Source organism: Pleurodeles waltl, chromosome 1_1, assembly GCF_031143425.1.
Source record: "Pleurodeles waltl isolate 20211129_DDA chromosome 1_1, aPleWal1.hap1.20221129, whole genome shotgun sequence".
In the NCBI taxonomy this organism is placed as follows: Eukaryota; Metazoa; Chordata; class Amphibia; order Caudata; family Salamandridae; genus Pleurodeles; species Pleurodeles waltl.
In genome coordinates, this window is record NC_090436.1 from 145,544,875 (window position 1) to 146,642,383 (window position 1,097,509).

A 1,097,509-nucleotide genomic window follows, 5' to 3' on the forward strand; every position below is an offset into this window, starting at 1 on the left:
TATTATTTTCTAGTTATCAGCATAATTTGGATTTCTCCTTGGTAACATGCAGCAATCACTCCCCCTAAAACCTGATCAATTTGCCATATCTGTCCAGTGAACTTTCCTCTCCCCAACTGATCTTTGACTGTTTGTGGGACAGATTGCTGTTGTGCGTGCTGACAAATGAGACATTGCAAAACACAGTTTTTATCAAATCTAGGGGAATGTGCATCCCTCTAATCTCTGCCCACCTGTAAGTGGCTTTTTCTCCCAGATGTCTACATTTCTGGTGCACCCACTTAGCTATCCCCACTAAGTCAGAATTCTGGGTAGACACTTCAGACTCTGAATTTTTCTCTTTAACATCTGCAAAGGAATTGAACCAGTTATGTACAAGCCATGTGGATAACCAAACGGCTAAACCATTGGCAGTGAACCAAGAATCAGTGTAAAAATGACCCATCTCAAGCAGCTCTTGCTTTAAAGTCTGACACACATTGTACAACTCTGTTCCTTCTCCTGTGGTAGACAACAACTTTTCAGTCAATGAATCATTAGTCAAACAAACATGCTTTTTATCCTCAGGGACACGAATACAAATGGTGCACTCAATTTTACTGGTGACTCTTTTACCTGTGGTACTCCCTGCACCCTTTCCTCATCCTGAAAAGGGGCTTGTGACACCTGTTCATGTAGGGCTGCAGTGACTCTAGCCCTGTCTTGCATGTACCAGATCCTGTGTATGATACTAGCCTCCTGTGCCTGTCCTATACTGTGAGCTTTAGGTGAACTCATCACCCACTGCATGCTTGATATTTCAGGTTTCAGAATTACATTATCATTTAATGTCATTTGCTCAGTATTCACTAGAGCCCAATAATAAGTCAAAAGCTTAATACAAAGTTCCAGGGGCACTTTAGTCTTCCCCTGATTCTGATTTACATGTAAATCAGTGTTTCCCTCTTGCATTGCGCAGAAACCTAAAGTCTGAATTATTTCATTTGCCAAATCAAAAGCGCGCAGCTGCTCATGTTTTTTCCTAGTTACTTTGTACCAAAGTGTTAGGATTTCACTCAGATGAGGGCTATACTGTTTCCAAAAATCAAACAAGCTCATAAAACTCGGTGTCTCTTGCTTAGTGCAAATAGTAAGTAACTTTAAAATCTTTTGTTTTACTTGTGACAACATCTGTCTATTTTCTGGGTTCCACTGAATTACCAGTAACTGGACATTTTGCGACAGTAGTGCTGCCTTGTCTGAATTAATTTTAAACATCATAGTTTTCAAAATGCGGTCTGAAAATAACATTCTCAACTCTGTTCAAAGTGTAATCTGTTAAGGAATGCACTTCACCTGCCAAAAACTGTGGGCTGTTCTGCACATCTACGCTCTTCTCAAGAGGCTCAGCCTTCTCATTACTGGAATGGGAAAAGCCAGATTCTACTACAATAGTTTTATAGATTTCAGCATTATCTTGCAATAATGTGTTCTGGCTAATTTGCTCACGTAAATTCTTATTTACATGTTCTAACTGCCTACACCTCTCCTTCATTTTTTCTGTAAGCAGACAAAAGTATCCAAACCCTTCTGTCAAGAACAAAAGGAACATCATTTCTTTCAAGAGGCACATTTTCTAAATATGCTTTATCAAAGCACTCATCTCAAGACTCACAAAGTCCTGATAAACAAGAAAACATTTTTCTCACAGCACCATAAGACAGTTTAACTTCATATGAAATTTTCAAACATGGTCTGCCGTGCTTCTTTAATTCTCTAAACAACAAAAAACAATTACGCTTTTTAATTGTGCACTTGCAATCTCCAACTCTGACCCCAGACTGCCGACTACGCCAAAATGTTTTGCTTTCCTTCTCTTATCTTATGACGAGCTTACAAAACTTCTCTGGAATGCACTTCTTAGTTTAAAGAAGACATTTATTGTTATTATTACTTCACCACGAGGTTCCTGAAAGACTAAATTAGTAGGTTGGAAGCACACGTTTAAAAGTAGTCGCAGCAATAAAAGCAAAATATATCAAAGTACTTCTCAGTTGCAATGTACACAGCAAATACATGTGATTATATTATAGCATAACTTCAAAGCAAAGCATAAAAGTCAAAATTGCATCACCGTAGGGCCTATCACGCCACTTCATCTTTCTGAGGTCTGCAAGTTGATGACTCTGGTTCATCTGCGAGAAAGAGATTTGCTACCCAAATGGGAGACAGGCAACTGACTTCCGTTCCTGTCTGAAGTCAAGATCTTTCTCCCTCTGGCTGTTGCCCAGGGCAATCGTTAAAAGCAAACTCAGTGTGAGAACCGAATAAACTTGGAGAGTGGCCAATTCTCCAAACTTCACTCGTTCCCAGACTGGATTGAGAGGTACACAAAAAATCTACGCTCTCTTATCAGCTAGGGTTTGGTGTGAAAAACACAGCTTGGAAAAACACAGCTCATCTGCAATGTCTCAACTGCAATGTCTAACTCCACGTTAAAGCCAATAGGCAGCTAACCTAAATATCAAATATAATGTCTAATGCCATGTTAAAGCCAATAGGCAGCTAAACTGAATACAACATGTAATGTGCTACTGGTGAACATTGAGCAACTAATATGCGCAGTGGTGAAACACAAAGTCATTGGTCAAACACAATTAATAGCATAACATATGGCAATGCAATACCTCTCAGCTTTCTGTGGTCAGATTGTGCAGTTCACTTCCAATCTAGACACCCCATGTGCAGTTGAATAACAAAGGCCCCGCAGCCCCTGCAGTGTGGGGGGGGGCCCTAAGCTCCAGGAGGCCTCCTCAGCACAGTACACAGTGCACGGGTAGCAGGACCGTGACTGGGTCTAGAGGGGACAGGGCCCCTATAGGTGGCAGAGGGGCCCCCTTAAGTTTTGTTACGCTTCTGCCCAGGTCATCTGCTAGAACAGCTAGGATAGGTTTTCATGGGGGAGAATCCCCCAGCATGGCCAATTTCCTCCCCCACATTTGGTGCCACAATAAGACTTTCACCTTCCCTGGGGGTTGCTAAGACGTTTACCTACAACCTGCCCACTCAATGGTGGCTGAAATCACCTCTAGACAACAGGAAAGTGGCATAAATAGGCACACTTGTATTGCAGTAGTGGACCGGTCCATTCTTACATCATTGTATTCCCCAGCTTCTTTGTGAGGCAAGCTCTTTTAGGTCACTGGCAGCACACTGGGTGGTTTGCACCTAATGATAACTCCCCAGGGGGACTGAAAGCACCACTTGGCACCAGGGAATGCAAAATAATTAATCAAACATTGAATGGAGTAGTTGTCCAGTAAGTACTTGGATTTAGCTGCTGACCCCTGGGTAAAAAAATTGGTTTCAGCACCACTGGGACTGACTGGGCAGTTTTTACCCAATCTGGCTACCATAGAAAGGTCTAGTAGGCCACCAGAGTGGGTTTTCACATGGGAGCTCCTCCCTCTCTCCACTCTTCCTCCAGTGCAGGCAATCACTCCATAACTAGGAACAATAGAAAGCTTTCCACCCTCCCTTGAGGGATGGCTGGAAACACCACTAAATACCAGGGAAAGCATAAGAATTTACTGAAAAATGTAATGATGTAGGAGAATAGCTGTTACTCAGACCAGGTCACACCCTCCATTTCTCTCCCTGGGGAGCTGAAAGGCCCATCTGACACCAGGCAATTTTATTCTGAATGGCACAAAAATATTTTGCAGCTGTTTGTGAAGCAGCAGACATCTAGGCTCTCAGTGACATGCTATAATTGCAGTTGGTACTTAGTGAATCACACTGTGTAAATGTGCTGGTAAATTTCTTTGTTGGCTGGGTTTGGTTGGTAGGAAAGGAAAGAGAAGCAAGTATGTGGCTGCGTGTATGTGCACACCAAGGAGTTGGGGGAAGTTGTGAGTTTGTATTTTGTTGCTTTCACCAACTGTCCCTCCCTCTCACTGAGGAAGCTGCCCTGGGATAAGGTGTTCCTCATTTGGCTGCAGTGGTATTTTGATCCTCTACATTTTGTTACCACTGGCGTATAGCGCCTCTACCGTGTTGGGCATCCTTGTGTAAGGTTGGCATCTCTGACATTTGTTAGCTGCCACTTGCATATTGTCAAGTTTGCACTAAGATTTTCTTGTGAAACCCAACTGCTGCAATGCTCTTTTCTGTCTTTCGTCACACCCATCTCGGCAAATGAGGGCCAGTGATAGAAAGGTATATTGACCAAATATAATGTGTCTGAAATATACTATCAAAAATATTGTGATATCAAAAATATCATGGAACAGAATATAGAAGGTAAGCAAATCTTCTTTTTTAGTTGTGTTATTTAATATTGTTTATGTAATACGGTTGTACATGACACTGTTTTATTTCATAGCTGTATAAAATATTATTTTTTAATTTAGTTCCATAAATATTAGTTATTTTAATATGTTACCAGTATCATAACATTTGTGTTTTAGTGCAGTTTGTAAGTTTTTATAGGAAATGTAATTTGTTTGTAAGTTAATTCGAAATTGTTAATTTGTTAATTTTAATTTAGTAGCACATTGTTGGATTTGTAGGGGATTAGAGTGAAAAGTTTTAAAAAAGGTAAATTATTGTTTTCAATTTATATTCAATTTGTTATGTTATTACATTTTTAATTAATAGTTATGTACCTTAGTTGTTATTTTAATTAGTTGTTTTTAATTAATTGTTTGATCAGTTAATTTAATTAATAAATTATGTCAATTATTTTTATATGCACACATTGTTATCATTTTAATTGTTTTATTTATTAATGAATCTAATAATAGTTTCTTTTTCATAATATTTTATATTTATTTTTTAATAATTTTACGTGTTTATGGCTGCTTAGTTTTAAGGCAGTAGGAAGAAAATTATTTAGATTTAAAATATTTTTAATGTTTTCTGCTTTTTTATCTGCAATATATAAATTGTATTGTTTCATTTTAATTTTATTTCCTTTACATTTAATAAATAACTTTATTATTTTAAATATAATAAAATATTTTGGGTCTAAATTTAAATGTTTGTTTGAAAAAAATTAGGAGCGGGAATACCAAATCCGATCCCTCCAAAGTTCAACACTTTCATACTGTTGCTCTGATTGTATTGGTAATAGTACATTTTTACCCTCTCCAAACTCTCCAACACTTTCCCCACTGTTGTTCAGATTAGAGTAGGAATAGTAAATCTGACCACTTCAAAGTCCAATACTTTCCTGATTTCTGCTAACATTGGAGTAGGAATAGTAATTCTGACTACTCCAAAGTTTAACACTTTCCTTACTTTTGCTTACATTGTAGTTAGAATAGTAAATGTGACCATTTCCAAGTCCAACACTTTCTTTTCTGTTGCTTATGTTGGAGTGGGACTTCCAAGTCCAACACATCACCTAGTGGGATTAGTAAATCCAACCCCTCCAAAGTCTAACATGTTCCCTACTTTTGCTTACATTGGAGAGGGAATAGTAAATCTGACCCCTCCAAAGTCCAATACTTTACTTCATGGCTTGCACCCTGTGCCGTCCTGACCATCCTGTACCAACCCTGTAGCTAGTCAGGATGTGACAACCCAAAATTAAAAGTTTCCATATTTGTTGTTTGTCATGATCCCCTAGGCCTCCTGATCTCCTCGATGTGCCTTCCTTAATGGTCTCCAAGTGAGGCCGCCGCTCCGACCTTATATCTCCCTAGTTTTCAAGGTGTCCATGCTCAGTAGAAAAACCTGACACACCCGATCTGTCGCAAGAACTCATGAGCAGGCTGGTATTGGGTGTGGTCCACGGCCAGGGTTTGGTGTGATCCTTGGGCCTGGGTTGGATGTGGTCCTTGGGCCCGAGGTTGGATGTGGTCCTTGGGCCTGGGTTGGATGTGGTCCTTGGGCTTGGTTTGGGTGTGGTCCTTATGCTAGGCCTTAAATACTGCATCCCAGCTATCAAAGCTGCTTGGCTTCAAGAATTTCTCCAAGTCAGAGCTCATGGCAGAAGCTCCCAGTCAGTCTTACGTGTTCAAGATCTCCTTGCAACATGGCTCTGTTTGAAACTGTCAACCGCCTCTCAGAACAAAACTCCATGGCGCTTCATCCTGCAAGAAAAGAAGACAATATTTAAGAAAGCGGCTAACCTGAGGATAAGGTCAGTGCACTGAACCGATACTAAAAGTATTCTCGTAATTATGTACAGGCTTGGGAGGCTGAACAAGCCTAATACCTCATAGGAGCTTGCAAACTAAGGGGTGTTCTCCCACCAGTCTACCTGGTAATGTTCTGCCAAAATAGCAAAGCGGAAATTATTGACTGAATGATATGTTAATCCTTGCTCAGCCAACTGGGACAAGAAATCAGTGATCAGATGCAAGTCGGCCCCCAGGGGATTCACAACCCATTTGTCGCACCAACCAACCTATTGTTGTTGTGCTCAAATATATTCTCTTTTGAATGCTGGGTGCCCAAAATTGGTTGAGATAGAAAGAAGCCTGTTCTGAAAGGCAAGGCACTTGCCATTGTCTCCCAAAAACCTCCAGGCCATGAGTAACAGTTGAATTGACAGCTGTGGAAGGCCCATCACATCTGACGAGGTCCTGGAAGATCTGAATCCGAATCAGCGTTTCAAAGGCATTTTGAGCAACAAAGGGAACAAGGACTGAGCTCGCCAAAAGGGTGTCATCAGAACAAAATGCTGCACGTTGTTGGTGCATCTGACAGATAACTCTCTGTATCATCACAAAAGGGGAAAGTTGTAGTGAAGGTCCTTCTCTACCTCAATTGTGTAGGAAGGTGTCGTAACTCACCGTTAGGGGGTCTGTCCTCAAACTGAATATGTTTGGTAATTGTATGTTCAGGCACAAAGCAAACAAGTCTGAAATACACTGACCCCACAGTTGGTTGATGATTCTGGAGACTCTAGGTATAATCTCCAATTACGGGTGTCTTGCAGAAAGTGAGAACTTCAATCTGCAATGATATTCGTCCATCCCGGAATGTAATCGGCAATCACAGAAATCCAGTGTTGGAGACAATATGCCAAAATCCTTGGCAATCTGCGCTTGGAGTTGAGATTGATTTCGTCCCTGTTTGTTGGTGTGTTTACTGCAAATATGTTGTCCTTCCACAGGTTACAGCATTGCGACTTGTGGGGAGTAGTGTATTGTTCACAAATGACCTAGCCAGAAGCTCCAGACAATTGATGTGGAGCTGCAACCCCATTGGAGACCTTCTGCCCTTTATCAAATTAGGGCTGCATCTCGCATCTCGCCCCCAGCCCCATCTGCTGGCATCCGATTCCATAACAGCTTCTGAAACTTTATCATAAATAGTTTTGCCGTTGCAGACTGTTCGAACCACCAAGACTGTCTTTCTCTGATAGCGAGATCTGTTCGCAGTATAATAAACCCCTCCGAAGGTGTAGGATCTTCAGTCGTTGTAGGGCTCGATAATGCAGTCAATTCTTTCTTGATGGAGGTTATCTTCTGAATAGGCAACTTCAGTTTGGCTGCACCGAGTTGACTTGGAATCCCAGAAACTCCAAGCACTGAGATAGAATCAGAATCGATTTCGAAACATTGACAATGAACCCTAAGTCCTGCATTATTTGAATTGTCCAGAAAAGTGAATATGATCCTGTCTTGATTTTGTGCCATTGTGATAAGATTGCCCAAGTGGATGATCAGCCTCACACCCTTTTCTCTGAGCATTTCAACGACAGGTCTTTGCAGTTTGGCGAAACAGCATGGAAGCTGACCGAAGGGGAGAACTGCAAACTCTAACCAGTTTGGGCTGCATTGAAACTGCAGAAACCTCTGGTGAGGAGGGAAAATTAGCATGGTAAGGTAGGCATCCTTCAGGTCTAACATGACCAAAAAGTCTTTTTTTGGGAGGGAATCTCTCAGAAGGTGGATGCCTTACTTTTTGAAGTATGAGTACATCTCACACGCATTAAGCTTTTTAAGATTCAGCACCAACCTGTAACCACCGCCATCCTTTTGCACTATGAAGACAGTGCTGAAAAAACCCCTGGGATGAGGTTGAGAGGGAACAATGGCTTCTTTGCGTAAGAGTTTCTGAATCTCTGCGTCTATGAGCTGTCTTTCTTGTTGAAAAAATGGAGTGTGAGGGCTGGGATTCATATTTGGGAGAGCCGTAAAACTCCTGCTTGTATTCCTGCACCATCTCTAAAATGCATGAATTGTGCATGATTTTCCACCAGTTGTGAAGGAAATGTTGCACCCTGCCCCCGAGTTACATCGGACACTAGAATGCTGTTTACCTGAATAGGAGGTGTCAGTGGTTCCTGTAGCTCGCAGTAGTTGTTCTTAAGGAAGCTGCCTCATACACCTCTAGCTCTGGAGGGGAAGAAGGTATTACTTCCTGCGTGGGTAACCCAACCTCCTCCTCTGGGGTTAAAGCCTCTGGGAGGGGCCTGGAAGTAGCTGCGACCTGGCACCCGACCTCAAAAACGCCTCGCTCTGGCAAAAAGACCAGTGTGCAAAAATGTTTAAGTGATGTTTGAGTCTTATTGAGAGTGGAGAACGCAGAAACAAATCTCCTGAGGTCCTTTACAAAGTTGTTGCTGAAAAGAAGGCCATTGGCAAATCGATCTGACTCAGAGGAGGCCAGCTCCACTAGTTTTGGGTCAACGCAGCACAGGATGGAGCAGCACCTTTCTGAAAAATAGTGCAATTAGTATTTCCCAATAAGCATATAGCACTTCGGGCCCACCCTATGAGAATAACTGGATCCAAGGGTGAGCCTGTGTGGCCTGGACTGCCATTTCTAGAATTTTGGTCATGAAACCCGATGAGTCAAGGAGCTTGTCTTGACACCCGCACCAGGTGTGGTTGGTCCCTTTTTTCGGGTCCCTAGAAAATGTTCACATGAAGAATGCCATATTCAGATCAATCTCTGGAGTGTTTGTGACGTCCCCCATCAGACAGGGGTGGAGGGATTTAGCTTGCAATTCAGCCCGAACCTCTTTTCCAAAGATCTTACGCAATAATGTCTGGACATAACAAGGCACTTCCAGGCAAGAGAACCATTCCACCAACCACAGGTGAGCAATCTCTTCAGGGTCAAAGTCCAAAAATCTGCCTTGGGCACCAGAAGCAGGCTAAACGCTGACATGGTGAGTTCTGTGCTTAAAGTTTAGCAACAAGGGTTGGAGCTCCACTTGGCAGAGGTCAGATCTGGAGGATTCTGAAGAACAGTCTTCATGTGCAGGATCCCCTTTCATGGCCATCCCAAAGGTTCTGGAATAATATATGCCCCATGTAGGAGGCTGGCTTTGTATATACTATACCAAAGTAAGGTATGATGTGCACAGAGTCCAGTGGATCCTCAGAGGTTTTACACAGGGCAAAGTACATAATACTGATGCTCTCTCTTGTGGTAGTGTGGTCGATCAGTTAGGCTTATCAGAGGAAGTGGCCTGCAGGCCCTAGGGCAGTGCCCTCTCCAAATATTATTACAACCCTTTTAAGGGTGTACGTTGTAGGGAGAGAGAATGAGCCACAGGTCAAGTCAGCACTGGATAGGCTCCCTCGACTGCCACCGTTCTAATGTAGGCAGGCACCTTGCACATGCACAATTGGGCCCCTGCAATAGAAAGAGGACTACACTTCACTCAGCAAGGTGCGGCCACATGTCCCTCAATCTCCTCAGGTCCCACCCAAAACTGAGATGTGAGTGAGGGATCCAACTGAGTTTGCGAACTGGATCGCTCACAGAATATTCAAAGCAGTACATGAACAATGGTAGAGAAACAAAGCGAGAGGTACTTAGCTGTGGGTGCTGGTGCAACAAAAAAAGAGGAAGAACTGAGATCAGCAGGTCTTATAGGGTCAGGGGGGCTCTGATAGGTGGTTGTGGTACTGTTAATAGGACAATGGTTCATGTGAAATGAAATTTAATGTGTTTATTGTAATTTGATTAGCTGCTGTGTTTTGAGCAGCAGAGGTAGAGAAACATAATCCGAGCCGTTGGTCCTGACAGAATCTGGTCACCTTATATGAGGGTTGCAACCTGGCTGGTTTTCTACTACAAAAAGGATATATATTAATGTCCCACCTGATTCAAAGACAAGCAAAATCACCTAAAGCTGGAATTTTTAGATTTTATCTGTAAATAACTGAACCAACAAACATAAACAGAAAACACTTTTAAATGTGTCCCAGACCTGCGTTAACGATCCATGACTAATAAGTTAAACAACGACAGTAAGGTTATCTTACAAATGAATACATGCCCATTTGTTTAAATCCTATTTAGTCTTACATCTAGGCCTTTGCAGACTCTTAAAACAACAACAAATATCAAGTTTTTCATCTTGGAAAGACCCTAGTACAGCGCCGCAGTTGGTCTCGAGATGACCACTACACCCAACAGCATCAGGGTAATAAATAGGACGTCTTCCGTCTGTAGTCCGTCTTCCATGTGATTGCGGAAGTTTCCAACCTCTTTCTGCAGCGCTCTTAGTCCTTTTTCGCTTTCTTCGCAGGGAAGTTCCCCCCCTCAGTCCCCCCCCCCCCCTTTTTCCGAGGCGGGAAGTCCAGCGTTAATGTCCTCTTCTTTCTCTGTTCGTCTCTACTCTCTTCATTCTTTTCTAACCCGAGCTGGTCGGAGAGGTTCTGGGTTTTCTTTGTCCGCCTCGGTGATGGCTCGGCTCGGCTCAGGAATGAGGCTCTGATCGATGCTTCGGCATTGCGCATGATGTCGCTTTTCCAGAAGGCTTCTGCCGCCCTGATGATCGCTGTCATTTTCCTTATATGACCCAGTTCCCACACGGCAACTGGAAATGATTACGCACATTGCAGTGACGGGGCGAGGCAGCGCCTTCACTACCTCCTTCTTGCATTTTTATTCTTAACTGTTTCTTTTCTTTCTCCTTCTTTTGTGTATGTTGTACGATTTATTAATTGTGCTTTTTCTTGTGTATCTCGATAACACTTCCTAATTTCCCTAGCAAAACGAATTATATCGAAAAGTAAATGAAACTTTGTTGGGCATTCTAGTGTATGCTGTTGGCGTTTCCATTTGTCACTAAGCCTTTCATCCAATTGTAAAGGGGATCAACACGGCTTTTTGTAGTTTGTTTTTCTTCTTTTTTACAAGTCATGTGTGGAAACGTGACTTTGATTTTGTAACAGGCTCCAAATAACAATTATGTGTTTAGCAATTTAAAACTGTTTTTAAGCATTGTTCACACGTTTTTTTGTCAGTGAAAATAGTTTAATTATTGGTCTATGATGACACCTTTGGTGCAGTCTGAGTTTTTAGTACTGAGATGACGTGTACAATGAAAAAATGTCTGAGACCTCCACAAGTCTTATCTTTGCTTCATTTCGTTTTTATATTGTGTTTACATACGTATCACTGTCTGTCTTTAGCAGAGCATAATGAACATTTTCATCAATAAGTAGTGCCGCATACTTCCACCTGCATTTAACACAAGGACACCGGCAGCGTTTGACGTACAATTCTGCCAGACACCATTTACTGTTTGTACTGTGCAATGATCATGCTACGGGACTTGTTTCCAGTGCTCCAGATCTTGTGCCGTAAGTCAGTCCACTGGCCGCCGTCAACATTTGGAATAGGTGCAGCACCAAGACTGGAATTGACCAGCGTCTGGTGCTCAAACATTTAAACCCTTTTCAAAGACTTTAGAACCTGTGTATATGTATGTATTGAGTTTGGTTACTTAGGCCAAATAATAGTGACCTAGTAAGCAACAGCCACTTCATGGATCACCAAAGAATCGGCATAAAGAGCAGGTCTTCTAGTGACAGCAGCAGGACGTTCAGAAGGCTCACTTGGAATATCAAGGGAGAATGAAACTTGTGTATTCACTCAATCTTCCATCTATACATTCCTCTCATTGAGTGAAGCACCAGCTCCAGAGATGTCAGTAACCTCCATGTCACTCATGCCTGAACTGTACATGTTCTGTGATAAATGAAAATGTGTAATAGTGTGCCCTGCTTGATTTGGTCTGTGGGAAATGAAAGATTTAATCTATTGCCATCTGTTTGAAAGGGAAGCTTGGTATGCTACAGCCATGCTGTCCCTGTTTTATGAGAAAGTAAAGCTTGCACTGCTGTCCTGTGATGGGGAAATCATGTGCTGATGCTACCCTATCTGTACCTTTACTGTGAAGGAGGGAAGCTTGTACTGGTTCTGCCCAAGGTGTACTTGTTCTATGAAGAGGAGCGTTTCCACTACTCTTGCTCCGGCTTATAAACAAGCATTGGCAAGGCCAATAGGTCTTGCCTTTTCGATTTGTCAGTGCAGACCCATTGGCTTTTCTAATACAGATCAGAAAGAGAAAAGGCTAATGCTGATAAGCATCGGCAAAAAAACACGATTATGTATATCCGCACATGTGCAATGATGCACCATGGATCTACAGCAGAACTGCAGCATGATATAGGTGCAAGCATGGTGATGCATGTACACATCATTATACTGAGCTGCTCTAGCGTCATAATGCAAAAGTGTGCATGCCGTATTTGGCCCAGCATGGATCTCAAGCAGCCTTTGCACTAGGGATCCCTTCAAAGACCCTGGTTGGGTGCTGTCCATTAGGGGCACCGGGATACTGTCTTGAGCAATCCTGTGAATTCCTCTTTGAAAAAAACACATACGCTCTCTGTATTAAGCAGGGGTATCTATTTGAGCAACAGAAAGATACAAGTTCATGTCAAGTAAACAGATGTCTTATTCTTCAGCAGGCTTAGCACCTCAGGCCATTAATGCCTAGAGGCAATTACTTATAGATGTGCTCTCGTTAAGAATTAAGTAACATAGCACAGAACAACCTCAAGACAAGTACAAGTACAAAATATATTCAAGTTACCATAGATGTTACATTAATTTAGTAGTGATTCAGGCTTTGGCTTTTCACTTTCAAACTCATTTGGGCCTTCTGGCACTCCCGCCCCTGTTGCAATTATTTATATTGTTATGTATTTTTACAAGGAAAGTGAAACGTGATGTGAGAAATTGGGTTACTGGTTGACTGGGGTGTGAGCCCCGGTCAAGCAGCAACCCTAGTCCTTGTCAGAGTAAACCCCAAATTAACCTGTGCTCAGCTCCCTGGTAACTTGGCACAGAGCAGTCAGGCTTAACTTAAAGGCAATATGAAAAGCATTTGTGCTACACTTTAGATAGTACAACAATGAACACAAAAAAAAGATCCCACATTAAATGAGAACAATAGAGCAAAATGTAATCAATAAAACAAGACCAAAATGGCAAAAATCCAATCATTACAACCGGAGTTATTAATTTTTAAAGAATAACCTGTAAAATAATTCCTAAAAGCATAAGGTTGCACCAGACCAGTCAAAGTCAAAAGTTCAGGCCTACAGTGATGGAGTGCGGGTCGGATACAGTCCCAGATTTGTCCTGCTGAAGTTTCACCTTCTCAAGTTTTGTTCTAAGATTCTTGTTTGTGTTGGAGAGGGTCTTGGGGAACAAGGAGAGCGTTGTGGGCAGAGGTATGCGTGGTGCGAAAAGAAGGCTAGGCATAGCTGTGGGGATGGTTCTTCGCGTTGCTGGTCCTCTGCTGACGATGATCCTTGCTGTGCGAAGAGAGTCGCTCTGAATTTCGGTGGGAACGGCGTGGTTTGGGTGCAAAAAGACCTGCTTGCGGTCATGAAGAGCCCAAAATCTTGATTTAAGAGTACACTGAGCCACACCAAGAATCCAGGACCTGAGGGGCACCACTTGGGGTTCAGGAACTCATTGCTGCTCGGTCTAGGACCTGGTTGCAGATCCTTTAATGTCCTTGAGGCTCAGATCAGGAGGTCAGCAGACTAGCCCTTGGAGTCACTCTTGGGTCCTTGGTTTAAGATGAAGTTGCAGGTCCAGTTCATCTTCCCCAGTCAAGAGGATAGCAGGTCACCACAGCAGGGTAGCAGTCTCTTTAGAGCAGCAGTCCAGCAGAGTGGCAGTCCTTGTAGCAGCACAGCAGTCCTTCCTGGCAGCATATCCACAGTTCCAGAAGTGCACTGAAGTGTTGGAGCCTGAGGTCTTTCATTTATACACAGTTGTGCCTTTGAATTGGGGAGAAGCATCTGTTGGCATGTCTTTGAAGTGCACAGATGTCCTGCCTTCCTGGACATGGTTCCAGGCTAACTACAGGAGGTATGAAGCTCTTTGTTTAAAGCAGTGCTTAATTTGCCCTTGCTGTTTCCGGTGCTGAGCACCAGCACTTATTTTTGAGGGCGGGGCTTATTTTTCTGCCTCAAGCATTTGTGGCGAGCAAAAGACCCAAATGGGAAAGACGTAAGAAGAGAAAAACGAAAAAGCGTCACAGAGGGAGAAAGTAGAAAGCTGCAAGAGTGAGCTGAAGGGGCAGGGAGTGGCTTTATATGGATTAAGGGTGCCAGAGATGGCTTCATGATTACGCTGCCTCAGAATTCCGTGTTCCCACATTTAATTGCAGCAGCCGCATGTTTAAGAGGAGGGTTTTGAGCACCGGCACGTTTATATTTACAAATTAAGCACAGGTTTGAAGGCAGGATACAATCTATTTAAATATAAGTGGGGCTTTGCCCAGCTCCTCCCTCCCTCCCATCCTGCCAGTGATGGTCCATCCAGTCACAAATAAGCTCTGATTGTGTGTGGCTATCTAGGAGGAATACACAAAGCCCAGCTGTCACCCACACTCAGTCATGTGACCCAAAAATAGGATGCAGACACCAAATGGCTAAGGCAAGAAAATGCCTACTTTCTAAAAGTAAGCAATTAAACAGTGGTCCTACAGGGGGAAGTAAAACCCTTGTCTTCCTGGTAAATAATTTTTAACACTATTCAAACGTGCACATTATATCAACAATTAACATTTTATTATATCATTACTAAAAACACAGTAATTCTTGATTTTGAATTCAATCCTTATGGTGCTCCTATAGTGATGGCGAAGTGAAAGTGAATGTAGGCAGGATGCAATACAGATGAGGCCGAGGAGTATTCTGGGACCTGACAATCGGTGATTTGCCACCACTGCTCACCCACATACAACTTTAGTATAGGTCTGACACTTTAACAAAGGGAGAGCATAAATGTTGACATAAGTGACATAACCTCACTCATACTTTGGAACCTATAACTTGGAGACTGTACAATTAGTCTCCTAGTTATGAGTTCCTTACTCATACTATGGAACCCAGGTCTAGGAGATTGCACAGTAAGTAAGGAATAGTAATCCCGGAAGCCTCCTAATGCTTGCTCTGAAACCCACTGATGAAGCATCCCATACTAGGTAGGTGAGGGTTCATCATCCCACATAAGTACATTAATGCAATTTAGTTCTATAGGAGATTTGACTGTTTCTTCCTGGAGTTTTGTAATGTTTATGCCTGTTTACCAAGATTGTAAAACAATCCTTTAATTCCTCTCATTTCCTCATTAATGTCCTAACTACCTGTGTTATGCCTGTTCCGCATGTGTAAAAGAATCATGTGATGTTCCTTCTGGAACTGCCAGTTGTCCTTAACTTATTTGTTTTAGGGAAGTTTGTGCTGTTTCAATGTTGTACCTTTATTGTAGTGTGAACCTTGGTATAAAACTTTCAATGCACCTAAGAAATAAAGTTCCACATTGCCAGTGCTTGTTTCAATGCATGATGTGAGGGAAAGAGTGAACACAAAATATGTGAGCAGAATTTACTTTTGATTTTATGCATGGAACAAGCAGTTTTACATGGAGTAAGCAACTTTGTAAAATTTTAAAACACAAATGACAAGGGACACCATGTCATGCATAATGCCTCCGGCAAGTTATGCCATTTTAGCCAGCAGCACTTTGCATGAGGGGGTTTTGACCTCATAATGAAAATGTTAAATTCCAGTATTGATGCAGTCTACCAAAGTGGTACATTTGGTGGTCCAGATCATTTGGTGGTTGTGTCTCTGGGCAGATTTGAATGTGCTTCTGTCTGCATTGTTGTGGCCCATTCTTCATTTGTGCTCCATTTGTTCGCAGTGGTGTTTCATCAATCTGAGTTCCTCTGCATACCAACCGGCCTGGGATCTTGTTGTACTGTGGTATTTGAGGGCGGCAAGTGAGTGGTGCAGCAGGTGATCCAGTTGTTGAAATTCATGATGGCTTGGTGGAGGCTGTTGCTGTGTTTGGGTCAGTGGGTGCTGAGAGTGGTGTTCCAGTCCTTGTCAGTGATGCTGTCCCAGTTTGAGTGAACTGGTCTGGCGGTGGTGCGTATGTATTGTTTTGGGACGGGAATGCTGAAATTGATGAGTGCGTGGTCTATCCAGAGAATGGTGTGGGCATGTAGACCCTGATGTTGCAGAAGTTGTTGAAAATAGGATCCAGGAGGTGTTTTGCAATATGGATAGGACCTTTCACTTGTTGGCGAGACCTAGACTTTCAAGATCTTCAATGAGTGCTCTTGAGTTGGGGTCAGCGTGGTCTTCCAGGTGGAAGTTGAGGTCTCCAAGTAGAATGTAATTACTAGCATCAAGGGTGAATGGTGTGATGAAATCCGTGGTGCTGTCAGGGAAGTTGGTGCACTGTCCCAGTGGTTTGTAGAAGGGAATGCCATGTGAAATTGGCTGTTTTGTGGATCTTGAATGGCAGGTGTTCCATGTTTGAGGACGATGTGCCCTTGGATGTGGTGCAGCTGATGATGTTCTTAAGGATGATGGTGATTGTGCCGCCATGATTGTGAAGTCTGAATTGCCTGGCAGTCTTGTAACTGGGGGAATGGCTGTGGTGATGTCAAGTGCCTATGCCACGTTCAGCCAAGTTTCCATACGGAAAAGTAGGTAAGAGGCATAGTTGTTCAGATGGTCTCAGATCTCAGTGATATGTTTTGTGAGTGAGAATGTGTTCATGAGACTGCATACAAGTGTGGAGGGTTAGATGGGTGGTTGCAGGACTGTGTGAGTGTCAAAGACTGGGATGTTGGTTGATGTCAGTGCCTGGAATGTTGAGTGTGGGTAAGTGCATGAAAAATTGCAGGAAGTGCAGGAGAATGCTCCCTCTGTGTTGCGTGGTGTGGTGAGGCTGGAACAGCAGCCAGGGTTGAGGGCGCAGAGGTGGTACAGCATGGTTGTGGCAGGAGGAACAGGGTTCCTGGTGCTGGGCACGGTCCAGGTGCAGGTGGGCTTACCTTTTGCACACCAACGGCAGGTCCGCTGCACATACATACTGTGCCAGCCATTTAGTAGGTCCTGGAAAGGGAAAGGAGTTATGTCATTTTCTGTACAGATGGATGATATGACATCCAGTGATGCCACTTACTCTGCAGATGAATGATAGGAAATCCAGTGTTAGAAATGGGGTCTCTAGTCGGCAGTGCACTGCACCCTGTTCAAGTAGGGGCCCTCACTCTAGTCAGGGAAAGGGAGTCACGCAGCTGAGATGACCCCTGCTCACCCCTTGGTAGCTTGGTTCAAGCAGTCATTCTTATCTCAGAGGCAATGTGTAAAGTATTTGTACACACACAGTAAAACAGTGAAAATACCACAAAAGTACTCCACACTAGTTTAGAAAAATAACCAATATTTATCTGAGTAAAACAAGACCAAAAATACAAACATCCAACCTATACAAGTAAACATGAATTTTCAAAGATTAAATCTTAGTATAGCGCTTAGAAACACAATAGCTCCAACTGGGGCTCTCACGACATCTTGACAGAATTGTCTTCAGCAGTCTGACACCACTCGTGAGGAAGTGCGGGCCAGTCATGGAGTCGCATAGACCCCGGTTACAATACCTTGGGAAATGATGAGCAAACAAAGATGCTGCATGGAGTCGGGGGTGAGGCGTCTCTGGAGCCGCTGTAGTGTTGGTTCCTTCCTACCACCGGGGAGGTGAGGCATTGGTTCCTTACTGCTAGGAAGGGAAGGTGAGGCATCGGTTCCTTATGGTTGCCGGGGAGGTGATGCAGCATTGGTGGCGAGGTGGCAGTTCCTTACAACAAGGCAGGATCGATGGATCCAGCAGGTCAAAGTATGAGGCGTTGACTACGTGGTGCAGCGATCACACCAGGGGGCCACAGATGCTGCAACGGAGTCGGGTGCCATGGACGTCGGTGACATGGCGCTCTGGACTTGCGCTGTGGTAAGACTTTGGAGGTGCTGCGGCGTCAGTTGCGGTTATTTAATTCAGCGGGGACCACGGCTCCGGTGCAGGCAGCAGGACGGTGTGAAAGAGTGGTGCCGGTTCCAAAGTCGTTCTGGAGGTCGATGAATTTGTTTCTTCCTTGCTACGCCAGAACTCACTCCCAAGAGCCCAGGAACTGGGTTTGGCACCACTTGGCAAGTCAGGACTCTCAGCAAGAGAGCCCAAGTGCTGGCAGGTGACGCCTTTGATGTCCCTGAGACTTCTTAACAGGAGGCAAGCTCAGTCCAAACCCTTGGAGAACCTTTGGAAGCAGGATGTAGAAAACAAAGTCCAGTCCTTTCACTCCCAGGACAGAAGTAGCTAGCAGCAGTCCAGCACAGCAAAGCAAAAGGCAGAGTGGCAATCCCTCCTACAGCTCGAGCTCAGGAAGACCCATCCGACTGGTGATGGGCCATCATGATTTGCAGGGCACACCTCAGCTACCTGTGTGTTACTGTCTAGACTGAATGAACAAACAGCCTGTCATCCTGACCCCAAATTGTATTCAGCAGACAGGTAGACGCACAGAATGGTTAATCAAGAAAATGCCTACTTTCTAAAAGTGGCATTTTCAAACTTATAATTCAAAAACCAACTTCACCAAAATATGTATTTTTAGCTTATAAGTTTAGAGATTCCAAACTCCTAATTTCTAACTGCTCCCAATGGGAAATTACACTTAAAAGATATTTCAATGCAACCCCCATGTTACCCTATGGGAGAGATAGCCCTTGCAATAGTAAAACCCAAATTTAGCAATATTTAACTATTAGGAAATGTAAAACACACTAGTACACGTCCTACCTTTTACATAAACTGCACCTTTCCCATGGGGATGCCAGAGGCCTACATTAGGGGTGACTTACATGTAATAAAAGGGAAGGTTTGGGTTTGGCAAGTGCGTGCACTTGCCAGGTCGAAATAAAAACTGCACAGACACTGCAGTGGCAGGTCTGAGCCATGTTACAGGGCTACTTGTGGGTGGCACAATCGGTGCAGCTTGCCCACTAGTAGCATTTAATATATAGGCCCTGGACACGCATAGTACTCTTTACTAGGGACTTACTAGTAAATCAGATATGCCAATCATGGCTAAACTAATTATCAGTACAATTTAGACTGGGAGCACTTGTACTTTAGCACTGGTCAGCAGTGGGAAAGTGACCAGAGTCCTAAAGCCAGCAAAAAAGAAATTCAGCATAAGATCAAAAACCGGAGGTCAGAAGGAAAAAGACAGGGGAAGCCATGCCAAGTCAATTTAAATCAAAATTGTAAAAGTGAATACATGAACTAATAAGTTGAAGCATGGGGTTACCAACATTCTGTTGCTAAATTCTACATACTGAGGTTAACAAAAGGTGGTAACACATCCTTGGTAACCCATATCCCCTAAAACAGGGCATTTTGTAAGAGAGTGTAGGACCCTCCAGAGAGTATACACAAAATGAAGTGTATTTATAACTGCACTCCTGATTGCCATGCACATATGTGTTTTAAATGAGAACTACAATTATGCTTGTAAACCACTTAGCCTTATACACTCCTTATAGGGCTTTCTAGTTTGCTTTCTGTACTCTTGTATGTCATGCTTATATAAACATGTAACTCTTATGTTACTAATTGAAGCTATCTATCTATCTATCTATCTATCTATCTATCTATCTATCTATCTATCTATCTATCTATCTATCTATCTATATCTATCTATCTATCTATGTATCTGTCTAGCTATCTATCTCTTTTTAAATATGTCTTTATTGCATTTTCATATAGCACCATACTTTGAGAACAATCAACACAAGCTTGTGTACCCTGTGTGGGGTGAGGTACGGCTGGTGCAAATAATTAAATTGCGTGAATTTCAAGCAGGCGTTATGGGAGACCCACTTAACATATTCCAGTGCCATGCCCCACTGCTTGGCGGTGAGGTCAATACCCAGACAGTCCTCCCACTTGGACTTATCGTGCTAAGATTGCATTGTATCATTGTCTACTAGCGCAATATATAACGTCCTGATCACTTGCCTCCCCGTTTTGTGTGTGAGGATACATAAGAGGCCTTCGTGCTATCAGCGCCTCCTGTCATGCACTGCATTTACATACATGCCATGCACTAGGAATAGGCCCGTCCCAAAGTCGTTGGAAGCCTGCAGGTCCGGAAAGGGACGCAGGACCCCCACAGCATAGAGACCACCCACCAGATTGATCCTTTCTTCTTGCCATGGGGCCAGGTCATGCACAGCCAGCAGAGCTCTTATCTCCGTCAGGCTCCAAAGTGGCAGATGCAGTGCATAGGACATCCCATGGTCCAGGGTTTGGATGTAACTGTTCCAACTAAGTTTGGCTGCCCGTGCCACTTGGCTAAACCACCTCAGGAGTCTGCTCCTGTCCAAAAGCCAATTTAGTACCGCTAGGCCCTTAAGTTTATTCTGGATCACCACACTTTCCGGCATCCTATCATCGGCTAGCCATCGCATGAGCCATTGAAGTTGTGCCGCAGCATAATAAAACCTCAGATCTGGTACTCCCATGCTCCCTGCTGCTAAAAGCCTCTGGAGCATGGCAGTTCACACAGTCTGACAGCCCCCACCACCCACCAGGTCTGGCATCAGGCACCTCAGCTCCCTAAAGAAGGAGTGAGTGGGCACCACAGGCAAGGCCACAAACAGGTACAAAAAGCGTAATAAGACTACCATCTTAGCTATGGACGTGTGGCCCATGGGTGAAAGGCCAGGGATTGCTACGATGCCGTCAGTACCTTATCAATATTCCAATGAAGGAAGACCCTGTCTGAATGGTATATATTGACCCCCAAGTAGCGAAAGGTTTCTATACACCAAGGTACTCGCTCAGTCCCTAATCCCTCCCTGTCTACCTGGTCCATTCCCTGCAGGCGAAACAGATAGGCTTCCCTCCAGTTGATCTTGAGGCATTTTATTTCCCCGAAGTGATCCAAGAGCTAGAGTAGCCTCAGGAACACCCGTTGATAGTCTCAGATATTGATGAGGGCATCATCGGTGTAAAGAGATATCACATGCCAGTCCGTCCTCACAGCCACACTCCATTCCGGGCCCTGTGCCCTCAGCAGAGAGGCCAGAGGTTCCATTGCCAGGGCAAACATTATGGGTGAGAGGGAGCAACCCTGTCAGGTGCCCCAGCCCATTGGAAACTTCTGCGATATCTGCTAGCCCATTTTCACCCTAGGCTGTGGGGCTGTGAAAAACCTTTTGACACAGTCCAGGAACTCAGGTCCCAGCCTTAGACCCTCCAGAAAAAGCAAAAGGTAGGATCAACCAAGGGTGTCAAATGCCTTTTCGATGTCAAATGACACTGCTATCAGAAGGTCATCAGCCTCCTCGAGAGCCCCCATAATGTGGCACAGTCTGCAGGTGTTGTAAAAGGTCGCTCTCTGGGGAATTAAGCCATTTTGGTCAGGATGTACCAGCGCTGGGGACACAGGTGGCAGCCTATTTGCAAGGACTTTACTCAAAATCTTATAATTAATGTTCAACATTGACAGTGGGTGGTACAAACTCACCTTAAGGGGATCCCTACCAGGTTTAGGCAACACGGTGATCAGGACCTCACGGAGAGAATCCAGTAATATTCCCTCACCAGTGGTGGATGGCAGCTTTAGGAGGGAGAGGGGCAGGCGGGACACACACACACACACACTCATTCTTTCACACACACACGCACGCACGCACGCACGCACATCCATCCATTGACAACACTCATAACACTCAAACATGCACGCGCGCACCAAACATTCAATTTAAAACATCACACACTTACCTTCAGCCTCCAGGTCCCAGGAGGGTTGGGACTGCTGCCTAAGGTCAGCCAATGAGGGAAGGCAGCAGTCCCAGCCTCGTCACAGAGTGGGATGGGGTCAGTGAGACTGCTGACCCCACCCCACTCTGTGACGAAGTGTCACTGATTGACACTCCCCCTGGGCACTTCAGGGCTTAAACCTGAAGCGCCCAGGGAGAGTGTCAATTGGTGACGCTTTCCTCGTCACCCAGGGGAGGGCCTCGAGGCACCTTTGCTGAGCCGAGGAGGTCACGCCCATAGGAGCTGTGACCTCCTCAGCCCAGCAAAGTTCAGCTCCGGCATCCAGGAGTGTGCGCAATTTGCGCATGTCTGCTCCTGGCTGCCTGAGCTGAACATGGAGAGTGTCTGTCAGGCTCACCTTTGTTCAGCCTGACAGACACTCTTCATGAGGGGAAAAGGTGGGGGGCGTGGCCCTTCCGCCTTAAAGGATGGGGCCGTCACTGTCCCTCACGGTGTGCCTCATGGTAAACCTTGAGCAACTTGGGAGCCAGAGTCTCACTACATGCGGTGTAATATTCCACAAGGAACCCATCTGTACCTGGCACTTTATTACGGGCCATGTGTCGAATAGCCATCCTAATCTCATCTAGTTGTAGGCGCACCTTTTGCCTCTGTAGTAGATTCAACTGCGGTAGGGCAACCGGCTGCATATATGCCTGAACCTGGTCCCTGTCCAGCCTTGGGGAGGGGTTGGAGCATACAGCAACTCATAGTAGCCTGCAAAGACCAGGTTAGTTTCAGCTTGCGTATTAACAGTGAGACCGCTAGGATTACAAATTGCCCAATCAGTTTTCAGCAATTTGGACTTCAACAGCCACGCCAGGATATGCCCCGGTTTGTCTCGCTGTGTGTGTTGCCTAGCGAGATGCGATTTGTAGTCAATGTTACTAAGCCAATGTAACTTGTCCCTATATTGTTTCAGCAAAGTTCTGAGATGAGCCAGGGCTCCCAGGTCCGCTACCTCCTCTCTCTCAGCCATTCGCATCTGCTCCTCAAGCGTCTCCAGACCACAGACTCACATAGCGCTCATTACAACCGTGGCGGTCGGTGATAAAGCGGGGGTAATACCGCCAACAGGCTGGCGGTAACTACTGCCAAATTATGACCATGGCAGAAACAGCTCAGACAGACAGCCACTTTAACACACCGACCACCAGAGCAGAATCGACAGGCACCATGGCGGTAGTCGCCTACAGCCAGGCGGAAGTCAATGTTCCGCCCACTTTATTATGAGACAGGAAACCGCCACCTTTTCCGGGGCGGTACCAACGACATCAAAAGCCTGGCAGAAACACTGCACAGAAGGGAAACGACTCACCTGTGAAGACTCTGGGAAGAACCACGCCGCCACGGAGCCCAAACTGCATATCTTCCCAATGCTCTTCTACGTCCTGCTCCATCACGAACATCAACACCAGCGAAGATGACCATGGTGAGTACTGCCGCCTAGCACACAGGGGAGGGAGGGAAGAAAAAGAGAGTGACACACAACACACACACACCCACCCCCAACACCATACACACAAGCAGATGCAGTAACATAACATATTGACCCCGTACCCCTCAGGAATAATGTAAGGACAACAGCAATAGATCAAAGTGAGTGTAATAAGATAAATATAGTAGAAATACGTGCATCCAAATCCAAAACTATATACATATTTACAAATGAAGGGACACTGCCCAGTCCTCAATGTTCGTGGGCCACAGGGCCACATTACAAAGTCCAAGGCCCTACTTGTCTCCTGCAACATTACGGAGAGAACAATGCAGGGGCATCAGTTTGAAAATAGGAAGGCACCTCAGGGGGATGGGGAACAGAGGGCACATCAGCCGGAAGATGGAACAAATCCACTGGTCCTGGAGGGGGAAACGTGCCCTATGCTTGGTCCTGGGGAGTGCAAAGCCACAGTCTCTTAAGTGGGTGACTTGCCCACATGCTCTGGAGGGGGCATCGTGCTCTGTGATCTTCATCCTTGGAGGATGGGGTGAGTGGATGGCTTCTCCACTGCTTCTGGAGGGGCCATTGTGCCCTGTGATCTTCATCCTGGGGAGGATGGGGTGAGTGGATGGCTTCTCCACTAGTTCTGGAGGGGGCATCGTGCCATTTGATCTTCATCGTGGGGATGATGGGATGAGTGGATGGCATCTTCATTGGTTTTGGAGGGGGCATCGTGCCCTGTGATGTAGGTCTTGGGGAGTGCAAGGTCACAGTCTCTCAGCTGGGTGTCATACCCACAGGATTTGCAGGGGCAGCCCGCACAACAGCCTGTGGATACTGGACTACACACTGTCTGCCGGCGGTGACAGCTGCTCAGTGGTGGCAGTGGTGGTGCCGCTGGTAGTGGTGGGGGAAGGCTACAGCCCATCCCCTGCAGCCTCGGACGGCTGCCCACTGGTGCTGCTGCTGGTGGTGGTGCTGGTGGCGGTGCTGCTGGATAAGCTAGTGGTGGGGTGAGGCTCCAGCTCATCCCCTGCAGCCTCGGATGGCTGCACCACCATGGTTGGTGGTGGTATGGGCTCCGACTGAGTCCCAGCACCAGGCCCCTTCTCCTTTCTGCCTGCTGGTACAGGCCCCTTGCCCTTCCTGGCAGCAGCTGGGGATTCATCCTTCTCCTTCCTGGCAGCAGCTGGGGGATTCCTCCCTGTCCTTCCTTACAGCAGCTGGGGGTGGCACCTTTCCCTTCCTTTCAGCAGCTGGGGGTGGCTCCTTGCCCTTCCTGGCAGCACTTGGGGCAGTAACCCTTTCTGTGTAGCTGCCTGGTGCCTGGGATCCTTTCCCACCAGGAGTTGCTGTGAACACTACGGGGCCTGTGGACTGGGTGGCTGAGGTGCTTGCCTTGGTTTTACACACCCTGGCCAGACGTGAAGGACGGGGGGAGGCGGGGTAGGGAAGAGATCAACGGTGGAGAGGAAAAGCTTCTTAGGGACATTGGGGTGGGAAGAGGGAGATGGTTTGGGAGTAGAGGAAGAGGGAGTGGTTGTGGGAGGTGTCTGTCTGCTGTGTTTGGGTGCAGGTGCATGGGTTGGATGCTGTTGTGAGGTGGATGGCTGTTGGGTGTCTGAGTGCTTGCGTTTGTGTACCCTGGGAGGGGGGCACAGACACAGTGGGAGAGGACACAGGCGACCTGTGCATGGATGTTGGGGTGGTGTCTGCAGGTTAGGTGTGTGTTCTGCTAGGTGTGGTGGTGAGGGTGGTAGTGGATGAGGATGTAGTGCATGCAGGTGTGAGTGTAGACTCACTGAGAGGGAGGTGGAGGAGGAGGGGGACACAGTGGAGGCAGTGGATGTTTGTATGTCTGCATCTGGATGGTGTTTGTGTGGTGCTTGTGTTTGCCTGTGCCACTCTTGTGGGTTGTCCTGTGTGCATGCTCGTCTGCCTGTGTGCTTGGGGTAGATTGGGGTTGAGGGGAATGGGACTGGGTAGAGGAAGTTGGAGGGGGGAGAGTGGAAACAGGGACAATGGCTGCCATCAGAGAGGAGGCCAGAGCCTGGATTGATCTCTGTTGGGCCACCAAGCCAGTATGAATGCCCTCCAGAAATGCATTGGTCTGTTGCATTTGGGCTGCCAGCCCCTAGATGGCATTCACAATGGTTGACTGCCTTACAAAGATGGATTGCAGGAGGTCAATAACCTCCTCACTCAGGGCAGCAGGGTTAACTGGGGCAGGGCCTGAAGTGCCTGGGGCGAAGGAGATGCCCACCCTCCTGGGTGAGCGGGCACGGGCAATTCGCTGAGGGGCTGCAGGGAGGGTGGTGCTGGTATGGGGGTGGTGGCTGTACCTGTAGCTGGGGTGGGCACAGAGGTGTCCGCCACCACCAGGGAGCTTCCATCGAAGGAGGTATCTGTGTCCGAACTGTCCCCTCTAGTCTCTGCCGTGGTGCTCCCCTCGCCCTCCGTCCCACTGGTGCCCTCACTGTCGGTGGACTCTGCCTCCTGGGTCCTTTGGGATGCAGCTCCCTCCGTCGCAGGTGCCACTGCTCCTCCGCCAGATGATGCTAATGCATATAAGGACAGGGTGACAAAACAAAAAGGGGGGGAGAGAGACAAAGGATACACCTGGTCAGTTGCTGCACCAGCACCACCGTTGGCTTACACAACACACTCACACACAGGGAACAGCCCTACGCACTAGGCAATGCACTACCAGTATCAATGCTAGTCACCAGGGCATAGGGAGGGACACATACCTCCAACTGCAGCATACCTGGGACCCACATAGCTCTGCTCAGTATTGGATGCCTACTAACTAGGTTGGAGGAAATCCACATCAGAACCCTGCCCAACATGGAACCTACTCTGCAATGTCAGGCCTGGCCTAGGGGCACCCACAGGCACACATCCCCCACCCGGATACCACCCAGCCAGGCATAAGTAGTGATGATGGGCACTGTACTCACCCCCTTGTGGCTGCTGTGATGCCTCCAAGCGCCTATCCAGTTCCAGATAGGCCACCGCCAGTATGCAGGCCATCAGAGGGGCCAGGGTTCGACGGGTACCCCTTCCTCATTGGGAGGCCATCCCCAGCTGGGCCTCTGCCGTCTTCCGTGCCCAGCATCTCAGGTCCTCCCACTGTTTCCGACAGTGGGTGCGCCGCCTGCCGTAGGCCCCCAGGGTCCGCACGTCCTTGGCGATGGCACACCATATACCCTTCTTTTGATGGCCGCTGACCTGCAGAGGAAATATACACAGGACAAGGTATTAGTTAGACCGTCCTGCCTGTTACACTCATGGCCCACCTTATCCCTTCCCATTCCCCTTACGCACAGACATGGCCCAGCATAAATGCTGCACGCTGCCCAGGGCCCATCCACCAACCCCCCTGTGACTGGGTACGTCAGTGAAGACACGAAAACAGCGGGCTATGAGTGCAGGTGAGTTTTATTATTTCTTTTATTTTCTTGTGGTTTGGCACACAATTTACATAGGCTGTATTGTTCACTCTTCTTCTGGTATTAGCTGGTCTTCAGGTCTCTTTTCTGCTTCCTCCATTTTCAGGGCTCCCAGGAGGCGCATGTGGGGAGAGACAAGATAAAGTATTGGTAAGTTTCTTTCCTATGTCTCTTGCTCTTCCCTGTTCTCTGTCTTACTCCTTTTTCCTCTTTTCTATCTCGGCTTTCTGGTGAATTTCCGTTATTTTCTTTCCCTCTGTATCCTGTTCCTCGTATCTATTTTTCGTTGCCTGCTCCTGGATTTACCTCCTATATCTCATTCGTTTCAGATTTTCCTGTTCTTTTGGGTGCTTTGCTTTCCCTTTAGTCTCTGTGTGTCAACACCAGGGCAGTGCGCGCTCTATTGGCAACTAGAATGCACAAACCCAGCACTCTCATAACAACGTAATTTATTCATTGTGCTGATATGTTGTTGTTTAACCTTTTGCATTGCAGAGTTCAATCCTGAAGACATAATTTTAATGTGCTTACATTTGCAATGTATTGCTGCAGGCTTCCAGAGTGTGTTAGGAAGTGGTCCCTTTTCAGGGCCTTCTAGAGACTTTCCCTGCAACATGCCTGGGTCTGGTTGTGGGCTGGGCCAAGACTCTATAAAAAGGAGCCAGCCCAGCTCCAAGTGCTCACTATTCAGAGGTCCCGGTGCAGAGCAGCAGCTACTTCCTGAGCTCCTGTCCCGGTGGCCTATTTGATCTTCCAGACATCTGACTTTCATTCTTCATTTGGAGATCCTTGTTCTGGGCGGTAAGACGGTGATTGAGCTGGCCTCCCGACGCCGTTATCGAGAACTCTCATGTTCTTGGGCCTAATTCTTTTATGATTTGACAGAGTACTTTGCGCATGTGAAATATGCGCTTGAGTGTTTGTGACATTTGCAGGGTGACTTAAGAATCGGCAAGATGCGCGATTCGTTTTATGGTGTTTTAACTTTGTTGTTCATTGCGCTACGATTTCTTGACATTTACATGGTGGCTTAAGAATTGGCAAGACGCGCAATTCGTTTTATGGTGTTTTAACTTTGTTGTTCATTGTGTGCTACCATTTCTTGACATTTACATGGTGGCTTAAGAATCGGCAAGACGCACGTTTCGCTTCATTGTACTTTGATCTTGTTATTCATTGTGAGCTGTTATTTCTTGGCAAGACGCACAATTCTCTCCTCGAGTTTAATTCATGTTGTTTATTGTATGCCACTATTCTAAGATATTTATCATGTAATATTCGAGTTGACAAGTTATGTGATTTGTTTTTCCTGAATCTATATTGTGTAATTCATGGTGCACAATCCTTTTATGGTGTTTACTATATATATATATATATATATATATATATATATATATATATTTATATATATATGTATATATATATATATATATATATATATATTGTATATAAATCTACAATATGCGCAATTTGTGTTGAAACATTTTAAGAGTACACAGAAGATCAGAGTGTCTAGATGCAATATTGTAAGGTCCTAGAATGCATTCTCAAAAAAGGATTTATATGACTGGTTTAAAATTTAGTCAGAACGTTTTTCTGATTCTCATGTAAAGGAAAGTACTTGAATAAGAAAGTTTTCATTTAATCCATCTTGATTCCCTTACAGGTATCCGCCATCTTGAAACTTAGTAATTTTAAACTTAATTCTTAGATTGTTCATGTTTTCAGAATGACTATGCTTAGAATCATAGTCTAGTATTGATTTCAGGAGATATAATTTTCATATTGTGTGTTCTAACCTTTTTCTTACGACAGGTCTCCTTCCCAGCTGTTTCCCTTCCTAATCCCCTCTTCCCCTCTTGAACTCTCTTAGCCTCTGTGATTTATCTATCAGAGTCTTGGAGCTGTTCAGTGGTGGACGTGTTGGGAACGTGAGCAGACCCCGAGGATCTAGTGACTCTGACACTGTCTATCGCCTTCTTCTATGTCTTTACTGGTCCCCCTTTTCTTTCTCTTTCCTTTTCTCTCTCTCTCTCAGACCTCTTATTAATATTTTCAGTCTCTCATATGTTCTTCCTATTCTTTATTTGCTTCGTGTTTATTCTCTTATTTGCCCTTTCTGGGTCTAGTCTTCTATTATCCCCCCCCCTTGGTTCCACCCGTTATATTTTACCCGGTGTCCCCCTTCCCCTACTTTATTTTCCCTTAGCTGAAATATGGACGCACCTGGTTTGGCCATGCTTCTCCAGAAGCGTAGCTGGAAACTTCGCAGGGCGCCTCCTGCACCGCTGTCTGAGCTGCCGATCCTTCCGGGTTGCTGTCTGTCAGTTTCTCGAGGCCGCCTGATTCCGGGATCGTCTCTGGTCTCTGGAACAGTCGTTCGTCTTCTTTTCCTCTCACACCGTCTCTTTCCGCTCTTCTCCCTCCTACCGGCAGGTTCTCCATTTGTCCATTCTCTGGCGCGCAAATCAGTTGTCTCTGCCCTCTTGGCCCCGGAAGTCCCAAGGGATTCGAGTCCACGCTTTCTACTTCCGGGTTATAGGTGGCAGCGTCAGCACATGCCGCCTCCCCGGACGGGCCTGATAACAACGATCCATCACATCCCCCAACACGAGGCCTTCACACACAGCACTCCATGCATTCATGCCCCATGCATTGTGCTCACAGTGTAGTCACCTATTGGTCTGGAGGCCCATACAGCAGTCGGTACTGGGGTAGGACCCCATCCACCAGTCTCTCCAACTCCACTGAGGGGAAGGCGGGGGCCCTTTCCCCAGTTACACAAGCCATGGTAGGTTCCAGACACAGGTCACAGCAGCACAAGCAGTGTAGGCCCTCTCCTTTTAAAGGTCAGGTAGCGAGTGAGTGTACAGATAGACAATGGTGGTGACGTCCGTGGCGGTGCATACCGTCACCGCCTGCGTACATCACCATTGGCCACTGTATCCCATAGGGCCCAATGATAACCAATGAGGAGATGCACTGCAGTTCCCGACTGCTTCCAGCAACGGCGCACAATGTCAGAGGAATTACCTTACTTCCACCTGTCCCTCCATACAGGACAGGCGGACGCCATTTCGGGGGGGCAGGGGGCAGGCCATGGATCCTTACTGCGTCACAGTTCACAATTGTACGTTTAGGACATATGCCACTAATAAATTATAAAAATCACATCATGCATTGAACTGTAGTGGTTACAATGTACAGATAATGACCAGCTCCTCACTCTTTTGCCCCATAGATTGCAACCGCTGCAGATGAATAGGAGATGGAGACATCCCCCCCATGTACAGACCCCTGGTGGACTTGACAACAAAGGAGGGCAGGCACATCAACCTCACCTACAGACTTGACAGGGCCATAATCACAGAGCTGTGTGCCCAATTGGAGCCTGACCTGATATCTGATATACGTCACCCCACTGGGATCAAGTGTGTGCAAGTGCTTTCTGTGCTCCATTTCTTGGCAACTGGTTCTTTCCAAGTGACAGTGGGCTTGGCAGCAGGAATGTCACAGACAATGTTTTCAATCGTGCTGACAAGAGTGTTGTCACCCCTGATTAAACACATTTACAGCTACATCGTTTTCCCCCATGTGGAGGATTTGGCCACAGTGAAGGCTGACTTCTATGCAATGGGACATATCCCCAACATTATTAGGGCTATTGATGGAACACATATAACATTTGTCCCCTCCCACCGAAATGATCAGGTCTTCAGAAATTGAAAAGGTTTTCACTCGATGAATGTGCAGATGGTGTGTGGTGGACCAGTACATCTCCCATGTCAATGCTAAGTATCCTGGGTGGGTGCATGATGCTTTTATCCTGAGGAATAGCAGCATCTCAAGTGTGATGGCCCAACTCCAGAGGCACAGGGTGTGGCTAATAGGTGAGCCCTGGTTCCCACCCAGTGGATGTTGGTGTATGGGTATGGTGTGGGCCATAAGGGTTAGTGTGTGGCTAACAGTTGTCCCTCGATAGTTGGTGGTGACTCTGGTTACCCCAACCTCTCATGGCTACTGACCCCTGTGAGTAATCCCAGGACAAGGGCAGAGGAACATTACAATGAGGCACATGGGCGAACAAGAAGGATAATTGAATGTACATTTGGCCTCCTGAAGGCGAGGTTTCGGTGTTTCCATCTAACAGGTAGAGCCTGTGCTACTCACCCAAGAAGGTCTGCCAGGTCATCGTGGCATGCTGTATGTTGCACAACCTTGCCTTGAGATGCCATGTGCCTTTTCTGCAGGAGGAGGAGGCTGGAGATGGCCATGTGGAAGCAGTGGACCCTGTGGACAGTGAAGATGAGGAGGCAGAGGATGAGGACAACAGAACTGCAGTGATACGTCAATACTTCCAATGACACACAGGTAGGAGAGTGTAACTTCACATTTCATTGACAGTTTAGTGTTTGACATTGTCACTGGCAGGCTGTAACTTCTTACTTCTATGGCCACTCGCTATACCCTTTGGCATCTCTATTTGAAGATATTGGTGCCCCACTATCGCTCCTGGTGTGTTAATTGCAGCCAACTACAGGTCTTTACTATGTATGCATTACTGTACAGTTGAATTGCAATGTTTAAACCTTGTTAAACGAATACATACTTAAATCATTTGACATACTCCATACTTGTATTTCTTCAAAGTGTGTTTATTGCAGTGCTCTGAAGAAAAGTGGGAAGGGCAATGGGCTAGGTTGATGATGGAGGAAAATCCAGGGTAGAGTCCAGTCTATTTGTATCACAGGTGCATTGTCCAAGGGGACATAGGAGGGGGAGCAATGGCAGTTCAAGGTGGACAGGGTGACAGAGTGGGACACAAGTGACAATCAGGAGAGTCTTATTTCCTGGCGGGGGTCTTGGCAATAGTCTCTGGCTTCGGCCTGGATCGCAGGGAACATTTGTGGGGTGGTTCACCTTCTGCAGGGGTGGGGTGCTGGTGGCCTGTTGGTCCTGTGGCAGGACCTCCTGTCCACTAGCGGCAGCGGAGGTGGAGGGCTGTTCAGTAGTCTGGCTAGCGGCAGGGGCCCGCTGGTGTGACACTGCCTCTCTCATAATGTTGACCATGTCTCCCAGCACCCCTGCAATGCAGACCAGGGTGGGGTTAATGGACTTCAAGTCCTCCCTGATCCCCAGGTACTGTCTCTCCTGCAGTCTGCAGCATGTTCTCCTGCACCTTGTCCATGATCTGGCCCAGCGTATCCTAGGAATGTTGGTATGCTCCCAGGATTGCGGTGGGTGCCTCCTGGAGAGTCGGTTCCCTGGGCCTGTCCTACCCCTGGCGCACAGCACTCCTCCCAGTTTCCCTGTTGTCCTGTGCCTCTGTCCCCTGAACCGAGTGTTCACTGCCACTGACCCCAGGTCCCTGAATGTCCTGTTTTTTTTTGGTGCCCTGGGATCCCTGTAGAGATGGACACACTGCTGATTGACGTGTCCTGAGGACAGAGGTATGGGCCCACTGGATGGGTTCTGTGGTGGTGTGACCTGAAGGGGGGAGGCTCTGTGGTGGTGTGTGACTGTGCCTGGGTAACCGACTGTCCAGAAGTCCCTGATGGGCCATGTTGGTCATCCAGATCCAGGCAAGCAGAGCTGCTGTCATCACTATGGGCCTCTTCTCTGGGGGGACTGGATGTTGCTGGCACCTCTTCTCCAGTGACATTGACTGGGATACCTGTGGGGATGTAAATGCAGTGTTATTGTTTCTGTGTGTGACATATTGTGCATGGGTGGGTTGCCCTCTATGGTTGTTATTGCCCTGGCAGCTTTGCCTGGTGTGAGTTGTTATTTGGTGTGCATGCTTTAGTGATAGGTGTCCATGCAGGTCAGTGAGTGGTGTCCATGCATTGGTGGTGCATGCAGTGCTTGGGATTGGGATTGGGATGGGTGAGGTGTGATGGTGGGGTGTGTGGGAGGTGGTGGAGTGATGGGAGTGAGGGGGGGGTATGTGATGGCATGCAGGTAGGGGGGTGATAGAAATAGTTGAGAGATGACTTACCAGAGTCCAGTCCTCCTCCTACCCCTGCCAGGCCCGCAGGATGCATGATTGCCAAGCCTTGCTCCTTCCATGTTGTTAGTTGTGGGGCAGGAGGTGTAGGTCCACCGCCAGTCCTCTGTACAGCTAGTTTGTGTCTTGCTGCCACAGAACGGACCTTCCCCCGTAGGTCATTCCACCTCTTCCTGATGTCATACCTTGTTCTGGGGTACTGTCCCATGGCATTGACCCTGTCCACGATTCTCTGCCATAGCTCCATCTTCCTAGCAATGGATATCTGCTGCACCTGTGCTCCAAATAGCTGTGGCTCTACCCGGATGATTTCCTCCACCATGACCCTTAGCTCCTCCTCAGAAAATCTGCGTTGTTGTTGTGGTGCCATGGGTGTAGTGTAAGTGGTGTGGGTGAGGATGTGTGTTGTGAGGTGCATGGGTGGTGTATATGTGATGGTGGTATGTGGCTCTGGGTGTGTGGGTGCTCTTGCTGTCTCTCTCTATTGGCAATGGTTTGTATTTGTAAAGGGTTGTGGGTAATGTGGGTGTGTGTTTTATAGTGGTGTGGGTGTGTGGGTGTGGTGTGTGTATGTGTGTCAGGTGTGTGTAGTTTGAATTGTCCAATGTGGTGTTGTTTTAGTTGAGTGTGTGTATTCAGAGCGCAGCAGTATGTACCGCCAATGGTTTACCGCGGTTAAATGTCCGCCATGGTGATTCGTGAGTCATAATGTGATGGGCATTGTCCTGTTGGTTTAAAGGTGTGGGTTTGGATACCGCCAGTTTATCACTGACCTTTGGTGTGGCGGGAGTAGTGTCTGTGGCTGTATAGTGACGGATTGGAATGTGTGTGTCATAATATGGTATGCGGATATCCCCCGCGGCAGCAGTATGTTGCGCGGCAGTCAGCATGGCAATAAGTGGGACTTACCGTCAATGTTATAATGAGGGCCATAGTTCTGAATCCCCATGTGGTTTTGATGCAATGCCCCCTCATGACTATCTCAATGCATCCAATTATGTCCCCTTTCTCTCCACCAAGCCTTCATTGTCCTTGAAATAAAGTTACATGTGTGAGTCGATGGTCTCTCAGAAAGCCGCATGTACAAGGGCTTTCCGGTGCAGTTTCCATGTGGGGATCAGAGTACGTACACTTTCCCAGAGGAACCAGACACGCAGGGGGCTGTGATCTGACAATGTTCACCACAGGTATTCTGATCTAGCTACATTGGGCCTGAACTCAGAGTTCTGAAAGACGTTGTCCAGCCTAGTGTGCACCTGGTGGCCTGGGGCATACTCAGACAATTCCAAGTCCTCCGGATTCCTGGGCTGTTGCTGTTCACTGCTGAAAGTGCTTTGTCACTTGTAAGCCCTGCATCCTTGGAAGGAGAGGTAATGAGCGATCCATCTCCATGCAATATATGCAATTGAAGTCCCCTCCCCAGATCCCCGGAGCCAGGGGGTCTCCAAGCAGTGCTGGGGACACAGTATCAAAGATCTCACAATGGAGCACATTTGGGACATAACAGCTGCAGTCGATATAGGTCTACCATTTAGTTCACCCTCCAGCGTCACATACCTTCCCTCCGTGTCGATCACCACCCTGCTGTGTACAAAGAGTACCCCAGACGCTACCCAAATTAGGACCCCATGTGCATACGCAGAGTACCCAGTCCCATATACCTGACCACTCCACAGCCTGCCCACCTTTGCTTTTGCTAGGTGGGATCCTTGTATGCAGGCTGTATGTATGTGCTGTTGCCTGAGATAGGCACATACTCTGTGACGCCTCACCAGTGTTGCTATACACCAGATATTCCAGACTAATACATTGTAAGTTACAGCCATTGTCATGTACAGAGGTCAAGAGATGACACACCCGTGTATGCAATTGTGTCCCTCCTTCTATCTCTCACACCACCCTCTGATGTTGCCCTCCCACAATGGAAAATAATTTTATACAGAATATGAATGGAAACTAAACTCCCATTCCCCTGGTTTGAACGCAAATGTGCATTGTGCCACAACTTCCTACACAGTATAGTCAATAGTAATGCTGCGACCCAATGCGATAACAGTGTCCTTACGGTAAGTCTATTTTGGAAGCAGTCAAACTACCATCAAACCTGTTCTAGGTTGTATGCAGGCATATGAGCTCCGGTGTGTGGTCTCTCTGGAGCAGTCAGGGGCCCTTTAGGGACCCCCCCTCCATGACAGCAGGACAACAAGCTCACATGGGACTCCCCACTCTGCACAACTTACTGTCCCAGCATCTGCCGCCACCGCGAACCCTCGGTGTGCCATCAGCGTCCTGATCTGAAGCTTTTACACCAGGATTCCCTGCTACGGATTCCAAATCAGTCTTGAGGGCCAGAACCTCATATCTGTTGGAGCCATGTAAGGAGATCTCTGCCAGCACTTGGGCTCATTCCCTGGCCGTCTGCTCCTCTGACAGGTGGGTTTGTGGTCGGCGGGGACGGCGGTGACAGGACCTACCACTGCTTCAGCTACCCAATTCAGGTGTGTCCTTTGCCCCTTTTGCTCTCAGCCACATCCCGCCCTCTTCCAGTGTGTTAAAGAAATGGGAGATGTCCGAGTCTCGCCAGGAACAGTAGCGCATAGTTTACACCCAGAGTCTGGAGCTGCACATTGACTGCCCCAAAGGTGTTGCGTTGTCTCTGGCCTCCCGCGTGTAATCTGGATATGTCTTGCTGGTGTTCCCATTGTATTTCCATGGCCCCTTAGCCCAGAACATCTGCAACAGCAGCTCCTGGTTTCTGAAGTTCAGCAACCGCACTATCACTGGATACGGAGGAGCCCCCCGAGGGCATTTGACACGGGATCCTGTGCGCTCTTTCAAAGGAAAAGAACTTTGGAATCTGACCTGCCTGTCCGAGAAAGTCAGCAAGTCTTCTCAGAATAACTCCATGTTGAGGCCCTCTGACTTTTTGGGGAAGCCTAGGAAGAAGACATTATTAAGCCGGGATCTCTCTTCCGCATATTCCGCCCTCCCCTTGAGCTCCTGTACCTTTGTCTGCAAGGTCTTTAGTTGATCCTGCATGGTCGCCATGGTGGTGTGCATTGAGGTCAGAGTAGACTTTGCATCATCCATTCTGTCCACCAAGTTTGCATGGTCAGCCTTCAGTAGCCCCATTTTCATTTGAATTGTTCCTTATTGGGCCTCCATGGCTGCTTTTGAATCCTGAATGGTTTGAAGGATTTTATTGAACATTCCTGTATGTTTTTCCGTTGTTGCTTTCACTTGATGGATCGGGTACACCTGCGTGGGGTATCTGTCAGCATGTCCATAGTAGTTTTCAAGGCAGGTTGAACTGTGGTCCTTGGACCGAACCATGATCAGTCTCCAGCCCCACCATTCAGCGTAGTGAAGAAGAAAGAGAACAATAACAGGAGAGAGAAATCACAAACAAAAACGGGAGAGAGAAATCAAAAACTGTTCACATCCAGATTGCCCCAGTGAGGTATGGCCACTAAATGTCCCTCTGGGTCGGCGAGGGCAGCTTGTATTCACCAGCTCCATATTCCACTACCTGTGCTGGGGGCCCTTGCACCAGTCCGTCACTGGCTTCCAACCATTTCCCCTTCAGTTCATCTCCATGTAAGCCTTGCACTTGTGCTATAGCAGGGTCCCTGCCAATCCTCAGATGACTGCTTGCATGTGTGCCCCCTCTACTCAAGTACTGTCTTTGTGGGACCCCAGACCAGCTGACAGAGGTTCCACTCTCATCCCTCTCGTTTTCATAAGTTTACCAGGCAAGTTTCGCAGTTTTCTACGCCCTTCAGGTTCCCAATACCACCTCCAGCTTCAGGGCGCACTGCCCCTTGGACATGGCCCAAGGTTTTCCCCAGGGCATCACTCAGGGCCCATTCTGGGCTCGTACTCCCTGGCACCCAGTAGTAGGGGGTGGAGGGGCAGCTCAATCAGTTGCCACGGAGGCCCACTGACACCAATGGAGCCCTCCTCTGGGTCGCCTGCTCCCCATTATCACTCAGCCGCACCAGCCACCATTAACACCCCATGGAGGAGGTAGAGCGCCGTTTTTTTAAGGCCTCACTTCATCTTCACATGGCTGGACAGTTCCCTTAATCGAGGTGCCCATCCTCTTGAGTCTGCATGTGCAGTGCGGGCACCGGCCCGCTTCTCCACTGACTAAAGGGGCTCGTCGACCACCATCCAGCGCCGGCCCCTGTACCATCTCCACAATGCCACCCCTGCTCCTCCCGGGCCTCGCCGCGTCACCGCTGCGGCCTCGGCATCAGAAGACTGCACAGGTTGCAGTGCACCTCCGATGCAGGCCAGGGGACAACGCTGCTCACCTCGTTTCAGGGCTGCGAACAGCCGGTAGTGGGGGTCCCAGCAGGCTATGCTGCAATGGATGGCTTTAGGATCTGTATGAGCCAGGCATGAGCCACGCAGGAGCCTCATGCCAGCGCGTTTACACCCTGCGCCATCTTGGCCACACTCATTTTATATCTATCTTTGCAAACCTTTCTATTTATCAGTCATTGCAACCCTCTCTATCTATTCAACCCTCTCTATTAATCTTTTCAATCCTATTTACCTATCTTTTCAACCCTTTCTATTTTTAATAGAGATTTACAAACACTATACAAAAACCATAAAAAGATGCATTAGCAAAGGCAGCAGTCTAACTTTACTAAATTATGTATACAAAATGTGGGGTTTCAGACACACTTCATCCATTAGTCTGATGTGTGTCATTCACTCTCAAGCATGCATTGTGGGGCAGTGGGTCAGCCCAATCCAGCCACTGGCATGCTATTTCACAAGGATCACATCCACACCAAAGTGGTTCCTTTTAGTGCTAGGTACTACTATGGTAATGTGTTTTTTGCCTTTAGTCAATGTTACTTTTTAGATTGCTGAGGGCCTGAGAGCTTCCCCAACAATAAAGTTTTACAAAACCCATGAGAGAACAAAACAAAATTGCCAAAGCCAAAAGCCAAAGCCACAAGGATGGCAGCTCATGCCGGACTGATTAGCTTTGCCAATGTTTGTTTACAAAGTTCGTAATGCCAAAGTTATACTGTTTACAAGTATTGCAAACACAGTGATAACACAATTTGGGCAAGTGTGAAAAGGAAGTAGAATAAGGTGGCAGAGGTTCTGCATACTACAAGCCTGTAAAGATCCACAGATGAAAAGAATTTGGTGGACTACCTGAAATAATGTGCACATGGCCTGCATGGAGTCCTTAAAGTGGACAGTAGTGCTTATTGCACAGATTGGTACAGAACACGTCATACGCATCAGTTCCAGAAAACATTTGGATGTGTAACATCCCATTTCCTTTCCCTTTTAAAAGTCCTTGCGACAACTTAGTTTTAGATGTGGAGCATTCAAGTGCCTGTCATTCTGGTGGAGAATGATAGGTCTCTTGCCTTGCACAAACTAGGGGATCATTTACTCTCTGTTCATGCGATGCGACACAGCAAAGTTTCTGCACTGTGTTATGTGAAAGACAGAGAGCAAAACAGCGCCATACCTACTGAAAGGGGACCAACCCTTCTAGTAAAAAACACTATAATACTTTGCAAACTTTGGCCCCTATTTATGAAATGTTTGCGCCACCTTAGTGTCATTTTTTCCCGCTAACTTAACTCAATATTTATATTTTCATGCTAGACCCGCCTAGCGTCAAAATTTAGGAGTTAGCGCCATTTTTAGGGAGCACCAATCCACCTTGCGTCACATTGCGACAATGAGTTGCAAGGTAGGCGTTCCCATCCTAAAAATGACGCTAGCCCTCTAGCTCCATTTTACCTACCAATGCAAAAACAACGCAAACCAAGGAAGTGGACCTAAAAAATGGCGCTAAGTCAGATCAGCATCAAACTTTAACACCTGATCAGACCAGGTGTTAAAAAGAGGCCCACACACCACCACTCAAGGAAAACACACAGGAGCATTTGAAACCTTCTGGAGAACATGGAAGTGGTAGTGCTCCAGCTTGGCACATGCTGCAGACATCAGTGAAGAGAGCAGGTCCCTCCAACACAGCCGCAGCCACCCCAAACACCACCACAGCAGCCACAAAGGCAGCGCAGAAGGTTGGAGAGGATCTTCAGACAGCGCACAACCATCCTTGGCCTCAGCGAACAAGATGTTATCAGGATTTACCGACTGAACTGGGTGTCCACTGTACGCCTGCTGCACCACATTGCTCCACACATCACAGCAAGGGTGCAAACACCCACTACGATTCCACCCATGACCAAACTCCTCGCTTTCCTCCATATACTGGCTCCTAGATCTTTTCAGATAACGGATGCACAAGTGGCTGGTATGTCCCAGCCATCCTTATCGGTCCTCCTACCTAAGGTCCTGGACGCCATCATATGCCTCACAACCCACCACATCTGCTTCCCAAACATCCAGAATCTGCAGCAGGAGACCAAGCAAGGTTTCTACCAAATTGCTGGCTTCACAAATGTGCTGGGTGCAATGGACTGCACCCATGTGCAACTGGTGCCACCTGCAGCAACTGAACACTTATATAGGAACTGCAAGCACACACATTCAATCAATGTGCAGGCCATTGTGGATCACTGTGGGCTCTTCACCAACATCTTATCAAAATATCCTGGCAGCGTCCATGATGCATACATATTCTGCCATTGCACTATCAATGAGCGGTTCCAGGATGGACAATATGGCAATGGTCTACACAAAGGTAAGCCACCATACCAATCATAACACACACAACACACCAACCATCTAGGAGAGACAAGACAAACATCACACCAAATACACATGGGCAGGGGTACATAGATATACAGGCAATAACACTTGCAAAATGCCACACTACACCGCATTCATTGTACTTCACAAACACATACACCCACATCTTCATAACACAGCCACACCCTGACTGGCATACCACGCGTGGACAGGTGGAGCCAAGTCCCCTTTGCATATAGAAGTTGCTCACAAAGCACTACAAGTGTCCACAGGTTGAGAACTGAATACAGACCACACACACATCACACCAAACAAAGAATGGCCCAGCCATGTCAATGGCATAGGCCATGGCCATTTAAAGAAAGTCACTCATAGGCACAGTCCCTCATACATCAAGGTGTGCAATCCTCTGGCAGACCTAAATCAAATGCCACCCAAGTGGTGCCATAACCAACTACATATCATCTACACATACCTGACATACCTGTAGTGTGCACATACATCTGCCTGCTGCATTGTGTCACACACATACAAATACAAAATTAACTGCCATTAAAGACCATTGGTCAGAATCATGAGAAAAGGGGCAGCACCGACTCCAGTGCCACCTCACATGTGCCCCTAGTGCCCCCTAACACCACCTTGTCTGTTCCGTATACCAGAAACGGTCCACCATGATGTAGAGTTTGTGAAAAAACTGTAAAAATCATGGATGCCATAGTAGGACTCAGTAGGAGTATAGAGAACATACCTGACCTTACATGTACCGTACTAAGGGACCCATGTGAAAAATAGCTGTGCGCCCTCCCAAAGCCTGCACTGTGCATGTGTAGAAAGTGTCTGTGACAAATCATGTATTGGAAGCTAGGGGATACTACAGCACCAAATTACATCATCCTACTAATGTGTGATACACACCCTCATACACTTGATGGCTGGCACAACCATCATCTGCCACAAAGGGTCACTAAGTGTCGCACTGTATGCGTAATGCCACATGGTAACATGGATGGCACAGTCTGGCTTTGTAGGGCAACTATGGTGTCTCAACATCTGACACCATTGTGGTGCAAGGAGGTGGCAGGTTCCATCTAACAATAGAACACTGCTTAAAATATGGACTAGACAACATATTTTTCTGAATTATAACCATCCTTTTGGAATCAATATGAAAATTCCCAGGTCCTTGAGCCACTACCCAAGATTGTGATGTCTATCAACACAGTCTAATTAAACCATTTCACAGGAATAGGAACATATACTATACCACAAGCAAGTCGAGTCACCACTCCAACTAAAACTAACAACTGGCATGGTATGTTCCAAACCACTATCAAATTTTACCAACACATCTTCTCTCTTTCCTTTTCAGCTGATCAAGGGTACGGCATACAGCCATGGGTTATGACTCCATTTGCCAATCCCACAACGGTGGAAGAGCGTGCCTACAATGAAGGGCACAGAAGAACAGGTAGTATGGTGGAGAGGACATTTGGGCTCCTGAAATCAAGGTTCAGGTGCCTGGCCCTGACAGGAGGAAGCCTCTTGTATGCTCACCACTCATATGCTAAATCATACTGGCATGTGCAATCCTCACAACATCTGTGTCAGAAACAAATGAGCCCTGGGATGACCAGGTTGATGTCCCCAATGAGGAGGATGATGATGATGGAGCAACAGAACACTGCTGCAGGAGTTCGCAGGAGACTTCACATTGTAGAGAACTTCTATACATAGTCACTGGACTAACAACATAGCACAAATAAAATAATTTGCACCTGATTCTCCTTGGTGTACTCATTCTCTACTACATGTACCTTTGGAATGTGACTCAAACCCCAGGGAGCAGGTAAGAAACACAAAAATTACACATATGGTAGCAACATCGTTTGTGATGTAAGAGGGTCTACTGCCTCAATCTGACATATCAGTGACGCGCAATTAACGAGCATTTGACTCCTGAAGGCATAGATCCATGCACCAGTACATATATTGTGCAGTCAAGTGGCCATGGTGCTAATTCCTAGCCCATTCCCCACAACAACACCTTGTTTAACAGGATGTATGCAAGGGGGACACACATAAGGTAGGGGCTGTCAACAAATGGATTTTAAGTAATGTTGGAATTGACACTGTCACAACTCAGTGTGATTGCTGCTTTGCCTGCACGGTACATGTGTGACAAGGGTGGGACATCATGGGTAACTATGGACCTTCAGTAATTGCCCAGGGATTGTAACCAATGTCAGATGCTGAGCCTGCACAGTGTATCCATCGGATTATGTCCTGGCACTGCCATTGGGCACAACCCTGACACAAGGTGGACTGTACCTCACATATGACACACACACACATTAGCTGTGGAGTGCACAATGGGTTGCCAGTCAAATTAAGCAGCTAAGGGTGCAGAATCACTATCCAAACACATGACCCATTGTCAGGATCTAAGAATTTAATGAGACAATGCACCACCAAATAAAAGTCACTAACACAGTTGTTATGATGAGTAGGCTGGTATCTATGCCATATTGCAACACTGCTACACAGTGGTATACCATTGTACGTGACAGTCATTACAAACATGATGTGGACAAATGTGAGTGCCTAGTTGGAGGCATGCACACATACACCACATATCTCAGCACACATGTACCACTATAATGGCCCAGGCATGGTATTATGTATGGATTCTGAACAAAAGGCAATCTAGTACAAAAGTAAGGGCATAGGTATCACAATATCAGTGACTGAAAGAAATGACCTTCACATGTATTCCGACATACACGGAAACAAAGGTGGCAATGATGTGACTATACACACGTTTGTCAAATGCCAACATGTGTCCATGCAGGAAGATAGCAATGTGAGGTTTCACATCCCATAAACACATCACTGTGGTCATATGTTACAGAAATGACATTACACATGTCTTTACACACACACAGCTTATACGAACCTTCAGTAACATATGTGTACCTAACATCTCTTGCAACTAAGATGCATGGGAAACCAAATGCCACACAGGTAGCAGAGCATCATGAAGTAAAATCCAACAACACACCACAGAGCGGACACACATGCACATGCAAATTGCCAGGGGTAATGTGATGTCAATGCAGTCCTAGTCTACTGCATACTCTGAGTACAAATTGTCATTGTTGTCACATGCCTTACCATGTGTTGGACATAGGCCATCATATATATTGTGATGTTGGTATGTGTACATTTGTATCTCGGACATAACAATGTAGTCCACCCACAAATTAGTATTCAACACACATATGTACACACATAGCACACGTGCCAAAATGTATGTGGACACAGTGTAGCTACACATGCATATATGCACAAGGTATGAGTAATTGCATGCAGCAGACTCATAGACAAACCTCTGGATTCAACATACCAATGTCACCATTATGATATTACTGGATAGTTACACACATGTAGCCATACCACATATACAACACTGAAGCACAGCCCATGTGACATGGTAAGTGAATCAAGGTACAGTCAAGGCCTACAATGCAGATTTCCAGGCAATTCTGTCATGCATAAAAAAAAAAATGATGCGAACGCATTAAATCCACACTCTGCAATATCAGTAAAATGACGCCTTGGCCCTGAGCGTCAATCACATGTTCACACGCATTTTAACGCACAATGGTGAAAAATCGACACATGACTGTCATGCTTCAAAAATGTCATGCATACACATATACCATGCAATTCCCCTAAGCTAAAAGAAGCCTAGCCCCTGAATTTCTATCATACGTCTACAGGCAGTTTCATGCAAAATGCTGCAAAAAATCGACACATGACCGTTCTGCATAAAAAAAAAACAATGCATGACTGGAAACATGACGCACAGGCCCAGGAAGTGACGAAAGAGGACATCCTGACTGCAAGCATGGTACAGTGAGTCCACTTTCACTTTAATTTCACAGTCTTATTGTTTGTGACTGTGTGAGGGTGTGTGGAGCTGGTGCAGTAGGAGTTTTGGAGTGTTTGGAGTGTTTTGAGTGTCTATTGTGCTGTGTCCTGTAGGTGTTGTGTTTTATTTGTTTTAAAACCTGTCTGTCTTTTGCATTGTAAGTGTACTGTTTGTCTGTGTATTGTGGGGTGTTTGTCTGGGGTAATATAGTTTTTGGGGTAGTTGGGGTAGTTGTTGGGACTTTCTTTTTTTTGAGGGGGGGTGAACTGCATTTGCAGTATAGGGGGGAAAGGGAGGATGGCAACGATGTTGGCCAATGCGTTGGGGGGTTTTATATGGCTGGTACAGCACTACCTCCCCATGATGCTGGAACTCGGTAGCCGTGTCAGTCTAGGCTTCCCCACAGAGGCAAGGAAGCTGCGGTGGGGCAAGGTGCTCTACCACCTAACAAGAGTCTTTGGGACAGGAAGGAAAGACCACCAACTGAAGCACCGCTGGGCAGACCTCATTACAAGGGAGCGAGATCTGCTGGATCATCTGTGAATTGAGATTGGTGGAGCAGTTGGTAAGTCTCCAATATCTATACAAAGTCCATTTTTTGCATGTGCATGACAGTTGCAGACACGGATGAGTGCTGCATGTGGATCTGGACATGTCGTATGCTACCTGTATGAAGAGCCTCAACCCCACCTTAGGCCTGAAATTCAAATGTACAGTAATGAAGCCGATGCAAGGCAGAGATACCGTTTTCCCTGCATAACCATTACAATGTGTTGTGATGCATGCATAGGGTAACTTGGTATTGAGCAGCACAAAATGAGGCCTGCGCCATGCATCATGTATGGAATGGGGTGCCAAAATCTGTTTGGAAGGCAAATGTATAAGCCACTGGGAAAAGTGAGAAATACCCAAATTCCATATTTCATGCACTCTGAACGGCTGCTGAGAGCAGCTGTGATATGGGGGGCATATACATGTATGTGATGGGCCCCCATGTACTCAGGAGAAGTCGTCATGATCTGTTGTGTTGCAACCCCTGCTGAGTACATCATTTACCTATACATAAATGGATGCAGTTACACCCTACCAACATCGTGCTGTGCCTTAATTCTCATTAGTCGCACATATGGCGGGGGTATTGGGTGTACTCAGGGCCACAAGGACTGTATTGATGCAGTTGGTGCTGCCCACTGTGGTTCTATCGGCCCCTTTGTGTCATTGGCCAAGGCCCTGTGTTAGACCTGACAGGCTTAGGGTGGTCACCCCTAACTGTTTGCCTGCCTCCCTCCACTTTTTAGATACAGTTTCTGCTGGTTTTAAGACTCTGCACACTTTACCACTGCTAACCAGTGCTAAAGTGCATATGCTCTCTCCCTTTAAACATGGTAACATTGGATCATACCCAATTGGACTATTTAATTTACTTATAAGTCCCTAGTAAAGTACACTATATGTGCCCAGGGCCTGTGGTTTGAATGCTACTAGTGGGCCTGCAGCACTGATTGTGCCACCCACTTCAGTAGCCCCTTAACCTTGTCTCAGGCCTGCCATTGCAAGGCCTGTGTGTGCAGTTCCACTGCCAATTCGACTTGGCATTTAAAAGTACTTGTCAAGCCTAAAACTCCCCTTTTTCTACATATAAGACATCACTAAGGTATGCCCTGAGTAACCCATAGGGCAGGGTGCGGTGTATGCAAAAGGCAGGACATGTACCTGTGTAGTTTACATGTCCTGGTAGTGTAAAACTCCTAAATTCGTTTTTACACTGCTGTGAGGCCTGCTCCCTTCATTGGCTAACATTGGGACTGCCCTCATACATTGTTTGAGTGGTAGCTGCTGATCTGAAAGGAGTAGGAAGGTCATATTTAGTATGGCCAGAATAGTGATACAAAATCCTGCTGACTGGTGAAGTTGGATTTAATATTACTATTTTAGAAATGCCACTTTTAGAAAGTGAGCATTTCCCTGCACTCAAATCTTTCTGTGCCTTACAATCCATGTCTGGCTGGGGTTAGTTGACAGCTCCTTGTGCATTCACTCAGACACACCCCAAAAACAGGGTGCTCAGCCTCACTTGCATACATCTGCATTTTGAATGGGTCTTCCTGGGTTGGGAGGGTGGTGGGCCTGCCTTCACACAAAGGACTGCTACACCCCCTACTAGGACCCTGGCAGACAGGATTGAACTGAAAGGGGACCTGGTGCACTTCTAAGCCACTCTTTGAAGTCTCCCCCACTTCAAAGGCACATTTGGGTATATAAACAGGGCCTCTGCCTCTACCAACTCAGGCATTTCCTGGAGAAAAAACTTGAACCAGAACCTGCATCCTCCCCAGAAGAACTGCCTGGCTGCCCAAAGGACTCACCTGTCTGCTTTCTGTGAAGGACTGCTGCCTTGCTGCTCTCTTGTGCATTGAAATTCGACACACAGCCTACCAGAAATGACCCACAGCCTGCATTGCGGTGAAAATTTCACTGCACGCCGAATTGGAATGACGCAGCCCGACTTCCCAATGAGAAGATTGACGCAGCACCAACGTAGCGACTGGCAATTCGATGCACGGCCCACTGGATGGACTCACAGTCGAGCCGGAACGACGCAGCCCGACTTCAGAGAGGAATCGACACAGCGCCTGCCGTGCGGTAGAAAATTTGATGCAACGCCCACCGGATCGACGCAGCTCCTGTGATTTCGTCCTGCCAGCGTAGGAAATCCACGCATCATCCCCGGGGCGTCTAAAAACCCCGCAACCCGAAGAGGATCCACGATCAATCGCCGGAAATCAACGCCGTCCCTGCGTGAAATCTAAACAACGCATCGCCGTGTGCGGCCTGAGAAATCGACGCACACCCCTTGGTTTCCATGCATCTCCTCCTCTGCGGTTCTTTGCGGAGATGTTTCACACGAACCAGGTACTTTGTGCTTGAAAGATACTTTGTTTGCTTTTAAAAGACTTAAGACACTTTGGCCCTCATTCTGACGTCAGGTTACCGTTCCGCGGTCGAAAGACCGCGGCGGTAATTCTGACATTCCCGCTGGGCTGGCGGGCGGCCGCCTTCAGGCCGCCCACCAGCCCAGCGGGAAAGAGGCTTCCACGATGAAGCCGGCTCGGAATCGAGCCGGCGGAGTGGAAGCTGTGCAACGGGTGCAGTTGCACCCGTCGCGTATTTCACTGTCTGCGCAGCAGACAGTGAAATACATTTAGGGGCCCTCTTACGGGGGCCCCTGCAGTGCCCATGCCAGTGGCATGGGCACTGCAGGGGCCCCCAGGGGCCCCGCGACCCCCCCTACCGCCATCCGGTTCCCGGCGGGCGGACCGCCGGGAACTGGATGGCGGTAGGGGGGGTCGGAATCCCCTCGGCGGCGCAGCTAGCTGCGCCGCCTTGGAGGATTCCAATGGGCGGCGGTACACTGGCGGGAGACCGCCAGTGTTGCCGGTCCGACCGCGGCTTTACCGCCGCGGTCGGAATGCCCATTGGAGCACCGCCGGCCTGTCGGCGGTGCTCCCGCGGTCCTCCAACCCGGCGGTCATGGACCGCCAGGGTTGGAATGACCACCTTTATATCACTTTTCAGTGATATCTCAACATTTACTTATTGCATCTTTAATCGTTTTGACCTGCATCTTAGCAGATAAATATTATATATTTTTCTAAACACTGTGGTGTATTTTTGTGGTGCTATATTGTGTTATTGTATGATTTATTGCACAAATAATTTACACATTGCCTTCTAAGTTAAGCCTGACTGCTCAGTGCCAAGCTACCAGAGGGTGGGCACAGGATAATTTGGATTGTGTGTGACTTAACCTGACTAGAGTGAGGGTCCTTGCTTGGACAGGGGGTTACCTGACTGCCAACCAAAGACCCCATTTGTAGCACCATGTAAGGGAGCTTGACCATGCACTGGGTCCAGACTACTAGCACTTTCCTCTTCCTGTTCATTGTTTATCACATACACCCTATACTACGTCTATTACCACACACACATGTGCAGAATCAGTTCCACAGGCCTGCCACTTCTTACTAACAGTATAGGGCTGCCCTGCATCTGCTCCATCACTGGCACATTACTCAGTAATCTGCACCAACAAATGCATCCTTAGACCACAGAGCAAGTGTTCTGTGTTGAGGCATATGTCTATGCCCATGTTCTTATCCCTCCCTGGACAAATAATGGTATAACATGCCAACAATGGCTGGCCAAACACTATTGGCAAAACATCAATGATTTCAATCAGTCAATGTGCAAGTAGGTACAACTATTTTCACATGAGTAAACTCCTATAGCATTATTAGTTGGCACACACATATTACTTACTTCACACAAGGATGTATCACGGCATTCCTCAACACTTTGGAATACACACACAATCCCTGGGCAGTAGTTTGTCAGTTTGCTGTGGCAATGAGGTAGATGTCTACAACATCTGGGGCAGGCTCAAATGCTATGGGTGTCACAATGGGACAACCATTGCAACAACCATTGCATGCCTCTCAGATGCAGTATAGTGTCAAGCAGCTCCATATGGTCATGGAGGTGTAGAGCTCACCGACACCTGCATGACAATGCCATGTATAGATGGTGCAGTGAGAAACACCACAGGAGTGTCAGGGACAGTGATGGTTTGTAGGTGCTTGGGCCTACATTATCTGACACTATGCGTGATTGTGCTCTGATCTACCACTAGGATGACTTGCTCACTCAGCCTAACAAGTTGACAGTAAACAATGTCAACCATTAACTAATATGTACAAATTACACGAAGCAATGTTTTCCATTCATGTCTCGCAGGTTGACCCCTGCCCTACACCATAGGTGAGGTGGCCCGATTTGAAAACCCCGATGCAGCCAGTAAGTGTCATTTTGTGCGTCATGTGTGCTAATCCAGGGTTTGGTGTGAGTCAGTCTGAAGTGTGGAATGCTATGAAATATGATTTTGCCTGACCAATGATATGATATCATTGGAGAATGGATGGTGACATCATGTCTGTTAGAATGTTGTGCAATGAGAATGGCATTGCTTGTAGCTCAAGGGGCAACGTGTGCTGGCATGGAATTGTGTTTAGTAGGAATTGTAATGGCTGGCCACTTATACATTGATGTCTACTACGATAGGTGTCAGGGCAGCGGTTTATGTACATAGCATGCCTGTTGGCGACCACTTTGTCACAGCACCATTGTCAGCACTGTGTGCCACACATAGCTTATACTTACTGACAAAACAGTGCTAATGTGGGTTGTATCTGCAGAGGTCCCTAGGGGGCTTATGTTGGAGACACATGCACCACAGGTGCCTCAGTACCCTTCAGATATAATGAGGCTGTAGTACTGCAAGGAGCCATATTGTGCTGCACAACAGTCAGTAGTGTACACAATTAGTAGACAAGTTGGTTGTGGGAAAAGTCAATGATTCTTCCCCTGCCAGATCTCAGCAGTTTTGACAACATGGTCCTGCCACCATGATATTTGTGAGTGATGTAGGTTACATACATCACATATGCATATGATGTGAATGCTGTGGGGGTACCTGGTACTTTGATGATGTCTGACATGCATATGCAAATGATGTACAATGTATCAGGATACTGTTGCAGCACATAGAGCAGTGCCAAACTCACTGTGGGCCCAAGGGCACCCATACAGCCACCGTGGGCCTCAAAACGACCCTGGCGGCCGGCCGTAAGCCAACAGTCTGGCGGTATTATTAGCATTAGCCACGGCCTTACCGCCGGCCCCTCCAACATACCGCCAGGCTTCCGCCTGCCGATCATAATCCCCAGGGCAGCGGTGCAAGCACTGCTGCCCTGGGGATTATGAGTCCCCAACCGCCAGCCTGTCCATGGTGGTAAACACCACCATGGAGAGGCTGGTGGTAAGGGGGACTTGGGGTGCCCCTGCACTGCCCATGCACTTGGCATGGGCAGTGCAGGGGCCCCCAGGCACAGCCCCATCGTGCATTTCACTGCCTGAATTTCGGGCAGTGAAATGCACGAAGGGTGCTGCTGCACCCGCTGCACATCAACATTGCCGCCGGCTCTATTATGAGCCAGCTGCAATCTTGATGTGAATTTTCCGCTGGCCCAGCGGAAATGTCATAATAGGGAGCCACCAATACCTCCAGCACTGGCGGTATAGTGGCGTCCGCAGCTTTGGCGGTCTTTTTAAAAGACCGCCAAAGTTGTAATGAGGGCCCGTGTGTGTACCCTTTAATACATGTAGCACAACTTTGCACATGGTAGGGGGATTCAGTTCAGTTATGTGTAGACAACTTTGATGTGCAGGTCAGGCTTTGGCCCAAAATTCTGGGGATATTGCATCAGTTGTACATGTGGGCACATCATGGGCAATGGTGTGCCCCCTTTAAACGTACGCTCAGGCCAGGTCTTACACCAGGACACATGAATGATGATGTACCAAACCTTAGAATAGCCGGTGGGAAGTTACATATGGCCCCCACCTTGCATTATCATATGGCCCCCACCTTGCATCCATGATGACCGGGCAAGCCTTGATGTTTCACCAGGGGTATCGAGGTGATGGATTGCATGCACAGCCCCCCTTACGCACAGGGACACAGGAAATCCAGACATGTTGGGGCATGTGATCCTCACAAGTTTGATGACACAAATGTTGATCATGGACAATTTTGTCCAATCAGCTCTGGGCCCTGTTGGTTAACAATGGATAGCCGTCATCCCAGTGACATGTACATGATACTGTTGATGGCTAGTAGGAAATAGTCATAGATGAGGAGTAAGTCATTGATGAGGAATGTGTGGTGGACTGTATGTGTTATGTGCAGTCGCAGTGTACATAACATGTTTGTTCAGTCTCCACCCAATGCTGAAGCTTCTCATATTTCAACTGCCAATATGACACAAGACGAGAGGTACACTTTTCAAAAGAGGGCCGAATGCTACCGGCACATTTCGGAGTTTGAAGCAGGATACCGCCGAATGGGAAGGAGGTTCCGCAGTGAGAGGGCATCTGGGGAATGGCATGCATTTGCACATGGTGGACCTCCACATCAGCCACAGCCACACAAGGACACTGGAGCAAAAACATCAGGTGTGCAGGGAGCCACAGCCTGTCCAAGGCCCTTCACGTCAGCTGCACTAGTCATGACCCAGGCACCAGTTCAGCCACCTGCTGCAGTTGTTGCTAGCCAGTGTGAACTAGACATGCAATGGGACATGGCCAAGATTTTAGCCAGACTTAAAAAAAATTGGAGGAGGGGAGTGCTGAGAACCAGAGGATGTTGCGATACGTAAAAAAGAACTCAAGAAAACAAAGAAATGAACGTATAGTGTTGTGCAACTTCCCAGTTCCTTCCCCTCCCTTTTACTGTTCTACATAGTTTTAGATTGAATTTTAGATGGGTAGTATTAGGTTAGTGTTGGGTAGGCATAGGTTAGGTTAAGTATGGTGGGGGTGGGTTTTTATACAATTTTTATGTTATGGGGTTGGTTGGGAGGTCATGTTGGGGTATTGGTGTATAAAAAAATAAAATAAAAAAGAAATACCAAAAAATATATTTTGTGTTTCGGCCATATGTTAGGTTAGTACTTGTGTAGTCATAGTTTATGTTGTCCGAATTGTATCTTGTCTCTTAAGGGGTGGTGGGGGGCCAATGTTTAGAGTATGGTGTTACATGTATAAGATATGTTTAGAATAGGTTAGATAGGTGTAGTTGTTATTTAAGTTTAGTTAGTACAGGTTAGGTTAGCATAGGGTAGGTTTTAGGTAATGTTTGGTATATGGTTTTACAATAAATCCTGTTTTTCTTAGCCTAATATTTTTGTAAGTTGATTGAGTGTCTAGGGCTTCTCATGAGTGCACTGGCCAAGCTGAGGGAATGGCCTAGGGTATACTTACTGTCTTGATTTCCCAGGTTTACCATGTGCATCCCCTATGACCGAGGAGCTGTCAGAATGGCTGCTACATACCGTCTACTAGTGCACAAATTTGCCATCCAGTGTTCCAGCCATTCACAATGTGTATGTATACTTTATCTTGGACAAGTAAACATGGTACTCCACCTGTCATTGATGGGGTCCTGCAATTTCATTTTTCGCAAGTGTGGCACATCTGACAACAGGGAAATTTGGAACTATATCCTACAACACTGACAGGTGTCCATCACTGATAAGGTTAGCTTCACCTATACCACACAAATAACTTGTACTGGTACTCCCATTTGGGTAAATTACCATTGAATTGGTTCAGAGCCATACATGCCGTATGTCTACTTCAACGGATCACTGTTCCAATTTTATATAGTACACTCTGTAAGTTGGTTGTAGCTGACAACACCATCATTCACCTTTCTCATGTTAGGATCCTAGTGTGTGGCTTTGTGTCCGACAATCATGCACTCATGTACTGAGGTTCTGTGCTCATTGACATGGATTGACACAATGCTATCTTTTAGCTGAGTAGATGGATCACAGTAAACGTAGAAATGCTACATGTGTACAAGGTGCTTTATTTACAGGTGTGATTGTATTTGCGAAATCTATACAATGTCCATTTCACAGACTCCATGAGTGAACGTTAGCCATATGTAGCATAATCAGAGTCCGGGGTTGAGGGACATGTCATGAGCCACGGTTAGGATAAGTATGCATTAGTGAGGAGTTAAAAAATTGCCAATTGGTATGAAAGAGACAATGACAGCACATAGCAAACAAATCAACAGTGGTTAAGTGAAGAGGGCATGTTTCCTATTGTCACAACACTGGCATGATCTTAAGCCCAGAACTAAGGAGAAACTGTCCATGTGGCACAGATGGGTGCTACCGGCTGCGTTTCCTTGTGAATGTTATTCCTTCCACATCTTCATCCTTTGGTGCCTCCTGTGCCATGGTTGATGCTGTTGTAGACGTAGAGGGGGCCACACAAACTTCAGGGAATAGAGATGTGGAGTCAAAGGTCCCGGCAGCGGCCATTTGTGGTGAACACATAAGGCATCATTGCAGCAATGAGGAACTGCTGATTTGTCAACACTGGGGCAACATCACGGTGGTAGGCAGCCATGTTTTCCCTGAGGGAGGCCACTTCCCACTGTATGGACTCCAGGGTATTCTGCATAGCCCCCATCCTGTTTTCTGTTGTGCTGCTGCCAGTTTAGGAGGCCATTTGTTGTAGCCTATGCTTCATGACAGCAGCTATGTCAGCCAGAGACTGCCAGAGTCCACATAGCGGGGAGTGGGTGCCTCTGATGGCAGCTGAGTTGTCCTTCATTGGACTGAGGCACGTCCGCACTCCCTCTAGGCTGCCTGTCATGATCTCCATTCCCACCTGCACCTGCTTGGCCAGCTCCTGCTGGACTCCTACCACTGTCCACTGAAAGCTGATCTCTGGGTTCTCAGAGTCCAGGGCTGTGTGAGTACTGGCTGGTGGCATGTGATGGTAGCTGGGTAGTTCATGTGGAGACCCCACAATGCTGTGTGTCCTCCCTGCGACTGGAGGTGGTGTATGGAGTGATCCTAGGACATTTTAGAGTGTCTGTTCATTGATGGCTGGTAGCAGGTCATCCATGTCATCTACAAAATCCAGGACAGGCAGGTTGGCAGGAGGTAAGCTATCATCCTCTGCAATGAGATAGTGTAAAACCAATATTCACTTGTATTGGCTGTTGACATGGGACATCATGTATTTGCCACTGGAAGTTCAGTGACATGTTACTGACCCAAGGTTGTGGTTGTACTTATGTGTTGCATTGTGCATCACACATGAGTCAAGCTCATTAGGTATTTTGGGGCATATGTAGGTGCCCCAACTGCCACCTGAGTGTCACTTTTGGTGAGGCTCAGGTGGCGCAATGCCCTGCCCCGTATGTACAAGGTGGCATGAAGCCACTTTTTGTGCCTTGACACCCCCTTGTATATATGGCCCCTTCACACCCAGCATTTTGCGTGGAAGGTGTGTGCAATGGGTATTGCTGTGGGCATACCACTACAACACCCATTGCATTTTGACACGCCCTCCGATTTTGGACTATTTGTATACTGAACACTAGGCCAATATCTGACACCAGCTCAGGGGTGGGTTTAGTATGGCAAAATCTAGGAGTAATGTTACATTTCTACTGGATTATTTGCTTTGTCTATGAGTGCTGCATTCTGCTGCACACAGAGTATGAGCAAATCACACTTTAAGTTTGTTGTTGTGCAGGAAGGTGTTCCTTCCTGCACAAAAACATTCTCCCATTCAACAGAGCTATCCTTGCACTATGGTGCAAGGGTGGCTGAATTGCCGCACAACATCTAATTTATTCTTGTGCAGGGGGCACACAGGGGTGCGCTGTATTCTTATGTGTATGACGCATCCCTGTGTTTTGAAAATGGCAGTGCGTGATGCTGCCTAATTTGGCACAGCAGCATGCACCATCATTTTCTGTTTGATCCAGCCCTCTATTTTGTCAGATGAAGAGATTGCAGCCACTTGTACAGCTGCACACATGATATTCACATACATGCACAATGTGTTGTATATATTTTATTTTGTGGCCATTCCCATATGGCGCATATGGTTGTGTGTGTGTTGTTGTGCTTTCACCCTGTATGGGTTGTGATCCACAGGTTACAAGCTTTAGGGCAGATTTTTGGCATGGCTCAGGGCAGCTGCAAGATGTGTTGCAGTACACTGCAGCAGTTTAGATATGCACTGATGTGCCATATTTACTTGAATACAGTACAACCCTGCAATTCCCCTTGCGCCTGCACAAATTTTTTCTCACTGCACCAACATAGGCATTGTTGCAGCATGATGGTGGCGTCCCTACCTCGAAGGGATGATTTGTTCATGGTTAGGGAGGTGTCCCTTTCTGCACATGTGGAAGCTATTTTTGCTGAGATGGCATTTCAATGTGTGCTGCAAGTTGAGTTGAGTAAAGGCAATGCGACAATGAGGAAGGGAAGCATTTTGGCCAGAGACACCACCCCTAGGGTGGTATTGACTTCAGTCCTAGTCTCTGATGTCTACGTTGTGCTGGTACGGGGCTTTGACTATATGCAATGGGTGTTGTAATGGCACAGCCAGACTATTTGCACGTGCCTAAAAGTCAATGTGTGTCAACATCAGGACAGTGCGCGCTCTACGGGCGACGTAATGCAAAAAGCCAATCCTTTTGTAATGTAATAATTAATGCATTATGTGTTAATGAGGTATGTTAACCTTTTGCATTGCAGAGATTCATCTTGAAACGTCATTAATGCTGTTTGCAATGTATTGCTCATTTTCAAGACTTTGCTGCAGGATTACAGAGTGTGGTTAGGGTGTGGTCCCTATTCTGAGCCCCTCTAGAATCCTCTCCTGCAGTCTGACTGGGTGTGGCACGTGGGCGGGGTCTGGGTCTATTTAAGAGACCCAGCCCAGCTCCACGTGCTCACTATTCAGAGGTCCCGGTACAGAGCAGCAGATTTTCCTGAACTCCTGTTCCGGAGGCCTACCTAGGATTTCCAGGCCCTGTCTTCATTTTCTTGGTGATCCTCAAGCAGGGCGGTAAGACGGAGGTCGGGTTGGGCCCCCGACACCGTTTTCAGGAGCATTCGAGTTTTGGGCCCTTTTGTTAATCGCGTGTGCGATTCATTCTTGGCATTTAACTCTTGCAGTTCAGATCGGCAGAGTGCGCGATCATTTCATGACATTTGAATCTTGATGTACGAATCGGCAACAGTGTGCGCGATTCATTCTTGGTAATTAACCCTTGTAGCTGAGATCGGCAGAGTGCGCGATCATACCTTGGCATTCAAGCCTTGATGGTTGAATCGGCAGCAGTGTGCGAGATACATTCTTGGTAATTAAGCCATGCAGCTCAGATCGGCAGAGTGCGCGATCATACCTTGGCATTTAAACCTTGATGGTGGAACCGGAAGCAGTGTGCGCGATCCATTCTTGGCAATTAAATCTTGCAGCTCAGATCGGCAGAGTGCGCAATCGTACCTTGACATTTAAACCTTGATGGTTGAATCGGCAGCAGTGTGCGCGGTTCATTCTTGGCAATTAACCCTTGCAATTCAGATTGGCAGAGTGTGCGATCGTTTCTAGACATTTAGATCCTGATGGGTGAATAAGCAACAGAGCGCGTGATTCATTCTTGGCACTTAACCCTTGTGTTTCAGATCGGCAGAGTGCGCGGACATTTCTAGGCATTGAAATCTTGATGCACAGTTTGAGATTAAAGTGTAGAATAATTTCTAAGAAATTGAATCTTGAAAGTCAAGACAGAGTATGACCTTGCATTATCATTCATGAGTCTATCGCAGTTTCTTCCTGAAAACAAATGTGTTCATTGATTACTGTTATAATGTAGTTGCTATTCCAAGGAATAACTTGAGACAGTTCAAGGTCTAGAGCATAAGATTTTATTCTAAATAAATGCTCATTGAAAGTTTGCATAATCCTTCTTTATTTTCCAGGTACCCAGAGCTAATAAGGTCATGATATAGGAAAGCTCTTGATCTTTCATGTTATCAGTATATAAATATTAGAAACAAAATTCATGAAAGTCAATGTGAATAATCTTGTTATTGTGTTCTTAACTTTTGCTTCCACAGGTCTACTTCCCCGCTGTTCCCAACCTAAAACCCCATCCCCCATTTGGCCATTCTTTAACTCTGTGCTATAATAGCTAGTGGAGTTGGAGCTGCCAAGAGGTGGACATATTGGGAACAGGCGCAAACCCCGAGGATCCGTACTCCCTGACAGAATAGTGAGCCCACGAATGTTTAATCCTCCTAGTTTGCGCTGGGTTGTCAATATGGCCACATTGGATGAGTTAGTTAAAGTAATTACGCAGCTCCAATCGAATGTAGTAGCAGAGAGAGTGAGTCAGTTACAAGACAGAGTAGAAAAGTAGGAACAAGGTCCTCTGGGTGCGGGTTGGTTTGATCCTCCTTTTCAAGGTTCAGTAAAAAATCCTTCCACTAACATTTCCCTCAGCCATTCCTTTGGCTCCTCCAGAATGGTTTTCAGGTGATCCTCAGAAAGCACAATCCTTTTTGACTCAAGTAGAATTGCATTTCACCTGTAGACCAAACACCTTCCCTGATGCCCAATCCAGGGTGGTCTTCCTGCTATCCTATTTGACTGGAGACGGGCCACTTGGGCAATCCCTCTTGTGGGTAAAGACAGTCCCCTGCTTTATAATTGGAGAAACTTTGGCCGAGAATTTGAAAGTTTGTTTGATCGAAGAACAGTCACGTTATCCGCAGATCGAGAACTGCTAGAATTGCGACAAGGCAATAAAGACTTTGTTTCGTACTTGGCTAGCTTTAATCGGCTGATAGCAGAAACATCTTGGCCTGAAGAAAAGCAAGCAGCCCTGTTCTACCAAGGACTCAAAGATGAGTTAAAAGACATTCTTGCTTAGATCGATCCTCAACCCACGGATTGTCAAGATTTGATAAATCTTGTTTTAAGATTAGATCATCGTCTTTCTGAACGACAAGGAACACGCAAAAAGACTTGAGAAACATTTCTGGCGTGTTTATGAACGCAGAGAATCACGAGTTCAGAAAGAGCATAATCATGAACCAATGGAAATTGGAACCATCAGACGGCCCATAACGAAAGAAGAAAAAGATCTACGTAGAAAGAACGGACACTGCCTGTACTGTGGTAGAAAGGGCCACTTCGCCAAAGAATGTACAGTAAAACCGAAAGGCAAACTCATCTCCACCAAGAAAGTGGTAGCAAATGTACAAATGGAGCCAGAAAACTAGAATACCCAAGATGTAAAGAAGGGTTGCTCTTGGGTGTAACCATGGACCCTTCACAGTCAAGGCATCTTAAATTAGACCTGGAAGTGCTAATAAAAAAGAAGAATTATCTAAAGAAAGCCTTAGTAGACTCCGGGGCTACTGGCAACTTTATCGATGCACAATTGGTTCAAACATGGGGGATCACATGTAAGAAGAAGAAAACACCTGAAATAGTAGAAGCCGTAGATGGAAAGCTCCTAGCTGGAGGTCCAGTGACTCTACAGACCCTCCCTTTGTCTGTGATCTGCATAGGGGGAATCAAGATACAAAACACGTAGAAAAATGAATCTTTGATGTCATCCATGCTCCTCAGTATGGGATCATCCTTGGAATGCCCTGGTTAAGTTACATTAACCCTGTAATAGACTGGCAAGAAAGAAAAATCATGTTTTCTTCACCCATGTGTAAAGAAAAATGTCTCCAGACAACGAGAGTCACAGTTCCTTACAAAACTCACATAGCCACAGCCGCTGAAAAAAATGTAACGCTACCCAGGCAGCATTCATCCTTCCTAGACGTATTTGATGAAAAAGAAGCAGAAACCTTGCCACCTCATAGAACATATGGCTGTCAAATTGATCTGACTCCTGGTGCCATACTCCCTAGTTGTCGTGTGTACGCCCTGTCAGAACACGAAAACCAACACCTAAGACAATACTTAGACCAATTTCTAGCTAATGGATTTATTCCACCCTCCAAGTCTCCTGCAGCATCTCCTCTTTTTTTTGTCCCAAAGGCTAATGGGGATCTTCGAACCTGTATAGACTACAGAGGATTGAATAAAATCACAGTAAAAATCAAATATCTATTACCCTTGATTCCTGTCTTGTTGGATCAAGTTAAAAAGGCCAAAATCTACACCAAGTTAGACCTAAGAGGTGCTTACCACTTAGTCAGAATGAGAGAAGGTGACGAATGGAAAACTGCCTTTAAAATTCAATATGGTCTATTTGAATACACAGTCATGCCCTTTGGACTTTATAATGCACCAGCAGCGTTTCAGTTCTTTTTGAATGATGTCCTCAGAGAATTTCTAGATATATTTGCAATAGTCTATATCGATGATATTCTAATCTATTCTGATAACGAAGTTGAACATGTACAACATGTCAAGAAGATTCTCACAGCTCTTCGAAAACATCATCTATATTGCAAATTAATTAAATGAGAATTTCACGTTAACACTGTTGAATTTTTAGGGGTCATCCTTACCCCTAAAGGCATGGTCATGGCAGAGAGAAAAGTACAAGCAGTATCTGATTGGCCAATTTCAAAGACTGTTCGAGATGTTCAATGCTTCCTAGGCTTTGCAAACTTCTATTGCAGGTTCATAGATAATTTCTCACAGACAGTGGCACAAATCACCAAGCTATTACGAAAGAAAGAACCATTTGTATGGTCTTCAGAAGCAGACAAGGCTTTTTCAACTTTAAAGGAAGCTTTCTCCACTGCCCCAGTCTTGACTCACCCAGATACTGAACGTCCGTTCGTAGTGGAAGCAGATGCTTCAGATGTGGCAATTGGTGCAGTGTTATCACAACGCAGTAAAGATACTGGTCAGCTACACCCTGTAGCCTACATGTCTCAAAAATTAAACAAAGCTGAACAAAACTATGTCATCACTGAGAAAGAGCTTCTAGCAATCGTGATGCCTTCAAAGAGTGGAGACACTATTTGCTAGGTGCCAAGTACACTGTCACAGTATACACAGATCATCGCAATCTCCAGTTCATGAGTTCAGGTAGACTTTTGCCTCCTCGACAATTGCAATGGATGATGTTTTTTGCTGAGTTTGATTTTGTGGTAACCTTCCGTCCCGGTAAAGACAATCGCAAAGCGGATGCCTTGTCCAGGCAAGATTCTACCATGTTACCTACAATCCAACCCCCACGGGCTATCATTGCTCCAGAAAAAATCCTTTGTATCATCAAAACAGAAGACTTTTTTGAAGAGATTCGTAATTCTTTTACCATTGAAAAATGGCAGAAATGGGCTCTAGCAGATCCCAAAAGATCAATCAAACAAGGCCTACCTTTTCATGATGCATGTTCATTTATTCCAACTACCACGTTGCGCAAATTAGTGTTTCATTGGTTACATGTTATACCTACGGCAGGTCATCCAGGTATTCCTAAGACTCTTGAACTAATACAACAATACTTTTGGTGGCCTACTTTGACCAAAGACGTCAAGCAAATGGTAGATAACTGCGAAGTTTGTGCTTGCATCAAGTCATTCAAAACCAAAACTGCTGTTACATCCTCTTCCAACTCCACTCCGACCTTGGGAACGCATATCATTAGACTTTATTACAGGACTGCCAGTTGTTCAATTTCACTCAGTAATCCTTGTGGTGGTAGATAGTCTCACTAAATATGCAAATTTCATCGCTTGCAGGAAATTGCCTACCTCCAGTGAATTGGCAACAATACTTTTAAATCGAGTGGTCAGTTATCACGGATTACAAAAAGTGATTCTCTCCGATCGAGAATCACAATTTGCCTCTAGCTTCTGGAAGACGTGGTGCAAAACGCTACAAGTTACATCTACACTATCTACCAGTCATCATACTCAAACAGATGGCCAAACTGAGAGACTCAATCAGACATTGAAACAATATCTGCATGCTTACGCTGAGAAAGCACTTCATTCTTGGAAATCAATGCTTTGGTTAGCTGAACTGGCCTACAATAACTCGTATCATACTTCCACTGGCGCAACACCCTTTTTTGGTCTATTTGGCTACCATCCTGCTACTTTGCCTATCACAATTCCACAAGAATGTTCACTTACACCAGCAGTGTCAGAAACAATCCGACAACTCCATCAAACCCAGAAACAAATCCAACAACATCTAGATAAAGCAAAACAAACGTATAAAAAACATTATGACAAAAAACATTGTGAAGGACCACAATATAAGCCAGGAGACAGAGTGTGGCTTTTCACACGTCATACTGATTTCAAGAAAAAACATATGTTTAATCCCAAATATATAGGTCCTTCAGCAGATCAATCCAGTAACCAAAATCACTACGTATTCATCCAGTGTTTCATACTTCTCTCCTGAAAAGAGCAGTGCAAAAAAAACACTCTCAACCAGCTCTAGTTCTAGTTCAGGGAGAATTGGAATACGAAGTAAAACAGGCTCTGGATTAAAAATATAGAGGTCGTAATCTCTGGTATCTAATATCTTGGAAAGGTTACGGTCCAGAGGACTACTCATGGGTCTCCGCATCTGACCTTCATGCTCGACTAGTGCGCCGTTTTCATCGCCTAAACCCAGACAAACCAGGCCCTAGAGCGCGTTCGGGAGGAGGGAGTACTGTCAACATCAGGACAGTGCGCGCTCTACAGGCTACGTAATGCAAAAAGCCAATCCTTATGTAATGTAATAATTCATGCATTATGTGTTAATGCAGTATGTTAACCTTTTGCATTGCAGAGATTCATCTTGAAACGTCATTAATGCTGTTTGCAATGTATTGCTTATTTTCAACACTTTGCTGCAGGTTTACAGAGTGTGGTTAGGGTGTGGTCCCTATTCTGAGCCCCTCTAGAATCCTCTCCTGCAGTCTGGCTGGGTGTGGCACGTGGGCGGGGTCTGGGTCTATTTAAGGGACCCAGCCCAGCTCCACGTGCTCACTATTCAGAGGTCCCGGTACAGAGCAGCAGCATTTTCCTGAACTCCTGTTCCAGAGGCCAACCTAGGATTTCCAGGCCCTGTCTTCATTTCCTTGGTGATCCTCAAGCAGGGCGGTAAAGTGGAGGTCGGGTTGGGCCCTCAACTCCGTTTTCAGGAGCATTCGAGTTTTGGGCCCTTTTGTTAATCGCGTGTGCGATTCATTCTTGGCATTTAACTCTTGCAGTTCAGATCGGCAGAGTGCGCAATCATTTCATGACATTTGAATCTTGATGTACGAATCGGCAACAGTGTGCGCGATTCATTCTTGGCATTTAACTCTTGCATTTCAGATCGGCAGAGTGCGCGATCATTTCATGGCATCGAATCTTGATGTACGAATCGGCAACAGTGTGCGCGATTCATTCTTGGCATTTAACTCTTGCATTTCAGATCGGCAGAGTGCGCAATCATTTCATGGCATTAGAATCTTGATGTGCGAATCGGCAACAGTGTGCGAGATTCATTCTTGGTAATTAACCCTTGTAGCTCAGATCAGCAGAGTGCGCAATCATACCTTGGCATTCAAACCTTGATGGTTGAATCGGCAGCAGTGTGCGAGATACATTCTTGGTAATTAAGCCATGCAGCTCAGATCGGCAGAGTGCGCAATCATACCTTGGCAGTTAAACCTTGATGGTGGAACCGGAAGCAGTGTGCGCAATCCATTCTTGGCAATTAAATCTTGCAGCTCAGATCGGCAGAGTGCGCAATCGTATCTTGACATTTAAACCTTGATGGTTGAATCGGCAGCAGTGTGCGCGGTTCATTCTTGGCAATTAACCCTTGCAATTCAGATTGGCAGAGTGTGCGATCGTTTCTAGACATTTAGATCCTGATGGTTGAATAAGCAACAGAGCGCGTGATTCATTCTTGGCACTTAACCCTTGTGTTTCAGATCGGCAGAGTTCGCAATCATTTCTAGGCATTGAAATCTTGATGCACAGTTTGAGATTAAAGTGTAGAATAATTTCTAAGCTATTGAATCTTGAAAGTCAAGACAGAGTATGACCTTGCATTATCATTCATGAGTCTATCGCAGTTTCTTCCTGAAAACAAATGTGTTCATTGATTACTGTTATAATGTAGTTGCTATTCCAAGGAATAACTTGAGACAGTTCAAGGTCTAGAGCATAAGATTTTATTCTAAAAAAACGCTCATATGAAAGTTTGCATAATCCTTTATTTTCCAGGTACCCAGAGCTAATAAGGTCATGATATAGGAAAGCTCTTGATCTTTCATGTTATCAGTATATAAATATTAGAAACAAAATTCATGAAAGTCAATGTGAATAATCTTGCTATTGTGTTCTTAACTTTTGCTTCCACAGGTCTCCTTCCCCGCTGTTCCCAACCTAAAACCCCATCCCCCATTTGGCCATTCTTTAACTCTGTGCTATAATAGCTAGTGGAGTTGGAGCTGCCAAGAGGTGCACATATTGGGAACAGGTGCAAACCCCGAAGATCCGTACTCCCTGACAGAATAGTGAGCCCACGAATGTTTAATCCTCCTAGTTTGCGCTGGGTTGTCAATATGGCCACATTGGATGAGTTAGTTAAAGTAATTACGCAGCTCCAATCGAATGCAGTAGCAGAGAGAGTGAGTCAGTTACAAGACAGAGTAGAAAAGTAGGAACAAGGTCCTCTGGGTGCGGGTTGGTTTGATCCTCCTTTTCAAGGTTCAGTAGAAAATCCTCCCACTAACATTTCCCTCAGCCATTCCTTTGGCTCCTCCAGAATGGTTTTCAGGTGATCCTCAGAAAGCACAATCCTTTTTGACTCAAGTAGAATTGCATTTCACCTGTCGACCAAACACCTTCCCTGATGCCCAATCCAGGGTGGTCTTCCTGCTATCCTATTTGACTGGAGACGGGCCACTTGGGCAATCCCTCTTGTGCGTAAAGACAGTCCCCTGCTTTATAATTGTAGAAACTTTGGCCGAGAATTTGAAAGTTTGTTTGATCGAAGAACAGTCACGTTATCCGCAGATCGAGAACTGCTAGAATTGCGACAAGGCAATAAAGACTTCGTTTCGTACTTGGCTAGCTTTAATCGGCTGATAGCAGAAACATCTTGCCCTGAAGAAAAGCAAGCAGCCCTGTTCTACCAAGGACTCAAAGATGAGTTAAAAGACATTCTTGCTCAGATAGATCCTCAACCCACGGATTGTCAAGATTTGATAAATCTTGTTTTAAGATTAGATCATCGTCTTTCTGAACGACAAGGAACACGCAAAAAGACTGAGAAACATTTCTGGCGTGTTCATGAACGCAGAGAATCACGAGTTCAGAAAGAGCATAATCATGAACCAATGGAAATTGGAACCATCAGACGGCCCATAACGAAAGAAGAAAAAGATCTACGTAGAAAGAACGGACACTGCCTGTACTGTGGTAGAAAGGGCCACTTCGCCAAAGAATGTTCAGTAAAACCAAAAAGCAAACACATCTCCACCAAGAAAGTGGTAGCAAATGTACAAATGGAGCCAGAAAACTAGAATACCCAAGATGTAAAGAAGGGTTGCTCTTGGGTGTAACCATGGACCCTTCACAGTCAAGGCATCTTAAATTAGACCTGGAAGTGCTAATAAAAAAGAAGAATTATCTAAAGAAAGCCTTAGTAGACTCCGGGGCTACTGGCAACTTTATTGATGCACAATTGGTTCAAACAGGGGGGATCCCATGTAAGAAGAAGAAAACACCTGAAATAGTAGAAGCCGTAGATGGAAAGCTCCTAGCTGGAGGTCCAGTGACTCTACAGACCATCCCTTTGTCTGTGATCTGCAAAGGGGGGAATCAAGATACAAAACACGTAGAAAAATTAATCTTTCATGTCATCCATGCTCCTCAGTATGGGATCATCCTTGGAATGCCCTGGTTAAGTTACATTAACCCTGTAATAGACTGGCAAAAAAGAAAAATCATGTTTTCTTCACCCATGTGTAAAGAAAAATGTCTCCAGATGAGAGTCACAGTTCCTTACAAAACTCACATAGCCACAGCCGCTGAAAAAAATGTAACGCTACCCAGGCAGCATTCATCCTTCCTAGACGTAGTTGATGAAAAAGAAGCAGAAACCTTGCCACCTCACAGAACATATGGCTGTCAAATTGATCTGACTCCTGGTGCCATCCTCCCTAGTTGTCGTGTGTACGCCCTGTCAGAACACGAAAACCAAAACCTAAGACAATACTTAGACCAATTTCTAGCTAATGGATTTATTCCACCCTCCAAGTCTCCTGCAGCATCTCCTCTTTTTTTTTGTCCCAAAGGCTAATGGGGATCTTCAAACCTGTATAGACTACAGAGGATTGAATAAAATCACAGTAAAAAACAAATATCTATTACCCTTGATTCCTGTCTTGTTGGATCAAGTTAAAAAGGCCAAAATCTACACCAAGTTAGACCTAAGAGGTGCTTACCACTTAGTCAGAATGAGAGAAGGTGACGAATGGAAAACTGCCTTTAAAATTCGATATGGTCTATTTGAATACACAGTCATGCCCTTTGGACTTTATAATGCACCAGCAGCGTTTCAGTTCTTTTTGAATGATGTCCTCAGATAATTTCTAGATATATTTGCAATAGTCTATATCGATGATATTCTAATCTATTCTGATAACGAAGTTGAACATGTACAACATGTCAAGAAGATTCTCACAGCTCTTCGAAAACATAATCTATATTGCAAATTAATTAAATATGAATTTCACGTTAACACTGTTGAATTTTTAGGGGTCATCCTTACCCCTAAAGGCATGGTCATGGCAGAGAGAAAAGTACAAGCAGTATCTGATTTGCCAATTTCAAAGACTGTTTGAGATGTTCAATGCTTGATCATTCATGTTATCAGTATATAAATATTAGAAACAAAGTTTATGAAAGTCAATGTGAATAATCGTGCTATTGTGTTCTTAACTTTTGCTTCCACAGGTCTCCTTCCCCGCTGTTCCCAACCTAAAACCCCATCCCCCACTTGGCCATTCTTTAACTCTGTGCTATAATAGCTAGTGGAGTTTGGAGCTGCCAAGAGGTGGACATATTGGGAATAGGCGCAAACCCCGAGGATCCGGACTCCCTGACAATGCGCTACAAACTTACACAGTGGAGTATAGCCAGTGAGTGGCCTATGTTGACTTTGTGTATATGTTGGAGCGCATAGCACAACTAAAGCGTCAGTATATGTGTGGCTTGGTTGGGGATGGTGCGTCTTGATTCAGGGCCTATGTGTCCCGATGCAATCCTTTAACATGCATTGAGTTTGTCCTGTGTGCCTCCCCCTTCTGCCATTTGTGGAGATCCAGAAATCCCCCCCTACAACTTACCCTGCATTTGTGGTGGTTCCTGGTAGTCTGCGCTGTCCTGCAATTCCAGTGACCAGCTACTCCGGGATGACGCTTGCAATCATGCCAGCGCTTCTTGACCTCTGTGACAGTCCTCTTCACATATGCAACGCTGTTGATTTTGTCCACTATTGCTTGCCATATTGCGTCTCTCTTACCAACTGGCAATTTGGGGGTGACAAAGAGCTGGTGTTGGTGTTTCATCATCTCTTTGACCAGGATGTCATGCTCCTCACTAAAGTGACACTTGCGCTTTCTCTTCCCTTTTTCCTGGGACTTTTCTGGAACCTCCTGGCTAGTACTTGGGTGATTGGGGTCTACCTGGGGTCTCTCCTGGCCTGATGATTCCATCTTCTCTTGCAATTGCACTCTTTCCTGCTTGGGCGTTTTGTTTTGACACTAATGTGGTAAAAAAATGACACTAACCCTTTTGACACGTTTACGTGTTGCAAAACACTCTAGCGCCACTTTTGCAGCATTAGCGTAATTTTTCCTTATGGCATGTCGCAGATGATAGCGTAATTTTTTTCATGCTAACCATTCCTTAGCGCCATCATGTGTCATTCCATAAATATGGCGCATGGATGGCGCTAAAAAATTACGCTAGCTCATTTAAAAAAAAATGACACACAACTGCACTAGCGCAGTTGCGCATCATTTTTCATAGATATGCCCCTTTGTGTGCTGTACAGTGCGACACACATGCAAAGTTAGAAAAATTTGGAGAGTTTTAAAATTTGCTCCACTGTTATGCCTGCCTTGAGAAGAAGTATTTTTTTGTGCAAATCATTTTCTTCCGTGATGCAAAGTAGAGAGTAACATTACTTTAGGCAACTTTCCAATGCAAATCATGATTTGCTCTGGTAAGAAAATCCCACTTCAACACTTTGTGCTGGGTTGGGGCAGTGTTAGTAAATCTTGATCCTAATTTATTAAATTAAGAATGCCTGTGATTTTGACAGACTAAGTGAAGAAACCCTAGATCACAGCTGAGGTGTTAGCTGAGGTTATCTCCTCATTCAGACTAAAATTCAATATGTATACTAATGATACACAAATTCTAATTGATGAAGACAGTTTTGGCATTGGTCTACGTTTATTTGAAGGAAAAGCTAGGATCGACAAAATAAATCCTTTACCTTACCATGAACAAATTGAAATCCTAAATTTTGGGACAAAAGCCCCCGTTATCTCTTCCAACTGGGCAGTGACATCGAAATCTTGCCTGCTCCTATCAAAACATTTTGTACTCTGGGAGTTATTTTTGACTTTGATCTCTTTATTACCCCACATTCCCAAGCAATAACTAAATACACATCGTCTCCTATACAGCATCTCCAAAATCTTCTTTTTACTCACTGTACGTCAAGATATCCTCCTTAGTGAAGTCATGCCCTGTCGAAAGTACTCAGTTGCACAGCACTTTTCCTCAACCCCCATCCTCTAACAAAACTGCAATTGGTTCACAATATAGCTATCTGAATCATCTTTGGCTCAAAAAATATTCTCACTTCTCCTATCATTCTAAATTAAACTGGCTACCAATCAAACAAAAATTGTATTCAATACCTTCTCCATCATCTGGAAGACACCATACCATAATACTCCAAAACAGCCCTTAAGACCTATTTACGAAGTCTAAACCTAGAAGGAAACTTCACTCCAACAAAGGCACTAAGCTATGCAGTACCAAATGGAAAAGAAAAAAAGTAGAAGGGAACCATTTCACTACAGCAAGAACTTAATTATAGAACGCGTAGCATCCCCAATGCAAAAAAGCCCCTACTCTATGGACTTTCAAAGTCCACTTGAAAAAAGCTCTTGATGAACGAACTGTCTCAGGATAGATACTGAAGTGCTTATCAGTTTGTATCTGTTCCTCTGGCATTCTGTGCTCTACATCTTGTGAAATGTACTCCCACTCTCTTCCTTCTGGTCTACCAGGCCCCTATTCCTTGAAACTAGATTGCTCTGGTATTTTTTATGCATGATAAATACAAATAGATAAATACAATCGCCTTAATCTTTTATTTACCTTACTGAACTTGATTTTAATAATCTAGGTTTCAAGCAAGCATTGTGTCCCCATACTCCTATTTTCAGAAATAGTAAGTAGGCTATGCATTATACTTGATTTATCTGGGCCCAGGTTAGCTATCACAGCATTCCCCCTCGTCCAGAGATTTCAGCATCCCAGTCTTAAGGACTTAACTAGGGAATTATTACTAAAGAAATACATTTTACCAAAGTGCAAGCACTTATTTAACAATAAAACAGTGTGAAGTGTAGCACCTCACCAGGATTTTCAACTAATGCATTGGCAGCGCCACTAGTACAACGTTTGACAAGGTATTTTGATTTTAAAAGTACCTATATGCATAGCAGTCCTGCTCTTCACACAATCTTGAACATATGCTATTTTTACAAAGCTGCACGGCTGCATGTGTAATTGATTTCATGAAAATATTCTGATATGATGGTCTTCCTGAACTTTAGATGGTCTTTAATAGTATATATTTGCACAGGAGAGGCATTCCAAAACTTGGTATGAGCATTAAAAATGTACAGCCTCCTGTCATCATCCTCTTTGTGTAAGTGATAAACAGTGGATATTCTAAATATGCCATCTTGGAATATATTGTGTAGTTCTGATGATGCAAAGTGGTCTGTGCTTGTAGTACACAAGATGGCGTCCTAGCTGCAGGTCTTGTGGATAGCCTATCCCTGGCAACCAATCCAATGACATTATTGCTAATGGAAAAACCCATTATGTGATGGGTGCATTCACACCCCAGGCAAATCTGAGACACTGCTGTGTCTTGTGCTCAGAAAATATACTTTTGAAACAACACATGCATTCAATGGCCATGATCCTGTGAATTTGTATTAATGGTTCTGTTGGATAACATGTTGTAGTTTTAAGTTCTTTAAATGTAAGAACAAATGCAAATTTTATAATCCAACATGACTACAGTGGAAAACACATTTAGCCATTATACATAGTGCTCTCCTGAAAAGACCAGCTGTAGGATGTGTGAAATAATGACAGCTTAATCAGTTGTTTATTCAAAAGTACATCATTTATTTATCTGACAAATTATTATCCACATCTCGATATTACAGTTTTTCTTGGATGTAAATTTCCTATAAACAAAGGTAGTTTAAATATTTGTTCAAAATGAAAAAAGAATACCCATCAGTCATATTTCATTTTTAATTATTGTATCTCACAAGAAAATACATCATCAATATTTTAATGTCATCTTTTCCAAAATCTATGAACATTTACACACTTACCAGAGACTTCAGTGATCCCCTGCAAACACCTGTTCAATCTGACCTAAAATGTGCTTATTTTGTTGCAAACAGATTGCTATAGATGCTACTTATTTTCAATTTTGTTGCTGTATTGTGGGAGGAAAACAAGTCTTTGTAAACTTAACAATTTACTAGTGTAAAACATACCAGGAAAAGTGATATGGTTAAATGTGTGGCCACAGGCACCGCCCTCTATTGAGACAGGTTACTATATTTGTGTACATAGGTCTAGTGTTGGTGAGTTCATATTTAACAAGCATAAAAATCTAGGTTAGTCCCAGAACCGACCAAATACTAAGGTACAATTTTGTATTTTTGGCAACAGTTTTGGTCTGCATAAATGAAAAATATGTAGGTGACAATGTCTATACACACATTATACATTGCATAAGTGGTCTAGATGGAAATCAAAATGGAAATATTCTGCATTATTTAATTGGCCAGGTGGAAGAGTACGCGAGCCATACCACAAAAAAGTATTTGGGTCATGCTGAATAGTCATTACTCTACATAAATATATAAAACAGAAATGTTTTATGTACAATATTTCTTATTTGAAGACACGTAGAAAGCACAACAATCTCTGAAATAAACTGTGAATGTTATATACCTTAAAAAAAATCCCCTCTTCGTTGGCTGTTCTTTGTGTCCTTTGTTGGACAAATGTGAATTGCATGTATTTCATACTTTCATAGCCTTTCAACCTTCAGACAAAATTAAGGGGCTAGAAGGGAAATGGTAAGAAAGTGTAGTATTGAGACTTTCTAGGCATTTGGTATTGGCACACAGTTGAAATCCATGTATCTACTGCACCATCCCAGCTAAATCTTTGAGGCTTAGCTTATTCTTAGGCTACACAAAACAGTGATTCTTTTCATTTGCAGTCAGAAATAGGCATTCAAATATCTGTAATCTATTCTTACAGAATACCACAAAACTATTTGGAGTGTGTCTTGCATGAATTATGAAGCATGGAGTAAGTGCATTGCAGTAGTGTAGAGTGTATGCGTAAGGTTGTGTACCCACATCTAGATGCCAAAAGTGGTAGCCATTTCTTATATCCCTTCCAGTTATAGATATGCACTTGTGGAAGAAAATTAACTACACCAGTGCCTCAAATGGCTCATTCTCTGCTTTTCACCAGCAATCTGGGCTCCAGTTCAGAAAATTCAGCTCTGAAGCAAATTAAGAAATGCCTTTACAAGCTTAGATTTACATGAGCTGTCTCATTTCGTTTTCACGAAGACTCAGTGCTCAGTGACACCTCAATATGCAGTTGCGTAAATCTTCATTAAATATATTTTGACATAAACATCTCTAAGATACTCCATCCATCCCAGCGTTTGCTCAGGTGCAAATTCATGTGAATTCAGTAAAAAACACAGCTGTTGTAAATAAAAGCAGTTCTGCTCCAGTTTGAATGCCGGTTAATCGAGCCCTTCCTGTAAACAGTCACAGAGCTTAACAATGATATAAAAAAAATCTCTGAGTACATAAAACGTGAGTTACATACAAGAACACTGTTCTCCCGCAAAGTAAATTTAGAGGAAAACAGACTAGGTGTTCTGTTTGTAAGTTTTCCTGATATAGGGGTAAATTGGTACATTTAACAGTGTACAATAGTTTTGCACTTTCACAACATTAACATCTTAATTGAATTGTTTTCCCCCACCTAGTGTGGTTACTTTGTCCTCTTCCATGATTGTTCTTATTGTTATGGCAATTGTATGTTAGTATTTGCAAGGGTGCCAAGGCTCCTTGACAGCAGTCGGACTGCTTGAGTTCTACATGAGGGATGGAGCAAGACCACATGACACATGCACACTATTAAAAAAATATTGTCTTATAGAGTACGCACATACAAACTCAAGGACAAATGATTGAAGTCGAAAAACAAGAGGTAATACTAAATCAAACGTATAAATATTATGTAATGTGTTTGATTTTAAATTACATTTTCTGTTTATTTGTTGATGAGAAGGCTCTTTGATAGAAGTCTTCACTTAAGAGTACGCACATACAAACTCAAGGACAAATGATTGAAGTCGAAAAACAAGAGGTAATACTAAATCAAACGTATAAATATTATGTAATGTGTTTGATTTTAAATTACATTTTCTGTTTATTTGTTGATGAGAAGGCTCTTTGATAGAAGTCTTCACTTAAACTAAAAAGGCACATTGCTGGACTGGCCTGTTGGGCATACAGGTAGATTGGCACTGCCAGATGGGCTAGCTTCAAAGGGCCAGTGGGACCAAAAAAAAGAAAAAAAACAGCCCACACGTTGGCCTTTTAAAGCTGGCCCATCTAGGAGTGCCAGACTAACCAATATGCCATTCAAAACGTAAAGGACAAGGTATGTCTGTACTTTTTAACTTCACAGAGGACTCGAGAACTAGAAATTTTAAACACCTTCGTACTAAAACATAAAGTTGAGGCCATGTTAACTATGCTCAATTTTACAAACCAAACTAGGATGGGCCCCATATTAAATCTAAATCCATTTATATGCCTGTTTAATTTAGGACACTATTCTAAATATCTGGTTGCCAAGTAATATCCTGGTAGTTACTGTCATGTCTTATAGCCTTGTCATTGTTGTTGTAGATCGCACTACTTGAACACAGGACCCTCTGAGACTGTTCTATAAGAGTCATAGCATAAAAGATGCCAAAACACTTCACTGAGGAATTTCCAAGTCTTCCTGTGGCAAACATGTTTTAATCCACTATGAAATTCTATAAGAATCACCGTGAAAAAATTGCACTTGGCATTAATTAATAGTATAAATAATGTTAGTCTCAATTTATTGGGCACTCAAACACAAAAATATCATCCAGGCACTAACAAGACTGAATAAAATGCAGTTGGAAAACAAAGGGCAGTGATGTATCTGCTTCAGAGAGAGCAGAAGCCGAGGATGACAAAAGGCCTTGTCACAACTGTGAACATCTTGATAACTAGTTAGCTTTTGCATTTGAAGCTGCAGACTCTCATATTATCTGGCTGCAAAGTACAGGAGCGACCTGCTTAGATATGCTTGATGTTTGTTGCAGAGATTAACAAACTATTACAAGAGTGCAGATTGAATGGATTTTTGTAATTGGCATATACATTTACATTTATTTTTCAGTTACATCATTAGGGTCAAACTTCACCTTCCTGCTCTTTGCTTTTTGAAAGTTTGATACTAAGAACAACATCCCATAGTAGGGGCAGCTGCATTTTCAAGAGTAAGTTTTGTGAGACAAACCCCGTACCTTATTGGTCTACTATGATTAAAAAAAGAACATCCCAAAGGAGTGAAACCAGTTTTAATACAAACGTTAAGCTTGAAGCTCAAGTATATTCCAAATGCACCTACAAGATGAGAAATAATGGTTTGTCAGAAACAGAGGCTTATTTACAACCCCCTTCGCACCGCCAGTGCGTCACTTATTTCCATCTAAAAAGTGAGGCACCGGAGGAGCTTGTAAATAAGCCCCATCGTGTTAATTAAATCAGGCCTCCATGCAGTCACACCTAGTTTAGTCCATTATTGAGAGAGAAGTATGATTGGGATTTTTAGGTCCAGATTTACTAACACTTTGCATCAGGTTTGCATCATAAAGTGGCACAAACCGGTACAGAGTGTTGAATTGGGATTTACTTTAGGGCTACTGGGAAGGAGCTACACTACAGTACACTTTTTCATAAAGCACAGATAGAAAGGGGTCTGCAACAAAACACCTGGGACTAACTTTAGACCAATATGTAATTTAGCTATATATGGGCCTCCTAATTCAGTCACAGCGTCTTTAATTGCAGTAATGCTTGCATCAGGAGTCCTTAGAGCTGGCTGTCTAGTTTGAAGTATACGCTTTTGTGATATGGTACGTGCAAAAAACCCACGTGCAGGGTTTGCATATTCAAAGCACTAGAGAAAACTAAACAAATCTTGATGATACCACCAGAAATAAGGATGCCACTGCCTTGCAGCATGTTTAGTATATTAAATAAATATAATATGAATAAAACTTATATTTAAGGACTTTTGGCACTAAATCTGCTGAAGCTAAAACTATAACAACCTCTCCCCCAAACACATAGTATTCCTGTTTTTATGCCTTCAATGCGCCCAAAGGCAGCTTCCACCATCACTACTGAAGTAATAAATTTCCACCCTACGCCCAAATGTATCTGAGTACTAATATCCACTTTTTCCGAATAGAAAATAGGCTAAACACTTCAAATTCAAATGAATAAATTTTTCTGAATCCACATACAATATCAACACAGAGTTTGACCAAAACACAGGACTGAATGGAATGCAAATCGAGTTCTAATAATATGGAGTCAAAAGGAATACTTTATATTGGATCAGTGCTACATTGACCAACAACTGAGCAGTAGGCCACCTAAATAAAAAATGTTTATATTTATGCTCAGAAGACGGGTGGAGGTGAGGGAGAGTCTATCAAACAAGATTTATTTTGCTCTTAATAATTATCGAGTGCTGCACCTTAAGCTTCCAGAGCTCATCCTGAACATTAGTTGACTCCTGGATGCTACCTATAAAAACACCCAGGGTAAGAAATGGAAAATACAATAATATGCATATGCTAAGTGATTTAAAGAGACCTTAAAACAATGACAAAAACAGTTTACAGTCATTTGTTTTAATGATAAAAGTGATCAGGAAATATTTCACAATGCTGCCAGAGATATATCAAAAACATATTAATTATATCTCAGGTTGTACCTCTTTGTAAAGCTTTGTACTGTGAAAGGATTCCTTCTGCCTGAAAAAAACAAAATCAGAGTCTAGAATAATGTAGCTCATAATACACATTAATATAAGCTAACTGAGTGGGTTACCCACCTACCTCCGACATCAGTATGCAATCTATAGTAGCATTTTAGAATTCTGGTGGGTCAGCTAAAGGCCACATTGTTAGTTACCTGAATACAGGTGCAGATATCCTGTAGGGCCAGGATCTCAGATTCTACCTAGTATTGCTGCACCTATATCCGAGGATTACTTCCACTGCGTTCAAATCTTTATGTTTTTGCTCCTCTGTGGGAAAAAAACAGCTGCAAATATGCACACATTTAACACCTGCTTGGAGGGGTGATTTCATTTTTGTAGTGGAGGTGCTATCGAGCAGGAGAGTGGGGTGTAACAGAGCAGGGGGGGGGGAGCATGTTTGCTACTTTACAGAGAGTATGTCATCCAAGAACAGCAGCTGGCCACAGCTCATGATACTCTGTACACAGTGTTTCCGGGCCTCAAATTGTCAGGTCCGGAGTTTACAGACATGAAAATCCTGGACCCGAAGACACCAAAAATTAAGAATGGCATGCAGCTGTATCTCCCCTGATAATGTGGGCTAAGTCATTTATCCATCCAAGGCCGATATAAAGTATACCCTACTGTAGGGATAATATTAATCCCTTTTATTTATTGCATTCTAAACCCTCAATTCTATGTTAATAAGCAGTCAATAAATAATATATTATTACATATAGAAATACTACTATGATTACAGGGCATGCTTGTGAAGACTATAAGGTGAAACACTCGAGGTCGGTAGAAGTTTGTGCTTCATTTGCTGACTTTCTTACTTATTTTAATGGCATTTGAAGTAACTCTTTGGCTCACTGATCCTCTTTAATAAAGTTAGTAAAACAGAAATGTGATTTTTGTGTTAGAATAATCTTTGATAATGCACTCATACAGTTCAGAGGCAGCTGTTTTTAAGCGCTAAACTGAGTATACAAATCCACCAAAATCTTCAAGGAAAGGACTGTAAGTAAATTGGCAAAACACCCAATATGATTAACAGTACAAACAGCTGTTTGTGGAACTGGAGCTTGATTTATGTTTCTGATTACTATCTCCCAAGAACAAATTAGGATATATATTTTTTTAGCCATAGACATGTTCACTTGTAAGGCATCTTCAGAAGGTGGAACAGGACTAAGTCATATAGGAAACTAGGTTCTTGAAGGGAATTTATTTGCCAAAGCTTTTCTTTTGTAGAACCTCTAGTGGCCAGTCACACATTATTTGTACTGGATCCATCTGCTGCTGTTTCATGGGGGAACAACATCTTTGAACTGTTGATTGGTATTATACGATTTTATTACAAATGGCCTGCAAAATTACAAACACTGTGGAAGGTTATTTGCACAGTGTTCAGAATTGTAAGTTATGCAGACATTATCACACACAGTAATTATTTGGTGTGATCAAATCTGAGCCCTGGAGTTAAGTTTTGGCAAACCTTCAACAGGTAAAGCTGGAATTTAACACTGGAAAAATGCCCTGTAATTACTAGAGCATGGATAATTTGGCATAGTAAATGCCAAAATCTGCATGTTATTCCCTAAAACATGTAATAGGTGACATTTATCACATCAAATGAATTCCAATCCTCAAGGGGTTGCTGCCTCATATGACACAATTGGATCTGATCAAAGATATTTAGAATTTGAGAACTGTAGCTTCCACCAGTTTCATAAGAATACATTATGCAATGAAGTAAATGCTGATGCAATTTAGCATTTTGTGACACAGCGTCTGATACTTGCTATAACTCCTAAATATGTTTTTTCTTTTACTCTTTTTTAGCTAGAATCCCCTTTTTTTAGTATTCCTTATTAACATGTTCTAAGATATTATACACAGGTTTTAGACTTAATTATTTATTTTCATAGCTGACTGATGGAAAATATAATAATTTAAAATTACAGAATGATTCTGCTGTCTGGTTCCACCAATTTGGGCCTTGGACATAGAACCCACAAATCTAGAATGTCCAGTTACGATTGTTTTGTGATTAACTTTGCATCTAATAGTCAGGATCACTGTAATAGTGCTACCATGCCAACCAGTCTTTGCATGAAAGGCTAGTCAACCTCATTTTTGTTTTTTCACATTGTTTATTTCAATATTGTATAAAAATAATTAGCATTTATTTAAAAACAGCAGATATGGAAATGCAGTGCAGAGTGTGTTGGATGTTTCTCAAACTTTTCTTACATTTTTCACTTCTGTTACTACTAATTTATTAAAGTATTTAAGTGATCCTACGTAGCAAATTGCCTGACATCAGAGGGGGTGAGTGATTAATAGCAGTGCAAAGTACATTTGTGTCTATTATTTACAACATGGTTAGAAACTGACGAACACTCTGGTATTAGTTTGCATGAACCACCCACCGCAGTCAGAATGTTTGAGTATCATGTAATGAGTTATTTGAGTAATAGAAGATTGCTACTTTTCCCATTGCAGGCGCTTCCAAAAACTGATGCTGAAAATGCTCCTTCACCCCAACTCGTTCACTCTGAGCTAGGCGAAAAAGAGTATTTGGAGAGAACTCTAAAATTATGAGGACAAGGAACTAAAAAACAATTATACATGGGTAAAAGATATTAGGGTATGCAGCAGTATCAACTGGGTACCCAGCCAGTGAACACAATATGCTAACAGGCCTCTGGTAAATATTACCAACTTCAAAGTCCACAAGTCCAAGTTTTCCAAAAGACGTACTAGCCTCATTGAATGCCATGTTCAGCGGATCCAACTCTGCCGCCCTTCTGGTATACATCTGAAGTGAATCACACCTGAAATCCAGATTCAAACCTATGTGCAATAGCAACAGTGTAAAGGCTCATTTGAACACTACTCCTGGGTGTTAATATAGATCATTAGAACATGGCTATAGTTACTTAGTACAACCTACTAAATATAGCTGATGTTCCAAATCTCTAATATATTCAGATTTTGTACAGGAAGTCCATCATAGGAAAATAGTCATCCTTCAACTGCAGAGCAAGTTCTGTAATAATAGTTAACATACAATATCATAGAGTTTATTAGGTAAAATATATCAAGTGGGTGTTTCCTATTTTCAGCTGTATGATACAAAATTAGTTATAAGTTCAGTCCCTTGCTCAGCTGCACAATACAGTTTAGTACTGACTGATAACTCTCTACTGCTTCTTGAACAATCAATTTTGGTCCACATGCAGATGGATATTGAAGCCCCAGGTTATCCTAGATTTTATCTGATAACTGATGCACCTTCATACTTTATTCAAAAAGTCCAGGCTGAGAGAAGCTGGGATGTGAATAGAGTCCATTGTGATTGATGAGGGGTTGAATGGAAATAGAACAGGGAACATGTACTTAAAGTCTAACAGTAGATTCGGCGGGTCATTTCGATCTTGCAAATGTGCCTAGAAAGGAAAGATAAAATATTTGTGAGCAATGATAAATATTTGCATGTTTTACGCATTGGTTGTTCAATATTAAACATCAAGGAAATCTTGTCTTCCTAAAAAATGTGGCCAGATTCTCAAAGCTTTCTCAACAGCGAAGTCAAATATATTCTATGCATGCAAAGTTGGTTCTCAAAGCCAGTTTTGCAATCAGAGGTTTCATTTATGAAGGGTGAGGGTGGGCGGGGGATAATTTCACTAGATCAATTGTTTTTCTCTCCTTTATTCCATTTTCCCTTTTTTCGAAAATAATCAATATTTCATCGTTATTTTAGAAAATGTACCACTTAAACATAAAATAATATGGTGCACATATAGGGGTGGTGTTGTGGGCAGATTTACAAATTATTTATGCAGTGCAGCAAACAAATTTGCTGCACTGCATTGTTCAAGGAGGAAAACACAGTGCAGAGCCATGTCTATTAGGCCTGGCCTGCTACTGCTGTCATTATATGCGATGGCACTCTAAAACACTGCACTGTGTGATGCACAGCCTTGCAGAGGTCAGTGTGTGCTGTCTAGCATTAGTTTTGTACTGCAAGCATACCCTTCCAGTACAAATTCATATGTCTAGACAAATGAATGAAATGAAAAATATGTTTTTTTTTAATTGTTTTGCGAAATTAAGCACCTGCTTCAAGGAGGCAGTATTTGTTTGATGCAAAGCCTGGTCAAGCTATCACCAAAACCTAAGGATTTGTGCTGATAAATGCAAGCATTACCCCAGTAACGCCCTCTTGATGCAAAGAGCCACAAAGCAATGTGAAATACATTTTGCTCTGAGGAAAGGGCACATTCCCAGCTCACAATGTCCTTTGCCATGGAAAGTAAATACTGTGTACCACTTTTGGGCACTTTGTGCTGGTGAATGGCCTTAGAAAAACTGGTCCCAAGTGTCTTCCAAAACAATGTCCAAAACAGTGCCCAAATGCAAATACTAACTTCCACAAGGCAGTGATTTTGTACCATCTATAGGAAGGGGGGGGGGGGGGGGGGCGGAGGATCAAAATAACTCCCCAACACACCATGCCATAAAATGCTTCTGGTGCATCACCTGCGTCTGCCTTTCAATTGTCAGTGTGAGGTATATTGTCCTTCCCGTATGAAGCTGAGCCCTCTTAGAAGCCAGAGGTAATCTCATAGATCACTCATTTCTGTTAGTTGGTGAACTAAGGGCCATCCAAATCAAGTGCCTTCCTTGCTGATGGAGATCATAAGTTATCTTTGCCAGCACAAGAGTTTGACAGAAGCTGTGTCAAATTTGTTAGGAACAGTGTTTCAGTTTTCTTTTTTACTGGGCACTGCAATGAGCCGTTTAGCCCCCCATCACGCGATACATAAATATTCTCTGAAACTTTGCACACAGTCCTGGTAAAGTAAACCAAGGATTTGTCACTACAGGGCCATCTAAACTTTGCTGCTCTCCTATTTGCCTTTCCCTATTTCCCTTCCAAGTTCTCTTTCCTATGTCTCCTGCTCTCCTGATAGTAACAGAGTTGGTTGACCCTTCTCTCACCTAAAATGGAATGCTGCCTGAGCCTTCAAATGATCCCATATACTCTTCTAATGGGCTAAGAGATTGAGTTTCAGCTCTTTTGTTAAGTGGGTTTTAAGATGCAGTACCAAACCTACAGGTTTGGTACAGCACTGACGTTAAATTCTCTTGTACACTTTTCATATGTTTCATTACATCTCTCTGCAAACATATCTCGCAGAACCCCGTCTCGCTACACCACAAATCAATCTCCCATCATCGCTGGGAATAAACTTGGGTTGACATTGTGTAGTATATATGGTGGTGGGAAAGTGGCAAGCCCTTTCTTCATGTTAACGGCCCCATGCTTTTAGTGCGGTCTTGATAACCTCTGATAGGTAAAGGTTATGAGGACATATGTCCCTTGTAAGCCATGGAACATCCCAAAGAATTTTTCTCAACAGAGCTTCCAAGAAATAACACATGCCTGTCATTTGATAGCTATGCAGTGATTTTAGCTGCAAGCGAGGCCAATTTGCATTATGCCATTTCCCACATTTATGGTAAGCCTGATGCCTGGATACTTAATATGGTACTGTGCCCACTGGAAAGGTGCCAAAACAATACCCCTTCAAGCTCTGCACATATTTCCTTAACGGTTGGGGAATAGGTTTTGCTTTGAGAAGGAGAACAACAAATCATCTGCAAAAAGCCTGATTTTATGTTCCTTAGTAATAAATCGTATCGGCCACACATCAGGAGCAGAGCGCATTTTAATAGCTACAGGTTTGATGGTGAAAGCATATATGAGGACATCCTTGCATAGTTCTAGACTGGAGAGCTCCCTCTCGATGGTAAGGCATTAACCCTGACCCTTTCTTTTGAAGGACAATATCTCAATCCAGTAAGTTCGCTATTACCGTATGAAACGCTTTCTCTACATTCAGGGCATTGAGGAGAACTGGGACTTTTTTCTGTTGTCACATTTCTACTAGGTGAGTACCTATACTTATATTTTGCTATGCCCCGGCCTCCTCCAAACGAATCCTACTTGGTCCAGTTCTTTATCCTTTTTGACAGCACTTTGGAGAAAATCTTACATTGGGCAATGTGGCAAGTCAGTAGGACCTGCAGTCTTCACTGTCCTTTCCTGGGTTTGGGATTAAAGAGAATTTGGCTTCATGCTTCAATGGGGGTCATGGCGTCAGTTTGCACAACGAAGTTAAACAATAAAGTCAATGCCCCCGGCAAAGGTTTTTAAAAACCAAGGAAGTAAACCCTTCTGGGCTTGTGGACTTGTTTGGTTAAATATCTCGAAAATCTGTCAGTATCTCCCGAGTATTAAAGGTTTGTCTAATTCTGCCTGCCACTCTGGAGGCAGGACCGTCATCAGCAAAGAGTCCAAAAACAAAAATTTCTGACTTATTGCTCCACATTCCTAGTGTAAAGCTGGTAGAAGGGAGAAAACACTCCTTTTAATTATTTCTTGAGACTCCTGTGGGCATATTTATCAAGGTTTTGCACCTGTGGGAAGTCACAAAAAGTGGCACAAACAGGCTCAAAGTCTTGATAAAATATTTTATTTTCAGCACAAAACTTTCCTGTGTGCTGAAAAGTTGTCTAAAAGTAACGCAAATAGCACTTTGCACTATTTTCCGTTACCTTGAATAGAGGAGGCTTTACAAGCGTGGAACTTGGGTGTTCTCATGCTACCACCCATGGTTTTTGATGCAAAGCCCTATCTACTAACATTTGCAAACAGGGCTTTGAGCCAAACAAATTACACCTTTTTGAGGTAGATGCAAAGCAGAAGAAAAATTATGTTTCTTCAAAATTTTCATGTATTTTGCATTGTTCAGCACACATACAAAGTGGGAATATTTTTCAAGGATGTCTAAGTCATAGTATTTGGTCCTGGAAGGGTACCATTCCAGTACTAACCCTAAGGTACACATCACACTTTCAGTTCTGCACTATGACACCAAGGTATGTGTGTGGCAGTACGCAACCTAATAGTGCCCCATGACTTGGGAAGAGAGCAGCAGTGCCATGTCTTAGCAGTAATTTTGGTTGTTGTGCTGCATTCCGTGAAATATTAGGAAATTTGCCCCCAGATTTCTATCAGAAGTTCTTAGGCTGGCTGCAAACATCCCTCATAATCTCATAGACTCAATGTTAAAAACCCATCTGCCTTTTTGCCCCTCTCATTGAATGCCTGTTTCAATTCAAAAGCCAATTACTTTTTGTTAGTCCTAAGTACATTGAGTTAGCACTTTATGTAGGCTACATTCTTGTGTACTAATGTAGATCGTGTCCCCTTTTTCTCCTTATTAGCTTTCCCAAGCTCTATGGTGAGCTGAACCTCCAGGATTGTTTCCCTTTGTGTGCCCTCTCCACATCACTCACCTACTCATTTTTGCCTTGAATGCACCCGAATGTACTTTTGTGGACGTACCCTGACTTCTATTTTTCCTGATGTAATGTTGAATTCCCAGGTGCAATTCAGCCCTATCGATAGGGTGCCTAAATAACGCATTGTATAGTTTCCATAGACCTCTTGGCGTCATAACCATTCCAACACTATGTGGACTTTGTCTGAAATTGAGAATTCTGACATTTCAGCTCGATGAAGCTCCGGTAACTATGACCTAAACAGAAACACATAATCGACTCTACTATAAGACCTACATACCTGTGAAAAAAACTGAAATATTGATTCTCTTTGTGTATGTCTCTAGAAATTCCTAGAATCCCTTTTATGTCCTGGACGCAATAGCGTGCACCCAGCAGATGAACAGAAAAAACAAATCATTAACAAGAACCCACTAACTAGATTGCAAGCGTATGTGGCCCTAATCTCATGCCTCTGTAGGGCATTAGTTATGGTCCATGTTGCTGAAGGAGTACTTACAGTCACTGGTTCACGTATTTTACAGTTTACACATTCTTAGCAGTTTCCCTCCTTGAGAAATTTCCAGGCTGTCCCTTGGCTTAGAGCGACTTGCCATCAATGACTTCTACATCTCTACTATCAGTAAGCAGCATTTACCATCCAAGGCCACCTACTTCTCTTCACTCCTAACCAGCTACTGCAAGGCAGACTGTCTCTATAACCTTTCCGTTGAATGTTTGTCTTGTTCTCAGAGTAAGGTCACATATACCATTGTACATCAAAGTGTGGAGTTGTGCTAATCTCTTTAGCTGGGAGTCAAGCTAAATGTTTCTCCTAAAGGTCTCCCTCCATAGCTTAGTGACCTGCTGTTTTCCTCCTCTCCATTACAGCTCCTTTCACAGCTAACCATATTTTCACTTTCTGTACATTCCTGCAAGTTATAAATTGAAGTGTTATTGCATTATAACCTGTTTTCAAAGATCGTCATATTTGACAAGCAGCTCCTTGGTTCTAGATGAAAGATATTTGTTGCAGCAAACCGATCCACTTCCACTAAGGTATGCATCAGACTCTCTGCGAACTCCAGCCTCAGGGATACACCATGGGTATCTGCTTTCATCTCAGCAAAATTGCATTCAATTTTAGACCTAAAATTTATGAGCCTATCCATCTGTGATTTCTAAAACTCCAATTTCAATTCTGTTAAGGAAGGGTTTCAAGTCATCCTTAGAATCCAGTGTCTTTAGTGTCTCCTTGTTACAAGTAGGATTATTACCTTGCCAAAGTTGCCCCGCTGGACTGAGGAAAGTGTGTATGCCTCCTTGAGTGGATTTTCAGAAAGACTGACAAATAAGTGAAAGCAGTTTTCAACCTCAAAAGTCAGCTTCCTCATCAGGTGGATTGACGTAGGCCCTCTGTTGATTCTTATGAGGCCCTCCTGTGGTGCCTTAGCCCATCACAGAAGCTTTAAGGACACCCAGCTCAGAGCAGCAGCCATGAGGGTCCTTCTTGTTAGGCACCACTACCACTCAGTTCCCTCCTTGTCCAACCACTCGACTAAAAATAACAGACCAGATGAGCCAAAATCCAGATCTTCCATGTCAGTCCATACTTTGGCACTATTCAGTCTGGGTGTGGGGCTGGCACAAGGGAAGAGCACTGCGATTTACAGTATACGGCACCTATCTCTGGACTAATGGATCAGATCTTCACAAAGCCACTCCTATGTCTCTTAGCTGAAAGTTATAGCCTCTTTTTCTTTCTGCTTTAACCATTTGTATTGTGGTAAAGGCAATTACCAAAATAATTAATAAAGACTAAGATTGGATGAGCCTCACTCTTATACTAAAGATTTACGATTTATCTATCAGTCCCTTTTTCCTTTTTGCCAGTACGCTTAAACATGTTGTGCATTCCAGTAGCTGTACGCTATGTTGCTCAGCAGATTGCAATATTCCAACTCTTTTATATGTCTGATTTATCTTGCTCATTTGACCTGCTACAATCTAGAACCAAGGAAAATAAAAACTATCGGCTTCGGACAGTCCACCCAACTCAATCCTCATAACCAGAGTTCTCTACTCCCCCAACTATTAAAAACCGTCCAGCAACTGCCGCTCCCTGCCATTAAATGGTATCTCTCTTACTGTGCGCACACAGCTTGATTGACAGCACTTTCTGTGCTCCCAAATTCACCAGGTATATATAAAATGCTAGCTTCGGGCACAAATGGCAGATTGTAAGTCAAAAAATCAGATGCCCACAGATTAAATTTATTGTTGTGGCAATTCCACACTAATTGTGGATATTAGCTAGTTCTAAGTTTAAGGTGACGAGTGGGAGCTCAGTTTTGAGAAACCTTTCCAGCTGAGGGGTCACACTCATACTAAACTTCAGTGCTAAAGAAAACTGCATCATGTCTTCAAATTAGATGTTAAAAATGTCTTTACTCTTTCCTATTCACATGGTTATTGAATAAGAGATTTCTATGCTTGGATTTGTTTTCCATGTCAAGAAAAATGGCGACTTAATCCTAACACTGAACTATTGTAAAGCCTGCCTGCAGGGAATTTGCCAGTTAGCCTATGTACTTGTTTTATTTTGCACCAGGATGTCACCTTATGGCGAGCTCAGATCCCTTGGGAACACAATTGCAAAAGGTTGAGAATAAAGATCTTTCATTTCATGTTAGGTGTGAGAATTTGAGACATTAGGATAATGTTCAGCCATCCAAAGAATCAATTGTTGATTAATAGTGCATGGTCCCCATACACAGGAATAGCAAAGTTAGTAGTATGGGAGAAGATTGGGGTTAGAGACGCAAGAACTGGGAATCTCATAGTTAATCCCCAGCTTGGTCCGGTCATATAAGCTTGCATGAAAAAAAAAATCATCTATATATGCAATTGTCGAAACAGTTTAAATTAGTTTAGGGATGAGCGTAAGTGTTGGGCCAACAGAAAAAAATCTATGATTGCGATACATTTCAGTGTACACGTTATTTGACTTTTGGAAATCACAACATTTAGCAAATTTACAGAAGTTATAGGTGTAAGCCTACATCTTTTAAAGGGACATTTTCTATCTGTAACTGGTAAATACTAAATTGTTGGAAGTGATAACAGTTAGTGTAAAACAAATTGACTATGTTGAGGCTCTGATACCCTGACAGGTAGAAATAAAAAAGTACATACTGTTATCTTGTATTACCTTCAGGAACATTAAACAAGTCAATCAATAGTAGTTATACAGAGAAGAACTGCTAAGCTGCTTGGTAAATCCTAATTATACAGAATTACATAAGAACCAGCAGCATGGTTAAACAGGAGATACATGGTAAAATTAGATAAGAAATATAAAGGTCAAGCACATAATATTTTAAACTAGGCCTAAAATAAAGTTTACAGTTTCTTTATCTAAACATATCCATCTTTTCTCCTTATTTAATCTATACGAAACTCACCTGAATATTTCTGATGAAGGCGACTGTTACTCGTTCTTCAAACTCGTTTAGCGGCGTGTAAAGATTAAGTATCTTTACAATCTGTGGGAGATAATGACAACAACATGAATCTGGCAACTTTGAACGTCTACACAAAGGACTTGATTCACAAAGCCAAGCGGTGAAAGCAGAAATCTACTTCTGTAGGGTTACTCTTACATTTGGAGTATGTTCACAAAAAGGATACCTGAAAATTTTACCTGAAAATCTATGACTTTGGGAGAAATCCAACTGTACTCTAATGCACAAGATCTACTCTTCTGGAAATTCTCTTCATTTTATTTCCTCTATATGGAAAAACGCTGTCCCAGTAGAGAACTCCTTCCTCTGCACCTTGACATAAAATGAGGTGCTTCTTCTCTTTCACATCATGAAAAACACTTACTCCTGCCTTTCACATGAGTGTGTTTGCATGCATGGGAAACAATAATCTGCCCTGGAATATCCACATTCCCACTTTACAAGAATAAAAACCAATGAATCCTTTTCAGTGAATCAGGAAGCAGACTTTAGTCTCACAAGTTGCTTTTTTTGTATATCTATGTGTAACATAGGACAACTATTGGCCTTATGAACTCATATTCCAAATAAGAAATTGTAAATTGCAAATAATAACAATTCACAATTTGGATTTATAATTTGGAATGCACTAAAGTATATTAAAAAAAAGTGGTCACAATTTGCACACTGACTTCTATCAAACGCATTGGTATTTGCGAATTAACATATGCATTAATAGGTTGGTACACAAAATGCAGAATTGAAGTGGGTCGGATATGACTGACCTCATTAATATGCATGCAGTAGGTTGCAAATTGCAGCTCACTACTATTGGTTTGGTGGACTGCTGGGGTCAGCAGACCACAATGACTGTGATGGCTTTTAAACAAAATAATATTTTTTTAAACGCAGCCTGTTTAAGAAAAAGGAAAACATGACGGGTTTTAAAAAAACGAAACATTTTACAACCAATTTTTTTAAGAATAGGCAGTGGTCCCAGGGACCACTTCTGCTCCTAAAAAATGTTTTTGTCCACATTGGGGACCCATTCCCGTTTGCGAATGGTTACCAACTCCTTTTGACTTGGTGGGAAAATATTAATGTTTTCCAACCAGATTTCAAATGCAAAAGCTTAATATATGACTTACGGAATCAGTATTTGGTGCACTACAGCATTTACACCCGCTCTATTATGAGATGGCGCCAATGTTGTAGGCCGTTCCATGCTAGTCCAGCAGGTAAAAACACAGTTTCCGTCCACTGATCCAGCGGGGAACTCTTACTGGGGCCCGCGGGAAGGCGGCCGCACTGGCGGCAATCTGACCAGTGGGACTTTGGTGGAAGGTGTAAACCGTCCGCCGAAGTCATAATGATCCCGTAAATCCTGTGGAAGGGATTGAACAGATAGCGAACTGGAAGATGCTTTCATTTATGGAAAACACTACCATACTATAATGCCTAAAGCAAAAGCAAACAAATTTGTGATGCGAAGAAAATCTAAAACTTTACAAAAAGCCTGTAGGTTACAGGGTAACTTTTAAAACGTTGAATGAAATGGATGAAAAGAGGAAATACAAACGTGGCTCCTAATCAAAGAAATTAAGGACACTTGCTCTAAATTTACATAAATAAATAAATTTAATTTATATAAATCTATACTGAGAAGCAGTGGAATGAACAAGTTACTGACCTGCAGACACGCTGCTTCTGGTGGAAACTTTAACCACAAATTGCCCACCTTACAGATATTCCTAGGAGCCAGACAGGATCTGCAAATCCTTGCAGTAAATACTGTGCATCAGCTTCAGCCTCCATCAAGACCCTGTCTTATCTTGTGATACGATGACAAGGAGCAGCAGACAGGTGTCACCTCTGCAAGCTGATTTCAATGTATTCATTGGTCCCTTGAATGCCCTCAGACATGAAGCATGGCTGACAGATGAAGAATCTAACTTGACAGTGTGTGAGTCTACCTTGGACTGGAAAGATGGGCAGTGAGGAATCTCAGGTCAGCTAGAGTATTGGATATGGTGCAGTGAGGACTCGGAGGGAAGACAGAATATCCACTAGAACAGTGATACTCTTAGTACGGCCCGGGGGCCGCATGCGGCCTTCCTGACCTTTACATGCGGCCCAACTGCACTGGGCTGCTCTTAACTAGACTCAGCACTAACATTTAAAAAATGTAAATAAACAGGCAAGCATTTATTTAAGGTGAGTTGAAGGTAAAGAAAATAGATAACAGAGGGTGTTCTGTACAATGTAACATCAGAAACACCTTCAGTTTTTAAAGACATATTCGAAGCAGAAATTTAAAAGCATGATCATGTCTGCTCAAAATTCAGTAAGTGTATTTCATTAACACGCAGAAACTTCACCTTACTACACCAGTTGAATAAATATATGTTTTCAAAGTGATAATTTTCTAACCAGAATTTAGAAACATTCACTCCCCCATCCCCCACCTCGACAACAATGCCTTTGGTGAGCTAAGAGGCACGTCAGCTATGTGCACTCTTTGGGTGGCCTAGGTTTCAATTATACAAGAATATTATAGTTTATTAAATAAACACAAGAAGGTTTTGGGCAGCACACATCCTGAAGTCATGAGAGGTCCTCATGTGATAATGAACAAAAGGCAGGGAAAGTGAAATAAAACATTTGCTTAGGATCACACAGTTTGGTTAAGTGGAGAAGCCGTGATTATTCCCAAGTTTATGGTTTCACGTTGTGCTATTCAAACACTAGAAGTATGCTTTGCTTCCCCTACACCCACCTTACTGCCAAACCCCCGCCTGCCATCAGTGCGGCCCTTGGTCACATCAAAGACCAAACTCTGAGGCCCCCGGGAAAATGTTTGCGAGTACCCATGCACTAGAAAAATATTGTCAAAGGTAAGTAACTTATTCTTCTCAACTTGCGAATGGATACCAAAGCAATGCCCACTCCAACAGGGTGTGGACTTGAGAGTCAATACAGTAGTGCCTGGTGAAAGCATGGACGAATGTCCATGTATCTACCTTGCAAATGTCCAAACAGGGATACCCTGAGCCCAGGCTGTACTCACAGCCTTTGCCTTGGTGGAATAGGCCGAGGGGCCCTCATGTGGGTCCTTTTTTGACGAAGGCATAACACAATTTTATGCAAGGCAAAATCCATCACTATGAGGTAAGTTTCTAGACTGCCCTTCCTTTCTTTGCAATGATGAATAAAATGACAAATAGATCACCACCTGGTTGCCTTTAGTCCTATCACTGTAGAAGATAAGGACACACAGTAGTTCTTCAACCAGTGCAGCCTCTTGGCCTCCTTAAAGGGATTTAGGCAGAGTTGTGGCGATGCGCAGTCCAGGGCCCGCCCCAGACACTCCTGTAAGTCTTGTGGGAAGGTTCATGAAGCTGCTATTCCTGCAGGAAGGTGGTTACCTTTTTCATATAAATCTCTTTAGGGGTTTGAGGGACTTTGTGCACATATTATTCTGCTCAGAGCAAGCCGTATTCTGCCTGGTAAGAATATTGAGAGTGTTAGCGCTTATCCTTGAAATATACAATATATATTCTGAATCATTTGACATAGCAAGTCTCGGGGTTCAGTTTCAGATATCCCAGCGATTACTCCAAGTTGAAGTTACATATTGAACTCTCAGCAAAGCTTCCACTTATATTTTCTTTGATGGTTGTGAGTTTTCTAGTATTAGAGAAACCTGCGAATTTACATTCCAGAAAGCTTTGAAAACATGACGAGCATGATTAAATAAAGAGTGTGATTACATAGAAAGTGTGAGTGTAAAAAGATCGTGATTACATAGTGAGTGATTCAGTTGATTGAGAGCATAATCAGTTCAACAAAAGTTTAGCTGGCTATCAACTGGGTCAGTTAATAGCCATTTTTTAAAGAGCTGAGAAGGGCACAACATTGAATAATAGAAACCCAATTCAGTGGCATGCAAGGAACATATAATGAGGCTGTAGTTCAAGCCTGAGTAAAAGTTTGTTTGTGTTGTTTGTTAACTTTTGCTTTTCAGATATCCTTCCCCGCTGTTCCCTTCTCACAGCCTTCCCATCAACTGGCCACTCCAGTACTCAATCCCTATGACAGCCTTCTGAGTTGGAGGTGCCTGGAGGTGGGCCCTGCAGAGCATCGTACACATCCTGAGGAAGCAGCTATCCTAACAATAGTAGAAAACAGGGACTGTGATGGACTTCCCCACATAAAAGGCCTAATTACCAGCTTGTCAGGGAAGAAGATACAGTACTGAGGCTGAATTGACAATGACTGCAGGCCATTGAATTAATGTAAAGAGTGCCTGCAAATAAGAACACAGTTTTCAGAGCTAGAACTAAGGGTACAGCTGTGAATAGGCTTGATATGAGCACCATCATGAGGGGAGTAGGGGCAAATGCATGAAAAAAGTGAGCTGATCAGGGAACCAAAGAATGGCCAAAAGGACTGACAAGTAACCTTTAACAGTGCCTACAGAAAATCCTTGCCAGGCTACAGACAGTATGAACAAAAGGACATCAGACAACTTACCTTCAGAAGGTCTCCTCACACTAGGGCCTGATCCACAAAGGTAAACTTACACTTTTGTGTACATTTACAGTTGTTCGCTATTCATAAAGGTATGTTTTTGTAAGCAATATGCAACACATTAGTGCCAATGGGCCTTGGTAAGCGGCCAGAATCAAACAATGACAATGACATGTACAATTTTGTGCATCAATGGTTCTTCCACCATCTAGGTGGATGATCCTGGGAATCAGTATAAACAACCACTTAATTAACTGTGTCCTCCCAAAAAACGAGGCATAACACAACCCCCCGTCCGTTCTCTCCTCGTCACCCAGCATAAACATAGCTTATGTAGCATACAGCATAGGTTCGATCATTCTCCCATGTGGTCAACAGGGCGTCAATCGGACTGGGCTATCATTTCCTTCAACTTAGTCAAGTAATCATCCCACTGCTCCATTAAGTTACACCTCCATCCCTGGCTCATGGGTCAGCCCGTACTGAAAGCTCTGCCGAGACACATCATATCACATCCGTTCGCCATGCTGTGAATGAGGGGGCAGATGCCGCCTTCCAGGTCATGGTGGTGCGACACACGCAAGAATAAGTGCTAAACCCTGAAAGCTCACCACTTGCATTGTCTTTTTCATTCCCCCCCATTTGTAGGATGCAACGAGCAGGCTCACAGGGTAGAATAGAATTCTTTATGGCAGAAATACAAGAGGTCACGAATTGCCAGTAATCTGTGATCACTGGACATACCCATACAATGTGAAGAAAGTCAGCCCCCTCATGATGGCATCTGGGACACTGGGTTCTCGCTCCTGGGTACATTTTGCCTATTCTGTCTGGGGAGAGGTATGTGTGGTGTAAATAGTTGAATTGTGTAAAGCGAACCTGCCGTTCCATGTTATCGATTTGTTGGATCCAAGGCTTCTTCGCCGGGCATTGTTTGACGATTTCGTTGATAATTTAACCTGCCATCTCTTCCTAAGGGGCTGGAAGTTGGGATCCGAATGATTCAGATTCAGAGTTCTGTAAATAACTGATATTGACCGTTTCAAGCTTTTAATAGTCACCATTAATTCTAGTGGGCCCGCTATTCATGAAAGATCTCTCTCAGAGTCCCACATTCTACCAGCCACCTGGCAGAGGGACGAATATAACAGAAACTGTCCTCAGGACAAGCCTCCCCCTTTATTAAGTCATCAAATATGTGCAATTTTCAGTCTACTACTATGTCACCTCACGTTGTGTATCCTGCTTCCATCTAAGCGTCTACTGTGTGCATTGCTTTCAAGGGTCTGCAAGGTGACGGTTCCCATAGAGGTAAACTGGGAGCAGTGGCCTTGCGTCCATTAAACACATACTTCCTCCAATCCCATATTACTACTTTTACTAAAGCATTTCTGCACGATAGGCAGGACAATGCAAAAACCACCCTAATAGGGAGCACTCCCCCTGTTCAAGACCCAGAGCATCTCTTTCAGGGCAAGGCCCATAGTGTAGCCATCGCAATGGCCATTGAAGTTGGGCAGCAGCGTAGTATAGCTCATAACTGGGAGCACTTAAGCCTCCTACCTCCAGTACTGGGGTTAACGTTGTAAACTCTACCCTGTGCCTCTTTGTGCCCCAGATCAAGGAGGTGAGTAATCATCGGAGTTCCGAGCAGAAAGGTTTTCTCAGAATCGCCGGGAGTGTTGGAAAAAACATAAAGAAGTTGGGGAAGAGTTAACATCTTTGCTATTGAAACTCTGCCCATTGGGGACAGCGGTAGCTGTGCCCAAAAGGATAATGGTTGCCTGATTGAGGTGAGCGCTCTACAGATGATACCATGTATAAGATCCTGTTCATGATGGTAAACATGAACTCCCAGATATTTGAAGGTATAAGATGCTCACGGTAAGGGGGAGCTTGTATCTTGAGGGTACTGTGTCTCGGGAAAGTGCAGTAGTGGGAAACTTTCCCTAGACTAAAATCGTTCAGGGCTGTTATGATCAAAGGTAGAATCGCTGGCTCTGCCCTTAGATAAATTATGGTATCATCTGTATACACTGACACTATTTGTGGATGAGTTGCGACCCCAAATGCCCTTGTAAGAGCACATGTCCGCAGCAGGCAAGCCAGGGATTCAATGGCAAGGGCAAACAATAAGGGGAAGGGGGCAGTCCTGCCTGGCCCTGAGTTCAATAGGAAAGCTGTCTGAAATAATGTCTCCCGTAAGCACCTGTGCCACTGGGCAATTGTAAAGAATCTGGATCCATCTACAAAACTCCATACCAAATCCCAGTTTCTAGTTCCATCGAGGGTATCAAACGCCTTCCCTCTGTCCAACGAGGCCACCCAGCCCTGAGTGTCTGTTCTGCGATCCCAGTCCATGGTGCCAAACAGACTTCGCATATTCAAATATGGGTTCCTGTCTGGAATGAACCTGTTCTAATCTGGATGAAACACCGTGTGTACCATCAGAGCCAATCTATTCGCTAAAACCTTCCCAAGTATCTTATAGTTTAGGTTAAGTGATGAGAGTGGATGGTATGAAGCCACCTTGAGTGGGTCCCTTCCAGGTTTTTGGAGTACAGTGATCAATGCCACTCGCATGCTGTCCAGAAAGCGTCAATACCCCTTGGCTTGTTTATAGAAAGCCAGCAATCGTGGAGTTAGACTGGAATGATACAAGGCATAGAACTTGATAGGCAGGCCATCAGTGCCAGGTGTCTTACCCCTGGCTGTATTCTTAAAGGCTAAAGAGACCTCTTTGAGTGTCAGTGGGGCATCTAATATTTGTACCACTAAGGAATTGAGAAGGGGTGTCTCAAGAGGTCTCAGGTATGATTACATTGCCTCTGGAGTCACATCCATTGGAGCTTGGTATAATTCTTTATAATAGCTTTCAAATTCCTCATTGATGTTTGACTGGGAGTTCACAATGGGGACCGCATGTGACCAAACGGGTCTGATGGTAGTGCATGAGTGATCTGGTTTCAGCAACCATGCCAGTAAACTACTGGGCTTTGTCTCCCAAATCACACTGGCGTTTGGTGTATTCCTTGAAATCAAAGGAGGCTAATCTCCCGGATAAAGCCCTATAATCAGACTTGAGACTCTCCAAGACTGCATATGTGGTCGGATTGAACGCCCACTCCCCCTCCGATGATCTCAGTCTATCCTCCATGTCGAACATCCCTGTTTGAAGAGCCCGTCGTATACCATGTCTTGTTGTCATACAGACAGCCTGCAACACCAATTTAAATGTGTCCCATTCAATTATTTCATCCAAATCAGAACCTTAATTTTCTGCAAAGTATTTGTCTATGTGTTCCCCTACAGTCATCTAGAACGTCTGTCAATGCTTGCGGCTGTAGGAACCAGGTTAGGATAGCTGGGTGCAATCATCCCCAGATAAAAGTCACAATCAAGGGACAGTGATCACACAATGTTTGCCCCAAATATTCCACCTGTCTACATTTGTTTGCTAATGAGCCTGTGCTGTACACTAGGTCAATCTTGTATGTAAGGCAGAGTAGTGGGAGTATTCCACTGGATACGCCACATATCAATCAACTGTGCATTGTGAGTCCACCTTTGCAAGTGTTTGCAAGTGTTTAGTGGGACAATGTGATTGGGCACCTGAAGTGGGAGGGGTGGATCTATCCAATTCTACATCTGGAACACAATTAAAATCTCCACACTGGAATGTGGGAGAGTTTGCCACTCAGAAGAGAGCAGGTGTTAGTGAGGACAAAAAGAGGGGTTGGCCCACATTGGTAGCATAAAGGACTACCAGAGTGATAGGTTCTCTATCTAGTGTGCCCTATGCAATGATGTATCTGCCCTGTGGGTCAATTAAAGCGTGTCCTGGGTTAAATGTAATCCCCGGAGCTACCTAAAGTAGGACACCTCTGGCATAAGCTGAGTAAGCGGTGCCCTATATGAGGTCTTGCCAGCGCTTGTGGCACCTCGGGACCTCTTCCACCGTTAAGAGTGTCTCTTGAAAGCAGGTGAAGTGAATACTGCGTTGTTTCAAATATGAATGAATTTTATATCATTTGCCATAGTTATCCATGCCCCTCACATACCATGTGATTATGTGGTATTCATTTGTAGTCATAAGTGTTGTGTGTGTCATAAAATGCCCAGCTGTGGTTTGTGTACTGAGGAGGAGGTGTAGCGGCAAGGTGACCAGATAAAGAACGAAAAAATACCAATCAATAACAAAGAATAATAAACTACCATAACAATCCCCAACAAATTCCTGTCCCCAGCGTAGGCTCTCAGTCGGCCCCGGCCATACCCTGCCAACCCAAGTCGATTCGAAACTGAGGGGGGTTCAAGACAGTCATCATATAATGTCTCAATCTGATCCCCCTGAAACAGTACAGGAGAAAGAATACTCTTTCCTCCCATCACAGAGATAGCAGATGCCTATTGCTCAATCTCTTCCCACCCTCTTAAGAGGCCCCTTAAAGGAAAGGGACAGCATCAAAAGGATACATGGCCCATCATCAGGTATTCTGCAGTAAATCAACAGTCACTGGAGTGGCAAAGGGGCAACTGCGCAGTTCCTCTTGTAGGACGATGTTGCGCCTTATATTCTGTGAATCTCTAGTTTCTTTGTCTGAAGCGCCACCGTCCAGGTGTGACAAGGACGTTTGTTCTGCTGCAGCCAGTGCCTCTGCTCTGCCCAGCACCATCTGCATTTTGGAGGGCTTGCTTCAAATATTTCTGGTAGAACGTCTTCTTTGTTGTTGGGAGGTCCAGAGTCCGTCCAGGGCCATCTGAGAGGAGTGCTGATAGTCACCCTGGGACTCCAGTCAGGTCCATACTTCCTGAGATGTCTGTAAGAACAATGTCTTTGAGCCATATACAACCCTCAGCTTCGTGGGAAATAACAGTGCATATTTAATATCCAGGGTGTGTAGGCACTGATTCACCTCTCAGTTCAAATCTTGCATTTTTTTAACCTCCACCATATATTCCGGAAAGATCGGTACTGTGTTGTTCGCTACAGTCCAAAGTCCCTTAGTTCTAGCAATCTGTAGAATATTGTCTCTATCTCTGAAGTTAAATAATATTGCTACTACAGATTGAGGGGGGCTCCAGGGAGAGGGCGATGTCCTGGCACTCTGTGTTCGCTCCACAGAAAAAAACCTGGATACTTTCCCTCCTAGTACCTGTCCTGCCAGCCATGTCTTCAGAAATAGGTCCATACTTGGGCATTCTGTACCCTTGGGCAAACCCACTAGTCTGATATTGTTTCAGCGAGAGCACTGTTCGGCATCTTCAGCTCTAGCTTGCGTTTGTGCCACTGCCTTCTGCAGCGTTTGGATCTGCTGTTGGTGTTCTGTCACGAATGGCTTAACCGTTGCTAATTCTGTGGAACCCTACATTAATCATTAAAGCATCCGGCTTGGGTTCCAGAGAGGACTTAAGACTATTGACAACTATTAGCAGTTCCGCAAACTTCTCTGTGTTATCTTGTAGTTGCCTCTCTACAGTTGATTGGTGTGCCGGAGGGCTAGGATCCATAATGGTACATGCATAGATAGTGTCCTTCACCCCCCTTTACCGCTTTCCCCTTGGACATGTTGGTTTACTTCAAATAAATGTGCACCCGGTGAATATGGGGCAATGGGGGAGTATATCAGAAGTCAAGCGTGGTTTCTCTGTGCAGCGCACCCCCTGGTGATATATCACTCCCCGAGAATAACTCAAAGGTCACTGTCCCCAACTAGACAAGGTGTCATACAGTTTAGTCTTCTTCTGAGAGCCCCTCTCAGTCAACACGAAGGCCCACAATTCCAAAGACACCTTTTGCAGAGTACACTTTGTGAGGAAAGAACAAATAGGATCAAGCAGTGATCATTGTAGGCTGCGTAATCTGTGATCTATTCTCACCTGCTCTAGTTAGCCAGGTTCTTACCACTAAGGATCATGCACATGAAAACATAGGAGTAGTCTCATCTGCAGAATGTAGTTTGGAGATCAGACACCCATGCTGAGAGGGTTGTTATTAGAAGACAGGTCACTATAAATGATGACCCCTCATATGTAGTGTTATTAGTCACCATGCTGTGTTGGTAGTGGCGGTCGGGCCCACTCAGCCCACAGTTCTCATATTACGGGGGCAGTCTCATCCATCCTTCAAACTAATTTATAGCAGGTCTCCCATTAATTAAAAAGGCCCCCAGGGAGAGGGAGACGGTAGTTCAATAATCGGTGCAGGTTAGAGACTCCAATAAAAAGTGAGTCCCCAAGGTCTAAACATTAGTTACAGTCTCCGTGTAAAAGCAGCTGGGAGTATCAGTATCTGCAAATATGCCCTGGGTGGGAAGCCTCTAACTCCCCGGTCCCGCAGGATGCAGGGCCAATAGATCATTCATGCTTCCATACACGTCTCACTGCCCAAAGGCCACCGGTCTTACCCCGAGCATCAGTGCTGTCGTTGGAAGTGTAGGTCAAGGTCTGAGTGGGGGGGGGTGAGGGGTGGTGGGGGGGGGGGTAGATGAAAGCAGTATCTTTGGGGGTGCCTGGAGAGAGAGTAGCCTCAGTCAGTGCGAGCGGCTCACTGGTGCCTGCTTAGCTGCACCAAGCGCGGCACGCAGGAATTCAGTTTTGAGTTTTCATAAACAGCTAAGCACACATTTCCAGGGGGCCGTCAATGCAACGTGATGTCTGTTAGGGAGAGCATGGCAGAAATAAAGCCCAAGCACCACCAATCAGATCTCCCGCACCTTCTTGGTCAGGGCGTGAGTATCGTGCAGGGCCTCAGATCCTCCCCCTTGCAAACAATCGGCTGCCGTCTCCTGTTGCGCCATCCATGCCTCAGTGGTGCAACAGCGTGGGCGATTCCTGCTTGTAAAAGCCTATCACGGCTCCGATCCTTGGTTAATAGGGGCCATGCTTGCCTGTCATGGTTCTGAATGGCAGAATCCGACTTGAGGCATTAAATCTGGAGGGGATTTAGGCAGATAAATATGGCGACGGGCCAGAGCTCACATTTATGTGACCGTCCCATCTGCCATCTTTGACATGCTTCCACATAAATCTATTTTACGAGTAATATATATTTATAACTGCGGAGTCTCTGCACATAAAGGATAGGACTGCCTATATTTTTATGTGCTCCACAGTCATAAAGATACTAGCAGTCAAATGCCTTTGTGAACAGCAAACAATGGTAAACTTACACAAAAGTGTAAGTTTACTTTTGTAAAGCAGGCATTAGTTGTTTAAAATCTGACCACCAGCTCAAGTCATTAGGTTTTTTGGAAAGGAGATAAGCAGCCAAAATGATATTCATCACCTTGGAGAGCAGAACTAAACCTCCTACCTGGTTCCATTGATTCTCCTTGCATGAATGTGTAGATTGTGAAGGTTTAGATGTAACATCCTGCCCTGTTGTTAGGACAACAGATCCTCCCAAAGAGGAAGAGGCAAACAGATGCTGAGGGACAGCTGTTCTAAACACTAAACCGTCTTAGATCAATCCAGTTTTGTTCACGCCGTTGGCAGGTAACCCCATCACCTTTAGTGTTAAAGTAGAGGAGTTGGAGTGGCAGGATGCAGAGAAAGGGGAGGGCGTAAGTCTGCTGAGTAAATCGAAGGACCACTGATCTGAAGTGATAGAGTGCCAGAAGGGTATGTAATGTTGGATTTGATCCTCTACTGGTCCCAAATGCCTGATGAAGTGGAAACTAAACAGGCTCAGCAGCAGTGGCAGCACCAGGCAAGAAGGATGACTGCTCCTGCTGTCTGTTGGGACCTTTTCTGTCACAGCCTTTGCCCCTGGAGCCACAAAATCTGTCTTTGATTCTCTGTCCGGTGGAGCAGTGGGAAATATATTTGGACTCGCTTTGCTCATGGAGTACGCAACTATAAGGTTTTCTGGAGCAGGGTGCTACATCAGGAAAGCTGGATGAGCTTTAGCAGATCTGAACCAACTAGCAATCGGGAGGGGTCAAGCTAGACTGGGACCTGGTTGCCTTAAGGGTCTCAAGTCAAGGCTTCATGAAATAGCAGGACTTTTAGAAGGTTGGTGCTAGTCTTCACCACAAGTAGCTGCATAGTTGGATGTCTGAGGTTGTGTGTAGCCCCACTACAAAAGAGGAATCCCCTTCCACAGATGCCCCTCAAGGATATTTCAGTACTATCTCAGGTGAAGTGTCCAAGGCACTGGTGGTTTGTATGGCTAGGCTTTAACCAACATCAATGTAATGAAGGGGGAGCAAATGATCTGCTTCCTCATGATCATCTTCATTATGGAGAACACGCTCAAGACCCAGAAGAGCACTGCAGTGAAAGCCAAAGTGGGCCTGCATGCTCCTGGAATACTGCCTGTGAGGCAAAATGACAGGAAGAGAGTCTTTCTCATATTAAGGTTGATCTTTATGTTATAGTGCAACATGGAGCACAACCCAACCAAAGTTGGTTCCAGACTCTCAATCGGTACTTGAAACTGAATCTGGTTTAAGCACCTCTAGAGGTGGGGGCAGTGTTGGCAAAGAAAAATCTGTCAGTGCCTGCAGCAAAGAGGTTTTTGGCATTGTCTGACACCAGCCATGGAGGGGTCCCAGATGATACAGGATCAGAGACCCTGGTAGACTGTGGCACCCAAAGGCACTCCAATGAGATCTGCAAACATCTGGAAGAGCTGCAGCATGGACTCAGATTTGCGGCAGAGTGGATGATGTTCTTTGGGCCAAGGGCAGATTGGCTGAAGGACCGGAATCAGATCAGAGTCAGACATTGAAACTGGAGTCAGGCCTTTAGAGTGCGGACTATTGGACCTCTCCCTGGAGCCATAGTGTCAAGTAGGCGAAGAACCCTGTTTGTGCTTTCTCTTTGACTTGTTTCTCAACATCGTATCTGACCTACCAAAAGACAATGAATAGGTGCAGGATTTGGCACAGACCCATGACTTGAAGAGAGACTGACCATATGTGTTATGCTTAGCAATGTAGAATTTAACTTTGCACACCTTCTGGTGCATCAGGGAGTATTGGCTGCTGAACAGACATAGTGGGGGTCATTAGACATTAGCTTGCGGCACACATGGCATAGTTTGATGCAGGCAGATTTGGAGGGCAATATCCCTGCACATTTTAAACAAGTTTTGGTTAAAATATTTTAAAGAGCTAAAAAACTGAAGGAGCTAAGCTCTTGATTTGTACCAAAAGAAAGGGCGTACGGGGGGGGGGTGGCACCTATATGTGGCTCCCTGTCATCATGTTTGGAGGCAATTTAGCACCTGCTAGCACACATGAACATTTGGAAGAGTTTTCCGATCTAGTCAGGCAACTGGGAAGGTTTGCAAGGCAAGGAATCTCCTGTTAAAAGTATCTATCTGAAACCGGGATACAAAAATGAACTACACCAACTGTAAAACTGAAGAGACCCTACAACAACACACTAAGTCGATTAAGTTGTGAAGTACAACAAAGGCTTAACAAAAAGAGCAAAGACAGAAAAATAGTCTCATTGTGAAACACAAGGCAGTCATATTGTTTTAGGCGGCCATTCAATGGTGGATACATAAAAACATAATAACAATGCAGTAATGCACTGTCTGTGTGTCCATGTTAGGCAATCATTATTCAAGTCTGTTTACCTGTTGGGTGGTTAACACAGTACACAATGAACAAATAGCCTCCGCATCCTCAGTCGTTTTCTTCTTCAGCTGAAGGAGCTGTGCAGCTTGGATTAGGGGTTCTAAGGTCTGCACAGCTCCACTCTGGTGCAAGTTCTTTCCACGCAACCACTCCTCCAGCTGGCTTATGTTAAACCTACATTAGGGGAAATAAATGATACTTTCAAAGAATACTCCTGAAATGGTCACTTAAATACTATGTGATTAGAACCTACTGCACTTTTTAACCAAATATTGTTTGTAGTACTATGGAGTTACACTGCCCTGTTTGCTGATATACACAAATTTTTCCAAGAGGGAGAGGACGAAATTGTGCATGAGGAAGGGTTTAATGAGAATGTGCATTTGGGAGTTTAGCGGATAAACATAACACGCACTGGCAAAATCAACAGGTTTGATGTTTATATGACAGGGATCAGGTGTGCACGTACCACACAGATGTGAAATCAATTCTACCTAAGCATAAAAAGATTGTTTTATTTTATGTAGCATCCATTTTTCAAATACTTTTATCAGTGTGTGCCCCCACCCCCTGTGCTCCAGTTACTTTATTTTATTTAGCATCCATTTTTCAGATGCCTTTATCTGCAGCTGGGTCGGCTCGCTAGTGCTCGCTGGTAATCATCTTGGAACAATAAAACAATAAGAGATTATGTGGAATACATTATACAAGTAGGGGTACTTAGTCAGTGGCCACAAATCCTGTCTCAGATTTTTATTCCAAAGTGTTGGCCATGACGCAATGCTAAAGGAAAATCCAGAAGAGACTTAGGGCCATATGTACGAACACATTTTCCCATAGACACAGAATGGGTGAAACCCTTTGCTAGATCCGGCCCTTGGTTCTGAGAAGATGGATTGCTGGATCCAGCCATGGCTCTTTACAGTTCCGAGTCCATGCTATGGTTGCACCCAAAGACCGGTCGCAACTCGGCATCGGCAAGATCTGGCATGGCAAGAAGGCTGGCAGAGTGACAAACGCCTCGCTGCCTCCGAATCATCTTGTAGCTCTCATGCTTTAGGAGGTGGGGTGAACAAAACTGGTTTATTTTAAATGTGTTTGATGATATTTCTATATTAATTGTTTACTTAATGGTAGAGGTTTTACATTTTAAATGATTAAGTGCATTTTAAAATGTTTATAAATGGCAGTAAAAGAAGTGAGTTGTTAAAGAAGGGGCAACTATATCCATTAGATACAGCACCTGAGCTGCATGCCAGTGCTCCAGGAGCAGACGTCCTTCCTCAGCAAGAGATTGTTGAGCGCCACCGCATTGATCATGTAGAAGAGCTGCTTGAAGACCTGCTGGATGATCTCGGGGTCCAAGCCGTGATCGCACATGATGCTGTTGAAGAGGTTCAGCTGCCTGACGACTGCTTCAAGGCTGTAAGAGTGGTCCCCATCTATCATGCTGGATGACCGCTTCCTGTAGCCTGTGGGTCTCACACCTGATAGACCTTGAATGCTCTCATTTTCCAACATGGCCGATACTGCAAAAACAAACAGCTATAAGGCTAGAGCGTGGGTTATTTTCCTTCACTGCACATCACAGTGCCATTTGATTGAAAAAGAATGCAGTTGAAATGGTAAAACGTCTATAAAGACACAACTCAAAGGACAACCTAATGTTATTCACATTTTGCAGTGGGAAACACTTTAAGCTCTCATTCACAAAAGTACTGTGTATTTGCGAAGCAGGCACAGCCAGTTTGGCCAATGCAAAGTACCAATGTGCAGCACACAAGTACAAGTCACAATTTGCAAGGGAAGAGGAGGACGAAAGTGGTGCTGCCCCTTTCCCGTGACTCGCAAGGTCACGCACAATGCTTTGCACTGCTAGTTGTCCTGTGCAAGGCATAGAATGTTTACAAACTGCTGAGAGCAGTTGATAGCTGGTAGTGAAGTGTAAGCTGTAAATTTCTGCAGCTTACATTCTGTGTGGCAATCGGAGGAGCAGACAGCAGTGCTGCCGACCTCTCCCCCAATGTTCTTTTAGGATTAAATCTGTTTATTAAATCCACCGTGGGTTAAGCTCGTACGCAGCCTACAACCCCACAGGCTGGCAGCGTCAAGTGCAAACAAAATGCTAGTATAGCACAGCTGTTCGCCCTTAACCGGGATGCTAGCAGCGATGTCAGTGGAAGTGGTTTAACTGATTATTAACAGTGACTAATACTCAAACATAAAGGGCTACATGTATCAATCTTTTTTTTTGCGACTCACAATTTGCGAGTCGCAAAACCGTATGTAGGATAGTGTCCTTGACACTATTTGCGACTCACAAGGGGGTCGCAAATGCCCACCTCATGATTATTCTTGAGGTAGGTCGCAATTTGCGACCCCCTTGGGAATGGCGGCCCTCACAGGGATGGTGGTCTGCTGCAGACAGCAGACCACCATGTCTCTGACTGCTTTTAAATAAAGCCTTTTTTTTAGTAATGCAGTCCGTTTTCCTTGAAGGAAAACGAGATGCATTACAAAAACAAAAAATGAAATGTTTTTGTTTTATTTTTTCAGAGCAGGCAGTCGTCTGTAGGACAACTGCCTGCTCTGAAAAAATGTTTTCAGTGACATTCAAAAAGGGGAAGGGGTCCTACTGGTGCTAACTGCGATTATTTTGCGACCGCATTCGCAGACACAAAACAATCAAACATGGAACTGCGAGTCGCAATTAGGAAGGGGACACTCCTTCCTAATTGCGAGTCGCAATCCTGTTTTACCGATTCGCAAAACTGGTTTTGTACATGGGGAAGTGCTTTTTGCACGTCGCAAACAGACAGATTCGCTGTTTGCGACGTGCAAAAAGCTTTGTACATGTGGCCCAAAGTTACTGTGACAGATCGAACAATATACAAACGACGACGAGGTATGCGTTTAGTTTTATGGTGGGATTTATTCTAAGATTAAGGTGGAATAAAGGAAAAACATGAAGTTTATAACCAAGCGGGCGGGGTTTCCTTAGGGTTGCGGTGTTGTTGTTCAGTTTCCTGTATTGTTGATTTAGTCTCAAAGTCTCTTGTTTCTTTTCCAGGGTGACTTCTGGCGGGTCCCCTCAGGTGGATTCCAGGATACCGGAAAACAAAGGAAAACAACACCCGGGTAAGTATGGGGTTTAACCAAGGTTATCTCACTCTTTCTCTGGAGTCTTGTCTTGGGTATGGGCAGGAACGATAAGGAGGGATGGGTGCCTGTGCGGAGTTGGGGAACAAGTGCTCTCAATCTCTAGTTATAGATTTGTGGGGTGCTCATACGTGCTCGTTATCGTGCCCCTTTCTTTTCCCTCCCTTTCCTCCTTTATATTCCCTCCCCAGTCCCTAGTATGATATGGCCTTTGTTTTGGCCCACACAGACCGTACCTTGGTGAGCCACGACCCTCCTGGCGTTGTGGCGTTCCTCGGCTGCGGTTTCTTCTCCTGTGGACTTTTCTGAGGTCTCCCTCTCCTGGGCTCTCCTCTCCTGCTCCTCCGGTCTCCACTCCTGGGCTCTCCTCTCCTGCTCCTTCTCCTGGGCTCTCCTCTCCTGCTCCTCCGGTCTCCACTCCTGGGCTCTCCTCTCCTGCTCCTTCTCCTGGGCTCTCCTCGCCTGCTCCTCCGGTCTCCTCTCCTGCCCCTCCGTACTCCTCTCCTCGGCTCTCCTCTCCTTTTCCTCCGTTCTCCTCTCCTGCTCCTCCGTCCTTGTTCCGGGGCCGTCCTCTCTTTTGGCTACGCCGCGCCGGGAAACCCATCCGGTTTCCCAGGCAACGGCCCTCCCACTGCCTCGCTCGTATCGCGTCGCCCCGGCAACGGGGAGACGCGGACATGACGTATCGGCCTGGTCCGATACGTCATGTCGAGCCGCGGTTGCCGGGGACACCCGGTCACACACCCCTTCCCAAGAACGGTCCCGATCGAGGACCGAGGTAGAGTCTGGGTATCTGGAGAGATAATCCTGCTGGGGACCAGGGATGTGACGGACCTGAAATGAAAATGGTTGGAGTTCAAGGAACCACCTTAAGATCCGTGAATTCGTATCTTTATGAGCCGACAACCAAGTGAGGGGAGCATGATCTGTATAGAGAATAAAAGGGCGACCCAAAAGGTAATATTGCAGGGTGTCTACAGCCCATTTGATGGCCAAACATTCCTTTTCGATCGTGGGATAGTGGCACTCCCGAGGAAACAGTTTCCTGCTAATATATACTATCGGGTGATCCCTACCGTCCCCATCGGGCTGGGTTAGTACCCCTCCTAGCCCGACATCAGAGGCATCTGTATAGAGGTGGAACGGTTTCGAGAAATCTGGGCATCGTAGGATGGGCTCCCTAGTCAGAAAGGATTTTAGCTGTTCAAAACTAGTCTTCTGTTGATCCGAAAAAGGGGCTAATTGATTAGGACGAGATTTAGCCAGAAGATCCGTAAGGGGGGCGGCTAGGGTGGAATAATTGGGAATGAATCTTCGATAGTAGCCGACCAACCCTAGGAAGGAACGCAAATCTTTCTTTGTTGCAGGGCTAGGTGCATTGAGAATAGCTTCTACCTTTTTAGATTGTGGTTGGAGGTTCCCTTGACTGATTTTGTATCCTAAATATGATATGTCAGGTTGTCCGATAACGCATTTTTTTGGATTGGCAGTTAACCCTGCCTGTCTCAGAGTATGGAATATCTGTTGCAAATGTAGTAGATGATCATTCCATGTTTCACTGAAAATAACTACGTCATCTAAGTAAGCAGCTGTAAAATGTCGAAAGGGGTTTAGGAGGCTGTCCATTAACCGTTGAAATGTCGCTGGGGCTCCATGCAGTCCGAACGGCAACACTGTGAAGTGGTACAGACCGGACTGCGTGGCAAAGGCCGTTTTCTCTTTATCTTCTGCGGCTAGTGGAATCTGCCAATATCCTTTAGTTAAATCAAGGGTGGACATGTATTTTGCTTTTCCTAGTTTTTCTAATACATCATCCACCCTGGGTATCGGATACGTATCGAACATGGAATGTTCGTTGAGTTTCCTGAAGTCGATGCAGAACCTAATAGTACCATCAGGTTTTGGTACCAGGACAACTGGGGAGCACCAGGGACTAGTAGAAGGCTCTATTACTCCTAATTCTAGCATCTTTTGGATCTTGTCCTCCATAATCTGTTTCCTGGCTTCTGGGATACGATATGGTCGTAACCGGACAATTGTACCTGGTGCAGTCTGTATTTTATGGGCAATCAAAGAGGTTTTGCCTGGCACTGCGGAAAAAAATGATCTGAAATGTTCCAGTAAACTGAATACCTGTTCCCTCTCTAATTTTGTTAAGGAGGCGTTCACTGTGGGCAGACTCTCCTCAATAGTGGTCTCGGTCGGGCAAAATTCAATTTGAACCCTCCCATTGGGACATAGGAACCGGCCCAAGGCTTCGGTCGAGTTAGAGCTCTCGGGTTCTTCCCATTTCTTTAAGAGATTTATGTGATAAATCTGGGTTTTCTGCGGCGTGGTCGAGATTTCAATTAGGTAAGTGACCGGGGAAACGGCTCGTAGTACTTTATGTGGACCCTGCCATTTTGCAACCAATTTATGTTCAGACGTGGGGCGCATTATAAGTACCTGATCCCCTGGTAGTAGAACCCTTAATTTACTCCCTCGATCGTAATACTGTTTTTGGTTCTGTTGGGCATGTTCCATATTTACTCGGACTGTGTCCCATAACCCTTGTAACTGAGACCGTAAGTCGTGGGCATATTCTAACAAAGGTTTCCCCCCTTCCTCCGCCTCCTCTTCCCACGCTTCTATGGCCATGTCCAGCAGGGATCGGGGCTGTCTTCCGAACACGAGTTCAAAAGGACTGTGTCCGGTGGATGCTTGTTCATGTGTACGTATAGCATACAGTACCAGGGGCAACTTTTGATCCCAGTCTCTACCTGACTCTTCTACTACTTTCCTTAGCAGGGTTTTTATGGTACGGTTGTACCGTTCCACCAGTCCATCGGTCTGGGGATGGTACACCGAGGTGCGAATTTGGGAAATACCTAACGCTTTACACACCTGCTTCATGAGTGTAGACATGAAAGGAGTTCCCTGGTCAGTGAGTATTTCATGTGGAAATCCTACTCGAGAAAATACATTAATCATTGCTTGGGCTACTGTTTTGATTGTTATGCTTTTTAAAGGAATGGCCTCTGGGTATCGGGTGGCATAATCTACCAGGACTAGGATATATGTGTGTCCTTTCGTGGAGGGTACTATGGGACCTATCAAGTCCATTCCCATCCTACTAAATGGAACGTCTATGATGGGTAATGGCATGAGAGGCGCTTTTCTAGGTCTACCGGGTTCGGTAAGTTGGCACCTGGAACATTGGGAGCAAAATTTTCGTATGTGGGCGAAAACCCCCGGCCAATAAAACCGCCGGAGGAGATACTCCTCTGTTTTTTCCCTTCCGAAATGACCTCCTCCGGGTTGACAGTGGGCTAAGGTTAGAACAAGTTCTCTATAGTGGTCGGGCACCAACAACTGTTGCTTACGGTCCCCGGAGCGATTAGTGGTTATGCGATATAAGAGGTTTTTTCTAATTAAGAAGTAGGGACCCACCTCTTCGGTTTCTTCGGATTTGGCCGACTTCCAAGCTTGGGCGAGAGGAACGAGTTACTTACCTTCGGTAACGACTTTTCTGGTGGATACATTAGCTACCTGTGGATTCCTCACCTCATGAATACTCCCATGGCGCCAGCATTCGACGGAAATCTTCTTACTAGTCTCTGCACGTCGACGAGGACGTCACTCTAGCCCACGCGACGCCGTCTGACGTCATACAGGCAATAAGAAGTCCTCGCCGACGTGCCGATGACAGTACCAACATTTTTTACGTGCATGAGAATAATAATAATAACCCAATGCAATGAAAGAGCAAAGCAACATCTCTTAATATTGTAAATCACACAACATTGCAATAAAATAGCTGTAGATTTAATATAACCTTTTTTTTTTTTTTTTTTTTTTTTTTTTAAACAAATAAATATTTTTATACATACGAATCATGTATATACCCAATATATATATAGATTTATATATACATATACACATATATACAAATATCATACATGCAAAATGTATTGCAACTTTGAAGACCAAAAGGAGCACACTCAAGGATTGCTTGGAGAGACCAAAAAGGCAACGGGGAGGCGGGTGGGACCGTGAGGAATCCACAGGTAGCTAATGTATCCACCAGAAAAGTCGTTACCGAAGGTAAGTAACTCGTTCTTCTGATGGATACAACTACCTGTGGATTCCTCACCTCATGAATAGAGTCCCAAAGCAGTACCACGCCCGGCGGTGGGTGCCTAAATGGTCAAACCAAGAAATCCTGCAGCACTGACCGTGCAAAATGACCGTCCCTTCTGACCTCAGAGTCCAAACAGTAATGTTTCACAAAAGTGTGAAGGGACGACCAAGTTGCGGCCTTGCAGATGTCAACCACAGGAACACCCCTGGCCAAGGCCGAAGAGGCCGACTTAGCTCGGGTGGAGTGAGCTCTAATGCCCTCAGGCGGATCCTTCTTTGCCAAAGAGTAACAGATTTTAATGCAAAGAACAACCCACCTGGAGAGTGTTCTCTTGTGGACTGCCTTTCCTCTCCTCTTGCCCACGTATCCGACAAACAGCTGATCCTCCAGCCTGATATCCTTCATTCTGTCGATATAGAAGCTCAACGCCCTTTTTGGGTCCAGGCGATGTAGTCTTTCTTCCTCCTTTGAAGGATGAGGCGGAGGATAAAACGTGGACAAAGTGATTGTCTGAGCCAAATGGAAGGGTGAAACAACCTTCGGAAGGAAAGCAGCCTTGGTCCTCAACACCACCTTATCCCCATAAAACGTTATATAAGGGGGTTTAACCGATAAGGCCTGCAACTCACTCACTCTCCTTGCAGATGTTATAGCTACCAGGAATACTGTTTTAATAACCAAATACCTTAAGGGGCAAGAATGCATAGGCTCAAAAGGGGACCCCATAAGGAAAGTCAGGACCAAGGACAAATCCCATTGAGGCATAACGAATGGTTTTGGAGGATATTGATTCAGAAGACCTTTCAAGAATCTGAGAACAATAGGGGATTTAAATAACGATGGTTGGTCTGGAAGACAAATGAAGGCTGACAAGGCCGACAAATAACCCTTAATGGTAGCTACTGCACAACCTTTCTGCGCTAGAGACAGTGCAAAAGACAAAACATGTGACAGATGAGCATGTAAGGGATCAATCTGTCTCTCTCCACACCACATAACAAATTTAGACCACCTATTAGCGTAGATAGATTTAGTGGAGTGTCGCCTGGCCGCTAAGATAACATCCACTACATCAGGCGGGAGAGAGAAGGAACTCAGGTTGCCCCGTTCAATCTCCAAGCATGTAGGTGCAGACTCTGGAGGTTGGGGTGTAAAACCTGCCCCTGCGACTGCGAGAGGAGGTCTGCCCTGAGAGGGAGACGGAGCGGAGGGCACAGTGAGAGTTGGAGAAGGTCGGAGTACCATACCCTCCTTGGCCAATCCGGAGCTATTAAGATGACTTGGGCCCGGTCTTGGCGAATTTTCCTCAACACTCGAGGAATCAAGGGTATGGGGGGAAACGCGTAAAGCAACTGGTCGCACCAGGTTATCTGAAACGCGTCCCCCAACGCTCCCTGCATCGGATACTGGAGGCTGCAGAATAACGGGCAATGCGCGTTCTCCCGAGTGGCAAACAGATCTATCCGAGGAAACCCCCACATCTGGAAGATTAAACAGACTTGATCTGGATGGAGACGCCACTCGTGGTCTGCCGAGAATTGGCGACTGAGACTGTCCGCACGTACATTCAAGACCCCGGCCAGATGATTTGCCACCAAGCAAATCTGATGGTCCTTTGCCCAGGACCATAGCCGAAGAGCTTCTCTGCAGAGAAGGTACGACCCTACTCCTCCCTGTTTGTTTATGTACCACATCGTGGTAGTATTGTCCGTCAGGACCTGTACCGACTGACCACGAAGGGATGGGAGGAAGGCCTTGAGAGCCAAACGTACAGCCCGTAACTCCAACAGATTGATATGAAACACCTGTTCCTCTGGAGACCAAAGCCCTTTGATCTCCAGATCCCCCAGATGAGCTCCCCATCCTAGGGTGGAGGCATCCGTTATTACCGTGGCCACTGGTGGCGACTGCGCGAACGGCTTCCCCTGTGAAAGATTGTTGCCCGCAATCCACCACTTCAATTCCACAGCAGCATCTCTGGAGATCTTGACAGTACCTTCTAAATCTCCCTTGTGTTGAGACCACTGCCTTCGGAGGCACCACTGAAGAGCCCTCATGTGCCAGCGAGCATGCGTGACCAACAGAATGCAGGAGGCGAACAGACCGAGCAGACGAAGGACCTTGAGGACTGGAACTACCGCTCCATTTCGAAACATTGGAACCAATTCCTGAATATCTTGAATCCGCTGAGGCGGAGGAAAGGCTCGACTCAATGTTGTATCCAGTACTGCCCCTATGAACAGGAGGCGCTGAGAGGGCTCCAGGTGAGATTTGGGCACGTTCACCGAAAAGCCCAGGTCGAACAACAACTGGGTTGTTGACTGCAGATGATGCGACACAAGCTCCGGGGACTTGGCTTTGATCAACCAGTCGTCCAAGTAAGGGAATACTGCTATCCCCTTCCTTCTGAGCTCCGCCGCAACCACTGACATCACCTTTGTGAAGACTCGAGGTGCTGAAGTAAGACCAAACGGGAGGACCGCAAACTGATAGTGCTGCGACCCTACCACAAACCGGAGATACTTCCTGTGCGACTTGAGTATCGGGATATGACTTGAACCTCCTGTTCTAGCAACAGGAGGTGTTCTTCTGAACAATAAGATGGGCGGGGCGGGATGAGGGGCGGGAACTCCCGAAAGGGAAGGGCGTAGCCTTTTCCCACAATGCCGAGAACCCAAGTGTCCGTTGTGATAGACCTCCACTTGTGGAGAAAACGCTGTAATCTTCCCCCTACAGGAGAGGAGTGAGTGGGAAACGGTGGAAGCCTAAGGCTGCTTCCCCTGCTGCACCCCTCCAGAGGACGAGGAAGAGGCAGAGTGCTGTTGAGAGGCTCCTCTGGTACGGACCCCACCCCTCACCCTCCCTCTAAATGACCTATAGGGGAGGGAAGAGGCGGGTTGCTGGAACCTCCCCCGAAAGGAAGAGGAATAAGAGCCACGCCCAAATCCCCGAAACCTCCTGAAAATTCTAGAAGAGGCAGAGGAAGAAGGAGCTTGCAGTCCTAACGATTTGGCTGTGGCTCTGCTCTCCTTAAATCGTTCCAAGGCCGAATCTGCCTTGGCTCCAAACAGTCTGTCCCCATCAAACGGGAGGTCCAGCAGGGTCGACTGCACATCCGCAGAGAACCCTGAGTTTCGGAGCCAGGCCTGTCTTCTTGCCACCACAGCCGTGCCCATCGCCCTGGCCACCGAGTCGGTCGTGTCCAGCCCAGACTGGATAATCTGGGTCGCGGCAGCCTGGGCGTCCGAGACCACATCCAAAAGACCCTGGGGAAGCTCCGTGAATGAAGACGAAATATCATCCATCAGCGCATGGATGTACCTCCCCAGAATGCACGTGGCGTTGGTGGCCTTCAACGCCAAACTGCATGACGAAAATATTTTCTTGGACTGCGCATCCAGTTTCTTGGAGTCTCTGTCTCCAGGCACCGTCGGGAAGGAACCAGGCGCTGACTTTGAGGAACAGGAGGCTTGCACCACCAAGCTCTCCGGCGTAGGGTGTCTAGAGAGAAAGCCAGGGTCAGATGGTGCAGCTCGATACCTCCTGGCCACAGCCCTATGAACGGCCGAGGAAGACACCGGCTTCTTCCACACCTCCAACACCGGATCCAGCAAAGCCTCATTAAATGGCAAGAGAGGCTCAGCTGCAGCAGAGGCCGGATGCAATACCTCTGTCAGCAAATTCTGCTTTGCCTCTGCCACCGGCAAAGGCAGGTCCAAAAAGCTCGCTGCCTTCCTCACCACAGCATGAAAGGAAGCAGCCTCCTCCGTATATTCCCCTGGAGATGAAAGGTCCCACTCAGGGGAAGTGTCCAGCCCACTGGCTGTATCCAGACCATGCAGTCCGTCTCCAGAGTCCTCAATCTCTCCCTCCTCTAGGACTCGCTGGTACTCTTGCTCTTCTAAAAGACGGAGAGCACGCCTCCTCGAATGAAGTCTCTCCTCGATACGCGGAGTCGACATGGCCTCCGCCGACGTCGAAGAACGGCGCCGATCTCCAGAAGCATCTGACGCCGCGTCCGGCGCCACAGGCAGCTTCGGCGCCGAGGCAGGAGCCGGAGGACGAGGTCTTGGAGCCGATGGACCAACCGGAGTCACAGGGCAAAATCCTGACTTCGACGGAGGGGCAACCTCCGGGGCCGAAACATCCGAAGCCACCGGAGCGGCCACCGACGCCGGCACCGGCGCCGAGCCCACATTCCCAAAAGGGAGAAAGGGCATAAAGGGTGCCGGCCGAAGAGGCGCAGGATCACCCAACGAAAAGGCCAAGGGCCCCGAAGGACCAGCCGGAGCAGCTCCTGGAGCCATCTGCTGAAAGATGGTATACATCGCATTAAGAAACGCGGTACTATCGGCTCCAGGAGTGGGAAAAGCCGGATACTGGGGTGCCTGGATCGAAGGCGACCCCGACGCCGGCCTCGACGTCTGCGACGCCGGAGAAAACACAAGAGGCTGCACCACCTCAATCACTGACGCCTGACCAGGTGAAGTCGGTGACGCCGGAGAGGGCAACGGCGTCGATGGATGCGGCGTGACCGTGGGGCTGACCTCCCAAGTCCTCCGACGCCGAGCCGAAGGTGACCTCGAATGAGACTCCTTGCTGGAGTGACGTCGTGAGTCTCTACGGCGCCGGGAGTCTCGATGACGCCGGTGAGACCTTGGCGAAGAAGACTTCTTATGATGTTTCTCCTTCTTCTTTGACTTTGCCATGAATAACTTGGCCTCGCGCTCTTTGAGGGCCTTCGGATTCATGTGTTGACATGAATCGCAAGTCGAGACGTCGTGGTCGGAGCTCAAACACCATAGACAGTCGGAGTGAGGATCTGTAACTGACATCTTGCCCCCACACTCTCGACAGGGCTTGAAACCCGACTTCCTCTGAGACATTGTTACCGCAGAGAAGACTACGCAGCAGACAATACACTGTAACCACGAAGGTAACAGTAACTCCCTCGAAGATAACCGTTTCGAATGCACGGAAAAAAGGGAACTGTCATCGGCACGTCGGCGAGGACTTCTTATTGCCTGTATGACGTCAGACGGCGTCGCGTGGGCTAGAGTGACGTCCTCGTCGACGTGCAGAGACTAGTAAGAAGATTTCCGTCGAATGCTGGCGCCATGGGAGTATTCATGAGGTGAGGAATCCACAGGTAGTTGTATCCATCAGAAAAGGATCTTCTCTCTGTCTTTGGGGAAACCCGACAGGCACCTCATGAGTCTCGGCAATCAGACCTGAGGGTGTGCCATGTGCCTCTTTCTCCCGGTGGTTTGCTTTTTCTACACGCTTCTCCCTACGTGACAGTTTCCTACGGGTAGAGGGGGGCTCTAGGTCGCTGTCAGAAAAAGGGGCACCCCTCCACCACTCCTGGGTCAGGGTTGGTTGTCGAACGTGGTCCAGGATCTCCTGAAAATGTTCGTAATCCGTCCCAATAATACATTCCTCTCATCAGATCTGACATTATACCCATAGGAAGGATGTCCCTGTAATTCCTCCACTCTACTGTCAGGGCCTGTAAGGGGTATCTCTCCTTATCCCCGTGAACGCAGCAAATAGTCACCCAATGTTCGACTTCCTGGTCTGCTAGGGCTAGGAGATCCTTCCTTATCACGGATTGACTGCACTCGGAATCTATAAGGGCCCAAACCACTCGACCATTGACGTTTAAGGACTGTTTAAATTTGGGGTTGCCCCGGCCTGTACACAGCACCCGCCGTCGGGTAACTCCAACCTCCATGGGTTCACTAGTGTCTTGTTTTCTTGGACACATACGGGCAATGTGCCCCCATTCCCCACAGTTATAACACTGAGGACCCGGTACTGGTGGATGCTCGTAGGTTCTGCGAGGTATGGGTTCTTCGGGAAGGACTCTGGGAGTGCTTTTCGGGTTGGGGAGCCCCGGTTTTATGCTGGGGCGGGTTGGCATATTACGTACATCCACCGAACGATGATAGGCACATGCTAAGTCTATTGCCATCTCCGTGTTCACCTTGGGATGTTGACGGATCCAGTGTTTTGTAGCCGTAGGCAAGGCATCTAAATATTGTTTGAGGACAATTGTTTGGATTACGTCTTCCCGGCTATTCCCTGACGGACCCAACCATTTTAAAGCCAAATCGTTTACCCGATAGTAGAAGGTTCGGGGGTCCTCGTTCGGTCCCCATTTGATTTTCCTGAATTTGATTCTATAATATTCCGTGTCGTGCCCCACCCTCTCTAATATACTGCTCTTTATTTCGAAATATGGGGTTGTTCCCCCGGGGTTCGCTGCTTGATATGCGGCTTGTAGGATTCCTGTAAGTAGGGGGGCGACATACTGGCCCCATCTATCTTCCGGCCATTGTGCGGTTGAGGCCACCCTTTCAAAATTAGTAAAAAAAGATTCGGGATCTTCCCCTTCTTGATATTTTTGCAAGACGGAACTTGGGACATTGGGGTGTACCTTAGTGGTAGCAATAGTCTCCGTCAGTTTCTTCATGGCCGTCTCGTGGACCAGTTGATTATTGGCCAGTATGGTTGCCTGACTTTTCAAAGCCGACTGTAAGGCTTCACGGTCCTCCTTAGCCTCCCTCTGGTGGGCCTCCCACACCAGTTGTAGGTGTCGTTGGCCTTCGGCCACCTGTTTTATCATGTCCTCCAGCGAGGGGGCGTCACTCATTGTGTATACTGTTCGATTGTCGAGGAGGATCTAGAATCACATCCCACTTCTGACACCACTGTGACAGATCGAACAATATACAAACGACGACGAGGTATGCGTTTAGTTTCATGGTGGGATTTATTCTAAGATTAAGGTGGAATAAAGGAAAAACATGAAGTTTATAACCAAGCGGGTGGGGTTTCCTTAGGGTTGCGGTGTTGTTGTTCAGTTTCCTGTATTGTTGATTTAGTCTCAAAGTCTCTTGTTTCTTTTCCAGGGTGACTTCTGGCGGGTCCCCTCAGGTGGATTCCAGGATACCGGAAAACAAAGGAAAACAACACCCGGGTAAGTATGGGGTTTAACCAAGGTTATCTCACTCTTTCTCTGGAGTCTTGTCTTGGGTATGGGCAGGAACGATAAGGAGGGGTGGGTGCCTGTGCGGAGTTGGGGAACAAGTGCTCTCAATCTCTAGTTATAGATTTGTGGGGTGCTCATACGTGCTCGTTATCGTGCCCCTTTCTTTTCCCTCCCTTTCCTCCTTTATATTCCCTCCCCAGTCCCTAGTATGATATGGCCTTTGTTTTGGCCCACACGGACCGTACCTTGGTGAGCCACGACCCTCCTGGGTCGTGGCTGGCGTTGTGGCGTTCCTCGGCTGCGGTTTCTTCTCCTGTGGACTTTTCTGAGGTCTCCCTCTCCTGGGCTCTCCTCTCCTGCTCCTCCGGTCTCCACTCCTGGGCTCTCCTCTCCTGCTCCTTCTCCTGGGCTCTCCTCTCCTGCTCCTCCGGTCTCCACTCCTGGGCTCTCCTCTCCTGCTCCTTCTCCTGGGCTCACCTCGCCTGCTCCTCCGGTCTCCTCTCCTGCCCCTCCGTACTCCTCTCCTCGGCTCTCCTCTCCTGTTCCTCCGTTCTCCTCTTCTGCTCCTCCGTCCTTGTTCCGGGGCCGTCCTCTCTTTTGGCTAAGCCGCGCCGGGAAACCCATCCGGTTTCCCAGGCAACGGCCCTCCCACTGCCTCGCTCGTATCGCGTCGCCCCGGCAACGGGGAGACGCGGACATGACGTATCGGCCTGGTCCGATACGTTATGTCGAGCCGCGGTTGCCGGGGACACCCGGTCACAGTTACCAATGGTTCCCCTCCCCCCTTCCTCTGTGAAGCATACATGTGTTGGGGAATTTGATAAACTCGCTAGATTCTGGTTCCACTGAAGGGGTGGGTGGGCTGCCATTGCGTGTGAGTGAGGGTTGCTACCGTGGTGAAGGAATCAAGTGTAGTAATTTGAGACATGAATGATATACTCTAAACGCAGTAAATAAGATGCGTATGAAGGGGGCCCAATCTGAGGCATAATTATCTAGTCTAGTCTTATCTGGTCTAGGACCATCGACAGCTGTTCCATACCAATAATCAGCCACAGTTTATGCAGCCATATGTCGTGTTGGGGTTTCTTTCAGAGCCCCATACGGTCAATATCATTTGGTGTGCAGCTCCTAACACTAGAACCATTTGTTTGCCCCTTCGAGAGCGGAGTGGGAATGTCAGAGGGTTGGATAGCCCCAGGACAGTGTAGGCCGGGAACCATGGGATGGAGGTGTCAAAGGCGGTGTCAATGTCATCCAGCAGGTGAGTCCAAAAGCGCGTGAGTTTACGGCAGTGACAAAGCAGAATCAGGGGTGCGAAATGGGGCTCTGGCATTGATTAAGAAGGTGTGCAGCTCCAAAATGAGGCGCCTGACTGATGTCTTCTGGATTATCCATTTCTGGAAGGGTGTTAGTGTTCTCTCTGCGAATGGACACATGGACGGATGGAGCACCAAGTGGCGAACCTGGAAGTACTGAATTCTCTCAGCCTCTCCCAAGCAGTAGTCCTCCTTGAGTTGCTCAAAGGGAATTATCCCCAGGGGGTCGAAAAGGCAGCCAATTCATTTTCAACCTCCCTCTCGCCACCTTGCAAAACAGTCCATCTTGAGTCCTGGAGTAAAGTCTGGGTTACAGAGGATCGGAATCATTGGGGAGGGGAAGGCCGTTAGGCCCGCCCTCACTGTCACTGAGCCCCATACCTGGAATATGGCACTGGTGACTGGGGAGGAATAGAGCCCATATGCTCTGTGCTTCTTGGGGAGCCAAGGCTCCTTCCAAATTAGGGAACCAGCCACCACCTAGTCCATAAAGCACCAGTGTTTCTGTGTGAAGGGCCTATTCCATTGGACCAAGAACCAGAGTTCAGAGGCCTGATAATATTGCTATAGGGAAGGCACGCCAGACCTACGTCTCACATTAAACGGTACGTTACAGACTGTTGAAAGAGTGGTTTCCAAACCCCCCAAATGAATCGATTAATGTCTGCTTGCATGGTTTGAGAGGGCCCCTTAAGTGGGGACAGCGGTAAGGCTTAAAAGAGATAGAGAACACGTGGCAGGATGGTCATCTTAATAGCTGTGATCCAACTGAACCAGGAGAGCGCAAGATGCTCCCAAGAGCTAAAGTCTGCATTTGACTTGCTGGGCCAAGGCACTGTAGTTGAAAGTGATTGTGGAAGGGAGAGAGCTGGCTAATTGAATCCCCAGGTAGGGTATGTGTGATGCGGCCCATCCAAATAGGAAGAGAGATCTTATATTGGTCTCAGTCTGGGCAGACACAGAAAGGTTCAGGATAGGTGATTTTTGCATACTGATGTTGAAGATAGAATAAGTGCTGAATATTTGGAGCTCGGAAACCAGGGCGGGAAGCGAGGTTAGTGGGTTGGTAAGAGCTAAAATGACATTGTCGTCATAGAGGCTAATTGCATGTTGCTCTCCTCCAAATGGGATACCGGTGATGTCAGGGTGCGATCAGATGCATTGGGACAGAAGCTCCATGTAGAGAACGAAAAGAAGGAGGAACAGTGGGCAGCCTTGAAGCGTGCATCTGCCAATGGGGAAGGGCAAAGAAGAGAGCCAGTTCACCCTCACAGAGGCTCTGGGGGAGCTATAGATGCTACGTATCCAGACACGAAACCGGGGCCAAAACCAAAGAATTCAAGGGTCTGGTGCAGATAGGGCCATTGGACCCTATCAAAGACCTTCTCTGCGTCTATGGAAAGGAGAAGAGCTTCCTTTGGGGCTTGTGATATCTTGTCTATCAGGTGGAAAACATGTCTGGTGTTGTCGCAACATTGTCTTGTGGGTATGAAGCCAGCCTGATCGGGTGATATCAAACCTGGAAGGAGCAGATTCAGCCGCAGGGTCAAGATGCCGGTTAAGATTTTGGCATCCACTTTGAGTAGAGATATGGCTCTATAGGATCCACAAAGCGTGGGATCCTTACTGGGCTTAGGGATGATCGAGATTGAAGCCTCTAGCATGGAGTCTGTGAGGGTTCCGGAGGTTGGGAAGAAATTGAATAGGCGAGTGAGGACCAGGGCTAGTTCGTGGCAGAACGTCTTATAGAATGCAGGGGAGAAACCATCAGGGCCTGGGGACTTCAGGGACTTATGACAGGCAATTGCAAAGATTACCTCTTCCATGCGGATAGGGGAGTTAAGGGGGTCTGCACAATGTGTGGGAAGAGGGACAATTTCGCATGAAGATAAGTCATCCGATGTGTCAGTCGGTGTATCAGGAGTTTCGGAGTCGACAGCACTATAAAAGTTGTGAAAGGCTTTGGAGATCTGTGGGTCCGAGTTAACCTCTGTTTGGGGAGTGGGTCGTATGGCGCGAATGGCCTGCGACTGGATTTTAGTCCGCAGGCGACGGGCTAACAGTTTACTGCTGCAGTTACCACCCAAATAGTACTTGTGCTTAAGGCGGACGAGAATGTATTCTGCCCTATCTAGGTCTAGGCGCTTAAGGATGGCCTGGGTGCATTTGAGCTCTCTCCATATGCATGGGCCCCAGTGCGTTTCTGAATCGCCTCAAGCTTTGCGACTTTGTGTTCAAGTTCAGATTGTTTCTCCTTCCGCAGTTGGTTCTCGTGGGGTGAGAGTGCGATGAACTCTCCTCTGACTGCCATTTTCATAGCCTCCCATAGGGATATCAACGATACCTTCCCAGAGGAATTTCCAGGAAGTCAGTAATGGTTTACTGGATGGCAGTCACCTCAGCGGGATGCTGAAGCAATGAGTCCCTGAGGTGCCAGGTGTGAGGGGATTTTAACTGTAGGGTAAGACTAAGGGGGTGTGGTCTGAGAGTGATCTAGGCTCAATTGTAGATACTGTAACAAGTTGGCAAAGGGCAGACATTGCAAGGAAATAGTCAATGCAGGTGTATGTTTTGTGGGCTGCCGAGAAGTGTGTCAAATCCCTTGTTTTAGGGTCGTGTATGCGCCACAAATCCCCGTGTATTAGGATGGCCGCATCTGGTGTCTGGAGGAGTGGCGCCAGCGCATTAAGAATAAATGGCTCTTGCTTTTCATTTGGAGCGTAGATACAAGTCAGTGTGAAGTGTAGAGACCCTAGTTGAAGGTGATAAGCTTGATCGCTGCATGTTTAGAGATTATGGCCCTCATTACAACTTTGCCGCCCAACAAGTTGTATCCGCCGTGCGGCCGCCAATGCTGCCGCACTTCCGCGGTGGCCATTAAGACATCCCTGCCGGCCCAGCGGGGATGTCGGCCGCAATACGGGAGCAGGCTCCAAATGGAGCCGGCAGTGTTGCGACGGGTGCAGTTGAACCCGTCGCGCTTTTCACTGTCTGCTATGCAGACAGTGAAAAGCTCCATGGGGCCGTGGCAAGGGGCCCCTGACTCCCCTTTCCACCAGCCTTTTCATGGCGGTTCCTACCACCATGAAAAGGCTGGTGGGAGGGGGACTCATAATCCCCTGGGCAGCGCTGCAAGCAGTGCTGCCCTGGGGGATTACAACCGCCAGGACCAATGTGGCGGGAAACCGCTGGTCCAGGCGGTGCAACCGCGGCGCTTCCGCCGCAGTCGTAATCCCCTAGTTTGCACCGCCAGCCTTTTGGCGGTACAAACTCCAGAACAGCCCTGTCGGTCTTTGACCGCCAGGGTTGTAATGAGGCCCTATGTCTCCTCGAAAGCGAGAGGAGAGTAGTATGGTAACCCCACCTTTCTTGGACCACATCTGTTTGGGAAACCAGGGAGAATGCATGAGGGAAATGTCCCTGGTCAGTAGTGTGTCTCTTAAAGCAGTCCTGTCAGGGCCGTGGTGGGCGCCCAGGCATTCCACAGGCAGCAGCAGATTTCCCGGGCACTGAGCAATCTCTGACAAGCTGGGGTACTAGACCAATGGGGTGCTGAGTATTTCCTTGGGTGCGGCGAGGATGGAGCGGCCGAGAGGCACGTTCTACTGAGCAGCTATCTTAGCCACCAATGTTCTTTTAAAACAGGAATCTCTGTGCCAGCGTTTGCGAATATGGATGCTGATACGGAGATCAGCTGTCCACAATAGGCTCTTGTCCCACCATTCACAATTGTGTGCATGAGGCTTTACTATTAAGGAGGTGGAAGGTTAGGGTGCGCATTGCACTCCACTGCTGTAACTAGCAAAGGATTAGTACGTTTTATGCTGCATAAGGGATGAGCTTCTTGCAGTACAAGGTAAATCATTGTGAGCAGCCTCTTCCTGAATGAGGGCCTTAATGAACTGTTCTTGTATTTTATTTGCCTCCCAATAAATGGGGATTGAAGTAAATACTATTTTAAAGTGATTGAAAATCTGGCTGTTTAATTCCTTATTTGGAAAACAGCAGAAACTGTACGCGATCATGGTGTTTGTGTTCTTGCTGAACAAAATATAGAATAAAAGACCGGGGGGCCATATTTATACTTTTTTAGCGCTGCATTTGCGCCTCTTTTTGATGCAAAAATGGCGTAAACTTACAAAATACAATAGTATTTTGCAAGTTTGCGCCGCTTTTGCGTAAAAAAATTACGCAAATGCAGCGCTAAAAAAGTATAAATATGGGCCCCAGTGTTTTTGCAGAAATAATTGAAAGAAAGAGCTAACTTGCCAAAGATTAGGACAAAAATTAACCAACTTTGAAAAATTCCTAGCCTGGCAGAACCCTCTTTGGTACAATACTGTAGTTTCCTCATTGCCCTTACGAAAGATGATAGGAATTAGGGGCCAGATGTATGAAAAGGTTTTGCACTCGCAAACGGTGCGAATCAGTAAATTTGCGAGTGCAAAACAGTGGTCTGCAATGCATGAAAGCCATTCGCAGACCACAAATAAGAAATCGCTAAAATTGCGATTTCTTGCGCTGCGACCTGGAAATTGCGAGTCACAATTTGCGATTCGCAAATCCCAGGTCACAAGGCAATGCTGCAAAAAATCGCAAATTGCGATTTTTCACAGAATGGCATTTTGCACATGCAAAATACCATGGACTGCAACCAGGTGGTAACCTGGTGCAAAATTAAAAAATGCATTTAAAATGCATTTTTAAATTGAACATGTAAAGCGCACATCCCCTTATGGCGTGTGTGTACTTTACATGTCCCCCAAAACATTTTTGGGGTGCAGCAGAGGGGGCCATAGGCCCCCAGCACCCTGGGGATTTGCATTTCCAAAATTGCGATTTCTGGTTCAGAAATCGCAATTTTGGAAATGCAAAAAATGTGCAGCTATGGGCCAACAGGCCCATAGCTGCGAATAGGGCCGGTATAGCAATTTGCGATTCGGTAATAGCATTTGCGATTTTTAAGAAATCACTATTACCAAATCGCAAATGTGATGCATGGCACTTTGCGAGTCTTAAAAATCGATATTACCGAATTGCAAAGGGCCGTGATGATACATCTGCCCCTAACTTACTTACTATCGGATAGGGCTCATGAAAGGCATGTCAATGCCTAGGAAATATACGTTGGTATCTGTGCATGTAAATCAGCAACCTAACTAAGGAGAAATGGAGCTCTGCACCAGAAAGAGAGAGAGAGTGCATGCATGTGTGTTTGTGTGCAAGGGTAGCCCTCTGCAGTATATGTTCCATCAATTGGCTAAAAGTTTTTTGTTCCAAAGTGTCACTCATTAGAGGCAATCCTGTTGTGCAAGACTGTCCCTCCACTGGGGTGTTAGGGTCTTCCCTTCCAAAAATGTGCAACCCTTGGCGGCAAAGTAGTGCATTTTTTGCATAATTTACTTTAAAGTTTGCTAAAAAGTAATAGGTATTACAGGTAGTTAAAAAATCTGGGTGTGCAATTTCACATGGCCTCTTCTGTTTGAAAGTGTACATAGAATAATTTTTCCCTTGTATATTCGACATTTTGTCAAATGTTATACATAACTAAGAATATACTTAGAGAGGGAAGATGGAAATCTTGAAACTTACACTGATCCCAGTCCTTGGCCATACATATAGCAGAGGTTGACCTATTTTCAAGGCTCATTTATAGTGCTTTTGCATACTTACAGGAAGTCATGCTGGTTCAAACAGCAGAGAAGTAACGCCGATCTTACATGCTCAGGTCTCATACTTCATACAACGGTAACGACAATGTCATAAAAACATTATCAGTGTGAATGGCTGGAGCAGCGCAAATTTGGGTATACCCCTACTCACCACAAAACAATGTAATCAATATCATATATACACAGTGTGCCTTAACCTTAATAATGTAAAGTGAAGCATCAAACTATACTACGGAAGGTGCAGTCACCGTAGAAACTAGTGTTTTCATTTTTATGTGAGTGCCAATGTTCAGCCTTAACATGAAAACTGTTGTTCTTAGACATAGTTACACTTGTATTTCGAGATATTGCATTTTTTTACAGCACATTGTCCATGTGTTTATGGTTTCATTGTTTGTGTTTTGCATTTATTCTATTATGCTCGCAGTTATAACAGAGCTTTTAGAAGTGTATATGAGTCGTGGCTTGCTAAGTTAGCAAGAGTAGGTCTTCATTTTAACACGTGTAATGTATTTTCTGTGCTCTGCTTGTTTCCCCCCGCAGGTATGCATTCAGTGTTCATTAGCATGAGAAAGGTGTATTATGTATGAGTGATAGCGAGACCTGAGAAGGAACTTCTTGGCATGGACTGGACAGTTTATGGGACAGGAGAAACCATTTTTTCTTTCCCTATCTGGTGTGAAGATGCCCAAGTTTAACCTGGTTGTTAGTCTTCTGTGGGTTGGGAGAGTCGCCCCACGTTGCGAATGCGATCCATGAAAAGGAGAAATAATTGGGTTTCTGATGATGTGTTCTGAAGATACAGAAGCTCCTGGAAATTTCAACATTAATTTAGTCTTCACATTGCTAGAGTAACAGTAGACTCATTTTTGACTCCGAGAGGCAGTGGCGTAATGAAACTAGAGGGGACCCCCCTGCAAAGAACATGGAAGGGGCTCCTCCTAAGGACTCACTAGGTCAGGTGCTGTGCTGAGGGCCCCCCTCGCTACTGCCATACATGCCCATGTAGCACTGTCGATTCACAGGAATGAACCCAGAAATCCCCTCATTGGTGCAGGGACTGCCACAGTTACCTCAAGATAGCATCAATATCCCAGGACCAATTTTATCCTAGGAATGCACTCCATAATTTCAAGTATAACCACAGTTTGCCAGTGATGACTAGCTTTTGTACAATGGTTGTGCACCACCATGCCAAGGCTGCACAATATATGGCAGAAATACACATCAATATGCCATGGCCAGAATTATGCCACAAACTGGATCCATAAAGTGAAGGATGCCAGGCATTGGTATTATCATGCAAGGATGCCTTGAATGACCACGAGTATTCCAACACCATTATTATACCTGGAATAAGCCCCATAATACCAATCATGTCCCCATTATGTTAACAATGGCTAACATTGTGCCACGTATGATCAACATCATATCAAATGACCACACACAAAACAATCAATGTATGTTGTGCACTTCCGACATATAGACTCTACATGCCACAAACAGAATATAGCGCTTAAGCTTTTGAACACCTGCAACATCAAATGGGCTTTCGGCGTAGTATGATGACCTAGTTCTCTTCTATATAGACTCATTAATTCAAATTGTACAGGATAGGAACAGCTGAGTAAATCACCTCCCCTACGCTCTATGGCGTACCAGGGTTTGATACTGGTTTCCATGTTTTTGAATCTGTATGTGGAGCTATGACTAAGAGCTGTAGGTCAAGTATGCCATTTTACCTTCGGATGTTGTCTATAAACTATTATCAGCTCTTCAATGGCCAACTTCATAGGCTTATACCGCTAGTGACAGATAATTATTTTGAAACGTATTGCTTCTAATACCAAGTGTCTGCTTATCTCCAGTCCCAAATACATTTTATCTCCTGAAAGCATGGCTTAGGTTTGTTCCTTATTTGGCCATTCTGATGTCACAGGGTTTCTGTTTCACTTTTAAGCTCACAGAACAATTCCACAAAGAAGATCTGGCCAAGGTGGCAATTTTTCAGTTTCTATTTTCCTTCTGGTGCCATTTTACCACTGTTGTTTTGCTTTGTTGACCAAGCATTAGTGGCCTCACAAACTGATTCCGAAATACACTGCTTGTTGCCTACGGCTGTACCACTAGCACTCAGAAATATACACTCTCCTGAATTTTAAGTCTAATTCTAAATAAAAGGTTTAAGAGGCCTTCATTTTTGGAAGAAACAGGGACTAAGTACAGCTCAACGTCTTCCAGAGAGCCATTCTGCATGCTGATTGGAACATGTGTCTTATTCCATTGAAAACTGCAACCCATTTCCTTTGTTTTTGCAGGTCACTAATTATCAATATTGTGTTCAATTACCGATGTGAATGCGTTTTCCTACCTTTGTTGCAACTTTGTTTTTGTTGTAAACATTTTACATTAATTTAATGTCTATAATACTTTTACCTTATACACATTCTGTTGCACCTTGCCTGCCCCTGCTAAAAGACTAAAGAGATAGACTGTGCCAAGGGACATTGATGGTACCTATCATTGGTTGCAGCATCCCTTCCCCGATCTTAATGAGCTGTTGGTAGATCTGGATGGAGAGGTCACTCAGCACTTGGCGGTACTCCGTGAGGTCAAAGTTTGCAAGGCAGTGCTCGTTCTGCTTGGGCGAATTTTGGGTCATGAATCCCTAGAAAAGAAAAGAATCAATGTATCATTTTACACTGCGTAGCAGAATACAACGGAAACCTGTGCCTAATGAGTGCAAATTCTCACGCATGAAGTGTTGACATTACAGCTTTTTTTCATATGCTGTGTTGCTGTTCAACAAACAATGTCAACAGTCATTAAGAGTGCATTCTGGCAAACTATGGGGCTGGTTTAGATGTGACAGATATCCCACCCCCTGTGTCACAAGTGCATTATATTAAATGGCTCTTGTAATATGGCAGACAAGATAAGTAGCATGTTTGTAATGGAGTAACCTATCCACTGAAGTCTACATCAGGACCTATGTCATTAGTTAAGCAGTGCATTGTGCTGGCAGCAACTTTTTAAATAAACCATACACTTCGTCTTATTACTGTGCAGATCTTGTCAGCTCACATCGATTTAAAAGCAATGGATAAGTTCTGACTCAATTCCCTACAGATCTGTATTAGTGTGAAGATGGGTGCAGGAGGATGCAATAGGGGCATTGCTGGCAGAAAACCAGGCAAACCAGGTGTTTGGAGGCGTGGGTTGAAGCTGTCAGTGTATCTCCTTCAGACTTAAGAGCGGTGCAAAAAGTTGCTGAGACCATGGGGTCCCGAATAAATGAGATTAGATCTGTTGTCTGGCTTTATGTGTGTATGTGAGTGTTTGAGTGACACTTTCATGATATTCTGAGTTGGAACCAAACGCTGATCCCAGGGTGATGCAGAGGCAGCCTGCCTGTGCAGCATACCAGCAGGTGCTCTGCCCAGACAAGTCCAGCTTGAGTGGTAGGGAACTGACAGTATATCTTAATGAAGTGACACTGCCAAGCCAGGACTGTCAGCTTGACTGGGAGGCTGGACCTGAGAGGTCTCAAAGGCTGGACAGCTAGGAAAAGGTCACATTGAGCAATAAGCAGACACATTTTTGGAGTTGAGCAGTCTGCCAATGTCAGGGAAAAGCAGAGACAGAGGTTGGAAAGGAGTTGCAGGACCCATACCAGCAGTAAGAGGGATGATGCATAAGCCACCACTAATGGCTACCATAACTTGTGGCCAAGTTAATGGGCACATGGAGGTCAGATTCCTGTACGGAATCCATCAGCACATATATTGGGCCACAGTCACTATAGCACAACCTATATTTTCTATTTAGGGATCTCTACCACAGCAGGCTACATAGGTGGACCCGAAGAAGGTTTTAAAATTAAATGTACCAACCCCTGCTTGCAAAATTAGCTGTTACTGTATTGCTTACTGTTCCATTATCCAGAGTAGATATAGTGCATGTCTAGGAAGTTATACCACCGGGGAGAAGGTGCCCCTGCCTAGGATGGGGTGGAAGGAGACATGTAACATCACTATTCCAAGTGAGCCATTATGACCAAGAAAATAAATGCATGCAGTACACAGCTTTTGGAAATTTGTAGTTGCCTTTCTTACATTTTGTCCTGCTGTTTATGGGACATTGCAAGCAAACCTCTTGAAGTTGGCACCTATTCCTTGATATGCCCTTGTGAGTGTGATTCGTCTTGGGAAGCCACATAATGGTGGTTTTCTCCACTCATAAACCAAAATGTAAGCACTAGGCTAATTTGTATAAAACAAGATGTGTTCCCTATGGTATACATAACACCTGACAAACAGAATAGGAAGGTTGTTAATCAGACCCAATGTAGTAGTGTCACCCAATAGGGAGGAGATACCTTGCACAAGTGTCTGTAATTTCAATAGATTTCGAATTTATGCAGATTCACAAAAATCCACACAGGTTTTAGAAGAGGATCTCTTTGCGAGTTTGTTCTGTGGACTGTGTGCTGTTTCAGTGCACAAAACAAGCATACTGGAGTATTGCATAGTGCATACAGATATTCAGTCTGGGTACATCTCTACTGCTACAACCCCAGGTAATGTGGGAGTGTATCCGCAGCCTTCCTACTCTTACTACAAACCTTTTTGGCACTACGTGTCTGTGTGTTTCTAAGATGGGAATGCCAGCAAGGTTATGACTGTGTACGGGTCCCTTGCATTTTTATGGCCTCCATTCCTAGAGCTCTATCTTTCCAATCCCTAACATGAATCTCGGTACTGTAGTAAATTCATCATAACCATAGATATCCCATTAAACTAGGCACCATCTGTGGGATAAAAATGTCCACTGATCTAGAATCAGGATGTGTGACTACTGATGTCTTCTGTACAGCCAGGTTGAACACAGGTGTACAGGTATGTTTGCGAATGGACTCCAAATTCATTTTTCATGACCAGTATCTTATTTTTCACCACCATCATCTCTCACCTTCTTAAATAGTGAATTATGCAGAGTACCAAGTGCTGCCGAGCATTAAGCACAAACATCGGTTCTGTTGCGCTGATACTTTCTGGTTTGTATATATGGGCTAAAAGTTTATAGCTTATGTACAAAGGTTTTAATTCAATGGAGATGCTGCTTACCTCATCCCCACTGTATTGTTTCAGGCAATGCAAGAGGCGACTGGCATTGGCTAACCAGAAGGATGTCATCTGAAAGTCATCGCTGTGTTTCTGTAATGATCAAGATGAACAAGGGATCATGTGGTTAGCAGGCATAAGGAAACACAACTAAGACGATCACAAACAATGCAGGATATTTCTCTGGAGGGGCCTGTTTCCCCAAAGCATATCTTCAATGCTTGCCAGAAACCAGCTTGTTAAGGAAGTAATTTAAAACTTCTTACTAATGCTCTGAATCAGGCAGATTATTTGGTAATGGGGTTATTGGACACTTTTGCAGCTGGTGCATTACCAACATTTCTGATAAATATCAGGAGCTGTGGTGCTGATGCTGGGAATTTTCCGAGTATCTGCTTTACTGTGTAAATGTTCTTGTATAACAGCCTTGGCCTCTGGCCTTATGCACTGCTTTGTTACCTTGGTTGAGATCACGTTTAATATATACACAAATACATACGTACTTTTGCTCACACCTCCTAGTAGTAAATGTATAGAACCTTCATGTCGCTGCCACAGAAAACGTATGGTAATGAACATTGGAAACTGGGTTACTGCTTTAGGCGGGGACTGAACCCCTACTCAAGTAGCAACCACAGTCTCTGTCAGGGTGAAACACAAGAAAACCCAAAATTAACATGTGCTTAACCCTCTGGTAGCTTGGCACAAAAGCAGTCAGGCTTAACTTAGAGGAAAAGTGTAAAGTATTTATGCAGGACTTCAAACACTTATAAAGTGAATACTCAGCATAAGAACATTCACACAACAATTTACAAAAATCATGTAAAATGTAATACATTGACACAAAAAAAAAAAAATACAATCAGTAGAACCAATAGGTACGCAATTTTAAAGATTTCAGGTAAGTATAGTGCCAAAAAGCACAAAGCCCCACTCGCATTTATCTGGTTGTGCGAAACAGGTGAAAGTCACAAATTCAGGGCAACCGTGATGGAGTGCGGGCCGGATAATAGGTTAGTCCCCCTAAAAGAGTTACCTTCAAAGTTCAATGTAATGAGTTCTGTTCTGCAGTAGAAGTGACCATAAGGAGCAGGGAGAGCATCATGAATGGTCATAGATGTAGAGCGAAGAGCAGGTTGGGCACCACAGACAGTTATCACTGTAGCAAGAAGAACCTATGGGATGTCACAGACGCTTGTTGCTGGAGATTCGTGTTGACGGTCACGGCGAGCTGTTAATGCTGTAGTGTGAAGTGCAGATCTTGTGCTACTGGGTGTTAGTGGCGGTCACTGTGGTGCAAACAGTTTGGTTTGCATGAACTTAGTGTTGGTGAGCGGCAGAGATAGCAAGATCTTGGTGCAAACAGGCCCGTTCGTGTTCATGAAGAGCCCAAGATGTCAGGATTTCTCCTTTTCTTTGGAGAGGAACTCAACTAAGGCTACACCAAGAGTCCAGGACAAGGGGGCACCTCTTGGGGTCAGGAACTCACTGCAGCAGGGCTCAGACAGGTCGAGTTGCAGGTCCAGGCAGCAGGTCCATGCAGCACGATAACTGGGCAGTTGCGAGGAGCCTTTGGAGCTTGTTATGTCCCTGTAGCTCAAAACAGGAGGGCAGTCTGCTGACCTTTGGATTCACTTCGCCCTGGGATGAAGGATGCAGGGCCAGTCTTCTTTCTCAGCAAACAGGGCAGCAAGCCACATAAGAGCAGAGTAGCAGGGCAGCATAGCAGTGCTTTTTTTGTTGCATTCACAGGCCCAGGAGTGCACTGAAGAGATGGGGCTGAGGCTCCAATCTTTATATGTAGTGCCCACTTCGAAGTAAGAGACATTTTTTAGAGAATTCCCTTTGAAGTCCTTGAAGCTTCCTGCTGCCCCTGCCCTGGCTCCAAGCTGGTTGGATGAACAATGCAGTGGTGACAATTCCTTTGTGTGAAGGCAGGGCACAGCCTATTCAGTTGCCAGTGGGGCTGTGCCCATCTCTACCCCCCTATCCTGCCAGTTGATGACTTAGGCAGGAACACCTAGTATCTCTTTTGTGTGGCTGTCTGACAGGAACAAACAAATTCCAACTGCCAGCTACACCCAGCCATGCGACCCAGAACCTACTGCAGGCACCAAATGGTTAGGATACGAAAATGCCAACATTATAAAAGTGGAATTTTCATAATTGTAAACTAAAATCTGACTTTATCATGAAAGAGAGCTTTATATTACAATTCTTTAGACACCAAACTCGATATTCCGATCTTCTCCCAATTGATGGTTCTTCCTTATTAAATGTAATATGTTAACCCAATGTTATCCTATTGGAAATGTAGGCCTTCCAGTAGAGAAAAAATAATTATAGGGGTTTTTAACTAACAGGACATGTAAAAGTTAAAAAGACATGTCCAACTTTTTAAACACATTACACCTGGCCCTCTGGGCTATTTCGGGCCTAACCCCAGGGATCACATATCTATTAAGAAGTAAGGTTTGGGCCTGGAAAAAGGTTATTTTGCCAGGTCGAAATGGCAGTTTAAACTGCACACACAGGCTGCAATGGCAAGCCTGAAACATGTTTAAAGGGCTACTTAATTAGGTGGCACAATCAGTGCTGCATGCCCAGTAGTAGCATTTAATTTACAGGCCATGGGTACATGTAGTTCCAATTTACCAGAGACTTCCAAGTAAATTAAATGTGTGAACTGGGTGCAGGACAATCTTACTATGTTTAAAGAAGAGACCACAAGCACTTTAGTCCTAAAAGTGAACAGAAATGTGTTCAGAAAAAAAGGGGGGATGGAGACAAAAAGTCTGGGGATGATCCTGAAGAAAGGGCAAAATTCAACAGTTAGAAACAAATTTCCAGACATGGTACAAATACAGCAGAAATGGTTGCCAGTAGCACTGGCCCAGGCTTCTATACAATATTTTTTTAACATGTGAGCCTTAAAACAAACAGGAAATCATTATTTTTGCTGCAACTATTAACTATGGATTTTAATTAGGGGAAGGCAGTGTCTTTACTGCAATTGGTATCATGGGTCATGAAGGAAGCATCAAGAACAGAACGTAAAGTAAACTCTATTATCCCTCTACTTTCTGTAATTTGTAGTTCATGCTCATATCACAGTTATTCTACACAAACTGGAAGCTGCTGATGGGCTAAAGGTAGGACCTTGATGTCATTGTGGGGGTCAATGGGCACCTGAAGTCACTTCCGCCACTCATGAATGTTTCTTTGTGACTTGACATCCATACTTCTAACGGTCTGTGCATTACATCATTTTTCCCTATACGTGAACTGCATACTGTAGGTATTCGTACAGAGGGCATATGACGATGTAGGTAAATTGTTTAGAGGTATAATCACTATACATGTGCTACAATACTTGAACTGGAAAAGTAAGTCTCACATTACCCTGATTAGGTTTACGAAAAACTAAGCAATTTTTCCATTTTTATAAGATGATGTCATAGTTCTGTATGCATTTTTGAAAAAAAATGACTTTGAAAAGTCAGGCGAAAAACTGAATATTTTTTTTTACCGAAGGGCGGATACCCTGGGGATGCAGTTAATTTACCACTGATGGAAAGATTATTGCTGCTTAATCTGGACACTTTCATATTGTTGATGGTAGTTCCACTGTCTGATATAGTTTCAATGGTAGATTTATAGCATCTAAGCAACAGCAGACTCCACATTTCAACGAATATCTGCACTTATTCTAATGTTGGCCATGACCATTGGTCAACTGAAGCCAGAACAGTAGGTTTAATTTAGGGAATAGACAAAATCATCGTTAATGAAATCTTTTTGAGGCCTATCTTATGTCTCTTGCATTCCGTGAGATGGTTTGAAAAGGTAGTTGGGTAGCCAATGAAATCCTCACATGGTCTGGTAAACGGGAGGTTCCAGTGCTCACACTCCACCTGCTCAGGTTGCAAAACTCATGAGCTGGAGTGCATGGGAAGGTAAAACATATTAAACAATTAATTAAAATATTGGGTAACATGCCTATTGACAAATAGGGTTAAAAGCCTACATTAAAATACCACCCAGTGGTTTGAGTACATCACATTAACAAAGCATTGTGACTTTTCATCTGCTGGAAATTTGTACAACTGCCATTAGGCTCACTGAGTAGACTGGTATCATTTGAGCCAATGTACAACATGATCTTACAGTTTAATTTAGCCAAGACTGGACTACTGTAACTCCCTATATCCAAATATAAATCAGTCATCCCTAAACAAGCTACAGCTCATTCAAAATTGAGCAGACTAACTGGTGCTCGGGTTATCCAAGTTTACATCCACCAAGGAGGGCATGAGGGAACTGCACTGACTACCCATCAGGAAGTGTATCATTTTTAAGGCACTATGCTTGATCCATAAAGCCCTCCATTCTCAGGGTTCTGGATATTTGCAAGCAGTTATCAATTGGTACACTTCCAGTCGCCCATTAAGATCATCAGATCTCAGGTTGGCACGGACTCTGAGGCGTAAAAGAGTAAAATAGGGAGACATGGCCTTCTCAGGGGCAGCTGTTAAGTTATGGAACTCGCTACCAGTTATATTCAGGGGTATTTCAGCCTTTCTTCCATTCCAAAAGCAACTTAAGACTTGGTTGTTTTCACTGTAGTTCTTTGAATCACATCAGCCTCTCTTACCCGTCTAGCGCTTCTATACCTCTGGTCTGAATGCTCTCTATAAGTAACAAATACAAACACAAATTTTATAGCATACTGGGAGGGGCCCAGAGCTAAATGGTGCAAGGGTTACTTTACCTTCACAAATATTCTCAGATTGTGTTTATGGTAGCAAATCAAGGAAAACCATGGGATTTTCTAGTACCCCTTTTATACAGAAAACTGCTATAGCACACAGAATGCAGGATGCACTGTAGTTTATGGCTCAGTATTTTAAAACCCTAAAAAGTGATTGCCGAAGGCGGAGCCCACAGATGTGGAAGAAATACATCAAATATTCAAATCAAGTTTTCTTCAGCAGCAAGGCCTTGGCATCTTGTCACAGTGGAGGGGAAATACTTTTAAATATCTACCTTTGAGTAAATATGGAATTAAGGGAATATGTGTTGTACAGCACGGGGAACTATACAAAAAGTGATGAAAGTAATGCAAGCAAGCTAGGACTAGTTTCACAATGATTAGGGCTCATTAGCCAGGTATAGATTGGTTCTAGTCACACAGTGTGTACGGGACCCACACCTGGGCACACCCAACCCAAATAGGGCGACACACAGAAGTATTCAAAAAGTGATAGATGGAATGTCTGAATGCTTAAATTAATCTCAGCCACTGATAATTACTTGGGGCCTCATAAAACGCCTTTCGGAGGGCCACAGGTCATGCAGGGGTTACTAGGCTCAACAGTGGTGCTTGAGGCCTTTTAGTCCTTATGTCCCAGGGCCGAGCCTGACCTACCACAGATCCTCAGCAACTAGGCCAATACCACTTCTGCACTGGACTCTCAGAGTTAGCTGTAGACAAGCAGTTAAAGGCTCCCTTGGGGGCAGAAGTGAAGATACAGATGAGTGAACACGAGTCATAACTCAAAGTTCACACAGTACTATCAGTAAATCAATGTCTTTCAAATACTTGTTTTTATAAGACAATTACGTATTTTATTTTTAACTCTACACATTCATAGGAATAACAACATTCATAAGCAGTAAAACAATTTCCTTGAGGTTGAGGCTCTAGAGTCTATTAGGCAACTCCCTGACCCACCCTTTTCCTTGTAACATTGTTGGGATCATTAGTGGGCCATGCCCAAGAGTCCCTCTCCTTAGAAATTAGTCAAAAGTGACTATAGTGTGGAAGCACTGTCAGCTGTGAGTCCCCTTGGGGTGGATTTGATCCTAAAGCTCCCGACCGGAGCCCAGAGAGGGTGCAACGTCTTCCATGGCGTCCTTCATGATCCTCGAGTGAGGGTTTAGTCAGGGGCAGGTCTCGGTGAGCGGGCTCGACCCGATGGTCACAGCTGCAGTCTTCTTCTGGGCAACCACCTGAACTTTGTGCAATGTTAGTACCAGCAGCCCCTTCTGGCATAATAGGTTGTCGTGGTACTTTCTGGCACAGTAGCAGTAGCCCACACCACAGTGGCCCCTCCTGGCATATGTGGTCGCCACTAAGGTGGACACGAGTCTTGACACGCTGGCAACAATAACTTCAACAGTGGCCCCACGCTGGCATTTGGGGTCACCACAGTGAGGTGGTACGAGTTTGGCTCTTCTGCACAGCTTTCAGTATACGGCTCAGTCAAAGGCAGCTCTCTCCTAGCTTATGGGGGTTGCCGGATCACTACTGCACATGGCAGACATCCGATCGGTGCACACCTCGCTCAGGGAGTCCTCTCTAGGCCTCCCTAAAGGACCTTGCTGTCTCCAATGCTCTCCTCTTCTTCACAGGGCACACTGGTCTTGGCAAGCAGGCAGGCACTGGTGATTCAGGGCAGATGGCCTTGGCTTCCCTGAGTGATGTCCACTCAGTTTGGACCCAGCCATATCCAAATTAATCTTGACCGTGCTCCAGTAGGAACAGTCCAGCCTGAACTGTCCTCTATGAACCAGAATACAAGCAACCTAGAACTGGTTTTGCCCTGATAAGGGCTCATCAGACAGGTATAGCTTGGTTCCAGTGATAGTGTGCAGGGGACCCACATCTGGCCATATCCATCCTACTTAGGACAACACACTGAAGTGTACAAAAAGTGATTGATGAAATGCATAGATTAATCTCAGCCATTGGTAATTACTCTGCCCACATCCCAGTCCATTGTTATTTTGCACACCATGCCATCTCAGTTTGGACCCAGCCAAATGCAAATCAGTCTTGTTTCTACCCTAATGGGAACAGTCCACCCTGAACTGCCAGGTTGGGACCTCCCTGAACTAGAACGAAATCAACCCTTGATCATGGCTCATCAACCATGTACAGCTTGGTTCCATTGACACAGTGTGCACAAGACCCACGTCTGGGAATACCCGTCATACTTAGGGTGACACACTCAGCCACTATTAATTACTTGTGGCTGCATCCCAGTCCATCGTTATTTTGCCCACCATGCCACCTCAGTTTAGACCCAGCCATATACAATATGCAAATCAGTCTTGACCCTGCTCTAATGATAAACGTCCAGCTCAAACTGGTAGGGCGACATATTTATTTTTAAGCTCACCGTAGTCTAATGAGAGATGCAGCTTTTTACTTAATTGCCCATATTTTATAAAAATGTGTTCTACCTGCAGAAAGGTATGTCATTGACTTTGAGATATGACATAGGGAATCTAGGGCCAGAAGTACGTAGATGCAATTGTGCATTTCCTAAATAGCGACTCCATAGAAATTGCTATTTAGGAAATACAAAATTATACGTATCAAAATACTGATTTCCTAGTAGCGATTGCTACAAAGTAGGAATTGCTATTAAGAAATTGCAATTAGGACATCCTAGGCCATATGTGACAATGGACCTGTTTTGCATTTTCAAAAAAGCTATTTCCTGTTAAGAAATCACTATTTTCCAAATGTCAAACCAAGGATGGCTAGTGGCAAAAGGCGTCCCGTAATGCAATCCAAAAGTAGTGATGCACATGTAGATCACACATGTGCCCTATGGCAGTGGGTCCCAATCTGTGGTCCGGGGACCCTTGCGGGTCTGCAAAGCCTCATCAGGGGGTCCGCATCTGCTTAGAAAATTAAAAAATATTAATAGACTAGGTCCCCAGCTTTCAGTAATGACTCAGTGGGGAGGGTCCTCGGATTCCAGGAATGATAAGGTCGGGGTCCTTGGAAGTCAAAAGGTTGGGAACCACTGACCTAGGGGCATGTGTGTGCTCTATTGTACTTTAAAAAAAGCATATTTAGGTGCTTTTTTAAATTGCACATGGTTACCATTGACTTGAAGTCGATGGTAATTGCATTTCCTAAATGCCCAATTAGCATTTAGGAAATGCTTTGTAAATCTTATTAGGAATTGCAAATAGGTAATCCCTATTTGCGATTTCCTCTTAAGAGGATCACAAATAGCGATTTGTACTGGGTAGAAATCGCAATTTCTGATTCCCTAAAGGGCTTTGTACACCTGAAAAGCCCATTTATCATTTTTTAATAGCTTGTAATAGTGAATCAGAGTGTTAAGAAATGCTAAATGGCTTTGGACATCTGGCCCCTAGTGTGTACGGATTCTGCAATTCCGGGCAGTAAGTGGCCCTCAAGAGGGTTCTTTGGGGTCCAGCCTTTACAGTATAAGTCAACACTTTGCAGCACCTTGCATTCCCAAATCCATATCACGACCAGCCCACACACCCACACCACTTCCCCCATGCAACATTGTGCTTGTAGTTCTTGCTGTCACTAAAGCCAGCATAAATCATGTCCTGCTGTTGGAGCTTTGTTCTATAACTTGGTTCCTGGATCCTATGGTTATTCTGACCCTTATAATTTCAGTTCTGAATCAAGCTTTACAGCTTCTTTTCTTGAGCCTGGTGTTCCTGGTCTTTCCCTTTCTAAGTGTCAGTGCAGGCTTCCCTTCATTGGTGGTTCCTTGATTCCTAGCACTTGGGTAATTACTCACACTTGTCTTATTTGGCTCTGCTTTTCCCTGTGCCCTGTTCTGTAAGTTTGTTTCTCTACTCTCTTAGTCCTTTCTTGTGTCTGTGTAGAAACCTTGATCATTGTTACCAATGGTGCCAGTGAGAGTCTGGCACAGAGGCTTATCCTGTTCTCTTCTTTCATAAGAGGTGCTGGGTGTCTACCAAGTCTCTATAGGGGGTTAGCTGCTTCTTGCCTTATTTTAAAAACTTCTTACCTTACAGAGACATCACTTTCCAAAGAGCATACAAGCTATTTTTAACGATAGGTTTTTATTGTTGTTTTCCTGCTTGCTTCTGTTGTTGGTAGTTTTTATTTGTGCTGTTTTCCTAGCTTCTCTTTTATTGGCGTTCTAAGTTCATGTACATTTCCCAAATCACAGTGCATTCCAATCTGCTACAGTCTTCCGTTTCTGTCCTGTTGTTCTTTCCAGCTTTGTGGTACTCTACTGTGTATGCTAAACTCATCCTTCTGATTTCCCTTGCCTCTCCTTTTTAGTAAGCCTTTTCCACAAGCTCATTAGAGTCTCTGACGCCAGATGCAGTATTCGCAAACCAGGAAAGTGCAATTTGCACATCAACTAGTTTGAGAATGGAAATGTAATCTGCTATGAGGTCTGTGCACTATAGGTCAGTGGTTCCCAACCTGTGGGCCGGGGACCCCTGGGGGTCCGCGAAGCCTCCTCAGGGGGTCCGCGGCTTCTTTAAAAAATGTATAATATTAGGTCCCAGCTATCAGTAATGACTCCTTGGGGGTCCCCGTGTTCCAATAATGGTTCAGTGGGGGTCCCCGAGCTCCAGTATTGATAAAATGGGGGTCCACAGAAGTCAAAAGGTTGGGAACCACTGCTATAGGTTGTTTTCAAATAATCCATCCATTCATATGGGTTTCAAACAACCTGTCTAATGAATAATAATTAGGCTGTCCGCAATTTACGACCCCTCTGATTGGCTTAGAATGAAGTGACGGCGGCCTGCAAGGGATAACAAATGAAGTCCCTCCATTAGCCTTCCCAAATGGAAAACACTTTTTTTTTTAGGTTTTCTAATTATTTTTCCTGTTTGTGAAGACACTGGGGGAAGCAGGCAGTGATTCCCTAGACCACTACCTGATCCTTCTGCAGCTGTCAACACAATTCCCACAGGAAAGCTGTCCCATAGGAATAGCGCCCCCATCCCAGCTCATGGGTTGGTAACTGATCAAGGGTTTGTGGCTGCACTTCCGGTCCAAGCTATTGAGAATACACTTTCTGAAATGAAAATAGGCGGTGAATTCCTCTTGCATATCCCTTCTATTTGCTATGCGAAAAGGTGGTAAAAGTCTTTTTAAAAGTTGAAATGTAGAATGTAAAAAGCTCTTTTGCAGCCACAAACCAGTTATTTTGTGAGCTGCAGGGTTTGCAACTGCAAAAGGGCTATGTACATCTAGCCAACAGAGTTTTACAATTACATAATTTGGTACCTTTTAAGAAAGGCTTTGGGTTTCAGTATTCTCTGTCTCCTTTGCATCTACGGCGAGGTTCCTTCAACTTAGAGCAAGACAAGGCTTACATAGTACTTAGCTATTATTGTTATCAAACTTGATTGACATTCATTGCTTAGGTGGTAATCCAAACTGGCTGATTTACCTAAATATCACATGTTAAATCTGCAAATGACTAAAAAATATCATAGTTTCTGCATTACAGTGTGGACGACAGGTATTTTCATGAGGCATTGCTCGTAAAGTATAACTTTCAAATGCCCGAAGTAGAAAAATCAAAGGATTGGCTTGCAAGATTATGCATATTCCAGAGTGAAATCAATATTTGCTAAATAAAACTGGTCCTAGGTCAAACGAACATTGACTTTTCAAGCAAATTATTAGATTACAGAAAACAACGGAGGCAATTCAGAAACAGCTGGGAAAGAGTCACAACTCAACGACGCCCAGCTCAGTCATGACTACATGAAAACTCTAAGAGCTATAGACTGGAATGAGAGTGTCCTTTTTACATGGACTGAAAAGGAGACTTCTGTCATCAGTTCATTACTCCATACTGCTCTCAATTTGAAGAAGGCACTGGTCATACCTTGAGCACCTTCTTAATGCCGTTGATGGTGGAGGTGAGAAGCGAATGCACCTTCTGATCGTCATTGATGTAATCCGCATGTCGGATGCACATGAAGAGGATGTAGGCGGGAAGGCATGGCACAGTGGCAGACACTTGCTGAGGCTTAAGATCTGCAAAAGTAAAAGACACATTTAAACATCTAACAAATGTGTGGTTCGCATTCCCGCAGACCAAGGGCTTCAGACTGCAAATGGTGCTATGCTCACCATTCTTCAGTTTTGAATCATATGCAATTTAAAAAGGGGGCAATGCAAGCCTTGTTTTCCTACTTAAAGTTTGCAGGGAGTGACAGGCTCTCAATTGTTTTGAGTTGGCTCCCAGTTTTGAGTGGGCTTGTGGCAATGGCGTAACGAACCTCGAGGACCCCCTGCAAAATACCTGGGGGGGGGGCCTTGCTCTGGATAAGTCAGGAGCTCTTAGTTTAGGGTCCTGCCACCTGTGCAAAGAGCGGGAGGGGGCCCCCAAGAGCCCAGGGACTCCCCGCACTGCGGGGGCAGCAGGGCTATTGTTACGCCACTGGCTTGCGGAAGTCCCAAGACTTATTATAAATAAGATTTCCCACATTGGAGTTTGCTTTGAGGCTCTAATGATATAACTAAATGGGAGTCCATTTCCTCTCATTTTGTTTAACTCATGGGCAGACACTGCTCCTAAGTCCCAGAACCGCATTTAAGATCATCCATATTGCCCATTTCAAAAGGGCATTTTAGACATGTAAATATGTTTTGAATTCCGCGTCTGCCGATTAGTTTATAATCCCAAGCATTCATTTGTTTTATTTGACAAATTTTCTTTTCTTCTGTTGCCATCATATTTTAATTTCCACTTATTTGTAACTTTCGTTTGAACAGTAGTGAAGACTTCTTACTTAATGTTAATAGTGTTCAAGAAGTAAAGTTGTCATTTTGCATGAGCATGTTATAGGAACAGACAATGCAAATGTATTTAGCAATCACAGAGTTGAAACACTGTGGGTATTCAGAAACATTTGCAATTATCTGCCCACAGTTAATGCACTTCTAAATTTACACCTAAATAAAGTATGTGTAAGCTATGCAGGAAGGGGGAAGTGACCCTACTATCCACATTGTAAGGAGTGTCATGGTAAGTAATTCCTTCATATGCATTTTATTATATGAAGAAATAAAAGAATATTTCCCACAACTAAGCCCTGTAGATTTACCAACCTGTGTGGATAATCTGCATAAGTAGTTTTAGTAGAAATATTAGTAGCTCTATAAATATTTATGCATAGGGAAAAAGTCAACATGTCAATGCACAAGTTTACAGCAAGCACTGTAACCTATGTCAATCTAGCTCTTTAGCTCTTTATTTTTGTTTTGAATGTTGTGACATAATAAACCACAAGAAACTATGGAAGGGCAATTTCTGCCCTTCTCTTCTATCACTTCCATTTCCAATATTGTAGGCAAATCATAACAGGGGACAGCATTATAAAGAAAAGGCATAAAGTAACTAACAAAATAGTTAAGAACAGATTTTGACCAATGGCAATTAAAAACAGACCCAAAGCGGCAGGAGCTTTAGCAGGTGCTAAATCAGTTTTCAAAATATTTGTAACAGTGTTAGTATCTATTACAAGTTTGTTTGTCTTTGACAGCAATGATTTACAGATGTGTAATACTCTCAGAAATGAGAAGTTAAGTATTTATTTATTAAGTAAGAATATGACCTTCATTTGTAATTATCCAATCCAAATCTTTCAGAAATATGATCATTTTCTTAGCCCTTCAATTCACATGCCCATCTTCTGAACAGATTAAGGTTCTAACAGTATTATCACCAGCGACAGATGGCAAATAAGCAATTCAAAATCAGGAGAATGGAAAAGGTTAGGTAAGACCCACTTTTGAAGCTCAGAGTGTATTCAGAAGGAGCTGTTGTGAAAGACCATTTCCAGGTAAAACAGCAAGAATGCTTATATCATAGAGACAGCTGATTATCTGAACTGTGCAAAGTAATATGTAAAATCTAACCTGAAATGAGGTTTCTAATAAGGATTGCTTCATCTTCTCTGTAGTACTCCAGCATTCCCTGAAATTCCTTTTCCTTCCTCTGGACCGTAACCTGTCTGGTGAATTCATGACGTTTCTTTTCCGCCTGACCTTGTGTCACCTGTGTCGCTGTAGATGAACAAACAATGTCACACTCCCGAACAGTTGTGTACAAAAGTCTTCCAGTCAGTATGAACTAGACTGTGTTTAGGTTATTCTATAATACTGTGTATGTTTGTACAAAGTGCTTTCAGAACAAAACTAATAATGAATACACGGCTTGTTGAATATTCAGGACACTACTTTTTTAACTCATTTTTTTATATTCGAAAATTGTTTTGAAATATCAAAGATTTCCAAAAATGTAGTGGAGTGTGTGGAATTATTATGTTTCTGACAAACCTGGCAAAGTACATAATGTTTGCAGTAAACACATTTCCATCTTTTGTGCAGTTCATCGGGCCACTGAGATTTCCACCCACCTTCAAAAAACTTAGAAACTTCAGAAACACTTGAAAAAAGTCTTCCTATATTTGGAGTACGTAAACATGCACATACTGGCACCCTTCTAAACTTTAGTAAAGCTATACTGAATCAGTGGAAGTTATTGAACTGCATCTGTTATCATGTGTCGAAGCTAAATAAATCACTAAGGGCCAGATGTACCAACAGTTTTACGCGTCTCAAACAGAGAAAATCAATGTTTGCGATGCGCAAAACCCACATCGCGATGCCCTATTCCCATTTTGCGAGTCGGTTACCTGGTTACTGACTTGCAAAACGGGACTGCGAGTTGCAAATAGGAAGGGGTGCAGCGCGATGCAGGATTGCTTTGTGACCGTGTCACACTGGTGGTAACCCATTCGCAAAAGAGAAGGGGTCTCCATGGGACCCCTTCCCCTTTGTGAATAGCATTGAAAACATTTTTTCATTTTGTAATGCATCCCGTTTTCCTTTAAGGAAAATGGGCTGCATTACAACAAAAAAACAACTGCTTTATTTAAAAGCAGCCACAGACATGGCGGTCTGCTGTCTCCAGCAGGCCACCATCCCTGTGAGTGCCGCGAGTCGCAAGGGGGTCGCAAATTGTGACCCACCTCATTAATATTAATGAGGTGGGCCTTTGGGACCCCCTTGCGACTCGCAGATGGTGTCAGGGACACCATCCTGCATTGCGACTCGCAAATTGCGAGTCGCTCAGACTTGCAATTTGCGAGTTGCAATGCAGGATTTTCCTACATCTGGCCCAAAATGTAATGCTTAGTAATAAATAATCAGATTATGCATGTTTGATGCGAAAGTTTCAGTAAGGCTACCCCTCAGAGCTATAATCATTCACACCTCTCCTATTACCCTACTAAGCGTACTATCACACTGCTTAAAAGGTAAAGAGAACAATGGTGAAGAATACTGAATCAATCTTTTAAGCAAGGGATTGTCTTAAAAGTCAGACGTACGTGGGATGGCAGTAACATTTGTAGGTAATCCAAAAGTAAAAAAAAAAAATCATGACAATGCTTCTAATGATCCCTCCTGTGAGAAATGTCATGTATATTGAGGCCTAAACTGGCAAAATTACCTTCAAATTCCTGTACTTTCTTCATGTATATCTTCAGTTGTTTCTTTAGCTTCCTTTCATTCTTTTCTAGTTTTTCAGCTAACTCCTTAAGATCCTGAAATTTGTAAAACAATTAGTTGGATTAAGAGTTTTGGTTCAGAAATGATGCACCATTGTTTACTATCTGGGGATGAATTATAGCTAGGTACGTAAATAATACTGTTTATGTACAGTAAACAAATTAAAAAATTGTATTGCTATGGAGCAAGTAATTGGAAACACAAATCTTATACAAGATGGAGGTGGTCGATTGCCTATAAGTACAACACAGGAAAAATTTATGATGTGATAAGCAAAGCAGGGCATGCCTGCCCGCATGGTGAGAGTGGGGGAGGGCAGTGTGCACATCTAGTGGAAGAGGGTGTTTGATACGCACCTCATGGGAGAAAGAGTAAGGAGAACACAAATATTTATGTAAAGAAGCTGGAAAAAGAAGGGAGCCAGAAGCAGCAGACAAAGGTTATTTGGACTTAACAAGATGGTGGCGGGTTTGATGTCTTATTTTGTATCCAGTAGGTGTAGAATCACCTTTACTTTCCAGAGCTCAATGGTACCTGGAAATGTTTCATAACCAATCTGACCAATAGACTCAAAATAGGATGTGCTGTACCTCACTCAAGGTGCTGGTGGTTCCTTCCGTGGTGGCCACACCGTCAGGAACACTGAGCAAAACCCTTCTTATTTCTATGTACTATCAATCGCCCTTCTCAGTCCTTTAATTCTAGGATGCAGGGAGAGTCACCGGGAACTAGTCGTGTAAAGTCAGAATCACACGCCTGAAAGCCATTATTTCTTACCAGATTTTCATTTGTGAGACGGGTGATTTCATGCTGGATGCCAAACTCCACCTGAGCTTCAGGTGACAACTGGAGAGCCTGCAGCAGGACATGCTGCTGCTTCTCCATGTCTTCTTTCAGAGTCTCGATGCGCCCTGTGAGGAGCTCAACCTCCTCCTCGTGCTGTCGGCTTTGAGCCTGGAGCTGCGCCTCCAGGAGTCTGCCATGGAAGAAAAACAACATGATTAACCGCCATAAGAATGCAAGGGACACACGGCCCCCAGTGAAGGTATCATTGCCTACAACTGGCACAAATACTCGAGGCCAAGAGTAGAGCGGTATTTAAAAAGGATGCTTATATCACATTTCTGAGTTGAACTTACGACATGTTGTAGTGAGTGTAATTTCCCCATTATTATGTCTGACTGAAATTAACATTTTTTAAGGAGGGGTAATACGTGCCTCTGAAGCAGATTAATGTGAATGTGGTGAACATCCATTCTTAAAAATGACAAGCTTCCTGCTTATAAAATCTCATCTTACCACTACCAAATAATTTAACCATCATATTGTCTGAAGAAATGATAAGTGAATGAACTGAGGATATTATTCATCCTTTTGCCTTGCCTCACTTAAAGGTAGACCAGTCCTCTGACACACAGGAAGTGGTGGCTAGCAGCATACATGCCAACAATTTGGAAGAGAGAAGTGAGAGATTTTGAAAAATTTATCGGGAGAATGTATTTCTCCCATTAACTTCTAATGAAAGACAGGCAATTTCAGAGGGTAGACAGCCAAAATAAAGCCATTTTTGGTTTCAACAGTCCTGAATCTCCCGCCTGAATCGGGACTAATGGCAGACTATTGGCATGTATGTAGCATTGGTAATAGGATATCAATATGAGGAAGAATGATTGATATTACAATGGTGCCTCAAAGTTAGCAGTAATAACCAATGCACATTCAATCAAGCACTGGCATCATGCAACAATTTTTGTCTTTGACAATGTTTGTTTTTTCCACAGATGGCCGCCATGCATGCACATGGATGCGTGGCCGTCACCTGGAAATGGATTTTCTTTTAGCTTAAGAAAAATAATTTAACAATGTCTTTCTAGTATGCATGTGCATGGCAGCCAGCTAGTAATGATTTTTCTTTAATTGAAAGAACAACCTTTACAAGAAGACTGCCATCAATACATGTGCATTTGCAATGGTCACCTTTTAATGTTTTTTCTTAAACTAGAATAAAAACGAGTAAAAACTGCCTCATTTGTGTATGCATGCAAAACAGCCATCTTAGAATCGTCTTGCTTTTAGTTTAAGAAAAATCATTCTAAACTTTTTTAACAAACAGCATGGACATCAAAGAAGCAGAGGACAAAAAAAAGAGGGCGAGAAAACAATCGCTGATGTTTACAATGCAATTCATCCAATCAATAGACAATGAGACAGAAATAGTCCTTGTACGGGACAAACGCACTAATAGGAAGGATAGCCTTCAACTTGGGATCATGTTAGTGATGAAGATAACAAAGCTATGATGCATGATCCAGGGTTATACACATATCATCCTAAGTATTTTTTTGGGATAGAATTGGTCTGATTGCGAACAAATAGCTCACGACATCTGTAAATGTGAATTAGAAAATGCAGGATATTCTGTGAATTACAGAAGGTGTACGGCATGAAGAAAAGGTAATTATGCCATAGCTTTGTGGAAGAGACTAGCTTGAACAAAAATATGAAATATATTCCAAAACATTGGTGAATTGCTTTATCATCGTCAAAGTAAGGATCATGTCAGTGTAGCAGATGCTGATCCCACTTTATCATGCTTCAAACGTGCATACCCATATGTTATGTTATGCAGATTTGTAGAGAGCACTATCACCTGGGAGGGTATCCTGGCACTGAGAATATGCAAATGCGTATATCCCTTTTCCCGTTCCAGTAACTGGAAGCATGTCTTTGCTTGAAAAAGCATCATCTTACTCATTCCCCCAAATGATCCAACTCCATCTAAAACTATTCCTAAGACTCGCTAGTTTTCATACACTAAAACGTCATAGAAAATATCTGTGCCATATCAAGGTTCCTAACATATGTGCTCTTCAGCAGCATGTGCTCACTTGTGCCCATGGAAAAAACAAATGTGACCACAAGCCCCATGTTCAAGCATGAAAACAACCTTTTTCATCCGCCTGCTCTGTGGTTAAATAGTGTTGAAGCTTAACCAAAGAAACTTTCTTGCAATTATTGGTGCATTTGAAAAGCTGCAAAATATTTTAAAACAAGTGATTTGTCTTTATTTGTTGTATATAAAAACATAAGCAACATGTTATGTCCTAAAAATAACTTTATCAAGGGAAAAAATACTTTGATAGCAGAGTTCTCCACATTAATTGAATTGGGCTCAACTTCTTAATAGTATTTGTCAGGAATTTGACCATGGTGTTTTTAAATGATACTATTCCCAAACTTCTATTGTGATCATATAAAGATCATGTGATGCATTACAGAAACGTTCTGCTGCTGCCAGAAAACATGGCAAAACCATTTTCACTGTTTTGCTTTCTGGGAACTACAGAATGAGATCAATAGAAACGTTTTGTTACCAGCACAAAAATGGACAAAATAGATATCGGAATCATTGCTATACATACACATGTTTATAAATAATGTGCACACAGGTGTTCTAGTGTTCTAGAGATTTTAACAAAAACATCTTTCTCCACAGCCTTTTTTAAAGAAATGGAGAAAACTATGTGTGAACATTTCTTGATAATTAAGTTATAAAACGTAAACGGACTAATTTTGCATTGAATGAAGTTCCTTCTTTTACATTTGAAAAGTGGAGAACATCCGTTTTCTCACTTTTTCGCCAAGTAAAAACAGTAGGAATTTCACGAAATCTGTTGGGCTCTTGTGTGCCTTTATGCACATGTTGTTTGCTCCATATTAGTACCACAGTTGGTGCAAATGCACTTGTCATGTTTGTTGCATCAGTGCAAACAGTCTGCTACTTGACACTATTGTATCAGGTATTAGTAATGAGCGTCTTTGAAAAGAGAAACAAATCTCAAATTGCTTGCTCGATAGCCAAAAGGTGTTTTTTGTTTACCCCGAATATATGGGTTTGTCTCCACTACATACTATGTACGTGATGTGTGCGTGTTCTTGTTTTTTTTTCATTTGGAAGTTAACAAATGTTTCCATTTTTTGCTGCACTGTCCATAAAATACTTGAACTCGGCTCCTATTTTAAGGTCTACCTTTTGTCTTATGTGGACCCCCGAAGAATTATTACTGGAACCTGGGGGCCCCAACTGAGTCATTATTGGAGGCTGAGGACCCCTGTTCTAAGGAATTTCTATGATTCAAACCTCAAAAATACAAAAACAAGTATACACGAAATGAACGCTCAAATGTTGAAATATTTTGTTTAGTTCTCAATCAAATATAGAAAAAAGTTTTCAAATGTTACACTTGCCTGTATGTGTGTATGCTCTTTTATTGAAACAGATGACAGTTTAGAGACTTCCCTACTTAGCAGGGGCACACATTAAATATTTACCTTCAATAGAATATCAAGAACAGCTATAAAACAAAAACAGACAATACAAAAAAAGAACCAGGACTAGCAATATGTTTACGGGAATATTATTAGTAAAAAAACACGAGGTGGAACTCACTTACTTCAATCTCTTGCACACCACACAAATCCACAGTAGTAGAGAACAGGACCGTACATGAATGTGCGCTTAGGAATGAATCACCACAAGGTAATGAACTGCACTGTGCTGGAGGTTTCAGATGAGTGGTTCTAAAGCTTTTTTGATTCTTCATCCACATATCAAAGAGGATTCGCTTAGGAACCACAAGACATGCAGCAATATGAAACATTTTTGCAAATTCGTTTGCATTTATTTTAGTAATATTCTATTTCAATAATTTCATTTTGTAATGACATACTGTTTAGGATTAGAGTAAATATATTTTTTATTGTTTTATCCTTAACTTTCTCAAATCCACTGGCCTTTGCTTTCTCTTTCTAGTGACATGTCCCACATCTGGGTATGGCCACAATGATTGAAACCTGTTTTTAGACATTCATAATGTTTAGTGTTCACTCCTTAAAACTCACAATAGTCCCCATGAAACTTGACAAGCATGGCGAGACAGAGGGAAAGGAACAGATGGGTAGGGTACTGCTGGTGGGTGCTAGGGAAATCAAGGTATAGAAGACAGAGAAACAAATAGTCATCAAAGATGTTTAACCTGGCAACTTCCTTCAGACCCTTGTAGGCCAAGCCCAGCTCTCCATCTTCGTTCAGATATCCCCAATCCTCAGTCTTACTAGAAATAAAGAGAAGAGAAAAGGAAAACAAGGACAGGAAAGAAAGGCAAAAAGTTCATCGGCAACAAACCGGAGAATAAAGAGCAAGCAACAAGCTACAATTTTATTCTAACAGCACAGAAAGTTTGTAGATCTCAAGTAGGAACTAAAAAAAGAGTGGCTATAGATAAGAGTTGATTGAAGGAATGCAAGAGAGCAAGGATATTCTTAGAGAGCAGGTAAGCAGAAATACACCCCCACCTACTCCAAGTTGCTAATATTGAGAGTCGTCAGTGAGAACAAGGTTTCATTGTCTATGCCCCATAAATTTCAGCTACATATATGCATTCACTAATGTTGATTGTACATCATCCTTCCGGTAGCTCAGCTGTTCACTATTACAGGTTTTTTAGAAGATTTTGCGGGGTCTGAGTCAAGAAACTTGGCCCACTGGATGATCTTTCTGTTTTTTGCCAGGGGACATAAGCACCTGATTCTATGTTTAAAAGGCATGTTCCTTCCAGGAGAAGACAAAACAAGCAATCTGGTGCCACTTAGTGGTATGGCTATGTAAGTTGCACCGTTGTTTTGTTTTGAATTCCATAAATACATTTCTCTTCAGGAGTATGCTGGTAGTAATGTTTCATCCACCCTCCTCCCTAACCCCGAAGGCTGGCCATTGTGTCATTGCTCCTAAGATGGAGAATGTACAGCCGTCTACTCTGAGGAGTAAAAGCAAGAGAACAAGCTCCTGCGTCACACTAAAACTAGTTGCCCCATCTGCAACACAAAAGTGTGGTGAACAAGGAGCTCTTTGATGTGGCAATGACTGTCAGTGAAACCTTCATACACCCTTCTAGAAGTATAGATAGAACCGTGTCTGGGTCAAAACGTCTGGATTTCCTATCTGGTAATAGGACACAAGGGTTTGGTCCAGAAAGCCAGTGGGTTTTTTTTTTGTCACTACAAGCTTTGCATCCAAAACGTAAGATCTGAAGCACGAAGGCTGGCACACTGGACTGAAGTGGCACACGCGCTCATGCACACACACATACAAACATAAATACAAATATACACACATACACACATGCACACCACTTGCCACAGATTTTCCCACAAATAAGCTGCCAAGCTATTTCAAAAACGATGTGTCACAAATAGTTTGAATTTTAATTTATTTATGTAAGCTAATTTGTATTGTGATGCCCTATCTTGTTTATTGGCCCACTTCAACCACTTGATTAACACCAAACCATCCTGAGAGGTTGAGAGTTGTAGCAGAGAAAGAACTGATAAGTCCAGGTGTTGGACAGTGGCCTCATCTCTGGCTCATCCAGAGCCATAAAAAGAATCCTTCACATAGCAGTAGGCTCCAGGGCCCTCCTGCCTCTGTAACGTAAGGTAAAGCTCTATGTGTAGCCTTGATACAGACAACAATTATGGTTATACTTGTATGTACCTAAAATATGCATTAGTCCTACAGAGTTAATAACAGATCCTACAACTTTCATGAGCAGCAAAAAGAAAGGATGATTTATCTGAAATGACTGGTCTTACGAGAGAGGAGGGAAAGTGCTACTCTGCATGAAGCCCAAGTGCTTTTGGGACATACAACTTCAGTTGTTTTCTTAAGTTAGTTTTTGTTATCAAGCTAAATAAATCTAGCTCATATTTTTTTACTGCTCCAGCACTAGCAATTCCAATCTCTCATGGTTCATAGGGCGGTCTTTGTATGAAGATGAGGAAAGTGAGTACGTTTAGTGGGTGGAATAACACTGTCAGTCAAGGTTACCAAACATCTGTTTTGAAGATACAATGGGTCCTCTTTCAGGCTGTCTTTGATCTCTGTATCTCAGTCAACTCTTCGGTGCAGTTGGCCCTCTCTTTCACTCTTCTAAATTGCAGAATTTCACAGTCAATCCCATCCATACCAGAAGTAATTATGTTTGTCTTATAAGTGCAATGTATTAATTTTTTGGATAATAATTCCAGGTCTTAAATTATTCCTCTGAGAATCTCTTCTAATTTAAGGAAGTTAATCTTTATCAGGTTTCATCTTTATTTGCAATTCGGAGTAGCTGAAGTTCTAGTATATCATACAAATACCATGGAAACAGTGGTTGCCACAGACTTGATTCATGTCAGCAGTCTTGTATTTGTCAAGTCTCCTGCTTATTACCTTGTGGGTAGGATGATTACTGATCACCTCAATCTATGACATTATGGACACTTCCTCCAGTCCTAAACTTTTCTTTTACAAATAAATGTAATCAGATGTGTTACTCTAATTAGTTCAACGGATGCAAAAGAGGACTACAAGCCTTAGAATACATTACAGTGTCACACTAAAGCTTAAGAATGGAAACAGCCTGCATAATGGCAAGGAGCAAAATGGTCACACTAGTTGTGGCATTGGTAGTTTTTGCTGCACCTGTGTCTGAACTTTGTTTTGGTAGTGGTGGGGTAAAGACCCTTCACCAGATAGTGCAAAGCCAAATTCTACATGAGGCGGTATTTTGTAACTGCATCCATTCTCAGGTACGGCTGTCAAGGATGATGTTTGTGCATTCAGAAGATTGGCAGCAGAATCCACGTGGTCACCTTTACAGGGGACAGCCAGCACGTTTTAGAAGTGATTACTGCTATGATGAGCAGCACGGAATCTGTGCCACTGCACATTGGTAACACCTATCTGTCCACTCTGTAGTATGACCTCTACGCAGCAGCTCACCTCATCATAGTCTGAGAGATCGCCATTGGTTCTCAATAACCGTTCACATCACCTTCAAGAAAGTCCATGAAGTCACCCATTGTTCCTGCCATCCTTTACCAAGACAGCAGGTTGTCTGCACACGACCCTCAGGCGTAGCAGCATTGGATTACACAATTCCAGATTCCATGCCTTCTCCTACTTCCCCCAAGGAATTAAAAAGCATCCCAGTCGAAGTCCGTTGGGCAATATCCATCCTCTGCTTCAGAAAATATCTCAATACTCTGCTCTTCAAACAAAATCTCATCAACTCATGGAATCATGATCACTCTATCTCCTCCCAACTCTCCTCTACCCTAGATCCCAGGTCCCCTTGCATCTGCAGCCTCCCCTCGTTGGTGTCCTTTACCCCCAGCCCTACCCTCTTTCCCTGTGTGCCGTCTATGTGCGCAATGCTCCTTTACACGCTGTACATCCACAGGGATACATATGTGCTGCTGATTTAATGAACTTCGTCAAATGTGCAAAAAGGGGCTGGTCACTAATTTAACAAGCCGCCGAACCAAGTAAAAAACCATCCGTTTTTGAGCAGCTCCAGTAAGTAGCCCAAGGCTAGGCTGGTAATATCACAAAATGTCTTTCATTTACTTTGATGGCCCATTTTTACTCAAATGCGCTGTTTCGCATATTTTTTCAATTAGAAATGTACAGATTTAATGTACAATTTAAGGGGTTCGTAAAACTTTCATTAGCTACTCCATCCACTCCATAAATTTACTATCGCATTTTTTACGAGTCACTTGGAGCAAGAGTCTCATTAAAATACTTAGTGATCCCCTACAAGACCCCTTCATAGACACCACCATCTCCCTTAGGTCTCGGCTGCGTGAGATGCAGCACCCCTGCTGTCTAGTTTATAATGTCTGAAATGCATTTCTGTGTGTTTGTGATGGGAAACCCCGTTCTGGGTTGTTTTGGTGATATAGCAATGTTCATGTCATCTGGCCTTGTCAAAGGTTTAAGGGGCTTCTTTGCTGGTGAGGACCAGAGCATCTGAGAGATGTTTAAATTATTTTTATTTTACAGTGTGATGCACATGTATATAAGACGATGTGCCCATGATCACAGGATTTTGTATGCAATGTTTTTGTGAAGCAACTTTACACTATAAGTCTCTTTTGTGGTCAAATGGTAAAGCCAGCATTAGAACCCATGAATCTGGGGCCAAGGTCTGTAATTTAGCCACTAGAGAACATCCCCTCCAATGAGATGAGCACATTTATATGACCCTGTTTAGCAGTGTATGTATGCTCTTTGAAATTATTTTGAGGGTAATAATGCTTCAGAATATGTTATATGATGTGAGGCACAATAAATCATTAAAATACTCTTTCTAGGAATGTCAAGGTTCGTCGAAGCTGAAACACGACCCCCAAAACTACCGCTGATGGCCCCTGAAGCTCCCGTTCCTGACCATGAAGTTCACGCACTATTGGTTGTTCAAGCCAATGGAGAACAGCAGATCTCTCCAGCTCCCTTAGGCCTCACCATGGTCTCACTGGGCGAGGGGTATCTTTCCACTGCTTACTTAAGTGGACTCTTTTTTCTAAGTTCTTCAGTCGACTGCAGCGGACTGCATGTTTGCTTGCTGTCAACCTTGTTTTTCCTGTCTCTTCTCCGTGCTATCTTCATTTCCCCTCTCATCCCACTTCCTCTTCCGCATATTCTTTTTTATTTTACAATGGCCTCGCAGCTATAAAATGTTGCTGGGCACTGAAATCCTATTTTCACATTTCATGTGCCCTTATTTTTATATATTTTTAAATTTTAATTCTGACATGTTAGATGGTAACTTAAAAGTGGCCACCTGTGTCATAGCATTTATAAGTAACCGTGGTTTGTCTATGAACAAAAGGACAGTGTGGTTACTGTATATTCTGATATTAAATATTGTTATCCTATTCAAAACTTTTGTGTCTGCCATTGGCTTAAGTATGTTAAAAAAGCCATCTATGAGTATAATTCCAAGAAACCTATTAATAGAATCTGTGGATTTTCCAAAACACTGTGTTGAGGGATGTGGAGGGAACATGGAGGTGGCTTTCTGGAAAAGTAAGGAAGAAGTGATAATTTAAGTCCAGATTTGCTAAGCAATTTCATCGCCCTCGCGGCATGCAAGTTGACCCAGTGCAACGTCAATGCTTAAGTGGCATTTACAAAGTTACCTGCATCGGTGAGGTGTTTCATGAGGATTGGTGTTCCCATGAGTACACCCGTGTGGCGTGATGCAAACCCAGATTTACTACAAAGTCAGTAAGCCTGGATCTGGGTGAAAGTGGTGCGCCACGTGACTTTGCAGGAGTGTAGCTTGGTGAGAATGACTGGGGGTGTGAGCTTCAGATTTCCCAACACATCGCACTGGACATCTTGTTAAAACACATTATAAGAGAAGCAGGGTGTGATGGGGGTTAGGGAGCAGTGGACAGATAGATGAGAGTGGATGAGCTCCAGGCTCTACTTAAAACGCAATATTTTTCAAACTAATCAACATTTTGCAAGGCCTTCAAGGCAGAGAGTGGGTGTGAGTTTTTGTCAATTTGGGCATGTACAATTTCCAGGTGAAATCCGACAGACACTTCACATTTCCCCGACTGAAAGCACTGGCACCCAACTAATTACTACATAACACATTTTTAGGGGGGTGTAACAACCCCAAACACCTCCCCAACACCCCCCAGAGCTGCATCTTTGTAAATATGGCGCAGTTCACCTTTCTTCCCGTCACTTACGCCGCACCTCGCCTTGCTGCGTTGCATTGTGTGAAAGGTTGGTAAATTCGGGCCTTCCTGCACATTTGAATACCTTCCCCATGCTTTTTACACTCCACCCGCACAAATCTACTCCAACAAACAGGGTGGACTTAGTGTAAAAACTGTATGCAAAAGCTCACCAACTACCCTCATGTCATCCAGTGTAGAAAAATAAGTTTCTCCACTAGAAACAGCATTTTACTGGGGAAAGATGGAGTATGTTTAGAGGAGAAGTTGTACTCGTGGAATTTTCAATGAATATTTCTGGGTAGGTTATAAAGCCCCAATAAATTATAGGTGCAGGGTTTCAAGGAGTGAAGATGTCTGAGACTTCCAGCAAGAGACTGCAAATTCTTTATTGATAATATTTTTGCACTTCATGTTTTTGTGGACAAACTACCCTCACATAACTGTGCCTCTCTTGGATGTATTTATGGCCGTGGACCAGCACAGGACCACCCCAGGATGTTATTGCTTTTCAAAAGTAATATTAAAAATTGGGTTTTGGAATCCGAAGCGCACTTTCCACGTTTCAGTGAAGTTCTGCTCGCTCAGATCTTTATCGCCCAATGGTTAATCTACTGCACGCCAGCAATCTGTTTAATGACCCAGCACCGCAGTATTTCATTTTTGGCTGAGATGGAGCAAAACAAACCCGCAAGAGGCTGCAGAGCTGTTGCACGCGCCTCAGGCTACGAAAAGCAATTACCATGAACAGAGTTAAAATAAAAAGTATCATGCTCATTTTCTAAATATCGCAAGCAACAGAAAAATGGTCTCAGAAAAGTGTCCTGAGGTCTGAGACTTCGTAGGCGTGTTGTACGCGGAGCTAGAGCTTGCAAATAACAAAATGAAGAAAATCGATTAAATTGCACAGCCCATCCAATGCAGGAGTGTAGCTATCAGTGGTGCAGCGGCTGCAGTTGCACCGGGCCTAGGGCCGTGAGGAACTCTCTGCACCCTAATTAGGGATGTTTATAGTACCCAAGAGCGGGTGAGTGGGCCCATGTCCCATGACTGCTTTGGGGCCCTTGACAACCTTACTATAGCAGTGATCCAAAATTCACTAAATGCAATAAAAGGATGTTCAGTCTTGTAATAGGGGCAAGAAAGGAAATTAAATTGACCACCATATGCACTGTGGGGAGAGCCAGATCCCACTCAAAGGCCATCCACAAGACGCCAGTAACCAATGGCACTGACAGCAGAGTACATCTTCGCTCAGGCCATATCAGCCAGATTTATCACAATGGCCCTGAAAGGAACTTGTCCGTTGGCACCTCCTTATTGTTATGTTTAGTCATGGGTCCGCCCATGACACGCATTACTGCAGGGAGATGACGCTAATCTCCCCTGCTGTAATGTCAGCTAATGGTTTAGGCCGGTGACGTAACCGGATTGAATAAAAAAGGACCCGGGAAGGTTCCCGCGTGTCCGGAGTATTACAGACTGGTGTCCGGGTTTATATGCGCTGCAGTGTTGCCAGATTGGGCGGTTTCCCGCACAAATGGGCGATATTTTTCCCATTTGTGCGGGAAAAAAACCCAATTGCGGGACCCCGATTGTTGGGCTATTTTTAGCCCTGTGTGCGCTAAAATCGCGGCGGGGCGGCGCCGCCAGAGATACTGGTGCGAGACGCGTCACGCGTCACGCAAAAAGAATGAAGAAAGACTTGCGTGCGCAACAACACTGCTGCGCGCAGGAGGGACTGCAGCCGGCGGGGGCAGGAACTTGGAAGCAGCCAGCGTGTGTGCGGTGCGCCGCGCCCGTGCAGTGTCTCAGCAGGGGCTGTCAATTGGTAGCGCTTTCGCGCGCTACTAGATTGACGGCCCTCTGCCCCACTGAGAGCTCAAGCTCAAGCTCTCAGTGGGGCAGAGGGCCGTCAATCTAGTAGCGCACGAAAGCGCTACCAATTGACAGCCCCCCCGTGCGACACTGACTGTCTGACTCCTGTCCTGGTCTGAATGGGTTCTGTCACTAGAGCGTGCCTGTTCCAAATCTCTGTGGCGGGATGTGGGAAGCTCGGCACCGGGCAGCGGGGGAGTTGCATCCTTTCCTTTGCAGGTAAGTCATCCTTATGTATTGAATACCGACGATGACAGTCTGCTATAGCTCTCTCATGACTTGTCGGTTGCCAGTTCCCTGAATTTCTTTAGGCGTTTTCTAGGTGTAAGGGTGGGTGGGGTTGCTTTGGGTTACGCATTAGTAAAGGAGTTTTTGTTGTTAGATAATTGGATTAATGACATTTTGCGATGATCTAATGGTGGTGTAAACTTGTTTAATAAGCGCCTCTTTTAGGATTCCATGAACCTCTGGCGCTTGGGATGAAGGACGTGCCTAGCTGCTCCTATACGGAAGTAGCTATCTTTCCTTACAAACTAGGTTCTATACCTCAGTTTTCCCGGCGACTTGTACTCACTAAATGGTGACACGTTAATTTTGTTAAATGTATTTTTAAACAATCTAGGTAAAGAAGACCAATAGAACGAAAGGTGCTGTTTTTAAAGTAACTATTAAAATACGTGACAAAATAAAGGAAATTCATATTTGAAATAAATTTGATCTAACTACTGCAGTTTCTGTGTGCTTGGAATGCCTCTAGTCTAATATGGCCACCTGATGTCAGGGCAGTGCAGGGCGTGAACGGAGTCCTCCATGCCTCCGGGGTTGGGCTGGAACCAGCTCGAATTTTGGCGGGTTGTGGGGTCAGGGACTGGCTCAGTGTGTACCGCACTCGGAGTTCCCACAAGTGTGGCATTTGCTGACTGACGGTAGCTCACGCCTCAGAGTCCCATATAGAGCCAGCACGGGTCCCCGTTATCGAGCACAAGAGGGACCCCGGATAAGGCACTGTGTTCCTTTTTATAGGAAGCTTCTGTTATTCTGGAAAAGTCTACACGTGTTGTAGATTAAAGGTAAGCACTCAATCGCGCTGCCTTGTGTATGGGTCTATTCCCGAAAGAGATGTGTTCTACGAAAACATTTAGAATATATTTTTACTTGAGATTGCTCAGGTAAGCTTCATAACTTTGCTCAGATGGCAAATACAGGGAGTGCAGAATTATTAGGCAAATGAGTATTTTGACCACATCATCCTCTTTATGCATGTTGTCTTACTCCAAGCTGTATAGGCTCGAAAGCCTACTACCAATTAAGCATATTAGGTGATGTGCATCTCTGTAATGAGAAGGGGTGTGGTCTAATGACATCAACACCCTATATCAGGTGTGCATAATTATTAGGCAACTTCCTTTCCTTTGGCAAAATGGGTCAAAAGAAGGACTTGACAGGCTCAGAAAAGTAAAAAATAGTGAGATATCTTGCAGAGGGATGCAGCACTCTTAAAATTGCAAAGCTTCTGAAGCGTGATCATCGAACAATCAAGCGTTTCATTCAAAATAGTCAACAGGGTCGCAAGAAGCGTGTGGAAAAACCAAGGTGCAAAATAACTGCCCATGAACTGAGAAAAGTCAAGCGTGCAGCTGCCACGATGCCACTTGCCACCAGTTTGGCCATATTTCAGAGCTGCAACATCACTGGAGTGCCCAAAAGCACAAGGTGTGCAATACTCAGAGACATGGCCAAGGTAAGAAAGGCTGAAAGACGACCACCACTGAACAAGACACACAAGCTGAAACGTCAAGACTGGGCCAAGAAATATCTTAAGACTGATTTTTCTAAGGTTTTATGGACTGATGAAATGAGAGTGAGTCTTGATGGGCCAGATGGATGGGCCCGTGGCTGGATTGGCAAAGGGCAGAGAGCTCCAGTCCGACTCAGACGCCAGCAAGGTGGAGGTGGAGTACTGGTTTGGGCTGGTATCATCAAAGATGAGCTTGTGGGGCCTTTTCGGGTTGAGGATGGAGTCAAGCTCAACTCCCAGTCCTACTGCCAGTTCCTGGAAGACACCTTCTTCAAGCAGTGGTACAGGAAGAAGTCTGCATCCTTCAAGAAAAACATGATTTTCATGCAGGACAATGCTCCATCACACGCGTCCAAGTACTCCACAGCGTGGCTGGCAAGAAAGGGTATAAAAGAAGGAAATCTAATGACATGGCCTCCTTGTTCACCTGATCTGAACCCCATTGAGAACCTGTGGTCCATCATCAAATGTGAGATTTACAAGGAGGGAAAACAGTACACCTCTCTGAACAGTGTCTGGGAGGCTGTGGTTGCTGCTGCACGCAATGTTGATGGTGAACAGATCAAAACACTGACAGAATCCATGGATGGCAGGCTTTTGAGTGTCCTTGCAAAGAAAGGTGGCTATATTGGTCACTGATTTGTTTTTGTTTTGTTTTTGAATGTCAGAAATGTATATTTGTGAATGTTGAGATGTTATATTGGTTTCACTGGTAATAATAAATAATTGAAATGGGTATATATTTTTTTTTGTTAAGTTGCCTAATAATTATGCACAGTAATAGTCACCTGCACACACAGATATCCCCCTAACATAGCTAAAACTAAAAACAAACTAAAAACTACTTCCAAAAATATTCAGCTTTGATATTAATGAGTTTTTTGGGTTCATTGAGAACATGGTTGTTGTTCAATAATAAAATTAATCCTCAAAAATACAACTTGCCTAATAATTCTGCACTCCCTGTAGTGCCTCAACACCTTGTTATGTTTATTTAGGTTAGAGCATGTATAGCAAAAGTTTTTTTAGAAATACCGTTTGTCATATGTCCTCTCCGGTGTGATAGAAATATGTCAACTAAAAATGTGAGTGTTATTTATACTTTTTGCTAAAACATTTCCCCAACTGATGGGATTAGATTCATCTTTGAGACGGGACCTGCGAATGTAACAGTGTTTAGTAGAGCGGTTGGGGTCTGGTATTGAAGTTTGCCTCTTGAGCACCTGCACTAATGATGCTTAAAACAAGCACTTCACCGCAACTGCATACTCGTCGACTGGTCCCCATATCAATAAGGCGATTTACAGTCAGTCCTGATTTTTCACCTAAGGACGCTGAACATTCTGACGTTTTGATGTTAATTCACATAATGAAATGAAAACAGAACTACATGTTCCTGCATGCTTTGTTTGTTGGACAAACAAGCATTAGCAGCACCATTAAGTCTAGCTTTAGCTGCCAGCCCTTAGATATTAGTTTTGTTTTGTCATGGGTTTTGCAAAACTTTGGGGAAACTGCAGGGTCCTCGTCAATCTAAAAAAATATTTTGCTAAAAGCAAACAAATTTTTGATCTCGTAAATCACATATTGCCATAGTAATGCCTGCGACTGAGGAGAACTACATTGTATATGGATGTGCTCCTTGTGGATGGTAGAATGCCCTCACTAACATTAACGTTAGCCAGTTCCTGAAGTGGTCTGAACCGTTGCCCCATGCTGTATGCTGCAAAAGACAGAAGAAAAATGCAAATGACTCAATAACAGTTCCGTTAGTTCAAGGGGTTGGCTGAACACCCTTATAAGTAAGTCAGAAGGTCTTGGCTAACTCCGGACATAATAAGGATATTTTGAAAGTTACCTACTTGACTTTAGACTGGTTGACAGGAACACATGGGCATTTGATGTGCACCAGCAGGCTTGTCAGTGTAATTACAGTGCAGAGATTTGGGGTAGTCTCTTCCCAGATGTAACTAGTAATGCAAGTTTAACCTAATGACTTACATTTGCACAATACACAATTCTCCATTGCAGCAGTGAAGATTTAATTCTGGCTTTTTGGTTACACACAGACCTTTCAGTGCATTAACTAATAAAGGTTTCATAATATACAGTGATTAACTTGACTTTTTTTATTTTAAGGCATGAGTTATGTATGTGGCTGCCTGAAACAGAATATATATATATATATATTTTGCCACACGTTTAACCCTGCCCCATTGCCTGCAGCATCACTGTTCCCATACTTTTTTTAATGCACTTTGAGCTGTGTGCTCAGCTGATTTATTCATTTATTTCACTCCAGTTGCAGGCAGTGCAAGCACAAATGCGGTCTCATTGGCTGAGCTAAGCGAAATGAGGGTACATGGTCAGTGCACAGCCTCACTGCATGGTTCTGTTCATGATCTTAGTGCCTAAATTATTGACTTCACTTGTAGTCATGCTCTGCTCAGCGTAGCCATTGCTTGCATTTGACACAAAACACTAGCCTTTACCAATAATTTAAGTTCAAGTTCACAGAGTGTGGGTCACTGTGTTCTGGCCTCTGGTAGCAATTTGCAGAAGGGTGTTTATCGCCTCACACAAACAGCCTTTTTCACCTCACACAAGGATGTATGTTTCTGCAGGGCCCTGTTGACCTCCACTGTCCAGGGTAGAGGTAGCCCGCTAGGGGTAGTGCCTGAGTACGTCTGAAGGAGGCAGGAAATGAGTGAAATGTTGGTCTTCTGCCCATTTAATGTAAAGTCCAGAAAGTAGAACAGTAGTAGAACAGACTGCAGATACACACTGGGAATGCTAGATGGCATTTGAATTATGCTTTAAAATGTTTCCTCCAGCCTACGATTGCATTAGTTCAGTGTTAAAAGTTTGGGCTACTTTTTGGGCTGGGACCGGTTCATTTGGGCTTACTTTGGGCTGGTCGTTCAACAGCTTTGGGCTATAGAAGGCTTTTAAAATCTGGCAACACTGATGCGCTGCTGCGCCGCATACATTCGCTGCGTTGCTGAACACCCTAGCGCACAACGCAACACTTATGACTGATGTCAACAATATGGCCCAAGAACTGAGTCCCAGGATTTCATAGTTCATAAGTGTGTAAAACGCCAAACTAAAGCCATAACGAACGGGATTGAAGTGTTGTTGAGTTACTGATGGGCCAAGAACAAAAAAACATGATTTCATAGTTGATAAGTTTGTAAAATGCTTAGTCTCAAACCAAAGCCATTGAAAATGTGATAAAAGTGTTGTGGAGTTACTGCACCAGGCATTCCCTGGAGTGGGAATCAGCAAAATGCCCGGGAGTTGGGGTTCACGTGGTCACTGATGCAGAAATATAGTTTTTTGCATGGTATCACTCCTTGTACAAAGGACTACAGATAATCAATTTGAGATTTAAATTAATAGTACCGGGTGCTGTATTACCTCCCTTTGGCACTGGTCCACTCGTAGTTAGGGCCTGAGTATTTAAAAACAATCAACAAATTCAATGTGTATCCAGTGGACCTCCTTGCATTGGTACAATGATCCCATAAGGCATTGAAATGTGTCTAAATGCTTGATGACTGCTATGCTCCCAGGCACCTACCCATGACCGCAGGTTGTTGCAGTCTACCCAACCACCATTTCCACTACTTTCTGCTATTGGGTGTCCTGATGGCCGCTTTTGTTGTGTAAAATATATATACCAAGCTATGTAGATGAGTTCTGGTAGCATGTGAAAACACAGATAACAAAAAGCTACTTTTGACATGTCATAGACCAGTGGTTCCCAACCTGTGGTCCGGGGACCCCTGGGGGTCCGCAAAGCCTTCTCAGGGGGACCGCGAATGCTTAGAAAATTAAAAAATATTAACAAATAATGACAAATTAGGTCTCATGCTTCCAGTAATGACTCAGTGGGGGTCCCCGTATTCCAATGATGATTCAGTGGGGGTCCCTGAGTTCCATTCATGATAAAGTGGGGGTCCACAGAAGTCAAAAGGTTGGGAACCACTGTCATAGACTACCGATCTCCCCTTCTAAAATTATGTTAGGACAGGAACTGAATAGCAGAGTATTACAGTCCCAAAACACCTGGTCTGCCAGCCAGATTTAGTATTTAAACAGAGGCCGAAATGTTTGATGGCAACTATTTATGTGAGATCGAGGTTTTGATTTTGGACACTATAATTTTGTTCAAGATATTTCTGCAGTGTAGGTTTCCGTACAGTGCTAGAGTGCTCACTTGATTTTTTCTATTGCCAAAAAAAATACATCTGACCTCAAAACAAAGCCAATAAATGTCTAATTGATAACTGCAGGGGCCTTGATTGTTAATTCTAATACCTTTAAATACTCCCAGTCTGTGCCTCAAGAGGTCCATGCTTCCAGGCCCCAGAGAAACCCAGACATGTATCTCTGCACAATGCAGACCATGCAGAATACTGCAGGTTATATCTGATGTTTAACAGGAAACTTTAGTACCAGACGGCAGTGCTTAATTTGTAAATAAAAACGTGCCGGTGCCCAAAGCCCTCCTCTTAAACACGCGGCTGCTGAAATTAAATGATTAAATGTGCGAACACGGAATACTGAGGCAGCGTAATCCTGAAGCCATCTTGGGCCTCTTTAATTCATTTAAAGCCACTCCCTACCCCTTCAGCTCACTCTTCCAGCTTTCTGCTTTCTCCCATTGTGACGCTTTTTCGTTTTTCTCTTTCTCCGTCTTTCCCATATGTGTCTTTTCCTCGCAATAAATGCTTGAGGCAGAAAAAAATGCGCAGGCCCTCAAAAACAAGTGCTGGGGCTCTGCACCGGAATCAGCAAGCACAAATTAAGCACTGCCTGAGGGTCTTACTGTCACCGAAGTACAGCAAATATTTAGCAGAACAAAGAAGTGAGAACAGGGAGACTTTGGACAAGCAATGGCAGTGTGTGGTCTCCAGGAAAGAAATGGGAAACCAGGTGTAACAAGCTCATTCTGATCACCCCTTCTTCACAATTTCTTCAAAACGATTTGCATTGAGTGGGATGAAAGATCCTAACCTACCCAACAACTGAGTTTCATGTCATACATTTTTACTGGAGTTTTATTTTTAATTATGATCTTATTTTCTGTCATTTTCTTTACTTTTTTGGGGGAGAGTGCTACTCCTGATCCTCACTCTTTTTCGATTCCTCCCCAAAGTATTTGCATTTCTCTCTGCAATAGCCATACCCAAATGTATTTGTTTTACTTCTCCACTTGTCAACCTACCTCCCTATTTACTCCTTATGATGTCAGTTGCACCTTAGTTTTTTAAACAAATGTTGCGCCCTTTTGCCTCCTTTTAATTCCCTCTTCCCTTTACATTTGTTTGTATCTTTTTCTTCACTTATTTTCACCTCTGCAGAATTCCATTTGCCTTATTCCTCTGATATTCTCCTACAACCATAATCTCTCTTTGTTATTTCCTTAACCTTTATCCCAACTTTTACATTTTTTATACATTTTTCGTTTTCCATGTGCTTTTTATTCATCGGTTTCCCCAGTGCTCAGATGTTGTTTTCATCAGCACTGAATTTGTTCTTTTTGATATTCTAAACATGTTTTCGAGTTCCCATGCTGAATTAAAAAACTATGGATGTTTCCAAAACAGTCCCCATCAGAAATATTCATATCCTTTTAAGTGAACAGTTCTTTCACTGGATAATCTCTTTTTTTAGTGCAAAGTCGTAACATCTATCATAACAAGTGGGTTTATCTATTTTCCATCCTCTGAGAACCTTGGCTGTTAAGTTAAATCATTTCCTTTCATTGGATCTTGTGAAGCAAACTGCAATATTTGTATATGTATAGACTCAATTAATCCGTCACCTCCCATGTTGGTCCCTTTTTCTCATCCCATTCCCCCCTTCTACTACTGTTCTCCCTCTCTCCCTCCTTGTATATACAGTGTGCCAATGCCTTACATGGCCTGGCTTTGTCAACAAGTCTTATTAGCTTTATGTATACTGTCTGCACCTTTATCCACCAGTGTAGGAAATCATAATCAAAGTTAAACCCATCCTGTTATAAGGATAACACATGAACTATAGAGACCTTTAAACTACTCTCTCACCTGGGCTTGTTTGTGTTATCATTTAAGATACTTTTCTTTTTTTAATATAAATGATCAGCTTTTTCAAAGCCACTTCATGGTGCTGCCATCTTCCTCATGTATGCTTGCTGTATAGATAAAATCCATTCTTTGTACAGGAGTTTAATAAATGTTTTCACATATATGTATGTATGTTTTCACATGCCTGCTGTACAAAGTTGTACAAAGCTGTATAAAAGCTACACACAGCATAAAAATAAAAAAACAAACTGTCAAAGATTACTGTTTCCCAAGCAAGTCAGGAGCCTTTATCATAGGAGTTGTGCCCTGCCTGCTGTGTTTGCATGGGAGTATAGATGCCTCATAAAGCTATCATGCTGTGTTGGTTCTAACTCTTTCTCTCATCGTAATAAACATGCATATGTAAACCACACATTAGAGCAGAGGCTCTTCAAGCTGGGGGTCCTCAAATGATGACGGGGGAGGGGCGGGGCACCAGGCCCAGGCTCTGGCCAAGAGAAGCATTATGCTGATAAAGGTTCTTTGTTTCAACCTGAAAAAAATGATCAGCACCAAACCGCTCTGTAAAGGGTCATCACTAAAATGTTTTGTCATTTATATCCAAGCTGGGAGCATGCGTCAATTGGGAAGGGACTTCAAATACTCTTTAAAACCTCCACCCCAAATAATCACACTGTGGATACATTTACACGTTAGTAAAGTCTGCTTGACCAGAATAGCATTAAAAAGTTTGAAGACCACTGCATTAGAGGAATACATGTGATGGTCTCACTTTCAGAGCAATCAATATTGATTATGTTATATTAAACACTTAACAAGTTGTAGCTCTCTCCACCACTATGTGCCTTTCAGCAACTCGATAGTGAGACTGGAAGATACTTGCAAAGTTGATAAATTTAGTCTAATACAAACCAGGAGGAAGTTGTGCAAACATTACAGTGGGTCTTTTGAAATGTTTGCCTAAGTCATGAAGGGACATGCCTAGCCTGTTGCTGCAAATTTCGCCATGTGAACAAAGTTAACTTCACACAACTTTTCATGCATCTCATTTGTCTCAGGGTATGGCAACCTCAAAACTGATTTGACCAAATGTCATACACTGATAAAGGGCCCATGATGAAGATTAATTTGCTGAAAATGACCTGAGCAGTAGATGGGCTCCTTCTATTTATGATTCTCTGGGTCATCATCCTCACTGAAGGCTAGTAGATCTGGAATCTCATTCCTAAAGTTCCTGCTAATTCTGGTGCTGTCTAAAAGAGCTTTTGTGATGTTTGACTTGGATAAAGTAGTACTCAAGATATAGGGGGCCCCTGCAATGAGGACTGCCTTCGGGGTTCGTGGTTATGACCAAGCTCCACCATAGCACATGGCTTGTTTGTGCAAATGTCCCTTGTTTTTGGGCCAATCTAGGCACAAGCTTTAAAGAGATAAACCAAGAGCCTCAAGGAGCTACTCTGCACCTTTCTATGAGAACTGGCGCTTCATGCTTTTAGGCACTCGAGGCTTTAAAAGCAGGCTAGCAAATCTTTAAAAGCAGAAAGGTAGAGTAGGTCACTAAACACAGAGATAAAATACACATCTGGCTGTAACTGCCATACATGCAAGTTCAATTTAAGGAAGCCACTCGTGCAAGTAGGAACAACTGGTCAGCTTCGTGTCCAGATCTTCTCTAAATAATTGTGTGGATCTTCTCTAAAAACCATTAGAATGGCTAAGCTGAGTATTTTTTTTAATAGGAAAACGCCCTAGTTGTATTTATAAGGAAATAAGGCACCAATTATAGACTTGCTAAAGGTGACCACATTTTTTTAATGACATGTTGTGAATCCCTAGGAGAATTTCAAGACATCATTGTCAACAGATTAAGCTTCAAACATCTTGATCTACCCACCTGGCAACTGTAGACATCTGTTTAAATAACCCACATATCCCTTTTAGGGTTCTTCATGTAAATAGTTGTTTTGCATAACTATTGTGGTTAGTTTACAACCTGTTCCCCCAGATGATGTTTTTTAGAGGCCTAAAGTATACTTTAAAAATCATAGAAAACTATAAGGAGCCCTAAGGGGCACCGTACAGGCCACTTTTATCATAGGGTAGACCACAAAGACATATCCAGCTTGTAGGACTGAGTGTGATACTTCTTATTTGGAAGATACTCTTAATACACCAACACAACAGTGAGACAAGTTACCTTTGCCAATGTTCCCTACACTGTCCTGGGATTTTCAGTCACATGATAAGTGTGGAACCAAAACTAGCTAGTGGGGATTAAACCAGATGACTAAGGGCAGGGTATTTGTATGATGACAATAACTTTCTCCAAAACTTTCTCCTCAAAAGAGAGGTTGATTTTCAAACAGTTATTTTGCAACTGGTCAACAACCAATCTAGATCGACTTGGACATGAAGTTTCTAAAAACATCAGGCCCTAAATAGTGAGGCATTCATTAATTTTATATCAACCTTCATGAAATAATGAAAACGTTGCTAAGGAGCCACAGGATGAATTATTCTGATAGCAGATTTTAGAATTCTACTGACAAGTAAATCATTATCAACTTAGAAGACGGGAAGTTGTTGAGCTCTAATTCCTCTTAGGTTTCCACACCTTACTTTTGAAATTTGAACTCACTCTGATCAGCTGCCCAGGAGGAGGCTCAGCACCCCCCTAGAACAACTGAGGTGTCTGCCCTACAAAGGGTTGCTACCGGCACTGATACACTGTTTTGTGTTCTGTTCAGCACACCTGTAAGCCAAAAGGCCTGCACTATTTTTAAAATTTTATTTCCCCAACCTTATCTTTCCTTGTACTTGTTGAGGGGTCGTGGCCCTCCAGTCCTGCTTCTTTGTGTTAATTTAGATGCTCGATTGAGTGCTTTGTTGCTTTAGTTTGAATGGTTATTGTTGCTCAAACCAGTTTTCAAATTAGTCCACAGAATTTGTTTTCTCTTTCCTTGTTACTTAGATTTTAACTTACTTCATTCAGCTGCCTGTGATGTGGGCCCTTCTCTCCTGAGAACAGCTGATGTATTAGTCCTACAAAGGGCTGCTCATGGCCCTCAAAGGTTTGACTAAGACAAGCTCAGGTTTGCCCCTCTGTGACGGGTTGCGCCCAGCGCCAGCCATCATGTTAGTCCTGCTTTGATCCTTCAGTAAGTAGGCTTCCTTATCATGGGAGCCACCGCTTCCCTTAAATTAACTTCAGTGTGAGACTTTAGACTCTTACTGTCCCAACAATAATTCTTCATCCCTTACAGGATCAAGGTTCACCATGATTGGACACCTTCTGATGCTTCCAGATTAATTTTGATATCCAGCTATGTTACACTTAATGCTAGGTCCTTGGGCAAACACAAAATTTAACCTTGAGATTGTATTCCAGATAATAACCTGGATTTTCCCTTTTTATTACAGAATTATTAATGCATGATGCGTTCAATCCAGATGCTGTGACCACCTCCCCATCTGGGTAAATGGCTATACACTGCCAATGTCCCTGTGGCAAGACAGCCGTTTAGCTATCCTGTTCAAGAAACACTTTTGAGTCTCATGGTAGTAAGTAATTTGTCTTCTATCAAACTGCTTGGCTTTACAATTAACTAATCTTTGTCCTGCACACTCACTCGGATCCATGTCTACTGCCCCCTCACAGTAGCTGCTATCTCTTTTCTGTATAACCTTCTTGACTTTCACACACCATTTAAAGGCAGTGCATCTAATTTTGTCATTATTGTCAAATTTAATATTTGGGAAGTTGGCTGTGATCAACCTGAATCTTCTGAATTCAGTGAGGATGTAGTCACATTAGGATGTACACAGTTAGTTTCCCTACCCATTCACAAGACTGGTCACACTTCTGATTTAATATTTGCCTCCTGGTCTGACATTAATTGTTCTAATCCTGTGCCATCAATATGATGACCACTCTGCATTTCTCTTGGCTTTGGATGTTGAAACTCAGTCTCTGTACTTTGTGTTTTTATCACCCAAAACGTTCTCAGACTGTGCTCAGCTCCCATTCTTTTTCCTCCACCTTGGGCTCTGCCCCGACTGTGTCTCATGACCTCTTTCGACATTCCTTGTAACTTGTTATACCCAGGTATCAAATCACCACACCTATTGAATGCAAAATACAGGTGCCCACCTTTTCTTACATGTACCAAGCCATTCTCACATATATTTCCATCTAGACAACCTGCACTGGCTCCCTCTGTCCAAAAGTATCATCTTTAAGAGCATGCGTCTTATTCACCTTTGGTATGGACCACCTTCTTTACACTTTGTCTTCACGCCATACATTGCCAAGCATTGAAATAGCCTCCCTGCGGAAATCTGTTTCATTGACAAACATCTGACCATCTGCAGGGCGCTCAAATTCTAGCCTTTGCCTCAAAGTTTCCTCTGCTAATATGTGGGTAGCCCGCTGGATTGTACCAGTACTCTCACTACCACTAAACAGGTTTGGGTGACAGTCATGCTTTACAACTCTATTTAACAAAACATAACATAACCAGCTGGAACCCCTCAAGATCACGAGTGATTAAGACTGGTCTATATTCCTCTGCTGCACGCTGCATCTGTACAATTCAATGATTTGGTTGTATTTTCTATCACTGCATACTCAAATTAAATGCCAGACTTTGATAAACAGTAGACCACAATATTCACTTCTCTTGGTGCCTATGCAGAAGAAGGTGCAAGTTTCATGAAAAATCAATAGGAGGCTTACCTGTTAGTCTCGCAGACACCATGGTAGGCCTCAATTGCATCTTCTGGGTCAACATGTTTGTCGCTGTTTGGCCAGCTTGCATTTGAGTTAATGCCCGATTCCTAGGTACGGAAATGCAGAAGATTAATGCATAAAATTGTTTTTACACAGTAGCTTTCTTCATAACAGCTGATATAGAGAGTGTGGAGATTTTCACAAGACACAGTAACATTTACACACTGAAATTGTATTCAAGAAAATTATTGAAATGTATATTGCTGAGTTCATATTCTGATCAATTATGTGAGGATGAAGTGTGTATTTTCTGGCAAGATTTCTGTATCTTTTTGAGAATGCCACAGTTACAGTCTACCCTTCACCATTGACATTTTCTAGGTGAGAGTGTACTGTGTCGGACAAATGGCTGCTCTGAAGTTCTGTGTTATGGAAATATGTCTCTCAGTGATGGCTGCAGATGCATAACAGCTGGCAAGGGAGGTATTGATAGCAAAGGAGCAGAGAAGCCATCAAGAAAGGAGGCTTCATTGATGAGTTGTATCTACAGAAATAGGAGACAGTCAAATCAACAACAGATTTCTCTTTCCCCTGCCTACCGAGGCCATTCTCTCCTTAGATCCAAAGAGATAGGTAGAATGTTGGTATGTAAACTAAACTTTGGAGGTCTTCTGTTGTACAACTTCAGAAGTTCTACTTTTACCAAACATATATAGCTCCCAGGTAAGAAGGAAGTGATATTGATTTTCGAACTGATGCTGAAGTCTGACAGTAGTTACCAAAATTTAGTCCTAATTATTATCTTAATAATATTGTAAAAATATTGTGAAAACTGTTTCTGGCTCTAATGCAAAAACGTCTGTAAAAATTTACCGAAATATTCATATGTGCAAGACAATAACCGACAGACTTCATATTTTTCCTCAGATGTGGTGGATGCATTACTTGTTTCAAATACTCGGAAGCAGGCATCCAATGCACTTTCAGTTGCAGGAGTTCTTTGTGCTCTGGGAGAAAACTAGTTATCTAGGTTCAAATGAAGGAGGGCAGCCTGTGAGCTTGATGGAAGACTTTTCCTGCCTGCTTTAAGATCCAACAATAGGCTGTTATATTTGACATCCTTCCAGATTGATGTATAAGACACTCTTAAACTACTGGTGTAATGTTGCATTAGTAGTTGGACTATTCCTTTAAGGGCTATGAGGTGTTGATAATTATGGTCAGGTATTACTTATTACCAAGTGATAACATTTTGGAGAGGGACCAGAAAAGTGCATTCAAGTAGAAATAAGAGCACAGGACACCAGGAGAAATTCTGGCTGTTAAAAATTCAACCCCCTCCCTTGCCTCTCGTAGACATATTTCATAGAGTGCAATAATTCAGCTGCTATGCTTTGTGCCATCAATAACTAGGGCATTCTTACCATACTCCCTCCTTGCTCCTTATGGTGGGCTGCATTCACAATCTGAGTCCTCAAAATGAGCACCTCTTCCTTCCGCACCTCCAGCTCCTCATTGGCCGATTTCAGTTGATTCAATAAAATGTTATACCCATCCTGGCTATGATTGGATGAGTTGCTCTGGTTGGCACGGTCTGCGATGGCCTTCCTCACTTCATTGAGCTCATTTTTCAGTTTCTTATTTTCTGATTCCAGTTCTTGCCTCTGGAAAATAGCAAGACTTCTTCATTGGACAATACAATAGCAAGACAAGTTTATTTGTACTAATGCTTTCATGTTAGAAATCAAGTGCCCATGTAACAAGTTGTACATTCAAAGCCAATTTATTAATCAGGGAGAAAACCACACACAAATTTAACCTCCTCCCACTTAGACATACAGGAATGGGCACTAACTAACACAGACACAGATAAGGGGCAGGAGGTACTGACACTCTCTCATGTCATTCTCTTGGCCAGTTATTATCCAAGTCTACTTACCTGGCTTCCCTCATACACCTTCCCATTCAGCCTGCTCACAAGAATTTTACTGGAGTTGCAAAATAGTCCTTATGGAACTCTGGGCAGAAACATCCATAACTCTGCTGTAACATATTGTCTTGGTCAGCAATTCCAAGGACACAATTACATATTTACTTTGAATGTGCTGCCTTCTCTGCCTTTTGCCAGCCTCTCCTCTGCCTACATATTTACTTAGTGGTCCTACATCTGCCCTGCACAAGGCCTCTACAAAAGTCTTCATCTCTACCAGAATGAAAATTGAGTAATCACCCTGTGTGGTTTGTGAGATTGGCTCAGCCAGGAGAGTCTAACAGTCCCGGCAATAACTACTTCTGTTAGTCTATCTTCATGACCCAGTGAAAGTCTGAAGTATGGACATGAAGTATGCGGGAGAAGTTGTCTTTTGTAATCTACCCAGAGGGAATGAATTTCCAGTTACGAAGCATCAGTGCAACCAATCCTGTAGCCAACATGCAGTAGGCGGTAAATAGCTGTTAATTACCCTTCTCCTACAGATCAAGACAATAACTGATTTATAGCATTGAGCACCCTTAGCAGACAGCAACAAGGGTTAAGTATTAGTAGATCTGCCACCACGTCTCTAAGCTCCTGAAATGAGTTCCAGCTGGTTTTATTGCTTTGCATGCAGTACAAGCTTCTCACACCAGTAAGAGTTTTTCTTTTGTGTGTTCTTTTTTTCAAATGCTTGCTATGTGGGCCTTCCAGCATGCTCCCTCCTTATGTTGCAGGTGGTTTACAATACGGCTGTAAGACAGGTGTGCAACCAATGAAGATAAGAACTACTGCCAGAGGTATGACAGGAATTGCACTGGTGCCATGTCACCCAGAGGATCCAGTTTAAGATCTGGTTATACTATTTGAATATTTATGTGCTTGGATGCGCTTGTATCCAGCCTACGTTGCAATGGTATGCTCTATACTTTCAAGTCTTGGATGACTGTTCTCAGCACACTTGCTTTTTTCGGTTCTGGCTTCTCGGTCATGGAATAAGCTGCCATAGAAAATTAGGCAAATTTCTGATCATAATATTTGCTCACTGTCTTGGAGACGTTTCTATGTTGGTAATGCATTTTCGTTTGTTCCTAATTAGTTTTCAGTCTGTATGTATGTATGTATGTATGCATGTATGTAGGTAGCAGTTAGTAATTCTAGAGTGCAAACTTAACTTGAAAGGCATGGAGCACTAAACAGGAGGCATGGCCCCTGGAAGATACAATTGTTACGGAAAAGTCAAAGATATACTGTCAGGTCAGATGTAGTGCTCCTTGAAGAGATGGATCTTCAGCCTTTTTTATGAATTGCAGGAGAGTCACTGGTCAGCTGCTGTCGATAGGGAGGCTACCAAACTTGAACGGAGAAAATTTGTCTTCTGGTGTTTAACTTCTTGCAGTGTTTTGTCTCCAGTTTGGTAATATCCAGGCTCTAGGTCTGATGTAATGTAAGATGTAAGCTGGGTCTTACTGAGAAGAGGCTTCATATGTGATACAGCTGGTCCTGAAGATCTGGGCTGGGAGGGGGGTGCAATGTTGGTACGCTTACTCTACACAGGACAAATATCACAGAAGGATAATCTATGAATCAGCCAACACCGGAGTAGAATCAGATGTAAGACACCCAATGTACCTGTGGTTGAGCAATTTACAAGAAAAGACTGTTAGACCTGTCAGTTCTAGCGCCAGTCTTTTTGACTTCTGACTTCCTGTTATGATCCTGTGCTGAACTTCATTTTTGCTAGACTTTAGGACTCTGGGCACTTTACCACTGCTGACCAGTGCTAAAGTGCAAGTGCTCCCTGTCTAAATTAGGTTGGTGAGTGGTTTTCTCCATGGTTGCCATATATGATTTACTAGTAAGTCCCTAGTAAAGTGCACTAGCGATGTCCAGGGCCTGTTAAACAAATATTACTAGTGGACCTGCAGCACTGATTGTGCTATCCACGAGTAGCCCTGTACACATGTCACAGACCTGCCACTGCAGTGTGTGTGTGTGTGCAGGTGCAGTTTTAAACTGCCAGTTCGACCTGGCGAGTGCACTCACTTGCCAGGACCAAGCCTTCTCTTTTACTACATGTAAGTCACCCCTAAAGTAGGCCCAAGGCAGCCCCATGGGCATGGTGCAGTGTATTTAAAAGGTAGGACATGTACTGGTGTGTTTTACATATCCTTATAGTGAAATTCTGCTAAATTTGGGCTTTCACTATTGCAAGGCCTATCTCTCCCATAAATTAACATAGGGATTGCCTTGAAATATCTTTAAAGTGCAGTTTCCCTTTGGGAGCAGATAGACATTCGGAGTTTGGGGTCTCTAAACCCACAATTTAAAAATATATCTTTTTGTGAAGTTGGTTTTTAGACTGTAACTTTGAAAATACCACTTTTAGAAAGTGGTGGGTATTTTCTTTCTTAACCATTCTATGCCTCTGCCTGGCTGTGGCATACACATCTGGGTCAGACTGACACTTGGGCTGTTTGTGAATTCACTCTAGACCAGTGGTTACCAACATTTTGACTTCTGTAGACCCCCACTTTTTCATCATCGGAACCCGGGGACCCCCAATGATTAATTATTGGAATCCGGGACCCCTCCTGAGTCAATACTGAAAGCTGGGGACCTAATTAATATTATATAATTTTCTGAGCCCTTGCCGACCCTCCGAGGAAGCTTCACAAACCCCCAGGGGTCCCCGGACCATGGGTTGGGAACCACTGCTCTAGACAGTCACACAAAGGGAGCTGGGGTGTGTCCTGCATATCCTGATGGGTCTTCCTGGGCTAGAGTGGAGGGAGAAGCTGACACTTGCACCTGAATAGGGCTTTGCCTGTCCTTACACAAATCATTCGCCAATCCCCTTGAGTGTGTCTGGGACCAGGACAGGGAGAGGCAGGGTCTTGTGCACTACAAAGACTTTCCTTTGAAGCTTGCCTACTTCAAAGGCAGAAATGAATGCAAGTCTCAGACTGCTGACCTTACAACTTCAGAACACTTCTGAACACTTCTGGACTGAGGACGTTCTGCCAGGGAGAATGGCTGGATGCTTGAGGAGGACCTGCCACTCTGGTGTGCTGGCCTGCTGCTGCTATTTCTGCCCTGGGAGTGAAAGGACTGGACTTTGCTTTCTCCATCCTGCTTTTAAAGGTTCTCCAAGGGCTTGAACTGAGTTTGCCTCCTGTAGTGAAGTCCTGTAGTGAAGTCTCAGGGACATCACAGACTTCATCTGCCAGCACCTGGGCGTTCTTGCTGAGAGTCCCAACTTGCCAAGTGGTGCCAAATCCAGTCCTTGGGCCCTTGGAAGTGAGTTCTGGTGAAATCAAGAAGAAACCAAATACATAGACTCCAGAGTGACTTCGGAACCAGTGCCGCTGTCTGAGTCCGCGCCGCCGCCTGCACTAGAGCCGTGGTCCCTGCTGAGTGCAACGACCACGACCAACACTGCAGGCCCAGTGCCGCTGCAGTGCCCCCGAAGTCCCGCCACAGAGTGAGTCCTGGATGCTGTGTTCCCGATGTCCGGAATATCCAACCCTGACTCTGCCGTAGCACCTGTAGCCCCGTGGTGTGATTGTGACACCGCAAAGTCGACGTCTCGTGTCAAACCTGCTTGATTCATCGAACCCGCCGGATTGTAAAGAACCAACGTCTCGCCACAAACACCACATCACCTCCCCTGCAACTGTAAGGAACTGACGCCTCACCTTCCCGGTAACAGAATGGAACCGACGCAGTGCTGGCTCCAGCGACGCCTCACCTCCCTGAATCCTTTGTCTTTGTTTCATTGTTTTGAAAGGTACAGTACCTGGGGGTCCGTCTGGCTCCGTGACTGGCCCTCACTTCCTTGCAAGTGGTGTCAGACTGGTGGAAACTACTCCCCCAATGATGTTGTGATAGCCCCAGTTGGAGATATTGTGTTTTTAAGCGCTGAAGTTTAATCCTTGAAAATTCATATTTTTGCTTGTGTATGTTGGGTTTTTGGTGTTTTGGTCTTGTTTTACTCAGATAAATATTGGCTATTATTCTAAACTGGTGTGGAGTACTTTTCTGTGTTACTGTGTGTGTGTTTGCCTTTGAGACAAGCCTGACTGCTCGTGCCAAGCTACCAAGGGGGTGAGCAGGGGTTATCTTAGGTGTGTAACTCACTTACCCTGACTAGAGTGAGGGTCCCTACTTGGACAGGGTGCAAACCACTGCCAACAAGAGACCCCATTTCTAACAAAGACAATACTAAAAATAATGTCAACTAGCAGGGCATTGAAAGCCATAAGGAAACCACCAAGAGGTGGAGACATGGAAGATATGTTATGGCACAAAAAAGCAAGGGCTACAGTTCTTCAATTCTATCACCATTGTGGCACAGAAATATATATATGCACCACTATTTTACCACAAAGAATCTTTTGTTTTCAACAATCAGGAGAAGCCTCTTCGACCTGGATCTTCCATGGAGAGCAATGGAGAGTAACTGTATATCCTCTGGTAAAATAAGGCTTTTTTGGTGCTAATACTGAAGGAAGTTTTTCAGACTTTTGTTTGTTTTAAGGAGTCTCCATATTATTTGCCGTCTTAATGATAACACTTCACTGATTAATCTGTTATTAGGGTCGAAACGTCAACAGAACACATAAGTGTGGACTGGTTTTTAGGTTTGTTAATGTGGATGTGAATATCCAAAGGACAGATATCCTATCATAACACATCATTTGCTCCAGTCACATGTATATGTGTATATACCACCAGTGCACTTTTTTCACCTTGCAGTCTGCACTGCGCCATCCCTGTACAGAAGCACCTTTGGTATCATTATATTATGACATTCTTGTTTTAATGTTAATAAAATTAAATATAATCGCCAAAGAATTTCCGTCCAAGAGGGGTTGTTGAACAATAAAAAGAGTGGTCGCGGAAGTCAAGGGCGACACTTCCGCCTTGTGTCTGATACTATCACGCTGAGTTAGGCACTTTAATGACACCACTCCGTGTAGTGAGTCTCCTTACTGTTGCTTCCCCCCTTTTCATTTGATTACTAATGCACATCATACTGATTCATTTCTCTTTTGCTCACAGCCATTGCAGTGCTCTTATATTACTCTTGGCTTGAACATCAACTTCATTGATAGGTTGAAACACCATTGACACGTGCAAGCAATTTGCTATTGGCTCCTGTATTCCATACATTGGATGCAATTGGCCATTTGTTCACCCACCGCTTCCTGTAGCCTGTGTTAATTGCCTGCTTGTGTTGGATATAGGCACTTGACACTTTCTTTTATGCACGTCGCTGGGTGTTCACTCTTCAAGCACAGCACAATTGCTGTTTTTGTGAATTTTGTCAATAAATGTTTTTTTTAAATATAAGACCTGCGGTATTTGTGGTAAGTACCATTCACAATTACCTTAGATAAATACGTTCCTAGTGAACCTCTATTTGTTGCCACAGTTATTCTTGCCGAAATGTTCCTGTAGCTGGGTGGCAACTGCTTTATCAATATTTTTTCTCGGAGTAAAAGTGATAGGGGAATTGTGGTTGGTACAATTCACAATTACCTTAAATAAATAAGTTCCTAGTGAACCACTAATTCCTGCCACAATTATTCTTGTTGAAAGGCTCCTGTAGCTGGGAGACAACTGCTTTCTAAATAATTTGTCTTATGAATAAAAATAATAGGGTGGAAGTTGGTGGGGTTGGCCAAGACAAGGGAGATTTCCTTAGGAGGTGATAGGTTTTCTTAAAGCTATTAAATATAACACATACCAGATAGTATTTTTTCAGTGTTTTTGGCAAACGTACAATTGGGAAAACTGTAGTATTTCAATTAGGGGAGGGTGAAATATTCTGTTCAACCTGGGGAGTTGGTGGAATTTTGGAGACCCTGTCTTCCTCTTCTAACCTGAAGCTCCAGCCAAATTACGCCAATCGCTACGTGGCATTTTTTTTTCTTGTGCGTGGCTCCAGAACAATAAGTTAGCAAACGCAAGCAAGATTTGGCATCCCTTGCGCAATTTCTGGTCCCTAGGAGGACATCTGGTGAGGTTTTTCTAACGCAAGCAGTCACGACTGTTCGTGGTCAGATGGCTGCCACTCGAGTAGAAAATCTACTTGAGAGGAAGCAAAATCAAGCTGAGTAGCTGTGCCCTCTGGTGTGCCGTGGGCTGATTGTTCAGTGGGGAACTCACTCCTGGCACTAAGTTACAGCGAGAGCAGTGCAGCATGCCTATTTCTGCCCGTTGGTATCCCAGGTAGACTTGAGTCTCATTTTCACAGGTCTCAATGGCTGGATCATCAATTTACAATTTCAAGGGGTAGCACTGGCATAACGCGTACTCAAGTCATCTAACCGGAATGCACCTATTTCTGAAACAGAAATCATTGTGTTAGAAATATAATTAAAATGGACAATTTTTCCCTCTAAGGCTAATCCAACCTTGGACTACTCCTATCTATTTTTTTTCTAAAGAGACTGATGGGTACCAACTAAACAAAATTATGATGCAACTCTATTCTCACAAGGCACATTTCCTCTTAGTGTTGTTGCAGAGTGCATTACTGCTTTCACAACATTCCATGAGTTATTTCCTTATCAGACATTCATGGGTTCTACTTCTTGGTAAATCCTGCGCCCAGTTCTGTGGTTGCTGCTCCTAGAAGGGCTGTACACATTATATGCAATGAAACAGAGCTTTGAATAGTCACAGCAGGACCTATTAACTGCTCTCATTTGAAGGTCTGAGTGTGTAGTTTGCTGGTACAGATGTTTCTTCTGCCAAGTTCTCATTAGTCAACAGCAGTTGCTTGGAACCTTCAGTACGCAGGAGACAGCTGTGTGGGGATTTGTAGTTCACAATCTTGGCTAGAATGTTTCCATTAGATGATAAGGAATGTATTCCTTGTTTTTAATGAAACTGCTGTCTACAAATGTAGAACTGTGCAAGAAGTCATAGAAGACAAATTAGTAACAGAGGCAATAATGCCAACTCAAGAAATCTTTTCCAGCAGTAATCCAGACTGTTAGCAGACTGAAAACCGCATATTTATTATGCTTGGTGACCCGAATGTATAAACTTTCTGTTACATTCATTTTTTTTTTCTGTGCCATGAGGTGGACCTTTGCTGCTTCATAGAGATGCCCAAAATATATCGCCATTAGATTAGAAGTATAGTGATTTTAGTGCTAATTCAAATTTCATTCCTCAAAAATGACATTTAGGAAAACTGACTTAACACCCGATGGTTAGATCTCAAAAGTGCCTAGATAGAGTTTTTCAGCATGCATCATGCAAATTGCATTGAAATTAGTGCTCATTTTAGTCAGTTGCTTACAGACAGGTATGGCCAACTCTCTGATAGTAGACCCATCACACTCCTCCAGGGACACATAAAAAGACAGCATTTCAAAAGCAGTAAATCCATGACCACTCCAGTTTAGCTTCTACAGCAGTGACAGAAGCACAACCATAGCACAAAACTAAGTGACATGTCGGGCTCTGATGCACCAAGTTAATCCTCAATCAATGACAAAAAAACACAGTTTGTGCTTCTCTGCCTGTATTCCTTGATCTTCATAGTTGCCCAATGGCTGACAGAAGGTTAGAACCACCAGCATTAGCAAGCCTGAGATCTGCTCTGCTTACCGATAAACCGCAGATCCTGTGAGTGTCTGATTCTGTCTTTACCCTTCCATTCTGAATACCAGTTTTCTGGTCGTGCACACTGATACTTACATCCCTTTAGGCTATGTACTTGCTCTAGTTCACTCTCTGCCATCAACCTATATGCATTACATCTTTGTACTTATGTTTTGGACCAATTTACTTCATTGTTTATCTCTCAATTATTTACATTGCTCATCTACATAATGTGAATGACCTTTTGGTATGTAATGACCGTGGCAAATTACGAAGAGACTACATCCAGTATTTGTAGATCCAGCCTAGTGTTGTGTATTCCATTATATTTTAAAGTCCGTCTGCACAACATTCTATTTATGAACTGAGTACCAAGGGGTCTTGAGAATACTGTTTGTTGTGTCTAAGGCTAGCCCAGACATTTAGTGGTTCCATCACAGAGTAGTAGTAGGCACACTAAAGGGTTTTGCAAAAGATACTAACCACAAAAAACATCCCAAGATACGAAGTACAACAATTAAGGGGCAAAATTAATCTTAATTCACACTCTGCTGTTGGCAAACATTATTTCACACATACAATACAAGGTTGCATTATGTACAATATTAGTAATGATATCACTAATATTTACACAATTATGCATGTACATAGGCTATTCAATAATGTAGAATGATATATCATCAACACCTAGAGGCCACATTTTCAGATGCTTTGAGTAAATACCAGTACCTGCACACAACAAGAAAATGTGTGCAGGTACATATTCAATTCATGTCTCACTGCATCAACTTTGTAACTGAGTCATTCAAACTCTCACACACTCAGTGACAGACTCATAGGGGGTCATTCCTACCCCGGCGGGCGGCGGGTGCTGCCCGCCAGGCGGTGACCGCCAAAAGACCGTACCGCGGTCAAATGACCGCGGCAGTCATTTTGACCTTCCCGCTGGGCTGGCGGGCGACCGCCAAAAGGCCGCCCGCCCGCCCAGCGGGAAAGCCCCAGCAACGATGAAGCCAGCTCCGAATGGAGCCGGCGGAGTTGCTGGTGTGCGACGGGTGCAGTTGCAGACACTGAAAATCTTAATGGGGCCCTGTTAGGGGGCCCCTGCAGTGCCCATGTGTAACAGGATGGCGGGAAGGGGGTCGGAATCCCCATGGCGGCGCTGCTTGCAGCGCCGCCGTGGAGGATTCCCTGGGGCAGGGGAAAACCGGTGGGAAACCGCTGGTTTCCCTTTTCTGACCGCGGCTTTACCGCCACGGTCAGAATGGCCCCTGAAGCACCGCCAGCCTGTTGGCGGTGCTTCCTCCGTCCCCTGCCCTGACGGTCCATGACCGCCAGGGTAGGAATGACCCCCATAGTGTCTCTTAGTCACATATGATTCCCTTCTTCCACTCTTTATGGTGGGAGTTGGAGTTAATATTAAGGTGGTATCTCATTTCACATATTGCCAGAATCCTTATTTGGTGCTTTGTAAATTTCAGGGACAATGGAAAATGGGCATACAGAATACAACCCAAGAAGTTGTTATGTTTGAAAATTTCTGAAGCCCAACAAATATGTGTAGGGGTTTCCTTGTGCCAATGGAGCATCACACACTGCCAACAAGAGCGAAGTCCTGGTTCCTGAAAAGCCAAGTCTTCAAGGTTTTCCTAAAATGTAATAAAAGAGGACTCTTACGAAGAGTGCGAGGGAGTTCATTCGAGAGTTTTATAGCCCAAACGGAGAATGCTTTCCCAACTGAGCGAGTCCGCTTGGTTCTTGGTAAGACCAACAGCAGTCAGTGCATCAAAGGATTGTAAACAACATAGTTCATAAATTTCTGCAATAAACAGTCTGGGCCAATATGGTGGGCTGCTATGTAAACATGGCACAGTGACTTAAAGACAACCTTTTTTGTGCCAGAAGCCAGTGGAATGCCTTTAAGGCTACAGAGGCAGAAGGAAATTAGCTGCATTCTGACCTCTCTGCAAATTCCTTATTAGGCCTGTGTCTATACCTAAAAATTGAATTGTTTCCAGGCAGATCAGCATAGTAGCCTGAATCACCACAGGAGGTACATTTCTGGAAGAAAGGACAACATTTTTGAGCACCTTCAAAAGAAAGAAGCAAGTCAACACTACATGCTTGACCTCCCATGATGATGAAGGTTCTGGCACTAGACATACCCTCAGATTTTTAACTGTCTTAGCCAGGGTTGGCATGACGAACCAGGAGCATGGCCAGAAGTCCTGAGAGAAAGGGCTATGGAGGTAAAAATGGCTTATCCAGAGGACCCCCATCATGTCAGAATTAAACTTAAACAAGTTTTGTTGCAACCAAGCTGACACTGCAGGCATACACTGATGGCAGAGTTTAAGAGGGTCCACGCCCGACCTATTCCAATATATGGTAGGTTGGGAATCTTCAGCATAGCTCATACACCAAAGGACAAAGGATTTTATCAACTTCACCAACGGACATATGTAAATGTTGAAAAGCCTCTGGCTTATTGCTGACCCCTGGGGGACGCGTTTATTCAATGTTTCATATTCTCATATATATAGAGAGGTAAATAAACAGAGCTAAATAAATCTATGTTCCCCCCAACACCAATTTCCTGCAGCTGGGTAAGTGGAGTAATATGTAATACTGTATCAAAAGCTGTGGAAAGGTCTAATAGCATAGGAGCCGAGGGCTCTCCTTTGTCAGCATTCGTAGGTCACTGACCATGACTAACAGGGCAGTCTCCGTTCTATGTAATGGTCAAAACTGCGACTGGGCTATGACTAAAATTTGGCCTTTATCCAGTAACCTAGACAGGAGTTGATTAACATGTTTCACCAAGATCTTAACAGCATATGGTAAAAGAGATATTAGTCGAAAATTAGAAAGGATGGCATGGTTGTCCCTAGATTATTTTCTTAGCTGAGGGACAATCAGGACATTTTTCCATGCTGCTGGTACATAGCAACTACTCAAGGAGCTATTGTAAACCTCAAGTAGAGGAAGTCTAAGGACCAAGAACCTCAACTGCTGTGTTTGACTGGGCAGGATGCAGAGGATCTAGAGGTGATCCAGACATTAATAACCTAGCAGCCAAAATTAACTTTTCCAAGGAAAGAGGCTCCAGTGGTCCAGATTTGTGCCCTGGTCTATGTTCTTCATTGCTGAAGGCAAAAACGTGTCCTCCGACAATACAAGGCTAATTAAAACTACTGCATTGACTGCCAAGGAAGATGAGGACTCACTAGGGAGTCAAAGAGTTGAGGATAGTGGAGATCTTATCTTCAGAAATATTGGACATCTTATGCGCCAACTCCTGAGTATTCTCAATTGTATTTGCTGCACATTTAGGAGAAAAGAAGACATACACAATTTGGAACATCTTCTTGCCCCCCCCCCCCAATTTTACTGGTATAGAATTCAGATTTTGCAGAACAAACCAGTTGTTTAGTCCCTCAAGGCCTTCAGTGCCACCCAACTGATCCAGAGTAGTCAAGGCGCCAGAGTCTTTAAAACTTTTTGCAGCCCAGCTTTGCCTTCCTCAAAGCTGGAGAATACCGGTTTACAGTTTATAAAGCTTAATTTCGAGCACCAGGGTCATGAAAGAATCATTTTAAAAAGACATAGGTACAACAAAATAATAAAAACATATAAATACATTAAATAGCACATTCATTCCCCTTTACATTTAGTACAGAGGTCAGTGTTCCACCACTTTAAAGCTAAGGTAAAAGCAAAGTACCAAATCACTTTGTAGGTTTCTAGCGGAATTATTCAATAAATCCAGCAACATCTCTGACATAGATCAAAATATCCTTAAGTGAAATGCGCAAACATAGCCTATATCATGCTATGTAAGCATCAAATAGATACGAGAAAGAGCACAATTTAAAATAGGGACTTAACTCACATATATCTGTTAAAAAGATATTAAATCAAAGCCAAACAAATAAAAATAGATAATATAAAGAATTTTCTATTTGCATTAAGTGGATCATTTCCAGGTTTTTTCTATCAGAATGAAAGAGGGACAAAACCTCAACCCCTATGATAAAATGCATTGTCTAGCCATTAGCTTGGATACACTTGGTGCACATTTAGTAGTGGAGAAGACCATCACTGTTAGTATCGTACTAAGAATTCTAAAAGCCTCCAAATCCCTCCTAACTCCCAGATTCCTGCAAAGAGGAGCTATCCATTTGACCATTTGTGAAGCATACGAGGGACAAAAAAAATAATAATAAATGAATAAGCGACTCGGGTGCTCCCACACAGACTGGCCTTAAGTCGTCCTTTACTGCTGCGTCTGACCATTTACTACAAAACACTTTTGTCAGTACTGATTTGTACCTGAACTGCATGTACAATTTGCGTGCAAGGGATGGAACTAAGTTGTCAATTGTGGACTTGTACCAGGGGGTTGTTGTACAATCCAAGAACTCCCTAGTTAATGTACTCTTGCATCTAGTTACCCCTTGGACTACCAGATGCTCTGCAAGCCAGATTTTGAGACTGAGCTTAGATTGTCTGGCCATAACCAAAATCTCTCCTGTTCTAGTCTACTCAACAGATTTTTCATGCATTTCAACCATGGAATTTTTAAAGCCCTCCCTGGCAACATAAGATATCTTAGTCCCACCCGGTATGGTTCAAGAGCTGGGAAAGACTATAGCCTATTCCAGCAAATCAGAATTCTGCATTCGACCTTCTCTCTTACTCTCCTTTGGGCCAAGTCCAGAAAAACTGAGACCAAAGGAGTACTCACAGAAGTCCCAGTAATGATCTTAGGAACTTATTTTCAGCTGTTACCAGTATCCGAATGTTCTCACATCCAGAGATTTCTGAACCATACATAGCAGCTCCCAATGCCTTCACATTGTGCATCTCTAAGACTGGTGCAACCCTTTTTGAAGTGTACTTTTTGGGTTGCACTATACTTGCAGTTCGGTAGGTTAATAATAAGTGTGTTTTTTCAAGTTGTGAATCCCAGTTGTAATTAGGCATTAATCTTATACCCAAGTAGTTGAAACTAGACACCTGTTCGATTATACTATTTTCTACAATCATTCCCCATTTCTTTTGGGTTGTTGGGCTGAAAACAATAAACTTTGTCTTTAAGCTGTTTAACTCAAGCCCCTGCTCCCCACAAAAGGTGTTAAAATCATTTAACAGGTGCTGTAACCGCTAGGGGGATTTTGATAGCAAACGTGTGTCGTCTGCAAACAGTAGGGCAGGCACCCAACGACCACCCACGTTTGGTGAGTTGCATCTGTCTCCGCCCAGAAAATCAACTACTTCGTTAATATACAGGGAGAACAGAGCTTGTACAAAGACACAGCCCTGCCTAACTTCTCAGTCAATCCTGAAGGGATCTGTCAGCTGGCCTTGCTCCCCCATCTAACTCTGGCACAATTTTCCGAATGCAGCAATATTAAAATATCCAACAGGTTCGCAGTACCACTCTCCCCAACTTGCCCCTTGGTACTAAATCGAAGGCTGTACTCAAATTGACAAAGGCAACATAAAGTTTACCTCTGTCGATTACTGACAGGGTCCAGTAAATGCAATTAAATCGAAACACCTGATCAATTGGCTGATGTTATTCCAAAAACCAGCCTGGACAGCCGATAAAATTTTATTGGTTTGCATCCAGGCTTGCAAATGGGCCAGCACCTGTTTACAAATAATTTTTTGCAATATATCAATCAGACTAATTGGTCTGTAGTTAGCTGGTTCGATGTGCTGCCCCTTTTTATCATATATTGGGATCATCTCTGACAACTTCCAAGAAGGAGGAATCTTGAATCCCTGTAAGATAGCACTAGATATTAAATTTATGTATCGACCCCATGCGTCTTGGTGGGCCATATAAAGGTCATTTGGTATTGTGTCTGGACCTTGGGCTTTAGATGCATGGCAGGATTTCATGGCCACCGCAGTTTCACTGAGAACAAATTTCAATGACCTTGAATCGCTGAGTTCAAAAGCATTGGGGGGATCCTCACCTTCCCTTCCTGGCTCTTCAATACAAGCATATATATTACCAAAGTGGGCGACCCATTCCTGTGGTTGGATGAAAAACCCCAGGTCTCTTTTGGATCCTGTAGCACAATCTGAAGCAACTTTCCAAAATTATCTATTCTCCTGAGTTAACATTGCAGAGTACGGGTTTTCCCACATTATGCTTTCCCAGTCTCTCTTTGCTTTAGCTGGTTCACACTTATATACAACTCTGTACCTTGACCAGTCTGGCCTACATTTCAATTTAACTGCCCTTAATAAATCTACTTTAGCATCCCTGCAAGATTTATTGTACCAGGACAACTCCCTAGCATTGGAGGTACCAACATTTTTCCTTGGGTTAAGAAATCTTTGATCTGTCTGTAAAAACGTTTGTGGTTCTCCTGCAATTCTAATAAGTTCTGCTCCGGGGGAGGGCATTAAGCTTTTCAACTTCCAGCTTATACATTGCGAGAGCTTTCCTAAAACTTCAGAGTGTTTAGTCACCCACTCCCAGCGGATTGTGTTTCCATTATTTGACTGTGAGACATCCCCAACACACCTGCTACCCTGGGTCAGTTGCTTCTCAACTGTACTGCCCTCTAAGGTCCAGGTCAATGCGTTATGATCACTGTCCTTCTACCCAAGACAACCAGGTCCATCAGAAATGGCCTAAGACTTAACCCATTATAAAGTAGTCAATGCGGCTGGTGGGGCCCAGTCTATTAAAAGTAATTATGTCCTCCTTGTCAGAGATTGTCCTTCCATTCGCTGCTCTTAGATAATAATTAAAAGTTAGTGCTAATAGTTGTGCCACTCTAGGGGACCATCTAACACGAAAGATCTAGCTGTAGAATCCTCCACTGATTGTCTTGGTCTAGGGTCAGATCCTTGAGAGCATCACCTACCTCTTTTGGCACCAAGGACTCAGCATTTCAATCTCCCAGAAGATTATAATCATTAATTATTGTCAGACTCGTTCTTGAGGGCCAAGCTAAATTGATCACCAGTATAGCTTGTAATTCGATACTGATGAGGCTAATTTTGCATGGTAAAGCTGTCTTAACCCAGATCGCCTGCACTCCTGAGTGTCCTCCTAAGTAGAGCTGGACCGCATTATAACAGTAGGAGGTAAACCCATTCCTATGGATAGGGGCAAGGCACTACGTTTCTTGGAATAGGCAGATGTCATGGTCATCAACAAAATGTCCCCAATCTGATTTGGGCAACATCTTGCTGATCCCTGCCACATTCCAAGAAATAATTTTTAAACAATTGAGTGAATCCTCAGTTGGATTACTTGCCTCCACTATATTAGGCACCTCCCTCGCATTATTACTGCCAAGAGTTCCCTTCAATTTTTCTGCCTGTTCAACAAGAGAGGCTAAGAGCTCCAACAATGGCACTTGGTAAATGATCCAGGCCCCCACTTTTGGGGATCAAGGGTGAAGATGACAGCCCATCCTCCGATTCCAAGTACTTCTCCCCAGAGGAGTCCCTAACACAGTTTATTCCAAAACTACTGGGTGTTCCCAGTTAATCAACGGCACTAGTCTCCAGTAAGCTGGGGATCCCTTGCTCGCCTTGGACATCACCAATTACTGGATTGCCATCTAGATCCGTGCAGACTGAGTTTGTACTTAATCTGACTTTGGATATTTGCTTTAGATATTGTACGTGCATCAATCGCCATCAGACCCTCCACCAGATCTTTATGTTAAAAGACTACCCTTACTAAATCCCAGTGGTGCCCTAGGGCAGAGAATCTCTCAACATCAAATATATCACTACCTTTGATTGAGAAACACTCCTGAACCCCCTGGAACCAGTATGTAACCTTATATAGTAGGGAAGCCTTTTCTTCTTTTGCCCCCTCTGCCAACTTGGGGACCTGGCTTAGAAACACTGTAGCTTCATCCATACTAGCTGAGACTCGGTGTTAAGGATTGAGGATAATGGGTTGGGGGAGGCTCAGCAGCATACTGCCTTAAACCATGATCCCTATTCCACATCGCCTTCCTTCTATAGTCATCAGTTCTTGGGTATTCCCAAACTGAATTTCTACCAGGAACGTCCCCTCTTCTATGAGTGACATTTGATTTCTCTAGGGGTTTGGGGAATGGGGCAGGGTTGGGGATTGGTGCTTGCTTTGTGTTCAGGTCTAGGAATTAGGGCAACAGAGGTAGCTGTCATGGTTTCCAAACGGTTAATACACCAATAGCCTTTTCACTCCCAGCCTCACTTGTTTTAGCAATTGAATTTTGGCCTACCACCTCCCCAACCTTTTTCTCCAGGCCTGTGATAACTTCCTTGAGGGCACCAACTTCTTCCCTCAATGATGTCCATTAAGCTTTCCAGAAGCTTCTGAACTCCCTGTTGCTCACCCGATTTACTCTGAATAATGTTTGCACCCTCCCCTTCCTCAATTGCTTCATCAATATACAAGACAGAAAACCATTTATTACACCCAATGGCTGGGCCTTCCTGATGTAGCAACTGAGCCCCAGATTCACACAATTGGATGGGGGTTATCTGGAAACGGTCGCTTTAGGTTTCGCACCTTGCAGGGATCTTAGCTTTCACTTTCTCAAACATTGGGGGTACACGCTTATGATCTTTAATCGTCTGAGGGCTGGCGTACAAAGGCAGGCCATTCGAAGGCAGGGGTGTGGACAGTTAAGAATGTCCACAGATTCCACAAGAAGATTGTCAGTGTTATTCATCACACAATTATTGATATTGAGTTTTTAAAGTTTTATTTCTTGGGCTTTGTGGTACCTGTTGTTCTCCCAGAGAATTCCATGGAGCAGTAGGGATAGGCTGCGTGCAATTATAGCACTTATAAGGCAAAACTACATCCAATGTTATCTGTACCCAATGGTTGAGTCCAGATTAATACTGGTGTTAGAGTTCCTAAGACTGTGAACAAGGTCTGACATGGATAGTTTTTTGCCCATGGACATTTCTTCTATTATTTAGGTAATGGCCTCTTTTTATCCATCACTCTAGGGTTAGACTTTAAACTAAATGGCACCAAATAGTGATCTGTCCACACCAATGGACACTATCCATACAGTGGTCAGGCAATTGGATGGAGTCTGGTGGACATCCACCACTGGAACTGTACCTCCTCGAGGGTATTAAATAAAACACAGCTGGCACTATAAAGCCAAGTCCGTCTATGCCTTCCAGGAGCGCAGTTTTCTGCTGAACTATGATCCAGAGTTTTCACCATCAACAGTGACACGCACTCTTTTGAATGTGCTTTATATTGATGACCAGTGTGTACTGCCCCTTCCTGGTAAGTAATCCTTGAACCCTCTGTAGCACACTTTTCACATACTAAATAGCTAAAAAAACAGAAAGCTCCGAAGGCACAATGGGCATTTTAATTCTGATTTTTCTGCCCTCTGGGCACATACAACCAACCAACCACTAGATCCATTTCACAGCAGTCTACATCAGGTCACGGGACAGCATTTGTGCGGCCTTAACAGATGAGCTTTATCAAGTAGGCGGTGCCCAGTACTGATTGATATCATATTTCCTGATTGATCACTATCAATAGTCTATTTTTGTGTCCTGAAAATCCCCTGAAATGTGGTCCTTAAGAAGGTACATTTTGGAACACCCTGGTTATCCTGAAAAAGCCTCGGCTGCTGGACAACTTTGTCTTGAAAATAACAGTGAAAATGTTCTGACCCAACAAGGTGCCAGCGCCACCAAGCATGCGGCTCGCGGTGATACCAATCAAAAATAGCACTTTGCACCTTTATGTACTAATGATGAAGGTTATCAACTAACACAGTTTTGTAATTTAATATACACTCATGCCAAACAGAGTTGGAAATTGTCATGAGACACTTTCACAGCTCATGCTGTCAAACTAACTGAACATCAAGCCATTTTGTACATCCCCTTAACATTTCACTGGTCGTAGGAGATATGTTGCAGGTCATAGAGCGAATTTTAAAGGGTGTGAGAGCAATTTCTATAACACTGGGGCAGTTGTAGCAGGCATATAATCATTTTGCAGCTTGCTAGGCAACGTTACAGTTCATGAGCAATTTCACAGCTCTTGTTGTAATTCCACACCAACTGAGTTAAATTTACCGGTGCCTGGTGCACTATCACACCTCATGGTCACAACTGTACAGTTAAAGGAGAATGTTTGGTGTTTGTGGAAACACAATTACAGCTAATGGCAGCAATTTTACATCTCAGTGCAATTTTAACGCTTATAAATGTCATTAAAGTGCAATGCGGGCAATACAAAGGGTCAGGGGCTATTTCAATGGGTATTGGGAACTAAATAGCTCTCTGGTATAATTCCATAGTTGATTTTGGCATAAAAATTTCAGAGGGGTTCTGTTATCAACCAATCTGGCTTATGCAAACTGAAGAAACTGTTATATATTTCCATTTGGATTTTTAGTCCAATGTGGTGAATTTTGTGGGTTTTGTCATTACTTTTAGAAATGTCTCCATGAACGAACACCACAACTGTGCTATCTGGTTTGTATTCAATATTTCCTCACCTTCAGATTGTTGTACGCAAGATCAGTATCACGGTCCGGATTATTGTCTTCCGTTGTTTCTATCACCTGAGCAAAGGACAAAATAAATCCAGAATGTCATAAATTGCTAAAGCATTGACTTAAAACAATGTCTATGCAGGTCACAAACGTGACTCCAACACTAGCTTAAGGTCGTGAATAGAGGGTGGCGATAAAAATACTGGCATTTAGCCTCGAAGAGTGAAAGATGTAAACATTATAGATCGGTTATATTGTTCCTACACTTTTGGCATTATCCTACTTCATAAATACACAAAAGAAAAAATATTGTTTTTCTGCATAAGAAGCTATCTCCTTTCACCCCTCCCTGCAACTCCATTTTCAGGGTTCATTATAAATTGTTTTGCTTTAAATGTTTAAAGATGTGTTGATCTAACCCTGAAACGTCTATGGCCAGTTCTGAGCACTTTAAATTCAGGAGCAAGCAAGATGGGGAGGATTGAGAAAAATTTGTTTAATAAATTCGGAGTTTTAAAGTATGTTTTGTGGAGCCTGGTGACTTATCTATGTCTTTCATCTATTGTACTTAGTAAATAAAATACAATGTATAATAATAGGGTCTTAACATCCACTTGGTTAATGCTGGCTGGTCAACCCTTGAAAAGTATGAAGCCTGTGATCACGGTCATGAGAGTTCAACTCTGCCAGGGCCGGTCCCAAGCCCAGCTGTGAAAGTGGGATGGTTATGTGTGTGCTAGCTACCCCACCATGTAAAAAATTCTAGCTACAGAATCATCAACCAAAAGACATCCTGGCCTTGGGGAGAGAGGAATCTCCATCATGGAGAGCTATGATGCCTTGTGGTGAAAGCCAGAGATCTCTGGAAGCTACACAGCAGATTCACCTGCTTTCGACCAAGACCATCACCATTGGGGCATGGAACATGCACAAGATAGGCAAGACAGCCCAAGTGGCAGTGGAGATGAAAAAATACAACCTTGCCGGAATTGGCATCAGCAACACCAGATGGACACAGTCCAGAAAGAAAAGACTGGATCCAGGAGGAAGGCTGCTGTATTCTGGACATGAGGAACACCTCAGATGCTGAGGGAGCACCAGTGATGCTAAAGCTAGCAGGCAACAGAGCTTTGACTGGATGAGAAGTCCACAGTCCCAGAATCATCACAGCGACCTTCCACACAAAGGAAAAGAGGATCAACGTGAATGCTATCAAGTGCAATTGCACATACAAATGACAGTAAAGAAGAGGAAAAAGATCAATTTTATAACAGACCCCAGTCCATCCTAGAGAAATGCCTTGGGAGAGACATCACCATACTGATGTGGGACCTCATTGCCAAGACTGGAAGCAACAGCACTGGGTACGAAGTAGTCATGGGCAACCATGGCCTTGGCAACATGAATGGGAATGGTGAAAATACTCACAGATCTCTTTGTTTTGAACAGTCTGGTGATAGTTGGGAGTGTATTGTCACACAAAAGAATACACAAGGCAGTGTGGGTGTCACCAGACTATTCAAAAGGGAATCATATCCGCCATTGCCAAGAAGTTCCGGAGGTCCCTGAAGGATGTGAGTGTGATGAGAGGAGCGGACTTGGTGTCGGACCATCACCTTGTAGTGACCAGGCTGAAGCTGAAGAAAGCATGGATGGAACCAACAAACCAACACCAGCAATAAAATACCATCATCAACAAAAATGCACAGAAATGAAGTGAATACTCAGTCACCTTCAGTAACAAGTTTCAAGTCCTGCAAGAACTAGAGGATGGCAAAGACAAAGTAGAACGTCAGTAGGAGAAGATCAATGGAACAGTGACATCAAGCTGCCAGGAGGTACTGGGTCCCAAGAAACACCAGCATAAAGAATGGATCTCCACTTAGACTGTACAGAAGAGAGACAGGAAAAGAAATCTGCAGTCTACACCAGCCAAACAAGAGTAGAAAAAGAAAAAGCTCAAGGCAAATACACCAACGCCAACAAGGAAGCAAAGAGAAGCTAAGAGCAGCAAAGGGAAGATTAATCTATGGTCTTGCCACAGAAACCCAGGGAGCAGCAAGCCATGGAAACTTGACACAACAAAGAAACACTCCGGCAGATACAGCAACCCAGAAAGACCTGTTAAAGAGAAAGGTGGGAAGAGAATTATGGGTAAGGAAGGCCAACAATGAAGATGAATGGGGCACTTTGAAGAACTGATGAACCAGCCCATGCCACAGTCTTTATCAGACATACAGCCAGCTAACAAGGACTTGCCAATCGACTGCAGCAGGCCAACCAAGGAAGAAATATGGCAAGCCATCAAACATCTGAGAAACTGGAAGGCAGCAGTACTTGACAACATGCCTGCAGAGACACTAAAGGCAGATATTGAAACATCGTAGGCATGGCCAAGCCCAGGAGTGGAATAATCTGGGAAGAGGAAAAGGTGCCTTCAGACTGAGAAGAGAGATATGTCATCAAGATCCCCAAGAAAGATTACATGAGTAACTGTGCAAACTGCAGAGCGATAACTCTTCTATCGACCCCAGACAAAGTGTTCAACAGAGTCATCCTGAACAGAATGAAGTAACAAGTTGATGCTCAGTTAAGAGATCAGCAAGCTGGTTTCCATAAAGATAGATCTTATACAGATCAGATTGCAACACTGCGCCTCATCATTGAACAGTCGATGAAATGAAACTTCCCCCCTCTATGTCAACTTCATTGACTATGAGAAGCGATTCAACAGTGCAAACTGAGAGACCTTTTGGAAACTCCTCCACCACTACGGAGTGTCATATAAACCCGTACAAATCATCAGAAACTGTAACTAGAGAATGACCTGCAAGATAGTCCATGGAAGGAAACTCATGAAAGCCTTCTAACTGAGGACCGGAGTCCGCCAATGCTGTTTTCTCTTGCAATTTCTCTTCCTGCTGGCAGTAGACAGGATCATGTAGACATCCACAGCAAGGAGAAAAAATGGGATCCAGTGGACACCTTGGACACAGCTTGACAACCTGTTCTTTGCAGATGATCTAGACCTACTCTCCCATACCAATCTTCAGATGCAAGAGAAGACCAACAAGGTGGCAGCCACATCAGCACAACCTGGCCCCAACATTCACAGAGGAAAAACCAAGATTCTGAACGCTAACACTGCCAGCACAACTGCAGTCACTCTTGCGCAAGAAGAGATGCAGGCCTTCACCTACCTGGCAGTGTCATAGACAAATAGGGCAGCACAGACACCAATGTCAAGGCAATGCAAGGCTGCCTTCATTCAGCTAAAGAAGATCTGGAACTCCAAGGACCTAATATAGCAAACAAGATCAGGCTTCTTAACACCAATGTAAAACTGGCCCTTCTGTATGGAGCAGAGGAAAACCGTGACCACAGCCATCAAAGTCCACACTTTCATCAATACCTGCCTGAGGAAATGATGGGTGCATGAATGAATATCAAAGGTAGCCTTTAAAAAAGACACATGGGGTCCTGGCTGTATTAGTTAGTGCCATATTCTTGGCTAAGGATAAAATGTACACCAGAGAAAAGTGAAAAACTCTGAAGTTCAGCAGATGACACACTGATTTTATATAGTCTTTGGGGAGCTTTGGTAAAAACTCAGTATAAAAATGAAAGGTTGATAAGATTGATACTCTTGTATTGAGACATGGAACTGGCTGAGTGGTTAGGATGCAGATAGAAAGTGCTACAAAGAACCTTGGAAAGTGCACAACAAACCAACCGGTTGACACTAAGTACTGAACTTGGAGGTGGTTGATGTCTTACCTGAGATTTCTTGTTTTCTAGTTCTTCTTTCTTGTCCAGGTGTGCTTGCAGCTTCTTCCTCTCCAGCTCCAGCTCTCGCACCCTCTTCTGTAGCTTTAGGAACAGGGTCATGTCCATGGCAGCGTTCTCCAACCCGGCCTCCTGCAGAAACCCACAAGCAGAGACAAGTTTTAAGGCTGAAGTCACATCAACAGATATTTACGAGCACTCTTTCTGATTTTCTAGCTTTAATATTCACCGTCAAAATCTACTATAGGATCCAGTTCACAGAGGATTTTGTGTAAACTTCCAAGCAAATAAATAAGTTACATCAGGAAATCCTAAGGTTAAGAATATTACAGCTGCTTCAGTATTAATAACTAAATAAATACAGTATTATTAACATAGAGTGGAAATACAGTATTATTAACATACAGTGGAACAGGATTAACTCTAAAACTCAATTTGTAGACAGCAGCAGAAATATATATTCACATTAATGATGCATTCCAAATATGATGATATTCAACAACTGCAGTTCATTTGGCAATGACTGGTTTTGGATAGAAAATTGTAATCCATAGAGAAAAGTGACAACTCTGAGTAAATCAAGTGCACACACATAATGTACACAAACAAGTAAAATCATGGAACAAAAGAAAAGCAATGATTCAATTCTATAAAGTGGATCCTAGGAGGACAACACAATTAGAGAAATTAATAAATTGGTTTTATTGGTTCTGGAAATGTTCCATTTGTAATGTTAAAATTCAAGCACTTGAGTGTATGACCATATCTTGTGGATAAATTCCCCCATATCCTCTCAGCCGCAAATCTGATTTTATTTTTTTCATTTTCCTTATGGCCATCCATACATAATACGCTTTGGTGTAATATCTTTATCTGAAGTAGTTTGAAGCCAGCAACTATGGCCACCTCTCTTGGATACTACAATGCGTCTTCCTAATTGGAGTCTTCCACGTCTCCCAGATCCACCTCCCATTTGGCCATCTTTTTTCTGAGATCCCCTGGAGCGTTCTGTGGGTCATGAGACTTGCCTTTCATGCCGGATGTTCCGATAGAAGCCTGTGTTCCAGTGGAGCACCATCCGGTATCTCGGCATCACCTTTTATGTGGGCCTCCAATGCATGTAGTAATCACGAGTTTCTAAATGCCTCTGTAATCTCCAGGTTTTACTCCTCTCTGTGAGTCCTGCATATGACTTCAGTCAACCTACACCATACACATTTCTCAGTGAGGTGACACCTATTATATCCCATCCCCGATTAGAGGGAGGTGTATCTAATCCACATCCCTTCCCATTCCATTTTTCTCTGGAGGCCATGGTGCATATTGTTATTGCTGTGACCATGTGGTGTGGTCAAAATCAATGTCCCTTGCTGTTATATAGTGTCTTAACGTACCCTCGCTTGCCACAGCATGCTTATCTATTTTACGTGCTTGCTCCTGCTGAGGAGCAAAAGTCGAACCATTTATCACTACCAAGTGAGCAGTAATATGTTTGTCTAGCAATGTTTTTCCACAATTATTGACCCAGTATGTCAATACATTCAGAACAATATGTATCAAGTCTTTGGAAGAAAGCATTTGGAACCCAATACAGCGTGTTTTGCAATGGGTGTAATAATTTGGGTAGCACTTTCATCTTTTGCTGTGCAGCCTACCCTAGCAGCGAGATTGACAGTGACCGCCCTTGTTGAACATCCCTTTGAAAGCCTGTCAGCAGCCTATATAAGTTACACCCACATTACTTATGACATAGATGCCTAGGTATGTATACCCATCATTTGTATATGAAGGGTGGTACAAGACACCCAGCTTGGTCCCTAGCAGCTAGAGGATATAAAGCAGACTTGCTTCAGGTAATACTGAATCTAGAATACCTCCCAAACAGCCTAAAGATTCATGGGATTCTATCTATAGCAGTGGTTCCCAACCTGTGGTCCGGGGACCCCCGGGGGTCCGCAAAGCCTCCCCAGGGGGTCCGTAACTGCTTAGAAGATTAAATAATATTAATAGATTAGGTCAGTAATGAGCCATTGGGGGGTCCTCGGATTCCTATAAGGATCCAGTGGGGGTCCCCGGGTTCCATAATGAAAAAGTGGTGGTCCACAGAAGTCAAAAGGTTGGGAACCACTGATCTATAGTGTTCCTTGGGTTCACTATGTAAAGCAGGTTGTCATCTGTGTATGAAGATGTCCTATCATCCCAGTCTGTACTCCATCAGCACCTACTAATCAGTGCATACCACTGATCCAACTCACCAATGGCTCTATCGCCAACAGGTAAGAGTTGGCAAGAAAGAACACGCTTGCCACGTTCCACTTTTCATGACAGGAACCAACTGACTAGTTATTACCTTTGCTAGCAACAGTATACAGGAGTTGAATCCAGGACTGGAATCCTGGGCCAAAAACAATCTGTTTTAGAATTGCAATCATATGTGGCCATTCAACAGAGTCAGATGCTTGGGATGCATCAAATGATATAATTTCCAAATGGCTCCACCACATATTTCACGCACCCATAGTACCCCTAAAGGGCATAACGTCTGACTGATCGGGGTATTTAGTCTAGTCACAACTGCGGTGGTCCACTAGGACCTTGGCTAGGAGTTTGGTTTCTAAGTTCAGCAGATGCATGGGCCTTTACAACTCATAAATGGTCCTTGGCTTCACTGGTTTGTGAATTACAACAATTATGGCTGTCCATGGGTGTTGTGGAAGGCAGCCCCCTTCCCTGGCTGCCTCATACATCCTGACGATTTCTGTCCCCAAACTACTGAATATACATTTAAACAAAACTAAGGGTAGACTGTTTGGATCTCATCTGGCTCTGTTATCTCCAGCTTGATCAGCTGGTTTCCAAATAATTCACCTGCATTTTAGATATTTCCTGGGTTGTTTGATCCTTCACAAACTCAAGGAGGTTTTCAGTCCGCCCCCCCCAACCCCTAATCTAGCAGTGTATAATATCTTTGGATTCCTTACAGACTCTTGCTCTATTTTGTCTCCCTGTGGCTAAAGAAGTCCCTTTCTATTCAGTAGTGCCCCCACCCATATCTGGCCTTCTTCTCACCTACTAAACCATGTTAGCAACTTTCTGCTTTTATTCCCTCTTGCATACAATCTCCTTTGTCCACCATATATTGGTTTTGGTACTTACTAGTGGACACCAGGGCTTATTCCTTCGTCTTGTGTTTTACTCTTTCTCCTACATTCTAGTCTCAGCCTCCCAAGTGCTTCTTTTCTAAGTTTGGTTGTTCTATCTGTCTCTCACTTCATTATTATCCCATTATGCTTGATATGGCCAGTCACCCCACAACCACCTTTTACACCTCCCATTTTGTATAATCAGATTGTACTGTCCCTGTGTTCTCTTTGAAGTTAGGTTATCTGAACGAGCTAGAAGTTTGACATCTCTGTATCTGTGGAAGGAAGGTTATTCTTAAAAAGGTGTTGCATGCCCTGGAATAGTGAGAGAACTGCTCCCCACTGGATTTCGTTCCCACTACATATCTGCCATGGTCAGGGTGGTAGCAAAATTCTCTAAGTGTGTAAGCCTATTGAGGTCTATTGTTCCCACCTTTTACCAGTTCATCTCGGCTGACATTATCACGTTCATGCCGCCCATTTTCTCCACTCCTGTGAAAAATGTCAGTATTTGAGATCGTGTGTGTGTGTCTAGAATTTCCCCCATCCCCTTTTCAGTTTGCCTGTCACTCTATCTTATTATGCAACATAACAAAACCTGAAAATCCTTGCTTTGTTTGAGTATTAATTAGAGCGGTGGGACAATAGGCCCGTCTTCCACCAATTCATGCTTGGTTCCTTTACACACAGTACCGACTGTGGACAACTTTATTAATAGCTTCCCTTCTCCGTCTTCTAGTCTAACATCATCACTAATGTCTAATCCCCTTCCCTTCTAGAAGGTCCCTCTGACTTATCTATATATATTTCTAATATCTCTTCCCACTTCGTGGACCAATTCTACTCTGTGACAGGAAGGGGCCAAACATCCCTCTGCTCTACTCACACTCTCTCCATCGATTACAGGATGTTGTTGTGACATCCTTCTGTGACTTTTTCTTACATTTTTGGGGGCCTCTCAGCTTCTTCATCTACTCCACTACTATGCTGGATTCAGTATTTTTTTTTCAAAGTCCGTTATGTCTCTATGCACTTTCCAGCCAGTCCCGTTTCTCATCTAGTGTCACAAAATGCCAGGATATCGATTCGACCAACACTCGTTGCAGGAAATAACATAATGTATTTAATACTTCTTTGTCGTAGTTCCTTTTTACCATGTCAAATGTTGTTTGCTGGTTTTGAACTTCCCAGCTGAATCCAGAAAGAAAAGGACACTGTGGTTTCCTCATACCACACCATGTCCTTCGCTATTGTAGGTTATAAAATTACATCTTTGTCTCCAAAATTGAGGATGTGCAAAATTATGTCCCTGGGTCAGCTTCCAGGTGGGTGGGGCTGTGAGAAGGGACTGGCAAGCTATATGTCCCCTTCACTGAGAACAGTTTGGAGAGTCCATTCAGCTGCAATATAGCCATTATGACTGATTCCACAGACAGGTTGGCCACTGGACCTTCAGCACACTCAAGACACCCCCACTATTCAAAGGTTATTCCAATGGGAACACCCCTCCGCCTCCTTGCCTGCACTGCCATACATTTTGTATCAGAGTGGTCCAGGATAGTCATGTCAATGGCACCCACTTTTCAGAAATGTTCTGCATGCCTGCAATGAAGGGGCTATGGTCCAAAAAATCACAGTGTCAATTATCTTTTCTGTGGTGATTTTGGAGTCTCTCATCAGCACTTCTTTCAGAGTGCCTCTCCTTGGAATTTGTATTGAGTGATCTGTCTCATTTCCCTACCTGTAACCCCATTAAGAAGGTGTATTTTCCCAATTTGTTATCTTCTGGCTGCTGTGACATAGCTCATGTTGGTCATATATCCAGTAGTTATTTCCTCCTTGTTAGAAATTGGGATGTTGATTGACTGAGGTGTAAACCTTTATCAACCAGCAACCACAATCCTAGTAAGGGTAAGTGTCAGGCAAATCCTAAATTAAACTGTGCTCACCCTCTGGTTGCTTGGCACAAAGCAGTCAGGCTTATCTTAGAGGCAGTGTGTAAAGTATTTGCGCAACACTTCAAACAGTAAAACAGTTAAAACACCACACACAAAAAGATACCACACCTGGTTTGAAATATAGAACTTAATTTAATAAATAAAACAAGCAAAACTGCAAAAATCCAATAAGTAGAACTTGACTAATTAATTTTTAAATAATAAACTGTAAAATAGAGCTTAAAAGCAAGAAGCACCTACTTTGGATATCTGCTTCCACCAGACAAGGACAAAGTCAATGTTCAGGCCAACCAAGAAGGAGCACGGGCCAGATACAGGGACCCAGTGAGGCCCACTAAACAAATGTACTTTGATCCTGGTTGCGTCGTTGATGAAGATGCAGGGTGCAGCTTAAAAGGGATGCGTCAGTGTCGATCCCCGCAGCAGAGGTGCCTGTTCTGATCATGCAACAGGGGTGATGCGCCGGATCTGATCCAGGCAGCCATGGCAATGCTTCAGGTTGCTGGAGGATGCGACGGTTCGGCTGCAGCAAAGCCACTTATGCCAACTTCCAAGGGTCCAGGACTAGGGTGGCACCACTTGACAGGGCATACTCACAAATGTCAGAGTCCAAATGCAGAGGTAGGTTGGTGGGAAGTCTTATGTCCCTGAGACTTCAGATCAGGAAGCCATTCAGCTGGCCCTTGGAGTCACTCTGAGTTTTCGGTTTGGAGAGATGCAGGTCCAGTATTTCTCACTCGCAGGCAAGATAGCAGCAGGCAGCAGGTCAGCACAGCAAAGCAGAGATCCAGCAGAGTAGCAGTCCAGCAGTGGCAGTCCTTGTAGCAGCACAGCAGCCCTTTGTCCTGGCAGGGTATCCAAAGGTCCAGACGTGTATTGAGTTGGTGGTGTCAGAGGTCCAGTACCTCTACCCAGTTGGGTCTTTGAAGTGGGGGAGACTTCAAAGACAGGCCCTTGAAGTGTACAGAGGTCCTGCTCCTACTGCCCTGACTCAAGACTCCCTACAGGGGGTTTCCAGCCCTTTCCGTGGCGACAGGACACAGCCTAGGCTGGTGTAAGTGAGGATGTGGCAAGCTCCTTCCTCCCATCATGCCAGGATGGCCCATCAAGGCCCATCCTATCACACCTAAGCTCACACTTTGTGGGTCTGCCTAGCTATCACGCACCCTAGACAAGTGATCAGACAGGCAGCAGGCACCAAATGGCTAAAGTAAGAAAATGCCAACTTTATTTAAGTAAACAAACACAAATTATGGACTGAATGCGGAACAAATTAAACATTCACCCCTAGTCACAGATCTGGGTTTAATCCATCAATTATTTTGCTCACCATGCCACCCCAGTTGTGACCCAGCAATATGCAAATCAGTCTTGACCCTGTTCCCCATGGGAACAGTCCACCCCAGACTTCCAGGCCAGGTCTTCCCTGGACCGTAAAAAAGCATCATGGGACCGGTTTCAGGGTATCACCCTTCATCAGCCAGGCTAACTTGAATCCAGTGGCACAGTGAGCCCGGGACCCACGTCTGGGCATACCCGGCGCACTTATGGCGACAAAAGCAAACAAACACAAATGATGGATGGAATGTGGAACCAATCAAACATTCACCCTCAGTCACAGATCTGGATTTAATCCATCAATTCTTTTGCTCACCATGCCACCCCAGTTTGGAGCCAGCCAGATGCAAATCAGTCTTGACCCTGTTCCCCATGAGAACAGTCCAGTCCGAACTGCCAGGCCAGGTCTTCCCTGGACCGGAAACAAGCATCCTGGGATTTAGGTGGGCATGGATAATATTTTGTGTATACGTTTGGTAGTAAGTGTGATGTAATGACAAGTGTTGTTTGGTTTGGGTAGCTGGAGATCTTTACCGCTGCACGTGGAAACTTCTTTTCCTATCTCCAAGGGCACAATATGTAACCCATGCAGAAACCATTCCCGCTCCATAAATTGTGGAGGTGTTCCCTCCCTAATCAGATACAGGCATGCAAGAGGGAAGGTCATATCTAAAAACCTATCCTGACCTTTCAAAGAATGATAGTGACAAACTCTGAATTTTACAATTTAACAGTTCAACAAAGGAGAAGAATGCTCTAGTAGATGAATGTACCTATGCAGAGATCTATATGACATCTGCTGCTCCTTGGGTCTAGTTCTAGTCAAAGGGGACACTAGGTTAATATTGCTAATCCAGAGAAAAGTACATAACGTACAGGTGACATGACCTGATTCTACTGAGAACGCAGTTACAATCCACTTACTGAAAGGTGTAAAAGGGAAGTCTTATAAAAATATAATCTAAAACTTCAGTGTTGTGATACCCCGGACCATCAAAACTCTGCTGACCCCAAAACCTGCCCCTATTATCTGCCCTCCTCAAGGATTGCTTATTGGCTCATTTGCCCTACATCTGCCAAGAAGATCACTAGCAACAACCAGGAAGTGCCAGGGAAGGAAGTAGTTGTCCACATAGTCTGGGGAGATCAATGTAAGGAGCACTTTGCTTACCTCCACTAGCTGCATGGTGTCTTCTGTGTCCCCGATCTCGGAAGTCGAAATGGAGGGGTAATTGGAGTCCGACTCTAAGCTGCTCTGGTTGGACGGATTCCTCCTGTGGCCTGGAGTTTGCTGTAGATCACAAAGAAATACATTTTAAATGTCTGAGAGGCCCTTTGATATACCTTATGGAATAAAGTTTAATACTGGAACATGTACATTTATAAATGTGTTGGCAAATAAATTAATAATCTGATTTCATATTTACCTACAGTGAAAGTGTGCGTGTGTGTGTCTACCAATCCTTTACCACAGGTGTGATATAAAGAGGTCAGTTTGTTTTCTACTCCACAACAGGTAAAAAACTCCATAACAGGTAACAAAGTCCACAATCGGTAAGAAACTCCATTATTACTGACCTCACATATAGGAACACACTTAGTACAGACTGCTTCATACATTCAGAATGTACAGGGTACATGAAATTAACTGATGTTTTCCCCAGGGCAGAAAGGGGTAGGCATTGATTTCAACACATTATCATTTTTGTCCTAGGTAGTTTTATAAGTAAAACTGTAAGCCTGTGCAAATTTAGTGACCATTAGGTGAAAAACGTGCTGTCTATGAATGATAGTGTACTACAGCACAATGCTTCAGTTACATTAAAAAATCGCCTGCTTCATGTCCATTAAAGCTAAAGGGATCACAAAATGCTGTTGTTCTAAAAATTTGGTTGTGGGTCTAAAATGTTTGACAAGTACTGGTCTAGAACATTGTTGTTCTCCTCATCAACACAAAGTTGAAGAGCCACGTGCTGCTCCAATACTTTGGCTACTCCTGGTAGCAGGTCTGTACATACTACGAATTGTAGGGTTAGTCAGGATTTCTTTGGAAGTGGCCTTACCAGGCCTCCTTTGAGTCTATCAGGGACCATATCATGTGACAGGGAGGAATTCATTAGATAAGAAAGAGGTTCCATTAAGATCAGGGATAACCGATGGAAAAACTTTACTGGAAGAAGGTTGAGAGGGGACCCGGACTGCATTTCTAAAGGAAAACGGGATGAATTTCAAACAAAAAAAATGAAAAGTCTTCTTTTCATTTTTTCAGAGCAGGCAGTGGTCCCTAGGACCACTGCCTGCTCTGAAAAAATATTTTAGCTTCCATTCAGTCAGTATGGACCCCTTCTCGTTTGCGAATGGGTTAACACCAATGTGAAACTGGTGCTAACTGCAATTGTTTTGTGACCGCATTCATGGTCACAAAACAATCATACACTCCGCTGCGAGTTGCAATTAGGAAGGGACGCCCTTGGGGCGCCCATTCCTAACTGCGAGTTGCATTCTCTATTTTGCAAGTCGGTAATTGCGTACCGACTCTCAAAATAGGGATGGTACATCCTACCTGCTCATTTTGCGGTTGCAAATGGCGATTTTCGAAGCTTGCAACCGCAAAAAGGCATCGTACATTGGGCCCTTGGACTTGGCTTGTATGTGGTAAGGTCTCTCAAAAAATGTGGTAAGAATGGAGCAAAGGTTTTCTCAAAGGTTACAACACTGATGGGGCCGATTTACAAAAGCATTTATGAGTACAGGAAGTAAGACTACAGAAGTCCTCTGTTAGGTACTCTTACAGGCCTTTGTGTATCGCCCTTGAAACATCCAACTCCCTAATAGTAAAAGTGCAAAGAAGAAACAGTCCTTTCTATTTGTACTAACTGCATACGAATATTTCCTAAATATTGCAATTTTCTCTCCTTTTTTAAATGTTTTGGGGCCAATACACCAAGACATGTGAAAGTACGTTAAAGAGTACAACTGGAGTACGAATTTATGTACTCCAAAATGCTGCTTTCCTTTTACATGGACATATAGTAACATTGTTTAAGTATGCCACTGTAAGAGATCGATATAGTGTGCTCCTGCTACTTTACACTGCACCTAGCGTGGCTGCTTCCTTTAAGGGTGCATCACGTCAGTGTCCTTTAGAGCAGAGGTCTTCAAACTGTGGATCACGACCTCCAAGGAGGCTGTAGAGTCATCGGAAGGGAGGCGCGCATTCCTCAGCTGCTTCTGCCTCGAATCCAAAACGTCTTCGTTTTGGAAAACGACAACCGTCCCGGTTAATTTAGATAGTTTAGAAAGCTCCAGCTGAATTGTCATTCAGTGAGTCTCCGGTTAAGTGACTCCGAGAGAGGGGCAGACATCTAAAGAAGCGTTCTTTCCAGGGTGCCAGCTTGCCTGAAACAAATGCAAATATGCGCTACCAGTTAATCTGCAAATGTAAACTGTAATCTGCAAATGTAAAGGATGCTTGAGAGTTGATACTGATCGAATCACTGGAAGCTTTGAGGTGACAAAGATGTATTCTTTTTGAGTGGTAGTAAAAAGAGTTAACAACTGAACTGTGTAGTGTGTGCTTTTAATTGTAATTGTATTTACATAGAGTTTAGTACCCCTAAGGAGGTGTTGAAGGGACAGTTATGGCTTTGCATGGCCTCATAGATATAGAGTAAGGCAAAGCAGCACAAGCCGCTGCGTTGCCTTACTTTGCGTCAAGGAGGCGTTCCATGGGCGTTGCGGTGGCTGTTCCCACGCAACACCCATTGATTTTGGAGCTGCCCCAGATTTTCAAAATCACATAAACTGGAGCAGTTTCAAAACCTTACGCCTCCCCAGAGCAGACGTAATGAGGAGAAATGTTTTCATTCCTCCTTGTTTTTTCCTCTTTCTATGTGTTTTGTATTCTGCAGCACGCATAGAAAGTGGAAAATGCCTCTCTGGATTGTTTTTGTGCAGGAAGGGGACCTTTCCTGCACAAATCAATCCTACCCACATTGGTGCTAGGCAGCAATTTGTGCACCAGCACAGGGGGAAAGGACAGGAATGCACTGCATTTCATAAATACAGTCCATTCCTGCCCTTTTAAATTGGCGCAGGGCAGTGTAGCAAGAAGACTTGTGGCACAGCCCTACGCCAATTCCTCATAAATTAGGACCTTTGTTTTTAGCCACAGCTTTGACCACTCCACCACAGTCACTGACCTTTGGTTTGCTAAGCACTATTTAATTTTATTTCTTCGTTGTAAAAATGATTTGCGGAGGGAATTGAGGACATTTATGACTGTCGATGGTGAGGAGTACAAGGTTCTAGAAGTTTTTTTCAGGATGGGGTCCTTATGCCTAAAAATTTTTGAGAGGGGGTCCCAGCATCAAAAAGTTTGAAGACCTCTGTTTTAGAGTATCTATACTGTGCCAATATGCAGCTTTTCCGAGGTCGCCATTAAACAGCGTACCGATAAAAGCTATTGACAATACAACATTGCCCTCTTGTGGCTAATAAAATTGTTGGCTGACACTGGAGGGTTTTGCCTGGCACTCATTTAAAGTTCTAATAACATAGTTTATTAACTGAACACGGGTGCAGTACCACGTTCACAAGACTGCATGTCAAACGTATTTGATGCAACAGACCTTATTTTCGAAAATGGATTTAAACTTAAAAAAGAAATGTATAGCATGTCGAAAACAAATATTTATTGCACCTGGTAGCTGCCACTCAAGATGTTCTACACACAACAGGTTTCATTAAAGAACCTAACATAACTTGAAGGCCTGATGGAATTCTTGAATTATGATATAGTGCATATCTCCTATATTACGAGCAGAGGCTTACCCTTCTGTACCAGGTAACAGCAGGCACATTTTCAGAAGTATAGTGGACAGAAGGACACACTAAGGCCCTCATTACAACCTCAGCGGTCTTCCCAGAAGACCGCCGAGGCTGCGGGTGGTATGTCTGGCTCCCTATTTCGACTTTTCCGCTGGGCCAGGGGACGGTAACAGTGTTACTGTCCGCTGGCTCGGCGGAAAAGTCATATCAGCATTGCTGCCGGCTCGTAATAGAGCCGACGGCAATGCTGATGTGCAGCAGGTGCAGTAGCACCCGTCACACATTTCACTGCCTGAAATTCGGGCAGTGAAATGCACGATGGGGTTATGCCTGGGGGCCCCTGCACTCCGAGTCCCCTTACCGCCAGCCTGTCCATGACAGGCTGGCGGTAAGGGGGTTGAAATCCCCAGGGCAGTGCTGCTTGCACCGCTGCCCTGGCGGATTACAACCGCCGGGACCGCCATGGCGGTATACCACCGGTCCCGGCAGTGTTACTGCGTGGTACTGCCACGGTCAAAATGTGGTGTCCAGTGCCGCCAGCCTGTTGGCGGTACAAACGCCACTATAGCCCTGGCGGTCACCTACCGCCAGGGTTATAATGAGGGCCTAAGCTCCTAAAAGCGCTGCAGTCAGACATATTAGAAGCTACATATTTGACACACGTTTTTGACATGGGTGGTTCCCAGTTCATCAGGGCACAGATGTCTTCTTTAACATGAAGCACATACAGCGAACACACTACACCTGTACTTTGCTGCACGAGAAAGGCTAGGAGAGAATCAGAGGTAAAGTAAAGAGAGAGGTGGGTTTGAGAGATGCGGAGCCAGTGGGAAGAAACCTACAGACCAGGGAAAGGGAGACAGTGCAGTGAGACACAGTGAAATAAGTAAAGTGGAGCAAGAACAGAGGCAGAGAGATGCTGTAGCATGGAAGAGATATAGAGATAGGCACAAAGAGGTAGGGAGAGGTGAGGTCGTGAGGGTTAAGAAGGAGTGAGAGAAAAAGGGTCTAGGCAAATAGAGATGTAGAGAGAGAGGGAGAGGTAAACAGAGATGTCAGACCCATATGGTGAGAACTAAGGAAAGAAGGATGGGAACATTTATGTCACATAATTGCCACCAAAAGGCAGGCCAGCAAACCCTGCCACCAAATTAATCAAATTAAAAAAGAACCTGTTTTTTATTCACAAGTTATCACTTTAGCAGGGGGAACCTTGGGAGGAGGGGCCCTAAGCAACTGTGTACATTGCCCACACCTGGGAATGATTATTGCCTTAGAGCATGTTTATAAGTTATTTAAACACAAATGTTCCAGCATCATTTGTAGAAGCATTAATGCAACAATGCAACAAACAAGTCACTGAGCTACCTAAAGGCAACCGCTTTCACACACCTGCACTGCCTACAAGATGGGTGCAAGAGGTCGCCCCTAGTCCATGTCCACTCATTACCTTTATAAGTGTCACCTCCTCCCTCAAGTTGTCGTATCTCTGCTCCAGCCTCGAGTACTCCTTCACGAGGTTCTGGTACCGCGATCGCTCCTCTTCCATTTCCTTCTTCATCTCAAGGTTTTCCTTTACTGTGGTCTGAGTAAATTCATCTGAATCCAAACACAGATATCAAGCTGTGGTCAGTGAGTGCAGATAGGCAAAGGCTGAGACACGAGGAAGAGGGAAAAGAGAGAATCTGGAATATCCTAGCATTCAAAAAAGAGACAAACCTGTGCCAGTCTCTAAGCAATGACATATCTTTTCTAAGAATGCCTTTGACTGATCTGACCAAATTGTTTCTTCAGTGGAGCGGGAGGTCCATTGCAACAATTGAGAAGGAGAGGCTGGTGTGGCATCAGGAACATATCGTGTGCAGATTTTATGGATATCACACTCTGGAAGTTCCATTCCACATATTCTATCCACTTTTCTCTACTTCTACCATCATTATCATCCTTTTGTATTGTGTTAACTACCCACACACCTCCTAGCATTTTAAACGTGTGTTGGGTGAGGCCACCACGTCTTTAATGTGGTCAAATACAGCGCTAAGGGTTTTAAATTGGGCCTGGAGAGAAATGACAAGATTCCAAGCATTATCAAAAACTAACAATTCAGTTTTGGTTCCATCTGAGGTAAATGAAGAATTATTCATCCAGGCATCTATGCCAAGATAGGTAGATTTAACAAAGGTGAGATCATAAGCTTAACAGTAGCCTGTGTATTAACAGCATTATTGTGACCTGGTACATCTAAGTCATGCACAATCTAATAAAGCACCTGGACATGTACTCAAAGAAGAGACGTGAACATGCAGCTCCTTGAGGTCACCAGTGATTGATCAGACACCAATTTATCCACACAGTAGGGTTCAAGAAGAAAGAGAGCCAATCCTGAGCACAGACTGACACGCCCACCACCTCCTGCGTTCTAGACTACAGTTGTGGGTGGTGAAAGCTGCCAGTCTATTGTCCGACTGGCAAGGCTCCAAAAACTGTCAAACCCATGCTCTGAGAAGTTCTTAAACATACAAGACGAGACGTCAGAGAAATCACACTTCTCCCTGTTTTGAGGGAAAGCACAGACAAGATACCAATTCAGCCTTGTGTTATGACTACTCGCAATGAATGTTTGATCTTATTTGTCAATGTCACTTGGAAAGAAAGAGTCTTTCATGACCTCAAGCCACTTTGCTTGAGCAAGATGGTGCCTATGCACTGGCGGCATTTTCAATGGAAAATGTACTTACTTGCGGTTTACAAACTTTTCCATGGTACTTAGCCACGATGGACTTCCAGGAGTGATTTGGTGACTATTGTTAACCATAATTTAACAAGTATTTTTTTTCCCTATTTTGTTTGTTCTTGTAAACCTTAAATCTGTTGCTTGGGAGCGAGGACAATGCTCAACACTGCATGGAAATTGAATGAGGAATGGGGTGATAATTCTGCATGATTTTTTGAAAATCTTAGAATGATCTTAGCTGCAAATCCTACAATGATCTTAGCTGCAGTTTTACCCTTTTCTGAAGTTTTACCATTGGGTCAAGAGCCACCAGATAGGAATATGCGACAACTAGATGGGTCTATGTTATTTACCCTTTTAATTGTAGCATTTTATGTGCAGACATTGCATTGTAACCCGGTGTTTAGGGCCCAGATCCATTGGTGGATTTGTCTTGATATGATCTTTTAGCAATTCAGTTCTACATTGCGGAGCAAAATGTAGAAGGAGTCTTATGTTCTGGAAAGCTGCTCAGATTCATCTATGATAATTGGGAGAGAGGCACTTTTGTCTTTTTTTGTGGGGGGGAATTCAGAATCTGGATTTGAAGATCAATAGCAGATCACTCGTGTTGAACTTCTATTTTCCCTGAAAAACATCTCTTATAATCCATATCAAACCTGTGCACAATAGTAGTAGTCTTTAATTAGCTCGTATAGTCTTTAATCACCTTAATTGTGCACCCATACCTGAATCTCTTCCAGTCTTGCCGTTTATCTCCGCTTACCAGGCTGATGGCTTGGACATAGTTCAGAAATGTGGTGTAGGGAGCACTTTCCTCTAGCCATGGCCAATCATGTGCAAGGGTTACATGGATGAAGATTCTGCATTTGCATCTGAACGATTTAGGGGACAAGAGAGCCCCGTAACCATTTCTACACTTCCTCTCTGCACTCTTTTTTGGACAACAGCTGAGGAATGAGGCTAGTATATTATTGTTCAGACATCATGTATTTCACATCAATGGCATATCTCCATATAGAACAGCCTTCTGTTGTCATGGGTGGGGTCCTATCTGTAAGGAGCCTTGCATGTGATGTTTGTAATTTTAGTTTGAACATGCACATGAGGCAGTGTCTTGCACGAGACAGCCAATTTTATTCACAAGTGAATCCTCTGGAAGCTATTACCTTAGTCTGCCAAGAAGACTTGTGGCAAAAGCCTTTGGAAGGAGCTGTGAAGTTCAAGGGCAATGGCACTTGTAATTGTTTTTGGTATTCAAACAAAAAAGTAGCAATCACATGTGCAGCTGATCCGCGGATGCACCATAGGTTTAACCTAAATCTTACTGGTCGACAGATGTTCAAATACCGTACTTTCGAGACTTCTGACTCAGGTAGAGGACATTGATCATGAAAAGTATCTAGACAAAGAAGTAGTTTTGAGACAAAAATGTAAATTTCAAGTTTGAGAAATTACTAGCCAACAGATAACATTTTAGTCCAATACATGAATGCTAATTTGGCACATTTTAGCACGTAAGTGTATTAAGAGCTAAGGACAAACTGTACTTGCTCATGGAAGTAAAAACATGTCAACTATCTGATGGTAGAAACTCCAATAGGAATTGTCTGTCATTGCAGTCAGTAACAGTAAACTGTCTTCCATCCTACCTATTTCAAATATATTCTCAGACAAACCATATGTCTGGGAAACTGCTTTAAAGGGGCAGGTCGGAAAAAAATCTGAAGGCCCCTTACAGGGTCCCCCGGGGGGTCTAGACTTTCATGTACCTTCTTCATTGCCAACATCATCTTCAATATCTGAATTATCAGACTGGCTTTGATGTATACCACCTGCTCCTGTTCCAGGTATATGCTGATGTCAGAAGTGAACCTGGAGAAAGATTTAGGCCGCCACTCAGCAGTGATCACCAAGTGATCGCGAGAATGAGACACCTTTAGCGCACTGGATGAACCCATCTGTTTTATTTTGACTAAGAATAAATAAAAAGTGCTAATAGTATCCATTGGTGGAAACATGGATTAAGCGTCTTCATCTAGAGTTTGTGAAAGTGTTTCTAAGTTTGATGAAGAAAACTGACACATCACAAAATAATCTTTTCAGATCTTTTTTCTATAAATGTGTGGGCCGTATTCTCCAAAGCCTAGGGTGGTCCTCTATTTGAATCGGTTTAAGACGCTGAATGAGGTTTTGCTAAACAATTCATCTTAATTGAACTTCTAAAGGTACCTTAATTTGTTCTGGTGTCTTTCCAGACCACATCTCTTCCACGATTTAGGATGTCCCCCAAGGAGCACCTCCTCATATAACCCATCTTTTATAGAGTCTCAGTTCTTTGTCAAGGTCACGAAGTTTTAAAATCAGCACAAAACTTAATTAGGGACCAAAAATTGTTGTGAGTGATTTTATTTAGTAATAGTAAGACCTTTCTGAGATTTTTTTCTGCCAGACACAATTGAAAGGAATTATTTTTTCACAACTTACATTTTGTAGTCTCTGCAAAGGTTTTCAACGCATACAACGTGTTGAAAAAAAATACACAGTTTGCAGGCGCAAAGCTTTGCACAGCCGTGCACCTACCTCACACATCCTTTCTGTCAATCCGCACTATCCAGTCGAACTGTTATCACCAGGTACCTCATGAATCAAAAATGTTGCAGACTTAGGCTCAGAGAAATCACGTATTTTCTATTTTAGTATCGCAACCAAACATCTTAGCAAACATTCAGGCGTACAGGCTTTCCAGCTTCTTATAGCGAAATGAAATGTTTCGCCAGCGCGGCATTTACGCATTTACCGTGACACCTAATCCGCTCCTTTTGGCCCTCAGGCACGGCAATGCAGTATTAAATCCTTGACAGCACATTCCGCATTGTAATGACACAGAGAGGCAATAACAGGTGGTTTGTTCCACTCCCAGCAAATCTCCGCCCGCCCGAGCCCTGCGGCACAGCCAGAAAAGCTTCTAAACAAAAAGCCAACAGGATAAGCCGAAAGCTGCCAGTTTAATGCAATATTCACAGCCATAAATCTCCCTCTCACCTTCAGATCGACAGAGAATTTTGTTGTTGAGCTCCTCCTTTTCATCCTTTAAGAGGGCGTTCTCCTCTTCCAGATCTGATACTCTCTAAACGAAAAAAGGAAACGTATTAGCTCCCGTGCCTTCCTCCTAAAGTAGGCCATGGCAAGGTCACCTCTCTTACCAGGATTGCGTTTCACCCGGCTGCGCTTTAACTGAAGCGTTTTGTTTGTGATTGTAGCTGCTGGCGCGTTTTACCTGAAGCGAGGAATATAAAATAGCAGAGAGACCCTTTAACTCTACCTCTCCGCCCAGGGTCTACTGTGGTAAAGATCGATCAGTGCAGGGACCCAGGGTGGCCGTAAGTTCAAGTGAAGAAATTTCGTCCATTTTTTAAAGACTGCTGAGTGGAATTTGATTGAGTCTGCTCCGTAGCCAGGAAACAAAAAAACAACAGGCATTGGCAAAGCCAACAGGTCTCGCCTTTGCAAAAGCTGCTGGCTTTGCCGCTGTGTGTGTTTTTGGCCATGTTCTACACCAGCAGGGCTAAATGTTAGTGGTGTAGAGGAGAGTGGTGTGGAGTGGAGTGTTGTAAAGTGAAGTGGCGAAGAGTGGATTACAGTGGAGTCGAGTGTCACGCAGTGAAATGTCATGGAGTACAGTGCTGTAGAGTGCAGTGCAGTGACGTGGCATAGCGTGGAAGGCGTAAAGTAGAGGAGAGACTAAAATAGAGTGTATAGAGTGGATTTATGTAGAGTGGAGTAGCAGAGTGGAGTAGTGTGTCGTAGAATAGAGTCAATAATGTAGAGTGGCATAGAGTGGAGTAAGGTGTCGTAGAGGGACCTGTGTAGAGTGGAGTTGAGTGCCTAGATTGGAGGGGAGTACAGTGGAGTAGAGTGAAGTGAGGTATAGTGAAGTGTGGTATAGTGGAGTGACAGCGTAGAGTGGGGGAGGCAGGAGTGGGATAGAGTGTTATAGAGTGGAGTAAAGTGTTGTATACTGGCAGGGGGTAGACTGGAGGGGCACGTAGTAGAGTGTTATAGAGTGGAGTGGCTCAGAGTGTTGTGGAGTAGCACAGAGTGGCATACACAGCAGTGCTGTATAGTGGAGTAGAGTGTTGTGTCGGAGAGTGGAGTATCATAGACTGGAGTGGAGTGTCACAGACTGGAGTGGAGTAGAGTGGAGCAGTGTGGTGTAGATTGCAATGATGCGGCAGAGTGGAGGAGCATTGAGTGGGGGAGCGTAGAGTATAGTGTATAGAATGGAGTGGCTTAGGGTGGAGTGGCGCAGACTTACATACAGTAGAGTGGCATAGAGTCGGGTGGTGTGTTGTTGAACAGAGTGGAGTAGAGTGGCGTGGCGTAGAGTGGAGTAAGGTGGTGTAGAGGGACCCATGTAGCATGGAGTAGTGTCTAGAGTAGAATGGCTTAGAGTGGAGTAGAGTGTCATAAAGTGGAGTGGCATAGAGTGAAGTGTGGTACAGTGGCATGATTTAGCGTAGAGTTGAGTAAAGTATCACTGTATAGTGGAGAGGCGTAGACTGGAGCGGCACAGAGTGGAGTAGAGTGGAGTGGAATAGAGTGGTGTACAGTGGAGTGGTGTATAGTGGAATAGTGGAACAGAGTGGAGTCACATAGTGGTGTACAGTGTTGTAGAGTGCAGTTGAATGTCATGGAGTAGCATAGACTGGAGTGGCGCAGAGTAGAGTGGTGTGAAGTGGTGTAGAGGGGACTGCGCAGAGTCAATCAGAGTGTTGTAGATTGGAGTTGCGTAGAGTGGAGTAGAGTGTCATAGAGTAGAGTAGAGCATCGGAGAGTGCAGTGGCAAAAGACTGGCGTACCAGGGAGAGGTGTAGATTGGAGTAGACTGTCATAGAGCGTTGTACGTTGGAGTGAAGTATCGTAAGTGGAGTGTCTTAGAGTGAAGTGTCCCAGAGTGGAGGGGCGTAGAATGGAAGTGGGTTGAGTGTCGTGGAGTAGAGTTTCGTAGAATGGAGTGTTATAGAGTGGAGGGTTGTAGAGTGAGGGGCGTAGAGTGAAGGGCGGTAGACTGGAGGGGCATAGAGCAAAGGGGCATAGATTGAGTGGTGTAGAGTGGAATTGCGAAGAGTGGAGTGGCATAGAGTGGAGTAAAATCTCATTGAGTGGAGTGGCGTAGAGTGGAGTACAGTGACAGAGTGGAGTAAAGTGGAGTGTTTTAGAGTTTTGCAGAGTGGAGTGTTGTGGAGTGGCATAGAGCTTGGTAGAGTCGTAGAGTGGAGTGGGTTGAGTGGAGTAGAATGAAGTGTCATGGGGCCAGATGTACGACCGTATGTTTTGCAAGTCCCAATCTGCGACTCATTTGCAAGTCGCAAAGCTAAATGCCTGCTCTGAAAAAATATGTTTGCTTCCAATCACAAAGGGGAAGGGGTCCACTGGGGAACCCTTCCTGTTTGTGAATGGGTTAAGACCCATTTGAAATGGGTGTTAACTGCAATTATTTTGCGACTGCATTCACAGTCACAAAACTATCCTACATCTCCCTGTGAGTCGCAATTAGGTAGGGAAGCCCTCAGGACGCCCCTTCCTAATTGTGAGTCCCAGTCCCTATTTTGCAAGTTGGTAATTGCGTACCAACTTGCAAAATAGGGATGGTACATCGTGCCTGCCTATTTTGCGGTCGCAAATGGCAATTTTCACCATTGGCGACCGCAAAAAGGTGCTGTCATTGGGCCCATAAAGTGTTGTAGAGTGGAGTGGCACATGGAGGAGTAGATTGGAGTTGAGTTGTAGAGTGACGTAGAGTGCCATAGAGTGGAGTGACTGAGTGCAGGGGCACAGAGTGGACTGTCGTAGAGTGGCTTAGTGCAGGATGGAGGAAAGTGTCATAGAGGAGTGGCACAGGGTGGAGTGCCATGGAGTAGAGTGGAGTGTCGTGGCACAGAGTGGAGTAAAGTGTCACAGAGTCCAGTGGTGTAGAGTGGAGTAAAATAGCCTTGAGTGGCCTAGATTGTCAAGTGGAGTGTCGTAGAGTGTAGTGTAGCAGAGTGGACTGTTGTACCGTGAAAAGGGGTAGAGTGGTGTGTCACAGAATGGAATAGTGTAGAGTGTCATTGAGTGTCATAGAGAGCAGTGGTGTATAGTGGAGTAGAGTGACCTAGAGTGAAGTGGTATAGAGTGGCGTAGAGTGGCATAGAGTGACTGTTGTGGAGTGGACTGTCGTACTGTGGAGTGTTATAAAATGGAGCGGAATGGAGTGCCTCAAAGTGGAGTTTCGTAGATTCGAGTGTTGTAGAGTGGAGTGTCTTAGAGTGGCATAGAGTGGAGTGGCATACAGTGGAGTATAATCGAACGGACTGTCATAGAGTGAAATGACAGAGTGAAGTGTCGTAGGGTGGAATGGTGTAGAGTGTCATACAGTGGAGTGTCGTAGATTGCAGTGGCTTAAAGTGGAGTAAAGTGGCCCAGAGCAAAGTGGTATCAAGTGGAATAGAGTGGAGTGGCATAGAGTGGAGTGTCATAGAGTAGAGTGGAGTATTGTACAATGGACTGTCGTAGAATGGAATGGTGTAAAGTGAAGTGTTGTAGAGTGGAGTGGTGTAAAAGGTCATGGAGTGTCATAGAGTGGAGTTCAGTGGCCTAGGCCCTAGGGTGAAGTGGTACAGAGTAGCATAGAGTGGAGTAGAGTGGACTGTTGTAGAGTGGAGTATTGTAGGATAGAGTTGGACAGAGTGGATTACTTGAGAGCAGAGTGTCATAGATTGGAGTGTTGTAGAGTGGCATAGAATTGAGTGGCATAGAGTGTAGTATGCATGGTGTGGTACAGCACTGCTATTACAGACAAGACATTTTCAATTGAAATGACTATTACATTTGCACATACAGTTTTACTGATAAAAATATACAGAGCACAAATGATAATGTATGGAAATTCCATCACCTAATCTATTGACTTGTTTTGATTGTATTAGAATATTTGTTTCCACCACGTTTCAGAATTACAAAAAATGCATTTCATTTGTGTTTTCCTCATTCTGATGTATTCTGAAATATTGGCACAAATCATTTACAGACATTTACATTTTGTTGTGTGCTAGAAATAACTTGTTTTCCCAACCCCAGTATCCATCAAGATAGTCACATAAATGATCTAACTTTGAAGTCTGTTAAAGAAAAGTCAACACCAAACACTCTCAGAAGACAGAGCCTGACTGACACCTGACATCTGACTTTGAATACACAGCAAATGTGACAAGATAAGAACACAATGTAAAGGCTTGTTTACAGAAAGCTAGCACTACTGGAAGAATACAAGAACTAATGAAAAACAGACTATGCTCCACGGAAGGGACAAAGGCATTGTGGACAACCTAAAACAAATGTAGCCAAAAAATAGAAAGTACAATAAATGTATCTTAATGCTAAGAGCATGAAGGTGAATTAATCGCCTGCTCCCTCGTAGTACACTTCCATGCAACTTCTCCATCAGGAACATCTGTGTGGAGAACCTGCCTGCAGGGACCAGCTTGCAGGCAGGCACCACACTTCACTGCAGGGGAAGATCCTATAAAGAGCACTGTCGGGGGCTGGCCATTGTAATTAACTTAATGTAAATGCCATTGAGTTAATTACAACGGCTTGCTCCTGATAGTGCCAGGCAGCACAAGGATTCCTTGCATTCCTCAATTTCTGGAAAGAGGAATTCTTGTTTTGCAGAACATTTCCTCTGCACCCCTTACTTTTTCCAATCCAGTGGAAGCAGATGAAGAAATGACAAAATTACCTGCAGTTTAACATCCACTTACCGGGGCTGAGAGAAAGGCCGATGTTGCCCACCCTTACTGCCAAATGCCAGAGTTCCCTTATATAAGGGCTGCATAGCCTTGGTGCCAACTAGTGCTTCTTCCTTCCACTACTTGCCCTTCCTGTTTCTTTATCTTACTCCTCCAGGTTCCTTTATTTCCTATTTTCTCATATTGACACTGTTACCCTATCTTTTTCTCCCTCTTTCGTTCTCTCTGTTTTCCCTTTTCCTTTCTTGCTTGGAGTTAAAGTCTGCTGATGAAAAAGCTCCACTCTCCAAAAATGTGCCAGTGCCTATTACCTACAAGCACGGCACAAGCCAGGCTCTCATTTCATTTTCAAACACCTGCAGAGACATGCTGAGAACTAGTGAAAATCTACCCAGGTAGGTACAACGTTGGCTGCAACTAATTAGCTTCACTGGACTGAGCTAGAAGACATTTCTAATAATTTAGCAAAAAAGAAGTGATACGTGAATAAATACATCCTTCTATAAAATGAGATACAGGGCAAAGAATATGCTTTGATAGCACGGCTGGTTGAGTGACTTGATAATGGAGGCAAAGCATTTTCCTGGGAGCAAACTTTGTATTTGTAGATAGAATCACTTGAACATGCAACATTAATTGATGACCTAATATAGTTGAGATTCAATAGATTTTATCCCCACTATCAAAATGCAAAGGGGTATAAGCATACTTGGACCTAAAACAAATGAGAAAAGACAATCCAAGAGAGACATGCATGCAACCGAACAATACATGGATGAGATAAAATATGAGTAAGGGTAACCAAAATTAAACTTAATTACATGAAAAACATTTATTACATTAATTAACTACTTTCAGGGTTTATCCAAGAATTAAATACAAACATTTCAATGTTACATATTTAAATGTTGACTAAGAATAAAGCAAATTAAAGAATTAGGATTAGGTTGATACATACCATTATTACTAAATGAATAAAATATATTTCAAAAGCTTGAGTAGGGTAGGGTTAGAAATGATAATAACTTCAGGTATTAAAAAAAAAATCAAGTTTAATTAAATTCAGTGGTTAGGGTTAGGTTTAAAAAGAAATCAAATCAAAACAAAATAATCAGATAACAAAATAGTACACTTACAAAAAAAGTGGTTCTCAGGGGTGGAGGTAGACCCATCAAGATATATAATTCACATATTTAAAATATAAAGTAAAGTTACTAAGTTAAAATAAACATTTAAATCCAGTTTAATACCAAGATTAGGTTATTACATTCATTAAATTATTTAGAAATAAATTATATATATTAAAAGGCTAGGGTTGAGTTATTAAAAGAAACATATAGATGAATATAAATGAATTATATTTAATGGTTAGGGTTAGAGTACTAACATTACTGAATGATAAATTAATTGAATATGTTTAAAGGATAAAGTTGTGTTATGTAATCAAAATGAATAATACATAAAGGATATTGTTAATGTATAAAATTAAATTTATTACAAAATAAGTATATGCATTAAAAGGTTAAGGTAAGGGTTTTAAACATGTTAAGTATACATCAATTTAATGTGTAGTATGTGTAGTATGTAATGTGTTTAGGCCATTAAATACATTATTTATAAAATAATTCAAATATTTTTAAAGGTTAGGGTTAGGTAAGCAAATAAATTATAAACTATTTAAATAATTTAACAATCAAGTGGTGAAATTAAATTACTATAAAATAGCTGAAGAAAAGCATAATTAAATACATTTGATGTCAATATAAGGTAGCAGTAGGGTCACTGTACTGGTGGTTTACAGTGTTAAAATTAATGAAAAAAATGGCTTTAACAATGTAGTGGTAGTGTATGTAATGACTGAGAGGCATATGATGTAGTGGAGTTTAATTTATTAACTAGCAATCGAAAACACATGCTGAGACAATTAAAGTAATGACACAATGCAGCAATAACTGTCTGCGCATTGTGTACTTGGGATGTCTGGATGATTCATACAAACTTTATTCTTTATACAGTTTTGGTTAGCCTTGACAATATTGCCTCTGCTTATAGCGAGGGGAGCTCCAGCAGGTGAGCGTGCTCATGCTGAACCCCTTTGGTTGGCAATATTCTCAAATAAAAAATCTGAGCTATTGTTAGGGTCGGGGAGGTAGTGTTAGGATCTCCATCTCTGGAAGTATGTGTTGAGGTGGTCCAGCTCTGAGACCTTTTCCTACCAGCTCTAGGACCTTGAAACTGGTGTTAGGGTCATCAAGGCTTGAAAGGTATTTTGCATTCTCTAAGACTAGCAGATTGTGTCAGGGTCATCAAGACAGTGACACTGTTTTACATTATGGAGGTCTGGGATCTCATGTTAGGATCTTCAGGTCTCAGCTACTGGATCTGGGACCTTTTGTTACTGTTTCAAGGTTCAGAAACCTGTGCTAAGGCTTTAAGTTCTGCGAGTGGTGTTGGACCTCTGCGGGACCTGTTCTATCATCTTCAGATCTGGGTTTGGAAGTCTGTTTTAATGTCTTCAGACCTTGAAAAATACACTATCTCTCTTTTTTATTTTATTTGATGTGTATTTGGTATACAATGCTCACAGGAATATAATTAGCAGAAATGCAAATGTTACTCACAGATGTGAATCTGCACAGCAAACCTGTGTAAATCAGTGGGGGTTTTCGTCACTCTACCTAAATTCTTGTATGTTATAAGCATTTGTTAATGGTGTTTCAATAGTGGTGTTTACCCTGTTTATGCTTGTGCCCAGTTTGTATTTGTTAGGAGATGGTCAGCTGAATGTAGATAACAGTCACATTTCTTCATGAAGTTGCAGTGTGCTGAACTGTTCCTCACACAACGTAAGGCGTCAGCCACGACTGGTGACACTAAAGTGGGAAAAGTTGGAGTCATAGTTCAAGTTAACCACTTTCCTCAGTGGCCTGGGTTCCAGTTCACTAGTGCTACACTGGGCACGGTGTTCCGTTGAGTTTACTATGAGACCGTCTAACACAACATAGATGCAACCAGGAGCTGCATGAGCATAGCTATAAGCAGCACAGTGCTGGGTGTTATACAGAAGGGCAATGTGGGGGATCTTTGTTGCAAAGTGCGTGGACTGCAAGGCTGCGAGGAAGCAAGGTGGCATTGTGAATATCTGGGGCTCTTCATCTCCTGCTGTCCTCCTTCTGTAATCAACAGCAGCTGCTGTGCATCACTGTGCATTAATCCTGTACTCATATCGGTGTTCCTGTATCTCCCCGGTTGCTCCACTGATGGAAAGGTCACTAAGAGCCTCATGGCGCTGCCACCTCCATATGCGCAGTTGGAGGCTGAGGCACCATGTACACACAGGGTTGAAAATAGGTCACTTCTATAGATGGTACCTGATTTCCCCAGCTGGAGAAGGAGAGACATGCGGCTGACACGGACCACATTTTACATGTGTACAAATGGAGAGCCCAGGAGGGGCAGGTCCCAGTCAAAATTTTAGGATGACCACTGACCATGCAAAGGAGTACATTTAAATTAACTGTATATATATTTATAATATTTTGGTTATCTTAAACATCTGGCATTAATGTGGTACGCTTTCAGGCAAACATTGTAAATTAAAGTCAAAGCCAGAGCATATAAAAAAGCACATGTGGGTGCTGCACACCAAGCCATCACAAAAGAGAGCTTGAAATAACTGGGATAAGGGTAAGGGATTCAGAAACTTGAAGGGCTAAGGTGAGAATGTTTTTTCACCTGACTCGTTACTTGAACCAGTTTGCCACCCATGGATGTATATTTAATTTGGGTAAATAACGAGCCAGCTGTATGCTGACTGTCCCAAGGACCTTTTTGGGATGTAAGGGCACAGCTTTCATCACCAGTGAAGAGGTCTACCTTCATCAAGCATGTTAAATGTCATCAATAGTGTCCGAAAGTTGATCAAGTTGGCAACAGATAGCCAACAGTGGTGTAACGCATGGCTCTGCAGCCCCTGCAAAAAGTGTACAAAACAGTGATTGATAGAATGCTTGAATTATTCTCAGCCACTGGTAATCACTCGGGCCACATCCCAAATTATTTATTTTGTACACCCAGCCACCTCAGTCTGAACCCAGCTATATGCAAATCAGTCTTGATACTGCTCCAATAGGACAAGTCCAGCCCGAAGTGCCAAGCCAGGTCCTCTCGGGGTTAAAAACTGATGGATTGGGATGTGTCCCTCAGTGCTTGCCAGTTGCTGAGATTAAGTCAAATGTTTGATCAATCACCTTGTTGTTTTTGCTTATGACCCCCTAAGTGCGCCGGGTATGCCCAGAAGTGGGTCCTGGGTTCACTGTGCCACTGGAAACAAGCTATACTTGGCTGAAAAGCCCTAACTAGGGTGAGACTGATCCTAAGTTCCTTGTGTTCCAGTTCAGGGAGGACCTGGCCTGGCAGTTTGGAGTGGACTGTTCCCATGAGGAACAAGGCCAAGGTTGATTTCCATTAGGGGTGGGCGGAAGTCGGGGAGTTTACTCCACGGAATTCCGTGGAGTATCACAAAAACTCTGCAAGATTCAATAGAGTTCCGCAAGCAGACAAAAATTGGTACGTCATGCTAATTCTCTGGAAACTTGTCCCTTGCTAAGAAAGCAGCACAAACTGCACCACATGCCACACCAGAGGGCGCTGCTGCTTAAGTTGGTTTTGCTACAGCTTGAGTAGATTTTCTACTCGAGTGGCAGCTTTCCAAACACAGACATCACGACCTCCCACAACCGTACGCGTTGGGAAAATGTCCCCGGGTGCCCTTCTAGCATCCAATTCTCAACCATGGTCACCAACTTACCACTGGTAAACTGTACGCAAGAAAAAAGTCCATCACGCTGGCCAGAATTTCACGTTACATGCATAACTTGCAGTGGCCAAAACTCTGTGAACTCAGCCGGAGGAGCAGAATTTATCGTCCACCCCTAATTTGCATATGGCTGGGTTCAAACTGAGGTGGCATGGTGGACAAAAAATGTTGGACTGGGGTGCAGCCCTGAGCGATTGCCTGTGGCTGAAATTAATTCTAGTATTTCATCCATCACCTTGTTTTTGTATTTGCAGCCCCTGTGGCACGGACCCCTAGGCGGATCCTCATTCCACCCATGGCCAATAGGTATTTGTGAGATATGGGAGTCTCAGGGGATCATCATCACAGTCTGTGAAGGGAGGTGCATCATTATGCGTTACGCTATTGATAGCCAATGCATTCTCCTTGGGGCTGGCTACAGTGATCACAGAGATACAGCCTAGTAGCAACTCTCACTGCAAAATTTTGAATGCTTTGTAGACACTTTATATCATTTTCTTATAGCCCCCCCACAAAATCTTGCTACAACAATCTACCAGTGAACAATTAATAGCCGTAGGGGTTGTTGCTTTGTCACCTGGGTCTGTAAACGTGAATGATGGCAAAAAGAGTGACCACAAGATTTTGTGAATTGATGAGGGTAGACTTCCATATTTACAGATAAACATCAAACCTGACCCCTGTGTTTATTACTGTTGATACAGACAGTAATCACCCAGAGGCATTAACTACAAGCATCTCTTTGTTTCCTAGAGAGCGCTGGCCGGTCCCACCTGTTGACAACAACTCATGTTGAGGGTGAACCAACTCTCACTCATACACCACTGGATCTCTTTCCTCCAAGGTACGCAGGGTCTTGAGATCAGAGGCAGGATGGTGTGGTACAGCAGCACAGGTAGAAAAAATGTTGGTCCACTTGAGTAGCACTTCTGATAGCCACTGGTCAGGGAAGTACAATCACTATATGTAGCACGTGAAACAACCTCAATGCACCCAATGGTGATTCAGTTTGCTGATTGCGCAGCATGATGAAACAAAAGTAACTTCACCCTGGACGTGTTTACTCTAAATAAAAGCTGCTTTTGAGTTGTCAAAAAGAAATATCAGATTTAATTTTGCATCTATGGAGATTAACAGCATTCTAATTCTGATAAAAAAAATTGAAAGCTCTAATAATGATATTGATATCTTCTGAGATGTTCTAGTGACCAGAATTCATTAGGTCATGTGGAAGAATTTGAAGCTCCCCTAGTCATAAGTATACCGATGTATAGGTGAAATTATTGCATTTAGCGCTAGCACAGTAGATTGCTTTGCAGTTAGAAGAGAGCAGGCAGACACTGTATGAAGGGACGTTTTTCTACACAAAGGAAAGAAAATGCAATATCTTGGGAAATCTGTGCCAAGATGGGGTCACTGTCTACCAGTGGCGGCCACTACAAATCTCAAGGGGGGTAGGGAGATGGGGGTAGTTGGAACAATAAAATAAATAAATAAAAATAAAAGTACCTCTCCTCTGCCGCTGGACACCTTGCTCCTTTCCCGATGGGGTTGGTGTCCCAGCAGTCCCTGGGACACCAGAACAGGCTCCCCAAGCAATTCTGGCACTGCTCTCATGCTATGGATTGGTCTGAGCAGCTTGGTCTGCCACTCAGACACTGCATTGGAGTATCTGCTATTTCTCCAACCTAGCTGTGCAAGACAGCCGGGAATAAGAAACCTAAGTGCGCCTGTCAGTTTGGCCAGCCTAAAACATCTGGCCAAATGCGGATGCACACATAGGTGTACTCACTCCACTCCTCCTCCTCCCTCCAATGGCACAGCCCTGCTTCTTCCTGCACATGCTGGCTCACAGCCAGCAGCTGAAAAATAAAACGATAATCAAATATTGTTTTAATTTTCAGCTGCTGGCTGAGGCAGTGGGGCGACGCTCCTTCGCCATTGCAGAGGGGCTGTCCCTGCTGTCCACACCGAGGTTCAAGGCAGCCACAGAATTCTGTTCATTCCTAGGAATAACTGTGTCTTACAAGGATAGTTTCTTAGGACTGATACCAGGAGTGTTAATTAAAACATGCCAATTGCAATTACATTAAAACTAAGAAACTAGTAAACAACACAAGGGCTGCCATATGCCTGACAGATGGGCACAGAGGGATCAGGCTGAAGCAGTGGAGTGAAAAATGTGTCAGAAAACAATGTAAGCAGGCAACTAAAGCCTGCATAGAATTACAGAACAGGTAACCCACATTCTTAGCTTTGTAAAAATGTGCAGCACTGTGATCTCGCAGCATATGTGCTCTTTTGAGAGCAAACCATGGTAGGTGCTTGGGAATGTGCTACAGTGGTTTCAGGTACAGTATTCAGTTTCCTAGGCATTCGGGGTCAGTGCTGTGGTACCTGCACGTGGTGATGCCAGGCATGGTTTGGTGTTTGCAAGAGGTCGAGAGGACAGGAAAGCACGTGCTATTGCGAGCCGAGGGGTACGTGTGTAGGGAACAGGAGTAGGCCACAAGCAGTAACAAGTGCGACATTGATGATAGTGACAAATTGACAGGTTGCTGGCTCTTAACATTTTGAGGTTCATGTAAGGAATGCACATTAAGAGTGGGAAAGGAAATTCAGGATTCAGAACTGGGAATAAGCTGTAAGTGCGCATAAGGGGTGGTGGCACCCAGAATGAGGGGCAATGTCAGAGTTCATTTGAATTGAGGAGGAAGTAAAGGTAGGAATTGAAAAGTAGGGAGACACAGCGAAAATAATTGATGAATATACAAGTGTTCTCAATCCCTGGAAGAGATGTGGTGTTGGAAAGACACACATTTTTAGGTCGAGCACACAAGCGATTTCACCTGTTGTAAGTCTTGGGGGCTTTTAATCATGCCCACCACACGCCCATCACTTTCACTCGTTTGTGGGCTTGGCTTTCAAAAATCATTTTTTATCATTGGTAAATGCTTTACGTTTGTCCCTCTTTGGGGCGGTATTGTTACCGTCTTGGACACTGACCCTGTTACATGGATAATTGCACTTTTGCTGATGCGTTTGACTGCGAGCGAACTTCCTTTTCCTTCTGTGTCTCTCCTTCGCGCTCATGCGCTTTGAATCAGCTCGCTTATGTCAACTGTTTTACTTTTCATTTTCAATTTATGTGGCAAGAAAAGTCCAGTTAGGAAATTGTAATGCCAATAGCTGTACCTCGAGCATATGCAAGACCCACTGAATTGCAAATGCTTGTTTTAAATGGAACAGTTTGCCTGGGGAAGCAGTAAATGACTTTGTACCTGCACCACAAACACTGAGAGTCACTTGAATGTATCGCAATTTGAAGAATGAATTAATCAGGGACTAACTAATTGAAAAGACTAACAGTAACAGAATTAAAGAGAAGTCATTATTAGCTAAGGATTCCCAGTTAGAAGCTGCTTCAAGCATAGTGAGAGGGAGTCAACACTCTGAGATATACATCTGAGTGAAAGAGATAAAAAGCATATACAAGGGGGTTGAAAACGGAAATGCAAAGCTAAGCAACCTCTAATAGGCAGGGTGGGGTGAAGGTACAGGAAAGAGGGGTTTGCACGAGAGCTATGAAAGTGTGCACTTCCGTTGTTGAAAGAACACATTTCTGGAATGCCAAACCCTGTCCAGCTTGCGGGCAGGTGTGTTGCAAGTGTAAAGAGAAAGGGCACTTTCCTTCAATATTTAAGGCAATCAGCGGTATTTAGAAAGGTGTGCAAAACATTAGGAAAATGCTGTTTGGAGGAAGAAGGTAATTATGTTTAGATAATTTCTACAGAAAAGGGTACTGATTTTAGTGTAGTAGATGTAGCAAAGTGGAAGTAAATTAAAAGAAACCACCATAATACAGTGTGCTCATAAATGGTCAGGATGTTAGAGTCTTAGCAGAGTTAGGATCGCCATTTACCTTGATAGATGATATGGAATTATGAAGCTTCAATCAAGTCAATCTAGAATAGTCTGGGATTAATATATTTGTATATGGGGAAAATATTTGAGATGATTGGGACATTTGAGACCAAGCTGAAGTTTGAGGATACTTTAGCTACTGGTACAGTTTATGTGTGATGGAAGGATCAAGTGAGGACTAATATATTTGAGATTTGGGTGGGAAGAAAGGAGACAGGGACAAGTTGGTAGGAAGGTATTCTGAAGTTTTCACTGCAGGAAAACTCAAGGATTTGTAACACAAAATCCAACAGTTGTGAAAAAGGGGAAAAAGGCGCAATTTAACTTGAGGAAGGACTTGAAAAGGGAGCTAGAGAACCTATTTGCAAAGGGGATTGTTAAAAAGGTCAAAAGTTCAGAATGGCTAGGCTAGTGGGTTTGGCATGCAAGTCTTGAAAGGCATTAAGGTTGTGTTAAACTTGTACGGCCTCAATCCCAATATATAAGTAGACCGTGAACCCCTCCTCAACATTAATAAAATGTTGTGCATGTTAAATGTTGCACAGGTGTCCATATTCTGAGAACTGTTGTTGGCTTTAACTAGAGCTGTAAGAAGAATCCAAATGTCTTGCATCGTTTGCAGTTCCAAAGGGAGTGGATTGGTATAAACACACAGATTTCGATTAGGCTATGTGTCCTCTATGTCCTACAGAGGGATGAGTATGTTGTTCAGAGGCGTAGAAGGAGTAGTGTACTTCCAGGATGATATCCTGAAACATGGGTTGGATGACATCTAACATGACAAGACGTTGGGAGAAGTGTTGGAGGGTGTAAAAAAGCAAGTTGACACTCTGGAAGGATAAGTGCAGGACGGATTGGGCTACTTGGGCCACTTTGTATCGAACATGGGTATCAAACTGAAACTTAAAGTATATAGTGTAATTGAAGAAGCTCTTTTCCCAAGTGATACAGATCAGCTAAGCTTGTGTTTGGAGGCTTGTTAAATACTATGCCAAACTCATGCCACACTGTCAGTAACATGGCAGTGTTACCTAAATTGATTAAATGGAACAAAAAGTATGCGTGAAGTGTAAACTGTGAACCTACGTTTAGTCAGGTTAATGATATAGTTATGGCTCAAGCACTTAAGCCTTTTGTTACTAAGGATGTAAGCATCATTATGATGGACACAAGCAACCATGGGTTGAGGGTGATTTATTTGCAGAAAAGAATGGAGAAATATGAACCTTTCCACTAACAACCTAACGGGAAGCCAAACAGAAGTATTCCACAATAGAAAAAGGAGGCTTTTGAATTGTGGAGAGGTTAACATTTTAAGAATTTGTGTGGGTTTCTGCACTAATTTTACATACTGGACCCTTGATTGACTGGTTCAGCCTCCAGGGTAGAGGCAGGACTGTACTGTGTATTGCTTAGTAGCAGTATCACTTCTAGGAATTATAATACAAGTTGGAGCATGCCTCAAAGATAAAACAATGTTGCTGCACATTTCTTATCTAGACTACCTGTGGTTGATTATTTGGATGGACAAGAGTGTGATGATGAAGTAGATATGGTACATGTGGTGATCCTGGTTGGGTCAGTGTTGAATAGGGTGTTGCTTGAGGATTAGAAAAACATTTTGGAGGGGTATGAGGAGTTGGAACAAATCAAAGAGCATAACCTTAAGGGGTGCCCCCCTATGAAGCAGTTGCAAGGGAAGTTAATTCCCTTTGGACCTGTTGCAGAAAACGAAAGTGTAATGATGAACTTGAGAGACATGGGGGCTTGTTAGTTGTACCAGAGAAGTTGCAAGACAGGCGGCCTCATTTCAACCTTGGCGGTCCTAGAACCGCCAGGGCCGCGGTGGCGCCGCGGTCCGACCACCACATCACGACCATGTCGGAGCCGCCACGGTTGGACCACCAACACCGCCAGGTTGCCCCCAGCCGATGGCCTGGCGTGCCGGTGGTCTCAATTCACCGGGGCAGTGCTGGAGGCAGCGCTGCCCTGAGGATTACGAGTCCCCTTGCCGCCAACCTTTGCATGGCGGTCTCACCGCCATGCAAAGGCTATCGGAAAAGGGGCATCAGGGGCCCCCATGGACAGCCCGGTCGCACTTTTCAGCAGGAGACATGTAATGGGATTGGTGGGCGGAAAACCGGAGTGGAGGTATCCGCCACCGGCCTGAACATATATTGAGGCCCAGGGTGTTGAAATGTGTCCATGAAGGTTAGGGGCCATATCATTATCCCGTTCTTTCAGCTGCACCAGTGCAGAAGTGGTCTGCACATTTTTCGATCTTTAGTGCATACATTAACTCTAAAAATCTTTGTTAGTGGATAGGCTTCAGAAAGCAGAGCTTGGAAATACAGGACTTCGCGCTTCGAGTTTTGCTGTCAGTGGCACATGCAATAACTCACAGATTTTTCGAGCTAATGTTTGTGCTACAGAGGAAAAAATGAAAAACACAGATCCCTTGTTCGTTAGCGCAGCAAAAAGAATGAGCTCATGATGTGGCCCCCATACTGCCAGGTGTGGACAAAGCAAATAAGGCAATGCATTTGTTTTGAGTGACAAGATGTGTGTAACAACCTCACTGCCTGTTGTACTAGTGGTTCCGAAGATACTGCTTTGGAGTAAAGTAGCCTTGGACATACTGGGTCCATTGCGTACAGAATGCAAACACCAAAACAGTTATGCAGTTTATGCCGTAGATCACTGTCAGAGAAGGTCATCCTGGTGAAATAGTTATCGACAATGGAAGCTAATTGGCTTTGACAGATATGAAGGGTTTCCTTGTGTCTGCCGGTATTTGTATCACCCAGTGGTTTAATTGAGAGAGTTAATCATGTGAATAAGGATCAGTTGCAGTAGCAGGATTGGCAGCGAATGTCTCCATTCACGTAGTTAAAAGGGAGGGTGGACATGAGAGGTTCAGTACAAAGGAGAGTGAGGCTCAGTAAGAGAAGGTCAAGGAAAGAAGGTGATTGTGGGAGAATGGGTGAGAATCAAGAAACCTGTTCCTGTCCCAAATGGTCTTTCACGTTTTTTTGCACCCACGTGAGTGATAGAGGTGAATGATAATGTAGTGTGTTTTCTGATGGAAAGGACAAGCCCAGGTTTATTTCTGATCCAGGGCTTTAAGTGGAGTGTGTTTAAGCAGATCTCAGACCTCGCAGTAATTAAAAAGCAAATTTGGAGTGGTTCCATTCCGTGCTCTATTTTGACGTGTTTAACATTCCTAGCAAAAACAGTGATCGATTTCTTAACTACGACTTAAAAAAAACCTTAAGATATTCTGTGTCAGCAATGCAATCCATGTTTACATTTAACATATTTTACTTCTTCCTGCACTCCTCAAAAATATTTGCTTTTTTGAAGTTGTTGTGTTGCTATGGTGTTTTTTACATAAGTCATACTTTTAACTGATTACCTGCTGGCGTCCAAGTGAGTTCAGGTTGCCAGTGGGTGTTGAGCATGGGGCACGACTGAGAGCTGAAGGCAGTGAGAGTTGTTCACACTGCCTGTCAGAGGGTCCGAAGGTGTGCAGACTACGCACTCGTCCAGATCCAGATTTACCGCTGCCTTGTGCCAAAATCTTACGCCTTCTTGAGGCAGGTGTTCAAGGAGAAATATTTTAATTTCTCCTTGTTTGCCCTACTTTGCATGTACGCTTCATTCTTCAGTACGCAAGAAAAGTATTAAAGGATGGGTTTGTACTGGAAGGGTCTCCTTCCAGTCCAAAAACGATTCCTTACAGAACGCACCGATTCCTGCACTATGGCACAAGGATGGGTGCGTTGGCGCATGGCAGCCTAAACTGCACCAGCGCAGAAAGAGCGAAAAACAACAACACATCTTAGTAGATATGGAACTGTTCTACTCTCTACCTTCCATGTAATGCAGCACAGCAAGTTCAGTTTCTACGTTGCATGACTTTTCATAAATATGAGCCTCAGTTTTTGGCCTTTTTCCAGAGCGCACAGAGCAATGGTTGCATGTGTGCCAGTTGTAATTGTATGTGAGTGTAAGATATGCAGATGAAAGATTTCAGAAAGAAGAGATCAGAAGAAGGAGGTAGGTTTCTAACACAGAGACTGCAGGAAAAAAGTTGTATAAAGGAGAGAACGGGAATGTCTGATACACTCCGAAGGCCACTACCCCTTTCAGAGAACGTAGTAATGCTTAATTAAGAGTCTCATATTTTCAAAATTACATTGTTTGAATGCTAATTATTTACTACAAAATCATTTTTGTTATTAACTTATCTGACACAGATAACAAGCCTTGGCACATCCAATAGCTCTGGCTGGTTCTAGGTATGTGTTGGTTACAGTGTGACACGTATGGATGCATTCACATACAACTCACAGGAAGACATGCAAATGCTAGTCAGGAAGGATGCTGTGAGAAGCATAGGATTATTTTACATATTTATTGCAATGCCCTTAATTACATAGGACACACCGCTTGGACAGGATTTCTAGTTACACTTCTTTAGCCATGTCCCTGTTAGAGAACCCCCTCCCCATTTTCCATTCCACTTTAAGCATTACTGCGATCAAATGTGGATGGGAGCTGGAGTCACCGAAGAAGGAGAAGGCCCTGCTGAAGAAGAAGGAATAGACCTGTGTCTTATCAAGGTCTAGACTCGCCCCTGTTGATTTCGAGGACTTTGGGCCTGATTTAGATTTCGGCAAAGGGGTTCCTCCATCACAACCATAATGAACATCCAGTCCGCTGAAACCTAAATCCCATAGGAAACAATGGGATTTAGATTTCGGCAGAGGGGTTACTCCATCACAACCATAACGAACATCCAGTCCGCTGAAACCGAAATCCCATAGGAAACAATGGGATTGAGATTTCGGCGGAGGGGTTACTCCATCACAACCATAAAGAACATCCAGTCCGCTGAAACCGAAATCCCATAGGAAACAATGGGATTTAGATTTCGGCGGATGGGATATCTGTCACTGCTGTGACGGAGTAACCCCTCAGCCAAAATCTAAATCAGGCCCAATGTTGACAGCTATTCATTTTTTCCACTTCAAAGACTATGCTGTCATTTATTTACCTATTCTATCTTAGCTGTCCTTGGACCTATGATTCAGTAGTATACAGTAATTGTTGTATTTTTGAGAATGTTTTCTTTTTAAGGAAGGGCTGTATCTGGGGTCTCAGTGATGCGTTACAGCTCTGTAGGCTGTGCGTTATGTTCTGTATTCCAATCTTGGGTGATTTTTCACAGTGAACACTCTGGAACCGGTGCTGTAGCTGGAGAGCTTAATAAACTGCTGCTGGATGTCCGCGGGGAGGGGGTGGGGTGCTTGTTCCCCCCTCTAGATTTAGGTACAGCCTGGTGTGCAGGCTCACAGTGCAGCATAACACTACGGCCGCTGAAATCTTACGCTGCTTGCATTAGTATGGCTGATGATGTTAAAATGATGCCCACCCCGAAAAACTTTCTGCGGACGCCCATGTGTGGTGCTACAACTTTTGTCCTAGCAAGTGGAGTTTCTGGTAGCATGTTAGTCCCCATTCTGAGCTGCGCAAATCTGGGATGAACAATGTTTTCCTGCATGATGTGCAACAGGTTATAGCCAGTGAAAATGGAGAGGGCAAAAAACCCCAACGTGTGCAGTTTGCGCTTGGTTTATAATCCTGATTTTTAGGCGCAAATGGAAGCCTAACCGTATCCTTTAGTATAAGATCATTGGAAGGCGTTGGAAAGCAAAAAACCTTACTTTAGGGACAAGAGTCCTTGAACGTTACTTCACATGACAAGAAAATCATAGAATCGACTATATTTCTAAATCTGTGGAAGAGAATCAAACACTTATTGCTTAGGGTACAAACTTTGTGATATAGGATTCCTGATCTCCTTTTATTTCAGATCCACACCTGGCATCACGCCTCAAACAACGCGCGGGAGATTGTTCCACAGAAGGCCCGGTGAGGACCTAAATCAAAACTAACGAAGGACTAGGAATTTGTTTCTTCAGCTTCGCCCACACAATACGCATAAATTGCTGAAGCTGCCCAGTGCAGCAACCAAATTAAATGTCTCCTGGGCGGACAGGTGATAATTAACGTTGTTATTGCAAGGTTTGCTTATTTATGGCTCTTTCACTCGCTCAAACACACCCAGTGAACGCCAGAACCAAAATGAAACATTGCTTACTTTGAGGCACTGGGGATGAGGTGTTTTGTTAGATTCCAAAATAGCTTTGATATTGTGGTTCAGAAATTAAGCAACTAAAAGTGCCTGTTTTATCATCACACTGTAGTACGGACTTATTTTTGAATTCTGCTTCTTTAAAAGATAGGAACATAGATAAATGAATTTTCCACTTCAAACTGCGGTTGTGGTCCTCGAGTAGATACTGTACAGGTCCTATGAGAAAGATTGGTTTTTACATTAAAAAATTCTATATAATGTCCAGATCATAGCTAGCAAGTTTTTATATGTGACATTTCCATGTTTCAGGCCATGTGTGACATTTCAATGTCTTACGTGTGCAGTTTGAGTGATACTTTCTACTGAGTAAAATAAAGCAGGCATGTTCATGTAATGACATAAGTACCAGCAACTAGTCGTTTTGTGGGGTGAAATGGTCCAGAAACTGCCCTAAACAGCTTCAGCATACAAAAAAGTGTGAATGATTCTCAACCACTGGTAATTAGGCAGGGCTGCATCCCAGTCCATCCTGATTTTGCACACAGTGCTACCTCAGATTGGACCCAGCCATATGCAAATCAGCCTTGACCCTGCTCCTGTGGGAACAGTTCAGGCCAGGTCCCTGCTGAACCAGAACACCAGCAACCCAAGACAGGTTTCACCCCATTGGGGCTCATCAGTAGGGTTCTGCTTGGCTCCAGAGGCACAGTGTGTAATGTAAAGATTCTGGAGAATGTTAAAGACTTTGAAAACAATACCTGTTGCATCGACATAAGATTATAATGGCTGAATCAAAGCTGCCACGCTTTATAGGTGACATTTCCATGTTTCAGGGAACTTATGTGTGACATTTCAATATCTTATCTGTGACAGTTTGAGTGACACTTTATACTTAGTAAAATAAAGCAGGCATGTTCATATAATGAGCTAAGTATTGGAAATTACTCGTTTTGTGGACTGTAATGGCCTAGAAACTGCCTTAAAACAGCTGCACTGCTCCAGAACTGCTTGTGCTGGGTCACTAACCTATCCCTTTTCTAATATGAGACAGGCCACCTGACAGCTGTAGCACCTAACTCTGTTTTCCTCTGCACCCTCTGCTGGTGAATGGTTTCAGATCATGACAGACAGTGGGTAAACATTCCAACCTCTCCCAGATAAACACACACTGCAGACGTCAGTGACTGCCTGCTGAAATGGACCCCAACATTTGCAGATGCTGAGCATTCCCATACAATTTGCCTTAAGCGCTTTGCAGTTCCAAACGTGATGGGGAAGTGAAGGGGCCTTTGTCATTGTTGGGAAGCCCAAGGGCCTGATTTAGAGTTTGATGGTAAATGAAAATTCTCCTGTTCCTGGAGTGCCAATACAGAAAGATAATCTACTGGTGGTATTTGCTTCACCAAACTGACTCTGTGGTGAAGCAAATTCCACTGCTGCATTCTCCTCCAAGTTTAGTACTTCCAACTCTGAATCAAGCCGCTAGACTGCTGGACTGACACTGAACTACTATAGTGCAAATGGAGCAGCATCCATCCTTCCCTTTAGATACATATCTGGAAGTGTGTCATCCCTCTTCTGCATTGCTGAATTCCTATTCTTTATTTTCACTCCCTTGCCCCCTTCAATTCACTCTTTCTTTCCCAGTCTCTTGTTCACTGCCTCCTCTGCACCCACACTCACATTCCCCATGTAAGCACCTGCTTCTGTAGTCCTCCTTTCAGAAGCTAACTTGTGACCTGTTTGTAGAGCTCTCTGTGATGCTAATACTGACTGTGGTTGTGCTATTAATGGCCTGGCAGGAGAGCAAATGACAATAATGACGTAAAGGGAAGGGGTCAATCAGCTGCCCGAGATAATGGGCACTCAGCACCAGCTATGCTCTTCACATTACAAGACCTTTTCAAAATCCTGGGTGGGTGCACCACACTGAGTTCCACAGTGCAAGTGGGTCTTCGCCTTTGCTCTGAGCCAACCAATCAATACCAACAAAGAGCCTCCATATAACATAGCAAGCGTTGCCCTAACCATGACATTGATCACCTTGGTAACAAAAGGCCCCAAGCCACGGCAGTACTCACTATTAGTCCTATAAACTGGGAGATATTTATAAACAACAGTCAATGTGTCCATTGAGACTGAACATGAGTTCTAACGATCTTGTGTGCTTGTGGTCATGAGAGAAAAATTCCTACTGGTGCTATTCCATCCTGCGTACAGCATATCCAAAAGCAGATTCTCACCGAATTATTGAAAAATGGAGAATTCCCCTAACTGCTTAATATATAGGATACCAGCGTGCCTCTAGAAGTGAATTTCAAGGGGGTACACACACTGGGCCAGATTTAAAAGTACCAGGGCCATTTAGGTAATATCTTTCTAATCTATCTATCTATCTATCTATCTATCTATCTATCTATCTATCTATCTATCTATCTATCTATCTATCTATTGATTTCCATGTGTGTTGTGTGTGATAAAATGTTGTGTTGTATGTGTGCTAAAATGTTTAACTCTGATTCTGTATATGTTTATATGTCTATAACTTTATATGTATGTATACAATGTATATCAATCTGCTGTATCCATACTAAGATGATACTGGAGATGATGTACTGTCTGAATAAAAACATTTTTCTCTTCAATGGAACACAGTATATGCAAATTCTGGGAAACACCATGGGCAATTACTTAGCCCCCTGCTATGCTAAAATGTTGATGGGCTGGTGGCAGGAGCACATGTCCATGGTACCTGTTTTTCCCAGGACATGGAAAAGATAGTGATGTGGGCAAGACTTACTGATTACTTATTTATCATATGGCACAGCCAAAAACTAGATTTAATACCATTGATTTGACAGGCTTTTATACATGTTGTAATTGTAAAGTCTGTAAGCACTCTAAGAATACCAGTAGTTATGATCTTTTGAATAGAAAGGCACCAAAGGAAATATCTCAATTTACATGCTTTACTAACTATGTGATCTATGTACTATGCTGCCCTTGTGATTTAAGATGTGTGGGCAGCACATTCACCCAGTATGTAAGAGGCTACTAGAACGTATGAGAACAATTGTTAACCGTGACAAACACTATTCAGTGGCAAGACACATTGACAGTGATTGTAATTTGCTGGAATACTGTGGTATGGAAAAAACTGAGGTGGATCCCAGAGGGAGAGACAGACTATTGAAACTGAGGAGGAGAGAGCCTTGGCACATAATTGATCTGAATACAAAATCACCATTTGGACTGAACTTGGATGAAGAGTCATCAGTACATCTGGGTTGTCCTATCAATATCATGATTGGTGGTAGCATTATTTTACTATATATATATATATATATATATATATATATATATATGTATATAAGTTTGGGATTTTCTGTATTGTGATCTGCTACTTTTAGTGGACTTGTTGCCCTTTAGGCTTAAGTGAATTTTAACAGAATAGTTTTTTTTCCCCACTAATTCTGATTATTGTTTTTTTCCCCATTCACAGGGAGGAGAGGAAAGGACTTTATACACCTGGCTCAGCTGTGGTGGATGAGAGATGCTCCCGGTAGAGGCCCCGCCACCTACCTTACTCTTCCGTATGAGATATTCTTTTGAACATTTTGGTGGGTGACTATTTTTTTATAACAATCGATATGCATGTTTTGTAGCTCTATGTTCTTTATGGGAGGACCACATAAATCTGCAGGTTTTAGGAAGCTGCGATATACTGCAGGTACAAATCCTTTGGCCTGCCTAGGCTTCATTGTATGTTTGTCTGGTGCAATTCACTATTAAGATGCCCACTTGGGCTAAGTCTTGGGTTATTCATATCTTGTGCACACTTACATGTCTTTAATTGATTGACTGATGGCTTTGTATCCACTTTTATGCGTTAGACACATATTATGGTGTAATGCCAGTGAGGGTGATCAACGTTGTTGTGCTGAAACGTGTCACTTAGCTGCCACTGATGGAATAAGCTCATATGTGAATTTGACAGTCCTGAGTGTGCTTTTGGTTATTCTGGAGACTTTGATGCCAAGAAGTATGTATATCATGAATACTGGAGCCCGTATTGCTTGTTATTTCCAACTTCCCCTCAGTTTCTCTCCTGGAGATTTTGCCTGCTTTGTGCAGGTGAAATCTCTGTGAGGATAACAGTGAGTTTGAGGAAAATCAGCAAACCTTGTAACAGGAATTTTCACCCCATTTGAACTAAGGGCCTACTCCAAATTCAAGCCAAAGTGGCAATTGATCCCTTTACGTGCTCCGGTAACCCCGAATCCCTGACACCAAAAACCTATCTAAGACTACTAACCTGCAGTTTTCCCAATGCCTATCATTAGCTAACTCCAGCACCAGCTCCCTACATAGGAGCACCACAGCTTAACACAGTTACTAGTGGCAGTTCCCTAACAGCCTAATCCAATTCCCTGTGCGACTGATCGTATTATTCTATTAGAATATGAAACCCTACATCCCTGGCCATCTGCACACAACTCCTAGAGCCCAACCACTGACAGATGCCAGGCAGATAAACCCACACTCTTACTACCATTATCACACAATTCTTGCCTCCAGATTCACTAGCCTCCTTGATTCCCACTCACAATTCATGTTCTTCACTGCAAACTACAGACCCCTAAACCTTTACCCTTATTTTAATAACTATACAGTTTGTGCAGTTCGAAATCTGTCATTCAGTGTTAATGGCACTCAGTGTCTTTGTACTAAGGCTTAAAGCTTTTAAGCTATTTCAGGCCTGGCTTTAAAATTTGGGCGTACCTTTTGTAGAAGCCCTTTCTCTGTCGTGTACGTGTCTTCTAAGATCTTGCGCTCGCTCCGCGCTTTCGCTAGGTCACCGCGGAGCTGCTCAATTTCCTCCTGCAGGCTTGCCAGTTGGTTCTCGCCCTCTTGGGTTTGCCGTTGCCGCTGCAGCTCCTTCTGCATTTTCTCCAGCTCCTGGCTGTAGGAGCTAGTGACAGAGGATAACTGCTCGCTCAGGTTCTTATATTCCTTGTTCTGCAAAAATGGCGCCAAAATACAAAGGTTCAGGCAGATAGCAGAATCACAGATGCAACAGTAAGAAAGATATAGGATAAAACATAAACATCACAAATGATATGTACATGAATGGGTAAGAAGCAAGAGAGTGCTTTACACTGATGCAATATGCTTGGCGTAAATGAGAAGGGAAAAATGCACAGTGTCACATATTACCAATAAACAAAATTAATATATAATACATTTAAAGGTAGCAAAAAGGAGAGCTCTACTACTATTGTGACAGCGAAGGGAACGAGGTAAGAAGGGCCAATTTTTCCGGGCCGATGGATGGACCTCTCACTAAGATAGAAATATATTGAGGCTGCAAGTTTGGAAACTTTCACAATGTAAGATGGTCAATAGTTTGTACTAAGCATGATAGTTAGGTCTTTATCTCTCCATGAGTCCTGAAGAGGCCTGTATGTAAAAGGGCCGAAACGCATCGACATTTAGACAAGGAGGTTGCAATAAAAAATAGTTTACGTCTGTACTTGGATTAGAGCTCACATCTTTCCCTTAATAAGTACTTAAGGAAAGCAGAAATATTTGATGTGACAGCTTTGGCAACCATCTCTTTCATGTGGATGACAGTCTCAATACATTGACAACCACATTTTCAAAATAATTGTGGAGACCGATGAAGACAGTGTCTGTATATGCGTGTATATTTGTATATATGTTTCTGTAAATAATTGTGATGTAATTCTATTTGGACATTATACATATGACGTTTGTTTTTCGCTTTGGTATTATGTCCAAAAATGAAGAGAATAACTTTGTTGTAATTAAAGTACATTGCCAATGATCAATTTAGAAATTCATTGTGAGTAATTCAATATTTGGATCTGTCCCTACTATTGTACCACTCTTGTTTCTGGAGTACATTTATTCTACCCAGGTATAGTAGGGTTATAAGGGTAGACTCCTTGTTTTTCTTCATATGTTTGGTCTGAATGGGGTTCGTTTACATAGTCAGTGGTTATGTGGAAAATCTTTCATGGATCTGGACGTCACATAGCAGGGTTGACCCCTAATATAGAATACATAGCGTGAAAGGCCACATGGTACCCTGCCGACTTTACACATTTCACAGAACACATTAGACATGCTAGGTTTCCTACCAGGCAAAACTGAATACATGGAATAAATGTTTGTTTCAATATTAGGCAAAAGAGCAAAGAATTTGTACTGGAAGGAATGGCAAACAGCCTGCATTTGTGCAGAGTATTAGTTGCTGCAGTATCCTCAGAGTCAAGATGCAGACCTGCTATGTAGAGGTCGTTATCTTATCCCAAGCATGTCTTCTCTATACTATGGTTCTCCAGATCTGGGGGAGCTTGTTTTCTACACTGCTGCTCCTCCACTGCTCTGTCCAGAGGCCCCTTTTCATCTGTGTTACTCTCTGCCTCAAGACCGGGAGAGGGTAGCATCGAGCTGGAGCACTGAGTGACTTTTCCTTTTTGCACATTAGTTTAAAATTTATGAGTATCAAGTTTACTTCAGTTGGTCACCGTCAGTCAAGTTGCCTTTGAAGACAGGTTATTTACACAGTGCTGCACATTTTGTTGCATACTCATAATGATTTATTGCATGCCACCTCAAGTGACAAATCCTGCCCACCAGGGTCTAGTTTTACCCTTCGTTGTTTCGTCTAACTGCTGGTGATGGACTAGTGATTACTACCATAGAAACTTCCCACACAGCTATGGGCTGAGGACGGAGCAATGATCGGTCCACTATGAGGGTCCCACACATCCATGCGCTGATGATAAAGCCACAATTGGTACATTTAAGAAGTCACACGCCATTTATGTGGTGATGATGGAGCCACAAATGGTATCTTAGAGGAGTCACAAGCCATTTATGTGCTGATGATCGAGCTTGTCATGGGTACCCTAGAATAGTTCCACAAATCTATGTGCAATAAATGAGCAGTCATGATTACCTTAAAAAGGCTCCCACACATGCACACACACACACACACACACCCATGTTCCAATGATGAGGCCTCCATGGGTTCCTTGGCACATAAATGCGTGGGACCCTTGTAGTGTACCTATGACAGGCTCCTTCATCAGTACATAGATGTGTGGAACCCTTCTAGAGTGCAAGGAATTGGAGGACGTTTGGAGGAGGACTGGAGCACCGAGTGGAGCGAGGATTTACGCAGGTCTGGAGTGAGGATCAGAACAGGACTGGAGCAAGTACTGGAGCAAAGCTGGAGCATCCAAGGAGAACTGGACACCAGAGAGCGAAGCACACAATGAAGATTATCCGTAGTGTTGTGGCACGAGGATGTAGCAGAAATCTCCTCCTGAGTTAGGGGAGGAACAGGAAGTTATCCCAGACTTCCCCTCACCACCATCTTGGATTGAGAAGAAAACACTTTCCCTCTATCCAACGTCTTCCATCTTTCTTTTGAAAGAAGAAACTTCCAGTTACTCTCAGCGCCTGCGGGAAGCAAGAAAACACAATGCCTGCATCCCTGGAAGAGACGCTGGTTCCGTCGTCTCTAGGGGAAGGAGAGCCTGCACGACAGCCCGCACCAGTGGCGAGTGCCTGCTAGTAGTGGCCACTGCTAGGATTGGCACTGTCCTGCTCACTCGTTTGTTGCCCAGCCATGTTAGAAGAGTTAATCTGTGATGGCCGGGCAGAGGGGCATAACAGTTTAGGTGATGCAGTGCTTAATTTGTAAATAAATAAGTGCCAGGGCCCTCGTCAGGAGGCCACTGCACCTTGCACCACCCATTGCCCCCTACTAACCATCACACTTTCTACAAGTGGGACAATTCAGACTATTACAGGCCCCCAAAGCTAAATGAATGGCTTGGGAAGTAAAATAATGAACAACTGCTGTTCTGCTCATCTCTAATTTACACTAATAAGGCCCACCATGTGGCAAATGGGCATAAGATCCGCTTTTGACAATTAAGTGCCAGTACAGAGCACCAAAACCCACTGGCTCTTATTAAGCACTAATGTGATGTCACTACCTGTAATACCACTAAAGATTATGAAGTTTGTGTGGTGTTACCAGAGTTTGAGATTTGTGTGATGTAATATCTGCCATGTCATTAGAGGTTAAACCTCATGTGATGTCATTATGTGTAATGTCACTGGAGCGTAAAGGTTGTGTAACATCACTATCTATGATGTCACTGGAGCACATGATTTACTGAGCGTCTATTCAGAGGGCTTATCCTTTGCACCCCCCCACCCCCCGAACCCAGGTGTCTTAGAAAAGGGGAGACACACGCACACAGGATGGTCTGCATGGGCATCAAAGCACCCTTTCATTCTTGGGGCAATGCCAAGTTTGGCCACAGGATGAGAGGGTGGGAGGGGGGTGATTGTGGATTGACAGGTGTAAAAACAAGACATAACAGGGTGTAGAGGTGAGTGGGAGAGAAAAATGTGTGGGTACTGGAGTGTGAGAGGGAGCACATGAGTGTTGACTCTCGGGTATCTCTAGTTAGTTAGAAATACAAGTCTGTACCTCTATGGCACTCAACAGGGGTGTCCCTTATTTCGGTGAGCCTCCTTTTTCTTCATTATCACAAAAGACAGCACCTTCAAGTAAGTGAGTTCAGGATGTGCACTGTACAAAATCCCCTCATGTGTGATTTAATAGCCTACAATGTTGCTCCATCTATAGCAAGACCCTAGGCCACAGAGATTGTACACATGACAACAGACTTGCCTCTTAGTTCACTAACAGCATTGTCGGTTCATGTTTAAAAACTCTTACTTTTAATGAGTACATCTCAATGTAGGGCTATAATTTGATTGCTAAGGTGATTCTACACACAATTTTTTAAAATTTTTAAGCACATTATTATATGTTTACATGATGTTTGTTGCATCATTTACATGGCGTCGGCTCGGCTATCCCTCTAAAGTTGCTGGCTCATCCATCACTACTACTCATGTATGAATATAGTAAGTAAACAATTGAATAAATGCTTTTTTTCCACCAGTTGTATTTCGATCTCTCCAATTACCCATGGAAGGCCATTTTAGATGTCCAGACCACATGTAATATGTTCCTTTTAAGGAGCTACATCTGAATCTTAGGCTCAAGACCAGATGTGTCTTGAATAAAGTGCAGAGATGTAACATCAGTTTTCTTTTCAAAAGTGGATGGTTTAGTGTCCAAGTCAGTTACATGCACATGCAAAGAAAAGTCCAGAGAGGTGTGTGGGGGATTATTTATTGACCTGGAATAAGAGGACAGATAACTGCATTGAAAAGGAACATGTGGAGTTTACAATGCTGTCTACTCTAAATTAGGCCTTGAGTCATTTTCCCAGAAGAGTTTTGTTTAAGTGCTGAAGCCTCTATTATAACCCAGGTCTCCAGGTTCTAGAGTCACTAAGTCATACTACCTCACTACAGGCAATGGAATGGGAGAAAGCCTAGTCAAATGAAACATTGGCAGTGGCAAATGATGCATTCATAGTATTGTGTTGACCTCTGACAGTGCTACCAGCTGCCTGGTAACTCACCTGATCATCGATCTTCCTCTGCAGTTGGACCACCTTGTTCTCCATGCCGATATTCAGCTTCTTCAGGTGCTGCGCTGAGCGTGCCTCGATCTTCAGCTGCTTCAGCGCCTGCCGCGCCTTCATCCGCCTGAAGTAGCACTGTATGACGATGGCAGCGCTCCGGAACAGAACAAACCTCCTGCGAGCCATCCAGCGTCGCGCGTGCTTTTGAATGATGCTCGCCTTGTGCTGCAACAAGAGCTACGACACAAGATGGAGGAGAAGTCATGAGCGCTGGAATGACGACGGGTTGGCCCAGTTCTCTATTGCAGAGATTAGTCCGAGACAAAAGTGGCTCTAAAGACGTCATGATAATAGTATACAGATAGAATAATCATTGAACGTGCACCTGCATTGAGTGGCGATAGTTGTGGAATGATAATACCTTATCCAAGGGGTTACCACCTCTTCTTGGTTTATAACAAATGTGTGTCTTATACATGGGATTTTCCCATTACTACTTCTACCACTATTGGCGACATCTACATTGCAAATACTACTCCACACCCCCTCTGGGCGCTGGCACTGAATTGTTACAAAGTATAACCCTACTGGGAATTTCTTGCCTATGTGTTTCACAACCCTGTGTGGCATCAGGTGTATTAAAGATGTTTTTTAGGGGAGTATTAAATTTAGAGTAGAAGACGTGTCCACCCTTGCTCAAGTATACTTGCAATTTTGATATCAACTATTTCCTAAATTGGCAATTTTTTATTTTTTTTAACTTTTGCATTTGTTTGGTGAGTTAATGACATCTTCACAAGAAATGCTATACAGATACTTAGCTGCCAATGGTACACAAAATTCCCGTGAAATGCTGGCATAATAAAACCTGTTATTGACTTGTGTGCTCTCAGAGTCTGCTCTGCTGTGAGTGATGGGATGAATGTGTGCTGTGCAGATGGAAAACAAAAGCTGCTGAGAGAGGATGCCAGCTTCATTGCAGGTAGTGGTGTGCAGTCTTGTTAATTATCTTGTGATTGGAATAAATTAGACATCTTTCGTACCAATATCTCAAAGGTCACTGTAACACGCGAGGCTGTAGCCGGGAGTGTGATGGAGACAGTCATATAGAGGTTGTTGAGTCAGTCAATGAATTAGGCAACTGGGGTGTAAATGGAGAGTAGGTGACTAGGTACAGATGGTCGAGACATTGTAGTGCTTCCATGACCAGGCATTGGATCTTATATAGAGCTATTTTCTGAATCACAGCCAGGCAAGTTGCAGCAGAAGATGATCTACTAACAGCTAGAAGGATGAAGAAGACTGTCTACAAAGTTCAGGACTGTCGTGCTAGAAAGGCCGCTCATTTTCACACCGGGCCAATGGACCACTCTATCCCTAGACCTTAGTCTTACTGACAATCACCTTAGATTTAGAAAAAAAATAAAAACCAAGTTTTTTTAGAGCTTAATGTAAATATCTCAGCTATCCTAAATCTATCTCAGTACCACAGTTAGAAGGATAGGGGGCATCTTAGCTCTGTGATATCCCCCTGGGGATGAATGCTGCGTACTACAAACCCAGTAAATAAAGAAGGGATGTAACATTCCAAGTTGGTACCCAAATTCCAGGTACCAAGCCAGCCACTGGTAACTATAGACTTGTCCTTCTTTACATTACAAAGGTGCAGAGAGGGCAGCACCCCAGGGCCAGCAGGTCTGTTTTGCTCTGCTTTTCCTGATCTGAGTACACTGAGGTCTCACCCATTCCATCTTCCAATGGTAGGGATGCTGCTGCATAGCTGGATGACATGTCGCACATATGCACACACGTAGAGGTGATGAGCCACTCCAAACCTGCCTCCTTTACAGCCACCCATAAACACCTGCAAGGTTGAAGATACTAAAGGAAATCAAAGCCACCACAAGGGATGATTGTGAAAGACCAAGAAGGAAACAGCTGCACAGGACATGCTATAAGGGACTGGGCAGTGAGTTTTGAGAAGGATGGTCAGATCTTGCAAAGGCTGAGCAGAGTGATGTGAGCAGAGCTGGTGAATGAGAGACACATCAGCTATCAAATTGAACCCCAGCTTTATGGCCGAGGTTTAGGGTGTTCAGCAGGAAGAATAAAGAGAAATGGGTATATGAAAGGGCCTCGGCTGATGAGAACTATATTCAAGTGTAGGTTGAGCGGAGCATCATACATATGAGATGGCCAGAGAGGACAAGGGTGCGTGGAGAACCCGAAAATAACACATGGATGAATGGGCGGAAGAGGAGAGGGGCCGGGCAGAGCCTTGGGGTCCCCCCATGGATAGAGGATGTGGTAACTGTGGGTGCGGTGGGAGGGCACAGGGCAGGAGCTATGGTTTCCTGCGGACTTTTCCCAAGAGACAGCGCCTTTTCAGAAGAACTTTACATCCGATCAATAAATACATGAACACTCGCTTGTAAAAAGAGACCACAAAGGTGTGAAAAACATCAATAGAAGCATTAAGTCGTAACAGACTGCTTGATGCACCTAACACGGTGTCGACGTATGCACAACTCATCTCTTCTTTGACAAAACGGTACCTCGTGGTAGACTCTCCTGACAAACATGCCCCGGGTGAAAGCCTGGATGGTGATGGCGGCCTTGCGGATTCTCTGGTAGGCACGGTACACCCCCAGCATTCGGTACTGCTTCTGGAAAACGATAGCAGCTCGTGTCTTCCGGAGGAAATCTGCCAATCTGAGGCACGAAGAGAAAGCAATAACTTGGTAAGAAGACTGAGGTACGTCAACGATGAGACTAACACAACAAAAATACTCACACTGCAGGCCAATTAAATGAGTCTTGTCTTTTATAATAAAGTTTGGCTTAGTAGACACTGAATTGTCATGAAGTATTGTTACTGTTCCCTACTCAATGGTCCTCTTTACCAAACTTCAGTGGTTCCCCCACCCATCAGGGACCCCCGAATCAGCCAATGGCCAATGAAGGTCTGTACTATATAGGAGATTCGAGGGGCCCTCATGACGTTCTGCAGGGGTGGCCTCGTCATTTTGCGTTATGCTCCTGCCCAAGCTTTATTAGCAGTAGCGCTTAGAAGAAGAGCGGCCTTTGAATTTGAATATGGTTAGCCACGCTTTAAAATCCTGATTGATTGATTGAAAGAGTGCCAAAAAGAAACGAGTAGTAGTGGAGAATGGCTGATACACCAGGGATGAGATAAACCTTGTGATTCCACAAACCATAGTCGGATGGTACACTAATCTTCGGATTTCCCTTAATTAAGGATGACAGGTGCAGAGACCCTTTGACTGCAGTCTTTTTAAGTTACTTATTCTGTGAGTGACAAGCATTCACGCTGCGAGTGGAGAAACTGCATCACATTTCCACAAAGGGCTTCATTTGACTGTGGATCGTCTTACCTATGTAGCAGTAGATTCATGTCGTCTAGGCGCTGAACATTCCACATACTCTGTCCCATTACAGGGTTAATATTACACCACCTGCCCCATCACCACCCGCATTGTCACACATCTCACAGATCTTAACTTACCACTGTAGGACGGTCGCCAGAGTAGGGAGGATCTCCTACTCATAAGATTCACTTCCATGTGCACGTGCTGCTGTCGCGCTGACCCAGGTGCACGTGGTACCATGGTGATGGTTGCGCGAGAACCCATCTTGCCACTAGTTCTGGCTTCTGTACAGCGAGGTTAGGCGTGTGGGTTTTTGACTTTTAAAATGGTTCTACATCTCTTTATGGCTGCAATAGCCAGGTAGTTAGGTATTTCTGGCAGGAGGCAGACACTATAGTTTTCAAGGCAGGGAAATTTCTGTTTTCCCCAGTAGACACCATCCTTAGGTAGATTCTCTCCGGTAGTCTCTGCAAAAGTATTGTATACCAAGTATTTTCTTAGAGGTTTAAGGTTGACCAATAGGGACACCCACATTTGTTGCTTTGCATTATTGTTTCCTAGAAACCAATCTGTACATCCCAATTCACTATTGTTAGTGTGGCTTCTGGGGGATAGGGTGGTTGTTCTCTTCTCTTCAACTCACAGATGAAGACACCTACAATATACAACGTACAAAATGATATTGAGAGGACCAAGAGTGTCTTTATCATTGAACCAGAAGATGAAGAAAGTCCAGCATCTCAAATCTTCACTCTTGGCTAAGCGGTGGAAACTCCGAGATGCTGATCCATTGCCTGCAGATTGCACACATTTCCAAGACCCTGCAATGCTGAGATAATGATCAGCTTCATGTGTTCAAATAACGTATATCTGCATATTCTCACGATTTACCACACCGTACAGTCGGGAAAGCAGCAACTATCCGACTGATGTGTTGGGGCTACCCAAGATACCTCTTCACTGGCAATGATAACACCGGATGTGGTCCCTGAAGCATACTGGTGCATGAAGTGATCTAAATAGAACAGATGGACCAGCAGCTAAACAGGGAATCAGTCCATCACCCTGTTGGTTCCTTTGCAAGCGCTGAAGTGAGAAGTGCCCTGTTGTGTATTTCCTTGTCATCATTTCCATGCGATGCCACGCTTATTAAGAACGATAGGACACTACACGTCTCAAGCTGGATATCACCCATCCTCTGATGACCTCCATAACAGGTACATCATCCCTTTTGAGGCTTTGAAATTAAGTTCTCATAGACCATGAGCCAAGGATTCTGCTAAGACTCTCCATCTTGTGGCATTCCCTGCCAGACTCCAGACAGGGAGTTCTTTACTCATAGTTCTTTTATACGCAACTATGGTTAATCATCATTTCTTCAGTCTATTATTCAGTACAAATTAAGTTTGTGCTATTTACTTACATCATGAAAGTGTTTTATCTTTTATTCTTTCCTAGCTAGCCTCCTAACGCTAGGTTGATAGTAGCTACTTGCTTATTTAGATTTTCTTATTTTTACGTTTACAGTGATGTAGTTTCCATAATTTTATTTTTAACAATAGCAAATTATCCGTCCTTGTAAGGCCTTCGCCTCTTCTGAAGAGAAGCCTTGTGCGTATCCCACCTACCAGAAAAGCACAAAGCTATGCTACTTCTATGACATTTTTTTTTTTCAAGTCACTCCAATGAGATGCTTGGTATCCCAGATAGGATTTATTTTAGGCTTACTACCAATGATCTTCACACCTACATACATGTGGTATTTTGAGCATAGGATTTATGTTGTGTGCATGGGATATCTCACTATGTATTGCACACCACTGTGCTAATTTATTCTACATGCAAGTGTGAATTCTGTCAGCTCTGTATACTAGGGAATTATTTGATTTCGAATATAAGTTATAAAAGTGTGTTATTAAATATACATTATGAAAACTTACTAATGGTTGTAAATTCAGTATTTATGACAAGGCCAAATTTGCTCTAGCACCTACAAGCAAGTGTTAAGCTAAATATTCATTCTTTCGGGTCCATAAGAATCTATAGGGGAACTGTATAGACTGGCTCGCAGCTCTTCTTGACAGCTTGAAAGCTCACCATGGCTTCAGATGTTTTACTGTACTTCAGTGCCGTCATTCTCAGCCGATAAGGGAATCAGTAATAATCCGCTGCTCAGGTCTGACCTCCTCAGCAGTATACCTAGGGGCAGATCTAGGTGCTCAGTCTAAGCTAAAGCTTTCGCCCAAAACTCAATAATAAGCTATAGTCATGCTAGGCCAGAAAGTGGCCAGCCCTCATTTGAAGGTAGCTAAAAGTCTCTCTGATGCACCTGAGTCTCCCGGCTCCTGCTAAAATTGAGCAGGAGTCTTAGTCATGGGGTAGAGGGACCAGGATGGGCCTCACTGGTCCACGGGGTAGAGGTGACAGCTTTGAACCTTGTGCTCGGCATCCAGGAGTATCTGGTACAGACATTGCTTATTGTCAGGGTCCAAGGCACCCGTAGGACCAAAGGCACCCATTTGTGCTGGGTGACCTACCCCCCTGGCATGCAGGAACACAGTTTACACTCAGGGTGTCAAGAGATACTTCAGAGGTGGGTGCTAAGCCACCCTACGTTACAGAGGGATGGTTTAGTTGTTCTGCAGATCAGTTCCACCAGGACTCTGCATGGGATAGCACATTCAGGAGACATGGGGATCTTGGTTTTCACCTTAAGTCAGAAGATAGTCATTATAAATTTCCCTAGAAGTTAGTTGATTTACCTTTTTACCAGGGAGACATGGTAGAGTCATGTGAGGAACACTGTGTCCTATAATCACTTCAGTGCACCCTTGATCAGAAGACCAGTATCCTCCACTGGCCTCACAGAGGGCAGAGTGATGATGGCCTGTCAGTCAGTAGCAGCAAAGGGCAAGCATGCAGTCACAAGTCCTTGCCAAGCTCACTTGGGCTCTTTGGTTGCAGCTTCTGGTCAGCAGGGCTACAGGCTCTCATGAATTCCTGGAGTACATTTTCCATGCCTTGGTCCTCAATGCAGGATGCAGTCTCAGTTCGGTCTTGGCTCTTATCCTTTAAGCAGGAGGAGCTCCAGTTGCAGCAGATAATCTCCTCTTCTTCTAGCTAGACAAAGCAGCTTCACGGTAACAAAGGTCTTTGTGGGAAGCATTAACAGACTCATTCTTTCAACTACAATTCTCCCAGCTTTGCAGTATAATCTGTAGCTTTACCCAAAATGGGTACAAAACACCACTGGACTATGAGTATGCATGAGGCAAATTTACTTATAATGATTATTTTCATTTTTGTTGCTGAACTTAAAAGCCTACCTAGATTTTTCTTCTCAGTGGGTCTATGCACTTGCCATAATATTGATCCAAACCTTGGAAAACGAATTGAAAATGAGCCCCCAACCACTCCTCTTGACATTTAGAAACACCATAGCATGAGGTGCAGAGGAAGACTACAGATGTATGGTGGAATGTGTATTGCTCGTTCCAGCACAGATATCTGCGAACAAGCAGGGACCTTCTTCTGCGCTGCTAATGGCTAATGTGGGTTCAGATGGATGCATATTCCAGACCAACCCTCGCACGCTGAAGACAGGTAATGAGGTCAGGGAGATGCAAAACCCAGAGGCAACTGTAAGGATGGGGAAGCCACTTTACTGTGTGCGTTTCATTTATTGTGCACAGGGCCACATCACTGTACCCTGCACAACTCACACATATAACTCACAATCCGCAACATAAAATGCGAGTGAAAGATTTTAGTTATGGGGGAATTAATAGAGGTTTCCAGAGAGACGGTTACTTCTCTTCAAGGAAAGTATTTTTTTTACCCAAACTATCAATTACTGCCACCAACCATATGTCTCCGCAAAGGCTTGCCTGTGAGTGGATGTATGCTTTGGGTGTACTCCGAGTCGAGCCCAGTCTAGGTCTCTGGTCAGCAACAGAAAAATATGAAGCACAGGACTCAGCAGGGTTAGGATGTAAAGCCTCTGAGAAAAACACACAGAATCAACCAGGAGTTAAAAGAGTTGCACCTTAAAGCTGATGACATGGTGTGGGGACATCCTGAAGACTCAAAGATGGGACTTTCCTACCTCAAACACATGTGGCAATTCAACAAGTTCTGGATTGCTATTAGCATTAGTATTGTTCACATTCTGCCCATCGTCTGACCTTGTAGCGTAGACAGCTCTTTGAAGACCAGAGATTGAGTCGACGCTGATGCTATGTTCTGTGTATTGTGTTATGGTCCGTCTCTGGCTTGGTGGCAGTGCCATTTTTTGGGTGTCAGGGATTTTGCTTGAAAGCTTTAACCAAATTTTTTGCACGCCTGTTAGGACGTAAACGTGTGCTGCTCCCAGTGACTACAGGTAGCCTCAGCCTGGTGCTCCTGATTGTGTGACATCTTGAAGGTCTGTTGGTGTACACAAGATGTCCAGTCTATAAACTATCCTGAATCTTCATTCATTATGTATTTTGGCGGCCGCTGCTGTTAGGAGCAATGCAGGGGTAACTATTTGGCATACTTGTGATGTGTTGGGCCTACATGGGTTTTTTGTTTAGTGTTGGATGTTATCACATAATCGCCAACGGATGGATGAGGTGAACACTGTAGCACTTGAAATATCACTCTAACTAATCAGTGTCCCTGCGGATAGAAACGTGCACACACATTTGAAACCTACTCAAGGCATTCATTCACTGTCACTTGCCATAGTACACACATTGTATGCATCCACGCACTACAAATGTCATGTTTTTTAGGTCGAGCATAAGAGTACAACCTCTTGTATACTTCTAAGTATTCATCTTATGTGGGCTTCCAGCTATTTCATTTGTTAGCTTAAGTGTCATTTAAAAATCATTGCTTGCTAGTGGTCAGTCATGCCTCTTTGTCTCTCCTTCTTATGTGCAGGAGCAGGGACCAAGTACTGTATAATTACGCTTTGTCCTGTTTCTCTGGTCTGTAAGGGACCTTTTTTTTTACTTTCTTTCCTGCTCGTGTCCAGGGAAGCTTCCCTTTTCATTTGCAGAGCATTCTTGCTCTGATGTTAGCTTAGCTGTAAACATGGCTATAAATCAGGCTGTTATTTTGGTCACATTTGGTCTTTGTGGACTCTCTGAGCCCTCTCTCAGCTGCCTGGCTCCTGCCGTTCCCTAGCTTGGTTTTCTTTACTGAGTGTGCCTGCCTGCGATCACAGTGCTGACAGCAAGGGCAGAGGATGTCTTTTTCACTTAATTACTTGTCTAGTTAATTACTTCTTATAAATGGCATATCCATCGAGACCTTATTGGCTCGCTGTCTCAGTCTCACAGTTGGGCTTTTACTTCAATGATCAAATCTGGGGGGCCCATCACGTGCCTGTAAAAACACAACTTTTCCACCAGAGTCGCAGAGCTCTTGCAAGCGGACGGGCTCAGCACTGAGGTGAGGAGATCTCATGGGTGCATGTTTGGGGCTGGCCGCAGTGTCTGCACTCTGTGGGGGTGGCTGTGTGTACCACATGATGTGTGTGCGCACTGACACTTGGGTAGAGGACAGCAAACTTTCCACCCGATTGTCACCAGTGCGTAAGTGGAGAGTTGTGAAGGAATCCTGCGAAGCAGTGCTATAGATAACTCTTGCCGCTCTCTGTGCCCTCTTAGGATTAAATCTGTGAGAGCCCGTACCCGTGTCAGGCAGCACCCAGACACTGCAGTTGTTGCAAACTTCAGGTTTGTTTTAAATAACTTTTCTGGTCCCGTGTTTGTAGTACTGTGGATGGTGTTTTTTGATGAGTGCCCTCAAGAGATATGACTTCATAATTTGTAATAGGGCTGTAAGATATTTTAAGGGTAAATACTATATGCACTTGATGCACTCCTCTCCTAACCGCTTTGAGGCACTGTTTATATTTTTCTTGTCTATGTGTTTTGTGGTAAATAACTGTATATACTGTCTAAAAAGTGTTGTTTGTCCTCGGCAGGCTTGGGCGTCGGAGATTCCCACCCCCCGTTCTCCTGCCCCACCTACACCCATACACTCAAATGCACACAAACATGCCTTTATTTACATCTCTGAGTTGTGCATGTTTGTACGCAGGACTTCAAAGAGCTCCAAAATTCTGAATGTTACCCTTTGCCGATGGATAGCATGCATGGCAATGTGGCAGGTAGCAGTAACATTTATTAGCACAGCAGCGCCTTGATACCCAGGTGTTCCATGTAAGACGCCTTATTGCTGTTCTTTGCCCATCCGAGCTCTCACTGACTGTGAATCTCACAGATGAGATGCATTCAGCTCGCCCCCTTCTTCCCTGGAGGTGCTGTTCTGCTTTTATGGGGAGTTCTTGTGATTAAAGTGGGCCACAGCCAAACTGCACACTGCTCCCCCTCACCCATCCATCATCCTGACACGGCACATGTGGCAGGCTGCACCCGGCCTCGCCGCTTCCACTGCACAGCTCAACTTTTAATGGCCAGGCAGAGGCGACGGGCCTAGTTATACCCCCTCGACGCTGCATAACAGATTCATTCACAGGTTTACAGTCTGGGGTTTGTTTGTGAGCAACAGTGCCAAATATGTCCACACATGGCGGGAGGTAGTAAGCTTGCATGAGGGAGCACATGACCACCAGAGATTCATGATTCACTAGAAAGTGATTTCTTGCCTCAAATAAATATCCCTTCATATAGCTGGTGGGTTGCGTTTTTACTGCGGAGTTATCTCTCTATTTTTGTGGTGGGTATGCTAGCAGGGAAACGCATGCTCGTTGGGTTCCGCCTCTCATCTTTCTCATGCCTGTCCCATAGATCAGTAGGTTAATGGACAGGCGGCAGAGCTAAGTATGAACACTGAATCGCAGATGCTGGAACACTATGTGGGCTGCTTGAATCTTAATTTCGTCTGAATCTGGTAACATATATCAGTGGGATAATGCACATGCGGCAGAGCTCAACTTGAAACCTGGGAGGAAGGGTCCGACTGAGCCTTTCATCCTTCCCTCTTGCCACTCTAAGCTGAGCTAACCATTGCTCCTTATAATCATCACCTGCCTCTCTGCACTAGTAACTTAAGAAATGTTATTGCTCAGTTATGTATCTATTTGGGATATTTGTTTAGCGCAGTTTTCACTCTTGTGGAGTGCCTTGGTGCTGTGTAGGTTCTTACTGGCTCATTTTAGAAACGCTATGTTGAACTGTTTGGGCACAAATCTGAGACAGCGGTGTGCCCATTCTGTTAGCATGACATATGCTAAGTTGTGCCAGCACTCATATCTACAGGGAGATTTTAAATGGAGTCACACGCAAGGTAATGACTAGTAGGTAATCACTGTAATATCACTGCAATAGACCTGCTAGCCTTTAAAATGTGTAGTGCACTATGTCCTCTAGGGGCTAAATATATGGTTACACTGCATTACTTTCACCTGTTTTTTTCAGGGGGTTAAGCCCTTTGAGGGTTAACAATATATTTATTACAAATGATATTTCTGTTATGGTGTTTTGAGCATTACAGTCTAATGCCAAAAGTTTATTTCTGATGAAGGTTTATATGCTAATTGTACATGTAAAAATCTCTCCTTATTACAATTATGACTTAATTCAGGCCAATTTATCATTCTTATTACACTATGACTGTTTGAACACTCTTGATATGTTTGGGTGACCCTTCTAGTTTATTTCTCCTCTGTGGCCGTCTTCTGTCTTTTTGGGGGGAATTGTGTTAGCCAGTCAGCAACTCTGAAGGTGGGGTGGTGACAGTGGTATTCTACTGGAATTAGCAAGGCAGATTTAAATTAGGATGCTAAATGACAACATTTTAATTTTTGGCTGCAGACAGAGGAAGAAGGTAAAAAGAAGTGCTTCAGTTATATGCAGGGCCACTGGAATTATGTGGCAGGAAAAGACGAAATTATGAGGCAGGGTTGACCAATTTATGTAGCAAGAAAAGTCCAGTTATGAATTTACAATGCCTATAGCTCTAACTCAAGAAAATGAGAGACCTACTGCATTGCAAATGCTTGTTGTTCTCAAGCATGTGTGTCTCTTTACCCAGTCCTAGAAGCCATGAAAAGTACGTCTACCTTAACTCTCTTGTTTTGTTTGGAAGCTGCACCATCCGCTGGGACGCGGCACACTCCGCTTGGACAGGAAACATTAAGAAGTGACAACATGGATTTGGCTGATGAGACAACTCGTCCAGCTCGAGGGGGGCGGGGGCTCGTGTTTCGGGCCTGTCTAGACACACAACTCTGGGCTTTAATAAATGCATGAGGACATTTGCTGGCGCGCAGCAGACGGCTAAACCTCAGAGGACACGAAGAGGTTAAAGTGGAAGACACTGGTGTATTGGATGCCATGAGTTATGTTTGTGTGGCACGAACTGCCATAGCTACGAGGTAAACAAAAACATAATGCTCTCCAGGCAACACCAGGATCTTATTCGATAACATGATGGTGCTTCAAAAGAGCCTACAATGGTTGCAATCAAAGTGCCTATAAAGTGTACCAAGCCCACTTGTACCATCACTCACCCATTCTCGAGAATGGCATACGCAAAAGTTATTGTGCTGCAAGGAACTCGTCTGTCATGGGACGTTGTGAGTCCACTGATGACTTACTGGCGTCTTTGCTCCTCTGCATGTAGGAGTCAGACAGACTGGTTGGTTGTTCAGCCCGTGGGAACCATTTCATTCCATTAAGGCCACTGCAAGCAGCTGCCTTGAGCACTAACAGAAAAGCCATCAAGATGGCGCCAAATGGTAACCTAGTTCCTGTTAGAGGGAACCACATGAATCGCAAAATATCATTCTGCTTTCGACTTCAAACATCCAAAGATGGATGGAGCTCAGTCAGTTTTGGGGATGGCAAAGGGTCAGTGCTGGGCTCTAGAGATTTTGTGCCCCCGCCCTGAGTTCATTATAACAGACCATGCTGGTTTTTGACTCCTGGTTCAGCCCACACAACAATCATGCATATTTGCTGAAGTCTTCCTGTATCACGGATTGTGACCCAGAGTGGAGTTGTGTGGTCTGGTGACAGATTATAATGGCACAATAGCCATTTTCTATTTAGTGTCTAATGCTGGCTGGCTTCTCTTGTGTTTTTTAAATTGGTCTGCCAATCCCCTGCAACTGAGCCCTTTCTTCCATCCATATGGTACATGGATAACGCATATATATGTCCTACATCTGGGTCTAGAGGACGTGTGAGGGGCGTAGTTGTTTTAATCACTCAAAATAGTACCTGGAGACGTCTGAGTTTTGGGTTCAAAAGTGAAGCTAAGTCCCAAGAAACTAGTGGTGAAACGCTCTGATTGTAACAACCTGAGACCCCAAATTCCAAATTGCGCTGGGGCTCCGGAAGAAGTTCCCACGTCAACTCATTATGCAAAAATGACCATATGTTTGGGGACTTAAATGTTTTAGGAGTATATTTACCGGTTTTGTTTTGAGTCATACCCTGATAGATTACATAACCACAATCGTGATATGCGTTATTCCCGCGAAGTTAGCACTTTCCACACTTAAGATGGGAATAGCTGGTGCTGGTCAGATTCACTGCAGGTTGGCTGCATATCTGTGCAGAGGCGGTAACACCACATTTTGGCTTGTGTTAACGTGTGTTTGTCTGTGCATAGTGTGGTATTACCGCATTATGCTAAGTAACTGAATTACCGGGCATTTAAAACATTTTGGGGCACTTGAAAACTGAATATTTGCAAAGTTGTTCACTCAGTCCCTAGATTTGACCTTCTAACATTGGTCGGTATACCCCAACGCAGAGAAAGAGATACCTACCTGCGCGCCAGGTGTCCTCGCGTATACCTCTGGATGGTTACAGCAGCCACCTTCATCCTCCTGTACTTCACCCTCTGCAGCCAGCCCCGAACCGTCTTCTGAATCATGATGGTGGCTGCACGGAACTTGTCGGCGCGGAGCTTCTCCAGGTAGGCCACCTGGCCTGCGCGGAAGAATATCTTGGTCCGACCAAACTGGAATTTATCAGGATCCTTTGGAAAAAGAAGGACAACGTAAGAGAGCTGAGCCACTGAGGTCAATTGCAGAGGAGAGCAGCAAAGAGGCAGGCCCTAGACCAGGATGCATTTGTTTCAGAGAAGTCACATTACACCGCATACAGATCGTGTCAATTGCACCAATGATGGGACATTTGCAGGGGCATTTGCACTGACGTCCAAAAGTGTGATCTTAAGGATATTGGAAGCCCTGGGCAATAAATATTTTGGGGGCCACTGCTTAGGACAGCTTTGATTTTTATTACCCATTTTCTGCCTATTTACATCCAATGTTGCCTAACAATAGTGAATTATACTTTGAAGGTTGAAATACAGAAATACACAGAAGTGAGGCAGACAGACAATTTACTTTCTCTTTGGTTCACTTGGAATGTGGGGGTCCTGGGCCTTTGCCCGTGCCTTAAAATGTCTCTAACGTCCCATGCAGAAAATATATTTGAAATGTAATAATCATTGAGAAAACAACATTTTGTAGCAGTTGGTCGGCAGGAATGTCAGTTCAAGACTGGTGCAAATTATCTCGATGAGGTGCAAAAATGACCAGCACTGGTGCAATATTCACGATGTAGCTCTTGGCCTCTTACAGAAAGTTAAGATCAGCTTAACAGTCTTTAAAACTAACAGACCTCGCCACTTAATAAGATGTAACAAGCTTTCAAAACCGAAAGAAAGCAGAGCTCTTGAGAGTAGGGTAAGGCTTGTGTGATGCTTGGAAAAGTGCCTAAACTCTGAAGCCTACTTTACTGAAATCAGAGGGTCCTAATCTCTGCCTCGCGCATCCACCAGAAGCTGGGAGGACTTTCTCTACCTGAATTATACCCGATCACCTGTTGTCCTCCCAACTTCTGCCCTCCACAAGGTCTGGCAGTAGAGTAAACATCCAGGGGCAGTGCAAGAATTTCTGGTGCTGCGGGCAAAGTAGCATTTTGACAGTGGACCTCTCTGTGCTAGCTAGCACAATGGTAACTGATTTAGCAACTTCACGTAACTTGGCGCCACCTAGTGGTAGCATTACTTACTGCTGCTTTAAACTGCCTTACTAATCGCTTTTTTCATAACATTACTCATTTTGCGTTAACGAGAGTGTGACTGGTAGAATGCAACCGGCATTAAATACAGTTGGAGTGTGTCAGACAGGTCTTAAGAAAACCTGCAAATCTGGCTAATTTTCCACTGCTCTAGTAGCAAACATCTGCAGACCATCTGATATTTCTGTGCATGGATGACAATATTGTTCACCTACAGTGACTCACCAGCACAAAGGTCTGAGTGAAGCCAAGCAGCTGACACTCCAGAAAATCCTCGGTATAGATTTGTAGGCAGGGCTCTTTTCACTTCATAGACATACACTAATCTACTAGTCTAACACTAATAATAATAATTGTAACAATAATATATCAATATAACCTGCTGTTGAGGGCTATAGCCATAGTTAAACGCCCTGAACCCGACTAATATGCCTAAATCGTAGGCGAAGGCACACAACAAGGAAGAGGGCATTTAACAGCTGGAACAGCCTGAGGCAGAGGGGCTATTCAGCTATTGGACCATTTCACCAATGAATGATAAAATGTTCTAAATTAAAAAGGGAGAAACAGAAAGCATTGACATGTTGGAGCATAAGGTCAGTACCAGCCATTAAAGGCTCAGAGCCAGTCCATTGTCTTCAAAGGAGCCCTCAACATTCCAATGTTTAAGAATAACAGCAATTACTCAAGAGAGCAATGCTCGTTTTACAAACCTGTGAAAGATGAAAGGCTGAACTGGCCATGCAGTAACTAGAACTTGTTATGTGCCTGTCACACATGCTAGAAGTGAAGCTTAAGCTATTGAGTGGCCTTGTTAGAGTATAGTTAGATGCCACTAAGTGCTGAATCAATAGAGAGATTGATTCCTTTGTAATAACCAAGCTCCATCCATTGGCGGCTTGACGGTTTTAAGTGCGGAAGGCCTGATGTGTCTCACACCTAGCAGTAATAAAAAACGACTTTGAAACGGGACCCTATCATGCTCTAAATTCATGTCCTTTACTTTAATGACAAAACCACTGTTTATTTTTTTTCAACAATGAATGCAAACACCTTTAAGGTGCATCCATGTTATATTCCATATTGCATTTCCCTAAAGCATTTATATTTTTCAAGATGTGTTTCTATACCCTTTTCATGTAAAATATGATCTTGTATATTCATACTTTGAACTGAGTTGTCTCTAGGTGTCTGAGTGGCTTCCGGTTGTGGGTGGGTGTTAATGACAGTGCGGAACTGAGAGCTCAGATTCGGAGTCTGAAGGTAGTGCAAGCTTCTCACAGAGCCTGTCTGTGGGTCATAAAGGTGTGCAGACTACATGCACATCCTATCCATGACCTACCTGCAGAGTGCACAGAGCACTGGTTGCACATGTGCCACATTTAATTGTATGAGAGTGTGAGATATGCAGGTGGAGGATTTCAAACAGATGTCAAGAGAAGGGACGTGAGTGGGTAATAGAGAGAGACTGCAGAAGAAAGTGGTGTGAAAGGGTTAGTGATGACGCAGAAATGAAGGTTTTACATTTATTAGCGCATAAACGTAGTGTTGCAATAATCAAGTGTGACTTTAACCGAACTAATAAAGATTGTACGGGGACAAATGTGCCCTCAGAGTAGTTCGCCAACATTTATAAGCGTGCTTTATATAACGTGATGTATTAGAATTGTACTAATCTGACATAACCGTAAACGTGTGCTATGATTTGCTTGTTTGAAATGTTTTAGCTTAGCATAACTTTAGTGGAGGCTTCGGCCTAGTTGCCTTGTCTCATGGTTTAGATGCTCGTGTTTTTCTAATGTGCTAATAAACGTGTATTCCTGCTTGAAGCTGTACTTTTCCAGTGAGATCGGTTCACACGCTTATCTTTAAGGTTTCGTGCCAGCCTGGCATCTTCTTCTTTGCTCCAAGGTCAATCTGCAGGTGCGGACAATGGAAGCTCTGAAAGTGAGTTAATTGGTAAAATATGTTGCAACTTACGTTCCCGACTCCAAGGATAATGTATGCCTAGGTAGAAGCTTGTGAATTGTTGTTTTTGATTGGACAATTTGAAGCCAACCTATGAACCCTCCAATGGAAGACCCTACTGGATTTGAACTGTTGATTATTTAAACCTGGTGCACAAGAAGAAAGCAGCCATTAGACATTAGACATTGCAGCCATTACCCGCCATTAGCCATTATGGCCCATCTTGCCGACCTCGTCATTTTGCCATCTTCTACGATGCCAATTGATGTTCGACGCCATTTTGAATGAGACTTTGATGCTTTCTCTAATCGAGAGAAAGAGACTTTAAGAAATTCTCGCCCTAGAGACTTTAACTTTGATCTGTCCCTTTGCATAAAGTAATAGTTTTGTCCTTTTACCTTGCCGCTGTGAGGCAATCGCCCCGTCCACCCTGCCCCTTTGCCCCGTCCCATGCTGATCGAAAACGATACCTGTGAGACGAAGACTTCCTTGAATGCTGATTGAATTTGGTAAATATGAAAGGAAATTGTACAATTGCATTGTGTTTCTTTTTAGGTAACCAACTGCTGATTTTTTATAAGAGCCCTAGTTAGGAGTTTTTTCCAAATCTATGTTGCTAAATTGTTTTTGCATGAAGTCCCACATGCAGATGCTAATTTGAGGTTAGATGAGGATTCATTTGTTGCACGATGCAATTTGAGACCTTGTTATGCTGACTAATGTATGCAATTAGCTCATTACAGATTATAGTTTTAGTGGTTTGCGTTGCTATTATCGAATGCATTGTTATTCAAATGCTGCATAGATTGCATCTTTTCCGCCGTTATGGACAGCTATTAATGTTCATTTACATATATCATTTGGTGTTGAGACACATTTATATTGTGCTAGCTTTGTTAATATAGGGAAATAAATTCATTAACTTTGAATAAACTGGTGTGGTTATTCATGGCCGAAAGGTCATGGTTCGCCGAAATGTTTTCTGGATTAATTGTGAAGTGTTATGTTGATCAGGGTATTGCTTATGTTCGTTATTGATTATTGATTAGATTAAATTGATTGATCTCGGGTGAAGAGAGCCCCACTTGGTCAAAAGATTCATCGACCCAAGAGCGTCCAAATACAGGTAATTTATTAGGAAGGAACGCTCTATCATTAGTGAGAGTGTCTGAGGCCCCCCGAAGCCCAATGCCCCTTCCACATACCTTAGCAATGTTTATTTCACAGTCTCATATTTTAGGAGATGAAACATTTTCAATTTAAATTATTCACAAACAAACTTTGTTGTTATTCATTTATCTGACACAACTAGCAAGCATTGGCAAAGCTAACAGGACTGTTTGTTTTATTCATATATGTTGGTTGTTCCAACATGTTTGGATGCAATAACAGAACATTCACAGAGAGGCACCCAAATACTGGTCATGTGGATTTTAACTTAATTGTTTTAAACCATGCCCATAGTTACAAAAGCCATGTCTCATGGAAAGGACTGCTAGTGCTTTGGCCATGTGTCTTTTAAAGAGCCCCCAACTTTTTCATCCCACTAAAAGCACAGGGAGGAATTGCTCTAGACAAGCCATTTCAGCCTGTCTGCTTTTCATAAAGTTTATTAACCAGACATAGGAAATAGCACGAATAAAGCTAAAGACTGCAAATAAAAGAAACCACCATAAGCAAAACAATTGGTTCCATTTGGATGAGTACTTTGTCCTGAATAAGGATTAACGATATGTGTTGTTCTTAAACCAAGGACATACAAACTACCTGCTAGCTAGAAGACGATGAAGTTGGAGAAAAGTTACCAAGCTTGAATGATGATTTTTTTAACACTCACAGGAATAGATTTGATGATATAAATCACAACCTCAATGGAAACCACAATGAAAATAGATAAAAAGGCATCACTTTAGACCCACTCCATTTTGAAGCTGTTTCACAAATGGGCCTTTACGTTAAAAAAGCGCAAGCTTAACTTGGAACTGTTCCAAGAGATGGGCTCAAGCCATTTCCCCCAATACCAAACTGACCACAATTCTCAATCACGAGATAAGTATGCCTTCACCCTTACTGCCTGGTGGACACCACAGAAATATCATTTCATTGGGCAAGAGGAGCTAATTCCATTCCACTGCTAGACAACACTCCAGCCATTGACTCCCTATTGCCCAGTAACAGGGCCCGGACTGTGAACCCAAAGCAGCCCTGGCAAATTCTGTCAGACCCCAAATAGTGGGTAACAAACAAGCCTGACCAGTACAAGATGGGTTTGGCGGGGGCTCTCCCCCCAAGAAAATGTGTTAAAAATGGCAAATATTGTACATTCTGCTACTCACTTTTCACTATATATCAACTGTATTGGTTTTTAAAGCATATTAAATGATGACCTTATAGTGCACCAGGATACAACAATCGTTGTTGTGGCTCTTCAGTTATTCCCTCGCTGTCACCCTCCAACAGCGCCTCTCATCTCTCCATAGCCCCTCTCTCACATGTATTTCATTTGTTACATATCTGCTCTCATACCAGTGTAGAGTATTGGGGCACTTTACATCACACACACATACAGAGAGAGTGAATCATATGTGTGTAAATCAGTGTATATAAAATAGTAAATAAGACAAGGGGGACTACAAGGTGTAGGAGTAACATGTCATCCTTACTAGGAGACATTTTTAAAGAGTGCTTGGTCCGTGTAAAGAGTGAACGGAGAGCCACGCGGGCTCTCCGTGTTTGTGTAGCGTGCTCAACGTGTCCGGGAGGGGCACTGAGCACTAAGGTATAAATAAAGGACGGAACTGTGGTGACGCAGTTCCGAGTGTGGCAGCTAAGATACTGGTCTCTGCGTGGTCCTTAAATAGCACTGCGCCGAAACTACAATGGCGACGAGCGGGATGCGAGTCATCGCGAAATAAGTGCCGAACATATAAGGTTGAAAGAAAAAAAAGCAAAACGACGTACCGGACGAATGGTGCAGACAGCTGCTGCAGCAATTAACCACGCGGTGCGGTGTCAACCTCGGGGAGGAGCGTAGCGAAGCCCGTGGCCTCCTGGTGTGCCTCGCATTAGCGGAGGCTGGTGACATCTGATTTCCCGATCGGGGAAATCCTGAAAGGTGAGCCCTGCCCCGCTCCGCCCCCAGAAGAGGATCGTGTATGGGAGCGAATCGCTCCGAAGAGCGCCCTGCCCTAGGGCGTGCCCTTGCTGCCGGGAGAGCAGCTGAAATTGACGAGGCTCGTCAATTTCAGCTGTGCGCTCGCTTTATGAGCGTCTCAAGACGGAGGAAAAGCGGCGAGTAAAGAGCGTTTTTCCCCGAGGCTGGGGGGAAGTTCTAAAGTCGACGGAGCGTTTTCCCCGAGGCTGGGGAAATAGTTGAAAATCGACGTGTTTCAAAAAAAAAAAAAAAAAAAGCTAGGGAAGTGTTAAATAAAGGACAGCAGTAAAAAAAAAAAAAAAAAATGGACACATGTGCTCTCCGAGACTGAGGAGGTATATAAAAAAAAAAAAGAATAAAGGATAACAGAAGGTAGAAGACCTGCCAAAAGGAAAAAAAAACCAGAAAAGGGCAGGAGATATCTTAACTTGTGCAAAGCACTAGAGTGAGACAGTGCAAATATGAGTGCCCCACCACAAGACAACGCGAATAATGCCAATCCTCCTCAACCACCAGGCAATCTTCAACTTCCAGCGCAACTAAATAATAGTATTCACTCCTCGCTCACTTCTTTACCACCGTTTAGCCAGCTGATTGACCCAGCCACAGCTGCGCCAAGGTGGCGTCTGTGGATAAATCGCCTAGAAAATTATTTTTGTGCCACCCGAGAGACGGATGGAGCAGTGCGCAGGTCTGTGATGCTTTTGATGGGTGGAGATGAGTTACAGGAGCTTTTTGATTCTCTCCCTGATACAGGGGATAGATCTGATTTTGACGCAGCGGTGACTGCTTTGAATAGACATTTTGATCCTCAGCTTAACTCCGATTATGAACGTTTTAAGCTCAGACAGGCGCAACAGACCGAGGTCGAATCGATGGATATGTTTTATGCCAGGTTGAGAAAACTGGTAAGCTCGTGCACGGGTCTTAACCAACAAGAAGAGATCCGAGCACAGATCATTCAAGGATGTCGATCGAATGCGTTGAGGAAACTTATCCTTCGGCAGCAGGGAATGTCCCTTGATGACATTCTGATTCTGGCGAGGTCGCGTGAATTATCGGCGGTACAGGCAGATGCCATGGCGGCAGTGAGAGGTCAGTCAATGGCTGCAGCGTCATCGACTCGAATGGTTCAAGTCAAGGAGGAACAAGTAGATGCCGTCCAGACACGTCCGACAACACCTCGTAAGCTGAACCCCGCTAAACCTAGCGAGAGAGGCTGCGGAAGTTGTGGCTATGAACATCGATCGAATGCTGGGTGTCCCGCAAAAGGGCAATCATGTAACCGCTGTGGTAAGCCGAACCATTTTGCTAAAATGTGCAGGTCCAGGAGAAACAAGCCAGGTGAACAGAAAGGAAGAGAAACTAATGTCAGAGCTGTATCCAAATGTGCGGAGGAAGCGAGGGATCAGGCGACAGCGTGTGGTCCAGTGTTTGAGGAAGATGAAGATGAGGACATTTTTGTTATATCTTTCACAGGAGGAAAACCAGGGAGAAAGAGGCCGCCGCCTATGAGTGATGTCTACGTCAATGGCACGCGGGTTTCTGTACTTATTGACACTGGAGCGTCTGTCAATGTCATGGATGAAACCCTTTACAAAAAGTTAGTACCTGCCCCGCCACTTATGTCAACAGCTACTAAAATATATAATTATGGGGGAAGAGAGCCACTTCCCCTCAAAGGAATCGTGGAAGTAGCCGTAAGCAGTGGAGATAGGTCAGCAGATGCCAAGTTCTATGTCGTAGCCGGGGATCGCGGCACATTGCTAGGGTGTCACACGGCTGAAGAGTTAGAGCTGGTATTCTTTGCGCGTCAAATCTATGACAATCAAGTGGAACGCCTCCTCCAGGAATTCTCACAGTTGTTTGTGGGGCTGGGACGTTTGAAAGGAAAACGTATCAAGTTGCACATAGACCACACCGTGATTCCTGTGGCTCTACGACATCGGAGGGTGCCTTTTCATTTACGGCCAGTTGTGGAGGAAGAGTTGCGGTTGTTGGAAGAACAAGGAGTCATTGAAAAGGTGGATGGGCCTACGCCGTGGGTGTCCCCGTTGGTGATCGCACCGAAACCGAAACAGCCGGGAGCGATTTGTCTATGTGTTGACATGCGCCTGCCAAACAAGGCCATTAAGAGAGAGAGGCACATAACCCCCACCATGGATGACATTATTGCGGATCTGAATGGGGCCCAATGGTTCTCCAAGTTAGATCTTAATGCAGGGTATCATCAGTTGGAGTTGGACCCTGAAAGCAGGAACATTACTACTTTCTCGACACATGTGGGGCTAAGAAGGTACAAGAGACTGAGTTTTGGAGTGTCGTCAGCCGCTGAAGTATTTCAGAATGCGATTCGAGAAACATTGTCTGGACTGCCCGGGGTCATTAACTTAAGTGATGATATCTTGATATACTCCAAAACGAGGGAAGAGCATCATCGTCATTTAAGGTCAACGTTGAAACGATTGATGGAAGCAGGGCTAACACTTCATAAGAAAAAGTGTGCTTTCTATCAAAACTCTGTAGAATTTTTCGGATATGTGTTTTCAAAAGATGGTTTGCAAGTGGACCCACGGAAAGCTGAAGCGATCCGTCAAGCCGCTGTTCCGCAAAATCCAACGGAAGTTCGTAGTTTTCTAGGGATGGCCACGTATTGCGGAAGGTTTATACCACAACTTGCCACCATGTCTGAACCTCTTCGACGACTCACAAAAGGGCAGCACAGGTGGGACTGGACCCCGGATGGGCAACAAGCCTTTGTGGACATTAAAAACGCGTTGCTGGATAAAGCGACTATGGCTTATTTCAACCCTGGGAGGAAAACTGAAGTAGTGGTGGATGCGAGCCCCGTTGGGCTTGGAGCTGTGCTCTTACAAGAACAAAGGCATCAAGAGTGGGTCCCTGTTGCCTACGCTAGTAGGGCGCTGTCGACAGTGGAATCCCGGTATGCGCAAATAGAGCGGGAAGCTCTAGCCATTCGCTGGGCGTGCCGCCATTTCCACCTATATTTGTATGGGCATGAGTTTCAAGTAGTGACTGACCACAAGCCGTTGGTTCCTTTGTTTGCGGGTAGTCCACGTTTGGCACCTCCAAGGATTGAACGATGGGCTGTTCTACTTCAGCCGTATAGGTTCACAGTTGTATATCGGCCTGGTGTGAACAATCCTGCAGATTATCTGTCGCGACACCCGCCTCCGAAGGTGTTTGATGATCATCAAGAACAAGATGAAGAAAACACTGAGCTTTTTGTTAGCATGGTTGTGCAGTCGGCATGCCCAAATGCACTTCTTGTAACTGACATTGTGAACGCTACCCAGGAAGATGTCACGTTGAGTCACGTCAAGGAGGCATTGAATCAGAAAAGGTGGAAATATTTCCTAGAGAAGACCAACATGTCCAGCCCTGATCAAAGAGTCGCTATGCAGAGTATTTGGAAGGTGCGGGATGAGTTATCAACTGACAATGATGGGTTGGTTCTGAGAGGAAGGCGAATCGTGCTTCCTCAATGTCTCTGGTCGAAGGTGATTGAGCTGGCTCATCAAGGGCACCAAGGAGCGGCTAAAACCAAAACAAGACTACGGGCGAAAGTTTGGTTCCCAGGTATGGATGCGCAGGTTGATGAAATGGTAGCGAAATGTCATTCCTGCATTATCACGTCAACAGAACCTTCGAGCTGCCCAGTAATAACTGAACCGGCCACCCTGAAACCATGGGCAAAAGTGAGCATGGACTTTGGGAGCTTCCCAGATGGCCGGCTGACTGCTGTTTTGATTGATTCATATACCAAGTTCCCAGTGGTAGAAGTTATAGCGTCAACAGCGTTTGAAAATGTACGACCCGTTCTACAAAAGACGTTTGCTTTGTTTGGTTTGCCGGACGAAATCCGAACTGATAATGGTCCTCCTTTCCAAGGTCAAGAGTTCAGATCCTACCTTGACTGTCTGGCAATTCGTCATCGTAAGATAATGCCTTACTGGCCCCAGGCAAACGGGGATGTGGAAAGGTTCATGCGAACTTTGAACAGAGCTCTAAGGATTGGAGTAGAACAGAATGAAAATAGTGAACAATGTCTGCATCAATTCCTGAGTGCATATCGTCAAACGCCTCATAGTACCACTGGCTGTGCTCCCTCCTCTTTGATGTTCAAAGTGTCTCCACGTGATTGTATTCCTTCCGGTTCTAAATGGAAACCTCCTGCATTAGACGTGAAAGCCACTCAGAACCGGCGAGAAGCCACCAACCAACGAGCGAGTGTCCGACGGCGAGCGAAGTATCGAGGGTTCCAAGAAGGGGATCGAGTGGTCGTGAAACATCGACGAGGAGGAGGAAAGTTCCGAACGCCGTTTGAGCCCGACGTGTGGGAAGTAATTGGCATAAAAGGGTCCATGATAACTGCAGCAAAAGGGAGACAAAGGGTAACACGAAATGTATCGCATTTTAAGAGGGCTGGTCGGAAAGAGTCAGCCAGTGATGAAGGAGAGATAGAGGACTTTTCCGATGATTTACCACTGCCGGCTGAGGAAAGGAAGGATGCTACAGAGCCAACAAGGATTGAGCAAACCAGATCTCGTGGTGCTTTTGAACACGGGACTGGTAGCACCAGAAGCGCGAGGTATAACTTACGCCCTAATCCTGTGCCGAATAGTCAGCTGAGAGACTTTGCTTGTTGAACAAGGTGCAATGACTGCCCGCCATCTAATTTGGACCTTGTGAGTGGCATGAAGGGTTAGGGTGCTAAGAAACAAGTTTGTAGTGTTCTCAGTTATTAATTCAGTGCGTTTATTCATTTAATTTTATATTGAGGGTGTTACAAATGGACATGTTTTCGTTATTTGTTTAAGTTCATTTTGTTTGTCCCCTTCCATGTGGAGCAAAACATGGGAGGGATGTAAAGAGTGAACGGAGAGCCACGCGGGCTCTCCGTGTTTGTGTAGCGTGCTCAACGTGTCCGGGAGGGGCACTGAGCACTAAGGTATAAATAAAGGACGGAACTGTGGTGACGCAGTTCCGAGTGTGGCAGCTAAGATACTGGTCTGTGCGTGGTCCTTAAATAGCACTGCGCCGAAACTACAGTCCGGAGAAGCACAAACTCAGGATTCAGAACCTAACACATGGTTGCGGTTGGCTTTACTAATAAGAATGTATTTCTACCCAAAGAAACTCTTTTTAGCATCATTAGGCTAATGAAAGACTGGGAAAAACATAACATTGTAACCTGTATTATGCAGTGTGCATGCAGCTCTTTGATGGCAGTTCATAGCTCACTGTGCTAGATTACGAAATGTAACTTATGAACTGCACAGTAACAAAAGGATCTCTGTGAGCAGTGAAGCTGTAACCCACTAAGCTATCCACTAAAAATACAGTTTTACTATCTGCATCAAACACATTCTTTACAGCAGGCATATTAATCCTCTGCCCTACCTCAGATGAGTCAAAGCTGCCACTAGACAAAACCCCAACCTCTCTCCAGCAGGTACATTTATCACCAGAGTTAGCGTGACACTTTTATTATTGCCTGAAAGCTGCTGGATATATGAGGAACTCTGCAGTGGATGCTTTTAAAACTGCTGCAAAACTGGTGCCCAGTAACAAAACCTTCCAGACTCCCGCAGAAACACCCGATGCCTGGTGCGGCCAATCACACCTTGCCCAGTAAATTTAATGTCTCTGCCCGGCATTTACTATCACCTGTTAGAGATATGATGCAGTATGTCCATCCCGCGCCCCATCCTACTTTCAGTGCACCCAAATGTTGTGTCTTCGAGAACCAGTATTCGCTTACGGCTACCCCAGTGCACGTACAAGCCCCGTCCTGGAGCTCTGGAGACCAGAGTCTGCGCCGCCTGCAGGACTCACCCTCACGAGGCTCTCCAGCAGGGTCTTGCATATAAGCTTCTTATCGGTTTGATGGATGTCCCTCTTCTTCATCAGGACCCGGTACCTGTTGAAGAAGTCATGGTAGGTCCACCTGAAACCAAGAAGACACCAGCCAGTCAGACTGTGGAAATACTTAACATGGGTGAAGCAAAATGGAAGGAATATTTCCTTGGATCACAAAAAATAGCTTTAAAAAATGAAAATATACCCTGCAAATTACAAGCTGCCTTTCAATGAATCATTATCAGCTGTGAACCAAGTCCCTTATCAAATCTGTAGCAGGCAATGCATTTATTTCAGGCCCTTGCCGGTTGTGTTGTGAAAAGTTTTCCAATACATAAGAAAATGATGATACAGTTTGAATTTTATAGTAGAAGGAATCAACCAGAGCAAACACAAAGACCAAAGTTAATAATACATTTGTGAGGCAGTAAGTATTTTTCTCATGTCAAGTTCTGGTAATAAAAGGGAATCTGATCTTTGCATTATGATAATAAAACTCTCAATGTGTGTTTATTATCGCAGTTTCTCTATACAGCGTGTTATTGGGCCCCATTTATTTTCACTGCCACGACAGGTACATTTGTATTCATTTTTGTTTTTCAAAATTGCAAAATGATATCCGAAATAAACACGTGTACACTCTGGTGGCTTGGCATGCACAGTGAAGATAGATTTGTTACAGCATGTCCGATACAGTTTCCTAATAAAAACTCTGGCCCTCTAGACAGATTTATCAGCCAAACAATTCAACAAAACTCCACTTTTTCACTAGGGTTTCTCCCTTCTATTGCCTGATGAATTCAAAGGCTTGAGTGTGTTTGTGGTGTTTGTGGTGGTTGTGGTGGTGGTGGTGGTTGTGGTTGGGAGGTTGGGTAGGTGCAGGTGGAGTCCGACTGGTTTATTCATTACTTTAAGGACGTCAAAGGAATACATATTTCATAATATGATACCCCAGATCGTGATAGCATCATATAAATAAGTAAGTATCCAAATAAATATTTAAACACTGAAGTGCTACGTATACTGGCATAATGCTTCACCACTGTCAATCCAAGAGAGAAAGCACTGAAGTTTTTACATATCCATTTACCACAAGTTATACTGGCTACCATTAACTTCAGTTTTAGATACTGGTGCTCACAAATCCACCAATTACATTTCCTCTGAAAATTTAAAACCACCATAAGAAGTTTATTTATCTGCATTTGTTCTCAGTATTGATTTCCTTTATTTCACTTTCTTACATTGAAAATGTATATTCTATATTGTGTGATATTATTAAGACTTGGCCTTCAAATTTGATATCTTTCCTTTTCCCCTTCCCTCCCTTGTATACCCCCACAAATTCTGAAAATATTAAACAGCTTCTATTCTTACTGACAATTTTTAAAGCTTATTGTATTCTTGATACGTATGTCTGGTTATTGTTACTCTATTTTGCCATTGTCTGAATAAAGCTGATTTACCATAAGACTTACAATGTCTGAAAATGTTGTATGTTTACCATCTGGCTCTGTGAAGTGGCATCTCTTCGCTCAGAGCAGACCAAAGAGTGTCAGCTCCAATACTGCTTTCAGGGGAGGCCATTTCCAAAACAATCTTGTGATGACTCTGGTGTTCATGGAAACTTTCTTCAGCTTTCTTTCACAGAGCCCAAGATGGGCACATTCCATCAACTGTAAAACTCATTAGCTTTAAGGGATTTGTATTTAAGATACAGAGTTTTACTAGTTGTTGAAATGAAGGAGTGTCCAACAAAAAGTGCCTGATCATATGTTATACTTGTTCATATTGTGACATTTTAACTGGAATTAACTATAAAATAATAAAGGTGTTCAGTTTTAGAACCCCTTTTCATTACTGGCTCAACATGTAGCAAAATATAATGGGAATGACAGCCCGTAGAGTAGAAGTGCTGGTGGGTTTATAGAGGATGAGTACTGTACTCGTAAAAAAGCATGTACAGACTTGAACTGCAGCAAAACGGAGTGATCAAGGAATTTTCCTATTGGTGTCTCAAAAGGTAAGTGCTCCTTACAATTTCAGACAAGTATTTACACCCCACCACTTTCAAATTCCACCAGCCGCCACTGATGCAGATTACTTGTAACATGCAATTCTGAGTACTGCATATTGGACCGTCACTGGGTGTACACAACAGGGTTGCTTTGGCCTTCCCCCTATTTACAGACTAGAGGGTGTATTAGCTAGAGGGTGTGCTGCCTCGGTCTGAGTACGGAGCACCATTAATTGAGGGCATCTGGTGCAGCCCTGCACAATGAACACGATTATGAAAAATAATTTTCTCTCCCGAGTGCAGGTAAGGACACTGAGAGTTTGCATCTGGACTGGGAAGAGGGTACCAGTGTAAGATGGAGCAGTGCTTAATTTGTAAGTAAAAACGTGCCGGTGCCCAAAGCCGTCCTCTTAAACACGCAGCTGCTGCAACTAAACGTGGAGCACGGAATACTGAGGCAGCGTAATCCTGAGGCCATCTCAGTCCTCTTCAATCCATTTACAGCCACTCCCTGTCCCTCCAGCTCACTCTTGCAGCTTTCTGCTTTCTCTCTTCGTGACGCTTTTCCGTCTTTCTTTTCCTCCGCATTTCCCATACGTGTCTTTTGCTCACAGTAAATGCTTGAGGCAGCAGAATAAGTGCTGGCCCTCAAAAATAAGTTCCGGTGCTCAGCACCGGAAACAGCAAGCACAAATTAAGCACTGAGACGGAGTCTTGGTTTACATCTGCAGACTTGTCTGTCACTACCACCAAACGAGGAGTCATTTTAAAGAGGGGGCAGAAATATGGTGCTGCGTGTCACTGAATGCACCAGGCTGAGATGTCTGGGGGTGGGGGATGCCCTCGGGCTACAAATGTCCTCTTCTCAACGGTCTCACTCAAGGCGCACACTCTGTGCACCATTTCATATGTGGTGTTTATTTCATTTACCTACTGACAGTCTCTTTGCCCCTGTACTTCTAATATGGCGCTGTTACAGGGACTTACTGTCCTTACTTACTTACACAGGGCCACTTTCCCACAGAAATGAGGGACCACCCCTTGTGATCATGCAGGTGCAAAATATGCCCTTACTCGATCTGTTATTACAGAAGGGGCTGCACAATGGTTTGTGGCCCCTTCTTTAATTCCAGAGTGCACAAGAGGTGCAAAGAAGCAGGCAGGAATACACATTGTGATTCAAGGCGCCTGTATTAGGGCTCCAGGACTTCCTTGTTGAGACCTGGATAGATTACATCATTAGGGGTGCCCATGGAGAGGAGTCCTTAGAAGGTGTGGGTGGCAGAAACTGAAGCACAGGAATGCTCTTAGATTATTTATTCATCTCATAAGAGCGATGAGGCTTGATGCAGCACTTGCAGCTTGATCCAGTTCAGGCTTGGAGTTGTATCTAGCTAGCCCTTGTTGAATTCTTTGCATTGCGGCACGTGTGATTTTACATTTTCAGGTATTCAGGACACGGGTGCAAAGAAAAAAGGATAAACTGCTCACGCCTATAGAAGTACGGTTAAGTGGCAGCAGAGTGACTGCAGACTTTGGGCATGCTGTCGGCAATGCCTGTTTCCAAAGCATGTACTAATTGGCATCCAGGACTTCTATACTGGCATCTTTGAGGGTTGCACTTTGACCTCCTGAGCACATTTACTGAATCACTCACTGTTTTCGTGATACTGATGTCACGAGTGTTTGTGAACACTTCCAGTAAACTGCACATCGTCGAAACAACAGCTCTTGCCCCCTCTCGAAGATGATATGAATATGTCACTGCATCACAGTGACACAAAATGGCGGCACAGCAGCGACCATGTTCTAGGAGGCTGACCTTGCCATCTCTTCATTCTTTTGGACTGGGAATATAAAACTTGACATGGTGGCCCTGGCTTCCTACCAGAGCCGGAGTGCTGAGTCATAAGTGGAGGCAGTAAATTAAATGTTTTATACCTCTCGAAAGTCCTCTATCTGATTTAGGGAACACAACTGTAGTTTCTGAAATGAGTTCACCATAAATTTTCTGGTCAGACTTTACAGCTGCCCTAAATCTGTTGTGTGCTGCAAGCAATCTTTAAATCAATGTTTGATTGTCCAGCAGGCCAGAGCAGGCAGGGATTGGAGGGAGTGAGCAGGCTGCACCCTGCACATCAAGCTCACTGGGTGAAGCTTACAATCTTGCAACACTGGTTGCATCCCTGGTAAAAAGCGTAAACTACAATATTTATTTACCAGGAGCAGTGCCGGATTAAAACCTAAGGCAGTTGAAATTTACCCCCCCCCCCCCAACCAAATTATCTCCTAATGCTTTTTTGAATTTTAACAATCAACAATTTTAATATACCAATTTTATTCCACAAAACTAAACATTTCACCCACGTAGTTTTTGTACCGACCGATTTTTTTTTTACAAACTGACAGCTGACAGAAGATGAGCTTTTGAGAGACAAACTGTTATGTGAATCTGATGTCTATGGTTTCTGTACTTTAGGTTGTTAATGGGTACATTACATTAATACAGTATTTTCTCTATAGAGTCTTTAATGGAATGTTTCTATTTCTTTCATTTGATTCGTTTCGTCCTATCTTTTGGAAACAATTTCAGAAAGCTTGATTGTCATTTTCTTCCAAGATCAAATCAATATTATATTGATCCGTTGTTGCGATTACCCTAAAAGGAGTGCGGTCTATAGGGCAATGCCTACTTTGCCTATTTGGTAATCCGGCACTGACCAGGAGCACAATGTGGGTTCATTTTGAGTTTTGGACCTCGGAATGGAGGATAAAATCTGGACACGCGTTTTTCCATCTTCGGATGCGTGCAGACTCAAAATCTACACACATGTAATTTTCAGATCGAATCAGGACCCATTGTTATAGTGCCTACATCTACATGCTATGCTAACTGTTTATTCCGACCGTAGAGTAAAAAGTACAAAAAAAAAAAAAAAAAAAAAAAAGTAAGGATAACTTGAAATGACGTGTTGAAAACATATATTAAAAAAAAAGCAGAAAAGGCAGAAATTATATTGCAAATAATGTAACATCATCGACAGAATTCAAGCGTTTCAGTTTAAAACATATGTGGCTTGTTTGTTTGGGAGGCCCCAGACTCCTCTAAGACATGAGGCATTACCAAAGAAACGAATAATTCGGTATTGGATTCCCCGGTAATTCCTCCCTCTATCCTGGTATTTCTCCTGCTCAGGGCAGGTAAAATCTTCAGGAAGAAAACACCAGGTTGATGGTAAATTGGTAAACTTGTAAGTAACTGCGAGGACGGTGGGTAACGGGAGTCACGTTCCCCATAATATAGGGGCACTCTTAAAAAAGGACGGGGAGTTCTGCCACTAAAACCATTTATTTCTAACGCAATGAAACTATCAAAAATCAGATTCCTTTAGTACGAAACAATTAAAAATAACTTTTACGTCCCCGCCAATTAATTAGCAATATAACTATCCTTTTTTCGCGCCTGGCCATGAGACAGCTTTAGCTGTCTTACCGGCCTCGTATATGTGGAGACATGAAAATAACAAGCACTAGCAAATCCAATAGGTCTTGGCATTTTAGAAGTCAAAGTCCTTTTCATTGACTGGCACCTTTGTGTGGTTGTATAGTGGGCGAATGTGAAGATGAATCAGTGGGAGGGGTGAGTGCACCGATGTATGAACGAATGAGTGACAGAGCGAAGGCTGGGAGAGTTCACACATAAATTGTAAGTAGAAGGACATAAAAGCAGGGAGAGTGAGAATCTGAAAGGGACACAGATCACAGCAGGTCTTACAGGCTGACGCTTCACACAGCATTAGCGCAACGAAGCTGGAAGGTCTCCCCCCCCCCCAAAGAATATGGAGGGTCCACCTCCGGGCTCACCCAGGAGCTCTCAGGCCAGGGTGCTGTGTTGTGGGGGGGCCTAATGGAGCTCCCCACCCCGACACTCGTGGGGGTTCAGAGGCCTTGGTTACGCTTACGCCACTGGCACCCATGTAACACCAACTCAAGCATTACACAAAGGTTTCGCACATCAAAGCAGGGGATCCCCAGATAAAACACTTGCTACAAAAGTACAAAAATGTGCGACTGAGTTAGTGTAAGTGAGAAGCCATCACAAACTGTAAAGAGTCAACTTGGCAACTCCCTCCCCAGTGGCGGCCTGCAACTCTCCAAGGGAGTCCAGCTGGTTTCCAACCCGTCGGGTCACTTTCCTTTAAATCACAGCAGTAAAAGCACAGCATCAGGGGCGCAGCTACCAGGGGTGCGGCTGGTGCGGTGCACCGGGGCCCAGGTGTGAAAGGGTGCCCAGTCTGCCCTGCACCAGCTGATGTTATTTCAGAGGCTGCCTGGTCTGATTGTTTTACAGCACAGTGCATGCCAGGGGCGTGGCTGAGTTCACTATTCGGGAGGTGGGGTCCAGAGGGAGTAGAGGACAAGGGGACAATAAAGAAGAGAGAGAAAAGGGATGAAAGAAAAGGCAGGGATGAAAGAAAAGGTGAGGATGAAAGAACAAGGACAGAAAAAGGTGACAGAACTGGAAAAGGAAATAAGATTGAGAGAAAAGAAGAAAGGAGGTGAGGATGAGCAAAGGAAGAGAAAAGAACTAGAAATAAGGAGAGGGAGGAGATGCCGATGAGTGAGACAGAAAAGTGAGGGCATAAGATATTGGATGGAGAAGAGAGTATTAAAAGGTTGAAGGGAATGAGAGGAGATCAAAGGTGGAGATAGAGAGATGAGAATGAAAGACGGGTAGAATGAGGAACTTGCAGACCTATAACTTACATTAGTGTAGCAGGTGCAGTAACACCGGGGTCCGGCTGGATTGCTGCTTGCAGCAGGACCCATGACCCCCAAACTATGCCACTGCAAAGCATTTAGGGCCTGATTACAACTTTGGCGAAGGGAGTTAATCTGTCCCAAATGTGACGGATATCCCGTCCGCCGTCTTATGAGTCCATTATATCCTATGGAACTCGTAATACGGTGGGTGGGATATCTGTCACATTTGGGACGGATTAACCCCCTCCACCAAAGTTGTAATCAGGCCCAAAGTCATTTAGCAGATAATAATAAATGTGAGCTCTTAAGTGCATTTGGCACCAGCTGTAAAGAAGAGGCAACACAAGCCTTTCAACCATATACACATACACAAAGCTGGAGTTGTGTGTGTGAGAAAAGTTTGCTGTGCTGCTGTCCAGGCTGTGTCTGGCTTGTGTGTGATGGAAGTCTGTGGTGCTGCTGACCAGGCTTTGCTTGGGAGGGAAGCCCGTGTTCTACCCATTCTGTGCGATGAACACTTACGGCCAATGCTAAGTGCACAAAAGTGCTGTTCTTGTGCTGGATCACTCGGCAGCGAATAACAGCTGCCAGTCCTGTAGAAAAAATATAAATGCCCACAAAGGAGGAGCGGTGATGAGATGCAAAGGGGAGGAAGGAGATTAAATCAAAGATGGGCGGTGGGTTGAGGAGATAAAGTAACAAATGATAGAGAGAGCAACATGGAGTGGGGAGAAGCACATGAGAGACTGCCTGAGAAAAAGGGCAACACAGAGTGCATGGGGGTACAGCTGGTGTTCAGGGGAAGGAAGCCGCATGCAAGGGAGAGGGATACACATGCAATTTCAAGGAGTAATGAAAAAGAAAAAAAGTAGTTTTCTAAAAACTAGCAGTAGGATCCAAGTCAGTCAATCAAAAGGATGGTATTAAGGCTATGCTCTAGGAGAGAGAGAGAAAGAGAAGATGGACAAGGCAAACCATCGAAGAAGAAGTAAGTATATGAGAGTGGCAATGAAGTCAACCAATGGCATGCAAAGGCGGGCTCTAAGCCCACTGTAAGCCTTTGGTATTGTAAGGCAATAGGTTTCTCTCAGCAGACAGCCTGTCTGGTAGGTGAGACATAAAAGCGGTGGTGAGGATTACGTGCCCATTCAGTAAAGTAGGCTTGGAAGGACAGTGCTGGATTGAAAACTGAATCTGGCCTGAATGATTGATTCTGTGAGTGTTCATTGATAACAATCAAATTTGGAACGTGGGTATTGGACACCACTGTAACAATACAATCAATTAATATTTACTGTGGGCCCAAAAGGATGTGTAATCTAGGCAGGCTAGGTATGCCAGGGGGCTGCAATGTCCACTCCAGCAACAGCCAGACATGGCACAAAGAACACAGATGCAGAAAGACCTTCACATAAATGCCAATATATGGACGCAAAGAACAGGAAAACGAAGGGAAAAAATACTTGGTTACCAAAGATGAAACTCAAACCTGTGCACTGAAAGAAGGGGACCTTGTCGCTCTGTAAACAGATATATAAGTAACTCTAGCAATGTCTGGCTTCCGCATGCACTGTCTCAGCAACTGGTTTAAGAACTATCAATTTCTGAATGAGTAGCACATAAGTATATTTACAGGATAATTATCACAACCACAATGTTCGAAGGGAAACTGTAAAGAATCAAACAGTAGGAAAATAACTCACAGGTGACACTGAGGATTGAACTGGAGCCCTAATACATGCAAAGCAAGTGCTATATATGCGAGTTATTGTTCTTAGCTGAAAGCTCTTGCAGCAGAAGCTAAGTCACAGACATCCACAGCATGCCCTGACTCACTTACACGAATGGCTTCCAACGTCAGTCGGATCGTGGCGGCTCATTGGCTCTGCCACAGAGAACAGCATTGAATAGTGGGACAGCCCACTTCAGCCATTGGCAGCATTTTGCTTTACACAATGGCACCTCCCCCCAGAAAGTATACTGCTCCACTTCCAGGGTTGATGTCAATTCTTGGTTACGTTTTTTTGCAAACATATGCGTGGCACCTTTAGTTCATAGGAGGTTTCTTTCTAATTCTTTTACACTCTTACTGTCTATTGCATGCGTTTGTACAAAGATAATAAAAAAAACAGCACCACCCTAGACTTACTGGGTTTGCCAATGCTTGTTTTCAATTGAGGGCTAAAAGTGTCTTCCATAATTTAAAGTTTGACACCAGTGACAAAGGCGCCACGTGCAAATTTAAAGCACAGAACCTGGAAATGAAATTAGAGATAGAAGAATAGTATTTAATTTGTGTCACTGGTTGCAGGCGGTTGGAAGCGACTCTCACTTTTGGGCACTGAGTCTTATTTTTCATCATAAGTATTCAGCTGAGAGCAAGGGAGAGAAAGCCATTAAAGGAAGAAAGTGAGAGGAAGAGAACAAGAGCAAAATAATGACAAAGGGAAAGAGGGAAGAAGCAAAAGGCTAGGAACCCTGCGATAAAGGAACCAGCATTCAGCACCGTCAAGGGCCTATGAAAATATGCAGGACTGTGAATGCAAACGATGAACTGGGCGCCTGGGCGTGTCCACCGCAGCTTCCTTCACTAACATGTCGGTGAGCCTATCACCTCGGGATCCACTGGGCACCCTTTGTAGTAGGCCGAAGCTGAAGCCTGCTGGGATAACGCGGGAACCAGCTGACTTCCGGTTCCGGCAGCTGTTCCGGGTCAGGAACTACGCTACTGACCCCAGTGAATCCTCCCAGTGCTGGGTGCAGGCACCGGGACGCGTTCTGCGGGTTCACACATTTTCAGGGGTTCAGTCCTGTAGTATATGGGACATTGTTCCTCTTCCTGGACTAGCAATGGGTTCTTCTGCCCGAGATGTGTGTCCAACTGCAGCGGTTGGGGGTCACTGGGGCAGAACAGTTGCAAACCTGCCTCTGGATTCAGCAGCAGTGGCCGGCTAGCAGACACTTCTCAGGTGTCCAAGATATAAAGTCAGGCGTGGTTATGACTCCATCACTCTGTGTTGGCGAGAATGCGTGTTTAGTACAATTGTCAGGTTGGTCTGTGTGTGTAACTACACAAACAATCATTTATAAAGGCCACAATTTGTAGGGGATGTTTTCAACACTTAATCACTATTCACAGGATCCATTTTAACAAACTTACATAATGGAAGTTTGAGTTCAAACCTTGTTGGATTAAACATTATGCTGGATGCATTACATGCAGAGGTCTGCAACTGGTACTTAACTCACTGAGGCATTTTACATGAATGAGAATTGTGATCTGTAGATTAAGGCCCTCATTATGAATATGGCAGTCTGGGCCGCCATGCCGGTGGTGGTGGTAATTACCGCCACTGGCATGGCGGCCAAGACTGCCATATAATATACGTGGCAGAACCGCCACTATTGTAACTCTGCCACCGCCAGGCTTCCGCAGCCAGGCAGCCTGGCGATGGCGGAGTTACATATCCGACAGGGCAGCGCTGCAAGCAGCGCTGCCCGCTGGATAATGTTCCAGTTTCCACCAGCCTTACCCTGGCCCCGCCATGGAAAAGCTGGAGGAATGGGTGCCTCGGGGCTCACCTGGGGGCCCCTGCACTGCCCATTCACTTGGCATGGGCAGTGCAGGGGGCCCCTGTGCACAGACCCATCACGCATTTCACTGCCCGATTTACGAGCAGTGAAATGTGCGACGGGTGCTGCTGCACCCGCCACACTGCAACATTGACGCCGGCTCCATGTGCAGACGGCGTCAATGTTCAGGCCCTGCATTCAGATGGGCCGGCTGGCGGAAACACTGTTTTTGCCCGCCGGCCCAGCTGAATGTACATTATGTGGCTGACGGGGGCTTCTGCGGCCCGGGCAGTCTTTTGTTGACCGCCAGCGCCAAACTCTGCAGGTTTTTCTGCCGAGTTTATAATGACCCCCTAAATCTGGACATCTGCAACAAAAAACAGTTACCCACTTAGCCATCTTACATAAAATAGACAACTGTAACCAACACGTTACATGTCATTCTCGGTAGCACGAACATCTATCCTGTGAGCTATTTAATTATTCATACACCTGACCAGATCTCTTCAGCAAGTGGTTAACTCTCTGAGTTATATTAACAGTGTTGTACCCTTCAAGACCTCTGCAGCCCACTGAAGGGTGCACCCTTGTGCACAGGAGAAACCAATATGTGTCCAGCCACAGACCCTAAACATGACCCTATCCGTCTGCCTGAGGGTCGCCATGAATCTCTTTGATACCATACTGCACGATGCTGATGAAGCTGAAATGAAGGTTTTACATTTATTGACGCATAAACGTAGAGAGAAATAATCATGTGTGACTTTAACCGAACTAATAAAGATTGTACGGGGACAAAATGTGCCCTCAGAGTAGTTTGTCAACATTTATAAGCGTGCTTTATATAACGTGGTGTATTAGAATTGCACTAATCCGACATAATCGTAAACGTATACTACGATTTGCTTGTTTGAAATGCTTTAGCTTAGCATTATTTTAGTGGAGGCTTCGGCCTAGTTGCCTGGTCTCACGATATAGATGCTCGTATTTTTCCAATGTGCTAATAAACGTGTATTTTTGCTTGAAGCTGTACTTTTCCACTGAGATCGTTCACATGCTTATCTTAAGGTTTCGTGCCAGCCTGGCATACTTCTCTCTTTACTCCAAGGTCAATCTGCAGGTGCGGACAATGGAAGCTCTGAAAGTGAGTTAATTGGTATAAAATGTTGCAACTTGCGTACCCGTCTCCAAGGATAATGTATGCTTAAGTAAAAGCTTGAGAACTGTTGTTTTTGATTGGACAATTTGAAGCCAACCTATGAACCCTCCAATGGAAGACCCTACTGGATTTGAACTGTTGTCTATTTAAACCAGGTGCACGAGAAGAAAGTAGCCATTATTGGACATCCCGCCATTTTGTAGACTTCGTAGCTATTATGGCCCAACTTGCTGCGACGCCATTTTGAAAGAGACTCTGATGCTTTCTCTAATCGAGAGAAAGAGACTTTAAGAAATTCTCGCCCTAGAGACTTTAACTTTGATCCCTTTGCATGAAGTAGTAGTTTATCTTGCCGCCGTGAGGCAACTGCCCCGTCCACCCCTGCCCCTTTGCCCCGTCCCATGCTGATCGAGAAACGGTACCTGTGAGACGAAGACTTCCTTGAATGCTGATTGAAATTGGTAAATATGAAAGGAAATTGTACAATTGCATTGTGTTTCTTTTAGGTAACCAACTGCTGATTTTTTTTATAAGAGCCCTAGTTAGGAGTTTTCTAAATTAATGTTGCTAAATTGTTTTGCATGAAGTCCCACATGCCGATGCTAATTTGAGGATAGATGAGGATTCCTTTTGTCGCACGATGCAATTTGAGACCTTGTTATGCTGACTAAATGTATGTAATTAGTTCATTACAGATTATAATATTAGTGATTTGCATTGCTATTATCGAATGCCTTGTTATTCAAATGCTGCATAGATTGCACCTGTTTCGCCGTTATGGACAGCTATTAATGTTCATTTATGTTTATCATTTGGTGTTGAGACACATCTATATTGTGCTAGCTTTGTTAATATAGGGAAATAAATTCACTAACTTTGAATAAACTGGTGTGGTTATTCCTGACTGAAAGGTCAGGGTTCGCCGAAATGTATTCTGGATTAATTGTTAAGTGTTATGTTGATCAGGGTATTGCTTATGTTCGTTATTGATTATTGATTTAATGAAATTGACTGATTAAGAGTAAGGAGAGTCCCACTTAGCCAAAAGATTCATCGGCCTAAAGAGCGTCCAAATACAGGTAAATTATTAGTACGGAACGCTCTATCAGTAGATGGTATCAGAGGACGGTTTCGCCTTTTGAGACCCCGTACTCTTAAAGTACATGGTGTTGAATTGACGGTTACGCCCTTTGAGACCCCATTCGAGAAGTTGAATTAGATTTTTCTTGGGTAAAATAGATTGACAGAATGATGATGGGCTAGGTCCACCGCGACTTTCCCGGGATCTCGGAGCTTGCGAATGGAGAGAACGGAGGTGTGGAATCGGCGTTGGCGGTACTAGTGATGGTATGAGTGAAATTAGGGTTTTGCGCTTGCACAGCTTATTGCCGCAGATTGGGTGAAAAGGTTGCGAGGAATTTTTTTCTTTTTTTAGAGGATAGCGGAGGTGCGACTCCGAGTGTAGAAGTAGGGAAGTCGTCGAACTTCATAGAAATAGCGGAGGTGCGACTCCGAGTGTGAGAGTAGGGAAGTCATCGAACTTCATGTGCGTGTGGCGCTTTGTGCATAAAAAGGTCCACGTGGTTGTTGTTGTTGAGACGGGCCCTGCGAGGTCAAGAGACTCCGGAGTATGTTGTTTTATGTTGTGGTCTGGGCGGTTTAGTAGGTTAATCGGGCGTGGTCAACGAGTCGGTACGTGTGTTAAGGGAGTGAAAGAAACTTCGACTTCGGGCTTTGACAAAATTCTAAGTGCACTAGAATAGATCACTGACAAGTTGAGAGCAGTCTGCGGGTCAGATTTGCTTGCGAAAGTGGGGACCGAGAAAGATGGAATAACTGCCGAGGCTAGTGAAAAATCCCTAAGGTCCTGAAGCGGTTGTGTTACCCTTCCTGTAGTAAACCGACAGATCTGTTTTATATTTTTGGTAGCTCGCGATACATGCAAGAAGTTGTTACGAAAAGAGCTGAGTGAAGGAGGACTAGCCGCAAGGCTTTGTCAGCCGCAGTGTGTGTGAGTGTGACGTCACTAGGAGCCGCGCTGGGATAGGTTGGTTGCAGAGAAGGGTCGCGCACGGATTGGACACAGTCCGTGGGGCTCGATTGGAAGGGGAAAGGCAAGCGAAGAGTATTCCGGGAATTAAAGTCACCTATTGATTACAAATTTTGTGAAATAAAAGACGAGAAAATGAAATTTTTTAAAGCATTAAGGAGTGCGATGAAGGGGGAGTCTTACATTAAAGCGAGCGTAGGAGAGGAGACGCCGCCCGAAGGCACACCAGCTTACATTGTAATGGAGGAAAAGGGAGTAGCTCCGTGCCTTTGGCTAAAGCAATGGCACAAGCTGACAGAGAAACATGGGAGCGTAGCATTCCCGATCCATGGGACATTCAATATAAGGATTCTAGAGAATTTGAGATTCGCGATGTACGACATGAAGGTGCCTCCAAGGCCAGCCCAGTTTGAGGCTCTAGCAATTTGGGAACTGATGGCTAGACAGCAACAGCAAAATAAGTTCGAGACCAGGATAAGAAAGGTAGAAAAGACACTAGCGGACGCTAGGTGGGATAATGCACAGAAGGTGTGGAGGTCAGATGTATTGCAGGGGATAAAATTGTTTCCCGCAATTACTAAGGAAGAAGAGGAGACAGGTAAGAAAGCTACCTGTAAGACAAACAGGAGGTGTTCCAAGGATAGAGAGGACGAGGAAAAGTTGAGAAGAGAAGAGGAGTTAGAGGATGAGGAGTTAATAATGCAATTGCTGAACGACCGTCCACCACCTTACGCGGAGAGTGGACAAGGTCCAAGTACCAGTTCTGCCCTCCGGCACCGGTACAGAACAGTGAAACTCAGAGTTCAGGAGCATCATCGGGGTCTAAGGACCCGAGTTTACTGTTTACCCCGCAGATACCGCAGGTTAGGAGAATATATCCAGATGTGCCCATGTTGAAACCAGCAGAAAATTATCAGCCGCAGATGCCAGGGTACTACAGCAGTGACAACGGTGCAGGAATGATTCTAGATCCAACCGTAAGGGGAGTACAGAATGGTCACAACCCGACATTGGCACAAGCCGAATCAACCCAGTTTTTGATGCCTCAAAAGCAGATGCAGGGGGAGACAGCACATGCTCAGATGACGGGGAGTCAGATGGGCATGCCGGCAATGATGACCCATAGTGTGGGAATGAAGATGTCTCAGAACATGGGAAATGGACAAAACCCAGATGCGATATCGCTACCCATTACTGTAGGTCCACCGGTACCTCTGTACAGTCAGCCTAACTTAGGTATGAGCGGTCAGGGATCAATGCTGCAGAATGGGACCGAAAGGAGGTGCATAGAAAACACTCCAGGGATAACCCCTATAGCGGCTCAGCCAAATGGATCTGGGTCCTTGATGGAGTTTAGTCCCATATGTGCTCAGTCAACACTGGTGAGGTCAAGTCCCCCACTGGTGATACCGCTGTCATCGAATACTGAAAAGTTGCCGCAACCATCAATGGCAGTCGATGTGAATGCTACACTGATGGGGTTGAATGCGCAACAGCTGACACAGTGGTTCAACAGTCTGAATTCCACACAAAGCTCAGCCAGTGGGAAGGGAGAAGACTATCTGAATAGGGTCAGGTTGAACATGGAAGCACAAGAATTGGTGGAAGGGACTATGGGTGTGAATAGGTTAGAGTCCTACTCGGAAGAAGAGCTGAGGTATCTATGTCTCAGGATTACGAAAGAAGTGAATAAGGTACATAAAAGCTTGCAGGAAATAGCTGACAAAAACGGGGTGGATATAGACAAGACAAAACACTTGAGCAGGAGCTACAGATTGGATTTTGGGACCACAGATTTTGAACACATGAGGTCAGCAGGCATGAAGGCCCACCTTAGAGAATTGTTGCAGAGTGCACAAGTGTGGAGGTGCTTAGACAAATGGGAAAGCAGATGGGTAAAGAGAAAGGAAAAGAGGAAAGACAGTGTCTCAGAGCTCAACGAGAAAAGACCACAGAGTAGTGATGCAGTAACCATGTTACCAATGAGGGAGACAGCAGGGGGAAAATTAATACATGTACCATGGCACAGAAGCGACATTCAGTCTTTTACGGATGATTTTCCCAAACTAAGAGAGAAACCGATTGAATGGTATCAACAGACTGACAGGTTTGTGAAGCTTGCAAAATGTCTCTGGGAAGACCTGAACACCCTCTTTGAGATTGTGGTTCCGGCAGATTTGTGGGAGGATTGCAAAAGAGCTGTAGGTTGGCCGACAAGTGAACCAGAGAGAGACAGGAACACGGGTGCACCATCACCTATGGTAATGAGCTTGTACTATAAGGTGATTGAGCATTTGAAGACGAAGGTTGCCGCGAAAAATGTGGATTGGCAGAAGATCGATCGAACTGCCCAAGAGGCTAAAGAGTCGATTCATAGTTACTATGAGAGGTTGTTGAAGGCGTTTAAGAACTACAGCGGCACGGAAACAATAGAGGCGAAGGACATGCTTCATTTTGTGTTTAGATTTGTGGAAGGGCTGAGACCAGAGATAAGCCAGATGATAAAGTCGCATTTGATTTGTTGGCAGTCGAAACATATTGATGAGGTGTTGAATTATGCGAAATACTGTAGCGACGAAATTGAAGTGAAACAGAAAAAGTTGAAAGAGAAGGTGATGATGATGCAACTTAAAGCAGCTCAGACAGGTCTGCAAGGTTTGCAAGGGTTGCAAGGGTTCCAACAGCAGGTACCGCAACCGCAGCAGCAGTTGCAGGGAAATATGATGTTTCAGCCACAGGCGAGAGGCAGAGGCAGAGGAGGTTTTGTGAATAATGGTCCGGATTTGAACACTGTTGTGACTCCGAATGGTGTGCAGGCATTGAAAAAGGTGATGCCATGTCACGTGTGCGGAATTGTCGGTCATTGGAAACGCGAGTGCCCGATGGTGGTGCAGGAAGGTACAGGTGTTGGTCAGCAAAACAATGATGTCAATGCATTTCAGACAATGAGGGGACCGAAAATGAGAGGTCCAAACCCAAATTTTCAGACCGTAAATCAGTTGCAGGGATTACAACCTATGCAGCCGCAGCAGATGCAGATGCCTCGTATGCAGGTGACGCAAATGCAGCCAATGCAACAGCAGTTTCCCATGGTACCTAATCAGCAAATGCAAATACCTTTGGCACCAATGAGTCAGCAGCAAGTGATGGTTCCTCCACAGGTCTCGGGTCAGGTAATGAGTACAAATGGCACCGTACAACAGTTCCCATTACACAGTGAGAATGGAATAAACAATGTGTGGGAGAGTGAAAGTTCAGGAGAAGAAGGAGATTGTGTGCTTGCAGCATCCTTGGAAGTTGATCAAAAGGGTCCCTACGTGGAGGGAAGAGTAATGGGTCATCGTGTCTCATTCCTGGTTGACACAGGAGCAACACGTTCAACTGTTAAGAGCATTGAAGTACCAAATTTGCCACTCTCAGGGAGGACAGTTCAAGTGGTGGGAGTAGCAAACAGGCACCTGACGAACCCAATAACAGATCCGGTACCAGTCAGCATCGGTAACTATCAAGGGGTACATCAGTTTGTGGTATGTGACTCAAGCCCGATAGCACTGTTAGGGAGAGACTTGTTGTGCAAATTGGGTTGTTCGATAATGTGTTCGAACGAGGAAATACAAATTCAGACGAGCAGTGATGGGGAAGAAGAGGACAGTGTAGAGGGGGATGAGATGGAAACTGTCGATGAAGAGTATCCTCTGATTTGCCTTTTCCCGATGATAACTGAAGAAGATATTCCAGCCGAATTACGGGAAACAGTCGGAAAGGAAGTGTGGGATATGACAGGGAAAGAGGTGGGATTGATGAAGGGAGTGGAACCAGTGAAAGTGACTGTAAAGCCCAATGCAATCTTTCCCCAGACCCCACAATACCACATGGCACAAGACACCCTCATGAAAGTTGCCCAACTTATTGACGAATTTGTAAAACAGGGAGTACTGAAAGAAGTGTTAAGCAGTCCATGTAATTCACCAATCATGGGACTAATAAAGCCAAGTGGAAAGGTCCGAATTGTGCAGGACTTGAGGAAAATAAATGACATCATAGTCAAGTGTTGCCCTGTCGTACCAAATCCAGCTGTGATAATGTTTCAAGTCCCTTGCGATGCCGAGTGGTTCTCAGTCATCGACTTGTCACAAGCATTCTTCTCGGTGCCTCTTCATGAGGACAGCCAATTCCTCTTTTGCTTCAAGTTCTTAGACAGAGTGTACAGTTGGTGTCGAATTCCTCAAGGGTTTTCTGAGTCACCGTCGATATTCAATCAGATTCTAAAGAAAGATTTGGAAGCATTAGAATTGCCATTCGAGTCAACCCTAGTACAGTACATTGATGACTTACTGATTGCATCAAAGACAGGAAGTGGCTGCACAGCCGATACCATTGCTCTGTTGAACCATTTGGGAAGGAATGGACACAAGGTGTCTCCTTCCAAATTGCAGTTCTGTCAGAAGAAAGTGAAATACTTGGGTCACCAGATAGAGAAAGGGTCACGGAGAATAATGAAGGAAAGAATAACGAGTGTACTTCAGATGAGTCCACCAAAGACAAGGAGGGAGGTGAGAACGTTTTTGGGAATGGTGGGCTACTGTCGTCAGTGGATCCCCAACTTCTCAACTCTAGCAAAGCCTTTACTGAAGCTGACCCAGAAGGATGCCTTGGATCAAATTGAGTTGAAAGGAGATGAGATGGATGCTTTTATCGAATTGAAAGAATGCATGTGCAGGGCTCCAGCTTTAGGTATGCCTGATTACACAAAGCCTTTCACATTGTTTTGTCATGAACGTGATGCATGTTCTCTGTCTGTCTTGACCCAAGCCCATGGTGGCGTAAACAGACCAGTAGCATATTTTTCAGCTACCTTGGATCCGGTCGCAGCAGCACTTCCAGGGTGTTTGCGCGCCGTAGCAGCAGTTGGTATCAGCCTCACTCAGAGTGAAGGAATAGTGATGGGACACCCAGTAACAGTCATGGTCCCTCACTCAGTTGAGATACTTTTGACCCGCTCCCGAACGCAACACATGACCGGAGCAAGACTCACAAGGTATGAAACGATAATTCTGGGCTCACCGAATGTGCAGCTGAAAAGGTGCACTACGTTGAATCCAGCAACCTTGCTTCCTGGTGAAAATGCTGAAATTGAGAACGCTGAAGACGTCGAGCATGACTGCCTTCAGGTGACTGAATTTTGCACAAAACCTCGACCTGACATTAAGGATACTAAGCTTGATGAAAATGACCAAATTGTTTTCGTTGATGGTTCATGTCTAAGAGATGGGATGGGAATTTTGAAAGCAGGATATGCTGTATGTACTGTAACAGGTGTCTTGGAAGCGTCCTGGCTTCAAGGAGTCTATTCTGCACAAGTAGCAGAACTTGTAGCCCTTACAAGAGCATGTCAACTGTCTGCATTGATGAAAGTCACCATTTACACTGATAGTCAGTACGGGTTTGGGATTGTGCACGACTTTGGACAACTATGGTCACAGAGAGGTTTCCTGACTTCTTCAGGATCCCCAGTGAAAAATGGGGAAAGAATAAGGGAATTGTTACACGCCATTCAAATGCCAGCCGAAGTTGCAGTGGTAAAGTGTAGTGCTCATACGAAAGGACAGGACTATGTTTCTCTGGGAAATGCATATGCGGATCAAGTCGCAAGATTTTGTGCCTTGAACTGTATATTACTCAGAGATGAATGGAATTCGATAAGTGAGCCAGAACTCGAACCAGCTGAAGCATTTGCCTTGAAAGTTGTAGATACAATAGATGAATTAAAAGCACTACAGAATAACGTCAGGGAGGATGAAAGAGATTCCTGGATTAAATCACGATGTATAAAGAGACCAGACGAGTTATGGGTTTCAAATGAGGGAAAATTTGTTTTGCCAAATAGTCTCTTATCACAGCTTGCGCGGTTCTATCATGGGCAAGCTCACCTAGGGAGAGATGCCATGATAAGATTGTTCAAAACTGATTGGTTTAACCCCAGATTTCGTCAAGCTGCAGAAGCAGTTTGCCATCGATGTGTCACTTGCCAGCAGATGAACCCAGGAAAGGGAACAGTTGTGAACGCGAGCCACATTGGCAGGGCCAGTGGCCCGTTTAGTCGAATGCAGATGGACTTCATTGAGATGCCTGTGCATGGAGGTCTGAAGTATGTGTTGGTGATTGTGTGCAATTTTAGTCACTGGATCGAGGCATACCCCACACGTAGAAATGACAGCCTTACAGTTGCAAAGCTATTGTTGAGAGAGTTGATACCACGTTTCGGATTCCCGATCTCTTTAGAATCAGATAGGGGAAGCCACTTCAATAACGAGGTGATAAAGTTACTTTGCGAAGCGCTGAACATTGAGCAAAAACTGCATTGTAGCTATCGCCCTGAAGCATCAGGACTGGTGGAGCAGATGAATGGTACACTGAAATCAAGAATGGCGAAAATATGTGCATCGACAAATTTGAAATGGCCTGACGCATTGCCCTTGGTGCTAATGTCAATGAGAAACACCTCTGATAGAAAGACTGGATTGTCTCCGCATGAAGTTCTCATGGGCAGGGCTATGAGACTTCCTGCAGTTCCCGCAAACGCGCTTTTGAATATTACAGATGATATGGTGTTAGACTACTGCAAGGGTCTGGCTGACGTGGTTCGCTCTTTCTCTCACCAGGTGGAAGCAACCACCTTACCACCGATCCAAGGTCCAGGACACGCACTGAAAGCAGGTGACTGGGTCGTGGTAAAGAAGCACGTGAGGAAGTCGTGTCTGGAACCCCGTTGGAAAGGCCCTTTCCAAGTGATCCTGACGACAACTACCGCTGTGAAGTGTGCGGGGGTTCCCAACTGGATTCACGCCAGTCACACAAAGAAAGTGTTGTGTCCCACAGATGAGGAAGTTGAAGCGCTGAAACTGCCAGTGCCTGATAAAACAGTGCTGAGTGCTGAGACAGAGCAAAACCGAACTGAAAGTGAACAGGCAGGAACGGAAGAGAGAGAGATATTCTCTGAGGACGAAGAGACCAACTCACTTGGGGAAGACCAAGGAGAAAGTTCAGACAGCGACGAAGCAGCTGAAGGTGACAAAGAACCTGAAGCAGCTGAGGGTAGCAAAGAGCCTGAAGCAGCTGAAGGTGACAAGGAACCTGAAGCAGCTGAAAGTGATAAAGAGCCTGACGAAAGTAACGGTGACGAAGGGCTCGAAAAAGGTGAAAAAGCAGGAGAGCCTGATCAGAGGAGGGCTTTCCCAGAAGCAGACGATACAGAAAAAGGGAAAGAGAACGTGATTGATTCCCCAGAAGGAGGGGACAAGGCAGAACAGAACGAAAAGGTTCAAGCTTCCTCAGAAAAGATCGCAGGTCCATCAAATGGACATGGTGCAAAGAGGAGACTAAGTATATCACCAATAAAACAAAGGACTGAAGAAAGTTTGAATGACGGAGAAAGGCCAAAAGTGAAAGAGAAAAGAAAGGAAGTGTCTGTCGTGGTACCATCCTCAAGTGAAGGAAAAGACTTGGCCAAAGAGGAAAGTACCAGCGAAGCAGAATCGAAAAGAGAAGCAAAATTGAAAAGGAAAAGGATACCGAACAGAAGATATTCCGGTCCTGAATGGGCATATGTAGTTCATGATGATTGGACTGACGAGTTTGTATCTCTTAGCCTCGAGAACGAAGAAGAAGAGATACCAATAGAAAAGAAAAGTTTTATGGACTTTGTCGATTGAAAGGGTAATAAATGATATTGCTTGCTACAATCCAACGTGATACAAACAACCAGCTGAGACATTGCTAAACCGGATGAGACTTTTGCTGAACTGACTGAGTTATTGCCGAATTGAGACAAATGCTGCTAACCGATAAGTGACTGGCCTCTTGAAGAAGACTGTGTGAACATTGCGCTCGTTCAGCTTTGTAACTGAATTGCTAAATAGTTTCTTTATAGGTGCTTCTAGCTCTCTGATTCTATACAGATCATGACGCAAAACAGTAGAAAGAAATATTGTAAATATGCGTGTATAGGCTTGATAATTGCATGTGTACTAATAATAATGGCAATAGTGCTTGCAATGCATGGAAAGGGTGAGAATGAGAAAATTGATGCTTCTACTCTTGCTCCTGTTACTGTCACTGAACTAACCGCACTGAAAAGACTAGAATTAGATGAGAGACACTTGCATGATAAGAAAGAGCTTTCGTATAACGTTTTCTATCGCTTATTAACAGAATATGTTGAGACTATGGATGCGAAAGATTGTTATGTGTGTACACAGATACCGACATCAGTAAAGGAAGGGGTGACTTATCACCACATGCCTCTTACATACGGGATTACATGTAGTATAGTAATGTCTAGATTTTATGGTCAAACTAACATACAGTATTTTTACTCAAATTATGATGTTACCTTTGCATATGTTCCTATAATAGCGCAGCTAAGCCAGATTGCTAAAGATTGGGATGCTAAAATAATGAGGGAATTTTTCTAGCCAATGCAACCTTTTGAAACGGCTCACGCTCATAGGGAAAACCTTACCTGCTCGCTCTCTGCAGTAGAAATAAGCTTTTTAGATTGTACAGATGATAGAAGGGCACAAATGAATGCGAAATTAGAAAAAGAGCTACATAAGAGGGCTTCAGTAGATAATTATGATTTTGCTGCAATAAAAACACAAGGGAGAATAGCTTTAGATGCTTGGCATGTAGGGAAATTTTGTATACATCGAGGTGAATCTTATTATGACAACATTTTTGTAGGAGCGAGTGAGTGTAAACATACGTTTATCTTTAAGGCCAAATGGACATTCATGATGAACGGACTTGACCCTGTCATTCCAGGTGTATATTACATTTGTGGGTATAATGCCTATTATCGTCTTCCGAAAGGATGGTGGGGGAGATGTTATTTGGGTATAGTGTTCCCAAAGGTTTATCAACTGGATGACCTATCGATGATTCCAAAGACATCTGGATCCCATCGTATCCAGAAAAGAGAGACCGCAGCTGCTGTGGTAGGAGATATATTTGGAGCCATGATTCCTTCATTGGGAGTTGTGTTGAATTCCATCAAAATAAGAAAGTTGTCTAATATAGTGGATAACATGTTGACAAAGTTTTCAGGTGCTATAATCCTGATAGATGCTGAACTTGCAGCGGAAAGAGCTATGACTCTTCAAAACAGGCTTGCTTTAGACATTCTTTTAGCAAAGGATGGCGGCGTTTGCAAAATGCTTGGTGCACGACACTGTTGTACGTATATTCCAGACAACAGTGTGAAAATTAAAACTATGCTTGCTAATCTAACAAAAGAGAGTGCAGATTTGAAGGAACTGAAAGAACCAGGAGTGTGGGAGAAGGTTGGAAAAGGACTCGCTTCAGTGGGAAATTGGATTGGGGGCATTTGGAATGGAATATTACTAAAAATAATACAGGGAATATTAATTGTACTGATTTGCATATTTGGAATTTGGGGAATAAAAAGGGGAATAATAATGATTATGGAAAGAATTAAAAGAAGGAAGGAAGAGAAAATGATGAAAAGAATGGCAGAAGAATACAAAGCAAAAACTAGGGGAATTAAAAGGAAAAGAGAACTGACAGAATTTTAATGGAATAAAATTTGTGGGAATAGTTTGTGTGATGACAAGTAGTCATCAGAGGAGGGATTGATGAAGCTGAAATGAAGGTTTTACATTTATTGACGCATAAACGTAGAGAGAAATAATCATGTGTGACTTTAACCGAACTAATAAAGATTGTACGGGGACAAAATGTGCCCTCAGAGTAGTTTGCCAACATTTATAAGCGTGCTTTATATAACGTGGTGTATTAGAATTGCACTAATCCGACATAATCGTAAACGTATACTACGATTTGCTTGTTTGAAATGCTTTAGCTTAGCATTACTTTAGTGGAGGCTTCGGCCTAGTTGCCTGGTCTCACGATATAGATGCTCGTATTTTTCCAATGTGCTAATAAACGTGTATTTTTGCTTGAAGCTGTACTTTTCCACTGAGATCGTTCACATGCTTATCTTAAGGTTTCGTGCCAGCCTGGCATACTTCTCTCTTTACTCCAAGGTTAATCTGCAGGTGCGGACAATGGAAGCTCTGAAAGTGAGTTAATTGGTATAAAATGTTGCAACTTGCGTACCCGTCTCCAAGGATAATGTATGCTTAAGTAAAAGCTTGAGAACTGTTGTTTTTGATTGGACAATTTGAAGCCAACCTATGAACCCTCCAATGGAAGACCCTACTGGATTTGAACTGTTGTCTATTTAAACCAGGTGCACGAGAAGAAAGTAGCCATTATTGGACATCCCGCCATTTTGTAGACTTCGTAGCTATTATGGCCCAACTTGCTGCGACGCCATTTTGAAAGAGACTCTGATGCTTTCTCTAATCGAGAGAAAGAGACTTTAAGAAATTCTCGCCCTAGAGACTTTAACTTTGATCCCTTTGCATGAAGTAGTAGTTTACCTTGCCGCCGTGAGGCAACTGCCCCGTCCACCCCTGCCCCTTTGCCCCGTCCCATGCTGATCGAGAAACGGTACCTGTGAGACGAAGACTTCCTTGAATGCTGATTGAAATTGGTAAATATGAAAGGAAATTGTACAATTGCATTGTGTTTCTTTTAGGTAACCAACTGCTTATTTTTTTTATAAGAGCCCTAGTTAGGAGTTTTCTAAATTAATGTTGCTAAATTGTTTTGCATGAAGTCCCACATGCCGATGCTAATTTGAGGATAGATGAGGATTCCTTTTGTCGCACGATGCAATTTGAGACCTTGTTATGCTGACTAAATGTATGTAATTAGTTCATTACAGATTATAATATTAGTGATTTGCATTGCTATTATCGAATGCCTTGTTATTCAAATGCTGCATAGATTGCACCTGTTTCGCCGTTATGGACAGCTATTAATGTTCATTTATGTTTATCATTTGGTGTTGAGACACATCTATATTGTGCTAGCTTTGTTAATATAGGGAAATAAATTCACTAACTTTGAATAAACTGGTGTGGTTATTCCTGACTGAAAGGTCAGGGTTCGCCGAAATGTATTCTGGATTAATTGTTAAGTGTTATGTTGATCAGGGTATTGCTTATGTTCGTTATTGATTATTGATTTAATGAAATTGACTGATTAAGAGTAAGGAGAGTCCCACTTAGCCAAAAGATTCATCGGCCTAAAGAGCGTCCAAATACAGGTAAATTATTAGTACGGAACGCTCTATCAATGCACATTCAGAACTGATATTATTGTGTGGCTGAGGCTTGTAATAAACACGGAAGGGCATCTCCATCCACAGAAGTGAGAGTCAGCACTTTTCAAGGGGCTGTGAATCTGGGATGCTGCAGGGACGCTTTGCAGAGGAGCAGAGCTGAACATGCTGATAAGGGCTTGGATCTGTGTCAAGTGCTGAGGCATCCGGAACAGCTCTGTAAGATTGTGAGGCTCTGATAGAGGCCTCTGATCCTGTGGGTTAACTCCTGGTAGGTACAGGAGAACAAAAAAAAGGAAATTACTACTCAAAAGTGTTTAATTCAATATTTTTCTGCCTGTAAATTTGGTTGTGAACATAATTTTATAAGCTGCTTTACATTTTGTATGACCTCTAGGAATTCACAAAGGGATTCCTGGCAAGTGTCAATGGTTTTACAAGTGCAGAAAATCTCTGGGTGCAGAGGAATCCTTACTCGTAAATACCTCTGTAGCGGCAGAAAATGAGCGATCCAAGGCATGGTTTGTCTTGGAGCTTGGGTACGCCCATAAACATGCACCTTTCTTGGCATTCCCAAGCTCCAATATGACTCCTTCCCACCTGTCAGAAATTTACTCCAGCCAAGGGCTGGAATAATGCCCCATCCAAGATGGGAAGGGGAACATATCACCGTCAGATTTAGTGGGGGCGGGGTGATAGGAGAAGGGCTTTATCCATCAGAAAAACAATTCGTTCCAGAGAAAAAAAAATGTTAATTTGCACATGTGGTCCCATTCCACACGTGCAAAATCCTAAACAATGTAGAAATCCATCTGGGGAAATAAGGCCCTGTGGGAGCTGCAGCATCACAATCCAGGTGGTATGCCTAGAAACCTCTGTCTGCGGCAGCTTTCCAGGCATACTACTGGGAATGCTGATGAGTTGCAAAAAGTACTAAACTGACACCCATATGTAGGCGTAGTACTACCTGTGCAGATTTATTACTTAGTACGTGAATATGGCCTCATCTTTTTGGTAGTTGGTTCCCTACTCCTCAGGAGAAAGAATCCTAGTAAGGTACCAGTGATCACTTTCTATTGCACTTCATTGGTACTTAGGTCCACGTTGGCTTTCCCTTACTTATGAAAATCTGGCTCGATAGAAGATGACTTGAATTTCTCCAATTGCTTCATCATTGTCCACAGCACAAACTGATGCAGACATGAACAATCCTGTTGAAGAAGGTAGTAGTTTTGCCACTTAGACGTCTTTCCAGCTGGTCTCGGATTCTTTGTGGACACCTTTGTGGATGCCTTGATATGGCCCCTGCTCTCTCTAACTGAGGTCCAATCCAGCAAAAGCGGATACCATTTTCTTCACCTCTTAGCTCCATTTAAGTCTATTCACTTCTTTCCATTGGCCACAGACTCCTTCACCCCAGCCCTCAGTTGTTTCCCCCACCACCCCACACCGTTCACTTTTTTTCAGCCGCCTCCCACCTTCCTCCTGCTTGGTGTTGTTTGTCATCCATCCCCCACCCTTCTCACCCTCAATTATTTCACCCAAACCCCCCATTCTCATTCTCTGTGTGCCACACCAGCAGTGTTTTTTTACATGTTGCACAGCAGTGTGGGCTGCTGTGCAACATGGCTTTAAGGGCAGAAAAAGTGGGATGATGCGGTCAGTGGTGCCCACATTACAGTGCTTTTTCTTTTTGATTTGACGTCATGTCGCACAGCGAAAATAGCATTGATAAAGCCAACAGATTTCACATAGGCAAAACCTATTGGCTTTGCCAATGATTGTTATGTATCTATTCTGTGCCTGAGAGCCTCGGTTGCAATCACTCCCCGCAGTACACAACCTCTATATTATGCACCATCTGAGCACAGAAAAGAAAAACGCCTCCAGCAGCAATTTAAATTTTACAGCATAATTCTGCTTGTCAAATGCAGCTGTGGGGCTAATGCGCAAAGCAGGTTAATGCCTTGCAATGTTCACACTGAAGGTTTCGGTGACTATTCAACCATTTCACACTGCTCAATACATGCAGACTCCTCACTCAACCAAAACGCCTGGCTATCAGCATTAAAAAGTTATCAAAGGGGCAACATGTAAGGACACTGTTTTGCAGAGTCTGAGCAGCAGGAAAATGAAAGGAGTATAAAATGTTCAATGACTAAAAGGAGAATAGCTATGTATAAAAACAAATATAATGCTATCCTTGGGCAGAAGAGAAATGAGACGTTTGTAAAGGCCTCAGATAGACTCAGAACAAGCAGAGGAACAATCCTCCAATGAGGATCTGTCTGTGGGACTTCATCTCTCTGAAGCCCTCTCAAGATTCTTCACATTTTCTAGACAGAGGTTGCTGGCATTTTTTAAACCTCTGAGCATTGTCTGAATGCCACTGAGTTTTCCAATGTGTGTTATCTGACCATTACGATGGCTACAGCAAACCTAACTAGCTTTTTTAACTTTTAAATTATCCCACAGTAACTCAATGCATGAAATGCACCTGTGGCACACATGGTAAATATCCTAAGTGGACTGTAGTGTACTTTTACACCAATCCCCTGTGTAACTGTAAAATACTGGCATCCAGGGGTCAGGCTCTCTGTTAGCCACAGGAGCACAAATGGTTCAAAAAAGGTTTTATCCTGTGTGGAAAAATCATGTGCCCAGATAGGAGCTGACCGCAGGGGCCAGTGCGGGATCACTGGCTGGAGAGCAACCTGCCCACTGAGAGCCTAGGGTGGAGAGGTCAGCTGTAGGAGAGACCAGGAGTAGGTGTTCCAGCACTAAAAGCAAGTGGTTAATGAGTTGGACACTTGGAGAATCAGGACAAGGTACCAAGGCTCCCTAAGAAAAACAAAACTTTGGCAGCTACAAATTGACGGCCTTTACTGCTCGCAAATTTGGTACGTAAAGTTTGAAGCTATTGTGGGACCCCACAAAAAGAAGTACACAACCTCATGACACCCTTACCAGTTACAGCATCATGCCTTGGCCCACTGGAGGAGTATGAACCGAGGTAAAACTTGAGGCTGGTGTGGCCTGCTAGGCTTCCCCATCTCATCTCCTTCACGGTTGGCCTGAGATCCTGCTTACGCTCTGGTCAGCTGCAACCGTTGACTTTAACTGGGGCTTTCTTGGTGCTTTTTGCCTTAAAACGTTGTAAATTAATTTCAGTGGTTCCTTTACTTCTATGTTAGCATTTTTCTTCCTACCTTGCTTATTACGTTAGGTTTGGGTGCTTATTTTTTGGATTTCTGACGTCACTCTTGATTTGATGGTACCCAACACACCCTTCTCAGTGAAAAGGCCTACTGCATTTGGCTGTGGCTACCAGGAGATATAACCACGTTTTCTCACTGAAATTGTGCTTGGCTCAGCAAGGCATTGGATTATTAGCTTCTTGGGGTAGCCCTTTCCAACTCAAAATCCGAAACTGATTGCTATGTATTAACATAAGTAGTTTATAGCCAAGCATCAACTTTGCAGAAAGAGTTGGAGGTTTGGCTGTTCCCAGCTCCCATCGCTGACCTAAACTTTGGGGCTCCTGCTTCCCAGTCCTCTGGTGGGGACTTACAAACTGAATGTTCATTCACAGCCCTGTTCATTTCATGATGCTGCAGTTTCCCCCTGCTGAGCCGGAGAGCCAGGGATGCTTGCTTCTGAGAGGTAAGCTGGTGATGCTTGGCAATGATTGGTTGGTGGTAGTAGGAAGGGCGTCGTCCATCGAACATCAGTAAACCTGGTGTGTTTGTCTCCTTCAAGGCCCATGGCTGTACATCTCGGCGTACAAGAACCCCCTCACTAACATTTGCTTGAGGAATAGTAGGAGAATGCATAATATGCTTTTCTCAATCAAGTAACGCACTAACGCGGCGTTAGTTGACTGGGCTGTGATTGGATGGATGGATGAATGGATGGATGCTTCAATGGGAATTCATGACACAGCTTTATTATTTTTAGTACTTCTGTTCACAGTCAACCCGCCCCTTAAATGCGATGCTTAAAATGAGAGGGATGTTCTTATTTACGACTGCAGTGTGCCTGAGATGGGATAGGCACACATTAATAAATTAATTGTCTCTATCATATCATATTGCACCGTATCGTACCATACCATACCTTCCGATACCATACTATACAATGCCATACCATGCCATCGCTAATCATACATACCATATGGTGCCATGCCGTACCATAAGTACCATATCACACATACATACCATGAGATGCCATACCATATGATACATACCATATCATGCCATACGTACCATACATATACCATACCATGCATACTATTTATACCATATCATGCCATACCATATGGTGCCATGCCGTACCATAAGTACCATTTTACTCCATAACATACATACCATGAGATGCCATACCATATGATGCATACCATATCATGCCATACGTACCATACATATACCATACCATGCATACTATTCATTCCATATCATGCCATACCATACATACCATAAGATGCCATACCAGGTAATACATACCTTACCGTAACAATAATAGCTGTATAGCTATATGAACTGCGTGCACACATGTGTATGAAGGAGTCTTAAGTTTAGCTTTGGACGGTGCCAGATTGTCTATTAGCCTCGTGTCGGTGGGTGGTTGCTACTGCAGTTCAGAGCCAAAACAGTCTATTGTTTTTTCCCAAACACATGTGTTCAGACTAGCAAATGATGATCAGGTTAGTTCCTGTGGACCACAGATGTTTAGAACGAGGGCGCTAAAGACCTCTGCGTAACCAAGGAGACAGACTATTTCCTGAGGGATGTGCACATCACCAACAGAACATGGAATGAGGACCTAATGTACGGGTCTGAACATAGTCCACAACGGCACATTTAGGAGTTCCATGAACTCTCCTGGCAGAATAGGTTTGGATTTTAGATAATCAATTTATTAATTTGCCTGTTCCACCCAGAAATACTGCCCCACTATAATCAATCGGCGAGGTGGTACTTGCCCGGGCGACCCGTTGCTCCTGCTGTTTTATTCTAGAATGGCTTCATTTTGTTTAAGATCAGTAATGAACATTTACAGGAATGGTCGCATTAACCTGGTCTTCTATAGAGTGCTGTGGGTCAAAAGTGAATCCTTGTGAATAAACTTTTGTTTCTGTTTGCAATTCCGTCCCTGGACATTAAAAGTTCACACTAATCATTCATCTTTTGTCTCGTTGCTTTAAAGTGAACACTGTTATTAATTATCGAAAAGGATAAAACGTATTAACATTTGTCAGAACAAAATGCTGACCCGGCTCCGGCTGGATTCAGATCTGTTACACACAGCACTCTGTCTGGCCGTCAGGAGGACAGCGGAGGGCAGAATGGGCGCCCTCCCCAGGCCTCTTGCTGTTTTCAATGCCTCACGCCTGTTCTGGAAAATATCTCTTTATAGCTTTTGAACAAGTCTTACATTTTCATTATTTGTGATGAGACAGCCAACTGCTAATACCACTAGGGGACGCCAGAGCCGCTGTCATTTATTTTTACTTGAGGACATATTTTACTTTTGCTTAGAAATGGGTGCTCGTGACGTTTAGGGCCCACAAAGGTTTCGAACTGAACCCACAAGTACCTCTGACAGGCCTGGAGTTATTTAGACACTTTTCTGGAGATGAAGGGGTAAGTGAGGCGATCAGATATAGTTTTTGATGGGATGCTCGCTGCGAACATGTGGAGCGGCTCCGGAGTGTCTCTGCCGATCAGAAGCTAGAGACCCAGGGCTTAAAAGCAGTTACAAGAGTGCTGTCTCCTGAAGGCAGGTGATCGTGAGCTCGCAGGCTCTTGCAGAAGGATGCTGGCATTTGGAACAGGGTCAAGACTGATTTGCATATGGCTGGGTCCAAACTGGAATGGAATGGCATGTCAAGCAAAAAAAAGGATGGATTAAACCCAGATCGGTGACTGGGGTGAATGTTTGATTTGTTCCGCATTCTGTCCATCATCTGTTGTTTTTGGCATTTGGAGTTTAGGCGGGTGCAGACTAACACAGGACAGTCATCTGGAATGATACAAGGGCGAGTACCTTGAAGTAGCCCACATTAGTGGATTGATGTTCTGATAGCTAGTTGGGTAGCATAATAACGTGACTTTCCCAAAAAAAGTTGATGCCACGACTTGACCTTAGCATGCATGATTGGAGGAAGGGCTTTGTTTCAGGGAGAAATCATTGGTTCTTTTGACCGTGAGGGCTTCCAGGGCCTGGCACTCAGGTGCGGCCCCTCCGCCATGGCGGAGGAGCGCCGCCCCGCTGCAGAAAGCAGAAAAATAAAGTGATAATAAAGGTATTTTATTATCACTTTAGTTTTCCGTGGGGTGGGGCCAGCATCCTCCATGTCAGCAGGTAGAGGATGCTGGCCCCACCTGCCAGTGGGGCAGTGCCTGTAAGTGCGCATGTCAGTTTGGCCGCCCATCTGAGGCCATCATGCGGACTTAGAACTCTCCACCTGGCTGTATTGCACAGCCGGGTGCAGACCAAGCGTAGTCTCTCACGCCCTCCCTGAGCGGCATTTCAGACAGCTGGGTACCAGCACAAGAGAAACGTCGGGATTGGGTGGGGAGGGGAGTAAGAAGATGATAAGAACTGAGGCGGCAGGTACGTTTTTTTAAAAATATTATTATTGCCCCTCCCCCACCTTCCTGGCAGCAGCCACTACTACTGCCACTATAGTTGGTGATATGTTGTCAGTTTATCTAAGACATCAATACTATTCTATAGTAATGTGCAAATGCAACTTTTATATTAATCATATTTGCAAACTCTTATTCCATAGCTTTCCTTCTTTTTCTTGTCTTTGTCCTTCCCTGGGAGCATAGCTTCTTTCCTACCCTTTTGACTGAATAACTTGCATCCTTTGGTTCCTCACATCATGAAACTACATATTCTTTTTGTTTTAGGATTTCCTGACAGTGCATGAATTTTATTGCTTTCTCCCCTTGTGCTATTCCCCATCACATCCCTACCCCTGAAGCTCCCACAGGGGCTCCCTATGTCTTCCAAATTGCCCCAAAAGGCACAACAATAACCATTTGCCTTTTGTTACCAGGGTTTGACTAAAGAGTAGATTTTATTGAGTTGATCCTATTTTATCTCCTGCATCACATATGTTGCATTAAAGTCCAGGCCCTGGCACTCAAAGGCTGCATTTATTGTGCTGCTGCGAGGATGCGTTTCTGCACCTACTTAGCTGGCATTTGGGGCAGAAGCATGAGTGAAAATATGTATTTTCTTCTGGAGGCCCGCACCACTGCTCGCCTGGCTGCTGTTGAGCATCAAGTGGCTGTACCCCTAAATGTATAAATGCAATACTTGTCTGCTAGTCAAACCACTTGTAATCTAATGCTCTGAAATATTCAGGTGTTGTTGTTACAGTGGTGTGTAAAAATCTGCAATTACACACATACATTGTTAAGATCTTCCTATGTGGAATTATAAATGCTTTAAATATAATCTCAAGTAATATTTCGGTTTTTCTCCAACAGCATGCTCTTTGTCCAGTAAAGGCAAGCTTCCCTTGGTTGTCTCTAGAGGTCATTGCCCCTGACTCACACTTATATGCATGTGAGTAGAAATTAACCAAATTCTTAGATCAGGACACATTACCCAAGTTATTTTACTTCGTTTTACACTTTTCTAAATTGCTTGTACACCTGTGTGAATCAAGATGGATAGAAAGACCAAACATGTCAATCGTTTCTGTTATTTTGTATTGATTTCCACATGGATTACAGGAGAAACTTGAAGTTAACTAGTTTTTTGCAAAGGCAGAGCTAGGGCCCTTCCACTCTTAGGGAGTCTGACTGTCCATTCCAGGCTGTTGTCGCCAAGCTAGACAAAAGACCAAGTAATCGAGATTCTAGCCTTAGGATACAGCTCATCCTAGGACTTTCAGCTCCAAAAAGGCAACTTTATTTTCTCTGAAAAACATGGTGTAGATTCTAAGACGGACCTAGCTCTGAAGGTTAGAAAGGCAATCTTAACTTGAGTCTGACCTCCAGTGGGAGCCAATGGAGGTTCTGAAGTACTGGAGTAATGCGGCTGTATGCACCATCCTTGGCAACCAGTCTGACTGCAGCATGGTGCTTTCTGAGCTCGGGACGTCAGAGGAGGCTTTGGGCTGACCAAATTGTACTGTGTTTTATTATTCCAAATCACACATAAATATAGCCTGGATGTGAGTGGCAGATCTTTTGGATGTTGATGATTATAATGAAATTAATTTTATAGAGCACTTAAATACCCACAAAGGTTTCTTAGCATTAAAAGTTATTCTCATGAAACAGGCTGTGGGAGCCATGCAGCATTACTTAAATGTAAACTTTCAGCGCTCTCCTCTATGGGACAATTTTCTTGCGTTCAATAGGGAAATATTTTCTATATAAGGAAGTAGAAGGGCAGAAGATGGGCAGTGGCATATCGTACCACCTGAAGGCAGACCGCTGGCATGCACGCAACATTTTGAAACTACAAAGAGGGAGATTTAAAAAAAGATATTAGGGGACCTCATTTGCCCCATTGACGTGCACTGAAACAAAGGCAATTTCAGGCGGAAGACCGCTAAAAGTAAGCTATCTGTGGCTTAACAACCCATGAGTCTCCTTTCTGAATCATGTCTGGGGCACGTATGCGTTAGACTTTTGAGGAGAGCACATTTCCATTGTCTAGCCTTGAAGAGTTTGTGGCATTATGCCACTCTTTAGTGTGGTTTCTGGGAGCACAGTACATTTCTTCCTGACCATGGGTAGAGTGGCGAAGCAAGCGCCTCTAGTTCTGTTGACTAGGCCTACTAGAGTAGGGTTGTAATCAGGTTGACACCATAAATTTCAAACTAATGGAAAAGGCTGAGAGATTGCATTTGTGTTTGCAAGCAAGAAAGTTGAGTTCTGCAGATGTGCGGCTCCATCCTCTGTGTGGATCTGGGGATGCATCTGTGTTGGGATTAAGGAAATTGTTTGCCTTTCACATTCCAACATCTATCAAACAATATCTAAGCGGACGGGCACGCTTCTGTCCATGCTTCATAATTTCACCACGATTTGGGTATCATCGGCCTACATATGCAAAGAAAAGCTGTCAGACCTGAAGACACTGGCTACACGCATTACATATATGTTAAATAGGACCGGGCTTATGGTTGAGGCATAAGGAACTCGAAAGTACTCCTTTTTTGAAGATGACAGAAAATGGGTGCCAGGGAACTGCCTGGTGCCTATAGGTAAAAAAGAAGGCTTATTGTCTCTGTGCAATTTCTTTGTTGCCTCCAGGCTTTTCATTACTGTAGAAGACATATATAAGAAGGCTGGATTCAGGTGGAATTAAAACTGGAAGGTCTTTTTATTAGAGGAATAGCAAATTAGCCTTGATGGGGCAAATTTAGAATCAAAGTAGTAACTTTGTTATTCGTAGATTTATGCTGAAATTTTTTGAAAAGTTTTAACTCTTTGGAAATGCACAGAAATCCCCAAGTGTATACACTTATATCTACAAAAATCTTAGTGTTCCGTGCCTACGACCAGTGCTTTATATTGTAATAAAGAAGTGCAGGTTCTCACTCTTTAGAGTACCTGTTTATTCCTGAGAAGTGCTGGTACTCTTCCCATTAAATGTTTTGCAGCAGTGCTGAGAAGTGCAGGTACTCTCCCTTTAAATAAAGAAGTGCAGGTGGTCAGTACCGGACAGTACCTGCCCATTTAAAGCACTGCCTATGCCTACCCATAGATAAACTTGCAGATTTTCCACTAGCAGGAAGTTTGCCTCAAATGGTCTCCCAGTGAAAAGCTGATATCACATGGTGTGCACATAAAGTGAGCTGGAAACCTCTCCAGGGAGCGGGTTTTTTGCTGTGTGTGGAGGCTCTGGGCCTCCGACTTCCATCAGGGTTTTTTACAACCTCAACAGGATGCTACTGACAGGCTCGGAATTCTTTAATATTTGTTTTTCTTTTTTGGAGGGGTACCTGTTCCAGTGGTCATCGGGGCGGGATCTGAGGGGTATGACGTGCTCATCATTTTTTAATTTAGAAAAACAGTTACTTTACTTCTTGTGAAAAGACAACTGTCACAGGGCGGTTAATTCTGAGAGTTAAAATGCTTCAGCTGAAATGCAAGGCAGGGAGTCTCCTGTAATCTGAAAACGAGAGAGGATCAGACTGCTAAATAGGCCTTCTTGCTAGGGTGCCTCCCTGCCTGAAGGAAATGTAAATGTGCACAACTGGTTAATATGCAAATGTAAAGGGTGCTTGGAAGCTGGCATTGGCTTTAATTTTGGAATATCGTGAAGCTTCCTGGTGACAGATTTATTCTTTATGAGTGGCATTGCAAGGGAGTTACCAGCAGAGCTGGGAAGTGTGTGCTTTTAATGGACAGTTATAAAACAAACTGCACTACATACTGTTTGGGCATTACTTAAATCTATATTTTGGAAGCACCTTTTTATCTTAAACATTTCAGCACATTTTGTAGCAGACAACGTTTTCCTGTGTGGAATACAACTTTAAAATAATGACTTACATACAGTGTTTTCTGTCACTGACTGGGACCTCGTAACACTAAACATAATCAAGTCACTATGCCCCACTGTACAAACCAGGATTCAGTTCTGTGGCTCTCTGGTTGCACAGGCCTCTGCAGTGCATTTACTAACAGATGTTTCATAATATGCAATAGTGCATTTCCCACTGATTATCTTAGCTTGCATTTATTTTTAATTTAAGTTGTACACTATTTTATATGTAGTTACTTGACGGCGAAAGACCAAAAAAGTTACAGAATATTTAGTTTTTTTAGCCACCTCTTTGACCCTGTCCTCACACTCACTCACCCCACCCCCACTGTGCGCAGTACTACAGTTCCCATACCTCAGGCAATGCACTTTGCCGCTGATGTGGGGCACTGACCTCTTGACCGTCCCCGATGCATCATAGCAATACAGTGGGATGACCTGGGGCTGTGTTACCTGAACTGTGCGTGTCAGATTGGCGGATGTTTTCATTGTGGACAGCCTGACATGCGCAGTTCAGGCTTCTGCAATATTCAGCTGAAAGGCAGCTGAGAAGCAGAGGAGCAACCCCATAGGTGTCCGATGGAGCTCTGTGACTGCTCCAGCCAATCCTAGCACTGCTCTTTTGCAATTTAGCATTTTAAGCTACAAGAGAGCAGTGCTTGGATTGGCTCGGATGCCACAGCACAAGCAGCGCGAAGGAGGAGGAACTTTGAGTGTTCCTCTACTGCAGAAGATTGTCCTGAGAAGGTAAGTTTATTTTTATATTTAATTTAATTTTTTATGTGCCTAACCACTTTGAAAACATAGCATCAGCCACTGACCGCTGGTCTGTTTAGGCCAGAAGTCTTCAAGCTGGGTGGCGGGCCCCTTAGGGAGGGCTCAAGTAATCCCAGGGGGGGCGCCAGACTCTGGCCAAAAGCAGCATTATACTAATAGCAGGCCTTTGTTTTAAGCAGAAGCATGTTATTGCATTTTTAAAAAGGTAACATTACTTAACTGCAATGTTTAAATAGGTCTAGACATATTTAAACATTGCCGTCTTTATAAAGTAATTGGGAAAAATTCTGAGTAGGTACCCAATGATTTTTATTTTTCAACTGGGGGGCACAACATTAAAAAGTTTGGAGACCACTGGTATAGGCAGTGCCAGACTCTATGTCACACGCCTATCTTTGACCCCACCCTCTCCATGGTGATGTGGGCAAAGCTCCTCACCTTTAAGGCACCGTAAACATATTTTCAAAGTTGGCAGGTCTACCGATAGCTGGAGCATTTGCCTGCACTTTATATGCTGGGTAAACACTGGCGGAGAAGAGAAAACAAAATCGTGCTACGCTCCCACAGGACTTTTATTATTCTCAGATATCAAAAGACATAATTGTTTCACAAAGTGTAATAGCTCTTCATGCTCTACAACGCCTTGGACAAAGATCGACCAGGGCCCCGGCAGGTTGATAAAAGGATGACAAATTGTTGTACAGTTGCAAGAAATCTTTGATACTTCAGGAACCCAGCTGTGTGACAGATCTCCCATCACCCTCTCCAGGAAGCATCGTTCATCACTGTTCTTTATGCTCATAATAATGAACATGCTTCTTAAAGACTCCCCGACGCTGGATCTGATTCTGCGCAGGACTGCGCACCGCGTGCAGGAGTGAGGCGCGCAAGCAATATTTCAAAGGACATAAACAATAGACTCGCAGATGCAATACAGCCTTGGTCTACTGAGGAGATTGCAAGGAATCGATTGGCTGCCTCCGCTCTACAGTAAAGTCTGAACAGCAACATCAATTCTGGAGTGAGATGTTTAAAGAAAAGGCTATTGACTTTCAAAAACTCTTTCAATTTGATATATAAAGGAGTACAGAACATCAGATATCTGTAGCAGTTCTTTGAGCTAATCAGCCACACACCGTGATAAACTACCTAAGCGGGTCAACAGACTTTTTTAATTGTAAGTTAATGAATCCAAATTAAACAATAGCAATTACTGCATTTGTAAGCGTTAGATAATACAATTAAGGCAAGCAGAAAAACAGAGGTTCAAAAAAACACAAAAAGAATAAGCAGAAAAAATGAATAGTTGATTGATGGTGACTTCAAATTGCATGAGCAGTTATGGCAAGGATTTATGATGAAAGAAACAGCGCAGTTAGGATGGCAAGAATCCATGAGAATGTGCTTTGAGATAGTCAAGCCTGCCCCTTTGAGAAAGAACCATCTGTATGTGTTACACAGAGCTTATATTACCCCAGCAAAATTAACTAAAATTAAAAAAGGGGAAATGGTGCATTGTGTTAAATGCGGAGTCGCAAACGTCACCGACGTACACATGTTTATGGAATGTCCAGGAGTCGCTGCTTTTTGGACTGAAGTGGTAGTGATGAAGCAGAAATGAAGGTTTTACATTTATTAGCGCTTAAACGTAGTACTGCAATAATCATGTGTGGCTTTAACCGAACTAATAAAGATTGTACGGGGACAAAATGTGCCCTTAGAGTAGTTCGCCAACATTTATAAGCGTGCTTTATATAACGTGATGTATTAGAATTGCACTAATCCGACATAATCATAAACGTGTGCTATGATTTGCTCGTTTGAAATGTTTTAGCTTAGCATAACTTTAGTGGAGGCTTTGGCCTAGTTGCCTGGTCTCACGGTTTAGATGCTCGTATTTTTCCAATGTGCTAATAAACGTGTATTTTTGCTTGAAGCTGTACTTTTCCACTGAGATCGTTCACATGCTTATCTTAAGGTTTCGTGCCAGCCTGGCATTTTTCTCTTTGCTCCAAGGTCAATCTGCAGGTGCGGACAATGGAAGCTCTGAAAGTGAGTTAATTGGTATAAAATGTTGCAACTTGCGTACCCGTCTCCAAGGATAATGTATGCTTAAGTAAAAGCTTGAGAACTGTTGTTTTTGATTGGATAATTTGGAGCCAACCTATGAACCCTCCAATGGAAGACCCTACTGGATTTGAACTGTTGTCTATTTAAACCAGGTGCACGAGAAGAAAGCAGCCATTTTGCAGCTATTATGGCCCACCTTGCTGCGACGCCATTTTGAAAGAGACTCTGATGCTTTCTCTAATCAGGAGAAAGAGACTTTATATGATTCTTGCCCTAGAGACTTTAACTTTGATCCCTTTGCATGAAGTAGTAGTTTTATCTTGCCGCCGTGAGGCAACTGCCCCGTCCACCCCTACCCCTTTGCCCCGTCCCATGCTGATCGAGAAACGGTACCTGTTGGACGAAGACTTCCTTGAATGCTGATTGTAATTGGTAAATATGAAAGGAAATTGTACAATTGCATTGTGTTTCTTTTAGGTAACCAACTGCTGATTTTTGATAAGAGTCCTAGCTAGGAATTTTCCAAATTAATGTTGCTAAATTGTTTTTGCATGAAGTCCCATATGCCGATGCTAATTTGAGGTTAGATGAGGATTCCTTTTGTTGCACGATGCAATTTGAGACCTTGTTATGCTGACTAATGTATGCAATTAGCTCATTACAGATTATAGTTTTAGTGATTTGCATTGCTATTATCGAATAGCCTTGTTATTCAAATGCTGCATAGATTGCATCTGTTTCGTCGTTATGGACAGCTATTAATGTTCATTTACGTTTATCATTTGGTGTTGAGACACATCTATATTGTGCTAGCTTTGTTAATATAGGGAAATAAATTCATTAACTTTGAATAAACTGGTGTGGTCATTCCTGACCGAAAGGTCAGGGTTCGCCGAAATGTATTCTGGGTTAATTGTTAAGTGTTATGTTGATCAGGGTATTGCTTATGTTCGTTATTGATTATTGGTCTGATTAAATTGACTGATCTCGGGTGAAGAGAGTCCCACTTAGCCAAAAGATTCATCGGCCTAAAGAGCGGCCAAATATAGGTAAATTATTGGTACGGAACGCTCTATCAGTAGATGGTAGCAGAGGACGGTTTCGACTTTTTGGGACCCCATTCGAGACATACATGGTGTTGAATTAACGGTTTCGACTTTTGAGATCCCACTCGAGAAGTTGAATTAGATTTTCTTGGGTAAAACAGATTGACAGAATGATGATGGGCTAGGTCCACCGCGACTTTCCCGGGATCTCGGAGCTTGCGAATGGAGAGAATGGAGGTGTGAGATCAGCGCTGGCGGTACTGGTGACGGTATGAGTGAAGTTAGGGTTTTGCGCTTGCACAGCTTATTGCCGCAGATTGTTTGAAAAGGTTGCGAGGATTTTAGAGGATAGCGGAGGTGCGACTCCGAGTGTAGAAGTAGGGAAGTCGTCGAACTTCATAGAAATAGCGGAGGTGCGACTCCGAGTGTGAGAGTAGGGAAGTCGTCGAACTTCATGTGCATGTGGCGCTTTGTGCAGAAAAAGGTCCACGTGGTTGTTGTTGTTGAGACGGGCCCTGCGAGGTCAAGAGACTCCGGAGTATGTTGAAAAGTGTATGAGACACTTGTTTTATGTTGTGGTCTGGTCGGTTTAGTAGGTTGATCGGGCGTGGTCAACGAGTCGGTACGTGTGTTAAGGGAGTGAAAGAAAACTTCGACTTCGGGCTTTGACAAAATTCTAAGTGCACTAGAATAGATCACTGACAAGTTGAGAGCAGTCTGCGGGTCAGACTTGCTTGCGAACGTGGGGACCGAGAAAGATGGAATAACTGCCGAGGCTAGTGAAAAATCCCTAAGGTCCTGAAGCGATTGTGTTACCTTTCCTGTAGTAAACCGCCAGATCTGTTTTATTATAATTTTTGGTAGCTCGCGATACATGCCAGAAGTTGTTACGAGAGTAGCTGAGTGAAGGAGGACAAACCGCGAGGCTTTGTCAGCCGCAGTGTGTGTGAGTGTGACGTCACTAGGAGCCGCGTTGGGATAGGTTGGTTGCAGAGAAGGGTCGCGCACGGATTGGACGCAGTCCGTGGGGCTCGATTGGAAGGGGAAAGGCAAGCGAAGAGTATTCCGGGAATTAAAGTCACCTATTGATTACAAACTTTGTGAAATAAAAGACGAGAAAATGAAATTTTTTAAAGCATTAAAGAGTGCGATGAAGGGGGAGTCTTACATTAAAGCGAGCGTAGGAGAGGAGACGCCGCCCGAAGGTACACCAGCTTACATTGTAATGGAGGAAAAAGGGGTAGCTCCGTGCCTTTGGCTAAAGCAATGGCACAAACTGACAGAGAAACATGGGAGCGTAGCGTTCCCGATCCATGGGACATTCAATATAAGGATCCTAGAGAATTTGAGATTCGCGATGTACGACATGAAGGTACCCCCAAGGCCAGCACAGTTTGAGGCTCTAGCGATTTGGGAACTAATGGCTAGACAGCAACAGCAAAATAAGTTCGAGACCAGGATAAGGAAGGTAGAAAAGACACTAGCGGACGCTAGGTGGGATAATGCACAGAAGGTGTGGAGGTCAGATGTATTGCAGGGGATAAAATTGTTCCCCGCAATTACTAAGGAAGAAGAGGCGACAGGCAAGAAAGCTACCTGTAAGACAAATGGGAGGTGTTCCAAAGATAGAGAGGACGAGGAAAAGTTGAGAAGAGAAGAGGAGTTAGAGGATGAGGAGTTAATCATGCAATTGCTGAACGACCGTCCACCACCTTATGCAGAGAGTGGACAAGGTCCAAGTACCAGTTCTGCCCCTCCGGCACCGGTACAGAATAATGAAACTCCGGGTTCAGAAGCGTCATCGGGATCTAAGGACCCGAGTTTACTGTTCACCCCGCAGATACCGCAGGTTAGGAGAATATATCCAGATGTGCCCATATTGAAACCAGCAGAAAATTATCAGCCGCAGGTCCCAAGGTACTACAGCAGTGACAACAGTACGGGAATGGTTCTAGACCCGACTGTAATGGGAGTACAGAATGGTCACAACCCAACATTGGCACAAGCTGAATCAACCCAGTTTCTGATGCCTCAAAAGCAGATGCAGGGGGGAAACGCACATGCTTAGATGACGGGGAGTCAGATGGGCATGCCGGCAATGATGACCCATAGTGTGGGAATGAACATGTCTCAGAACATGGGGAATGGACAGAACGCAGATGCGATATCCCTACCCATTACTGTAGGTCCACCGGTACCTTTGTATATTCAGCCTAATTCAGGTATGAGCAGTCAAGGATCAATGGTGCAGGGCGGGATGGAAAGGAGGTGCATTCAAAACACTCCAGAGACAACTCCGATAGCGGCTCTGCCAACTGGATCTGGGTCCTTGATGGAGTTTAGTCCCATATGTGCTCAGTCAACACTGGTGAGGTCGAGTCCCCCACTGATGATACCGCTATCATCGAACACTGAAAAGTTGCCGCAACCATCTATGGCAGTCGATGTGAATGCTACACTGATGGGGTTGAATGCGCAACAGCTGACACAGTGGTTCAACAGTCTGAATTCCACACAAAGCTCAGCCAGTGGGAAGGGAGAAGACTATCTGAATAGGGTCAGGTTGAACATGGAAGCACAAGAATTGGTGGAAGGGACTATGGGTGTGAATAGATTAGAGTCCTATTCGGAAGAAGAGCTGAGGTATCTATGTCCCAGGATTACGAGAGAAGTGAACAAGGTACATAGAAGGTTGCAAGAAATAGCAGACAAAAATGGGGTTGAGATAGACAAGACAAAACACTTGAGCAGGAGCTATAGATTGGATTTCGGGACCACAGACTTTGAACACATGAGGTCAGCAGGCATGAAGGCGCACCTTAGAGAATTGCTGCAGAGTGCACAAGTGTGGAGGTGCTTAGACAAATGGGAAAGCAGATGGGTAAAGAGAAAGGAAAAGAGGAAAGACAGTGTCCCAGAGCTCAACGAGAAAAGACCACAGAGTAGTGATGCAGTAACCATGTTACCAATGAGGGAGACAGCAGGGGGAAAATTAATACATGTACCATGGCACAGAAGTGACATTCAGTCTTTTACGGATGATTTTCCCAAACTGAGAGAGAAACCGATTGAATGGTATCAACAGACCGATAGGTTTGTGAAGCTTGCAAAATGTCTCTGGGAAGACCTGAACACTCTCTTTGAGATTGTGGTTCCGGCAGATTTGTGGGAGGATTGCAAAAGAGCTGTAGGTTGGCCGACAAGTGAACCAGAGAGAGACAGGGACACGGGTGCACCATCACCTATGGTAATGAGCTTGTACTATAAGGTGATTGAGCATTTGAAGACGAAGGTTGCCGCGAAAAATGTGGATTGGCAGAAGATCGATCGAACTGCCCAAGAGGCTAAAGAGTCGATTCATAGTTACTATGAGAGGTTGTTGAAGGCGTTCAAGAACTATAGTGGCACAGAAACAATAGAGGCGAAGGACATGCTTCATTTTGTGTTTAGATTTGTGGAAGGGCTGAGACCAGAGATAAGTCAGATGATAAAGTCGCATTTGATTTGTTGGCAGTCGAAACCTATTGATGAGGTGTTGAATTATGCGAAATACTGTAGCGACGAAATTGAAGTGAAACAGAAAAAGTTGAAAGAGAAAGTGATGATGATGCAACTTAAAGCAGCTCAGACAGGTCTCCAAGGTTTGCAGGGGTTGCAAGGGTTCCAACAGCAGGTAGCGCAACCGCAGCCGCAATTGCAGGGAAATATGATGTTTCAGCCACAGGCGAGAGGCAGAGGCAGAGGAGGTTTTGGGAATAATGGTCCGGATTTGAGCACTGTTGTGACTCCGAATGGTGTGCAGGCATTGAAAAAGGTGATGCAGTGTCACGTGTGCGGAATTGTCAGACATTGGAAACGCGAGTGCCTGATGGTGGTGCAGGAAGGTGCAGGTGTTGGTCAGCAAAACAATGATGTCAATGCATTTCAGACAATGAGGGGACCGAAAATGAGAGGTCCAAACCCAAATTTTCAGACCATAAATCAGTCGCAGGGATTACAACCTATGCAGCCGCAGCAGATGCAGATGCCCCGTATGCAGATGACGCAAATGCAGCCAATGCAACAGCAGTTTCCCATGGTACCTAATCAGCAAATGCAAATACCTTTGGCACCAATGAGTCAGCAGCAAGTGATGGTTCCTCCACAGGTCTCGGGTCAGGTAATGAGTACAAATGGCACAGTACAACAGTTTCCATTACACAGTGAGAGTGGAATAAACAATGTATGGGAGAGTGAAAGTTCAGGAGAGGAAGGAGATTGTGTGCTTGCAACATCCTTGGAAGTTGATCAAAAGGGTCCGTATGTGGAGGGAAGAGTAATGGGTCATCGTGTCTCATTCTTGGTTGACACAGGAGCCACACGTTCAACTGTTAAGAGCATTGAAGTACCGAATTTGCCACTCTCAGGGAGAACAGTTCAAGTAGTGGGAGTAGCAAACAGGCACCTGACAAACCCAATTACAGATCCGGTACCAGTCAGCATCGGTAACTATCAAGGGTTACACAAATTTGTGGTATGTGACTCAAGCCCGATAGCACTGTTGGGGAGAGACCTATTGTGCAAGTTGGGATGTTCGATTATGTGTTCGAACGAGGGAATTAAAATTCAGACGAGCAGTTATGGGGAAGAAGAGGACAGTGTAGAAGGGGACGAGATGGAAACTGTCGATGAGGAGTATCCTCTGATTTGCCTTTTCCCGATGATAACTGAAGAAGATATTCCAGCTGAATTACGAGAAACAGTCGGAAAGGAAGTGTGGGATATGACAGGGAAAGAGGTGGGATTGATGAAAGGAGTGGAACCAGTGAAAGTGACTGTAAAACCGAATGCAATCTTTCCCCAGACCCCACAATACCACATGGCACAAGACATCCTCATGAAAGTTGCCCAACTCATTGACGAATTTGTAAAACAGGGAGTACTGAAAGAAGTGTTAAGCAGTCCATGTAATTCACCAATCATGGGACTAATAAAGCCGAGTGGAAAGGTCCGAATTGTACAGGACTTGAGGAAAATAAATGACATCATAATAAAATGCTGCCCTGTCGTACCAAATCCAGCTGTGATAATGTTTCAAGTCCCTTGCGATGCTGAGTGGTTCTCAGTCATCGACTTGTCACAAGCATTCTTCTCGGTGCCTCTTCATGAGGACAGCCAATTTCTCTTTTGTTTCAAATTCTTAGACAGAGTTTACAGTTGGTGTCGAATTCCTCAAGGGTTTTCTGAGTCACCGTCAATTTTCAATCAGATTCTAAAGAAAGACTTGGAAGCGTTAGAATTGCCATTCGAGTCAACCCTAGTACAGTACATTGATGACTTACTGATTGCATCTAAGACAGAAAGTGGCTGTACAGCCGACACCATTGCCCTACTGAACCATTTGGGAAGGAATGGACACAAGGTGTCTCCTTCCAAGTTGCAGTTCTGTCAGAAGAAAGTGAAATACTTGGGTCACCAAATAGAGAAAGGGTCACGGAGAATAATGAAGGAAAGAATAACAAGTGTACTTCAAATGAGTCCACCAAAGACAAGGAGGGAGGTGAGGAAGTTTTTGGGAATGGTGAGCTACTGTCGCCAGTGGATTCCCAACTTCTCAACTCTAGCCAAGCCTTTACTGAAACTGACCCAGAAGGATGCCTTGGATCAAATTGAGCTGAAAGGAGATGAGATAGATGCTTTTATTGAATTGAAAGAATGTATGTGCAGGGCTCCAGCTTTAGGTATGCCTGATTACACGAAGCCTTTCACACTGTTTTGTCATGAACGTGATGCGTGTTCTTTGTCTGTCTTGACCCAAGCCCATGGTGGCATAAACAGACCAGTAGCGTATTTTTCAGCTACTTTGGATCCGGTCGCAGCAGCACTTCCAGGGTGTTTGCGCGCCGTAGCAGCAGTTGGTATCAGCCTCACTCAGAGTGAAGGAATAGTGATGGGACACCCAGTAACAGTCATGGTCCCTCACTCAGTTGAGATACTTTTGACCCACTCCCGAACGCAACACATGACTGGAGCAAGACTCACAAGGTATGAAACAATAATTCTGGGCTCACCGAATGTGCAGCTGAAAAGGTGCACTACGTTGAATCCAGCAACCTTGCTTCCTGGTGAAAATGCTGAAATTGAGAACGCTGAAGGCGTCGAGCATGACTGCCTTCAGGTGACTGAATTTTGCACAAAACCTCGACCTGACATTAAGGATACTAAGCTTGATGAAAATGACCAAATTGTTTTTGTTGATGGTTCATGTCTAAGAGATGGGATGGGAATTTTGAAAGCAGGGTATGCTGTATGTACTGTAACAGGTGTCTTGGAAGCATCCTGGCTCCAAGGAGTCTATTCTGCACAAGTAGCAGAACTTGTAGCCCTTACAAGAGCATGTCAACTGTCTGCATTGATGAAAGTCACCATTTACACTGATAGTCAGTACGGGTTTGGAATTGTGCACGACTTTGGCCAACTATGGTCACAGAGAGGTTTCCTGACTTCTTCAGGATCCCCAGTGAAAAACGGGGAGAGAATAAGGGAATTGTTACACGCCATTCAAATGCCAGCCGAAGTTGCAGTGGTAAAGTGTAGTGCTCATACAAAAGGACAGGACTATGTCTCTCTGGGAAATGCATATGCGGATCAAGTCGCAAGATTTTGTGCCTTGAACTGTATATTACTCAGAGATGAATGGAATTCAATAAGTGAACCAGAACTCGAACCAGCTGAAGCATTTGCCTTGAAGGTCGTAGATACAATGGATGAATTAAAAGCATTACAGAATAACGTCAGGGAGGATGAAAGAGATTCCTGGATTAAATCACAATGTATAAAGAGACCAGATGAGTTATGGGTTTCAAATGAGGGAAAATTTGTTTTGCCAAATAGTCTCTTATCGCAGCTTGCGCGGTTCTATCATGGGCAGGCTCACCTAGGGAGAGATGCCATGATAAGATTGTTCAAAACTGATTGGTTTAACCCCAGATTTCGTCAAGCTGCAGAAGCAGTTTGCCATCGATGTGTCTCTTGCCAGCAGATGAACCCAGGGAAGGGAACGGTTGTGAACGCGAGCCACATTGGCAGGGCAAGTGGCCCGTTTAGTAGAATGCAGATGGACTTCATTGAGATGCCTGTGCATGGAGGTTTGAAGTATGTGTTGGTGATTGTGTGCATTTTTAGTCACTGGATTGAAGCATACCCCACACGTAGAAATGACAGCCTTACAGTTGCAAAGCTATTGCTGAGGGAGTTAATACCACGTTTCGGATTCCCGATCTCTTTAGAATCAGATAGAGGAAGTCACTTCAATAACGAGGTGATAAAGTTACTTTGCGAAGCGCTGAACATTGAGCAAAAACTGCATTGTAGCTATCGCCCTGAAGCATCAGGACTGGTGGAGCAGATGAATGGTACATTGAAATCAAGAATGGCGAAAATATGTGCATCGACAAATTTGAAATGGCCTGACGCATTGCCTTTGGTGTTAATGTGAATGAGAAACACCCCTGACAGAAAGACTGGATTGTCTCCGCACGAAATTCTCATGGGCAGGGCTATGAGGCTTCCTGCAGTTCCCGCAAACGCACTTTTGAATATTACAGATGATATGGTGTTAGACTACTGCAAAGGTCTGGCTGACGTGGTTCGCTCTTTCTCTCACCAGGTGGAAGCAACCACCTTGCCACCGATTCAAGGTCCAGGACACACACTGAAAGCAGGTGACTGGGTCGTGGTAAAGAAGCACGTGAGGAAGTCGTGTCTGGAACCCGGTTGGAAAGGCCCTTTCCAAGTGATCCTGACGACAACTACCGCTGTGAAGTGTGCAGGAGTTCCCAACTGGATTCACGCCAGTCACACAAAGAAAGTGTTGTGTCCCACAGATGAGGAAGTTGAAGCGCTGAAACTGCCAGTGCCTGATAAAACAGTGCTGAGCGCTGAGACAGAGCAAAACCGAACTGAAAGCGAACAGGCAGAAACAGGAGAGAGAGAAATATTCTCTGAGGACGAAGCAACAGACTCACTTGGGGAAGACCAAGGAGAAACCTCAGACAGCGACGAAGCAGCTGAAGGTGACAAAGAGCCTGAAGCAGCTGAGGGTAGCAAAGAGCCTGAAGCAACTGAGGGTGACAAAGAGCCTGAAGCAGCTGAAAGTGATAAAGAGCCTGACGAAAGTAAAGGTGACGAAAGGCTCGAGAGAGGTGAAGAAGCAGGAGAGCCTGATCAGAGGAGGGCTTTCCCAGAAGCAGACGATACAGAAAAAGAAAAAGAGAACGTGATTGATTCCCCAGAAGGAGGGGATAAGGCAGAACAGAACGAAACTGTTCAAGCTTCCACAGAAAAGATTGCAGGTCCATCAAATGGACACGGTGCAAAGAGGAGACTAAGTATATCACCAGTAAAACAAAGAACTAGAGAAAATTTGAACGACGGAGAAAGGCCAAAAGTGAAAGAGAAAAGAAAGGAAGTGTCTGTCGTGGTACCAACCTCAAGTGAAGGAAAAGACTTGGCCAAAGAGGAAAGTACCAGTGAGGCAGAATCAAAAAGGGAAGCAAAATTGAAAAGGAAAAGGATACCAAACAGGAGATATTCCGGTCCAGAATGGGCATATGTAGTTAATGACGATTGGACTGACAAATTTGTATCTCTAAGCCTCGAGAACGAAGAAGAAGAGATACCAATAGAAAAGAAAAGTTTTATGGACGCTGTTGATTGAAAGGGTGATAAATGACATTGCTTGCTACAACTTAACGTGATACAAACAACCAGCTGAGACATTGCTAAACCGGATGAGACATTTGCTGAACCGATAAAAGACTGAGTTATTGATTGAACTTTGAGAAAAAAAAAAAAAAAAAAAAAGGACTGAGTTATTGCCGAATTGAGACAAATGCTGCTAACCGATAAGTGACTGGCCTCTTGAAGAAGACTGTGTGAACATTGCGCTCGTTCAGCTTTGTAAGTGAATTGCTAAATAGTTTCTTTATAGGTGCTTCTAGCTCTCTGATTCTATACAGATCATGGCTACACAAAACAGTAGAGTGAAATATTGTAAATATGCGTGTATAGGCTTGATAATTGCATGCGTACTAATAATAATGGCAATAGTGCTTGCAATGCATGGAAAGGGTGAGAATGAGAAAATTGATGCTTCTACTTTTGCTCCTGTTACTGTCACTGAACTAACTGCATTGAAAAGACTAGAATTAGATGAGAGACACTTGCATGATAAGAAGGCACTTTCGTATAATGTTTTCTATTGCTTGCTAACAGAATATGTTGAGACTATGGATGCGAAAGATTGTTATGTGTGTACACAGATACCGACATCAGTAAAGGAAGGGGTGACTTATCACCACATGCCTCTTACATACGGGATTACATGTAGTATAGTAACTTCTAGATTTTATGGTCAGACAAACATACAGTATTTTTACTCAAATTATGATGTTACCTTTGCATATGTTCCTATAATAGCTTAGCTAAGCCAGATTGCTAAAGATTGGGATGCTAAAATAATGAGGGAATTTTTCGAGCCAATGCAACCTTTTGAAACGGCTCACGCTCATAGGGAAAACCTTACCTGCTCGCTCTCTGCAGTAGAAATAAGCTTTTTAGATCGCACAGATGATAGAAGGGCACAAATGAATGCGAAATTAGAGAAAGAGCTAAGTAAGAGGACTTCAGTAGATCATTATGATTTTGCCGCAATAAAAACACAAGGGAGAATAGCTTTAGATGCTTGGCATGTAGGGAAATTTTGTATATATCGAGGTGAATCTTATTATGACAACATTTTCGTAGGAGCGAGTGAGTGTAAACATACGTTTATCTTTAAGGCCAAATGGACATTCATGATGAACGGACTTGACCCTGTCATACCAGGTGTATATTACATTTGTGGGTATAATGCCTATTATCGTCTTCCGAAAGGATGGTGGGGAAGATGTTATTTGGGTATAGTGTTCCCAAAAGTTTATCAACTGGATGACCTATCGATGATTTCAAAGACATCTGGATCCCATCGTATCCAGAAAAGAGAGACCGCAGCTGCTGTGGTAGGAGATATATTTGGAGCCATGATTCCTTCATTGGGAGTTGTGTTGAATTCCATCAAAATAAGAAAGTTGTCTACTATAGTGGATAACATGTTGACAAAGTTTTCAGGTGCTATAATCCTGATAGATGCTGAACTTGCAGCGGAAAGAGCTATGACTCTTCAAAATAGGCTTGCCTTAGACATTCTTTTAGCAAAGGATGGCGGCGTTTGCAAAATGCTTGGTGCGCGCCACTGTTGCACGTATATTCCAGACAACAGTGTGAAAATTAAAACTATGCTTGCTAATCTAACAAAGGAGAGTGCAGACTTGAAGGAATTGAAAGAACCAGGAGTGTGGGAGAAGGTTGGAAAAGGGCTTGCTTCAGTGGGAAATTGGATTGGTGGCATTTGGAATGGAATATTACTAAAAATAATACAGGGAATATTAATAGTACTGATTTGCATATTTGGAATTTGGGGAATAAAAAGGGGAATAATAATGATCATGGCAAGAATTAAAAGAAGGAAGGAAGAGAAAATGATGAAAAGAATGGCAGAAGAATACAAAGCGAAAACTAGGGGAATTAAAAGGAAAAGAGAACTGACAGAATTTTAATGGAATAAAATTTGTGGGAATAGTTTGTGTGATGACAAGTAGTCATCAGAGGAGGGATTGATGAAGCAGAAATGAAGGTTTTACATTTATTAGCGCTTAAACGTAGTACTGCAATAATCATGTGTGGCTTTAACCGAACTAATAAAGATTGTACGGGGACAAAATGTGCCCTTAGAGTAGTTCGCCAACATTTATAAGCGTGCTTTATATAACGTGATGTATTAGAATTGCACTAATCCGACATAATCATAAACGTGTGCTATGATTTGCTCGTTTGAAATGTTTTAGCTTAGCATAACTTTAGTGGAGGCTTTGGCCTAGTTACCTGGTCTCACGGTTTAGATGCTCGTATTTTTCCAATGTGCTAATAAACGTGTATTTTTGCATGAAGCTGTACTTTTCCACTGAGATCGTTCACATGGTTATCTTAAGGTTTCGTGCCAGCCTGGCATTTTTCTCTTTGCTCCAAGGTCAATCTGCAGGTGCGGACAATGGAAGCTCTGAAAGTGAGTTAATTGGTATAAAATGTTGCAACTTGCGTACCCGTCTCCAAGGATAATGTATGCTTAAGTAAAAGCTTGAGAACTGTTGTTTTTGATTGGATAATTTGGAGACAACCTATGAACCCTCCAATGGAAGACCCTACTGGATTTGAACTGTTGTCTATTTAAACCAGGTGCACGAGAAGAAAGCAGCCATTTTGCAGCTATTATGGCCCACCTTGCTGCGACGCCATTTTGAAAGAGACTCTGATGCTTTCTCTAATCGGGAGAAAGAGACTTTATATGATTCTTGCCCTAGAGACTTTAACTTTGATCCCTTTGCATGAAGTAGTAGTTTTATCTTGCCGCCGTGAGGCAACTGCCCCGTCCACCCCTACCCCTTTGCCCCGTCCCATGCTGATCGAGAAACGGTACCTGTTGGACGAAGACTTCCTTGAATGCTGATTGTAATTGGTAAATATGAAAGGAAATTGTACAATTGCATTGTGTTTCTTTTAGGTAACCAACTGCTGATTTTTGATAAGAGTCCTAGCTAGGAGTTTTCCAAATTAATGTTGCTAAATTGTTTTTGCATGAAGTCCCACATGCCGATGCTAATTTGAGGTTAGATGAGGATTCCTTTTGTTGCACGATGCAATTTGAGACCTTGTTATGCTGACTAATGTATGCAATTAGCTCATTACAGATTATAGTTTTAGTGATTTGCATTGCTATTATCGAATGCCTTGTTATTCAAATGCTGCATAGATTGCATCTGTTTCGTCGTTATGGCCAGCTATTAATGTTCATTTACGTTTATCATTTGGTGTTGAGACACATCTATATTGTGCTAGCTTTGTTAATATAGGGAAATAAATTCATTAACTTTGAATAAACTGGTGTGGTCATTCCTGACCGAAAGGTCAGGGTTCGCCGAAATGTATTCTGGGTTAATTGTTAAGTGTTATGTTGATCAGGGTATTGCTTATGTTCGTTATTGATTATTGGTCTGATTAAATTGACTGATCTCGGGTGAAGAGAGTCCCACTTAGCCAAAAGATTCATCGGCCTAAAGAGCGTCCAAATATAGGTAAATTATTGGTACGGAACGCTCTATCAGTAGCAGCAATGTCGCAGATTATAGGGAAGGAAGTTATTGTAAATCTAACTCTCATTATTTTCGGTAAACCTAATGATTCGCTTGGGTTGTTGAGAAACTGTAGGGGTCTGCTGTTTTTTCACTATTCTACTGGCCAGAAGGGATATCTGTTTGAAATGGATGATGGCAACCCCCCCTGAATCTAGGAGTTGGCTTAAGACGCTTGTGAAAACTGCAATATTAGACTTGAAGGTGGGTGGTCCTGAGCAGAGGTTGAAGAAAAGGAAGCTATGGGCTCCCCTCTTGCAATGGTCCGCCCCACTTTCTAGGGGTGTAGAGTCCGATCATTTAAAATCCATTTTGTTTCATCTGTGTCAGCTACCTGGGGTAACGCCCCAGGAAGGCTGAACTGATTACATGGTAGCCTCCTTGGGCGGTATGTCCACTTTTGCTTCGGGCAGAATTAAGATGTGACAAACCCATGAGGTGTATGAGGACAAAAATAAATAAATAAATAATTATTATTTTTTCGCATTTTTCAGTACACACACGCGGACCGTCCTCCCCCCCCCCCATGCTTGCTCTCTCTCTGCAGGCCACTGCCTGTGTCTTAATCTACTATTCTACGTCCAAGTGTGCTTGGATCACATAAAAGGTGTACAATTAAAGGCAGTGCTTCGAAAGCGACCGTACTGTCAGGCACTGAGCGGCAGCATCTTTTTAATTTGAAAGGGATGGTGTTTATACTTCTCACAAGGGATGCAATATTCTTACTTTGAAAGAACCTGAACTTCTCAGTGGCAAACAGGTACTCTGGGAGTTCCAATTCAAGCACTGAGTCCGAGTAAAGTAAATAATTCTGCATTGACTATGAAAGAGAAGGGTTTTTATGTAGGGGCTGCTCACGGCAGAGCACTGGAGTCCCCACCAAACTAGTCTTTTGCTACATCCCCAGCCTAATGAGGTCCCTGTGGTAATGCTAGCATGCCCACAACAGACACACACACACACAACACATGCCATACTTGATGAAACGTGCAAGTTACCAGGCTGGGAGGTACACTGCCCTAAGAGTGGTGAAAAATGATAATAATTCAGTGTTGAATTCTTCTGTGTTTATCCGAAGATGGCATGCTGCTGAGCCCACTTCTGCTGCCCAACCCAGCTCTTCCTCATTCTGAGATTTATAAAAATAATCACTGTTTTGTTGAACAACGAGACTACAACATTACCACACTTGGATAGCCTGTTGGGAATATGCATGCTATAAAAACACGTTTTTATTAAAGTCAAGCTTCTGATGAGTTATCAATTCGGATGACACTGGTTATTTGTTACACAACTGAAGGTTATTTGTTACACAACTAGAGGTTGTGGGTATGAGTTCCTTTATTTGGAAGTCAATATAAAACATGGCAAATTACTTTAAAGGTCTCAACTGAATATTGTACCTGGGGCATCAGAGAAAGCTTGCCTTTGATGGTGTTTTACAGAATAGCCAAGCACTTTACAGAAAACAGACAATCAGGCAATGTTGAAGCGTGTAAGCTGACTTGTCTGCCCTCTTCCTCTTCCATGTGACTTAGGAGCTGGTGGAATAACATTGTTGCCCAAGCCTTGCTGAAGGTTGCATATGCCTTGATCAAGCTTGTTATGGCTAACCCACAGTAAATGATGCTTACTCATGGGCGTTTCTGGTTTTCAGTGGATTATAATAGTTATTCATGGCTTATTCCTGGTTATCTATGACTGTGATGGTTGTGAATCCTTGTACATGCTTATTCTCAACTTATCTTTAGCAATGGATGGCCTACCCATAGTTTTCAATGGCTATCCATATCATATCCATTGTTATCTATGGCTTCTGCATGGTTATCTATGGTAATCAATGGTTTGTACATGGCTAAACATGACTTATTTGTAGTTAAGAATTGTTAGAATGGTTATCAGGGCCTTATCCAGAATTATTCATGTAGTATCCATAATTTATAAATGCTTACCCATGTTTATCAATTGCTAATACATGGCTTACGCGTAGTTATTTTTGGCTTTTCATAGTAATCCATGATTATTAATGGTATGCCCGTGCTTTTCCATGGCATATTGTTTATCCAAAATTTGGGCATGTTTTTTCATAGTTCATCAATAGCCATAGTTACCAGAGGTTTCTCCACGGGAATTCAAGCCTTATCTTTATTCAACCACATTCAATCATAGTTCTTGTTAGAAACTTAGAAACAGAGTTTAGTGGAGAATTCTGTTGATTTAAGCAGGACCTAATGCACATGACACGAACTGTATCTTCTAGAAGCTAAATGAGAATAAGAGATGGGGTGTGGCTCCTCACATAGCCAAATAAGAATACAGAAGCTCACTCACTATTTCTGATAGTGAGGAGAGTAGGAGAATCCTAACTCTGAGAAGCAACTGGTTCCACACTTTGGGGCCTTGGCAGTGAGACATCCATCACGAGACTCCCACATCAGGAGACCGAGTTGGTGTCAGGAACATCAACATGGTAAAGCATTACTTGTGGTCAGAGTAGGAAAGGGTTAGTCACACCAGCCAGTCAAGGTAACTAGACGTAGGCATTAGGCACATTTATGATTCCTTACTTTTAGTCATTCAGAAGATTTATATATTAACTATTGATATCACACATTTAATATTATATGCAGATTTGAGTAACACTCTATACTTCTAAAATCCAAGCCAAAACGGTGAGTGTCTGGTGTATCTTTCCCAAGCCAAGATGAAATCCATATTTCGAACAAGAACAAACAAACTGGAATGTGGTGGACATCTTTGTACTCTATTATATCAAGGTGCCTCCCCTGGAGAACCTTGTTTCCAAATGGCAGTTTTTTTGTCTGCTCACATCTTGATCAGTTTGAATACTGATTTATGCCACAATCATCTCTGGAAAATCCTCTTCATTTTATCAGCTGAATTACTTGAATGGAACAGACTGTTTATAAGTGCCACCATCTGGGTTCGAATGCACAAGGACATTTCTTGAAAGGCAGTATTGTTTCATGACTTATTCAATTAAACTAAAGTTACATTTTCATCTGCAGATTGGCAGTCTCCCATTCCTTATAAAGGCTTTGAACCGTGTACTTAATTTGGTTTTCTCAAGGTATTCTCAATTGCAATAAATATTATTCAAGGTATTCGAAGGATTAGGTTCTGATTGCATAACATGCATACCATTTCATATTATATGTTGCAGGTGAACCATTTGAATTTCACAAGGACATGCGGCTGCAGAATATTACCCAACTCAAAACAGTATGTCATACCCAGTATCTTACATAATGGGAGATTACAACACTTTATAGTAAATGTTAATTGTTTATTCTCTTCCGGACTCGAATGAATGAGACCAGTCCATAGCAGGTCCAAGAAGGGGTGCTACACAGGGACATGTGTCTTTCCCAATTCCTCTTTCCCTCTGTGTTCAGCGGGAATGGATTTTTATCCTCAGGGTAGAAGGTAGGCAAGACGGGGCAGCATCAAAGTCCAGACAACCCAACAGTGGAAATGAAAATCTGACAGATGGTCACAAAAAATGTGTTTAGCAGAGCAGAATCTTCAGCTGTGCAAGTATCAATCACATTTCAAAAGCTTGCGCAGACCTGGAACATGCTGACACTCCACCTCAGGCAGTCCCCCTTCCTTACTCAGTTCAAGAAGGACCTCAGGACCTGGCTCTTCGACTGATCAGTGTCCCCTCACCAGCGCCTTCAAACCTCACGGGTGAGAAGCTGGGCTATACAAATGACTGATTGATTGATAATGCACAGGAGTTTGATTCTAGCTTTACCCAAAAACCGTAGGAGACTTTGTAGGCATTAGGAATTAAAATCTATTTTCGTAAATGCACTAGGACATCTGCTGGTTGCATTTCGGAGCCTCTGTTGAGCACCCTTATGGTGTGCGGCAGACCAGCTTCAAGGTGCGTCCCACAGTTAGATTTGGTTTTGATGAGGATGCAAATGACATGGGAACTCAAGAAAATATAGGAGATTAATCTATGTGGTGGATGTATTTGGAACAAAGCTCATTATTTACAGTCTTTATATTGGACAGCATCCTGGGTCAAAAAACAAATTGCCAAACTGAGGAAATGTGGAGATCCATGACTGTTTGAAAGAATTTGGCTTATTTGCCACAATCAAGGCAGCATGGAGGAGGGATGCATCTATGGGTTCTAGCGGATAAAATGGTTATTCATTTTATATTTCTGGATGAACTCAGATGCGACAGTTACGTTTTGTTAGCATACATATAGTGAAGAACCCTAGAAAGAAAAAACCAAACCATTCATTGACAGTGGCTCTTTAAGAATAATTAGAGATGACTGCACACAACACAGGATTATGTTTCATTACCTCCTTTAATTTAATTCAGTATACAGGATGTCCTTTTATGATCCTTATCAGCTTCTCCAATTATTTGTTTTAATCGTGAGTTTTTAGTTCTAAATATTTAGCTGCTAAATCTATAGTCAATTTTCTACTTTCCTGTTCCTTGATATTCTTAGAAATATCTCAGAAGTGCAGATGTAATATTTCCACTCCTACTTCAAAATTATTTGCTTGAGCCATAGTGGCAGGATCAGCATCTCAGACTGCATTTAAAATAACAATATAAACGTAGTCAGTACACTTTAGCTCTGTAGGAGGCTGGCATTCTTCCTTCATAGCAGTTTTACTGAATCGAAGGCACAAGAAATGCAGCAATGGTTGGTTGGGAGTCTCCTTCTTGGCATGTGGAATCTATTTTATATGAAACAATATTCACTCTACAAGAGATCTGTCAAATTCACCTGAGCACTCGAATCCTGCAGCCACAACACAGTTGCTATTACTGGATCTAAGTGCCCATGGCCACTTGCTCTCATGTGAACAGAAGCCGCCACTCTGCATCCTGTGCTCTGCTCTGGCAAGAAGCTTGAAGGCCAGCAACAGTCTCTGACTGGCTGTAAGAATCTCAGAAGAAACACATGTTCCCCGCTAGTCTTATAGGATACCTTCCATCAATAAGGAGTCAGCAACACCGTAATGAATTTGGGATGTTGCATAGCATTGGAAAGTAATGTGCAGTAGAAGAATGGACCTGACTTTGGCTCTCACTCTATGATTGGCTGGTTGGTTTTACAACACTTGGCACCAATTCTGCGTACCATCTGGCTCTGTAAATCGAAGAAACAGTTCAACTTTTAACTTTGATGTATAAAGGAATCAGGGACAAGGCTCTGTGGCTGTCCTGTATAGGAAAGTGCCCCTTTTTGACATGGCCACCCTACTTTTTGCCTGATATCTGAAGCAATTTTGATTGAATGTGCACTGGGTTCCTGCTGTCCAGGTCCCCGGTGCCAGTGCATGGGTTCCAAAGAGGGTCTCCAAGGGCTGCAACATGTTTTGTGCCACCCTCAGGGACACCTCACGTAGCACATGCAGACTGTCACTGCAGGCTGCATGTCATGGTGCAGCTAACAGTGAAAACACAACATGGCACCCAGCCTATGTGCCATGACCCCTAACACTGCATGCAATATAAGTCACCCCTACAGCAGATCTTATAGCCCTACGGCAGGATGCATTATATTACAAGCGAGGACCTATCTGCAAGAGCAGATATGCCCCACTATGTCTTTGTCGATTCTCAGACATAGTGAGTGGATAGGGAAGCCATTTCAAGTACATATGTGGGACACTGTTCAATACGAGTTCCACATCTACATGATGGCTTCACTGAAAATAGGGATGTTTGGTATCAAACATCTCGTATTAATAAATCCTCACTGATGCCAGTATAGATTTATTAATACATGCAGTCAGAGGGTACCTTAGAGGTGCCCCCTGAAAACCTTCCAGTTACCCGTGTGCTAGTTGACCAGTTATAATTGGCCTGCCACCACCAGACACATTTCTGAACCCCAGGGGTGAGAGTCTTTGCTCTCGGGCAGACAGAAACAAAGCCTGCTCTGGCAGGGGTGTTAGCACACCCTTCCCAACAGGATGACCTGTGAATCTGCATTCAATGACCGAGAGCTTCAAAGAAGCCCAGCACCCTTGATGTGTAGATCTGGCTTCCCTCAAAGGAGAGGATGCCGACCTCCCTGCCCCAGGGCCGATTTGGCACCTGGACAGGTGGGAAAATTAGTAGTCAGGGAGGTACATCGACCCTTCAGGTCAGTCTCACTCCTAAGGTGAGCTGCCTGATGTGGACACAACATTTAGAAATTTGCCATCTTAGTGTTAGGAGATTTAGGAACTCTTGGACAGGGTTATGCCCACCTCCCACAGGAAGTGATCAACTAGGGGGGGGAAGTTACCCCAGGGGTAAGTAGCCTATTGGCTACTACCCTACACTGTCCGAAACACCCCTAAATTCAATATTTAGGGGAGGCCCTGGCACCAGGAAATCAGATCCTGCTAACTTGAAGAAGGACACGCCGGAGAAGCAAAAGTGAGAACTGAAGACCAGTGACAAACTCCACTCCAAAGCCTGCAAGCCTACCTACCAACTTTGACAGTCGTGCCAAAGCCACCCTGTCCTCCAGTTCCTGAAACTTTCAAAATCCTGGAAAGACTGCCAGCCTTCACCCCAGCACAAGGGAACTCCAGTGGAGTAGCGGAGCGGCTCCCCTGCATCCTTACAGGCACCCAAGAACTACTGAAGAGGACTCTGGACCACTACACCCAAGCCCCTCAGTCTGAAATTAAGTGGGCCAACAGTGCCAGCGTGGTCCCCCATCTCTCCAGAGAGAGAAAGTCCATTGTGGGTTTCCCCACTGTGACCTTCACACCGACGCCTGCAGCCTCTTTGTGCTCAATCGCGTCCGCCCCTGGTGATGGCAAATCAACGGTCCACTGCACCTCTTTACCCGGATCTCCCAGACCAAGGAGAAAAGGACTACTGGTGTCTCTGCATCCCCCAGGCTCATAAAACGTGAACCAACCTGTTGGTTCATCCGGACTGGTCCCCCAGTCTGAGCCTGCAGCCTGTTTCTATGGGCCCCCTCCACTGCAACTGCCACCGATGACAGACACCTGATGGTCCGAGAACCCTCTGTACCTGGGCGCCCCGGACTGAGGAGAAGAGGACCACTTGTGTCCCTCCATTCCCGAGCATAGCAAGAATCTAGCCCACTTGGTGCTCACCATGATTGGACCCCCAGTCCTAACCTCCATCCTCTTTTCATCCGGACCGATCCTCATTAACTAACATTGGGCACCCAATGTCACCCTACACCTCTGCACCCGGCCGCCCCAGAGCCGGCTGGTTTTACCTGTTGGTATGGCCTTGATCCTTGCCCAATACTCACTTTAAGTCCAGAAGATTGGTCCGTAAGTCGCTGTACTATACCTGTTTGCTGTATTTGTTCTTCCTTCATAGGATAACATTGCAGCCTCCAAGAATTGCACTAAGTGTCGTCTTTCCTAAACTGTAACAATTTTTCTTGAAAAATGTACTTACCTAATCGTAATGATTCTGGTGCCAAAACATATCTAAAGATACCTGTTATTTTTGTGAACTGGTGTGGATCTCCTTATTGAGTTGTGTGTCTAATTTACTGACTGTGTGTGTATTCACAGATGTCTAACACTCCTCTCTGATAAGCTTAAGGCTGCTCAACCACACTGCCCCCTATGAAGTGCACTCTAAGATTGCTAGAGTAAGCCCTTTCCCCAAGTAAGGTAACCCCTGGACCCGTTGCACGGTATACTTCGTTTTGGCCTACCATATTAAGAGCAAGCATCCTACATCCTCCTTTAAGAGTCAGAATCTAGTAGTTGAGACAGACCTCCTGCTGTTGCTTGGACCTGATGATAAGGAGGTATGCAGAATTAGGTTCTAAAATTTGGTCCTAACTCACTTCAAAGACCTGCTAATGCTCAGTTGCTGTAAGTGCAGCTGGGAGGAAAAACAGCTTTAGAACAATGTACCAACTGCTATTTTTGTCCAGTCTCATCCTAAATGCACCACACAAAAGAGGAGCCTTTCACCCTCTGCCTCAAGAATTCAGGGAGCTCCTAAGCCACTGGCATTAGTGAATTGCCCAAGGTGCTCTAAAGTTTGTTCTGTTTGCACTTTCATGGCTGTGGAGTCTGTGGTTAGTCCATTCTGCCTTGATTGCGGGTTGCAGCAAAATCTCACGGGTTTGGATATGCGACTGCACTCCTTTCTGTATCACTGCCTCAACTGGTGTGGCGTCCCACTTCTGAATTGGCAACAGAGTGCTCCCTAACAGCTGACAGTTCCTCCTGGACCTCTCGGCTGCCTTCAACACCATCTGCCACCACACCCTACGCACACGCCTCAACAACGCAGGGATACGCGACAGAGCCCTGGACTGGATCCCCTCCTTCCTCACCGGCAGAACTCAGAGAGTCCACCTCCCTCCATTCTGCTCTGCAGCATACCCCAGGGGTCCTCTCTCAGCCCAACCCTCTTTAAGGTTTGCATGGCTATACTCACAAACATCGTCTGATCAAACAACCTCAATATCGTCTCATACGCCGATGACACAGCTGATCCTCTCCCTCACCAAGGACCCCGCCACTGCCAAAACCAACCTCCACGAAGGAATGAAGGCCATCGTGGAAGGGATGAAGAACAGCTGCCTGAAATTGAACTCAGACAAGACTGAGGTCCTTATCCTCTGCTCCACCCCCTCCGCCTTGGACGACTCCTGGTATCTGCCACACTGGTAACCGCACCAACAACCACCAACCATGCATGCAACCTGGGGTTCATCCTGGACTCATCGCTATCAATGACCCAGCAAGTCAACACCATCTCTTCCTCCTGCTTCAACACCCTCTGCATGCTTCGGAAGATCTACAAATGGATCCCCACCAGAACCAGAAGGACGGTCACCCAAGCCCTTGTAAGCAGCAGACTAGACTATGGCAATGCCCTCTATGCAGGAACCACGGGCAAGCTCCAGGAAAGAATGCAACGCATCTAGAACGCCTCCGCACGCCTCATCCTGTACATCCCCCACCACAGCCACATCACAGCCCACAGGAGAGACCTGCACTGGCTCCCCATCAACAAGAGAATCAAGTTCAAGCTCCTCACCCACGCTCCCAAAGCACTGCACAACACCGGACCAGAATACCTCAGCAGAACACTCTCCTTCTACACCCCGACCCGCCAGCTTTGCTCCGCTGACCTTGCCCTCGCCACCGTTCCACACATCCACAGAACGACTGCCGGTGGCAGATCGTTCTCCCACCTCGTCACCAAGACATGGAAGACTCTTCCGATCCACCTGCGACAGACACAGGACCTGCTAACTTTCAGGAGGCACCTCAATATCTGGCTGTTCGAGCAGTAGCAGCACCCCCGGCCCCCACACCTCCTCGCTTTGAGATCCTAACGGGTGAGTAGTGTGCTTTACAAATGCTGTGATTTACTGATTGATTGATTGACAGTTCATTCTGGAGTCATTATAGCAACTCTGGACACACTAACAAGGTCAAGCAGCTCAATTTGTTTATGCTGCAGACGCATGACAATGGCACACTGTTCTGTCGCTGCTAAGAGGGTGGAATACAAAAGTGCTGACACACGGCTCCATAGAAACCAAATACGACTAAGCTGGTATGTGCAAAAGCACACAGCACCAAGGCCATGCACCACTTCACTGTGTCCCACCTACCCAGACATGTGGCTTGAGATTAAGCCACAATTAATGAAAACAGTCAGAATATCTCTTCTGATTGGACAGAAGCCAATTTCCAAAAAAGCTACCTCATGTGACCACACTATTGACCCTGGATGTCTGCAAATCCCATTCATTTTATAGCGATATCACACAAGGAAAACACAATCATTTCATATAATTTACATGTTACTGGTTTCTGAGTTTCCACACATCACCCACCAAGGGTATGCCCAGATACTCTGCCCTCGCTACCACCTGAAAGCTAAAACCTGAATTGTAAGTACTCCCCTGTTCACTAAGCCTGAAAAAGAATTTACTCCCTGTGTTCCCACGGCCAGCAGAGTATAATTGTTACCAGGATTACCCAGTTTCCTCAGAGTTCCATGGCGCCCATCATAGTCTGAAGTTTTTTATGCTGAACACATTTGACATGAGGTAGTAAGTAATTACTTGTATATTATTGGTCCACTGATTCTTCTGCCTTTGCTAGTTCAGTCTGTACAGAAGAGCAAATGTGCCACTCTGAGTCAAGGTTACCTACTGCCCATGGTTCTTGCAATAAAAAAAAATGATCATTTTACCATAATCAAAGTGCCACCACTAGTAGCGATCTGACACCCTGTTTAATGACAATGATACCAAAGGAAGTAACATCACACAAGTTATTATCTCGATGTTTAGTGACTATTAACATCAAGCAATCAGTTATTTGTAGAGCATATGGCTGTCACCCCTGGGGGTATCTGGGTGCGGGGGTGCGATGTCTCTGTCAAAGAGCCAGATGTTGAGTCTCTTTCTGAAGTCTGCCAGTGAGGGCGCAGTTCAGAAGGGGAGGGGTAGGTGGTTCCAGGCCTTGGCAACAATGTAGGAAAAAGAGCAGCCACCACTGCGGCTGTGCCAGATTCTGGGTAAGTGTGTGAGGGCCAGAGTGGAAGAGCGTAGGTGTCTGGTGGGTTAACGGAAGTGTAGACAGTGGTTGATGCAGTCCGGTACTTGGTCATGTACAGCTTTGTAGGCATGTATGATTAGCTTGAAATGACATGTCTTCTGGACGGGAGCCAGAGGAGTTATCTGAGGTGGAGGGTGATGTGGGTGTGCCTGGGAAGGTCCAGGATGAGTCTGGCGGCGGTGTTCTGTATTGTCTGGGGTCTCTTTAGGAGCTAGGAGGACCAGCTGTGTAGAGGGTGTTACCATAGTCGAGGTAGCTGGTGACGAGTGCCTAGGTGACAGTTTTCCTGGTATTGACTGGAATCCATCAGAAGATTCTGCGGAGCATGAGGAAGGTGTGGGAGCAGGAGAAAGTGACTGTGTTTATCTGCCACTTCATGGCCAGCTCACTGTCGAGGATGATGCCAAGAGTGTGAGCGTGGTCTGTAGGCATGGGTCCCAGTTCAGCTGCCCAACAGCTATTGTTCCACATGGATATGTTTTTCCCAAAGATCAGGACTTCCGTCTTGTCGGAGTTGAGCTTTAGGCAGTTCGTTTTCATCCGGTCAGCTACGGTGGTCATGGCGTTGCAGAAGTTGGTTCTGGTGGAGGAGGGGTCTTCAGTAAGTGAGGGGATCAGTTGAGTATTGTCTGCGTAGGAGATGATGTTGAATCTGTGGGATCTAACAATGATGGCTGAGGGGGGTCATGTAGGTATTGAAAAAAGTAGGGCTGAGGAATGAACCTAGGGATACACCCAAATGATGCAGTTGGGGGCAGAGGTGAAAGGGGGTAGTTGGAAGCTATTAGTGCATCCTGTCAGAAAGGAGGCGATCTATTTCAGGGCGTTGTTTTGTATTCCAATGCTGTGGAGTCTGTTTTGGTGGGACACGGCGTCAAACACAGTTAATAGGTCAAGGAGGATCAGGGCGGTGCTTTCACCGCCGGTCGAAGAGGGCTCTGATTTAATAAGTGGCAGCAATGAGTGTGGTCTTGGTGCTGTAGCTGGAACGAAAACCTGACTGGGAGGTGTCCGGTAGGTTGTTTTCTTCCAGGTAGCTGGTGAGCTGCTGATAGATGGCCTTCTCGAGTAGTCTGGCCGGGTTGGAAGGCGGGAGATGGGTCGGTATTTCTTGAGTATTTTTAAGTCAGTGGAGGGCTTTTTCAGGAGGGGTTTGATTTCCGCATGTTTTCATTTGTTTGGAAAAAGTGTTGAAGTGATGGAGGTCTTGAGGATGCTGGTGAGTTCTGTGCTGATGAGGTTGGTTCCAATGGTTGAACAGGTGGTGGGGATGCTGAGTTGATGCAGGTCATGGTGGCTGCTCTCTTGGCCTCCTGGAGTTGTTGGTGGTAGTTGCTGCGGGTCGATTTGTGGGCTGTTCTGTCAGACGGGTTCCTGGTGGATCTTGTTTTTTGAGTTTGTAGAGGCTGGGCTTGGTGGCTCTGATCTCCGGAGTGTACCAGCTGGCATGTGTAGAGGTTTTGTTGGTTCTGGCTGGTTTCAGCGGGGCACAACTGAGTTGGTGCATTTGGTGATCCAGAAGGAGAAGTACAGGATGGCCTGATAGAGGTGGGATGAGGCCTTGGGTTTGGTTGAGATGAAGTCCTGCGTCCACTGTGATTCAGTTAACTCTGTTCCAGTTCATCCGGCTCTGTGGTTCTTGGTGGTGGTGTGTTGGGCGTCAGCGATGGTATAGTGGACGATGCTGTGGTTAGACCAGGAGAGTTCTGTGACATGGCTGGATCTGACTCTGTTGCTGGGGGTGAAGAAGGGGTTGAGAGTGTTTCCGGCCTTGTGTGTGGGTAAATTGACCAGTTGGATGAGGCCTATGGTACTCAAGTTCTCGAGGAGGGTGGTGGAATTGGCGTTGCTGGGGTAATTAGTGTTGAAATTGAGGTTGCCAAGTAGAATGTAGTGGTTGGAATTGATGGCTAATGGTGCCATGATGTTGGGGATGGCATCGCGGAAGGCCGGTCAGGGTGTCATGGGGGGTATGTATATGAGGGTGCCTCTTAAGTGAGTTTTGACATCTGTTTGTATTTGGAAATTGAGGTGTTCCATGAGGGGTGAGGTGTTGTCGTTGGTGGCGAAGCATCGAATGGTGTTCTTGAATATGATGGTGATGCCCCAGCCGTGTTTATTGGTGTGGTCTCAGTGTATGATCTTGTAGCTGTTGAGTGTTGCGGTGGGAATGTTGGGATTCGAGGAGGGGTTTAGTCAGGTTTTGGTGATGAAGGCTACGTCTGGTGAGAGGGAGGTGATGGTGTTCCAGATTTCGGTGGCATGTTTGCAGAGGTATTTGTCATTTCAGGATACATCAGAGAGGTTCTGGGCTGACCGTGGCCTTCCAGGTGGGTGTGGTGTAGGGTCCTGTGTTTGCTGGAAGCTTGGTACTGCAGGAGAAACAGCAGTTTCAGTAGGTTGAGGGTCCTTTGGTAGCACAGAGGGGATGTGGTGCAGCAGTCATTGTGGCGCCCAAGATTCATGGCTCTGAGCTCCTTGGTAGTGTAGCGTGGGTGGATGGAGGGCCAGGATTCCTGGAGCTGGGAGCAGATGGGCTTGCCTTTGGCACGCCCGCTGTGCGGTCATCCTACGATTTTCATTAAGTAGGCGCCAGGTGGCAGAAGGCAGGAAATGACAGGAGGAGGGAAATGGGGAAGAGAGGAGAAGAAGCACAAAAGGCAAGCAGGGAAAAACGAGCAGAAAAGAGTGAAGACGGAGCAGAAAAAAAAGCAGAAAAGATGGGAAAAGGAGCAGAAAACGAGCAGAAAAGAGGGTGAATAGGAGCAGAAAAGGAGTAAAAAACAAGCAGAAATCAGGCAGCAGAGGGTGGCAGTGGGCAAGCTGGCAAGAGGACCTGCTCAACTGGGTTGCGCTGCGGCCTCCATTAAGAAGGCCCTGGGGGAGGGCAGGATGCTGGGTGACGGAAGGCAGGAGATGGGGAAGATAAGAGAAGGAGCAGAACAGGTAAGCTGGGGAAAAATTAGCAGAAAAGAGTAAAAGTTGAGTAGAAAAATGAGCAGCAAATTGGGGAAAGGGAGAAGAAAACAAGCAGAAAAGAGGGGAGAAAGGAGCAGAAAAGAGGGGAAAAAGTGCAGAAAACGAGCAGAAAAGAGGGGGAAAAGGTGCAGAAAACAAGCTGAAAAAAGTGAAAAATAGAGCACAAAGTGACCAGAACAGAAGGGAAAAATTAGCAAACAAACGAGCAGAAACCAGGCAACAGAGTGTGGCAATGGGTAAGCTGAACAGGAGATTGTCACAGGGGGAGCTGGCACAGTTATGTGTAAGAAGAATAAGATCAAGGGGACACATTTTTATGCAGACTTATATTAAGGGTTTGAGAAGAAAGACAAGATGGTGGCCACTGGGGAATGGAGCACACCGAAACTCCTGTAGCTCTGATAGTAGTCACAAATATCCCTAATGATCTTTAAACATCTAATTTGCACAGTAGCAAATGCTTTTTGGGATGTACAAGGCCCAAACTGCGTTTCGGTAACTTGTTACCGAATTGCAATTTGGGTTTTGCGATTCGGTATTAGGAAGTGGCGTGTTCAGGGCGTCCCTTCCTAATACTGAATCTAAATAGTATGTATGATTGTTTTGTGACTGTGAATCTGGTCGTAAAACAATCACAGTTATCACCAATTTCAAATTGGTACTAGCCCATTTGCAAAGTGAATGCATGTGAAAACGTTTTTGAAGAGCAGGCAGTGGTCCCACGGACCACTGCCTACTCTTCAAAAATGAAACTGAAACGTTTCATTTTCTTTCTTTTTAAACAACGCCTGTTTTCCTTTAAGGAAAACGGGCTGCGTTAAAAAAAATAAGATTGCTTTATTTAAAAGCAATCACAGACATGGTAGTCTGCTGACACCAGCAGGCCACCATCTCTGTAATTTTTGCGATTCCCGGTGGGTCGCAAATTACGATATACCTCATTAATATTAATAAGGCAGGCCTATTTGCGACCCACCGGGAATCACAAAAGATACTCAATGGAGTTTCTTGCATTTGGAATTGCGATTCCCTATTAAGGAATCGCAATTCCAAATATAGGTACATGTGGCCCCAAAATGAGCAGAATTAAATGCAAATGCAAATTTCGTGTGAAAAATACCCTAGCGCCCTTATTTTTCATGAGTGTACACTATAAGTGGTTAAACTTTTTCCTCCTAGAAAATAGTTATAGAAAAGAAAAAAAAAGTCAGACTTGCTCATTAATATGTCTGCAATAGTTGCAAGCCTGGACAGTCTGCAATACTGATAACATGCACGAGTGAGTACCCTGCAGGCGAGTACTCATGGTAATGCAACATTTGCATTCCTTTCTATTTATACATAAGGAGATTTTTGTGAATTCCCTTACGATGCACAAATTTCATACTTTATTCAGGCCTCGTGTATCTTTGGAATTATCTTTATTGAAAACATAAATAAGCAGTTTGTGAATAAAAAATAGCAGCTAAAAACAAACCAAGCAAGAACATTCTTACATTAAAAACAGCAGTAGTTAGATTGGTTGAAACACGGGAAATGCAAACAATTGGACAGGGACTAAATAGGACTATTAACTGCTTGGTTTTACCACCATAAATAAAGCAGCAACCCCCGTTCAGACAGCCACGCCCCTCGCCCCCTGGAAGACTAGGGTTTAATGGATTTCTCTGATCTGTTGCAAATCACCTGCTGGTCATGGTAGGGACTGCATACAGTAGATCAATAGAAGCCAAATGCACTTTGATTCTCTTGAGACAAAGTACAAATTAAGCTATTCCTCTTTACTAAGGGAGAAGATATATTTTGAATAAACAGCTGTATGTCAGAGTCTAGAGAAGGAAGACTCAAAATGATTGGATGCTATGTAGGGTCACTACAGTCTGACTGGAGAAGATATGCCTTGTCCTTTCTCTCAGTTGCGACCCCATCGCTGCAGAGAAGGGCCTTATTTAGGGCAAATAGAAAGGATTTAGAGTGCTCGGGGCATCAGCTTACTTGTAAGACAGTAATTGACACAACCACTACGTTAGCACGTTTTGGGGGATGCCCAATATCTGTCTAACTCTAAATAAGGCCCTTAGCTTTAAGCAAGGTTGGAAAGTTATGTGTTTGACCCGAATGTAGTTCAATAGTTTGAATTCAGAGCGTTCCATATCCTAGTGCTCGAGGTTACCAATGATCAGCCTCCATATTTATGTCGGCGGAAGGATGATTGGTTGATGTCGTGGGCAGTCATGCTGAATAGTGTGGACCAAAGATTATAAATACGTTGGGTCTTTTACCTACCAAAGTTTGAGGACAGTACAAATAACACAATACTTGTGTCTGAAGAATGCCAATGGAGCACTTTCAGTACTTGTTTGATGTGGTCATGTTTGCAAAGGTTCAGGCACATTCTGGTGGCCTTATTTTAGAGGTCCTGGGTCATGTCAATAAGTTCTTTGGGAGACCAGAGCAGATGACAATGCAGAATGCTAGAGGTCCCATGACCAGCACTCTCATGACATCTGTGCAGTAGTTGGTCAGTAGTAGAATTTTTACAGAGACATGAGAGTTTCCTATTAACCCCTCGGATCACCGCTTTGACTTGAGGTTGAAAGCAGAGCTCAGCATCAAACATAATTCCTAGGTTTCCTTAGTTTTTAAGTTTCAAGACAATTTCACCTTCATACAAAATCCATGATCATGATATATTTATACTGTTGTGCCATCAATATAATAGTGACGGACATAGAGCTTGCTTGGGTCTCTGTTTGAACATGACATTTTCTTGACATTCCTCCTTTGGAAGTAAATCTGGCACCTTTGGTTTTAAAATTGCAAACCAAATGTTAATAATCAATTATGTATGAATCACATAAAAAGCCAATAAGGGTCAGGTAGTGTACAGTCTTGCCTTTCACAGTTTCTATTCCTTTTTCAATTAGATTAGTGCTATGGAAAAACTACTTATCGACTGACACTGCACTGTACATTGACTGTCTATGGGCAACCTTTCCTGGTCCCCTGGCATAACATACTCTATTCTTATGCAAATGTAGCAATATCTTTGTCAGCTAAATCAGTATTCAGTACAAACTGTGTGGCTTCTTGCCTCACTTCTGTGCTTTCCAGAGCTTATCTAAAAATCCTACTTTTAACCTTGTCTTTGATGTCTAAAAGAAACAGTAACAAATGTATCTGTATCTGACTGTGAATAACTCAGACCTGGTTGAGAAGTAGGTCAAACATATGCTGCTTATAATGGTATCACAGCTCAGTTACATATGATCATTCTAAGTATCACCAGGTTACGAGGAGCCTGGGGAGATTCAAAAGGTGAGGAATCAGCAATTAGAGGTATTCAGCAGAAATCCAGGTTTTAGAGGCAGTATAATTAAAAGTGTTGCGGATGGTCAGCACCTCTACCACTTACCCAAGACCGCTAAAGTGGAGACACCAACAAACTTTCTTTGGGAGAATTTAAGGGGGCAGTCTGGGAGAATAAATCCTTTTGCACTAGGAGTTACGGTAAATAGGTTAAATGGAATCTGCAACTTTGCCACAAACAGGCAATGGACCAAGTGCAGATGTACAATGCGATTTTGTTATCGCAAAAAGCGAAAATAGTAGTTTGCAACCGCAAAATGGTCTTGTACAATATACCATCCATATTTTGCGAATCAGTATGCAGTTTCCGACTTGCAAAATAGGGATTGCGACTCGCAATCAGGAAGGGGTGTCTCAAGGGCATCCCTTACTAATTGCGAGTCACAGGGGGATGTATGATTGTTTTCTTAACACCAATCACAGTTAACACCAAGTTCAAATTGGTGATAACCCATTTGCAAACGGGAAGGGGTCCCCACAGGACCCCTTCCCTTTGAGAATGGTAGCAAAAATGTTTTTTCAGAGCAGGCAGTGGTCCCACAGACCACTGTGTACTGTCAAAAAATGAAAAGATTTTCTTTTAAGGAAAACAGGCTGCATTTAAAAAAAACTGCTGTATTTAAAAAGCAGTAACAGACATGGTGGACTGCTGACCCCGGCAAGCCTTTAGCAACACAAAAGGATGATGGACGGAATGCTGAACAATGCAAACACTCACCCCCAGTCACAGATCTGGGTTTAATCCACCATTCTTTTGCTCACCATGCCACCCCAGTTTGGACCCAGCCATATGCAAATCAGTCTTGACCCTGTTCCTCATGGTAACAGTCCAGCCCGAACTTCCAAACCAGGTCCTCCCTGGACCAGAAACAAGCATCCTGGGACCGATTTCAGGGTATCACCCTTTATCAGCCAGGCTAGCTTGAATCCAGTGCCACAGTGAGCACAGAACCCATGTCTGGGCATACCCTTCCCACTTAGGGCAACTTTAGTAACACAAAAGGATGATGGACAGAGTGCTGAACAATGCAAACACTCAACCCCAGTCACAGATCTGGCTTTTATCCATCATTCTTTTGCTATCCATGCCACCCCAGTTTGGACCCAGCCATATGCAAATCAGTCTTGACCCTGTTCCTCATAGGAACAGTCCAGTCCGAACTGCCAAGCCAGGTCCTCCCTGGACCGAAAACAAGCATCCTAGGACCGGTTTCAGGGTATCACCCTTCATCAGCTAGGCTAGCTTGAATCCAGTGGCACAGTGAGCACGGGAACCACGTCTGGGCATACCCTTCCCACTTAGTGCAACGTGGCAAGCAAAATAATGATGGATTAAACCCAGACCTGTGACTGGGGTGAGTGGTTGAAAAGTTTCAACACTCTGTCCATCATTTTATTTTGTGATATTGTATGCCCTAAGTGGCTAAGGAATGCCGAGACGTGGATCCCTTGCTTGCTGCGCCACTGGATTCAAGGGAGCCTGGCTGATGAAGGGTGATACCCTGAAACCGGTCCCAGGATGCCTGAATCCTGTCCAAGGAGCACCTGGCTTGGCAGATCGGGCTGGACTGCTCCCATTGGGGCATATTTAAGAGCCCCTAGTGCCATTCTAATGCCACATTAGTGTAATTTTTTTTAAGCTAATGTGGTGTTAGAAGGCCAAAAAACGCTGCACCATATTTACATAGTGGTGCAATGCATGCATTGCGCCACTTTGTAACCCTTTGGCCTACATTATGCCTGTTCCAGGCATAATGTTTGCAAAGGGAGCTGCCCCCGTTGTGTGTGTGTGTGTGAGTGGGGAAGTAGGGGGGGGGGGAATGGTGCAAAGAAATCTGACAGTTCTTTTTCCAGCACTTTTAACGCCTGCTCAGAGAAGGCATTAAAAGGAAGCTTCCATTGGTTACAATGGGCCTCTGGGTGCTTCTTTGCAGGATTAGCATCAACATTTTTTATGCTAATCCTGCAAAGCGCCAGACTAGCATTTAACATTCTGAAGCTAGTCCTCTAACTACCGCCATGGTGCGCCGTATTTTAAGTATGACACACACATGATGGCATTAGGGGGGTCGCTGAGGGGTGCAAGAAAAGTGTGAAGCACTGTGTGCAGCACCACTTTTTTCAAATCTGTCCCATAGGGCAATGCTCAATTTGGAAATAAAAATCTGCTGGTGCCCAAAGCCCTCCTTTTAAACACGTGGCTGCTGCAATTAAATGTGTGAACACGTAATACAGAGACAGCGTAATCCTGAAGCCATCGTGGGCCTCTTCAATCCATTTACAGGCACTCCCTGCGCCTCTAGCTCCCTCTTTGGGATTTCTGCTTTTCACCCATTGTGATGCTTTTTCGTTTTTCTCTTCCTCCGCCTTTCCTATACCTGCCTTTTTCTCGCAGTAAACGCTTGAGGCAGAAAAATAAGCACAGGCCCTCAAAAATAAGTGCCAGTGCTCTGCATCGGAAACAACAAGCACAAATTAAGCACTGCCATAGGGGCATATTTAAAAGTCCCTAGTGCCATTCTAACACCACATTATTTTCATTTTTTTACATTAATGTGTCATTAGAAGGCCAAAAACGCTGCGCCATATTTACAAAGAGGCGCAATGCATGCATTGCGCCACTTTGTAACCCTTTATAGTACACTATGCCTGCGTCAGGCATAATGTATGCAAAGGGGGCATCCCCCCATTAGGAGGGCCAAAAAAATGAAACAAAGAAATCTGTCAGATTTCTTCACGTCATTTTTTACTGGCACTTTTAACGGCTGCTCAGAGCAGGCATTAAAAGGAGGCTTCTATTGGTTACAATGGACCTCTGGGTGCTTTGAAAGATTAGCGTCAAAATTAATCCTGCAAAGCGCTGGTCTAGCATAAATAATTCTGACGCTAGTCCCCTAACTACCGCCATGGTGCGCCGTATTTTAAATATGACGCACACAAGGTGGCGTTAGTGGGGGTGCTAAGGGGTGCAAGAAAAGTGGCACTGCACTGTTTGCAGCGCCACTTTTCTTAAATATGCCCCATAGTTCTGTTTTTTTGTAGCAGGCATATTAACCCTCTATGCTACTTTCTGTTGAGTCAAGCTGCCACTTGGCAAAACTCCCATCTCTCTCTCTCTAGCAGGAACATTAATCACAAGAGGTATCTTGACATTTTAATTTTTTCTTGAAGGCTAAATGCACAAGGAACTTTTCAGCAGGTGCTTTTTAATCACAAGGTTCATAAGTAATTGCTAAACTCAGCGCCCCCTTGAGGTCAACGCCCGGTGCGGTCGCTCCGCTTTGCACCACCCAAAAGCCGGCCCTGTGAGCTCCCTAAACTGTGGTTTAATGGCTTAGTAACTAACAGACTCCGAAGTACTGACATATTCCATGGGTTCCTCAGTTCCACTTTAGAACTGCATGTAGGAACTATGATATTTACACCAACGTACCTGGAAAAGTGAGATTTAAAATGAAATGTCTGTCCCCAGTTGAAAGGACTCTGTTTGCATTGAGTTTCCATTCTCTTCCGGAGAAGGGGTCTTACTTGCTCACTTGGTGCATTACGGTGCTCTTATTAAAACAATTTCGAGCACTGATTTTAGCTTTTAGCTTTTTGTTCAGCCATGCATACGTACAGAACTGAAGGTCAAGGCAAGACATTATGTATGCCAAAGGATGGAGGAAGATATCAGAAGGAATAGTCAAAGATTGCTGTAATAAATTTAGCTTTGTGTTGTGTATCTCCACCACATATCCAAGGCAAATTGCCCTGTGTAAAGCAAGACACACTTGGTCTCTTTGTGTAGCAGGCACATACTCAGACAAGTTGAACTCTCCACAGCATGGGACGGGAGTAGATCAAAGCTGACAGGAGGAGATTTTCATTGATCATTGGTAATCAAAACTAAGCTGGAGTTTGCAGGAGTTTGGAGAGAGGGAAACGGACTGAAGTAAATCAGGCTTCGGACAGCAATGCTGTAGTGCAAAGGTCTCTGGGATAGCTGGTGCAGTGGAGCATATTTTTGAGCTGAGCCACTGTTAAAAATTGGGTCTCTAGTTGGTAGGGGTATACACCCTGTCCAAGTAGGGACCACAATCCTAGTCAGGGCAAGTCAAATACACAGTCCTAAATTAACCTGTGCCTAGCTTGGCACAGAGCAGGCAGGCTTAACTTAGAGGGCAATGTGTAAAGTATGTGTGCAACACACTTAAAGTAATCACCAGAACACACCACAAAAAGGACTCCTCATGGGTGTATTAAAAATAGAGTTTATTTTTCTGAATAGATCAGGACCAAAACAACAATAATCCAATGAGATTTCCTTTTCAAAGATATCACATTGAGCACACAGTATATGAGGCTCATGTTAGAGTCTTTATGGTATTGAGTGAGAATACGGGTGTGCTTCTGCAAGGAGTGCAGATTAGGTTGATCGGGGCCATTTAGGAGCGGCCTCGGCGGAAGAGTACATGGTATTTTGTTTAAATAGCTGAAAGGTCTCTTGGCCCTGTGGGTCCAGGAAGGCACTGCCGCTGCCATGGGATGAGGCAAAGTGATCTGAGTTGGGCCAGTGCAAGGGCAAGAAGGAGGGTTGCTCCCAAGTGGTTGAGGAAGGCCAGCGTGTACCACGCATCTCTTTCTCTCTGCAACATGGGTGGCAGCCTGCAATGAAGCTGCTCCGAAGTCCTGGTGAGAAAAGTGGCAGGTTGCCGCGAGGCAGCTCCAAAGTCCTAATGGGACAAGCGGCAGGCCACAACAAAGCTGCACTGAAATCTTGTCTACATGAGCAGAACGAAGCCCTGCTGAAATCTTGAGCAAAGGGATCGGCAGGCTGCAACAAAGCCGCACTGAAATCTTGGTTAGATGAGCGGCGGGCTGCAACAAAGCTGCGCTGAAACATTGATTAAATGAGCATCAAGCTGCAACAAAGCCATGTTTGAGGTCTTTGATGTCCCAGAGACCTGGCGTACAGCCACGGGCAAGTCAGCAAGCCCTTGGAGTCACTCTGGGGATTATGGTTGATTTTGAGTTGCAGGGCAAAGATCAGCAGGCAGTAGGGCAGCTCAGCAAGGCAGAGCAGCAGTTTCTTGAAACTGTCAGGCACAGCAAAGTGGAGATCCTCTAGCACAGCAGTATTTACTCCAGCAGAGTTTCCTTGCGTCCAGAACTGTACTGATTGTATTGGGTCGGAGGCCCAGTACTTATACTAAAAAGTGCCATTGATCTGTGGGATGACTTAAAAAGGTATCTGTGAAGTGCACAGGTCCCCCTTTCAGCTCAGCCCTGGCCCCAGACTATCAGTGGAGGTAATCAGACCCTCTGTGAGGATTCTGGCCACTCCCCTTTGAGATGTAAGTGGGAGCCCTTCCTAACCTCCTCCCCAGGAAGACCTATCAGTATGCAGATGCAGCTGAGTATCCTGTATTGTGGTTGTCTGAAGGGAATACACAAGTGTAGCTGTCACCTAACCAGGCCAGACATATATTGGAGATAGGCTGTAGACATACAGGGAAGCAAGAGCAGAGAAATGCCCACTTTCTAAAACTAGTATTTCAAAAATAGTAATGATAATTCTGACTTTACGTGTGAAGAGGATTTATCATGACCATTCCACTGATACTAAACATGATGTAGCTACCCCTCTCAGATCAGGAATTACAACTCAAATGTATTTTAAGGAACTCCCAATGCTGGCCTGTGAGAGGGGTAGGCCTCACAATTATGAATAATGACTTAAAAGTACATGTCCTGCCTTTTGCTTGCATGACACCCTGCCCTATGGGCTACCTAATACCGTCCTTGGGGGTGACATATGGAGGAAAGGGGGAGTTCAAGGCTTGGCAAGGGGTTTTAAATGCCAAGTCGAGTTGCTGGACATTTTGGTGTTGCCAGGAACTGGAGCTGTGATGGGCCTAGCTGCAACCCAAACACATGGGTCTGGTATCCAGGAACCCTTAGACCTAGCCAGCTGTATTTTAGCATTTATCCTTCTCTGAACATTATGATCATGAAAAAGAAATATCTGATCTTCTGGAGATCTGCTTGGCTACAGCTTCGAGCCTTATCCCACTGAAGTCCGAAGGTAGAAAGTTTAACAGCGAAGAATCACCAGCTCCCACACCTCTATGCTCAACTGTCAGTCACTCATTAAGGCTACTTAGATTACATCGCTCTATAACATTTGGCTGAGGTGAACTATTAACTTGTATCCACCCATGCCTTACTGCCGGTCGGCCAGGGAAAGTCAATAGGTGATAGTCTACTGCACCGCATAGAATAACAATAATTTTTGATTTCATATTGGTTTTTTTTAATAACCCTGATTCCTACCTCAGGTTTTCTTTATTTTAGTGGCATTTACTCTTTTAACTTTTTTCATTGTGACATAACCAGTTTATTTCTTAACTCTAATGCTGCTTTGGTGTTGTTGAACATGTATCAATAGCACTTTCCTCTGCGGAAGGCTTTGCTGCTTGTGTCAGCTACCAATAAAGTACGAGTTAAGCATTTTACCTAGTAAGAATTTGATTATTTTGGCTTGATGGAAATTAAGCAGCAGTTCACATCAAGACTAAGGGCCTCATTACAACATTGACGGTATTGACCGCCTATCGCCACGGCGATGGCCGCCAACATACCGCCACCATGGCTACCAGCCGTCTACGCGTATTATGACCGCCGACAGTATTCCGCAAGAATGAGCAATGATACGGCCTGGCAGTGCTTTGATGGCGGACGCCGCTGCTGAGAGCAGCGCTGCGGACCGTCTCCAGCCGGAGGTCCCCCTGCAAGAAGGTAAGTCGGGTTCTCTGACCGGAGAGGGCCGGTGTTGTGTGTATGGAGGGGTATGTTTTGGTATGCGTGCATGCAGGTGTGAGTCGAGTTGGATGCATGCGTGAATGAGTGATTGTGAGTGTTGTGTGTTGTGAATGCATGTGTGTGACAAGCTATTTTGGTATGTGTTGCGGTGTGGGTATGTATGTGTGCATGCGTGGGTGGTGGTGGGTATGCGTGTGTGCATGTGTGTATATTGGTGCGCATGTGTATGTGTGCAGGAGCTGGAGGGTGAGGGTGAGGGTGGGGGATGACTCTGGGAGGCGGGGCGGGGGAGACCCCTATCAGTGCCAGGGAAGAGATTCCCTGGCACTGATAGTGCCTACCGCCATGGTTTTCGTGGCAGTAAATTTGGCACGAAAACCATGCCGGTAGGCCAGGTCGTAATCCAAACCCTGGCGGTCGCTGTGTTAAAGTGGCGGTCTTGGATGGTGGTAACCGACAGGGTCCAAATCCCGTTTTTTTTACCACCGGCCTGTTGGCGGTATTACCGCCGCTTTAACACCGACCGCCAGGGTTGTAATGAGGGCCTAAATCTCTTTCCCCCTTCAAGCAGGTTGTTGGGAAAGATCACAAGAGGATAAAAGTGAGAGTGAAATTAACTGAGTAAAAGATGTTTGTGACCTAAAAAGGATGCAAGCCATTCTAGGATAACCTGTGAATTCAACCACACCTAAAGTTTGAAGGAAGTTATCATGGTTGATGGTGCTGAATTGTATGACTGGATCACAAATATTCAGGGTTATAACATCATCGCCACCAGCCAATATATACCGTGAGTGACATATGGAAAAACTTAGTACCTCTCCTTGCCAAAATCCACCCTTGAAAAGATAACCGGCTGAATCCTCAAGGCCACCAGGAGCCTCTCAAAGCTTGGGTGGATGGTGATCCATACATGGTGAAAGTTAGCAGTAAAGGACCAGGAGTCCTCTTGAAACAAGTGCAGTTTCAAATGGTATCTTAATGCCACATAGCATGTGATGAGAGTAATGGTGAACAGCTCCTTCGCAAATAGCCCAAGTGTTCCTTAGGAATGCTGAACAGTGGCTGTGAAGCAAGCACTATAACAGTTCTTCTTGCATCAGGATGAAAAACTGGACATGTGACAGAATGGAAGAACGGGTACCAGGAATGAATATTTCATCAAGGCAACAAAGTATTCATTTTAATTTCTGGACTTACACTGGGAATAGCTCTGCTCAGTATCCCTGGATGAACAATGAGACACTTTAGAGTGTACTTGAGGTTGCTCCTGGATGTTTACGATCCCAGCACATGATATTGACTTGGAGTTTGGCATTTATGTCCGAGTGCTACCCAAACTGGAGTTGCTAGTGTTCCCTTCTGGAAGAGACCATGAGGTGGGATGATTAAATGCGGAGCCGGGTCACGAACGATTGACATAAGGAAGGCCTCTTTCTACAGTAACACGGTGGGCAAAAGACAATAGATTGGAATACCACCCAGAGCGAGTGCCAGTAGTTTAGACTATGTGCAAGCATCCCCCATCACCTTTTGTGTGTTTGTTGCTTACCAAACCAGAACTTCATTAAAGTAGCTAACGAATCCCAAATACCAGATGTGGTATGAGGACAGTTCTGAACTCAAGGGATCCAACCCCTTCCTTCTGCAAGGACAGTCACCCAGATCCAAAGTAAACCTATAGGCTTCCGGCGTACAGGCCTTACGTTTCATTGCGCACTGAGCCTATGAGACTCTTTCTAGCGCTCAAACGGTTTGCCCATGTAACCAACCTCAGGTAAGTATGTCAATTCCTGTGAAAACATTTACAGCATGCAACAGGTAGTGAGGCATTCTAACATAAATCACACTCATTTAAGAGCTGGCATTGACAATAAATTGTGATGCACAAAAACCGATGTTTTTCCATAAGTTCACCTTCAATGCAGTTGATTAATCCAGAGTCATAAAGACACTGTCTGTCCTCTTTATTCACTGAATACTTTCTCTTTTTGGATTAATAACAGAGTGTAATTTATGAGCAGAGCCACATTGCTTTCACTGACACGGTTGGAGAAGGCTGCTTGGCCGAGCAGGTGTGATCCCAGGAAACGAAGTGGCCTTGTGTCACACCGCATGGCGCTGAGCAACTCCAGACACCTTCAATTATTAAAGCCTGCAGGACAGGCGTTCTCTGAACTTTACTCAGTCTCCGAGGGCCAGCAAATTGCCACATTAATTATGGAAGAGCCCTGGAGCGCAGGACTTGCTATCTCTGAGGATGTGTGGCTGTCACTTCATGTCACACCCCCTCCCTTCAGAGCTGGAGTAGGGGAACTGGGTCATCGACGCAGGACTAATGCACTGCGGTCCATCCATCAGCATCAACAAAAGCAGGAGTCTGCCATCAAAACAGGCAAGTAGCACATGTGTACTAATAGATCCCCTTCAGAAAGTAGCCCACCGTGGACTATAATGTGAAAACACCGCAACTGGCCCCTGGTAGAGCAAGCGAGGCAGGGTGAGTACAGGTCCTGCAGCTAAGCTGATGACTGTCTAAAGAGGAAGTCGGAACCCTAATCCCAGCATCCATCTAAACAAAATGTGTGATCCTGGGAAAAACAGTGGGACCGATTCACAAAGGTACTTACGTTTAGTAAAGTTACGAGTGCAGAGTCTCCGCATTCATGGTGGAGTCTCCACACTCGAATCTCTGTACTTGGGGTGGAATCTCCACACGGCCTGCTTTCTGTCTGCAGTGTGCCACTCCACCGCAAGTACAAAGACTCCATCACAGGAGCGCAGATTCCACCGTGAGTGCGGAGCACTGGCGTAACAATAGCCCCCGCAGCTTTCCAGGTGCAGGGGGCCCCAGAGCTCCATGGGGTCTCCTTAGCACAGTACACTGTGGATAGGCATCAGGCCCCTGGCCTGAAACCCCTTGACTCCGTGGGAGAGGGGGCCCCTCCATACTTTGCAAGGGCCCCCTTAAATTTTGTTACGTCACTGGTGCGGAGACTCGACACTCATAACTTTACTACACATAAGTACCTTCGTGCATCGGGCCCTGTATCTCGGTGTTTTGTATTAGAAAACACTGAGCATCTGAACAGTGCAAATCAGTTATTCACTGATGCTGCACCATGTATCCTTCCAATTCAAGTTCCGGCAGGAATTTTTCATAAATACAAGTAGACCAAGATATTCATAGGATAACAGGTCACTTTGTTATCCATTTTTCTTCCCTCAGGTTTAGAGCCTACCTGCCAAATAGCCTGGAACTTTTCCATATGGTCACAGCTCACCTCTTCAATATACCTAATTTCCACAGGATTACATTTCACTCCCCTCAATCCCTTTGCGTTACACAGGATCACAGCCCGCCCCCCTTAATCGGGTGATTTCACAGCTCACTCATTCTCAACCATTGTCTTTTGTGGATTTCATAGTAATGTTTAGGTCTATATCAATTATTCATTGATCCTATTTCAGCAGCCGTGGGAGCAGCAGGCACCTTTCAGAAGCAGCATCTGAACAGGATGAAAGGATGTTGTGTTGGCCATAGAACCATAAGCGTGTGAATTTTATTTGAGACCCGATTACAGGACCCGAGTTCTTATAACTGGTAAATCACCTTTAGCATAACATGAGTATTTGTAAAGAGCATGTTCACCCTTGGGCTCCCTGGTGATGAAATAACAGATTTTTATTGTTATCCAGCTTGGTGGTAATCATTTTATCTACGTTGGAAGGATGAAAGGTAGAGTGGCCCCAGCCAGGGGTTGAGCCTGTGACCATGAGGAAAAACATGAATCACCGGAACAGAAGCATCAGACCTGACATATTCTGTACTACAAAGGAACTGGGCATTATACTGACATAGGTCCTAACCTCTTGGGGAAAAGCAGCGGGCCCCCTTTTTTTATGTAAAACTAATTTACAGCCCAACGCTTATGTAAAAGTGAAACCAGTAACATCTACGGAAAATTACAGAGTCGCTCACGACTAAATACCACAGGTGGTCATGTAGCAGCCCATGAGAACAGACATTTGTGAATAAAATATTATAAAGGTTCTGTGTCAATAAATTGGGACCGAACAGGAAATTGTTGCTTTGAAAATATCCTCTGGAATCAGTATTTCGCAGGTGTTGGTTTTGTTGTGGGAAGAGGATCACTGGAAAAAATGGGTGCAGTGGCGTCAGGAAACTTGAGGGGGGCCCCTGTGAAGTACGCGAAGGGGGCTCACCTGCCAGTTTTGCTGAGGGGGTCCACTGGAGCTCCCCACCCCGACCCGCCGGGGCTGCGGGGGCTCATGTTGCGCCGCTGGGTGGGTGTACACAAGGTCTCGTGGGCTTGCTGTTACCGCCTTTGCGTTCACATCCCAGCGCGTCTTTTACGACGGTGTACCCAGCGCTTCTAACTGCCTCAGCTGCAAAGTGACCAGAACAACCAGCTCGTTCTGCGACCTCGTCAAAGGCAGGCAAAGATAGCGCGCGCGGTGCTGCGTAAAAGACTGAGGTAAACGCACACCGTAAGAAATACATGACGGCGTATTTAGTACCTGGACGGGTAGCCAGCTGCGCTGATACGGATCGTCTCCAACACACCACAGGCCCTCAGCTGCTGGACAGCTCTCTTCGGATCGAAACTGAAAAGACATTTTAAAAAGAGATGACATATCATTCAACCAAGTGGACACACTTTCAGGTTGGCCTAGTGTAAAGAATACTTAACAGGAACTCCTACGGGCCACCGGATTCCAATTGGAAGCAATTTTGAGGAAAAATGCGCTTACACCACCCACTGTCAAGAACAAGGTGAGTAACTCGACCAAAAGCCGACAGCTAGTAGACACAGAAGACAGACGATATGTTATGATATATGGATTTGTATAGGGCGACTTAAACCCAAAGGGTAGCCAGGAGCTGGAGCAGGTTTGAAGGTTGTCTCCTGGGGGTAGTTTTGTTAATTGAAGAGCCGGGTCTTCAGCCTCTGGAGGAAAACATGAAACAAGAAGGAGGCCCGGGTGTGTGGAGGCAGGTCGTTCCATGACTTGGTGCGATGTAGGAGAAGGCTAGGCCACCCATTCTGCCTTTGCAAATACAGGGGCATGTGAAAGGGAGAGAGGGGGCGCGTAGGAGTCTGGTGGGTTGGTGGAAGTGAAGGCAGAAGTTAAGATATGCTGGGCCTATGTTGTGCAGATCCTTGTATGCATGCGTAAGGAGTCTGAACTGGCAGCATTTGTGTATGCATGCGTAAGGAGTCTGAATTGGTAACGTTTATGTATCGACAGCCAGTGGAGCTCTCAGGTGTGGTGTATGTGTGTGTGACATGGGAGACCCAAGACAAGTCTTGTTGCGGTGTTCCGGATGGTCTGAAGTCGGTGGAGGAGGTGGCTGGAGATTCCAGCTTATAGAGCGTTGTTGTAGTGTAGCCTGTTTGTGCGCAACTAAGGCTTGAGTTAAGCGATGCCTGGTATTTGTGGGGATCACTTTGAAGATTTTCCTGAGGATGCGAGGTATGTGAAAACAGGAGGAGCTGCATTCACCTCTGAGGCCATGTTGAGTGTGTTTTCTAGGATGATTCACAGGTTTCTTGGGTGGTTAGAGGGCATAGGTGTTGGACCAAACAATGTGATAATTTACTCCTGTGTTCACACAGACTGAGAAAAGGTTGTAGTAATTATAGTCTTAAATGAAAGCTGGGCACACTGAATTATCTGAGGATGCGTCATGCAGATTTTACTTTAATTTTCCAAAAGGCACCTGTAAGAAGGCATAAAGAACAAAGGACAGGCTCATAAAGCTATCTGCACACTAAAAAGGCATTAAGCAGTGTAATAAACAGCAAAAATTGCACTACTATTGTGTTGGGAAATTAGCTTTTTAAGAGGCGTTCAATGAGAGGACCCCTGCGAAAGGTGAAAATCCACAAAAACTGCCCGCTTATGAGTATTTACACACTGTTTGGAGGTAGTTTAAAGGATTGAAAATACTCTGAAATTTACTCCATTCCAGGACAGAAGTAAAAGAAATGGGCGGAAAAAGAATGGAATAACCCCAAAATTGATAGGGATGTAGAAGAAGGGGTTTCTTCATGGGATCTCATTTTCCCTTTCGAGCAACAAAAAACTTCAGGAAGTGTAAATTAACTTATACATAACCAATTTGAATATATACATATTATTGCTGAATATGTAAATGTTTCCACATGCAAACATCAAACTCCCCACGACTACCACTGGAATTCTTTGTAAACTCCAACAAAGTTGCAACTGTAGAGGTAACTTCAGGAGAAAATTCCATGCTTTGTTTGTGAGTTGGGAGCACAGTGGAACTTGATCCAGTGAGATGTGAAGTTTTTCTCTTCCCTGCAAGAAGGGGTGTCCTGCCTCTTGATCTCTTACCTGAAGGAAAGCTTCTCATCATTTGGCTTGATGCAGCGGACATAATGTGGGGTAGTGGCATTGAGTGTCTCCATAAGAAGATGCAAGGAGTTTCGGAACTGGAAAAAAAACACAAAGAAAAAATTAGGGCATATTATGGAACCAATAAATTTCAATGATAAAACTGATGTCCATGAACAAAGACTACCAATAAAAGCATAAAAATAGCTGTTTTACTTAAGTGACTGGGAGATACAGAAAATATCATATTGATTTAATGAATTAAAGATAAAACGCAATTGCACAGCCAGATGAGCTGGTTCTGTGACCCCTGCACTCTTAGCTCCTGATTTGCCCATGTATTTATGTTCACATTTGTCAGAGACTTGCGCCCTAATAAATGGACTTGCCCTGCTGTGCTGCCAGAATGCAAGTGGGCACCCTTCTGCTGCAACCAGCATAGAAAGGGACCAGATGGAAATCTGCAACGTCAATTGGTGCCACCATCCGACACAATATTCACCTGTGTGTATATATCTCTCTCTCTTACACTGACTGCGTCCATCACACCTGTTGCCTGTGTATGGTATTTATAAAATATGAATGTAGCCAAAAGGCAGTGGTGCACAGTACAAGATCACTGAATAGTGTCACAAGTTACAATTCTTATTCCTAAACTTGGTTTAAATGGATGGAAAGGAAAGCGCCCCAAAGGTTCATGGTTAGTCCTTCGCCAGTATAACACATTTCGATAGCCAGTAGCGTTTACTGCACAGCCTTCTTGTAACCCACAATTGAAGTTACACTGGATTAGTGATGAAGGGTTTGACTCTTAGCTGATCACTCTTTTAAAGAGATTCACCAAGGCCTAATCTCTTTGTGATCCCTTATGTGCCATTAGATAGAGGTACAGAGGCCTTACAGCAGTGAGTGTAGAAAACATGTAATCACCTGTGTGCACAAGTGTCACACCTCTGGAGCTATGGTTAGAAAAAGGACCAAAATCATGCAGCGGCTTTTTATACCAGTAACCTCACCGGCCACTGTACTACACACTCTATCCTTCTACCGTGCACATCTATAAGGGAGTAGACTGTAAACATGAAGTGAAAGCAGGGGCAGGGGCAGTCACTTACCACAGTACACAGGTGATAATAATCTTGGATGTGACTCTGACTGGGTTACAAAGATTACTGGGTGCAATTGACATATTTAATAAATTGGATCATATTGTAGCAAGTGTGGTTGAGAAAAAAGTTATATCATATGGTAGGGCCAATACTACACATATAAAGTTCTTTTTGAGAAATCCGACACCCACTATAGCCTTGAGGCATCCTTGCTATAGGCAATTTTGTTAACATGGATTGTTGTGGCAAAAAGAACTGGTACTTTATCTATACATGAAAAGGAATGTAATGAGTCCACAGTAAAATATTCGAAGTTCAATTTGTAAACATGATGCTCTCTACTCTTGAGAGATAGTCCCACAATTTGTCATGTCTTTTAAGAATGATTTTTTATTACCGTTTGGGGATTAGAAAAGAAATGAAGAACAGGGTACCTGGCAAATATTTATTATGACTTGTAAAATGTGCAACTATCAGTTCCGTTGTCCTGGTGCCGGCAGAAAGGGATCTGCTGCGGACAAATGATTATTGGTGGAGCAGCCCTTAGTTTTCTGATGATCAGGAAGATCAGATGGTCTAAGGTGCACAAAAGCACTTCGAGAATGGCATTCCAAGACCTTGTTAATGCAAAAGAGAAGGCGTAGCCATCTGTGTGGATCTACAAATTTTCGGTACTATAAGAAGGTAGGCAGTAGAGTAAGAGCTGGTCCAAGAGAAAAAAATCTTGATGAATTCAGATTCTTACCATGAAGATCTTTATGACAAACATATAGGTGTTTAAAGATAGAATGTTCAGCCACTGGAAGCGGACGAAGCACAGTAAGACGTTTAGACACTTGAATGAATGAAATGAGATTTGTATAGTGCACAGCTACTCCAAGGAGTGCCCAGCGCTCCGCTATTGGGCAGCTTTATAGGATTTGCCAAGATCACTTATTCTTGTGTGAAAAGCCATGTTTCCAGCCTTTTTGTAACAGAAAAATAGAGTCCACAGAGCGTAACTCCAGAGGGAGCTTATTCCATGCACAGGGCCCTAAATAACAGAAGGCCCATCCCCAGCGCTGGCATGGTGAATCTCGGGGATCCTGGCAGGGGTGTAGCTTCAGGGGATGTGTGTGGTGTGGTACCCACCCCACCCCCCAATAAATTAATTTTCTAATAAATAGTTGGGTACAGATGCTTTCAGTCGGGTGGGGGGAGATGTATGTCGGATTTCACCAGGAATTTTTACATTCATTCAGACACAAACGCACACAAACTCTCTCCCTCTCAGTTTTTAAAGTCATCAAAAATATTGGTAATTTTACAAAATATTGTGCTTTTCCTCTCTTAGTACCCTTATTAATCTGCATTCCTCTCCCTTTCTACTGCCCTTTAGGCTCTTCCAATGCACCCTGCTTGTGTATAATTTATTTTTACATTATATGCCAGTCTGATCGTTGGAAAATCTGAAGCTCACCACCCCCCCCCAATCTTACTGACCAAGCTTCGCCCCTGGATCCTGGGCTGGAGGCTGTGACTGATCGCAAGTTGCTAGTGTGTTTGTAAAAGCTGATTCATGTGCTAAAGTAGCCTACACCCATGTGATGGAGACTAGGGCCAGCACTTTAAACAGGATCCTCTTTATCAGAAGCCAGAGGAGGGACTGAAGGTGAGGGGACACGTTTTCTCGGAGGAGGGCTAAGGAGAATGTGCGCCTCAGTGTTCTGGACCACCTGCAAACTATTGGTCAAGTAGTCCTAGATACAGGGAGTTCCTGTAAGCCAACCTCGAAGTTATGAGCGCTTGGACAACTGACTTCCTAGCAGGAAATGAGAGGAAATGCAAAAACATCTTTAGAGTGCACAGCAAACCGAAGCACGTGCCTACCACAGAGTTGATTTGTGGTTGGAGAGATAGACGGCTGTCTAAAGAAAGGGGGGAACAGCAGAAGGGAAGCATTGGCATTCTGAGTCAGTTGGAGATGCTGAAACTGGAAGTGTGAAGGACCCAGTAAAGTTTGATTAGATAATATAATTAGGAGCCTGTGATTCCCCGAATAAAAAGAACATGGTGATCTGGTGGAAGAGTTCCCAAAGAGCCTGTAAACAGAAGAAGCAGGTTGAGATGATAATTTTATAGTTTTGCCAACTGAGGCTCTCGGGGATAATGTGAGTGTTGTTTACATAAGCCATAACCTCAAGGGTAAGATACATGATATGCCCAGGCAGGGGTGTCATGCAAACTGAATAAGGTAGTACTCAACGTTGATTGTTGTGGAACACCATATGTGATAAGGCTGAAAGGAGGACTGATAAGGAAGAAGGGTAACTGATTGAGAGCAGTTACTGAAACAGAAGGCTTTATAAAGTTTTGTTCCCAATAGCAACCAACAAAAAATGGCCAGTAGTTGGTAACTTCTCAACCAATCTGGTGGAATAAAAGGAATAAAAGGAATTGAAAGTGAGGCTTGTATGACATACTAAGTAGAAATGCTGTGTGGGATAGATGTGCATCTGTGATGCCAGTTGAACACATCTTCATCGTTTGCAATGACGTTTCATGTACCAGAAAATGGTGACAGTACAGGAGAGAGATGGATAAGGAATGTTCATTGGAGTACCATAAGAAGAAAACAACTGCGAAAACAGTGCTTGAAGAACAGTAGTCCATAATAAAAAGTGTTTGTTGACACTTTAAGAATGATATAGCCTTCAGACTTGAAAATTGAATTTAGGAGCAGTGAAATCCGACACACCAACATTTTTATGACCATTTTCTGAAATATCATATCCATGTACATTGACTACATACAAGTGTATAAGATTTACAAGGAAACGTATGAGTTTAATAAAATTCTATGTGGGCATCTTTGCCTTCTACTAAAGGTGTAGTTGCATATTTCTTGGGAGAGATTTGTGATAATATCTGGATCACAAAAAAGTGAAATATGCCCACACAATAAAGTACCTTCCAGCGTCCCTTTGCATATCATTCATGTTCTTCGCTTGCATTGACGATGTCAGATTATTGACCAACTTTTGGGCACTTGAAGTACAAGCACAATAGTGCACAATGGTTCTGTGGCCAAATACTGCCGGGGTTTCCAACATTGGCCCAGCATGATTTGATTCATGCCATACTTTTAGGATAGCCATAATAAATAAATTTGCATACAGTTCATCTGGATTGACCTCACTTACATATTTGGTGACTATTCTTAAAATCTGATATGAATCTGGTCCTCCTTCGCCTATGTTGGCCACTTATGGTGTACAGTGTTGTGAGAGTAGACAAGTCCATTTATACTTGAAAGAAGAATACATGCTTGAGAACCTGGCATTACCTGATGTCCTACGGTTTTCTTGTGGTCTTTATTTGCTGCTTTCAGAGCTGGTTTGGCGGCCCGAATGTTGATTTTTCCCTTAGGAACAGGAGGAGCAGGATCCTTCTCATCATGGAAGAGGTCAGCTACCAGCTGATACTACAGATATAGAAACGAGAACATCTGATCATGTGCCCAATCAATTTACACACGCAACACACCTAGGTCCTCTCTAAAATCTCTCAGTTTAAAATCTTTGACCAAATTAAACTATGGAACTTTAAAACCTATCTTGTAATGTAGGATCAGTGATTGGTGAATGTAATCATCAAAGTGCGATAGCCGCAGCGTGCAGGCCAATTACTAGATGTGCTCATTTATTATCATCAGACATTCTTGTGAGTGGTGGTACGGACAAACAATTGCACATACTCTATTAATGTTTATAAGCCAGGGTCTACCCCTTTTAGTGTCAATTGATGTACACAATCCAGTTGCCACAATTATGGCGCTAGATTGATGCTCAGCCTACCAAAATGTCTAGTTGGGATATGTAAAGAATGTTTGATGCAAAAATGTGTTTGATGTGCAGTAAATGTTTTTTCACACATTTAGCATGAGTTTGGTACAATACAATTCACAGCATGACAAAGCCATGCCTGTTAGCTCCAGATATTGCTAACTTCTCTCCTGCACACTTATTCCAGGGTACTTCCTCAATTACGGCTACGTTTGCAGTCATATCATGATTATCACTTATGGTTCTTTATTGCAAAAAAATCTTGGTCCTCAAGGGGGAAGTGTAGCCCTTAACTCCCATGTCAATATTTGTATCACTCTTTCAACACAATTAGATTGTTGCATAACTTGCACATTTCATTTAATTTATAGTTCAGTGGTTCAAAATCAGAATGCATTAAATTCCTTCCATTGAGGTGCTCCTAAAATAACTGCGCAGTGAAAGTGACTAAAGTGAAAAATCAGAGTGCACAATGACACTGTACAAACTACGCAATCTTGTCGTGTTGAAAGAATGATAGAAACATTGCCCTAAGAGTTAAGGGCTATATTTCCTCCTTGAGGACCTTGAATTTTTTGCAATATAGTGATACACCCGGGTCCGAGGGTCACTGGGTTTGCTCTTTTTGTTCTATTGTATCAGCTGTGGTACAGCGGTTCTAGAATTGTGACATTACCATAGGAGCACTAACCTACTCTAAATGAGGGCCTTACTGCTTCACAAGGCTTCTCCAAGAAAGGTAGTTCTGCAGCTTTCCAGGGTGATATGTCATTGTTCTTAAAACCATTTCTGGAGTATAGATCGAAACAATGAATCAACGGGAATTGTATTTAGATGTATGACTCCACGTTGCACCTCTGTCTTTAAATAAATACACTGCCCCCTGACCATCAATGTACTCGCATCTTCACTGGCTTCAATCAAAAACAGATTAGGCAGAGGCAATTTTGCTGTTCTAATTATAGTCTCTATCTAGGTCAATTTCAATTTCAAGCTGTTTTCTAATATGGACCTTGTCTAATAGCACATCAGATAAAGCACACCTACAGAGCCTTGAGATGAAACAGCTGAAGGAATGAGAGACTCCTGCAAGCTGATGAAAAGAACCCTACAAAAACAGATGAAAAAACAAGGAAATGCACATTCCCCAAACTCTGGGCCTGATTTAGAGTTTAGTGGACAGGGTACTCTGTCAAAAACATGGTGGTGGTGGTGGGTGTCTCATCTGCCAAACCTCACTGTTGGATACTTGGCCACTGGTCAAGTGCCTCTGATGTCCACTGCATTTAGAGTAGACTTCTGACTTTTTACCTTTTCAGTGCGGGCAGGTAAGCCCTGTTGGTACCGAACAAGACACCAAAGAAATGCACCCCCATTTCGTGCTTGTACGAAACTCCCAGTGTGCCAGGGACATTTCCTTTTTGTGTTTTTACTAGCAAAACCCAGCTTCAGGAGTTTGATTTTGAAAAATAAAAACATTTATTAAGTGGGTGCTTTAATCATGCCACCCGCTCAGCAAAGTTTTAGGGTATTCAGCGGAGCTGCTCTGACGAAGGCGCCGCTGAAGGGAAAGAGATCTCTGGCTGCCTCGCGAGAATCACTGAATGCAGCGGTCCGTCTTCTGCTGGGCTACCCGACTACACCCCGCTGCTGTCCTGGCAGCGAGGCAGAATGACTGCTTCATTGTAAATCAGGCCCCATGTTATGCCACAGGAAGAGGTTACCTTTGCACAGAGCATCGATCCTTATTTCCTCTTTTTTATCTTTAAATGTCTATCCTTTATCTTGCTTCCATATTTAGGTTTTGCCAATCAAAGCTTTGGCCTTTTTGATGTCAAATAAATTTCGTCAACAAATGTATTACTGTTAGATGATAATGTTACTTGGTATGCCGTATGCCAGCCATATCTTTATAATACGTAAATACCTGGTATGTGGTTGGTTGCCCCTCCTAAAATTAAAAAGTTATTAATAATCCATACAAAGCAACTACATGGATTTATGCTCTCTTCACTAAAGTACTAAATCTCTCCTTTCGTATGTCTACATTTGTGCATAGTTGAGATGTATGAGAATGCAATAGAGATTTAAGTTCTGGCATGTCCCCTTTTTCATTTACCCTTATGTGTGCAAAGAATCTTCAGAGATGGAAAAATAATTTGCAGGAAAGTAAGGGATTCATTACACTTAGTGAGAACACAGTTTTCTTTTTAGTTCTTGTTCGACAGCGCAGCTGTCTGCAGGAGTTTATGTAATGCAAGCATTTGGTTGGCCAACATTTGTTAACCTCCTCTAATTAAAAAGTTTCATGGAAGTACTTGCACTTTCAAATGTCCATAAACTGCAAAGGAGTTGTATTGTTATAACAGACACTGATTTACTGTTAAAATGTGGTTTCCATAAAAACTAAGAATGGAACTGCTTTCGGTGTTTTTAAATCAGCATTTCATGTTGTGCGAGTAAGCAGGAGTATAATTGGAAGGAACTGGCATGATTTGCTAGAGATTCACTTCATCAAAGTTGTCCGCCATCAATCTTACAACATAATGATAGTGCACGTTTTCTAGTTTTGGTGATAATTTCAAACTTCAACAAACACACATTGAAACACATGCTCCTCTATGACCACATCAAGTATATTTAGACACAAAACACACAGACATACGCACACACACGTGCGCAAGACCTATTTAGACAGCAGCCTAAAGTGGCGCAGTTAGGATGGGATTAGCTCTACAACACGTAAAGAAAATGGGACGCCCTATCCCCAGCTGGGCGATAAACTACAGCCACAACTGGGGTGCAGAGTGCCCCTCACACCAGTGGGCCTAGGTGCACCTGCTGCACTTTTGATATCACCTGGCAACCTAACAATCTTTAAACTCTTATCAACCTGCTGAATTTCCAGGGCTCTCTTCTGCAACACAGGATGAAACTTAGCCACCTAACACCTACTCTCCACTCTACTCATTGACTCTCCTTTGTCAGTCATTGAAGATCTTTAACCCTGGCCACAACTGTGAAATCCACTGATTTCATTCTTAGTGTTACAGCAGCACACCCCTGGGCTACCTGGGTGGTTCTCCCTCATTGCGAATGATTTCCTGATCATCTGCACCTCCTCTTCCCACTGACCTCTGTAGGACACACCCCTGGAACTGGTGACGTGTTCCTGCATCAACATGAATGTGGCTATGACAGTAGCAGACCAGGGAGTCATTGAATATGTTCAAGCCATGTTTTTTTGCTCCTAATTCCAACCTATTCCACTGCTTCCTGACAACAGCTGGTTTTCCACGTCCATCCTACTTATACTTCCAGTAAACCAAGTCATGAACACCTCCTACAAGACCATCAACAAAAACATGTTCAACAGTCAAACCTTGTGCAACCAAATGGAAACGCTAAATCATCTTTGGGAAAAATAGGTCTGACTTTTCTTGTAAGAGACAAAGTAGGGACACAATTGCACTTTTAGTCCATGCATGTAAAATTGTAAAGTAGAAAATTACCCACTGTACCCACTTCACATACTACATACTACATAATGCTGTACATAGCACAGTGGAAACATCCACAGTGTGCCGTGGCTCAGGGGTATGGATCTCATTAGGGCTGGCAAAAGACGGCAAAAGTCATCTGCAGTCAGATGCTAAATAAACAAAAGCCACAAGCATGGTTATGCACAATAATGAAAGCGATGAACAACGTCTGCTTGGTGATATGCACAGTGGCAGCTGCCACTGAACGGGGGTCATGGGGCGGAACAGGGCGCAACGGGACAGGGGGGGTGTTTAAAAAAAAAAAAAAAACTTACAAAAAAAAAAAACTTACCTTTGAGGGGAGACATGTTCATCTCCCCTCCGTCCTCTTCCTCTTCCCGGCTGCACAGGCTCCCAACCAATCACGATGCTGCTGTCACCAGCATGACAGCAGTGTCCTGATTGGTCTGAAAGGCCTGCTTCGCCGCTCGGACTGGGAATGGGAGCCTGGGCATGTTCTCCACTCGGCTGTGCAATACAGCCAGGTAGAGGACATGCAAAGTGTGCATGTCTGTTTGGTCGGCCAAGCAGACATGCTGACTTATTGTGGTGCATAGCCCTCCTCCGGCCCCCTCCCTCCAGTCGAGCCCTGCCCCTCACTACAAGGAACTACATGGAAAATCCAGCAGGGCGATGCTCCTCCGCCATAGCGGAGGAGCCGCCCCTGGATAACTGATGCAGAGTAGTTGAGCACTCTGATTTGTTTAACCTGAGTACGAATCAGTTACCCTAGCACGCTAGCTAGCTGGTGGCTATTCACTGAAATAAATGAATTAGGATTGTTAAAATACACAAACATGTTCAAATTAATATCTGGTCTGAAAAAGATTCGGATACATCACTTGTTCATCTTTATCCATCTTCTTCAAACACTTCAGTTTTGTTAATAATTAATAACCAGCATCCTACTCTTGTGTGTTTCCCTTTTTCCAAAACTATAGAATGACTATGTTGAATAACTAAAAGAAATTACTAGGAACAACAGGGTCCCTTGAGGCAGATCCACCCTGTCAGGCAGTCACTGGGTTAGCTGAAACATCTGAGGTTTGAAGCCCTTTCCCTAGCATCTCAAAACCAGTAGGAGGATATTGTGGATTTAAGAGTGGAAAAAGGGGTCAACCATGTGACGTCATTGCAATACAAGGGGTCATGATTCACTTCTGCTACACCCAACATGTTGGTCAACAATCTCCTTGGGAAATAAATGTCTGCCTTGGTCATAATCTTTAGGATATTTTGTTTGTGCAGCCGGAGATAAGAATCTAAGCGGTTATGACCAACAATCTGGCCCTCATTGCACATAACAGATAAATACGGAAACCTGGACAATTGTTTGATAAACATATTAGCAAGTGCCAGGATATAGATGGATTTTTGTGGTGACTTTTTGGAAGGTTTTATCTATGACACCTTTTCCCTTTATATGGACCGCAAATGCAAAAAGTGGTTTTGCTAGTTGCACCACAACGTATGGCTCATGTACACTGCTCATCGCTGTTGCTCGTACCTTGCTGGCCTTCAGTATGTTGATTTGTTCTTCATATACAGTGTCTCGGTTTTTCTCCAGGAATCCATCAGACTGATATTCGACCTGCAAGGAAAGAAATGTCAAAGTAACTTTAAACGGCAGGAGCATCCCAATCAATGAGAAGTAGGGTCCTAGGTAACACCATTAACTCTAAAAGTAAAGACCTTTAATGGAGAAGCATAAAATGTTGATCTGAAGGGAAGAATGCAGTCTAAGGATGGATGTTTCTCATATCTAAGGAGGAGAGTACTGACATGGATAACAAAGGGGAGCATTAAGCTAAGCCGGACTCAAGGCAAGTTGGGAACATTTTGGATCTCAAATGGCTCACGGAAGGTGTGGTCTAGGAAGACGGCAGTGACAAAATTACTGTTTACAGGGAAAAAAATCAATATTTCTTTGAAAAGTGTGTTTTTCCACAATAGCGAACTGGGTTTTGAAAAAAAAAAACAGAATCATTAAAATATCCCTCTAATTTGTAATAAACAAGAAATTACTATAGCTAAGGAAAGTCAATCTCATACTCTAATTGAAAAGTAAATGCCTTGCTTTCAGTTTCGATTCACGCAACATCTCTGTGTGATCAGTCAAATGCACAGGTGGTTTTCGGTGGGAAAACAATATTTCTATGGTGCTACAACAGTACACAGGAGTATATTCTTTTGTTCTGAAAACCGAGGCAGAGGTAGTTCAAGGACACTGCCTAAGATGTAGACTCTCAGACACTACTCCCCAGTAGCCTAAAATCATCACCTCATTAAATGTAGAAAGCGCACTGCTTAATTTGGAAATAAATAAGTGCCAGGGCCCCTATGAAGAGGCCACTGCACCTTGCATCATCCATTGCCCCTGGCAGTGCTACCAGCGACAGTACCTGCACATCTACTAACCATCACACTTCTACAAGTGGGACAATTCAGACTATTACAGGCCCCCAAAGCTAAATGAATGGCTTGGGCGGCAAGTATTAGATGTTTTTTTATTGTATATTGAAATATATTGAACTAATAAACAACTGTTGTTCTGCTCATCTCTAAATTACACAAATAGCACCACCAGGTGGCAGACGGTCATAAGATCCGGTGTTGACCATTAAGTGCTGGTGCCGAGCACCTGAAACCACTGGCTCAAATTAAGCACTGAGAAAGCCCATCCAAGGTGGGGAGACCAGGGCAAACTGAGCACTCCTATACCAATTTAATGAGGAGTGCACCAGGAATGTGTCACTGCACCATCATTATTCTCTCGCTATACAAATTATGTTATAGGCCACCTCAGTACTTGCGTTAATGATTTCACTAATAGTAGCTGGTCGTAGACGAACTGTGTTGTTACTACCTGAAGATATGCTACACAACTCTAAAACCCCGAGGGGTGTGCAATTGTTCTTGGACAAGTTTGTGGAGTTTTGCATGCGGTCTAGAGATTACCCTTATTACAACTAAATGTATGTACTTTAACCCGCATAAAACTTTTCGAGGGGAATGTCTTTTGGGAAACTCTAGACTCAAAATAGTAACAGACTTTGATTACTTTGGAGTTAAAATTACACCTAAATTGGACTGAACTAAGCAAATCAACAAGAGTGAGCTCGAATTACAGTAAAGCACTGCGGGAACACTCAGGTCTTTTTTTAAATCCGCTACTTCCAGGGTTCTTTCACTGGCCCTACTTATTTATAAAATCCAGCCTCTAGGTGGGGCTCTTGATGCTTCAGAGGTTTGGGGAAATAAGAAAATAAATCAGTTGTTATCAGTAGAAAATAAATCAGTTGTTATTGGTGGAAAATAAATGTATGAGAGCCTTAGCGATCATGCCCCAGAGCACCCCCATTAATACCCGTACATATGGATAAGGGCACAAAACCAACTGCCCTGAAGGCTGACCTGAGGATGCTGGTAGACAGGAGGAAACTCTGGAGTAGAGGTTATAGCCCTGGACACTTTTCATAAGGCCGCGTGGCTTAAAAATAACTTAAAGCTATCGTCCTAGGGGTGAGTGAGCTATGGGACAACCAGGGGGAGGTGCAAACTGTTTCGAAAAAAATGTCACCAGATAAGTATTGTAGCTATGGAAGAGGACTGGGTCATACGGTCAAAACATCTTCCTAAATTGCTTTTCAAGCCTGCCCTGCGTACCCACGAAATAAAGGCACTTCCTATGGGATAGATGCTGAAGTATGCCAGAACATTGTGAGGCTTTTCTATCCAAATCTTCGTCTTTTGTTCCCATAGGATAGGATAACTTTGAAAAATATATTTTTTGAATGAGTTTTAAATGCATTTACATTACGAAAGAAAGAACAAAAAAACAGGACAGCAAAGCATTATACCATGTCAAGTCACAGCATGCATGCGGGTTTCCTTTCATGGCGGTGCAAGCACTCCCTCCCTACATACAATGTGGGTACATCATCAGGCAGACCCATTGGTCTATAGATCACCTAGGATTTGCAACAGTTAGCATTGGAAGGGGGCCCATAAGTCTTGGGACCAGAGGCTTCTGGGAGGAGTTTGGAGTAGAATTCAAGTTGTTCATTGCAATATCCCATCTGTAACAGCCACTATTTAATTGTCAGCGCTCCTCCTCTGTCCCAGTGCTGCACCACCAGCCTCCTGGCCAGCATGAGGGCAAGTGACATGAATCTGCTCGTGGGATGGGAGACCCTCAGCACCCACCCCAGGAGGCTCATCAAGAGGAGGGGGCAAGGAGGGCCCTGTACTAACTTATAGCCTATCAAAGAGCACACACCACAACTGGTGGACCCGTATGTAGGTCCAGACTAAGTGGAAAATATTGGCGCTCTCTGCACCGCCACTGGCACATCTGGCGACTAGTCCACCCGACTAAGGTAGCAGTAATGCATTGGTCACAAGCTACTTCTAAGTAGCAGTTCTCAAGCTTTTGCACAGCAGTGCTCCCATACGTCATCAGCCAGTGGGCCTATGTCCACTTCCCACCCTGCCCTAGAAGTGTTGTCACTTACAGGCATATCCGACTGCACCTCTTGGTAGAGCGGAACGATACGGTTAACCCCAGCTGTGCCAGCAGCTATTTCCAGGGGTATTAGTCATTTGGGTTCGCTTGGAAAGTTGAGCGTCCGTTTTTGCTCGTCGCTTTTAGTCTGAAGTAAAGGAGTGTGTCAAGGGGGGGGGGGGGGGGGTGACGGTAAAGTGTTGCCAAAGGTCCTCAAGAATGATGACTGTACCTTGCGGACACCGATCGCTCCATGCACTACAGTGAAGTTGAGATTGTTTAGCTAGGAGGGAGATCAGTGCGTGGAAGAAACCACTTTTCAGTCAGACAGGGATGTTCAAAAACTTCAGAAGTGCCACCATTTTTATGAAGCTGATTCTTCTAGCCATTGTCAGTGGAAGTTTTCGCCAGCATCCTACATGCTCTTCCTGAGAGTCGAGAGCCCTGTCATAATTTAGGGTCAGGATTTCCTCCGTGTTAAGACTGATCTATATCCCCAAGGATTTCATCAGGGTATCACATCAATTCAAAGGATATGCGGATGTACACCTATCTGTTCGTCCCGTGGGTATAATGCAGACTTGAACTAGTTTATAGTCAGTCCGCCAAATCTAACAAACCGGAGTCGAGGTTCGTATAAGGGTCCCTGACATCCAGGGTAATGTCTGAATACACTGATATTAAAATGGGTCTTTTGTGGAACCCCAACGTGGAGCTTGCGTACTGCTGCTAGATTTTCATGGGCAGAGACTCCAGTACAAGCTTGAATAGCGCAGGTGACAGCGGGCAACCCTGCCGGGTCCCTTGTCCAATGTCAAATGGCAGAGAGCATCCCATGTTCATATATATTCTAGCCATCGGGAGGTTGTAGGGCAGTTTTATCAATGCCAAGAACTGCGGCGGCAGGCCCATACGACCCAAGACCCTCATAAGATAACGCTATTCTAAAGAATCAAGGGCCAGATGTAGCAAAGGTTTTTACCCATTCTGTGTCTATGGGAAAAAGTGTTCGTACATATGGCCCCAAACTCCTTTGTGGCATCAAGCAGTACTGCGGCTGTCTGGATGTTGGCATCAATTTGATGTAGCACAGCGAACAGTATTCTCAAATTCTGCATGATAAACCACCCCGGGACAAACTCGTCTGATCTGGTAGAACCATTGTGGGAGGAGCAGCGGTCCTTTGGCAATGACTTTAGCAAGTATTTTCACATCACAGTTTATTAATGATAGGGACCCACTGGACTCACATTGGTCAGCAGGTTTCGGGCATCTAAGGAGTGTTAGAGTTATAGTTTACGCACTGTTGGCAAGAGGACGCCCGTGCCAGTACCTCATTATGTACCTCTTGCTACGGCGGAGTATAGGGTGACTTATTCCAGGGAGGATCAAGAGTAAACAAGCAGTCATGCCTTTTGTGTGGACTCGAACCAAATAAGTATTGCCAGGTTGCCTCAGAAATGTAAAAATTAATATACGAAAGTGCCACATGGCTCAATCACAGGTGCCTTTTCGATTTCAAAATGGGATATCACTTTGAACCCTTTTCAGAGTACATCACCCCTTTTGCTGCAAGGCAACTGTATATCAAATTTAGATACTGGATACGCCCCTCAAATAGCTGTTGTTCAAAATGGCATAATTCGGGTGCAATAGTTCATGTATGTCCAACCTGCAAAAGCTGAGAAGGACCCTTTGACTCACTTACTGTTTTTTTGTAAAATTTATGAGCCCTCCAGTGCAAAAATGGATACTCCCAGTTTGCAGGTTACCTGGGGTGAAACAATATCTGAATGCGCTGAGAATTCTTAGACCTGATACTAGCAAAGTGATTGACCTTAATTTAGCAAAATGTTTATATTCTGTATGGATTGTGAGAAAGACATTTCTGAGTTAAGAAAGATTAGCTGGGGAACGTGTCTATCGTCCTATTGGATATGTAAGATATTAGATTTTAAATGTATTTTGTGCTTTGTCATAACAATCATTCAATGGTTTGATATACTTGATTCATTTTATTATTTCCTATGTATGTATTAAGGGGTAAACCCCGAATAAACTGCATTTTGATGATGATGAAATGTAGAAAACCAATCATTACTGACAGTGCTTAATTTGTAAATAAAAAGGTGCCGGTGCCCAAAGCCCTCCTCTTAAACTCGCGGATGCCGCAATTAAATATGTGAACATGGAATACTGAGGCAGCGTAATCCTGAAGCCACCTCGGGCCTCTTCAATCCATTTAAAGCCACTCCCTGCTCCTTCATCTCACTCTTGCAACTTTCTACTTTCTCTCTTTGTGACTCTTTTTCGGTTTTCTCTTCTCCCGTTTTTTTCAAATGTGTCTTTTGCTCGCAGCAAATGCTTGAGGCAGAAGACTGAGTTCCGGCCCTCAAAAATAAGTGCTGGTGCTCAGCACCAGAAACAACAAGCACAAATTAAGCATTGATTACTGAGTGTGCTTTAACGTTTGCTCATATACATAACCCGTTTCACCTCAAATCCCTGAATGAATTCCTAAAGCTTATTCCAAAAAGAGGCATTTTAACACGAAAGTCCTAGGCCAAAAATTGTATTGAAAGAAGAAAGCAACTTTTTAGGCTTGCCACTCTCTAACTGGTACTAACTTGCCACTCTCTAACTGGTACTAACTTACCACTCTCTAACTGGTACCAACTTGCCACTCTCTAACTGGTACCAACTTGCCACTCTCTAACTGGTATCATCTGTGTAGATAAAATGGGCTAATTGCTTCAGGAAGCTATAAGAGATTTTTTATGCTTTCACAAAGATTAGTTTCAACCCAATAGAACAGACCAGTTTGACTTCCAGGAGAAATGTAAGCTCCTAATTATCATTGCAAACCTCACCGAGAAACATTTAAAATTGGAAGATAAGGAGACGATTCACAACAACATGTATGAGTGCGGGAGTCAGTAGTGCAGGAGTATACCTATATGGACTCTTGCATCCCTTTGTAAATTGGCTCCAAGATGTTTTATTGTATCATAAGCACTGTGAAATCAGAAAATAAAATACCCAATGACATTTTAGGTGATGTCATTGTAGACACCATGCACAAGGCCATGTGATGTTCTGTGTCAGGATATTAACAATGCATTAACGTAATTACAGCGTTCTAACTCTCACCTTTGATGAAAAATCCTTTCCCTTTAACTTCGTTTATTTTTAGATTTGATGTGTAAGGTGCTTGTGCCATTCATGGCAAGTTGTATTCAATGCTTACTTTAAGTGGTTTGACTCAGCCTTCTTTGGCTTCAGCACCTTCAGTCATTGGCTTGAAATATTGTCAATTATATCTTGGCTACACTCACATTATTATTTCAGTCTCACCATTTTTATGGCATTAGGTGCCCTGCCAGACTATTATTTTTAAGAACAAAATATATACTGTGAATACATTTAGGGTTTTTTCAGCCCTCTTCACCCACTGGTCTGTTCCATTATCATTTACTCTTTCCTTCCATCACACAGTATACAGCATGAGGCAATGGGCCAGCCCAATTGAGCCACAGACACCCTTACCTTTGAGTGATGGCACTTTGTTTGTACACATCCACCGAATAAATAGTTCCCTTCTCCATTTTCTCAGACCCTCTCTAATTTATTTACTTCTGCATTTGATTATTTTTTTTCTATTTTTTTCTAACCTCACTTGACTGCCCTGACAACTTTTCCTGGCTCAAAGCAGTCCCACCAGATTTTCTGGTGGGCCCTTCTGCTCTTGGTGGGTCATGACTGTCCCAACAGCTTCTCTGACAGGTTCTTCACTTCTCTGTGACTCCTAGCAGTTCCTGCTGCCTTTCAACACTAGCCTCCGGTTAAGCATGTCTCACAGCAGTCTCACCTGCTTCTCTGTCTTGCCCTTTTTGTTGGTGAAAACAATTAATGCAATAAAGATAATTTTAAAAGCTACCACTTGAGTGTGCTTGCCTAAAAACAGGCAGTGCAGTGCAGGGGCCCCCATGGACAGCCCGTCGCGCTTTTCATTGACTGAATTACAAACAGTGAAAAGCGCAGTGGGTGCTTTTGCACTCAACGCACCGCTACATTGCCGCCGGCTTGATTACGAGCTTTCGTCAATGTTGTGGCATGTTTCCCGCTGGCCCAGCGGGAAACTCGTAATAGGGCCAGCAGACGGAAAACCGGAGTGACGATTTTCCGTCCGAAAGAGTTTGGCAGGCAACCTCCACCACCCGCCAAACTCAAAATGAGGCCCTATATACAGGGAGTGCAGAATTATTAGGCAAATGAGTATTTTGACCACATCATCCTCTTTATGCATGTTGTCTTACTCCAAGCTGTATAGGCTCGAAAGCCTACTACCAATTAAGCATATTAGGTGATGTGCATCTCTGTAATGAGAAGGGGTGTGGTCTAATGACATCAACACCCTATATCAGGTGTGCATAATTATTAGGCAACTTCCTTTCCTTTGGCAAAATGGGTCAAAAGAAGGACTTGACAGGCTCAGAAAAGTCAAAAATAGTGAGATATCTTGCAGAGGGATGCAGCACTCTTAAAATTGCAAAGCTTCTGAAGCGTGATCATCGAACAATCAAGCGTTTCATTCAAAATAGTCAACAGGGTCGCAAGAAGCGTGTGGAAAAACCAAGGCGCAAAATAACTGCCCATGAACTGATTAAAGTCAAGCGTGCAGCTGCCACGATGCCACTTGCCACCAGTTTGGCCATATTTCAGAGCTGCAACATCACTGGAGTGCCCAAAAGCACAAGGTGTGCAATACTCAGAGACATGGCCAAGGTAAGAAAGGCTGAAAGACGACCACCACTGAACAAGACACACAAGCTGAAACGTCAAGACTGGGCCAAGAAATATCTCAAGACTGATTTTTCTAAGGTTTTATGGACTGATGAAATGAGAGTGAGTCTTGATGGGCCAGATGGATGGGCCCGTGGCTGGATTGGTAAAGGGCAGAGAGCTCCAGTCCGACTCAGACGCCAGCAAGGTGGAGGTGGAGTACTGGTTTGGGCTGGTATCATCAAAGATGAGCTTGTGGGGCCTTTTCGGGTTGAGGATGGAGTCAAGCTCAACTCCCAGTCCTACTGCCAGTTCCTGGAAGACACCTTCTTCAAGCAGTGGTACAGGAAGAAGTCTGCATCCTTCAAGAAAAACATGATTTTCATGCAGGACAATGCTCCATCACACGCGTCCAAGTACTCCACAGCGTGGCTGGCAAGAAAGGGTATAAAAGAAGGAAATCTAATGACATGGCCTCCTTGTTCACCTGATCTGAACCCCATTGAGAACCTGTGGTCCATCATCAAATGTGAGATTTACAAGGAGGGAAAACAGTACACCTCTCTGAACAGTGTCTGGGAGGCTGTGGTTGCTGCTGCACGCAATGTTGATGGTGAACAGATCAAAACACTGACAGAATCCATGGATGGCAGGCTTTTGAGTGTCCTTGCAAAGAAAGGTGGCTATATTGGTCACTGATTTGTTTTTGTTTTGTTTTTGAATGTCAGAAATGTATATTTGTGAATGTTGAGATGTTATATTGGTTTCACTGGTAATAATAAATAATTGAAATGGGTATATATTTTTTTTTGTTAAGTTGCCTAATAATTATGCACAGTAATAGTCACCTGCACACACAGATATCCCCCTAACATAGCTAAAACTAAAAACAAACTAAAAAATACTTCCAAAAATATTTAGCTTTGATATTAATGAGTTTTTTGGGTTCATTGAGAACATGGTTGTTGTTCAATAATAAAATTAATCCTCAAAAATACAACTTGCCTAATAATTCTGCACTCCTTGTATATGCAAATATCCCTTATTAGGCTTTACTTTAAAAAGTAGAATTAGCTACAGCAGGTACACATTTTTAGGTATTTCTTGGGAACATCAGAACATTTGAGAATACTTATGGCAGCCACCTAGGTGCCACTGTCCAGTGGCTGCAGGGGGCAACCAAGAGGAGGATGAGCTCTTGGATAAATGTCTGAACGTCAACATTTGCTTACCATGTCTGCGAAATGAATGACAATGAAGGAAACATTTGACATCCGGGGTTTCTTGAAATGGTTGCTGCTCGTATGTCTGTCGTACAGCTTCTGTGCCCAGTTTTGGTCAGTTCCTTTGGGTACCTAGAATAAAAGGTCAGTAATAACTGTTACAGTAATATAAGTAGATTAAAGTGACACACACTTTTTTGAAGTTAACATTGGTAAAACACTCTTTCAAAATCCAATATCCTTAATAACTGTTCTCAACTCAAACAATTTGCACACACTTTTCCGAAAAGTCACTTCAAGATTCAGGCTTTATTCATTTCAAATGTGGAGCAGGTTATTCAAAAGTTATAAAAGTGGGGGCAAAATATGTGGGTTTAATATGGGAAAGTCATAGGAAACTGTAAAAAAGAAAATACCTAAATGGAAGCGCACAGTATGTGGTAGGAATGTAATATCCGGCTCCATTCTGGTGCCTTTCATTGGTTTGGCATATTTTCTTTCAGCCATTGTTCAAGCAGAAGCAGATTATGAAGTGCCCATCTCGCATATGCTGGTTATGTATATTTTAATTAATGTTTGCAGACATTTGCAAAAATCTAACACAAACAAAGAAGCATTCGCATTGTCTGAAATGTATCAAATTCCAGGTACAGCACACAAAGTGATTGGCTGGAATCCCTCTGAAAATGTTTCGGAGGTGTTCCAACAAGACAAATATTCTGACTGGTCACAATGCTACATCATTCGTGAATAGACAGGCAATGGGCCAACCCACTTAGGGAGATGTCTTCCCCGCCTACATATTAGACTGGTAGAAAAAAAAGGAAAGCGTTTTAGTACATTCTCGCCATATCACGCAACTGCGAAGATAAACATAATTATTTCTAGCCTTAATGAACAACTGGATAGGACTGGATTGGCCCAGCTCCATTTCCATGTACTCCAAGACTTTACCGAAGGAGGGCTATGGTTCTCTATTTTCTCAGCTTGCCTAAGGGTGGAGGAGGGTTATGCCCCCCCCCCCCCCCACCCAGACAAAGAGCAGTGAGGAGAGAAGTATGTGTTTTTTTCACTGGGCCGGTGAGAGGAGAAGGAACTTGTAGGCCTTGTCTTACTTAAGAGTGTGGCTGGGGGAAGGAGTCCTGAAATAAAAAAAATAAAAAAGTTAGAGGGACTCAAAACTTCCTGATGCCTACAGGGATCTTGTAATTATCTGGTTTGCAGCTACGAAAATGTTTTAGGGGCAGCTGCCACGCACCTCCTTGGCCTGAACCATTTTATAGGTCCCCAAAGAGCTTTAGCATATTAGAAAAATAAGTATTTTTGTTTTTACCTATCTTCACAAAAAAACAAGATTAGAAATGTGCATTACACAATAACAGTAGCTGCACTACAATACTTTTGTAAGAGTGTCAGAGATTTGCACTTTTTTGTAACCTCTTTTTTAGAAAATAAATAAAGAAGGAAATACATTCAGTATGTTAAAGTTTTGAGTGCTCTGTGTGTGTATGAGGTGGGGGAGGAGGGAAGGGGGGGGGGGGGGGGGGAGAAAGCCCAACAGAGCATTTCAATCTTCCATTTGGGCTGAAACTTTTTAATATGTATGGGGATATCTCAAACCCCATTGTCCAATATGCCTAAGCCCTCCAGCCCTTTCTTATGAGGCCAGGTGGATCATTGTTCCCACGCGTCCCTTGCCCTGTCAAAGTCAACATGTCTTGCCTTTTGGAACTACTTAGTTTGCAAATGGTTCTACGCACGCTACACAACATACGCGCAACTGACAGCAAACAATATGTCTTGCAAGTGGCAGTGCGTGCTCTGTCTTTGGCAACACATAATGATGTAACAGGGTCAGGTGGTGTCAGTACTCTGGTCCACCTTGGCCTACAAAAGGTATGCGGCCCAAAGATGCTCGGGCAGCTGACATCTGCTACCCCTGTATTTTCAGTACTGCAAGTGGCCAAAATGTATGTGTTGTAATGGCTGGTCACTTTCTTAGTCATTACTCCAGGGCAGTTGGGCGTCTAATAGCATTAATGCTTACCGAGGGTCATTAATGCCAAAGGACATTAATTATCATTATTCACTGTGGACATTGTATGGGGCCACTGATTTTTATTTCTCCAAGTAGCCATTAATAATCTTTAAGATCTTGTCCCATTTAGTTTTTTTATTGTATTGGGTCAGTTGAAATCCCTATTGGTTGGACTCATTCATCTATAATATTGACACAATAAAATCACAGTCTTTACTGAAATAGTCCATTCTGAGTCAGGTGTCATTATTAGTGATGGGGTCATTCATGTTTATTAAGTGATGTGGGAATTAAGGCAATTTACTAAAGTGAAGCGTTTATCCTTATGAAAGCCAGGGTTCACTGAATGTACGGCACTAGGTGTGGAACCACAAAACAACACAGAAACTCAGCAGAAGATGCTTTAGTTAGGGCAGATGGGAGTGAAATAGTTTCAAGAACACAAAATTCAAAAGAGAGGAAATGCCTGTAGGAGGAAGGCTATTATATATGGGCTGTTATCGAACTTGAGCATTCTGGGCAGATGTTTTTGATGGATTACAGACAGCGCTGGGTCAACCTTGTAAATTCCTTTTGCTGCCACTCTAGTTCGATAACATGTATTTCAGGATATATTCCAAAGTCTCTCTAGTTTCTCAATGCCATTTGGGATTTTGGCTGGGAAGATCCTTGAGCGATAGAAAATATTTGTGTGAATTGCGTAAAATGTGTGAATACACGTTACTGAACTGGAGCTTTGTTGAATGGACATCACAACATATACTAATCTAAATGTAAAAATAAAAAAAAGCTAAGGAGATATCCCAGAATGCAAACACAACCAGCTAGCAACCCAGATTTGTGCGAGAACAGCAGCTAATCTCAATTTGATGCCCACTTGATATTGCAAGCCTCTGGTCCAGTTAAGAAGAATCTTTCTAATATCTGCTGGTCCTGAGGAAGGTACCACCAAAGTAATTACCACCCCCCAAAACATGTGTAGACCGGTTCTGTCTAGTGGTCCATTGGCTATGACCCAGTTATGTAGAAGATATGTCATATGCACTCTCATGATTGGGAATGTAAGCATGTTTGCATCTTTTTGGATTTTTAATGAGTGTGTTTGAGGTTTTTCTGTTTGGTACGGTTGTTGGGCATTAGGGTTTGAGGTCAGTGAAATGTAATTTTTTGAAAATGTAAAGAAAATATGTATTATTCTTCATAAATGTTGTAATTAAATTATACCAGTATTCCTTGTATGATAAATAAGCATATGTTATGTTGATAATTTTGGTGGTATGTGCAATAAGTCACTGTCGAACAATTCTCTACATAGAAGAAATACATGTTGAGTTGGAGGTCATGTGATATATCCATGGTCCTCTTGACCCCATGATTATAACAGCTTTAGGTCACAAGATATCCAGTTTTGGAGGTGCTGTTCGGCACCATCTCTGAATTGGGAGGCAGAGCTGATTTCGAGACAAAGATTTGTTTCGCACGGGCCCTCAAACACTTGTTTTCACTGTGCTAGAATCTTGTTTTCCTGCCCCACAGCTTGCATCTTTTACTTTGTGTACGTGAATTCATTTTCCTAGGGATCGCAATCAGTTAAGAATCGTAAACCTTTTAGCAAGAAGTATTGCTTTAACGTGAGGATCAATCTCCCGCGTGGTCTGAAATTATCATCAAGGTCGAGACGATAGGCTCGTTATACAGATCCAAACATATCAGTGCTTAATTTGTGCTTGTTGTTTCTAGTGCTGAGCACCGGCACTTATTTTTGAGGGCCGGCGCTTATTCTTCTGCCCTAAGCATTTACTGCGAGCAAAAGACAAATATGGGAAAGACGGAGGAAGAGAAAAACGTCACAAAGGGAGAAAGCTGCAAGCTGCAAGAGTGAACTGGAGGGGCAGGGAGTGGCTGTAAATGGATTAGAGGCCCGAGATGGCTTCATGATGACGCTGCCTCAGTATTCCGTGCTCGCACATTTAATTGCAGCAGCCGCGTGTTTAAAAGGAGGGCTTTGGGTACCGGCACATTTTTATTTACAAATTAAGCACTGAAACATATACTGCAAAAGTAGCTCTTAAGGCATTCAGTAAATGATAACACAGCAGGTCTCAGAATAAAAGTAGACTGTCAACTAGGTGGAGGTTTGGAATCCTTATTGTTTGTGATTGTTGGTGGTGCAAGATCGCTCAATTCCGAATTAGATGCATTTTCTTCTTATTGGTTCGGCCCTAGGGGGTTCTGCACCAGTCCTCTGCAGCACTAAGGCGATACCCAAATATTTTCTATTTTCACTTCTGGATAGAGATTAAGCTTACTTTTGGAAAAATGAGTGTTTACTAGACTTGAAACACCTTGGTGAAATTGTCTTAGGAGCGGCTTTGTGGTGCTCTGTGGTCAGAGGTGACGTGGAGCCTTTCTTTTTTTGTGAGCTGTCTTTATGTTGAGTTATGAACTAAAATGTTTTAAGTCTTTAATTGAATTCAGAGTGCTCCTGCTCTAGCCTAATAGACTGCGCCCACCGGCTCTACCGCAGTGTCAGCGTGGATACAGCATCCGCTTTTCATGGGAAGAATGAAGCAGCTATGCAGGAAAATGTGGATGAAGCTTCATATCCAAAAACAGGCGACTCGTGACATGAAGGATTATTCAAATGGCAACCAGTTCAGGAAGTATATAGAAGTCTAACCTAGGGGTGTCCACTTAGGTCCAGGGTGGCTAGATCCGTGCCATTTTTTTCAGATTTCCAGCGTCAGATAAATTTACATGTAATAATTCTATATGGAATTCGTTTAGTAAGAAAAGTGATGTCTGAAAAATCTGGCATCTATCTGGTCCTCCTGGATCTGGCTTGGATACCTGTACACTAGCGTAATATGGCAATAGGCAGGGCCACTGGAATTATGCGATGGTGCAGCCACAGCGATTTTCACATAATTGTAGAATTGCCACATTTGCCACATAATCCATCATCTGCTGCATAAAATCTCCAGATTTTATCAAAAAATTGTTTCTAGGTCAACCGGTTCAAAAGTTTCTAAAAACGCAGCACAACATGTTGCCATGCAGTGTCAAAGGTTTACTGACCACTTTTCTGTAGCTTATTGCTGTGTTTGGGTATGAAACTGGTACTAATGAGCTGCAACAAATGCTCAGACCTTATTAACAAGTTTAAAATGACAAAATAATGAACCAATACTGTCACAAAATGTGCTACATAATGCTGCATAACTTGCCTTTTCTTGCTGTATAATTTACTCAACCCTGCCGCATTACTTGGCCCTCCCCGCTTCATAATTCCAGTGGCCCTGGCAATAGGGTTTACTTAAAACCCTGACTGCAAAGTTCTGATCAGTTTTCTTTAGTGTGGACTTGGGCAGGTCCAAAAACAATAAGTGATAAGTGACCCCTCTGGTTTTCCAAATCTGAGAAGACAGTTCGATTGGAAGTTAACCTACGTGACCTGACGAGGATTAAGGTGTGGTGTTGTCTGGTGTGTCTCAAGAGTAGTTTAAGGTGTGAGAGATACGCGCAAATAAGCAGTAAAAAGGTCACACACTTACATGTGCATCAAGGCTCATACATGAGATGAAATCAAGCAGAACGCACCAAGGTCACCTCCGTTGCCACTTCACGACATAGAGGGCTGGATGAAAGGATGTCGATAAATTGCCCACACGGCTCTCGGGAACATTTGTTAAGAGCAGTACTCTGAAGAAATCATGTTTTATGATTGGGAACATTCTTTTGTTCGCAAAGCACTCAGTGAAGCATAAACTACTGAACACCTAACTGCATGCAACCCACACAGACCTGTGGGCTGTGCAGAAATCGCTGAATGGGGCATGTGGGGTGAACGAGGGCGTGTTAGGAATGCCAAAAGCATAAGTGGATTGTGCATTTATGTGTATTAGTTAAGAGACGCAATTAAAATATAAAATAAACAAACATAAGAAGGAATACAGGGCCAGATGGATAGATGCCATGATTGCAGCAAAATAAATAGTCTCGCACGCTCCATGCTGTGGCCCACTGGTACCTAATATTCTATAATAACTTATTTTCGAACTTCATTAGTTACAGTTTGAATCCAATTTTAGTCTCACACTACTTGGCCCCAGGGAGATGCGGGGCACTGGCCGCCAGGTCCACGCTTGGACATCCCGTACGCCTGGAACAACGAAGCCTGTAGGGGTGCCAGTGCTCTGAGTGGCAGCTCACTAGGGCTGCCAGGGCTGTTCCTGGGTCATGTTACCGAATCCTGGCACCGCACGCGCCAGATGGGTGTTGCATCAGTGTGCATCATATGTCTTGGTTCCAGGTTGTGCTTTGCGTGTCAAAAAGGTTGACGTCACGTGGTTGGCCAAGTTACATTGAGCAGGCTTTCCTGAAGGAGGCCTTTTTCAAGCACTTCCTGAAGGAGTGGAGGCCAGGAAAGGTTCCCCAGTGTTTGCCCTTGCCCTCGCGGTGTGTCTTCACACTTCACGTGACTCAGTCAGTCTTAACAGCTATCTTTTCATTACAGCATCTCAGTTTCCACACAAGGGGTACTGTTAGTGAACAATTTTGTAAGTATTTGAGACAGCGACCCTGATACGCTCTGTCAGTGGCGCATATGTCTTTAAATTTGCTCTATTGCTTGAGAGCCAATGTGGCCGCTCGTCCTACCGGCTGTGGATGTCCAGACTCTGTTTCGCCAACACTAGCATCCTATCTGGATCACATGTTCTGCTCCTGACATCTGCATCTCTATGCATGGGTCCACTGCTGTCATGTGGAATCTGCTCTCAGCATCCACAGACGGATCGGTCACTCGGCCTCCACACTGGTCTTGTCCACCTGCATGAGCCGTCAGCCGGCTGTGGAGTCCCCGCTCCCAACAACAAATGTGGACATTGTTCTTACTTCTAATCCTAGCCTTGCGCACTGGACAGCTACTGTTAAACTCTAAATAAATTGAGTGACTTCTAGTTACTCTCCGCTGGAGTGGCCCGCGTTGGTGTATGTTTTGATTCTGCGGATCTACACAACATATGTAGCAGTCAGAACAGCCCCAGTCCCTTGCAGTTCAGGACGGAGCGGAGACCCTCCTACTCTGAGAAGATGATATTGATACATTGCTGGGATCACCACCCGTGAACATTTTGCTCTGTTCTAAAAGTAACCAGTCCTGAACTGATTCTTAGAGATCCCTCCTTGTTCATCATTCGTCGCCCTATAGCTAGGTTCAACCTCTGCTAGTAACCACAAACACTTACACATGTGTGGCACACTTACATACATGTGGCAGTCTTAAGTCTGATCGATGTCGCACATACGTGTCGATCCCAGGTTACCCTTGGGTTACCCTGAAGCTGTTTCCTAAACTCAGCACTCGGTGGTGTTGCCTTTTCACATTTTCTGCTTGTACTCAATCCTGTCGGTGCCTGATCATACATTGGTACTTTATGTTATGCTGTAAGAGTGGACACACAGATGTTGTCTTTCACTTTGGTTCTATTGGGTGCTAACTTGGGTGGCGGCGGCTCACTGCCTCTGTAATCATCACCCCTTCCATTTCTTTATTAAAGTGCCCAATGTCGCATCCCTGAATCTTTGTAAAATTGAAATTGACATGTTTTGTGAGGTGCAGATCTGAATCCATCCCATGATCATCTCGATTCACGCTCCCCTTCCCTGTACTTCGTCTGCAGATGTTCGTGTTTATTCCCAGCTGTGCCAGGGCGAGTTCATGCCAGGACTGACCAAGGGGCTCGCTGCCCAGTGATGCTACGGCTGGGTTGTGGTGAGGGCACCTCGGCGTGCAGTGGGCACACGGCAGATGCACAGAACTTTACCAGCAGCTTCCTTGTGCCAGGGGTCCGGCTGCTGATATACTGAGATCAAGGGCACGACCGAATGACCTTCGAAAACCAGCTCTAGTGCTTGGTGACTGAGCGTCTAAGCGCAGGGGCGCTACCTACTCTCATATCCCTCACGTTTGAATGTCATGCCCAAGCGCTGCTCATGAGAATGAGTTCACGCGTTTGAAAGGGCGAATTTTGCAATAAATCTCTCCTGCCAACCACCCTCCTTACCTTGCCTAATGCAATGTATGTGTCTGTCACGTGAGCCGTGAGCAGACGGCGTCGTTTTTGAAATGTCGCTGCTTTTTGGACTCGTTAAATATCTCAGGTAATTGGGAGAATGACACGTTGTAACAATGTGCCCGGGTCTTTGCAGCGGGTTTTTCGCACAACATCTTGTGGTGGATGTGTGGATAAAACTGGCGATGATGGTGGTGTTTATGTGTGGGCAGATAGGAATGCCACTTCGCCATGATCTGTGGAATGGGGCACGGGGAGGAAAAACAAGCACTGGGAAATGCAATAGATCTCTTCTACGGAAGATCTATTGGCTTAGGTAATTTTGTAGTTATGTTGTATGGTATGTTATGGTACGGTATTACCTGTCATGGCACGGTATGGCAAGGTTTGGCCTGTCATTGTATATGGTATGGTATGTATGGTATGGACTGTCATTGTATGTTATGGTATGGTATAGTATGGTATGGCTTGTCATTGTATTGTATGGTATGGCCTATAATTTTATGGTATGGCCTTTCATTTATCGTACGGTATAGCCTGTCATTGTACAATATGGTCTGGTTTAGCTTGTCACTGTATAGTGTTGTATGGTATAGTGTGGCCTGTCATTGTATGTTATGGTATATTATGGTATGATATGGTATGATCTAACTTTGCATAGTATGGTATGGTATGGTATAGCTTGTCACTGTATTGTATTGTATGGCCTATCGTTGTATAGCATGGCTTTTCATTTATGGTATGGTATGGCCTGTCATTGTATTGTATGGTATGGCCTATCGTTGTATGGTATGGCCTTTAATTTATGGTAAGGTATGGCCTGTCATTGTACAATATGGTATGGTATACCTTGTCACGGTATTGTATTGTATGGCCTATTGTTTTATGGTAGGGCTTGTCATTGTATAACATGGTATGGCCTGGCATTATCTGGTATGGTATGGCCTGTCATTGTACAGTATGGCACGGTATGTAATAATGTGTCGTATAGTATGGTGGGCTATGTCCTTTTATTGTATGGTAATGCAGGGCATGGCCATAGCCTATCACACAGATGGATACATCTCCCCCTTCAGTTAACTCTCTTTTGTGGCGAAGTGCATTCTCCAGCCTGGTGTGGACATGGTAACTCAACCCTGTCCTCACTCCACCAGTGTGTGGCTGCCCGAGTCTTTCACGTGGACAGTCAGCTGCGGCTTACTTTTTGTTTATGAGACAATAAAGGGGACACACACAGGAGACTTTACTTAGAGTGCAACCTAGAAGTTCTGAGCATATGACTGCAAAAGACGTTCATTAGCTATCAGCCAATAACACTTGCTACATAGTGACTTGCATTCTGACACGTGGGAAGACGAAACTATGCATCCCAGAATATAAGGTGCTGATTGCTTAAAAAGTTAAACTGACTGAATGCCAGGCGATGTGGCCATGAGAGCGACTTTGGAACTGCACTACTGCACAGCACATTTAGTAAGATGGTGGTGATAAGTGATTCTGTGTGTTCATTCTATGACGCTCATTTTACCGACCTCAGAAGGATTAAAGACTGAGTGGCGCCGCTCGAGCTTGAGTAAAATGACCACATGTTCAGCGAGGGAAACAGAAGCCCAGAAGGCCAATGTGAACACAAAGGCGTCGTGAAGGCGTAGTGAGCAGAAGCAGCCAGTCGAACCAATCCATTCATTAAACTTCACAGAAACAGGAAGGAGTGAATGCTTGTTGTTGATGAGATCAAACTCACCCTTTTAATAGTGTTTAAAATGTTTTCTTCTAGTTATCATTGGCAAGTGCGATTATTCGTTAACATAGCCTCCCTAACATCGATTTGTCTGTGAACACGGAAGGATGACACAACACCCCAGGGGCTTGGAAAGGCCTGCGAAGCTGAGGCACGGCCAGTTCAATAGGCAGGTCCCAGCTTCCAATCTCAGTAAGATAGCTCAGCGGGTTCACGCATCTTCGGATAAGGTAAATGTCACATGAACACATGCTATTGTTTGCAACTTTGTATTCTTTAAAGTTAGCATACAGTGACCCTCCTTTTTAGATTTTTTTTTGCATCAAATCTATCTTAATAACATTAGTGGTTATTTGACTGCAGAACTGTGAAGTGTGCAAGGAGGGAAGGGCTTGTGCACCTCTGTGTGATCGGATACAGGGCGGTGTGTGAAGTACACAGAGGACTGGGCACGTGCAAGCATGTAAAGACATTAGTGTGAAGGGAAACCTAATGTGGGGTTTGTGAGTGATGAGCGCAGGCGGGAGCTGGACGGCTGGATTGGTGCATTTCGAGCGGTGCACGCGGTTTGGAGTGAACTTGTGCGGTTTTATGAGAGACCCCTTCCCCTGCCTCTGGCACTGTAAGCGGCAGGTGCCTTCCTCCGGTGCTTAATTTGTGTAAAACATGAAACACAGTAGTGCCAGGACCTTATTCAGGAGGGCACTACAGCTTGCACCACTCATTGCCCCGGCTGCCAACGCTAGTACCAACACAACTACTAACCATCACAGTCCTACAAGTGTGACAACTCAGACTATTCTGGGTCCGCAAAGCTATACGAATGGCTTGGGCGGCAGCTATTAGTCATTTCTAATGCAAATTGAATTAATAAACAGCTGTTGCTGTGCTCATTTCTAAATTAGAAAACTGAGCCCCAATGTGGCAGGCTGTCATACATGCCGGTGTTGACAATCGAGTGCTCGTGCCGAGCACCGGAAACTGCCGGCTCGGATTAGGTACAGGCTTCTTCTCTTTCTTGTCACATTGAAAACTAATGGCGGATGGGGGCACAAGGCTGGTAGGTTCGAGTGTCGGCGTTGCCTCAACATACTGTGATTCTGGGCAAATAATTGCTTAAAAGGACAGGAATGAGACCTGGTGTAACTTAATGGTTCTGTTGTAAAGTGATCCAATACCTTCGGGTTGACTTTGCACTACATAAAAATGAAAACAAAAACAAGCAACAATGGAGCAAGCTACAACGACGACAGGAGAAGCATCGATGATGGAGTTAGAAAAAAAAAAGAAGCATGCAACAGCAATGACAGGGGAAGCATCGACAAAAGGCTTAGAGAGAAAAAAGTCCCTCAAATCCCAGCACGAGTAGCGGAAGGACACCAATAATAACATTAGTCAGTACTTGGTCCATGCTCCATTGAAGCAATAAACACACGTAAAAGAAGTGAACTCAGCAGGCGGTGAGCAACGGGAAGCAAGGAAATGAGAGCGACGATGAAGCCACCCGTAAGTTACGGGTGGGCTAAAAGCCCTGATTTTTTTAATAAACAACAGAAATTAGGGCAGTGCCTGTGGATGACAAAAGGCTGACTCTCCTCAAAACGTTTCTGGAGGTGAGAGGAGGACATGGAATGCTGATAGACTCCACAGTTCTTCTGTTTCTTTTGAACTACCTGCTCACCCTGAACCCCAACTATGGCAAACGGTAACTGAAATATGGAATCCCACTGACTCACCTGTCTCTTGTCTGATTTCTTTGGAGGGCACGTAAATGTGGACACTCACCCACATTTCCTGCACATTTATTTTATGTGGGACAATGGAAAGTTCAGTTTTATTTATTTTTCTGTGTAGTCCTATCTCAGAAGGCAACAGACCCACTGGACGTAGGAGAGTAGTTTATGTTCACGACAATGACGTCATGTACGTAAGAGAGATTGTTGTCCCTAGATCAGAATGGGTAGACGTTGGATGATGAGTGTTGTATGTGGGGGGCATGACTGGGAGTATGAGTGCTGGTTGGGGAGGGGCAGGTGATGTTTCATAGGGTAGTCTTTAGTTTGAGGTCAGTTCTGGATATGGGGGGTCTTCCAGAGTCTGGGGAATGCCAGCCTCCTAGTCCTTACCTCGTGTACCTTGTGGAGCCCACGCATGGCCATGAAAGCGCCCTGTGTGCTGTGAGTCAGCCTGAAGTGGATAGTTTCTCTGCTAGGTAACCTGACCTCATGTTCATAGCCGTTCACTCTTTGCGGAGGGTTTTGTGTTGGCTGCAGGTGGTGTTCTTCTAGGGTGAGGACAATACTGCCTGACTGGGGCCCACTGACCCGGGACGCAGGTCTGGGGCTTTAAAAACGCAGATCACCTATCACCCTGCATACCAGAACAGAAGAATCACTAATGACTGCTCCGCAAAGCTACAGCACCCCCTGTCTCCTGGCTGGACAGCCAGCTTACATATCTGAAAGCCTACAGCATCAGCACAGGGAAACATCTTCCATTTCACTATAGCCCCACCAGCCTATGTGAACATGCAAGAGCGCTGACGCCCCCTAGCGGATACTTAGCGTTAAAGGACTATGTTTCTACTAAATGGTCCTAGGCATTCCATTTAAAATTACTTAGTAGGTGGTACTGAGTTGTATCCCTAAGAAACTATTTATTTTTGTTCTTGTTTATTTCCGTTATGTAAAACCTATTCATAGCCTGCAGCTATATGTTTATAAACGTGGTTAAAAATGGTTTGCACATGTGTGTGCCTCGAGTAATTTGAGCAATTTTGAGCTACTGACACAGCAAAAAGCCATTAATTTGTTTCAGCAACAAATGCCATCCTTAAGGCTCTCCTGCTTGTCACCTCAGTAAAACATGCATTTTCAACCTAAAGCTGCTAAAGAAATACCTTCACCCCTGGGTGATTCCCAAGTTTTTAAATGTATAATTGCCTTGGCCTATCGAGGCTGGATTCAGGCAAAAACATAACTATGGGTCCACGAGGGAAAGGTTGCAGGGACGCAAGAATGCTGCAGCAAGAGTGGACAAGGTGAATCCCTAGCCAGCCCCAGACCACTCCGGCGCTGCACTGGCTTCCAGCGGAGAAACACGGGAATGGGCAACTCCATGCACAGTATTCCATGCAGTGCACAACCTGGGAACACCAGCGCCATGCACAGTATTCCATGCAGTGCACACCCTGGGAACACCAGCTCCATGCATAGTATTCCATGCAGTGCACAACCTGGGAACACCAGCTCCATGCGCAGTATTCCATGCAGTGAACACCCTGGGAACACTAGCGCTATGCGCAGTATTCCATGCAGTGAACACCCTGGGAACACCAGCTCCATGCGCAGTATTCCATGCAGTGCATACCCTGGGAACACCAGCTCCATGCGCAGTATTCCATGCAGTGCATAACCTGGGAACAACAGCTCCATGTGCACTATTCCATGCAGTGCACATCCTGGGGACACCAGCTCCATGTGCAGTATTCCATGCAGTGCACACCCTGGGGGCACCAGCTCCATGCACAGTATTCCATGCAGTGCATACCCTGGAACACCAGCTCCATGCACAGTATTCCATGCAGTGCATACCCTGGAACACCAGCTCCATGCAGATAGATACAGCTTTACATGCACGGCCAGTGTCTTCACACAACATTACAATATCTCATCACTGTCCAACAATTCTGTCGAATGATGGGTGGCAAATCTCTCCCAGTATGTGCCACACAACTGTGAACGCTCTTTGGATGGATGTAACATCTAAAACTGATTTGCTATTTTTACAACTTTTTCCAAAGCAGCGTGAAGCACGAGTGCTCAATATTATCAGCACTGATTTGAGTTCAGCACCAAGAACCTTCTAGGTGATGACGTTTTCAAGAAGCTCCATCACCTGGGATTGATTCACAGAGTCATCTGAGAATCTAAGATGAAACTAGGTGTGCAAATGGCTTCATTTAAAAGGGTAAATTCATTTTTGGAATACATGAAATGGGAATTTACTCTTGCTACACCAGCATAGTGTCATTTCACGTAGGAGCAGATCTCACAGGGGTGAGCCTTGGGGAATAATTACATAGTCACAAGCTTGTTTGTGATCACAATTTTTTATAGGCACTTTCCGACCCTGGATACGGTGATGTATTTACTCCTTTCAAGGGTAGGAGTAAATGTGTATCCAGGTTGCAAATGTGGAGTGTATACCTCAAAAATCGGTGTGGTTGTAGACAAAAGGCTGGTTCTCCATGTATTTTTTCAATTTTCCATCTATACACCAAGGATTTAGAACAACATCCTCGAATCCATAAGTCCCACCCCAACGCTGCTGAAAGAGTTGAAGACGCACCTCTTTAAAGAGCACTACATCATAATGCAGTAACGAGCCAATAACCACTACATTCCCCATCACTCATCAGTCTGCACCTCCTACGTTTATGTTCACACGTGTGAATTTTATCGGCATATACCCTGCTGCAGAGGACTATACCAGTTGTTAAAGGCCCTAAACCTGAGTTATAGGTCCGAGCTGCAGTCGAGGACCTATAACAAGCGTGTGGTCCTTTAACAACAGGTAGAACTGAGGCAGAAGGGCTTTAAGCCAATTAGAACATTCCACCCACCAAGAGTGACAAGTTCTATACTAAGAAGGGAGAAACAGAAAGACACACATCGGAATGTTTGCGCATAAGGCTTAGACCAGCCATGAGCCCAGAGCCCCTCTGTCTTCTATGGAGCTCTCAGCCTTCCAGGGTCCTATACTGGAAACCTTTCTGCTTCGAGAATTCTAAAAACAAATTGTCTATTTCAAGCACGGGGGGAAACTAAAAACTTGCACTTATTACTAAAACCATTCTCTTGTTATCAGAGCCCACACATCTGTAACTGAGTTTTTATCCTATTGTGGCTTCCCTGCCCCTCCCGACTAAAATCTTCATCATTCGCACGGGTGGCCGTGTGGTGCATTGAGATTACTTGCGAGAGATGTGTGATGTCTCGTTGCCCCTCTAGGACCCCCGACCAGGTTGTGATGAGAGCCTGACCTTACTCACAACCACCTCTGCTCATTCTATCCCCACGCACTACCGGGTGGGTAGTGCAGGTCGTGTGAGACTCGATTCTGGGATTGTACTCTCTGAGGCCTGGTAAGTACAGAGAAAATTAAACAGGCGAAAGATTGAATAATTCATTAATCTCGGCCATGGTCTGGGGTAGCTTGTGGTCTCTTTTAGAGATCATGTGTAGCTTGTGGTCTCTTTTAGAGATCATGTGTAGCTTGTGGTCTCTTTTAGAGATCATGTGGCTTCACCTTCTGCGGTGGAGCCAAGACTAATGTGTATAAGGATGTCCCTTTCTGTAGAAGCACAGTGAGCAAAAAATGATGGAATGGAATGGGATCCAGCGTAAATAGCAGAGGCTGAGCTGCACTTAAGTGTGGCTTTTAGGTCTTTTCTGCCGAGACATGCGTCCAGTGTCTCGCTCTGCCTTAGGACGTGAGCTGCACCTCGCAGATCAAGTCCATCACAGTCCACGCCGGCTTGCGCTGTTTCTGTGCCCAGAGATGGATTGTGACTCGGACAGGCCTGTTTCTTTAAAGGTATGGCCAGGCCCGCTGTGGACATCGTTGTTTCCTGTCTGTGGTAGCACTCTCTTGTAGCATATTGGTAATCTATTTTATTTGTCTTTGTTATTCACTTTTTTCTTTCTGTTTTTGATGGTCCTCATTTGTCCCCATGTCCGTCGTGTGTTTCCCCACACTGTTGTCCCTGTGCCTGGTCCTCTATGTCTCCCTCCGCCAACCCTGCGCCCTTGTTACCTGGGCCTACAATGTCCATGCGATGTTGTGTTTGGGCGTCAGTCATTAGGGGTCGCACTAGAGATTCTACGCTATTCCTGGGTCTGGACCACTTAATGTAACCATTTGGCAGGGAGAAGCGAAAAAACAAACAATGGAATCGAATGTGGCCCTGGGTAATCGGCTGAGGCTGAGATTAGTACAAGCATTTCAACATACTACACGTCGTATCTTTGGAGATGGGCCATAATCTTAAAATGCCACTCGATTGACACCTTAAACAGCAGGTGCAACTTAACGGGTGATACATAATGCACGTAGACCAGCATGCTGAGCAAAAGTAACTACTGTGTGGGGAGTTTGGTTGTGCTCTGGTTGGTGGGCGAAGTGTTCACCGGGAGCCCACTGGCATGATTTCTGTTCGGCAACAGGTCACAAATTCAATGACCAAATAACTGCACAATGTTGGCGACACAGCAAACTTGATTCCATAATTGGAACCGACGGAGCTTTACTTGGAGGCGATCGTGCGCTGGCATCATGATGATTCAGCCCAAGCAGCGGAATCTTTTCCTGTTACAACCAGGCATCCAGAGAAAGGCATGACAGTGAATATATTGCTCTCGTTTTTAATCTAACTTTGAGCATCTGTCTCCTTTTATAACTTTAAGTGTCGGATAATTAGTTGGATGGAATTGAGCATTTTAAAAATGAAAATATAGAGTAATATTTCAAGACCAGTACGCCCAGGAGCCCCAAGAGATAGAAACGTGGCGGCCATTTTGTTCTCTGTCGATCTCCCGCCGGATCAGAATTAGGTCATCGGGTTTCAGCAAGAAGTGTTTCCCCCGCTTGCCGTATAGTTCGCTCACTCGTGCCATGGGGGTGGGGTCAACCACCTTTACCAACTGTGCAATCCTCTCTCCCCCCACAAAGGCAACAGACTCAACTTCTTGGCATAGGACGTAGAAAATGTACTTCACATGAAACAAGGTGGTATAGCAACCACCGCCATCAATAACATTACACAATAGAAAGTATAGCACAATACACAGCAAACATGGACACGGAATTACACGTATCCTATTTACATCCCCATTTGGGGGAGGCATAGTGCAGAAAGACCTTTGAGATAAAGTGACACATCAAACATTTCTGACAGCTCCAGAGACCGCGTAGCGCATTGGTCCCTGCCGGGGCATCCTGTGACTCTTGGTCACATCCCACATAACATAATATAATCTTCTGGGTACCCGAGGTAGGGCCAGAAGTGTAGGGCCCCCAGCCGGTCAGCCCCCCTTCCAACCAGTGTCACCCCTGCAAGGCTTCTCCCGAAGGAGGCAGCCAATTGGGCAACATAGTGCCCTCAAGAATCAGTGCCGTTATTCGGCTACAATGGGCCACCGGGCGGAGAGGTCACTGGCGAATCCGCCCCCCCCCACCAAGAACTCTCTTTTTTCCTGCGATTGCCCCAAAGCTTGGTTGTAGGAAAGCCTCAAGCCCAGCCCCTGACAGGTGAATGCCTTCTTCGTCAAAGAATTCAAAATTAGCCATGAGTAGTAGCCCATGCCTGATTGTGCCTATGGATGCCATCCTTAGAATAGCCTTCACTGAATGGTTTAGCTTTTGCACTCACCTGGTAATACTCGCTGGATTAGCATCACCAGGCCATCGTCCCCGAGGGATGACCTCTGACCACAATAATATGGTGCCCGAGAGCAAACGGCGCACTTTACCAAACATCGATATGAGCCCCCCACGGACCCCGCCTCCCCATTGGGATTATGTCATTCCCCCGACGTGAACAAGGAGAATGTCCGGCTTGGGAAGCCATCCAACCTCAAGAGCTTCACTCAGCAGGACTGGCAAGTGTGTTAACTGAAGGCCGGCCACACCCAACCAATGGTGCTCTGTTTCTGGACTCATCTCCCAGCAGGTGTTGTGGGATCTCTCTGCTGCACTGCTGACTACTGAATCACCAATCCAACACACCTTGATGTTTTTTCCTGTAACGAAACAAAGGGAGGCTGCAGCTCACTGTCCTTCAAAGTAGTGGTGAGGGAACAAGGGGTATTAGGAGGGGGGAGAGCTCTAGCCACTTCCCCTATGCCAAATAAGGTCGGACGTAGCGTTCAAAGCAATTGGACTTCCATCTTCCAATAGCCTTAATTCCCTCTGGAGACATTCCCATTCCTGCCCCAGTTGTAGCTGCACCAATCCTAAAAGAGTGTGAAGTAAAACCTGCTGTGGGCACTCCCAACACTCCTAGGGCCTTCTGGCAGATCTGTGTGAACTGTGCCCTAGCCATGGGGGCCCCATTTGCATGTACCAGGAAATTGGGGTGTCCCTCCTGTGGTCTGAGTAAGCCACCTCTGTGTTGCAGCACATCAGGGGACAATGAGGGCGCCATCCGGTGCTCGCCCACATTTAAGGGGGGATAATACTTTACCCCCTCCCCTCCGTCGCATACCCCATGACCACTTCCAGTCACAACCCATTTCAGGTTCCCCCCCCACAGTGGAGCGACCAATGACGCCCACCAGCAAAATGCGATGGGCTCTTAGCCATTCATGTCATTGTTACGATTGGACTTTGATTATGTTGCATTTTTTTTATTTAACCAGTGGCGTAACAAAACTTCACCCCCTCACCCCACCATTCCCCTGCGGGAGGGGGCCCAGGCCCACCCCCCTCTCCGAACTCACTGGAGGTCTCACGCCAGTGGACTGTGCTGAGGGTCCCCCCTGGAAATCGGGCTCCCCTTACACCGCGGGGGCTGCGGGGGCCTGTGCTACGCCACTGTATTCACAATAGTACACATGTTTCAATCCCAGGTCTCCCAGCTCCCCACATAAATCTCTTCAGGTAATACTGTTAGGGATTTGCTGAGGGGGAACCCTCAGTCTGTTCACACTCTAAATGTGAAATCAAATACAAACACGGAATGCGCCTAAAAGAAACAACATGTTAAAAACTGAGATATGATTCTGGCTCTAACATGTAAAACCACTCAAATTCGCCAGCTGTGGTTAGGAGGACGCACACCAAATGCCACAGACATGATGCCTTCCTGTTAAAATGTTTTTGTGTCATTGGCAAATAAGTGTTTTGTGCAGGGTAGGTGGAGGCCACGAGTTATGGCGTGTGTTGTGTGAGTTCGTAACCATAACTGGCGAACTTCAGTGGTTGTAAATGTTTGAGCTTGAAGCATAACTCAGTTTTTAACTGTGTTTTTTTCCAGGGATTTTATTTTTTACAATGATCTTCATTTTCAACCCCCGATCCTAGTTCCTAACCGAAAATTATCTTCCTTTGATTGAAGAAAGAATAAACTGTCTATGGGCGGAGTCACAAACATAAGAAGAACTTTCTCTGCGCAAAGGAATTGACTGAGAGCAGTAAATATTGCGGCAACCCAGGGAGCAGTGAGACCAGACTCCGCTTTCTTCTGCCTACTGTGCCCCCTACAAAACCATTTCGTATCCAACGGGGTGCCAATCTGAGCTGTTGTGCTGTGGGGCGAGGGCAGACACGCCCATCTCGCGGACCATGCGGTCTCAGCATTGCTGAAGGGAGGCGCATCCATTACAGGATGCAGGCCAACAACCAGGATCAACTTTGAGAGTTTGCTCACGTCATGAAGGTCACGCCCTCTAGTCGCAGACAGGTCCTGACGTAAGTGCTGGCTGCTCAACAGCATGACACAGCAACAAAACAACACAATGGCATCTATTCACAAACACATTTTCGAGCATATCCTTTACCACTCATTTCCACACCTTTTTGGATTGGCCCTGAAACATCTTGATAGTAATAAAATGGGAATACCTGGAGATTATTCATACACAATTAATAAAAACAGAAAGGACTGTGCCCTCTTTGCACTTGTATTAGGGGGAGTTGGAGATTTTGGGCAGATTCACAAAGGCATGTAAAAGTACATGAAAGAGTATTCCCCTAGTACTACCTACCGTACTCATAAATACTTTGATGAATCAGCCTCCATAACTCTTGCAGTCAGTATTGCCAGAAACACGCAGGAAGGAAGCACAGATTCTAAATGTGCCGTAGGAACATAGAAAGAGTAGAAAATTATCATGAAGGCATAAAACCAATCAGCTGAGTAGCACAACTGATGTAAAAGCAGCATTAATTATCATTACTTGTGGGAAAGGCAGAACTCCACAGGTGTGCACAGTACAAAAGTACATGTGGACACTACTGCAGAACTACGTTTCTTGGAGTAAACTGGAAACAGATATGGTACGGATTTTCAGAGCTCAAGCAAAATTATATTTTCCCAATAGGGTGTTCCTTACACCCCAGCAACAAAACCTTTCGGAGACCATTTGTTGCAATCCGCTGCCCCCTTTGTGGCCACTTGTATTGGTGCCATTAGGCGCTTGCCTACCAAGGTGGTCAATGTACCTCCAGCCATGAAAGAAAGAGGATGGGTGACCTGCTGGCCAACCACTGAAAACTGGGCCGAGTGGCAAGCAGGTTGCTTATTGTAGCCTTACCTTACACTCCTCGTCCAAGAGATCCAGAATGCCGAGCTTTGCTTCAATCAGGTCTATGCAGGGCTGGTTGTCGTAAAAATCTATCAGCGTCCACGGGATTTGTTCCTTCATGTACTCCTCCTGCTCCAACTTGAAGACATGCTGTGAGCACAAAACACAATCAGAATGTTATCGACATGCTACATTTACTATTAATTAAACTCTCCCGAGCCCACGGTCACGCGCACTAGCTGAATACTGATTCTCAGCCAGTTTCTAATCCCACTGAAAACTATTGCCTGGTGTGCACTTCAGCTCACACAATAGCGGGGGACATTCTGTTCATGAGCATGAGGAAATTCTGAGTTTTCTGCAAAAACAATCATTGGCAAATCCAAATGTTCGTGCTGTAATATGCCAACAAATGTAAACACATAAATTCACAACTGCTGTTTACATCCATGCACAAATGCTCTTTATCACGTTTAAGCCTGCCCTTTTGACTTTGCCAGTGCTGAGAAAAAAAGGAAATCAGGATTCCTTTCTCTGTAGAATGCATATAGGAGATAAAGAATTAAATGTAACAAACGGCATGATGATTGAGTGTACTTTTCAGATATAAATAGTCCCACATGCATTTAAAATGGAAACACTCTGAAAGGTGGAATGATACACCAAATAGCCAATAACATGAGGTGAGAGATCTTTATTCCTCCCGGCCAAGCCTAACGAGACCCTATATACGTACTAGAGAAATGATAACACAGCAGCAGGCAGCTAACATGACTTTTACAGACACAGACCTCCAAACCTTTTTATCCCACTGAAAGCATTGAGGAAGAGATCACTGACAGAAGTTGGGAGGAACAGTGGAGGGGATAGGCACGTCGGTGAGTACTGTTACTAGGAGACATGAGACAGAGTTTTGTCTTAAATGCTGCACAAGCAACACAATGGACGTTTCTTGTAAAACAAGAAAGTGCTTGCTCTGGATAGGAGTGCAACATGCTCATTACAGACCTTAATTGGGGCGTGGCCTACTGCATCCATCCTTGGACATGGACACAATTAGTACTCCAGAGGCAGTTTTGTGTATGTGTGTGCGCGCACATGTGCGAACCACACGACACACGACCATCCCACCACCTCTATATTGGTTTGTTTTTCGTAAGATTGCTTAGTGGGGGTAAATGGATCTGTAGCAAAGATCTTTGTATGCAAGTACAGGTCACAGGTTCGACGCTATGCAGTCTTCTTAGATAAAACATTAATACCACCCAAGTGGATAATATTAATTTTAAAAAAACGTTGTGCCAGCCTTTATATATCTTTAAACGTCAGTACAGACACAGCAGAACTCTACGTGCATCATTATCTTCTGTTTCTGTTATAGTTTCACACCAAGACTGCTTCCAAAATAAAGTCTGAGAGAAGGTTTATGGTATTCCCCTGGTGCAAGGTGTACAGGCAGAAACGACCTATATCGGTGGGCTCTGGGTCAGCGGAGACAGGCTAACCCATGGCCTTCTAGAGGCCTGAACCCCTCTAGACACATACTAACGTGCTAGCATACAATACAGTGTGCCCAAAAATGTCTTAATAATGAAGGGGTGCCCAATGTAGCTCCAGGAGTGCTGGGCACGTGCTAGATTACAGGACATCTACCTGAGACCAATGTGATACAATGAGTGTCAATCTAAGTCATTCACAGGGATAGTGATTATTCAGGAAATGTGGCATAGATCAGATCCTCCTGGACGTACTTTGGACACCCCTGGGTTAAAGGATCAAGGCTGCTCTTACCGAATTGAACTGCTGCTGGAGCTTTTCATTTGCATAGTTGATGCAGAACTGTTCGAAGCTGTTCACTTCGAAGGTCTCAAACCTGCGAAGCAAAGAAAAAACATTGTTTACTCTGATGCGACATATAGTTAGAGCCACTGGAATTGTGCAATTCTGCTATTGTGACGCTTTACGCATACATTCAGATTTACTGCCCTTGCCACTTAATCCACCATCTGCTGTATAATTTGCTAATTTTACCAAAAACGTGTTTGAAACTCAAATGGATCACAAGCTACCAGGAAAGTGCCACACGTCATGGCACACTATACCAGACCCGTTTCAAAGGGTGACAGCTTTCCTCTTAGCTGGTGAATGCTGCAGATTGCTTCATTCATGTGCGAAACTGCTGCTCATGAGGTGAAACATTTGAACACACAGCATCAATGTGTATTAAAATGACAAAGAAGCGAAATATTACTACCACATAATGTGCTGCATTATGCCACATAATATGTCTTTTCTTGCAACATAATTTAGCCAATATTGCTGCATAATTTGACCACCGGTTTGAAGATAATTCCAGTGCCCCTGTCTTTTGTGTTGTCTGCATGCCTGGGATCCACGGGTATTAGAAATATGTCAATATGATTTCAAGGTATACGCTCACTGGCGTAAGGAAACTTGCGGGGGCCCACCTGCAAAGTATCTTGAAGGGGTCCCCCACCCCCTGGGCCCAGTCAGGGGCCTGCTGCCCGTGCAGAGTGTACTGTGCAGAGGGACCACCCCCCGGAGCTCGGGGCCCCCGGCACCACGGAGGCTGCGGGGGCCTTTGTTACGCCACTGTATACAATACAACATATTGAAAGATTTGCAGGTCTATTAACAGTTCGACTGTGGCGCAACAAAACTTGAGGGCCTCCCTTGCAAAGTACATGGAGGGCCCCCTACTGGACTCTTGTCAGGAGCTCTCAGGCCAGGGAACTTAGCTGAGGGGCCCCATGGAGTAGTGGAAGCTAATGTTACGCCCCTGACTATAAGCCATGACAGTCAAAAATATTAAAGAAAAGGAATTCCTAACGCACTGAAAACATATAGCCCGAACATAGGATTGATGGTCTGTATCTGTTCAAAAAACCCTGCTTAAAAATCATAAATGGTTTGTCAAGCTTTACTTAGTATTCTGGCAAATTACTCTTTCTAGAAGGCACAGATATTGTGTTACAAATATGATGTCGAAATATCATGAAACAGAATATGGAAGGTATGAATGTTGTTTTTAAGTCTTTTATAGCCTTCTTTAAAATTCAGTTGCACATAATATTGTTTTTTCTTTATTTAGTTGAGTTTTATTAGTATCTGCAATATAATTTATTATTTTTATGTTAAGTTTGTCAATTATTTTTAATTTGTTTGTATTTATTTGGCAATATATATTAAGGCTTTTTTAATTCTATGTTAATTTGTTTTGTTGGTTGTTGTATTTATAAGGGAATAGTAAAGGAAGTTTTTTAAATGTTTATCTTGTAATTGATTACAAATGTTTGATACGTTTTAAACTGATGATTAGGTAAGTAGTTATGTACATAATATATTTCAGTTATTTAATGGTTAAGGGTATAGTAATATTTTTAATTCGATATTTAGATAAATGTTAGTATTAGTAATTGTTTTACTTGTTTTAATAATTAGAATAATATTTAAGTTTACATTTCTAATAATTAATTTTAGAGTAGTATTATTTTTCAAACATAATGTGTATTATGATTTCTGATATTAACTTCATTTGTTTTTGTGGTTATTGGCATTGTAGGGTTTTTGGGTGAGAAGCATTTTACATCTATTTTTTAAATTATTGATATACATTTTAATATACTATTATGTATAATTTTATATATATTTTTTAAACCTTTATTTTTACAGTTTCTCAAATAAAAACAACCACAACACACAGTGCATGGCAACAATTGTAGGTACCAGTTCACATTCCTCAGCTAATTTTCAGCCAGGAATGTTCCAGACGAAAGACATCATATGCACCAAGACTGTAATCGGAACATGACTACATATAACCCAGAGTTTCACCTGGTTGGAACATTTTTTGCAAACAATAATGCTCTACATATTATCCTGTCCCCAGGTCATCCAGATCCGGTTCCAAGTCTGAGTCTCAGTGTTCATCAAAGGCTATCCCCACATTGTCCTCCAGGCTGCAAAGTCCTCTGCAGCTCTGTCATCAGTGCGAGAGAGCTTTATATGCTGTTCCTCTGCCACTTCCCACTCCAGAACATCCTTAATCAATAAAGCCCCACTAGGGGCTGTAGACCCCATCCATCCAATAGCCACTCTGGGCTTGACAAGAAGCCACATCAGTTGCAGGAGTCTGTACGAGATTCTGCATCCCCTGGGTCTCGGCACAATACCCAGTAAGCATTCCCTGGGCCTCACGGGGACTACGATCCCCGTAGCACCCTCAATGCGGGGTACAGCCTCCTCCCAGATTTCGTATACTTGTGTTCATTGCCGTGGCATCAACCTCCCCACACCGTGCACACTGCGCTGCCATAGCGGGGTCAATCTTGTTCAGCCAGGACTGTATTATGTAACAGCGGTGTAAGTAATTAAAGTGTAACAGATTAAATCTGTTGTTGCAGTATACCGGATACCTTTTTCATCAGGCTGCATGCATGTCTCCAGTCCGAATCCTCAATAGGTTCTTCCAGATCTAGCTCCGACGCTGCTCTTGCCTTCTATGCGCTTTTAGTCATGTCTCCCTGCAATCCTAGAACAAAGCGATGAGGTGCCGACCCTCTCTCCAATTCAGTAGCCCCCCACCCCCAATGTTGTTGGAGAAGGTGCTGGGGCCGCTGGAAGGAAATTACATATTTTCTTTGTGGTATTTTCCAATTTGGCTTACTGCAGGAAATGTACCTGCCCTACAGCGAATGTATCTTGTGCTTCTGGAAACATGATAAAGACCTCACCAGGGCACAAATCACCGGCTACTAGGCAGCCACCCTCCCTCCACCTCGCCATGGACATATCATGTTCTATTAGAGAAAGGGTTTGAGATCCCATATTGGTAATTCCCTATCAAAAGGGGCTCTTCTTAACACCTTCTTCACCACCTTTTCCCAGATCTGGACAGTGTGTCTCACCAAATAAGGTTTTGGGTTGTCTGCTGACCTCCCCTCATCAGTAATCGCCAGAGAGTGTCGACCCTATCATGCCCTACATGAGCCTTTTTTTCCCAGTTATCAGTGCCTGTCAGCCACTGGGCTGCATGCTTGCCATGATCAACAAGGGTAATGAATTCCAGAGGTCCTCTGACGCGGCTACACCACGCAACACCCTTTCAACATTAAAAGAAAGATGGTCAGGAGCAATGTTCCCTCTAATTTTTTTCCACTGTGTGCGGCAGTGTGCGGTCTCTGTGCGCTGCAGCCAAGGATACGGGCGCCAAGAATTTGATCATTCACGCGCGCGCAGCGCATAACTAGCCAAGATCTTTGGCATTAGCCTCTACATACCACTAAAGCAAAAAAGAGATATCATTGCTCCAAGCAATAGGGCATCAAGGCAGTTTTGTGAACTGGTTGCACACCCCAAGGACATGACCTGTTAAGTGCCACCTACACCCCAGTTAGAGAAAACAGAGGAACATTGCCCGCGGCCTTTAAACGCTGTTTTCATTGACTTCAATCCAGATTCAAATATGAGCATTTTCTGCAATAGGAGAGCATGACTATCGCTCTAAAAGGCTTATTTGAGCTGAGAAAGTGATAATGCTTATAAACAACTATGAAGTATGACAATGATGGAAAAGTTGATAACAGCACATTTCCTATTGTTCTGAAGCATTTCCTAGCTCATTAACCATTAATTTTCAACATAAATATCACTTGCTCGCTTGTATGCTAAAATACGCCAAATGATGTTTAAAACACTCCCCGCGGCCTTTAAACGCTGTTTTCATTGACTTCAATCCAGATTCAAATATGAGCGTTTTCTGCAATAGGAGAGCACGACTATCGCTCTAAAAGGTTTATTTGAGCTGAGAAAGTGATAATGCATATAAACAACTATGAAGTATGACAATGATGGAAAAGTTGATAACAGCACATTTCCTACTGTTCTGAAGCATTTCCTAGCTCATTAACCATTAATTTTCAACATAAATATCACTTGCTCGCTTGTATGCTAAAGTACGCCAAATGATGTTTAAAACACTCCCCGCTGCATTTAAACGCTGTTTTCATTCACTTTAATCCAGATTCAAATATGAACATTATCTGCCTTAGGGGAGCACGTATATCGCTCTAAAAGGCTTATTTATTAACGTGCGCGCTTGCCGAAGGGCCTGCGCGATGGGGGAAGGAAAGGAGCGCGCTCTCTCGCGCGCGCCCCTTACAGGGAACATTGGTCAGGAGCTGCCCTCTTGACCATGATGCCAAGGTACCGAAAACTCTCACATTCCCACTTGACACCCAAATCAGGCAACTGAGCTCCTGGAACAAAGTCAATCTCCCCAGTGGGAAAAGCAGGAATTTCCTTATTTTAACACGCAGGCCAGACACCCTACCTAACTCTTCCAAATGGCGCACCAATAAAGGCACCGCCTCTGCCAGGGAATGGAGGTATATCAGGGCATCGTCAGCATATAATGAGATGATGTAGGTTAACTCTCCCACCTGTATGCCCATGGCTCCAGCTCCATGTGCAGAAAAATTGCCATGGGCTCAAGTGCCAGGGCAAAGAGGAGCGGCAAGAGGGGGCAACCCTTTCCACCGTCTAAGCTTCTGAGATCTCTCCTCCCACCCTGATGCAGACCACCATATTTGTGTATAGCAGTCATACCCATTCCCAAAAGGCGGGACCAAAGCCCATCTGCCACAGCGCTTTTAAAACATAGCTCGATTGGATTGTGTCAAATGCCTTCTCTAGGTCAATTGACACGAGCACCAGAACTTGGTTCACCCCAGCGGGTTCATGGAGGACATGTGTCAATCTCCTCAAGTTAAGAGCTGTGCTGCGCGAAGGCATAAACCCATACTGATTCTCATGAACCAGATCCAGAATCACCCCCTGTAGGCATTCTGCTAGCATTTTACAAAGGACTTTCACATCAGAGTTGATCATAGTGATCGGGTGGTATGAGGAGGGGTCTTCAGGGTCTTCCCACGGCTTCAACATGAAGCATATAATGCCCTTGCGCATGGTGGAGGACAAGGCTCCAAGTCTTTGCACTTCCAAGAAGACTTCCAACTGTTTTCCCCCGAGTACATTGGAGTAAGCTTGATACAATTTGGCAGGAAAGCCATCACTCCCAGGGGGTTTTGCCCTCTTCAACTCACGAAGGGCAGCTCTAAGTTCCTCCTATGTCAGGTTCTCATCTAAATCTTGTGTCTTGTCGGGGAGAGTCGAGGCAGGGCCAGTCGTTCAAGGAACTCCTCCGTCACAGCTGGGTGGGTCTCAGCGGGAGCTCTATATACATTTCGGAAATGCGCCACTAGAGCTGCAGTATATCATGCTGGTTCGTTGCCACCTGCCCTCCAGGGGTTCAGATCCGCAATATGGGAGGGGTCTCTTGCTCGCGCTTTAGTATACAGGCCAATAATCTGCTCGATTGCTCCCCTTCCCTGTGTAAGCGCTGGCGATAACAGGTAAGAGTAAGAGTATGTTTATCAAGGGTGTCCAACAGGTCCTGTAACTCTCGCTGTGTTTGCATAACCTCCCCGTGTGGATGCCGAGTGTGCCTCATTTCCACGGAGATTCACCAACCGCTGCTCTCCGTCTTTAATGTCTGCAGCGAGCTGTCATCGAACCCCACATGTGGTTCTGTTACAGACACCCTGTAGGACCCCCTTAAGGGCCTCCCATTCCGTAGCCCTGGACACAGTGGAGCCCCAGTTACCATCAAGAGCAATACAGCGCATGATCAGAAAGATATCTACCTAGATGAACAGCTGTCTGCAGCACCCTGGGGTCTACCTCTGCAACAAGAAGTCAGTCCAGGCGGCTGTATGTGTCATGTGTTAAGGAATGACAAGTGTATTCAAATGAGTTTGGATGGAGAGTGCACTAAAAGTTGAGAAACCCCAAGTTATGCATGACTGGAGATAGGGACTCCATCATGTGTGGTTTGGCAGCCAACCGCTGTGGGTGTCGCCCCTATTTCCATCCAGGACACAACTGAAGTCTCCTGCCCACACTATAGAGGTACGCACACTGTCCACAGGTAACTGAATCGTAGTTTAAAACCACCCATCATCAACAATGGGGGCATATGTATTTAGGATCGTGATGTCCCTACCTCTGCAGGCATATATATCGTTCCTCCACATCTGCGTCTCTAAATACATGTTGGAAGGACACCCCAAGCGCTATCCATATTGCACCCCCCTCGCATAGGAAGAGTATGGAGAATAACTGACTTCTCCATTTTTTCGCTAGCTTCTGAGATTCACTGCCCACCAGGTGTGACTCCTGCAAACAGGCTATCTGGACCCGCTGATGCAGGAGGTACGAGTGGACCCGATATCTTTTAGTGTAGTCTCTCAGCTCCCTTACATTCCATGTGACAATGTGTACATTAGTAGCCATAAGTGTATGCGACCCCCCACTCATATCTGGTCTATCCCTCCTCTTGGGGGCGGGGACTGGTGCACCAGTCCCACTGAGGTGGCACCAGCCCTCGCACATGGACCACTGCAACAAACACAGTCCCTACAACCGGCAGGGAAGCAAACCATCAAGAACAAAATTACACTTCCCACCCTGGATAAAATACCCCACAACACATTTGTGTGTTCCCCATATCAAGATGTGCGCTCAGGACTTACAGCATAAAAAAGTAGGATTTGCCCTCCGAGATCACCCGTAGGCGAGCGGGATATAGCAGCATGTAGCGAGCCCCACTGCCTTCGGTTTCTGTTCAGCCTCAAGAAAGGATTTGCAATGAGTTTGAACTTTCTGTTTATGCTGTGGGAATATAGAGACAGTATGATTTTCATAGTGGCTATTATTTGATTCTCAGGATGCACAAAGGATGCAGTCTCTGTAATTGAGGATTCTGGTAACAATAGCATGCAGCAAGGCCCCTGGAGAGGTGGGGGGGGGGGGGTGATGAACCAATTCCCGATGCACCCTCTCAACTGCAAGAAGACGGGAAAGACCAATGGGCTGCAAGCAATCCTGGATCAAGGTCTCAAGAAACCGATCCACTGCCCTCCTCTCTGCCATCACGGGGAACCCTAGGAGGTGAATATTATTACAGCACGATCTGCCCTCCGCACCCTCAGAGTGTGCCTCCAGGGCCCCCATTTTCGAGGTGAGGGCAGTCAGCTGTTTTTTCAGGGCGGTCACCTCCAATTGGAGTTCACTGATAGTCCCCTCAGCAACACAGACCTTGTCAGAGACCTTCTGTAGGTCTGTACGCAGGAAATTCACCTCTAGTGAGACAGCTTCTGCTTTCTCCTTCAGTGCTACATGGCTGACCCTGTATGGCTGCTAGGAGATCCGCTCTAGTGGGTTCCTCCCGGGCTATCTCCTGAGTCATCCCCCACCAAGGACCTTGCTGTCTCGTCTGTGAGAGGTGGGGGTTAGTGTGGCATAGTGTTCAATAGCATTGCCCTGTGTGGGGCAGGGTGGTCTCCCCTTGCCCACGGGGGTGCTCCAGCAGGCAGTCCTCTAAAGCACAATGGGGTATACTCCAGATAAATACGAGTCAACCACTTGGACCGAGGCAGGCCCACACCCCGCTCCCCTGCACAGACCAGTTTTCAACTTAGCTCCACAATCCCAGGGTACCCAGGTCCTGCATCGATAAATGTCCAGGGGCCCTGAATAGGCAGTCAGTGAGCCAGGCTGAGTCCACCAGCTTCCTCACCAGGCCTGCACTCCAAGCCGGATGGGCCCCCTCAAATGTCAGTGCTCATACAGCAGGGCCCAGTCAGGCTACCGATGGTATGGGGGTGGGGCACCCTCAAATGTGTGCACAGCAAACCGTCTGGCCCCGAAGGGCCCTGGAAGGATTCTGTAATTATAACACTACCAGTGTTAGGATGTCTGGTTGGGGACTCCCTCAGGCCTACACGGCTGCCTCGACCCAACACGCCGCCGTCATCATAGCACTGGCGTTGTAGCGCATTCGGGGAACGGTGCCCCTGGCATCCCCAGGGCCCTCCACACAAATGTCTCCCGGCCCCTCACGCTCACCATATTAGCCGGGCAGTTCACCTGTGCTGCAACCAGGATGCAGGGTCATCATAGTGCCCAAGCCAGACTTCTTTCAGCTCGAGCCGCATTGTCTCCTGGCAACTCCGGCGCATGCCTCACCAGGAGGAGCTGTCTCCGGCTGCCAGGACAACCGCTCCAGTGCCCGCACTATCCTCCTGGGCAGCCGCGGTCCCCGCAGTGAGCAACACGGCAGCCACAGAGATCGGGCACACCACCAGCCAGCGTCGTCCACCTTCACATCAGCGCCAGGCCTACATTCGACAACAGGCCACGCGGCCACATCTGCACTCCCCTCCACAGTCTCCTCTGCAACGGGGCTCAATGAACCCCTCAAAAATCAGTCCCTGGGTCACAACAACATGGCATGGTGCAAGTCAGTCAGAAATGGCAGGATGCTCTAGGATGATTAGGGGTTGAGGTTGATCCTCAAGAATGTGTTATGCCAGCCATCTTGATTAGCCACTCCCCCTCTAATTTTATATTTTAATTTTGTGTTTTTAGTTTTCAATACTTTATATAAATTATATAAAGTTGAAAATTTGTTTTTACATTTGTGTAGTTTATTTTATAGTAATTTAGGATAGGAAAAATGTAAATCTGACCTTTCTTGAGTGTAACATTTTCCCTACTGTTGCTTATGCTGGAACGGGCATAACTGTTCTGACCCCTCCAAAATCTAACACTTTCCTTACTGTTGCTTAGGTTGGAATTGAATTTGCTACAATTATTGGCTTTTTTCCAGATGTTATGTATCTGTAGTATTTTCCAGGCAAAATATGACTCTTGAATTGTGTGTGCAGGTAACTGAGTCACATCTAATAAGTTGGACGATTTGGGGGTGTGGATGGGTGTTCATTACAGGCCATGATTGTCAACTCTGAAGTTGAGGATGAAGACAGTGTGAGTTTCTCATAGTGCTTGTCACTAAGGGCCAGATGTATCATCCATTTTTGCATTTGCAAACAGTGCGAATGCCCGTTTGCGAATGCAAAAATGCCTTTCAGTATTTATGAAAGGCATTCGCAACGCAAATGTAAGGAATCGCTAAAATAGTGATTCCTTAAATTTGCGAGCCATTTTAGAAAATCGCAAATTGCGATTCTCTAAATAAGAAATCGCAAATAAGAATCCTTATTTGCGATTTCTAAACCACATGTAACAAGCAATTCCTTAATGCGAATTTGGCGTTAAGGAATCACTATTACCACCAAGTTGAACTTGGTGGTAACCATGTGCAAATTTAAAAAATGCATTAAAAATGCATTTTTAAAATTGACATGTAACACACACATGCACGTTTGGCATGTGTGCGCCTTACATGTCCCAAAAAAATTCTTGGGGTGCAGCAGAGGGGGCCTTAGGCCCCCAGCACCCTGGGGTTTGCATTTCCCAAATTTCAGTTAGGAATTTGCAAATTGGGAAATGCAAAAAAATCGCAAATATGGGCCTACAGGCCCATAGGTGCGAATGGGGCCGGTATCGCAATTTGCGATTCGGTAATAGCATTTGTGATTTTTAAGAAATCGCTATTACTGAATCGCAAATATGATACATAGCATTTTGCGAATCAGAAATAGCGATTTCTTAAAAATCGCTATTACTGAATCGCAAAAGGCTTTTTTGTAACATCTGGCCCTAGGTTCTAAAGTTGTTCAGAGTACACACTTATCCAATCTGTGATATCTCTGCATTTCGCACAGAGTGATGGTCACATCTGTCTCAATTTGTAATTACCAGTATATGTGAGAGTGCGTGCAGGAGCTATACAGAGCAGTTGGAATACTTGACAGTGGCAAAAGAAAACAAAATGCTGTGTTTACAAGTGAGGAGAGACACCGCATGGGCATGTAGATGTTTTCTTCATCAAACATTGCCCCAGCGCAAGAGACATGTAGAAAAAGGGGGAAAAGAGAAAGACAGAAAACAGTGTGAAGGGAGAAATCAGGAATGATGAAGAACCTGGAAGAGTGAGATAAAGAGACAGCAGTGCAGGATGGTGGAAGAAAGAATGAGCGAAATAAAAGCTATTCAAGTCTTGATGTTGGCAACCACTTCACCAGACTCTGCTGTTTCCTATGACAAACAAGGGACCTCTGCACGCATTTATTTATGTATTGGTATACATTAAATACTGCTTGCAGAGAGGTAGTTGTATGGTCAGGAGAGACGATGTCTAATTCCGATTTGAAATGCATTGGGCAGAAAGGACTTTCAAGAGAGACAAGGAGAAAAATAATATATATGCAAATTTTGAAAACATGTCCCAAAGTTAGTGAATTCATCAAAGGCAAAGCCTGGGGAACGTTCCATCCGAAGTTGCAGGTCTGATGAAACTGTTTTACATCATGCCAGCTGCAGGACGCACGTGATAGATGATCCGACAATCGGAAATAGGGAATAATGAAAGTGCCTGCCTATTCACCCAGATTTTTAAGAAAATGTGAAGAATTGGACAAATTGTGAGAAATGAAAGGTGCAGTAATGTGTTAGCTCCGGATAAGTGTTTTACCAGTACACGTCCCTGGTTGTTTTTTTTTCTATACCTGCCTGACTTTCATCCATAGAGGTCTGCCACCTCATCAAAGAAAGGAGGCTGCTTTCTCGTAGTGTATGAAAGGTAGGAACAGAGTGGGGAAACTGTGTTTCCCCACCACACAAATCATGTGAGCATGGGCGAAAGAACCAATTATAAAGCTTGGAAAGTGTAAAGTTCATATAATACGCCCAGTTGTAGTTTTTCTCCTGAACGCTATTTCTGTCTTATCAATAAATAACCGAATACCCGAAACAGACAAATTATATTTCTTTTCATGCTGTCCCGTGTTCAGGTCCTCCATGGCCAGGCTCTTGGGCACTAGGAGGTAATGGCGGTGCAACGCGAATATCAGCTGCCATTTTGTACTCAGTGCCTATGCTGTGCGGCTCTTCCTCGTGGGAATGCGCGGGAAAGGTCCGCCAGATTACACTCAGGTAAAAAACACTGAAAATAGAGAGCATGCGATAGTAAAAGCATCACGTGTGCTTGATTTTTATACAACATCCTAACCGTGTAGAAGTGTGTGGCCTTTACACGAGGGGCACAAGAAAATAACTTTGCGCCTTCACACACCCTACAGCTCTTATACCGACGAACCGATGCGTCCATTACGTTGTTACTGAACACAAGAGTTAGTGGTAAAGCACCTGGGAGGGGGGGGGGTGTTACGCTTTAGCAGAAGGAAACACGTCATACGTCATCATGCTCACATGTATGTCGGTTCACGCGCCGCAGGCAGCGAAACACGGAAACAGGCAATGGTGTTAACTGATGCACGTATGTTTAGGACCGTCACAAGGGGAGGGCAGATGGGTCATTTTTGCTCAGGGCCCTGTCTATACAGAAGGCCTGGTCCGTTCTCTCTTAATGCAACCATGGTGGTATGAACACCACTTGGTGACGCATGGCAAGCTTCGCTTTGATACATGGCCTCGCTGCACAAATTAGCCTTCCTCGCCACCTCAGAGAAGAAAGTGCGGGAAAACGGAGAAGGAGGACAGAAACACAGGGCCGCGTGCTGCTGCAGGATGGCATTGGTAAAACATGTACTGGACCGCTGTTGGCTTCAGGACTTATAAGCTTCTAAGTGGGTGCAAGTGGGAGGCCCCCCCTCCAGGGTCTTTGCTTTGGGGAGTTGGGGGGAGGGGGGGGGGAGCTCAAATTGCGTTAAGCCACCAGGGAGATTTGAACGGCAGCAATAGGTAGTCAGACACATAATAATTGACAAACAATAGAGGCAAAGCAGCGGGCAAATTGGCAGGGGACTGACCCACAGGGAACTGGAAAGGAAACAGGGAACTAAAGGGTTGTGATGCAAGGTCGCGTGGACCAAATGGCTGCTGAAAGGCACTACAACTACAAGATGCTGCCAGCCACAGAGCCTTGCTTGCAGTGGAGTTACAAATACACGGCTATTGATGATGTAACCCTCATACTAGAAATTTGCCACCCAAGATGACCACCCTGGGGTGGCAAGTTCCTATTGTGTGAGTTACATCATCATGGCATACCTCTTCTTAAGTGCCACTCTCTTGTCTTTTATAGCCTCCACTCCCAGTATTGTCCGCGCCAGGTAGTTCTGTAATTCCCCCAGGGAATAGTGATGTGGAGACTAGTCCCACCATCTCGCTTCTTACGCGATGCTCCACATAACCCCTTTCCTGCTCACTTCTGTGCTGAAATCAGGACAATGCCAAATACCCTGTTTATTCTTTGTCCCACAAGTACCTTTTCTTATTTCTGGGTCACTCCTTCGATCAGACACCAAAGAGGATCGTGCAAAAGATTTGCCCCCACAGCCACACAAATGGTTCTCACGTGCATAAGTCTGTCCAGGCAGTATCACCTATGCCCAGAGTGGAAACAAGCCAACCAGACTCTGCAACGTTTCAACCGTACACTACAATCCAGCCAGAAAGCCGGCTAGCATATGCTGAACTCCCCTCCCTCCGATCCTTATACCTCTTCCTTCCCCCAAGATCCTCGAAACCAAGGAACTTGTTCCCTCTCTGCCTCACTCCTCCAGCCATACTCCCCACAAATACTCTGAATATTCACCCCTTCCCTTGTCTGCCACCCCATCCCACCCTTCCATCCTCATCTATGTAAAAGGGAACCCCACACTTCTAACATCTGTGAATGTAATTGAGCCACTATATTATCTTCTCAAACCGCATGTGCTGAGAAATCATGCAAAAGAACTACTTGCGCCTGAAACCTCAGGGGCTCCCCTAGGTCCATCTCGAGAGTGACTTGAATTTGCTGCCAGTATTCTGACATCTTCGCTTAGTCCCACAATATATGTATTATGTCTCCCTCCTCTTCCCCACACCTCCAGCACCAGGAATGCACACTCAGCTGAGCATTTTGGGGTCAGACCGTGTTCAGTGCCACCTGTGGATGATCTTAAAGTGACATTATTTCATCTGTGCTTCCTGCAAGCCCCGACTTGATTCATCAATGTCTCCCAGTTCTCATCATCAAACCTAATATCGAGTCTGTGTTCCCACCATCACCACAGTCCCTGTGCTGATCCTGGTGATTACACACCGTCAGTGAGGAGGGTATAAAGTCCAGAGACGATGCCCCAAAGTTATTCCATGTGTGTACGTATTTCCATATCTGGGAACTCATGGTTATGTAAGGGGAGCTCCTGAGGGGCACCTGCAGGGTGCTCTTCAATTGTGTGCATCTCCATAGCTGTGCATCTAGCAGACCGTATAAACTTTGCAGATCTGCAAAAGATATAACCCCATCCTCCTTAACCACGTCTGACAGACATCTGATGTTACAATTTTGCCATACAGGCATATTGACTTCGGCCCTCACCCTAATGGCCATGATGTGCCATAAAGGAGCCTTCTCGTACAAGGCTTACAGGCATCCCAATAGTGCATGTGCCCTTTTCCATGCTAATTTAGGAGACTGTATGACCAAGTTCCCTATTTTCAGTCTTGTAGGGAATCACTTGTAATTAATCATTAGTTCCCTGGAAGTACTCAGCAAATGTTGCTCCAAGGCGATCCACAAAGTAGTTTCCCTGAGCGTGTGGAGCATGTACACTGAATGGGTCAGTTGATGCATGAGCCAATAACATTCCATGTTAGACAACCTCAACTAACCGCCCGGAGAGGTGGCAGAATTTTTTGAACTATGTATTCACGGTTTCTCCCGACACACAAACAACTGTATATGTTTGTCTATTTGACGCAAAAGGGGCCCTCGGACTTGCAAGGACAATATAGTGAAGATATAGTTAAATCTTGGAGCTACTGTCATTTTCACTGCCTGCACTTTCCTCCACATGGACTGGTCCAACGCTTCCCATTTTTAAAAATCATCATCTATTTTATCCAACAGTAGATTGAGATAATCCTTAACCATATCGTCCAGACCTCTATTGACCAACACCCCCTAGTATTTAAGCCTTCTCTGCTTCCGTGAAAGGACAGGTCCCCCAGAGCAGAAGCCATCGTAGTGCTTATAAGAGGAAGGGCATTGCATTTGGTCCAATTAATACGATACCCCGAAAATGAGGGAAACTGATCTATAAGTGCAACTGCCTGCTTCATAGGTTGTTGTGCGTTGGACATTGTCAGGAGGACATCATGAGTGTAGAGGAATTCCTTGTGCTTCCCAGCCATTGTCAAAATACCCCCAATTCCCTTGCCCTAGCATATGGCCAAAGTAAATAACACCGGTGACAACCGGCATTCCTATTGTGTCTCGTTCTCCATCTGGAGATTCTGCAATGTAAAGCCCCCTGAAGTCACTACCACCTCCAGGTTTCTACACATGCTCCTCACACATGTCAAAAACGTCCGGCCGAATCCCATGCTTTCCATGGTGTGGAGAAGGTATCCCCATTCCACTCTGTCAAATGCTTTTTCCACATCTAAGGAAAGGGGCACCTTCTCTTTGCCATCATCTTGTACCAGCCATAAAATAAGGGTCAAGAGACTCCGGAATCTTACTGTCAGCCGGCAGCCAGGCCACTGGGGCATTTCGTCATCCACATAGGTCTGGCATTCTGGGAAGTGGTCAATCAGCAATATCCAAGAAACATTTATAAATTCAAAACTACATTTATTAAGTCGAGTATGGAAATAAAATTCAGTGCAAAGACCATCAGTGCAAATATTGTTACTGCACAGTAAGTGGACGTAAAGTTTTACCACCAGTAATGAATAATGTTTGGTAACGATGTTTGCGACTGCTTTCACCGCATTATATTCTACGTTCTGCACTGTTTTGGTCAGTCACCATCTTTTACCTGGAAGATATTACCTGACAAAAAACTGGGTCTAAGTGCAATTAGTACAGGACTCCTAACTCAGAATTGAGCAAAGTGTTTGTGTCCAATTTACTGCAGCAGTCACAATGAGGCAGCAAATGTTTAATTTCTGAATATGAATATGTACCGCTATAATATAATTTCACTGCAAGAATAGTTTAGAAAAAGTGTGAACAGGAAAAAGAAGTACACTGTCACATGAAGATATAGTTATCTGCTGGAGGCAAAATGAAGCTGACGCATTGCTTTCTAGTTCAATTAATCAATAGAGGACTCTGGAAGAGCCGGGGTTCGGTGTAGACTGCAGCTCATAGTGCAAAGACATGGATTTGATTAATTGCACAATCCACCACCATCTTTTGTGAGAACAGAGCGAATAAATGGCATCCATTCGAGCAAAATACACATTTATTTGTCTTTCTTCAGCGCGCTGAAGAGGCTGAGAGCACCAACAGGTTTACGGGCGATACTCAACAGCGTGCGCGGTGGTTCTGAAAGTGGTTCTGCCGGGTCACACCACCTGTCTGCTCCCTTGTGGTCTCTCAAACCACAAAGTCACCAATCACAGTCAGTGTCTAAAGTGGAAAAACAGCAGTCAAAGGGACATCCTTCCTGGTCACTCAATTCTCTCTCTTGATCTGCCTTTTGTGCCTGTACAGAAAACTTCAAAACATGCCAGAAAGTCATACTACTGAACCAGAGGCAAAGACACCAATAGGCAACAGAAGGTGAGGTGTCTGGTGCTCCGAAGGTAAAATAGAGTAATGATGCAAGTGAAGAAGTATGTGGCCAACCACAAAAAAAAAGGTTTTAGGTGGGAGCTGGGATAACGGTACCAAGAGAAGAATATAAATAGAGGAGAGAGAAACTAGGCATTTCCTGAGCACAAATGATCGCCGACCAGGAAATCTCAGACCTGCAAGTTTGGATAGGTTTGAACGATTTGGGAAGCATAATGATTACCGCAGTTGAGTAGACCATCTACCAAAGCAAAAGAGTCTGTAATTGTGGGCTTTGGTGCAGGATAACTGATCAGTACATTTGTAAGATGCCACCAGCAAAGTTAGAGTGTTTCCCAGATAATCTGGGCAGGGATACCAAAAGGTCCAAAGGGTACGTGGAAGTAAGATCTCTACTTTCTCATTAACATTCGGCTAACCAGGGCAACATTTTCGAATTAAAAAGTGAGCTTCAAGGTGTGTAAAACAAGCCTCCATTTCGTGTTAAATCGACATGGCTGGACTGGACATATTAGACACATGCAAAATCTCTGGTAGGCAGACGACCAGGGAGTTGCTTTTAGAGATGGTTTGGTAGAGGGATCTCAGTTGTAGAGATTAACATAAAGCCCTGAGGATAAACACATTTTTTAGACCTGTGTATAATTTGACACTCCTTCACCAAAACCTCCTGCAGGTGGTCGGACTCAATCGGTACACTAGTAAGCGGGTCTGGACACACTTTCTAGGGCTGCTTTTAGCTTCCAGTCTACCACTGTTCAATAGGCTTTAACTGGGAATGAGATCTCTAGGCACCTTTGTTGATGTGGTTCCCTGGCATCGTGGACAAAACTGTCTCCTGGTACCAAGAACCTTGTGCTCTCCTGGCAGAGATACGCAATGAACAAGTCACCATGCCTCACCATGTGTGAATCGCTGTGCAGGCTTCTGGAATTAATGTAACCTTAATAATGTGGCATGAAGGGGCATGGAGTGCCAAGTCCTGCTCTGCACCCAGGGTTTTTCTGTTTTCATATAACATTGTGCTCCTGGAGACTATGGAAGAACCAGCACTACTGGAATGTATTGTTAGCCCCACTTCAGAAGCCCTTGTAACTACTATGGCTTTTTAGCCAACACAGTTGAAACATTGTGCGGTAAAATGCTATTTTGGCTAGTGCTTTCAAATATTGTTTGGTGAAGAGAATATCTCCTAAGCTCTCCTTGAGGCCTGCTTGTTTGCCTTGTACAGTGTGTGGCCCAGTGAGTGCCTAATTTGTACTGGGGCTTGCAGGTGGCTGGCACAGGTACTCATTTTTGAGGACCAGGCCTTATTTTTTATCATTAGTCTTTAAGCCAGGGCAAGAGGTAGAAAGGCACAAAACAGAGATAAAAAGGAAGATAAAGATATGGAAACAGTGCAAAAGGGAGACGACAGCGATAGAAAAGAACCTGAAAGTGTGATATAAAGGGACAGAGACTTTAGGGGGTGAAAGAAAGAGGCAAGAGGTGAAATCATAAGCTTTATGCCTGGGTGTTCAGCAACCCCTGCATTTTGCAGGCCCATGCCCTTAACTATCTTACAAGTTAAGCACTGGCCCTAGTCCTCCCCTGTGCAATATCCAGGCTTCAGTGGCAAGGTGGTCTTCTGATATCAATGGCCGTACACGCTTGCAATGGGATTCTGGGCCGCCCTGCAAACCATTCTGATCTCCCCTCGCAAGTAACTTCTAAATTGGCGATGAGAAGATTTAATACAATGAAACTGAATGTCATTGCAGGGAATAAGTTGTGCTTAATCAGTTTTCATTCAGTGAAGAAATGCTGAGTTTCTCCATGTAAACAAATGATCTAGGCAGCGGCCCGCGACTGATACGTTCCCTTGAGCAATCTTCCCGCGAGACCCAAAAACGCATCACTAACACACATTAATCTTCAGCCCACCTCAGGTCAGCGATGACCTCTTGTAAGTGGTTGGGCAATTGTTACCAGATAAACTGAATGACTGAAATTGAGAAATAATATACTCATTCCATGTTGGATCCGATGAAGACAATTAGGAAGTCTATGGCACGGAAACCCACCACAAAAGCAGGCGCCGGCCGCAAACGACTGCTCGTTCCACAGGAGTAGGAATAATAAAAATAAGCCAAGAGATAAAAAAAAAAAAATCAGTTTAGTATCAAGGTGTTAAATAAAACACATAAATATACATTTTCTCCACAAAGTAAACACAATAAGAGCAAGCGCTCTATGGAATGATTAAACGTCGTATTCTCCAAAGTTGAAGGAGAAATGTTGGTTTCAGCATTTTTGCTTGAAAGATTGTATTTTTTTAGCAAAATATCGACTTCCTGCTGTATAGTAAGAGTATTTTTCTACAGACAGTGGCCTTAATTCACATTTAATATGTTACATACCATTCAAGTGAATAGCAACTATTTTACTAAAAATTACAACATTTTTCACTCCCACAACTTTTACAATTTAAAAAATGAGCTGTGAGCGGTGGATGAAACCCCTGAAATCTGCTTTTCTACCAAGGGCCCTCCCTTTACTATGACTCTATGTAATTCCGTGGCCGAATATAATGACTGATGCAGTTTGTGCATTGTGCAATTAGTATGCAGCTTGCTAAAAACCTATGATCTATGCAATCACCATTGTTAGGATGGTCGATCTGTGTGCACTGTACAGGCCTCTGATACCCTCATGTCATGTACACGCTTAATACAACTCTCAAATAAATAAATGGAATTTTTACATAATTAAATCGCAAAAAACTTTTCTTCTAAATGTATTTTGTAGCAAATTTTTTAAGGCACCTCGATGTGAGTCAGAAATTCATGTCAATGAGGCAGCAGCAAACATTTTGCAGCTGGTGACCGGTGCCTATTTTTCTGACCCTATATGTGGGTGCGAGAGCCATTTCTACAAAACGCATGCTTCGCGGTTGCACAATTGTGCTCACATTTAGACAGTGTTTGTCCTTCACTGTCATGTGTTCTGTACATGACACACTAGTCACTCCCTTCCAGCCACAACTGGGCAGATTGCAGCACTTTTCTACTCTTTTTGCACTGTGTGCACATGTTTTTTTTGTCTGAGTCCCACAGTTAAACAATATGGTACTACTGTGCTGTCTCCTTCTCTGTACTATACTCTCAGATAATAATCATAAAAATAAGTTCAAAACTTAGACATAGGTTGAATAATGCCCTACCCTGATGGTGGCCACTGAAATAATGTGATCAGTATGTCCAGTTGACACTCTGATGGAAAGATTGTGCTCAGCCCCAGCCCTGAGAGCAGCCGGGTGTGCAAGGACTTCATACTGTTGACTGATGCTTCAGAGCAAGCTTTACAGGCACTTCTGTAAGACCGGAAAGAGGGGGGTCTAGACGTACCCGTCACATCTATCAGAAGAGCTTTGCTACCCAAGGAACAGGGATGGCCACTGTGGAAAGGGAAGCCTCAACAGGGAAAGGGAAAACATGACATTCAAGCAGTGCTTAATTTGTGCTCGTTGTTTCCGGTGCAGAGCTCTGGCACCTATTTTTGAGGGCCAGCACTAAATTTCCTGCCTCGAGCATTTACTGGGAGCAAAAGATACATATGGGAAAGGTGGAGGAAGAGAACAACGAAAAAGCGTCACAATGGGGGGAAGCAGAAAGCTGCAAGAGTGAGCTGACGGGGCAGGGAGTGGCTTTAAATGGATTGAAGAGGCCAGAGATGGCTTCAGGATTACGCTGCCTAAGTATTCCGTGTTCGCACATTTAATTGCAGCAGCCGCGTGTTTAAGAGAAGGGCTTTGGGCACCGGCACGTTTTTATTTACAGATTAAGCACTGCATTCAAGGTTGGTTGAACTGTGCAACCCAGCAGCTATCTCACCTAAAGTCGACTTCTGATGACTGCTTAGGAGGAATGCTTGATAGTAATGTAAATTTACATTTGCATGTTGCAAACATGTGCAAAACGACAATATACCAATCACACATAGTCCCCCCTTATGACTAGCCCATGGAATCAGCTGATATTTACATGCACCGGAGTTACTGCTACCAGGGCACTGTTAACTCCAGCACGTATCCCACGTCTCATTATTCAGTGTACAAATTCCTGCACACATACAAGATCCTTCCCTGGGGATTTGAAAGTACAGATGAGGGTCCACCGAGAAGAGCTGGTAGCCATCAGCGAGCCATCCAGCCTGCCTCAATAGAGTCCCCTTCATGCTGTTCTATCTTATACGCAAAATTCTGTGACCAGGTCCCTCTTGCCAACAATGTTGCTCAATAAAAGTTGAAAAAGGTGACTGGAAGCTCCGCCCCCTGCAAGGCTAGAAATGTTCCCATTGGCAGGCCTTCTCACGCTCATAACTATGGCCCTACCCTCTTCAAAACTGAGCTCCGCCCTTTTCTGCTGATCCGGGCTTGGCGTGGCAGAAGCCTGTTCTACTGCATCAGCATTCTTCTGTCTCAACTGGGAGCCCGGCACTGGCACGAACTGGCTCCTTGTCCATCCTAACCCTGCCACTGCACCAGCCTTGGCATTGATGTCTGAGCGTTTGACCAAATGACGCCAATTCTAATTAAGCTACACTGGCTTCACCTGCAAACGAGAATAGCATTCAAGACTCTGTCCAGTCATTATAAAGCAAGCAACTAACAGTAACAGATTACGCAGGCAACACACTCCCCATTGCAGGAGCCAATCACCTGCTGCGAAATAAGACATGTCTCAATCTGGAAATCCACAGTACAGTGAAACTAAAAAGAAAACCAAGCATTTGCTTGTCTGGCTCCAAAAAATGTGAAATGCTCTTCAAGAAAATTTAGCACTATCCCTCTCTCTGCTTGCATTCAGAAAGTCACTGAAATTCTATTATTTCTTATTTGTTTAAAGAGTGCTTACTGGACGACCTGAGTGTTAGTCCAAGACTCCTCTGTGAATCTACATTAACAACAGACCCATCTCTATCCCCAATTATTTGAATGGAACTTGATACATTAATCAAATATTGTCACTTGGATAGCACCACATTCTCACTTGCATAGGCCACTCTATAGAACTACCTAAATAGCAGCTAAAAATAAACAAATGCATAAATAAATAAACAAACAAATAAATAAATAATTTAAAATGTTTGCAGTGTGTGAGCACTGAAGAAACCATGCCAGTATGGGACCTTTTTCCCTTCAAACAGACCACTAGTTATTTAAGATCTTAATGCAAATGAGGGAAAAGAATAGCAAACTGTTAGATGGTCCATTTCCCAACATGGAGATGATGGTGGGACCACAATCTGGTGTAAACCATTTCAATGCAGATGGCACCATGTTCAACCACTACATCAACTGTTTTTGATTTATCTGCAATAATAGCATATCCAGAGCTATTCCTATTTCTGCATCTGCATACCTCGATGATACATTAGAATAATGAATCTACACTTCCCTTTACAGCCTTACACTGAAGCTAGGCTGGCAGTCGATATTCTAGACATATTATTGTTGCTGGTCAAAAACAGTACTCTATATTTTTACCTACACCTGACAGCACAAGACATATGATCTAAGGTGGAAGACATTGTTTTTCATATTGCCGTAACCTTGATTCTCTATGGCGTATGTGCAAGACCCCTCACAACTGCACTGAGTACTGTCATTGGAGGTTGTGGTAAAGGACATATTTGCCTCACTTGTATCTGAAACATAACTAGAGATTGTGGGTTCTGCATTTTATTAGCGGTACCAGGACATATATTTCCTGCTATTATAAATATAATTTCTTATAAAATGAGTGCCACTAATTTGGTAAACTTTGTTTAGAAAGTATTAGTAACACCAAATTTGCAGCATATAAGCAAAGTGTGCAGAAGGGGCAGGGATAAAGTTAAATTACTGCCCTTAATCCAAACAGCATTTATGACATATGAAATATATTCTTCCTGTGCTCAGCTTAAATGAATTCCTACAGCACACTCACATCTGGTTAAAACTGCACACACTTCACACAGTTTGATGACCCGGAATTTGCTAAAGGTTCTGACTTAGTGAAAGCATTTGATTGTCTATTAGAGTTTCATCTCTACTACAACTAATATTAATAATACTAAAGGCAGTGCTTAAATTGAGCTGGTGGTTTCCGGTGTTCAGCACCCCAATTAACTGTCAACACCAGTATTTAGGATAGTCTGCCACCTGGTGCCGTTGTTTGGCTAATTTAGAGATGAGCTCAATAGTTATTTGTTAATTCAATATACCTTAAAGTGATTACTACCTTCCTCCCAAGACATCCTTATAGCTGTGGGGGGATTGAAATATACTGAATTGTCACACCTGGAGGAGAGTGATTCTTAGTAATTGTGCTGGTACTGTGACTGGCTGGGGCAATGGGCAGAGTTGGATTGTGATCAAAATCAGGCCTGGGCAACAAACGAAAAAGTGATCCACTCTTGTGGACAATGACTTTTCATAAAATGTTGCTTAGTTAGTATCAGGGAAGTTATTTTACTCTCTCTGTTTCCTTTCCTCTTCCTCTCTTTTTGTGATTCTTCTCCATTCTGCACATCTAATTTTTCCTTTTATCTCCACAATCAGCCCTTCACTCATTCCATTCTGTTACTTCCCCACCATGTCTATTGTCCTTTATCCCTTTGTCATGTTGTCCCAAGATGAATGTTTTTTAAGTAATATGTCAAAAAACAATTGTGTGAGTTATCATTTTTTTTATTTTTGTGCAATTTGGTTGTTAGCCTTATGTTTTTTTATTTTTTCTCAAAGGAAATTGGAACCCCCAGTTTTGAAGATGCCAAGGTGGCAGCGGACACCTGAGGCTCATCCGTCTGCCGCTGGAGAGAAACGTAGAGCCTCACAAACGGCCACCATTTGTAATCCGGCTCCTTGCACAACCCCCTTTAAATCCACCCTCACATAACATTAGTGCTAACTGTGATGCTCAAAAACAGCATTGCCACTCCTCGAGGCCTCATTATCATGCTCAGCGCCTCAAGATGGGGGGAGACCCACCATATGCTGTGCCTGCTCAGTTTGGCCCATTGTCCTACTGCATATGACAATGAGCCATCCAAGGTCTGTAGGTGGTCATACTGAGGTATGGCCTCTAAGCCTGTAGCAGACTTTCGGATTGTGTGCCGGCGGCTCAGGCAAATGTTGGGAGTTTATTTGCAGCTGAAAAAAACACAGCCTACTAGCTGGCCTTTGCCACAGGCCCCTTAAGCAGTGGCCGATTGCTCGCCCTGCCGGTCTGACCCTGGCAATGGGGGGTGCAAGCTGCAGTGGCTTCCTGACAAGGGCCTCTGCACTTATTTTTTCACAAATTCAGCACTGACTAAGGGCACTTAAATACCTTACTACACTAATACCCCAGAGGGGCACTTGAAAGTGGTCAAATTTTCTCTAGCTGCTAGCCAGAGGCTCTCTCGACAGTGGACCAGAATTCCATTTGGAACTTGATATTTTTGTGGGCCTGTAAGCTAAGCTCTTAAAAACCACCTGCAAGGACAGAAACAACAGGAGTCTTGGAAGGGAGTCCAGATTGTTTGATGACTGTTCTTCACAATTCTACTCCTCCTAAAACTTAAGGAAAAGCTTTTGACTGTGTTAAAAACTCACTTCCACTGGAAGCAAACTGCCAACCCACCGCAAAAAGATGCAACTTCAGTAGCTTCAACATGGATGCTTTTCCTGCGCAGAGCTTTTTTGCATGAATTTTGAGGCTACTGTGGAACCGCTCAATCAACATCCAACTTTCTGGAGTTTCCGCCAGCGACAACCTTCCACTATACCCTTTTGAAGATTTCCTTCCTCCAGAATGGTTTACATGTCCGAAGGTAAGAACTTCAGAGGAGACCAACCATTTTTTATACAACTGCATTAACAGGCAGGTCATCTAAACAGGATGATTTAAGTGCCGCTTTTTGTATTTTATTTGCTGCGTTGGCCAGGCTATCTAGGATTATTCAGGAATTCCAGACAGAAACTAGTTTACCCAAGTCAATCAGAAGGGGCCCCCACTGTACAGTATATGGAAGGGGCCCTCTCCGGACTCACGCAGGGTCTCTCAGGGTACTGTGCTGAGGGGCTCCCTGGAGCTCGTTCCCCGCACCGTGGGGCGGCGGGGGTCTTTGTTATGCCACTAGTCCGGAACTTGGGGTGAATAGACAAAGCTGACATCAAGCCTGTGGCCTTTGTATCTCCCGTGGTTCAACACTTTACACAGCCATATAAGACACGGAGTAGGCCCATGGGAGCAACCTAAATGTACCAGCAGCTTCAGCAAGGCCATGGACTGCGCTCACTTTACTACTACAGAGGGTGCTGCAATCCCATAGACTTCAGATTATATTTTTGTGCTAAGAAATCACACAGTCTAAAGCAGGGGTCTTCAAACTGGGGGGCCTCAATTGATCCCAGCGGGGGCGCCAGGCTCTGACCAAAAGAAGCATTATAGAGATAACAGGGTTTTGTTTTGAGCAGAAACATGTTATTGCATTTTTAAAAAGGTAACAGTACTTAACGGCAATGTTTAAATAAGTCTAGACATATTTAAACATTGTCAGCTTTAAAAAAATAATTGTGAAAAATTCTGAGGGGGGGGGGCAATGGTTTTTATTTGTCAATTGGGGCGGGTGGCATTAAAGAGTTTGGGGACCACTGGTCTAAAGGATAAGAGATGATAATGCAGAATCATAGGGTTCGGTGTTTTGGTACTTCTCACCTTGCCCTGGTAGCATCCTCCTTAACACAGGATAGCACTATCTTGGTTCGCTTGAGGTTCTTACTGCAGCTAGGAGGGGGCTGCACGTGCATGAGGAAAAGTCTCCATTAATTTAAAGGCTCATGGGTCATAGGATCGCTTGAAATCAGATAGGCCGGAGCTATGGACTGGCAATGAGTCCGGCCATAATCCCATTGTTGGGGAGCAGTGTCTCACTTCCTACAAGTACTCTGTTCATCATTTCGCTCTTGGGGGGCTGGAGAGGGTGGGGAGAATGGTCTTCGCTGTAATTAATGCAAGAGCTGGCATTCTGAATTGTCTTGTTAACCAGTGAGTGCTCCTGACAGTCTAATACAGTGATTAATCATCGCCAAAGCAAAAGTTCCTTGTCTCTTGGTTTAGTGACGAAAGCTAAGCATCTTCAGAGCAGCGGCCAATGGAAGGGCGGACCTCGAGGAGCAGGATGCTGTTGCTTTCAGTCGAAGAGCAGACGACACGACAGCATGATTCCTGATGCTACAAACTGTTGCAGAGCTCCACTTTGAACATAAGTTAGAGATGGCAACAGCTAACAGACTGAGACAAAAATATACAGTGAATCATCCCACAATCTGCTCTCTGTCCAGACCAGTCTCATCAGTGCTCCATCAGACGGCGACACTTCAACCCTACGGGGATCCCCGCAGCCCTGGTCCAGATGCTGCAAGGCTTTCACACTTACAGCACAAAAAGTATGTTGTCGCGGTTCATCATCTCAGATCCAAGAGCTACGGTAATGCTCTCAGCATGCAGAGGACGGCGACTCTGGAGTTAAGTTGTGACATGTGAATGTACACATCTGTCTACAAGAAGGATTGACAAAAAAGTGGCCTCTGTACATGGACGTAAATTCACCAAAATGCAAGGGGTAGCAGAAAGTGACATCATGCACCCTTTGACCTTTCACTCATACACACACACACCTTATGCATACACTCACATTCACACACTCTCCCATGAACACATTCTCACCGACAAGCAGGCACACAGTATACATTTGAAAGCATTTTTTTTACTTACCCCACCTACCAGGAAAGGTCAGACTTCAGCTAATGATACTTATTTTTTTTTAATTAAACTAAAAGAGAATAGTGTAATATTATTCACTATTAGTGCAATAAAAAAAGTCAGAAAACAAGTCGAGTGGAGCCCCAGCCGAGCTGCCCCTGTGTTCCTGGCACTGATTTTGCCACCTCTGAGGCCAGGGGCGGAAAGGTAGTGCCAGGGTATGGCGACCCATACATGACGTCCATGCCTCTCTAGTAACCAAAGTGTGCTGTCTAAAATGGATGTTATTTACATTCGCTTCGATGAGTGCCGCAGATAATAGAGTCCTGTATTGTGGACGACAGGAGGTATTTGAACACGGAGCAGAGGAGGATACAAACGCTGGTATAGTTTCAGCAAAATCCCAGCGGCAGCAGAAGCTTCATTACACACCCTTTGTCCCCGCCCATCTATTGACATCACAGGAAGTGACGTCGCATGTAACGTTTTTTCTAATTGTTCTTTAGAAGGCTTATTACTCAATAAAAGTATATGTACAGAAGAAAACGTATATTACCCACCCCACATCACCACCAGTAAGAGTCGCAGCCCGTCAATTTTCCATCTATAGCAAACATGGACAGACAGTCATGTGACCACAATGACTAGGTTAAAAAATAGCTGAAATAAGAATTGGACGACACTGTTTGTATAGTCTAGCTGTGATGCTAAATATACCTAAAAACACCCAACACTGCTGCACAGGCGAACTAACGTGGAATATCAAATATGCCTGAACTTCCGAACCAGACAACCCTCCTGCGTTCAGTAATTTCTCAGTGGTTCGCAGCGCCCTAGGGAACTTTTTTGGACCCTTGTTAGTGGATGCCAATCCGTCAATCACCGGGGAGCATCTGTGTTCCGCACGCAAAAAAAACACATCCACCAGCCCTACACCAGTCCCTCATTTGATCAGCAAAAACATAATCCTCGCTAATGTATTTTGAATATTCCTTAAATGGTCTCACCCTGAGCATGCCTTCTTTCTGTTGAGTAACCACCATCTTGCTATCTGACCACCCTTTCCCATCAGGCTGCAGCACCACCCAGTATGTTATACCTGCTCTCACCACCACACCCTGACCGTCACCTCACTGGTAGCAAATTCATTCTGCTAATAACTTTCTTACCCACAAACACTGTACCTTACATTCGACACCAAACAATAGTTAACCACAAACAACACTGGCTGTCTTTTACCAGTCTAAGAACCACCACGGTATAAACCAAAAAATTTGCACACACAGTTCCAAAAAGAGGAAAATTGTATCTACCGGTTCTGCATATCAGGAAAACCAAAAGGTTGTAAGCACGAGCCCTCACTCACCTTTCGGTGACATGCTTCATCATAGGGCTGTGCTCCTCGTCAGGCCGGCGCTGCAATGCCTGACGGGCCCCACACGGGGGCTCTTTGCCGGAGATCTTTTGAGCGAAATGCGCACCGGTCAAAAATGGGAATCGAGGATTGGAGTAGAAAAGTTTAAAAATGTCTAGAGGTACAAACCGTTGATATCTTTAATTAAATGTTAGTGCCTCTGACAAGATTAAAAACAAAGAATAGGGATATGGTAAAATAATGTCTACACTCCCCATCAAGTATAACAAAATGATGTTAACTATAGCCACCAACCCTCATACTAAAGAGTGGTGAAAAAGACAGAAAGAAGAAAACACAGGATCCCCTGTGCTACTCTACATTACAGGTCAACATGTTTCTCGCTATGCGATTCGTCAGGACCTCAAAGACGTACCTACCGGGGAACCATAATGAGCATAGGTCTACAGTCGACTTCGCAACTTTAGTAAAACCACAGAGGATTTTACACATCTCTATGTTTGTCCCCCGATGAGGCCCTACATTTATTATTTGAAGGGTTCTGCTTCCCCTAATATGGGCAGCCCAAATATTTGAAGGATTAGGTACGTCTTTGAGGTCCTGACGAATCGCATAGCGAGAAACATGTTGACCTGTAATGTAGAGTAGCACAGGGGATCCTGTGTTTTCTTCTTTCTGTCTTTTTCACCACTCTTTAGTATGAGGGTTGGTGGCTATAGTTAACATCATTTTGTTATACTTGATGGGGAGTGTAGACATTATTTTACCATATCCCTATTCTTTGTTTTTAATCTTGTCAGAGGCACTAACATTTAATTAAAGATATCAACGGTTTGTACCTCTAGACATTTTTAAACTTTTCTACTCCAATCCTCGATTCCCATTTTTGACCGGTGCGCATTTCGCTCAAAAGATCTCCGGCAAAGAGCCCCCATGTGGGGCCCGTCAGGCATTGCAGCGCCGGCCTGACGAGGAGCACATCCCTATGATGAAGCATGTCACCGAAAGGTGAGTGAGGGCTCGTGCTTACAACCTTTTGGTTTTCCTGATATGCAGAACCGGTGGATACAATTTTCCTCTTTTTGGAACTGTGTGTGCAAATTTTTTGGTTTATACAGTATTGGGAACTTCACACACTGGACCAGGAGTCTATCCTCCGAATATCCCACTCCCTGCCCCCCTTGCTGTTGTTTTTTTATAAGAACCACCACGCCCTGTGACATTTATTCAAAACAATGGCCCAGTTTTATGTGGGCCCAGCGCCATTCTAACGCCATATTAGCATCATTTTTTTACGTTAATGTGACGTTAGAAGGCCAAAAACTTGTGTTCCGGCGCTAGGGGGGGTCAAAAAAATGGCGCAAAGAAATCTATGATATTTCTTTGCATCTTTTTCATCAGCATTTTTAAGACCTGCTAACAGCAGGCGTTAGAAAGAGGCTCCCATTGTGTTCAGTGGGCCTCTGGGTGATTTGCAGGATTAGCTTCGGAATTTTTTACGCTAATCCTGCAAAGCACTGGACTAGCGTAAAAAATTATGATGCTAGTCCCCCTGACTACCGCCATGGTGCGCCATATTTTAAATATGCTGCACACATGGTGGCGTTAGGGGGGGCGCTAAGGGGCGTAAGGAAAATGTTGCTGCACTAGGTGCAGCGCCGCATTTCATAAATCTCCCTAATGTGCCTGCCACTTAACACATTCATAACCTCCATGCCGAAACCTTTACAGTGGAGCCATTCTATTAAAATTACAGGGATAGTGGAAGTAAGGTCACCTGCAATCTGAAGCCCGGTGACCTCGAAGCAACGGATATTGGGAGTATGGCATTAGGACAAGTGGACAGCTGATGACAAGGTTCCATCTCTCACCATGAAAAGCCAATACGAAGAACAATTCGGATAAGACATTGCTTCATATTATTGAGGTCCTTGGGTTATTTTCGAAGTAATAAAGGAAAGGTCTGGGATAAGGCTGAGTCTAATGTTAGTGTACAAGGTAAGGCAAAAATTAGCACTTATTAAAGTGTTATGGTAAATAGTCAAGTTTAGGTCCTACAAAAGGCCTACGAAAGAGGCTTAGGTTAGGCGAAGGTCAGGTACAGGGTTAGAGTTCATTTAAGTAAAGGCAAAGAAAAAACACAATTTTTGTTGTGGAGCATCATTGTGGAGATTGAGAAAAGGTTAAATTAAAATAATCTCATGAGATTTATCTCGAGACAATCCAAGAGGTTCCCTGGTTGACCCAGTTCCATCCTCCTTTATGAACTATCTCTTTCAACATCTTCAAGCTTATCTTTCAATGATATTCAATACATCATTTACCACTGGCGTCGTTCCTGACTTCTGTAAATCTCAATTCTACTCTTCTCCAAAAGCCTTTACATCATCTCCCTACCTTCCTAATTTCAGTCCTATTTCTCTTCTTTCCTATTTTGCCAAAAATAATGACTGTAATGGCTTTTTCCAGTCAACCTCTTCTCTCCCCTGTTCAACTGGGCTTTCTACTGATGCTGCTCTGTTATGTCTTCCTAACCTTCTTCGACAGGCACAACACAATAAGCTCTCTTCTAGTTATAGCTTGTTGGATTTTCTTGTACTTTTTGACATGGTGGAGCATCCTACTCTTCTTAGTTCTCTGTACTTGAAATCACTGACCTTCCTTGGCAGTGGTTTCACTCATATCTCTGTCCACGTCTTTAGAGTCTTGGAGAGATGCTTTGAATGCTTGCATCCCTGCGTGTACGCTATGAAGTTCCTCATCGGTCCGTCCTGGGTTTCCTACTATTCACTCAGCCTCACTGTTTCTTGTCTATCTCTAAGATTCCCTGTGCTTCAAACCACTTTCAACCATTGGCCCATCTTAACTCTATGTTGGGAAACCAGCTGTCGCTTCACATCAGTAGCACGTTGACCCTAGAGTGGTTCAAGAGACCATCCCTTTGAGTACCACAATTGGAAGCTGTTCTCTATGGTTCTTACATGTTTGCCTTGTGCTGTCTTATTTTATTTTCCGTGAGCAGCGCTATCCGTAAAAGTGATATAAGTACAATAAATAGAAAATCAATATAAGGGACTTGCACTCATGGCAATTGGTTTGCTTGAGATTTTTGGCATGACAAAGATCAACTGATATCGCACAATCTCGTGACCAGAAGACATATATTTCAACACTTTATCGAGTGTTTGAGGCAGCAGCCTGTTTATGATTTGTCCCCCATAACAAGAACAGGCAACCAGCTAAAAAAATTAGCAAAATTTGCAAAGTTTGAAAAGATCAATTGTCTGATTGGTAACATTTACACGAGTACAATTTTAGTCTATACGATTAGTCGGCGGTAACATAAAGGTAAGAAGTTCTACCACTATTTAGAAACACATACTTGCTCTTGATCACTGCGTGACATATTTACTCACTTAAATAAGTGTTTATTTAGGGTGTAAATATGATCACAAGTGTGATTCCACTGTAGAATCCGGTTTTTCACAGACCCCACTAACCCCCTTCTTCTGTTTGCACAAATTCAAGTGTTGATGATGAAGAGTTGTGAAGGGTTGGAGGCCTTGATCTTGTTTCTCAGAAGAAAAGCTCTTGCAGTTGACTCACTCACCCATGCGTTTCTAAACTTTACATTTTCTTGGTTTGACTGTTCATGATGGTGGCCCAAGACTTGAGTAGAATAGCATTTTATTGTCCAATGGCAGGGTTTTAATGCAGGGCTTTTCGTTCAAATATTGTTTTTTTTACATCTGGTGCATAGCACAAAAAAAACAAATCAGGGATAAAGAAACATTTAAATCCGTCACCTGCTCATGACTGTGGCATTCACTGCAATCCCTCTCTTAGACCCACCCCCATACTTTCTCCATTGCCCAGACCTGCCATGACATACCTACAACAAAGCAAAATATGCTGCTTCATATGCTGCGATTTGGCCTCTCTCATTGGCGAGGGCATATATTCCAGGCCTTCTCTCGTTCTCCTCCCCCAATTTATTAATAACTGTTTTTATTCTGTTCTGGCTCCCATAAACCCCCACACAAAGCCCTGCTGTCAGTCCTCAAGAGAGCAATTGCTTGTTGTGCTCTTTAAACCCATTCAAGGTCATGACTTGAGGGAGACAATTCTTTTTAGGGTCGAGCCTGTGATGGCATGTGCTAGCGCATATGTCTCACTTGTGAGACACTCTTGTAAACTGAAAAGGGCTTGGAGCACACCTGTTGCTTACCTTTTGTTGGTTTGCGTGGCAAACTTCTTTACAGCCTCGTAATTGTTCACTGCAGGAATATCATAATATCCGTTCCTGTCCATGGAGCAGGGACCAAGCACTGATTGATTTAACTTAATTAGTGCCCCCCTGCTGCTCCCGACATGATTGAGGTACCAATTTGTTCTTTTTAACTTCTAGTGTCCTGCAAACAGCAGGCGTGGGACTGGCAAAAATGTGCCCAGCAGGAGCAACAAAATTGTTAACTTTTATTTTCTATAGTTAACTCTTTTCTTTTAGTTTGCCAAGTCTTCTCTTCTCACTTTGCACTCATGTTTTCTTTTGTATTTGCTTGTGGGCGCTGGTCTCAAAAGAAGACAATTATCTTGTTCTAAATATTGCAAAGTGACATTGTTTCTTTCTTTTGTTTAATTTCCAAAATTATGCTCTAACACATAACCATGCAGACCACCCACTCCAATCCAATCTGCCCCACTCCAATCCACTGCATCTCACCTACACCAATCCACCCACTCAATCCAATTCACCCCACACCAATCCAATCCACCACACTCAAATACAAACTACTCCATTCCAAACCAAACCACTCAATCCAATCTAATCCATCACACTCCAATCGTCCCAACCTACCCCACTCCAATCTGCCCCACTACAATCCTCACCAATCTGCCCCATTCCATAACAATCAGCCCCACTCCAGTCTGCCCCACTCCAATCCAAATCACCCACTTCAATCCACCCCACTCCAGTCCAATCCACCCCACTCCAATTCAATCTACTTCACACAATCCAATTCACCCACTCCAATCCACCCCATTCCACTCCAATCCGCCCACTCCAATCCAATCCGCCCCACTCCAGTCCAATCCACCCCACCCAAACCACTCGGCCCCACGCACAACCAATCCACACCACCACAATCCAATCCACCCCACTCTATCCAACCCACTCCATCTACCCAATCCAATCCACCCCACTCCAGTCCACCTCACCCCACCCCATTTTAATCCACCCCATCCCACTCCAATCCACCCCACTCCTCTCTAATCCAATCTACTCTGATCCACCCAACTCTACCCCAATCCAATCCACATCAGTTCAGCCCAGCCCTCTCTAATCCAGCCCACCCCATTCAAATACAACCCACCCCACTCCCATACAATCCACCTCTCTCCAATCCAATCCACCCTACCCCTACCCAGTCCACCCAATCCACACCACTCTACCCTAATCCAATCCACTCTGCTCTACTTCAATCCACCACCTTAATCCACTCCAATGCAATCCACTCCACCCTACTCCACACCACAAAACTGCACTCTACAACACACTCTGCCACTGAACTGCTGAACTCTGCTTCACTCTACTCAGCTCTCCAACACTCTGCTTCCCGTACTCCACTCTAGAACACACTACTCCAACAAATCCACTCTTCACTACTCTACTCCCCCGCTCCCCACCACTTACTTTTAGCCATGCTGAACAGCAGCCCCACTGGTGTACAACATGGCAAAAACACATTGCTAAAGTCAATAGCTCTTGTATAGGCGAGACCTATTGGCTTTGCCAATGCTTCTGAGGTAAGTGAAGGCGAAACTTCAGGCAATTCTGCTAGTTTCTGCTCGTTTCACGTCCACCTACCCAAAATTGAAAAAAAGATTAAATGAAGGCAGAATTCCCTGCAGCAGAGTAACCTCTTGTTTTGTGCAGAGAGGAATGCACGAAACAAGGATTTGTTGTGCTGTCGGGAGCCAGACTATGTAATAATTACCTTCAAAATAATTGCATTAAGTTGATTACACTTCCCGGCCACGGACAGTGCATCAAAGCAAGTTTCCCAGCAGTGAAATGTGAACATGGTGCCTGCGCAGACAGGTGCTGCGCACAAGCCTTCCTGCTGGAGAAGTAACTTTCAATGGAAGTGTCAGGGATCCGGGCCAAGTATTTATCTAAAGTAATTATCATTAAGGTAAATGTACTGAACGACCCAACGCAGCCCTATTAAAAGCAGCAGTGGTGGGCTTTAGTGTTTTTTTTTTCTGCTGTGGATTAACAGAGCAATACTCATTCCATTTTGTAGGTGAAAAAAGACAGGCTAATTTCGCATGTTTCTAATATTTCAAACTCGTGACCTTAAGAGAGTTCACCAATGACATACGGCTACAGAAAATGTCAACATAAGCCCAGAGTAGCTCGTGGTAGCACAAGTGTTTTTGGTGGTGACCAGGTGTCACTTGGAACGATTAAACAACGCCTGCAGAGTTTAAGAGAGTGACTGAGTACATTAACTGCTTCGTTTTATTTGCACACTTAGAGAAGGTTAGATTTGCTAATCATTACGCGTTTAAAAGAAAGGGTGAGTAGTATTTGTGACTTGTAAAGGCTCCGTGGGACGCAGTAGACACCTCTGATGAGAGACAAGCGCTGAAAACAAGCAACTCTGTCAATCAAAATATCACAGACACCCGCACAGAGCAGCAGTGGGAGGACGACGTGTACTGCAACTAGGCAAGATGCTCTCCTGTCAAGCAACTTTTTAACTTTTGTACTTATTGTAAGAACCCCGCCATTACCACTTGGCAATCCCATGGCTGCTGCCGGCCCTCACCCTAGGCCTCACCCCAGTTCTCTTCCCGCCCTTCAGGCAGTATCCCTGATCCCACTGCCCTCTGCCATGTCTTTGGCACTGCCCATGACGTAGAGCGCTCAGTCTCTTGGTACCCAGGTATCCGCTACACAAGTCAGGTACCTACACATGCAATGCTATCAAGCATGGGAGAGGATGCTCTCGCCAACCCCGCATCCCTCACTGGGTTGGAGCTGCATGCTTGTGGGGCAGTTTTTTCAAAATGATGCTACTGAGGGAGATACATGATCAAGTGGTTTATTTTATTTTAAGTTGAGCTGCCAAGGAGCTGAGGCGACCCACCTACCCGCTGTATCAGCATGGCCAGAGCACTTTTAGTGAAAATGTGATGCCGCTGGGCCGCCCCATTGTGTTTTTTTTTTTTGGGAACCAGGACTATCATTTGTTAAGTGGCAGACCCTCGCAGGATACCAGCTCTGAAATGGTTGTCCTAAATCATGTGCCTTACTATGCATTGAAGCTAGAGGCCCTGTGGCTTACGCGTCCATTGCAGGTCACTTTCAATATAGTTGGTAATAAGGCTCTGCTAGAACCTCAGAGATTCCTCCACCTGCAAATGAGCCAGGGGCGCTGGGACATCCAGCAAACCTGTAAAGGACCCACTGATGCTATAGAAATCAGGGCAAAGGCAAGTAACATTTCAAACGCTCCTATCCAGCTCGTGAGGTCATTCAAAGGATTTTGCCAATTTGCCATTCTCCAGATGTACTGAACTACCCTTTTCTTCACGAATCTGTCCCTAAAGCAACAATCTGTACATAAAGCTATTAAGGGATGGGGGGATCCTACGAGAGAAAGATAGGTCTCACTATCCACCTGCATGTGACTGACACTTAACTACACTTTAAGGGTCAACCATTAAGGGCACTCACCTCCTTAAATCCTGCATAGAAAAAAATCTGTAGTCCCTGAATTCTTACACACTCAACCTCAACAAAACAGAGTACTTGCTTCGACTTTCTATGCTTCAGTTAAGTATCCTCTCCCCAAACATTTTAGTACAAGCCAAATGCCTATCATAAACACGTTGATGCTCTCCTTTAGCAAACCACAAACTCTGTCAAAAATCAGCTCTTCTCCACGAAGAAAATCAAACATGTACTTCCCTGTTCTACTGCCCACCTTCCTACTGTAATGCAAGCACCAGTTATGGAGATATATTCCTAGCCAGTTCACCAAAGTCAGTCAGGCTCTCAGCCGTTTGCGTCACAACTAGAAACATAATCTTCTACCATGTTAGCTAGTTCCTCAATGAAGCTTATTGACTCCTGTTTTAAGCTAAAATCAACTTAGGATTGGCTGCTTCAAATACAGCACTGGATGCTAACACACCATCAATAACATACAGCCGCACTCCCTATTTTAAGTGTCTCCAGAATACTATACTTAGAAGCTTATTTTCACAATGTCTGGGTAACTCCCAATTCACTACAAAGCAGCCTACACATAAACCGTGTACAGGAACTGGAGCAATGATTTGGTTCACCTTTATTGACCCAGCACATTGGGACCCTGTTTTTATTAAGCATTGAGCACTGGAGATGGGTTAGGAGCTGAGAACACTCTTTTGTATCTTGAGTGTATGAATATATTTAGTCTGTGCAGATTATGTCCCTGCATTGCAGCAATAATGTGGGCCAGGCCTTAGTCTAAGGGTTACAGGTAGGAAGAACACTTCTTTCTCAAGAGTTGGGCAACCACAGGAGCTCCTGTCCAGGCTTGGGGAAGGGTGCATTCAAGAGAAGGACTGTAGGTGGTACAAGGTGGTACAAGGGGCTTAAAAAAGCCATACAACACCACCCACCTCCTTTTGTCTTTTTTTCCACACACCATCTGTCTTCACAAACAGCAGGAATTGCTTACCCATTCCCTTTATTTTCTAGTTGAAGAGAACATAGTGGAGACAGAGTGAAAAACACATATGCCAGAAAACCTGTGGCACCTTCTGTGGATTTTAAAGTATTGTAAAAATGGTTTGTGATGTGGTTTCGGCACTGGATTGAGGTGAAGGTTGGCCTGCAGAAGACTTTTACTTTCTATCCGTAACCTGGGGTTGCTCACATCTGGTGTCTACCTTTGGTGAGAGGGTTGTGCCCAGGCTTGATCACGCATTGCTCTTTCTGTTATTAGCATCAATGGATAATTTAATAGTTATTTCAAAGTATAAAGAATTGTCGCTGTAGTGCCAGTGGGGTTTATTATTTCTATACAGCCAAGACAGATGTCCTCAAGTTAAAGGATGGGATGGTAGGCAGACTCTTCCTGTTGGTGGGATGGAATGTCCTTTCATCACCTTTGGTGTGGCCTTTGGCGTGACCCTTCCACAAAGTGGACTGAAATGTTTGTATTCTATGATAAAAACTGCAGAAGGTCAGTTGAAGTACCGCTGAAACCTCTTCCTGATTGTGCCTGAAGGATACACTGGTGCAGCGGGTAGACCTGGCAGCTTTGTGAAGTTCAGGATAGTCTGTAGGAGGTTCCTCAACCTGACTGAGAACTTGGCATTGTGGTGAGGATTATGGTGGTTGTAACTAGGAATCCATCTATTGTAAGTGGGGGTGGAGTTTATCAACAGAAACACAGACCTGGTCATCCCATCCGAAAGGTGGTCAATGATATATTAATGTTCATCTGCATAATCACATATGGTGTAGACTATGCATGATGCGCAGCGCTGATCCAGAAAGCTATGCTTCTGGGCACAACAGGACGGCCCAGTGACAGAATTTCCCAGATGATTTGAGCGTCTGCTTGCATTCATTTGCCATTCCCAAGAGAAGATCTGTGACCTCAGGGATTTATACCCACATCTGCTGCTATAACCCATCGCCATGGCAGGCACAGTGTTTTATTAGCGGTTTCCCCGCTTATTGAATGTGCTTCCTCTCAATAAGATCGATTAGTGCCCGTTTGACTGGATCTGTTTTTCAGACAGAGCCTGGTAATACCAGGTGTATTGAAGGAGACAAATGGGGCTATATATTGACAATGATACTTAATTCACTATCAACAAGAACACTGAATCTCCCTGAACAAAGGCTTAGATACTCATGTACTGCGGTCAGGTTGCAATCCAGTCGGCATTTTTTTGCAAAATGAGTGCTTTGCAACCTCACCTTTATTCTGCACTGTGGACTAATCAATCACAGGGAAAAATCTCCATACACAGTGATTGGTCAAAACTCCTGCTTTATTAATATTAATGAGGCAGAAGTTGCTTTGAGACTCGGCGAATAGTTGGGAAAGCAAGGACGAAAGCCTATAAGAACTGACCTCCGTCCTTGCATTCACGTTTACTGAGTGCAAACATTATTTTTACAAGAGCCCTTCTACCTTCTTGGGAAGGCCTACTTTCAAAAGCAGACGTACCCCAGCCCTCTGTAAGCGTTCCCCAATGCTGACAGCCATGATTTACAAGATGGAGCCCCAACATATTGGACCTTGGATACAGATCAGTGGTCTATGGCTGCACACCGCTGACATGCATACTGACCATTAAAATAGATGTTGACTCCCTTTAGGCACCGTCTAGCGTTATGCTGGTGCACGGGTCGCAAAATATACTTTATAATAAACTGAGGCAAAAAGACTTTTCCGTCTCACCAAGTGTAATTTGCACAATGAAATGCACTATTTCGTGGTCACAAAGTTAGTTCTTTTTTAACTGCAGAATTTAACACAACAAAATAGTTTTGTACATCTGGCCCTTAGATCCTATACTGTGAAGCTATACACATCACCATGTTTAACCATCAAATAGTATGCGTTCATAGAACAAAGCCCTCTTTACATGTGATAAAATGACCCAAGAGCTCTCAGTATCTCTTGATTCTCACATGTCCTAAAACCAGGCTTCCACAAAAGACCACACAAGGGCCGCCAGCTGTAATGCTCACCACCTGGAGCCAGCACTTTTCACAGTGCACCCTTTGCATGAGATTGGTGCACAGTCTGGTGAGGTCAGATTTCTTCGGACACCAGCACAGCTCGAGAGCTAGGTGTCACTCCTGTGCAGAATGCAGATATCAGACCTGTCTCTCTGTGAGTCCTCCTACAGTGTGGCAATCTGACTGCCCAATTCTGTCCTCAACGAGGGAACCGCTTGAACTATTCGAAAGACATAAAAGCGAAATACATAGGAAGTAAGATTTTCCACAATATCTGATGAAAGGTTGGATTATTATTAATTTAATTCGAGCCCTGGGACAGCTGCAGAACAGGGTCTGCTCTGAGTTTCATGCAGATCTGACATATGCTGCACTCACGCATGCGCACAACACAGGGAAAGGCAGCAATGGGCGAGTCGCAAAGAAGACATTGAATGTGCATTCTCATATTATCAATAACGAGACTGAAAGGGTCAAGAGTATGTTGACAGTGTAGTGGGATCTCATATATCATAAAGTAACGATGACGTCTATGGCCTTCGAATTCTCATCCCGCTTTCTGATCCTGTTTTTTTGAATGGCGCAACCTCCTGTCACTCTCAGGGACTATTATATGAAGCAGCACTCCTTCTATGAGACGCAGATGCACTTGTCGATCACGTACTGATCTCCTGTTCAAACTACATCTTCCATAGGACCACTGCACCTGCTGCACTAATGTTAGCTACTTTCCTGTGTGCTAAGTAAGTAGGCTTGCCATCCCCCTGAGTCAAACATACCCCTCCTCTGTTCAAGTTTTGAGAGCTTGGAAGGGCCTAGGGCCTACAGGTGGTACCTGAACATAAAGTTGTGCAAACCTGTCTAGTATTTTTTAATATGGCAATTTTGCCTCTGTTGCACTTAATAAATCATCAAAGACAGGAAGGGTACATCTGAAACAACAAGTAATGGAAAAAGTAGAAGTTAAGATGATTGTAGCTATGAAAGATTGAGCTAATAGTCGGAAGTACTTTATGTGTTGTGATGGCTACCCAGCCCCTTGTTGTCAACTATGAACTCCATATTAAATGTCGTATCCAGCTGCAATTGCTAAATCGGAGCCAACTTCGTCTCAGATCCAATCCAGCGTACAAAATAAGATTCTACCTTCTTCATCCATGATAATGTCCCAAATATGGGTTTTATTTTTAGAATGCAACAATACCATAAGTGACAACTGAAAGGGACAGTAGCCAGTTGGCTGAAAGACTTGGACTGGTTTTAATGGACAAGTTACTTACCTTTGGTAATGCCTTATCCAGTAGACAATATTTACTTGCAGATTCCTTGCCTTAGGATTTCCCCATGTGCCAGACTGGATCCAGAGATTTTTTTTCATGCAGTACCCCTGCATGCTATTAGGTGGCATCAATCGGCTTCGCAAACCTCATTGGCATGGTCCGCGTTGGATAGGATGTTGCATGTCCTATATAGGTTCCAAACCGGCGCACTGTCGTCAGTTTCCTTTCTTGACTTTCCACGCCAGAAGAGCAGAGCAATGAAGAACACTGACCACTGGTGCATCAAAACTAGGGCCCTGAAAGGGAACTACTTGTCCCTAGAAATCAGTTCACAAAATGGGGAGGATGGGAAGGTCGATAAGTAATCTGCAACTAGATATTGTCCCTACAACATAAGGTGTTACTAAGGTAAGTAACGTGTCCATCTGAGAGAGACATCTAGTTGCAGGTTCCTTACCGCAGAATAGATACCCAAGCAATACCATACCCAGAGGTGGGTCTGCAAACTAAGATCACACCAGAAAGTCCTACAGGACGGAATGGGAGAAGTGACCTGACTGTCCAGGCAGTAGTATGTGGTAAACGTGTGCAGAGACGTGTGCCCACTTTACTGCCTGACAGATATCCAGGACTGGAATTTCGCATGCTAATGCAGTGGTTGCAGCTTTAGCTCTGGTAGAATGAGCACACAAACCCTCAGGGGGTTGCTTCTTAGCCAGTGTGTAGAACATTTTTTTAATGCAGAGTACAAACCATCTGGAGATGGTTTTCTTCTGCACTACCTGACCTTTCTTTGCTCACACATAACCAACAAAGAGTTGATCATCCACCCGGAACTCTTTGATACGGTCAAGGTAGAACGCCAACACTCTTTTTGGGTCAGAAGGTGGAGTCTCTCCTCTTCCTTAGAAGGATGTGGGGGTGCGAAAAAAGTAGGTAAGGTGATGGATTGGTCTACATGGAAGGGCGTAACCACTTTGGCAGAAAGGAGGCCCAAGTGCGAAGCACCACTTTGTCAGGATAGATAGAAAGGTAGTGCGGCATAGATGACAGTGCCTGCAGCTCACTCACCCTGCGGGCAGATGTGATGGCCACAAGGAAGGCTGTTTTCAAAGTGAGAAGCCTGAGAGGACAATTTTGGAGAGGCTCAAAGGAGTGCATATCAGAAATGTCAAAACCAGATTCTAGTCCCATTGGGACTTAAAGAACGGGGACAGAGGAAACATATGACTAGGACCTTTAAGGGACCTATTCACAATAGGAGACTTAAAGGAGGTTGATCAGGCAACTGTAAAAAAGCAGAGATTGCAGACAAATAACCTGTGCCCATAGCAGAGCCCGCCCTGAGCCAAAGAAACAACAGAGAGAGGGGCAGAGAGGGCGACAACAGACTTGTCTGTGCCCCATGCCACAAATTTCTTCCAACGACAGACGTGTATCGTTTTGGTGGAGGGACGCCTGGCTGCCAAGATTACAGTACAGATTTCGGGTGAAAGGTCAAAAGCTGTCAACTGCCGGCGCTCAGTGTCCACGCAAGAAGGCAGAGACTGGACAGGTTCGGGTGGCGAAGCCTCCCCTGCCGCTGCAATAGAAGATCCTCCTAAAGGGGCAGTCTGATCGGAGGATCAATGGCCATGCTCAGCAGCTCCAGATACCAGATTCTTCATGCCCAGTCCGCAGCCACAAGGATTAATTGTGAACGCTTCTTCTTGATCTCCTTGAGAACTCTGAGCAGAAGTAGTACGGGCGGAAAGGCATACAGGAGGCCTGATTTCTACTTGAGACAAAAAGCGTTGCAAAGCTATTGCTGCCTTGTAAACGCCAACGTGCAAAGAGGAGGTTAGGCCTGATTGTCACAAAGGCAGCTCAAGGCCCAAGACTCCCTCCTCTGTAGCCACAGTAGGGAGAGAGAGCATGCCAGTATCCAGTCCACTAACTTCACCCAGGTCAGTACACCAGTCCATGGGGTCTTGGAGCTGATATTATAAAGGGTCCAGCAACCCCTCCCCTTCCTCACTGTAACCCAGCCCATAGAAAAAAAGTCTAAGGGTCTGACATGGAGTGCAAGGCCTCCGTCCGTGCCGGATTCAGCGGTGTATGATGCCCTTGAAGCTTCCTGTCGGAGTCAGCAATGAGGATGGGGGCCGCAGCACTCAGGGACACGGGCTGCACCAGGAGCATCGACATCGAGGCCGATGCTGGGGGAGGTTAAGGTAGTACAACCTGCGCTGGGCTGGACTCATTAAGGGATCAATGGGTGCCCCTTGGAGCCGAGACCGAAGACGCCGGGGCAGAACCTGCAGGGGCCCCTTCCAACTCTGCAGGGCCCGAAGGCGCACCAGCAGAGTTGGACTGCAAAAAAATAAGGTGCACGGCCTCATAAAACTCCTTGAGTTGGGCAGAGGCCGTTCTGTCTCCCAGAAACTTGGGGAGGTGCGGAGTTGGCCCAGATGTAGTCTCAGAAGAGAGAGGCCTAGATCGATGACGTGCCCTCTCCCTCACCTCACCGGCCGACTGACACAGTGAAGTTGAATAACTCTTCACTTTCTTTGACTTCTTCTTATGTCGCGACTTACCCGATCGTCCTGAGAACTTGGAGTAGGACGGTGAAGGGGAGGCACCACGACCGATCCCAAGACCTTCCTCTCAACCGAGATCAGGACTTATGCCGAGTCGAGCGCCAGACTGACATGAGCTTTAGGGACCACTCCCTCAAAGCTTTCGGATTCATGGCCCGGCACTTGGATCATGGCTTTGGGTCATGGTCACGCTCCAAACACCAAAGGCAAATGAGGTATGGATCTGTCACAGACATCGCCCAATGATAGGATCCGCAGGGTTTGAAACCGGTCTTCCGGTTTGAAACTGGTCTTCTGAGAAGACATCCTTTGATGCACCAGGAGTGAAATATTCAAAAAGGTTTTGACAAAATTAAAAAAAGGCCAATCAAAAAACGATTGAGGGAGAGTTCTTTTTTCAGATCAGCGCTGGCTGGTGCAGAAAGAAATTGCGGATGACGCAGAGCTGATCAACGCCATCTAATGGCGTGTAGAGGTACTCCTCAAGAAAAATGGACAAATTCTAATGGGAGGAATCTGCAACTAGATGTCTCTATCAGAGCATGCCAATCATGGCCAGTAAGCACGGTATGAAATAGAACTGGGTAAATTAGGAGGTAAAATCTTACTGACCATCTTATCATAGAGGTGGGGAAGCATTTTGATGGAGTATGTTATCCAGGGATTATCCACAGATTAATTGTTCAAAGGACCAGGGATGTACACTCTGCACACCCCAGACTACAGATGGGCACATATGGGCATAGATGGGCTTGCTGCAGCTGTGGCACACATGCACCAGCAGTGAGATTTAGGATCATAAGAGAGCAACTACCTATCAATATCAATATCAGAGGTGTCTAGAGTGCCTTGGTCCATGTTGCATTTGGTTTTTAGCTGTAGGGATTTGAATGACTTTGCTTTGCTCAGTCTAAGGAAGTTTCATTTGTCAGTCGAGTAGATGATTTGATTCTTTGTGGGTTTATTGCTGAAATTGTGAGATAATGAACATCTTGCCCTCTGTGAACACTTTTCATTACCTTGCATATGCCTTGCAGCAATTAACACTGTGTTTAGACAAATTTGTTTCAGCATAGAAGGTATTCATTAGCATGCAGTTTCATATTTACTAAAGTTAGGCACTTACGCATGTTAAGGTACAAGGCGCACATTTTTTGAATACTTATATGCAGACACAAGTCCTGGTGTGGATACTGCTAGCCATTCATCTGCATTAAGCAGCCCATCCTTCCCTCTGTAATGTACACTCACTCATCTGGCTTAAATTCTCTATCATTAAATCAACCCTCCTCTGCTCTTAAGTGTGCATGGAAGAAACAAATTCATAACTAGGTTGATTTTACAAAGAGTTGCACCTACCCATAGATGTCAAGGACACCGATGAAGGAATGCTGCTTGCTAGTCGTGTACAGAGCTTTATTGACATGCTGTACAATCCAGTTGAACAACTGAGCGTAGATGTGCTTGGCTAGAGCATTCCTGGCGTTCATTGCCTGCTGCACAGACATGGTCTTTACATAGGTCTCCGACGTTGTCACCAGCTTGCGATGGCATAGCCAGTTCTCCATCTGGTCATGCTCCAGCCCAAGCAAGTCACAGAAAATATTCAGATGCTCATCTTGATTCTGCAACACATACAAGGAGCATGGTCAACAAAACAATCCATGACAATACTACAGTTTCACGGGGCAAAAAATCTGAATGTTGTGTCTGTGCCTAGACACTCTTACAGGATACCTTGGGTTCAACCTATAGGGTCACTCATACTAACACTTCCAAACTGTTATCAATCTTAGGAATTCCTCTAGTTTTAATGTTGACAAACTCTAGCATCATGGATTAACTTTGATCTGTTTTACATCAGTGAGGAACAATTTCGATCTATCAACATCTCAAGTAAATTAATTAGTATAATTGCCTTATCAGTACATGTCTGTGGACCATCACTCCTGGTCTTCAATTTCACACATCAGTGCAGTTAGTACAGAAAGCTTAGCTTGCTGTTGCCACAACTGGTTTCAAGGATCATAAAGTCGGCAGTCGAAATTAAAACTGCACAGAGTGCCAAGAGCCAAGCTTACTTTATGTAGTTTGCACTCCTCGCCCTACCTATAACTTCTTTGCAGAATATAGAGGGCTGCTGAGGGGATAGGACTGGGACAAGCTTGTGATTCCATAATGGAGTGAAAGGGTATGTGAGCTCACATCCACTAACCGATGTACATTGGTAACTTGAGTGGTGGAGTCTGGGAGTCTAAGATCCCTGTCTGTTATGGGTAAAGTTGGGAGGACCCTCCTGGGATGGACCAATCAGAAAGGGGCATGGAGCTTTCTGATGTCTATCAATGGTCACTATGTAAACACCTGCTATGAAATGCCAATTCTGCTAACTGACATTCTTAGTCTACAGAACCTCGTCTAATCTGCCCTATTGGTTTAATTGAAGGGAATCAAGAATGGACTAAGGAACCTGAAAAAATGTTAGGTAAGAGGAATGCCCAGGATGGGGAACAGACTCACTGACATGGAGAAGGCAGGAAATACATAACAGTGTTAAATTAGCTCTTACATGTAGCATTTTATTCACAGGATCATATTTAAAGGGAACAACTCGGAAGTTAAAAAGATAATAAATATGCGTGATTAAAATCAGTGAGATTTTTTTGTATCCCTGCTTCCTCCGATGAAGGCAGACCTTGGCAAAAACTGTGAATACATAACATAACATAGTGTGTTTCTGTCTCCTCTGCATCTTGACATATGTACAGGGCAGCTCAGCGTCACCCCTCCACCGCCAGCAGCAGCAGCTGCAAACCTTTAACCAAAAAACAATAATAAACTATGTTTGTTATTGTTTTTATGGTAAAAGGGGCGGAGCCACATGCTGTCACGAGCACTGAGGGGGAGTGCACTTGCCCCCTCACTGCGCATGTATGATTGGCCAACCATCTCGGACCAGCCAAACACACATGCGCAGTAGGCTCTCACAGTGCCGGGCTGGAGAGAGCAGACACAGGCTCCCAGTCTGCCTGGGAGTGTCCTGGCTGGGTGCTCCCAGCCAATCCTAATGCTACTCTGAGCAGCGTCAGGATTGGCCGCAGGGCATGCTGGGGGCCTGTGCCTGCAGCCTATCTGCAGGAGAGGACCAGTGCAGTGGTGACTGCGGCAACGATACAGGTACTTTTTTTAAATTATTAATTCACCCCTCACCCACCCCTCCAGCAGCGCACGCGACGTTCCACCCCTATAGAGCACCGCTCCTGCATATGTACATGGCTTTACCTACGTAAAGGCACAGAGGAGCACACCAGTCATGCGTTACGCAAGAGTGTCTGTCTCGCAACATGAATATTTCGTTTTCCACACATTACTGTAAGTACAATATCCTATTTTACTAATTTTGCATGGGCTTCGCTACCCTAGCCAATAGCTATTTCCTGGCAATAAGCCGTTCTGAAGCACTGCAACAGAGCAAGGACTATCGATTTCTTTAAATAAAGTGGCGTATTAAAGTGATGCAAAGTTTTGACAGGTTTTACTAGACAGTAGTTTAGAGAATGCGTAAATTGCTGAAAGGCAAGAGCCGTGGACACCAGTTCATGACTGGCTCAGGCCCAAGGTATTCAATTAACTAAGAAACGCAGCTTTGTCAGCAAAGCCCAGATTAAGTTATTAAACCACACCATGCTCCGGCAAATGTCAAAGCCTTTATTAATCATAAAAGAACTTGCTATCTAGGAAGGGCATCTAGGAAGGGTGTTCAGCGAAGGCCAAAGCTTGAAAAAAACTGGGAGAGCAAAGAAAATTCCGTATCCTGCGGGAAACCAGGCAAAACCAGATCATATGATGTATGTTGAGTATATGCTATTAAACCCAGTTTTGTTTAAATTGAGATTCGAAATCAAACCAGTTTACATTTCTGAGTAAAGTGCCGACTTCAGAGATACTTAACAAGCAGCACTATTTCAGGGTGGATTTTTTGAGTGAGTCAGTGTAATCGTGGGGATTTTTGGGGCTGTGGGCACGATATATTTTGGCGATGAAAATATGTCAGAACAGGTTTGAATTTTGGTACCTATTTTCTAATAATGCAACCCTGCATGATGCCAAACGATACTGAATTATACTTAAACTGTCCAGAAAAGCAGCTGAAACATGCCTGGCCTGGAGCCTAATCATCCTTGAGATGACAGAGGATGGACAGAGAGACAAAGTCCGAGGCAGGAAGACAGCGAAAGAGATTCAGTAATCAATAAAAGAGAGTGAAACTAATGTGGACCACACTGCCAGGGGCCCAGAGAAGGTGGTGGCCCTGAGCAATTGCCTATTTTGCCCATGCTTAAAACATGAATGAGTGAGCACTGTAGACTGAAGGCCATTGTGCATAATACAAGAACAGAGTGCACTAGCTGCAGCTGCACTTTAAGGTGGCGCATTTACATCGGGTCTCCTAATGTGAATATATCACTCGGTGTAAAGGGGCTGCAGACTCAGCCATGCCAGTGCTTAATTTGTGCATGTTGTTTCCGGTGCGGAGCACGGGTACTTATTCTTGAGGGCCGGCGCTTAATTTTTTGCCTCAAGCATTTATTGTGAGCAAAAGACACATTTGAGAAAGACGGAGGAAGGGAAAAACGAAAAAGCGTCACAAAGGAGAGAGCAGAAAGCTGCAAGAGTGAGCTGAAGGGGCAGGGAGCGGCTGTAAATGGATTGAAGAGGCCGAAGATGGCTTCAGGCTTCCTCAGTATTCCGTGTTTGCACATTTAATTGTAGCAGCCACGTATTAAGAGGAGGGTTTGGGCACTGGCACTTTTTTATTTACGAATTAAGCACTGAGCCATGCATGACTGCTGGTGTTGCAATGGCACACCTGCTGCTGACAGCGGGCCTAAAACCGGGTAGTGGTGCGCATGTGCACATAAGGACAAACCTATGTGGTTAGTGTCCAATGCAAGTGAGCTCGTCTTCCCCTCAAAGACAGGCGTCAACACCTGACCATGCTGTGTATGCATACCTGTGTGCAGCCCTAGAGGAAGGCTCTGCCTCACATCACTTCACCTCACCTCTCATAGCCCACAACCGCTTCCTGGTTCCGTCAATAGTCCTTTCTTTTCTTCTGTGGGGTGCCTCATAGTGTATTGACAGTCCTCCGTCCAATTATGTCTTTTTGGGTTGGGAGAGAAAAGGAGACACCGACAAATCTGTGAGGTTATGGACCCTTGTACTGAGCAATCACTGAGAAGTTGTGATTGTATTTCCTCTTAAAAGTTATTACTTTGTTTCACAAAGGCTCATTGGATGCTATGGACATCTATAATGAGGATATATAAATTACAAGAATTGGCAAAGCCAGCAGCTCTGAATTATGAAAGTGTGTGTGTTGTATTGTGGACGGGCTAGTGGGTAAAGGCAACGAAGAGACAACAGGGTGATGAATGGGCACAAGAGTGCAAGAATTAATGATCCATTGCATGCTTATGAGTCAATAAGTGTTCATGGATGAATAATTTAATTAAACGATTGGGCAATTTCATGCATAAGCCCGGCCTACTGGCTTATTTTATTTCTCACAACTGCAGCATATGCCATACTTCGAGGACCCTTGTTCCTTCCCCTGGGGATTGTCGTTTGCTGCCAAGCATGCTACAAAAGGCAAAATCATAGATATAGCACCATGCGGAAAGATGATTGGTCAGCTGAGAAAAAACAGTCATCTACGTTCATCGAAGCGAGTGTCAGCATAAGAGACACCATCGCGATGACTTCCTGATCCAGGGTACTAGCGAGGAACCTCATTTAGTATTGAACCACAACCCGTACTCTTAATTAAATGCCACTAAAAACTCACTTAAGGATCCTTCATTCCAAAGCAGATGGTTTTTATGCCTTCGTGTTGCCAAGTTTACAGAATTGATATTGCCCAAGTAATTGCACACAGCAATAACTTGAGCGCCACCTTGCCAGCACTGACGTGCATGTTTCGCTTGTGCAAATGAAAATATGTGACATCAAGTGTGAGGACTACGAGGCACCAACAGGACATCTCGTCCTGGCTGATATCAACGGCTGTAGCCGGGGTACATTGCTTGTTGGGCTACTGAGCTGCATGGGGATGCTCGCTTCACCTCACCCTCGCATGCAGGATCATTGAACTGCGAATCGTACATCGCTTAGCGGCTCCCGAACCATGCTCTGATGATGTGCTACGCCCCAGGACCTCTACAATTAAACTTCATTGATCAGAAAGTGAAGCTCAAACAACTGACTGCATAAGAATCATAGAAGATGAGAATTTGCAGATGGTGGGTGAGTTCAAGATAGACAAGTGGCTGATTAGGCGGTTAGGTCTATTAGTTATGCTGGCTGGTTAGAAGAACAGGGTGCTGGAAATGACTGATGAGGATCCTATTAGTTTAAGAGCCACGAAAAGGAGAGTGCAACCGGATTCCTGCTGGCCATCTCTTGATAGATCAGTGAAGCATAAGGTGAGATTGTGTACTACATGTGGAATAAGTAACAAGTCACTGGTTACCTTTCCCAAATTTGTTAGTCCGATAGAAGTACAAACCGAACCCCGATTTAATTTGGCCTTTGATATACTGTTTGGATTTCTGAGTATGTCTTTTGTTAAGCTTGATGACTGTTGAAACTCGGCAGAAGTACATCTTCTTCAGGCCATAACATCGAGAGCATTATTGGATTTTTAGAGATTTTTTTATTGGATTTTTAGAGATGTTTTAACAGAGTGGGGTATAAGGAAGAATTGATCACAGATGATTGTAAGCAACTTGTTGGCCAGGTGATGGAGGTTTTCTTGAATACAGTGGCAATACCTGCACTAAGACCTCAGTGTGATGACCCCCGCAGCAATGGGCTGGTAGAATGTTTTAACAGAGTAACAAAAGATCAATTGCAATTGGTACCAGCAAATGTGGTGGGAATAAACTCTCAGGAACCTCTGTTGGGCTTTGAGCACTCCCATGCGTGTTAGTAAAGTTGTGTAAACGTTTGTACCCTTAAAAGGAAGGGTCAGTCATACTCTGCTTGGCAATGACTAAATGGGGAATTGTTGATCATTGAGAGGCGTGTGTGATGTGAGACAGGCTGTGCCAGAAAAATAGAAAGAAGAGAAGACACGAATGTTGAAGTTGAAATTGAGTGACAGTGTGGGGACAAAGAAAGGTTATGGTTATCCCTCAAGAAATATTTCCGGCAGTAATTATTAGTTCAGTGTTGATGTCATACAAGGAAATGACATAAAAGTGGAGGGATCTCATTGTTCTCGCAGAGTCATGCAAACCTGCCTACTGTAACATAGTATAACTATGTAAAAATTGTTATTGGAGCACACGTCTTCTATAATACTTTTCTCATGCTTCCTTCTTGTAATTATGATTTTGGTGGAAGGAAGGAGGATGTGTTATGTCAATGTTATAATGTAGGTTGGTGTTCCATCTGAGATCCATACAGATGATTGCTCATTTGCATCCAATAATCCACTGGTTGCAGTTGATGCCTAGTGGGGAACCCCAATGTCCTTGTTATCTTCTGCTGGTATTAAAGAAATAGTAACTGCCTGCTACTGTCCCCATCTTTTCACCCCATTAGACATTGGTTCCACAACTCCATAACTGCTTATCACCTGGGTAAGGCTATCCTAGGCACTGGTGCAGCTCTGCAACCAGGGGAGGGCGCACAGAAGCGCAAGAGCGCTTGACTGAGACTTACATAATGCTGTGTGTCAAGGTGTTTCACCACCTAAAAGAGCAATGGGTAAGAATCTAAACTAATTAGGGGGACGCTCAATCTTATTAGCGATAAATACCATGAAACGTGGATCTAAAAGTCTGGCTAATTCATTGTCAAAGTGACTTCACTGACATTCACTAATTTTAAAAGATGGCCTTTAGTAACCAGAATGCACCAGGCTCACACGTGATCTGTTTTTGATAGATGAATGATAAGGAACTCTCTTGCACGAAAGAGAGTGCTGCCACCATCCCTAGTAATCAGCAGAGTGGCACCAATTCACAGACTATATGGAGCACATGGATACTTTCTTGAATATATACGGAATGTAGATCTTACATTAGTATGGTGCATCTTCCACAGTTGTCGCTGTAAGCGGATATGATAAATGTAGGTTTCCCAATGGGAATGTTGCCCTAAATGGCGAAATATAGTAAATGGGCCTTCCAAGATGGGTGGTCATTGGAAGATAACACAAACCCAAAATCACATCCAAACAGGAGTGCTGACAAGAGGAGGCAACACACAAACCAAATGAAGTCGACAGAAAGTCCACCAGAATCCTCATAGGCAGCTATTTTCTAAGTACCACCCAGACTGCTAAGAGCCCAGGTCAGGGAATGGCAGAGTGCAACACAAACAGGTTGATACCCAACACCGTCTGCAAGGGGGCTGTGATATCTTATAGAAATGTTAAACTTTGTATTGCAACAAACTGATAACTAAAAAGGAACACGCTTACCAAGAAAACAAGTATAATGAAGTTATAAAAGTAAATATGGATATGAGAATAAACACACTTGCAGGACAGCAAATCCACCCATTGACTTCAGCTGATGTACATTGTGCCTCACACCAATTTAGCAAGGGGAAGGTACATGCATGGATTTTATATGCATCATGTAGAGAAGTATATGCACATCATGTCATTGATATGGTTTTTAGATCCAAGCAAGGAGAGAGAAAGGTTATTCAGCCACAAAGAACACTGTTCTGTATGCCAGATGAGGAGGAGGTGTATCACTTCCCACCACAAGTTCTGTCGTAGGCCTCCCGTTGTTAGATTGAGACTGCTGGATTAAGGGGTGGAAGCACTACCGTTTTTGGGTGACTGAGTCATTCCCACACCATCTCGGCAGCTGCCGGCCCTATTCTTTTGGCTAGCTAGCAGCACCTCACCAAAACCTGGAAGAAAAGGTGATTTGTGGCAGCCTGAAACATGACACTCTATGGCTTCTCAGGGGAAGTTGTGGTTGACAAGTCCCTTTCTCTTGTTAGTAAAAAGTCTCACACACACACATAGGCCAAAGAAAGAGATGCAGGATGGTTTTCAATACATTTATTGAAAAGACTGCAATCTACGATTAACTATATGAGCTGCGACTATTAGGACAATGAGGCATGACAGTATTAGACTAGAGGTGACCAGCGAGAAGGAAATAAACAGTCCCAATATATTGTGATAACATACATAGGTGAATTCTACCAAACCCCTAACTCCTAAGCGAGAGCATAGCGGTGATAGCCCAATCTGTCCATACTTAGTCCATGAAAGGAGCACCCACCCCCATTTCCTTAAGGATAGGGGTCTGCCCGCCGTCTCAGGGGGTTGGCTGTAGAGACCCGGAAGAGGTCAGCAATGAAATGGCGTGCAGGTTGAACGGAATCCTGCCTGAAATTACCTCCCTTTTGTCCCTTGGCCTACACAGTGTTTTTATAAGAAACATATTTTTGTTCCACTAAAAGGACTGACGTGAGCAAATGACTAAATGTCGGACTATTTACAAACTCTTGTGGTGATTATTGCTAGCTGGATTATCATGTACTCGGCTCGTTGACCTTGGACAGAGGTACATGGTGAAATGTTGTGCGCAAAATAATATTAACAATGCTTCTGAATATTACTCCTTCAGCTCAGTATTGCTGGAGACACCCGTTGACAAATGTTGCACGAACATTATCCGTCACTCATTACAATCATGCATTTTAATGGTCATGAACCAAGCAAACAAAACAGATGGACTGGGTTGCATCCCAGAGAAAGGTCAATGGTTAAGATGAATCCGCTTTTCTCTGGGGTAGCAGTCTCAATACTCACACATCCTTGTACTTTAGCCCAGATTCATGTCTTTCTGTTCAAGCTCAGATACCGGTCGGAGACACTTTGACCAATTTCTCTAACCTTTCTTCAATATATAATTCACAAGAACTCCTCTCTCTGTATCGAAGAATAATGTCCTTCAAGGCCTCCTTGCACTGCCGGTGTCAGTTTCCACACCATAGAGTGTGGCTGCTGGAAGCGATGAAGCACCAGGTATCTGTGTTATGACGTCACATCCTCTTACCTCAAGGCTTTTCCATGGCATTTTAACACAGGGTTCTACCTGATTTAGTAAAATAGAAGTAGATGTGCATTTACCAAAGATGTGTCATACTGCAGTTAGCGCAGTCAGTAGCAGTGACTGATTTTTGTACTCAATATAGATTGTCTAGATTTGTGCTAAAGTCATGATTTTTTTTTTGTGTCTTGGAGATGACTAGAGTTTTAATATTTTATTATGTCATGTAAACAAAAGTCAAATGTATTTTCCAATAGCCTGTAATAAATATTCGTTATGTATAGATCTAAGAACAATGCTGAACACTAGTAACTGAAAAAGCATGAAAGAGAGGAATGCTGGAGTGAAGCAGGTGTTGGTGACAGAAGTGAGGGACGTTAAATGGGTTACAATATCGCCTGCGAAGCAGCAGAGCGAAGCTGTTGAAACACAACCACAGATAATAGAAGAACCAAATTCCCACAAAAAGTTCTCTTTGCACTGGCACAGCCCATATTTTGACAGGATAATCGTGTGTGGAAATAATTTATCTTTGCTGAGCAAAAGTCAGGTCCAACACAACTTAACATCTGAAGCTATCATATAAGCATCGTGGGACCATATTACACACCGTGCCCTGGTAGATCAATAGGTGTCTGTGCCCACTTTTTGTGCCCCTGGGGCACTATGGTATTACAGAAGGGGCCCACAGATGCTTGTCTGGCCCCTTCTGAATGCTGATAACACTGCTGCACATGTGGCGCCAGCGCTATCCAGTGACGGGGTTCCCTCGTATGCACGGGGGTGTGGCCACATGCAAATGAGAGAATCCCTTTGACTCTGCTCCTGCGCCCTATCACCAACGTAGGCAAATTACCAATGTAGGCACAGAGGCAAACCTGCTCTTAGGAGTCGCACTGACAGTTCACCACAAAAAGGTGAAGTCAATCACTGCACCCACCTGCAGGAAGATCTATAACCCCTCTTTCAAGTGCAGGTGGACTGGAGCCTGCAAAGAGAACCATGGGGCGGCCTTGAGGCAGCCGCTCTGTATTTCACTGAATGCTCCTCCCCCAGGGCAGCCCGAGTTTGCGGCTGCCTGGGAACAGCGCTTTCACAGTCACAGGGCGGGCTGTCCCTCTGCGCGCTTGGTGCACATGCTTAATGATGTGCTGTGGAGCAAACAAGAACAGTATGCCCTATATATAATATGAGCCTTGGATGTTAAACAAACCTCTTAGATTCACATGTTATGAAAATCTCCATCACCTTCTCCCCGGAGTAAACCAAAGGAGGTTTTCTGCACAAACTTACTGGTATGCTACTCGACTCTCCATCTCGCTCCGAGCGAATTTCTACATTTCCGAGGTGCAGGATGGATGCGATGATCTTGAAGATACTCATCTGATGAGACTCCTTTACGCCTGCAGAACAGAAACGAATAATGTGTTATTTCCTGAAGAGAGCACAGACCTGTTCCAGTTTTTTCTCGAAGTCTAAGGGACTTCACAGCACTTTTTTTTCTTGACAAATGACAAATGAAAAGTGTTTAGACTTCTCTGACTGGATAAAAGCTGAATACTAAAGTCCTGATTAACAAAGGTTAGGTAAAAAAGTGTAAACTACATTTAATACTATGTGCAAATTATGGCAGGTCCATTTGGTTGTAATTTGGTACTCACAGAAGTGTAGGGAACACATTTCAAAATCTATGTCAATCTCCACAAAGTGCACTCCTCAATGAGTGCAGACTTCCATTCCTGGACCCTACTCTGACCTGCCCTCATGGTGATGATGACTGGTATTTATAGAGTGCGACTGTCACCCACAAGGGTATCCTGGCACAAAGGGATTGAAAAGTAAGCATCGTAGCTCCCATATTAATAAGGATGAGTAAAAAGAACATTTTCAAAGACTTCCTGGAAAGATATCTTTATCAATCGAGCATTTAGAGCGTAGGAGTGAGTTCCAGTGCTTTCCTGCAAGATATGAAAAGGAAGGCACGCCCAGGTGAGACTAAGATTTTCAGCAGGGTTAAAAGCTGAAGCAAGGGGGACCTCAATATTTGTGAGGGACAGCATACCTAGGGTTTATCTTGAAGGAATTGCAGACCGGTTTTGTGGAATATAGAGTGAGTCATGCAGAACAATTGAAGCACAACTCATGATGGGACAGGTTGCCAGTGAAAAAGAGGTAACCAGGAGTGATAAGAGAATGTTCTATTAGGTTGAAAATCAATCGAGCAGCAATGCAGAACAAATGATTAAAGTTGAAGATTGGTAGTTCCAGGTATAGAGTCTTACAGTAATCTAGGCAAGCCAGGATTTTGATTAGACCTCAGGCTGATGCGCAGTGAGAAGCAAACAGGGTATGATTTTGTGCAGCAGGCATAAGTGAAAAAATTAAGAGGACGACATTTTATTAATTTATGAAGACAATGAGAGAGATTGAGCAAATCAGAAACCGAGACTACATAATTTTTGGTTTGGGAGGACGACGTAGGTGTGGTGATCACCAGGTCAAAACATCTGCCGAGGTTGATTTGCCAACCTTGAAATCTCTGTTTTATCTGTGCTGACCTTCAGTAGGTTTTGTGATACGCACCTAACAAGTGTTAATCAGGAAAACTGGGTGCAGAATTCTCATCCAGTCGAAACAGAATCTGTGCATCACCTGCATAAGCCATGAGTCTGAATCCGAATGATTGGATCAGTCGGGCTAATGGGGCACGTAGATGTTGGACAGATTGGGGCTTAAGGAAGACCACTGTGGCACTCCTGAAGACACTTCAAAGAAGGAGGAGGTGAACGGTGAATGGTTTTAGAGTGATTATTTAGATGGTCTGTAATCCATCTGAGGATGTTGTCCCTAATATCAGTTTGATTCATGCAATCCACCAGCCAAAGCCGAAACCGGAACCGGCTTTGGAGTGGTGTAGAATATCTTGTGATCATGGACGTCAATTCACCAAAATGCCAGGGGAAGCAGAAGTGACATCACGCGCCATTTCATCTTTACGCTCACTCTTACACACGTTTACATAAACACACATTAATTCATGCACACACTCTCTTTTACATAGGCACACTCTCACCTGCAAGCATGCACACAACATACATTTAAAAGCATTATTCCTTACCTCAGCTACCAAGGAGTGTCATATTCTAGCTAACTGTACTCCATTTTTATTACACTAATAGTGAAAAATATATTATTCACTATTAGTGTAATTAAAAAACTGATTGAAAACAAGGCAGTTAAAGCCCCAAGCAACGTCCATAAGGACGAGATGCCCCTGTGTTCCTGGCTCTTTATTTTGCCACCTCCGAGGTCAAAGGTCACAGAGGCGATCCCCAAATGACATCCATGCTTGTGATTCCAAAAAAGGTGAAAGTTGGCTTTTACCCTCTCTCTGGAGAATTGTGATTGGTAATGGAACCTGAGAAATGGGCTTTTGTCAAAACCGGCACAATCATAGCAAGTTTCAAGCCTGAGGGAACATAGGGGTTATTACAACTTTGGAGGAGGTGTTAATCCGTCCCAAAAGTGATGGTAAAGTGACGGATATACCACCAGCCGTATTACGAGTCCATTATATCCTATGGAACTCGTAATACGGCTGGTGGTATATTCGTCACTTTTGGGACAGATTAACACCTCCTCCAAAGTTGTAATAACCCCCATAGTCCAGAGTAGGAGAGAGATTGCATAGATTGTTTAGTACTGATCCAAGAATCATATGTGCTGGACTTTGGTCTGGAGGAGACAGGAGTAAATGCATGGTCCTTGCGCCTGCAAGTAGAGAGAACTGTGATAACTATGTTGAAGCAGGCGAGTGGGCATGCAAAGGAGTGATTGCTTCAGAGAGTGAAAAAGATGAAGCTGCACTTTTGCGGATTCTTCCAGAGAAGAATGCAAAGTCAGTGAAAAGTGACTGGGGATGTGGTATGGACATTGCACAGCATTTAGGACTTGATAGAGAGTTCACAATTTTGAAAATTTCTTTAGTTAAATTAGAAGGGTTGACAATTCTATCCACATAGAACGAAGCATAGGAGAGTGGATTGATACTGGGCCCGGAAGAGGTGGGAGTAAATGTATCGCCATGTCCTTTCTGATTTTTTGCAGATCCATTTTCATGTTTTTAGCTCTGGGTATTCCAGGGGACAGAAAAGCGAAGACAAGTGTTCTTGGAGGTGGGCAGTGGAATCAGGGTATCAAAGCTGGATGAGATCCAAGAGTGTACTTGGAGGTTCGCTCTACGAACATGGGTAGGTCAACTTGGGAATGGAATGAGCAAGATATTTAAAGAAAAGTGATGGTGAAAGTTTCACCCATGAGCGTCTAGAGTTAAGTAGGAGGGAAGGTTGGTTGACAGAAACTGGTCAGACATGAAAAAGCTGAGAAAAAGGAATAGCAAATTTACTGGACCAAAGCAACAGGACTGAGCATGTGAATGAGATGGAAATATGGTTGGTAAACATCAAGTCAAGGCTGTGGTAATCATAGTGGGTCATGCCCGCCACTAGTTGTGGTAACCAAAGATATTCACAGGAGTCTAGAAGTGAGGCTGATTCGGGGTGGGGTTAGGTAAGTCAGCACAGATATTGAAATCACCTAGCAGGATAAAAAAAGAGGTTGATTGGACTCAAACTAAACCAAAGTAAGCCAAACATAGAGGTGAGTACTGGCAGTCAGTAATCTAGAACACAAGTGAGCGATTTGTGGGGGCCAAAGTAGGCCACAAAGCTCAGCGTGGGGGGGTTGAGACTGAGTTGAGAGAACTTATTTTATTTTTTATTTTTAATAAAAAGGCACCAGCCTCTTTTTTCAGTGCGGCAGAGATGCATTTATTAATAGGCCCAGCGTAGCTATTGCCAGGTCGGGAGCTCAAAATTCATGCGACCAAGATTCGGAATCATGTTGCAATAAGGAATAAAACGTCTCCATATAGTGCTTGTACAGTAAACAGATGTTGGCAAGGAGGCACCTTAGATTGCTGGTCTGAGGTTTTATCCAAGGAGTGCACAGACGCTGTGTCCTGGAGATGGGACTTGGGCTGGAGAAGGTTGAGGAGTGATAAGGGCACAGGTAGCGTTCACACTAAGAGAAGTCCCACTGGAAGATATAAAAGTATTAGGGGCTGATGTACCTAACTGAAGGGTTAGAGATAAAAAATGAGTTGATATGATAAGAGGGTTGGGTTTATCTTTTGATTTATGGAAAAAGGAGCCGCGTGGCTGGCGCTGAGTGCGGCTAGAGCGTGGATGGCCTTAGACATGCACACAACAAGCATGTGCCGAGTGTCCACAGCAGCAGTCACGTCACATTGGCCCTACACGTGGGAGGGTAGCAGCAGGTGGGCAGGGCCAATCCAGTGCTGAATTTGTAAAAAAGAACGTACTAGTGCCCAAAGCCCTCCTCTTAAACACGCGGCTGCGTCAATTAAATCTGCGAGCACAGAATACTAAGGAAGCGTAATCCTGGAGCCATATATGGCCTCTCCAGTCCATTTAAAGCCACGCCTGTCCCTTCACCTCACTCTTGCAGCTTTATGAGTTCTCACATTCTGAGGCTTTTTTGTTTTTCTCTTCCTCAGTCTTTCCCATGTGTCTTTTGCTCCCAGTAAATGCATGAGGCAGAAAAATAAATGCCGGTTCCCCGCACCGGAAACAATAAGCACACATTAAGCACTGGGCCAATCCCATCTAGGTAAAGAAACTAAATTAAAAACTGCCAAATAATGAAGCAAACTGGAGCCAAGCCACTGGGAGATTTAGCACTACCTCCCAACTGCTGGGAAAGCAAAACTAATTAGAATAAAAGTGAAGAAGTGAAAGTAAAGTAAAAATGAAGGCAATTTCCGAGCATATGCTGTTAAACTAAAAAAATAAGCTAACACAATATATTGGGAGCTGTAGGGCCTGGCAACCCCAAACTGTACAAGGGACCAAAAAGTGGAGAAATTAAAATCGGTAAAAGTAGGGAACCCTACCCTACATGAGACATATGCTGGTTTTACCCGGGAACCCAAATTCCTATTGACTATGCACGTAGGAGTGGGCAAGGTCAAAGGGCATGTAGGGCCAGCGTGTGTCTCTAAAGAGCAGACAGACGATGGCACTGGGGCATACTCAGAAGAGAGCCCGTGCCCCCTCCCCCTGTCTGTGCGCCTCCGTGCAGCTGGAGCGTTATCTGATGGTGTATTCTCCCAGAGGCCTTCACCTCTCCTTCCTGCTGCTACAGGACCCCTGCGACTGTACGTGTCCCCTGGCCCATCCCATGGCAGTCTGAACTCACAGGCAAAGGCTGAAAGCAACAAACACTTAAAAAAAGCAGAATGCTAAATAAACCTTGAAGGAATGCTGGAGTAGGAGCGTGCATCCCAGGTGTAGGAAGTGCACTCTCCCAGCAGCCAATATGACGCAGTCAGCCTCCCTCCCTCCGTGGGGGGCACTGGTGTGACGGATGGGAAGACAAACAACACATTCTAAGGAATAATGGCACATTGTTAGAGCCCATTAATGGTTTCGTGTCTGAACCTCTGCCAGTTCAGCAGAAACCGGGTCAATATTTTCTTTATGCTGCAGAACCAAACTGGCTGTGACCACAACTAAGGGACACGGTGTCCATGAAAGAATTTCATGTTATTTTCACTCCCCGCAGCTTATTTTTTTTCATTTCAGATAGAGTTGCGGCCTACTGAACAAACCTCTGTTACAGGAGCTCTGTTTAATAGCACACAGCTCTTAATTTTCTTCTGTCATTCCCGATACTTAGGGTAAATAAACTATGTATGTCTGCACAACTCTTGTCGAGCCGAGATAAGGGGACGCAAGAGTTAAGGAAATATTGCATCTTAAAATATTAAGTGTTGTAGAAAGCACGTTTCCTTCAGCCAGTCTACAAAGCCTAAATATTCCTTTAATAGGAATATGTTTCCACAATGCATTTCACACCCGACAGCAAGGACTGTATAACAATATAAAATTATAATTGGAAAAAAAATCTGATTTTGATTACCTACATTGCGTTTTTCATGTATTAATGTTGAAATATTATCTTAGTGAAGGCAGGGCTGCAGTATTCAGCAGAGGCCATGTGCATTCCTGGCTATCTATTGTCCCTCACAGCTTGTCCCTGTGGCTGACAGAGACCGCAGTTTCAAGTCACAGCTGCCTGTGAACAGCGCTTGCAACAATCGTTTCTCTAAAGTTCAGGGGCCCGACCCTCAGACCCAGAAGCTGCAAGGGTCTGATCTCAGCCACGTCAGTATCTAAGACTTGCAAGAAGTGCAGGAAGAGGACTACAGCAAGGAGCTGTGGCTGGAGGTTAGAACAGCGTCAGGACAGAAGAAGCAGAAGAGATTAACGGACCTGCAGAGGCTGGGGCACAAGTTAGCGGGGGCGCTCGGGAGACGCTGGTCAAGGAGGCGGCAGCATAGGAAAGGTTCCGGGGCTATAAGGAGGAATTAACCAAGAACTACTTGCCTAGGAACTTTCATATGTTGTAATGCTTTTACTTGTCATACAAGTCTGCACTTATTTTTGCTGCCTCAAGTTTCCTTTGTGTTCCTTTCAGTTCCCTCCTATTAGTTGTTTGAATCTTGTGCTACCCCCTCTCTTCGCCTTTTGGGGTAGATCCTTGGAAACAGGTGTCCATTTACCATTTCGGGCTGTGTCTGGGGAGCCATCTGTGTGATGAAAGGGCTCGTGGGAAGATCTTGAAGGAAATCCCCTAGAAAAGCAACTGCGTCACAGATGCATCACTTTCGTGAGGGAACCCTGAGATTTTGCATGGTTTGATCAAATATCCTCAGCTATCACTTAATGGTTTATTCCTGTAAAATTCTCTGCCCTCGGTCAGCAGAGTCCTGACTGGCACAGAAGGCGAAAGAGGACTTCCCAGCTTGTTGGACTGAAGAATTCCTGACTTTCCTCACAGAGGACTGGGGGAGACCGGTCTCCAGCTTTTTCTTGCTTCTCTAAGACTGGGAAGCTGCTCAAAGGTACTAATTGTTCTAGCTGTTGTTCTTCTAACACCCATGGTGAACAATTAAGCTGAAGAACTAGGGCATCGAGTTTTCCAAAATTACAACTAAAAAATGCAGTCTCTTATGTGAAGAGAAGACCAGGAGTAAGGCATGGTTACCTGTCTCCATGGTGAAGACCAGAGGTGGTGCAGCTTCTCTGTGTAAACAGGAGAAGTTATTAATTACTTGATGGGGAGATAATGCAGTATGCATGTGTAGTTTAGTCTAGCGCCCCGTGTGTCAATCGGTAGGAGAACACAAGATTCTCACAACATATGTGCCACCAACTAACTTATACAATCCAGAAACTTCCTCTAGCCCATACTACTCTCCAACGTCATATCAAGAGTTCCAGTCAATATTGGAAGTATATAAATCTATGTGCAGATAAGAACTACTGTAATACTGAAAAGTTGAGGTCATCTGCAGGGCATTAGTGCCTTATATACTCCCTGGAAAAGCTTAGATATTTCAAACATACGAAGCATACATTGGATCAGCCATACTGAGACACTAGTGGCCTCTCACTAATACTCCTGGACAGTGGGATCAAGGACTGGCCTCTTTAGTACCACACTAGGCCTGCAGGCCACCTATCCTCTAGTCTCAGGGGCTTCACTGGCAAATTGGCCACTGACCTAAGGAGAAACATATGATTAGTGACATATGTAAACACTCTAGGGACCTGTGCATTAAAGCAAGGATATCGTATCCCACTTCATCTCTGCCACTTGTGAAACACTGCTGAATAGGTGGATGGTATTCCCATGCATCGGACACTCCTTGGGCTAAATCACTGTGCAGAGTTCTAATGTGACTTTATGCACTCTGGGTGAATGGAGGAGACTACGTGGTTGCCAGGATTCACCCTCATGGTTGGAAATCTTATTTGGTGATCCTCATACATCCATTCACTGTTCATATCAAGCATGCTCTGCACTGTGTCACCCGCAAGATACATGACACAGTGCATCAGAGTGATATGGGACCAGGTGGGTGGATCATCTTCAAGCACCTCAGAATGACCTACTGTCCACTTGTCTAACTCTTGGATTACTTCTGGATCTTGTTACAGCCCTGGAAGAAAACCATCTTAATGCAGCAGGGAGATACAGGCAAACCCCACTTGAAGTGCTAGAAAAATCACTATTCATTGACCTCCTGAAGGAGTGACTCTTACACCAGAACATCACTTCACTGTGGTACATCCCTTCTCCGAAGGGCCAATCACACACTCACCTAATACATAATGTGAAATTGGGCTGCCCAGCCACTCTCTTGGCCACTCATATGCTTGTAGTAGATAACATTTGCTATCCCATTGCCTTTTAAGTCATGTTTGACACTGAATCCTAACAAGGCCTGGGGTGGAGGGCATGCACAGGAGGCTGACTCATCATTAGGAGATTATTCATTCTATAACGAGGGAACTTTAAATCAATCACAGCTGGTACATGGTTATGCTTGATAAGATTGTAGTTCAATTGGAGACACAGATTTTTCACCGGAGATACACAAAATGGGTACCTATCATTAATGATTGATTCGCACCGGCACACATTCTCTTGTCCTCATCTCAGGGACACCACTGATGAACAATCCTTGGCCACTAGCTTGCCAACAATGAACTTCAATTAATTCATTATCCTCTAGGAATAGGCAGATAGTCACAGCCACGAGAGTCGTGTCAGGGTTGTGGTTGATATCTCATCAACATCCTTCAATGTTTCTGACTAGTGCCTCACTGCAGGAGAATTTTAGGGCACTAATAATAAATCACCATGCAGCTTTTAAACAAGCACTGGCAAAGTCAATATGGGTGGCCTTTTACGAGTGTAAGCAGTTGGTAAACGAGTGAATAAATGGATCTGTAGCTTTGGGCGACTTGATGATGGTAAGAAACATATTATCACACAACTGGTATTGCAGGGGTCTTTCCCTGTTCTTTTTTTAGGGCAAAGGGAAAACATTACGCAACAGGATAGTGGCCCCAACAAAGCATAAAGGTATTGGTAAGGCTTCACCCGCTCTTTTGTGGCATGCTCCATTGTCAGCCAGTCCGACCCACCATGTTAAGATGATACTAACATGGCAGTCTCAAACTCACTGAGGAGGGAGATCTGAAAATTAATGTTCTGGTCAAACATGGGGTCCAGCTTATCATAAAACAACCCAAGTGTACACCTAAGAATTTCCACAACACCCAACTAATATAGGGTAAAGGCAGTGGACTGACACATAAGACTTTTTCTTACCAGCATACACTTGGAAGGAGCATGAGTGACTGACTGCAGGGGTACCTGGACTGCCCTGACGAAGGCCATTGACCTTCCTATGAGTGATCCAATTTGAGGCCGAAACATGTTGGCGATTACATTCTAACGTGATGTTCAAGACAAACTCCTAGTAGCATCAATTTGTTTTAATCCAATCAAGTGTAGCAGCCAATAAAGAAAATCCTTGGGTTTACACTGCAATGCAAGCAGTTAATAAGAGGCACAATGCTGCACCAAACAGTCGTAATTATGAAGTGAGAGAGAACTATCTTAAAGTTCGGAGTCAATAGTCACTTGTGTGTATTTTAAAGAACTGGTAACAATGAGTGTTGCAGACAGCTGAGCCAGCACGCCAGAGCAATACTACAGCACATGCCAAAAGTGTCTCTATAAAAGGTTTCCTTATTATAAGCATTAGTGTAGCATGTATATATATGCTGGCAAACAAGTATTGTGTACATATAATGGCGCCTTGTACATATCCACTGTTGTGTCTGCTTTCCTCAGGGGAATAGCTAGGTCATGTCCCTGGCCAGGAAACTTCCCCAGTAGACGGCACACAATTGCAAAGGTGGGCCTTGTTCAGTAACCCAAACTTCTGAAAATATCAAATGACCCACATGCACAAGACAAGATAATTACCAAACCTCAGAGGTTGTTGGAAGTTGAGACGGGGGTAAGGAGGCAGGAATATTTCCCCACCCAGACAAATCGGGGTTGCTATACAAATGCAGTAGATGACAGACGGCCGCTTCAGTTCCTCATGTAAACACAACAGGAGCATGATGGATGTGCATACATGACAGGAGGAACAATGGGTTAGTCTGCAGTGGGTAGGATTTACTGTGTGTGGTGGATATACTAGTGCTGATTCAAAAGATGCTGAGGATGAACAAAGAGCTCCCTTAACAGGTAGAAAAACAGAGATGTGCAAACACACACAAATACACAGAACTATGTATAAAAGGGCATTCCATAGGTAGGCAAGCAGAGGCAGACGGAAACACACATACAAAGACAGAAAAAAATATATACAAAGTAAGGCATACATACACAGTTTGACAGATAGACACAGAAAAAGCCAGATATAAACATTAATACAGACATACGTGTATACATAGATGCATTCAAACACAGGGAGACAAGTACATACACACAGAGAGACTGATATGTTTACTGAGAGGCAGACAGATAAAACAAAAATACAAATATAAATTAACATGCATACACAGACATAATAAAAATATATACAAACATACACAGATTTATACATACCTAAGATCTCTATATGTATAGACAAAGGCAGATTAATTTATAGAAACAAAACAGACAGATACAAGGTAGATGAAGAGATGGGAGGGCAGATGGAAGAATTGGTATATATTTCATACATGTATTTATATATTTAATGGTGCTTGCAGTGCTTTGTTTGCATAGGTTGTAGACATGCATGAATGTAATGTACATACATTTGTAGGTGTAGTTTGTGTTGATGTGGTGGGTGTGTACTGTATGTGCCCGGCACTCATCCAGAGTTTCACATTCGGTCAGGAGAGCACCAGTCTCAGGGCTCATTGAAAGGAGCCATCTGTCTCTGGCCTCTTCCTTTTCTCTCTAGCCTCCTTCCCCACTCAGTGAAATCACAAACCCTCATTAACTACACCTCATTCTCATCCTGCTCCAAAACATGAAGCTCTATAAAAACTGTCTTGGTGTACGGGCAGGAATACCACACACATTTGCTTCAACAGCAAATTCAACATCTGTTGTCTCTGGCAGCCTCCTATTCCAAACAGGACTATGCCCGGTTTGCATGTGAGGAGCATGGCTGTGACTTGCTTGCCACTCACCTCGACTATCTGAAATGTGGGCACTGAGGTATTGTTCTAGCTCTACTGTCACTGGGTGAGACTGCCCGAGTCCTTATGTCGAACCATGTGAATACCACCTAGCATCATGCTTGACAACCTGCCATCAATTATTTTAAATTAATGTCTCTTTTTGCTTACAAAAGGTGCTTATCCATACTAACAATTACAAAAGTATTCATATAGTTTAATAAGAAGTTTGGACTCAACGTTTCGTCCAGTTCTAACAAAATATTCAATAAGGTACAAAAATTGAGTTTTAAGAATATTTTTGCCTATGTATAAAACTGTCCGCATCTCTACAATACCCAAGCTAGTCATCCAAAGACAAACCATCCATTCTTCCATCCATCCATTAATGTACGCATCCATCCAGCCAAGTACCCACCTAGACATCCATCCATGAACTCATCTAGGTATCCATCAATGCACTCATCCAAACATTCACCCAAACGTCCATCATTCTACCAACCCATCCAACCGTCCACCCAATGATTCTCCCACTTAGGCATCCATCCTAAACTACACCATTTCTTCTTAAACACTCACATAAACCGAATGGGAGGAATCCAGTATTTTGCTGTCATTAGGACAAGCATTGCTTGCAGCAAAAACACATGCATGCAGTCTCCCACCTCTTGCAAAATACCCATACAGGGTGTCGTTACAAGTTCAAAATTGGCCTGATTTGCAAATGTGGGCCGCTTTTTTAACTATCTGTTTTGCTAATGGAGGCCACTTTTAATCTAGTGCCTGGGACTATTTTTGTTGTCCCCGTCCAACCCTGACCCAGAGTAAACTGCATTTTCTATGCTGTGCCTGATGTGATTATCAGATGTCATGTGATTCTTCAATGGGTAGAAAGGGCCTGTATACAATCGGTTGCTTTATGTTCAAACTCTGGCTGCAAGTTGCTGTCATCTCCAGATAGCTTATATTTCCAGAATGCCACTTATGCTCTATCCAGTTTACATAACAAGCGACACAGCACCTCGGCAGGGCGATCCTGAGAGTTATAAGGGCAAAATTATTACCTACAATAAACTATGGCCATCTGGATGTTCCCGGCAGGCTCAATGAGCCACTTGAGTGTTGCAACATAGCCTCATATCCCTAAGCACACTCAAAGCCCATTGATTCGCCTTGAGTTCAACTTGGTGAATATGGACATAGAATGCAAAAAAGATATAATCAAATTCCATCCCTGGGTGATGAGGGCTGATCCAGTCTTTGCAGGGGCACTTAAAGTGATATTTCAGGATAAAAACAATAATTGGTCAAAGTATCTGGGCAGTGCCCAGGCTTCACTAAACATGCAGTGACGTATTCAACGGATCCACGCATCACAATGAACCAATTAAAGAAAACCTTAGAGGAGCAAAGCCAGATGGTCTCAAGAGAATCTGACATTTAATCAATCAGGAAAATGTGAGCAGCAGAGGGTCTTGCGACTTTACACGAAGCCACTCTTTGACAACCGTATTTAAAAGCAAGCATTGGTAGACACATGATTAGGAACATATTGCTGAGTAGACTTTTAACAATGTCCATATGGGAATATAGGTCTCATTGGAGGACCCTGGCCTATGGTCAGAGACAATGCAGGCTGGGTCAATATTGTGAGGAATCAGCTGCCCATATCGTACGCTGTTGTCCTGGCCTGTCAAACCAGAGGCAAATGCACTTAAGGAACATATTTGTCCAACATGGTGTAAGAACTAGGACCAAACTTTAGGTTTACTGTACTTAGACTGACCATCATAGAATCCAATTTCCTGTTGGTAGGATCATAGAATTTAGTTTTAGTGTAGCGCCCCTGTACTCCCTGGGGCACTCTGATCATTATTTTAGTACTGTTCGTCTACATTTAAACTTACGGTCATTGCACACTTTCAAGGTTAAGATAAATACAGAATGCATTTGCAGCTGCACATGACACTTTATATTTTAGCGCAATTTTGCACCTTAAATGTGCCCCGTCTCTGGAAGCGGGCCTGCCTGTTGCTCAGTTGTGTAGTCTATTTACTGAATTTCATTGCGTTTTTTCTCTGTCATCTTGTAATGCTTATTTCTTCTGAACTTTTCATTTATTGAGTGGCCCTGTGGCCACCATTTTACATTGTTAGTTTATCGTGATGTAATTTTCTTATCCTGCTTGTAAAGATTGTAAGTAATCATGCATTAAACCCTATGGAGTGCTGAGACTGAAGTGCTGAGACATTTCCAGAAGAAACAGATCGGACTGACGTCAGTGCAGTTTTCAGTCAGTGGACTGATTCGGTGGTGCAAACGGCCATTTTCTTTAAATGCTCAGTTCGTGCATGTGATGCTTTCCCGCTTGTTAGTTGTTGCAAATGTTGACGTAAAGCTGCAGGCACAAATCAACCGTTCTGGCAGCTAATGGCCTTTATTTATAGCCCTGGGTTCTTTTCTGAAACTGTCCTTGACAACATAAATGACATTTGCTTTGTTTAGCGCTTTTTATCACAACATGGTTGCTTCGCAGCACTGCACATTTCTTGTGTTATTACTGAACTCAATGGTTTATCTAGGTACATAATTTATAAGAAGAAAGGAAGACCAGACCCTTCCCAAGTGGTCAGAAGCCAGAACTTATAAACGCACTGGTGCACACCATCCTCTTGCATGGGGCGTGCTGCTCTTGTGATCCATTCTCACTATTACTTTCACGGGCTCTGACACAGCAACTACAGCCCTATAAGTCAACTGTAGCCTCATACGTAAGAACTTCAAGCGCACGTTTTGGTACTGTTGATTCAAAACATGAATTTTACAGCACCACTTCCAACAACACATCCCCTACCCTCTACTCAGATTCCAGGTTGTTGATTTGTGCATGTGCCGCGCCTCACTTTTGTCGTGTGAACAGCCTAATCAATGCGCATGGACCTCAGCGATCACGAGACAAAGGACCAGCTCATATTAGACTTTCTGGATCACTGCGGGGGCCTCAAATGACAGCGAGGAGTCACACAAACGAGTAGATAGGAGTGTTAGCAGACACTGTCAGACTGGCAATCTCCCCTCCCCCACGAACTCCCACTGAACCCTGATCCCACCCTGCTGTCCTCAGTCACCTTGCCATGTTAGGATTCACACTGGATCCAAGTGCTGGTCTCTGCAGAGCTGCAGACTAGACGTCTAGGATTTAAAAAAAATGTTTGCAATTTTATATAACGCAAAATCGACCCAAAGGTACTGAAGTATATCGGCAGTCATGCAATAATCCATGTAACAGGGGCATTCTACAAGGCGGTAACAAAACCGCCCCAAGGCGGGACAAACATAAAGCATTTACCAATGACATCAAGGGATTTTTGAAAGGCAATCCCACGAACTAGTGAAAGTGATGGGCGTGAGACGGGCGTGGTTAAAGGGCCACAGATGGATAACAACAGGTCAGAAAGCGCTTGCAGACTCGACCTAAAAATAAACAAACTCAAATAGACGAAAACCAGTCCACTCCAATGCCACTGCATCACTAGGTTTTGATGCAACTTCCATATTAGGAGTAAGAAATGCACTATGCTACTTCATGCCGTCTTGTACCAACCCTCTTATTGCTGGCACATGCAGCATGACGTGATAATGTGTTTTTTTCTGTGTTGGCTCTCTGGTTATTAAAGCTTGTGGTGCCAGGGTAGAGGGATGGTGTGGGCGCAGGTCAATGAGGGATAATAATGCTCCTCTAACACATTTCAGGAAAACTGCTGTGTCCATAAACTGCAATGTGACTATTTCTTAGCCAGACCACTACAAATATTTTCCAATCAAATGCTACACTTCTGGCAGCCAAAAAGTGGGCGGAGCCAAAGCCACTCTGTAATTCTCCTGAAAGCTCTTTTTTGGGTTCATAACATAATGTCTGGTGACAACTACGCTGACAAGCCAGACCTAAAGATAATTTTATTTCTTTAATATAAGCTTCTACTTAAAAGGTGTTGTTTGGACTTATAAATGATTTAAAGATGTAAAACAAAGAGAAGTAAGTTTCATTGATTTGTTTATATCAGCCATTTTTACACAGTAAGTCAGATGTTGCAAATGATTGTTTAAGGGAAAAAGCTTTGGTGCCCAGGCTCTGACAACTGCCTGATGATTTTCATTTGCATCAACAAAATCTCTTTGTTGCCCCCTGCAGTTTTTTAACCACCTTGTTCAACACCTTCATGGCCTTGGTCTGCCCCTTGTGATCCTAACACGAACACTGCTGGTATTTGGTCACCATGGGCCATTGCAACTTGATCCCTACGGTCATAAGTACCAATAAGGAAGGGGCCAGAAAGTGCAGGTGGGGAGGATCTAAGCATATTAGTAACACTCATTTGTCTCTTATATTCCCTTTACGGAATGTGCAGCTCAGGCACACTTCCAAGCTCAGGCTGATGGTCCTTGACGCAGAGACAGGTAATTCATATAGGACCACGCAGCCAGGATCTGTACCAGGTTACAGTGCACAAGCCCTATGAGTGATGGCCTCAGATTTATCCCTCAAGGCAGTGCTTAATTTGCGCCTGTGTTTGCCGGGACTTACCACCATCACTTATTTCTAACCACTGACACTTATTTATGACAATCCACCACCTGGTGGTGTGGTCTGTCTATTTCTGAGCTGAATTCAGGAACCAGGTGTTCAAGATTCATAAAAAAATAATAAAACCAGTGCATCCAAGTGACCTTTACGGGTTGAGTGAAATGTCACACTGTAGCATTGTGTGATGGAGAACATTTGGCACTGCTGGCAAAGACACTCAGTAGTACCAAACACAGTGGCCTCCTAAGAAACACCTCAGGCCCTCTCACTTATATTTTTAGGTCGATTCTAGGAAGAGCCCAAGCGCTGTCTCTCGACATGCTATGATCTATTCAGAGGGCTTTTGCCACACCCATCTCAAGCCCATCACTTTCATTTGTTCCTTAGCCTGTCTTTCAAAATTCCTTTGGTTTGTTAGGTAAGTGGTTTAGTGCTTTAGGTTTGTCCCGCCTTGAGGCTGTTTTGTTACCGCCTTGGAGACTGACCCTGTTACATGGATTATTGCACAATTAGTCATATACCTTGGTGTCGGTGCACTACTTTTTTCCTATGCCTCTCTGCTTCGCACTGGTGGCGGTATGTTGTTTCTTCCTCTGACATCTCGCTGGTTCTTTGCATGTCTGCACCTGACAAAGGCAGTAAGCTGGAGGGGGATTCTTATTACTAATTTATATAATGCAAACTCAAGTGGAAGACTGGAGCGCTTTACATGAGCACCGGTTAAATTTGTAGCCCATTCCTAAATTCTTCCCAAGTTTAGAGGTTGAAAAATATACAAACTGGTGCCTTTTAAATAGAAAAAACACAAGGGAAACCCTGAACTGCTTCTTCACTGCACTTGGGAAACTCGCCCCATAACGCTTTGCAGGGCATTCCTTTTACAACACATTTTTGCCCATAACTCTGCCTGTGGTGGTCGTAGGACAATGGGACCACCACTAAAATGTCCAACATGACATGCTCTTTCTGTCCAGCTCATCTTCTGGTCCCACTAGGTTAGGAGGGCCAAAATCATAAGATCTCCCACCATTCAATGTATTTTTAAGCTCTCATGGCTGGAGGTTTTACTTTACAGCTGGGAGTAGTTTGTGTTTCAAGGGCCTTGTCTGTAATAATATTCTAGCAGGCCTGCTAGGTCTGAAAATGTATAATGCACTATTCCCTGTAGGGGCTGAATGTATGATTACTCTGCAATGCTCTCTGCTCTTCCCGTTAATGTGGTTATGCCCTCTAGGGGCTGACTATATGGTTACATGACCATGTTTCTTCCAAATGCTGTTTTTATTGCGGAGCCCTCTTGGGGATGTTCTGACCATTACAGTCTAATGCCAAGCGTATGAAGGAATGCACAGTTTATTTCTGATAGAGATTTAATGTGCTCCATGGCTAAATAATTATAAGGTCCCAAACACAGTGTATTTCAGTTAAAGATTTAATGTTCTGCATGGGTAAATACTTATAAGGTCCCAAAGGGGAAACCTATTGTCTAAGCCCATGCTTCTTATAAATTAAGCACTGCCACAGGGGTGAGTGGAGGCAGGAGTCATACCCTTCCTCATGGGTAATCAGAGACCGTTCCTGAAAGTGGGGGCCTGGAGGCCACTCACCTGGCATGGCACGCCAGGCACAGAAATGCACTGGTACACATTCCTAAAAATGCCTGCTTCTACAGCTGCCCTGGGAGCTCTACAATACAGGCTGTTCTGCACCATGTGTTCATGTTATCCACGTGGAAAAACTTTTTTTGCTTCAAGAAAAAAAAATGATGAGGTATCTTTATGAAAATCATAAACGTACAATTTGTAAAACATCTATCGTTCTGTGTATTTGGCCCTCCACGTAATTATATCAACTCATAAATGAATTGTGTTATTAACAGTGTAATGTTGCACTACTGCATCTTGAGGTATCAATTGTTGTACCAGAGCGCAAATACATTTTTGCATTACTGAACAACAGAACGAGAAAGAACAGAACAAAACAGGAAGTCACTAATTACAGCAGAACTTCAGAGCCTAATGCAGGGAGATCCGAAAAAGGTGAGCTGGAAACAGCGGCCTGAATTCTTAGAGCAGCCGACAGGCGCTCCCTCTAGCAGGCCGCGTCTGTCAAAATTCCCGTTACACAAAATGCATCAAATTCCTCGAAATTTTGTCTTTACATCATTTTGTGTAACTTTTGTTTTTTTACTCGCCCTTGCACCTCTCACAAGGGCATAAGGTGAGCTCTCGGGTAAGAAAAGTGACTCAAATCCCATGTCACTACTAAACCGTCATGTCATGAAATTTTCATGGCATTTTGTGAGACAAAGTTATGCAATTTCGCGCACCCCTGTCTATGCATGAACTCGTTTAGGAGGGCTCACTCTCAACACTTTGTGAAAGGACTCGAAATCTTTTTTTGCTCAAAGCTTTGTTTTTCATGCAAGCCCAATATAGCGAGATCTCTAAACTGGACATAGGTAAAGCTGAAAACAGTAGCGAACCCGATGAGGCCTGATGGGCACGTAGGAAGTGTGGCTGTTAGTAAGAAGCCACTTGTCAATAACCTGCACAGTTAAAAGAGATCTTCCCAGATTTAGTTCAACTTACATCCTCATGTGCATCATCGAATTAGGCCGAAGCCAAGTGCAGCAGGAGAGACCCCCAGCTGCCAAAGTATGTCCATGGTGGGACACCGTCAGCCACCTTTGGATTGTCACCGAGCATCCCTTTGCACGTTTAGTTTTCCTTTGTTAGAGGATGTGCCTTGATGCCTTAACAAGTAAGGTGCTGCTCTTGTCTAAAACGTGAGGCATGAGGCATGAGGCATGGCTGAAGGTGACCCCCCAAAAACACGGTAGACACTGCGCAGGATGCATAGACGTTGGAAGTGGAGGTGTAGGGGTCCTGCAGCACCCACCAAAAACAACCAGCTGAAATTCAGAAGGGCGAATCTGCAATAAATTTGCCTTTATATTTCGTCAAGTGCTTTGAATACAAAGACAGAGGTCAAATGTCAGACTCTGTCTTCTGACAAAATTCTACTGTTTTGGAAACTGGTGTTTACTTTTATTTCTCTCACTGCAAAGTGGGAGGATTTTGTTAGAGTGACCTCGGTGATAATCTTGCATGGGGTACAGAAAGTGAAAGGAAAGGCTGCAGGCTATTTTTGTAACAGGCAACAACATAAATACCTTTAGATGAACTATACACATAGTTCAAAATATGTCAGCAGTTGGAAAAGAACAAATGATTTTTTTTTTGCAATTCTGAAGTGTGATGGAATCAAACATTTTAATAGGATCAAAACAAATCAAGACACTTGGTGATGCGTAAATTACAAGTATTCTCTGAAAATTGATTTGCACAGCTTATTGTTTGTGCTCTATATAGTTATGCCAGTACTCAGCATATTTATGTAAATTTAGTTACTATTTTAATGAAAAATGCGCTGTTGGTAAATGACAGAGAGCTACCACACCAGTGTCCCAAAATGTACCACCAGCTACGTACCAAACCCTTACCACTCTTCTGATGAATGGGCGTGGCACATTTGCTATACTTGTTTTTTGTGTGATGCTCGGATTTTTCACAATCCCAATGACTTGAGTGGCATAACACTGATGGCGGCAACCCCACCTAGAGAATTGTTCTAGCACTAAGGGCAGGGTGTATATTTTTTTAAGTGAGGGAACATTCTTGCCCCACTGCAAACAATATTAAATACAGAACTCTCTTTCCGAAGCTTGTCTCTGGCAGTGTAGGCCAGATACGTCCAGCCTGGGTCTAGGACAGCTTGACCCATTCCAGATCTCCAAGATAACAGCTGACTGTGTAAATCCACTGAATTCATTCTTCACAAATGTGTCTTTCATGGATATCCTAAAAAAATGACAACGATTCGGCTCTCTTAGACTTACACTGGACACCCCTGCTCCAGATAAATCAAAAACCTTGGGACAAAACGTCTTACCAAGCAAAGTGAAGGCCTGACGGGTTTTCTCAAAGTCATCAGCATCATCCACTCCTTCAATGACTGTGTCGCCTCCCAGAGTTGTGTAGAAATAGTCTTCTGCGCAGGCTGGGAATGGAATAACATGTTTATGAGCTGGGAAACAGAAGCATATTCAATAGCTCTTCGAAATTTGTAAATAATATGCTGTATAAAATTTTTGATGTGCGCTACAATACAGAAAAATCTACCGGGTTCATAGAAAGACTGCCAAACATCAATAGATTCCATGAAGAAATTGTGACCAACTGGAATTTTCACCATAGGAAATCAGGAGATGTGCAAAAACCCATGTACCTGCGACTGAGGCACATAGAAATCATATGTAACTTAGTAACACGTTTTTTAGTTAATGATCGTATCTTGAAAAATGGTTACAAAGGGGCCCGACCAGGAAGGAGCCACAAACATCTACTCAAAATTGCGCCTCTACTAAAATTGTGATAGATAAAGTGTAGAAATGAATGGACCTGTATTTTGTGCCTGATTACGATTTTGGACCCTCGAAATGAGGCCTAAAGGACTTCTACTTGTTATTCCCCATTGTGCACTGTGCAAACTGACCACGTTGGGCTCTTTGCACCCATGATTTGCAGCAAGTATCACCAGAAAGTATCTCTTGGGAAACATGAAATTCATCCACAGGATAATAAGTAAGCATTAATCAGATGAACTTAACTTTGGTTGAATTTTAAATTTCTCAAAAAGCACTTTATCACTGAAATTGTTTTGAAAGTCACTTAAATATTGTTACTTCTGAAAGTTAACGTTATAATATAAAATGTATGTGAGAGAGACTATGATTAACAGAGACTGCCTAGATCCTAAATGCTGTGCCTCGAAGGTCAGTAAGGACTGTCTTGTTGAATTTGTTGCTCCTCACTCTGCACTGCAAAGAGGAACTCACAGTCGTACTGATGCATAGAAATGTGCATTTCATGAATAGAACATCGTGCTTCTTAGCAGATGATGCACGGGCTCCATCCTGCCCCAGAGAAGACCTTCGTGAAAGCGCCTCTTAACTTCTATTGTTCGAAAAACCTATGGAGGTAAAAGAAATTGCAGCAAATTGACGAGGGCTGGGAGCAATTGCTCGGCCTCGACAGATGAGCCGGACTTTCTTGTTATCCACTTGTCAGTCTCATGTCAGCCAATATGCACATTAACTTGGCACTCGCAAAGCGCCTTCCTGGCAGCAACAGCAAATTCTCATGAACCATGAACTAAAATGGGCTGCAGTTTTAGAACCAAAGGCAACATCTATGGTATGAAGACGTTCAACACTGCGATAACCAGTGGTATTTACAGCAGATGAAATACACATATAATAGCGCCCTTTGAAATGCGGTGTTTTAATTTAAGATATAACATACAATTAGCATGGAATTATTTATTTTGGTTGTGTTTTCCACTTAATTATGATTGGCTGCATATCTCATACTATGCAGCATCCCTGAATTAATTTCGATTAAAAAAAACGTCTTTTTAGCTGAAGCTGAATTATTTTTTCCTAAGAATGATGCATATGGTATTCAATGTAACTACTGACACTTTTTAGGTCAAAACTGAAATCTTGAGGACATTCAAAAAACTGACCATTGGCTTTGCTTACCATTGGCTTTGTGGTTTGCAACTCACATTTTCTGGCTTTCTATTGGGTTTACTTTCTTGAGGCAATCCAGCCGGACTTCATCCTTCCCATTGCCTAAACCTTGTTTACTGCATTCTTTGACAATCTCACTTTCTGTAAACAAGCCTTTACATCTTCTTCTTATCTTGTCACATTTGCTGTGCATTCAGAGACACAGATCACATGTCAGGGTCTCTCTTCCAGGGAGCTTGGTGTTAAATTTTCTTTCTCTGACTTCAAAGTGAGAGGATTTATGTGACAATCCTGCTGATTACCAATGTAAGAGCAGAGGGTGTAGAATTTTTATTGTAGCAAAAAAATGAGCTGTAGTGATGTTTCGGAATGTATCAGAATTAGTACAAATAAAGCACATTTTTATAATTCTGAAGTGTGGTGGAAACAAATATTTGAATACAATCAATACATAGGCAAGATCGGCTGCTCCTTGGGGGCGCCAGGATGTCGACCCACTGCTTCCCTCAACACCACTGCTTGGCATATTACAGCTTTTATATGAAATCAAACAATCTCATGGATCATTTGTTTGCATGTAAATTCTGTAATATCACCTTGACAGCACAATAGGGCTCTGCTAAATGTACTGTGCATGTGTCAGGCGGGAGCTGTTACAGCCCAGCCCTCAAACATACACAATAAATATCTGACATGGTGCACTAGTATCACACAGTGCAGCATGTCAGACGATGGAGCTTCAGGGCTTGTCAATTACATGCCCTCTTACCCAACCAGAAACTGGAATAAAGAAAAAAGGTCTACCTCTGCACCTTCAACAGTATCCCAGCTTCTGATTGGGTGGAAGCTTGTGGGTCTGCCTCTGGCTGCTGCAGACAGATGTTAGTTGGAAATCTCAAGCTAGCCCCGGTAAGTTGTGAGTGTGAGTGTATGTGTGCTTGGGGGTGCGTGTGTATGCATGTGTGAATGTCTTTGTGTGCATGCCTCTAACTGTGTGTGTATGTATGCATATGCATGTCTGCTTGTGTGCAATGTGAAAGTCTGACCTGTGGGGGGGGAGGGAATTTGTTGGCAAGCTAGGCCCAAGGGCTGGAAAGAGTTTCAGCAACCCCACTCTCCCAAACTACCCCACTTCACTCCAATCTATCCCAGTTCACTCCACTCCATTATGCCCTACTCTACCCCCACTCTATGCCAATCTACCCCACTCTAAACCAAAGTAGTCCATTCCACTCTACCCAAGTCTACTCCACTCTAATCTACCCCACCCCACCCCAGGCCTTTAACTTTTAGCCATGCTGAAAAGCAGCCACCATGGCTAAAACACATTCCCAAAGCCAAAAGGTCTTGCATAGGCGAGACCTATTGGCTTTGCCAATGCTTATTAAAATAGTAAACTTGTCTCTTTTCACTTGCTGACTGCTGTCTTCAGGCCCTAAAAACCGAGAAGTTTCCTACATTGGATTGTAAGCCCTAATGAGTGAACAGGAGATGTGCTTTTGTCTACTGCAAGAAAAATAACCTATACTTTCAACAGGATAAAGAGAATGATTCATTCTCTATCAAGTTTTTTTTTTTTCAAAGTTCATGACAAACTGTCAAAGTGACCCGTTTCAAAATGAGTAACAATTGATTAAAGACCCAACAGATTTCATTAAAAAAGGAAAAGAACAAAAATAGCTGAAAATCACCATGCCTGCAGTGAATGTATGTGGTTCTAGTCACATAGTGAGGGAAAGAATTTGTTGAAACCGTAAGAAATAGATGTTCCAAAGCAGCTGCTATATGAAATTTAAAAAACAATCCTGTATGACAACTTTAATTGCAACAGTTATTTACATACAATCGGTATAGCCATGCCCCCCTCACTGCAGCTTAATACCAGTGGCCATTTCTAGGCCTATAGCAGTGGTTCCCAACCTGTGGTCCAGTGACCCCTGGGGGTCCGTGAAGCCTCCTTAAGGGGTCCGTGACTACTTAGAAAATTAAATAATATTAACAGTCCGTGACACATTCCCAGGGGGTCCGCAGGCCTGGGATGACAGAAAGATACTTCTCGGCTGAGGCCTGACAGAAACACCTTTGTGTTTTTATTTGTGCAGCAGTTGTTAAAGCACTTCAAAATTCCTTGTACAACAAGCAACTTTCAGGTGAAAATAAAAGCGTCAAGATAGCTTTGGTGATTAATGTACCTGCTTGAGAGAGATGGGAGTTTTGTCTAGTGACAGTTTCTAAGGCAGATGGTTAATGTGCCTGATGCAGAGAATGTATATCATGCAAAGAAAATTATTTTATGTGCATAGCACAGTGTGTTACTGCTTCTGTCACAGAGATTATTTTGTTACTGTGCAGTTCATAAATTACAATCGTATTCTAGCACAGTCAGCTATGAATTGCCATCAAAGAGTTGTATGCAAACTTCATGGCACAAATTAGAAAGTTTCGTTTTTTCTCTGCCTTTCATTATCCTTATGCTGCTAAAAATAAAAGGTTTGCTTTCGTAGAAATACATTCTTAATAAAGAGAACGCTAACCACTGTGTTATGTTCTGAATCTTCAGTTTGTGCTTCTCCAGACCAACACTCTTAGAAAAGGCCTACCATTGAGAATGACATGTGAATTCTACACCTTGTAGTCACTGGAAACGTGCTCCAAAACCCTACACTGGTATGCGAGGTGCTATAAAACAAATGAATTACATGTGACAGATAGGCTATGGAAACCTGAGAGGTCCTTATGGTTTTACTTCCTTTCCCCACCACATATTTATGTGAAAAAGCTTTCTCAGATATTATATACCTAAAAATTAAAAACAGAAAACGCTTAGGAAATGTAGAATCTGACCTGAGCAGTCACCTTTCCTAAATAAAACCAAATAATGAAAAGTTATTCACCAAGATGCAGCAGCAAACTTCTCATTAAATTGTTTTGATTTCTGCATAAGTTTTCAATATAAAATAATTATATCATTAGTAATTCGAGTATTTGGTGTGTACTTGATTGTGTATTTTTTGTGAATTACTGTTTTAATGTTTGAAATTTAAATTGTACAAATTGTTTGGGGGTCCCCGCCTTCCAGTAGTGATTCAATGGGGGTCCTCAGGAGTCAAAAAGTTGGGAACCACTGGCCTATAGAATATTAATGATAAGCTATCCATAAACAAACCGACTACCACTTTTGCTGCAAAGTGACTACAGCAAAATCTAGTGTGACTTGTCTTGAGGCCACTAAACACTTTAGCAGATCTGATCAACCTTTTACGGGCGGTGTGGCGGGGTTTGAGTATTAAGTGGTCAGAGTCTACTTGAGACTCTCACCTGCGTTTCTTTTTTATTATTGTAGATGGGCGTTTTGTTTTCTTTCAGCTACTTTGTGTAGCTCAGGCTTTGGTTTGATGACCTTCATTTTTGTAGTGCATGGTTCTCTGTGTTGGCTTATATTGCATGTTTGGTGGATTCTGGTGCAGAGGCTGTCAGTGAGGTCTTGACTGAGGGCTTTTACAGAGAAGTACTTCAGCAAGCATGAGCATATGTTGTTAGGCGGGCGCAATGAGTCGTTGTGGTGGATGGAGAATGGTATGGCTACATGATTTGCCCAATTCACAGGCAGACGTGTGTCATATTCAAGGGAGAATAGAGCAGTGAAGATCAGGCCCATAGTAGTGACTGTTTTTGTGAATGCGATCAGAGGTGTGCTGGTGGAGGACCGGTGAGCTCAGGAAGACTTCCTTCATCTTCTTGGCGATGGGCTTCTCTTGGTGGTGCAACTCTCTGAGGTAGATGGTGTTTGCATGCCTGAGTGGCATAAGTGTGAAGTCATCAATGAAAGAGTTGTTGCTTGTAGTGTTCTGTCCTGTGGTTGAGGTGAAAAGTGACTGTCTAAGAGGATGATAGAAGGAAGAGGCAAATGATATGTTCAAAGAAACTCCTAAAAAGTTGGAAAGTGCTTTGCAGAGGATCCAGTGCCATATTCCCATGTAAGTATTTCATAGATTGATCCAATCACCAATACTCATCCATTCCACATCAGACTGGTCTTTAGGAATCCTTAATTTCGCGTGTGCCAAATACCTCATTGTGCCCTAAATGTCCCGAATGGCAATGTCATGGATAAATACACGGACAGTAGTTCACATCATATGTTACACTTGGCACATATCATGGCACAGAGAATCCAGCGCCTCAGTTACTAAAGTGTACAAAAGATGCTCTCGATTTCACATACATAGCTTCTTTTTTTTTTACAATAATAAAACACAGAAGCATTTATGATGTGTGCGGATCATTTCAAATTCCTATACGAATCCATGTTTATACAGGGATCGGAATTCTGAGTACTCAAGTAATAACTGCACCCCCTCGATTTCCCCTGGTGAATTTCAGAAGAGTCGACTTGCCAAATAGTGTAAAAATGCAATACGATCCAATATATACAGAGTTGGGAGTGGAAAAGTCTGCATGCAATTCATCAATTTCCAGAGAAAAGAATGAATATTTGTAATACACACATCAAATAGCACATTTCACTGGCTCAGAATTTTACCGCGTCTGATAAATACCCCTCCCTTCCCTGAATGCTCATAGTCTCGGATCTGCAGTAATTCCAATTACCTTCCTTAAATGGACATCTCTGCTCTCCAAAACATTGTTTATCGTCCTCTAAAACTCAAAGGGCCAGATGTAGCAAAGGTTTTTACCCATTCTGTGTCTTTGGGAAAAAGTGTCCGTACATATGGCCCTTAGTGTCAAAAATGTAATGTTTTTGCCATTTACTACCAGTATAACTCCGATGTAAATTGATTGCTTCCAGACATATTCCACATCTCCCCTCATAGCCTAGGTAATCTAGGTGAACAAATCCTCCTCCTTCACACAACACAACAAGATGACCCTTCACACGCAGTTTGGAACCATCTGCTTGGTCCTCTCTCGTTTTCATTACACCAATGGACTATATCTGCGGGCGCCCATCTTTCTGCTCCACATCTCCAGGGCATCCAGAGGAAGGCAACCAGAGAACAACCACTCCTCAGCATCTGTGATTCTTCTCCAGCTCATCATCACTCGCTTCCAAGATATCACCTTCAAGGCACTGTGCATTGCACACTCAGCAATCCACAGCACTTGGGCAATCATCTTACAACACAAACTCTGAACCTACCACCCAAGAAGAACCTACAGATTTAGACCTGTCCTATTTCTGACAATCCTTGGGTTCAGAATGTCCTGAATCGGTGGCACCTCCTTGCAGTACATGCAGCCAAGCTCTGGAACTCTTTCCCTCCAAGAACAAGATGCTTTCAAAACCACCAATATAGACCTAGCAGTGTCCAAACACCTGATCCCCCTCTCCTGCCAAGACCTCCCCTCTACATAGGCTCCTTCACCACATAATCCATCAATGAACATTGAAAATAATGGCAAGTACGGTCGAGCATGTCTCCATTTACATTGCATCCTTCTGCATCGCTGACATGCAAGCAGTCTGCATTAACAGCATTTGAGGATCCACCACAGACGTGGGGGTGCCAACAATACACTATAGCAGAAGACCCTCTAATATTATCGTTGCATGTCCTTCAAACACTCTTGGTATAGTTTCTAACTGGAACTTATGGAGATAGTCTGAGCACAATCTTAATACCAAGGTCTCTTTTGGGGTGGCCCTCATGAGATGCGAATACTCTACATATTTTTCAGGTTGTTAGTTGGGGTCACAGACTAGAGAACCGAGCTAAGTCTCCGGCCACCCAAGTGACAAACCTTCAAACTTTCAACAACAGAACAACACAAACAGGCTTTGACAACACTTGAAAGCTAGCACTCAAGTGACTTGTACTTTACAGGGTCTATGCCTCACATTACACTTATTGTCTCTCAGCTCACTAATCTGCAAAAACTTCACCCTGTAGAAAATTGTTATTTGCTTCCAATAAATGGTGCAAGAATAGCTTGTGGAGCACCCCCTATGGCGGTGCAAGGATGCCATGGGCCCTGGTGCAAGCAAGGAAAGTGTCTCGTAAGGTTAAAGATAATCTGTCACAAATAAAGAGATATTCTCCCAGGATGATCGGAAAAACAAAGATGAGTGTCCAATTTGATTACAGTGCTTTAGAAGATCTGGTATTGGTAATGATGAGCACTGGTAGAACACTGGATGCAACCTTCTGACACATACACAGAGCAGACACAATGCGCAGGTATGAAAGCTGTCTTCGGAGACAGCAAAGACACAGCTGACATCAGCAGTGCACTCTTCCATCAAACGCAGAACAAGCACAGGCAAGATCCAGCTCTGTAAGCTCTTGTGACAACACAAAACAGGCACAGACAACACAACCTTCCCTCACAGAACAAGCACAACGCAGCAACAGCGCAGAACACTCAGGGATGAATGTAAATGTGTGAATCTGGCCAAAGCAATTACGCACCACGTCCTTACAATATGGAATACTCCACCACGACTCATTAGACTTTTTTGGGCGTGACCCCCCTTTCTTATCATTGGTCCCTGCAAAATTAGGACTTCATAAACTTGCTCTGAAGCTCACTGGTTCTACAGGTATTTGTAGAGCATACACTACATTTGTGTCAATTTTTTGCTGACAAATACTGGTCGACCTCCCCAGCATCAAGAAAAGGTCCATAGCTGGAGCAGTGGATTGGATCACACCTTGTGGGGTTTTCATTTCGCTTGCTGGAGAAAGGACCAAATCACTTCTTCCCCCGCTGATGGATTTCCCCCTTGTCAAGCACCTTTCCTTCTGCCTTATGTCATTTCCGCTTAACTGTACACCTTTCCTGGTAGAAAGCACAGCTTTTCGTGTGCTATGCACATTCAATGTAAGGCCTTGGTGAGGAATGAGGATTTTAAGTTTGGGCTGTCCACAGCATGCCCTCTTACCCTCTGGTTTTCACTTCGCGCACACACAATGTGGCAATTTCTCACCCACGCATCCATAAATTTTGTGATTTTGAGGGTATAGTCGGGAATGATTGAAAACCAAAGATGACAGAAACACTTATGGTACCTTCTGTTGGTTTTTAATTGGTCTTAAAATGACTTTAGTGTGGGTTGGGAGCTGATTTAAGGTGAAATTAGGGTTGCCCGTGACCTTCCCCTTCTAGCCTTACCCCACGGTTTCTCACATCATGGTGTCTTCATTTGCAGAGAGAGATATCATCTGGCACAGTAATGGATGGCTCTCCATATTATTCTCAATGTAATCCAAAAGAGCCACCTTCCACCTCTCAGAGCATTTCTACATGCTACTGCAAGGCTGGTGAGAGCGACTAGAAAATGTTATCACATATGCCCAGTTTTTGTCATTTTATATGGCTCCTCATCGAAGCAAGATTGTAGGAAGTTGGCTCTGTATGTGCTATTTCAAAGTAAGGAATAGCATGCACAGAGTCCAAGGGTTCCCCTTAGAGGTAAAATAGTGGTAAAAATAGATAATACTAATGCTCTATTTTGTGGTAGTGTGGTCGAGCAGTAGGCTTATCCAAGGAGTAGTGTTAAGCATTTGTTGTACATACACCTAGACAATAAATGAGGTACACACACTCAGAGACAAATCCAGCCAATAGGTTTTTATATAGAAAAATATCTTTTCTTAGTTTATTTTAAGAACCACAGGTTCAAATTCTACATGTAATATCTCATTCGAAAGGTATTGCAGGTAAGTACTTTAGGAACTTCAAATCATCAAAATTGCATGTATACTTTTCAAGTTATTCACAAATAGCTGTTTTAAAAGTGGACACTTAGTGCAATTTTCACAGTTCCTAGGGGAGGTAAGTATTTGTTAGGTTAACCAGGTAAGTAAGACACTTACAGGGCTTAGTTCTTGGTCCAAGGTAGCCCACCGTTGGGGGTTCAGAGCAACCCCAAAGTCACCACACCAGCAGCTCAGGGCCGGTCAGGTGCAGAGTTCAAAGTGGTGCCCAAAACACATAGGCTAGAATGGATAGAAGGGGGTGCCCCGGTTCCGGTCTGCTTGCAGGTAAGTACCCGCGTCTTCGGAGGGCAGACCAGGGGGGTTTTGTAGGGCACCGGGGGGGACACAAGTCCACACAGAAATTTCACCCTCAGCAGCGCGGGGGCGGCCGGGTGCAGTGTAGGAACAGGCGTCGGGTTCGCAATGTTAGTCTATGAGAGATCTCGGGATCTCTTCAGCGCTGCAGGCAGGCAGGGGGGGGATTCCTCGGGGAAACCTCCACTTGGGTAAGGGAGAGGGACTCCTGGGGGTCACTTCTCCAGTGAAAGTCCGGTCCTTCAGGTCCTGGGGGCTGCGGGTGCAGGGTCTCTCCCAGGCGTCGGGACTTTAGGTTCAAAGAGTCGCGGTCAGGGAAAGCCTCGGGATTCCCTCTGCAGGCGGCGCTGTGGGGGCTCAGGGGGGACAGGTTTTGGTACTCACAGTATCAGAGTAGTCCTGGGGTCCCTCCTGAGGTGTTGGATCGCCACCAGCCGAGTCGGGGTCGCCGGGTGCAGTGTTGCAAGTCTCACGCTTCTTGCGGGGAGCTTGCAGGGTTCTTTAAAGCTGCTGGAAACAAAGTTGCAGCTTTTCTTGGAGCAGGTCCGCTGTCCTCGGGAGTTTCTTGTCTTTTCGAAGCAGGGGCAGTCCTCAGAGGATGTCGAGGTCGCTGGTCCCGTTGGAAGGCGTCGCTGGAGCAGGATCTTTGGAAGGCAGGAGACAGGCCGGTGAGTTTCTGGAGCCAAGGCAGTTGTCGTCTTCTGGTCTTCCTCTGCAGGGGTTTTCAGCTAGGCAGTCCTTCTTCTTGTAGTTGCAGGAATCTAATTTTCTAGGGTTCAGGGTAGCCCTTAAATACTAAATTTAAGGGCGTGTTTAGGTCTGGGGGGTTAGTAGCCAATGGCTACTAGCCCTGAGGGTGGGTACACCCTCTTTGTGCCTCCTCCCAAGGGGAGGGGGTCACAATCCTAACCCTATTGGGGGAATCCTCCATCTGCAAGATGGAGGATTTCTAAAAGTTAGAGTCACTTCAGCTCAGGACACCTTAGGGGCTGTCCTGACTGGCCAGTGACTCCTCCTTGTTTTTCTCATTATTTTCTCCGGCCTTGCCGCCAAAAGTGGGGCCTGGCCGGAGGGGGCGGGCAACTCCACTAGCTGGAGTGTCCTGCTGGGTTGGCACAAAGGAGGTGAGCCTTTGAGGCTCACCGCCAGGTGTGACAATTCCTGCCTGGGGGAGGTGTTAGCATCTCCACCCAGTGCAGGCTTTGTTACTGGCCTCAGAGTGACAAAGGCACTCTCCCCATGGGGCCAGCAACATGTCTCGGTTCGTGGCAGGCTGCTAAAACTAGTCAGCCTACACAGATAGTCGGTTAAGTTTCAGGGGGCACCTCTAAGGTGCCCTCTGTGGTGTATTTTACAATAAAATGTACACTGGCATCAGTGTACATTTATTGTGCTGAGAAGTTTGATACCAAACTTCCCAGTTTTCAGTGTAGCCATTATGGTGCTGTGGAGTTCGTGTTTGACAGACTCCCAGACCATATACTCTTATGGCTACCCTGCACTTACAATGTCTAAGGTTTTGTTTAGACACTGTAGGGGTACCATGCTCATGCACTGGTACCCGCACCTATGGTATAGTGCACCCTGCCTTAGGGCTGTAAGGCCTGCTAGAGGGGTGTCTTACCTATACTGCATAGGCAGTGAGAGGCTGGCATGGCACCCTGAGGGGAGTGCCATGTCGACTTACTCGTTTTGTCCTCACTAGCACACACAAGCTGGTAGCAGTGTGTCTGTGCTGAGTGAGGGGTCTCCAGGGTGGCATAAGACATGCTGCAGCCCTTAGAGACCTTCCTTGGCATCAGGGCCCTTGGTACTAGAAGTACCAGTTACAAGGGACTTATCTGGATGCCAGGGTCTGCCAATTGTGGATACAAAAGTACAGGTTAGGGAAAGAACACTGGTGCGGGGGCCTGGTTAGCAGGCCTCAGCACACTTTCAATTGTAAACATAGCATCAGCAAAGGCAAAAAGTCAGGGGGCAACCATGCCAAGGAGGCATTTCCTTACACAACCCCCCCCCAAACGAAAGAGGATGAGACTAACCTTTCCCAAGAGAGTCTTCATTTTCTAAGTGGAAGAACCTGGAAAGGCCATCTGCATTGGCATGGGCAGTCCCAGGTCTGTGTTCCACTATAAAGTCCATTCCCTGTAGGGAGATGGACCACCTCAACAGTTTAGGATTTTCACCTTTCATTTGCATCAGCCATTTGAGGGGTCTGTGGTCAGTTTGAACTAGGAAGTGAGTCCCAAAGAGGTATGGTCTCAGCTTCTTCAGGGACCAAACCACAGCAAAGGCCTCCCTCTCAATGGCACTCCAACGCTGCTCCCTGGGGAGTAACCTCCTGCTAATGAAAGCAACAGGCTGGTCAAGGCCATCATCATTGGTTTGGGACAAAACTGCCCCTATCCCATGTTCAGAGGCATCAGTCTGCACAATGAACTGCTTAGAATAATCTGGAGCTTTTAGAACTGGTGCTGAGCACATTGCCTGTTTCAGGGTGTCAAAGGCCTGTTGGCATTCCACAGTCCAGTTCACTTTCTTGGGCATTTTCTTGGAGGTGAGTTCAGTGAGGGCTGTCACAATGGATCCATATCCCTTCACAAACCTCCTGTAATACCCAGTCAAGCCAAGGAATGCCCTGACTTGAGTCTGGGTTTTTGGAGCTACCCAGTCCAGAATAGTCTGGATCTTGGGTTGGAGTGGCTGAACTTGGCCTCCACCTACAAGGTGTCCCAAGTAAACCACAGTTCCCTGCCCTATCTGGCATTTGGATGCCTTGATAGAGAGGCCTGCAGATTGCAGAGCCTTCAAAACCTTCCTCAGGTGGACCAGGTGATCCTGCCAGGTGGAGCTAAAGACAGCAATATCATCAAGATAAGCTGTGCTAAAGGACTCCAAGCCAGCAAGGACTTGATTCACCAACCTTTGGAAGGTGGCAGGGGCATTCTTTAAACCAAAGGGCATAACAGTAAACTGATAATGCCCATCAGGTGTGGAGAATGCTGTTTTCTCTTTTGCTCCAGGTGCCATTTTTATTTGCCAGTACCCTGCTGTCAAGTCAAAGGTACTTAGGAATTTGGCAGCACCTAATTTGTCTATGAGCTCATCAGCTCTTGGAATTGGATGAGCATCTGTCTTGGTGACAGAATTGAGCCCTCTGTAGTCCACACAAAACCTCATCTCTTTCTTTCCATCTTTGGTGTGAGGTTTGGGGACTAAGACCACTGGGCTAGCCCAGGGGCTGTCAGAGCGCTCAATTACTCCCAATTCCAGCATCTTGTGGACTTCCACCTTGATGCTTTCCTTAACATGGTCAGATTGTCTAAAGATTTTGTTCTTGACAGGCATGCTGTCTCCTGTGTCCACATCATGGGTACACAGGTGTGTCTGACCAGGGGTTAAGGAGAAGAGTTCAGGAAACTGTTGTAGGACTCTCCTACAATCAGCTTGCTGTTGGTCAGAGAGGGTGTCTGAGTAGATCACTCCATCTACTGTGCCATCTTTTGGGTCTGATGACAGAAGATCAGGGAGAGGTTCACTCTCTGCCTCCTGATCCTCATCTGTTACCATCAACAGATTGACATCAGCCCTGTCATGGAAGAGCTTAAGGCGGTTCACATGGATCACCCTCTTGGGGCTCCTGCTTGTGCCCAGGTCCACCAGGTAGGTGACCTGTCTCTTCCTTTCTAGCACTGGGTAAGGGCCACTCCATTTGTCCTGGAGTGCCCTGGGAGCCACAGGCTCCAGAACCCAGACTTTCTGCCCTGGTTGGAACTCAACCAGTGCAGCCTTTTGGTCATACCAAAACTTCTGGAGCTGTTGGCTGGCCTCAAGGTTTTTGGTTGCCTTTTCCATGTACTCTGCCATTCTAGAGCGAAGGCCAAGTACATAGTCCACTATGTCCTGTTTAGGCTCATGGAGAGGTCTCTCCCAGCCTTCTTTAACAAGGGCAAGTGGTCCCCTTACAGGATGACCAAACAGAAGTTCAAAGGGTGAGAATCCTACTCCCTTCTGTGGCACCTCTCTGTAAGCGAAAAGCAGGCATGGCAAGAGGACATCCCATCTCCTTTTGAGTTTTTCTGGGAGCCCCATGATCATGCCTTTTAATGTCTTGTTGAATCTCTCAACCAAGCCATTAGTTTGTGGATGGTATGGTGTAGTGAATTTATAAGTCACTCCACACTCATTCCACATGTGCTTTAGGTATGCTGACATGAAGTTGGTACCTCTGTCAGACACCACCTCCTTAGGGAAACCCACTCTGGTTAAGATACCAATGAGGGCCTTGGCTACTGCAGGGGCAGTAGTCGACCTAAGGGGAATAGCTTCAGGATACCTGGTAGCATGATCCACTACTACCAGGATATACATATTTCCTGAGGCTGTGGGAGGTTCTAGTGGACCAACTATGTCCACACCCACTCTTTCAAAGGGAACCCCCACCACTGGAAGTGGAATGAGGGGGGCCTTTGGATGCCCACCTGTCTTACCACTGGCTTGACAGGTGGGGCAGGAGAGGCAAAACTCCTTAACCATGTTGGACATATTGGGCCAGTAGAAGTGGTTGACTAACCTCTCCCACGTCTTGGTTTGTCCCAAATGTCCAGCAAGGGGAATGTCATGGGCCAATGTTAGGATGAACTTCCTGAACAGCTGAGGCACTACCACTCTCCTAGTGGCACCAGGTTTGGGGTCTCTGGCCTCAGTGTACAGGAGTCCATCTTCCCAATAGACCCTATGCGTTCCATTTTTCTTGCCTTTGGACTCTTCAGCAGCTTGCTGCCTAAGGCCTTCAAGAGAGGGACAGGTTTCTTGTCCCTTACACAGCTCCTCCCTTGAGGGTCCCCCTGGGCCTAAGAGCTCAACCTGATAAGGTTCAAGCTCCAAAGGCTCAGTTCCCTCAGAGGGCAGAACTTCTTCCTGAGAAGAGAGGTTCCCTTTCTTTTGCTGTGTTGCAGTTGGTTTCCCAACTGACTTTCCTTTCCTCTTGGTAGGCTGGGCCATTCTTCCAGACTCCAGCTCTACTTGTTCACCCTGTGCCTTGCACTGTGCTCTTGTTTTCACACACACCAGTTCAGGGATACCCAGCATTGCTGCATGGGTTTTTAGTTCTACCTCAGCATGCTGAGGACTCCAGGTCATTTCCAAGCAGACAGTCCACTGGGATATTTGAGGAGACCACCACCTGTTTCAGGCCATTGACCCCTCCCCATTCTAAAGTAACCATTGCCATGGGATGTACTTTTCTCTGATTGTCAGCGTTGGTGACTGTGTAAGTTTTTCCAGTCAGGTATTGGCCAGGGGAAACCAGTTTCTCTGTCACCATGGTGACACTGGCACCTGTATCCCTCAGGCCCTCTATTCTAGTCCCATTAATTAAGAGTTGCTGTCTGTATTTTTGCATGTTAGGCGGCCAGACAGCTAGTGTGGCTAAATCCACCCCACCCTCAGAAACTAGAGTAGCTTCAGTGTGGACCCTGATTTGCTCTGGGCACACTGTTGATCCCACTTGGAGACTAGCCATACCAGTGTTACCTGGATGGGAGTTTGGAGTGGAACCTTTCTTGGGACAGGCCTTGTCTCCAGTTTGGTGTCCATGCTGTTTACAGCTATGACACCAGGCCTTTTTGGGATCAAAGTTTTTACCCTTGTACCCATTGTTTTGTGAAGAGGCTGTGGGCCCACCCTCCTGTGCAGGTTTTTGGGGGCCTGTAGAAGACTCTTTACTATTTTTAGTTTTGGTTGTCTCATCACCCTTCCCCTGGGGAGTCTTTGTGACCCCTTTCTTTTGGTCACCCCCTGTTGAAGTCTTGGACACCCTTGTCTTGACCCAATGGTCCGCCTTCTTTCCCAATTCTTGGGGAGAAATTGGTCCTAGGTCTACCAGATGCTGATGCAGTTTATCATTGAAACAATTACTTAACAGGTGTTCTTTCACAAATAAATTGTACAGCCCATCATAATTACTTACACCACTGCCTTGAATCCAACCATCTAGTGTTTTCACTGAGTAGTCTACAAAGTCAACCCAGGTCTGGCTCGAGGATTTTTGAGCCCCCCTGAATCTAATCCTATACTCCTCAGTGGAGAATCCAAAGCCCTCAATCAGGGTACCCTTCATGAGGTCATAAGATTCTGCATCTGGTCCAGAGAGTGTGAGGAGTCTATCCCTACACTTTCCTGTGAACATTTCCCAAAGGAGAGCACCCCAGTGAGATCTGTTCACTTTTCTGGTTACACAAGCCCTCTCAAAAGCTGTGAACCATTTGGTGATGTCATCACCATCTTCATATTTAGTTACAATCCCTTTAGGGATTTTCAACATGTCAGGAGAATCTCTGACCCTATTTATGTTGCTGCCACCATTGATGGGTCCTAGGCCCATCTCTTGTCTTTCCCTCTCTATGGCTAGGATCTGTCTTTCCAAAGCCAACCTTTTGGCCATCCTGGCTAACTGGATGTCCTCTTCACTGGGGCTATCCTCAGTGATTTCAGAGGTGTTGGTCTCTCCTGTGAGGGAACCAGCATCTCTGACTATTATTTTTGGAGTCAGGGTTTGAGGGACCCTGTTCTCCTTAGATAGGACTGGTAGGGGGGAATTGTCCTCCAAGTCACTATCCTCTTCCTCTGAGTTGCCACCCTCAGAGGGGTTGGCCTTTTCAAACTCTGCCAAAAGCTCCTGGAGCTGTATTTTGGTAGGTTTGGGGCCCATTGTTATTTTCTTTATTTTACAGAGTGACCTTAGCTCCCTCATCTTAAGATGGAGGTAAGGTGTGGTGTCGAGTTCCACCACAGTCACATCTGTGCTAGACATTTTGCTTCTAAAAGTTGGAATACTTTTTAAGAATCTACAACTGGTTCTAGAATCTAATTCAAACTTTTACAAACTTTTAAACTCTAAAAGAAATGCTAAACAGGGACTTAACACACAAGGCCCTAGCAGGACTTTTAAGAATTTAGAAAAATTTCAAATTGCAAAAATGAATTTCTAATGACAATTTTGGAATTTGTCGTGTGATCAGGTATTGGCTGAGTAGTCCAGCAAATGCAAAGTCTTGTACCCCACCGCTGATCCACCAAGGTAGGAAGTTGGCTCTGTATGTGCTATTTCAAAGTAAGGAATAGCATGCACAGAGTCCAAGTGTTCCCCTTAGAGGTAAAATAGTGGTAAAAATAGATAATACTAATGCTCTATTTTGTGGTAGTGTGGTCGAGCAGTAGGCTTATCCAAGGAGTAGTGTTAAGCATTTGTTGTACATACACCTAGACAATAAATGAGGTACACACACTCAGAGACAAATCCAGCCAATAGGTTTTTATATAGAAAAATATATTTTCTTAGTTTATTTTAAGAACCACAGGTTCAAATTCTACATGTAATATCTCATTCGAAAGGTATTGCAGGTAAGTACTTTAGGAACTTCAAATCATCAAAATTGCATGTATACTTTTCAAGTTATTCACAAATAGCTGTTTTAAAAGTGGACACTTAGTGCAATTTTCACAGTTCCTAGGGGAGGTAAGTATTTGTTAGGTTAACCAGGTAAGTAAGACACTTACAGGGCTTAGTTCTTGGTCCAAGGTAGCCCACCGTTGGGGGTTCAGAGCAACCCCAAAGTCACCACACCAGCAGCTCAGGGCCGGTCAGGTGCAGAGTTCAAAGTGGTGCCCAAAACACATAGGCTAGAATGGATAGAAGGGGGTGCCCCGGTTCCGGTCTGCTTGCAGGTAAGTACCCGCGTCTTCGGAGGGCAGACCTGGGGGGTTTTGTAGGGCACCGGGGGGGACACAAGTCCACACAGAAATTTCACCCTCAGCAGCGCGGGAGCGGCCGGGTGCAGTGTAGGAACAGGCGTCGGGTTCGCAATGTTAGTCTATGAGAGATCTCGGGATCTCTTCAGCGCTGCAGGCAGGCAGGGGGGGGATTCCTCGGGGAAACCTCCACTTGGGTAAGGGAGAGGGACTCCTGGGGGTCACTTCTCCAGTGAAAGTCCGGTCCTTCAGGTCCTGGGGGCTGCGGGTGCAGGGTCTCTCCCAGGCGTCGGGACTTTAGGTTCAAAGAGTCGCGGTCAGGGGAAGCCTCGGGATTCCCTCTGCAGGCGGCGCTGTGGGGGCTCAGGGGGGACAGGTTTTGGTACTCACAGTATCAGAGTAGTCCTGGGGTCCCTCCTGAGGTGTTGGATCGCCACCAGCCGAGTCGGGGTCGCCGGGTGCAGTGTTGCAAGTCTCACGCTTCTTGCGGGGAGCTTGCAGGGTTCTTTAAAGCTGCTGGAAACAAAGTTGCAGCTTTTCTTGGAGCAGGTCCGCTGTCCTCGGGAGTTTCTTGTCTTTTCGAAGCAGGGGCAGTCCTCAGAGGATGTCGAGGTCGCTGGTCCCGTTGGAAGGCGTCGCTGGAGCAGGATCTTTGGAAGGCAGGAGACAGGCCGGTGAGTTTCTGGAGCCAAGGCAGTTGTCGTCTTCTGGTCTTCCTCTGCAGGGGTTTTCAGCTAGGCAGTCCTTCTTCTTGTAGTTGCAGGAATCTAATTTTCTAGGGTTCAGGGTAGCCCTTAAATACTAAATTTAAGGGCGTGTTTAGGTCTGGGGGGTTAGTAGCCAATGGCTACTAGCCCTGAGGGTGGGTACACCCTCTTTGTGCCTCCTCCCAAGGGGAGGGGGTCACAATCCTAACCCTATTGGGGGAATCCTCCATCTGCAAGATGGAGGATTTCTAAAAGTTAGAGTCACTTCAGCTCAGGACACCTTAGGGGCTGTCCTGACTGGCCAGTGACTCCTCCTTGTTTTTCTCATTATTTTCTCCGGCCTTGCCGCCAAAAGTGGGGCCTGGCCGGAGGGGGCGGGCAACTCCACTAGCTGGAGTGTCCTGCTGGGTTGGCACAAAGGAGGTGAGCCTTTGAGGCTCACCGCCAGGTGTGACAATTCCTGCCTGGGGGAGGTGTTAGCATCTCCACCCAGTGCAGGCTTTGTTACTGGCCTCAGAGTGACAAAGGCACTCTCCCCATGGGGCCAGCAACATGTCTCGGTTCGTGGCAGGCTGCTAAAACTAGTCAGCCTACACAGATAGTCGGTTAAGTTTCAGGGGGCACCTCTAAGGTGCCCTCTGTGGTGTATTTTACAATAAAATGTACACTGGCATCAGTGTGCATTTATTGTGCTGAGAAGTTTGATACCAAACTTCCCAGTTTTCAGTGTAGCCATTATGGTGCTGTGGAGTTCGTGTTTGACAGACTCCCAGACCATATACTCTTATGGCTACCCTGCACTTACAATGTCTAAGGTTTTGTTTAGACACTGTAGGGGTACCATGCTCATGCACTGGTACCCGCACCTATGGTATAGTGCACCCTGCCTTAGGGCTGTAAGGCCTGCTAGAGGGGTGTCTTACCTATACTGCATAGGCAGTGAGAGGCTGGCATGGCACCCTGAGGGGAGTGCCATGTCGACTTACTCGTTTTGTCCTCACTAGCACACACAAGCTGGTAGCAGTGTGTCTGTGCTGAGTGAGGGGTCTCCAGGGTGGCATAAGACATGCTGCAGCCCTTAGAGACCTTCCTTGGCATCAGGGCCCTTGGTACTAGAAGTACCAGTTACAAGGGACTTATCTGGATGCCAGGGTCTGCCAATTGTGGATACAAAAGTACAGGTTAGGGAAAGAACACTGGTGCGGGGGCCTGGTTAGCAGGCCTCAGCACACTTTCAATTGTAAACATAGCATCAGCAAAGGCAAAAAGTCAGGGGGCAACCATGCCAAGGAGGCATTTCCTTACAAAGATGCTTCTAGAACTGCCATGCATCACACCTAAATCCCCTTGGACTAGAACTAAAAACCACCAAATTGTAACAGTTCATAAGTCTCAGATGTATTTGGTGTCCTTTTGAAGACTGGTGAATTTTGTTTTGTCCACGTTTGTGAAAAAACAAAACATAATACATTAGTTCTGCATGTATCAAGAAAGTAAACAAGCATTTGCAATGCAATGGGTCTCGCCATTGGTCGAGTTAAAGCTATTAGCATTGTAAACTCCTAACCTGACTTTTCTTGCCACATAAACTGAAAATGAAAAGTAAAACAGTTCCACATAAGCGCGCCGACAACCGTCATGGGCACAAAAAAGGCACACAAAAGTAAACAGAAGTTTGCTTGCAGTGAAACGTTTGGGCAAAAATGCAATTATCCATGTAACCGTCAAAAGTACAATTATCCATGTAACAGGGTCGATGTCATGCAAAGTGCCTGACCACTGCCCAGCGAGATCGCGCTGCGCAGGAAATAAAAAGAAAAAGTAGTCCAGGAACCTTACGGAAAACACAGAGCCTCGTATGTTTTCAGTAGTTGGCCGGTGCGCTCGAGGCGGGCTAAACACTGGAAAAGGCATGACGTATGCATGTCTTTCATTAATTAAATCAAGCCAATTTTAAAAGGCAAGCCCACGGACCAACCTAACTGATGGGTGTGCAGTGGGCGTGGTTAAAAGCCCATAGCAAGATTGCACCAGGGACAGAGCGCTTTGCGCTCCACCCTAAAAAACAGGACTAAGTACTCTGATGTACTTATATCCCGTTTGTGGAAACTAGAAAATATTATGTTATGTTATGTGAACAGAGATTTATATAATGCTATATTGCTTTTGGTACAGCTTTAGAATTCAGATGGTAAACCACTATTTTCCAGCCTATCTCATTCCATCTGGTGTGCCACGCAGTTCCATCTTTGTTCCTCTGATGTTTAAGCTTTAGATGGAACTCAAAGCTTATCTCTTAAATGGACATTAGGGTGCTGTGGCACAGCCTTCCATATGTTTCTTCCTAATCCCTGGAATGCCATCTCCTCGGACATACGCTACGTTTCTAATTTTGTAGTTTTTAAGCTGCCATGAAAATTAATTTCTTTTCTCAAACATAGCCTTCCCTGTCTGGGTTGGGTCGCTTGTTGATTCTCCTCGATAATAGTTAAATAATTTTGAGGCCTACACCTCTAAACACATGCATATTTAAGAGAAGTCATGAAAAGACAGCAAACTATCATGCTAACATTTCATCATGAGTATACACAATGAGGCAAAAAGGTGAAACAGGAGTTTATTGTGTTCAGCAGGAGCCAGGCAAACACTGCCTATTGTGAGCCACCTGAGTCACTGGTTTGGCCACATGCAGGTTTGCAGCGCTCCACACAAACAGACCTTTACACAGAGAGACAAAAGGGCGCTCATTGGGCTTGCAGTCATGTGGTCTTTGCATTTACTTCTGTTCTTCTTCCTCCTGTCTCATTGTGCCTGGTACTTCCACACTGCCTGCTCTCCCTTACTACCCTGAGTTAAAAATATTTCAATCTTGCATTCAAAATGTTAACTCATTTTTTATTGGTTTATTTATGAGTAGTCTGCACTCAGATAGAAGTCAGCAGCAGTGTTTAGTCATAAATTGATCTCATCTTATTTTATCACCTAAAGTCATGAAACTGAAAAGAAAATATCGTTGACTATAACCTCAACAGGACAAACTAACATGCATACACAGTGTGACACATGACAAGTGATAAATGCCATTTATAACTGATACCCAGTTTGTACAACGTGATGCAAGTTAGTTTCAAGCTTATCGATAATCATTTGCATTTGTTGTAAGTGATTAGTTCTGTATAGTGTGGCATATCCAGGCATATGGTCTCTGATGTCAACTATTTATTTATTCAGTAATTTTTTATAAGGTGTGGCAGAGCACTTTACCTCTTTACTTGAAATATGACTGCTGTAATCCATGTGTGCATTGCTGAACAATAAAGATGTGCCTAGGACAAATACAAATACAGTCGGGCGTGACTAGGCGCCGGCCAAGATGGCTGACATGTGGCAGAGCTCCACACCTAATCTATTAAAATCCGCCAAATATCCTGACACAGATCTGCATAGCGTGTGCGGAACAGGTGCCCGGCGGCTTTGGAGGAGGAGGAGCGGCTAATCTGGGGGCCGTGAGGCGCTGAGTGCGGCGCGCTCAAACGCATGCCTGTGAGGGCCCTGAGGCCGGGAGTCGACGCGTGGCCGAGGGGGGCCCGGCGCTGGACTTAGGTGCCAGTCGCTGCAAAAAAGGACAGGGTGCCCGGCCCGGGCCCCTGGAAGTGAGTCTTGTTGGTCGTGGGGACCGGGAGAGGCCCCAGCGGAGATTCGCTGGATCGCGTAGTTGGCGCGGGAGACCTGAAGCAGGCGGTGATCGGGTGGACGGCAGCGGGCAGAACAGGCCGGACGGCCAGCTGGAGGACTGCTTCCTGTGACGGAGGTCTTGGGGCCGGTGAGGGGGGACGGAGTGTTGCGACTTGGATCGGACGGTGGTTTGTACCCCGTTCCCCCTACATTCAGCACTTTGTGAGTGGACCTTGGGGTGCAGCTGGGCCTTTTGGAGGGGGCACATCTAGCATGGTGAGGAACAAAGGTCGGTTTTTACAGCAGACCAACCAAATGGACAACTACGTGCTGTCGAGACGCGCTGGGAGGTCCCGAGGCGACGGGGGGTGCAGGGACGGGGGACAGAGCAGGACCCCCCGCGTGAGCCCTCACTGAGCAAGATTATGGCAGCGATCCATGACCTGAAGGGATCCCTGGAGCCCCGCAGTGGCGGTGGATGTGGGCCTTCTCCGGGCCGACCTTCAAAAAGTCTCCGAAAAGGTCTCGACTGCGGAGACAGATATAGCTTGTCTGCTGTCTACATCCAAGGCACTGGAGGAGCAGGTGCGGTTTCTCACAGCGAAGCATGGGCGCATGGCGGCGCGCTTGGAGGACCAGGAAGGATGGGCGTGGAGAAACAATATCAGGGTCGAAGGGGTACTGGAGGGAGCCGAGGGCCCAAGTGTCGAGCTTTTTGTGCAAACCCTGATTACTGACCATTTACGTCCCAAGAGACTATCCTCGTTCCTCACGGTGGAACGGGGGCACAGGGCTCCGGTCCCAACTCCGAGATGGGGGGCCCCCCGAGGACCATCATTGCACGCATCTTTAATTTTAGAGATGGTGATGCTATCCTCCAGGCTGCTCGAACCAGGGGGGACCTGCAGTACGAGAACACCACTGTTTGCTTCTTCCCAGACTTTACACTGCAGGTCCAAAGGCAGCGCCAACATTCTTTGGAAGTCAAGAAAGACCATGAAGTTAGGTATATGATGCTCTTTCCGGCGCGGCTGAGGGTCATTGCGGATGGTAAGCCCCGGCACTTTGCCGCGCCGGAGGAGGCCTGGGAATGGCTTGAGGGGTTGAAAGCTGCGGGCTGCATGGATCTTCGGAAGGACAGAGGAGGACCCAGTGGCAGAAACTGGCCTCGCAGACAGGGTGGCAGGAGCTAGGACCGGGACAGACAGACGTGCCGGCACCATAGAGATGGAGGTGTTGGTGACGTGGCTGGTGCCTGCCATGACTTGGCAGGAGACGTAACAGACGATGCATAGTATGGTGAAATGGGGGATTGCTCTGAATTGACTGTATACATAACGTATCGTGGAGGTCATGCTTCGTGGCGCTGGTCCACCCACACAAGTTTCTCATGTTTTGGGCGACAGGTGCTCCGCTGCTTGGAGGGGTGGGCAGTTTAGAGCCTGCTATGCGGGGTTGCAGGGAGGGGGGAGTTCTTATTAGGGGAATGTTATTTTATAGTTCATGGTTGCACCTTGTTCTTATGCCATTGCAAAGAATCGCAACGCTATGGGACATTGTTTGGGGTGGGAGGTGCACACGCGGGACTGCAGAACTGGGGTACACTTAATGGCAGGTTTAAGAGCGGGTTCCCTTAGGGTCATGACATGAAATGTTAATGGGCTGGGGAGTCGCATTAAACGGACCATAGTCCTCCAGTTTCTGCGCAGACATAGCCCGATCTTGTTTGATTGCAGGAAACACATCTAAAAGGAAATTACTACAGGGCGTTGGACAGGGTTGGATACCAACTGGTTACTCATGTGAGCTACGCCACTGGGTCCAGGGGACTGGGTATTCTTCTTAAAAAAGCAATACCATTCATACGAACACGCACCTGGTGGGACGCGCAGGGACGATACGTAGCAGTCTCGGGGGTTTGGGAGGGGCACACTCCTAACATTTGCTCCGTCTACGCTCCGCCGCGGCTTCAGGGGTCCACTCTGGCGGACATGGGTGCACTGTTGCTCGACTTCCCTACAGGGCTCCTGGTTCTGGGAGGGGATATGAACTTGGTGGTTGATCCAGGGATCGAGAGAATCACAAATGCACGGACACCTGATGTTTCCACGTTGCTGAAGTCCTTTTTGGACTCCCTCGGTCTGGCGGATGTGTGGAGGGAGCATAATCCAGTAAAGAGGCACTTCACCTTCTCTTCGGCCCCCCCATGGTGGCTCATTGAGGCATGATCATCTATTCACGGCCTGGGCCCATGTGGATGGCTTTTGGGAGGCTATGCACTATCCGAGAGGGATATCCGACCATTCTCCTGTTGGGGTCAAAGTGCCAGGTTCCTCACGGACGTACTCACAGCCTCCTCGGCTGGATCCCTGGTATCTGAGAGACAAATCCTTTGCTAACAGGGCAAGGGAGGGTGCGCCCAATACTTTGAGGAGAATTTGGGTTTGGTGGACTCTGTAGGCATATTGTGGGAAGCCTTTAAAACGGTCCTAAGGGGTCCAGTACAGAACATGATTGGGGGTAAGAGGAAGGAACAACATTTGCAGGTCGTGGAATTGGAGCAAGAAATCATAGCTTTGGAGGCCCACTGTCAGACGGAGGGAGGGACGGAGGAGGGGCTCTCGCACCAGCTGCGTCTCAAACTATATGAGCTGCGTGCTCTGGCCGAGCGACATGCCAGGGCCTACCCTTTGGCATCTCAGCGCCGGCTGTATGATGTGGGAGACAAAGCCAACAGACTATTGGCGTGGTTAGAAAAGCGTGACCAGGAACGCTCCTGGGTCGGGGAGATACTGACATAAGAAGGGGCCACGTGTGAGTCTAGGGAGTCCATAGCAGAGGCCTTTGCCGCCTATTACGAGGAAGTTTATACCTCGGTGTCTCTGATGACGGAGGAGGACTGCTCAGACCTCTTGCAGGATATCCAGTTGCCGGTGCTCTCGGAATCGGAGAGCGGGGACCTTGAAACTGAGCTTACAGAGGAGGAGGTCGCGGCTGCACTGCGGGTGCTTCAATCGGGCAAGGCGGTGGGGCCCAACAGACTCCCGGCAGAATTGTTTAAGTGCCTGGGCGGTAAAGTGACGAAGCATATGTTGGCCATATTCCGGGAGGCACAGGACGTGGGACGGCTGCCACTGGATCAGAGGACCGCAACGGTCGTGGTGATCCCAAAGAAAGGTAGACCCCCAGAGAGATGCGCCTCCTACAGGCCCATCTCCCTACTAAATACGGAGGTTAAGGTTCTAGGAAAGGCCTTGGTGGCTAGGCTGAGCGTAATTATTACTAAACTGGTGCATCCAGACCAATCACGCTTCATGCCATCCAGGTCTACATGTCTGAACTCGCGGAGTCTTACATATGATGGACGGTCAGAGTGGGGAGCAGACGGGGCTTCTGTCCCTAGATGGCCTCCAACAGTGTGGAATGGCCCTATATTTTCTCTGTGCTCAAAAGATTTGGGGTTGGCCTGCGGTTTTTGTCATGGATCAGATTGCTGTACCGGGATCCGGTGGCCCAGGTGAGGATCAATGATGCGTTGTCGTGGCACTTTTCCCTCCATAGGGGCACCCGGCAGGGGTGTCCGCTTTCTCCCATCCTGTTTGACCTGGCACTCGCACCACTGACAGCATGGATCTGGCAGGATCCACTGATTTGGGGCAGAGACTCGGGGGCAGCGTGGGAGGAGTGTATCTCCCTATACGCAGATGATGTCCTGCTAAATGTCACGCAGCCCCGGCGGTCCATCAACAGAATAATGCAAGCCTTTGGTATCTTTGGGGACCACTACGGTTACCTGATTAACTGGGAGAAGTCGCTGGTCTTCCCGTTGGCGGGGACCCTGCCCGCCCTGCCCCCGGGTTGTAGTGTGCCAATCTGCATGGGGGGTTTCAAGTACCTGGGGATATATGTCACTTAGAATCAGGAGTGCTTTTTGAGAGAAAATCTTCAACACAGCTTGATAGATTTCACAGGGATGTGGCCCACTGGAGGATGTTGCCCCTTTCACTGATGGGTAGAGCTGCCCTCTACAAAATGATGACACTGCCCCGTCTCCTGTATGTTTTCCAGAACACTCCCTATGAGATATCGGCGGAGGTGTTCCAGAGTCTAGACCGAGAGATCAGGCTATTGTTATGGGATGGCGGCTGCTCCCACGTGGCACTGTCGAAACTGAAGCTCGGCACGTATGAGGGCGGGTTGGCCATTCCGGATCCCCCTTCAATATTATTGGGCGACTCAGCTGGTTAATATTAATAATTAGGCATTCGCGGAACGGGAGGACCCAGACTTCTGGGTAGACAGACATATGTTAGGGGGGGATATGAGCCCGCCCTCTACTCCAGTGGGGGTTCGCAATCACTCCCAGCACAAACTGCGACGGTGGTGAAGGCCTGGCAGGACTCCACCCATTATCTGGGCTGGGGCTTCACCCTGACAGCGCAGACCCCCCTCTGGTGTAGTGATTTGTTGAAGGATTTGAGGACCCTGGGTGGATTCCGCAAATGGTCACTGGTGGGGATCGATCACCTGGGAGATGTCTGGAGGGGTCAGGCACTTGTGCTGTTCAAGGTCCTGCAGCAGGAATACGCAATGGCGGGAACGGAGCACTTCAGATACCTGCAGTTGCGGCATGCTTTGAGTCAATATGTTCCGGAGCATGAGCAGTTGCCGGAGGCGACTCCTCTGGAGGACCGACTTCTGACGGAGCCCCTAGAGTTGAAGGCCATATCCTTGCTCTATAAGAAACTACTGAATAACTCGCCAGATCCGATGACTGCCTTACGGGCAAAATGGGAGTCGGATATGTGTACACTCTCTGACGAGGTCTAGGGAGCGTCGAGACAGGGTCCCAGGGTGGTGGTGATCAAGGCACGGTTCAGATTGATCCAGCTTCGGATTCTTCACAGTGCATACTATTCCAGAGTAGTGATGCATAGGATGGGTCGGACTCAGAGTGTGCAGTCCTTGCAGCGATGCGGGTCGGAGGGCACTTTCTATCATATTTTATGGACATGCCCCTGGCTGCAAACTTACTGGCAGGGGGTGGCCGAAACCCAGACTAGACTAATATACTGTTTTTTAGAAATAAGAACTCCCCATGGGACTTCCCATCCATGAATGCAGCCAATTCAAACTCCTCACGCACCCCCTACAAGGCCCTACACAATGCAGGACCCGCTTATCTCAACAGCTGCAAACACTTTCAGAGCCCATCAAGACACCTACTTTCTGTCTCACACTCACACACACCTCCCACAGTCACTAATGCAGAACAGGAGCTTGCTCTTTCTTGTACACAGGGCCCAAAACATTGAACAAGCTCCCAAAACACATCAGAGCCTCCTCCTCGCTACTTTAGATTTGCATGAAGCTAAAGACCTGGCTCTTTGAATAATGCGGTGGGGGGGCGACATACCTACAAACTTGCTCAAGAGCCTAGATACCCTTGCGGGTGATTCATACACTATATAAATCAACATAACATAATAATTTAATTGAATGTTTAGTGTTATCATCTAATGATCACTTATTTGCTGCCTTCAAAATGCCTATCAAGCACTAAAGGGGTGAAACACATGTCAGCTGTCAAATGCTTACTTACATTAAAAAAAATAATGTTTTGCTTATTTACCACTAACGTTCTTATTCGTGTCAATAAAACAAACTTGTATCGCAGAAATCCAACTCTTAGTTTTCCCTCACCTACAACTCTGTGAATTAGGCCGGATGACTATTGGAATTTTCTGCCCCATTTAAGATAAATAGCAATATTACTCAATGAGTTTAATGCTGAAGCTGACATCTGCTGTGAGTTGCATGTCGCTGGTTTGAATCCCAGGAAGGTAAACCTAGCCTTTCATTCTTCCCAGGTCAGAGCACCATTAAAATGGCTAACAGAATTTACAGTGCAATACATAATAAACAAACTATTATTATATGAAAACGTATTCCAGAATTTTTCTGGGGAGTGAGTGTATCTGTGCAAATGGGGTAGAACTGAAGTTTGGTACTAGACTACCAAGAGAGCTCTACCTTTGAATGTCTTCACTAGATGGCCAATGCTCCCACCATGTGGAACATCCATATTCACACTCTTAATCATAAACATATGAGTGACAAAATCCTCAATACCTGCAGATTTGTTTTACCCAGTTTCATGATTCAAATGCCAGATGTAAATGTTTGTGATTCCGATTTTATGAGTCAGACAGAGGATGCATCAAATATTCAACTAATAAGAACAGATCCTACATTTGATCTGAGCCAAAAGATGACCCGAGTAGTGATCGGATTCTGTGAATCAGGATCTGCAATTCATGAACTCAGGGCTTTTTAAGTTCCTAACTAGACCTTAAACGCATAAAAAGGTTGTGAATTGGACCCATATACTGTAAACCAATTAATTACCTCTTATCCAGAAACCCCACAAAGAAGTGCAAATGAAAAAAAGCAAAATGACGTGATAAATCATACCCGCCTTGACTGACTTATCAGTGGTCTGCCTTTCACGGTGCTAACATGCCCGTATGATTCTAAGGCAGCGGTTCCCAACCAGTGGTCCACGGACCCTCAGGGGTCCATGACACATCCCCAGGGGGACCGCCGGCCTGGGCTGGCAGGAAGGCATTTCTGCAGCTGGGGCCTCTCCACAGAAACACATGCACGTTTTTGTATTTATTACTTCTTGAATCCTGAGTTTGTGCTTCTCCAGATCAAGCACTCTTAGACAATGCCTACCAGTGTGGATGACGTGGATCCTGCACCTTGTAGTCCCCTGTAAAGTGCTTTGACACCCTATACTGGTATGAGAGGTGCTATAGATCAAATGAATTACCCCTGACAGAGAGGCTATGGAGAGATGAGAGGCCCTTATGGTGTTACTTCCTTTCCATACCACATATTTATGTGAAAAAGCTTTCTCAGATCTTATGTACCTAAAAAATAAAAAAAACACAAAATGCTTGAGAAATGTGGAATCTGACCTAAGGATTCAGCTTCCTAATCAAAACAAGTATTTTGAAAATTAAGTCGCCGAGATGCAGCGCCAACTCACATTAAAATCTTTAGATCTTTGCATCATTTTTCAATTTAAAATAACTAAATCTTTAGCAATTGGAGTGTTTGTGTGGGGTGTACTTGTTTGTGTATTTTTTGCTGTTTTAAAATGTTTGAAATTTAATTTGTACAAATTGCTTGGGGTTCCTCGGCTTCCAGTAGTGATTCAGTGGGGGTCCTCAGGAGTCAAAAGGTTGTTATAAACTGCACACTATAGAGGCGAGCTATAGGCTCTGCTGCTTTGAAAGAACAGTGCTTCCATTGCGACAGGTAAGGCATGCAGCCCCTTGTACATCTGCACTCAGTGCCTAAGAGGTAGGAGAGTGTAAAACACCAATCACATGGAAGCGCATTTTTCAAATGGAGGAAAACATTAAAAAGGCGAACTATACATGTCTGGAATTCGTATCTTTACTTGAGCAGAGTGCCCACCATGTGAGTAAATATAACACAGAAACATTTTGTATAGAAATCCACCATGTATCCATGTAAATTCCTGAGATTTTTGTGAATCCTCTGAATGTCATAAACCAACGCATTTAACAAGCGAAACCCTGCAATGCACAGATTTCAGGTTGTGTTCCTTCATGTGTTATTAGAATGTTCTTCTGAATTAAAATGAGGGAAATCACCAAATTTTACATCCTGATTTTCTCAAGCCTACGTTTACCAGGGGTTTTTAAGTATGGTATTGAGGTATGAAGGCTATTCTTTCCTAAATGTTTTGGGATACATAAGTTAATGACATTTCTTGTACATAAACCGATATATTGGAAGATTATAGTGAACTCAGGCTAAATGCAAACTCGTTTATTATCACAATATAGAAATTATGTGACATCACAAATTAGTTAAACTTTCTAAACATTAGGGGCCAGATGTACTAAATTCCTATTTTGCATTTCCTAAATAGCGACTCCTTAAAAATCGCTATTTAGGAAATGCAAAATGGAATGTATAAAAATAGAAATTTCCTAATAGCGATTCCTACAGGGTAGGAATCACTATTAGGAAATCGCTGTTTAAGAAATGCTAAACCATTTGTTCCAATGGGCCTAAAGTCCCACAGGTAGGAACTGTTTTGCATTTCCTAATATGCGACTTCCTAATAGCAAATCGCAAATTAGGAAATGTAATACCAAGGGTGACTATGGCTGTGAGGCCCACCTTCATGCACCCCAAAAACAGGTAGTGTACATGTTACATGCACAAATGCCCACGGGGCATGTGTGCGCTACATGTAACTTTTGAAGGTGCATTTTTAAAATTGCAGATGGTTATCATTGATTTGGAGTAGATGCTAATTTCATTTCCTAAATGCTCAGTTCGCATTTAGGAAATACTTTGTACATGTGCTCAGGAAATCGCAAATAGGAAATACCTATTTACGATTCCTATCTGGGGAATCGCAAAAGGCAATTTCTAATGGGTAGAAATCACATTTTTTGATTCCCTAAATGCCTTTGTAACTAGAAAGGTGATTTAGCATTTCTTAACAGACCAAAATTGTGATTTGGTCCTTTAAGAAATGCTAAATCCTTTCGTAAATCTGGCACATAATTTTTTACTGTAATTGATTGATTGTTTTATTAATAATGATTAATAATGTGTCGTTTTGTAGCTCTACTATCTGTTTTCAATGAACAAGGGTGTTGCAATTGTGAGGGAGTCAAAGTTTTGTGACCTCGCGGAGTTTTCTCCAGGTAAACCTCAGCAAGTCAAACCTATGGATATTTACTGTGAGAAAAAGCCCAATAAATACTGGACTATGCAGATGTGCGTGTGCCCAGCACAAAACTTCAGCTTACTGCCCAATACAGCCATTGAGAAACTTGTAACAGGTGTCATTTATTGCACTGGGTAAATTTCAAACCCCAGAGTAGTGGTATATGGAGGGTCTGATAAACAACCCCTACCGTCTGAGGTTCCCACTATAAGGGCCTTCGTATATTAGAGGCAACAGATCTGTTAAGCTATTTCGCTGGCAAACCCCAGACTTGAAAATGGGCATTTTATTGGACATTAAAGCTCCTTCAGTGTATTCTTGTACTTGGACACAACACTGGACATGCTGAGGTACATGTGGAGTTTTATTGGCCTTTGTCTGCAAAATGCACAATGATGTGCTGACATTAGTCATACAAAATCCCTAGTTCTCAACAGGGTTTTAAATGGAAATAGAAAAGTGAAGGCACTCACTACCACAGAGAACCTATTGGCTACTGAGAAGGGCCAGTACTCTTCCAAGAAAAGCATTACACCCCTTCTGAGCAGTGCAGATACTCTCCTTTTAAAATTAACGAAATGCAGGTACTCAGTGCAAGACAGTCCCTTCCCAGTTAAATCACTGGTTCTAATAGAAAATAGCTCATACTTAAATTAATCTCAAGTGGGCACAAATTTACTTTTTGAAACGGAAACATTTTGCAATCCTTAAGTTTCGCCAGGAACCTCCGGCTTTGTTAGAGGAAAGGGCACATCCCCAGCCCTCTGCACTGTTGCCTATCTTGAGATTTCGGAGGGATCCTGATGGCACTGGAATCCCTTTGACACCTTTGCGTCAGCCCGAGACCTCCAGGTTGTGAATGTAAGATGGTTCTCCCAAAAAGTGGACAGTAAGAGATTCATTGGTAATGGGACTACCACACGGCTACCAATTGAGGTGTGTTATCTGTGTCAATGGTAAGATGCTATGGAGTTTGAACAGAACAACTAGGTATTATTTAGAGATGTGTCCTTGTTTACTAGTTTCTTATTCATCTCTCAAGTAAATTCATTGTCTTCCATAGTCTGCATCTAAATCAGTGGTACTCATGTTGTGTTGCTTCTTTAGCAATGACTCTTTCTTCACATACTATGCCAATAATTATTGCCAAGACTTGTGGTCTGCTAGTAACAGTTCCAATTATCAAATTATGTGTGTATATAGAGGAGCATGTGTAATATGTTGTTTTTCTAACTCTCCAGAAAAAAGGATCAGAGTAAAACTTTTCAAAAATGTGGTAAGACCTTGATGCATGCTAGAACAAGGTAATAGGACAAAATCAATGCAAAAGACTACATATGGCCTCTTCGTCAAAAGGAGGAGGATGGGTATGCTAGACTCAGGGTCTTATTTAGAGAGTGACTTACACAGAGTTTGGCCAAAACTGGCGGATGTTCCTTCAGTCGCATTAAACATCAGACACTTTTTGGTGTCCTGCATCCGCCCAACTCTAAATAAGGTTGTCAGTCCTTATAAAAAGTTATGCAATCTTGCATCAGTCTTAGTTACTGGATAATTAGTAATCTAGTTGCGTGAAAATTATTCCCATCTTTTAACTGTTGAATTTTTGAGCAACATCGTTTACTCGGTTTCTTTGCAATAGACGGAAAAAATACTGCAAAATCGATTTTCCCCATGTGTCCTCTTGTAAAGATTAATGGAAAATTACAGTGACTGTTTGCTCTGTTGCTTACTGCACCTGCTGTAAATGTGATGGGAAACCACTGCATTATTCAGTATTTGATGTACGCTTCTCCATTGCCTTTGGGCTAGCTTCGGACTATAGAAATACTGCACTATACACACATACATACATATTTGATCCACTGAAAAATTCTATGAGGCGCATAGTCCAAGAACTGCAGTATTTATTTTACTTAACACAGAGCAAAGTACTAGGGATGGTTTTGGCCTCCACCCAACTTACAGGCCGGGGGAGCAGGGGAAGGCATGGGATAATAACATGTGCACTGGCTAACACCACGGTGGGTGATGGCACATGAATGCATGAATGAGCCTGTTCGGTCACCATCTCCCTTTGCTTCTCTGAAAATACAGCTGAGGGCCCCTGCTAATAGTTATTGACTACATTCCAAGAAATCTGATTGGCTGCCTCACTCTCAACCTACAATAAAATGTGTAGTGTGGTAAACAGACGGGGGGGATAAGAATTTTATTGATAAAATTAAGGATTCCACTGTAATTAATATTAAACTAAAGCTCTACAGTTATACCATGAATTGTAATAAATATGTATGTATGTATGTGTATTACTACCGTTCAAACCTATCAAAAAGATAGATTTCTGAAGAGGGTGAAAGACAAGCATAAAGTCAACAAGTGATAAGAGAGGCAGTTGGTTTGTTTACAGTTAATGTATTGTGATGTAATGTTCTTTGAAGAGGTGTCTCTTAAACTCTTTCCTAACTGGAGCAGCGCTAGGATGGTTCCAATGGAGAAAAGGATGTTGTTCCTGATCTTGGGTGCATAGATGGAAAAGGCCTGGTGCCTTGTTTTTTTTAATTTTTACACTTTTTAGTCCATAGTCTGATGGTGTTCTGGCTGTGGCTAGGCCGAGAAGCATCAGAGATGGCACGCTTGTCTGCTAGTTAAGCAGGGGTGCGGGTCCTAAGGGATTTGTGAAAGTTGCACCTGGTTTTGAAGATCGTGTGAGTAGCAAGGGGCGTTAGAAACTGAGACAATGTAGTGATAAGAGAAGATACAAATATTAGTATATTTCTATTAAACGTCAGTTTATTAAGGAACGGAAAAGTGCCAAAGCGAAGAAAACAAATTCATTTCTTTGCATTTCAAAATTGTTTAATCCTATCTTGCAGTTCCAACTTAGATTTTTGAGATATTTTTCTTATCTGAGAAGTTTTACGCAAATCAGCTTGGGTACCCCAAATCAACTGACGTTCTCATCCAACATTTCAATGTTGTCTTTCTCTTTTTAATTTACAACACTCTGCCCTTGGTATAGATCCACGCCACAACTCTGGTTCAGTGCCTGTAACAACCAGTGTAGCCCTCAGCAGTGGGCTATAATCCTGATTAGAACATTAGAAAGTTGAAATCTCCATTGAAGATAAGAAAGTGCCCCTGGGCCAATAATCGCTGACCTTTTGCTCCAATAATCAAATGTTTGCCTTTTTGTCTCTCCAGATATGTTTTAGAACATTCTGCCCTCAGTGACTGGAATGTTCTAATGGCCCTGAAGCTGTAAATGGTACTCTCCCTCCGTACGTATCACTCAGGAGAGGGCCTTTCAGGGGCGGCGCCTTCATTTGGGCAGAGGAGCGTCCCCCCCCCCCCCGCCAGCAGAGGCAGCTGCAAAACCTTTAAAATAAAAGGATAATAAACTTTGTTTATTATCCTTTTCTTTTCAAGGGGCGGGGTCACGGGGGTGAGAGCAGTGTGACAGGGAGTGCACAGCACTCCCCCTCACTGCGCATGTATGTTTGGCCAGCCGTCTCAGGTCGGCCAAACATACATGCGCAGTGGGCTCTCTCCAGCCCGGCAACACGGTTGCTGGGCTGAAGAGAGCCGGCACAGGCCCCCAGTCTGCCTGGGAACGCCCTGGCTGGGTGCCAACAGCCAATCCTGATGCAGCTTTGAGCAGCTTCAGGATTGGCGCAGAGCAGGTTAGGAGCGTGTGTACATGCAGCAGGACGAAGGAGGGGAGCAGCGAAGAGCAAGGTAAGTTTAAAAATTTTTACAAATATATATTTTAATGTTCAAATCCACCCTCACGCGCTGCCCGCCCCTTCTATGCCCTGTGAGCCACTCCTGGGGCCTTTAACAACCATTTTAGCCCTTAGCAGTGGATTATACAGCTATATTAATAGTAGACAATGACTGAGAACCCACAGCCTAGTCCAACACCCCTTGCCTTGTGCAAACTCTTCTCAAGGCTTTCTAGATGATGGCCTTTCTTCTTGTGCATCTTTTACCCTCTTTACCACTTCAAAGAGTTCATAGGCAGCTTCACTATATGAGAAAATATGTTCTCCCCCATCTCCTACCTAACTGGATACCAAATATTGACCTCAAGTGTCATAGTAAATGTGTCATGGGCCCTAAGGCAATCATGGAGAGTGGGCACCACAGTCCTCTTGTTGAGAAGTAAATGACAGCCATATCTGTGGTGCCGTGGATTCATCAAACTCCTGGGCCAAGTCACCACTCACCTGATGAGATACTGAAACTTATATAGCCGAACTTTTAGTAGTGTCCCTCATGTCACAAAAGTTAGATTAATCAAAAGCACTAATAGTTTAAACAAAGAAATTGCACTGACACATCTTTATTAATGTGCATTCATTTACGCTGTTGAGTTTGACATAGGTAATATTTGAATTAAATCAAATATGTGCAAAATTTAAATGATATGGTGTTATAATATAGGTCTTAGACTAACAGAATATATTGAATCAATATTCAATTTATAATGATTAATGAAATAAATATGTGAGCAAAAATTAAAGAAATGTACTTCCCCATTACAATGAAATGCATTTACAAAGTGCTTTTTTCGTTTAAAATAAATGTAACATGTATATTATTGAAGCATTATTAATGACAAACTTATAATTTTGAATAGTAAAAGTGTGTTTATTAAAATGTATTAATTAAATGTATTGCTTTAATTTACTTGTGTTAGCCGAAGTGAGGACTCTTAAGCTTGTATTTCGTGATTGTACAGGAACATAATGTACATAATGTTTAGACACAGTGAGAAAGTATCATAGTGTCCTGGAGCACAGAACATTGTGAAACATGGACTGCCATTGTATACAATGGTTTCAAACTTACGTGAAGTCACACAGATGGAAGCTGGTCCCATGACAGACTTGGGAAAAGTGAATGTTTCAGTTTGGAGTCTTGTTATCGATTATTATTGGATGATGCCCCTTCAATGGTAGCATGGACTGATAACTTAGGTGAATCAAACTGCTTTATGAACTTTAATATATTGATGACCAGTTGGAGTTTGATCAGAGATGCTCTGCAGATTTCCAGATACCCTGTGACCAGAACCTTTGTTAATGAAGAACTCCGCATGCTGAGCCCCTTGGTGAGGTATCTTCCTCTCTGCTTGCCCCTTTGCGATGTCTTTCTGAGACTTAAAGATTTCTCCCTAACCCCTTCAGAAGTCTCTTGACTGAGCTTCTGACATGCTGGCACTTTCACTTTTTCTTTATCTTTTGCCCACCTTAGTTAGTACCTTGTTGCCCAAGATTTACTTTTTCCACATTCTTTTTTGTCCTTTTTGTCTTTTGCCCACATGTGTTCCTCCCCACACGTTAATCCTTATTTAGGCCACAGTAGGTTTCTCCCTTGTTCAGATGAAAATTATAACTTTGATGATTTGAAAGTGACTGATGCTCGCTAAGCCTGAGCAACGCTTACTTTCCTTATATCAATTGATTTTGTTAATGTTTTGCGTATTTGCTATTAAATGCTTATACTTATTCATGTTAGTTTGACTAAACTTATTTTGACGCCTTGGGCAACCCCTGGTGATAATGTATCTTTAAAATGTTTTCCCTGAGAATAATTTACATGACTTTGTGCTTGTGTTTGTAATAAATCTTCTTACCTTTATTCCTGAGTATGGCCAAATGGGTCATACTATTTAATTTAATTGGTATGTAATGAAATTGAATTGAATGGTTCTACCATACCCTATTGTAGTGTCCTAAGGTCTGTCGGCATTGATGATCATTGATTCCTACAAAGGATGAAAATGCTCCAGCAATACCTACGTCACAGGGACCTCCATTCACAGGGCAACCATTTCTAAAGTAAAGTAGCAGAGTGGAATATATACAGATTGGGAAATAACAGAATCATGCAAACATTCATTAGTATATCTCTTTTATTAGTAGCAAGACTTGCCGCCTGCACTCTTTTCTTGGTGTTCTTAAGGTCAGCTATAATATTTCTGAACCCTGACACCGTGCCTCAGAGGCCTCTTTAGTAAATATCAGTGAGAAACTAGATGTTGAAAATCAACAGACCTTGCTTTAACCCGTTCTATGCGCCGGACAGCCGGGAGCCACCAGATGCTACAGTGCTCATGTGCATTGGATGGCTCTCGCCCATCTGTGCACATTGCACTTGAAATCCCTCTGACAAGGAAACAGCCTTAGGAGATGGGGGAGAGCTTCCCCATCTCCCGAGGCTGTTTATTTTTTTCATTGAAATGACAATAAGCGCGCGCCACAGGCTGACGTCATTTCAATGAAAAAAAAATGAAATTAGCTAATCTCAGCCCCTCAAGCACTAAGGCAGGTGAGAGAAGGATCATTGGAAGGAGGAGAATCTCCCCTTTCCAAAGTGGATCCCTGCTTGGGGATTGCCACAGGGATCCACCCCTAGACACCAGGGAAGATTAGCGGCCCCTTGGCCAAGGACCTCGGGGAGGGACAGAAAGCCTACCAGACACCATGGATTTTTTGTTTTATATATAAAAGAGGGGTGGGGGATGCAGACAATGAGCATAGCCATGCCCCAACCAAAATAAATGGGTCCTAAGTCTTGCTACCCCCCCCAATGGCAGATGGGGTAATTACCTTCTATCTGCCCCCTGGTAGGGACAGAAAGCTCACTAGACACCAGGTATTTTTTTTTTTTTAAAGAGGGTTGGGGGCTGCCCTCCATCATGGGGGTGGTTATGCCCCTATGCCAAATGAAGGGGGCACAGTCTTTCTGCTCCCCCTGCATACTAAAGTATCTCATCCCAATGGCAAGCAAGAGGACATTTGACTCTTTTGGATTTTGATTTTATATATGGGCCAGGAGAGCTTGGCTAACTCCCATATATCGTCCCACTTGCAATGGTGAACAGCTTCACTTTTTGGACTTGGGTAGGTTGCTGCCTGGAAAAACCTCCCAGGCCCATGACACTTCTGAAAACTACACATTTGGGCGAGTCCAGGGTGGTGTGCTTCCGGCTGAGTAGCATACAAAATCTAGAGATACCCAGATCGGTAAAAGAGGGTCAGTTTTCAGTGGAAAAATGTGCTGCATACATGTTGTGTTTTGGGGCGTTTCTTGTTGCGGACACTAAGCCTACCCACAAAAGTGAGGTACCATTTTTATTGGGAGATTTGGGGGGATGCTGGGTGGAAGGACATTTGTGGTTCCCCTCAAATTCCAGAACTTTGCATCACAGAAATGTGAAGAAAATGTGTTGTTTTAGACAAACTTTGAGGTTTGCAAAGAATTCTGGGTGACAGAACCTGGTGAGAGCCCCACAAGTCACCCCACCCTGGATTCCTTTACGTGTCAAAACTGTACTGGTTTGCTAGGTTTCCCTAGGTGGCAGCTGAGCTAGAGCCCAAAATCCAAAGCTTGGCACTTTGCAAAAAACTAGTCAGTTTTCAGTGGAAAAATGTGATGCGTCCACATTGCATTTCCTTTAGTAGGCACTAGGCCTACCCACACAAGTGAGGTATCACTGTTGTTGGGAGGCTTGGGGGAACACAGAATAAGTGTTATTATAACCAATTGTTTTTCTCTGTATTTGCGCCTTCCAAATTTAAGACAGTATGTAACAAAGAAGCTTTTTTGAGAAATGCCCTCTAATTCACATGCTAGTATCGGTACCCACAATTGAGAGATTGAAAATAACCACTGCTTCTAAGCTCCATATCATGTGCCCTTTTCATAAATACATAGGCTGCCTTGATGCCTATTTTTCATTTTTTATATTTTACCAAATGAATTGGTACACAATGAAAACCCATTGCAAGGTGCAGCTCAGTTATTGGCTCTGGGTAGCTTGATTTCTTGGAGAACCTACAAACCGTATATATCCCTACAACCAGAAGGGTCCAGTGGATATAACGGTATATTGCTTTTGAAAATCTGCCATAGTTTGAAGAAGTTACAGCTGAAAACATAGAAAGAAATGGCTATTTTTTCAACTCAATTTCAATATCTTTTCATTTCAACTGTTACTTTTTTATAGGAAACCATTGAATGATCTACATCTACACAAATGACCCCTTTCTGAATTCAGAATTTCTGTCACTGGAAGGAGCTTTAAAGCAAAAAAGATAGGAAAAATGGGGTATGTCCCAGTAAAGTGTCAAAACTCTGTTGAGCATTTTGGTTTTCTGATTCTTGTCTGTCTGTTCCTAAAAGCTGGGGAAAAAGGGGAGGTTAGCACCACAAACCCTTTGTTGATGTCATTTGCAGGGTAAAAAACAGATGCTTTCTTCTGCAGCACTTTTTTCCCTTTTTTTCTCCAAAAAACAAATGTTAGCTGTATTTTGACTAATTTTTCAGCCCCTTCCAAGGGAATTCACAAACCCTGGGCACCTTTAGAATCTCCAGGAAGATACAAAAAAAGGGTACAAAGTTGGCACAGATAGCTTATGTGGACAAAACGTTATGGGGGCATAAGCGCATACTAGAAAAGCTAGCCAAAAAATGCTTAGTACAGGAGGGGAAAAAGGCTTAGCAGCGAAAGGGTAAAGTGCACTTTTACATTAACAATCTGTATGAACATGGTACTCACTAAGTGACAGGTCTTTGAACTCTGGAAGGTTGGCAGAAGCACACAGTTGGTAGAAAATGTGATAGTTTCTTTCCTCTTCTGCCTGAAACAAAAACAGGATGACAACCCACCCATGAGAAACTAGAACTGAGACAGTTTCAAACAATAATACAATACAAAGCCTTATGTATAAGTATTACAGAACGTGTTCCAATAAGATGTTCTTCACTTCATTGGTGCCCAATGAAACGTGTGCAATTCACTTATAAAACTCCACAATGTACATCTATACTGGTTGGCTGCTGGACGCTCTGAATCATCTCCATTAGACATGATGGGGGTTCCGCTCATCAGTGTGTGGGAGAGGTAGAGAGACACTGCGTCTATAGTGTGAGAATATTTCTTGCACCACAGAGACAGAAGATACAGCAGCGGCTCATAGCTAAAGCACCCCACCTCCACAAAATGCACCTCAATCAACAGAATATGATTACAGTGATGTGTTACGCCAGGATTGTATGATGGGCACCAACACAAAGACAGACCATAGCTGAATGTATTCATGGGGTGAGAGTGACGGGAGCATTGTCAGCAATGCCACATGATTGGGTGTTGATGAAGTTTCTATACAGTGGTTTGTGCACAGAGCGGAGGGTAGCAATAAAGAGATATTAATACAATACTTTAGAAGACTTACCTCCCTCTTAACCCATAACCTAAATCAAATACTGATATTGTTATTGTTTTTATTGAGGCTGATTGTCAGGACCCCTTTCAGAGGGCCACGGGGCACGGGGGGGCCTACTGGGCCCTACCCTGGTGGTTGAGGCTTTTTACCCCTGATGTCCCAGGGCACGACCTACTAAGGATCCTGAGCACTGAGCCAAGTGCCCCTTCTGCACTCGACTCTCAGTGGTAGCTGTGGACGAGCAGTCAAAGGCTCCCTCGGGTAGGACGGATAGGGGTGTAGATACAGGTTAGTGAACATGACTCATAACTCAAAGTGTGCTCATTAATGTCACTAAATGAATGTCCCGTCAAATAATAACTTTTTTTTATATGAAAAGTATTTTATTTCTAATTCTACATATTCAAAGAAATCACGACATTCGTAAGCAACACAGCCCTCTTGAGGTCAGGGCTCTAGTGTTTTTCTGGCAAATTCTTGTCCCTCCTTGCCATGTGGTCGGGGTTATTCCCCATTCAATGGTGGCCACATCCAGGGAATGCTCACTAGTAGGACTTACTGCAGAGTCCCCTTTAACTCTTTAGGAAATAGTCAGAAGTGTCTATGTTAATGCAGCACCTTCAGCAACAAGCCCCCCGGGCCTTACACGCCAGTTTCAAGTCTTATCAGCTCCAGCAGCACATAAGCATTCAGTGTTTCACTGGGTGGCCCGATCACAGGCACTTGCAAGCTCAGGTCCTGTTCGGAGGAGTCAGGCTGCACGCCGTACAGGCAGCATCACCCAGCAGGTGCAGGCTTTCTCTTGAACAGCGCCGCCAGCCTCCATTACAATCAGAGGTGCTCCCAGCTTCCGTCAGCATGGTAAGTTCAGTTTTCCCCACACCAGGGGATGGGGTTGACCTTTGTGCTCCCAACTGGAGCCCAGCAATGGAGCAAAGTCCTCTCTGTGTTTTCTGCAGTCCACGGGGTCAGTCAGGGGGCAGGTCTCAATGCACGATTTCAACCCGCAGGTCGCAGCTTCAGTTTTCCAGGCAATGGCCCGAACTTGGCAAAACTCAGTACCGGCAGCCCCTCCTGGCATATGGGGGGTTTCCGTGGTACTTGCTGGCAAGGTGTAGGCTTCTCCTGCACAATCATGACACCACAGTGGCCTCTTATGGTATACAGGGTCACTGCTAAGGCTCACACAAGTCTTGGAACTTTGTAGGCACAGTCACTCCTATGGTGGGGTCACTGCAACCAGGCAGTACAGGCTTGGCGTTCCCCACATGGCACTTGATGCATGACTCAGCTCATGGCAGCCCTCTCCTGGCCATCAGAGGTTGCTTAATCACTCCTGCCCCCCCCCGGGCAATGACCCGATCAGTGCACAGCCATCTCATCACCCCCTTCACCAGGAGTCTACTTGGTAGGGTTCCCCACTAGACCTCGTTCTCTCCAGCGCTTTCCTCATCCCCACGGGGCAAGCAGGCAGGCGCTGGTGCTTCAGGCTCCAGGGCAGGTGGTCTTGGTTTTCCTGGGTCATGTCCCCTCACACAGGAGGGAGACTAGCAGGCCTTGGGCCCCCATTCCTGGTCAAAGGCAGAAGTCTTGCAGAGATTTCCCTTCTCACACAGCCTGCCCGGCTGCTTGGCAGATGACAGATTTTGGGGTCTCAACCTCCCCTTCTTATTGTCCATTTCCAGACACCAAACGTGATTTAGCAACTGGGTCTTTGAATATTTATATTGAGGTTTTGCTTTTTTGAAGTGCACACTTTTCTCTCTTCTTCCTCTTGAAAAGCTGTCACAGCAGGACAGGCTCCAAAGCTGATAGTCCCACTCACACCCCACTGGAGTGACTGGGTGTCAGCCTCAGTGATGTGTGCATTTAAAGGATAATCCCAGGCTCCCAGTCGTACGCTTTATGATTCCCTTACCATCCTCTCTCCCGCTTGAGATGTGCCCAAGCCCATTCTTTGTGTTTTATTAATGAATCAAAGAGCACCCTTTTGAAATGTACAGAGGGGTCTCTCTCTCCCCTCCTTAAGTGTGTCCCACCCGGTTCATAGTAATGGAACACAAATCTGTCTTGGAGACAGAGTTCCTCTACTCTTCATGTCTTTACCACGCAGACCTAGGCTTCCCAAAATGGAACCCATGGTCCTCCATGCAATGTACCATTGCAGACATACTTGCAACTCAGTGTACATACACAGCACACATACTGTCCAGTACTGCCACCTCCACGTACTGTGCCACCCAGGAGCACATACATCCAGCACACACAATCACTCTCTCCACACTGCTCAAGTACTGTTTCGTTTTTGTACTATGTCATGGTGTGCTTTTACAAACACACACACTGCCAGCACACACATCCACCATGTGTGCTGCACAAAACTTCACCCTTCATGTATTGTACGTCTCTCAAGCACACATGCACCCAGCACATACTTTCACTGTGCACATGCTGCACAGCACTACTCTCATGTAATGCATTTCTCCCAGGTATACATACACTAGGTACTTGCACAAACCATGCTTTTACTGCACAGCACTGTTCTAGTCCTGTACTGTACCCTTCCCAAGCATACATACCTCCAGCGCAAAGTTATCACTCCTGTGCTGCAAAGCACTTGACATCTAACTGGTGTGGGCCAAGGGTGAGTTAGGCACACAGGAGTGGAACTTTTAAAAAAGGTGAGTGAGCCTGGCAGCCTCACTCCAGTGACACACTGTAAAAAAGACCTGTTCACTCCTGCTGATCGCTGCACGGTATGCTGCTGCCGTTGCATTTCTGTTGCTTGAATCTTGGTGGAGGCAGAAGCCTTCCACCATTATGAGGGTAGCACTTTGGGTGCCCCTTCCAGCACAACAATACCACAGTCTATGAAGCAGGCCTATGTCATGGCGCACATGTATGATCTGTGTTTGCCTATGACAACAAAAGATACAGACAACAATACAGTACTCAGGCAGGGGTTCACATCTTTTACCATGCAGAGGACTTTTCCATCCCAACACTGACCTTCCAAGCTTTGTATGGAATTAATAAATGTGATGAACCTTGGGCTCTATTGAATTCCATTCCACCACCTTCTCTTTCCTCCATGCTTCCATATGTGATGGGGCTTGGGGACCTAAGCTGACAGATGTTAAAGATACCATTGCAAAACACCTAATTTCTCACACTCAAAAAATCTGCGTAAATTAAACTGTACTCTGGCGCACAGAATTTACGCCTAAAACAATATGGAAGGGAACTTTGAGGTAGGGGTTCTAAATATATCTTTTACTTGCTACAGGAATGATAGAGAGTTGGGCGGCAGGATAAGAGGTTATGCACTCATATACAAATACACACTTATAAAGAAACAAATAAGTTCAGTACTCAATGTCCTCTGTGATTAGAAATTAACCCACTATACCGTACTCAATTTCTGTTCAGCTCTGACACACTTTATCCATAAAATCAATTGCAGCATCTGATTGGATAAACAGGAATACCTTTAGGACCATATCATTGTGTTTAAAATTGTCCATCACAAAGAGCTGGCAAGTTGGAAGGTTCGGAAACCTTGCTGACTCCTAAGATCTATGGACAGGGCCTGGCTGGAGATCAGTATGTTTGAAAGAAATATTAGATGTGAACGTCTGCAGGTTGCAGGGGGCAGCCGTGGGAATAACCTACATATTCATTTTGGAAACTTTCCTGGCCTTATCCTTCTCAGGATGAGATTAAAACGTTGCTTTTCTATAGCGTCACCTTATGTGGGTTTAATCGCTTTCAGTGCCTTCCTACCCATGGATTTTGGTGCCTTATGAGAAACTTGACTTTTATTCCTTCCACTCACTTCCAATGGCTGCCTGAATTTCTAGATTTAAGTTTGTTTCTGATAAGTTCTGCTGCTTCTACCTTTTTTGATCTCCTGGCAAAGATCAAACAAGGGCAGGATCCACTGTCAGTAAAATCTGATCTCTTTTTTTAGGTTGCAGCCTACCAGACAGTGCAGATGTCCAGTTTCCTAAAGACATCCTGGTACTTTCAGAAAGTTGACCTAGGAATGCATTCCACTTGTTAATTACCATTGGCTTAGTGGTATGTCACACTTTCTGGCTTTCCATTTGCTGGCTTTATTTGCTTTAGGCTCTCCAGGTTCAGTTTGTCCCTACCGTTCCTAAGCCATGTTTTCTGTATCCTTACACAAACTTGCTTTCTGTTAACAGACATTTAAATCTTGTTTTTAACGTGTCACATTTGCTGTGCATTCAGAGACCGAGGTCAAATGTCAGGTGCTGTCTTCAAGAGCGCTTGTTTGTTTTTCTTTCTCTGACTCAAAAGTGAGAGGACTCATGTGATATTCTTCCTGGCTACTGCGTGTAGGAAAGAGTTTTTTCTAGCACAAAACAACTTTTAAATGAAGTGTGTAAGTATTTCAGACTATCTCAGAATTACAAATACACAAACGAAGCACATTTTTGTTATTTATGAAGTGTGTTAGAAACAAATACTTTAATATGATCAAAACAAGTCATTAAAACAGGTGATGCAATTTCCATACTTTTTTGTCTGTGCACTTCGTAGTTGTATTAGTAAAACTGTATGTCTGTGCAAATGTAATGGTCATTTCAACTGAAAAAGTTTTGTCTGTCATGGCAGTGTGCTACCACACAATGAATACTCCACTCTACGCCACTCCACCCTACTCTGCACCACTGTACTCTACTCTCCACCCCTCCACTTTTCACCATGTCTTTTCATGCCACGGCACTCTGCACCACTCCACTGTACGGCACTGCACTCTATGCCTCTTCGGGCTACAGCACTCTACTCTAACCTGTACCACTCTACTCTATGCTAATACACTCTTCACCACTCTACTCTACACCACTGCACTGTTCGCCACTGCAATCTACACCACTCCAGTCAAGGCCACACCAATCTACTCTGCACAACTCCACTCTATGCCACTGTACTTATCACCACTCTGAACACTGCACTCTACACCACTGCACTGTATGCCAATACTCTCTACTCAAATGCACTTTACTCTTCAAAACTCATCTCTATGCCCATGTACTCTGCAACACTGCACTCTATGTCAATGCACTCAACACCACCTTACTCTATGCCATTACACTCTGTGCCACTCCACGCAACTACACTCTACCCTGCCCCAGCCACTCTATGCCACTTCACTCTACTATGAAACCATCTACTGTACGGCACTGCACTCTATGCTACTCTACACCACTCTGTGCCACTCCACCCTATGCACTGCAATCTATGCCACTCTACTCTTAACCACTGCACTTAATGCCAATGCACTCTACACAACTTCACTGCATGTCACTGCACTCTGTGCCACTGCACTCTACTCTGCATCACTGTACTCTATGCTACTGCTCTATATGCCACTCTACTCCACTCTACACCACTGTACTCTGACACTCTACTCTGCAACACTGCACTCTCTTCCACTGGACTCTACGCCACTGCAATCTATGCCACTATACTTTGCACCACTCTACATCACTGCACTTTATTCTCGCTCTACGCCACTGCACTCTATGCCACTGAACTCTACTCTGCGCCACTACCCTCTGCATCACTTAACTCTACACCACTCAGCTCTGCACCACTCTACGCCAGTGCACTCTATGCCACTCTTCTCTGCACCACTCTACTCTGTGCCATTTCCCTCTGCGGCACTCCACTTTGCGCCACTCAACTCTGCATTGTACGCCACTGAATTCTATGCCACTGCACTCAATGCTACTGTACTCTGCAAAACTCTACACCAATGCAGTCCACACAAGCCCACTCAACTCTATGCTACTCCAATGTATGCCACTTTATGAGACTCCACACTATGCCACTCCAATACACGACACTCTCTGTCACTCCATAACATTCTACTTCACTCTTTGCCATTCCACTATGTGACTCTCCATGGCACTCTCCGCTATGTCACAAAAGTTTAGCCATGCTGAGCAGCAGCAACGCTGGTGAACAACATGGCTAAAACACACTGGGAAAGCAAATATCTCTTGCATAGGTAAGACTTATTGGCTTTGCTAATGCTTTTGTTGATTTCAGATGCTTTAAGTATATAGGGCCAGATGTACAACCCTAATTGTGAATTACAAAACAAACCGTACAGATATGGGCTGCAAGGGATCTCCCTCATTAATATTCATGAGTCAGGTCGCAATTTGTGACCCATTTGGGAATGGCCGCACTCACAGGGATGGTGGCCTGCTGGGGTCAGTAGACTACGACGTCTGTGACTGATTGTTAAATAAAGCATTTTTTTGTGTTTTTTAATGCAGCCTATTTTCCTTAAAGGAAAATGGGATACGTTTAAAAAAAAAAAAAATTAAACACTTCAGTTTAATTTTGTAAGAGTAAGCAGTGGTCTGGCATCCCGTTCACAAAGGGGAAGGGTTCCCTTGAGGTCCCCTCCCCGTTTGCGAATGGGTTACCGCCAATTTGAAATTGGTGTTAACTGTAATTGTTTTGCGACAGCATTCATGGTGGTAACTACTGTATAATTGTTTTGTGACAGCATTCATGGTCACAAAACAATCATACATGGGACTGCCACTCGCAATTAGGAAAGAACCCCCTTGAAAAGCCCCTTCCTAATAGCTAGTAGCAATCCCTTTTTGCGAGTCGGTAACAGGTTACCAACTAGCAAAATAGGGATGATACATGCTACAAGGTCATTTTGCGATCGCAAAAGGCAAATTTCGCCATTTGCAACCACAAAATAGCTTTGTACATCTGGTCCCTGTCCTTACGCTTGGGTCAATGAGCATGACTCCCAGAGTTCCAATCAAGCACCACCTCATCCCACTCCCAAAGGGATTCAGAGAGCCTTTCAGACATCAAACCCTGCATCCAATACATCCCGATTCCTGGAATTTAACTGGGCAGGTAGGCGGCGCTCCAATGTACTTTTGAGATCCCTAGGTTTCCAGGTGTTTCAAAATTCCTTCCTGCCGTGTAATATTGCCGGCTACTCTTCTGCTGGCCTCGCACATCTTTGGTAGTCTCTACTAGGGTATTCTTTATTCCTGCAAGTTCTTTCATCATTTTCTTTGCTTCCGAGACTCTCGATCTGAGACCCTCCAATTTGGGGCACAAACCGATCTTCCTGCAATGCAGGCCAGTGATCATTTTATGTAGTGTTTCAAGATGTTAACCCTTTAAAAAAATCAGGACATGTTATGAATTTCACAAGCATCTCTATTTTCTGAATATTTTAAAGCTGCACTGGTCAAACTAGAAAAATTCCTCTTAATTTCGGGCGGTTTAATATTACCTTTATTTAATACATAAGTAGATGTGAACACTTGCCAAAAGTGAACACTTGCCAAAAATGAACCAGGTAGAAACCGCTGACAGGCATTGCAAAACCACTTCACTACCACCACAACCGCCTCAAAGAACCCATGGCCAAGAAAAGGGAGAACGCATTGTGCCAGCTCCCCCTCTGAAATCCTTCACACCGCGAGCCTATGTCATTGCTGTGCAAGCCCTTTCACGCCCCCTTCTGGACAGAAGTTTGGTGACTTCCTTGATAGTTCACTAATGCCACTGCAAAGAATCCTGCATCACACACCATGCCTCATTAGCAGAGCAGGCTGGTAGCAGGCCATCTTTGATTTCAAGGTTATGTGTTAGTTGAGGGTTGGGTCGGTGTCCCTGGTAAATCCCACTAACTTGGTTTTGGGCATATGCTGGGGTTCCTGCTGAAGAGCTAGGTTGAAATACGATTTGTGATTTTTATATTTTGCTCCTTCAAGGAAAGAAACTAGATCTGCACAAACAGGCATACTGAGCTTACTGACCTGGAATACGACCCTTGATTTTTCCAGCAGGTATGTCCTCATGTTGGCACCAATGATATGATATCTTCGATCAAAACCAATTTGAATGTATTTCCCAAATCGACTACTGTTGTCATTCCTGGTGGTTTTAGCATTCCCAATGGCCTGTGTCAAAGAAAAGAACACTTTTGAATCTATACATACGTGTAGTCACACATTTCAAGTACATTGATTTATGAAACTAGGCATAATACACAGGGTGTCTGTTACAGATGGGCAGTAAATGTATCACAAGAGGTCAGTGGTAAACTCTGCTGGTAGAAGGTACTGATTATTCCAGAAAGGGAAAATACGCAAAAATTGTAAAAACTCCTGAATGGATTAGCACCCTCTTATCATTACATTTTCCATTACAGACAAAAAAATCATCATCAAATCGTAATATTTGTGATGCAAACTAGTGATAAAACCATAACCATCTGCAGTTAACAAAAGCATAGGCTCCTTATGGGTGTGCACACTGAATATCGACGCAATATCGATGGCACACAATGTCGAGGTCAGGTCAAAATAGTAAAAATAAAATATTGACAGGTAAGTCTAGATTTTGTATACCTTACTCCCCATATATGTACCTTGTCGGGGTTTTGCGAGTGTGTGTCTGAGTGGATGTATTTTTTTATTGTGCTCTAGATCCATGGATCTGTCACGGATATACACAGGAGCCGTGCTGAGCGCAGCGGTGGATTCGCAGATCAGCCCAAAAAAAACAACAATTAGGCAAATGTTTGCCCATGAGGGGTCCCTCTGTTCTACAGGGTCTGGATACCTATACCCTGACCCACTATGTTACTTTTCACTTTATTTTCTCCCCCGCACCAAGCCGATAAACAAAATGGGGGCCGCAACTTTTCTTTCAGGTTGCGGCCAGCCAGTCATGGCCTTGCTTGCAAAGGGTTCACGTCCCTAGATATCTATATTTTTTCCTTTAATACTTCCAAAACTACTGAACAGATTTACACCAAATAACAAAAGGAGTTCTTTCTGGAACAAGATCTAGCTTTCTGCCAAATTTGGTGTAATTCCGTTCAGCAGTTCCGGCTGTAGTCCCAATGGGAAATTGCAATGGGAAAACATGTTTTGAGCCCACCCTTTTTCTCGGCCCCAGCTTTGTGGATCACTCTGAAACTTTCAAGACAGTAGTTGAAGTAATTAGCGCACAAGTTTTAAAACTTTAGTGAAGATTCATCAAACGGTGCCAAAGTTATTGGCAAAACAATAAATGCTGTGTCTATGGGAATTAGGTCCTAACTATAACTATTTACTGGCGACCGGCACTAGGATATATATATATATATATATATATATATATATATATATATATATATATATATCTCTTCAAGGTATGTAGGAATAGTAAATCTATACTTCCGTATATGCACTTACTCCTATATTTTTGTACCACAATATTCTGCAGGTCAATAAACAGTAGTACAATCCTCAACACTAAGCTCACTAGATACTCAGGCTATGCACAGAATTCTTTTTGCTGTAGGGTTCCCGTCATTGCACCTGTTATTCACTCTTTTTAATCTTGTTTTTATCCATCTGGATAAAATGTCTGCGAATTAAGATATCTGTACCCACAGCTGGCTTTTTTTTATTCAATTAAGATTCATTTGGGGTGCAATGACGTTTCTTAACTGGATCCTAGAGAAGGAAGACGACAAATGTTCTACTTTTGAGTGAGCTGATAATGCCCAGGTGTATATAAAGAGCAATAATGCAGCTTGTCCTGCCCAGTAGAACATGGACTGACAATGGAGGCAGAGAAGAACCTCTACACTCTGAGTCACACACATTGATGCCCTAGTGGTTAGATTGATTGCTGCACCATCTGACATGTCATTGCAGCATCTCCACTTGAGCAAATCGTTTAGGCGAATCACTTTGTCTCCTTGTATCTCACTTCTTATTTGCACTTGCAATATTAATTTTTAGAAATAGACACACATATCCGCAGGGGTAGGTAAGCCAATAGCTCTGACATTAATGTGTTAACACATGCAAAAACAATTGTTGTATATCGTTTTTTGGAAGCGACATCACTTCAAAGCAGACCCATTAGCTTCGGCAATGCTTGTTAAAAAATGAGCTTAGGTCACTGTAAAAAATGTCTACATAGATTGTAAAATGACATAATGATTACAGCATAAGGATGCACATGCCAAGTCTGGTGTGTTTAGCAGCAGAGCCATGAGGCAAGGATGAAGCCTTAAAGACAAGTCTCGTGGAGATCAAAACATGCAAACTACTGTGGGTGCTCGGAATTGACACAACATGACCTAGCCGGACCACAATAAAATCACTATTAATAATTGAAGAATAGCTATATTGCGATTTAGGCAAGCAACATAAATTTGAAATCGCTTACAGAACCCTATGAAAGGCAAAAAAAGAAAATAAACCGCACGTTCTCACAGACAACCATACTTTAACATGGCAATAGGAAAAGGCAAGCCATCAAACATCTCAAATCACACACGAAAACAAGCCTACTGAAAATAACGCGAATCTATGCTAAATGTGTGCTCACTACAAAAGCGAGTAACTCCTCTATACCAAAAGGGACGGGATTTTAAGTACTTTTCAAAATAATATTTTCCTTTAACCTCAGGACCACTACACTCAAACGTAAATCAATTTCTTACTTACATCGAATTTTGTACCTGCGGGTAATTACAAATGATCCTTACATAAATGTTTATGAAAAATATAATTTTTTGTCAATGCAATATAATTCTAATCCTTCCAAAATGTATTTCCATCACATTAGATAAAACATACATATTTAAATATTTAAAAGCATTACCAATTAATACTGTCCATCTTACAAAAATCATCACATCTCATGCAATAATTCTTTGCACCTAGATGCAATGGTAATAACTCCTATGTTACATGTGGGCAACAAACAAACGAGGCCTACAGGCCAAAGCCTGGGGTGCTGCTGTATTGACATGGAGAGGGAGATGGCCACTCACTGGCAGCTCAGAACGAGCAACCCTGAGGAAGCCCAATGCTGCCATGGAGAGGAGGTGGGGCTGCCACCAGCAGACCAGAGCGACCACATGCTACAGGGAGGGCTGTCCCGGGCGTGTGTGGCGTCACTCATTTAAGGATTGGTGACACCAGCATAAATAAACAAGCACAGAAGTGGGGATTGGCCCTGAAAATGAGGGCTCAGTAAATATATTTCATAAATAACTATAATGAAGTAACCTCTATTTGAAGAATATTCATTGTTTTTGTGTGTGTGTATATATATATGTATGTACATATATATAGACACACGTGTGTGTAGTTTAATAAATTGTATCGCAGATACATATATATAGATTGCTCCCCCACATACCCACATATTTGCTATTCTAAAAGAGCCAACCTCTTGGTGTGTGAGGCTAGTACTGTACCTGTTAATGGAAAGTGGACACCCCGGCTTGTTAGAGTCAGGAGTTGATGAGCGGATTAATGTAGCTGGAGAAAAAAGCATAGCTATACACAACCGCTTACTTAAATAAATGAATATGCAATGGCTGGGACAGAGGTTTATGACAAAAGAGACTCAGCCCATTGTTGCCACCTGTCCTTAATAGACAAGACAGGGGCGTAATGAAACTTGAGGGGGTCTCCCCCACCCTGGATCCAGTTAGGGGCCTGCTGCGCGTGCACAGTGTACTGTGCTGAGGCCCCCACCAAACCGCGGGGGCCTTTGTTACCCCACTGAGACAAGATGGTTTTGAGTGGGAATGCTATGACAGCCTCCCTGTAGACAAAATAGACAAAAGAACTGCACCAATCCTTTTGTGCAAAATGTGGTAGGCTTCCCCTTTGAAAGCTCTGCCTTGGATGGGTACCTTGGTGACGGAAGCTGAAGTCAAACTGTAGATTTTGTTTACGACTAGATGACTGGTCTTCAGAGTGGTGCCGGCTAAAACCTTTGAAAGACATTAATTTACTGGGCACTAGAAACACCAGAATCACCTCTGGTTACTTTTCAAGAATGCTAACTGCAGAAACGTCTTGGATCACGAACCATAAAGTCACTGCATGGACACAGCATTATCCGATGCATCCTCCTAATAGAGAAACTCAGGCAACCAGATGACTACAACTATTGCCATAGAATGTATCATGGCAGCCATTTCCATCAGAAGGCAGCACCAATGTGCGTCCCATAGGCTAGGAGCTTTCCCGAGTGGAATAGTTGAAGCAGTGCCTGTAGGAGACACGTGGGAACAGGAGGTGCCTCCTCACCACAACTGATCCTGGAGTACTGGGGGGAGAAGGCCATTGCCACCCTGGAGCTCAGTGGTGTCTCTGTACATATGGAGGCAGCTCCCGGCAGCAGAGAAGCACATTCCCTAAACATAACCCGCCCATCGTGTACATCTGTCATAGCATGAGCACAAATAAACTAATTAGCGCATCACCTTGTTGGTGGTCAGTATTCAGAAGGATGCTGATGAGGGACTCCCACATCCCAGCCATGCACACCTGCTAATCCCAAAGGAAGGGGCACCCTCATGTCGACTGTCACCAGTATTTAATTTGAACCGGTGGCTGCAGTGCGGGCCTACGTCACTCACTTTTGGGGGGTGGCACCTATTTTTCCTGATTAAACATTTTCCAAAATCAAGAGAGAGAAACCCAAGCAGAATGACAGAAGAGAAAGACGGGAAAACTGTTACAAAATGAGAAAGTAGGAACCTGCGAGAGTGAGATTAAGGGCAAGGAGTGACTGGCAGTAGATGAACGAGGCCTGAGGTAGGTTCAGGACTACGCACCTTGGTGGTTGACATTTGATAGCGCCGGCCGCAGGACACTGACCAGCGCTTTGGGCACCGGCACTCATTCTTTTACAAATTAATCACTGACTGTCCCCACTGTGAACCCTGTTGTGGCAAGGCCATAGAGGCTGTAATAGAGATTCTCTACCGGCTACAGCTCGTTGATAACCTCACTATCACATGCCCCACATGAGGACAAGGGATGCTGTTGGTTACAGTGATGGAAGGCCAGAAAACTCCAGTCAAGCCTGGGCCCCTCTCTATCATCATGTATCCCTGAGGAGAGGCCTCAGATGTCAGCCATCCAGGATGCCATTCAAGAACTTACCAGGGGACGACCATTCTGGGGGAGGCAATCATTGGTGGTCACTACTAGGACACTGCCAACCTACTCCCTGTCTATGTGTAGATACAGACAGACATCTACAGAGTGCAGGTGCCAGGACAGAACGTTCGGGTTTGGCACCAATCACCTGACAGCATCCAGTCTCACAAATTGAGGTCCTCCAATTTCTGGAAGGCCATGATCATGCTGGCGCAATGCTGAAGACCTCACAATCTTTTCTCCGGGAGCCATAGGAGATGACAAGTTGCTAGATGTCTGGCTCCTGTGCAAGAGGCAGCCTGATTCCATCCACTACCCTTCCCTCATGTCCACCTCACACATCTCATATGTCAGCAAACTCCCCTCTCCCCAAGCTGAGAAAGCAACCACCAGGTAAGAAGCCATAGTTTGGCGCTATGACAGAGCTTCCAGAGACTGCGGTTTGTTAGGGTTAGGACATGGGTAGGACAGTGCCGTCAGGACAGTAGTGCCTGTTAGAGTTAGGGTGGCAGTAAGAAGGAGCTGTCAGTGCAAAGGGTGTGCTAGGGACTACAATTTACTTTTGTAAGTGCATGTTTAAATCACCATTGACCTGGGTTTCTTTTGTTTAAAAGTGAGGTGATTCTTGATGTATAGAAATAATTTGTAATGATGTGTTGTCTGATGACAGGGACTATGTCATTGTGTCACTGTGCAGCATGCCCACTTCTGCTTCCTCATCCTCTTCATCACTTTTATGTTCTGTCTATACCTCATGGGGCATCGGTGCCCAACCCCTCACAGCAATGCTGCGTGGCGTGCATCAAACTAGTATCAAGCTGCACACCTTATCTGTTTATAAATTACTGACGACCAGTGGATCAGACATCTGAAGCATCCCCTAATGGTCCAAATGTACACTGGTGTTGAGAATTCTGGTGTGTGCCTTGTTGGATGCATCCCCTTGGCAATGGATCTCATCAGAACATCTGAACAGTCACAAACCCCAGATACAGGGATGGCTATTTGAAACCACTGGCAGTAACAATGAGCATCTATAAGCTTATGTACAATCAATAGTATGTGTGAGTATGGTGGCAGGTCAAGGCCTGTTCGGCAATGCCATTTTACCACAAAGGCAGGTACAAAAGCCAGACATGCATCACATCCTCATGAACTATACAACAATTCATTTACTAATATCTTTCATTGCATGAAAGGACATCAAAACACGTAGGGCTTTCTAACAGCACGCGGGGGCATTTACACAATTTATTGTGTTGAAGACTGCTTTGGTGTATATGGTGGACTCACACAGGAAAAACTCTGGCAGACTTGGAATTGGAAAGGCACCTTAAATAAGGAAGACCATAAAACATAATTACCAACACATTTGGATAACTATGTTCAATCAAATAAGCCGCTAGTGCAAATGAGCAAGATAAGAAATTTCATATCCTTTACTAATACCTGAATAGCATTTTCACCAACACCGCTCAAGTGAATTGGAAGAACATATTCAGGTATTCAAACACATGTAAAGTAAAATGTTTACGCTCAACAAAATAAAATTGAAAGCAAGAGATGAAACACCATTGGAAACAAATCAATGCAGTCGCAATCATGATACCACAAAAATTCACAGCACAATAATGCACATGCGTGCACACCCAACTGTGTCCACTCCAGCAAAACTATATAAAATTGAAGTGGGTTCACTTCCAACCCAAATACAAAGAGGAAGCTGTTCTCAAGGACTATGGCAATGCTGTTACCCCGTTTCCCATAGACATGCCAACTCACCTGCCACAGGTACTCATACAAGACATTGGGTTGATGAGGAGAGCTTGCTAAGTTAGGGGATTCAAACCATCACTATCAGGACCCTACTTCACGCAAAAGCAAAATATTGCACAGAATGTCTGCTGAGACAAACACTAAGCTAAGGAATCACTAGAAGCACAATCAGTTTCTCAAAGCCATCCACCTTTAAGACAGTATTTTAACTCACAAATACACTCAAATCCCATGTTTCAGTATATATATCACCTTTCCCACTTCACAGATCATCACAAAAGCATAGAGAGCATTCTACCACATTAGTGGATTTGCATTCCACGTTAAGGCCATCAAATGCACACACCTTATCCATCAAGAAGCCTAGCTGACACCCCTTTGTATATCAGAACCATTTTGGGCTTTCCACACCTATGTCATGGTTTCTGCTAGTGATTCAGGTAAGCTCTATATAAAGGCTACTGTCACTGTACCTCCCCCACCTTCTGGCCGCATGTCCTGGCGGCTTCCTCCTCTTGGTGTACTAATAAATATGTGCTTTATCTCCTGTACCTGTTGTATTTGTGCCAAGCATTGTCTTTATGTCAAGTATCTAATATGTTCAGGTGTGTGCTGAGGTACCTCAGTCTTTCAGGTAGTCATTACTAGTGGGAGTGCTTTTCAGGTGATATGTTTGCTGCTGGTATCTCCTTTTTGTAGAATGTGTTTTGTGGAAAGCACGTGTTCTTTGCCTTGTTGAATGACTACCTTGTTGCATGACTAGTGGACTGGTTAATCCAGCTGAATTTCAGTCTCCAAAGTCTGTCTACATTTATTGGTTGCAGGGATGCTCTGGTATGGAAAGCTAGCAATTTTCATTCTCATGGGGACTTTTACTGTCCATGGCATCTCTATCATTCACTTCCCTGTGGTGGGGATGTCGTTGTTGCCAGCAAAAATAAACTCCTTGCAGGTAAGCAGTGAAAATGAAGATTGATAGGTATTGACATTTTGACTTGCACATTTTACGTGATGATCCTTAATATGGGTTGAGCAGGAATTACAGTAGGTTCTCACTGGAAATGTGCTCTTTAGCTTCCTTCAACTTGAGCCTTCCTGGGGCAGCTGGCCATTTTTCTTTGTTCCTTTGAGTCTAATCTCTGCCTATGTGATCACTCTCTTGAGTCAGGTGTAACGATGTGTTGTCTTTCCCTTCACTCTAATCGTATGTGTGTGTGTTTTCAATGCCATTTCACCTGTGTGCACAACTGCCCTTCAGTGTGTTACAACTGGACGGTATGTGCTCATTGCCTTGGTGTGTGGATGTGGGAGTAAGGCATAGGAGGAATCTATGTGTCACTGTGGAGGTATGGTTATGTTGCTTCTGAGGACTTTGGGCGCCGAAGTCACGCCGGCCAGGAGACTGCCATATTGTGACTCCTGACAGCTCTCCGCTATAAACTGGGCGGCGAGCCATCAGCAGCCATACTGCTGGTAGGCAGTTTAGTGAAGGTTGCTCTGCTGGCACTGCCACCTCATCACAACACCGCCCGCCGTATTACAAGTTTGTAATTGGCATGGCAGTGTTGTGGTGACGGGTCAGTGCTGACCACCAGGTAAGGTGATCGACCAACGGAGGGTTGGGGGAGTGATAGGGGCAGGTGGGTGTTGAGTGTTGTGTGCGTGAATGGGGATGTGTGTGTGTGAATGGAGGGTGGTGGGGGGATGTTGTGTGTGTTTGTGTGCGTGTGTGTGCAAGTGTCTTTGTGCCTGTGTGAATGCGTGTATGCAGGGGGTGGGGGGAATGTTGTGGCCATGTGTGCATGTGTGTGTGAATAAGTGAGTGTGGGTGTGTGCGTGTATGTCTGCATGTGTGGTGTGTGCGTGGATCGGGGGGCAGTATGTGGGTGGGGGGTTCAGTACGGGGATTGGCGGTCAGTACGTGGATCTAAGGAGGAGGGCGTCGCTGGTTGGGGGGCTCCTGATGGGGTGAGGGGTGGGGGGGCTCCTACAGGGAAGGGGGTTGGGGATTACTGTAGTAGCGACAGGAATTAGTATTCCTGTCACCAGTATCCTTACTGCCAGGGATTTTGTGGCAGGGCTGCCGCCACGGAATCCCTGGTGGAAAGGATACTCATTATACCGCGGGCGGTGTTAGGTGGACCGCCGGACCGAAGGTGGTCAACCTTCGGCCAGGCGGCCCCACCCCCCTTGCGGTACAGGCGGTGAACTGCAATGGTCATAATTTGGCAGTCCTGCACCGCCACGCTGTCGGCGGTCTAGCCGCCACTGCTGTGGTGGCCTGGTAGGACTGCAGATCCCTCAGTGGGCCTCATGCTATCTTCAGTTGTTGGCATATACAGTGTTTTGATATCTGTCAATGTGCACTGTGTACCTGATTGCAGTATCTCAATTCCCATATTTGATGTTGTGTGGAAAGGCATGCTACTTACTAATGTCTTCATTGGACATGTTTGTGATATGCCACAGTTAGGGGCCTACAGGGGATTTTCCTGTTGCCAGGTGGGTGCTTGTGTACCTAAGTAAAATAATCCTATGGAGTATCATACTGTACTTTGTTGAAGTCTTAAAGAGGACCAACACTTTCTTCCATTGTCCAAGCCCACCGACTGCAGCTGGATTATGGCCAAGGCTCAACACCAACAACCGGTATCCAGTGCCAGACGGACACCTTTGGGTGCAGCTGCAGCAACTGCTTGAAAACTGGTGATCTGCTCATGCCAATCCGGATCTCCAACACCGGGCAGACATGCACTGGTGCAGCTGCAGGGAGGGCGTGGAGACTGAAGTCTCCTCAGGCTACACTGAGGGCAATACAAGATGCTCTAGCCCAGCGAACACCACTGGCTTGTTCACCACCTCCCAATCCATCTCTCCCTTTGCTACTTACTGTGAGTGAGTCTCCACACTCCCGTTCTGCCAGCCATTTGCTCTTGGTGAAGGAGTGAGGCATGGGAGTTGGGGCACACGACCTTCATGTGATTGCTTCATTCCCTATACAATGGGACAGTAAAAAAATTCTTGGTTGGACCACAAAGACTGGAGAAAGTGGCACACTCGCTCAGCTTTGGACAGATCCAGTCTCTGACCTTGATTGAAATTTGCACCCAGGAGCAAACAACGATGCCAGCGCTACTGCAACATCATGGCCCTAAATGAAGCTGAAAACCACAATTGGTGGCCATCATTTTCCTCCATGACACTTTCTCAACATCTAAACTGCACCAAATTGTCCCTTAGTGAGAGGAGCTTCTGCGAATATTATCATGAAATATGGATAGCCACCTTAGGTGTGATCGTGGATGGTCCGAAGGGAATGAGTGCACCAAGCAATCTTTTACATCTCTAATATGGACTGCCATTAACAACAACTTTCAACACAGAACTTGTTGAATATGCTTCCTACAACCTAACGTAAGCTATTTTGTATCTGTGTGCCTGCATAAAAACTGTTCTTATGGTAAATGTTCTCATGTAAAGCTCTCTGACACTTTGGTCAGTGCTATATATAAAACTGAAAACATAAACTAATGAAGATGGCGAACAGTGCCTTATGAGCGAATGGCTCAATTCACTTCAAAGTCAAGATGAGCAGGGCATTTCACAGTCTTGTGATATGTTAAAAAAAAAAAAAAAAGCATTCCAGGCTGGTAGAGCTTCAGGGATTTTTGTGCCTTTTTACACTTTAAAATCGGAGGAGTGGTTTACCTTTTAACACCGGCTGTGACATTTTAAAATGAACAGTTGACATAAATTCACTTTGAAAAAGGCACACTCCTGCCACTGAAAATCTAACCTGCACGTATTGATCCAAAAGACATCCCAACAAGGCTGTGCCTGACAGTAATGGAAAATGTCAAACGCTAGAAAGCTATAACTAGGGAGATTTAGGCTTCTGAAACTACCTGTCAGGGGTTTTCAACTTCCAGCTAAGACAAAAAGAGAATTTCTGTCAGGCACCTAACCTGTGGGATGGCATCAATTTACCAGGGAGTCAAAATGGATTGGGCTGTGCTTAAGGGAAGAGACAGCGCGTGGATGAGAACCTATTTTGTAATCTGTCAATAGGGTTAATTGTAATTTTTAGGGCAATTCATTATTTCTTTAGCTGTGCATTAAGATTGTACACAAATTTCTCTTCTAACACGAGGCATTTTATAGACCCACACTCGAAGAAACAAGCACAGTGAAAAACAAGCTTCGTAATCTTCCACCCAAAATGACTTTGTAGCCTTGTCCTGGGCATGAGGCTGGATTGAAATGGTACAAAACAATAAATTACATTCATCCGCTCACTATAAACTAGCCATAGAACACAAATTTGAACGGAAATTAATAATTCTAAACGATCATACCTAGCAAGAAATAGATAAATATCACATATACATCATATACCGGTCAATCCCAAACCTTCCAAACATACTATCAAGTGTCACGCATAGCACCTATGCTTACAAGACATCCATTTGTTCTAGAAAAATATGAAGATATTCCCTACAGTTTCACCCTAATTGTCATTTTTAGATCTCCAGCAGGACAATCACAGTTTTTGCCTTTAGAAAAGAAAGGTCCCGTCCAAATATTCTGTGTAGGATGCCAGGTTACAAAAGGACACATTCTGCATTCAATTGGCCACAGATTGTATGATGTGTCACTGTCTGAATATTAAAAACATTTTGGAATGAGGTTGTGAGAAAGGAGAGGAAGAGCAAAGAACACTATTAAATCTTACAATAAGAACAGATGTATAAATGGACAAACCTTAAAAATGGTGGTTGACTTCATATGTTTGCTTATATAAAATATGATTTAAATCTAGTAGAAAATAAATCTTCTCTGATCCACATACAAGATGTGAGGATTTTTCTTCCGCTGCTAGGCTCCAGAGAACTGAAAGTCACTTGAAGCCAGAACTCACTCTCAGAGATGCTTCAAGCTTCCAAGCTGCTTACTTAGTGGTAACAGGCCGGTGACTATGGGGCATTAGCTATCTTTCAGTGCAACTCAATACAGTGGGAAAAGTAAATGATATAAAAATGGCCACAAGTACCAAAACGTACAAAAATAAATATAGGGGTTTGAACTTAGATCCAGGCGGGGGAAGGAGGATGGCGTGTCCGTGATCATTCAAATAAGAGAAGATCCTGTTTTGGGCAAATCCCATAAATCCTGAGTGAGAGGGGCTATGGGTTAAGAGAGACTGTACTGAAGTTCACAGAAAGGTCGAGTGGCATGAAAGGACACCGCCACCATGATCTGCAAGTGGTCTGAAGTCATCTAGGATGGAAATCCTGACTGTCTGATTATAGTGTATTATTGGACTCTAGGAAGGTAGATAGCTGAAAAAATTGTCCAACATCTTGATAGACAAGAGAAAGAAATGGGCTTCAAATTACTTAGAACTGAAGGGTCAGCAGACTTTTACTTTATAATGGGACAGGTAGAGAGTGTTTTCAGTCAAGTCTACTGAGTGATCTGAGATGCCTCTGTTGCAGATTTAATGCAGCGCTTGGGCAAGTACATGAAGACCAGGAGACATTGAGACAATCAGGAATCAAGTCAGAGAATAATCTAAACAAGAGCCTGATTTGCCAGACTATCTGTTGTTGGTTTACCTAAAGCTTAAGGGGTAAAGCCTTATCGCGAGCGAGTTTCATACTAGATGGGGATAGAATTCTGATCAAAGGCAAATGTGGGAGGGAGAGAAGGAAATGTGGTGCAGATGTTATTCATTTTGTCTAAGAAGAACAAGGAATATGTGCCACAGAATTGTTGAGGAGAGAAGGGTAAAGAACTACACTCACTGAGGCAGGACTAACTCATGCCAGTGGCCGGCTCGTATTAGAAAACTTGCAAGCTGTTAGGAAGTGTTTTCTACCTGTGAGAGAACCTACATTTAGTCTTGCGGGTTTATATCGATGAAAGGAGTTGCAGACTTTTTTAGCATTCACTGAAAATTCCTCAGCATACTCCTGGGATGCTGTCATACTCCTGGGATTCTGCTGATTCTCAAAGTTATCTGTGCACGTAGGGTAAATTAAGTTAGCAAGCATCTCCATTTATAGTGGCAAATTTACCCTTGAAAATGTGCTTGCTCACATGTAATATTAGATTGTTTCTTGAAGATCAGACACTACCAAAATGTTTTGAGAGGCTTCACGGCAGTAGATATCTGGCCACTAGATTCAAAGCTAGATCCTCCAATAAGCCTCAGTACAGTCACACTATATAAAACTCAACCTTATTCCGATAACACATAACAGCAGTGTGTGAAATGATAGCATTATATTCAAGAATTAGGGTGTTAAATTAGCTCACAGTATGTGCCAGTACCTGTTGCCATGCTGCTGGACAAGACAGGTCTATGGAATCCTTCACTGTCTTCTACAACATGCTAAACATGTACATAAGAATGATTCCCTTGGGTTGTACCACAAGGTCTAAAAACACAAAAATTATCCAAATCATGCTTTATCACTCAATGGATTTGTCTTATATATTTAATTGTTTGGAACTCAAATCCATGACAGTTTTCACTGTTTTTAAAAACACTTGCCTCATTGTTCACTTAGGCATAAAGAACAGATGATGGGTGGAATGCTGAACAATGCAAACATTCACCCCCAGTCACAAAGATCTGGGTTTAATCCATCATTTCTTGCCCACCACGCAGACCCAGTTTGGACCCTGCCATATGTAAATCAGTCGACCCTGTTCACCATGGGAACAGTGCAGCCTGAACTGCCAAGCCAGGACAGGAAACAAGCATCCTGGAACCGGTTTCAGGGTATCACCCCACATCAGTCAGGCTAGCTTGAAACCAGTGGCGCAGTGAGCACGAGACCTACGTCTGGGCATACCCTTCCCACTTAGGGCGACAAAAGCAAAAAGAACAGATGATGGGCGGAATGCTGAGCAATGCAAACATTCAGCCCCAGTCACAGAGATCTGGGTTTAACCCATCGTTTTTTTTGCCCACCACGCCACCCCAGTTTGGACCCAGCCATATGCAAATAATTCTTGACCCTCCTCCCCATGGGAACAGTCCAGCCCGAACTATCAAGACAGGTCCTCCATGGACAGGAAACAAGCATCCTGGGACCAGTTTCAGGGTATCGCCCACCATCAGCCAAGCTAGCTGAACAATGCAAACATTCACCTCCAGTCACAAAGATCTGCTGCAAAGTGTTTTGAGAGAGAACACTGTTAAGTCTTTAGTAAGGCACACATACACACATATATAGAAAAATATTTATTTAAACATGCACTTAGATTTTGCTCACAATAGAAGTAATTTTGAAGCGAGTGCACATTCATACAATATGAAGATACTGAAAAAATGAGAGATGCAAATATAAAAATTGCAGCGCTAGCCCAACGAGGAGCACAGTCTGATGATGATCATGCCACCATTGGTGGTCGACGGCTTGTGCTCCTAATTGGAGCCACCTCCAATGATTTAACAGGTCCAGACCCAGAGTGGGGTGTTGTAATCCTGTGTGTTTACAGAACATCATGTTTTTTTATTGATATAGTTTATTAAGAGAGGACGTGTGCTGGACTGTACTCTCTCTCTGCCCACCATAGTTCTTAAGACCCACCATTCTATAGTCAGAAGATAACTGAGCGAAGAATTGGCTTCTGTTGAATTTGAGGGTCAGTTGTGTTATAATGTTTTCCCATATGGGATTAGATACGGTTGGTGTGAATGACAAGCAATTGATATTTCTCATTACTCTTCCCCCTGATTGTCTAAACTCATAACTTTCAAGGTCATTTCCGAAGAGACCCTCAGGACTCACCAACTATGCTTTGGTTAATATCACATGAGATTTAGCTGCACTTTCTGTCAATCTCCTCTCTCGTATGATCACAGAATCCTACTATGTAAACTAATCTAAGTTAACTATAGGGGAACGGTTTTACCAGAGGCTATGGACGCTTAGAGTCAAGTAAAAAACCTGAGTTTGAGTTATTGCTGTCTCGGTTTGTAAAATCTGTCAAACCTGAGGAACTCCACTGCTGCCTATGTCGGCATAACCCGAGCCCTATTCCTACCTTCTGAGGCTTATGATTGTGAGAGCAAGGTATTTTCTCTTTTCCAGTTTTTATGCTTCCTAGCAGGTCCTGAGACGTATTGTGTGTCAGCTCATCAACTTGGTGTGACTGGACGGGGAAATAAAGTGAGTGAAAGGCAGATGTGAACATAGGTGCCTTACACAATTGAAAAAAACCAAAGCTATGTTAAACTGTAAACTCTATTAAATTCAAGGATATTTTCCTAAGAAATGGTGATGTGAAGTGTAACATCTGGTCACAGTTTTTAAGAATGTTCTTTAGATCAAACTCTCACAAACACAACAGAGAAAGGCTTGGCTTACGAGATATTGGAATATTTTATGAACGTAACTTCACAGCTGCTTGCAAAGCCAATGGAGTTTTAGCCAATGTAAAATGCACCGTTAGGCCTCATGACATTCACAGACATTCAAGAGTGATTCTTGCATGTCTCCTGACCACATGTCAACCTTGTCTCTCCTTGACACCTAGTCTCACAGCAGACTGACAAGCACACTCCCAATATCCTGACCATAAGGGTTTAATCAAAGCCCTCACCCCACTTCAGCCCAGTAAAATGCAGACACGTGTCGGTAACACCCGCAGCCCTGCCACCATAGACTTTACTCTCATTTTTGTCTTAAGACATTGGAACAAATCTCAGTGTCCATGTCACCCATGCTTGATATTGCTATAGTCTTCACCCTAGACAAAACCTTTAATCTACATGCACACATTACCACTGTAGCTAGGAAGGCGTAAAAGGATCTTCTGTGGAATAAAATCACTAATCAAATTAGAGGGCTCCAAATACGTGGTCCAATCACTACTCTGATGGAGACTTATGACCACTCCTTTTTACGGCTTTCCCAGAACCCACTGCGGGCAGTCCTTCATTCTGCTGGCCAGCTAGTATCAGTCTCTCACTCTCAAACATCTTCCTATCAAAGCAAATAATTTGTTTAGTTTAATTATGATGTGTTGGAATAACTGAGACAATCCGTGCGCTACCCCATCCCAATGAAATTTGACACAGATGCCTAGACATTGAGGAAGCTGGTGATGGCTGTTGCAGCCAGAGGTTTACAACTGAGCGCCGCTGGACAACACGAAGTAAAGAATCCAGTCATGCTCCCTGCAAAGATTGCTCCCTTCTGATAAGTGCCAGAAACGCATACCCTATGGGAAGAAGCTGTACTGCTGTGATTAAACTTTCAAGCAAACACCATGAATGCTGTGAGTGAATGGGCTGCTTTTCGCTACATTTAATAGGTGTAAGTTGGAGGGGTGGGACTGGGGTGCCTGTAGGGAGAATAAAATATTTCACACTGGGGCTAGCCGCTGTCCAGCTGAAAACTGGCTACCTCAGGAGGCTCCCGCTGCCCCAGGAGTGCTAAAACTGCCCAACTTGAAGCCAATCTTCAGAACATCAAGAACTTCACAACAGTCTTTCCTGGGAGAGCACCCAAAATAAGGAATTCCATCGCTATTTATATTTGGACAAATTACTCATATGAATCTTTACAAGAGATATGAAATGTTTGCTTCCTCAAAGATAATTTCTGAACACGCAGTTATGTTGATATTCTGTAGTCGTGTTGAAATATGATTATCCAAGCCCTGTTGTACTCATCTATGAAAACTTCTAACAAAAAAAAGAAAATGTGATATTTTTCAACTCAGTTGGGTCTGGCTTGCACTAGATAAAACTGCAAATTGTAAATAATGAATGAATAAATGCGCTCACTGATACAGGTTTGTGGCACGCGTGTACATTTTAATGTGTCAGCAAAATGTAAAACATACTGTTTATGCATAACCCCCGACAGGTAAAACCAAATGGAACAACGAACAAATCCGAAGAAAACAGGGGGTGAAGGCTTAGGATAATATCTATCAATATGCATTTTGCAATTTCTTCGATTTATCATTCAGTAAGCGTCCCTGGGACCTCAAAATTCATTGTCACAAACAAGACTTGGTTTCTGTGCTTTACATCCGGTTATGCGTTCAATTTGTAGCTCATTTTTAAACCACATTAAAATACTTGCTTGAAGTTTTTAATCAGATTCACAGTCATGCATCCAGAGTTTGCATTTTGCTGATTGTGCTCCTTTATGATGTAACTTTGTGTACCATAATTCAAACCCTAGATTAAGGGTCACATCTCTGCGTGAAATTCGATGGCTAATGTGAGCTCATTGAAATGATCCAGCACAGTTTACCACACCAAACCTACTTCATCAAGCAAGAGTTATCTGAACACACCTTCAGACATGCTACCTTTATATGGGAATTCCTACTTAAAAAAGAAAAACATCCGCCTCGCAGCCATTTCATGGGGCCATTTGCACCCATTCTGAGGTCTATTTGGAAACCCACAGCTTCAGAAAGAGCAGGACCTTCACCCAAAGCTTTAACTTGCCAGAGAGAACAGTTATCATTAAATCATCTTTACTAGCTAGTGCATGTCAATGTACACACCTTCCAGATCGCAAAGAGAAGAAAGGAACAAATGAATTTTCATTTTTCCACGTCTATGGGTAGCCTTGGAAGGGTGTTTCTCAAGAAACAATCCTCACCAGTGTTCAGAGTTGGTTTTTTTGTCTCTGAAAATGCAGAGTTCTTGCTCAGGTATCGGAAGACTTGACTCAAGGCTCCTCAGGTATCTGAAGACTAGCCTACATGACTCATATTATCTTTGTTCTTTTTCAAGAAAGTTGAGAGAAGTTTTTTGGATGGATTCTTGCTTCAGATCCTTGAGATCCACAAAAGCAGATCCTTCTGAATTGAGATGAATAGGTTGTCACGTGCCTCCTCCAGATGACTTGACCAGAGGAGCGTCAGAGTCTCAGCGAGAGAGTACCTCAGTGTTTCTCTACAACATCCAGTGCAGAAGGCCAGCACCCATGAAATGCCTCTGGTACAAGCAAGGTATTTACAGGAGGCTGGAAGGACCACACACACTCAGTTATTGTTTCCCCATGTAACAACCAGCAGCCCAAGTCCCAACTCAGTGCAAAAATCACTCTAATGCTGAAACAGTGGGAATCTCCCCCAAGCATCGGGTGGCTTCATAATATACGTAACATACCATACTGCTCTTTTTCAATGTCAGCATAGTTCTCTGCAGCCAAATATCACAACTGAATGGAAATACTAATCACTCATCCCTTTCTTTCATTCATTCTGAGTGTCTTCAATCCTTTCATCTGCCCCTATTTTAAGTAAAGGCATAGATGGAAGAAGAATGAGGTTCTGCTGCCTGGGATCAATAATAGGCAATAGTCAGCGTTGGAAACAGAGACCAGATGCATGCTCAGATGCTGCTGACACTGGACTTTCCGTGAGAAGACAATGAGTTGTGGTCCTCATTTTGAGGCAAACTGTATTATATCTTGAAGAGTTACAACTCTCCAAAGAAGACAGATAATTAAAAGAGGATGTGCTGCAGAAACTTAGGACCCGATTTAGAATTTGTCAGACGGAGTAAAGGCAGTCAGGACGTCCGCCACCCTGCATTTACCCTGCACGCCAAATTGAGAGTTCACTGCCAACCATGAATTTGTATGAACCACCTTCACAACAGTTTATACAAAGCTATTGACAAATTTAGTGTTTGTCCATCATTGGTGATGGTTACTTACATAAACCTTTACATTTGTGAAGAATAAACTCCTAAAGTGTGAGTTTTCTTTAAAAATGTAAACCTGAGACCAACCACACTATGGGAGTTTTCTCCTATGGTGTGGGTTAATTTTTTTTTTTTACTGTCCCTCACTGCCAGGTTTAACCTGGTGTTGATGGACAGCAAACAAATGCCAACTGATTGCCTGCTCTAAAATTGCACGGATGGTCAGATACTTTACCTCTGTCAGGCCATCGAAGGAGTAAGTTGGTAAGAGAGCGGGGCTGGCTTTAGGGGGGTGAGACTGGTGCGGCTGCACCGGGTGCTGACCTGGAGGGGAGGCACTGACCTCAGGGGGGGCTCTATGTGGAGCAATAACTTTCGATTTCAAAGCACCTTCTGCAGAGTTCCTTGTGAGTCCAGCTTTCAGGCAGCAATAAAAATGTCAAGATAACTCTTGTGAGTAATGTTCCTGCCGGAGAAAGAGCGAGATCGGGGTTTTGTCTAGTGGCAGTTTTGACTTGCCATAGAGTAACTCAAAGGGTTAAAATGCCTGCTGCAAAGAAAAGATCTGTATTTTATGAGGACAGCCGAGTGGATTAGTAAGGTCAGCGTTTACTAACGCTTTAAACAAATGAAATGTATATGAAAGAGGGCATTTGGAGAGATGAGGGGCACTTTTGCCAGGTGGTAGTGAGGGAATCCAAGGAGGAGGTTATGGAGGGGGGGCAAAAAACATTGTCGCACCACCGCCACCTGCACTAAAGCCGGGCCCTAATCCCGAGGAGGCTCTTTCGTCCTGCCAGCCATAAATCAGGCAGGTGAACAGATATTTTCTGGCAAACTCCTAATTGGGCACTGTGCCCCCTGCTTGGATGGGGGGAGGGGATAAGAAGAACAAGAGCTGTATGTCTAGTAATACAAAGTACTCAGAACTTTGTCTGGGCAGTGGATTACTTCATTGTCTACTAAACAGGACGAGGAATATACCTGCATGAATAATGAAGATTACTTGTAAGAAATACAGACAGTTAGTCCGAAGCAAGAGAATATGCCTTAGCAATCTGCTGCGAAACTGGTTGAATCAAATTACTAATTTCAAGATTTCTTGTTACTTATCTGTTTCATTTTCCCGTTTATATATATATATACATATATATATATATATATATATATATATATATATATATATATATATATATATATGCTGCATAGTGAAAAATCCTTAACATAGAGATTGAATAGAATATATCCTTCTGAGATACTTTCAGTGCTCATTCCTGACATTCCTCCCTGCATACTAGTCAGTGAAGAAGGGAGTACACAATCTGTATCCACCCCCACGGGGTGAGATGAGCACAGACTCGTCTTAAAGCTTTCCTTAAGCAAGATCTAGATCCCACATCATAATGTGGCCCTGGAAGGGAGGACACACTAAAGGAAGAAGGAGGCCTGGTGGCAGTACCACTTCTGCTAACAAATGAAACATGTATTCATGACACAAGCCCTCGAAGATGCCGTCAGCCTCTGTCGGTGGTGGAAGAAGACACAGAGGAAAGGGAGCAATATGATTTTACGGAGGAAGGTAAGTGCTATGGTGAGGAATGTCCAGAGTTGACCTAAAATAGGAGGATTTAGCAGGACGATACAGTGCAAATGGAGTGCCTTCCTACGGCTTATAGCCAATAAACGGGCAGATGGACAAGGAGTTCTTATTGAAAGGGAAGTGCCCAGACTCAGCTGTTACTTGGAGGATCTGAAACAATCCTGTAAGAACAGGTGAGATCCCTGATGTGATTTCAAATGTCCTTGTGCAACCACCTAGCAGCAATCGTGCACGGATAGTCGCTATGCTGAGCATCGTGAACTGCCTGCTGCAGCTGCTCATACTCAGGCTTACTAAGCCAAAAGCATGAACAACAAGAACAATACTTTCTATTGGTCGCAAACTTTGAAATTTGCTCAACTTGTGGGTTTAGCACACTTTGGTTGCAGACTTTGATATTCGGTAAACTTGTGGGTACCCAAAAGTTTACTCCTAAGCATAAAACTTATTTCAGCAGTCAGTAAAGTTTTACCAGGTCTTGAAATGGGTTTAGAAAAGCCTTAAAAAACACAATTTGAAATGGGCATGTTGTGGGTGTCCCTTCCTAATTACAATTTCCCATCTATATGTACAGATATTTTTCAACAGTGTTAAAGGTCTCCATCTCAAACCACGTAAGAATGGTTGAAATTTCCTCTTTGTAAATTTGTGTAAAGGTTTCAGGGGGAGTATGCAGTGGTCCAGGCGACCACTGCCAACTCAATGAAACGTTTCAAAAACAAAAAACTTTTTTTAGCAGGCTGCTTTAAAAACCTTTCTCTCTGATTATGACCAATAGGAGTGAGTGAGAAGTTGTGAAGTATCTAATGAATATTAATTAAGTAGGTTGGACTCTGACCCACTCTGATTCCTTATTTATTTGACACAACCTATTGGTGCATATGTTAGCTTGCAAAATAAGTTTCTGGTCGCAAAAATTAGACTTGCAATTTACAACTGCTTTTTGCAATCGGATAGCTCATACATTGGGCTCTGGGCAAGGGATAACTAACCAGCTGCAAAGCAAACTTGCACAGCAATGGCATTATTCAGAAATTGTTAACTGGAATAATGCAACAATGTGGGACCAAATTACACATAAGGGTTGACTGAACTGTGCAAAGTCAAATTATACAATATTGCATGAGATCATAGACAAATCATGTGCCACAATTTCTTTTTATATAGATTGCATTAAATTGTTAAATACTTCAGTCTTGCTATAAAATGTTTTTCAGTACTTTTGACAATAAAGTAGTTAATTCAGAAAGATACTCTATGCATTCATCGAACACAACTCAAAATTTGTTGTGCTATACAAATTGTTATTCACCAGCAATTAATGCTATTGTGCTGAATGAAAACACAGGAACAAGGCTTCCAGTATGATCCTCTCTATTCTCAGAGTAAAAGATATTGGGCGAAAAAGGTACAATGTTGGACTCAGCAGAACACAAACATGGTCACAATAAAAGTGTCACTTGTATTAATAATGTTTGAAAAGCTGAGTCCTGTAACTGTCACTTTCACATTGAGCGCACATTTTAGGGTTTCAGGAGCATAAACAGCCTTTCAGAAGAATACCCTGCCCTATGTAGAGAGCCACCCGGGCTCTCCCCTACAATGTTTCCTGCTCCGTGACACCCTACTTGGAGCACGAGGACCCCAGGGCTGCCCAGGCCCATGCCTGACTGGAAAAGGCAGCAGCAGTGCCATGTTTTCAGTCTGTCATCTGATTGAGGAGTAAGTTAGTTTGTGGCCTGTACATGGGGCAATAGAAAAGAATAGTGACCCAATATTGTGTAGAGTAACACGTGTGAAAGGTCACATTTCAGATGTGAAGGGTCTGGCACAGAGGTACTGTGGCTGATGACGGTATCTTCACTTTTTCCTCATCACTGACATTCATATTGCTACACCCACTCACTGAAACAAGATTTTCACCAACGAAAAGACTCTTTAGTGAACGGGGGAGAGGAGCTACTAGCCAGTCGCAACAATGAGTCCACCGCCGGATACCAACCACCCACCCCCAGCACGCAATCTAGGAACACATTTGTCAGTCACTGCACTGCCCCCGTTCAGCCAGCTGGTGGATCTGATTACGGCTGCGCCCAGGTGGCGCCACTGGCTCTGCAGATTGAGACACTAATTCAGGGCCACAAGAGAGACAAATGGAGCGGTGCAATGATCCCTGATGCTGCTTTTCGGGGGCGACGAGCTCTACAAGTTGTTTGAGAAATTGCCAAACACTGGCAATGACGTCTGCGCAAACTGTCGAGCACCTGCACCGGCATCACCCAACATGAGGAGATCCGAGCATAGATAATACAGGGATGCCATTCCAAGGTACTGCGCAAACTGATCCTGCGGTAGCCAGACATATCGCTGGATGACATACTTATCCTTGCAAGCTCGCATGAAGTGTCCAATAGTCGCGCAGAAGACATGGAGGCTTCTCTAGCGCGATCTGCTATAGCGCCAGGCCACGCAAAATTGGGCCCGGTAAAGGAAGAACGGGCTGCTGCCGTCCAAGGACGCAACAATCAGCGCGGGTGACTCCGCCGCCAAGACTGGAGGAAAAAGGGTGTGGGAGCTGCGGCTTAGAGCACAGGACACTAGGGGTATGCCCCCCAGCGACGTTACATGTGCCTTGGCTTTAGGGTCTCTTCGGCTGCAGAGATTTTCCAAAACGCCATACGGGAGACACTGTCCGGTTTGACCGGCGTCATCAACCTAAGTGACAACATCTTAATTTTCTCCAACAACATTAGAGCAACACCACAAACATTTGAGAGCCACTCTCCAGAGGCTGTCGGAAGCGGGTCTAACTTTGCACTGGAAGAAGTGTGCCTTCTACCGCAACTCTATTGACTTTTTGTCAAGGGAAGATCTGAAGGTTGACCCCAAAAAAGTAGAGGCCAACCGAGGAGCTGCCGTACCTCGCAACGCCATTGAAGTTAGAAGACTCCTCGGTTTGGCAACATATTGTGGAGATTCATTCCCAATTTGGCCATGCTTGCCGAACCTCTTCGACAGCTCACGAAGGCCAACGTGGGTGTAGAAGCGGACAAGGCGTTCCGGGCAGTCAAGAGTGCGCTGTTAGACTCTGTGGTCATGGCATATTTCCACCCGCACAAGAAAACAGAAGTAGTGGTGGATGCTAGCCTTGTTGGGCTAGGAGCCGTGTTGTTGCAGGAACAGAGCCACCAGCAGTGGATGCCGGTGGCTTATGCCAACATGGCCCTCTCGGTAACAGAAGCCCGGTATGCACAAACTGAGCGGGAGGCGCTGGCCATACGATGGGCCTGCCAGCATTTTCACCTGTATCTGTGTGGGCACGAACTGTGTTGGATGTACTCAAGACACAGGAGAAGCAAACAGAAACCAATATCCAGGCCGGCGAGAAGAGAAGGGAGAAGCATTCTGATTTGAAAGTGGGGGAATGCATCATTCTAAAGGATCGCCATCCAGGGAGGAAGTTCCATACCCCTTTTGAACCTGACATCTGGATAGTGGAGAAGATCGACGGGACCATGGTTACTATCAGAAAAGGGGTGCGTCAGGTGACCAGGAACGTGTCATGGTTCCGGAGGGTGGAGCGTCAGGACGGCGATTCAGTATCTGGCCTGATAGATGAGAGTGGTGAGGAGCTGGAAGGAGGCTACGCTTTGTGGCCGAACTCTCCGGAGGAATGCCGACCACCGAGTGATGGAGGTCCCAGTAGAGATCTAGAGGGGTCCTGCTCCACGGAGCGTGGATCTGCGCGAGGGTCTAAGCAGGGCGGGAGAAGTGAAAGGTATCTCCTGCGGCCCAACCCTGAGCCCAGCCAAAGGCTAAGAGACTTCATGTGTTAGCAAGAGAAGGACAAGTGACTGGTGCCCGTGCACAGGCAAGGACTCCTGTTATTGTTCTCTCTCTCTCTCTCTCTCTCTCTCTCTCACACACTCTCTCTCTCTCTCTCTTTTTTCTTTCTTTCTCTCTATGTGTTTGTACTACGGTTTGATACTGTTGTTGTTATGCCTCGTTTGAGGTTGTTGGTTTGTAGTAATTCACTAAAATATGGGGGGGATGTAGAGAGCTACCTGGGCTCTCCCCTACAATGTTTCCTGCTCCGTGATGCCATACGGTGTCCAGAGCGGAGGGTATAAAATAAAGAGGCGCCCGGCCCGGGAGGTCTTGGCGCAGCAGTTATTCACACAACAGGCTGCCGTGTGATTATTGACCGGCTGGTAGGCCGCGTAACCCGCTGTCCACGCTACGCACCCTACCGCGCTACACCCTATACTTACAGTATATAAGTGACTCGCTATGAGGCACTTTAGGATTCAAAACACAGGAACCGAAAACACAAAGGTTCACACACTACTACATTCTGAGTCCCCTGTTGAAGTATCTTCTGCTGGGAGAACTCTGAACATATTTATGATAAAGAATAAATAGTTCCCACCATGTATAAAACGTACTTGAATAGGCAGGATTATAATTTTTTACTGTAGAAAAGAAACAAACACTCTCCCAGCACATCAGGTAGGACTATTAACCCATTCCGGGCAAGATTATCTCCCCTCTTAAACCTACATTCTGCAATCAGCAAGTGAAAGGTGAGTGTTTGCAGAGCTTTGGCAGCTGCACCCGCATTCTGCAAGCAACGCGCTCTTTGTGAACCAGCCACCTGTGTCTGGTGAAATCTGCAAATTGTTCAGCATATGGTGGAATTTATGAAAATATGATACGTACATAATTTTTCAAATACATTTGCTCTCTGATGCATAATCTCAGTAGCATTTGCAATTTATTGCATATGATAAAGGGTTGTGGTTCGGAAAATGTAGATGTGATCCACCAAGCCATCATATTTCCACATAATTTTACAACTGAGAATTCAGACTCCCTATAACTTTATTTTAAATCAAAACAGAAGGGAGTAAAGACCGCCCTGTTTGGCTGATAAATCCCGATGTACGGTACTGCTGAATATGATCAGATAAGTTAAGCATGCTTTTTGGTGGTTGTCAGCCCCTAATAAAATATCATAATATGCTGCATTAAATTGAAAAGATACACAGCAATGAGCAGCGTTCTAGTCAGTCAACGTATTGAAAAGGAACCTGTAGAAAAAAACATTCCTCCCACACGCCCGAGAGTGACTACTGTCGCGTAGGAGTGTGTCACTCCATCCAAGCGAACAAGATTTGTCCCACCCATAGAAGAATACAAAGACAGTCCGCGCCCACACTGACGACAACCTTAGGTGCTACGAGAGGAATGAAATGGAAATGGATACACGACCCACTCAATGGAGTCCACTGTTAAGACCATGTTGTAAGTCGAAGGCTGTGACTGGTTCCCTGCAGGTTACATTAAAAGAAGAAACAACTCGGTCTTATATACCAACCTGCAGCGGGAGGGGATGTGTGAGTAATCTCCAAACCTCACAGGTTTGCAGGGGCGACTCCACCGCAATGGCGGAGGGGCGTGGCCCACCTGGTTAAGAGCCAGGGGATAAAAAATAAAACAATAACTTATTATTTTTTATCTTTCATCTGCTGGTTCAGCCAGCAGTGCAGGGAAGGGCGGGGCTGGTTCACGGGAGGTGGGAGGAGGAGAGAGTGCACCTAAGTGTGCATGCGTGTTTGGCCGTCCGTCTTAGCCCAGCCAAACACACATGCGCACTTAGGTTTCTCCATACCGGCTATGTACACAGCCGGGATGGAGAAACTGCACAGACCCCAGGTTTGTGTCTGAGAGGCAGTCCAAGCCACTCAGACCAATTCTGATGCTGCCTTCATGCTGGGTTTAGCATGAAAGCAGCGCCAGGACTGCTGGACAGCCTGTGCTGGTGTCCCAGTGAATGTTAGGACACCACAAGAAGAGGAGCGATGAGCAAGGCGGCAGGAGGCGGCGAGGATGGGAAAGGTAAATGGTTAAAAAAAAAAAAGTTTTTCCCGTCCCCGTCGTGCACCCTTGTCCACCCCCCCCGCCCCCATTGACATTTGCGGTGGCCGCCCTGCAGGTTTGGCATTTTAATGGCAGGTTGGCAGGTTTGGGCCTCCAAAGTCAGCGCTCCACCAGACAGTATAGCGTTTCATCAGAAAAAAACGCAGCTGTGAACAGCGCCTCCACAACCATTTGGCACTATGTTATGCTAAGCATCAGTTCAATAAAGAAGCAGCATTCACCATAACATGGCCTTCTGGCACCATGCATGCTGTTTCTCAAATTCGTCTTATTTTATTTTCTATGTTACAAGGTTCTCTTAGACATCACCAAGTACCAGATACCAGAGTTGTACACTCTTTTCCGCATGCTTTGTCCATTTTTGGGAACGTTTCTAAAAATCTAAGAATTTTTTTACATTTTGGGGTACTGCCACTTTAGTGCCACCAGGATGGCAGGTAGTGGTATAGAGGAAGGCCGTGAGAATTCTGGTAAATACATTACAAGTACAATTTGTAACCCACACTAATAGTACTACAATGACACTCAGATTTGGGAAGTCAATTGACAGTTCATACAGGCTACATAATAATTTTATTTTACTGTTTGACACTCCCTATATTCTCTTAAGACAAAACTTCTAAGGGGTATGTCTATCACCTGTTACTGTTCCACTCCACAGCATATAAACTACCCATCACCAACTGAACAGGCTTGAATTACTGAAGAGACCTGCCCATGCCACTGGCCAATGGATGACTTTCATTTACTTCACCATTGCAGATCTGGTCTAAATACATACTACAACCACTTCTCAACATCTCAAAATGACAATCAGATATGGGACGATATTAACAAAGTACATCCAGGCAGATTTCTCCACGATTACTCCCTTTAACTTGTGCCTACTCAGTACGATTAACTTCAAACAAAATTTCTCAGAGTGGACAACTCTGGCAGCAACCAGCTACGTAGACTGTGAACATAAGAAAACCACAAAGGGACCTGCAGAGCTGCTCAAAGCTGCCAGCTTATGAAAACCATAACTGAGCATCTGTCTCTTACACTTCTTCATCCATCACACTGCTAAGCGCTGGATCCCATCACACGAAAACCACACCTCAGTGGTCCTCACGCAAGATACAGAAGCAATTCCCACACAGGATCAAAACAGGGACAACACACTCCCAACCACACTTCATACACACCGTAGTGTGCTACCCATGTAGTAAAGCGCTTCACTGCCCCACATAGAGCTAGTAAGTGCTATGTAAACATTACAATTCAATACAATACGCAAATCATCCCACTTTAACTATTATTCAAAGAATGCTTTGGGCAGCTTTGCCAATGGATGGAAACAGAAGACACTGATACTTCGTAAGAAGAGTATTGCTTCCTTCTTGTTATTGCCGAATGTACAACTCTCAATGAAATATCCATTCTCAAATTGTGCTTTTCCTTAAAAATGAAATAAAAAACCATTGACATAAAAGTTTACAAGCAAATTGTCGAGATAGTCTAACTCTAGGTCTTCCCAAATTATTGCTATAGCAGCAAACATTAAAATAATTGTATCACTGTTTGCCACAAATGTGTCTTTATATAATATGTTCTAACAGACTATTATTAATAAACTTGGAAAAGGGATGTAAGATGTTGAGCCACTCGGAGGGATGAGCATGATTCCTTCAGCATACTTCTTTAGTTCCATGACTGAAGTGAGCAGGGAAGAGCTAGCGGGACCCAGGTGATTTAAACTAATCCAAGCTATAGAAACATATTGTATCTGTTTTCAGAGTTTGCAGTTACTTCGGATTGCTCAGGGAAACTTTTAATGGATTGGATGTGGATGCTTTTGCCAGTTGCTCATTGGCTACGCGTTCCTGGGTACCAAAGATGCTGACTTTTTGCTTCATGCACACCCATTAAATTAGGATGATCATGGTCTGTCGAGTCTTACGCAGTTCTGGTCTAGAAAGCATAGCTGTCAGTTATGGGCATCATTTCTCTGTAATTAACAGTCCCTGAAAATAACAGAGAAGCTATTTCACATTTTCTGTTCTCATCAGACCAGCAAGAGAAGCAAGGGTTGTGGGTCTATCCCTGATTTCTCTGCACCTTATCCAACCATGGCCTAAGAAAGGAAAAAGGAGCTTTGCGCTTAGAAGGTTAGGTTATTCCCATGCCCACTGCTACTGATACCTTCTGGACCCTGAGGAAAATTAGAAGCTGTGTGACTGGGCTGAAGGGTTAATCCCCTGTTTCAAAGCTACCTGCTGCTGGGGAGGAGTGGAAGGTGTGGATCTAGTCTGTGCGTTCATTTCCCATTTCCCTGAGTCTTTCTGTCGCCTGCCCCGATCTCACGTACATCACTCCGAACTCCGGCAAAGAAGACCGATGGAATGCTCAGAAAGTTTTCTGAGCACCATCTGCATGCAGTCTGCTCCCTTCTCCTTCCCCTGCCTTCTCCCCATCTGGCACCCACCATGATTAGAGAATGTGCATGGGCACCTCATGGCCAGACTTTAAGGTGGCTAGCTGCCTGTTGTGTTCTACAGTGAAAGCCAGAGGGCTGTAGACCTAGACTTGAATCAAAGTTAAGGCAGAAACAGCCAGCTGGAGGACCCACATAACTCTGTTTGCTGGAGACTGATTCTTGTCTGACGATAGGAACTCAACAGGAGTAAATACTGTGATACTGGGAAATGAATGTGTGCATGAGTGTGGCCTTACAACAGAGGCATGTAAGTGTTCAACTAGCAGGGGAAATATGAAGAACTAGCACAACACAATACCCAACTCTGGTACTGTAATACTGGCATGGAAATATGTACTCAGCAAGGAAATCATGATACTAGAATGGCAAAACGTGGAGGGGCGAATGTGGAGAACTTGGCGTGGAACTGTACCACGTTAAGACACTGTGATACTTGCTTTAAATTGTGACAAAGGTCCACCCTTGTGTATCTAACTTAACAATGTGCTTTGAGAAAGTATACTGAACTGGGTACATCTGATATGATGGAAATGTGAACCTAACTGGGACAAATAAGAAAAACCTGTTCTAGCACTGTATTTTTATTCATTTAATGGAGTTATAATGGGCACAGCCAAAGAGCTCCATCCTCGGGCCCAGATGGGAGCAGGAGGTCTTTTGACTTATGGGCCCTAGCCATTTCAGAGCAGCTTTAATGGATTGCATTGCTCCACTGGCACTCACATTATCTAATTTGAATATCATTGGTGACCTGAATTAACATTTTGACCGGAGTTATGAAAGCTATATGTATAATTTTATGGAAGATTTAGCAGCTATGCAATGACTCAATTAGTGGTGGGTCTGACACATACGGCGGGACATCTTTTGGATCCTGTTTTTTCTGACTTACCCAACATTCTGGTATCTACCCCATTCTCAAGACTTGATCAGACCATTTTATGATACCTAAGACTATTCATATTCCAGAGCTGCCAGGACTACCTCTGCCAATCCTACTATGAGAAGGCAATGGCATTAATTGGACTTGACAAAATTCAGTACTTATATTCAATGCAATTCTCCTCAAGTAGATTTTAATATGGACATAGCTTTATCCAAGAGGAAGACGTGGCTCACTTAGGACCTGCTCGCCCGGTGTGAGAAAGTAGCCTCTTTCATATTTACCCCCATTTTTGGCCTGTTTGTCAGTGTGTTTGACTGTGTCACTGGGATCCTGCTAACCAGGACCCCAGTGCTTATGCTCTCTCTTTTCACAAATTTGTCACTACATACTTGTAACCCAGTATTTCATCCCAAATTGGCATACTGGTGCCCCCTTATAAGTCCCTAATATATGGTACGTAGGTACCCAGGGCATTGGGGTTCCAGGGGATCCCTAAGGGCTGCAGCATTACTTTTGCCACCCATAGGGAGCCCATGCAAAGGCTTCTACAGGACTGCCATTGCAGCCTGTGTGAAATGGTGCATGCACCATTTCACAGCCATTTACACTGCACCAGGTCACTTATAAGTCACCTATATGTCAGGCCTTCCAACCCGGAAGGCTGGGAACAAAGTACCTGTGTGTGAGGGCACACCTGCACTAGCAGAGGTGCCCTCCACGTTGTCCAGTACCATTTTCCCAGACTTCGTGAGTGTGGGGGCGCCATTTTACGAGTGCACTGGACATAGGTCATTAGCTATGTCCAGCTTCACAAAAGTAACTCTGAATATGGCCATGTAAGGTGTCTAACATCTGGGAATTGTACCCCAATACTGATTCTAGTATTGGTTTTACAATTCCATGCACTCTGGGGCCTCCACAGTGGACCCCCAGTACTGCCATACCAGCCTTATGAGGTTTTCCAGGCAGTCCCAGGTGCTGCCACCTCACAGACAGGTTTCTGCCCTCCTGTTGCTTGAGCAGCTCAGGCCCAGGAAGGCAGATCAAACCATTTCCTCTGGGAGAGGGGTATTACACCCTCTCCCTTTGGAAATAGGTGTTACAGGCATGGGAGGGGTAGCTCCCAGAGCCTCTGAAAATGCTTTCAAGGGCACAGATGGTGCCCTCTTTGCATAATCCAGTCTACAACGGTTCAGGGACCCCCAGTCCCTGCTCTGACGCAAAACTGGACAAAGGAAAGGGGAGTGACCACTCCCCTGTCCATCACCACCCCAGGGGTGGTGCCCAGAGCTCCTCCAGAGTGTCCCTGGGTTTTGCCATCTTGGATTCCAAGGTGGTGGGGCACTCTGGGAGCCTCTGATTGGCCAGAGCCGCAGGTGACATCAGAGCCCTCCCCTGATAGGTGCTTACCGGTGTAGCTGACCAATTCCCCTTGCAGGGCTATTTAGGGTCTCTCCTCTGGGTGTTTCCTCAGATTCGGATTGCAAGTCTCCAGCAGGAATCCTCTGTATCCTTTACTTCTACCGACGAAACTGCATCTGGCCCCTCCAGGAACTCTACAAACTGCCACAAAGAAGCAAACAGGACTTCTGCAACATTGTATCTTCAGCTCCTGCCAGCAACTGCAACTGTTTCAAGGTCATGCATCCTCCGAGGACTGCCTGTCTTCCGCCTACACCAGAAGAAGCGACGGAATCTCCCTTGAAGTGAAGGAGCCACTTCTGTGCTTCAGCAGGCACCTCTCTGCAGCGACGACCGGTGGCGTGGGTCCCCTCTTTTGATGAAGTGCGTGGATCCAGCAACACGGGTGGTGGACTGAAGTGGTCCCGACGGTCCTAAGGACCAGCTGTCCAACTTTGGTGGAGGTAAGAGCTTGCCTCCCCAGGCAAGACAGTACCCCCGTGCACCACGTGTTTTGAAGTTGCCAAGGCTTGTGTGCGACCTTTCATGAAGTTCTTCGTGCACAGCACAGCTCTGGACCCCAGCACTCCTTCCTTCGATGCACAGCTTCCTGAGTGGTTCTCCATTCATCTTCTTGGGTGCAGTACTGACTGTTCTTCTTCACATGTGGTTCTTCTTTTGCACCTTCATCCGGGTTAGCAGGGTCTCCTGTTTTCCCTGAACTCTTCAGTGCTTCTTAGACTTGGTCCCCTTGTTCCACAGGTCAGGTCCAGGAACCCATCGTTGGTGTCTTGCAGTCTCTTCTGGTTCTTGCATAATCTTCTATCATGACTTCTTGTGTGTTCTAGGAAACTTACTGTGATTTACTCCTGTTTTCCTGGGCCCTGGGGTGGGTTCTAGTACTTACCTTTGGTGTTTTTTTCCACTCCCAATGCTCCTCTACACACTACACTTGCCTAGGTGGGAAACCAACTTTCGCATTACACTCTTTTAGTATATAGTTTGTGTTCCCCCTAGCCCTATTGCAACCTATTGTGATTTTCATTATTTGCACTGTTTTCTAACTGTTTTTACAGCTATTACTGCATTCTAGTGTATATACTGTGTATATTACTTACCCTTCTAAGGAGTAAAGTCTCTAAGGTATTTTTGGCATTGTGTCACTAAAAATAAAGCACCTTTATTTTTGTAACACTGAGTATTTTCTTTCATGGGTGTGAGTACTGTGTGACTACAGTGGTATTGCAAGAACTTTGCATGTATCCTAGATAAACCTTGGCTGCTCAGCTACAGCTACCTCTACACAGCCTGGCTGCTAGACACTGCCTACATTTCACTAATAAGGGATAGCTGGACCTGGTATAAGGTGTAAGTACCTTTGGCACCCACTACAAACCAGGCCAGCCTCCTACACCCAGGCTTGGCAAAAATGACACCCTTTGCCCATGGGTCAATGATATATTGAGCACTGAAAAAAGTGCTGCAAAGTGCTTGGACCAGACTGGAGGAAAACCTATGATCATCTAGCTAAAAAGTGATATACAAGAGCAATAAAAATATATCATAAAATGATTAGAAAGGCTTGTGTTCAGTTCTTCTCTATTAAAATTAAAAACAGCTGGACCCCTGCTGGAGAAATGTGTTCCATTGTTTACAGTTTAACTAAACCAGCTGCCCAAGGGGAGCCGGTGGAACTTCTACCAATCATTGCAATAAACTTGCAGATTATTTTGTATAAAAGGTCAATGATATTTATTCATACATCACGATCAGTGACAGATCTGAAGAAGTTGGCACACCTTGTTTGATGGACGACCCTTCGCCAAGGGCAGAACCGAACGAGTTTGCCCTGCTTGACATTGTTTCTTTCACTGCCCTGGTGAATTAAGTCTGGTCAGGTTCCAGTGATGACCCAATCAAACCTGACTATATCTTAAAACACCAAGAATTATTTTACCCACTTTAAAAAAAATTGCCAATCCTTCTCAGACCTCAGCGATAATACCCATGGCATGGAAGCATGCCAAAGTAATTCACCTTTTGAAGAAATCTTTTCTCGATGCAACCAGAAAATTATTGTCCTACTACCCTATTACCTTTTCTATCATAAGTTGTGGCAAAAATAGTCTCCTGACTATGTACCTAGAAGAGAATCAAATCTTTGATATCTCTTAGAATGGTTTTAGACCTTCCCAAAGTATGGAATCAGGTCTCCTGGTGGTGACGGAGACCCTCCGCAGCTCCGCAGACAAAGACATCTCATCTGCACTTATTCTTTTAGATTTAAATGCCACCTTCGATGTGGTGTTGCATAAGGTGTTTATGCAGCGACACCATGAAATTGGGGTACATTGCAAGGCCATAATGTGGTTCACTTCCTTTTTAAGAGACCAATTCTTGCAAGTGATAACCCCCCACTTTTCATCTTCATGAAGGACATTGGAACATGGCGTTCTCCATGGTTCTACTCTGAGTCCTACCCACTTAAACATTTACGTTAGGCCATTAGTGCCAGTGGTTAGATCCTTTGGGATCTTTTTGTTCTTGTATGCTGATGATACTCAACTTATAGTTTCACTCGCAGCACACGTGACAAGGGGTTTCGTGAATTTCCAAAAATGTATGATGGTTGTTGCGAGGTGGATGCAAAACAATTGCTTAAAGCTGAAAGCCAGCAAAACTGAGATCCTTCTGCTGGGGAAGCATAGTCAGACTAGGGAAGATCACTGGTGAACAGAGGGATTATGGCCCCCTCCAAAGCCTAAACCATCTATAAAGAATCTCAGTGTGTGGTTTGATGACTCACTATCTTGAGACCCAAGTCAGGATAGTAGCTGGCAAATGTTTTGGCGTCTTGAGAGGCCATAAACCAGACATTAGCTTCTTCCACCCTCAAGTTTGGCAGATGAGACTAGAGTCTCTAATCATGTCACACCCAGGACACTGAAACATTCTTTACTTGGGTGCTAAAAGATCTGTTACAAATAGGCTACAGTTTGTCCAGACCGCAGCTGCCAGACTCAGTTCAAAGCCCTGTGCATTGCTCATAAAATCATGAACGTGCAAAGACCTCCTATCTTGTCGGGACTCTTGCAGTCATACCTCCCTCCAAGAACCCTCTGTTCTCACTTGAATCAGATCCATATCTTATGGATTAAAAGAATGATATTTGGAGGTCGCTCTTTTTAGGCTTTGGTTCTGGTTTTATGGAATAATTTGTCCTTGCATCTAAGGAAAACTCAGAACCATTTGAGCCTTAGGAAACAGCTACAAGCTTGGCTATTTGCAGCCTAGGCTCCCTGTGCTTCTTAGGATGTGATCTTTCCCCGTTCCTTTTGGTATGATTTGTGCTGTGTTGATGTAAGAATGGTTTAGCACTGGGAAGTCTCAGCTATGTGCTCTAGAAATCCTTTTAACATAACATAACATTAGTGAAAGACGGACTGTTCTTTTAAGCGACCAGCCCACCTTCCACTGTGCAGGCAGCAATCCAGCTTCCATATGAAAGGGATGCAGAGGTCCCCCTGCAGCCAGATGCAGTGAGTGACTGCACAATGAGTGACTGCACAATTTGCCACAGGGATTTCTGGCAACCAAAGTGAACACATCCCCTCTTCAAAGGGGCGCTCTCAGCGGTGCAATGACTGTACACCACCTTTATGTGGTACACAGTCAGTGTCCCCTCAAATGACTCCTTTGCCTCTGCCCTTACATCTAATACAGCATGCCTACAGTACATGTATGGTATGGCGTGATCTGTGTTTCAGAAGAGTCTGCACAAGAGTCTACGGGCACTTCTGAAATACGAAGATGTGCCAGTGGCACAAAAAACAGGTGCACACACCCGTTGCTCTCTGGGAGAACTTTTAATATGGCTTCAGGCACATTTGCACCTTATTCTACAAAGTGCCCTAAATGAGGTGATAAAATGCAAATCAAGTAAGAAATGTGGCTTTAGGTGTATTGTTAGAAATTGGGTCTTTAGTTGGCAGAGGTTAGAGACCACAATGCTACTGAGGACAAGAAAGATACACACTAAACATTTACCTGTGCTCACCCTCTAGTAGCTTGGCATAGATCAGTCAGGCTAAACTAAAGAGGCAAAGTGTAAAGTATTTGTGCACACACAGAGTAGCACAGTGAAAACACCACAAAAGGACTGCACAACAGTTTCGAAAAAATAGCCAATATTTATCTGAGTCGAAACAACAAACATTCAGCATACACAAGGCAAGTAATACATTTTGAAAGATTAAATCAAAATGTAATGCTTAGAAGACAATAGCTTCCACCCAGGACTATTTGGTTGTGCTGACCCGGGCAAATTCAAAACTTCAGTTCGACCACGATGGTGCATGGGCCAAGTACAGGAGCCACGCAGACCCGCTGACAGTACCTTGGTTGCGTTGAGCCTTGGTGATGATGCGTTGATCCAAGGAGGGGATGTGTCCCGCTTTCAGGCAATGCAGCATTTCCTGATAGGCAACATCAGTGATGTGCCGATGTCCAGAAGCGATGAGTACTGGTTCTGATGCGTTAGTGCTGCGTCGGCCAAGTTAGGGCTGCGTTGTAAGTCATGGGCGTTGAGTCACACAGTCAGTGAGCGTTGTCCACAGCTATGGAGCAAGCAGCAGCAAAAGAGGCATTTGTGCACTGGAATGCGTCAGTTCCAAGTGACACACCGGTGTCCTTGCGTCAGCTCTTGTGTTGCAGCAGCACACTCTAAGGACCAAGGACTGGATTTGGCACCAATTAGCAGAGCAGGTGTCATAACGGAGGAGCCCAGGTGCTGGTAGCAAAATGGGGGTGAACTCTTTGATATCCCTGAGACTTCAGAAACAGGAGGCAAGCTTGATCAGGCCTTTGGAGAAACTTGTAATTGCAGGATGTAGAGAGTTAGATCCAGTCCTCCGACTCCCAGACAAGAAGTAGCAGACAGCAGGCCAACAGCGCAGAGCAAACAGCAAAGTGGCAGTCCATCTTGACAGCCCAGCAGTGTTTCTTCCTGGTAGAATGTTCTCAGTGCAGAAGTGTTCAGAGTATATGGGGTCAGAGGCCCAGTACTTATACCCAAATGTGCCTTTGAAGTGGAGGAGACTTCAAAGAATGGTTTTGAAGTACCCCAGTTTCGTATCAGCCCAATCCTGTCTGCCAGAAGATCTCTGGGGGGTTTTCATTCCTTTGTGCGGGGTCAGGCCACAACTCTTTGAAGTATAAGTGACAGCCCCTCCACCCTTCCTGCCCTGGAAGACCCATCAGTATGCACGTGGAATGCAGGGGCAGTTGAGTGCCCTCTACTTATGGCTGTATAGATGGAATGCACAAAGGTAGTTGTCACCTAACCTTACACAGACCAGATGTGGATTGGAGGCAGGCTAAGGCACAGGATGGTTAATATAAGAAAATGTCAACTTTCTAAAAGTGGTATTTTTAGACCTGCAATTTAAAAACACCTTTACCACAAGATGTATTTTTGAATTGTGAGCCTAGAGACACCAAGCTCCATTATTCTATTCTCTCTTTTCCCAATTGGAAATTACACTTAAAATACATTTTAAGGCACTTCCTGTTCTAACCTATGGGGTGAGATACACCTTGCAATAATGAAAAATGAATTTAAGAGTTTTTCACTGCCTGGACATGTTAAACTTAAAAGTATATGTCCAACTTTTTAAATACACTAGCCCTGCCTTTGAGGCTAACCAGGGCCTACCTTAGGGGTGTCTTACATGCAATAAAACAGGGAGGCTTGGGCCTGGCAAGTAGGTACACCTGCCAGGATAAACTGAAAGTTTAAACTGCTCACACAAGCTCTGCAATGACAGGCTTGAGGCATATTTGAAAGGCTACCGTAGTGGGTGGCACAACCACTACTGCAGGCCCACAAGTAGCATTTGACTTACAGGCCCTGGGCACACATTGTGCACATTACTAGGTACTTACTAGTAAATTAAACATGCCAATCACGGAGAAACCAATGTTACCATGTTTTAGTCACAGAGCACATGCACTTTAGCACTAGGTAGCAGTGGTAAAGTGCCCAGAGTCATAAAATCAACACAAATAGGATCAGAAAAAGAGAAGGAGGAAGGGGAAAAGTCTGGGGATGACCCTGCAATAAAGGCCATTTCCAACACAACCTCCTCCAGTCTAAATCTAGGGTAGACTAATCAGTACCTTGACAGGCTTCCCTGCTTAGGGTGATAGAACTTGGACAATGGCCCAATGCAGGGGCCTCTCTGAACCCTGTTGAATCCTTCTGTCTATACACTCAGGCCCACTGCACTGACCCATGGGGAACCTTTCTCCTCATCTGTGGGCCCCGTCTGTACAGCACCAAACCTTAGCTTGCTCACAGATGTATCCCAGTAGGCAGGCAGATCCACCGTGGCCAACAAAGTTATGTGGCCCGTTCCACCCCCTGGGTCTGACTCCTGTCCCCAGCCCACAGAAAACTCTGTCCACAAGGACAACAATCAACAGAGGCAAGTGACAGCTGTCAGTTTCAAGAGCCAAGCAACAGGCCATCCAGGGCACCCTGATGCTTCTCAGAGTGAGGGGGCAGCGGCCCCAGGTGCCTTGCACTTTTCCTCCATCCTACCCCCCCACCAGTCCTCCCACCAGTTGGGTGTAGTATCCTAAGACTGGTCAACCACCCTTGGGTCTGAACCCTGAGGCTAGACAGGACAAAAGTGGGCTCTCCCTCACCCTGCACCTCACTCTGGGATCCTGTAGCCTCAGTTTGGGAGTGGTACCCCCAGAAAACTAAACCGTTAGGACACTTGTAGCAGCCGCCTGCCCAGTTTTTCTGACACTGGGAGTAACTCATTCCCCAGAAGGAAGTCTATGGGCATCTGCAGACTAACTATGAAACTCCTCTGGGTCACCTTCCCACCCCACTATAAGGATACAGAGGCCTAGGGTGGAAGGCCTGAGGTGGAAGAAGTCCTGCCTATGGGTTGGTGTCACCCTACACACCTGGCCGGTGTTCTGCTCTGAAGAAACTAGCCTTTCCACCATCATGGTATGGTTAGCCCCACTGTCCCTCAGAACCACCCTTCTCGGAGTCACTCCCAGCTACCTTCTTGTAGACCCTGGTGCTGACCCAGCAGTCGGCCTCCTTAGCAAGCTAAAAAGATGTTTTAAGGCAATCCCAATACTAGCCTATGAGAGAGATAGCCATTGCAATAATGAAAAACTAATTTAAGAGCTTTTCACTGCCTGGACAAGTTAAACTTAAAAGTACATGTCCAACATTTCAAACACACTGCACCCTGCCATTGGGGCTAACCTGGGCCTAACTTAGGGGTGTCTTACATGTGATAAAAAGGAAGGTTTGGGCATGGCAAGTAGGTACACTTGCTACGTTCAACTAGCAGTTTAAACTGCACATACAGGCTCTGCAATGGCAGGCTTGAGGCTTATCTGAAAGGCCCCTGTGGTGAATGGTACAACCAGTGCTGCAGGCCCACTAGTAGCTTTTGACTTACAGGCCCTGGGCACACATATTGCATTCTATAAGGGACTTACTAGTAAATCAAATATGCCAATCATGGAGAAGCCAATGTTACCATGTTTTAGACACAAAGCATATGCACATTAGCACTGGATAGCAGTGATAAGGTGCACAGAGTCATAAAGCCAGCAAAAACAGGGTCAGAGGAAGGCAAAAGGTCTGGGGATGGCCCTGCATAAAGGGCCATTTCCAAAATGTATGACCACAGGATGCTACGCAACATCAACTGCTCAGGCGAGCACTGCTGCATCCATTTTCTAAGTTGCCCATCGCCATTCATCCATCGCCCTTACCTCCATGATGGGACTGGATGCCAGGACTTTCTCTTCGACGTTAGTCTCATTGGCAGAGCCTCCAACGGTGGCAAAATACCGCATGGCATACTTGGCAGACACGGTTTTGCCAGCACCAGATTCCCCACTCACTATAATGGACTGGTTCTTCTCATCCCTGCAGGAAAAAGTAGAAAGAGAGGCGATCAGTCTGCTGCTCTGAAACCACGGTCCTTGGGCTCACATTCATTTGACTTCACTGTTCATTCCTCTTACAGTGTCCTAAATTGCCCAAAAAACTTAAAATAAAATATTACAGCTCACAGTTGCCACAACGATAGCTATTAAGAGAGCTTGCTTCTTGCTCCCCGCTTTGAGAAGTAGTGAGGGACATTTTAATCCATCTTGTCATTGTAAAATATTACTGCAATTTACTGGTTATACTGCCGCATTAAAACTTTGTAATATATTGTAACTTAGAAATATAGAGAGGAGGGAGAAGTTTTGATGAATGCCTGCCCTCCTCGCTCCTTCTACCATCTACTCCACTTACATCTGCTGTGCTGGTGATCTGTAACACAATAAAACATCTGATGTGCTTGCAGATTACAAATGTAGGAGTTTATAGAATAAATGTGCCCTCTGAGGCAGTCCTTGGGAGTTCAGTGTGCAGTGCCTCGATGGTGCCTGGCCGCGCAGGGTTAGGGCAGCTGGATTAGCTCAGGTCTCTGTCGTGAAAGGCTCTGCTGGCTCAGCGCAGAGCATAGCTCTTGTTTTTATGGACCCGCAAAGCATAAAATCAATTCATCTAAATCGATGCTGCTCCAAGATAGTGCGTTATTTTGGACAGAACGGCTCAGAAACAGAAAGAGGCAAACCCTGCACATTGATTCCGAGCTGCACTGTCTGAAAATCCCTAGCTCGGAGAAATATCGGGAGAAATTAACTGCAGGCACATAAAAAAGAGAGCTCAGCTCTGCACTGAAGAGATCAGATGCACCATGAAGATTTGGCCTCAAGTGCTTTTGCAGAACAAACCACTGAGTAACCGAGGACTGCTTCACGAAACATTTTTACAAAGTCAAAAATGCACTCTGTCGTGGTTACTCAAGGTTTGCAATAAATATCTATTTTTTCCGGAATTCCAAGAAAAATCCAGGAGTGCTTCCTGAAGCATTTGCAAGTCTTTTGTATCTAAGAGCACTAAAATGGGTAAACATTTGCAAGTGTTTTCAGCATAAGAAACTATTTCCAAATACTTGATGAATGCCCACAAACGTTTACGTTTTTTCATGTTCACCAACTGTAGGTGGTGGCACTCGCCCCCGAGTACCGAGGAACCTTCCTTCACTGCCCAAGTCCCAGCAGCTAGATTTGCTCACACATATTTTCCATGCTACCAAATAAGTGTGCATTGGTAAAGCTACACCTAGTCACATTCTGTGTATCAGGTATGGGATTTTGCCCTTGCAAATTCAAACATTTAAACACCTAAACTGAATGTAGACATACAAATAGCTTTGTTAATCCTGTCCTTAACCACTGATTAAAAGTTGAGTAAATTTAGCAAGGTATACTTCTGCTAGGAATGTTCAAACCGCCCAGTGTAAAACTGATGTTTGTTTCTTGCAAGATGCTGCCATGCAGTCCAAGACCTCTTCACCCACACATCACATCCCTAATCCAGGAACGGTTGGGATTTCCAAATACTGGTATGCACCAAATGGGACAGGTGATATTTCCTTCTCACCCTTGCTGAATATTCCCATGTCATCCATACCCAGACATTGGACAGACAAACGTTTGGCCTGCCTTTCCTCTCACTACAGAAATCTTCTGACAAGTACATTTCTGGCCCTTGTCCAAGGTGGCCCTTGTCCTGTAAGTACTACTGTTAGTAGTAGGAAGGTATGTAGAGCAGTGAGCAGGTGCTTTCCCCACTTTGTTCAGTGCCTACCGCCCCAGGTCTATACTGACAGTGTCACCTAGTGCTATTACCTTGTAGTGCCTTCATTGTAAATGCAGCGACAGACCAGCAAGGGCTCTGTGTCCCTTGCCTCTGACGCAGTCCTGCTGTGGACTAAGGATGAGGGAACATCTATGCCACATTAGCTCCAAGGTCATGATGGCAGGTACCTTTTGCAGCCATTTAATTGGCCAGCTGAGCTGAGAGTGTCCCCTCTACCAGGAGAGTCCTGAGAGTCTGGTGCAAGTAAAGGATGCCTTTCAAACATCAGATGCAAAAACACTAACTTTTAGCTGATGATGCAGAGAAAGGCACAGTTTTTACTGCAAATGAAGTACAAAGCAAACTCAGAAGAGCTATCCTGTTGCGCTCAGATCAATGCATCATTATCTAGTTCTGCAATCTGATGGACAGTCTAAAACTCTAAAAGGTATAAACCAAGCAGCAAGATTCTGCCTATATCTGAGAAATCAAAACAATATTTCTGCAGCTCTAAAAGAACTTGACTGGCTCCCAGTGATCTATAAGACCATGCAAGGGGAAGGTCTCAGCTACCACCATAAACTGACCCCGAGACTGATCTGCCTCCTGGAATACAGGAGAAAGAAAGAAACATATTGGAATAACATTTAGCATGAAGGCACCTAACCACTGGAACATCTAGGATCCCTAGCTGCTGTCTATTTCAAATCTAGCATGATTCAAAACATGTTAGAAACCAATCTTTTCAGCACGACTTCATCAAAAGTATGCTTTAATAGGACCACACCCCCATTCTCGTACCCAGTGGCTCCTTTAATGTACTGACTGATGATATTTATGCAAGCTGTAACCTACTGCCTTTCCCTTACTGTCTTCCCTAGTCTAGCACTTGTCTCCAAATGGTAGGAAATTGCTATGGCACCACATTTAGCAAAATACAAATAAATTGGATTCATTAGATATTCCCCTTACTGATGTTGTGGAATCCTGTGTTCTGTTTTCCCCTCCCTTCCACTTCTGCAATCTGGATTGCTCAGACCAGAGGCAGGGCTTCTGGGAAGATGTGGGTTCTATACAGGTTTCACATTAACTCTTGGACTTCCTCACAGTTGGCTGGTGCATATTTTTCACGCAGAAACTGATAACGTCTGGGGAGCTAAAAAAACACCATGTAGGCCGGTTCCCACTTGGTCATGCTCCAATAGATGTTCTGAAAGCCAGTAGTCAGCCTTCGCAGCATTTATCATCAATGTGGGTTGGTGGGATACAGACAAACGCAATCACAATGATTTGAGAATGAGTAAAGTGAACTGACCGTAGCGGCCAAAAACCTCGTTAGACCTGTCACCCATAGGGTGGTCTTCCCCCAAACCTTTTGCCTTATTCCTCCTGTTTTTGCTGAATTCATTTTTGTTGGCCTTAGAACTGTGCACAATTTACAACTGCTAACCAGTGCTAAAGTGCTTGTGCTCGCTCCTGTAATCATGGCGACATTGGCTTTCACCCAATCGGCACATTTATTTTACTTGTATGTCCCTTATAAAGTGTACTGCACGTACTCAGGTTCTGTAAATTAAATGCTATAATCTTTCATGCATTTCTAATGGAAGTGCTTCTTGGAAGGTGGTATAGTGCACCAAACTGTCAGTAGTATGAAGTAAGAGGCAAGGGCCACTATATGTATAGATTAAAGAGGTGGTAACAATATGTTTTGCAGACAGCTGCGCGGTAAGAGAGACCTAAAACACATTACAATCTGCAAAGTCGGCAAGTAGGTCATGAAAACCATGCTGTTGTTGTTATCCATTGAGCTTGTGTGCAAAGAAGAAAGAGCAGATGAATACCGCCTGACACGAGATGGAATTACACCCAATATCCAGATTCACAACAAACTTTACAACTCTACTGAAACTTGGATACCACTTGAAAATACAGGAGAATGACCTGCCATGTCACTCAGCTTCAATCGCTGGGACAGTACCTTTTAACAATTCTATTACAAAGAAATGGGGCATGCAAGAGCTGTAGGCACAAAAGCTAACTTCACCCTCAAAAAACTGACGTGTGAATAAGGCAGCCTTAGCTAAAATTATACCATGGCAGGTACTGAGGAGTTGACAGGATTCACATCTGGATCCTGTTTAGAGACCCTCAGAAGTCTCACACCAACATCCCACAACAATGAATCTGCTTGCCTGGGAAAACCCAACAGTGCAAACAGGTCTATGAGAAGGCCCTAACATATCTAATTACAGACACTGTTTGCAGTCCTGAACTTTTCACCTACAAATCGTTGTTTTCAGGTGTGTGATTCTGATTAGTTCAGTGGAAGCAAAACAATATTGCAACACATAGAAGGCTCTAGACTTATCAATGAAAAGTTTTGGACTGGAAGGAGTGTCCATAATACCCCGGATAGAAGCACTCCAATCAGAAAGTATCTGCCTGGAGCAGAGTTTTGCTACAAAATTATATTCATTAATGCCTTCAATCATACAGCAAGCCTCAGGGTCTGGGATGGTCTGGGTGCGGAAACTGGCTTCATCAAATATTATTATGGACTAGAAACTCATTTGTTCAGTAATGATTTTAGGATGGAAGTACCCAGCCCTATGATCATGGCCCAATAATTATGTTTTTGTCTGTGCATTCATCTGTCTGCATTCCTATAAGCAGACACAGCATTTCTTTCAATATGTAGTAGGCCTATAACTTGGACAAAATGATCCTCTGACCAGGAATCGTTTAAGGTTCATGGGAGGCTGGAAAATTCCTGCTCGCCACAGTAGGAGCACAAAGCTACCCTCAAAATATGGGCAACAAAGAAACGGATAAGTATGGTCCGCTTGTGGAGCCTGGGCAATGAGAAAACAGTGTAGACCCCGCTGTCAAAGATACAAGCAATGACTTACTGAAACACACCCAGTTATATTACGCAAATTAAGCCACAGAGGACACATTTACAGTGACATGTTTTTTGCTTAAGCATACCTAGGAAATATTTTCAAACGAAAGTCAGTTTTAATAACCATCCCTGTAAATAAAAAGCAACTTCACAGAATACAAATGGTCACATCAGTCCGGACAAGTAACCTACATTGTGGACCAGGAGATGGATTCAGTAGTTTAGTGTTCAGATTTGCGTATAACACCATCAAGAACAAATTTCCATGATTACAAGATGGCTCAAAATGAAAGATCTCGACTATATGTGTCAGCAGCGGCGCCTTCGTAATGGCAGAGGAGCGTCTCCCCATTGCTCATAGCCAGCAAACGAAAAATAAAATGATAATAAAACACATTTATTAGAATTTTATTTTTCATTTCCTGACTGAGCCATATGAGTGTAGAGAGGAGCGGGGCTGGGCCATGGCAGGGAGGAGCAGTGGTGGAACTGACTGTAAGTGTTCATGTCGGTTGCCCAGCCGTCTTAGGACGGCCAAATCGACATGCGCATTTACATTTTACATGTGTTGTACAGCTGGGTAGAGAAAAGGCAGAGGCTCCCTGTACCTGAGCGAGTGTTAAACCAGGCCGCATAGGCCCATTCCAGTGGGTAATAGCATGAGAGCAGCGTCTGGATTGGGTGGGGATTCTGGGAACCTGTGCTGTGTGGCTGCCGGGAGCAGAGATGTACCAAGTTGGCCAGCAGCGGGACCGGAAGTGGCAGGTTTTTAAAAAATTATTATTATTGTTGCCCTCCCTGCGCCGCCCCACTTTCTGTTGCCAGCAGCCGCCACTGGTATGTGTTAGTGCTTATACTGGTTCTTACAGCGAGCATAGGAGCGCTTTACACGGTAATGGAGCAGAGCACAATCTTCATTTGGAAGGAATGGATTTGTAAAGGATGCTTGAGGGTTGTGTAGCCTTTTAAAGGAGGCCATAAGGGAAAGGAATTCTTTCACTGCTAGGCCAGGGGTTCGGGAGCAGAACTGGGAAGCCTGGTCCTATGGGATGAAGAAGCTGTTGGAGGAATCACTGAGAAGGGTGACGGAGTCACATCAATAAAGCTCTGGTCTCGAGAGAAGGGTGTATCTATTACTGTGGAATCTCCTACTCTTGCTGGCACCTACACGGCAGTGTTTGGAACTGGTATGGATTACACTGATGAATTACTGTACAAAAAGACAACAAAATGTAATAGACGTGGGAAGCTATTATCACTGCTTCTTCTCTCCCTTGTGGTGAGGACATTTCTCGGTGTTAACCTTCAGCGCAGGTTAATGCATCAGAGGCATTAAAGTAATAACAGAAGCATAAACCATTGGCCACATGCTCATACACCTGCCAGTGGCCTCCCTCCCAAACGAGCAAATCCACAAACAATTCAGTAGCCCCACAGGCCTCACCCACCCAAAACCCTGCAATTCATTCCATCTGACTACTCTCCCCTTTTACCCTGCACCTCCACAGAGCCTATACTAGAAACGTTTATAAGATCTTACCCTGGACTATGGGAAGGCGCCCTGATGCCCTACTTATGACAGAGTGTGAGCTGCACACGCGCCAATAAACGATAAGAGAAATCTTCACATTCTTAGAAAGATGCTGTAGTGCACTTGATTTCCCAACAAGCAAGAGCTGACAGGGAGAGTTGGTAGATTCTAGTTGCCTGGCTCCTGGGACTGCTGCACTGACAGACTGAAAAGTGGGAGATGATTTTGCAAACAGGCCTCAGGATCTCAGCGGTGCAACTAAACTGGTCACAAAACCCTGCAAGTCTTCAGCACAACAGATCAATACCGAAAGGATGCTGCAGCGAACAGTTCCCAAAGATTTATTCCGCCAATATCCTTAACAACGGTGAGAGTTTAGTTTCCCGCAGGCGACACCTTACAAGAGAGGCGGCAAAGTGTCAGGTCAGCAAAAAACACACGGGATCCTCGAGCGGGAAGATGAGGATGAAAGCCCGAAAACACCGATCAATCTACGGGGGTGAAACAAGGCCTGATAGCAGAAATGGCAGCGAGGGTGACAAACGTAGGCAGACAATGAGAGAGAGACAGACAATGCAAGAGACCATAATACAACGCATTGACAAAGCCAATAGATTTTTATTATCTTTAGTGTATAAACAAAAACACCCAGCGTGGAGGAACCGACATGTTCAAACATAGACCGGGCCACTGGAATTATGTGGCAGGGTAGGGCAAAATTATCTGGGAGGGTTGAGTATATTATGCAGCAAGAAAAGCCAAATTATGCAGCGTAATGTGGCAATTTTTGTTACAGTATTACTGTATAATTTTGCCATTTTTACACTTATTGACACTGTCTGGACAATGCTTGCACCTCATTAGTACCAGTTTAACACCCAAATGTAGTATTAAGCAGCAGAAAGGTGACCAGTCAACCTTTGCAAAGGGCCTTCCGCTGTGCGGCAACGAGTGTCGAGGCGCTTTTAGTACTTTTGTACGGTTTGAGCTAGAAACCATTTTTTAGTTAAAATCTGCAAATTATGCAGCAGATAATGGATTATGTGGCACATACGGAAGATCTATATATCACACATACAATTAACATACACGGAGCAAAATAGCTGCGCACGCACAGATCTACGCACCTGAACAAAATAACTTGTGTTCTTAAGGTACTTCACATGAACTGCTGTGCTCTGTAAAAGCATATTATTCCCTATTGGTATACAGGGAGTGCAGAATTATTAGGCAAATGAGTATTTTGACCACATCATCCTCTTTATGCATGTTGTCTTACTCCAAGCTGTATAGGCTCGAAAGCCTACTACCAATTAAGCATATTAGGTGATGTGCATCTCTGTAATGAGAAGGGGTGTGGTCTAATGACATCAACACCCTATATCAGGTGTGCATAATTATTAGGCAACTTCCTTTCCTTTGGCAAAATGGGTCAAAAGAAGGACTTGACAGGCTCAGAAAAGTCACAAATAGTGAGATATCTTGCAGAGGGATGCAGCACTCTTAAAATTGCAAAGCTTCTGAAGCGTGATCATCGAACAATCAAGCGTTTCATTCAAAATAGTCAACAGGGTCGCAAGAAGAGTGTGGAAAAACCAAGGCGCAAAATAACTGCCCATGAACTGAGAAAAGTCAAGCGTGCAGCTGCCACGATGCCACTTGCCACCAGTTTGGCCATATTTCAGAGCTGCAACATCACTGGAGTGCCCAAAAGCACAAGGTGTGCAATACTCAGAGACATGGCCAAGGTCAGAAAGGCTGAAAGACGACCACCACTGAACAAGACACACAAGCTGAAACGTCAAGACTGGGCCAAGAAATATCTCAAGACTGATTTTTCTAAGGTTTTATGGACTGATGAAATTAGAGTGAGTCTTGATGGGCCAGATGGATGGGCCCGTGGCTGGATTGGTAAAGGGCAGAGAGCTCCAGTCCGACTCAGACGCCAGCAAGGTGGAGGTGGAGTACTGGTTTGGGCTGGTATCATCAAAGATGAGCTTGTGGGGCCTTTTCGGGTTGAGGATGGAGTCAAGCTCAACTCCCAGTCCTACTGCCAGTTCCTGGAAGACACCTTCTTCAAGCAGTGGTACAGGAAGAAGTCTGCATCCTTCAAGAAAAACATGATTTTCATGCAGGACAATGCTCCATCACACGCGTCCAAGTACTCCACAGCGTGGCTGGCAAGAAAGGGTATAAAAGAAGGAAATCTAATGACATGGCCTCCTTGTTCACCTGATCTGAACCCCATTGAGAACCTGTGGTCCATCATCAAATGTGAGATTTACAAGGAGGGAAAACAGTACACCTCTCTGAACAGTGTCTGGGAGGCTGTGGTTGCTGCTGCACGCAATGTTGATGGTGAACAGATCAAAACACTGACAGAATCCATGGATGGCAGGCTTTTGAGTGTCCTTGCAAAGAAAGGTGGCTATATTGGTCACTGATTTGTTTTTGTTTTGTTTTTGAATGTCAGAAATGTATATTTGTGAATGTTGAGATGTTATATTGGTTTCACTGGTAATAATAAATAATTGAAATGGGTATATATTTTTTTTTGTTAAGTTGCCTAATAATTATGCACAGTAATAGTCACCTGCACACACAGATATCCCCCTAACATAGCTAAAACTAAAAACAAACTAAAAACTACTTCCAAAAATATTCAGCTTTGATATTAATGAGTTTTTTGGGTTCATTGAGAACATGGTTGTTGTTCAATAATAAAATTAATCCTCAAAAATACAACTTGCCTAATAATTCTGCACTCCCTGTAATTTAAAAAAAAATCCGACCCTCGCTGTGGGTCAAGCCCCAGTCCAAGCACAATAGCAACAGTGCATTCAGTTTCAGGGAAAACTAACCTCATAGAGACTAACATAGCGCACAGGAGTCCACGCTTCCATTAGCAGAGCAGGAGATGCACAAATACACTACTGCAGCATGTGCATTAAAAATACAACTATGATTCATCCACTGGGGCTTGTGACAAAGATTGTACACACAGGTTACTACAGAAAATGGTCAACTACCTGAGCCATCCAATTTGGACCGAAACATATAACCAACAGATTACATAGTATTCCATGACAATGACATGTACTCAACCTTGTAATCTATTAACAGCTCAACACAAGATGTTCAAATGTAATACACAATGATCTGAATGCTTTGATCGGCTCGAAGTATGTCTTTGCACTCAATCATATAAACTTTATTTGTATTGGACATGTTTCATGTCATTTAGGTGAAGTAAATCACCTTGGGACAGTTAGGAACAAGAATTATCATTATTATACTCAGTGGTACACAGTTTACCAACTCCAATGGTCCTTCAACAGCAGTTTGGGGTCTTGCCACTAACAGCGGGTAGTGTGGGAGCAGGTGGCCTTTACCTTCCTCGCAGTGGGTAGGGTGAGTGAGGGTAAAGGGGTGCTAGATAGAGGGGAGATGCTAAATCCAAGGGGGTTCTCACCTCATACACATAAGTACTGGGTTGAGGAAGGGGCGATTAAAGTACCGAAGATTAACAACAAATCTAGCCAGTACCTCAAAGAAGTTGGCACAACAGGGAGTCAAAGAAGCATGCAAGCCATGGGGCATAGGGAAAATGAGTGCATTTGGCATGGGTATAGAAGTGGAAGAAAATGAGGTGGGAGGGATGAGGGGCCAGAGGTACAAAGCTATTTTGCGGATGCAAATGGCAGAATTTGCCTTTTGCAATTGAAAAATGGCCTTGTAGCATGTAACCTGTTACTGACTCGCAAAATACAGATTGTGACTCGCTTTTAGGAAGGGGCGTGCCAAGGATGTCTCTTCCTAATTACAACTCACAGGCCCACGTATGATTGTTTTGTGTCCATGAATGCGGTCGCAAAACAATTGCAGTTATCACCCATTTCAAATTGGTGTTTACCCATTAGCAAACGGGAAGGGGGCCCTTTTGAATGGGGGCACCAATATTTATTCAGAGCAGACAGTGGTCCATGGACCACTGCCTGTTTTAAAAAACATGAAACTGAAACTTTTTTTTTTCTTTTGAAATGCATCTTGTTTTCCTTTAAGGAAAACTGGCTGCATTTAAAAAAAACTGCTTTATTTAACAGCAGTCACAGATATGGTGGTCTTCTGACCTCAGCGGCCACTATCTCTGTGAGTGTGGCCATTCCCAAATGAGTTGCAAATTGTGACCTGCCTCATGGACATTAATGTGGCAGGTCCCTTGCGACCCGTTTGCAAATTGCAAACAATGTGGGTGACTGTTGTACATTTTGCTTTGCAACTTGCAAAAAATCGCAAATTGCGAGTTGCAAACCAAAATGGTCGGCATGTGGCCCGAGGTCACTGCACAGACTGGGGTGTAGTAGGAGGTGGCAGAACGGGGGTGGGGCGTACATGCCAACAGACCAGATTCGAGCAGGAGTCCCGATTTTTTAAGCAAAAGATGGCGTCATTTTAGCTCTCTCCCGCCTAAAAATGCCTTTGCCTTACTAGAGGTCAATGGGGAAAATACATTCTCCCGATTTTGTTTTCAAAATCTCCCACTTTACAGGTTTAGCATTGTGTCATGTATGCTAAAGGTCAGCATAATGATGGAAAGGGGCGAAAGACAAGCATGGAAGAGGCAGAACAAACAGGAGAGGTGAAACGCGCTTAGGTCTCGCATGAAGATTATAATACTCAATTTAGATAGGGGGGCAACCTTTTTAGGAACATAAACAACACTGAACATTACATTTCATGTAACCAGATGATGTTTTAGGCCCTACCTGTTCATTGCATTACATTTTGCTGGGTGATTTTATTACACACGACAGCTGATCGGATACAGACGAATGCTGCATGTCCGAGCCCTGATCTCTTGCCAATAAAAGATTTCCCTTTCAAATCCTCATCCGTCCTACAAAAAACACCCCTTCCCCTCTGCCCCCCCCCTCCTCCCCCACCCCCGCCACACCAGCAAGGCCTCATTACGGGAGAGAGGCTTGTTTGTTTCCTGGGCTGCGCTGCTGAGTTTGTTCTCTGCGGGATGTCGGGCCCATGAATCATTTGGGTGCAACCGAGTGGAAACACTGAAACAAGTGCCATCATGTTGCCGGAGATTTAATTGGGTTTTCTTTTCTAGTTTTCAACCTTGGTGCTTCCTTCAAAACAAACACACTTCTGGGCACAGACCGGAAGTAAACGTTTCCGCTCATCTTCGGGGTCCTTTGGGAACTACCTGAGGATGGATGGAGCCAGTGCTTAATTTGTAAATAAAAATGTGCCGGTGCCCAGAGCCCTCCTCACCGCTACTGCAATTAAATGTGCAAACACGGAATACCGAGGCAGCGTAACCCTGAAGCCATTTCGGGCCTCTTCAATCCATTTAAAGCCACTTCAGCTCACACTTGCAGCTTTCTGCTTTCTCTCATTGTGACGCTTTTCGTTTTTTCTCTTCCTCCGTCTTCCTCACATGTGTCTTTTGCTCGCAGCAAATGCTTGAGGCAGAAGAATAATTGCCGTTCCTCAAAAATAGGAAACCGGAAACAACAAGCACAAATTAAGCACTGGATGGACCTATGAATGCATGCCGACTAGGGTGACCACCTAGCATTGAGGCAAATTCTGGACAGGACTCTAAAAAATTCAGGACAAAGGGTCAAAATTCAGGACAAAAATTCAAGAACAAATATCAGTTTTACAGACACACCCAAGAGAGGCCATGCCTCACTATGTTGTCAGTGCATTTATTCACTCTTTTTTAACATAGCACTATTTATTCACTGTGGACCTTTTGTGATTGCGTCCTGGTATGCTACATTCAGGTGTCACATTACGTCCTTGTTCAGTAGTAAATTAATGCCCTTCAGTACTGCGGCAAGGCCATCACCCCTACCCAAATCTACCCGATCTTTCCTGAAGAGAAAGTAACAGCAACATTTTGATTATGTTTCTGAACATTTTAAAACCCCTGGCAAACAGTTTGGGAACTTTAAGGTAATTAACCTTATGCTAGTTTAAACAAATTGAACAAAAACATCTGGCTTACCCCAACCGCCCATGGACTTTCAACCTAATTTTGTTTTTAAAGAGGCAGGGCAGATGGTGTGGGCGACAGTCTCACACCTAATGTCAGGATGTGATGTAGCCATAACTGGCCTGCGGTCTCAATGCACTAGAGTGTATGCCTGGGACTCTACATTTATCTCAGAAATGGGAGCCCGGACTACCAATCAAAGATAATAAAAGAGGAGGATGAAATCGAGATCAAATGGGAGATCCACGGCAAGTAATTCAAAGGGTTGTTGCTAAAAACTGGATAAATAAAGAAGAGAAGAACAAGGTGGGACAATTCCTAAAATCAGACAAGATGGGTCCACCAAGACTATTCAAAGGTATTGGGTATCTGGGGAGTTGTCTATGCACACAGAAGCGAAACAGAAGGGGCACTGTCAAGTGGTTGAACAAGCAACACCCATCCACCTTGGCAAACTCTTCTGGTGCAATGGTCCGCTGTTAGTGCTTTTGAAGGGTGAGCAGGGGCCAGACCCCTTGCAAGGTTGTGCAAGGCAATTGTCCGCTTTGTCCATGTCTTTATATGGTTTTGAAAATGAGCAAAAGCCAAACTAGAGATCTGGGTTATCCCTAAGTGTCAAGTACACATAGAATCTTCAAAATATTTGAGACGTAAATTGCACAAACAAAATTTACAAATTTTATAATTTAATTAGTGTTTCTTTAACATATGACACTGTTTTCGCCTTCATATACAATTAGATCTCAGATTGAACTGGGAACCAGTTACCTTTTGATACCTAGTGATTAATATCTACCATTCTTACACTGATTTCCAGGATGAAAATTTCGGCAGAGCGAACGGTCCCTCCAAGCCCAGTTTGTGTTTTGGTCTTCTCTTCTGCTTTCTGTAAAGGCCACGTGGCACTAGTGAGGATGGTGTGCTACCCCAATGATAGTATTATTTTGCAAACCTTCCCCTGCTCGTCCTTCATTCCTTCTTCAGACAGGCCATTCATCTGATTTGGTCACTGCGGTGCCATCGGGAGCTCTTTCCATTCTAAAGCTAACTGTGACTGCGGGTGGATTAGGTCTTCTGGACTTAGAATGCTATTATTCAGCTGCACAGGTCCAATGGCTGGCTCACTGGCTTTCTGCCCACCTCCCTGCATGAGATGGGGTTTACCAGTAAAGACTTTTAAGGAAGGCTTAATGCACTGCTCATTGTTTCCTACTGACCATTCTACGGATCACCATCCGAGGTTATCACGCACGGCTTTCTCTTGCCTTGCTAGAACGTGTAAACTCACTGACACGAAGAAACCTTATGCTCCTGCACTACCTTTGCTAAGCCTTCCCACTCGCACAGGATGGCTGTGCTCAGAGCAACTCCATCAGTGGCATGTTGCAGGTATCTTAAAATTGGGGACTTTGTTTCTGAACAGTGAGCTACTAAATTTCCAAACCCTTGTGGCAGACTACCATCTTTACCCCGGTCAACTCCTTACTTACAACCACCTTCAATAATCATTAAATGCCCTATTTCATGTCTGCCACCTAGCACTAACACTACAAGAGGTGTGCCAGAAGCTCTGTACCATAGGAAAGGGTGGCAAACTGATAGAATGGGTGTACAGACCTATCCTGCAACATGGAAACCACTCCAGGTCTTCTCGTCATACTACCTGGGTGATTGATGTAGCCAAACATCTGCAAGAAATGGACTAAAATACTGGACTTTCCCCACAAAGTATCCCACAGCTGTCACTTTAAGTAAATTCATAGTGCTTCCTTGTGAATGCATTCTGCCCGTTGCTTGCCATTGACCTTGTGGTTTGTAACTCACAATTTGTTGCTTTCAATTTGCTGGCTTTATTTGTTTTAGGCTATGCAGCTTGAATTCGTCCCTTCCCTTGCCAAAACCTTATTTACAGTATCCTGCCGAGTGCTCCCTTTCTGTAAACAGGCCTGTAAATCTTGTTCTTATCTTATCATATTTGCTGTGCATTCAAAGAACAAAGTCAAATGTCAGGCTCTGTCTTCAGTGGGAACTTAGGGGGTCATTCCAAGCTGGGCGGGCGGCGGGAGCCGCCCGCCAAGCGGGAACCGCTAGAAGACCGTACCGCGGTCAAAAGACCGCGGCGGTCATTCTGGGTTTCCCGCTGGGCTGGCGGGCGACCGCCAAAAGGCCGCCCGCCAGCCCAGCGGGAAACACCCTTCTACGAGGAAGCCGGCTCCGAACGGAGCCGGCGGAGTGGAAGGGGTGCGACGGGTGCAGTAGCACCCGTCGCGAATTTCAGTATCTGCTAAGCAGACACTGAAATTCTAAGTGGGGCTCTCTTACGGGGGCCCCTGCAGTGCCCATGCCATTGGCATGGGCACTGCAGGGGCCCCCAGGGGCCCCACGACACCCCATACCGCCATCCTGTTCCTGGCGGCCGAAACCGCCAGGAACAGGATGGCGGTATGGGGGTCGGAATCCCCATGGCGGCGGAGGATTCCCCTGGGTAGCGGAAAGTCGGCGGTACACCGCTGACTTTCCGTTTCTGGCCGCGGCTGTACCGCCGCAGTCAGAATGCCCAAAGGAGCACCGCCAGCCTGTTGGCGGTGCTCCTACGGACCCCGGCCCTGGCGGTTTTTACCGCCAGGGTCGGAATCACCCCCTTAGTGTTTACTTTCCTTTCTCTGACTTCAAAGTGAGAGGATTTATGTGACAATCTTGCAGGATACTGGGGTTAGGAAAGAATTTTTTCTATCACATGACAACATTTAAATAAACTTCAGAATATATTAGAATTAGAAGTACAAATCAAGCACATGTTTGTTAATTCTGAACTGTGCTGGAAACAAATACCTTTACATGATTAAAACAAATCATTGTATTAGGTGATGCAATTTCCACACATCATCGTCTGTGCACAGTATAGTTTGATTTGAAAAACTGTAAATCTGTGCAAATGTAATGGTCATTTCAATCAAAAATGGGTTGTCTGTAATGGCAGTGTGTTAGCATATCATCCATACTGCACTCTGCTCTGCACCACTACACGCCACTGCACCCTACTCTGTATCACTCTACTTCACTCCACTCCATGCCACTGCACTCTTCTCCATTCGGAACCACTCCACATTATGCCACTGCACTTTATGCTACTTCACACTATGCCTCTCTACTCTACTCTGTACCACTCTACTCTATGCCACTGCACTTTACGCCTCTCTACACCACTGCGCTCTGCTCGTCTGCACGCCATGCCACACTCCAGTCTAGGCAACACCAATCTAATCCGCACAACTCCACTCTCTGCCACTCTGCAACACTGCACTGTACGGCACTGCACTCTAAGCTAATACACTCTATGATAATGCACTTTACTCTGTAACACTCAACTCTATGCCCCTGTACTCTAAATCAATACACTGTACATCACTCTAATCTACTCTGCACCTCTGCACTCTATGCCACGGCACTCTACAATACTTTACTCTATGCCATCAGACTCTATGCCACTTTCTGCAACTCCCCTCTAACCTGCACATCTCCACTCTAAGCCACCTCACTCTACTGTGAAATAATCTACTTTATGCCACTGCACTCTGTGCCACTGCATTCTATGCCACTGCATTCTATGCCACTGCACTCTACCCTGCACCTCTCCACTCTATGCAACTGCACTCAACTCTGAAACAATCTATGCCACTGCATTCTATGCCACTGCACTCTACCCTGCACCTCTCCACTCTATGTAACTGCACTCAACTCTGAAACAATCTATTCTACGCCACTGTACTCTATACCACTCTGACCACTGCACTCTAGTTCAATGCACTCTACACCACTACAAGCTGACACTCTGCAACACTGCACTGGCCGCCACTATATTCTACACCACTCTGCTCTGTGCTACTGCATTCTGCACCAATATACTCTATTCCACTGCAGTCTATGCCACTCTACTCTGCCCAATGCCACTCTATGCAACAGCACTCTACACCAGTGCACTCTAAACAACTGCACTGTATGCCACTGCCCTTTACTCTGCACCACTGTACTCTATGCCACTGTTCTCTGTACCACTCTACACCACTGCACTGACACTCTACTCTGCAACTCTGCACTCTACACCACTCTACTCTATGCCACTGCACTCTAGGCACCATACTCTACTCTACACCACTCTACAATACTCCACTCTGCACCACTCTACACCGCTGCACTCTATGCCACATGAGTCTACTCTGCACTCTGACACTGCACCACTCTGCATTACTGCACTCTCTGCTACTCTATTGTATGGCACTCTACTCCACTGCACTCTATGTAACTCTACCTCATGCCACTCTATGCCACTGCACTCTTCACTCTGCACCAATGCACTCTAAACAACTGCACTGTACGCCACTGGCCTCTACCCTGTACCAGTGTACTCTACGCCACTGCTCTTTGTGCCACTCTACTCCACTCTACATCACTGCACTGACACTCTACTCTACAGCGTTGCACTCTCCACCACTGTACTATACACCAATGTACTATGTACTACTGCATTCTATGCCACTGCACTCTATACCACTCTACTCTGCATCACTCCACTCTACAGCACTTTGCTCTACTCTGCACCACTCTACACTACGCCACTGCACTCCCTGCAACGTGAGTCTACTCTGCAATCTATGCCACTGCACCACTCTACACTACAGCTCTCTCTGCCACTCTATTCTATGCCACTCTACTTCACTGTACTCTATGCCACTCTACTCTGTCCCACGCCACTGCACTCTAAACCACTGCACTCTACGTTAACGCACTCTAAACAACTGCACTGTACCCCACTGCACTGTACTTTGCACCACTGGGCTCTACGCCACTGCTCCTATGCTACTCTACTCCACTCCACACCACTATGCCACTAACTTTAAGCCATGCTTAACAGCAGCTACTCTGGTGTATAACATGGCTAATGGCTAAAACACATTAGCAAAGCAATAACTCTTTCGTAGATGAGACCTATTGCTTTGCCAATGTTTGTTAATACTATGAGGTACCGAAGTACCTGAAAGAACTGTGAAAAATACAATTACATCATAATAAAGGCTGCTACAAAATGCGCAAATACATTTCGGTTAAATAAATTAAAAAAGTGCTTCTCAAATACAGATTTGAATAATATACAGTTTATATCTAGTACTAAAAGAATTTATAACACTCCATTAAAACCACACACTCCACAGCTCACCTTGGAACACCATTACAACACCTCTCTAAAAGAAATATCTTTGCCACCAGAAAACTTCAAGTGACTCCTTTTAGTAAAATCAATGCATGTTTTCAAGCCCCTTTGTATTTGCAGATTTACCAGTTGGGCACATTTGCATGTCTTTAGGGAGGGAGACCCCCTGGCAAGAAGGTCTGATTCTTATCTGTCTGCCCCTCCCTCGGAGCACAGGAGACTCCCGGCACACGAGACTCCCTGCCTGCCAGTCTGGCTGAGGAAACTGATCTGCCCGTAATTTCGCCCTGCCTCCGTTGCCCTTTAGATTAAAGGCTAAAATTACGGACAAATGCCGTCCGTTAAAGCTTTCATCACGGACAACTGGACAGCAGGGCGAAATTACGGACAGTCCGTGAAATTTACGGACGGGTGGTCACCCTAATGCCGTCTTAGCGCGCCCTGGTTGAGACCCACAGACCCAGCTGCACTACTATTGAATCTAAAGTTAACCTCCCAACTATATATGCTTTTTTTAATAAGGTGTGGTGAAGTTGTGAGGATGTTCACTGCATTAGGCAAAATAAAAATCTAGCAACCGGGTTACCCTCCATGCAGTTGCACAAGGGCATTTTCATGTATTTTGCACTAATTTGGCACAGCCACACGGTGGTGACCAGGCACTGGCCCCGCCTAGTAATTTTATTGGCCTTCACTTGCTTGGTGGCTCTCTGTTCCTGCTTAATACATGGGAAATAAAACGGTGAACGTTTGTGAAAAACGTGTTTCTGGTTGGTGGGAGGTTCAGGAGATTAGAAGTGCATGCATTCCTTTTTAAGGTCGAGCATAGCAGAGCGCAAGTGCTGCTTTTCCAACGTGTTGGTATGTACCTGGGCTTTGAACCAAGCCTTCCGCACGCCCATCACTACCACTCGTTCGTGGGCTTGCTTTTCAAAAATCCTTTATTTTCGTTGGTAAATGCTTTATCTTTGTCCTTCCTTGGGGCGGTTTAGTTACCACCTTGGACATCGCCCCTGTTGCAAGGCTAATTGCACTTTTGCAGATACGTTTGATTACGAGTGAACTTCTTTTTCCTTTTGCGTGCTCCTTCACGCTGATGCTGTGGTGCTTTGAATTGGCTTGCTTATGTGAAACTGTATTACTTTTCATTTTCAATTTATGTGGCAAGAAAAGTCAGGTTAGGAGTTTACAACGCTGATAGCTCTAACTCGAGCAAACGAGAGACCCATTGCATTGCAAATGCTTGTTTTAATCTGCAGTAAGAGCATACACATATATTATTTCTGCCAGTTCCTACTGGCTTCGCATCTGCCTGCCCAAAGTAAAAAGTGCTGAAAAGCAATCAGAATACTTTGCAGCACAAAAATCCTCGTTCCGTGCAGCAAGTAATGCACTCAATACAGTGCTTAATTTGTAAATAAAAAGGTGCTAGTGCTCAAAGCTCTCGTCTCAAACATGCAGCTACTGCAATTAAATGTGCGAGTTCGGAATACTGAGGCAGCGTAATCTTGAAAGCTTCTCAGGCCTCTTTAATCCATTTACAGCACTCCCTGCCCCTTCTGCTCACTCTTGCAGCTTTCTGCCATTGGGACGCTTTTTTTGTTTTTCTCTTTCTCCATTTTTCCCATATGTGTCTTTTGCTCGCAGTAGATGATTGAGGGAGACAAATAAGTGCCAGTGCCCTGCACCGGAAAGCACCTGCTCAAATTAAGCACTGACTGAGCAAGAAATTCATGTTTTCAATCACAATGAGAGCAAGAGAAAAGGAATCCTAACAGAAGGACAGCTACAATGAACTTGCCAGAGAGGACAGTCAAAGATTTTGGGGTAGACACCTCACCCACTTAATAGTGGCATGCTTCATCATCGGTGCCTAGCCACACCCTGGTGTGATAGTACAACCAGGGCAGAGTCAACCAAAAAAGGTGGGAGTTCTTATATAAATTGTAGCTGGATATGTAGCAGGGATCCAGAAGGTAAGAGATAACAAGCATTTGTAGTGCAATAGGTCTAGCATTTGCTTGAGTTAGAGCTATTGGCTTTGTGAATGCATAATTTAACTTTTCTTGCCACATAAATTGGTCAACCCTTCTGCATAATTTGCTCCTCTCTGCCACATAATTCTAGTGGCCCTGCACACAACTGAACATGTTGGGGCTTGCCTCTCTATCTTTATGCCCTTCACATTTTCACTGAAATATGGAGTTGAAACACAATTTTACTTTCTCCTCTGGCGCTCTCCAATGGTGCAAGATGTGGGATGGGTGTTAATTAAAACAAAAAAAATGTTTCCACCTTTTTAAAATGATGCACGTTTTCATCCCTGTACCGTTTAGTGCCAAAGAAAATCGACATAAAAGCTTTGCAGAACTCGATGATGATGGTGGCACCCAACCAATGAGCGTGCAAAGTGTGTAAAGTGGCACCCCAACTGAGGGTGTCTTGTGGTGTACACCTGTTCTAGCACTATAAAATGTGTGTGGACATAATCATGAAAAAAGAGGAGAATGCCGTCACTCGGAGTAAAACTAGTCAATGGCTGAAGTGGGCTGAACCACTGCCCATGCTGTAACAGGCGGAAGGATAATGTGAATGACACAGTAAAAGAACAATGGGGCAGGCTGAAAGCTTCTACAATTCAGTATATTAAACATACACGTTTAGCACATTCAAAAGGCCTTGGCTGATGCCAGACCTAAAAAATCACAAGGCCTTGACTAACTCCAGACCTAAAGACATTCATCCCAATCCTTGTTCTAAAATATATTTCGATTGCATTATGGGAAGTGTAGTTTCAGTTGCCCTGTAAGGCAGTAGACTCAGGAAATCACATGAAACCTTTGGTGGAAGTGAACGCTGAAATGTCATTCGACTGTGTTGTTGTGAGTATATGCTGTAAACTGCAAAGACCAGACTGCAACATGATATGACGTAACACCCAGAGTTGGTTATCTCACATGAGATATGGTCATGCTAGACATCTAATGTGCACCATCTGAAATGGGAGACGTGTTGTTATTCTGGAAAATGATTCTAACATTTTGGATTGCGTCTAACAAAAAAAAACAAAAAAGCAGCACCCCATATCACATCTCTGGAATTCACAAACCAGTATAATGGCATAAAAGCTTTGCGAAATAGACACTGGCTGCCTAAAATGTCTGTCTTCAACTTGAGTAGGACTTGTTTATCAACGCTACGGAGGCAGTGGGCCCCACCGCCACCAGCCTGATGCTGTTACCCTCTTAGGCGTAGCTTTGTTTGGGTTTGAATGCAGGGGGTGGCAGGACTTAGAGTGGGTCATGTGGGGCTGTCAAGAATTCCTCAGCAAGCCCAGACTTAAGGTTCCACAGTAAGGTTGGTTGGTTAGGGGTGTCCTGCATATGGGTTGCCCTGTCCGGACCACGCAAATGGAGTGGATATTTACGGGTAGGGAGGCTGCTCTCAATGATGAAAAGAAGCACACTATCTAGTATGACGGCAGTACTATAGCCAGGGCCACCGGAATTATGTGATTGTGCAGCTGGGGCGATTTTTGCATAAGTATAGATTCATCATCTGCCGCACAATCGGCAGATTTCAACAAAAAAAATGTATTTCTACCTCAAAAGTTACTAAAAGTGTAGTGACACGTGTTGTTGTGCGGTGGAAGGCCCTTTGCAAAGCTAGACTGTTCACCTTTCTGTTGCTTATTGGTATATTTGGGAGTTAAATTGGTGCAACCAAAGCCAAGACAGTTTTACCAAGTTTCAAAATGACCAAATAATGTAGTAATACTATACCAAAACGTGCAGCATTACACCACATCATTTGCTGTTTCTTGCTGCACAATTTACTCAACCCTACCACATATTTCATGTTGATGGTACACATTGTATCTACCGAAGGAGAACGAGGGGCTGCTCATGTGTTGCAATGGATGACCTGGAGGAACAGTGGATGTGTTGGGATGGACAACAAAAAAGAATGATGAGTGAAATCTCCTGGACGTGAACCAAGCACCCAAAAGCAGGGGAATCAGAACCAACGCACCAATAAAAAGACATAATTTCTCAATGACACAACAAAGAACGAATGGCAATAGTGGGCGTGGTTCAAAGTCCATACAAGTGTTTGCAGCATGCCTTGCAGTACTTGCATGCTGCCTAGGCATAACCTAAAAATGTCTCAGGGTAAACGCAGGGAAATTTCCTTTAATAAATGGGTATGCTAGATATAACTAAAAGAGGAGTTTGGGTTTTGTTATTAAGTTGCAATGTCTCAAGAAAACTCTATTAAAGCCAACATATTTTAGCCCACTTTAAAAGCCCACGTAGATCTAAGCCTTTCCTCAGGGCTGGAGGTGTCCATGCCTATCTAAGCAATCATGCCATGCAACAATGAGGCCTAAGGCTCTTACCTTGAATCAAGGAAACTTTCTTTAAAAAAAAACCTATGTATTTGGGTGGTTCAGATGTAATGCGCATCTGTCAAGAAGCACACACCAGTAGTCACACATTCGTCAAGGAAGAGTACCTGGGAACAAAACCTGAGTCATCCCATATCACCCGCCGCCAAAACTTAATGTGCCACCCAACGCTGTCAGGTGCTGGGCAATGTAATTAACTTAATCTTGCAAATACCAATAAGGTAAGTGTATTGTCCGTCCGATAGTGTATCAGTGCATGTTACTCTACAGGACAGCCTGCGTAAATGGATGTATTTCACTGATATAGCATATGTAATTTCCCTATAATATATTGGTATTGGTTGTATTTGATTCATATATAACTGAACTGACATACATACTAAATATCGAAGTCAGAATATTGAGGGTAGTAAATAGCGAGGAAAAAATATTTAAAAAATGATCGACAGTTAAGTAAGCCTAGATTTTCTATATCTCACTCCACTTATATGTACCTATGCGGTACATATATCTTCAAGAAACGTAAAATGTGGGGTTAGGAATAGTAAATAAATACTTCCCATATGCACTTACCGTTCAATATTTTGTCCCGCAATAGTCTGTCCTAGATATTCTTGTACCACAATATTTTTCTGTCAATATTCAGTAGAATAATCTACTGAACCTAGCTATATACCATAGTGCTGTACTCAAGAGTCGTTTCACAGCAAATACTGCAGATGAAAGGGAGAGAACAGAAGCAGAAATGTAACTTTATCGTAGGGCTTAACAGTGGCAAGCAGAAATGTAGACATGGCTTGCAGCCACGAAGGGAGTAGTACACTTGCTGGTGGGAGTGGGGGATGGAACGGCACACCTGCCAACTTATAAAAAAAATAACTAAAAACTGCTGCTGACGTCCTTGGGAGGGTTCACACCCCATAATGGACATTGGCTGTCCAAAACATACAGGCAATTGGCTGGAATCCCGATCTCTGCAGGGGTTTCCAGCTATTTGTGGGCACCCAGTGTGATATCGGCTCCTCACGGGTGACCATGTTAAGGGAGCCGATACTGTGTGACACGCGGTGGCACCACGTGAGCTGAAATATCTGGGACAGTAAATGATGAGAATGGAAGCTCTACAGGTGCGGCCCTGCATCTGGATGGTTAACTGCACATATAACATGCAACTACATTTTACAGAAGTAGGTGATTCAGAAATGTGGAAAAGTGCACCGGTGGTCAGGTTTCCTATGGTGCATGCACGAAGGAAAGTCAGCTTAAAGGAAGACCTATGTATTCAAAAATGAAAAAGATAACTATTTAATTTCACAAATGTTCATGAAATCCCAGGTAGAAGACCCTGCATTCAACAGGTATGAATCAAGACTGGTGCTCGACCCCAGAGGGCACCCAGAGGCTGGTGCTATCAGAGGCCGAACTGTAACTTTCAAGAAGATACTCTTGGGGCGTCCTCCCGCCTTTCCAGAGTTAGACGCCCCTCATCATGTGTACTTTGTCTGGCTTTAGACAGCATTTACCTTCATTTATCTACAGACTCACTGCTGACAGTGTGTGATTAATGTACTATATTATTTAAACTGCAATCATTAAGTACTTTGGGTGAATATCCAATTATTATTTGGTCATAAGGGCACAGTGATGATGGAGCTTTAGTTGTGGTCTAAATGCTAAACCCATGCAGTTCTCAACCTGTGCTGCCCCTTTGTGCTTGCAACCTTTACTTTATCGTGGCTGACATTATGCGCCACGTTGACTATTTGCATCTTCAGAATATATTAAAACAACAAATTTTCATGGTGACAGGAGAGGGTTGTGACCCGCGACACTGTCATCCGCTCCCAACATAAAGCCGCGTAATTACTGTATAGGAAATCAGATTTACAGACGCACTAGTTCTCAATTAATTATATTTACAACACAAGTGGCCCAGAAAGAAACACATATTGCCAAGTGAGAATTTTCAGCAGAGGTCAATTTCAACACAGAGCAGCCTTGTTACAATCCTGCACTGTTGCAATTACTATACATATCTGAGATGTGGTGAGTCATCTAAAGAGAGTGGCACAGGTACAATAAATAAACTGCCAAGGGGGTGTTTTTAAAGCAGCATGTAAACGAAATAAGTGGAAGGAGCAAAGGGTAAACCTAGCAACAGCAAAAACCGACCTGTACAAACCAACAAAAGCTCTGAACCCACCAACACTGAGGACAAGCCAACGGCTCATCTAACAACACAGACACACGTGGAGCAACCCAACAACAGCTACAGCGAGAGTGATGCTGAGTGGATCTGTCGAAGTTGTTATCAAAGCCAGGAAGAATACAAGCACAGAGCTGGTAGAGGCAGAGCTAGTAACACCAATAATATGACACGTATGTCAATAACCGATCTAAAATTATTAGTAACTAATTATAACAAACCCGTGGTATACCCAGTAGACAAATACCAGACGGACAAGCCAAAACCAGCGCTGGCAACAGTGATAATAGAAGAAGACAGGTCAATGCCAGCTGTAAAATCTATAGTTAAATCTAGCACATGAAGGATGTATTTAGTAAAACAAAATGCTGTACACCTGGAGACGTCTAGCAACACAGCTACCAATCTGATGGAGTCCTGCACAGGTCTAGCAACTCCATTGAGAAAATCAAACGAGAAATTTGCCAGTATCAACAACTACCGAACTGGGCATGTCAATGTCCACTCTAAAATAATAATGCAAACATGTAAGAAGTCAATAGAACATCTAGTAACTCAAATACCAGTATAACAAGGCAGTCACAACTCTAGCAACACCAGTAATAAAAATGGGCAAGTCAATGCAACTCTAGCATGAAAAAGTAACTAGACCAAGCCAAGGTACTAAACCAACACAGCACGTCAACCATATCTTTAGAAACACCAAAAGTCAATGCTGAAAGAGAGCTACACAGTTCTAGTAACACCTGTAACAGAACCAGAGAAGCAACAGGCAGACCAAGTAACACTAACAACATGATTGACATGCCAATAACTAGATCTGCCAATGGCGTCTCTAGTAACAAAATTGTCACAAGACAAACCAATCACATCATGGGGAACATACGACTGAACAAGAAAACACTACAGCCACTTATAACTAAAAGTAATAAGTCCGTATCATATGCAGTAACCCAAATATCAGTGGTGCATGAGCAAGCCAATCACAGTGCTAGAAACAGGAGAAACCGCCCTGGACAAGTTAACTGCAGCTCTGGAATGACCAATAATCAAATACCAAATAAGAGAAGTGGAATAGCTGTTGACATCTCAGCTGGCAATGGCCGCCACTGACCACGTGACAAGCAGTTCCAAGCACCAAAACAATCCCCAACTGAGAACGCTTGTTCCTCTCCACTGGGTCACATGGCCTCGGCAGTCCTGCACATCGCTTTAATTTCGGTGTTACTGGAACCAGGTGCTCTGATGTTTGTGGTAACACAAGTGCCAGAACTTTGAGACACTGTTCTTGGAATTATCAATGACGATAATCTCAGTGTGTGCTAGGAAATAATTCAAGGCATCTGATGTGGAATGTATTGCTGCCTTGGTATGCAATGCCTCTTGCAATGTGTAAATAAAGATGGTGGTGTCACAAAAGAAGACTTTGCCAGGTCAGCTGCGGCATTTTCCGCACAATTATAAATCTACCACACTTGCCACATAATAATCCATCTACTGGGGACATTAGCAGATTAGAACCATGTTTCTAGCTCAGACGGTTCAAAAGTTATTAAAATGCACTGCAAGTGGTGCCATGCAGTGGGGGCGCTTTACAAAGGATAACTGGTTTATTGCTGTATTCAGGTGTTACTTTGACACTGATGGGGTGAATATTTTGGCCAGACAGTGTTGTTATGTGTTACCTCGACAAAATAGTAAAATAATACAGCCACAGAATGCCCTGCACTACACCTCATAATTTGCCTTTTCTTGCCGCATAATTTCGTCACCCCGCACACATGATTTACACTGTCCTGCTTTACAGCTTAATTCCAGAGGCCCTGGCCGGGGCTAAATAACTACTACTGAAGAATAACAATGACTGGGGCAGTCTCGGCGTATTTAAGTAAAAACTGAACTTGGAAAACTCTCTAGGGGGAGCCCACGGGACGCAAAGGCTAATTGAAAATTAGACATTGAACGCTTTAATTATTGTTCGCGCTTCTGCGTGAAGATTTCAAGTTTCCATTGTGGCCTCGCAAGTTAAAAGCTGGTCACGTCCGCCGAGCCGAGCGAGGCCATTGATTTCTAAAATAATATTTCCATCCGCTCCCAGCACTCTTGCCGTTTATTAGCCATTATTAATGAGATTGTATGGTGGTAGACTGCAGGCATCGGTGAGCTTTACACGGTCAGCACTGATAGCGTTTACTTTAATAAGACGCTTGTTCTGTGCCCGACAATCGTCCTCCTGAAATTAAATCACTCTACGTGACTGCCATGCAGAGGCGGCGCGTGGCGAGGAGGCGGCGGGGTCTCCCGAGACGGGACGCCGAGTCTACGGAAACACCGATAGCCAAATCCAGGTCTTGTCCGCAGGTGTGCCATAGAGACGCCATGCTCGCCACAGGCGACTTCCTGTGCCCTAAACACATACAAAGCCATAGCAAGGACGGGTTCCTGCAAACTCTCGGTGTAGTACAAACTTCCTCATCACAGGGAAATGTCGCAATTAATACCAGATGTACGGCAGAGCACAAGTCCTGAAAAAAATAGAAGTGGGGGGGACTAACCAAGTCAGGCAGTATGCAAGTGACATAATGGCGCGTGACATCACGGATAGTGACACTGCATGTAGCATCACAACCTATGACCTCACAGGAAGGGACATCACAAAAAGTGATATCAGATCTTAAGACCACACTCATGTCTTGCAGGTTTATCGTAAGGACATTTGAGTGCATTACAATATTTACCAAAAGAGATTTTGTGTAAAAAAAAGTGACGTAACCCCAACGCAAAATCTGGGCCTCAACTTATACATATTATTTTTTTAAACTGTGCCACAAAGAAATTTGGAACAGAGAGAAATGAGGCAGTAAATATGCTCTGCCTAATTGGTTGCAAAGTCTGCATTGAAAAATATTTTATGAGGGTAAGGCACTTGGTTCATAGATCTTTGTGTGGCCAGTAAGTCAGGGAACAATAATAAAAAATGGTAAGATAACTCTGGAGGTTAATACACATGCTGGGTAGATCTGTGTTATTGTCTAGTCCCAGTTTTGAATCAAAGTAGCATAGAAGGTTACTGTATCTCCCGCAAAGCAAATCATGTGACATGCAATGACATATTTTTATTTCATGTAGATGGGTAAGAGGGTTCCGGCTTTTAACACAGACATCCTTTTGTTACTTGCAGTTCATAAATTGTAATCCTTCTAATATAGCACAGTGAGCTATGAAGGATTTGTGAGTGTTGGTTGTGACCAGATTCATCATCCAACGTGGACACCAGCCTCCATCACAGATTTGCACCTTGACCACTGTGTTGCAAAAGTGCAAGGTCTGCATCAGCAGCCCTTAGAACTCTGCAAAGAGGACTCTGTGGAACTCCAAGATCCATTGACAGAGTGGCCCCCACTCACCTGTGGACTGAGGACGCAACCAGACTTTACCCCGTGGGCCGCACAGCATCAAGAGCATCCATGGGCATCTTTAAGCCTGCATCCCTCAGCATCAGGACCACTCTATTATTTTATAAGGCGGTCATCCTATCAAGTTTGGATCTTGCCTCAAAAAATGATCTGATAGCCAGGTAACTGTCCAAAATGTCCATTCTGACCCCCTAGACCTCTGTCTTACCGGACTTGATCACACAACTCGGGCAGTGTGGTCAAACTAACTGTTTCAAACTTTTCAACAGTTTCCAAACTTTTTGTTGGCTAATGCTTGTTTGTGGTTGATTTAAAAGTTATTTATTGCTTCTAAAATCTGTATTTCTGGAACCCTCCAGTGGATTTTCAAATTGGTGTCTTGTTTCTTTTGTGTAGTGTGACTTTCTTATTTTGTTGTTTGGTACTTTAAATGCTTCACACATTATTTCTTTGCTAAGCGTTACTGCTCGCAGCTACAGCTACTCAGAGTTGGACTCAACGTTAAGTAAACATACCTGATTTGACCCAAGACAGTATTTGAGAGTGTACTGCATGATAAGGCTATTCAGCCATAGCATATAGCACAGCCAAATCCTCACATCAAAGTATAATCTGTACATGTGATGTAAAGTGCTCCGACACCCTGGATTGGGATGAGTAGCGCTATCAAAAAATAAATAAAGCAAAATAGTGGTACCAACAAAGCTGACATTCTTACAGAGCATGAATATGTCTTATATACAGGGACTGAACAAAGTCAAAATTGTGCCTCCCTTAAGTACTTGTGAAGTGATAACAGGCTGTGCGTCTTTGTTTTCCCTCCAATGCATTTGCAGCTAGGTGTGAGGTTTCAGATAGCTCCCAGGCAGGATACTCAATCAAAATGAGGCCTGATGTCCCTTTCACTTCAGCCCTTGCTATGGGCCCAGCTGGAATTTAAAATAACAAAGCCCTCCTCGCCTGCATGTTGCTGCTCGTAATGAAAGCAGACAACGTGAAGGGGCTGCTGAATGTGTTCTGGTGTCTGAAAATTACACCAGGACGAGTTCAACATATTTATGTGAGGCCCAACTTTCTGGCAGGGGAAACAGCATCCACCCTGTGAAAAAAGTGGGTAGATGCCGTCTACCCGTCTGTGTACCCTCGAATTGTGCCCTGGATATATGAAATTCCTAATTTTAATTTCCTAAATAGATAATCCTAAGAAATCGCTATTACAGAAATGCAAAACGGAATGTACAAAAATAGAGATTAGGAATCGCTATTAGGAAATCGCTATTTGAGAAATGCTACACTATTTGTTCCTATGGGCCTAAAGGCCCATAGGTACCGAATGGTTTTGCATTTCCAAATTTGCAATTTCCTAACAGGAAATTCCAAAATAGGAAATGCAAACCCAAGGGTGCCTAGATGCATGTGGCCGCCCTTTGATGCGCCCCAAAAAAAGTAGTGCATGTGTAAAGTGCACAAATGCCCTCAGGGCATTTGCACGCTACACAATACTTAATTTTTTTTATTTTGAATGCATTTTTTAAACTTGCACATGGTTACATCGACTTGGAGTCAAAGGTAAGAGTACTTCCTAAATGTCCATTTTGCATTTAAAAAATGCTTTGTACATGTGCTTAGGAAATGGCAAATAGGAAATCCCTTATTGCAATTTCCTATTTGGAAATCGTAAAATGCAATTTCTACTGGGTACAAATCACCTTCTGCGATTCCCTATTGGCCTTTGTACATCTAAAAAGGCAATTTAGCATTTCTTAATGGACCGAAATTGTGATCCAGTCCCTTAAGAAATGCTAAATCCTTTCAAACATTTGGCCCTAATTTTCTCAAGGAATACCACGCACAATGCACACTAGTGGTGTGTATCATCTTTGTACTCAGTCCGTTCCTTACAGAGATTATTTTAATTGCAACTGGATTGCTATTTTGAAGTGCTGTTCACATTTTGTAGATCCTATAACATATTTTACCCATTAAAATCAATAAGTAAATCCTGTTACTTGAAGACTGGACAGATCTTAACCAAGATCACTGGAGATGCACATGGAAAGGCTGGTCCTGTATTCACAGCTCTACGAATACCGTATCATGTCCTAGATCATTCTAAAATATACAGAGAGAGCTGGTACTGTACGGCAGCACCTTATCTGAACTTCTTCAAAGCGCACAACGAAAAACGAGACTGTGCCCACAGTTCTAAGAACATAGGGCCTGATTACGACCTTGGCGGATGGGATACTCCATCACAAACGTGACAGATATTACGTCTGCTGTATTACAAGTTCCACTGTGTCCTATGGAACTTGTAAAAAGGCGGGCGGGATATCCGTCAAGTTTGTGACGGAGAATCATATCCACCAAGGTCGTAATCAGGCCCATAGTGTCTTGTCCAAACTCATTCAAGGTGCACGCAGACACCAGGAACAGTAATCACAGCATTACGTATAAAGCATCTCACAATCAAAGTACTTGGAACTTTAGCAACAGCTCTTAGAATATAGTATTGTGTCATAGATGATTTCAAGATTCACTTATAACTCGGACACTATCCACGACTCTATGGATATAGTATTGTGTCCAATATCAAAATATGCATAAAGCTAGGATGGTACTCACTGCTCTCAGAATACTGTATTGTGTCCTAGATAATTCCAAGATGCACATAGAGTTTGGACGGTACCCACTGTTCTCAGAATACAGCATTGTGTTTTACACAATGGAGTGTAGAACACTTCGGCCGGAGCTCGCTCCCCTGCGCCGACAGCACCACCTTGCTGCAATGCCTCTCCCCAACCCCGCCCACGCGACCGATCGTGAGTTCGAAGCCCCCCTCCTCTTCCCTGGTGTCCAGCGACGCCGGTAAATGCTCTACCCTGTGCATTGTTATTGTGCCGTCCCACTGTTTCCGACCGATCCCTCTACCTTCTGTCTTCCGCTGTACTCTGCTATTCTCTGCGTCTCTGTGTCTTTGTTATTGCGTCTTCCCACTGTTCCTGCACTTTCTGTCTTCCGCTATACTCTGCTATTCTCTGCATCTCTGTGTTGTTGTTACTTTGCCCTCCCACTGTCTCTGACCAGATCCTCTTACCTTCTGTCTACCGCTGTTCTCGACTACTCGGTGCAGTGTGCTCTCTGATTGTGCCTTCCCACTGTTTCTGACTGTATCCTTTTACCTTCCTGTATCCTTTTACCATCCGCTGCTCTTTTGTGCATTGTTTTTGTACTTTTGCCTTTTTTCCACTGTTTTTACCTCTCCGGGCTATCTCGACCCTTGTGCGATCCCCCGGCTCTGTTTATTCCCCGCCCCCTCCCACCCCCATTCGCTCTCCCGTTCCCGCCCACCTCCCGCCTCCCAGCTGCCCCTCCCTCCCACCTCCCCCTCTTAATGGTGGTCGCTGCGCGCAGCCGGCGTGCCGTTGGTGCGCCAGAGGCAAGCCCGTCTGCGCCCGTCCGCCCCCGGACCGCACCCATTGCCAGTCCCCCTGGCCCTGCCAGCCAAAATCCCCCCAGACTACACTACCACCCCCACTCACTCCTCTCCCTCAACCCCGGAGTCCGCCCCAACTGCTTTCAAACCACCCCCACAAACACACAAGGCCCCTTCTCCTGCTGCACCTGCCTATTCTCCTGCTCCACCCCCCACGCACCCCACACCAACACCAAACACAACAGCCTCCATACAACACCCGCACCCACCAACATACCCCACAACCTACACAAGCCCCACGCCAAGAACACCTCTACCTTCAACAACACCACAAGCATCCCCGCAAACACTATCACAATCACAACAACCACACCACCCGCAACCACCTCAACTGCCTGCTACTGAACACCCGGTCCCTACACAAACATGCCATAGAACTCTGGGACCTCATCACATCACACTCACCCGACATCGTCTTCCTCACAGAAACATGGACAAACCCCACATCCGAGCCAGACATAGCCATAGCCACCCCGGAAGGTACAAACTCCAACGCAAAGACTGCCTCAACAAACCAGGAGGCGGCATCGCCATTCTTCACAGAGACACCATCAAGGTCACCACCAACACCCTCGACACCGTCAACAATGCAGAACACATGCACTTCCTCATCCACATCAACAACACCACCACCCTCAGAGGCACACTCATATACAGACCCCCTGGACCACGCCCCCCATTCCGTGACACCATCGCTGACACGATCAGCATGCACGCTCTCACCTCCACAGACTACATACTCCTCGGCGACTTCAACTTCCACCTGGAAAACCCTCACAACCACAACTCCTCTTCCCTCCTAGACAACCTCTCCAACCTAGGACTCAAACAACTGGTCACAGCCCCCACCCACTCAGCTGGGCACACACTCGACGCAATTTTCACCTCAAGCCAACACGTCACCTACACCCACACCACCAAACTCCAATGGACGGATCACCAATTCGTCCTCTTCTCCTACAACAAACCACCCACACACCACCACCATCACACCACTCCCTACTGCATGTGGGACAAGATCCCCACGGAGCGCCTGATCTCCCAACTGACACAAACCCCCCCCCCCAACATAACCGACCCCAACACCTCCTCACACAACCTTAACAAATGGATCACCACCTGTGCCGACAATGTCGCGCCCCTCAGAAAAAACATCACCACCCGCAATATCAAGAACGCCCCATGGTTCACCACTGAACTCCACGAATCCAAACGCAAATGCCGCAAAGCAGAGAAAACCTGGAGACAAGAACCCACCACCACTAACTTTGCCACCCTCAAAACCACCACACGCATCCACCACCAACTCATACGCACCGCCAAAAGAGCACACTACAAGGAACGCATTGACAACAACTCCCAAAGCAGCAAAGAACTCTTTATCATCATCAAAGAGCTCTCCAAACCCAAAGCCAGCAACCGAGACCCCACGCACACACAAACCCTCTGCAACTCCCTCTCAGATCACTTCCACCGCAAAATCCTGGACATACACAACAGCTTCATACCACACACATCCTCCACACGCACCCCCCACCCACCCAACACAAACCCACCATACACACCCCACAATTTACTCACCACCTGGGCCCCCACCACCAACGAAGAAACTGAAATCACTATGAACTCCATTCACTCTGGCTCCCCCTCCGACCCATGGCCCCACCGAATATACAACAGAGCCAGCCCCACCATCGCTCCCATAATCCCAGCCACAATCAACAGCTCATTCGAAACCGCCACCGTCCCAGACCTCTGGAAACACGCGGAAGTCACTGCGCTCCTAAAAAAAAACAAAGCCGACCCAGACGACCTCTCCAACTACCGCCCCATCTCCCTCCTCCCATTCCCAGCAAAGGTCACAGAAAAAATAGTCAACTCCCGCCTATCCCACTTCCTCAAGACAAACCACACACTCGACCCTTCCCAATCTGGTTTCCGCAAGAACCACAGCACAGAAACCACCCTCATAGCATGCACGGACGAAATCAGATCCAGAGTCGACATGGGCGAGACCGCAGCACTCATACTCCTGGACCTCTCCGCAGCCTTTGACACTGTCTGCCACCACACACTCAGCACACGCCTTCACAACGCCGGGATAAGACACAAAGCCCTGGACTGGCTCACCTCCTTCCTCACCGACAGAACCCAAAAAGTCCGTCTCCCCCCCTTCCAATCCTCCACCATCAAAATCACCTGCGAAGTCCCCCAAGGCTCCTCCCTCAGCCCCGCACTCTTTAACATCTACATGACCCCACTAGCCAACATCATCAAACCCCACGGAATCACCATCCTCTCATACGCTGATGACAATTGATGACGCAGAAATGAAGGTTTTACATTTATTAGCGCTTAAACGTAGTGTGAAATAATCATGTGTGACTTTAACCGAACTAATAAAGATTGTACGGGGACAAAATGTGCCCTCAGAGTAGTTTGCCAACATTTATAAGCGTGCTTTATATAACGTGATGTATTAGAAGTGCACTAATCCGACATAATCGTAAACGTGTGCTATGATTAGCTTGTTTGAAATGTTTTAGCTTAGCATAACTTTAGTGCAGGCTTCGGCCTAGTTGCCTGGTCTCACGATTTAGATGCTCGTATTTTTCCAATGTGCTAATAAACGTGTATTTCTGCTTGAAGCTGTACTTTTCCACTGAGACCGTTCACATGCTTATCTTAAGGTTTCGTGCCAGCCTGGCATTTTTCTCTTTGCTCCAAGGTCAATCTGCAGGTGCGGACAATGGAAGCTCTGAAAGTGAGTTAATTGGTATAAAATGTTGCAACTTGCGTACCCGTCTCCAAGGATAATGTATGCTTAAGTAAAAGCTTGAGAACTGTTGTTTTGATTGGACAATTTGAAGCCAACCTATGAACCCTCCAATGGAAGACCCTACTGGATTTGAACTGTTGTCTATTTAAACCAGGTGCACGAGAAGAAAGCAGCCATTATTGCTGTTACCAGCCATTACCCGCCATTTTGCAGGACATTGCAGCTAATATGGCCCACCTTGCTGCGACGCCATTTTGAAAGAGACTTTGATGCTTTCTCTAATCGAGAGAAAGAGACTTAAATGATTCTTACCCTAGAGACTTTAACTTTGATTTGTCCCTTTGCATGAAGTAGTAGTTTATCTTGCCGCCGTGAGGCAACTGCCCCATCCACCCCTGCCCCTTTGCCCCGTCCCATGCTGATCGAGAAACGGTACCTGTGAGACGAAGACTTCCTTGAATGCTGATTGTAATTGGTAAATATGAAAGGAAATTGTACAATTGCATTGTGTTTCTTTTAGGTAACCAACTGCTGATTTTTGATAAGAGCCCTAGTTAGGAGTTTTTCTAAATTAATGTTGCTAAATTGTTTTTGCATGAAGTCCCACATGCCGATGCTAATTTGAGGTTAGATGAGGATTCCTTTTGTTGCACGATGCAATTTGAGACCTTGTTATGCTGACTAAATGTATGCAATTAGCTCATTACAGATTATAGTTTTAGTGATTTGCATTGCTATCATCGAATGCCTTGTTATTCAAATGCTGCATAGATTGCACCTGTTTCGTCGTTATGGACAGCTATTAATGTTCATTTACGTTTATCATTTGGTGTTGAGACACATATATATTGTGCTAGCTTTGTTAATATAGGGAAATAAATTCATTAACTTTGAATAAACTGGTGTGGTTATTCATGACCGAAAGGTCATGGTTCGCCGAAATGTATTCTGGATTAATTGTTAAGTGTTATGTTGATCAGGGCATTGCTTATGTTCGTTATTGATTATCGATTACATTAAGTTGGCTGGTCTCGGGTGAAGAGAGTCCCACTTAGCCAAAAGATTCATCGGCCTAAAGAGCGTCCAAGATACAAGTAAATTATTAGTACGGAACGCTCTATCAGTAGATGGTAGCAGAGGATGGTTTAGACTTTTGGGACCCCACTCGAGACATACATGGTGTTGAATTAACGGTTTAGACTTTGGGACCCCGCTCGAGAGGTATATGGTGTTAAATTAGATTTTTCTTGGGTAAAACAGATTGAGAAAATGATGATGGGCTAGGTCCACCGCGACTTTCCCGGGATCTCGGAGCTTGCGAATGAAGAGAATGGAGGTGTGAGATCGGCGTTGGCGGTACTAGTGACGGTATGAGTGAAGTTAGGATTTTGCGCTTGCACAGCTTATTGCCGCAGATTGTGTGAAACGGTTGCGAGGATTTTAGAGAATAGCGGAGGTGCGACTCCGAGTGTAGGAGTAGGGAAGTCGTCGAACTTCATAGAAAATAGCGGAGGTGCGACTCCGAGTGTGAGAGTAGGGAAGTCGTCGAACTTCATGTGCATGTGGCGCTTCGTGCATAAAAAGGTCCACGTGGTTGTTGTTGTTGAGACGGGCCCTGCGAGGTCAAGAGACTCCGGAGTATGTTGAAAAGTGTATGAGACACTTGTTTTATGTTGTGGTCTGGTCGGGTTAGTAGGTTGTTCGGGCGTGGTCAACAAGTCGGTACGTGTGTTAAGGGAGTGAAAGAAAACTTCGACTTCGGGCTTTGGCAAAATTCTAAGTGCAATAGAATAGATCATTGACAAGTTGAGAGTAGGTCTGCGGGTCAGATTTGCTTGCGAAAGTGGGGACCGAGAAAGATGGAATAACTGCCGAGGCTAGTGAAAAATCCCTAAGGTCCTGAAGCGATCGTGTTACCCTTCCTGTAGTAAACCGACAGATCTGTTTTATTATTATTTTTTTGGTAGCTCGCGATACATGCCAGAAGTTGTTACGAGAGGAGCTGGGTGAAGGAGGACTAGCCGCGAGGCTTTGTCAGCCGCAGTGTGTGAGTGTGACGTCACTAGGAGGCGCGCTGGGATAGGTTGGTAGCAGAGAAGGGTCGTGCACGGATTGGACGCAGTCCGTGAGGCTCGATTGGAAGGGGAAAGGCAAGCGAAGAGTATTCCGGGAATTAAAGTCACCTATTGATTACAAACTTTGTGAAATAAAAGACGAGAAAATGAAATTTTTTAAAGCATTAAAGAGTGCGATGAAGGGGGAGTCTTACATTAAAGCGAGCGTAGGAGAGGAGACGCCACCCGAAGGTACACCAGCTTACATTGTAATGGAGGAAAAAGGGGTAGCTCTGTGCCTTTGGCTAAAGCAATGGCACAAGCTGACAGAGAAACATGGGAGCGTAGCGTTCCCGGTCCATGGGACATTCAATATAAGGATCCTAGAGAATTTGAGATTTGCGATGTACGACATGAAGGTACCTCCAAGGCCAGCACAGTTTGAGGCTCTAGCAATTTGGGAACTGATGGCTAGACAGCAACAGCAAAATAAGTTCGAGACCAGGATAAGAAAGGTAGAAAAGACACTAGCGGACGCTAGGTGGGATAATGCACAGAAGGTGTGGAGGTCAGATGTATTGCAGGGGATAAAATTGTTTCCCGCAATTGCTAAGGAAGAAGAGGAGACAGGCAAGAAAGCTACCTGTAAGACAAGCAGGAGGTGTTCCAAAGATAGAGAGGACGAGGAAAAGTTGAGAAGAGAAGAGGAGTTAGAGGATGAGGAGTTAATCATGCAGTTGCTGAACGACCGTCCACCACCTTATGCAGAGAGTGGACAAGGTCCAAGTACCAGTTCTGCCCCTCCGGCACCGGTACAGAATAATGAAACTCAGAGTTCAGAAACGCCATCGGGATCTAAGGACCCGAGTTTACTGTTCACCCCGCAGATATCGCAGGTTAGGAGAATATATCCAGATGTGCCTATATTGAAACCAGCAGAAAATTATCAGCCGCAGGTCCCAAGGTACTACAGCAGTGACAACAGTACGGGAATGATTCTAGATCCAACCGTAATGGGAGGACAGAATGGTCACAACCCAACACTGGCACAAGCTGAATCAACCCAGTTTTTGATGCCTCAAAAGCAGATGCAGGGGGGAAACGCACATGCTCAGATGACGGGGAGTCAGATGGGCATGCCGGCAATGATGACCCATAGTGTGGGAATGAACATGTCTCAGAACATGGGGAATGGACAGAACGCAGATGCGATATCCCTACCCATTACTGTAGGTCCACCGGTACCTTTGTACATTCAGCCTAATTCAGGTATGAGCAGTCAAGGATCAATGGTGCAGAGCGGGATGGAAAGGAGGTGCATTCAAAACACTCCAGAGACAACTCCGATAGCGGCTCTGCCAAATGGATCTGGGTCCTTGATGGAGTTTAGTCCCATATGTGCTCAGTCAACAGTGGTGAGGTCGAGTCCCCCACTGATGATACCGCTATCATCGAACACTGAAAAGTTGCCGCAACCATTGATGGCATTCGATGTGAATGCTACACTGATGGGGTTGAATGCACAACAGCTGACACAGTGGTTCAACAGTCTGAATTCCACACAAAGCTCAGCCAGTGGGAAGGGAGAAGACTATCTGAATAGGGTCAGGTTGAACATGGAAGCGCAAGAATTGGTGGAAGGGACTATGGGTGTGAATAGGTTAGAGTCCTACTCGGAAGAAGAGCTGAGGTATCTATGTCCCAGGATTACGAGAGAAGTGAACAAGGTACATAGAAGCTTGCAAGAAATAGCTGACAAAAACGGGGTTGATATAGACAAGACAAAACACTTGAGCAGGAGCTATAGATTGGATTTCGGGACCACAGATTTTGAACACATGAGGTCAGCAGGCATGAAGGCGCACCTTAGAGAATTGCTGCAGAGTGCACAAGTGTGGAGGTGCTTAGACAAATGGGAAAGCAGATGGGTAAAGAGAAAGGAAAAGAGGAAAGACAGTGTCCCAGAGCTCAACGAGAAAAGACTACAGAGTAGTGATGCAGTAACCATGTTACCAATGAGGGAGACAGCAGGGGGAAAATTAATACATGTACCATGGCACAGAAGCGACATTCAGTCTTTTACGGATGATTTTCCCAAACTGAGAGAGAAACCGATTGAATGGTATCAACAGACTGATAGGTTTGTGAAGCTTGCAAAATGTCTCTGGGAAGACCTGAACACTCTCTTTGAGATTGTGGTTCCGGCAGATTTGTGGGAGGATTGCAAAAGAGCTGTAGGTTGGCCGACAAGTGAACCAGAGAGAGACAGGGATACGGGTGCACCATCACCTATGGTGATGAGCTTGTACTATAAGGTGATTGAGCATTTGAAGACGAAGGTTGCCGCGAAAAATGTGGATTGGCAGAAGATCGATCGAACTGCCCAAGAGGCTAAAGAGTCGATTCATAGTTACTATGAGAGGTTGTTGAAGGCGTTCAAGAACTACAGTGGCACGGAAACAATAGAGGCGAAGGACATGCTTCATTTTGTGTTTAGATTTGTGGAAGGGCTGAGACCAGAAATAAGTCAGATGATAAAGTCGCATTTGATTTGTTGGCAGTCGAAACCTATTGATGAGGTGTTGAATTATGCGAAATACTGTAGCGACGAAATTGAAGTGAAACAGAAAAAGTTGAAGGAGAAAGTGATGATGATGCAACTTAAAGCAGCTCAGACAGGTCTGCAAGGTTTGCAAGGGTTGCAAGGGTTCCAACAGCAGGTACCGCAACCGCAGCCGCAGTTGCAGGGAAATATGATGTTTCAGCCACAGGCGAGAGGCAGAGGCAGAGGAGGTTTTGGAAATAATGGTCCGGATTTGAACACTGTTGTGACTCCGAATGGTGTGCAGGCATTGAAAAAGGTGATGCCATGTCACGTGTGCGGAATTGTCGGTCATTGGAAACGCGAGTGCCCGATGGTGGTGCAGGAAGGTGCAGGTGTTGGTCAGCAAAACAATGATGTCAATGCATTTCAGACAATGAGGGGACCGAAAATGAGAGGTCCAAACCCAAATTTTCAGACCGTAAATCAGTTGCAGGGATTACAACCTATGCAGCCGCAGCAGATGCAGATGCCCCGTATGCAGATGACGCAAATGCAGCCAATGCAACAGCAGTTTCCCATGGTACCTAATCAGCAAATGCAAATACCTTTGGCACCAATGAGTCAGCAGCAAGTGATGGTTCCTCCACAGGTCTCGGGTCAGGTAATGAATACAAGTGGCACCGTACAACAGTTCCCATTACACAGTGAGAGTGGAATAAACAATGTATGGGAGAGTGAAGGTTCAGGAGAGGAAGGAGATTGTGTGCTTGCAGCATCCTTGGAAGTTGATCAAAAGGGTCCGTACGTGGAGGGGAGAGTAATGGGTCATCGTGTCTCATTCTTGGTTGACACAGGAGCCACACGTTCAACTGTTAAGAGCATTGAAGTACCAAATTTGCCACTCTCAGGGAGAACAGTTCAAGTGGTGGGAGTAGCAAACAGGCACCTGACAAACCCAATTACAGATCCGGTACCAGTCAGCATCGGTAACTATCAAGGGTTACATAAATTTGTGGTATGTGACTCAAGCCCAATAGCACTGTTAGGGAGAGACCTATTGTGCAAGTTGGGATGTTCGATTATGTGTTCGAACGAGGGAATTAAACTTCAGACGAGCAGTGATGGGGAAGAAGAGGACAGTGTAGAGGGGGATGACATGGAAACTGTCGATGAAGAGTATCCTCTGATTTGCCTTTTCCCGATGATACCTGAAGAAGATATTCCAGCTGAATTACGGGAAACAGTCGGAAAAGAAGTGTGGGATATGACAGGGAAAGAGGTGGGATTGATGAAAGGAGTGGGACCAGTGAAAGTGACTGTAAAGCCCAATGCAACCTTTCCCCAGACCCCACAATACCACATGGCACAAGACACCCTCATGAAAGTTGCCCAACTCATTGACGAATTTGTAAAGCAGGGAGTACTGAAAGAAGTGTTAAGCAGTCCATGTAATTCACCAATCATGGGACTAATAAAGCCGAGTGGAAAGGTCCGAATTGTACAGGACTTGAGGAAAATAAATGACATCATAATTAAATGTTGCCCTGTCGTACCAAATCCAGCTGTGATAATGTTTCAAGTCCCTTGCGATGCTGAGTGGTTCTCAGTCATCGACTTGTCACAAGCATTCTTTTCGGTGCCTCTGCATGAGGACAGCCAATTTCTCTTTTGTTTCAAATTCTTAGACCGAGTTTACAGTTGGTGTCGAATTCCTCAAGGGTTTTCTGAGTCACCGTCAATCTTCAATCAGATTCTAAAGAAAGACTTGGAAGCGCTAGAATTGTCATTCGAGTCAACCCTAGTACAGTACATTGATGACTTACTGATTGCATCGAAGACAGAAAGTGGCTGCACAGCCGACACCATTGCTCTGTTGAACCATTTGGGAAGGAATGGACACAAGGTGTCTCCTTCCAAGTTGCAGTTCTGTGAGAAGAAAGTGAAATACTTGGGTCACCAGATAGAGAAAGGGTCACGGAGAATAATGAAGGAAAGAATAACAAGTGTACTTCAAATGAGTCCACCAAAGACAAGGAGGGAGGTGAGGAAGTTTTTGGGAATGGTAAGCTACTGTCGTCAGTGGATTCCCAACTTTTCAACTCTAGCGAAGCCTCTACTGAAACTGACCCAGAAGGATGCCTTGGATCAAATTGAGCTGAAAGGAGATGAGATGGATGCTTTTATTGAATTAAAGGAATGCATGTGCAGGGCTCCAGCTTTAGGTATGCCTGATTACACAAAGCCTTTCACATTGTTTTGTCATGAACGTGATGCATGTTCTTTGTCTGTCTTGACTCAAGCCCATGGTGGCGTAAACAGACCAGTAGCGTATTTTTCAGCTACTTTGGATCCGGTCGCAGCAGCACTTCCAGGGTGTTTGCGCGCCGTAGCAGCAGTTGGTATCAGCCTCACTCAGAGTGAAGGAATAGTGATGGGACACCCAGTAACAGTCATGGATCCTCACTCAGTTGAGATACTTTTGACCCGCTCCCGAACGCAACACATGACTGGAGCAAGACTCACAAGGTATGAAACGGTAATTCTGGGCTCACCGAACGTGCAGCTGAAAAGGTGCACTACGTTGAATCCAGCAACCTTGCTTCCTGGTGAAAATGCTGAAATTGAGAACGCTGAAGACGTCGAGCATGACTGCCTTCAGGTGACTGAATTTTGCACAAAACCTCGACCTGACATTAAGGATACTAAGCTTGATGAAAATGACCAAATTGTTTTCGTTGATGGTTCATGTCTAAGAGATGGGATGGGAATTTTGAAAGCAGGATATGCTGTATGTACTGTAACAGGTGTCTTGGAAGCATCCTGGCTCCAAGGAGTCTATTCTGCACAAGTAGCAGAACTTGTAGCCCTTACAAGAGCATGTCAACTGTCTACACTGATGAAAGTCACCATTTACACTGATAGTCAGTACGGGTTTGGAATTGTGCACGACTTTGGACAACTATGGTCACAGAGAGGTTTCCTGACTTCTTCAGGATCCCCAGTGAAAAACGGGGAGAGAATAAGGGAATTGTTACACGCCATTCAAATGCCAGCCGAAGTTGCAGTGGTAAAGTGTAGTGCTCATACAAAAGGACAGGACTATGTCTCTCTGGGAAATGCATATGCGGATCAAGTCGCAAGATTTTGTGCCTTGAACTGTATATTACTCAGGGATGAATGGAATTCGATAAGTGAACCAGAACTCGAACCAGCTGAAGCATTTGCCTTGAAGGTCGTAGATACAATAGATGAACTAAAAGCATTACAGAATAACGTCAGGGAGGATGAAAGAGATTCCTGGATTAAATCACAATGTATAAAGAGACCAGATGAGTTATGGGTTTCAAATGAGGGAAAATTTGTTTTGCCAAATAGTCTCTTATCGCAGCTAGCGCGGTTCTATCATGGGCAGGCTCACCTAGGGAGAGATGCCATGATAAGATTGTTCAAAACTGATTGGTTTAACCCCAGATTCCGTCAAACTGCAGAAGCAGTTTGCCATCGATGTGTCATTTGCCAGCAGATGAACCCAGGGAAGGGAACGGTTGTGAACGCGAGCCACATTGGTAGGGCAAGTGGCCCGTTTAGTAGAATGCAGATGGACTTCATTGAGATGCCTGTGCATGGAGGTTTGAAGTATGTGTTGGTGATTGTGTGCATTTTTAGTCATTGGATTGAAGCATACCCCACACGTAGAAATGACAGCCTTACAGTTGCAAAGCTATTGCTGAGGGAGTTAATACCACATTTCGGATTCCCGATCTCTTTAGAATCAGATAGAGGAAGTCACTTCAATAACGAGGTGATAAAGTTACTTTGCGAAGCACTGAACATTGAGCAAAAACTGCATTGTAGCTATCGCCCAGAAGCATCAGGACTGGTGGAGCAGATGAATGGTACACTGAAATCAAGAATGGCGAAAATATGTGCATCAACAAATTTGAAATGGCCTGACGCATTGCCTTTGGTGTTAATGTCAATGAGGAACACCCCTGACAGAAAGACTGGATTGTCCCCGCACGAAATTCTCATGGGCAGGGCCATGAGACTTCCTGCAGTTCCCACAAACGCGCTTTTGAATATTACAGATGATATGGTGTTAGACTACTGCAAAGGTCTGGCTGACGTGGTTCGCTCTTTCTCTCACCAGGTGGAAGCAACCACCTTGCCACCGATTCAAGGTCCAGGACACACACTGAAAGCAGGTGACTGGGTCGTGATAAAGAAGCACGTGAGGAAGTCGTGTCTGGAACCCCGTTGGAAAGGCCCTTTCCAAGTGATCCTGACGACAACTACCGCTGTGAAGTGTGCGGGAGTTCCCAACTGGATTCACGCCAGTCACACAAAGAAGGTGTTATGTCCCACAGATGAGGAAGTTGAAGCGCTGAAACTGCCAGTGCCTGATAAAACAGTGCTGAGCGCTGAGACAGAGCAAAACAGAGCTGAAAGCGAACAGGCAGAAACAGGAGAGAGAGAAATATTCTCTGAGGACGAAGCAACCGACTCACTTGGGGAAGACCAAGGAGAAACCTCAGACAGCGACGAAGCAGCTGAAGGTGACAAAGAGCCTGAAGCAGCCGAAGGTGACAAAGAGCCTGAAGCAGCTGAAAGTGATAAAGAGTCTGAAGAAAGTAACGGTGACGAAGGGCTCGAAAGAGGTGAAAAGGCAGGAGAGCCTGATCAGAGGAGGGCTTTCCCAGAAGCAGACAATACAGAAAAAGAAAAAGAGAACGTGATTGATTCCCCAGAAGGAGGGGACAAGGCAGAACAGAACGAAACTGTTCAAGCTTCCACAGAAAAGATCGCAGGTCCATCAAATGGACACGGTGCAAAGAGGAGACTAAGTATATCACCAATAAAACTAAGAACTAAAGAAAATTTGAACGACGGAGAAAGGCCAAAAGTGAAAGAGAAAAGAAAGGAAGTGTCTGTCGTGGTACAATCCTCAAGTGAAGGAAAAGACTTGGCCAAAGAGGAAAGTACCAGCGAGGCAGAATCAAAGAGAGAGGCAAAATTGAAAAGGAAAAGGATACCAAACAGGAGATATTCCGGTCCAGAATGGGCATATGCAGTCAATGACGATTGGACTGACGAATTTGTATCTCTAAGCCTCGAGAACGAAGAAGAAGAGATACCAATAGAAAAGAAAAGTTTTATGGACTCTGTCGATTGAAAGGGTAATAAATAATATTGCTTGCTACAATCTAACGTGATACAACCAGCTGAGACATTGCTAAACCGGATGAGACACTTGCTGAACTGATAAAGACTGAGTTATTGCCGAATTGAGACAAATGCTGCTAACCGATAAGTGACTGGCCTCTTGAAGAAAACTGTGTGAACATTGCGCTCGTTCAGCCTTGTAACTGAATTGCTAAATAGTTTCTTTATAGGTGCTTCTAGCTCTCTGATTCTATACAGATCATGGCTACACAAAACAGTAGAGTGAAATATTGTAAATATGCGTGTATAGGCTTGATAATTGCATGTGTACTAATAATAATAGCAATAGTGCTTGCTACACGTGGAAAGGGTGAGAATGAGAAAATTGATGCTTCTACTTTTGCTCCTGTTACTGTCACTGAACTAACTGCATTGAAAAGACTAGAATTAGATGAGAGACACTTGCATGATAAGAAGGAACTTTCGTATAATGTTTTCCATCGCTTGCTAACAGAATATGTTGAGACTATGGATGCGAGAGATTGTTACGTGTGTACACAGATACCGACATCAGTAAAGGAAGGGGTGACTTATCACCACATGCCTCTTACATATGGGATTACATGTAGTATAGTAACTTCTAGATTTTATGGTCAAACTAACATACAGTATTTTTACTCAAATTATGATGTTACCTTTGCATATGTTCCTATAATAGCGCAGCTAAGCCAGATTGCTAAAGATTGGGATGCTAAAATAATGAGGGAATTTTTGGAGCCAATGCAACCTTTTGAAACGGCTCACGCTCATAGGGAAAACCTTACCTGCTCGCTCTCTGCAGTAGAAATAAGCTTTTTAGATCGCACAGATGATAGAAGGGCACAAATGAATGCGAAATTAGAAAAGGAGCTAAGTAAGAGGACTTCAGTAGATCATTATGATTTTGCCGCAATAAAAACAAGGGAGAATAGCTTTAGATGCTTGGCATGTAGGGAAATTTTGTATATATCGAGGTGAATCTTATTATGACAACATTTTCGTAGGAGCGAGTGAGTGTAAACATACGTTTATCTTTAAGGCCAAATGGACATTCATGATGAACGGACTTGACCCTGTCATACCAGGTGTATATTACATTTGTGGGTATAATGCCTATTATCGTCTTCCGAAAGGATGGTGGGGGAGATGTTATTTGGGTATAGTGTTCCCAAAGGTTTATCAACTGGATGACCTATCGATGATTCAAAAGACATCTGGATCCCATCGTATCCAGAAAAGAGAGACCGCAGCTGCTGTGGTAGGAGATATATTTGGAGCCATGATTCCTTCATTGGGAGTTGTGTTGAATTCCATCAAAATAAGAAAGTTGTCTACTATAGTGGATAACATGTTGACAAAGTTTTCAGGTGCTATAATCCTGATAGATGCTGAACTTGCAGCGGAAAGAGCTATGACTCTCCAAAATAGGCTTGCCTTAGACATTCTTTTAGCAAAGGATGGCGGCGTTTGCAAAATGCTTGGTGCGCGCCACTGTTGCACGTATATTCCCGACAACAGTGTGAAAATTAAAACTATGCTTGCTAATCTAACAAAGGAGAGTGCAGACTTGAAGGAATTGAAAGAACCAGGAGTGTGGGAGAAGGTTGGAAAAGGACTTGCTTCAGTGGGAAATTGGATTGGGGGAATTTGGAATGGAATATTACTAAAAATAATACAGGGAATATTAATAGTACTGATTTGTATCTTTGGAATTTGGGGAATAAAAAGGGGAATAATAATGATTATGGCAAGAATTGAGAGAAGAAAGGAAGAGAAAATGATGAAAAGAATGGCAGAAGAATACAAAGCTAAAACTAGGGGAATTAAAAGGAAAAGAGAACTGACAGAATTTTAATGGAATAAAATTTGTGGGAATAGTTTGTGTGATGACAATTAGTCATCAGAGGAGGGATTGATGACGCAGAAATGAAGGTTTTACATTTATTAGCGCTTAAACGTAGTGTGAAATAATCATGTGTGACTTTAACCGAACTAATAAAGATTGTACGGGGACAAAATGTGCCCTCAGAGTAGTTTGCCAACATTTATAAGCGTGCTTTATATAACGTGATGTATTAGAAGTGCACTAATCCGACATAATCGTAAACGTGTGCTATGATTAGCTTGTTTGAAATGTTTTAGCTTAGCATAACTTTAGTGCAGGCTTCGGCCTAGTTGCCTGGTCTCACGATTTAGATGCTCGTATTTTTCCAATGTGCTAATAAACGTGTATTTCTGCTTGAAGCTGTACTTTTCCACTGAGACCGTTCACATGCTTATCTTAAGGTTTCGTGCCAGCCTGGCATTTTTCTCTTTGCTCCAAGGTCAATCTGCAGGTGCGGACAATGGAAGCTCTGAAAGTGAGTTAATTGGTATAAAATGTTGCAACTTGCGTACCTGTCTCCAAGGATAATGTATGCTTAAGTAAAAGCTTGACAAATGTTGTTTTGATTGGACAATTTGAAGCCAACCTATGAACCCTCCAATGGAAGACCCTACTGGATTTGAACTGTTGTCTATTTAAACCAGGTGCACGAGAAGAAAGCAGCCATTATTGCTGTTACCAGCCATTACCCGCCATTTTGCAGGACATTGCAGCTAATATGGCCCACCTTGCTTCGACGCCATTTTGAAAGAGACTTTGATGCTTTCTCTAATCGAGAGAAAGAGACTTAAATGATTCTTACCCTAGAGACTTTAACTTTGATTTGTCCCTTTGCATGAAGTAGTAGTTTATCTTGCCGCCGTGAGGCAACTGCCCCATCCACCCCTGCCCCTTTGCCCCGTCCCATGCTGATCGAGAAACGGTACCTGTGAGACGAAGACTTCCTTGAATGCTGATTGTAATTGGTAAATATGAAAGGAAATTGTACAATTGCATTGTGTTTCTTTTAGGTAACCAACTGCTGATTTTTGATAAGAGCCCTAGTTAGGAGTTTTTCTAAATTAATGTTGCTAAATTGTTTTTGCATGAAGTCCCACATGCCGATGCTAATTTGAGGTTAGATGAGGATTCCTTTTGTTGCACGATGCAATTTGAGACCTTGTTATGCTGACTAAATGTATGCAATTAGCTCATTACAGATTATAGTTTTAGTGATTTGCATTGCTATCATCGAATGCCTTGTTATTCAAATGCTGCATAGATTGCACCTGTTTCGTCGTTATGGACAGCTATTAATGTTCATTTACGTTTATCATTTGGTGTTGAGACACATATATATTGTGCTAGCTTTGTTAATATAGGGAAATAAATTCATTAACTTTGAATAAACTGGTGTGGTTATTCATGACCGAAAGGTCATGGTTCGCCGAAATGTATTCTGGATTAATTGTTAAGTGTTATGTTGATCAGGGCATTGCTTATGTTCGTTATTGATTATCGATTACATTAAGTTGGCTGGTCTCGGGTGAAGAGAGTCCCACTTAGCCAAAAGATTCCTCGGCCTAAAGAGCGTCCAAGATACAAGTAAATTATTAGTACGGAACGCTCTATCACACTCAACTCATATTCTCCCTCACCCGCGACCCCAACACCGCCAAATCCAACTTACACACTGCACTCCTCAACACCGCCACCTGGAGGACAGCCAACCACCTTAAACTCAACTCCAACAAAACCGAAATAATCCTCTTTGGCCCACACAAAAACACTTGGGACCCCTCGTGGTGGCCCACCACGCTAGGCCCCTCACCCACCCCCGCAAACCACGCACGCAACCTCGTCATCATCCTGGACTCCTCCCTCTCGATGACCCAACAAATCAATGCCCTCACCTCCTCATATTTCAACACACTCCGCATACTGAAAAAAACATTCAAGTGGATCCCCACAGAGACCAGAAAGACAGTCACTCACGCACTCATCAGCAGCAGGCTTGACTACGGCAATGCCCTCTACGCCGGCACCACACAAACTCAAGCGCAAACTACAGCGAATCCAGAACTCTGCAGCACGACTCATCCTCAACCTCCCCCGACACGAACACATCTCACCACACCTCAGATCCCTCCACTGGCTCCCCATAGACAAAAGGATCACCTTCAAGATCCTCATCCTTGCACACAAATCACTCCACAACACCGGCCCTGCCTACCTTAACGAAAGAGTGACCTTCCACACGCCCACAAGCCACCTCAGCTCCGCCGACCTCTCTCTCGCCACTGTCCCTTGCATCAAACACACCACCACCGGAGGCAGATCCTTCTCCTACCTAGCCCCCAGGGCCTCGAACTCCCTCCCTACCCACCTCCGCAAGACCCAGGACCTCCTACACTTCAGGAAGAGCCTTAAGACCTGGCTTTTCGAACAATGATCTCCCATCCCCTCCCCTTTCCCACCCCTCCCAGCGCCTTGAGACCCTCACGGGTGAGTAGAGCGCTCTATAAATCTCTTTGATTGATTGATTGATTGACATAAGTCCAAGGCACACAAAGCGCTCCAATGCTGCTCACAGCTCTAAGTATAGAGTACTGTTTCCTACATAAGTCCAAGGAGCTCGGATGGTACCCACAGATCTAGGAATACAGTATTGTGTCCTAAATAATTCCAAAATATATATAGAGTTCGGGTGGTACCAACAGCTCTAACAATACTGTGACTTATCCAGTTCATTCAAGGTGCACAAAGATACCTAGCTCAGTATTCACTGTGCTAAGGATTAAAAAAAACTCATCCAAGAATAGTCAAAGTACTTAGAAGTGTACTCACAGCTCTCAGAATACAGTGTTGTGTCCTAGATGATTCCAAGATGCACATAGAGCTTTGAGGTACCTACAGCTCTCAAAACACCTAATTCCAAGAATTAATAATCCCAAAATATGCATAGAGCTCCGACACTACTTGCAGCTCAACGTATACGGTATTGTGTCCTAGATATGTCCAAGATACGCGTAGAGCTCAGATGGTAACCACAGCTCTAAGAATACAGTATTGTATCCTAGATATTTCCAAGATGCAGATAGAGCTCAGGTGGTACCCACAGCTCTAAGAATACACTGTCTTCTCCAAGCTCATTTAAGGTGTACATACAAACTTGGCATAGTATTTACGGCCCTAATGACGAAACACCTCATCCGAGAATAGTCAAAGTACTTTGATAGTATTTACAGCTCTCAGTATGTGAGGCCAGATGTACGAAAAATCCAGTTTGTGATTTCCTCATTGTGAATCTTTGCAATTTGCAATAAGGAAACCGCAATCTGCAATGTACTGAAGTGTGTTTAACACTGTTTGCGATTCCCAAATGGATTGCAATTGACCTGCCTCAGCAATATTCATGAGGCACGTTGCAATCTGTGGGCCATTAGGAATGGCCGCACTCACTGGGACGGTGGCCTGCCCGGGTCAGCAGAACACCATCTGTGACTGCTTTTTAAATAAAACAGTTTTTGGTGTAATGCACCCCGTTTTCCTTAAAGGAAAACGGGATGCATTACAAGAAGAAAACTAAAAAGTTTTATTTTTATTAAGAGTAGGGAGTGGACCATAGGAACACTGCCTGCTCCTAAAAATGTGTTCACCCACATTCACAAAAGCGAAGGGGTCCCTTGGGGTCCCCTTCCCATTTGCGAATGGGTTACCGTCTCCTCTACGGATTCGGTAAAATATGAATGTTTTGCGACTGCATTGCCATACGTACCACTGCAATTCGGTATTAGGACGGACGCCCTAAACACGCCCTTTCCTAATACCGAATTACAAAAGCAAAATGCGATTCAGTAACAAGTTACAGAGTCTCATTTTGCTTTTTGTACACAACAAAATGCATTTTATCAAAAAGGCTTCATACATCTGGCCCATTGTGTCTTAGATAACTCCAAGATGCACATAGTGTTTGGACAGTCCCCACGACTCTACGAATACAGTATTGTATGCTAGATAATTCCAAGACGCACATAGAGAACTAGTGTGGTGCTCACAGCCCTAAGGATACAGTACCTCATCAGAGACTATTCATGATGCATATAGAGAGCTGCTACTGATCTACAGCTCCAAGGATGCATTTTCTTGTCCATGATCATTGAAAGTGCTCATCTACAGCTGGGACTGTACCTTCAGCTCTAGGAATACATTGTCATATACCCCCAAATTCACCAATCAAAGGAAGAGTCGGTCCAATGGGAACAATGGAGACTGGATAGATGTTGGGAAACTCAAGCAATGCTGTGTCTCTTCTTGTAAACACAGAAGACAAGTGGCAACTATTTTCCACATTGATAACACATGCGCACCTTCTTGTACTAAACACACATATCCAGTAGTGAACATCAACGGTGTGTGTATGTAAATTTGTGTTCAAATGGGATAGGATGTGGCGTTATGGCCAGAGCTGTCGACTTTGAAACTGGGGAACCTGATTCGAGTCTGGTATTGGCTCAACATCCTGTGTGTTCTGGACAAATCACTCAATCTCCCCATGCCTAAAACATGACCGTGTCCGTGTGCAAGGTAACTAGTGCTCATGTAAATCGCTCCAATACCTTTGGGTCGAGCTCGCACTATATAAAAGACTGGCGCAATACTTTTCCTGACAAAAGATATATTATGACCTATGGAAAACTGGAAGCACAACAATGCTTATATTTTAATGCACAGCATAATAAGAAATTCCAGAATAGCTGAAGCCTATAAATCCACCTATCGATTTTCCATGATTGACATAGGCATAGAGCCTTGTTCCTCTGTCCCTAAACATTGAAATGACTACCTAACGTCATGAATATCCACACCTCTTCACATGCTGCACTACGCCATTTGAACACCTAATCACTCGTTTCCATGCATACCTGGGCGACGCAGACCACCTTTTATGGATTTTGATTTTACTACTAATACATATGTTGACCGGTGGTTAAATGTACAGCACCTGTATTGTGTCTGTATGTTCATGATAAGGCAAGAAAGACATAAACAAACCATGCCTGGTTTACAAGCTGAATTTAAGGGCACCAAATGACCAAGCTGTAGGCATAAATTATAAATACAAACATTCCACCATCCATTTATTCGTCACAGCACATGCAGAAATTGTACCCATGAATGAGTACATTGCAACAGCACTATGGGATTTGCCACATTGGCAAATTTATTGTTAGTAAGCATTTCTGGGGTTGGGGAGGTGGGGGGGGGTGTCTATTTACCAAATTCGGTCCACCATCAAAAGTTGGTGAAAAACCCCATACTTAATGTGTGCCTTGGCGGGTAGGGCACAACTTTGAATATGCTTGAAAAATTGCTGATGTCAAAGAAGGTAAATGTGTTTTCGGCAGGAACTATTCCCAAAATGATAGAAATGGGGAAACAATTTCTTCAAGTGGAAAAATGTCTCTACGCGGAGAAACAAAGCACAAGTTTAAAACTGCAAATGCACTTCTATGTCAGTCACTGTGATGCTCGAGGAATCGTTGACACATTACAACGGGTGCGTATATGTCAACGTCTATCAATATTTCTCGGGTTCTGCGGCAGTCACTGATTCCCATGAGTATTGTAGGAGGCTGGACTGGCTTGTAGTGAGTACCAAGGGGTACTTGCACCTTGCACCAGGCCCAGTTATCCCTTATTAGTGTATAGGGTGTCTAGCAGCTTAGGCTGATAGATAATGGTAGCTTAGCAGAGCAGCTTAGGCTGAACTAGGAGACGTGTGAAGCTACTACAGTACCACTTAGTGTCATATGCACAATATCATAAGAAAACACAATACACAGTTATACTAAAAATAAAGGTACTTTATTTTTATGACAATATGCCAAAGTATCTTAGAGTGTACCCTCAGTGAGAGGATAGGAAATATACACAAGATATATATACACAATAGCAAAAATATGCAGTATAGTCTTAGAAAACAGTGCAAACAATGTATAGTTACAATAGGATGCAATGGGGAAACATAGGGATAGGGGCAACACAAACCATATACTCCAAAAGTGGAATGCGAACCACGAATGGACCCCAAACCTATGTGACCTTGTAGAGGGTCGCTGGGACTATTAGAAAATAGTAAGAGTTAGAAAAATAACCCTCCCTAAGACCCTGAAAAGTGAGTGCAAAGTGCACTAAAGTTCCCCTAAGGACAAAGAAGTCGTGTTAGAGGAATAATGCAGGAAAGACACAAACCAGCAATGCAACAACTGTGGATTTCCAATCTAGGGTACCTGTGGAACAAGGGGACCAAGTCCAAAAGTCACAAGCAAGTCGGAGATGGGCAGATGCCCAGGAAATGCCAGCTGCGGATGCAAAGAAGCTTCTACTGGACAGAAGAAGCTGAGGTTTCTGCAGGAACGAAAAGGGCTAGAGACTTCCCCTTTGGTTGACGGATCCATCTCGCCTTGGAGAGTCGTGCAGAAGTGTTTTCCCGCCGGAAGGACGCCAACAAGCCTTGCTAGTCGCAAATCGTGCGTTTGGCGTTTTTGGACGCTGCTGGGGCCCAGGAGGGACCAGGAGGTCGCAAATTGGACCTGAAGAGAGAGGGGACGTCGAGCAAGACAAAGAGCCCTCACTGAAGCAGGTAGCACCCGGAGAAGTGCCAGAAACAGGCACTGCGAGGATGCGTGAAACGGTGCTCGACGAAGTTGCACAAAGGAGTCCCACGTCGCCGGAGACCAACTTAGAAAGTCGTGCAATGCAGGTTAGAGTGCCGTGGACCCAGGCTTGGCTGTGCACAAAGGATTTCTGCCGGAAGTGCACAGGGGCCGGAGTAGCTGCAAAGTCGCGGTTCCCAGCAATGCAGCCCAGCGAGGTGAGGCAAGGACTTACCTCCACCAAACTTGGACTGAAGAGTCACTGGACTGTGGGGGTCACTTGGACAGAGTCGCTGGATTCGAGGGACCTCGCTCGTCGTGCTGAGAGGAGACCCAAGGGACCGGTAATGCAGCTTTTTGGTGCCTGCGGTTGCAGGGGGAAGATTCCGTCGACCCACGGGAGATTTCTTCGGAGCTTCTGGTGCAGAGAGGAGGCAGACTACCCCCACAGCATGCACAAGCAGGAAAACAGTCGAGAAGGCGGCAGGATCAGCGTTACAGAGTTGCAGTAGTCGTCTTTGCTACTATGTTGCAGGTTTGCAGGCTTCCAGCGCGGTCAGCAGTCGATTCCTTATCAGAAGGTGAAGAGAGAGATGCAGAGGAACTCGGCTGAGCTCATGCATTCGTTATCTGAAGTTTCCCCAGAGACGGAGACCCTAAATAGCCAGAAAAGAGGGTTTGGCTACCTAGGAGAGAGGATAGGCTACTAACACCTGAAGGAGCCTATCAGCAAGAGTCTCTGACGTCACCTGGTGGCACTGGCCACTCAGAGCAGTCCAGTGTGCCAGCAGCACCTCTGTTTCCAAGATGGCAGAGGTCTGGAGCACACTGGAGGAGCTCTGGACACCTCCCAGGGGAGGTGCAGGTCAGGGGAGTGGTCACTCCCCTTTCCTTTGTCCAGTTTCGCGCCAGAGCAGGGCTAAGGGGTCCCCTGAACCGGTGTAGACTGGCTTATGCAGAATTGGGCACCTCTGTGCCCAACAAAGCATTTCCAGAGGCTGGGGGAGGCTACTCCTCCCCTGCCTTCACACCATTTTCCAAAGGGAGAGGGTGTCACATCCTCTCTCAGAGGAAGTTCTTTGTTCTGCCATCCTGGGCCAGGCCTGGCTGGACCCCAGGAGGGCAGCTGCCTGTCTGAGGGGTTGGCAGCAGCAGCAGCTGCAGTGAAACCCCAGGAAGGGCAGTTTGGCAGTACCAGGGTCTGTGCTACAGACCACTGGGATCATGGGATTGTGCCAACTATGCCAGGATGGCATAGAGGGGGCAATTCCATGATCATAGACATGTTACATGGCCATATTCGGAGTTACCATTGTGAAGCTACATATAGGTAGTGACCTATATGTAGTGCACGCGTGTAATGGTGTCCCCGCACTCACAAAGTTCAGGGAATTGGCGCTGAACAATGTGGGGGCACCTTGGCTAGTGCCAGGGTGCCCTCACACTAAGTAACTTTGCACCTAACCTTTACCAGGTAAAGGTTAGACATATAGGTGACTTATAAGTTACTTAAGTGCAGTGTAAAATGGCTGTGAAATAACGTGGACGTTATTTCACTCAGGCTGCAGTGGCAGGCCTGTGTAAGAATTGTCAGAGCTCCCTATGGGTGGCAAAAGAAATGCTGCAGCCCATAGGGATCTCCTGGAACCCCAATACCCTGTGTACCTCAGTACCATATACTAGGGAATTATAAGGGTGTTCCAGTAAGCCAATGTAAATTGGTAAAAATGGTCACTAGCCTGTCAGTGACAATTTGGAAAGAAATGAGAGAGCATAACCACTGAGGTTCTGGTTAGCAGAGCCTCAGTGAGACAGTTAGTCACTACACAGGTAACACATTCAGGCACACTTATGAGCACTGGGGCCCTGGGTTACCAGGGTCCCAGTGACACATACAACTAAAACAACATATATACAGTGACAATTGGGGGTAACATGCCAGGCAAGATGGTACTTTCCTACACAACCCCCCCCCCCCAAACGAAGGACAATAAGACTAGCCATGACCTGATGAGTCTTCATTGTCTAAGTGGAAATATCTGGAGAATCCATCTGCATTGGAGTGGCTACTCCCAGGTCTATGTTCCACTGTATAGTCCATTCCCTGTAGGGATATGGACCACCTCAACAATTTAGGATTTTCACCTTTCATTTGTTTTAGCCAAAGTAGAGGTTTGTGGTCTGTCTGAACAATGAAGTGAGTGCCAAACAGGTATGGCCTCAACTTCTTCAGAGCCCAGACCACAGCAAAGGCCTCCCTCTCAATGGCAGACCAACGCTTTTCTCTCGGGGTCAACCTCCTACTAATAAAAGCAACAGGTTGATCCTGGCCCTCAGAATTAAGTTATGATAGGACTGCCCCTACTCCTAATTCAGATGCATAAGTTTGGACATAGAATTTTTTAGAGTAACAATGGCTTTTCAGGACAGGTGCAGAGCACATGGCCTGCTTCAGCTCCTCAAAAGCTTTCTGACAGTTTGCTGTCCATAATACCTTTTTAGGCATTTTCTTGGATGTGAGGTCATTAAGAGGGGCTGCAATGGAGCCATAGTTCTTAATGAACCTCCTGTAATACCCAGTGAGGCCTAGGAAGGCTCTCACCTGAGTCTGAGTGGTAGGGGGAACCCAATCAATAATAGTTTGGATTTTCCCCTGAAGTGGTGCAATCTGTTCCCCACCAACAAGGTGTCCCAGATAAACCACCTTACCCTGCCCTATCTGGCACTTTGAAGCCTTGATAGTGAGGCCTGCCTTTTGCAGAGCCTCCAAAACTTTCCATAGGTGGACCAGGTGATCATCCCAGCTGGAGCTAAAGACAGCTATATCGTCCAAATATGCTGCACTGAAAGCTTCCAGCCCTTGCAGGACTGTGTTCACCAACCTCTGAAAAGTGGCAGGTGCATTTTTCAAACCAAAAGGCATTACAGTAAACTGGTAATGTCCTCCAATGGTAGAAAATGCAGTCTTAGGTTTAGCATCTTCTGACAATTTGATCTGCCAATACCCTGCAGTCAAATCAAAAGTGCTTAGATACTTGGCAGATGCCAGTGTATCTATGAGCTCATCTGCCCTGGGTATAGGGTGAGCATCAGTTTTGGTTACCAAGTTGAGACCTCTATAGTCTACACAAAACCGCATTTCCTTCTTTCCATCTTTGGAATGGGGTTTTGGTACCAGTACCACAGGAGAAGCCCATGGACTGTCAGAGTGCTCAACCACTCCTAGTTCTAACATTTTCTGGACCTCTTGCTTTATGCAGTCCCTGACATGGTCAGGCTGCCTATAGATCTTACTTTTGACAGGTAAACTGTCTCCAGTATCTATAGTGTGCTCACACCAAGAAGTGGTACCTGGCACAGTAGAGAAGAGTTCAGAGAATTGATCTAGGAGATTTATGCAATTATCTTTCTGCTCAGCAGTAAGACAATCAGCCAAAACTACACCTTCCACAAGAGCATCTTGTTCTGTGGAAGAGAAGAGATCAGGTAGAGGATCACTGTCTTCTTCCTGTCCCTCATCAGTTGCCATGAGCAGGGTGAGATCAGCCCTGTCATAGTAGGGTTTTAGGCGGTTGACATGGAGCACCCTAAGGGGACTCCTGGCAGTGCCTAAGTCAACTAAATAGGTGACTTCTCCCTTCTTTTCAACAATTGTGTGGGGACCACTCCATTTATCTTGGAGTGCTCTTGGGGCCACAGGCTCCAAGACCCACACTTTCTGCCCTGGTTGGTACTGAACCAAAACAGCCTTCTGATCATGCCATTGCTTCTGGAGCTCTTGGCTGGCCTGAAGGTTTTTACTGGCCTTTTCCATGTACTCAGCCATCCTTGATCTGAGGCCAAGTACATAATCCACAATATCCTGCTTAGGAGCTTTTAAAGGTTGTTCCCAACCCTCCTTTACAAGTGTGAGTGGACCCCTAACAGGGTGTCCAAAAAGAAGTTCAAAGGGGCTGAAGCCCACTCCTTTCTGGGGTACCTCCCTGTAGGCAAAAAGGAGGCATGGTAGAAGGATATCCCATCTCCTGCGGAGTTTTTCAGGGAGACCCATAATCATGCCTTTGAGAGTTTTATTAAATCTCTCCACCAGTCCATTTGTTTGTGGATGATAGGGTGTTGTGAACTTGTACGTTACACCACACTCCTTCCACATGGCCTTTAAGTATGCAGACATGAAATTGCTTCCTCTGTCTGATACTACTTCCTTTGGGAAGCCCACCCTGGAAAATATTCCCAGGAGGGCCTTTGCCACTGCAGGTGCTGTAGTGGTCCTTAAAGGAATAGCTTCAGGATATCTTGTGGCATGGTCCACTACCACTAAGATAAACCTATTGCCTGAAGCAGTAGGAGGGTCAAGGGGGCCAACTATGTCAACCCCTACCCTTTCAAAGGGAACCCCAACCACAGGCAGTGGGATAAGGGGTGCCTTTGGGGTGCCACCTGTCTTGCCACTGGCTTGACAGGTTTCACAGGACTTACACAATTCCTTTGTGTCCTCAGACATCCTAGGCCAATGAAACAGGGGAACAAGCCTGTCCCACGTTTTCATTTGTCCTAGATGCCCAGCTAAGGGAATGTCATGTGCCAGTGTTAGGAGGAACTTTCTGTACTCCTGAGGAATCACTAATCTCCTGGCAGCTCCAGGTTTAGGATCCCTATGCTCAGTGTACAAGAGGTTGTCCTCCCAGTAAACTCTGTGAGAGTCACTGACATCCCCATTAGCCTGTTTGACAGCTTGCTGTCTGAGACCCTCTAATGTGGGACAGGTTTGCTGTGCCACACTCAGCTCCTCTCTGGCAGGCCCCCCTTCACCCAAAAGCTCAGCAGTGTCTGCTTCCAGCTCCTCTGGTGTAGGTTCTGCACAGGGAGGGAATTCTTCTTCCTCAGAAGTAGAATCCACTGTAGAGAGAGGGATAGTAGGAAGTGGTTTGCTTCTACTAGCCCTAGCTTTAGGGAGCACTTGGTCCATTGTTTCAGGATCCAAGCTTCCCTGTCCTTTTTGCTTTTTGGCCTGAGCCCTTGTCAAAGCAAAAATATGCCCTGGGATGCCCAGCATTGCTGCATGGGCCTCCAACTCCACATCTGACCAAGCTGATGTCTCCAAATCATTCCCTAATAGACAGTCTACAGGTAAATCTGAAGCTACCACAACTTTCTTTGGACCAGTAACCCCCCCCCCCAGTTGAGATTTACAACAGCCATGGGGTGGCTAAGTGTGTTGTTGTGAGCATCGGTTACTTGGTACTGGTGACCAAGTAGGTGTTGTTCAGGGTGGACCAGTTTCTCTATGACCATAGTCACACTGCACCAGTGTCCCTGTAGGCCTGAACCTCAACACCATTTATTAGGGGTAGCTGCTTGTACTTATCCATATTAAGGGGACAAGCAACTAAGGTGGCTAAATCAATAGCCCCCTCAGAGACTAACACAGCCTCTGTGGCCTCCCTAACAAGGCCAACCCCAACTAAATTACCAAAAGTGAGCCCAGCTACTCCCTTGGATTGGCTATTAGTAGGTTTGCTCCCACCACCACTGCTATTAGTAGGGACACTAGGTGTAGCAGTAGGGGTTGTAGTGGTAGTAGCAGTGGTGCCTTTCTTTGGACAACTGGGATCTGTTGTCCAAAGGCCTTTTATTTTACATAAATAGCACCATGGTTTCTTTTCCTTGTTCTGATTAAAGGAGGATTTGGACCCACCACCCCCACCAGAGTGTTTTTGTGGGCCCGATGAAGACTCATTTTTAGATTTGTCCCCACCCTTGTCTGAAGACTTACCATCCTTCTTTTTGTTGCCATCTTTGTCACCCCCTGTATGAACTTTTCTGTTCACTCTTGTTCTGACCCATTTGTCTGCCTTCTTTCCCAATTCTTGGGGAGAGGTCAGATCAGAGTCCACCAAGTACTGGTGCAACAAATCAGATACACAATTATTAAGAATATGCTCTCTCAGGATTAGGTTATACAGGCTGTCATAATCAGTAACTTTCCTGCCATGTAACCACCCCTCCAAGGCCTTCACTGAATGGTCAATGAAATCAACCCAGTCTTGTGAAGACTCCTTTTTGGTCTCTCTGAACTTTATCCTGTACTGTTCAGTGGTTAAGCCATAACCATCCAGGAGTGCATTCTTAAGAACTTGGAAATTATTAGCATCATTTTCTTTCACAGTAAGGAGCCTATCCCTACCTTGTCCACTAAATGATAGCCATAGGATAGCAGCCCACTGCCTTTGAGGGACATCCTGTACAACACAGGCACTCTCAAGTGCAGCAAACCACTTGTTAATGTCATCCCCCTCCTTATAAGGGGGAACTATCTTGTGCAGATTCCTGGAATCATGCTCTTTTGCAGGATGACTATGGGGAATACTGCTGCTGCCACCATGGGTTTCTAAACCCAACTTCTGTCTTTCCTTCTCTAGTTCAAAAGACTGTCTATCCAAATCCAGCTGTTGCTTTTTAAGCTTCAGTCTGGTTTGTTCCACCCTCAACTTATTGAGTTCCCTCTCTAACATTCTGTCATCAGGGTTGGTGGGAGGGACATTCCTAGATACAGAGGTATGATGGGAATGAACAGAAGGAGACCTGTCCCTTACAGAAGCCACCCTAACAGCTTGGTTAACAGAAACATTACTACCAGTATGGTGAGAATAAATGCTTTTGCTATGATGTGAGACAACACTATTTGTATGGTGTGGCTCATCATCATTACCAACTATGCTAGACTGTCTAGTAATGGGCAGGCTAGGAAGTTTCTTTCCTGAATCTTTTCCTGGGGGAGTCCCTGAATCAGATTGAGAACTTTTAGGTACTTTTTCAACAGATGAGGCACCTATGGCCTTATCCTGTTCTCTAAGCATGTTAAGTAACAGTTCCAAGGAAGGATTCTTCCCTACACTCAAACCTCTCTCTATACAGAGACTCCTTGCTCTTTTCCAGCTAAGGTTGTCATATGCAAGTTTGGACAGATCAACATTTTGGCCTGTGCCAGACATTTTTAGAGAGAGTTAAAGTGATAGTAAAAGATAAAAAGTTTGTCAGAGCTTTTTAGAAAGACAGAGAAAAAAAACTTTTTAACTTTTTAACACTTTTTAGAAAGTTAGAAGTACTTTTCAGCACTTAGAAAAGAGTGAAAAGAGGAAATGCAAAACTTTTTGGCTATGTGTATATACACTGACCTTGTTTTGTATATTTTTCTCTTATGAAAAGTACAATGACAAGAGTGGTAAGTAGTCTCAAAGCACTTATCCCACCACTGCACAACCAATGTAGGAGGCTGGACTGGCTTGTAGTGAGTACCAAGGGGTACTTGCACCTTGCACCAGGCCCAGTTATCCCTTATTAGTGTATAGGGTGTCTAGCAGCTTAGGCTGATAGATAATGGTAGCTTAGCAGAGCAGCTTAGGCTGAACTAGGAGACGTGTGAAGCTACTACAGTACCACTTAGTGTCATATGCACAATATCATAAGAAAACACAATACACAGTTATACTAAAAATAAAGGTACTTTATTTTTATGACAATATGCCAAAGTATCTTAGAGTGTACCCTCAGTGAGAGGATAGGAAATATACACAAGATATATATACACAATAGCAAAAATATGCAGTATAGTCTTAGAAAACAGTGCAAACAATGTATAGTTACAATAGAATGCAATGGGGAAACATAGGGATAGGGGCAACACAAACCATATACTCCAAAAGTGGAATGCGAACCACGAATGGACCCCAAACCTATGTGACCTTGTAGAGGGTCGCTGGGACTATTAGAAAATAGTGAGAGTTAGAAAAATAACCCTCCCCAAGACCCTGAAAAGTGAGTGCAAAGTGCACTAAAGTTCCCCTAAGGACAAAGAAGTCATGTTAGAGGAATAATGCAGGAAAGACACAAACCAGCAATGCAACAACTGTGGATTTCCAATCTAGGGTACCTGTGGAACAAGGGGACCAAGTCCAAAAGTCACAAGCAAGTCGGAGATGGGCAGATGCCCAGGAAATGCCAGCTGCGGATGCAAAGAAGCTTCTACTGGACAGAAGAAGCTGAGGTTTCTGCAGGAACGAAAAGGGCTAGAGACTTCCCCTTTGGTGGACGGATCCCTCTCGCCTTGGAGAGTCGTGCAGAAGTGTTTTCCCGCCGGAAGGATGCCAACAAGCCTTGCTAGTCGCAAATCGTGCGTTTGGCGTTTTTGGACGCTGCTGGGGCCCAGGAGGGACCAGGAGGTCGCAAATTGGACCTGAAGAGAGAGGGGACATCGAGCAAGACAAAGAGCTCTCACTGAAGCAGGTAGCACCCGGAGAAGTGCCAGAAACAGGCACTACGAGGATGCGTGAAACGGTGCTCGCCGAAGTTGCACAAAGGAGTCCCACGTCGCCGGAGACCAACTTAGAAAGTCGTGCAATGCAGGTTAGAGTGCCGTGGACCCAGGCTTGGCTGTGCACAAAGGATTTCCGCCGGAAGTGCACAGGGGCCGGAGTAGCTGCAAAGTCGCGGTTCCCAGCAATGCAGCCCAGCGAGGTGAGGCAAGGACTTACCTCCACCAAACTTGGACTGAAGAGTCACTGGACTGTGGGGGTCACTTGGACAGAGTCGCTGGATTCGAGGGACCTCGCTCGTCGTGCTGAGAGGAGACCCAAGGGACCGGTAATGCAGCTTTTTGGTGCCTGCGGTTGCAGGGGGAAGATTCCGTCGACCCACGGGAGATTTCTTCGGAGCTTCTGGTGCAGAGAGGAGGCAGACTACCCCCACAGCATGCACAAGCAGGAAAACAGTCGAGAAGGCGGCAGGATCAGCGTTACAGAGTTGCAGTAGTCGTCTTTGCTACTATGTTGCAGGTTTGCAGGCTTCCAGCGCGGTCAGCAGTCGATTCCTTATCAGAAGGTGAAGAGAGAGATGCAGAGGAACTCAGCTGAGCTCATGCATTCGTTATCTGAAGTTTCCCCAGAGACAGAGACCCTAAATAGCCAGAAAAGAGGGTTTGGCTACCTAGGAGAGAGGATAGGCTACTAACAACTGAAGGAGCCTATCAGCAGGAGTCTCTGACGTCACCTGGTGGCACTGGCCACTCAGAGCAGTCCAGTGTGCCAGCAGCACCTCTGTTTCCAAGATGGCAGAGGTCTGGAGCACACTGGAGGAGCTCTGGACACCTCCCAGGGGAGGTGCAGGTCAGGGAAGTGGTCACTCCCCTTTCCTTTGTCCAGTTTCGCGCCAGAGCAGGGCTAAGGGGTCCCCTGAACCGGTGTAGACTGGCTTATGCAGAATTGGGCACCTCTGTGCCCAACAAAGCATTTCCAGAGGCTGGGGGAGGCTACTCCTCCCCTGCCTTCACACCATTTTCCAAAGGGAGAGGGTGTCACACCCTCTCTCAGAGGAAGTTCTTTGTTCTGCCATCCTGGGCCAGGCCTGGCTGGACCCCAGGAGGGCAGCTGCCTGTCTGAGGGGTTGGCAGCAGCAGCAGCTGCAGTGAAACCCCAGGAAGGGCAGTTTGGCAGTACCAGGGTCTGTGCTACAGACCACTGGGATCATGGGATTGTGCCAACTATGCCAGGATGGCATAGAGGGGGCAATTCCATGATCATAGAGATGTTACATGGCCATATTCGGAGTTACCATTGTGAAGCTACATATAGGTAGTGACCTATATGTAGTGCACGCGTGTAATGGTGTCCCCGCACTCACAAAGTTCAGGGAATTGGCTCTGAACAATGTGGGGGCACCTTGGCTAGTGCCAGGGTGCCCTCACACTAAGTAACTTTGCACCTAACCTTTACCAGGTAAAGGTTAGACATATAGGTGACTTATAAGTTACTTAAGTGCAGTGTAAAATGGCTGTGAAATAACGTGGACGTTATTTCACTCAGGCTGCAGTGGCAGGCCTGTGTAAGAATTGTCAGAGCTCCCTATGGGTGGCAAAAGAAATGCTGCAGCCCATAGGGATCTCCTGGAACCCCAATACCCTGGGTACCTCAGTACCATATACTAGGGAATTATAAGGGTGTTCCAGTAAGCCAATGTAAATTGGTAAAAATGGTCACTAGCCTGTCAGTGACAATTTGGAAAGAAATGAGAGAGCATAACCACTGAAGTTCTGGTTAGCAGAGCCTCAGTGAGACAGTTAGTCACTACACAGGTAACACATTCAGGCACACTTATGAGCACTGGGGCCCTGGGTTACCAGGGTCCCAGTGACACATACAACTAAAACAACATATATACAGTGACAATTGGGGGTAACATGCCAGGCAAGATGGTACTTTCCTACAAATATTCCACTAATTCTTTGAGATTCCCTAAAAACTCAGAAATTAACACCAAAGTATGCACAAGACTACAGACATCAACCTCCAACTTTTTCCTTGCTGCTTTTGCGAATCAGACCCGTATATTGTACTAGCGCTTTCTCTGTGAATCATTCGTGGTGTACTCCAGCTTGTTTACGTCATTACGAATATAAACCTGAGAAAATCTTTTTGATGCAGATCTATAGTGTATGTTCCTACAGAAGCATCTAAATGATTAAAAATGATCCATTACAAATAAAAACACGTTTCTGCATTATTCAACACCATAAGCTGCATCAATGATTGAATAGACAACGCAACTTTGCACCCTGTGGTGGACTTGCACCAAAGTAAAACATATGCAGGATAATGCCACACAACCAAAACTCTAACCATTGCATGAACGACGAGGCAATGTTAACATCTGACATCTACCACCATGCACATCTTGCAGTATGTAGCAAAGGTTTGGTGTGTCTCCAAGTTTAGGAGCACGTTTCTGAAGACATGCTTTCCAAAATATGATTCGTAAGAAGAATGGAACGGAGAAGACAGAAATCGCACAAGACCATATAGGCAAGAATTTGCCAATTACTATCAATCAATCAATCAGCAATTTGTATAGCGCTGCTTATCACTCATGGTGTCTCAAGGCGCTAAGATATATCGGTTTGGTAACACATTTTTTTACTTCTCTTGTATTAGTGCCATTTTATACTTTTTAATCAAATGACTCCACATGTTTTTCTTTCTCGTAATCTTACTTATAGGCTTGTACAATGATTACAGTCCCCCCAGACATTTTGTTACTTAATAAAATGCACACTCAATTTATTATCATCCAACACCTGCTGGGCATGCACGAAGAACAAGCACTGGCAAATCCAAAACGCTCTGTATTTTGCCTTTGCCAATTGTTTTCGACGATGTTGTTCAGCATCAGCAAAAAGAAATAAAATAGTTATTGCCGATGCTGAACAGCCTCAGACCGCCCCAAAAGCAGGATGATGCATATGTGTGTATGCGACTATATGCACTCTCATGAATGTGCCACAATGCTAAGGATGCCTCAGCATCTTGATGTATGCAGGCACATGAGTCATGTATGCACGTACTCGGACATAGCTGCTAGTTGTTTTTAAATTACTAATCCTAGATTGTGGTTTCCATTTTAGGGCAGTAAATAAAATAAAAAAGTATTAGTATTGCACCAAAGCAAATGTAGTTAATGGAGGGGCCCAGTAGCTAATTGAAGCTGATGACCCTCCTGAAAAGTACAAAATATATATATTTCTTTAAGAAAAGCAGAAACCATAGGATTAGTGTACAATAGAGGAGTGGGGGCAATGGGCAGATGTGAACAATGCCAACAGTGGGGAGCAGGGAAGGTTGTGAGAACAGAGGAGCCTCTCAGGAAGTAGAGATTTAAATCTGATTGGGACAGGGAACGGTGGATGAAGCAACAGACAAGCTAGGGGTGGGAGAGGAGAGAGTGCAGAGTCATGGGAAGGAGCATACAAGGGGTACAGGCGCAAGAAAACACATGCACTCCTGTGGAGTACTGACAGCAACAGAAACAAATAAGTTCCCAGAATGTAAGCAGTGGAAGGATTCAAGTCAGCCAATCAAGAGGATGGTAAAGAAGCTATGCTCCAGGGAATTGACACAGATAAGGGGATGGGAAGTTGCTGAATAAGAAGCAAGTAAATGAAATTGACGAGAAAGCTAATCATTCACAATCAGTTGACGGACCGAAGCCCACTGTAAGTATTGGTATTGGACATAGTAGGTCTTCGACACCAGAGAGTTAAAATCTGTCTGTAGGCGAGATTTTAATAGGGGCACTCGTGCTTCCATAAATGAAGGAACTGCCACTGAATTACCTAAGTTCCAATGTAAGATTCTGAACCTATTTATAAGCAGATATTTTGTGCGGATGCCATCCTGGAAGATATTGGATGTGACCAGAAACCTACATGAACTCATTGACTACAACAGCAGAGGCAGGTAATTAGTGCATGGAGACGGAGGGACCACACACGCAAACACGCACACATGCACACTCACACCCATGCATTCACAAGCACACACACACACACACACACACACTTTCAAATCAGAAAGTCACATATAATATACACTCATACATACAAGCAGATGCATGCACCAAACATTTAATAAAAACATAACACTTACTTTCTGCAGGATCTCTGGAGGGAAACCTCAGAGTGACCAGGAGAGAGGGAACTGCAACCTCCTCTCATTGGCTGAATATAAGTCAGCCAATGAGTGGAGGCGGCATAAGAGGAGGGGGCAGGCCGTAACTCATCACGTAGTGGGATGGGGTTAGTGAGAGTTGCAGACCCCACGCCACTCTGTGATGAAATGTCAGTGACAGACACTCGGCCATGGGCACTTCAGGGCTTAGAACGGAGGTACCGTGGCCCGAGGCTATCAATGACGATCCCCCTCCTCATGAGGAGGCGTCCTCCAAGCACTTTTCCGGGCTGAAGAGGTCATGCTCACAGGAGCTGTGACATCTTCAGCTCGGCAAAGTTCAACTCAGGCATCCAGGTGCCTGTGCATGTAGCGCATGTCTAGCTCCTGGCTGCCTGATCTGAACAGAAAGAGTGTATGTCAGCCTGGCAGAAACTCTATGTCCGGAAAAAGATGGATGCTTGGCCCCTCTGCTCTTAGGGATGGGCTGCTGCTGGCAGTGGAAGTAAAAACAATGCTAGAAAACAGATTAAGTTTTAACTTCAAAGGACAGGATGTCCGCATTACAGGCATGGCAGACACAGAGAACCACAATCAATCATGTTCTGTTTGTGTGACATTTTAGACTGAAGTTGCTCTATAAATAAGTGGCAGACTTCAGGTAATCGAAACAATCAAACATGATAAATGCTTCCTTTACCTTCTCAATACCACTCACATTTGACAACGGCAATGGATGTACCTCTTATTTAGGCAGCTGGCCTAGTCATTCGACTGAACAGAGAATCTTCTATTCCTAGACACCGGCACCAGCTTCTCTATCCATCCACTGCTAAGAGGAGTCTAATGAGGCCTTGTGCCTCTGTCACTAGGCCATCTACGGTCCTCAAGGATGCTATATGTTCTCTTTGTTTTCCTGGGACTTTCCAGGGCAAACTCTTCCCTCCAAATCTAGTCATCTGACGGTTGTTCCCAGACTGAAAAAGGCCAGGATTCGAGGTTGCTCACCCGTAGTGCTGACACCCCAGGTTTGAAAATCACTTCCTCTGTCCCCCCCACCCAATCTCATCATACTTGGAAAACATTTAAACAATCACCCGCTCACAACTTGTACATAGTGTTTGGTTTCCACCTTGAACACATCTTTAGCGCGAGGACAAGTTTTTCCGAGGTACTTTTGTTCGGTATGAACAATAAACTCACCTAAACTAATCCTTGAGACTTGACTAATTGTAGGCTCATTCATCTTTAGTCAACATCAAAGTTCTCACGATAGCTGTTATTTTTGAGTGTTTACAGACAGGATGAACCGGCCCAAACATCTTCAGACTGGTTTCCATCCTCAGAGGCACATATTCAAAGTCCAGGATGGATCTGCATTGCAGCAGTGTCACCGTACTCGGGCTCTCGTGATGAGGGGGTCACTAAAATCCCTCTCCTTTCCCTCTCCCAGAAATCTTTCAGCTGCTTTGACACTGTCGACCAATCTACCCCTCAGACAGATGAGTGAGATGCACCCGCGAAGAATCACGTATCCTTCATTCATATCTGCTTCAAATATTACCTTCTCAAGGGCCTGCACCCATGTTTATTTGACAGGAACACTCCTCCAAATGTAGAAAGAAACACTGCCGCCTATATTCCCCAGAGGAGAGTCACATCATGTGTGATATCACTTCCTCAGGGCGCGTGTGCTAACACTTCTGCTAGGTCATGACTCCTGTACGAACCTATATCGTCAACAATTGTCTGACATTGTGGGAGAGTGAGTCAATGTTTTCAGAGTGTGAAATGGCACAACTAACCAGAAATTGGTGAATCACCCTCTAGAAACACTTTACGCTCCCACTGATGTACTAAATCACATTAGTTGCGGCGGGTGTACTTGAGTCATAAAAATACTACATTTAATCAGAAATAGCATCCAGTTAAAACACAAACTACTACATAGACACATACATCAAAGTAAACTAAACAGCTACAAAATATTATATAAAACACATGAATCAAAATAAACTTACTAGCTTATTCACTGATATTTAGTTTCTCATGCAGGGAACAAGGACAATATTACACCTTCAGCAGAGGGATATGCGAGTTAAATATTGTTGTTAGAAGTTGTCACTGAATGCAATCATAACACCTGCAATCTATTAGAGTTTAGCAACCAGGTATATTCACACAAGTTACTATATGTGTTCACAACTCAATCTGCTCTACAGCATCTCTAATATTAGAGCCATTCTGGATCAAAATATTCATATAGTTAAAGACCACAAGCAGACTGTTACTGAAAGTTTGGTTTCCCTCTAATTAAAAACCCGTCTATTGGAAAACAAGCACATGCTTGGATTTGCCATACGCATTATGTTGCATAAAGTACATCAAGAAAGCTGATGACTAAATAAAACCTTATTCATTTTTCATGAGCTCACACATTCCTTCAATGTTAAGATATTATCTAGCACCATATGTACATTCTGTCTCATCTCTCAAGTGAAGAACAGATGCCTAAAGTAGCAGGGTGAGAAATTATCCTGAGGGCACACCATGGTGTGTGAAAACCTCCTCTGGTGCTGGTCGAACAGTTACTGATTCCTGGGCCATTCCCACCACGCGCACTTGAGGTATGTGCGAGTTTAGTAAGGTCTGTAGAATAGACAGTATTTATTGTAAAACTCAAAGTTTATTGCGAGGAAAGGAACCACAACTTCACTCCATCTCAACACAGCATAAAGTGAAGTCCTTGTTCAACTACACTCTAGAACACTATTATTGACATGGCAGTGACATACTTACATTCCAAATTAACTACCTAATAAACTACATTACACCATCTTACCTTTTCCTAACAAAATAAAAATAATAATTAATATGCAAAAATTAGCAATAATAAAAATCCAACAGTTACATATACAGGGAGTGCAGAATTATTAGGCAAGTTGTATTTTTGAGGATTAATTTTATTATTGAACAACAACCATGTTCTCAATGAACCCAAAAAACTCATTAATATCAAAGCTGAATATTTTTGGAAGTAGTTTTTAGTTTGTTTTTAGTTTTAGCTATGTTAGGGGGATATCTGTGTGTGCAGGTGACTATTACTGTGCATAATTATTAGGCAACTTAACAAAAAAAAATATATACCCATTTCAATTATTTATTATTACCAGTGAAACCAATATAACATCTCAACATTCACAAATATACATTTCTGACATTCAAAAACAAAACAAAAACAAATCAGTGACCAATATAGCCACCTTTCTTTGCAAGGACACTCAAAAGCCTGCCATCCATGGATTCTGTCAGTGTTTTGATCTGTTCACCATCAACATTGCGTGCAGCAGCAACCACAGCCTCCCAGACACTGTTCAGAGAGGTGTACTGTTTTCCCTCCTTGTAAATCTCACATTTGATGATGGACCACAGGTTCTCAATGGGGTTCAGATCAGGTGAACAAGGAGGCCATGTCATTAGATTTCCTTCTTTTATACCCTTTCTTGCCAGCCACGCTGTGGAGTACTTGGACGCGTGTGATGGAGCATTGTCCTGCATGAAAACCATGTTTTTCTTGAAGGATGCAGACTTCTTCCTGTACCACTGCTTGAAGAAGGTGACTTCCAGGAACTGGCAGTAGGACTGGGAGTTGAGCTTGACTCCATCCTCAACCCGAAAAGGCCCCACAAGCTCATCTTTGATGATACCAGCCCAAACCAGTACTCCACCTCCACCTTGCTGGCGTCTGAGTCGGACTGGAGCTCTCTGCCCTTTACCAATCCAGCCACGGGCCCATCCATCTGGCCCATCAAGACTCACTCTCATTTCATCAGTCCATAAAACCTTAGAAAAATCAGTCTTGAGATATTTCTTGGCCCAGTCTTGACGTTTCAGCTTGTGTGTCTTGTTCAGTGGTGTTCGTCTTTCAGCCTTTCTTACCTTGGCCATGTCTCTGAGTATTGCACACCTTGTGCTTTTGGGCACTCCAGTGATGTTGCAGCTCTGAAATATGGCCAAACTGGTGGCAAGTGGCATCGTGGCAGCTGCACGCTTGACTTTTCTCAGTTCATGGGCAGTTATTTAGCGCCTTGGTTTTTCCACACGCTTCTTGCGACCCTGTTGACTATTTTGAATGAAACGCTTGATGGTTCGATGATCACGCTTCAGAAGCTTTGCAATTTTAAGAGTGCTGCATCCCTCTGCAAGATATCTCACTATTTTTGACTTTTCTGAGCCTGTCAAGTCCTTCTTTTGACCCATTTTGCCAAAGGAAAGGAAGTTGCCTAATAATTATGCACACCTGATATAGGGTGTTGATGTCATTAGACCACACCCCTTCTCATTACAGAGATGCACATCACCTAATATGCTTAATTGGTAGTAGGCTTTCGAGCCTATACAGCTTGGAGTAAGACAACATGCATAAAGAGGATGATGTGGTCAAAATACTCATTTGCCTAATAATTCTGCACTCCCTGTATAAAACTATATCCTGACATTGTCTTTTAGTTTAACTGGAGTGAATCTAATTCTGCAACTTCTGGTAAAGTTCCCCCCACGATTGGCTTCTTTACTCTCTTGTTGTGAATGAGAAACCCTCCGACAGTCGCATCACTCACACTTTTCTTTACTCCACAAGAATGTGAAAGTTCACCAAGATGATACCAATCTGCTTCTCTTGCTTCTCCCACCTTGTGGGTTGTTTCATTATCTTTGTTTTCATTGTGAATTTTATTTTAATTATACCTGCTTGTTCATTAGTGATTTTAACTAGAACATTCTACCATCCCTTGTGTTTGAGCAAGACAGCACGCCTACACACTCTCCCTACAAGTTTCTTAATTAAAACCCAATCACCAAGTTTCAAAATCAATTCTTTAACATTTCTGTTCTTATCATGATATAGTTTACTAGTGTTTTCTTTGTTTTTCACATGCATACGAATTCTTTCTAGATTTATTTTAGATGAAACATATCAAGTTCTTTCATCAGGCCATCTTGGAATAATATCAGAAATGGGTTTTCTTCCCCTCAACAGGACAAAAGGTGCCACGTTCGTTGTACTATGGGGAGTGATGTTATAACTTCACATTTTTTGTTGTAAATATTTGGTCACTTTGAATTTATTAGAAATTGCTGTTTGCACACCTTCCTTCAGAAAATGATTGACTCTCTCAACCAATCCGTTTGAAGGAGGGCTCTAAAGAGGCACTTTGATATGTTTCATCGAATGGCTTTTGAGAAGATGTGCCATCTCTTCAGAAATAAAATGTGTCCCATTGTCTGTCACCACTTTGTTAGGGGGACCCTCCACCTGAAACATGTGATCTAAGAACTAAATAGCTGTATTAGCATCTGTCATCTTAACAAACATGTAGTACAGCCGCTTTGACAAATTATCAATAGATACGATTGTGTACCTATTGTCACTTTTCAATAGGTTGAACGGTCCTGCAAAATCTATGCCAATCTTCTCCCATGGTTTATTAGGCTACTCACTGGAACATAAAGGATTGTAACTTTCTAATGTTTGTGAGAACATAAAAATTCTGTAATTTATCAATGTACTTCTTGACTTGACTATCAATCCCTGGCTATCAGTCATACCTTTTGATATTCCTCACAGTGGCAGAGATTCCTAAATGACCTTGATGTGCCAAGAAGAGAATCTTGTCACGTACACCACTAGGCAAAATAAAAACATCCTGTTGCATAATTATATCATGAACTACTGACAAGACAATTCAGATGCAACATGCTCAAAAGATCTCAATTCACTGCTCATACTCCTGTGGCAAGGTCAACCTGATATGAGGTATTGCTGGACCTTACTTAAACATGCATCATTTGCGCTGTTCTCATTCCACTTATCCTCTGTAACTTTACAACTCCTATGGCATCGGAAACTGTCATAACACCCTCATCTTCTACGTAATTTTTGCTGCCATTCTCATCCTCAATCACAGGTAAACGGGATAGGCAGTCAGCACGGACATTTTTACCTCCTGGGATGTACTTTATGTCAAAATTATACTCCTGCAATCTCGACATTAATCTTATAATTCTAGAAAATGCTTTATTGGACGAACTATCACCAAGCATGTATATTAAAGCTTTATGATCTTTGTTTAGGTCGAATCTAGTTCCCCATATGTACATTTTAAATTTCTCTACAGCCCATGAACAAGCAGGAGCTTCCCGCTCTATGGTGCTGTACTTACGTTCCGTTGTACTTAGCGTCCTTGATGTAAAAGCTACAGTATGCACCTGGTTGTTCACACATTAACTTAAGACAGCTCCAATTCCCAATGAGCTCGAATCAACAGTGATCACACTTTTTACTCTATATGCAAATGACTTAATAGCTGGAGCATTTACCATCAATTCTTTCACTTTGACAAAAGCCTGCTGTTTATCTTCAGCCCAAACAAGCTTGACATTTTTTTTAATGATGCTCTCAATGGCTTTACTACCAAGGCATAACCTCGCACAAATCTAGGCTAGTATATGCTTAAACCAAGGAAGGCCCTTAAAGAATCTATCTTTTGTTACAGACGCACAGTGATGGCTTTCACTAGTGATATCTTAGGTTTGATGCCGTCACTTGAAATATTATGTCCCAAGAAATATAGTTGACTAGCAAAAAACGTGCACTATTTTTTGTTAATCCCTACACCATGCTTTCCCAATTTTCCTAGAACAGTTTCCAATAACCTACAATGTTGCTCAAAATTTTCAGAGTACACTAGAATGTCAACCTGGAATGATTGAATACCATGTTGTCCATGAAACAACTGATCCAGGAACCTTTGGAAAAAAAAACAGCTGGTGATGCTAGGCTAAAAGGTAACCTTTGGTACATATATGCCCTATATGGTGTCACAAAGGTTGTCAATGGTTGAGAATCTTTAGCCAAGGGAATTTGATGATACGCTGACCGAAGATCTATTGTAGAACAATATACGCTACCACTAGGTTTGTCAGCATATCGGGGATCCCTGGTAAAAGATGACAATCAACTTTAATATTACAATTTAGTGTGGGAAGATCGGCACATAACCGTATATCACCAGATTTTTTTGGAGTGATTACTCCTGCGGAAACCCATCATCACAGAAGGTTCATCTGAGTATTATTTCTCCATACGTGTTGTTGCTTCTAAATATGAATCCCAGTTTTCATCTGCAATGTTGCTGGAATCCGGGGTAAATTGTCAAAAACTCCTGACTAATTTCTCCTAGGTGATTAAATAAAAAGCATTGATTGCAACTAAATCATTTTCAAAAATCCTTTACCACTTTTTCCAAGAAATGGACTGTCTACCTGGTTTCTGTACAAAAGGGTGGAGGTCGCACCACATGTTGAAAAGAAGCCATGAACAGTAATACAAATTTACCACTCAATTATATTTTGCACAAAGCACTCAATTATATTTTGTATGAAGTAAATTATGAAGTTCACCTCTAGAATTGGGGTGACCGTCACCGTGAAGACAAACAATGAATGTTCGAAATGTGATCCAGTTAGAGGTGCACCTGTCACTGATCCAGCAAATGGTGTGCCTGTGACTGAAGAAACAGGTTATAGGCAGTATTGTTATTATTATTTTGGTGGTGTACACATCACCATGGTATTTGACTATTAGTGCCTTAATATGACCACAATGATGTGTGCACATAAATATCCGCTGTAGTTTCGACAATGTAAAGTTATATATGAGGTAATGGTGTGTACATCGCCGTAGTCTGAAGTTATGCTGTACAAATATGGCCACCACAACATGTGCAAGTATATTTCCAAGGGGGGTAAGGCTTGTTTTACAAACGTGTAAAACGTGATGACATAAGCGAATAAACAAGCACGTAAGCAGGTGTCTCAAAGGAAGTGCTACTCTTCAAACAATGCCGGCAACCAGCAAGCTCGTGCATCAGGAACTTCAAATAATGCTGGCCACCAGCAATTTCGCGCATTTGGGAATTTATTACGACTTCATACAAGGATTTAAATGATGCAGGTAATGAGAGCGCATACAAGTTGAAGCTGTTGTAGAACAATGTGTTACTGTAGCAGTGGAGCGCTAGGATACAGATTAAGTTGACGCCGATGAAACTCTGTACGTATGCACGTAGATAAAAAAAAAACGCTCAAAGGAAAACAAAATACAACAATACCAAATCACCGTTGGTGGGTCCCAGGAGCATGTTCCTCAAATAAATAAAATATCCTTTGTCGCCAAATTAATGTAGTAAGGACGGTAGAAACTAGCTATTAAACTACATTACCCATCTAACAGGGATATGGCAAGACAAGTGATGGTAAAACTGGAGTAGGGTGGGGCAACTATCCATGCATGCCATTGCCGCCACAGTCTCTGCCAACCCCCACCTCTTCTCTGACCAAGACAGCAGGTCAATACAGACCAATGCTCCTAAGAAGCAATAGTTGCAAGAGACATCAGTTAGGCTTGTTAACCTTTGACCGGATAATCATTATTTCCTGTTCTCTTGTTGGTTATGCACTTTCCATCAACAAGCCGTACACAACTTGGGGCTGCTTCACGGGAGAGCCTGTGCATTACCAGTTCAGTGCTCAATGGAATGAGATTTTATGGATTCAAACTAATTTCAAAGTTATATCTTTCCTGAGAGTGGCTGAAAGTTTGCTGAAAAACAGATCCCATTCAAGCAGTGTTCCCTCCACCTCTCCCACACTCTCAGGCCTGTACCTTGCATCCCTCTTCTGGGTGTCTTAACGCATACCATCAAATTTATATGCCACAGAATATTATCTTTAAGTCCTACTGGAGGTCTAATGTAAGACTCCAGACTCTCTACAGCCACATTCATATGGTTAACGAATAGAAAGATCCCATGGACTCCCCCATTACAACGCACAGACCTGCATGAACCCCAGTCCCTGCCCCACTCTCATCCTGCACACATAATTCTTCCTACCCCCTCAGTCTTGTCCAGTACCCAGGGCTTTAGGTGGGCCGGGTCCCTCAGGATCGCAGACCCAGTAGTAATTAAAAACGCACATTGGAACGGGTCCTTAGCAGGCCCTACATCCATACATATAAAAATGAATGTATAAAACGTTAAGGTAATCCATGTCTGTGATTTTTACATTTCAGATGTTTTACTTAATGTTGCATTCGCTAAGGGTGTTAGCTATTTCTTAGATATTATGTTTCTGGATGTTTTTTGTGTAGCTTATTATTCTTGTATAGAGCATTCTCTGAACTGAGTCACCTCCAGTTGTTTTCAACAGGGCACAATGAGCTCTCTGGAATTGAGGCTGAAGTCAGTGTGACTTTCTCACTCTGCGGGTCAGTGGATTAAAAAGGTGTTCAGCATTCATGGTCATCCAGTCGTTGGCCTTTCTGCAGCGCACCCAGAGCAAAGGTCACGTATTACGGTTGCAGTTGTGAGTCTTTGCAAACATATGCAACAGAGTGTAAGAAATTGGATTATCGGCTGAATGGGGACAGAACTCACTTCAAATAATAATCACACAGTCACAAAATAAATCTGTGCTTGAGCCTCTGGTAACTTGGCATAAAAGCAGTCAGGCTTAACATTATGACAATTTTTAAAGTATTTATGCAGCACTCAAACAGAAATAAAGTGAAAACAGAAAACAAGAAAAAAATCTCAGGCCCATTTAGAAAACTAAAGTAAAGTTTAATGAATTAAATTAAGTGCAGGCGACTCAGCAGGACAGTTTAAAAGTAGTCGTGCATCGTCATAATCATCACGAAATATCCTAAAGCCATCTCTCGGGCTTCTTTAAACCATTTGCAGCCACTCACTGCTCCCTCCATTCATTCTTGCTGCTTTCTGTTTTCTCTGTTTGTGATGCTTTTTCGTTTTTCTCTTGCTCTGTCTTTCCCATATGTGTCTTTTGTGCATAATAAATGCTTAAGGCAGAAAAATAAGTGCCGGCCCCTCAAAATAAGTATGAGTTCCCTGCACAGTGCACCAGACAGTTAACGACGATGCATGACTACTCTGAAACTGTCCTGCTGAGTCTTAAAGACAGGCGACTCAGCAGGACAGTTTCAAAGTAGTCGTGCGCAGTCATAAACATCCTGAAATAGCCATATCTTGGGCTTCTTTAATCCATTTGCAGCCATTCCCTGCCCCTTCTGCTCACTCTTGCCACTTTCTGTTTTCTCCGTTTTATGGCTCGTTTTCGTTTTTCTCTTCCTCCGTCTTTCCCATATGTGTCTTTTGCTTGCAGTACATGCTTGAGACAGAAAAATAAGTGCCGGCCCCCCAAAATAAGTATGCGTGCCCTGAACAGTGCACCAGACAGTTTATGACAACGCATGACTACTTTGAAACTGCCCTGCTGAGTCTTAAAGACAGGCGACTCAGCAGGAGAGTTTCAAAGTAGTCATGCACTTAAAGACAGGCGAATCAGCAGCAATTCAGAAACTTAATATGGACAAATCATTTACAAAGATTGTAGCTTTACTAAAAATAGTCATTACCACTCCTATGACTACAGCAGAGTAGGAACGGTGTCAACTTTAAACACAATCAAGACATTCCTGAGGAACACCATGATTGAGGAAAGACTGAATGCTTTAGACATGCTCTCTATAGAGAGAGAGACCTTGTTAAGATTTTCCCAGACTTTAATATTCAAGTCATTGAGAAGTTTGCAGCTATTAAAGACGGGCATGCGGAGTTTGTCTACAAGAAGTAAACAATATGTGTGGTTAATCCTAACACTTCTTGAATGCTGGTGGTTTGTGACCTGCCCTGTTGTTCCTCATCTACACATATCTGAGTCACTGAAATCACTTGTATGTGCCTGACTTCAGTCAATCTAACGTTTACCATATGGTTGCTCTGAAACTCAATACTGAGCAGTTGAGACATTGTAAAGCCTTCTAATTTATGTTTCTGCAGCACCACTCTCATTAGGTTGTGTGGGTTCATACAGCCTTCATTTCATTTGCTATCTGATCCAAAAGACCTCTTTATTTTTTATAACTTTGTTCCGCCTGTCAACTACAAGGTAACAGGGGTGCTGCAGCGGGTCAGGATGGCGTTGCTGCGCCACCACCCCTATTTCATGAACAACAGCTGCATCATTTCCAATGTCTGTAAATGATGCAGATGTTTTTGATGTAGTGGACCAGGAAGAGGAGCTAATAGAGTTCCATCATCAAGATGGGGGTGATGTGATCATATTTCTTCATCCTCCTCAGTGAGACACACAGGTGGTCATTCTCACCTCGGCGGTAAAAGGCGCCTACCGCCGGTCAGAAATCCTCCATAATCCCGCCGCGGTCGCGGAAACCCGCCACGGTCATTCTGACCCGCAGAAGGCAAACCTCCGAAAATCCGACCGCCACAACAGACCGCCAGACCAGCGGTCGGCGGAAAAGTGGAGGTGACAAAACCTCCACCGTCACGCCAACAGAAATACGCCCATGCCATTACGACCCACGAATCCACGCGGCGGTCATTCAAACGCGGTATTCCATTGGCGGGACACACCGCCGCGGTCAGAATACACACAAACGAACAAAACTCAGCCACATTGGACGATTTGAATCCCACACACCTGATACACATACACACACCACTCCCACACACACAATACAATATAAAACACACACCCACATCACCCACAAACCCCTACGCTAAAAAATTCTGAAAGAAGGCCAGAGCGAGACACCAGCATCCACAAACTAACAGCCACAGCCACTCAACACCATCACCCACACACTATCCACACACAAAACAACACACACCACCACACTCAACTCACTTAAATACACATACTCCACCCCACACATCATACACACCACCCCATGGCACCCCAAAGACAACCCCGCTTCACAGACGAAGAACTCAGGGTCATGGTGGAGGAAATCGTTCGGGTAGAGCCCCAGCTGTTCGGCACACAGATACAATACACCAGCATTGCCCGGAGGACGGAGCTATGGCAGAGGATTGTCGACAGGGTCAACGCAGTGGGACAGCACCCCAGAAATCGGGAAGACATCAGGAAGCGATGGAACGACCTACGGGGGAAGGTGCGTTCCATGGTATCCAGGCACAACATCGCCGTGCAGAAGACTGGCGGAGGACCCCCACCTCAACCCCCACAATTCACATCATGGGAGGAGGAAGTCTTGAACATCCTGCATCCTGACGGCCTCGCAGGAGTCGGCGGAGGAATGGATACTGGTAAGTTGAAGCTTCACTACTGCTTCCCCCCCACCTGCATGCCAAATCATACCCCAACCCTCACCCCCATCCTCGAACCCCACCCTCACCCCCACCCCCATCCTCACCCCCACCCTCACCCCCACCACCATCCTCACCCCCACCACCATCCTCACCCCCACCCCCAGCACACCTATTCCCCGCCAATGTCTCACCATCACAACCCACACATCCCAAAACCTAGGCCTGCATGCGTCCACTAAGCATGGACACCCATCACCAAAGCATGCCCAATGCATATACACATCCCCCCCACAAGCCACCCTCACCAAAGCCCCCACACACGAATGCCAGCACTTGGGGACACGAGAACCCATAGATACACCCATATGCCACACATTGAAACTATAACCATACCTCTATACCCCTGCAGGACCCGACCGTCAACACACCGCGGCGGAGGGGCCAGAATTCTCCACACCCCCCACCCAAGAGGCCGTCAGCGATGACAGCAGCTCTGTCGACCTGGACACCGATGACCAGCCCGGACCATCGGGGACCTCTGGACAGTCGGTTCCCCTCACACAGGCACAGGCCACTACAGACCCAAACCCCTCTGGGAACACCAGCACAGCTCCCACCCAGCGGGCCCATGCCTCTGTCTCCAGGGCGCGTCAATCTGCGGTGTGTCTACCACTACAGGGCACCCAGGATAACCCACCACCCCAACAACAACAGGGACCTGGGGGCAGTGGTAGTGGGCACACCGGCCAGGGGGCAGAGGCCCAGGGAAACAGGGGAACTCGGAGGGCAACTGTGCGACAGGGGGGGGAGGAGAGGCCCAGGGAACCCACTCTCCACGAGGTCCTCACCACCATCATGGGAGCATACAACCGCTCCCAGGAGACGATGGCGACGGTACTGGCCCGGTTCCAGGAGATCCAGGTACTGCAGGAGGAACACTATCGGGGGTACAGGGAGGACATCAGAGCCATCAACACCACCCTGGTTACCATGGTAGGGCTGCTGCAGGACCTCGTCAACACCAGGGCGGACACTGAACAACACCCAAGGGCCCCTGCCACTAGCCTGGACCAAGAACAGCCAACCACCTCCGCCGGCGCTAGTGGACAGGAGGCCCCCGCACAGCAGCAGCCCACCAGACCCCCACCTCCTGCAGGAGAAGAACCACCCCGCAAGAGGGCCCTGAGATCTCGCAAGAAGACAGAGTAGGATGTCAAGACCCCCGCCAGCAATGGATACCACCTGATGTCATCCCACTGTCCCACATTGTCACCCTGTCCATCCTTGAACTGCCCATGCTCCATCTCTCCACAGGCCTCTGGACAATGCACCTGTGTGACTGTTACTCTGGACTCTGCCATGGACATTCCTTCACCATAGCCCCCACCCACTTGAAACCACCCATCCCATTTTGAGCACTTAAATAAACACCTATTTTGCACCAAAATATCTGGAGTCTGGCTGTGATTTCAATATATTGTAATTGACATGACAGTGCAAATATGTCCTTGTACATGGTGAAGTCAACAAACAGCTGCCACAAAGCTGTAGTCCATGGGGAAACGAAGCACAGGACTCGTAGTGGGGACCCCAGATCTGAAATAGGGAGGGAAAAGCCAAAACTCAGTCATCATACACTGGGGCAAATAGACAGGCAGCAGAGATGCAGGAGAGTAGTTAACATTTACTAAATTATCTTTGAAATGTTACCTGTGTCCTATTGGAAGTACTGTTCAATGATTCTGTCCCTGTTGTCTGTTTCAGCCCCGTCGTCTTCCTCCTCGTCACTCTCCTCAGGTTCCACCGCTGCCACAACACCACCGTCTCGACCATCCTCCTGCAGGAAAGGCACCTGGCGGCGCAAAGCCAGGTTGTGAAGCATGTAGCAGGCCACGATGATGTGACACACCTTCTTAGGTGAGTACATTAGGGATCCACCTGTCATATGCAGGCACCTAAACCTGGCCTTTAGGAGGCCAAAGGTGCGTTCGATCACCCTCCTAGTACGCCCATGGGCCTCATTGTACCGTTCCTCTGCCCTGGTCCGGGGATTCCTTACTGGGGTCAGTAGCCACGACAGGTTGGGGTACCCAGAGTCCCCCACTAGCCATACACGGTGTCTCTGTAGCTGTTCCATCACGTAAGGGATGCTGCTATTCCTGAGGATGTAGGCGTCATGCACTGACCCTGGGAATTTGGCATTGACATGCGAGATGTACTGGTCAGCCAAACACACCACCTGGATGTTCATTGAATGGTAATTTTTTCTGTTCCTGTACACCTGCTCCCTGTCTCTTGGGGGAACCAAAGCCACATGGGTCCCATCAATGGCACCAATTACGTTGGGAATATGTCCAAGGGCGTAGAAATCACCCTTCACTGTAGCCAATTCGCCCACCTCAGGGAAAATGATGTAGCTCCTCACGGATTTCATCAGGGCAGACAACACTCTGGATAACACCTTCGAAAACATGGGCTGAGACATCCCAGAAGCAATTCCCACGGTTGTCTGAAATGACCCACTTGCCAAGAAATGGAGTACTGACATGACCTGCACCAGAGGGGGAATCCCTGTGGGTTGGCGGATGGGGGACATCAGGTCGGGCTCCAGCTGGGCACACAGTTCATGGATAGTGGCACGGTTAAGACGGTAGGTCAGGATAATGTGGCGTTCTTCCATTGTCGACAGGTCCACCAGCGGTCGGTACACGGGAGGATTCATCCGTCTCCTCGCCCAACCCAGCGGACGGTGCCTAGGAAGGACAACATGGAGCACACAGTCAAGCAACCCACAGGTACGTACTCACAGCTAGCACAGTAAACGATTCTCTATGCAGTGAATGGCGTGTCTGAGTGGCTATGCAAGGCCTAGGCCTGTGTGACGCTGTTGAAATTGAGCCATGTGGGCCCTGGAAATGGCGGCTGCCTGACCTGTGAAGTGTGACAATGGGATGTGAGGTCAATGCGCTGGCGTGGCACACCGCGGCGGGCGGCGGGCGAAGACCGCGGCGCCAAGCCGCATTGGTTAACATTGAAGCCTATGGGTTTCAGGAGCCAATGGCGAAGGGCGCCGGCGGTGGCGGGACGCACCGCCGCGGTACGCACCGCCGCGGACGTGACCGCCATTTTCTATCTACTTATCCACTTGCGACTTGAACTTTCACAGGAGAGGACCTATACTGCAAGTGTTGCTGTGACCTCGGTCTGGAAGGGACAATGGCTGCTGCGCCTGGGGAAAGGGCCCCTGCCTTCACTGGAGAGGAGTTGGAGAAACTTGTGGATGGGGTCCTCCCCCAGTATGCGCTACTCTACGGTCCTCCAGACCAACAAGTGAGTTTAATTCAATCTGGATTTGGGGCCACTGGCTGGCTTGGGGGCCTGGCGGGGGGCCTGGCGGGGATGGGGGGCATGTTGGGCCTGGCGGGGGGCATGGCGGGGGGCCTGGCGGGGATGGGGGGCATGTTGGGCCTGGCGGGGGGCATGGCGGGGGGCCTGGCGGGGATGGGGGGCATGTTGGGCCTGGCGGGGGGCATGGCGGGGATGGGAGGCATGTTGGGCATGGCGGGGATGGGGGGCATGTTGGGCCTGGCGGGGGGCCTGGCGGGGATGGGGGGCATGTTGGGCCTGGCGGGGGGCATGGCGGGGGCCTGGCGGGGATGTGGGGTATGTTGGGCCTGGCGGGGGGCATGGCGGGGGGCCTGGCGGGGATGGGGGGCATGTTGGGCCTGGCGGGGGGCATGGCGGGGGGCCTGGCGGGGATGGGGGGCATGTTGGGCCTGGCGGGGGGCCTGGCGGGGGGCCTGGCGGGGATGGGGGGCATGTTGGGCCTGGCGGGGGGCATGGCGGGGATGGGGGGCATGTTGGGCCTGGCGGGGGGCATGGCGGGGGGCCTGGCGGGGATGGGGGGCGTTGAGCCACTGGCAAGGAAAATGCTGACAAACTTGAACGTGGTATTTCTCCCTCCCTGTACGTGTCACATAGGTGCGCCCATGAGAAGATCGGGATTTGGCGTGCCATCGCCAAGGAAGTCTGGACCCTGGGGGTCCACCATCGACGGGGCACCCACTGCCGCAAGAGGTGGGAGGACATCCGCCGCGGGACCAAGAAGACCGCAGAGTCTCTGCTGGGGATGGCCTCCCAACGTAGGCGGGGTGCCTGCCGTCAACTGAGCCCCCTGATGTTCCGGATCCTGGCGGTGGCCTACCCTGATTTGGATGGGCGCGTGAGGGCAGCACAGCAGACACAAGGGGGTGAGTACAAGCATTATCTACTCTGTTGTCGCGCAGTGGAGGTGTCTGGGTGGGGGAGGAGGGCTGGAGGTCCCCCTAGGCCAGGGCGATATCTGTAGGCTGGGCACCCCCGTAAGCCCCTGTGTCCCCAGCCACCACCCTCAGTAGTTTGTCAGTACAGCCATCCCTGGGCCGTGTCATCCATGGGTGCAGTTGTCAACTCTAGGCGTGTAGGGCATGTTCCACGGAATGCGTAGCGGACCCCAAGTGCGCAACTTAGTGCAGGGGGCATCTGTGTCTGTCATGTCCGCTAACTGAACCGGAGATCCATGTAATCAATATCCCTTTATTTCTCTCTCCCCCCCCCCTTTTTGTTTGTCTTTCTGTGCTTGTGTGCATCAGCATCATCAGGCGGAGGAGAAGTGGCATCGGGGCAGGAGGGAGCTGCATCTCACATGGCCCAGGAGGGCCATGCCACAGAGTCAGACTGGACCAGTGAGACGGAGGGCGAGGGGAGCTCCACGACAGGGACGACTGGACCCTGCAGCGACACGGACACGTCCTCGGAAGGGGGCTCCCTTGCGGGGGTGGCACCATCCGTGCCCCCCGCCATTACAGGTACAGCCGCCACCCAGCGCACCATCTCCGCCCTCCCAGCAGCCCCTCAGCGTTCGCCCCGTGCCCGCTCTGCCAGGAAGCCGGGCATCTCCTTCGCCCCAGGCACCTCAGGCCCTGCCCCTGTTACCCCCGCTGCCCTCAGTGAGGAGGTCATTGACCTCCTCCGAACGCTCATTGTTGGGCAGACTACCCTTTTGAATGCCATCCAGGGGGTGGAGAGGGAGGTTCATCGCAGCAATGCGTACCTGGAGGGCATTCATTCGGGTCAGGCTGCCCATCAGCGATCGTTCCAGGCTCTGGCCTCAGCACTGACGGCAGCCATTGTCCCTGTCTCCTGCCTGCCTCTACTAACTCCCTCCTCCCAGTCTCCTGTTCCTCTGCCTGTCCCACCCTCACCATCAGACCAGCCTGCACACACCTCAACACCCAAGAGAAGCTCATCCAAACATAAGCACCACAGATCACGCAGACATTCACACACGCAACATTCCGATGCAGACATGCCAACAGTCACTACCACCTCTGTGACCCCCACCTCCTCGTCTCCCTCCTCCCTCCCTGTGACGTCTACACTCACACCTCCATTCACCTCACCATCAGCCAGTGTTTCCATCACCAGCACACCCTCCACTCCAGTCCGCACACGTGCAGTCACCACCCCCACTGCCATTTACACGTCCCCTGTGTCCTCTCCCACTGTGTCTGTCACCCCCTCTTCCACACCACACAAACGCAGCCACCCACCCACCCAACAGCCATCCACCTCACGACAGCCTATCCCTCCTGCACCTGCACCCAAAGACAGCAAACGTGACTCACCTACAACCACATCCTCTCCCTCCACTCCCATTCCCACTGTACCTACCACTCTCCATTGTCCCAAGAAGCTCTTCCTCGCCACTACTAACTTCTTTCCTGACCCTGAGCCCCCCCCTCCTTCTCGTCGGGGTAAGAAGAGCACCTCAGCCACCACCAGCCCTGCAGCCCCCTTGACAAGGGTGCAGGGGTATTGGAGCCCGCCAGCCCGCATGTCTGGATCTTCGCCCAGCAGCAAGGGGACAGCCAGCCCACCCCCTGGGAAGAGGAGCAGAAGGCGGAAGGGGCGCCGCAGGAGCCCACCTTCTACATCCCCCCCGGACACCACCCAGAGACAGTCACCAGCCACAGCTCCAAAGGGAGGAAAGGGCCACAGGCCCACGACTAAGGAGGGCAAGGGCAGCAAGTCGGAGAGGTCAGGCAGCAGGCCTGCTGCCCAGGAGGAGCCCACAACCCCCATAGCCGCTGCCCCGGGAGGAACCGGCACAGCTGCCCCGGGAGAGCCCACCACCCCCATAGCCGCTGCCCAGGGAGGACCCAGCCCAGCTGGCCAGGAGGGCCCCACCACCCACAGCCCAGGTGGGCATTGAAGGAGCACCATCCCCGCTGCCCAGGAGGGCACCACCAGGCAATTAGCAGTTGGACATAGACCGGCCGCCGTCTCCAGAACCGCTGAACTGGGCCCGCCGTCTCAAGAACCGCTCCGCTGGGCACCGCCGTCTCAAGAACCGCTGAACTGGGCCCCGCCGTCTCAAGCACCGCTCCGCTGGGCCCCGCCGTCCAAGAACCGCTGAACTGGGCCCTTCAAGGCAAGGAGCGCTGAACTGGGCCCCGCCGTCTCACGCACCGCTCCGCTGGGCCCCGCCGTCTCAAGAACCGCTGAACTGGGCCCTTCAAGGCAAGGAGCGCTGAACTGGGCCCCGCCGTCTCAAGCACCGCTCCGCTGGGCCCCGCCGTCTCAAGAACCGCTGAACTGGGCCCTTCAAGGCAAGGAGCGCTGAACTGGGCCCCGCCGTCTCAAGCACCGCTGAACTGGGCCCTTCAAGGCAAGGAGCGCTGAACTGGGCCCCGCCGTCTCACGCACCGCTCCGCTGGGCCCCGCCGTCTCAAGAACCGCTGAACTGGGCCCTTCAAGGCAAGGAGCGCTGAACTGGGCCCCGCCGTCTCAAGAACCGCTGAACTGGGCCCTTCAAGGCAAGGACCGCTGAACTGGGCCCCGCCGTCTCCAGAACCGCTGAACTGGGCCCCGCCGTCTCACGCACCGCTCCGCTGGGCCCCGCCGTCTCAAGAACCGCTGAACTGGGCCCTTCAAGGCAAGGAGCGCTGAACTGGGCCCCGCCGTCTCAAGCACCGCTCCGCTGGGCCCCGCCGTCTCAGGAACCGCTGAACTGGGCCCTTCAAGGCAAGAACCGCTGGCCCTTTGGCAGACGTGGCAGGGCAGGATCTATCTCGGGAAGGGCTGCAGGATGTCCTCTGGCCAACTTGCCTCCTCCAGTGGCAGTGGGGTCTGTTATGGACTGTATGGACTGTGGCTTTGCTCTCCCCAGGATGGCCCAGTGGGCAGGCCACCCACTGTATGGACTGTATGGACTGTGGCTTTGCTCTCCCCAGGATGGCCCAGTGGGCAGGCCACCCACTGTATGGACTGTTTGGACTGTGGCTTTGCTCTCCCCAGGATGGCCCAGTGGGCAGGCCACCCACTGTATGGACTGTTTGGACTGTGGCTTTGCTCTCCCCAGGATGGCCCAGTGGGCAGGCCACCCACTGTATGGACTGTTTGGACTGTGGCTTTGCTCTCCCCAGGATGGCCCAGTGGGCAGGCCACCCACTGTATGGACTGTTTGGACTGTGGCTTTGCTCTCCCCAGGATGGCCCAGTGGGCAGGCCACCCACTGTATGGACTGTATGGACTGTGGCTTTGCTCTCCACAGGATGGGCCAGTGGGCAGGCCACCCACTGTATGGACTGTTTGGACTGTGGCTTTGCTCTCCCCAGGATGGCCCAGTGGGCAGGCCACCCACTGTATGGACTGTTTGGACTGTGGCTTTGCTCTCCCCAGGATGGCCCAGTGGGCAGGCCACCCACTGTATGGACTGTTTGGACTGTGGCTTTGCTCTCCCCAGGATGGCCCAGTGGGCAGGCCACCCACTGTATGGACTGTTTGGACTGTGGCTTTGCTCTCCCCAGGATGGCCCAGTGGGCAGGCCACCCACTGTATGGACTGTTTGGACTGTGGCTTTGCTCTCCCCAGGATGGCCCAGTGGGCAGGCCACCCACTGTATGGACTGTTTGGACTGTGGCTTTGCTCTCCCCAGGATGGCCCAGTGGGCAGGCCACCCACTGTATGGACTGTATGGACTGTGGCTTTGCTCTCCCCAGGATGGGCCAGTGGTCATGGAGTCCCCTCGTGGATCTGGCGTCGTGTACTCAAGTGGCTGAGGTGCCCCCCCTTCCCTTCCCCCTGAGGTGCCTGTCCTATTTTCTTTCTGATGCCCCTGCAGTGTTCTCTCCGTGGAGTTCTTGTCGTGGGACTGGGCCTTGCCCCTTTGCACAGGACCCCTCTGATCCACGGACAGTGGTTGGACTACATTTAGTAGCTGTATATATTTTGTACATAGTTTATTTATTTATTGGGATTACTGGTGTACATATTTCAATATATCTGCCCGTTTATGATCTCTTCTTTTGGTCTTTGCATTATTTCGGTGGGGGGTGGTTTGTGGGTTGTGACAGTGATCTGTGGGAATGCATTGATGTGTGTGTTGTAGTGGGTGTGGGTGGGTGGGTGTGTGCCGGTAATCTTTTCCCTCCCCTGTGTCGTAGGTGCAGTACTCACCGATGTCTTCCGCGCCGCCGGGCGTGCTCCTGGTATATGAGGAGGAATAGGAGTGCGGGGATGACCTGTAACTCTGGCTCCATACTGCCGGAATCTCGCGTGGAGTGCGTAGAGGTGAGCGTTTTCCCGTTCGTAGTCTGTTTCCGCCGTGTTCTTATCGGCGGTGCTCCCGCCCCGGAAAAGGTGGCGGATTGGTGGGTCGTAATAGGGTGGGCGGTACATTGTCTGCCGCCTGGCTGTTGGCGGGAACCGCCGTGCTGTTTGTTTGTACCGCCGTGGCGGGCGGAGTGTTAATACGGCGGACTGTGTTGGCGGTTCCCGCCAGGGTCAGAATTGCATATTTTAGACCGCCGGCCTGTTGGCGGCTTGGCCGCCGCTTTATCACCGACCGCCAGGGTCAGAATGAGGGCCACAGTGCCTTGTAGGGTGCCCGCCCTACTGCCTTTCAATGTTTATTCCTTGTTGTCTCATTGTGTCCAGTCTGACAAATCACAATAACTTGTATTTCTTCAGTACATTTCACTTGTAAAGATATAACAGTAAATCATCTGTGGGGTACTCAGCAGTGTTAACTCAAAGGGGGTCATTACGACCCTGGCGGTCTGAGACCGCCAGGGCTAAAGTGGCATCCGTACCGCCAACAGGCTGGTGGTACGGAGACCCATATTATGACCGTGGCGGTAGTGCCGCGGTTTCCCGCCGTTTTAGCCCCGGCGGTGATAATCCGCCAGGGCAGCGCTGCAAGCAGCGCTGCCCTGGGGATTATGACTCCCCTACCGCCAGCCTGTTTCTAGCGGTTTGTACCGCCAGGAAGAGGCTGGCGGTAAGGGGAGTCCTGGGGCCCGTGCAGCTTTTCACTGTCTGCATAGCAGACAGTGAAAAGCGCAACGGGTGCTACTGCACCCGTCGCACGGCCGCAACACCGCCGGCTCCTATGTTGCGGCCGCATCCCCGCTGGGCCGGCGGGCGTAAACTAGGTTTGCGCCCGCCGGCCCAGCGGGGATGTTGTAATGGGGACCGCGGGAGTACAGCCGCATTGGCGGCCGCACGGCGGTTCTTGTAATGACCCCCAAAGTCTGTTGTGAAGTTCTGTGGTTTGGTTATAGTGAATAAGCAGCTACCTACATCGTTATCATATTAAATACCTCTATTTATCATAACTACACTTCCACAATTGCCTTATTAGCCTTCTTGCGTGCTCAAAATTACTTAAAAATGCACAATTTGCCCACTCTCTTTTCAAAATTTTCTCGGGGAGAAAACACACCCCCCCCCCCAGAACCCCTTATGACACTCAGGCTCCCTCGCTTGCGACAGGTCACTCATCACAAACATTTACGCCCTACCACTTTCAAATGTCACTAGCCACCACTGTATTCTTAGAAGTGCAATCAGGGCCGGGGCACACCCCTCCACAGCCATTCTGTCAGGAAGACCCACTCCCCTCCACACTGAGGTTCCATGTCTACTGTTTGGTTCAAATACACATTTTCCGTTGAGGGAGCCATTTACAGTCACAAGACCCTGGACATTGGAAGAAAGACACATTTGACTTGGGCAGAAAAATGTCAACTTTCTAAAAGTAACATTTCCTAAAAAGTTTAAAAGTATTTTAAAATGTTAAATTACAAATAAAATGAGTGGAAGAAGTATTTTCCTATGTGTTCCCATACGTAATGTCGGCATTATTATTTATAATAATACGGTAAATCGGTGTTAGTCTATAGAAGATCACCATTGCCACAGCAAAAAACAGTTTTGGAGGGTTTCCACTGCCAGGGCATGTAAACATTAAATAGACATGACTTACCTTTTAAATATAATGCACTCTGCCATATGAACATTTAGGGCCAGCCATAAGGGTGACTTTCAAGTATTAACAAGCATTTACGATGCAAGGGATCTCACGTTTGCTCGCGTTAGAGCTATTAGCGTTGTAAATACTTAACTACTTAACTGGACAGTTCTTGCCACAGTAATTGAAAATGAAACCTAAAACAGTTGTCATAAGCGAGCATATTCAAAGCGCCATGGCCACCATGAGCATGAAAGTGAAGGAGAGACACAAAAAGATAAAGAAATTTGCTCAAAGTCAAACTTATAGGCAATCGTGCAATTATCCCTGTAACAGGGTTGGTGTCCACGGCAGTAAAAAAACGCCCTGAGGAGGGACAAACGTAAAGCATTTACCAATGATGATAAAGGATTTTTGAAAGGCAAGCCCACGAACGAGTGAACATGATGGGCTTGCGGTGGGCACGGTTAAAAGCCCACTATACTTACAACAGGTCAAAGCACTTGCGCTCGACCTAAAACGTGTTGGTGCGCACGTGCCTACAAAATTATGCAGGAGGCTGTGTCACAGGGCTTTTTTTTTTTAGCAGTGCTGCACAGTATCGCTGAAAAACATTGACAAAACCAATAGTTCCCAGAGGCGAGACCTCAAAGTCTAGCTACTACAGCACTATCATGATCTCTGAAAATATGGTGTGTGCACTATAGCGCCAGTGAACTTCTCTACCCATTTGTTACAGACCATATAGGCCCTCATTACAACCCTGGCGGTCGGTGAAGAAGTGGCGGTAATACCGCAAACAGACCAGCGGGAAAAAAAATGAAATTACAAGCATGGCGATGACCGCCATGCCAAACCGCCACTTCTCCACTCCGACTGCCAGGGTGCTAACGCCCGCTGGGCTGGAGACTTCAGTCTCCAACCCGGCGGCCGTCACTACATGGCCAGCGGTATCATGACCCCGCATACCGCCATGGATTTCTTGGGGTTCTGTACCGCCACAAAATCCATGGCGGTAGGCACTATCAGTGCCAGGAATTTCATTCCCTGGCACTTATAGGGGTCTCCCCCACCCCCTCCCCAGAGTCCTCCCCCAAACCCACGACCCCCCTACAACACCCCAAAGGTGGTAGGACCCCCCTTCCCCACACCCTCTGACATTGACACACACAAACACACACCCCTACACACACACTCACACAACTACACATACACACAGACATACACACAGACATTTTCCATACACACAACACCCCCACATGCATACAAGCACTCACACACCCCCTCACACACCCTCTCTGCACACTCAAATGCACACCCCCATGCACGCACACAACACACAACACCCCCACACCCACCTCCCCTAACAGACGATCACCTTACCTGTTCTGGTGATCCTCCGGGAGGGAACGGGATCCATGGGGGCTGCTCTGCCGCCAGCTTCCCGTCACCAGAACACCGCCACACCAAATCCTGGGACGTGATTCGGTGGCCGGTGTTCTGATGACGTGGCAGTGGAGGTGGAGCAGCCTCCACTTCACCGCCGACCGCCAGTATGGCTGCTGGCGGCTGTCCGTCCGGAAAAGGGCGGAGGGCTGCCAGCAGTCATAATACGCTGTATGGAAAACCGCCTGCACTGGCGGTCTTCAGCACGGCGGTACCTCGGCGGTCTTGCGAAAAGACAGCCGGGGTCCAAATGAGGCCCAATGTGTCAAGAGGCTATCAATCCCAATACAGGGAAGTATCCATTTTGTTGCAGCTCTGTCACACCCATAGCGTAAATATACATCTCCAAGGGCAATGTCACCCATACAGTGTGAACAACACCACACTTTAACAGTACACATAACTCAGCTCTACAGGCCTATGACACCCCAATTTCAAGAGTGAGATAGCCCCCTTCAGTAACCAGGGGAACTTTTATGGCAGTGCACACTTCTAAGCACTGTTTACAATTCTTTCCAGCTCTCATCGACCCCTCTTTGCCCTCTTCCCTTCATCTGCCGGTAAGAAAGGGTAGCGGGGTGAGCGCCAGCTGTGAGGCTCAGCGCTTTAGCCGACTGATTACAGGATGACAGGAGTGCGTTTCATTCATCTGATGTAGATAAATTAAAAAGCGTTCAGTAAGCTAATGGCAGCACTTATTTACAGCACTACAATGCAGTACAACTGGTGACCACTTTACTGGCTTTGGAACTAAGAGGCCTTCATTCCGACCCTGGTATGTCCACTTGATCTCCCTGTGTGATCTTGACCATATTACCGCCCTCCATGGGTATCCATTCAATACATCGGCGAACGAATGAGGTGCCAAAAAAACTGCCTAAATATGGATATTGGCCCTTTATAATTGCTTCGAATTTTGCAACACATGTATTAATGAGCAAAAAACAAAAGAAAGCATGAGAAGAAACTGAGAAAAGACGATTTGGCAAAATAAAAAAAAGAAATCTTTAAATACTAATACTTTGCAATTTTGTGCCTGCTGGGCATGTTTTTTCCAATCACAAGCCTTCTGTTTGCAGGGCACTAGAAGTTAAAAACAACAAATAGTACCTCAATCATGTTGGGAGCAGGTGACGGGCACTAATTAAGTTGCATCAATTAGTGCTTGATCCCTGCTCCACACAGAAAAACGAAGTGATGCCAGACAGAATTATGAGGTGGTAAAGAAGAGTGAGATGCAAACCAATAAATGATGAGCGACAGGCGGGCTCCAAGCCCTGTACTGAACACAGCAGAGTCTTGCATACGAGACGTATGCACAAGCGCACGCACTTTCAGACTCAACCCTAAAAAGGAAGGTTTAGGCCAGGTTGAAATGGCAGTTTAAAACTGAAGTACATGCTACAGTGGCAGGCCTGAGACATGTTTTACAGAGGTACTTTAGTGGGTAGCACAATGAATGTTGCAGCCCACTAGTAGAATAATTTAATATACATGACCTGGGTACCTGTAGTACCATATTCTAAGGACGTATTAGAAAATAACATGTACCAACCGGGTGTATGCCAATTAACCCGTATTTTAAACGGAAGAGCCCAAGAACTTTACCACTGATTACCAAGGAAAAAGCGCACAGAGTCTGAATACCAAGAAAAACGGGTTCAGCGAAAATAGGGCATTGAAGGCAAAAATCTCTGTGAGCCTGCAGAAAGGGCAATTTTTCAACAAGGAAGTACACAGTAGTCAATACTGACAAGGCAAAGGTAAAAGAAAATGCAGTGCTTACAGGTGAGTGAGTGTGCTGAGCGTTTTGATGGGTGGTGAAGTGAAGGGAATGTGAGGAAATGCACTTAGGAGAGAGAAAAGAGGATGCTGAAGAGGAAAGAGATGAGATGTAACATATGCACATAAACGAGATATGAAGAGAAAAAGGGCTTACATGTCAAACATGAAGTGAGCATAACAGAGTATTTGACACATTCTGAAGACCACTAGTCCTTCCCCAAGCCTCAGTAATGTTTAATCCACAGTCCCACCATTTCCGAAATGAAACATCTTTAGTATTCATTTTTTACAGCAAAATAATTGTTACTCATTTATCTTAAACAACCATTAACAAGCCAATAGTCCTGGTTGGTTTTCGGTGTACGTCAGTTGTTGTGTTGTATATCTGGAACAGTAAGCTCAGAGACGACCCAAAGAATGGGTTGGGAGGCACACTGTGGCAATCACAGAAACTGAGTTCACCACACCCTTAATTACAGAGTCCATCCCACATTTAGAGACCCCCTAAATTTTCATTCCACTTCCAACCCTTCCAGTACCTTTCTTTTTTAACCCCGTGCCATACACTTTTCCCTTTCCAGCCTCACCAACCTCAAACTGAGTGTCCACTCAATTCCCTTACTCTCCCAAACAGTATCCTCCTTCCACAGCCAAACATACCTCATGCCCACTTTCTGCTTCTCACACAGTGTTCACTGTGACTACTCTCCCACCGCTTACCTTATTCATAGCTCAATGTTGTTCACCGCCTCCTACATTTCTATGTAAAACTGTTGTAAAGGCACCAATGGCTAATTTTACCACAAAGTAGATAATAGTAAGTTATCTGTCTTTTCATAATGAGTATAAGCCAGCAGCGGTTCCTCCACGAGGGTGTGGGAGCAACCCCCCCAGCCCTCTGCAAGCCATGCGTAAAAAATAAAAAATATCAATGAAATTATTTCATTGTCATTTTAATTTCTAACAATGTCCATGCCGCAGTGCCCCCAAGACAAGAGACATGCAGGGTGTGTCCTCTGCTGCCGATTGGCAGTGTGGAGGACTGGAGCAGTGGCGGTTCAGATGCTCCAAAGTGCGCATGTTAGTTTGGGCGGCTGTCTTTCAACGGCCAGCCTGACGTGCACTTTGAAGCTCTTCATCCCAATCTGTCTTAGACAGCTGGGTGGAGAGCTAGCACAGGCCTCCAGGGCATGAAGGAACATCCGCTCAAACCACTCCACTGAGTCCTGCACTTCTCTCATGCTAGTTAATAGCATGAGAACAGATCCTGGATTGGTTAGGGGAGCTCCACAGCTGAAAGCAGTCTCAGAACACTAAGGAGGACATGCAGCAGTGAATAAGTACCATATATTTCAACTTTATTTATTTTAAATGTTAGTGTAGTTTGATTTTGGGCTTTTGGAGGGAAGTATTTTACTATCAGCTTTTGGAGGGAAGGGGGGTTTATTTTGGGCTTTTGGAGGGAGGTTTTTATTATTGTGGGCTTTGGAAGGAGGTTTTTTGTGGAAGCGGTGGGCACTTTGCTCACCCCACCACTTTCAAAGTTTCCCAGCCATCCCTGTTATAAGCGTGGACACATTAATCGTAGTTAAAAGTGTGTCATTTTAGACAAATTAACACCAGAAAAATCTGTTCAAATTAAAAAGAGGACAGAAAATAGGGCATTTACTCTAGAGTTGTAAGTGTGTCCAGCATCTCATGGAAACCAAACTCCTTTTAATGAGATACAAGTGTGTGGTACAGATAAACCCTTTTGATCTTGCATCACAACTACACAATTCCCATAAAAATGACCCTTAGGCTGTCTATTCATGTATTCCTTAATATGTATTCCACATTACATTACTCTTCATGTACTAATGATGAATACACCACACACCAAAAACAGTGTTCTCCCAGGAATCATTCGATCATTTTTAAATATGGCTGAGGATGTCACAAATAAAAAAAATAGATAACTGAAGCTGCTGAAATGCACATAGGTACTCAAGAGATCTTTACAGAAACATGTAAAAGGTAATCACAGTAATCAACAGCGTCTCAGGGTAGGTGCAATTGAGTGAACCATACATAGACCAACCAAAAATATAATGACAATATACTAAACGAACATCTTTTGGGGAGGGGGTGCCTAGTCTGCGTATGATGATGTACAATCCGGTAATTTTCAGAATGTGATGTGAGAGAACCTTCTGTGTCCCACCTGCTCTTGGTGCAGATGCTGCTGTCTTCTGTAGCTAATTTTGATCCCTCACTCTATAGAAAATTTAATTTCTGCATCCTTTATAACTTTAGCACTCCTGGCCTTCAGAATTCATTCTGTCTGCATGCCTAATTAGATGCGGATTATTCAAATGGGTCAAACATTTCAAAGTAAACCCCAAATCCAGCAACTTTTTTTAATTAACATGGAAATATTCCTGTGAGAAGGCCGGAGTTGCACACTGTTGCCAAGCGTGTGCCAGCCATTCCCAGGCTTGGCATCATTGTAAAGGTCCATCAGTGTTTGTCTTTGCTTGAATAGTAACGTGTAGTCAATGTTTTACGTCCTCTGACATTAATGTTTCGTCCTTGTGGACTCATTAGAGGAATATGACCGGTTGCTTATGGTATGAGGTTAGCACCCAACAGCTCACAAGTGCTAACTCAAGGCCCCAGAGGCCACCCACCAGCATCCTTGGAGAAGCAGGTCAATTCTCCCCAACAGAATACTTGTCTTTCTGAAGGTAGATCCCCACCCCCCAATAACCTTCTACCTGCTCATTTAATAATACGATGATATGAATACATGGTTTATTGCAACATTTGAATGTTTCTCAGAAATAATGCACACACGAGCCATACATGTTATTGTTACACAACTCAATGAAACTCATTTTATTGCAGTTGAAGGATAAAAGGCTGAGTGGATCCGCCAAGATTTGAACCTGTGGACCCGAGGTCCAATATAGGTTTCTGGGGTGGATGTAATAGTCCACTAAGCCACCAGACCAGCCTCAGTCCAATGGCAGACATGTACCTAAAACAGGAACCTTACAATGGATAGATGCCCCACCAGAAGCTGAAAGCAACTTGCTCAGTCCCCTGGTAACGTCCACCAGATCCCAGCAGACAAGGGCTCATCTGATGGATAGAGAAAAAACACAGTTCTCTTTCACCAGGCCTGTATCACAGTGGTGTGGGGTTGGTGATGAGCTCCAGGGGGCCTCCTCAGCACAGTACCATGGCCTGAGAGCTCCTGAAAGAGTCTTGGGGGGGGGGGTGTTCCATGTGCTTTGCAGAGGGTCCCTCTCAAGTTTTCTTACATCACTGCTTTATTACTAACAATCACCAACACTAAAGGTTCCAGAATGGTCCTTTGTTTGATGACGTTTTCTTGAGTTTTGAGACCTAGTGCGACATCATTCACTGGATGGCGCCCTCTAGGGCCTTCTCCCGCCAAGTACAGTATACTGGTAACGAGAGGATTTCCGATTAGCAATCAAACATCTTTCAAGGTCCTTTTGTATACCTCCGCATAGATAAAGTCCTTTCACATAACCAGTGCCCTAGTGATCTTCGTCCACTGTGCTAACCCTGCTGCATATTTCTACTCCTAGCACATAATCAGCTAGCTCGGTCCCAGGGCGGTCTGCAGGTTCATTTGCGGAGGGATCTTTGATCATCGTTGGCCAGTGGAGTCCCCGCTACATCGGCTGCTGAGAAAGCAAGGAAATAAAAAAGCATGGACTTCGCAAGGGCCTTTTCTCAAGGCAGAGACAAATGCAAGCAATATCTGTGGAACTGCAAATGGGACTATTTTTCAACGCACATGGGCAGATCACAGTTGTGATCAATACTGGGCTCCCTTTGGTACCCCTACATTATTGGATCAGAACGGAATGATTGCTAGTCAAAGCAAAGCATCGAACTGGATTCAATACTTATAATTTCGTTTTTACTATAGGTTTTTATATATTTCAGTACATATTTAGAAATTCTGTCGTGCATATTAAAGTGTGTGAAAAAGTGAAAAGCAATCCAAACCACTAACAACCTCATTTACAAAACATTTAGGGGGCAATTACACAACATTAGAATTTGTGGTATTTTCAACCCTCCAACCGTGAAAAATCACCCTGGTTTGCAGATTTCCTATCTGAATAAATCTGATTGTTCCGAGGGGAGGGGGTAATCCAGAGGAAAGCAAAAATGTGCTTAAAAATCCAAGGCATGCGTACATTTCCAAGTCGAACTTCTAAAGATTCTGTGAGTGCAGAAAAGGGGCAAACTCCATGCTATCGTAGGCAGAAGGGGCGCTGCGTAAATGCCTTTCATTGTTGATGAATCGGACCGAACAACGAGGCGCTACAGCAGTGTTTTTAAACTTCTGCTCATAAATCGTATATGAAGAATATCGACAGAGTTCCATCCTCATGTGGTTGCACTCTGGCTTCCTCTTTTCATATATCAGTGACTCAGTCAAAAACCTCAGAGCGCTAAAATACCCAAAAGGTAACCTACCGTTTCTAAATCCAGTTCACAAACCAAGTTTATTACCACAATTGATTTTAATGAAGCATTATTTATTTACTGAGCACTGCATTACTGCAGAGCACAGGTCCAGAGGAATCCAGAGGTAACATTCTTGGGTTCATTTTGCAGACTAGAGGTTTCTTTGGGTCCTGCACGGCGCCCAGTTAGTTTCCCGTACAGTGCCTTGTTGGTGTCCTGTTTGTGTCCTGCATTGCGTCCTGTTTGCGTCCTGCATGCACTCTGTCCTGTTTGTCGGTCCTGTTTGTGTCCTGCATTGTGTCCTGTTTGTGTCCTGTTTGTATCCTGCAAGCGCTCTGTCCTATTGGTGTGTCCTGTTTGTGTCCTGCATTGTGTCCTGCTTGCATCCTGCATTGTGACCTGCTTGCGTCCTGCCTTGTGTCCTGCTTGCGTCCTGCATGCACTCTGTCCTGTTTGTCGGTCCTGTTTGTGTCCTGCATTGTGTCCTGTTTTCATCCTGCATGCACTCTGTCCTGTTTGTGTGTCCTGTTTGTGTCCTGTTTGCATCCTGCATGCACTCTGTCCTGTTTGTGTGTCCTGTTTGTGTCCTGCATTGTGTCCTGTTTGTGTCCTGCATTGTGTCCTGTTTGTATCCTGCAAGCGCTCTGTCCTGTTGGTGTGTCCTGCTTGCGTCCTGCATTGTGTCCTGATTGCGTCCTGCATTGTGTCCTGCTTGCGTCCTGCATTGTGTCCTGCTTGCGTCCTGCCTTGTGTCCTGCTTGCGTCCTGCCTTGTGTGCTGCATGCGCTCTGTCTTGTTTGTGTCCTGTATTGTCTCCTATTAGAGTCCTGCTCTGTCTTGTTTGTGTGCTGCCCTGTGTCTTGCATTGTCTCCCATTTGTGTCCTGCGCTGTGCGCTATTTGCGTTCTACATTGTGCAGTGCTTGTGTCCTGCATTGTGTCCTGTTAGCGCCCTGCACTCTCTTGTCTGTGTCCTACCCTGTGTCTTGCACTGTGTCCTGTTAATATCCTACACTGTGTCCTTGTTGTGTGTCCTGCATTGTATCCTGTTTGTATCCTGCACTGTGACCTGTTTTGTGTCCTGCACTGTGCCGTGCACTGCGTCCTGTTTGTGTCATGTACTTTGTCCTGCAAGGTGTCCTGTTTGTGCCCAGCACTGTGTCCTGCACTTTGTACTGTATTGTGTTCTGCCTTGTGTTCTGTTTGTGTGTCCTGCATTGTGCTGTGCACTGTCCCGATTGTGTGGCCTGCATTGTGTCCTGCACTGTGTCCCGGTTGTGCTGCACTGTGTCCTGGTTGTGTGTTCTCCACTGTGTCCTGTTTGTGTGACCTGCATTGTGTCCTGAACTGTATCTTCTATGTGTCCTGCATTGTGTCCTGAACAGTATCTTCTATGTGTCCTGCATTGTGTCGTGTACTGTCTTGTTTGTATCCTACAGTGGGTCCTGCATTGAGTTGTGCACTGTACCCTGTCTGTGTCCTGCACTGCGTCCTGTATGTGCCCTGCACTGTGCCCTGTTTGTGTGTCCTGCAGTGTGTCCTGCATGTGTCCTGCACTATGCCCTGTTTGTGTGTCCTGCATTGTGTCCTGCACTGCGTCCTGTTTGTGTCCTGCACTGTGCCCTGTGTGTGTGTCCTGCACTGCGTCCTGTATGTGTCCTGCACTGTGCCCTGTTTGTGTGTCCTGCAGTGTGTCCTGCATGTGTCCTGCACTATGCCCTGTTTGTGTGTCCTGCATTGTGTCCTGCATGTGTCCTGCACTATGCCCTGTTTGTGTGTCCTGCATTGTGTCCTGCACTGCGTCCTGTATGTGTCCTGCACTGTGCCCAGTGTGTGCTCTGCATTGCGTTCTGTGTGTGTCATGCACTGTGCCCTGCATTGCGTTCTGTGTGTGTCCTGCACCGTGCCCTTTTTGTGTGACCTGCATTGTGTCCTGCACTGCGTCCTGTATGTGTCCTGCACTGTGCCCTGTTTGTGTGTCCTGCAGAGTGTCCTGCATGTGTCCTGCACTATGCCCTGTTTGTGTGTCCTGCATGTGTCCTGCACTATGCCCTGTTTGTGTGTCCTGCATTGTGTCCTGCACTGCGTCCTGTATGTGTCCTGCACTGTGCCCAGTGTGTGCCCTGCATTGCGTTCTGTGTGTGTCCTGCGCCGTGCCCTGTTTGTGTGACCTGCACTGTGTCCTGTATGTGTCATGCACTGTGTCTTGCATTGTGCCCTGCAGTGTGTCCTGTTTGTGTCCTGCACTGTGACCTGCATTGCTGATTTTTCCTATGCACATCCTGAGGGGTGTGTCGTCTCCTCCCGCACCCCAGCACCAACCGGTGGCGGCCCGCTGGGGTCCGCGTGTCCACTATAAGTCCATTCCCACGGGGGGGCGAGGGGGGACAGCGGAACGGCATGTGCCAAGGGTGGAACGGAAGTGACGCTTGGAAGAGCTGCTTAAAAGGGGCGCATAAGGTCTTAAAGGGTAAAATAAACGCAACCAAATGATGCTCGCTGCACACCTGTGATCACTTCCAATGCTTTCAACATCTGATGTAAAGTTCCGTTTCAATTATTACCCTCCGAGCTTTCTGCTTCGATGGTGTCTGCAGAGGTGCAACCTTAAAACCGTTCTCAAGCTGTCCGGCCACAAAGCCTTGTGTCGAGGTGGCACTTACTCATTTCGGTGCTACAGGTGAGACAGAACCACGCACAGACACCCCCAGCTTGTGAGAACGGCCCTGTGCTGTAGACACAGCTGCTCCGACTCACAGGAGTAAATCTGGGAGCCCCCGAAGTCTATGCTTCTCAGAGATTCACTTCACTACTTGTTGGGTAGTTAACTTAAGTCGATACTTTATGTTTTTAAAGTTACTAGTCCTGGAGATGTGTTCCCTGCACTGAGCCAGTCGGTGATCACTCAGCTACCCTGTCCCTAGTTTTAAAGTGCATTTGCACTTTTAAAAAAAATTGTCCACGAGGATTATGTTTTTGGCCGTCAAGAAATATGTTGCCTTTGCTGTTCCCACACTAGAAACACAATTTCTCATGTTTTTGTAGGAGTACTTTTCAATATGTTTCTATGAACGAAAATGGAACGCATCTATCTACATTTGTAGTTCTTCTCATGCTTTCCGCGATCACAGAACCCCCTTCTACTTCCCTTTTTATCTCCACTAACACCGACGTACTCCTGCTTAATATTGCACCAACTACTGACAACTTCCCACAGGAGTAAGAGGATTTTGCAATGAAATCCTGATTCTACGATACGAATTTTCTATTCAGTTGTGGAAATCACGTTTTCTTACACTTGCAGAGGACACCATATTCACAAAAAATATGGCGAATGTACTCCTGTAGATATACTCCTACAGTTGAAGTAAATTTACAAGCTGTTGGATTAAAAGAGGCATTGACCCTTAGGCTGTGCCTGTAATAACTCTAGTGTTGGGTTCTAATCTGCAGACAAAACAAGCCCCACCGGTTATCCGGTCTCAGCAGTGCCAGGTGTCTGACACCCAACCACGCGCGCGCACTGTGAAATCTACCGTAGATAAGTAGGCCACAACATCTGTGTCTCCCCCTCCTCTGAGAAAGTCGCCATGGATTTTTGTGGTCTACAGCTTGACATGGAACCAGGTACTTATGGCGACCCCCGAGGGGAGAAGGGTCTGGTAAAGTAGCCTTAGGTTGTGCTACGTGAAGGATGCTAAACGTTCTGAGCACAGGCTGGACTTCCGGAAGTTGTAAACTTTGCACTGCTAAGAATGAAGAATTTACTGAGCAAGCTTTGTCTGCAGATAAGCATGCAATAAATTGGTCCCATGCGCAAATAGAGAGTTTAGAAACAGAGGGGATTCTTAGAATTTGAAGGATGCTGGTTACCTGCGAACATATGGCAGCTTTCCCTTCTGCCAAACTCTTAAAAAATAAATAAATAAATACATCTTATTGATTTTTCTTCCATTAGATACATAAACTAAATAACAAAGACCAACAATGCAGTTGCGCCTGTATCCCCAGTTGCCCTGTAACAACACCCATGTCCATAAATATGAAACATACAGTGGTGCATTGACATCATTCAAAACAGGCAGCATCAAATTACTTCCATAGTGAGGCTGGATGACTTGTGGGTGAGTCAGAGAAATAAGGGAACAAGGGGGTATATGATGTCCATTGCAACCCAGGGGCAGGGGGCCTTCCTGGTATTTCTCAGTGGCATTCAGTCAAGAATATCAACACTGTTCGTGCTCGTGCCTATGGGGGACCCCAAGAACTTTGTAATTGAGTTTCTCCATTGACACACAGTAGACCTTGGTCCTTGCCCACTTCTGAAAACATGGAACGGATTCATCCCTCCAGTGACGGGCCAGGTCCCTCTTGGCTATTGGGTATGCCATGGCTAGAAGGGTGTGTGTGGTACGGGTCTCCCCCAAGCTATCCATGACCCCCAATAACATCACTTTAGGGTCCAGTTCCAACCTGCGGCCAATCACCCACTCAATCCTGTCAGTAATCCTCAACCAGTACGTCCGCACCACCGGACCCTCCCACAACACATGATACACAGATCCTGGGGAGTGATGGCAGAACAGGGGGAGCGCATCCCATCCGCCAGAGCGTCTCAGGGGAATAGTAAATCCGATGGAAAGGTTTGAATTGGATCAATCACAGGAGCATGGAGATTGCAAGCTCACGTGGGGACCATCTTTGGGTTTGTCCACTCGTCATCATACAGAGCACCCACGTCCTCCTCCCATCTGGCCTTGAGGGTAAGTAAGTGGTCTGGGGAGTTAGCCACCAGAGTTCTGTATAAACGTGAGATTCCACCCCAACCCAGTGCATCAGTGACCAGTTTGCAACCGTGAGGGCTGTATTCAGGGAGGGTGGCTAAAAGCGATTTGTATATGTTAACGGCTTGGCGTAATTAGAGGTATTTATAAAACTGGGATGAGTGAAGGCCAAACTCAGCCATGAGCTCCTGGAATGATTTCATATGTCCACCTGCCCAAATGTCCCCCAGCGTGGAGATACTGTTAATGTTCCAGGTGCCAAAGCTGGCCAGTCCGGCCGATTCAGAGAGCCCGGCCCTGTGCCATACGGGGGGTGCCCCAGTGAGTGTGCCACACTATTTTATGTCTCACAGGTCCAGGTACCAGCACTGAATGGGATTCGGCCAACTGGTGGCAGTGAGTGGGGGGTGGGGTGATCTGCTATACAGCAGTGAACGTAGCCCATATAGGCATAGCAACTCTAGCTCCAATTTATGTGCTGGGACGTCCCTGTCAGCATGAAACCAGCCATTGACATTGACTAGTTGAGATGCCAAGTAATATTGCTTTAGGTTTGCTCAGCCCAGTCCCACCTCGAATGGGGAGGATCGGCATTTCACGAAGAAAACTCTGGGGTTCTTCCCTGCCCCAGGAAACTGGACATCTGGGACTCCAGGTCCGCAAAGAAGGCGGGTTGGAGTAGGTAGGGGTAGTGTTGCAGGATGTACAAAAAACTGGGAAGGGCCACCATCTTTAAGAGGGCACCCCTGCTTGCAGTCGAGACTGCAGTTTCGACCACTCCTTCATGCCTTGCCGGGTTCTGGCCAACAGTGCAGCAATACTGCGTTCCCAATATTGTCACTCCCTGGGGACCACCTTCATACCCAGATACTAAAAGCTGTCACCTTCACTTGCAAGCCGACTGCCCCCTCGAGTCATGCACCTCATAGGGGCACCAGGACCGATTTCCCCCAATTGACCCCGATACCCAAGGCACCTCCATAGATCGTGAGTACTTCCATCAACTGTGGGAGGGTCTCACTGGGCTGCTGCAGGAAGAGGAGCATATCATCGGTGTAAAGGGAGATAAGGTCCACTGTTCTCTTCCACCACGTAAAGTCATAGAGCATGGCGTCCATGCGGCTAAGCTCTGCCAAAGGCTCTACAACCAGGGCAAAGAGCAGGGGTGGGGAAGAGACATTCCTGCCTCATACCACACTCAATAGTGAATTCATGTGACAGGGCTCCATTCACTTGGACCTGGTTTTGTAGATCCGAGGAGAGGGGAGATACCCAGTTTCTAAAACACGGTCCAAATCTCATCTTTTCCAAAGCTGCCTGCAGAAATGGGCAGTGTACAGAGTCAAACGCTCGTTCTACATCAACTAAGAGCAGTTCCGTGTCGACCTGAAGTTTGTCCAGGCAAGCCAATGCCAGCTGGAGCCACCGAAGGCAGTGCCTGGTTCTCCTCCCCGACATGAAGCCATTTTGGTCAGGGTGGACGACAGACCGTATTACCGTGGCCAGTGTAGCGAGATCATTGGCTAGGATTTTCACCTCCAAAGTAATGAGAGAGATGGGGTGCTAGAAGCTACTCTCATATGGGGGCTTACCCGGTTTACAAAAATCACTGCAATTGTTGCCTTGCAGAGGTCCTGCAAGAGGTCCTTCCTTTCATAGGCATCTTCGTATAGCGCTAGCAAATGGGGAGTCGAAAGGGAGAAGTATTTTTTTATAAAGCTCTAGTGGGAATCTGTTCGGGCCTGGAACCTTCCCTGGGGGCATAGATGAAATAGGCTGCTGGATCTCCACTGCGGAGAGTGGTCCTCCACACTCAGCGTGCAGATAGGCAAGGGCCCCTGGCTCGCGGAAGGCGTGGAGTTTGGAAGTGAGAGGCGAACTCGCTCTCCAGAAGATTGGCTTCCCTCAGCACCTCGCCCTGCGCGGACCGCAGCTCTGTGACTAGGCGTGTGTATGGGGGCAAGGCCATCATTAGCCAATATAATAGCTTGTTTGCTTTATCTCCTGACTTGTACACCCAGCCTTGAGAGTGGCGCCAGCTCAGTGAAGCCGAATGTAGCATTTTTTGTCCTAGGGATAGGCAAGCCTGTATCAGGTCCCTCAGCGCCGCGGGCGACAGAGTGGCAGCGGCAGTTCGCTCTAGCGCCTCAATGTTGCCTTCCAGCCAATAATTGTGAAGGCCTTGCCCCTGGAGGATTATTTTGAAGGCCTCCCACAGGATTGCAGGGGAGGAAAGTGTGCCTTTATTCTCTTCAAAGTAATCGACTATCATACCCTGGATGTACTCCTCAAAGTTGCCATCCAAGAGGCACCAGGCGTTCAGTCTGCCCACTACCCGTTCAACCCCCCGGTGCCTTCACACAGCCAGTAGTATTGGGGATGATCCGATAGCCCCCTGGCCAGAATCTGTGTACGTGGAACATAACCAACTTCAGAAAAAGGACGAAGGAAGTAGTCTAGGTGGGAGGAGGCATTGTGGGGAAAGGAGTAGAAAGTGTATTGTCATTAGTGAGGTGTTGCCACCCTCGCGTTTCTACTAGTCCCAGTGCAACCATCCAGTCCCTAAGGTATGCAGAGCGAGTTACCCTGAAACCAGAAGTTGTGTCTCACCCGGGGTCCATTACTGCGTTGAAGTCGCACCCCAGCTGTGTAAACCCGGAAACAGCCTCCGTCAGGTGGGGTGCGACTGCCTCTAATGTACGGTGAAGCAGCTTAGGGGACGCGTAGACACTACCCAGCATCCATGGTTGTCCCTTTAGTGTCCCATGTATGATCAGAAACCTCCCCAAGGGGTCAGCCTGCACAGTGTGGACTACTAATGGAGGAGGACCGCCACTCACCTGGAGCCCCTTGTGTAACCTGTGTTGTAAACACTGATGTAGCCGTGGCACCTCAGAAACAAACAGTTGGTGGCCAGGAGATGTGTTTCATTGAACAGGAGCACTGCTGGGTGGTGCTGCTTGGCACACGCCAGCACTGCCCTCACTTAATCTTATCATTGAGGCCATTCCCATTCCAGCTAAGTATGATGTGTTCCCCCACCGGGGCCATAGTCTTGGGGCTACCCATTGTGGCAGGTGAGATGTGACAGGGCGCCTGAGAGGGTTTAGTGTAAGGCTCATAGGCAAATGTGCTTCTAGGTCAATAAAGTAAGAAGAAATCAAACAGTAACATTCCCAATAGTCTGCAACAGGTGGAAATCCTGTCCCCTTCTCAGCCCTTACCCGACACTTCCCCCCATGAAGCATCCAACCGCCCTACCATGCATTAAGTCATAACACCTAAACAAAATAAACAGTAGGTAGGGGGCAGGCCACTGGTGGTCCCCAGCCCAATTACCAGTTAGGAAGAGAAAAGAAACACACACTCCCCAAGCGTAGACTTGAAACCCGAGGGAGAGACAAACTCCTATCCGGTCTCAGCAGTTCTCACGGTGTCTTCTACCCTTGCAGTCTGGGGAGACCCATTGCAGGTGCTTATAGCAAAAAGGCGCGGTGTCTGCAGATCTGTGCCACCATTTGTTGTGTTTTTAACATCGCGGCAGCTGTTGCCAGGAGGGACCGGGCACCTCGCTGCTGGATGCAGCAAGTAGGCCTGTTGCCCCGAGTTGTAGGTCTGACCATTCAATGCCAGGGGTCATCTCATTGTGTCGCAGAGGCTTGCTCTCTTCCACTCGCTTAGTGTTGGGGGACCCAGCCTCAGGCGTCGGTGCCAGGTCCCCGAGCCGCCTTGCCCCTCATGGTGCTTCGTATGAAGGGGGAAGGGTTGGGAGAAATGCAGTGACCGGGGGGGACATGCTCCCTCAGCCCACACGGACCCCATCTCCGTAGCCGGGCAGCAATTTGTCTCTGCTCCTCTGTGGGGGGGCCCGCCAACCCACGGGGCCCACTGGCTCATCCTTGATGTGCCACCTCTCTGCTGCCACCGATCGCCGGACTCCGGTGGGCGTGCTGCCCGTCACCTGGCGAGGGCTCACCGCAAACCATGTTGGGCTGACTCCTGCCTTCAGCCATCTGGAGAGGCCTGCGATGGATTCCCTGCCTAGGGGAGACGAGGTGCCCACAGGGCTGTCCCAACTTCGGACCAGCACAGGGGGTGTGGAATCATACCGGATAGTGCAGAAGGCTGACATGGAACCTATATGATTGAGGCCACCATCTTGGCCACCAGCCATTCCCCCTTCAGCCAAACTCTTAACATCCCCAAAGGTTAGTAAAATCAACACCCAGAAATTTAACCTTCAAAATAAAGACCATGGCAAAACATCTATTGACCAACATTCGACCTGGTAACAATGACCAAACCCAGTCAAACTCACGTCCAACCTACAAAATACTATTTTACGTCCATTACCAGCAACATTTGGAGAAAGTGCTCAATTGTGGTATTAGGCGCTAGCCGACATTTGGGTAGATAGATACGTTTGCAAGGTGTTTATTGTTGCAAAGCACTAATACTAATTAATTTTATTGGACCTTGGTCTTCTGGGTCTAAAGTCAGGAATCAGGTGCCAGACCCCATGTCCTCCTTTAAATTTTACAAATCCTTACTCTGTCATCAAACTTCTTAAATTTACAAATCATTGCAAAGAAGCACTTGGAAATCGCAAGGGTAAACAGTAAAATTCTGTTGTAAATGGCTATTGTCACCTGGCCATCTGCTTGTAGGCTTCTTCTGCCACCGCGAAGATGTGGGGATCCATGTCACCCATGTTTTGGCCCATGTACGCGTAGATGACATCTTCTCCATAGATTGGCAATTGTTCGTACGGATTTATGGCAACAAGCACAATACCTAAACAAAAAACACCAGTTAGTATCCGACGCGATCTGAGTAACAAAAGGTCCTTCACTCATGTGATGAACAATTAGTAGAAATCAGCAACTGTTTCAGATCAGTGCTGCAAAATACATTAGGTGCAAACCACACTGTTTAAAATGAGGAAAACAGGTTGAAAGATAAGAAAGGAGACAGGGTTAGGAAAAAGGGAGGGGCGAGAATGTATGGACAGTGTTACAATGAAGGTGAAAGGGGCCCACTGGTCAGTGATGTCACAATAGATCCCCAAACCTAAACTGATATCATCAAAAAACATTGTAGAATGCTTCTTGCTGATGAGTGTCAGTGATGCAGGGCTCAGGATGCCTTCTTCTGTATAAGGGGTTGCCCCTATAAAGAGGAAGCTTAGGGTTCAGGTTCATTTCAGGCAGAGTTAAGATTAAGGTCGCAATCATAAGTCCTGAATCACAAAGAGTTTGAGAAGTTAGCAGCTGGTCACAGTGTTCCCTCAGCACAAAGTCTGTCTCTCTACTGCCCCTACAGTGTGAAGCCTACAATTCCAATACAGGGCCCTCCCCTGAGCTGACGCATCTCAATGCAGGGCTGGGGAAGGGTAAGGGTTAGGCTTAAAGGTGATTATGAAGCTGAGTCTAGCGGTAACATTAGAGACAAAGATGTAGAAATTAAATGTACCTTATATGGTATGAACCAGCAGCTATTCCAAAGCACATAAACATTCTCCAGCCACTTGCACTTCATTCGAACCAGGGGCCCTATTACAGATAGGGTGCACTTTTCATGTTTGCGCCACGGCGTATCTTTAAGCGGATGCGCTGGGTGAAAACAGGGAAGGTCGCCTTATTATGCTGAATGCACGGCCCTGAGGGCAGCTACGAACTGGCAGCACATTCAACAGAAATACGGAGCAACTGTTTAAAAGCTGCTCCACGTTTCTGTCTGCAGGCGGCAACATGCCTGCACTTTTAAGAGGTATTAGGGATCCCCTTGCAGGCGGGTGCAGTGACTCACTGCACCCGCCTGCAAGGGATCCATGGGACCCCCTTTCATCCCTCCGGAGTGCTGTTTTGTGGTGCATTTTCAGTGCACCTCCTAAAGGCATGTTTGCCTCTGCACCACCATCGGTAATAAAGGGTGCAGAGGCAAAGGGATAACCTCATTAGCATGGGGCCACACCCCCGTGCATACAAGGGAACGTCCTCTAATGATAACGCTAGCGCTACATGTGCACCAGCGCTATGTGTATTACAGAAGGGGCTGCTCAAGCGTTTGCGGCCCCTTCTGGAATACCAAAGTGTCCTGAGGGTGCACAAAGCAGGTGCAAATACCGGTTGTGCTCCCAGGGCACTTCTGTAATACGGCCCCAAATGTTATATAATACGGCCCGAATGTTTTATAGATTAAATTGTTTGTGCTATTTGCATAGACGAGAAACAACAGTATGCATACTCGAAGGTCCTGATTATGAGTGCCCTGTCAAAATGCAATCCATGTGCAAACCCGTCTGAGCATGAATCACTATTATAAGTGTTCTGATGTTTATCGCATCTGGGATATTGCACCTTGTGCAAAAAAGCTCACACATGTTTTCGAACTGACAGGGTGAAAAATGTTTGGTAATTACCATTACATGAAGATTTTGGTGCAGTAAACAAAAAATTCTGCATGTTATGCCCCATTTTCAAGACAAAAATAGCCAATAAATATCATACTCAATAAAATCCAAACTCCTCGGTATCAGATTTCTAAGTAGGCAATAGTTCTCGCATTCACCTGGGCACTCCCAATCAGGCTCTTGGACAATTGCTAAGAATTGCAGCCTTAACCACATGAGAGTCTCTGGTAGTCAAGGGAAAGAAGGGCTGCCCTTAGCACACAGTACGAAGGAAGGGGTCAGATTCTTGCATATTATCCTCCTATTACAAACTATAAGGCACCCTAGCAGGCAATTCTAAGTACACACAAGTACAGCAATTTCAGCGCACAGTGATGTCACCCAAGGTGGTAAAATCATTGAAGACTTTCTGCCCCAGATATTTCTGATCAGGTGATCTCATCTTTTATTCCATTCTCATGAACCAGACACAGCTAGAAATATAGGGCCATATGTACGAACACATTTTCCCATAGACACAGAATGGGTAAAACCCTTTCTACATCTGGCCCATAGTAACTAGCTAAGGTTTCAGGTACCACAAATGTAACTTGTTCAATGCTCCTTCCTTAGAGGCAACTCATGGTGCCACAGTCACTGTTCAGATAGTCAAACTGATAATTAGTTAATTACCTTTTTGGGGTAGTGGTGGTCCCATAAGGTGAAATGTACTGTAGCAGTACTCGAGTACATCCTTACAAAGTGCAACCTCTGGGCGCTGCTAAGGCAAAAACATTGAAGCCGGCACGATGCTGCGCTATTCATTTTTTTATTTTATTTACAGGGACAACCTTCCCTTGCAGGCAGCATTGTGCCAGGAGTGAGATGGGAAACAATGGAACTAGAAGAAAGACTAACAAAAAGGGAGGGGTTTTCAAAGTTCATACAAAACTGTTGATGATGCACAATGCACCGGGTGTCAAACGCGACACCACGCCATTGTTGCAGACTTAGAGTATGAAAAGGTCTTCCGCCACAATGTGCGTGCTTCAAGAGAGAAACTGTGAGAAGAAACCTCACTTGATGTGTGGGAATGAGTATGTTGGACAGAAAGACTGGACCAGCTCTTGAGAAGGTGCGATGTACTATCTGTCTGTTGAAATGTGATGAGACTTGTACAGCCCATAGGAGGTTTCACAGACATTTTATGTACGCTTTGCAAATTAGAGATAAAGAAATCTGGGTCTGTCTTCTAAAGCATTCAAACCAATGGACATAGTTTGCTTTTCAGAAGGGATAAAAACCATCTCCGTTTAAGAATCAAAGCTGTAGAAAGCAAACAAACCACCGTTTTTAAACCTGAATGCCAAAGGAAAGATCTTTGTCAAAAATGACGACCAGGTTTCTCGCCTCGGGTACCAAGGCGGTCAAAATGCCCAGGAGCCCTGGGCTAAGCTTTTTTGACCAACAAGATATGGCACCCCCACTAATCCGTATCTCGGTCTTTGCCACCCTTAATTTTTAGGAAATGTGTTGCTCTTCCATTATGAAAGGGTGAAAGACACTTCCCAACTGCCTGAATGAACTGGCCTGCAGACGGTCAAATCTCAGTGAATCTGGATGTCTTCAGCATAGGAGAGTGCCTTATCTACGTAAGAATGCACCCAGGTAATAACAATACAGATTAAACCAGATGGCTATGGACCTCTGCAGCACCCTGCAGGTCCCAGGAAGTTCAGAAGAATAAAAAGTTGGAAGACACAGTCTGGGATCATTTCTCAGGAAAGTGTTGTATCGTGATTGTAATGGCTCGCGCTGATAGCGCAAGCCAGTGAATAGTAGATGTGTAATGGCTCGCGCTGATAGCGCGAGCCGGTGAAAGGAGAATGTTGAGGGCGAATGTGGGAGAGGAAGTGGGGAGAGATTCGGTGACGGTTGGATGGAGGAGACGGAACAAGGGACGGCGGCTCTGTATGCGGCCGGGGCTTTTTACTTTGGAATTATACTTGTGAGCTACAATCAACTTAAAGAATAAAGAAGTTACTTACCATTTCCGTTCTCTTGTTGTTACGGTCGGAAAGTATACACAACAGAAAGACTGTAACCATTCCATTGCGAGGCCTGCTAAGCCACCTGTGCTGAGACGGCCAATAGAGATGACATGATCTAATGTGTCAAAAGAAACTGAGAGATCAAGCAGCTGAAGTCCGGCTTGTACACCCTCATCTCTAAGAACAACAATGGCCTGGACATTGCTTTTATGTAAAAGAATGCATCAACCCATCGGAATGGTAGTGATTCCACACTACACACTATAACTGAGTGTGTTTGGGCCATTTGCTGTCTGCAATACTTAATTCTGTTATCCAACTCCCACCAAAGTTTTGCCAGATTTTGGGTTCATTTCAGTGACAGCTGGTGACCTTTAAAAGTGAAGGGGGTTAATCCTTGGTTAGAATTCCAATGACCTTCTTCGTGAAGGGTTCCCTCACACTTTCGTACACTAAATGCCTCATTTACAAAGATGTGGCGTAGGGTATTCGTTTTGCTGTGCTGCCCTACGCCAAGTTGAGAGGGCAGGAATGCACCTTATCTACGAGAAACAGTGCATTCATGTCCTTTAAGCCAACGCCAGTGCACACTTTGGTGCCCAGGGCCAACGCAGTCACCCTTGTTCTGGCAGATTTGTTTTTGTGCAGGAAGGGACACCTTCTTGCACAAAAACAATCCATGGAGGCATCGTCCTGGTTCTATGGGTGCTGCAGAAAAAACAAGGAGAAATTAAAACATTTCTCCTTGTTAGGGTTGCTCTGGGGAGGCGTAAAGTTTTGCCACTGCCCTAGGTTTACATGACTTTGTAAATCTGGGGCAGCATCAAAATCCATGAGTGTTGCGTGGACCACCTCCTTCACACAGAGTAAGGCAACGCAGAGCTTTTCTGCTGCCTTTCCTTACTCCATATCTAGTAAGGAAGACTTAGAACCTGACAGGTATCTTTTTCTTTTTTTTCCCAAAACACACACGCACCGGTGAGAGGTGGATCTATTTTAATCCATCCACAACTCTTATTCACAGGGAAAGGCTGCCCAGCCACGGTTAGTCATAGATGGTCCTACTGGTGGATAAATCACACAATGCAAGAGCTGCTTCGCCTCAATGACTAATACATGAAAAAACAATTTTCCCTGCAAGAATCCGGTATAGTTCTTCGGTCTCTTAACCGGATAGCAGATAACTCAATAATGCTTCATTCTGTGCAAAACAACAAACACCAGCAAGGCAAAAGCCTTCTACCCAGGCACACGCCTGAAGCGCAGTCAGTCGTGACAGCTCTATTTGATCAAGGCATCCGTTCCTCTTTAAGCGGTGTGTCTTTGCAGTAGTTTCACAGCTTTCCCTGGACGGTTTATTAGGACAGTCTGGGGAAGGACACTAGTGCTGCAGCAGAAGCGCATGGGGGTTACTGTCAGTGGCGTAACATTAGCCCCCGCAACCTCTGCAGTGCGGGGGGCACCCGAGCTCCAGGGGGCCCCCTCAGCACAGCCGGCCCTGTGCACAGGGTGCAGGCCCCTGGCTGCCTGAAAGCTCCTGAATGTGTTCAGGAGGGATGGGAGGGCCCCCCTCAAGTGTCGCTACGCCACTGGTTACTGTTATGACTTAGAAGATGTGGCTCTACTTTTCTGCAGTGTTAGATTCTCTTGTAGAAAGCCTCTCAGGGTATCTCAATTTGTTTTCCAAGCTCCCCCCATCTTTATAGACGAACGATGATTGGGAATAAATGCAACTACCAATCCCCTAAACACAACCAGCAGTTCTTCTGTCCCCTGGACAGGTAACAGGCAAGAAAGAGAAGGGGAACTGGCTCCTCTTATCTCAGAATCTCCATCAATCTGCAACCATAACAACTAGTAGGGGTCTTCAGACCACAGGAGACAAGCTGGGACATGGTGAAAGATGAATCTACCAGACTTCTCAACCAAGCTCAATGTACGACAGTGGGAGACGGCAAGGATAATAAGGACACAAACGCAAACCAGCGCAAATCCACAATCGCACCTTAGCCCGAGAAAGAACACATTACTCGAAGTTCACATGCCTTAAGGAAACCTATGCAAATAATTTGAATCTGGTAACAGTGTCCACCTCTTCAACACCTGTGCTTTGTGAAGAACACAACCCCAGCCACATTTTTAACTTGCATTACATAGAAGAAGAATGGACTCTGCACAGCCCTTGAAAACTACAACACAATTCAATTTTAAAAATAGTGTCTTACCAGCAGCAGTTCATGTACACAGGGCTGTTAATAAATCCTGAACACATTAAAGATGCTGAAATAGTATTGGCCTGAATCAGCTCAAAGGGGGCAGGCTGTGAACATCCTGGGTGGTGCAAAAGGTGATGCAAGGGGGTGAATACCCCGAAAAATAGGTGGGGGCTTAAGTGCCATGTTCCTGTACGGGGAAGATATGTCCCCATGGAAACCCAAAAGAACTTTAAACAGTACCAGTGCACTTCTGCATTACATTTGTGCATACGGTAAGGGAGACTTGGTACATTTCCATGTAAATTAAAGTATATGCATGCAAATGCAAATGGTCGTCTGCAACCGCAGCTGGTTCGCAGCAGCAGTCCTGGAATTCTTTCAGTTGCATAAAAGTTGGAAATTCACGTGACGTGTAGGAATACATCTTCTGCCTTTCCTGCCTGCACCAGTGTGAATGAGAGCCATTCGTACATGGAGCCAGAACAGGGTGTGTTTATATTGCCTCTTCCTGGTATTAATGAGCCATGTTCTATGATTCATTCAACAAGAAAGGTCAGTGTGGAGGGAACATCTCTTCAGTTGAGCCATTCAGCAGCTGTCTTGGACAGGCACTAAATGTACCACTAAATGTGCCACGCGGACTGGACAGAAATAAGTCAGTTCTTGAGAGATTTTCTTTCAGATTTTAGTGCAGGAAACGTAGAATTACATCCCATTCAGGAAACATTTCTAGTGGATGTTTTAGGGGGTCTGAAATTCAAGTAACTACTGTTGAGGGCTCCCTTATTTAATGTCAAACCATTAATCTCCTGACTGTATTTTCCCTCCTTACTAGTTAAAGGAACTCTTGTCTGCCTGACTCACGGAGGACCCTACTGCCTCCTGCGAAGGACTCCAAGACTTCCTGCTGCCTAAGTCTTTAGGTAAAAACAGGAGTGCCTTCTGCTTCCTTCACAGTGTGTGAGACTGTCCTGACGGATTCCCATGTTCCTGGAAGATGTTGTCCTTGAGAACAGTTTTTGGCATCTGTGGTGCCCAACCACGTCTTCACACCATTCAAGAGAGATAGAAGAATTTGCTTGAGAGACCGGTTTTCACCTGCACCTTGGTTCCCACCAAGAGACCCCGGTATCTTACTTCACTCTCAGATAGAAGGTCTGGGTGCCACAGCACCTGTCGCTATTGAGGTCCGATAAAGACGTGGGATCAAGCGTAGGGCAAGTTGATGGTGGAGATTGTGGAGGGCGGTAACTTAGGAGACTTGAACACTAGACCACTACGTAGACTGACTCCCCTGCGCATCCACTTTCTGGTAGGAGTGCACTACTGGGGCGTAAGGGCTAAAGCCAGTATTTAGGCCCCTCTGGAACGGAGCCGTTGCATGGCAGCATCTCATTGGTTGTTGTGGTTCTCTGCTACGTACTAGTCCTAGCCCGTCTATGTGTTCCTCACCTTTGTTGTTTTGCTCCTTCTTGGCCCTCTTGTGCACAAGAAACCCTCTATTTCCTTCCATTCTGATGCTGAGATGGCCTGGTGCCTTTGAATATTCTGCATCCTTCTTACTTCCTCAGCTCTTGTCTGGTTGCATTGTCTCGCTGCCTGGCACCCTGATCAGACAAAACCCAGCAACATGCACTGCCAATACCAGTGAGCCTGAGCCTCTCTTGATTCACTGTCTCATTCCGGCCTGCAGCAGTAGATTTACCTGTGGTACCCTACTTACACTGCAGACAGTGCAGTGACTTAGCGTTCCTCTTCCATTGAGGTTATCCACTGACATTCCCAGCTCATGATGAATCCATTCTGAGAGCAAGACCCAGTCTGGGTTTTCTCTCTCACGCTTATTTCCCGTTTTCTCCCACTCCCTAGAAGAATGTGTTGTTTCCTTCACTCACTTACGTACAGGGGCTTTCAGTAGGTCTGCTCATTGGAACCAGACAGTAAGAAGTAATGATCTTCAAGGACGTGAGCCACTTGGTCATTAAAGTCAAGGCGGTTCTTTGATTCCAATTGTAATATCAAAGTTTTAGTTGTTTTTTAAAAGACTTGAATGAAACAAATCTATGGCCACACTGAAGCTACGGGAGTGGAAATCATATGCCTGTCCTTCATTCATAGACGGAGCTGCACCACCAACGACTACGATCATTTTTACTTGGAGCAGAACTCCCACATGGGACATGCCGTGCCAATGCCTGTGTTGCTGGCTCTTGCACACCAATGGTCGTGCAAGGCATAAACACTGGTATACTGGAATACATCACTACCCATAACTTAGGGAAGGGTATGTAATCTATACCATTACCCCTCTTAGGGCGTTTAAGACACAAGCAGTGCATAAGGAATGCATGTGAGTGGGGGAGCTGAGACATGTTGACATCACCAGCCCGCAGCCCCCTATCCCTCTCACCACATGACTCAGGGGAGCCAACAAATAGGAAAGCAGCATCTCCACACTTGGTGATTCAGTCAATCAATCAATTTTTGTAAAGTGCGGCTACTCACCTGTGAGGGTCTCAAGGCGCTGGGGGGAAGGGGAGGGGCCTCATTCGAAGAGCCACGTCTTGAGGTTCTTCCTGAAGATGGTGAGCAATGGGCTTTGTCTGAGGTGCAGGGGGAGGTTGTCCCATCTCTTTGCTGCGATGTAGGTGAAGGATCGTTCCCTGGCGGTGGTTTTACAAATGCGAGGGAAGGTGGCCAGGGCCAGCTGGGCGGAGCGGAGGGATCTGGCGGGGGTGTGGAAAGAGACGCGGTGGTTCAGGTAGGCTGGTCCTGCATTGTGTATGGCCTTGTACGTGTGGGTGAGTAGCTTGAAGGTGATTCGTTTCTCGACTGGGAGACAGTGGAGGGTGCTCAGGTGTTGGGAAATATGTTCTCGGCATGGGAAGTCCATGATGAGTCTGGCAGCGGCGTTCTGGATGAGTTGTAGTTTTTTATGTTTCCAGTCGCGGTGCTGGCGTAGAAGGCGTTGCAGTAGTTGAGCTTGCTTGTGACTAAGGTGTGGATGACTGTGGTGTGGCAGTCTCCTGGGATTCATATGAAAATCTTTCGAAGTTTGCTGAGTGTGTGCCAGCAGGCGTGATTGTTGGGGCGTGGGTTGCTGGCTCTTAAAAGGCAGTGCAGCACTTGTGCTTCCAGCCTGGTCCTTCTGTTTGCACTCTAGTGCATCTTGCCAATAGTCAAGAGAGCACACATCCACATTCGCGAGAGACAAATTATCTTTATATATGTGCATAAATATTGGCTATATTTGTAACTCACCAAAGTACTGGAGTCAACTAAACACATCTAACTTCTTGTATTAAAAAATAATATAAAAAAGTAGTAGCATAAAATACACAAAGTACACAGACTGATATCATACACCACCCCTGAAACAGCAAGAAAGCTACAAACACAAGCAATTGTGGCTCAAAGCTTCTTCTCTGGCAAAGTTTGCCTTGTTCAGATCCCTTAATAATACCTTGCTACATGCGGCTTACAATGAAACATTTAAAATGTCCTAAACAATCACTTCTGCATTTTAAAATGGGCAGCTTGACAGGCAGTGGACAAAGTAGACATAATACAAACTGCCCTGTTTCATCTCTCTCTGCTCACTAATAGACTCTTCCTGAGCAGGACTCTCCAACCTTTTCTGTAGTGAGAGCTATTTCTGTTGAAGGAGAACCCTCCTAAGCTACTAACAACTTCTGTCACTATAAAATAAAACACTGACCACATTTGTTAACAGTGCAATATGATGACCATAAGTAGGATTATTTGTAATTACCACTCAAACATCTATGGAGGGGTTACCAAACAAAATGCCAGGAAAAAATAAATAAATATTAAATACATCCACTTCACTAATGAAATAAAAGTCAACGCATCACGTGCCCCCTGGAACAAAGGACATAACCACAGCTATAAGTCTCCCTAACTCAGCTCATATCATTCAACTATCAACGTTAAATGTGTTTTGGAATTGCAACCTTTTGTCTTTATCAGCATATCAGTTTCTGAATATATATATATTTTTCAGTCAAATGCCACTTTAATTTTTGGGCAAAGAAATTTGATTTCCAGAAAAACAGTTTAAAAAAAAAAAATCATTGTGCCTTTAAAATATTCGTTTTCATTTTTATAAAATACACAGTTCCCAAATATCAGCTTCCCATTTTATGTACTCACACATACAAACGCCTCATATGGGTGGATTCTGCTTCAAATGCCCAAGTATTACATAATGTGGACCATAACACCAAGTATGCATGTAATGTGCCAATAATGCCCATCATTGCAGTGCTGCCTTCTTTAATATGCACAGACCCTCTGAATGAGATACTGGCAGTCGCAGCTCGCTGTAGGGAAATGGGGCGGGGCAGCGCAGCGCATGGCAAGAAGGGTGGGACCCCAAAAAACTAAATAATAAACATCAAAAGTACCTTTTTCCTGCGCCGCTCCATCTGCTCTGCTCCGTCGCTGCAGGCATAGGCTCCCAGCCTGCCCTGCAGCCAATCCTGACGCTGCTTAAAGCAGCGTCAGGATTGGCTGGGAGCGCCCAGCCAGGGCACTCCCAGGCAGACTGGGAGCCTGTACCAGCTCTCTCCAGCCCACACTGAGGGGGAGTGCTGTGCACTCCTCCTCCGTCCACGTCACGCCCGTGGCCCCACCCACTTTTATAGAAACAACATAATAAACTGAGTTTATTATGTTGTTTCTATAAGAGTTTTGCAGCTCCTGCTGGCTCTGAGAGCTACTTCAAGAGTGCTGGTGAGGTACCAGTAGCTCCTGAGATACTTGTTGGAGGCTCCTTTTCCAGAGAATTGCACCAAAAATATGTAGATTCTGTAAACCAGCCACTACCAGCCATTGGTGCAACGCGTCACCCACCCGTACCGAACATGCACCATTGATGAGAATGAACGATGTTCAGTCGCCATGCTGTATAAATCCCAGATGTTGCTTACCACAGTAGGTGTAGATGTGGTTGGACTCCAGAAAGCGGACCTTTAAATTATGCAGAACTGCTGGCTCGTGAAGATAGCTGAGAGCCGTCAAGTCATTCTCTCCCACCAGAATGTCCGGGTTACGCAGGAACGGGAGCTGGTTACTTTTGGGGTCGAGTGGATATTGATACAGCTAAAATGGCAGAAAAGGACAGGTTAGGAAAATCATTGACAACAAATGGCAACTCATTACTTGAAATAAATGCACATTCTGAATATATAAGAAAGAACTTCTGAGTGCTCATACACTGACACACATCGTTGCCTTGATGCGTGAAACTAGGTCTACTATAAGTGGACCCGTTCTAATAATAAAGAAAAAAACTCAGTGGGGCACATATATACATATACACAAAACATATCGAAAAACAATAAAAAGCCATCAGCTGACACGTGTTTCGTCCTGACTGGACTTCTTCAAGGCTTTACTCATTTCTATGTCCATATGTTCCTATCCCTTCTATCATCCTCTGTTTGAAACCACAGTCAGTCACCTCTTTTTTCTTCGAAATCAGTCTAAAAAGGCATCGCAAACCTCATGTGTTGAGGAACCAGCTATACAGTCCTCCTTTTGTTCTATTAATTCATCCCAATTCCGTTTTCTGATAGATCTCGGCAAAAACGCCAAGGGCTGTGTGCCCCGTTTAGAACTTCCGATTTGTTCGAACAACAGGACTGTATAGCTGGTTCCTCAACACATGAGGTTTGCGATGCCTTTTTAGACTGATTTCGAAGAAAAAAGAGGTGACTGACTGTGGTTTCAAACAGAGGATGATAGAATGGATAGGAACATATGGACATAGAAATGAGTAAAGCCTTGAAGAAGTCCAGTCAGGACGAAACACGTGTCGGCTGATGGCTTTTTATTGTTTTTCGATATGTTTTGTGTATATGTATATATGTGTATGTGTAGAATAGGATTTTCTTCTTTCTTTTTATTAAAACTTCTATTTGCATAGACATATTTTTTCTCGGATTAGTTTTACTTTTGTATATGTCATATTCTTTGAATTAGTTTGTGAACAATTTTCAGGAAAAGGAGAAATCATATCAATTATTGTAGTTAGATTTCAATAGGTTTTCCCATTTCATCTCGTTAAGATATCAAATTATCTTTAAATGTAGACACTGTCTTTGATGTGCCCCACTGAGTTTTTTTCTTTATTATTAGGAAAATCATTGAGGTGCAACTACTCAACTACGTCAAACTGTTTTTTTCTGGCCTGTGCAATTAGCATTTGCAGCAAAAATCTGAAAACACATTTGCAGCAAAAATCTGAAAATAAATGACAGCAAGAAAAACAAAATAACATAACAACAATAAACGGAAGTAACCCACACGGTGTTGTGTGCGATCTGTGTGGATAAGAGCTTTGGTGCCTCACAAAGGGGTAGTAAGTGCTATACTTGTGGTATAATACTCTGCAATAAATACAGCTGCAATATAATAGTTACCCACAGAGGGGTAGTAATGGATTCACAAGAGGGGCAATACAGTACATTACAATACAACTGCAATATCACAGCCCCCCCACAGTGGGGCAAGTAAGCGCTTTTACAAATGCAATAATAACTAGAACATTAATATCACTAGGTGTCATTCTTTTTTTTTTATTTTTTTTTTTACTTAATAGGACTTCGCCTTTGATCTTAGGCTCTGCTACAAACAGAGACCCTGTCAATCTCAGTGCATACCCTGTCAACACAAGACTGACCAGACACCAAGTCAGGTCACCAAGCTAACACAAGTAGATGTTAAATGATAACTACCTTTTGTGTTATAAGTTGGTAGTAGTGCATAGATGCCCTAGAGAAATGCGTGTAGGTGAAAGAAAGTGGTAGTGCGCTGTTCTCACGCACCTCTGAATACTGAGTTGGTCATAAACACAAGTTTATGGACAAATCAGGTTGTCCGTAAATCTCGCAAACATGCTTAACAGTTCTTTACAGGACATATTAGTCCCAAATCAGTAATCTTTCAACTCTACAGCAGGTGCATGGTTGCCCCGCTACATTGAACACTATTGCTATTTAGGTTGAGCCTATCAGAGGGTGCAAGCTGTCTATTTACAAAAGGCATACTGTGGAGTTACCAAGAACATAGAGGGGCTTGGAGCCCACCCATTGCTTATCATTGGTTGGCTATCCTGTCACTCATTTGCATACTTCTTTTTTGTGCCCCTGCTTGGCAATCCTGAGTTTGTCCGACCTAAGGACAATATCCTTTTTACCATCTCTTTTGAAAGTCTTGCTTTTATGCCTGCTTGCTTTTCAAGTTCTACTTTTTTTCCCTTTTTGCTTAAGCACTCCACAAGTGTGCATGTGTTTTCCAGTTGTCTCCTTCATGTGCTTCTCTCTCCCTGCACCCTGTGTTATTCACTCTCATCCATGTGCTTCTCCCCTTCGCCCCACTCCGTGTTATGGTTGCTCTCGTGTTTCCCCCACTGATTTCTCACCTTTGCCCTTCTCCCAGCCTCGTCTACATTGCTCCTACACCCATTGCTTCTCCTACTGTCCTCTATGTTCTTTCCTTACCATCACATCTTTGGGGCTGCTTTACCCACCTGCAGCCACCTTCTCTGTCACCCGTTGCTTCTCTTCCCCAACCCCGCCCTCCATGTTGCTTTCAACCCCGCCCCCCATGTTGCTTTCAACCCCTGCCCTCCATGTTGCTCTCCCCCACCACGCTTGAAAAACTGCTTTTAAGCATTTTTTTATTTTTTATTTACTAATCCAATTCTAAAAATCATATCTAAAAACTACTGGCAAATCCAATCGGTCTCAAAGACAGAGTCTGTATTTACCCCTCACAAAAAAAAATGTGACTGAGTCATTCTTAGACGAGGTTACAACCTACTGCAAGCTTAAACATCTCTTACAGATTTGTGTCAAAACAAATGCTTTAAAGTTTAAGTACTCTATTTTGGCAAATTGTACTAAACTGTAATAGCTAATGGTTTTAACTCAAATTATTTTTATTAATTACACAATACATGTATTTGATTTGGAAAAACATCTCTTTTACTTACACTGTACCCTATAAAACTGCAAAAAGGAAAAATGCTAAACTTAGTTTACTGTCTCAACTAGTAGTAGGCATGGGCCCCAGGCCGGGGGCCTATGCAAATGGAATGCTGAGGAATCTATGAATTCTTTTTCATGCAGTTGCAAAGGCTGCGAAGATTTGCACCCTCAATAAATGTTGGTACTTCTGCAGGGTCCCAAGTTTGGTACCCTATGAAGAACTGCTTTCCTATTACATTCCCCAGACAATTAGACAATACTTGTCCCAGCCAACGGATATCAGCTTTTTACAAATGGAGCACCAGGGCGAGAAATTGGATTGGTTGATATGATTAACTGAGCAATGAATGGAAGTTATTGAATAATGCATAGATTATCGCACACAAGCTATGCCTTGTGAATGAATAGATGTTATTGGATAATGTATAGCATGTCACCCACGAGATGTGTTGTGAAGGAACGGATGTTATTGGATAGCTTATACCACACAAAATATATCGCACCCTGCACGAGATATGTATTCTGAATGAATGGATATTATGGGGTAATAGAAGTTATTGCATAGCGTATCCTGCATGAGATATGTCTTCTGATTGAATGGATATTTTTGGATAAGAGAAGTTATTGCACAGCGTATCCTGCACAAGATATGTCTTCTGAATGAATGGATATTACTGGATAATGCAAGTTATTGCATAGTGTATCCTGCACGAGCTATGTCTTCTGAATGAATGGATATTATTGAATAATGGAAGTTATTGCACAGCGTATCCCACACGAGATATGTCTTCTGAATGAATGGATATTATTGAATAATGGAAGTTATTGCACAGCGTATTCCACACGAGATATGTCTTGTGAATGAATGGATTGTATTGGATAATGTGTAGCCAACCTGAACAAGATATATGTTCTGAATAAGTAACTGCAATTAAATGGGCTGTCTCCTGTGAATGAAACAGAAGCTATTGTAAGACAACATTTTAAATCCGTTTGAACTTTTTTAGAGATGGGGAGCGTCCTAAGATGCATTATCGTGCGCAAGGGCTTCATCTGCTTGTTCCCACCACACTAAATAGCAAGGTTTGTGCCTGGACTGCAGACGCATTTTGTACACGTTGAAGACTGCGCCTAAACTATCTGGGACAAAAGTATGAGCAACTGGCGCTTCTTCTAGGTGCACACACCCTTGAGAGTTGGGCTTTATCCTTCCGATTAAGATGCAACCAAAGTGTGAAGCCGCCGATGGCAGGCAGGGCCGGCTTTAGCGCTGGTGGCACCCTGTGCGACAGACTTTTTTGGTGCCCCCCCACCCCATGACCTCCTACCACCCGGCAAAAGTGCCCCTCATCTCTCCATTGCCCCTCTAACATACATGTCTTGTGCTGTAAAGCGCTGGTAAAGGCTGGCTTTACTAATCCACTCAGCTATCCACATAAACATTGTTCTGGTCTTTGCAGCAGGCATTTTAACCCTCTGCGCTACTTTATATCAAAGCTGCCGTTAGACAAAACACCATCTCTCTCTGTCTCTCTTTCTCTCCCTCTCCCACTCCATCTCCCTCTCCCTCTCCCTCTCTCTCCATTAATCACAAAAGTTATCTTGTCCTTTTAATTGCTTCCCGAAGGCTGGACGTACAAGGATCTTTTCAGCAGGTGCTTTTGAATCGTAAGTTATTGCCAAATACAGCGTCCCCCCCTGAGGTCAGCGCCCCCCCATCCAGGTCAGCACCCGGTGCGGCCGCACCTCTCGCACCGCCCTAAAGCCGGCCCTGATGGCAAGCTTAGTGCATCCATGTGCGGCCATGACACACAGGAAGTGTCGTGCCAAGCACCCGTGGCTGCAGCCCAGGGACAGCTGCATGGAAATGTTCAGCAGCGCACACTGCTTTGTGTCCAACAGCCATTCCAGCCCAGAAGGCCTCCTAAACTATGCCTGTTACCGGTGGAATATGACTGTTGATGCCATAAATTATGGAGTATGAGGGAAGCCACAGAGGCCTCCTGGCAGGGAAGTTCCGCCTCTACGAGCCGGTACCACGTGAGGCGAAGTCCCACGCGGCTCGTTTAGATCAGCAAGCTGTTCCCTTTGCTTGGAGGGGCAGCATACAACGAGAGGTGGTCCAGAGCCCCCAGAGCCACAAACTGAGTGCGCTTCTCACATTTAGCAGAAAGCATGGTTATGCTAGAGAGGCGAAGGCTGGAGAGTTCCGTGGGGCAGCAGCCACACGGGGTCAGAGAGAGGCCGCCTCTCCCAGAAGGCCTCATTCTTTCACTGTCAGAGGATGCTCTGCTCAGAACGCTGTCCTGCCAGTCCAGTGCTCTGGGCAAGGATGTAATAATAACAAGGGTTGCCATAGCCAACAGGTCTCGCCTTTGGGACCTTATACGTGTATAGATAATGCAGAACATTATCCTGGATGGCACACCATCTACTGTTACTTCACGAGAAGTAGGTTACAATGACCACACCAATCCAACATGCTGAATAAAATGAGTAAAAACCGAGGCACCTCTTAAAGGATAATACATCGTATTACGGGCTTAATCATAAGCTTTAAGCAGATTTTCTACTGGTCTTCGCAACAACGTTTTGAACTAAACCTCAGTGTATGCTTCAATTTGTTTTGTTTTACAACACTAGACTAAAAATCATGAGGTACACAAAGGAAAACAAATGACATGTCCCAATGATAAGCACACCTTACACAAAAACATGACAAACAAAAATAAACAATTGAACACAAAGCCCCTCTCCCACATCAACACCATGTGTAACAGAAGTGAGAAAAGACTAATTGCTGAGAACACAACTCTAAGATATGTCATTCCCTCGGGCTGAACCACCCCATACTCGATCCCACTTCTCGAGTTTCCAAGGCGAAGGCCACCACTTGCTGCAATCTTTGCTCGCGTAAATGACAAGATAGTGACCGAATGAATCAGGAGGAGTGAATAGTTTGCTTCGTACATAGCGCTTATTTTCAGTCTGGCTGCTTTGTAGCACTGCAAATAGCACCTGCTAAGATGCCTGAATCCTATAATCCATACTGTATGGCCTTCAGATGGATAGAAGATTGTGTGTTGGACCTGCTGGGAACGTGACCCTTTTGCTGCTCCCACCACTATCTCCTTCCCCTGCAATCCCCCTTCTTCCTTCCCCCTCCAGCGCCTACTCCCAGCTCCCCCCTCTCCTCGCATGCTCTCCTGCACCTTCCCGCCTCTACTTCTGACCCTGCCCACCGCCACCCTGAACTCCTCCACTCTCCCCGGATCTACTTAATGGAGGCTGCGGCATGGCCGCGCATCAGACACGCCACTGGTGCACTAAAGGCAAGCCCATCTGTGCCCCTCCATACCTGAAGCATGCCCAGTACCACAAACCCTGGTCCAAACAGCCCCCGCAGCTACCACCACCGCACTCCACCTGCTCGACCCAGGATGCCGCCACAACCGCTGCTGTCGCGCCACACCTCATTCCACAGTAGACCTTGTTGCATTAATTTACTGCCACTTCACCTTCCACCACACACCCGCATTCAACACCCGTGCATGAACCACACCACACACAACTCCCACACCACAACTCACATGCATGCTTCTCAACATACACTTGCTCAGCAAACATACCACCAGAGTCTGGGACCTCATCAACTCCCATTCACCGGACCTTCTCTTCTTCACTGAATCCTGGCTTAATAGCATTGGAACCCAACATTGCCACACCCATACTGACGGGGTACAAGATTGGACACCAGGACCGACTCCACAAGTCCAAAGTGGACTTGTGATCATCTACAAGAACGTCATCAAGTGCACCACACTCTCGGACCCCCCAACACCTCCTTCATGGAACACATGCAGTTCAAGATACAGACAGACTAAAGAACCACAATCAAAGGAACCCTCGCATACCGCCCCCCAGACCTCGGACCAGCTTCAGTAACCTTATCACCGAACTCATCACCTCCCTTTCCATCAGATCCCAAGACTCCATTCTCCTAGATGACCTCAGTTTCTACCTGGATAACCTCACAGACCCCAGCTCCACAGCCATGCTGGAAAGCCTGCAGAATATTGGACTCGCCCAGCTCGTCCAGTGCCCAACGCACAACACTGAATACACTTTGGACCATATCTTCTCCTCTAGTGAAAAGGTGAAACTCAGCCACACCACCCCACACAGATGGACAGACCACTCCATCATGCACTTCCACCCAGACGCAGCTGGAAGTAAGTGATGGAAACACCCCCCATACCAACTGACCAGACACCACCAACAACTTAGATAGCGACATATGAAAATGTAACAGTTGTATCATGGACTGCACAAACTTCCTCACACCTATCAAGAACACAAAACAAAAAAAGACCAACAAGCAAGCCAGTTGGTACAATGATGACCTCAGAGAATCCAAGTGCTTCTGCAAGCAACTGGAGAGAAAATGGAGAACCAGCAGAGAGACTAACACTAGGAGCACCTATAAGGCTTCTCTCGGACGCTACTGCAACTAGCTGGGAAAAACAAAGAAAAGGCCCCTGGCACAGAGAATAGAAACCAGCTCCAACAACACCAAAGAATTATTCTCCATTGTCAAAGAATTCTCCCAGCAGCTGCAATGAATGCTAGCACACCCTTGCAAGACCTCTGAAGCTGGCTCTCCATCCTGGTAGTCAATTTTACACGATAAATAGCTGAGTGCAGCCAGTGGAACTCACATATTTAGAGCATCATTCCAAAACTGATACATTTTAATGAGTGGTTCACTATTATACAGATTATTTTAATAATCAAACTGCTGCACCGAAGAGTCACTGCAAGAAAAATTAAATCACATTGCCCTCAATGGGAAAATGTATATTTTTTAGACACCACCAGTAACCATTTCATACTCTCCAGTTTATGGGGTGTAAGCTGATGTAGTCAGATGAAGAAGCAGTATACATATGGAGCCCTGCCACACACAAAGATGCACATTCCAATAGGTTGAACAAAATTCAATAATTGGGCTGGGGGAACCCTTTGGTTCCATCAGTAAACGTAAGTGGTTTATGGAAGAACTGGGAAAGAAAGGGGCATTTACAGATCTCTTGGAAGGAAAATAGAGACTGAACTTTTCATCCAAATAGGTGTTTGTCTAATTAAAAGTCAATAAGGTGTATCATGGGCAAGTTTGTCAAACCCACAGGGCCGCACAGGGAACCAAAAGCAGCCCTGGCAAAAATGTTCAAACCAACCCAATCCTTTTCTCCTTGCTCTTTCATGTCCCTCTCCTTCCGCCCCCCACCCCACTCCTGAAATCCCTCAAACACCCTCCCACCCCACCGCTTGCTGTAATTACCTGGCGAAACTGCAGAAAGTGACAGAGGCGCCCGCAGCCATCTAGGGTGATGCCTGGAAAAACAGACAGTCCGGGCCTGCAAACCAAGAAATTGTATTACAGTCAAAGTGTTGTCCAGCTCTTCAGCTGAGAGGGGACCTGTTCCAGTTTAGTGACTCCGCCCGCTTCAATGCTATCTCATGGCCCTTCTGCAGAACTCTGTGGGTTTCTGTTTCCTACTTCCATATTAAGGATGTTGGCTCCATCTGGGCTTTAGGAGGATCTCCATTCTGTCAAGATCTAACATTCTGTGTGACAGCACATGTGAGGAGCCAATCCAGCCTAAGATTGGGCTGACCACTTTGGGGCAACCCATAAAATCATGTAACTTTAGAAACATCACTATCTCCTCTGCTTCAAGTTGTAAACGCATGTAAATGTGTAAAAAAAAGCTAGAGGAAGCAGGTGACGTCTAGTAATATTCCAATTACATGTTTCTACCTGACTCACCCCTACCTCCCGCTCACACCAGGATTTCTGTGATGTGGTCTCACTCGGTCGCCTTAAATAACATATTGTTCCATGAATTGCACCTCAAGCACGGAATACTTCTACAACTATTAAAATCGTGTGTCCTGATGGGGGAGATACTCCAAATCCGAAAATATGAAAGTTAAACTCATCCATGTTCCTTCCCTTTACACTTTAAGGTGACATAGTTCTCAATAATCCTCCAAATTATTGGTTCACAGTTGAAGAGGAAGGAACAGGGATAATTATAGTTTTTTATATTCCTATTTTTGGATTGGTAGTTCCTCCCCCATCAGGATACCTATTCAAAGTTTGCATTGCACTACATACAGAGGGTTGTAGACAGCCAATCCTTGGGGGGAGAACACCTCTGTGTGTATAACGTTCTTGATTGTCAAGAGAATGCGGTGGATTCCTTCACAGCTGTTGTTTGAAAAGTAATAGTTATAAAAATACTCTCTGTAGGTGTTCTGCCTCACCTTGCATTAGGTCCATGCTGCATCAAATACATAAAGATACCACTTCCAAAATGGCATTAACCACCCACTTCATCAGCCAAATCTGGTGGGATGTTTAAGTAAGAAGGCTTTTCTTCCTTCTAGACCACTCAGCTGTGGCACTCTCTCAAGAATATGCCTTTGTGGGTCTCGGCTACAAAGCGCATCTGCTATCTCTTCAAGGCATGTTGTTTACTGTTAGTGGGCTTGGAGACCACCGATTACTTACAAATGGATGGCTTCAAATCCACTCTCAATTTCTTGCTTCCTCACTTCCCTCTTTTTGCATGTGGCCCTCCCCTAGAGAATGGCCCAAATATTCTGCTATCTGTCTTTGCATGTTCCCCCTCCCTCCCATTACCATGACCCCACAGACCACACATCACAACAGATGAGCCAGGAGGCCAGATGCTTTTGTCCCGTCCTCTGAGATGTTTTTGTTGCAGCTTTTATATAGCACAAATTTGACCTGAAAGTTTTAGAGTGCTATACACAAGGACACATTAATGTTGTGTATGCACAGGAAGATTAAGTGATTTGCCCAGGATCACAGGATGTTGAGCTGGCGCTGGGAATGGAATTTGATTCCCCAGTTCCTCAGCGCTAGCTGTTAGACCACTGCCTCTCCTCCTGTCAAATTCACAAGTTTGTTTGAATCGTTCTAATCGTCTCTTTACTTTATTTTTTATTAAGTTACGTTTCCCTAGTCCCTGAGCACTTCCAAAAGCACAGGGCAATTTGTCTGGCAGTACCTTTATCCATACCAACATTGGAAAGAAGGTGTGAACGTGCCCCAGCTCTGCCATCCTTTCAGTGGCACCGGTCCGACTTGTGACTGAATTTTCCCAAGCCTACCACTACTTCAATAGCTAGTCTGACAAATTAAACATGGCAAGACATCAAGCACGACTGACTGCCACATCCAAGAAGTATTTTGAAGTCATCAGTCTGTGATTAAACAATAGAAGGGATGGTGATGTTGCAAAAGGGACACGCATGATGAACAGGGCATCTCTGCTTCGTTCTATTCTCTGAGTACCTGTCCCTCCTCATACCTGGAAGTGTGGCATAGACTGAGGAAGACAAGCTCAGGGGGCTTCAAGTCTGTGATGCAAGCCACCCCAGTTTGGACCCAGCCATTTGCAAATCGATCTTGACCCACATCAGGCTTGAATCCAGTGGCACAGTGAGCACGGGACCCACACCTGGTCATATCCTTCAAGCTAGCCTGGCTGATGAGGGGTGATACCTCGAAACCTGCCCGTTCGGGATGGACTGTTCCCATAGGGAGCAGGGTCAAGGCTCATTTGCATATTGCTGGGTCCAAACTGGGGTGGGGTGGTGGGCAACAAAACAATGGATTAAACCCAGATCTTTGTGACTGGGGGTGAATGTTTGAATTGTTCAGCATTCCCTCCATCATCTGTTTTTTTGCTTTTGTCACCCTAAGTGGGATGGGTATGCCCAGACATGGGTCCCGTGCACACTGCGTCCTGGAGTGAAGCAAGCTTAGCTGATGAGGGGTGAGACCCCGAAACCTGTCCCAGGATACTTGTTTCCGGTTCAGGGAGGACCTGGCTTGGCAGTTTGGGCCTGACTGCTCCCATGGGGAGCAGGTCAAGGCTGATTTGCATATGGCTGGGTCCAAACTGATGTGGTGTGGTGGGTGAAAAAATGATGGATTAAACACAGATCTTTGTGACTGTGGGTGAATGTTTGCATTGGTCAGCATTTTGTCCATCATCTGTTCTTTTTGCGTAATTACACTCAACAAAATTCTACTCCTCACTGTGCCACATATTTACACTACATATATTTCAACTCACCACCCCATACATCCACTCCACTCCAAAACACATTATTCTAATCCATTTCATACCACATAATTCAACTACACAAAATTCCACTCCGTACCATGCCACATAATCCCTAGCCACATAAATAAACTCTACAACAAATAATTACACGCCACAAAATTAAACTCCGCTCCATGCAACACTCCACATAATTCCACTCAACACAACACGATTTAATGCAACATAATTGGACACCACGCCACTTAATTCCTCCTCAGACAATTCCACACTAAACCACATAATTTCACTCCACACCGAATAATTCCACTGCACAGATACAAAAGGAAAACCCAGAGGTAATAGTCTCAAAGCCTAGACCTATTGGCTTTGCCAATGCTTGTTATTAATGCCTTGAAATCACGGAAATACTCCACCCTTGCAACAAGATCCGAGATCCTAATTCACAGGATCAAGTGCCCATGCGAACTTCCCTGCAGAGGTGGCAGATGTGAGTCTTAGACAACCAGAATTTACAGAACTTTCACAGTCGTAAATGACATTTAGTGGGCATTCCTCAGGGAATGCTCCCCACAAATGTTGTGAACATGAACAGTGTTGTAGCCTAGATGCATTATGAATAATGTCCTAGGTATCAACAATTCTTTCACAAAGTTATAAACACTTCTACACTTTGACAACCAGATGCCTGAATGCAGTATTTTGGAAATCTAGATTTAAAATTTAAAATCAGTTAAACTACAGTTTCGTTCACTGAGTTTGTTTATAATTATTATACTCTAAAACCTGAGCCTGGATATGATTTGAAACACAATTGATCAAGTGACTTGCTCGTTTTTTTCAGTAAAATTTAAAAGGGTTAAAGAAAAGTGGCCCATCTAGACCCTAAAGTGAAACTGGGCCCAGGTGAAATGGTGATATTTCAAGTGTACACTGGAGACTCTTTGTGAATCAATTTTGGGGTCAAACATCTCATCATGTGCAGACACACGTCATGAAGACGTATGGGACTACTTTTTGAATCATGGACAAACAGCGGAATAACGTAAATCTCTATCCTCTAGGGCAGTGGTTCCCAACCTGTGGTCTGGGGACCCCTGGGGGTCCGCAAAGTCTCCTCAGAGGGTCCATGACTGCTTAGAAAATTAACTAATATTAACAGATTAGGTCCCCAACTTTCAGTGATGATTCAGTGTGGGGGTCCCTGGATTCCGATAATGATTTAGTGGGGTTCCCAGGCTCTAGTAATGACAAAGTGGGGGTCCACAGAAATCAAAAGGTTGGGAACCACTGCTCTAGGGCATGACCATGCTCAGACCAATTAAGATATAGAAGCAGGTGTGCCATAGACAGAGAAAAACCTCACAAGTGTGTATTCACACCATTAAATATTTGTCTCGTTCCAGCTTAGGGTACAAACACAGAAACATACATTCATGGTAGCGGGTGCCTTCGTAAGCAGGTCTTCTGCTTGATATCACGGGACTGCCTACAGCCCGACCCCAATTTTATAAATAATATATTTGTGAATATTTATTGAGGGTATATGTGTGGCACATTTTAACAAAATAGCAGATGGTGCGTTTTGCTGTGGGCAGGTACATAGGCGTGGCTGACGTTTCAAAAACCCAAACCTTGTATGCAAAGGTGTACAAAGACCGCAATTACAGGGGACAGAACGGTTTGCATGGTTACAATATTTATGCCTCATGTTAGCATTTGCATTCTAATATTGTTGCACGATGAGTTTGTGGCAAATTTTATGAAGAACAGATGAAAATGGAGAACAAATGAGTCGCAACTTATGTCACTTATTTTCCTGACGGACATAAGGGGCGGGGCAGGCTTTAGATGGGCACCAACTTATATGAGCAAAGACAGAGGAGACTTGTTTCCTCCTCCTTTTCTTCTCAGTCATTGGGAGGTCTACGGTCATTTGGCTAGAGGAGCTGTCGATGCAGGTGGTTGTTATATTAGTATAAACAGCGTATGTTTTTAGAATTAGACTTTAAGGGTACATGTGCCATAACTTGGGAACAGGTGCTCTACAATACAGAAGGTGGCTTTCAGCGGGTGACAATGGATTCACGAAGGTCGGTGGACAGAGCGTTACCCCAACTGATATGAGAAAGGGGAGCTTGCATGGCTGACTGGAAGAGTAGGGCTGAGAGAAAGGCTTTTACCTTGATCAGAAGCCAGGCTTGTGACCAGGCCACCTGGACCTTCAAATTTACATGCTTCGATGATGATGTTGGCATAGAAAAAAGCCATCATGTTGCTTCAGCCAGGTTTCGCTCTGGATTTGTAATTTTACATTGGATGTTGGCTTTTGTTGGGTTACATTTAGGTAAACTGCAGTTATCTAAGAATTGATGGGACTCAGGCATTGTCTCAATCATTTTATGGAAAGGGATGATGGTACCTTGAGACAGAGCTGAGTATCATTCGCACACTCAAGTAACAAGTCGAGTTTTGTCACAGAGGTAGAATAGCACGAGTCAGAGATGGGGGGTGGGGGCTATGTGTTTGAGAGTGAGGGTTCCTAGACTGGTCAATATTGTTTTCTATTGGAAAGGCACGAGATAAGCCAGTAGGGGATAGTGTCAAAGGTGTCCATACATTTGGACAGAATAGAATCTAAAATTTGGTGATTCAATCTTCCAGTGGTCACCTAGTGCAGATCTAGAAGAACAGCAATGCAAAGATGTTTTTGTCTTTAATTTTGAGGGTTTTTATCACTGACCTGTAAGTTTATTTTATTTCTACAATAGGGGTGAATGCCTGATTTGTATGCTTGAAATAGGTTGTGACTTGTCAATGTGGTTTTGTAGTTGCAGTGCTGCAGACTTTTCGGTGGTTTTGCCAAGGAATGGTACATGGGCGATGAAATGGTAGCTGGAGATATTATCAGGATCCAAAGTTGTATTCTTTTATTATGATGACAATGTATTCCGTTTTCAGTGAAGCCGAGAAGATTCCAAGGCAAAACTGAGAAGGAGCTAAAGCAGCGGGTGATGGCTACTAGGAGAGGCATTTGATTTTGTGGGAGAGCAGTTTGTCACCGTCATATGATGCGGCTTGGAGAATTTGAAGGATGTTGCTCAGGGTATCACTGGTGGTGGCTCTGGAAGGGCTGCCAAGGAGAGGTGTTGCCCAATGTGGTGATGTAGGCAGGAAGCAGTTGTTGTGTTATGTTCACTGACAATGTCAATCATTTACAGATATTATACATTTTGGTGAAGAAAGATCAGTGGTGCTCGAAGATTTATCAATGGATGGGAGGTGAGAGCAGGTTTGCGCAGTGTTTTACAGGTTTAAATAGCGGCATTCGCTCGTGGCTTCAGTGGAGGTTACAGCATACTACTGTACAGTGTTCTTTGTTATTCTTGAAGTGCAAGCAATACACAGCAAACTGAACCAAACATTCAAAGAGCAGTACAACAATTTGAAACTCTTGCCATCATAAATATAGTGGACTGATCAGTAACCAGATACAAGTTGCAAATGTATTTACATTTTTCTGTAGTGCAGATGTTATCAGAAGGACTATCAAAATGATGTCAGAGTGCCTTGCACTGAAGGGATGAATGAGCAATGCTGCATAACAGCGGGCTGTAAGATGATCCTATAGGATATCCGCAGTACATAGAAACATCATGAGGTAGTCATTGGTTCCCTGTTCATGATGTATGAGGATACCTCCAGCTGGTAAATAAGACATTGTCACAATATATTCTGTTGAGGATCAGGGTGTTGAGCTTGGTTAGAAGTAAGTGTTTTTTCATTTAGGTTTTTAAAGAGGGAAGACTGGGTCTCATCTTATTTCAATTGGGATTGTATTCCTTGTCTAGGGAGCAACATCCAAGGAGAAGCGGGAGAGTGTTGATGCCTTTGAGGTAGTAATTTAAGCTCAATTATGGCTGATGTAATGAAGGGGTTTCCAACCTTTTCTGTAGTAACAGCTAATTCTGTTCAATGAAAATCATGCTAAGCTGCTAATATTATTAGTTTAAGAACAGTGGCCGCATCAGACCAGACTACATTAGTGGCCCTCCCAGGTGAGATTACCAGCAGCCATCACCTCAGTGCATCGGACAAGGTTGCAAACATTAATGTAAACAAGGCTTTGCCATGTGAAATGCCTCTTCATGGGCAGTACATAACAGCCATAGCTGCAAAGCCCCTGGCACCAAAGAAATAAAATTGGTAATAAGTCTCCCCAACACCCTATTATTTAACTCTCAAATATCAGCTTTAAATATATTTTGGATGCTCAGCTATATTATTCGCTACACATTATGGTTTCTGAAAATACACACATTTCATCTCAAATAGAGTTTTCAATTTTGGGATACACATGTTAAGTAAATGAAGCAAGGGCTTCCAATTTAGTAGGCTGGGCTGCATGCAGGAGAGCTACATACAGGTAGCTGAAGCGCCTGGGGTAAAGTGTTCATGTTTTCATGTGTGAGAGATTATCTTACTGCAGCAGTGATGATAGCTTTTAGGGGGTGGTTCTAACGGTGGGAAAGGCAGTATTCTTACGCCTATTCCAATTGTGATCAGATGAAGGCAGCTACTACCAGAACCTCAGCAGATATAGGGGGTCATTCTGACCCTGGCGGCCGGTGACCGCCAGGGTCACCGACCACGGGAGCACCGCCAACAGGCTGGCGGTGCTCCCGAGGGCATTCTGACCGCGGCGGTTCAGCCGCGGCCAGAAAGGGTAAACCGGCGGTCTCCCGCCGGTTTACCACTGCCCTTGTGAATCCTCCATGGCTGCGGAGCACGCTCCGCAGCCATGGGGATTCTGACACCCCCTACCGCCATCCTGTTCCTGGCGGGTCTCCCGCCAGGAACAGGATGGCGGTAGGGGGTGCCGCGGGGCCCCCGTAAGAGGGCCCCGCAAAGTATTTCAGTGTCTGCTAAGCAGACACTGAAATACGCGACGGGTGCAACTGCGCCGGCTCAATTCTGAGCCGGCGTCCTCGTTGCAGGGGCATTTCCTCTGGGCCGGCGGGCGCTCTTTTGGAGAGCGCCCGCCGGCCCAGAGGAAATGTCTGAATGGCCGCCGCGGTCTTTTGACCGCGGTGCGGTCATTCAGCGGCGGTACCTTGGCGGACGGCCTCCGCCGTCCGCCAAGGTCAAAATGACCCCCATAATGATTTCAGTGTTTTTCGATTGACTTTTTGCCACGTTGGGAATGTAGGTATATGTTTTCATTTGTTTCTTTGTGTGATACCCAGTGATTCCAAATTGTGCTGTGTTCTGTCCAGCACTGAGTGTTGTCATTCTGCAGCATTACTGCTTTGATTGTGGCTAAAAAGGAGAAACTATATTCAGAGCCAGTGGAATTCTACAGCATCTTCTGTACAATTATGGATTTGCTGCATTTGCCACAAAATCCATCATTTTTTGCATAATTTGTTGAGTTTAACAAAAAGATTGTTTCTTGTTCAGGTGATGAATGCAGTGACCCGTGTTACCACACCGGGGAGGGTCCTGAACAAAGGTTAACTGATCACCTTTCAGTTTCTTATTGCTCTATTTGGGTATTAAACTGGTTCTGGGGTGAAACCTTTACTCTGACAGTGTTAACATGTGTGAAAGTGACAAAACAATGAAGTAACACTATTACAGAATGTGCATAATTAGCCTGTTCATGCCATGCAGTTTAGACAATGCAGCCTGACAATTTGCTCCTTCCCGTTGCAGAATTCCAGGTTTTGTCTCCATTAAATGCCAAGGCCATAAACAATAGTATGCCTTAATACAACAGGCTGGACATTATAATAATAAAATATAAAGAATATTTAAACAGGCATTAAGAGCAGCCAGCTACTTAAAAAGAGTTTAAGCTGGTTTCTGTAAATGTTGTTTTGTTAATTTATGATTGGTAAGGTGGAAGCTTGCTATGATTCTCATTTGAAATGGTAAAGTGAGCCACAATTTGGCACTTGCAACATCAAAGGGAAGACCAACAGATCTTACTCAATTCCATTGTGGGTGAGTTCAGCATCTGCTTTGAATCAAAGGTTACCTAACTGAAATAAGCTGTCATTTAATTGGAATAGCCAGTCATTTAATCTTGTGCTTTTTTAAATAGAAATGTTTAACAAAGAATGCAAAACACTCTGACTCTGATTCTCAGGTCAATAGTTAGCAAGCCAAGGTGAGATTGGCAACACTGAAGTGCCGAGGGTGGGATCGGGGTTAAACAGAGACTAATTGAATGCTGACTTGGTTCGTGGAGGATCGGTATGAGGTGGCGGAAGGGATGCGTTGCCCTTTTCTGGGGGGCATTTGAGAGGTGAGTTGGAAGGTTAGTGCAAAGTGATCTGTGGAGGCAAGGGGCCACAAAGGAATCAGGTGAGCGCCAGGATGCCAGAAGGTATAAGCTCATGATTGTTGTCCATCTTTTGGGTGACGCTTTGAGGTGGGAAGCAGGGCTGTATCAGAACAAATGATTTAAAGGGAGTCTTTTGAGGTGTGGTGCTCTGTTTTGAGGGAAGTTGAAGTAGCCCAGTTAATTATTATTGGATTTTGAGATGGTTGGAGAAATTGTTGACAAAATACTTCTTATTGTCAGGGTGGTGACATATGATGGATGCAAAATTAGGTGGAATGTGCCATGTTGCAAGTGAGGGGGAGATAGACATGTCAAGAGACACTAAAAATGTGTAGGCGTGAAGGGTGGTGATGGTGAGAGTGAATCTGTAGATGGTGAGACAACCGCTCTAATTGTGTTGGCACCTTAGGTGGTGGGTGATGTATCCATGGGGATGAGTTCACGAAAGGCTGGTAAAGATATGTGAGTGAGATAAGTTGCCCTTACAGGACTGAACAGCTGCCAATCCAGTAAGTCACTAAGAAAGTCACCCTTTCCCTTACTATCCTAGACTTGATGCTCTTGCACTGCTGGTCACCTGGTGCCATGTGAGCTGTCAAAAACCGTATTGGTAGCCGGAGACCATACTGACTAGGCAGCAAGGAAGTTATCTGCTTTAGGAGAAGAAACTATGCTTGTAGACTCCTGAATGGTCAGAAGAGACTCCTTCTATAGAAATTTATCAATTTTTTAGCGTTCAAATTCTAACAGCGGTCCTGTGGTGTTGGGTGTTGATCTGAGAACAGTTGTGGCAGTTCGAGTTCAGGCAACCAGGTGGGTAGGAGATTTGCGCAAATGGATGTTTCTTACAAGCTCCCTAAGGCTCATTGCAGGCTCCTGTTCCAGACTAAAAATATGTAATGTGATGAATTCTGATAAACATTTTCACTAGGTTTGACAGGCTAAGTTCACTCAAAATGTGTGTGCAATAAAATGTAACATAATATGTCTGTTTTGTGCATGCCACACCCCATGATTATGTTACCCGGGCAGCGTCAGGAATAAGCAATAAAGCTTGGGGACTTGGATTGATCCTGGGATATGTCGGGATTATGAGCTGTATTTCTGCAAGACTGGAGTGTATCGGCATATGGTGGCTGGGGTTCCAAGAAAGCCAAACAGAATGGAGGTCAGTAGATGTGATTTCTAGGCCGTTGTAGGCAGCAGCACTACTTTAGGACTTGAGTTCCATGGAGGTGGGGACTGGCAACTTCCCGGCTATTGGTGTTTTAGTTTTCTACCCACTGGCGTAACGAAACTGGAGGGGGCCCCCTGCAAAAAACATCGAGGGCCCCACATCTGGACTTACTCAGGCCAAGTGCTATGCCACCCCATGCACAGACTTCAGGAGCCTTTGTTACGCCACTGTCATTACCTGATTTTCATCCTTCGCCTTTCTTATGTTCTTCCTTTTTGGTTGCCTCGGTTTTTGACTATTCGTCATGCACTACCAGAAGTGTTACAAACTCAGAGTGTATTTCATTCATTACACTGGCTTACTCTCCACTCAAAGGCTTAGGTGCCCAGTGGCCTGCCACCCTGAAGCCAGGATGCAAAACACACATTACATTTGCAGACAATATAATTATGTAGGTATGGTTGTTAACTGCGTAACACACACTTGTGCTTAATTCTGCTACACCGTATGCTTAACTGTACTCCTACTCCTAAATATCCTAAATATCCAAACTGTGAGCGAACCTCCAGGAGCAAAGCTGTGAAATCATGGCCATCTCTTTTGTCTCTCCATCCTGTCCCCCTTCCCCATTCCCTCTAGTTTTTCTTTATCCTGATAAAGTTTGCCTGCATATTGGCAGAACCACGTTCACCTGATAAACGCTATTATATCATAGTTGAGGGAGTCTCTCTGGACACCCATAACTCATTATTGAGTTCCCCGCCTGCTATGCCATTAATTGTGTTTGACCAATGACTTTGTGTTTCACCACTGCGCATATTGGTTGTTCAATGTTCATCAGAAGCACATTACATTCTGTATTCAGTTTAGCTGCCTATTGGCTTTAACATGGCATTAGACATTACATTTGGTATTTAGGTTAGCTGCCTATTGGCTTTAACATGGCATTAGACATTACATTCTGTATTCAGTTTAGCTGCCTATTGGCTTTAACATGGCATTAGACATTACATTTTGTATTCAGTTTAGCTGCCGATTGGCTTTAACGTGGAGTTCGACAGTGCAGATGAGCTGTGTTTTTCCACATGATAGACCAAGCTGTGTTTAAAGTGATAAGAGAGAGTATATTTTGTGTTTACCTCTCTATCCAGCCTGGGAACAAGCAAAGTTTGGAGACTTGGCCACTCTCCAAACTCTTGTTCGGTTCCCCCACTGAGCCAGCATGTTTCGACTAAGGGGCCTGTTAGCAGCCTTTTTACGGTGTCCCTGGGCAGCAACGAGGGGAATTTTCCAGGACTTCAGTCAGGAGCGGACGTCAGCTGCCTGACCTCCCGTTTGGGTGGAAAATCTCTTTCTCGCAGTTGAACATGAGTCATCAACTTGCAGGCATAAGAAAGATGAAGCAGAGTGATGGGCCCTACGGTGATGAAATTTTGACTTTTATTCTTTGCTTTGAAGTTATGCTATAATATAATCACATGTATTTGCTGTGTACATTAAAATTGAGAAGTACTTTGATATATTTTGCTTTCATTGCTGTGACTACTTTTAAACATGTGCTGCCAACCTTCTAATCTCGTCTTTCTGGAACCTCGTGGTGAAGTAATAATAATAAATGTCTTCTTTAAACTAAGAAGTGCATTCCAGAGAAGTTTTGTCAGCTCGGTCATAAGATAAGGAAAGCAAAACACCGCCCCTACGCAAGGCGCCCGCTCAAAGTTTGAGTAGGCGTTTTTGTGTAATCTGCCTTTCTGTAACAGTAGGGTTCGGAGGAGGGAAAGAAAGACAGCTACACTGTCAATAGCCACCACAAGGGCAATAAGACACTGCAAGAGTTACCCCAAAAATATGGTAGGAGTCGCGCACATCAATGCAGTTGTCCGATAGCGACAGAGGGGGATAGAACAAGCAAACTTTCAGACATCACATAATGTTTACAGTGGAGACATTCTTGTGTGTAGAAATAATTTACAGTGGGGTCAGCAACACAATGGTACGATTGTTTACTAGAAGATTTACTAACAAGCAAATTAGTGCTAGCCTTAGGCCCTCTTTAGATACCCTCAGTGCTGAAGTATTGATTCCTGAATTACCTATAACGCAGGGTATTGTAGTGACTGGGTGCGGTATTACCACACCGTTAAGGGATTTCGCTAATAGAACTGGTAGATACATAAAATGTAGCCTTTTACGTCCTGCCTTCCCTGTTGATTCTGACGAGTCCTGTCCCTTCCCATTACACTCCACTGACTTATCCTTTTTCACCAGGTCTCTGGGAGCCCCATTGTCTCACAACGTGCTCCCCGAAGTGAATAATCCACTTCCTGTGTTCTGTAAAATATGTTTGTGTCTGGCAGATCTTCAAACACAAAACAAAATGTTATTCGTTGTCTATTAAGCCATTCTTTTAAAATATCTAGATATGTATTTGCTAGATAAAGATGCCTGTGACAGGGAGTAGCCCACTTAAATTAATTTACTCTGCTTTAAGACTAATTGCATTACCCATTTTAATCTTTAGAATGTGCACACGCCCTGGTATATTTTTCAAGAGATGAGCTTCAATAATAAAGCTGCACATCAAAGCTTCAATGATTAAAAGAGTACAGTGTGCACATTAATGACGCATAAATCTATGTTCATCCCCTAAGCAAATCCAGAAGAGTGGGTTCTAGCCGCTTTACATTTAATTTACTAAGCACTCTAACAAAAAGGGACCCCTGACATCTCACTTAGATGATTTAAGCGGTCATTAAGGTCGTAGCAATTGTTATAAAAGTACGACAGACTAGAGCTATGTACAGGTTTCCAATCGGATAATCAGAGGAACAGGAAGTGATCTGAACAAGGAAACTGGGTGACTCGGAAGTAAAAGTCAGGAGTCAACCCGTGACGTGTGAATGCCCTGGCGGGTTCTCTAAAGTTTCACAGAGCCTGAAGGCTGTCCATCATTTATTGCTTCTGCAGACAGATCACTGTTATAATAACTCACCCACCACGACCAGGCAGGCTTCCTCCAGCCTCTGCTTGCAAGGATTAACAAACTGAAAAGGTTCACCACATTAACACATCTCAGGGTGTTGTCCAATCCGTGAGACAGTAGGATATCTTCCAACGCATGACAACAAAACGGAGTCCCGACCCGGAGATCACCAGGGTATGATATGGCCATATTAAACTCAGGGGTTTGTCAAACCCTATACTCGTCACAAAGCACACCCAACACTAAGGCAGGTTTTATTTTAACAAATCCAAAAAACAGCATATATTTCAACCCGTGCAGGTGCAGAATATGAAATAACCATAGATGCAAACAGTATATTGTATAATTCTCAAACACCCGTCTCAACTGCGTCCGAAACACATTACCTTTATACTGCGCTGAAACCGTTGACTAAAGAGAACATCACACAACAAGCCATGAACTTGTACACAACTGCATATAATGGGTTCTGGCTTGGAGGGTAATAAACCCAATTAGATCATTTAGCAATCGAACTGCCAGGAGAAGAGAACCAAAATATCAACCAATTGCTGATGCTTACTAAGAGGCTCCAGATGAAGAGTGAATTCTGCTCACCCCAGGTGAATCTGCTATTGATCTATGACTACTTAGACCAGAGAAGTCAAGGCTGGACCCTTTAATGAGTGGCTCGATTATTGGATTCAGTAACGAAAGAAGTGATGATAGTTATTAACAATTCGGAAAATTGATTAAAAAATAACTCTGAAACAGGATTAGTTGGTAGAATTGTGTCAGGTGGAAGCTTCTTTCACAAAGGCTAGTTCAAGGCTAAACTCAGGAGTGATCTGAGAAATAATAATTGGGTTGAGTAGGTGCTGGGTGAGAAGAAACTGCATCTGGCTTATCAGTCACTATGAGAGAATGAACAAAGGGCACTTTAGAATCACATACACCAGATGTGTTGCTGTAGATCAATGAGTAGGATGGATAGATGAACAGCCAAAACGGGCTTGAATAGTGTTTGTGGCATGCCAAATGTTTCTCTCGACAAAAGCTACCTTCTTTCCAACTTAACTAAACCTCCTGTAACTCACCCCACCATCTTTCAAAGAACTCTTTATACAGTGTTTTTCAATATAAATGTATGTTAAAATGTAATGTTGTTTTGGAAAGCGTAGAATGGACTTTGAAAAACTTACAGTCTTTCGACAGTCGCCACTAGGTAGTTATAGTTAGAGCCTAGTTTCTAAATAAAAAATGCTTTTGCACCGCTTGACGAGTCTTCACAAAACTTTCCAAACAAATTTGCCAGTCACATCAGCTGCTGTCTGGAAAGTTTTGTGGTGATCCACCGGAGGGGGCGGGAAAAAAGGCGGGGAGGGTACCACAACACTTTTTTTCCCCATTAATTTTTCCATAGGGATTTTGAACAGCCATAGCACCAAAACTACTGGACGAAATTACACCAAATTTAGCAGAAAGGTTGGTCCTGGTCCAATAAGCAAACTGTTTTAGTGTAAATCCGTTCACTAGTTTTAGAGAAATTAAAGAAAATCCAAATATGTATATATAGGTACGCAAAGGATTTGCATCCCCTCCTGATCTCGTGCTCAGATCAGATTGGCTGACAACACTTCAACAATGAAGCCATTGAAGTGTTGGCAGCCATCTTGGTACTTGCAGAAAAAAATAATACAAAATACAAAAGGGGCCAGGGTACGAAAACTCTGACACCTTAGCTCTGGTGCTGGGATCCCAAAGGGACTCCACAGGGCTAAAAAGCATTAAAAAAAAGAATTTATACCACAAATTCGCGAGGGGGTCACAAATCTGCAGTAAAAATGTTTTAAAAAGCACAGGCTCCCACATTTCTTTTTAAATAAGCCCCAGGGTGGGCCAGGTCTCGGGGACACTCTTTTCTTTTTAATAGAGGGGGGCCTCCTGTACCCCCCACAGCCCCTGGAACCACCACCTCCCTGGGGCTATACTGAAATATAAGCAGGGGCCGCGCACCCCGCACCTCAGGGACCACCACCCCCTGGGGCAAAAATTATTTTATGTTGTGGGGGAGGCCTGATGGTATCCCCCAAAGCCCCGGCGACCACCACCCCCCTGGGGCTATACTGAAATATGAAAAGGGAGGCCGTGGCCCGGGGACCACCACTGCCCACCCTTCAGGGCCCGCTCCTGCTATGTCCTGGCGTGCCTACTCCCGGGACATAGCTGTTTGCCAACACACAGCAAACACTTTGGGGGTTATTCTAACTTTGGAGGAGTGTTAATCCGTCCCAAAAGTGACGGTAAAGTGACGGATATACCACCAGCCGTATTACGAGTTCCATAGGATATAATGGACTCGTAATACGGCTGGTGGTAAATCCGTCACTTTTCCGTCACTTTTGGGACGGATTAACACCTCCTCCAAAGTTAGAATAACCCCCTTTGTTTTTTGACAGTGTGACCTGTCAAACAGGTCCTGCTATCAAAAATTGAAGCTTTCATCCCTGTCCCCTGCACACAGGTATGCATGCAGGGGACAGTGATGAAAGGTTTGCTTCAGCAACCACGGAGCTGCTGCGTATGCTGAAGCTCCCCACGGTCCCAGATAGACCAGATAGCCCAAAAAAATAGTAAAAATATAAATAGGATGGGACCGCGGAGGAGGCTTTGAGGCTCCCCCACGGTTCCAGACAGTCTGTAAGGGCACTGTATTAAATAAACAGAGTCAAGAGACTACGGATGAGGCCTTGAGGCTTTCCCAGTGGTCCCAAATAGCCCATAAAGGGCTAAAAAAACGGCAAAATAAAAGAAATGAATAGCTCACTGTGAAGGTCACAGACCTTCACACTGTGCTTTGAGGTTTCGAGTCCAGCCGGACTCGTCTCCCTCTCTTTTTCTCGTTTGTTTTTTACTACAGATTTTTAAGGCTCATACTAAAAGGTAATCTTACTCTTTTTAAATGACAAATACATTTTTCTTTTTCATTTGTCCAGAAATATCTAATTCTAAATGTGTCATATATCAAAGTCTAAAACGATCTCTCTCTCTATCTCTTTTAGTCTTTCTCCCACTCACACACCCACTCAGATACTTACGCACCCATTTGCAGACTCACTCAGACACTCGCACACCCACTCAGACCCTCGTGCACCCACTGACAGCCCTAGTCAGACCCTCCTGCACCTACTCACAGACCCAGGCAGTTATGCACCCACTTACAGACACACTCAGAGACTGTCACACATCCACTCACAGACCCACTGACACCCTCATGCACCCACTCACAGACCTGCGCACACATTGACGCACCCACTAAAGCAGTGATGTATGCACTCTCACACCCAGACAATTTGACAGGCACTCTGACCTTCAGATACACTCTCTCACACCTATTCTCACACCCAGAGCGGCCGCGGCCAACTCCCCCCGCTCACTGCTAAAGGGCCATGCACAGCATGTGGTTGGGTGGGAGGGAGGGTTGGCTGCAGGCTAGGTCTTGCGGGCAACCTGCCCTGCGCACGGGTGAAGCCCGTGCAAGGTTGGGTGCCTATAAGGGGTTGGCCTCAGGACCTGGCCTCCACCGCCGTTCGTGGTGGTGGTTGGATTAATGTATAGTAATGTAAATTATATGTTAAAAAAAACATAGAAATTCACAGAAAAAAACAAAGGTTAGAGGCACGTTATAGTTAGGAAATAGATTTTTTTTTAAACATAGAAATTCACTTAAAAAAACAAAGGTTATATGGACGTTAAGGTTAGACTCACATTTTAAATGTACAAAACCATATAAATTCACCAATTATAGTTAGAGTTCCCAATGTTCAATCCCAGGCCTCAGCAACCCCCTCTTGGGTAATGTTTGCAGTGTATTGGCTTCGGCACGAGCCCACAACAACAGGGACCGCAGCCATTTCTTTGTGTCCGGAGCCAATGGGGCTTTCCATGCCAGAACAATCTCACGTTTAAATAGGACACATGCTAGATCAACAAATCTATGTAGTTGTTTGGATCCCTTAGCCTTGGGTCTGATTCCCAACCAACAAGATTTAGGTGTAGGGTGTAGGGTATTGGCCTGTCATTTTGGATGTGTGTGTAGTAACCCCTACCCAAACTTTTCGCAAATGAGAGCACTCCCACACCATGTGATAAAACCCCGTATTGGCCAGCCAGCATTGGGTGCACTCAATGCGCATATCTGGAAACATTCAGCCAATCCAATGTGGGGACAGGTATGTTTGATGCAGAAAATTAAAGTGCGTATATCAAAATTGGGGGTCGCGGGAAACTTCATTAATCTGACGGAGTGCCTGCATCCAAGTTGTGTCCGTGAGGGGAGAGTTCAACACATTAACCCACCTGGTCCTAGCCCAAGTTAGTGCATTAGATGATGTGGCCATAAGAGAGGAATATAACATGGACACCGCACGACGCGTGGACCCCCACGTAAGGAATGTATGTAAGGCAGGCGAAAACGCAGGTTCCTTCTCTCCGGCCCTCCATGTTAACTGCAAAAAGTGCTAGATAGCATAGTAAGAGAGGAACTGTCCAGGGCCAACAATGCATTCAGTCCTAATGTCTTGAAAAGACAATAATGAGTCCTCATAGAAAAAACTTTCCACTTCAGTCAATCCTGCAGCTCGCCATGGCATAAGGTCATTCTGCCGAAGCAGATGGCGCATACCTGGTATTTGGTCCATGGCATGAGAGGGGATTATGGAGCAGTTAACCCCTTTCTTTGTATATATTGTAGATAACAATGTTGGGCTACCTGCATCTGGAACTGCTCATGTTGAGGGTAAGGTTCGCAACCTGCCAGCCAGGTAAGCATATGAGCATTGCCCAGCTCAACCTTAGCCGACGTTTGTTCCGGGATAGAAGATCGAGAGAGCCAACACATAGGCCATTGCAGCTGTGCCGCAGCGTAGTATAGTTCGATTTGTGGGGCACCCATCCCTACCTCCGTCAATAGCAACTGTATGGTTGACAGGGCCACCCTGTGTCTCTCTGTTCCCTATACCAATTCCAAGAGCAATCCGTCCCGTCCCCGAAAGAAGGGTTTAGGGAGCACCACAGGGAGGGCAGAAAAAGATATAATAATCTCGGTAGGATCAGAATTTTGGCAATTGCTGTGCGACCAAGTGGGGACAAAGGTAACGCGCTCCAAAAGGGTAGCGAGCCCCATATAAAGCGGACCACCCGGCCCAGGTTGCCATCCCAAAGAACATTCTCAGTGTATTAAATATGTACCTGAGGTATTAAAACGAGTCATGACACCACTGAAGCCTGGAGCTGATGCCAACCCTCTATTATGTTTAGATATGGGCGTGAGTGGGAATAAACAAGATTTACTCCAATTAATCTTGGGGTCGGACAACCGGCCAAAGTTGTCTACTAATGACATCAATCCTGGTAGGGTCGACTCTATCTCTCTCAGAAACACCAGAGCATCATCAGCATATAGTGATAATATGTGATGGGATGTCAGGTTCCAGATCCCCCAATCCACCACTCAGAGGCATAGGTGAGAAGCCAGGGGCTCCATTGCAAGAGCAAATAGGAGAGAGGATAATGTGTACCCGTGGTTAGTGCAAAGTTGAATAGGGAAGCTGTCCAAGATCAAGTGTCCTGACCTTAACACGGGCAGTAGGGTGAACATATAAAGTGTGTACCAATCTCACAAATCCAGACCCGGAGCCCATATACTTCAATGTGCACATTAAGTAGTCCCAGCCAAGGGTATCAAATGCTTTTTCAATATCAAGAGACACTGCTACCCCACCGTACACCTCAGCTAGTGTGTCTGTGACAAGCACCTGAAATTCAGTAATGTATTTCATCCAGGTATGAACCCCGACTGGTCCGAGTGGATAAGGGGAAGCAATCGATTGGCAAGAATTTTCCTAAGTATTTTACAGTCAAGTTTCAATAAGGGGCGGTATGAGAGGACATCTGGTGGATCACGACACTGCTTGTGTAAAACTACTATTATGGCTTCCTGCATCGAGGCTGGTAAGCGGGTGGCTGCGGGAGCCTCTTGGAACAACCCCAGTAGATGCTGGGACAACGTTGGAGAGAAAGCTAAATAATACTCAAAGGGCAAACCATCAGAGCCAGGAGCTTTATTTCTGTCGATCTGTGACAATGCTAGTTTAATCTGTCTAATTGGATGGGTGCATCCAGGTCAGTCTGTTGGAGGGGAGTAAGGCAGGCAAGAGGTAAGCTGCGTAGGAACTCAAGTGTACCATCTAGGGCACAAACTGGTTCAGCCGCATAGAACGCACAGTAGTAGTCACAAAATTCTGCTGTGTATTGAGCATCCTGCCATCTCTACTCTTCAGGGCCCCTATCAATGTGCGATGATGATCTTCTTTGACCAGCCAAGCAAGGAGCCTGCACCACCTGACACCCTCTGCATGGATCAAAGATATATGTCATCTATAATCATGACTGCTAAGGCGTGCCTCCGCTTCTTTATATAGCTTACGCATGTCTTTAAGACGTGTGGCGCCCTCTGGGTTACCCACCACTTCCTGTTCCAAATTTGCTCAAGGAGCGTTCTAAAGAGGCTCCTTCCATGGTGAGAATACGTCGAACACCCCACGAAGCTGACATACAGTGCCCTTTGACAATCACTTTATGAGCTTCCCATTTCATCAATCTAGTGGGGGTGGAGCCCTTATTATTTGTGAAATATTGGAGTATGCAGTGAGCTAAATATGCCTTGAATGGGGTCCTGTAATGCTTCGAGCTGTAGCCGCCATGTAGGAATGGGCAGAATGGGTCTCCTCCTAATTGCAGTTCTACCTGTAAAGGGAAGTGGTCTGACAAGGTGCGAGCTAGGCATCCCGCTCGGGTAATGGAAGGAATTAGTGTATTTGTGCCAAGAATTAAGTCTAGCCATGTATAGGTTATGGACTGGTGAAAAAAAGAAGAATTCCCGGTCCATTGGGTGGTTTGTGCGCCATATGTCATGGAGGTGTTGTCACTCCAGCCAAGTCTTAAGGTGTTGGGATAATTTGATGCAGGGAGCAGAGCATAGAGGGGGTATAGAGCGGTCAAGGTCAATGTCTACTACCCAATTAAAATCTCACCCCCCATAAAGTGGGGGTTTGTGGGTCAGTGAATAGCGCTGGAGAAAGGGCGTCAAAAAACACAGCTTGATTGGAATTTGGAGCATAAAGACCCACCAGTGCAAGCAGGGAGCCGTCAAGGTGACTCTCTCCGAACACATATCATCCCTCTGGATCTATGAGGTGTCTAATGGCTATGTATGGTTCCCCTGGGGCAATCCATATGAGTAGCCCCCTAGCAAAACGCCGAGGATTTGGTGGCGTAGACATGACCCCTCTTTTTGGTGATCAATTTGCGTAGTTCAGTCATCGTGAGATGGGATTCTTGAATCATAGCAATGTGCGTATGGTGGAGTTTAAGATATGTGTGGACCCGATAGCGCTTAACCAGTGTCGCTAAACTCTGTACATTTCATGTGATAAAATGACAGTGTGGTATTCTATTGTCAACCGTCTCAGTCACAGTTGAAGATGAATCCATGGAAATGAGGGGATGATCCCATTACACATCGTCAAACTAGGACGATATAACAGCCATTCCCTATGTGCAGGAGTAGGAAGAAGCCTCAATGTGATTGCGCCCTCTGCATGTATTAGTGCATGCGCAACAGTAAAAAAACACAATAGAAATCACATAAAGCAAAAGATAAAAAACATAACCTTCATTTCCCCCCCTCAGGTCAGTACCCCAGCAACAAAACATGGAAGCATAAACAATAACAAACAACAACACGAGTTCACTTTAAAAATCTTGGGGGGCATAGAGGGTGGGGAGTCCAAGAGTTCATGCCCACAATCTGCCACAGGTGCTGTCCCATCCAGCAAGAAATGGAGACTTTAAGTTAGCTGATCTGCGCTACCTGCTCCCAACATGCCCACCATAAGTGTCAGTGTCACCTGAGTCACAGATCTTGGGGTCACTGTGGGCCTACGGATGGACACTGTCACAGATAGATCAGATTCCTCCGCTTCCGAGTTGGAGTCCAATTAGTTATCCCTTGAGAGGGGACCAAAAGGATTACCACTGAGTTGTGAAGCCTCCAGCACCGCCCTGGCTTGTTTATCAGCTGCTTGGTCACCTGTGGGTTGGTGTTTGCCACCGGCTTTCCGCTTTTGACGGGGTCTCCGAGGAGTCAGCCAATCCTCCTTGGGTATATCATCGGCCATCTGTAGTGCCAAGCCTTTGGTATGAAGCCAGGTCCAAATGACCTCCGGTGAGGTGAACACATGAGTGATCTCATCGGATATAACTCTCAACTTAGCCGGGAATAAAAGGGCACATTTGATACCAAGTTCTGAGTTTTTGCTTCACTTTGCGATAAGAATTGCAGAGTTGTTGTACCCCAGCCATGAAGCCTGGATAAGCCGTAATCAAAGAATCCTCAAATCTCATGGGGCCATGTCCCCAGAAAGTTTGGAGCACCAGGTGGCGATCACAGAAGCTGAGGAGTCTGGCAAATATCGGCCACAGTGGAGCCCCCAGGGATGGACATCTGCCCGGGATCCAATGTGCCCTCTCTATGGAGAAGAATTTAGGTGCCTTCCCAGCTAGCACTGTCTCAATCAGCCAATTGTCCACAAAACGTTCCACATTAGACCCCTCCGCTTGCTCAGGAAATCCCAACAGCTGAGTATTGTTGCACCGGAATGTGCCCTTAGCATCCTCAGTGCGGTGATGTAGAGTAGTCACCTCTGCTCCAAGGTATTTCACCTGGGCTTGCAGATCTTGCACTGTGGGTCAGTAATGATTCTGTGTCATGCACCCGGTCCACTAGTTTGTAGTGATCAGTCATAATAAATTGACATCTAGGGAGAGGGAGTCAATTCTTAGTTTAACAACGTCTTAGTCTCCAATATCGCCTGTAGAATCTTTTTAAAATGCGTGGAGTGTGTTTTAGGAGTTGTTTCCAAATGCTGCAGAGTCTCAGTGGCACTCTCCCTGGAGGAGGGGGTCAACAAGAAGGCAGGGATGTCTTACACCATAGTTCTTGCGGATTTTGATTTCACCATGGTGGCCAGTATGGGCAGGAATCACTGATGTGCCCAAGTGACGTCTAGTGTTCTAGAGGTCACCTGGGACTGTGGTGACACACACAAGAGGCACTCCACTAGGTTTTGCAGTGGAAGAACAGCCACAGAATCAAGGGAGGTCCACTCCATTCAACACTTGTATTCGCTCCTGTGACACACCCTCAGGTTCCAGCCTGTAGCAACATTCGTTAAGGAATGAGCTGCCAAGGAGATGTGCCATGTGAGTAATGACCAGGGGATGGTGATGCGCAGCACAACTACAGATGCAACCAGGGAAATCCATCAAAGTCCAGCTTCCAATATTCAGGTCGACCTGGTGTTGAAATGGACATCAGTGTGGTGTGCTGTCACTTCCGGTAGGGGTTAAGGTGTCAATGTGAGTATGGGTCTCAGTGTCAATGCCTTGCTGGTTCCCCGCTAGATAATGCCAGTAAGTCCATGGATTTATAATAGCGTGAGCCAGGGACCAAGGGGGCGCAACAATGCACAGGTCGTGTCCGAGGGAAGTACTCAGCCGTGAATATCATCTATGAGCCTCATTAGACTGCAGGGCAGGCACTGATGCAGTCAAAATCATGGTCCATATACGGTGCCCAGTGAGCACTCAGCCCCCCATATTGGGATGCAGTGGGCCATCGCAGCCCCCCCAACCACCGGCACTGTCCGCAAAAAGAAGGCGATCTGGTGCAAAGCTGGTGGTAAAGGGGCTCACCAGGCACACCGATAGCGCACCAGGATAAGAAAAACTCCGTCCCCTTCGTAACAATCCATCCCATCCACAGAGGGGTCCAGGAAGCAAGGTTGGTACGGCAACATAGGGGCGAAGGGAGTGAGCCGTGCCGCCCTCGACTCACCAATCCCCGAAGCAGGCAGTCTGTGCTCCCAATAGTCGGCCCAAGCAGCCACACAGCACAGACACCAGATTCATCCAGAAGGTAAGAAGGGGTCTCGTAGTAGTCACGGTGTGCGCCGCCGTGACCGGATATTGACGCTGGCAGCCAGGCACCCCAGGGCTATGCGTCAATACCAGGCACACCGCATTCTAAGTACTCAGTGCGAGCGCCGGGCCTCCGTCTTTAAGATCTCTTGCCAGGCCCGTCCCGGTCCGGCCGCCCACCCACAACTCCACCAGCACAAGCGGTCCGCCGCTTAATAGTGGGACTGGACGGCGGTCAGGCACAACGTCGTGGGCATCAGTACCACTCCAATAGTAGGGATTTATGGATGGGCAGGGTATATGGAGGATTTATGGCCGGGCCCGAAGGTGAGCTCGCTACAGTGTATATACATACACTGAAAAAAAAAAAAAGTTACAGGAACTTAATAGTTAGGAAATAGAATTAAATATTGAAATTCGGGAGGGTAAGCCAAGATGGTGGCCATATCGGACGCACTGTAGCGAGCTCAGCTTGTGCTGGTGGAGTTGTGGGTGGGTGCCCGGATGTATACATATATATATATATATATATATAATTATATATATATATATATATATATATATATATATATATATATATATATATATATATAATTATATATATATATATATATATATATATATATATATATATATATATATATATATATATATATATACACTGAATAAATCTAAAGTTACAGGGATGTTATATTTAGGAATATATATACAGGGTTCATCATCACTCCCTTTGGGGGTTTGTAACACTATCCCTTTAATCTTTGCACGGGCAACCACAGATAATAAATAGAATATCTGGCAGCCCATAGCTAATTTTACCCTAATCCCCTTCCCAATCTATTGCACTCCTCCCTTACAACACTAGAGAAGGGCATTTATCCTTAAGCCTCTTTTTTCAGCAGCTGATACAAAAGATACAAAGACTAGTCTACAAATCAAATCTAGCCCAGTGGTTGTCATTTACCAGGTTTCCATCTCCCACTATCTCTCTCATATGGTCAATCGTTCCATTTCCTCAATCTGGAAAGAGGGTCTGTATCACTTCTAATTTAAAAAAGACAAAGTAAATACCTATCTTACTGAACATTATTAGCTCAGTCCTAGGCAATTTAACAGATAGAGCAGCAGCCATGCAGCTCTGCACCTATTTGTAAGAATCTGACTTACCGAATCACTGCCAATTGGGTCTCCATCTGGGTCAGGGTGTAGGAAATGCTATAGAAAATGCTATTGATAAATTCTGTGTACACGGTGGCATGATTTGGCATGGTTTGTCCACCACATTTGATACAGGGGAGCCTTTAATATTAATGACTCACAGAAAATGGTATCTCAGGAACTGGGGAGGCATAGTTTGCTTTCTTGTGAACCACTCACAGTTTATTATAACACCAAAATATTATTCAAATGGTTATCTAATTGAGAGCGCAGTGCCCTAGGGCACGAACATTCATGCACATTAACATTTAAGTGAGCCCCTGGAACAACTGATAAGATTGTATGGCTGCTTTGCATTCTCCTATGCGGACAACACTCAACTGGGCTTTGGCCATCTCACATCTACTTTGACAACAAGTTTGGATGTCTGTCTGCTAGAGACAGAATGGATGCACAGTACTTTCATAAAACTGAATGCCAACAAAACAAATCTTCTGGCAGGAGGCAAGGATAAGAACCGCTGTCAGGACATGACTTGGTCACATGTATCCAGTCAGAGCTCTATTTGGGTAACTTTAAGACAGCCCTGCCACAGAAGCAAAGCATTTCAAATGTATGTGATCCAGAGAGGGGCACAACTGGAAAATTTGGTCAAGATTTTAATGTGAAGAGAGCTACACTGGTCTTCTGTAAGATAAAGGGTCTACTTCAAAGCCACCTGTCAAATGCGCAAGATCCATTATGTACTTGATTACTCTGAGTGAACATTTTTCTTTCCATAGCATTTCCTTCTGTTCAGCTTCTCTACTGTTTCTGCAGATCAAGCATTTTCAAAACTTTAGTCTGGTTTGAGAGGTCCCTCTATGATTCCTGTATGATAAACTTTAAGATGACCAACCAACCTGACCTTAAACTATCCATAACCATCTTGCATTCAGCAAAGCAGCCAATACACTGTTTTATTACTGGAAGAGAATATTTGCGGAGATAAATATCTGTGCCCAAGTGTTTCCATGTCATTAACAGTTTTTGCATAGTATATAGTAACATCATTATTACACCACTCACCATTCCCCAATCCCATCACTTTATTTCAATTTAAAATGTAGCCAATTTGTTTTGTTGTTTTGTATTTTGGGTAGTGGTCTAATGTTACACAGTTGCATCCTTTTAGCTTTACACCAGCAGAGTGTAATTCAGAAACATGCCTTCTTTGGACATGATAATGTAAACAAATTAGGCCAGACGATATCAAGCTCCAGAAAATAAAGGATGTTTGGCTATTTGTTGCAATCCTTATCTACAATAACACCGTATTATTTCAGAAAGGGCTGCATCCTATCACCATTTATGGTCAACATGAGAGATTCAGAAAGACTGGTTGAAGATATTCTCTGTGGGATACAACAAGCTGAGCATGAACCAGTAAACAGTATGGAGATTGATTTAGATGGCTATTTCTTGTGTCAGGAAACCCCTTCTTCAATGCTAGCATCCTGGAATCTTCACAACTGATGTATTTGGCAAGAAAACCAGATAATAATGATTAGCTTTCATATTCCTGAGAATGTATTTACCACCTAGTGAACATGGATATTTACTTTCTTACATAGTTGTATAGATAGCTTTAGTTAACTACACCAATTATGTGAGTTTGCTCACTGCTTTTAAACATAGAAATGTTACATTTGTTTTTTTATATTGTGAAGTTGAAAATAAACACACTGCCTGCCAAGTTCAACTTATGTTCTATATTGTATAGTGGATCCAAATTGTGTCTGCTCATCAGTGGATCAAAACCTGAATGTATACTTTCATTACATCACTATCAGTGTTATGCAAACAACCTCTACTGCAGCTCAGCCATTTACTTCTTATCTCATGACAAGCAATAAGAAGAAACGTTGACTTAGGGCACTGCAGGATAAAAGCCATATGTAATGCCTATAAAACCTCAGTCACCTGAGCAACAATTGACTGAACATGAAAAAATAAATATTTGGGGCATACACCTGTCTGTTTGCAACCTGAACCACACCAACAAGCACTCAAGCAAAGGTTGTTTCCTCACAGTCACTAAAACGGAAACATTCTGATTTGTTTTCTAACAAAACAATGCCACAGATTAATGCTAACTGGGAATGCTATTCATGGTGAAAGAGATATCTAATCCAGAATGTACTGTTTTCAGATGTTCTATCTTCTTACTACCTTTATCCCCATCCCATTATAATGTTAGTTTGTTCTTCAGATTTGAGCTTTAAAACTATCAGTCTGTCTGTTAACTCCATGTTCAGCATTCTTGTCAAATCTCTGCAACCACTGAGATAACCCTGACACTTTTCCATACGTCTCTTCACTTGTCAAGACCAGTCCTAAATTCTTTTAAGTCTGCAGTGTTCATGTTATCAAACATCCTTCCTCTCACATCACGTAAAATGCACCCCCACACTATTCTAAACTTAGCTTATGAAATAAATATTTGCTTTTACAATGCAATCTTTTATTGAGGATTAGGAGGATCTTCTGGTCCCTTACCAACCATGCTCCAAAGTAATCTATGTTGTTGGATTATAAAGAACCAATTGTGTTAGACCTGGCATCCTAGGCGTGGTTTCCCCCTGACTTTTTGCCTTCTGACCGCCTGTTTAGCTGACTTCGTTTTTGCTGGCTTTAGGGTTCGTGGCACTTTACCACTGCTGCCCAGTGCTAAAGAGCATGATGCTCTTTCTCTAAAACATGGTAACATTGGCCTATCCACAACTGGCATATTTAATGTACCTGCAGGTCCCTAGTAAAGTGCACTACCTGTGCCCAGTGTTTGTAAATTAAATGCTACTAGTGGGCCTGTAGCACTGATTGGGCCACCCCTTTACTAGCCCTTTAAACATGACTCAGTCCTGACACTGCAGAGCCTGTTTGTGGGGTTTGAAACTGCCATGTATACCTGGCAAGTTAACCTACATGCCAAGCACAACCCTTCCTTCTTAATACATATGTCACCCCTAAGGTAAGCCCTGGACAGCCCCATGGGCTTGGTGCAGTGTATTTAAAAAGTTGAACATGTACTTTTAAGTTTTACATGTCCAGGTAGTGAACAACTGTTAAATTTGTTTTCACTACTGCAAGGCCTATTTCCCCTATGGGTTAACATTGGGATGGCCTTATTACATTTTATAAGTGTAATGTCCAATTGGGAAGAGATGGGACCCACAAGTTGGTTGTTCTAGAATCCCAATTCAAAATCACTACTTATGGTGAAGTTGGTTTTTAAATTTTGTAATTCTGAAAATGCAACTTTTAGAAAGCTGGCATTTTCTTACTTAAAATCATATAGTGCCTTCTGCCTGTCGCTGAATACACATGTGGGGTGGGTGACAGCTGAGTTTTGTGCATTCCCTCTAGACAACCACATAGAAAGGGAGTTTAGGCGTGCCTGATGGGCCATTAACATCTTGATGGGTCATCCGGGCAGGATGGGAGGAGCTGACAATTGGCCCTGAAAGGAAGCTCCCGTCCCCACACAAAGAGCTGCCAGTAGAGTGTATGGAGCCAGGACACGAAGGGCAGGACCTTTGCACACTTCAAAGGCCTCTCCCTGAAGTCTCAACTTTAAAGGCACCACTGGGTATAAGAACTAGACTTCTGACCCCACCAAATCAGTACACTTCTGAACCTGGGGACATTCTGCCAGGAAAAGGGACGGCTGTGCTGCTAAAGGGGCTGAAACTCTGCTGGACTTTGCTGGACTCCTGCTTTGCTATGCCTGCCCTGCTGCCTGCTGCCCTCCTTGCCTGGGAGTGAGAAGGACTAGACCTGCATCTCTTCATCCCTAGAACCAAAGTTACTCCAAGGGCTTGCTGGCTTGTCTCATGTTCTGAAGCCTCAGGGACATCAAAGACTCACCTCTGCAACAGCTGCTGGACTCTGCCAACTATGAGTCCTGCCCTGCCAGGTGGTGCCAATCCATTCCATCCACTTGGAAGTGGGTTTTCCTGTGCAGATCCCGCAGAATCCACGCATCGCCATCAATGCACAGATCGGAACTGCCACATCTCTCATTGACACCGCCACATTGCCGCTAATGATAAAGACAACAGAGCACCAACTACACGGCTCAAAACCAGTGCATTGCCTTCAAGCCCGACGCATCGCTTTCACCTCGTGGTCTGCACGGTTCGATGGCGACACATCGCCTTCATCGCAAAGGGTTCAACGCCGCACCACTGCTTGAAGATCGATGACTGCACGGCTCGACGACTATGCATCTGTGACTGCGTGGATCAGAACAGACACATCACCTTCGCATCGCCTCCTCTGCTCCTTGCATCAGATTTTCGACATCAGCACAACCCTCCTCACAAGGCACCATTGTAGTCGACCTGAACTTTGGATTTACCCTGGTATAGCGCGACCAGATAGTCCCAGTTGGTGCTTAAGTTTTTACGTACTACAATCGCAGATCTTCTATATAAATTCATATATCGACTACTACTCATTGGATTTTTTACATTTTGCTCATTAAATTAAGATATATTTTTCTAACTTGGTGTGGATTATTGCTGTGCAGTGTTTTCACTGTTTTATTCGATGCACAAATACTTTATACATTACCTCATAAGTCAAGCCTGCCTGCTCGGTGCCAAGCTATCAGAGGGTGACCACTGGTTAATTTATGGTGTGTCACTAACTTACCCTGACTAGGATTGTGGCCCCTAGTTGGACAGAGTACTTAACCAACTAGACACCCAATTTCTAACAATATGGAATCAATGTTGCAATTCTCTGCCACATTTCCCTTATTACTTATTTTCGCTAACTTGACAGATATTTCCAACCGCAGTACAGATACGTCTTTTATTTTACAAGTACTAAAGCTTTATTCTTTTCATTTTCTTTACAAGTGTTATACTAAGGGAACACTTCAGTGTATATTTGTTGTCCAAATGTAATTATATGTTTTTCCATGATCTCAGTGCCACTAATTAATTCCTAATTAGCAGACAGATTTGTCCCGCAGATATTTTCTATTAGAGATACTGCAAAGTGTTTGTCCCTTAGGACATTTATAAACTTTACATCCTTTGCCATATTGGAAACTTTTCCTTGATATTATGAAAACTGCATAGAAGTTACTCTTTCCGATGGACTTAATAAAGCATCTTTATTACATATTCTAACATTGGTTTATAACAAAGTCTTAAAAACTGTATATGTTGTTCTCAAATCTCAAATATACTGCTCTTCACTATTAATGTTTTACCTTCTGCCAGGCTTACCAATAAAAAATGTCAGTGGCCTGGTTGTTTAGTGTTTGAAAAGCTGTCATTTAGAGCATTTGGCAAAGTGGAGTTACTCCTAAATTTGGAGAAAATTTCAAATGTTCTCACATTCACAAGGCATTACAGGAGTGTGCCTGGATGACTGGGATGGTCATGGTTTTGAAAGAGTAACCAAATGTGTAATAATTCATCACGTGAAAGCGTAAACATGTTTAGATGTGAAACTGTGTCCAAAAGGCAAGTCAAGAGGCCCCATTATCATCAACCACCTATGGAGCTTCTTTGCCACCAATTAGGCTGGGAAGGATCAGGTGTACTGGAGCTTCTGCTTGGCCCAGACAAGCCACCAGATGGATTTTAAGAGACCCTTCAGAATGAGGTATACCTAAAGGAGAGATTTTACTGCTGTTTTCAAGCTCGAAATGTTCTCATCCTCAGATTTTCAAGGGGCTACCATGATCCAAAGGTTTAAGACAATCATTATGAGTGTCCCCAAATAATCCAAGTTATTGCACTTCCCTACCCTGAATTAGCATTATCGGTATAAAAGAAATACACACACACACTGAAACACTTCACAGCCAGGGAAATGTATAGACTTATCTTGGTGATCCACTGAGCACTGCTGGTATTCCTCTTCAATAAAGAAGGTCTCGGATGAATACGGCTTAGTATTTAAAGTACTAAAATGGGCTGTAGATATCTGTCCTTCTGTTTTAAAATTAATTGAAATGAGCTTACTAGTGCAAGTCAAAGAGTCAGGGAGTTTATGGTACATTTAGGTGATGCACTAGAAATGGACGTAGGGACTAAGGATGCAGCGTAACCATACTTATATTCTGTGAAGGCAATAAACATTTAGGGCCTGATTACGAACTTGGCGGATGGAATACTTCGTCACAATTGTGATGGATATTCAGTCTGCCATATTACGATTTCCAGAGGATATAATGGAATCGTAATATGGCTCACGGGACATCCGTCATGTTTGTGACAGAGTAACCCCGTCCACCAAAATCATAATCAGGCCCTTAGCCATGATGTACCTGCACTTGGCATATGCAAAATAAATGAAACAAAAAAATATATTTTTAGCTCCTTTCTGTTTGAGGCATCACTTCATGGATGATACTTTCTGATGGGCTTACTGGCAACGCAGCTGGACATGCAGTATGTTTCTCAGACTTTGCCTTACAACTAGGAGACTAGATATCATGACCCAGGATCCACCCACCACTGCAGAATAATGTGACCATGTTTTAGAAATGTTGTTTTTCATTTGCTCAATTCTGAACAAGTTCATGACAAACAACGTCTATTTTCTAGATTCAATGGCTTAATCTTTCATCCATCTCCTGCTCATTCCATTTGTTCCTCTTGTACTGCCGATGATCTGGCCACCTATTTCACTTTCAAGGTTACTGATATTCATGCTTCATTTGCACCCTCTTCTGTATTATCTTCTATGCATTCTGTGTCCTCTACTCCCCATCCTGGCGTAACAACTTTTCCGTCTGTTTCAGTCACTTACGTGTGAACCATTCTGTCTGGAGCTAAACCTTCATCTTCTCCTACTGATCCATTAATCGCCATACCGGTGAAATCCTTATTTCTTGTCTATGTTCACTTGGTTCAGGCAGCATCAGGACACCTCTTAGAGCAGTTGTTTGTGCTCTACAAAGCACAATAATTCATTCATTCATCTAATTCCTCTATTTAACACTCCTTAATTTTCTGAAATCTTTCCTTCTTCCTGGAAATAGGATGTTTGTCTTCTTTTACTTAAGATGCTTCCACTTGATATCATGTAAACAATTTCCACCATATTTCCTTTATCCTACACCTATCTTTAACTTTTTTTTGTCTCCCTCAAATGTCCTCTTTCCTCCTAGTTAACAATCCTGTCTCTCCTATTCAATCTAGCATCCATCCAGGTGATTCTAGAGAGACTGCCCTGCTTTCTGTTCCCAATTTTCCTATACATGCTAGTCAAAACAACAAACTGCTAGTAGTCTGAGTAACTATGACCACGCAGTCAGAGTAGGCCTTTACTAAGATAGTGCCTTGGGCATAAGGGGAGAGAAAGCTGGTGCCCTTGCTGATGGTAGGGAATTGAATGAGGCACCAGGGGGTTCCTTTTGTGTTCACTGGTAAGTACTTGGATGAGCAGCAACTGGTCCCCGAACAAAAACATCCCAAGACCTCCCTTAGCTCACCTAAGTCCCCAATAGGTAAGCTGTCTCACCCAGATGATGGTTTTGTTGATGTGGGTCAGCAAGGGTCAGAGGGTGAAGGGAGGGCAAGGAAGAGGGTTAAGGGGGGTCTTAAAAACATCGCCTGCGGACTGACAATGAAGGACTAAAACCACTTTAAATTGGCAAATCAGACAAAACCGAACAAGAATGGACAAGTACAAGGCTGAAGCAAGATGAGAAGAGTACTGCTGCTGTTGTTACCTTAAAGCACACAGTCCCTCAGAATATTGGCCTGGGCCTAGCTCGCCCATGCTAAAGGCCGGTCCTGTACTCAGTGCTGCTTGTGGCATGGATTCATTAGGTATTGTAGCTATGATAGACCATGGATGGCGATTTGCTGGAATGGACATGAAAAAGACTATTCCTATTGAATGCTTGGCCCTTGGTGACCTGTGCACGAGTATGGAGGAATTAAGTCAAAATAGCTTTGCTACTGCTATTGCTTTAACCAGTTGAATCTGCCAAATTAGACAATAGGTTCTGGTAGGTATATTTCTGCCAATGGCATTTTGCGAAAGTGGTACTTCACAGTGATACAATTTGTCATTTTAGCAAACCTCCGGCTTTTTGGCGGAATTTCCTATAAATTAATTTTCAGCAAAGATTTTCTTCTCACCCCCTGCTAACTGGTATTTAATTTAACAAACTTCATGACGTCAGCGAAATGGCGCAATCCCTCCTAATTTTCCAGGGAACTACACTTGAACAGCATTTTACTGCCAAACAGAGAAGCTTAGTATAAAAATGTGGGAAGTACAGCTGCTGAACTGAGGGAAACGAGCGCTCTCGCTGCCAAAGCTGTGTAGAATGTGCACGCGGCGCACCTGCTCCCCGATGGCGGGAAGATGCCCGGAGACACATTCTAGAATGTTCTCTTCCCGGAGGACCCCCGGGGAGCGCGAGCGCACCGCGGCCATGAATCATCGCTATTGGTGAAACGCATAAGTGGAAATTCAGAGGAGTGGAACAATATCAATAGGGTTTGTGTACTTTTGGTGAATAGCAATTTCAGTTTTTTTTGTACAAGGGGTGCTTTCGGCTGCTGTACCGGCGGCTTAGCGATGCTGATTAAAACGTTGTTTTCATAGCATTAAAAGCAGCTACCTTCCCTTGGACGCGCTGTTCTGTCACAGAGTGGCATGGTATGTGCCAACTGCCAGTAAAAAAAAAAAAGGTTCTCTGGGGCGAAAAAGGTAAATAATTCACATAATCCTGGGAGCTTGTGCAGATGAGAGAGTGGGCATCTGGCAAATGAAAGAATTCAAAGTTTTTAATCAACTAACAGTAGCTGAAAGTTCAGCTCAGCAAAAGGAAAACTGTTTTTATGAATAATTATTTTTTAGGTCTGCTTTAGTCAAGATGTTCGATTTACAAAAATTAGAAGTATTATAAATGTGTTAGAGAGTTTTTCAGGCGGCCCTCTCCATCCATTCGTCTGTTAAGGTGTCATTCCCATTTTTCCTCTGGCCACTGCAGTCATGGATCAATGGGTCAGTTCACTTCAGTCAATGACTAACTTTACTGTGAGTTATGGCATTCTGCTTTTTCACATCCACACGACGGACTAGTGTGGAAATGCACTTTTCGAGAGCAAAATTATATTTTGCTGTTAGCCATTCAGGCTGACAAAGACCCATCAGCTTCCCAAACTATAAAGTTTTGCGGAAAGCATGACAAAAAAGCATTAACAAAGCCAAGAAGCTGGCATCCAACACCAGCCCTGTTAGCTTTGTCATTGTTTGTTTAAATACAGCACCAGGGGAGATATCCTACCACGGTGACCTGTATTTTGAAGAAATCATATATTTTTACGTGGTGTATGTCATAAGATTAAGTTCTGTTTATTTTCTGCTAGGGTTGATGGTCAGTGGAGCAGAGGTGAGTGATGGGCACCCCTTTATGTGTTGCTAACACTTTCACCAATGTTGTGTGTTGGATGGGAGGGCAGGTGAGGAGCATACCTCATGGGCCAGATAAATGCAGAGACACTCTCACACAGTGTCCCAGTACAGGTTGGCATCGAAGCCATATTTTCTGAACATGCTCCCTGTAGCCTAGAGTTTTTTCTGAAGAATTTCAATGAAATTCATACAATATCCCATGATAGGTGTGAAATGTTATTTAACTTTCTCTCATGACACAGAAGCTCCAACTTCATGTGCTGTAGGGCATGTGCTGTCACTCTCACCAAAACTTTGCTTTCAATAATACTAAATTTACAATTTAAAACTCACAGCAATTGTCTATGTGAAGTCGTACAATACTCATTAGGCATGACGCGAGATTATTAAAACTGCACAAATGCATAATGAACTCTTAATGTCTCGTAGGAAAAAACAAACCAGCAACATTGAAAAATAAATAAATAGAAATGACTGCAAACACTGTTATAGAGCTTTCTAGTTTGAAAGTGTAGAAGTATGTTGGGGTTTGTGAGGACACAAACATACACTTTTGTACTACACTTCTTATATGTATCTGGCACAACCTGGCTTAGTTGTGGAAGGTTTATAGTCGAGGAAACAAAGACTATATGAATTGATAAAGTAAGATTTTTCAATGCCACTGCTATTCACAAAACGTAAATGTACACTTCAATTTAATTGTCTCGTTATTAATATTCTACCAATTCAGTACACTACTATGTGTGATCAAATCTGCACACCGAGCCTGGGAATATGTGTTCAAGGGTGGGGATACAATGGAAAATTGGCGAACACCCACATATCTGTATGGTTAAGTGCATTCACAAACGTTTGCAAGGCAAGATTTAAGTTCATCAAGGGCAGGATTTAATCGGACATGCAGAAGAGGTGGAAACACCAGTAAAATTGGTGAGGGCATAGTATGTACAAAGGGGTTCTCCAGGGAGAAAAAGGTTACCCTGGAAAAAGTATAATTTCACCAGGATGGTATTTTCTCATGTTTACAAGTACATATGATGCATTTATACATATTACAATAGTGTCACATTTCAGTTACTAGAACCCCTCTATTGCAGCTTTGGAGGAGCATTCATGGAATATTTTATGAATTCAAAATAAAAATTCGAAGTAACTTTATAAATTCCTCCTGTGGATTTGGCCTTTTAAGAATCTTAAATAACTGCAACTAAAAGCTATCTTTTGTCTAGGAGCAGGAGTTGCTCAGAACCACCTAGTTTTCCAGGGATTTCAACGATGCACCGCCCCTGATGGACATTTAAATCAAGACTTGCGGTCGTAAAATAAATTAAAGTTTTGTTACCGATTCATCTTCTAGTTTCAGGTGAAGGCTGGTGTCTCCATCTTTGTAATCTTTGACAATTTCTGCCGATTTCCACACTTCATCTGCATCCGGAATCCAAACCCTTGTGTACTAAAAAAGAATAATACAAACATTATTCATTACGTTATTTAAAATTGATCTATTTCACGTTTGATTATTTTTATTTTTTTGTGTTTTTTTGGGTAAACTTGGACCTTGCAGGTCGTGAAGTATTGAACAATGCAACTTCAATAAAAACATAAAAGATAGGCAGCGGCACAAATAACAAACAAAACAACAACAGACCAACTTTTATAATAAATACAGATGACAGTTTTGTAAGGATGATCATAACACAGAAGCAGCCGTGTGAATAGCCACAAGGAAGGATTTCTAAAAGTGAGAGGGGGTTGCTACTGAAAAAAACCTGACAAGAAGTCCCAGGCAATCACCCAGGGTCATGCTTTGCTCGTCTTCTAGCTGCTGTTGGGATTACTGCAATTCATTCCTATTGTCTCTACCTACTACTATTCAATAGAATATTAATTAAACATTATTTTCATATAGATTAGACCGTTTCACATTGTACTCATTGAAAATACATTTAGTATACCACTTATTTAGGGTTTGATTCATACCCATATTTATGAAGATTGGAAATCTACTAATCATAGAGGTATGCTTGTGATAGCTGTGGATTGCCCCATTTTCATGGGATTAACAAAATCCCAGGTAGAATACATGGAATTCTATCTACCCATCTGTCCTCCTCACCACATTTATGTTCCTTCAGAAGACACATCTGACACCAGCTACTGAAAGGGAATATACTGTTATGTGTATTTATAAAGTACCTCCACCCGCAAGGGATCCAACCGCTCATTTATTGGTTCCATGAAACTAGATATTCAATCACCCAGATTCATATATCATCCCTTCTCCTTACCAGAATCTTCTTCCATCATCAGAATCCAAGGATGTAGGGTCATTAGTAATACAGAATATAATGATGTAAACAATGAATAATATAGAACCCATACATGTAAATAAGACACTAGACCGCCAACTCCTCAGTCAAGTAAGATACAACACATCCCTTGCCACACATTCTCCTCTTTCTCTAAACTTATTCCCACAAATTGAGAAATATTTATTCGATTCCACAAGAAATAGGTCTGTGCCATGGCAGTGTACAAAAATAATTGTAGCCCAGTAACACATTATTTAAAAATAAAAATAAAAAGTGTAATATGAAAGAATGTAATAAGCTATTTACGACTATTGTTTAGGGAGGAGTAGGGTATCATGACCCGTGCAGTACTTCACCTCTTGGGAGTAATAGCTCCTCCCACGCTTAGCAAAGGTAATAAATGACATATTATACTCCGCACATCTGCACACATGCTATTTCTCATACCCAGTTTGCACCCTGGTGGCACACACTTCTATGGCTAAGTCTGGGTGCTCAAATTGGAAATGAAAATAAATTCAGACAGATTGTGGGGTCTTCCCTGGCTTCAGAAGGGCAACCTTGTCTCCCTGTTTCCTGGGAATACCCATGTTCCCACACCAACCCTTCTTTAAGTGCCCCAAAACTTTCCCCATACAGGTAGATTTTCTGTAGAGCTAAGGTTCATCTATGAGCATAAATGCCAGCCACCCATGATTCTGTTGATTCTGTGAGTCTGGAGCTCCAATTTGCGTCCACATATGGGAATGTTTGGTACACAATAAAGACTTGGGCGTACAAAATTGTTGTGATTCAGCTCCATAATGAGTAAACAGCACACAAGGCCCATGCATTTCTTCTTTCTTATAATAGTTTCAAATGGGTCACAATATTGTGGAAAGTCAGTGAATGGCAACCACACATTTTGATTGCGTTGTATGTCTGTGTATTTCATACAGTATGAAAGAACATTCATCTTAACTGCACATAGTTTGCCCTGGATAAAGCCAAACTGTGAAACTCCCTTCTGGATGTTACTTACACCACTGATTCTAGTTCCACATCTTGCCACATCCTTGTGAATTGCAGTGTGCTACATATCATTTAAGATGTCTCTAAGAATGCCTACTAGCAATATAATATGTTTTATTTCCCACACTTTTATATCATCAGCAGTTTGATAATGTATATTTCATTGTCTTTATCTTGAGATAAAATAATTTGAGACCTCCAAATAAATTAACATACCTCATAGCATACATTGTAGAATAGTGAGGCCTAAAAGGCTGAACTATGGATAGCTTAAAAATCGCGTTTAATAAAATAGGAGCACAATGGAATAAACAACGGTACAAGGATAGTTAGTATGCCAGGCAAAATATCATTTTGCTGCTGGAGCACTCTTCAAAAACTATTAAGAAAATAAATGTTCAGCCATTTTGTGGACAATTGGTGCAAATTAGTAGTTGCACACTTAGACGACCCATGTAATCTACCAAACATATGTGAAATGTTATTGAAGAGGCAAGTGTCATATGTTTAAAGCAATATTGGACTTTAGGAAATTGTTATCAAAGTCGGAGCAGTCAACGGCAGGGAAAACAATGGAAAGCGAGATAGTTTGCTGCTCATCACTGCAAGGATTTTAAATGTGCGAATGTAGCTGGGAAGCAGCCGAGGCCTACATGCTAGAGATGGCTGTAGGGAGAGATGTATAATGAAGAACATCCATTCTGCACACACACCCTTGGATTATATACACCTAAGTCTCAGATACTTTCTACTGCATCATTTCGTACTATTTGATAAAAACATTTAGAGGGGATTCACTACGTTGCTCAGAACCACAACATCTGCAGACATTGCTCAGACACGGGTCGATCCCAGGTGACCTTCTTAGCCACCAAATCAGCTTTCCTTATTATGCAACAATAGAACTCTTTCTGCCTAACGATTCAAGGCGGCCTTCGTGTCTTCCATTTTTATGATCTAAACTGGTCACTGTTTGCAGACTGCTCACACCGGTAGACACACATGTAACCTGTGATTATTGTGGGTTTACAAAACTCACTTCATCTAATTGTGAGCATATTCATAATTCTGCGTGCAGCAAGAGTGCACACAGGAACATGCTGAGATGCTCACCTTGATTTGCTGTCAGCAAAAATGACTCTTTAGGATGCCTAAAATGACATCTATTTTCGATTGACTGGTTAACTGCTATTATTTGTTGAATAATGAATGTTTAACAACACCTTCAGCTGGTTAACTCTGAAGGGGGCACTTTATAGCTGATCTCACCCTATATCAAATGGAAGATATAGAGCTATTTCATTTTGATACCTAAGAAAAAGATAATTATATATTGTTTTTTTACATAGCACTTCATACTGCAATTCGGATGTTTCTATGCACTGTAAATATGATCTTACTATTAGGTAATTTATTGGTACTCAATTTACCAACCTCAGAAGAATGAAAGTCTGATTGTTTCAGTGTTGGGACAGCCTTGGAGGGCTTTGAGCCCGAATGCTTCCATTGTGCCCTTGCACCTCTTTGCCTCACTGTCCTTCCACATCTTCTCGCTCTCCATTTCGATGATCATCTCAACGCGGAAGCTCGTCGTCAGGCAGCCCGCGGTCTCTTTGCAATGTTTTTTTGCTATGCTGCACCATGGCGTTGTCTCTTGTCTTGAGAGTCTTGAGCAGGAACTCTGCACACGTGTCCCAGCCCTCACAGGGTTGTCCCTTCAGCGGGAAAAGGTTGCAAATCGTGTTGCTGTTCTTCTGGGAGAACCTGTGTAGCACTTCAGGCAGAATCTAATATGTATATGCTCCATCCCTGATGTTCATTCTCTTAACCACGTGATTGACGTCCTTCTATGAGAAAGCTCCTTAAAAATCCCAGGTTTTCTCAATATCAGTTTTGTAACCTTTGATTCCCTTAAGATTTTTTTCGGTTTCCTTCAACTAAACTTTGATTTTTCCTCCAACAACTTCCGCAGTCACAGCTGGGCATCCACGCACGCACCCAAGGGCAAAAAAAGAAAGAACCTGAAGATGCTGAACACTCAGAGATGCTTCTGATGTCACAATGGGATGGACAGGACACCGAATGGTCTAAGCCACCTGGTGGAGGTTTAGGGGGGAGAACTTCTAGAGACAATTCTGGACCTAACCACTAAACTGATAGTTGGACAAGTGATGCGCATTACGTGAATCCAGAAAAATGTTTTAACATCATTGTGTTAAGACAGTAAATTATCTGAAGTTACAGAGGTTGGAGGGTCTAGGGTACAATCTACAGTGTTTGAAATACCAAGCACGGTACATGTTGTCAAGGTTACAAATCGTACAGAATTCACAACTAAATATTTGCAGTTTTATGTAAAAAAAAAAAAAAAACGTTAAAATGCTACACCTAATAAAAGACTGCACTTTAAAACGCACATCTCAAACCTTACACCTTTAAACACCACTGGACAGATCAGATCCACAAAGCAGTGGGCAATTCTATCAAGAATGGACCTCTCCTGGGATTTACGCTGCTTACCACTATTTACACATCCATGCACCTGATAAGGAAATTGATGGTTATTGCTGATTTGTAAGAGTACACCTGGTAAAACACACCTCAAGGCACACTATCCACAAGCAGACAATCCCCCAGTTTAAGGCTGAAGTAATTTTTTGCACTTAACTTTCAGCCAGCCCTTTTCATCCAGTCGTTGTTCTGCTTTAATGTTATTGACATTTTGTTTCCACCCAATACAGCATTCAACATAGGGCAAGAGGTAAGCTGAGTTCAGCCATTTGTTCCTTTCTATGGGAGTAAGGGTATTCTATGGAAGCACAATATTATCACTCAAAGAAAAAGTAGCTCCTTTCAGTGCCAGGGATATTTGGGCATTTGTTTGATTTTATTTATTTCATTTCTCTTTTTTTAACATTGCACCTTCTGCATGTCCAGTGATAGCAGCTTACATTTTGAATGGATTTCAATCTCATTCCAAGGTGGAACTTTTGAATGTACCTTCTTGTGCATACGCATCCACAGGAAGCTATCATTGGATGGGCCACCAGCCAAGGCATGAACATGTGCGCATATGTGTACACAAGAGCAGATATTTATTAATATTTTTATAAAATCTTTTATGAAAAAAACATTTAGAGAACTCCACTGTTGTGTGCACACACATATGAACACATGGACACCCTTGTGGACTCATGGGGGGGGGAGACTATCTTTGGAAGCTTTACAATTTTTTTCAAAGAATATTTTTACATTTTTATTGCTTTTAAGTACAACAGTTGTTCTCGCAAGGTAAACACAATGTTCACAGTACCTCGCACGAACACTCGCCTCCACCCACATTCCCACCAATAGAAAATATGATGTTACGGTATCCATGACTGCCTTAACCTTCTAGGCCATGATGGGCCCATCATTTGCTCCAAGCCTTCTCATATTTGTTGGACATCCTTGTGCTATATATATTGTCTTTCCATCTTCGCACACCAGTCCTTAGCTGTCTTCCAAGCTGCAACTGAAGAAGCATAGGGGAATGCAATTTTTTGTCTGTATCCCTATTAGCCAACAATGTGTCCAGCCCCATCAGCGTCCTGTCCCCCAAGGATCAATCAATCATTTTTTATAAAGCGCAACTACTCATCCATGAGGGTCTCACGTTGATGGTGGTGGGCCTGGGCCTCATTCGAAGAGCCATGTCCTGAGGGTCTTCATGAAGATGGTGAGTGATGGGATTTGTCTGAGGTGTGTGGGTAGGTTGTTCCAGCTCTTGGCTATGAGGTAGGTGAAAGATATTCCTCCGCCTGTGGTTTTCCGGATGAGTGGAATGGTGGCTGGTGTCTGCTGGGTGGATCAGAGGGGTCTGGCGGGGTTATGGAAAGAAAAGCGATGATTCAGGTAGGCCGGTCGGATGTTTTGAAGGGACTTGTAGGTGTGGGTGATTAGTTTGAAGTTGATTTGCTTCTCTACCAGGAGCCAATGGAGGAGTCTCAGGTGCTGGGAGATGTGTTCCTGGCTGGGGTGGTTCAGGACGAGTCCGGTGGCGGCGTTTTAGATGAGTTGTAGTTTCCTCGTGTTCTTTGTCGTGGTGCCGGTGTATAGTGCGTTGCCATAGTCGAGCTTGCTTGTGACTAGGGCATGGGTGACTATCTTGTCTCTTCCGTAGTGAGAGTGGACCAGTTTTGAAATGGGTTACCCTTACAGTGTAACCTTTAAGATTCCTAAAGTTCCATGTCTGTAAGTGCTGACATCAGGAGAAAATCAAAGATTCTCACAATAAAAACTAATATTCTGACTCAAAAAGTCAGGATTTATTCCTGAACACTAAATCAGTTCTGCAAAAATGCCTCCCTCGTAGAAATATTTCTAGCATTGCACATGCATACTGCATGCACTGTGTATTATGCACCTTTTGTGCACTTGGCATTGGACTTGACAGAATCTTCACTCTTACAACATTGGAATGTAGGGGCCAAAGTGCAGCGTGGAGTGGGCAATACTCTGCAAACTCTGCCAGAGGAGCGGAATGTTTCACCCACGTATACGAAATGTCTATTCCCTATCTACACCCCAAACATTAGACATCCTGAAACTGCCTATCAAGGAAATCAATCCAAAACCACAACAGGACAGTGTCTTCGAAGATGCCTCCCATCAGCTCTTCATCACTGTCACAATCATGGTTTGTGTCACTTTAAATATGAATATGTCAGGCAAAGAAAATGTTCAAAATCAAAGACGTTTTAATTGTTTGGTGCCATCTGTGATAAGGATGCCATCATTTGAAGAAAGCACGTTTCATAATATGAAATATAAAAAATGAATCCCACGATAATGTATGTACCACACACCCCCGTGCAAAGCGAATGTATTTCAACAGCAAACCACAGGGCAGCATTCCAATAAGCTTCATCCCTTTTTTTGGCTCCAGTGACTCAAACGAAGATCAGAATATTTCTATGATGAACATGTAGTGTTATTTTAAACATAGATGTGCCACAATGCATTGTTGCTTTGTTAAAGATGTGGTGCCACTTGGATTGCACCATTTGCTCAAGGTGATGCCAATGATATCTGAGATTCGGTCCACTATACAGTACACAAAATGCAACAGGTAAACACCACAACCACGTATAGAAGCTAGCACTTAGCCTTCGCTCGACCGCAAACCTGATTAAGTAATTAGGCCTCCTGAGACTAACAAATGAAAGCAGATCCCACACTGTGGCTTCAAGAGACTCAAACATTTAGGCTGATCTTACAATGAGGCATCAAGTAAAAGAAACCCCACTAGGCTTCCGAGGACTCACATCGAGGTAGATCCCAGAACGAGGTTTCCGTACAGTCAAACACTGAGGCTACAAGAGATTCAAACCTGGAGGCAGACCACACACTGAGGCTACAAGAGATTCAAACATGGAGGCAGATCTCTCAATGAGGTTCCAAGACCTAACTTTCTTTACTTCAGGAAGCGTCTAAATTAGAATTTGAAATGGCATTTGTAATTAAGCAGGAAGCGAATAGGCGTCTAAATTAGAATTTGAAATGGCATTTGTAATTAAACAGGAAGTGAATGAAGAATCATGGAGAGAGGACCCTACATTGATTCTTAGACTCAAACTACCTTTGTCAAGTCCCAGGAGAGGAGAGGCCATTTGCAGTTGTCAATTTAAGTGTGTTTATTTCATTTAATTTTAGGGGCTCAGTACAGCCTGAATCCAACCACAAATGTCTGTTGGAGTGTTGTACACAAAAGGGGTGAATAGTAAAGATCTCAATTCATTGCCAGACATCAAAAATACATTTTTTTAAACCTTTTACCAAAATTAGATCTTAATTAGCTAGCTTTGTGTATAAGTAAAAAAAAGTAGCAAAAATGACGAAAGGTCCTTGTAAGTTGAGAACAAAATCAATTAGTAACTAGTAAGTTATTGGGGGAGAAAGCATCTGCCCAAAAAATTGCTATATTTCTAAGCACCAACAGGCAAGCATTGGCAAAAGCAGAAGTCTGGCATTAGGGAGCGTGCAATGTTCTTTTTAATATTATTTTGCATGTATATGCAATGTGCAAAAAATCGGCAACAATATAAAAATGTACAAAGAAAGAAGAGGGCGAGCAGCCCAGGAACACTAGCCCTAGCACTGAAGCGCTTTCCTTTTCAGGCGGCCGAGCACGTGTGATCAGGCTAAATTCAGCCACAGTGCAAGGCAGCCAAAGGTTGAAGCAAACTGACTCATTGCTCCAAGATGTATGCGCTTTGCATGTATGCAAATGTGAATGACACTTGAGCAGAGCGGTGGATGAAGAAGCCTGGACGTAAACTTCTCTTTGTCTGTACCTACATGTATTTTTATTACGAATTTATTGGAAAACATGAGACCAGCAAGACAGCGAAGCTGGCTTTATGCCAGACCTAAAAAGCTTATAAAAAGGTTATAAAGTCGGAATCACAGAAATCGATAGGCTGACAAATAAAAAGAATGGAACAGAATGACAGTAATAAAAAAATAGCTGAAACGGTTTCAAAATTATGTCTTGTAGCTTTATTGGGCCATAAAGTACTGAAATCAGCTGTTATCCAAAAATTGTAAAAAATATTTTTTGGGCCATTTATCCATGCACAGCATATCCCATATCTAGCTGTGGACGGCCGAGCTGAGGGAGCCAAGGAAGACAAAATCAGGTTAATTGAGATGGTGCTTTGAAGCGAAAGCGGCCAGCCATAGAGACCACTAAACAATTTGGGATAGAAAAAAAATCCAAAAAGCAGACTATCTCAGTTGTAACCAGCCAAATTAGTCCTGACACCGCAAATACCCCGGTTCTATAGCATTTTGTAAGCACGCACAGTAACTTACAATGAACTATGTGTAAAAAAAACATTGTCGCTGGCACCGTCCCATTATAAGTGCAGCACGTGGATATCAAACATAGCTATAATCACTGTTCCATATGCGGGCAGGCTCCCAACAAGGTGAAACAGGACAGTTTGTTTCTTATTTACATATTGCGCCAAGTAGGACTTCCCATCAAAACCTTCGTGAACATTCTTAATTTTAAGTATGTATGCCTAGCCTCTTTGCAGACGCATTTTCTTTAGATGTGTAACCTTTTGCAATTAAAAAGACGTGCAAGATTTACCAATGTTATTTACTCTTTATTCCCGACGGGTCTCCCTTCAAGGATCTAGTAATGGGTTCCAATTAGATTAAGGTCTTTCTATGCACAATTAGCTTCAAAACCCTTTGCACACTGTTTGAGAGTCAGGACAATCTCTGAGTTAGAAGTCAGTACCAGCAACAGAGAGAACAGGATTAAAAGGTCACCAGGAAGTCTTGAAGAAGTAATTAGGCAGGGGTGCTACTTTGCAATGCTGAAGGAGCATTGCCCCACTGCCTCAGCCAGCAGCTGAAAAATAAAACAATATTTTAGTATTGTTTTATTTTTCAGCTGCTGGCTCAGCCAGCATATGCTAGGAGGGGTGGTGCTGGGCCATGGGAAGGGGGCTGGGGAGGAGAGTCACCTAAGTGCGCATTTTAGTTTGGCCACTAGTCTTAGGCTGACCAAACTTGACATGCGCACTTAGGTTTCTTCAACCCAGCTGTATTGGAGAAACTGCACAGACTCCCATTCACTGTCTCAGTGGTAGACCATGCCGTTCTGACCAATCCTGACCCTGCTCTCATGCTAGGTATGGAGCCTGTGCTGGTGTCCCAGGGACTGCAGGGACACCAACACCATCGAGAGGAATGCAGGGAGGCGACAGCAGCAGCAAAAGTACTTTTTTTAAAAATAATTATTTTATTTCCCTCTTTCCCCTTGCCTGCCCCTCCCCTTCAGAATTGCGGCAGCTGCCACTGTAATCAGAGGCAGGAGGCGTGGTCAGGGAGTTTTATAAAATACTGTGGGAATTTGGCTCCTGATATTCTGCCATTTAAGCAGACGTTGATACTCATCTTCAGTGCATTGGGCCCCAAATGTCCACGTCAGGGCCATGTCACATGTACCACCCTCATAGACTTCCTGGCCCATATTTCACAGGGGAAAAACAAGATTACAAGTCCCAGAATCCGGTGTTGTTAGCTGTCTGTAGGTGAGGCCCATAGCCTTTACCAGTTATCGGTTGAGTTCTCCCACGGTGTCCCCTAGAAATCAAGGGGCAGATGGTATGTAAGCAAATATTGCGGTGTTCTAGTGTTCTGCAGACAGAATAGCCAAACCCCGGGAAGGCGCTACGCTGTTGTTTACTGGTGCGCCTATGTCCTACACATTCATCTTCTTCTGTGGGAGCTTGTCTGTACCTACGTTATCCTTCTTTTCTCTTGCCTTAACGTGGATAGCATCTCCTTTGATTCCCACACTTCCTGTGCAGGAAGGCAAGAAGCAGAGCGCAGTGTCCTGGCTGGTAACCAACTCTAGTGCACGTCACTGCGTTGGGATGCTATGATAAACTAGCCTTCTGGGCTAGGTACCTGGGTCAAGGCCATAGTGGCTAACAGGATTACCAAAGGGTTCCTCTGGTCACCCTTGATTGATTTGCCTGAACAATAAAGCAATGTGTGTCAAGAAATAAAGAAATTAAAGGTCCAAACCAGACTGAGTTTAAAAAGACAAGACTTTTCTAACCAAAATCAAACAAGAATAGGATCACGGTATCAATAGCTATAGCAGTGCAAAACTGATTTTAAAAGGGTACAAAATCATAAATAAAAAGAATAAAGCAAAAAGAAAATACTTCCTGTAACCTAGAAGAATGGCCAGCAATGCACTGGAATTGCTTCTTGAAAGGGGAGCAGTCAGAATCATTGACGACTCACAAAGGCAGAGGGGCTCGTCATTTGTTTGCTCTGATGCACCGACGTCCTCTGATGGGGATGTTTTAGACAGAGGTGCAAAGAGGGTGTGAAATGACCTTAGCTAGCTCAGGCACCTCACACGCCCATTGTCCCTGGATTAACCACATCACATTGAAAGTCTAAAAGTCGCAAACCAAACTAAGTCGTTTGACTCGCATCACCCTGCAGAGTGTTTTAGGCTGAATTACATTTAGGATTAACACATGATTGCATTGGTCAAACCTGAGCTCTAAAGTAACTCTTTAGATCTACAAAGCCGAATCCACAACAAAAAGCTACCACCACAACATTTGGTGATAATGTCCCCCCCGATACAGGTTCATAGCTCGGCCAGTCACTGGAGAGTAGGCTGCTCATCACTAAACCTGCTGACCAATGAGGGGTAAAGTATTCACATTTGGCAGGCCTCAGTTACATAGGAGTGCCCAGATAGCATCACAGCAGGCACACATTAGTGGGAGGGACATTAAGAAAACACAAGCTTGCTTGAAGAGCACGTGGGGGTTGTGCCTGGTTAACAGGCAACAGTCCACAGGACAGATCCAGAGTTCTAAGTCGGAAAGGCATCCCAGTAGACACATTTCCTAAACTGCTCTGAGCACATGCCTGCAGCAACAAAATGTCATAATGCTTTGGAGCATTTTGGGAACTGAACAGGTAAAGCATCCATGCTGTATTTTGCTAATACGTAAACACACACACTCCTCTCTGTAAATATGAGGACCGGCCATTGACCGTAAAGGAGTGTGTATTTACTATTCTAACGCCACACGCGCTTTGATAGTAAGGAAGATTATGAAGCGGAACAAGGCAAATATAACTGCACTTTTAGTTTTTTGATGCATTCGCTCTAAACTACCTAAACACACTTCGGGGGCTGGTACTCATAACGTGTCGGTCCACATAACGCGTCAGTCCTCACAAGGATAGTGTTTGTCTGGGCCTGACAGGGTTTACCCACGCTATGAGGACAGTTATGGCCCCTCACAGTGTGGGTTACACATGCCCCCGCCTCTCCCACTCCAATAAAACACACACACACAAACACACACCCACCCCCTTGTGGATTTAGATTTTGCCTTTGAATCCTTCACTTGAGAGAGGTAAATCCACTCATAATAGCAAACAAATAGAGCTGCAAACCTATTACTTTCCATCCGCTCACCACTGCATGTGCTTATCAAGCCCTTAAGAATTTCTATTCTAAGCTCTGGATAGATTGCTACGCAGAGCTTTCCACCCCGGGCCAATCAGAACGCGGCTTTTTCCTATCAAGTTGGCGAATCTGTGATCCGTACAAAACACATTTGAACTGGATGATTACAACAAAGCAAAATGTTACATTTTTATTAAAAAAAGGAATTCATGAACCACAGGCAAGAGGCATCACGAGGCACGTGACCAGACAAAGCATGTTACATTGTGAAAAGAAGATAGGGGTGAAATCAAAGGCTGGAGTTTACATTGGTTTCACTAGTGAACGTTGCTTGTTTTTGCAAACCAGAGCTCGCTCTATAAACTCACTGAATACCCTAGGGTAAAAGTTAAAAAAAATTAGAGGGGTGAAGTGGGGTACTGGAATCTGGAATACACAACAACACCAGCAGAAATTATATTATAAGAAGTGCTGTCCCAATCCCCTCACTTCCGTGGTTCTAGCGGGAATTGCAGTGTTTCCTGGTAATGGTAGACTAATATTCTACAGAATCTAGCAACAGACCACCTGATCCACAAAAGGTAAGTTAGAAAGAGTCATAAATTTGCTCTTACCTTGCATGGAAAACTATTGCAGTTGTGAACTTCTGAGAGTATTCACATGTATACGATGTACTAATGCAGACTATGCACCAGATGGAAAATTCCAATTGCAATGTGCAATTGCATATTTCACTTTCTCTTTAACAAAAACCCTCATCCTACACCCACAAAAACTTTGGGGGTATTCTCTCCAAATAACAACCATTTAAAGTAATTTACCTCTGCCCGTGACAGAAATGCAGTTGCCCTTGTGGAACACTACCTGCGAATTGTTGTTGAATGTCTACAAACATACAAGTTATGGGTGTTCACCCAATTGCAGAGCCAAGGGATGCCCTCAAAATCAGCGCACAACCACATTTACAAAGTCAGAAATCTCACCATCCTGGTGAAATTTCCCCTTTTTGAAAAGTAATTTTGAAATTCTGTGTACAAATTGGACATTTTACACATCGAACTTGATGTTCTGCATCTCATACACTGGTTATTCTTCTTGTTTCTTGTTTGTTAACTGTTAGCACTGAATCCACACATGCATGTTTTAAAAAGCTTTGTGGAGCATGGCCTGTACACCGCACGTGATGGCCATGTTTTGACTCCTCTTTCTAACAATGGTCCCAAAAGCTGTTTAACATGAAGCGGGTAGTCATTACTGAAGAGGAGCCCATTACCCAGTTTATCTCCATTGAGTGGTGGGCCAGTTTCTGAACTCTGACATGATTTTCATCTTGAAGGCACAGTAACCGGAACTCTAGATGAGCGCAGTCACCATTTTCAGACAACAAGCCACACATTCTTAATCATCTGTCACTTTGCATTATTGCTATTTTTCATCAATAGCTATGGTGTGGCAGCCTAATGATCAATAAAACAAATATGCAGTAAGGTTCAGAGTATTGCTTTTACTAAATGCAGCAGCATGGAGTCAGCCTCTATAGGTTGCTTGCTCCCAGTCCCAGCACAATGATTCACCTGGGTTTTTATACCTTTTGGTGCGTCTTGCCTATTTAACACAGTCAATCGGCCATTACTGGGTTTTTCTAAACATGTTTCCAATTATTAATCAACATCAGACATTTAGCTATATTTGGATATTGTATTATGAAATATGCATCTCAAGCAAAGAGATAGATTTACAAGCAGACACATAGGGGGTGATTCTGACTCCGGCGGTCTTAGACCGCCGGGGCCAGGGTCGGCGGGAGCACCGCCGACAGGCCGGCGGTGCCACGCAGGGCATTCTGACCGCGGCGCTTTGGCCGCGGTCAGTGCAGGAAAACCGGCGGTCTCCCGCCGGTTTTCCGCTGCCCCTAAGAATCCTCCAAGGCGGCGCAGCTCGCTGCGCCGCCGAGGGGATTCTGACCCCCCCTACCGCCATCCTGTTCATGGCGGGAAAGCCGCCATGAACAGGATGGCGGTAGGGGGGGTCGCGGGGCCCCTGGGGGCCCCTGCCGTGCCCATGCCAATGGCATGGGCACGGCAGGGGCCCCCGTAAGAGGGCCCCGCAAAGTATTTCAGTGTCTGCCTTGCAGACACTGAAATACGCGACGGGTGCCACTGCACCCGTCGCACCTTCCCACTCCGCCGGCTCGATTACGAGCCGGCATCCTCGTGGGAAGGGAGTTTTTCCCTGGGCTGGCGGGCGGTCTTTTGGAGACCGCCCGCCAGCCCAGGGAAAAACTCATAATACCCTCCGCGGTCTTCTGACCGCGGAGCGGTATAATGGAGGGCGGAATTCTGGCGGGCGGCCTCCGCCGCCCGCCAGAATCAGAATCACCCCCATAATCTAATGATTTCCAGAATTTGTCAAGGACTGCAGTTACTACAAGTTCAGCATAGTCACCAAGACCTTAGACGTTCTGCAAACTCTTATAAGGTGTCACAACATGTAGCATGAAACAAAATGTCTTCTACAATGGGAGTAACTTACAAATGAGTGCATGAGTTAAACCTAAATTTATTGTTGCAGGCACTGTCACAGGAGCTAAAGACAGGCGTTGTTGCCATTTTGAGAACACAAGCAGGCCAAATCTTCTGTCCTCATTAGTCATGCGGCGATATTGTTATTTTGCATCACTAGACCACATTTTGGGGGAAACGTATAAAGCATGATATTTACCCTGATGTACGGTTGGCAAGTTGACCAGCTTTCGCTTATTACAAGGAATACAACTATTATCTCACCTCAATAGTTGGTCATAAGTGCATTTATTTGCCTATTAAATTGGCATAAAGGAATCTGAAAACCCCACAATATGTAAGCTCAATTTGTGCTTTTTTCTCAAATCATTATACATAATCTACAAATATTGACTTTCTCTTAGATTACCAGTCGTTGGATGTAATACAACTCAAGCCCTATCTTATATTTACACTAGAGTATTGGTAACACTGGTTTTATTAGCAAAATGGAGAAATGAAACACAAGACAGATGCAGGTATTTTAAGTAATTCATAAACAGTTTAAAACATATTTCACTTACACATTCATATACATTTGGATTTTAGTCAATGCATTAGATTCAAATTAATGTGATTTTTAATGTTAATATTCAATTTAAAATATAGAATGTGTCTTAGGCAGTCTTTATACAGATTGCTCTGATCATTTTCAGACAAACAAGTAAACGGATGTTTTAATAGGTTTTGCCTTTCAGCAGATCATTACTAACTGAAAAAATGCTGCAAATGGCAATTTCAAATCCTTGTGTTATACTGTATGCTTTAATCATAGATTAGATAGAACATGCGTTTCATGTATTTCACATGCTATTAAGATAAAAAAATGTAGATGTCTATACCAACATTTCTTAATAAATAGAGTTTTGGAAGAAAAGCTAAAGGTACATTCTCTTATGAAGAGGATAAATCTGTCATAGTCTTTATTTTTATTTTTATTAAACAGTGATATAATAAGATTAAGAAAAACAACATTGTTTTAATATGTTTACAATAAGTTTCTGAACGGTACATAATTGAGGTAGGTTCTTCATATGTATACATGTTAAATTGCTTCAATCAATACATGTATATATTTCTTTCCTATACCCTTTCTCATTGCATCTTCCTTTCTTTGCATTCTATGATGAATGTCTCTTTGTTCGTACTTTTTTATATATTATCTGCTATAGTATTATCTGCTATACAACCTTAAGATATATGAACTTGCAATTTATACATTGATTTTAAAACTTACCATGTTTAAGTTTCATACTGTACAATTTAATTATTATATGAAATATCAATAATGCTTTAAAAAATAATAAACAAATTAAACAAATATATCTTTGTGGATTAAACATTTACCCCAAAGATCTCTGAATGATCTGCAGGTGACAAGGTTGACATCCCAACATGGTCAACTTAGCTTTTCAGCCTATTATTGTTAAGAATGTTTCTGGCAGTTCAGACTGGATAATAAAATTTACATGTAAAAATGTTCTGTGTAATGTGTTTTGAATAAACCAGGTAGAATGGCTTTTTAATATAATAACAGAATAAGCAATTCTTGTGAAAGTGTATTGCTTTTATTTCATGACAGTATTTTTGTAACAGAAGTGGAAGCACAAAAAGCTTCTTCTTTCACAAGTGGTGAGTCAAAATGATGACTAGAGATTGGATAGTATCAGATGTTCCACAATAGTGAAAAAATATGACATAGACGCTACCCGACCTTTCAACAGAAACAATGCCAATCGGTCTCACTTACCAATGTTCACCGAGCAACACAATCACCTTTGCCAGTGTCTGAGCGCCTCCGTTAAAAGGATGGTAAGTAAAAGCCTAGAACACAATGAAAACACTTTTTCTATACTTTCAGGGGACTTACAGCATGCCTGATGCAACATGTGTTGCATCATCATGTGGCATGTGCATTACTACAAAGTGACATTGCGTCATGCAACATGGGGACCATCTTGAAAGTATAGAAAGAAATGTTTTCTTTGCTTTCTAGATTTTTCACGTAGCTGCTCACAGTTGTAAAGCATTCCGAGGGAGTGGGACACCCGAGGGGTCCCCAAGGCTGCTATCTGCTGAGGGACATAGAGAGGGCAGGGGGGAAGGACCAGGAGGACATGAGGAGATTAAGGTGTGAAGTGCGAGATGTTCCAAAAAAAAAGATACGCACTCTGATGGAGTGATAATCAAGTAAAAAACAATGTAGATCCATGATGTAAACAGTGGAAGGGTACAACGCAGCAACCAATCACAAACATGGTAAAAGAGAAATTGTCCAGAGGAGGGACAAACACAGTAGAGTCAAAGAAGCAAAAATCACAAGCACAGGGCTGCAAATTGACAACACAGCCATCCAATTCGGAAGGAGAAAGGAGCAACGTATGGAATACAAATCTGCCTGCAAGTTCATAGCGAGATATATTTAAAAAACTGTTCATGACGAGACTGCAAAATGGTCCCCCTTGTTGCGCTGACAGGAAAGGGAATATCAACTGATAATACAGGAAAGGGAATATCAACTGATAATGCAATTCTTTCTTTGAGCCTGTGTCACTTAATTCAAAGGAACATGCTACAAATATTTTAGCCAGATTTCCAAATGAAACTAGAGTTCTTTTTACACTTTTAACATTAATGTAACACTAAGGATGGATCTATAATCAAAATAATGTTTATGGGATAAAATATAACCCTGAAAACATTTTTATTAAACAAATATTATTGTAAGAAAAACAATCTTCCAATAGCACCACATATGACAGCCAGACTCATGTTTAATATCACCAGACAGACATTAATTTGTCCAGTAATTTTAAAACTAGCCAATGTTTGCACTATATTTCATATTTCTCAAATTATACTTGCAGATCACAAAAAGTATAGTCAAGAGATCAAACTATTCTCAAACTTAAAGTGTTCAGCGAAGAGCCCCCGACTCTGAAAAAGTTGCAGTTTATAAAATAATGCTTAAGAACTCTGAACTGTGTTTAAAGCATGTGAGGCTGAAGCCTCATCCTGTTAATAAACGTATTAAGATATTTAATGAGTGCCCCTTCAAAACTACCTGTGAACCACACACCTTTTTTAACCAACTTATGTATGAATTGTTCCGTAAAATGGCCAATGTGGACCCCTTTTTATAACTTTTTGGGAAATGGTCAGCCCTTTAATATCCCTAAAGGTCAGCTCCAGAAGGCAGCTCTTGATGAGTCTGATTAGTTATCTGAATACTTCCTTGTGGTACACACCTGATCACCAAGGCCTGATTGAATTAGAAAAGCACAAGACTAAAATGATCAAACTACTGAAACAGTGATCATGCAATGATCTGAGCACAGAGGTAAAAACACAACTCAATCTACTATCCTTTAGGGGAGCCCTGGAGGCAAGTGCAAAGCCTGGAACCAGCACCCTCCACCCTCTGCACAAAAGTACCAAGAACCAGCAAGAGCCCTCTAGACTTCCATCCAAAGGAATGCCCCTGCGGAGACGTGCATCTTCCACTGCTTGGAAGGGACCTCCTCAGAATGTCCCTCTTGAAGAATGTTCACAGTGCCCCGAGGTGGCACCTTAGTGACAACAGAGCGCTATACAGAACACATTAAATATGAGCATTAATGTATACATTCTGTCTAGTCTCATGGCTTGCTGTTGCATTTACATGTAATCAGGGCCACTGGAATTACGGGATTGTGCAGCCAAAGCAAAATTTGTATAATTATACATTTGCCACATCTGTCACATAATCCTTAATCTGTTGCATAAACTGCAGATTTTAACAAACAAAAAAAATGTTTCTAGCTCAAACGGTTCAAAAGTTACTAGAAATGCAGTGCCCTTTGTTGTTGCCTAATGGGAGGCCCTTTGCAAATTTGACTGGTCACCTCTCTGTAGCCTATTGCTATATTTAGGTGTTAAACTGGTACTAATGAAGTGCAACTAATGCCCAGCCAGTGTTGACAAGTCTCAAAATGACATTATAATGAGGTAATAGTATCACAAAATGTGCCACACATTTTACTCAACCCTGCCACATAATTCGGCCCTCCCCTGCCGCATAATTCCAGTGGCCCGGGATGTAATAGAAAACAACCACAGGTTAACAGATCCAACAGACCTGGGTTCCCAATGTTCGTTGCGTAGGCCTGGGTCCATGGCAGATTTTCATAAAAAATTAAATCTGCATGATGTTCATGTTAAAATCAGGTATGCATCCGGCCCTGTGGCTCTACGCTAGATACCCGTGTTGTAGGTGAACTAACATGAGCATGAGTACTTACATGAATACTTCATGTTTCCAGCTGTTGTCTGGGCCTGCTCCTTAAGGTTTAAACCACACTCGGGGAAGGACCGGTTCCAAGAGCACTGTATCAATATTTCAGAAGTCTATCAGAAAGTACAAGGTCTGCCCTGTGTGACTGCCGGAGCATGACTCGGAGCCCCCACAGGGAGAACCGCTATTCATGTAGCTCCAAGGCTGAAGCACGGGACATTTTCAAAGGGAGTCAGATCAAATAAACGCATGAAAGAGTGAATATATTTGGTAATCAAAGAGAAGACATCTTCAACTGCAAAGAATTAAGCACATCGCATAAACAGTCCGGAAAAACGCAGCAGGACCATCAGAATCACAAAATCATTCTATCTATCTATCTATGGACCTACCTATCTATCTGTCTATGGGTACTGATTTTAATACAGATATACACGTGTATTACTTATTGGCCTGGCTCAGCTTTTTGGGCGTCACATGAGTATTCCGTTCTACTAGACAATGACCCTGATTGCCAGTTGCATGGCGCAAGGGTCCCGGAATTACAAAGGCCGGAATCACTGGTTCCAGCAGGTATTTCCACTGCTGCTCCATTCAACTCAAACATTTTCAGACCCAGAATGTAGACTATCATACTGAGCCAAAAATTACCTTAGAAAGTCCTGATTCTGGCCCATATCTTTGCATTAATTCATCCTTTTTCTGCCAATCAGCACCCGGTAATCTCACAAGGAGGGCCTTAAACTTCCCTTTTAAAACAATGTACTAAAAGCCATAAACCTCCTTCCTTTGTGTTACCTACCCTAGCAAGTAGAAGTAACAGCGGGCAGAGTTCCTGCTCCAAGACGAGCAGGGTGGGCTCCAACTCTCATCCCTGCGAGGGCATTGCCGTGATCAGGAGCCGCCATGATCTATCTCTCCAAGCCTACTCGTCACTATTGTAGAATGGAGGTGGATGAAAGCGCTGTGAACCTGGCAAGCCTAACCCTGCAACTAACGCAGAGTACAGTTGGGCTCTGCAGATGTCCACATAAAAAAAATTGCCAGGGCCCCAAGACAACAATATATGACCATTTTTTACTTTAACAATGATGTATTTTGTATATTACATGTTTAGTTTGGTACAAGTGGCATGAACATGGCGCCTTTTTCAAAAAGGGAAATATTTAATTAAAAGAATACGAGTAAAACTAGAGTATTAGTGTAAGATTTTCTGTAGTAAAAAGGAAACACGTTTTAATGAAGTAAGAATGGGGAATGTTAGAAAAAACATTTTTGCTCTGTCGGACAGGATACTCCCTTTAAACTTGACAATTGTCTGACGCTGTTGCCTGCTAGCTAGAGCTAAAATGGGCTCTGACTGCAAATCCAATGTTAAGATTAAGTATAATTTTCCTTAAGAACATTTTTATTAAACAATGGGAGCGGCAATGCTCATTAGAGTGGTTTGAAGCTGTCATTATCCAAATGGAATGCACTGTCATGCCTAGGGACCACATTAGTAGGAGGGAAATAAATCAGGCTCAGGACTAGACTTCTTTGCAATACATATTGAAAACAGTTTACAGATAGGACATCATCCACGTGTGTTTTGTGCAATAAAAGCAGCCAAACATGAAATGTAATCTTACATTTTCCTAACCATTATTTTATTATTTCTGGCTACTGGTAACGTTAGGCATAGCTTGGATCAATGTATCGCAATAGATATATGATGTCACAGTGCTTCTTAGAGAGCTAACAGAGAGCTAAATGCACCCCCAGAGTACAATAAAAGGAGTACACACTGTGGGGATCATTTCTTGTAACATTTCTCTTACAGAGCGTATTCAATGACTACTGCCTCTGTTTGTACTCCTCTCGGTGCACCCTTCGAGCCTAGGAAGCCACATATTAATATAGTGATCCAGCTATGAAAGAGACCTAATAATATTTTTATTTGCTTCAAATACTAAAGTAGGCAATAGAGAAGGAAACAGCCATATCCTCTAATATGTAAAGTAGCTAATCCAATGTGTAAACAAGCACTGGCACAGCCAATATGGCTGGCCTATACAGGAGTTATTGGCTTGGCAATGTGCTTTTACCATGTTGTACACCCGTGTGGAGTGGAGTAGATTAGATTGAACTGGAGTGGGATGGATTTGATTGAAGTGGGGTGGATTGGATATTTTGGACTGTAGTGGGGTAGACTGGACCAGAGTGGTATGGATTGGGCTGGAGTGGGGTGGACTGGATTGGATTGGCGTGGGGTGGGGTAGGTTGAACTGCGGTGGACTGAATTGGGGTAGAGTGGGATGGATTGGAGTAGACTCGATTGGAGTGGAGTGGGGTAGATTGGAGCGGAGTGGGGTAATTTGGAGTGTGGTGAATGGGATGGGGTGGATTGGAGTGGGGTGGATTAGAGTGGGTGGAGTGAATTGGTTGTGGTGGATCGAAATGGGGTGTGGTGGGGAGGAAATATGGAGTGGGGTGGATTGGAGTGGGGTGGGGTGGATTGAATTGGAGTAGATTTCATTGGAGCGGGGTGGATTGAATTGGAGTAGATTTCATTGGAGCGGGGTGGATTGGATTAGAGTTGGGTGAATTGGATTGAGTGGGGTGGATTGGACTGGAGTGGATTGGGCTGGAGTGGGGTGGATTTTGGTGGATTGGGTTGGAGTGGGGTGGAGTGGGTGGAGTGGGGTAGGTTGGATTGGGGGTGGATTGGATTGTTGTGGGGTGGATTATGGTGGAATAGAGTGGGGTGAATTGGGATGTAATGGTTTGAACTGGGGTGAGGTGGAATGGATTGGAGTGGGGCAGACTGAAGTGGGGTACATTGTTTTGGACTGGAATGAGCAGGTTGAAGTGGGGCAGATTGTTTTGGACTGGAATGAGCAGGTTGAAGTGGGGCAGATTGTTTTGAATTGAAGTGGGGCAAATTGTTTTGGAGTGCAGTGGGACAGATTAAAGTGGGGTAGATTGTTCTGTATTGGAGTGGGGCAGATTGGAGTGGGGCATATTGTTTGGATTGGAGTGGGGCAGATTATTTCATACTGGAGTGGGGCAGATTAGAGTGGGGCAGGTTGTTTTGGATTGGAGTGGTGCAGATTGTTTTTATTGGAGTGGGGCAGATTGTTTTGGATTGGAATGGGGCAGATTGCTTTAGATTGAGGTGGGGCAGATTGTTTTGGATTGGAGTGGTGCAGATTGTTTTTACTGGAGTGGGGCAGATGGGAGTGGGGTAGATTGTTTTAGACTGGAGTAGGCAGATTGTTTTAGATTAGAGTGGGTCAAATTGTTTTGGATACGGCGTGGGGCAGACTGATTTGAAGTGGCGTGAGGCAGATTATTTTGGATTGGAGTGGTGCAGATTGTTTTTATTGGAGTGGGGCAGATTGTTTTGGATTGGAATGGGGCAGATTGCTTTAGATTGAGGTGGGGCAGATTGTTTTTTTATTGGAGTGGTGCAGATTGTTTTTACTGGAGTGGGGCAGATGGGAGTGGGGTAGATTGTTTTAGACTGGAGTGGGCAGATTGTTTTAGATTAGAGTGGGTCAAATTGTTTTGGATTCGGCGTGGGGCAGACTGATTTGAAGTGGCGTGAGGCAGATTATTTTGGATTGGAGTGGTGCAGATTGTTTTTATTGGAGTGGGGAAGACTGATTTGGAGTGAGGCAGATTGGTGTGGGGCATATTGTTTGGGATTGGAGTGGGGTGGGGCAGAATGTTTTGGGTTGGAGTGGGGCAAACTGGAGTGGGGCAGACCGATTTGGACTAGAGTAGGACTGATATTTTGGGATTGGAGTGGTGCAGATTGTTTTTACTGGAGTGGGGCAGATTGTTTTGGATTGGAGTGGGTCAGATTGTTTTGGATTGGAGTGGGACAGACAAGTGGTGTATATTGTTTTAGATTGGAGTGAATCAGACTGTTTTACATTGGTTTGGTGCAGGCAGGAGTGGGGCAGATTGTTTGGATTGGGGTGGGGCAGAAAGGTGTGGGGAAGATTGGAGTGGGACAGATTGTTTTGAAATGGAGTGGAGAAGATTGTTTTGGATTTGAGTGGGGCAGATTGTTTTAGAATGGAGTTAGGAAGATTGTTTTGGATTGGTGTTAGGCAGATCCGAGTGGGGCAGTTTGTTTTGGATGGGAGTGGGGCAGATTGTTTTGGACCAGATTGGGGCAAATTGGAGTGGGGCAGATTTGAGTGGGGTGGGAGGATTAGAGTGTGGTGGATTGGAGTGGATTTGGGTGAGTGGTTTGGATTGGAGTGAGGTGGATTGGATTGTTCTAAGTTGGATTTGATTTAGTGGGGTGGTTTGGTGTGGGTGAGGTTAGATTGGAGTTGGGGTGGGACTGGGGTGTACTGCACGATTATGTGTTAAAGCATAATTTCAGAAATTACACATAAGAAAGAAACAATGTGGCTTTGCATTATTTATAACAAGATAATCACCTTTTGAAAACAGTGACCATGAGCAAAACAAACATGTGTGCAAAGTGAGAAAAGAAGACTTGGCAAAATAAAATAAACAAGTTAACTATAGAAAATAAAACTTTGAAATTTTGTTTGTCCTCCTGGGCACGTTTTTGCTAGTCACACACCTTCTGTTTGTAAGTCCCTGGAAGTCAAAAAGAAGTACCTCAATCACGTCAGGGGCAGTGGATGGGCACTGATTAAGCAGAATCAATCAGTGCTTGGTCTCTGCTCCACAGAGAGGAACGGAAATAATGCTGGGCCTGCAGTCACCAATTATAAGGGTGAAAAGATGAGTTCCACGCAAGCCAACAAATAGTACAAAAATGGCCAGACTCTAAGCCCACAGTGAGGTTGCAATCATCTTGAAGAGAAGGCGCATGCGCTGTCTAGTCAAGCCCTAAAAAGATATTGCAAAATTCTAAGACCTTTAGAGAAATTCATAGAGCATCACAGTTGGCTTTTGCCAGTGCCTGAGCAGCTAAGTTAAAAGCCTACAAAGCATGCACCTAGCATACAGCTAGAAGTTGCTGATCCGGAAGCCTGACTGGTACCTAGTGAGGTCTATACGTCTATCATACTACAGTGGCACTAGTTATGCTTCTCCTTCAAACTGGGCAAATGGGATATTATCAGCTTTCCCATCTGTAAGTCGTGCCATACACTTTCCATTTACAGATTGTGAGAAAATCCCTCTACTTGAGTGATTACCCTCATTTGTTGTTGACTGGTATTTCTGGTTTTTGAACTCTGCATACTGGGTCACAGCGGTCCAGTCCGCAGTGCAAGTGCTCTGAGCCCAACTGTGGACTGCATTTCTCTTGAATGATAGTAGATTGAGCTCCTTCCTGAGTTCTATACTGAGATAATTCCATGATTACTGTTCAAGTACTTTAATCATTTTGGCCTTTTATTTTTCTGGTTTTATCTGGCCTTGATGATCAGATTTGTGCCAGTAGTCAGACAAATAATCACACTAATCAAGGGCTGCCTAGTACAGCTAACATTCCTCAGCGACCTTGATAGGGTCACTATTTACAAAGACATTTTTGAAAAAAGGGTGCCATGTTGGCCACTTTACAGAGCAACTTCATTTAAGTTGATTAAAAATGCTGAATGGTTTATGGGTAGTTTTGGAGGAGCACTCATTAAATATCTCAATACACTTATTGTGTGTAAGACAAGACTTATAAATCCAAATTATATTGCAGGGGAGATTCTCCTAATTACATTGCAGGGGCATATCAAAAGACACAAGTGGCAAACACTTTTAAAACCTACTTTTACTGTTTAAAAAGTTTCCGATGTTGCCTCTGTCATACAAACTAGGCTGGATTATAGGAATGCTGTTTTCTTAACCACACCAACAATGCATCTGTCACGACTCCAGGTGATTCAGAATGCTGCTGTCTGCCTTCTTCAAGGCTTAAGAAAGAAAGATTCAGCTGCAGAGGTCAGGGAGATTTAAAACTGGCTTCCTATACGCTCCAGAATTTTTATCAAGGCCATGATGTTTGTGCATAAACCCATATATGCTGCAACACCAGGCTTCATGACCAAACATCTCCTAGTACTCCTCCACAAGAACCTGAAGTCCAATCAACCATACTTGTTATGGGTCCAGACAATGCGAACCTTCAGCTTCGGGGACGAGTCCTTCTCGGTGGTAGCTGCAAAAGCTTGGAACACCCTTCCTTTGGGTTCACACATGCAACTTTCCCAGGTACATGTCAGAAAGGCTGTACAAACCTTTTTTTAAACCTATAACACTTCTGCAATAGCCTTTTTCAGTTTAGCTCCAAGAAACTCTACAAGGGTGTAGGTTGTGCTCTTCAAATATCCTAAACCTAAATACACACTTCCGGGGCTGATAGTGAAATATAGACACAAACACAGGTAGGAACAGACAGGCAACAAGCATTTGCAATGCAATGGGTCCCGCACTTGCTTGAGTTAGAGCTATTGGCGTTGTAAATTCATTAACTGGAATTTTCTTGCCACATAAACTAGTCAACAATGCCTCATAATTTGGTCTTTTCCTACCACATAATTCCAGTGGCCCTGCATATAACTAAAGCCCTTCCATTTACTTTCCTCTATCTCCAGCCAAAAAAGAAAATGTTGCTATTTAGCATCCTAGTTTAAATCTGCTATGCTAATACCACTTTCAGCACCCCACCATCAGAGTTACTGTCTGGCTAACACAATTCCCAAAACAAGAAAGCCACAGAGGAGTAATACACTAGAAGCATCACCCTAACATATCATGAGTGCTCAAACAGTCATAGTGTAATAAGAATGTTAAGATGGCCTGAATCATGGTCATAATTGCAATATGGAGAGATTAATAAAACATCTACAATTATCATGTAAACGCAATCAAAACCTTTATAAGAAAAAAATGTTTGGTCTTAGACTGTAATGCTCGGAACAGCACCTAGATGACACCACAATGAAAACAGCATTTGTACGAAACATGGTCATGCTCCCACATACTTAGCCCTTCGAAGGCATAACCACATGAAAAGAAAATGACTGAAAGTATTGCAGTGTGACCATATATTTAGCCCCTAGAGGGCGTAGTGCATTACACATTTTCAGGGCTAGCAAGCCTACTGCAATGATATTACGAACAAGACCCTTAAAACACAAACTACTCCCAGCTGTAAAACAAAGGTTCCAGCCATGAGAGAGAGGTTAAAAACACACTGAATGGAGGGAGGGGTTATTATTTTGGGGTCTCCACTAACCTAGTGTGACAGAAAGAGCAGGGTGTGGTGAACGTTTTGAGATGGTTTCATTGTCCTAGCACCACCACAGGCTGAGTTATGAACATAAATGTTCTGTAAAACAATGCCCTGCAAAGCATTATGGGATGACCGAGCGCAGCAAATATTGTAGTACGTAGACTGTAATGCTCAAAATAGCCCGTAGAGGACACCACAATAAAAATATAATTGATGTAAGATGTACCAAACAGTTTTGCCCATTCTGTGTCTATGGGAAAATGTATTCGTACATATGGCCCATGGTCACATAACCATATCATTAGCCCCTAAAGAGCATAACCACTTGAAAATAGAATGGCACAAAGTAATGTACTGCAACCATATATTAATACCCTAGAGGGCGTAGTGCCTTACACATTTTCAGGCCTAGAAGGCATACTGTAATACTAAGGCCCTTAAAACACAAACTACTCCAACCTGTAAAACAAAAGTTCCAGCCATAGAGAGCTTAAAAAATGACTGAATGGTGGGAGGGATTGTTATTTTGAGGTCCCCAATAACCTAGTGTGGGGACCAAGAGATGACCTAAACAGAAAGAGTGTGTCATGCTGAATGTTTTGATGGTGGTCCCGTTGTCCTAGGAACACCACAGGCTGAGTTATGGGAAAGACGTTTTGAAAAAGAATGCTTTTAAAGCATAATGGGGCGACTTTTCCATTGAGGATTTCTGTGTTTTTTAGTAAGGCATTTATCAATTATAAGTGTTTTTGGGAAAGCTATTGAGCATGAAGGGGAGAGCCAAAAGAAATGACTGATTAGGTAACAGTGTGAACAATACCGCCAATAAGAGTTTGCGCTGTTGGTGCCGTTGGCACTGTGAGGGCCATGGCTGCCATGGAGCAAGAAGGGAAGAAACAAAAGAGAAAAAGAGTTCACCCACGCTGAAGTATATCGGCAATCGTGCAATTATCCATGTAACAGGGTCAGTGTGCAAGGTGGTAACAAAACTGCTCTAAGGCGGGACAAACGAAAAAGCAATTACCAATGACATCAAGGGATTTTTGAAAGGCAAGTCATTGAATGAGTGAAAGTGATGGGCATGAGGAGGCGTGGTTAAAAGCCCACAATACTTACAACAGGTCAAAACACTTGCTTTCTCAATCTTAAAAAGCAGGCATATTCATGTGAATAAAGGTAGGTACATGAAATGTTAATAAGGAGGTACTGTCAGGTACTAGCGGGTACTATCACATCTAGATATGGCCACATTTACACAGTAGCACAGCAGCCAGATCCCTAGGACCATGAATAGGCAGGTGTATAATATGGGCACAGGCAGGGGTTCTTTCTCTATCTTTAATCCTTTGAGCGATGGTTGTTGGTAATCTAAATTCCTGCATGTCTTTGCTTACATTTTTTAAGTGGGTAACAGTGTGCCTACTAAGTCCCCCTGACTTGGGATTTTTAATTTGTTTTTGTAGTGGGGCACTCTATAAATCAGAAAGTCACTTCTTTATTGCTTCAAAAACCTACTTGCCTGCTCTGAATCTGGGTCTTTGTAATATGTAGAAATGTCCTTTATAGTCACAAAAAAGATTAGCTGCTATTGCGAAATAGCTATTTTTTATCCCCAAAGTGTAGCTGTCTTTCATAACACCTAGCGAGCTCTAAGGATTTTCATCAAAGTATTCGAAAAGCATTCTTTGGCCTCATTTTTGCCAGAATGTTAGAACACCCCTTATTAACACATCCATTCACAAAACTAATTACCAATATTCAAACTTAAATGCATGCACCAAACATTCAGAAAAAAAAAACCACACACACTTACCTGCAGCTCAGCCTTGGAGGTCCCATGAGGGTTGGGCCTGCTGTCTTCCCTCACTGGTTGACCTTAGGTCACAGAGTGAGATGGGGTCAGTGAGACTGCTGAAACCACCCCACTCTGTGGCGAGGTGTCACTGATTGACACTCACCCTGGGCGCTTCAGGGTTTAAAAAGGAAGCGCCCAAGTTGGAGGCAATGAGTTATACTACCCCTCGTCACCGATGGGGAGGGTCTCAAGGACCTTTGCTAAGTTGAGGAGGTCACACCCACAGGAGCTGTGACCACCGCAGCCCAGCAAAGTTCAGCTCAGACAGCCAGGAGCCTGCGCAAATAGCGCATGTCTAGCTCCTGGCTGCCTGGCCTGAAAATGAAGAGTGTCTGTCAGGCTGACCTTTGCTCAGCCTGACAGACACTTTTCTTGTGCGGCAAAAGACAAAGGGCGTGGCCCCTCAGCTCCAAAGGGTGGGCCCTGGCTCATCCAAGGGCTAAGGCCAAACTGGCTACTGCAGGTGCTGCTAGAACCCTGTAATGTGCCTTCTATTGGAAGTGATGGCAATATAATCCCTAAGAGTTGAACACTCAGGTGTCAGCAGTATGGCTGTAACAGCGCTGCTTCATCCTAATGATCACAGAATGTTCTCAAGGGGACCTCACCTCTGAGAAGCAGAACCGCCACGAGAATGTTATGTGCACCTGCATCAGTAGCCAAGGTCTGATGAAAAACTCCAGCCAGGAGATAAGCCTTTAGCATCAGTGATAGGGCCTTCTCCTCCAGCACAAAGCAGTCATGATTTATACCCACAAACCATCTTTGAGTTGGATACAACAATCTAATTACCAACTCCAAATCCATGCATGTCTACGGAAGAGAAAAAAATACCTTCTCTTGACAACATCTTCCTTTTAGACCTCTTAGCTTTGCATGAGTGAAGAATATGTAATTGAAAAAGGTGCATACATGTTTGTGTGCTTTTATTGCACAAAATGCAGTGGTATAAAACCCATATTTGACAGCGAACTGTGCTATATGAGAAACATCTCATGCTGCCCTGTAAAATACAGGGTTCATCATCATAATGACAGTCTCCAAACAACTCTGCAGAGATTTACCACTGTCAGGCTCACTAGTTTTATTTATCAAGGCTACCTAAATTTGACAGCTGAGAGGCAAATTATAAAGCACACTTTCTTTCTATCAAAAATGGATTTATAAGAGGTAAAGGTAAACATTTTGATTCCGGCTAGTGGCCATTGCACTTTAAGGAACACAGCTTTTTCAAACTAGCTACACCAAAATAAATATGCAATATAAAACATATATAACAGGTAACATGTAATATGGTCCTATGTTGCCATCTCAGGGTTCGGTTGACATTTTCAAATCACTGGGCCTTAGGCCTCCTGCTATAAGATATCACCTGAATCTCTGAATGGCAAAATTGGGCCATATTGCATAGTTATTTACGTATCCTATACATCGATGCCATGGCAAGCATAACATATGTGGCCCATAAACTTGTTATTTAGTTTAACTGTACTAATAAATCCACATTGGCACATTTAATACTACAGTGCAAAGGTCAAATATTAGTTTATTACCACAGTACAGCTAAATTGACTTGAGTAAAACAGTGTTTACTGGATCATAAATTACACAATACACTGATGTTACAAAGGGAAACAACTCACCTAACAGTCATGCAGCCTCTTCAGTGGGACTTTACTTTCCTACATAAACTCAACCCCTTGCACCCTGAAACCTTACACACGAAAAAGGCTCATGACATGAACCATATATTCAGATACACAGAGTAAAGTGCTATTTGTTAACCGTGTTGAGGGAATGGAGGGGGGATCATCACTAAGGGCCTCACTTCGAGTTTGGCAGACGAAAAAGTCCGTCAGCCAAACTACCGACAGGGTGGCCGCCGCCTATGTGGCGACCTCCCTGCTGGAGTCATTACGAGTTTCCTTCTAGGTCTTCGGGCAGAAACCTGAGTTTCCGCCCGCTGGCCTAGCGGGAAACAGGCTACAGCATTGTCTCCGGCTTGTATTCGAGCTGGTGGCAATGCTGTACCCAGCAGGGTGAACCAGCACCCTCGCAATATTCACTGTTGCAAAGCAGACAGTGAACATTGCAACAGTGCTGGGAAGGGGGAAACCCTGCACTGCCCATGCTAAATGCATGGGCAGTGCAGGGGGGCCCTCCTGTGGCCCCCTGCACCTGTTCTCTGCCAGCCTTTTCATGGCAGTGTTACTGCCATGAACAGGCTGGCAGAGAACAAGGTTGTAATCTGCAGGGCAGCGCTGCATGAGGCGGTGCTCTGGCGGATTAGGATCTCCGCCACCATCGGACCGCCAGGGTTGTTATGTGGCAGTCGAACCGCTGCATAGGCGGTGGTCCAGACTACCACCGTAAGTGTGGCAGTTGTAAAACCACCACCACACTCGTAATGAGGCCCTAAGACTCCCAGTTTTATGTTTTTACTGATTTTAATAGATACAGAAAGAACCCCGTCTACTTTCATGTCTGTATTCGCTTTACATATGGATAAAAATGGAATTTGAATTGGTTTTGAGTATTTCTAAATGCTGTCAGTCATGACTGCCGGGCCAGTTACTACGATGTGTGACAGGTAAAGGAGTTTAAAAGAAAGAGAACGTTTCAGGCTTAAACAGCTGTAAACGATCACAAGATTGATACTTAAATGTGTATGTTTTCATACGACTCTATCGATTCATTATTTATTGGTGTTCATATATTTAAACTTCTTATTTCTACTATTGAATAACATATTACACCATGTGCATTTGCCTATGTACTATTTATTCAAAGACAGTGAAAATTAGTATGCCCCAGTAACACATTTTATTTACAGTCGCTGTACTAATAAAAGCGCAGTCACTCATTTGTTACTACAGTCCAAATTTCAGATTTGAGCTTCTTACCACAGTACATGAACATTGACATGAAAAAACACTTTTTACTATGGATCTCCCCAGGATCCTAAGTTGGTTTTGTTACATAACCAGGACATGGAGTGAGATCGGTACCACAGATCACTGGTGTGGCAGGGCTTCGCCATAGCTAAAAGAGAAATATTGGCAGCTTGGAAAGAAGAACAGGCACGATCCCTAGAGAGCTGGAAGAAGGTCATGGATAGATGTCTCAGCTTGGAAAGACCATATACAAGGCCCGGGGATGCCCACAGAAGTATAATAAAATATGGAGGGACTGGGCACACCACTGGGTATTTGGTTTGAACCGAGATGCGAAAGACCTTGGATCATTGATACTCAAATTACGGCAGGGGCGCAAGCGGCCCTCCTTACCTTTACATGTGGCCCCCTGGGGTATAGCAGCACTTTGCTGCTGTTTACTCAGAGAGATGCTAACAATAAAAAAGATGTTAAAGAAACAAGCAAGTATTTATTCAAAGGATAAAGAGTGTTACAGAAAGGAAGTAACGTTTGGGCTGTGCATCACTTAACTTTAGGAGTACCTTCATGTTTAATGCCATCTTACAGCAAAGTGTAAACATATGATAAAGTCTCTTCAAAATTCAAAAAGTGTATTTATTTAACATGCAGAATCTTTTCACTTTAGTACATCGGATTACATCAGTGCATTGAGAACTATTATTTTAAAAGAGATAGTTTTCAAACATGAATTTAGAAATATCAGTTCTTCCCCCTACCAGGAAAACAATGCCAATGGTGAAATGTGGCAAGTAGGTTGTCATGTGCACCCTGTGGGTGACCTGGGTTCCTATTATACATGTAAAACATTATAGTTTTTTTAAATCAAACATAGCAGAAGGTTTTGTACAGCAGACATCCTGAAGTCCTGTATTTTGTAGGTCCTGTTTATGTGATTATGAAGGGAAGTGGTATAAAACTATTGTCTAGGATCACACAATTTGGTAAAGTGGGGAAGCTTGGATTAATTCCAGGTTTTCTGGTTTCACATTGTGCAATTCTGCAATTACATGTATATGATTTGCTTCCCCTACACCAACCTTACCACCAATGCCCCCCCCCCCTCCCAAAACTCCACCCCCAGCTGACCACACCCTGCTGGCATCAATGTGGCCTCTGGGAAAATGTTTGTGAGTACCCATGCCTTGGAGAGTGGACTTTGACTTTCGAACCTCAGACATGTTCACAGAATAGACGGTGTTGGGAGATCGGAGGGATGGTACAGGGGGAGGGAAATACCTGGGATAGAAGTGATGTATTACGTAACACATGAGGAATGTTGTTTGGATTATAAGCAATGATTGACTGGTTGCCCGCTGCAAGGTTCTGTTATAAACCCCAATAAAAAGTACTATTAAAAAAACAATTTTTACTGCCCCACAGATTGCATGTTACTTTACATGAGGAAATAACTGTCCTAATAGGCACAATTTCTCTTCAGTCGGAATTTACATAGCTCCACAATCAATCCATTGTATCCTAGTTTTGCTTAAATACCTTTTGTTAAAACAAATACACGTGAAAGACATAAAACATCATATAGAGTATGATATTCTATTTATTAGTAGTTCGGAAGCCTCAGAGCCACGGATGGGCCATGGTGCTGCTCTTTCCACTATGGTAATAACCATCAGATTACACTCTGAGCATGTGCATACATAGTTTACGCCATGGCATTTTTTTCATGTATGTTTATAGTAACAAAATGTATTTAACCAAAACCGAGAGGATGCCAGTGGTTACACTGTTGCAGCAAGCTAAGAAGGGAGAAGGAGAACTAATCAGTGCACAGGAAAAATAGGTATACAACCTTAGGTAGAATCCCTTAGGTTAGGTGAACATATACATAGTTAAGTGGATGTTGATGAATAGTTTGCCAGTAGAAAACCCTACAAAAGAGGAATTCCCTACTTTTCTGGAAATTGTGTACAAGGACATGCTTCTCCATGAGAGGTGACTCTCACCCCACCGAAGAGGCTGCCTATACTGTTCTTGAAGATTTCTAAGGCTGCATCAGCTTTTGCAAGTAAAGCACTAGCCCCATCAAAGGGCATATTAATCACTGAAGCTTAGCTGGCGCATAAAAGCCAGTGGAGGGCATGCAGGAGTGCCATGTTATAATGAAACGCCTGCCCATTGCACAAGTAACAGAATCAGTGGTGTCCAACTGCGAAAGTAGGACATATTTCACAATGTCCTGTCCGCCTTACGCTGTCTGCGCAAACGCTTTGTGCATTTCTTCACTAAATCCTTGTAACACCTGATGGGCCGTATCCCACAGAGCATTCACTTGAATCTAGCAGCTTCGTCTAAGCTTTTCTCAGCCTTTGCAGTCAGTTGTTCCGTAGCAAGATCTCACAGATCAGTGACAGTGGATCCTAAATGTTGCCATAACACCCAAGTCCAGAGATCCTTGTAGTACAGGTCTCCACAACTATGGTACGCCCAAACTTTTTCTCAGTTAATCTGCCCGACAGGAATTCCAAGACTATTTGATGATATGGGCAAAAAAAAGTTATTTTGCTTGTTTAGCACTATGTGTTCTATAAATGTAGTTTGTTTCCCAGGTTGTCATAGGGAGTGTTAATTCTACAACTTCTGCGGCCCTCCACACCACTCGGCCACAAAACGTTCAACTCCCCATTAGTAAAATTGTAAAGAAGGCACAGTTTCTTCACTGTCCTTTCAATTTGTACAAATTGTGTAGCTGTATTCACTGAATATATCCATTTTAGCTGTTTAGGGGCCAATTCACAGCCATAAGTATGTAAAAGAATACTACAGGAGTACTTAATTTCGTACTCTTGCCTTTAAATAAGGCCTTTACTAAGTTAATCATTGATTGCTATGGCTTCGAAAGCAATCAAAACCATTGTATACTGACCAGTAGACTGTAGGGAAATGAACAAACGCGAAGAACCAGGTTCAGTGGTTCGAGGCAATACTGGATAAAGGACTGCAGAGAATTAGGTTTGTACGCTGCATTAACCATGGGTTGAGGTATAGGTAGGAGCAAACTACGCCCATTAAAAATGAGGGCTACAAGCATCATTGAGCAATGCAAAGCGGCAATTCAAGAAATAAATCAAGTCAATGGAATCCCACGCAGACACCTGTGAGTTCAGGTTGAGTGGACCAGATCTGAAGCAACCCCACAGAAGAAGAAGAAGAAGAGAATTAACAATATGGTGGAAAGGGAGGATGTGGGTTTAGGGGTTTCGAGTGTGGATCAGAGGCACAACTAGGACATTCAAAGGCACACTTTGCTACTTTGAGGATGGGGTGCCTTCAACAAATGTTTATCATACGACACACACTAGAGCAGAGACAGTGAAAGGCGCACCACTTGTAAATCGTTTTCATACAACATGAATTGATGAAGAAATATTGAATTCCATGAATGTCTAGCCAGCTTCTCAAAAGGACATTGAAAGGAGTGGGGAAAAGATTAATAGAATTAACACCCCTAGGCCAGTGTCTGGAGAATTTGTCTGTGTCTGATAGCATTTAGGAAGCAAGACGATGGTGAAGGATGGACTAACCCTGTATGGATCTAGTGTTTTTGGCAAGGGTCAATGTTAAATGTAAAGTAGTAAGCAGAGAAAAAGGACTGCAAAACCGCTTCTGGCCTTCAAAGACATTGGCTGACAGGCTCATAGGAGTACAGCCGCAGACTGTGCGGGGACTGCATGTGTTACAAAAGGCAGGAACATAGCAGGACCAACTGTGCATCACACCAGACATTACCCTGAGGGGCTGGAGCAACTTGAGGTTGGTTTTGTGGGCTGAATGGCTGCGGCCAGTGTCTGTGGCTCCTGCACCCCAGGGTTTAAGGCAGCAGGCTTAGTGGGGCATGAGAGAGAGAGAGAGACAGGCAGAAAAAGAGATCGAGAAAGAGAATGGCAAGAGAGAGGAAGGGAACGGCAAGAGGGAGGGACCGGGCTGGCTTTGACACGACCACAGCTCCTCAAGATTTTGAACAGGTGCAGCTCCGAGGCAGAGATTGCACAGGGCAACTGCACACACATTCACAACCTTTTTGAAGACGTTGCTACCTGTGTACCTGAATATGGCATAGCTACTAAGGCGGCGGCTGGGCAGCTCCAAAATAACATAGAACTACTATGTAATGGCTACTTCTCAATATGTGGAAAACTTAAGATTTTCAGGATGCGAACGTAAAATATCACCTAAGCGAGAATGGTGTCAGGACTCGCATATTCACTCACTCATACACCTACACATTCCCTCAGCGAGTTAAGCGCCTGTCCCTACCGTGCATGTCACTCATGTCTTCACTGTACAGGTTCTGTGACAGGGGCAAGTTTGTGCTAGTCTGGCCTGCTGTCAGGAAGCAAATCTTGCACTGCTTTTGCTTGGTTCTTACATATGCCCTAACAAGGAAAGCTTATGTTTCTGTCGCCCTTCCTAAATCTGTCCTCCTAAGGAGGGAAGCTAGTGCTGTTTCTGCCCAAGCTGTACCTGTTGTATGAAGAAGGTTTGTTTCCACTGCTGAGTGAAGGTGTTTCCGCTTCTTATGACAAAAAAAGAGTATAGAGAAAGCACTTGCATTGCATGCCCATATACAGGAACGTTCTACAGTATCTGAGGTGAGATGCACGTAGTCCTATGGCTGTTCCTGTCCCTAATGAGGCAATATGTCAGTGCCAGAACATGGCGATGGAAAGAAAAGCAAGGTAATTTGCTCTGTCATTTGTTTTAATCTTTTGGCATAGAGATACCAATATAAAACTTTTTTTGTTCACCCACATCTATTTTTAATATAGGTCTGACAGCTTAAGAAGGAAAATAAATGCCAACTTAAGGAACATAACCTTTCCAAAATCAGGGAAGATATAACTAGGAAACTGCACAAGTGAATAGTATTACTCTTGGTTTCTTATAGTGCTAGATGTGGAACCCACTGGCAAACCACACCACACTGGGTAGTTGAGGATTCATCATCCCATAAGAGTATGATTGTACAGTAATTCTATTACAGGGCTCACACTTTCCCAAGGTGTGTAGTGCTTCGTGTAAGTCTCCATGCAGTTTACAACAGTTCTTTAACTTGTCTCACTCTCTCTTTAGTGTATCAGCTACCTGTGTTGTACACAACCTGTTCTTATGAGAGAATTGTGTGATGTTCCTCCTGCTACTGCCACCTACCCTTTAGTCATCCTTTGCATTATGGAAATCTGCACTACTGTCCATGTTGTACCTTTGTTGTGTTGTGAAGCTCAGCATACAACTTTCCACTAAACAAGACAAAACAATTTGAATGACCAATGCTTGTTTTAATGCATGATGTGATTGAAAGAGTGAACCTTTGCAAAATATGCGAGCAGTTTAGTTTCAGCTTTATGTGTGAAACAAGCTGTTTTTTTAAATGCACAAGATGACTCTAATTTTTTCAAAACACATCCAACAAGTGTGCCAAGTCATGTATAACACCTACATCCAGTTCAGGCCTTTTAGCAAACACCACATTGCATTCTGAGGAGTTAAACCTGTAAAGAAATTCTTACAGCAGAACGCCATGCTCCACAATACAACATGCTGATGGATGAAAAGCAAGGAAGGAATGAAATGTCATAGAGCAGTGGTTCTTAACCTGTGGTCCTGTGGGGTTGGCAAAGCCTACTCAGGGTGTCCGCAAAGTTTTTACAAAATAAATAGTATTAAAATTAATCAATTAAAATTAATGAAGTATATACAAATAAAAAAGCAACTGACGATTTAAAAACTTTTTTCTACATTTGACTGTGAATTACACAAAATATTTAAATATTTGAGCATTTCTTAGGTATATATTTATTTTTTTATTTGTGTGTAATGTTTTGAGGTTCAAAGAATACAAATTGCTTGGGCCTGGAACACCCTTGCCTCCAATAAAGACTCACTGGGGGGATCCCCTGGCCTGATTTCAGTAATGATTCAGGGGGGTTCATAAAAGTCAAAAGTTCAAGACCTGCTGTCATAGAGAACTTTGTGGACTTCTCAAATGCACAACAAAACCTTCATCCTGACTTTCTTGATTGAGGGTTAAAGAGCCCAGCGGGCCACAGGTCACAGTGGCCCTTCAAATGCAAATAGGAAACACTCACTCCCAATGGGATAACATTAACACTCCATGGGAAAAGCAAACAACATGCTAAAAAGACATTGTTTCCCAGAACAGTGAGAGTAGCAGAAACAGTGAGAAAGGGAAAACAATCCATGGCCTAGAGGTCCATGTAACAGTCCATGTTGCGTAGGTGGAGGGCCTGCCTGCGACCTTACCTTGACTGGTGCTGCACGTTCTGCATGCACAGCCGCCAAGTTTCCCAGGTCTATGCGTTATGTGATGCTCAAGTCCAGGTATTTTACTTTGAATTCTTGGGCTTGTGGTTCTGTTTCATATTGGAATAAACAAGACTACAAGTCCCAAGATTCAAAGAAAAAAAAAGTTGGACTGGAGCTGTTCAACGTTGACCTGGGAAACTTGGCAGAACGTGCTACCCCGAGTGGGGCACCAGTGTTTGACCATTTTTCCAGACTACTTTTTGCTCGTAGTAAGGACATGGTAGGACAATAAGCATAGTCACAGTGATTAATTTGAGCCGGTGGGTTCCGGTGCGGGGCACAGCACTTATTTTTCTGCATCAGGCATTTACTGCAAGCGAAAGACACCTATGGGAAAGACGCAGGAAGAGAACTATGGGAAAGAGTCACAAAGGGAGAAAACAGAAGTCTGCAAGAGTGAGTTGCAGGGGCAGGGAGTGGCTGTAAACGGATTACAGAGGCCCGAGATGATTTTAGGATTACGCAGCCTCAGTATTCTGTGTTCGCACAATTAAATGCAGGCGTGTGTTTCAGAGGAGGGCTTTGAGCACCGACGCGTTTTTATTTACAAATTAAGCACTGGCAACATCGAAGAACGAGGAGAAACGTGACACGATTCAAAATGGTCCCCGCTCCCTTGTTTACTGGCAAAACGAGCCATTGTTTCCCGCCTCTCAATCACTGTAAAGTCGTAGTCTCAGCAATTAAACTGCTGAATGCCAACGGCTCATTATCATCCACGTCAAGAACTGGATGGTTTAACCCCCACCCAACCTCCATTACCCTGAAGGGCGCATCTGTGGACAGAGGTGAGCGCGTGGGCAGTGACGCGCCACCGCTTCCAGTTAGCAGAATATATTGCTTTAATTAACCGGGGAGGACACTTCCACGCAGGAGGCTCCGCCGATTCCTGCTTCAGTCCGTTTGTTCGAGTCTCGCACCGATATTTCGGTCTGATTAGGATGTTAATCCGAGACGATGGCGCGCGTGGGACACCTGTCAGCAGTCAGGACTTCAAGCACTGATGCTGTCAGCGTCGGCGGAAGGCTCGTTTATGAGAGCTCTCATTCAGCGTGACTTCAAAACTGTCTAAAATAAGGAGAGTACAAAGAGTTTGCAGCCTCCTTGAATATTTTAAGAAGCAATAACGATAAGAAATGATATGTCAAAACAACAGTGCAACATGGCGAGCTGTCATGACACGATCTAGAATGGGCGGAGACTAAAAACACGCCAGCGTGGCATCAGTTTCATTGCAGGGGCGGCATAAAAGGATTGTGGTGATGAGGGCTTGTTTGGAAGCATGCAGATTTCTAGGTGGTGGGTAGGGTGAAGGGAGACACCTGTCACTGCCCTGCTTCTGAATGTAAAAAAAAAGAAAACTTGAAAAGGGATCATATATTTTTAGGTAACGGGATACTGCTAGGGACATGTCAGCGTGCACTGTGGAACGGGCTCCATCAGGTAAGCACTGGGACTTCCAAGCCAGCACTACACTCGAAAAGATCAGATCCATCATGAAGCTATTGAAATCCAAAAGATGATGTGCTATAATCGAGCAACAACCCGGCATACAAAGTCAGTGCAAAGGTAGCAGTAACAGAGACAAGTCCCAGCAACTACAAAATAATGAGCCAACCACAGACAGACACACACTAAGAATAAGTCACAGAAGAGCAGGGTCATCAACACTCCACCAAACATGTAAAAACCACCTGATCACGTCTGATCACACACACACTACTGAAACAGTGCTCTCCCAGCCTTACTCTAGGGGTTCTCTGCGGAATTCTGCGGAGTTACATGTAAATTCAGCGAGATTCAGCCACGTTCCGCGAACAGGCAGAAATATTTGTGTCACGCTGCTTGCTGGCAGTTTAGCGCAAGTAGCACAAGCAGCGTTGAAAAATCGTCGAGAATGGCACCATGTGGTGCACAAGACAGCATGGCCATTTCAGTTGATTTTGCTGCCGCCGAGTAGAAAATCTACTCGAGCGGCAGCAAATCTCGAGAAGCAGCCCTCTGACCGCTTGCAACCACCGCATTGGAAAATGGTGTCGAGGGCTGCCAAATCTAGCTTGCATTTCTGAATGCTCACAGGAAAAAGTGTTGGCGGAATTTGGTAACACCACGTTATTCTTGTATCACAATGTCACCAAATTATGCCAATCCGCGGGCGGAATGAAACATTCTGCCCACCTCTACCTGCTACGCTGGTATAAACCACACCATCGCTCAAATATAAACCTCCATTGCTTTGGCATCTCAGCCAGCAAAAGTTTTGTGGCGAGAGGTGGGGAGGGGCAGCCACTACTTAAGCGGATCTGTAAGTGGCCAGATGAAGCTGATCATGTTAAGATCCCACGAAGTGTAGTGCCATACTTTGTCATACGCAACATGTATACACAGATATATCCACCTGCCGTCTTCTCTATCCTGTGCTAATATTAGTGTAGTGTGTGGTTATCAGAAACCTTCACAATTCCCTTATCAGACGTCACTGAATACCACGGCTTAAAGCCCTTGCCATGAACTACTGAACCCTATGGTGATAAACCTCGTAACAGCGGAGGCCATTACCTGCAAATGTTGTTGTTGGGCAGAAAAATAAGGAACCACATAAGGAACAGGCCATAAAAGGGGAAAGCTCAGGGTCCATAGCCCAAATAACCTCTCCCCCGCAGGCCATTTCTCGTTAGTCTACACTGGAGGCGTCCTCAACACCACCACCAGAACCACAACCACTCTCACAACCTGACGTATCTCCAGACTAGGAGTTGCCCTTACTCTGGCACTGTCCGCAGTCTGAGCGCTTGTGCAAATGTGTTTGCCTCAACATGTTATGCCCTGATTTGTATTTTCCTTAACATGTTATGCCCTGAAATGACCTTCCTACATATCTCCTAACTGAAGCTATATAGAGATATAGGTTTTTGAAATTGTACAAGTTTAAGAGCATGCATCCTCATTTGTAAAACTGTTGTTGCTTTCATATTACTATTTTTAAATGTAAACATACTTGCATTTCAGATTTAAGCATGATGCATCTGGGCCTAAAGTTTACAAATGGAACGGAGACAGGGGCCTGTTTGCAGGGCTATACTGCTCAGAAGTTAAAGTGCAACCTAACCAGCGTCAAACAAATACAAAAAAGCCACAGGAGCACGACAAAAAGATGGACTTGCTGCAGCAACCTATCTAGCTTCAATCTAGCTCCAGTGTTAGTAAAGACCTGGACAGGAGGAATGAGGCGTGTAGTGCACAACAAAATATTCACTTTTCAGCATCCCCTAACTACAAAGACCTAGTGGACTGCCACAGGAATAAACAATACTTTGTTCAAAGGATTATGAGAAGGTGCTCTTTTATCCACATGTGCTTTAATTCTGCTTTTGCATATTGGTGACAATCATCCAGCAGCAAGCTGTGGCAAGCTCTGGGCATTGTGCACTGTAAACTTCACATGCTATATGATGTTAGTTCATTTTCATCCTTACTACCAGAGATGCCTTCACCCACATAGCCCAATCACCCATATTATACATTACATTTACCTGGTGGGATAAAGCCCACCTTTTCAACTTGGCAGAATAATGTTTTTTCCATGTCTATGGGAATACAGTGGACCCTTTCTGTTCCTGGGGAATTCCCATGGAAGTTGAAGCAGCCATTACAGCAATTCTGTAGGAAAGTCACCATACTAGTCTAGCCTAACACCACAGCATCCTAGGTTGACACGACACCAGAAATCAATCCTGAAAACTAAATAAACGTAAATATCTATCTTGGCAACTACTAATTCACACTCTCTCCCTGACTCAGGTGTTTGCCATCCCTTCAAAATGTTGTTGCTGACACCTAATGTCAACAATTCTTGCACCTCCAGCACACATGCTATGTTTGCAGAAATGGTGTGATAGAACAGGCCCCTGGAATAACCCCAAGAATCATGCTCATGTATTTGTGTATGCCTTTGTTGCTTCCTACAGTGATGCTATGCCCATAGCATCTTCTAGTTAGTACTGCATCTCCCTGTGTAGCCTTTGCTCCACGAGTCTGTGTATGCTTCCCTCCACCATGATTCTCTCCACTACCTAGACATACACTCTAACCCTATCTAAAATGCACTGGGGACCCCCTCAATTCCTCCATCGTTGGCACAACTGCCCAAAGGTTGAGTCCTGTTTTCATGGAAGAAAGAACTGATTGAAAGAGTTGGGAACTTGGTGATCAAAACAATGATTACATTTTATTTATCAGTAAAAATAGAAATGAAAATATTATATTTGTGGAACTCATGAACATACTCCCCTTCTTGCTGTCCATGACCTGGGAGCCTTAATCCCTTGACCCGGATACACCAGAAGGCTTTATCAGTCCTGCTTTCTACTCTGTTCAGATATTTTGAAAATTTGAGGCAATCCTTCCCTTCACCAGTGGGTTCAGTAAAGGTACAAATCTTCTGACCATGCTTATATCACACGTGACCATATGAGGTTCCGTGCATACAACCACAGAGAACACACCTAAAGTCTACATCATGAAATGACCCTTTAAGTAGTGATCATAGTTGACATCCCAGCACCTTCGCCTACAAATGCAAAATGAAGTGTACACTTAGGGAGACATTTTGGTCAATATGATATTGTCAACATAGTACCGAGAAAGTGTTTTTATTGCTTCCCAAGAAGATAAAGAATATAACAACTACTGAGTTATTTTCATAGTATAGTGGACTCCTTCGCACCAGTCCTTATCTTTAAGAAGGAAACATGGGGTTAGGGGAGAAGCACCTGATCTGGACAGAGCATGAGAGACACAGCAATGAGGCTGAAGGAACACCCACACTCTCCTCTTCTGGTAGGACAACCATTATTGTGCCCCAAAGCTACCCAGAAGCATTATGTTGTCACACAAATGCTGCCAGAGTGCACTTTCAAGAGTCGCAGGTTTTATGGAGCACACAATTAGGTTCCGCTGCAGTGACACCCACATCAGGATCGCTTGAACGATGGAACACTCACATGGTCGCGGTTTCAGCCTCAATTCAAGAGGCAACAATGGCTCATGCAGTCCTGTGGGTCTGTCAACACTAACCAGCTCCCACCGCTTCTGGGTGCTTCTAACTGTGATGTCACCAAGTCAACTTACTTTGAAAGTAAGCTATATACCTTTCCTTCCAAGTTCACTGTTGTAACACCATTTTAATATGACTCTCGAAAAATGCAGTCACCCATTCATTAGGATTTTATCAGAATGAAATATGCAGCCCTGCAAGTTAATTTGCAATAGTCATTGCACCATCCTCCCTGTGGGGCCGTATAGGTAGAACAAATTCATGCTGCTGTGCTTGGCAGTGGCTGAAATATAGTCTTCTGCTACATTCGGTCACATCACTGGAGTGGTTGGATGAAAACTGACTTTGCTATTGTGGACCTTCCATTGGGGAGGGACGCCATAAGGGTGGCGGAAGAGAAATATTTTTCCTTCTCAGTATGGTGTATGATGTACACTCCTCCCCTGCGTCTCATTGAATATTTTAGAGTGCTTTTCCCCCCTCATACTCTCACAAATAAGCACAACCAAATACTTTTGGCACATACCCAGCAGTACTCAAGAACAGCATTTCCTTTCCCTAGCTCCTAGAGCCTGAATCTTCCATGTAGTTGGCTATCAAAGAACATCAGAGTATTCGCCACCAAGAAACACTTCACCAGATTAATATCTGGCAGGCAGTGATAATGTCTATCAATGTAGGGTTAAGGCCATTGGACTGAGGCAGGAGGGCTGTAAGGCTATTAGAACATTCCACCCACTGAGGGTAGCATGTTCTAAATTAAAGAGGGAGAAACTCACAGCCAAACATTGGAATGTTGGCACAGAAATATATACCAGCCGTTATTATAGGCCTGAGTTACACCACTGTCATCAGTGGTGCTCTTAGCGTTCCAATGTTCTAGTTTCTTTTAGTGCTTAGATACACTATTGAGATGTTTTATATAATCTGTGTTCATTTTTTTTTTAACGTTGTGATTGATATGTAATGATATGTTTCCTGCCAGACTTGAACCCTTTGTGCGTTTTTGCCAAAGCACTGCCAACGACTGCTGATTATTTCACGAAACCAAAATATGGCACCCACCGAAGATCCTGCAAATAATTTTCGGCAGCAAGTTGGTAATACAACAAATTGTGAGATCCAAAAGGGATTTTCATTATGCCTCAATATGGGTTTATATGTAGGCAGTTTTCACGATGTGGATTTTGTGAACAGCATACACCTGTATGAGTGATAACCAAAGAAAAGGGCCAGAGATTGGGCTAATGAAGTAATCCCTGCACACCATGGCAGATCACTTGCAACCGAGACTTCATACCTCCAGACACGCCCCCACCACCCACCACACTTTGCTATTGTAATTGAAAGAAAAATACAGAAGTGGGTCAGGTGCACGCGAAATCACTCAAATCTCTCGCATAAACCGAGAAGTCCCTCCGGAGCGGGAATCCATCCGCTGCTCCATGGTCACCACCACTTCCGCCCCTCCCCCCTCTGGCGCCCAGGACACGCCCCCTCGCGTGCCAGCCGAGGGAGCTCTGCTGCGCAGTTTAGCTCACATCACAAAGCCTCACTGTGCACAATTTGAAGCCTGTCTGGCCCTGTCCTGAGGTAGGCTTTACATTTCCGCTTCACTCCTCTCAGCAGGCCACGGCTACAGTGAAAAACCTCTTCAGCTACGGTGTGCAAGCTGTCAAGCCAGCGAATAAACATGTGCGGCTTTGCGAATCCCACGACATCCTACATGAAATGCGTTTAGTCCTAGGACACAGTTTATCAGACGAAAACGAAGGCAGTCGTTCCTTTAGGTATTCCGTCAGTTGGAGAACTGCATTCTTCTAAATGTTAAGTATAACTCCAATTGGAAGCAAGTAGGGGGAATAACCAGGGGCCAGATGTAGGAAAGGATTTGCAACTCGCAAACGGCAAAAACTGCCGTTTGCGAGTTGCAAATCGCATTTTCCTATGCAGAAATGCATTCTGCGAGTCGGAGCGACTCGCAAAATGCATTTCAGAATCGCAAATAGGAAGGGGTGTTCCCTTCCTATTTGCGATTCCTAGTGGTATGCAATACCATTTGCGACCGCATATGCGGTCGCAAATGGTGTTGCAGTTACCATCCACTTCAAGTGGATGGTAACCCACCGCAAATTGGAAGGGGTCCCCATGGGACCCCTTCCAGTTTGTGACTGGACCCAAAAACATTTTTTCAGGGCAGGGAGTGGTCCAAGGGACCACTCCCTGCCCTGAAAAAATACCGAAACTAAAGGTTTCGTTTTTTTTTTTAAGTGCAGCTCGTTTTCCTTTACGGAAAACGGGCTACACTTAAAAAAAAAAAAACGGCTTTATTTAAAGCAGTCACGAACACGGAGGTCTGCTGACTACAGCAGGCCTCCATGTTTGCTAGTGCCTATACTCGCTATGGGGCCGCAATTTGCGACCCACCTCATGAATATTCATGAGGTGGGTCATTGCGACCCCATAGCGAGTCGCAGTCGGTGTCTGAGACACCGTACTGCATTGCAAATTGCGACTTGCAATTTGCGAGTCGGATGGACTCGCAAATTGCAAGTCGCAATTTGCAATATTGCTACATCTGGCCCCAGATTCTAGGCGCTGCTATGAGGACACTCGTGGAAAACAGAAGGAATTCCAGGCTGCCCTGACAGGCCTCACAGAGAGTCCATGCAGAGTTTCAGGTGAGGAAGGCACAGAGTGCAGTACTGGTGAGTGGCTGGGGACCCTGGGGCATAACAAAGGCCCCCGCTCCGGGGACCCCCTCAGCACAATACATTGTGGTCTGGCCCCTGACTGGGATCAGGGGAGGGGGACCCCCTCAAAATACTTTGCAGGGCGGGACCCCTCAAGTTTCCTTATACCACTGAGGAGACCAGGTTTATTTGAGGGGGAAGGCCAATTTACATATTAGTTTCATTACTCCTCTGTCCCTGCGTAGACGTTGAAAGCAGAAAGAGGGACCACACATAACAAAAAAATATGGCTGGGCTCTGACTGAGGGACACCATACACAACTTGAGGTTCACTCTTGTGTGTTTGATGCCACTTAACACCCCTCAGAGAAAAACATCCTCATTATTTACTGCTACCCATCTACAAAACTTGGTGTTATATGTGAGCTCCATAGGCATCCACTTCAATAAACATGCCTTCAAAGAGCTGTTATTCACTGCAACTGTGTTGCCAGAGTAGGACACAAGGCATTTTGTCGAATTACTTGGTACAACAATGCTCAGGCCAGGAGCTGTAGTGGTCTAGTGCAGTTCACCTGATTCCCTTTAAAATCCTACAGTTCTAAAAGCCTGTTCGCAACAGTTCTTTTAGCCCATTTACAGCCAAAAAGTGAAGGTGAATAGAGGAATAAGGGGTGTTTTTCTTCTCAAGGTTCTGAATGGCATTATAGACAATGCAAGCTTCGTGCTCGTCTTATACTTTTCACAGAGAAAAATAACGCCATTAATCGCATTCGATCAATGGGCCAGATGTACTAAGACTGTATTCACAAAAAGTGGTTGCAAATTGTGCACTGACATTTTGTGAATCCAATCCTATTTTGTAAACTGACTGATGTGCTTATTGGTCAGTTCGCAAAATAAGGAATCCAAGTGCGTTGCAATCTGACCTATCCAAGTCATATTAACTATGTAAGTTGCAGCTCACTCAGATTGGTGGACATCACAAGATTGGTGGCATGCTAGGATCAGCAGACCACACGTCTGTGAGTGCTGTTAAATAAAGTATATTTTTTGTTTAAATGCAGCCCATTTTTCTGAAAGAAAGTGGGGCTGTATTAAAAAAAATAGGTTGAGAGCAGGCAGTGATCCTCTGTAACGTTACCTACTCTGCAACAAACTTTTTTTTTGTTACCTTCACAAATAAACCCCTTCAAGCCCCTTCCCTTTTTGCGAATGGTTTAACACCCAACACGAGAATCTGAAGTTCTTCAAAGTTTTGCAACCAGATTTCAGTACCAAACATTGATGCATCTCTTACTGAATTGCATCTATAACACACACCTTTCAAATAGTGAATCGGTATAGAGTCACAAACCCATTGTAGGAGTCAGTAAAAAATGAGTGACTCTTAAAATTAATTTAGTACATTGTAAATACGTTTTTGAGGTTGCAACAGCAAATAAGCTGTTGCCATCTGTAAACATGTTTAGTATATAGAACCCTTTAATTCTACATATTGTTTATTGAATCATGTAATAGTTCTGGAACAATCTGTAATATTTGCCGACACTAATTATACACACTTATGAGAAACTGGGTTATTGGGTAGCTGGGGTGTCCTTGTCAGGGTAAGACACAAGCAAACCCCAAATTAAACTTAGATCAACCCCCTGATAGCTTGGCACAGAGCAGTCAGGCCAAACTTAAAGGCAATGTGTAAATTATTTGCGCCACACGTCAAACAACAAAACAGTGAAAACGCCACACAAAAAGATCCCACATCAGATTAGAAAAATAGAGCAAATTTAAATAAATAAAAGAAAACCAAAATAAAAAAAATCCAATCAGTAGAATCGGAGTTATACATTTTTAGAGAATAAAGTGTAAAATAGCGCCTAAAAGCATAAAGAGTGCTATATGGTTGCGCTGTCCGGTGGCAAAGTCAAAAGCTTAGGCTGACTGCTACGGAGCGCAGGTCGGGTACAGTCCCAGATTAGTCCCTCTGAAGTTTACCTTCTCAAGCCTTGTGTCAAGAGTCCCGTTCGCACTGGAAAGGGTCGGGTGGAGCAAGGAGAGCGTCACAGGCGGTTGTCAGGCTGGACGTCTGTGCCAGGCTCGCTAGTGCTTCGCATTAGCGGTCTTTTGTGAGCGGTCGATACAGCAGTGCAAACAGATGGGCTGGAGGCGGCTTGCACTGATTTTCGGTGCGAGTGGAGTGGCCTCGGTGCAAACGGACCTGTTCATGGGCCCGGGGCCTAACTGGCACTACGTGGGGGTCAGGAATTTGCTTCAGCTGGGTTAGGGAGCAGATTGGTGAGCCTTTTAGGTTCTTGAGGCTCAGATCAGGAGGCCAGCAGACTAGCCCCTGGAGTCACTCTGAGGGCCTGGGTTCAAGATGAAGTTGCAGGTCCAGTTCTTCTTCCCCAGGCAAGCGGGAACTAGGCAGCAGTTCCTTTAGGGCAGCAGTCCAGCAGAGTGGCTGTCCTTGTAGCAGCACACCAGTCCTTCTTCCTGGCAGAGTATCCACAGGTCCAGAAGTGTACTGAAGAGTTGGTGTCTGAGGTCCAGTATTTATACCCAGTTGTGCCTTTGAAGTGGAGAAGAAGCTTCTAGAGGTTTCCCTTTGATGTCCCCCAGCACCCTGTCTTCCCTTCCCTCGTTCCAGACTAATTACAGGGGGTATACAGCCCTTTGTCTGGAGTCAGGACACAACCTATTTAGGTGTAAGTGGAGCTATGCTCAGCTGCTCCCTCCCATCCTGCAAGTAATGGCCCATTCAGCCACACCTAAGCTCCCTATCGTGTGTGGCTCTTTAGGAGGAATACACAAAGCTCAACTGACAGCTACACACAGTCATGTGACCAGAGACATGCTGCAGGCACTAAATGGCTAAGGCAAGAAAATGCCAACTTTCTAAAAGTGGCTTTTTCAGAATTGCAATTTAAAATCCGAACTCACAATAAGTGAGGATTTTCAATTGTGATTCAAGAGACACTAAACATGAACAGGTCATCTTTTCCCATTTGGAAATTACACATACAATGTAATAAGGTAATTCCAATGTTATCCTACAGGAGAGGTAAGCCTTGTAGGTCTGAAAAATGAATGTAAGAGTTTTTCATTACCAGGAATTGTAAAGCTTAAAAGTGCATGTCCTACTTTTTAAATACATTGCACCCTGCCCTCTGGGGTTTTCAAGGTAAACCCCAGGTGTGACTTATATGTATTAAAATGGAAGGTCTGGGCCTAGCAAAAGATTTATTTTGCCAAGTTTGCATGGCAGTTTAAAACTGCACACACAGGCTCTGCAATGGCAGGCATGAGACATGTTAAAAGGGCTACTTAAGTGGGTGGCACAACCAGCGCTGCAGGCCCACTAGTCGCATTTAATTTACAAGCCCTAGGTACATGTAGTAGCACTTTACTAGGGACATGGGCATAAACTAAATATGTAAATTAGGTGTTGGCAAATATTACCATGTTTAAAGGAGAGAGCACAAGCACATTAGCACTGGTTAGAAGTGATAAGGTGCACAGAGTCCAAAGGAGAGCAAAAACGAAATCAGAAAAAATGGAGGAGGAAGGCAAAAAGTTGAGAGGAAGACCACCCTATGGCTGTTAGGTCTTTCAACACTGCTGTGTACAACCAAAGTCATTGTGCACTGTAGTGATGTCACAGTGCCCCTTTGGTTGCTAAAGGGCACACCCACAGATAAGGAATTCTACCAGGCCACTTTCTGAAGGCACAACACCATCTGCGATGCAGAGCCTCTGATACCTCCTCGTGATGTGTGCACCTCATCATTAACAGAAAATAGACAAAAAGTCAAACTGTGACTGGACCACCTCCAGCTGCCAGCAAAAGGTGATCTTTGCTGTCTGCAGCAGAAAAAAAACTATACCAAAGACAGTGCATATTGTATCATAGTACAGATTTTTTTTTTTAAATGTGAAGGTCTGGGTTACCTCATAGACACTATGAGTGTTTTAACCTGCAGAGTAATAGAAACACAGCACCATATTTTCATTTGTGGGGCACGTGTTATATCTAGAGGAGAGTTCGCCGGTGGAATTTCCTCCAGCATACTGTAATTATGTAGTGCATATTTAGCACCTGCATCAGAAAAGGGGATATTTTCTGTTACCACCCAGCTCTAAAGCCGACCCGCGTACAGTGTGATTGAAGTTGCCCACTTCAAAACACGAACAGATGGCGTTCCTCCTGTCAGTGAATTACTTCATGAAACATTCAGCTCAGCTTAATCCTGCAACAACATGTTCCACACACAATCGAGAGCAGCCAGGCATGTGGGCAAGACAGCTACGTCACTGAATCAACTGCATGCTTTCTATGAGGCCTGATTGCCTTCAGACTATGTGCGTGAGTTCCAAAGCTGGAACAACTTGCTTCGACTCAAACATGGTGTAAACTAAATGTAGAAAAATAAAGAAAAAGATGGCAGGTCATAGGAATTTGGTACCCAAGTACACGGCACTTCGGTACTCTGTCGTCAATCTGTTGCATACACCAGACTCGCTGGCAGCAAACTACATTTGTAGGCAATACACATGGCACAAAGCCAACTGATGGACAGGTAACCTGACTGTGGATACAGGACACACTGCATAAACCTGACTGACTAGTAGCAGACCTACATGTTCAGAAAGGTTAACACTGCACAAACCTCACTGCCTGACAGTAGACCTACATGGACATACAAACAACACTGCAGCAACCTGAGTGGCATAGAACAAACCTACATGCCCAGAAAGACACACTGCAGAAATGTGACAGCAAACTTACATGTTCAGTCAACACAAAGCTGACTGGCTGAAAGCACACCTATCCTTGCAGACAAAACAGTGCATATACCGGACTGCCTGCTAGCAGATCCACATGTCCAGACAAAAAACATTGCATAAATCTTCCTGCCTGACAATTAATATATATTGGCAGATAATACATATGGAAAAAGCTGACAACAACCTTATAAGTATAGACAACGCACTACACAAACCTGGCTGTTTGGCAGCACAACTACATGGGCAAATAAATAGCCCTACGGAACCCTAACTGATGTACAACAAACCTACATGTTCACACAAGATACACTGTATACACTGGACTACCTGATACTAAACCTACATGTATAGATAACAAAAAGGCGCAAAGTGAGCTGTCTAACAGCAAACCAATACATGAAGCAAAATGGTGCATAAACCTGACCGCAAATCTACATGTTCATACAAGAAACAATGCTTAAACCTGGCTGCCTGACCGAAAATCTGTATGGGTAAAGTGACATTGCAGACCGCTACCTGCCTGACAGCAAACCTACATGGCAGAGAAGTCACACTGCAGAAACCTGACTGACATAAGTGAAATTACAAAACAGTAGAATACAGCAAACCTATATTTTCAGACACATCACAGTGCAACACGGACTGTGTGCACCAAATCTACATTGTCAGAAAAGTTACATTGCAGAAACCTGACTGACAGCAAACCTACAGGTTCATACAGGCCTCATTGCACAAATATGACCGGTGTGCAACAAAACTACATGTTCAGACAAGTTACACTGCAGAAACACCTGACAAGAAACCTACGTGTTCATACAAGCCTCACTGCACAAATTAGACTTATGTGCAACAAAACTACTTGCTCAGGCAAGTGGCACTGCAGAAGCCTAACTGCCCGACAGCAAACCTACATGTTCAGACAAGCCTCACTGCACACATCTAACCGGTGTGCAATAAAACTACATGTAGATAAGCCTCACTGCACACATCTAACCGGTGTGCAACAAAACTACGTGTACAGACAAGTTACATTGCAGAAACCTAGTTGCTCGACTGCAAAGCTACGCCTTCAGAAAAGTCACTCTATACAACCCCGACACAAACGGGTCAGAGAAGGCACCCCCGGCATAAACCTGACCGCCTGCTCGGCCCTGAGAGCCGAGATGAAAGGGTTTTGTTCGAAATGACCCAAATCAGAGGTTTGGCTTTATTCCCCCGTCTGTGTCACTGGATGATGCAGTGTCCGGATTGCCACTTAAGCCTTTAACCGTTTCGCCCCGGGAGTTAATGCAGCGGGAAATGCGGCGAGTCATAATGTTACATGGACCGTGAAAAATACGACCTTCCCCATCCCGGCGCAGTGAATGCCTTGGCAAATGTGAACATCGGAGCACCGAGCTCGATACAGATCTGATATGCACCGCCAATAACCAGTCAGGATGTGGCGGCAGAGTGAGGCGGTGTGGGACGGCCGAGCGCCCTCCTCCCAGAAGCAGCGCCATTTTCAGCCGCCATTTTCCAGTAGTAGGGACTGCAAGAGTGTATTTTTGAGTACTCCAGCCTACGCCGGGCATATCACCGAATGGCAGTTGTGATTAGACTTAAAAATCAGGTGATGCATTCCAAATTTCATGATATCCATTGTAAAACACAACTTAGGTTGACCAAACAGCCCTGGCAAAAATTATTGACCAGTTTCAGAATCAGAGTGAGAGAGCTTGACATAGTCCAAAGAAGTTTTGATGATAGGAGGGAATTTCACCCTTCACAAAAGAGTTTGAGAAAATTAATGCCAACTAGCCGTGTTGCAGCATCAAATGATTCAGTTAAAAAGCTATGGGTTTTATACTCAGACCTGAAAGGAATTTTATAAATGTTGAAATTCTAAGGGTCTGGTCAGGATGCTGGGACTAGTTACTTATTACCTCACATTCAGGCCTTAACATTAGAGCTGTCCATTAAGTCACCCTTCGATGCGTGAAGCACCAACACAGGCCCAGTTACATTAGAAACTAGTTTAGCACTCGTGCTACCACAAGTGACGGGTTGGTATGCTCAGTGCACAGAAATTGAGCTACTGAGTGAAGATGTGGCAAGTGTGGGACTTTCAATATTTTGCTTCAGTATATAAAAGGTAATACTTAAAAGAGCCAATTTGAAGAACACCACTGGCGACAAAGCCTCTAGCTCCATCTCATCTCTTTTCCATCTGTGAATCTCTCTCCAGATTCACTCAATGCTGTTCACCTCATCTCTGCTCCTTGACACGTGGATTCCTTCAGACAGATCCAGCAGGTAGGTGTTTAGTATGTCAGTGTGTGCTGGGACAGCACCTGCAGGTCGAGAAAGGCCATGTGGTGTACAAAGGGGGATACTTGAGTAGCAACCAGGCCCAGCACCACACCGACGCGCTCATTTCTTACTGCATTAGTGTTACAGGTCAAGGTCTGCAGCTCCCACACCTCACCGGTTGTACCTCGTCATGTACAAATAGAGCTCAACACTGCGTGTGCACACAGTTTCCATGCACTGCAGAGCTTTACCGTGTTTGGTGAGCAGTATCAGAGCAGTTAGAAGACTGAGATCCATGGGCTGCAGGCCCCGGCAGCCTTCATCATGATTGATGAAAAACCCAGACAGGCTGAAGGTCCTCCACAGATCGCAGATCAGTTCACAGATAACCCACCCTGCACAAAATATACAGGCAAGTTGAAAATGGGTACAAGTCGAGCATTTATATGCTTCAATGCGTTCCACAAACCTTACGCCCTCAGAGATCGTAAATTCTTTATCCAAGTCCCCACTGTGTGGACTCTGTGCTCCTTCTTGTTTTTTTGCTGAAGGGCATTTCACCTCCAGCAATGCAGCACCTAATTAAATGGTGCTGCAGCTGGAGGTGGCAAAATTTCCATGGAACGGTGGGGAAGGGAGCAAGGCAGTGCTTAATTTGTGCTTGTTGTTTCCGGTGCTGAGCCCCGGCACTTATTTGTGAGGGCCGGGGCTTACGCTTCTGCCTCAAGCATTTGCTGCGAGCAAAAGAGACATATGGAAAAGACGGAAAAAGGAAAAACTAAAAAGTGTCATAAAGGGAGAAAGTAGAAAGTTGCAGGATGAGCTGAAGGGGCATGGGGTGACCGTAAATGGACTGAAGAGGCCTGAGATGGCTTCAGGATTATGCTGCCTCAGTATTCAGTGCTGGCAGATTTAGTTACAGCAGCCTCATGTTTAAGAGAAGGGCTTTGAGCACCGGCAACCTCTTTATATACAAATTAAGCACTGGAGCAAGGGCATGAGAGCCCCTCCCCCAAAATAAGAATATAAACACAATCACTCCGGGGCAAGCACTAGCGCCAAGAGTGTGTCGGTGTTTGCTCTGCAGTGAAATGTTGCAAATCATGGAAAGCACTGTAACTCTACCCGCATTTGAGAGATCCTTAAGGGCCTTTTTGTTTTGCTGATGATTTTTAAGTTGACCACACCGCTGCGACCATGTCTTCCTCATTATGCCTACTTGTGATTTAAATTGAGCCCATTAGAATGTGCCCTTTGTTGATCAGTTTCCTCTAACCTTGTGAACTGTGCCCTCAAGGAATCAGTGCTATCTCCATTCTGAGATTTATGCTTTACCAGCCATGTGGATTACGACACCAGCAACCTACCAACCCATCTCACCCTCCATATGAAATTCTCAATTCGTCCTCTACTGAACATCTTTAAATAATAAAATAAATCTTCTATAAAACTGATTTCATCACTGAAAACCTCTACTCCTTTATTCCTTTCACTCCACAGCTATTATCAACATTTAGACTGAACCACTTGTATCCACAACACCCCCATACTTCTCACCAAGCAGGCAGCCTCTGCCTGCACACCTCGCTTATCTAGCAAACATTTTGTGCTTACATAAATTCCTCACAACCCTATGTGTTACCTTCGTTGCTTGTATTAATCTTAATCCCAGCAGTTCTTTGATGTCCTTGGTACCACTGCCTCCTTCCAGCCCTCTCATAATCTGTAACAACTTTAATTTAAAGATTGACCAACATTTCGCCCAGCTCCACCCCCACCACGTCCACGCCGCACAACCTCTGATCACAGGTTATCTCACCACAAAGCTGTAGACCTGACACCCATTTCTTCTTCTGGGTCTCAAGTGGACCATTATATGTCAGACCACACCCCTATTAAATATGGTCATCATTGGCTCCTCCCCCTTTAGCCATAATAAACAGAGCTCATTTATCTGAATGAAAATACATAGAGTAATTGACTCAATAATTACCTGGCTCATTTCTTTAACTTCAATGCTAACAATTCTTTCCACAACACATACTGTAAGGTCAGCCTCTGACTCCAAGTACTCCCCACACTTTCACTCTAGCTGACACAGAATCACCCCAACTCAACTCCCACTCATTTGAGACAGAAATGCACTGGGACCTCTACAAATGGACAAAGTCCTGTACTCTGAGCTACTCTGTATTTACAAACAGGCCTAGCTAGGACAGGCGGCAGCTGATCACTGCAAAATAATCATACTACCAAGACACCATGACCTCAAATATCTCTTCTACCCCAGTCTCTAATTGGCTACCCCACACATTGACTCACTTGTCTCCATCGCCACATGAATATAAACCAATAGAACCTCCCAGCTAGCAAACTTTTTTCCTAATTCTCTTCTGCAATCACAATCATCAACAACACTGTCAACACACTCTTTTATAGCCTCGTAGACATGCATATGCTCAACTTCTTCCAGCTTTGCCCTATAAACCTTCTTTCTCACTACATATCCTAAGAAACATCTCTCCATACTCAGGTCAACCAACTTCTCCTGAGCCACGTTCAACTCCTCAGCACCAAAACCACTGAGACGTTGTGAAGCTCTGCTAGGGTCCTATCCTGCCTCTCCACATTATTCAACAACTGTCTCCTCTCTGGTCTCTACACACAACTCTTTAAAATCCATACTAGCCATACCACTACAAAAGAAGCAAAGGGCTAATCCCACTTTGCCACTGAACTACAGTTACGCTCTTCTCAAAGTGCTTTAGCATGTTTCCTTCTTCTGACAACCTATTCAATCCTCTAAAATCTGTTTCACATGCACTACCCAGCACAGAAGCTGTCTGCACAAACACAACTGATCTTATCACCTCTTTTCTTTAATCTATTCTACTCTTTAACCCCTTGACCCCCCTGCAACATCTGTCATTGCCAGTGGCATCATGCTATCAACAAGTCTCACCCAAAGTGGCTCCTAACACAGAGCTAGACTAGTTTCTATCCTACCTCTCAACCCGCAGTTCCTCCATCTTCAGGTACTCCTCACAATCCCCAACCACACATCTACCAATCAGTCTTAGTCAGCTAGGCACTTAATCCCAATGCAGATCCTTCCATCTACGCTGATCCCTTCACTGGAATGCACCTGTCACTAAACATCAGGAAGACTCCCAACATTCCTGTGCCAATGATATCCTTAAACTGCACCTATTTGGCTGAATGGCTTATACAACTGGATGAACATGTTATATCTCAGCCAGCCTGAACGTAATATGCATCAAATGTAATATATTCCAATATTTGGAATCTCACTGTTTGCCTCTCAATTACTACACGCCATCCCTCACCACCACGCCAAAATATGTCTACTCATACTGCCATGTTATTGATTACTGTACGAAATACACCTCTTTATCATAGCTACCCCAGATTTCTTGTTTTTTGCTGAACTCTACAATGTTGCTGGTTTTTTAACTCTGTGCACTTCAACCCTTCTTTTCAGTAGTTGTGTATGTGCTCCCCATTTTAACATGGTTGGATTCCCATGCTCCTAATAGACATTTTTAACTTCCTTATAAGTTTCTAGCATATAGTACAAAATGTACCCAAGACCTGGAGTTTAAATGCCACTAGTGGACTGCAACACCCATTGTTTAATCCACTATAGTAACAACGCAAATATGGATTTAGGTCTACCACTGTAGCCTGACTGTAACAGTGCAAAATATGCACTGCATCCTGCCAATATAAACCTTTTTTTGACAGGCAAAAGCCTTTCTTTTAAATAACCACCCCTATGTAGGTCGTGTTGCCCACAAGGCAGGGTGCATGGTTTTTAAAAGTAGGACATGTAAAAATGTAATGTTAACATGTCCTTATGATGACTAGCATACTTTCAGTGTGGCAGGCCTCGCTGTCCTACATTGAAAACCAGAGTACAGAATATAATACTAATACTGCATCTCTGGAAAGAGGCAGACTAGAAAACTAATTAAACTATTTTTTATAGTCATTAAAATTCCACTGAAATAGTGAAGTTGGATTTTTAAAAAAATATTAAGGAAAAGTAAGTTTTAGGAAGTTACCCTTCACCTGCTTGAATTGTGAAAAGGCTATACAACAGAACACTCTGTCAGCTCCCACACATTAATTAGCCTTGAATAGGTATGAAATGCCTCTCAGGAGCAAACAATAGGCAGTGATGACTCCTCTGAACACCTCAGAATATGCATGGCGGGGCTGTGGACACCCTTTCTGACATTACAGTGTCTAATCCTGTTTGAGAAGCCTGCTGAGCTCACATATAACACTCAGGGTACACTTGGAAGGAGAGAGAACAGGATTCCAAGGCAATTCCTTTGGATCCACGGTCCAGTTGCTGAAGGGCTCTACTTTTGTCCTAACAGACATTTGTCTCTGAGTTTATTGGGTAGAGTTGGCCCAAGAACATTTACCTTATTGGTTAGGGCACGGCCAGGAGTCATTCCCACCCTCTAGCTAGTGTCAGGCATAAATGGGACACCTCTAAGCATCCACTTAAGAATATTTCCTGGACCTGCAGAAGATTAGAAGAAGACGAGGACTAAAACGTCGGTCTGTGACCTGAAAAGAGCCCCGAACGACTGGACCTGCTCCATCCTGCACCCAGGTCAAAGAGGTGGACTGCAATGGTCATAAGGATGATTTTCTGTTCAAGCTACAGAAATAGAACAAGCTACAAGCAGCTGGCCCCCCCCTGCTGTTGGACACTGCCTGACACAGTGTGACTCTCTAAATGCCTCCCCTGAAGTCCAGGGGCTTTAGAAGTGTACTTCTTTGGTGGATTGGGTCTTAAAGGACTAAGTAAGAAGGAAAAATCTTTGACCAGGACGAACCCGGTTCATGTATCTGACCCACACTCCATCGCAGTGAGCCTCAAATTGCACTCAAGTCACAGTCTGCTGTGACCCTTGAATATTACTATCAACTTGTGCTTTCTAGTGCTCTTCATAAAATTCATATCTCCAGTCCCCTTATTGGATTTTTGCGACATTTAATGTATCAAATGTTTCTCTAGTTTTCTAATTTGCTCTGAGATTTTTATTGTTTTTCATTTGACTTTATTACTGTTTTGGTACTGCGTAAATACTTTACACATTGTCCTAATCTAAGCTTGTATGCTTTGTGCCATAACTATCAAAGGGTTGAGCTCAGGTTAATTTAGTGAATTTGAGGTTTCACGCTGACAAGAGTTGTGATTATTCCTTGAGATGGCTTAAGGTGGCTAATCACCCACCTCACATAATAATCAAATTTCTTACATGTCCCAGTGCTGTGTTTGCACTCTCTCTCAGATAATGTACACAATAGTCATAGCACCTAGCAGGGTCAGAGACAGTGCTGTCCTCAAGAATAGATGAGGAAATTTGTAAGATTCAGCCAGCACTTCAAATATCAGTTAATAAAGTGAGAAGTGGCTGCTGAAAAAGCACCCGATCAGTAATTTAGAAAACCATGAAGGTTTATTAAATATATCAACGTGTAATACAGAAAGCAAAAATATAGTCTAAATAAATCAGTCATGTTGGGAAATTAATTGTCATAGAGGCTTTTAGCATTTAAAATAGGTGCAACAATGAGCAAAGTCTAATAGACTAACTACAATCTGTGCAGAAATTCAATAGAAAATTATGCAGCATTCCTAGAGACTCAGAAAAGTGCTCTAGTTCACCCCCAAAATCGAGGTCTCTTCTCATAAATTTTACAATGAAAAGCAATTTGAAATCACACCGTCAGCATAGGATGAACAAAAGTAACACGTTGTTAAATCATGGCACTGCATTATAAAATATCATGTTATACCACCATCCTAGCACTATCCCTGTAAATGAAGACGAATAAGATCCCTCTGGCCTAATGTCATTTGAGGTGTTAAAACATATCTAGATAGAAAAATCCCACTTAACAAGGTAAAAAATCACGAATCAAACTTTAATTGCTTCAAATGTTCAGTTCATTGACTCATTCTACAGAATTCAAGAAATCTTATTATATTTAACTGGTACCGAATATACAAAACAAACTCAAACTCTTTTATGACATTTCTCATATGTTGGTCTAAAAAATATCAGCTCAAAAATTAAATCCTGAATATTTTTTTTTAATGACTTTAGGGTGGTTATTTCTAATAAAAGGAATTGCCAGCAATAGGTCAAATGATAGCCTTCCACTTTGATTCTTCATCTGCAAAGACTGATGCTAAAAAAGTCCATTCAGACGATGTATACTTTCTGTTTGGCATTCTCTCTTTTGTTGGTCTTTTGGTTGCAGATGATTTTCACTATTTTCAGACTCTACTTCAGTTGCCTTCTCTGACTGTCTCTGAGTTTCCAGTGCAATCTTTTGCTTCTTATCATTGAATCAGGTAAATTGTCTCCTTAATGCACTTTCCCATCTTTAAATTCGTTTGTGACTGCTGCAGAATCTTCTTCTTAACTTGCAACTAGATTTGTGCTTTTATCTGCATCAGCAAACTAACTCACAGTTGAGGTTTTCCTTTGGGAGATCCTTAAGACTAAAATGTTTACCTTCACTTTCTCAAGAACTGGAATATCATCTCCATCCAACTCTTCTTGCACCTCTGAATCCACAAAGCAAACTCAGTACTGTGAATCAATGGTTGTTAATAATAATGCCAAGGCCACGTAAGGGCCACCAAACGCTGTTGACGCTATCTCTCAGAAAGTCTACATGATACCCTACTTGGAGTCGGGGACAGTGCTGTCCTGAAGAACAGACGAGGAAATGTGTCCCTTAAGATAAGATTCAAAACAGCATTTGAAATAACATTTACTAAATAAGGAGTGTCTAGTGTGTGCAGCAAATCAATAGAAAACCGGGCAGCATCCCTAGAGGCCAGAAGGGTGTTCTGGCTCACCCTCAAGACTGAGGTCTTTTCTAATAAAAATTACAATGGAATGCAATGGAAATTGCACAGACTCAAAGATGTTTAAAGTGTTTTATGTTGTTATGTTATGTATATTTACAGAGCACACAATGCTCCAGGAGTGCATCCTGGGGCTAAAGCAGGAGCAGTCTGGGCCGAGCTGTCGTCAGGCCTAACTCCAAAGCCACTTCTTCAGATTCTTGCGGAATTCAGGAACCGAGGAGGCTGCTCAGAAGTGCAAGGGAAGGTCGTTCCAGGCTTTAGGAGTGAGGTAGCAGAAGGCACGACTGCCTGTTCTGATTCTGCATATGTGGGGGAAGTGTGCAAGCAGGAACCTGGATGAGCGGAGATGTCTGGTAGGCTGGTGGAAGATGATGCAGTTGTTGACGTATGCAGGGTCTATGTAGTGTAAGGCTTTAAAAGTGAGCATGAGGAATTAGAAGTGAGCTCATTTGTAGATGAGAAACCAGTGGAGCTCCTTAAGGCTTGCAGGGATGTGCATTCAGGGTGGAAAGCTGATGGTGAGCCTTGCTGCAAAATAATGGATGGATGCATGAATGGATGGTTCGATGCAGGGGTGACTAGATGAATTATATGCTGACAAATGGAGGAGGCATATGAGGGAAGATGCAGGGGTATGTGGACAGAAGGCCATGTAGGAAAGAGGATTAGAACCAGTATTGATTATCACAGATTCAGGGCTTACACTAATATGGATTTATTTCAAATCTGGCATTGTTGTAAAGTTTTCTAAGTGTGAGCAGTGCTTAATTTGTGCTTGTTGTTTTCGGTGCTGAGCACCGGCACTTATTTTTGAGGGCCGGGGCTCATTCTTCTGCCTCAAGCATTTGCTGCGAGCAAAAGACACATATGGGAAAGACGGAGGAACGGAAAAACGAAAAAGCGTCACAAAGGGAGAAAGAAGAAAGCTGCAAGAGTGAGCTGAAGGGGCAGGCAGTGCCTTTTATGGATTGAAGAGGCCAGCGATGGCTTCAGGATTACACTGCCTCAGTATTCCGTGTTCACACATTTAATTGCAGCAGCCGCGTGTTTAAGAGGAGGTCTTTGGGCACCAGCACTTTCTATTGACAAATTAAGCACTGAGTGTGAGGGAACCCGTACACGGAAGTGGGATTTATGACTAGTTTCAGTATTTTAGCTGCTGAAAATACCAACAAGTGCTAGATTGGTTTGTATTCAGCATGTGTTCTGTAACTCTAAACTGGTTAGGATATAAGGACCATCTCAGCAAACATGAGCCCTCCTATTTATTCAGGAGGAGTGTTGAGAAAGACCAAGCTACTCTCCTCGCAACATGGTGTATTTTATCACTCAACAGTTAATTTTTAAATGTACCCAAACAAAGAGTATTTGCAAGGAAAGACTGTTTTGAAACACACTTCTTAGTTGAAGATATATTTTTCAACCATTTTCATTGGAAGTTTTTTTATCTGTTTTTATTGTTTTACAGAAACAACAATAACAACTTAGGCGTGGATGCATTGAGGCAGGGGAAGGGCGAAAGGAGAGCCCCACATCCTGTGAGGGCCAAGAAACAGGAAACATACTTGGAAACATTTGCATCCACAATACACACAGTACAAACCAGTTAAGGCAGACACAGCAATGATGTGTATACATATGGTGTGTTCACAATTTAGAGGTATGAATATATGATTGGGCGGGCCCTGGCTATAAACATGGTGTGGGGGTGAGAGAACGGGGACAACTCCTTCGGACTAGTATAATGCAGGTGGCATCAGTGGGTAGAGGCAGTCATATAGCAGTGGTTCTTGTGGTAGTCCCTTGCGCAGACAGATTTGTGGGCCAAATATTGTAGGAAGCCTAATGTACCCTACTTTGCCAGCCATAATTGATCTGTATAATCGAGAGCAGGGTGGAAATGTGTGTTTGCCCCTTCTGGCCAGTCGGTTGTCGTTTTTGGCTCCAGCATTTACTACAAACACTTCCCATTGATCGCTGCCTGTGCAGGCTAGACCTCTGTCTATTAGGGAACACAGCAGACTTGCCTCCGCTCGTGCCCACTGCAACAAAATTTGAAGCCATTCAGAAGTGTTGGGCATCGCGGCGCCTTCCACTGTATGACTATTTGTATCTTGAACAATACAAACGCTAGGCCGATGAACTTGTACAAGAGCTTATCCTCTTCAGCCTTAGTGCGCAGTCCAAGAAGACAGGATTCAGGGGTGGGGGATAGTGGATGACTGGCCAAATCTGCCATCATGGCTGTTATCTCCTTCCAGATGTGTTGTGTGTGTGTGTGTGTGGGAGGGGCGTGGCATTCTCACACCATATGATAGAACCCTGCTTCCAGTAGTCCACATCATTCCATTGTTGTTGTGAAGAACATGCTCTTGAGTTGCTGGGAGGAAAAATATGCCTGGTAGAGATAGTTGAATTGGGTAAAACTAATCTAGAATTACAGAATACCTCCATCACTTGTTAAAGGGCGCTCATCCACATTTTTGAGGTTCACTGTTGTGGCAGTGCTGCATTCCAGCGATCACGCACATTTGCAATTCCCATGGAGTTGCCTGCATGCAGGGCTTCATACAGCAAGGAAATAGCGCGTCTCTGACTAACCCGAAGCAGTAGTGCACGTACAATGCCAGATAATGGTGGTTCGGTGTCCTCAGCCCCCCAGGTGTCACATAACTATTTGATGTATGGCATGGTACGTCAGGAAGTGCCCTGGTCCAGTGGAGAAGGTGTCCATGATGTCCCCATAAGTCATAAAGGACTCATCTGTGAAAAAATCACCAACGTTCACCAGCTAAGCTCCAGCCCACGGGGTCATGTCATGATGCGCGGCTAATATAGCACTTGCTGGCATCTGGGCCACCGTATCATGGGGGAGTATGGAAGGGATGTGGCCTTTCCATGGATGAATCAGCACCAACACACTAGGGCGGCTGCCATCAGGTTGCCATCTTGACCCCTAATTTAGGAATACCAGAGAAAATGATTTCTATTTTTAACACAGGTTAGTTAGCAAACATTTTGATGAAGTTAACTGTGAATAGCAACACCTTTAAAGCTAAACATTATGGATAAATGACTGATTCATCATTGTTTTCTTGTCAAAGTATGGGACATCCTATATGACATGTAACAGTACATTGTCAAAGTACATTAGAAAACGGTGCTCATAGAGTGACATGTCATTGGCCCCTGTGGCTTTTCCTCAGTGGGCAGAAGTGTTTTGTTACGCCTGCTAATCAGTAAACCACAACACTGGGTTACTCCCAAATAACAATTTATTCTTCTAACCTCAGGAGCATCAATAGATATGACTGGTACCTGGCTAACCCCCTTACACTCTGCCCCAGCCGTCACCCTAAACGTCTCAGGCACATAGCGCAGTGAGACCCCCTCACTATGTTCTATATTCCACACATTCAAACAAGCCCCACAACAGTAAGGTTGGACGGAATACACATCAACCACAGTAGTTGGATTTCGACAGTGTTAAAGATTTAATTTTCTGACTTAGGACCTGATTTAGATCTCAGGAGAGGGAATAATCCATCACAAATGTGACAGCTATCCCGTTCGCCGTATTACGATGCCCATTGGATATAATGGGATTGTAATATGGCGGACAGAATATCCGTCACGCTTGTGATGGAGTATTCCCTTCTACCAAGATCTTAAAGAGGCCCTTAGCCCTTTAAGTTCCAATCCACCACAGGAGTACACCTGTATGAGTTCTGTCACTACACGAAGTTGTTTAGTTCTACTGCAGGCAATCATACTTTCAGGTGTGGACAATGACTATTTTGCATAGCGGGCCCACTCTAAATGTGTCCCACCACAGAATGCTCAGCCACCATTGCCACAGTCAGCACTCCTGTTTGCTTTATCATAGGATGTCTGAGAAACCAAGAGCCCGCACTACCATAGTGGAGCTAAGTGAACATTAATCCGTCAGTGAGCTTCATTTAATTAAGAGGTCATCGATTCAAACTGATTCAGACTGACTGCTCCTAAGTGATGCGTGGATATTGTGCTCTTCCGCTTCTGACAGGTAGAATTAATAGCCACTTGTGCTGCTGGCTTTCACTGAGAGGCTCAAGCAAGTATCAGATTAGCTTAACTGAAGAGACACCAAAGAAAGTACACGTGCATAGGTCCAAAACAGAGGGTTTTCAGGGTCAGTTTGCAGGTAGAGTTGCCACCAGTCTGGTATAGTACCAACCTGGCCTGTATTATTATGTCTGTGTCGGTTGGCAAAAGTAATAAATTCAAACATGTTTCTCCATTTGAAAGATAAACTTAAAAAACAGATACATGAAAAAATTACAGAAAAAGTATTTGAGTTATCTGAATTATTTCTAAAAGATTATTAGAACATTGCAATGTTGGCAGCTCCATTGAAAACAATGGAGTGCTCCGGGCACCAACATTCCAATCTTCTTTGTTCACAGCAACAGCTGTGAACAAATCCTAACGGAGCCTGATGGGATTTTAACACCCCTCCCCACCCCCCCCGGTTCTGTGAAGCCTTTGTTTTATTTAAGGGAACATTCTGCCCTCTAATGGCAGAATGTTCTAATAGCCTTAGAACCCGCCATAGCTGGCTCTACCGGCTATTGAAGGCCCTCTCCCTTGTTTCCCTTGTTAAAGGCCCTCGCCTTCGGCTCGGCCTTTAACGCGGGAGCGGGCCTTTAATAGCCGGTAGAGCCCGCTATGGCGGGTTCTTAGGCTATATTAGAATACTGCAGTGCTGGGAGCTCCATTGAAAACAATGAGGGGGCTCAGGGCTAATGAGGGCTGATATCTTCTGTTCCAACATTCCAAAGATTGTCTTTTTGAATCTCCCTTTTCAATTTAGAACATTCTACACTCAGTAGATTGAATGTTTTATTAGCCTAATAGCCCTACGGTCTCGGGCTAAACTGGGTACTAAAGGTCCCCTCTCTTGGTTTAGCCCTTGACTGTGGCTCGGGTCTATAACTCGGTTTCGGGGCCTATAACAACCGGGGTAGCCCTCAGCACCGGTCTATAACATTAAATTGAAGCAAGCACAGGGATAATTGCAATATTTCCAAAGAATACTAAACATTTTAAAACAAATTTCCCACCAACCCACTCTTGACCTTTCAGAACAGCAAAACGTAAACAATGGAGCAGTATTTCTTCTGGGGAAGGTCTAACTTATCTGCAGGTATCATGTAGTAGGTTCCAAGTAATAGAATAAGAAGCTCCCACTGACTATGCAGGTACTGGCCACTGACTACACTACCACTGCAAGCATTCCACACACGTGGCACAGCTCAGAGGACAGGGTGTCACAACAACCGTGTCGCTTGTGACGGAACCATAAGACAAAGTCTGGCAGAAGGGCGCCTCTCCCGAAACCTGCACGGGCTCTACAGAATGCACACCTCCAGCTCCACACAGTGTTACCCAAGACTCTCCCTTCTCCCATATCATTCAACAAGAATACCAATCAACACTATCCAGCAAAGCTTAGGGAATTTCCAAATAGTTGTACCTTGGAATAATTGCAAACTGGTCCCACCTATTAGTGCACCTAAGTGACACTGACACATATGCATGCAAATGTTAACTTTGCGACCCACAAAACGTGAAAATTCACTCACACCATAATGGTGTAATTTTAATGATGATTCCAAAAATTAGGAAATGAGTGTTGTTTGTTGATGTTTCAAATACTGGAGTTGATGTGACTTCAGTGGAATGAGTTTTCCAAAGGGGAGAAATATTTCTCTGTGTAGAACCTAAAATAAATTTTAAAGCAAATCTACAAAACCACTAAAAATCCACTAAACTCTAGGTTGCTGAGTGTCCATCAGGCAGACAATCCACAGGCATGTGCTTAGTGACGAAGTTTGAAAAAAGAGCTCTTCAACTCCAATTGAACGTTCTCTTATACTTTTTCTAATTCACAAACCCATTCATGCCTATAAGTAATCCATCTGCCAGTTCCTGCCAGGCATAAATGTAGACATTTTTAACTCAAAATCGTACTTTTGTGAACAAGGACCACTTATTCACTCAGGTGAGGCCCTACCTAATAACACCTAGAACTTAAAAAAATATCAAATTTTAAGTTTATATTTTTTTATTATCGAGATTTAAAATGGTGTGAGTACGCACACTGCAAATTTATAACAATTGGCCCACTCTCAAATTACTAAAAAAGAAAAATATAGATTGCACTGAGGATTATCTGTTTTATGTGGTACAAAATGCATCATCGAAACTTAAACGTACTATATCAAATTTCTGTAATGTTGTTATATTTAAGAACAATAGTAACTTCAATATTAACCTAACAAGTGTATTTGCAAAATACACATTCACACCTTGGGACATCTTGGTGCTGAACAACAGATGCTTATTGTTATCAATTGAATTTTATTTATTATATCAGCCTAGGAAGAATCAAAGGTTGAGTACATCCACAAGAAATTGAATCTGCCACCATGAGATCAAATGCAGATCTTACCAGGCCCAGCATAAATAAATAAAACATAATCTAAAATAAATTACAGAGAGCCATATGTATGAAATCTTTTTCCCATAGGCACAGAATGGGTAAAATCCTTTGATACATCTAGCACATAAACTTATATATTTACATTGCCAAATTCTTCCATCTGCCTTTGGGTCAAGAGACCCATGAGAAAGGTTTTGGACGAATGGAGAATTCCGTGCGTATGTGATTTTTCACTTGCAATTGCAGATGGGAGAATTTGGCAAAGTTTGAGGGGGGTGCCTCTTGACCCAAAGGAAGACGGAAGAATTTGGCAATGTAAACTTTAACCAAAAGCCCCTCTATATATGTATTTATGTGCGATTGCTCTGGGGAAAAATAGTCAGAAAGAGCAAAAGCTGTGTCAAATGGCAGGCCTAAAAAGACATGGGAAATTGTTGGTGAAAAGTTGTGCAAAAAACCCTTTTTTTTATTTTTACAAGCCAACACCAAATGTTTCTAAAGTTATAACATTATTAAAATGATTGGTGTTTACAAAGGGTTGGGACTGGTTGGTGTTTTGTACTTGTACATGCGCACTTTCTTCCCTGTCTTCACAGTATACACAGGTTTGATCCTCAGTTGAATCCTCCAATTAAATGTTGGCAGCAGAGGAGGCTGAAGACGTGCCCTAGTCCAATCCAGTGCTTTACTGGCTCCTGATTGCAGAAAAGCAGAAACACAATAATAAAAGGTGATTTGTGGCAGCCTTTACGCATGGACTCGAAAGTAAGACATCTCAGGGAGTGTCGTGGTTAAACGGAGATTACCCCTTTCTCACAGATATATCATGTCTCATACAAACACAGGCAATGACAAAGATGCGGTCACTGGGAGAGCGTTAAGATTTCATTATAAAGAGGAGGCAATTGGGGTGGGGTGTGGCTACAAGTGTATGGAGGCCTCCCCTGTGTAGGAGGCTGGCCTGGTTTGTAGTGGGTACCAGAGGTATGTACACCTTAATCCAGGTCCAGTTATTCCTTATTAGTCTATGTAGTTAGTGTCTAGAAGTCAGGGCACTCTAGTGGTAGTGTGGATGAGCAGCCAAGGCCTGACTAGGAGACATGCAAAGCATATGCAATATCACTACACTCACACAATATTTACACACATGAAAGAAAGTACTCAGTGTTACAAAAATAAAGGTACTTTATTTTGGTGACACACTTGCCAAATATACCTTAGAGACTTTACTCCCTTAGGAGGTAAGTAATATACACAATATATACACTAATATCCAAAAACAGGTAAGTAAACAGTTAGAAAACAGTGCATATAGTGAAAATCACAATAATTAACAATATGCAGAGGGGAATACAAACTATATACTACGAAAGTGGAATGCGAAAGTCGGTTTCCAACCTAGGCAAGTGTAGTGTGTAGAGGCGCACTGGGAGTATTAAAAAACACCAAAGGTAAGTAATAGAACCCACCCCAGAGCCCAGGAAAGTAGGAGTAAATCACAGGAACTTTCCTACTGCACAGAAGAAAACGAGAAAGAAGATATTGCAAGAACCAGAAGAGACTGCAAGACACCAACAACGGATTCCTGGACCTGAAGACCTGTAGCAGAAGGGAACCACGTCCAAGAAGCACAGAAGAGTCCAGGAAAAACAGGAGACCCTGCTAACCCGGATGAAGGTGCAAAAGTGGAACCACCAGTGAAGAACAACAGTCAGTACTGCACCCAACAAGATGGATGCAGGTTCCTGGTTGGTGCAGAAGATGTCCCACGCCTGATGGATGATTGCAGTCTGGTTTGCGTCACTGGATTCCACCAACAAGCCTTGTCAAATGCAAAGCTCGCTGTGGGAGGAAAATTGCGCTGCCCAGGACCAAGAAGGACCAGGTCGCCTCTAGCCAGGATGGGGAATCAGAGGGGGCCCTCAGCAGTCTGAAGAGCCCTCAGAGGACCAGGCAGTGCGATTAGGAGTAAAACAAGATGAGGGCAAATAAGGTGCAATTGGAGGCCCATGCCTCACTATAACAAAGGGTCCCACAGCGCTGGAGAACATCCCAGGAAGCTGTGCATCGCAGGAGGAAGTGCTGGGGGCAGGAGATGTGCTGTGCACAAAGAACTTTGTGGAAGGTCACACACAAGCTTGGCAACTGCAAATCACACAATGCACTGGGGTACTGTCTTGCGTGAGGAGGCAAGCTCTTACCTCCACCAAAGTTGGACAACTGGACATCAGGACCGTCAGGACCACTTCAGTCCACCACCCGTGTTGCTGGGTCCATGCACTTCACCAGGAGAGGGGACCCAAGCCACCGGACGTCGATGCAGAGGGTACCTGCTGGAGCAGGGAAGTGATACCTTTACTTCTAGAAAGATTCCTTCGCTCTTCTGGTGCAGGCTGAAGACTGGATACACTCTGAGGATGCTCGACTGGGAAACAGTTGCAGTAGCTGGCAGGAGCTGTAGATACAGTGTTGCAGAAGTCTTCCTGGCTTCTCTGTTGCAGTTTTGTAGGGTTCCTGGAGGTCCAGATGCAGTTTCTTCGGTGAAAAGGTGAAGTAAAGGATGCAGAGGATTCCTGCTGGAGTCTTGCAATCCGAATCTGAAGAACAACCCAAAGGGGAGACCCTAAATAGCCCTGAAAGGGGGATTGGTCACGTAAACAGGTAAGCACCTAACAGGGGAGGGCTTTGACGTCACCTGCTGGCACTGGCCACTCAGATGCTCTTAGAGTTCCCTGCCCATCCTGAAAACAAGATGGCAGAACCCAGGGACCCTCTGGAGGTGCTCTGAGCACCACCCCTGAGGGGATAATGGACAGGCCAGTTTCGTGCCAGAGCCGGCCCTGGGGATCCCTGAACTGGTGTAGACTGGATTATGCAAGGAGGGCACCATTTGTGCCCTTCCAAGCATTTCCAGAGGCTCTGGGAGGCTACCCCTCCCATGCTTGTAACACCCATTTCCAAAGGGAGAGAGTGTAACACCCTTCTCCCAAAGGAAATCCTTTGTTTCTGCCTTCCTGAGCTCAAGCTGCACAAGCAGGAGGAGGGTAGAAACCTATCTGAGGGATGGCAACAGCAGGGCCTGACTGGAAAACCTCAGAAGGCTGGTATGGCAATACTGAGGGTCCTCAAATGAACCCCCAGAGTGCATGGAATCATACAATGACTGCTTGGAAAAGCCTTGGGGTATGATTACAACATGTTTGATACCAAACATGGCCATATTCGGAGTTGTCATTATGTAGCTAGATATAGGTAGTGACCTATGTCTAGTACACATATACAATGGCGTCCCTGCACTCACGAAGACCAGGAAATTGGTCCTGGACGATGTGGGGCACGTCTGCTAGTGCAGGGGTGCCCTCACACACAGGTACTTTGCACCTAGCTTTCAGGGCTGGAAGGCCTGACATATAGGTGACTTGTGAGTGACCTGGTGCGGTGTAATTGGCAGTGAAATGGTGCATGCACCATTTCAAACAGGCTGCAATGGCAGTCCTGTAGAATCCCTTGCATGGGCTCCCTATGGGTGGCAAAAGAATTGCTGCAGCCCATAGGGATCCTCTGGAACCCCAATGCCCTGGGTACCATATACTAGGGACTTAAAAGGATGAACCAGTATGCCAAATTGGGATGAAATACTGGGTACCAGTATGCAGTGACAACATTTAGAGGAGAGAGAGCGTAAGCACTGGGGTCCTGTTTAGCAGTATCCCAGTGACATAGTCAAACACACTAACATTCAGGCAGAAATTGGGGGTAACATGCCAAAAAGATGGCACTTTCCTACATCCCGCTCCTATTTTTAGAAAGAGACTCCATTTCTCTTAGCCCAAGGCCGAAGAAGGCAGAGAGATGCCATTCTGCAAATCTAAAACACTTTTGTGGATAATTAAAACCAGCAGGACACAAACATTCATTAACAGCAAGTTTAAGGATTTAAAAATATTCTCAGCATATTTGGCTTATTAAACACAGATTACAAATATAGACCCCAAGGTCCACATATCTATTTATATATATTAGTATTTTTAGCCATTGTGGATATGTGGAAAACGTACTTTATAAAAAGTAAATTGAAAAAATATATTTTTAACATTTCTTTGTGATTATGGTAATTCGTTTTTGCAAAACAAGCCCGTTCCCTTTTAAAGTAGGCATAATAGACGGGCATGACATAGCTTCTTGTGATGTCACTTCTGGTGATGTCATCCTAAATTTCATGAGCTAATTAGTTTTCCAATGTGTGTCCTCTTTATAAATAATGACTGTCTCAAGGCTTGAAGTCTTTAGACGTCCTTGGAGCAGAACATCTATTTTCAGAACTTCTAAATCACAGCTCCATTCCCTGGTAGCTGTCCTTTTCCAAGCCCTAACATATGGGATAAAGCAGTGGTTCCCAACCTTTTGACTTCTGTGGACCCCCACTTTATCATTAATGGACCCCAGTAACCCCCACTGAATCATCATTGGAATCCGGGGACTCCCCACTGAGTCATTACTGGAAGCTTGGGACCTAATTTGTCAATATTTATTAATATTTTAAAATTTTCTAAGCAGTCGCGGACCCCCTGAGAAGGCTTTGCGGACCCCTATGGGTCCCCGGACCACAAGTTGGGAACCACTGGGATAAAGTATCCCCTCTGCACATTACAAGGATATTGCAAGTCACTGAGAAGTTCTATACCCATATAGTGGAACGAGGCCAAAGTCCGAGGTCCTTTACAAGGTAATGGAACTCCAAGGCGACTTGTGATATGTTTATACTGTCTGGCAAGGGGCACTTTGCTCCATATAATACAGGTCATGCCATCACCTTTCCCAAAAACGCTTAAACCCTTGGTGCATTGCTGTTTCATATGAAAGACACAGCATGTTTGCAAATATGAGAAATAAACATAGATTCTGTAATGCAAAATTAGTAACACCACAAAAGCAGTTAGATGTGTTGCAAAAAGATATTATAATGTGTTTAATTCAAGTCAGATTAAAAAAAAAAAACATGTAGCTCGGAATGCGTATAAAAATGCAGAGATTCTTTATTTTCTATAATAAGCTAAGGAGTGCAAAAAATATCTCCTTTCTGATTATCATTGTTCATCTAGAAAAACAGAGCAGAAGGTGGAAAAGCCAACTTTGTTTTCATAAACTGTAGATTTAATTATACTACATGCTTTTCACCCTGGCTGCAGCCTAAGGCAGCAAGTATAGTGCAATCAGAACTCAGATGTAATACGTGATTACAGTAGAGGAGTTTTGTCATTTCTTTATTACAAGCAAGTAGAGGTGTTACAAAACGCCTGTATTAAGAACATCAGACACGTTCTTATACAGCAATTGTAGTACCCAGGTGCTATAAAACTATGTCACCCTTTCCCCTCTGACCCAGCTCGCCCTCTGACCCCTGCTCGTGCCTTCCTCCCAAACCGGGTCACTGGACTTTCATTAAAAAGCCCTCGATAATTGACTCTGTTAACTGGTCGGTCTTTGTTCTGATTTAAACAGGTCATTCGTTTGCACTTTTCATTAGTAAAGCGAATCCCGCATTTGCTCCTTTCATTAGCAAAGTCAATTATATGCCTTTTCCGCGGCTCTTTGTAGTTTTTTTTAATTACAAACGTGTGAGTCGTTTTCGGACAAATACATTGGTCGGATTGTTGTATGTTGTTTGAGGGTTACAGGAGTATATGACTCGTGCCTACAAGGTGCGGACAGTACACCCACGGAGGAGTCCTAACCTTCACAGATCAACCACCTATGAGCTTCCTTGAGCAGCAGAGGCATCAAACACGCACTTGGAATCTGCTGCAATAAAATAGAAGCAGCTTTTCTGCAGTCAACCAAATTCAAACATTTTCTCCGGCCAAAATGGCGACGACTCCTACTGAGCCACGTGACACAGTGATATTTAAAAGAGCACCAGAGTTAGTTACAGCTCTCACCAGCAATGTATATGAAATGGGGACTTTTCCAAGCAACTGTAACTAATTGTATTGGATTGTATTGTAATAGTATTTATATAGCGCTTACTACCCCTGACGAGGCGTCGAAGCGCTTTTCGGCGAGTAGCACACTACTCCGGAACTCAACAAGAATTAGTGATGGATTAGTATTGGGAAATATGAGTACAGTTTTAGTATTATTATGAGTTAATTTGAGCCGCGGATATGAGAGTTTGTTGGTTAGATTGACTGGAGTAATGGAGGGGTGGAGGAGGAAAGAATCCAGAAGTGTTAATTGGGAGTATATGGTAATAGGATTTAGGCTTGGGATGAGTAAAGGAGGAGGGAAGAGTCTGTGGGAGGGTTAGGGAGATCATAGTAGCAGGGTGAGATAAATGCGGGCAAATTTAGTAGGGTTGTTTGGGAGGTCATGGTAGTAAAGTGAGGTTTGGTGAGTTAGATGTGGAAGCGGAGGGAAGAGATTAGGCAGAGTTATTTAGGAGATGAAAGTAGTAGAATGGATTTGGGATGAGTCAGAGTGGGAATGGAGGATAGACTGATAGAGACATGACATGTGGTGATGGGTAGATAAGTGTGATATAGGATGAGAGCAGGGATTCATAGATATCTAGTATAACAACCCACCCAGGAGCCATGCAATGACCCACGGACATGCCAAGCACAGAACAATATACATATATATATACATATATGTATATACACACACACACACACATACTTACACAAATGAATACACACACATGCACACACATATATGTACATACAATACATATTTAGAACCATGGGTAAATATACTTAGTTAAACAGGTTTAAAGAGTGTGTATGTAGTTTATTGTTATGAAATAGTAGAGATACAAATTTTCTAAAGAACTATACATAACTAGAAATATACACATAATCAGAAAAAATATTTAGCAACATAGGCATATGCAGTACATAGTTTGAATATGGTGGTTATGAAGGAAAGAGCCAACTCTTGAGTAGTTTTCTGAACACAAGGAAGTTATCTGTGGATCTTATAGTTGGGGGTAATGAATTCCATAGTTTGGCTGCTTGAACGGAGAAGGATGTACCACTTATAGTCTTTTTCTTGTATGGTGGTTTTCTAAGGCGGGGTGCCAATCTTGAGCGGAGGTTTCTTTGTTGAATGTATTTGGTTATTTTGTTTCTGGTAAAAAGCGGTCCTGTTCCATGTATAGCTTTGTGGGTGATACAAAGCAGCTTGAAAGTGCATCTTCTGGCAACGGGTAACCAGTGTAGTGCTCTCAAGGCAGGAGAGATGTGGGCTTGTGGCATTACATGTAACAGTAGCCTGGCTGCGGAGTTCTGAATACGTTGTAGTTTTTTCAAAATAGATAGAGATGATCCATGGTAGAGGCCATTGGCATAATCCAGTTTGGATAGTACAAGCGAGATAGTAGCTTGCACCCTGTGTGGAAATCCAAGGTGGGGGAAGATGCGTCGTAGAGTCTTCAAGGTGATGAAGCTTGTTCGTGCTAATTTGTCCACTTGGGCATTCATAGTTAACTTGGAGTCCATGGTGGTTCAAAGGTTTTTAACTTCCTAGTATAATTGAGGAGGTGGTCCGAGATCATCAGGCCAGACGCACAGTGGGTCATAACTTTTCCAGTCACCACATATGAGCATTTCTGTTTTGGAGGTGTTTAGTTTGAGATGGCTCCAGGTCATCCACTGATCAACTAATGCATTTAGAATCACTATTGCTCAGTATTCTCTACTGTTCGGCTTGATTTGCTCTAAATATAAACCACAAATATTAATCAATATCCAGTAAAGCAAAAGCTACCTGCCATCCAACTTAAAACATCATAAACACAAAGAAATAAATTTAAAAGAAAGACAAAGACAAACTAAAATGGATACAGTTTAAATAGAAAATAAAATAAATTGAGTACGTGAGCCCCCCCCATATATGTACATGTAGGACTTGCATAATATGAGCTTAGCTGGCAACAGTGTACAGTTGAGCTAGTATACTCAGTTGCACATATCTACAATTGGATCTCATTTCACATGTACAATTTGAAGCAATGTTAGATGGAGTAAGTTGCCCAGAATCACACAATTTTCAGTCAAGAACCAGATACGAGATCAGAGCAGGTACTCTGATTTCAAAACTGAGTGGGGGGGGGGCGTCTACAGAAGATTCAATGTGTGCTATATAAATTACTCACCCTGAAAAGCAACAAAGTCCACTGCTTTTTTTGTGACTGTTATTAATAAACAGTCTTCTTTTAAAACAGGTAATGGGGACCAGGTGCCGTATAAAAGTGCCACTTCAACTTTCATAGCCCGTAAATCGGGACCTGATTTTAGGGCATGGGCCGGGGGCCTGGATTTTAGACCTGAAGCAGTAGGTTGCAGTACAAGGTTGTGTTTAGAGTTTTCCTGTGATCTCCTTCTCCCCACCCTGAAAGTCACCCTTAGGGGTGCACTAACTGTGCACTAGTTTGAACACAGTGTACCTCTTAAAACCCTGTTTACCCAAGGGTGGCTCCTCCTCTAGGGCGGAGGAACATCACCCCAACCCCCGCCAGCAGCAGCAGCTGCAAACCCTTTAATACAAAACAACAATAAACATGTTTTGTATTAAAAGGGATGGACCATGATGACCACCGAGGGGACTGCACTGTGCACTTCCCTCAGAGCACGTGTGTTTGGCGGGCCGTCTCGAGCTCTCAACAAACGCACATGCGCACTGTGCTCTCGCCAGCCCTCACTGTGTTTACGTGCGGGAGAGAGCGTGCACAGGCTCCCAGTCTGCCTGGGAGCGCCTTGGCTGGGCGCTCCCAGCCAGGGGCAGCGTTTATTCGAGGGCAAAGGAGCGGAGCAGCGCAGGGCGGAATTAAGGTAAGTTAAAAAAAATATTTCTCCCCTCTCCCCCTCCAGGCGCCGCCCCGACCCTTTTCCCTCCCACAAGCCGCTACTGTGTTTACCCCCATGTCCAAGTTGGTAATGCAGTGTTTGCAGAAAGGCAAAGACATTCGATCATTTGCATAGTGCCATGTAAATGTGGATACATCCAACAAGCACAAAATGTGCACCCGGTCAATAGATATTATAGAAGGGGATGTGCAAACATTATTTCATTGCTTCTGTAACGTGGACTTGACAAAGTGAAGCATTACATGCAGAGGCCAATACCTGAACAACTTCTGCAGTACAATTTAAGGTGTATAATTTAGGGATTAAGTTCCCATATCGTATAACCCGTTTCCAATAGCCCATGCTTTCCCACTTTCAGAGGGTAAATGCACATCTGCATTTTCTGTGCCACTGTACAATAGATATTCATAAACAGGTCCTGTGCGGTGGGCCATTTCTATTGCAATAGTACCAGTTATTTACACATTTTCAAATAGTTAGTCAATCCAACTACTTTTTTTTGTAGAGCATGATGTATTTTTCATTCCTAATAAATGGAGACGAAATTATATATTTTTTGTCATTCCAGCCACCTCCCTGCACGTTTTTGAATTAGGTTTAATGCCATTAGGACTCTTTTCCACAAATTACACTGTAATTCAGTATAGCAGCACATGTGCTCTTCCCGAACAAAATATAAAATTGGTTACACCCAATTGGATTATTTCACTTTCCAGTAAAGTTGGAACATAACATGCACCACTGACATGGAAGTTAATTAAGGCAGTGTGTATTAACACCACCTACATATGTGACTAAAATGTGAAAATATATGGGCACCAGGGAACATATCCTTGTCCTGGCTGGCTGCAGGCCTGGAACTGGGAGCAAAGTGACAGCTCCTCAGGAAGGGGGGTTAATATTTGTAACCCTGAACATCTGTCTATGGAAGGTTTAAAAAATGAAGTGCTGAAAATGAGGTTTTGGTGGGAATTCTCTCATAATGGGCCTAAGAGAGTCTCCGGACGCCGTCTAATTATTAGGGTAATACTGGCACCTCACCACCAACTCCTCAGAACATTCCTGGGCTTGGAGGAACATCTGCAGAAAATTACACCTCTGCCTGAGACGCTGGGAAACAAAGACTAAAGGACTAATGATCTCCACTTACACCCAGAAATTGAAACTACTATCCAGTGGTTATGGCCAGCTTCACGTTCACTACCTCAGTGACACAAAAAGTACAGGAAGAGTTCCATCCTGTGAGGAAGAACCAGCTACCTAGTTGTGAGTGGACTACGCTGGGCCATGGCTGTAGAAAGCAGGACTTTAGGAGCATGCCTCAATGACCTAAGGGCTGTAAGAGATCCAAGGAGTAACTTTCTCATTATAAGGAAACATTGGGACTAGTTCATTTTTCTGGAGGACTGGGACAAGCACAAATCTGGCTCATAAGAGACCAACCTGTTCGAAATTTGTGCCAGTGGATGAAGGAGACAGGCCCGGCATTTATTTCTGGGCAACCTAAATTTTTTTTTTTTAATTCATTAGACTTTGACCATGGGCAAGAGAGAAAACAAACAGAAAAAGGAGGACGAGAAATGTAGAAAAAGAGTAAAAAAGGAAGAAAGCAGAGGAAAAAGGAGATGAGAGAAGGAGGCGGGAACTGTAGGGTGCAGGAAGGAAGAGCCGTGCAGTGCAATTGAGATAAGGCAGCTGTGGTAATCAGCAACCCCAGAATTCAGTAGTGGGCTTCCACGAGAAATTTTGGACGCCAGCATTGGCCAACAATTTTTTTTTTTTTGTAAGTTAAGCACTGTGAACACTTCTGAATGACGTAAAGAACAGGAATGACTGGCTTGCAGACAACGTGATTTTAAAGTTGCACCTCCCCTGCCAGCAGGAGTTTCTTCTAACCCGTGATGCAGGCAATGGGCGGCTTTGGTCTCAAGGCACTTGAAAGAGCTTTGACTTACGTACTTTTCCAACCCCTAGCCGAGGCATAATTGAGCTCGTGTGCTGCTTCATTTAATAATTTGGAAGTCCAACACTTTAAAAGAATACATACGTTTTTAAGAGAATCTTACAAACAGTTAAAAAAAATATTCACAAACGTATAGATTATAGCACACTTGCTAATAAAGATTAACATTTTTTATAGAATTATGCACAGTTTCAGTACAGAAAGGGTTCTTAATTTTAAGGTTTGCACATTTTAAAGGAAATGGTAAACAGTTTTAAAATAAAGGTGATTCTACATTTTGAACAAATGACAAAGCATCCACGAGAAATCTGAATATTCATTAAAAGAACTCTGTTAAAAAAGGTATGCATGATGTCATAGAATGCTTATCATATTTTAACAATTATATCCAGCACTTAAATAATGCTGCTTTTTTAATCTTCCCTCTCACACGCATGTCAAGAAATTCAATACGTTTGAAAATCAGGCTCGAATCTATTTCCATTAAGTTGTTTTATAGAAATTAATACAATGGTTTAAATGTGCCAAATTTCTGTAACTACCCAAAGTAACTCAAAATGAACATAAGAGTTCTGCAAAATATCTTTTATACAAGCACTGGCAAAGCCAATATTTCTTGCCTTTTGGTTTTGCCAATTCAAACGTATCGTATTTGTCAGCATTTTTTGCCAAAGTTCTTCAGCATCGTCAAAAAACAGTTATTGCCTACACTACACAGCATCAGCAAAAAGAAATCGACGACACCAAAACCACACCAACCTAATGGAGAGCATGAACAGCATCAGCCTAACTCAGAGAGTCACCGACTCAACACACATCGCAGGACACACACTTGACCCTATCTTTACCACCATTAGCAGAATCAAGTACAGCCACACCACCGAGCTCAACTGGTCAGACCACACCATAGTTCACTGCGCCTACAAAACTGCCCCAACAGCGCCACTAGCCCAACCATCACCGCTCATCGCAACTGGAACAGAGTTTCCGAAAGCCAATGGACCAACGCCTTCAACTCCTCCCACTCAACACCTCCTCAGATATCGAACAAGCCGTCAAAAACTTCACCTCCTGTGTCTCTAACAGCACCAGCAGGGTTGCACCCAACAAAACTTCCAGATCTTACAGGCAGGCCAAACAAGCCAGCTGGTACACCCTGGAGCTAAGGACCTCAAAATGCATTTGAAAACAACCACCAAAGAGCCCACCGACCGGACCGCCTTGAATAACTCATTCAGCCAATACCACAGACTCCTAAAAGACACCATAAGGAGCACACTAGCCAACTGCATCCAAGCCAGCTCCAACCACAGCAAGCAACTCTTCAGCATCGTCATAGAATTCTCCAATCCCTTAGCAACAGAGAGCAGTGTCACGCCCTCCCAGGACCTTTGCGATGCCAACTACTTCCATGACAAGATATTAACCATCTACAGCAACTGCAGACCTCAACCGGCCGCCGCCAATAGCATCAGCCTCCTAGACCACGCAGACTCACCCAGCAGCCACAAGATCACCAGATGGAATCAGCTCACCACCCAAAACATCATCAACATCAGGCAAATTGTCCTCTCCGGATCTCCCTTGGACCCCTGTCCTCACCACATTTTTAACCTCAGAAGTCACACCAACAGAAGCAAATTCACTGACATCTTCAACACATCCATCAACTCAGCCATCTACCCGGACGAATGGAAACACGCCGGAATCAAACCCCTGCTCAAAAAACCTTCGTCCAACCCCCAACAAGCTCAAACTTACCGCCAGATCTCACTACTCTCCTTCCCCACCAAAGTCCTTGAGAAAGCTATTAACAAACAGCTCACAAAACACCTAGAGGACAACAACCTCCTGGACACTACCCAAACTGGTTTCCGCGCCAATCGCAGCACAGAGACCACCCACATTGCTGCCACGGACAACATCAGAAACCTCCTGGACAAAGGAGAATCGGTGGCCCGTATCCTCCTCAACCTATTGCAGCTTGAGACACCGTCTCCCACCACACCCTATCAAAAGGCTCTACCAGATTGGCATACAAGATGATGCCCTCAAATGGATCACATTCTTCGTATCCAACGAAACTCAAAGAAACCTCCTTACTCCGTTCACATATAAACATAAGAATATAATCACTCCCTCAGCCCACCCTCTTCAACGCCTACATAACCCCTTTAGCTAACATGGTCAGGAACCATGGAATCATTATCATCTCCTACGCTGCTGACACCCGGCTCATCTTCTCATTATTCAAAGACCCTGCCACCATGAAGGGCAACTTCCACCTATGCATGACCAGCATTGCCAAATGGATGCAAGACAACTACCTAAAACTCAGTGGCAACAAGACTGAAGTCATGATCTTCAGGAGCTCCACCTCCTCATGGGATGACTCATAGTGGGCTGCCAACCTAGGATCCCCACCACCCCACAGAATAAGCCTTCAACCTAGGAATCATCCTGGACAACAAACTCATTACGAAGAACCAAGTCAATGCAGTCTTCTCCACCCGCTTCCTCACCCTCCATACGGTACGCAAGATCTTCAAGTGGATTCCGGTTTCCACCAGACGCACCATCACTCACGCCCTTGTTACCAGCCGCCTTGACAATGGGAACACACCGGAATCACATCACACCTCATGAGAAGACTTCAAGTCATACAAAACTCAGATGCAAAACTCCTCCTGAACTTCTTCAGGCCAGACCTACATCAACCCTCACTTTAGGAAACCACACTGGCTACCCATCCCTAAAAGATGCCAATTCAAGATTCTGATCCACTCCTATAGAGCCCTTCACAACCAAGGACCTGCGTGCCTCAACCACCACCTCACCTTCCACCAGCCCTCCAGGCTCCTGTGATCCGCCTCCCTCGCCCACACCCCCACCTCCATCTCGACAAGAGCAGAGGCTGCTTCTTCTCCTACCTTGCGGCAAAGGCCTGAAACAGCCTCCCCATCCAACTCAGATATGATCCCTCCCAGGAATTCAGAAAGGGGTTCAAGACCTGGCTTTTCAACAGACTCACTGAGCAGCCGTACCCAACACCAGGATACACTCATGGGTAATTAGCAGTATACAAGTCCATGATTGATCAGTAAAAATAAAGTGTGATGATGTGCATGTGTGCATGCAACACCATGCTTGCACACATACGCGTCATTACGATGCATGGGGCGGAGAGTGATGATGAACATGCACACCCATGTGCACATGACGCAGCTACCATTCTGTTCTTTAACTGGCCCAAGATGACAGATTGTGGAGTGCTGAATTTAAAACAAAAAACAAGCACTGCCAAAGCCAGTAGGTCTGTGCTAACACATGCAGTCACATATGGAACGTTCGTGCTCAATATGTACTTAGAGAGGCATTTTGGTATATCAGTTTCTATGACGTGTGTGTTGTAAACAAACACGTGCACATACATGTATACATGCGACATTGGCACTGCCAATTGCAGCTATACGAGCAGAGTCACGCAAACACACGCACAAAGGCACTAAAACACCTAGATGCATATCCACACCAATGAGACAAGTGCACCTAAAACACTGAAAAACATAGATATATAGGGCCATATGTACGAAAGCTTTTTCCCATAGGCACAGAATGGGTAAAATCCTTTGATACATCTGGCCCATAGTGACACAGATAACCGCAGACACACACGTTTGCACACCGATAAGTACAGAAATACATCAGAAGCTCAGAGACCGACGCACATGAACAGAGACACAAACATTTACACACACTCTAGAAAAACACATGTTAGGACTCCCCATCTATCAGGAAGAACAGCAACTCGTCTGTGCAAGAGTTGTGGCTTCTGGTCAGTGTACAAGCCTGTGACATGAGCCCCCTCTGTCCTGTCCACAGCTTGTACCAGCCAGAGTGAGTCTTTGCAACAGAAAACCTACTTGACAGAAGGAGGAAGACTACCGGGTACACCACGAATCCACACACACACACACACACACAGGGAGTGAGGAGGAGGGATGCAACTGAAGAGGCAGGGAGAAGAGCAGTGGGAGAAGGAAACGGATGGATGAGGGTGATGGATAGATGATGGACAATGAAAACAACCTCTGTTACCAAAATGAGAGCACCCGGAACATGCAAATCAGATCCATCCCATGGTAAATACCCGGCAGCCACTGCAAGACACAGGATAGTTGATATATACTGTGTGCGATGCTGCAGTGTTTATTGTTCGCTTTGAGTCCCTTCTGGGCATGGTACTAAAGAAAGCATTTAGGAGCTAAAGGTGTTTACCTCAGCAGTTGTGGGAAGAAGGCTGGATAGCTAGAAGGGCACAGGCCTCTTAAAACAATGTCAGAGCACTGCCACGGGGAGCATGACCATTGAAATCGGGTAAATCCCACCGGCCTGATAATCAGAAATCTCCACTCATGTAGCATCTGCATGTGGCTGCATGTAACTCAGTATAACCGATCACGCTTTGCAGGAATGATTCTTTTATAACTCTTTTTTATGAAACAGTTGCTCAGTTGCAGCACAGCAGTCAAAGAAAGAATTCATTCATGAGGTTCAGTAGGCATTTAATAGAACAAATGCAAGAAGTGCATCATGCACAGAAGAAGCTGGATTTGGTCAGGGTACCGGTTGTTCCCTCCATAGGCATATGCAGACTGGAAGAATACAAACATAATCCGTAAAGCCTTTCACACCATTTCACGTATCCCAGTAGGCACGCCACCCCCAACCACACCTTGTCCCACTTACCGGGACAGCCTCTACTAAGGTGTACAGTGTGTTCAGCCAGTCCAGGGCTACTTCCCAGTCATCCACACAAGGGGGAGAGACAGCACCCAGCTTCCAGCTGCAGGAATAATTTTATTTAAACCACGTTGAGACAGTTTCCCACTTACTCTGTTGGCTTTAAGTATAAGTGCCTGTTGCACTTAATGCCCTTTTTTAATGGGTACTTCTAACTGCAACTTCCTCACCTTTGGAATATCCCCAGTCACCAGACTGGATACAGAAGATTTTTACAGCACACCTCTGTAAGCCTCTACTAAGGTGGTGTCATTCTGCCCAGAAGTGGCCTCATTCTGCCCCGGAAGTGATGGTCAGAGCCACCCATAAGCACCATCCCTTTATGCTGGTGTCATTTTCTTTCTTTGTGTACCTCCGTTCATGGATCAAACTCTATCTCCCAACTTTTTATACGTTTATTAACAGTTTATACGTTTTCTGTCAAAATTCTGTCTTTCCATTGTGTAAGGGAACATGTCCCCTCCTCAAACTACAGGGTTTAAACTTTGCAAGGACTGTAGCAAACATATGTCTGTGACAGATCTCTAAGAGATGTGTCTCTGATGTTTGGGTTCTGGACACAACTCTAAGCTGTGTGAATAGTGTGAACCTAAAGTCAATCCGAGGCTCCAAATCCATCCTGTACATTGCTGAACACCGTAAGCCTTGCTCCTGCGGACCCGTACCTGCTTTTAGGGCCATTCCTGTGACACGTTGATGTAATGGTCCTAGTCTTAGAGTTAGTCAGAGTTGAAGAGGAAGCACAAGAATGCCAAGTTGGACTCGTCCTAGTGTAACCACTGTTTTCCTGAGAAGTCATAAAGATGTCAAGTTGCCTCTCCGTTTTGCTTTTGGTCCTCTGCGAGGAGCCGATTCCACAGCTGATACCTATGCACCCCAAATTCCATCACGTGAGAGAATTTCAGGCTCTTTCAGTCCAACCGCCCTGCACCACTTTTTTTCCAAACAAACTGGTGCTGAGGACTACATCAGCCTATCTGCTGAAGTTTGTAACTCCTTTTCATGTCGGACACTCCATCACTCTTCCAACATGTGCTCCACCTCAACCCTCGAAAGAGGAGGAGAGACTCCATTGTTTGGACCCCAAAAGAGCACTGAGTTTTTACATCAATCACACCAAAGACCACCAAGTAGACGATCAGCTCTTTGTGGGTTTCTCTGGGGCTAAAAAAGGAAAGGAAGTACAGGAAAGGACCTTGTAAAGAATGACAGTCCTCCGTATTATGGTTTGTTTTGCTTTGCCTAAGAAGCTGCCTTCAGAAGGCCTGAGGGCTCATTTCACCAGAGCCAAGGCTGCTACCGGCATTAGCACAAGGAGTGCCCATTCTGGATATAAGTGAGGTCACAACAAGGGTGTCAATGCACACATTCACAAGGCACTACTGCCTGGACAGCGAGATTCAACACGAAGGGCATTTTACCCATTTGGTCCTGCAGTACTTATTGATGTGACCCACCTTGGGGGGTCCTGCATTGGTATCTTTTCTAAAGGTGAGGAATCAGCAGTTAGAATCATCCATCAGAAGAAGTTACTTACCCACCCAAGTTTTGCAGGAATCATTTTATTCAAACCAGGTTAAGACAGATTCCCACTTGCCCTTTTGGCTTTAGGTAATTGTTGGTTACACTCAAATGTTTTTCCGATGGATACTTCTAACTGCAGATAACCTACCTTAACAAAACCCCCCAGGTGCCAGACTGGAGCCAGAGGATTTTTATAGCATATGTTTGTGGACCGGTAGGTGGCATTGTGTGGCTCCACGTTGGCCTTGTTACACCCCAGAAGTGATGGTCAGAGCCACATATAAGAGCCACCCTTGTGTGCTGGCATCAGTTTGCTTCTTTCCACGCCTCTGTATGTGGATCCATAGCTGAAATATTCCACAGGCCCACCACCTTAGCAAGTCTTGCTTTGGAATTTAGTTTACATATGAGAAACCTGCAGTTAGAGGTATCCATCAGAACAGCTGTCAGACACTGCACAACAAGTTCTTTGGTAAACAATCCATAGCATTGTTTGGAGTTCATGTGCAAAATAATCAAGTTACTTGCCTTTGGTAACACTCTTCTGGTGGATACAGTGTCAGACCCCACATTCATCACTGCTCTCTTTCCACCCCGTTCTAGGGAATGGTCTTTTTTCCCCATCTCAAAAAGGTCCAGAATTTGAGATATGCTCACTGGCACATCTGATTGATTCAAGGGCTCTGAGTTTGAGGGCACAGACAGTGACAAATGACATCAGTGAGCAAGGAATGCGCTTATATGCGACTCCAACCATCACTTACAGGGTGGAAGGAGACACTTGACACCAGAGACGCTAATGGTGCATAGGTGTGACTGGGAGCCAGTAGCTAGTGATGGAAGGCCAGCATTGGCTCAAGATGCATATCTCTTAAAATTTCACAAAAACCTATTACTCTTTTGCCTGGCATTGTACAAAGAACAACGATTTTCTTTCTATCACAGTCAGATGCTCCCAGGGTGTCTCTTTTGTGAGCAGCGCAGGAACAACCAGCGATGTGGGAGAAGACAGGGAAATGCTGGTACCAATGGGACTTTAAGAGTCAGCGGTAGGTTGGTGGGGGTGGAGGTGGGATTGGCTTTGGAACTACATAGACAGCCCAGAGAAGTACAAAGCCAGTGAACACCAGGGGAGCGGTGGGGAAATACGGACCCATACCAGATCCGCTCAAAGGCAGTGAACTGCACGGGAAGTAGTGGTGCAATTCAGATACATACTGGAGCAGTACAAAGGAAATGAACGGCATGGGAGTGTCGGGCAATGCGGACACATACAAGAGCAATACAAAGGCACTAAGCATCATAGGAGGCGGTGAAAAAATGCAGACAGTAGTGGCAAACACAGGCAGTAGTGCCACACAAAGGCAAATAAAACGTCAAGCTTAACCTGGAGAAGTACAGGACGCAACAAATGACCTTTGGGTAAGAGAGCAAAGAAACACATGCACTCCCATGGAGTGCTAAATGCAAAAGAAAAAATAATTCTCTGAATGCTAGCAGTGGAAGGATACAAGTCATCCAATCAAACGTATGGTAAAGAAGCTATGTTCCAGGGAAGGTACCAACATAAGAAGAGGAAGGAAAAGCATAAAATTAGAAGGAAGCAAATTTGAGTGAGAAGAAAGACAACCAATGGTAAGCACTCGGCTGACCCAAAGCTCACTGTAAGTTTTAGGTGCGTACCACACGATGTCTTTCGACAACAGAGACCTAAAAATGCTGCATGTGCCATATAGTCTGATTTGCAACATTTAAAAAAAATCTGTGTCTATTTTTTAAAAATTGATGCACCCATTTTAAATAATCCTACACATTTTACAAACTTGCATTTTATGCTTTGTACATATTTCTGCATGTATATAAAATAGTGCTACACAATTCTGAAAATTTCTTAGAACACCTTCACAGAATTTAGATCACACCATACAGTTACAACAATCCTACACATTCTTTAAAATAGTATTTGCAGAGGTGTTATAAGGGTCTTTACACATAGCTTTTTTAAAGTGCAAGTTTTTCAAGATTTCTGTTACTCGTTTTATAATAATTCTGGAAAAGTGTGGATACTGTGCTTGTAATGTGCTTTATTAACCTGCACTAATTTTCAGTACGGCAATACCCTGTGCCTTAAGCGTGTTTAAATGATTCTGCAAATCTGTCAAGTAAGTCTCGCACCTTGTTTCTAGTTACTATGAGTGCAGAATTTTAAGAAAGCTCAGCTCAATTTTGACAGAGTCCTCCACACATTTGCAAGGAGTCTCTCGGGGCCTCATTACAAGTGGCCAGGTAACTGGTGATATTTATCGCACATGATAAAATCCAACTCCACTGAGCTGGAATTTACGGGGTGTGATTAATACCCCCCATTTATGAGTATTTGCAGGACTGACATACGGATTTTAGTGCTCACCTCCAAAATCTGCATGTTCCGGTAAATACAGGGCATTTTTCCCTGATAAATACCAGCCAATATTTACCACAAACCCCATAATTGCTATATGTGCAGAAGCAGGCCTCGATGGTTACCATTTAAAAACACACTACACTATTTGTTTAAATTCTACCAAAAATGGAAAATCTTCTGCATATTTTTAAAATATTTCCTTAACAAATCCTAAATAGTTCTCACTTTTAAAGAATGTGTTTTACGTACTTTTCAAAGTCTGCAACAAAAGATAATCTTAACAAAATTCTTCCAAACATACTTAGGTGTTTGCACGCTTTTGTACAAAAACTGCCTTTTTTTCAAGAAGCCTGGAGATCTTTTAAAAGTATTGTTCACACTGTTTACATAAATAAGGGCCATGTTTTCAAATACCTTTGTACACTTTTTTAAAGGTTGTAGGAGTCATTTTAAGGAAACTTGCAGGCTATGTAATATTTGTAAAGATTTGTTAGCAGTAGGCTTGTCTAAAGTCATTATGCACTGATTCAGTGGTTCCAACCTTTTGACTTCTGTGGACCCCAACTTTATCATTATTGGAATCCGTGGACCACCCTACTGAGTCATTACTGAAAGCTGGGGGCCTAATCTGTTATTATTTAATTTTCTAAGCAGTCGTGGACTCCCTGAGGAGGCTTTGCGGACCCCCAGGGTACCCCGGACCACAGGTTGAGAACCACTGCATTGATCCATATAGCATTCCACAGATGTAAAAAACAGCTGAATCCTTGGGAGCAAAATTCAAGCTGCAGCCCCATTTTCTGCAGACAAACAAAAATAATTTGCTCAAAGGTCAAATGCCCACGTTCGTCTATATTATGGATCGGGGCAATATCCCTTCAGAACGATTGCATGTGCTAGATATTTTGGCTGAATTACAGTTTTAAATATAGGAAATTACACTGATTAGGGCTTGTACGGATAAACATTCTGTCTCAATAGCTTGAATATTCAGTGTTTGAGCCACATACACACAGCTGCCAACAAGAAACTGTAAATAAAGTGCGTATACTCTTCCACCCCCAGGTCTCCGTGAAGGCAGCAATTGTTCTGGAATAGTCTTCACAACAGTGTTTAGAAGTTACATTGAATTCCCAAATTGTTGTTCCCCCTAGAACAACCCCTCTCAATTACAGTCATGCTTCGGGGCACAGGCCCAGGCGCGGTACTAAACTCAAAGCCACTTTTAGGGGATACCTTTACAGCTTCTCCAATTTCCACGGGGATGCTCATATTAAGTTCATCTTCCCCTGGAAGGATAATGTATACAATATTGGAGCCTCACACTTAAAAGGGTTTCACATTAGCAAAATAAAGCCACAAACCCTGCTCCTGTATTGTATCCCATCTAGACCTACATCTCAGCAACAAAATCAATTTTGGTTATAGTTGCCGCATTAATTGTAGTAACTTACTAGAAAGGCACAGTAACTCCTGAGATTGCAGAATAGACACGTAAAAACTCAAAAACCACCAATGTTGAGAAGCTCCAATTGGCTCCTGTCTGTAAATAAGACCTCTGTTTTTTAGTACTAAATGTAGGAGGGATAAGGGGGAGTGGCTAGAAAATGGGAATACTTACTACAAAATGGGAGGGGTTTGGGGAAAACTAAGGAGAGATTAAGAGAGGGACAGGCTACTATAAACACCCATTGACAAAACAGTAAGCCCATTGCTAGTCACAAATTGCACTTCTGAAGTTACTGTAGTTCGAAATTTGACAAAACCGTAATAGATGTACTCTACCCCAGCCTTGGAAGAAGGCAATCATCACACATGATCACTCACAGGTCCTGCAACACACTCACCTAGAACTAATGGAGTCAGGGTCTTTAAGTAACACCCCATAGGAAATGTTGTTAAATAAATACAATTATTTTGACTTTTTTAATGGTGATAAAGTAATTATAATTAAATAGTTAGTTTAGAACGTAATAATTCCAAACTTAATTTAAAAAAAAAAAATAATAATTAAATTTCTCTTTAAAAACTAAAATAATTCAAATAATTCAAATAGAATTCTACTCTGCGTGTTTTTAACTATTCTTTAAAAAATATATATTAAATTATATAAATAATATTTACTTAGTTATTTAATACACATTTAATGTAAGGAGAAGTACAATTTTATTTTATTAGTTCTAGGCTTCTAGTAAATATTTTAAATTATTGTACAAGTATGGTCTACATTAAAACATTTTATTTTTTTATGAACAAACTTTTATATTTCTCCCTATAATTTACTATAGGGAGATGCCCACCACTCTAGTGGAGCTCTGCATTTAAATGTAAAAAGTTAGCATTCCCAGCTTATACTCCTAATTTCTGTTGTAGGAATCTTCCCCTGGGGCGTAGACATGTACGTTTACACTTGGGTGTAAATCAACACTCAGAAATGATGAATGGCAAAAAAATGCAGATTTGTACCTTAGTGCTGTAATAGCTCTACGTGTGTAAAATTACCTTTGTGAATCAGGCACAACGCATAATTTTACATCCTCCATTTTAATTGTAGAGAATTTCATTATGAGCGATTGATATGCTTGCACACTTGAAACAACACACAAAGAAAATAAATGAACAGAAATAGCTGAGACAATTGAAGGCAACAGTAAGGCATTACTAATTAAAATGTGGTTCAAATATACCAAGCTATTTAGGTGATTAAAATAGAGAGATAGAAACAGTGGACTATGGGGGTTGCAACAGTTTTGAAGACCTTTGCAATATGAGAATTTAGTACAGAGGCACCACAAATGCTGGAAAGTGCAGATATTGTTCTTTGGTCGCCAAAATGTTGAAATTAGCTAGGAATGCTCACACCATATGGGTGTTATCATTATGACTGGACTATTTAACAATGGACGTATTTCAGCTATGTCGCACGAGACAAAAGCATCCAAATAATTCCATGATATGAACCTGAGCCAACAGTAGCAGCATCAGTGCTTTATTTGAAGACAGTATCTTCCCATGACAGCCTCTGTCTTCATCTCTGTAGTGCTTGATAAGGAAGGACAATACTGTAACAACAGGGGCCATGACCAGCAGAGGCCATGATCACTTTTCTTTAGGGAAGCTCCAGGACTGTGATGATCTGTGCAGAATTTGAAGAGCTTAAATTGAGTTTGAGAACGGCACTTCTGTCTGTTCTGGCCAGAAAACCTTGAGGCAGGTTAGTTTATAGGCTGGTAATCCTGTGCACCAGACACAGCCATTGCAGTAGGTACACCTTTTCTTAAATTATTGTTAAAATTGTGAACCCTCGCTCCTGTGACACTCAGATCTTTACATTTGCTTGACCTCTTCAGGAAGCAATTGAATACTTGGTTGTTCAAGCTGTTGTAATTCCCACAGTGCTCCCTCTGCTTACACTGCTTTAGCTGTGCATTCCTGCACAGATCCAGGATGCTCGGTTTAGTGTATGGGTTTGCTCTATAAATTGCCATTCATTTATTCATTCATTCACTTATAGATTATGCAGCTCCCTTAGCTCTGGCCACGACCAGATGTGCTCCATCTACTCACTTATTGATGGTTAAATGTCCTCATCAGCTTTTAATAGGGCTGTTTTCACTTCTCTAACTCCCAGATGGACATTGAGTTTACATGCTTCTGACAGATCTAGTCAATCTAGTGTTGTTAACACGTTCACCTCAAGCTTCCCTGCTAGGCTGATGGTAGTTCTGAACATCTGCTTTGCTAACGGGGAGAGGTCTCTCTCTGTTGATGGCCTGTCTTCAGCTCAGACATGAGCGGACGTTTCTATCCAGTTTAACAATTATGGATAGATCAGCTCACAACAAATTCCTGCCCAAAGCAACACAAATCCGGTTCACTGTTGAAACAGTCTTCAAAGCCTAGCTGTTCCACTCAGCCTGTGGGTTTACTGAATACTGAGCAATGATTTTAGATCTGACCCTTGGAATTTAATGTCTTCGGATTCTCACTACTGCTCCTATGAGGACAAGGACACAAGGGCAGAGGGACTCATTCGTGAGCAATGTTGAGATGGGAAATCTGTGGGCAACAGAAAAATTGCAAGATGGAAAGAGACCTGCTTCAAGTAGAAGGAACTAAGAACAACAGATCCTAGACATGCATAATACAATAAATGCCTGAATCTGGAACAGTAAACACCAGATGAAGATCCACAATAGTTGCACTACAAAGACTCTCACATACAACCTCCTAAGCCACTTGGAAGGGCGTAAGATCCAATGATCCTATGCCACAGGCTTACATGGTTTAGGTGGAGAGCCTCAGGACCGAAACCCTACTACACAGTGGACATTTACAATGATCAGGCCTGAAGGTTGCTAGACTCACTTACCATACAGAACACCTCCATGAGAAGAACTCACACCCGCCAAATCATCCACCCACACCTATGTGGTTTTGGACAGAACACTTCGGCGGAAAACTCAGCTGGGTGAATTTCAACTGCGTACTGATGTTTTACAACGTGCCAAGAGTTCAAGTAATTGATGAGCAAAGCACTATACAAATACTCAGTAACAAAACATGACATAGCAACCACCTCCTGGTGGTTCTCACTAGATTGCCTCCATTACCCCCACCACCCTCATTTCGAGCTCTGACATTGACTCACAGCAGTATGGGCACCATAGAGATCCAAACTACCTAAAAGAGGATCTCATTCAAAGTTGCTCCTGTTTAAATACTTTCTATTTTCTGAAGAAATATAAGCTCCGATAGACTTGGAATAGTTTAAAGCACTGGTCTCAACTTATTTGACTCAAATTAACATGCATTGGCCTAGCAAACGCAACAAGTGGTTGGGGAAAACAACACAGATGGCGTGGGTGGGGCGAAGCAATGGGGAGACACACACAGGCAAGAGGAAGGAAGGCAGGGAGAAACAATCAACAGAGACCAACACAGAATGCAGGGGGGGGGACTTACATGAGAGAGACAGCTCAAAAACACAGGTGCTCTAATGGAGTTCTTCACACCAAAGAAAAAGGCAGTTTGAAAAGCAAGAAGTGGAAGCTGCAATGCAAACCAGTCAAAAAGATTGTAAAGAGGCGATGCTCCATGGAAGAGGCAGACACAAGATTAATAAGCTGGGACATGAAAAAAGAAGTAAATGAGAGTGAGAAGATCAGCCAACCAATGATAAGCAATGGTCGGGCTCCACCCTCCATGTTCTTGGCAAGCCACAATGTGCTCCTCAACTGCAGCGCGTGCACTTTCTCGTAGGCTCGCTCTAAAAAGTATACTGATGAGTTTTCTGAAACTCATCCCTCCGTGAAAGATTTCTGAACTGAAAATAAGTGAAAAGGGGAAAAGAATGATGAGGCCAGATGGTAGTTTCTATGCAAAACGCGAAATTGAGAAACATTACTTTGTGGTACATTTGCTTTTACTGTCTGCGTTTCCGGAGAACTGCAGCATTTAACGCAGGGTGAAACAAAATAACAGGAATAAAAAAAGGTAATAGATTCCGCTGATGGTTGCGATAAGTCCAACCGCGAGGAAATGAAAATAGTATTTTTATCACCTCCGCGTGGTCTCTGCTGCAGGCAATCAGCGGAATGATGCTTCTACAGTGCGGACCTCGGAGGAAAACCGCTCCAACGAGAAGGGATTCAGCACTAAACATTATATCTATCTATCTGTTATTGTGCCATAAGGAAACTGCACGCTGCAGTGGGATAGGTTCGTGTGTGATTATGTGTCAATATCCATGGGACACAACATCCCACCACAAACCGATCAAACATGTCTGTGGTGAGAAGGTGCCTTCTGCTCCCTCGGTTCACAGAGCCCTACGTTTGGAGTATATACCTGAGTTTTCGGGGACTTACAAAGGATCACATGAGCACTTCCAGAAATCTATTCCAGTTGCGGATGTTGATGATTAGTATCTTGTGCAACATATATATGTAGATTCAGAATTTCCACCTGATGTACATTTATGCACGAGGGAGCGTAAACATTTAATAGGGCTTCTGCTTCTTCAGGAGGAAAATATTTTCATTATGGAGGGACCCCCTCCCCTGCACTTTCTAAAATATTGGGTTACTCTCTCCCAATAGTCACTGAGGTGAGATTTTTTCTTATGCCCGGGACAATGGTAAATCTAGCGTTTTTCCATGGTGGGAAACTATCCTGCAAGGTGCACTTTCACCTGTGTTTGCAGACAGATTGAGAAACACACTCACAAAATCCAACCCTAGTTGTAATTTAGCAAATGCAGAAATTAAGATTTCCGTCTACAGAAGTGCCTTGTGCAATTATACAAGATTCTGAATGTCCAAACTGGAAATCTAGCCCTGGAAATGGGAGTTTTCACACTTAAATTGAGCCTTGGTGCCAGAATCAGACACTCCATCAGGGCTTAATTTGTGCTTGTTGTTTCGGGTGCGGAGCACCGGCACTTATTTTTCAGGTCCGGCGCTTATTTTTCTGCCACAAGCATTGAGAGCAAATGGGAAATGGGAAATGAGCATGGGAAAGCTGAAGGAGAGAAAAGCGAAAAAGCGTCACAAAGGGAGAAAACAGAAAGCTGTAAGAGTGAGCTGAAGAGGCAGGAAGTGGCTGTAAATGGATTAAAGAGGCCCAAAATGGCTTCAGGATTACACTGCCTTGGTCCTTCGTGCTCGCACATTTCATTGCAGCAGCCACGTTTTTCATAGGAGAGCTTTCGCCACTGGCACGTTTTTATTTACAAATTAAGCACTGCACTCCATGCACACAGTAGACAGAAAAAATCCCAACAGGAATAGTTTCTAATAATATACACAAACAGAGTAGCGCTATCAAAGTCAAAATACTGCTTTAGTCACTAAGGGGGTGATTCTGACCCCGGCGGTCAGAGACCGCCGGGGCCAGGGTCGGCGGGAGCACCGCCGACAGGCCGGCGGTGCCCCGCAGGGCATTCTGACCGCGGCGGTTCGGCCGCGGTCAGATGCGGAAAACCGGCGGTCTCCCGCCGGTTTTCCGCTGCCCTTGTGAATCCTCCATGGCGGCGGATGGCGGTAGGGGGTGCCGCGGGGCCCCTGGGGGCCCCTGCAGTGCCCATGCCAATGGCATGGGCACTGCAGGGGCCCCCGTAAGAGGGCCCCACTTTGTATTTCAGTGTCTGCTATGCAGACACTGAAATACACGACGGGTGCCACTGCACCCGTCGCACCTTCCCACTCCGCCGGCTCAATTCTGAGCCGGCGTCCTCGTGGGAAGGATGATTTGCCCTGGGCTGGCGGGCGGCCTTTTGGCTGTCGCCCGCCAGCCCAGGGCAAATCCCAAAATACCCTCAGCGGTCTTTCGACCGCGGAGCGGTATTTTGGAGGGGGAAGTCTGGCGGGCGGCCTCCGCCGCCCGCCAGACTTAGAATGACCCCCTAAATGTCAGGCATATGTGAACCCCACTACCCAAGCACAGGAAAGACAGCATTATTTCAAACATTTTCACCTGGGGAATCCTGCTGTAACGCAGTGAGTGATTGTTAAGAGAACGTGCCCTGTGCAAGAATCCTGATTGGACAGGATAATGTTAGGGAGTCCATTGACAAATAGTCCAGGACTCGTTTCAGGATTGCGTTGAAGCAAGCACTATCCGCAATCAACAAACAAGTCTTATCATGGCTAGGATATTGAATGGATGTCCCAGTCAGAAGCTGGAGAGTCAGTTTTCTTCCAATGAAAGGCAATTGACAATTTAGCCACCGGAAGACAGTACCAAATCAGGGTTCTATCAGCTTTCGATAGAGCGTCCATTCCTGGAGGGTTCAGCTCCAAAGACAAACTTTGAAGTGACCTGGATACAATATCCCAACGTAGTCTTAATGGCAATGCGGACCTCCTTCCAGAAGACTCAGAGTTTTGGGCATCACCACCAAGTGTGCAGGTTATCCACTACCACAGCAGCCTCTCTAAGTAAGACAGCTCATGTATACCTCAAATGAACCTTGGTAGAAGTGTAGTGCATGTCATACATTGTCTTATAACAGACCTCCTCACTATGAGAGCTTCTCGTATATCTGGAATTATCCTCCAATAGACATTGCCACTCCCATTCACAAATCTCCCTCCCCAAAAGTGTAGCCCATTTTTGTGTAGGCTCATTGGGAGGCAGGTATGGACATTATCAACATGTCACGTATAGTCAAAATGGTTCCCATAGCACCCAGATTTGTCTCAGTACACTGTTCAGACTCAGTTTTTCCCTCTAAGCTGCCTGCCAGATCTGTGCATGTGTACAGCAGAGCTTAACTTGGGCAAAGTGGAGTCACATCATCTCCCCCAGCCCATGTTTTTCAACTTCCCCCTTCTCAAAGATGTCAGAGATTATCTGGTAGACCCTAACCTCTAGGATTCAGGGAGCCCAGCGAGGGCATGGTTGAAGTCTCTTGTGAAGTGAATAGGCATTTAGGTGTGAAAGAAACCTAGTGAAGCCTTGATGAAGTGCAATCCTAACCCAGGCTTTGAGGGAATCTAGCACCTAATGTAGGTGCTTAGAGGCTTAGTGCCCTGAGGGGAGACATAACGTCCCTTAGCACTCTACTTACAAAAGCCTGATCCATGTGGCCCAAAATGTTGTCCTTTTCTGCTCTTTACAATTAAGACAGGGCAGATAACTGTGAGGCCTGAATGTACAGATAAAGATTGGGCAGAAAAGGGCCACATTGCATCTCCTACTTCTGCAGTAATGTAATGAGAGGTCTAGACGTCTTACCATTCCATTTGAACTCAGAACGTCTTTGTGTAATTTATCAAAGAAATTCTGAACAAGCTTGATCAGTAAGGCCCCAGCCATATTATAAAGCTTGAGGTCCCTTGTCCTCAATCTTGTCTCAGAGTTTTACATAAGCAGAGATATCTCGACTCACAAGCCATGCATTGATTGAGTGGTCATGAAACTCTAATATGAAATTGAGTCCTAAGTCCATCTAAAGTGTGTAGAGACCTGAAGCTGAAACGCTATTTCTTGACCCAGGGTCAAGGTGAATAACTTCTGTTTTTCCCTATATTAACCTGGAAGCACACACCACATCCCCATTCACATTAGGCGAGGTGTCATATTAGGTTAGGGAATGAGAATTACAGGGAGCTTAATGTCACCAGGATGCCATCTGCAAAGAGAGACATCATATGTACATCCCAGTTAAACTCTATTCCTCTAACTTTAGGGACCTGAATTACAAGATTAAACAATGCATCTATATTTATTGCACGAAAGAGGTAAGATACAGGGAAACCTGACATTTATCTCTATAAAGCTGGAATGGGAAAGCGGTATAGCCACTGAGGTTTATTCTGGCCGACATCTTCAAAACCATATGCAACAATAACCCAACAGAATTCAATCCTCCATTGCACACCCCTCAAGAAAACCAAACAATTATATCAAAAACTTTCTCAGCATAGAGGCACAACAAGATTGCTGGGATTTTCTTCCTCCCAAGTTTTTCCACAATATGGCGTTCCTCCTTAAAGTGTCTTCAGTTTCATTACTTTTATAGACCAGAATTTGTAAAGATACCGAGCCTCTCAATGCGATTGGTCAAGGCTTGATACTAGAACAACTTCCTTATTAATAAGAGGTAGTGCGATAGCCACCTCACTTGTTGAGGTCAACTTTGGCACCAGAAGAGTTGTAAACTCTCCATAAAATCAAACAGAGATACTGTCCAGAACGGCTTCATTTACAAGGATCTATGCTGAAAGTAACATCAGTCTCCATAATAGATGCTTTGTGGATGTCCCTCTGATGTTTAGATAATTGATGAAGCCTAGCTTCATCGGCATGCAAGGATAAAGGCTACGAATATGTATTCTCAACTGCCAACGGCTGTAGCTCTGATTCTAGTTTCTGCATATCCACTCTAAAGATGCAGGCTGGAATGTAAAGCAATAAGCCTCCTGGTGCTATTTTCGTAAACTTGATAAAGACCATGAACAGGTTCACTTTACCATTATACCTATTAGTCTGGAAATATTCTTCAATCAGAGTATACATCTTTGCTCTAAAACTAGGTCATAGAGAAGGAGTGGATACGCCTCCATCTCTTCCCTTTCCAAATGTACGGAATGATGGCAAATTTATCAGAGATATTTCAGGTTTGGAAAGGGTAATAGTCCCCAGATCAGAATCAATGGTGACTGGTAATAGAAGGTAGCTCACAATGATTTGGTCAGTCCTGAAACACAACCTTTGATGTGCAAGAAGAAGGAGCAGTCCCAAACATCGGGTCTCATCCAATGTCCATAAGCCCAAGGTCCAAGACTGCATCTTTAAGGAGCTTGGGAACCGCCTTCACTAGGGACATTTATCTTCAAGACCTATAGAGGTAGACACCCTAGATAGGATTACGGTCTGCATGAGAATAGCTTCCTCAATATACAAAGTCTCCTAAGAATGTTAAGAGTAATCCTTCCAATCGATTGTTGGCGGGTCATAAACGGTTGCTAACACATTTCTTTCCCTCAACTTCCCTTTCTACCCACTCCATCTTTCTTAACATCTGGACTGGTCAATTATAGTTGTTGTAAAATAGACGGCTACTCTGTCATGTTTTACACGGGCAAGAGAAGAAAGAGTCAAAGTGGGAGAACTCTCTGTGGCATACGCCAACACAAGAAAGGTGTACATCTGCCTCTTGATATGTAAGGTCCTTCCAAATCTCCATCCTCTTGTTTGGGAAGTTACATCCTTGATGTTCAAAGTGTAGCATAACCAATAGTATATTAGTAACAGATTCAGCCTGCAAATGACCAGAACTAGTACAATTCCCTGAAAGAGATCAATTTACTAGAAGACTTCACCACCCATAGTCTTCATAAATTAATAAACAGCAACCAAGAAAGTTAAGTTCAGGGGCAAGAAAAATAAGAAAAGAAAGAAAAGAAAGACAATCCATACAAATGCGGAAGTACATCACTAACACGAAGCAAAATAAAGAATATGCTATTGGTGGAGCCTAGAGTAGGTACTGCAAGGTACCAATGGAGACCACATGGTCTTCCCATGACAGTCCCAGCAAAAACCATAAGCAACATCCCACTACAATTCCATTCTGTAAAAAGGAAGTTGGTCAAACATTGAATACGGCAAGAGTCCCAAATGACATAAACTAAACTACTCTTGAATACATCATGAATTGATCATTAAGAGCAATAAAAACAGTACCTGTATGACCATGTTAATCAAGCAGGTGCCCTACTCCCTCCGCAAGAGTTAGTTTTACACATCCAGAGAAATTTAGGCCTGTGCCAGGAGTCTCTCTGAGATACTGCAGTCAACTCTGAGGACGTCACCTTGACAGGTAGCCTCTGTGAATATGCCCGAGCCTCTACTGCCTCTTCATTTATATGTATAATAATGATTCACCACTTGCTGCACAAGCACTCACACCCAGTCACAGACCTGGATTGAATCCATCATTCTTTTGCTCATTATGCTGCCCCAGTTTGGACCCAGCCATATGCAAATCAGTCTTGACCCTACTCCCTATGGGAATTGTCCAGCCTGAACTGACAGGCCAGGTCTTCGTTAGACCAGAAACAAGCATACTGGGACCGGGTTTGGGGTATCACCCCTCATCAGTCAGGCTAGCTTGAATCTAGTGGCACAGTGAGCAAACTGGGGTGGCATGGTGAGCAAAAGAACGATGGATTTAACCCAGATCTGTGAGTGAGGGTGAAAAGATTAATCACTCTGTCCATCATTTGTTGTGCTGCTAATGATTCACCACGTGGTCATAAACTTTATAACAAATGCTGTCTTTCCTCCATTTATTTATTAAGGGTTTGAAGCCTGCTGGGTGCAGAAGAGTTTCTGCCACTGAGATGTCTTGGAAGAGGGATGCATGTGTTACCCAGAAATGAAGCCTCAGATAGCTTCCATGGAAGTAGTAAAACTTGGCTAAATTGTTCCATGGTCACTGCAAGGATTTAGCCGTCTTTAAATCACTTTGTTGACTCTGTGCAGACCAACCTCTAATTGATCATTTCCCAAAAGGGCAGAGAAAGGCTCATCATTACAACTCCAACTTCTGTCCCTCCTCTTCTCCCTGCATGCCCATCAACCTTACATTCTCAACTGGTGAGTGATTTTCCAGCTTCGCACATGGGCAGCTCACAAATATTTGACAGCGCCCTCTGCATGCCATCTGGATAGCTATTGCTCCATCCATCAACTCTGATGTCCATCATTCCTAACTCATTGCCCAGTACCTCATTCCTGGCGCCTAGCCCTCTCCCTACCCCATTCCTGAAGCCATTTGGCATATCTCCCTTGATCTCACCTTTGAGATCCATCTTGTGCTACCACACAAGTAGATGCTACGGCAGCCATGTGCCTTTTAAAGGGAGATTGGGCAGAAGCTCTGGAAAGCATATCCATCGCTACAAACGCATTGCTTCACTCAAAGGGAACTATTTTAATACCAGGCATATTTTGCACCAAGCGACTGAGTGCAGTGAGTGTTCTGAGTTTAAGTGTACTCAGTGGAAACACATTAGAAATAACCCAGAATTATTTCTTGAACCTAATGAACCTGGTAATACACAGAGAACCGTAAACATAGTTCCCAGAGATTGATGTAATAACAATGTCATATATATTATTATGTACAGATATAAAATTTATACAAAGGCTGAACCAATGGACTTCAAAGGGAATTCAAGTAAACTTGAGTGAGTAGGGGGACCCAAGGTTTGTTAGAAAAGCATACATTACAGTTACATACATTTCATATGGGTATAGAGGGCACAAAATTCCAAAAGATGCAGGTCGTTGAAAAAGGAAGCAGGCTTATTAATGAAGATCGATAGGTACAAATGCCTTGAGCTGTCCCATATTTTCTTCTGTAGAGATGAAAAAAAGTCCAAACCAATACTCATTTACATCTGTCTAAGGGTCTCATCAGGACGAATTGATACCATCTGGCTTACTCTAAATGAAAAAAAAACATTGGCAAAGCCAATAGATCTTGCTTTTGGGACCTACTGGTTTTGGCAATGATTTTTGCCGATGCTGCACAGCATCAGCCGATGCTGTTCAGCATGGCAAAAAAGTGAAAGAATAAAAGTGTTTTTAAAAATGAGGCGTTGACTCAAAGTGGTGCGCATCACTGTAATGTCGTGAGAGATGGGCTGCTCGGTTTCCAGGCATTCCCCATCGCTGAAATATGTGAGGTCTGTGGGGAAACGTAGAAGGGAAAGGCAAGGGCAAGAGTGGAGTTCGGGGGAGGGTAAGATTACATCTGAAGCTGCGGGCACATTTAAACATGGACAGCCCACTTCCTAGGTTAGACAGCCCGATCCCTTTGGCTAGGGTGACCAGGCGTCCCGGATTTGCCAGGACAGTCCCGGTTTTTCACCAGCTGTCCCGGCAGATTTCGGGAAATTTAGCCCATGTCCCGGTCGCCTGAAAACTGTGAGAAGTGTGTTTTTTTTGTTTTCTAAAGCAGAAATACAAAGAAGGTGTTATTAGAAAGCTATTTAATTAACAGCCATTATACTGGCTTTAAAAATGGCATTTGATTTGTGTTCTTAGTGCCTCTTCTGTAATTCTGTGGTGATGAGCGCTGTCATTCTCGGCGCTTGGTTAAAGAAAACTTGTTGTCCTTCTTCTATTTTTGTGAAATGTCCCTGTTTTTTGCTTTAAATTTCTGTTCACCCTACCTTTGGCGGTAGAAGAGTGCCTTCTCGTGGGTGCTGAATCAATGTGTTTACAGCTGCCTGATGGTTACATTCCAAGGTACACGCCGCAGAGTCACCGTCCTTGCTAATGCTGGATTCATATTTTTATGTGCTGTAATATTTTTCCCGAAACGAGCTGATAGCATTATTTAAATTGAATTGAGATTTCCAAGATTTTTGAAATTAACAAATACTTAAAAATATAGACATTCTAAAATGTGAGACCCATAATTACATCCTGTACCTGCCCTATTTCCTTTGCAAGGTTTCCACAACGTTTTGCACTGTGCTGTCCTAATTCTGTACACTGGGATATGTTCTGCTTGGGTGGTGCTGAGTGAGTCACCTTCTATGAAATCACAGTTTCCAACCATTTACACAACAAATAACAGAAGCATAAACTTATGGCATCACCGACAAATTGAGCCACTGAACACAGCAAACATTTCTCTAAAAAGCTGTGCTGCATGGGTAATACCAGCCAACGCTGTGCATATTAAGGTTCTAGCTTGTGGCAATTTGCCTACGTGATTTACTGAAATATATTTATTAGACTAGAGTTTGAGAAAGTTCTAGGGTTGTCGCCCCTAGCAGTTTTGAGCTCGGACTGAATCCTTTCTAATGGCAACTTTAGAACATCCTCAGTCCTGGTCGATTCACAAGGTTGTGGTAAGGGTGAGAGGGGGATCTAGAGAGGCTGGAGTTAACACACCTGCCCATCCACAAATAAAGAGCAAGCTAAGAAAAATGGAACAGTGTGGGCAAAATATACCCGCTTTAAAGTGGACCCTGGCTACCAGAATACAAAATACAAATCCCTCTGGTAATAAAGAAAGAAACAGGACAAACATTCCACTGGGCTCTATTTTCTGCACCTTTGGATTTTCAAATACAACAGCTAGCCTTTGGTAAGTACTACAGATATTTGTTGGTGTTCAGTGGGGACATTTAAGTAAAAGCCATGCTGGCAGAACCTTCATAAACACGTTTTGACCTTCTAGACCAGAGGTCTCCAAACTTTTTAATGTCACCTCCCCCCCCAGCTGAAAAATAAAAAACATTGGGCCCCCTCAGAATTTTTCACAATTATTGTATAAAGATGGCAATGTTTAAATATGTCTAGACCCATTTAAACATTGCCGTTAAGTACTGTTAGCTTTTTAAAGATGCAATAACATGCTTCTGCTTAAAACAAAGGCCTGTTATCTGTGTAATGCTTCTTTTGGCCAGAGTCTGGCCCCTGTGATCACATGAGGCCCCCCAGTTTGAAGACCTCTGTTCTAGACTCTCTCATAGAGTGTTTAATAAAAAAAGAAAACAATAGTGCCTGAAAAGTAAGCAATGGAAGGATACAAGTAATGAGGCTATGCTTCAGGGGAGGGGCAAACACAAGAAGAAGGAAAGCCCACACAAGTTAATAAATAAAAATGCCAGCAAATGAGAGTGACAATAAAGCCAACCAATGGTAAGCAATGGGCGGATTCATAGTCCGATATTAACCTGGCAATGGTTCCTTTCACAACCAGACAGCGTATGCAGTCTGCAACGCGAGACCTATAAAGAACACAAAATGGAGGGCCTCCATTCTACACACTGTCTTGCTAATGGAACACTGCGGTGCAAATAAACTTCAATGCTCAAATTAAATATGAGCAAAAGCGGGCAAAAATGGCTTAAGCAGCCGCAAAGTTCAATGTGCTCTGTTTCCTTTCTCAGATAAGAAACCAAAGGCTGGACATGAGAAAATATATTGTATCAATTAACAGAGGTGAGCAAAAAGAAACATCAAAAAGGTAGTGCATACACAAAGTTGTGTTCACAGTCAACTCACAGCCAGCATACGTTTGGCAAAATAAAGGAAAATTGTCTATCAGAAACATTAAACGGGCAGTGACAACACCGCCCAAGCAATATGTGCAGGAGGGGCATATATTTAGGGATGTGATGACTTCCAAAATGGCCACCATATTGGTTGCCAAGTAATTCTACTGAGTGCATCTAAAACCATCAGATTAGATCAAAAGTATCATAGTATCAGTTGTAATAGAAAATAAAGAACCAACTGGCGTCTTTCAGGGAAATAAATGCTGGAAATCAGTATTCAGAAGAACGAGTGTAAAGGAACATGTGTGTTATATTAGAAAATAGTTTTCAAAGTACCCCAATTTGAATGTCCAAAGTTAAATCACCCTTCATATACTTGTTGATGATGTTTTGAAATACTGATGATTAAAGTAGTATATGAAAGAATACATTCCAAATATGTAGCTGATGGTAAATGATACAATAAAAAGATCATCATCCATTCTAACAGTTCAGGGAGGTAAGGCAACGTGCAGAGGGTATTGTCAATTCCAGCTAGTGCCCACTCGCAATCAAGAAATGGCCAATGATTCAAGTATGAATAGCCACCCTTCTGAGCTTACAAATCTCATTTTGTCCCTCAACCATTGTGTGTAGCAGATCCATCCATTCTCAATAGATAAATATATTTTTTGTTGCCAACTTTGGAATCTCGCCTCACCACCTCGATCATCTGCCATTCCAAACCATTTTCTGTGTGTTCCTAAGTACTGCGGTGTGCAAATAAAAGAGAAAGTTCCACATCTAGTTCTGCTGCTAAGTTGCCAGACCCTTTGCTTGACCATTTGTCTAGTTTGCTCTACATATAATTTGGGACAGGGACATTTTATACTGTTATTAGTAGGGGTACTTACACACCTACCACTAGCAATAATGCCACCAACTCAATGTTAGGTCCACTCAAGCTCACAAAACATTAGCCCCTGGCTCAACCATTGGTAGCTTGGCAACGAGCAGACAGGCTTAACTTAGGAGATAGGTATGTAAAGCATTTAATTACACCAATACAGTAAATAGGTAAGGCATAACACACACTAACATTTCCACACCAATTTATAAAAATAGGAAATGTTTTTATCTTTAAAATGACACCAAAACAACAAACATCCAATATAGGGACCGGAGGTATGAATTTTTAAAGCTTAAATAAAAAAATTTGCTTTCTAGTGCTTAGAAATAAATAGCGCGAACCGGGGACATCTGGTCGCGCTACACTGTCACAATTTGAGGCTGACCGCGATAGAACCCTGCCCGGATACAAAGGGTAGGAGGCCTCGCTCAAAGTTTTACCTCCTGACTTAGTAGTTTTTCTGGAGCTTTTTCTCTCGTTGCCAGGCGAGGCTCCTTGTCAGGCCGGGACCTGATCTGATATTGTCGGCTTGAGTTTCTGCAAAGCTGCGGTCAACTCCTGGAAGTCTTGTTGATGGGGAAAAGCTCCGGCGCTTCAACAGGACAAACCAGAAATTCAGGTCAGTTCGCGACTCAGCGGCAGCGGCTTGACTCTCGTCGATGGGTCGGTCACCTTATGGAGCTTTTTCACAAAAGTTCTCCAAACATCTCCAAACTTCTGGAACTTCTTCCTGAAGGTCCTATTGATGGTTCAAAGTGTCCCAACTCCAAATCCAAGGGTCTAGAACCTCTCAGACGGTCCTTGGACGTTAGGACCACAATTTCCACAATGCACCTGGCAAAATCCTTAAAAGTCCACTGGACGCACTCAAGGCTGGGGACTTTTGTGACAGCTGGTGCAGGCAAGCTATGCTACCTGTTGTTTGCAGGTAGTCCACTCCTTAGTCCTTTTTAAAGCAAGGCCAAGTCCTTTGGGCTGTTGTTCCAGTGTGCAACTGGCACAGTCCTTCAGAGTGCAGTCCCTTGGGTTGTAGACCACGGTTCCATGAGGGTAGTCCTTCTTCTCTTGGTGGTTTCAGGCAGCAGATTAGAGTTGCAATGCAGCTCCTAGATATTTATTCAATCATTTTATGGGTAAAGCAGGGGGGCATCTCTGTCCAATGAGATGCAGAGTGCCACCCAAAAGCATGATAGCTTCCTCCAAAGTGTGGCATTTTCTTGTCCCAGAAAGCACTGCACTTTAAAATCAAAGATGGACAATTTCTTTCCAGAGGAGCAAGACATGGCTAAAACAACCTAATGGTGTAGCTCATTTCTATCAACACTCCCCCTCCAGACCATCTGCAAATTCCATTTCTGGGCCTGCTGTCTGCGGGATACAGGGTGATAGGGTAGACCTGGCTGGCATCCCTTACTGTCCTGTTCTTTTTGAAGCCCAGTTTGACTTACCTAGCCCCCTATCGACCCTGGCCTCCTGAGCTGCAGAACTCCCCCATCAGATAACCTCTGCTCAGTGCAGGCCGCTTATCACCTCATCAAAGCAGCCTGGCTAATCTTGTTAAGGCTGACCAATCATAAGAGGCCACTAGCAGGCTGGATTTTGGCTTACATAAAAGAAAGTCCTATAACTTATTTTCTGAATTAGTTACGAGAACTTCAACAGTGGCAAGTTGTTGGATTTATCATAACCAATCTTTTGAGGCCTTGAATGAGACATTTAGCTCCTTCCTAGCAATAATTATGCTTATATGAAATACTCCAATTTTATCCTATGGAGCTAAGTATATACAATGAGGAAAATTAAAGGGGCATTTTTTTCTCTCACTAGGGCATATACAACTCATTTTTATAATGTCCTTGCTTATAGTTACATGGCACCCCACCTGTGGGGCACCAAGGGGAGACCATAGGGATGGCTTGTATGTACAAATAAGGTAGATGATCACTTTGGAAGTACCTTTAAGTCCAAAGTCGAATTTGCTCACATTTTACTTTTTAAAGACAGTCTGTAAGGCAGGGCTGCCTTTAAAAAAGACAGTAGGCAACATCAAGGACGTCATTTAAGGGGCTGTGACAACCAGCACTGTCCTTGCAACTCCTAGCCTCAGAGGTGCCAAAATCAGTGCCAGGAACCCAGTGGTAGCTTCTCCTTAAGGACGTCGGTTGGGGAGCCACACTGTTTTCTCTCAACATTTTTATTACACTAATAGTGAATAATATTTCATTATTCACTGTTAATGTGATATAAAATTGAGTAAAATCTGCTGGAATATAGCCTTTCCTGTCAGTTGAGGTAACTAAAAAAGTGCTTTTAAATGTATGTTGTGTGCATGCTTGCAAATGAGTGTGTGGTTATATGAGAGAGAGTATGTGTGTGAGTGTAAATGTGTCTACGAATGCAGGAGTGTGAAATTAAAGGTCAGAGGGTATGTGATGTCACTTCCGCTACCCCTAGCATTTTGTGCACTGACATTTATGGGCAACACATCAGTGCACACTCCAGTGCAGGAAATCTACTGGGCCTCTAAACCTCCCTGCCCTTTTATATACTAGGGACTTATAGGTAGTTTGAATCCCCCTTGCCCTGTTATATACCAGGGACTTACACAAGTCTGCAATTGCCAATTGTAATTGTACCACATTACCATATACCTTTTGATCACAGCACTGGCCCTGGGCCTGGTTAGCAGAGCCCGCGGCACAGTCAGGGCCAATTACCACCAGTATCAGTCAGAGAAAATAGGGGTGAACATGCAAAAAGGGTGACTTTCTCATAGATACCATAAATCACATTCGTATGGTTGCAATTGAAAAAAAGGAAGTCAAGGTTTGTCAATGCCCCCCAAATTAAAAAGTTCTGGTTTTGTTGTGAATTTACAAGCGTGACATTTGCCCAATTGATAATGTCCAATCACAGAAGAGAGGCGCCACTGGGCCATGATAGGTTTGCTTGCAATTCTCACTCCAAAATATCTGATAGTAGTGTCATGTTTGAAATTAAAATAATGGGAACTATGTGATTGAGGTGAAAAGGAGGCGTCAATATTGACTTATTATTATCTGCATTTTAAATTAAACGTGCTCATACATCTCAGACTATCAATAGTCTCTATTCTGCCTCGAGGCTCAAGCAAAGACTCCTGGGGCAGACACTTTTCAAAGCCTTTGTGATCCAACCATCTGGATGCTCTATCTACGCTGATGTCCTCACCAGCTCACTTGCTTCTATCAAGAAATCAATTATGATTTGATTCTGTCCAGCCCTCAGGAACTGGCCAACCAGGAAACTATTTTGTAGGCCTTCAGGGTTATGATTTTGTCCAAAAGTGAAGGGTTTCTCTCTGTGGATTTGAGGAACAGCATGGTGCACATCTTATAGTCTCTCCATGGTGGACCCACAGGTCCAAATAACTGTCCTCTATTTTGCTAAAGTGTGAAGTAGAGATGAGGTAAGGAACCTGGGGCCAGATGTAGCAAATGGTTTGACCTATTCTGTGTCTATGGGAAAATGTGTTTGTACATATAGCCCTTGATCTTTGTTTTGCACAGTCCCATGCCCTTAAACAGCCATTTATATGCTGTAAGTGGCTGTAGATACCACTGTCAGTTGTAAAAACATTCTGTTGTCGACATGGAAGACATTTTCTCGGAGTGCAATGCATGTTAATTCCATAACAAAGTCTGCAATTTAATTTTAAGCTTTAAAGCATGTCTGCCCACGTGCACAGCTGCCTGCTGCAGCCCCCTTTTGTGTAAAGGGACACCATGTTCAGTGTTACTAAGATGCCCATTTTACTACTGAATAACCAAATACTAAGGGCCCGGGACAAAAACAGAGGAGCATCAAATCTGATCACAAGTAAGGATAAAGTTGGGGAGCCCAGGAGTCTATGCGCCATGACCAACTAGAGGACAGTGGGCAACTGGATGGGCCTGAGTGTCCAGTGGAGTTACCCATCTACTTGATTTAATGGGGTTGCTACAGCAGGAGCAGGAGTTTGTGTTTAATATGGCTGCAGGAGGCTTGAAACAGTAACAGTACAAACCAAACACAACAGACAGCTACCGTAAATCTGCCAATGACACCTGGCTTGGGGAAAACACAGATTGCTGCTGACAAGATTGCTGCTGCGTTACTGCTAGGGCCCAGGTGCTGAAGCAGAAGGGAGTTCTGCATTCAGAAACATAACTATGGCTCAGAGACAACAACGCTGCCTGCTACAAGCGAACTTCAGCCAAAGACTTTTATCTCTGCCTAAAAATAAACTTTACTGGCAAGGAAATGGCTTATTAAGCTCGCAGTTTACTGCATATTAGACATATTGGCCCAATTCACAAACTTTTGTAGAAACAAGGAACTTGGGGACGCACACAAATCTAATTATGACAATAAATGTCACTCCCCGATTCGCACAAATAAGACCTGTTAGTTTTGCAATCAAAAATTGCACATACTCAGTGGAAAACCTGCCAGAATTGCAAAGGCGGGGGAGGCCATTTTAGAAGAGGGGTTGGCTTGTAAAAAGCACTGAAAGTGTTCACAAACATTTAACAGATAGATCTCAGCCTTGGGAACGCACGTGAAACTACTCCTTTGAAAGCGAATAGTTATAATACCGATGATAATGACTTCTTGTGTCTTTAAATTTCTTCATGCCACAGTTTTACCGTAACAAAAATCCTTTACTATCACCAGATTTACTGACACCCAGTTTACCGACTTTTGAAGGATGGAAAGCTGAGTTGGCTTTGCTTCAATTCGAATGTATGACCTGCAAGTCACAACGTATACAAGGTGAACTCCAGATGTGAAGAAGAAAGGGATATGTTACTCTGTTATCATGTTATACTCGATTTAGACATAAGGGCTCCTTATCACACCTGGGCAAAATGGAAGAAGCATCCGGACATCGCTGCATTAAGGGCCTGATTTAGATCCCAGCGGATGTAATACTCTATTACAAATGTGAGGGATATCCCGTCCGTCGAATTACGATCTCCATGGGTTACAATGGGATTATAATATGGCAGATGTATTCCCCTCCGCCAAGGTCTAAATCTGGCCTTAATTATTGGTCCCAAGCCTTGCACTAACTTCTGACAAGTTGAGAAATTAGATTTGTTTCCAGGTTGAGTAATGGTACGAAATAGAGTCTTATTTTATGGGAGGAGTATAGTAAGGGGTTTTCTACCTGCAGCACTAATTTCCAGGTGGCAAAAAGAAAACAAAGGAACCCATCAATTTTTCAATAAGTGGAAAATCTGCATGTTTAAAAATGTATGCGAATTCACAGCTGTGGCCAGTCTATGCTCCCTGACCTTTTCGCCACCATAGACAGAGTGTCTGTCAGGCTGAGCAAAGGTCAGTCTGACAGACACTCTTTATTTTCAGGTCAGGCAGCCAGGAGCTAGACATGATCTAAATGTGCAGGTGCCTGACTGCCTGAGCTGAATTTTTCTGGTCTTAAGATGTCACAGCTCCAGTGGGCGCAACATCTTCAGCATCACAAAGCACCTCAAGGCCTTCCCCCTCATGGCGAGGAGGAGCGTCACTGATTGCCTTAGACCTGGGAGCTTCAGTTCTAAGTGTGTGAATGTGTGAAGGAGTGTTTATGTGAGAGTTTCTGCCTCAACAGCCCCCTTCCCTGCTAAAAGTACAGGCCGCCACTGGAAATTCATGAGGTTCATAGACGTTTATTAGTTTCCATAGGATTTTTGCAAATAAAGAGGAAAAAGCCACATTATGACATTGTAAGCATAAGTGATCCAGTCAAGTAGTTCCTCTTTCCTTTGTGAACTGACTGCAAAAGAGGGAATTCGGAAAATCCTACAATGCTTTTATTCCTTTGACATACATATTTATAAAGAGTTTTGTAAGCACCTACGCATCACCTTCGTCATTTCAGAGCTCGAGGAAGAAAGCAAAAGCAGGGACTGAGAATGATTTTGTCTGAAGTGGGTTAGAGTTTGTGTGTAGGAGAAGGTCCTAAGTCCAGCATTCAGTTATCATGAAGCATGAGATTTTAGATGAAAGTCGCCTGGAAAAGTTTGGAATTTAAGGAAATTCCTGCATTGAAGGTAGCTACACTGAGCTTCAAACCATCAGCGTGTTGCAGACTTTCCTGACATGTATTTAAACAAATATTCCATCTAGTTTCAGTACGCTGTCCACCAAACCGACAGTCCTCTATGCTCATTTGGAGTTGGTCTGACTGTAAGTATTTCTTCGACGGAGGCCCAGTTTGTTACGTTGACGGAATACTTCCTCTGACTGCTTGAAGGAGCAGGGGTCGTTGGAGGAAGGGCTTTACACCAACTGCTCTATTTAGGGTGGGTGTCATAAAGGCTTTTTCTTTCTGCCCATCACCACCAGCAAAAACCTTGTGGTAAGGGACAGGAAAAAAACAATAATGACCCCCACACTCTTAGCCAGGGGGTTGAATATTGATCCCTACAGTCAGGGATCAGACTTTTTCACAGGGATCAGACGACAGCAGAATTGTGAAATAATTATTGTGCTACAAGCTGTTTCTTCTTAGAGATTGCGTTACTCAGTGTATTTTTTATCGATTCTGCAGGTTAGTCCTCATTTCAAAAATTGAAATAGAAGATATTTATCAAACCATGTAAATGCCTCACCAAGAGGTAATAGTATTTAATGCATACTCTTTTCTGACCAACTTGGAATTGGGGTCTCAGCGTATCCATGAACATGACACATGCAGTCATCAAATATGTGAACTAGCGTAATAGAACATCTAATAACAAGCAAAATGTACGTTACACCTAAAAACCTGCGATCAGCATAATTCTATGTATCTATGTATATGGTACTTCTATAGCAAGAACCTAGCCTTCTAATTATTTCTCATTCAAAAAGAATCCAAGCTTTTCTGAATTCCAGTTGACCAATAAGTCCAGTAAAACTCAAAAATGGACCCCGACATGCACAAAATCAAAAAGCCAACATGCAGAATTGCTAAGAACAGTAGAAAACTAGGGAGCTCTTAACATCTTGTTTTTTTCCGAGACCACAGTACCTTTACCTCCGGGTGGCCCACCACCACTGATCTCGACCCCAAAGTACACCAAAGCAAAATCTAATTTATTTTCCATCACCAGCTCTGGTGCAGATCTCTAATATCTCCTTCTTAGTGTCTAGGTTTTATAGGTCTTTACAAGTACTCCAATAATCTGCCCACACTCCTCACTTGGCTTCTCCTGTCCAGCATTGGATGCTGACATCAATAGCTGGCAGATTAGAAGAGTGTGCAGCCAAGCACATCTTCCTGGTCTTGGGGCCTCCTTCCATCCTTTAGCAGGTCTATTCTACTCCCAAGAATATCTCATCACTCCTCCAGAGTTTTCCTGCATCCCCAGGCAAGTTCTTCTATAAATTTGTTGCCAATTTGTTACGTTTTGAGGATGGGTTTTCAAGGAAAAGACCGGAACCATCCACAGAGAACGGGATATCGTTTTTATTTACCTGTTAGGCCATTAGTTAAAGGATCAGGTAAATACCTCTAGTCATGGGTTCATCTTCCTACCACCTGTAACTATCTACAGGCTTACACCTAAAACACACACCCACAAATCCTATTGTATCATCATTTGCTGTCAGCATCGCAGACCCCAGCTGAAATTACACAGGAGATCCACTTCTAATCCTAGCTACCTTGCTTAAATGAACAATGGTCTTAGTCAAATCACAATATCTCTGGGCCATGTTTCTCTTGGCTATCGAAAATAGAAGTGACTAGAAAAGACTGATCTCAGGGACCAAGTCAGAAGATCACTGTGAAAAGAGATCTTAGGAAATAAGGACCTTTGTCATGAGATACACTATTAACAAGATCCTTCTATGGACCAGAAGTTGATCATATTGAGTTTGAAGTGATTATTGTGCATCCAATCAGTAAAACGGATCAGGAAGTTTTGAAAACTGCTCTAGAGCAGTGGTTCCCAACCTGTGGTCCGGGGAACCCTGGAGGTCGGCAAAGCCTCCTCAGGGGGTCCGTGACTGCTTAGAAAATTAAATAATATTAGTAGATAAGGCCTCCAGCTTTTAGTTATGGCGCAGTGGTGGGGTCCGCCGATTCCAATAATGAGTGAGTGTGGTCCCCCTGGTTCCAGTAATGATAAAGTGGGGGTCCACAGAAGTCAAAAGGTTGGGAACCACTGCTTAAGCGTGTGGATAAGTTATTTTTTTGAACAACAGAGGGTATTTTTTCTTTGCAGAATTTTGAGGAATTTCATGAAACATTCATGAGATTACTTTTTCACAGTAAAATGTGAACTGCCAGTATCTTGCTACTTTTTTTTTACCTGAGCGCGCAGCGCACAGTAAAAGGTCAGGCGAGACACCAACAGGAGATTTGCTTTAGTAGAAAATGTTTTTTTGAAAGCCATTTTCTGTGGCAAAGCAGTTCCACACTGGTATAGTACAAGACCTTTTTAATGTGAGATGTGCACTTAGGGAAACAAAATCACACAAAATGAATTAATGTATAATTTTGGGAAATGCAATTTGTTTTGCATAATGCAAAATTCTGGAATTAATCAAATATTGCCCCTGTAATTAAAAAAAAATCCAGGCCTGGTTATTTTGATGTTTGAAAGATAAGATGATTTGCATATCGTATGTGTAGGGAAGGACCAGAAATCTTTATTATTTAATCAGCTTAACAGGTAGTACCATGTAGAACTAAAAAATGCGTGAGGGTTAGCGAGGATCACTGAGGGACACCACATTGCACAGTCCTAGATGCTGAAGAAATGGAATCAAGGGCAATAAACTGTTGCCTGTGTGCTAGGAAAGATGTTATCCAGCATAGATCTGAGACACAATCACTCAATTCTCGCAGCCTAATAATGATGCGGGGTGAGACATAATGTCAAAGGCAGTGGACAGTTCATGGAGCACCAGAGCAACTAGTCCACCTGAGTCAAGATGGATATAGATGTCAAGGATGGAGATGAAAATTGATTCTGTGCCAGGGGCTGGACAGAAGCCCGCTTGAATGTGGGTAGAAATTTGGTGAATGGCTGCCTCTTCTGCAGTTTTGGAAATGAAAGGTAGAAGAGAGATTATCCCTTTAGTTAGGGGGAAAGGAAGGTTTAGCATTGAGTGTTTTTTAGCAGGAGATCCATGACAGTTTTTTATTAATCGGAAACTATAACAGTAACTAAGCAGCTGTTACTGAGTCTCATTTGATGGCCATTGCATATTTCACATGCCTCACTTATCCTTCGCCCGTAGAACCTGCACAACTGGTTTCTGCTCTTCCCCATGTAACAGAAGATGTCACTGGCCTATACCCAGTGCCCTATTTGTAAAATAGTAAGTGCCGCTGTCCAAACTGCTGTTAAGACGCTTTAAAATGTCAGGGTGCCGAATACCAAGGGTGCGTAGTCCTGAATCCACCTCAGGTCTCTGCCAGCCACTCCCTGCCACATTATCTTACTCTTACAGGTTTCGGCTTTCTCACTTGGTGACGGAATTTCTGTATTTCTCTTTCTCTGTCTTTCCCTTTTGTGTGTTCTTGCCTCTCTTGGTCTCAGGGAATGTCTGATGAGGAGAAATAAGTGCCAGTCCCCAAAAATAAGTGCAGGTGGCCCCCACCGGCTCAAATTAAGCACTGCTTATACCTCAACTTATAAATCAGAATCCTACCAAGTTGGTGTGCTTCGTGAGATCTCACTGGACTCCAGGCTTGTTCCCAATGACAGATTTGAAACTGGAGCAGTTCATGTAGCAACTAGCAAGCAGAGCAGGTATTCCTCAAGTAGAACCATTTTTGGTGCACGAGGAAGCCTGATGATGAAGCATGGCACTTGGGTAGGTGTGTGACGGGTCCCCTTGCTTTTTCCGAAATGCTCACCTTTGACTGACACACAGACAAACATGTGCCTCATCCAAGGTAATGTCTCCAAGCTAAGCTGCTGAGAGGACTCGCTGGGGAGTCGTGAACGCTACTGCTGCAAATATTGAAAGAAATAAAAACCAAGTAACTGGGGCTTCCTCAATCAATTAAGTGGGTCCTCCTCCAAAATATGCGGGTCCTAGTGCCAAGATGCCAACTAGCAAATGCACACTCAGCAAATACCAATGAATAAATATACTTCCATTGATTCTGCTTTCTGCAGTCAAAGGTTATCCTTATGATATAAAAATTAATCGTTAAGTTAATTCTAAGAGACCACTCCCTGCACGCATGTGAAGAGCCATGTACAGAATTTAGGGATTACTAGTTCCTAATTGCGATTCTTTCCGCAGTCGCAATTCCTAATGTAAAGAAAATATACAAGTTAGTAATAGTGATTCCTAATGGGGTTGCAATAGACCTACCTCATGAATAATAATGAGGTAGGCCGCAATTTGCGCCCCATTAGGTACTGCAACCATTACAGGGATGGTGGCCTGCTGGGGTCATCAGACCACCATGTCTGTGACTGCTTTTTAATAAAGCAATTTTTTTTTTAATGCAGACTGTTTTCCTTAAATATAAATGGAACGTGTGTCAAAAAATAAAATGAGAAGTTTAAGTTTCATTTTTTAAGAGCAGGCAGTGGTCCTTCAGATAAAAATATTTGTTTCAACATTCACAGAGTGAAAGGGGTCCTGTGGGGACCCCTTCCCATTAGCGAATGCTTACCACCACCCTTGAGGTGTTGGTACAAAATTAATGTCTTACAACGGTAGTTCCGTCTCAAAACATTCATACATAGCTATGCAATTCGATATTTGTAGAGGGCGGCCTAAACATGTCCCTTCCAAATACAAAATCGCTAAGCACGAATTGCAATTTGGTAACATGTTACTGATTCGCAATTTGTGCTCTGTACATATAGAAAAGCATTTTTGCTGTCGCTAACAGCCCAATATGCAGAATCGTGCCGTTCCCAACTGCAAAAATGCATTTGTACATACTCCCCTAAGTATGTTATAATCAAGAAACAATGGTACCTATGCTAAATTAAAATTACAAGGGAGAAAATTGCGAAGAAACAACTGTTTCAATTACCCATGTGGTTTGACTGCTTTACAGCGGTTGGTTGCCACCTTCAGCGGATGCTTGTCGATTGCTAGGAGATGCTGGGGAAACGCTTTATTACTCTTATATTTCTTACAGAAGGAAATATTGCCCTGGGGATCGTTTATAGTCAATTGTACTCAATGAGGCTCATGCTGGAGCCAAGGAGCTGTTTTCTTACACGGGTCTTGCATTCGGAGGATAATATGACTTATGAGTCTAAAGAAAGGTCCAATAGGCTTCGTAACCAGGAAAATATCAATCACAGACTGGACAATTTCATTTTCTCTCTTACAGGTTGGTTCTACATCAAGCTGTCACCCTGGATTTAGTGCATCGGTTAATCATCGCTTGACTTTCCCAAGCTCTCCACTCTGGTGCTCAGGTTAATATTTACACTGTAATGTTAAAACGTGCGTGAGTGTAATCCTATATTTGAAAAGGAAGAATGTAATCGATGACAACCTCAAGCATGCGATACTTAAGCCACTCTTGGAAAAGCTGCACGCCAGTTTTAAAGTCTTGGCCAACTTCAGGCCCATCTCGCGTCTCCACTGGTCTGTAAATAGCTGTATGTACGTAAAGCTCTGTGGCAATCAGAGACCATCAACTTGCTCAGAGATTCAACCAAGCCAGGGAACCAAAACCCTAATATTTAACATCAGAGAGGAACTGTGTTTAAACTTGAGATGACGCACATACCAGCGGGATCATTGCGTTAGACTTCTCAGCGATGCCTTACTTCAAGCTGATGGAACGCAAGACTCCTGTGATGGAACAAGTGAGTAAACGTCATCCTCGTCTGCTTCTCGTCCTTTCTCAGTGTCACTCAGCCAGTGAAGTTGGAATTCATTAATTTGGAAATTATCCCAATGAACTCTTGAGTAACACAGGGATCAACCTTAACTAGCCTAGATGGGCTCACTGACCCACTTCCTAGATGCCAACCTCCCCCCATATATACGACAATACCTACGTCTACCTCTGGTTGGACAAGGATAAGCGGCACATCAGAAACCACATGAAGAAAGCCATGCACTGGAGGCAGATACATTTGTTGTGTCTCAATGCCCCTTTTGCTCATCTGGCCTGGCTCTTCCGGGCACACATTGGCACCAGCCAAGAACGTGTGCAAACTTTGAGTTCTATTTCACAAAGGCGCCCCTTTCACTTTCTAAGCCATTGTAAACACCAGCAATTCGTTCATTCATCTTTACCTGTCAGATGGGGAACTGCCTTTGCTGCACCTTCCTCAACAAACTGGCAGCACTCATAGTGGTGATTTCCAGGTTCACCTAATGCAACGTAATTTACAGCCGCCTCCCAAAAACACAAGTGCACAGACCAGGCCACTCAGCTCGTTATAGGTCTTCAAGGCCACAAATACATCTCCCGTGTCCAGAGCACCCTCATGAGTACCATGATGTGTGAAAAGCACGATTTCAACATTAGCTTATAACTTTTTACACAGACTAGCAGACACAACAAAAGCCACACGAAGTCACTAATCACAGGTTTGGTTGAAGTATAGTGTTAGAATCATGAAGTCTGACACTCACTAACTGGAGTAACCAGAATTAAAGCTCATTCGACAGTTTAGCATCTTCAAATCATGAAGGTAGCACCAGTAAGTTTTCTCAATCCCTCCCGGGTGCGCCTTGGACCATGCACATCCGTTTTTATACACAAATATTCTGTTAACAACACATGGCTCGTTAAAAAAGCATAAAGTTTGATTGTCTCTCTGTCTTGATGGATAAGCATGTAAGCGCGTGGCACATACCTTCTCAGCCAGGCTGCAAAGTACTGAACTATGCACTAGGAGCTACAGATGTCACTCACAATGTGTTCGGCTCTTGGAAGGGCCAGCTCAGCTTCCATTTTTCCAAGGACGATTAAAGATCTGTTAATTATAGCACTTAGAAATCCTACACACCAAGTGAAGCACTATGTGCAAGAATATTATCATCATCCTCGTGTACATACTATCTTGTTCTGATTGTTTGTCTGTTCCTGGATGATTTTTTAAGAGTCTTTTGATCTTAAGAAGTGATAGGGGGGAGGACGGGCTGGGTGCCCCTGCACCAACGCGCTGTAGGGGCAGACAGAATAAAAAGCCATTTGGAAGGCGATCCACTGCGACACAGACTACAACGTGAGGCTGAAAGGGGATAGAAGCAGGCAGTGCTTAATTTGAGCCAGTCATTTACGGTGCAGGGCACCGGCACTTATTTTTTAGGGCCGGAACTTAATTTTCTGATTCAGGCATTTACTCCAAGCAAAAGACACATATGGGAAAGGCGGAGGAAGAGAAAAATGAAAAGGCATCACAAAGGGAGAAAGCAGAACGCTGCAAGAGTGAGCTGAAGGGGCAGGGAGTGGCTGTCAATGGATTAAAGAGGCCCGAGATGGCTTTGGGATTATGCTGCCTTAGCATTCAGTGCTTGCACATTTAAATAAGTAGCTGAGTGTTTCACAGGAGAGCTTTGGGCACCGGCATGTTTTTATTTACAAATTAAGCACTTGACGAAGGTGATGTATGTTTATGAGTGGAGGGTGAGCTCATTAAAGGAGCCCACAATGTGTCACAAAATGGCATAAAAAAAACAGTGCATGATGAAATGGTTTGTGTATTCTAGGCCTGGCACTAGTACATGATGATGGACACAGGGCACCAGTGATTAGTATCTACCACCATGATACACGGTGCTTTGTTTATGAGCAGATCTCAGCCTTGATGTTCTCAGATATCTGTCGCACAATCACAAAGCACTGCACAAGAAGAAACAACGTAGGAGGCCTTTTCCATCTATGCAACCATGATCTGGAACAGTGGTCCCTAATTTGAAATCATGAAAAGAAATGTTGCTTGGAGTACAAACCTATATAATATAAGAATAGCTAAAAGCGTTTGTAAAGTCGACTGTGTTTCGATCCCATTGAAATGCGGGATCATCATCAGGATTCAAAATTGAAAGAGCCTCAGATCCAAATGGAGTCAAAAAGGTGCCAGGATTGTATTGGGAAGGAAAAAAGGGAACAAAAAGATGCTCTGCGGTGTGTATAGCCAGCATGCTATAATAGTATATTAGTATGCTATAATAAATTCAGGCATCAATATAACCCTTCTTCGGGTGAAACTTAAAGGAGACATTGACAGGCTGGAGCAGGACAGGATCAAAAATATGAGAGATGGTCGTTAGGAATAAGCGAGCCCGCCTACAAGGAATTAAAGGAAGGTGGCCATATGGAACAACAAGGGGAGCCGTGGAGGTGTGGCGGCCATTTTGGGTTGAAGGAGAATGAAATTAAAGTTGGCTAGCCACACCTGGCCATACCGCAGGAAAGCTGGGGCTATCACGGTAAACATGCTTCCCGGCTGCCACTTTGTTATCCAAAGCAGGTAATATGCTTGTCTAAGGCTTTCCAGAGTGCCTCTTTTATAACACTCTAAATCAGTTGTTCCAAAACTTTTTTCAACCACAGCCCACTGTTTAGAACAACAAACGTTTGGGGTCCACCTACCTTTAATGGACATGGAGCTGGGGCGATTTTTGAATGTAACTAAAGCATTGTGTGGTAGCACATTGTCATTTACGGACAGCGCATTTTCCTTTGAATTGGCCAGTTCATTTGCACAGGCGTACAGTTTTAAAGATACCACTATATAGCACACAAATGATGATGCATGGAAATTGGGTTTTTGGGAATATTTATCATTTGTGCATCATCAAGTAAGTGCCTTGATATGTTTTGATCCTATTAAAATCTCTGTTTCCTGCACACTTCAGAATTGCTTCCACAACTGCTGGATGCACATAGTTCATTTACAGATATTTACATTTCATTTTGTATTGCGAAAAACAACATCCTACATTGTAACATAATTCACTTTAAAAATTCCTCTCACTTTGCTGTCAGAGAAAGAAAAGTAAACATGAATCCCTATGCCAAGAGAATAAAGCAGCTTGATATTTGACTTCTGTCTTTGAATCAAGGCAATTATGAAAAGTTAAAATAGAGTTTAAATGCATCTTTATTTATTGCTCTGACCCACCAAATATCAGACCACAAACCACAGTTTGGGAAACACTGATTCCCATTCAAAACTACAACTAGGAATGTTATTTTAGGTCTCTTCTATGCTGCAGGTTTGTGCACTATTTCACACAGCTGCAGTGTAGTAACACTTCAGAAACAACTCAACAACACTGCTAATTCCTTAGGACTTCCAAGTTCTCTTGTCAAGCCAAGCCGAAGTATGTTGTCTGTAATATAGGTTGAGATTTGAAACAAACAATTGCACCAGTAGGTACAAAAGAGGTTCCCCCATGCATGCAACAGTGGCAGCTGCAGCTCTACACACAACACATCACGCAACATTGCACAACGCATCACGTAAAAACTGCGTTGCAGGGCCCATGTTGCGCAATCGAGATACTAACTATCATAGATGGCGCATCCCCAGCTTCCAAGAACCACAACACCACAACCGCCAAGGATCCAAAACCAGAGCTACAGTGCGGCCTAGTTCTTCCTCAATGTTGAATCAGGTTGTGCGTGTTATTCCTGACGGCAGCAGGCCAGTCAGACATCTAAACTCCACCTCCTACTCCTCGAACCTCAAGGTGAGGCTTAACAGTATGGTCACCTTGCAGAGCCACCACTCACATTACCTGACTTGCAGCTCTTGTTTTGAGTAGTCCTGCTGCATTCTTTGGAGTAGGGAAGACAGGTCTCCAGATGCCGTGCCCTTGTCTCCGGACACTGGTCTTTACTAGAGGCAAAGCCAGTGGGGACAGAGGTTAAACAGGGACATCAGGTTTGCTCCTACCCAGAAGGAAATGAACAACACTCATCTCTACATTCTGGAAACACCAACAGCAGGACGGTCCATACAGGTCAGTATCCAATAGGTGTTCAACAGGCTAGAGAAAACCATACGTCCAGGTTCAAGATGCTGTGACATCATCCACTGTCAATCAGATTCAGTTCATTATCCACGTTTACACCATCCAGCCAATCGGGCTCCAGAAGAGGGTCTGGCAAGGCCTTCACCCCCGAAGACATTACAGCGGCCTCTACCTAAACGCAGTTTGCCAGGTATGCACTTGGGTTATGTAGTGGTGCGAAACATTGTGCATTCCTTCAAGACAGCTACATACCTGTACAACAACAAATCAAGACGACATGGAAGATGTGCCCTTAAGAACTGTCCTATGTGGGACCCATGTATCCTCCATCTTGAAACCACCATGCATACAGATAAAGAAATGTTTGGGCACCAGCTAAGCGTATTCTAAATGACCGGTGCTAGTCATAGCAAAACGTTTACCGTGTGCACAGGTTCAGATGACCACAATTAATGGCGGGAAGTTCTTCCTTCCCACAGCAGAGTGTGATCAACACTACTATACTCCCACCAAACTGTCAGCAACCTAGGCCCCTGGTTACTCTGTGGATCATAACAGCAACAGGTAGCAGAAGTTAATTAGTTTGGATTCATGCTCCAGTGAAGGTGCAGTTACCCTTCCCCCGGCCAATAAGTCTTTGATGTTGCACATCGCTCAGTGCTCCCATTAACAGGGGATGTGAGAAATGGCCCTTGACAACAACATCAATGCAGCACATTGACAGCAGGACTCCCACGGTTTAATTGCAGAACAGTTAGAGAGAAACAGCAGGACAAGGAAAGCAGAAAACATAGATCAGAGTTATCATTTATAGTGAATACTTTTTAACAAAGCTGCCCTTGAACCTTTGTAAATGTAAGCATCACAGTTGTACACGGGTGCTTTGTATCCGTTTCCAAAGTTATAGGGATACATAAACTTTTCCTTAAGCATGCAAGGAAACATGCACATGCCATAGATGCCCATGCGACTCCTGTTATAACAGGAGTAACTTTACTCTGAGGATCTGAGGACTGTCTGCATGATGGACAATTTGTAGGGGTAAACGTGTGAAACATATTTTTTTGTACTAGGTCACCCTCATAATATATGGGGGCGTTCCCTTCCCACTCTAGAAAGACACATTCTCAGTCTTATACAATGTTTGAAACCCTAATGGAAAATGCTTCTCAATACCTATACACTTTTTAGGTAGCAGTTGTGCATTGTATTTGACGCCTCCCTCCTCCTGAAATACCTCTTTTCCTATCTCAGTGTTAAACTTACAACGGCAGAAACCCCACCATATTGGCGGGCTCCCCTTCCATCATACGTGCACTTGGTACCTTGAAAAAATCTGGAATTTGAGGTCTGTGAATCGGAATGTTTGATTTTGAACTCTAATATTTTTCTGTTCACTTGAGTTCTACTTACGTGGTCCAATGGGGAAAGATATCCCTTTGCGAATGAGTTACCATCTCTTTTGGGGTATCACTAACTTTTTTATGGTTTGTGTCCACAACTGGGGCCACAAACCATTGTTATATTTCATTAGAAAATCATTATTAAAAAAGAATGCCCCATTCACCTCCCCTCCTGTGTTTCAGAATGAGTCGCTTTGTCATTTGGAAAAGTATTTCTGAACCCAAAAGGGATTTTGTACATAGTAGAAAAAATATTTTGTGGTTGTACACCTTGTGAGTATGTGAACTGTGGACTTGCAATCACAAATTGCTTTAGTACATCTGACCCTGTCTTCTTAACCAGCCAACTATCCGCCTGGCATACCCTTGGGGCTACCTTATATCAGGAGCAGCTTGCGGTGCTAACAAGGGGTGAGGCGGCAAGTGATGTCATAATGCTATGTGTGCATTTTCATTGGTTGTTATGTTATGACTACGTTTTTAATCTCATTGGCTCTTTTTCTTTCGCCTCTTGGGATTTGTAGTACGTTTCTTCACTGCTGCTATTTAAATAAAGTAACAAAAGAAATGCATAATAGGAGCATCTTGTCTTGACATAAAATTGTGGTCTTGTGCATTCATTTGTTTATGTTTTTAAGATGCTGCCTTATGTAGGCTTCTGGCGACATATCTAGTATTTTCTGACACTAAAAATGGAAATGAATTCCTATGTTTTCCTGTTGGAGGGGGGGTCTGTTTATTAAATTGCTAGAGTCTGTAGGCTCAGTTTCAAGGTGAAGTTAAAAAGTTGGAAATCCACGCACGGAAATCCGTGCAAATTATAGAGTGCTATGTGTACTTCTACTCTCCACGTAATCTGAGAATTGTCAGGCGAATATGCAGGCGTAAAGGCTGATCTGTTTTTGTCACGACAAGGAAAACCTTTATGTCTGCGGAGGATGGTCTCCTCCTAGACCCTGCGAAATATATATCTAATAAGAATACCTTTCAACTTAAATTACTCGCTCCATCCTTTTTTTCAGAAATTATGTAAATGAATGGAGTGGAGAAAAGGCAATGGAAATGGCTGTGAATCCACACAAAGTTACTAGTTTTAAGATGTTCAAAGCCCTCCCATTGGAAATCACGGCAGGTTGCTTGGGATGCCATACTACTGCCGAAAATTTGCAATACTGGTCTATTTTCTGCAGTACTAAATTCTATATGTACTACTCCTGATTTTGATTCTACACCTCAGGTGATTTTAGATGGGCAAATATTTGAGAATCAAATGGGGTGTTAATAATGCTTTTACAATAGTGATTCGTGTAGTAACTTCTGCAAAGACTAATGGATGAAAGGCAATAAAGCTTAATTGTTTTATACATACTTTTCCATTGCAATTCACTATGCAGTGGTTCCCAACACTTGGACTTCTGTGGACCCCCACTTTATCATTACTGGAGCCACGGGACGTCATTGAATTATTATTGGAACCCGGGGACCCCTCCCCACTGAGTCATTACTGGAAGCCGGGGACCTCAGCCTAAACATTGCTAATCATTTGAAATGCAAAATTGTGCACAAAAAATACAGAAACAAGCATTCAAACACGTACACAAATGATAACACATTGTATTTAATTTCCAAACAAATATGCTGCTCCCACAAATTAATCTGAGGATACTAATTTAACTTTTAGCTGCCAATTACAAATTCCTTGACAATTACTAGCCACTTTATTTATACACACTTTATTAATCTGTTCATATTATTTAATTTTCTAATCAGTCGCAGATCCCCTGAGGAGGCTTCGCGGACTGCCCAGGGGTCCCCAGACCACAGGTTGGGAACCTGTCTCTGCAATGAATTTCAGCTATAGCACCCCATCGTTCTTTGGTATAAACAGTCCATCAGCCATTATGATAGAGGTCTACTGAAATTATGCACTAACGCTATGTGTTTTCTGTTAATTATAAATCTGAAACACTCACCACATAATTCTCCACCTGCTCCATGCTTTGCAGATTCCAACAAAAAGAAACTTTGTTGCGCAAACAGATCAAACATTACTCAACAAAGCACCACCTGTGGTACTGCGCAGTAGGAGACCTTGTCGAAAGGGTAACCAGTCGCCTATCAGTTGATGATTACTGTAGTCATATATTAAACTACATTACACTGTAATTTCTCCCCTTACAATATTAATGTGCGTAAAAAGGACAACATATTGAAATCATACAGCCACAGAATGTGCCACATAATTTGCCTTTTATTAGCACATAATTTAGTCAACCATTCCATAATAATTTGGTCCTTTATAATTCTGGTGGCCCTAGTTATGATCAAAAGTACAACTAATAAATTGGCTTTGGTGATTAAAATTCAAAGTTGTGGACCACAAGACGCAATAGGGCTGCATTTGAAATTAACACACTGGTTGAATGCTTCTGATGTGAAAAAATGCAAGACACGCATTCCCTGAACAGATGGATTGACTCACTTCTCTTTGTTTGAAACACTATTTAAAATAAAGCATTTTTGTTTGAGATTGAAGGTGCTAGCTTACTGATGCCCTACAGGTGAGTTTTATTGGGTCTACAGAGTGAAGACATTTTAGTTCCACTTTGGAAAACAACCACAAAGTTCAGGAAAGAAACAAGCAGGCAGACCAATACTGAGCACTGTCTCTTTCACACTCATCTACTCGTCCAATCAAAGGCGTAGTAACAAATAGTGCAGCAGGTGAAGCGACAACAGAGCCCTGAGGGCCCACTGAACTCTAAGTATGGCTGACGTTTAATACCCAAGCAGCGGCATGTGAACCCATTTTCCTCTCCTTACACCAGGGCCCATAGCACCCATGCCACGCCACTGCACCCAACATGCCAAGGCCCGGCACCAAACCTGCAGTACCACAAGTGGAACACCCCTCTGACCCTCATGCTCATCCTGGACTAGCAAACCCCTACACCACCTCACTAATGGCAGACTGTGTGCCATCCAAGTGCCATCTGACAACAAACCTACATTCCGTCATCCATGCAAAGAGGGTGCAGTCGTTCATATCAAGCTGTGGCAACCGCACATCTGTGGTATAAAAGCTCTACTAAAGGATCATAAAGTCCAATGGACACAACAGGACTGGAGAACGAGTGGTCTACCCTCTGCAGGACAGGTCCTACTGCTTGTAATTCGGAGGAGTTGGGTTTATAGATCCCAATCCTATCCTTTTAAAGTGAATTTACCCAGAGATAATATTTCAGGCTGGCTGGTCATCTGTGCTCAGTTTCGAAGCAGAGGAGCGTGCAAAATGGAACTGACCAACGGAGGAGAAAATGACTTAAACTAGTGGCACATTCCAATATGCTTGTCATATATCAGGGATGAATTCCAGTTCGTATACACAATATTGTCTGACAATATCTTGCCATAATATTGTTTACAAAAAAACCTCATCCCGTTGGGTGTGTATGTTGTCATTGGCTCAGCACTTCGCCTGTCGGGGGTTGGCTCCTTCGATCAAGGTTCCACTGGATTTCTGCCCATCTTTCCCTGCAAGTCAGTTGTGTGCACCTGAGTTATACCTGCAATGTCGCTCCTTGATCCGAACACTTAACGTAACCACCGTACTTTTTCCAGGCGGCCTTTTAAAAACTTGAGCACTTTGGGTACGCGACCGTGAGCACTTGTAGCTCGCCCATGCGTTGTAACAGTTCTCAGCACCAGCACCAGATGGTCTTTTCAAAATCTGAGCCTCCTTTTAGTCTGGCAAAGCCACCTTGGGCACCTGTCTACCCAGGTGTTTTAATTGCACTTTGCGATGTATTATACTAATTCGCTTTTTTCTTCTGTTTAAATCGTGAGAACCAGCCCTTCAAATAACTTATAACATTACATAAGCGCTGTGTAAATCACATAGATCGACCACCGCACCTTGCACGGGCTTCCAGTGACCTCTCAAGACGTTTTGATTTTATATTCTAGTCTTTGAATTCAGTAGTGCCTTTGTGTATGTTGTAAACTGTAATGATTTTAAGTAACTGAACATGAATAAATTAATTCGAAATATTCAGATTTGGGTGTACAAGTTCTATTATTAGCTCCGATCCGTTTGGGCAATATTTTTCTACATGCTATTGGGGCACCATATTTATTTCACATGATATTTTGACAACAATATTCTGCAGCCACATTGCCAGATGTCACTGTAGCAGGTTTGTCCATTTGTTTAGAGGAGGGTATTTTGCAGGGGAGGTTATGACCCCGTCACTTATCACTGTAGGGGGTGTGTGGTGCATGCAGTGCTTAATTTGTAAATAAAGACGCGCCAGTGCCCAAAGCCCTCCTCTTAAACACAGGGCTGCTGCATTTAAATGTGCGAACACGGACTGAGGCAGTGTAATCCTGAAGCCATCTCGGGCCTCTTCAATCCATTTAAAGCCACTCCCTGCCCCTTCATCTCACGCTGGCAGCTTTCTACCTTTGAGGCGCTCTTTCATTTTTCTCTTCTTCCCTCTTTCCTAGATGTGTCTTTTGCTCGTAGCAAATGCTTGACGCAGAAGAATAAGCCCTCAAAAATAAGTGCCGGTGCTAGGCACCGGAAACAACAAGCACAAATTAAGCACTGGGTGCATGTGCTACAGTGCTTGAGAGGCTTGGTCCTGAAAAGAAGCCCCTCTCTTCCCTGAGACACACCAGCATCAAGCACCAGCAGGTAGTCTGAAGGGTGAGACCATGCAGGAAGAGACTGTGTGCATCAATCATCTCTATGAGCTCGGAGGTGACCAATCAGGAGGCCCCCTGGCGCGCTGGCATGGAAATGTAAGTAAACTGGAACAGATGAGTGCCAGACTTTAATCACCGGCGATGTCTGAGTCGCTCGCTATAGTAACCGAAGCAAACTTCTCTGGCAGATCTATTGGCACCATAGGAACGCGAGGAACTCAACAACAAACACCACCTGCCACTCAGGCTAAGCTCCTAGAGCAGGGCAGGCCACAGAGTAACCTGGGAGAAGCTAGAGGCTGAGCTGACTGCAACATCTACACATCATGCACCGGAAGATGTGTGACTTGATGCCAAGGGCCTCAGTTTCACAAGAGCAAGCTTCATGCCAGTAGCCCAGACCCACCGACTATGATAAACCAAGGGTTTAATGCACCCTGCAAAGTGCTGGCTGGCACTGCAACCACCAGCCACTGTGTGTGGCCGATAGGAGGTGCCCATGCACAACACTGCACGGCGCCTAGAGGCCTGTCCGATGGCTCTATGTGTAAGGGAGGCCCCAAATCTCAATGTGCTTTCTGGGCACCTACGTGCCACCCTCGGCAAGGGTAATGGTGGGTGATATGCGGTAAATGCCACATGAGGTAAGGGAAAGGTTAGTGTGCAGTACCTGACTCCACGGGTAATGGAAGGGGTCGCGTGCAGTACACGCTACTGTGGGTAAGGTTGGTATTGGGTACATAGTCACACGGTAAAAGGTAAGGGTAGTGTGTGTCACATGCTACCGCAGGTAAGGTAAAGATTGGTTTGCAGTACATAATACCACGGGCAAGAGGAAGGGTACCGTATGCTAAATGCCACCGCGAGTAAGGGATGGGGTAGTATGTGGTACATTCTAGTACTGTACACCCGAAAAGGCAGTATGCGATACAAGTCAGCACAGGCAGGGGTGTAACAAAGGCCCCTGCAGCCACTGCAGTGGGGGATGGGGCAGCCTTCATGGAGCACCCATTCAGCTCAAGGCCAATGAATATTTGTGAGATATGTGAGACTTAGGGGCCCCTCATCACATTCTGCAGGGGGGCCCCATCATTTTGCGTTACGCCACTGAGTACGGGTCTGAGGAAGGGCAGTAAGGAGTGTTTGCCACCGAGCATTAGAAAAAGGTTGGTGTGTGGCACATGTCTCAGCGGGAAAGATCTCTGTGTGGTACATCCCACCACGGAGAAGGGCAAAACTGGCATGCAGTCCAAGGGGAATGCTTTGTTTGGCACACACCTTGGCCTACCCAAAGCTTCCTCGGTGTGGCCCACTACAGACCACTGGCAACCTGAAAGTATAACCACTCACCTCTGCATGTTTAAATGCAAGCAAACTTCTTTTTCCTTTTGTGTCTCTCCTTGGCGCTCATGGCGGCTGTGGCACTTTGAATCGGCTCACTTATGTCAACTATTTTACTTTTTATTTTCAATTTGAGTGGCAAGAAAAGTCCAGTTAGGAATTTATAATGCCAACAGCTCTAACTCGAGCAAACGCGAGACCCATTGCATTGCAAATGCTTGTTATTTTTGCTACACATTTGTGGTAGAATGACATGTGGCAGTAGAAATGTAGCTACAAAAAACTTGAAAAAAATAAATTCAACCAGATTGGCTGGAGCTTTGCGAAGATGCACTTTGCTTGGTACCAGACGACAACAAGGAGACCAAGAGCAGAGTAGGCCCATTTGCTCATATATATATTAATTATTTATAAGGATAGACATGCATTTAGTAGTTGGGTGTGCCAATCTGCACGCTTTAAATAGGGAATTTAGAGATCCATTGTAAAATTGTGCTGCTTCCCACAATGTCGACTTGGAAATGATGATTTGAGTTCTAATTGACACACGGTGTTCTCTAATGCCAGCTGATGTTTATAATCCCACACTACATAACCTCATTGCTTCTATGAGCTCTTGAGCTCTCTCTCTCTCTTTTGAGAGAGAGAGACAGAGAGAGGGACTAGTTTTGGTCTGGCTTGGCAGTGCTGCTGTCACCAGACATTTATTTGATAGTCATGAGGAGAAGGGTTTTGGCTCCTCCCTCATGTTGGGAGACAGGAGTGCATGTTTTGATTGGGCAGACGCTGTGTGCTTCCACAAAAAAAGTGCTTGGTTTCCACACGGCTGTGATCATTTTGTTTATTTATCCAGCTGCCTGAGCTTTAACTTTCAGGGACACACATGACATTCTAGTGCTATTAAAGTGTACTAGGTAAATAGGTAATGTATGCTGTTGTCTCTAGAAGCAGTACAGATGGAACAAGGGCAGGCAATAAAATACATGGAATTTTAGGTCTTCCTTGACAGTGAAACTGCCACCTGACCTTTTAACCTACACCAATATTTTTCTACAGTTCTTTGCTTCCACACAAATACATATCCAGTACCATGCCATCTACTTGCAATTCTTCAATGTATTTACTTAAAGCCAGACTTATTGGCAATGCCAATGCTTGTTTTTCATGCTGGCAAAGAGGCGGTGGGTCAGCTATACCTGCTTAAGAGTTTCTCATTCTCCTGACATTGGGTCACCCTATTTTTCATGCTAAGTAAGCCATTGTATTTACTGTGAGGTACTTAATGACACTGTGTTGGCATTTCAAATTATATATCCCGTCAGGCTATACCAAGCACTAGCAGAAGTCAAAATTGTTTGACTTTTAGCTTTGCTCTAAAGAACATACTGTTTGGGCATTGCAAGTTTCCAACGGAGGGTAATTCCCCAGGGCTGTAAAAGATGTATGTTATTTTGTGTTATACTATTGGGTTTTTGTGAAGGTTTCATGGCGCTACAATAAAGGTTCCAAAGTGCTCATATTAGTGAACTAGTGGGCTTCTGAAAAAAGATAGGTCTTAAAGGACTGCAAGAAGCAGGCAAATTGAAGAAAAAACAGAGTTTTAGAGGAAAGGAGTCCAAACCTTAGGTGCAAAAATAAGCAGTTGGACACTACGTTTGGAAGGAAAAAAAACTTTAAAAAAAATAATGGTTTATTACATTCAATTTTAAGCAGGTTTTGAAGAAGATTGATCCTTGCTCAACCCTGGAGGTATCCGATTGGCACAAGTGCTGGAACATTAAAATTAGCCGAACAGCAACTGATTACTATTTAGGCGCTTAAATTAAATAGCCCGAGTTGGTTTACAAATGCAGTATCTGCCTAGCTTCGCGGGTAGAGATACGGTAATATTCACAAACAAGCACACATTTCCCCTCACAGCCATACACTCGGAGTAAATTGGTATATTTTTTAATTTTCAAAATGAACAATTAAAAAATGACCATTTGCATCTTTTTAGGAGCAGTCACAGTAATAATCGCTTACACAAGCATAAATGTACACATGGCATACATCTACGCAAGCAAACATGTTCATGTCATACATATACAGGTGTAAATGTACCTCGAGTAGTCTAGGCGTGTGCACATGCTCAGTATAAATAAGTATGTGTGGTCTTAGTAACTTTTTTGTTTTTCTCCATAGAGAAAATAATGTTCCTGTGGAAAAACCCATTCCCCGGTGCCCTCATCATTTTAGGGGGTGTTTCCTTCCCACTGCAACCCTGGATAGAAATGTGCACTTATCCTTGACAAGACTACACAATGTCTGAGGTGCAAATGGGTCGTGAAAATGTTCTATATACCAATAAACTCATAAGTTTATTGTTGTTCACCAACTTTGCATTGCTTTTATGCCCTGCAAAGTTGGTGAACAACAAAAAAGACCCTAAAAAGACCACAGTATTCTCATGTCACCCGATTTACTCCCATGTTACATTTACTCCCTGTAGTCGCTACACACGGGGAGAAGTAAAGGGTGTGCACAAAGGAGTGAGTCTTGCAAATGAGACCAACACCTGCAGACAAAACTTTTCAAAGGTTTTCCCATGCCTATTTATATTTCTGAATTTACGCCTAAATCGCGTGTGTGTTGGGTAGCCCTGTAAATACAAGAAAGGGCACAAAATACTCCAGTTTTTACAGGTATTTGAGGAAAGGGAAGCATTTGCAAGGTCAAATCATTTTTTCATACGAGGATTAAACAAAAAACAATTACTACTCACAGGTGACCTAGGAAATTTGAGAGCTTCGTTCGCCAGAGAAGCTACAAAACATATAAAATGATTTTGTTATGGTTCAAACCCATAACATTGGTTTTATTGTAGCACCTACGCCTCCAGCAACCAAGGGTCGGCGGGGAAACAACAGTGACCTTCTTAAAGCCCATCACTGCTTTGAATCACATACATATATTTTTTAGCCAATTGCGCCTCTAGTGTTTAACCATTTAAATTTGAAACACTAGGGACACACCCTGCACTCCAGAATGTGGAGAGGCACTATCTGAGGTCAGGTGGACTTCCTTTACTCCAGTCTCTTGAAAACAAACCAAGGGCCACGGTCATCGCCAGGCAGCATTGGCTATACCTGTGTGACAGAGAGAAGTAGGTGTGTGCCAGGGCGGGAAGCTATGATTCAGGCATTCCACGGCCCATATTTTGTGGACACTCAAGTTTAAGAATTTTCCAATTACTTCAATATACAAAGTTCTCATTTACTTCGCTCTTTCAACTTGAGCCAATTCTACTTTGTGAACGTTATGACCTATGTGTAGACAAGTAGTTAGAGGTTAGTTTCCAGGTGTATCCTATTTGCATTAAGTAGAATGAGCTTGCATTTAGTTGTTTACCAAGGATCTGAACCCAGGCTTTTAAGTTATTCAGTAACTTACAAGTCACCCTGTAATACTGATAAAACCATCTGATGGGATTCATTGTAACTCCGCAGATCTGGTGTAGTTCTCCTAGAACCTCCATGGTCTCGAGGGAGGTATAATCTCTGGGAAAAATACAAGGAGAAATGAGGAATAACCAGGAGAATCAGGGTTTTATTAGACTGAGGCTGACAGAGTACATTAGGTGTGAGACTGCTCATCTTGAGAAGATTGCCAGTCAATGATACAATGCCTACATGCAATCTTTTGGCATAGATGTTGTTTGATGCGTTGCAGAGGCAGCCACAGAACAGAACATGTGGTCATTTGGCCCTCTTGTCACTTACCAGCCAATGACAGGCCAAGGGCCTCTGGCAATTTTATCCACAGGCAAAGTTAAGCTTTGCGCTGTGCATGCATCCTCATTCAGAGGAGGAGGAAGCTGGGAGACCAGACAGACCTGGGCCCTGGGCCCTGGCCAGTGGAATTTGTGAATGTCCCAGGAGTCCGTGTGATGTACCGCATTTTGCATAGTACAATGAAACAGAAATGGCTTCCAGGCACTGGCACTAGGGAGGGAAACCAACAAAACACAGAAAAGTAGTTCAATAAATTCTTGTAAAAGAGCTGGTTGAAAAGTTTGCAACAGTATGCAAAAAAAATGGCAATGCCAGTAGTTCGTTCCTTATAGACTCATTTGCTATGACAATGCTTTCTGTTGATGCTGCACAGCATGTGAAAAAAAGAAGAAAAAAACAAGCACTGGCAAAGCCAATAGGTCTCACTTTTATAATGTAAGTGCCAAGATACTGGATTTGCCAAAGTATTGTTTGAAAAGAGTAAAGGAAAAAAAGCATTTCAAAATAGTGGAGTACAAACAAACAGGTAGTGTAAAAATGTAAATAGAAACACTTGTCAAGGCCTGATTTACTTTCCGCAGTTTTCAGCCATTTGTTCCTCTCCTCATTGGTAGACCAGGTAGCAACTTATTGGGCCACTGAGAGATGGGTCATGCTCAGTACACCTTCTGCCTAAGACACCATCTTAGTGAGTGCAGAAGATGAACCTTCCCCCAGTGCCATAAAAAAACCTTGATGTGGCAACACTTTTGCTTTCATTCAATGTACAGAATGCAGAAGATAAGTCGAAATAACCCATAAAGTATGCTTTCAGCCTATCCCCAGCAAAACTATCCCTGTTGCTATGCTTTTACAGAGAAGCTGTGGGGGAAGGGAAGAATATAGTGTAGGGATGGTATTTGAGGGCGGCTAGCAGGACACACAGGAGAGAGCTAGAAAACACAAGCACTCTCATGGAGTGTTGAATGAAAAAGTAGTTCCCTAAATGTGAGCAGTGGATGGATACAAGTCAGCCAACTTAAAGGAGTGTAAAGAGGCTTTGCTCCAGGGGAGCGACAACTACAAGAAGAGAAAGGCAAACCATATAATAAGAAGAAAGCAAATGAGTGGGACAAAAAATGGAGGCAGTGGACAGGCTCTAAGCCCACTGTAATTTGTCAGACAGCCCATAAAAGGTCTTTTGCAACCAGATAGCTGAGAGCTATCTGGTAGGCAAGATCTAAAAAGGGGCCAAAATTGGAAAAGCTTGAGCATCCCACCGAACCAAAGCATGGTGGTTTTGACCTATTGGCCGGTTTCTGAGACCCAGGAGCTGCACTGCGCACTCATTCCTATCGTTTGTTAAGCGAGTGAAGAGGAAGGGCCGCTTTAACCACAGAATCCAACAGCTGCTGCATAATCTAGAATTTTTGACAAAAATAATTTGTTTCTCACTCAAATGGATCAAAAGTTAATACAATCACAGCAAAACTTGTTTCTATGCAATGGAAGGCCATGTGTAAACTTTGACTGGTCACTTCTCTATTGGCTATTACTGTATTTGGATGTTAAAATGGTACTAATGAGGTGAATCCTTTCCCCAGACAGTGTTAACATGTGTACAAGTGACAAAATTAAAAAGCAAAGGCATCAAAACATTTGCTGAAATAGGTCCCATACTTCATATTTTCTTGCCACATAATTTAGTCAACCCCACCACGTAATTCCAGTGGTCCTGAATATAATGCTAGATTCTTACACATACATAAGACAGATCACCTACAGGTCATGTCCGCCAGCCAGTAATGTACCAATCCTTCGTGATAAGCCTCCCATCACCAACTGACTAGGCATGGAATACCTGAAAAGATTAGCCACATACTACTGGTCAATGGAGGACTCTAATATAGCCCACCACTGCAGATCCCAACCAGCTACATACTATTACAGCCTCTAACTATGTACTATGACTGCAACTAGAAATTCTCACAATCAGACGTTATGATAGGAACACAGTCCATCCAAGCAAATATCTCCAAAATGTCTTCCTCTAATCTATGCCTGCTCAAGACCGTAACCTTTATACAAAATGTCTCAGCATGAACAATCCAGTGTGGAAGCCATACTTAAGGTCCTCCCACCTCTGAATCTGGCGTGCTGAGCATGAGTTGAGCGCAGAGGGTGCTCCATCGCGCTTGCCATGGAGTACCACCTCCGCCAAACTGTAAATCAGCCCAATGCTCTTTATTCGTCTTTAAGAGGATCGCAGAACTTATATATTTTGGTTTGGTTCATCACTTGGATTATTTTTTCATCCTGGTGGTCTTCACAATTCTTATATGGCTTTAAATAAGCTTATAGAAGGGAGGGGTCCACAAAACAGAGAGCGGTACTGAATGTGTCATTAGCAATAGGACTAATTACGAGGATAATATTGATGTCATTAGGGCGTCCATCTAAATGTGCAGCACCAGTGAGTTTTGGGCCCTCCATTGCATCAAGGCAGAGCAGCATTCAGCAAAGGCCGGGTGGTGCCTGCATCATAGGCAGGTGCTCACGAGGGGCGTGACTCCTTGGCTGAATGAATGGTTGCTCAGGCGACAGGTAAGAGCAGCTGATCTCCTGTTGGCTCTGTAAATCAACAATGATTTGAAGTCTCTAGTGTATGAGGCTCGTAGAACTTCCCACATCAAGGGGAAGAACACAAACAGGCAGATGGTGTTAAAGGGCGCACGTGATACATCGTTTGTTCACTATTGTGTATCGCCATAGTGGCCCACGCTTGCCTGCATGTCCTTGTGAGAAGCGTCGCAGCTCGGTCCAGCACAGCATCTGTGTGGGTGCCTGAAAGGGACAATCGACACAAGGGAGTCAACTCACCCCTCCTCCTCCACAGAAGGTGTTGACAAACGCTTCCCCTTGGCCGGAAGCCCAGGCATTTAGACAAATACCTATCGAATTCATCTGATAGTAAACTCTTTATTTTATTTTTTGCCTGCAGAGCAAGAAGGTTGTGCTCAGAAAACCAAAGGGCGACAGCCTCTACAAGGAACCAGGGCATTATAGCGCAATACCTTTACCATGCACCCTTTACCACGCAATATCTTTACCACATATGATTTTACCACTCGTACCACACATGCCTTTACAACAAAATAATAAGTACGTGTAAGCTAAGGGTGGCAAGGATGTTTTTAGAGGTGGATAAAGTTATAGGGTGGGAAGGATGTTTTTAGGGTTTTGGGATGGGTAAGGCTATAATGTGGTAAGGGTGCTTTTAGGGTTTAGGGGTGAGTAAGGCTATAGGTGGTAAAGGTGCTTTTAGGGTTTAGGGGTGGGTAAAGGTGAAATGACGACCCTACATTGATCACAGGGACACTTAAACCTGTTTGTAGCCAGATGTTAAAAATGAGGTGTGCATTACACCTTTATGTTTAACAAGGACTTGAACTGTAAGGGTGAGAACGTTGTCAGGAGGCCACTTCCTTGAGCTAAGACCACAAGTGCAGATCAGGTGAAAGGTGCCCTAACGAGGAGTTTACTCAGTGCTTGCATTTGGCGTTTTTTTCTGTCCCAATTCAGCAGCTGTGACAAAAAGTCTAAACGTGAGCATCATGAGAAAATGTAACCAGCATTTCAAAGTACATGCTTGTGTGACTGGGTGAAGCGATGCATCTCTTCAGAATGAGAAAGGGCAAGAGAAGTCTATCAGAAACAGGACCGTGGTCCCAGTGACTCCATTTCAGATGCACCGTGTTTGGTTTCCAGTCCTGTTTCCACGGCCTCATGAATGAACTTGTATTCTGCCTCCATGAAAAAGGCCCAGTGATCCAGCCTGTCCTACCTTTCAACAACGTGATCCACACAGTGATCAGCTGCCAATACCTTACACAAATGAGTTCTGAAATAAGATGAAAGGTACATAAATGTGTTGGTCTTTTATTACAGATATTTAGGCCGACATAAACAAAAGCAGCTCCTCCCACAACCTCTTGAAGCTCACTGCAAACCTCCACACTCCACATTTTAAGGCCTTTCAGATCAATGTGTGGGATGAGCCGGCAGAGAAGGGCTTGTCATATAGTTTAGTGGTCATGAAACAAGTTGTGAAGCCTCTGTGACTTTTATAGGTATTGGATTGCTGGCAGTGTTACTGCAGGCTGTAAAGTGAGAGTTACTCTCTGCAATGCTGTTATGGTTCACTGTGCCAAGCGCACAGGTGTTGCAGTGAAACAGGTAACATGGGACTGGTGTGTAGAACAGCAGAGTTGCCAAAGGGTGTTCTCTACACACTTCAAGCGAGGAGACCTGATTGCCCTCCCTAGGGTTGATGATTTTCTTTACCAAACGCGATGTCTGCCCACACTTATTGCCCTGAATAGTTACCATTTGGCATTCTATGTTGAGAGCGGGATCCATTGGGCATTCACCATGGCACCTGTGGATGAGCATCTGCAATGCATGGATTCTCCATGAAAACACAGAACCCACTTTCCTTCCCATACTTTTCAGGGGGGAATGGCCTATAGTTTTCTAGGAACAAAAACACAACATTGCGACATGACAGCATGGAGTGGCATGACGTATGGCCTGGGCAGGAAGATAAGTAGATTGTGTGGCATCCGTGTTTCGGCTACATATCTTAACAGAACATAGTGCAGATGTACCCTTCCCACTCCCAAACGAGGCTGTGCAGTTTGCCCACTGACTGGTTTGCAAATGGGAATGCAACTTGTGATGCAACCTATGCGCTAATACTCTACTATCGTTGGGACTCAATACACCTACATATGACCGCTTTGTGACCCTTTAGGGTACCATTCTATCCAGTATTCAGTCACTTGAGCAGCGAGGCTCAGTCATACTATCTGCGAACCTGCACTAAAGTGATTTAGAGGTCGGAACACTGTTCACAACAGAACAATCAGACCTCGTCCTTTGCACACATTTACTCTGCTTAGCTGTGCATTACGCTGAATTGATGAACTCCAGGTTTTAAACTCAGACTGGTTACTTTTTTGTATTGTATGCATGTGTACACACTTGGATTTCTTTTTATTGTTGTTTGTGTGATCACTGAGGACACTACGCATTTGTGACTGATCAGAATTAAACTACATTTTACTAATACAGTGCCTAGGCCGATGTCTATTTGGTCCACCTCACTAATTGCCAGCAATAATTACCTTATTGTTAATTTTACAGTTTTGTTAATGAGTCCTTTGCGAACCAGTGTTACTTGAACAGGAAATGGCACCGGAAGGGCTACCGTGTTTTTCCTCCTGGGGAAGCTGGGACGGCTCCGTCAGGAAATCCACCATCCCTGCACAGTAAATATGGCAGAGGATGTTGGGGTTAGGAAGCTGGACCAGCTGCCACTTTGCTATTACGTCCTGTGTCTCAATGATGCCATAAGTTAGTGAACAGTGTTGTGTTCCAAGCGCTATATCTAATTTGTGCTCTTCCTAAAAACGTGAGGCCATGTCACAAAGTGAGCATCGCTAGTCTTGATTCAAGATATACATCCAGATTTAGGGTTTGGCAAAGGGGTTAATCCGTCACAAACGTGATGGATATCCCGTCCGCCGTATTACAACTTCCATAAACTATCATTGAAATTGTAATACGCCGGATGGGATATCCGTTACGTTTGTGACGAAGTTACACCTTCAGCCAAACTCTAAATCAGGCCCAAAGTCTCTGCCAGTTTGGGCTGACTGGTGGCTTAAATATTTAAAGAGCTGGAGCAGCAGTGTTTTACCACCTTCTCATGGGAACTCTCGAGGCATCTCCTGCTTTTAGATGGAAATGTAGCTGCTTTGGTTGACTTGTCTAAAGTAAGCAAACATAACACACTATACGAACAGCAAACTAACCTCACAAATAAAACACAGAGAGTACAACACAGTGAGGCAAATGTTCCCAAGAGGTTGACGTTGCCTATTTTGGAACTGGGGAACCAGGTTCAAATCCTGACCTTGGCCCAACATTCTGTGATTCTGGGAAAATCACTTAGGGGTTAATTTTGAGTTTGGCGGATGGAAAAGGCCGTCCGCCAAACTCCCGCGGTCAGGTTGCCACAGGTGCGGTCGCCTTCCCACGGGCCCCATTTAGAGTTTCCCACTCGGTCAATGGGTGTCAACGGTGTTTCCGCCTGCTGGCCCAATGGGGAACAGCCTACAACACTGATGACGGCTCATAATTGAGCCGGCGGCAATGCTGCAGTGCGTCGGGTGCAGTAGCACCCGTCAAGATGTTCACTGTCTGCAATGAACAGCGTGATGGGGCTGGCCATGGGGGCCCCTGCACTGCCCATGCGAAGTGCATGGGAAGTCAGAGCCCTCCACCGGGGCCCCTTGTACCCCATCTCTGCCAGCCTTTACATGGCAGTGCTATGATCACGGTAATAATGTGGGGCTCAGACCGCCGCCAAAGCAGTCGGACTACACTTAGGCGGCGGTCAGAACCCCCTGCCAGGGTCATAATGACCCCCTTAATCTCCTTGTGCCTTAGACAATAAATGTGTAACATAGCCAGGTTCTGTTGTACAGTGTTCAAATGACTTCTGGACAACTTTTTGCTACAAAAAACTGTAAAAACCAGTCAAAACAGAACTCAACACAATATTATCACATTGCAATATTGCAGCACAAAAAACAATGGAACACATCACTGCAACAAACATTAGCAAATGTTCTTATTACCTATTAACTCTTGCAGAGAACTGCTTTCATCATATGATAGTGAAAGGTGTTTGCACCAAGTGAACCTTGACTTTCTACCAAGGGCACCAACTAGTGCCAGTCAAAAATGCTTTGTGTTCGGACCCCAACAGTTAGAGCCTTTTAAGGTATGTACAAAGTGCACAATTACCCAGGCCACCCTGAGGTGAACTTTTTCTCTGTTTGACCTCTGTCTAGTTCACCATCTAAACCTCTGTCCCTCTCTCTGCCTAGCTTTACCTCTGACTCTAGATTTCTCTACCCAGTGCCATCTTGAGGCTTTTTGGGTCCCCGGGCAAGACTACTCCTGCTGCTTTTGAGGGACTCTGTTTCTAAAAACTGAACATAATTCAGTGCTTTTGACATCATACAAGCTCGGATTAGAGGGAGAGTGTAATAACATTCACAGTTCTGATTAAGGCCCCCAAAAATGTGTCTTGCCCTGGGCCCCCAAAATCCTAAAGGTGGCGCTGCCGAGGGATATGGAAAGACAAGCTGAGACACAGGTGGACACGTAGAGCTGAGGGCTGGGTGCCCCCTCCCCTCCACAGGCGGATAACCTTGGCCCGCCTGGCGGAGAGTCCAAAGTCTACATCTCTGCCTGTGCGCGGAGGACGTTATCTCCCACTCTCAGCCTCCCCGCGCTTCCTTCCACCGAGGCGTCCCCGGGATATACTGCATAATTACCATTTTCAGTGGTGCCCTAAACCCTCGCTTTCCATTGAAACGAGCAGGTGTGTGAGGTGACTTCTAATGTTAATTTATTGCTGCGCGTTATAAATGTTTGCGACCTCTGACGTGTTACTGCGAAAAGAAGCGCTCTTCATTTTTCCACTGAGAGAAAAATACATCTTCCTGTGAAGCCTGCGTTGCGTCCGCAGACGGGGCGCCGTTGGTGTTCAAATATCTGATGCCCACATCTCATTCTAGAGTTGTGGCGAATTTCCTCTGTCTGTACAGATCACCATTTGGAGAAGTGTCAAGCTCGGTGCACCTTGAAACACAATGCAGCTCCTAAGCGCTGGAAGTAGCGGTGCAGGGGGTGCTGTAGCAACCCCCAAAGAACATGTTGGAGCGTAGAAGGTGAATGAGCATTAAAGTTGGGGAGATGATGTTGCGTAACGGCCAGAGCTGCAGACTATGGAGCTGGGGGACAAAGATCGAGTCTCGGCGTTGGCTCAACATCCTGTGGTTTTAGGTAGATCACTTAATCTCCCAGTGCTTACAAAAAAAATGTGTCCTTGTTTAATGGAACTGGAGCTCATGTAAAGCACGCCAATACCTTTGTTTTAAGTTCTCGCTATATAAAGTTGCACATAAAATGTTTTTTATCTTGTCACATTCAGTGCTTAATTTGAGCCGGTGGTTGCCGGTGGGGGGCACCAGCACTTATTTTTGTGGGCCGGCACTTTTTTTTGCATCAGGCATTTACTGCGAGCAAAAGACGCACAAAGTATCACAAACGGGGAAACCAGAAGGCTGCAAGAGTGAGCTGAAGGGGAAGGGAGTGGCTGTAAATGCATTAAAGAGGCCAGAGAGATCGCTTATGCTGCCTTGGTATTCTGTGCTCAAACATTTAATTGCAGCAACCCTGTGAGAGCTTTGGGCACCAGCACATTTTTATTTACAAATTTAAACACTGGTCAGATTTGATGTGCATTCAAAGACAGAGGTCAAATGTATTGTGACAAATTGCTGCCTATCCTTTTAACAAGAACACTGGTGTCTACTTTTGAATGTCTGACTGCAAAGTCAGAAGATTTTGTAAGGTGAACTAACTTACAATCTAGCTGGTACTGGGAGTGAGAGGAAAGGCTGTAATCTTTTCCTAACATAACAGCATTTAAATGCTTGTAAATTAACTGTACACATATTTCAAAATATATCAGAACACAGACCACATGTTTGTCAACCTGAAGTGTGACAGAAAAAAAGATTTTAACAGGATCAAAACAAATCAAGACTCATATGCAAATTATAAATATTTGCTGAAAACTGACTTCCACACATTATCGTTTGCACACAATATAATTGTATCAATAAACCTCCATGTCAGTTTGAATTTTTGTGTTCACCTCTATGGAAAATGTACTGTCTATAAATGACATTGCCCTACCACACCATGCTCAGTAAAGCGGTTCCACAGTGCTCTCCAAAATGCAACACTGGTTGCGTACTACACCCCTATCAGCCTCTTGCTGAATAAGCGAAGCTCATTTGCGACACTTGTTCTTTGTGTGATGCTTGGATTTTTCAAAGTCCCTACGACTTCAGTGATGTAACATTGATGGCAGCACCCCCACCCTGAAAATTGTTCCAGCACCATTTGTAGAGCGCACAGAAGGAGGCCTCTTGGCACAATTTACAGATAAAAGATGTTTGCAGATAACGAATATATATTGTTACTGAACCCAATAGTACTCATTTTATTGTTATCCAACTGAATAGTATGCATTTTATCGACCTTATAATGATGGAAGACAGAGTGGACGTGGAGTGGAGTACTCCACTTCATAATTTATGCACATTTTCAATCTTTGTTTTTCTGAGGAGGCTGCTCCGTTAGCACTACAAACAATTTGTGCATTGTCGATTTCCACTAATGCTAGTGTAGAATGTCCTGATGTGTTGAAATTCACAGATTTCAAGGAGCAGGCACATGTGAGGTTGTTTTTAATCTGTTAATAAACACATGGTATGGCCAGGTACCGGGAAATATTTCTCACCCATATGACACGGTAGAGCTATGGTCCTTGGGCTTTAAGTGGGCCGGGTCCCATCGAGCAGGTGCTGAGATTGGTCCTCATTGGGCTTTCTATTATTGCCCTCACCCTCAGGATGAAAAAAAATCTTAACCCTGCGGCAGTACCACTGTTCACTGCCTTTGATGTAACTTCAAATAGACTCCTTATAGTTACTTTAGTTTCGTTATTCCAGAACTGAAGCACTTTTACCATTATATACAACAAAGCCTTTGGTGTGCTTGTTTATCTTATGCGACTAACAACCATCGACAAAGCCAATAGTCCTGGCTTGTTTTAGGTGTAATGCCAGTTGTTGTATTATATATCTGGATGCAATGACAGACAGAAGAATCAAAATACCTTAACACATTATCCTAAGCACAGAGTTTTTAGCTTACGTTTTAAAACCACGCCCTTAATTATAAAGGCCATGCCCCTTGAAGAGACCCCCAGTTTTTTTAATCCCACTTAAACCCCTGAAAGTCCCTCATTTGACTCAGTCCTGTCTAGCCGCCCAAAGCAACTTGGTTATAATGTCTCTCAACCTGGTAAAAACATATACAAGCATAATCCGGAAGTTCGTGAAATAACACACTCATGTAGGTAGTGCAAGAGCACTGTATCTGTTATTGGCAGGGGAAGGCTCAACCAGCACTCAACATTACTTCTCGTCCCTCCATGGTAGCCGCACAGGTGAGCACGACTGACGTAATTTAAGTTTCTGCTAATAACTACATCAAAATAGATAAAAATGTACTTATATTAATCAAATGAATGTAGAAAGCTCAGATTTTCCCCAGTTAAGAGGTGTTACAGAACAACACCGAGTGTGAAACTTCTCCCCTGGCCAGGGGTATATTTCCCCCTCAATTCTATAGCCATAAAATGATGCCATCTGCATATAGATGCATATTACACCATGTAATTCAGAATAGAGACACCTATCAATGTGTTTCTTCCACTTAATCCTAGTGATTCACCTGTAAGTGCAAAGAGCAGTGGAGCAGAAGGTGTTTAGTCCATAGAGATAGATGCAATCGCATGCCCCAGTGTGCCAATGGGCACCTTACCATAGTCACTGCTTTTTAACAGGCTGCCTGCAGCGGACGTGCCTTTGCAGCATCATACGCAATTGCAACTTCTGCAAAAGCTGAATAACACTTGCAATCGATGTTTTGTGCTGCCAGACCCAGAAAGCTCTGCAGATAACGCCCCAACAGCCCAGTTTTGAACTGGACTCTGAGTGCTTTGCGAGGTATGGGAGACTGCAGTCACTTGTGCTTCGTGCAGGGAAGGTTTATGGTAACATCAGGGAAATCAACAGTAAGAACTGTCCACCTGGGAATAAAATAGGCCCACAAACTGCTAAAAAAACCTGTTCACACACTGATCTGTGAGGTAAACCCATTGGGCACTGCCTGAATACCCTGCAGGCCAGTCCGACCCTCTTCAGGTACAAATCAACCCTGGTCCTGCTCCAACAGAAACAGTCCACCATTAACTGTCAGGCCACACCTCCCCCACCCCCAATTACAAAATAAAGCAATCCAAAGCCAGCTGTCACTCAGAAAAAAAACACAAAAAGTGATGGTTGAAATGTTGGACTGCAACTTACTACGTTTTCTGCATTTTCTACCCCTCTGAACTTCTCGAGGAGGCAGACATGATAAAGGTGTTGGCTAAGACAGCTTTTCTTTTAGCAATTACGTTGGCACAGAGTTTGGGTGAATTGAAGGCTCTCATGGTGTCCTATCCCCAATTGCAAATCCTTCCAAACGGAGTGGTCTTACAGCTGGATCCAACTTTTGTTCCTAAACTACCTTCCAGATTTCATTTGCACCAGGAAGTGATTCTCTGGTATTTCATGAAAGTGATGGCCTTCAGATTACTCATCTCTAGCTGTTAAGAAGACTGTCATAGTCTATTCACGAAGTACAAAGGAGTATGGCTTTCTCAATTCCTTGTTTGTCTCCTTTGGCAGTGTCAATAAGGGTAAGAACGTGCCCACCTCGACGCTAAGCAGATGGGCTTGGTGGGCCATTTGTCAACCCTACAAATTCCTCGGTGTCTTCCCTCCAGCACAGGTCCAAGGGCACTCCACTAGATCAGTTTGTCCCTCCCAGGCTGAAGCAGCAGGGGTATCCATCCAAGAAATTTGCAAGTCAGCCACGTAGCGGTCTCAACACACTTTTGTTTATCCCTTATCGTCTTGATGTTTTCCTTTCATCTTCTGATAACTTTGCTGTTGGTGTTGTGGAAGCAGCAATGAAGTGTGGTTTAATAAATGTCCACTTGTTTCAGAATACGGTGTAAAAGGGGCTTTCTATGTTGCTTGTAATATCCTCATGTTGTAATGACTGTGACTAGGAGGCCCTATGGGGGGGTAATGGATTCATTACTAACCACTAAACCTCATTACCCCGATTAGGTATTTTTCGTCCCAGTCATCATCTTTCCGTCTTTCCCTTCTTGTTTTTCACCTTTTTGTCTGAACGTATTAGCAAGCATGATGGAGGAAGAAGTCTTTATACTAGTTAGCAAAATTTAAAGAAAGACGCCAATAGATAGGCCTGTCTGGGGGTGGGACCGCCTCATATTGTAATGACTGGGATGAGGAGGACCTCAACTGGGGTAATACAGGGCTCAGAATCCCCATGGTTTATAGGAGTGGTTCCCAAACTGTCGCCTGGGGACCCCTGGGGGTCCGCGAAGCCTCCTCAGGGGGTCCGCGACTGCTCAAAAAATGAAATAATATTAACAGATAAGGTCCCCAGCTTTCAGTAATGACACAGTGTGGGGTGCCCAGATTCCAATAATAGTCCAGAGGGGTTCCCCGGGCTCCAGTAATGATAAAGTGGGGGTCCACAGAAGTCAAAAGGTTGGGAGCCACTGGTGTTTAGTAAGGTCCATTTCTTTCAGTCAGTACTTAATTTGAGACTGTGGTTCCTGATGCAGGGCACTGGCACTTATTTTTGAGGACTGGCATTTATTTGTCTGCCTCAAGCATTTACTGCGAGCAAAAGACACATATGGGAAAGATGGAGGAAGCGAAAATCGTCACAATGGGAGAAAGCAGAAAGCTGCAAGAGTGAGCTGAACGGGCACGGAGTGGCTGTAAATGAATTAAAAAGGCCCGAGATGGCTTTAGGTTTATGCTGTCTAAGTATCCAGTGCTTGCTTTTTTATTGCAGCAGCCACTTGTTTCAAAGGAGAGCTTTGGGCACCAGCACGTTTTTATTTACAAATTAAACACTGCTTTCCGTCCTTGGGGGCCCACCTCTCATCTTCGCCATGAAAGTCTGTCTGGCTGTGAGGGAGGGTTGCTTCCAGGCACAGAGAGCCTAGGACCCCGATCCCCACCTTCCCACTGGCACTTGTCACTACTCTGCTTTCTCTATTTCATCCCTCCATGTCCCTCTTCCAGGATCTCTATCTGTACCCTGCTGTCTCATGCCCGAGATACATACAGCAGCCGAAACCGACTACCTAGTTGCAGTTCTTTTGTACACAGTTTCCCTGTGCTCCAGAGCGACCTTTTCAGAGGCATCTTCCTTTTGCAAAATACACACGCCTTCATATGGGCGTGTCCGGCTCTGCTTAGACATAAAAGATTAACCGCACATCATGTGCCTATGAAACGCACTCCTCACATTCCAGGAAGAGGTAGTAAGAGTTGCCAGGCACGCACTGGCCGCCCTGTTGTAATCGCCTCTTTAGGGCTGTGTGAATCCGGCGCACCACACCGTGTGATGTCCTGTTTTTGGAGTTAGAAATGTTTCATGAAGAAAATACAACAGGTGGTTCGCAAACTGCTAATGACTATTCTCTGATAACCGAAGGCTCCGCCTCCTAGAGGATGGAGCACAAAGTATCATGTGGGTGGGGCGCCTAATCCCCATCATTTCGGGGGAATGTGTCTGGTTAACCGCACCTTTCTAACACTGATCTCCAGTTTTGCAAGAAGACGGCCTGCAGCGCGGCTGAGATTATCCACACTTTGCACCAGTTACCGAGCTGGCCGCGATTAACCAGCAGTTGACCCAGGGCGAGGTCCTTTACGGTCCTTGAAAATAAAGAGAGGAATCTGGTCCTACTGTCACTTCGCTCTGCATCCTGCAAACGCTTTGTTCGAATCTGTTTTATTGGTTCTCATGGTTAAGAGGTTGATAGTTCGAGACCAGGGACATTGACAATTATACATCCCCACCCCTTGTAACACACATGAAGAGAGCATACGATCACAGAGTGTGTTGTGCATAAAAAGTGTCGCATGCAGTAACGAGCAGGCATAGAGTCACAAATAAAAGTTGATAGGCATGGCCTTCTCAATGCATGGGGGATGTTGCCGGGCGCTCATGGACTTCTAACTTCAAGCTTTACGACATGTGACGTTGGCAGAGGTGAAAGTCCTTATCAAGATCAACAACAAAAAAAGGGAAGGAAAAAAAGGGGGGGGGGAGAAAAGAAAACTTAGCGGCCCAACGTGGGTCTCCCCAGCCTTCCCCAATCTCCCCCCAGTCCCCTAAATGAAACAACAGTGTACACATTTCCAATCAATATATCCATCATATCCCAATTTGTGTGAGGGGCTGGTATGGCGCTGTCAACTCGCTTGGCTTTTGTGGAGTGTTGCGTTAGGACTCTGCATCCGATTCACCTGTTCCCGCCATAATTTCTGTGTGGACCGAGTCTGGGTATTGCTCATTTTGGCACGCATGCAGTATAGTGTCCCAGTTGGCAGCTACAGAGATCTTACGCAACCTCAAAGTGTCTTCTTTGTGCAACGTAATACTCTCGGCTTGGGCCCACACCAAAAGCAACTGTCTCCAGACTACCAGAAGAGGAGGTCCAGGTGATTTCCATCTCCTTGTGATTAAACACTTAGCCATCAAGAACCCCAAATCAAGAAATGGGTGGTGAGGTAGGGCCTTTGGGTTATGTAGTACTGGATGAGGCAGAAGCGAGCGTCCCGAGGGACAGAACTGGGCTCTCCAATATAGAAGCCTACTCCTTATCTACACATTGACAGGCCAGATCTTCCTCCCAGCGTTGCCTCGGAGGTGTGAGTGGTAGCGATGTGTGTTGGTGCAAGGAAGCTGAAAACCCATAACGTGCAGTTAATGGATCATGAGGTGTGTTGGAAGTTCCCTCAAAATGTCTCCCCATTTGCCTCCCTCCAGTGTCATAAGGTCTGGTGCACCATCTCAGTAGAAGTCCCCCAAAGTGTGTAGACCAGCCTCCAGACAGACGAAGAGTTACGTAGGTGTGATTACATCTAGGCATGCCTAACAAGGGCATGGCTGGTGCATATGGAATAGTCATCTAAGCTGTAGACTAGTTAGGTATCGAGTAGTAGTGGCTCTGGTGGTTTTTCAAGCTTGCAGGGGTGAAATAGTCGGAGTATCACCAAGAGGGTTGAGGCCAAGGACAAAGTGGTAGTGTCTAAGAGCTGTGTCTCTGCCATCCATCTAGCCACCCATTGGAGATGAGAGGCAAGATAGTGCTGTTCCATATTTGGTACTGCAAGCCCGCCTTGGTCCGCAGGCAAATACAGTTTTGATAATGCTACCCTACAGCGGGACTTGTTCCACATTAAGTCTCTCAGGGTTCCCTTGAGGGAGTGGAAGAAGGGTGGGGTGACATATAGGGGTAGGTTAGTGAAAAAATTGAGTAGCCAAGGTAGGACTACCATTTTGAGTAGAGCTATGCGGCCCATGACAGATAGTGGAAGTGTGCTCCAGAACGCCAGCTGGGATCTGATGGCAGTCGTCGCTCTGACAACATTACCCCTAAGTAACTAAATGTATTGGGTTGCCAAACTACTGGAACACCGTTAAGGACAAAGGAAGGATCAGGGTACGAAGGAGAAAATTGAAACATTCATGACTTGGCCCAGTTAGCCCGCAGACCAGAGGGGGCAGCAAATTCACTGAGTGTCCAGGTTCAGATCGCATGTCCCTGACATACAGGAGTAAGTCATTAGCATAAAGAGAGATTGTGTAGGTTAGGTCTCCCAATGGAATACCTCATTCTGAGCTTTGGGCCTGGGTAGTCAGGCAAGTAGCTCTATGGCTAAAGGGAAGAGTAATGGGGTTATCGGGCATCCCTGGCGGGTACCTCTGCATATCAAAATGGGGTCTGATATAAAAGAGCCTGCCTTGAGTCTGGCTAATGGTGTGGTGTAAAGCAGTTTATTCAGTGTCAAGCAAAAAGACCCATTCCAGTTTGTCAAAGGCCTTCTCAAAGTCTAGTATCAGACATCCAGAGTGTGGCCAGCGATAAGCGGAGTACTTGGGGACCCGGAAGAAGTGCCGCAAATTCATCGACGTGTTGCGGGCTGTAACCGATCCATTCTGATCACTGTGGACCAGTAGTGGGGCCAAGGGTGCCAGCCTGTCGCTAGTATATTGGCCAGGATTTTATAATCAGTGTTGAGTAACGCCAGGGGTTAGGTGGAGCCTAAAGCAGTGGGATCTCTACCGGGTTTAGGTAAGGGAATTAGCAGGCCCTCAAGCAGTGACTCGGGTAGGGAGGAGGCTGATAGGGACGCTTCGTAGAGGGCAAGTAAGTGAGGGGCCAACAAAGGGGCATAGGACTTATAATATTCAGCGGTAGGCCGTCTGGCCCCGGGGACTTGCCTGTCGCTAGGGCACCAATGGCTTCAAGGATTTCAGAGAGTTTTATGGGCTCGTCTAATTCCGTACCCTGCCGAGGCGTGATAGCGAGTAAGCAGAGTGTACAATAGAATGCCTCCAGGCGATCCAAGCCAATTTCCGCAATTGATTAGTAAAGCGAGGTGTAATGCCATGTCAATTCCCCATGTATTTCGTGTTTGCTGGGTAGGAAGTGCACCGTAGAATAATTCAGCAAGGAAACAGGATGGCTAGGCTGATCCTGGAGTCTGAGCCACCCTAGAAGCCAGTCTGCGCGATCTGACGTGACATGGGTGTGAGATGAGTGGGCAGTATAATTTAGACATTAAAGCATTTCCAGCAGTAAGGTATGTTGATGCCGCGCCTCTGCCAGCTATTAGGTGCATCTCTGGTCAGTTACTAAGCATGTCTCAAGTTGCAGGAGCGTGCAATCAATGTGTCTGATGTCACCATCTAATTGTTTGCAAATATTCCAGTTCAACTCTAAGCAGTGCCCTCTGATTGTCACACTAAAAGCATCCCACTCAACCAACCTATAAGTGGCAGAGTTATTGTAAAACTCGAAATAATTAGCTGTGGCAGCACCTAGAGATGCACAGAAGAGCGGATCCTTTAGCACTGCGGGTTGTAGGCAACATTTGGGTATGGCAGGTATGCTGTCTTGCCATGCCAGTTGCAGGAATTAAGGGTTGTGGTCTGAGTGTGTGCGCCCTAAATAATATGTTTGTTGGATAGTTGGGAGAAGGCTGGCCAACCCCACGATTCGGTCATGTCCAACATGTAAGTTATGTGGCGAGGAGTAAAAGGAGTACATACGCGTGTTAGGGTGATAGGCATGCCATATGTCTACAAGTGGCCAGTGCAGGAGCCAGTCGCCTAGGGCTTCAGCATTAGAGGTGGCCAACATGAATGGCATTGGAGGAAAAGACCAGTCCAGGGTTATATTGAGGACAGAGTTGAAATCACCTCCTAGGGACCACAGGATCCCGCTCCGACAGGACATTTTGTTAGATAATGTGTCCCAAAATGAGTTCTGATCAATGTTGGGGGCATATATTGTTCCCAATAGAAGGCAATGGCCATCTAGGTGAAAATATATCAATACAAACAGTCCATCAGCATCTACAACAACTTCATCCACTGCAAAAGGGGCCCCTGGTTTTACCCAGACGAGCACCCCTCTGGCATAAGAGGGGTAATCAGTAGTGGCCTCGCCACGGCCGCTGGAGTTTGTGGGCTTCAATCACTGTCAAATGTGTCTCTTGCAATATGCAATGTTCATGGATCTGACTTTAAGATAAGAATATATGGCATAACTATGTGAGGCCGTATGCATGCCCCTCACACGCCAGGTGGTGATGTTAGTGTGGGTCATGTGGAAATGTGTGGAAGCCCCGTGTGTGTCTAGTTTGTGTGGGGCAGGGATCTCTCCTCTGTGCAATAGTATTGATGAGTGAGGGCGACCAGAGGGACCAGGTGCTCCCAGGTAATCAAACATAACTGGGGGAAAAAGAAAAGCATAACAAGTAACATCATCAGGGCAGAGGAACAACAGGTATCCACCCAAAATGAACGGTGGGCAGCTGCTGCAGGGCTATTATCGAGGCACCAGGCAACCACCCTCCCTGGGAGGCACGTCAGCCCATGATGGCGCAGTGTTAAGGCCTAGTTCCGATCCAAACTCCGGGCCTCCTCAATCAGTCCAGGTACCACACCATCAGTAGGCAGCCAGGCAGGTGGAGTAAGCAGATGCAGCTAGGGACAGCTTGTGGCCACCGTGCTAGGCCAGGATGCTGGGGAGTACATCTGTGACACAACCTGGGTCCAGCCCATTAACCATTCTCCACCAAGGCCGTTCCTCCTGCTGCGCTTAATGTCGCGGCCGTGCCACGTACCAACTTCCTCCCTCAGCGTATGCCTCTGCCAGGGGTCCTAGATCGATGCGAGTGCGCCGATGGCTCCTTTTCCCTTAAAGCCTTAATTTTGTGTAGGCCTCGATTCAGGCCACGACAGATTGCAGGTGGCCTCCGAATCCTCTGCGGCCATCATATGTGAGGAGGAGGGGGAATGGATATGGTGTCTTGGCGCCGCTGACTCCCGGTCCCTGTCTAAGTTTTGTGCTGGGGAAACAAAGGTAGTAAGCACCATTCCCTGTGGTCACTCCACTGGTTGGGCACAGCGGCAGACAAAGCTTTCTACAGTGCACAGGGGTACGCTCAGCTGTGATGTTCCGCACTCACTTGTCTGGATCAGTGGGTGTCTCCATAGTCAGGCACGGCTCCAGTCGAAGCTCACACACCTCCAAGTCTGCCCAATCCCAGGGGCAGCACTCAGGTAGCCATCGCGTGGCGAGCGGCCTTGTTCAGGCCTCAGTAATATTCCGCTCACTGTCACCCAGCAGCTTAACAGAGACAAAGCAGGTGATTCCGGGGCAAAGTAGTGTATATGGTGACTGTTGCCAGAAACAAGGGCAGCAGCGCAGAGCCTCCCTAAAATGCGTCTGCCATCTTGGCCCTGCAAGCCACGCCCCCCTCCATTCTACAAACTCTTATTTACAAAAGCACCTAAAACCCACCTATTTTATTCATATTAGCATGATTATTCCGTGTCTTATGCTCTGTCACTGCAACGTCTGGACACTCTTTGGAGTAACTCTATAACTATTAATTCATCCATTCAAAATCTTAGGGGTGATCTATCTAGCCACAGGTGTTATACGAACAAACATGGTTAAAGGAATTTCTCCCTGTAATCATCCAAAAAATAAAGCCTCATTCTCAATATGTTTATGTCAACATCACTGGACACCAAACATGTCTGGTCATGACTGGCTCCCCCACAATATAAAGTTCCTATTGATACGCACTGACGTCTCCTTGACAGCTGCTTGTTTCAATACTCCTTATGGTTTTCATGTATTCATGAAACTTTTATTTCAAGAAAGTACCAAACAAGCTTTCCCTTTATTTACATCGGGTCACCTTTGGAAGATATGTGTTATGCAGAAGAAATCATCAGGGGCCCAGCAAGCGACCGACCAACAAACCCAATGGCTGAACTGAAATACAATGAATGACACCACAAACAGCTGACCCGAGTAGAATAATCCACAGACCTCCTGAAAGCACTCAGGCATTAGAAGGTTATCACTTACCTATGCGCGCAAGAAAAGGGTATCATTGAGATCAGGTGTGGACCTCTTGGAGATGTTCCCCAATACCCTAGAGTGCACCTCATGACCGCAAACAACTCACAGAGTTATCATAAAACAAAGTACTTCAGTATACAACAGTTCATTGCTCGCAGAAGATGCTGCAGACGTTTACCTCTCACACACACGTGTCACCTTGGCATCAGACTGGGTGAGATGAAGCGAATGTAGTAAAAATTGATGGCTCCCTTGCCACAGCGTTTCAGTATTAGACTTTAGGTAACATGCCAACAATGAAACAAGTAGTCCCCTTTCATAAACAATTCTATTTTACGATAGACCATCTGTGTTCTTAGATGCATAGACCATCCGCTGACTTGGCATTTGCCCAAAAGGCAGCAAAACAGTTCAAAAGTCTCTTGGTGGATCCTTGAGCCACTTTATAACGACAATGGCGCCCTTCGGGCAACGGCGCGGGCTAGGATTCTGGGGTGACCGAATGCACCATTGTTCCTTCCACTGTACAACCTACTCCCATCAATGTCAGGCAACCAACGTTAGCTAAAGAAACTGGAATGACAGTGGATACTGCCTCGCTCACGCAGCTTGTGTCCTAGGGCACCAGGCGCAAAGAGCGTAGGCACACTTTAGGAAGGAGAGCATGAGAAGTGCTGTGTGTATGTGAGCAGGAAGGGTTAAATTCTTACCCAAAGCTCCGGGCACACTGTGTGTAAAGGGCAGAGCTGGGAGATACAAGGCGCTGAACTGATATCAAAGTACAGCTGAGATGTTTTTTTCTCTCCTCTCAGATTAGAGGGAGTAGATGGAGTTGATAAAGGCGTAAGTAATTAGGATGAAAAAGAACTCTTAAAAGGAAAGAAAAATTGCAAAGCAGCCATAAAAGCTGTATTTTCTGACGCAGGCGGCCCACCGCTTGGGGACAATTCATTAAAGGTGAATGTACAGCGTGTCTTGTATCTCAGAGCGAGGCGGGGGCGATTAACAGACACACTCACTGCGAAGGTCTCTTCTCGGTAACCTGCAATCTCATCATATTCGCAAGCACGCGGGCCTTCCTACACGCCAGAGCAATTAAACTAGAAATAGAGAAAGGCTTCAGCAGGAGCTGCGCTTCCGGCCAGGCCTCACTCGTCCTACAATCATAAACTACACACAGCTCCCTTTCCCCATCTTTATTCCAGGGAAATACCTAAGGTATCCGTTTGGAAAATCTATGACACTAACCTTGATATTGCTATCACTTCCCAATTGCCTTTAATGGTGTGTAAACATGCACACTATTAGGGAGGAGATTTAATAAGTTCATGAAACCTAATTCTAGGCTTAAGGCTGACCCCACTAGTTACCCGACCCCCTTATCGACTCCCCCCCCTCACACCACTTACCCTTCCCTCCCCTGTTGGTATTGATGTTACTGCATGGTTGACATGGTTGATTGACAACACTCCACACTGGTATTCTCTCTCCATAATGACTACAGTGACCTATCATGTCTATGGCACATACGTCTGCACTCCAGCCCACTCGGACTAGCCCAATTACCCACCATACAGACTTGCTATGCAGGGTTTTAATGTATCTGTTCACTTATCACCTTGGTTATGATGCTTCCATACTATATTTTATTTGAAATTTTAAATAAAGTTTGCAACAAAAAAAAAACATGACAACAATTGCGTTAAATTAAAATATCTGAATATGAACAGATGGAAAAAAATACAAGCCTGCAATCATCTACCTTTCTGTGATCAAACAGTCATAATCCAGTATGTGAACAAGGGGAAAACAGCAAAGTCTATCAGCTAAGGACACTGCCAGGGAGGGGCATTAGACTTTAACATGGTACCCACAAGAACGGTCGATACAGGGCTTGGATGGTAGAGGTTAGCACTCAGTGCCCTGAATGAACCTTCGTTGAAGATGTTGGAGTTGTCCCTACTATATTAGGGGCTGACCGAGAGTATTGCTAACTTATGGTCTAACTACTGTTTGTTTATTCATTGAAACTAGTGATGTTACCATGTTACACAGTCTTACAGAGGAGGATCATAGCAGTATTTGTTGCATCTTCAAAAGCTATAAGGATAACACAAAGTCCAGTCTCTAAGACGTACGGCTGTGTTGTAGATGTCCATCGAACGTATCCTCAAATGCAGAAACACATTATTCTCTGGCCAGGAGGGCTGTGTCAAGCTGAACATTAAGTTGACAGGGTTAGAGCACTTTCCTAAATGCAAGAAAGGGAAGATTGCTTTGGTCAGTGGTGAGAGTCAGAACTTCTGCAGATCCCTTGAAGCATGGTTTGGTGTTTCATGCTAGCCCATTTCTAGTGAGACAGATTAGCTTGTTGGTTAGAAACCCGATAACTTCTGACTTTCACAGAAAAAGCTTTTTAAAATAATGAGCTGCAGTGGTATAGAAGCAGGAGGTGTGACGCAGCGGTCCCTGAGATCACTTCTAGCTCTACAGTGTACCATTCTTGATACTTTATCTGTCCAAGGGTCCACCAGTTGTCATGCTGGAAAGAACAGTTCAACTATACAAAATCAGCAAAGTGCACTGACACATTTTCAAAGGGTAAATGTTTGTATGGCTTTTTGTTCACAAAGGTCACAACGCACAAACAGGACCTGTGCCTCAGGTGATGAGTAGGCTTGCAGTGCAAGTGCTGCACAAACTGGTTGACCATGAATACCCTCGTAACTTACAATGTATTGTGCAATTTCTGCCATAAGCATAGTGTGGCCGAGAAGGTGTGCCAATGCTAGCAGACCCATGCAATTGTGGTATGACCGCTCCCTAGAGGGGCCATATAGGTCACATTCAGATAAATGTGAATAATTTAAATTCTGCTCTTTGTTAATGGGTTGAAATTAAATGAAGTTCACTGACATCCATACTGTGCAAGAGCTTGGGCGTACAAAGAAAGGGGTGCATGCGCTGTCCCCCGTTACAGACATAGGCATAGCTGCCAAGTTTTCACATTGTAGTGTGTGACATTGATATACTTTCAGTGTGCGTAGGTGTGACTTCCCATTGCCAAACTTATGACATTTCAAGTGACAGTTTTCGCGAGTAAAATGAAGCACTGAATTGCAATGTAAAGAGGTAAGTATCAGAAATTACCCTGTTATGAGCAATGAGATGCTCAGGTAAAAGGCCTTGAAACTGCTGCAAAACCCCTGAAATAGAAAGCTACTAACTTTAGGGGGCACAGTTTTGAAGATTTCAAGACGAGCATGTAAGAGATATAAAATGTACTGTAAGATTAACACATGCATTTGTCTATATGAGCAATTAAACTAAAAAACATTTATATAACACTAATAAAGGAACCATTTTTAACCACCTTAGGCTGATGAAAGATTGAGAGTCAATAAAGTAAGGCAAGTCTGTGCAGATGGCATGCAGCTCCTGAAACCTGGTACATAGCTCACTAACCTATATGAGAAGGACCACCAGGTCACACCAGTATCTCTGCAACACAAGAAGTAACTAAGGGAGCTATTGTTATAAAATATATATTTGTGACCTGCCTGTTGCATGCTTTGCAGCAGGCACAACATTGTGCTGTTTTATGAGGAGTCAAAGCTATGACTAGATCCCACCAGAAAGGGCATTAACACTCAGAGTTTTCCTAGTGCTATTATACCATGTATCTTGCCAGGCACGCAAAGATCTTTGCAACCAGTGTCGTATCCCCACAAGACATCTGCATTTCCAGCAGTGACTACTGGGAGTGGTGCCCTGCTGAGTGAACCTTACAGCTGTCCTCATTCAGAATGGCTCCGGTGTCCTCCTCGAGCCTGAGTCATATAAGACTGAAATTGTGCACACAAGTTTCAGACCTGGGCAGCTGAACTATACTTGAATCCTGTCTCTGCAGTTCTCCAAGGCCACCCCTCTTCCAGGAGGCCCAAGCCGAGAAACATAATGTCCTGGGAGGGTTGGCTGACAGTCACTGCTACTGCAGTCATCTTCGGACTGCTCCACACAGCTGTGTCCACATCTGGATACCCTCACGGGCGACAAGCAGCACCATACAAATCCACCTTACATCACATTATATTATAGCTCTTCAGAGGTTTCTGAGCATAGCTCTGAGCCTCGAGAACTTGCCCCCTCTGGTGCTGTTCAGGTGCTGGGTAGGGTTGCAACCTTTCTGAGAAATAAACCACCAGCATGTGTTTACGGCTTGCTGCTTGGAACATCCAACATGTGCTAGGTGAAAAAGTATTGACACAGAATGTCAGGATGCTTTTGTAACATGCCAACTAATCTTTTGTTTGTTCTAATGATTATTCTGAAACAATTTCTACAATTCTCAAATACATTTGAATTGATTCCTTTATGTATCTGATACTTTAGGTTTAAGGTTTAGAAGGGAAAAATGGGGAATTTCACTGTTTTTCCTGACAGTTTTACCATCCTCGAGTTAAAAACACAGGCCAGGCTGGTTCAGCACAACACACTCTTCAATACTAGTTCTCTTAGTGGTACATGCTGCTGATGGGTCCAATAGCTGTCTCCTACCCACAGCAGCATCAGGGTGCAGTCTGATATATTTCCACCATCCTATCTGGACAGGAAAGAGACAGTGGCGTAACAAAGGCCCCCTCAGTGCAGGGGGAGACAAGCTCCAGGGGGCTTCATCAGCACAGCACGTGGCCTAGGTGAGTCCGGAGGGGGAGGGGACCTCCGTGTTCTTTGCCTCCAGTTTTGTTACGCCACCGGAAAGAGAATGCCAATCACAAAACAATGCAGCCTAGTCACAACACGTGATGCCATGAGGGTCCAGGATACCACAATTTGGCCCGTGAGAGCACAGTAAAAAATAAGATCTAACACTTTAACAGCCAGGCCCAGATGTAATCATATTTCCATGCAACCACAGTTACCTCTCCTCTGGGCCAGACTCACATCACGATTTCTTGGCGTACAAATACAATCAATGAGAGCTAGCGTTGGCTGTACCACTGTCATATAGCAAAGTGTAGTGATGTATTAGTTCGTATGTAAAAGAAGAATGCTATGACATCAGGGGCAGTGGAATGTCGGGGCAGGCTGTGACGGGGATTGGAATGTTTTCATATGAAAGGTCGGAGTTGTGCCGGTTTGGGGATGGCGAGCGCATGTATCTCTGTCTGTACATTATAACTGGAAATAAACTTTTAAGGAAAGAACAAGAAGAGACAGTGTACTTACTTCACAAAGCTCCTTCAGCAGTGATAACACAGAGGAGCTAATATGTGTGACATTGCATTTTAGTGCTGGAAAGTTCACTAAAATGGGTAAGGCTAACACTCAATGTGTGGTACTTGGCAGGGTAGCATACGCCATGCAGTGCTTAATTTGGAAATAAAAAGGTGCCGGTGCCCAAAGCCCTACTCTTAAACACGCGGCTGTTGCAATTAAATGTGCGAACACAGAATACCGCGGCAGCGTAAACCTGAAGCCATCTCGGGCCTCTTCAATCCATTTAAAGCCACACCTGCAGCTTTCTGCTTTCTGTCATTGTGGCGCTGTTGGGTATGGGTTCTTCGTGCCACTCTGGTTCCTCGTGCTATGGAACTGACGCGCGGAGAACTTCGGAAAGTGGAATGTGAAAACGGATTGTGTGTAATGCTGGCAGTTGGAGCCTGAGATCTGTGGAAGGAGGTCGGAAGCAAGAAGCTGTAATGATTATTGGAACTTAATAAAATGTCCTGTTTACCTGGAACCGTGTGGACCACAGATCCTTTCAGTGGCGATGAGGGTTACCTGTCATGAAGACCGCTATCAACATTCCTTGAGTAAATTACTCGACAAGCAAGTATTTGGAACCATCCGATCAGAATCGCCTGACCTTGGTACCAGCGCCACTCCTGCCTGCCGTCGTGGGACATTACTTCCTTATTGGCCACGTCTTGGGGTTTCTTTTGTTCTTTATTTCCCCGGACGTGACTGAGCCGTTGAAGCAGAGCGTGCTCGCGCTTGACGAACGTTTCCTCGTCAACCCCACGCCAAGGAAGCCACTTCTGCTCTCGCTGGCGTCTCCTAGGAGACGGAGACGCTAGTCCCTGACGTATTCCCCGGGAGCGGAGCGTGCTTGCATCTGTCAAGCGTTTTTTGACGACAGCACTAGAGGAGTAACTCCGCTCCTCCTGGCGTCTCTAAGAAGACGAAGACGCCAGTTCTTTCGTCTCTGTGTACAGCTTCTTCTTTCGTTTTGGCTTCCCCAAAGGGGATTCACGTGAGTACTGTGTTGCTCTCAATACGTTGTGCGCTTTCCTTCTACAATGTTATGGTGATGCGCACACCTTTAATTTCGCTCACATTAACTTGATTTAGTAACAAAGTTACAATCATTTTTCAATTTTACCAGCATAAAGCCCTCGTATCTCGGTGATACGCACACCTTTCTATCTCGCCTTGGCATATCTCGTCTGACATTTTTCCGCTCCAATCAACATAACGACTTTATTTAATTGTTTACATTACAAGTATCTTTTAACTTGCCTATCTATCCTGTTACGTTATTTTGTTTTCATGATGCAGCAATCCATTTCACCACCTCCTCCTTTTGTTCCAAATCCAGCTTCTCCAGATGCTGATTGGGAGCAATGGAAGGAGGCATTTGAAGCATATTTGGATGCCCTTGAGGGAGAAACTTTCACCTATAAAAGAAAATTTGCAATTTTGAGGCATTGTTTGGGTAATGAAGGGTGGAAAATTTTAAAGTATATTCCTAAGGTAACTGTTGTAACTGCTGTGGGCGAGGGTGATGGCATTGGGGATGAGTACGAAACAGCAATTAAGTCTCTAGACACAAGATTCAAAAGAAGCAGGAATGTTACTACAAAAGGGTTCAAGCTGATGGCGAATCCGCATCTAGCTATGTTGGTGCTTTGAGACTATTAGCGGTTTCGTGTGACTATAAGGAATTTGAAGAAGAAATGATCAAGGACCAACTTGTGGAGAAGACCAATAATAAGAAGGTACAAGAGGCTCTGTTATCAACACCGAATTTAACCCTACAGAAAGCATTGGAGATTGCTACCAGAATCGAAAGCACAGCGTCTTTCATGGAACAAATGTCTATTTCCGAAAAGAAACTCCATTCTCCGAGGTCTGATGTATTCGCAGTTAAGGCAAAACTTAAAAAAGGAAACAAGGGATTGTCACCACAATCCACAGTCAAAAAATCTGACATGAAATTTACTAAGTCATTAGAATGTTATAGATGTGGTAGTACTGCACATTTGGGAAATGCCAAGTATTGTCCGGCTATTGACAAAATTTGTGCTAAATGTTATAAGAAAGGCGATTTTTCAAGAGTATGTAAAGCAAGTAGATCCTACAAGTCGGGTAATTATGAGTCCAACAAAGTAAACAATGTTGATACTAATGATTCTCCTTCCTCTAGCAGTAATGAAGAGGAAGTATTCGTAGTGAATAATTATCTCGTAAACAACTGTACAAGAAGACCCTTCTGTTAGGTGGAGGTAAACGGAATTCAGGTTCAGATGATGGCTGACTCTGGATCTCCCTTTACTCTCTTGAGTGATTCTATATGGAACGAATTGTTTAGAGGTCGTGGGATCACTTTAAACCATTCACACATTCAGCCAATTGGTTATGCTGGGAAATCCATTGATATTATTGGTGAGTTCCAGGCAGATATCAAGTTTAAGAATAACACAACTTCTGCCACCATATACGTAGCCAAGGATAATGCTTGCCTTTTGGGGTGGTTTGATCAAGGTAAGTTGGAATTGGTTTTGGACCTGAATAACCCTGAACAGGTTATAACGAGGAGTGAATTCATGCTTGTATCTTCTATAAAGTGTGAGGAGTGGGAATCACGCTATCCTGAAATTTTTAATAATAAGGTAGGATTACTCAAGGGGTTCTCGCACAAAATCAAAATCAATGAAAATGCCCAGCCAAAGGTGCACAAAGTACGGAAAGTTCCTTTCACCTTAAGGGAGGATTTCAAAAAAGAATTAGACAAACTATGTGAACAAGACATAATTGAACCTATTGAGTCCTCAGATTGGGTGGCCCCTGTGGTTTTAGCTCGCAAGGCCAATGAAATGTTGAGAATGTGTGTGGACTTACGTGATCTTAATGATCAAATTTGGGTTGATCAATAACCCTTACCCAACATTTCAGAAATGTTATCTTCTGTTAAGGGGGGGAAAATGTTTTCCCTGTTAGACATGACTTCTGCTTATCATCAAATCAATCTTCATCCAAGTTCCAGACATTACACTGCCTTCATCACTCCTTTTGGGTTATTCCAATTCAAACGCATGCCATTTGGGTTAGCTTCTGCTTCCGCTGTCTTCCAAAGGACAGTGGAAAGCATGTTCAAAGGTATGTGTGGTGTGAAGGCGTTCCAGGATGACATTCTGGTTTATGGAAAAGATACTTGTGAACATAATGAAAGATTAAGCAAGGTGTTAGATGTATTGAAACTGAAGGGTGTAACTCTCAGCTCAAGTAAGTGTCGTTTTGGAGTATACACGGTGAATTACTTGGGATTTGAGTTGTCAGCGGATGGCATCAAACCCAAGGTAAGTTTGGTGAAAGCTATTCAGGATTTCGTTTGCCCTGAAAACAAAGCCCAATTGAGATCCTTCATGGGTTTAGTAGAATTTTATGCTAGATTTGTACCCAACTGTTCAGAAAAGACGTATTATCTGAGGGAAATACTTAAAAAGAACATTACATTTTTGTGGGATGCAGACTGCGACCGGGAATTTGGAAATATTAAGCAAGAAATTTCCCGAGCTATTCCTTTGAAACCTTTTGACACCAGAGATTATACAATCATTATGACTGATGTCAGCCAAAAAGGTTTAGGAGCTGTGTTGTTGCAAAAAAAGGGATGGTAGGGAGGAAGTTGTTGCGTTTGCTTCAAGAAGTTTGAAAGGAGCCGAAGCTACGTATTCTGTGATTGAACGTGAAGCCTTGGCATGCTGGTGGGGTATTACCACTTCAAACAATTTGTGTGGGGCACAAGGTTTACAGTTAGAACTGATCATAAGCCTTTAGTTCAACTATTTACGGCCAAAAGTGCGGAGAAGGCCACTCCACGAATAGCTAAATGGCAGTACAAATTATATGAACACAACTTCAAGTTAGAGTATGTGCCTGGCAAGAAAAACATATTAGCCGACTGCTTGTCCAGATTGGCGAACGCTGATTCGTTAACAGAGACATCTAGGCATTTCAAGTCCAAGGATGAGGATGATGAGATTGTTGTTTGTATAATAGGTGAGCAATTGGATGGAGCATTAAGTGAACGAGAATGAAGGGAGGCTTGTAATGAGGATCTAGACATCAAGTCAATAGTGCAAGGAGTCATGATGGGGTGGTCGCAGTGGTCTCCGGATGGCGATCTTAAGGATAAGTATAAGCATGTTTTTGACGAGTTGTCAGTTATTAATGGTTTATTATATAGGTCGAATTTGTTAGTTGTGCCTAATGGTATGAGGAAAAGGGTTTTGAGCCTTGCGCATGAGGGTCACATAGGAATGCGTGCCATGAAAAGGAGAGTCAGAGAAGGATTCTGGTGGCCTGGAGTGGATAAATGTGTTGAACACTTCGTAAGGGATTGTGTCTATTGTGCAGTCAGCGACAAGTCTCAAATCACAGCTCCAAGTTCTATTGAAGCGATTAGTGTTCCTGATAAACCCTGGAGCAAGTTAGCAATTGACATAATTGGACCCGTGAACTTATCATATGGATTCCAGGAATATGGATTAGTACTAATAGATTTTTATAGTAGATGGCCGGAAGTAAAATTTGTCAAAGTTCCTGACTCTAATAATGTGATCCGATGATTAGAAGGGATTTTTGCGAGGGAAGGAATTCCTGATGAAATTTTAACTGACAATGGTTCTCAATTTACCTCAGGACAGTTTACAAAATTTGTGAATTTCTTGGGAATCAAACATTCTAAATCTTCCCTGTACCATCCTAGGAGTAATGGATTAGTAGAGAGGTTTAACAGAGTCCTCAAGGACAACATTCAATTGTCTAAAGCTAGTGGTTTGCACTGTAAAAATGAATTGGATAAATTGTTGTGGGTCGTGCGCACCACCAACAATTCTGATACACAAGTGTCTCCTTTTGTTTTATTACGGGGACGTATTCCTTCCTCAAAGTTAACCAGAGAATGGATGGGTCGTTTTAGTGTGCCATGGCACAAAGTTGATGGTGTGATGGAGAAACGTCATGTAGCGCAACAAAAGTATGTGCAGAGTTCTCAAGGAACTCACCGCCGCAAGTTTGATTGGAAGGTAGGTGATATTGTAAGGGTGAAGTGTCCGAGATCGACTGGTCTGTCCAAATTCCCCAGCGGTAAAATTATAGTCCAAGCAGGAGACAGTGCTGTTAGGCTTCATGATGGCAAGTGGTGGAATAAAGATAAGATATCCCTTACTAAGTCGGCTGCGGCGGAGAGTGTCAATGGAGGTGATGGTGGTGAGCGTATTGAACGTCTGACATTTCAGTCTCCCAATGCAACAAAAACTGTCAATCATCCTAAGAGAACTGTCAAACCACCTAAGAAATTTGATGATTACAGTATGCCTTCTGGTTGTAATTCTTTGAAGGCGACCAATTCACCTGTACTTCCCCTCAGACGTTCGTCCACAACTGCTAAACCCCCTAAGAAATTTGATGATTAAACATCATAGTGTTCTTGTTAGAATATATCAATATAAATGCATTGATGTGCAATTGTTTTGTTAATGTTTGTGTATTTATGAACTATTCCTATAATTTATTTTGTTTTCTATTGTTTATTGAAATCGTTGTAAGGGAAGAGATGTGTTGGGTATGGGTTCTTCGTGCCACTCTGGTTCCTCGTGCTATGGAACCGACGCGCGGAGAACTTCGGAATGTGGAATGTGAAAACGGATTGTGTGTAATGCTGGCAGTTGGAGCCGGAGATCTGTGGAAGGATGTCGGAAGCAAGAAGCTGTAATGATTATTGGAACTTAATAAAATGTCCTGTTTACCTGGAACCGTGTGGACCACAGATCCTTTCAGGCGCCTTTTCATTTTTCTCTTCCTCCGTCTTTCCCATATGTGTCTTTTGCTCGCAGTAAATGCTTGAGGCAAGAGACTAAGCGCCGCCCCTCAAAAATAAGTGCTGGTGCCCAGCACCGGAAACAACAAGCACAAATTAAGCACTGACGCCATGTCACTACCATTCGCGGCCTACTAAACCATCACCCACTCCTTTTTTGTCCTTCTCCGATTCCCACATTCTAGCACACCTTGAAGCAGTCGGTGTGTCAGCCCAGCCATAAATATATACGCACATGGCCAAACTGTTGCAGGGAGAATACAGGGAAGGGTCAGACTGGGACAGAAAATAAGCCCAGGCACCAAAATAAACGTGGCCCCCATTAGTGAATTAGACAGTTAAAAAAGTGTCCCATGTTTGCAAACTGGAGCAGTTTTGAACTTGTGAAGACACGCCATACAAGTGTTTTGCAAGGTATGGAAGCCTGCTGCATGTGAACTGGCTGCAGGTAATGTTTGTTTTAATACCAGGGAAATCAATAGTAAAAAACTGGTCCATACACTGACCGAACAGACCAGCCCATCGGGTACTCTCTAATTCCCCTAATGGCCAAACCAACCCTGATCTTTTACTTTGGCAATATCGCGTGCCTTTGCTGTGGGACATGTGAAGAAGCCTTAATTTGTAGCAAATACATTGGTCCGGCCATATTTAAGTCCAGTGCTGGCTCCTTTTGAAAGTTCACATTATCCTTTTAGCTGTTTCACAAAAACTACATAGCTCCAATCAATTTGTTGTGTCCTACACCTGGACACAACAAACCTCTTAGAAGGTACCACAAATAAAATAAACTTCTAGTTAGTTAGATAACATGATAGATAAGTGTTAGACTATTTGTTCATAAGAAATGGAGAGAATGTAGTTCCATAATACTTATTATATTAATTTCAATATACATATTGCGCGTACATTATACTATTAAGTTCAGAATTTAACTCAGTATGAAGGATAGATTTTTTGTAAACTTCCCCTGGGTTAGAAATTATATTGTAAATTGAAGTTTATCTGCCTTTCAGCTCCATACTACTACTGCAGGGCATGTGGAACATGAGCACTATTCCAAAATAGCTGCTAGGTTTCCGACCAGCATTGTACTGGGTCCCTTTTTGGTTTCTAGTACTGGGAAAGTAAGTATGCAGACGGGTTTTTCATGGACACAAAATATGAATGAAGGATAACCCCGCTATCTAACAGATCTAGATCCGAGATGAGAGCAAATGAAAATGTCTCTGTGACAGACTAGGTAATAATGGAGGCTTGCAAGCCTAGTGATGGGTTTATAAAAAGTATATGTAAGGAAATGCCTCCTTGGCATGGTTACCCCCTGACTTTTTGCCTTTGCTGATGCTATGTTTTGAATTGAAAGTGCGCTGAGGCCTGCTAACCAGGCCCCAGCACCAGTGTTCTTTCCCTAACCTGTACTTTTGTTTTCACAATTGGCACACCCTGGCTTCCAGGTAAGTCCCTTGTAACTGGTACCCCTGGTACCAAGGGCCCTGATGCCAGGGAAGGTCTCTAAGGGCTGCAGCATATCTATGCCACCCTGGGGACCCCTCACTCAGCACAGACACACTGCTTGCCAGCTTGTGTGTGCTGGTGGGGACAAAACGAGTAAGTCGACATGGCACTCCCCTCAGGGTGCCATGCCAGCCTCACACTGCCTATGCAGTATAGATAAGTCACCCCTCTAGCAGGCCTTACAGCCCTAAGGCAGGGTGCACTATACCATGGGTGAGGGCACCAGTGCATGAGCACTGTGCCCCTACAGTGTCTAAGCCAAACCTTAGACATTGTAAGTGCAGGGTAGCCATAAGAGTATATGGTCTGGGAGTCTGTCAAACACAAACTCCACAGCACCATAATGGCTACACTGAAAACTGGGAAGTTTGGTATCAAACTTCTCAGCACAATAAATGCACACTGATGCCAGTGTACATTTTATTGTAAAATACACCCCAGAGGGCACCTTAGAGGTGCCCCCTGAAACCTTAACCAACTACCCGTGTAGGCTGACTGGTTTTAGCAGCCTGCCACACTCGAGACATGTTGCTGGCCACATGGGGAGAGTGCCTTTGTCACTCTGTGGCTAGTAACAAAGCCTGCACTGGGTGGAGATGCTATCACCTCCCCCAGGCAGGAGCTGTAACACCTGGCGGTGAGCCTCAAAGGCCTTTGTTCCAGCACCACAGGGCACTCCAGCTAGTGGAGTTGCCCGCCCCCTCAGGCCACGGCCCCACTTTTGGCGGCAAGGCCGGAGGAAATAATGAGAATAACAAGGAGGAGTCACTGGCCAGTCAGGACAGCCCCTAAGGTGTCCTGAGCTGAAGTGACTCTGACTTTTAGATATCCTCCATCTTGTAGATGGAGGATTCCCCCAATAGGGATAGGAATGTGACCCCCTCCCCTTGGGAGGAGGCACAAAGAGGGTGTACCCACCCTCAGGGCTAGTAGCCATTGGCTACTAACCCCCCAGACCTAAACACGCCCTTAAATTTAGTATTTAAGGGCTCCCCTGAACCTAGGAACTCAGATTCCTGCAACCTAAAGAAGAAGAGGACTGCTGAGCTGAAAAACCCTGCAGAGAAGACGGAGACACCAACTGCTTTGGCCCCAGCCCTACCGGCCTGTCTCCCCCCTTCGGAAGAAAACTGCTCCAGCGACGCTTTCCCCAGGACCAGCGACCTCTGAATCCTCAGAGGACTGCCCTGCTCTAAAAGGACCAAGAAACTCCTGAGAACAGCGGCCCTGTTCAACAAAGACTGCAACTTTGTTTCCAGAGGAGCAACTTTAAAGACCCCTGCAATTCCCGCCAGAAGCGTGAGACTTGCAACACTGCACCCGGCGACCCCGACTCGACTGGTGAAGAAACAACGCTACAGGGAGGACCCCCAGGCGACTCCAAGACTGTGAGTAACCAAAGTTGTCCCCCCTGAGCCCCCACAGCGACGCCTGCAGAGGGAATCCCGAGGCTCCCCCTGACCGCAACTGTCTGATTCCCAGATCCCGACGCCTGGAAAAGACCCTGCACCCGCAGCCCCAGGACCTGAAGGATCGGAACTCCAGTGCAGGAGTGACCCCCAGGAGGCCCTCTCCCTTGCCCTGGTGGTGGCTACCCCGAGGAGCCCCCCCATTGCCTGCCTGCACCGCTGAAGAGACCCCTTGGTCTCCCATTGATTCCTATTACAAACCTGACGCTTGTTTGCACACTGCACCCGGCCGCTCCCGCGCTGCTGAGGGTGTACTTTCTGTGTGGACTTGTGTCCCCCCCGGTGCCCTACGAAACTCCCCTGGTCTGCCCTCCGAAGACGCGGGTACTTACCTGCTGGCAGACTGGAACCGGGGCACCCCCTTCTCCATTGAAGCCTATGTGTTTTGGGCACCACTTTGAACTCTGCACCTGACCGGCCCTGAGCTGCTGGTGTGGTAACTTTGGGGTTGCTCTGAACCCCCAACGGTGGGCTACCTTGGACCCCAATTTGAACCCCGTAGGTGGTTTACTTACCTGCAAAAACTAACAATAACTTACCTCCCCTAGGAACTGTGAAAATTGCACTGTGTCTAGTTTTAAAATAGCTATATGTGTTTTATGTAAAAAGTATATATGCTATTGTGATTATTCAAAAGTTCCTAAAGTATTTACCTGCAATACCTTTCAAATGAGATATTACATGTAGAATTTGAACCTGTGGTTCTTAAAATAAACTCAGAAAAGATATTTTTTTATACAAAAACCTATTGGCCTGGAATTGTCTCTGAGTGTGTGTTCCTCATTTATTGCCTGTGTGTATGTACAACAAATGCTTAACACTACTCCTTTGATAAGCCTACTGCTCGACCACACTACCACAAAATAGAGCATTAGTATTATCTCTTTTTGCCACTATCTTACCTCTAAGGGGAACCCTTGGACTCTGTGCATACTATTCCTTACTTTGAAATAGTGCATACAGAGCCAACTTCCTACAGTATATTTCTTTCTTGTTCTTATTATTATTTCTTTTGTTCGCTATTGTATTGAGCTCTTCATAGTTCTTTAGTTCTTGAGTTGTTTTTCTTCTCTCTTCCCTTGTTTTAGGTAGTCATCTCGGAGCGCAGTGGAGGAGTTTTATGTGGGAGAAGAAGAAAAGAAGAGACCGTTTAGATGGTACGTTTCTCAGTTTTTATTGTTCTTTTTACCTGTCCTTTTATCTTTTCTTGTGTCTTTCTCTTTCCTCTCTTCTATCTCCTGTGTCTCCTGTCTCACTGCTTTCTGTCTTGGTAGTCTTTTATACTTCTGTTTTCTTGCTCTTCTTTCTGGCCTGTTCTGCGTTATCTTTTTTTTCGCTAAACCCTTCCTTCTCTGTCAGTGGTTTGCTCTGATGCTGTCTCGTTTGTCTATATACCTTTTTATTATCAATAAAGCATGTTTCTCCCTCCTGCCCCACTTTATTTTCCCAGCAGCTGTGTTCCCTGATTGTACCTTCTATTGTACTGTGCCCAGTGCCCCTGCATGTTTCTCCTCCCCCCCTCTCTTTCGTACTACACCCCGTCCCCCGTTTCCCGTTTACGGAGAGGTTTGTTTTGTACCTGAACTGGCCACGTTCTACCCTGAACATGCCCGGTCTCTGCGCGTCTTCTCCCTCCTTATTTGCAGGAATCTTCCGTACCGCTGTCCTCCTCCTCCGGCTTCTGTGCTCCGTGACTCTCCACGATTCCGTCCTCGCCCACGCTCCTTCGTCTCCGGATGCCATCGTCCCTCCGTTCTTCACCTCTGCTGTCGGCGACCCAGATCCAGGACTCACGTGAGTTTTAGCCCCCTTGATATCCGTCTCTTCTTGCCCGCTTCCACTCCCCTGCGGTTCCGTCTCCTCCGGCACGACATCTATGAACTGCAAAGTGCCCCCAGGGTACTTCCACTGCGTCTCTGAGCTCGGCACCCCGTCACAGTCTGTCACAGCATTCCTTCCTCCGCTGACCCTATTTCACTGCTTTCTCCATGCCTATCAGCTCTGTGGCAGGGCAGGATTACTTTCAAGGAGACTTTAGCGAAAAGTATATCATATTAAGATCTGTTTGAATTAAAGGGCCAAATGTAGCAAAGGTTTTTACCCGTTTTGTGTCTATGGGAAAAAGTGTTTGTACGTATGGCCCAAAGTTCTTTAAATTAACCATCTGCCTTCTACTCATGCATGCTGACCTTGTAAGGATTAAGCGTGAGAGGTGGGAAGAACAAGTTAATCTCTAGGGATGGGGACATCTCTCAACTAAGGACCAGCGTGGAATGATACTACATGCTACAAAGGAAGTTATTCAAAGTTCATATTCCCTAGTCCATAACAGATGACCTCTCTGGAATCATGTGAAAGCATCTTTCCATAGTTACCAATGACCACCATGACATGGCATTTGAGACTGCACACATCTGCATGCCTGGGTTTGCATGCATTAAAACATAAAGCCAAGCCTATTGGCTTTGTCAGTGACTATTTTTGCCATGTGGACGTAAATGCACCAGTAGATTGACAAACAGACCTGAAATCCTGCAGACCCACTGTGCTCTCACTGATTCGCTTCACTGATATTTTGCCAAATTGCAACCTCAGTGGCTCTATTTCTTATTACATAAAATACTATTTAGTTTCTGTCCTTTCAAATGTACATATTTTCTGCAGGTTTGCTGGAGGGCAAAATATGAATCACGTTATGGAAAACTAAAAGCTGCCCCTAGAAAGAAAAAAAGATGTTTGTTTCTGCTGAGGAATGTAGATCTGAACTGTGTCTTGACACCAATGTTGTTATTGCAATATGTAAAACAGCCATCTGCTCATCTGAGGGTAAGTTACAAATATAGTTCTTTTGTCTTGATTGTAAAACAAATGCTTGCGTATTCAGTGTTTTACAAATTCTCCTTTCCACAAGGTCCAACGCCAGAGGTCTATTTTTTATTGATATGGAGGAACTTGCAATGTTGCTGAACCGGTTTGCCGCATCCACGAGACAAATGTTTGTAAAGTACCTTTGGAAAGTACTACAAAGGCAACATTTTTAGCTGATATTAAATAAGGTGTGGCACTTCTTAAGTGGCATCAGATATCACCCAGTTGTTCACAGATAATAAAAACATTGACTAGGCCCATACACCCTGTCAGTTTCCTTGCCAGCCGTAACACCTGCAGAAATTTGTCAGATGAGTCCAAGTCCTCAGGACACCAGGGTCCAGTTATGTGGCTTCATGTAACACCCCATTGTGTTGTAGCAGTGACTCACACTGACTGAACAGAGTGGACATTTATTAGGATTCATAGAAGGCGAAGCGGGGGGAGACTCTAGTGCCCCAAAGACATGGAGATATCTGGTGTCCATAGAAGCTGCTTCACCCTCATCTCTTTCTTTGCTTTACTGAATGATTCACCACCGCTTCTACTACAGGGCAGTTCCATCAATTTACGCCACTCTGTAAACAAGATCACACTTATGCAAAATCTGTGCCATGTAGAACAATTCTTTATTCACCCCGATATACTGGCAGTGATTGTGTAGCAGTGGTACAGGTATTTTCACTACGTTGTCTGTGTTACATTGAGCACAAATCTTTTTTCTACGGTGCCAAAAGATCAAGCAACGCTTCGCCCACAAGACCCAGTGATGCAAAAGAGAATCTAGCATTGTGCAGATGGTGCATGGCCATGAGGTGATATTTGTGATTGTAAGAGCCCCTCCATGCGATGGAGAAGCTTCTTGCTTTACCTTAAGATGCAGCATTTGGCACTAAATTCTGCAAACGTTCCGGTGGTGGATAATCCGAGTAACCTCTACAAATCCTATCGAGATTTGCACTATGTAATTATCTTTGAAATAACATCTTGCAAATTTTTTTCCTAAAAGTGCTCTGCCCAGGGCCTGCTAAATAGAAAAATGCCTACAAAAACAGAATGAATCCTTGTGTAATGTAACTGTGCTCATGTAAAGCGCCTCATATCTTCGGGTCGAGGTTGCGCTATATAAAAATGAGGAAAAAACTGCCTTGTGAAAAGTCTGATCATGCAGTTAGTGCACATTCAATACTTTTCTTTTTTATCTTTTTTTTTTAGGTCGAGCATGGCAGTGCACAGGCGCTGCATTTCAGAAATGTTGGTACGTATCTGGGCTTTTAACCACACCCATCACTATCACTCGTTCATGGGCTTGCCCTTCAAAAATCCTTTGTTTTCGCTGATAAGGGCTTTACGTTTGTCCCTCCTTGGAGTGGTTTGATTACCGCGGTGGCCATTGCCCCTGTTACATGGATAATTGCAGTTTTGCCGATACATCGGACTGCGAGCGAACTTCTTTTTCCTTTTGTGTGTCTCCTTCACACTGATGGCATAGCGCTTTGAATCGGCTTGCTTATGTTAACCTGTATGACTTTTCATTTTCAATTTATGTGGCAAGAAAAGGCTGGTTAGGAGTTTACAATGCAAATAGCTCTAACTACAGCAAATGCGAAACCCATTGCATTGCAAATGCTTATTTGCCTCAGTTCCACAGTGTCAGGGCACTGATCACCCCTTCATCAGAAAGGCTGTGAAAGGCTCCTGAACATGTTTTTACCTAAGCAGTTGCCTTCACTCCTGCTTCTTCTTCCAATTTCACAAACATGGTAAGAGCTCACAAAATAGTCTTGTATTCTTAAAAAAAAAAAACGAACTGTTGAAATCGGATCCTGACTCTCTGGATTTATATGTCATAAGGGCAGTGAAAAGACTATTTGTATGTAAATGTATCCCTTTCCTACATCATGAAAATGTGGCATAGATCTGGCCCTCCTGCGTCAACGTTGGACAACCCGTTCTATAACAAGCCTTTAGGAGCCTGTTATGACAGATCAACAATTTCAAATCAATTTTCGAGGACACGTGAGAGTTCATTATGAAATATGTTTGTAAGAAATGTATGTGTGCACTATTATGAGAAGATGCAGACATTGCAAAATTCTTTATTAAAAAAGGAAAAAGTGCATCCCACACCCATGCACATCTTGCAGCCCGCACCATTTCCTCACAGGGTGCAGGGATGTCGGTTAAAGGGCGGTGCCTGCTGTAATATCAGATGCAGAGGCGGCAACCCTGTTCAACAGAAGTACTGCTTCGACTTGTAATTAACTCAGAAATCATGAGTCACAATAAATTAACTTGTAGCTAGCAAAACTGGAAGTGTGATTGCCTTTTGTTTGCAACAACAAATGCAACCAAAAAGCCTGACATGATGTCACCACGTTAACACAGTGGAACCTATTCACAGCGATATGTAGGAGTACGTTAAACTGTGTGTCTGTAATACTCTTTTGTAACATACCATTATAAATTTGGCCCCAAAAACATCTTAAAACCCAACAAAATGGAGATAATGTTGGAATAATCCTATACAGTTAGTACAAATAGAAAAGACAGTGGCCTGTTTACACGTCTATAAATATGGAGTGGGAAGTTTTAGGCCGATTCACAAAGACCTGAGAGAGTGTGTAAACTGGCTCTCCTCCTTTACAACTGACTGTTCTCACAAGTGCAGCCTAATGTGAACCTGCTCACACCCATGCACAGTGGTTGCACCCATGCTAAGCATTCCTTTCAACTTCCTGTCTAGAACCAGGGACAGGCAAAATTACAAGGCTGTACTTTCATAAGTGGCCCAAGTTTATTTTTAAAAATCGAAAAACTTTGCAATCTTGAGTAAGTTGAAAAGGAGTTTAAAAAACAGAAACAGTATTTTGCACACAAAAAAAACAGCAAAACGTAGGTTTTCTGGGAACAAAATCTTCGAACCCCAAACATTTCAAGAGAGCTTTCGTACCAAAAACGTAAGTGGAAATGTCTCATTGAAAACATTTCACAAGAAAATATTTCCACCTGTCAAAGCGCACAACTGTTGCAACACCATAGAGTGCAAGATCTGCGCACGTGACCAAGACTGCAGGTGAACTGCTCCCATCTTTGGACAGAAGTTAAAATGAAAGCACCGGTGGTCTTGCACAACTCTAACTCGGACACAGGAAAATACAACCTTCATGTATCAGACGCAGGTTTTGGATATAAGTTCCGCAAAAAAGTTAAAAATATCCGCAGTAACAATTTTGGGACTAAATAAAGAAATGTAGAAAAAATATATATTTGTTTCAGAGTACATTTTGTGTATAGAGTGAATGCTGATGCTGAACGATTGTGCAGTTTTTCGAAAGAACAAGCAAACCAAGATCGAAGGGGTGGAGTTTATGTTTCAAGTAGTGCTTATAAACCGTGAAAAACCCTGCTGCAGATGCTACAAATCTTAGCAAATTAAGCGAACTGGAAACTGCAGTGATTTACGTAGAATTATAGTGTTAGACGGAGGTGACGTTGGACTGGGAGTTCCTGCCTCGTTTTCCCAACTAGCTGCTTGGTCACTCAGTCGCTTCTTGTCACATTTAAGATGCTATAAAAAACTCAAACCCGAAGAACATCCTAGAATTTCAGGATATGTACTTATATGTAGTGAATCAAAACAGAACACATGTAAATGGTCAGCAGTTCTGCTGAAAATCTGGTGTGTATATGGCCCTCTGCGATCGGTCACCATTTAAAACAGGGCCACCGGAATTATGCACCAAAACTAAATCACAAGGCAGGGCTGAGTAGATTATACAGCAAGAAAAGTCAAATTAGGCGGTTTAGCACAGCACTTTTGGGGTAGTAATTTGTCTCTATATTGTCATATTAACGCACAATCAGACAGTTCAGAGCAAAGATTTCACTGACTCCTGAAATGTAGCAACTAAAAAGTGACCAGTTGATGCTTGCAAATGGTCTGCCACTTCACTGCACCACATGTGGTGCCTTTTCTAATAACTTTTGATTCGTTTGAACTAGGAATATTTTTTTTTTTAATCTGCAAATTATGCAACATATAGTTGATTACCCATTTGTTATGTGGAAAACGCCACGGGTGCAGAATTCTGGTGGCCCTAATGATAAGTTAAATTTGAGCAGATACTTTTTAGAGTTTTGCTGTCAGAATGTTTCTGCATATAGTCTATCAGGTGAACATTTTGCTCTTTGCTACAGCTGTGATGAAGAATTCACATTTACAGTTCTCCAACATGGCATCAGAGGTTTCTCACCGACGTGGGTGCCTTGACCATGGAAGCAACCACTTTGGTGGTGGAAATCTTCAGCAGAAATTCCGCCAGTACTCATGTACCCCACGACACAGGCAGCGTATGTTGTCAGTGCACATCAGCTGCTGTGTCCATAGTAAATGTCCACACGTGTGGTCCCCCTAACAGGCTGGGCTTTTGCCAGCATGCTAAGATCAACCTACCTACTTTTCTGTAAAAGTTTGCAACCACTAAGACACCCAAGGTTGGCACCAGAGCAGTCACCTATGATTAGGCAGCTCTTCTGTCACCACTCGAAAGTGGAGACTGAGGCATCTCCACCGGCAGGACATTTGACACCTCAGCAACTCCTAATAAAACGTATAATACACCAGCTCCACCACCAGAATGGCAGACAGAAAAGATGTCCATTTCTGGTGGATTCTTTATTGTTGCTCTTCCCTATCTCAGGCCCTGCGGTGTTGTTGGCTAAACAGTAACTGCCTCACAGTCACCCTTCTGACGTAAGAACAAGTGACAGCTATGAATCGGCCTTCATATGACCGTAGCTTAATTTCTGAGAGACACCATAAAATAACAAGCACTGGCAAAGCCAATGGGTAAAATATGCTAATGCATGCAGTGTAAGCAGGTTAAAGACAGACAAATAAATAATAGGCTATCTATATTGAAATCAGTACTTTGTTATATGTGAGATAAAGGTCGGATGGCCAAGGAGCTTTCATTATAGTCCATTGTTAGTTTCTATGACATAGTAAGCAAGGACTAATATGAATTCTCTTTTGCCACCCAACGTTTCTAGGAAACAAAAAAAAATATAGACCCAGTCCCAGTGACTCTGAGAAGCACCTCATAGGGAACAGGGGGTGGGTGGAATAAGGAGCACACATGAAAGAAGGATGGGTGAGAGGGAGGAAGAAGGGGGTAGAAGGCGGGATAACTGAGAAGCACATGCAGGAAAGACAGAGGGAAGAAGGGGAGAACAAGAAGAGTTGTCGGACAGGGGAAGGAGGCACACGCAGGATGAGTGCAAGGAAAGAAGAATGAGAGGGGTGGTATGAGGGTAAAATGAGGAGCACATTGGGAAAGATGGAGGAGCTGAGGGGAAGAAAAAGAGGTGGTGGCAGGAAGGAGAAACAACAAACCGTACACACAGCAAAGGGGGGGCAGCAAGAGCAGGCAGAGAGGCTGTTGTGGCCCCTCACTATCTTATGCATTCTCCCCACTACCTTAAAGTTCCCTGCTGCTCTGCCAGTGAGTGAGGTAATTGTGTGGTTGGGATGTTGACTGTGTTTGTGCTTGGATGAGTGGACAGCTGGAGTGAGAAGGGCCGAGTGGCAGGATGCTGCTCCTGGTGGGGCCTTATCTGTAACCTACAACTAAGCTAATAAACCTACATCTTATAACCTGCGAGTATCCATCATCGATTACAACACTGTCCTACAGCGGAATAGTAGCCTGAGGAACCAGCACGAGCAGACAGAGAGGCCTCTAATGGACACACGCTAACAGCTAATGGTATCAGGTGTGAGGTAAATAGTCCTTGGGCTGAGCCAAGATGTGATTGACAAAACCTTAAGCCAATGGTGAAAATAGGCTCATAAAAAAAGAAACTAGTGGCTGGAATGGCCGTACCCAAAGAATACTGTAAAGTCTGGGCTGACAAGAGTGCTGTCAACCAAAACCGTTCTACAACAAAAAGGATAAGGCCAAACATGAACATAACTTTTGCATGTTTGCCCATTTCCGTTTCCGGCCTGTGTTGAACTAGTGATTGCTTTCAAGTCCCGGGCTGGGGCTGCAGCAGGGACCCCACAGACTGCCCCTGACGCAGAGCTGCCTCGCGAAGAACTGAGTGAAGCAATAACATTTTTACATTTAAATGATTTTCACTTCAGAGCTCAAGCAAGGCGACTAATAACAGAAAAATGATTGGTTTGAGGCGACTGCCATCAGCAAAGCCCCCGAGAAAGCCGCTCCAAAGCCTGTCAGCGCCGGGAGACGCGCGTGATTGAAGGTGGCGCGCGGACAGTCATTCCCACCAGAAATCAAATCATTAAAAAGACATAACACACACAGCGAAGGGCTCCCAGTAACTTCATTTCTTAATTCAAGTGAAAGTACTGTTTATTTATTCATTCAAGCCCACTCAGTAATAGTTTACCAGAATTTGTTTTTTAGATAGTCGGAAGTTAAGAGAGCCCGGAGTATTGTTTGTATACACCAACAGCAATTTATGCAGAGATTTCAGCTTGTGCAGACCGCAGCAGCTGGAAGGCTGTCAGCAGATAACTCTTGCACTCATGCATTTGCACAGGATATAGGTGCTTATGGACAATAAAACACAGAAATCATAAAGGGTAGGCACAGACACTTACAGCCTGATTCACAAAGGGACTTATGACTCGTAAAGTTATGGATACGGAGTCTCTGCGCTTGTGGTGGAAACTCCGCACTCAGGGTGGAATCTCCGCACTCAGGGTGGAATCTCCGCACTTGGGGCAGAATCTACGCCCTCGGGTGGAATCTCCGCACTGATGTTCACAGTGTGGAGACTCCGCCCCCAATACGCACACTCCGCATTTGTATAATTACAAGCTGTAAGTCCCTTTGTGATTATGGCCCATAGCAATGATAATGAGCATGAAAAAAGTGCTTACCCGAGCGTAGGATGCACCCATTATTCTGAGCTGGGAATGAGTAGACTGAATGGGCCAAGTGGCTTCCGTCTTCGGTACGAAAGGTACGTGCAACACTAAACAGTACTCTAGCCTTCAATGGATTGACTAATAGTGACCTGCTCCATAGTGTTACAAGCCACAAGTGTTAGGCTAAAAGTTACAAATAAGATTCTGGCCCATCTCCAAAATCCGACCAGGTCACTAAACTTTCACTTCTTTTGGGTCGCTCGGGTTCCTCATATGGTGTGTATACACTTGCATCCAGCTGGCTTGTGGAGAAGTCTTTGCACTTTGTGAATATGTCAGATATTCTTTTGGCCAGTGTTGGCTAATGTTGTCTACATTGGTCTTCCAATAACTTCATTGCCAGGCTGTAAAGAATGCAAAATGCAACAGCTACATTGTGCCTGCACACATGGAATCGGGACATCATCGATCCAACCCTGACAGCTCTTCAATGGCTCCAAGTGAATTCTGGATCAGGATCGAATCCTTGTGCAGGACGCACAAAGCATACCGAGGAAAGTCCTTGCTATCGTTAGTACGATCCAACCAGAAACATGCAATCCTCCCCACCACGTTTCATCCATTGACGTTCCTTCAAGAGACTAATGTATTGTGGAAGATCCCTGGTGGCTCACGATGCAAATCTTTGGAAGAGCCTCAGCTCCCAGCTCTGAACAGAAGCATGTTACCTTCAGTTCCGTAACCTCCTCAAAACCAAACATTCAAACAAACAGGCCTTCAGTTAAGTCGAACATCACTGCAGGTGCATGAATGAATGTCAGATTCAGAATGAATGTCAAATTCAGGATTATCTTGGTAAACTCTCATGCTTATCACAGCAGAGCATTTACTGCCCCTCTCATGCAGCCCTTTACAATGCTTGTGGTATGTGGACCACCATAACAGCTCACACTCTTTCACCCATTCTCTCATCTCTACTTGCCCTTCTTTCTTTTTTTAATTTGCTGTTTACTTTACACCTTTCATCCTCGCATTCTGTTTCAACCATGCTTTCTCCCTTTCCCTTGAGTCCTCTCCAGCTCGTTACTCCGTTGCTTCTTCATCCATGTACACCAGCGTGTTTTGTGTGCACTAATCCTCTTTTGTAGTTTGACCCTCCTCTAGGTTTATGTTGAAATAGATGATGGGCCAATTCTATTAATGCTCATGCCTTGATGCTTTTCCATTTGGCAGTACTTGCGTCCATCCTTTTAGTAAAAGCCAGCAGAGGTCAAATTTAGAAAAAAAGTTCAATCAGAAGATTCGAGGCAGACATGGGCAGGCGAAGATGGAGGCAGAGTCACATTGTCCCTGGGGGAAACATAAATAAGATCTGATAGTGCCCAGTCTAAATCTGGTCAATAACAAAATATAATGTCTGGTGTGGGGCTTAATTAGCTCTGTCTCCTCTCTCACTGTTTAAAGGTCCGAAAAACACTGACTGACCCAAGAGTTGTCCAGTTTAGTTAGCTCAGATCTTTTGAAAAACAGAAAGGGTCTACACATCTTAATATCACAAAGTCACAGGATTTTGTGACCCAAATAACAGGATAGAAAATTATCAATGACTTCTCTATTAAAAGCTGTTTGAGAGTTGGCCCAAACCGTACACCACAACAACAAAGAGGCCAAGTTAATCTTCTGTCCCATGTAACCTAAATACAAGTCTTGATGCACTGCGTAGGTGGAGCAGTTTGGTGAGAGGCCAAGCAAACGCCTATAACATGTATTTTTCTCGGCTTGAGACCATAAATATTCGTAAATCTCCATAAACCTGAACTATACATTAAAACCGGGAGACATTTCCTTTTATAAATTTCCAGGAAAGGTGACAATTGGTTTCATGCCTATTAAAATGTTTTTTCCTGGCAAGGCCCACATACTCTGCTAGTCAAAAAGGACCCCTAGGTACAGGAACTCACGAGTGCTGGCAACAGGTTTACCTTGGAGGGACAGACATTGAGATGTTAAATCCCGGGATCACAAGCCATTATACAAGTTTCCCTTAAATTGGTGTCTAAGTTCAACGAGCCCATGTAAAAACTAAATGTGTCCAAAAAAACTTTAAGATCATTTGACGTTCTATAAAGTAAGAATGCGTCATCTGCGTACGATAGCACAGGAACAGGCCTATTCTTTACAACTGGTATGTCACAGCTCTTTGCTATCAAGGAAGCTCCTAGCCCGTTATTATACGGTAAAAAAAGAACTGGGGTGAGAACACATCCCTGCCATTCTCCCGGTCCAAGCCAAAAGACTCAGTACATTTGGGCCACATATGACAGGAGCAGCAAAATTATAATGGAGGGCACTGCCAGACTTCAGGAGAGCCGGTCTCTCTTTTTGATCTGCCATAAAAAAATGTTAGGCCTTTTTGAAAAATAAAAAATAAAAAAATTAAACGGGTGAGTACAATGTGCTTCAATTTCTGCATCTTTCAGAAGAACAACAAACCCCTTGCATATACATGGTATGTAACTGCAAGTGGCCATGCATAGCCTTACTGCCCTATACTAAGTCATGTAGATCAATGGTTCCCAACCTGTGGTCCCGGGACCCCTGGGGGTCCACGAACCATCCTCAGGGGGTCCGTGACTGCTTATAAAATTAAATAACATTAACACATTGGGTCCACAGCTTTTAGTAATGACTCAGTGGGGGGTCCCTGGATTCTAATAATGATTCAGTGGGGGGGTCCCCGGGTTCCTGTAATGATCAGTTGGGGGTCCACAGAAGTCAAAAGTTTGGGAACCACTGATGTTGATTTCCCACCAAGTAGACAATCCATTGGTGTACTTGTGGCAGAAATTTGCATTTGTACCGGTTACTCTTTTTAAGTGCATTTGTCCAAGTAGGGGAGTGAAAAACACTGAGGTTTTGTTAATACCCTAACACTTTAATAGAGTTTTCAATAGGAAATGACCACAAATCCATATTTAGTAATATTTATTTTAGTAGTATTTAAAAGATGCATATTTTAATATTTACACATTCACAGTACACAGGCGTCATTGTTACATTCACACTGGAAGCTCCAGGCAACTGTGCATTGCTATGTCTTCCACCTGAAATTTCAGCATGTAATAATCACTTACAATTTTAATTTAAATTCCCTACACGACTTTACACTAGCCCTTTAATTTACTAGCATTTAAAAGACAAGAAAGGAATTCATCTGAAGCACAGACGGAGGCAAGACGCGCCTGGTGCTTGCTTCAGTCAAGAGAATGACCTTTCTCTAAGCCCCAACAGGGGTATTTGCTCTTGACACGCAAATACACCAATAAACATATCTGGGAGTTGAAAGCTTGAGACAAAGATATCTCCCAGCATGCCTCAAGGCAGGCTCCGCGCGCGAAGGCTCGACAGGACCTGCGCGCGCGACACACTCTGCCCGGGGTCAACCAGCACGGGCCAGACGAAGGACTGACGTCCTCCTGAAAGTCACCGGCCTGAAAGGGCGGAGGAACACGCGTGAGACCCTCTCTAGTGTTCCCGGAGCCGCCGTGGAGTGCTCTGGGATTAGGAATGATTGCCAGGCCTCGCAGTGTGCCACAGACCTGTGCAGTGTGACAATATGCTTGCATTGCTTTTTAATCTCCAGGGAATTAATTCTGTTAACAGCCGTTACAATGCCTTTGAATGCCCTCGTACATAAAGGCAAACTTTGATGGCCTATTAAAATATATATCTTTTGGAAATGGTCGTCTGGACAATTCATTAAATCGTTTGAAAAATCATACTATGCCTATCCTATGAGGATGTTTCCTAAAAAAAAAAAAACAACTCAGAAAGTGGTCCTGGAAATTAATGCAGCCATACCAAGCTTCCCAGGCCCATCAGTGATGGTCTGCTCTAGTCCAGTGTTTTTCTTTGAACTGGGACTTGTAGTCTTGAAGTTATTCTATTATAAAACCGGACTACATGTCCCAGAATTCAAAGGAAAAGAAACCTGGAGTGGAGCAGCACACCACACGTGGACTTCGGAAACGTGTAAATTATGTGAATGTAAGCCATAGGTTTCTATGACTCGTCTTCCGCTCCATTCACTCCTACAGATTATCCATGGAGTGGATATAACACTGCACAGGAAAGTAAAGGGACCCTGATAGGCATGAGTGAGACAACACCCCTGAACTCTACACTCCCCACTTCCTTCACAAGAAACAAAAGAACGTGTCAGCCGTCAGCACTGAAGGCAAGCAGCACACCCTGCGCGAGGCCCTAAACCACCAGCGACAGACCGATTAAATGAGAACTTTTTTGCAATGCATTGTAAACTCAATGCACGTGGCGCTTACTGGAATGTACTAGAATGAGCAACATCAAAGGCGCGAATGGGGGAAATCACAGCTCTGCACTTAACAATAGAGAGGACTATTCACGCGGGCACTTTGGAGTACATAGAGTAGAACCACAAATAGAACAAAGAGGACAAGGGGAAATGATGGTAAGGTAGTAGAGTCCCCGTTCTACATTAGAGAAATGAAGAAACACAAACTATATTCCATAAATAATCAGCAAGAAAAAAACAACAGCAAAACTTCATATTATTCCATTTGTTTCCAGGTACCTAAACATTGGATGTATCACAAATAAAACTAAAGGTTATAATGTATTCTTTTCAGAAGATATACAGAAAAATATAATCTTTAATTAACAGAGTTAGAGATCACTGGGGTCATATTGAGTGTGAGAGATCTATAGCAACAAGACCGAATGATAATCACTTCTGTGAAGATCCAGGTGAAAAAGAAGCACAATCCTAAAGGATTCCACAAGACCAGCTTGACGTTTGGCAGCAATAGGACAATATGCGACGTAGTGACGCAATTTGCAAAATGCAAATAGATCCTGTAAATCTTTACTAATACATAACAGCCTGTACTCAGAGTCAGTTGGTAGCGACCAGAAGAAATTGAGGCTAAACAAATGTGGTCAAGCTCATAAGTTCACCAGGTCACGAGACGACATGCCTCAAATGTCCTCAGTATGTGTATGCAATACAATGTCTATTTTCCATCAGGAAAAGTGCATAGAGTTTTACTTATGTAGTACTCTTTTACGTACAGAGAAAATAGCAGGGGCAGCTCCTTCGCAATGGCGAAGGAGCATCGCCCCACTGATCTGAGCCAGCAGCTGAAAAATAAAACAATATTTTGATATTGGCTGGCCAAACCGACATGCACACTTAGGTTTCTCCTACCTGGCTGTGTTGCACAGCTGGGTTGGAGAAACTGCACAGACCTGGCAAACCAAGCCCCTCAGACCAATTCTGATGTGGCTTTCATGCTAGGTTTAGCATGAGAGCAGCGCCAGGATTGCTGGAGAGCCTGTGCTGGTGTCTCAGGGACTGCTGGGACACCAACACCATCGGGAGGGAAGAGGAGTGAGGCGGTGGCAGGAGCTCCGAAACAGGTACTTTTTAAAAATTATTATTCCCCCCCTTGAGATTTGCGGCCGCCTCCGCTGGAAAATAGAAACATTTGTTTCCATGACTTAATGCCAGTGCTTGATTATGAACGCACCAATGGTTATGTATGCCTTACCATATACTCATACATTTCTGGTGTGAATTTCAATATCATTTTTATATTAACCAGAAGTGCACATTCACTTTAACATGTCTGCTAAGTTTCAAGTGTCCACGAGCCCCACAAGCCATTTTATTATGTGTTCTACAATTGCACATTTTCTGCACTGTACAGAAAGTTTACCCTCATTTTGTGGAAAATGCTCCTCAAAGAGTGAATTGTAAAAAGTAGTGGAGTCCGTGTTTGTTCATATCTCTGTATATATTCTTCACGGGGTTTTCGAGTTTTTTCTTTGAGAAAATCATGCTGTCTGCACATTAGCTTGTTTCGTTCAAGTTACAGCTTCAATCACGTGTTCACGTTTCCCTTGAGAAAGAAAACTGTGCTCACAATGTGCGGACTTTAGCATTACATGCTCCGGCTAGATTTTGGGCAGGAAATATGGTCCCTTGAAATGACATTTGTTGCACACTGTTTTGCTTACATACTTTCCATTTATATATTAACCACATGTTAGACTTTGAGGCTTCCACTAAGTGTTATGTTTTATTTTACAGTACTCTGACACAGCTTTGAAAATCGTCTCTAAATATCTGTTACTCATGGACTACTCATATACAGTCAGTACAAACAGAAAGGACTATGCCCTCTCTGCACCTTTACTACAAGGGTGTAGCAGTGCTACTTCCAGTACTCAGAAATGCTTTTGTAGAGTGGCTCCTTGACCTTTTTTTATAGGAATCCTTCACATAACCTTTACAGACTAGAGAGTGTTGCTCCTAGGCCTGGATGGGCTACCATGTTTCAGCCCTGATAACACGCAGCCAAAATGTTTGCAAAATGTGTGTGCACTGTTTGCAAAATGTGTGCTGAAATTTGCACTGTTTGGAACCTGTCACCCGCCAACCCACAGGTCTGTTGCATTAACCCACATCCATGGCCTTGTTGCGTTAACCTGCATCATGCTGTTTTTGCTTTTTAGGTTTCAAACACAATACTTCCACATTAATCTAATAATTATTTACTAGATTTTGCCAGTACACAACCATTGCCTTAAAAGAGGAAAAAACAACGCTGAACCTTCCCTGTGTTGTTTTTCCGAACCACTGGATGGCCATAGCTGTCATGTTATTAAAAGTTTTGAATCTCTAACACAGAACCGGTTTAAGACACACATGCGGGAGGTCTCGGTCAACTCAGGTTCAGGTAACCCACTTGCTTCTTGTATCTCTGTCCCCTCGTTGGTCTTTACTAGAGCCACTGCTTAACTAGAGCCAGTGGGGAGCACCAGTACTCATTTTTGGGGCCAGCACTTACTTCTCATTAGACTTTCAATCAGAGCAAAACAGAACAAAGCATAAAAAGGTGGAAAGCAGGATGAAGAGATAGACAGAAAACAGTGCCAAAAGGAGAAATCAAGGATGAAAAATAACCTACAAGAGTGAGATAAAGGCCACGGAGTGTATGATGGCGGATGAACGAGGCATGAGGTGGAATCAAGACTATGAATCCTTGGTAATCGGCCAACCTACCATTCATCAGTGCTGGCTGCAGGGTTCTGAGAAAAACTTTGGGCACCAGCAGTTATTTTACTAATTAAGCCCTGACTAGATGATGTCAGCGACAGACACATTTTCCAAGCAGGTGAAGTCTACAAGGACTCAGAAGGTGACTCAGATTTTCAGGGAAGGCAAAGCCACTCAGGTCTTTTCGGATAAGGTAATTGAATTTCATATTTTAAGAGGGTGAGTCTGTTCCAGCCTTGTGATGCAAATGACAGAACACCAAGAAGTGTGAGGGAAAGGAAACTGTTGCCCCACACTCGAAGCACCAACAGCCCTACTGCCGCCTTGTTCCACCACAACATGATTATATGTTATGGACTTGTTCAGGGCGACATTTGAGGAATTTCCACATCTGCACAGGTACAACCTCCTGCCAGACATAGGTTTATCCCATCAAACCCTAGCAGTCAGTGGATGGCTGTGAATGCCACTTGTCTCCATTGGCCCACGCAGTTTAAGGTCTGTGATGTAAGTCATCTGTATGGGGAATTCAAATGTCTTAGGCGCTCCATGGAAAACAAAGTGTAAGGTGGTTCTTAAAGACAAGAGGTTCTCAGTTGGGGTTCTCGGGTGTGGTGCTGTACGTGGCAGAGACAATATAAGCCCCGCCTCTGCCTCTAGTTCGTCCCAGTTCCAAAAACTATACCAATTCCACTAATGAATACTTTTGTTTGAAAAACAAAGTTAGGGAATTGGGAGTAAGAAATAGTTTGATAGAGGGGTGATTAGAAGAATTTGCCAAAAGTCTTACAAAAGAGGTCCCTGGGCCACTACTGGTGTTATCGTTGGATCATATGTGAACAAGACAAGGTGAGTGACAGGACAATCCCACATTCAGCAATTAGCAGGGTCTGGTACAGTCTCATGCTGGAGTTTGGTTGAGTTTATGATCTGTAACATCAGTAGTGTGGTTCTGTTGTTGTTCAGAATAGGTGTGTTTTAGTTTAGCATTATAGCCTGCTACTGAGGGCTATATCAGATAGTAAAAGCCTCAAACACAAGGGCTATAATGCAATGCTGTTAGAACAGTGGTGTAGACTGGGTGTCATGGGCCCTAATGCAAGCAAAGAAATAACAACGCAGAGAGGAACCAATAACCTCTGCAAAGGGCCCATCGCTGCGCACCAATAAATGCAGAAGCATTTAGTAACTTTTGATCCATTTGAGCTACAAATTATTCTCTGTTAAAATCTGTAAATTATACAGCGGATGATGGATTATGTGGCAAATACTTCAAATACATAATTACATGGAAAATGCAGTGATTGCGGAATCGTACAATTCAATCTACCCTGCTTATGCCTTTCCTGCAGCACCACATGCAAGGTGTTTTTATCACGTGCCCTTTATTCCTGGTAAGTCAAATATTTTTTGCATATCAACAAAGAATGCAAACACTCAGTGGTGCTCATATGCACATAGGCGCTATGTGACACCATTTTGGATATTGCCGGGGTGCACGGTTTTGCTGTTGCTAGCTTTTAAGTGGCATCACTTAGAGACCTTGTGCTAACTAGCACATCCCTAAGATGGAATGTGATCCTATATAACACCATGGTGCAAACCAGCAGGCCTTTATTATTGTGGACAGATGTTTCCATCCACGTTGGTAGAAGGAGAAGCACGCTTTGGAATTCCCAGAGGAGGGAGAGACACACTCACAAGGAGAGGCAGTCTTTCTGAAGCAATATGTGAGAGTTCTTTCTCTCTCAGAACAATCTATAGTGGACCTGTCTCTATTGTGTCGGCACTCCTGTCTGCCTCTCCATCTCAATGGCTTTATCCGGAACCCCACCTTCTCAGAGCCATTCTCACATTGGGGGACCCTCAGAATCAAAAATCTCTTGGAGTTGCTATTAGTCTCACACGCTTTCAAGACCACAAACTACCCCATGCTTAGGGCCTCATTGCAGGTTGGCCAGACTTTGCTGCGGTGTTACCGGAGGATGGAATTCATGTGAACAAATGATGTCTTTGCAGCAAAGTCCTGCATTGTCAGTTGTCCCCTGAAGTGGGGAATAACTCCTCACACCTACATTTACCGGGTATATTACCGGGGCAGTTTTTCTCCACTTCAGCCAAAAAACTGCAGACATTTTCCACCTGCTATGAGTAGGTGGAAAGTGTCTGTGAGACTGCTGGTGTAGGTGGTGGGGTCTGGTGGTCCGTAAGGGGTGAAGGGTGCATTAATGCCTGTCCGTGAACTATCTGCTCTGTCTGAGCTGCTGCAGGGTGTGGGGGGCCTGATACTGCTGTTGCCCACAGCCCTTGCCGTACGCCATGTCTTACATGCCCGTATCTCCTAGACTAGAATGATCAAACTGAAGTTTTCAGCCCCAATGATTCCAGGCCCAGACACACTTGTGATGGGAACTTGGGACACTTCCCCCAGAGTTACCGCTCCAGAGGAAATAACTCATCTTGTAAAGAGGTCTTCAATTTTGAAGGGTTATTGCTAAAGATGTCCGATTTCGAGATATTCTCTCACAGGTGCACTCTCTTAGTGGCATCCATACAGTCACTCTCTCACTCGCTCTCACAGGCACTCTCTTAGAGACACATTGTCTCCCAGGGCATCCTGTGGGGTAATATCAGGCAAGCTCAGTGTCAATGACCCTCTCAGGATCCAAGGGAGAGTATAATAGGATGAAGTAAGACACCTCCTCACAGCTATATTGATACCATAAACTGATACTGTCCATATTCCTAAACCCAGCTGCGGCTGCTGAAAATATCAAGCATTCACTGAGGCACCAGACAGGCTCCCCAGCAATCCTGGCACTGCTTACATGCTAAACATAGCATGTAAGGAGCATCAGGATTGGTCTGAGCGGCAGTGGCTGCTGCTCAGACACAACCCTGGGGCTTGTGCAGTTTCTCCAACCCGGAAGTTCCAAACAGCCAGGCTGGAGAAACCTAAGTGTGCATGCTTGTTTGAACAGCCGTCTTAAGCCGTCCAAACACACATGCACACTTTCAAAGAGAGGGAGCACACTGCCTGCACTCCAGCAACAAAGTATAACCCCAAAGCATCATGGTAAACGCAGTCGATTTGTATCCGTTCAAAAAGTAAAAAGAGTCTTTCACCTCCGTAGGTGCAGCAAGTGCTGTATATCCCTGTACACGTGTTTTGGGGTTTAGCCCGTCATCGGCAGGGAGCAGCATGGACTAGGGGCTTGCTTGGAATGCCGCCAAATGTCTTCTCAGGTTTAAGTACTGCTCATGGCGCACAGGTGCCTCCCAAGGCTCGTCAGCCGTGGCTCAAGTGTGCAGTTTCTCTAACCCGTATGTTCCAAACAGCCAGGCTGGAGAAACCTAAGTGTGCATGTGTGTTTGAACAGCCGTCGTAAGCCGTCCTAACACACATGCGCACTTAGTGCACTCCGCTCCTTCCCCTGCCCCTCCCTTCACATGCTGGCTGAATCAGCAGCAGAAAAATAAAACAATATCCAAGCATTGTTTTATTTTTCTGCTGCTGGCTCTTAGCCAGAGGGGCGACGCTCATCAGCCATTACAGAGGAGCTGTCCCTGCCTTAACTCACAGGAAGGGAAGTATGTGGCAGTCGACGCACCATCTCCTGCTAAGGGTGCGCTCTGCTCTTTTAAGGTGAAAGTCTCCCGACATGAGGGAAACCTGGACCAATGGCAGCCCTCTGTGAACCATGACCCGGACATGAAAAGTAAATAGGGCTTCAGCTAAGATCAAATCATGCACCAGGAATTCAGTGACGATGTAGTCCTCAGCAAAACCTTGTTGGGCAATGTCTGAAGATCTGGAAATTCCAAGAGTTTCAAGTACTCGGAAAGGTCGAGAACTTTGCTGCTTCTAATCTAACTTGGGGCTGTTTATCTAATCTGGCTTGGGGCTGTTTTTCAAAGCAGCCTCCTTTTCCAAAGAGTCCATGGGCTGTATCATGATGAGCTGCGCTGGCTCAGTGCACAGCTGGGCTCCACTTTTTATGTATCTGAAGCATGTGAAGTTCAAACCTATTACTTGGAATTTCTCCGAGTTAATGCAAGAAATGTTGACAGAACAAATCGGAAACAGAGAGGCAATCTTGCTCATTCTCCCCAACTTGTGTTGTTCAAAGTTCATGCATAAACTCGGAGAAATTCCGATTTATGTTTTTAATTTTAGACACCTCGCATGCAAAACAAAATAGGCGCTCAGCTCTACGATGAGCATGTGCAGTCCATTATGATACAGCCCCAAAGTTTAAGAAACCAAGGCACCATTCTCAGTGGAACAGTTTTTTGTTTGAATCTGTTTATTGATTTTTCATTGTACAACACAATAATGGTACAAGCAACAGTCAGTACAGATCGTAATTACATGCGTAATAGAACATATTAGACAGCGGATGTTGTCATGAATGAAAGACACAGGTAACAGAATGAGGCAAGATTGAAGATAAGCCATCAAGGAGGTCGTGGGAAGGAGAGAAGAAAAGCTATGTACCAGCCTATAATTGTCACGCATGATCCATCATTGCATTACAAGCAAAACGATAGGAGTTCCGCATGTTGACCCACGCAAAGGGGCTGGAGACTCCTTCTTCAATAATTAGCAACAGTTTCATTTTTAGGAATAAAAGTGTAACAATGAAATGAAGAAAGTCAGTAGAAGACACAACAGTGGGCCCCGTCCACCCCCAACCTATATAAACAGGATTATACATGACTCCACTATTGTTCGTACTTGTTTGGGATCATGGATGAATGCGCCTACGAGGGGGGTCTGATAACCATGGGTGTCAGACGGCTGATAATCAATAATGTTACGTGTTCTATCTGCACCTCCCTATGGTAAGTCTACGCTGCAACAGCATCATGGTGGGAGGCGGCGTGGAGCTCGGACAGCACGGTCTCCCAGTGAGTAGTGATAGAGTATTTTCGTGGTACAAAGTTGTCTTCTGTGTGCAGGGCAACCCTTTCCAGTTGTGCCACATTAAGCAGCAAGCGCGTCCAGGCTACCAGTGGTGGGGGTTCAGGTGACTTCCACCCTCAAGTAATAAATTGGTCGGCTATTAGTGACCCAAAATCTAGGAAGCGAGAGGTGGCTCTGTTTTTCTTGTGCCTGCGATATAGACCCAGAAGGCCTCTTTCCCCCGTGTGTAGGTCTGGACGCCCTGTGCATGTGGATAAGCGGGCTTGACACCTGACCAGTAGCAACACTGAAAGTATTACAATGGACCCCTTAATCCCATGAAGGCCTCCACCTGCTATGTGTGTCCAAAAGAGCTACTATGTGGCTTCAATATGCTGGTATACGAACCCACGATGTGTAGCAGTAAAATCCTAACCCATGTCATGGTTGCACATTGTGATGTTTGCACATGTATGAATGAGAATGTCATGCATGAGCTAGTGCCCATTCCTGTGTAAATGGGTACAAAAGAAACACCGCCTAATTTGCAAACACAGCGCTATCGCCATCAAGATAAGGGCCTTAGCGCTGCATTAGTGAAGCAGCTAGCCTCTCCTATTCCACCTGACATGATCTTGGCTGAGAAGGGCAGAAATGGGCTTGACCACATAACAATAATTTGTTAATTGGGAGTCCAACAGCTGTAATAACAGGCTTTACTACAACTAGATTCGAAAGTACTCTGGTCTCTGAGAACTCTAAGGTGGGGGGGTCGGCATACCTGTGCCCTACAGATTACACTCAGAGTCCTACATTGAACACACGAGTCCTGGCAACGAAGCATCCCAAGTGCTGGCGCCCGCCCTCTGGAACCTCCTGATTTAAGGAATACTCCGAGTCCTCTCTGATTCAGAAAAAAAAATTAAAACATGGCTGTTTGCTGCCTAGGGCTCTAGGTGGAACACCCCTCCCCCCTTCTTCCCTGCCTTTCTGGTCAGCGCTGGGAAGACTGGTTGACGGGGCAGCCAGGCGCTTTACAAATCATATTAACATAATATAGCCAACAGGCTACCGTCTTTACACGGTGATCTCCTAATTTCTGCGAGTTTCACCGCACACCGTGTGTTTGGCACAGGACACTGCAGGGACCCGGTGTCAGGAGAAAGATCTATGATATGTAACCACTGACTCAGGAAAGTGAGACCATCGGCCTCTATAAAACGTTGCTAACATTTTAACGATTAGAATTAACGAGAAAGCATTACCGTGGCAGCTCCGCACAGACCACACGATTGCGCACCACATTCCCACTAGCTGATTTCCAACTGTTCCCCGTGCAAACACAGGGAAATATCTGCCTTTATTGCATTGCTACGTGTACCCTGACTTAGAGATACTGCACTGTCCACAACTTTAGTAGCAGATGTTGAAATAAAGAGATCAGATTCGTGAAATAACGCGCGCACAGAGGGGGCCATCAAGCGTCCTTGGAGATGATGTGGACAATTCTGTGCCTGGATTACTTGACACAATTATACATTTCGATTGTCCTCAAAAACACCCACACAATTGTCCGAGTTCAGCGAGAATATTCTATTTCCATTGCACAGTACAGTGTGTGTGTCTTCTGCTGCTTCCATGTAGTTAGCATTGAGTTGCATTAATGTACATTTTGTGTGATTGTGGAACAACCTTGACAGGTCTTCCTCGGACTCATAAAACTGTGTTTGTAAAAGTGCAGATTAGAGCATCTCTTCCGGACTCGTTGACATTACCCTTGGTAATCTTCATTTGAAGTGGCATTTTGTACAGAAATTTGCTGAAAGAAGCTGAAACCTACATGTTGAATTACAGCAGGAAAATATGCAGGAAATGGTGCAGAACTCTCTATTCCAGCATGTGGTTCCCCAAATACTTCTAATACCTGTTATTTCCCTACATCTGGAATTACCAGAAGCCACAAAATATTAATTCCAGGGTAGGGGAAAACAGGTATTATTACAGGGCACTCTTAATGAGGACCTTAGTCTGAGCATTTACTTCCACCTATCACTGCAAAAGAGGCAGCTCGTGAGTGAGGATTTACACCTACGCTCTCATCACAACTTCATTCTGGGGTGGTAAATTCTAAGGGATTAGAGGAGACCTAGATGCCAAGTACCAAGCCTTGTTAATTCCCTGTGCCTCTACCTCACTTCATCTACGGGATCTGGACCCACCCATTTGTCGAACCATATGGGCCGATATACAGTACAAAAGCATTTATGAGTAGTGGAAGTAGCACGCCTGCAGCAGCTGGGTTTTACGTACTTTTATACGTCTTCGTGCATCATCTCCGAAACATCCAACTCCCTATTAGAAGAAGTAAAAAGAGGTTGCACCCTTCCTTTCTGTACTAATTCCATATGAATATTACATAAATATTCACATTTTATTCGCATTTTAGATGTTTTGGGACCAATTCATAAAGGTATCTAAAAGACTACTACAGCAGTAGTAGTTTGTGAGTAGGCACCTGTGCATTCCACTTGAATAGTAACTGTTGTACATACAGTTTTAATTTCAGAGGAGATCGAGGGGGGCTTTAAGCACAATCGCTGTCAAAATACCATATAGCCTTGTAGATAAAGACATATTTTTAAAGTATTACTGTGCAACTTTATCACACTACAGGCAGCACTGACAGCCAATCACCGCAACAAACCAGTGAACGACCTGCGTTAAAAATAATACCCTGCCAGAATGATCCACAAAATGCAGGATTCCATATGCAGCATCCCAGAAAAAATACTTCTAAAAGGAGATGTGATATCTAGAAGTGTACTACATATAGTTTACCAAGTGAAACACCTGTACTTCACTGCCTAGAAGTAATGTGACATCCTGCTTGCTACCCCTTTTAAGTTTCCAGGGGGGGAGGGTGAGCTTTGTCTTCTCAATGGTGGGTGGGTGAGACTCTCACAAAGGCAGACCTCTTCCAAAGCCAACTCTTGTCTCTTCTTCTCCACTGGCTCCTTGGTTTTAGTTTACATCTAAGGAGCAGAGGGCAGAAAGGGAACTTGCAACAAAAAGGTCTTCTGAGCGGAACTCGCAGAGTTTCATTCTGCGGAAGTCCGCGGAGTTACATAAAAACTCAGTGTGATTCCACGGAGTTCCGCAAGCTGGAAGAAATCGATATGTTACGCTGCCCAACCTGATTTTCAGTACTGAGAGCTTGTTCCGCGCTGAGAAATCAGCTCAAACGGCACAACGCGGCATGCCACAGGCGCTTCTCCACGAGTTGGTTTTGCTGCTGCTTGAGTAGATTTTCTACTCGAGCAGCAGCTTTTCCAACGTAAACGGTCGTAACGTTGGGGAACTCTCACTGGGTGCCCTCCTAGTGCCCGAAAATCGCACTAGGGGATGCCACTTCTCTCTCACACTCGCCAACATGACGTTGGCAAGCTGCATTCAAGAAAAACTCCACCACGCGGCACATGCGTAACAAGGATTGGCCAAAACTCTGAGAACTCTGTTGGAAGTGCAGACTATTTCACCCTCCCCTACTTCCAAAGTTAATAGCAGTCGCCTGGGGACTCCTTTGCCCGATTTCAAACCCATGCTGTTCTTCTCATTGAAAGAATTTCAACTGATAATTCAATAACCCAGCCTGAATTCTTGTTGAGCCAGTGTGTTGTTTTATTCTTAAACACAGAATGATCTTCCCTGTGCAAGTGACCCAGCAATGGTATATCCTTCAAAACTATGGAGTAAGGTGTACATTCTGGAGGAAGCTAGGGGTATACACTATTAGACTGAAAATGTGATCTAATTGTTGCATCCTTTAGAGCGGGGTATATAAAGTTAGCTATGATACTCCCATCTGGGAGAGGATTATGAGTTTTTATATGTTGTTGTACATTATTTGAGATTTGAACCGCCTGGCGGCGTACAGCTAACAGCACTGGCTTGTAGTTTGTTAGTTTCAAGGGAAGAAATTTTAAAAGACAATTCTAAATTGGCATCCATTTTTGTTAGTTTCTCCAGTATTTATAGCCCCATCATTTGCCAATTCTGTCTACTCCCTCCCATCGATAGTAATGTAGTTTATAAACCTACTAACAAATGGAAAAATACCACCTTTGATTGCAAGCCATTAAAATGTCCACAATATCTTGACCAATTATTTTTTTTTGCTAGAAATCAGTGCATTCCTTTGTTTACCTGCTTTTTGGTGCAATTCCCATAACATAAAACTGCATTTGAAAATAGTCTGAATGTAATGTTAACTAACAGCAAATATCACTAGTTTTACACACATTCCTGCTAAAACTATAAGGTCAACCAAATCCAGGCTTGGCATGAAATGTGATGTGTTAAGATATTGATAGACTGTGTTATTTACATTAAAAGTGTGCCTATTGCAAACTGCAAAGATTTAAATATTTTGGTTAATTTATAGAAAGAGGAATCACAAGTAGGGTTACCATATTTTCTGAACCAAAACCCGGGACAGCCACAGACATAGAAGTAGGACTGACTGTTGACACCCACCATGGATAATGAAAGTATTTTAAGAACAAATAAGCAGAAAGCTGTTGCTGAGGGTAGATTTGTTCAAGAAAAACTCTACGCAAGAAACACAACTTTTACTGGCAGAAATCTTGTCCAAGAAACTTTGGCAGAAACATTGCAGGAACCCTAATGCAGGTCACTTCCAACATTTAAATTGGGATTATATATCTCTGGATTATTTCTTAAACTTCTTAGGTGAGGGTTAGTTGGTGTTACAGATCATGTACCTTTAAAAAATTAGCTATTTCAAAGGCATAATTGCAATAGATTTTTAAGTTATGAAATTGGCCCCTCATCTCCTCTTCCTCTTTTTGATGAAGTAAGCCTCATGTTTAGTTGTCTCATACAAGCATTTATGTATAAATTGAAGCAGACCAAACATCAGTCAATCAGGCAGTCAGTCTGGTAAAACAATGAGGTTCAGAAGGATGAGGGAAGCAGGTATTAAAGAGTCTTTAATTGATCTAGACGTCATCCAACACATGGTTTTTAAACCTGTGGCCAGGACTTCAGTGAGGTCTGCAGAAAGCTGAACTGGAATCTGCCAGGTGGGGCGAACCAATCAAATTTAGTTGATGGCCTACACAGCAGCAAAGAAACTACAAGTATCAACACCACTGATCCGGTGTTACTAAAGATAAATAGGTCTGGGTGTCTAGCTAGGATCAGCTCCTTTTTGTAATTGGCAGAGAAATTGTTCTTTGATTTACAATAGTCAGGAAACATACCCTGTAGAACCAAAAAATACATATTATTTTCTGCTAATTATTGGACTTAGCCACAAAACCCTTCATGAATTTATATCAAAGTACCTTGAAAGTCGATTGCCTTTCTTGTCCCATACTGTTGAGTTTCCACGATCAGTTTTTAGGTTGTGTTTCCATGTTAGTAAAATATTCCCACAGCAAAGCTAACAATTTTTGCCCAGCTCACTGTCAGGAGGAATTTCACTCCACCCATGGCCCTGCCCCCACCTGAAAGTGGTTGCCTGAAGCATTCTGGGACACACCTGCTGCGTTGTGTTCTTCATAAGGCATCAGGTGTCTCCCCAGAACAACTACTCCAAGCAAAGACAAAACGAGATGCACCAAGGGGCATAAATGATACGCACAATCCTGCCCGAGGAAAGAACCAAACACAGGCATGTGCCTGGTGGGAGATGGGGCATTGATCAGAAAGCCCAAACTTTGTATTTTGATATTGGTGGGAGAGGGGCATTGCCAGCAAAGTCCGTAATTTGGGTACTGGGATTGGTGGGAGAGGGACATCGTTAGCAAAGTTTAAAATTTGTGTTTTGGGATTAGAGGGAGGGGGGCATTCCTAGCAAAGTCCGAACTCTGTGTTTTGAGATTAGTGGGCGAGAGACCGGCATCGCTAGCAAAGCAAATCCCCTCTTATCGATGGGCAGAAAGGCTCTATCAATGGGTTAAAATGAACGTCCTCTGGGGAAAAAAAAATAAGAGCAAACCAGTTTGTGTTCTTTGTCCGGCAGATAATCGGTCTTTGTATAACCTGCCTGGCGTGTGTGTGTGTGTAGGGTTACTGGGCAAACTCCTGCTCGGTTATCAGTTTCAATGATCTACACCTGAGCTCACGGTGAATGAGTGCAGGCAGTCAGAAGCACCAGGAGTGCGGGCGATAACTCCCCAGGCTGCGACTTCTGACTGGTTGGTGAGTCAGCCCACAGGTGAATACGTCACTCATATCCTCGACTGGCTTCTATACAAGGTGAAGTTACCTGTTCTGCCCCACACATCTTCACAACACTGAGCCCAGAGCACTTGTCACTCAACACTTCATGTTATTGTTCAATTTGGTCACTATCTTCGCTCACTTTGTGCAGTCTGTTTAGCAGGCCAGATGATAAAATGTTTTTATACAGTAATAATAGAGAATTGTTTACAGTACTCAAAAAAAGGTTTCTAAGCACGGTTTAAAAAACATACACGCACAGAAAATAAATCACGTGAAACATTGTTATTGACGATTGACACTTGGAACCATCCATATCTTGTAATGAACACAGTGGTGTTCACATTACATAAAATGAGTAAAGGCTGCACAAACATGCGTAGATTGTAGCCTGCCCCAGTGCAGAGGAACTGTTGTCATCAATTCACTCTTTAGCAAGAAACTGGTGCACAATTGCACCAGCGCAATCAATGGAATCTGGCCTCAGATTTTAATTTACTTCATAGGTATGCATCTGATCAATAAACTGGCATCTTGCTTTACGACCCTGACACTCAAAGGATGGCTGGGGCGGGATGTTCCCTCCTGACCTTTGCATGACCCCACCGTTCAAAACGGGCAAGCATTTGTTTAGGAGTTGAAGGATGTTAAAGGAGGCAGTTCTCTTGGTGTGTCCTGCGCAGTTAAACTTTGGGGCCACCTACATTTTTAAAGACAACTTGCAACAAATGTATGGAAATATGAACAGTTTAGTAGTAGTACATCAGGCTATACCAGCGCAATTTTTTTTTAAAAGTGATAGTTTTCAAACATGGATTTAGAAACATTCAAGCACCCCCCCAACCCTGGCAACAATGCCAATAGTGAGCTAAGTGGCAAGTCATATGCTATGTGCACCCTGGGCCTGGGTAGTTTTCATACATGGACATTATAGTTTATTAAATTAAACACGGGTGCATGAATTTCAAGGTTGTCTTACATGCGATAAGGAAGAAGATAGAACAATTGCCTAGGATCACACAGTTTGGTCAAGTCAGGAAGGCGGGATTGGTCCCAGGTTTCCTGATTGAACATTGTGCAATTCAGCCACTAGATGTGCATGCTTTGCTTCTCTTACACCCGCTTGTACACACCTCTGGCATCAATGTGGGCCTCGGGCACACCACAGACAAATCTTTTTGGCCATTGGCAAAATGTTTGCAACTTCCCATGCTTTAGAACGTGCTCTTCAACAAGAAGACTATACAACACCAGACTTTATTCATTGCACCTGTCCAAGAAGAATGGCCAGTCGGTGCAAAATATCATTTCTGCACTGGTCAGTTTATGCAAATGTTGCACTTCTACTTAATGCTCAGGGCAAAGGCTGCACAAGTGTCATATATCTGCAATGCTGATGGAAAACGACACTAGTGTAACATATGTAATCCAGCCAGGCTTCAGTTCTTTTCAGAATGTAAAGCAGAAACCCCCAACAGTGACTACTTCTCAACCCTCTATGTAAAGGGAGCACCACGGTCCTTGAGTAAACTCACTGTCCTCGCAGTGCCTGGAAGGAGGTGAAGAAGTGAGCCCTGCAAATGCCTGGATTTGCACTGAAAGGCAATACAGTCTGGATGGCACCAGTTTTGCCTGACGTAATTTTTCCTTTATTGGATTTGTTGTGATGGGCTTTGTTGACCTCAAGTATTTTCTGTCACATGAACAGTCTAACAGGAAGCGGGTGAGGGTGACTGGTTCAAAGTACACCAAAGTCAACACAGGTTCCTGTAGATATACCCATGTGATCAGTGCTGGTTGCAGGTGAATGAACTATAACGAGGGCTGTTACGTCATCAGGTGTGGTATCCAAATGGCACTTTCACCCACTCCTAACCTGTCTGTTATTTGTTTACCTTTTTGAACCGCTTAGAAAATATCTTTCCAGCTATTCTCCAACATGGCGGCCACCACAAGAGTCACGTCTAGTAAACGCCTCTGTGAGTCAGACGCTGTGACTCTGCAGAGCTGGCAGGGGTGTGTCAATCATACCGCCTGCACTTCTGCAATGTGTGGCACGTGGAAGGCAAATGAAGCATTGCATCAGTCTGAAGGAGCGGCTCAGGCTTGCTGGTGGGACTTTTTATGCAACAGTTGGCAGGGAATATTTGGATGATAAGTAATTGAGTCTTTCTAAAGATTCCTGAGAAGGAGGCTGGGAGAGGGAGTGCCACCTCCTTGGTGGAAGAAATCAACTATTGAGTGGGATGTGCACAAAGCCTATAAATAATTATATGTTCTACATCAGCACCTCAAAAATGCAGATTTTTAAAACGTGGCCTACCTCCACACTGCTGAATTTGAGCCGGTGGTTTCCAGTGCTCGGCACCGCACTTAAATGTCAACAAGGGCACTTATGACAGTTTGCCACATGGTGGCGCGGTTTGTCTTATTTAGAGATTAGCACAACAGTTGTTTATTAATTTAATATACTTTCAAAATGACTAATACTAACCATTCTTATAGCTCTGGGGGATGGAATTCCTTGAATTGGCCCACCTGTAGGGGTGTGATGGTTAGTAGTTGTGTTTGTATTGTCATTGGCACTGCTGGCAGAAGAAATGGGTGTTGCAAGCTGAAGGATCCTTCTGACGAAGGCCATGGCACTTATTCTGTTTGTAAATTAAGATAAGCCCTGCCTCCATGTCGTCATCATGCAAACTATATTGGCTTCTGACCTTTGTGTGGTTCGGTCAGGTATTTCTGTTGCATAAATAAACATTACTATGTCAAAGAAGAAGAATTAACCAGGGAAATAAATGCATCTTTAACGTACGTGTGCACTGATAGGCTATTTATCTTAAAGTAGACTATTATAGTTTACATTTATGGAGCATTATTGAGGTTTAACACAAACAATTATGTTTCATTTAAGTCAAAAGCTCTGCCTGCTGTGAATGGAGCCTCAAGTGTCTTTGTTCAATTGCAACCAGTCGAAGGCAAGTCTGCAGCACTGGGCAGGTACAGGTGTGACACCCACACCCTGACCAAGAGCGACTGCAGCATGGGATGTGTGCTTCAAATGGAAGTAAAGGTTAGGACTGGTAATAACGACAGAGGAAGTGAATGAGGAAGGAAAAGGAACCATCACAAATTGGGTTATGCAACATCTTCTTCAGAGTTCTCACACAGTGTTCTGTCCCTATACTATTCACCTCTTAGTGGCATAGCAAATATTGGTGCAGGAGGGGGGTAACACTCAAAGCAGCTCAGCATTGATGGAAAGAGTGAGTACTGCTGTTTGGGCTCTAGGAATGCACCATGCAGATGTGCAAGTACATAGTAGCAATGTCCCTGCATGGTGCACCAGTGTTATGAGACCTACCCTCCCTGATGTGCTATAGAATTGTGATTGCTGTGCCTTTTTCACTTCCCAAACTTCCACCCCAGAGGGTGTAGCAGGTCTGCCAAAGTACCACTATGTACACAACTGACATATCTACACCAATGTCACTGACAGTACAAATAAGTGAGGAAGCAGAAAAAAAATCTGCCTGGCCAGCACCCAACTGTACAATACAGAACCCACAACCAAATCCCACAATCAGATTCTACATCGCAAAATTACATTTCACTCATGTCTTGAGAGCTTTCAGCAGATGAGGTAAATGCATCTGCCTTCGCCCTTGTAATACATACTTGAATGTTCCTTATCTTTTGCTTCACAAGCACAACTAATAACTCCAATGTATCACACAGAGCTATTATGTTGCATAGGCAATCTCGCCAATCAAGTACTGCCCCCCACTAATCCACAATTAAATACTTCCACCAAGCTCTCATCACAATATCATGATAAATCTTACTCCCATCACTTATTCTGTTTAAGTCTTACCTATGACCACTAACTGATTAATGATGTTGAATGACACCGTTAGCACATTCAATTTAAATCCATTGGTAGTTATTGCAGCATTCCCCGCATGCCTTTTCCTCGAAATTAGTTTTTGTAGCCACCCTTAAACAACTCCTGTCTTGTTATGTGATCTTCACAACAACACAACCTGCAATGTCTTCACATTTATGCATTGTCTTATGTTTTTCAAAGTAGTTCACATCCTTGGCATGAGCAGATTTTACTCTCCTTGATAGTGATTGACATGTCTCCAGCTGCTTCCTTCTGTTTCTCTCAGTGTAGGTTTAACTTTGTAAAAGGTTCTCTGTTTCACATAAGCAAACCCTGAGTCTCCCCATAACACAATTTTAGGTTCAGCTATTCATGCCCAAAGTTTCCTGTGCCACATACATGCGTACATTCAAATCACTGATCTGTGCTATCTTATTAGCTCATTTAATCATGTGATTAATCCCATCAGCCTAGCCATTAGCTTGGGGGTAATATAGAGACATGCTGATGCACCCATTGCCATGATTTTCTAAAAGTACTGTAATTTGCTGGCAAACCATCAGTACTCCCTGGTTAGTAACCACTTCCACAAACAATCCTTATCCTGATTATTCACAATTACACAAAAAGAGGTAAGCATCTCCTTCTTTTGTCAGTCTGTAACTGCCGGCCCAAAACCCACAACCACATTTCACCTGAGAAAATCACATTACACACATATCATGATGATCACCACCAGATATGCACACTATAATGGCCACCTGGGACAGGTGGCCTGGTGTGAAGACTGAAAGGAAAAGGGACAATGGCATGCACTCTCTGGCGGTGAGCGCTTGGGCCAGCACCCAGAAGCAAAGGAGTGGATGACTCTTGGAGAGTGTGCCACTATTAGCAGTTGACAATGAAGACTGAAACTATGGTTAAGTTCATATGTAACATAAGTACCAACAAAGCATTACACTGTTCATTGGCATTCTCAATGAATTTCTCCTAGAGAAATAAAAAATTATTGAAGAGATTTTTGAGGGGTTACCATCGACTGGCCCAGGCATTGCGCCATGACCTCAGTCTATAATATAATGCAACAAGTGATGATCAAAGAGCCAGCTCAAACCTAAACAGATGTATAAATAATAAGTGTTTTACAATAGCTCTAGGAATTTCTAGCTAACATTTATTACAAAACTGTTTGATATTTTCTAATTAAAAAGAGATCAGTAGAAGATGATTTTTTTTATCTACAGTTTGATGCCTAAAGTATATTAGATTCATGCCAGTATTGATGGATTTTTAATAAAAGTCCTCCATATTGCAATGTAGGTGCTCCCCTACCCTGAACTGTACTGGTGTCCAGTGGAAGCTGGTAATTACAGTGTGTGGGTCTGGGCGGGGGGGCACACATGGACATTCCCTCACACAAATGCATTCGCACACACACACACACACACCCCCCCATTCACATCACATGCATGCTCATATACACATAAATGCATGCACCAAACATTAAGTACAAAACATAACACTTACAATCTGCAGCATCTCTGGAGGGAAGCCTCAAAGGTCCCAGTAGGGTTGAGACTGCTGCCTCCTTTTATTGGCTGAACAATGTCAACCAATAGGAGGAGGCAAAAGTCTCAACCGTGTGACAGAGTGAGATGGGGTCAGTCAGAGCTGCTGACCCCACCTCACTCTGTGACAATGTGTCAATGGTAGAAACTCGTCCAAGGGCACTTCAGGGTTTAAAACTGAACTCCCAGGTCTGAGTCTCCCAAAGAGGCTCCCACTTGTCACAAGAGGGTTCCCTTCAAGGTGCTTTGCCAGGCTGAAGAGGTCATGTCCACAGGAGCTGTGACATCTTCAGCCCAGCAACGTTAAGCTCAGGCAGCCAGGTGCCTGTGCATTTAGCATATGCATAGCACCTGGCTGCCTGACATGAACATAAAGAGTGCCAGGCCGATCTTTCCTCTACGTGACGGACACTCTTTATGTCGAAAAAGTGTAGAGGGCAGGGCTGGTATAGCCCCTTTGCCCTTAAGGACGGGCTGTGCTGCTGTTGTCTGGATCCCTAATGCTAATTTCTGTTGACCTAGGCAAACACGGAGCATGCGTTTGCACACTGACATAGGCCTGTCTCAAGGATTGTGGTCTTATTGAACCAGGAGGGGCACCCGAAGCGCTACCCTTATAGTGGTGGAAGGCTAATGTCTTCGCCAGGAGTTAACTAACATGAGCGCAGCTGTCGCAACATACCATGTAGTGATCAGTAGGAGTGAGCAGGTTCACTTTAACCTGGGTCTCTAGAGTGAGGACTACAGGCTCACTCCTTTTAAAGTTCCACTGCTCTTTGCATAACTCACCTTAGCCTACATAGGTTTTGTCCGAGGCCTGTGCAGCGCATGTGTTGTTTACATGTGCTAGGTGTGTGTGCGCCTGTGAGAGGTACAGTATATGAAGTGGACAGTGCTGTGCAGTGTGTGCTTGCTGTGTACATGTACTGGGTTATGTGTGTCTGTAAATGGTACAATTCATGGAGGATCCTGGGTTCCGTTTTGGGAGGCCCAGGCCAGCATGGTGAAACACATGGAGAGCAGATAGAGGAATCCCACCAGACATATTTGTCTATTGCTATATTCCTGTAAGCTGGTGGAACGCACTGTAGACGTGAGAGCCAGGCTTTTCCCGTACACTTTAAAGGGTGCTCTTTGATTCAGAGAGAGGTCAAAAGGAAGAGGCCTGGGCACATCTCAGGAAGGAGATGAAGCTTATAAGAGAATTGTAAAGAGTAGGACTGAGGCCCTTTTGAGGCACATATCACTGTGGCTGACATCCAGGTGTGCACTCTAGTCGCTCCCATAGTCTGTGTTATAAGGCTATCAGATCTGGAGTCACTCCTGCTGTTAAAGTCTGCTTTCAAGAGGAAGAGAGGGCAGAGCGGTGGGTACTTCAAAAGGAAGCTGACCCTCAAAATAAACTTCAAAGCCTCAGACTCTAAATCACATTTGGTGTCTGCAAATGAACTATACGAAGGGGAGCTTGAGACCCCAAAAATTGTCAACTTCCAAGCAGCCAGATGGACTGGGTGAGGAGGGGAGGTTCTGAAAGACTTCTGCCTGTGACTAGGACTGGGGCCAAAGCCTGCTTGCCATGACCAGTGTGCCCTATGAGGAAAAGGTCAGTGTTGGAGGAAGCGAGGACCGGTGGGGAGCCTTGTCAAGTGGACACACTTTGTGAGGTGTGAAGAGATTGCTGCTGCACCAATAGAATCACTGCCCATGTGCAGGACGAAGTCGGTGACCCTTGTGTGCCACAGGAGGGTCGTCATTAAGTAAGCCACATGAATCGCTGTGCCGATCGAGCCAGAGCCCCTGTACAGTGAGGAGCCCACCACCACAAAAGTCAAGAGGGGCTGCTGTGAGAAGATTGCCATGCTGTGAGGGATGTAGCCATTGTGCGGTGCGGAGCCTTGCCAGGAGGGGCTGCCTTTGAGGACATCACTGTGTCGACTGGGCCGGAGCCAGTGTGCAGTGAAGATATGATGACCCTGCATGCCAAAGCGGGTCATCAAAACCAGCAAGACGTGTGGTCTGGTCAGAATTGTCACCAGAGGAGTGAGGCCGCAGTGGTGATCCCTGGGCACCTGCACCGGGGTGAAGGATTTGCACCAGGATCTTCGCACCTGCCCCCCCCCCACATAGGGAACCAAAGACTTACCCTGCACAAAGAAGCAAAGAACCTCTGGTGGTCACTTCGTGGTATGACCATGTGTAAAAAACTCTACTATTGCTGAGTACAGCCCACCTGGGCTGCGTGCAGCAAACTCACCTGAATCAGCTGCTGCTGCTCCATCATCTGCAGAAATGACATGCGCAGAAATGACATGCGCAGGAGCTAAGAATGCAGATGCAGGTATGACTGAATCAGGGCTGTTGGCCATGGGGGAAACTTACTTGCTAGATAGTGCTAGACAGCATTGTGGCACTGGAATACTGTTGACTTTAATATAGTGGACCCTTGATACTAGGACCACTAGTAGGGTTTACCCTGGATTTCCCCTAAAGTGAACAAGAAATACTGCTAGGAGTGGGGAGGGAGTGGTACCCAGAGAACCGACTAAAGAAAAACTAGAGCCCTCACCTCAGTGAGACTGTGTAGATCCCTTTGTGTGGTAAAATAAAATACTTCTTTTATCACAAAAATAAGTATTTGGTTGGACAATCATTTATTGCTTCCGCTATTGCGCATATGTTGAATGGTGAGCCCGTGTTCACCCCCTTGAGCCTTGAACGTCTTGGACTACGCTACCCATGAGAGTCAAGTGCAGGAGGGGTGCTTGGCCCAGTTGCCCAGGATCCATAGTAGGTCGGGCCCAGGGCATCAGGAGTAAAAGGCCTCAACCCCCACGCTTCGGAACAGTTGCTCCTTCGTGCCCTGTGACCCTCTGAAGGGTGTTCTGGTAAATGTAAAACATGTTCTGTATTTTTAAATTCACATTAAGGATAATGCATTTTGGGAGATAGCGGCTGAAGGGCCTTTGCGTTCTTAACCTCGGAAGTTATTAATTTTACGAAGCCCTTGATTTTAAGAGAGTCAAGAATAGTGTCCAGCGTTACTGGAGAAGGGTGAGACATCTGCAGAGGTATCAAGTCGCTCCATTTCAGGCTAGGATAGCTAATCCACTCTTCAATGTTCCTTTGCATTCTGGAACTTGTAGTTGTATATTAATAAAAGGGAAAGCAAAACTCACTTAAACCACCTGTTCCATTGTGTTTTTTAATTTCTACATAAAGCCTCTGGCAACCTTACTGCATGAATATAGACCCAAAGTTTACCTACATGGCTTATGATATGCAACAATAAGTCAGCATAAACAAAATGTCTCCATCGGTCTGCAGGGCGATTCATTATCCTGCCTTCTCAATATCTGTTTAAACACAATCAGACAATAGATGTTTTCATAAATGTATTCCTAGTAAGACCAGCCTTTCCTGCTAACACAGAGGGGACTCAATGCTTTGGTCCCATTTGATGGTAAGTTGTTCCTTCTGTTATCCGTAAGCAGGTCGCTTTAGAAACCCCGTCATCCAGATTTACAGCTTCTAGCACTTGTTTCTGTCATCTGAAACTGTTAAGGGTAAACGCCACCCAATACACTTTCGGGACTCCACGACCCACTATATAACATAAATTTCCATTTGAGTCATTTTTCCAATATAATTTGCAACTTTAACAGCTGGCCAGTTAACCGAGTGGCCTAGCAAGGAGGTCCTGGGCCAAGGAAAATGTCCCATATGGCTGCTAGTGGGGTAGTAAAATAAGCAATTATCAAGGTTAAATGGGCCCCTCAGGGTTCTGGGCCCCGGTGCACTGCACCTGCCGCACAAATGGCAGCTACGCCCGAGTTAACGCCTCGCAGCCGACATCTTTCTCCATACTTACTTTTCTCCGACAAATTTTAAGTGTAAGAGTTACCCGTTACTTTGTTACTCAATACGTGTGTTTCGTTTTCTCTGGTATGAGGGAACCACATAAATAACAAAGTACCACGTCTCTCTTCCACTTGAAACGTCTCAGATACTATTAAGAAAAGAGTAAAACCGTGCTGCCAAGTGTTGATTTCGACTGTTAGAAAGGGAGTACACACAGGCAGAAATAAAATCACCTGATGAGGCAGTGATTTTGATTATGAGCCTTTCAGTGCTCAAAGGCGCGGTGGGCGGGACTTCCCCTTTTAAAATGACTACGCCCTTTCCGGAATGACAACTGCATGTACCAGCCGCGCCTGGATGACGCATTAGTATCTCCCATGCAGCCTCCACCTAACTGCTAAACCTACTAGAAATAATCCAAGACGTGGTAGACGTCCTCGTATAAGGGTTTCACAAACTAGGCGTAGATCTTCAGAGGTGTAGCTTCAGGGGGAGGCTGCAAGGGATGGAACTATAAGTGGGGGAGCCATTAAAAAACTCGAGCTAGAACCTGGCTCAGTCATCCCAAAAGAGGCCGATCTTTCTGTGGCTTCTCCCAGCCACCAACGCTCTACCCTCAGGCGCCAATAATTCAAAGATAATGTTAAACTTTCATGTAAAACAGAAGGGAGAAGGAAATAATCTCCTGGTGCTGCACTGCTCAATGCGAAGCAAGAAAACGTGATAAATCTCAGTGGCCCTGTTCGCAAATTGTGCGATTGTTTGCAAATATTTTATTCCAGCAGGCCTGTTTTCTCTTCATTATCAAATATGAGTTGATCTACAAATATGTGATTTCAGGTTTTGCGCTGTGATTTAGGAAGCTATAATGTTGCTCCATGTTTAATAGGAATTTAGGCCACATTAGATTAAGCCTGGCAAATGGCTTGCCTCTTAATCCCTTAATGTTACTGTCATCAGGGAGGAGGCAGGAATGTTTCTTTGTTCATATTTATAAAATATCAGTTTCAATAAATATCTCACAATGTGGGGATATAATCCTATGTCTTAAAGTGGCATGCTTCAGCGTGTTAAATTAATAAACATTCCTGAATTTTGAGGCGACTTTATCATATTTGTACATGATGTTTGATGCATCATTTCCCTGTTAAATATTTGCAAGGCTCAGCTTTTGCATGTGCTCTTTGAGCCAATCCAGACACTTGTTTGGCTTGGTTCTCTCTCTTAATCTGGAGAGAGAGAGAGAAAGAGAGAGAGACAGAGAAAGAGAGAAAGAGAGAGAGAGAGAGAGAGAGAGAGAGAGAGAGTCACCCAGGGTGCTCATCTGCTTCAATATATGCACCACCGCCATCAGCCACTCCATTTCTGTGCTCACCATGGGATGATGATCCCATCCACGCACAGTGTCAAAGCTCTGTGCCTCTATCAGGCCTTGGTTGTGGAGCTCGGGCCCCCAACTTTCCACCAACTCACCCCAGCATCCTACACCCGCTCCTCCATCCACTCACATATATTGATACAACCATTCACCCCTCCGCTTACCTATCTGTATTTAATTGTTAACCCACTCATCTATCCATACACTTACCTAGCTACGCAACCACACTGAAGCAGACACATTAAATAGGTAAGGGTGTCTGCACTGTTAAGAGAGGTGCTGCACCTTTTATGTGAGGAGGGACATTTCAGTGATGCTTACAGAGCTATACCTGTTTTGTTGTGGTAGGAAGCTCCTGTTGCCAATGAAGAGATATAACTTTTCTGGTAGAGAGGGGAGATGGTATTGCTCTTACCATTATGTACTTGTTCCATGAGGGCCGGAAGCTTGCACTCCTATTGCAAAGTTGTACCTGGTATATAAGTGCTGCATGCGCTAATGATGGTGTGCTGCACGTGTGGTGAGGATTAGAGCCAACACTGCTGACAGTGTGCTAAACCTTTTCTGTGAGAGAAAAAAGCTTGCACTGAAGCTGCTGTGGTGTATCTGTTCTGTTAAGGAGGGAAACTTGCACTGTTAATACCCTGCTGTTCCTCTTCTATGGAGGATACTGACACTGCTCCTGGCATGCAGTACCTATTCTGTAAGGCAGGGAAACGTGCTTTGAGTTGCCCATCTCATGCCATAGTAAGCACACAGTGGTGTACATCACTTTTAGTGCTCAAGAGTACATCTGGGTATGGGTACTAAGCAGGGCTGGCTCTAGGGTGGTACGACCGGTGTCACCGCACCAGGTGCTGCCTTTTGTGGGGGCGCCGACTTTGCAGGTATATTATGATTTTAAAAGCACCTACTAATGTGCCTTGCCTCCAGCAGTTTTTAGACAACACTAAATATGTCAAGATAACTCTGGTGATTAATGTTCTGCCTGGAGATAGAGTTTTAAGGTAGAGGGGATGGTTAATATGCCTCCTGCAAAGAACGTGTACCATGCGGATTAAGTGCATATAATGCAAATAAGTCAGTGAGTTACTACTTTTGTCAGATAGGTGCTTTTGTTACTTGCAGTTAATAAGTTAAAGTCCTAATATAGAACAGTAAGCTATTAAGTGTCATCAAAGAACCACATGCAAACTGCAAGGCATAGATTAGAGCATTATGATTTTTTTCCTCAGTCTTTCATTATCTTAATCTTGTAAAAAAGGTTAATTTGGGTAGCAATACATCCTTATTATTAAAGAGCAACCCCAACCATACCATTATATTTTCATGAGTTTGTGCTTTTCCAGACAACGCACTCAAACTATATAGCCTACCAGTATGGATGACGTGACCCCGTCTTTTGTAACATTTCTTATATACTGATTTAAACACCTATGTTTGATTTTCTCTGCCTAATGTGTGTGTGATGTAAAGTGCTCTGACACCCTACACTGGTATGAGTAGCACTATAAAACTCATTAAATGTATCTGAGAGGGAGTGGTTTTGTATACTTGAGGGGCACTGTTAAAGGGTGGTAGTGAGGGAATCCATGGAGGAAGTGGTCATGGAGGGGGGGCGCCAACAAATATTGACGCAGAGAGTGCCACCAACGCAAAGGCCGGCCGGGTTCTAAGCAGGTGACCTTAGCTGCGCGCATCAGTTAGACATCCTTCTAAATATTTTGAAGACCTGTAGGAAATTGCCACCTTTTCCCATAGACGAATACTGGACCCTAATGCATGTTTTTGGGTTCTGAAAGGGCCAAGAGACAGTACTTAAATGCTAGTTTGTGTACAATTCTCTGCATTCGTTTTTAACATAGGAGTTCTGCCTTTATTTTTGTTAAATGGTTTAACATAATCAGCTCTAAAATACGTTTGAAGTGTTTTTATCTTGCAGTTGCTGATTTAAGTTTACATTTAAATGTGTATTCCTGATTTAGCATAATAAACTGACCCGTCAAACTCTGGTCACAATTTCAATCCACATAAAACAAGATGAATGATTTAAATCTTTACACTAGACAACTGCATTAATTTTGAATCTCATATTTATATATTGGGTAAGACAGCTCAGAAGGTTAATGCTGATGTTAAACATATGCATTTATAACCTATGGGTCACAAGTAACAATTATAATATAATTGCTTAGTGAGTTATGCCCTTTCTGCAAACAGTTACATGTAATAATGAAGGCATAACGTTGGTTCCTTCTTCTAAGAGATACAAATTGGCTCAGGTGCATACTAAGGAACACAAGCAAGAGCTAAAAAATGTCAGTTTGTTTAGTGCTGTATAAATGGTTATTATTAGCGTAATAACACACAGGCATGTTTCACCTGGTGCCTCCGGGCAGGGGCCCTTGCCTGTCCTGCCTGTGCCATTTGTATGATTCCCTCTACCCAGCCTTGCAATTGAAATCTGATTGCATTACTGTGGCATCAAAGGAAGGTCTCCCCCATTTTTAGCTGACCTTCCCTACTTCTGCATGGTCTTGGTTGGAGGTCAGGCACGTTCCTGATATTTTATCTAGTTAGAGTGTTGGTGAAGGGCTGTTTCTTCTGTCATGTGTCACAGATCGGATCTGAGTCATTGTCCCTAGTTCCGAACTTTGATCCCAATTACACCTTTTCTTGTACCTCTCACTACCTAAGAGGCCTTTACCTGTGTGCAGGTGATGATGAGGGGATGGGTAGTTTTCAACTGTACTCAGCGTCTCCCATCTTCTTCCCACCTCATTTCCCTTTCCTAGCATTATCTCCTACCAAGTTATGCTCTTTTTCATAGTGCATTGTGGCATCTAGTTTCATGCCCATTTCATTGCCAGAGGGGGAAGATGCCATCACGCACATGTAAGAGCTACAAGCCACTTATCTGTTTTTGAGTTTGCTAGCTCAACAGAATATCCTATTCAATAAATATTTACACATCGTCCTACAACATCAGTACACATTAGACACAACTCCTAGTACCATAATACACATAAAACTTCTCCAAGCCATACAGTTGAGTAAGCACTTGGTCCCTGAAGGATACATTCTTTCAAGTTATACTGACAAATTATATCCTATCACTAATCTACATAGCCAAGTTAAATTAACCCAGATACACCCACAAACACAGAGATTAGGATCTAAGCCACATAATCAGTGATGATACCTCAAACCGTAACCTGCACTTCAAGCCGAGCAATGCACACCCATACACTCCAGTAGAACTAAACTAATTACAAACTCTTTCGGCATGCAATTCCAGAAAGATAATCTTCATATCTTTGAATGTGTGATGTCATTGCTACAATTTATTTTCAAAGGTAGATAGAAAATGATATCACTAGTTCCTTGGTGTGTAGATCTCCACAAGGTACAAAGGATTTATGGTCCATATAGTTTAAGTCTCTCCAGTGTTTAGGATGCCTCACCTCATTCAGGTTCGCAGATGTTCTGCAGCTTTTTCTCCTGTTTCACAGCTTTCACTGTATTCTCTGACCCTTCCTGCCTTTCAAGCATTGTCTGCTGCTGGGCCTGGGCTGCTGCAAAGTCTGTGCCTGCTCCCTTCTCTGAGCCTGGCCTGCGGCTGCTAGGTCTGTGCCTGCTCCCTTCTCTGAGCCTGGCCTGCTGCTGCTAGGTCTGTGCCTGCTCCCTTCTCTGAGCCTGGCCTGCGGCTGCTAGGTCTGTGCCTGCTCCCTTCTCTGAGCCTGGCCTGCTGCTGCTAGGTCTGTGCCTGCTCCCTTCTCTGAGCCTGGCCTGCTGCTGCTAGGTCTGTGCCTGCTCTCTTTGACCTACCTGCCCTACATTGCTGTGTGGAAGAGATGCACCGCAGTGGATAATATGGTCCCGACTAACTTACTGTGGCCATGCACAGACAATCCTTACTTTTCTAAAAACTAATGTTCCTAATCCGGTCCCTTACCCTGTCCAGGGCACCAGCCTGACCTCACTATGTTTGTTGGGTACAGCTCGTGGCTTTATGTGAAATCCTGGCCTCGCATCGCCCGAACATTGAGTATGTTACACCACTATATATCTCCTACCCTACAGTCCTTTCACTGGCTGCCATTTGATGATTAATTATATTGAAAGCAACATCTATTGAGCATAGAGCAATCTTTAGAAATGTTGTCTCTTTTTCAAACAACTCAGTTGGTAGAGCGTCCTCAGATCTGCTCAATCAGTCCCGTTACAGCGCCTAAGCATTGAGAAACACGAGCCAAAGAAAGGCCCTTCCTCGGTAGCGGCAGCAAACTGGAATACTCTTACACTGCACATCCATAGTGGGGCAGATTTGCTCAAGTAGTTGTTGGTAATTGTCTTTACTAGGGATTGAGATTAATTCTAAACGCTACACACTAAAATCTACCAAAGCAAAACAGGAGTCTGTGCTTACATCTAATCCTGTACAGGCAGAGCCTCTATTGGGGGGTAATCGAAGGTTTCCAGATAGGCTTTAGGTGTGTTTGTCAGATATAGGTAGATCACTTCTCTGACTCCACCCAGCTTACACATTTACTCCAGCATTAATTAGCACAGAGGGCTCAGACTTAATGACATCATCTAGAACACTGCAGTGTTCACCTCCTTCCAATCTGGATCAGTCGCTTCTCTTCCTGCACATTACACTGCTTGTGCACACAGCAGGGGTTCTGTGGTCAGCCCCTTGACGTGTGACAATTCATGGGATTATTATGTACCTGGATCTTTACATATAGTATTACTGAGATGTGTGTGGCTGGATTGTTACATATAAAAGACTGAATAAAGAGAGCTATTGTTTTACTTTTCTCTACATTTGGTGGCCCCTTTAAGGAGGCCATGTTTAGGTGACGTCATCAATGGAAATAGCACTGTGAATGAAACCAAGCCATGCCCAGCGGTAGTACTACGCGTATTCATCGGTATTTCCTTGAGAGCAAAGGTGCAGTATGACATGACTGTAGGTGTTGGCACAACAACAGCCTTTTCACTCCACAGCCTGCTCCAGGAGGACTGAAGCCAGCCACCGGGGCAGAAAGCTGGGAACAAGGCTCAACCCCGGGTCTGGGACCCAAGAACATGACAGAGTTCAAGGAAATTAGTCTCACGGTGTTCACTAACATGTGTAAGTGAAAAGAGTTATATCAGCTTGCAGTGAAGCATAGAATAGATTGAAATGTGCACAAATCCTGGTGTGGCCAAGGGCCCAGGCTACCTCCACTCGCTGCCCCCTCCATGTGCCAACAAGAGACCTGAGTTCAAGAAAGCCTCTGACAAGGTGACAAGGCAAGAGTGCACATGAATGTTGTTAGTTGTAGGTAAAAAGGAGCTTCCTTAACCATGTAATGAGAGCTTGCAACAGCTAATGAGTGGCCATGAAACTACTGAAAACCCCATCTCTCAAACAGCCCATAAGTACAACATGAGGCATAAACTTTACTTGCAAGCCATGACCTAGATGGTGGCTTCAGCTGCTTTGCTAATGCAGGGAGGAAGGCTGGACCAGATGCCACACCCAGTGACTTATGAACGTGCTGTACTTTGCATTATCCCAGAGAGCTTTGAAGTGGTTGGTAGAAAGCCAATCTCGCGGCATTCTGTCTAACCCTACTTGGTTATTTCTGTCATTCACCATTCGCTAACAGTGCATGGCCACACTCTCTTTAAAGCAAAGCCACTTCCTGTTTAAATCATAGCCACAACCCCGTAAAGCATTGCCACTCCCACTTTCGAACACCGCCTACGCGTACTAGTGTTTCCCTAGTTTAGGCCATATTCCATGGACATCACTTAGGGGGTCACCAGAGGTCGCATAAGCGACCTCTGGCCTTCCTCCTGCGACCCCCGACACTGTCCTTGCGACCCCTTGCCTCAGAGGTTGCAAGGGCAGTGTCACAACAAAACTAAACAAGGCTCTAGTGAGCCTTGTGTGCTGTCCGTGCACCTCAGCTATATTGTGCGCACGAGGAGGCATGTAAACTCCAAGGAGCAGCCAGACCGTGCAAACACACTTGTGAAACAATTATTTAGCTTACACGTGGAACCGGCCCCTGTCAGAGGCATCTATGTTCCTCCTACTGCTCCTGAGCAAGTGAAGAGAGAGCAAGAATTACAGGAGAGAGAAAGGTCAGAGTGGAACGACTATGAGGGGGGAAATAATGCAAGGAATAGAGGAAGAGGAAACGTGATAGAGACAGGTGAGAGACAGGCAAAGACAGAGGTTTGTGTGAAAGAGAGGGATTAAAGACATCGGGGAGGCGACAGATGTGAAATTGTGTGAAGCAGTTGAAAGGGATACATCCCCCCTTTACTCATCCCAAGGCTCAACCTATTACTATAAACTCCCAATTAACACTTCTGGATTCTTCCCTCCTCTACCCCTCTACTCCAGTTAATCCAACTAACAAACTCACATATCTGCGGCTCAAATTAACTCATAATAATACTAAAACTGTACTCATATTTCCCTATACTAATCCACCACTAATTCCTTTTGGGTTCCGGAGTAGCGTGCTACTCGCTGAAAAGCGCTTCAACGTCTCGTCAGGGGTAGTAAGCGCTATATTAATACTATTACAATACAATACAATACAATAGGTGATAAACACATGGGCATGTGACAAAGAGTTAAACGTTAGAGGGAAAGACCAGTGATGGTAGCATGAGAAATGTGATACAGATAGAGAAGTGAGAAAGTGGCAGCTATGTGAGACAGAGAGGGGTACAGGCAGGTTTGAGAAAAGTTATAAAGAGGCACAGGGGTGGTAAAAAAACTAGGAGGCGGACGGAGATAGGGGAGACTTATTAGAAAGCTACAGCTCAGAGGGACAGATAGGAGACAAATACAACAGAAGGGAATTAGAGGGGGAGGAATCCGTGAAAGAGAGGTGTGAGCTAGTGAGAGTGCTTAGAGAGAGTGAGATGGAGAGGGAGGGGGAAGACTTGTGAGAGAGATGATAGGGAAAATGAAGAGAAAGCACAGAGAAGCAACAGGTGTAGGAGAGATACACAATAAAGAGACATTGTGAAAAACAGGTGAGAGAGATGAGGAGGTAAACACGAAAAAGTGACAGCTAAAAGAATGAGAGTTGAGAAAGTGGTAGTAAAATGACAAAGCAGAATGGGAGAGTGAGGTAATACTACTTCGGGAGAGAGACAGAGTGGTGAAAAGGAGACAGACAAATTAGAAAAAGCTGACGACGAGGAAGTAAAGAGGTGAAAAAGAGACAGCGTAAGAGAGTTGGGGGACAGGTGACAGAGACGTGTAAAGGAGAAAGGTAAGAGAGTCAAGTGGGAGAGAAAGACGGGTAAAAAGTAAGGGTTCCAAATGAGTTTAAAAGCACCCAGTCGGTCTACGATTGTTCCGTCCTGCTAAAAGAATCTCCAAAAAGCATGCACACTCAGGACAGAGGAGCACGTTCCTACACCCACATCTTGGAAATCGTTGGTGAAAAACTGTGTACAACGGTGAGATCCTGATGAAGCAACAGATAAATAGGATCTGCCGAAACATGATGGTCACGAGGGAGGTCCATACAAGGATCCCCTTCTACATATATTTACAAACATGCCAGCAGGGAATGATTAAAATGTGATGTATCCATCTATCAGCAATTTTAGTACTTCTTGAAATATTTGTATTATGGGTTATAGGGCTGTAATAGTATGACAGAACACCTCTAGCGCGACTGGGGCTGGGGCATTAAGCGACCTTTGATGTAATTCTGTTGAAAAACACATTCAGGTACCCTATCACACACTGGTTAAAAAAATGCATTCGTTAGTGCACTGGGGTCGCCTGGACAGCTACAGCTCACACAGGCACTTAAGAGACATGATCATTCTAAGCTTGCAGTCCGTTCTCATGAGTTGTATAACGGTGTCTCCTTATAAATTCTCTCTCCCCCCTTTTAAGTGAATGATTAGTGGGTTAAGCGTCTGCTGCTGAAATGTTTGTAATATCCTCTTATAGGTCAGAGTTTAATCAAATAAGTCATAGTCAGTTGGGTGACTTGTAAAAGCAGACATGTAGTGCTGACATTCACGCCTGAGTTAGGAAGCGCTATATTATAACTATTTTCCTTGGGAGACCATATGCAATGTAATAATTGACTCGTTTACAAACAGCCTATGCTGCAGCCGTACAGCTATGTGGGCTGTGAACAAAATGTAAATATTACCAAACGTAGCAGTATTCGTCTTTATCAAACGAAAGCATGAAATGATGCATAAGCCTAAAGCATGAAATATGCCTGAACCCCTGTGAGCTCCAGGTTACCACAGACGTTCTGCGTCAGGTGCATTACCCAGCTGAGCTGCCTCGGTTGGTGAGCTCACGTGGGCGGTGCCCCACGCCTGTCTGTGCAGCAGCTCGCTGCCAGAACTGCACCTGGTCACCACAATGCACACATGTGCATTCCTGCTCGGAGTCCCCAGCCTGCTTTACTCGTTTTCTTTGTTTGTCATCAACATAATGAGAGGGTGGCTTCAGGTAAAACCGTTTCGCGCTCAGACTGACGTCTAATGTTAGGGAGTAACGTCAGGCCCGGGGGTTTAAAACAGGTTGCGTCACCATACAAGCTATATTTTCAGTTTAGTTTGCTATGTAAATGCTTATGCTGCGCGAGCACAATGGGTACCTCTACTGAAATGTCAGTAGTCAATATAAATGGTTACTCATTTTGTCACTTCAGGAGAAAGAAAGAAGTTGAGACAGAATTCTAAACTTTAACACGCATTGCATATTATTTAAGCGGCGAACACTCAACCCACTGAGCTAATAGGCTTCAACAGTGAAGCACAATATTATATACATTACGCTTGACGCGAATAAGTAAATGCATCATCCATTTTTAAACATGTAAAAGCGTCTGGAAACTGAGGCATTTAAAACAGAAGGCTGGGTGCCAGCAGCCTGGCAACAGCAGGTTTAATCCCTTAGCAGAGTGCACAACCCCTCCCTCCGGCGCAGGACACCCTGTCAAAGCTGCGCCAGGGGGCGTCGCTCATTTTCGGCTCTTGCTCCACCCTTCGCCCTAAAACAAACAGAGACTTAAAGACCAAATGCAGCATGACTACGCGGAGCGGTTCACCGGGCGAATTTACAGAAAACTTGAGAGTTCAAGCTCCCGCCAAGAACTGCAGCAGGGAGCAGTTCACGCTTCGGATCGGAGCGCTCCTTTGCCGGGAGTCCCTGGGGTGGGTGTGGGTGTGCTCGGAGGCGAAGGGAAACTTCCGCTGACGTCATTGCACCTGTGCCCGCTCCCAGCCGGCCTGGCTTCCTCCCCGAGGGCTCAGGTGCCGGAGCACGGCGGTGTCTGCAGCTTCACGGAGCAGGGAAAGCTGCGCCTTTTTACCACACACCTGCCAGTGACCACCCCCCACAGAGTGGCACTTCACGTTGCTCAGTACCTCTGTAACTAAAGTTTTTAAACTTCTTACATTTTAAAGCCATGTATTTTTATTACGTTGCCGTCTTTATCTACAACCACAGCTACTGCTGCTAAGTGCCATCTATGCAGTTTGTGTCACATTTAGTCCTATTATTTTACCTAACAGGGATTTTTTTTATACGATGTTTAAAATGATGCATTTAGTAGAACAAGTTTCAGATTGCAACATGCTATTTGCCTAACTGGCCAGCACTGCCCGAGGCCTCCTGGCTGAAGCTGCCTGGGCAGGGTAAGAGTGGCGCACATGCCATAGGGCCACTTTGGAATTGTGGCTACTTTCATTGAATACATTTGAGCGCCAGTATGCAGCGTGCATCACTTCTACGTAAGAAAGTCCACTAACATTCACACACACCAGAGTACGCTAATTCGATATCACTTTATGGTCAAATTAGGAATAACCGAAAACTACATAGAGCAAAAAGGGTCCTCGAGTACCCACCAAAGTCATCTCAGCTATGACAAATGCCCTTCCTAGAGCGCAGCGTTTGAGAAGTTAAGCGGGCAAAACAAAAGCACTTCAGAAAAGTTAGCAGGGACCGGTGACCAACCTGCCGGGGGCATTACTAACAGGTGTGAAGTCTACCCATCCCATTGCAAATACCAGGAGGTGAGCTGCCAGAAACTGGCTTCTCACTGCGCGGAACCCGTGCCAGACAAGCCACACTGGGCACTTTCGTTGGAAAACACCATCTGAAGGTTGCATCGCTTGTTTACTCTTGTTAAGGTCCATACAGCAGCACACTCACCCGGGTGTAGAGCTCAAAGACTGACATTTCCCAGCGAGAAGGGGGTCGTGCTCCAATAAATCCCAAAAATCAAAGTTATCCACGGGCGTTTAAACCCCACGCGCTCTGGTGCGGCAGGTTGCTCCCATCTAGAGGCGCCGGGTCCTGACAGAGCCGGTGTCCAGCCAGTAACCCCTGTTGTGTGGCAGGTACCCCGCTGTCCTGGCAGGAACCCCTGTTGTGTGGCAGGTACCCCGGTGTCCTGGCAGATAGCACCGATGTCCAGCCAGGAACCCCTGTTGTGTGGCAGGTGGTACCCACGGTGTCCTGGCAGGAACCCCTGTTGTTGTGGCAGGTACCCCGGTGTCCTAGCAGGATCCCCTGTTGTGTGGCAGGTAACCCGGTGTCCTGGCAGGAACCCCTGTTGTTGTGGCAGGTACCCACGGTGTCCGGGCCGCAACAGGGGCGCGCAGGCTCTTTGCTCCCGCCGCCCTCCCTTCGCCAGGCGACCTTTAACTCCCAGGGCTGGAGTTGCCTCTGACTGGCCTCGGCATTTCCTTGTCACTCCGCCCTGCCGCTCCCTGCCTCGGCGCGGAGGTGTGTGAGCCGCCCTGCTGGGTGCGAGGGGAGCAGGTGAGGCGTGCAGGCGCGGGACCCCCCTCTGCCGCAGGCGCCGAACCCTGCCTGCTGCCCGCCGTCTTCCTGGGTGCCGGCGGCTGCTCCCCCTCCTGTGACCTGCACCCCAGACTGCGATATCCCACCTCGCCGTATCCGAGCCCTTCCCGGAGAGGAGGCGAGCCGTCCTCGCTGCTTCCAGCGCGGTGCAACCGGGCCACCTGCTGGCCGACAGGGCGGAGGGCCGGGCTCTGGAGCTGCAGGAGCCGGGAGGGAGGGCGCTGTGAGGAGCGCCCGGGACTCACTGAAACTGCCCCACCGGAGCTCCCCCCGCCAGCTCACCCCCCGGCTCCATCCGACGGGGGCTGAGTGCACTGATAACTCCAGTGGGAGAACTGCAGAGGGCTCAGTGTTTGACAACCCCAATAGGGGACTTGAAGTGAAGCATGGAGCTCCAGGGGAACTAGGGCTGTGTGAAGGAGCTTCAGTTTGGGGGTATGGGGGTTGCTGTGAGATGCGGTTTGGGATGGACCGGGGGAGGAATTGCAGGCAGCTAGTGCTGTCAGGTGGAGTCGAACAGCAGAAAGGGCGAACCAGTCCTGTTAAATAGTTCCAGGGTGGGATTACTGCAGTAGTAACGTGAGATGGAGCTCAAGAGAAGGGTTAGTGCTGTGAGGTAAGGGGACAGGAATGGTGCAGTTACACGGAATTTCAAAGGGGGGGGGGGTTGCGGGTGCCAGTGCTGTGGATCTAAGAGTGGTAAGGTGGAACTACTTGAGTGAGCTCCAGAGCGGAGCTAGCGCTGCGAGAAACAGAAAGGAGAGCCGTGCTGCAAACCGCAGCTCCAGACGCGGCTCATGCTCTACGATAGACAGCCCAGAAATAAGCCTGGGGTGTAAGACGGAGCCCCAGAGGGGAAGTTGCTGCCATGGAATGGAGTGCTATCTGAGAAGGAGCTTTTGAACTTTTGGTAGCGCTGCGAGATGAATTACTTGAGGGTGACCTAGCGCTGTTAGCTCGAGCGTCAGGAGCTGAGCTGATACTGTGAGGGGAGCTGGTGCTGCGAGCAGGAGCGTCAAAGGGGGGTCTGGAGGTGGGATGGAGGGCCAGAAGCAGCATTGACACTGAGAGCTAGAGCATCAGACGCAGCGCTAGTGCTGTGAGATAGTGTCACGAGGGGAGCTGGCACTGACAGTTGGCACAGCACGAGGAGAGCTGATGCTGTGAGATGGTCACAACGAGGAGCTGGGGCTACGAGATGCAGCTCCCTGTGAAAGTTACGGGGTGCCCTCAAGCAAAAAATACATTTCTCTTTCTGATTTGTGGACATTTCACCGCGGGGCAAATGCCGACTCACTTGACGCTGGTATGTACCCAGTGGTGATAACTGCCTTTTTTTCCGGTGGGTGCCACCCCTATGTGCCTCTGCCCCTTCCTGTCTGGCCGATGGTCATTTTGTCACCTACGACTGTCACGTTCATACAATTAGGCGTTGCAGTGCAGGAGGCCCGTTGACAAGAATGGTGCGGCCCGAAGTCCGTATTCCCTGTTTCTATTTGTCCAAAGGAACAGGGGCGAGGGGAAAGCTAATATCGAAAAGAAATCTCTTGTGAATAGATAGTAGGGTATTCACTTAATTTATCTCTTTTAATACTCCTAAACTGTCTTCTTCATGATATAAAAAATAGCTTCATCGATGCTTTCTTTAAATACTACACTTTACTACAACCAGTTCATTCATACCCCATACAGTCACACATCTCAAACAGACCATATTTCCAAAGATACATAGCTATTATTACATGAATTGATATACAAAACAGCTTAGCAAGGACGGATACACAATGTGTGAATGCATTTTTGCTGTGGATGGTGTGAAATAAATGTGAACATGATCAAGAACGTGATGTTGATGGCATAAACCAAGTAATAAGTATGACTGGTGCGTGTTTCCGCACTGGGAATGAAATCACCACATATTTCAAGCAGGGCGATACTGAAATTAAAGCAACATCTTTTTAGTGTCCGTCCACAATTATTTCTGTTCCGCAGAATATTTCTTGGCTCTATTCATTATAATACTAAGTTTATACAAACATTTTTCTTATGGACCTACTAACACATCACCAGACTGCCTCTACATTTGACAAAACACCCATGTGGGCCTATCTATCCATCGTACCATGAGATGGAGCGTCAGGTGGGGAGCTGGTGCGATGAGATGGAGCGTCAGGCGCAGAGCTGGTGCGATGAGATGGAGCGTCAGGCGCAGAGCTGGTGCGATGAGATGGAGCGTCAGGCGCAGAGCTGGTGCGATGAGATGGAGCGTCAGGCGCAGAGCTGGTGCAATGAGATGGAGCATCAGGCGCAGAGCTGGTGCGATGAGATGGAGCGTCAGACGGGGAGCTGGTGCAATGAGATGGAGCATCAGGCGGAGCTGGTGCAGTGAGATGGAGCGTCAGACGGGGAGCTGGTGCAATGAGATGGAGCATCAGGCGGAGCTGGTGCTATGAGATGGAGCATCAGGCGCAGAGCTGGTGCGATGAGATGGAGCGTCAGACGGGGAGCTGGTGCAATGAGATGGAGCATCAGGCGCGGAGCTGGTGCAGTGAGATGGAGCATCAGGCGAGAAGCTGGTGCTATGAGATGGAGCATCAGGCGCGGAGCTGGTGCAGTGAGATGGAGCATCAGGCGAGAAGCTGGTGCTATGAGATGGAGCATCAGGCGCGGAGCTGGTGCAATGAGATGGAGCGTCAGGTGGGAAGCTGGTGCGATGAGATGGAGCATCACTAAGGGGGTTGTTATGAGCGATCCACTAGATAGTTCAGTTTGTGTGCACTCAATATTCACAGGTAAAAGAGCAATATTGTTATGTTATAGTGGGGCAGCATTATAGATCATTATGAGTGCCAAAAGACCATTGTTTGGAAGAATTGTCCCATCGCATCATTTCGTCTAGTGTCCCTGAATTTTTGTTTTGCTTTTCACATAAGACATGTATCTCAGCTAAGCCTTGGTGACTCCTGAGGCTGGAGATTTCTTAAACCTCTCTTCCAACCCCATGTCTCTGTAGGGATTAGCCCTTCTCATCTTGTTAGTCCAGGCCCTGGCTGGTGAGAACCGAGTCATAGTTTTGGAGTTCAGTTGCATCCAGTGTGAGATGCCTACTGCCTCCGATTAAGTAAAGATTACGTTTGGTCACCTCTGGAACCTCCTAAAGTTTACTTTTAGGGGTCCTGGTTTTCAACTGCAGCTGATAAAACCCAATTGAATGATAAAGACTTATTTTATATCTTCTTGCAATAAGGTGAGACATTGTTTTTACACCTTCCTAAGGTACTGCCAAAACCTTTGCATGTTTGCATATCAACACTCATTTTGAAAGTATTGTCATTTTGTATTTCAGTGTCATGCACTGCACATCCAGCCTGGCTGTTCAAGTAAGTGTAGCCTCATTATGAAATTGGCTTAGAAATCAGCTTTGTACGAAACCCCACGGTATTTATCCTAAATGTCTTTACACATTCTGCCCACTGAGAAGAGCTGGGCAGTTCCTTGTTGGCTAACACCTTGAGTTTTGGTTTAATCACATGTTCTATCCTCCCTAACTACACTGTAGAAAATTGTACTAGAGCATTGTGTGCTCCAGTGGTGAAGTGCTGGCCCATTGCCTTGAGAAATTTGCACCTTGAATATTTTTGTTCCTTGCAATATGATTTGCATTAAATATGTATTAGACTTCTAAGCACTTCTCCAAGTATGTCTTTGCTTTCACGAGGGAATATCTGTTTTTCCGTACAAAACGTAAAACTCTAGATTTTGTTGCACTTGGTAGCCTCTGATGTAAAAGCAGTAAAAGTGCAGCCACTGCTCCTAAGCGCTTTTCTGTGACGGCTGCTCCTGCTATGAACCCTCCGACCTTGGTAAGCCACTTTATATGTCTTTGTTACCGTCCACAAGGGTGAAGGGCCTACACCCACTCCCGTTTTGGGAGCATATCCCTTTTCACATGGCTGTGACTCATTGTTGACTGTGCATTGCTTGTAGTGGGCAGCAGGTTCACACCGAACTCTTAGTAGGGTCTCAGTCCATCGTAAGAGGGACCACCATGTTGTCATTCTCCTTAACTAAGTGCGGGACTGAGCTTTCCTTTCTGAAAGCTCAGGCATCACATTGTGGCAACAAAGACCCCGCTGAATCAAAATCCTTCCATAAAGGACTGCACCCAAAATTATTGTTCTTAGTTTTACTTCATAATAGAAAACCACACATAGAGGTTCCACATCCCCTTTTAGAAAAATGCTACTGCCCATAACATTGGCATTTTCAGTGCTCATGCCCACAAGAGGTTTTTGCTAAAACTTTGCTGCCTACTTTGCATACACTAATTCAGAAAATCTAAAGGTTAGTGTATGAACTGCACACATCAAAGCTGGAAACATGAATAGGAAGCCACTGCACTGTTTTTCCCAATAAGTGCCTCAAACAGTAACATTTCCTCCGAGACGGAAAAGGTGGACAATGCAGTGGAACAGTGCCCTCTGCTCATAACACAAGGACAGCAGTGCCTCGTGCAGCAAGTGCACATTACAGCTTGGTCCTTTCTTGTTATTTTGAGACAAATAAAAGCAAAGCACCAAACATTCTACTGTATGTGTGTATAAATATATATATCTCAGGGGCCATCAAACTGGGGGGGTGGTCCCCAGGGGGGCCTCAAGTGGTCCCAGGGGGGCACCAGGCTCTGGCTGAAAGAGGCATGATGCATATAACACTGCTTGTTTTCAGCAGAAAAAAACATTTGTTGCAATTTTAAAAAGGTAACAGAAGTTAACTGAAATGGTTAAATAAGTCTAGACATATTTAAACATTGCCAACTTAATAGAATAATTATGAAAAATTCTGAGAGGGGGCCCTATGATTTAAAAAAAAAAGTTTGAAAACCACTGATGTGTGTGTGTGTGTATGTATATATATATATATATATATATATATATATATAAAATATAATATTAATTCAGATGAAGTTTGCTATTTGTCTGAAGAATAGAGTGGCGGGGAGGTGGATTACATGCCTGCCATTAACCCTTGTCTCCCGTAATCAAATCTTAATGTGTGCAAACATATCTGTATCTAGGCACACACTTTCCATGGGTTGAGACTGGACTGCTAAGAAGAGGAGTTTGAGTGCTGGGAAATGAGGCAGGCATGAAGGTGAGAAAAAAATGAAAACATTACTTAAAAGAGGAATTCAAGGAAAGGGTACAAAGATGGGAAGGGAGTTGCTAGGAGGACAGAAGGATGGTAGGATCGACCATGAGCGGCTGGTGCATAGGGGCGACAGGACGCTCCCATTGTGTATCAGTCGGTACAGAAAGAGAAGCAGCAGCAGGGAATGTAAACAGACAAATTGCCTGGTATGGCAGTTGTGTGTTTATTTTTATGAGGCATGTTTTGCTGGCAGCGCAAAGTGCGCATGTCAGCAGCATAGAAGAGGGGAATACAAAAGGGCACATATTGCGCATGTCTGAAGGGTGCTTTTCTTTTCCGCTCCTATCAGACATGCACAATCCATAGGCGTGCTGCACATGCTCCATGCAGAACTGCAATGCACAAAATAGGAGCCTGCTTGGGCAGTATGCGTTTTCCATCACACCGTCTCAAACCCTCTGAGAACGCAGGACAGAGAAAAAGCGCCAGTTTCCTTGCCCTAAACTCTATTCTGATAGGTCTGCCTACAGGTTCCATGCGCAGAGATTTGACGTTTGTTTCTGGCCTACGGAAACCAGATAAAAGCTGTGGTGGTATCTAGGGACGTCCTTTCATATCCAGTAAGTTAAGGAGAGTGACAGAACAAGGGGGCTAGAAGTATGATCATGGGGTATCAGAGAAAGTGTTCTATTATTTTTCAGTTCATGTCCCAAAGTTTCATTTTCCTCCAAAGGATGAAAGGCTAAGTGGCCTCACTCAACCACAGGATCTAAACTTTCAGGTCAAAGCTAGCCCTCGACTACGACTATATGCCCTTTTCCCGAGCATAAGATGTCCAAATAAATGTTTATTTGCCTCTAGCCTAAACTGATGTTTTTCAACCCGAGGATATTTTACCAGCATTGCAGGTAATTTAAATCGTGAGCCAGTTGTTAGTAACCAAAACTGGCAGCACTTATTTACATATTTTCTTTGGAGACTGAGTAAAAACAAACACAAGCTTGAGGTTTATGTTGGTGGTGAAATATCCTCTGGACTCTGTCCATATTCGAGCATTAGTATGGTGAGGTGTATATATTTTTTTATTCTATGCCCCAAAATGATGATTTTTCTCTCTGGTGCGGTAGCAATCATCTTGTGGCCCACCATTTTCAAAGTTCACTAGCTGCCACTGGGATGAAAAATAGGGAGACGGAAGGAAATAAAAGCAAAATTCTTCATAACCACTGGAAAAACACCTTTTTTACAGAACAAAAAGGACTAAACACTGATAACCATTGATTTTTACAAATTTTGAAAATGTTGTTTGCTAATGAATTACTGTTCATTAGCTTCAAAATGGGTGCTGAAGGAAGAATGATAAGTCTTTTTGGTGCTCCTTTTATGAATGTGAACAACCTTTGTGTACAACCTGAACATTGGAGGTAGGATGTATAAGAACTACAGAAAGGGGCAGGATCAGTCTATCCTCCACTACTTATTTCTCCAAAGGCTTTCTGAGATGGACACACATGGCTTCCAGAAGAGCCCTCTTGGGGTTTACCTCTGCGTGGACCGTGTATCCCCCAGGTTCTGTAAGGGATGCTGGGAGCACAACAAGCCTACTCTGCCAAGCAACATCTTCACCCTCAAAGAAACCTAAAAACCTGCCTAAACCTGACCGACCGGCTTTTCCAACTTTTAGGATGCTCTGACAATGACTGGTTGTGGGTTGCTGGCATATTGCCCCTGATTGGAAATGTAAACATGAGCCACACAGCAGCTCATTAAAGAGCAAGATCATCATCACACCTATGTGGATGTGACTGAGGTGTTTCCTGGACACTGGAGCTCCAACATCTGTGTCTACAGACCTCTAGGACTAAGTTCTCAAACTTCATGTAAAGTTCTGGTGGCCTGTCCTGCGGCTGCTGTGCTGCTTGTTTGGAGGAAATCCTGAAAAGCTGATCATAGTGCACAGAAGTTCCTTCTTCCCCCTTATAAGATATCAGAGAAGGATTGGCTAAGCATGCAGGTAAACCAGCTGTAGCAGATAATAGAGATTTTGCCAGGAGACAATGCTTTCCTGCACCATCAAGTCATTTGTTAACCTTTGGGGTACCTCTGCTCACAATGCCACTCCCAGTGCTCCTAAGCTACATCTGGATTGATGTGCAGAAAGATGTCTCAACACGGACAGTCACAGCAGGTCATGACAGTTTGCATTGATAAAGCTGCCACTCAAGTAAAAAGCTACTGGAGCAGCAGAAAGAAAAGAATGAAGCAGCACCCTCTGGCGCGCTGCGTGGTGCAGTGTGCTCTGATTTTGCAGCTCGAAACAAGCTCCCAGCACTAAAAATTAGCACGAGAAGCACAATGTGCCTGCATTCCGCCCGCTCGTTGAACTCGACAGAATCTCACATAGTTTTTATGTAACTCTGTGGAATTCCACAGAGTGATAATCCATGACTTTTGTTCAGGCCTAGTCTAACACATTATGCTCAGTGCTTAATTTGAGCCGGTGGTTTCAGGAGCTCTGCATCAGCACTTAATTGTCAACACTGACAGTTATGACAGTCTGCCACATGGTGGCACTGTTTGACTAATTTAGAGAGGAGCACAACAACAGTTGTTTATTAATTCAATAAGCATTAAAATGACTAATACCTGCTGCACACGCCATTCTTATAGCTTTGGGGGCCTGGAATAGTTGGAAATGTCATACTTGTAGGTGTGTAATGGTTAGCAGTTTTATTGGTACTGTCATTGGCAGGGCTGGCAGGGGCAGTGGGTGGTGCAAGCTGCAGTGGCCTCCGGATGAAGGCCCTGGCACAAATGTGTGTGTGTTTTTTTTTTATTAAGCTGCAGTCATCCCCCACATGTAGCCCCAAGTAACACTTCTGGGACTGCTATTCCTGTTTTCTGATTGGTGTACCCAGCAGGCTGCAAGTTATGCTGCTCAACAACATGACAACTGGCAGCGGCAATAAAATACTTTGTAAGGAGGTTTCTAAACTTTGCAAACACTGGATGAAACTAAAACCAATACTGTTACTACAAAGTAACTGGAATGTATTCAAAAGACTGCATCTATCATTATGTGTTGCTAGACAACCAGTGTCAAATGTCGAGTTCAGCTCCCCTTGTTGAAATATATATATTTACATAGTGTGAACTTGGCCCAAAGGCATTAGAACATTTAAAAGAGAACCAGATAGTTCACGTTTTAATATTTATAGCCACAGAGAGGTTGAGCTGTTTGCCCAGAATTACAAGAAGTAGAGCCGAGGCTGGGATTCGAACCTGCCTTCCTAGTCCCAGAGTCCTCAATGTAAGCCTTTAGGCCACATCTACTCTCTTAGATGGTTGTCTGAGCCAGAAGCAGGTACTTTCCGTTTCTGGAAGGTATTTAACTGTTACTCCTTGAAGTGGTAACATAATATGAACATTTGGTAATTGTCAATGATCACTAAACTCTGCGTCAGGGTATTTCTGAGTTTGTGGCCGGAACTAAAAACATTACTGGAACTACAAAGTTAGTGAAATGAGTGCAAGATAGTTCACCTAACACAATGCACGGCTGATGCATCTTGTCACCTATTGACAGCATCCTTACTTGTTAAATGTTTGCAGTTGCCTGAGCCCCTGGCGTTCTCCACACCGAGGAAAGTATTGACCATAGTTTTGTTATTAAATGAGGAAACTTTCCTTTGCATTTTAAAAGGATATTTTGTCATGTGATTGGCAATAGCCATGATGGACTGAAGATGACCTGCTGAATGTGTGACCAGTGGTCGAAACTAAAGACAGCACTGCCACCAGGAAGTAAGTTAACACAAAAACTGCATCTGCCGCAATCCATTGCGGGTGTCACCTACCAAGTGCAGCCACACGTTACAAAAGTTACTGGTTAATGTGGATGAGAAGTGATATCTCAGTCTCCCGAGGTGCAGAATGTGCAGGACCATCTCTGGGTATATTGACACATAAGCTGTCGCCTGTCCCACTGCATGACCATCACCACCCTCCTGTGCCATCAACACCTCTGCAGGGCAGCTGATGGAATCCAAGGAAAGTTTTCTGTACACTGCCTGCTGCTCCTTAAGTCCATTTCTCTTCCAATGAGCTCGTGCATCTGAAAAATAGAGTGCTGGTAGTATTTCAAGCGCACTTTCCAAGTCACACATTGATAAAGTCTTTGCTGTCCTGGAAGCCTTTCATTATTGGTATTGTTGACCTGACTTCAAGTTCCTGAGGTGATTGCCCTATCTTAATAGTGGTAAATTGATTTATCATGCGTTGCTGTGTACTCTACGTGTACGTGTATTGCCACTCAGCGAGATGTATTTTATTTGGATTATTGCATTTACAGAACAAGAAAAGCAATAATAGTATTAACATACCATATCAGATGGTACAGAAAAATAGAATATTCCAATCATTGTTGACTTTTGAATGTATGATTTCTTACAAAAACCTAAAACGTCGAAGTAGCCCTTTTTACTACAAGGATGCGTTTATATGCGTCAAAACACATAGATGCTGTGCAAACGTTTGTTGCAACGAAACCTAATGAAATCTATGACACCGCCATATTAATTTCTGCTACAGAATAGTAATTTACTGCTAGAAAGACAAGAATTCAGAAACCCTTGTATGTGTGTGTCAAAGTAAGGAGAGATCTAGAAGATGTCCGGTGTCCAGGTGGTAGTCTGTGAAATTATATAGCCTGGAATGAAGTCCAAACTCCCCTTATTTTATGAAACTATGTGATGTTGGGCAAATGTTTATTTATTTTCTTTAACTTTCAAAATCATGTGCGGAACTGATTCAGTTCACAGTGCTCTACAAACGTGCAGCCAGTGGGTGCCAGGCCTCTCCCAGATCAATGAGGATCCAAGAAGTCCTCACTGGGGTCCAGATCTGAGCCAGAGAAGTGCCTTTGACTCTCCTGGGAAGCTTGGTCGAGCTGTCCATTAATAGGGAATGACTGCCATCAGTTTGTATTAACTGTACACACCACAAGTATTGCATCCATCCCTCCTAGGAAGCAAAGGGTGGATATTATCCCTTTGGAGGGTCTGACTGTGGAGGCTGAGGTTTGCTGAATGTAAGTTTGTTCTGTCGGGCAGCACGTCAGAGGAGGAGGAGCCTGTGCTGGACAGGCAGCGCGTGATAGGGTGTCCCAGAAGAGGCACCAGTGCTGAGAGAAGTTCTGACTATGCTTTGGGTGTCTGCAAGTGAGATATCATACTGAAGTCAATGCTAAAGGAGGCTGAAAGAATGCTAGAAACAGAGAGTGCTTGGACTGAAGATAGCACAAGTTTCACTCATGGGCCCCCCAAATATCAGCCCCAGACTACTGATGGGACACAATATAGGGTACAACATGTTGCAAAATATATGGACAGGTAAATAAGTCTAGATTTTCTCTACCTAAATCCAGATGTATCTACCAACGCGGTACGTGCATCTTCAAGGAACATAATGTGGAGTTAGGAATAGTAAATCTATACCTCCCTGTATTCACTTACCTTTTGATAGTTTGTCCCTCGATCTTCTGTCCTTGATGCTCTTCTACCACAATAGTTTTGGGGTCGATATTCAGCAGTACAACCATCCTCTCACTTCTAGCAGCATTTCCTGTGACAAATGGAAACTGGAGCTGGCCCCAAGTTACTTTACTGGGGTTTGATGGCTTACTTTTTATATGGTGAGAAATATAATTACTTTTGCCTTTTTGTTTATTCAAAACAAGAATACACTCAATAAGTGACACACTATATATGTATATATATGTATATATATATATTTATATATATATATACATATATATATACATATATGTAAGAAGCACCTTCTCTCAGACTTATTGGCAACACAGCTTGTGGCTCCAATAAAACACATTTAAGACAAGTGTCTGTGACACCTAGTGTGAGTGGGGTTCATAACAATAATCAGTACATTGACTTTAACTTCTAAATAAATTAGCAAACTATATAAACTTCCTTGCTCTTTCTCTCAACCAGCGGAAACGTGGGTATTCACGCTAATGTTTGTTTTCCGTAATGCATATATACAGACAGCAGACACAAAATATAATTTTAAACAGTTTACAGACAAGTACAATATGCAAAAACTATTGTTTATCAATACACTACAGGATTACAAGTATCTACGCTACCTTTTTTAGAATGAGACTTTGTAGTTTTTTAGGGACGAGTTTCCTCACTAAAACCAGTTCTGACATTTTTAGATTTCATCTGCACGCGCGTTTGCGTGCATGCTTGTGAAATCTTTTGTTAGTTAAGAAAAAAACAACTTAAAAGGGCTTGGAACCAGCCCTTACTTACCTGAAGTCACAATTGGCTTACTTCAATGTCACTTTGATTTACCTGCATCGGATTGGCCAGCATATCGTCTTCACGTCACTTCCTGTTGTCATCTTAGTCTTCTTCGCCGCTCTTGCCGTTGAGTTGCCTGAAGACCAAGTACTCCTTCCATTCACATCCTATTGGACACTGGCCAGTATCCTTCCTTTGGCTGTGTCGCTGAAGGTACTTCTTTTTTCTTCTTGCATGCCGTCTTCTTTCTTCGCTGACATCTGTTTTCTTTGCTGCCGTCTTCTCTGTCTTCATTCTTTGTTGCTGTCTTCTTTTTTATTCCAGCATGTCGTCTTCTTACTTCACTGATGTCTTCTTTCTTCGATGCCTTCTTCTCTGTCTTCTTTCTTCGTTGACATCCATCTGTTTTGCTTCTACATACCATCTTCTGTCTTCTGTCTTCTTTACTGCATGCCGTCTTCTGTCTTCTCATGTCTACGCTGTTCTCACGTTTTCTGTCTTGCCACGCCTTCTGTCTTCTGCCGATTTCCATCTTCTTCCATCTTCTGTCTTCTCACGCCTTCTGTCTTCTTCTGTCACTTCTGTTTTCTTCCATCTTCTGTCTCTTTCTGCTTTCTGTCTTCTTCCTTCTAAAACACATGCCAATATGTTTCGCCTTTGACTTTTTTTCTATGTAACTGGCTTACAAATATTAGAAAATTTTTATAATAATTTTTGTTTTTAATTAAATAAAACAAACATTATTATAACATTTCTCTAATATGTGTAAGCCAGATACATAGAAAAAAAAGACAGAGGCGCAACCTATTGGCTTAGCCAATGCTTGTTCCCTTTCTCCTGATGTGCCCTATTGTTTTTCTCTTGGTGCCTTCTAAGTGTGTTTCATGTTTTATTTGGTGTTCACTAGCAGAGCAACAGGTAGGCTGGACAAGGGTGCACCCGAGTATACCCCGTCGATAGAGAAAGCGGTAACACCCCATTCATGGTGGGTTCTTGAGGAGACCGATGGTTGATGGGAGCTGAATCTATAGCTCGGGGGCGCTGACCAAGTGGTAGAAGGCCTACTTCCAAACCTCAGTAATATCCACTCATTCACCCATACCTGGGCCCTCTACTCGCTAACGGATAAGTAGATGCTGTCTGGAGATCTTACAGCCTACCTGTGGGGACTCTGCTCTGTTTCTAGTGAAACCACATGTTCTAGATCAGAAAGTCTCTTCCCTGAAGATCCTTCCTTAGTGACTGCCTGGAAGCAAGCCCCAGAAACTGTTTTCTGCTATGATTATTGAAGTTATAATTTGTAAACATAGCACCCCAACTTGATTGATTGTGACTTCCTGACATTGTCCGTAGTTTTGATGAATACCACCCCCCACCTAGAATGAGTACGCGTGTATGTACACCTTTGTGATGTATGTATAGGGATTTATAAAGCGTTGGCGGTAGAGATGAGGAGTATCACAGAGGGGGTTGAAGGGGAGATGAAGGTAGGACAAGGGAGTTTATCAGCTCAGGTTCATCCTCCAGTGGGGTACAAGTGGTTGAGGTGTTGCTAGAAGAGGCAAAAATCTATCCTTGAAGAGTGGCAGTGACTGACCTTGATCTGGGTGGGGATGGAGTCCCAGATCCTAGGTGTGTAGCAAAAGATGATTTGGGGGGCATATTTATGAGCCCCTAGTGCCACCGGAACATCACTTTTCGTGATGCTCCGGTGGCGCTAAGCACAGCACCGTATTTACGAGGTGGCGTTAAGCCACTTTTTGTGGTTTAACACCACCTTGTAAATACGACCCCTTCACATGCAGCCCTTTGCGTGGAAGGGGCATGCAATGGGTGTTGCTGTGGGCGTACCACAGAAACACCCATTACATTTTGACGCTGCCTCAGATTTACCAGTTTTCGAGAACCTGAGGCAGCGCCAAAATCTAACGTTACCCCAAGGGTGGCATTAGCAGAGCGCAACGAGGCGGAATACTTTTATTCCTCCTCGTTTTTTCCTTTTCTCTGTGTGTGCTGCTTTCTGCAGAACGCATAGAAAGAGCAAAATGCCAGAAACTATTGTTTATGTGCGGGAAGGTGTCCCTTCCTGCACATAAGCAATCATTTGAAAATGACGTTTTGGCACTTCTGTGTGTGCTGCATTCTGCACCTCACACAGAAGTGCTGAATCGCCATCAGTCATTGTGTATGTGCAGGAAGGGACACCGTCCCACACATAAACAATCTCACCCCTCAATGTAGACATCCTTGCACGATGGTGCAAGGATGCCTGTGTTGGCAGCTAAATTCAGCACCAGTGCAGGGGACAACACAGGGGTGCACCATATTCAATTAAACAAATGACAGAGGGCGGCGCTGCCAATTTTGGTGCAGCGTCGTGCGGCGTCATTTTCCTATAAATATGGGCCTTGATGTCTTATCTCCTCCTCAAATTTTTTGCCTCATGACAAATGAGTTTGGTGGTGCAAGAGTGACAAAGCTGACAGAGCTCTTGATCTTGTTAGCCAGATGCGGTGTAGTGTTCGAACTTTCTATTTTGTGGGTGTGCTAGGTGAAGGTGAGGTGGGCTACTAGAGGGACCACGCAGAGTTCTCTCACGGTGTGTGAGATTCTGTTGCAGATCCTGAAACCCCGTTATCAGCTGAGCAGTGGTATGAAGCGCATTGTTCAGGGGGATCAGGTGTGTGTTTGTGTCATGCCAACTATGAAGTAGTTAAAGGACTATGGTCTTGTTTCAGGACATCTAATGACTATCTAAAGCCTTTCCATTTAGATTCAATTAAATGACATAGAAATGTGGCATGGGTTAGCTAATCAATGTTGGTCCCCCCTCATTTACACGTGTGAACTTCAGCCCAGCATTACTCTATCTAGCTGACTGTAATAATCTTCAGCTGTCAACATGTGGTGCATAAGTGGAACTGCACTTTGCAACTTTTTTTTATTTTACGTGGAGACAAGAATTCCCCTTCCCTATAGCCCAACCACTTGCAGGGTGTCCCTTCCTATGCTCACTCTGGTCATACCCCTGTCCTTTTCCATGACCAGAGCAGTAAGGGCTCCCACTCAAGTGTGTTGGTGTGCACAAACATTGCAGGGCATCCCCGTCCATAAGACCATCTCCCCATCCTGGGGAGCAGGTTTACTCCTTCGTAATATTACACCATTCTTGGGTAATGTCATATGTAAATTTACAAATAGAATAGACCAGGCACATCCTCCATCTCTTTTCCTTATTTTAATAATTTTAAGTAGCAGGGCTGATGACGATCTGAAAGTGCATCCAGGTGTGTAATATTGGACTTCTCAATCAGAAATGCAATGGAACAGCTGATGCATTCCAAGTTTGATATCAGACTCAACTTATTGAACCAGTGAAAGGGCCCAAGAGCTGAGGGCACACGTTGGAAGAAGACATGCAATTGAATTGTATGCTGTCTGCAACCAGAGAATACAGCATTTTGAAAACCCTCTGTATTCACCATTGGCATAGTTTGGAGGTGGTGAGGAAAAGTGTACTGCCATTTGATGGAGTTTGTTTGACCAATGACTTTGTGTTTCACCACTGCGCATATTAGTTGCTCAATGTTCACCAGTAGCACCTGGTATGTTTTGTTCAGTTGAGCCGCCTATTGGCTTTGACATGGCATTAGCCATTACTTTCAGTTTACCCGCCTATGGGCTTTGACATTGCATTAGTCATTACATTCTGTATTCTGCCTATTGGCTTTGACATGCTGTATCCAGTCTAGCCGCCTATTGGCTTTGACATTGCATTCCTATTGGCTTTGACATGATGTATTCAATTTAACTGCCTATTGGCTTTGACATGATATTATACATTACATTTTGTATTCAGCTCAGCTGCCTATTGGCTTTGACATATTATACATTGCATTTTGTATTCAGCTCAGCTGCCTATGGGCTTTTGACATGATATAAGACATTGCATTTTGTATTCAGCTTAGATGCCTATTGGCTTTGACATGACACTAGACATTGCATTTGATATTTAGGTTAGCTGCCTATTGCCTTTAACATGACATTGCATTTGATACTTAGGTTAGCTGCCTATTGCCTTTAACGTGGAGTTAGATCTTGCAGTTGAGAATCCAAGCTGTATTTTTCCAAGCTGTGTTTTTGCACCAGAGAACCAAGATGTTTTTCTCACAGTAGACTAGACATGATAAGAGAGAGTACATGGGTGTTGTTTTTCTTCGCTTGAGCTTGGGAACAGGAGTAGTCTTGGAGACCTGGCCAGTCTCCAAAAGGCTTGCTTAGTTTCCCAGGTCTGAGAGGAGGGGGCACACCTTTGTAACGAATGTAACAGGCTGCAGAGAGTGAGATTCGAATCTGCCGGACCTCGTGCTGGAGCTTGGTGCCAGCTGCCAGCAATCCCGTGTGGGTAGATGAATCTCTTTCTCGCGGCTGACAAGGGGTCATCAGCTTGCAGACCTTAGAAAGATGAAGCTGTAAATAGTTTCCCACACGGTGAAGTATTTGTTTTGCTTTGCATTCAATATCTTATAAATATAACCTGCTGTGTATATTGCAAACTGATATATTTTGTTTGATTAACGCGGGCGTGAAAGCTACTAATTCGTCATACATAAAAATTGTGGTTGGGGAAGAATTAACAACAATAAAAGTCTTCTTTGAACTCAGAAGTGTATTTCTGGTGGTTTATGTATGTGCTTAGAAACTAGATAAGAGAAAAGCACTACAAAAAGAAAGCAGAGAAGCTAAAGCTGTGAAAAATCGATTTACCTCTGCCCGCTCTTGGGATTGCACCGATACACCTGCATTGAAAGGAGGATGCGGGTCCCTCATGCTGGCGACCAGTGGCATCGAAAACTAGAAGCTTCATGTTGTAGAGGTAATGTCTAGCTCTTGGTGCAGATCCACTCGTCAGTGGAAAGCGGGCACGGGTGACGCCAGCACCTGGTGATTCAGGGACCAGTACAAGCTGGAAACGAGTTGGGTTGTGGATAACTTGTACATACATCTCAGACATGGAGGGGAATGGAGAGATGCCTGTCAATCAATCAATCAATCGTTGTAAAGCGCGGCTACTCACCCATGAGGGTCTCAAGGCGTGGTACCCCTAAATCTTGAACTGATGACATCCCGGTAAGAGTTTATCCTCTCATCCGCTACTTACTTATATAATAAAAAAGTACTATGTCAAACCCTGATTCACAACCCGCTCCTGCGGTTTGGGTGGGCATGGGGAGTTTGAACCTGCTCTAAAGTTTAATAAGTCTCATGCATCTGCTTGTTAGTGTGGGTGTAACAAATACATTCTTAAGGGTTGGCTGAACCAAAAGCTAATTGGCTATACCTATAGCTGGACAACGAGACCAGTTTGAATACTGTGTGAAAGCTTTTTATTGTGCGTGAAAATAATTTCAAATGAAGAAAAAACAGGCTTCAAAGTTCAAAAGTGATAAAGATTTACCACATAAAATTTGTAACACCCAGAAAATAAAACATAGAAAATGTCATTCAGTTGCGTAATTTGCTCAATTGAGAGGGTATACCTTTGTTTGAGTAAAATAGGAATTTAAGATATTTCTTTACGTATTTTTGTAAACTTATTTAAGCATGTTCCACCAACATTGGAACAAACAATATCATTCTGGGCGTGGTAACAAGAAATCATAACTATTTTTTTTATAATGGTTTCGTTTATTAAATTATTCTGATTTCAAAACAATTACACATTTGGAAACAGGTTCTCTCTTTAAAGTTTACGTACAAGAGGGCACATATGGTCATGTCTAGCTTCGTTATTTAAGTATTGTAATATCTTTACAGTGACGGGTAGCTGCGAGGCGGACACATGGAAAACAAGACTCAATTCCTTTTAGTTACCTTTCAAAATAAATGTAATCAAAACAAGGGTGAAAGGGAAAACGAAAAGGAAAACGAAAGAAAAATAGAATCAAATGGGAAGTAGTCAAAGTAATTATGCATCAATACGAGAATCACTGGCGTAACAAAGGCCCCCCTCGGTGGGGGGGGTGAGGGGGTTTAGGGCGGAGCTCCTTGTACCCCTCACCCTCCCCCCACCATCAGCACAGTGTCCTGGAATGAGAGCTCCGGCGTACTGTGTATGGCGAGGGGGGAAGCGGCCGGGGGGAGTGGGGGGCGTAAATTTCGTAACACCACTGGCGAAAATATTTGACATGATTGCATTTTCTAAACTTTTTCCCTTTCTATTCCCACGACTGCTCTTCTCCCTGCCCAGACAAACTCTGTTACTGCTCTGTTCCCAGCAGCAGCCTAGAAACTGATTTAAACTTGACCTTGGAGCAAATCTCCAGCTATGATCTTGAAACACACTGACCATGCTTGACTTTAATCACTGTGACGGGGCCCCATCCTTCGGGACACGGCGGGGGTATAACAAATGCTGCACACGAGGGGCAGCGTTGCCATACAATTGCGCCACAATCACTGCACAGATTTACATGCGGCTGGCAGCATTTTGATGAGCACAACATCCCCAGACTTTGTGGGGAGAGATGCTCTGCAGAGCTTGCAGCCAGCGCCTGTTCTCATCCAGAGCCGTGTACAATGCAGATGGCACCTTTAGCCCTGCACACCTTCGAGTGCTGCTGCATCCTGGCTCAGGCAGGCCTCAGCATGGGCACGCTACAGTGCTTTTCAGAATGCCATCCTATGGGCTCTCATTGACCGCACTCTCCAACCACCCAAGCTAGAGTGCCAATGCCCAACAGCAGCATGCACCGGTGCCCACTCATTAGAGGGTGGGTCCAGCAAGGGTACCCCAGGCCAGTGCACAACAGCAGTCAAATGGCCAAGGCACTGGTGTCACCAGTCCAAGTGAGTGCCCATTGAGATCCCAGAGATACAAGGCAAGAGCCAATCTGTGCTCTGAAGCGAGGCCAAGGGTCGCATGATCATGTACTGTGTGCGAACAAATGTATAACTCATCGACAGACACTGGTAGAAACGTGACTCTGTTCATCATCAAACACAGCCTTAAATCACCCAGGCACCTCCAGGCAAGTCACTAGCTCACCCTGCAGAACCGGTTCAGTTTTGTTTCTTATTAAGTGCCCTTCTCAGGCGTTTGCCTTTGTGTGGAGTGATGCTTCTCCAGCGGGTAGCACTGGGGCTGGCATTAAGCAGAAGTGCCCATAGTCTCGGCACAATGAGATGTGAGATCTCCACACCTGGCTGGTATTAACTGTCGCGTCCTCCCCAGGCCGGGAGCATGCACAAGAACACACCACACACAGAGCACAGTTAACGTCTTTGCTCATCAGCGCACAACGTTCAACTGAACTTTCAATAGCCCAATAACCGTTAAAGACCACACCTTGACCTCTCTGATCGATTACGTAATTTCCTTCATAATTCCGCCCCTAGTCACGGGATCCTACCGCTTACAGTCCAAAAACACTACACTAACATTCTGAAGTAGCAGACAAAGAGGAGGCCTGTTCTTGAAACTTCCTTACTTTGAACAACAGAAACTACAAACTCAACTTTCACCGCTACTGTCTGCCAAATAGCAGTGCTCAGGAAGAATGAATCAGCAACCCCTTGGTAAAAAAATCAGGAACTGCTAAAAGGAGCGCTGTTTACATTTGCCTGAGTCTCCACTTTCTATCCACAAGAATGCAGGCAATATACTTCCTCTCTATGGGAAATTATCATCGCCCCCATCTTGTGCCATGCAACAACCAGGGGCAAGCAAATGTGACCCCACTTCTCTTTTTGCAATTAATACTGTGAGCCAAACATTATGGCTGAGCACAGACGTAAGTCGCATGCATGTTCCCCTTAGTCCCAGATATTGTGTTTCTGTAAATTGCCCACACCTCATTTGAGAGATCACAACTGCTCCATTAAAAGTAAATATCCTGCAACCTAAAAATACCTAATCTCCTGTGCTCATCTATTAATACCAACAACCACTAAAGATGATACCTAACTCCTTTTAATTTAATCTACCACATAGAAACTTGAGTTAATGGATGGAATGGTTTCCTCCACAGCACAAGACTAATCCCAATAACCAGCAATAATCACTGAAAACAAAACCACTTACCTTGGGGTTCAGAATAGCATGCTGTCCAGCGTACAGCACTTCAATGCATCATCGTACTATAGATGCAATCACACTACAATATTTAACCCTCCTGGCTCACACTAATACTAATTCCACAACACACAATGGACGGACAGTTGATTTTAGTTCATAGAGGCTGCATCATAATTCTCCTATGGTACTTGACACTGTTACACTCCATAAGGCAAAACTGCTATGGGTCATGTCCATCATCCAGTACTGTACCAGTCCACAGCAATGAACTGCCCATCACCAACTGAACAGACACAGAATAACTAAAGAGATTTACCACATACTGCTACCCAATGGAGTCCTCCACTGCAGCTCCCAACAAGCTACTTACTATGGCCACTTTTTGACATCTCACAATGACAATCAGATATGGGATGATGTCAACAAAATCGAATTCAGACCAGTAGGTCTATCCATTGTTTCTCCCTCCAACCTTTTCCTGCTCAGGACCATAAACTACAAACAATCTTGAAATATTTCAGAATAGACAACCCAGTGTAGGAACCAGCTAAGTGGGCTGTGATCATAAGAAATACCATAAAAGGACATGCAGAGTTGTTAAAATCTGGAAGCTTACTGTAAACCATAAACTGTGAGTCTGTCCCTCACACTACTTCACCTGTCACACTGCTAATCACTGCATCCCATCACACGATAACCACTCCTTGGTGATCATGATGCACAACATGGAAACACTTCCCACATAGTATAAAAACAACGACAACACACTAACAATCACAGAAGCTGCATGGTGTAGCATGTTACTCATAATCATGTAGGCCAGAGCTTCAATGCCTTACTTCGGGGAAGTACTTGCTAAATAAACGTTGCATTACAATACAGTGTAAACAGCATATTGTATCAAGAGGATCATACATTTCTTTTGAACCCAATTGTAAAAGGCAGGACAGGCATTACCATGCCTTGGGTCCACATATCAGATTTATAATGGGCCTCATCTGCTACAGGCCTATCTGTGCATAGATGACATGCAGAGCCACACAAAAGTCCTCCTCACTCGGCCTTCATATGTACATGCATGTTACATACTTTGTTTGCAAACTACCTTGAGCTCCTTCCCTAGCGGTCCACAGACTGGAGGGTTCAGCCCAGACACCAATTTCCAATAACCATTACAGTGAATGTGACTCCATTTGAAAGCCCCACATCACAGCCGAGGCCAACGACCAGAGATCCAAAAAAAGCAAAACAAAGGGTGTTTTCATGGGTATAATCCACTACCTTAGAGTGCATCAGGAACTTTTTAAAGAATTCCTAAAAAGTGGACATTTTCCACTAATACAGCAGCAACACTGCGAGAAAAATATCCAAATGTTCCAAGGCCTGTTTTGTGAATCTCATCTGTTGGGTTGACGCAGGCCTGTGAATGCCGGGAAAGGTAGTAAAACCTAATTTGTAGTGCTATATGGACGAAGTCGGAGTTGAAAACCATTGCTGAATGAAGGGGTACGTGTCCTCATGCACAAATTTATAGTTTCTTCCTGAATCGGGCTTAAAATATTTTGCAATCAGATAGAAATTAGAATAAAACGTGGCAAGTCAAAGAAATATCATATTTAACCTAGTCTACTGGAATCCTGTCAGGCAAGCAGAAACGTCCTCTCTTTCAGGATCTCCTGCATCCCACAGCAAGTGGAGCAGGCCTCTCCGGCAGAATCTGCATCCCTTCAGCTCTAGTGTTCATCAGGAGACTGGCACTGTGCGCCTTCTAGAAAAAGCAGGCAGATAAAGATGGAGGATGAGACAACTGTTTGGCCAGCAAACACACATAGCTCAGTGTAGTAGTCCTGGATGTCTACACCCAGGAACCAGCACATGGTCCAGGCCTCCTGTAATGCATGGCTCCAGTTAGGCCGAGATGGCTTCTATTCTAAATAAGACAGAGCTACTGAGTCCTATTCAAATCTAAGTGTACCATTATGCAGCTCCTAGGGATGCCCATTCTCCCATGATGGCTGCGGTAAAGCCTATCCTTTCACACTGCTAAAGGCAAGCCCATAGAAGGTGTGTTTCCATAGAGAAATGTGTATACGTTTGGAATGCACTCAGCTGATCTCAAGCAGACTTATATTTCCAAAGTGGCAGCCCACACTACCCCCACAGTTGATTTCGTTTTGATAGCATGTTTATATCAAAAGTTAAAGTTTTAAGGTTGTAATGTGTTCTATATATTTTGACTGTGTTTTGCACCCGAAGCTGCTTAGGAAAAACATGCGATGTTCATCATACCTCTGCACAGAAAATGTCGTCATTAAATTTCCCATCCTCCATCTGCACAGAAAGTGACATCACTGGAGTTCACCAATGCTGACCCGGCACCTGACTTCACCACAGCCAAAAGCTACAAGATTGGCAGGCAAGACAGACTCCACATGTCCAGAGCCCAAATCACCATCATCAACAAGAACACCATCAGATGCACTTTATCTATTGAAATGTCATCCTCTAACATAGAACACCTGTCATTCAAGCTCCGCGTCAGAGCCACCTGCCCTCGATGCTAACAATTACATCCTACTCAGAGACCTGAACTTACATGTGGAAAAACACACCAACTCCAATTCAAAAGCACTCATCGAACACCTTGGTAGCCTCAAACAATGACTAAAAGGAACTCCAAATGTCTCTGGACACCTTCTGGACCCTATTTTCACCAACTTCAATAACATCCTAGTTGACAAACCCACACCAGGTCCCTGGACAGGGCACACCCTCGCCAAGTTCAGCATACTTGTCCCAGCCCAACACACACACACCACCGCTAGACCAGCCCTCTGAAACTGGAACAGCATCACTGACAAGGACTGTAGCACCGCTCTCAACTCCCACTGATTCGGACAAGCAACAGCCTCCACAAAACAAACAAGAATTTCAACAATTGGATCATCTCCTGCGCTGACTCCCTGGCCCCCCTCCTGAAGAGCAATGTTACAAAATCCAGACCCCAGGCCAATTGGTACATGGAGGAACTCAGACGGATGTAACTCCACCACAAACAACTGGAAAGCAAATAGGAGATCAACCAGGACAATGCAAACATGAGCATGTTCAAATCTGCCCAAGACGCTACCACCAAATCTTCTGTACCACCAAACACACCGCTCTAGCAGATCGCATCAGTACCAGAACTAACAGAAGCATAGAAATATTCACCATTGTGAAAGATGTCACCTCTCCATCGGCCGCCCCCAATTCAATCACCCCCCAGCAGAACATCTGCAAAAAATCTCTCTCAATTTTTCAGCAATAAAATCGCTGCCATTTAAAGCAACTTTAAGCTGCGACCGGACCCAACCTACCTCGCCAAACACCTCCCTGAAATCCAAAGAGCCAATGCTAATCACATGACCCGTCATCACGCCCGGGAGAAACATCTGCCACCATGAAGTCCATTCACTCAAGGGCCCCATCCATCAACTCCTGCCCCACCATGTCTACTCTAGAGGACTGCAACCCATAAGCCCCATGCTCACACCAATTCTGAGTGCCTCCACCTCTCCCATGACCTCCCCAAATGCTTGGCAACACACAACTGCCCTGTTGCTCGAAAATACTCTGTGGACCCCTCATTGTGTTCCAACTACAGACTGATCCTTCTGCTACCATTCCTGGCCCTGCTACCATTCCTGGCCAGGATCATTGAGAAAATCATCAAGAGACGTGTCACCGAATACCTCAATGACTACCACCTCCTCAACACCACTCAATCTGGTTTTAGACCCAATCACAGCACGGAAACCACTCTCTTTGCTGCCATAGGTGGCATCTGCATGACTCTGGACCGAGGAGATACAGGAGCCCTCATCCTCCTGGACCTCTGTGCAACATTTGCCACAGTCTCCCACCCCATTCTCATCCAACACCTTCATAACTTCAGAATCCAAGGACACGCACTCTGATGGATCTGCTCCTTCGTGACTGGAAAGACCCACTCAGTCAGTCTGGCACATTACATGTCAGACGCCTGCAACTTCATCTGCGGAGTTCCACAAGGATCCTCCCTGAGCCCAACCCTCTTCAATGCATAAATGATCCCTCTTACCAGCATCATCCTCTCTCACAACATCAACGTCCTTCTCTTTTACCAAAGACACCCAGCTCATTCTCTCCCTCAGAAGCAAGAGATCTAGTATCCAGATCAAGTTCAATGCCTGTGTGTCTAGAATCGGCCAGTAGATGAAGACCAACTCTCTAAAGCTGAACACAGACCAGACCTATATTACGATCTTTGAGAAGAGCACATCACTGTGTGACTAAACTTGGTGGCCAACAGAGCTAAGACTGACACCCACCACCCACTCTAGGAACCTCGTTATCACCATCAACAGCAAACTCCACATGACCGACCAAATCAGTGCCGTCACCACAGTCAAGCTTGCATATCCTGAAGATGCCGAAAAAGATTTTTACATGGATCTCAGTCAGTCATCAAAATGTTACAGACCATTCAGAACTCAGAGGCCAGAATCACTCTCAGCCTCCCATGCTGCACTCACATCACGCCACACCTGAGGCAGCTCCCTGGCTCCCCATTCACAAACAATCACAATTCGGTCTTCTCACCTACACTTTCAAAGCACTATATAACACTGGTGCAGCATACTTCAACAATTACATCTGCTTTCACAAACCTTCCAGATAGCTGTCCATACAACAATTCTTTATCAAGTTCAGTCCCATCGTGTCTACCATGAGGCTCAAAATGAGGTCCAGTTAGGGTTGAGACCTGCCCAGGGCATATAGTCTTTTCTAGTTTCCATGCTAAGTGACATCAGGATGTCATGGATGATCGATCCCAAGTTAGCAGTAATGTAGCTTATTGTTCTTTCCACAGACTTTGACCCAAGATCCTTCTGGATGTCCCAGCACAGTTGTTGAACAAAGCTCTAATATCAATCCAGTTCCACCTAGATGGGTTGGTTTGTTAACCAATAGGACCAGAGCAGACAGGTTCAGCCTCTCATTGTTCCAACATAACAAAAGCATTACTCGCAGGATGGGCAACAGTGGTACCTCTTTCTTAAAGTGCTTCAGTTTGTGCTGTACTCTTTTCAAATGGTCAGTATTTAACCTAAAATCGGAACTAGGCTATATCATGGTATAAATTGTTTCCCATTTATGACTTAAAAGCTCTTCTATTCAATTCTGTCACCTCCCCCCACCCAACCTACTACTGGGAGCTGAGGACCACAGTACTTAATTTGTAAATAACAAGGTGCCGGTGCTCCCAGTTCTCTTAAACACGCGGCTGCTGTATTTAAATATGTGTATTTAAATATGCGAACACGGAATACTGAGGCGGCGTAATCCTGAAGCCACCTCGGGCCTCTTCAATCCATATAAAGCCACTCCCCGCCCCTTCAGCTCACTCTGGCAACTTTCTACTTTCTCCCTTTGTGACGCTTTTTCGTTTTTCCCTTCCTCCGTCTTTCCCATATGTGTCTTTTGCTCGCAGCGAATGCTTGAGGCAGAAGAATGAGCCCCGGCCCTCAAAAATAAGTGCCGGTGCTCAGCCCCTGAAACAACAAGCACAAATTAAGCACTGGAGGACCACCGTCTAAGTAACGTCTATGATTTCAAAGTACAGAAATTCAAAAACAATTTGTCATCAAACAAATAAATAAGTGATCAAATATTGTATTTAATTCACAAACCAAAAAATAGAAAATTAAATTTTAAGGGAAAGGTTGGGCTTTACAAAATTTGGTTTTATTTGGTTTTATTTCTACAGTCTGCTCTGTTTTCTTGCAAACTGTGTTCAGTTGAAATTTGAAGCCACTAGTAGTTTTTACAAGACTCTCTTTGCTGCATTTGTGCTGCGCCCTGGAATCAAGCTAAGGAAACCTATAGCTTTTAGCCTCTGATTTCAAATTCTTTCACATTTACAGCTGGTGTGGGCGGCCTGGTTGAACCCGCGGTGCACTAGTGCACAGACCTGAGGCTTCACAGTGTGCTTTGAGTACCCGTCTAATGGGGACAGCGTTTGTTTGGAAAAAAAACAGACATTGCGTTTTAGTACCTTATAAACTGAAACAACATTCTGTTCATTAACAGGTTTAGTGTCCAATATTTATATCCCAATTTTGGAAACATTACAGTTTTTATTATATTCCGTGAAATAAATAGCAAGCCAATGGTGCATAGAACTGTACGTTTTTTTACGGAATGTGATTTTCTGCAAATTACTAGTGGACCTACAGCTGTTTTCGTATTACGTGCCACATTAAATTGTGACCGGCTGCCCATGAAAATAAGAACTTCAACTGATATATGTTATTTCATATCTTCGTTGCTGGTCAAGTTAAGATCTAAAGCTCGCGTGTGCCCTCTTGTGGGCAAGTAGACGAAATGCATCTTGCTTTAAAATCTAAGCTTATTCGCGTTATCGCATTATCTAATTTTTAGTCTCGCCTACTGGACAGATCGTGGCGAGACATATTGTGGACCTACCAACCACATACATGGGTTGAAGCCCACCCACTGCTTACTATTGGTTCACTTTCTTATTCCTCCTATTTGCCTGCTTATTAGTATCCCAGCTTGTCATTCATGTGTCAGTGGCGTAAGGAAACTTGAGCCCCCCTGCAAAGTATATGGAGGGGCCTCCCTGCTGCCCCTGCACTGTGCCGACCCAGTCAGTGTATTGTGCTGAGGGGGCGACCTGGAGCTCGGCCCCACCACCTGCACCTTGTGGGAGCTAATGTAATGCCATTGGTTATATTACATAAAATCAGATTATTATTATTATTATTTTTAGGCACGTGATTTGCCTTGAACACAGGATGTTGAACCAACACTGAAACTCGAACTTGGTTAAACAGTCCCAAAGTTAGCAGCTCTGACCTTAACGCCGCATAATCTCCCCATCAATTCAGATTGGATGGCTTCTCTGCTACCACTGCTTGCTTTTCAAGCAATACTTTTTTTCTTTTGGGCTAAGTGCTTCATGAGGGTGCATGTGTTTTCCAGCTGTCTCTCTTATATACTTCTCTCCCCCAGCACTTTGTTTTGCTCTCTGTCGTCCATGTGCTTCTGCCCGCCCCCCTTCATGTCAAGCTCACCCTCATATACTTTCCAATTCCTTTCTCCTGTTTACTTCTCCTGCGCCAGTTCCACGTTGCTGTATCGCTCTTTGTTTCTCCTCCTCGCTCTGTTCTGTGTGGCTTCCCACCACCTGTGCCCCCTTCTCTTGCCCGTTGCCTCGCCGTTTATTAACCCGTTCCCTGCTCACCCGTGTGCTTCTCCCCTGCCTGCTCCATGTTCCTCCCTCACTCGTTGCTTCTCTGCGCATCACCTGCCCCCTGTTTTGCTTTCGCACCTCCCCTTGTTTGCCGTCCATTTATTCACCCAGATGCTTTTAAAAACATAAAAAATGTGTTTGCATGTGTTTTCTTTTTAGTTACTGATCCACCTCAGATCGGTAAGTAATGAGCAAAAAAGGCCCAAATTAGTTTGCATGCGCTCATTCATGGCGCGTGCACCCTTACTATGGCGTGGGTGGCTGCATCAAAGGTTTTTATTTTTATCCTTGAGCCTTGCTCTACGTGTGCCGCGTGGCAAGAAAAAAACATTAGCAAAACGAAACCTATTGACTTTGCCAAGGCTCCTTTGTACTGTCAAGCTCTTTAAACGTGATTAAGCGGGGAAAACCCCTGAACAAGTACAAGTGTAACGTAAATGTTCAGTGCACACCAGATCAAGTTACATAATTCCATTGGTGTCACATTCTGTCATGTCCCTGCTAGTTTGCCCAGCATACATTTTCTTTTAAATTGAAAACATGTTGGGACCGATCTACAAAGGCATTTTGGAGCATGTGAAGTATCCATCTAGAACTCTTTTATATGCTGTTGTATGTCTTTATGAATTGGCCCAAAACACTTAAAAATTCAGGAAATATTCACATAAAAGGAGTACAAATGGAAAGTACTGAGCTCACTCTTTGTACTTTTACTAATGGGCAGTTGGACATTTTGTGGCAGATTTAAAAAAGCAGTGGTACTGCTTCCCATACTCATAAATGTTCCTGTGAACGAGTCCCTTAATGTATATGTGACTTTCTTGCATTTGCAGAAAAATAACTCGTTCTGGGTCTCATTCACCACACCGAATGCTCATCTAACTTGCACTAAACAATATAAATGAATTGTTTTAGCTAATGTAAGACACATTTATGGTTCACACAATGTGGTTATATACTCTTAAAAGAATGTACTTGTGTACTTTTTCTTGTGAGTAAATCGTACCCAAGAGGTGGTGAGTGGACTCTCCATAGCAGAAATACCCAGAAAAGTTTGTGTGTGCCCTCAAACCCACCTGTTTGTCACTACCCACTACGTTTTACACACCCAATCCGCACCCTAGAAACCATTAGGCAGGAGTAAATCTAATTCCAGGGGGGTCATAGGAAGGGAACATCCTCAAATCTGACAGGATTTAGAGAATGGGTCGATCCACAGGAGAACAATAATTTCCAAAGAAAGAAAATAAAATAGTCTCTGAAAAAATCCTTTTAAATTTGTCTATGGCTGAGCCCGGATTACCACAGGAGTCTGAGCAGCATTCAGAAATTTGAGTGGTCTGTGCAGAATAATGCTATATTAGAGGAGAGATAACACTGGTGAGATTTGGCCTTTTTGGTATAATATATTGTTTAAAGACTCGTCCAGGTTATACTTTTCTATCCACCTGTAGCACTGGATTAAACAATGAAGTATACATCCTTGGTTGAATATGGTTTGTCAGGCTAACCCGGTGGATTGAGGATGATGTGTATCCAAAACAATAGTTCCTAGTGGGTTATATCACATCATTCCACAGGTAACCAACTCATTGTTTACGTTTTGAAAACATATAATTAACTCAACAATGGTATTTTAAATAGGTGCCTTGAGGTCATGTAATCACACAATGTATATTACCAAGCTATTAGAAAAAGGTATGTAACATAAAATGGCAGTAAAACAAAAAATGACAATTTCAGAGGTGGGAACAATTCACAGGGCTTGAAGATGATGTGGGAAAACAGTTAATCAGTCTAATGTTATTATTGCCTAACGTGCAGACTGCGTTTCCACCTAGCATGACTAAAGGGTCATCATCAGAACTAGAAAAGCTTTAGAAGATGCCTGAACGAAGTATTTGAAAAATCAACAAGTAGATTTACTGGTGATTAGATCAAGGCCACCACAAATTAGGAGTTACAGTATCACTTGGCTACTTCAAAGCAGCAGCTCATTTGGAACATCCTCACGTACCATCTGTGACTTTTGCTATTGTCTTGGCCTAATACTGTGTGATCACATGTCTACAGAGCACCTGTATGAAATTCAGTTTTTGAGTTAATTGTATGTTTTAGTTTACAACGCAGTCAGTGCAACGCTATGCATTGACCACGCTGCCATTACCACACATATGCGTTTACTATGCATGTGTTTACCACACATATGCGTGGTAACAGCAGAGAAAGCGGTCTAGGTGTCCGGGTGGAACAGGAATGAGCAGAGAGCAGAGGAGAGAGAGGTAGGTGGTCCCGGGATTGGAGGGGAGGGTCGAGGTTCAGGTAGTTTTTAGGACAGTGCGTGGGGTCAGGGTAGTTTTTAGGACAGGGTGGGGTAGGTTTTAGGGTTCATGGTGGGGGCCGGGGGTCAGGGTAGTTTTTAGGACAGGGAACGGTTACTTTTAGGACTCAGGGCAGGGGGTGGTTATGGCTCAGGGCATGGGGTCGAAGGGGCACTTTTAAGAGCTTGGGCGGGGTGGAGTATGGTATCAGGTGTAAGGGGGCAGGGTGGGGGAGAATTTACCAAGCATGTTCCTTTACCAAACATGCTTTTACAATGAAATGTGTTGTAAAGGCATGCGTGGTAAAGGCATTTTTGGTAAAAAGACAGTCATTGAGACAGCGTTGTAAAGGCACACATGATATATGCATGCGTTGTTTCATCCTACATCCACGTTTTCAGCACTTAACTAATGGGTCTAGCTCTCTAAAATTGATTACCCGTGGATAGCGAGTCCTCCTCCTGGCTTGTGAATGTTGTGTGTTTGCTGAGTCATTGTGTGTTGATGTGCGGGTTTGCTGTGTCATGTGGTGTTGGGTAAGCCTAAGGCATTGTTGTTGATTGTGTGGTGTATGTGTTGGGAGGGGTTGTTGAAGACATTGTTAGTATTTGCATGGGGGTGTGTGGCTCCCGAAGAACCAGAGGTGGATGCAGGTGAAAGCTCTGATGGGAGTTGTTGCACGGTAGCAGTTGGAGGAACGGCATCCGGGGTCTAAGGAGTATCGCTGGGTGGTGATCAGACCAGGATTTCTGGTGCTGGGCATGGTCCAGGCTCGTACCAGGTGCATGGGCTCAGACGGGCATCTTGCTGGGCTTCTTCTTTTAAAGACTATTTTGATGGGAAAACCAGTAATGTCACTTCCGGTCTAGATGGATGGTGGGAAATTCAGAAATGTCACTTTCTATGTAGGTGGATGATCGGAGAGCCAGTGATGTCACTTTCAGTGCTGATGGATGACGGGATAGGGAGCCTTTTTGCTTGGCTTCTTCTTTTAAAGATGGCTTTGCTGACATAACCAGTAATATCAGTTCCTGTCCAAATGGAAGATAGGAAATTCAGTGATGTCACTTCCTGTGTAGGTGGATCTTGGGTGATCCTGTGATGCCACTTGTTGTGCTGATGGGTGATGGGAAATTAAGTCCCCTTGAGTGGCTTCTTCTTTAAAAACAGTTTTGACAGGAAAACCAGTAATGTCACTTTCTGTCCAGATGGATAATGGGAAAATCAGTAGTCACGTCCTGTGGGGGTTGATAATGGGAGACCCAGTGATGTCACTTCCTGTGCTAATGGATGATGGGAGATTAAGTCCTCTTGCTTGGCTTAGTTTAAAGACGTTTTGGTGGGAAAAACAGGAATGTCACTTCCTGTTCAGATGAATGATGGGAAGTTCTGTGATGTCACTTCCTAGGTAGGTGGATGATGGGAGATCTAATGATGTCACTTCCTGTGCTGATGGGCGATGGTAAGAATAAAGTAGGATGCTTTTACAGTTTGTGATAATCTTGCTACATTTGTGCTGCTTCAGAAAGTGACAGATTGAGGTGTTTGTGCTGGGAAGCATCTATGGCAGAGTCCTTAAAAGGTCTTTTTGGTTGGCTTCGCTACATCAATGAGTCATGGACAGTCAAGAAGAGGATAGCCAAGCCATACTTCCAGTCCAAGTGTATTGCAGCAGTGAACTGGTGGTGTGGCAGTCATAATGAGACTGAAGGTATTCCCTTTGGTAAGTGCTATGTTGGTATGGTGCTCCTTGATGTTCAGGATTTAAAAGAGTGCAGAGGAATTATTACATAATCGTGGTACTTGAATCTCCAGGAAAGATGACGGCTCCAAGGATTGTGGATCCTGTATGTTGCACAGAGGTTATGAAGCGGTCCATGATTTCTTCAGTGAAAACAACTTTGGGAGCAGGAAGGTCTTTATTTGAGGTTTACGATGGTGATTCATATTGCTGAGAACGTAAACTTGCATGAGAGACTCTAAATACTTTGACGAGGTGGATGCATTTAACATGCAGTGCAGGTAGACTTTTAAACAACAGCAAGCCTTCTGTATCTGTAATGACGAGTGTGCCCCGGATGTGACTGATGCAGAGATTATTGCCCAGTGTACATTTACGAACAGGAGATGAAGGGATGTTACTCTTGATGGTGTGTGTTAAAGAGTTGTATGTGGATCGGGTACCTGGTATTTCCTGTGCCAGCGTGATGTGAGTGGGTGCATTGGGGTGGTGACTGGGGTATGAGACCCATGATGTTGGGGGCTTATCTAAGGAGCACAGATTCTGGCCCCAGGCCTCTCCTGACGTCAACAAACCCAAACGCGTGACACCCTTGACTTTGTCTACCATTCGCTGAGAACATCCAGGCATGGAATGCCCTAGCTGGCTCCTGACAAGGAAGGATAAGTGTAGCAAAGTGGCTTTACCAAGTACCATGCAGGAGATAAGCTTGGTAAGTCTTCTTTATTGAACACCTCAGCCATCAGCCCACCAGCAGCTATTACTTCTCCAAAGTTCCAAGTCTCCCAATCATATGTGGGATTCTGGTGATGCACTTTCACATCACACATCTCCCTTCTTTATAAACAACATTACTAATAACCTATGTAGATCTATCATAGTATACAATGAACAAAGTACCTACCCACCAACAGAAACATGCAATTGAAACAAAAGAACATTGAAATATACACATTACTTAACTTGCTGACCTATTAGTCTTGGCAGTTCGGGCTGGACTGTTCCCATGAGGAACAGGGTCAAGACTGATTTGCATATAGCTGGGTCCAACCTGGGGTGGCGCGGTGAGCAAAAAAAAAAAACAATGGATTAAACCCAGATCTCTGTGACTGGGGGGTGAATGTTTGATTTGCTCTGCATTCCATCCATCCTCTGTTCTTTTTGCATTTGTCGCCCCAAGTGGGAAGGGTATGCCCAGACGTGGGTCCCGTGCTCATTGCGCCAAGCTAGCTTAGCTGATGAAGGGTGATACCCTGAAACCAGTTCTAGGATGCTTGTTTCCAGTCCAGGGAGGACCTGGCTTGGCAGTTCGGGCTGGACTGTTCCCATGAGGAACAGGGTCAAGACTGATTTGCATATGGCTGGGTCCAACCTGGGGTGCCGTGGTGAGCAAAAAAAAAAAAAAAAAACAATGGATTAAACCCAGATCTCTGTGACTGGGGGGTGAATGTTTGATTTGCTCTGCATTCCGTCCATCATCTGTTCTTTTTGCTGTTTAGTCTATATAGGCAGGTCTTTTATGTAATCTCAAACTTACTCTTTTCCGCTCTCATTACCCAGAATGCTCCTTTTATTCCCTTTTTTGATATATTAGAATTAAGAACCACAACCTGAATCTTGTTCCAGATTCTACCATCATCAATTAAAAAAAAAAACTTTTTAAATAGAGTTTTAAACAAAACAAAACAGAGGCCATGTCCGGCATTCTTAAAAACCTTCATGACCCTATGTGCCATGGTAAATTTGAACCGCTGAGCACAACCAACTAGAGCTCTTACCTTTGCCTTATCAACCACATGAACCTCAACTTCCTTAACACATTTCATGACTCAAAATATTTTTTCCTCTTATGTTGTATGTCAATCTCACAGTTTCTCCAAGTAACCACACCACTTTATCTCACACCCTTTCCCTTCTCCATCTAACCAGGATATAAAACTGTTTTAGAGTCCTCTTTAAAAAGAATGGATTGACTTTTACCACTGGCTAAATGAGTTGTCTTGTGATATGCAGGGATTCTTTGTTGCACTCTTTCCTTCAATCAAGACCATTAGGTTTAGCCAAATGAATACACTGTTGTATTGTCCTATTTACCCTCTCCACATCTCCATTCATTTTAGGATGGTAGACAGGATGTCTCTCATGAAGAATACACAAAAGGTAAAATATTTCTTCATTTCCTTCAAATAAAATTGAAAAACACTTAGGGAACCTCTCTTTCTTGAATTCCTCATTCGTCCTAAGGAGCTATTGTCTTGCAGACAAGCCACTTCCACCCACATAGAATGAAGATCCAACAAAACCACAAAATAGGGTTTATGGTGTTCGCCTCTAAAAGGTCCAACTATGTCAACAGCACCCTTTTCCCACAGGTGTCCTAGAAGTTGACTGTAAACCATGGGTACCTGTCTACTGGGTAAGATCCTATCACTATTCTTGCATTCTAGACACTCAGGGACTGCCCTTTCCATCTGAATATACATACCTAGCCACCAGACATCGGTGCATAATCTTTCCTTAGTCCTAACAATACTTTGATGTGCAAGATGGACTTGTGCTACCATTGTCTTCTCAACGGATAAGGGGAACCAAATGAGTGCCCCTTAACAACATACCTCTGTCAAAGGTCAATTCTTCCTTTATCATGTTTCAAGGTTTACCTAACATATTACAACTATCCCCTCCATTAATCTTTCACCATTCACCACTTTTTTCCACTTTTCTTTATTGACAACCCCTAAAGTGAACTCGCACACATTCTCTTACTCCTCTAAAAGTAAGTAAAAGTTAAAATATTCAACAATGGCTAAAAATGAAACCACCTCTTCCTTTAACCAAGGCTCCTTTAGATCACTAATCGTTTCAACCAGATCTTTCTTCAGAGCAACACCCTTACCTGAGATATTATGTCCCAAATAATTCACCTCACACATCACAAAATTGCATTTATTCTTGCTAAGAGTCAAACTTGCCTCCATGAGTTTCCTCAACGCAGTATGCACTCAACTATCATGCTCTTCTAGAGTACCTCTGTAGATTAACACATCGTCTTGATGGTACCTTATCCATCACACTGAAGCAGCAGGCACAAGCCCAAAAGTTATTCTCCTGAATTTAAAAGCTCCCATATGTTTAATGAATGCTATAAGTTGCAGTGATGAATGGCTGTAGTCACGCCTAGAGTAGAAAATGACTGCACCTACTAGGATGGATATGATCTTATCTATATTGGCTAATGAAAATGTGTACACTATAACTTCCCTATTGAGTGCTTTTAGGTCTAAATATAGCCTGATCCCCACTTGCGTGTTTGGCAACCACAAGGAGGGTTGGGGGGTGGGAACAGTTCAATGGCCCCAACAGGTTCAGTAACTGCAAGGTTCATTAGTTTCTGCAAATCTAAGTCAACGCTGCCTTGAGCACTGATTGGAATACGGCTGGCCCTAGCTGTCACAAAAACTGCTCCTTTTTATGTTTGTTAAAACATCTTTATTAAACATGTCAGCCATCAGCCCACCAACAACTGGCGCTTCACCAGTGTTCCAAGTCTCCCCATCATACAACTTGGGATTCTGAGATGGAACCTGGTGATGCATTGCGGACAGAGCAAGACATCGCAATGGGCATGCATACTTGCTGGTGGGCTCTCACTGCAGTATGTAGCAAGATCTGAACCACTTTTGGTTTTCGGTCAGGAGCTTTGGTGAGCTGATTGATTTCTCCAAATGCTTTTGTGCGTTAAGAAATTGGTCTATGGAGATGTTCCAGGATACCAGTGAAGCAATCAATGGCTTCATGGGCATTCACTACCAACCCATTAGCTCCCCTTTTCCTTCCTTCGTCACACGCCTATTTCCACTGCTAACGTTCCTGATTGTAAGCCCAGCAGTGTGAAACATCTGCCTCACTGGTGAAGTGTTCAGAATTATAAGAGGACTTTGGAGGACCAGAACTCGGCATGGAGCCAGAGAGGTGCCGCAGCTGTTACCCAACCACACACATCAAGTACATTTATTAGTAGTCAACACATCCCGGGAGACTCCACCATTAACAAAAGCATACACAGGAAGTATTGTTAAAGCTATACAATCCTAATCAAATAAAAAAATACAAAAAAGTGAAAAACAAACATTTAATGTACAAACATTATATAATGATTTAATCCCTGTTCAGATACTGTCTCTGACAAATATTAGTCTAATCTAACTGAGATATACAGCTATTGCACAATATAATATTAAACTGACAAAATAGCACAGTCGTCTCATTCCAAAACAACTCATCATGCTCCTCCATGGTCCTCCTCTATGTTGGGCAGCTGGAAAGCCAGGTATCTTTGTCTCAAGGCTAGCACACCCATAAAAGTCGAGGATGGCCTATTAGTTGTGAAAATTAGATTCAACCATGTAACCTTCAACCAGTGGCCCGGTTCAGTTATCACTTTCAAAAGGGCTGTAGATTTAAGGCATAGTTTGAGGCTAATCGGAGAGGGGCAACTTCCAATATCTTCTGTGGACCAACTAAAAAACCGCAGCACACCTTTAGTAGCCAAGCAAAATCTGGGTACGCACTAGTGGGTTCTCCAGCTCCTACCAAATACCATGAAAAGGGTTGATAGAGTAGCCTTGCTGACTCTGAAGTAAAACTTGTCCCAAATGACAACAACGTGCATAACTCCATATGAATGTGAGAATTCCTTTATTTAGCCCTCATGGCCACACCTGGTGCTCCGGGTGCATGCTGAGGACCTTGGGACCTGAGCAACCCTTCTTGAAGGGTGTACACATCTTCAACCCTATACACAATATTCTCCAAGCAGATGCAGAGAACCAAAATAAAAATAACACTATTGAAAACAGAGCCACCAAAGTTCAGTGACAGCAGGCCTGAAGCCAGATTACATAGCATATCATAGGTGCCAGAAATGAAGGCAGTGCTTAATTTGTAAAAATATAAGAACCAGGGCCCAAGGTCTTCCACTGTAACTGGCACCACTTACAGTTCCTGCCACTGCTGCCAAATGTCAGTGCCAACATTGCACTTAAACCAGTGTGAAGCAATTCCAGGTCACTCCTATATTTAGGGAAGCCTGAAGGTGCTATTTCTCAATATGTTTTAGTATGCTGAAACATATGCAGAAAGCACCACCTTGTGGTGTACTCTCATAAGTGCCAGTGTGTTTAAATATAAGTGCCGAGCACTGTCTAAAACCAGCACAAATTAAGCACTGGCTGCAGGGAGCAAATCCAGGACCAGCAGTTGTTTATCTGGTGGATTAATGGATGTTAAAGCAGATAACTGGTTTGGTCTGAATTTTGTCTTGAATTTCCTAATTCCTTTTCTGTATCCGAGTAAAACAGGTCTTTAGGCAACTGAAAATAGAATATCCTCTCCCTGGAACATTTTGAACATCAGCACATTATATATGATACGGTCATCATATCCCCTTCTCATGAAGTCATTGGAGGACATAACTAAATTGCATATAAAACTTTCCTTCAGGTGACTCTTCCTAACAAACATTAAGGGCCTGATTACAACTTTGGAGGAGGTGTTAATCCGTCCCAAAAGTGACAGTAAAGTGACGGATATACCACCAGCCATATTACGAGTCCATTATATCCTATGGAACTCGTAATACGGCTGGTGGTATATCCGTCACTTTACCGTCACTTTTGGGACGGATTAACACCTCCTCCAAAGTTGTAATCAGGCCCTAAGTCTACCTCATGAACAGCTTAAGTTTTGGCTCCCTTTCAATGGTTCAAACTATCAGTGCTATGCTTGTGTGAAAACCATGATGGATGATTGTGAATGGTGCCAACCATAGCCTGAATGAAAAGGGCAATTGCCGGAGGACCTTTTCTAAATGATTGAGGAGTGGATCATTGTTCCTAGAGGAACCTGTAGAGTGGCAGGTCATAGTTTGCCTTCCTCACCACCTGTTTAAGTCTACTGAAGAATCTTTTAATCTTGCTATTGGTTGTCTATCATGAGGTGATTCTCTGATGGTGAATGCCTGTGTTTTCAAAACTCTTCTGAAATTCACAACCGTAAGGAGGGGGTGCATTATCTAATTAGACTTTTGTAAAAAGACTGTGGGTAGCCAATTTCTTCCCTAACCCGGGGTGTACTACTCCTGCAGAGCGAGTGGCCAGCAACTTGACTTCTGGGAAGCAGGCAATCTTGCACACAATGATCAGTACCTAGTGCCTTTGAGGTGTGCAAAAGAAATCAAGGGTGACCTTGGTTCGAATCCCAGCCTTTGTCCTTGACTCAACATTGTGTAATTCTGAAAAATCCACCTGTGCCTAAAAATGTGAAGGATTAAATGTATTTGTGCAGTCCTCAGTTGCTCTTCTCTAAACCCCAGTACAGACCCAGTCCTAGGCCCTTTCCAATAGCACTTTGTTGCTTCCTTGCTAGGTTGAGGTTATATAAATGCCAGTTGCAGATACTTTCATAAAATTCATGTATCTTTTCAGTCTTTTAAGTAACTAAAGAGCACATTATGTTATCTTTCAGCCAACAGTCCTCTCCACACAAAAAGGGAAATGAAATAATAATTGCGAAAGAAAACCAAATCAGGCTGAGTGAAACAGAAAGGTTTGGCATGAACATGCCTCAAAAAGGACATGCATATTAAAACACATCCCAATTAATAAATGAAAGATCAGAGGATAAAGAAGAAAAAAGAGGTAATTATGATGGCAAAAAGAGGATCAGCATTCTTTTGATTATATAGTATCCTCTTCTTCATCTCCCTTTAACAAGCGTGTTGTGTTTTCATGGTCAGGTGTGCCAAACTTCTCAGTATTTTCCACATTTGCACAGGAGTCTGTCATTTTTTCTTCTAATCCTAATGCCGACCTTTAATTTGAATGCCACCATTTGTGAATTGTCAATTTTACGTACCAGCTCTGTCCTGTAAAGTCCTACATGGCACAGGCCACAAGGCGCTAGAATCCAGAAAGACACAGAGTTACAAAGTTAAGTGAGGGTACATGCACCCAATTTCCCTTTTAGTGGCAGAGTCCCCTGGTTGGTGGCGCTTGTGTAGGGATGGGTGTGGGGACACCTTCTAGGGGGTGGAATGTAATGATATGTAATGGCATTCCTCCCAAAGTCTATGAGCAGTCAATCACAGGAAAAACCACAGGAAAACCAAACACTACAAGCAGGACATCACTGTATTTTTAGCACTGTCGGAGTCGTTCAGCAGGACAGCAGTTGACAACTTGACAAACAATACTGGCTGCAACGGGACATCATTGTTCGTGTTCAGAGTTGGACTTGATGCAGGGTCAGGGCGCAAACACGGCTGTCAAAGATCCTAAACCTGTCTGCCTCATACACAGCAGGGTGATGCTTGGAGAACTCTAGTCTGTCAACATTGCTGACGCCTTTGGCAGCTGATGGTTACTGTTCGAATGGAGCATTAGGGAAGCAGCATTGCACGAGTCATGCTGATCGCAGTGATTGATCTCTGAAGACAGTCTTCCGCAGCTCCACCTTCAAATATGGTGTCTCTCAGGAGACCTCCCAATCCTATCTCTCGGGTGAAGAAGGGCCTTGGAAGCATCACCAAAGGACTACATGTGTGAAATTTCTTGAAACCCAATCCTCAGGAAATTGAAATCACACTTATATCCTGGAAATCAAACATAAAAATGGACCCAGCCTTCATTGCTATGCTTAAAGGGTATGGATGTCTAACTTCTGCCACCATACAGATCGGTCAACACAATAGGCCTTTTAATTGATTGCATCCTTTTGCTCAAATATTACATCAGCATAAACAGCAAAAGTCATCTGCACCAACTCTCCAATGATCAACTAAAGATTTCTGATCAAACTCTAGTCATCTCCAGACTGGATGAAGGCAATACCATCCTAACTGAACATATAGTCAACATCCTTCTATCTATCATAGCAGTCATGCATTTCACAGTGAGACAGATTGCTAACAAAAGACAATGTGACCACATTCATTCTGAAGTGATTTAACAACAACTTGTGAAGTGGCAGTATAAAAAATAAAATAAACCAATAGGAGGGTTTATGGTACTTAAGGCATACTGGTCAATCATTCAATATATAGCCTTCCGACAGTGACAGGGTAGCCTATTATCATGGACTCCAAATTCATAAAATTGAAGGAGGGCTGGGGAGTTCATAAGTGGACAAGAGGCAGGGAAGGTGGTTTATAAGTCCAGAGGATGTTCTAACAAACATAGTAAAATCAATAGACCTTAACGGGAACACTTCAGATGGACGATACCTTGATTATGCCTGGATACATGGAGTTGGTTTTAAGTATTCTATGGAGAGCCATTGATTTTGCAGTGTCGACTAATCTGAAAAGTATATTCCTCTGCAAATTTGCATGTTCTGTTTCTTGATAGAATAATAAAACTATTTATAAAAAGAAATGTAAGAAAAATACTGAAAATAATGGAAAGAAACCCACTTCACAAAATATTCAAGTGGATACAGTGGGAATTGACCTTGTGGACATATGGTCTATTTCCCTAGGACAGCCATGATCAGTCTCTGCTCACACCCATTACATGGACAACAGTCCACATGAGTTCATCGGTTTGCTCTTTGCATATCTCCATGGCAGCCCTAACTGTAGGGACAGCATCCCACCATGCAGTCGTGCTTATTCTCCTTAGGGTTCAATGTGGCTTTCATAAAGTACTATCGCTCTTGATCTAGATATCAGACTGGCTCCTCTAGTTTCAGATCTGTGGGATGGTCTCCAAATTGTGGTGTATCACCCGAGCCCAACCACTGACTACAAACAGCTTTCTTCAACAATATTTACAACCAACATGAAATGGTTGTGAGGCTCTTCTTCAGTGCATTACAAAACATGCATTTAAAGAATTCCATTCTGATCGCAAACCCGGGTGTAAACAGCTTCTTTTTTTAGAGCAGAATAGTAGTGCGTGTGTACATTTCAATTATCACGTGGTCTTTGCTAATTTAAATTGAACAAAGTGTATATCAGAACTAGGGCCAAATTTAGAGATTGGCGGAGGGGTTACTCCGTCACAAACATGACAGATATCCCGTCCACCATTTTACAATTTCCATAGACTATAATGGAATTGTAATACGGCGGACGGGATATCTGTCACGATTGAGACAGAGTAACCTCCTCTGCCAAACTCTAAATCAGGCCCGAGTTACTATATTCTTGAAGTCTATGTTTTCTCTTCCATATTTTTGTAATTATTTTAATCATCTTGTGGTTTTATGGCCGACAAGAGATAAAGAAACAAGAATTTATTTTTAATAGGGACTACATTTGTTTATATTTTGCTCAGTACTCAGTCACTATCATGAGCCAGATCTCCTTACTTGGGTACATGAGCAATTTTACTGGGTGAACAATGAACCTTCAACCATGAATTGCCTCTATTTTTGCTGAACATATCTTGGAAGATTATATCTCAAATTATAAAATTTGCAGTGGCTTACAATTGATAAAAATACTGTTTGAATGTTAAATAAAATTACAATTTCTGTTTTGTGATGGAAAATTCAGGTGTTCATTGCGGTATTCATTATCCCACATTTCTCTCAACGAGAAGTAATAATTTTTATTGCATGGGAACAACACTACATACCAGTTTAAAAGTCCTCACACTTGTGGTCTGAGTTCATCACAGATTCATTTGTCGGTGTCCTATACTGGAGGACTCAAAACATGTATTTATTGTTGATCCATTAAAACTTGTCCCACCGCTTCAGTGAGATTACCTTGTTACTGATGTTGTCAGGTATAACTTATGAGGAAAGGTGGCATTAAAAGAATGGTCCTCCTCCAAAATAATAGGCAAAATGAACATAGTTCATCAGGACTGGAATTTGAAAAATGTTAAGGAAGAAACATTCACAGCAAGTTTGGATGACAAGGGGAATGATAGGGAATGATACTAACAGAAACAAGAGAAAGGGAAACACAGTTGAGCACGAATCAATTTTCAGAATACCACTGGTGCACAATCAAACTGAAGACTAATCAACTGCTCAGATGTTAGCATGGTCGTTCACATTTAATTGTAGTTCTGCCTTAAAGTATCATACAATCGCGTTAGTGTACCTAGATGGAAACTCTTATGCTGGGAACCAGTCCTTGGGACTCGAAATCCGTGATTTTCTCAGCGGGTGCACGTTTTCCTGGCTCACATAAGGCCTTGACAGAATTTCCTTCAGTTTTTTCTGATACTCTATCTCTGCTTGAAGCCCGGCTTGAAATTCCCGGCACTCCTCTTCAGACTCCATGTCTTTGCGATGCTTCTGATATGCTACTTGACACAGGAGCTGGTCCTGATATTCCTTAGCATGTTGCTTTTCTCTGTAATAGGAAAATAAAAATGTACATCTAATATATCAAATGTTTAACATTTTGCATCACAAGCATCAACAAAGTTTAAATTCTTTTCCCGGATGACATCAAAAAGTTTCAACATTTTTATTGAGGAGCTGAAAGAAAACCATGTATAGCAGATGTGAGTGAATTAATGGAAAACAAAAAATACTTAACCACCACTGTAGAGGAAACCAAATCATGGAAAACCAGTACTAAGGAAAGTCAATTTTAAGGAAATACAAATAAAATCGGAAATTAAAGGAAACACTTTCAAGAAGAGATAATGTTAAGGAAAATCCAAATTACATTTAACTGGGATGAACTACTGTGAGATTTTTAGATTCAGGGATGGTTAAAGTTTAGGGTGATGAGGGGTCAGGAATAATTTGAGTTCAGGCATAGAAAGGGGTTTTTAGGGTTCAGAGATGGGTGGAGTGTAGGGCTGGTGAAGGGTTTATAGGGTTCACAGAGGAGTAGTGCTTAGGTGTGTGAGGTGTTTTTTAGGTTTCAGGGATGGATGGAATGTAAGGGTGTTGAGGGGCTTTAGGGTTCATAGATGGGGGATTTTAGGGCTTGTGAGGGTTTTTAAGGTTTAAGTATGGGTAGTGGCTGGGTTGGTAAATAGTTTTTAGGGTTCCAAATGGGGTGGACTTTATAGTGGTGAGCGGTTTAAGAATTCAGGGATGGGTGGAGTTTAGATGTAGAAATGAGTATCTGATAGAGACGTCTTGTTGCAGATTCCTTACCTCAGAATTTACCCCCAGCGCCAGTCTGGATAAGGAGATTTCTCCTGGAGCAGTACCCCCTGTGCACTGTTGGGTGACATAGGACGACTCCACGTCTGCATTTGGCATTGTGTTCGCCGGATATGACATTGTGGTTCATATTTAGGCAACACCCCGGCACGCTGACGTCAGTTCTTTTCTTTCCACGCCAGCCTACGCGCAGATCCAAAGAGAGCTACCCAACAAGCACTTTTTGACTGACTTTTTCAACTTTTGTCGAAGTTTGTTTTTAAAGACATTCTAGTGCATTGAGATGTTGTCATGGAAGAACAGTTTCAAGCCATGTGACTCCTGTCATCGGATAGTGTCCATGACAGATCCGCACCTCGTGTGTCTTTGATGTGTGGAGTGCTACCATGACCAGAAATCGTGCTTTGAGTGCCGGGTCATGAACCCGAAGGCTTTGAGGGAGCAGTCCCTAAAAGGTTCATGTGGCCCAGTGCTAGGATCCACATCGCTCCAGGTCTTGGTCAAGAGGAAGGTCCCTAGACCACTCGCAGAGCCCACACTCGTCGTCATCCCATTTGATATCTTCAGGACGCTCAGAAAAGAAGAAGTCGTCGAAGTAGAGCAAACGTTCTTCGACTTAACCCGGTTGCTCGGATGATGCGATGTGGGAAAAGGAGCATCATCGCTTTAGGCCTCCATCCTCGGTGCCTACTTCTGTGTCGGCTCTGCGCCTCCCTGAGCTTTCGGGAACCACCCCTGCCCAATTGGGTGAGTTTTACGAGGCCATGCGCCTCATCTTTGGGCAGTTTGACCCTGCTGGAGTGCCTTTGGGCCTCATGGGGCTAGAAGGAGCCCCATAAGGTTCTGCGCCAACAGCTTTGGCCTCAGCTCCAGGAAGGCACCCAGGGATCCATTTTCTGGATCTGCACATGTATTGGTTGTGCCACTGTGACCTTCCCTAACGACGGTGCAGACATCGACTCTCCTGACGACGTCCAGGCCCACGTTGATCCTATACTTATTGCCGACTTCGACACAGAGCCGGACCGGCGTCACTCAACACCCATTTCAACTTCAATGGGGACCCTAGGTCAGATCCTGACCCTTATTCTTCTGGGTACAGGTATGGTAAAAGTATCGAGGGGGCGCTGAACCCTTTAGAATACCAGCTTGATGGTCCCATGGACTGGGCTCAGGACCTGGGTGAAGCCAGTGGTCTAGACACTTCCCCTGATGCTGGCATGTTTTCTCCCCCTACCGTGGCTATGGAGTAGGAAGCGTCTTATTCAGTGGTGGTGAGGAGAGTGTCAAAGTTCTTGGGCCCCGATCTGCTTGTTGTGGCTATCAGGACCAACCTCCTGACTCAGGTGCTTTAGCCTGCTGCTTCCTCTTCAGAACCCCTCTTGCTCTTCCGTGAAGCTCTCACTGATGTCCTACTGTGGTCTTGGTCCAAACTTAGCACAGGGGCTCCTGTTAAAAGGACAATTGCTTGCTACCATAGGCCTGTGCCTAATGGCCCAGTATTCATGATCCAACAGCCCACCCCTGAGATCCTGGTTATCCAGGCCGCTACATTCCCAGGCGCATTCCCAGGCGCATTCCCTTCTGCTCTCCCGGATAGTGAATCCAAAAGACTGGATCAGATTGGAAAGAAAATGTTTTCTTCCTCCAGTCTGGCACTGTGGTACTGTGCTACGTTGTAGTGAAATATGTGTTTTTTGGTGTTTTTTGACCACTGAAAGCAAAACATTTGTGAACACCTTTTGGGCAGTTACTCCCATACTCTATGGGACACAGTTGCACAGGTGCTGCCACAGGTCCCAGAGGAGGCCCGGGCCATTCTCTCTTAAAACGTTGCTGATGGGAGAGAAGCAGCTACGTTCACAATATGATGTAGACTGGGTATGACCAACTCACTGGGTAGATAGGTTGCATCGACGGTGGCCTTGAGGTGCCACGCTTGGTTGAGAATGTCTGGCTTCTCGGGGGATGTCCAAGCTGTGCAAATGGACATGCCCTTCGATGGCACCCGTCTCTTCAGAGACAAAAGAGAATCGGTCTTTGGGCCTTGCAGCTGCCTCTTGCCCCTCTCAGTCTACTTTTTGCCCCTTTTGTGGCTATGGAAAGGGCTCCCAACCACGTCCCTTTCCCTCCAGCAACCATGCCGTGCATGTTGCCCAGCCTCTGTGTGGCCAGAGACATGGGATCCAATGTCCTCCTGGATCAGGGAGCCAGCGGTCGGCCCAGTCCACCACCCCTCCCACTGCAGCCTCCAAACCTTCCTAGTCTGATGCTTCCCCATCAGGGATTAGTTGGTGGCAGGGTTCACCACCACCTGCCCCACTAGGAATCCATCATGTCAGGCAGGTGGGTTTTTCAAATAGTCCAAAGGGGCTACTCCCTCCTCTTCAACACTACCCCCTTCATCCATTCCACCATGCTACGATCGGATGATGGAGTATCATCTGACACTTCTCTGTGAGGAGGTTACAGCTCTCTTGGCCAATGGAGCCATAGAGAGGGTCCCTGTGCCAGAGCAGGTCATGGTTGTTATTCCCACTAGTTATTGGTGCCCAAAAAGGACAAGGGCCTACACCCCATCTTAGATCTCCAGTCCCTCAATCTATTCCTCAAAAAGGATAAGTTCAAAATGCTTTCTTTGGCTCAAGTCCTATCTGCCCTGGACCCAGGAGACTGGATGATAGCATTGGACCAGCAGCAAGCATATCTCCATATTCCTGTCCTGCCCGCTCACAGACATTACTTGCAGTTCACGGTAGCCCACAAACATTTTCAGTTTATCATGCTCCCCTTTTGTCTTACCAGCTCCCTTCAGGTGTTCACCAAAGTGATGGCAGTGGTCACAGCTCATGTGTGCAGGTTAGGGGTTTCAGTCTTCCCCTACCTAGATGACTGGCTGTTGAAGGCGGGCTCGCCCCAGGCTGTCGTCTCCCATCTCCAGACTACTGCGGACCTCCTGCATTCACTATAAACATGCCACAGTCACACCTGACTCCCTCTCAGATTTTCCCTTTGATCAGAGCTGTTCTGCACACAGTGCAGTTTTGGGCCTATACTCCTGCGTGGCGAGTCCAGGATATTCAGACTACGATACCAATGTTTCAGCCTCTAGCCTGGATTTCACTAAGAATTACTCTGAGGCTGCTGGGTCTCATGGCCCCCTGCATCCTGCTGATAACACTGCCAGGTGACATATGCAGGCTCTGCAGTGGGACCTGAAGTTCCAGTGTGAGCAGCATCAGGGGAATCTCTCCGACATGGTCTAGATCTCAGAGGGAATTTTGCAAGACCTGCAGTGGTGGCTTTTGAACCACGACTGGGTCAGAGGCAGATCCCTCTCCCTTCCACGGCCAGATCTGACAGTAGTGACAGATGCATCACTCCTGGGAAGGGGAAGCCACATGGGAGAGGTGGAGATCCTAGGTGTCTGATCTCCAGCAGAGTCCGGGCTCCATATCAAACTTTTGGAGTTTCGGGCGATCAGGCTTGCATTGAAAGCATTCCTTCCTCCTCTCTCAAAGAGAAAGTGGTGCAGGTGTTTTCAAACAACACCACTGCCATGTGGTACTGCAACAAGCAGGGTAGGGTGGGGTGGGCTCGTGGACCCTATGTCAGGAACCTCTGCACCTCTGGACATGGCTGGAGCATCAGGGCATATCCCTGGTGGTTCAACATCTGGTGGGCTCTCTGAACGCCCGAGCAGACGAACTCCGCCTCCAATGCCTGGTCAATCACAAATGGCGTCTCCTTTCGGAGGAGATGCACGGTCTCTTTCAGCAGCGGGGAAATCCTTGGTTAGATCTGTTTGCCTCCGCAGAGAATGCGCAATGTCAGCTGTTTTGTGCGTTGGAGTTTCCAAGGCACACTCGCTCGGCGGCACTTTGTCTTGAGTGGAACTCAAGCCTCCTTAATACCTTTCCACCAATACCACTTCTGCCCAGAGTTCTCAAGAAGATAAAGAACTACTGGGCCCAAGTAATTCTAGTGGCTCCAGCCTGAGCATGAAGAGTCTGGTGTCCCAAGCACTTGAGCATGGCCTTCGATCCTCCAATCAGACTGCCCCTCTGGGAGGATCTTCTGTTGCAGAAGTAGGGGACAGTTCCATACCCAAACCGGTCCAACCTCCAAGTTCTTGCGTGAAGGTTGAGCAGCGGCAGTTGACAGCATTTGACCTTCTGCCCAAAGTCTATAACGTTATCTTGGCAGCCAGGCGTCCCTCCACCAAAATGGTATATGCCTGGCGTTGGAACAAATTGGTGGCATGGTGTACAGACAAGTCTGTTGACCAACTCTCTGCCCCTCTTTCTGAGATCTTTTTTTTGGTCTTTTTCTAGCCCAACAGGGCTCTGCTCAAGGGTTATTTGTCTGCCATCTCGGCTTTCCTATGATATTACCTGACCAACCCTCTTTGTTTAAATCTCCTACTGTTGGGAGATTACCCATATGTTTCCTCCTTTACCGTTCATAATGCCCCAATTAGATTTGAACTTGGTTCTTATTTTCCTGATTTGTACTCCTTTAGAGTCACTTACAACTGTCCACTTTTTCTTCTTCCTCTAAAGACAGCCTTCCTTGTAGCCATCACTTCTGCCCGCAGAATGAGTAAGCTGCAGGTCCTTCCCTCGAAGCCACATTTCATTTCTATCCATCCGGATGAGATGGTCCTTGGTACCAGGGCTTCCTTTTTACTTAGAGTGGTCACGCCCTTTCATGTAGGCCAATCCATCAACTTGCCTACTTTTTATGCACCCTCACATCCGTCTAAGGATGAGGAAATACTCCACCGCCTGGACCCAAAAAGATTGTTGCCATTCTATTGTGATCGTACCAAAGAGCTCTGGGTGGATGATCAAATCTTTGTGGGTTATGTGGGTGCACAGAAAGGTCAGGCAGTGCAGAACAGAACCATTTCTAGATAGGTTGTAATGCAGAGAACAATGTGCTATGCATTGGCTAAGAAGCACCCCTTGGAGGGTTTGCATGCTTGCTCCACTAGAGCAACAGCTGCATCCACTGCGCTAGCACACAGAGTTCCAGGGGTGGACATCTGCCAGGCAGCAACGTGGGCTTCTTTGCACATGTTCACCAAACACTACTTGCTGGACAGTCAGGTGTGAAGGAACTGGTACTTTGCCCATTCAGTCCTGCAGGATCTTGGTTCGCAGAACCAACTCTGGGGGATGGTACTGCTTGCGTATCTATTCTAAGGGAAGGAATCTGCAACTAGAATTCTCTATCAGATGAAAAAGTTACTTACCTTCGGTAACAAATTATCTGGTAGAGACACATTCCTTACTGACCCACTCATTGCTCCCGCTCTGCGAACTGATTGCTAGGGGCAGGGACTTCCCTTTCAGTGGCCTAGTTCTGACGCACCAGGGTCAGTGTTCTTCATGGCTCCATGCTTCTGGCGTGGAAAGTCATGAAAAGAATCTGACGTCAACGAGCCAGGGTGGTGGCTATATACGACTCGCAATATCATATCCAGCGAACACGATGCCAACGACGGACGCGGAGTCGATCGATGCCACCTAACAGTGTTCAGGGGTACTGCTCGAGGAAAAATCTCCAGATCCAGACTGACGCCTGGGGGAAATTCTAAGGTAAGGAATCTGCAACTAGAATATGTCTATACCAGATACTTTGTTACAAAAGGTAAGTAACTTGTTCTTTAGGGTTCAGGGATGAATATTTTAGGGTGCTGAGCAGCATGGATGGCTCGTGTTTGAGGGCGGTGGGGTTTTCTTTTAGGATTCAGGGATGGGTGGAGATAGGTGGGGTTTAGGTGTAGAAAGGGTTTTTTAGGGTTCAGCAATGGACGGGGTTAGTGAGTGATTTTATGTTTTTATGTTTCAGGGATGGTGGAATTTTGGGATAGAAATGGCTTTTAGACTTCAGGGATGAGTGTAGCTTAAGTGTGGTGAGGGATTTTAGGGGGGCGGGGATTGATGGTGTTTAGGGGTTGTGAGGGCCCAGAAATGAATGGTGTTTATGGGTGATGATTGATCAGCGAATTAAAAGCATCTGAAGTCCTTGTTTCACAGTGTAAAATATATAAATATGAAATATTGTCCCCTGAATTAAAGCATTGAAATAAATATCTCAGAGATAACTGTTTCTGAAAGTAAGACCTGCAACCATTGCATTTACACTTAAAAAATAAGCATTTAAAAAACTATTTCGACCAAAAAGACATGCTATGAATTGGTTTCTCAAAAAAGGTAAATGCCATTCATTCTCAAAATTTCCATTAAACAGTTTACGTTAAATAGTTTTTCAGTAATCATATTCATGAATTCGTTTTTCTATGAAATCACATAGAACCCGTATAGCACAGTTGCAGCATTCTTTGCTTCAAGAATACTTTGGGCTTGAATCTTAAAAAACACCCAAGTCTAAACCTGAAGGTTAACTCAAATGTTTGGGGTCAGATTTATAAATTGTTAAAATTCACAGAGATTTTTAAAGAAAAACCTGAAAACCTACAACAGTCACGATTTACTGGAATAGTCCTGGAAAGCTTTTTTGAATTCCCAATAACATCCATGACATAGAAGTTCGATATGTGCACTTGTACACAGTGTAAAACTATGCATGCGATAATGCCTTCTCATTTCACTTTTCTTCAGAGGATTGGTGAAACATTTGTAACATATCTCATAGTGGTCAGTCCAGGACACAAGCAGTAGATGCACTCTTATAAGGGTTATGAACCTTTTTCTTAAAGTGCCACATGTTGGTGGTTCAGTTTTTTTTTTTCCTGGTCCAAAAACCGAAGAACAGCATTCTTCAGCTGAAGTGGCTTCTGGAATGGTTGGAAAAATTGAGAATGGAAAAAACTGAAACTATTAAAAGTAAATGAGGCCTCAAAATGATGTAGAGCAACGCCACAGTGGACTCCCTTCACACGTGACATGCAGTAAAAATCTGAGCTATCATGGCTTCTACATGGAATGGATTTCAGAGCGCCTTCACTAGACAGACACTGTTTTTCTGACTTTAATGCTTACTAAAGTTAATTACTGCTTTGAAAATCACAGCACGGCTCACAACTCGATGACTGGGCCTGTTTCAAGCATGTGAATCTATAAAAGACCTAGTGCAGAAGGGCTTAACAAATAAAGGCAAAATAAAAGGAACAACCAATACTGTAAAAGTATGCAAATAGCCAGAGGAGAGTATAAGGTATGGTACCATCATACTGTCTGTCAAAACGTTTGTGTCCTAAATACCATTTACAAAAAGACCATCATATGAATCTATGAATATGAAATCTACACCTAGTGGGATGATATTTTTGTAAACTGTATTAAGTACACAATATTTGTGTCAGATGATATCTTTGTAAATGAAATTCTGAAAGAGGAATACTCCCCTGTAATTATACACCTAATTAACAAGTTACTTACCCTTTGTAAAGCCGTATCTGGTAGAGACTATCTAGCCACACATTTCTTACCTTTGAATATCCCCATCTGTCAGACTGGATCCAGAAGCCTTTTGAGCAGTACCCCTCTGTGCCAGTACGTGGGGTCGTTGGGCTCAGCTTCGGCATCATCTGCGGCAGAAGTTATGTGCGTGGAACCTTTACAGGCACCACCTTGGTGAGCTGACGTCAGTTACTTTCAGGACTTTCTATGCCAGGAGCATGGAGCGAGGATGAGAACTGATCACCCATGTGGAAATGACTAAGGCCCTGAAAGGGTGTTGCTTACACCCGAACCAATTCGCAGAATGGGGAGAATGGAAGGGTCAGTAAGGAATCTGCTGCTAGATAGAGTCTCTACCAGATACACCGTTACAGAAGGTTAGTAACTTGTTACTCTAATACAGACTTCTAGCCACAGATTCCTTACCTTTGAATACACATCCAAGTAATAATTCCTCAGAGGTGGGTCTGCGAATCCATAAAGTCCCGAAGGCGTGAGTGGTCAAAGTGCCTGTCATGACAGAGCTGAATATCCAGGCAGTAATGTTTTGTAAATATGTGCAGTGATGCCCGCATCACTTCCTGACCGATGTCCAGGAGAGGAACGTTGCTGGCTAGCATAGTGATCCCAACCTTGGCTCTGGTGCAGTGAGCCCGCAAGCCCTAAGGGGTCTATTTCTTGGTCAATGCAAATCATTAAATCAATCAGAGGGGAGGGGAAAGGTGTCATCCGAAGAGCCACATCTTGAGGTTCTTTCTGAAGATGGTGAGCGACGGGCTTTGTCTGAGGTGCAGGGGGAGGTGGTTCCAGCTCTTTGCTCCAGTGTAGGTGAAAGATCGGCCTCCAATGGTGTTTTTTGCGGATGCAAGGGACGGTGGCCAGGGCCATCTGGGCAGAGCAGAGGGATCTGGCCGGGGGGGAGGGGGAGGAGGAGACACAGTGGTTCAGGTAGGCTGGTCCTGTGCATCAGATTGCTCTGCGTTATGCACAGGGCGATCCATCGCAAGATGGTCTGCTTCTGCACAGCCTTTCCTTTTTCTGGCTCCGACATAGCCCACGAAGAGTTGATCACTCATCTGGAACTCTTTTGTGCGGTCAAGCCTCTTTGGAGCAATGGGGTGGAACAAAGGAAATAGGCAGTGTGATATTCTGGAGAACATGGAATGGAGTCACAAACTTAGGAAGGAAGGAGACACGTGTCCATAGGACCAGCTTGTCTGGATAGAAAGCAATGTAGGGAGGGTGCACTCAGACTTGCTGTAACTCGCTGACCCTGCTGACGGATTTTATAGCCACTAAGAAGGCAGTTTTTAAGGTCAAGAGCCTGAAAGGGCAACTGTGGAGGGGCTCAAAGGGTGTACACATGAGAAATGTGAGAACCAAACTGAGATACCACTGAAGCATTATAAATGGTCTAAGGGGAAACATAAGTTGCAGGCCTTTAAGGGACCTAGCCACTATGGTTGACATAAGGAGAGAGGGTTGGTCTGGCAACCACAAACATACTGTGATGGCAGAAGGCCAACCGTTAACTGTGTCCAGAACATAACCTTTCCTGGCTAAGGATAATGCAAACAACAGAACTTGACAGAGGGATGCATAAATGGAGTCAATGTTGTGGGAAGCACACCATGGGACACATTTATCCAAATGGCAGGCATATACCAACTTGGTGGAGGGGCGCCTGGCTGCCAAAATAACATTACAGACTTTGGTGAAAAAGGTAAAATGTTGTCAACTGTCACTGATCAATCTCCACGCAAGAACGTGGAGAGCACACAGGTTTGGGTGGAGAACCCTCCCCTGTCGCTGCTTTTCTCTCAAAGAGGTAGCCTGACTGGTGGACCAAGGGCCATGTTCAACAGCTTGGGACACCAGACTCTCTATGCCCAATCCAGAGCCACAAGAATGACTTGGGCTGGTCATTCCTGATCTCCTTGAGAACTCTGTGCAGGCGTGGTTTTGGCAGAAAGGTGTGCAGGAGACTGGGCCTCAACTAGAGACACAAAGTCTCCAGTGAGAGCTGCCTTCGAAACTCCAGCATGCAAAACTACTGACACTGCACATTCTCAGCAGTGGCAAAGTGATCTAACCAAGGCTCTCCCCATTGCTGAAAGTGGATGGAGAAAACATGTGTAATCCTCTCTGGATGGAGATGTCATCTGTGATCCCCTAGGCATCTGCAGCTGATCCTGTCCACTCTAGTGCTCAGAGAGCCCACCAGGTGTTGAACCAAGAAGGAAATGCTGTGAGATTCCAGCAATGGTCAGAGGCACAGAGCTTCTTGACACAGGGTCCATCACACCCCACCTCACTATGTTTGCTGCAGTAACACATGGCGGTGGTGTTGCCTGTGAACACCTGCAGCAGTCTTCCCCTGATCAAAGGAAGAATGGCTTTTCAGTGCCAAGAGAATCGCCCAGAGCTTGGACTCCACCAGAGACCAGAGTCCTCTAATCTCCCCTTTTTCCAAATGGCCGATCCAACTCAGGAGTGATGCATTTGTCATAACCATTTGATCTGGTTGGGGAAGGGAGAGGGGTTTGCCACGGACCGAATCACGGTTTGTTATCCACAACTTCAGGTCTTTTCCAGGTCCCCTCCGAGATCTAGACCATGTCAGAGAGATTCCCCTGATGCTGAGCACACTGGACCTTCAGGTCCCACTGCAGAGCCTGCATATGCTAATGGGCACGTGTTACCAGCAGGATGCAGGAACCCATGAGGCCCAAAAGCCTTGGTGCCATTCTCATTGAAATCCAGGATAGAGGCTGAAACATCGGCCTCATACTCTGAATATCCTGGACTCGCCCATCGGGAGAATAGGTCCAAAACTGCACAATGTCCAGACAGCTCAGATAAAAGGGAGCATGTGAAAGGGAGTCAAGTGCTACTTCGGCAAGTTGATAGTGAACCCCAGTGAGTGCAGGAGGTTTGCCATAGCCTGAAGGTGGGTGACAACTGCCTGGGGCAAACTCGCTTTCCACAGCCAGCCATCAAGGTAAGGGAAAACTGAAATCCCCGACCTCCGCAGATGAGCTGCAACCACCTTGGTGAACACTTGAGGGGTGTGGTAAGGCCGAAAGGTGGCACAGCAAACTGAAAAGTACTCTTGGCCCACCTTGAATTGCAGATAGCACCTGTGGGTAGCAGGACAGGGATATAGAAATATGCATCCTACAGGTCCAGCACTACTATACAGTCTCCTTAGCCTAGGGCTGACAAAGCATGGACGAGCGTGAGCATTTTGAACTCCTTTTTCAAGAAAAGGCTGAGAAAGTGCAGGTCTAGGGCTGGACTAAGTCCTCTGTCCATCTTTGGCACCAGAAAGTAGCCAAAATAGCAACCACAACCTACTTCTGATGCAGGCACCCTCTCTGTGGCTCTTTTTGCCAAGAGAACCTTCACTTCATGATTGGAGCAAGGAGAGATGATCCTCCGTCAGCTGATCGTAAGAGGGTGTCATGGGGTGAGGACATCACAAAGGGGAGTAGCCCCTTTGGAGTATCTGGGGTACCCAACAGTGTTACTGACCACCAGAAGATTGGTGATAGCATATCCTGTCTCCTACTGGATGCCCATGATGGTCTGAGGGTGGACTAAAAAGGCTTGGAGGTTGCGGCTGCCTGGGATGTGCAGGAGGGACCTGACTGCTGGCCACCTGGCACACATCTTGGCCTCTGGGACTTGTGCTCTTGGCCACACAAACTGGGAAACCTGCTTGCTGTGGTGGCTGGGAGGGTATGAGCGCAGTTGGAGACCCCTTCTGTGGACAAGAACAGTGCAGACGAGGGATGACAAGGGTCCATAGACAAGCCCAAGGACCTGGCTGTAACCCTGCAGTCCTTGAAGTGCTCCAGCAGTGAATCCGCCTCGTCGCCAAAAGGGCGAGAGCCATCGAAGGGCATATCCAAGAGGGAAGCCTGGACATCTTCTGAAAAAACAGATCTCATTCAGGCAAGGCCGCCAACGATGAAATCACTCTGCCCACTAGTTAGTCATGTAAAGTCCATTTCAGATGGTGAACTCAGCTGCATTTCTCCCATCAGCAACCGCCTGAGAGAGTATGGCCCGGGCCTCCTTCGGGACCATAGGCAGCACATGCATAACGAATCCCACAGAGTATGGGACAACAGCCCAATAGGGATGAGGTGTTCACCCACCACAGTGCTAGGATGGCAGAACAGAACATTCTTTAACCGAAGGTGTTCAGCCTCTTGGAATCACTATCTGATGAAGTGGTAGTGAACGTGCCAGGGTGGATGTGGGATGAGGAGGCTTGAACCACCAAGCTCTCCGGGGTGGGGTGCTAGGTAAGGAAACTGGAATCCCCAGGAGCAGGGCAATGGCAGCAGGCAATTGTCCTATTCACAGGAGCCCCTGTGCAGAGCTTGGACCGGGCCTCAAGTAGGACATCCATAAGGCTTCATTAAATGGAAGTAAAGTTTTCTGAGGGGATGACTCCCAGATGTAGCACCTACATCAAGACGTTAGTCTTGTCTGCCTAGGTTAAAGTCCAGGACCTCATCCATCCTGCATACCACTACTGCAAATGAGGCTCCCTCCTCCGTAACCATAGTAAGGGGAAGACAGGCCAGTGTCAGGTGGGATGCCTAATCCACTGGCCTAACCCAGTTCCTCATACCAGTTGTCCTCCTCAACTAGGTTTTCACCATAACGGTCCATAGACCCCTCCCAAATGTCTCCTTCACCAGGCCTATCCATCAAATAAGACACAGGCTACATTCTGGGGAGGATGGCCTCCGTCAGCACCAAATGTGGTGTTGAATGACTCCCATCTGGCTCTGTGTCGGAGTAGGGAATAACAATGGGGATGGTGCTGCCTAGGGGCGTCAGAGGTGTCGGCACTAGAGCGGGAGCCAAGGAAGGTCTCAGCCTAGCCGGCAGCTCAGTTTTCAATCCAGAGAACTGTCCTTAGGGCCCAACTGGCACCAAAGGCCAGTCCACTGACATGGACCCAAGAGGGGGCCCTCCCTTGCCTGCGGGAGCCAAAGGCACTCCAGAGGGGCCAGACTGCCCGAAGATGAGGTGCATGGCCTCATAAACTTCTTTGAACTGGCGGATTTGCTCCGGCTCTGGGAAAATCAGGGAAGCACAGAGCGAACCAAGGTTAAAGCCCGCTGACTTGCCGGGCCTGGTGTGCCGGCACTCCCTCATCTCGTTGGATGACTTCAAGGGACATGGGGAAGTCAAATAGTGTTTGGACTTCTTTGACTTCTTGTGCTTGTGGGACTTAACCGACACCCCTGAAGACTTGGAGTGCGACGACAAAGGTCCGGAGGGGCTCTCTGAACGGTCCTCTGACCTTCCATGCAAATGGTACATCAAGTGTCACAGAGTCAACCTACTACGGGTAACGAGGAGCTTGAGGGACTGCTTCCTTAGGGCCCTGGGTTGCAAGGCGTGGAAACCTCACACACCTTAGATTTGTGTCCAGGATCCAGGCACCACAAACACACCAAGCGAGGGTCTGTCACCGACATTTGCCTATGACAGGCCCTATATGGTTTTGAAAGTAGACAGTTTCTTGGGGACATTCTCATACCAGGAGAAGAAAATCTCAAAAAGGGTTGACAAAAAGTCAAAAAAGACGAGTTACAAAACCACTGAGGGGTAGCTCAATTTGGATCCTCGCTATCTGGTGCAGAAAGGAAAGAAACTGACATCAGCACGTCGAGGTAGCCTCCGTATAGGTGCCACGCATGTCACTTCTGCTGCAGAGCTGAACGACACCACCTACTGGCAGGCAGAACTATTCTTGAATATCTTCCAAATCCAGTCTAACGCCAGGGGATATTCAAAGGTAAGGAACCTGCGGCTAGAAGTCTCTACTAGATAGGAATAATAAGAAGTCAAAGCGATCCTATGATACAGAAAAAGAAAAAACACTTTAAGGCATCATAGTCGCTGGAAGTTGGGATGCGGGGTGTACTGCACCATCACCAAAATAGTCATGCCGAACTTCAGGCTAAATAAGCAAAAAAGATGCCTTTAAATTTTGTGTTTATCTTGTCACATTTTCTGTGCTTCAAAGGCAGGACAAATGTTAGGCTTAGGCTATATCTTTAACAAATTACTGCTTTTTCTCTAACATGAAGATTGGTGTTTTCTTTAGCTGCAAAGTGAGAGGATTTTGTAAAATTAACTATGGGAAAATCTTGCTTGGGTATATAGAGTGTGAAAGGAAAGGCTGTGGAATGCCATATTTTTTAACCCACAATAAAATTTAAATAAGTGTAAATGAACTGTACAAATAATCAAGAATATTTCAGCAGTTAGGAATGCCCAAATGAAGCACATTTTTTATTTTTATTTTGAAGTGTGATGGAAAAAGCATAAAAGCAAATCAATAAACTTGGTGGTGTGCAAATGAAATATTTGCTGAGACGGATTTCCACACATTGTTTGTGAGATTTATAGTTTTCTAAGTAAAATTGTATGTCTCTTCAAATTTAGTGACCATTTTAATGGTAAATATTCTGTCTGTAAATGACAGTGCACTACAATACCATGCTTTAATTTGCAGCAGTGCACTCCAAAATGCACCACTGGCTACATACTACACCATTAATGGAAGCGGCTAGTTTATTACCCTTATTTTTTTTTTTTACGCTTGTATATTTCACAGTCCCTATGACTTCAGTAATGTAACATTGATAGCAGCACACCCTCTCAAAAAATTGTTCCCGCACAACTATAATGCATGCAACAATAAAACTGTAACATTATCATTTTTAATTATGATTATTATTCATTCATGCATGCATTGATTGTGTTAAAAAGGAACTGAATTGATCGCAGGACAAAAACATTACTGATAATCTCAAAAATGTGACAGACATTAGTTAGATTGTGGTGGGTCCTAGTAAGCAAACAGTCTAAACACTAGGGGACATTTTGAAGCACGAACCATAGATCACCACTGTATGTTATGGGAAAATTCCAATGCATCCAAACGTAGAATGATAAACTCATGCAAGATTACATTTCAACAGATGAGTGATATTTCAGTCCTTTCTAAGTGATATTTTACTCTCCTCCAGACTTCTTTCACATCAGGGACTCTTACCGTAAAGTTCTTTCCAGTTCCAGCTGTTTGTGCTCTTCAATAGCCTTTTGTAAGAGTTCTCGGTCACGGGCAAGCTCTTCCTGTTTGCCTGCATTTCTTGCCACTGGCAAAAAGTAAATTTGTTATTCATTTTCAAACATGCATTAAACAAGTAATTTACTTAGGATAAAGTATGCATGATGTGATCATAAATACAGCATCAAATTTAACAGAAGTGAGTCAAAGGGAAATTGCAGACCCTGTTTTTATATAAACTCAGATGCATATGAAGCCATTGATTCATGCTGTAGGTTGTAAAGTTACATAAAGGCAAGTCAACAGAACTATTTAGTTAGGTATGCCCAGAACAAAGCTCCTAAAATAATGACCAGGTGTTTGGTGCAATATTTATCACACCTGCTAAATACCTATTCTATGGCATATGTTATTTACCGGGTGCAATAAATAGGTCTTATTGTGAGTTTTGCTTCTAAAATGGGACGAGCAAAATTTGGTGAAGTCAGATGTTGTTAACACCATAGGGATAGCTCAATAGTTTCTACCAACATATGGAACACATCAATAATTAGTAACACCACAAGGGATACCACAATAGTTTCTACCAACACATAGACCATCTCAATAGAATCTAACAACATCGGGATGTCAGGAATACGCCTAGGACTCTGGGATCTCCAGGAGTTAGGCCTACAGAAATATATTCTCAGCCAACTAGGACAAGAAGTTTCAGCAACGCTGCAAACATACACAGGCATTAAAGCTCTGCAGAGTAGGTAAATAGAAATTAGCAAGGTACTTTATGGCTGGGACTGTGAAGTTCAGGCTTGAAGAGCTAACTATTGGATTCATATCTGGATTATGAGAGGCAGAGTCCATTAAAAGGGCAGCAAGCATGGAGTATTGTGCGTAGCAGCAGCGGTTTTTGGGCTTTATTCGCTTTCAACTCAGTTCACATACTTTTGGCTTTCCCACACATTCATTGTGTTTTTGCTTCTCATGCTTCCCAGAGTAGTTAGCTCTCTGTCAGGAAGGGCTCTATCCCATGATACTTATCAGTTGTCGCTCCTCCATGGTTAGGTGACTTTCGCTCACCTACCAAAACCTCCACCGAACCAATGTTTCCTACTCTTTCGGTTCTCTGGTTGTATCCTGGTAGTGGGGACGCTAATTCTGGAGCTTCCTTACTTGGTCCTGATAAGCACGGTATAGAGTCTGAACTTTGGAGTGTATCACGCTTGTGAAAGATCTGTTTCTAATGTGGTTTGTGTGTTTGCTATAGAGAAGGTTTAGGGAATCTTTGTGAGTTCCTGAGTAGTGCTGAGCCAACTATCCATCAGGACTTCACCTCTCTCGTTGTCACTCGTTTTCTTTTTCACACACTCTCTCTCTCTCACGTCCCCTCCCTCCCCCTCGCTTTCTATCTCTACCCTGACCTCCCTTTTCTTATCTTCTTCTGCATTACTGTTAGAAATTGGGTTGTTGGTTGGCAGGGGGTGTTAACCTTAGTCAAGCAGCAACCACAATCCCAGTCAGGGTAAGTGTCAGGCAAACCCTAAATTAACCTTTGTTCACTGTCTGGTAGCTTGGCACAGAGCAGTTAGGCTTAACTTAGAGGCAGCGTGTAAAGCATTTGTGCAACACTTCAAACAGTAAAGCAGTGAAAACACTACACAAAAGGTTCCACACCGGATTTAATAATAGAGTAATAATATTTACTAAACAAAACAAGACCAAAACAACAAACATCCAATAAGTAGAACTTGAGATATTAATTTTTAAAGACTAAACAATAAACTAGTGCTTCGAAGCAAGAAGCGCCAACCAGAGACATCTGGTCGTGCCAGACTGGGACAAAGTCAAAAGTTCAGGTTGACCGCAATGGAGCACAGTCCGGATACAGGGACCCAGCGAGCAGAACAAAAGTACCTTAATCCTGGTTACGTCAAAGATGCGGGGTGCAGCAGAAGTTATGTGTCGGTGTCAATTCACGCAGCAGAGGAGATGCATCGAAGTTACCCATGCAGCCCTGCTGATGCGTCAGGCCCAAGATGGGATAGAGTTCGGGTGCAAGTGCCATTGGCATCGAGGCAATGCACTGCTTCCTATGAGCGCAGTGGCTGTGACGCAGAGTTCGTCGTCAAGTTTGTCATTGACTGGAAAGCAGGGGCCTTCCACCAAAGGAAGCATCGCAGTGCAGGTTAAAAAAAAAAAACAATGTGCCAGTTCTGTCCACGCAACAGAGGAGATGTGCTGGTTCTGTCCATGCAATGGTGGAGATGTGCTGGAGCAAGCACCTTGGTCCTTACTTCTAAGAGACCAGGACTGAGGTGGCACCACTTGGAAGAGCACAGATGGCAGAGACCAGGTGCATCAGAAGGTTGGTTTGAAGTCTTTTATGTCCAGTCAGATGGTCTTTGGAGCCAATCTGGCTTCAAGTGATGCAGGTCCTGTCCTTCTCACCCAGGAGGGAGACTGCACACAGCAGGCAACACAGCAAGGCAGGGGTCCAGCAAAGCAGCAGTCCAGCAGAGTGGCAATCCTTCAGCAGCACAACAGTCCTTCTTCCTGTTAGAGTAGTCACAGGTCCAGACGTGTATTGAGTTGGTGGTGTGGGGGGTCCAGTACTTATACCCAGTTTGGTATTTGAAGTGAGGGAGTCTTCAAAGACAGGCCTTTGAAGTGGACAGAGCTGCTGCCCTTCCTGACTCACTACAGGGGGTTTAGGCAGCCCTTTGAGTGGGGACAGGACACAGCCTATTCAGGTGTAGGTGTGAGGCTGTGGCCAGCTCCTCCCTCCCATCCTGGCAGGATGGCCCATCAAGTCATACCCAAGCTCCCATTGTATGTGGCTGTCTAGGGGGAATAAACAAAGCTCATTTGTCTCCCACCCCAAACAAGTGATTAGAGACAGGCAGAAGGCACCAAATGGCTAAAGTAAGAAAATGCCAACTTTCTAAAAGTGGCATTTTTAGAATTACAATTTGAAATCCGACTTCACCATAAGTTCACCATAAATTGTGATTCCAGAGACACTAAAATCAAAAAACGTATCTCCTCCAGATTGTGAAATACATATAAGATGTAATAAGGTAATCCCAATGTTATCCTATGGGAGAGATGGGCCTTGCTGTAGTGACAAACAACTTCAGGAGTTAATCCCTACATGGACATGTAAGACTTAAAAGTACATGTCCCACTTTTTAAATACATTGCAACCCGCCCTCTGGATTGTCCCCGGGCTACCTCAGGGGTGACTTAGAGGTATAAAAAGAAAAGGTTTGGGCCTGCCAAGGGTTATTTTGCCAGGTCGACATGACAGTGTAGAACTGCACACACAGGCTCTGCAATGACAAGTGTGAGACATGGTTAAAGGGCGACTTAAGTCGGTGGCATAATTAGTGCTGTAGACACACCAGTAACATTTAATGTACAGGCCCTAAGCACATTTAGTGCACTTTACTATGTATGTATAAGCACATTAAATATGCCAGTTGGGACTAAACCAATATTACTATGTTTAATGGAGAGAGCACAAGCATGCTAGCACTGGTTAACAGTGGTAAAGTGCACAGACTCCTAAAGCCAGCAAAAAAAGAGGTCAGAAAAGTGAAGAGGTAGGCAAAAAGTTGGGGGGGGGGGGAAGACCTCCCTAAGGCCTAGAAAATGGAGGCTGCATGCCTACCCTCCTTCTTGATACCTACCTTTTTACTTGTTCCTACTATGGCCAGGTATGCCTCCTTTTTACTCAACAGCCAACCATGAAGGTCAGCCCACAAGGAGCCATGGGGCCTGTGGCCTACCAAATTTTAGAATGTGTTATTCAGTGCTTCAGGCAATGAAGACATTAACACACAACTCTTGATCGCTGAAAGATACTATGGACAGCTATTGCCTACAATCTGCTCCTCTTATCTTCTCCATCCTAATGGTCTGTCACGTGAGTGGTCCTGTCTACCACCAAGCACAAACACCCAACACTGACCAACACAAGCCATGTTTTGTCCTCATTTGGCAAGAGGCCCTGTCCTATCACTCCTCAAGATCACTTCACAATTATCTCAATATGACACAATTGGAGGCAAAAGAAGAATATAAGTCAAACATTCAACTGTGTTCCTAGACAGCCTTAGGTAATAGGGTCAGCAAGGCTTGTTTTTACAGGAGGCATGATCCAGTATTTAGAATTTCACCATGCTTCACCAAGAGGTGGGCAACTAGGTATACATACTCTTTCTAGAATTTACTGACAAACTATGAATGCCTAAACATAGATCGTTACCCCATGCAACATAATTCCACTGCGTAGTTCCTGTTAAGTGAAATCTGTCCATAGTCTCAGAATAGCCCATTTGGAGCATAAACCAAACCATTATTTCAAATGCCTCATAAATGTCTCACAATATATATATATATATATATATTTGCACATCTCTGGTCTAGTAGAGCCACAGACTGTGCCTACTGCAGCTAAATACAATCCAGCCTACCTCCTGCTCCACACGCGTCTTGCAAACTCATACTTCCAAAGGGTGTCAGCTAGAGCTAGACTGATGTATTGGCCTTTCCATCAACTACTTAACCACCCCTTCAGTTCCCTACTTTGAACAAAGGATTACTCACATTCACGGTTCTAATTAGGGATATGCTGGCACTCAAAACACCCCAGAAAGAATTTGTAAAAATACCTATATAAAAGATTGTGCAATGTACCCGTAAAATGTTTATCAAAGACTGCAAATGGTTGACACTGCCAACCTGGACTCCTGGTACCCTCATCCTCACATTTACAGACCCCAAGTAATCAAGACTGGCCCAAGAGTATTTTCTACACTGACAGCCCTTCCCAGACATTTCTCACTATTTCAATCACTGTCAATCTATTCAAATGTATATGTTATGCACAAGGGAGCAGTAAGAAAACTCCATGTGGATGCTATGCTTATATCTAAGTGTCTCTGGAAAGTCACACTTCTCACAAGAAAAACCTGAACAAATGTGTACTTTTGGATTCCCTCCTAAATGCTGATGATTATATGTCCAAGTCAGTGTTATTGGAAAAATTAAATTCACCTCCGCTATTACAAATGTACTCATCCATTCCAGTTTTTCTTGTCACAAACCCATCACAGAACCAAGGGTCATTATCATTCTGTGTATAAATTGGTAGGTGATGCACTACCAAGCACCGATACACTATGACCATGTTCTAGCTGCACTAAATGGCCCCATCATGAATTGATTCGGTTTAGAATGTAATGTTCAAACTCCTCATGCAGAGGGGATGTATGACACAAAGTGTATCCAACCCTTCCCCCAAGGTTTTCCCCACGTTAGCATCCACTCCATTGCTTAGACATGTTTTCACCAGATAAGTAAGTTATCCTCTGCCTCTTAAGGGGGTTGTGAATGGCGAAACATTCATGGAAACTTACTTTACATCTGTCTTTGTATGCATCTGAAAACATATAAGCAAACAAACCGAGCCACATTTGTACACCAATGCGCACTTTTATGTTCAGGAATATAATTCTATCCAGTGAATACTATGCTTTTATAATTTTTGGAATACTTTGGATATTAACAATATTTAATATGGAAGTTATTTAAATGATTTTAAGTAATTAATGTTCAAAGAGAGTAAGTAATGTCGATACATTTGTAACTATAAGATCATTTTTTTAGCATTATGGATGGGCTTTTTTGGACATTTTAAGATTGGACATTTTAAGATGGTGCTGACATTTGCACAACGCGGGGTAGTCATGCAATCCCATAGTCCTCTTTTTATCTTTATGTGTATGCTGGTTGTGGTATATAGTTGGTGTGCAAGACACTCTCAATTGGTACGTGATCAAGGCTATGGCTGAAACGCGTTGTACTGGGAGGAAGCATTGGTGAATAAAAGCATTTTGGCTTTCCATTTGGTGTCCGGGAACTTTCTGCACACAACAGGAGGAATGTTGGAAATAATTTGTGGATGGCTAGGTCCACGCGCAGACCGCTACTGAATTAGCAGCCTCGGATGTCTGGCAACGTTGATGTTTTTTATATATATATATATATATATATATATATATATACACATATACATATATATATATATATATCAAAAACGAAGTTGTCCTCATGTGAAAGCGCACTCCCAACAGGTTAATTAAACGGGAAGAAAAAGCAAAGCCAGCAACTCACAGTGGATTTCTTTAAACAGTTTCATTATTCCAGGCCTTTGGTTATAAAATCATCTCTGGACACGTGTTTCTAGGTCAATCCTTTCTTCAGCAGAGAAAAATATAGAAGTGTTTCACCCTCGTAGGTGCAGCCAGTGCTGGAAGTGTTCCAGGCATTTCTTTCTTGTTGAAAAGACCGGCATGGCTTCAGCTTGTCTAATTGCATATATATATATATATATATATATATATATATATATATATATATATATATATATATTATCCTACGCTTAACATTTTCATAGGTCATTGCATAGTTTCTATATAAGTTGTTTGATTAGACGCTTGTGAGTCTCTGTTTTTATTTTATCTATCACAATAGGTAAATATTATCTTAACTATTTATCTACAAGCATGTCACTATTGAAATATTGAGGAAAGATAAATAATGTTCTAAAAGTACACAAATAAATTAACTTCAAATACTGCAACTCTTGAAAGCCTGTATTTAAATCTCAATATATTATATTCCTTACACATATATTCCCTTACTATTTAATCATAAATCTATTTATTACTTTATTCCTAATGTAAAAAGAATAAAAAATAAAAAAAAAAAATAATTACTCTCTCGAAAGCTTTATTCTCTCCATCAACCTATACCTCTATCAATCTATCCACTATCTCCACTCTCTGACTCATCCCAAACCCATTCTACTACTACGATCTCCAAAATAACCCTTCCTAGACTCTTCCCTCTTCTACCCCTTCCGGCTCACCCCAAACCTCACATTACTATTATGATCTCCCAAACAACCCTACTACATTTTACCTCATGTATCACCCCTTTGGTTTACCCTAAACCCTAGGATCTCCCTAATCCCTTTCTACAGACTCTTCCCTCCTTCATCTCTCTTTTACTCATCCCAAACCTCATCTTACTACTATGACCTCCCAGTTAACACTTCTGGATTCTTACCTATTCTATCCCATTATTCTATTCAATCCAGGCACAGACTCACATGTCCTTCGCTCAAATTAACTCATACCTCCCTGTACTAATATTGATACTATACTCATTTTTCCCTATACTAATCCTTTTGGGTACCAGAGTAGCATGCTACTCGCTGGAAAGCACTTTGATGCCTCGTCAGAGGTCGTAAGCACTATATAAATACAATTACAATTAGAACATGTGCAATTCACCTTCAAGCAATAGTTAATTAGTTCCTGCTCTGGAATCTTAGGATTTTTAATGGCCCTCAAATGACCCTATTCTTAGGTGTTAAGATCTGATTTATTTAACAGTTGATAGAGCCTGTAATTACCGTTAAGGTGTCCAGACACTGATAAAGCCTAATCACAAGAAACTGTATAGTGAGCAGCCAGGTTTTTAAGGGTCTTGGAACTGAAAGTGACTGCTCATGATACAGAGGTGCAGTGGATGAGAGTTTCAGGTTCTGCATGTTTGGTAAGGAGCTGCCTCTGTGCAGAGATCTTTTAACTTTGGGTACTCTCATAGCGCAAGAGGTAGAAGATTGAAGAGCCTGGTGTTGTTGACAGAAGTGAGCTGTTCAGATAGTGGTCTGTTTGCCACACAACATAGTGATTTATGATCCATGCAGAGGCTTTTGGAAGATGTTCTTTTCTCAATAGGTAGCCAGGTGCAACTATATAGGTGAGGGGAAATCTGGGCTTATGGCTACTGAGATCTCTTCTGTGGAGGTTCACACTTCGATATGTGTAACATTGATGTGGAGGTTGAAAGCTAACCTAACTGTCCCTAGAGCTTATTAGCATTTTGCTTCTTTGATATGGACACAGGGGCACATATGGGAACGGACAACCACTGTTAGTGTACTGCAGGACCTTTGTCCCTTGAATGTTTTCTTTAATATGCAGATTTCTCTAGACTAACATAATATTTAGTTCATAAGTGCTGCCCCACTGTCACCCTGGGTAAAGGTTGTATAGTGCAGGGCCAGCTCCCTGCAGCTTTTGGAACTGCATTAATATGTTCCTTTATGTACCAGGGCAGCTTTATATTTGTCACAAATTATAAAATGCTAATGAAAAGTGTTTGTTAAAACAAATATATATATATTTCTAGTTTTCAAGACTTACAACTCAACAGGTGTTCATGTGATGAGTTTGTCTTAGAGTATCAAGTACAATGGAAACATAAAGTAGGCTTTAACTACAAAGGAAAAGTAATGACATTGTGAAAATGGTTATAAAAAGTGGAAAATGTTTTAAAACAATGAAAGTAGAACTCTATTGTATTTCAAATCAAATGAATAAAAACTCTCTGCAAAAGTACCCATCTTTCATTACTTCTGAAGAAGAAAAAGGAAGGAAGGAGTATATATATTCCTTTATATTATGTTTGGCCAGTGCTTTAAAAAAAGGGCTTCAAACACATTATTCATGCATATATATGAAAACCTCTAAGTAATTTCCAGGTATAAGATTATACAAAAATGTGTTTATATGCCATGTTAACCTCGGGGTAAGGGATGATGGATCTGGCTGTCTTTGGGCTCTGGTAACATTTAAAAAACACTGAGCCTTGAGGCATGGTTTGTTACATGCCTCCAGAATGTATAAAGCATACTATAGAACCAAAATACATGGCTACTTGTTTTATACCATCTGTGACATTATTAATGGATACAACAGTGTGGAAGTCCATGGCAGACACTTTTGTTTAACTATACATCTATCCGTCTTTTTTCCTTAATCCTTCAATTTAGAAGATTCATAATTTCTTGTGGTAAACTTTCACATGATCAATTCTTGCATAATAAATCCTAGGAGTATACAATTCTTTATCTGCTAACCAAAAACAGCAGCATGCAGTATAAAAACATAACTCTGAAGAGTTTCTTACATTTTTCACATATCTGTAGATGGCGGATTTCCATGACCTCCTGCATTAAGCGGCTACGGGCTTCTCGTTCTAACCGCATTTGCTCTGCACGCTTGGCCCAGGTTTTCTGCAATTCTGCCTCAATCAATTTGTCCATTTCTTTCTCCTGTCGTTTCTCCTCCTCTAATTGCTTGGCTAGGTAGTCTCGATAGATCTGCTGCTCCTTGCGCATCTCCTCCTATAAAACAAGTATGCACAGAATTCTCATTTTGGACTTTTTAATTTATTTCATATAACAGACCTATGCCGTCTGTTGGCCACACCGGTTTCCGATATACATAGATAGGGCTTTTGGATGAACCCTTCGCTCATGTCTGGATGGCTTTGGTGTCCAATCTCAGTTGTCTCCTCTTGATTCAAGAAGTTTCCTCCCGATTCTTGGATTAGTCTCACCCAGAAGCAAACATGACTCAGTGTTCTGATTAGGTGACTTGTATCCTTCCCCAGCTGTTGGTGCTTTCATACAGGGAACTACTTTTTTCTTTTACTTTAAATGTCCATGGGAGTGCATGTGTTTTTTTGTTCTCTAACCCATGTGCTTCTTCACCATTAACTTTGCCCTGCACTGCTCACTCTCTGTGCCCCCCCCAACCAAGGCATCCATTACTACCTCATCCTTTCATATCCTGGTAGTTTAAAACAAAAACAATTATTCCTCCACATCCTGCTTCTCTGTTGCTTCCTCACCCCTACCCCTTCCAGCTTGCTGCAACCTTTTTAGTCCCTCTCTAAATGTATTACTTTTTAAAAGATATTTTGCACCTGCCGTGCTAAGAGCAGTTGTCCATTTTAAAATTGACTTTTCCCCACTTCAAGAAGACCACCCACGTGTGCACATCAGCATGCATACAGTGCAAAGAAATCAGTTTCTATTACTTTAACAAATCCTTTTGGAGACAGTCACCATGAATCCACTGCAACCATGTATGAATAAGTGTGTTTAATTATTATAAATGCATTCAAAGCTGGCTTCTGTGGATGCATGCACATTTACTACAGTCATCATTAAATGGGTTTAATAAAATATTACTAAAACATTCAACCACGACACTAAAAAACACACAATTCTTCACACCTTTATTATTTAGAGTTACAAAAACATTTTGTGCAGCTGAAAAAGAAATCCTGACTCAAAACACCAAGATTTCCAAACAGCAATCCACAAAGTCATACGGATAACTCTTCTTAATATGTAGACTTTTCTGAACTAGTAAGACAGGGTTTGGGGTGGAAAAGAGAGAGGAGAAGAGGAGGTTTCAAGGGGTGCATCAAGAGGGACCTTAAGGGGTGGCCGAGCATGCACGATGTTAGGCGTGCTCTGAGCAAGCTCTGCCAGGCTCATTCAATCTCTCATCATCCTCACCAGCCCAACCAAAAAAAGATTGGCTGTGGTCCCGACAGCCCCTTCTGAATATGTCACTATCCTACCCATGGCCCAGGCAGCTGCAGGACTGCTGCAATGGGACTCTATTGTAGAGGCCTGGGTTCTCCTCTCCGCACTGTGACACATGTCCCTTTAAACTGTATTCAAGGCTGGGAAAGTCATAATGCCCGGCATGTGCAACAGTCCTGAGATGCTCCAAAGACCTGAGGAAAGTAACTGGAGTACAGCCCTAGCTTGTCCAAATCACTCCTGCAGCACTCCTGAGTGCTGCCAGCCTATCGAGGCGCATCTGCCCTGCCAGTTCATGGCAGTATGTGCAGCTTGTCTATGGTGTAGAAACTGCCACTGTTGTGCTCTGCAAAAGGATGCTCTAGACATCTCAAAAACCTCCTCACTGAAAGTAACTGGACTGCCTCCCATGGAATAAACATTTTCTGAATAGTTGGTCTCCTTCACCCTTTCTCTACTTTGTGGTAAACCTAGGAAGCATGTCCACCAAGAGGCTCTCTATAATTGGGGTACTCTTTTTTAACCTAGCAGCTGATGCAATTGGCAATTTCTGCAAAATGCATCCAAGTTCAAGATAACTACTATACTCCCTCACCTTCTAAGCTTATTGACTTCAGAAGATGCTCTGCAGCTCCAGCCTGGTGTGACATCTTACAAGAACACCCTATGTTACTGTTTCCCTTTAAACTAGGTAGGGGAAGAAACCATGCTATTGTACCACTGGGAATCACAGAACCAGACTTCCCACAGCGGTGAGGAGCTGTACATGTAAGAGCAGGATCTGGAGCAGGACCCAACTGTCTGAAGATGAAGAAAGGATGACTTGAGGAGACAAGTCAGCCCTAGACCTTCAGATGTATGCAGCCAGTACCCCCATGATAAACCCAAGACAACTGTTGCATCTAGATTCAAGAAAGCATGTGGCGCATGAAAAGGCTGCATGTTGTGATAGGCCTATGCCTATACTACTGAATATACAGCCCAATAGAGACACATGGTTATTTTCCTTGCACCCTACGTTTTAGGGTGCTGTTCCTTTGGCTGACGATGATCACTCAGATTCCAGAAGGAAATGTTAGTAGTGTGTATCCCTAGTTTTAAATTGTCTATATCCTCACAGATGTCATAAACATACCCTTGCATTTGCGGAGACCCCAGGACTCTTTCTCTTCAATCATTAAAAGTCAGTCCTTTAATGGTGGTTGTTACCTCAATGTTCATAGAACTGGCAATGCCTCCATTAAGAAAACACTAGGCCTGCTTTTACTGAATTTGTCTGAACCATTAAATGGCATTTTTTCATAGAATATGACCACATTGCAGCACCTGACTAAATGTAGTAGTCAGTCTTTAAAAACCTATTAGCTATATGCAGAATGAGACAAATGAAGGAAAAGGAGCCTGTCAGGTCAAGTGTGCAGAAGCTGCACAGAAAAATACAAATACACTGCTACTTTAAGAAGCTAGCATCCCAGCTTGCTTTGTACTGGCAATTTACCTTACACCCTCAGTTCTTTTTGAGTGGTGATAAGTGACTTAAAATAACAAATGTATTGACAACAGGGGAGGAGGGAAGGTTGTTTATGACTTCAGTAAGGATAGTTACGATGAAGAACATGGAATACAAGTAACATTTTCTTTTGCATCGTAGAATCCTCCCTGATAGCCATAAACAGACTAGAGTAGCAAGCATATCCCTAATCTGCGGGTGTCAACACAAAGCTGTAAAACAGAAAAAATGCCAGTGGTATTCTACCAAGAGGTAGGACACGTTCTAATCGCCCTAAGAGTCAGCTCTTGAATCAGTGTCCAAACAATAATGCATGGCAGTACTTAATTTATAGGTGCCATAGCCCTTCTCAGGAAGCCAATGAAGCCTGCACCACTCATTGCTCTTGCCAGCACTGCCAATAACAGTGCCAATACAGCTACTAACCATCACACTCCTGCAAGGGTTGCAATTCAGATTATTCGGGCCAGACAAAGCTTTTGGAATGGCGTGCAATAGTCTGAATTGTCATTTTTAATGTATATTGAATAATTAAGCACTGTTGTTTTGGTCATCTCAAAATTAGGCAGACAGTGCCACCATAAGGTGGATTGTCATTAGTGCCGGTGTTGAGAATTAACTGGAAACCACTGGCTAAAATTAAGCAGGGATGCTTGGAAACAGTATGAACAGATTTGCAAGTAGCTGCTTTACATATTTCTGTTATTGGATCATTTTCATCCACGCAACAAATGCTGCCTTAATACCCATCGAGTTAGCTTGAGGTTTATCTGTAAGGGCTTTGTTAGCCAACTGATAACAAAAGGTAATACAGGAAACTATCCATCTAGCTGTAGTCTGTTTAGAGGAAGTCATGCTAGTTCTCAGAAAAAAGGATTATTGAAAAATACCAGAATTTAAATTATTGGATTGATATGAAAATCTGAGACAGCTTTTGATAAAAAAAAAGAAGGATGTGTCCTTAACACTACTCAATTGTTGTGAAACACTGCATATGGTTCAGTTGAAGAACAAAAAAATAGGGTTCACTTACTCTTCTTAATGATGTAATTGCTACCAAATATCTACATTCCAAGTAGGGGCAGGCTACCTAATAGGAGGAAAATTACTATTTTAATCGTTCCAAGAAGTCTTGCTAACAACAAGCATAGTAAAGAAGGCTCTCTGTGTTGGACCTTTTCTATATGCTATTATGGCAACTAAATGCAATTTTATAGAGTTGTTTTTTATTTTTAATACTGCCAAATCAATTAAATGTGGTACTCCAAAGCCCTAACTCTCTCTCTACGTGTTATTATTGTATGTTTTTAAAGAATTGACAACACAAGGCCATTCACACGCCAAACCTAAAAAAAAGAGATTGTATATATGAAGGTAATTTAGAGTTTGGTGAAACCGTTCCTCTGAGCATTTAGAGGCAGAAGAACCACAAGGGTTCCGACAGCTGGGCCTGTGCTGGATCCCTTGTCAGAAACCTTTGGTCCAGTTCACCACAGGGCTATTGCCCTATTCAGGGTAGATGACATAAGTAGGATGGGGAATAGAGGTCCCTGGCAGGGAAATCAAACCACAAAATGAAAGTAGGCTCCCTGCACAGCAGAACCATTTTTGTTGTTGTTTTTAAGAAAGAAACACCCACTTTAAATGTTTGTTTCTTTACAATAAAACACTTGTGTTCAGGTACAACAAAATAGCACTTGCTCTGACAGTTTGGTGTCAGGTGAGCCACCGCACTGGCAGAGCTGCTGAAGGCAGCAATATTCCTCCTGCCTGGAAATGATTTGTAAAGTTCTTGGGCAATCCTCAAACAAGAGTGGAAGCCATGATTTTGGCTAATGCCTTGGTTTTGGCTAAGGCCAGGGCCTCCATTAACCTGGTGGAATGCCCACAAGGGTCAGAATCAGAGAATGATTACCCTGTATAGGTGTTTAAATATGTGTAAATATTTTAGAACTGAGTTATCAACATAAATAGTAGCGTTACCAGCAGAAATATCCAAACACATTACAACAGAGAACAGAGAGAACACCTGCCCATCTAATGGTTACAGACAGTGTGTTTTGTCAGTTTAAAGTTATACTTTGGAATAGGTTCTTTATAGACATTTTCAGTTTCTTACTACGTTTTCAAGCTGAAGCAGAATGAATCTGGACATTGGCATGGTATCATGTATACTATGCGTTTGCTAGACACAGCAAATATGGCTGATGAGCAATTGCACTGATTACATTTGTGGACATGAAGTAATAGATGCCTTCTTTATTTGGAATCAGATTTGTAAAGTTTGTTTACATTACTAGATTCTAATAAATTATCCACTTGTTTTTTCAATTCTCACCATTAGGATCTGACTGTACATACTGGCAATTGTGTGAACATTTCAATTGTATAATTACTGTTTTCGGATTTCATTAGATCATGCTTACCTAGAAACAAAAGGATGGTTTACGGCTGAAATTGATGTGGTACTGTCAGTTGGAGAGGTTAGAACGCTGGACTTCTGCCTGAAAATAGATGGCTACAAATCTCCCCAGGGGATTTCACACTCGAATTGAGGATTATATTTGGTGCCAAATACACCCTGAAGTAAATGGGTGTAAAATATCACTCCCATTTATTTCAGGGCTATTCCCATGTTAATTAATATTTTATAGGTGGCAAAAAAATAAAAATCAATGTGTATTTTATATTAACCTAAAGGCAAACATGAAATTTTCGCTCGTTTAGGTCGAAGCACGCCCATGCAAATATACAAGCTTCACAGATTTCCATGCACATGCTCTGGGAGTTTGACGAATCTCAAGAAAAAAGCAACTTAACAGAAATCACAAGGTTACGGCTAATGTTAATCTTTTCCATAAATATCTCAGTAAGCTGCTGACATATCTCTGAGCAGCATCACCAGCAGCACTGCTTTCAAACACATGAATATATGTCAAATGGCATCCGCTTACTTTTCTTTGTTGATTTCCAAGAGTTTCATCCTCTGTGTCCTGAAGTAGCTGTTCCAAGATCTTCATGTCAAGAGTGAGTTCTTCCTGTTGCTCTCGTGCAAGGCGCTTCATCTTCAAGCGCAGAGTACTATCCAGCATGTTCCTTGTCTCCTGCTGCTTCTGAAGTTTCTCTCTCTGAGCACGTTCTTCTTCCATTTTGTATAAACGTCTCTGCTGTGCCTACAAGATGTAAGGCCAATCACGAGCACAAATTATTAGTTAATATAATTTTAATGGAAAAATTTAAACATATTCCATACAATAACCTGCAAAGATGTGTGGTGACCTTCTTTATATGGTCAGATGACTTGGTGAGCAGCCAGTATGGAAAGCTCCTGCATGAGCTATTCTCCGTGCATAGACTCCAGAAAACATACAAAGATTACACAAATAAAGCCATAACATCCATGACAAAATATTCCCTAGCACCCACATGTGATGCTACAGGCTTCTGTCACACCTCAGGTCCAGTATTATCTGCTCAGAATAACATCATCATTAGTGTCTAAGGGGTGTAGGAAAAACACCAGTTATTTAGCAGTAGTAAATCAGGCATTGGTCCATCATCATCCATTACCTAACCTTGGCAACATCTTTCTTCTATCCACAGAACTAGATACTCTAGTATAGCAGTTAAACAAATTAAGGTTTGATGTTGTGCAGAGCAACGTTCACCGAAGTCTGTGGTGCCTCACCCCTTGGTTTTAAACTGTATAGCTAGTCAGCCAGGAATAGTATACCAGATAGTGGTGATTACTGGTAACAAAGAAGATGAACTTCATTTAGGGTTCAGGCTTACCGAGCTACATGCATTTCAGTGAAGGTGTCAATGATTGTTCACAGCATAGACAAGACCTGGCATAACAGTTATGTAGAGAATTCACAGCACAAAGGAGCATCCTGTTCACAAACATGTGCGGGGGGGCTATGCCTCGCCTCCCCCATATTTTTCTGTGCAGAGATCTCCACCCCTGACTGTGGAGTCTCAGCGCACATGAGTTTAGGTTTTAGTAGTACATTTGTGAGGTACAGAGTGGGAGTGGCTGTAAAATATGGAATATATATGACTAAACTGGAAGAGATTAGTGAGGAGGAAGGAGAGGTTTAGGGAGTGACATGCACCAACCCACAAAAAACATAAGCCTATGCCTATTCACAAACTTCACTTCTAAAGTTACTACAATCAAAAGGGGATCAAAGACAGTAGTTAATTACTCCATGTTAGAGCTGAAGTTGGTCCAGCATCACACATTGCCACCCACTGGTACTGCAACACTCTCCCATTGCATGTAATTGAGACAGAGACTTAAAATAAAACCCCCATAAGAATTAATGGTAAATTAAATTATTTAAAAATATTTAGAAATATAAATAAATATAATGTAATGCTAAAAATATACCAAGAATAAAATATGTATTATTTAATTATAAAATATTTTAACAACTTCAAAAATTATTGTAACAAGTTTTATCAAATTACAATTAAATGGCTTTAAATTAATTCTCTACCTAATATTTTACTAATTTAAACTTCAGTAAAATGACTGCATTTAAGTTAAGTTCTCTTTTGTTCTACATTTAAAATATATAAAATTACTCTACAATAATATTTAAAATAAAAACAAATACATGACAAAAAATTCAAATTTAACAGCCCTGAAGATGTTCCGCTGTTATTGGACAAAACACGTTGGCTGTGTTCTTGTCCTTTTAAGCTGTTGATCAGGAAATAAAGAATGATCAATTGGATTGGATTTACCTGTTGAATTTATGTACAAGAAACCTAAAAGGGTGATATGTAACTCAGAAAACAATTCTTTGGGGAGTGAATAGTATTCCCATCTCTATTTCATAATTTTACTTGGACTGCTATTGAGTGTGCTTCTCCATAACTTCTGTTGGCCATAGTGTAGGCATGTCCAGGTTTCTTTTTCCCCTTTTAACCTCAATGTGTGTCAATGTACTTTGACACTTATCTCATTTTAATAACTCCCTTATTCATGTGTTCAGATTGGGCCTAACAGCTGCTTTCCAGCTTATTGCAAATTGCTGTTTTGCCAACACTAAAACAAGCTGGTATATTTGCTGATGGCTTTTTTAACCTTTGTCTCATATGCAAACCTCAGGTGTCTGTGCTATGCTCCTATCAGTAGTCTTGTTGATTAACTTCCCCCAATATACTGTTAGTTCCGGGAAATTCCAGGTTATAGTAGTCCACAACTTCCTTCTCACATTCAGGACACTTTGCTTGTGCACCTCATTAGTATTTGATTATCTTGGGCGTGATTTATGCCGGATGTATGTGGAAGAAGTAAATTAATTTAATTCAGGTGTTTTTGGAGATTTTCTGAGCAGTGAATAGTAAACGTCCCCAGCCTTCTTCTAATGTGTCCAGTGACCATTTAGCCTGGTTGCTGACTGTGATACACAGGAATCACAGCTTTATGTCTGCCATTGGTGGTTCACATTATTCTAAGCCCTTGATGAAATGGTAGCTCATTATGTCCCATCTTCTACAACTGTTGCACTGCAGGACTGGCAAAGCCATGGAGCAAAAAATGCCCCTCCAGTGGGTCCTTGTTTCAAAGCAGTCCTCAAAATTCTGTCAGTGTCTCCCCTTTGTACAAATACTTTATTTTGCTTTTTCTTCCCATGACACGCGTCCTTCTCTATGATGAAGAGGCTGTACAATCACAAAGAGAAGCTCCAGAGTGTAAGGTGTTAGTGTGCATTTCCTTTGTAGGTATCACACCAAGCAATATCTGAAGACACTTAGAAGCCTGTAATCTTCCTCTGACCTTTTCTTGAGCTTCAGCAGTATTTTGGTTAGGGCTATTAGGTATTTCCCTAATGGGGTAAGTCTTTCATCCATATTGTTACCCACTAAAACTAAGCGGCTAGATAATACAATTCAGGAGCAGTCACAGAACTAAAGGTTTACAGGGAAACTGAGTTTATTAAAACCACTCTGTGCCTGATTGTGCCCCAGGTCAGATTCAACGATATGGTGTTGATATGGCGCAATACTCACTTCTATATGGAACTGCAAAATAATAGGATAGTTCTCTGAGATGGTGATTGTTCCCAGTGATTGAGAGGCAAAGCCTTGCAAAATGCTATGCCAGCTCCAAGTGATGCCATCACAGGGCTTCATGCTCCCATTTAATAGATCTGCCTCTGTCAGATGAATTTGCACCTTTAAGTATTATATAGTGTGTGGGTGGAAATGTATAGGAAGTTATCATACGCTCAAGCACGAAACAATAGGTATCATATAGTAATTGATTCCTGCTTGAGTCGGTCAATGATTTGAAGCATCCACCCATCTTATGGGGTTTGGCATATGGGTTATGCCTCAGATTTATTCTTGTTGGCTTTCAATCTGGAGACTTTTCCGACCCGTTCTTATGGTGTCTAAGTTAGTCTTTCAAAAACACAAGATTATCATTTGTATATGGCGAAACACAATGAGTTGTGCCTGCTGTGGTAATTCCTTGATACACGTCTCCATGCCACAACCTGCTTGCCAGTGGTTCAGATGCAATATCGAAAAGTATCCAGGACCCTGTTGTGGTCCCCTCTTGATCATAACCGCTTTTGAAACTATTCAGAATACTCACCAAAAGCACAATTTATCTCACTTTTCAAATGCATTATTATAGCTCTTACCATTGAACTCCAAGTATTAGTTCCCCTCTTTTATCAGGGCTCGCCAACCAGGTCAATAACATCCTTATTTTATCGTGTTTGTTATGGGCATTAGCTAAATGCAACTTATAATCAAAGCTTCTCAGCCTCTCTGTGAGATGCGCTAATCATTCCCTCTCTTCAGTGATCGATTACTGAGTGCCCAGGCCTATTGTCAAGGTCTCTCAACTCCTGTTCTTGTTAGACAATGTCCTATATCAATGTTGGTCTTATCCCTAGGGCTGTCTTAATAAGTGCTTGCTTGTAGCTGCCATGAAGGCTTTCCACTGTATGAGTCCAGACAAGGCAGTGCTCTACTTCCATTAAAATAGCTTTGGATGGCCTCACCTATGGCGTATTTAAATACCTGATTGTCCGAAGCTTTGACTTTTAGCGCCAAATTTGGAATTAACGCTTTTGCCTGGCACCATCTGAAGAGCAATTGAATGTGATCCTAGAAGGTTCTGGTTAAATATTCAGTATGATGTATCTTGGCATACATATGTGGAGAGCATGCAAATTAATCTAGTCTCATATGTACACAAGTAAAATGAACAGTCCCAAAATAAGCAGAAAGTGCTTGTTAAAACACTTTCTATCCGCTCAGCCATCAGAGAGAGAAGAGAAATGGGGAGGCAGTTGGACTTCATTGAAGGGATGACAGTCTTTTTTAGGAGAGGAACTATCAAATAAAATTTTCCATAAGCCTGGAACAATTAATAATAATAATAATAAATAAGAATTACAGATTTTGCTTTAAAACAAGCACAATAGTGGAAGCTAGACCTTGTGCAACTGTAGCTGTATAAGGATCTAGAGGAAAGCGGAAGTAAAAAAAAAAAAAAAAAAAAAAAAAAAAAAAAAGAGCTTATAAAGAACATCAGCCTGGATGACTTCAATAAAAGGTGTTGTCACTGCACAGCAGGCATAAAATCAAGGAAAAATCATAACTATGGTTTTCAGTAGTGATGTGACTTTTCTTGTGTGCCTGTTGTAGCATGTGGGCTTGATCCTGTTAGTACAGCAACCTTGCCACCACTGGTCAAGGAGGAGGCACAGGTGGGGTTCTATGAACTCTCTCCAAAGCAAAATAAGTTGACAGGTCTTCAGGTCTGACTGACTGTTTGAGCTAGTTTTCCAAGCGTGTGATGGTGCAGTTTCCTTCAATCCTCTATGGAAGGCGCTCACCACATGAACATTATTCCTCCTGGCCCACTCCTCAGAGACCCCTGCTCTATGTATGTTCTAGGTAACATACTCATTCTTTTAGGTCTCTCACTGGTTTCTAGAGATCATATGTGGCTAGTTTCAAGTCTGTGGTGACGGTATCTATCCCACTGATTCCTTACGCCATCTTCCTATGATCGCCCTGAGCAAGCCCTGGTGCATCCTCAAATTGTCAATTTTGGTTTCCGATGTGTTGCTGGTCAACATTATGTCTGGCAGTAAGATTTCCAGTTTGTCAATTTTCTCCATCCTGTTGTTCTGTTTGCAAGCATGTAGTGGGGAACATGTTGATCCTAACAGTTAATAGCCGCTGAGTTGATGTTGTGGCCGTCTTCACTTTGGAGTGTCTTCCCATCACAAAGTCGTGGTATGCTCCCTCTTCAAACAATGAAGATATGTCTTCAGAGACGGCAGGGCCCCAACCACCAACCCAAGTCAGACACAGTCACTCACTCTTTATGATTCCAGTGCAGCTAGTTTACCAACGCCTAGTTCATGAAAGTCCCTGCACTGATGCCAGGTCAACAGCCTTTCAGTCCCCCTATCACAGAGTCCCTTAGTTTCAATGCTGAAAAGGGGCTGCAACTGTGTGGCAGTGGATAACCAAATTATGCGGCAAGAAAAGGCAAATTATACAGCTTAATGAGGCACATATTGGGATAGTATTACATCATTGTTTTCTAATTTTTACACGTTAGCACTATCTGGGCAAAGATTTCACACTCAAATGCAGCAATGAGCAACTGAAAGATGACCACTCAACCTTTCCGAAGGGCCTTCTACTGCGAAGAAATATGTTTTGCCATGTTTTAGTCACTTTTGATCCATTTCAATTAGAATTGTTTTTTTTTTGTTGTTAAAATCTGCAGATTATGCAGCAGGCAATGAACAAATGCGACAAATAATTATGCAGAAATTGCAGGGGCCTCAGAATCACATAATTTCAATCGCCTTGGTTACAGTGCTCCATTAGTGTGCAGCTTCTGCCCCTGTTCACTGCCAAAATTAAGTGTGGTGCTTGGGGTCCCCTTTTCCTGTGTTCCATATAATCCTAGGCATTGATGTCCCCTTTTGGTACCACTTCTCCCTGACACTTCTCCCACAACACCAATGACCACTTCCTCTCACAAGCCAACTATCCACTTCAGCCACCAACAAAGGTGTCAGTGAGATGTCACCTGTCCTTTCCTCCAGACGGGCTGAGATACAAGTCTCTTTCAGGCCTTAACAGCAGCCAATCCAGCTCCACCACTCGGTCTTTATTACTGCACGGTCAGCAGTGGCCCTGTCAGCTGACTTGCTGCTCCGGCCTTCACCATCACCCTCCTCAGATATGGGACCGTCCCAACCTGGCACTGATATAACTTTCTCCTTAGCTCTTCACCGTTCACTAATACCAGTGTCTGCTGACCTCCATTTGATCTCTTCCACAAGCATGGACATTCTCTATTTCCATCAGTTTCATAATGTTTTACAGGAGGATGTGGCACTGTAAGCTCTTGTCAACACACCACAAAGAAACTCTAGTCAGGTCTTTAGAACTCTCAAGAAATATGGATTTATTATTCACTGAATTCATTGTGTTTATTTTTTGTATACATAGTTATTGTGGGAATCGGAACAAATGCACTAGAATTTACTGTTTAGTAGGTCATCTGGTCCAACCTTGAAACAAATTAATAGTTATCAGTAGAGACATTGCAGAAGAAATATAGCTAAGGTAGGGTAACTGGGTGGGTGGGAAGGACATTTAGGGCCAGATGTAGCAAGCAGTTTTGCCCATTTTGTGTCTATGGGAAAATGTGTTCGTACATATGGCCCTTAAAGTTTAAAGAAAAGGATCAGGTTTTGACTATCCAGCTGAATAAAAGGTATGAATCTATCGAGAGGGGATACAAAAAGAGTGAATGGAAAACTGGAAGACACGAAACCCACTACTACGACAGGAGTAGAAAGAACATTTCACTTTGAGAACAACCTGATATAACAAATAACAAAGAACAAAGATATAGTAAGTCGTAGGCCCTCTAAAGAGGAGCTGAAATAGCTACAAAATGCATGAAGTTAAAGGAGGCAGGTGCAACAAGGATACATATGACAAGGTGGAGGATATTCAGATGTATGTTGCAAACCTCACGTACAATATTAGGTTAGCTGATGTAACGATGTCAGAATGCTTGTAACCCACAAATAACAGAATTGTGCAATTTCACCACTGATTCCCATCCATACCTTTAGGCTGGTAAATTATCTGTTGGTAAATGCAGCAGCGGTTTCTTCTTGAGGGCGGGGGAGCGTTACCCCACGCCACCCACTGCAAGCCACGTATTAAAATATTTAATTGCCATTTTATTTTTACCAGCGCAGTGTGCACTGCAGCAGCACAAGCCCTTAGCCTAGAAACATGCTGGGTGTGTCCTCTGTTGCCAATTAGCAGCAGAGGACAGAAGCAGGGCTGACTGGATGCTCCAAATTGTGCATGTCACTTTGGCTGGCTGTTTTGTGCCAACCAAAGTGACAAGCACACTCTGAAGCTCTCCACTCAGCTGTTTTATGACAGATGGGAGGAGACCAAGCCAGGCCTCCAGAGCCTGAAGGAGCGTCCAACCAGCCCACTCTTACCAATCCAGGCACTTCTTTCATGCTGGTTAACAGCATGAGAGCAGTGTCTGGATTGGTTAGGGGATCTCTTCCGCTAATGGACAGGAGAGACAGCAGAAAAACACCAAGGAGGACGTGCAATCCGTAGGTAAGTGCTATTTTATTTTATTTCAAATGTGTAATGCATGTAAGTATGTAATGCATGCAAGTGTAGTGGTTGTGTTTATTTTGTAGTTAATGTTATGTTTTTATTTGGGCTTTGGAGGGAGGGGGTATTTTATTTTGGGCTTTTGGAGGTGGTTTACTTTGGGGTTTTGAAGGGAGGGTTGTTTTATTTATTTACTTTGGAAGTGGTGGGCACTTCATTCACCCCACCCCACCCCACCCCACCACTTACCACTGGGTAAGTGTCCGAATCAATAAAATATACTGAAGTGCAGTTTTACTGTCAAACATGTACTACCCAAACTGCCAATTTTGAGGATGACATTTCCTTTACCAGTGTACCTTGATGCCAAGCATTTTAGCTTACACAGTCTTCGTAATTGCCTATCTCGTTATTAGAGTGAAAGAAAAACGAATTACCATTATTTGACCTTCTTCTTCCTTTAGTCTCCTTTCCTCCATCTTTTGGGCCTCTGTAGCTGCCATCTGGAGGTGCAGCACATCAAGCATGCCTCGATTCCGCTCCTTCTGGCTTTGAGCATCTCTCTCTTCTCGCTGTTCCTTCAACAGACGGTCTTTTTCCCAGAGCTGGGCATAAAGGTCATCTTCCTCCTTCTGTTGCTTTTGCAGTTGTTCCTTGATACTCAATTGCACCAGTCTCTCTGTACACACTTGACGTTCATGATTCTGAGACAGTAGGGAACGTAGCTCCTCACACTGTTCTCTGAGGTGAGAAAAAAGTCACAAAAACAATTACCCTAAAATCTAAGTTATACTCCAAGTCAAAACAGACAGAAATAACACCTTGATTTATTTTTTACTATCAGGAGGCCTCGTTTAAAGCTTGGTTGAGCAGGACCACTGCCATAAATCTCCAGTGGTCCCACCCTTCTAAACATGTGGATGCCAAGGTCTCTTTAGAGTTGGAGGAAGCACTGGCAGAACCTTTCAACTGGGTCCGCTGTTGTAAACCTTTGGTCTGATATCTTAACCACTTCAGGGCCATCAGGTCACAGCGATGGTTGCCCCATGCTATTTAGAATGAGCAACCGTCACTTGTTTTTCCTAACTGGGACCACCATGCTAGGCATGGCAGCCCCAGGTAATGTACACACCCAACACGCAGGAAGAAAGCTCCCTGTGCACTAGGGTCTTTGTTTTTGTTGTTTTGAGGAAACAAACTCATGCTTGGGGACTTTATTTCTTGAAAACAAAAAAACGTTCTAAAGTAAGTGCAACAAACAAGCTGCCCACTCAGCAGTGCCTTCAGTGGAGCCAGCACACTTGAGGCTCCACTGAAGGCACAGAGATGCCCACCTGCCTGGCACACTGTATATTGCAGATATGGGTTTACGAAATAAAATAAAAAATACCAATAGGTCTGACTTCTAATTGAAAATGCATGAGCTTAGAACATCATTCGGTCATCACGCTATCACTCGGTCACTCATTTCTATTTATCCATCCACTGACGCATTTTCGCACTCACCCACTTACCCATCCACAATAATATGGAAAATGCAGGCTCCCACATGCATATGTAAACTAATTTTATTAGAAAAAAGAAAACATGTTGTTATCTAAACTTGGTGGGCATATACTTCCAATACAAAAATAAAATTAAACATAGTACTAATATTGTTGATAATGTATCCTTGTTTTAAGTTCCTATTTGGTTAGAGACAATGTATTGGCCATTTTGCAGCTGTAGAAACAATAATGCTCAATGATACCCAATGAGGCACAATACCATTCCAAGATAGCAACTCATTAAACATTTAACTGGACAGCCATTTTCAACTGCTAAAGTTTATAGTGTTTCATTGTAAAGAGCCAATGTTGCCAACAAAATTCTTCTAAACAGGGTCTCCATCTTGGAACGGTACAATGAAAGTCACTCAGTTTAGATTTGGTGGCTACATGGAATGCAGCAAACACTGCAGATGAAACGATCAACAAGCAAGTGGCCCAGTCATAGGCGTAGCTTAGTCAGTGAGAATCAGGGAGTGTGAATCTCAATTTTCTCAACAAAAAACAGCATCGGTCGGCAATGTTCCCTTTAAGTTGCGCACGTACGATGTCTGTTCCCACCGTGCACATACGTTTACAAAGCGCGCAAGAGTGTGAAACCGTTTCTTTGTGCTGCATTTAAAAACAAGCAGTGCAAAAATATGCTCTCTTTCCAGCAACGCAGGACAAGCAGCATCCAGAGAGGAAATAGCTGTGAATAAGGTTTGTGCTTTTTCAGGAGTTACAGCAGATCACGGAGTTTAATTAGCTTTGTCTGGTTGGAGGGCACCGGGATGCATTCAGGGCAATAGCAAGCTGGCTGGCTTATACAGCTGGGGTGATCGCTTGCTAGATAAAATGTTTATTTTGTCACTGAGGGCATTGTGTTCTCTCCAGTGCGTAATTTGTAAATAAAAAACATGCTGGTGCCCAAAGCCCTCTTCTTAAACACGCGGCTGCTGCAATTAAAAGTGGAAATACGGAATACTAAGGCAGCATAATACTGAAGCCATCTCGGGCCTCTTCAATCCATTTAAAGCCAGTCCCTTGCCCTTCAGCTCTCTCTTGCAGCTTTCTGTTTTCTCCCATTGTGACGCTTTTTTGTTTTCCTCTTCCTCCGTCTTTCCCATATGTGTCTTTTACTCGCAGTAAATGCTTTAGTAAGAAAAATAAGCATCGGCCCTCAAAAATAATTGTTGGTGCTCTGCACCGGAAACAAGTAAAAGATTTCTCTTTAAATCAGTGCCATATTCTTTATGGGAATGCATTTGAAAGTGCAAACATCAGGATGGTGCCCAGCTGTCCCGGAGGATCACGTATTGCGACATGTCTTCTTAGTATTCATTAGGCAGCTCTTCTGAGGTGCAAATTGTGTTTTTGCAATTTAACCTAATAGTATGTGGGTTAGTTTACAAAATCAGATACTTGTCGCAAAAAGTTGATGTATGATTTGTGACCAGTTTTGGCAACTAATACAATATTACATCTGGCCTTTACCTTTTAATCCTTTAAGTGAACAATGGCACAGTCATTTTACTTTGAAACAGATTATTTCTCAGTATCATGTATCTTATTTGAATTTCGAGTCCACAATAGCACACGAAAAAACAATGTATTATTGGCTTACATGCCCTTAATCTTATGTATTGGCACTTGCTTAGTGCAGTGCTAACACAAACGTGTGATAAAACCCCTTTCAGGACTGGAAACAACAAGCTGTGATGTCATTTGCCATGATGTCACTTGTATACTGCCCCACTTGGTTAGTCCCCCCCACTTCTTTTGTTTTCTTTTTTTTCTCTCTCACTTCCGCTATCCCAATCTGGAAAAGTTACCATAAGGAGAAGGGGATGATGTCTCTCCATTCTTACAATGTCACTCATGCTCAATTTCCCTGGTTGTGTTTTGCCCCTTCTGCTTGTAATAACTTGTGCAGAGCTGTTAAGATGGCACGGCAATTGTTTTCTTTCTTAAAGACTTTGGTACCCTCAAGGCTTGGACCGTACGATTTAAAGTCCATAAATAAAGAGCAATAAACATAAGGGGCTTACATTTTGGGATGGAAAGATGCTTTTGGCTATTACATTTTTAGATATTTTCTTAGAGAAGTTTGCACTTCTATAACTACAGTGCTTTCTGAACTGGGTTATTTGTTTTTATGTTTTTATATACTGTCCTTCTGATTGACTGATTTGGAACCGTGCTATGCATAATCAGAATGCCTAGCTTTAATAACATGCTGCAAAACTGGAGAACACAAGAAGGATAAGTGCTAAATGCTGTACTCTGTACTGTAGGTCATGGATTAGGTTGCTGGTTGTTGTGAGGAATACCCAGGGTTATGGATGGGCTAAAGTCACTGTCCGCATTAACAATCCTGGGACTACGCAAACTACGCCTTAATTTTGTCTGTTTGTTGAGCCTCCGCCGTGACTTCAGTTTGTAAGATGCACTATATTCAGGGCCACTAAAATATGCAATTGTGTTGCCGCAGCATTTTTGCATAATTATAGATTTGCCACATAACCAAAAAACCTGCAACCAAAATACATTGTTTACAGCTCAAACGGTTCAAATATAACTAAAACGCACCACCACATGAAGATGTGTAGTGGAAGGCCGTTTGTTGGACTTTTTTGCTTATGCAGAGTCATCCCCAATTGTTTTGCCTCCTACCTCCTATTTTTTCTGACATGTTGCTGTTGGCTTTTGAACTCTGAGCACTTTGCCACTGCTAACCAGTGCTAAAGTGCACATGCTCTCTGTGTAAATTGTATGGTTGATTGGTTTATCCATGATTGATATATTTGATTTACTAGTAAGTCCCTAGTAAAGTGCACTAGAGGTGCCAGGGGCTGTAAATCAAATGCTACTAGTGGGCCACCAGCACTGGTTGTGCCACCCACATAAGTAGCTCTGCAATCATGTCTCAGACCTGCCACTGCAGTGTCTGTGTGTGCAGTTTTAACTGTAAATTCGACTTGACAAGTGTACCCACTTGCCAGGCCTAAACCTTCCCTTTTCTTACATGTAAGACACCCCTAAGGTAGGCCCTGGGTAGCCCCAAGGGCAGGGTGCAGTGTATGGTTAAGGTAGGACATATAGTAATATGTTTTATATGTCCTGACAGTGAAATATTGCTAAATTCGTTTTTCACTGTTGCAAGGCCTATCCCTCTCATAGGTTAACATGGGAGCTACCTTTAAATCTGACTACAGTGTAGATTCCCTTTGGGAGCGGATAGACATGTGGAGTTTGGGGTCTCTGAGCTCACAATTTAAAAACACATTTTTTAGTGAAGTTGATTTTAAGATTGTGTGTTTGAAAATGCCACTTTTAAAAAGTGAGCATTTTCTTGCTTAAACCATTTCTGCGACTTTGCCTGTTTGTGGATTCCCTGTCTTAGTCAGTTTGACAGTTGGGCTGGTTGCACCTCTCACTAGACAGTGACAGAAAGGGAGCTGGGGTGTAGTCTGCATTTCCTGATGAGCCATCTGTGCTAGGAGGGACGGAAGGAGTGGTCACTCACACCTGAAAGGGCTGTGCCTGCCCTCAAACAATGCAGTCTCCAACCCCCTGGTGTGTGTCTGGGGCCTGGCCTGTACAAGGCAGGATTTCACAAACAGGAGAGACTTTGCTTTGAAGCAGGCCTACTACAAAGGTGAAAATGGGTATAAGAAGGTCACCCAAAACCACAGACTTGAGAACACTCCTAGAAACCAAGAGGAACCTCTACCTGGAGAAGAGCTGAGGAAGAAGAGCTGCACTGCCTGTGACTGTGCTTTGTGCTGCTTCTGCCTGTGCTAGAGGACAAAGACTGGACTTTGTGTTGCCTTCCTTCTTGTGAAGAACTCTCAAAGGGCTTGATTTAGAGCTTGCCTCCTGTTGTTTGAAGTCTCAGGGACAGCAAACACTTCTCTCTGCCAGCACCTGGAGCCTCTGCTGAGACTCCCAGCTCCTGGGACCTTGAAAGGAGAAGCTGGAAGCCCAAGAGTGAGAAATCCATGCACCGACCGTCGTGCATGTAAAAGATCGATGCAACTCCGATCAGCGGCTGAACAAAATTGATGCGTTGCGGGCTTCGCGGGTGGAAAAAAAAAAGCCGACGCTTGCCTGCAACGCGACCGGAAGATCGACGCCTGGGGCTGGAGAAACTACGTGCAGCATCGCTGACGGAGACCAATGAGATTGCAAACCGCGCTGTGTGGTTTTCGGATCATCGTGCAGCAGGATTTCTGATGCAAACAATGGAAGGCCTGCCCGGACCCGAGAGTGCGGTTCAAATCGACGCATCGCTCTCCTGCGGAGAGAAGAAACGACTAACACCAACTCGACTGAAGGAGAAACGACACATGGTCTCGCTCGTGAGTTATTTTGACACATCGCAAGCCCTTTTTGGCACACACTCGCCTGTGCAGGGTTATTTTTGAGCGTTAGCTTTGTGTTTAAAACTACATGAAGACTCTTTTGATAACTTGACTTGTGTATTGTGGATTTTTGTCGTTTTGGTCTTGTTTTGTTTAGATAAATATCTTCTATGTTTCTAAACCTGTGTTGTGTCATTTTGTAGTGTTTTCCTTAAGTTACTGTGTGTGTTGGTACAAATACTTTACACCTAGCACTCTATTAAGCCTGCCTGCTCGTGCCAAGCTACCAAGGGAATGAGCGGGGGTTAGCTGAGGGTGATTCTCTTTTACCCTGACTAGAGTGAGGGTCCTTGCTTGGACAGGGGTAACCTGACTGCCAACCAAAGACCACATTCCTAACACCGTTCTTGTCACGCTTCTGTTGCTTATAATGCTATCACAAAATGTGCTGCATTATGCTGCATAATTTGCCTTTTCTTGCTGCATAATTTACTCATCTCGGTCATATAATTAGTCCCTCCCATACCACATAATTCCAGTGGGCCTGCCTCACTATATTCTGACAAGGTGTGTACATGAAATGGGGAAGAACTGCAATTCCTTTTTTTTTATTTTTTGTTTTTGTTGATTACGTTTTTAGGGTCGAGTCTGTGAGTGCATGTGCTAGCGCCTGCGTCTTGCTTGGGAGACTCTGTTGTGTACAGTAAAGGGCTTGGAGCCTGCCTGTCACTTACTATTTGTTGGCTTGCGTGGCACTCTTCTCTAAAGTCTTGTAATTCATCTTGGAAGCCAAGCATCATTTCCGTTCCTCTGTGTGGAGCAGGCACCAAGCACTGATTGATTAAACTTAATCTGTGCCCCTCCCCTGCTCCTGATGTGAATGAGATACTTTTTTTTCTTTGTAACTTCTAATGCCCTGCCTTTTTTGCTTTAGTGGTAAAACAAAGCTATGGAGAGGCAAATGCCAATGATCTTGGTAGTTATGTGTTGCGCTTGCATGAATGGTCAATTTCTTGGTGCAAATATCCTTGTCTGCAGCGCACAGAGATCTTGCACTGCGCACACAGTGTAAAAAAATTAGAGGGAACATTGGCAGGGTGGAGGTATGAGATGTCCAAGGTTCGGTATGGACTGTATCCATGTAGGAGGGTCCGTTTTGTTTTCAATAGCTACAATCAAAATGTGGTTCTGTCACAAACTTTTCTCCATGACAGGACAAAGTGGGCTTGTAGCCAGTAATATTAGGGATTCTTGGAACTGGTTTGGAAGTAACAGGATTCAGATTAAGTCAACTGAAGCCATTTCCCTCTGTTGTCATAGGATCTTACTAATGGATCAATAACTGGCCACCAAGAACACCCTTTTAGCACTTCACTCTCAGGGTAGGGAGCAGAGCTGTCAAAGGCTTACACAAGCAGGTGGTGTGGTCAGAACTCAGCTCAACATAAATACCAAATAATAAATACATGTCCAATGAGTGACGTGGATATGAAAAAGAAAAGTATTTTATTCTACCCAAAGCAAAATACTATACATTTAAAAACACACATTGCGGTATCTACATAGTTCCATTAGGAGAATCATAAGTCTGTAGCTAATAGTAATGGAAAAGTTCCAGTGGTTTGAAGAATCCTCTGCAGCCTGGTAGTAATCCCTGGGGTTTTAGGTCCCATCTTCCTTGATAGGTAAGTCCATCAGATAAAGCTGCCTAAGTATCCTTTTTAGCTCAGTGCCTGTCAACTTTTCTCATAGCTTTAGTTCATTCTCTTCCTTTGTGGTGACCCTCAAGGTCTGTCTGATACAACCACTTCTTCAGCCACAGTATGCGTGGTTCGTGGGGAAACATGAACAAGAAAGACTTCTGCTGTATTGGCGAAGCTGCCCCTGCCAATGTTTAAAAAAAATACAAAAAAGGTACAAACAACGTCACCAGACCAAAAAATGCATCACTCATATGTGATCGTGTAATATTTTTTTTTTAACTGAGTTTAGGGATTAAAGAGTCTTACTGAAATACTCCTTCGATCCCCTGGCCCTTTAAAAAAAAAAAAAAAATCTCTCACAAATTTCATGAACTTAAAGAAAGGATTTAAAAAAAAAAAAAACTGCCATATAAGATGGGGGCTTTACAATGAGTGAAAGTGGATGCAATAGATGAATGGCCGGAAGTAGCACGCAAAGGAGCACTAAGGAAAGTGTGGAGCCATCCCTTTGGTTTTGGGGCTCCACCCCCTGTGATTACCCCAAAAATGAAGTGATAGCTTCCCCATTGTCCCTTTAGTTCTCACTATTTGTCAAGCTTTTTTTACAGATTTATTTCATTATCACCACTTGAGGTGGACACCACACGCCATCTAGAATAAATGCCTCATGAACGACAATATGCGCTGGCCGGCTTTCGGGAGCAGAGGACAAGAAGAGCCCCAGCAGTGTTAAGACAGGTGCCCAGCCCAATGTTAGCAAACAATACACAACAATATTAAAAAAAGGAACAAACTAAAAGCGGTAGGGGCCGGAAGACCCAACCGACTATTCATAAATCAGCCAGTAATCCTGCCAATTTAGATTTATTTTTAAAACTCATGAGCATTTTTAAAGGGTGTTAAAGAAACACCAATCCTTGGGGTCTGGTTCTTCAATTTTTAATTCACCCTAGGTTTGCCAACTTTAGGAGAGATTTGGAAAAAAAGGTCACTGGAGATGGGCTTTAATGTAACTCTCCTGCCCCTGGTCAAGGGGAGCATTAGAGGCATGGGGCAAAGGAGCGCAAAGAATGTCAGTACAGAAGACCACACAGAGTGTCAGTATGGAACTGGATGGAAATAGAGGCGGGGGGGACACACAGAGGAGGGGTGACATGCAGTGAGTGCAGCTACAGGGCAGGCAGCATCCCTGCATGGTGGTGAGAGAGTACATGGAGGGCTACCAGTGACAGGGTAGGCTGGTACAGAGGGGCTGTACAGAGGACTAGGGTTTACTTTGGGGCTGCAATGAGGAGGGAGACAAAAAGAATGTATGTAGAGGGGAGGCAAGGCAGCAGACAGAGGGGTTGAAGGGAGAAGGGCATGTAGAGACGTGGTACATGAAGGGCATGCACACACTCTATATAAGGTAGGGGGCAAAAGAGGGCCAGGCAGGAAGGGCAGCAAATTAACTTTGTGTACTATGTACTATTACTATTGTGTACTATGAGACTATCTATCAGTTGTTTGTGAAGCACACAACTCTCGATTATCTCCAACATTCCAGCCTATTCTTGCGGTTCTTTTCTATATCCACTTGGGACACAGTGCATGTTTTGCCTTGTATACATTTATTCTTCCAATTAACAGGCTCTTAGGCTCATCCCAAAACTCTTTACTACTATTAACTCCCAAATAACCCTTTCCAAACTCTTCCCCTCCTCGTTCCATCCTTTATCCTAGTCATCCAACTAACAGACTCACATCTTTACTATTCCCAATAACAATTCATATTTCCCCCAACTAATCCCCACTAATCCTCCTTTGGGCTCCAGGAGTAGCGAGCTACTTGCCAAAAAATGAGCTTCAACGCCTCATCAAGGATAGTAAGCGCTATATAAATACAATTACCTTAAAAATACAATTTGAAATGGAGTTAAGGGTGGCAAATATGTGTACAGTGGCTTCCCCATAAAAACTAAAACAAAACATGAATTTTATGAGCTACAGTGTTACCTTCTCCTCATGAACCAACCTCACCATACCAAGTCAGCCTTACCTGTCCATTAGCGAAACGGAGGGTTGCCATCACATGGGTGAGCCCAACAGGACCCGGGGAGAATGACTGGATTAAAGATGTTCAGGGATGGGCGGTAGCAGAAGAGATTAGGCTTCGTCAGTGTAAGAGGGATGACCATGCAGAGGAGGACCTACAGATATGGAAGGGGATCCTTGCAGAGACAGAGGGGGTCAGGATGCCCTTACAGATGAGGAACGGGATTCTGAGGGTCAGGATAAAGCCTCATTTATGGGGGCTTGGGGCATCATACCGTAGTGAAGGGAAAAAATACATTTATTCATACAGTCGAGCTTGGCACTTGTTACTCCTATTGTATGATATATGAGTACTGTACTTCTCCTTTATTTAATGACACGTCAGTGTTGATGTTGATTTGTTTGATTCTGTGAATGGAGCAAAGTTTATGAAATAAAAATAAAATCTGTAAAAAAATAAAAAAAAAGCTTAACTGGCCATTCCTCTTTTAATTGGAGAAAACTTGAAATGAGATGTGTTTGAGAGAATTGTTTATTATTGTATAAGTGTGTAAAATAATTAATGACTTACTTCTTGGAATCACAGTGCAGAGCATTGGTAAATGGTGATTGTGTGACTACATGATCATCATTGCGCTGGCTTATGATAGTGTGTAGGTGTATGTTCGCGGCTGTGAGCATGTACTATGGTGTCTGTTTGGGTGCATAAACATAGTAGTATGCTATGTAAGATGGCAGCCTTCTGAGTGTGTGATGGTGAATGTTTAGGCTTTTGATGGTGGGTGTGTGGACATCTGTTGGTGAATAATAGGGGTACGAACATGGCTGTGCGGTGGTGCAATATGGTTTATGTGAGTGTATACTGGTAGTTCTGGAAAAAACATTTTGGTGGGTCTGCAGTAATATATCATGTGGGTTGGATGGCTGTTTGATGGTGGGTGTGTTGTCAAATGACAGTGGGTGCGTCTATGTATGACGGTGGGACAGTGTTCTGCTTGTTGACATAAGATTGATTGTATGGACGTATATATGACAATGAGGATATATTGCAGTTAATTAAGGTTCATACTGTGTAGAGCATTACTATTTGTTTGATGTTGGGAAATGTGTATGCTGGGAGTGGGAGTTAGGGCTGACTTAGTATGGTGGAATTAGTCAACAAGTTAGAGGCAGAGTTTAGTTTTTACAGTGATTCCACTGTTAACATATAAGCCATTCTTAACTCCCTTTCAACTTTAATTTTTAAGGAGTTTCATACGATTTGTGTATTTTCAATGGGATTTGTAAAATGGTTGGGTTTGTTCAGTATACAATGTAGGTCCTCTGAAAGAATGGTGGTAGGTTTGTTAGCCTATTATGGTACGTATGTGGACCTATAATATTGCTTGTATTGATATAGTATTGCAAATGTGATGGTGTATGATGTTGGCTGTGTGGATGTATGAAACTTGGTATACTGAATAAGGGTGTTTGGGGTAATAATGTTGGCTGTGTGGACGTATGACGGTGAATGTTATGACATTTCATGGTTGGTGTCTGTGTTGGCATGTAATGATGGTTGTGCCACTTATCCCTGCTGTCCTTCTCGGTCCCCTGCCTACCATGAATTCCTTTTCTGTGCATTTCAATTCCTGCTGCCCCTGTGTCTGCCTGGTCCCTCTTACCACTCTGTTGCTCCCAGTCCCACTCCTGTTGGACCTTTTTGCCCCCTGCCTTTCTACAGGCTTCTTGAATGCCCTATCCATGTTCTGCAACTCGTAAATGTGTTCTGGCCTCTTGCAGCCCACAGTCTTGCCTTCTGCCTGCAAGCCCTTCTGAGTGCCTCTCAACCAAGCCAACGCGAGGGCACAACTATGTGTTCCCCTAGTTCCTGCATCCCTTCTTTGTGTTTATGCATCCTGCAACCCCTATGTGTGTCTCTGTCCCCCATGCAGTCCCTGTGAAATACCATGCCCCACCACTGCTGGCCCTTTGTGTGTCACTGAACTCCCCCACAAACCCTCAGTATATCCCACTCCACTCCTTTAGCACTTACGTGTGCTCCTGACCTCCCCCATCCCCATCCAGCCTCACTTTGTGACCACTGCTATAATCCAGTATATTCTATGAAAAACTGACTGGGTAAGAAGTTACTGTCGGCGTAGCCAGCTAAGGATCAGCTGAAGGTAACCCAATAGCAAACTAGGCTTCTTTGAAGATGCCCCCCCCAATCTGAACTGCTAGATGCTGGCTTTTGACTCTGATGTGCACTGGGACCTACTAACCAGGCCCCAGTGCCAGTGCTGGTTCCCTTATAAAGGTATGGGGGTTTGGTAAACCCAGTTGGCAAGGACTTTACCACCTCTGTAAGGCCCTAGTTATTGGTACCAATGGTACCCAGGACAGGGATGTTAAAGGGGTCACCAGGGCTACGGCACTGATTGTGCCACCCTGTGTGACCATAGTAAAAACAAAGCATGCAGAGCTGCTATGTCAGCCTGCATGAGCAGCATGTCTGCTCGAATTCGACTCTGCTCACACCAAGTGCAGACTGAGGGGGTGATTCCGACCCTGGCGGTCATGGACCGCCAGGGCCGGGGTTGGAGGATGCACCGCCAACAGGCTGGCGGTGCATCAAGGGCAATTCTGACCGCGGCGGTAAAGCCGCGGTCAGAAAAGGGAAACTGGCGGTTTCCCGCCGGTTTTCCCCTGCCCCTGTGAATCCTCCACGGCGGCGCTGCAAGCAGCGCCGCCATGGGGATTCCGACCCCCTTCCCGCCAGCCTGGTTCTGGCGGTTTTCACCGCCAGAACCAGGCTGGCGGGAACGGGTGTCGTGGGGCCCCTGGGGTCCCCTGCAGTGCCCATGCCAATGGCAATGGCATGGGCACTGCAGGGGCCCCCTAACAGGGCCCCACATTGATTTTCAGTGTCTGCCAAGCAGACACTGAAAATCGCAACGGGTGCAACTGCACCCGTCGCACACCAGCAACTCCGCCGGCTCCATTCGGAGCCGGCTTCCTCGTTGCTGGTGCTTTCCCGCTGGGCGGCCTTTTGGCGGTCACCCGCCAGCCCAGCGGTAAAGTCAGAATGACCGCCGCGGTCTTTTGACCGCGGTACGGTCTTCTGGCGGTTCCCGCCAGGCGGGCGGCTTCCGCCGCCGGCGGGGGTCAGAATGACCCCCTGAGTCTCTTCACTGCCCATAGCGTAGGTGAGTCACGCCTACGGCAGGCTTACTATAGCCCAGGAGGCAGGGTGCACTGTTATGAGTGCGGACATACATGCACGAGCATACATGACCCTGCGATAGCATTTAAAATGTAATGCTATCACAAGTAGCCAGCAGTCCATAGGATAACATAGGCTGGCACCCGGGCAGTCCCCAGATGTCCAGCTCCATGATGGCCTGGCTGATTACCCATGTATTTGGTATCAAACACTGTGCTTTTTAACCCTGAGCATGATTCTCATGCCCAGGCTTAGATAGCATGTACCCTGTTGGCATCCTTAGAGGATGCTCACCAAGAAACCAGCTTTCTCTTGCCTTAGCAGCCTCTCCTGAGCCAGTTTCCACCAAGACAAGAGTCTGCCCTCCTGCTGGTCGTGCTAACACTTCCCACAAGATGGAGAAAAAGGACCTGGGCAGGAAGGAGGTCACACATCCTCCTCCCCCCCAGGATGGCAAGTGTTTACAGTAATCAAGGTGGTGAGCCTCAAAGGCTTCACAGCCCTTAATGTGTAATCGTTTGTCCCTCACTCAAGACAAAGCCCTTCCCGCCCTGACCAAGCTGTCTGGCAGGAAAATGAGCTTTTCAGGAGGCATACACGCCCTCCCCCCTCCAAAGACTAGCTCTTTAGGGTGGGCCAGGAGGTCTCTACAGTCAAAGAATCGTTATGCCATGTTGGCAAACCTTAGGAATAGTGGGTTCTAGGTAGAAAAGTGATGTACTCCCACACAAAGTCATCACTTCAGGGGCGGGCTTGCCGCAGGAACCTGTAGCCTATCGCCCACTGTCCTCTACACCCTTAACACCCCAAACCAGGATTTAAGGGGCTCCCCTGGCACCAGAACCTCAGTTTTGACTGTGAATCCAAGAAGAGGCAAAAGAAGATGCCATCACTGACAACAGGACTTCGGACTCTACCGCAGCGCAAACAGAAGACACTTAAGTGCCCTGAGGAGACCATATACTAGAACTATATGATCAATGTGTGCCCATGGTGAAAACCCATTGCTCCCAGCAAGAGGGACTCCAGTGGGCACCATAAACTAAAAGCAGACTCTCCTAACTGTTGGTACCAGTCGCCTGCAACCTGCAGAAAAATCGTCGTGCTGAGTCCCCAGAAGTGCAACCCCTTGGGCCCCTCTTGAGAGAGCCCAAAGAAAGTGCCTTGCCTGCACCTCGGGGTGGTAGTGAGGCTCTCACTAAGTTTTGAGACGCTTCCCCCTTCTGGATGACCTCCAGCCAACAAAGTAACCGTGGACTACTTTTGCCGCTGCCAAGGCTTGTCTGTCGCCAGCCCAATAACCGATGGCTTCTCAGACCTCACCAACTCGAGAGCAGTTCCCCAGCATAGTGACCGATGTCAGCAATGACCCCACTCCTGAGAATCTGCATCCTGAAGGAGGTAACTTCGAGAGGAGCAGCAAAGCATCTTTGGCATGACCAGTCCCCGTGATTGACAGCTGCAAGGCCAACTCTGCACCCAGAGCCACTAGACCTGCTGGTGAAGTTCCAGCTGTGGATCCAGGTCCTGGGAACCCAAAGACCTCTACTTTCCAATGGTAGACTGTGAGTCCACCCCAAAGTGTGCTTTTGTCAAGGGCTGCACTTTGAAGGGCCCCTGGATCCCGTCAGTACCAAGGACGGCCAGAGCAACTCTGCACATGGACTCACTGGGCAAGGTCACTAGAAACTGACTATTGGGGCTTGGTCTAGGGACACACAAGGCCCTCACTCCAAGTGGGTTCCGAGGAGCTAACCCTAAGAGTGACCAATTGCACACTGTGATTTTCCCCATTGACTGCAATGGGAGCCGTTTGACCATTAAAAGTACTCCATTTTTCAATACTTTAAAAATTCACAACTCTGGTTTTCTGTAAGATAAAGTTTGTTTTGGTGTCTAAATTAAGATACAAATTTGATTTATTTTTCTAAATTGGTGCAGGACTTCTTTTGAGTCATTTTAATTTACTTATCGCTTGTGGGTGTTGGGAAATGTTCCTCTAAGTAGCCTGACTGCTCTTTGCCACTCTACCAGCACAGAGCTACGGTTTACTAGTGCGAAACCGGGGTCCACTTTTGGGTTACATGCAAGTATTACATGGTAAGACTCCCCAGTCAGACCACACAATACTGCCACTTTGCTACACCCACTGTTTCCCCTACCTCTAAATTGGGCAGGGGGACTGCAGTGTGGCAGGGAGGGAAGACAGCTGCTTTGCATAATTCCTCCTGCTTTATTCTTGTTATGCAGTTCGGTGAGCTCGAGGAAATGTCTCTGGACTGTTCTAAGTTGTGAAATAATTCTGGATTGCTGGTACATGATGATTTGAGATTTTGAGGGGTTAGGCATTGTGCTTTTGTCACTCTAATGAGTTCATTCGAAATACTGGTAAATGCATATAAAAAGAGCAACGAAAGTTCAGACAACACCAAACTGTCTCCACTGTGTCCCCATTCCTACTCTTATTGTGAGAGAGTGCACTGTGGAGTCGGGAATCTCGCCATATTCCATGAAGGAAATTTCCAAGATCGTGAAGACATTTATTGCAAGACAGCATCCCTCAGGAACACCACAAACAGCAAAGGTATGCCCAAGACCATAGCAATGAAACAAAGTGCGGTGTAAAGTCAAAATGTAGGCACCCCTTTTTTTGGAGACCACTGAAACAAATACATATTTGCATTTGACATTACAATTTAGAAGAGTGAATATAACAAAACTCAAATTTGTGCTTTCACGGTCAGACAATGGAAGGGACCAAAGGGTAGAGTTAAATAGGGCTAGAAACACAAAAAAGCAAACAAGTCGTCCTGCTGGAAAGAACAGTTTGGCGTCCCACTGAAAACGCGTTGTCAGGGAAGGGGTCGAGAGTGGGTGATTCCTTAGTTACTAAAGTAGTGAGGGAATACCCTGGGGCACTCCACTCACCCAATAACATAAAGGAAAAAATGTTTTAACTTTTTGATTTTAGAAGGTCGACAGAATAAAGGTAATCAAATAGGAGCCGTGCCCTAATGCCACTTTCAGTTTGAGGAAATGTTTTGACCCTTACCGGAACAGTTGATCTCGTTTTTCTTCAACTAATGCCAGTCTTTCACTTTCCCGCTTTTCCTTCAGATATTTAGCTCGTTCCCGCATCTTTGCAAGTTTTTCCAATGTGGTCTCTTCCATTGCCTCCATCTCTTTAATATGTTCTCTTTCTTCACTTTCCAGCATATCTCTAAGTCTGCACAATACAAAGACAGTCACATAGATAGCGATACTGGGTCCTACTGACAAGGTTTACTCAGAGTGGGCACCATCCTACATATCCAACCATTCATTCTTGGTCTTTTGGCACTGATCCTAATCCCGGCACACATCTTTCCATCCAAGTGTGTATCTACTAAGGTTCAGTCCTGGATTCGCTACTCATACCTGTAACGCCTCCTTACTGGATATGTTTATATCATCTTTCAGCATTTCCTGGAACGTTTATGCTCATGGCACCCGTTGTCCCTTTCTGCGACTTATGCTTCTAATTCAGATCTCCACCGACTCAGAACCATCAGGCTTTGAGCGGACGCACGCTCCCTTATATTCAAATTCTCCTTAGTTCAGCCTCCTCCAACCCCATCATCATCAACTCTATGTATCCCTTCACTACTGATGCTCCCTGTACGAAATCTCAGTGTGTTGCTTGACTTGCCAGTGAATACAAACTTTTAACAACATGATTCTACAATGATTCTTTTTTAACAATGCTAAGTCGCTCAATATTTGTCTTGTCATGAAAAGATTAGACTATTGCAACAGCCCGCTACATAGTCCTCCAATGTAGGCAATATCATCTATAGACAAAGTTAGTAACTTGCCAACCACATGATTTTCTATCCCTCGTGAATTTTCTAAATCCTGTTAGTGTGAATAAGCTAGCTGCTTGTTCACATGGCAGAGCTCAACTTAATCTTTGCACGCTGGTGTTCAAAGCTTAGTCCTCAATCTTGGCCTCACAGCCCATAAAGCTACACCTCACACAAGCCTTGTGCCCTAGCCATGATAACCTTCTCACGATGCTAAAATCACTAGTATCACTTCTAATCATGGTATGTGTAAGGAAATGCCTCCTTGGCATGGTTACCCCCTGACTTTTTGCCTTTGCTGATGCTATGTTTTGAATTGAAAGTGTGCTGAGGCCTGCTAACCAGGCCCCAGCACCAGTGTTCTTTCACTAAACCTGTACTTTTGTATCCACAATTGGCACACCCCTGGCATCCAGGTAAGTCCCTTGTAACTGGTACCTCTGGTACCAAGGGCCCTGATGCCAGGGAAGGTCTCTAAGGGCTGCAGCATGTCTTATGCCACCCTGGGGACCCCTCACTCAGCACAGACACACTGCTTGCCAGCTTGTGTGTGCTGGTGAGAACAAAATGAGTAAGTCGACATGGCACTCCTCTCAGGGTGCCATGCCAGCCTCTCACTGCCTATGCAAGTATAGATAAGTCACCCCTCTAGCAGGCCTTACAGCCCTAAGGCAGGGTGCACTATACCATAGGTGAGGGCACCAGTGCATGAGCACTGTGCCCCTACAGTGTCTAAGCCAAACCTTAGAAATTGTAAGTGCAGGGTAGCCATAAGAGTATATGGTCTGGGAGTTTGTCAAACACGAACTCCACAGCACCATAATGGCTACACTGAAAACTGGGAAGTTTGGTATCAAACTTCTCAGCACAATAAATGCACACTGATGCCAGGGTACATTGTATTGAGAAATACACCCCAGAGGGCACCTTAGAGGTGCCCCCTGAAACCTTAACCGACTATCTGTGTAGGCTGACTGGTTCCAGCAGCCTGCCACAACCGAGACATGTTGCTGGCCCCATGAGGAGAGTGCCTTTGTCACTCTGAGGCCAGTAACAAAGCCTGCACTGGGTGGAGATGCTAACACCTCCCCCAGGCAGGAGCTGTAACACCTGGCGGTGAGCCTCAAAGGCTCACCCCCTTTGTTCCAGCACCACAGGGCACTCCAGCTAGTGGAGTTGCCCGCCCCCTCCGGCCACGGCCCCACTTTTGGCGGCAAGGCCGGGGGAAATAATGAGAATAACAAGGAGGAGTCACTGGCCAGTCAGGACAGCCCCTAAGGTGTCCTGAGCTGAAGTGACTCTAACTTTTAGAAATCCTCCATCTTGCAGATGGAGGATTCCCCCAATAGGGATAGGATTGTGACCCCTCCCCTTGGGAGGAGGCACAAAGAGGGTGTACCCACCCTCAGGGCTAGTAGCCATTGGCTACTAACCCCCCAGACCTAAACACACCCTTAAATTTAGTATTTAAGGGCTTCCCTGAACCTAAAGAATTAGATTCCTGCAACTTACAAGAAGAAGAGGACTGCTGAGCTGAAAACCCCTGCAGAAGAAGAAAAGAAGACACCAACTGCTTTGGCCCCAGTCCTACCGGCCTGTCTCCTGCCTTCCAAAGAAACCTGCTCCAGCGACGCTTTCCCCAGGACCAGCGACCTCTGAATCCTCAGAGGACTGCCCTGCTTCAAGAAAGACAAGAAACTCCTGAGGACAGCGGCACTGCTCCAAAAAGACTGCAACTTTGTTACAGAGGAGCAGATTTAAAGACCCCTGCAAATCCCCGCAAGAAGCGTGAGACTTGCAACACTGCACCCGGCGACCCCGACTCGACTGGTGGAGAACCAACACCTCAGGGAGGACCCTCTGGCGACTCCAAGACTGTGAGTAACCAAAGTTGGCCCCCCTGGCCCCCCACAGCGACGCCTGCAGAGGGAATCCCGAGGCTCCCCCTAACCGCGACTGCCTGACTCTGAAATCCCAACGCCTGGAAAAGACCCTGCACCCGCAGCCCCCAGCACCTGAAGGATCGGAACTCCAGTGCAGGAGTGACCCCCAGGAGGCCCTCTCCCTTGCACAGGTGGTGGCCACCCCGAGGAGCCCCCCCCCCTTGCCTGCCTGCACCGCTGAAGAGACCCCTTGGTCTCCCATTGAAACCTACAGAGAACCCGACGCTTGTTTGCACACTGCACCCGGCCGCCCCCGCGCTGCTGAGGGTGTACTTTCTGTGTGGACTTGTGTCCCCCCCGGTGCCCTACAAAACCCCCCTGGTCTGCCCTCCGAAGACGCGGGTACTTACCTGCTGGCAGACTGGAACCGGGGCACCCCCTTCTCTCCATTGAAGCCTATGTGTTTTGGGCACCTCTTTGACCTCTGCACCTGACCGGCCCTGAGCTGCTGGTGTGGTGACTTTGGGGTTGCTCTGAACCCCCAACGGTGGGCTACCTTGGACCCCAATCTTAACCCCGAAGGTGGTGAACTTACCTGCAAAACCTAACAATACTTTACCTCCCCCAGGAACTGTGAAAATTGCACTGTGTCCACTTTTAAAACAGCTATTTGTGTTTTATGGGAAAAGTATATATGATACTGTAATTATTCAAAGTTCCTAAAGTACTTACCTGCAATACCTTTCAAATGAGATATCACATGTAGAATTTGAACCTGTGGTTCTTAAAATAAACTAAGAAAATATATTTTTCTATAACAAAACCTATTGGCTGGATTTGTCTCTGAGTGTGTGTTCCTCATTTATTGCCTGTGTGTATGTACAACATTAGTATTATCTCTTTTTGCCACTATCTTACCTCTAAGGGGAACCCTTGGACTCTGAGCATGCTATTCCTTACTTTGGAACAGCACATACAGAGCCAACTTCCTACATTGGTGGCAGCGGTGGGATACAAGACTTTGCATTTGCTGGACTACTCAGCCAATACCTGATCACACGCCAAATTCCAAAAATTGTCATTAGAAATTGATTTTTGCAACTTGAAATTTTTCTAAATTCTTTAAAGTCCTGCTAGGGCCTTGTGTTAGTCCCTGTTAGCACTTCTTTTAGTGTTTAAAAGTTTGTGAAATTTTGAATTAGATTCTAGAACTAGTTTTTAGATTCTTAAAAAGTATTCCAACTTTTAGAAGCATAATGTCTAGTACAGATGTGAATGTGGTGGAACTCGACACCACACCTTACCTCCATCTTAAGATGAGGGAGCTAAGGTCACTCTGTAAAATAAAGAAAATAGCAATGGGCCCCAGACCTTCCAAACTACAGCTCCAGGAGCTGTTGGCAGAGTTTGAAAAGGCCAACCCCTCTGAGGATGGCAACACAGAGGATGATGATAGTGACTTGGAAGGAGATTCCCCCCTACCAGTCCTATTTAGGGAGAACAGGGCCTCTCAAGCCCTGACTCCAAACATAATAGTCAGAGATGCTGGCTCCCTCACAGGAGGGACCAACACCTCTGAAATCACTGAGGATAACTCCAGTGAAGAGGACATCCAATTAGCCAGGATGGCCAAAAGATTGGCTTTGGAAAGACAGATCCTAGCCATAGAAAGGGAAAGACAAGAGATGGGCCTAGGACCCATCAATGGTGGCAGCAACTTAAATAGGGTCAGAGATTCTCCTGACATGTTGAAAATCCCTAAAGGGATTGTAACTAAATATGAAGATGGTGATGACATCACCAAATGGTTCACAGCTTTTGAGAGGGCTTGTGTAACCAGAAAAGTGAACAAATCTCACTGGGGTGCTCTCCTTTGGGAAATGTTCACAGGGAAGTGTAGGGATAGACTCCTCACACTCTCTGGAAAAGATGCAGAATCTTATGACCTCATGAAGGGTACCCTGATTGAGGGCTTTGGATTCTCCACTGAGGAGTATAGGATTAGATTCAGGGGGGCTCAAAAATCCTCGAGCCAGAACTGGGTTGACTTTGTAGACTACTCAGTAAAAACACTAGATGGTTGGATTCAAGGCAGTGGTGTAAGCAATTATGATGGGCTGTACAATTTATTTGTGAAAGAACACCTATTAAGTAATTGTTTCAATGATAAACTGCATCAGCATCTGGTAGACCTAGGACCAATTTCTACCCAAGAATTGGGAAAGAAGGCGGACCATTGGGTCAAGACTAGGGTGTCCAAAACTTCCACAGGGGGTGACCAAAAGAAAGGGGTCACAAAACCTCCCCAGGGGAAGGGTGGTGAGACAGCCAAAAACAAAAATAGTAAAGAGTCTTCTACAGGCCCCCAAAAACCTGCCCAGGAGAGTGGGCCCAGAGCCTCTTCACAAAACAATTTTGGGTACAAGGGTAAAAACTTTGATCCCAAAAAGGCCTGGTGTCGTAGCTGTAATCAGCCTGGACACCAACCTGGAGACAAGGCCTGTCCCAAGAAAACAACCACTTCTAACTCCACTCCAGCTAACACTGGAATGGCTAGTCTCCAAGTGGGATCAACAGTGTGCCCAGAGCAAACCAGGTGTCACACTGAAGCTACATTAGTCTCTGAGGGTGGGGTGGATTTAGCCACACTGGCTGCCTGGCCCCCTAACATGCAAAAATACAGGCAGCAGCTCTTAATTAATGGGACAAGTGTAGAGGGCCTGAGGGATACAGGTGCCAGTGTCACTATGGTGACAGAGAAACTGGTTTCCCCTGGCCAATACCTGACTGGACAAACTTATCCAGTCACCAGTGCTGACAATCAAACTAAAGTACATCCCATGGCAATGGTAACTTTAGAGTGGGGAGGGGTCAATGGCCTGAAACAGGTGGTGGTCTCCTCAAATATCCCAGTAGACTGTTTGCTTGGAAATGACCTGGAGTCCTCAGCATGGGCTGAGGTAGAACTGAAAACCCATGCAGCCATGCTGGGTATCCCTGAACTGGTGTGTGTCAAGACAAGGGCACAGTGCAAGGCACAGGGTGAAAAAGTAGAGCTGGAGTCTGGAAAAAGGGCCCAGCCTACCAAGAGAAAAGGAAAGCCAGCTGGGAAACCAGCTGCAACACAACACCAAAAAGAGAACCTCACTTCTCAGGAAGAAGTTCTGCCCTCTGAGGGAACTGAGCCTATGGAGCTGGAACCTTATCAGGTTGAGCTCTTGGGCCCAGGGGGACCCTCAAGGGAAGAGTTGTGTAAGGGACAAGAAACCTGTCCCTCTCTTGAAGGCCTTAGGCAGCAAGCTGCTGAAGAGTCCAATGGCAAGAAAACTGGAACACATAGGGGTCTATTGGGAAGATGGTGTCACGACTCACGTGCTGCTTGCGCCTGGAATTTGCAGATCTGGTGGCGTGAATCTTCAATGTTCGGCTTTGGCCCAAAAAGGGGCGACTCTTTCTGGTAGCCACGGTGCTGTAGGCAATGGAGACACCAAGAACAGACTGTGCCCTTCAGAAAGTAGCGCCAGAGGGAAAAAACCCTTCCAAAGGGGAAAAACCTCCAAACAGGAAAAGTCCTGGAGAAAAACAAGAACAAACAAACAGGAATCCAAAAGGAGCAAAATTCAGAAAACACAGAATGCTGAGTCCAAAACCAAAAGGCAAGGAAATCAGGAGCGAAGACACCAACTGAGCAGAAAGTGTTGCAGCGCAAGGAAAGAGGAAAAACACAGCCCTTATATACCAACAAACAGGAAGTGACCCACAGGAAGTAAAAGGACACCATCTTAGATAGGGAAACAATATATAGAACAGAATAGTAGAGGAACCATAGAGAATAGGGAACAAGGAATGCTGGGAAAGCACAGGAATCTGGGAAGGAGGAAAAGACATAAAGAAAGGCACACAACAGACTGCAAACAGAAGAAAGGACAAGGAAACGAAGAAAAACAGGTAAGAGGGTTCAGAGACCCCTGGGACAGTGAAAGGCAGAAGGAAGAACGAGGCCCCAAGCAAATCTGGGGCCTCGAAACACGCAGGAGAGGCTGGGGGCGCGCCGCGTCTTAATAACGCGGTGCGCGGCCCGAGCCGAACGCCCGGCCGAAGTCGAGCTCTCGGCTCGCGCCGCACCGCGCGGCGCGACAGTAGGTCCCCCTCCCGAAGGCCCAGGTTTAAGAGGGAATAAACAGTGAAAGCGTTGAGTCAGGAGAGGAGCGTGAACGGAAGAGGCATCTTCCCATGAACATTCACTGAGAGGATAACCCTTCCAATGAATCAGATACTGAAGTCGTTTATGAAAAAGACGAGAGTCACAGATTTCCTGCACTTCATATTCAGGAGCATCATTCACAAGGACAGGAGGTGGACAAGGAAACTGACGTGAGTAAGGATCAGGCACATAAGGTTTAAGCTGAGAAACATGAAAAACCGGATGGATCTTCCATGTATGGGGTAAGTGAAGACGGACAGTGACAGGATTGACCAACTGGAGAATACGGAAAGGCCCATAGTAACGAGGTGTGAACTTGTTTTGAGAGAGACGTGAGGGCAAGAATTTGGAGGAGAGCCAGACTTTATCTTGCAGATGATAATTTGGATTGGTTGTACGTCTCTTGTCTGCAGCCTTCTTCATATACCTCTTGGTATGTAACAAATTAGATCGAATTAGTTTATGGAGTTGGAGAAGGCGTTTGGAGAAATAGTTAATAGCAGGTAGAGGAGAGTTGGATTGTGGAGAAGTAGGGAAAGAGGTAGGATGAAAACCATAGGAACAGAAAAAGGGAGTGACCTTGGAGGCACTATGGACTGAGTTATTGTAGGAAAATTCAGCTAAAGAGAGGTAAGTGCTCCAGTTACTTTGGGTAGAATTGCAAAAGCATCGAAGATATTGCTCTAGTCCTTGGTTCAGACGCTCAGTCTGTCCGTTGGTCTGAGGATGGAACCCTGAAGACAGGGCTCTATTCATATTCAGTGTTTTACAAAAATGCTTCCAAAATCGGGAGATGTACTGAGGTCCTCTATCAGAGATTATGGTATGTGGAAGTCCATGGAGACGGAAGACATGATCTATGAATATTTGACCTAGTTCTTGGGAAGTAGGCAGCTTTTTTAGGCCAGTGAAATGAGCCATCTTTGTGAAAGAATCCACTGTGACCATGATAACCCGGTTTCCTGCTGATGGTGGGAGCGAACACATAAAATCAGTAGAGATAGTATGCCATGGGGCCGATGGAACAGGCAAAGGTTGTAGTAATCCTGCCGGTCTGGTGTGAGGTATTTTGACTTGGGCACATATGGGACAGGCCTGAACGTATCTTTCCACATCCAGTTTCCAGGTAGGCCACCAAAAAAATCGTGAAAGTAATTCTTGTGTGGCCTTGATGCCTCTGTGACCAGCTACAGGGGAATCATGGCACATTTGTAATGCTTTCTTTTGCACCTTGTTTGTAGGGAGGAATATCAGGTCTTGGTAATAAAAATATCCTTGTCTTTTGTACAATAATGGTCTTAGTTCTTCTATGTCATGGTCCGATAGGTTGGCGTATTCTTGTTGTACTTCTTCCAGGAAAGACTGAGCCACTCCAATGATCTTACTGGGTTCTAGAAGATACTGGGATGAGGAAGGAGAACACTCTGGATATCGGCGAGACAGAGCATCAGCCAGAATGTTTTGAGATCCTGGAATATATGTAATATAAAAATCGTACTGACTGAAGAAAAAGGCCCAGCGGGCCTGACGACTATTCTGGCATACAAAATTTCTTAAACATTGTAAATTACGGTGGTCTGTCCTCACCTCAAATGGTTCCTTGGAACCCATCAGAAACTGCCTCCACTCAAGGCAGGCTGTTTTCAGAGCCAATAATTCCCTTTCAAGTACGGAATAATGTTGTTCAGCTGTGGAAAGGATATGAGACAAATAGAAAACAGGATGTTCAAGGCCATCATCCTCTTGTCGTTGGAGTAAGACAGCTCCGATGGCTCTCTCAGAAGCATCAGTTACTACTATAAATTGCTTGGTGGTATCTGGATGTCTTAAGATGGGGGCTTGGGTGAAGGCTCTCTTTAAGCTTTGAAAGGCTGCTTCAGCAGCCTCAGTCCAGACAAACCCCTTCTTTAAATTGTCCTTCTTTAAGGTGTGAGTTATGTGGCTAGTCTGACTGGCAAAGTCTAGAATGAATTGTCGATAGAAGTTTGCTAAACCTAGGAAACATTGTGTTTCTTTTATGGTAGAAGGAGAAGGCCACTCTAGGATAGCTTGTACCTTTTCTTGATCCATAGCTATGCCGGTGGGACTTAAATGATAGCCCAGATATTTGACTTCCGTTATGTCGAACTCACATTTCTCTGGTTTGCAAAATAGTTGATGATCACGAAGTCTTTGAAGAACTTGTTTCACATGGGAAGTATGGAGTTCAGGATTTCTAGAATAAATAAGAATGTCATCTAGGTAGATCACGACTGTCTGATTAAGTAGGTCTGAAAACACTGAGTCCATAAATCTCTGGAAGATTGCCGGGGCGTTAGTAAGACCAAACGGCATAACCCTATATTCAAAATGGCCAAATGGGGTCCTGAATGCTGTCTTCCATTCGTCGCCTTCTCTTATGCGTAAAAGGTGGTAGGCTCCTCGTAAATCCAATTTAGTAAAACGTTGGGCCCCTCTGATTGCTTCCAGTATGTCCCTGATGAGAGGCAAAGGATAACGATCCTTAATGGTGATTTTATTCAGACCTCGAAAATCCAGGCACGGACGAAGATCCTTAGTCTTCTTGGGCACAAAAAAGAGAGGGGCCCCAGCCGGAGACGACGATGGAACAATAAGACCACTCTGTATATTTTCGTCCAGATACTCCTTTAGAACTTCCCTTTCGGGTTCCGTGAGGGAGTACATCCTCCCAAAAGGAACAATTGTGCCGGGTTCTAATGGAATTGCACAATCATATTCTCGATGTGGAGGTAGCACAGGTTTTGACGGTTTTTGGAAAATATCCTGAAACTCCAAATAGTGGTCTGGGACCCCTTGGACCGTATTAATGGACATACCAGTGGCACCTTCAGTAGCTAAGGATCTTTTCGGAGACCAATACTTGTCGGAAGTAAAACAGTTCTCGTGACAAAATTGCGAAGACAAAGAGACTGTCCGGGTAACCCAATTTATATATGGGTTATGTCTAATGAGCCACGGAATTCCAAGAATGATGGTATGGTTAGGGGACGTAATAAGATCGAAGGAGATGTGTTCTTGATGGTTTCCCACCTGTAGACTTAACATCAGGGTAGTGGTGTCTACAGGACCAGAGGATATCAAAGATCCATCCACAGTGTGTACCTGTTCGGGTACTTCTTTTGCTTGAGTAGGAACTAGGTTAGCAGCAGCCCATGTCTTGTCCATGTATATACCACTAGCACCACAGTCTAGTAATGCCATAGTCTTTTCTTGACGACCGTCAGGAAGTTGTAACAGGACAGGAAAGATGAACAAGGCAGTTGTATTGTCATTAAAGGAGCTGATGGAAGGTATAGCTGTAGATCCCGTCCCCTCCCTTCTTACAGAGGACGGGAGGTGGCGTTTCCCGAAGGTCTGGACGGACGTACTGGACAGGTACGGAGTATGTGACCAGCAGAACCACAATACAGGCACAACCCTCTCTTGCGTCTGTCTTCTCGTTCACTAGCAGAGAGCGGACCTCGGGTAGTATCCACCTGCATGGGTTCCCCTTCGATGTCTCTAGCAGGAGTGCGAGGTTCCTCGGAACGCTGCAGGTATGCACGTGAGTTACTTGGCTGGGTAAACCCTCTACTCCTTTTCTTTTCCGATCTCCGTTCCTGAAGACGATATTCGATGGACAGTGCTTGATCCATCAGGCCACGAAGATCTTCCGCTCTGGTAGAATGCACTAGTTCATCCTTTATTTCTTCTTTGAGTCCTCTACGAAATAATGTTACCAGAGTACGTTCCACCCAAGTGGTCTCTGCCGCCAGCTGACGAAAACGGGTTATATATTGCAGGACGTCTTGGGAGCCTTGTTGGATGTCGCACAAGGCTTCTTCAGCGGAGGCTTCCAATCCAGGACGGCTAAACATTTGTTTGAAGCGACTCACAAAGGCGGAATAGTCTGACAATACAGGGTCGTCGGAGGACACCATCGGGGTTGCCCAGGCCAAGGCTGGGCCGGATAAGGCACTGATAAGGTAACCCACCTTGGTCCTGTCGTGGGAGAATTGAGTAGGTCGGAAGGCGAAATACACCGTTAAAGCATCCAAGAACTCGCGAAGCTTGGTTGGTTCACCAGAGAAACAAGGGGTAGAAGCGGAGATTGTCGGAACATCACTGGTGCGGAGGGCCAAAGCCTGTCGTAACGCAGCATTTTCATTACGTAGTTGTTGCAACTCCTGGGCTTGTTGCTGAATCGTGGTTAACAGAGATTGCTCCGGATCTGCAGCAGCCGCCACTGTATTATCCATGGTGTTTGAGGACGTCGGAATGGTTAGGCGCTGCAATCTGTCACGACTCACGTGCTGCTTGCGCCTGGAATTTGCAGATCTGGTGGCGTGAATCTTCAATGTTCGGCTTTGGCCCAAAAAGGGGCGACTCTTTCTGGTAGCCACGGTGCTGTAGGCAATGGAGACACCAAGAACAGACCGTGCCCTTCAGAAAGTAGCGCCAGAGGGAAAAACCCCTTCCAAAGGGGAAAAACCTCCAAACAGGAAAAGTCCTGGAGAAAAACAAGAACAAACAAACAGGAATCCAAAAGGAGCAAAATTCAGAAAACACAGAATGCTGAGTCCAAAACCAAAAGGCAAGGAAATCAGGAGCGAAGACACCAACTGAGCAGAAAGTGTTGCAGCGCAAGGAAAGAGGAAAAACACAGCCCTTATATACCAACAAACAGGAAGTGACCCACAGGAAGTAAAAGGACACCATCTTAGATAGGGAAACAATATATAGAACAGAATAGTAGAGGAACCATAGAGAATAGGGAACAAGGAATGCTGGGAAAGCACAGGAATCTGGGAAGGAGGAAAAGACATAAAGAAAGGCACACAACAGACTGCAAACAGAAGAAAGGACAAGGAAACGAAGAAAAACAGGTAAGAGGGTTCAGAGACCCCTGGGACAGTGAAAGGCAGAAGGAAGAACGAGGCCCCAAGCAAATCTGGGGCCTCGAAACGCGCAGGAGAGGCTGGGGGCGCGCCGCGTCTTAATAACGCGGTGCGCGGCCCGAGCCGAACGCCCGGCCGAAGTCGAGCTCTCGGCTCGCGCCGCGCGGCGCGACAGATGGACTCCTGTACACTGAGGCAAGAGATCCCAAACCTGGTGCCACTAGGAGAGTGGTAGTGCCTCAGGAGGAGTTCAGAGAGTTTATTCTGACCTTAGCCCATGATATTCCCCTTGCTGGGCATTTGGGACAAACCAAGACGTGGGAGAGGTTAGTCAACCACTTCTACTGGCCCAACATGTCCCAGAAAGTTAAGGAGTTTTGTGTCTCCTGTACCACCTGTCAAGCCAGTGGTAAGACAGGTGGGCATCCAAAGGCCCCCCTCATTCCACTTCCAGTGGTGGGGGTCCCCTTTGAAAGAGTGGGTGTGGACATAGTGGGTCCACTTGAACCTCCCACAGCCTCAGGAAATATGTACATCCTAGTAGTAGTGGATCATGCTACTAGGTATCCTGAAGCTATTCCCCTTAGGTCGACTACTGCCCCTGCAGTAGCCAAGGCCCTCATTGGTATCTTTACCAGAGTGGGCTTCCCTAAGGAGGTGGTGTCTGACAGAGGTACCAACTTCATGTCAGCATACCTGAAACACATGTAGAATGAGTGTGGAGTGACTTATAAGTTCACTACACCGTATCATCCACAAACTAATGGCCTTGTTGAGAGATTCAACAAGACATTAAAGGGCATGATCATGGGGCTCCCAGAAAAACTCAAAAGGAGATGGGATGTCCTCTTGCCAAGTCTGCTTTTCGCTTACAGAGAGGTGCCTCAGAAGGGAGTAGGGTTCTCACCCTTTGAACTTCTGTTTGACCACCCTGTAAGGGGACCACTTGCTCTTGTTAAAGAAGGCTTCATGAGCCTAAACAAGACATAGTGGACTATGTACTTGGCCTTCGCTCAAGAATGGCAGAGTACATGGAAAAGGCAAGTAAAAACCTTGAGGCCAGCCAACAGCTCCAGAAGTTTTGGTATGACCAAAAGGCTGCAATGGTTGAATTTCAACCAGGGCAGAAAGTCTGGGTTTTGGAGCCTGTGGCTCCCAGGGCACTTCAGGACAGATGGAGTGGCCCTTACCCAATCCTAGAGAAGAAGAGTCAGGTCACCTACCTGGTGGACCTAGGCACTAGCAGGAGCCCCAAGAGGGTAATCCATGTGAACCGCCTAAAGCTCTTCCACGACAGGGCTGATGTAAATCTGTTGATGGTAACAGATGAGGACCAGGAAGCTGAGAGTGAGCCTCTCCCTGATCTCCTCTCATCAGACCCTAAAGATGGCTCAGTGGATGGAGTGATCTATTCAGACATCCTCTCTAGCCAACAGCAATCTGACTGTAGGAAGGTCCTGCAGCAGTTTGCTGAGCTCTTTTCCCTAACCCCTGGTCAGACACACCTGTGTACCCATGATGTGGACACAGGAGACAGCATGGCCGTCAAAAACAAAATCTTCAGACAGTCTGATCAAGTTAAGGAAAGCATCAAGGTGGAAGTCCACAAGATGCTGGAGTTGGGAGTAATTGAGCACTCTGACAGCCCCTGGGCTAGCCCAGTGGTCTTAGTCCCCAAACCTCACACCAAAGATGGAAAGAGAGAGATGAGGTTTTGTGTGGACTACAGAGGTCTTAATTCTGTCACCAAGACAGATGCCCATCCCATTCCTAGAGCTGATGAGCTGATTGATAAATTAGGTGCTGCCAAATTCTTAAGTACCTTTGACTTAACAGCAGGGTACTGGCAAATCAAAATGGCACCTGGAGCAAAAGAGAAAACAGCATTCTCCACACCTGATGGGCATTATCAGTTTACTGTTATGCCCTTTGGTTTAAAGAATGCCCCTGCTACCTTCCAAAGGTTGGTGAATCAAGTCCTTGCTGGGTTGGAATCCTTTAGTGCAGCTTATCTTGATGATATTGCTGTCTTTAGCTCCACCTGGCAGGATCACCTGGTCCACCTGAAGAAGGTTTTGAAGGCTCTGCAATCAGCAGGCCTCTCTATCAAGGCATCCAAATGCCAGATAGGGCAGGGAACTGTGGTTTACTTGGGACACCTTGTAGGTGGAGGCCAAGTTCAGCCACTCCAGCCTAAGATCCAGACTATTCTGGACTGGACAGCTCCAAAAACCCAGACTCAAGTCAGGGCATTCCTTGGCTTAACTGGGTACTATAGGAGGTTTGTGAAGGGATATGGATCCATTGTGACAGCCCTCACAGAACTCACCTCCAAGAAAATGCCCAAGAAGGTAAACTGGACTGTAGAATGCCAACAGGCCTTTGACACCCTAAAACAAGCTATGTGCACAGCACCAGTTCTAAAAGCTCCAGATTACTCCAAGCAGTTCATTGTGCAGACAGATGCCTCTGAACATGGGATAGGGGCAGTTTTGTCCCAAACAAATGATGATGGCCTTGACCAGCCTGTTGCTTTCATTAGCTGGAGGTTACTCCCCAGGGAGCAGCGTTGGAGTGCCATTGAGAGGGAGGCCTTTGCTGTGGTTTGGTCCCTGAAGAAGCTGAGACCATACCTCTTTGGTACTCACTTTGTAGTTCAAACTGACCACAGACCTCTCAGATGGCTGATGCAAATGAAAGGTGAAAATCCAAAACTGTTGAGGTGGTCCATCTCCCTACAGGGAATGGACTTTATAGTGGAACACAGACCTAGGACTGCCCATGCCAATGCAGATGGCCTTTCCAGGTTCTTCCACTTAGAAAATGAAGACTCTCTTGGGAAAGGTTAGTCTCATCCTCTTTCGTTTGGGGGGGGGGGGGTTGTGTAAGGAAATGCCTCCTTGGCATGGTTACCCCCTGACTTTTTGCCTTTGCTGATGCTATGTTTTGAATTGAAAGTGTGCTGAGGCCTGCTAACCAGGCCCCAGCACCAGTGTTCTTTCCCTAAACCTGTACTTTTGTATCCACAATTGGCACACCCTGGCATCCAGGTAAGTCCCTTGTAACTGGTACCTCTGGTACCAAGGGCCCTGATGCCAGGGAAGGTCTCTAAGGGCTGCAGCATGTCTTATGCCACCCTGGGGACCCCTCACTCAGCACAGACACACTGCTTGCCAGCTTGTGTGTGCTGGTGAGAACAAAATGAGTAAGTCAACATGGCACTCCCCTCAGGGTGCCATGCCAGCCTCTCACTGCCTATGCAAGTATAGATAAGTCACCCCTCTAGCAGGCCTTACAGCCCTAAGGCAGGGTGCACTATACCATAGGTGAGGGCACCAGTGCATGAGCACTGTGCCCCTACAGTGTCTAAGCCAAACCTTAGACATTGTAAGTGCAGGGTAGCCATAAGAGTATATGGTCTGGGAGTTTGTCAAACACGAACTCCACAGCACCATAATGGCCACACTGAAAACTGGGAAGTTTGGTATCAAACTTCTCAGCACAATAAATGCACACTGATGCCAGTGTACATTGTATTGAGAAATACACCCCAGAGGGCACCTTAGAGGTGCCCCCTGAAACCTTAACCAACTATCTGTGTAGGCTGACTGGTTCCAGCAGCCTGCCACAACCGAGACATGTTGCTGGCCCCATGGGGAGAGTGCCTTTGTCACTCTGAGGCCAGTAACAAAGCCTGCACTGGGTGGAGATGCTAACACCTCCCCCAGGCAGGAGCTGTAACACCTGGCGGTGAGCCTCAAAGGCTCACCCCCTTTGTTCCAGCACCACAGGGCACTCCAGCTAGTGGAGTTGCCCGCCCCCTCCGGCCACGGCCCCACTTTTGGCGGCAAGGCCGGGGGAAATAATGAGAATAACAAGGAGGAGTCACTGGCCAGCCAGGACAGCCCCGAAGGTGTCCTGAGCTGAAGTGACTAACTTTTAGAAATCCTCCATCTTGCAGATGGAGGATTCCCCCAATAGGGATAAGATTGTGACCCCCTCCCCTTGGGAGGAGGCACAAAGAGGGTGTACCCACCCTCAGGGCTAGTAGCCATTGGCTACTAACCCCCCAGACCTAAACACGCCCTTAAATTTAGTATTTAAGGGCTTCCCTGAACCTAAAGAATTAGATTCCTGCAACTTACAAGAAGAAGAGGACTGCTGAGCTGAAAACCCCTGCAGAAGAAGAAAAGAAGACACCAACTGCTTTGGCCCCAGTCCTACCTGCCTGTCTCCTGCCTTCCAAAGAAACCTGCTCCAGCGACGCTTTCCCCAGGACCAGCGACCTCTGAATCCTCAGAGGACTGCCCTGCTTCAAGAAAGACAAGAAACTCCCGAGGACAGCGGCACTGCTCCAAAAAGACTGCAACTTTGTTACAGAGGAGCAGATTTAAAGACCCCTGCAAATCCCCGCAAGAAGCGTGAGACTTGCAACACTGCACCCGGCGACCCCGACTCGACTGGTGGAGAACCAACACCTCAGGGAGGACCCTCCGGCGACTCCAAGACTGTGAGTAACCAAAGTTGTCCCCCCTGACCCCCCACAGCGACGCCTGCAGAGGGAATCCCGAGGCTCCCCCTGACCGCGACTGCCTGACTCTGAAATCCCGACGCCTGGAAAAGACCCTGCACCCGCAGCCCCCAGCACCTGAAGGATCGGAACTCCAGTGCAGGAGTGACCCCCAGGAGGCCCTCTCCCTTGCCCAGGTGGTGGCTACCCCGAGGAGCCCCCCCCCTTGCCTGCCTGCACCGCTGAAGAGACCCCTTGGTCTCCCATTGAAACTACAGAGAACCCGACGCTTGTTTGCACACTGCACCCGGCCGCCCCCGCGCTGCTGAGGGTGTACTTTCTGTGTGGACTTGTGTCCCCCCTGGTGCCCTACAAAACCCCCCTGGTCTGCCCTCCGAAGACGCGGGTACTTACCTGCTGGCAGACTGGAACCGGGGCACCCCCTTCTCTCCATTGAAGCCTATGTGTTTTGGGCACCTCTTTGACCTCTGCACCTGACCGGCCCTGAGCTGCTGGTGTGGTGACTTTGGGGTTGCTCTGAACCCCCAACGGTGGGCTACCTTGGACCCCAATCTTAACCCCGTAGGTGGTGAACTTACCTGCAAAACCTAACAATACTTTAACTCCCCCAGGAACTGTGAAAATTGCACTGTGTCCACTTTTAAAACAGCTATTTGTGTTTTATGTGAAAAGTATATCTGATACTGTAATTATTCAAAGTTCCTAAAGTACTTACCTGCAATACCTTTCAAATGAGATATTACATGTAGAATTTGAACCTGTGGTTCTTAAAATAAACTAAGAAAATATATTTTTCTATAACAAAACCTATTGGCTGGATTTGTCTCTGAGTGTGTGTTCCTCATTTATTGCCTGTGTGTATGTACAACAAATGCTTAACACTACTCCTTTGATAAGCCTAATGCTCGACCACACTACCACAAAATAGAGCATTAGTATTATCTCTTTTTGCCACTATCTTACCTCTAAGGGGAACCCTTGGACTCTGTGCATGCTATTGCTTACTTTGGAATAGCACATACAGAGCCAACTTCCTACAGTATGTAATGGTCCATCTTCACAGGAACAATCTACAACGAGATGCCAGAGAAAAGACCTCTCTACACAACAAACATCCCAGTCTGAAACGCTCAAAGCAAGCCTATGTCCCTCTCTCATTCAAAGGTGGTTGTAAACTTTTTGTATGCGTGAAATATAGAAACATCTACAAGGTGCCCTGTTAGTAATTATATCTTCTCCCTATGGTTGTAATAGTCATACTCATCACAGTTTTCCACAAGCACGATCTGTGTATTTCCACAGCCTGAGTGAGTAATATATATATATATATATATATATATATATATATATATATATATATATATATCGTCATCGCGGTGATTATGTAAGAATGTTTCTATTCGAGCAGCTGGATCTCTGCATCGGTGCTAAATAAATAAATGAATACAATGGGCCTTAAGAGGCACAGGATACATTTTAACTTTGTCTGGCCTCTTAGATGCTATTTACTTCCTGTGTTTTCCAATCCTTGTGATTCTATGTCAGGACCGGAGGCGAGGATTATGCATAATCTTTCTTCACTTTTATTGACAGCAGGTTCAAAGTTCAACAAGAAAAAACTACAAAGCCCATGAGACCCACTCCCATGGCAACCAATGTCCAATCACACTGCCATCCGACTGCATGTATAAATATCCTCATGCGATGACGTTCTTCCTCTTTCTTCACTGCTCTCTGTCAGATAAGTGCCCCATCTCTGTCTCTGAGTTGTAGAGTTAAGAAAAACAGTCTTTGATAGCGATTTAGTGTTGGCTTATAATTGTGTTCGATCGCGTGTGTGTGTGTGTGTGTGTGTGTGTGTGTGTGTGTGTGTGTGTGTGTGTGTGTGTGTGTGTGTGTGTGTGTGTGTGTGTATTTGTTGCTTGGCAACATCAACGCGCGGTAGGCTTTTCAGCCCGAGCGCGATCGATAAATTAATCTTGGTCGGGTCCACCAGAGGGCGCTCTTTCGCGCACTCCAGTGCTACCAAGCGTTTTCCTCAGCGTTCAAGTCGCGTTTGCGCTCGGACACTTCGGACAAACGCGTTGGGGTCTAAAGTGAGTCCCTGCTCACTTTAAACCCTTCCAACCCCCACGGACACCGCGTGTCGGTGATTTTTTTCGATTGTGGGCCTCATTTTGAACGGGCGTCCCGTTCGTGAAGGCCCGAAATTTTCTGTGACTGCAGGAGTGCTGGGGGGCTGCCCTATAAGGTTAAAAAAGGGTGTTTTTTCCTGCAACTTTCCCTACTATGTCCCTCACACACGAGCGTGACGCTTTCCCCACCCTGTCCCCGGGGGAAGGCTCATCCCAGAGGGCCTTGGCTCCTGAGATGGACCTCCTGCTGACGCAGGCTATCAATAGGGCTTTGGGGCCCTTGCAAGACAGCGTGGCCAGATTATCGGACCACGTGTTTAAAGGAACAGGGATGGGACTGACGGAGACTGACCTACAGGGAGAGGCAGTCCCCAAGAAATGCCGCAAGCGTGTCTCGGGGCACCTGGAAGGATTCGGTCGTCTAGCTGAATCCTTCCGTAAGAGTGCGCGCACGTTACAGCGGCCACCCTTCCAGGAGGGGTCTGAGCCCGGAGAGACCGGTGAAGTGATTCACACCAGATCGGACCCGGACCAGGGGTCCCATAAGCGGGTCGTGAGGGACACGGACGGGGATTCTTCCTCTGAGGAGGATCAGGAAGCGGGGCGTCCTTGGCACCCGTCTTCTAATTTATCAGACCCGCCTGAGACTGAGGACTCGGAAGCGGAAATGTTCCACCCGGAGGACTTATATCATCCCCGCTCTTTGGAGTGGCATCCGGATAAGAAGGTGGCGGATTATGTGGCCAGCAAAATCCGCCAGCCCCTAGAGAAGGAAGTTCGGGCTAGGTTACGGGCGGAATGCCCATGCCCGACTCTACCGGATCGAGTGGCGGCTACCCCTGATCTGGATCCCAAGATGTGTAGTTTCTTCGGGAAGTACGTCAAGGACCCGAAGAAGGGTATCGATCGTTCCTGGAGGGGATGCCAGGATAAGTTACTGGATGTCCTGGGTCCCCTCACGCAGATCATACAGCTTGCCGAACGGGCTAAGCGATCCAATACTCCCTTACCCACAGATATTGTGGCGTGATGGGCCCAAAGGGCGGTCTGCTTGTTGGGGAACACAAATTGCGCTCTCTCTGCAGAGAGGAGAAGATCCTTACTTATTAAAATAGACCCTAAGTTAGGAGAACTCTCTAACTCAGAGGCGGGGGCGGTGGCCCAAGGAAACTTGTTTGGAGATCCTTTCTTGAAGGAGTTGAGCAAGTTCGTAGCAACCTTCTCGGCGCTCAATAAGGCGCAGAGCTCAATTAAGAAAATCTTTCCTGGAAAGGTTTTCGGCGGGCCGGACGAGGCAAGGGTCGCTCTTCCGGCCGTGCTTTCCAGCAAGGCCCCTCACCCTACCCACCGCGAAACAACGGATGGAGGGATGGCCGTCAGCGTACCTTCTTCCCCAACCGGGGTAGAGGGAAGTCCAAGAGGTCCGCTCGTGGTGGAGCTAACGCCCCCGGAGGCATTAACGGTGAGTGTTACCCTTTTTTCCCCTCGCATTCTAGGAGGGAGGCTACGCTTCTTCGCCCACAAGTGGGCCTCTTAACGTCAGATGCTTGGGTGTTGCAGACGGTCACGGGGTTCCACATAGAATTTTTGGGGACTCCGGTTCAGGACTTTCCTCCACGGCCCTTGGTTTTCTCAGACGCGGAAGCAACATTGATAGACGTGGAGGTTCAAGAGCTTCTTCAGAAAGAGGCTATCCACCCGTCCACGATCCACCCCACGGGTTTCGTGAGCAATCTGTTCCTTGTAGAAAAGAAGGACAAAGGGTTTCGTCCCGTTATCAATCTCAAGTCCTTCAACGAGTGGGTGGTGTACCGCCACTTCAAAATGGAGGGCATTCACATGCTCAGGGATCTCTTACTGCTTGGGGATTGGATGGTGCGGTAGGACCTCAAGGATGCCTACCTTACGGTCCCCATCTTTCCTCCTCATCGCCGGTTCCTGCAGTTCATCTGGAGAGGACAGGCATTTGAGTTTTCTTCCCTGCCGTTCAGCCTGTCGTCTGCCCCGTGGTGCTTCACGAAGCTACTCAAACCAGTAGTGGAATACCTGCGGGCTCGGGGGATTTGCTTGATTATTTATCTCGACGACATCCTCCTGATGGACCAGTCGCGCTTGCAGCTCGTATCCAATGTGAACATAACTATTCAACTTCTGCAGGATCTGGGGTTTGTGATCAACTCACAGAAGTCGGAACTGCTTCCTTCGCAGTCTATGACCTTTCTGGGGTTTCTCATCGACTCCCAGGCAGCCTCCCTCAGTCTCCTGGGCCCGAAGATCAAGAAGGAACTGTCCACGGTCTTGAGACGGGACAGGATCTCCCTGAGGCAGTTGGCCAGGGTGGTGGGGCTCCTCTCCTCCTCGATCCAGGCCATCTTCCCAGGCCCTCTCCATTACAGGGCCCTGCAGTGCCTCAAGGCCCATCATCTACAGAGGGGCCTTTCATACTCGGAGCTGATAGCTTTGTCCCAGGACGCGCAGACGGAGATCCAGTGGTGGCTGGACCACATGGAAGCGTGGAACGGCAGAGCAATATTCGAGGCCGCCCCCGATCTGATCATAGAGTCGGACGCCAGTCAATTCAGCTGGGGAGCTCGTTGTGGGGACATCTCCTTCGGGGGCCGCTGGACCCAGCAGGAGCTCGATCTCCACATCAACTGCCTGGAACTCCTCGCGGGTTCGTTCGCGATCAGATCCCTGATGCGGGACAAGGTTTCTTGCTGTGTCCTTCTAAGGATGGACAACGTCTCGGCGGTGCAGTATATCAACCGCCTGGGGGGGACCCGCTCGAAGGCCCTAGCGGAGTTAGCAAAAGATTTTTGGCATTTTTGCCTGCAGCGTCAAATCTCGGTCACAGCGGAGTATCTTCCGGGGTCCCAGAACGTCCTGGCGGACTGGAACTCAAGGTATCTGGAGGATCCCAGCGATTGGCGTCTGGACAGAACGGTGTTCCTAGCTCTGTTGGATCGATGGGGTCCTTGTACGGTGGACCTCTTTGCGTCCAGGTGGAACACTCAGCTTCCTCGCTACTTCAGCTGGCGCCCGGATCCCGGCGCGATGGCAGTTGATGCTTTCCTTCAAGACTGGGATCAGAACTACGCGTTTCCCCCCTTCCTTCTGATCCCGAGAGTAACGGCTCAGGTTCGTCGCCAGTGATTCTGATCACACCGCTCTGGCGGTCTCAAGTTTGGTTCCCAGCGCTTCTGGAGCTCTCTTGCGACCTTCCTATTCTGCTTCCGGTTCGTCCGACCATACTGTCGAATCCAGAGGGGCAATTCCACCCGCTAGCTCTTCAGGGCCATCTCTCTCTAGTGGCCTGGAGGATTTCAGGGAACGCTGGGCAGACCACAGACTTTCACGAGAGGCTGAGGATTTCATCAGACAGGCATGGGCCCCTAGTACTTGCAAGAGGTACAGATCAGCCTGGAACAGCTGGGCTCGTTGGTGTCTGGCAAGGCACTTCGATCCCTTGGGGGCCCAGATTACCGATATCTTGAACTTTCTGGCTGGCCTAGCGGCTTCTGGCCAATCCTATTGCTCAGTTAATTCTTTTCATTCCGCGATTTCAGCAGGACACCCTCCGATTGATGATCGTCCCGTAGGGGAACATCCGTGGGTGTGCAAGCTACTGAAGGGCATTCGCATGGCTAAACCACCGGAACCCAGGTATACCTCCCTGTGGGATGTTGATCAGGTTTTACGCTTCTTGATCGCATGGCCGGATAATCAGTGCCTGTCACGTAAACAGTTATCGGCCAAACTGGCAATCTTGCTCTGCCTCATCTCTTGCAAACGGGTCTCCAATGTCAGGGCTTTAGATGTATCCGCTAGAGTTTTTTCGCCGGAGGGACTCACTTTCACGATTTCACAGGGTACAAAGTCTAGTACCAGGTCAGTAACCTATCCTGCTTTTGATCATACTCCCAAGCTATGCGTGGTTAGATGCTTGAGGACATACGAAGAGGTGACGGCGGAACTTCAGCCGCCGGGGGAGAGGCAATTGCTCATTTCGATCAAGAAACCTTTCAGAGCAGTCTCCTCCCCTTCTATTGCCCGGTGGGTCAGGTGGATCCTATCGGAATCGGGCATTAATGTCCAGCTGTTCGGAGCTCACTCCACCCGAGGTGCCATGGCTTCTAAAGCAATCCAAGTAGGTGGTAGATTGGAAGACATTATGAATGCGGCCGACTGGTCCTCCGAGTCGACTTTTAAAAAGTTCTATTTTAAACCTATTCATGAAGCCGCTTCATTGGTGGTGAGTAAGCTTTGAACATGCGTAATCCTCGCCTCCGGTCCTGACATAGAATGAGACATTTCCTAGCTAGCGTGAAGGAAAGTTTCAATTCTATTAAGGACACGGAGGCGAGGATTATCCCACCCACCACGGTGGACATGGCGCCCACCCGGAGTGAATTCATCCATTGAGAGGTGGTATATTCAGTTTTCCTTTACTTAAAGTTATGTTGCGGTATACCATGTATTTTACCTAAGTTTGGTACTACTATCATTGTTTGCTATGTTGGTCAGAGGACTAGGAATTCGTTGTTATGATTTATTGACTTTTGCGAATTCAATTGCTTACCTATTGTTCACATTTGTTCTTAGGAGTGAATCCTGCGACTACCTAGCGACGATCCAAGTCAGTTCGCAGTGAAGACGAGGAAGAACGTCATTGCATGAGGATATTTATACATGCAGTCGGATGGCAGTGTGATTGGACATTGGTTGCCATAGGAGTGGGTCTCATGGGCTTTGTAGTTTTTTCTTGTTGAACTTTGAACCTGCTGTCAATAAAAGTGAAGAAAGATTATGCATAATCCTCGCCTCCGTGTCCTTAATAGAATTGAAACTTTCCTTCACGCTAGCTAGGAAATTTCTCATTCTCCCAAACAGTCAGCAGCAAATCTGAATCTTCTGAGGAGAAAAGAAGCCCGCCCCGTGACGTCATATGTTGTCACTTCCTACCTGCTGAATTACGGTGAACTGAAGTTTATGCATCGACGTTCTATCAGTAAACATGAACATAAAACAATCTAGACATCTTGATAGGGCCTCAATTATAACAAATTCTGGATAGCTGTGTGTCACTTAAATGGACAAAAAGTTGAATTTACGCTCATAAAGGGCAGAATCAGTTTCACGTGATCAGGCTTCGTGATATCGCACAAAGTATGTGAAGGTGGCCTGCCCCGTGTAGATTCATGGGACATCCTCAAAGCCATAAATAACTCCGGAGTGTTCACAAAACGGCATTTCCCAGATTGGAAACACCCAGAAAACTACTTCTGCAAAACAAAGATGCAAATGTGCTTCCATGGCGGGGAATGTAAAGTAGTCCACTAATATGTAACTGGGATAGGGAAATGTGCAAAGCAGAACGGTTTTTAGCGAACGGTGCAGAACGCACTGTATGTGACCTGAAAATGTGAAGCATAGAAGGCCAGAGACATTTGCTCTTCAGTATAAGGTTGTCAGAGACAAGTCAGTGCAACCCTCTTGTATTTTGCGATTTCCAAAAAAAAAGGGAAAATCTAGAACAAACTGAGATTTAAGCAGACCAGAGTTACTATCTTTGTGCACACCACTTTCTACTCTGACATGACTAATGAGGTCCCAGTGGGAGGAATTGTCCAGATCTTCATTTCTTTCATTCAGATATTCTGCAAAAAACACATTTCCTTTCTTAGCGTAATCAACCAATGGTTGTTGGATCTATCATGAATTCAAGACTGGATTACACCTCACATGAAGCTTGCTTACATTCAGCCATTCTACAATTAGCAATTTTTAATATTTGAGATACTTTGGGTGAGGCTGTCCCATTGGCATTCCACCTACAGGCCTTTGTTACCTTTCTCTCCGCTCTTCAGTCCCCATTTTGTAGTGCTGCATTGCTTCTTGAACTTTTCTTTGCACTGTGTTGTGTAGAATTTTGTGGTCCGTGAGTTTCTCAAACTTGCTTATCACAGTCTCACGTTCATTGTGTTTTATGTAGGCCATCACTTCTGCCCGTTTCTCATCTTTACGTCGCATTTCCTGGTTCAAATAGTCTGCTGGTCTGCTAGTTGGATTCCTGGCTCTCTGCATTAAAAAGGTTTAGTGATGACACAGTGAGGATATAAAATAATACCATACCAAGCTGTGTGCGCACGTTTGGCTTTTGCCTCTATTTTACTGCAACACACACAAATTCTTCATTTTTAGTACTGTTGTACAAACTAATCTACAATTCATACACTTTACTGACGCAAAGGCAAGAGATTTATGGGGAAACATTCATGACAGAGTAGATGGATGTCTACAGATAGCTATGGCACAAAGGGTCACTGAAAGATCTTCCATTCGAAATAACCAATGATGTTCAGGCCACATGATACTGGAAATCTAGAGCAATGGTTCTTAACTTGCAGTACCTGGACCCTGGGTGGGCTGAGGCACCTACTCAGAGGTCCGGGGGTCCGGGAACTATTTGGAAAATTAAATAATACAAGCTGAGTAATAAAATCATATACACATAAAATAAAATTGAAAATTTGAAGTTTTAAAATGCTCTATATATGGGAAGGAGTTTGAAATTGAAACTAGATATTAAGTTGGTATCCTTACGAACACAAGTAAACCAACGGAATATAGCAAGGATAATTTGTGTCCTCAATTGAAACAACACTGGTATGCATGGAGAAAAGGGAAAATGGACTAAAAGTAAAAAGACAAAGTAAAATGCTAGACTGGAGTTTATCTTTTAGAAAAAATATACATTTTAAACCTTGCTATTAATATTTTGATTTTCACATATGTTTTGTTTGTGAATTAAGTATTCCATAATTTGTGCATTTGTTTGATTTATAATGTCTCTATATTTCAGTATGTTGTTTTTAGGTTCAAATAGTAGAAGGTGCTTTGGCAGGGCACTCCGGCTTCCAGTAGTGATTGAATGGGAGGCCACAGAAGCCAAAAGGTTAACAGCTGCTGCTGTAGAGGGTAAAGACAGCGATCTGTGGGTAAGGAAAGACCTAAACACAGAATTGTTGTGGCTGGATGTGCACCCACATTCAGCTGTAGGAATAAATCCTGGATACCAAGCCTAACTATACTGCAAATTCGAACTACCATCCTGGCCTTTTACCTAAAATATTGGCTTGGACAACTCGGTGCTCAAAAGTGTCTGAAAGTTGCGAAAGAGTGGATTCTACCGCTCCTAGATACAAGTACCGGTGGTAATGAGGGAACCGGAGGAGGTGCTATAGCCTGCCCTGGGGTGAGCAACAAAACATTCTCATAATAAAATGTGCAGATCATGGTAAAAATGTCCCAAAGGTGAAACCTATTGGCCTTGCCAATGCTTGTTAGAGTTTGCTCTGTTTTGTGTCACTTTGCATGGCTTTTCCCCAATGCAGCTCATTAGTAAACCTAAAAGCAGTACTAACTACAGATTAATTTTACTTTGGAACATAGTAGCAGGTCTAGATAGGGCGTTCACAAATTCATATAAATGTTAATGTTACTTTAAATGTGAATTACCAACATTTCTGAATCCATATTTTCATAAAACTAAATGTAAGTACGTGCCAAATAACACATGCATTGTAATGCATTTAGTTGCAGGTGCTCAGATAACTCGGGTGCAAGACAATGCATTTCTGTGCGATGGTCACAACCCTGAAGTGCTATCTAAGGGGGGGCTGGTTCTACTGAAGATTGATTTGAGCCCAATTCCTTTCTGGCCAACACTCCAGACAGGGAATCAACAAGAATTAATGATTTCGGGAAAATAACCCTTTCTCCAGCCATCCCAGCAGCAAGACTAATGCTGTTTACATCCTGGCTGGGACATGTCCAGAGACATCTTGCCATTCCTTCCAGAGGACCTCATAGTGTTGCCTCTCCCAAACTATGCAGGGTGGTCATGACGTAGCCAAGTATTTACTCCAAACTAGCCTGGACGCAAACTGCATCATCAGAGGTAATGGCACTAGAGTCATACTCAGGAAGCATGCGTGTATGCTGTCATCCAGGTTTTCAGGAGATATGAAAGTGTCCTTAATGGACTTGCCCTTCAATCACTCTAGGCTACTTGGAGAAAAGGCTGATTCAGCACTAGAACAATTCAAGGATAGTCAAGTACACAGCTCCATCTCAGGGCTATTGACACCATCAAACTAATTTCACTGCCAGTACTGTAAACGCGAAGTTATTCCAGGGGGCTAGCTTACAGATAGTGCCAGTCCTTCATACTTGTGCTGCAACAGCCACACCAATCTTTTTGAGGCTGCTAGTGTGGCAGCAAAATAAATAATTCCATTCATCAAAGCAATCCTCCAATTCTTACTGTCCTGCTGCGACGGCTACCAAGCAGCTTTATCTTGCCCTCTCAGGCACATGCCAGGCCACTTGGAGGCAGAGCGCAGCATTCTTACCAGGCTGGAGATCCATCACATTGGGAGACAGGTTTTACAATTGTCTAAGGGCCTATGTCCGCCATTCCTTTCCTCTCCACTCCGCCTCTGCCCTCCTTCCACCTTCCTCCCACACTGAAATTACTTTCGTCAAAGCACTTTACAGTTCTGATGGAGGAAGTCAACCTTCTGTAATTCAAAGGTGCCAACAAACGGGTATCAGACTCAGAGAGAGGACACTACTCAAATTACTTCCTTTCTGAGGAAAGGCAGGTTCAAAATGCCCTCTTTGGCTCAGATTCTGTCAGCTCTAGACCTAGAAAACAAGATTCCGTCCCTGGACTTGCAGGAGACGGATTTTCATATACCTGTTCTGCAGTCCCACAGAAGTTGCCTACAGTCCAGGGTGTGCCAGGAAAACATCAATTATTGTGCTCCACGTCAGCCTTATCTCGGCTCTTAGTTTTTCATAAAAGTTATGGTGGCAGTCACTGCCTATCTTAGGAGGTCAGGGTATAGCTATTCCTATACATCGGTGACTGACTGCTAACGGTGGACTCTTCACAGTTGATCACAGACCACCTCTGAACAACAGCCACCTTCTGACATTACTGGGTTTCAGCATCAATGAGCCAAAGTACCACCTGAGCCGCACGCAAAGACTTCCATTCATTGGGACAATTCTGGACACACTGGCATTCAGGACCTTTTCACCGCTGCAGCACAGCCAGACCATACAAGATATGATCCCGATGTTTTGGGATTGGTTCTGGGTCTTGGTAAGGATGATACAGAACCTTCTTTGTCTCTTGGCCTCATGAATCCTTATCACAAATGGTAGGTGGCAAATACCGGCCCTAGAGTGGAAGCTCTGCCCCCATTGGTCCCAGCACCAGAGATGCCTCACTGACCTCGCAAGAGACAGCTTAGGGTTTTCTGCAGTGGTAGGTGATTACTAACAAGACTTGTGGGTGGCCATTCTCCCACCCAGAGTTCAAGGTGGTGACAGACATGTAATCTCTGGGCTGGGGTCACCATATGGGAGAGGTGGATGTCTCTGGTTTCCAGTAGAGACCAGACTCCATATCGATCTTCAGGCAATTTGTCTGGACCTAAAAGCCTTCCTGCTGTCCAACAAAGGTAAACTGTTGGAGATCTCCATGGTCAACACGACCACCAGGTGGTACAGCAAAATGCAGGTCAGAGTGGGGTCCTGGATCCTCTGTCAGGAGGCGTTACACGTCTGGAGGTGGATGGACCAGCAGAATGTCTTCCCTGTTGCCAACCACCTGGGGGAGTGTCTGAATGCCACAGCAAACAAATTGAGGTGTCAGCAGCCGGCAGAGGTGATGAATAATATCCTTGATGCCAGACGACCTTCCACAAAGTCAATCTACGCTGGGCGCTTGGACACATTTTTTGCCTGGTGTGGTGTCCAAAACACTGATCCCTTGCAAGCTAGCCTTTTTGATGTTCTTTTGTCTTTTATTTTGTTAGCCAGCAAGGTGGGCACAGTGAAAGGTTATTTGTCAGTGCTTTTGGACTTTGTGTTTACCTGATAAACAGTCTTTGTTTAAGTCACCAGCTGTGATACATTTTATACACATACTTACATGCTTCCCTCCAAAACATTTGTTACTCCCCAATGGAAACTTTTTCTTCAAGCACTTCAAGCCTATGCGCAGCTCTTCTTTAAGGCTCCTAACACTAAAGATCATCTTCTGCATTGCCATTATGTCAGCATGCCATGGGCGTGAACTGCAATCACTTTTCGTCCATTCAACCTACACCCTTCATTTTTGCAGAGGACTAGGGTGGCCTCCATAATGAAGGTTGAGATTCCCTGTCACGTTGGCCAATCAATTTCTCTACCAGCATTTTTGTGCCACCTCACCCTTAAAAGGAGGAAAAGCGTCCTCATCGTCCTGACCCTAAGAAGGCCCTGAGTTCTTACACAGACTTCTCTCAAAAGAACCATCATGTGGGTGACCAGCTCTTCATGTTTTTTTTGTGGTGCAAAGAAATGCAAAGTGGTGCAGAAGAGATAGAAAGTCCTCTTTATTAACTTCTCCTATGCAACCCCATAATGCCTCCAGACTCATTCCACCGATGCCAAGGCAACTAGCACAACTTTGGTATGAGGGGTACCTGTTTTAGACATCTAACAGGCTGCCACATGGGCGTTGATGCATACGTTCACACAACGTAGCCTAGCAAAAACATCCATCCAGATACCAAATCAATCACCCTGGAGGCGTATATAAATCCAAGCACCAGTGAATAAGCGTTTTGTTACCACGGTTGTTCTTAAATTTCGGGTTTCCAGGTGTAGAGTATGAAATTTATGGACGACGTCCAATGGTATTTGATCAAATAGTTTAGCAACTTTTAGAGCTAAACGTGTTGTGTATGTGAAGAAGTCAGCACGGTTCAAACTGTATGTAAGTAGTACAATAAGGCATTAGGAAATTTATTCAAGAAGGGGATTGCAATCAAATTGAATAAATGTTCATAGCCAATGGCTGAACATTTTCAAGATAAACACAAATACGACCCTAGCTAAATTGGGAAGGCAGTGGAAGGCAAGAAAAGGTACATATTAGAGAAGGTAACAGGCCCAGAATTTTAAGACATGAAAATATTCAAATTCATTTTATGAACGAAATGCAAATAACAACGGGAATTATAAAGGGGAAATCGTCAATTCCCTTGATAAAGAACGAAACACAGAAGATAAAATATTAGATGACTCTTGGACTGAAGATTGGTTTGAATCGATTTTAAAACTATGTTCAAAGTGCCGTAACAAAATATGTTGGTGAAGAATTATGAGAATGCACCAGAACGTGGTTAAATCAAGGGTGCCACAGCTATGAATAAATATCGCAGTCAAAATAAAATGTGGCCTGATTAATGATTGCTAAAAATGTAACTATGATACAGAGAAAAATGACACCAACACAATGTACTGCTGTTTTGGCTCGAAAAGAGAGTCATGAATGGAAATAAAATGACTTTTTACTGTATGATGGGAAAATTATGTGCATGCTAAAGACCCTGAATGGGCGGGGACAAAGCCTTAGAAAATCATTATACTTGCTCGATCTGTCACCAAAGCACATTTATCTATGCAATGGCTACAAAATAAGATGAGTAAACGAATGAATGAGTTGATGGAAGTCAACGGGGTGGGGGTACAATAATTTATAAGATCAGTACATGCCACAAACGTCATCAACATCACTCATCATTCAGAGAATCAGAATTTTCTCATTGGCCATTAAACACTAGCCCTTCATCAGGGTATTACTAGTTCTCACCTAAAAATCACCACACCACTTTAGCCACAAAGCACTGTCTGCGGCAATATTGTGTGAAATGGGCGCCCGATAAAATGTTGTTGAACTATGCACTTTTTATGATCTATCTATTGTTTTGAAATTCCTGAACATAAAATAGGAACTGAGGGTACACATTTTAGAAAACGTGCCTACTTCCACACCATTAGGAAACAATAATTATTTTCACAAATTGTTAAGCACCAACATCATGCCATACTAATTCTATTGGTCTTTGGACGGCAGCTCTTGTCAGAACTTCATGCAGTCACTAGTAAAGGGAAATGTCAGCCCTTGCCTCATCTGCAGTCCAGAAGTGAGCTGTTATAGGAAAGGAATCTCGTAAAACACCGATTAGCCTTTCATTTCCAATTGCCTTATTAAAACAACAAACACCAGTGTTGGGGAAAAACTATTATAAAGATGGGTTGCTGCAGACGGGTCTTCCAAAGACCATTATGCAACCCTGCCAGATCACTAAATACCATTTCAAGGTTAAGCGCTCCAAACAGACAATGCAACCCCTCTACTTTATGCATGATAGACTACAGAATATTAAACCTAAGATGCGCGTTTAACCTCTTCAAAAAAATTATTACACTGCAGATCGCGGTCAGGTCAGTTAATGTCTATTTCTAAGGAAACGTTGACACCTGTTCCAGATAGGCTATTCAACATATCATTAGATATCAGTTCCAGACACGCACACTGGCCATCAGATAATACAGAAGACACGGTCTGAAACTGATAAATAATGATCGCATAGCAATATGAAGAATGACTCGTGGGCGCCACAGGAAACTCATACTAGAGTCATTTTTATTTGCCTTATAATTAGACTGAGGAACATTTTTGGAGAGAGAACCTGAAGATAAGCAAGTAAAAGGCATTATGTCTTGCTAGAGAGAAGCCTGTCTTAATGAAGAAGAAGAGTTGGTATGTATGGAAGAGTGTGCACTGAACATTCAACATTGCATCCACAATTCATCCATTTATTTTCCTTACCAGCGCCACAGAGTACGGCGTGGGCCCCGTGACCTCTCGGCCCCGCACTCGGGTCCTCTGGCTCACCAGCATGGCTGTTTTATTGCTGGGACCGATAGCTGGCGGGGAGCAGGACAGAAACTGCAGGACAACCTCCCCGAACTCCACCGGTGCGCCGGCACGTTGCTATAAACAACACCCGAGCCAGGAAGTGACTTTAGTCACCATGGAAACTGTACACATGCGGGCGGAAGAGGAGGGTACACAGACTTACTGAACACTAGAGCGCGACCCGCCTCCCCCGGCTGTGCACTTCCGGCGTTGTGTGTATGTGTGGACAATCTCTGTCTGTGCATTCGCTAAATGTCAGGGGAGTTGTATATCCATTTCTGCTGTCGGGCTGACAGAGATCTGTAGAAGTAGCCATATAATTGACCTACCATGATAAAGTAAAACCAACTTTAGCATCGAAAGAGAAGTAACGAGCCGAGGCACCAGGAGAGAGGACCTCAAGGAAGGATGACTGTGTAAGTCACTAGAGGTACTCTTTAAACAGGCGCAGCACCGAGGCTGGAATTGCACGGCGCCTGGTGTGTGCACGTTCAGAACTTTTTCAAAGCGGTTGGCATCAGTGTGCCTGTCTAGAGTATGGTTACTTAGATGCGGCTGGGCTGCTACAGATGACAATGACCTACTGGAAAAGGCTACTTCAATTTGTGGAAAATAAAAGTATCATCACAAACAACAGATAGGTTTGCCACCTGACTAGTTTTTTACCTACACCATCGGTATTTTTATGTCAATCGAGATTTACCTAGCTTTGGTGTCAGAAAGGCGAGATTTTATTAAAGACACAGAGGTGAGTGCTATGCTATCTTTTCTTGTGATTTATTCACAGCAGCAAAGCAAGAGAAAAAAACTACATTACCCAGGAAACTTGGTGAAAGAACTACTAACAATGATGTCATAATACTGCAACCAATGAGACATCAAGCAACACAATAATGATCTTGACTGAGAGCAACAAATCCTCTTTTCTTGTAGCGAGTTAATCAAGATGAGGCCTGGAAAGGAACAACAACTCCGAACAAAAAGCCATCAACAAAGTCAATAGATCCGTAAGGATGTCCAAAAGGTGGTGAGAAACCAACTTCTGACTGGAAGGAGAAGGCCTGTGCAGAAAGCAAGAGGGTTCCCACGCAGCAGACAATCCACCAGGAATAGGTTGAAGCAGCAGTATTGGGAGACAGCCCTGGAACTGCAGAAAACAAACCATGGAGGGGTAACTGAAACAGTGATGGGATTATACTTGCCTCCATGTCTTTAATAAAATGTAGCCTTCTGACACCAAGGATAGGAAGATCTCGGTTTTCCACACATAAATTTGGTTGTGAAGGGAAAAAGGGATAATTAACTGACACTAAATTAGTTTTTATGCACCCATGAACCTGAAAAGAAATACAGAGAGGTGAATAATGAAAAGACACACCCAAAGCTCAAATAAATTAAACATAGGAGCATTGTTAAATTTGCAGAAAGCTGCTTGAGAGAATTTTTTTTTTTTGCCATGAGATAAACATATTTAACACCAAATTAACATCCTAAATTGTATTACATCTGGGAACAGGAGGGTTAGCAGATCTTACTGCCTTTCATAGACGACAGGCCAAAGGGTGTTTTCCGATGGGTATTCTATCTACTCTGAGATGTTCAGCAGAGATAATAGACCTGTAGGTATTAATTGTATGATAGGCTTTCCCCTGAGACACCATAGAGGCTAAGATATTAACTACTAAAGCTACATTTGCTGAAACGGGATCTGAATTCCTTTCCATACACCAGGCCAACCAGGCTGATTTGTACAGCTTTGAAGTGCCAGGGGACCAGGATTGCTGAATGAGTTGGACAGCCTCCTATGAAATTTCTGGGTTTCTTCAGGAAGACCTGAAATCCTCCAAGCAATGAGGAAAATTAGGACTCTAGAATTGGGTTGTGACAAGCTCCCTAAGGTTTGAGGAACACATGGGGAAAGTGAGGAATCCACACCAGATAATCCGCGGTTAGCTCCAATATAGTTGGGTACCAAGGTTGAGCTTGCCAGAACGGTGTGATTAAAACAAGTGATGAAAGTTGCCTGCAGGCTTAAGCCAGGACTCGGGAGGGAAGGCATAGAGGAGAGATTGCTGCCAAGTTTGAAGAAATGTATCCGTGGCCAACAGCCTAGGGTCTGGTCTCCAACTGAAAAAGGAAGGGCGTTGGGAGTTGTCAAGAGGCAAAAAGATAGATTGACATGTTGCCAAAGTTGGAAGAAAGATGACTGAACACTAAAGGATGCAGATACCAGTCACTTGAGTCCTGCAGACGTCTGGAATACCCGTCTGCTATGACAGTCACGTTTACCAGCAAATATCTTGCTCAACCAAGAGATTCCATTGAAGACAGAACTCCCAAAGGCTTTTGTCAAGATCTGCAAGAGGTTTGGTCTTGTACCTCAAAGATGGTTTATATATCTGACTGCTGACAGATGGGCAATCTGTAAGACAATAGTTCATTTTGTCCTGTCATTTGAAAAAGGTCTGGATGGCAAAGAAACCTGCAAGCATCTCTAAACAATTGATGTGCAAAAACGACTCCTGAGGAGGTCATGTACCGCCATTCAAGAATCAACCTTATCTTTTGCACCAGCCTGTCTGACTTAAATTAGACTCTAAGACAAGATCTGTGGCAGTAGAGAAAATCAATTTTCCGTTCCAAGCGTCTAAGTGAGTCCGCCACCAGAGGAGTTCTTCCATGGATTCGGGATCTAAGGAAACCGGATCTGAGTAGGCCAGGCCTTTGTGGAGATGTCATATCTTCAGTCTTTGAAGGGCATGATAGTGAAGTGGGCTGGGAAATATTGCTTAAACTGAAGAAGCCAGAAGACCCACAAGGCGAGCTACAGATCTGAGTGAAAAATGAGAAATAGTTAAGAAATGCTGAATCTCCTTTTATATTGGGGGAACTCTGTGTTGAGGGAGTTTGAGGACAGGCAAACAGGTATGTACGAGGACCCCTGTTAAAATAGGGCCACTAGTTGACAGTGGTGTGCACCCTGTCCAAGTAGGGTCCCACACTCTAGTCAGGGTAAAGGAGCTAAGATAACCCCTGCTCACCCTCTTGGTAACTTGGCTCAAGCAGTCAGGCTTATCTCAGAGGTAAAGTGTTTGTACACACACATAGTAACACAGTGAAAACATTACAAAATGACTCCACACCATTTTATAAAAATAGCCAGTACTTAGCTGAGTAAAACAAGACCAAAATTACAAAAATCCAACATACACAAGGAAAGATATAACTTTTAAAAGATTAAATGTAATTGTAGTTACTTGAAATCAATGAAGCGCTTGAATGAGGAAAAGTACATGACATGTCAAAAACAAAGACGATGCGTGCCGCAGGGGAGGTGATACGTCAACACGGCCGGAGATGTGTTGGTTCCTTACTGTTGCAGGGAAGGTGATGTATAGGTTCCTTACTGCTTGGTATGGGAGGTGATAAGTCAGTTCCTTACTGCCACAGGGGAGGTGATGTGTCATTTGCTGCACAAAGCGTTGGTTTCTTACTGCTGTCGTGTCAATGAAGAAAATGGTGCCCAGGGACAATTTATCAATGATGCATCGAAAGTCATGCCACAACGCATCGATCTCACAGCAATGAAGCGGGTGCTGCGTCGGAGTTAGGGTGGTGCGTCATGGACTTCGGTGATGCAGTGCTTGAAACTCATGCAGCGGTGGTTCTTTCGACATGCTGCGACGGAAAGCCTGGGCCTGCATTGAACCGTATGGTTGTTGCGTCAAGTGGGGACCATGCTTCGGTGCTGGCAGCGACAATGCGTTGAATCCTTAAAGTGATGTGTCGGTTCGGAATGAAGCTGTAAGCAGATGCGTGGATTTTCTTCTTGTAGCACCAAATCCTCCTTCAAGGGCCCAGACTGGATTTGGCACCACTTGACAGGACAGGGCTCTCAGCAGAGGAACCAGTGTGCTGGCAGATAAAGTCTTTGATGTCCCTGAGACTTCTTAACAGGAGGCAAGCTCAACCCAAGTCCTTGGAGATCCTTGGAAAGCAGCATGTAGAAAGCAAAGTCCAGTCCTTTCACTCCCAGGACAGAAGCAGCAAGCAGCCGGCCAGCACAACAAAGCAGTAGAAAGAGTGGCAGTCCCTCCTATAGCATCCAGCTCTTCTTCTTGGCAGAATGTCCTCAATCCAGAAGTGTTCTAACTGTGTGGGGTCAGAGGTCCAGTACTTACACCTGTTTCTGTGTTTGAAGTAGGTGAACTTCAAAGAGAAGTCGTTGCAGTGCACAAGACCCTGCCTTTCCTGCCCAGGCCCCAGACACACCCAATGGGGTTGGAGACTGCTTTGTGTAAGAACAGGCACAGCCCAATTTAGGTGCAAGTGTCAGCTACTCCCACCACTCTAGCTCAGGAAGATCTATCAGGATATGTAGGGCACACCTCAGCTCCTTTTGTGTGACTGCCTAGAGTGAATTTACAAACAGCACAACTGCCATCCTGACCTAGACGTCTATTCCACAGCCTGGCGGAGACACAGAATGGTTAAGCAAGAAAATTCCCACTTTCTAAAAGTAAAAAGAACAGATGATGGACGGAATACTGAACAATGCAAACATTCACCCCCCATCGCTAAGATCTGGTTTTAATCCATTGTTTTTTTGCCCACCATGCCACCACAGTTTGGACCCAGCCATATGCAAATCAGTCTTGATCCTGTTCCCCATGGGAACAACCCAGCCCAAACTGCAATGCCAGGTCCTCCCTGGACCAGAAGCAAGCATCCTGGGACCGGTTTCAGGGTATCACCCTTCATCAGCCAGGCTAGCTTGAATCCAGTGGCATAGTGTGCCCGGGACAAACGTCTGGGCATATACTTAGGGCGACAAAAGCAAAAAAAACAGATGATGGACACGGAATGCTGAACAATGCAAACATTCACCTCCAGTCACAAAGATCTGGGATTAATCCATCATTTTGTTGTCCACCACGCCACCCCGTTTGGACCCAGCCATATGCAAATCAGTCTTGACCCTGTTCCCCATGGGAACAGTCCATCCTGAACTGCCAAGCCAGGTCCTCCCTGGACTGAAAACTAGTATCCTGGGACCAGTTTCAGAGTATCACCCTTCATTAGCCAGGCTAAATTGAGTCCAGTGACATAGTGAGCTTGGTACCCACATCTGGTCATACCAGGAGAACTTAGGGCAACAAAAGTAAAAAGAACAGATGATGGCACAGAATGGTTAAGCAAGAAAATGCCCACTTTCTAAAAAGAAAAAAGAACACATGATGGACAGAATGCTGAACAATGTAAGCATTCATCCCCAGTCACAAAGATCTGGGTTTAATCCATCGTTTTTTGCCAACCACACCATCCCACTTTCTAAAAGTGGCATTTTCAAACTTACAATTCAAAAAACAATTCACCAAAAGATGTATTTTCGAATTGTGAGTTCATAGACCCCAAACTTCAAATCTCTATCTGCTCCCAAAAGATATTTCAAGACAATCCCCATGTTACCCTATGGGAGAGATAGGCCTTACAATAGTGCAAAATGAATTTAGCAGTATTTCTGTGTGAGGACATGTAAAACACACAAGTACATGTCCTATCATTTAAAAACACTGTGCCCTGCCCATGGGGTTGCCTTGGGGTGACTTACATGTAGTAAAAGCGAAGGGTTGGGCCTGACAAGTGGGTGCACTTGCCAAGTCGAAATGGCAGTTTAAAACTGCACACACAGACACTGCAGTGGCAGGTCTGAGACATGTTTACAGCCTACTCATGTGGGTGGCACACAATGCTGCAGGCCCACTAGTAGCATTTGATCTACAGGCCCTGGGCACACATGGTGCACTATACTAGGGACTTACTAGTAACTTATATATGCCAATCAAGGATAAATTAATCACCAATACAATTTAGACAGAGAGCACTTGCACTTTAGCACTGGTCAGCAGTGGTGAAGTGCCCAGAGTCCTAAAGCCAGCAAAAACAAAATGCAGTACACAGTCAAAAACAGGCGGTCAGAGGCAAAAAGTCTGGGGATAACCCTGAAAAAAGGGCCATTTACAACAACTCCTAGAAACTCTAGGCATTTAAAAGGATTGAGTTAATATTTTTGGATATTGATAAGGAATCCCAGGCTTAGCAGAAGGTCTTGACAAAGATGCAATTGGGAGAGATCAAGATTTCTGTCCTGAGCCATGATCAGAAAGTTGTCAAGGCGCACGATTAATTTGATTCCCTTGAGCTCTGAGGAAGGGTAAGATCGGTTTGAGAATCCCAGTGAAACACTAAGGAACTGACAAGAGGCCAAAAGGAAGAGATTTGAAGAAGGAAGGACCCATTGAAACTGTAGGTATTTTCTGTGCAAGGAGTGAATCAGAACCATCAGGTAAGCATCTTGAAGATACAACCTTCCAAGCCAATTGTCTTGAAGCAGGATGTCTCTGAAGTGGAGAACAGTCTCGATCTTGAAAATAATGATACACGACATAGTTGTTGAACATTTTAAGTTGATTGCAGGACAAAACCTTTTTTCTTTTTCTGCACAAGAAAGGTGGTACTGAGGAAACCTGTGGGATCTAACTCGGTTCGTTCTATAGATTGTTTTGAAAGAAGTGACTGAATTATGTCCTGGACCAGAGAGCACTGCTCCAGAGAAACAAAAAACTAGAGGATGGGGCAACTGTAAATGCACAGGGGGTTGGTAGAACTCTACATAATAACCCTTGAACTGTTTGTATTACCTAGGAATCTGTGGTGAGAGAAAGTCAAGCATTCAGACAAAGAGCTAGTCTGCCCCCTATGGGTGGAAGGCCAGAATTGGAAACTCTTACGTGAGTACTCATCTATTGTATTCCTGTATCCTCCGGTCCGGAAACCTCTGGAGTGATGGGGATAAATCTGGGATTTTTAGTCAGAGTAGTTGTCCTGATGGGATCCTTGATTGAAGGAGCCTTGATTGAGGGATTGACCCCTTGTGAGATAACAGACAGTAAAGCGACTCCTGCCTTTGTCGACCTTGGCAGAAATCTGAGAAGAGAAGATCTTTATTAATGAAAACTGAGCCTTGTCTGTCATGGCAAAAGTGGTGACATATTTACTCAGTTCCTTAATGAAGGAGTCTCCAAACAGGAGTCTGTTAGCTTGAGGACCTTCTTCCTTAGAGGAAAGATTTGAAAGTAAAGTTTGGGATCTATTTTCAATCACAAACTTGTATTCCTCTCTTGAGAAACGTGAGCGTTGGCATTATTCAAAATGCATATTGCCCATTGGTCCCAATTATAGAGGGTATCTGGATCAATTTGAGCGCCCTCAAATTCTGCCTCTTTGGCAGTCTAAAATCCTGTCATAACAGTTGGATCAGGCCCTGTCAACCCCTTTCTTCTGATCTTTTCGAAATTTTATGAAAAACATCAGCATGTTTGGATAGATGACAGGCGTAGTACTAACGTTTTTGGGTAGGGAAGGACGGAGACATTCTGTTCTTAATTTATTACTAGAGGATTTATCTAGAGCATGGCAAAGATAGAAGGAGACATACTCTGCAACATGCTCAGAAAGGAAGCACTTTTTGTAATCGGGATGGTGAATTAAGGAGCGGTCAATCATGGGTTCTCCTAAATGGTCAACTAAATCACTAGACACTGGGTGAGTATCACCAGCAATATTAGGAGAACATTTACGCTCTTTCTCCAAAGGCCCTTTATCAAAAGAATCTGAAGATCCATCAACATTGTACATGTCACCCAGTTCGTCATCATCATCAGTGTCGTATAAGTGGGTAACCTGAAGGGGAAACGAGGGAAGCCCAAAATAAAAAACCTCTTGGGTGGGAGGACCAGTTTTTAATGAAACACCTTTGACAAACCGACCAAGCATTGCTGGATGTTTCTTTCCCTTTTTTGAGGGAATGTCATGGGGAGAAAAGAGCATTTGTTAAATAGAAGCTTTCAGGTTTTAGATATATCCAACATAGACACATAAACTGCTTGCTGCACTGAAGCCTTGTTAAAGAACTTCAAATTAGCTTTAAATGTCTGGGCCTCTTCCTCCTCAGCCATTATAAACAGTGAAAGGAGCGTAAAATATTAATGGCTGACTATCAAAAATAGTAAACAACAGAAATGTAGTTAAAACGGTGTGTAAAGGGAATGCTTGTGGAAAGGCTTAAAGCACCAAGCAATTAAGGAGCAGGAAGCTTTAAGGGGGAGAGGCTATGATGAAAGGGCCATATATCAAGGGAGGGGTTACTCGTGTGAAGAGAGAAGAGAGATGCTACTGTTTAAAAAGGAGAAAATGATCAGGGAAAAAACGCTGATGAAAGTGACCTTACTGGAGATGGGCTAAGGACAAAATGAGCTGAGAGGAAACAAACACTTGAGGCAGAGCGGAGTGCCGCTGAGAGTGCGTGTCCTGAATTCAGACTGTTTATGCGCAAAGTGAGTCAAATGCACAGTAATACAAAACTCCAAATAGAGAATAAAGCAATGTCAATAAATAAATACATAGGGAAAAGCAAGCATGGTACTTATCTTGAAAAGAGGATTTGTTGCTCTGAGTCAAGGTAATTAATGTGTTGCTCCAGGTCTCATTGGTTGTTATATTATGACATTATTGTTAGTAGTTCTTTCACCAGATTTCCTGGGTAATGTCGTTTTTTCTTTTGCTTGGCTGCTGTGAATAAGTCACAAGAAAAGATAGCATAATATGAGCCTCGGTCTTATTATAAAATCATCTAAAACTGGCATATCTAGCCTTTATCTATACATATACCAGAAAGCAAATATAAATAGAAAGCACTTTTAAATGGGTTGCAGAGCTGTGTTAATGATCCCTGACTTTTAATTAAAGACGGAAAAGTCATGTTAAAAATGACTACACACGTTTGTTTTATAGTCCTATTTAATAGCAAGCCAAGGCCTTTGCAGACCCTTAAAACAACAACAAATGATCAGTATTTCTCCCTTGGAAAAGCGGCAACGCTAACAGCAGATCTTCGACCGACAGTCTCAGGACTTTCAGAATACCGGCATGAGATATCACCTAAATAAGAATTGTATCAGAACTTGCATGTGCACTCTCGAATCCACCTATACTGTTGTCTCAATAAGTTAAGCAGCCACTAAAGAGAGCTGTCTTTAAGATATATGTCTATAATGACTTAAGTATATATGTTCTGTGAGGGATCAAAGATTGTAAAGCTCTGTCCTTTGGGATCTGTTTTGCAAGGATTGGACGATTGCACTTGCTGCCTTCTGTGAGAGCAGGAACATTGCTTTGCTACTGTTGTGCTGTACCTGTACTGTGAGATAGCAACACTTGCACTGCTGCTGCACAATCTCTGCCTGTCTTGTTTTGGGGAAAGCTTACCCTGTTGCTGCCTTAGATATATCTGTCCTCTGCAAGAGGAAAGCTTGCACTGTTTCTGCCAAAGGTGTACATACTATGTGAAGAAGGGGTTTCCCGCTGTTATTGCCCAATCTTAAAGAAAAACCAAAGGATATATTGAATGTACTTGCATAAGATGCCCTATGGACTGGGAACTTTCACAATATTTGATATCAGATACCTATATTCCTGAGAAAGGTGCCAAACTCCTTCAAGAGAATATTTGAATGCTGAAACATGTTGACGGACAACATAAGCAGGGTCCATTGATGATCATCTGTTTTTTATTGTTGTGGTAAGGAAACACAAGTAAAACCATTTTTATCTTACCCACGCAATTTTAACATATCTAACAATTTAACAAAGGGAGAACTTAAAAGTTGACATAAGAGAGGTCATACCTTCACTCAAACTAGGGACCCGTAACTCGGAGACATTTGAACTGAAGTACTCTTGGATGCTTGTCAGTCCCTGATGTGGAAACAACTGGTGAAGCAAGCCAAAAGGTTAAGCATCATATATGAGTACCTAAATGTCTGGCAATTCAATAAAAGGTTTGACAGTTTCTTTCAGCTTGTATTTTTTGTATGTTCCGGTCTGTTTATGGAGGGTGTACAACATTCCTTTAAATCTCCTCACTGCCTCTTTAGCGTGTTAGATTCTTGTGTTGCAACCATTCTGCATGTGTTAGATAATTGTGTGATGTTCCTACTGCTACTACCCCCAACCTTAATTTATTCTTTTTTTAGGGAAGCTTGTTATGCTGCAGTCCAGGTTTTACTTTTGTTGTGAAGCTTGAAATAAAACTTTCCACTACACAAAAAAGAAAACGATTTGCACTGTCACTGCTAGTTTTAATGCATAATGTGAATGAAAGTCTGAACCCTGACAAAATATGTGACCAGAGTTTCCTTTTGGTTTTATATATAAAACAAGCAGGTTGTGAAATGGAGTAGGTCATTGTAAAGTTTCAAAATACATCCTGCTCATGGCTCAGTGTTACATATAACACTTTCGGTCTGTTCTTGTAATTTGCCCAACATCTCTTTGCATTCAGGGATTTTGAACCCATAATGAAAGTGTAAAAGGAAAATCACCAAGCCCCACAGTGCAACATGCTTTTGACTGCCAGTCTGGATCCTGAACAAGATAGGCGGGCGTCTACAATAATCTGCACAAGTAAGGAGCTACGTAGGCTCAAACCCATGCTAACAAAGGTTAGTGAGGGGAGCAAGAGGTAAGAGGAAGGAGGGATGGGGATTATAAGTCCTAATAAAGGGGGAGGGAGTGGAAAGATTGGACCAGGAGCCAAGTCACTCAGATGTGGTCTTATTAACGCACGCTCACTGGTAAAACACTCAGATGAATCTTTTACTTGATTCAAAAGGATGGGATCTTCTTTTCATCACTGAAGCATGAATCTCCCAGGATTCAGTAGTAGATCTGGGCCTTACATGCCTACCAGGCTATAAAGTAATCCACCAAGCTAGGATAGGAAAAAGAGGAGGAGGGGTAGTTGTTATTTTTAAAGACAAGTGGGACTTAACAATCCTACAAACAGATAAATTACAAGGGACGGAACTGCTGGGCTTCTTCCTAAAGGAAAGAAGTAGGGTAATATTCTGTTGTCTTCTGTGTTATAGACCTCGAGGGTCCTTACAGGAATTTATTCAACCATTTCTGAAGATGGTTACTAATCTTGGCCTGACCCACGCCTACTTTTGGATATTGGGAGACCTTAATATCTGGGCAGAAAGCAAAGTATGACCTCAGAGTAGGGGCTTGCTAGATTCTTGTGATTTATTGTGTCTGAAGCAACAGGGTAATGGCCCAACACATCAAGGAGGCCACACCCTTGTCCTAATATTGGTGCCACCAGACCTGATTACAGTTTAGGAGCTAACCCTGCTAAGGTGGTCTGATCATTCATTAGCGATATTCAAATTAGTTAGACCTAAGCTAGAAGTAGTAGAAGCAGCAAGTAAGAAAATCAGACAAGGCAGAGCCTGGTTTAAGCTGAGGAGGCTAAAAGATGATAGGTTAATTAATCTACAAAACTGCTTCATTGAGGAAGACTTTGTGCAGGAACATTATGATCGCCTCCATACCACAAATATTGAGATGCTAGATAGAATAATAATACCTATAAAATTTGTGAAGGCGAAACCCAGACAGTCAGCTCCCTTGTTTACAACAGCCCTAAAAGAAATCAAGCATAAGTGCAGGAAATTGAAAAAGCAATGGCGTACGACTTAATTCTAAAAGGGATAAACTGATTCTAAAAGATTCACTAAACCAGTAGAAGATGAAAATTAGGAAAGCCTAAGAAACATACTATTTCACAACCATCATGGAAGCAGCAAATAAGTCCAAAAGACGTTGGAGATAGTGAGAGTCTTGGCTCACCCAGACTGTGTGAAACGTACAGTGAAACAGTTGCAGGAAGTGCGACAAGCTGCCAGATTTTTCTCATAATAATAGTGAAGTAATTATAAAAGACATCAGGGAGGAATCTGGCCTTGCTGATAAAGATAAACCCTAAATGGCCTGGGGTTTAGGAGGCGACTAGAAAGGCTCCTGCTGCACATTATACAACATGCATCCTATGAATGCAGAAGATTTCAGGACACTAGCTATGTCTATCTCCTCTGGTTCTTCACTAGACCCTATATCGCCTAGAGAGATAGGGCAGACAAATTATGCCTGGGTTTATTGAGGGTATGTAATCCATCCCTGACTATGGGTAAAGTTCCTGCTTTGTGGAAAAAAGCACTTGTTAAAACCACTCCTGAAAAGCTATCTGCTGACATAATGATCCCAGTAATTACCAACCTATCTCAGCTCCCGTGTCCTGTAAAGGTTATAGAGAAATATGTCAGCAGAAATTTAGCAAGATATTTGAAACATCATAATATCTTGGAAAATTAACAGATAGGCTTTAAACGACACATGGCACGGAAACACACTAATCCATGCGATTGATGAGCTGAGAATGACAGATGACAGTGGCAAAGTGGCAGTACTGATTTTATTAGATCTGTCAGCCGCACCTGGTGCTGTCAACCATTGAATACTACTTAGCTGAATTAAGGGAATTGGGGTTGAAGGCATTTTCTTGAACTGGGTATAATCATATTGGGCTGATAGATGTCAGACAATTGCATTTCTCCCCTACTGATCAGGATTTAGAGAGATAACTCATGGAGTCCCACAGGGCTCTGTGTAAAGCCTCAGCCTCTTTAATGTATATTTGCCACCACTACCGAGGCTAATCAAGTCATATGAGATTGCCTTTGTCAAATTATGCAGACAATACCTAGACTATCCCATCACTTGATAATAATAGCCTGCCCCAATTAGATCGGCTGCACATTTGCCTGCTAGAGATGGCAAAGTGGCTCAAGCAGAACTGTGAAATTTTATGGGAGCAAGCCAACTTCCTTTGCTGCGCGCCTGCAAATGTGTCATTCTCCCTCCCAAGTAATTTTTGGCACTGGAACATCTCTGAGAGCAATATTACTGCCCAAAGTGTTCAAAATTTGGTGATTCTTATAGAAGAAAATCTTTCGATGGAAATCTACATTAACAGAACAGCAGCACCATGCTATGGCCTGCTGAGAAATTTAAGAAAAATGACTGCTTTAGTGTCTCAACCAGCAAGGAAGCTGGCGATACAATGTGTGGTGCTTAGCAGACTAGGCTACTGCAACACACTCCTGTTAGGTGTCCCTGAGTAGTTACTGAAAAGACTGGACAGGGTCCAGTAAATGGCGGCGAAGCTTGTACTCAACAAATTCAGGTATGATTCAGCCTCAAGTGCCTTAAGAGAGCTGCACTGGTTACCAGTGAAAGAAAGAATTGTCTATACAGCAATGTGCGTAGTCTTTAAAGTTTTAAATGGGACTGGTTCAACGCTTTTGAAGAAGTTCTGTCACTATAGGCCGCAAAGACAGCTACGGTAGGCATCTGCAAATTTGGTATGTGTGCCATCTTTCAAGAGGGTGAGGTCCGGCGGCAGGTCTTTCTAGGTGAAGGCCGCTCAACTGTGGAATAAACTTCCGCACTTCTTTAGGAAGGATAGAAATCTGTACAGTTTCAGGAGGAACTTAAAAATCTGGCTGCTCCCTAAATTGTAGAAGAGTCGGGGTAAATAGGAAACCAGGTTTTTGCTAAGTTCCATTTCTTACAGGCAGGTTGTTAGTGCCAAGATACCTGAGGTGAACGCTCCGTTTTACAAATGAGTGTTAATAATAATGACTAAAACTCCAAAAATGGCTGATTCTACCGTATGTCATAGTTCAGTTCCTGACTTTTTTTTGTGGGCAGTGAAGGGCTAAATTGCCCAATGGGCGCCAGGCACAGGGAGATAGCTCATTAGCAATGAGATGCCTCCATTTGCCTTTGCATTTAAAAGGCTAACATTAACAATCTCTGGAAAAATAAATAGTAAGCTAGAAAAGGTTATTTACCACAACAATGTGAGCAGCAGCAGCTGAACCTGGCTTAGGAGACACAGAGAAAGCAAAAACAATGTGCTGGTGCCCCTATTTCCAAGCTCTTGCCCAGCCTCGAGGCTAGTGTGATTTAGAAGAACCCCTCTAACACCAGTGTGCTGCACCCTGCCTAGACAAGAGCAGCCCACGCCAGTGATGTAAGTGATACCTGTCATCATCACAGAAGTGCAGAGCCGGTTCTATGATCTGTGGGGCCCCGAGCAGCTAAAGTGCGAGGTCCCTCTAATTTGCGTATGACGTAGATAGCTGCGAAGTTTTCAGAATTTGTATGTTGACATATTCATTTTTCGAATATTTTTATATGTGGTATTTCAGTTCCATATGTGTAACACTTTACTGCAAATAGAACAAAGTAGTTGTATCCATTTAATGAGAAAATGTTCAGGAATTAGCCTATCCTGTGCAATACAAAGGACTAGAAACAGCTTTAAAGCAAGTGCACTGCTTTTAAACTGCACACACTCACCTCTCAAGTTGCTCAGGTCTATGTTGGACTAATTCGTGCATCCCAGATTGTTACTTTACATCCTTTGAATGTGGAGCTAGGCTAAAATCAAAACTACAAATCCCAGAATGCGAAGAACTGTACAAGTTATTTCTTATGCAGATCATACACAGCTGTTGTAATCTTAACTACTTTCAGATTCCTGATGGCCATTGATATTCTTTTTACCAGTAGTGCTATGATAACTTTTAGTAATATTTTGAATCATTGTACTTCCTAGAAAGCTATTAGCATGTCCTCAGTGATAATGCACATTTTGAGTAAATACAAAAACATTCTGCAAGTGTTTCTTCGATCAGATTTTAGCAAAGCAGAGCAAAAACAAAAGATTGTCCTTTGAAACTGTCACATGCAATGGAAGGTTTTTGGTTTTGACGTTGTATCCTTTTCTCTTTCCTTACCGTTGACAGACATCGCACAATACATTGTGCTTCAGGTGCATACTTTGTTGTTTGACATTAAAATGGTATCTGGAAATGAGTAGCCCTATTGCACTTGACACAAATTGTCAACCAGTATTTGAAATAAAGAACTGAAATAAAGAATTTGAAATAAATCACAAGGGGGCCCAAGAACTGCCTAGGGTGACTAATATCCAGTAACCACATACTGTGATGTACAAAAGTGACAATCAAGTGGAGAAGTGTGGCTCAATGGTTAGAGCGGCAGACCCTGAAGCAGAGATCTGGCTCAAGACCAGGGTTCAAGTCCCGCTTCGGCAGGTCTTGGGCTCAATTCCCCTTGACCAGATAATTCTCGCCTCGGTGCCTAATCTAATTCATGGGTCCCACTCTGCAACTCTGGGCAATAGCTTGCTTAATCTCCACAACGGCCCCAACAGCGCTTGGATGCCTGGCTTCACCCTCAGGAGTTGGCACCTCATAGGGAAAAAGCCAGGAGGGGTTCCATAGCGGTATGAGTACAGCGCCTTGAGACCCTAACGGGTGAGTAGTGCGCTATACAAGTGCTAATTTACATTTTACATTTTTACAATCAAAGAAAACAAAACCACTTTCCACACATATTACAAATGTTCCTGCTACAGCACTTTGTCTATTACAGAAAGCAGTTTCGGAAAGATTATAGAGAAGCTAATTTGCATGACTTATGAATTTCAGTGTCATAATGGTAGGACAGGCACTGATTTGTGTTAGTCTAACCCATGATGCGTGGTACTTGGCAGGGCTGGACGTGACATAGGAGGAAGTGACATCAACCGAAGTCCCATCAAATGACTCTGCCATTCTTGAAGCCATGTTACAAGAAGCAATGTAACCAGTGCTTAATTTGGAAATAAAAACGTGCCGGTCCCCAAAGGTCTCCTCTGAAACACATGGCTGCTGTAATTAAATGTGTGAGCACAGAATAGATAGGCAGCGTAATCCTGAAGCCATCTCGTGCCTTTTTAATCCATTTACAGCCACTCTCTGCCTCTTCAGCTAATTCTTGCAGCTTTCTCCCTTTTCAACGCTTTTTTGTTTTTCTCTTCTGAAGGACAACGAGAAAAACTGAGGAACACCCACATCGGCTTCCAACAACAGGTGAGGACAGGAGGGGGTGGAAAAACTGACAACGAGCTGTTGTCATGGTGCAGCGCATAGCATTAAAGGCTACACACTCCACTCTTAAAGGGGCCGACCACCGGGGTCCGTGCAGTGCGCCTGGAAGTACACCCATACCCAGGGCCCTTCCCCCAGGTTTGGGTTTGTTAGGGCATACACAATGACAGAGGCGAATAAGATGGGGGGCGTGTATATGACACGTAGGCTCCCATGTGCGATCCTCGGTCCATATCCCTTCCAATGTATGAAATAATATAATCTCTAACATACCCGTTTGGAATCCAGAATCGCCTCTACTTAAAATTCAGGTTCGCTATCCACCATAACAACCGAGGATTTTTTAAGGGTGTTCAATTCCAGGAATAATGTTTGTACTTGTATCTGTGGAGGTAATTTGTATTTGATACACATAACTCTGAACTGCTGGAACATCAGTAGTAGGTGTAGAATTCAGTTACAGAAAACGGGGATCAGAACATAATTAGATTGAAAAGGGGTTATATTTGGTAGAACTGTGTTAGGCAAACTCTGCAGCCCAAAGAAATGTATCCCACTCTGCAGTATCACTCAGTACTTGGCACCTAATGTATTGCTCCAAACACTGATTTACCCTTTCCGCCTGACTGTCTGTATGTGGATGGTACCCAGTAGACAGATGGATCTCTACCTGCAAAATCCCACACAAGGCTTTCCAACATTTTGAAAAAAATTGAGGGCCTCAATCGGACACAATAATGGAAGGGAGACCATGCAAATGTACTATAGATTGCAAAAAGATGTCTACAGGTGCTTTAGATGTAGGTAAACCTGATAATAGTGTAAAAAAAGCCATTTTAGAAAACATGTCTACTGTAACAATGACTGTAGTAAAACGTGGTCTGTCTTGGGCAGTTCTACTATGAAATCTAGAGAGATTGTATGCCAGGGGTGTGGAAGAGTAGGTACAGGATGTAATAAACCAGCAGGTAGTTGATGTAGGTTTTTATTCTGGACACAAATAGCACATCTTTGTACAAACTATTTTGTATCAGCCACAAGTGTGGGCCACCAGAAATGACACCTAACTAGTTCTAGCATCTTCTTTTCTCCTGGGTGCCCTGTCAAAATATGATTACGACACCAGTATGGTGTATGACTGAAGTGGGAGCACATAACCAATTCTGTACATAATATATATTGTTTATAACCTTATTATCTTGTTTTTGTAGGATCTCTTTTGCTTCTTGGCTATGCTGTGCTTCAGCTACATCTGCCAAAAAGGACTTTTCAGATATCACAGCCCTTAAAATACGGTGAGAGGGTATGATTGGAGGACTTTCGGACTCTTGTTCTTCTACCTCGTGTCCTAAACGTGACAATGCGTCTGCTTCCGCATGCTGTCTGCCTGCTTGGAATTGAATTATAAAATCAAAGGCAGTAAAGAATTGGGTCCAGCATAACTGTCTCATGGATAGAGCCTTAGCGGACTTCAGGAACTTGAGATTTTGATGATCAGTGAGGACAGTGACAGTATGCAAGGTGCCCATCAAATAATGTTGCCACTCCCCAAAGCCTTTTTTATGACTAGGATCTCTTTATCATATTATCATATAGAATAATTTACTTTGGCTGGAAGAAGCTTGTGAGAGTAATAAGCTACGGGATGGAGTTCCCTGTCTCCTTGTTTCTCTGCGATAAGAACCCCCCCCGAAACTGCTGGCTGAGAAGCATCAGCCTCCACATTAAATGCTTGTGTAGTGTCAGGATGTTGTAGAATGGGGAAGCATTTTAAAGTGCTGGAAAGCCTGTTGTGTTGCCTCAGCCTATTTAAACACAACTCCCTTCTTTAGCAACTGAGTTATGGGGGATACCAAGGTGGAGAAATGGTCTACGAATCGTTGGTAAAAATTGGTAAATCCAAGAAAGCTTTGTACTTCTTTTACGGTATTAGGAGATTTATTTTGCAAAATAGCGGTGACTTTCTGCAGGTCTGTGGTAACTCCCTGTGAGGAGAGGACATGCCTCAAAAAAGGAGATTTCAGAAGCATGAAACTCACATTTCTCCAATTTGGCAAAGAGCTCATTATCTTGTAACTGTTGCAACACAGTTCTGTCGTGCTACTCATGTTCTGTCATGGATGGAGAGTATATCAAGATATCATCAAGATGAGCCACCACACACATCCAAAAAATCCCTCAATACTTCATTTATGAAGAACTGAAAGGCAGCAGGGGCATTACATAAACAAAACGGCATCACCAGATATTCATACAAACCAAACTTTGTATAGAATGCTGTTTTTCACTCATCCCCCTCCCTCACTCTCATTAGATGATAGGCCCCTCTCAGATCTATTTTGGTAAAAACTTGAGCATACTTTACTTCATCTATTAGATGGAAATGAGACAGAGGAGAGCGGTCTTCACGAGTGACATCATTGAGAGCTCTGTAGTCTATACAGTCATGCTCCCCCATTTTTTGGTACAAAGTATAAAGAGGAAGAGGCTGGAGAACGGGACAGCCTTATAAATCCTATCTTTAGCATTTCATCTAGATATTCCTTAAGATGGATGTTCTTTTTCTGTGAGTGCATATATTCTGCTGCATGGTATGTGGGCTCCAGGGATCATATCAATTTGGCAGTCGTATGGGCGATGTGGTGGAAGAGCAGAAGCCCTTTGTTTATCAAAAACATCTGCTAGATCTTAATAGCATGAAGGAATCTGAGGACTCTACATCAAAGGATATAGCTACAATCTTGCCTGGATTTAACCGAGAAGATATTTGGAAACAATGTTCTCTACAATGGGAAGAACAAAAGGTAATCTCAGGACTTTTCCAATCTATTACTGGATTATGGGTCTCCATCCATGGTTTAACTAGAATAGCTTGAAACTGTGGAGCTCCTGAATGTTAAGCCACAAGGCAGTAGTAGCATGTGTTATGGGACTTGACTTCAGGGCACTCCCATCAATAGTTTTCACCTCGTCAGCCTGCTCTTTCTGTTCACATGGAATGCCAATGTAATGAAGCTAGAGTGTGATGAATGAAATTCCCTGTAGCGCCTGAATGAACCAGTAATTGAAAGGTGACCAAACACCCATTCCAAGACAAGTGAGGTGTTACATAGAAAATATGGAGGCCAGGGGCACAGGAGGCGGTCCACCCACAGAATCACCATCCACCCCATTAGAGGACCTAGTTGAGTCCACACTCCTCCCTGAAGTTGTGACAGGGGTCACAGAGATAGACACCTCTGGCACACCAAGTACCAGCCAAGGTAAGTGCAATATTGAATTGTAACCCTATATGTGTATGCACAAAATCCCCTTAGGAATTAGCAAGTAATGTTAAACATTGTGAGAAGTAGTCCAGTCCACATCTTAGAAGCAGCACAACAATGCATTATGGGAGTGGCAGTCCATAACCCAGAGCTAAAAGTAGCACATACAATGTATTTAAGTAGAGCGACACCCAGAGGAACACAACACACATAACACAGTGTAGAGAAAAGTACCTGTACCTTTATTACCATTGTGTGACCGTAATTGTAACAAACATAACTAACATGCTGCATATTGTCGTTGCAGGTGGGCCAGGCCCAGCAGCCACAGCATCAGCACTCGTAGGCGAGACTGACACCCATCCGGCCTCTGATTCCACCAGTGGGTCTCTCCCCATTGCGCCTGTCCGACGCAGTCCCAGGGCACTGCCACTGCCAGAGCTCAGCCAAGACTCAGATGAGCAGCAGGAAGGGTCAATTTCCCCATCACCAACAGGCAGGCGCAGCCGGATGCAGGAGGTCAGGTGTCAGAAGACCACAGCACCCCGCAGGATGGCAACCAATTCTGGGGCACAGCAGCATGAGGCAGGTGAGGGTCCCTCCTTATTTGGTGGGCTGGAAGGTGCTATGTTGCAGCAGCAGCGCCTACAAAACAAGAGGATCCTGGGATTACAAAAGAATTTGCTCCAACACAACAGCAACATGGTGGGCCTGCATCGCCAGCTTGAGTCCCTCAATTCTAACATAGAACTGCTGCATGAGGGACAGGTGCAGGCATCACAGGACACCAGAGACCTCACAAGTGCTGTCCGTGAACTATGCCAGGAGCTGCGCCATGAGAGGGTGAGCCAGCGCAGACAGGAGCGCAGATTTATGAACATGTTTGGCGGCTTCTGTCGTTCTGTGAACAGGGTGGCAAATGCAACGTCACTGATTGCCCGTCATGCAGTGGCTGCACAAGTGGAAGCAGCACACAGCAACAGGGATGTTGCAAACGGAGTGGTACATATCACCAATGTGATCGACAACATAATGGGACAGAGGTCAGCCACACCGAGTGAGCTTGCACTGGGGGACACTGAGGACAGTTCCAGCCTCAGCGGTGTAGCTGTACCAGCATTGAACACCAGACAGCGCAGTGCCAGGCACAGCACTGCCACTGAGGCGGACAATAGAGGTGCCAGTGAGGTAACTGGGCACCCGAGTGGTGTGCATGGCCGCAAAAAATGACTGTAGCTGCCAGTGGACTTATGTTTTCACTATGACGTAATACTTCATTACTCAGGTCCTTCACTGTTTCTAGTTTATCACTTAACCTTTTTTTGCAATTCCTCAAACGAACATTACCTGACTTAAGGTAATAAATTTATTTCACTACAGGTACAGTTGTCAGAGGATTTGTGTCATTTATACTTACGTCTGAAATGGTTGTGTGTGATGTCAGCACGCCTTTGCCTTCCCTCTGCTGCACTGGTCCTGTCTGCTGGATGTAGAAGTGGTATGGGATCATCATCCTCATCAGATTCAGAATCACATATTTCTACAGGTTTGCCCCTGGTGGTAGCTATATTGTGCAAGATAGCACAAGTAGCCACTATTCTACATGTTGTCTCTGGACTGTACTGTAATACCCCTTCACTTTTGTGGAGGCACCGGAAGCGACTCTTCAGCAGTCCAAATGTGCCCTCCACCACATTGCGGTTTGCCCTGTGTGCTGCATTGTATCTCCGTTCAGCAAGTGTTGCAGGATTGAGGTAGGGCGTCATCATGTAGGTGCGCACTGCATAGGCACTGTCTCCTGGAATATGATAAGAAGTGGGCCATCTGACATCAGCATGCCATCAATGCGCCATTGTATAGAGGAACAATACCTAGTAGATATCCTTCACCAAACTCCCCAGCTAGCAGTCTTGTGTGAATCCCGCTGTGGCGAAAGATGTACGAATCATGTGTGCTCCCTAGGTACCTGGCCACGAGATCAGTAATGATGTAGGAGGCATTGCATATCACCTATATATTCATTCAATGTTGGTATTTCCGGTTGCGGTACACATACTCTGTGGCGGATGGTGGACAGATTGCCACATGTGTCCCATCTATGGCACCTAGGACGTGGGGGAACTGTGCTATCTGGTAAAAATCTATTTTTGTCTGCTGTAGTTCCTGTGGGGTATGGGGGAATCTGATGTACTGGTGTAGTTTGCTCAGCATGGCGTTGATAAATGCACTGAAAAATCTGGAGAGGGTACTCTGTGATACCCCTCCAGCTGCTGCTATGACCCCTTGATAGCTCCCTGAGGCGAGTAGGTGGAGGGAGCATAATACCTGCACATGTGTGGGTATGCTGTGAGTCCTTAGTGTTCTGCGCCGCAGTATGGGTTGTAGCTCAGCTATCATATCAAGTATCATGGCTGAGTTCAACCTATACCTCTCATATATTTCCTCCTCTGTCAGGTTAAAAAGTGTAATGCGCACTCTGAAAATGCCCTCCTGTTTCCTCCTCCCTCTCCTCAAACCTGCCAAGATCCTCATCCTCCTCGCCTTGACATAGAGTGCAGCCATTGTGGAAAAGAGTCTGAGGCATTCTGGGCCTCTTTATATAGGTTGCACATGGTTACCACCTGGTTTCAGTTAGTGGTATTTTGCATGTGCAAAATGCCATTCTGCGAAAAATCACAAATTGTGATTTTTTGATGCATCTCTTTGCGACTTGGATTTTGCGACTCGCAATTTGCGCCTCGCAATTTCCTACTGGAAATACTGAATCGCAAATAGCGACTCGCAAAACCAGGTCGCAACGCAAAAAAACGCAATTTTTGCGATTTCTTATTTTTGGTCTGCGAATGCCTTTCATGCATCGCAGACCACTTTTTTGCACTCGCAAACGGCCGATTTTTGCGATTCGCACAGTTTGCGAGTGCAAAAAAGTTTCATACATCTGGCCCAAAATGACCATTCGCAAGGGGTTGAAGAATGACCTGCCTGATTACTATTATGTACGCAGGTTACAACTTGTGACCCTCTGCACACAGGGATGGTACCCTGCAAAGGTACAGCAGACCGTCATCCATGTGTTTGCTTTCCCAAATGAGATCGTGAGATTTCTCTCTTTAAAAGCGACCCAGTTTCGTTAAAAACTTAATTGAGAAGTTGGACGTGGACCACTGCCTTTTACTCCTGAGCCTGCTAAAATGATTCCTATGGAGGAATGGGGCTCAATCAATAACCACCTTTATTGCTGTGTCTGTGCTAGTGAATGGTTGCAACCACAATTGCGGTTGCAAACCATTGACATATGCCACACCGAACTACAATCTGGAAGGAATGCTGCAATTTAGTATTGGGTTGCAAAACCCATTTTATAGGTTGGAAAAACGCTGTTGACTCATAAAATTAGTTTTCTACATTATGAAAGTACATTTTGTGATCACCAACCCAGTGAGTTGTGAATAGCAGTTTTGGCAAATGCAAAAAATACCATTCAAAGTCTGGCTCTTTTTTCCTTTTGATTATACATATAAAATCCAATGTGTTAATATAGATACAAATATCAGAAATGAAATAACCCCAGAAATGAGACTGTGGCTGAATAACACCCTGTTTGAAAAGTACATCAGAAAAGAGAACCACTCCAAACCAGCTCTACAGTTTGAGATTGTGGATCCAAATCTGCTGATTAGAAGTTGAGTACAAAAGTTGGACCCAAAAGACCTCACTTTGTTCCTGTACCAGGGGCCAGATGTACAAAGCATATTGCATGGCGCAAACTGCGAAATTCGCAGTTTTCACCATGCAAAACACGCATCGCAATGCACATTCTTATTTTGCGAGTCGGTACTGACTCACAAAATGGGAATGCGACTCGCAAATAGGAAGGGGTGTTCCCCTTCCTATGTGCGATTCACACCGCGATGCAGAATTGCTTTGTGACCGCGAACGCGGTCGCAAAGCAATTCGCAGTTAGCACCCATGTGAAGTGGGTGCTAACTCACCCCTTAGTGACTGGCGCCAAAAACACTTTTTCAGAGCAGGCAGTGGTCCGATGGACCACTGCCTACTCTGAAAAAATGAAACCAAATGGTTTCATTTTCCCGAGCGTATTGCAACTCGTTTTCCTTTAAGGAAAACGGGCTGTAATACAAAAAACAAAAAATGCTTTATTAAAAAAGCAGTCACAGACATGGTGGTCTGCTGTCACCAGCAGACCACCATCCCTGTGAGTGCAGGGAATCACAAGGGGGGTCTCAAATTGCGACCCACCTCATTAATATTAATGAGGTGGGTCTTTGCGACCCCCTTGCGATTCGCAGATGAGGTCAGGGACACCATTCTGCATATGGTTTTGAGACTTGCAAATTTGCGAGTCGCAAAACCATTACTGCCTACATCTGGCCCCAAGTCCTTTATGAGCAAGGTAGAGAGTGTTCTGTACAGTATTTAAAAGTCTTCTGTGCAAACAGGGCTGGTGCATGCCTGACAGCCAGTCCTGTAAGTGTGAGGGAACATAGCTGAAGTCCGAACTTTCTACTGGAGAAGATGTGTATCTGCAATTTTTAGCTGTCTGGCTGCTGAGAGAGGGTAGTAATCTGCCTGACCCTGCAGGAGGAGGCACTGTCCGGGAGGAGTGAGGTTCAGCAAGTGTCCTGTGCTTTTGTGACTTCCTGGAGAGCTGACTGCTGAACAGCAACCTAGGGAGGAATGCCGTGCCTGTGCCCCTGCCCCTCAATAGAACATTTTGGTTCCTGTCAGGAACTGTTGCACTGAGGCCCTATGTGATTGCTGAAGACTTGGGCAAGGGATACAACTAGGTGATTGCCTTCAGTTTAGGTGAGGGCTGCAACTGACTGACTTCTGTAGGACCAGGTGTGGACTGAAATTGCCTGATTGGTATATGCACAGGTGGAACTCCAACTATGTTTGGTCTAGTCAGGGCCATAACCTATAAACCTTTAAGACTGAGCAACCTGACCCTTGGCTGTTCCTTTTTGGGCCAACTCAGGCTTTATCACCACATCAGACAAAGACCACCGTAGCAGGGTCTGCGCTGCAGAGGCCCCGCACCACAGCTTCTCTGACAAAGGCTGGGCATATGCACTGCTATACACACGCTCCACCCAGCTCCAGCACTCCAGCAGACTTGCTGGCTCACTGCTCCTCCCTTACAGGGCAACCAAGTGGGCTTCTGGGGTACAGACCAGTGAACAAGGAATTGTAAAGAGCCACCTATCCCAATGTGGGTTACAACCAAATGAAAATTGAATGCATTTGTCTGTGGGCATCTATAGTCTGCACCTAAGCCTCATGCATGCTATGTATGATTTCACAGAGGGAGGGAACCTAGAGGTAGTGGGGAATCATCTGAGAGGCAGTAGCAAGGGAGTGGGGAAGATGTGGCACCTTCAGGCACCCATGCTCCGACACACTGACTTGTATGATCACTGTGTGATTAAAATACGTTTTGTAAAGACAAGCACTCGGCTGGACGTTAAGATTGTTGTCTGTTTGTTTATTGTTGAGCGCTGATTCAACCACCCCAACAGCCCCTTCCTAAAAAGCTTGCATCTGCTCATCTTCGCTACCCTTAGAGTCAAGTGCTGAAGGGGTTGTACATGGCCTACTTTGAAGATCAGAGTAGAAAGGGCCCTGGGACATCAGTGGAGAACAATCCCAGCACCAATGGATGAGGTTCAGTAGCCCCTGCCTGCCCCGTGCCCAACAGTGGCAAAAAATGTTGGTATGTTGTATTCTATTTTCAGATCTGGGAAAGCAACAAAGATTTTTACTTGGCCTCTAATGCATGACTGACTGAAAATAGATTTCATTATTACGATTAAAGCTAACTAACATGTGGGTACCAGAAGGAGCTTGGTTGGAATGGGCAAACATTAGCACTTATGCTGAATCGGTTATGAGGATGTCGAGAACAATCCAGCATAATAGTATTCCTCTGAGAAGTGATGCTTGCCTTATATCTCTGTGCTAACAAAATATTTGGAGTGACAAAAAGGCACACCGCTGTTTGATGGAACTCCTGCCAATGCAATATGAGGTAACTTAATTATTGTTTAGTGCTTTTGTTAGAAATGAGGTCTCTGGTTGGCATGGGTATGCACATAGTCCAAGTACGGACCACCACTCTAGTCATGGTAAATCAGATACACACTAAAAGATAACCTGTGCTCACCCTCTGGTAGCTTGGCACAGAGCAGTCAGGCGTATCTCAAAAGGGACACAAAGTACCACAATGAAAACATCACAAAGAGACTCCACACAGGTTTAGAAAAATAGATAATAATTTTATAAATAATTTAAGACCAGAATGACAAAAATCCAATGAGTAGAAGACAAGATATGCATTTTAGAATTATAAAAGAGTTCTAGTGCTTAGAAGCAAATAGTGTTTTAGGGGTTGCTTGAAGTCATGCTGAACAGTGCCAAAGTCAACAGTTCAAACCGATCACAATGGAGTACGGGCCGGTTACAGGAGCCATGGAGGCCCAGGGAACAGAGTACCTTGATCCTAGTCGCAAGCACGAGATGCAGGGATGATGCATCAGTAGATGCGTTAATGTCACTCCCACAGTCAAGGGGATACACTGATTTTTCCCATGCATTGATGGCGATGCGCTGGTTTCCGAAGACAACATCGAAGCAACGATGAGTTGATCCCTAAGCCGATGCGCCAGGTTTCTGCCCATAGGTTAACATGGGGGAAGTTGACAATTACTTCTAGCTGCAGTAGTGGATTGCAGTGGAGCAGCCTCATGATTCCTTTCATTGGATTCGTCCTGACAAACCCGTTCCTATGGTAAAGGTGGCTTTGTCAACTTAGAAATGCCACTTCTAGAAAAACACTCTAAAATGCTTTTGTGTGCCTTTTTAAGTTAATCTCTAGTCCACACTCGAGACTGGGGGAGCACATCTGTGCATTCCCCAACAACAGCTATAAACAATGGGCACAAAACTGGAATGAGAGCCCCCTGCCATTTGAGGGTCTGACGGTATAGATTAGAGGGAGAGATTTTGACACTTGGCTTCTTGGGGCCAGATCATGGCCCGACTAAAGATTAAGACCTCTATTCCATGCCCAATGGCAGACAGAACTGAAATTTTGGGCAGGAATCTGTGGTTCAAAGAAGAACCCTCTGAACCTCCCCCGACTTCAAAGGCACACTACAGTATAACTACTGGTGCCACACTGCAGCAAACTAGAGATATGCTTGTGGAGATGCAGGACCGGAGATACTGGTCTGCATGGTGCACACTGCCAGAGGAATCTGTTGTGCACAAGGAGTAATTACTGCCCTTGGAAGGGACCACACACTCTTCCTGAATTGTGGCTGGCCTGGACTGATTGCCTGCCGCAGTGTGGCACCCAGACGCGTGCTATCCAAGGGTTTGTTGGCTTGGCCCCTGTTCGCTGGTGGAGGTCTCAGGAATATTAAAGACCTTCCACACCGTCTACCTCTGACATCTGGAGAGCAGTACCCTCCTAGGTGCCCACATTGTCTACTGGATTCCACTGGGTAGCAGTAGTGTGAGCGTGGAGCTCAGTATTGTGCCTTGAGACCGGATTGCTTGGTGCGGAGCCCTCAAAGTACTGCCTGCATTCAAGGAGTGTGGCCCTTCATCGTTTTGGTTGCGGGAACCCGTGTGGCTGCTTCATCGATCGTGCTGCATTTCTCTCATGTGACACGCTCACTGCATGCTCATTGAGTGCGGTGCCCAATTCACAGATTGAGACCCTCAGACGTGGGGGCTTACCAGTAGCAATGATGCGTTGCACCGCTGAGCTTGCTCCTCTGTGTGTGTCCGGAATAGTCTGGTGCGACTCAAGTAATCGCGCACCAGATGTTGTGCCTCACTCAACTGAGGCACGGAATTGATAACTTTTCATGTGTGATCAGAATTGTCTGGTGCGACTGAAGTCATTGCACACTAGATGTTGGGCCTAATTCCAGAGGCACCGAATTGGTAACTCTTTGTGTGTGATCGGAATTGCCTGCTGCGTCTCAAATCATCGCGCACCAGAGGTTGTGCCTCATTCACGGGAGGTGCGGAATTCATAACTCTTCAAGTGTGATCAGAATTTTCTGGTGTGACTAAAGGCATTGCGCACCAGATGTTCTGCCTCATTCCAGGGAGGCACGGATTTGTAAACTCTTTGTGTGTGATAGAACTGTATGGTGTGACTCAGGTCATTGTGCACCAGATGTTGTGCCTCACGCCAGGGAAGTATGGAATTGGGAACTCGTTGTGTGTGTTTGGAATTGTCTGGTGTGATTCAAGTCATCGCACACCAGACATTGTGCCCCATTTCCAGGGGTGCGCGGAGGAGCAGATTTGTGTAGTGGAGTGCCTAGCTTGGCTGGGTGCTATTGTGAACAGAGTGTGTCCTACAGTGACCCTCTCCTCCTGTTTGACAGAACAGGGCCCATCCTGGAAGGCACGGTGGGGAGGCCTTTTAGGGAACTTCCCAAGTGGGGGCCAAACCTCCATTTGTTGGTTGTTGTCTGATCAGCCTATTATCTATTTTTTCCCACCTTTCCCCCAGGACCCTAAATAAGTGTGACTCAGGATGCGATTGGCCTAGTACCTGAGGAAAGGTTTCCTTCATCTCCAGCCCGTGGGGCAGGGATTAGTTGAAGGGTGAAGGAGGGTTTGGGTCCATGGGGGCTGCGAGTACAGTAACAACTGACCTGCCGGATATCAGTGGACCGCATTAGGGTATTGGGACTGAGTGTGTGTGAGTGCATGCTAAACTAAATAAGCCAGCCTGATATCTGTGGCATCGCATAGAGGTCTGGAGTGAGTGTCTGGGAGTGACTCCCTTTGATCAACTGTACCACACAGTGGTGTTGCCGTACACATTGTTTCCTTGCCTAAAGATTATTACGGTTGACATCGGTTTTTACCAGTGCAGCTTATGCCCAGAAGGCTATTTAGAAGTGCTGTAAATATCAGGGTGTACACATTGCTGCCATTGTTGTTAACCGGGGAGCACCCTATAACTATGTTGTATTGAATTAGTTTCTTGTGCTGACAACGTTTTGCACAGCATGAGGGTGTTGGGAGGGAAATAGGATTTTTCCCAAGTGTACATATTGCTGATGTCATTTTAACACTGTTGGGCCTACTACTGCTAGTGATATTTCCAAATGTGATTTATGTCCAGAAGTACATGATTTACATGTCATGTTAGTTAAGCTGTGTGTTGAATACAAATCTTCTTTACAAACACAATGTATGAAGTCTCTTTTGTGACGTTCAATGCATTTATTGTGTGAGTGCTGTGCCAATGCTTTACACATTGCCCCTATGATAAGCCTGACTGCTCAATGCCAAGCTACCCAAGGGTAAGCGCAGGTTATACAGCAAGTGTAATCACCCACCCCAGATGGGAGTGGTAGGCTCTGCCTGGCTAGTACCTTAACTCAGCCAACCAGGTAGCCCTTGGAGATCCATTTGGGGTGCAAGGCAGAGTCCCTCAGCAGAAAAGCAATCCTTCCAGGTCAGCAGTCCATCAGAATGACAGTGCTTGATGCAGCACAGCAGTTCTTTTGAAAGTCAGTTGTAGGGCCAGAGGTGTCTGTGGCTGTCTAGAGTCTCTAGTTTAGTAGCTGTCACCCACCCCAGACATGTATTTGAGACAGGCTACAGGCACACAGAGTTGTAAGAGCAGAGAAATCCTCACTTTCTAAAAGTGGCATTTCTAAAATAGTAATGTTCAATCCAACTTTACCAGTAAAGAGGATTTATCATACCATTCCAAAGATATGAAAAATGACACAGCTACTCCTTTTTAATCTGTAATTACAGCTTAAAAGTGTATAAAGGAATTCTCAATATTAACCTATGAGAGGAGTAGGCCTCACAGTAGTAAAAAAATGATCTTGGGAATTTTTCACCACTGGGACATGTAAAACTTAAAAGTACATGACCTACCTTTTAGTTCCATAGCACTCTGCCCTATGGGTTACCTAAGGCCTACCTTAAGGGTGACTTACATGTAGTGAAAGGGGAGTTAAAGGCTTGGCAAAGAGTTTTAAATGCCAAGTCGAAATGGCAGTAAACTGCACACAGTGGCAATCCTAAGACATGTGTAAAGGGCTACTTAAGTGGTGACACAATCAGTGCTGTGGGCCCACTAGTAGCATTTATTTACAGGCCCTGGGTAAATAGTAAACCACTTCACAAAGGACTTTTAAGTAAATTAACTATGCCAAGTGTGTATACACCAATGTTACAATGTTTTAGGGGAGAAGCGCATGCACTTTAGCACTGGTCAGCAGTGGTAAAGTGCTCATAGTCTTAAGGCCAGCAAAAACAATCAGCAACAATATGAGTAATCAGGCAGAACGTTTGGGAGAAGACGACTCTAAGGCTGACTGGTCTAACAGTTTTTAATTAATATATAGCTTAATGTTCCTTTTTTAAAATATTTATAAAAATAGGATGTGAATAAGCTGTTTTATGTCTTTTTTTTCAACCTAATTAAACAATCGTAAAAGAAAAAGATGGTTATTGGCTGGCGAGGACTGTCTTTCCAAAGTGATAAGTCCAAAAATTCAGTCAGGTTAAATACAATCAATCAATAAAACATTTATAGTGCGCAGCAAATCACACATGAGGGTCTTGAGGCACTGGAGCTGTATGCCACTGCGTCGAGGAATGATCATTTGGACACTCAGGTCTTTAGTTCTCTTCTGAATAGCTGGAGTGATGGTGCGGTCCTGAGGTGCAGAGGGAGGTTGTTCCAAGCCTTGACTGCAAGGTGCGAGAAGGTGCACCCTCTGCTGTTGGCTTGATGGTTCTGTGGGGTGTCTGCGAGGTAGGGGGAAGCTGATCGGAGATGTTTGGTTGGTTGGTGGAAGGTCAGGTGTTGTTGATGTATGCTGGTCCTTCGTTGTGCAGGGCCTTGTAGGCGTGGGTCAGCATCTTGAACTGGCATCTCTTCTGAATCAGGAGCCAGTGTAGTTTTTTTAAATGGAGTGTGATGTGGGTCGTTCTGGGGATGTTGAGTATGAGTCTTGCTGCTAAGTTCTGTATTGTCTGGAGTCTCTTGTGGAGGCGTGCTGTGATTCCTACATACAGCGTGTTTCCATAGTCCAGTCTGCTGGTGATGCGGGCCTGCATCACAGTCCTTCTGGTGTCTGCTGGGAGCCACCTGAAGATCTTGTGAAGCATGCTAAGGGTGGCTCCCAGCAGACACCAGAAAGACTGTAATGCAGGCCCGCATCACCAGCAGACTGGGCTATGGAAACACGCTGTATGTAGATCCTGAAGATCTTGTGGAGCATGCTAAGGGTGTGGAAGAAAGCGGATAAGACTGCGCCAACTTGTTTCTTCATGGATCGCTTGCTATCTAGGATGATACTGAGGTTCCGGGCATGGTCTGTTGGGGCTGGGCGGTGTGCTGAGCTGTGTTTGGGGTTTGTGTTTGTGCATGTGAGCTGGGTGATGCTGTCTGTGGCGGAGAGTTGCCGTTCAAAGTTTTTGTAGATAGCCGAGATCTTGTTGTGGAAGACATCTGCAAGATTGTTGCACAGGTCCTGGGAGGAGGTGATGTTGTTCTCGGTAGCTGCGGGATTGGTGAACTCCTTCACAATGACGAAGAGTTTTTTACTGTGGTTTGTGCTGGCTTTGATGCGGTTTGCTAGTGCGTTCTTCTTTGTTTCTTTCAGGAGGCGCCCAGTGGTGGCTGGTGACATTTGAAATTGGTAGGGTGTAAAAGTTAGGTATGACTTTTATGTACCAAGTGAAGCGAGCAAGCCGAATGGACAAAAGTGGGTTCCAGGGTGGGTCCTCATCCCAAGAAAACATTGAAAAAAATGAACAAATGGTCAGTCTGAATTTATAGCCTTGAAATATTAAACACATTAAAAACTGCCCCATATCTTACTGCAATAGTGCGTTCAACAGTTATATTAATGTGCAGATTGTACAGCGTGACAACTTCAGGCTCTTTAAAGTGTGTGTGTGCTTGTGCAGTGTCTTGCACTGCATGCAGCATCAACTTTGGAAGAAAATGTTCTAACTAGGCATCGGGAAGCACCCACAGCTGCTGGCTGCAATCAGTCATACAGAAATATGTGCAGACAGGTCTTTAAGTGGGATGAAAAAGTGGGGGACATGTAAAATACATTTCTGTGATTCCCTTAGTGTGCATCCCGACCTGTATTTTGGTTTCTCCCTGAGATGTTATTGCATCTAAAAATTTACCATAACAAGTGACATACACCTAAAACTTGTCAGGCCTATTAGCTTTGTCAATGGTTTTTATCTGTTTAAGATAAAGAAGTAACAACAATGATTTCTTATAATTAGTTAACATTGGAAATGTTTCAAGTCTGAAATTGTGAGGCTATGAAATAAATATTATTAAGGCCTGTGGAAGGAGTATGGCCTTCAGTTATGTGTGGTTTATGTTAGATATGTATGCCATTTTTCTCTGCACATCCTATCCATCTGCACGTTTTCAGTCTCCTCTCTTTCCTCTTCAGCACCCTCTTTTCACTGTCATCTGAATGCACTTCCTTGCATCTCCCTTATTTTACCATCTCAAGTATACACTGCACTCACACACCTTTGATCACTTTATTTCCTTTTGCTTTTGCCTTCTAAATAGTTTGACCTCTTTGCATAAGCCTTGCACACATTTACACTGAATTTCAACTGTAGCTGGAATACATGACCATTGTTCTGTGTGCTCTTCAGAGGCGACAACACACTGACAGGCAGTTTGCTTTGCCTTCAGCCTCAACACCAGCGCTCTCAATCAAAACCCCTCATAAACACAGGGCACAAGTCAAAGTATACATTATGCAGGAATAATAAAATGCACAAAAAGAAATACAGAAACAGAGCATGATGAAACAGCTAACTCTCTTGGTGAATGCAACATTAGGTAAAACGTGAAAAAAGAGAGGAACGGAATCACTGACACATATTACCTTAACATTTTCAACATTCATTGTTCGCAAATCAATCCAAGTTTTTGGCACTAATGTTAAGGGTTTGAAGACAGGACCAGTTTTAACCCATACAGCAGATAACTGCCTTTCCTGTAAGCACATATTTCTCACTTTGAGCTTGACTCAGATATGTGGATAAACTATGGAAGAGAAATCAGAACCCTGCTCGTCTTTTGGAACAATTTAGCAGAGTAACAAACAAACCAGCTTCACTTCTGAAGGGGCCAACGATCTGCAGCCAGGGCCTGGGGTGTCAAAGTGGGGGAGGTTAAGGTGACAAGAGGTCTCAGCACAATATAAATAACCCAAGATTAGCATTATAACACTTACCATTACCAATGACAAGGCACCAAACCAGACATGCTTGCATTCACTCCTACTGCGTGACGAATGGGAAAGGGTGGGATCGATGCCTGTGAATGACAGATGACTGCACTCACGCAGGGATGAAGACTCCAACGCCCAAAACCATGACACTAAAGGCATCACTGGCCTATAGTGGATACCACCGTAGACCACAATGGAAATAAAGGGCTTTTGAAAGCTAAGCCATGCATCTTGCGTCACAGTGCAGAAAATTTGATTTACTGCTTGGCTTCCGTCTTCTACTTCAAAACGAGGCAGGGCAGGCAGCCTGGGACAGACAGCCCAGATATGATCTTATCTCTAAACAAATGGATCTATTTAATATTTTTTTTATGTTGATGTGCAGGAATTTCAGAGGGGTGCAGCCCCTTAGCTCTAGAGGAGAAACCACCCCTGGATGTGCCACTGCCTTTTAAGTGCAGTTCCTCGGTGAACCAGCTTGCTCTTTTGCTCTGCTCTTTGACTTTGACTGTCTTGGCCGGGGTGATGGCATCGGCGCATTCTGTGATCCACTGGGAGAAGCTCTTTGCTGCTTGTTCAGGGTTGTGTGTAGAGTCTCGGAGTCTGGGAGGTGGGAGCGGACAGAGTTGTTCCACTGGTCTTCTGATACCTTTTTCCAGTGTTTTCACTTGAATCTGGGGGGAATGGTGCCAGGGTATTTGGGTTCGTAGATGGTGAAGTGTACCCTGTAGTGGTCGGACCAGGCGAGTTGTGCGGTGTGGATGTGGTGTGGATGTACCTGACACACAGTTTCAATAATTTAAACTTGGGCTGAACCTTTGGTAGCTATGGAATAGAGCACACAGGCTTAACTTAGAAAAACTGTGTTATGTATTTGACAGTACCAAAACAATTACAAGTCAAAACACAACACAATAAAGATCCCACAACTGATTTCTAAAAACCAAGAAAATTATAATGTTCAAGATGATATAAAAACTATTTAAATTCAATATGATTTTTAAAAAGTTTTAGGGCAAAATCTGCCAAATAAAAGTGAAGTGGCAATCAGAAATGATTGTTCAGGTTATCGAGGACCTAAGTGTGACTCCAGGCTGATCGCAGTAGAACGGAGATCATCCTAGTCAAAGTTTGGCCTTCTGACTCAGTCTTTTTTATGGAAATCAAAATCCTCCAGCAGTGTATAGATGACAGTTGTTGAAGGGTATCATTCTACAGTTTTCACTGTCCCTTACCGCAAGGTTTTACAGACAATGAAAACTGGTAATTTGTCCGCCCATTCTAAATAAAGTGGGAGGACATATGGCCAAACCTCGGACGGCCCTAACTCTGTCAGGTCATCAAAAGTGTATGCCAGCGGCAGAGACATAGTTGTCTCCGTTGTCGACATATTGAAGGTCCAACACACTATATATGAGTCAAACCATCAGTTTGGCAGTTTGGGACAGAGTACCCTTTCCACCAAACAATAAATCGGACCTGCATTCTCTTTTTTGTACATTGAAAACCTCCAATACCACAGGCCTGGATTCTGAAGCTGAACAGGCCTCACCGAAGGGTCGGCTGAAGCCCTGTATTAGATGGCAAAAAGACCTACCTGGGAGCAACCTGATTTTCTGAAGCAGAGGTTGTACCATGGACAGGTAGCCATGGGTGCGTAGTCCCAAATTCCTTTTTTTTTTTGGAGCTTTTCCTCTTGATCACTTATATGGACCTCAGGAGGTATAGCACTTAGGGGCCAGGACTAACTCAAGTGGAGGCCACCAGAAGTGTCCAGTTAAAGTCCAGTTGAAACAGGTCTGCCAGTCACTCCAGGAGAAGACCTGTTGCAACGTATGCAGCAAGTGTATTAGAAGTTCACTTCTTAGTCCTAGATACAAGTGGGAGCAATCCAACCCTTCTGGTCACCACACAGTCCACATACAGCAAGTCCACATGCTTTCTGAGGAGCCGGAGTTGAGGTGCCACTTTTGCACAATGCACTAGCCATTGGATTAAGGTGCCTTCTGGACACCCACTAACCAACTGGCAAAATGCCCCCGGGGCAAACCTTTCCCCTTTTGAGAACATTCTCTCTCCCATACTGAAAACTATCCCACAATACACCATTTTAAGAGAAAATCAAGATGGCAGAATCTTTGTGCCCCTGAAGGAGAATGGCGGCTCACCTAGGGCTGTGTCTATGGAGATGAGAAGCTTCCGCCTCGTCAACCACACAAAACTGGTTCAGGGACCAGCTTCCCCTCCCACTTGAATGGAGCCAAGCTGGCTACAGTTGGCCCTGGGATGAGAGAACCCCAGTGCTCCAGCTCTCACTTTATCCTTAACTGTGAATGAGCATGGCCTCATCCTGGTCGTTTTCAAGTTAATGAAGTTCATGGACCCTCCCCACCTGACTTTTCTGAGAGAGGATGAGTCTCCCACACAGCTCCCCCACCAAACGGCCCAAACCATTGTTTCTGCTCCGGAGCAGTTTTTACCCATCATCAAGGGGAAAGCTGTGACAAGGAGGACAGCTGCAGTAGGGAATGCTAGCTAGCCTTGGAGCTTCAGCCAGGCCAAATCCAACTTTTTAAAAGTTACATTTCTAAAGCAGATGTATCAGAAATGGCATTTTAATTGTACTTTAGTGTTTCTCATAGAAACAGGGACAGCTCTATACCATGAAAGCGGTTTTTGGAGGCTGGTCACTGTGAGAACATGCCACCCATAATTCCTTACATGTTCCACTTAGTTGCTAGTTACTTTACCTTTTGGGCTATAGCGTTTACTTAGAAGTTATTTACTGAATATTTAAAAGTATGGTTCTTTCCTGTCATTATCGTTTTTTTGATAGGTCCACCTGCAGGTTTAAATGCTGCAGCAGTCAGACAAGACATGTAGGCCTGGCACCATGTTTTCCTTGTCAGCCTAGTGCAGTGGTTCCCAAACTTTTGACTTCTGAGGTCCCCCAGTGAATCACTACTGGAAGCAGGGAACCCCAAGCAATTTGTACGATTTAAATTTACTAAAGATATATTTTTTTTATATTTTAAAAATAAGCAAAAATCTAACAATTTTAAAGGGAAGGTTGGCACTGCATTTAAGCAACTAACTTTTCAATGTTTAGTTTTAGTTAGGAAAGCTGACTCCTCATTTTTGAAACTACATTTCCCAAGCAATTTCTCTTTTTATTTTTTTTAGGTACATAAGATCTGAGAAAGCTTTTTCACATAAATATGTGGTGGGGAAAGGAAGTAAAACCATAAGGGCCTCTCATCTCTATATAGCCTCTCTGTCACATGTAACACCTCTCATACCAGTGTCGGGTATCGAAGCAAGTAGTAAGCTGGGTTCTGGTTGTAGTACCCCCCACTTTTTTTTGTTGCCCGGTGTTAGTATGTTTTGGACTGTAGTGCACTGGGATTCTGCTAACCAGTGCCAGTGCTCTCTCCCCTAAGTTCGTTGCTAGTAAACTTTTTACACCAACAATTGACATACTGGTGTGCCCATGTATGTCCCTAATGTATGATACTTAGGTACCCAGGGCATTGGTACACCAGGGGTCTCCCATGGGCTGCAGCATGGGCTGCAGCATGTATTGTGCCACCCATAGGAGCCCATGCAAACTGTGTCTGCAGGTCTGCCCTTGCAGCCTGCGTTAAAAGGTGCATCCACCTTTCATGACCAAACCTGGTCACTACATTTAGACATTATAAGTCATCCCTCTGTTCGGCCCTTCATCCCAAGGGCGGGGTGCATGTCTCTAAGTGTGAGGGTCCCCTGCATGCGCAGAGCACTCTACAGACCCCAGGCCCATTCCTGGATTCTGTAAGTGCGGGGAGCAATCTTAAGGTATGTAGTGGACACTGGTCAATACGAGTGGTCCAACTACATAATGGCTTCTCCGAACCTAGGCATGTTTGGTATTAAACATGTTGGAATCATGCAACCACACCCATTCCAGTGTTAGTTGCATGATACCCTGTACTCTGGGCATTCCCTAGAGTATCCCCTACTTCTGTCCTGTGCAGCGTTACGGGGTCTAGCTGCCAGCCCACGCTGCTGCTGACTCCCACTGTCCTGCCTTCCTGCTGGTGAGCCCGGCTCAGGCCGAAGAGGCAGAACAAAGGATTTCCTGCAAGGAAGAGGTGTGACCACCTCCTCCTGTATATTAGGTACCCAAGGGCTGAGGTGGGGTGGCCTCTGAGCACCACCGCACTGCTTTGAAGGGCACATTTGGTGCCCTCCTTGCATAATCCAGTTTCCACAAGTTCAGGAACCCCTGGTTCCCGCTCTGGTGTGACACTACACAAATGACAGGGGAGTGACCACCTCCCTGTCCAGCCAGGTGGCTACTTGATTCTGCTATGTTGGAAACAAGATGGGCAGAGGATCCTAGGAGCATCTGATTAGTTAGGCAAGGTAGATGATGTCCCTGACCCGCGGGGATAGGTGGGTCACTTCAGAGAGCGATAAACCCCCTTTTAGGGTTACTCAAGGGCTTCCTTGTGGGAGGGTCTTTAGATTTATCGAGCAAGACTTTCCAAGGAACTCTCTGCAAAACTCTTCTGCTCTGCTCCTGGCCTCTTGAACCGCTGCTGTCTGCTTTGGAACCAAACAAGTCTGCTTCTGTGGGAAGGCTCCCACCGCAACATTGTTTATCTGGATCCTGCAAGAATTCTGCAACATCTAAGGCTGTGCATACTCCAGGGTCACAATGAGTCTGTTTGCACCAGGAAGCACAAAGGACTCTTTCTTGAAGTGAAGGAGTCACTCCCCTGCAAACGCAGGCACCTCAAGACAATGTCGACCGGATGGTGGAGTCTGCTGTCCCACAGACATCTAATGACTCTACAACATAGGTGGTGAGTCTGTGGACTCCTGTGGGTCCTACTTGTCTTCTAACCAACTTGGGAGACTGTGGGACCCTGCTCCTGCCACTGGACTGGAACCCCTAAGCACCACAACTGTTGCACTTGCCAAGGCTTGTTGACCCTTTCTCCAGGAGATCTTCAGGAACCAAGAAGCTCCAGCCTCCAGCACTCTGTAACTCAAAGGTCAGGTGCAACTTCTGCGATGTGGGACTTTTGTTTTTTTGTGCTGGTGAGGCCTCCCTGTGGCTCCCTGTGTCCATCACCTGTGGGTCACTTATAGGGGCTCCATTGACTTCTGCTGGCCTTTCTGTCTGCTGAGGGCCAGCCCTGACTCCCCCTCCTGAGTAGAGTCTCCTGGACCTTGCTGGTCCCAAAAACTTTGCAAAATCTTCTACAGCTTCTGCTTGCACTTGCCAGTGCTTGTTGGTGACCTGGCTGGTCACTGACCCTCCTGCAATCCGGCGAACATCGAGGGACAGCTCGTAGGTGACTCCTAGGGCCTTCTGCAGCTCCTGGACCCTGCAGTAGGATCTTCTTCCACCGACTTGAAGGAACTTCACCTACAGGAGGGTGAGCATTTCCACCTGCACCACCCGGACACCTACAAAGGTGCTGGACTCTGTTCCCTTTCTTTGCATGTTCTCTACATCTGGAATCCGTCCCTGGGTTCCACCGGCCTGGTCCACGAGTCGTGACAGCAGCTGGACAATCCGAGGCATCCACCAACTTCAGAGAGAGTCCCTTCTCCCCTCTCCATCTGGGTCCCCTGGGGTAGGTACTCCGACTTCTGGGTATTCTGGGGTGGGGGCACTCTCCATCTTTTCTCTGATCTGCTGATTTCCTCAGGGTCTACTAGGAAGGGTTGTGAATTCCACAAACTCAAACCAGTACTCTCTGTGTTAATCTATGGATAACCACATTGCACCTGGTTGCTGGGGACACTTACTTTACTTAGCTCTGGTGTTTCTATTTGTCCCTAACTAACTACCACACTTCCTTTGGTTGGAGTCACTAGTTCACATTCCACTATTTTAGTATATGGTTTGGCACTACTGCTTGTTATTTTGTGTATAAATTGTGTGTAGATGCCTCCAAATGGAGATATGCCAATGCTAGCTTAGTAGTAGTGCTGTAATAAAGTACTGTTTATTTTTGCAACACTAGTGTGGTTCTTTCTTGTGAGTGAGTTACTGTCTGACTAGTGTGGTATTGCAAGTGCTTTTCTTTCCTCCTGGATAATCTTTAGCTCTTTGCCTCAGCTACCCCAGGAGAGCTTCTGCTATCTGGACACCTATACACTATCACTAAGTGTTGCCTAGACTCTGTATAGGGTGCCGCACCTTAGATGTAAACCATAAACATAGTCAGCTTCCTACAGAGCACCGCATAGGGGACTAGAAGGTGTAGGATTCACATGTCATCCACACTGGTAGGCATTTTCTGAGAATACTTGGTCTGGAGAAGCACAAACTCAGGATTCAGAACATAACACAGTGGTTAGCGTTGACTTGAATATTAAGAATGTATTTCTACGCAAGCAAATCTTTTTAAGCAGCATAAGGAAAATGAAAGACTGGGGGAAAAACATAACTTTCTATTTTGTGACATGCAGTCTGCATGCAGCTCTTTGATGGCAGTTCATTGTGCTAGATTACGTTTGTAATTTATGAACTGCACAGTAAAAAAATAATCTCTGTTACAAAAGCAGTAACCCACTGTGCTATTCATATAAAATAATGTTTTTTGCATGATACAGGTTCTTTGCAGCAGGTATATTAACCATCTGCGCTACCTTAGATGAGTCCAAACTCTCATCTCTCTTCAGCAGGTACATTGAACACCAGAGGTATCTTGACGCTTTTATTTTTGCCCAAAAGCTGCTGGATGTAGAAGGAACTTTGCAGTGTTTTTAAAACTCCTGCACAAAGGAAGCAATACATTAAAAAGCACATAAGTGTTTCTGTCAGAGTCCCCAGTTGGAGAAGTGCATTCATGCCAGCCCAGGCCTGCAGACCCCCTGGGAATGTGTAACACCCCAGGGGGGTCTGTAACACATTCCCCAGGGGTGGGGAGGGCAGAGACCACAGATTGGAAACCACTGGCCTAATGGATAGCACAAAATGTGCTTCAGTCCACAGGTGACATTGAATTTTCATGTTATGGGTGTATTTCCTGCACCATAAAGTATGGCTTTACTGGCAAGTTAAATATGCCAGATGAGAATTACCCAATTTGACCATATTTTTAGATGTCATAGCGCATACACTGGGGACTAATCAGCAGTGCCCCAGTGTGAAGAGTACATAAGGTGGTTATACTGAACAGCATAAAATGGGGTTTCCATGCAAAAAAAGAGGTATTTTCGAACAGTGATGGAATAAAAATATCCTCTAAGTTTCTCAAAGGTGTGAGAAATATCGCAAGAAAATACCCAAAGGCACTTGGAGCTCTTCTGCTGATTATAGCAAGATTCACACAGAGCTTTGCTAAAGAGAGTACCCTGGCCATTCATTTCTATGCTCCTGATATTACATTTAGTCAGACCTCTGTTCCTGATAATGCAGACCTGGGGCCTGATTTAAATATTGGCGGAGTGAATATTCTGTCACAAACATGATGGATATCCCGTCCACCATATTAAGATCTACCTTAGGATATCATGGGATTGTAATAAGGCGGATGGGAAATCCGTCTCATTTGTAACAAAGCATTCCCCTCCGCCAAGACCGAAATCAGGCCCTTGGCCAAAATTTTGGGGCTGATTCACAGAAATTTGTGAATATTGACGTAACATACTGTCGCCGTGATTTAAAATCAAGCGCATTTAACTCACTAACATTTCCACAGGATACATGTTTAAATGGCTTCTAGTGTAGAACATTGGGCCCACTCGCCCAGCTTTAAGCCCTGAACAGGGAACTCACACATGGACAAAGTGAAAGGAGAAAAGTATCATTACAAAGGTGTATGTTTTAAATAGAATGCATGTATAAATGTTCCTCTTTTCTGGGAAAATAATAAAAAGTCCACGATTGCTTTCTCAGTGGTAGTTAGGTAAAATCCATACTTATAAAAAGTTAAAACAGGTGCACATTACTACGAGCATGCTTCCGTTTTGTAAATGGCCAAATATACTTCCCAGTTTCTACTTTGTGGGTGTGTATCTTCACTTTCATTGCCGGCCTTTGGCCACTCATGAAACACTCCTTTGTGCAAGACCAGCTTTCCCCGAATTTAAGTGTACGGTGTGAATAGTTGGTGCAGACTCACATGTCATTTTGGGGGTGAGAAGCCTTTTTACATGCATAAATTGCTTGCCCATTGTTAATGTAAGCACCTTTTAGAACAACTTTAGTTTTTGAGAATCAGTTCCTCTATTATAAATAGTTATTTTCCACTATTCTGAACATAGATTGGCCGTTCTTCACTTGCTACGCCATGCGGTTCTCTCAGAACTGTACTGATTGGACTCCAGGCATTGTGCCAGAACCAGGCATTGTGCCAGAACCAGGCATTGTGATACAACAGCGACAATAGCTAGTAACATTTTCAGTGCCTGCCTTTTGAGACTGCTTATATCTTAAACATACTTAGGTATCAGTTTCTCAAATGATCATAACACTACCATTGATTCTAGTAGGTCTCCATTCATTGAGTTTTATTTTCCCCTCTGGTGTTTTGGTTGTTGTATTTTGTGTTACCAGATAATCAAGTGTAATACAGACTCCCCATGCCATCAATCTATGCACTGCACAGCCATTCCTTGAGGTCACTGGACACCAGACCTCCAAGAGAGTGTCCCTTTGGGTCAGAAAGCATAAATCGACCAATGGAGAAAAATCACAGACTCTCTGGAAGAATATATTCTATATTTCGACACACAGTACTAGTAAGAGAAACACGTCGGTGAATACTAAATCAAGTCAGCATACCTGGGAGTACAAATGAAAGCATGATATACAGCCCCAGCACAGGCCGCCCCACCTCACAGAGCACATGTGGGATCAAAAGCAACCAGGGCCTGGTACTGCGAGGAAGCAGAGAAAACATCCTTCCCTCTCCAGATAAGAAACCAGGGCCGAGAGAATCTTCCATCCCTTGCAGACTAAGATATAGCCTCCCCTGCCCCCAATCCCCTGAAACCCACCCTCGGCCCTCGGTAATCCCTCCCCGAGGATGTTCCCACACCATAACACCATGGGCCATATTTATACTTTTTGACGCAAAACTGCGCTAACGCAGTTTTGCGTCAAAAAAATATGCGCCAGCTAACGCCATTCTGAAGCACCATGCGGGCGCCGTATTTATTCAATGACATTAGCCGGCGTTAGCCGGCGGAGCTGCCTGGTGTGCGTGAAAAAAAATGACGTACACCAGGCAGCGCCGGCGTAGGGGAAAATGGAGCTTGGGCGCCAAAAAATGGGGCAAGTCAGGCTGAGGCAAAATTTTCGCCTCAACCCGATTTGCGCCATTTTTTTTTACTCCCAACCCCCATTGAAATGACTCCTGTCTTAGCAAAGACAGGAGTCATGCCCCCTTGCCCAGTGGCCATGCCCAGGGGACTTATGTCCCCTGGGCATGGTCATTGGGCATAGTGGCATGTAGGGGGGCACAAATCAGGCCCCCCTATGCCACAAAAAAATAAGAAAATATTACTTACCTGAACTTACCTTATGTTCCCTGGGATGGGTCCCTCCATCCTTAGGCGTCCTCATGGGGTGGGCAAGGGTGACAAGGGGTGTCCCTGGGGGCATGGGAGGGCACCTCTGGGCTCCTTCCGAGCCCACAGGTCCCTTAACGCCTGCCCTGACCAGGCGCAAAAAAATTACGCAAAAGCGGCTGGACGTCATTTTTTTTGACCCGCCCACTCCCGGGCGTGATTTTTGCCCGGGAGTGTAAATACGGCGCACATGCCTCGGAGTCAATTTTTTAGACGGGAACGCCTACCTTGCATATCATTAACGCAAAGTAGGTGTTCACGCTAAAAAGTGACGCAAACTCCATGGACTTTGGCGCTAGACGCGTCTAACGCCAGAGTATAAATATGGAGTTAGTTTTGCGTTGAATTTGCGTTAAAAAAAACAACGCAAATCCGGCGCAAACGGAGTATAAATATGCCCCCATGTGTCCCAAGTGAAGAGGGGTTGGGGTAAGAGGTGTACTTATTGTTCACAGTTATCTGGGATCGTGACACCCCACCTTGCTAGGTACCACTGATCATGCTTACCATAGAGCTGACTCCTGGACAGAGAGTCACCTCCTTAAGGCTGACCATGACCGGAGGAGTCTGCACATGCTGCATGTTCCCTCGGTGGAGAGAGGATTTTGCAAACCTGAAATGGAGATCTGGTCCGGAAAACAGTAGTGCCTTAATTAACTTCAGATATCCATTCACTCACACAGTACGGTTTCTACAGAATCACTGAGGCAGGGAGTCTCTCACTGTCCGTACACACAGTCCCAAAAGACCAATCCTCCTTTCCCTGCTCTCAACAGCAAAGAAGAAACACGGACATTCCTAAGTGGACTGCATAGTCACTGTAAAAACATGCCACTCATAATTTCCTGCATTTTCCACTTACACATACTAGTCACCTTACCTTTTGAGCTATAATGTATACTTAGGGGTTATTTACTGAATATTTAAAAGTAGGTTCTTTCCTGTCACAGAGGGCTATTTTGATAGGTCCACCTGCAGGTTTAAATGCTGCAGCAGTCAGACAAAACGTAGGTCTGACACCATTTTTATTGTCAGCTTAGTGGATAGCACAAAATGTGCTTCAGTCCACAGATAATATTTAACTTCCATGACCCTAGTGTATTTCATGCACAATGTACTATGGCCTTACTGTTAATTTAAATATGCAAAATGGGAATTAGCCAATTTTGCCATGTTTATGCATCATAGCAGATACACCAGGGACTGGTCATCAGTCCCCAAGAGTGCAGAGTACGAAGCTGCAATACAGGTCAGCATAAAATGGGGTGACCACGCAAAAAGAAGGCATTTTCTAACAACAATGAAAGCTCACAGTTCAGAGCTACAAACATGTAGGGTCTGGCATGTGATGAAGCAGAAAATGAAGGTTTTACATTTATTAACACGTAAACGTAGTGTGAAATAATCATGTGTGACTTTAACCGAACTAATAAAGATTGTACGGGGACAAAATGTGCCCTCAGAGTAGTTTGCCAACATTTATAAGCGTGCTTTATATAACGTGGTGTATTAGAATTGCACTAATCCGACATAATCATAAACGTGTGCTATGATTTGCTTGTTTGAAATGTTTTAGCTTAGCATTACTTTAGTGGAGGCTTTGGCCTAGTGGCCTGGTCTCACGGTTTAGATGCTCGTATTTTTCCAATGTGCTATTAAACGTGTACTTTTGCTTGAAGCTGTACTTTTCCACTGAGACCGTTCACATGCTTATCTTAAGGTTTTGTGCCAGCCTGGCATATTTTCTCTTTACTCCAAGGTCGATCTGCAGGTGCGGACAATGGAAGCTCTGAAAGTGAGTTAATTGGTATAAAATGTTGCAACTTGCGTACCCATCTCCAAGGATAATGTATGCTTAAGTAAAAGCTTGAGAACTGTCGTTTTTGATTGGACAATTTGAAGCTAACCTATGAACCGTCCAATGGAAGACCCTACTGGATTTGAACTGTTGTCTATAAAACCCAGGTGCACGAGAGGAAAGTAGCTATTATCAGCCATTACCAGCTATTGCCCGACATCGCGTCATTCCGTAGCTATTATGGCCCACTTTGCTGCGACGCCATTTTGAAAGAGACTTTGATGCTTTCTCTAATCGAGAGAAAGAGACTTTAATGATTCTTGCCCTAGAGACTTTAACTTTGATCCCTTGCATGAAGTAATAGTTTTACCTTGCCGCCGTGAGGCAATTGCCCCGTCCACCCCTGCCCCTTTTGCCCCGTCCCATGCTGATCGAGAAACGGTACCTGTGAGACGAAGACTTCCTTGATTGCTGATCGTAATTGGTAAATATGAAAGGAAATTGTAAAATTGCATTGTGTTTCCTTTAGGTAACCAACTGCTGATTTTGATAAGAGCCCTAGTTAGGAGTTTTCTAAATTAATGTTGCTAAATTGTTTTTGCATGAAGTCCCACATGCCGATGCTAATTTGAGGTTAGACGAGGATTCCATATGTCGCACGATGCAATTTGAGATCTTGTTATGCTGACTAAATGTATGCAATTAGTTCGTTACAGATTATCGTATTAGTGTTTTGCATTGCTATTATCGAATGCCTTGTGATTCAAATGCTACATAGATTGCACCTGTTTCGCCGTTATGGACAGCTATTAATGTCCATATATGTTTATCATTTGGTGTTGAGACACATCTATATTGTGCTAGCTTTGTTAATATAGGGAAATAAAATTCACTAACTTTGAATAAACTGGTGTGGTTATTCCTGACTGAAAGGTCAGGGTTCGCCGAAATGTATTCTGGATTAATTGTCAAGTGTTATGTTGATCAAGGTATTGCTTATGTTCGTTATTAATTATTGATTTAAGGAAGTTGATCGATATAGAGTACAGAGAGTCCCACTTAGTCAAAAGATTCATCGGCCTAAAGAGCGTCCGAACACAGGTAAAACTATTAGTACGGACCGCTCTAACAGTAGATGGTAGCAGAGGACGGTTTCGTCTTTTGGGACCCTGTACTCTTAAAGTACATGGTGTTGAATTAACGTTTACGCATTTTGAGACCCCACTCAAGAAGTTGAATTAGATTTTTTTTCTTGGATAAAATAGATTGACAGAATGATGATGGGCTAGGTCCACCGCGACTTTCCCGGGATCTCGGAGCTTGCGAATGGAGAGAATGGAGGTGTGGATTCGGCGTTGGCGGTACTAGTGATGGTATGAGTGAAGTTAGGGTTTTGCGCTTGCACAGCTTATTGCCGCAGGGTGTGTGAAAAGGTTGCGAGGATTTTTCTTTTAGAAGATAGCGGAGGTGCGACTCCGAGTGTAGAAGTAGAGAAGTCGTCGAACTTCATAGAAATAGCGGAGGTGCGACTCCGAGTGTGAGAGTAGGGAAGTCGTCGAACTTCATGTGCGTGTGGCGCTTTGTGCATAAAAAGGTCCACGTGGTTGTTGTTGTTGAGACGGGCCCTGCGAGGTCAAGAGACTCCGGAGTATGTTGTTTTATGTTGTGGTCTGGGCGGTTTAGTAGGTTGATCGGGCGTGGTCAACGAGTCGGTACGTGTGTAAGGGAGTGAAAGAAACTTCGACTTCGGGCTTTGACAAGATTCTAAGTGCACTAGAGCAGATCATTGACAAGTTGAGAGTAGGTCTGCGGGTCAGATTTGCTTGCGAACGTGGGGACCGAGAAAGATGGAATAACTGCCGAGGCTAGTGAAAAATCCCTAAGGTCCTGAAGCGATTGTGTTACCCTTCCTGTAGTAAACCGACAGATCTGTTTTAGTTTTTGGTAGCTCGCGATACATGCAAGAAGTTGTTACGAGAGGAGCTGAGTGAAGGAAGACTAGCCGCGAGGCTTTGTCAGCCGCAGTGTGTGTGAGTGTGACGTCACTAGGAGCCGCGCTGGGATAGGTTGGTTGCAGAGAAGGGTCGCGCACGGATTGGACGCAGTCCGTGGGACTCGATTGGAAGGGGAAAGGCAAGCGAAGAGTATTCCGGGAATTAAAGTCACCTATTGATCACAAACTTTGTGAAATAAAAGACGAGAAAATGAAATTCTTTAAAGCATTTAGGAGTACGATGAAGGGGGAGTCTTACATTAAAGCGAGTGTAGGAGAGGAGACGCCGCCCGAGGGCACACCAGCTTACATTGTAATGGAAGAGAAGGGGGTAGCTCCGTGTCTTTGGCTAAAGCAATGGCACAAACTGACAGAGAAACATGGGAGCGTAGCGTTCCCGATACATGGGACATTCAATATAAGGATCCTAGAGAATTTGAGAATTTGAGATTCACGATGTACGACATGAAGGTGCCTCCAGTTTGAGGCTCTAGCGATTTGGGAACTAATGGCCAGACAGCAACAGCAGAAGAAGTTTGAGACCAGGATGAGAAAGGTAGAAAAGACACTAGCGGATGCTAGGTGGGATAATGCACAGAAGGTGTGGAGGTCAGATGTATTGCAGGGGATAAAATTGTTTCCCGCAATTACTAAGGAAGAAGGGGAGGCAGGTAAGAAAGCTACCTGTAAGACAGACAGGAAGTGTTCCAAGGATAGAGAGGACGAGGAAAAGTTGAGAAGAGAAGAGGAGTTAGAGGATGAGGAGTTAATAATGCAATTGCTGAACGACCGTCCACCACCTTATGCGGAGAATGGACAAGGTCCAAGTACCAGTTCTGCCCCTCCGGCACCGGTACGGAACAGTGAAACCCAGAGTTCAGGAGCGTCATCGGGATCTAAGGACCCGAGTTTATTGTTCACCCCGCAGATACCGCAGATTAGGAGAATATATCCAGATGTGCCCATGTTGAAACCAGCAGAAAATTATCAGCCGCAGATGCCAGGGTACTACAGCAGTGACAACAGTGGAGGAATGATTCTAGAACAAACCGTAAGGGGAGTACAGAATGGTCACAACCAGACATTGGCACAAGCTGAATCAACTCAGTTTTTGATGCCCCAAAAGCAGATGCAGGGGGGAAACGCACATGCTCAAATGACGGGGAGTCAGATGGGCATGCCGGCAATGATGACCCATGGTGTGGGAATGAACATGCCTCAGAACATGGGAAATGGACAAAACCCAGATGCGATATCACTACCCATTACTGTAGGTCCACCGGTACCTTTGTATAGTCAGCCTAACTTAGGTATGAGCGGTCAGGGATCAATGCTGCAGAATGGGACCGAAAGGAGGTGCATAGAAAACACTCCAGGGATAACTCCGATAGCGGCTCAGCCAAATGGATCTGGGTCCTTGATGGAGTTTAGTCCCATGTGTGCTCAGTCAACACTGGTGAGGTCGAGCCCCCCCCTGATAATACCTCTAACATCGAACACTGAAAAGTTGCCGCAACCATCAATGGCAGTCGATGTGAACGCTACACTGATGGGGGTGAATGCGCAACAGCTGACACAGTGGTTCAACAGTTTGAATTCCACACAGGGCTCAGCCAGTGGGAAAGGAGAAGATTATCTGAATAGGATGAGGTTAAACATGGAAGCACAAGAATTGGTGGAAGGGACTATGGGTGTGAATAGGTTAGAGTCCTACTCGGAAGAAGAGTTGAGGTATCTATGTCCAAAGATTACGAAGGAAGTGAACAAGGTACATAAAAGCTTGCAGGAAATAGCCGACAAAAATGGGGTTGACATAGACAAGACAAAACATTTGAGCAGGAGCTACAGGCTGGATTTTGGGGCCACAGATTTTGAACACATGAGGTCAGCAGGCATGAAGGCGCACCTTAGAGAATTGCTGCAGAGTGCACAAGTGTGGAGGTGCTTAGACAAGTGGGAAAGCAGGTGGGTAAAGAGAAAGGAAAAGAGGACGGACAGTGCTACAGAGCATAATGAGAAAAGACCACAAAGCAGCGAGACAGTAACCATGTTACCAATGAGGGAGACAGCAGGGGGAAAATTAATACATGTACCATGGCACAGAAGCGATATTCAGTCTTTTACGGACGATTTTCCCAAACTGAGAGAGAAACCGATCGAATGGTATCAACAGACTGATAGGTTTGTGAAGCTTGCAAAATGTCTCTGGGAAGACCTGAACACTCTCTTTGAGATTGTGGTTCCGGCAGATTTGTGGGAGGATTGCAAAAGAGCTGTAGGTTGGCCGACAAGTGAACCAGAGAGAGACAGGGAGACGGGTGCACCATCACCTATGGTGATGAGCTTGTACTATAAGGTGATTGAGCATTTGAAGACGAAGGTTGCCGCGAAAAATGTGGATTGGCAGAAGATTGATCGAACTGCCCAAGAGGCTAAAGAATCGATTCATAGTTACTATGAGAGGTTGTTGAAGGCGTTTAAGAACTACAGTGGCACGGAAACAATAGAGGCGAAGGACATGCTTCATTTTGTGTTTAGATTTGTGGAAGGGCTGAGGCCAGAGATAAGTCAGATGATAAAGTCGCATTTGATTTGCTGGCAGTCTAAACCGATTGACGAAGTCTTGAATTATGTGAAATACTGTAGCGACGAAATTGAAGTGAAACAGAAAAAGTTGAAAGAGAAGGTGATGATGATGCAGCTTAAGGCAGCTCAGACAGGTTTGCAAGGTCTGCAAGGGTTGCAAGGGTTCCAACAGCAGATACCGCAACCGCAGCCGCAGTTACAGGGAAACACGGCGTTTCAGCCACAGGCCAGAGGCAGAGGCAGAGGAGGTTTTGCGAATAATGGTCCGGATTTGAACACTGTTGTGACGGGTGTGCAGGCAATGAAGAAGGTGATGCCGTGTCACGCGTGCGGAATCGTAGGTCATTGGAAACGCGAGTGCCCGATGGTGGTGCAGGAAGGTGCAGGTGCAGGTGCAGGTGTAGGTGTTGGTCAGCAAAACAATGATGTCAATGCATTTCAGACAATGAGGGGACCGAAAATGAGAGGTCCAAACCCAAATTTTCAGACCATAAATCAATTGCAGGGATTGCAACCTATGCAGCCGCAGCAGATGCAGATGCCTCGTATGCAGATGACGCAAATGCAGCCAATGCAACAGCAGTTACCCATGGTACCTAATCAGCAAATGCAAATACCCTTGGCACCAATGAGTCAGCAGCAAGTGATGGTTCCTCCACAGGTCTCGGGTCAGGTAATGAGTACAAATGGCACCGTGCAACAGTTCCCACTACACAGTGAGAGTGGAATAAACAATGTATGGGAGAGTGAAAGCTCAGAAGAAGAAGGAGATTGTGTGCTTGCAGCATCCTTGGAAGTTGATCAAAAGGGTCCGTACGTAGAGGGAAGAGTAATGGGTCATCGTGTCTCGTTCTTGGTTGACACGGGAGCCACACGTTCAACTGTTAAGAGCAGTGAAGTACCAAATTTGCCACTCTCAGGGAGGACAGTTCAAGTGGTGGGAGTAGCAAACAGACATCTGACGAACCCAATAACAGATCCGGTACCAGTCAGCATCGGTAACTATCAAGGGGTACATCAGTTTGTGGTATGTGACTCAAGCCCGATAGCACTATTAGGGAGAGACCTATTGTGCAAATTGGGTTGTTCGATCATGTGTTCGAACGAAGGAATAACAATACAGACTAGCAGTGATGGGGAAGAAGAGGACAGTGTAGAGGGGGATGAGATGGAAACTGTAGATGAAGAGTATCCTCTGATTTGTCTTTTCCCGATGATAACTGAAGAAGATATTCCAGCCGAATTACGGGAGACAGTCGGAAAGGAAGTGTGGGACATGACAGGGAAAGAGGTGGGATTGATGAAAGGAGTGGAACCAGTGAAAGTGACTGTAAAGCCCAATGCAATCTTTCCCCAGACCCCACAATACCACATGGCACAAGACACCCTCATGAAAGTTGCCCAACTTATTGACGAATTTGTAAAACAGGGAGTACTGAAAGAAGTGTTAAGCAGTCCATGTAATTCACCAATAATGGGACTAATAAAGCCGAGTGGAAAGGTCCGACTCGTGCAGGACTTGAGGAAAATAAATGACATCATAGTCAAATGCTGCCCAGTAGTACCGAATCCAGCTGTGATAATGTTCCAGGTCCCTTGCGATGCTGAGTGGTTCTCAGTCATCGATTTGTCACAAGCATTCTTCTCGGTGCCTCTTCATGAGGACAGCCAATTTCTCTTTTGTTTCAAATTCCTAGACAGAGTGTACAGTTGGTGTCGAATTCCTCAAGGGTTTTCTGAGTCACCGTCAATCTTCAATCAGATTCTAAAGAAAGATTTGGAAGCATTAGAATTGCCATTCGAGTCAACCCTAGTACAGTACATTGATGACTTACTGGTTGCATCAAAGACAGAAAGTGGCTGCACAGCCGATACCATTGCTCTGTTGAATCATTTGGGAAGGAATGGACACAAGGTGTCTCCTTCTAAATTGCAGTTCTGTCAGAAGAAAGTGAAATACTTGGGTCACCAAATAGAGAAAGGGTCACGGAGAATAATGAAGGAAAGAATAACAAGCGTACTTCAAATGAGTCCACCAAAGACAAGGAGGGAGGTGAGGAAGTTTTGGGGAATGGTGGGTTATTGTCGCCAGTGGATTCCCAACTTCTCGACTCTAGCAAAGCCTTTACTGAAATTGACCCAGAAGGATGCCTTGGATCAAATTGAGCTGAAAGGAGATGAGATGGATGCTTTTGTTGAACTGAAAGAATGCATGTGCAGGGCTCCAGCTTTAGGTATGCCTGACTACACAAAGCCTTTCACATTGTTTTGTCATGAACGTGATGCATGTTCCCTGTCTGTCTTGACTCAAGCCCATGGTGGCGTAAACAGACCAGTAGGGTATTTTTCAGCTACTTTGGATCCGGTCGCAGCAGCACTCCCAGGGTGTTTGCGCGCCGTAGCAGCAGTTGGTATCAGCCTCACTCAGAGTGAAGGAATAGTGATGGGACACCCAGTAACAGTCATGGTCCCTCACTCAGTTGAGATACTTTTGACCCGCTCCCGAACGCAGCACATGACTGGAGCTAGACTCACAAGGTATGAAACGATAATTCTGGGCTCACCGAATGTGCAGCTGAAAAGGTGCACTACGTTGAATCCAGCAACCTTGCTCCCTGGAGAAAATGCCGAAATTGAGAACGCTGAAGACGTCGAGCATGACTGCCTTCAGGTGACTGAATTTTGCACAAAAACTCGACCGGACATTAAGGATACTAAGCTTGATGAAAATGACCAGATTCTTTTTGTTGATGGTTCATGTCTAAGAGACGGGATGGGGATTTTGAAAGCAGGATATGCTGTATGTACTGTAACAGGGGTCTTGGAAGCGGGATGGCTTCAAGGAGTCTATTCTGCACAAGTAGCAGAACTTGTAGCCCTTACCAGAGCATGTCAACTGTCTGCATTGATGAAAGTCACCATTTACACTGATAGTCAATACGGGTTTGGGATTGTGCATGACTTTGGACAACTATGGTCACAGAGAGGTTTCCTGACTTCTTCAGGATCCCCAGTGAAGAACGGGGAGAGGATAAGGGAATTGTTACACGCCATTCAAGTGCCAGCCGAAGTTGCAGTGGTAAAGTGCAGTGCTCACACGAAAGGACAGGACTATGTTTCTCTGGGAAATGCATATGCGGATCAAGTCGCGAGATTTTGTGCCTTGAACTGTATATTACTCAGGGACGAATGGAATTCAATAAGTGAGCCAGAACTAGAACCAGCTGAAGCATTTGCCTTGAGGGTCGTAGATACAATAGATGAATTAAAAGCATTACAAAATAATGTCAGGGAGGATGAAAGAGATTCCTGGATTAAATCACAATGTATAAAGAGACCAGACGAGTTATGGGTTTCAAATGAGGGAAAATTTGTTTTGCAAAACAGTCTCTTATCACAGCTTGCGCGGTTCTATCATGGGCAGGCTCACCTAGGGAGAGATGCCATGATAAGATTGTTCAAAACTGATTGGTTTAACCCCAGATTTCATCATGCTGCAGAAGCAGTTTGCCATCGATGTGTCACTTGCCAGCAGATGAACCCAGGAAAGGGAACAGTTGTGAACGCGAGCCACATTGGTAGGGCAAGCGGGCCTTTTAGTCGTATGCAGATGGACTTCATTGAGATGCCTGTGCATGGAGGTCTGAAGTATGTGTTGGTGATTGTGTGCATTTTTAGTCATTGGATTGAGGCATACCCCACACGTAGAAATGACAGCCTTACAGTTGCAAAGCTATTGTTGAGAGAGTTAATACCACGTTTCGGATTCCCGATCTCTTTAGAATCAGATAGGGGAAGTCACTTCAATAACGAGGTGATAAAGTTACTTTGCGAAGCGCTGAACATTGAGCAAAAACTACATTGTAGCTATCGCCCTGAAGCCTCAGGACTGGTGGAGCAAATGAATGGTACACTGAAATCAAGAATGGCGAAAATATGTGCATCGACAAATTTGAAATGGCCTGACGCATTGCCCTTAGTGCTAATGTCAATGAGAAACACCCCTGATAGAAAGACTGGATTGTCTCCGCACGAAATTCTCATGGGCAGGGCTATGAGACTTCCTGCAGTTCCCGCAAACGCGCTTTTGAATATTACAGATGATATGGTGTTAGACTACTGCAAGGGTCTGGCTGACGTGGTTCGCTCTTTCTCTCACCAGGTGGAAGCGACCACCTTGCCACCGATCCAAGGTCCAGGACACGCACTGAAAGCAGGTGACTGGGTCGTGGTAAAGAAGCACGTGAGAAAGTCGTGTCTGGAACCCCGTTGGAAAGGCCCTTTCCAAGTGATCCTGACGACAACTACCGCTGTGAAGTGTGCGGGGGTTCCCAACTGGATTCACGCCAGTTACACAAAGAAGGTGTTGTGTCCCACAGATGAGGAAGTTGAAGCGCTAAAACTGCCAGTGCCTGACAAAACAGTGCTGAGTGCTGAGACAGAGCAAAACTGAACTGAAAGCGAACAGGCAGAAACGGGAGAGAGGGAGATTTTCTCTGAGGACGAAGAGACCAATTCGCTTGCGGGAGACCAAGGAGAAAGTTCAGACAGCGACGAAGCAGCTGAAGGTGACAAAGAACCTGAAGCAGCTGAAGGTGACAAAGAACCTGAAGCAGCTGAGGGTAGCAAAGAGCCTGAAGCAGCTGAAGGTGACAAAGAACCTGAAGCAGCTGAAAGTGATAAAGAGCCTGACGAAAGTAACGGTGACGAAGGGCTCGAAAAAGGTGAAAAGGCAGGAGAGCCTGATCAGAGGAGGGTTTTCCCAGAAGCAGACGGTATAGAAAAAGAAAAAGAGAACGTGATTGATTCCCCAGAAGGAGGGGACAAGGCAGAACAGAACGAAAAGGTTCAAGCTTCCTCAGAAAAGATCGCAGGTCCATCAAATGGACACGGTGCAAAGAGGAGATTAAGTATATCACCAATAAAAGAAAGGACTAAAGAAAGTTTGAACGACGGAGAAAGGCCAAAAGTGAAAGAGAAAAGAAAGGAAGTGACTGTTGTGGAACAATCCTCAAGTGAAGAAAAAGACTTGACAAAAGAGGAAAGTACCAGCGAAGCAGAATCAAAAAGAGAAGCAAAATTGAAAAGGAAAAGGATACCAAACAGGAGATATTCCGGTCCTGAATGGGCATATGTAGTCAATGACGATTGGACTGACGAGTTTGTATCTCTAAGCATCGAGAACGAAGAAGAAGAAGAGATACCAATAGAAAAGAAAAGTTTTATGGACTCTGTCGATTGAAAGGGTAATAAATGATATTGCTTGCTACAATATAACGTGAAACAAACAACCAGCTGAGACATTGCTAAACCGGATGAGACTTGCTGGACTGATAAAGACTGAGTTATTGCCGAATTGAGACAAATGCTGCTAACCGATAAGTGACTGGCCTCCTGAAGAAGACGGTGTGAACATTGTGCTCGTTCAGCTTTGTAACTGAATTGCTAAATAGTTTCATTTACAAGTGCTTCTAGCTCTCTGATTCTATACAGATCATGACGCAAAACAATAGAAAGAAATATTGTAAATATGTGTGTATAGGCTTGATAATTGCATGTGTACTAATAATAATGGCAATTGTGCTTGGAATACATGGTAAGACTGAGAATGAGAGAATTGATGCTTCTACTCTTGCTCCTGTTACTGTCACCGAACTAACCGCATTGAAAAGACTAGCATTGGATGAGAGACTCTTGCACGATAAGAAAGAGCTTTCGTATAACGTTTTCTATCGCTTGCTAACAGAATATGTTGAGACTATGGATGCAAAAGATTGTTATGTGTGTACACAGATACCGACATCAGTGAAGGAAGGGGTGACATATCACCACATGCCTCTTACATACGGGATTACATGTAGTATAGTAATGTCTAGATTTTATGGTCAAACTAACATACAGTATTTTTACTCAAATTATGATGTTACCTTTGCATATGTTCCTATAATAGCGCAGCTAAGCCAGATTGCTAAAGATTGGGATGCTAAAATAATGAGGGAATTTTTCGAGCCAATGCAACCTTTTGAAACGGCTCACGCTCATAGGGAAAACCTTACCTGCTCGCTCTCTGCAATAGAAAGAAGCTTTTTAGATCGCAAAGATGATAGAAGGGCACAAATGAATGCGAAATTAGAAAAGGAGCTACATAAGAGGACTTCAGTAGATAATTATGATTTTGCTGCAATTAAGACACAAGGGAAAATAGCTTTAGATGCTTGGCATGTAGGGAAATTTTGTATATATCGAGGTGAATCTTATTATGACAACATTTTTGTAGGAGCGAGTGAGTGTAAACATACGTTTATCTTTAAGGCCAAATGGACATTCATGATGGACGGACTTGACCCTGTCATTCCAGGTGTATATTACATTTGTGGGTATAATGCCTATTATCGTCTTCCAAAGGGATGGTGGGGGAGATGTTATTTGGGTATAGTGTTCCCAAAGGTTTATCAACTGGATGACCTATCGATGATTCAAAAGACACCTGGATCCCATCGTATCCAGAAAAGAGAGACCGCAGCTGCTGTGGTAGGAGATATATTTGGAGCCATGATTCCTTCGTTGGGAGTCGTGTTGAATTCCATCAAAATAAGAAAGTTGTCTACTATAGTGGATAACATGTTGACGAAGTTTTCAGGTGCTATAATCCTGATAGATGCTGAACTTGCAGCGGAAAGAGCTATGACTCTTCAAAATAGGCTTGCTTTAGACATTCTTTTAGCAAAGGATGGTGGCGTTTGCAAAATGCTTGGTGCACGACACTGTTGTAAATATATTCCTGACAATAGTGTGAAAATTAAAACTATGCTTGCTAATCTAACAAAAGAGAGTACAGATTTGAAGGAATTGAAAGAACCAGGAGTGTGGGAGAAGGTTGGAAAAGGTATTGTTTCAGTGGGACATTGGATTGGGGGAATTTGGAATGGAATATTGTTAAAAATAATAGAGGGAATTTTAATAGTGATAATTTGCATATTTGGAATTTGGGGAATAAAAAGGGGAATAATAATGATTATGGAAAGAATTAAGAGAAGAAAAGAAGAGAAAATTATGAAAAGAATGGCAGAAGAATACAAAGCGCAAACTAGGGGAACTAAAAGGAAAAGAGAACTGACAGAATTTTAATGGAATAAAATTTGTGGGCATGATTTGGTGTGATGACAAGTAGTCATCAGAGGAGGGATTGATGAAGCAGAAAATGAAGGTTTTACATTTATTAACATGTAAACGTAGTGTGAAATAATCATGTGTGACTTTAACCGAACTAATAAAGATTGTACGGGGACAAAATGTGCCCTCAGAGTAGTTTGCCAACATTTATAAGCGTGCTTTATATAACGTGGTGTATTAGAATTGCACTAATCCGGCATAATCATAAACGTGTGCTATGATTTGCTTGTTTGAAATGTTTTAGCTTAGCATTACTTTAGTGGAGGCTTTGGCCTAGTGGCCTGGTCTCACGGTTTAGATGCTCGTATTTTTCCAATGTGCTATTAAACGTGTACTTTTGCTTGAAGCTGTACTTTTCCACTGAGACCGTTCACATGCTTATCTTAAGGTTTCGTGCCAGCCTGGCATATTTTCTCTTTACTCCAAGGTCGATCTGCAGGTGCGGACAATGGAAGCTCTGAAAGTGAGTTAATTGGTATAAAATGTTGCAACTTGCGTACCCATCTCCAAGGATAATGTATGCTTAAGTAAAAGCTTGAGAACTGTCGTTTTTGATTGGACAATTTGAAGCTAACCTATGAACCCTCCAATGGAAGACCCTACTGGATTTGAACTGTTGTCTATAAAACCCAGGTGCACGAGAGGAAAGTAGCTATTATCAGCCATTACCAGCTATTGCCCGACATCGCGTCATTCCGTAGCTATTATGGCCCACTTTGCTGCGACGCCATTTTGAAAGAGACTTTGATGCTTTCTCTAATCGAGAGAAAGAGACTTTAATGATTCTTGCCCTAGAGACTTTAACTTTGATCCCTTGCATGAAGTAGTAGTTTTACCTTGCCGCCGTGAGGCAATTGCCCCGTCCACCCCTGCCCCTTTTGCCCCGTCCCATGCTGATCGAGAAACGGTACCTGTGAGACGAAGACTTCCTTGATTGCTGATCGTAATTGGTAAATATGAAAGGAAATTGTAAAATTGCATTGTGTTTCCTTTAGGTAACCAACTGCTGATTTTGATAAGAGCCCTAGTTAGGAGTTTTCTAAATTAATGTTGCTAAATTGTTTTTGCATGAAGTCCCACATGCCGATGCTAATTTGAGGTTAGACGAGGATTCCATATGTCGCACGATGCAATTTGAGATCTTGTTATGCTGACTAAATGTATGCAATTAGTTCGTTACAGATTATCGTATTAGTGTTTTGCATTGCTATTATCAAATGCCTTGTGATTCAAATGCTACATAGATTGCACCTGTTTCGCCGTTATGGACAGCTATTAATGTCCATATATGTTTATCATTTGGTGTTGAGACACATCTATATTGTGCTAGCTTTGTTAATATAGGGAAATAAAATTCACTAACTTTGAATAAACTGGTGTGGTTATTCCTGACTGAAAGGTCAGGGTTCGCCGAAATGTATTCTGGATTAATTGTCAAGTGTTATGTTGATCAAGGTATTGCTTATGTTCGTTATTAATTATTGATTTAAGGAAGTTGATCGATATAGAGTACAGAGAGTCCCACTTAGTCAAAAGATTCATCGGCCTAAAGAGCGTCCGAACACAGGTAAAATTATTAGTACGGACCGCTCTAACACATGACCTTAACTTTCAGGTGGGGTTTAATGGCTACAAGTCACACGGGAATGCCATATGAATGACAGGCAACAGAGATCCAGGGCAATTTGTTGGCCTTGCATGCTAAATCCCATTTGTGGGATGGTTAGACCAAATGAGGCGAGTTCTTTAGAAGTCCAGACTTTTCCTTGACTCTTTGGACACCCTTGCAGTCCTGTCAAGTGTAGAACCCTTGCAGCCTTGACAAGAGCAGAACTGGGGGTGAGTGTGCTCCTTTTTGAGATCGGGAAGAAGGAAGTAGTAATCTGAACTGTCCATAATTGGGCACATCAACGTCAACATTTGATGGTGCAAATGGGGTTTCTCCTACTATTCTGCCCCTCACATTGCTCTTTCCACCACAGTCATCATATTTAGTATGGTTTGGCAGTAATGGCTTACATTACTATCTGATATCGATAATGCTAGCGGATGCTATTCATGGTTTTCAAAGTACTCCCTGTTGGCTGTGAATTTCCCAGTAGTGTCTGCAACCTAGGAGTGACTGTCCGGCACCCAATCTGACCATGATGAACTATTAACTGTGATTTCTACAGTAGTATCTGGAAAATCTAATTAGCCTGCAGTGTGGCAAGTGTATCCTGGCTCTTTTTGGGCTTTACTCAGTCTTTCTTTGCCTCTGACCACCACTATGGTCTACCCTTTGTGGCCTGGAGTCCAGGAGATCTTTGATTCTACCATAGTCTGGGGTGTCGCCTTCTGCCCATGCTAGCAGAGGTTTGTATTCTCTGCCCTTTCACGCTCATTAACACTGCCAGACAAGAAGTAAATTGTAACGAGGTAGCCTTAACCGGGCATCACAGTAATCCCTAGCCATTGCTGATATCTTCAGATGGCAAGATGAGTTTTGGCAGACACTGGCCTTAGGATGGGGTGCTGAGTCCAGCCAGCCAATTGCAATTCAGGGGGGCTTTCCCCTCCCAAGTGAGATGTGCCAGGTGTATATTATTGATTCAATTATTTTGTTAATTATGATATATATATATATATATATATATATATATATATATATATATATATATATATATATATATATATATTTGTCAATTATTTATAATAACGAAGAGAGTTTATGGACACTTTGTACTTGGCAGCTGAGTGTTAAGGAGTATGATTTTTAAGTGTTTCTAAAATAACTTTAACCGTAATGTAAGAGTGAAAATAGTAATCTGATCTGCAGCACATTCATTCGTTTTGAGTTTGGTACACAAAACATTACATGCACTATTTTTGTTAATAAAAATGAACCTATATGAAATAAAACTGGTATTTAAGGATCAGGACTGACTAGCAGCCAGTAGCTCAGGGCCAGTTACTGGGTGGTGGTTCCAGTGGGATTACGTGCATGCTGCCCACGCCATACAGCAAACAGGGGCAATATCACGAGAAAATACAGGATAAAATGGCATACTATGGTGCACACTGAAAAAATATGCCAGTAACACATTAGCCTCGTGCACGGTGTCAGGATACGTGTTACTTTGTGGTTCTGCAATTCTGCTCCTTTTAACTGGACAATAGTTGTTTAAAAACAATAACGTGGATTTACCTTTGCGTGCATGGCACAAAGTAAAGTAATCAAGTCTAGTTTCGTTGAGATTCTGTTAAAACCTTCCTTTTTTATTGCAATGTGGACCATTTTTATTCTCCATGCCTGTAATGTATTTTGAAATATTTGTAATTTTTTTAATGCAAACAATCGCGTGATATGTTTTTATGAGGAGCCTATTACTATCATTAGTCTCACGTTACAAAATACTCTTCTTTTGCAGACAAAGACCGAGGATAAGAAGCCAACTATAAATTCTTGAAAAAGAACATGTTTCGATTATACAATACAACAGATTACATCTGTAGGCACTTATTGTAAATATCACATGGCTATAAAAGGGATGGTGTCATCTACAAATGATGATTACAGTTGTCAGTCTCTGATTACCTCCAAACCCTCCTCTCTACCCTGTGTTGATCAGATGTTGTTGAAAGTAGTGCTTAATTTGTAAATAAAAATGTGCAGGTGCCTAGAGCTCTCCTCAAAAACACCCGGCTGCTGCAATTAAATATGCTAGCAGGTTATACTGAGGCAGCATAATCCTGAAGCCATCTCGGGCCTCTTTAAGCAATTTACAGCCACCCATTGCCCCTTCAGCCGACTCTTGCAGCTTTCTCCCTCTGTGAAGCTTTTTCGTTTTCCCCTTCCTCAGTCTTTCCCATATGTGTCTTTTGCTCTCACTAAATGCTTGAGGCAGAAAAATGAGTGCCGGCGCCTCAAAAATAAGTGCTCCCGCACCGGAAACCACTGGCTCAAACTATGCACTGGTTGAAAGCCTCTCCATCACCATTCCAGTCACAGACCCTGATGCTATTGAAA

The 1,097,509-nt window shown here is 44.4% G+C and overlaps 2 protein-coding genes and 1 long non-coding RNA gene across 4 annotated transcripts; 1 reads left to right on the forward strand and 2 right to left on the reverse strand.

The window, feature by feature from the left end:
• Positions 1-68,981: 68,981 nt before the first annotated feature.
• Positions 68,982-911,939, reverse strand: MYO5B (myosin VB). Of its 2 annotated transcripts, XM_069219220.1 has the most exons (40): positions 910,850-911,939; positions 700,030-700,140; positions 656,335-656,506; positions 645,374-645,518; positions 540,997-541,153; positions 502,260-502,403; positions 493,755-493,836; positions 454,592-454,699; positions 435,221-435,330; positions 425,199-425,464; positions 382,287-382,368; positions 380,505-380,645; positions 360,342-360,464; positions 351,331-351,414; positions 345,783-345,920; positions 341,349-341,446; positions 339,504-339,590; positions 259,748-259,859; positions 247,503-247,714; positions 236,876-237,032; positions 234,318-234,557; positions 229,552-229,788; positions 205,116-205,200; positions 200,787-200,935; positions 195,678-195,797; positions 188,059-188,199; positions 184,285-184,350; positions 165,594-165,833; positions 164,176-164,276; positions 144,143-144,220; positions 139,884-140,082; positions 139,048-139,141; positions 137,451-137,597; positions 135,412-135,563; positions 124,745-124,834; positions 122,136-122,286; positions 99,598-99,883; positions 98,354-98,528; positions 84,193-84,273; positions 68,982-76,821 (listed from the first exon to the last, which is right to left on the reverse strand). In XM_069219220.1, exons 1-40 carry the CDS (start codon positions 910,874-910,876, stop codon positions 76,669-76,671), a joined length of 5,541 nt encoding a protein of 1,846 aa, XP_069075321.1. In that variant the 5' UTR covers positions 910,877-911,939; the 3' UTR covers positions 68,982-76,668. The 2 variants fall into 2 exon arrangements, with proteins under 2 accessions (XP_069075321.1, XP_069075319.1); XM_069219218.1 differs by lacking the exon at positions 144,143-144,220 and having other exon boundaries at positions 910,850-911,937.
• LOC138299534 (uncharacterized) lies at positions 863,036-864,673 on the forward strand. Its single transcript, XR_011204823.1, has 3 exons — positions 863,036-863,080; positions 863,570-863,717; positions 864,588-864,673. It is a non-coding gene; the product is annotated as an uncharacterized lncRNA (long non-coding RNA).
• Positions 911,940-952,464: 40,525 nt separating the features above from the next.
• CFAP53 (cilia and flagella associated protein 53) lies at positions 952,465-1,037,971 on the reverse strand. The gene is made up of 8 exons (XM_069219223.1): positions 1,037,795-1,037,971; positions 1,030,907-1,031,136; positions 1,006,618-1,006,791; positions 991,168-991,471; positions 983,029-983,247; positions 977,133-977,349; positions 968,076-968,178; positions 952,465-952,785 (listed from the first exon to the last, which is right to left on the reverse strand). The coding sequence occupies exons 1-8, from the start codon at positions 1,037,864-1,037,866 to the stop codon at positions 952,545-952,547; spliced, it is 1,560 nt and encodes a 519-aa protein (XP_069075324.1). The 5' UTR covers positions 1,037,867-1,037,971; the 3' UTR covers positions 952,465-952,544.
• Positions 1,037,972-1,097,509: the final 59,538 nt, after the last annotated feature.

Coding starts and splice junctions, on each gene's coding strand:
- MYO5B (XM_069219220.1), bottom strand. CDS start 910,876: ATGTCAGTCTTTGAGCTCTACACCCGG. Junction 502,404..540,996: donor CATCCAGTCCCATCATGGAG/GTAAGGGCGATG, acceptor TCTTTGACACAG/GCCATTGGGAATGCTAAAAC. Junction 137,598..139,047: donor GAAAGTACAGGAATTTGAAG/GTAATTTTGCCA, acceptor GTTCATCTACAG/CGACACAGGTGACACAAGGT.
- CFAP53 (XM_069219223.1), bottom strand. CDS start 1,037,866: ATGCTGGTGAGCCAGAGGACCCGAGTGCGGGGCCGAGAGGTCACGGGG. Junction 977,350..983,028: donor TTGGAAATCAACAAAGAAAA/GTAAGCGGATGC, acceptor CTTGTTTTATAG/GAGGAGATGCGCAAGGAGCA. Junction 968,179..977,132: donor TCTACAGATATGTGAAAAAT/GTAAGAAACTCT, acceptor ACTTTTTGCCAG/TGGCAAGAAATGCAGGCAAA.